General features: G+C 35.2%; 48 protein-coding genes and 5 non-coding genes across 73 annotated transcripts in view; 25 read left to right on the top strand and 28 right to left on the bottom strand.

The window, feature by feature from the left end:
- Positions 1-22,388: 22,388 nt before the first annotated feature.
- LOC125069718 lies at positions 22,389-25,403 on the bottom strand. Its single transcript, XM_047679276.1, has 2 exons — positions 25,050-25,403; positions 22,389-22,499 (listed from the first exon to the last, which is right to left on the bottom strand). The coding sequence occupies exons 1-2, from the start codon at positions 25,401-25,403 to the stop codon at positions 22,389-22,391; spliced, it is 465 nt and encodes a 154-aa protein (XP_047535232.1).
- A 4,017-nt stretch (positions 25,404-29,420) lies between these two features.
- On the bottom strand, positions 29,421-38,838 carry LOC125069709. Its single transcript, XM_047679263.1, has 2 exons — positions 38,485-38,838; positions 29,421-29,492 (listed from the first exon to the last, which is right to left on the bottom strand). Exons 1-2 carry the CDS (start codon positions 38,836-38,838, stop codon positions 29,421-29,423), a joined length of 426 nt encoding a protein of 141 aa, XP_047535219.1.
- Positions 38,839-98,459: 59,621 nt separating this feature from the next.
- On the bottom strand, positions 98,460-237,653 carry LOC125069701 (chymotrypsin BII-like). Its single transcript, XM_047679252.1, has 6 exons — positions 237,220-237,653; positions 236,872-237,040; positions 236,519-236,704; positions 236,078-236,217; positions 98,780-98,935; positions 98,460-98,523 (listed from the first exon to the last, which is right to left on the bottom strand). Exons 1-6 carry the CDS (start codon positions 237,651-237,653, stop codon positions 98,460-98,462), a joined length of 1,149 nt encoding a protein of 382 aa, XP_047535208.1.
- LOC125073408 (FMRFamide receptor-like) lies at positions 161,882-239,779 on the top strand. The gene is made up of 3 exons (XM_047684229.1): positions 161,882-162,215; positions 197,009-197,057; positions 237,920-239,779. Exon 3 carries the CDS (start codon positions 237,991-237,993, stop codon positions 239,242-239,244), a length of 1,254 nt encoding a protein of 417 aa, XP_047540185.1. The 5' UTR covers positions 161,882-162,215; positions 197,009-197,057; positions 237,920-237,990; the 3' UTR covers positions 239,245-239,779.
- A 5,843-nt stretch (positions 239,780-245,622) lies between these two features.
- Positions 245,623-275,762, top strand: LOC125068679 (uncharacterized protein C6orf132). The gene is made up of 6 exons (XM_047677956.1): positions 245,623-245,995; positions 246,605-246,670; positions 247,873-249,491; positions 271,746-271,922; positions 272,967-273,222; positions 275,460-275,762. The coding sequence occupies exons 2-6, from the start codon at positions 246,631-246,633 to the stop codon at positions 275,642-275,644; spliced, it is 2,277 nt and encodes a 758-aa protein (XP_047533912.1). The 5' UTR covers positions 245,623-245,995; positions 246,605-246,630; the 3' UTR covers positions 275,645-275,762.
- A 4,117-nt stretch (positions 275,763-279,879) lies between these two features.
- On the top strand, positions 279,880-282,714 carry LOC125071059 (delta-1-pyrroline-5-carboxylate dehydrogenase, mitochondrial). The gene has a single exon (XM_047681130.1). It carries the CDS (start codon positions 280,271-280,273, stop codon positions 281,972-281,974), a length of 1,704 nt encoding a protein of 567 aa, XP_047537086.1. The 5' UTR covers positions 279,880-280,270; the 3' UTR covers positions 281,975-282,714.
- A 1,533-nt stretch (positions 282,715-284,247) lies between these two features.
- LOC125071870 (protein OPI10 homolog) lies at positions 284,248-285,678 on the top strand. The gene is made up of 4 exons (XM_047682290.1): positions 284,248-284,422; positions 284,506-284,758; positions 285,001-285,110; positions 285,198-285,678. The coding sequence occupies exons 1-4, from the start codon at positions 284,384-284,386 to the stop codon at positions 285,399-285,401; spliced, it is 606 nt and encodes a 201-aa protein (XP_047538246.1). The 5' UTR covers positions 284,248-284,383; the 3' UTR covers positions 285,402-285,678.
- A 188-nt stretch (positions 285,679-285,866) lies between these two features.
- On the bottom strand, positions 285,867-290,655 carry LOC125074264 (cell division cycle 7-related protein kinase-like). Its single transcript, XM_047685554.1, has 9 exons — positions 290,348-290,655; positions 290,028-290,253; positions 289,853-289,946; positions 289,632-289,774; positions 288,731-288,848; positions 288,472-288,606; positions 288,054-288,369; positions 287,756-287,919; positions 285,867-287,530 (listed from the first exon to the last, which is right to left on the bottom strand). Exons 1-9 carry the CDS (start codon positions 290,499-290,501, stop codon positions 287,384-287,386), a joined length of 1,497 nt encoding a protein of 498 aa, XP_047541510.1. The 5' UTR covers positions 290,502-290,655; the 3' UTR covers positions 285,867-287,383.
- A 116-nt stretch (positions 290,656-290,771) lies between these two features.
- Positions 290,772-291,987, top strand: LOC125072438 (CDGSH iron-sulfur domain-containing protein 3, mitochondrial). The gene is made up of 3 exons (XM_047683071.1): positions 290,772-290,989; positions 291,098-291,330; positions 291,778-291,987. Exons 1-3 carry the CDS (start codon positions 290,939-290,941, stop codon positions 291,908-291,910), a joined length of 417 nt encoding a protein of 138 aa, XP_047539027.1. The 5' UTR covers positions 290,772-290,938; the 3' UTR covers positions 291,911-291,987.
- Positions 291,988-292,616: 629 nt separating this feature from the next.
- Positions 292,617-302,134, top strand: LOC125070210 (cytochrome b5-like). Its single transcript, XM_047679971.1, has 4 exons — positions 292,617-292,881; positions 297,027-297,115; positions 297,532-297,642; positions 301,133-302,134. Exons 1-4 carry the CDS (start codon positions 292,765-292,767, stop codon positions 301,206-301,208), a joined length of 393 nt encoding a protein of 130 aa, XP_047535927.1. The 5' UTR covers positions 292,617-292,764; the 3' UTR covers positions 301,209-302,134.
- A 477-nt stretch (positions 302,135-302,611) lies between these two features.
- On the bottom strand, positions 302,612-304,042 carry LOC125070202 (apoptosis regulatory protein Siva-like). Its single transcript, XM_047679960.1, has 4 exons — positions 303,763-304,042; positions 303,493-303,641; positions 302,950-303,101; positions 302,612-302,789 (listed from the first exon to the last, which is right to left on the bottom strand). The coding sequence occupies exons 1-4, from the start codon at positions 303,869-303,871 to the stop codon at positions 302,750-302,752; spliced, it is 450 nt and encodes a 149-aa protein (XP_047535916.1). The 5' UTR covers positions 303,872-304,042; the 3' UTR covers positions 302,612-302,749.
- A 350-nt stretch (positions 304,043-304,392) lies between these two features.
- LOC125073063 (protein transport protein Sec16A) lies at positions 304,393-321,052 on the top strand. Of its 9 annotated transcripts, none has more exons than XR_007120026.1 (26): positions 304,512-304,532; positions 304,612-304,760; positions 304,988-307,893; positions 308,018-308,232; positions 308,469-308,516; positions 309,551-309,691; positions 309,842-310,018; positions 310,122-310,215; positions 311,126-311,188; positions 311,507-311,606; positions 311,683-311,836; positions 311,909-312,042; positions 312,497-312,581; positions 312,759-312,839; positions 312,991-313,089; positions 313,187-313,543; positions 313,627-313,904; positions 313,972-314,259; positions 314,333-314,425; positions 314,699-314,998; positions 316,625-316,708; positions 317,045-317,245; positions 317,809-317,900; positions 318,142-318,233; positions 318,314-318,704; positions 319,172-321,052. XR_007120026.1 is itself a non-coding variant. In XM_047683811.1 (26 exons), the coding sequence occupies exons 2-26, from the start codon at positions 304,689-304,691 to the stop codon at positions 318,493-318,495; spliced, it is 6,255 nt and encodes a 2,084-aa protein (XP_047539767.1). In that variant the 5' UTR covers positions 304,512-304,532; positions 304,612-304,688; the 3' UTR covers positions 318,496-319,120. The 9 variants fall into 9 exon arrangements, 8 of the variants coding, with proteins under 8 accessions (XP_047539715.1, XP_047539767.1, XP_047539743.1 ...); XM_047683811.1 differs by lacking the exon at positions 319,172-321,052 and having other exon boundaries at positions 313,187-313,356; positions 313,438-313,543; positions 318,314-319,120; XM_047683759.1 differs by lacking the exon at positions 319,172-321,052 and having other exon boundaries at positions 304,393-304,527; positions 318,314-319,121.
- A 716-nt stretch (positions 321,053-321,768) lies between these two features.
- On the bottom strand, positions 321,769-323,435 carry LOC125070349 (serine protease 27-like). Its single transcript, XM_047680182.1, has 2 exons — positions 322,403-323,435; positions 321,769-322,241 (listed from the first exon to the last, which is right to left on the bottom strand). The coding sequence occupies exons 1-2, from the start codon at positions 323,293-323,295 to the stop codon at positions 321,899-321,901; spliced, it is 1,236 nt and encodes a 411-aa protein (XP_047536138.1). The 5' UTR covers positions 323,296-323,435; the 3' UTR covers positions 321,769-321,898.
- LOC125070356 (U11/U12 small nuclear ribonucleoprotein 35 kDa protein-like) lies at positions 323,380-324,710 on the bottom strand. The gene is made up of 3 exons (XM_047680194.1): positions 324,204-324,710; positions 323,854-323,984; positions 323,380-323,784 (listed from the first exon to the last, which is right to left on the bottom strand). The coding sequence occupies exons 1-3, from the start codon at positions 324,277-324,279 to the stop codon at positions 323,461-323,463; spliced, it is 531 nt and encodes a 176-aa protein (XP_047536150.1). The 5' UTR covers positions 324,280-324,710; the 3' UTR covers positions 323,380-323,460.
- A 1,100-nt stretch (positions 324,711-325,810) lies between these two features.
- LOC125073995 (ubiquitin carboxyl-terminal hydrolase MINDY-3 homolog) lies at positions 325,811-328,646 on the bottom strand. Its single transcript, XM_047685151.1, has 2 exons — positions 328,465-328,646; positions 325,811-328,324 (listed from the first exon to the last, which is right to left on the bottom strand). Exon 2 carries the CDS (start codon positions 328,302-328,304, stop codon positions 326,940-326,942), a length of 1,365 nt encoding a protein of 454 aa, XP_047541107.1. The 5' UTR covers positions 328,305-328,324; positions 328,465-328,646; the 3' UTR covers positions 325,811-326,939.
- A 469-nt stretch (positions 328,647-329,115) lies between these two features.
- On the top strand, positions 329,116-369,382 carry LOC125069694 (protein crumbs). The gene is made up of 43 exons (XM_047679239.1): positions 329,116-329,371; positions 344,116-344,280; positions 349,124-349,335; positions 349,597-349,786; positions 350,122-350,218; positions 350,363-350,514; positions 350,584-350,703; positions 350,778-350,903; positions 351,390-351,532; positions 351,619-351,826; positions 352,008-352,079; positions 352,149-352,277; positions 353,367-353,458; positions 353,589-353,825; positions 353,905-354,046; positions 357,628-357,735; positions 358,002-358,124; positions 358,446-358,594; positions 358,777-358,972; positions 359,069-359,246; positions 359,330-359,509; positions 359,594-359,816; positions 359,927-360,169; positions 360,336-360,548; positions 360,632-360,941; positions 361,012-361,180; positions 361,251-361,392; positions 361,493-361,585; positions 361,670-361,825; positions 361,911-362,104; positions 362,168-362,272; positions 362,385-362,519; positions 362,607-362,803; positions 362,889-363,055; positions 363,287-363,373; positions 363,461-363,576; positions 363,829-364,077; positions 364,164-364,357; positions 364,440-364,561; positions 364,637-364,778; positions 366,897-366,976; positions 367,113-367,173; positions 367,492-369,382. Exons 1-43 carry the CDS (start codon positions 329,320-329,322, stop codon positions 368,049-368,051), a joined length of 7,029 nt encoding a protein of 2,342 aa, XP_047535195.1. The 5' UTR covers positions 329,116-329,319; the 3' UTR covers positions 368,052-369,382.
- LOC125073180 (nitric oxide-associated protein 1) lies at positions 354,435-357,168 on the bottom strand. Its single transcript, XM_047683907.1, has 3 exons — positions 356,171-357,168; positions 355,761-355,878; positions 354,435-355,687 (listed from the first exon to the last, which is right to left on the bottom strand). The coding sequence occupies exons 1-3, from the start codon at positions 356,980-356,982 to the stop codon at positions 354,494-354,496; spliced, it is 2,124 nt and encodes a 707-aa protein (XP_047539863.1). The 5' UTR covers positions 356,983-357,168; the 3' UTR covers positions 354,435-354,493.
- Positions 369,383-371,172: 1,790 nt separating the features above from the next.
- LOC125075768 lies at positions 371,173-437,725 on the bottom strand. 4 transcript variants are annotated; one of them, XM_047687532.1, is made up of 15 exons: positions 437,485-437,725; positions 416,126-416,207; positions 415,135-415,576; positions 377,156-377,286; positions 376,405-376,585; positions 375,811-375,947; positions 375,376-375,474; positions 375,176-375,279; positions 374,988-375,085; positions 373,832-373,855; positions 372,805-373,494; positions 371,769-371,871; positions 371,574-371,682; positions 371,383-371,500; positions 371,173-371,318 (listed from the first exon to the last, which is right to left on the bottom strand). In XM_047687532.1, the coding sequence occupies exons 3-15, from the start codon at positions 415,278-415,280 to the stop codon at positions 371,315-371,317; spliced, it is 1,944 nt and encodes a 647-aa protein (XP_047543488.1). In that variant the 5' UTR covers positions 415,281-415,576; positions 416,126-416,207; positions 437,485-437,725; the 3' UTR covers positions 371,173-371,314. The 4 variants fall into 4 exon arrangements, with proteins under 4 accessions (XP_047543488.1, XP_047543461.1, XP_047543479.1 ...); XM_047687505.1 differs by having other exon boundaries at positions 371,201-371,500; XM_047687523.1 differs by lacking the exon at positions 373,832-373,855 and having other exon boundaries at positions 371,201-371,500.
- Positions 437,726-438,311: 586 nt separating this feature from the next.
- Positions 438,312-440,989, top strand: LOC125068778 (mitochondrial mRNA pseudouridine synthase Trub2). The gene is made up of 5 exons (XM_047678090.1): positions 438,312-438,514; positions 438,599-438,790; positions 439,566-439,782; positions 440,176-440,312; positions 440,636-440,989. Exons 1-5 carry the CDS (start codon positions 438,391-438,393, stop codon positions 440,884-440,886), a joined length of 921 nt encoding a protein of 306 aa, XP_047534046.1. The 5' UTR covers positions 438,312-438,390; the 3' UTR covers positions 440,887-440,989.
- On the bottom strand, positions 440,948-442,536 carry LOC125068796 (PAXIP1-associated glutamate-rich protein 1A). The gene has a single exon (XM_047678114.1). It carries the CDS (start codon positions 442,414-442,416, stop codon positions 441,961-441,963), a length of 456 nt encoding a protein of 151 aa, XP_047534070.1. The 5' UTR covers positions 442,417-442,536; the 3' UTR covers positions 440,948-441,960.
- Positions 442,537-442,972: 436 nt separating this feature from the next.
- On the top strand, positions 442,973-444,680 carry LOC125068771 (box C/D snoRNA protein 1). Its single transcript, XM_047678078.1, has 5 exons — positions 442,973-443,104; positions 443,175-443,451; positions 443,546-443,864; positions 444,008-444,160; positions 444,364-444,680. Exons 1-5 carry the CDS (start codon positions 443,052-443,054, stop codon positions 444,678-444,680), a joined length of 1,119 nt encoding a protein of 372 aa, XP_047534034.1. The 5' UTR covers positions 442,973-443,051.
- A 2-nt stretch (positions 444,681-444,682) lies between these two features.
- LOC125068760 (nudC domain-containing protein 1) lies at positions 444,683-452,240 on the bottom strand. The gene is made up of 3 exons (XM_047678067.1): positions 452,197-452,240; positions 445,364-446,668; positions 444,683-445,197 (listed from the first exon to the last, which is right to left on the bottom strand). Exons 2-3 carry the CDS (start codon positions 446,598-446,600, stop codon positions 444,707-444,709), a joined length of 1,728 nt encoding a protein of 575 aa, XP_047534023.1. The 5' UTR covers positions 446,601-446,668; positions 452,197-452,240; the 3' UTR covers positions 444,683-444,706.
- Positions 446,691-452,049, bottom strand: LOC125068787. Its single transcript, XM_047678103.1, has 2 exons — positions 451,408-452,049; positions 446,691-446,806 (listed from the first exon to the last, which is right to left on the bottom strand). Exons 1-2 carry the CDS (start codon positions 452,036-452,038, stop codon positions 446,709-446,711), a joined length of 729 nt encoding a protein of 242 aa, XP_047534059.1. The 5' UTR covers positions 452,039-452,049; the 3' UTR covers positions 446,691-446,708.
- A 256-nt stretch (positions 452,241-452,496) lies between the features above and the next one.
- LOC125074819 lies at positions 452,497-453,877 on the top strand. Its single transcript, XM_047686254.1, has 4 exons — positions 452,497-452,773; positions 452,859-452,987; positions 453,078-453,230; positions 453,451-453,877. Exons 1-4 carry the CDS (start codon positions 452,714-452,716, stop codon positions 453,532-453,534), a joined length of 426 nt encoding a protein of 141 aa, XP_047542210.1. The 5' UTR covers positions 452,497-452,713; the 3' UTR covers positions 453,535-453,877.
- Positions 453,878-454,708: 831 nt separating this feature from the next.
- On the bottom strand, positions 454,709-457,420 carry LOC125074810 (vesicle-trafficking protein SEC22b-B). The gene is made up of 5 exons (XM_047686241.1): positions 457,193-457,420; positions 456,928-457,037; positions 456,668-456,788; positions 455,408-455,606; positions 454,709-454,893 (listed from the first exon to the last, which is right to left on the bottom strand). Exons 1-5 carry the CDS (start codon positions 457,265-457,267, stop codon positions 454,745-454,747), a joined length of 654 nt encoding a protein of 217 aa, XP_047542197.1. The 5' UTR covers positions 457,268-457,420; the 3' UTR covers positions 454,709-454,744.
- A 1,284-nt stretch (positions 457,421-458,704) lies between these two features.
- On the bottom strand, positions 458,705-609,353 carry LOC125075835 (ecdysone-induced protein 74EF). 3 transcript variants are annotated; one of them, XM_047687642.1, is made up of 11 exons: positions 609,210-609,353; positions 579,866-579,948; positions 567,890-567,947; positions 551,652-551,740; positions 551,262-551,387; positions 551,020-551,170; positions 550,580-550,831; positions 550,016-550,373; positions 489,413-489,535; positions 480,744-480,947; positions 458,705-462,649 (listed from the first exon to the last, which is right to left on the bottom strand). In XM_047687642.1, exons 6-11 carry the CDS (start codon positions 551,092-551,094, stop codon positions 462,120-462,122), a joined length of 1,542 nt encoding a protein of 513 aa, XP_047543598.1. In that variant the 5' UTR covers positions 551,095-551,170; positions 551,262-551,387; positions 551,652-551,740; positions 567,890-567,947; positions 579,866-579,948; positions 609,210-609,353; the 3' UTR covers positions 458,705-462,119. The 3 variants fall into 3 exon arrangements, with proteins under 3 accessions (XP_047543598.1, XP_047543588.1, XP_047543607.1); XM_047687632.1 differs by having other exon boundaries at positions 551,020-551,387; XM_047687651.1 differs by lacking the exons at positions 550,016-550,373; positions 550,580-550,831; positions 551,020-551,170; ... (3 more) ...; positions 579,866-579,948; positions 609,210-609,353 and adding an exon at positions 507,497-508,002.
- Positions 554,009-582,015, top strand: LOC125075848 (U7 snRNA-associated Sm-like protein LSm11). Its single transcript, XM_047687663.1, has 4 exons — positions 554,009-554,340; positions 563,129-563,247; positions 580,772-580,919; positions 581,071-582,015. Exons 1-4 carry the CDS (start codon positions 554,046-554,048, stop codon positions 581,226-581,228), a joined length of 720 nt encoding a protein of 239 aa, XP_047543619.1. The 5' UTR covers positions 554,009-554,045; the 3' UTR covers positions 581,229-582,015.
- Positions 609,354-638,642: 29,289 nt separating the features above from the next.
- LOC125069688 (ADP-ribosylation factor-like protein 16) lies at positions 638,643-639,513 on the top strand. Its single transcript, XM_047679226.1, has 3 exons — positions 638,643-638,894; positions 639,099-639,197; positions 639,310-639,513. Exons 1-3 carry the CDS (start codon positions 638,643-638,645, stop codon positions 639,511-639,513), a joined length of 555 nt encoding a protein of 184 aa, XP_047535182.1.
- Positions 639,514-640,099: 586 nt separating this feature from the next.
- Positions 640,100-643,154, top strand: LOC125072790 (zinc finger protein 771-like). Its single transcript, XM_047683489.1, has 6 exons — positions 640,100-640,326; positions 640,519-641,059; positions 641,354-641,522; positions 641,977-642,071; positions 642,392-642,570; positions 642,707-643,154. The coding sequence occupies exons 1-6, from the start codon at positions 640,216-640,218 to the stop codon at positions 642,872-642,874; spliced, it is 1,263 nt and encodes a 420-aa protein (XP_047539445.1). The 5' UTR covers positions 640,100-640,215; the 3' UTR covers positions 642,875-643,154.
- Positions 643,155-644,106: 952 nt separating this feature from the next.
- LOC125071541 (dual specificity protein phosphatase MPK-4-like) lies at positions 644,107-654,957 on the bottom strand. The gene is made up of 8 exons (XM_047681855.1): positions 654,781-654,957; positions 654,538-654,651; positions 654,234-654,365; positions 653,447-653,546; positions 652,785-653,020; positions 651,936-652,300; positions 651,329-651,521; positions 644,107-644,876 (listed from the first exon to the last, which is right to left on the bottom strand). The coding sequence occupies exons 2-8, from the start codon at positions 654,644-654,646 to the stop codon at positions 644,773-644,775; spliced, it is 1,239 nt and encodes a 412-aa protein (XP_047537811.1). The 5' UTR covers positions 654,647-654,651; positions 654,781-654,957; the 3' UTR covers positions 644,107-644,772.
- Positions 645,583-645,786, bottom strand: LOC125076003. Its single transcript, XR_007120271.1, has one exon. It is a non-coding gene; the product is annotated as a small nucleolar RNA U3 (small nucleolar RNA).
- LOC125076063 lies at positions 647,216-647,419 on the bottom strand. The gene has a single exon (XR_007120284.1). It is a non-coding gene; the product is annotated as a small nucleolar RNA U3 (small nucleolar RNA).
- On the bottom strand, positions 648,798-649,001 carry LOC125076059. Its single transcript, XR_007120283.1, has one exon. It is a non-coding gene; the product is annotated as a small nucleolar RNA U3 (small nucleolar RNA).
- On the bottom strand, positions 650,430-650,633 carry LOC125076051. The gene has a single exon (XR_007120282.1). It is a non-coding gene; the product is annotated as a small nucleolar RNA U3 (small nucleolar RNA).
- Positions 654,958-665,956: 10,999 nt separating the features above from the next.
- On the bottom strand, positions 665,957-667,755 carry LOC125069640. Its single transcript, XM_047679183.1, has 2 exons — positions 667,057-667,755; positions 665,957-666,022 (listed from the first exon to the last, which is right to left on the bottom strand). Exons 1-2 carry the CDS (start codon positions 667,639-667,641, stop codon positions 665,957-665,959), a joined length of 651 nt encoding a protein of 216 aa, XP_047535139.1. The 5' UTR covers positions 667,642-667,755.
- Positions 667,756-670,162: 2,407 nt separating this feature from the next.
- On the top strand, positions 670,163-720,002 carry LOC125072089. Its single transcript, XM_047682604.1, has 15 exons — positions 670,163-670,882; positions 707,912-708,031; positions 713,498-713,631; positions 713,754-713,926; positions 714,558-714,733; positions 715,365-715,472; positions 715,863-716,023; positions 716,259-716,359; positions 716,503-716,634; positions 716,967-717,132; positions 717,508-717,587; positions 717,930-718,155; positions 718,300-718,474; positions 718,686-718,828; positions 719,175-720,002. The coding sequence occupies exons 1-15, from the start codon at positions 670,240-670,242 to the stop codon at positions 719,301-719,303; spliced, it is 2,667 nt and encodes an 888-aa protein (XP_047538560.1). The 5' UTR covers positions 670,163-670,239; the 3' UTR covers positions 719,304-720,002.
- A 903-nt stretch (positions 720,003-720,905) lies between these two features.
- Positions 720,906-730,259, bottom strand: LOC125073312. The gene is made up of 13 exons (XM_047684093.1): positions 729,864-730,259; positions 728,545-728,630; positions 727,074-727,176; positions 725,923-726,062; positions 724,815-725,607; positions 724,204-724,291; positions 723,813-723,938; positions 723,375-723,540; positions 722,912-723,087; positions 722,662-722,791; positions 722,146-722,302; positions 721,638-721,780; positions 720,906-721,131 (listed from the first exon to the last, which is right to left on the bottom strand). Exons 1-13 carry the CDS (start codon positions 730,159-730,161, stop codon positions 721,012-721,014), a joined length of 2,526 nt encoding a protein of 841 aa, XP_047540049.1. The 5' UTR covers positions 730,162-730,259; the 3' UTR covers positions 720,906-721,011.
- A 514-nt stretch (positions 730,260-730,773) lies between these two features.
- LOC125073790 lies at positions 730,774-736,839 on the bottom strand. 3 transcript variants are annotated; one of them, XM_047684837.1, is made up of 9 exons: positions 736,715-736,839; positions 735,972-736,343; positions 735,667-735,754; positions 734,030-734,216; positions 733,779-733,921; positions 733,470-733,602; positions 733,089-733,198; positions 732,615-732,675; positions 730,774-731,033 (listed from the first exon to the last, which is right to left on the bottom strand). In XM_047684837.1, the coding sequence occupies exons 2-8, from the start codon at positions 736,328-736,330 to the stop codon at positions 732,664-732,666; spliced, it is 1,032 nt and encodes a 343-aa protein (XP_047540793.1). In that variant the 5' UTR covers positions 736,331-736,343; positions 736,715-736,839; the 3' UTR covers positions 730,774-731,033; positions 732,615-732,663. The 3 variants fall into 3 exon arrangements, with proteins under 3 accessions (XP_047540793.1, XP_047540803.1, XP_047540785.1); XM_047684847.1 differs by having other exon boundaries at positions 732,642-732,675; XM_047684829.1 differs by lacking the exon at positions 732,615-732,675.
- Positions 736,840-737,796: 957 nt separating this feature from the next.
- On the top strand, positions 737,797-740,435 carry LOC125070218 (ABC transporter F family member 4-like). The gene is made up of 4 exons (XM_047679984.1): positions 737,797-739,259; positions 739,345-739,426; positions 739,730-739,919; positions 740,113-740,435. Exons 1-4 carry the CDS (start codon positions 737,956-737,958, stop codon positions 740,286-740,288), a joined length of 1,752 nt encoding a protein of 583 aa, XP_047535940.1. The 5' UTR covers positions 737,797-737,955; the 3' UTR covers positions 740,289-740,435.
- Positions 740,436-740,570: 135 nt separating this feature from the next.
- Trnav-aac lies at positions 740,571-740,643 on the bottom strand. Its single transcript has one exon. It is a non-coding gene; the product is annotated as a tRNA-Val (tRNA).
- Positions 740,644-741,421: 778 nt separating this feature from the next.
- On the bottom strand, positions 741,422-750,980 carry LOC125072394 (raf homolog serine/threonine-protein kinase Raf). 2 transcript variants are annotated; one of them, XM_047683021.1, is made up of 13 exons: positions 750,343-750,980; positions 749,661-749,852; positions 749,169-749,272; positions 747,968-748,009; positions 747,377-747,494; positions 746,946-747,044; positions 746,326-746,467; positions 745,546-745,658; positions 745,138-745,358; positions 744,768-744,859; positions 743,885-744,075; positions 743,284-743,600; positions 741,422-742,688 (listed from the first exon to the last, which is right to left on the bottom strand). In XM_047683021.1, the coding sequence occupies exons 1-13, from the start codon at positions 750,919-750,921 to the stop codon at positions 742,658-742,660; spliced, it is 2,241 nt and encodes a 746-aa protein (XP_047538977.1). In that variant the 5' UTR covers positions 750,922-750,980; the 3' UTR covers positions 741,422-742,657. The 2 variants fall into 2 exon arrangements, with proteins under 2 accessions (XP_047538977.1, XP_047538985.1); XM_047683029.1 differs by lacking the exon at positions 747,968-748,009.
- A 936-nt stretch (positions 750,981-751,916) lies between these two features.
- LOC125074822 lies at positions 751,917-754,018 on the top strand. 2 transcript variants are annotated; one of them, XM_047686279.1, is made up of 5 exons: positions 751,917-752,235; positions 752,468-752,626; positions 752,827-752,917; positions 753,312-753,398; positions 753,546-754,018. In XM_047686279.1, exons 1-5 carry the CDS (start codon positions 752,026-752,028, stop codon positions 753,782-753,784), a joined length of 786 nt encoding a protein of 261 aa, XP_047542235.1. In that variant the 5' UTR covers positions 751,917-752,025; the 3' UTR covers positions 753,785-754,018. The 2 variants fall into 2 exon arrangements, with proteins under 2 accessions (XP_047542235.1, XP_047542225.1); XM_047686269.1 differs by having other exon boundaries at positions 752,468-752,659.
- A 136-nt stretch (positions 754,019-754,154) lies between these two features.
- On the bottom strand, positions 754,155-756,124 carry LOC125074832 (U3 small nucleolar ribonucleoprotein protein IMP3). Its single transcript, XM_047686291.1, has 4 exons — positions 755,735-756,124; positions 755,188-755,399; positions 754,751-754,926; positions 754,155-754,225 (listed from the first exon to the last, which is right to left on the bottom strand). Exons 1-4 carry the CDS (start codon positions 755,869-755,871, stop codon positions 754,202-754,204), a joined length of 549 nt encoding a protein of 182 aa, XP_047542247.1. The 5' UTR covers positions 755,872-756,124; the 3' UTR covers positions 754,155-754,201.
- A 377-nt stretch (positions 756,125-756,501) lies between these two features.
- LOC125073353 lies at positions 756,502-758,641 on the top strand. Its single transcript, XM_047684156.1, has 2 exons — positions 756,502-757,160; positions 757,592-758,641. The coding sequence occupies exons 1-2, from the start codon at positions 756,621-756,623 to the stop codon at positions 757,739-757,741; spliced, it is 690 nt and encodes a 229-aa protein (XP_047540112.1). The 5' UTR covers positions 756,502-756,620; the 3' UTR covers positions 757,742-758,641.
- Positions 758,642-758,698: 57 nt separating this feature from the next.
- LOC125073348 (RNA-binding protein 45-like) lies at positions 758,699-760,750 on the bottom strand. Its single transcript, XM_047684142.1, has one exon. The coding sequence runs from the start codon at positions 760,456-760,458 to the stop codon at positions 758,950-758,952; it is 1,509 nt and encodes a 502-aa protein (XP_047540098.1). The 5' UTR covers positions 760,459-760,750; the 3' UTR covers positions 758,699-758,949.
- Positions 760,751-761,549: 799 nt separating this feature from the next.
- LOC125074484 (cap-specific mRNA (nucleoside-2'-O-)-methyltransferase 2) lies at positions 761,550-764,305 on the top strand. The gene is made up of 3 exons (XM_047685833.1): positions 761,550-762,298; positions 762,383-762,568; positions 762,762-764,305. The coding sequence occupies exons 1-3, from the start codon at positions 761,813-761,815 to the stop codon at positions 764,172-764,174; spliced, it is 2,085 nt and encodes a 694-aa protein (XP_047541789.1). The 5' UTR covers positions 761,550-761,812; the 3' UTR covers positions 764,175-764,305.
- Positions 764,306-764,750: 445 nt separating this feature from the next.
- LOC125073205 (nuclear pore complex protein Nup205) lies at positions 764,751-777,695 on the top strand. Its single transcript, XM_047683945.1, has 30 exons — positions 764,751-764,910; positions 765,080-765,240; positions 765,807-765,927; positions 766,734-766,911; positions 767,356-767,556; positions 767,656-767,737; positions 767,920-768,023; positions 768,232-768,514; positions 768,876-769,012; positions 769,261-769,629; positions 769,838-769,955; positions 770,463-770,577; positions 770,700-770,869; positions 771,003-771,206; positions 771,506-771,724; positions 772,060-772,195; positions 772,456-772,642; positions 772,783-772,939; positions 773,098-773,210; positions 773,370-773,514; positions 773,589-773,722; positions 773,955-774,103; positions 774,337-774,452; positions 774,576-775,385; positions 775,520-775,740; positions 775,835-775,972; positions 776,175-776,406; positions 776,491-776,692; positions 776,975-777,378; positions 777,530-777,695. Exons 1-30 carry the CDS (start codon positions 764,895-764,897, stop codon positions 777,608-777,610), a joined length of 5,703 nt encoding a protein of 1,900 aa, XP_047539901.1. The 5' UTR covers positions 764,751-764,894; the 3' UTR covers positions 777,611-777,695.
- A 6,869-nt stretch (positions 777,696-784,564) lies between these two features.
- Positions 784,565-805,813, top strand: LOC125069624 (homeobox protein Nkx-3.1-like). The gene is made up of 4 exons (XM_047679182.1): positions 784,565-784,640; positions 803,593-804,129; positions 804,851-805,058; positions 805,630-805,813. The coding sequence occupies exons 1-4, from the start codon at positions 784,565-784,567 to the stop codon at positions 805,775-805,777; spliced, it is 969 nt and encodes a 322-aa protein (XP_047535138.1). The 3' UTR covers positions 805,778-805,813.
- A 1,932-nt stretch (positions 805,814-807,745) lies between these two features.
- Positions 807,746-811,165, top strand: LOC125069613. The gene is made up of 2 exons (XM_047679178.1): positions 807,746-807,752; positions 810,534-811,165. Exons 1-2 carry the CDS (start codon positions 807,746-807,748, stop codon positions 811,163-811,165), a joined length of 639 nt encoding a protein of 212 aa, XP_047535134.1.
- Positions 811,166-875,082: 63,917 nt separating this feature from the next.
- Positions 875,083-880,431, bottom strand: LOC125069579. The gene is made up of 6 exons (XM_047679118.1): positions 880,221-880,431; positions 877,692-877,846; positions 876,882-876,972; positions 876,198-876,344; positions 875,391-875,510; positions 875,083-875,313 (listed from the first exon to the last, which is right to left on the bottom strand). Exons 1-6 carry the CDS (start codon positions 880,281-880,283, stop codon positions 875,083-875,085), a joined length of 807 nt encoding a protein of 268 aa, XP_047535074.1. The 5' UTR covers positions 880,284-880,431.
- Positions 880,432-892,050: 11,619 nt separating this feature from the next.
- On the top strand, positions 892,051-900,542 carry LOC125070992 (innexin shaking-B-like). The gene is made up of 4 exons (XM_047681037.1): positions 892,051-892,115; positions 897,040-897,196; positions 898,579-898,715; positions 900,351-900,542. The coding sequence occupies exons 1-4, from the start codon at positions 892,051-892,053 to the stop codon at positions 900,529-900,531; spliced, it is 540 nt and encodes a 179-aa protein (XP_047536993.1). The 3' UTR covers positions 900,532-900,542.
- A 20,587-nt stretch (positions 900,543-921,129) lies between these two features.
- Positions 921,130-985,545, top strand: LOC125070978 (innexin shaking-B-like). 2 transcript variants are annotated; one of them, XM_047681026.1, is made up of 5 exons: positions 921,130-921,310; positions 962,661-963,242; positions 980,685-980,904; positions 982,739-982,862; positions 983,229-985,545. In XM_047681026.1, exons 2-5 carry the CDS (start codon positions 962,871-962,873, stop codon positions 983,632-983,634), a joined length of 1,122 nt encoding a protein of 373 aa, XP_047536982.1. In that variant the 5' UTR covers positions 921,130-921,310; positions 962,661-962,870; the 3' UTR covers positions 983,635-985,545. The 2 variants fall into 2 exon arrangements, with proteins under 2 accessions (XP_047536982.1, XP_047536973.1); XM_047681017.1 differs by having other exon boundaries at positions 962,457-963,242.
- A 6,056-nt stretch (positions 985,546-991,601) lies between these two features.
- The window catches only part of LOC125072039, a 16,319-nt gene continuing 9,864 nt past the window's right edge, over positions 991,602-998,056 (top strand). For 2 of the 3 annotated variants that reach the window (XM_047682530.1, XM_047682522.1), the window contains exons 1-2: positions 991,602-991,724; positions 993,266-993,392. In XM_047682530.1, coding sequence (XP_047538486.1) covers positions 991,631-991,724; positions 993,266-993,392 — 221 coding nt within the window. In that variant the 5' untranslated portion in view covers positions 991,602-991,630. Of the gene's footprint in view, positions 991,725-993,265; positions 993,393-993,653; positions 993,823-998,056 lie in introns of all 3 variants that reach the window. The other variant, XR_007119949.1, reaches the window with a different exon arrangement.

Below are 998,056 nucleotides of genomic sequence, written 5' to 3'. Positions count from 1 at the left end.
TTTAACCTACCAACCTAACCTAACCTAACCTAACCTAACCTAACCTAACCTAACCTAACCTAACCTAACCTACCAACCTAACCTAACCTAACCTAACCTAACCTAACCTAACCTAACCTAACCTAACCTAACCTAACCTAACCTAACCTAACCTAACCTAACCTAACCTAACCTAACCTAACCTAACCTAACCTAACCTAACCTAACCTAACCTAACCTAACCTAACCTAACCTAACCTAACCTAACCTAACCTAACCTAACCTAACCTAACCTAACCTAACCTAACCTAACCTAACCTAACCTAACCTAACCCCTAACCTAACCTAACCTAACCTAACCTAACCTAACCTAACCTAACCTAACCTAACCTAACCACCTAACCTAACCTAACCTAACCTAACCTAACCTCAACCTAACCTAACCTAACCTACCTAACCTAACCTAACCTAACCTAACCTAACCTAACCTAACCTAACCTAACCTAACCTAACCTAACCCTAACCTAACCTAACCGAGTCTCCCCCCGTCCGCAGACGAAAGAACGCGTCGTCTAAGTCGCTCCGCGTTAAAATTACACGTATTTAATCTTTAAAAATTAAGAAAAGTGGTATAAAGTGCTTTAATTTTAAAGAAAGTGGTTTCAAAAGTTGTGGTTAAGTGCAGTGAAAATAGTTAGGAAAAAACTGTTCATCCAGGACTCCATCTTCACCCTTAAAAGGAAAAATTCCGGGAACAGTTAAAATTCTAACTGTTTTTAAATACGCTGCCAAAACTGAAGCGATAAGGTACCTTTTTATTATATCATCTGAAAGGCCTTGCAAATCCGCATCGTTTGATACCACATTCAGATTTTTTCCATTAAAACTCGAGGAGTTAAAGCCAGAAAAACAAGTTTAGGGCGTGGCCCGAAAATCTGACCCTGTACACTTAGAATTGTTTTAAGCATCTCATATTACAGAGAAAATTCTTGTCTACTCGTTGGTGCTTTCGGTTTTTGAATCGGTCTATTTTTGAAGAAGTTATTTACAAAAAACTGAAAAATTCGAATATCCGAAACCTTCAAATCGATTTTAAAAATCGAAACGATCGACGACCCCCCTTTTTCTTTATTACAAAAGTTGCTTATCAATCTTCTCAATAATTCCCCAAAATTTTGGATTTTTCTGCCCAGTGGTTTGGATTTAATTACAGTTTTAAACAGTTTTAAATAGTTGTTCACGTTGTTCTGTACCATTACCAGTAATTCTGTATCGCACCATAAATTCTGAGTATGCAGAAATTTTGTAGCAAATCTATCAGAGCCTAAACCCTTCAAAAAATTTTTTATTTTTTATTTTTTATTTTTAAATATAACATATAAAAAATATATTAATAAGAATCGTTATCTAATCTCTGACTCGAAGCGGGCTGTTTTTTGCCGCTATTGTGTTTCTATTGTATTCACCGGCGTCGTCCATTGTTCGCTCGCTCGCTTTGTGTTTTAAATTATTATACTTAAAATTATAAAAACATTTGTCTTTTATAAATCTATAAATTATATTGATTTATAAAAAAAAAAAAAAAAATAACTGTGTTGAGCGGCGTCGACTGTCAACTTTTGTTGTATTATTATTTATTTGTTTAATTATAACTACTGAAATAGTTATCGAGTGAAGACACGAAGAATATAAGATTGCGGACGAGGGGTTATTTTTAATCATATCGACTGAGAGCAGAAAAGGATTTTTGCTTAAAAAATCCTGGCTTGCCCTCTACGAGACACGACATTTTAATACGACATCTGGTGCCGGTTTACAGCACCAAGAAAATATAAGGACTATTAATTTAATTACTAACTTATATTGACTTGTACCATTTAAATTAAAAATTTGCTACTATTAATATTGTAATTGTCTAGTATAAACAAACAACTGATTTTTAAAAAAAAAAAAAAAAGTTTTTAAATCTTAACACGACACCTGGTGTCGTTCTACAGCACCAGGAATAATTAAGATTCAACATTTTAATCACTTTACTCACAGTGGTACAAATATATTACAAGAACCCTTATCTCCGATCTCGAACTCGAAGCGGGCTATTTTTTGCTCGCATTAGTGTCCCATTGTGTGAGCGGCATTCTTTCTATTGTCCTGTATGTAACTAAAGACGCTTATCGCATCGCTGTTGTCAAGTTAAAATAATTATCAAGTTAGCAACGAAATTGTTAAAATTATCTTTTCAAAAAATATATAGAACTGTATTGACATTTAATATATAAATATTGGAATAATTATTACAACAGCTAAATAAATAAATACATCTTGCCTGTTATCGAGTTATATAAAAAAAAAAAAAAAAATTTTTTACTTAAGTACATAAACCTAAGACAACTTATTTACAAAAGTTAAAATTGTCACTATTGACACCGTAGTTGTCAAAATTTGTAATTTAAGATCAATATTTTAAAATTTTAAATTTTAAAACGACACCTGGTGCCGCTATACAGCAACAGGGAAATAGACTTGATAAATTAATCAATTAATTACTCATAGTGGTACGGCTATAATAAAAATTTAAAATTTTAAATATTAACATTAGGATTACAATATTAAATTAATTTAATATTTAACACGACCTCTGGTGCCGCTATTCTGTACCACGGTATTGTACCCTGATATTAAGTGATAACACTTAACGGACTATTATAAAAACGTTGACGTTAAATTCTTAAATTTGTTTAATAATTAAAATTGTAACACGACACCTGGTGCCACTTTACAGCACCTAAAAAAAAAAAAAAAAAAAAAAAAAAAAAAAAAAAAAAAAAAAAAAAAAAAAAAAAAAAAAAAAAAAAAAAAAAAAAAAAAAATATATATATATATACAACAAGACCCGCAGTACCTGACCGTAGTTAATACTAAGACTAGGTTAAGACTAGGTTAAGACTAGGTTAAGACCGACCTTTTACACCGGTAAACTCACTAGTCCTAAAATCTTGACTGAATCTCTCTTGTCAATTAGCTTAATTATTTCATTAATATTAAAACTATTCAAATTATATTTATATTATTACATTTTTAATTTTACAATTTACAATCTCAAATATTATTTTATTATTTAACTACATTTTCAAATTTACTATACATTATTATCTACTCAACCATACTTTTAACATTTTAAAATTTAACACATTTCAATTATTTTATTTATTAACAACTTTTTAAATTTTAACTATAAAATATTATTGCTCATTTTATCTTTTTTAAAAATTGGACCTCGAATTTTAAATTTATAAACTTAAAACTGCTGTTCAAATAAACTATTTTAACTAACAAGACATTCAATTTTTACACGCGTTTACCTAGTCTTTTGACAGGTGAACTTAGTCTAAGTTTTAATTCTTGACTAAATATAAACGACGCAGCTCCCCCTAAAATGTTCCATACCCCCGTAAAAGGGACAAGTATGGAAAAGAGCCCCAGGATAGTCTCGACATCTTCCAACCACACTGAGACGATAGGATCGTCTAGCACAAGTGAGACCTCCCAAGTTAGAAAAAGTATCGGAGAATGGGAGACTAAAGGACCAGTCACCAAGAAAATGAATCAACCGCAGGATAATAAAGAAGGACCTAAACGAGCCTCATCCGAAGTCTTCATCATTTCGCCAGGGAAAGAAAAAGATCAGGTGAAACCCACTGACAGGGTGACCCAGGCCCGGATCTGGCTCCGGAAAGCGAAGACCCACCTTAGTGAGTCTCGCAATCTGAAGACAGATCTAAAGGCCGGGATCACAATGGCGCTGGACGAAATGTTTAAGCTTATAAAGGAAGAGGCAGGAGAAGCGAAGAAAGGACAACAAGCGAAAAGGGACGGCACATTCATAAAAGAAAAAAGCGAGAAAGGTACAATGACAGAAAGTCACGGAATAAACACAGGAAATGGAGAAGTGCTGGAAATATTAAAATGGCAAAACAAAAAAATGGAGGACACTTACCTGGAAATCGGGAAAGTCCGAGAGGCCATCACCACGTTACAAAATTCCGCGCCAACACAATCAAGGACCTACGCCGAGGCGGCAACAGCAACATCAAGTAAAAACCGTAGGGAACCGGCACTGCATTCCATACTAATCGCACCAAAAGATGATAAAGACACAGGAGATCAAGTCCTAGAGAGAGTGCGTAAAGCGGTCAACGCAAAAGACGGCTGGATCACCGTGGAAAAGGTGCGAAAAGTCAAGGACAGAAAGGTAATAGTGGGCTGCAAGACAACAGAAGAAAGAGACAAACTAAAGGAACGGCTGAGGTGTGTGGAGGAACATATACACGTGGAGGAGGTCAAAAACCAGGACCCCATGTTGATTCTAAAAGATGTTCTCGCCGTGCATAACGAAGAGGAAATTCTCACGGCACTGAGGAATCAAAACAAAGTAGTATTCCACAATCTCAACAAAGCGGACGATAGAGTAAATATTAAATATTACAAAAAAGCAAGAAACCCACACACTAGACACGTTGTGCTTAGGGTCTCTCCGGCTATCCACAACAAATTACTGCAAATTGGTACAGTGCATTTAGATATGCAAAAAATTAGAGTGTTAGACCAGTCCCCACTAGTGCAGTGCTCCATGTGCCTAGGCTACGGACATGGAAGGCGTTTTTGTAAACAAACTGAGCCGAAGTGCTGTCACTGTGGTGGATTACATTTAAAAGAAAAATGCCCAGAATGGATAGCCGGAGCAGCATCACGCTGCATAAACTGCACCAGTGCAAAACTGGAAGACGTTGAGCACAACGCTTTCAGTGACCAGTGCCCGATACGGAGAAGGTGGGAGGCACTAGCTAGGGCTAAGATAGCCTACTGCTAAGGTGGTCCCCAGCCGTTCCAGGGTAGGCAACCTCACCAGGAAATATGCAGTAGCCCAAGCTAACCTCCAGCGTAAGGAACTGGCAACCAACGAACTCATGATTGAGGCCAGTGAACATAAAATCGCATTTGCGTTGGTCCAGGAGCCATATGTGGGCGGCGTGAGAAGAATGAAGGAATACCGTGGTGCAAGAGTCTTCCAGAACGCAGTCATAGGAGATGGGACTGTGAAGGCAGCCGTAGTCGTCTTTGACGACGACCTGGATGTCATCCAGTGCCCGAAACTTACAAACAACAATATAGTTGTAGTAAGGATCCGAACCAGCGCCTGGGAAATCGTAGCGGTATCCTTCTACTTCGAACCGGATCAGCCCATATGGCCATACTTGGACCAAATAAAGAACATCAGAGAGGAGCTGGGCCCCACAAAACTACTGATTGGAGGAGACTGCAACGCAAAGAGCACCTGGTGGGGTAGCACCATAGAGGACCACAGGGGAGAAGAAATGTCCGGGACCCTGGAAGAGTCCGAATTACAGGTACTCAACGTTGGGAATACACCCACGTTCGACACTATACGAGGGAACAGAAGGTTCACCAGTATAGTGGATATAACTGCATGCTCATTAGACCTGCTGGAATTGATCGAAGATTGGAGGGTAGACCAAACCACCACCAGCTCCGACCACAGTACCATATTGTTTAACATCAAAATGCAAAAAAGTAAGGGTATAAACATCGTAAGAACTACGAGAATTTACAACACAAAAAAAGCCAATTGGCACCTCTTTGGAGATATTCTAGCGCAGGCAAAGTTAGAAAAAGAAATAAACCAAGAGAATATAAAAAGAATATGCAACAAAGAGGATCTAAAGCACGTAGTAAACAAGTATATACAGGCAATAACGACAGCCTGTAACAAAAGTATACCCTTACAGAAAAATAGAACAGTACTTACCATCCCGTGGTGGAGCGAAGAGTTATCCCAACTCAAGAAGACAGTGGTGAGATACAGACGCAGGATAAAGAACGCCGCGAAATCGAGAAGAGAGCATGTAGTCGAAGAGTACCTGAAAAAGAAAGAAGAATATGAGTGCCAAGCCAAGAAAGCCCAAATAAAAAGTTGGAAAAATTTCTGTGAGAAACAGGATAGGGAAGGAGTATGGGATGGAGTTTATAGAATCTTAAGAAAAACCACCAGGAGACAAGAAGACTTGACCCTAACCAAAGACGGAGCACACCTGAACCCCAAAGAGTCGGCTGACTTGCTAGCTGAGACGTTCTACCCCGAAGATCTCGCTAGCGTAGACAATGTCCACCATCGCCGCACCAGAGAGGCGGCAGAGCGAATAAACGACAGGCAGGATGCTGAGCATCACGACCCGCCGTTTATTATGCTGGAACTAAAGACCGCGATCGGAGGATTTAATCCAAAGAAGGCTCCAGGTGCGGATGGTTTCACCGCGGACATATGCGGTCGAGTTATACACCAGGACCCGGACGCCTTCCTTGCCCTGTACAATAAGTGCCTAGAAATAGGATACTTCCCGGACACCTGGAAGGAAGCCACAGTGGTGGCATTGAGAAAACCGGGCAAGGAAGATTACACGAACCCCAAATCATATAGACCAATAGGCCTGCTGCCAGTTTTGGGGAAGGTCCTGGAAAAGATGATAGTAGCAAGGATGAAATGGCAGCTAATACCGCGTTTCAGTACTCGCCAGTTCGGATTCATGCCCCAGAAGAGCACCGAGGACGCCCTCTATACCCTGATACACCACATAAAGGGGCAGATAAAGCTCAAAAAGCTTGTCGCCCTGGTGTCACTAGATATAGAGGGAGCCTTCGACAGCGCATGGTGGCCAGCAATCAGAATTCGACTGGCTGAGGAAAAAGTACCGGTAAATATCAGGAGGCTACTAGATAGTTATCTCGACAACAGAAAAGTCAGACTCAGATACGCTGGGGAAGAAACGATAAGAGCTACAAATAAAGGATGTGTGCAAGGGTCAATAGGTGGCCCTATCCTGTGGAACCTCCTGTTAGACCCACTATTGCAGGAAATGGCAAAAAAGAAGTACTTTTGTCAAGCCTTCGCAGACGATATAGTGATGGTATTCGCGGAAGATACGGCTCTCGAGATAGAAAGACAGGCCGGTGACGCCCTGAGTTTTGCTCACGAATGGGGTGTAGCAAATAAACTAAAATTTGCACCGCAAAAGACCTGCGCAATGACAATTACCAATAAAATAAAATATGACACCCCACGTTTGAGCATGGCCGGGGTGGACATCGGCATGACCGAAGAGATTAAAATCCTGGGGCTCATTATAGATAGAAAGCTTACTTTTAATACACACGTCGCAAGCATATGTGCCAAAGGTGCAGACTTTTATAAGAAATTATCGAAAGCCGCAAGGGTTAGCTGGGGGCTACACCCAGAGATAATTAAAACAATTTATACGGCTGCAATAGAGCCAGTCATAATTTATGCAGCAGCGGCGTGGGCGCCTGCGGCGGGGAAACTTGGAGTCCAAAAATATTTGAACGCGGTCCAGAGAGGTTTCGCCCAGAAGCTCTGTAGATCCTACCGCACAGTCTCTCTGAACGCGGCACTACTACTGGCCGGGATACTGCCTCTCGACCTGAGAGTAAAGGAAGCAGCCGCCCTTTATGAAGCACGGAGAGGGTCATCCCGCTCAGTACTAGGCGATCGAGAGACCGAACGAGCGGCTGGATTTGCGGACGCTCCTCATCCGGCGATGCAGATGGACCTGGAGATCCGAAGTCTTTCGGACCAGAACCAGGTAGACCTGAACAATGTGCAGCAGGTGCGAATATTCACCGACGGGAGCAAGATTGGCGGCCGGGTCGGGGCAGCATTATCCGTATGGAATAATGAGGTCGAGACCAAGGCAGTCAAACTTAGCCTACCCGCGTACTGCACAGTCTACCAGGCGGAACTCCTGGCCATCTGCAGAGCCACAGGCGAGATCCTCAAGAACGGGGGGAGTTCCTTTGGTCTGTACAGTGACTCCAGAGCAGCGCTGGAGACCGTAACGGGCCAATGGAACCTTCACCCGTTAGCGGTGGAGATCAGACGCAACTTACATCGGGCTTTGGTACAAAACAAGATGGTGTTCTTGTTTTGGATCAAAGCCCACGCGGGTCTCCCCGGGAACGAACGCGCCGACTGCCTGGCGAAGGAAGCAGCGCTCTCGAGCCGGAGAAAGCCGGACTACGACCAGGTTCCGGTTTCATTCGTCAAGAGGAACATTCGTGAGAAGACTCTCGATGAATGGAACCGGCGATACCAGTCGGGAGGGACGGCTTCCGTAACGAGAGCGTTCTTTCCGGACGCGGTTAAGGCATACAAAATAATTAGGAAAATCAAACTCCAGGGATACCTAACGCAGATGCTCACGGGACATGGTGGGTTCTCCGAATACTTGCACCGTTTCAAGTGTAAGGAGAACCCATCATGTCTATGCGATCCACAAGCGGTGGAATCCACGCTGCATTGCCTACTAGAGTGCCCTATCCACCAAACTGACAAATATAATCTAGAACAAAAAACGGGGGTGAAACTAGAAAGGAGTAGCCTACCGGAATTACTGGAGGATAAAGAGCACAGGAAAGATTTCATGGACTATTGCAATAAAATATGTAAAATTGTAAATATTAGGAATAGTTAGTTTTAATAAATTGCCGTTAATGTGAAATTGTAAAATATAAAATATGTTTGTGAAGTAGGTATAAGTTTTAATTGTATATAAAACATGTAAATAAAGGCCCTGAATATACATCAGGGGAAAACGGGAGGAACAAATAAGACTAGAATTGACTTTTGATGACAAACGGGGTTTTTAGCCGGTAAGAGTCCGGCACTGCCTGGGCCATCCATTCCCAGGCGTCCATGAGGGATTTTCCCCGTTTGTCCTAACGTAACTTTCAGCAAAAAAAAAATAGAGGGAGCAAAGTAAAAAAAAAAAAAAAAAAAAAAAAACCTAACCTAACCTAACCTAACCTAACCTAACCTAACCTAACCTAACCTAACCTAACCTAACCTAACCTAACCTAACCTAACCTAACCTAACCTAACCTAACCTAACCTAACCTAACCTAACCTAACCTAACCTAACCTAACCTAACCTAACCTAACCTAACCTAACCTAACCTAACCTAACCTAACCTAACCTAACCTAACCTAACCTAACCTAACCTAACCTAACCTAACCTAACCTAACCTAACCTAACCTAACCTAACCTAACCTAACCTAACCTAACCTAACCTAACCTAACCTAACCTAACCTAACCTAACCTAACCTAACCTAACCTAACCTAACCTAACCTAACCTAACCTAACCTAACCTAACCTAACCTAACCTAACCTAACCTAACCTAACCTAACCTAACCTAACCTTTTTTTTTTTTTTTTTTTTTTTTTTTTTTTTTCTCGCTGGAAAAACGCGTTACGCGCTTCCCCCACGTGATGGAAGGTGGGGGGGTGTGTGGGACTCCCCGGAGCCCTGGACGCCGAGTGCGCCCAGGTACGCCGGGTTTACCCACTAAAAAACCAGCGGTACCCTCTCCGTCTTTCGGCGGGCGCCACGGGATCGCTTGCGCATGCTACCGTGACGCCCTGACGGTCGGCCCGCCTATGCGGGCCTCCAACACCTAGAGGGGGTTCTCGGGGTACTGAGACCCCCCCTAGTCCCTGCGACGCCTATTGAGGCGGGGGGAGAAGGTGCGCGTAGCGCTTCTTCCTCCTCCCCGGTCGTCTTCGGCGGAGCGGGTCTGCAGCGGCATCCTCTTCCCGCTCCCGCTCCGCGGCTTCCTTCTGCGACATCACGCTTTCGCAGAAGGAGCGCATCTCCGACCAACACGTCTCACTACCGAGCATTTCGTTGACGATGCTCGGCAGCGAGAGGTCTCCGCCCATAGTCGCCGCAAGGGTGTGCCTCTGGGGCCCCCACGCAGCACACTCACTCAGGGTGTGGTGCGCCGTGTCGACTGGCGCACCACACTCGTGGCAGGAGGGTGACACCTCCCGCCGCGCTATCCCGTGCAGGTACTTACCGAAGCATCCGTGCCCGGTAAGTACCTGCGTCATCCTGAAGGTGAGTGTGCCCTTCTTCCTCTCGACCCAGCGACTCAAGTGGGGCCGGATCGCCTCCACTGTCGCCAGGCCCGCCGTGGGTGACCCCAGATCCTCCTGCCATCGGGCGATCAGGGCTCGCTGGGCTAGAGCCCTGATCCGCCCGACCTCCGCCGACCCTGGACGGTCGCCGCGGTTCCTCGCCTCGACCCGGAACCGGTACACTTCCGCGAGCACCTCCGCCTGGAGCTCCCAGGGCGGATCGCCCGCGAGAAGTGTCGCCGCAGCCCACGACACCGTACGGTACCCTCTGATGCCTCTCACCGCTATGACCCTCTGCGGCTTACGCAGCAGGGCCCGGTTGTCAGCGGTGAGGGCGTCGACCCAGATCGGGGCACCGTACAGCGCCATCGACCTCACTACACCGGAATATAGACGCCGGCATAGCGATCCCGGCCCCCCCACATTCGGAAGGAGGCGGCCGAGAGCGGCGGCGGCGTTGATGAGCCTCGGGCCGAGATGGACAAAATGCTGCCCGAAGCTCCATCGACCGTCCAGGATGAGGCCCAGATACTTCATCTGGGCCTGCACCTTGATCACCGTCCCCCGGACGGTGATACTCGCCCCTCGTGGGGGTCCTTGCCGTGGACCGTGGAACAGGAGGGCCTCCGTTTTGGATATGGAGACCCTCAAGCCCAGCATTCCCATACGGTCCACGGTGAGAGCCGTTCCGACCTCGGCGAGGCGTGCCGCCTCCCGAAAGTCCCGCCCAGTCGCCGTGACGAGAGTGTCGTCAGCGTAGCACAACACCCCCATCCCGGGAAGGACGGGAGCTCGCAGGAGCCAGTCGAAACCGACGTTCCACAGGATTGGGCCGAGAACCGACCCCTGTGGAACGCCGCAGCCTACCCGACGCCGGACCAGCCTCCCATCGACCCCCGCCCAGAGGACCTCCCTGTCCTGGAGGTACGCCTCCAGCAGCCTCCTGAGATAGGTCGGCACCCCATGGTATCGGAGTGCCTCCCGTATCGTCTCGAAAGGGAGACTGTTGAAGGCGTTCGCCACGTCGAGCGAAACCGCCAGGACGACTTGCCCCCGGGCCACCGCTTCCATCGTCCGAGTCTTCAGGGCGTCCAGGGCGTCGACCGTCGACCGGCCCGCCCTGAACCCGTACTGAGCCTCTGAGAGACCCGGACCGACCTCCTCGAGGTGCTGAACGAGACGGGCTGCGAGGACCTTCTCGAAGAGTTTGCCCGTCTCGTTCAGCAGCACTATTGGCCTGTATGCCGAAGGGGAATCCATCGGCCGACCTTCCTTCGGCAACAGGACCAACTTTCCTTCCTTCCAAGGCTTCGGAAACTGCCCGCTGCACAGGCACTCGTCGAACAGCTCCCGAAGCCTTGCACCCAGGAATTCCAGGGCGTCGCACAGAACACGCCCTGGAACCCCGTCCGGACCCGGCGCCGTGTTCTTGGCCCTCAAGCGGCCGAGGGCCATCTCCATCTCCCGCTCCGTGATCAGTGGTGGAGCCACTGCGTCTTCGATCACGGAGCGGGGGGCCATCTGCGGAGGGACATGCTCGCCTGGATGGGGAAAGAGTTCCCCGACCAGGCGCAGGAGGAGTTCCGGCGGCAGCGTCTCAGTGACGGGGGCGCCTTGAGTGCGGAACTTTCCGCGTACGCCGCGGTACGGGCGCCCCCACGGGTCTCGATTGAGACCCGCCAGAAGCTCCTCCCTGGCCTTCTCCTTGGCCTTGCTTATCGCCAGCTGCAGATCTTTTTTCAACTGGCGATAAGCGTCCAGCATCCGTCCCTCCAGGTCCGTGTCGAGGCCGTTGCGCCTTCGACAGCGGACGTAGGCCCTCCGCGCCCGGCAGCACGTCGCCCGAAGGTCGGCGATTTCGGGCGACCACCAATAGACGTGCCGGCGCGGAACCCTGCGCCGGGTCCGAGGCATGGCCGCATCGCAGACCTCCTTGAGCGAACTGCGCATGCGGCCCGCCAGCTCCTCTGCGCTGGCGCCCTCCGTCCTCCCCGCGGAACCCCACCGCTGCACGATGGCGGCCTCCTTGACCAGCTCTCGATCGACCTGGCCGAGAGACCACCTCGGCAGCGTAGTCGGCACCCTCTGGGGTTCCGCCGGCCTGCTAGAGGTGGAGATCTCGAATCGGATGTACCGGTGATCCGATAGAGTCTCCACCTCCTCCTCCACTCTCCAGTCGACCACTCTGCGTGCAACGACAGGGGTGGCGAACGAAACGTCCACCACGGAACCCCCCTGATGTCGCACGCAGGTGTGAACCTGCCCCCTGTTTAGAAGGGACAGGTCGGAGAGCAGGGCCCACACCTGGACGGCCCTCCCTCGCGGATTCGTGGCGGGGTTGCCCCAGGCACGCGACTTTGCGTTTAAGTCGCCGAGAACCAGTATCGGTTTCGGCGACTGCCTGGCCACCGCAGCTCTGACTAAGCCGAGGTAAGTCTCGAACTCAGCCAGGCTGCGATTAGGGGAGAAGTACGTACCGACGACGACGTACTCCCCCCACCCCACCACTACGTAGCCCGAGCCCCTCTCGATGAGTGAGAGGGGGGGGCCCGTTCCGCTCCTCGTGAGAACCGCCACGGTGTCGTCCGAGTCCCCCAGCCAGTGAGGTAGGGGAGGGACGAAGTAGGGCTCGCAGGCCACCGCCAGGTCTACCTGCCACTCCGCCATGGACTGCAGCAGAAGGTCCTGCGCTCCGGCGGAGTGGTTCACGTTCGATTGTAGGAAGCTCAGGTGTGCTGGCATACTTGATTCTTCTGAGCTTCCTCCGTAGCCTGGCGGCTTTCCTCGCGCGGGGCGGTCCTGGTTCCTTGGACCGCTTTACCCTTCGTGATGGGGGGGTTGCAATCCCTGGCCCCCATCAGGTGCCCCGAAGGCTTGCCGGCCTCTGCGCAGACCGCGCAGCGCATCTTGGCCGTGCATTCCGCTGACTTGTGGCCGTCCGAGCCACAGCGGTAGCACAGGCCTCCCCTCTCCGCCTTCGACGGGCAGAGCGCCCGTGTATGGCCAAGGCCCATACACTTGTAGCAGCGCATAGGGCGCTGCTCCACGACGGCCATCTTGGCCGAGCTCCACCCGACGAGGAGGCGACCGGCAGCGGCCAGCTTCTTCGCTGCCGTGAGGGGGCAGGTGACGCGGACCATCCCCATATAGCCGGGTCCGCGCTGCATCACTCCGCACTTCACCGCCCCGGAGGAGCAGTCACCGGCGTGCGCGATCGCCGCGGCCAGTTTCTCCAAGGTGACGGAGTCATCGAGCCCCGTCACCTTCAGGTCGGCCTTCTTGACCGGGCGCACTACGTCAGCGACCCCGTCGAGAACTGTGCGGAGCTTCGCCGCCAACCTATCGGCCTGCTCCGCTTGGGCTTTCGGCAGCTCGAGAGCCCTGGCTCCGGTCGCCGTGCGTCGCACCTTCAGCCCACCGCTGATTCCTAGGTCCTGGAGCTTGACACTTTGCTCCGCTCTCTCCAGGACCTGCGCGTAGGTGACGCCCTTTCCTACTGCTTCCGGCTGCAACGTGAGAACGATTGCAGCCGAGCGAGGGGTGGCCAGCTTCGATTTGGCTGGCTGGGGCGTTTTCGGCAACGTCTTAGCGTCGGAAGAGGTGGTCTTGCTCCCCTTCCTGCCCTTCTTCACCACCGTGGACCAGGACGTCTCCTGGTTCGGTGGTGTTTGGGACGTCGCCGGTGCCGGTGCGCTCGGTAGGCAGGCGGTGGGCTTGGTCTGAGCAGCCAGAGCAGCCGCCTTCCTAGGCTTGGCTGGGGCTCCCACACCCCCGTCCTGGCGGGCCGTCGAGATAGACGGCGGTGGACCCTGCGACATCTGCGTTTTATCTGCCGCGGAGGGAGGTCGCTGCATCCTCGCCGGGAGGAACCTAACCTAACCTAACCTAACCTAACCTAACCTAACCTAACCTAACCTAACCTAACCTAACCTAACCTAACCTAACCTAACCTAACCTAACCTAACCTAACCTAACCTAACCTAACCTAACCTAACCTAACCTAACCTAACCTAACCTAACCTAACCTAACCTAACCTAACCTAACCTAACCTAACCTAACCTAACCTAACCTAACCTAACCTAACCTAACCTAACCTAACCTAACCTAACCTAACCTAACCTAACCTAACCTAACCTAACCTAACCTAACCTAACCTAACCTAACCTAACCTAACCTAACCTAACCTAACCTAACCTAACCTAACCTAACCTAACCTAACCTAACCTAACCTAACCTAACCTAACCTAACCTAACCTAACCTAACCTAACCTAACCTAACCTAACCTAACCTAACCTAACCTAACCTAACCTAACCTAACCTAACCTAACCTAACCTAACCTAACCTAACCTAACCTAACCTAACCTAACCTAACCTAACCTAACCTAACCTAACCTAACCTAACCTAACCTAACCTAACCTAACCTAACCTAACCTAACCTAACCTAACCTAACCTAACCTAACCTAACCTAACCTAACCTAACCTAACCTAACCTAACCTAACCTAACCTAACCTAACCTAACCTAACCTAACCTAACCTAACCTATCCTAACCTAACCTAACCTAACCTAACCTAACCTAACCTAACCTAACCTAACCTAACCTAACCTAACCTAACCTAACCTAACCTAACCTAACCTAACCTAACCTAACCTAACCTAACCTAACCTAACCTAACCTAACCTAACCTAACCTAACCTAACCTAACCTAACCTAACCTAACCTAACCTAACCTAACCTAACCTAACCTAACCTAACCTAACCTAACCTACCTAACCTAACCTAACCTAACCTAACCTAACCTAACCTAACCTAACCTAACCTAACCTAACCTAACCTAACCTAACCTAACCTAACCTAACCTAACCTAACCTAACCTAACCTAACCTAACCTAACCTAACCTAACCTAACCTAACCTAACCTAACCTAACCTAACCTAACCTAACCTTTTTTTTTTTTTTTGTTTAACGAGGAGGAAATGCATTTACGCATGCCGCCCGGTCGGGGGACCGGGACGGGTATGTGGGACTCAACCGGGAACTAATGCCCCGTGCCAGGGCACGCTAGTGCTAATGCCCTGTCCTACCCACTAAAACCATCCTCGGGTTTCCACCATGCCGCCGAGTGGTGAGGCCACGGGATCGCCAAGGGCATGCAACCGCGACCCCACCAGCAGCAGCCGCCGTAAGGCGGCTGAATATTCATGGAAAGCGCGCCTAGTGCGCGCCTTCTCCCTCATCCTCCACGCGGGAATGTGGCGAACTCCCCCGAGTCCGCCACTGGAGGCTGGGCGTCAACGAAGCTGATGCCCTGCGGCGGATAAGATGGTAGGCTCCGCCGCTGACCGCCGGTGTAAAACACCTGGGAGGCTCGAGTAGCGAGCCCTCCCACTCCCTCCTAGCCAATGAGGCCACTCACATGGTCCGCCCTGACGCCGATCAGGGACGTACCAGGAGCAGCCCCGCGGCATCCCTCCCGCCAGTCTTAGCCGTGGCCGACGAGCAAGTTCAAGCCGGCCCCGTTGCCCAGGGTACACCACGAGGAGGTGACTGACATGTACCCCAACCTAACCTAACCTAACCTAACCTAACCTAACCTAACCTAACCTAACCTAACCTAACCTAACCTAACCTAACCTAACCTAACCTAACCTAACCTAACCTAACCTAACCTAACCTAACCTAACCTAACCTAACCTAACCTAACCTAACCTAACCTAACCTAACCTAACCTAACCTAACCTAACCTAACCTAACCTAACCTAACCTAACCTAACCTAACCTTTTTTTTTTTTTTTTTTTGTTTAACGAGGAGGAAATGCATTTACGCATGCCGCCCGGTCGGGGGACCGGGACGGGTATGTGGGACTCAACCGGGAACTAATGCCCCGTGCCAGGGCACGCTAGTGCTAATGCCCTGTCCTACCCACTAAAACCATCCTCGGGTTTCCACCATGCCGCCGAGTGGTGAGGCCACGGGATCGCCAAGGGCATGCAACCGCGACCCCACCAGCGGCAGCCGCCGTAAGGCGGCTGAATATTCATGGAAAGCGCGCCTAGTGCGCGCCTTCCCCCTCATCCTCCACGCGGGAATGTGGCGAACTCCCCCGAGTCCGCCACTGGAGGCTGGGCGTCAACGAAGCTGACGCCCTGCGGCGGATAAGATGGTAGGCTCCGCCGCTGACCGCCGGTGTAAAACACCTGGGAGGCTCGAGTAGCGAGCCCTCCCACTCCCTCCTAGCCAACGAGGCCACTCACATGGTCCGCCCTGACGCCGGTCAGATCAGGGACGTACCAGGAGCAGCCCCGCGGCATCCCTCCCGCCAGTCTTAGCCGTGGCCGACGAGCAAGCTCAAGCCGGCCCCGTTGCCCAGGGTACACCACGAGGAGGTGACTGACATGTACCCCAACCTAACCTAACCTAACCTAACCTAACCTAACCTAACCTAACCTAACCTAACCTAACCTAACCTAACCTAACCTAACCTAACCTAACCTAACCTAACCTAACCTAACCTAACCTAACCTAACCTAACCTAACCTAACCTAACCTAACCTAACCTAACCTAACCTAACCTAACCTAACCTAACCTAACCTAACCTAACCTAACCTAACCTAACCTAACCTAACCTAACCTAACCTAACCTAACCTAACCTAACCTAACCTAACCTAACCTAGCCTAACCTAACCTAACCTAACCTAACCTAACCTAACCTAACCTAACCTAACCTAACCTAACCTAACCTAACCTAACCTAACCTAACCTAACCTAACCTAACCTAACCTAACCTAACCTAACCTAACCTAACCTAACCTAACCTAACCTAACCTAACCTAACCTAACCTAACCTAACCTAACCTAACCTTTTTTTTTTTTTTTTTTTTTTTTTTTTTTTTTTTTTTTTTTTTTTAGTTTTACTAGGAGGAAATGCATTGACGCATTCCGCCCGGCCGAAAGGGGGTTGACCGGGACGGATATGTGGGACTCCCGGGGCAGAAGGCCCCGTCCTACCCACTAAAACCTCCTAGGATTTTCGCCTCGCCGCAAGGCGACAGGGCTACGGGAACGCGCGTGGCTCACCACCGCGGCCCTGCCAGCGGCCGTCGCTGTAAAGTGGCGACTCGTCACGAAATGTGCGCCAGGCTGTTACGGCGCACCTTCCGTCTCCACCTCCGTCAGAACCGCGACGGACAGCCCCCCGAGTCCGCCGCTGGAGGCTAGGCGGCAGCGGATGTAAAGTTCCGCCACCGTCCACAATGTGTCAAGTCCGGTTTTTAGGGCATCCGGCCTAGATGGTCGCGGCGCCGCCGACCAGGTCTTCGTCGGCGCAGCGGGAGGGAGTTGGTGTCGTCTTCCCGCTGTCGCTCTGCCGCCTCCTTTGCGGACATTACGGTTTCGCTGAAGACCCGTAAAGCCGCCCACGCCTCTGCACTCGCGACCATCTTTCGCACTAAGGCCGGAAGCGAGATGTCATATCCGATAGCCGTGAACAGGGCAGCGCGAGGCTCCGCCCAAGCTGGGCACTCTGCGCGCGTGTGTTCGGCCGTGTCCACGGCTCCGTTGCCACAATGGTGGCACGTCGTTGTGGGCTCTCTGCCGGCCACGTCACACAGATATTTTGCAAAACATCCGTGGCCGGTCAGAAGCTGTGTCAGGTGGTAAGTGAGTGGGCCGTGCTTTCGCTCGACCCACTCTTTCAATGATGGCCTAATGGCCGCTACGAGTTCCCGACTCACTCCCGGAACCCGTAGCCTCTCTTCCCATTTTGCGAAGAGCCTTCTGCCGGCCTCCTCTCTCCAGCTCCGAACTTCCCGAGGATGGGGTCGGTCTCCCTCCGCTCTCGCTGCCTTCAGCCGCCAGTAGACGCTCGAGTTGATCTCGGCCTCGAGGTCCCATGGCGGGCTTCCGGACAGCAGGCAGGCTGCAGTGAACGACACCGTACGGTACGCCCGAGCCGCCCTGAGCGCCATCGCTCGCTGCGGACGTCGCAGGGACGCGACGTTGCGTGTACTCAGAGCGTCCGCCCATATCGGCGCCCCGTACAGTGCCATCGATCGCACTACGCCGATGTACAGGCGTCTGCACGAGCCTCCCGGTCCTCCGACATTGGGGAGAATCCGCCCCAGCGCTCCGGCTGCAGCCACCAGTCTTGGGGCCAAGCGCCGGAAGTGCTCCTCGAACTTCCACCTGCCATCGAGGACGAGTCCCAGGTACTTCATCGTCGACCCGATGGTGATGGAAGTTCCGCCCACTGTGATGGTCATGCCCTGAGGTGGCGCGTTCCGAGGTCCATGAAAAGCAAGGGCCTCGGACTTGTGCAAGGCCACCTCGAGGCCCAGTGCACGGATGCGGTGAACCGCGTGTGCGACGCCGGCTGTGGCTCGATAAGCCGCCTCGCGATGGGAGCTGCCGCGGGCCGACACGAGGGTGTCGTCGGCGTAGCATGTGACGCTGACCCCCCGCAGAGTGGCCCCGCGCAGCACCCAGTCGTACCCGATGTTCCACAGAAGGGGCCCCAGTACCGAACCCTGTGGTACACCGCACGTCATCGGTCTTCTTCTCCAACCGTCGCTCGTCGGGTAGGAGACCGCTCTGCCCGCAAAGTAGTCACCGATCAGTCGCTGCAGGTAACACGGCACGTTGTGGTACCTCAGCGCTTCTCGGATGACTTCCCAGGGCAGGGAGTTGAAGGCGTTGGATATGTCCAACGAGACAGCCAACAAAACCCCACCCTGAGCCACCTCCTCTTCTGCCAGGTCCCTCACCCTGGCGATCGCGTCCAGCGTCGAGCGGCCGCGGCGGAAGCCATACTGTCGCTCGTTGAGGCCCGGCTCCATGCTGTCGACTAGGCGGACGGCGAGCACACGCTCGAAGAGCTTGCTCACCTCGTCGAGCAGCACGATAGGTCGGTAGGCCGACGGCTGATCGGGGGCTCGACCCTCCTTACGGATGAGTACGAGCCTTCCCGTTTTCCACCGGTCGGGGAACCTGCCTTGAGCCAGACACGCTGAGAATAGGCGCCGGATGTTCACACCTATTTCTTCTGAGGCGATCACCAGGGCGCGCCCCGGAATACCGTCTGGCCCCGGAGCTGTCCTCTTGGAACGGAGCCTAAGGACAGCAGCGGACAACTCCGCCTCGGTGACCGGGGGCGCCAGATCTCGTTCGTCTCGTTCGCTGCGCAGTGGGGCCATCGATGGAGGGACGAACTCCCGACGCTCCGGGAACAGCGCGCTCGCAACGCTCTCCAGAAGGTGTGGCTGGAGAGTGGTGGTGAGCGGGGGTGTCCAGGGTCGGAGTTTTTGTCTCACGACCCGGTACGGTCTCCCCCACGGATCCCTGTCGAGGGTCTCGAGCCACTCCGTCCACGCCGCTTCCTTCGCCTGTGCTATGGCCTTTTGGAGCGTAACACAGGCGTCTCTGTAGGCGGTGTAAAGGGCCGCCTCCAGATCATGGTCGCGGACTCTCCTCCGTCTGCATCGGGCGTACTGGCGGCGGGCCGCAACGCAGGCTCTCCGTAGCTGACGGAGTTCCGGCCGCCACCAGTATACGCGGCGACGTGGAGTCTGAGGCTTGACTCTCGGCATCGCCACATCGCAAATGCGGAACAGGGCGGCGCCGAGTCGGTCAGCCTCTCGGTCGACCTGGACGACCGGGTCGGAACCGGCGCACCAGGCCTCCACGATGGCCGCCTCTTTTGCCAACTGGCTGTCGAGACGGCCCAGACTCCACCGCGGACCTTCTGACCGCACAACAGCGGGCCGGACGACCGGTGCCGCGGAGACATCGTATCGGATGTATCGATGATCCGATAGAGTCTCCACGGCCGTCTCCACCCTCCAGTCTCGAACACGGCGGGCTAGGGCGATGGACGCGAACGTTACGTCCACGATCGACTCGCCCTGCTGCCGCACGCACGTGCTCTCCGACCCACTGTTGATCACCGCGAGGCCCAGTGACACAGCCCACTCCTCCAGCGCCTCGCCCCTGGCGTCCGTCGAAGGGGAACCCCAAGCCGTAGATTTGGCATTGAAGTCCCCCGCGACTAACACCGGGTTGGGCGATGCCTGCCCGACCAGAGCCCCGACCTCAACGAGTAGCTGTTCAAACTCCGCGAGACTCCGGTTGGGCGAGGCGTAAACGCCCACGATCGCCACACCCCCGACTGCAGCGACTACGAACCCTCTGCCCCTGGCTACCCCTTCGATAGCAGGGGAACCAGCGACGGCAGGGGCGACGATCGCCACCACTCCCTCGTGGTCGGACACCCAGTCGTCCCGTAAATGAACGACATAGGGCTCCGAGACCACCGCCACGTCGATTTGCCACTCTGCCATGCTTTGGACTAGCAGGTCCTGGGCCCTGGCAGAGTGGTTGATGTTCGCCTGGAGACAGCGCCGGGCCATTATTGGGCGGTCTCCATAGGCTCCTCCACAGTCCTCTGGGACGCGGTGACGGGCCCTTTCGCCACCGCTCCTCCCTTCTTTGAGGCGAGACGAGTTTTGCTGCCCTGGCACGCCTTGCTACCGACGGCATGTGCCGCAGGCTTACCGGCCGCTGAGCACACGATACAATTGGCTTCAGCGGCGGTACACTCTCTGGCCCTGTGATCGGGAAGGCCGCAGCGGAAGCACAGACGGCTGCGGTCGACACCCCTATCACATTTGGCCCCCATGTGGCCCCCCTCCAAGCACCTGAAGCAGCGCAGCGGCCTCGGCTCGAGCAGTCTCACTCGTGCCGAGACCCACCCCACCTTGACGCGGCCCACCTCCAGCACTCTTTTTGCCGCCGCCACCGGGCAGCTCATCCAGAGGGAGCCGGAGCCGCCGGAGCGCCGGGCAATAACACCCGGTTTTATTGCTCCAGCGGAACAACCCCCCTCTTCGGCGACCGCAGACACCACCTCCACCGCAGTCACCGAGTCGTCCAGGTCCAAGATTCTCAACTCGACACACTTAGTCGGTCTATGGACCTGGACCGCGTCCGAGCTGAGGACCTCGCGGAGCTTGACCGCCAGGGCATCCGCCGCCTTCTCCGCGTCGTTGGTACCCGGCGGGACCTCCAGCATCCGTGCCCCCGTTGCCGTCGTGCGGAAGCGCACAGAGGTGAGGCCTACCTCGCCGAGCTTAATTCGGCTTTTGGCCTCGGCGAGAACATCCTCATACCTCACCCCTTTCTCCTCGGCACCGGGCTTCAGGGTGATGGTGATCACCGCGGTGCGAGGAGAGCGAAGTTTCCTTCCGGGACGCCTTTCTTTCGACTTCTTTTCCGGCGCCTTAGGCTTCTTGGGCGGCTTATTCGGCTGTTGACGAACAACAGCCGCCCAAGATGCTCCGGAGCCGCCTGGCTTCGGCGCTGGTGGAGGAGCGGTCTTCTTGGCCGCAGCCGCTGCCGCCTCCTTGGCAGCCATGCTAGGGCGTTTCGTCTTCTTTTTGGCTTTTTGTCAGCCTTCTCTACTACTTTGGCAGTGGGCGGCTCGACTGGTGCCGACACCCTTGCTGTATTGCTGCTAGCTGCAGCTTCTGCCTCCTTGCGGTCTGCAGCTAGCGGAGGCCGCAACCGAGGCTCCGGAAGGAGGCGGCGCTCGATGCCCTCCATCCGGGCGTTCAGCATGTTGCCGAACTGCTCTCGGCTGGACCGCAGCGCCTCCTCCATGATGCGCTTGAGACCTTCCTCGTTGTTATCCTGCGGTTTTCGGCGCATCTCGGCCACCTCTCTGCGCAGTTCGGCCAACTGGCCCGAAAGCTGTGCGTTAGCAGCTTCCAGGCGGGCCACCTCCTCTGACATGGTCAGAGCTCTAAGTTCCGCTACCGCACCTTTGATGGTGTCAGCGGCAGTCTTCAGAGCCCTGACGAAAGTACCCTTCAGGTTGCCCGACTTGTCGGCAACCTGGAGCACCACGTCTAACGCCTGCTGGACTGTCGTGTCCAAAGCGGCGGACGTCTTCGGTGCGTCCTCGGCATGCTCATCTGTCTGTCGGTTCGCTCTGCGGGCCGCTCTCTCTTCCAGCGCCAACTTGGCCGTTTCGTTGTATACGGCCAACGCGTCCTCCGTTTGGAAGCGATCCGTCTTCGCCTTCGACTTCGCTTCGCGGAGCTCTTCCTGCGACTTCCTATGCCCACGTATCTTCCATGGGTGGGCGGACGGCCTCGCCCCCTCTTAGTGGCGGGTTTTAGCCACCTGCTCACTGAGGATTCCGAATTATCACCCAGCTGCACGCTCGCGTCGCTCTCAGAGCCAGAGCAGCTTTCCTCAGCGTGAGTCCGCTTCGCACCCTTCTGCCTCTTCTGTGTCATCTCCTTGGGTGTGTCATCTCCCGACTCCACCGTCATCATGCTGCAGACCGACGAGTCCGACTCGGAGAGTCGCACAGGCCGGGCAGCTAGTCCTTCATTCAAGCCAAGGTCGTTGGTTTCAGCGCGCGCCATCGGGCGCCCACCTCCACCGCCATATCAACAGTCATACGACTCGACACGCTGTCGGTATCCGACAGCGCGCCCATCCTCTCCAGTCGTACCACAGGTATTTTTTTGGTATAATCGGTGTCCGTTATGCTCGCGGTATGGTCGTCGTGACAAATCGATCGTGCGACTTTGTCCCCCTCATATTTCGATATGGGACTGCCCGATCCGTGAAGCGAATCGGGGAGGGATTGGCACCCTCCTGAGGAATAATTTTTTTTAGTAGCACTCATTTTAAAGATTTTTTTGCCGGGGCTGCCGGCAGGAAGAAGGAAGGATAGGAGGAGGAAGGAATAAGGATGTGGAAGGGTGGGAAAGGAAACGCAGTCGGGACCGAAATACCCTTCGGCCATGCATCCCATCGCGCTGCGAGGCCACTTGGGATTCGGGGTGATTTTTTATCGAGGTTTTCTTCCTCAAACCAACAAAAGAAATTTACAAATTTATATACACCTACCTAATTAAGAAATAATCAAAATAAACATGAAATATGTATAAAAACTACGACTATATATTTACAGATATACAACACCCTCATTTGCCACGAGGCCGCGCACACAGTCCACTCTGGTGATCAGAGAAGGACCGGGGGCGACCCGTGGCCTAACCGCCGCGTCAGTCTTAGCCGTGGCCGGCGAGTAAACTCGAGCCGGCCCCGTTGCCCAGGGTACGCCACGAGGAGGCGACTGACATGTACCCCAACCTAACCTAACCTAACCTAACCTAACCTAACCTAACCTAACCTAACCTAACCTAACCTAACCTAACCTAACCTAACCTAACCTTTTTTTTTTTTTTTTTTGTTTAACGAGGAGGAAATGCATTTACGCATGCCGCCCGGTCGGGGGACCGGGACGGGTATGTGGGACTCAACCGGGAACTAATGCCCCGTGCCAGGGCACGCTAGTGCTAATGCCCTGTCCTACCCACTAAAACCATCCTCGGGTTTCCACCATGCCGCCGAGTGGTGAGGCCACGGGATCGCCAAGGGCATGCAACCGCGACCCCACCAGCGGCAGCCGCCCTAAGGCGGCTGAATATTCATGGAAAGCGCGCCTAGTGCGCGCCTTCCCCCTCATCCTCCACGTAAGAATGTAGCGAACTCCCCCGAGTTCGCCACTGGAGGCTGGGCGTCAACGAAGCTGACGCCCTGCGGCGGATAAGATGGTAGGCTCCGCCGCTGACCGCCGGTGTAAAACACCTGGGAGGCTCGAGTAGCGAGCCCTCCCACTCCCTCCTAGCCAACGAGGCCACTCACATGGTCCGCCCTGACGCCGATCAGGGACGTACCAGGAGCAGCCCCGCGGCATCCCTCCCGCCAGTCTTAGCCGTGGCCGACGAGCAAGCTCAAGCCGGCCCCGTTGCCCAGGGTACACCACGAGGAGGTGACTGACATGTACCCCAACCTAACCTAACCTAACCTAACCTAACCTAACCTAACCTAACCTAACCTAACCTAACCTAACCTAACCTAACCTAACCTAACCTAACCTAACCTAACCTAACCTAACCTAACCTAACCTAACCTAACCTAACCTAACCTAACCTAACCTAACCTAACCTAACCTAACCTAACCTAACCTAACCTAACCTAACCTAACCTAACCTAACCTAACCTAACCTAACCTAACCTAACCTAACCTAACCTAACCTAACCTAACCTAACCTAACCTAACCTAACCTAACCTAACCTAACCTAACCTTTTTTTTTTTTTTTTTTTTTTTTCTCGCTGGAAAAACGCGTTACGCGCTTCCCCCACGTGATGGAAGGTGGGGGGGTGTGTGGGACTCCCCGGAGCCCTGGACGCCGAGTGCGCCCAGGTACGCCGGGTTTACCCACTAAAAAACCAGCGGTACCCTCTCCGTCTTTCGGCGGGCGCCACGGGATCGCTTGCGCATGCTACCGTGACGCCCTGACGGTCGGCCCGCCTATGCGGGCCTCCAACACCTAGAGGGGGTTCTCGGGGTACTGAGACCCCCCCTAGTCCCTGCGACGCCTATTGAGGCGGGGGGAGAAGGTGCGCGTAGCGCTTCTTCCTCCTCCCCGGTCGTCTTCGGCGGAGCGGGTCTGCAGCGGCATCCTCTTCCCGCTCCCGCTCCGCGGCTTCCTTCTGCGACATCACGCTTTCGCAGAAGGAGCGCATCTCCGACCAACACGTCTCACTACCGAGCATTTCGTTGACGATGCTCGGCAGCGAGAGGTCTCCGCCCATAGTCGCCGCAAGGGTGGGCCTCTGGGGCCCCCACGCAGCACACTCACTCAGGGTGTGGTGCGCCGTGTCGACTGGCGCACCACACTCGTGGCAGGAGGGTGACACCTCCCGCCGCGCTATCCCGTGCAGGTACTTACCGAAGCATCCGTGCCCGGTAAGTACCTGCGTCATCCTGAAGGTGAGTGTGCCCTTCTTCCTCTCGACCCAGCGACTCAAGTGGGGCCGGATCGCCTCCACTGTCGCCAGGCCCGCCGTGGGTGACCCCAGATCCTCCTGCCATCGGGCGATCAGGGCTCGCTGGGCTAGAGCCCTGATCCGCCCGACCTCCGCCGACCCTGGACGGTCGCCGCGGTTCCTCGCCTCGACCCGGAACCGGTACACTTCCGCGAGCACCTCCGCCTGGAGCTCCCAGGGCGGATCGCCCGCGAGAAGTGTCGCCGCAGCCCACGACACCGTACGGTACCCTCTGATGCCTCTCACCGCTATGACCCTCTGCGGCTTACGCAGCAGGGCCCGGTTGTCAGCGGTGAGGGCGTCGACCCAGATCGGGGCACCGTACAGCGCCATCGACCTCACTACACCGGAATATAGACGCCGGCATAGCGATCCCGGCCCCCCCACATTCGGAAGGAGGCGGCCGAGAGCGGCGGCGGCGTTGATGAGCCTCGGGCCGAGATGGACAAAATGCTGCCCGAAGCTCCATCGACCGTCCAGGATGAGGCCCAGATACTTCATCTGGGCCTGCACCTTGATCACCGTCCCCCGGACGGTGATACTCGCCCCTCGTGGGGGTCCTTGCCGTGGACCGTGGAACAGGAGGGCCCCCGTTTTGGATATGGAGACCCTCAAGCCCAGCATTCCCATACGGTCCACGGTGAGAGCCGTTCCGACCTCGGCGAGGCGTGCCGCCTCCCGAAAGTCCCGCCCAGTCGCCGTGACGAGAGTGTCGTCAGCGTAGCACAACACCCCCATCCCGGGAAGGACGGGAGCTCGCAGGAGCCAGTCGAAACCGACGTTCCACAGGATTGGGCCGAGAACCGACCCCTGTGGAACGCCGCAGCCTACCCGACGCCGGACCAGCCTCCCATCGACCCCCGCCCAGAGGACCTCCCTGTCCTGGAGGTACGCCTCCAGCAGCCTCCTGAGATAGGTCGGCACCCCATGGTATCGGAGTGCCTCCCGTATCGTCTCGAAAGGGAGACTGTTGAAGGCGTTCGCCACGTCGAGCGAAACCGCCAGGACGACTTGCCCCCGGGCCACCGCTTCCGTCGTCCGAGTCTTCAGGGCGTCCAGGGCGTCGACCGTCGACCGGCCCGCCCTGAACCCGTACTGAGCCTCTGAGAGACCCGGACCGACCTCCTCGAGGTGCTGAACGAGACGGGCTGCGAGGACCTTCTCGAAGAGTTTGCCCGTCTCGTTCAGCAGCACTATTGGCCTGTATGCCGAAGGGGAATCCATCGGCCGACCTTCCTTCGGCAACAGGACCAACTTTCCTTCCTTCCAAGGCTTCGGAAACTGCCCGCTGCACAGGCACTCGTCGAACAGCTCCCGAAGCCTTGCACCCAGGAATTCCAGGGCGTCGCACAGAACACGCCCTGGAACCCCGTCCGGACCCGGCGCCGTGTTCTTGGCCCTCAAGCGGCCGAGGGCCATCTCCATCTCCCGCTCCGTGATCAGTGGTGGAGCCACTGCGTCTTCGATCACGGAGCGGGGGGCCATCTGCGGAGGGACATGCTCGCCTGGATGGGGAAAGAGTTCCCCGACCAGGCGCAGGAGGAGTTCCGGCGGCAGCGTCTCAGTGACGGGGGCGCCTTGAGTGCGGAACTTTCCGCGTACGCCGCGGTACGGGCGCCCCCACGGGTCTCGATTGAGACCCGCCAGAAGCTCCTCCCTGGCCTTCTCCTTGGCCTTGCTTATCGCCAGCTGCAGATCTTTTTTCAACTGGCGATAAGCGTCCAGCATCCGTCCCTCCAGGTCCGTGTCGAGGCCGTTGCGCCTTCGACAGCGGACGTAGGCCCTCCGCGCCCGGCAGCACGTCGCCCGAAGGTCGGCGATTTCGGGCGACCACCAATAGACGTGCCGGCGCGGAACCCTGCGCCGGGTCCGAGGCATGGCCGCATCGCAGACCTCCTTGAGCGAACTGCGCATGCGGCCCGCCAGCTCCTCTGCGCTGGCGCCCTCCGTCCTCCCCGCGGAACCCCACCGCTGCACGATGGCGGCCTCCTTGACCAGCTCTCGATCGACCTGGCCGAGAGACCACCTCGGCAGCGTAGTCGGCACCCTCTGGGGTTCCGCCGGCCTGCTAGAGGTGGAGATCTCGAATCGGATGTACCGGTGATCCGATAGAGTCTCCACCTCCTCCTTCACTCTCCAGTCGACCACTCTGCGTGCAACGACAGGGGTGGCGAACGAAACGTCCACCACGGAACCCCCCTGATGTCGCACGCAGGTGTGAACCTGCCCCCTGTTTAGAAGGGACAGGTCGGAGAGCAGGGCCCACACCTGGACGGCCCTCCCTCGCGGATTCGTGGCGGGGTTGCCCCAGGCACGCGACTTTGCGTTTAAGTCGCCGAGAACCAGTATCGGTTTCGGCGACTGCCTGGCCACCGCAGCTCTGACTAAGCCGAGGTAAGTCTCGAACTCAGCCAGGCTGCGATTAGGGGAGAAGTACGTACCGACGACGACGTACTCCCCCCACCCCACCACTACGTAGCCCGAGCCCCTCTCGATGAGTGAGAGGGGGGGGCCCGTTCCGCTCCTCGTGAGAACCGCCACGGTGTCGTCCGAGTCCCCCAGCCAGTGAGGTAGGGGAGGGACGAAGTAGGGCTCGCAGGCCACCGCCAGGTCTACCTGCCACTCCGCCATGGACTGCAGCAGAAGGTCCTGCGCTCCGGCGGAGTGGTTCACGTTCGATTGTAGGAAGCTCAGGTGTGCTGGCATACTTGATTCTTCTGAGCTTCCTCCGTAGCCTGGCGGCTTTCCTCGCGCGGGGCGGTCCTGGTTCCTTGGACCGCTTTACCCTTCGTGATGGGGGGGTTGCAATCCCTGGCCCCCATCAGGTGCCCCGAAGGCTTGCCGGCCTCTGCGCAGACCGCGCAGCGCATCTTGGCCGTGCATTCCGCTGACTTGTGGCCGTCCGAGCCACAGCGGTAGCACAGGCCTCCCCTCTCCGCCTTCGACGGGCAGAGCGCCCGTGTATGGCCAAGGCCCATACACTTGTAGCAGCGCATAGGGCGCTGCTCCACGACGGCCACCTTGGCCGAGCTCCACCCGACGAGGAGGCGACCGGCAGCGGCCAGCTTCTTCGCTGCCGTGAGGGGGCAGGTGACGCGGACCATCCCCATATAGCCGGGTCCGCGCTGCATCACTCCGCACTTCACCGCCTCGGAGGAGCAGTCACCGGCGTGCGCGATCGCCGCGGCCAGTTTCTCCAAGGTGACGGAGTCGTCGAGCCCCGTCACCTTCAGGTCGGCCTTCTTGACCGGGCGCACTACGTCAGCGACCCCGTCGAGAACTGTGCGGAGCTTCGCCGCCAACCTATCGGCCTGCTCCGCTTGGGCTTTCGGCAGCTCGAGAGCCCTGGCTCCGGTCGCCGTGCGTCGCACCTTCAGCCCACCGCTGATTCCTAGGTCCTGGAGCTTGACACTTTGCTCCGCTCTCTCCAGGACCTGCGCGTAGGTGACGCCCTTTCCTACTGCTTCCGGCTGCAACGTGAGAACGATTGCAGCCGAGCGAGGGGTGGCCAGCTTCGATTTGGCTGGCTGGGGCGTTTTCGGCAGCGTCTTAGCGTCGGAAGAGGTGGTCTTGCTCCCCTTCCTGCCCTTCTTCACCACCGTGGACCAGGACGTCTCCTGGTTCGGTGGTGTTTGGGACGTCGCCGGTGCCGGTGCGCTCGGTAGGCAAGCGGTGGGCTTGGTCTGAGCAGCCAGAGCAGCCGCCTTCCTAGGCTTGGCTGGGGCTCCCACACCCCCGTCCTGGCGGGCCGTCGAGATAGACGGCGGTGGACCCTGCGACATCTGCGTTTTATCTGCCGCGGAGGGAGGTCGCTGCATCCTCGCCGGGAGGCGCTCCTCCAGGCCCGCCAATTGGTCCTTCATCGCCGCGCCGATCGACGTGACGATGAAGTCCTTGAGCTCCTCCATCGAAGGAGCGCCTCGCGGGGTGTTGGCCGCCTCGGTCGCCGCTGCCACCGTGGTACGCATCTCCGCGTACTCACGGCGGTGGGCCTTTAGCTCCGCCTTGAGGGAGTCAATCTCCCTGCGCATACGACTGTTATCCGCACGGAGGTTACGGGCTTCGTCGGCCTCCGTCCGGGACGCCAGAGCTTCGACGACGCCTTCCAGAGAGGCCGCTGCGTCCTTCAGCCTCTTGATGAAGCCTCCTTTGAGGTTGGAGGACTTCAGCGCGACCTCTCTAATCTCGCGTGCACTGCGGCCAGCCTCCGCGCGGAGCTCCTCGTTGCTCTGGAGGGCCGGATCCACCTTGGCTAACGAAGCAGCTTCTTCAAGCTCGGGAACGACCACAGGCGTTTTTTTGAACGCCCTGCTTCTGAGGGTCCGCTCGAAAGCGAGCTCTCTCTCCTCATCTTCTTTGGCTTTGAGCTCTATTCTTGCTCGACTGAGCCCACTTTTCTTAGGCTTGCCGCGGCGGTCGGCAGCAGGTCCCGCCGTGTCGGAGCCTGAGTCGGATTCGACGAACCGGACCGAGGCATCCGACGCTGTCTCCATATCCGTATCCATATTGCAAAAGCAGCTAAAAGGCAGCTTCCCTCAGGAAGTACGTGGCTGAGGGTGGCTCTAAGGCATCATTTATGATCCCCAGAGCCTAGGCTTACAGAATTAACAATAAAAAATTTTTTCTTAATTTTGACCCTCCCTGTTCTATATATATATTACAGGGCGGGTGGGAGGGCACAATTTTTCGGTTTTCGACCGATAACTCTCGAACGGATAGGCCGATCCGGGAGATTGAGATGTCAACGGATGCAGAGCAGAGGGCCCCACAATCGCGCCGAACACGGAAAAAAGATCGAAACAATAATAAGAAAGATATAAACGAAAAACTTAAAAATAGCTTAAAAACAGACAAAAACGGGAGATATAAGTAAGTTAAAAGTGGAATTATAATTTTAATAGTGAGAACTGAGTGAGGTATTTTTTTCAGATTTTTACGACAAGAAATGGAGAAAAAATTTTGAAAAATGTACTTCGAATATTTAGAGTTTCGGATCGCTTAAGAAGACTTTCAAGAGCGATCCGATTCTTGTAGCGAATAATCGATACAGATTCTGTTTGTAAAAATTAATAGCTCCGGAACGGAGACGCCGATCCGGGAGTGAGATGTCTCGATGGATGCAGGGCAGAGGGCCCTACAAATGCGCCAAAGAGCAAAACAAGATAAGATTACAAATGAACGAATTAAAAATAAAAAACAGAAAAATATAATGAAAAAAGGTGAAAAATTTTTCGGTTTTCGACCGATAACTCTCGAACGGATAGGCCGATCCGGGAGATTGAGATGTCAACGGATGCAGAGCAGAGGGCCCCACAATCGCGCCGAACACGGAAAAAAGATCGAAACAATAATAAAAAAGATATAAACGAAAAACTTAAAAATAGCTTAAAAACAGACAAAAACGGGAGATATAAGTAAGTTAAAAGTGGAATTATAATTTTAATAGTGAGAACTGAGTGAGGTATTTTTTTCAGATTTTTACGACAAGAAATGGAGAAAAAATTTTGAAAAATGTACTTCGAATATTTAGAGTTTCGGATCGCTTAAGAAGACTTTCAAGAGCGATCCGATTCTTGTAGCGAATAATCGATACAGATTCTGTTTGTAAAAATTAATAGCTCCGGAACGGAGACGCCGATCCGGGAGTGAGATGTCTCGATGGATGCAGGGCAGAGGGCCCTACAAATGCGCCAAAGAGCAAAACAAGATAAGATTACAAATGAACGAATTAAAAATAAAAAACAGAAAAATATAATGAAAAAAGGTGAAAAATTTTTCGGTTTTCGACCGATAACTCTCGAACGGATAGGCCGATCCGGGAGATTGAGATGTCAACGGATGCAGAGCAGAGGGCCCCACAATCGCGCCGAACACGGAAAAAAGATCGAAACAATAATAAGAAAGATATAAACGAAAAACTTAAAAATAGCTTAAAAACAGACAAAAACGGGAGATATAAGTAAGTTAAAAGTGGAATTATAATTTTAATAGTGAGAACTGAGCGAGGTATTTTTTTCAGATTTTTGCGACAAGAAATGGAGAAAAAATTTTGAAAAATGTACTTCGAATATTTAGAGTTTCGGATCGCTTAAGAAGACTTTCAAGAGCGATCCGATTCTTGTAGCGAATAATCGATACAGATTCTGTTTGTAAAAATTAATAGCTCCGGAACGGAGACGCCGATCCGGGAGTGAGATGTCTCGATGGATGCAGGGCAGAGGGCCCTACAAATGCGCCAAAGAGCAAAACAAGATAAGATTACAAATGAACGAATTAAAAATAAAAAACAGAAAAATATAATGAAAAAAGGTGAAAAATTTTTCGGTTTTCGACCGATAACTCTCGAACGGATAGGCCGATCCGGGAGATTGAGATGTCAACGGATGCAGAGCAGAGGGCCCCACAATCGCGCCGAACACGGAAAAAAGATCGAAACAATAATAAGAAAGATATAAACGAAAAACTTAAAAATAGCTTAAAAACAGACAAAAACGGGAGATATAAGTAAGTTAAAAGTGGAATTATAATTTTAATAGTGAGAACTGAGCGAGGTATTTTTTTCAGATTTTTACGACAAGAAATGGAGAAAAAATTTTGAAAAATGTACTTCGAATATTTAGAGTTTCGGATCGCTTAAGAAGACTTTCAAGAGCGATCCGATTCTTATAGCGAATAATCGATACAGATTCTGTTTGTAAAAATTAATAGCTCCGGAACGGAGACGCCGATCCGGGAGTGAGATGTCTCGATGGATGCAGGGCAGAGGGCCCTACAAATGCGCCAAAGAGCAAAACAAGATAAGATTACAAATGAACGAATTAAAAATAAAAAACAGAAAAATATAATGAAAAAAGGTGAAAAATTTTTCGGTTTTCGACCGATAACTCTCGAACGGATAGGCCGATCCGGGAGATTGAGATGTCAACGGATGCAGAGCAGAGGGCCCCACAATCGCGCCGAACACGGAAAAAAGATCGAAACAATAATGAAAAAGATATAAACGAAAAACTTAAAAATAGCTTAAAAACAGACAAAAACGGGAGATATAAGTAAGTTAAAAGTGGAATTATAATTTTAATAGTGAGAACTGAGTGAGGTATTTTTTTCAGATTTTTACGACAAGAAATGGAGAAAAAATTTTGAAAAATGTACTTCGAATATTTAGAGTTTCGGATCGCTTAAGAAGACTTTCAAGAGCGATCCGATTCTTGTAGCGAATAATCGATACAGATTCTGTTTGTAAAAATTAATAGCTCCGGAACGGAGACGCCGATCCGGGAGTGAGATGTCTCGATGGATGCAGGGCAGAGGGCCCTACAAATGCGCCAAAGAGCAAAACAAGATAAGATTACAAATGAACGAATTAAAAATAAAAAACAGAAAAATATAATGAAAAAAGGTGAAAAATTTTTCGGTTTTCGACCGATAACTCTCGAACGGATAGGCCGATCCGGGAGATTGAGATGTCAACGGATGCAGAGCAGAGGGCCCCACAATCGCGCCGAACACGGAAAAAAGATCGAAACAATAATAAGAAAGATATAAACGAAAAACTTAAAAATAGCTTAAAAACAGACAAAAACGGGAGATATAAGTAAGTTAAAAGTGGAATTATAATTTTAATAGTGAGAACTGAGTGAGGTATTTTTTTCAGATTTTTACGACAAGAAATGGAGAAAAAATTTTGAAAAATGTACTTCGAATATTTAGAGTTTCGGATCGCTTAAGAAGACTTTCAAGAGCGATCCGATTCTTGTAGCGAATAATCGATACAGATTCTGTTTGTAAAAATTAATAGCTCCGGAACGGAGACGCCGATCCGGGAGTGAGATGTCTCGATGGATGCAGGGCAGAGGGCCCTACAAATGCGCCAAAGAGCAAAACAAGATAAGATTACAAATGAACGAATTAAAAATAAAAAACAGAAAAATATAATGAAAAAAGGTGAAAAATTTTTCGGTTTTCGACCGATAACTCTCGAACGGATAGGCCGATCCGGGAGATTGAGATGTCAACGGATGCAGAGCAGAGGGCCCCACAATCGCGCCGAACACGGAAAAAAGATCGAAACAATAATAAGAAAGATATAAACGAAAAACTTAAAAATAGCTTAAAAACAGACAAAAACGGGAGATATAAGTAAGTTAAAAGTGGAATTATAATTTTAATAGTGAGAACTGAGTGAGGTATTTTTTTCAGATTTTTACGACAAGAAATGGAGAAAAAATTTTGAAAAATGTACTTCGAATATTTAGAGTTTCGGATCGCTTAAGAAGACTTTCAAGAGCGATCCGATTCTTGTAGCGAATAATCGATACAGATTCTGTTTGTAAAAATTAATAGCTCCGGAACGGAGACGCCGATCCGGGAGTGAGATGTCTCGATGGATGCAGGGCAGAGGGCCCTACAAATGCGCCAAAGAGCAAAACAAGATAAGATTACAAATGAACGAATTAAAAATAAAAAACAGAAAAATATAATGAAAAAAGGTGAAAAATTTTTCGGTTTTCGACCGATAACTCTCGAACGGATAGGCCGATCCGGGAGATTGAGATGTCAACGGATGCAGAGCAGAGGGCCCCACAATCGCGCCGAACACGGAAAAAAGATCGAAACAATAATAAGAAAGATATAAACGAAAAACTTAAAAATAGCTTAAAAACAGACAAAAACGGGAGATATAAGTAAGTTAAAAGTGGAATTATAATTTTAATAGTGAGAACTGAGTGAGGTATTTTTTTCAGATTTTTACGACAAGAAATGGAGAAAAAATTTTGAAAAATGTACTTCGAATATTTAGAGTTTCGGATCGCTTAAGAAGACTTTCAAGAGCGATCCGATTCTTGTAGCGAATAATCGATACAGATTCTGTTTGTAAAAATTAATAGCTCCGGAACGGAGACGCCGATCCGGGAGTGAGATGTCTCGATGGATGCAGGGCAGAGGGCCCTACAAATGCGCCAAAGAGCAAAACAAGATAAGATTACAAATGAACGAATTAAAAATAAAAAACAGAAAAATATAATGAAAAAAGGTGAAAAATTTTTCGGTTTTCGACCGATAACTCTCGAACGGATAGGCCGATCCGGGAGATTGAGATGTCAACGGATGCAGAGCAGAGGGCCCCACAATCGCGCCGAACACGGAAAAAAGATCGAAACAATAATAAGAAAGATATAAACGAAAAACTTAAAAATAGCTTAAAAACAGACAAAAACGGGAGATATAAGTAAGTTAAAAGTGGAATTATAATTTTAATAGTGAGAACTGAGTGAGGTATTTTTTTCAGATTTTTGCGACAAGAAATGGAGAAAAAATTTTGAAAAATGTACTTCGAATATTTAGAGTTTCGGATCGCTTAAGAAGACTTTCAAGAGCGATCCGATTCTTGTAGCGAATAATCGATACAGATTCTGTTTGTAAAAATTAATAGCTCCGGAACGGAGACGCCGATCCGGGAGTGAGATGTCTCGATGGATGCAGGGCAGAGGGCCCTACAAATGCGCCAAAGAGCAAAACAAGATAAGATTAAAAATGAACGAATTAAAAATAAAAAACAGAAAAATATAATGAAAAAAGGTGAAAAATTTTTCGGTTTTCGACCGATAACTCTCGAACGGATAGGCCGATCCGGGAGATTGAGATGTCAACGGATGCAGAGCAGAGGGCCCCACAATCGCGCCGAACACGGAAAAAAGATCGAAACAATAATAAGCAAGATATAAACGAAAAACTTAAAAATAGCTTAAAAACAGACAAAAACGGGAGATATAAGTAAGTTAAAAGTGGAATTATAATTTTAATAGTGAGAACTGAGTGAGGTATTTTTTTCAGATTTTTACGACAAGAAATGGAGAAAAAATTTTGAAAAATGTACTTCGAATATTTAGAGTTTCGGATCGCTTAAGAAGACTTTCAAGAGCGATCCGATTCTTATAGCGAATAATCGATACAGATTCTGTTTGTAAAAATTAATAGCTCCGGAACGGAGACGCCGATCCGGGAGTGAGATGTCTCGATGGATGCAGGGCAGAGGGCCCTACAAATGCGCCAAAGAGCAAAACAAGATAAGATTACAAATGAACGAATTAAAAATAAAAAACAGAAAAATATAATGAAAAAAGGTGAAAAATTTTTCGGTTTTCGACCGATAACTCTCGAACGGATAGGCCGATCCGGGAGATTGAGATGTCAACGGATGCAGAGCAGAGGGCCCCACAATCGCGCCGAACACGGAAAAAAGATCGAAACAATAATAAGAAAGATATAAACGAAAAACTTAAAAATAGCTTAAAAACAGACAAAAACGGGAGATATAAGTAAGTTAAAAGTGGAATTATAATTTTAATAGTGAGAACTGAGTGAGGTATTTTTTTCAGATTTTTACGACAAGAAATGGAGAAAAAATTTTGAAAAATGTACTTCGAATATTTAGAGTTTCGGATCGCTTAAGAAGACTTTCAAGAGCGATCCGATTCTTGTAGCGAATAATCGATACAGATTCTGTTTGTAAAAATTAATAGCTCCGGAACGGAGACGCCGATCCGGGAGTGAGATGTCTCGATGGATGCAGGGCAGAGGGCCCTACAAATGCGCCAAAGAGCAAAACAAGATAAGATTACAAATGAACGAATTAAAAATAAAAAACAGAAAAATATAATGAAAAAAGGTGAAAAATTTTTCGGTTTTCGACCGATAACTCTCGAACGGATAGGCCGATCCGGGAGATTGAGATGTCAACGGATGCAGAGCAGAGGGCCCCACAATCGCGCCGAACACGGAAAAAAGATCGAAACAATAATAAGAAAGATATAAACGAAAAACTTAAAAATAGCTTAAAAACAGACAAAAACGGGAGATATAAGTAAGTTAAAAGTGGAATTATAATTTTAATAGTGAGAACTGAGTGAGGTATTTTTTTCAGATTTTTACGACAAGAAATGGAGAAAAAATTTTGAAAAATGTACTTCCAACCTAACCTAACCTAACCTAACCTAACCTAACCTAACCTAACCTAACCTAACCTAACCTAACCTAACCTAACCTAACCTAACCTAACCTAACCTAACCTAACCTAACCTAACCTAACCTAACCTAACCTAACCTAACCTAACCTAACCTAACCTAACCTAACCTAACCTAACCTAACCTAACCTAACCTAACCTAACCTAACCTAACCTAACCTAACCTAACCTAACCTAACCTTTTTTTTTTTTTTTGTTTAACGAGGAGGAAATGCATTTACGCATGCCGCCCGGTCGGGGGACCAGGACGGGTATGTGGGACTCAACCGGGAACTAATGCCCCGTGCCAGGGCACGCTAGTGCTAATGCCCTGTCCTACCCACTAAAACCATCCTCGGGTTTCCACCATGCCGCCGAGTGGTGAGGCCACGGGATCGCCAAGGGCATGCAACCACGACCCCACCAGCGGCAGCCGCCGTAAGGCGGCTGAATATTCATGGAAAGCGCGCCTAGTGCGCGCCTTCCCCCTCATCCTCCACGCGGAAATGTGGCGAACTCCCCCGAGTCCGCCACTGGAGGCTGGACGTCAACGAAGCTGACGCCCTGCGGCGGATAAGATGGTAGGCTCCGCCGCTGACCGCCGGTGCAAAACACCTGGGAGGCTCGAGTAGCGAGCCCTCCCACTCCCTCCTAGCCAACGAGGCCACTCTCATGGTCCACCCTGACGCCGATCAGGGACGTACCAGGAGCAGCCCCGCGGCATCCCTCCCGCCAGTCTTAGCCGTGGCCGACGAGCAAGCTCAAGCCGGCCCCGTTGCCCAGGGTACACCACGAGGAGGTGACCGACATGTACCCCAACCTAACCTAACCTAACCTAACCTAACCTAACCTAACCTAACCTAACCTAACCTAACCTAACCTAACCTAACCTAACCTAACCTAACCTAACCTAACCTAACCTAACCTAACCTAACCTAACCTAACCTAACCTAACCTAACCTAACCTAACCTAACCTAACCTAACCTAACCTAACCTAACCTAACCTAACCTAACCTAACCTAACCTAACCTAACCTAACCTAACCTAACCTAACCTAACCTAACCTAACCTAACCTAACCTAACCTAACCTAACCTAACCTAACCTAACCTAACCTAACCTAACCTAACCTAACCTAACCTAACCTAACCTAACCTAACCTAACCTAACCTAACCTAACCTAACCTAACCTAACCTAACCTAACCTAACCTAACCTAACCTAACCTAACCTAACCTAACCTAACCTAACCTAACCTAACCTAACCTAACCTAACCTAACCTAACCTAACCTAACCTAACCTAACCTAACCTAACCTAACCTAACCTAACCTAACCTAACCTAACCTAACCTAACCTAACCTAACCTAACCTAACCTAACCTAACCTAACCTAACCTAACCTAACCTAACCTAACCTAACCTAACCTAACCTAACCTAACCTAACCTAACCTAACCTAACCTAACCTAACCTAACCTAACCTAACCTAACCTAACCTAACCTAACCTAACCTAACCTAACCTAACCTAACCTAACCTAACCTAACCTAACCTAACCTAACCTAACCTAACCTAACCTAACCTAACCTAACCTAACCTAACCTAACCTAACCTAACCTAACCTAACCTAACCTAACCTAACCTAACCTAACCTAACCTAACCTAACCTAACCTAACCTTTTTTTTTTTTTTTTTTTTTTTTTTTTTTTTTTCTCGCTGGAAAAACGCGTTACGCGCTTCCCCCACGTGATGGAAGGTGGGGGGGTGTGTGGGACTCCCCGGAGCCCTGGACGCCGAGTGCGCCCAGGTACGCCGGGTTTACCCACTAAAAAACCAGCGGTACCCTCTCCGTCTTTCGGCGGGCGCCACGGGATCGCTTGCGCATGCTACCGTGACGCCCTGACGGTCGGCCCGCCTATGCGGGCCTCCAACACCTAGAGGGGGTTCTCGGGGTACTGAGACCCCCCCTAGTCCCTGCGACGCCTATTGAGGCGGGGGGAGAAGGTGCGCGTAGCGCTTCTTCCTCCTCCCCGGTCGTCTTCGGCGGAGCGGGTCTGCAGCGGCATCCTCTTCCCGCTCCCGCTCCGCGGCTTCCTTCTGCGACATCACGCTTTCGCAGAAGGAGCGCATCTCCGACCAACACATCTCACTACCGAGCATTTCGTTGACGATGCTCGGCAGCGAGAGGTCTCCGCCCATAGTCGCCGCAAGGGTGTGCCTCTGGGGCCCCCACGCAGCACACTCACTCAGGGTGTGGTGCGCCGTGTCGACTGGCGCACCACACTCGTGGCAGGAGGGTGACACCTCCCGCCGCGCTATCCCGTGCAGGTACTTACCGAAGCATCCGTGCCCGGTAAGTACCTGCGTCATCCTGAAGGTGAGTGTGCCCTTCTTCCTCTCGACCCAGCGACTCAAGTGGGGCCGGATCGCCTCCACTGTCGCCAAGCCCACCGTGGGTGACCCCAGATCCTCCTGCCATCGGGCGATCAGGGCTCGCTGGGCTAGAGCCCTGATCCGCCCGACCTCCGCCGACCCTGGACGGTCGCCGCGGTTCCTCGCCTCGACCCGGAACCGGTACACTTCCGCGAGCACCTCCGCCTGGAGCTCCCAGGGCGGATCGCCCGCGAGAAGTGTCGCCGCAGCCCACGACACCGTACGGTACCCTCTGATGCCTCTCACCGCTATGACCCTCTGCGGCTTACGCAGCAGGGCCCGGTTGTCAGCGGTGAGGGCGTCGACCCAGATCGGGGCACCGTACAGCGCCATCGACCTCACTACACCGGAATATAGACGCCGGCATAGCGATCCCGGCCCCCCCACATTCGGAAGGAGGCGGCCGAGAGCGGCGGCGGCGTTGATGAGCCTCGGGCCGAGATGGACAAAATGCTGCCCGAAGCTCCATCGACCGTCCAGGATGAGGCCCAGATACTTCATCTGGGCCTGCACCTTGATCACCGTCCCCCGGACGGTGATACTCGCCCCTCGTGGGGGTCCTTGCCGTGGACCGTGGAACAGGAGGGCCTCCGTTTTGGATATGGAGACCCTCAAGCCCAGCATTCCCATACGGTCCACGGTGAGAGCCGTTCCGACCTCGGCGAGGCGTGCCGCCTCCCGAAAGTCCCGCCCAGTCGCCGTGACGAGGGTGTCGTCAGCGTAGCACAACACCCCCATCCCGGGAAGGACGGGAGCTCGCAGGAGCCAGTCGAAACCGACGTTCCACAGGATTGGGCCGAGAACCGACCCCTGTGGAACGCCGCAGCCTACCCGACGCCGGACCAGCCTCCCATCGACCCCCGCCCAGAGGACCTCCCTGTCCTGGAGGTACGCCTCCAGCAGCCTCCTGAGATAGGTCGGCACCCCATGGTATCGGAGTGCCTCCCGTATCGTCTCGAAAGGGAGACTGTTGAAGGCGTTCGCCACGTCGAGCGAAACCGCCAGGACGACTTGCCCCCGGGCCACCGCTTCCGTCGTCCGAGTCTTCAGGGCGTCCAGGGCGTCGACCGTCGACCGGCCCGCCCTGAACCCGTACTGAGCCTCTGAGAGACCCGGACCGACCTCCTCGAGGTGCTGAACGAGACGGGCTGCGAGGACCTTCTCGAAGAGTTTGCCCGTCTCGTTCAGCAGCACTATTGGCCTGTATGCCGAAGGGGAATCCATCGGCCGACCTTCCTTCGGCAACAGGACCAACTTTCCTTCCTTCCAAGGCTTCGGAAACTGCCCGCTGCACAGGCACTCGTCGAACAGCTCCCGAAGCCTTGCACCCAGGAATTCCAGGGCGTCGCACAGAACACGCCCTGGAACCCCGTCCGGACCCGGCGCCGTGTTCTTGGCCCTCAAGCGGCCGAGGGCCATCTCCATCTCCCGCTCCGTGGTCAGTGGTGGAGCCACTGCGTCTTCGATCACGGAGCGGGGGGCCATCTGCGGAGGGACATGCTCGCCTGGATGGGGAAAGAGTTCCCCGACCAGGCGCAGGAGGAGTTCCGGCGGCAGCGTCTCAGTGACGGGGGCGCCTTGAGTGCGGAACTTTCCGCGTACGCCGCGGTACGGGCGCCCCCACGGGTCTCGATTGAGACCCGCCAGAAGCTCCTCCCTGGCCTTCTCCTTGGCCTTGCTTATCGCCAGCTGCAGATCTTTTTTCAACTGGCGATAAGCGTCCAGCATCTGTAACCTAACCTAACCTAACCTAACCTAACCTAACCTAACCTAACCTAACCTAACCTAACCTAACCTAACCTAACCTAACCTAACCTAACCTAACCTAACCTAACCTAACCTACCTACCTACCTACCTACCTACCTACCTACCTACCTACCTACCTACCTACCTACCTACCTACCTACCTACCTACCTACCTACCTACCTACCTACCTACCTACCTACCTACCTACCTACCTACCTACCTACCTACCTACCTACCTACCTACCTACCTACCTACCTACCTACCTACCTACCTACCTACCTACCTACCTACCTACCTACCTACCTACCTACCTACCTACCTACCTACCTACCTACCTACCTACCTACCTACCTACCTACCTACCTACCTACCTACCTACCTACCTACCTACCTATCTACCTACCTACCTACCTACCTACCTACCTACCTACCTACCTACCTACCTACCTACCTACCTACCTACCTACCTACCTACCTACCTACCTACCTACCTACCTACCTACCTACCTACCTACCTACCTACCTACCTACCTACCTACCTACCTACCTACCTACCTACCTACCTACCTACCTACCTACCTACCTACCTACCTACCTACCTACCTACCTCCCTACCTACCTACCTACCTACCTACCTACCTACCTACCTACCTACCTACCTACCTACCTACCTACCTACCTACCTACCTACCTACCTACCTACCTACCTACCTACCTACCTACCTACCTACCTACCTACCTACCTACCTACCTACCTACCTACCTACCTACCTACCTACCTACCTACCTACCTACCTACCTACCTACCTACCTACCTACCTACCTACCTACCTACCTACCTACCTACCTACCTACCTACCTACCTACCTACCTACCTACCTACCTACCTACCTACCTACCTACCTACCTACCTACCTACCTACCTACCTACCTACCTACCTACCTACCTACCTACCTACCTACCTACCTCCCTCCCTCCCTCCCTACCTACCTACCTACCTACCTACCTACCTACCTACCTACCTACCTACCTACCTACCTACCTACCTACCTACCTACCTACCTACCTACCTACCTACCTACCTACCTACCTACCTACCTACCTACCTACCTACCTACCTACCTACCTACCTACCTACCTACCTACCTACCTACCTACCTACCTACCTACCTACCTAGATATTTTAATGTTTGTTTTAATTTCCTGTTTATAATGTTTAATTTGAAACTAAGTCGCTTACTTCGCGTTTAATTGCGATGTGTCTTTCTGTAAATTTAAACAAAAATACACAGATTCATTTTATACAGATTATACTGTTTTTTGGAAAATATTCCGTAGTAAATCAAACTTAACCAATTCAAACTTATGTTTAAATGATTATGTTATATTGATAATACCCAAATGATGTTTGCGTTTCAGAATATTATAATAATAAGCATATCTAATTATCATTAAATATATAGACTTCATATTTCTATTAAGAATATATATATATAGACCTTGCACGCCTGTCCCATGGAATGGTTCTTATACTTATATAATATATATATATATGTACTTAGTTGTTTTTTTTTTATTGTAAATGATTCATTGATCATGATTATTTTAGGTGTGGCACACAATGCACCAGTACCTTAAATACTCCTTCCATGGGACAGGCGTGCAAGGTCTAGTATAGGTATTTTCAATGTAATTAAATAACATGTTAGGATGCCATTTAAAATTAAATTTTTAATTTAGACTCTCCTTGCCTGTGTATCATATTTGTAAATATATTTAAAATAAATTAATATTTATTATTCATTTCTTCTTCACGTATACTTATTAAAATTTATCTAAGGCAATTCTCAAGAAAATATGTTAGTTTAAAATACGGCTAATTAAAGATAAATTTCACCGCAGAATTCAATTTCTTTGCTTTTTATTGTTAAAAAAAAAAGGCTACCATAACGGTTGTAGCTAGTCTTCAAGCACGATATTGCCTCACGCGCTTAATAGTTAATTTTCAAAATAAAGTTTCACTTGCTCTCACCAGAATAAATTAAGTGAGTTCAGACTCGACAAGAAATTAACGAAAACGTCAATTTACATGCGACATGCGTAAATCTGCCAAAAGTGTAACTTGCACTACCAAAATGTCGAAAACCGCGCGTTATTTCGACTTCAAAGTCGATAAAGTCAGTTATAAAAGCTCGTACTACCGATTTTAGTTCCTCTCCGTTTTCGCTTCGTTGGCGCTGATAGGATTTGTATGGAAGAAAACCGAAAGTAAAATAGTTTATAGTTAACTGACAAACTCGTACTAGGGGTGCTGTTCACAATTTAAAAATTATAAATTTGTAAGTACTTCGATCTTAAACGTGCGACCACACTAATACTAACCAAAAGCTCTCACCACTGCAAGCGTTACGAGCTCATACGAATGGTGTCGGTTCTCGGCGACTGTGGTCCGTATGTCTATGTAAGCGATAGCGTGGCGGCGTAGGTTGAAGACTTGTAACAGAATAGAATCACTAAACGAAGTTTACATTACATTACATTAGCAGCCCGTAAATGTCCCACTGCTGGGATAAAGGCCTCCTCTCCCTTTGAGGAGAAGGTTTGGAGCATATTCCACCACGCTGCTCCAATGCGGGTTGGCGGAATACACATGTGGCAGAATTTCGTTGAAATTAGACACATGCAGGTTTCCTCACGATGTTTTCCTTCACCGCCGAGCACGAGATGAATTATAAACACAAATTAAGCACATGAAATTTCAGTGGTGCCTGCCTGGGTTTGAACCCGAAATCATCGGTTAAGATGCACGCGTTCTAACCACTGGGCCATCTCGGCAGTTAAAAAAATAATAATAATAATCTATTTTAGTTTATCTATAAAACGCGAATGAGGCAATCTTCCGGCAAAAGGTGTGTAAGTAGATACTCTGAAGGATGTTGTAGGAGCACCAAACTTTAGTTTAGACAACAGATAATACGAGTCTAGTGACCCCATACATATTCCCTACTTGACTATTTGAATATAAAAGAGTTGTTTAGCTCGCGTCTACAGTTTTGAAGGAAGTTTGAAAGTCGATGTCTCCCTTCATAGCTTTGTAGTTTTTGAGCTAAATAGATGATGAATATTTTTTTTGAACACTTTCTAACCTATTGTTATAAATGTCAAAGTGAGGGTTCCAAACTATACTGCTATACTCCAAAACGCTACGAACTAACGCTGTAAAGAGCGATATTTTTATCTCAGCATTTTTGAAATGTTTGCAGGTACGCAATACAAATCCCAAGCTCCTGAAAGACCCGCTTTCTATGTCGTCAATATGTAAATTGAATCTCAATTTAGTATCCAATATGATACGTAGAGTATGTTATACTTCCGAAAGTGTATTTCCCTTGATTGAGTAAGTTCTTTTAGAAGATATTATTTTCCTACTGAACTCTATAACATAGCACTTGGCGGTATTGAGACTCGTGCAATTTTTATGACAACATAGTGCTAAGTCGTTAAGTTCATTTTGAAAACATATGGCATCCGCTTCAGTAAATACAAAACTGTATTCAATCGTTATTCAAAGTTTGTTTTTAGATAACAGTTAGTAGTTAGTTAAACAGCTTCAGTAGCATGAGCTGTGCATCATGATTGGAGTATTTTATAACTATTTTGACAGCTGCGCCTGGGCGATATAGGGCAGAGTATGTACCTACGTAACGCCATTTTTTATATTTTATGTTTTAAAGTAAAATAAATAAAATATTGACACTGGGGTGTACTGCATCAAATCGCGAGATGCGACTGCGAGATCGAAAATTCACAAATATTGTGACAACTGTATAAAATATCTAATATATCAAGTAACAAGTGCAAGTAGCACTAACGTGATTTTATAAAGATATTTAAGATTTTCGAAATAAAGACATAAAATATATAATGACATAAAAGTAGCAACGGGACAGGCAGCCCGCATCAGTCTCTTCGTGGTCGAAGCTGGTCGAAGGCTCCTCATTTTCTGTGAATATTTGTTGTTACTTTTAGCTGCGATATACTTTCGATAACAAATATAGTACCAGTGACACAAAATACGACACGGCATATGTTTTGTAAAACCGTCGTTTAAATTAGCATTCAGCCGGGCATTCACAAGCCCTACCACCGTGTTCTTATGTTATAACATTTTAATCTTAAGAAAGGAGACTGTATTCTGTACAATTAGCGCTGCGTAATTAGTACAGTAGACGCAGACGAAGTGAAAACGTTTAATAAGTTTGGACATCACCGGCAAGTAAAATAATTTAACTTGGATCGCGACGGTCTGCTAAGCTCTAACCAGAGTCAATATTTTAACACGATTCCAATGTCTATTTTCGGATATTGAGCTCCATCGCAGTCTGACCTGGCCGATGCAGAAATTATGTTAAACTGAGCTTTGCTGTTCGGATTAAGACGAGCTCGCTTCAAGTTTCTCTGCTGTAACAATTATAATAGCCTTTTGGGCAAACAGTGTAACAACATTACTGCGCGCTAGAAATAACATTTATATTTATTTTATATTTAATAAAGTTCTTGATCACACGAAACATCGGGTTTTGAACTTAATAAGAAATTTTTGACACTGCCTCTATTTTTATACTTTGGGGCAATGCTACAGGTTTAGAAACTGCGTTTAAGTCCGATATATTATAATTTATAGTTTTGTTGACTTTATTTTATACAGAATGGAAATTTTATATTTTCGTCTTAGCCATGTTCAGATTAAAATTTTTAAAAAGCCGCAGTGTATCCAAAAATTACAGTATCCGATTTAATGAAAAATTGAATATGAAATATGAACGCTATATAGATCTGGTCAACTGATCAACTATTAGTATCAACGGAATTGTCGCGATAACATCGTTCGTTCGTGAGTCCCGAGAATTTATTGTTGGGCATTACGTTTGATAATAGCTTTCATTTAAATGAAATATGTTACTGAATACAGTACTAGCTGAACCCGCGGCTTCGCCCGCGTGGAGTTCAGCTGGTGTGAATATCCATTGCCTTCGTGCTATTTCAAAGTTTACATAATTTAATAAATATATCTAATTATTATGATATCATTGAAATACAAATGTTAAATTTGTTCCAGATAATCATTAAATTACCAATTACAGGTTGAAATGTATATCCTTAAAAGTGAAGGAGACCTGACACCTTGAATGAACTCAAACTAAAGCTGAGAATTTGCATACACTGTAAGGTCATAATTATTGATTTAATAGAGCGTGCTTAAATACTAAGTTGCACCGCTGATCGCTGCGTGCTTCGCCGATGAAGATTTAATGGACTGGAATTAGTGACGTAGCTCAGGTCAGGTTGCGACTCGTACTAACGAAAGTGTAGCCAGCGCAAATACTTTTTTCCTCTATTGCCTGAAGCTCTAACTTAACTAACTTAACTCTAACCGAACTCTAAATCAAACAGTCTAATCAAAAACAGTACCTCGGTTCAAAGCAGGCGGCGTCCGCTCCGTGACGATTTCTCTCTTTTGAATCAGAAAAGCTAATATACTCGTAACTGAGAGTTTTTACATAAACGTTTTGAAACACTACATTTTTTTAAAGTTGTTTTGTCGCAAAAAATACCTTTCCTCGCGACACAGTAGGCCTTACAACGGGCTTAACATTTATTACCGACGCAAACAAATAGTAACAGTATTAGTAACGATCAGGTCCGTAGCGTTAAGTAGTCGAAGTCAAAAATCTTTATTTATTACATCTTGATTTAATGTACACTTACAATAAATATGTTTTCGTTATTTGAAACAGCCTGGAGGCGATCACCTCATCCCGAAGAGATATCCTTTAGCACTCAAACGCTCTTTAACGATTCCTTTAAATTTTACAATTGAATACTTGTGAACGTTTTCTGGGTTCCAGTTAAGAGACAATTAAGAGTTACTAACCCTGTGTAATCGTTTACTTGAAGTAAAAAGTTTATGTTAGTTGCTATAGTATTAAAATAGTATGTAAGTCCCAATTTCTGGAAAAATAATTTATGTTTTTGCGTAAATACATAACATTATCAAAAACAAATTGAGAAGCGACACACATTATTTTAGTTTCTAGATTTCTTTCTTTTCTTTTATGATCACATTTAAGCAAAAATGGTTTTAATCACGCCCGACTTACCTCCTACCCATTTAACACATAAAAGAGTGTTTTGTCATTAAAATTGACCACAACCGTTGCTCAATGCTCAAGTGTTGTATGGTACGGCAATTTTTTTTACTCACTGCAAGCTGCTACCGAAATCCGATTACAAAATACAATTACGTTACGAGTAGTGTGGTAACATAAGGACATCATCCGATAGTCATGCCCCGAATGCGGGAAAGCCTTACACATCTGTGCACCAGAAGAGTGCGTGGACACTGGACATACAAGGGATGATAGCCGTCAACCGAGCTGGCAGCAATGAGCGAGGAGTTGGCATTATACGACAACTTGTGACTCGGGTCGAGTCTTTTCCCTCGTGCTGAGTATCCAGCGCTTTACGCTTTCCCAATTTGTATGTATAAATAGAATTAATTCACATCTCAGTCGATAAAAAATACCTAAATATATTGAACCCATTGTTATAAAAAAATCTATAAATAATGTAGTCCCGACCGTTTCTCCGAGTTGAAACAAAAACGCGGTAACAGTTGCCATTTGATACACTAAGTGGAGGTATTTTATCGTGATAGCCTACATTTGCGAAGCGCGTGGGCTCATAGAGGCAAAAAGTTGCAGAGAATGGATAATGGCTTGCGACGTGGCGGCAATAAAATACTTTTCTGAAACGTTACCTCCTCGGCTGAAAGCCTCAGATATTGTTGCTCCTCCGAGACGATCGCTCACGTCCTCGTGTATTATATCGGAAAATCCTTAAACTTTATTACAAGGACCTATGTAGCTCCTACTCTGAATATTTGGCTTCGAAGCGGAATGTTTAGGTACAGTAAGCAATAGTACGAAAAAAAATATAGGTTTTTATTTTATTTTAATTGGTTCACCAACAACATAACGTTTGTATATCTATTACAGTTTTAAGCTTATAAACTACTAAATAGAAAATGATCAGTTAATTATAGGTTAACACCGCATGCAATAAGGTTTTGGATAAAAATCAACAATTAAGTACAATAATAAGTAACAATAAAAATATACTTACGCTAAGCCTTGTTATAAGAAAAATACAAATACGTATTTCAACTTTCTTTTATACGTTGTAATGAAAGTGTGATGCCAATTAATGCCTGTTAATGGCATACTTATTATAAACTTCATTTCCTTGTATTTTGGACAATCTCACATCACTTTAAAACATTACACGTACAGCACAGCACGCGGTGTGCAGCACGCATGTAACTGTCGCGACCTATCGTTCACCCTTACAAGAGAGTTACCTACGTTAGACAGGTACGTCCATCTTTGACCTCAACTATACAGACGTTATTTGTAAAAAAACTTAATGTTAGAAAATTTATTGTAATGTGTAATAAATATATTCAAAAGAACAAACGATACAAATCAGAGTACAATATTAGTAAATCGACAAAACTATCACGTAGACTTTAATTAAATTCCCTCTTTGCGAACCTCTTTGCGATGGAGAATGGCGTGGCGGGAAACATGACTCCCGAGTCCCGAGGGCTCCGACGAGGAAGACAATACACACGGCAACGAAGCCTTTTTCTTTCACAAAAGTGTCACCGATGTTCGTTTGTCGTAAAAGTAACTTAAATATTCCGTTTCAATTATTCCTTATTTCCTTTCAATAATGCGTCTTTTACTCTAAAACTACATTCAACTAACAGGCAGACATATTGTTACTGAAAATTTTGCGTTCTCATGTGCGCTCGTGTGCTTTCTTTCGTGTGTGTGGGACAACACGCATAACAAAAGGCAAATGATTACCAGTCAGTTTGTCTCTTTTAGAGAGTCAGAGACATTGTTGAAGGAACATATTTACTACTTATCAATTTATCTATTACTAGGGACCAACCCCGGCTTCGCACGGGTGCAATGTTGATGCTAAATATACTACAGAATATCTTACAACGTTCACAGTTTTCAGTCATTAGACAATACAAAACGCTATGTCCCTGTGCTTTAAATCTGTAAAGGGTTAAAATTTCGAAAATAAGCCATTATTTCTCATACAAAGTGAAAGATAAAAATGGTCATTGTGGGTTATCCCTAAGAGACGTCGTTCTCTTAGGGATTTAACATTGCGGACTTTTTTTAAGACCTTTTTAAGGTATACAATACTGGTATACAATACTGTACATTATTTTGATCTATCTCGTAGGGCTCAGCGTCTGCAATGTAAGCACAAAATGAGTTTATTTACGACATCACTTCAGAAACCTCTAAAATTATCTCGACGTTTCTCTACTATATTGAGCATGTATTATACATGTAAACCTTCCTCTTGAATCAAACTATCTATTAAAAAAAAATGCATCAAAATATGTTGTGTAATTTTAAAGATCTAAGCATACATAGGGACAGGCAGCGGTAAGCGGCTTTGTTTTATACGATGTAATGATGATGGTAATGAAGCTCTGCAGTTTTTGTTAACATTAACATAACATGCGACATATCAGCCCTTTGCGAACCAAATTTATCCGTTTCTTTTACTCAATTATTTTATTCTTATTCCATTTTACGTAGAAATACTACCAGCCTCGTCTCGGGACTCGTCACGTGTCGTTTGTATTTTTCCAATCAAGCTGTTACCGTGCTGTGATTTTTATCAATCAAATCATCCACTTGATATTTTATTGAGCAAACGTTAACACGCTGTTACGCTGTATCGCGAGTCGCGAGTCGCGAGAGACATCGATTTCAGTAAATCGTCGTTAACGATGCCGATTCATATTCAGCACATTTTTGTAACAAATCGCTGCGTGTCCATTTTTACTATTTTGCTGTTTCATGTGTTCGTAAATCACGAATATATGAATGTACTTTGTGTCTCGCTTGTTAAAATTTTCAAATGTTTCTTTATCGAAAACCTTTATTTATAAAGTTACCCAGGATAAATATTAGACATAATTTTGACATTTACAATAATTTAATTGACATCAAAACTAGTACTACTTAAACTATACTATTGACATAAAAAAAGCAAATTAAACTAGGTAAAAAGATAAAACCTACGCCCTCTTACTTAAACATTATACACCAAAATATAAAGGGGCTAGGTGTCGAAGAGGATAAAATATAATTATTATAAATATAAGTATTTCCGACTCCGCAAAGTCTATAAATCATTCTTGGGGCAAGGAATCCGTTTCTATAATAAAATTCCGCAGATATTTTTAACTTTGCCGTTTCATAAATTCAAATCATTTGTAAAAAATACATTGGTAAAGAAGACATATTATTCGATACAAGATTATATAGATGACTAGCTGACCCGGCAGACTTCGTACTGCCATAATCGATAAATAAAAAAGCTAAACTTTCGTATAAAATCAATTTTCAAACAAACAATAGGAATTCGTAATTAATAAAAAAAAATGCTTGATATAAATGAGGTTTTATTATTATTATTTTCAATTAATTGCATGTATAGTTATATATTACACAGGTAATTAATATATAATTTATTATTATATTTTATTTTTGGACTACTGTATTTGTCTTTTATGGATCACAAATGAAAAGATACGCCAAATTGCTTCGTTGCTACTTACATAGCGACCCATCTGGTACTGTGATACTTCATAATTTGCATCGGTTATAGCGAAGACGGCCATATCGCTACCTTTGCTAACATATTTACATATGTACTTTAGACTTCACAGAGTTACAATGTTCTGCATTAATGTGAGTTTCAAAAGCTTTGGACAATATTGGCGAGTATGGCACAATCCAACGATTGTCTACATCAACATTTTGTCCTTCTACCCGCACAACTACCCATCGACCATTGTCCGTAACTTATCGCCGACGATACAATGAGTATCCATCATTTCCCGTGATGGTTTCAGCAATCAGGTCTCTTGGGAATCACTTGGAACACTTGCCGTCGACCATACAGTTGAAAACTCTGCAAGGTATGGACCTTGCAGAGTTTAGATACAGATAGATACATGGGTATCATGTGTTTGGTAACTACTGCATGCAATTTTGGGTCAACTGTTTCATAGCAATTATAATTAATGTATTTTTCTGATCGAAGCTGTTTTGGTTCAAACGGATGTATGTCAATCTTTCAGTCTCGATTTTGATATGCATGTCAACTGCAAACTAATGGAAAAGCACCTCAGAATATGATAGTAATAAGATTTACTTCACCTTCACGGATCATCAGTATTTATGAATAGAAATTCATAGCAATAACTTTTTGTGGGCACCTGTTTGGCATCAGCGCCTGTTACTTGTGTAACCATTTTTATATTAAAATGGTATCCATCTTCCCCCTGCCAGACGATCAAAGGAGATTGTACCACATCATAAGTCCTGTGTGTTTCAGATACATGTTTCAAATCATTATTCCGACGATGAAGCACAATATCTTTAGATTGTAAATTTTCTCCTACAATGACATCTTCATTGACACTTCATCAATGGTGAGCGAATTAAACCTCCTTGTGTGTCATCGGCCTCATCGGCATCGGCTCATCGGCAGGTGTTTTGTCAGCTCGAACGACAATAATAATAAAATAAATTTGTAGAAATAGATGATCTACATCTGGTAGTGGTAATAGTCCCCCAAAAAAGTGGTAAACTTGTCCTTGTATCGGTAATTTTTGAAGATTTGTATATAATTATTTCTGATACATATTCCAATACAATTCCAAATTAAATATTATAAAAAACTATTATAGTATAATACCTGATGTCATCTGTAAACACCTGTTATATTTTTGAATGTTGGCCAAGAAGTGTTTAGAATCATTTCTCATCCCAGAAACTAAAGAGCGTAAGGGATCTGGTGGTGCGACCAATTGTGGCTATTTTACTTTGCCTCCTGCACAACATAATCCAGCAGATTCACCACTGTATTGTAACATCTTACAATATTTTAAAATTATTGTCATTTCCCCAATTTTTACCGATTTGTCGGCACAATAATCTATTGCTGGATCACAGCGGAATGCAGGATCGTTTCAGGATCACAGGAGCACTGAGTCTGCGAGATCTCTCAATTTCATTATGTTACTAACATTACATTTAATTTTATACGACTATTTTCTCGATCTGTCTCTTTCTGGTCATTAGTACGGTTAACACGTGAAGTAGCTCTTCACATATTTGATTGACTGCGACGACCTAAGTCAGCTCATGTTCTCCTCGGCATCGTAAACAAAGTAAGAAAAATTCTCGCGCACTTTGCGGTAAAGTGTCATTACCACAAAAGTTAAAAAAGAGCACATTGCTAAGGATCACCGAAGTAAAGAAAGTTCTCGCGCACGTAGTAGTAACCATCACTCACAAAGATAGAAGCAAAGATAATATATATAGAGGGATAGAAGGATGCAGAATGCACTATTTGTCATAAGAGGAATCGATCGACAATAAAGGTTCGATCTATTTTTTGGTTGGTTTGTTGGTTACCATGTTGCAAAATCGATACCGATATCGATACCGAGATACTCAATGTTTATTGAGCACTAATCATCGATGTTAATTGATGACATCGGTGTTATTTGTAAACTTTGCGTCGTTAAGGGAAGAAATTATTAAATTTGAGAAATAGATGTAACGATGTTTTAAATAAAGCAAAATCAATTTTAAAACATCTATGTTTTATTGTCTAACATCGTTGATAATCGAAAATCAATGATAATCGACCATCCCTATTTCTAAGGAAAAACAAAGTTGTTTTTATTAAATTCCTGGCATTCTTATCATACTTACTCACCTTCTAAACCTTCCCTGGACTTCCACAAATAATTCAAGACCAAAATTAGCCAAATCGGTCCAGCAGGTCTCGAGTTTTAGCGAGACTAACGAACAGCAATTCATTTTTATATATATAGATTAAAAAGCGTGGAGCTAATGCTTGCTGACTTCCAGGCAGGACATACATACATATTACATACATAATATATAATTGTATTATCTAACATGACTGTACTTTTAGATGTTGAAGAACCGGTGGTAGCTTTACATTTAATTCAACACAGGAACATGAAGATTGAAGTGTCTTATTACGAGCCTACTTGAATAAAGAATATTTTGATTCATTGGTGCAATATGTTTTTATAAATGATGCGCGCTGTGTTCGAACGCGTACGTAAGTTATACAAAGACAATGACCTGTCGCGGGCGGGTCCTCGTACTCCGTTTGTTTGCCGTTCCAATAGTACAGTATTTGTTCTCTGAGGGTAACAGAGAATATCTTGTATTGAGTTAGAGGTAATTGCTCTTTGCACTCCGCCGTACAGCGTCGCTTCGTGTAACACACATAGTCAAAATAGTAAAGCACGCTGTTTGAAATCATCGAAGGATATTAAATACGAAATGGAGTAGAGCCTCTGCCAGTTCATTGCTTTTCATTACTGAAATAGGATTAAATCGACGTCTAAATAAGCAGCTCATCCGGAAAATGCCTCCGCGCCGCCCTCCTGCACCATGTCGAACGAGTCGTTGAGCGTGACGTCGAGCGTGACAATGAAACTTATAAACCAATTTCGATAGCACATAATGTATACTACAGGATCCAGACTCTCTGTATGTAACTATCTGTATTCTAGACAGTTCTCGTGTCTTAAGATGTTCTGTTTTTAAAAATATTTTTAAATAATGACATTAGACATCTTATTTATATTCTCATTTATTAAGTTTTTTTTAAATAATTAAATAAATTAATGAAGTGACCAAATAAAAGGCGAAGATGTCATCAGATTTTTAGGATAATATATTCCAAAAAATATTCTATATAATAATTGTTTCAAATAATTGTAAATTTTCATAGATATAAGCTGGTTGTCGTCCACTGGCTGACGGAGGTCTCGTTTGCAGCGCTCCATCGAGTCAACAGCCCCTAGCTGACGTCGTTACTCTACTACTGCTCTCACGTCAGTCAAGACGCGGTCTACGCTTATTGGCTATCGATTAAGCAAGTAATACTTAGCATGATACTTTTTCAGACTATGTCGTATCCTCCCACTCGCAAGTCATTGAAAATAAATTTGGTTATTTCGTCTTAGCCCATCGTTTGGCCTTTCTCATCTCAGACACTCGAACAGATTCGACTTGATTAATCAATTATATTCGTAGCGGCTTTCATTACCAGAGGAATGAATTGCGTCAATAACGTAACCCCATTGACAAATGACCGAAACTCGCTCCCACTGGTCTCGGTTTCATTTTTAGGCCATTATACTCGTACCGTACAACTGTTATATCATATTAAGGTCAAATGCGGTTTTGTAACTCCAGTGCCTTTATTGAATTCTTTAAAAAAAGCCTAATTATTAAATGAAATCAGTTTAATTTCGCGAAATTTAAGCATTAAATGAATCGTTTATCTCAGGCCACGCCCATATATGTAGTGCCTGTTATAATATTACCTTGACTTGTTATTTAAAAATATTAATCGAAGCTTACAATGTAGCTGCTGTAACTTTGATTTCACGGTTTCAGTAGTATTTTTTCAAAAGATATCTTTTTACAGTTAAAGATTCATATGAAGTAACTTTGTTGACTATTCAGCCCTCTACAGAGACGTTTTAAAAATATTATACAGTAACGCCAAGATATACTCAGCTTAAGATTCCATTCTTTCGTAATAATTTAAAATTGTCAATTGTTAGATTCTTTTGTTTGTCTGTAATTTAGAAAACATTAATTTTCGTTAAATTATTTCTTACAATTTACTAGTCACCCGCCCCGGGCTTCGCACGGGTGCAATACTGATACTAAATATACTATAGAATGTTTTTATTCAAACCAAGGTCTTAATGGAAGAAATAGAATTGATAAATTATTAACTTTAAATTCAAACCGAACGTCTGGGTCTTCCAGACATTTAGACTTTATATTTTCCGGATAAAATTTACTCAGTTCTTTTTTGAACTCACACCTTAAAACTATACTTATGATTATGAACAAATTACCGTATTATTAGTATGTGCTGCAGTCAAAAATATTTTACTTACTATTCATTCGACTAAAAACAAAATATAATCGAGAATTATCAGCAAACAAAAGATACCTATTCTATTCAGTTCTTGTTTGAACCTTAATACCTTATCTTAAACTACGATTTTAGATACTTAAAATTACTTAATTATACTAAATCGCCTTAACTTTAAATTCAAACCAAGATCTTAATAGAAAAAATACAATTGATAAATTATGGTTTTAATCTAATCCTATCTGACCCACTATACTTACTATAAGTGCGTTTTAAAAATTAAACTTAATACCGACTAAGGTACGAATATAAAATTTAAATAAAAAAAAATTGTCGCGCTGAAAAGCACGTTTTGTTTTAAAAATCCACTTTAGTATTTAAATATTGTCATACATTTTCGGAATCGAACTTTTTATTTTTTTGTTTATCGTAGTACGCACGTTTTTCTTAAGTAATAATTGTTATTTTCCCGGCTTGAGAGCTCCGATAAACGCGTACGATGGCTGCTAATCATACAGGGCTAGAGCGCGAAGCGCTTTTTTTTCGACCTGTCTATTGCTGTTGGCCCTATAACATTGGCCTCTTCCGCGTAAGCGGGCGGGGCAAAGCGCGGCCTTCTACGCGATATTTATAGGCACGCGCCGCGCCACCGAAGCCAACTTTTTTGAAGATTAAGGTGTACAATACTACTTTCTAATGTAGTACATTATTTTGATCAATCTAGTAGGATTCAGCCAGCGTTTGCAATGTAAGCGAAACAATGTGTTTATTTACGACATCACATTAGAAACTTCTAAAATCAGTGTTTCTTTATTACAATATAGTATTCATTCATTCATTCATTCATTCATTCATTCATTCATTCCTTCATCCATCCACTCATACATCCATCCATTAATTAATTAATTAATTCATTCATTCATTCATTCATTCATTCATTCATTCAATCAATCAATCATTCATTTATTTATTTATTATATACATGTAATTTCACTTAAAGGTAGTTACAGCATGCCTAAAAAATAAAACTATACGAAAACATATAAAGCTAAAATTAAAACTCAAACTAGGACTACCAGTATTTAAGTAAATATATAAAACATAAGCTAATTAATAAAAATAGGGTAACTTAAAAAAGAAAAACAAACAAAAGCCAAAAAATCAATAATGTGAAACAACCACGAATCTCGTAAAGAAAAAAAAAAATGCAATATAAGTTACGACAAAATACAGCACAAGTTAAGTTACGATCGATAAACAATGCTGTTGTAAATCTTTGACTTAAATTCCGTTAAGCTGTCGCAAAACAAATCGATGGACCCATCCCTCTTACAAATTTCCCCATACTGCCTGCACATCCTAAGTATTAGGTCCTGTACCGTTTATGTTTGAGCAATGAGATGGGATGCCGTGGCAAACGAGATGGTACACGGAGAGATAGCTGGCTCAGCAATTCGGTGTTATCAATGGTTCCGTTTAACAGCTTAAATAGAAAAGTCATGTCAGCAAGTGTACGTCTATCAGATAATGAGCTAATAGAGAATCTATTCAACCTCGCATTGTAGGGTAGGTTTTTGTTGGATCCTACTGAGTAAAATTTAGTAAATCTTCTTTGTATACTTTCTAAGCGATCTGTATGTGTTTGGTAGCTTGGATTCCAAACTACTGTTCCATACTCTAGTTTACTACGGACCAGGCTTGCGTAAAGTAGTTTTTTTGTATTAGTTTGTATGTATGTTTTTTTTTTGTATTATTAGTATGTTTTATATAAAAAACCTTCCTCCCAAATCACTCTATCTATTAAGAAAAACCGTATCGAAATACATAGCGTAGTAGCGTAGCGTAAAATAGCGTAGCGTAGACTTTTTTAAAGATATAAGCATACATAGGCACAGACAAAATTTATAAATTAATATACTATCAATTTATAAATTTTGTAAAAAATCTTACAGTATGGTTAAATGCAACTACATGTCATTAGATTTTGTTAGAAATATGCTCTTTCAGTTTCACATACCGAGCCCCCCCCCCCCCCCCCCCCCCCGATTTACTCCGCGGCAGAGAGGTATGTTTGATCGATTACCACGTTAATTGTGGTCCAATTTGTAAACCCAATTAATTTCTTTATTTTTAACAACCAAGTAATTTTATAAGGATAATTTTCTCATTAACTTTAAAGTGAATTATTTTGCACCAATCACTACCCTTTTAATTAAATAATTATGTCATAAGTAATTAGTGGAAATCAACTAGCGGTATAGGTATATAGATTCCAGTCTAATAGTATTTAGAGTTAAACATGCTGTACTACTAATGAACCTTGTGATGCTCGTAGCACTACAGACACCTGCGGCACTTTTAACTAAAAAATATATTTCCTTAAAAACTAGCCTGAACATTTTAATTACCTGTAGCGACGTGGTTACGTCCTAAGTTGTGGGAATGGGAGACAGGACAAGTGCGCGACAAGGACGGTCGCGCCACGAAGAGACACAGAGTTAAGAAACTCCTCGTAAGTTTTAATGAAGGGTCACGTTGTGGTGGGCAAGCGGTCAGACGATTTAGAGCAACTACTTATCTCTACTCAACAGTAGATTTATACGTTGTTTATAAAAGTAGCTGAGCGAGATGCAGTATAAATTATTTATTCGTTTTGTATAATTATTGCAGTGAATGAATAACCAATTCCATTTATAAAAACTTTTTCGGAAGGTAAGTTTTTACAAAGTTTTAAATATTTTAAACGTTAAAGACAAACGTACAAACGTTTGTCTTTAACGTTTTTTTTTTGTAACATAGATCGCTTGACTGAAACGTTCCGTAAAATTAAATATTCAATCTAGATCAACAAGGCATAAACTAGTACATAATACCGAAACTAATATAAGCACGTCGCAGTTCACGTCACGCCAAGAACACTTCGCCGAGTCCCGAAATTAAAGCCGACTTTAAACTTTATCGACTAAGTAAGGACTCTGATGCCATCGCATGCTTTATGCATTACATGCTTAGAATTTCCTGCGATTTCATCACTACACAAGTATAGAATCAGCAATACAAACGACACAAGAGTTTTAGTCTGTTTTGTAGCGTGTCTGTCTTTAAGGAACATTAATTTTACAGATAAATCTGTATAGAAACCTCAAAATGTGCTAAGGGTTAAGTTCAGTGATATAGTCAAAATGTTCTATTTAACCAATTTTTTTTTAATTTAATTTAGTAAGAACTACTTTACCTAAATTACCACGTGGGGCCCAGAGTAAGCGATTTGGCATCATTAGGGAAACCAAAAATGTTCGTTTCCATATTATGTCTAAATTGAAATACAACTTGTAAAGGAACTAGAGTTTAAAAGGTTAAACACAATTATTTAGTATTTCGAAATTTGAAATGAAGGTGATTTTAAGTTAATTTAGCAACTTTGCGTAGAGTCGCTGGAATGGTGCACTGTATGGATCCAGATCTGATACAAATTTTTCTTTAGAACTTTATTCCAGTTAAAAATATTTTAAAAGTGAATTTTATAAAAGGTGTAACAGAATGTGCATCGGAGCGGATATATCGCGTCACGTGTCTGCTCTTTCCGCTAGCTCGGTCCAGTCTGGAGCCGATTTACTTCTAGTGACTGGTCGTATTGAATACCCGAGATACTACACGCTACAGGATGACAGCCCGTTTGAACCGACGACGATAACACCGACGTCTTGAATAGCTCTCGAGAAAATACAAACCACAACCTTTTTGACACTCTCTGAAACCTCTCGGTGAGCATCGTTTGCAGCGAAAACTTGCTTCTGCTCGGGGAGAGTTATTCGCTCTTCGGCTTACTTTAATATTATTTAATGATGTCAGAACATTATGAAAACCATACTTTTCCAATTCATGGTCATTTAATTAAAAATTGAAATCAATAATAATATTAGGTTAAATAAATAAATATATTCTGGGGTCCTCGTCACGGGACGATAAATTTATTAGGTTATTAGTCGAAATATTTTCAGGAGCGGCCCGCCGGAAGTTGAAGGTATACTCTAGTGCTTCGAAAAGCACATAAAGTTGATCCTACGCCTGAATTCTTTTCGGTATGTGAGTGAGAGAACAGAGCGTGCACCCTGTACATGGTGCAGCTCATATGTATGGACATGTTTGAACCAACTAGTAGTGCAAGTGGCGCTCCACATCTAGACACGCGGTAGCGTGTCAGCCAAGTTCTAGTAACAGAACTGGCGTGCAGCACCGTGTGTAATATTACACGAACCATTTGGAGGCACTTTTGAACTCCTCATAACTCAAAAACTATTTGACATAAATGTGTCAAATTTAGCTCATATATTGAGACTCGCAAGATACATATGTGTTCCAAATTTCATAAACGCATATCAAATGGTTATTTAGATATTGACGTCTAAAAATCGTCATTTTTATCACTGACTGACCTATAGATCAAAACTATAACCTACTTCCAGATGACCTAGAAAGTTGAAATTTGGCATGCAGGTAGATAATTAGGCCAATATAAAGGAAAAAATCTGAAAGTGGTAATTTTTTATCATTTTATTATAATTTTTCATTTTATTGGGTCTATAGGAACACTTATATACTTAGTTCCTGTAATAACTGTAATAAAAAAATGATGTAAGAACGAGCAATCAAAACTTATGACAGCCGGTCTTGATGTGGATTTTAAGGTCTTCACGTGAATATATAACAAGTTGAATACCACCCTTAAGTTTTTTAAATCCAAATATATCCGTTTTATTACTTATTAGTATAGCCGACTTTGGTATTTATTACGTTATTAACTAGCTTTTAGCGCACATCAATGGTGCAAAATCTATATATATACTTTAAAAAAAATAAAAAAATAGGCATTTCGGTACACGGCGCGCGACGTGACACCGAAGCAGCGGGATAGAAGCGTTGTGATTGAACCTTAACGCGGACGTGTCTGAGCGAGTGGCAACCGCGCTCATAAGAATTATTTCAATGCCTTCCGATGGAAGCTGCCTAGTCTATTCGACTGCATATTTTTTGTTTGAGTATACTAGTATACAACAATAAAATAGGTTTCGTGAGACTTTAGCAGAGTATGTATATCGTAACTGGAATGATTTAAGTTTGTACTCTAGCGCTACAAACGAGGATCCTTATTGCTTGGAAGAACAGTATCGAGCGAGCATGCTGATGTCAGCAAAGGATCAGTCCTTGAATGGGTCCAATGGAAAAATAGAGAAAGTACATTGGGGACGTCGAAAACAGCAATAGCGCACGTAAAATAACAATTCAATTTAAAAATAATTTAATTTGCGAACTAGAAGTCAAAACCAAGCTACAGATATTAAGTAATGTACACATATGTTCAAAGGAAACAAATCTCTATTCGCTTAGCATATTCTACTACTATACACAAATCACAAGGCCTTCGCCTTGACGGTGCTCTTTTCGACATAGGCTCCTCTATATTAAGTAAAGAGCAGGCTTACGTTGGCCTCTCTAGAGTTAAAAACTTAGATAGAGTACATCTTATCAATTTAGGTCCAAGTCAAATCAAGACACAAGAGAGCTCTATTGTAGAGTACAACCGTCTGCGCACATTATACCACCCCTACTGGGGCAAATTAAGTATAAACAGAAAACGCGTAAAAAATATCCGGACACTGAATGGGCAATTCACTCTAACATTTAAGAGGTACCTACAAGAAAAATAAGAACGTATCAAAAAAAGACAATTATACCCCGTAAACATAAGAAAATAGAATAGCGTAATAAAAACTATTTGGTATTAATTTTGTTATTAATAAGTACCTACTAATAATTTATATACAAAAAGTAGTGATATCCCATCAAAAACATAAATGTAAAAATGAGAGCCAAGTTAAATATTATGATATATACCTTGGTTGTTGTCTTCAACGACAAAAGAAGTGAGATCTAAATTTATGCCAAGTTAAATAGTCCTTTCTGAAATTTATTTATAACTACATAAAATATCATTTCTTCTTATAACTTGGGGTAATATATTGTTGCCTAAGGTCTGACTTGGCTAGTTCTCATATACAAATTATATTATAGCCATAGTAAATTCTAAGCCAGTTACAAATGAATTATAAACACAAATTAAGCATGCAAATATTCAATGGTACTTGCCTGGATATGAACTCGCAATATCTGGTTAAGATTCATGTTTTCTAGTGACTGGACCATCGCAGCTCTTAATGTACGTTAATACTAACTAAGCAATACTGAGCTGTCCTCCATTCTTCTTAGATGTTCTGAGTTATAATTTGTTATTCTAAACACAAACTACAATTTGTGTTTGTAAAAATATCAGAACTAGCCAAGTCAGACTTTAGGCAACAATATATTACCCCAAGTTATAAAAAGAAATGATATTTTATGTAGTTATAAATAAATAAAGGACTATTTAACTTGGCATAAATTTAGATCTCACTTCTTTTGTCGTTGAAGACAACAACCAAGGTATATATCATAATATTTAACTTGGCTCTCATTTTTACATTTATGTTTTTGATGGGATTATATTTCTAAAGACTCGCTCTATTTTTGTGAACTTTCCGAAGAAAACTATTACACTACAACATTCCGGCCTTAAAAAGATTTGACATATCTGTTAAACGCTCCCCGACGAACGCTACATGAACCTTAAAACATACGGATGAGAACCTTAGGTAAAAGTGAGAGGTTTATAAATAATAGTTGCATGTATAAGACAGCAATATGTAATATACGGTTCAACTGCTTGGAAGACGTCCAAAGTAATGTCCGTATTCAGATTCAGAGTTATGGCTGCACCTTCACGAGCTAAAAATTTTCGATAAGTTGTGAAGGTGCTTAAGCCCATTGAAGAAGGTTTTATAGAAAAATATATACATATATTCGGTTAGCTCTTATTTATGACCGACGAGTGACCGATCCCGAATTCGGACGAGTACAATTAGTAGGTATCAGCACTATAAGTCTCCCTCCTCAGTTATTTCATCTTCAGCCTTCAATCTTAAAGATATATAGTCTATATCATACATATTCGCAAATTGGCCATACTTTAAACAAATGTGAAAACATATCAAAATAATTATATATCAGTGTGATAAATTAACCCCAAACATACATAGATCTACAGACAAACAAAATTTGAATTTATTTTAAATATGAAAAGTTAAAAGTAATTTTAAAATAAAGAAAATAGGAAAGTGGTAGCTACAAGAAAAAAGGTCCCTTGATTCATTTACATTATATTTCAGAAGCGCCCGTCCCGACTACGACGACGTTCGGGTGAAATATCCTTATTTTATAAACATTCGGCAAACGATCTACAATATAACTATGTATATCTGAAGATATGCAACATATTGACCTAAGATATAGCCTCTGTCCGCCCGGAAACTAGAAATTAAAAATGAATATGAAGCTTGGATATAAATATAATTTGTAGCTGTTTAATGGAACCGCAACATAGAAACCAAACTCATTAGATAAGTAGTATGTGCAATGATAAAAATTTATCAATTACACTTTCTACTTTCAATATTGTTATATAGACATATCGGTGAGGAAGTTTTAGTTCATTTTTATAAGTAGGTATGTATTATTAGTTAGTAGTCTAGAGATTCAACATGATACGATGTTAAGCCTCGGGTTGGGCTCTTTGTTTTAAATAGTTTATTTAATACACAAATATTATGAATTAACCAGACTTCTACGTCTATAAATCAAATAATATGTTTAGTCATTGCGAAATTTATGAAGCCTCTCTTATAAGTTTTTCATCAAGATCTGACCACTGTGTCGGAAAACTTTGACTTTTGACTTTTTTACTCAAGCATGTTGGACCTCGTCTCAGACTATTGATTATTACACGTTATTACACGGTCTAAACAATTTAGTAATTATAAATGTATATATATATAAGAATTGTAATGTTTTCATTTTTATTCCATTTTTATTTAAATAAATATGATATATATCTCGTGTATCTAATATATATATATATATATATTTTAATTTTTTGCACTATGTCAGTCGAACGAATACTTTAGAAGATATCACCGATTCCAAATTAGGAAAGGCTAACCTTGTCAGGTCATTAAATTAACCTTGGCGCTTAAAATTACTGAATTTGACGATATACTTATAGCAACTAATAAATAAATAAATAAATGTTATAAATATAAATGTTATAATAATAAATGAATAAATAAATGTTATAAAATAAATATACATCAGCTCACTAATATTATAAATGCGCCAGTCTGTGTGGACGATGCTCGTTACTTCACTAACTTGGAGGATATCTGCCCGAGATGGATTATAGTCTGGAATAGCAGGTTACTTTATTGCGTAGTGGTAGTCGAGAGGAATCACAGAGGCTATTATTGTTATATATTTTATATCCCGCCAAAAATACACGGTTCCTATTGGAGAGCATAAACAGGAAATATATGTTTGTTGATAGTTGATTAACTATTAATATTAGGTGGTCGAATTGGAAAGAATGAGAGAGAGCAAGGCTTAGTAATCACAGGCACGAGGGATACGCGCCGCATTGACGATTATCGAGGAGAAATTTGAATTTTCTGAAGTGCCAATGTCCAAGGTCCCTTTATAATTTCAGTTTAGTGTAGAGCTATTATTAGAGCCAGTATCGTACTGCTTACTAATGTCACATTGACTAAATATATAAAAGAAAATTGAAGAACATAATTTTCTCACAACGACACATCCTCAACAGGCTCGGCACACGAGAGCCGGGCATCACAATGCAATGCAATCCCTGGAATCTTGATCCGTGGCGACTCCTTGGTCTCAATTATTGAATAGCTTGCGACCCCTTCACTAACTACTGTTCCGACGTACTTTGTGTCTGTTGCCAAATTAAGTCAATTCTACAAGGATGTCATCGCGAAGGAACTGCACAACTTTTGTGCGTTTCAAGATTAGTGAAATTTCACGAGAGTTGGGCCAACATCCCAGATGTTGGCCGGTCAGTGGGCGGTCAGTGGTCAACTCAACTCAACTTAACATCAGGATGGGATGGGATCCTATCCTGATGTTAAGTCCAAATAACGAGCATATTGCCCAATTGTGGCTGCGACGAGTCTGTTTACTGGCTAAAGCGCGAATTAATCCGAGTAATTTCGCTCGACACTCCGTTGTTTGTTATCAAATTAATCCCAATAATCAAGATAAGGTAACAATAGAGCTGTCGACGACATCGAGACACGTTATACACACAATCTCCTGCTTAGATACGAATTATACATAACGTCTAACTTATTTACTGAGTACCATACTTTAAAATAAGATCTCACAAAATAATACAAAAACAGTTGAAATTACGCCTTGAATCAAACAATTTTAGTTAGACGAAAAGAAAAGGATATATTGGAAATCTAATAAAGTTCGCCTTCTTCCTCTCGTGACCGCACGCTCGAGCTGGAACAGGGTCTACGATATGATTATTGCAGCAATATTTCAGAGGATTTTCCCCGTACGAGTTCGAATCTGCAAGGGCTGCTAACTGAATCGCGAACATATTTTAAAGTTATGTGGTGTCTCTTTCATGCGAGATCTGGAATCACATAGATTTGTTGCTCAAATTTATTTTTATATTCAATGATTCGTTTGAGTATCGTTTCGGATGAGAATATTTTTACTACTGAAAATATTTTAAGTGAGAGCCGGGATTGCCCGTCGTTAGTATTACATAAAATGTGAAGAGCGAAGTCATCGGTTCCGATGTTTAATTAAGCAAATAGACTAGAAAAATGTTTACTTTCATAATTCATACAATGATTGATTATAAAATACTGAATAGTAAGAATTAGTCAAGTGAGGAAACAAACCCCGCGACACGCGAGAACCGGCTGATCACGCTCTTTCCATTATCTGTTTTGGTAAACGATGGCAGCTTGCACATCGCGCGATATCATATATCTTGCAAACTCTCCTCAAAAATATAACACATCTTACGAACTTAATATAAAATAATCATCTTAACATTAAATATTTATTTTTTATTTATTTATTGAAAAAGTTTCACCATCAACTTATCTCTAAGCCCTTAAAATTAATAACTGCCGTGGGAAACATTCAAAGTGATACGCCTTTACAGGTGTAAACAGCATTAAATATTTATACGATCTTTAACTCAACTTGCAATGTTGGTTAATTCCTTATAAAAAATGCATGTACTATTAATTTCTTGCTGTCATCAATGAAATGTTTTCATTTAACGTGAAAACATTTTATGTTAACTTAATATTGTTCGTCAGTCTGCATAGATGTATTTTGTATAAATCTTTATTTAATTTATGGTATAGTCGTCAGCTAATGGTGCAGCAAGTTTACTTTATGTCGTTCTCTTCAGGCGATTCGCTGAGCATTACTTCTACAAATTCTAATAATATTTATTTCCAAAGAAATCTTATTTTAGCCAGATTATTGTTAGCACTAAAACGCTAAGTATCAACGAACTATAAGCCCACCAATCTTGTGGCTGTAAGTGACACGCGGTGTGAATGTAACAGTTACATGTGAATCGCATTAGTAGTTAAAACAAATATAACTGAACTCTTTATCTATCCGCGTCTGATACGAAAACTGGTTCGATCATTATTGATGACATATTTCAGTGAAGAGTGCCGACCTCCCGATCCGATTAATTAAACAACGAATTATTTGAATTCATTTCGGCCATCTTTTCAGTATTACTCAATATTATATTATTGGCAGGATATAAAGACTGCGACGCCAAAGACGAAGGGGTGACCGACAAAGAAGCGTAGACCGCTTCAGTTTTTCACGACACGATGGCAATAATCACGTCAGCTCCCGCGGCTGTCGTTTAACTGTCACACAGAGCGCCACTTCGGCTTCTTCGACCTAAAGCTAAAATATTATATTCTTAAGTTATGGAAACGAGAGATGTTTGTTCCTCCATATTTATTATGATTCGCTGATTAGTAATTCCAAAAAATCGTATTGTACAAATTACTAACTTATTCATGTTTTACCAATATGCTCTTTCCTTCTCAATTTGGGTAAAATACGCAGGTAAATAAACTGAAATACATCAGATGTTTGAAACGGTTTCTCGTTTTATTGTCTTTATATCGCGACGCTCTGAACACTATCAGCGATAACTATTGCGAGCTTGTACAAAGTTTGGCCATTTTCAAAACTATTTTTAAGTAAATATATGGTAATAAGTATCTTTCAACGTTGAGTTGTCTCATCCTCGCCGATGGTTAGCGGTCGTCGCGGGTCGCTGATGGCGCGTCAATCGATGTTTCTCATTGACATAATACCGCACCAATCACTAAACACTGGCAGCATTTCTCCGTCGAAAAGCAATTTCTCTCGACGAACCATTTTTTGTCACATCAGCCCTCCTGTCGCCAGGGAAGGCAATCAGAGGGAGGAAAATATTTTATAAATGTTCACTCATTTGTTTTATATAAGATTACAATGGCTAGAATCATTTTGCGTTAACACGCGATCACACAACACTGCTGCGCACGTAGCGCGTCTCAGTACACAGAAGGCGTGGGACGCGGCGATTCAAATAAATTGTTATTTCGCCGTGGATTTACTGACGCCCACATTTTAGCTCTAAATCTCTAACTCAATATTGTATCTAAATAGCTGTCGATTTATTTTCCTTATTTAATGAAACATACTTTTATGAGCTGTACCATGCCCACGCCCACGCTGTATAAGAAACCTAACCACAACAAATCTAAACACACTTGACTTTAGACTTGTTATACAGCGTGGGTGAGCAGTGAGTATTCAAACTTAATTAACTTTTCCACGGGGAAACTTGTCTATGTGTTTTAGATTTGATTCCATATTGCGTCAAATTAACGTAACAGGATTACTGCTCGTTATAGAATTTAAACTACAACATTTGTTCTGAATTTACGGAATTGGACGACAGCAGCAATATAAAGTGTTACAAAGCGCGAGAAACCGCTTGTTATCCATGAAAATAATATGTGATATTTATTTTTACAGCCGTTCACAAACGAAGGAAATAAACGGAAGCGGATATAACGACGACTACGACTACTACGACTGCCACATCGACTTGTTGTCATAGAAGTCGAGCCCCGATCTTGCTCTCGCTAAGTGCAGAAGTAACTCTTTACGAGTCTCGGTTGATTATCATTTACGAATACAAAAATGTATTACCGAATAATTTCAATTATATTCGCTATAATTATTTATACAAGAACGGCAACGTAAAACCACTCTGATAGTAATTGAGTATAATATGAGTGTTACTTGAGATGCTGCGATGATGTGGCTTCCCTTTTCAGATTTGAAAAACCAATCCATCACAGTCATGGTGAAACATGAAACTACATATTATCAGTATTGTTGACAAAATACTTAATACGTAGTTATAATTATAATGATAATTGATCTTGGAATGACCGTAGACAACTGCGACCAATACGACCGCGCCTTCAAAGATTCTTGCTCAGCTTGAGCGATCAGCTATTGTTTTGACACACACCAGTATAGTATTTGTAACGGAAACAGCATTGCTGCTACCCATACGGCACACAAACGCCACCTGACATCACTTCCACTTGCGAGTCTTTTCCTGTCGCTAAATAATATTTCATATCATGTAATCCAAGTGATGTATGTTATGAGCTACACGAACTCATTGGTATCATGAACCGAAATTAAGAACTAACAAACAACTGCAGTCTCATACGGTTTTATTCAATCACACGAAGTACTCTCGGCGGTACTTTCCTTAAGTGCCGTGTGTATGTAGATAGTCAGACGTGTCTTCTCAATATTTTCACAGAATCAAATATTTATAAAAAGAAATCACCTTCATCAAAAATATTGAATAAAGTTACTACACGATTTCTTTATTCCGATACACCGGTCTCCTGTTATCCGTCAAAGCGTAAATACAATAAAGTAAGATCAAATCAAAAGGAACGCAGATGTACTAGTGTAAGCTTATCGGTGCTTCGTCGGGGATCCGGTCGTACGAGATCGGTGGGATTTACGGAACACATCTCGAGCCTGCCGAATGTGCGGATTCGTCACAAGGGGCGGCGGGAATAAAACCAACAAACATGCAAACAATAAACCTGATACGAAGTGAGCATTGCGCCGCTACCGAGCATTGTGTCCTACGTAAAATACAAGATTACAAATTTTAAACGTAAGAAAATGGCAACACGTTTTTGTAATTCATTTAATATGTAAAAATGGACGCGCCGCCGGAAACGCGACGCCTCCCTAGATGACATCCCTCTCGTTAGCGAAACTATCATATTTAGTATGTTATTATCATTATGCTCGAACATATCATATTATAACATGAAATGAACATGAAATATTATCTATTGGGGGCGGTGTGAATTGAATTTAAGCGTCAACAGTGCAACGGTTTACAGGAAATATTGCCGTATTGCTTAATATCGCTTCGAAAATAAGCCATTATTTCTCGTAAAAAGTGAAGGATAAAAAATGGTCATTGTGGGTTATCCCTAAAAGATAGATATATACCATCGTGGACTTTTGAAGTCTTTTTTAAGGTGTACCGTACTGTAGTACATTATTTTGATTTATCTCGTAGGGTTCAGCCAGCGTTTGCAATGTAAGCGCAAAAACGTGTGTTTATTTACGATATCACATTAAACTTCTAAAATTATCAGTGTGTCTCTTCAATGTTGTGCATGTATTACATTTTTTTTATTTATTTATAATACAAAACTGCATACATATCATTACAGGACATGGTTGTCCTAATTCGACATTACAGCACAATATTTAAAATAAGTCTCTACATTATATATGATGTAGTATATGTATATATATGATATAGTCCAAGTGGCTATAGTTGTGAGTTTACTCAGGCTGCAATAAAACAAATCTAACCTGTCGGCTATGACGTTGAGGGTACGTAACCTTCCTCTTCAATTAATCTATCTATTAAATAATTTTAAAGATTTAAGCATACATAGGGACAGACAGCGGTAAGCGACTTTGTTTTATACTCTGTAAGGATATATAAATAATAAAGCAACATATTTCGCATTATACATTGGATTGAGTTAAAACTGTATGCAGTTGTTGTTGGCACGCACGTGGAACTCTCCGCCGTGCTTACCGTCACCGTCCAATACGAGCCGCATACGGTAATTAAATTTCCGCGAACCGAGCCACGATAGCGGTCGCCAGAGTCGCCATATTAAGTATAATTATAATCAGGGAGTACCCTGTAGCCGTATGTGCGTGTGTCTGCACAGGCCCGCTCAGAGCGGAGTAGTTGTTATAAATAGCGACAAGCGATGAAGGAAGTTGAATTGATCAAAATATCAGGTTCAGTGTTGTTGTGCAGTAAAAAACAATTGAAGCGAAATAGCAGTTTCCCGACGCGGCCCCGTCGACGCGAGCGCGTGTAGTTAACTGGATCAAACATGTAACTCTCGCAGCAACTTACTTCGAAACGTAATGCACTCCAGTAACTCAATAAACGCTCGACAAAATATCTGTTGTTTCCTTGTCCCGTATAATTTTAAACATGTCAAATGCTGTATATTTTTGCTCTTTTAAGTGAGCAGTTTTATCTCGTAGCATACAAATCGTATTGATTCAACATTAATTTATTGAGCAATTTCTCGGTAACGCTGCAGACATTGAAGTTGTTTTCATTACGATTTTATTTCAATAGTATAGTAATGGCTCAGTAGGGCATGCAGTGATGACATGAAAAAATATCAGAGTTCCGAAAAATATGAAAACATCTGTAGACAAATTGAGTCCAATTACTTTCTTGTCGCGCATCGTTACGCTCTGTATGAAATGTCAAAGAAACTAGCAGCGACTGTAATAATAGTTCCCAATTTACTTTTATTTGGAATATAATTTGTTTGGCAAATAAAGCCATACGGTAAATTTAAAAGCATACTTCGGTAAATATAATATTAGCGATACAAGTTATTCGTTAGTGCACCATGGAACTGTCTCATTCAGTCGCGATGGAAGACGATTTCAGAATCCGTAATTACTTAAAAGCTTCGCGGTCGGTCGTCGGTCGACTGCTCACTCAACAGAATTCACATATTGATATCGGCGATTCGACATTTTTAAACAGAAATATTAATATTTGTGCAATATTTTAATGGATTGTTTCAGGAGCTATGTACATCATATTATCCTGTCGGTGGATACTTTGCTGTTTGTTTTTCTTTTAATCAGTGTTCAGTAGCAGTGGCAATATTTTTATACGAAAATGTTTTAGAATACCAATATCGCGACTCGCGAGGCACACATGGCTGCGGATCTTGCGAACCCTCTCCGGTCGGTTCATCCTGCATCGGCTGGGAGTATGAGAATAGCATCTATAGGTACGCTCACACTTCTCCAGCGCAGTGTCACCTGCACAGTTGGGCAGACTTTGAAATTGGCGGAGAAGGTCATTCCAACATCAATAAAACATAAGTAGGAAATTGCAAGGAAGCCGATTTTTTTCAATGAGAAAAGAGTTTTGCCAATTATTTTGCTAACATTAACATATAATATGTTCATTGATAGACTATTATTTTGTTGGCTGAGAAGTTTGAGGAGAAACAGGACTGATAATTTTACTTTAATTTATGCACAATTTTTATTGAATAAGCAATCACCTTTTCCTCGTCAAAACATTTAAATAATTACAAATGTTGTATCAGCCGACCTCTCTAATTATTTATTTAATAGAAACTTTAGTCGGAAAAAATCAGCATGGTAAACATTTTCCCTTCGTAATTTATAGAAGTTGATAGCGCCCGCTTAAATAAACACAAGTTTAATTAATGAGTAGTATTTTTACTCGCCTCCATCATCAACTAAGCCTCCTGCCAGATACCAGTTATAACTCTTTTAGTAAAACAGACTGAGCTCCTCTACCGAATTCAATTCTAATTTAAAAACAAAGAAAATTTAAGAATTAAAATATGACATGTAGAGTGACAGTAAATTGTGCTTTTTTTGTATAAATAAAAAAATGCGAGCATTCATTTTCATTACAATCCATTTAATCGTGCTCTAAAATGAGTTTTGTACGAAGTCACTGCACATTTCGTAGCATCGAAGAAGGGAATTTCTTCATAAATTATATTACGAGCATCGATTTGTTCCCTCGAGCACGATAGGAGCCCTATTGATGTATTTATTTTCGAGTATATATTTTTGAAAGTACTGGAGCGGGCCGGCGCCCGGCCGGCTGTCGGGCTCGGCGCGGCACGTGGCCTCCGGTGGTTGACCGCAACTGTAATTTGCGGTCCAATTTATTTATCCAATTAATTTCTGTATTATTGAAGTCCGCTCGCATAATTCTGCTCGAGTAATTTTGTAATTAAGTCTCATTGTATTGAGGTGTGAAAAATTTATAAAATTTACTGAACAACGTATTCGTAAATCAGGGCCTCGAATATTCCGAACGCACATTCGTAATGTATGTCGACGTTAATCAAAGCAATCTACGGAACGGCGCGAGAATCAGACAGAACTTGTATAATGAGGCAATGAATGGCTTTACAGACTCCTAATGGAGCAATTTCGCAGTTCATTGTGAACGCCGCTGCCTCCGTCAGACGGCCGGTTCAGGTTAAATTACGATCATAACAGCTTTCAGTATAACTTACGAGACAATGTGTTTATTATTTAGGTAATAAGATTAAAAACGTATTCCGCATTACGTGTTTATATCGAATACGTGTCTATATATTATAATTAAAAAGGTCGATAAGTTACTTGGCACTTTCCAGTAGTTTATTCAAAATGAATATTGGTTGCAGTGCTGATAGTGTCTATAGGCCATATTACTTATAATTTTTGAAGTGATAACTTCTTATGGGAAGATAAACTGCTTCGCTACGGCGCCAGTCTGTCCGGCCTCCGCTTCTCTTACGCGTACGGCAGCAGTAGGCAGGCTCCTGCTCTCTCATTCTTACCGCACGCTAGCCGTTTTTTGGACAGACGTTTTTTTAAGTTATCAATTCTGTCGGACGTCCCAAGACGGACAGGTCTTTTTAGTATCAAACAAGCCATTATCAATAAAAATATTCTAAGTATTGAAATAAATACCATTAAAACAAAAATAATAATAAACCGTTATTTAAAGAACAGTTGTTTAAAAGTCATAACAAATAAAAATAATGAGCCAAAAGTCTAAGAGTGTTACCATTGTTTATTTTTATTATATAAATTTAATAAAATCAAACACGATTGTATAATCGCTAGTTCGATTTGTGTCATTAGGTGTAATTTTTTAAATACGTCAGAGCTATGCAAAAAGTTTTTAGTTAAAAGTCATTTCTAATATGTTTTATTATCTAAATAATAGATGTCACTGTACCGAAATTAAATCGCGCTAACGTTTGGTATTGTTGTAAATACTAATGTTTGACAATTGTTTGTGTATTCAGTTCAAAAATAATAATGTATACGTGAAGAATAAAGTATCAGTGTAAAAAGTGAAGTGTTTTAATGCTTCCCGAAGTAAGCTTACGTACGACTGTGGGGGTTGTACAACGACTTTATTTTGGTGGAGTTTTAATAGCGTTTCTGGGAAAATTTTGTGAACGAAAATGGAAATAAAAATAAGTTGTCTCCTTTTCAAGTCACATGAACTAACGAACCGAAACACTACTTAGTCTTACTACGTTATATTTCAGTTTGCTTGGAAAGGCATTTCGTTTCTTCCCCAACAGATGGCTCGATCGTATTTTTGCTCACACAACTAGCTGATATAGCAAGAGTTACTTTAAAATAAAAGCTACTGACATTAACAGATTTTTTCATGCTAGTTTTTATTTTAAAGTGACCCAAAATAAGCTTCTTTTTGTTTTCGATCTTTCGAAGACTAGACCAACCAAAAACAATTGCGTAGAATCAATTAGTTTAGCCCTTACTCGCCGTTGCTCGTAAATAATAAATCTCAGGCTTACATCACATTACAAAAGTCATTATCCCGAGTTAATACTCGGAAGGTGGCTTTGATATGGATTTAGCTCTTAGATTTCGATTATTTTTATAATAATCGTATTATCTTAGATAGACCACAAGGTGACTTTTGGCAGATTTAAACTTAATTGATCTAGTAGAGTGGTGATTTTTTATAGACCCTCATTTAATCTTTCAAATTATGAAATTTAGTAGATTCAACATCGTCACAGTCACGATCCTCGCCGAGCAGAGATTGCCCGGCGATTAAATCATACGAATCATACCAGAGAGTCATTCATCGTGATTGGCTTTGAAGGAATGAATTGTAACAATTAATAATACACGTGTCCTATAAAAATTTGCACATCTCAAAGTATCCATCTGTATCCGCCACAAAGCGACGCAGTAAACTCCAAACCTAATAGAAAATTTACGCAGGGTTATTTTATATTTTACTCTACAGGAATATACTTCAGAATCCACATTTCTAAAACATCATATAAATCAAGAGATCTAGAGGGTGTGTACTGGTTGGTGGTACTGTCCATGGATGGCACAAAGCCGCTTATCTGCTTTAATTAAACTCTAACAAACACCTTTTGCTATAAATAACTTAAGCCTTGCAGAGTCTGAAGTCTTAGTCCGAGCTGATATAAATAATATTGTCAGGGTTTCGTACATATAGAAAGCTTTGTAATCACTCGGCCGGGTGGCGGTGTTTTAGGCATCAGACAATGTTAGGCAACGAAAACTATAATCCGAGGCCGTTATAAAAAAAAATCTTGTCCTAGTTAACTTAGGTAATTCCACTATTATTTGTTATAATTTTATATAAAAATTATAGTTAGCACATACATATTTTCGTGGTAAAGGTTTTTACGAAAGCTTCTTTGTCGTAAATCGTTACAAGACGTTGCTGCGTGTAACAACTTGTTTATCGCGCTCGTACTCGTAATCGCCATGACAATAGGTACACATAATAGGTTAGTAAAACAGGCCGGCGAACGTCTGCGGGTGATATAACAGTAAGATAACTATAAAATAAAATGCACTTCGAGGAGGAGGAGACGGAAGAGCCAACGTTGATTAGACGGCCTTAAGGCCTTATGTGACATAAATGGATATATTTTATATAATATACGACGGAATTTATTTACATAAGAATTATTAACATTCAGTACTTAGATATATACAAATATTAATTTAAAACAGTTTCTGTATCAATCTTGACCGGGTGAAATGGTAGCAAGAATGCGAACAGCATATCCCCGTTGAATCGCAATTCGGATCCTCTGGACAAAAATTGAACCTTCTTGTCACAAATGGAGGCAATAAGGCGAGGTGTTATACTTTTATAAAGATTTTTGCATTACTACTCAAGCGTATCAACGCATGTTGTTTCCCACACTAGGGCCCGTCCTCGTTCCCAGGGAACCAATAACAGTCCACCAGATCACGACTAATTCCACGGGGCTCACTTAGAATGGGAACGTCAATAGCGGCAAGAGCCCTTTTTATTGTATCATTAAGATAATCGTGGCGAACTCCTTGGACAAGAGAGACCATGTAAACCGAAAGACTACCTCTCCTTTCCACATGGGCATCTGCGCTCGAAGTACAGCGGTGTTCATTCAAATACCCATATAAGGGGCATGACGGAAGGGTGGCTAAATTCGTCTTATAATATTTACAAATTATTCAGGCGTTATTATTAATGTAATATTAAACTATTCGCATTTAAGATTCACACTGCCTCGCGGTGCGCCGCGCCGCGGCCACTATTTAGCTTAACAGCTGACTATCAAATATTTGTAGTTAGGACATATTTCGTAATATATTTTTAATCACATTTGAAATACATAGTGAAACGAATATTTATTAAAACTATGCAATCCGTATCTGTTGATACGTTGTTTGTGAACACAATTGCTAGTTCACTTAAAGACAATAAGTTGGTTTGAATACCTATATTAGATATCACACGGAGTTATTTTTATGGGTCTATATATATTTTCATATACTCCTATATTAATGACTAGCGGCCCGCCCCGGCTTCGCACGGTCGTAATGCTGCTACTAAATATACTACAGAATGTCTTACAACGTCCACAGTTTTTCAGACATTAGACAATACAAACCGCTGTGTCCCTGCGTTTTAAATCTGTAATATCTTCGAAAATTTTCATTTAAATATCACCCTGTAAAGGGCCATACTGATCTAAATGACATGCACAATGTACTTAAAGTACTTAAATGGATAAGGATTAATGCCGTATTGCTTAAAATAGCTTCGAAAATAAGCCATTATTTCTCGTAAAAAGTAAAGAATAAAAAAGCGGCCAAGTGCGAGTCGGACTCGCCTTACTTCGCTGCTACGTAACCCTTCATGGTTACGTAGCAGCAAGTAACAAGGTATACGTTTATGAAATTAAATTTTTAGGGTTCCGTAGCCAAATGGCAAAAAAACGGAACCCTTATAGATTCGTCATGTCTGTCTGTCTGTGCGTCCATATGTCACAGCCACTTTTTTCCGAAACTATAAGAACTATACTGTTGAAAGTTGGTAAGTAGTTATATTCTGTGAACCGCATTAAGATTTTCACACAAAAATAGAAAAAATACAGTAAATTTTGGGCAATACTTAGAACTGAAAATCAAAAAATTTTATATACATACGGTCCGTCCGTAATCAGACAGACAAACATGACGAATCTATTCCATTTTTTGCCATTTGGCTACGGCACCCTAAAAATGCTTATTGTGGGTCATCCCTAAGAGATAGACATATACCATCACGGACTTTTTTGAAGACAAAAAATTTAACTAAATAATTATTTAATTTTTTTTTGTACAATACTGTAGTATTTTGATTTAACTCGTCGGGTTCAGCCAGCGTTTGCAATGTAAGCGCAAAATAATGTGTTTATTTACGACATCACTTTAGAAACTTCTAAAATTATCAGTGTTTTTCAACTATATTGTATATACATATAAACCTTCTACTTGAATCAGTCTATCTACTAAAAAAACCGCATCAAAATCCGTTGTGTAATTTTAATGAACAAAGCATACACAGCACAGCGGTAAGCGACTTTGTTTTATACTATGTTGTGATAATATTATATAAGGATATTCGCATAAGTACCGCTATATGTCTCACTACGACAGCAGTATTATTATTATTATTATTATTATATATATCCCTGTTTTGTTAGCACTCTGGCCAGGTAAACATATAAAAGGACGATGCCAAGCGATAATCGGTTGCCATTCTAGTGCCGACATCGCGTGTCTCTAACCTGTGCCCGTTCCAGACATTGGCTCACTCACCATTCAAACACACAACAATACTAAGTTATGCAGTGTGGATATCTGATCCGTGTGCGGATACCCAGATGGGCTTGCTTTTTTATTTTTATATTGTTCTGTCGTAATTATATTATGGTTTTTCGTATATTTTCTATAATGCATGAATAAATAAAGTATCGTCGTGTCTGTGTGTACAATATAAATCATATATGCGATCAGAAGGCACTTGTACGATGGTAATAAAAGCTGAAAGCCCTTCACCTCGCCAACGTTATCACAACGAACAAAGTCCAATACTGCAATAAAAGTTTGAAATTGTTACTCCATTATTGATATAGTCCCCTTTACGCTCACTGTCCACTGAGTACGCTTAGCTATAAACATTTTTACGAACTTAACATTCTTTTGATAATCTCATGTCAAGTCAGAGCGATTGCCACGAGCCTTTCACGTGCGTTACGCTTTCACTGATGTCATTATTTATAAATTTTAGTCATCACCTTAGGAAGTTTGTAACCAGGTCGGTATTCAACTGATCATTCTTCGGATAATGTACTCGTTCTTGACATCCCATTTTTTCGCTATAAAATGTACTTAATTATTTATTTTTAAATTGGAGCTGCGTGTTATGAGGCTATCTTTACTAGCGGATGGGGCAGCAACCTCAATGTATCCAGCGTTCAGAGCAACCGAGCGAGTGCGGAGCGCTTTGATACGGACAGTATTGTGTTACAGACGAAACTAATATTTTATAACTGCGCGCCATCGAAGCACCATGTGTCTGACACAGTACTATATTACAGTATTTAAAGTTATTTTTGTAAAATCATGCACAACGACGGGCTCACAGTTGCAGTTTTAGTTCGGTGTGACGGCTTTAACATTTTCTTATTAACTAAAAATCAGCAAATTTTCGCTGGGCTTGGACCTCGTCGTCTTTCTTGAAAGACATGTTTTAATTTTTTTCTTAGTTTTATATACATTTACATTCTACAAAAGATTTACAGCAATCCAGCGGGCTTTCATCGGATGAGAGGATGTCTTGGGGAGGCTGTGGTGCCTTAACAACGAGGGATCTGGTCCTTTGCGCTTTTGTCTAAGCACGTCTAACTGATTTCCCAGGTAATGGCTTTTTCTAGCCCTGAAATTCCAGTTTCCAACTTTTCCCATTTCTGGCCATTCATGTTTTCGATCGGGGTGGCCTCTGTAAAGAGCCTTCCCATCAACCTCATCTGCACTTCTCTGACCTCCTTAATTGTCCCTAAGGGGTCAGCAGTCTCGTGGCCGACCGCCTGGGTCTCCTCCATAGTCCCAGATATGTCGGCTCGACCCAGATGTAGCTTTGAACTACGAAGTTCCAGATAGTCTGTATCTCCATTTAGGGCCCGTTTCGATCCGCACTAGCTCTTGGGCGTGCCGAGAGCGTTCCTTTTCTAGGTTACATCAGTTGTGCAAGGCAATATAGCACTTCACATCGGCCCATCATTGAAAACTAAACAAGGCGCAAATTCGGCGTCAAGTGGTTCTCACCTCTGGGCGGGTACCAGCTTCTTCCATTTTACCATATTCAACGCAGAGCGGTTAGAAACATTGACCTTGATGGCCCATTCCGACCTGCTTGATCCTCTGCCTTTACGTAGAGATCTTTAATCACACTAACTATTGTACCACGGAATGTTCCGAGGAATTATTTGAATTAATCTCGGCTGCAAAATTTCATCTTCAGACATCGTGTCAAAATTTGAAGATTCATCCGCACCGAGGAGTCCGAAAATCACATGGCTTTTGAACCTTCAAGAAAAGAGCGTCTACATTTGTTAAACGCCAAGCACCGGCGAGGCACCCCGTGTTGCACTTTCGAATTTTCATATTCCATTAGGTGAGTCGCCTGCTCGTTTGCCACCTAAAATAAAAATAGTTTTAACAGCTCGAATGTTTTGTATAAATCTCGTAAATTTGTGTATTTTGAGATATGTCATTATACATTCAACTATGAATTGATGAATATGAGAGTCAACTATGTGGTAAAACTCCCTAAATTTGTACAAAGTAAATTGTATTAAACTAAATCAGCTCTGGTTTATATCGCGAAGTGAAATCTCGATAAGCCGAGCAAACTGTAAGCCCGCGCTTAAGGCTTCATCATTGATAAAGCTTTGAAGAAAACGCCCGCGTCGCGGAGAAATTAAATAAAGTTTATATTTCGATGTTTCTCAAAGTTTACCTTGAATATCGTTTCATTTTAAAACTCGAAATTTAATTTTAATCTCTAGACCTTTTGGAAGTATTATCTACTTTATATCAATTTCTGGGTTAACACTTATATTACAAACTTAACTGATCCTTTAATACCACCAAAAAAAAACATGTTTTGTCGACCATGATTGATAATAAAAATATTTAATTAATAAATAAATACAGTTGCGTCCTCAAACATTCCGATTACATAATGTTGTCTTAGATTTTCGCGATTATTACACATTGAAATAAAACTAGTTTTTAACGGATTTAATCGCGTATATTAATTATTTTAACATCCCGACGTTTCGAGCACTTTGCAGTGTTCGAAACGTCTGCCCGTGACCACGAACACTGCAAAGTGCTCGAAACGTCGGGATGTTAAAATAATTAATATACGCGATTAAATCCGTTAAAAACTAGTTTTATTTCAATTCCGATTACATGTTATGCAAGCGTTACATCGCGAAATATTTTTATAAATTACTATTATTATTGTTATATTTTAATACTTATACTTATACTATAAATATTTAAGTTATTTCGTTAATTCATTTTAAATCGTAGTATAATATATCATAGTCATTTCGGATCCCGCACTGTCAAAAAACGGGAAAATTTATTTAAACAATCCTCAAGTCTAGATAGCTTCTCGATAAATACAAGTCTCTGTCTTTTTAAAAACTGAAGTTATATTTATTTAAGTGAAAGTTTATTTGGTGGTAGGGCTTTGTGCAAGTCCGTCTGGGCAGGTACCACCTACTCAGATATTCTAACGCCAAACAGCAATATTCAGTATTGTTGTGGTCCGGTTTAAAGGGTGAGTGAGCCAGTGTAACTACAGGCACAAGGGTGGCCCATAAGCTCGTCCACCAATCGATATCTTAAAAAACAAAGAATCCATAATCCATCTTCGTCTGACTTCAAATACGCTCTCGAACTCTTTGAGTTTCGAACGAACGTAATGACATTTATATTGATACAAGAAGTCGTCACTGTCGCTTGTCGGTCGTCACCTCGCAGTAACGCACAGTGCGGGTGCGTGCCGACCACTCCGCCGACACGCGACGTGAAGCCCAAGTGTGGCGGGAACTTTGCGAAATTTTGATTTCATCTCCGGACATGTTGTTTTTAAGTTGTAATACTTTCAATACCCTTTATTAATTTTAACGAATCCAGTGTTTAGAAATGAAACCAAAATACATATAATAGTAGTATAATTACTCTGTGAGATTGGAGGAGACCGGAAGTCATTTGGATTGTGAAGGGTAAATTAGTATAGTAAGCTAGAAGATAGAGAACGAATACTGCTGTTTTTGCGTTCAGCTCAAATAATGAAACTGTGGCCTCATACTAAAATATTTATTTAATTATAACAACTTCAGTGCTAGTTCAGAATATCGACTGGCACGATACTATGTACAGCCATACTGGAGAGATCGTTACCTTCGAATGTGAGTGCCGGTATTGTGGTTGCATCATTATTTCAATAGTAAAATACAGGATAAGAAGGGCATATGTACTTGGTAGGGCGCTACTGCGCTATTCATGTCTTATATCATGAGCAGCGTCACATAAACAACATAATATGACGTCGCAGAGCGCTCGACAGTCAACACGCTCAGAGAGCTCAACGTATCGGTTTTAGATGTTACTGAGCGCAAGGCGCGCACTCTTGTTACAACTCGTTTTCATTTCTATTTCATTTTGGAACCAAACATCGTAATTGTCTTTGGTAATATGTTTAACATTCATTATTAGTTATCTTGAAAACACAGTTTCCCTTGTCTTTATTAAGCATTGAATGACGTTAACACATAATTGATTGCCAATCAAAAGCTAATTATCTTACTCATGTTTTGATTGCGTTTTGAAAGTAAAATTCAAATATGAACAAATGTATTGCAAATTAATCTCTGTGAATGTAATCCTTTTTTTTCTTTATCGTATAGGTAGGACGGGCAAATGGGTCTCCTGTTGTAAGGACTGACTAAATGCTAATGTATCTACCAAGGGGCGGCACGGGCGGTGGTGACCACTTACCGTCAGGTGGCCCATTTGCATGCTCGCGTACCTGATAATAGATGACCATAATCGAGAGTTCCAAGAAATATAGTTTCATAAGGAGAGGACGTAAATTTAAATTTATTAATTTTTACCAATGTACCGATGTATAGCTTTGCGAGACGCGGTAATTAAATTAAACTACGAGCGAAAATTGAATAGTTACAATATTCGTATAAGCAGTTGAGTCCAATGTTGGTCAGAACTAAACAATAGAACTCAGTCTCAAACCTAAATTGCTCCATGAAATATGTCTCGACGGAGACCAAGATATTAACGAACCCTTTTTCGTAACAACATAATTCTATAAAAGGAAGAAACAAACCGTTTTTAATCTTTGGAGCCTTTGCTGCTGTCACAAACAAAGATAAATGGTTTTGATTAAACGAGTACAGAGAAACGAATTACAGCTCGCGGTCCCTTATACTAATTTAGACTTTTAAAAATAATTTAAATTGATTGTATTTTGTTTCTTTACTTATCGTTATCAACAACTAGCGACCCGCCCGAATTCGCACGGGTGTAATGCTGATATCAAATATACTACAGAATGTGTCCCTGCGTTTTAAATCTGAAATATCTTCGTAAATATTGCCATGTTAAATTCACAATGTACTTAATATGTGTGATGTGAATAAGGATTGCTTAAAATCGTTTCGAAAATAAGCCAATTTCTCGTAAAAGAAAAAGATAAAAAATGGTTATTGTGGGTTATCCCTAAGAGAAGGATATTGCGGACTTTTTTGAAAACCTTTTTAAGGTGTGCGATAGTGTAGTAGATGATTTTGATCTATCTCGTAGGGATCAGCCAGCGTTCGCAATGTAAGCCCAAAATGTGTTTATTTACGACATTATTCAGAAACCTCTAAAATCATCAATGTTTCTCTACTATATGGTGCATGTATTATACATACATACATATAATCCTTCCTCTTCTATTTATCTATTAAAAAAAAATCCGGATCAAAATCCGTCGTGTAATTTTAATGATCTAAGCATACACAGGGACAGACAGCGGTAAGCGACTTTGTTTTATACTGTGTAATGATGATGATATTTGAAAGAAGATTTTTGTTTTAAATCGTTACGTAAAATCTCAAATTCGACCTCGGAATTTAGTCTCTTCTTTGATGGTGTAATCTCGGTACCTGTTATAGTGGAATCTCGGGACCTTTTATGTCCCGTTCAGACCGTTCTTACAAATCCGCCAAATTCTTTCACTCAGTTTTCACGAATTAATGTAATGGACAAACGAATGGTGACGATAGCTTTAAATCATTCGTAATATTCAACTGTAATATAAATATATACCATCTCCATTTTAAAATATAAATGATCACATATACGGCTGTGTGCTATATATATATGTCGCACCGTCAGATAATTAAATACTTTGATTGTAATCTCTTAGTTTTGAGATTTGATTCTGGATGGCCAGTGAGGTCAATCGCTCTTTGTCACGTTAGAAAAACATGGAATGTCAGTTGTCAAGAAGGATAAGACAGATGGAGTCGCGGCCTATGAAATATTGTAAAAATCAATATACGATAATCCAGCTATCGATTTGTTGTATTATTTCGTGAATAAGTGAGACGAAGATGGTGAGCCCGAACCAAACAATACTACCGGCTCACCGTTATATGTGTATGTTTACGTATATGATCCTCCATTAGGTTCAATTTAAAATCCGAAACAATGTAATCTATAAATCAGGAGTTCTCTTGAAATTGAAAAATAAACGTAGACATTAAATATTTGCTCTCTCTCCTGAATACTTAATTTAAATGAATTTAGTACAAGCTTTTATTTAAATTCAGCCGTTAGTATGTGTGTGGCTCAAATAATGCAACATCGTTTTAAGCCAATTAGGCCTAATTATTACACCCGGCTGACTGTCAGGGATTTCACTCGATAAAAACGTATTTATATATAGTGACTTAGTTGCTTATGTGAGTTAGTTATAACAGTAGTCGTAATCTAGTGTATGTATTACATTATTATCGAACCTTATTCCCAAAAAATAATGTAAGTGTTACTGGACTTAAAAATGGAAGCAGGCGTGCGTACCACCCACGCGAACTGAGATGTATCGCCGTGTGATACGCACTTGTCAGATTAAGCAAGAAATTATTAAATAATTAGATGATTACAAAAACTTACATTATTTATTGAATGATTTAATAAATTATGTAATAATAATAATTAGATTTTAATTACTTTTGAATAGTATTGATATCATTGATACTAAATAAGAGGGTACTTTGTATGGTATTTTTTTCAATATTATGAATCATGTGGTTTGTAGTTAGGCTTATATAAGTGATAGAAGCTCGGCACAGAACGACTTTATTCTTTACTCTTCCTGGAGCAGCAAGGTGCTAACATTCAAGGTACGATATAATTTTGTGATATAGTATAATTGTTATTGCTTGTTAAATTATTGATGAATATATGAATTGTGTTTTTTGCAATTATCAAGATACAAAGTTACTATTAAGGTAAATATTAATTAATACAATATTACGATTACTACAACTATTATAATGGTTAAATAAATATTTGTGTTTCATATATAATCTTTTATTGTCTTATAACCTTAAAATATAATAAAGTAATAAAGAAAGAGAAATTATCTTAAAATATCCTGACGTAATGTATTAAGTCTCTATAAAATATCGAACACACTCGTATTAACACGTGGACCTCGTGCTGTAGTCGATGATACAAAGAATACGAGTATATTGACAACAGAACCCCAAACGTTTTATTTATATTGTTCAGAAAGACGAAATACAAATTAGAGTAAATTTGTCAAAGAAGTGTTGCCAGCCGACATATATTAAGGGCCCGGCTCCACTGCGTACTCAAGACTAGAGATTTTTTTCACAAAATAAGGATTGTATGTTTTTATATAAACGATGAGTTTTTTATCGTTGGCGGCTCCGGGCAGGTGGCTCTATACTTGTGTAGTTCTGAAAAGTATTTAATCTTAGCAATATTACGTCCTACTTTCCACTCGACTCGCTCTCGATTCTTATATTGCTTATTTTCAATATAGTTTTATTGATAAGACTATATTGTACTAGTTGCGTAACGCGATTTCACACGCTAGAGTATTTATTACTTTTCTTTGTTTCAATTTAACCACAGAGAGTTATATATATATATATATATATATATATATATATATATATATATTATCTAGCTACTAATAAAAAACCAAATGTCCGTCTCGGGACGCCCTACAGAAGTGATAACTTAAACTAATCTGAGTTGAACTTAAATTGAAGAAAAATATATTTTATTGTTAATTACAATTCTTGAACATGTACCTTATTAGTAGCCTGCCTACCGCTGTCGTGGGCGCAAGAGAAAGGGAAGGCAGACAGACTGGCGCCGTTACGCGTTACGAAACGAAGCAAGTCAAAACATGTAAAAAACCTTAGTAAACTATGCGAGTATATATTGTTTGTCGTAAATTTTATTATCTGCGATGTGCCTTTAAACAAAAATACGAAAAACCCGTTCAATATAACGGTATAGGATTAAAAAGTAATAAAACTGGATTGCGTCGGTTACATTTGAATACAGATACCGAAACGTACACCATTACTCGTAATGGCGCACGTGGCAAAGATTGCGCTCGGACACGGTACGAGCCGGCCGTATTGCGGACCCGGACCTCCCGGACTCTCACTGACCGGTAATCGTTGTGCTCAACGACTGCGTCGAGGTCAACACAGCAAGTCGCGATTGTGTTTATAATTAATCGTGCTCGACAGTGGACTGGGATAATTTCGTAAGGAATCCTGCACGTTTCGGACGGAAATGTACTACATGTATATTGCATGTCTATCAACCTACATTGGAGCACAATAGCGGAATGAGTTCCTAGCATTAGCCTAAAACTAAAGACTGTTAGCATATTTATTTTAATGTAATTATATTAAACAAAATACTGATAAGGGGCGAAATCAACCTTGTACTTTTTAAAATGGTATTTAAGTCACTTGAAATGGTGTGATAACATTTCAGAACATTAAACGAATAGAAAATAATTTAATAAAAATCTGATTAATTCACAAAACATACTGGATAACAGACTATTAAGATCTAAAACGATTATATATCTACTTCAACTTATAAATTAAACTTGACAGCTGGTGACTGAGCTAATTATTTTTATTACGCGATCTTTGAATGAATTCAAGTGTCTCGTTGAATTTATAAGAGTTTAATAATACATTATTTAAATTTAACAGTTAGTAGCCAATTCGAAATATAACATATTAGTACATTTGGTATTGATTACAACTATATGTAACAAAGTTAAATTCATGTATGTAATGAAAGGACTCCACTAAATGGAGTCGACATAGCTCAGTGGCACGAAAAACGTGTTGAAACCCGGGCCAGCGTCGCTAAGGGCTCATTATGATATGATATTTTATAATATATAAAGAATATTTGAATGTTTCATGCTATTGTATAAGTAATTAGGAAATGTACTTCAAAAGCGATAGTACTGAACGCCATTCAACGAAATAGTGATTTGCAATCGACATTTATGTTACTGCCCGCATGTTCGTGTCTCTCGGCCCGCATTCAAATCATTTAAATAAGTTTGATTGTCTTTCTGTAGTATAAACATGATAAGACAAACACAATTTTAAAATATACCGTAAACCGATCTAAAGGTTACTTGTAAAGCATTAGTAAACTTGTAGAAAAGTATTACGGATGTCCCAACTATTTCGATGACTTTTTCAAATCTCAAAACTGCAACACCTGACTTTCCCGTTCTACGACGAAGGACCACGTCAGCGATCACTTGGTCGTCATGTAGGTGAACACAATTATTAAAACCACAAAATAAAACGTTCAAGTTTGTATAAGATGTCAAAAACATCAAATGTATGATTATACTCAAATGTAACTAAATGTACTTGAACATCCAAGTTTTTAAAAAGGTGAATGACAACTCAACAAAAATTTACAAAAACGCATTTTTCTTTTGGTATATAATGTATAGATACAATAGTTTTAATAAGCAATATATATTTCATAATATTATGTTTATTTAATTTCCTGCGTTGATCTCTTTTAAAATTTTTAAATAAATACAATTCTTAGCACACTTGAGTTGGCCTCCACGTTTCTTTCGTGCAGAGCAGATAACTTAAAAAATAATTTGATAGTTACCATCGTATCTCGTAATAATTACGATCTGCGCCTCACCAGCGCTAGATCGTCTACTTGCGAACTCATAAAGTTGGGTACCGAACCAAGCGAGAAAATTTATTTTATTTTTAGTTTTAGCGTTATTTGTTATTGTTAAAGAATCTTAAATAATTAAAAAATACCTTTTTACAATTATTTATTCACCTGAAAATCCAAAACATAATCTACATTGTTTGCTAAAACTAATTAAAACACCCTACTTAAATTTAGTTGAATTTGTTGGTAAGGGTTCGTGCAAGCCCGTCTGGATAGATGCTATGCACACAAGAGACAACATCTTAGTTCCTAAAATTGGTTGCGCATTGGCAATATAGATCAGGTGGCCCAATGTCTAGCCTGCGAAGAGCGTCCTACACAACGGACAAAGTGGTGTTTACCAAGGACGAGTTATCTAGGTGTTTAATAATTAAACAGGAGCACTATAGATTCCTTCAATAGTATACCCAATAGCTTTCCACAGCAGCCACTAAACCAGAGTGCGAGACGCGCGTTTAGCCGACAGCTGGCGTCGCGCGTCTCGCTGCCAACAAAGCCAACAAAATAGAGAAATATGGAGAGTTACAAGCAGAAATAGTCGTCAGTCGCCTCCGCGTCTCAGTGACGCATTTATTTCTGAACGTGCACCTGCTGTTTCAAGAAATCACAGCGAATATAAATGTTTTATTTATGTGTAACGCAGCGTGTTACGCTGCACTGCAAAAGTCATATTATCGACATACGACGTAAGGTCGTAACACGTACAAACCGAAGTAGAATTGTAATTGTAAATAACACACTGTTATTTTGTTTTCGAATAAAATTATGTTTATTAGGATATATTCAACGTTTTTTGTGGTGATATTCCATATCCCATTGATATTCATGCCTTACCATCCTTTAACGAATTCGCTAAAACGCTTTGAATGTTACGATTTGTTTGGGACTTAAATAAACTCCTTGAAAAAGTCTTGAAGTTTACGAATTCACAGCGTGTTCGTCGTCGGGCAGCAAATCTTTGATACATTTGAAGCGGTGAAATCCTCAGCGTTTATTTGGAAACCCTCGACGATACACAGAAGGTCGCTTACTCATGCTCGTAAATGGGTTCCTTTGGTCCGACTTCCCCGAGGAGAAAACTTTGCAACACGTAGCGACTCTTGCGAGACAAATTGCCTGATCGCAATTGAAACACTATTGGGATACCACTAGATAGTGTTTCTTGTATTGATAGGAAACACGCTGAAGCAAATAAATGCAATTTTTAGATCGAAAGAGTTTAATGGCATAGCAAATATTTTTTTATTAAACGGACGCTTATCAATGTTAAATAATTGAATCAAAATGTACCTATTACAATTTTCATGGCTTTTTTTGTGGAAATGTGTTATAGCACCCATTAAACTTTATTTAAGTTTAATAGGTGCTATAACCCATTACTTTAACCTTGAAAAGGTAGAAAAAGGTAAAAAATAAATAAAGGTAATCCCGCTGCTCGAAAAATAAATTTTATCTTTAAAAAAACCTTGGGAGCATAACTATAATATAATAAATATAGTTTCCTACTAAATGTAATCCATTCGTAACCATGTGTGAGATGAATAATGAACAACTATTCCGTACCTTGGATTTAGTGGAACCCGTCCAGACTTACAAAACGTGGCATCAATTTCAGACAAGTTGAAGGTTAGGACTCACGATTTCACTAGGGCATCTTGGACCTTGGCTATTTGTAAATATATCAATAATGATATGGTAGCACGTCACCAGCACGATGATATTTCGTGGCGACAGGCCGTGTCCATATTTCCACTCGTACTCGAGTACCGGTAGCGTGTAAATTATAAAATTACTTTGCGAATATATCGGCAATAAATCAGTGTCACCCGGTGGGACCGGAGCCGCGTGGGCCAGGTGTCGGCGACGTGTGCATTCGCTGACGTGTACGACTCTCCGTTACATTACAAATTCGTATGTACTGTATATCGCATCGGTTACCGAACAGACTTGTACTCCGTTATTGATTCTGATCTTATTAAATACGTCAAATAACACATTTGTTTAGTCTTACATTTGTCTATAAAATAAAAATACGATTTATGTACACGATATGTTAACGATAAGGTCACTAGCACAGGTAGATGGGTAAATCCACAAAATAATTCGTGAATGAAGATGATGATTAAAATGTGTTTTTGAATTATAAATGGCCTCATTTAGGAGGGCTCGAAGGGTCAAAGGTTAGAAGATTAGTGGTTACGGTACAATTTCATTAAGCGGCGCTGTGAAACAGCGTTTGAGCGTTTAATGTGATATCATTCTATATGAATAACTGAATATTTTATATTTGCCTGGTGTGAGCAGAAACCGCCATCAGAAAGACGCAATAATGTATTGTACATATTTAAATAATCCTCAAACTTTTCTATTACGTGACAACATTTTCGAGGAAATTACGAGCAGAAAAATAATTAATGATAGTGAATGATATGTAAACTTATGCACATATAAATAAGATTGGACGAAACACTATTCCACCATTCCCTCCTCCAGCAAATTATATGAACAGTAAGACATGTACGATCAGGGCATTCGAGTGGCGGAAGCAATAACCGTATTTTAATATAATCTGCTCGTATTATGTTTCCGTGAACAGTGAAGCGACGCTTTAATATCAGAGGAAGGTGACGCCCACGGGATCCATATCTGATGAATAACTACGAAGTTTAGAGTGCCGAGTTTTTCAGATATTTTTGGATACGTCAGCTTTGACAAATTTCAAATTAAAATTTCCTTAGAAGCAGGTGAGGGAACGCTGAAAGGGTTATCCAAACTGAGAAGTCGCGTGTAATTTTAGCATATGAACGATCATCATGCAATAATACGTGTATTAAAATGATGGCATATTGCATGAAACAAAGTGTAAAGAAGTGTAGAGCTCCAAACTTGACTTAAAATCCGATACTTGAATACAAGTTGGAATACTATACTGCTAACAATTTAATTGCGCCATATTTTTATAGTACATAGTTATTAATCTATTTTTTGACTTTAAGTTACATTAATTATAGAGTATGTTTACAGACACATCACACAACATCACACGACGACCCTCAGGAGCGAAGCCGTAACGTTTAACGCTGTTGCAACCATGCAGAGCGGAGAGCAAAATAAATCAACGTAATGATAATCAAAGCAATCTATGTGAACTTCGGATAGAAAATCGATGTATGCGACAGGTCAAGGAGATCGTAGCTAAGTGAGATTGGCTCAACGAGCTACTGGAGTATCTCTCGACCTGGACAAAGCTTAAGTGAGGGAAATGAAGCCAATTGTAATATTACAGGCAGCCGCAGAGAATGTGTTAATATTTATTAATTAATTATTTTAACGTTTAAATTATATCATACAAAATAAGCTAAATACTTTCCCTACCGCCTCCCCGAGGGAGACCCGCCACACGCAGGTGAAGCCGCGTGTGGAGAATAGTTATGTTAGTAACCAATGCTATCTTACCAAAGCTGTTCTTAGGACGGTTAGTTCGCGGGGTGGGGGGGGAGGGATCGAGCCTGTGTCGCTACGCTACGAGGCTTATATAGTGTTTACTGTTGCGATATTCAAAGTAAAATAAACACCATCAGATTGAATAATGTAACCGAAACATAAAAGAGAACCACTTGGAACACGACGCGACGGGCGCCGAGGACACAGCTGATGGTTATTAGTATTTTTATTGAGTCAATATTAAATTATAAAAGTGCTAATATTAGCCTCGACTGGAGTTCGTATTTATCAGTTACGGGTCGCAAAGGAGATCGTTTATTTCTTTAATATGTGCTTAGCTAAATGTAAAAAAATTAAACTTTACAATGTCAGTTATTCCGAGTGAATAAGCGTTATTAGTGATTAGCCGTTTTAAAGAGATTGTGATTCTAATATTTATCAGTTGCTTGTAGAATTTTCGTACATCCCAAAGTTGGACTATAAGTTTTGGGGGCAAATTTTGATACTAAATTTACTCAAGAAATCGTCAGCACCGTACAAGTTACGGTTACTATGAGTGACAAATAATTTAATATTTTATTCAAAGTTTTTATTTTTTATATATCAACCTTGTATATCCAATACAGTACAACTATTTTAGTAATTTATTATAATTCGTATGACATTTTTTGTCCATACAGTTTAAAATATAACCTGTACAAAATATCGACGGAATAAATAATGTAATAGCAATGCCTTATATCGATTGGCTTGACTACGGCAGTTGTGCTCGTACACGCACACTAGCTTAAAAATGACAGAAACTGAGAAGTGGCAATTGATTAAAGATCTCTAAGTCGATAACAAAGCCGCTACAGAGTCGACTGCACTAGACGAACTCGCAGACAGCTTAACCACATTATAAATTTACCCAAAAATGATAACGAGTTTCGCATCGCTATAGCTGCTCTGGCCTAATACGTACGAGAAAGTAACCCCAGTCAATTAGCGATATATATCATCAACAAGCCTATTGTAAATAATCAATATCAGTGTTAATCAGGTTGAGAAACTTGATGAACATGTGTGTCTAATCCGCTGAGTTTCTTTCGCCGGTTCTTCTCAGGTCAGGGTGTTTTCTTTTTCCGAACCGGTGGTAGTGTTTAACTTGACAATCAATAAGAAAGTGTAATACTTCTATATTGAATAAAGGAATTTGAGTTTGAGTTTGAGTTTTGAGTTAATTGGATCCAGCAGTTTGATCAACTCATCACATTATTTCACCTGAACGGCTTAACAGTTGGCGGTTAACGTTCTCCGGCGGATAAGTTAGCGAGTACTAACACGATATGTTCGATGGAAAATTTAATGAAATCGGATTCGAATTTCCGCAGTGACTCTCACCCTGCCGGGTCGTCACTTCTAATTAATCACCTCTAACTTGTTTAGCGAGAATGAGAAACCATCCGAACGTGTCTGTCTTTGTTAATAATTGCGCGTTCGTGCCATTTGTTTAAACAAAAGGAACTCGGGTGACCAAGTTCGGCTTTCAAGTATTATTCAGGTTCTGTATTATAACTAAGATACAAACAAAGAGAAACCACAAGAAGATATATCTGTGTATATAGCTTACCTTAAGCTAACTGATAACTTTTTGAATTACTTGACTTTACGATTGGATCCGAAGCTCGACGAGGCAACATTCAATACGTACGTTTGTCTGCAAATTTGTGTATATTTAAATACACAAATTTTCAGACAAATACAAGACTTGTCAGCGACCTGTGAAATATCTAACTTCTCGACAAATGCCTTTTCTCCCCTCGAGACGGAGGTTCAAGTTTCAAGTCAACCCACATGTGGCTGAATTTCGATATAAGCAGGTTCCCTAACGATATTTTTTTGTCACCGGGAGACACGAGATGAATAAGATCAACTGATATTGAGTACATGAAGGCGAAGTTGAGCTTGTTTCTGTTTGAACTCTTTATTTGCGACCGTTTAACTTTTACTATTAATACTTATGACTTAAAGGAGTGGAATTATAAAAGCATCGGCTCAATTATATCAACTCCAAGACGGACACTATTCAAATAAAATCTTCTAGTTTATCTCCTATCTCTATTTGTTTTTGTTTTTAATATTATTTTTACTAATTATTAAGTTTTTCACACACACACGTTTCAATTTAGGAACAAAAACTGCTTTATGCATAACACATCCACAGAATAAACAAGCGAAAATTACAACAATAGTAGGCTAGTACAGTGTGATCCACCATTCACAACAATACGTCAAATACAGAAAAGAATCTTTGTTCTAATGTGCTTTCCGTAAGAAAACCAAGATTTTTTTTCGAAGAACAAAATCTGCTATATATATAAATATGCTAATACTACTATCAACACCATATTGCGACTTTACCAAGTTTTACCAGCATTCTTGATCAAGATGGATTAAATCGCATGCTAATACCGCTGCCAACCCCTTAGTGAGGATGCGACTAATTTAATATTTATCAGTCTGGTTGAATCTTTTCATCTTCAGATAAGCTCATTCGAATCCTTCCATTTTTTAATAATGGAGTACCCGAAATATACATACTATAGTCATAAAAGCACGTCCGCTTCTCATTTGACCTTTTGCTCGCCTATCGCTGTAAAAACCTCCCTCAAGCATACAAAGAACGTTTCACTTTGATAGCAAAAAGGTGTCATCAAAATAACGATCTCTCTTTGGTGACTACAGTTTGTGTGTCGTCTCGGTGGGGTTGTGTCTGCTATGATACTTGCTTAAGATTTCTTTTCGTTGAAACTTTTATATAAATAGTAAATACGGAATAAATTGTAAAAACATATCCGAACATACATCTACTGGGCTCGTTATTATTGTTAGCGAAAAACAAGAATATTCAATTAATAATAGTTTCGTCTAGGACTTTATAAAATATTATGACCTCCAAAACCCCTTTTTACTTAAAGGGTTTGATATTAAATCCAGCAACAACAAAACAAAATACTCAAGTACTATTGAACCAAACCAATTATTATTTGTTATTAAAACGATTCATCGCCAATTAAAAGCGATAGCTTTACGGAATTAAATGGTTTGGAGTGTAATTTTATCCGACAATTTCATCCTTTTTATCTTGGGTCAAAATGAAAGTAATGTTCATTTATATAGAATCCCACGAACACTTTTGAATCATCATTTTACATAATTAATTCTATAAATATTAACAAACACATACTTTATTTTCGTAAAACATTACCCGATGGTCGATTAGTTTTCATTTGAAACGGAACTTGAATATAATTTTATCGATATAAAAATGTCCCAGGCTGGTGATACTCACTTTGATAATTTAAAGAACTTGAATAATTTTGAATTATGTTCCTCGTTTTAGCTTCTAATTTATATAAACTAAAACTATAATTATAATATTCATTGAAGTTGTTTGATAGCAGCGACATTGTATAAGAAACACATCTCTCAAGTAAGTACTGTGATTAGTTTCAGGTCTCCGACATTAGTACGCAGTAAACTGCAAAAAATCATAAAGCCCGTTCAAGTTAAATTTACTTGATAATCGTACTTTAAAAAATAATAACTGAGATGTGCATGAGCCGCCACAGACAAGCAGCCTTAGTACATCTTATAATACTCAGACGAAGAGCAGAGTTCTCTATTTTAATTAATCTGTATATAGTTTATAGGAGTTCTCAAAAACATTCATCACTAATTTAGCTGAGTACGTGACCGTGTAGTATGTGCAGACACGAGTGTAGGCATCTGTGTGTCTCGTGCCGCACGAGGCCGCACTCCGCGGAATATTAAATAGTCCTTAAAAATACGCTAAATAAGTTCGTTGCGAAACTTGAAAATGAAAGATTTAATTAAAATCCCGTCGATATCACTTCAAGGGATTTGCGGAAAACCCTATTCCTAGATCTTACGCCAATTTTCAGGATAATAATACGAGTAAGTGTTAGATCCAATACCACACGGCTGTTTTTAGAATTTACTGCACAAGGTATTTTCTAATAACAGCAAAGCGAACGAGCGGAGAGCTAACAAGTGATCAGTAAAGCCTGGAGTGCTTAATACTGTCGATTACAATAATTTAAGTGCTACTAAAGATTGTTCGACCTTGCTACAGCATTATAGACAGCATTCGTTGCGTCGCCGACTACATCCTAAATGAGATGCAATCTCATAGGGAGTACGTATAATATGCGGATAAAAACGGACTTTATTTCCTTGCTTTACTATAAAAATGTTAAGCACGTTACTGAAATATTATGTAATTTCATTTTATTATCTATTATACAAAATCGACGCCTTAAAAAATAAATATTATTGTTTGTCATTAAAGTCTCTTATACTCATACTGAAACTCAACAATTAATTCATAACCTAAGCGATGATTCATTTATATTGACGACTGAGAGGGAGAGTGTTCGACAAACGTTTAAATTAATTGCGTTTTGTTTTCTTTCAATTAATTACTACTGACTTCGGCTCTTACGCTCGTAACTTCCCAAGAAATCTAATTAAGTAGGCTAATTAAAATTCCGAACTTAGCAAATGAATAAAATATTTTTGAATGTTTAACTAAAAGGAAATAATTGAATAAAATAAATGTTGGTGGTCGATAGGAGTCTTAAGATTATTTTTTTATTACATTGACCCAACTAGTTTCCCCGACTCCTCTGTTCCATATCTTGAAATTAAACGATAATTGTCCCCCTAAGCTAATTCTAGGCAAAGACTCTCGCACCCAGAAGGATTGGAACTTATTCCACCACATTGGTCTATTGGGGTGTTGCATATCTTGGCCCCATTGGTCTAATAGCTAGATATAAGGCCGCGGACCCCTAGATCCTGGGTTCAATACCTAGGTCGGGCCGATAGTAAAATCTCAGTAATAGCTCAGAGTCTAGAAGTGAAAATGGAAGTGTGTACATTCCCTTGCCTCGAAAAGTATGTACAACTTTTTAGTCCTGTGCACTCTTTCCGGTCGTGTGAGATTTGTCACCTGTGTTTGCGCACACACTTGTGCACTGCAATGTATCCTGCGATCTTCTGCTGATATTCCTTGAAATTTCCCGCTGTGGCCGAAGTCATCCCGCGCCCGCAAGGAGCTCATCCGACATAGCAGGTAGATTTCCTCACTGTTGCAGGTGTCTAGACACGCGGTAGCGTGTCAGCCAAGTTCTAGTAACAGAACTGGCTAGCAGCACCGTGTGTAATATTACACGAACCATTTGGAGCTACTTTTGACCTCCTCATAACTCAAAAACTATTTGACATAAATGTGTCAAATTTGGCTCATATATTGAGACTCGCGAGATACATATGTGTTCCAAATTTCGTAAACGCATCTCAAATGGTTATTTAGATATTAACGTCTAAAAATCGTCATTTTTATCACTGACTGACCTATAGATCAAAACTATATCCTACTTCCAGGTGACCTAGAAAGTTCAAATTTGGCATGCAGATAGATAATTAGGCCAATATAAAGGAAAAAATCTGAAACTGGTAATTTTTTATCATTTTATTATAATTTTTCATTTATTGGGTCTCTTAGGAACACTTAATATATACTTAGTTCCTATAATCCTATAATAACTGTAATAAAAAAAATTATGTAAGAACCAGCAATCAAAACTTATGACAGCCCGTCTTAATGTGGATTTTAAGGTCTTCACGTGAATATATAACAAGTTGAATACCACCCTTAAGTTTTTTAAATCCAAATATTTCCGTTTTAGTACTTATGAGTATAGCCGACTTTCGTATTTATTACGTTATTAACTGGCATTTAGCGCACATCAATGGTGCAAAATCATTATACTTAAAAAAATAATAATAATAGGCATTTCGGTACACGGCGCGCGATGCGACGCCGGAGCAGCGGGAAAGGAGCGTTGCGATTAAACCTTAACGCGGACGTGTCTGAGCGAGTGGCAACCGCGCTCATAAGAATTATTTCAATGCCTTCCGATGGAAGCTGCCTAGTCTATTCGACTGCATATTTTTTGTTTGAGTATACTAGTATACAACAATAAAATAGGTTTCGTGTGACTGTAGTAGACTATGTATGTCGTAACTGGAATGATTTAAGTTTGTACTCTAGCGCTACAAACGGGGATCCTTATTGCTTGGAAGAACAGTATCGAGCAAGCATGCTGATGTCAGCAAAGGACTGGTGTATGGGTCCAATGGAAAAATAGAGAAGGTACATTGGGGACGTCGACAACAGCAATAGCGTCGGTAAAATAACAATTCAATTTAAACATAATTTAATTTGCAAACTAGAAGTCAAAACCATGTTACAGATATTAAGTAATGTACATATATGTTCAAAGGAAACAATTATCTATTTGCTTAGCATATTCTACTACTATACACAAATTACAAGGCCTTCGCATTGACGGTGCTCTTTTCGACATAGGCTCCTCTATATTAAGTAAAGAGCAGGCTTACGTTGGCCTCTCTAGAATTAAAAACTTAGATGGAGTACATCTTATCAATTTAGGTCCAAGTCAAATTAAAACACAAGAGAACTCTATTGTAGAGTACAACCGTCTGCGCACGTATTACCACCCCTACTTGGCCAAATTAAGTATAAACAGAAAACACGTAAAAAAAATCCGGACACTGAATGGGCAATTCACTCGAACATTTCAGAGGTACCTACAAGAAAAATAAGAACGTATAAAAAAAAAGACAATTTTACCCCGTAAACGTAGGAAAATAGAATAGCTGAACAAAAACCATTTGGTATTAATTTTGTTATTAATAAGTACCTACTAATAATTTATATACAAAAAGTAGTGATATCCCATCAAAAACATAAATGTAAAAATGAGAGCCAAGTTAAATATTATGATATATACCTTGGTTGTTGACTTCAACGACAAAAGAAGTGAGATCTAAATTTGTGCCAAGTTAAATAGTCCTTTCTGAAATTTATTTATAACTACATAAATATCATTTCTTCTTATAACTTGGGATAATATATTGTTGCCTAAGGTCTGACTTGGCTAGTTCATATATGCTTATAAACACAACTTGTAGTTTGTGTTTAGAATAACAAATTATAATTCAGAACATCTAATAGAATGGAGGACAGCTCAGTATTGCTTAGTTAGTATTAACGTACATTAAGAGCTGCGATGGTCCAGTCACTAGAAAACATGAATCTTAACCAGATATTGCGAGTTCATATCTAGACAAGTACCATTGAATATTTGCATGCTTAATTTGTGTTTATAATTCATTTGTAAAGGCTTAGAACTTACGAAGGCTATAATATAATTCGTATATGGGAACTAGCCAAGTCAGACCTTAGGCAACAATATATTATCCCAAGTTATAAGAAGAAATGATATTTATGTAGTTATAAATAAATTTCAGAAAGGACTATTTAACTTGGCACAAATTTAGATCTCACTTCTTTTGTCGTTGAAGTCAACAACCAAGGTATATATCATAATATTTAACTTGGCTCTCATTTTTACATTTATGTTTTTGATGGGATAGAATTTTTAAGTAATTTCATACATAAAACACATTTTCGCCAAACACACTGCTTTATTACTTAATAAAATCTTCGTAAAATGACATAAGAGTCTCCTTTCCTTTAAGTAAACAAGAGTCAGTCACAAATGTCTGTAGTAATATGTTACATTGTACTTGCCTATTGTTGTCGTTGCATTTTTTATTCTCAGATTACATATATAAAGAAATAAATAAATAAAAATGAATGACAATCTAAAATATGCTGAATACCACTGACTATTACCTGAGTGTGTCACAACAAAGCATATAATGGTTGAACTTTTAGTACGGATATTATCATAATTCGTTACCAGTATGTACATGACTCCATTAGCATAATAACAACACACTCGATGCAGACGGGGAGAGTCATTCCATGACAGTATTTGTCAAATAGTATCTGACAGTAATCTGTCGGCGTCCGCCCGGCTCGCTGCGGACTAGGATTTCGTTTTACGTCCACGTAATATGTTGCAGAGATATACATTTTCAGCGGTTCCCAGAATACAAACAAAACATTTCTAATATTAAATTTAAGCAAACAGTAACAGAACCACTTTTGTTACAGGTTGCTCAAATAATGGTAACGTGGATTGTTGTTATCTTTATGTATTTCCAATAAGCAAAGTTAAGTAAATATATTAATTAGCGGTCGCGGCGTCGTGTGATGTGTTTATTTGTATGCATAAATTGTAGCATTTTTTTATGTTATAGGGGGAAAACGAGCAGGAGGCTCACATGATGGAAAGTAACCACCGCCCATGGACATCTACAATACCTGGACGGCTTGCATGTGCATGGCCGGCCTTTAAGGAATGAGTACTCTCTTTTCTCGAAGGTTCGCCGGCGAAAGCTGGTTCTACAAAGTGCTTGTTCGAGGCAGAAAATGTCTTAATAATCGCACTGTTCAAAAAAATCATCAATATTTTTTAATGTTTTATGTGAAAATGATCTTTATGCAAACGTATTAACTTACGCTATCACATAACCAAATATATTCGTCAAATTGACGCGTAGATTTACATGAACTTGATAGCAAAATAAATGGTCACATAATTAAATCTTTTGAAATGAAATTTATTTGTTTTTAACTGACTTAAAAAGTGGAGTTATTTAGATTTGGTTTGAAGGATAAAAGACTAAGTAAATACTATACGGCTTTAAAAAAAACACCTGATATTTTAAAAACAGTTTATTCTTTCGGCTGCACTCTCAATAGCTCCACAAATCATCGAACGATTCATTGCTATCTGATGACGTCTCCTATAATAGGTCTTTAACTTCAATTAAATTAATCGAAACATTTCAGGACTAACATGACCTTTTATTTGGGTCTCCAAATACTCTCGATTGGGTTAAAATCTGGATGATAAGGAAGTACCGTAAAACAGAATGACCATGTTCCGCCATTATTTGATTATTTGAGTATTTAAGATGTTCTGCTTTGTAGCGTGTAATGATTTAATACAATTCTGGTTTCAGTAGATTTAATGCAAAGGGTACATATTTAACGGTATTTATGTTGTTTTAACTATTTTTCGTAATTTTCTTTACTCATTTCGTGATGATAAATGCCAGTTCTTTGAGAAGATATATAAGCTAAGACAGCGCCATATGCAAACCAAACCTTTGTATCTGTCTATGTCTTCTTCAGAAGAAAGTTCTATTATTTTACTTTTTTATTTATTTAAAACCCAGTTCATATAATATTCTCCGCAGTTTCTCGACTGTCATTGAAAATGTTTTATATTGTTATACAAATACAACAAATATTTTGTCACAGGCTACTCTTTTTCGGTGGGACGAAAGCCATACATACATCTTCCGTCTAATGTCATCATAATCAAAACTTAATCTTATTTGCTGGATGTTCTTATTTTTTTCTGAGTTTTTAATTGGGTTAATTGTCCTTTAAAACAGCGCTTATATGTGTATATAATTTTTAATGTTTTAAAAGTGATCTTCCCCAAAATCTATATTTTTGTCTCGTCTCATAAATTGATAAATGAAGGAAAATTATTTCACGACTTTGGCTATTATACGGCCTACCCAGTTTCAATGACTTATATTTAAAAATATACCAAAAAATAAATAATATTCCCTTTACCATTAAATTGTCACGCAGTGTACGGAATGATTCACTCACGTGCATTCCCGTTGCTGTCTCGGGTTGAACTGAAGCGAAAATCTATAGCGTCGAATAGCGCTGAATGGCGCGATAGGGAGCTATTTCTATTGGTTGTTAAAATCGGCAATAATCGGTTTTATTGAATTTGCCGATGCTACATCTAAATTGTGACTTACTATAGGTATTTTTTTCACTGGAACGCCTAGCCATAATAATAAACATAAGCGAGTCAGACATTGTAAAAATAAATAGACAAACTGATTTATTCTAAGTCGCTTGCAAAACTTCCGTTCTAGTAGTTCTTGCTAACCATCTGTTCTCAGCCTTTTTGCTGCGCAATCGACAAATTAACACAAAAGCAGCCTTTTGAGAGCAGTCCCTTGCTTCGTAATTTGCCGCTCGGTAGTTCGTGGTTTCACCCGAACTAATTGTTTAAGTCGCTTGCTATTATTGAAAAGGTCACGAAAAAGGGGGACTTCCATGTCCTTGACTTATTTAGAATTGTTGGTGACTTTCTAGGAAACTGTGGACTACTGTTATCACAGAGATCTATTATTATTTATTTATCATGTAATTACATATTATACGGTGTGATAGTAGGTGTCGTGCGGTGACGATTCACGCCGCTATGGTTCTTTATTTGTGCGTCCGCGCCGATGATAACGATCATCACTAGAGATTCGTCCGATCCGCACTGCCCATACGTAGCCCTGTGTCGCTTGATACCAGCCGCGCGCTTTGTCCTGTTCACGATTTAATTGTTAAACTGCTTTTCTATCATTCTATTCGTCTTCTGTCTTCCTACCATTTAATTTTATATAATGGGCAGTGCTGACCACTTACCATTAGTGTTGCCCAAATGCAAGAACAAGGCGAGACTAAGGTAGTATTGGTCTTGGTCTTGCGCCAATGCACCTTGTCTTGGTCTTGGTCTTGCAGCGAGAGTCTCGCAAGTCTCGTAATTACCTACCAGTCTATTGCTATTTATTAAACGTTACTTTAGATCTTAGAACAACTTAACAGAGTAGATATCTTTTGAGCTTGAGTTAACATAGCCATAGTAAAGACCAACCAAATTAATAAATGTCTAAATATTTAATGAGAAGTTAGATGAATTGACTGATCTGTGGTGACCTGACGAACCAAGCCATCTGTGCCGATGCTTTAACCAACTAAGCTATCTACCGCGTCCACGGAGTTAGTCTGGTATAATAATTTTATGGCGTTTTAATCTATACAGTTTATTTTTCGCTTTTATTATATTCATACTTTTATTTCTCTTCATACTATGTATTATCCATATATTTCTAATTTACTTATTCGGACTGCGTAAATTCAACCTTCAACGAAAATGCACTGATGATAATTTATATCTGTACTTTTCGTCTTCCTATTTTCTTCTTCAAAAGTCTATGTACTAGTACTTTTTTTTTCTTTTATTTCGTTTGTTTCCTGTTCCTTAAATTTCTTGGATTAAGCATTTCCGCTCCCTGAAACGACGCTCAACCCTAACAAGACGCAAGACGCAAGATGCAAGACGCAAGAGTCTCGCAGACTTAGTCTTGTTCTTGTACAAAACTTGCACGGTCAGTCTTGGTCTCAGTCTTGCCTAAATTATGTGGTCGTGGTCTTACAAAATGCAAAAACAATAATAAGACTGCAAGACCGAGACCGATTTTGGGCAACACTACTTACCAGTAAGTGGCCCATTTGCCAGTCCGCCTACATAAATGACATTAAAAGAAGTGTTCTTAAATTTCAAATTTTGACTTATCTTCGGAGTAATAGCAGAACTTGCTAACGGCAGACGCGACACAGAACGCTCTTGTCACTTGGTCGCTCGATCGTCAAGCGTACTCGAATCAGTAAATCGCACCGGACTATTTCGGAATGAACATAGCATTCACCAAGCTAGTTACCGTCAACGAGTCTGTCTGCGATAAATCAGCATCTGATTAAGGGAAATTAATATTTTAATTAAAATTAAGAATGTCTCTTAGTGCAAAGTAAATACTTTACTAATAATAATTGATATTGTAATGACTAGCCATTAAAATATATATGTCGGAGAACATCATTCTAAAGTCAACAAATTAACACTTTAACGAGAAACAACACTGAGCAGCGAGTTCAGGGTACCGATCTGACCTTTTATAGTCTTCTACACTTTTCAAGATCCAACTCGATCTGTCCCTATTTCTAATCAAACAAAATGTATCCGTCAATCCGTCCGTCTCAACCTCTGTCAACCAGATGGCGCCTCGACCCCGCTCGAGGCATATGCTTCGCTCTGATTGGTCGTTACAAGAAATACAATATTCATAACTTTTATAAAATAAATTTGGTTTATAACTTCTTAAAACAATGTAACAAATCAAATTTAATTAATTTAAGAATTTTAAAACATATTAAAATGTAAACAAATGATATTGTTTGTAATACATGCAAACATCAATCAACCCGACTCATATCTTCCTCCGACATATTGTATATTAAAACAATCTATTTTGATCTCTTCACTGAAAGATAAGACAGGTTTTCTATAATCGTATTACAGTCAACATTTTTAAGTTTAAAGACTTTGACAAAGTTCATCATAAAATCAACAGTTTCATCATGTTCATCCACCCCAATGAGCAAAGCTATTGTGCCCTTTCCCAACGTATATCAGGATTCCACCGAGTAAATACTATAACGAACTCTCGTAAGTGTATACTCAGCCTGCTCGAATTTGCATTAATGATAATTTCCAAAACCAATATTGTCGATATATCAAACGCCAGCCATAACCGATAACCGCCGTTGTAAATGTAGGCACTGGTGAACTGGAACTAACATTTTAAGTGCCGTTCAACAGACCGAAGTCAGGTCTTAAAGCTATTTAAGCTTGGTACTAGTTCGGCAACTACAATTATTTACTGGTTTACAAAATGTAGTTGGGTTGTATTTCACTATCAGGCTCAGAAAAATGTTTTGTAATGGATCTGTATCTTTTGTTTTATAACATATAGCCTACAAATATTGTCAAAAACGAATACAAGTATCGCTGAGGTTCTACTTCGACTAAGGTATGAGATATTCCTTTTCTTAAAATAGTTAAAGGTTTTTTACCATCCATAAATCATCAATTTTCTTGGGTTAAAGTTCCGCCATTTTTGTCTCCGCAAATGCAAAATACTCTGAAAGTGTTACAAATTAATTGGTAACTAAGAGACGTTTTATTTAAAAAAAAAAAACTTGTATATTTACAAGATACAAGATATATGAAATATTAAGAAGTACTTTACTTTAACCACGCTCGAGGTTGGTCTTGAGGGATATAATATATCAAAAACATAATCTTGTCATGTCAGTTGAGAAAGTAATGAGTTTGTTTGCTTGAACGCACTAATGCAAGAGATTCCTAGATCTTTTCAAATAATTGTTTTTGCGTTAGATCGTACATTGATCGGGGAAGGTTATATATTTTAGCCTACAATATCACGCTACGGCTCTAGATGGGAACGATAACCATAAATTCTAAAGAACTACAAATATGGAAACTGTACGAAACAGGATATAGAAACAGCGAAGCACAGTTACCCACTAAATATTACGAATGTGTAAGGCGATAACAAAGTTTCAATCAGAGTATCTTTGCTCCCGATGCAGTCGTAGCTTCGAATCCCCGGATGTCGGTTACCTATTTGCAGATCGAAATAACGTCACATCGTCAGGCAATCCGGTGTCGTCAAAGAGTGTAGCGACTTATATATAACGAGGCGAGGCAGTTTAAGTAGATCGGGAGCATTTTTCGAAGAGCACTATAGGTTTTTCATTATTCAGTAAGAGTGAGTTATAATATCTTCATGGAATACTGCGTCTGAGAAATGTCAAGTATAAACAAAATACAAAGTTTTAAAACAATCGTTTCCAAGAACTTCATAAATTGCTTTTCAGAATGTTTTGGCGTAAATGTTTTCTCAGTTTAGGACAATTTGCGGAACTACACGGGATTCTAATCGCATAACTTGGGATTACACGTTTCCATGTATCATTTTAATTGTTGTCATAACTTGTCTTGGTACTGACACGGTTTTGAGATTCAGCAGCTACGCTTAGAAACAGATGCAACCTGCAAATTTACCCTTTAATAAAATAGTGTTAGATCTCATAACAAGAGAGGAAAAATACTTTTAAAAAAATTAAGTTATCGTTTCTTATATAAAATATTTAAACAAAGTATTTTAAGTTTTAACTTTTCAATAATTGAGTGTTCAGTATGTGGTTATAACCACCGCTGCTGAGCAGCCAATCGGCCATCTGCTTATCGCACATTTTATTTTATAAATCGCCAAGCGATCCCTGCCACACAGAAATCCATTGAAGCGAGAAATTATGTGAAAATATGCCCGACAACGACCTGGAATATTTCAGCCTCATTGGATTTAGGAGCTTTATGGAACAGCCTTATATACCTTTAAGTGCGGTATTAGGTATCAATGGGGCATAGAGTTGAATATTTACAGAGTTCGACGGCCTCGTTGGTCTGGTGGTTCCTAACCAAATTCCTAGGTTGGGTCATTAAAAAGTTTTTGGCCTCCCGGCAGAAAGTCGGAAAAGAAAGTTTTTACCGTAACGGTCGCGCTGGACAGTCTTTCCATCAGATTAAGAGACATTGTTTTGCAGATACGATTAAGGATATGAAATTATTTCGGATTTTTTGTTTCGGATAGTTTCAGTTAAAAATTTCAGGATATATTATTTAGTATTTAGTATAATCACAGAAATAATTATTAGCTTTAAAAAACTAAAACAAAAAAACTTTACTTTTTAAAGTATAACACTATGATAAAATAACATTGTAATATTTTTTTATCGGATTCGGTAATAGTTATGGTTGGATTTTTATTTCGGATATCCGATAGTTTCGGTTACGGTTTCGGAGCTTTATATAATCCCTGATTTGTATCTGTGCGTCCATAGAGCGGAAATCATGAATTAATGTCTGTCATGCCCGATTTAGTATCATGGTCGCTTCTTTCAATATATCTATGACAGCTCTATATCGTGAAAAGGAATACGCAAAGTATCGTATCGATACTCGTGTACCCGACGGCTGCTCGAATAAAAATCAAAGATTTGAACATATGTTTCAATATTCGTTCGTATTTAAGTTAAATATTTTAAAAAACTTAAAAGATTGCTTAGTTGTTTATCAAATCCAATTATTTTTTATTTAAGTAAAATCTTACAAGGATTTTGATCGTCCATTTACAAGATTGTATAAAATTAAGAGCTTCGTGGAACTATTGGAACGTGGGAGAATATTAAGAAGGGATGGAAGGATGGACTGATTTGAAAGGACTTGGCAATATTTTTACATTAATATAAATAATAATGAACACAAAATCACACACAGCTCAATGTTTGTTCGATTCAACGCTTCGTCAAATTAAATCGTATGCTCAAATAACCGACGCAGGTCCCACAATGCTCAAACAATTCACAGACAGAAGGCTAAGACGGACGATGGACGACTACTCAATTAGATTTGGTAATTCGTAACCGAGGGGACATTGATTCGATTTCGCCGACGTCTGAGTTCTGAACGCAAACGACTGCCTTAATGCTGATTTCTGACTCGAAAATTCAGCTCAGAACTTAATACTGCGGTCTAAGCTGACAATATTAGAGCTACTTAAATAAAGAACCTAAAATATACTAAAACATTAAGCCTATTTGGAACATTACATTTATTTGAGTCGAAGCATTGGCAATCCCGCAACATACTCCATTAGCGCTAAGGGTGGACGTCGGAAGGCTGCTCTAAAGTTAAGCCGGATTAGATCCGTTTTTGTTGGCTCGTTACCGTCGCATTCCCACTGCGGTAAGAAAAAACCGTAAACAATCTTATTTCACTCCAAAAACCTAAAAACTCTTATTATCAATTGAATGAAACATATCAAATATTAAAATATTTCTTTATTGCCGAAACGAATATAATTACTTAGTAAGAAATAAATTTAATGATATGTCTCATGTGTCTAAAACTTTATTGTATGAGTTACCTACACTCCCTGGTGTGGGTTAGCCTGTACAAAGTCCGACCATGGGTAAAATAAACTCTGTCCATCCGAATATTTTTCGTTTCGTTACATTTCTAAACAGTTTTGTTTTTTTTTTTTTTTTTTAAATAATTATATTTACTTATTTCAAGTTAAAATTGGTGGCGTGTTTACCTGGCGACTATACTTCAACTAACATCTTAAAAATATTTTTATCCTCGGATAAATTTGGAAGGACAGTACTAATCCGTTATTCCTGTAAGGTAAAAGTAAAAACTAATTGTTCTTTTGTAATATAATTTTTTATTCCAAAAATAAAGTGCTATTATACATAAACTCTTAAATGCTATAATTAAGGTACACACCCATATGACAAAGTAAAGCGAAAACGTCCACGATATTATCATATAAAAAACGATGACCACTCCTCGGTGACCAAACTATTTAATGTCTTTATTACAGCTATTTCGCTTAATTGCACGCGTACGACCGCGGCTGAAACGAAATACAAGACCGCTATTACTGTCTCTTAACAATGAAAACAACGTTAGTCTTATTGCAAACATATTAAGTATCAACCGAAGGAGAAACTGCACCGAGTTGCACCAGGTATTCTTCGGAGCACTCGAGCTCGCGGTGAATTTAGTCTTCATAACACACACATACATACCACCCATAGTGGCCACCATATGAAATAATGTTTCCCATAGTAACCCGGATGACAATACGAGCGTTACTCCTAGCAACACGTATGACATACGTATATCTCATCTTCCGCCATGTTCTAAGAAATTAAACTTTTGTATAATAATACAAACAACAACTGAAATATTCAACTTATTCATATTTGGAAATAAACAATTAACACGTTTACTATAGTAGCAATGTACATATACAAAATAAAATAAATCAAACTCGATTCCATATCTTTTAAAGCCTCTCAATGGTCTAGGTGTCAATCCAGATCTAGGGACATTAACCTCCGGAATTGTTGGTGTTTCGTGAGTATCATTAAAGCGTTTCCACCAACCCTGTGCTGGAATATGCTCCAAACCTTCTCCTCACAGGGAGAGGAGGCCTTAGCCCAGCAGTGGGAAATTTACAGGCTGTTAATGTAAAATGTATGTAAAAATTAAAGCAAGGAGGAGTCACATGATCTCTGGCACTTGGGCTGAGTATACCTTGTAATGGTGGATTACAGACACAATTATCCATTTATTTTTTATTTGATCAAAGTATCTTCTAATCGCTGAACCTATTTCTTTTTCTATCTCCCTTGCGACCATTTCTTTCCGCCCGTAAAATTCAACGACTTTACAAATGAGAAAATTTAGAGTATATTGTGTACTCGCTTCCTCATGTGTATTGTCAACTGATAGTAATAAGTCTTATTTTATTGAAAGATTTAGGATAGCCCGTATCCACTCGAAAGACTACGAGGAGGTATTTATGGAAGTCGATACTCACTGTAGCGTGGATGTTATTGGATTTCTACGCAGATCGTAAATTTTTTAATTCAGTTTTTATTACTTCTAACAATAAAAAGTTGATTATTTTGTATTATTAATTCCTAACACTTAATTTTCCGCCGACTTATCTATTCAAACCAATAGCTTGTAAATGACCCTCAACCCTTCTCTCCTTCTATTTGTCTTTTAAAAATGAGTCGGATCCTCCCTGCATGCAACACGTTCCACTACCGTTTGGTGGACACGTGACTTAATTTCTTCCAAAATATACAAACTTCATTCACATAAACTTCCAACATATACATTTATACAAACTACAAATTAATCGCATGCAAAAAACCCTCGTGGCGAGGATTTCAACACGCGATTTTTAACAAGGAAATCATGATATCACCGAGCTCGATTTGAATAATCAAATTCAGTAGGAGTCGGCGAAAGTGGAACATTTTAATATTAAGCAAACAAACTTACTTTTAGATTCCTGTGATATGCAAATTCACCGACACTCTAACGACCTTGTGTAACTGGTATAGTCCAAAAACTTTGAAATTATAAAACAGACAAGATTATGTCGAAGGCAGAATCTTCTAAATCAAGACAATGACTCTAGTTTGCAAAGATTGCCGACGATTTGTCCACAAAATGGCCGCGTCCTGAATTTATTAAGCCCGAGCTCTACTTGGACCGTCTTCGAGAATAACTCGAGATCTCATCACGGTGATGTATTCAGATTGTTCACAAATAGTTTTGTTTACTGCGGAAATAACTTTTGAAAAGTTGTGAAAAGTTGACACTGCTCGCATTGAATTTATAACGATGTAGCTTTTTAGGTGTTATCAAATATTCTTATAAAATCTTTCTGAGATATCCAAAATAATTAATATTTAATTTCGTCTTTAAATTAAGACGATGCGTCTTAAATAAGATCGTTGCATTTAGGAATAAAAGAACTGCAGGTTAAGAAGGTTAATAATGTACGACGAAAGACGACAAGAACTGTTCTATAATATTCGCAATATATGGTGACCGGCCAGGGGTTGGCTATCCGCAACCTTGATGTACGTACATACGTACAAATGTATGATAATCGACTATTTGCGTTATTAGAACCGCACATTATCTGCCTTAAATGTCTTGCCTGAACTATCGTCACTTACTGCTTTTTAAGAATGATGCACAACGTGTAACCGGCACATTCCACAGATGCAGGTACCGAACAATGAGCTATCGCATAATATTACTACCTAGTTGGACTAAGTTATTCATTGTTTTATTTTACAATATTCAAAAGGCGTTTTAAATGGATGCATATATTTTTAAAAATCATTCCTTGTTGTCCCAACCATAACTCCTCTCGTAATTAATTTTGACCATACAACATAGATATGAACTTCAAAATTTTGAACTGATATTACAGTAAGAAATAAACAAAGATAATCTTCCTTCTTTTGTGTAAGCAATTTTAATCGCACTTGGCGCTGAGTAATAGCTTCGTGACATCCGTTGGGTCGGAAATAAATCTGAAGCATGTATATCTCAGCACGCACTTACCGAAACTCTCTTTTGTAACGCCTGTGATTTATTACGACAAATCAAATAATGTATAATAAATATAATTAATATTTGCATGTTTGCGTACCCTGCACTTCACTAAGGTGAAATTTGTTACGAATCTAATTTGTAAATACACTTGCACGACATACATACTCAAATATGTGCGAAAAATTATTTACCTCGAGGTAAATAATTATTAAAATCTTAAATAAATAAAAAATGATAATAATATTGTATATAATTATTATTTACAAGGAGGAAGACTAACCCAGGCATTATTAATAAAATAATGAATTAGTTAGTCTGTGGCAAAGAAAGTGCAGATAGCAAGACAACTGACAAAACGTGAGTATCGAACATGCGCCGACCTCATCGCCGAGAGGCCCGGCACGTGAGCGCTCTAAGTCGTGTACGTTAATGTACATCCCATCAAAAACATAAATGTAGAAATGAGAGCCAAGTTAAATATTATGATATATACCTTGGTTGTTGACTTCAACGACAAAAGAAGTGAGATCTAAATTTTTGCCAAGTTAAATAGCCCTTCTGAAATTTATTTATAACTACATAAAATAGCATTTCTTCTTATAACTTGGGATAATATATTGTTGCCAAAGGTCTGACTTGGCTAGTTCTCATATACGAATTATATTATAGCCTTCGTAAGTTCTAAGCCTTTACAAATGAATTATAAACACAAATTAAGCACGCAAATATTCAATGGTACTTGTCAAGATATGAACTCGCAATATCTGGTTAAGATTCATGTTTTCTAGTGACTGGACCATCGCAGCTCTTAATGTACGTATATACTAACTAAGCAATACTGAGCTGTCCTCCATTCTTCTTAGATGTTCTGAGTTATAATTTGTTAAATTAAATTCTAAACACAAACTACAAGTTGTGTTTATAAACATATAAGAACTAGCCAAGTCAGACCTTAGGCAACAATATATTATCCCAAGTTATAAGAAGAAATGCTATTTTATGTAGTTATAAATAAATTTCAGAAGGGCTATTTAACTTGGCAAAAATTTAGATCTCACTTCTTTTGTCGTTGAAGTCAACAACCAAGGTATATATCATAATATTTAACTTGGCTCTCATTTTTACATTTATGTTTTTGATGGGATATCACTACTTTTTGTATATAAATTATTAATAGGTACTTATTAATAACAAAAATAATACCAAATGGTTTTTGTTAAACTATTCTATGTACCTCTGAAATGTTCGAGTGAATTGCCCATTCAGTGTCCGGATTTTTTTTTACGCGTTTTCTGTTTATACTTAATTTGGCCAAGTAGGGGTGGTATAACGTGCGCAGACGGTTGTACTCTACAATAGTGCTCTCTTGTGTCTTGATTTGAATTGGACCTAAATTGATAAGATGTACTCCATCTAAGGTTTTAACTCTAGAGAGGCCAACGCAAGCCTGCTCTTTACTTAATATAGAGGAGCCTATGTCGAAAAAAGCACTGTCAAGGCGAAGGCCTTGTAATTTGTGTATAATAGTAGAATATGCTAAGCAAATAGAGAATTATTTCCTTTGAACATATATGTACATTACTTAATATCTGTAACTTGGTTTTGACTTCTAGTTCGCAAATTAAATTATGTTTAAATTGAATTGTTATTTTACGTGCGCTATTGCTGTTATCGACATCCCCAATGTACCTTCTCTATTTTTCCATTGGACCCATTCATCAGTTCTTTGCTGACATCAGCATGCTTGCTCGATACTGTTCTTCCAAGCAATAAGGATCCCCGTTGGTAGCGCTAGAGTACAAACTTAAATCATTCCAGTTACGATATACATACTCTACTACAATCTCACGAAACCTATTTTATTGTTGTATACTAGTATACTCAAACAAAAAATATGCAGTCGAATAGACTAGGCAGTTTCCATCGGAAGGTGTTGAAATAATTCTTATGAGCGCGGTTGCCACTCGCTCAGACACGTCCGCGTTATGGTTTAATAGCAACGCTCCTAACCCGCTGCTCCGGCGCCGCGTCGCGCGCCGTGTACCGAAATGCCTATTATTATTATTTTTTTAAGTATAATTATTTGGCACCATTGATGTGCGCTAAATGCTAGTTAATAACGTAATAAATACGAAAGTCGGCTTTACTCATAAGTACTAAAACGGAAATATTTGGATTTAAAAAACTTAAGGGTGGTATTCAACTTGTTATATATTCACGTGAAGACCTTAAAATCCACATGAAGACCGGCTGTCATAAGTTTTGATTGCTGGTTCTTACATCATTTTTTTATTATTACAGTTATTACAGGAACTAAGTATATAAGTGTTCCTATAGACCCAATAAAATGAAAAATTATAATAAAATGATAAAAAATTACCAGTTTCAGATTTTTTCCTTTATATTGGCCTAATTATCTACCTGCATGCCAAATTTGAAGTTTCTCGGTCACCTGAAAGTAGAATATAGTTTTGATCTATAGGTCAGTCAGTGATAAAAATGACGATTTTTAGACGTTAATATCTAAATAACCATTTGAGATGCGTTTATGAAATTTGGAACACATATGTATCTTGCGAGTCTCAATATATGAGCCAAATTTGACACATCTATGTCAAATAGTTTTTGAGTTATGAGGAGGTCAAAAGTGGCTCCAAATGGTTCGTGTAATATTACACACGGTGCTACTAGCCAGTTCTGTTACTAGAACTTGGCTGACACGCTACCGCGTGTCTAGATTTCAATTGATATTATTTTCTTCATCTTTGTACACATCTCGTATCGCCCCTGTTTCTTTTGTAAAAAGGTATTTCCATTAAGTCCCGCGTTCAGATTGCTCGAGCCTGATTGTATTATCTTTACATTAATTCTGTCCCCTCTTTGTGCTCACGATCGCACAATGTTATCAATTTTCTAGCGACCCACAAACGTTTGTATCTACAAATTGCTTTAAAAGTAAATAAAACTCATACATTTTATTCCATTACGTTCAATTATTTTCTTACAAAACATATCGATTTAAAGTAACAACGTATTATATCTGGGCTAATACTACTTAGGCGTTAGTATAAAATTAAGAGGAAAAATGACGTACAATTAATTCCCAATACGAGCAAATAATTTTGCATAAAAGTATGTCTCATTCCATGCTTTGTTACTCGAAGACTTGAGATGAAACTGGAAGATTCCGTAGAAATACTGAATTTTTAAACCCAACGACGAACAATATCTGAACTCAAAGTTATTTCCTGCAGTCGTCGTCGTTGAGATTCCTTGGCGGATTCAGATTTCATTTACATTTTTTTTTAAAGTTCTTTCGATACTTTTAAGAAAATTGTGTTCAGTTAATTATTTCTTCATCAAATTGGACTTCGCGCTTTGGCTGTTTTTCTACTTATTGACATAATATTAATATTATACAAACACTAAAACGTCTACGCTCGCCACGATCATTATGAGGGAGTGAGAGCTTGTTGTACCATTTTTGGGAAAACGTATTTTTTTTTCAAAATAAAACAATTCTTAATTATAATATACATGATTGACTTGCAAGACTAATTATACGACTGGTTAGCATTTAATAAAATCATGTGTTGCAATTTACCCCGGGCTCTGGGCTTGTTTTTACTGCCTGGAGCAATACAACATTTTCGTGGTGACTCAAGTTATTTATGTCTCTTAAATGTTCTTCAAAAATGTTAAAGACGTAGCAAACTTTGTTGAACATAAAAGAAACAAAGCCTTTGCAGTCTAGATAATAATAGTTTAATTTTTGCATTGTACAACAGCCTGTAAATTTCCCACTGCTGGACTAAGACCTCCTCTCCTTTTTGAGGAGAAGGTTTGGACATATCCCATCACGCTACTCCAATGCGGGTTGAAGGATACACATGTGGACACATGCAGGTTTCCTTACGATGTTTTCCTTCACCGCCGAGGATGAGATGAATTAATTATAAACACAAATCAAGCATATGAAAATTCAGTGGTGCTGGCCTGGATTTGAACCTGCAGTCATCAGTTAAGTCAGGTTCTTCCACTGGGCCATCTCGGCTCTTTAATAATAATAGTCTAATAATAGTTACAGATTATTAAATCATTCGTCCAGTAATATTTTTTGTCACTTCGTCTATTCGTCTAAGCAACCATCACCCACCCGCACAAAATATATTTGATTTCAAAAATAAGACTTCTGAGAAGCAAAGCGTAATATAAACAGTCGATATCTGAATTACAATTAAAGCTCATACACGAAATCATAAATCTCTCTCATTTGAAATACCATGAGCTTCGTCGTAAACCAAATGAAACTCATCACTCACTCACTCATCCTTTGTTTTGTGACTGACTACATTTCTAATCAAGTTCTTTCTCCGAAGATTTCCTTCCAGTATATCGCTAAACGCATTTTCTTTTGCGCTGATGCTAGTAAGTTTATTTCCGTGGCGGAGATTTTAGAAGAGGCCTTATGTTTAAAAATGTATAGTTTGGTTTGGAGACTTGAAGAACGTCTAAAAAACTTGTCCTTACCTACACCTTGCCCCACAAATTTCTTAAAACTTTTCTCAGAACATATTTTTATTTGTTGTCTTTATTTTTCGATGACCTACAATAAGATAATGTCATTTGTGCTGTAATAGGGATCCGTTAAGCATGTAACGACCCTTTGTAGATACACCAAAATACACAGACGAGCCGCTAGTTGATGAGTGTAATGACTTTAATCAGCTCGGCAGTGCGAGCCGAATGAGTTAATAAGCTCCTTTGTATTTCTGGCTTTCACAGCTTTAGGGCTATAATGAGAGCAGTTCTGTACTAATTCACATGAACATATGTTACACTTTTATTTGGCTTAGAGCGGTCCCTCGCCGGAGTATTCGCTTCCATAGTAACAGCTGATCTCTTTCAAGCGATACATAGTTAGGGAGAAAAATCATTACAATGACGATACACCTTGTCCGACATTGTAAAATAACTCATTTATTCAAATTTATTATTATAGTTTATATGATATTATATTCAAATTTATATTATATAGATTCGGTTTTGAGCATTCGCTTGCGAATCTTAAAGTCAATCTGTTACATTATAACCGAAAGCTCGTCGGTTAGTAAGTCGGTATTGTGACTAATGCTTATAATCGAATCTTACGTTGTTATACAAACGAATGTTCTCGTGAGGAACCGCCCTTGCACGCCCAGAAAATGATGGATAAGTTCTTAAATAAAAATAAAATTATAGTAAAACATATTTGTAAATTACCCATTGTATATATATTTTTAAATCTTAATGTAAAATAATATTAAAATATATTTGTCACCAGCCTCAAACTTGAGTAGAGATTACATTTTCTTTCAATGGATCATAAAGAGTAACATAACACACACAAGTTCATGCCTCATGACAGCATGTTTATATTAGCGATGGAATCTTCGGTCCGAATATTCGGTAAGACTGCCTGCCTGTGCTGTTTGAATAAATATTTGACCACAGCTCAAAGTACACAGGCCGCTTTATGAATATTCAGCGGCGGTCCAATTTGTTTTCGATCTTGCGGGCCGCGCTGGTCGCTATATATGACGTGCGTTGATCCCGACTTTATGAGATTAAAATGTCCATCTTCGTGTCAATATATTACATTTAAATATAAACGTAAATTGTACTAGCTCAATTATTTCTTTATTTATATTCGTCGCTTCATTCAAAGATATTATTTACCACGTAGTTTCCTTAGTATAATAGGATCTTAAACAAGCACGATTAAAGTCTTTAAAATCTCTACCTTTCAGCCACGACTGTCAATGTTAATGTCGAACACTTATGCGACAATCGTTCCGTATCCGCTCCACTCCACAGTCCATAGCTGCTTGCTGCGATTTTGTCAATGCGAATTTGGCAATGAACGGTAGTCTCCTCTTAGATATATTAAATTGATTTGTCTATCATGCCGAAAAGGTCAAGAGAAAAGGATAGAATTTAAGATGAATATACTGAGCCTTCAAAATAAACAACAAAGAATTATAAGTAGTGGTTTTCATTCGAAGTAGAAACCAATAACTGTAAGTAAAGTTAAATAATAATTATTATAATAATACAGTCCAGTGGTATTTTGGCTGGAGGTTGCCGATGTCGATAGTAACGCGAGGTTATATGAATAAAACCAAGTATCCTTCATGATTACGTCGATTTTTATAGTTTGTCTTCTCTCGCAGGCACAGATTAAATAATGAAAATTCCACTGGATTGTGAAGAAACCGAAGTATTACCGATCCAAGTCCATCGATCAACAGTATAATTTGACTTAAGTTGAGGAAAAAACCGAGACTGAACCTCAACCAATCGTAGAGTCGGTTGAGATCACGGCCGTAGATGAAATTAATACCGTTTTAGAGCCCAATGTTTTGGGAAATCACAAATGATTGTCCTGATTTGATTGAGAGTAAATATTTTCACACCTTTACTAAAGTAAAAGATACCAAGAGACAGTCGAGATAAGATTCTTAAAGAGAAGAACCTCACTCCTGAAAACTCTCCCAAATATTAGCACCCATTCCAGAATCATCAGTACATCACACAGTAGTACGGCCGTTAGTTAGATATGGAATTACAGGTATGTAAATATCACAAGATATAATAATAAGAAGAAGTTCGATCATCATTAAATGAGTCGCTTAATGCGAAGATGTTATAAACCCTGGTTGCAGTTGCACTTTTGTTGCAGTATCTATTTCTTTACAAAATTACAAAATCGGAGCGAGCAGCTATGGACTGTGAGGTGGGGAGGATACGGATAGATTGTCGCACTTGTGGTTGATATCGATATTAACACTGACAGCTGTGGCTGTAAGATAGACTTTTAACACTAACACTAAGCCAACATCGGTGAACCTGTAACGCACTTGCGGTACAACAGTAAAAAGCGTACCTCAGTGAATGTCTGGTTGCAACATTTTCATAACAATAAATTCGTTTATCTCGTAATCCACAAAATGTATTCCCATCATCGCAAACAAACACGAGTGTGTGTCAATATGAAAACATTACCAATTTACCGCGAAGTGGAAATTATTTTAATTATGCAGAACACGAGACCGAATTAATTCGTTATTGATGAGCAGACGCGAAGGATTATATTTAAAATTAATTTATATCCCGCCATGGCGATTTATACCATGTGCGACTGTACGGTCTATAATGCATGTCAAATGTTGCCAATACTTTTATCTGAATACCAATACCTCTTGAAATATTTATGTATATATTCATACAAGTAAAAGTCAAAACTGCCTTTGCGAAACAATAAAATATATATTTTAATCGGTAATTCACCTGTCGTACTTTATTTCCGAAAAAAGCCAATGAGTAAAAACATACTAATAATATTATTGCTTAAATAAGAATATTAACCGGTGAACATACATTTATAAGAAAATACAACATCAAGTATGTTTCGCTATTATGTAATACACTTTACGATATATTGTTATATTAATATGTAGGCAGGCGTCCAGATAACGTCCAGTTACCTCAAAGATAATCCGAAAAGATAAAGCATTCGGTTGCGAGTAGACCGATTATTAAGCTTAGTGTATCAAAAGATACTATTGTGTGAGTAGTTTTCCTATTGATTATCATCACACAGAGTTGCACGTTGCTCGCACACAGAGCTCACCCGCGGAGTGCCGACTGACTGCGCCGCTTTTAGACATAATTTGCGTTGACATTGACTTATGTGGGATATTGTTTTGACGTATCTGCAATATAAATCACAGTTAAATTGTTTTATTTGACAGACTTTTTAAACGAATAAAAATATTTAAAACATTAGATTATATTATATTATAAGCAGCCCCAAATTGTGCGTTAACTCCATCGATGGAGGGAAGGAACGGGTCAGGCCTTCTTTCTTAGTATATACATACATACAAGCCTGACTACGACTTTGGTGGCCCTAGATCTTTATTGGGGTAGACCGTGATTGTTAGTCAAAGCCCCTCGAGTCTGATAATTAAAGCTATTATTATAAACTTTACCTATCAAGTAAACCTTATCTCTGTATACTATCATAATCAATCCTAATTTTAAGTATTGCAGTCCAGTGCAATCCCCAAGAGATGCCAGAAAACTTTTATTTTGGCTTGAAGTAACCTCATGCAACTTTTGTGTAGCAAAATTTTAGTGCAATAAAGAGGTAATAAATAAATAAATATCTTATTATAATGTTAGTGACGACTCGTGCCAATTATATGACGATGTGTTGCTACTCCGCTAGGAACGAGATTAATTTAACACTAAAATGAATCAAATGAAAACTTATTTACGCTTGCCTGGATATCAAACTAGAATCTTCCATCAAAGCCCGCGCCTTGCGTCCACTGGGCCACCTCTTTAATTGTGGTCTGCAAAACGTTTTTTAAACAAGCGCCCATGAAGCTCTCTTACATTCATAATTATAATTACATTAGCATCAAAGAGGCTCGAGAGTCCGCGCGGCGCTCGTTAGCAGTGTGCTAATTAAATCATCACAAACTGTCCCTATCGGTGACGCGGTTCTAGAACTACTCAATTACGCTCTCGAACTTGTCTCGTGCTTGCCGCGGATTAATCTCTTTCTGTTCGTCATATTAATTGTGATACCCAACTCCGTCTTGGTAACGCTATAATAATGTCAAACAAATATGTTTGATTGATTGAACATTTTATAAATAAAATATTTTTAAGTACGAATTGCAAGAGAAGTAGGCCAAGCGACTCGACCAAAGAACCTGCTGTGCCACGGCTGGGCGTCAGATGGTACCAACGCATTTTTTGGGAGGCTATAAAGCTAATGTTGCTTATTACCAACGTGAGATTTCAGATTTTACTACTGTAAGGCCCTTTTTTGTTGAGAGAAAGCAAGATTTTAAATTTGAAATAGATTCGTAACAATTTCCATTTTAATTAAATTTTACATGTATTAGTACTTATAAAACTGTATTCTAGTATCTAATACCGTATAAGCTACATATATTTAATAAATTAACCATTTGCATGACTATTGATTTCATCAAAAGAAACATTTAATTTCCTTCATAATTTTGTTGCAAAGATCGGGAATTCATAAGAGATTAAACTCCGTAAACAAATAAATCCGGATAGATTAGGCCCAGACGAGCACGCAAGTTTACATGTGCTTAATTTGTGTTTTTAATTCTTTTGCTTGATGTAGGACGTTGTAAAGTCCCGTCTGGGTAGGTACCTTCCAGAAATACTGTCTAAAAGTGTGGTGAAAAAAGAGGAGAACTTTAGTCAGTAGTGGAATATTTACGAGCCACTACAACTGTTACAGAGTCATGACATTTCCAAATAATAACATAACATAACTAGAAAAGAATTACTTCCTACATAGATAATGTCTATTACGAAATTCATCAACTTATTGAGGCATTACGCACTTTCTTGCTGAGACATGGGCGCCGGAGAGTTGAGGAACCGACTACAAAAATGTCATAACTTAACAACAAAGTTTATACTCTCCAGCCGAAGTTTCAGCTATCCAGGCCACTGAGCAGTATTGAATATTTCAGAACCGTAGAAAGTGGATAACGATGCTGCGCCTCCGTTCAACTTAAGGCCTTCGCACCTTCTTCAAGCAATTCCGTCGCCCCGTCTGACTTTTAAGCGAGATTTAAAGTGATACATTAATTATGAAATGTTGTCGCAGGACAAACTTTCCAGCACTTTACACAAAGTCACTTTGACCAATTTTCAATTTTGCTTTTGATTGAATTTTCCATTGATATTGTATTATTACATTTGAGTTTTGCAACTTATTGAATTAAATAATAATATTTAAGTTTGAGGTAGACGTCAGGCAATATAATTTTGAATCCAAATTACTCTTAATCTAAAGTTTTGTATTTGTCCCATTGTTCGAACGGCAACCGACACGTGCGCGAAAAGGATTTTACTTTACGAGGAGTGTAAACGCTTTCTTCAAGCTGCTACTGATAAAATTAATTATATCCCAATATAAATGTTATCCCCACTTGGAGAATCCCAGGTCTTCTAGACCTGCGTTCTTATTTATAGGCAAACAAAAAATATATGTGTCGATATATATTTCAATGTCTGCAACTGAAAAGGATCTTTATTTTAATTATTGTTTTGTTAACGAAGCAAAAATAAAAACGACACGAATTTTTCACTAAATTCGTAACAAAATAATTTTGGGTAAGTAAGTAATACATAAGAAGTAGGTAAATGTAATTATAGCTCGATCTAATTTATAGACGATAAAAGAACTGAAGTAAGGAGTAAAATGAAACAAATGGATAAAAGAGGGCGTCGGGCGAGCCAGGTCTGCGGCGGGAAATGAAAAATTACAAAAGTCCAATGTTATAAATTTGGAAGTTATTATTAACGAGTTGAATCCGCGCTCATAAAACAAAGTTTGCGTCTTGCGCCGTGCGCCATTATATCTATCCAAACACAAACACAACCACAGGTAACGGTTTCTATAGTTTCGAATAAGAACGCAGACCAGCAGATATCCAACGGCAGTGTGAGTGCGTTTCCCTCGTAACTGTAATAGCATCAGCTCACTCACCCTCTGTACCGAAGTATTGCTGTTCGGTATGATATGAATATTCGGAATAACTTGTGAGCGGTGGTGTGTGTTGTGCTCCTCGTATGTACTGAAAATATTGATTGTCGCTTATTTTTATTTGTAATTTAGACTTTCTATGATTATAAAAGTGTGTATCTTTTATTTATCTGTATTTATTTTACTCGGTGCGCTAGAAGACATCTCTAGGTGCTATAAAGCTTGCATTTCGTACATAGTTCTCTTTTTGCATAATTTTGTATTTCTCTTATTTCTGATACGCATCATTGTGACGTAAAACTCCTTCCTGAGGAATCATTCATTTAATTTTACAAGAATAGAATTAATACTATTCAATTTCAAATCGAAATTTAAATGAATATAAATTCTCAAGTATGAACTATTAATTTTAATCATATTTTACTTTAACCTAGTTACATGAATAGTGATTCGATTCGATGAGTTTAAATCGCTTGATTAAAACTTAGCACAATCGATATACTTCACGAAGGTTTTTACCGGTGTGCGTGAAAATGGAATTTTTAATTAGCTCAGGCTTACAGTACAAAATATGAAAACTAAAACATGGTTTTATTGAATTGTTTATTGTCCGAAACCAATTCTGGCTGCTAAGTCTTCTAAAAGGCCATACGACTGGTTCATCGCGTGGAACCAGTTCACATTGTCTAAAGGTCGCATTAAGAATGCAGTAGTTTTAATAAAGGCTTTACATTTTACGGTCTACTGGTAGCTATCGCAAGGGGATCCCCTCAAACTTCATACCGACGAGTTTTCGAATAGCTGTTACAGTAATCGTCTTCTCACCTGCGGGGATTCCCCACGTGATAGGAAAATGAGTATCTGGCGCGCCACATTATTACGATTTCTTGAAAATCTTTATCGTTATGCCTCGAAGACCAAATGAGCACATGTTTTAGTATTGATATATATAAATATAATTACTTAGTTGTTACTAATTATAAATAATTATCTAAAACATATAATATACGTTAAGATACGTTTAGTATAAGATACGTTTCACTTGTGTATATTAGAATTGTCTACGAGACGTAACTCAAATTGTCCATATAAAAAAATATTTCGAAGTCGCAGGAACTTTGAGGGGTCGTTTCGAATAAAATTCGTATCTATTTTTTTATCCGATTTATATTATGATTTATATTACTTGTTATGTTTGCTTGTAACAATTTCAACATGTAAGCTGTAATACCGTTTGTTAGGCTACATATACGTATATATATATACGTATCGACTTATATGCGATTCAGATGACTATACAACCTGGATCTGGAGGTGTATGTCATCCATACAAAGTCCTCTTAAAAGCTTTTATGAAATATTTTGACGAACCTCTTTTAATTATCATACACATATTATTTGTTTTTTAACAATAATAAATTGTAAATAAGGCCCGTTGAACAGCTACGACATTCTATCGAGTGCGAGTCAGCTGTATAACGCGTGTATCCCAAAAAGTTTAAGCTTGCGCGAAATAGCTCCAAGTTCATCAATTCTCATAACGTAAAGGTCGAACGGGCGAGTGGTTTTACTATCAAATAAATACCAAGACGCAGACCGTTACAAGTCTATATTCTGTGTTTTAGAAAGACAATTTATATTCGCACAGCGCTGATAGATCCATTCTCTAAATTGTAAATAGAGTGATTGATGGGAAGCAATCAAACTGGTAAATATTTTATGTTTATTTGTTTGGCGCCTCCACTCCGAGCTTCGTCTGTTCGGAGATCATTGATTTATCTATGAAAATGCCGAATCCAAATCGAGAAAACTGGAAGAGAAAGAACAACATAAATATATTACAAAAAGTAAAACTTAGTTAAATCCGCTTAGTTAGGAAAAAGTAGAGAAACTGTTAACCGTCGATAAACCAAGATATCGCACACATCCACAAACACTGACACTCACATATATATATATAACATAACACATGTGTTGTTTCTGTGTTATATTTTAACATAATATAACACAGAGACACACGCATGTTTTGAAGAATTTAAATTAGTTATAATTAAGATATTTTCTGTAATAATTATACTTTTTATAATTTCCTTCTGTTTTAACTTTAGTAGAAAATAAAAAATAATTAAATAGTGATTGTTTGAGTATGAGGAACTGACTTCTGACGCACGGGTCATACTCGTTCGGAAGTCAGGCCTGTAATATTAAGATACGTATGAATAAGGTTAACAATAAAGGCGTAACATAACAACGTAATAACAACGCTTACTTTGGAAGTGGTAAATATTCACGACAACTTTTCCAGCACAAAGTTGTTCTATTCAGTATGCAGTTCATAAAGTCTGCATTATTCTAATATAAGGGAAACAAACTCGCCATCCTAATCAAAAGATGTTGGCAAAGTTCTCAACTTCTGTTCGAGAGCGGCTTCTTTCAGCGGACTTTCGTACTTCTTGGTCGCTCGTACAACTTATTCGATTTCATTACACTCTTAGCGACTCACTGTCGAAATAACGTTTACGGTAACTTTAATTAAATGTTTTCACAGAATTTCATTTAAGATTCCTTTCCTTCATTTCCTCGTCTTCGAAACGAAATTCAAAGTATCGTCCACCAACGAACGGCGACAACGAAACGAGTCCCAAAACTTTGTTTGACCTTTTGACGAATATATTTATGTGACCATTCTCTTGGAACGGAATGAAAATACGTCTTAGAATATTGTAAAATGGCACCGACAGTGTTACATGTCAAATATAATAATCATTCAAACAACCATTATTTTTTTACCGGAATGTAATTGTAACACATTTTTTCTAGTTATTTTTTGTCGGCATACCTCGTTTTGTACCATCGGAACGCGATTATAACTCGTTCCACCGTTCGCAATATTCATCACAATAATCTGAATCTGGTTTCCTCGTAACTGACTGCACTTCTAACATAATTGATATGTCTTTTATTTAAAATCTATGACGTGTTGGTTTGTATGTGAGAACCGGTTTTAGAGATAATTCAACTAATCGAGGAACCTTTTATACTTCTTTACGTTATTATTGTTGTTATAATAAGAGACTCCTGAGCTAAAAACCTAAACATTTTACAACCTGAAGACTTTTTTCTTAAGTAATGTTTTAATATTCTTATATCATTAATAATCTGAAGCAGTTCTTAGACGTTACACATGAGATAAAACAATGAACAAAAGTTTCGAAATTTAATGTTAAGTTATTTTTATTACATATATGTTTATTTAAATATCATAAACACACAAATTATTTATCATTAACCACTAGTTTAAGCAAATTAAAAAATAAGTAACCAAGGATTGAACTAACCTTGACAAATTGTAGTTTATTTTCAAATGATCGCGACAAAACGTCAAAAGTTTGAATTAGTGTACAGAACCCTGAGCCTGTCCGAACTCAACAAGTTCGTTACCGAATTTCGATGTTTTATATAACAACATAATACATAATATATACATAAATTAACTTGATAATTTATCCTATACATTCAATCAAATCATAAATACTGACGAGAACCGACACGCAACTCGGCTATGAGATTAATATATATTTATATGAATTAATTACCTCGTTATTTTGCAAATACCCGATCACCGATACATTTACTTGAGGCACACATAAAAAATATTTTTAAACGTTACAACGTTAACAATTTGAAACTCGTTATTTTTTGCCACAAAGACGTTAAATTGCCATTAAATAGGCATAAATCGAGAGGCCACTAAATTGTTAACAGACTCCTGAACTTACGAACATCGGGAAAACCGACAATTTTTCAACACTGATTCTGCAGTCGTCACTAATGTTCGTGATACCGATAGTCCTCGCTTACGTTCTTCATGTTTCATTCAACACAAGGGTATCCCATTCCGAGTCCCGGAGGAATAACGACAAACAAACCTTACATATACATTTCACTCTACTTACACAATTATACACTTTATTTCTACTTCCAAATTCACCGTAACAACTAACGTTATTTTTTTCCGAATCAATAAATGATTAATGCATGAACTTGAACTTGAATAATTAAGTAATAAATATTCGTATTTCGATTTTGTTTTATGATTAATATTTAAGAATATGGAATTAACTAAATTCTATTTATTAAGTCGTTAGTTTAATTTGATGTGTTTATAATTTAAATGTCATATTATATCCAATATCGCACGGCACGTCCATTTGACATTGCTGTTGTTTCTGACAATTTGAGTTTGTTCATACAAAATATTTCTAAAGTGCAATTTCCAGAACCTACGACTCACATTAAGTGCTGTGGTACGGTGCGGTGCAATGGTCTCACTAGATAGAGATTAGTACAAGAGTTGAACTGAAGACCTCGAAGATTTATAGTATCGCATTTTCTCTTATGTCTCACTAAATCTATCAAAGACACAAATACACACATATATGCACGCTTCTATTAAAAATCTGCAGTTATTTTTAACTTTACCACTAAATCGACTTATAAATAATTCGACACAAAACTATATAGATGGTAAATAAGCGTGGAGATAATACTTGTTAATTTTCAGGTCGGATACATTATATATATAACTATTAAGTGTTTAAAGAGTAATAACTGAGTTTTTTGCCGGTTCTTGTCGGTAGAATCTAAATACCGAGCAAGTGGTCTCCTTATTTAATATAATTCTATAAAAATACATTTATAAATCTAATGAATGTTATAAAAAAAAACAATACTAAATATGATTAAGAGCGAGGAAAGTCACGGGTTACTTCTAGTCACAGACGGACACGACGCAAATGAGAGAACTATAACAGACGAAGTTGGCGGCGAGCCACTTTGATTGTTAAGGCCGTGACACGCGTTGACACCGATCTGGACGACGGGTTAGATTAGCCGTCCACAGCGTTCGTGGTTTATTGTTTCACGAGGTTATAATAGTGGCTTTAAAAAACAAAATGATTATACTATCATCGAAATGGTTGGACGCCGTGGTTCTTGTTACAAACATGGTATTATAAACGCCTCCAACTGCGAGCGTTCTAAATAATAATATATCCGACAATTGTTGATATCAACTGAGTGAGACTCAATCAAGTGAGTGAACTGAGAGTTGTCGAAACAGGACGTCCGTCACTATAGGGCATAGAGCTGAGGAGTAGTTCAACTACTCGACAATACCTAATAACGTAATAATTGCTTCATTTCACTCCTCACGTCGTATGCGCCGGCCGTTCTATAGCAATTCCGTCGGACGGAAACATCGGGTGTCGCTTTGTTTCAGCTGCAGCTTACAAATCCACTGGACAGTGAACTTAACACTTATATATTTTAACCGCGTTGCCTCATTATAACGAACACTCTGGACTATTTTGACGACAATATCTTTCCTGTTCGTCCAATTGTTGTGACAAAATAAAATAAAATCACGGGTGATTTGAGTGATTAGCTAGTTTATTTTTACAGTGGAACCTTAATTAAGTTAAATGAATTATTCGTCGCATTTCCATCGAAGACGAGCCGAGACGACCAATGGTTGACAATTATCTCAACCGAAGGTTCAAATCCGGACAAGCACCGAGTTCTGGTGTGCTAATTTAGTTAAAAAATAATCCCTCTAAAGGATAAAGGAATGTTTGGCGGTGGAATAACAGTATTCGATAATTCGGTGTTAAATGAACGCATCGAGATTAGTCTGCAAACTCTACCATCGGGTAATTAGTACATCGGTAAAAATCATACAGACTTAACTAAATCGCTTTATTTTGTACAGCGAATTGAAACGGAGTTTAACGCAAGTCGAAATATCAGCAACATTTACTGCTCCGAGTTATCGAGGCGAGCGCAAGTGTTGACAATTAGACCCGATTGCTCTCAATGGAGATGAATGCGCGTCCGACCCGCCCGGCCGACCCGCCGCCCCGCCGCCCCGCCGCCCCCTAACCAATAATAAAGGAAAAAACCGAAGGAGGCAATTTTCAAGTAAAGTGAAAATAGATCTACTCGCTTCATGCGTTTTTGACCTTTAATCTGAAAGGACAATGGCCTTTAGAAGGTCGAACCTACAACTATTGGAAATTAAGACAAGTGCCTAAAATCTACGTTGATAGTAAATACTTTTATAGATGTAGATGTATTTTTATTGTCAACTTTGCCTTTGAAATGAAAGTAAAAAAGATTCAACTCGGAAATGTCATCTTATAAATAATGTTTTCCACTCATTTCACTGCAGGTTTGTGCATCATCCTTCCTGCCTCCATTGTTTATCTTACAGTCGCCGTCCAAAACTTTAAACAGATTTAAACCTAATGAACTAATCAGATTTAAGTATCGGCGGAATGTGAAACAGCCAAAATGAAGTAACACAAAGTAAACGCAGAGGTCGCAAGCGAACTGTAAACTAGCAGTGCGGCCGCGACACGACGCTCGCCGCCAATGAGGCAACTCTCGGGAAAATGGCGCTCTGCGGTTATATCGACTCCATTGAAATACTTTTACTGATAAATAACAACTCGGTTGCTTCAAAGTTAAACTCGCCAGTAATTGCTAGACTCCAGCATTCACTAACAATACTATTTGAACGTCTTACTTCTAACGAGTACTTAATGGCTGTACTTATTAGTATTATTCCGATTTTCGTTTCAGATAATGAAAATATTTTTGTAATATGATATTTAAAAATAATATTACCGACATTATTACGCTAAAAGATCGCGCCTCGCTCACTCTCACGTAGGGACTCCAACCCACATCATGCTAATTCACGTTACTGCACGCCTTGCGTCTTATTTATGCCGGTAATAAAACACATTATGTATTATAATTATACTATAGGACTGCAATTTTCTTTACAATTGTTTTTTGTATTACTATATAAACTATGTTCGGTACTGTATATTTTGAAGGCGCGCTATATCCCATCTAGACTAGACAACAACTAAACTGATCTAAACTTTGGGTCGAATTCAGTTTAATGCCGCTCTTCATTCCGCAATCAAACAGATCGTCCACGACTTTATTGTGTCTTTAGTAATATCAAATGATACCTCATCGTACCCAGACGGTTTCCTTACGTTCTTCAAATACCAGAAATTGACATGGATCAGTGCAGGTTACCTCTAACCGATCTGATCCATGTCAATTTCTGGTTTCATTTGTTAATCGTCATCATCCATTCAGAATGCTTTCCAGGACTAACCATCGTATGTCGGTTTATTTTTTTTACTGTTCTGCTCACAGTCCGGCAGCAGACGCGAAATGTTTTTGAGTTCCAACAAATCAAATTGCCACAGGCGCAATCAACTTCAAACACACATATTACTATTATAGGGACGATATTTTAAAATTCTTCTAACTGTCTGCGACGAAATATAGGTATATATATTATAATATCGCAGTTACTATCATTATATATAAGTTATTAGCAAAGTACTCAAGTTACACGCCGTTTACGTCGCACAAGTAGGCTGAGATCCACTTGACATACATATTTGGTCCATACAAATGTGTACCTGTTTGAGAGCTATAATTAATTTATCTCCGCGCCAGATGGTAAACACAATAAGTCGCATTTTGAGGTTCCATTCGTAACACAAAATCTAATATCACCGAAAAGTAATCCCACTTCATCTCTTCGAGGAATGACAAATTGTGAGTAACAGCGGCAAATGTCGCCACCGCGCTCGAGTGATAAGTTGCTGAATGTAGACGAAGCTTCGCGCCCGACGTGAATTTCGGTCACAATCGAAACGAATGAAATGTGAAATCAGTACACAAATAGAGTTAACAATTCTTTAACAACATTATTTTTCAAAGGTGTTTCATATTAAAAATAAGAAATTTGGTTTGCCATTTTCACGTTTCCTAATTGGTGCCATATCCAAGGTACTTTATGAAAATCTCAAAATTTCCAATAGAAGTCTCACTTCTGGTGCAAGCTGTACCGATTGACTTAGCTAACTCCGCTAATAGTATTGCTGTATTTTTATCGATTTGCACTCGTCTTGTTCATCTACAAAAAAAGTCGATCTGATGTTTTAGGAAATACTTGTGCATTCCTGACTGGTTGAGGCATTCGCGTGTTCGATTCGTGGCAGTGCTTTATAAAGTTTCCTAATTTCTAAATTAATAAAGAATTTACGCGAAATCACCAGATTCAATTAAATTGATTGCACCGTCCCCGCGAAACAGTTCTTCCGATTGTGTCCGAAAACATATCTCAGTCTCGGTAATCGGTTGATTTGTTCTAACCCGAATATTTACCAACATGTCCACGTCCACGCACACGCACATACAGCCTGGCGATAAGATGTAAATTTTAATTAACAATCATTAACGTATTACGTACGTTTGAAGCAAGATTTGAAACACCGTACAATATAGACCACCAGAACAGTTTTTTTTTTTATGAGATCGGTAGGCGGGCGAGCAGATAGGTCACTTGATGGTAAGTGGTCACTACTGCCCATAAACAATGGCGCTGTAAGAAATATTAACCATTCCTTACATCACCAATGCGCCACCAACCTCGGGAACTCAGATGTTATGTCCCTTGTGTCTGTAGTTACACTGGCTCACTCACTTTTCAAACCAGAACACAACAAAACTGCTGTTTGGCGGTAGATTGTCTGATGATTGGCTGGTACCTACCCAGACGGGCTTGCACAAAGCCCCACCACCAAGTAAAAGGTTTCTGTTCATATGTATGTATTTTTGAAATGAGATCCAAGTGACAACTGTGACACATTTTACAGTGTGAGTATTTCAGTATCCGGTCATAGCCCAGCATAACATTCGTTTGAAATACCAATAGATAACACATATTCTCCCCGGGCAACGTCAACGTGACTTGGATTCACGCATCGCAAATATTCAGCGCCAATTAGTCGGTGAATACATTTCACACTTTACAGGCTCGTTGTGTTCAGCCATTCTCCGTCAGCGCAAACACACGCACTGCCCGATGTAATAAACATGGCCACTTGCGAGAGGTGATTTTACAATTAAAGCCAGCAAAGAGTTGTATCGCTGGAAATGAAAAAAAATAGTAAATTATTCATTTAGATTACCTACATTTTTACTAAGATATCGCATTCGTGCATACTAATATTTAAAAAAAGTAAATTAATACATCGAAACATCCTTAAACACTTCCGTCGAGTGGGATCGGCTTCCGGACCAGGACGAACATTCCCTGCGAAGTATCTCCACCTGACTACGCGCAAGGGAAGGAAAGAAGGTGGATATCAATATAACTTTCATTGGACACACACCGCTTACAAAACTATAATAATTACAAGAAAAAAAAACGAATAGGTGCTATAAACAAACAAGATATGAATTTGTTACATTTTACGACACGAGACGCTACAGGAATGATTCATGCCGATCGCATTGTTAATTAATGAATGGATGGAAAACATTTTTGATGATTACTGAAGCTGAAATCATAAAATACCTTTAATGCCTGTTCACGGAATCATTTGCGCCGGTTATCATGATAATAATAATGGATGTTTTCTGCTCGAGCCGATCGAGCTGTAATTTCTGATATTGCGGTTATTGATTGATTTGTCGTTTCATGTCGACAGACACAACCGCCAACATCTGCCTCTCATTCATGTTAAAACAGGCCATGTATTATGTTTATTGAAATTGATATCTACGAGCGCCATGAGGGTCAATTCAAAGCTTTAATTTAGCTACATAACGTGTATAATTTTTAAGTCAATGCTTATATAGCTACTAGTAATAATATTAACAAAGTATCTCAATATCTTTTAGATTATACTTTAGTGTAAGCACGTATAATCCGAATTTAGGGTTATTTTTGAAAGTTCGAGTAGAGGTGACGTCACGCGCGACGCAGATTGATAGTATCAGCTCGCTTCAGCACACATTATTCGGCGCTCCGTCTCGCGACAGCCGCTCGAGTGATAGATTAACCGCGACCATTAGTTGTTTACATTGCATCACACAGCTCTACGTACTTATGTACACATTTAAACTTATCCAGTCGCCGATAGCGCAGTGGTTACAACACGTACACCTTAACCGGCGACTACTCGCTCAGACTAGCACAACTGAATTTAATTCGTATATAAATCATTTCTGCTGTAAAGGAATACGTCATGAGAAAACTTGTATACCATTTAAACCGGCGATATTTCTTTAACATGCACATTCCACGTATCCTATGCACTGAGTTTACTCGGCTCGATAGAGCTTAAAATACTGTTCTATTAATTATTTTGGAAAAAATATATTGAAATATAAATCGAATAAATATCTAGTTATAATCAGATGTCGTAAGAGGACGTACTTAAGTATCCGGTCTAAATCCTTCTTCCCACAGTGATTCTCTGAAACGTTTTTGACGATAACATGTAATATTCGTATAACCTAACTTCCTAACCGTACGACGTAACGTACGCAAACCTTCCACTCACCGACCGGGCGCTGCTGTTTAACTGTAATTATCCGAGACTTGTGTGTCCACGATGTCTCGTAAACAACCCTAGCGTCTAACCAAACTTACGATTTATAACGAACATTACCGATAACGGGCCCCGACCAAACCGAACGTAACACAACGCGTTTTCCGGCCGCGCCGTCAGTAATCGGGGTCAGCTCGATTAACCAATGAAAACACCGACGTTATAATGTTTCTGTTAAATGTTAAAAGTGCTGCAATTTACGCGATGTCAAATTTATCCGTAAGGCATTAAATTATATTAAATTTAACTCTTTATGGCAGTCTCGTTATACTATGAGGGTACACGTGGTCGCGTACACGCTGTGTGGGTACTGTAATATCACGTGCGCCGATTACCGTGACCGTAATTTGGTTTTTACTAGTTATATAATATGAATTCATATCATATGTTATTTACTATATTCAATTGTAAATTAGTACGAAATGATATAGTTCGCAAATCTCGAAAAGATATAGTAACTCTCTCTCTATCGAACGTGCTGGCCATCGTAGTAGTTTTAAGTGAGTAGAAATCCAACATAACCCGGTTTCCCGCCTCCTAGGGTACCTTTCTGAAGGTTTCCATTGCGTGAAAAAATAAAGCCTGCCGTCACATCCTACAGTTGGATTGTAACTGCGTAATGTTCTCATGGTTCTATGGCATTCATTTCTAAAAGGGTTATTTTACTTACCTAACATAGTACTAATGGATAGGTTAAAAAAAAACCACTTTAACATTACTTTGAGCAATAAAACTTAAATTTAGTACATAAGTAAGAAAATAACTAATACTTAATTTTCGGTAATGGACTTACTTAAATATTTACATTAGAGTGACGTACATTAGTAGCATTTTTGAGTGCACATCTGTTTTATATATTTATAATGAAATTGTAACTGATCAAAATCTGTACATGGAATATATTTTTATAATTTTTTTATTGGGGCTATTTATTAACGCAATAGATCCCATAATTATGATTTTTAGAATTTTTTTCTGTGCTTTTGTTACCGCTAATTTCGGAAATGGCTTACCCGTTTTTGATATGGTTTTCACTGATGTACCTTATGTAACCTTGGAGTGATATAATATAGCGTTTGTTTTATTAAAATCCGTTACAGTTGGTGGGGGTTATTTATTATTATGTGCATGTAAAAAATATCATCATATATGATGATATGTATGTTGCATCCGTCAAACCGGTCAAGCGACAGACACTCAACGGAACGAAAGCGCGGCTATGGTTGTAAGCTTGACTTCGGTGTAGTTCGCTACTAACTTCAGCGCGCTTCCGGCAGAGTCGTGAAGGCATCGCTTGGGTCGGGGCGGAACACTTCTTGCAACGCACTATCCGAGTGAGGTCACGGAACTGCCCTACCGTTCCTGAAGTACTTTGAGTGTTATAATTCTTATTTTGATTACTTTGTGTGTGAACCCAACCGTGCAATAAAGTGTAATTAAATATTGACTAAGTGCTCTTTGTAGTATCTTCACGATAACCCACTGTGCGCCCACACGATGAACAATAATAGTGACAATAGAGTTGTTGTCCCTCCGAAATATATTACTTACTTAAATGATTTAGATATATATTTTTTTTACTACAATTTATTTTGTATTTTATTTTTTATTACGTCAATACGAATTTACGTTTGGCAGTTATTGCCTTCGACAAGTTGAGTTCCTACGTTATTTTGTTCTTGGTGCACAACAATTTTACTAAATAGTCGTGTCAGGTTTTATTCATTATAAATATGCCTCGAAAAAATATAAACCTCTGCCGATACAGCAGAACACCTAAAATAATGAGACTTACTCGATCACAAGAATCTGACGAGCGTCAGGCCGAATTGCGTACCACAGAATCCTCGGCTCGGGTCCTCTCAGGCTCAAGGGAACAGTAAACAACGTGAGGCACTCTTTTCTACGGATCGTAACCCAATTTACCTAAGTTCGAGACTTTAACTAGTACAAAATCTCAGTTGAGTTCTCAGAGAGGTCAAACAGCGCATTCTCAAGAGACGTCCGAAAAATGTAGTGCGAATCTGAACGCCGATCGCGAAGCTCATGTTTGATCACGTAAGTCTGAAGCCTTTATTGACAGAGACTCTCGAGTTTGGAAAAAGCAGTCGCTTAAATTAGCTTAGAATAAAAAGCACTATTAAAAAATGACTGTGACCGACGCAACAATGTCAGAACTCTCAAGAAAATATGAACATCGATAACGATTGCAAACAGCTAGAGATAACTATAAAAAAAGCCGTCAGCGTGAGGAAAATTATTACTAAGCTAAGGAAGAAAGAGTTCTTAAGTGAAAAGCGGTATCCAGAGAAATTAATCACGATTAAATGGTATTGTCTAAAAAGAAGATCATTAGGCTCATCAGAAGACTCTGAAAACCTCATCAGAATTCTTCCATGGGCCATTAAGGAGATATGAAGCTTTTATGATTTTGATCCCTTATGACCGCACATAAATAATTCAAGAATCAACGACTGTGAACCCATTTTTATCGAAAATGGCGAAGAAGACACCCGAATAAGTCATCTATTCGGGAATTACGATGCCATGACAAACACAAAAACACAGATACACAAATAATATCAATCATATTTTACCATATATTCAAATAAAGGAGGTGTGCAGCTGTGTTTTTGTCTGTTACCTCAGAACACCATAATTTATGATTTTATTTAAATGGAATAAAATCAAAGTAGTACATTTTTGTTATAGGATATAGAACGGAAATCGATTTAAGCTTCTACCGTGCCAGCGATCTTGCGAAACGTAATGTACTGAGCAAAATAATGGTAATTAATTACTATTAAAAAGAAAACTTTTATAATAAATGTTTCGTTTGTTTTGATAACAACTAATAAATGAGTCTTACTGTATTCTGCACAATATTTAATTCAAATGAGTTATCATATTATTACACAGTACACACAAATACACACACTGATGACAGATTACCAAACTCGGCATAATCACGATTCTGTAGTACGGTAAGCTTTTATTCGACAAACATATTTGGGAACTTACTTCATTTGAATTGGTAACATACATAAAAAGCTTCCTCCCATTTTTGAAGCTGACATCAAAACTATACAAATGTGATTTCATTTGCATTCCTCGTCTATCCATAAAATCTACCTTATTTCCTTTATTCCCCATTTTCATTGTTTCGGAACTAAATCAACGAAACGAGCGGGCAGCGTGGCCGAGCTGTGTGAAGAGGTTAATAGCAATAGTGTGAAGTAATGAAACACCAATGGAGCGCACACAATTAAAAACAGTAATTGCCCACTCGCGGCTGTAAGCTCTTTGGCAAACTGCCAAACGAGAACATTGTTTCAAATAAAAAGTAACAACATTTTATTGAGCGATTTTATGTGAGAAATGCCGATATAATATTACGTTGACGACGTGTGTATTCTTTTACGATTACTATCGCAGAGCGAGGCGGCAAACACGCGCCGACGTTTATACGTTGACATGCTTACACAGCCCGTGGTCACGTGACTGATTTTATGATTGACCCTGTAAATGTTCCACTCCTTTTCTATTGAGAAAAATATTTCACGACCCTCCTTCAATGCAGGTTGGCGGATTTTCAACCGAAGCATGCGCTTTCTTAAGAAACCGTCAAAAACCACTTCTTACGAAAATCCGTTCGGTAGTTTTTGAGTGTATCACTAATTATTATCAGATAGACGTCCAGGAATGGACTTTGTTTCATAATATGTATTGGTAATATTTAATATAAAACATATTTTCACATGAAACGACTTACATGAACATCAATCATATTAATATGACGGTTACATCTCGGCCCGTCCGCTTGCACGAACACCGAGATATCATTCGAAACATCACAATAATAAACGCGAGCTAAATCCATTCATGTTTTAATATGTCACTCTGTCCTGCCGGCGCACACACGCGACGCTAACGTAACGTACTAACGTATATTGTACCATCGTCTATACGTCTATATACATATGAAAGAACTGTGATTATTTTGTACTTACTGTAACTTTTTATTTTTTTATATTATTTTATTTTAGCTAAGAAACAAAATCACCTAACCTCGACCCCTCGCAGATACGAATCAAATATTATATGTTACTGGGGAGGTTGCAGACTTTGGAACATATATTTTGAGTCAGTGTTCTTATTTTGTATTGTCGTGTATAATGCTGTTACATATACGTAAGAAAACACGACGTATCATCATGAATAAGAAATATTTCTTGAACAATAATTGACACAAGAATGTTACAGAATTCCCTGTATCAAATATTACTCAGAAATTAATATGAGCAAATAATAATACTTATAAACAGATTAATTTTGAGACGCAAAATTGTGAGGAAATCTGTTTCGAGTCGAGTGAAATTCTACCCATACCTACAAGAGTATATAAGTGGGATCCGACTGTCCTTGACTCGCGTCACTGGCTTTAACTCAGTCGTAAATTTATTCGCTTAGATTTCTTTTGATAAGTTATGATATTATATGAACGATAAATAAATGAGAGAACTTATATCAACACCGATACACATTATTTCATCTAACGATCTCATATGTTTGAACTTATGCCAGACAAATGTTTTCAAGCCTCGCAGCTTCGACACGCGGCTCCTTGACAACTCTATTTCATATATATTTTTATATAATTAAAGAAATATTGCAATAACAACGCGACCGATGAGACGTAAATTTCTTTAGTTGTCGTACGGATTTAATAAGCTGCTGTATATCTCATTTACTCTCACTTCGTTGGACGTAAAATACAAATAAATAAATGATTATCGAGTAAATTTCACAGAAAATAAAAGATACCTTTTTAACGACTGTTTCAAACGGCCTTGAACTACACAATTTTACGTTTCTTCTAAAGCGCGAGAGACTGCTCGGTGTCTTTCATATTTCCAATAAACAAACACATCCTTAGCAAATATCTATACATATATAATAAAGAAAACATTATAAATGTAGCATTTCATACATTATCGCCTTATTATTATTATATACAGATATTAATAGATCCCAAAAAAATAAAAATATTTCTTAAATAAAAAGGCCGCTATCTACGAGTATCTCGGAAAGATATGATCTCTAGGAGGGCAACTCCACACGCCGGTAAATCCATTTTGCGCCGTTAGTTATGGCGATTACCTCTAAGCACACGATTAGAGCAACTGCAATCACGAAATCCGCACACAACCATTCATTACGCGGTAGTAAGAAGTAGATTCTGAAACAATTCATTTTGTTATTAAGAATTCATATTTTGACAAAATGAATTAAAAGGTTTGCGTAAGTACCTATAAATATTTAATTAAACTGGAATTAAAAAAATAAACTTAATAGATTAAATTACTCCATTGAGTAGGTACTAGTTTAGTAACACAAGTAACTCGCGCGACAAGCTGTTATGATCATATAAATTGTGAACAGGGAGGTTATAAGTTGATAGTTAAAATGTTAAAGGAAAATTTTATTTTCTTCTTTTTAGAGCATTTGAATAAAACCTTTTCTTAAAAATGTTTTTTTTGGTTTTAATTTATTTTAATATTAATATTATTTATTTCTTGGCAACCGACTTTTTTTTTACTTTTTCAATATATACAAAGAGACTTACAAAAGAAAAATTCAGTTTTTTACTTATATACATAGCGGATATCTCGGAATCATTAGCCTTTGAAAGTCAAATAAATTGTATATATAATATAAAGTGAACGTCAAAACATCTAAAAAATATCATGTTAATGAATATCAATTAATAGTCATCATTTGCAGTCCTCTACCATATTTATGAAGAGGTATGTGACAGCACTGTCTCTTCGGTCAGCCTGATGCCTGCAAGCTTTAGCTTGCACACTTTCACGCCACCACCACCGTTGTTTAAAAGCTTAACTGCTTAATGGTATTGTAAAAAAATACTCCTAGTCACTACTTTCTTCTAATCAACCTAAAGTTCTATTCAACTAACATGTAAATAAACATTATTGTTATATAACTCTTATGTTTTTAAAATATGTATCAATCTGCGACGAAAAAATAATTCTAACTCGAGCAAGTATACACATATACAAATATTTACCAATATCACCAGTTTCACTCACTCTGCCAATATACATGAAGATATATCGCATAATGACAATGTGTTCAAATGAGAGGGACTCGTTTATTATAACCGTCGTCCGACGCTGAGGACAATCTGAGAAAATAATTTGTCTGTCTCCCAAACTAATAACTTGCTTGACTTTGTCTTCTACCTCCTAATACACCCGTAATTTAATGTAATAGAATTTATCGCCCATTCAACGAGCAGCTTTAAGTTAATAACGTTATTACTCGAGAATAATATACTTATTGTAACGCTGATATTTATGGATTGTAGTTTGGAAAAGACGTGTTGCAAAGTTACTAATTTTCGCAGAATAATACTTAACTTAGAAACATATAAATATTGTTACATTCTTTAATTAGCGAGTTTAATAAGGATAAAATTGAAATATGCAAAGAACGAAACTAGTTATACTCGTAAATTGGGCACGTATTTAATTGCTGATAAAAAAATGTAACGTACATGACGTCATGCCTTATCGATCATTTATATTATTAAAGCTCTGCCCATTTGATTAAGCTATAAAAAAAATAATACACGAACTAAGAGTGTCCAACCACTAAATTAAACCAATAAGTTTTATATTATATTATTCATTATTTTGGACGAAATACGTATAATTTCTTAATTGAAAACAAGACTTGATTAAGATCCAAATATTCGAAGACAGAAGTAAATATATATATATCATCCAGTACCAGTCGGGGTGATGTAAGGATTCTGACGATACACCAAGCATCAAAATCTGTTCAGCTATTAAAAAGTTATGACATTTCAATGGTTTCAGTTTCAATAGAACATGAGTAATTAATATTGGTACATTCAGATATGATATTGGCTCCACTTATTTTTTCAGCTTTTTAATGAGTCCGAAATTATTATTATTACAAATTATAGGCTGATATTGATTTAATTTTTTCATAACATGCTGTGAAAAATCTTCAATGTATATTCCAAAAAAAGTCTGGAATATTCTGGTGGTTGGTTAAATACTACATACTATTCATAAATAAATAAATTAACAACAAGGACTAACAGATTCACATGCTAAATAAATTGTTAGCTTTGTGAAAATAATCCGATGCATACATTTAAATGGACACGATGGATTCCGAGTTCAACTCGAAACACTAAGCTGTAATAGATTTAAAACGTCGCAATGAATTTAAACATCACAGAGTAGGAGTTTCAAAAGTTGATGTCGACTCGTTTCGTGCGGGCGAAGTTAAAATGACGGAGAATATTAAATAACACGGACTAATTAATTAGGTTAGGTTGTAAAGGAGCAGACCGTTAAATCACGTTCACTGCAAACAAGACCTCGAAATTGATTACTTGAATAGCCGATGAAACAAGAACTCGTGATATTATGATTTGATGATTAAGCAAACGAATGTTGCTTATAAATATATGGCCTCCATAAGTTATGCCATTATGGAGGGCCATTCTCGTAACTTGTGCTTACATATTGGTTCTTACGCTTGGATTTAATGTGCAAGGGCTTAGGAATATGGCCTATAAAATACATCCCCACGCTATTGCTAATGCCATAAATGTAAGCCCGTAATGCGATGGCCCGAAAAAACATCTCAACAGTTTCGCTTTACAAAACACAATTTTGTTGAGCAACTGACGTATTACTACTCTTATTTAAAGTTATATCTAAAAGCGATACCCTTGGGCGCTTACTATTGGGCATAACACCACATCAGTCTCCACGTTTTTCGCCCGTTGCCTATTATTAAGTGCTTAAGATAACACTGAGTACGTTTCATGTTAGGCAATGAGGCTCATTTATATATGGGACGTTGACAAGTTGATGGGCAGATGGTGACGAGACAAAAATTGATGGGTGGGTACTTTACGGGTGCCGTGTCACGCAAAGATTAAATTACTTTTGAAGAATCTGAAAATTCATCTCACATCAAATCCATTGCAGAATTACCACATTGGACGCTTATTACTTCTATTAGTAATTTAAATCAATTACTAAAATAAAAATTAATGAGACATTACAAAGACATTTTGTTTTATAAAATGTAGTTATTTTTTCTTCGCAATAAATAAAAACCATTCTTTTCGCCGACAATTATAAACACAGGTAAGTCAGAAACGTATAAAGTGGCCCAATCTCGAGAGATTGTTCAAATCTTTCTCATTTTCCGGAAATTTAATTATGCTCGTTGTCTTTCTAACGACTAAAGAATTTCCTCAATTAAACAGAACTCGATGAGAATACAAAAGCTGTCATATTATTTTCTCCCCTAATAATCTTGTTAATTTCGTTGGTGTGTCCTCTACTAACTCTTTAGATCTCTTTATTTGAAATTGATATAAGGGTAGAATTACGAGGAAGAGTCCATTTGGAAATTATTGCGAAATTCAAGCTACACGAGGTCCCAGTCAAAATCGGATACTATTAATGCGAATGTTTTTGTGTTATTCTGTTCGTTACGCCATGTCGCTCGAACAGTTGGATGAATTTCACTAATATATAACAAAGAAGTCAATTACGTCGTGAAATTTAGCAATAATACCTATTGTTCTTTTTTACTACTATAATGAATTAATTACTGAACTTTGGACCAATAATGCTCCGTTTATATTGAGGGGCAAATTTTTTCGGACTTCAGTTTCATTTACATACGAGAGAAAAACATTTTATATATTTTATACTTTTAATCCATTTATTTAATTTAATTTAAATAGTAATTTAAAATGTACCCTTCAAGTATTTTAAGTATGGAGGAACCATTAGCCTACAGTGCCTGTAATTAATCTTGAATTAATACGTAATCCTCCTTACTCTAAGACCTTCAATTATAAACATTTTAGATCTCCTAGGTTTAACTTATTTTGTTGTGAATAAATAGAACACGGTACGTATTATTTTAATTTTCTATCATATATAATTATATATATATTTAAAATAATATAAAGTCACGCTTGTGTACTCATTAGATTGAAAATACTGAAAAAATAAATATATAAATATTAAAATAAGCTAATTTTTACGTCTCGTGCACATACAATGACTATCGCTGATTCTATCACAGATTAATGTCACTGTGAATATACATAACATTGCTTTAAATATGTTGCAATGCAACTGAGTATTTCTGCTGTGTTAGAAATACCTACATCCAAGATTATAAATCGACTCTACAGCTCTATTTTGTAGAATACAAACTCGCCGTGAAAGTGAATATTCCAATTAAGTTAAATTATTTCCAGCTGATTTAACTAACTCCAATATTCCCCGATGTTAGCTGAGATTATTTCCAAGTAACTTTCATCAACAAATATAATCTGTCTTTCAAATAAACGATTATCGTTGAATAGAGGCTTATATTAACACTAGCACCCTTTGCAGCTTCCTCCACGGGGTCTGACTTTATTCAGGATACCACAGATATTAGGTATTTTCATGTAATAATGTTAGTATAAATTAATGATTATTACGTAAGGTATGTTATGTCTTTAAATTGAAACGTTCGGTATTGCCTTTCATTGAGAGACTTTTAATAGGGCTAAAGGATTTACTCTAATCATTTGTCCAAAACGTGTAATTAAATAGTAGATCTGAGCACAAGACGACCTAATTATTTATATATTTGTAAATAATTTCTATAAAAATAATGATATGAAGAAACCGATTAATTCTGAATACAACATTATTAGATTCTAACGGTTACTAAATTAGTCCTCTAAAGTTACATTTAAAAGAATTGCTATATAAAACTTCCTTTAAGGAAGTAGTTTTTCTTAAACCTTTGATAAATGATGTCATAAATAAGAAATAAAACATAAATCTTTACTCGGATTTTCAGCTTGACCTGAAGTGCTTAAGCTAGCCGATAATGATAATTTTTTTCCTGTTTCCTGTTTAAATACAAACTAAGTACCTAATATCTTAAGTAAGCCGCCTAAGGATCGTTGCTTCTATTATTAAATCTAAGCACATTTTTGAAAATCAGAGTAATATCTTATTATTATAAATGCAAAAGTAAATCTGTCTGTCTATTTGTTACGTATCATAATTAAGCCTGATTCGATAGAAAGTAAATCTGACGCAGAGGTAGCTTGGAAACTAGTAACTGATATTAGATATTCGTGAATTATTCTCTTTTGCTCTTATTTTCTTTTCACAGTGACACATTTGTCAAATATAAAACTTTTCGGAATTTACAAGAAAAATTTGATGCATGCTATAATCTGATAAGAAGAGACTTACTACTCTTAAATAAGGATGTTTAAAATATGATAATCTTTCAAAATGAAAATAGTAATCTTTGAATACATAAGTAAATTAATAATATTAAATTGTTTCCTTCTTCTATTAAATCGTTTAGTCCCGCGAATGCATTTTCTCCCGAGCGATGTCACATTTCACACTGAGGACACATGTAAAAGTTTCTAGAACAGTTCTATTTAAGATAATTTCCCTTTGATGCTTACCTTTTATAGAAGCTGGCTCGAAATATTTAAAGTTTATGGATATAGACGCTTTGATGTAAGCGCTAAAAGATTAATCGATCAAGAGAACTTTATAACGAAAATATAATAAACTTCTTTTACTTTACAAGGAACAAATCATCTTGGCTTAGGTCGCAGCGCGGCCCTGTGGTCTTTTTGATACGAAAACTTCGACGAAAACACCTTTGTTTCGTGATCTCGAGAGATAAAACTTCCGAGCATTTCGACAATGCCTTATTGAGATATAATGTGCTTTTATAATTCCCGAGCGTCTAACTTTATATTCACAACTCTTTATGAGTCATTCGTCTCACGCGAGCGCGCGGCCGCGCCTTTATGGAATATGAGATAAAGCGTTTCGATAATTTTCTAAATCAGTTTATGGCAAAAGTAGACACTGACCCAGATTTCACCCTGAACATATATATGACGGGCACCTTAACAATAGTGTAACGTTATCTCACCTAACAATAACGAAATGAACACTTGATTAAATGTGATAACAATAAAAATGTATGTGGAAGAAATAAGAACACAAGAAACAAGTTGTGTGCGCCGACTTTTATTTGATGTTTTAAATTATTATTTTTAATTTATTTTTATTAACAATAAAAGACTATTGAGTGCCGGTAATTATATTTTGTAAATGGCAACAAAATGTGTGCGGGTAAAGAGGATACGGTAATTTGATTCATTCGGTTTTGAGCGTTGAAGAGAAAAATAAAGAAAGTGATTGTGATCATTACGAAGTTTTACTTTGGACATATTTTGTTAAGTTTACACTCGGTGGAAATGTTTAAGAATCCAAATTAAATTAAGAGAACATCTTTATTCAAATAGACTCGTAGAAGCATTTTTGAATATTTATTTAATAGGAATAAATAAATTACAAGGATATCCCGGTTCGGTTCACGTGTAGACTATTTCTGGTATCGAACTCCGCCATTAATATTTTTCAGCAATCATAGACATGTGAGAATATTCTACGACACTCATACCAAAATGCTACATATGAGTGCCCTTGTGACGACGAGTATCTCTGAAATTCCATAAACTATTCAATGTGGTTACTCAATCATGCGTACGACGTGAACACGACCGCTAACAATGATTACATAATTGATAAATTCAAACATATCAAGCAAACGCAAATGAATCGTCCACGTGCATTTGCCATATGTCAGATAAACTAGAAGATCACCGACTCAGCGACCCCCACAGAAACTGTACTAGCGATACTAGCGCTATCAGCTGGTGTTCCTCTAGGTACCGCAGGAACTGACAGCTTATAATGAACTCCATTACCTTGGAGAACAATGAGGTGATGGCTATGAGCCTATAATTGAACGGGTCAAAGCGGTTGCCTTTTGTAGGGATCGGGTGCATCAAAGCAGTCTTCCAGGAATTTGGAACGACGCCTAATGCGTAGAATCGTCGAAAAATACGCGTTAAGACCAGCGCCAACTCGGGAGCACATGTCCGTAGCACGATAAAATAAAAAAATAAAAATTAATAAAATCTTAATCCTTCTAAGGAAATAGCATCAGAAAAATTATAGAAATGAAGAACGATAAAGCTAAAAGGTGAAATTATCTGTTTCATTATTCTTAAAATTTACATTCGCTGAACACTCGTGTCCAAATATTATTTCTTTTGTGAAATGAAAAAGAAATAATACGTCGAATACGTGTTTGAAATGCGAACGAATAAAGACAAATGAAAACCATTCGGTCTTTCGCATTGTAGATGCACTTGGGATTCATTCGAATATAAATTTATGAAATTTAGTGAGAATTTAATTGCGGTCGATAGAATTCCGAACATTGATGTATAGCGGTGTCCAGCACGCCACTTACAATCAGACCAATTGAAGGAGATTATTATATTTAGTCTAAATTATAAAATGTATTTTGAAAAGACGGATAGCGCCTGATAAGTAATATTTAAATAAGTATATGTTAAAACTAATCCTACTTTTCTTGCTTTTTTGTAAAAACGTGGTGCCCGCATGTGTTAAAGATGTACAGATTACCGATTCTCTTGCAGCGATTTAATAATCTCCATCGTAAATCTCATTAGCAAGAAGAGCGAGCAACAAAAGAGAAAGCTATATTACATTAGTAATGTTACAATATAAACTTACACGATATTCTTGAGGTTCAGATACTCGACATATAAATGATAGAAGACGAAACCAATATTCTCATAACATCTTGGTACTTTATTTTTTAGGAATAATTCCATATAAGACAAACTATCTTCTGTCTTCAGGTTCAAACAAAATGTAAATTTTATTACAAATATTCGCATCTGAAATCAGACCTCATATCAGACTCAATTTCTTTGTAATGCTCTTGGAGCTCGGGATTCAACTCTGTATTACTATTCCATACTTTCACCTTGCCCATCTCTCTCGCCAATCCACTTGAAATGCAGAAATATTTCATACAGTAGTTTATATTAGCTGAAATCTTATTATATTTAATATTAAAACTCTTGTAGCGCACTATGTTGAGGTTTGCCTGCCACCCCGCTTTTTCCGTATTCTTAATTAACTAAGTTGCAATCCGTGCTTTGACCTGCGGGAAAAATACTATGTACATTACGTATTCAATTATGTTTCCTCTATAAATATGTATACTAAGCATAGCAGTAACAAGATATATTTTACTATAAATAAAATAGTAAAAAATAAACAAATTGACATTGTTGAAATAAAGCTTTATAGAGTTACTTTGGATTAGGGAAAAGTTTATTTATTCTGTGTATCTGATACACGATTTTGTATAACATTTTGTATATGTGCGAGGTGTGAATTTCCCAATACGAAGAATGTGATCCTCAGTAATAACAGCACTATTGTTGATATATTATTTCTACTCGTTACATAATATGTTATGTTTCAATAGAAGTTATGCTGGTGTCGGTTTTCTTTTGCCCTACTTGTTAATCGTAAATGCACCGATCATCAAAATTCTAAAATACTTCCAGAATACAAATACACGTCTATAAAACAAATAAAAAGGGATATAACCGGGTTTAAAAAATATAGGCCTAGTGAAAAAAACAGTTATTCACGATTGCTAAGCTCCCGTCTCGAAACAAATCTGTATGGCTAATAAGTTGAAAGAATATGGAAGGAATGTGAACTAGTTTATTTAGGACACGGGTAATGTAGGCACCAGTCTAATGACCGTTTTAATATTCAACATATTTATTTTTATATTCAATATTATGACTTGGCAAATGATAAATATATCTAATATCATCTATCTAAAATGATGACATAATTATATATATATAATATTGTTTTTATAATATATCTTACAAACGTCTACGGGTGGTGGTTACCGAGTACCAATAGGTAGGCCATTTGCAAGTCCTATTAAATAACTATTAAATAAAAATAACCGGCCTAGTGCGAGTCGGACTCGCGCACGAAGGGCTCCGTACCATTAACTAGGTAAACAACAGTAGGTACACAAATTTTATATTGGGTATGGAACCGTATAAAGTGTATAACCTGACACACTAAATATAAGTAAAATTTCTGTAAAATATTTAATTGTTAAATAAAATTAAATATTTTGTGTATATTTCAAGCGTTTACCTGGTCCTGATTTTAATATCGGGCAAAAAACGGCAAAAAAACACTTTTATTTAATGAGAGCCTCCCTAAATATATTTTTTACTTTAAATTTATTGTTTATTAATAAAGTAAATAAACAAATAAGGATTTTGTGAATGTTTCATGTGCTTACCTGTTGCTATTTATTGATATCGAGCAAAAACCGGCAAAAAATGGCGTTTTGTATAATGGAAGCCCCCCTTAAATATTTATCTAATATGTTTTCGGTATTTGTTGTTATAGCGGCAACAGAAATACATAATTTGTAAAAATATCAACTGTCTATGTACCGCGGTTCTTGAGATACAGACTGGTAATACATAGGCGGACGGACAGACAGCGAAGTCTTAGTAAAAGGGTCTCGTTTTTACCCTTACGGTACGGAACCCTAAAAATACATATAATGACACGTGCGACGGTCCAGTCGTAATATTTATTACAGAAATAAATAAGCAATAATACGGTCACTATAAATGTTGGTGGATAAATAATTAGGAAACAATTTATGAGCAAAATAGTTGAATAGATGTTTATATAAAAAATATTAAAATAACTGACCGGGTTTTACAGTTCTTATTTCACAACCTTTTTCGGTGCGAGACTTGCAATTTTTTTAACATTATATGTTTTTGATGGAATAATTACTTTCATATAGTCATAGAATAAATAACTATTCTTAAAATAGTTATTATTATATTAGTGAAGATCGCGGGAAGCCGCTGGTTGCGGGCGGCACAAGACCGGTCGCTGTAGCGATCTTTGGGGGAGGCCTATGTTCAGCCGTGGACGTCCTTCGGCTGAGAGATGAGATAATGAATATTATTTGAATATTTGTCACTTCTATCGTAACATCATATTCAAATTTAGATCCCTTAACGTCATATTGTGACTGGTGTTAAGATGTGCTAATGTTGTCTTAGATTTTCCCGATTATTACACATTGAAATAAAACTAGTTTTTAACGGATGTTCGTGGTCACGGGCAGACTGCCCGTGACCACGAACACTGCAAAGTGCTCGAAACGTCGGGATGTTAAAATAATTAATATACGCGATTAAATCCGTTAAAAACTAGTTTTATTTCAAGATGTGCTAATACAATTGTTTATACCTTTATGTTTTGCGGTTGTTAGTAAACCAAATAAATGAATTAAATGAATACAGACATATTTCACTTTTTGCTTCCTTTATTCGAATAAATTATCCTCGTTCCTTAAGGTTGCGCCTTGTATCCCGCGTCGTTATAAATAACGAGGAGCTAATACACGAAGTACACGCATATTAATTTGCCTCGTTTCCAATGTCGGGTCGTTTCTTTATTTGTTTGAGATGCATAATTTATTTTTGTTTTCTCATCTTGTCTCTCACCCCTATTACTAAATCGAACTGATCTCCGGACGTTGGTTGCCAGTTCTGCTGTTGCAACCTATGAGTGATGATGAATACTCACGTACGCCCGTTTCAGTATTTTCCATTCTTTGACCCTCTTGAAATGATCGTTTTTTGAAGGTAGTTTTCAGTGATGATGTTGTTTACTTTTTATTTTAATTCTCCAGCCAACTTCCAACGTGGGTCGTTAGAACGTTTTCTATCTGATATATATTATTTACTCGGCGGTATTACCCCAGTAGCGCTCAAATTATTTATCTCATTGATTTTTGACACTAATTTGCTTAGAAATTCCTATATTGATGACAAATTTGTAAATGACATATTACAGTGCCTGTATTTTGTGGTCAGATTTCTTTATTTATTTTTCTAAATGCCATACGAAGCGCTTGACAGTTAAAGAAATGTTTTTCAAACGTTGGGAAAGCAATCCCGGGACTCTGCGTTCTTTGTCTTTTGCTTGATTGATGGTTTGTTGCGTACGATTAATGGTTTTAATTTATAATTTTAAATCTTTACTTTATTTCAACATAATTGCTATTACTGCGTTAAATTTATTTTAAAAACATTATAGTGAAAACCACGGCCATACAATCATTTTCTTTGTGACTATATATAGGAAAGTTAAGGAATATGGTTTTCAACTTATTACATAATATTAAATTAAATGTATTGGATAGTGTTGTTATATTCCTTACTAATGTTTCTGATATGTTACAGATGCAAAATATCTGTTCCTATTACGAAATACGCGGACGGGCAAATAGGCCACTCGATGCAATCCAGTGGTCACCACTGCCCATGCCCACTAATGTGCCTGTAGTGACACTGGCTCACTCACCCTTCTAACCGGAACACAAAAACACTATGCATTGCTGCTTGGCGGCTGAATATAAACTACTAAAAATATAACAAATAAACTAAACTACCCAGTCGCGCTCGCTCAGAGCCCTACCACCAAGTAAAATCGGCATGTTTACTTATTAGAATATAAAATAAAAAATAACGGCTAACGACAAAACAACTACTCATAAACCGTATGGGTACCTTATGAACAACAGTGATAACAACCAAATTCTGACTGATTTGGAATCAAACGCGACTGTCATGAGATTCATCGTAAAGCTTGCACATTTCTGTGAAGATAAAGCAAGAGAATCAATCAGTCAGGTCACGTGTGTGTAAGACAATGTGCAATTGACTCGGGACGTGAACCGTTCGTTCGCTAACAGCGGCTTTGTATGAGCCCCTGAAAATTATACTTATTGTAAAAAAGTAAATTTTATTGCTTGGATCAAATGTGGACATTCCTCTTTTTGTTATTGTCCACATTTGATCCAAGCAATAAATTTACTTATTTTATGTTGAATGACTGGGATTACTATTTCATAAGCTTTGTATTGGAATTAAATTAAATCGATGCTAAATATTATTCTGTTTGTAAATAAAACATTCAATCCATTCTAGATAAACTAAAGTTTGAATGTTTGGTTGTACGGGTCAAAATTATAAATTATAAGCTCATCCCATATAAAATGAGTTTAATGCCAAAAATTTAATTTAATGCAGAGAAAGATTACATCATGAAATAAGAAATAAGAAGCGTATTTACATAAGAATTATTTACATGAAGACCTCAATTATATACAAATAATGACTACGTCGAATGATGGCAAAAATGCTAGCAGGACTTACCCTTTAATCGCAATCCCGATCCTCTGAGCGAAAAATTAAATATGAAAAAACTTTGTAAAAATAGTAACGTTTCACGCGATTTTATTTGCTTTACTAACATGCCAGTTTCATACATTTTACATTGTTTATTTGATTCCTATTGATTGTTTCCTGCTCCGCTGTTTGAGTTAGTAGCGGGAAGTTATAGAACATACACAACCTTTTTTCAAATAAATATTAAAGCAAATACGTATAATATACGCAGGAATACACAAAATAGAAAAATAAACTAATTATTATTTTTGTAAAAATAATTTAACAAAAATATCGTCGCTTCAACTGAAATAACTCTTAAACTGTTCACAAATGTTGCTCTAATGAAACGTTTCTCTGTGGTACGTCATGGAATCTGTTCCGAATGTTAAGTGGGATTTTAACGTCTATCTCTATATCATATCATTTTACACGCATTTCGACACAGGCAGGCAACACAAAACGTCTTTGAGAATAACACCGTTTTCATAACATCCTACCCGACTATGTTAATAGTATATGACCCGGGTGCCCGACATGAATCCACAAATATGTACATACTTGCCGATAATTCAGGCCGTGTGTATAGGTACATACTATGACACTCTCGCACGATCACAATCTGACCTGTGACCTTAATACGAATTAAAATATTAGGTTTAATTGTTTTCTTGATGTGTTTTCATACAGTTTAAAATATATATATATGACAAGTCGAAATATACTTTATTCAAGTAGGCTTTTACAAACACTTTTGAATCATCATTTTAGAGTACCGTGTTAAAAGTATGCATCGGTTCGGAACGTAGATTTTACCAAGAAGAACCGGCAAGTAAATCAGTAATTACTCTATTCCAACGTATAAAATACAAAGTTATGTTAGTTACAAACAATTGTATATGTATATAATATATCCTGCCTGGTCAACAAGTTTTATTAGCTCCACCATTTTTTATCATATATATAATCTTGTGTTGAATAGTAGGACTTCTATTCATGTATTTTTTACAAATGATTTGAATTTATGAATCGGCATTAATTGAATACTAAAATGACGACTTGAGGGCGCTTTTATGAGACAACTTGAATAAAAAATATTTTGATTTCGATTTAGTTTTTCATCGGATAAAGTAAGATGTAAGCTAAAGCAACAATTTAATTGGTAATTGATGCAAAGTTCTATTAGAACAGCTGCGGATAGTATTCGATCAACTATATTCGCATTGTTTAGCGAGTATGCGGAGTTGAGTGCGTTCATTCTTTACCATATAGTATGTCGAACTGTAGAATATCCATTTAATTACAAAGATGCTTGCGAGCCAACTTCATTTTGCCAATATTGTAACGCCAATTAACTCGCATCGTTTAAAACATTTAAAGGTGTATTATGTGTGACAGAGTGGAATTTAAACAGCCTTCGAGCGACATAATCAAAAAATTTATACTTGAATGTATTATAGAACAAAGTGTCGTGTAGATGGGGCTTTGTAATGTTGTGATTATTTGTGTTACCAACAGCTCATCAGTTCAGAGAATGAGACAGTGTTATTACTGGTGAGAGGCATAATATTTAAGTTTCTGGGGTTAACAGATAATTGTATACACAGTCACAGACTCAAATATCGCACAAACTCGAAGCCACCAGCAATACACCAACGCCGCGCAACCCACAACTCACTATCATTTCTCTTCTTTTTCCTTTCACACTATTCGTTTCTCACGAAACAGCAACTAAATACAAGTGAACTATATTTCACAGAAACTATGTACATCCTGCGACCCGAGTCGCCCTCTTCTTTTGTTCTACATTATTCCAGACATTCCAGAACGGGCTCTCGCTTGGCAAAAGGCACTGAGACCCCCTCGCGTATACCAAAAGGAATATTTTCTCGAAAAAGTCAACTACTCATTTCTCGTAACAGAGGGCGAGGATTTGGAGATGGATGAGGAGGATTGAGGTATCATGTACCTCAAGAACAAGAGCAGAGTTCTTGGAAACGCTACCTAGCGCGAGAAGTATAAAAAAATACATGTATTATTTAAAAGAGTGAAAGACATTCCGACTTAAGTCATTGCGACTTATGCAATCCGATATTATTCCTGTCTCCCCTCAGTGATTACGCTACTCAGTATACCCGTATTATTTTTTCGCTGTGTCAGCGCTAACGTCTGCGATATTTTGTGACGCTTCCGACCATTGACACCCAAACTGACATCCACACTCTACCGACACCATTTGATTAAGTATGTTTATTCTATACTGCAGTGAACATGTATTTTAACAAAAGTTTAGTCACTATATTTACCTTCACCCCCGAGAGCGAAACGAAATATGAATTTCACTTGGTGGATCGATCTTGGTGCAAGCCCATCTAGTTAGATACCACCCGCTTATCACATATTTCACCACCAACCCGCCATAATTAGTGTTGTGTTTTCGATTGAAATATAATATCTGAGTTCTCAGGGTTGGTGGCATTCTGCTGGTTTAAAAAGTGATTTACTAATCCAGTGGAAATAGAAATCTCAGATGATCTACAAAAACACGTTTCTTAGAAATTGCTAAAGGAAAGGAAACAATTTCCTTATAAAATAGTTCTTAATCTATTCGGCTAAAGTTCTATTTTATAAGACTTCGACTTCAGAAAATATTATTCGATAGAAAATCTGAGAAATGTCTGAGTGTAGACGTGCTCCATTACTATCGCTCAGACCATTACCCTGGAGCATTTCTTATGCCGCTTGCTTCATTCGCCGTATAATTTCATAATAAATACCTTTTAACAATTCAAATTCAACAAAGTCACTCACTATTTATATCTAGTATATAAATAAAAATAAACAAGTATGTTTACGTAGTACCCCGTAAGGACTTTGTAAAAGAAAATGACCATGAAAGCTGATGAAGTGTGACACTTTTTACAATCATTTATTTAATGTATCTTTTATTGAACGGAGCTAAAACGATGCTCGCGCTGTTTAGTGATAAAAAATCAATTTAGTGTTTTTCTATTTTATTCACTTCAGTATAAACAGGAGGTTAATTGTTGTTCAACTGTCAAGAATATTTAAAAAGCTATACCAATATTATAAAGCCGATAGTCCCCAACACAAGGAAATAAAATTATTTTGACACATAAAAATGAAAAGAAAAACTTTGTGAGTATTATTGTCTTTTTTTTTGTAATAAAAAAACCTATTGTTTTACCTTTTAATACAATAAAATATCAATAAAATAAAAACATTTTTTTTTATTTTTCAGAATTTCCGATTGACATTATTTTATAGGTAATTGTAATTTTATACGACAATTTAATATATTTAAATAATAAACGTTATTATTTAAGTTAATTCAGTACAAATTGTCAAAAAGAAGTTTACCATTAGTAATGATTTTTTTTTTTCGTTTGCCGGACTGACTATTTAACTCAATATATTTGTCGGACAAGTCGATATTTACATTTGGAATTCTATTATCTATCATTGTTATTTTTTGTCCAACATGTATTTACGGGGAGACATAATGACGTCATTACGACATTTTACGACACTCCATACGCAGCATGATTTTTGTCGGTCAAGTGGACCATAACTTTTAAAATTATTTTATTTAAAAAAAATCAAAACATCAATTTGTATATAAAGAGAGTCATAGTGACGTCATATCGACAATTCCAGGAATCAAGCATTCAAAGACGCAGCAGCGCCGAAACTTTTCGCATCAGATAAAATTGTCGGACTCATCGCAAAAAATTCACTCACAAAGTTTTACATTTGTATGTATCAAAACAATTTTAGTACTAATCTCAGTATCTAGCAGTCTATTGCGAGTTACTATAAATTATATAACACACGGGGTCGCAGCGCTGACGTTTACGCGGAGCACCAGTCGACATAAATAACCGAAACGACGCTCGACGTTGATTATGCCGCTAACTGTACGCATTAATGCGGTAAAGCGACACTTGTATAATACATATAGTGTATTGTGATTCAAACGATAAATTCAAAAATATCTTCCTCATACAATATCCGGCTTTTGCCAAGATTTCTGTGATACTAATTAAAATCTCACGTCTCGTCGAATGAAAGAACTGACGGACTTGGAAAATCAAGAAATGATTTTTTTTTTGTAAGACGTTAAATATTAACGATTTAATTTCAGTCTCAGTGATCTATTGTGTAGTACAGAACCAATTTTATTACTTTCATAAAAAATAATTAATGTTCAGAAATCATTTTTTCCTCTGAAATTCTATTTCGTAACTACTTTACACGAGTTATTTATTTACGTTAATACAATACAGCGAAACGAAACTACATTTTTAGATTAAAATGGAAATTTCTATAATGTTAACATTGACACCAATACTTAAGTTTATAAAATAATTCATTCTCTAGGAGTCGTACCACTCTGTCATCAATTATCCTAACAGCACAGAACAGAACAGCAATAACATATAACTGTATTTGAGTTTAAAACGTACTGCAGGAAGAGACATACATTTAAATAAAGCAATATTGCACTTGCGCCTGATTCGGCGGATTTAACTGTGAAACGTGTGTCTGAATTATAAAACCTCTTCGGAAGATCCTATGAATATTTTATTAATCCCCGATATCGTAAACCCATTTCACCCAATTCAAATTACTTTTAAGCGCCCTCTCAACCTAATACTTGATTAACGAGCTCTAGAGCGATTTTATTTTAAAATGCCGAAAAGAATGCCATATCCTTTTTATTACAAATCAATTTTCCCACACTATTGCGCATGAATTAAGTTAAAACGCTATTTCTTAGAAGTAAACGAATAAAAGTTTTAATTAAATAAAAATATTATTATATATTGTATGATTATGAGAAAACATATAATAAAAATGGTCACAAGGCGCGTAACGTCAATATCATTGAATTGAACACGGTCTTAACAGAGACACACGACAAATATTTAGATAATATTTAGAAAACGATTACTTTCTAAATATTATCTAAAATTTATTTGGATGCTTATGTCGTTTAATAAAAAGTAACTTAAAAAGATGGAAATTCTATTATTCCACTCGTATCTTTTTATATATTTCGGATTATTTAGTGACCACATGGACTCACTTGATTAAATTGGACACCTATTTATGAAACTGTATTAAATATTGTGATACAAAACAGCCGATTTCATCAACAACCTGCATCATATCGATAGAGGCTTAGTCCACTTCGCGTATTATTCTTCAACAAATCGGTTCTATAGTCTCTGAGTTTTCTAAATCACCGCTTGGTCACTCACGTCCACCCGCTTCATTATTCCTCATCAAAATTAATAAAATGCTAATTCTAACGTTTTCTGCATATTAAAATTAAAATTACGATTTGCAATTTGGATCTGTACTTTGGCGCATATATTTAAGGATGATTCTAAAATGTACAAGTGAAGAAGAATTATATATGACGGCGCGTTGGTAATATTTTAATGGCGTTCGTGTTCTTTGAGATCAATTGTTAGTATCCGGTCTGTTAATAATTGTGACTTATGTGACGACAAAATGTTTATTTGTAATCGAATGTTATGCGCGGGTAGTCTCGAATAGGGTAGTGTATCCTCAAACTGGTCATTCAACTTGTGACCGCCGCACGAAGCAGACACTTTCTAACCTATTGGCTCACAATCCAATCTACCTAACTATATTATATTTTGTTTATTTGTACTAAGAAATTACACAACAGTGTACAGAACAATTACAACGTGTCTTATTTCTAATATTCCGCCATTATCACGCCCACCGCGGAAGATAACAGCCAAGAAAATTTTAAAGGCCCTTCTGATGATCCCACGTATATAAAAGGAAGACTACCAAAGACACGGACTTCACAATACCGATGAGTTGAGATTTTATAATATTAACATATACATAACATTTAAAAATATATTAATTGTGATGCATCCCTGTTTTCCATAATAAAAGTCGATCCAAGAATAGTCATGCGTTTATCCTGTTCGAGTGTATAGAAATAATACATAATGTTGTCTTAGATTTTCGCGATTATTACACATTGAAATAAAACTAGTTTTTAACGGATTTAATCGCGTATATTAATTATTTTAACATCCCGACGTTTCGAGCACTTTGCAGTGTTCGTGGTCACGGGTAGACTAAGGTGACATTTGTCTGTTTGAATTAAAAAGAAATATTATTTACAACTACCGCCAACGATTTCTTAATTGGTATCTTGAATAGCGTTCCGGTTGCACGCAGAAGGCACTAACTGTATCTTTAGGTCTTGCAGTCTGTTGGATTTGGGATTTTAAATTTTTAATAAGTGGATCCCAAGTGTTAGAAAGTCTCCAACCATCTTCTCTATTGAAGTTCGGATGTTTTTGAATTTCAATAGCCTCGCGTATCATTCTAGGAATGAATCTGTGTTCTCCAGCGAGGATCTGTGGTTTATCATTCGCCTATTTTTGACATCTCCTATAAGGTCAAGGAACATATAGGAGATGTCAAAAATAGGCGTTCTTCAAAGTCTGCAGTCTGTGAACATGCTCTGGATAAACCTAACCATTTTATTCGATTTGATAAACCACAGATCCTCGCTAGAGAACACAGATTCATTCCTAGAATGATACGCGAGGCTATTGAAATTCAAAAACATCCGAACTTCAATAGAGAAGATGGTTGGAGACTTTCTAACACTTGGGATCCACTTATTAAAAATTTAAAATCCCAAATCCAACAGACTGCAAGACCTAAAGATACAGTTAGTGCCTTCTGCGTGCAACCGGAACGCTATTCAAGATACCAATTAAGAAATCGTTGGCGGTAGTTGTAAATAATATTTCTTTTTAATTCAAACAGACAAATGTCACCTTAGTCTACCCGTGACCACGAACACTGCAAAGTGCTCGAAACGTCGGGATGTTAAAATAATTAATATACGCGATTAAATCCGTTAAAAACTAGTTTTATTTCAATAGAAATAATACAGTTATTGACGTCCGACCCGGCTTAAAGGCTATCTGAGTTAATCAAATTGAGGCAATTAAACCGACGGCTACCTGCTAGTTTTACGCATCGTAATGGAGTGTTGCAATTTTTATTTAAAATAATATATTTTCAACGTTGAACAATAAGGACTTTTAAAAGGTCGAAACGTGAAAATGAAATACCCTCAATAATTTCTTTGTGATGTCGTGAGTGTACGTTATATCATTCTATTGACGCTTCAAATAACGGAGCCTCATACACAGAGATTTGACAATTTAATACGATAGAAACCTTATCAAGTAAAACAAAATGTAAATGCTTTTTTATATGAAATAGATAGACATATTGAGATCTCTTTGAACTGTAATTTGAACGTCGTTTTCAAAAAGAACACATAATTATATTTTCGTAGAGCGCGCCGTGGAAGGGAGCAGAGAGATCGCTCGACATCAAGTTTTGATTGATCACATCCATGTATACCAGAATTTATATAGAAAATATCGTTATCCTTCGTACTCCTCCAACACTCCGTAACGACTACTTAGTTGTTTTTGTACTATTCAATCATTATGGCAATCAGCGCTATTATCTAAAAGGTTTGCTTCAGGGACATTTGCACTAAAAATCAATCTTAAAATATTCCTCCCATCGTTCCCAACGAAGTTTCCCTCTTAAAACGTTTTATTATAACAGTGTTTGGCAAAGTGAATAACTTAATGCTCCTTATCATTCCCTGATATGATGTTTTACATTTTAAAGAAATAATAATTTGCAGCGCTCATTCTAATTAGTCAGTTGGGTTGATGTTTATTTTATACGTTAAAATTATGGTTGTCTATTTTTAATGACCTGATGGTAAGTGGTTGCCACCGCCCGTAGGTACTGACGCTGAAAAAATATTAAACATGCTGTCTGTCAATCTGCCGCCAATCTCTTGCCTGCAGCTCAGCACACTACAACACTAAGTATTTTTATTTCGTCATAGAATATTTTATAGAGTGATACTTACACACATTTTAAAAATTTAAATATTTTTTTAAATCTGCGACGCGTTACATTTTATATATAATAAATAAATATATATTATAGTAGTATAATAAATATATATTCAGCACTACAACATTTAATGGTTAATTGTAGAACTTGTTACTTTATAATTTTGCACTAAGTGAGATTTAGACGTGCCGTTTTCGGAAGGTCCCCAACATCGGAAAAACTAAGACTGTTATGGAAACTGCCTCCGTTTATCTAATACTCCTCATATGTTCCACAATTATATACTTAACTGTCTTCTCAAGACTAAATAATCTACATTTTCTATAATACTTTGCAAACTATAGGATGTATAAAACTTCAGGATCTGTATAATACGATTTAAAGAAACAAAAAAATGTCTTAGCAATTTATTCAAAAGGCCGCGGCCGAGATGAACTAGTATTTTCTATCATTATTTAAAGACGACGAATGTGCGACATGTCACGCTTTTCACGTAGAATTGTATAAGAACCGAATAAAGAAAACACAAAGCATGTAAAGGTTGATATCGTCAAAGTATACCTGTATAAAAACAACTCGGTCACTCGACCTCGTCAGATCTTGGAGGACCAAGTGTTTTTGCCAATAATAATATTAGAGTTATTTATTATATATTAATTTTATGAAACATTTTCCTAAACATTAATTATGTACGAGAACCGGCTTGGACGTTGTAAAAATATTCTCCTCTACGAATTTAATGGTGTCGTAAATTTTATTGCATCAATGCTATAACTATAACATAACATAACACGTTTAACGACGCGAGTGACGTGACACGTCCACAAGTTTCTTGTAATACACCCCGATTTCATGCGTATACTAAATTGATTGAAAAACTAATTATGAAAAACATAATATGATTAATTTCGAATAAAACTTATATGTAATACATGTTAAATTTCATTGTTAAATAAGAGGATATCCTTTGTAAATTTAGTTATCCTATTAAAAAAAAACTTTTAATTAGATAATGTCTTACATACAGCAAAACAATTTAATGAGATGTTATATCCCTTGTGCCTGTAGTTACACCGGCTCACTCGCCGTTATAACCGGAAGACAATAATATTAAGTAGTGCTGTTTGACGGTAGAATATGTAATGAGTGGATGGTACCTAGCCAGACGCTTGCACAAAGGTCTACCGTCGCGTAAAATAACATATGAATCTAGATTATAGATAGAACTCCTCTTTACTAAAACATGTATATTATAGTAGAATATTTAGATTTATTGTAGTAATTTTATTTACTTGGAATTGATAGCCTCGGACCGTCCTGTCCGTGTGTTACAAATCGTACATATGCTATTTACTGTGTCGGCTCTGTGTATCAAATTTAAATCGATACCTTTGTTTCTTAGTCGTCATTCTGTTTTGTGTTAGAGATAAAGGCTAACTAGTATTTATTTTGGTGTGTTCTTTTAATAATTGCTGAAATAATGTTAACTAAGGAGAAGACTAACTAGTAGGATTAAAATGTGTGGATTTGAGTGGATCCCTGAATGGTCCGGATTGGACCTGCTAGAGGGCGCTGCGTTCGAAAGGTAATTAAAATTCTTATTTCGCCCGAACGAAGTCGGTACAGCTACCCGTCCTAAATTAATATATTTTAAATTACTTTTCTTAATACTAAACAGAGATTCTTCAAGGAAATATTAATTTAATATTTATGTAATGTCAGCAAGTAAACAGATAATTAAAATTAAAATAAAGGCGCTATTAAACCTTGCAGTCAACACATATATGCACGATACGAAAGACAAACTCGTATCCTTGAACAACTTTATAAGTGGCGCATTAAGCTGATCCGTTAATTGCGTTATCTCGAAGTGCGCGCCGAGATAAGCCCAACACGAACTTGGACGTTGCAAGTTTCATTGATAAAACTTAAGGGCACACTGTAGAAAGCGGCCAGTCTAGTGACAGGAAATATTCGTGCTCGCGACTTCGTTTTATTAATAGACAAGTAAAATACATATGTGTGCCTTTACAACAGTATCCCAGAAAACGTACAAACGAATAAAAGTATGAATTCATAGATCTTTGTTTAAACTTAAGACCGTATCCTGAGCACTGGGCCATCTTCACTCAGACATACTGGGCATATTTGATACAAACAATAATATAATTGTATGAACATCATAACGTGAAACATACTAATAATCCATATCACATTGTTTATCAAATAAAAATTCGTATCCAATATATTTATTTCCATTTCGATACTAATAATTTATTCCGTAGAGTACACGATGTCGCTAGTCACACACGCACGTCGACATATTGACTATTGGTAAAAAAGAGCACCTATTGAGTTTGTTGCCGGTTTTTCAATGATTCATTTGCGATACGAGAAATTATATATTTTATAAAATATATTAGAAAAAAATAAAATATATAAGGTTTTGAGAGTGGATGCAGATGGATATAGAGGTAGGGGACGACCCAAGAAACAATGGATGGATTGTGTGAAAGACGATACGGTTAGAAAGAATGTTACTTATGAGATGAAGTCCGACAGAGAAGTATGAAAGAAGAAGACATGCTGCCCACGTAAAATTGGGATATGGACGGGAGGAGGATGATATAAGAAAAAATATCTTGCATCTAACATGTGTTTAAATATTTTCAATACATGGTTAGGAGTTGATTCCGGAGCCTGTGTCAGTGTAAATAAGGAAGGGATGCGCCACGAAACTCGGAAACTTCAAAGTTAGTTTTAGATATAATAACAAGACGGAACACGTGTAGAATTCTTAATGAAAGAAGTATCAACATAATTAAGTTTTTGAAAGAAAAACTTATGAGGTATTTAAGTAGTTGGTCGTCACGAGTTCACTCCTCGGTTTAGTTAAGAGTTTCTTTATTAATGCGCGATTTCGTCGGTCACAGAACAATAAGGGCATCGCGGGGTCAGTCGGAGTCGGGCCGTGACGTCAACACATACATTATTAACTCGGAAACAAATTTAACGATTCATATTTAAAAAAAATAGTTTACGATAGCCGACGAATAAGACCACGTATTTTTCACTTCTTGGAAATTCAGCAGCGTTCGGATTCAACACAATTCTACATAAAAAGCTATTTACAATTTTATCGTTAGTATTGTCTTATTAAAGACAAACGAAACGACGAATCTTTTTGTTTATAAACAATGTCAATAAAGTTTTTACTTTAATGATTAATTATCAAGACGTAAAAAGTTTCTAAGTCCGCCTTTCGTTTTATGATTTGAGGGTCTGCCAGTGTCATTGGTTGGTACATTTTGCGATGTCCTCACGATTGAAAATTAATGATTTTATATATACGATGATATTATCTCGATAATATCATCGTATATATAAAATTCGAGAATAGTGAATTGACTACAAAGTATTTGCCAAATAACTGCAACTCCTCGTCTACAATACCTCCTCACTATTCCTTGAGATTAGAAATTCATATTCGACGCACGCACATCAAATATACGAAGAGTGCATCTGAGTTATTAATAATACTGTGACACAATACATATTGAAACATATCCCAGAACACTCTCGTTTCAAATCATCAAGCAAAATAAATACAATTCGTCGCTTACAAAACTCTGTCGCCGCATTTAATTATTAGCTGCTCAGTGGTTCTGAACCCATGACCTTCAGTTCAAAACCACGTGCTCTCTCCACAGCGCGGTCGCGGCGCTTTATTTTCTGAACTGTTGCCAAAACATGACGCTACATATAATCGAACTAAACGACGCGACGCATATAAGACGAATTCTGCGAAGTCAACTGTGACAAACAAATCAATAGAAAAGATTCTTTAATAGTTTTTCTTGACAGTTCGATTGAAATATGAAAACCTGCCAAAATTATACGAATGGGTATTTCATCATACCAATAACATTCGATGGTTTCACCGGAATATACATCTAAATACATCTATTCATATTTCCGAGCGCACGTTTTTTGTAAAAGTAGTGACGGCACAAAGTGGCAAAACTATATGCATATATGTGGCTTTGACTTCTGCCTAACAAAGTTTGGCAAACGGGAAAAGGCTTTAGGCAGTAACTTGGAGGTTATTCTGCCATGTTTCTTCAGTGTGAGTGGGCAGATACACGTGTATCCAAACGTGGGACGAAATTTTATCCGATACGAGCATTTTTCGTTACGATGCTTTCTTTTTGCAGTAAGCAAAGCACGAGATAACATGTAAACACATAAGCCCCGGTTAAGATGCGACCCCTTCTGCTGCACCACACTTCTGTGTCCTGTATATTTTAATAATTAATTATCAACACAGTTTTCGCCTCATGTAATACTGTTAAATATATGACCTCTCCTCTATCAAATAAACTTATACACTGTGTACACTGTATCCACAATTTTTCAGCTTCATATCAATATAGACTGACCACCCGGCTGCTGGTCATCGTCCCTTTGATTTCTCTTCGACTTTGGTGGAGCCTTAGATGACATTCTATTATCTCTGACCACAAGCCGTGCGTATTTAAATTTCATTAAATCTAACGGATTTAAGCCGATGTTAAATCTAAAACTATAAATCGGTAAGACCAGTTCTAAACCTTGACCCACGCCTTCAATTACAATTCGTGCTCAACATACAATTGAGTTAAATGTTGGGATTTTATATCAAAATAAACATTTGTACTAACTTTTACAACACGCTTACTATTGAGTTCAAAATTATAATCAAAATGTGTTGCGGGAACAAAATTTAAAACGACACATCGTTCTGAAATGTAGACAACATTTCATTTATTTTAAAGAACTCGGGGTTTTTAATCACAACGCGTTTTAGTTTTAACTATTTATTATGACAGCGAAAAACGCCAGAACTAACATAAAGACGCAAACCATAGACTAAACAAAAAATAAACTAAGCAAATACACAGATTTTCGATCGAAAGAAAATTTCCCATAAAGCTAAACTTACCTAGTTCTCGGCTCCGGTATTCTGAAACTATTCAACGACAGCGACGGGAATAGGACACTCGATTAACCTTTTAAAAACACTTACCGTCCGTCTGTTTTAATTATAATAATATCGAGATCTCTTCAGTTAATATGGTTTCAGTAAAAATATAAACAAAACGTTATTACTTGAAAATAAGGTATAGTAATTGTGTACATTAAATATACGTTATTTAACTATTGCAAGCTTTGCTTACAAGCACTATGAAATCGTCTCTTTTCAAGATTAAATTTTAATTTATCATGATTTATCATTACCGGTTTGGAATTGAACCAAGAGACTCGGTACACTATCTATTAATTTGTACCAATTAAACAACAAAAAATTCAATATAAGGAATATATTGTCTTGGCGGACAGTCAATTGATTATATCATATAGCTCGTGTATAACAAGTGCACAACAAATTGGTTTTTCATGACATTCTAAGGAGTTCAGGGCCAGTTTGAGCCTCCACGTAACCTACTCATCAATCGAGCAGGCATCACGTCGAATCTGATGTGGAGTTCTTAAAGAAAACCGGTGGTAATACATAAGTTCGGTGTACTTTTATGTTGATAAAATCGACTGTTGAGTCGAAAACGTCATTTTAAAACAAATTTCAACTTGAACGTGATGCAACAAATGAAAACGCAATCCAACAATTACTCTTTATTGTAAACGCGGCGTTAGTTTATGTTCCAACTAAATCGGTGATCCAGGTGCTATTAAGCTTCGAGAACAAACGCTATTAACACACACGTGCATTGTTTATGCCAGCTGCTGACAGACTCGCGGCCAGCTCCGCGGGAAATTATATGCTTCAGACAAATATTCCCTCCTCATCAGTTACCGTCTCGACCGCGGTGATTGATGACCGGTGATGAAATTGTGATGGAACGTTTGTTTGCAAAACGTTATTACACAATTAGTAAGCTCGTAGTGACAGCACTCCTGGGAACAAGCCGATTGCCTTCTGGCTAGCTCTTTCGTGTTTTGAAAAATGAAAACAAGTTCAAATAATATGACATTAACAAATATTTTAACAAAATAATCCGACTTCAAATAAAATACCAAATTTACCAATTCAAAAACAAATTAATATGCACTAAAAAGTAAAAAAACAATTGCGTATTCTTCTACAACTTAATAATCAACTTAATTGTTCTACACATCAATATGTAGGTACGATCTATGAGTTCACCATGCGAGAAGATAGGTAGGTACCTACCACCACTTTATAACCCACTTTAAATCTAACTCAACACAAACCTATGAATAAACAATGATCAAAATACATTTTAGAGTTCTCCGAAGTAAAATGATATGAAAAATATTAGAATACTTTAAAGTCGATTTACCATAATATAATGTAGTTACAATTATTGTAAGTTTTGGAGTCGGTGTCAGTCAATGAAACCGGACCGGTTCCGCCGCGGGGCCAACAGTTTAGGTGCTTTCCGAGGCATTTAGAAGTAAACAATGTTTATAAACATTTCCTTATCCTAAATTCCCTGTCCTTTAGTCCCGTTGAACTATATGTATAATCTTATAGAGCTAGTCGCTAGACCACGAGGCGGTAGAAATCGTTGATATTACTGTGGATGTGTCTATTGACTGTAATTGAATAACACTGTCATTTCTAAGAATCGTATTATTCAATATAAGCATAGAACAAATGTTGACGTTGAATTTAAAAGCCAATGGAATTAATCGGGACGTATCGCTCACCGGCGCGGAGCACTGATACTTAATGTCTCAAGTTCTGAGATTGATATGTCTATCTGAAACACATCATCATTTACAAAAACATATCACATAACTGAGCGCCGAGATGCCCCAGTCGATCGAACTCGCGGATTTAACTTGTACTAGTGAGGAAACCTGTATAAAACTGGATTAGCGTTTATGTGCTCCCAAACCATCATCTTCAGAGAAGATGTCTTTCCCATCTGTGGTGGAAAATTTACAGGTCGTTGCTAAATTGCCGAATGTTCCGGTGTCACGTTCGTTAATTATCTATAAACTATAATATATAACCACTCGTACAACGTCCTAAGTCAACAAGAGTGCGATTCAAATAATCACGAAACCGACGCGTCCGTATCGCCGCGTGATAACGATAAAAACGTAAATTAAACCGAAATAGTTGACATTAGCAGCACGTCGTCGCTGTGAACTTAAAATTGGAACTTTACAGAATTTCTGTGTTTAATTACCGGCGATAATGTAAACCTTCTTTAGCAGAAGATAACATAGTAAGCGACGTCACTACAAATGAAATATTTTGAATTATATTTAAACTAGAATCGTATAATTTATTGTTATCCAAAATAGCTCGAGCTGCCCGACTTTGTTCAGAGAATACTTCCCGTTCGGTTCAATTTAAATTTAAAGAAATAGTACAACCCTGATATTCAAGGCTAAAATATAAATTACCTTTTTATGAAAAGTTTTTTTTTTTTATTTATTGTAATTGGATCACATATAAACATCTCTTTATCAATTATAATAAACAAAATATGATAATGAACATAACTCACCTGTGTAACAAATGTCGGTGGTGTACCAAGGGAATTAAGTTCCGTCACAACCAAACACCGCGCACAGTACCCACACACTCGAGAGCGACGCGGCGATGCGTTTTATACTGTATTTGGTAAGAATACATTACTAAAACTAAATGACCATTTTTATAGTTTTCCTACGATACCAACTGTGACCTGGTACTGGGCTGATATATTTTCACGATATCCGAATTATATATTTTTATTTTGCCTTGAGTTTATTTATTTTCTAAATTTATTTATAGCTATTGCTCTATGTTACTAACATGAATAAGGTGTCGAAGCGAGAAAACAGTATTCGGGCAGTTTTGTGAGCACTGATAAACTTATGACAAATACGCAAAAACCCTCTTATCGGGGAATACTAAAACTCTACATCCTACCGTCGTTCTCTTTATCATGCTAACTAATGCACTAATTTAGGGAAATACCCTAAATAAATATTAAGAAAAAATATTTTAATATTCAGAGTAATCGACGACTCCATCGACCGTGCGCTTATTACACGCCGACTAATCTTAACTTGCTCCGATGTGTGACTTGTTGTACTGAGCTACTCGTTGTATTTTCATGCTTATGCATTAGATTAAATTAATTCCCATCTCAAAAATAATAACAATTCAAACGGCGGGACACCGTGACACCGTGACAAGGCGTAGCTGTCACCGTAGCGTCACAAGTTACGCGCGGCGTCGCACGCAGCAGTAGCCAGTAGCGCGCTGAGCGAGCGACCGTTCGCATCCGCGCGCAACGTAGCTTGCACTAGCACGCGACTACGCGGGAAAACTCCAGCGAACTAACTTTGTGTATAACTAATTGTTGAATGTGACAACAAAAAAAATACTTACGTTCTTGAATTTCAAGTTGTGAAAGTGCCAGAGGATGCCAGGAAATTTGAACATATAAAATATGTTCAATGATAATAATTTAAGTGTAATGATATAATTATTAATCTACCGTTACGTGTTGTGACTTTTAGTGAGTAGTTAATCGATCTCGTATTGTTATTGACTCATCTATTGTATAAACACGTAAGTAATAATAATATTATTTACATAAATTATTAAATTAAGTTAAACAATGTTATAGTTGGGTGCTTCGCTGTCATTAGGTATTAAATATATCTTAAACGTAAGCGTTTAAATACTACCAATGTATGAGCAAATCTTCAATAATCAACAGTCATCGTGGATATTTTATCGATAGAGTTGTCCAAATGTTAAAACAATCAACCTACGGCTTCATAAGATCGGCAGGATTTGTCGTATTGATGAGGTTTTCAATATTTCCAATTTTCTTTATAATATGTCTGCCGTGCCCTTTGCTTTTTACTACTTTTAAAGGACTTTAGAAATCATTTACAACTTATCATATCATCAAAAATTGCTAAATTTTATTTAAACTTAACAAAAATACGACCCAAAAATTAATTGCATACTTATATATAAAGCTTTAATATAATATTTACGATCTCTTATCAGTTAGTCGTGACAATCTAAAAATCAGAAAAAAGCTAAAATATATTTGAATTAACTCGGCGTCGCGCTGGATTTAACTGCGGTAATGCTGTTTGCAGAAGATATCCAGGTCTTCATATATTTTTTGACCATCAAAAGATCTCATTTTATCTACGACATTAACACCTGTATCCATGGTTTTTAATGAAGCCATACTTTCCAAACAGCGCTTTGTTTTAAGTGTACCGAATTAATCCAAATATATTTTAGCTTTTTTCTGAATTTTAGATTGTCATGACTAACTGATAAGAAATCGTAAATATTATATTAAAGCTTTATATATAAACATGTCACTAATTTTAAGACGTATGTTTTGTTTAAATTAAATAAAATGCTGAAATTTTTAATAATTGTTATATAAAAAGATCACAATGACCAACGCCGTTGTAGGATCCTATCATTCCGTCTCTCGTCTTTACATAATTTACACACACATGCATACACACTACTAAGAGCGAAAAAAATACAGGAGAAAGCGAAATAAAACATTTAACGCAAACACTTCTCGCATAACTTCAGTGGAGTGTTATCGCAAAGTTGGTGTAAATACACTTTCCCTCACATCACCGAATACTAACCGAGCCCACTCAAGAACGAGACCAGACACTCGAGGCTCCAACTTTGATAATTCTTTATCGCGTTTCGCCAACTTTTCTAGTTTAAAACCCCTTTGTTGATATTACCTTTGCAATATATCTTCGTAAAGGTCAAAATATTCTGAATAATTTCTGATAACCACAGTAATGATTGTGAGTTTATAAAAACCAGCGTATAACATTTGTGTTTTTTAAACTAACAAGGAATCTACTGAAACTAACAGAATATATTTAAATCGTCCTGGTATATCAAAACCGATTTGAACCACAATGTTTCAAACAAATTAAATATACCAAAATGGATTCGATAAATGATCTCTCAACTTTTGTTGATCCAGTGTAGACTAATCCGGTCAGCTGAAGTGAAATCCGCTACAATAGAACAATGTGTGAAAAATTGACTCATAATTCTAGAAGTTCCAAACTCATTTCTAAATACCGTAAATTAATATTCAACTAAAATTTTCCACAATCCTTTACACTAACAATGATGACACACTATAAGATATTTTTTAATATATACTTTTATTTTTCTTTAAAAACAAATGGCGAAGTATAATTAATCAATTCCGTGAAATTAAATACATTGTTTTATCTATAATAGAGATAAAAGTTCGCTGGCAACAATATCCGAAATATTCAAGACGAACCGGTCCTATTCGACAATTATGATCAAATGGAGGTAAAATTAATTTTATCCTCTCGCATATTTTAGCCATGTTAACACTTCGATCAGTCAATCAGCGAGTGTTTTCATCTAACGTGTTCGCGACTCGCCCTTGACTGCTGCCTGAGGTCAGGTGGTCATCGCTCTGACCAAAAACTGGTAATATGTTAAACCTCCGCATATACTTATTAAAATATATCAAAAGCCGTTACCTAAAACTCGTATGAAAACGTCACATGTACGTATAATAGAAGCATAACTAACCCTTGTATCTTTATTAACCAGGTAGCCTGCCTGAAATACGTAACGTAACGTAACGTATAATAGGATGTCTTCGTTCCAATTTCGCGGTAAGGGACTCGTACAAACAAATAATACAAAGTGATTAAACTTACAATCTGTTGCAACCGAGCTTAATGAAAAATGAATCGACGAAAAGAGAATTTAAAAAGTATAAAAACTGCCCCACTTAAGCAATTTGAACGCGAAATGCAATTGTCTGGGAATCTTGAGCGGGAGAGAATTTTAATAAAGTTTAAAATGTAAAGCTCTACGGAATGTTCCGCGCTTCAGAAACTCGTGTCAGGTGTTGGATTTTTGAATTACTAATCACACCAACTATAACAACAAGAGCAATAATGATCTGTCAAACAATTATTCGTAACGAATAATACAATGAAAAGGATTTCGTTTAATCGCGTTACGGAAGATTTTTACATAATTATTATTTGATGTTTGCAAGTTTCATTGAATATAGTGCTGCGTATATTTAGGGCTATTAACATTAGATGTCTCACAATACACAATATTTGTGACAAAAATGACAGTGTTAAAAGTACACAAGCGGCAAACAATCTAAACTGAAATGGACTCGCAGTTTGAATGACTGTATCATTAAGCGGTCGGGCATACGGGCCACCGAATGGTAAGTGGTCGACAGTGGTAGACATTGCCGCCGTAAAACAATTAAGCGTAACCATCTTCAATGCGCCACAAACGTCACTTGTGTGACGAATTATGAATATATAATAAATAAATGAATATTGGACAAAATCACATACATTACTCTGATCCCAATGTAAGTAGCTAAAGCACTTATGTTATGGAAAATCAGAAGTAACAACGATACCACATACACCCATAGACCCAAGACAACATAGAACATATGAACTTTTTCTACATCGACTCGGCCGGGAATCCATGAAAACCCATGAAAAACACTACTCGACCACGGAGGTCGTCAAATATATATAATATAGCCTTGTAAGTACGTAAAAAGTAAATGTCCCACTTACGGCCAAAGGTCCTCATAACACCGCTGAACTCCACACGACCTTATCTTATCTTGTAAATGTGTGCCTCATGTAAATTAAATTAACACTAAATTCACAAATATTACCATTTGTTATAATCTATACGTGACGTGTGAGTACCTAATCGGAGGGTGGCGTGATGGTAGCTACGGAAAGGCTGGCTGATGCGGGCAGAGATAGGCGGCGGCGCTCGAACTAATTCTAGGTAATAAAACTGACTACAATTAAACAGAAACAACAGTGAAATGTAGGACTCAATTGCCACCCGGATGACCGAAACTTAGTATCTTTCTTTTATAATCCATTATGCTTAATACCTACTATCTTCCCGTCTTGACTTTGCAGGACTAATATTAATATTACAAATTAATATTATCACTACCCAGTTGAGGGACGTATCCGCCCGCGCCGTACTAATGCCGTCAACCGCAAACCGCGCCTCCATGGCGTTTGTCGGAAACTGCCCAAGCCAATAATTTTCTTTTCGAATATATTGCATACATTAAGCTATATTTAAATATATATATACCTATGTATATAATGTCAGTATACTACACAGATTATGTCGGGCCGATAGACTATCTGAAAGTTCCATATCAAACAGGTTAGTAGTTTTGTGTGTTAGTAAACTAATTATGAGACTAGTTTAACACGGACCTTATTTGAATATTAATTATTGTACCTCGGGTGTATCTTTTGCTATCAGTACGTATGAGTGTAAAGCAAAACGCTACGAGTGCCTTTGATGGGATTTCGTTCACAAGCCAATTTCCATTTAAATATTCTACACGGAAGATATCGTTCAACATCTATTTATATAAGAATTATTTTAATCAAAGCGTAGCCGTCGACTAAGCGATAACTGGTTATGTACTGAATAATTATACATGTACCAGACGTGATTCATAATTATGTAGCGATAAAAACCCTTTTTCATTTTACAAAAGTCAGACGTGAAAATGTGTTATCTGTTGGTAAGCGTTACCATAAAACTGACTAGCAATTTAGGCTACGTGTGGCTTAGGGAACGTGTGTGTGTGTGTGGGGTAGATACCCCACACACACACACACGTTCACGGGCTTTGTATAATACCGTCTGGGTAGATACCCAGAACGTCGAGACCGAAAGCCGAGGTGAACGTAACAATTTACCAACTATTGACACAATCTACCTTTTTACTGAATGTATGACAAACAACATTTTTATCATCATAGTATGTGTATTTGAGATAATTAAAAACACCTTTCAGTTATAAAAAATAATAATGAATTTTAAACTTGATTTGTATTCAACAAGTTCATACAAACGATACAGACAATGTCAAGGACGCTGAGTTTGGTTTGAAAGTGACAAAAAATTCGCATGTCACTTAACTTGAGTGACGAGATTATTGTGTACGTTTTAATTTACATGACTATAATTAAGATAAAGATTAAATAATTATCCGAGACCGCGACTCTTGTTCAACGGGATTCATATGAGACGAAATCTTCCCATAAAAATGTTGTGATATTGAGGTGATATAGTAATATCATATTTATCATACAAAGACTTCACTAGTGGACTTCTAACTATGTGTTTGCCGTCTGTATGTCTGTCACGAATAGAATCGGGCTATTCGCGCAATCTATAACCTGGGAGCCAAGGAATCTTTGAGGTATAAATTTAAAGAAATTAAGATATTGACTGTTGCTTCTCAATATATATTCTGTAATGTTTTGTATGTACGGAAAAATATTAATGTTTTTATGAGAAAATGTGATTCTCATAACGTTGGTACAAGGAACAAACACAATCTTGTTACTCCTGTTACTCGACTGCATAGAGTCAGTAACTCTTTTGTGGGGCAATGTATACGCTTCTACAACAGGATCCCAGAAAGCGTTCAAAATGCTTCTGTTGCGAAATTTAAAAAAATTGTTAAGGAACGCTTGTGTGCGAAAGGTTACTATACAATTAGTGAGTTTATGTTTGATAGCACACCTTGGGAATGAAACGATCGCCTCCTGGCTGTTTCTACTCATATATAATTATGTATATAATTAATTTGACGTAAAAAAAAAAAAAAAGTCCCGCTGAGTTTCTTTCGCCGGTTCTTCTCAGGTCAGGGTGTTTTCTTTTCCGAACCGGTGGTAGTGTTTAACTTGACAATCAATAAGAAAGTGTAATACTTCTATATTGAATAAAGGAATTTGAGTTTGAGTTGAGTTTGAGTTGAATCATAATAATTAATACAAGTACTACCGCTATAATGTCAAACAGTTACATCAAAAAATTATAATAGCAAAGTCCAAGCCGAAGGGTGCCGAATCATTGGGCGATTTTTTTGGGTTTGGACTAAAATCATTGCTCGCATGTAACTGTGGCAGATCGCAAAGGTTCCACGGCTGAGCATGTTGCTCCCTGATTTTTGACCTTTTTCAGCGCGCTGTTCGTGTTGATATACATACCTACATGCGGTGAGATTTTATAGCAATCTTGGATGGATCTATTTATTATCAAAGGAACTTGAGATTAATTACATTTTTAGCATAATTAACAGCTTACAAGAACACGATATGAATATCGTGTTCTTGCCTGAAGGCTTGTCACGTCAATTGTCTAAATATAAAGCGGGTGAGTCTGCGGAGCGCGACTACTTATGTAACAATATTATATACTCGTACTAAAACGCTTTCCGAAACGCGACGCATATTTTAGTATAAACTTCATTAATATTACTTTAGTCATTTTCTCAGTCAAGCATTACAAATAATAGTTTCTTCAGTTATTAGTAAAGATAAGAACAAATTAGTAGTAGTTAGAATTAAAGTATTTTTACTGTGTTTCTTACGTCAACGTGTACCCTCTATTTGTATTCAGAACATATATTATACAAACGAAGCGTCCACAGACAGAAAATTGACAATATTTCCATCTCATGTGTGTCTGACGTCTGTTTCCACTACAATCGCACCTCATACGACTCCCAAGAATCTAGAATATGTGTACTGGAATCGAAAAAGCAACCTATTCTGTTATACAGAGCTGAAGAGTATGTTTGATCGCCCTAAACTCATACTGGAACAGTACAAAATTATAAAAGTTTCGCGAAAGATTATAAAAACCCCAAAATTTAAAAAGAAATTCCCGACTTCGGAAAGGTCGCAGGGTTCGCTTACTCAGCATTACATTGTAGCATATTTAAGGCTATTGAGATTATCATGTTAATTCCAAATATTTATTTTTAAATACAGTGCCTTATGTTTTCTAGAAGCACTATTTTATGAAATTTCGAGTAGCGATTTCAAGTAGCTCGCAGCCAGCAGATGACCAAAACCCTTTCAACGAGACCCCATTTGACAAATTACGATAAGTGCCTTAGAAGACATGAGAGAACAGACGAACATACATACATAGTATAAAACATACTGAAACCATACTCCATCTATCATCTTTGTACATGTATCGCAGACGTTTCGAAAATGTATGCACATCGCGAATTGATAAGTTATCGACAAGTATAAAAATGATAAAATGAATCACAATAGTAGTTTTTCTCAAAATTTGGCTTTCAAGCAGCCTCGCCTCTCAATAGCCCGTGCTGAGGCGGACGATAACACAACGTCATACAAGCGACATAATAGTCTAATATGCGTTGGCAGCGATACAATGGCGAGACATGCAGACAGATTTAAATAATTATCTAATATTAGCAGCGTGGTCACGCTTAAGCAATATAATGAACGCTCATTCTCAAACAATGCGTTTTAATTGGCAGTTACCATTCAGGTGGCTTTAAAAGTTACTAATTATTGACTCTGTAACGCCGGTGAGCGTCGGAATATTTACACAAATGCCACGTACTTTTAGCCTAATGTTCAGCCACACCCCGGAGGACAATCTGTGTTTTGTAAGTATTTATCTCAAATCTACAATAAATACAAAGCTGGACACGTTGCAAGTTTAAACCCTCCAATCTCAGGATCTACCATACCGTACCCACACTGGGCCTGATGAGCGGAACGGTAACTGTAAAAGCGTAATAAAATTCACCAAATATTTGTAATAAATATATATATTACTTAAATCTGTATGGAAACACATTTTTTGAATCGCGTCAACGTTTGGTTCGCTGCGTTTTGAAATTTAAATTATACAATTGGAATTTCGGAACACTATTGTGTTCACAGATATGTGTATGTACTGAGTAGTGGTAGCAAGCCTCGACCGGAAGCGTTGATTTCTATCGTGAGTGTACATACACAGTAACCATAAAAGTCAATCGATATAGCAATACTAAAGGTCACCAAGTGTTTGAATATCATACATGTACAATCAAATTATAGCGCGATAAAAACCGCGCGCCGCAGCCTGCTATTAAATAATTAAATATAATACAAAACAAAATTGATAAATCCAATCGCAACATCGATAAACGCCGCAATTTAATATAATTACTAAAAAAATCTACATATTTTGATTGTTTGAATTAATTTTGTGTTTAATATGTAGGTATATGAATACATTTTTCCACGAGTCAGTAATAAGTGAACAGAGATGGCTCAGTGGTTGGAACCAATATAAAATATGTGTTTATTTATCGTCCTCTGCGGTCAAAACATCAAAGGTAACCTGCCTGTTGTGAAATGTAAACTTTCCATTTGAATGACGTGAGGCAACCCGCATTGAATTGCCTTCGACAATCGAGATCGAGAGACCATCGAGACATTTGCACGCCGTTACTTTACTTTACTTTGAATTTTAAACCTTTATGCAAAACCTTATTGATGTACTCCTGTTTAAAGGCGCAATCGTTTTTTAAGTAAGTATTATCAGGAACAAGGAACATGTTCATGAACGTAAAGCTTCTAGTATGCCTCCGCGGTATTTGAAACTTATTTCACAAGCGTGGTATAATTGTACATGTACATGTCCTAGTCCTTAGAAATTGCGAATTTCCGACATAAATATATGTACATGAATTCAAGAACTCAACGACCAAGCAGCCGCTTTTCTAAATATGCATTTAGAGTTTATAATTGCTGTTCTGTAGTCTTTAACGAAGTTTCCCTTCACAGAGTGGTATGGGACGGAAAAATTGAAACTCAGACTTGATCAAATTATTTTCAGTTAAAGTGTTGTGTTCACTGTAACAGTTCGGTTCTCTAATCAATATCTGTGTAGCCGTGACTTGATTTGATAGAAGCTTTATTATATGTAACCGGGCTTAACATACAAACGGATAAATGCAGCTCTCTCCAGTAAAAATAACGTGGGAAAGGCGAAGCGTAGACTTCGCACATTTTAATGGATTTCATTTGCATGTATAAATATTTTAACCTCCCTAACGCTACAAACATTTTCAGTGTTTTTTTTTACTTAAAATGTAGACGATTATCTTCATTAAATAAATTGATTTAGCAGCCACTTAACAGTCCCTCTAAGTTCGACTAAAAATATTTTCAAGGAGAAAGGTCGGAGGGTTTCTTATTTACCGTAGTGGCGATATTTGATGCTCATGAGTCAAAATGTCATTCGACACACACAGGTGCCCACAATGTTGTTCGTCAGCGAAACGATATAATTTTAAACACAAATTAAAAGCTGTTTCGTTCGATAACATTCAATTTATTGTTAACTAGCTCCCCGACCCAGCTTCACGCAATAGAGTGCAGCGTCTTTATACAAATATTAGATTGAAGAGCGAACATGAAAAGAAAAAAATCTCCTTTTTTCGGGCTAGACAAGTGTAAATTCTATACTTTGTTTATCATATGCACGCGTTATACCTATAAACCTTCCTTTTGAATTACGTACAATAAAATTAGTTGCTAAAAAAATGATCTAAGCGTATAGACGGCTGGAAGTGAGTCATATTTTTAAGATGTTCAAAGGGCAATAATAAGTTATAAACGCAATAAAATATAAAACATAAATAATTTATTATTCGTTAATTAAATACCTAGCTTAAGATAACTCGCGCATGACTCGCGTGACGTTAAGCCTTATTAATGACTCTCCCAAAACATAATGTTCTTCGCCCAAACTGGTTAATGAATGCTAAATGATGTGCCCGGGCGGCGCGCGGCGTGTCTGCGGCTTCGGTGACCTTTGCGATGAGGAAACTCCCGTAAGATTTATATTAATCAAGTTAGCTTAAACTTTTTTAATTAAAATTTAAACACATTTCTGATTAAACAACATACATACTCGATTCCGCTCAGTTAATTATGGAATTTACATACCAATAGTGACCCATAAAATAAAAAAAAACGACGTGCGGCGATTCCCAAGTCTCTTTATCTTTACAAATCGTCCAGTTACACCGAGTACTTTTTACTTACATAAAGTGAACTTTGAACAAACTCTTCAGTTAAACACTTTTGTGCAAACTTTGTAAGTTCGCTGTATATGTCTACAGAAAGTATTTTTTTACATAAACATGACCTTACTTACTTCGATTAAATTCTTGATACTTCGTACTCGTCAAGTAATAAGATCGAGTGTAAAAAAAGTGTATTTATGAACTTCGATCTGTTTTCGATAAAACGTTTAAAGACCTTATAGAGACAATAAATAAAAAAAAAAACAATTATTATGTTAATGAAGCTATAGACCGTCGTAGATCACAAAACAATATTAATAATAGTATTAAGAATCGATACGAGGTACTAATTATGTCAACGCAGAGTTTGATTTATATCCTAGAGGATGTATTGAAACAATAATTAATATTAATAATTTACAAGTTCCTCATCATCATGTAGGCAAGTTTTTGCTACTTCAAATATGTAATTTATATCCATGTTATAAACTTTATGTAAATTAAGAAACTAATCAAGTATTTTTTGAGGCCGAAAATATTCACAGAATATAACTCATAAAAACTAAACAATTATAGAATAATTTACATATCATTTTAATGCAAACTAATTTTTTTTCGTTCGCTCCATTGGATTTACTTACATAAATAACATATCGTAATTTATTCAAAATAGTTCTATTAATTTAACAATAACGTCGAATAAATAACCTCAGAATATTTTAATTGATCTGGAAAAAAAGTGAGATCACACACAGGTCGGTAACATGACCAATATCACAGTTGAAATAAAAATCCCATATATTACAGAAGTCCAACTTGGAATAACAACTAGCTACCAACACGACTACTATCACGAGACTAAAGAAACTACGAAAGCAGGCGTCGTAAAACAACTGAAATGTCTTATCAACTAAACTCGTTCGCCCGAGTTTTCGAACAAATGCCAAACGGTTCACCTTTGAATCCCTGAGAAGGCCGTCTTACTTCACTCGAACGTCAAGGACTCGCCAAGACTGCGTTTTTGTTCTAGTATCTTAATACAATTCGGAATAAATCTCCTTGGGAGAGATGCTTGTAATGTAATAAAAGCTACACGAATTCCTTACATTCTCAGATCATATGAATACCACCCTAGATTCGTAGGTCGTAGTTTTTTTAGGACCCATGAATAGTCAGAATTCGTCATAAGCCATTTTGTTAAGTCATTAAATCATTTTTGTTAAATCCTTACGTTTATGTTTAGGAACTCACACTAGTTAGTAGCTTATTACTAGACAGACCAAGCAGTTTTAATTATAAACGATACAATAATAATAATACGTTAATACGTGGTCAAAAAAAGTATTTACCACAGCCCTGAGACATTAATAATTTATATCGCAAGTGACCTTAATCTCGCTCGTCAATGATAAAAATCGCAAAATCTAGTTCTTGAATAATGTAAAAAAAGTTATTTAAATACATTTGAATAATAATAACCTATTTCGTAAATCAGAATATGCCTTACATTCAAACCGCAACCGTGGTCGGCTTCGATGTAATGGCTTCGCGCTGAGAGCAAATTTTAAATGTCAACCTTTAATCACATAAAAAATACGAATAATAAAAATATCACATTATATCATGTATTACTTGTTCCAAATTCTGGTGGGGCAGGATCTTAATTCCGTATGACGTCAACTCAAACCTGTCCGAAGGTACCGTCGGCATTGCAATAAACACGCCTTATTTATGCGTTGCAGTTTTTAATAGTTTTTTTTAAATAAAATAAGTTAATAATTAGAGACAAATGTGGTTTGGTAAACCCGAAAAAGATCATGCGAGAAAAATATTATTGTTTTCATTAATCTCACTGTGCGTAACGCTTAAAGTATTATAATGTATATATGTTTCAAACATTTAACTTCTTAATTTACTTACCCTCGTTATGTTCCCCAGTACAAGGAACTAAAATTGTTTTGACACATACAAATGTAAAACTTTGTGAGTACCTTTTTTGCGATGAGTCCGACAAATGTTTCTGATGCGAAAAGTTTCGGTGCTGCTGCGTTTTCGAATGCTCGATTCCTGGAACTGTCTAGCATCATAGGTATTCTTAGAAATATTTTAATATAAATCAAAACAACTGATATAATGTACCCTATTATATTTCTGACACTACAGAATCCTAAGGGCATCGGGATCAAACCACAGCTACAATCATTAACACTAGACATTAATGTCTACGTCACACTTCAATACGGATATTAAAGACCGTGTAATTTGCATGTTTTTAATTAAGTATGAAGCGATAACGATACTAAATGCGAAATTCTATACCGGTTAGAACTATTTCCGCTCCGAAAAATCACTTAAAGTAAATTTGACTACATACATACGTGGGTTAGGTTAGTTTTCGGGCCGTCAGAGTAGCATGCATAAGAGACCCCATCGCTTCCACATGTGTGACTCACAAATAAACTTTAGTTCTAGTGGCATCCAGCATAGTTCTACAGTTCTTGATAAGTTTTAACCATAGTTCCGCCTCGAATTTTATTTGTAAGAGACTAACAGTTGAGACGCCAACTTCGCAAACGTGTCGCGTCCCTTAAAGTCGTATATAGGATACCGCTAGTTTTTAATGGGTGGGTGTTTGGCACTCTGCCAGGGAGGAGATGCGTAAATGTATTTTCCCGCTACAACAAAAAAGGTTCGGTTCGTTTTATTCCCGTAAGTGAGTCTGGGAAATGCGTATTACGTGACGGCGCGGTCTATGTCCTCAGACACTACATGCAGTAAGTTACGTAGTTATAGCAGTAAATCTAACCTATCTCAACCCACAAAAGTCATAAGTCAAAGGTACTTTTACAGTGATGTCATTTGTGTCCTATTGACACAAATAAAAACAATTAAAAAAACGTATTATCAAAACTTATGTTAGTTTGATCTTAAATGAGTTGTGGTCGTAACATGCTATAATATACATTACATAACATTAGCAGCCTGTAAATTTCCCACTGCTGGGTTAAGGCCTCCCCTCCCTTTGAGGAGAATGTTTGGAGCATATTCCACCACGCTGCTCCAATGCGGATTGGTGGAATACACATGTGGCAGATTTTTTTTAAAATTAGGCACATGGTTTCCTCACGATGTTTTCCTTCACCGCCGAGCACGAGATGAATTATAAACACAAATTAAGCACATGAAAATTCAGTGGTGCCTGCCTGGGTTTGAACCCGCAATCATCGGTTAAGATGCACGCGTTCTAACCACTGGGCCTTCTCTGATCTCAGATAAGATGTGTTACTGAAAATAGTATAAAACAAAGTCGCTAATTATGTGTGCTGCCCAGGGCATTTCATATTGTAGATTAAAACTGTCTTTGACACAATCCCATTCGGATGAGTACTTCGGAAGATATCATCGTTTCCAAACTTTGTGCAACGAACTGGCTATAGCGATCAAATTTTAACCTTGGCAGTCAAAAACCATACTTGTGTTTATTAACTAATAACTAATTCAATGCTATAAAATAACATAAAAATACCTATAAAATTCTTGCCAAGCGTACTCCTCAGAAATTGCACCCGTACGAAGCCGCGGCTTGCCAGTTCTATACAAATAAACAAACCATTAAGATTTTTCTAAATTCATTAACTTTTGCGAATACTTTAAATTAATTTGTTTTTCATAACAGAACAACAGCTGTGATTAAATCGGAATACGATAACAGCTAACGGGCGTTTTGACGAATATCAATAGGAAGAATGCAGAACGATTTTTTTTAAATTAAGTTCATTTTCATTTCTACAGCCGAGCTAAATAAAACACGCTACAATATTATAATATTCACTAGTATGTTCATCTGTTCCCGTATACCTTCTAAGATACTTATCATATATTGACAAATGAGGTGTCGTCCGTCGCGTCATGCCACGTGTCACAGGCTTATTGGACGGATATGAATTGTACAAGCCCCCAAACTACTCGATTATACAATTTCGGAATCATGTACATACATATATCTGCATTGATATAAATAAATTGGATGTAATTACTAAAATAATTTGACAGCTTCGTAATTATTGGACGTTCTTATTTTTATAATTTGCGACAAACAAACAATTATATAGTGTTTATTAGCACAAATTATGACAATGCAGATTCTAAATGCGATCTCTCCTAGTTTACCTACAATGTTCCAGACATTACGTACAATGGAAAATTCAGAAATATTGGGAGAATGCAATAAAAAGCATATAAAATATTTTTAGTATAATGGTAGTCATAAATAAGTGGCGGTATCCTTATACAAAATTAGAATTTCAAACAAGTAATCCCAACAATTCTTAGTTACCAACTTTTACTCATTGTAGTATTAACCGCACCGCAAAAATTCTACGGATGCGCCAATCAGGTAAGGTTTCGTTAGTAACCTTTTTTTTTTTCAAGCAGTCAAAACCTTCTGTCTATAAAACGCATTCGCGGACCCTCCCGAGCAGTGCTCCGCTCGTGGCTCGACGGAGCTCTCCTCAGGGAACGACAGTGATCTCGCCTCCCCGCATTCCACTCTCACACATACATATATGCAACACGGGGCTATCCCGGATGCCGTCCTCCTCAAGGCCGTCTGAAAATAGGAAACGTGAGGCCCCCATCTCACGAGTCGCGGTAACCTAACCTAACCTAAAATGCTCCGATCCTGAGATATTGGCAAAAATAAATATTGCCATTCTAAACTTAAATTTAAGTGGTTTATCATCATTTTCGAAACTAGTTGGTTTCTTAAAAAACATTTCAGGAGTAAGACCGATAAGACCATATTGAGTCAAATGTATGTATGCCTTCTAGCGTAATGATCAAAATAAACCACAACAAACATATCGTTGTAATCATGGTAACCTCTACCGTATTTCATCAATTTGTTTCCCAAACCGCGCGGCGGAATTCTAAACCAAACCTTTTTTTGCTGGTAGCGATAATTTGTATGTACCTTCATATTTTATAATGACCAATTTGTGTCTGTAATTAGTTATTTCGTTTTAGTATTTATTCTTATTTATTTTAACTTATTCCTAGGGATTTTTTTAAATCTAACCAATATCATGTAAAATGAATATCAACAAAAGTTTAAAAAATAACACTTTTTCCCAAAAAAAGATCATCTTTCGCTTTTAAATACTTAGAAACAACTGTTGGGATATTTGTTCAGATAACACGGCTTGATTAATAAATAAACACAGAGATTTCGTGACGCTTTGACCATTCGACACGTGATTTCGTTCGAACAAAAGGTTGTATTTGCTTTGATTTGTATTTGATTGTTATTTTTCGCACTTTATTGTATCAAGCCAAATTATATAAATTTAATCATGAATCGATTTTTTTTTCTATATACTTTTATAGAATATTAGTTTTAAGTTTGGGTGCAATAAAGGATAAATAAATAAATAAATAAACTTCATCATACTTTTTAAATAGCCTTGTTCGCGTGTTCGCGTATAGAAATATAAATCAGTTTAAAAATGAACAATGGACCGTTGGTAGATCGTTGGCTAGGTCGAAGCTGTTTGATAAATACATTTATTTCATCAAACATTTGATGCTTGATATTTTAAACGAACGTAACGAAAATATACAATGTGAAAGAACATTATTTTAAACGAATGACAGGATACAGTGGAGCCGCAGACATAATGCAAATGTTCGAAGCTTTTCCTCTCCGAGCTAATTTGTTAACCAAAACACATGCTATCGGGTGTGGGGCGGGGAATTTTGTAAATATTTTACTTAAAGGTTAAATCAAAAGTTTATTTATATATTTAAAATAACTCCATAATTTGGTCGTTAACCCTACAAAGCTTAAAGGAGATAAACGTTTGAACAATTAGTCAAAGACCTTTTTATGTAGATGCGAGAACCAAATAACGATTAATTTTGAAGAGTCAGCGATTGCGACGTGGTGGCTGACTGATTGCGTTTGAAGGCAGGAGTTAACTCCTAAATGCATTTGCGGTATTGCAAGTAATTTTGTCACGTGCTACTCACGAATATTTATTTTTTATTTAGTATAGTATAACAGCGACTTGGAATAAACCCCGTAGTGAGACATATGCTGACTTACCTCCTCTTTTTTTACTTTACAATGAATTAACAGATTATTCTTGTAAATAGTGGTCAAAATACACATCTAAAATACAGCCAATAAAGAAGACCTCACGGAGCAGGACGCGAACTGCGAAACAGAATAAATAAATTGAATATACGGTGAACTTTATCAAAACCAACAATTTCCGCATCACAAACGACTCGCCGTGTGTGATACTTACGTTCGTGTTTACTCTTCGAATATTGTCCAATTCCAGCAACGTGAAAGAAAAGCTTGTAACGTTCGAGTAGATACTTACTAACTACCTGCTTTTAGGAAAAAATAATTTATATTCATAATAGTTTTTGTCTGTTCATGCTTGTAATGTTGACAGATTTATGGTGATGGTTCGGAGAAGCTATTAGCTAATATATGTGGCGTTACCCCGATGCGCTACAAATATCTAAATAATTCTAAAATTACACTCGGAATGTGGGACACGTTTGTTAAAATTACATTTTAAAAAAATGCCATGTAATAAAATTTTAATTATGATTCCTAATGCTGAGAAACTTTTTTCAGATGATTTTAATTATTTAAAATAGGTCATACTACAGATATTTACAGGTGGCGATCCAAAAGGGAACGCATAATTAAATGCATAAGTGAACGCACAAACACTTCACGTTTTCTACGTCTTCTACGTTCACGTGTGTTTGCTGTTCCCTGACTCCCATAATAGGACGGGTAGGCAAATCCGACATAACCGAATAAGAGCGGCAGTGCGTGCTTTCTGAGACCCGTGAGTGTAAACATTGATCTCAAAACTCTCTTGACACTAATCTTCAGGCAACTACAGATATTTTCTGGACAGACTTACTCAAAAACTTTTAACAAGGCTGACTCGAGGCTTGAACCCAAATCCTCGGGATCTTTTGTCTTATGAGTTTGTCGTATGGCCAACCAACGAGGCAGATGCTCTGATTATTTACAGAGTACACACAGACAGTAGTCTAGTTCGAGTCATTCGTTTATATTTACAAATCGATCTCGTCTTCTGTCGAGAAGTAAATATTAAACCTTAAACCTTACTCTTGCCACCTGCTTTTCTCAAAATTCGAAGAATATTGTGCCCGTATTGGAACAGCATTGTTGTGTAAGTAGTTACTGGTACTCCGTGTCAATATACGGAAACTACTTCACGAATGTGACGGGAACTATTCAAATTTCGAATGCAACTATAGACAGTTAGATAACATTAAAATTACCTTGTTTCACAAGTAAATTATCCAATATAAGGTGACCTGCTATGTCAAGTTTGGCCATAACAATGGGGGGGTCAGAAGAACATGTAAAAGCTAAGCAGGCGGACAGATTAACTCCTACAAATGTCTGAAACCTTGACTTAATATTTTATTTGTATTAAAAACCTGCAAATGTAGTGTAGTTACGGGAACAATGAAGTTCTTTGTTGAAGTCGTTTAATAAAAATAAATCAATAAACGCGCATAGATGTAGTCACTCCTACATGCACTCAATTGATTGTCTATGAGGGTTCAAAAGACAATAACAACCACAAGGTTTTATTTAATATTTAGTTCGTATATTTACAACATGTATAAGTAGTATTGTATAACGAATTGTATAATTTAGTGCGAGGCGGTGGGCGGTGACCTTTACTGATACGATATCACTCGATCGCGGTTTAACCGATGTGTAATACCGCTTCCGACCTTATCGCGCGGATTCCGAAATTTAGCTCTGAATATAAAATATTTGATGGGTTCTCTTTAAAATAAGAAATATATTGAAAATTATATACAATAACACATTGTAGGAAATCGTGCAAAAAGTGCGGAGTCTGACATTTAAATTTTATGCATTGATTATAAAGTGCAGTGACGAGAGTTTAGCATGGACCCTAACAATGGTGCACACTTACAATAAGTCTGCACATATAGTCAATGTGCTTCGCCATTATCAAAACGCATTGATACAATATAATTTTAGGGAAGGTATCCATTTCCCTCACGCTGTCGTTTTTTTTTTATTTATTTCGTTGCAGATATTTCTTATTCTGTTATTCTGAATAAATAAAATACGTCGTCTATAAGTGGCCAGCTGACTGGACTCAGCTCAGCTCATACACATATAACACTCAGCAATGCACCCGTGTCACGCACACACCTTAAGGTGCACAAGTGCGGGAATATAGCTTCTCGACCCCGACCGCTTACTGGCTAATCTCCGTCAAAAATGGCGGCCGCGACAAAAGGCGGTAAGAGAAGCATCATTAAAACAATTGCTGAACGTAAAAAGCGTTAAAGCAAAAGCCATTTTATGACAATATTTGAAACGTTGAAAGCGGTCGACTAATTAATCAATTTAACTGAACAAAGGAACACTAGAACGTAATAAGTAAGGTTAAGTAGTTTTGTTTCCTTGTATTAAAAGTATTCCGAGCGTGATTCTAAACAAGTTATACTTGGTGGCAATGCTGGGTAGGTACCACCCACCCATCAGATATTCTACCGCCAAACAGCATTACGTTGTGTTACGGTTTGAAGGGTGAGTGAGCCAGTGTAACTACTGGCACAAGGAACGTAACATCTTAGTTCCAAAGGTTGGTGGCGCTTTGGTGATGTAAGGAATGATTAATATTTCTTACAGTCATTGTCTATGGGTGGTGGTGACCACTTACCATCAGGTGATATCATAATATATAAAGCTTTGACGAAAGCGGCTCCGGCGCGAGCTCTTCGGCACCACCATTGAGTTAATAAGCCAACTTACCGCCAAAGAACCATGAATTTTAATTTTCCAGTATGAAGTTCTAGTTCAGGCCGTTCCATGTATATTTCTTTATTAATAGCGTAATTTATTCATTCATCATAATCTTACAATATAGAAAATTCTGACCTAAAAACTGTACAAACTGCACTTGTGTTGTACAACGGGCGACAAATTATCCATCTCTTGCCGATTACTAAAAGCGATAAATTTAAATATATAGGTAGATGCTGTAGTCATAAACATACATACAAATATTTACAAACGACATGACATAGAAAAAAATAATAGTTGGCTGGCGTTACTTGGCGGCGTGACAACGTATTCGTCTTAATTAAGCACAATACAAAACAATTTTAATTTAAAGTTGATAATAACAGCACATAATCGGAACATTTTACAGAAATGCGATTATAGATTCTGTAAAATGCCAAACCCTAACTACTTGTGCGTTGACTTCTGAATCAATGTTCCGTATTAGTGTCTCGAAAGCCTTGACAATAAATCTATTAACATCGCTGTACTAAATGTCGCGGCGTCGTATTCATTAAATTAGATGCTATTCAATATATCGGGTGCCACTTATCACATTTGTACAACAAACGAAGTTTAGTTAAGATCGTTTTGACTATTTGACTAGAGAGAACTCCAAAACTATTAGCTACCTATTACTTAATTACTTCGTTGGCTCAGTAGGCAGCTTAAAGTTAAAGATTATGAGGTATCAGCTTTGATTCCCGAGTGTAGCCAATAAATAATATTGTGTTTTCATATTAAATCATTGTCAGAATGGAGTGAAGTGACCATTTATTATGAAGTAGGTATTTTAGGTGGCCACTGGGAAATTTGCCTACCTATTTTCTTTGAAAAAAATGTCACCACCAGAACAATTACAATGCCAGAAAAAAAAGTCACTTAAGGTATAATATATGATTAAAAGTATAATGTGCAGCACATACTATTCCGCACATAGTTCATAGCATTAATTTGAAGATCACCAGTGACGTCATTAAATGATATATTTTTCTCGTCGTGAAGCGACACAATTAATGTCAATTTAACATTCTCGATGACGATATTCGGTAATTAAGGAGCTGTTGTCGGCCGACCGATTATTGAATTGTATTGTTTGTCGGTGTCTTACCGACGTGTCTACGTAGAAAGCAGAATATTAATAAACTAACGGCACTCGAATCGTAAATAATTTTTATAAATATTTATAATTTTGATGCTATTTTCTTTAACAAATAATATGAAGTCACGTGTTTCCGGAGCGGCGCGTGTTTATGACTTTAATATGAGCTATAAATTTCGGAAGCAAAGATCTGATCGCTGCTTACGAAAATCTTTTTCTTCAATTCTTCACAAACACATCGCTCCTACGAAATTAATTTCATTTTATCTCTCGTTCTCTCCGATGCATTCCTAAATTCTATTTTAAGCTTGCATTTAAAGTTCTGCTCTGCGTAAAATGGTCACAGTTAATAAAGCGTCACGTGACGTGTGACGTGCCATCGATTTTGTGAATCTACTTTTGATGCGATGGACGTAATATTTCAAGGTCATAATTGCGTGCAACCTTTTCTATATGTAACGTTTAGGTAGCACGTTCCTCACACAAAAGGTTTTTGAAATGTAACGTTACAGAATTAAAAGTTTGTAACAGAATACTTCAACCGACTTGTCAATACCATGCATGACTATTGGACCTCATGACAGCCAGCCAGTGTGACTACAGGCACATGGCACATAACACAACCAAAGGTTGGAGGCGCATTGATGATATGATAAATGATTTATATTTCTAATTGTACAAATATATTTTTTGTTATTGTACAAAAACAATAATTGTAAAAAAATATATATGAAATAAAAACCGCTAAGTTTCATTCGCAGGTCCCTCTCAGGTCCGAGGTGTTAATTTCCGAACCGGTGGTAGATTTTTGACTATCAATATGTAAGTAGTTGTTGTTTTTATGTCGAATAAAGGTTTTTGATTTTGACTTTGAGTACCAATACATATGGCACTCACCATTAGGAGGCCTAGTTTACTCAAAAACACCAGCCAGTCAGAAATCATGAGAACCTTTTGCCTGCAATTACAATGCCTCACACACGCTTCAAGCCGGAATAAAACAATACTAAGTATTGCTTTTGGCGGTAGAATATGTGTTGAGGGAGTGGTATCTACGATCTCGCACAAAGCCTTACCATACGCTGGCACAACTGCTCATCTCTCTGTCTGATAAAATAAAAAAAGGGAAATAGAGCATCTATCAGTAACAAGCAAGTTCTCCACGTGAGACGTCGTCGCCGAAACCATTCACAGTCCAGTAAATTTCAATTAAAACAATTTACAGCTTCGTGCGGTAATGGGGTGTGGCGACAAAACATTACATCTTCTGAAAGTTTTTATAACTTTTATCGTAATCTTGTTAAGAGCAGCTGCGATTTGTCCGAGTTTAAACTTCTATAATGTCTGTCGTTACTTAGAATTAAATTCGGTACTGTAATAAATATTCACAGCTTATAGAGATTTCTATTGAAATTTTTTAGACTTAAATATTATAAACTTTAAACTCGTCCCCTTTCGACAAATTTGAAAGAAAAACCACTCCGATGCGGATCGGTGGAAGCTGTGCTGTGCTGCGTATGAATTCTGGCCTGGGCATTGCATCGTCACAGATCCGTTTAAAAACCTTTATTTAATTTAATAAAATAATTAGGACAAAAACAAAAGGCTTTTTTTAAATTTATTTTTAAGCTGACGATTTAGTTTGTTTGAACATGTAATCAAAATGATATATAAAAAATATTGGGCTTAAAAGAGCATTCATTCAACGGTGGCGTCCGCAGCACCTCGAAAGCGGATAAAACTTGTCGTTCACCTTTACATACTTTTTATATACTAAAACTAACTTCTAAATATATAATTTACATTGCAATCCTCTCTTCGTCTAATTAATCGTAATATTAGTCGTTACGAACTCTGTATTGAAGACATTACAGATGGCACCGCAGTGACTTCAGACCAATTAGACCGTACCAAGAATTTCAAGACAGTTCCTCGGGTGCCTAACTTAATTATCAGAGCACGTCGGTCGCAATACGAAACGGCTCGACCACACGGTCGTATGTACAATTAAGTGCACTTTATAGCTTAATGACTAATTATTACGGAATGTTTTGTCAATATCATATGCATATTTTCATTTAGTATTTTCACCAAAAAGTGGTCGGTAGCAGCACAAAGTTGGAATGAAATGATAATTTACGCAGTAGTGCTAGCGATATATTTAAATAGATAGATCCGATAGAAGACTGATGTTTATAGTACAATGTATACTTATCTAACTCATTTTAAAAGAAGCGGTACGTAAATCTTCTGTAATCACATAAACTGCTGTGAACATGATGAGAACTTGCCCATACAACGGCTGATTGGTTGACGTTTATGGTGACTGTTCCGCTCCTTGGAGTGTAGCGTCAAGTTATAGAGCCCATAACCTTCCTCAATAAACGGACTATCCCACTGATTTGTTAGACTGCTATTTCCCGAGATTAACGCGTATAAACAAGCAATCTGGCCAGCTTCCTAAAGTAAATAATTATATATAGTATACGTAAAGATAGATTATACCATGAAGTTGAGTCAGCGAACAACAGTAGTTTATTGTTATTTTCCCAATACTAAAATAACCTTACAGACGTCTTAGTGGTTAGCTGTGAGGAGAACGCGGTCGTTCGACTTGGCGAGCAATATATAAAACAAGTTGTAATCTTCAAAACTGATGTTCACTTTAATAAAAGTTTAACCGCACTTTCAGTTGTTCGCGTTTCATAAACCGGCGCGCTCGTAACATCAAGCATTCCAGCGCGGCTCTCGCAGATGTGTATTCTTATAAAACGATTATAATTAAACTCTTTACAAAACATTGCTTAGAGTAAGACATTCAAGACATTCCGTGCATTTACTACTCGCTGTTATAATGAGGAGTAAATAATTTAGATATAACAAAGAAAATGCCACAGTAAAGGTTAATCTGATTTTATGAGCAAAATTTGCAACTAAAATTTAAATTTTTCCGACTCTCTACCGAGATTTTCAGTAGATACGTGGGTCTTAATCCTTGGTAGCGAATTTAAATTAATTAAAGTATGACTAGATTGGCTTAGTTTGTAAAATTTTACCATTTATGTGACCAAAACCCCGCATTGAAAAGCTCGAAACTCTTCAAGATTTCTGCTTAAAGCGTGGGGTATAATCCAAGCTGTGGCACTTTTACGAGTTCTCTACTGGTTAAGTCTGAGTCAACTATTGAACAGTAGTCTAATTTACTGTGTTTTCATGTAAAGCAACAGTGTAAATATCGGTGTGGTCACAATCTTTAACTCAATGAAACGGAAACATGTATTCAATATCATCAGGCGACCAACTCGTATTTGCTGCATATCATGTCATGTAAGTAGCAGCATCGTCTGTTTTTTTTTTACCAGAAATATCGTTGAATAAATAAAACCGACGTCCGACATCGTCATTGAAATAACAAATCTATTTCTGATACTTTTTTTGTCATTTCTTGTAGATGACTCAACGTCCGTCACGTTGACGCACTAGCCGTCACGCCGACACGCATGTATTTTGGAATTTCTGAAAATTGTCCCGTATCATTCTGTCACGTCTGATATTATGCTTAAAATTTTTCACATACTTATTGAACAAGGACATATTTAAGGAAGACTTTTTTTTTTAATATCAGTGTAATAAAACAAATATACAATTACATTACAAATGCCATTAAACCTTTTTTAGGTTTGTCTTGGCATCTGAACTGAACACTAAACACAAATTTAATGGACGCGTTTGAGATTTTTTACAAATTTTAATGCTCTTAAAGCAAACTTATACCCTCTGTTATCCGATTGCATAGAGGCGGTAACTATTTTGGGAAACAATTTATTACAAAATGTTAAAGAATTATCAATTTTTAAATTTAAAAAAAAAACAGATGTGTTCTGGGACACCAGTTTGGAACGAAGTTCCTTCCGCTATGTTTTATGTATTATAACAACAATTTATAAATGCCGAGAAATAAATTGGTATAACAAATCTCATTTGAATTAACAGTAACAAAAATAACTTAAAATAATGTTTTTTTTAAACCTACATACGTACAATAGAAACAGAAAGAGAGAAAGACCAAGAGCGAGACGGGTCTTTACTGTGAGCCGCGTAAAATAACTTTGTTCAAAAATTGTAATTAAAGAGAGTTAGTAACTTTTTATATCGTGAAGCATTTGAAACTTAGGAATATAACGGTAACGCTCAGGTTAAAAGTAACAATGTAATTTTATTTTCAGCTTATGAGATATAACATAAAAATAAGAGAGAAACTGCTTATGCAGAAGAAAGTATCGAAATCAAAATCTTTATTCAATATAATAAACATTATGCATCAACCGCCGGTCCCGAAACAGAAACCTTAAAACTAGAACACCAACACGCAACACCATGTATACACGGTAAATGCCAAACATGGCATCCAAAACGTTACACGTTAGATTATTGATGGTTGCCAGACGAGAGCCTGATATTCCACAAATAATAATCTTTATTACTTTATAAATGTAAGAGGAAAACTAAGAATAAGATGGTAAATATAACATCACTAACACATCCGTACCCCACGTGACGTCTCCACTCGCTTACACACACACGCAAGCGGATATGCTGCGTATAGTATTGTGTAGCAATAAAATTGTATGATCGTAGCTATCCGATGAATAGTGAAATCTCATCCGAAGCGATGATTGGATTCGAGCTGCTCGTAAAATATCCAGATCAAATTAAAAAGGTAGTAAGCAAGTGATGTCGTGTTTTAATCAAAATTATATTAACTTGCTGGGCTAGTACAGTACATCGAATAAAATCTACAACTAAATCAAGTACAGCATAAGTAAACCCTTTAAATGTCCCAATACTGGTGGCTGACTAGTGTCACTACTCGAAGAGAAGACTATTGAAAAGATTATTGAAAAATACGCGTATGATAGATTTTCATCCGATACTTTCAAGTTTCCACGAAGTTTTCCCAAACCGCTGCGCAGAGGGTTTAACTCAAAACCTTCGTTTATGAGTCATGCAATTAATAAGTCTAGGTTTCATTACTGATACTAAGTTATATTTATTACTTTTTTCAAATAAACACGCAACAGATTCTAGTTAGTTATTATTTATACGCTTTTTTTATTTAGATATTATTTAATAATTAATATTCATTTACATATATTCTTAAATTATGTTATAAAAAAATAAAGCACTGAATATATTTAAAAATATATGATTCGTGTAACATAGTAATAACGAGTTTCTTGCCAATTATTTATGAAAAACATTTTACGTACTGAAACGGTGATAGTTTTAAATTTAATTCAAATAAAAAAAAAATTGATAAAGCTTTGTTGATTTCAGTTTTTTTTAGATTTTAATTCTCGATTTATATATCGATGAGTTATTCGAATAGATTCAAGAATATTTATCAAATTAAATTTAAACTACTTCGTTTGTGACTGTTTTGAATGATTATTCTCGATAGCTGTGGTTGCGAGCCACAGCTCTCTAGCTATTTTCCTGCATTTCGATGAAATCAATCGTATAACGCGCTCAGGCCGCTAATACGTAGTGAACCTACTCACAAAATCGATTTTCCACGTACACACTTCACAGAGACAATACCGTGCGGTCAGTGGAACTGGTCGCGGGTGTAACGCGGAATGTTCATCATTCCCAAACGATTTCATTGACAAATTACAAACAACCGCTGCCATGAACACAACGACACAAGTGCAATAATTCCCCCGAATCACAGGAACACATGTGACGGCGAAAATAAATGTCCACGCCATGTCTTGGCCGCGACACGCCGTGTACTTGGCAGCCGCTGACGTCCACGAATAGATGAACTGGCCATTGTAACACTTGCGATCGCGCATTCATCACTGTGACCGCTGAAACATCAGCCGCGAAATGCCATCTACACAATCGTTTAGAATATAATAACCAGTCACCGAGACGAGGATTTATAGGTGACCAAATGCTACAGTGCACCGTTGCGGCCGCACTAACTAACAATGACGAATACTAAATCTACGCGCGGCGGTAACGTATGATATTCTATATCGTATACAATGTACGCAGTTGAGTGAATTAGCGCGATTGTATACGAGCAAATGAGACTTAGATTAGATCTCACGGCTTGTATCGTGATGCTAATAGTGTTTCGTTGCCAACTATTATTTTAGCAGCACTCGAGATCGGAGCCGACAATTACTAGAAGGTTTTTTAACATCTGATCACCAACAAAACCTTGTTACGAATTCTGTTTTAAGCTAATTTAAAGCTAAAAATATAGCAAAACTTGAAGCCGTATAAATTAATGATCTTTCGATAGATATTATAAAAAAGTCGCTTTCCGTTTCCGTCTGTATCTCCGCTTTCTTCTTCTTAGCCACTCAACGGATTTTGATTCGATTTTCGCTAATAGAAAGAGCAATAAACGAATACACTGTTTTCTGTCTCGCGAGATTTTATCAAATAAATACAAGTACTTTCTTGTCAAGTGCATGCTCATTTTCTTTATTAATAAATTTCACCTGAATGAAGCCGGGCGGAACGCAAGTATATCGTATATATTAGTTGAGTTTAGAGGTTATGCACAAAGAAATGTTGATCAAAAAGGCCAATTCAGTCCGATCAGTATTAACGGCCCAGCGTCTCGACAATGCAAACAACAAAATCAGTACTCTTTTTTTTTTAACATTGAATTCGTACCATCGTTATTGATACAGATTTGATACAAATACGGGCACAATTTTGTTTTCACAAAATTCACAATAGGAATATTTTCTATTGGTAGGTGAAACAGCGGAAACTCCTAATAAACATGTAACATTTTTAACATTTTAACGGTTTTAAAAAAATATTTTCATTCTAAAATAGATATCTGTTTTATATAAGTATTTTTAGTTTTATCAACTAAAGTAGTTTATCTTTATATTTACAATAATCAGTAACGATGTAGTTGCTCTTTAATATAAGCTAAATGGTATTTCAGTTATTAATTATTATTCCCTTATTAATAAGCCATAGATCTCGAGGTCTTGGGTTCTAGCCCCGAGTCAAACCAAAACAGTACGATTTGCCGAACCCCCGGATCATGAAAGCCCCTCACTTTAGTGTTTACGCACAAACTTGTGCACTGTTTTATGTTCTGTTGTAACGCGTTCGGCTAGTCTTCCCAGAGTTTGGTCGCCCTGGTCGTTCAGACGGTCGACATCATCATCATCAATGCAAACTGCATAAAACATTATCATTATTAATGCACGTACCATTGTATCGCAATAAAATCAGCGGTACGAGATAATTATTATAAGCATTTTGGCATCGAGTTCGAGAACATAAAAGCGTTCTTATTTGCAGTAACACTTGATGTTCAAGACACTAATAAAAGGATTCTAATAGAGGGCAACGTCCGCTTAGAAATTTCATACAAAAAAAATAAAGTCGAAAGAAAGTCAGACAACTTTAAGCGGCTATAAATTTATTTATTTCTAAGACAGCGCAGAACCTTTAGTTATTTCATTATTGCTATATTATATGTTATTAAGATCGGGTAAGAGAAACGAACGATATATTAACATCGCTGGCTCGAGCGGACAACATTCTCTGATAATAATAATGTTGACAAAAACCCGTGTGTCCATATTTTTATTACTTAAATAGGGAATATTTGATTCTGTAGAATTTTCGGATGAGATTTTGAAACCTTGTTTTTTGTTTGGTGTCAAAGCTTTGCGCAAGCACGTCTAAGGTACCACTCACCATATTCTACTGCCAAGCAGCAATACTAAATTTTGTTGTGTTCTGTTTTGAAAAGTCGGTAATCCAATATAACTACAGGCACAGGGGACATAACATTCTAGTTAGGAACCTAAGTTAGTGGCGCATCGACGATGTCGGGAATTATTAATATTTGTAGTATTAAAAGGAGTGGAATTTTTACTTCAAATTTAAATAAGACTGACGGTATCACAAGTAAAAATATAATAAGAATTACTCAAATCAGATAATAAATGATGCAGATTAGTCAACTAACATAAAAAATATAACCGAATTGAGAACGTCCTTTTTTTAAAGTCGGTTAAAATTAATTTCAATTTACCACTACATTGTCTTTCGTAACAATATTTCTTAGTTTTGGGAAAATTATTAAAATAAACTGCAATAATAGGCTAAGTGTATACTTATATTGTATGTTGAATGTGAATATGTACACGTGCGCCATAACACAACTCGTATCCGCGGCCCGAAGACCGCGACCGTGGGGCGTTGGCGAGCGCCGCTTCTGTTTCGGAGCGTCGGCTAGTGGAGCAGATTTATGAGATTCGTTTGATAACAGATCCAAATAAATCTTAATACATTAAGTAGAAAAGATAATAACCATTATATTAATTTATTGAATGACAGAACGTTATCGCTAGTTGAGAATATAAAATAACGTTTTACAAATTGAATTTAGCTTATAGCAAAAATAAAATGATTTACGCAATAAATCAAAATTGCCTGCAAGTTTTACCTAGCAGAGACTTATATCGATTGTTTTCCTGTTATATTACCAGTTATTATTAAAATATACTCGCGTGGACCTTAACAAGTATATATTCAATGTCAAGCTGACCCACCGCAACATTTTAGAATGTAATTGAATTTGGTAGAAGGGCTTCGTGCATGCCCGTCTGCAGGTAACGCCCTATCGTCAGATATCAGATCAGTCTTAGTATTGTTGAGTACCTACCGGCACAGGGGTATAACATCTTAGTAACCAAGGTTGGTAGCGCATAATTGTGATAATGATAATAGGGAAAGGTTATTATTTCTTACTATAGGCGGTGCTGGTCACCAGCTACCATCAGTTGGTATGTTGCTAATTCAATTAAATTTAATTTACCAAGCCCCCCCCCCCCTTTTAGCTGAACCATCTAATACTAATTCAACAGTGTTTAATCATATATACAATAAAGTCTTGTGTTAAATAAAATGGATGGATGGATTAATGGATTTTAAACAAATTAAATAAATTTATTTATTGGCTTATTGGCTATTAAATTAACAATATACGTAGTTAAAATATTTCCTATAGAAACGATAATCTTGCCAAAAAACATTTAATGTCAGCGGAAGCTAGGCGTTTTAAGCTTATCCTAACTTCTCGTGTTCTATAGCTTACCTATTCTATGAAAATGTCTTGTTATTGTGAGCACACGTAATACTTTTGTAAATATATTATGATACAACCGCAAGCATTCCTATTTTATTAAAAACATCACGAAAGGGTCCGTCGAGCCCCAAGACTATAAATAGATCGGATAGCTATCTGTTGTAAAATGAAACCAGAGGCAATATCTGAAGCGGTCCGAAAGTTATTACATAATGCAATGGCCAAATATACTAGTCAAGCAATATCGATATCAGTTACTGATCAACCTTTCCTAACCACGTCCGGCGGAAATATTTCTTTCTGTCAGACGAAAAACTATAAACTTAAAATTATCTACGTATTTTAAAATTACATGTAATATTTTCCAAGATTAATCTTGAGTTCATTAGCATGAATAATTTGAATTAGACACTATTTCGGATTCAGAGCTCTAAAAGAGCGACATAAAACATTAGAACTAGTAATAAATTAAATACTGCGTTGATTTGACTATCACTCGAACCGGCATCTGTTTCCGCTGCTCTTAAGCACTGAATCCGTCACTCCCACTGATGTCGGACTGAGAACGTTTGCCATCCGTCACTAGCGAAGTTTCCTCCTTCGATACATTTTTTTAAATTATTTCTCCTCAGAGTTTGTGTCCGTGACATTTTTCGAGTGCTTGTTTTTTTGTTTCATTTTGCTCGACCTATATATCGCTCTATACTGTACTTTGAAATCAAATTATATACAAGACATATTTGTTTAGCATCAAAGAATTGATGTAGGATTTTTATAACTGAATTACCGAAACAAATTAATTTGTAAAAACATGCCTGTGTCGCAGCAAATTTGCTTGCACTCAACGTAATGTTGGGAGTGATGTCTTAACGCTGGCTTTCAGTAGCAGCAGCCTTTATTTTCAACATCTAAGATTTATTTTGATGAAGATACCGAACCGTTAGTTCAGCATTTGCATTTTATTTAGTAGATTTTATTTAAAATAAACATTTTTTATTTTTTATTGTTTGTATAATAAATCGTTTGTTAATTTTGCGGTAATCTAAAAACTCTTTGCTGAGCTCGCTTCTTTTGCCGCACATCAATTCATTTGTAGTTATGATTTTTCGTCGAATTCTGTATTCGTGTGATATTATGAGATCAGTTTGAGTGAGAAATGTAATATAGCTAAGATCAATAATGTGATATCTTGAAGTAATAAATTACTATAAGACGGCGCCTCAGTTCGGGCCCTCTTGCTATCAGTAGAAGAGTTTAAATAATACACCTCACCTCAGTTTTCTATCGATTCTCTTCGAAAGCGATCGGTGTACATCAGTCAAGACCGAGAGACGGAGTAATCTCGGCTACATCGTGTCCTTATCTCGCAGTGACGGATCACTCGGGGACTCGAGGCCGACGGTGCTATGTGATGACGAGTCGAGATTCATTCTGAAACAATGCTTGCTTGAAAACGAGTACGGATGTCTAAAAGTGTACGGTGACTCGAAACAGATGAAGATGAAACAAATAGCGTTGCTATCTTGAAAGAAATATGAAAGCTAGTAATCTCATTAATGTGAGAATTATTATATTTGTTGCAACTCCAGTCGCTCGCTACTTTGCAATAAGAAAACTAAGTCATCATTAAGAAATTTTATTGTTATTTGTTCGTTGCGATAACTTTTCTCAAAGTTATCTCAATCGATTATGATTACATTTTCATTTCCTATTTTCAGTAAAATCGTATCTGAAAAATGTTAATAGTTTTTGGCTTTATATCCCGTAGAAATGATCTTTAAGCATCTCTTAAATATTTTAAATTTGAAACGTTGAAGGGACATTTTTATATCTCAATCGTACAAGTATGAAATTAGAATTGAATAAGGATTTTAATAATTAATGCAGTGAGTGGGAAGGGCAGAACAGAGCAGATATAAATCTCACTGTGAAATATTGCATTCACGAGCGACCAATCATTCCCGGCAATTGTTTGATCGGATCCCGGCTGTCGATGAAACTTTTAAAATTCTTATTTAAGCTGCTCAATGTCAATTGTAATGTATATCTTGTCAGTACGCGCATATGGTTCACGAAACCAATATAATTGTCAGCTGACAAGTAACCCTTCAAGGGTTATTAATTCAGTTGATGTCAAACTGTAATATCACAATACACGCGTCTATCAAACACAATACTAATCATATAAATCAGATTTATTTTGAAGCGTTCAAAATAAATGTCATCAATTAGAAAGATATATATATATACCGTCAAGTAAGACATAAATATTAATAACACAGTGACGACTTATAACTCTTAATTATAAAAACCATGGAGTGTAGAGCTTGAGAATATATCAATCACCTAACGATGTGAAACTGTGCAGGCGCAATACTGAGCCCTATTATTATACAAATGCACCTTTACTAGGTACCTATAATCATGATACCTACCTATGTTATAAAGTAATGAGTACGTTTGTCAATAAAAATACTTCTCACTAGTATGTATGGTTCTGCTGTTCTAATATAAAACAATTTTATTGCTTATTATATCTCGTTTATTTGGAAAGCTTGCATTACAACAACAACCTACGAGGCGTAGCAGTGCCGTATAGCGAGTAACTAACGAGGATAAGCTAGTACTATAGAACAGCAAAGCGTGTAATACTATAATATCGTGTTATGTCTCTGCTTGTCTTGGATTAGTAATGAGCAAGGTGACAAAACAGACATAAATTAGGTTCACATCTCAGCTGACGTCTCACGGGAATATCGCGATGTGACGTATACTGTAACAACTTTAACAACACGAGCGAAACATATTAAAGCCGCTCGTAAACTAACGCATACATTTTATGATATTATAGAGCTTTACTGATCATACCAGACCACAACATGCAAATTGTTTTTAAATAATGTCCGCACAAATAAAACAAATGATGGCGTATCGTCAGCGCTTAGCGCAACGACATAATATGTAGTTATTTATGTTACTTATTTACTTATATGGCTGTAAGATTTTTATAGCTAAATTCTAAAACAAGGAAATTATCAATTTTACTCTTTTTTATTTGTATGCACATTCCTCAAAACTCCTCTGGAAATGGTTTTAATAAAGTAGACGTACCTCACTATAATATATACAGAACAGCATTATGTATACTCGCAACAATATTTATTATTTTTATAGATTCAGTGACAACCATAGCATTAGCACATTTAAGACAAACTTATTAAACAAAGTTTGCATCGCCGCAAAATTAATCAGATACGCTGCCACAGGCAATGTATTCGTTTCTATAATAAAATTACGCAGTGTATTTTAAAAAGTTAACGCAGGATATAATTATAATAATTAAATAACAGATACCTTTGCATCATCATGCAGTTGGACGATGTAAGTGTTTGTAAGAGCCTGAAATAATGCATGTTTTGATCTTGAAGATGAAGAGGCGGCTCCTCAATCTTCAACTTTATTAAATCGACTCGTTTAAATTTCCTTCTTTTTAGTACAACAAGGAAAATAAGTATCATTCTATATATTTTCGCGCTTAAAAAGCTCTCCATTTTTATATTTTCCGTGGATTAACGTGGCAAGCGCGGCAGCCTTAAGATTTCACTATACATTTTGTAAGTGCTCGCTACGGTAGGGAGCACTCGCCGAGGAGAACTGCATCGTAGCGTGCACGTTTAATTACACTCGTGTTCGTTAAACAGATATTAATTCGTTATTTTATAGAACAAAATACTCTTATCTTTTGCTACAGCCTTAAATCTATAATCTTAAGCTACAGCAGACTTAATAAGCTGCTTTATAAAGTTAATTATCTTTTTATACAAAGTTCTAGCAGCTTCGCCCCAGAGGTAATATCAACTTGCGAGCAGATTGTACGCAGCTGCACTGAAGACTAAATATAGAAAAGTTTTAACGTGATTTTGTATCAGATATATACTAGAAGATAAATATACAAAACACACTTTTTGGATAAACTGCATTATTCACTTAGCGTTAGGCCATTGTGCAAGTCAGTCTGGGGGGTACCACCCACTCATCGTATGTTCTATTAGCAGCAATATTTAGTATTGTTTTTATGAGCAGTGGTAACCACTTACCATCAGGTTTGCCCGACCGTTTTCCGATGTCAAGTGTTACAACTTGAAGTTATATAATATCAATAGTCGTTCAGCATACTGGCCGCAGAAAAGTTGACATCGCATCACGAGTCTGGTTTCCTGTAACGCGTCCAATTGATGCTGAATACATCGTCCCAGTTACAATCTACACTGTTAAAGACGAAGAGGTTGCTTGTTGCATTAGCCAGCCCAGACGTGACGCGCGTCCGCTCAGCTAGTACAACTATATACCGAACGGAATTCATATCTAATGGCTTTGTAAGTGGTTCTTCTTTATTTATTGACACTTAAAATAGAAGTCATTATTAGACCGTGGCCATTAGTGGGAATAAACAACCTGACTTAAAGGTGAGAGTAATTACGATTAAACTAGTTATATAAATATAAAATAAAAATATATTTATTCAAATATGATAAATTGTTGAGATTTATATAATTTTATTAAATAAAATAATCAAATGATCTACAAACAAATAAGTCACAGTCGTCAGATCGCCAGTATTAAATCTGATCGAAGCGCTGCCTGACGCGTGACTCGTCGCAGACTCCAATATCACGCCACCATGACCGCCACGTGACGCGTGACCACAAATATCAAATATCGAATTTCGTGTAAATATAAGTCCTAAGTCTAAGTCTAATTCGGGAATTACAATCACTATCAAATAGTATTGTAGTACGAAATAAACTTATTAAGGAGTCCACGTTAACGTATATTATATTTTAGAAATAAATTCAATTGTATTTCGATTAAATAGTGACATATAATACTTTTTTGAGTGTCTACTGAATTTCTTGCCGGTTTTTTCCAGTATAGATCTACATTTCTAGTCAAATGTGTACTCTGAGTTTCATCTATTAAAAGCAACAGAAACTTTATTTAGTCCAAAAATATACCGATACCGACAAATACAATAAAAATATCGTTCTACTAAATTATCGATTATGATTTAGCAAAGAATGGAATGGTCAGCACTTGGAAAGGAGACGGTATTTGCAGAATTCGCACTTGAAACTTTGTAACAGTACTCCGAAGTTTTTTAATTTTGTCAACTACAATCGCCCACGCACGATTAGTTCTCTTGGAAAACTCTTGTACGACATGTTTGTATCGTTGCGAGTATCGGGTATCTACTCGTCTATAACATCGATGGCTTAACTAAAATAATAACAACAGATTAATCTTGTATTCCTTTGTATTTTAAGAAAACTTCTCACTCAGTTTAAGATACTTCAGTTGTAATATTCATTATCGACTCACTCACTATTTCATCAATTCGTGACGCGTGTATTAATATTTTTTTAACATATAAATGATCATAAGCACTTTATTTATCACAATAAATAGAAGGGTGCCGCTGCTATGTAATTCGTATACGTTTTTATTAAGTCCTGCGAAAAAACCTTCATTCCATCTCACAGAAAGGAAATCCTTAGTTCGGTCAAAAGTCGATTATCAATAAGAAAATTCGATGAAATAAAATTATTCGCTCGAAATATCAAAAAAAAAGAATTATTATTTTCAATCATTCATTCATTTTAACCGGAAGAAGCCCACTGGTAGATAAAAGCCTCCCGGATCTCCACGACGGCCGGTCTTACGCTACTCGCATCCAGCTGTTACCCACGACCCTCCCCAGAGCGCCGGTCCGCCTTGTCCAACATAATTAAATAAATACCATCTCTACATCTTAAATTCAACATAAGAGACTGATTCTTGAATTACCATTCCCTTGCAGTATAGGGATATTAGATGATGACACACGAGATTAATATAACCCTTACGAGTATGTCTCTGCCCACTTACTCAGTATGGAATAGAAAAAGTTTCGCCGTTCACGTCCCACGTACGTTCACGTTAATAGAATTATTTCGTACGCGATGTCGACGACGGCTCTCCATTTTCCGGTTACTAGATTTGTCTGAGAACTGATATCGGAAACGGATATAAAGATAATTTAATAGCGTCGAGTTAAATGTTATGCTATAATAACTATGGCCCAACGGTTACAAGACGGGAGTCACAATCGATGACTCTGAGTTCAAGCTCCTGATGAAGTCATGTAATTTGTTGCGATTGATATTCCTTCCCTCGAAAGTGTGAGCAGGCCTTTGCCCAGCAGTGGGATAATAGCAGTTCTAAGCGTGTTAATGTAATGAAATGTTTTCAGGAACAGTCTTCGCTGATGGCTCAGCTGGATTGCTACGATACAACGTAAAGTGAGTATGAAATATTATTTATAATAATTCCTGTAACATAACTCCACCGTAACCATTAGTCTAATGGCTTGTTTATAAGCTGTAAACATGCTATATGTACGTGTAGTCTGGGAGCACATTACAAATAAGTTTGTTGAGTAGTTCTGCATAATAAGCCCTAGGTATGGGCCGGAGATAGGAATTTAACAGTGTTTTTCCTACTATGCCTCGGACAGCACGTAGCCGTTGTTTGGTCTTGAAATTTCTCCGGTGGTGTCGAGTCGCCGTCAAACCGTTATCATTATTTCTAATGATTGTAAATAAATAATGTAATGATATGGCCAAAAATATTTACTATATTCTACGGGAATTCTTTATATATTGATTTCAAAATAATTAAATGAAACCCAAGAACATTTCGATGCAATAAATACCGCAATAAGTTGAAAATAGTGGGGGCAAAAGTTTAAAAATATGCGTATTCTTTGTCCCGAATATTTCAAAAGTTAGCTTCAAACATACTTTATAATTGTTAAACATTGTTTGTGAACTTTCACAATTAGCTCTAATACGCATTCATGATTAAAGCAAGATTGTTTGTAGAACTTGAAATAGCGTTTGAAAGACAAATTCAATTTGCGCTATCTGGTCAGTCTGTAGTTACGCTCTGAGGCACACAATACTTACTGTACGTACATATTGTATTATATTCGCTAACTTTTAAAATGCTATATGCTAAACTCGTTTTAAAATGTCTAATTTTCAATTAAAAGCGAATGAGAGAAGCGTATATTAAAGATTAAAGTAAATGAATCGCAGGCTGGCCGGTGACGGTCGTGATCCAGCAATCACGTTCCCGAGTGACGCGGATTATTTTCAGATATCGAAATACGATTTCATTAAAATGAATAAACATTACAACTGACGCACTTCCTCTATACACGGAAGTGTCATTAAACCAAGCGCGAACCAGTAGTAGTTTAACTAACGAATAATAAATATAATACTATAATTTCTCATATATTATAATAGTGACAAAAAAACACTGAGTTATTCGTTAGTCTAGTTGTTTAACTTATAAGACCATAGATTATTATTTATATCTCACAGGGTAGACGGACCACAGACATTAGACCTCTAAGAAATATCGATCATTCCTCATATCACCAATGCGTTACAAACCTTGGAAACAAAGATGAATTGGCCCAGATGTCCAACCGAAAACAAGCAATCTAAGTATTGCTGTTTAGCGATAGAATATATGTATCAGTATATATCAGTGGGTGTTACCTACCCAGACGAGCCTGCATGAAGCCCTACCACTAAGTAAAGATTCCGAGAAAGATATAATCATTAAATTTAACTCTCGTAAGATAGGAACATGACGTCTCTGGCTGGGTAGCTGCTCTGTACGTCTGTTTTTAAATACCATAGAAACACAGGAGAGTAACATAAAGAAAAAGAACGATCAGCTGCGTTACGAGAATAGAGTTAAATGAACAGATAACATTGTTAACTAACTTAGGAAGGACGCTTTATAAAGTATCCAAAATACATTCTACGGAATAGTACTTTGAGCGTTTAAACTACTTCTTATTTCACGCCAAAGGAAAATTAAATCTACAATTTTACAATCATAGCGCGATCTTAGCCTTTATTGACAAAGGTTATACAATGTCATAGAATTAATTACTGAAAATTAGTAAATAAATAATATATACGTATATATAAGGGTGGACTGAAAATTTCAAAGGCCAGCATAGATTTTTGTTTTATTTTGATAGAATTACTTTTTGTTATTCAATATAGTTCCTTTCGAGGGCGATACAGCGATTGCAGCGGTCATACAATTTTCGATACCATTTTTTACTATGAGCTATTTAGCTTCAACATTGGCTTCAGTTTCGGCGATCACCTCTTCATCGGACCAAATTTTTAGAGCAAATTAAAATAGTACATACAGCGCGTTACGTCGAAGGTGCGCGTCATATTGTTTTGTAAGTAGCGATGCTTTTCAGCTACACTCGCTGTAAATTTAACCCCTTGACGTGACAAGCGCGAATTTCATTGTGTGTGCTGTATTTTAATTGCGTCGTTTCAACAGAGTCGGCGGTCGTGGTCACGAGCCATCAGCTCATTGCTCAGCCGAACTAAAGGAATTATTGCGATATAAGCCTAAACGCAATACGTAAAATATACATTTCTATAAATATCGCGAACCTTAAAGTGTACTACTTTATCGATGTATTTATATGCCGAACGATGTTCAAGTTTCCAAGATATAGGCTGATGAGTCTGACAGTTTATTGGCACTGGCCGTAACTTACACTATCAATATAATCACTTGATAAGGAGACCGAATAACGAAAGATATTCTATAAAAATTGCTTTCAAAATTTGGAGTGGGCGTACGTGGTCGGTATGTCGCAGTAATTGATGTCTCGATAGTGACACCCACGCGACACCACTGACATGCAGCTTTTGTTGGAGCCATCATTCAGTTATATGATGACATGAAACCTTAGAATTAGGTATCACATTAAAGAATTTATCAAAACATGCCGAGTAATAGTTACAGTTTTTCTAAGCAGTGCGTTTGAATGGTGCTTTCAGTAAGATTCATACCACTTAGTCAAAACCTAAACCAAAGAAACGATACATTTTTATCCCAAATAAAAGATAGCCTCATACTGAATTTTATCAAATACCATTACGCCATTTCATTCTGAAGAGGTGATTACATAAAGCGCTACAGGTCTGTCCCACAGGAAGCAGCATTTTTTTCAGAATAAATGTAGGTCAATCTCCGGTCTCAAACGCTTCATAAAAATTCACATGGATCCGTTATTACTACTACATAGAATAATATACTCATTCATGATAAGTTTAGTTTATTAGTAAGGATTATTCGTGTCATTTGGCCAGCCTTTGATTTGTCGTCTCGTAATTAACACCTCGGCGCCGGAGCGACGCCACAGGACCTAGGTCGGTCGTCCTAATTAAATATCAGATTCTCGATGGCATATTGGAACATATGACACCTAAACCCAACATTTGTGTTTATATTATCTCGTTATAAAATACATTTTAAGGATTCATGGTGAAGACTGAATATTCAAGAGAAAATAATTTCAGTAGCCGATGTTAACTTAATAAACATCCTATTTATGTATACTTATATGTATAACAATTATTGGTTAAATGCCATGTACCAAACTTTACGACAAAGTTGAATCCAAACATTCCATCTCAAGCATGTCCTGTCATAAATAATATGTAATACAAAAAATCAGAACAAAATAAATCGTAAATAACCATAATAATAATAATAATAGTACTTTTACGTTTAAAAAAACATTAGCAATTAAATAACAATGTTGTAAGTAATAAAATAGTTATAAAGGAATTAAGAAACCCCCGCAACCTGCGCTCTAAAATAAATCTCACCTAACTTATAAACACTTTACCATATTAAAACTGCACCTACGTCACATGTAAATATCTCTCAAAATAATGATGTATGTACTACTAAACTATTATATTGTCACAGGCAACAGAAAGCGTGTGCAAAATCTGAGCTGAGTTGTTTCGGTAAATAATCAGCTGCAAGATTTCTTTCACTGGATAGCAACATGCTCTTGAAAAATATGTTTTATTATAATATCGGAATGTAACATCAACCTTCATAAGTACAATTAGAATTAGTTTATTTTGCTTTAAACTCGTGATTAGACCTGTTTTATATTAGTAAGAAAACTCAGACGTTTCTCACCAGTAGATTCGGAGAAAAAAATCAATGGTAGACGGACATGTATGGAGACGGGCAAGAGAGAGAACCTATAAGGTTTTCAGGAACCGAACAAATTACCAGTATTGGGCATATAAGCAATTAATGTTCAGAAGTTGACAAGTTAATTTAAAACTGCACTAACCTTTTTAGAGCGCGGCTTCTTTGACCTAATTGCTAAATGCGGCATCAATTTGTGTTCCCAAACTTTTCAGTTTTCACTCCATTGCTTCTATAAATTGACTTTTAGAAGCGCCTAATTGATTCCTCCTCCAACGTTTGTTGCAAAATCTAAATAGGAAACTTTTAACATTTTCAAAGTTCTTTTTTTATAAATATGCCTCGTGAATGAAATCGTAGTTTTATATTTATTGTTACCATTAATCAACTTAAATGTCGAAAAGATAAACGAACGAACGAAACGAAGATATATTTTAATAAACAGTATATTTGGCTTGGAAGAGTTAGAATAATTACAGACGCAAGTGACTTTGCCCTGTAGAGAGATTGTTCAATTGCCAAATCCCGTGGAGAAGAGCCGCCGTAAGCCTTATCAGTAGGACATCACAACGGTCGCCCTGAGGTTTTCTTGATTTTAATACTGTGCGCTATGGTGACTTATAAGATAATTCATAATCATTAAATATATGATGGCGAGTGTCTTCATTTATAAGTCTGTTAGTTGTTTTATTATAGGCAAAACATTAGATTCGACGAATGAACATTCAAACGAAATGAAATGCAAACAGCGCCGGTTAATGTGATTGTACTTGATCTGCTCGGTATAACATCAGTACTCCACACGGCTCCGAAGTATTTACACAATTCTGTCCTTAACAATACATACTCAAATGATTGATATTATATAAAACATCAATCTCAATCACTTATTTTTCCTCAAATATAATCTTCCATTTTCATTAAATTTATCTTAATTTAATAAAATCGTAATAAACGCCGTTTCCTAGTCGGCGCCACGGGTCGACGTTTAACTTATTTGGACGTGTAATAAAATGGCGCCACATATTCCATTATGCTTCGAAAACAACCGCACATATTCTCATTACACGCTCTGGGAGTCGAACCCCGTCGCTAAAGTATTCACTCTCGAATATTCAAATTGCTTTAATCCTCATTACGTGATATACTCGTGATACATGACGCAATAACTTATTACCAAGTGCCTCCTTTAACGAGCTCGTCGCGCTTTCAGACAACTTGGGTATCCTCTAATTTCCCGGGATGATAACAAAATTATGACCAAAGGCCTAAGTCAGTACTATATCACCAAGTATGGCTAAAGTAATCGCCAAATAACTTAAGCAGTTATATTTAATGAAAGTTACTGTATAGTATACATTATATAATAATTAATAAATTTTAAATTTTTAGTTGTTCGATTTGAGAAAGGGAACACGCGTCTAAACATCTAAAATATAATATACACATGTATATTCTACGATACGATGATCGAGGTAGGTTTTAGCATACCAAGTATACCTACAGATGAAAACATTTTCGTTACTCAAATCCTCAGTCACACCGCGCTAAATTTTCATTAGTTCGGCTAATGAAAATTTTTAATAATAACAACAAAGGCTTTTTCTTAAGTAATCTAAAGGAGACGTCTCAAGTGAAAAAAGAATTCAAAATATTCAGTTTCAATCAGTGCCTTGACAATGATCTCGACGCGAAACGAATTCCATTTTATGAAGTGAGAAAAACAACATCAAGTATCTTCGCATAGCGGCACGCGCAGCGACGATAGAAATATCGTTCTTAAACAGAACACTGATTTACGACAACTACTATAGAACCGTTATATAAATTAGTAAAAATATTCTCGGAAAATATTCTTAACATTAAACTCAAAAGATTTGAATGTCTCTTATCGTACAAACATTATATATGTGCAAAAAAAAATTATTCTCGTCCCCGAGGCCGTCAGTCCCGTATTTGATTCTTGGTTTCTTTAATAAAAGGCTTTCGATTCTAGTTAAAATTCCACCATTTCAAATTTACTAATAAATAAATTAAAACCTCGTTTATAAAACACAGAGGCATGGTAATAGAGCTTCTAAACGTCTATTAGAGCACAAAGAGGAGTTGGAGTTTATATATATATATATATATATATATATATATATATATATTATTGATGAAAAAAGAGTAACTGCTGAGATCCTCGCCGGTTTTTAGAACCGGTCGGTAGAATCTGTATTCCGAACCGGTGGCAACTTTACGTTACGTATAACATTATTTTGAGTGGTCAGATAGTTCGTTTGGCCTCTTTTCCTCCTCAAAACATAATAACCTAACAACATAGTCATTGAATGAAATGTTAGTAACATTTTTGAAAGCGTTGCAGTGTATAGAAAATAATATAGTGCCACCTTTGAGCGCCGGGGCTCGTCGGAAACGACGTCGTTGAACAAACACTGTAAAGAATTTCACGAAGCTCAGCCGCGCCAGTGGCGGCGAGCCTCGGCCAATAAAACTACTACAACACTCACTATTTATTACTCCCCTATCGACTATTGAAACTGCTTCTCTTTAAAGAATAATTACAATATCGAATGACGTAAACAATTTCTTTGATGTGCTATAAATATATAAAATACAAAGCTTAACATACCTACCTCAACCATACACAATCCACATCCGATTTTAAATTGACAGGTTTCTGAAAGCCTTTGAGGTACCCTTCGAATACATTATTTCAACGTAACGCTTATAGTCCAACGAAAACATTGTTTAATTTTTATAATATACGTAACTGGACATGCAAATTTTCCGCTCAACGGTAAGTTTCAACATCACCATCAGACATTGGCACTGTCACAAATTTTAAGCATTCCTTACGTGGCTAATACGCCAGCAATTTGGGAACTAAGATCCTATAATAAGTGCCTATAGTTACGGTGGTTAAGTCCTTCAAACCGGAAGACAACATGCTCGTTTTAAAACCTTCCAACGCTGTATATTCGTTTCTGTAATCATAATATAATCAGAAGTAGTCGTATTTTTTAAAAGATTTAATATCTGTCGTTCACGTTTCAGACTAAAGCCTTTATTATTTAAACCTGAGATTTCCACACTTCATGCGATTTGCGAATAGCTTTTCTATGCTATACACTTCAAACGGTTCTTGATTACGATTGCCGTTTATAATTCGACACTCTTCCACTTAACTGCCTACTTCACCTCCCTCAGAATCGATATGGATACCAGTATGCACTTTTATTTTACTTTTACATTTTCTATAACAGCTTCGCCTTTCAGAACACTTTTCTTTACAAATCTTTATTGAATTCCACACATTATTCAAGATCTCGACAAATGATGTAATTCAATGACTTTCGTCTATTTATCCTCACTCCTCCTTCGATTGAAACAGTATTAAGATCAATCAATCAATTGACAGTTCCCTTGTCTCGGGACTTGGATCTCATTAATGGATTTTAAATTAACATTTCAGCAAATTAATTATTAAATATCAATTAATATTTTACGCTTTATATATTTAATGAAACGAATAGCCTAAATTAATTTTAAATTACTTGGTTATAACGACTTTATGAACAGCTTAGAAAGCCACACAGGGTTAGTCGTTTACCCAAATGCACTGATATTCGCGTACACGTTAAGTGTTGGCAATAATACAATCTACTGTACTACTCTACTAAATTGTATGCGTTTGAGAATATTAACCACAAGTTTTTTTTTAAGTTAATACATTAAGCTTAAATAACTTTGGACTCTCAAAAATATGACCTTAATGTTAATATCAGTAAACGAATGAAAGATTTATTATATTTTTAATAAAGGTAATAATAATAAATGTATTTATTAATTATATTCTAGAGAAACGTGTGATACGAGTTTGTCAATTTATTTATGTGCCAAATACATTTTATTCAAACATAATTAATTGCACGAGGCGGTGATCACGGGCGGTAATTTAATTACTAGTGCACTGATAATGGGTCCGTTGTTGAAATTTTAAATACTACTATATCAGAATATTATACATCATTAATATATCTGATGAGAACAATGAGCGCGCGGGCGTACAACTTATATGGACATTTTCACATTTGTACAGTGCATGTTAATCGAAGATCAAAAAACCTCCTTTAAACTAATTAAACAATCAAAAACGATTATTGAATTAAAATGAAATAATGGAGAATAAGTCTCCAGTCGTTAGTGATGATTACCTATTCTAGGACATACCATTTCCCTCGCCGTCCTCAGTCCAAGGCCGCTGCAAACTGAGTTTACAGGAAGCACTCAGCCCTTACAATTTCAATATCTCGCAGTTGCGGGAGTTCCGCAGCTCTATTCCAACACTGCGGGAACAAATGCAAGTTTTACTTCGTATTTGAGTTCCGTCGGTCGCTCGACGAATAATTTTCATTTTACGTTTTCTCTTTCATCGTTAAATTAATTTTCAGGATTACATTAACGAAGTGGCGAGATTATGATTCAATTCACTGGAATTCAAAGTCAACATTTCAAACGATCCTGTCATTCACTCATTTTCATTCACTGATAGTAAGCTCGGATAATGAGTCCATAATAATCAGTTTGTCTTTTGGTGAGACTCCGAATGAGTGTATTGTACACACATGTTTGTGGGTTTGCGTGGTGTATTGTGTCGTATACTTGGTTATTCTGTACATGAGAATAAAGATGGCGGTCGACGTCTCTTGTTCTCATTGCCGTGTGTACTGTGGAAGCTATCTATAGCCGTGATTTACACATATATTGATTAAAGGTATTTGGATATATTGAGTAAAGGTAAACTGCGCGTGGAACCTTAGCCGTTGGCCCTTCGAGGATAACCAGTAATTACACGGACTCAGTGAGCCCTCACACCGCAACACAATACAAGAATGTCATTCGATTGTAAACCATTTGCTGACCTACTCAGGAGCGATGGACTTACCGACGTGACCTAAAATAAAACGATCATCTATAAATGTTTGATAATTTGTCTCACTCGCTGGTTTTTAGTTAAAATCGGTATGCTACCTATTCTATTCATACGAAATATATCTTTATTCGAATTGTAATTGTTGTCAAACTTATTGTCGCATATATTTCTTTCAGAACGGGAACCTGTGAGTACAGGTAACCACTAAGGACAACAGTAACAGGAGAGCAGCTCGCTCGTGTGCCGTCCTGCGTCCTGAATAAATATTACAAAATAATAGTGATGCGAACTACTTTTATTTAGAAAGCCATTAAGTCGAAGCGCGTAGCTCGTGTTCGATATAATCTGTTGTTTAGAATCGCTCGCTATTGTGTTTGCACAGGATCTCAGGCGCTGTATTACTGAAGGGATCACTGGCTATTTTATAGAAAATACTTCGGAGATAACAACGTGTTTGGTTCAACGTTAAACGTGTTATATTCCATGTTAACCTAAAATATGTAACGGTATTCAGTGAAACTACACTCCGTAGTTCTTCTAGACTCTATGTGTTAACAAAAATACATTTATTGATTAATTTATATTTATGAATACTTTATTATTGATCGCATTCGAGACAGTTTTGACAAGATGGTGTCGGCACCATAGGCAGAGTTCGGTAAAGCGAACAAAAGTATTACTTCAACACTTTGGGTTATAAATAAGTTGCTCAACTTGGCTGTTGTTGTGACACTAAACTTATTATATGAAATGTGGAATGTGGAATGAAGAGTACATTGATTCTTGCTCAACTAAATAGATTCCATTTTACTTTCACCTCACTCAAACACGCAATTTATAAATGATGCCAGCTGACTTAGAGAACATCAATTATAACAACATACAAGTACCTCTATAGACAATACAAACGCAGCTAAAAATGAAAGAGCCAGGAAGCGATCAGCTTATTCCCAAGACTAAGCCTCGCGAAACTATACACAAAGTCGCCTCAAGTAACTGATCCTTTAATCGCTCGACTCACCAAGCGGTGTATTTGTTGAAGGTCTGTGTTCTCAAACAAGTTTATCCAGAACTCGAGAAGAACTGAAACTCGAACTAAAGTATTTTTATTTGATTCACGTAACACGCATCGAGGGAGCTCGCTCGGTTAAACTAACCGTGCGAGGTTTTATTCACTTTTTTCTAGAAAAAGATTTCCGATGAAAGAGATAAAGGGATTCTTCTTTTATGGCATTACTTCTGAGCGCGCGACTTTGCTCTCCCGACACAGAAAACGATTGATTTTATGAAACATCAATAAATACCGAAATATAACTTGATTGTGAAAACCTAACTAAATAACTTTTGTGTGTAGTCGCGATGCCCAGTGGTTGCAACAAGTGAATTTGAAACGAAGACTTCGGGTTCATATTTGAGGACCACCGAGCTCTTATATACTTCGTTCAGTGTTCAATGTTCGTCTTGTACTCGGCGTTGTTCAAACATCACAACATGATTTTTTTTGATACACACACACATAAACATTTACATTAAGCTGACAACATTAATAACTTTTTAACTAATTACAGTACGGTAGTATTCAGCTAACGGCTTTTATTTGATTTCAATCTATATTTATTAAATAATATGTCCTGACTGATATCATCGCCGAGCATAAACTATTAAAGTTAAGGCCATGAATTTGTTTTGAGTAGGATTGTTTAATTAAGTAGAAGGAATTATTCTACCCCTAAGGGTTGAAAAAAAAAGTCAGAAGCGTGAAACTTTATTTTTGGACTACTGATTAAAAGATAGAAATTCATCTATCTCCATATTTTTATTTGCTATTGTAAAAGATATATATATAACTGTGACAAACACGTATTATTATAGGATCACGCGTTTCGATGTAGGATTTCTATCGTGTTCACGATAATAGGAGCTCTCCTAAACACATCGCGCATTACTCACAAAAATCCGGGATTACAGAATACGCACAGCCGTCAAATTCCCTCTAATTGACTACTAAAAGTTACGATCGACTCCACCTCGCCCACGTTGTTAACATTAAAGGAGTTAAATAAAAAGCAATTTTAATAAATACTCAACTCAACTCAATGAGCAAATTATTATTAAACATCGAAGTTGTAACTTACATATTGATACTTAGAATAAATAATCGTGTTTGCCTTACTTTTGTGTTTATGCGAGCATTCGAAAGACTCGTTAATTCTTAATCTTGTGTAAACGTTACTCTTCACTTTTATATTGTTTTTACATATTCGGAATATCTTCAACATGGATCTTGTATAAATGTTTACATTTCGTCTAGCTTAACTTAAACAATATTTCAACAAGAAAAACAGACGCAATGTTACAAAATAATTTTAAAACTTTTAACAAGGATCAGTTTAATTATTCCATCAAGAATATTAAATTAAAATAAAAGCTACTACTGATTCGCAGAAAAGCGCGATTTGTTTTAGAATTCGAATCTGAGTTGTATTTAAATATCTGAGCAGGATAAATAAACATTTTGCTGTGATCCACAGGCCTAATTTAATTTACTATTTTGTCTCGTACTTAGCAGTGATTGAAAACATCGCGAGGTAATCTGCTTCTGTCAGGTCAGCTTCTGCACTACTGAGTATCTTTATTTTTCTATTGATAGAAATAGAAAACTGACAAAAAATCCATGTAATGATAAGTGGCTACCGTCGCCCGTATATCATGGGTGGTGGTGCAGGTATCTCTGCAATATAAGGGAAGTTTTGTTGAGAAATTTGTAAAGAACAGAATATGTGGATACGTGGATGCAAATTAGACGGTGATATAATCAATTTGTTTTAATTGTAACTAACGAGTACTTTTTGTATCGAGCTGTGCCCCGCAACCTGATACTTGTAATTGGATTAATAGATTCCTATTTCCTACTTACATATAACTTACTCAATAAACGGACTATCGAACGCAAACCATTTATAAAACAGCCACGTAGTTACTGAGTCTAGCGCGTTTAACCAAACATTTTCTCCAACTTTATAATATGACTAAGATACTAACTAAATAAGCGACGAACTGAACCTACAACGTTTTTGTAAATAGAAATAAGGTACGTAGTGTGTACGGCTGTCTTTTTTCATGTTCATATGAGGAAACAAAAAACACTTCGTCTAAAGTTCCAAGGCCTTCTAACCCGGAAAACAACAGAAATCGTATTAATGATATCGATGTATTATCGAGATTTATAGCACAACTAATTCGCACGTAACTCTCACTCTCTTATTCGCTTTATTTGTATTTAAAGTAAAAGCAGACGAGAAAAATATCTGACCTCGAGGTAAATGGTCATCATCGCCGATGCCATCCACAGGATCTAAAACTTCTCCTGTACCAAATATATAAATTCATGTATTATACACTCACTTTTTTATGACGAACACATCGATACAAACTACAAAGTATCGACAGTTTGGCATCCTCATCCCGTCATCCCGTCGAGATAGCTACATTGCTGTGTAAACCGTTAGAGAACCAATATAATTACAAAGGCAATCAACAAAACATATTTATCTTCCGAATAAAATAGCATTGCAATTAAAGTACTATTCAAACTTTAAATAATGGATTATTATTTATATAGACAGGTGAATTAGGGTGAATTTAGGAGAATTGCCCGAAAAAAAATGGAAGATGATCTTTTTTCGGACAAGATTGGAACAGTCCATTTAGGCCGAGCGAGGCAGTTCTAAACCAAATAGACAGTTATAATAATAATAAGAATATAGCTTTGTTTATTCCATACATGCATACATTGTAAATAATAGTAATAATAACAGATATTAACAAATAGATCTTTAGTTGTAAAATCAACTTTAAATGCATTATCAAGTGCATAGATTAGACATTTGATTTTAATAATATCTCATTCATTTGATTAAAAATTTATCATCTATTAAAAAAATAAAATTAAAATAATAATTAATTGATAAACATTAAAATTAATTACTAAACATTAAACTCAACGATTGATAACTAAAATAAATTATTAAATATTAAAATTAATGAATTAATTGTATAATATCCATGTATTTGTTAGTATTATTAATATCAACTATTAAATATTTAAAAAAATTCAGTTGTTGAATATAAATTAGTTGATTGTAATTTTTCAATGTATGGACCCCCTTCGGACATAAGCCTCCTCCAAAGAATGCCACACGTTTCTGTCTTTTGCTGTCTCGATTCAGTTTCTGCCTGCAACCGGCACTAATTCATCTTGCCACCTTGTGCATGGTCGCCCTCTGCTTCTTTTTCCTTTTGGTCCTTTCCATTTTGTTATTGTAAATGTCCATCTTTGGCCAGCCCATTTCCATTTTAGTGTTTTAGCAAAGAGTAAGGCATCAGTTACTTCAGTTTTGTTGCGAATGTCTACTGCTTTCACTCTGTCTCTTAAGGTGATTCCTAGACAGCCTCTCTCCGTTGCTCTTTGTGTGGCTTGAATTTTTGTCTTACATTTTGTGTCGAATGACCATGTTTGGCAACCGTAGACTAGACATGGTAGTGTCGCTGAATCTAAAACAATTTTCTTTAATTTAATTGGGAGCTGAGATTTTAGAATCTCTTTGTGAGCCCAAGAAAAAGACAGTTACATTGGCTAAATTTCGTAACGGTATCTTCAGATTGAGAAGGCTCGTAGCTGCGAGACGATATTTTATAGACCATAAACAGGGATATGAACCCCTATCGTTCATAAACGCGTTTGATTGTAATGGGATGGAATTGCGGCCCTTCAGAGTTTGTTCGGATTTAACAATAACGCGCCCTAAATTGCTATTATATTAATGAAAATGTTGCTAAACTGAATTTAATTTGTGTGAGACTAATGGATTTTATTTTTAATCGTATTCATTATGAAATTCCAGAGAAAATATAGAAGTTACACATTTTACATAAAAGAAAGTTTGTTTTGAGACTAACATTTCAAAAACGATGATCAAAGTCAGATTACTAATTTGCCTTTCTAATCTAGTCGGGTGGCGGTCGGTGGGAGCTGATGACGTAACGTGGTTTTTTACTATTAAGCCTAAATTAACACCAATTATACACCATTTTTGCTGTTAAGTCGAAATTAACACCAATTATACACCACCAAGATTAACCAAATTATAAGAAACATCATAAGATAACACAAAATGTATTAAATATTACTACACTAAGTCAAATTAAACACAACTGCAGTGCTAATAATAATCTGCTAGAACTAAGTAACTTCGTATCTCTCGTGAAATGTTAAATTTACTGCAATAAGTTATTTAATTAGTTCAAATACACTACACAATTTAAATGCTATAATTTTATGATGCTTAACGTTCGTGTTGTGCGGCAGTTTAAAGTTTGTTTACTCACTAGTACTTATCAATTACGAGATATATTTTATGTATAGACCTGTTTTCAGCCTACCTTTAATATAAGAATTAAATATTACTCTTACTTTAAAGGATTGTTTGACTCCAACTTTTTAATATTCGGAGTAATTATTAAAAAGTTCAAGTCAAAAATCTTTTTTAACTATCGTTTATGTACTGTCTGAGCACGCGTGCACAGGCTTCATTGAATGTGGTGTATACACTTTTGATGTGAAATATTTTTGACCGTTACACAAATATTGTTTACGTGTGAGTAATAATATCCGCCTGACCGAGGACTACGGCTCGGCTTCTGAAAAAATAAGGCGAAATAAATACGTCTTTCTTTTTGAAGTTTTGTTGAAAATACTTATACATAAATAATTCGGCTATTCCTTTCCTGATCGTCTCGGCAAACTTTTCAGTGGGATGTTCTTAAAATACTCGCGACAAATCAGATATATATGGGATGAACTTATTTTTCACTTTTTTCGACTTCATTAAGTACACGGAGGAAGTAAATTTACATTCCGTGCGGTAACTTTATAACTTTGAACTCTACATAACTCGTTTCTTGTGATTGGAATAATTATTTTGCACTAGCGACGTTTTCAATTTAGTAGTATGCTACTTTACAAGAACCAAACGCCTTGAAACAAATCATGTCCGATTTTTGAAAAGTATGTTTCGTTATGAGGACGTAGATCCTGATATCCCAGGTTAAAGACTTGACAATCGTATCGTTGTATAGCAATCTCGAAAAAACTTTATTCACGACCGAATATTCCGAATAAATTGTAAATACAGTTACTTTAAACTAAAAAGATATGCAGTACTGGTTAGTCTGTTATTTTGATAGTTCATACTTTAAGAATATTAAAAAACGCAATATATGTATGACTCCCGTAAGACAGTGAAATATTTTCTTGATATACATTAGTTTTTATAAAATAGGCCTTTGTACTAGGTTCTGTACCGTGTGGTGCTTTGGTAAGTACCTGCATGGAATAGCGCGGCGGGAGGTGTCACCCTCCTGCCACGAGTGTGGTGCGCCAGTCGACACGTCGCACCACACCCTGAGTGAGTGTGCTGCGTGGGGGCCCCAGAGGCACACCCTGGCGGCGACTATGGGCGGAGACCTCTCGCTGCCGAGCATCGTCAACGAAATGCTCAGTAGCGAGACGTGCTGGTCGGAGATGCGCTCCTTCTGCGAAAACGTGATGTCGCAGAAGGAAGCCGCGGAGCGGGAGCGGGAAGAGGATGCCGCTGCAGACCCGCTCCGCCGAAGACGACCAGGGATAGTCGTCGCAGGGACTAGGAGGGTCTCAGTACCCTGAGAACCCCTTCTAGGTGTTGGAGGCCGACCGTCAGGGCGTCACGGTAGCATGCGTTAGCGATCCCGTGGCGCTCGCCGAAAGACGGAGAGGGTACCGCTGGTTTTTTAGTGGGTAAACCCGGCGTACCTACACCCCCCCACTTACCATCACGTGGGGGAAGCGCGTAAAGCGTTTTTCCATCGAAGAAAAAAAAAAAAAAAAAAAAAATGTGTCAGTTTGGTACGGAAACTATCACAATACTAGCAAACACCCAAAAAGGCACAATTAATAAATAATTGTCATAAACAGGAAATTAACCACCAACTAGCGTCCATAGCAGCGAGCGGTAATGACCACTGTTCGATTCACTCAAAATGACTATCGAAGCTGTCTCTGACGTTCTTACGTATCTTTTCCCGCACATTTTTCTGGCTTTATGTCAGCTTAACTTATTACTCATTTCTCGATGTGACGGGTCACTAGATCCTTCACTGACCGATTGCCACTTGATACAAAAGAATATTACGTTATAATATATAATTTTCAATCTTTGATCAACTATGTTAATTTATTTCATATATATCAAAGTATATTGAAAGTCAAGTGTAAACGTCTGAAAGTAGCCCGTAACAGCGCTTAGGAGAAGGATTAGAACGGGTTCCGCCATCCTACTGCAAATTAATAAATAGACATGTAGCAGAATCAAAAAACAAATAATCTTCATTCAAGTAGGTTCGTAAAAGCACTTTTGAATCGTCAGGTAGAATTCAGTGAAACAGCTTCACACAAGCAAATTTCCTCGCGATGTTATTATTCACCAAGCACGCAAACACAAATTAGGCACAGGAAAACTCTTAGGTTTGGGTTAAACGTAATTAACGTATTCTATCTACTGGCCATCGCCGCTCACATAATTATAAAATAACATTTTTTTACATTTTAATTAATTTAATAATTAAAACATTTAAAATCTTTTTCCTTTTTTGTTTTTACATAGAATGGTTTTAAAATTAAATATCAAAATTCGATTCAATTCAAGATTGACGAAAAAATCGGACATGTTTTGAGTATAAATCTGACTTGAGTCTTCATTGTATGTTTTGAGATCGGATTATTCCGAGAAGAGCCGAATACTTATTAGTTAATCTACTACGATTATGTTATTAAATTCACGCCGAAACCAACGAATGCTAACTCCGACCCTTTTATAGTCTACATATATTTTTAATGATATCCCTTTATTATTAATGTGTTCATTAAAACATTTCAATTTTAATTCTAAATTAGGCAAAGCTATAAATAGCTTCGAAAATCTATTACTGAATGTGATTTCCGTAAACGCAAAGTAATATCGAATTCTAAATTAATTTTGATCTGAATTGAAACCGTGATCAAAGGGAAACTCAAGCCGTTCTTCTATTACGACAAACAAATACACGTTTAGTACTCGTCTTTAGATCAAAGTTGCAACTTCAAGAAGTTAATTTCACTCATCGATGCTAAATAACGCAACACTAATTGAATCAAACTATTGACTATTAACATTGCGAAAAATAATGACGCTCAGTCGTGTAAATAAACAGCAGCTCTATTCTGTAACAACATACTTCGTATGTCATTTGTCAATTTTCTAAAACTATCTATTACGCAATTTTTTCCTTTAAATGCTATAATTATTTATTATAGTCAGTGACGTAACTATCATTTACTTGAAAGGACTTTGTGCAAGTCTGGGTCGGTATTCATAAGATATTCTACCGCCAAACAGCAATGATTATTATTGCTGTGTTCCGGGTTTAAAAATGTGTGGGCCAGTGTAACTACAGGCAAAAGGAACATAATGTATTAGCTTCCAAGATATGTGGCGTATTTGGCGATATAAAGAATGGTAAATATTTCTTACAGAGCCGGTGTCCATGGCCATTTCCTATCAGGTAGCCCATTTGCCCGTCCTACCTATACTATAATATTTGACGATCATGTTCTATGGTGAGTTGCGAGTTTTTCTTAGATGAATAGAATAGTAATACTTTATGAAAATGATAGTTGGGCTTTTTGTATAAACATTTTTCTTATTTGTATTCTTGCATATCATCACTAATAAATAATTCAGCAGTTAGTACTTCAAAAACCTCCACCGTGGTGGAACACCAACTACCAGTAAAAACATTCCACGGAGAATTTACATCAGGTTGTAAAAATATTCCGTCTTTTTTCATGCAATTTATATACAACGCCGAACACGAATAAATGGGATGAGGACGGAAGTATAGCGATCGTGATGGTAAGGTTTTAAGCAAAGCATGTTATAACTTAAGTCGGAACACGGTATTAATATATTTTTTAATAATATAAACAAATAAAGGTAGACGGGCCAATCACAAATGAGTTACCTGGTCGTGGGTGACCTTCGAGCCGGATGAATACTTGCAAATTATTTTAATTACGTTTAATACTCGTCTTTAGATAAAAAAAAAATATAATTTTAAGTGTTGCTTTATTCACACACTCGCTTCGAACTAAATTACAGCAAATTGAATCGTTGTGTGTGTTTATTATGGTTGGGTGATGCCGTATCTGTAGACCTACCCAGATAGGCGCACAAAGTTTATCACCATAAATACCTTAACTAATCTATTATTATGTCACAACATATTCCATAGAGCATGTTATACCGATCACAGAACTTTGTTATACATACTATATGTTAAGCTGTCGTACAAGGTCTTACGAGTCATGCAGTCACTTATTACTGGATATTATAAACCATTTTTTCATAATATATAAAGTTTAAGGCGCAGTCAGTGCCTCGCGCCATGAAATATAAAAGGCCGGTCGAAAGGAAATTGAACGATTTTGATAAATGACGCGTAATGGGTGAAGACAAATTGTAGGCAATCAATTTTACTTCGATGAGCTCAACAGTGACGTCGGCGCGTTTCAAATCAATTTTGCACTCAGACGTATTATGACTCAGTGGATAATATCAGTAGTTTATTGTAAATACGAGTTTATCTTGAATATATGAATTGGATGAAACGAACACAACAGGCAATAACCCGCACACCCGACCATACGTTATCATACTAATCTGATGCATTACCCTTTTTTAGATTTACTCGAAAACTATATAATTATGTGGGTAATCACAAGGAACTGCCTGGAACCGTAGTTTTAGGACAAACCCATATGCAGTTACAGTTATACTTCAGCGCCTCGGTCAAGCCCCGGGTCGAGGTAGTGAATAGTGATTGAATTTTTTTTCATAATATTCACTGGTGGCCTCGATCTTCCCAATTTTGCATTATTTATGACTCGAAAGCCACGTAATGTTATTACTGCATCTGAACTGTCCAACTGTGTCCAATTTGCAATGCCTGGCCCTACGCAGATTGCTACTGTAAAGCGTGGCAGCTGACAATGAGACCCTTAAATACTTTTCCGAAGTTAAATTCCTCGAACTGACTCTAATGATGGTGTGTAGCGGTGCAGATCAGTCTCATCCTGCCACTCAAACTCAGTCACTTAAATATCGCTTAATGACTAATCAAAACATATTCGTGTAGGCGTCTCACTTCAGAATATCGTGGGTGTTAAGGAGAAAATTACGAAAATGTCTTACGCCTTAAAATGTTTTGAGGTTCTAGTCAAATACTCAATATTTAATATTGGTCTATCTAAGAACAATAGTAGAACGGCGCTTATTTTATTTGTACTTTTCTCTCTGTACTGATAGACGTCAATTGAAAATACATTTCGTTATTCTTTAAAATACGAAAAAAGTTAAACAATATCAAAGCAATTCAAAGGTGACGACTTTGGAGCTGCATTGAACCTAACGCAAAAATCAAATTCGGAACATCCTCCTCCTTTTGTGATCTCTATTAAAGAAAGGGATATTATAGACTAAAGGAGAGAGAGAGAAAAAAATGCTTTTATGTAAGCGAAGGCACCATCCGAAAAGATCATTAATTAACTAAAATTAAAGCCGAAAGAATTTCAGTTGGCGTCCCTTGACGAGAGACGTCTCATTAGTTAAGTAAAAATGAGTCAACCTATGTGTAAGAATAAAAATTTCAAATCTAACATCTAAGAAATAAGGTTCGTTTTTGCTTAACGTAGAGATATTTCTTAGAAGAGGAAGCAATCCATCATCTCGAATGCAGTACTCAGACTTTATTGTTAGCGACAGTAATAACACTGCGTTAGGTCCTTGAGATTGACCGAGATGAAGCATCGATCGGGTAATCTGAATACAAGTTAGTGATCGGACCCGATCATGTTACACAATTAGTGTTCCTGGGAGAACTATGGCCTGAATTTACTTCTAAGTCAATCGATCAACAGGAATATAAACCGGAACTACACATTAATGAACATTTGGTTGGTAAGTAATCTTTTTATTGAGTTGCTTTTATAACAGACAAAAGCAATAAAAGCCAAATTTGATATTAAACGACAAAAAAGCGTTGGATTAGTATTCGTTGAATTTGATGCAGGATGCGTTTTATTTTTAATATTGAGTTATGCGAAGTTCACAGTTGTATCCTTCCTGTTGTTGTGGTGGTATCCAAATTGTAGCCGGTGTCTATTTTATGTTTAATTGCTTTTGTGCAGTGACGATTCGTACCTATATAATACTGTTATTTAGATTTTTATATATTATTGCAAAGTTCGGAGCGTCATTCGGAGGGACTGTTACGTTGGAACAGCTAGATGCCATTACACGAACATAGCGTACAGTAATCTGTACGTTATAAGCTGTCACACTGACAATAAATTGACGCAACAGTTACTGTTATATATTAATTCGTTCGCCTATCGCCGCCGCTTGATCTCTGATAAAGTATACAGACGTACATAATATATATATGTATAAATACTTGTATTGTACTATGTATAAAATAAGACATAGCCAGCATAAATTCCCCTCATTAAATTATACTAGTTTCGTGATTCGTATTGGCCTCGCCTCATTTCATCTCGCTCTCGTGCCTGAACCCTCTCTGATCTTATCCGATTGACGTCTGATTGATTTTTAGGAAGCGCACCTGCGTTCACACACACACTTGTGCACTATACTCATTTTTATGAATAGTCACTGTGAATGAAACAGATCAGGAATATTTTTTTCTTACAACTCATAGCTTTAACCTTTATTTATTATATTTACATAAAACATATTGACGTTTTTCTCTCTTGAAAAACACCAACAAAGAGATTATCCAGCGCAGCAGCCGTTAGCCTATTTGCATCTTAACAGCCTTTCTCATCTGCAGGACGTGCAAGTGCCAAGTAATTCTGCAATTAGTGTAAAATCCACATTTAAATGCTAATTTCATCATCAGGCGCTCACTATAAAGAAATATAATGCACTGTAATAAATATCGCTCGTAAAGATCAAACGAGTCTCACTCATACCGAGAGGAAACATACCATCCATCTCAACCTTCACAAAAAAATAATGTATTTCTTCAAGAAATTATGTGTATCTAAATGTCCCACTACTGAGCAAATGCCTTCTCTAGAGGTTACACGTGACCGTGATCGTAAAAGCCTCATTACAGGATATAGCAAGCTGAGTTTCAATGTGATTCGTTTGTGTAAATAATAAATTATATTCTTCGTAGTCGACGCCGATGACAAACAACGACATTGATTACATTCTGATGCAACGTGCACCGACGTGTTTGGTCACGTGGATTATTTTACACAAAAGTTTATAAAGATGTAAAACAAAAAATATTAATATATAAATCTATGACCATGTAAAGATACTATCATGCAAATGTGTATTATTATCAGGAAATAATTGAATATTGCACCACAGTTTACTTAGTTTTTGAAGTCAGAATCAATTGCCACTTAAATTATTACGTAGAAAATAAAGAAATTGTAAAAAACATCATGTCACATTTCTTAGGCTCACGCGCTGCAATTGAACGAGTGCGGATTTTATTTACTTACTACTTATTCATCTAATTCATTACGATTAATTGTATGAGATTTAAGTCAATATATGACAAAATCTCAGCAAAATAATATCTTTCGACGAATTAGATCGGTATTTTGGAAAACGAAGCTTTAAACCGTTTCAATTAAAACGGTGGGTCCGGCAATTTAGAGAAATACCACCCATATCCGTCCGTGTAATTAAAATGCCTATAGTACACTTGATGAAATGTCGAGATAATCAATTGAAAAATAGAGAATGATTTGAAAATATTTGCAGTTATTTGAGTTGGAACACGGCTAAACCTTATACTTTAACTTTGGTAGACTTATACTCAGTTCCGTGTGATTACTAATAATTTACAAAATCCTCTATTGAGGGACTGAGAAGTACCGTGTTACCCTCATAAAGAAAATTGTTCACGCAAGTATGTGATAATCAATTCGAACGCTTCTCAGCCCCGCGATCAGATCATTCACTACGTAAAGAGGTCAGAAGAGGTTTACCCACAGTGACAAATTCCATTATACTCTGCATCTTTAATCTAGAATGTATTCACTCGATGTCGAATAGTAGTTTGGTTTTCATAAAAATATTTCAACAGATTCACCGTTTTTGTAAGAATTTTAGGGGCGTCGAGAATCTCCCAAAGTAAATTATAATTCGCAAGATCAAAGGCACGACTAAGGTTGAGATAACACGCGTAGACCGACATGCCTCTGTCGGCGTAGTGGTTTACGGTTGCCTTTCAAAATGAAACTCTAATAAAGATTAAAATATTCATTAAAACTTTAATGAGGTGAATAATTATGATAACCCTACGAAAGAAATGTATACAAATGATATCTGCGTAGGATATTAGCACGAATCCTAGCAGCATTGAACCGCAATTCCGATACTCTGAAATATTAAATCAAAAACCAGCTATTGAATCAAAGTCAAAGTTCGTTTCAATAAATACTATCTACAAAGTAAAGAAAATATGTCAATTATTCTTTAAATATAATTCAAGTCTAAAACATTTATTTTATCTTCACACCGACATGAGTTTGCTTGCAGTATGAAAATTGATAAAATATTACCAATGAAATCAGTGAAACGAATTTTCTGCTACAAGCAATGATATTTTTTATGGCATAAAACTCATGCCTTGTCATGAAAAAGTCATTAAATCTTCTCGTTTTCGACTTGTCGACTTTCTTTAATATTATATAAAAGAAATATCGAATCACTAACATTAGTATTTGTATAACGATACCAAATTTGATTGATTGAGAACACTCTGCTGCCATTTGCGTGATAGATATATCTGCAATGTAAGCGCAAAAATGTGTTTATTTACGACATCACTAAAATTGACAGTGTTTCTCTAATATATTGCGCATGTATTATATATTTAAACCTTCCTCATAAATCAATCTATCTATTGAAAAAAACGCATCAAAATCCGTTGTGTAATTTTAAAGATCTAAACATAGGGACAGACACCAGTAAGCGACTTTGTTTTATATTATGTAATGATACCTACGCGCCTACATGCCTGTCTACTCGTATGGAGCATGTGCTCCAAGTTTCACAGTTTACGAGTACAATTTACAATACATATTGTAAATTGTAATCTAACAAAATATTATGAACAAAATTACATTTATATTCTTATATAATTATGTTTAAAAACTAAAACCGACTACGGAAAAGCTCAAAACATTTTTACATATAAATTTAAAAACTGTTTCCGACCGACTGGCCGACTGAGACCGACTTTTGTTCTGCATACATTTTGGTATTCCTTTTATTTTGAACTTATATTATGAAGTGTATAGAGAAGGTTAAGATAAAAATAAATAAATTTATAAAATCTGTTTTTGATAACACTCTCAAATGACATTTGATACTAAACTTTACTTGGTGCTAGGGCTTTGTGCAAACCTGTCTGGATAGGTACCACTCACTCATCAGATATTCTACCGCCAAACAGCAATACTCAGTATTGTTGTGTTCCAGTTTGAAGGGTGAGTGAACTAGTATAACTACAGGCACAAGGGACGTAACTTCTTAGTTCCCAAGGTTGGTGGCGCATTGGTGATGTAAGGAATGGTTATTATTTCTTACAACGCCATTGTCAATGGGCTGTGGTGACCACTTACCATCAGGCGGACCATTCGCTCGTCCGCTTGCCGATATCATAAAAAAAATACAATTTTATTTATTTGTTGTTGCTTGGGGTAATGTGTCTTCGCGTCCGAAATGCTGTAAAACCTACAAATTAACAGTACCTACAAAACACAGTAATACCTACATTTCACTGCTGGGCTCCTCCAGTCCCTTCAAGGAAAAGGCTTGAAGCCTATTTTACGACGCTGCTCCAATGCGGGTTGGTAGAATACATGTAACAGAATTTAATTGAAATTAGACACAAGCAGGTTTATTCACGATATTGTTTTTTAATAGAAATTGAAATTCAGTATTGCTTGCCTGGGTTTGAACACACAATCATCGATTAAAATACATGCGTTCTAAAGACTGGCCCATCTCAGTTCTAGAAACCGTAGTTATAGTAAAAATATCCTTAGAAATAGGAAGTATCTCTCAAGTCTCATCGTGCGTCCTTATCACACAAATTAAGGTAATCTCTTAATACTCCGCAAAAAAAGTCTATATAATTAGTATTATTATTTTAATTTGTAGATCTAAACGGAACATCAATAGTTCAATCCTGAGTAGAGAGATCCATGAACCTCAATTGCGTCTCGCAAATTAATTATTGAATTATTACCCGGCAGAGATATTTCTGAAGGGTACTTTATTAAGTACAATGAAATGACTATTACTCGAATTTATTCATAAAACGTTGAAGGTCTTTCTTCTTATTCCATATTAGAAGGGATGACTCAACAAACGTCACTTATATTGAAGGTGACATAGAACTGTCGAATTAAAATTTGAACGAGTAGCATATGAACATTATCAAATTAAATAATTTATTGGAATTTCCTTTTTTTAAGATTACGGTTTACATAATTAATTAAACTGACAGCTGACACCGGCTTGGAATATAGCTAACCTTTTTCACCAATCATATACAATTAAATTCACACATTGTGTATAGGAACCAACGAATAGTCAGCTCAGAGCTCCTCTATCATCTTCATACGTGATGTACAACATGTGACATTTCCCACTATCTCCATATATTACACAGTCGTTCCGTCTAAGCTTTGCAATAAACACGATGCATCGTCAAGGGCGCCGGCGTACGTGACTCGTGGCTTATTACCGAGTGTTGCGCGCAATAATGCGAAGTGCACTGCCTCTGTAGCTGTGACTCTACGAATACGATGCGATATGGAGATGGATCTCTTTACATTGCCTTATACGAGAAATTGTTATACGAACAACACATCATATAACGTCAGCCACCTGGCTCCAGACGGAGGACGGCCGTGACATGGATACTTCTGAATAGTTTCGTTCCAATATTTAAATAACTTAATTCTATTCCCGCTGTCGAAAGGCCAAAGTGATATTTACCGTTTTATTTGAATATTATTCAGGAGCCATTTTTTTAGTGTTGTCTTTCTTTTCCCGCAACTATGAAAACAAGAGACCCACTTTATAACTGGACCTGTAAATAGATCTCATAGGGAAAATATTTCCCGGGAAATAGAATACTTTATATTATACAGTGCCGATATTTATGCAAACGTTGTTAGATGTACAAATAATAATCTTGCTTCATAAGTTGTGTACTCAATTGGGTTTGTACATAACCATATACCACAAGACAGCAAATATTTATTTAAATAATGTACTCTGGCCTTTATACAAATATTTGTACTTCAGGTTCATTCTCATAATATTTAGTGTAAAAATAACCAAATGTGTTTAATTTAAACAAATTTGTGTCGTTTTGTTTTTTAAAAATAAGGATAAGTAAATGATTATATACGTAGGTAAAGAAAATGCTTGAAGTTAGCATTTAGTGGTTTTGATTCATTGGATAAATAGTCAAAAGTTATGAAATTTAACAAAAACAGTCGAAAAAGAGTAATTACTGAGCGTCTTGTTGCTCCTTTCGTAGAATCCCCAATCCCTGTAGTAACTTTAAATTCAAATTAAACCTGTAAAATGCCAATTAATGAATGTTTGTGAATCAATTTGTGTCAATTTGAACACGGCTTATAATACACACTGATTGTGGTTTTTTTTCATTTGATCTCTCTTAGAACGAGATGTCTTCAATTAAGAGCTCACCACGCTCTATAAAACAGCCCCTCTTTTCTTGTAATTAGTTGTGGATAAAAAGTGTTTCTAAGATATTCAATGTTTTCAAAGTTATTAATGCTCGATGCTAAAATTGTCTACAAACTTACAAACATAAACATACAACAACAACAAATAAAGAACTTAAATGAAATCTTCGATACGTTCACAAAAAATCTTTTGCTGGAACAAATTTGTTTTAAAGAACTTTGATGTGAAGACGATCGTACGAAATCGAAATATTAATTATAATATTAATAAATTTATTTAGGTAACAAGTGTGACAGCTCCACGGCCGGACCCTTAGGAAATAATTGTAAATTTTGTCATTAGATTATATTTATTAAGCCTACAAATTAACTTCACTCGGTAAGGAGTTTAACAGTTTTTTTTTCGGTAGCTCTCGAATACTAATTAATTAACGGAAGGCTCCCCTGTTAGGAGGAGACTGTTACTTAAAGTGGCAGGCCTGATCGAATCTACAGAGGAGCTCTCGGACATTCCTTACAAATCTCTGTAAATATTTCCTCTCAAAAACTATGCTTCGAGAATTCCCAAGTGTGTTATGTCCATCTGTAACGTACACGTGCATCGCAGGACGTACATAGAACATTTGTGAAAATATTCTTACAAAGATAGCGTAATAACATAAAGCATATTTTTAAACTTAAATTTATACAAATATTCCAAGAAATAATGTATAACATACACCCATACGAATACATAAAAGTCCCAGATTCAAGTCCTGGGTTGGCCAGTAAAATATATCGATAGAAGTATTATTGCTGTCAAATCATTTTCAGTACCAGCTCGGGGTTAGGAAGTAAACATTAATACAGTGCTCTAGCAGTAAATATTGTTTCACTCGGGTAGCACGATGGCGCCTGATAAGCGTTCAACAACGGATTTTAACAGTAATGGGACAGCGAATTTATTTACTTTTGTGTACTTTGTGTGTGCGTGTGTGTAGGTGTGTTTGCACAAAAAATATATGGAAAAAATCAAAAACAAAATATACTTTATTAGAAGATTACAAACACTTTTGAATCGTCCGATTTTCCAGTTCGCAATGTAGATTGTACAAAGAAGAATCGGCAAAAACACTCAGTAGTTACTTTATTTATATCAACATTTAAAATGCAGCAAAGCGGAGAGCAAAATAAATCAGTTTAATAATAATCAAAGCAATCTACGCATCAAAATCCGTTGCGTAGTTTTAAAGATGCATATGATTTATGCATATATAGGAACAGACAGACAGTGGGAAGCGCCTTTGTTTTATGCTATGTAGTAATATAATCTTGTGTTGATTAATATGCTTTATTTATTCATATATTTTTTTCAAATAATTTGATTTTATGAATCGGCAAAGTGAAAAATGTATGCGGAATTTCAATAAGAAATGGGTACCTTGCCCCGAGAACGGTTTATTATTACTGTTGTAAATGTTGATAAAAGCATTCCGAAGTCTCTAACTCCAATATTATAAATAGACCAATAATATCATCTACGAAGATGGATAAAAGTCTTCGAGATTGTGCTCAGCGGGAAATTATTAATTTAATTATATTCACTGTGTAGTCTGCAAATGTAAAATTCACTACAATTTTGTACGAAAAAAATTTAAATATCTGATGATACAAGAATAATCGGAGTGTACGAGGTGCTCTCAGAGCTGAACAAAGCTCGAATCAAACAACATTAATCGCTGAACAAACCTTCCTTGTCCAATCATTAGGGTTGCAAAGTTCGGGTCCTGAACTCGGAGCAAATATTGGTACAGTGACCATCAAACAATGTTAATTGTATTCTCGTCGTGAAATTTGGAAAACATCATTAAGCAGCAGCGAAAAGTATGGAGTTAATCTTCGTTGACTTCCGTTTAGGACAAATTAGCTATGCTACAATATTTATAGCGTGTGACTGTGTGCCTACTTCATTTGAGAAAAAGAGTTGCTACTGAGTTTCTGGCTGGTTCTTCTCTGTGGACCACAGAGAATCATATTCTCAATCTTCTCACATATTATGTGATGATGATGTGATGTATGCTTATAATAAAAAACAAAGAAAACTTTTATGTATTATAATTTTGTAATATAATTATTATAATAATTTATAATATTGACTTATAATAAAACTATTAAAAAGGGCTTATGAGAGCCTTCTTGAATAAAACCTGTAATTTCCGAACGCTCTCCTCTTAAATACCTTCTCTATTGTAGAGTAGAAAATTTGGAGCCTAATCCACCTCGCTGCTATAATAGGGATTAGTTATATGGGGTAGAATCGGATTAAGATCTGATAAATTCTTGGAAATGTTATCCTTCGCCAAACAAGGGCGAAAAATGAATGAATTATTTATTAGCACAAAAAATAGGACACATGAAAACTCAGTAGTGCTTGTCTAGGTTTGAACCAGCAACAGTCAAATACAATTCAATTGTACAGCAACTAGGCCATCTTAATTCGTCATAATAAAAACCCATTTATCTATAAGCTGACCGTTTAACTTCGGTAGTATTCTATTATCCGTCGCTATTTAATATATTGTTAGAATATGTTTTCGGGATAACATGGAGGTAATTGCTACACTGTTATCTAATCTCACATCAAATGAAAATATAACCACAGATAACAAATATGAACATAATAGCAAAATAATACGAGGCTAAGCGCCGACATCCTGTTACTAAACCACGTTCATTGGCCGCGTGCATCGCGACCGATAAATACTGAATAGAATAGAATAAAACGATTAATTTCGGTATCTACATTCTACAACAGAGCCGCTCAACTGAACTGCCGCTTTCAGATAATACGCAGTCAATGTCGTTATTAAATACATTGTTAAAGCTTATTGACAAAGCATATTCAATGCAGACATTTCAATATCTGCTAGTTTATAAGCGTTCCAATCTAACTTCAAGCACAAAGTCAATAAATCAAAAATACTTCACATTTTTATATTCTTCTGCTGCATCCGATACAATTTGTATCGCAATGACCACTCAGATTAGGGCCAAATTACTTCATTCGACTGTGATCGAAGTACAAGCTGCACTTAGTATCCCAACAAAAATCTCGATCAAGCAGACACGACTAAACCTTTAGAGCTGCTTACCATTGTTTATATATATAATTGCACTACACACACGCCACATAAACAAATTACAAGAACACCTGAGTATAAAAGGTTATTTACATTTAATTACTTTTCAGTTTCACTATTTCTCATCCAATCGCATACAGAACTCAATCGCATACAGAACCCGCCGTCATTCTTTTATTGTTTTAAAGCTCAGTATCTAATGTTTGGCATGCGAGGCGATACCGTTTTAAAATAAAATAAAAGCACCCACACAACTGCTGCGCCGCCTATTGTGCTGTTCCAGAGGCAACTCACTGCAATAACAAAAACCATATTTTTGTTTAAAAGATAATTTAATGTTGTTTTTCCAGGCTCACATATATATTAATATTATTATTTTTGAAACTAAAATAGTTTTGTCCACGGAGTAATTATTTTTATGCCAATATTATATATTTATATAAATAACTATTCAAAGCCACGCCAGGCTATTACCACCTCTTGCCGTCAGACCAATATTTATTTTAGTTCGTAGCACTAACCGACCAATATTTTGATTAAGTTATTTGCAAACGAATTCAAATATTTGCCACCAAACTTACAATAGAAATAATTACATTTACACTCAAAGTTAATATCGAGTCAAATCAAATCTAAATATATTTTATTACAGCAAGTTTTACGAGCACTTTTTTTATTTAAATTAAATGAAAAAGTGACGCGGGTTCGTGATATAAACGATTTAATTGACTTTAGTAAGGTAGACAAACAAATGGGGAGTCCTACTAGTCCTACCGGTAGAGATAACACATTGAAAACTATTAACAGTTAATTTTTGTATAGCGTGCACGAAAATTAAATGTCTTTTATTTAAGCGGAACATTAAATTTCATTAAAACTATATCTAATCACGCAATATTTACTAACATTAGTCTAGTCTAATCGACAATGTACTCTTAAGACTAATAATCATGTATTTTTCAAATAACTACGTAGTAATCACGACCGCTTGGAATGTAGGTACGGTAGCCAGCCATATTCCCGTTTGCAGCAAGAGAATGTTTTACTTTGTGCAAAAAATGAGCAAATCAAATACTGAAACAAGTAAAAGCAATTATGTTTATTCTCTCTATAAAATAAACTGTTACAAATGGAGTTTGTTGCAGATTAAAACTACTTTCTTTCGATTCTTTGTTATCGAGAATGTAGTAGATGTTTGCGTTTTTCCATTAAGTCGATATAACTTGATTATTTTATAATTATATTTACAATCTGATAATCTATAATTTGAACTGATCGACTTTCGGTTTAAAACGAAGTAATTATTAAAATATAGTCTACTGCAAAGATTATTCTTGAATACAGGAGTAAGAACAAAAACGTGTTTTAGTTGTTGTCATATGTGAACTAAAATCGACTTGAGTCTACGCCGTAGCTTGCGTAGCTTGACTAAACGTAGGGCTTGCGTTTAAGTGAATTAATTGAAGTAGTGTGTGTTGTTGGCAACTCATCTGCTCGTGTATTAAAAATAAATCCTTTTTGGGGAAATTAATTAATTTACTTCTATGATAAAATGTCACAGATAAAAAATACTAAATTATATAGATAACATAAAGTTGAATGATTATGTATACACTTTAATCTCTATGTTCTTTAATTCGTGATAAATGAGTTAGATATTAATATTGAGTTTTAGGAACTCCTTTATGAACCTTAATTCCAAAATTGTTGTACCTATATAATTAATATAATTTTGTAAAATGACAATTCAAAAGAGATTCCCGAATAAAGTATATTTTGAAATATCAGACTATCAAGATACAGAAATAGATTATGAAATACGTGTTATATATATACAGCGCTATATGTCTATGGGCGGTGGTGACCACTTACCATCAGGTGGGACATTGCCTGTCCGCAAAATAATCCCTTCAGATTTTTCGCTATACAAATATTTTTATATTTAACAAATTCAGTCAAAACATTTCGCATGTTTGGTTTCATAATAATAACTCAATGCTATTCTAGAAACCCGCATTAGCTGCGAAGACTTTTACCATGCGAGAAATTAACACAACTTTGCTCCTGTTCTGTAAGTCCTTCTCAGTAGTGAGCCATGCGGGGAATTAACAAGATTTTCCTTTACTATCTGACTCACATAACTTCGTCGTTCAGGGCCTGCGGACACCCAGAGGTATTATCATTAGACGAGTTGCACAGCTGCGAGACTATTTGTACCGTCCGATCCTCAAACTCGACTCGACACGACTGTTTATTAGATTAGCTGACTAATTCATACTGTCTGCGAAGGTAAATTAATTTGAATGTTCAAAATAGCACAATTCTTCAATTAAAGCGAGCAATTAATTCCAGCAGTTAATATATTTTGCCATTAATTAAGTTACGCAATTTCGGCCATATTTGATTTGTGTAACCATTTATTGTTTCTTTTAGTCACATACATACATATGTTCTTAATCAAAATATTCTTTTAACATGGTTTCCAGCTAAAAATTTGCTAAAATTTACCAACTAGATCCAGCAAATAACTCTTTAATTACTTATTTATATAGAGCGTAACGAAAGATCCCAGTTTGTTTAGGGCAATCATTGGCAACTTGAGCGCTGATTGGCTCTAATACGTAACAACAACAAAAGACGAAGTTTAGCCGCTAGCTAATCGGTGCATCCGTCAAATTTAAAACGTTAGTGTGAGCCATTCAACGCTCATAAAGTGATCATTTGCGACCTAAGGAACGTCAGTTTATTGCAATAGTCATAAAAGTAGCTAGACAACTTTCATTAGATTCTAATTAAGAGGTCTTTTGTAATCGTTCTAGGATTTTTGCATTGATCCGATTTGCCGGATTATCCAGCATGCTCATTAAATTTATAAGAACATACTGTATGGAAATGGAAAAATACTAATTCCACGCTGCTGGATCATTTATATGTTATTGTAAAAAGCCTAAACGTTTACGTTTTTTCTAAACTTAGATTTTTTTATTTACGAATTTAAAAGTACACATTATGGAAACATTTTTTTCGGTGTGTCATTGACGTCAAACCTATCCTTACTCAACTTTTATTCATAGGAAGAAGCCTCTCTAAATAAATAAATAAATATTGGACAACATCACATACATTACTCTGGTCCCAATGTAAGTAGCTAAAGCACTTGTATTGTGGAAAATCAGAAGTAACAACGGCACCACATACAACCAGACCCAAGACAACATAGAAATCTAATAAACTTTTTCTACATCGACTCGGCCATGAAAGCCGGTATACACACTTCTCGACCACGGAGGTCGTCGAACGTCGAAGGTCTCTGAGTAGGCAACTGCTTAATTACGCTCTAAGCAACACCACCAATTTAGTACGCTGTCCTCGAATTATTTTAAGCTTTATTTTAACGAGTTCTACTTATTTACGAGTTATTATTTTAAGTACTGTTAATGTATATACGACTTGATTCCACCAAATTAAATAAAGAACCAATGTATCTACAATCCGGGATACAAATAGGTACAACACTAATTCTATTATACGACTAGCTGGAACTATGCCCAAATGTACGAAGTTATAAACTGATACCGTCCCAAACTTTAAACTTTAAAGATCAATCATCAATGGTGTGCTCAATATAAGTACATTGTGAAGAGGATACTTGGCGTTGAAAACATTAAATCCAAATAGGTATACTTTACAAAATAGAAGTACTTTTGAATATTAGTCCTGTTATAGTATCGAATAAATAATAAAGCTTCAACCCGTTCGGAATATAGATTCCACTGAAAAAAATCGACAAGAATCTAAATAGTTACTCTTTACTTAGGTATGGTAATCAAATAATAATAATAATTATGTTTTATTTGGAAAAGTAGTAGCATAATTCGGCGTTCACCAACATCTTAACAAATACTAACTCCAGAGTTTGATGTCATCTTCTGTCTTTTCATTTACATTAAGCAATACACCAAGTTACACATATTTAGCTACATATCAAGATTCGTCAATAATCGTTAAAATAAAAGTTATTAATTAAATACCTAAGCCTCTCCAACTCAGCTTACGTGATATAGAGTGTGTTCAATAATCTTGTTAGATCGTAGCTTACGCGACACTGTGAATGTTATGTTAGCCTAGTATGTATTTCTAGGAATCGGTCGAGTCATGTATAGAGAACTGATTTAAAATTTAGCTGTATGAACCAACCAATCCGTCTCGTACTAAAGGTTGAATTAAATAAAAAAATAGTAAGTTTAATATCAGTTTAATGTCAGAGGTGGCAAACGAGCAGGAGGCTCACCTGATGGAAAGTGACTACCACCGCCCATGGACATCTGCAACACCGGGGGGCTTGCAGGTGCGTTGCCGGCCTTATATTCACGTATTCTGAACCATCTCGAATTTATGTAAAAGCTTGTAAAAATCTTTAAATATAATTAAACATATTTACTCTCGACATACGTTTTATTAAAAAAAAGAACAAAAATCCCTACATACGAATTACGAATTCACGATTATATTTACCTCGATGTGACGAATAGCGATATAAGCCGTTTTTCAAACCATACCAAAGCATATTGACAAATTACAAACATTGCTCGTTTACTAAACATATTTACTAAGTTAAAAATATATTTTTTCATCAAACGATTGAAACATATTTTTTGTTACAGTTCTGAGCCAACTAAAAAATCTTTGCTACGACTCAAAATTGTAAATAGCTATTTATTTATGTCTAGGAGATCTAAAAAAACGTTTTAAGCGCGTTGGTCACGCGAAGTTGACGATTGAGGAGGACAATACTGGAAAAAATAAACAACATAATTTACGCGCCACGTACGTTATACATTGATGTCACTGTGCCGGAAAAACAATTCGATCTATTGTCAACATCTGTATACTCTATTCCAATGAGAATAGGAAAGAACCAAAACAAACCGTACTTTTCAATATCACAAGTGTTTTGTTGATGAGTCCGCTTTATGATTTACTACAAACAGTTCTTGATTATATCTTCATTTTTAATACAACAATATTTCACTTAACTACGTAAATCCACTTTAATTTTACTAAATAACGAAAACACTTTTGCCGACATTCAAATCGCCATTTTTCGATGAACAAACAATTAAAATGGAGACCTCACTAAGGATGTTCGCTAAACGAATGGAGAATGAATAAATATATACAGATAAAAAATATATTATTTTAGTTTTAATATACATTTTAGATTTTTAAATATATATTTATTTAATTTGTTATATTATGGAATATGAAATATTTGTAAAAAAAATGTAGAAAGTTACATAATGTTCGATAAAAATGTTATTATTTTATATAGTAAAGTTAAAAAAATTAAAAGAATTATAATATTCATTTTTAGTTTTATGCAAAGCAACACTTAATTTATAGTTTTGAAAATAAAACAAGAGTTTAATATTAGACTCTGATCTTTCATATCACGTGCACGGTGACTACGATGATTGAAGTTTAAGATAAGATGTTATTTTTAATTACATTTTGTTTTTTTTGAATATCTACCTTACCTGCAGTTTACATAAAATGTATTTAAAATATAACATAAAATTACGTTAACCCAATAAAATATATCGTTCGTTGGCATTCATTACCCATTCACTCAATAATTTTCTCCTCACTAGTGTAACTCAAATGTCGTGTCAACTCAAGGTCAAAGTTGTTTATTTACATTCTTTCCTATTCCCATTGGAATAGAGTCTACTAAGTCTTATTCCATCACGCTGTTATAATGCGGGTTGGATACACATATGTTTCCTCTAAGGTGTATTCTTCGTCGAGCACGATATTAATTTAAGCAGAAACTGAACCAGCAATATTCAGTTAAAATTCACATATCGTAAACACTGAGCCATCCCGACTTAAATTAAATTTTTAAATTAGTTGTAACATAAAGTTACTCTGGTCCTTTTCTGTTTACTCATTAATATCAGACAGGACTCGTTTGATACAGAACTTTTTCTGGTCAGGATTTTAGAGTAGTTTTTATAAGGATATATTTTGCATATTTTTCTCTGGAAAATGAGGGACTCAAATAAATGCGACGAGATTTATTTGACAAGAGTTTAAAATAGTCAATTACAAACAACTCCAGACATAATTTTTTGTTCAAAAGAAAACACGCTATTATTCATTAATACAATAAACATTAATTAAAATTCTTTAATTGTGCGACAGTTGACGACAGCGTTTTGTTTTTCATAATAACGTAAACGTTACAAATGAAAAGAATATTTTTGTAAAAGTTAATGACGTTAAAAAGCAATTACGTTTTGAAAAAATAACAGTCACGGAAGTGGATGTAGCTCTCAAGTGTTGCTCGTAAATTATTCCGAACAGCGGGAGACGTCGGACGAGTTCGTTTCCTTCGTCCTGATGAATCGTCCATTGTCTCGTTTTATTGTACCTTATCTATTATTTAGACCATATGTTTTATATTTTCATAAAAGTGTGTAGAGGTTAGTTTTACGTTTGAAACGGAAGGTAGGCCAGAATAGCGAGAGAATTGTTGTGTTGTTATAAACAATATTTATATAGATTAACCACCCTGCTCAAATTCAACAATAACTATAATCGTTCATTGTTTATACATCGTTATTTTTACAAAATTCCAATCATATTTAATGTTGGCAGACGGTACATGTAGAAATCATATCAAGAAATAACATTGAAATAAAATTTATAAACAACTTAAATAAATATAAGTTTATTCTTAATTATATGCGCGTTGGTCGCAGCGCATAGTTTAATTTAACACGATCAATGGTGTAGTAGCCTCATAACCCAGCAGGGCTATAAGCAGGCCTGCAGTTCTCGAGGTCATGAGTTCACGGCTCAGATTGAGTCTAAATAGTTCTATGGTCTTTACGGCTAGCTATGAGGATATACTTTCATTAGAACCCTGAAGTTTAGAAGTTGAAAATGTTTACATCCCCGTCCAGCATCTAAACTGTTTCTGGTCTTGTTGACTTTGCTGGCTGATCGGACTATTATAGGAATTTTAGACAAAAATCAGTTTATCCTGATTTATAATTTAACAAAAAGTCAAAGTCAAACTTAAAGACAAAAGTCTAATCTAAAAAATAAGGAATATCAAGTACAAATTACTTTGATATATGTAATTTGAATAAATACTTAATCAGCTTTTGCTTTGAGCGGCCCGCCTGCGCCGCGCGGCCAGCGTACGACACGCTCACTTGTTATCCTACCGCTAATCAGCAATGCCTTGTACTGCGGTGTAATTATAAGTAAAAGGGATATGATATCTTAGATCCAGTAACTATCAGTTAATCGCTATTTTACTTGTTAATGTAAAAATTTATATAGAACTTATAACTTTAAAATTACACGCAAATATCGCGCTGTGTAAAGTATAAATCAATCACCTTGCTTATTATATCGGGGGTATTCGGGTTATTATAGGAGGAACCTTTACAAAAGTCACCGTTGTCGTCACCTAAATCGAACCTCGCCTAATAGGATATTTAACTAATAATAAAGAGTAATGTTACAATTGACATCAAACCCCTTGTAAAACTTACGTTATTTGATTAAGTAAATTTATTTTAGATCAAAACAGTAACAAGTGTTATAAAAAAAATTCAAAAAGTTCAGGTCTCGCTTGCATATATAACCGTAACCGTATACAAAATGTATTTGGATTTAAAGCCGAGCTAGCGAAGTAACGACTGAAAACCTCACAGGACCTGCGAGCGGAGATACGAGCGCGCCGCAACTGTGTCGTCTAACATCTGTTATATGTCTGAAACTAGAACTAGAACGCCTAAAGCTGACACTGCAGTCCAGCAATGCCATTCTGTGAAAAAAAAAGTTTTTTTTTTACACGGCACCAGATGAATCATATTCATTAATAATTGTAATGATTTTCTTATATTTATAAACCCAATGCAATCAAGAGTCGGATTACGATAATCCACCTCTAGATGGACAAGGAAATCTTCCTCAAACACTATGTTAATATAACATAGTGTATATATACAATGATCTTTTTTTCTCTTATCTCGAGAGTTGAGACAAAATACAATGTCTCTGTAATAACAAAAGCTTTTGTTTTCTAAACAGTATGAAGTTATATTTAAAGAAATATAGAATGAGAAAGTAAACTTTGCCTTTCTGTTACGCTTTCACGCCTGAGCCACTGAACCGAATCTGATGAAATTTGGTAATTTTTGGTATCGAAAACTTACGACCACGCCTCTAAACCGGAGGCAAAGCCGCGGACGGAAACAAGTTAAACATAATGCTATAATTAATTTTTTTTATTACATGTATATAAGACAATGCTTACGAAGAGGATTATCAATCGGCAAATCGTTGAAAATCATATCGTAACGTCCATAGCAGACGATTACTCGACCAGCGACCAATAAGTGTTCAGTATTCATTGATATAAGTTAAACTGACTTCGTTACTAAAATTTATCAACTTGTCAATCCTGATGTGACTTAAACTAAGTTAACTTGTGTAGCATTTAAAACGTATCACAGATACAATGTCTCGGAAAATTTATGACTTAAACTCCTCGCTCAAACTTCGCTCCCCGTCAATTTAAATTAAGAAACGGTACTTCCGTCAGGCTACCCAAAAATCTCTCAAGATTTTAATTAAATGGCAAATAATAAGCGCGTGAAATTCATAAAATTAAAGGTACATTGTCATTATGCGTTGTTTTTTTTATTAAAATCCCCCGTGACGTTACTTACAGCGCGGCTTCAACGGGTCGTTTTGTTTGTAACAATAAGGAAGTGGCAGGCGAGCACGTTATTTAAAACACAAAGATGAGGATGCTTAGTATATATTTCGGCCTTGGCATACTTATTAGTATCTTTATTAAATTATACTTTATTCGAACTCCATAATATACCTAGTACATAAAGAATGCTCGTAAGTACTTACGGTATTAGCGTGCAAAAATAAATACTATCTATGAGAAGCCGTCTATTATTATTGTCGCTTGCAGTCAAATGGTGATGATGTCAGCTTATAGCATAAAAACACGTCTTCGATTTCACGAGAAGAGAACGAATGGTAATTCGAGCTCGAGCAATTTCGTTTATTCAACGAGGAAATGACGATAATGACGTCAGCGTCTCGATCGCTAATAATTCTTAAGATTTTTCCGTTCGCTGAAAGGCTTTTTATGTATATAAAATCTCTCTATTATTACAAACTCGAGTCAAAACGAGTACATTAAATAAAATTAGAGCTCACCTTTCCAGTAAATCAGTTAATTTTTTAACTAAGCTTTTAGTTACCAGTTAAAAGTTCCGCATTAGTCCTAACGTCGGCCACGTTTTGACGTGTTTGTTTGCAAACTTCTAGTCCGATGGGACAACCGAAGTGATACTGAAATACATGATGTCTTGGCTTGGTCAGGGATTTGATCGCTGATCCTCGAGCTCTGGTCGAGCCTTGTTACAAGATAGACAAACGAGACAGCCGTATGATTTAAGTACATATGTTCAAATTGAATACATTAGAGAATGAATCAATCAGAAACATACTATGCACATCAGACTCATTTGCTAGCTCACCTACCTATTTCATATACAATATCTTATATACAAAACTCGGATCATATGTTGTGTGGAACGGATCAGATGCTGTGCGGAACTTAACCTCGAGTCTGATAAATTTAAATGTTCTGTAACTTTTTTAACAGATTCACTATTTATTATTATAAGTTCTTATTTTAATTCATCGTTTTTGTTCATTTATCTTTGTATCACGCATGAATGCTGTGTGGCAGTATCATTTACTTCCAACCTATAATACAACTACGGCTACGAACAAAATAAACGTCACGAGAAATACAATAAAGTGGGGATATTACGAGAATCCGGAGAATACACGTTTCAGTCGCGTTATCAGCGCGCGTTTCGTCGCCACCGGACTTAGATAACGAGCGCCGAACCTCAGGAACTAACAATCTATAAAGTATTATGAAACTCGAATCATACATTACGTCAATTATTTCGAGAGGTGATAACATTCAATTTATGCTCTCAGACTAAGTTACTCCGTGCGTCTCAACTACGGACGACGCTTATACATTTATGTCAAGTATAATCTAATCCAATAAAATAAAATAATAATTATTACAATGTATAATATTTATATTCGGAATATATTTAAATTTGCATTTATCGTGAAGGAAACATAAGTAAAGTACTCAAAAAAAGCAATATCGTTAGACATGGACAGCTATTGGTGGTTGCGTGAGATATTTTCCGAAAGCGCAAGCTGGCCTCCGTGTCCGAGATCGTATCGTTGATGACGTCAATATACTGGTACAGAGACGTGAAAACGCTAGTCGCACCAGCTGGTGGTGTTTCGCTGTTCTGTGCACATTGCACTGGACCCATCGATGTGACCCCCACCTGAATAAAAACATCAATTTATAAAAAATATATTCCTTAAGAGAGAAAACTACTGGAAATTACCATCAAGCAATTATCATTTACGAAATATGAACGGATACGTATAATAAGTGCGCGTAGTTTCCATTTTTATTTTAATAGAATAATGATACAAAAAACAAAACGGAATAGTTGGGCGTCTTTCTATGTCCGTTTAATAATTAAAGCAGATCTAAAGAAAAATATCCTAATAGAGTAAATTTAATTAAAAGAAAATAAAAAATAAATAAACACATATTTTTTTAAAGATATTAAAGTATACCGGCACGCCTTTATACAACACGGGCCCGCCAGAGTCCCCGGAACAGACGCCACGCGGCATTCCAACTTTAGCGACGCCGCACACGCAGTAAATCCACTCGTTCCGCTCACATCCCACCAAGCGCAGCTCCACCGAGTACAACTCTTCGCCCAACACCGCCCTCTCCGTGCGACCGAAGCCGAGCACCTATATTTTTACAAACTTTTATTTAACTCCTGTTGACTTGTTTTCAGTCAGTCAGTCAGTACAGTCGATTGTGCTGAGATTTGTGAAACACCCTTCGTGCCGAAGATAATACGGATATAGTATCTAAATTCTAAAAATAATAACTATTTCCTACTGTTGTCTATTACCTTCACTTCCTTGTCATGCAAATCGAGCGCATTGTTTGATCGCAAGCTAGAGAGTATGCTGGGATTAGAAGTGAGTCTCATTTCATCTCGCGTACGCACCAAACCGACATCGTTTTGTAAGACGGTCACATCCAGGCCCCGACCTTCATCCTTCTGCACGACTACATATCTAATAAATTAAGACAATACTGATATTTATTCCTTTCTCTGAATAATAATTAACGAATTTGTTAATAAGAATGGTTGGTATAACAATGGTTAATTACAGTACTAATGAAACTTCAATATTACATATATTATATTCATCACAAATGAGTGTAATGAAAATTCAAATCGATTATAACTTACTTAGGGTGCTTGTAAAGAAAATGAACAGCTGTTACATTCCCGTCGTTAGAAGCCGGCCTGCGCGTATTGTACTTGACGTAAGCGAGACGCGGTGTCACACAGTGGGCTGCTGTGAGGACCCAGTGTGGAGTGACGATAGTTGCAGTGCAGCGAACTGACCAGTAACTATCCAAAAGAGCGCACACTGCATTGAAATTCTTTAAATCGGCTGCGGAACCCCCAAACACACGTCGCGCGGAAGCACCGCCACGGGTCGGCTCTGGGTCCATATCCCGAAAAAATATATGTCTCGTTCCATTGTGTACCGTCACCTGAAATTCGTTACCGTTTTTTACTTTGTCTGTATCAAAAGAAGGTGACTCATCTTCTGGCAGCAACATCATTGAAATTCCTAAAAATTTCAAAGCAATAATTACTGCTAGACCTAAAAACATTTTCATTTTTATATAATTGTTTGTATTCATCTATCAAAATGATTGCGTCAAAAATTACTTAATACGTCATGGATTATTGACACAAAGAAGATTTTATATTCTTTCATTTTGATTGTATAAACGATTAGAAACTTTTCTTATAACTTTATAAAAACTCATATAAGCTTTAGTTTTTTAACAAGTCAATATTTTAATTCCCAGTATTTTAGTGCTTCTAAGGAAGATACCTAGAACATAATCTAAGGATTCTCTACTTTTGCTTACAGATGGACGTGACAGTTTGTCAGGGCGGCGCGGTGCGCTAGAATGTTGCCGATCAGAGCCGTACGCTGGCGACATGAACCGGTCGGCGCCTCTCGAGTGCGACACGGATGTGGGCGTGCCCGACTCCGACAAGCTGTTCCGGTTCGTGGTGCATGGGGTGCTCCTCAACGCAATTGGTGCCGGCGGCCTCCTAGGCAATGCGCTCTCAGTGCTAGTACTGTCACGCCCGCAAATGCGATCCTCCATCAACTGCCTACTGGTTGGCCTCGCAGCCTGCGACACCGTGCTCATATTTACATCAATTCTTCTCTTCGGACTCACAGCTGTATACCCCTATACGGGAGCTCTAAGATACTATTATTACCACATATGTCCTCATCTAACGCCCTACGCTTATCCACTAGCAAATGTGGCCCAAACGATGTCGGTCTACCTCACACTGATAGTAACAGTCGAAAGATGGGTGGCCGTTTGTCATCCTTTTCGAGCGAAGGCTCTTTGCACTTCGTCCCGAGCGCGTTGGTACGTACTCGGTACTGCAACATTCGCTTTCGCGTACAATGCACCCAAGTTCTTCGAGGCAGAAGTAGTAGCGGAGGGCGACCCCGAAGCCGAAGAAATAATATACTGCGTGCGAGCAAATGTGGACTTCCGCACCGATAGATACGTGGCGGTGTACATACATTGGATGTACCTAGTGGTCATGTACATTGTACCCTTTTCCGCTCTAGCGGCCCTCAACGCTTGTATCGTCCGACAAGTGCATCGCGCGCAGGCGGAGCGAGCGCGACTATCCCGCGTGCAACGCCGTGAGCTGGGCCTGGCCACTATGTTGCTTGTAGTCGTTCTAGTTTTCTTTCTCTGCAATCTGTTACCTCTCGTAACCAACGCTTTTGAAGTATTTCTCGGAGATGCGTTTGACAATCTCGATCCACTCGTAAAAACGAGCAATCTCCTCGTGACGATAAACAGCAGCGTCAACTTTGTGATCTATGTCATATTCGGAGAAAAGTTCAAGCGTGTATTTCTCAAGATTTTTTGTGCGGGGCGAGTCCGGCCGCGAGGGCTGCGGGACTCGCCAGAGCACACGCGGGACGATTCGTTTGCGTCATGCGGGGAACGCATGTCGCTGCGGCTGGCGCGCAACGGCACTCTTCGGCGGTCGGAGATGCGCTCGACGCGTATGAGCCGGCCTCGACGTGCCGCCTCGCCCGCTCCCACAGTCTACTACCCGGCACCTACGCCCTCCACCGATATCTCTCTGGCTTCCACCGATGCACCGCCTTCCGCAGTACGATGGAACGGAAATTCGAGGCTGCACTTCTGACGCCGTGAATCATAGAGGTTCTTTGCTCACATTAAATGTATGCGCTTGAAAAGATAAACTACCTCCTTTAGTGTTAAAAAAGTGAAGTGACAACGAATGTTTCAAAATTAAAGTGAATCGTAGTTCATAAGAAACTTAAAAGACAATTATATAATGTATCATAGTTATTGCTATTGTGTTGAGGCGCTATGAACTAATTGTAATCAGGTTTTTAAATTAATTGACAAGCTAATAAACTTTAAAAATATTCATTTGAAAACATTAATTTATAAACTTAATGTTTCGAATATTAGACACGACAAAAAGAACATAGACACTTAAGAAATTGTAATATTTTACCGAAAACTGTGTATGTATGTATATAATAAAATGTAAATAAGGCATTCAATTATATTGATAAGATATGCTGAGATAATCGGCAACGGCCGTGCTCTGAGAGGGCGCCGGTCGCAATATTGTATAGTGTAAAGTATTTGTGTCATGTTCAACATGGTTCTCAGTTAATTAAAGATCATTTAATGTATCATATCGTTTACGGGTATTTGTTTTATTTTCCCAAACCTTAAGTAAATTATATGTTTATTGTCGATGAAATTAGTCTTGTAATTAAATTCCGTCTCGGCAGCAATTCTCAAAGGGGACTAACTAACTGTGCATGACACACGAGGCACACGGAGACGTGAGATTGTTAAACTTCCAAACAGCTACAGATTATGTCTCACCTCGATACCATTTTATTTACTCGACCCTATGTTTAAACCCAGGACTTAGGGATCTGCGGCTTTACAAGTTAGTCACAAAACGACAACGAGACAGACGAATTAAAGTACAGTCAGGGAGGGTGAGGGCGATACCCTCTCTCTGTGATACATTACATTAACTCACAATATTATAATAGCTTCTTGATGTTTGTTTCTAAATAATTTTAAACAGTAAATAAAGTTTACTGCAATAAAATGTGAAAACATTGCATTTAAGGAATCCTTAATGTTGAAATGATATTAGGTATACAATTATTGTGGCAATTTTAATTGGCAGCTATGAGTAAAATATTTGCAGTGGAACGATCTGGACACCGTTAAAAAAAGGGATTCTGGTCTCTTAACGGGAACCATTTTCAAAGTCATTCATTGTTCTTGTCTGCATTTAAAAACAATTACTCGACGGAGTGATTTAATACGGAGCGGTTATTTCTCAACGATCAAAAGTAAGAGGAAGTATTATGCGTAAACACTAAAAATTGCTCTCAACTCACCTTGACAAACGGATCAGAATCACGTCGTCAATAAAAATAGCATCTTATCTTTTTTGGCGGAATAAATTATAATTATTTAAATTAAATGACATTCACGGTTTATTTCGCAACTGACTTTTCCTGACCTAAGGCACGCCGCTCCTATTATTTGGCTAGGCTGTCGAATTGTCTCGGATCAGATCGGCGTTGAATAAGCTTAGAGTCAAGAACAGTCTAATGCCCAATTATTGATGATGCTGTTTCGTTCGCCTTATTATCTCTATTCATCGACCAACGTCGACCCCACCGTGTCTTTATCTTTAACACAAGTTCTAAAGGAATTATGCCAACATGACGTGTAATTAATCGATGATGCGAACATTGGACGTGTCCTTAACATAATATAATTAAATTAATAACTTGTCAGGTCTGACATTGACTGATATTTAGGGAACACTGCAACAGTTCGATTTTCAAAGAAAATTTAGCAAAGTTAATATTTTTTCATTATATAGAATTATAATTATGCACTGTACCGATTTATCTATCAGTGTAGGCAACCTGTAGGTATCCTGCTAAGGTGCCGCTAGCCGATGTATGGCCCCTGGGCAGGCAAAAAGTTGAAAATAATGTATTTAAATTCATTTTCAATTAAATTGTTTCCGAACTTATGGTAGATTTTCATTATTCCCAATAAGCCTTGCAACCAAATTAAATATTCAGTTCAACCTTAGTAATAATGAAATAAAACCCAAATCTTTAACTTATAGCATATATTTTATTGATACTGATGGTACGGTGGTATGGTATTTAGTCACACAGGTAAGATGTGGATGTCCGTGAAATATCAAGCGACAAAGCTTTTTTCGCCTAAGGGACCTGTGAAACTTTTCTCAGCAATCACAGGGCATAGGGGGTGTGGCACATTTATCGGTAACGCCCAATCAAACATGGTTAACGAAGTATATCTACTTACATACCTTATACAGTACAACAAGCAAAAACAATGTAATTTCATTATATATTACACCACCTTAAATGACAAATAAATTGAAACAAACTCCATGAGACCTTCGGCATGTTAGAAACAATAAGCGAGTAGATATCTCATAAACATATACGCCATGTACGTAACACAAGAGTTGTATTACTTCATCAAAGGAGTGAAATAATAAAGGAGAGAATCATCCAGCTTAGGCGTATGTATGTCGAGGCATTCATTACGAAAAACTCATTAAGCGGCTCTTGAGGGTGGAAAGTACTTGATACCTAATGTTTGTCCGGAACTCGAGCTTGCCTGTCGTCACCACCGTCCTCCTCATACTTTTATGACTTAGATATTTATGCATAACTTTCAATTGTTAACAAAAAGGAACGAAATATATTTATCACCTAATTAAAGACGTTTAAATCTTTCATTTTATTTTAAACAGAAAGGAACCTAGTTAATTACAGTAGAAACACAGGCGCTGAAGAGTAAGATAAGATACCCATACTAAAAACTGTGGCTTTATACTCATTGTTTGTAACAGGCGTCGACACAGTCATAATTTTATCGCTTCAATACACTGAGATGACCGAAATACTATTCAATGCGAGGCTAAGTTGTTTACTGGCAACGCCGCCGGAGAGAAGTCAGTTCAGATGCGGTGCCAGTACGACGCGGTTTCGCGTGTTCATCAAAAATATAACACGAAATTACTTCACATAATACAAAAAAAAATCATGTCTTCAGTTAAAAAATCTTCGTATTTTATAGCTAAATAAATTTTATAGACACAGATTATTCGATGCTTACGGGTACTGTACCTACACATTATTTATTGCATTTATTATGCAGTATATTTTTCTGAACTCTAATAAATATGTAGTACTCTATTGGCGTTGACTCTCACACACATTGCTGCAGTATCTAAACAATAATGAAACTCGTAAAATGTTTTTAAAAGCAATCAGTGCGGGTACTATTACATTCGCATTAATTCTGGAGGGAAGGGTTATCTTGAAAGTAATTGGCACCATTTTGCGGGCCCGGGGGTTTTATTAAGCCAGCAACTAAATGAAGAAATACCCTTTTGAGAGCAACCATTTCTCTTCATTGAGATTTCTAACCACGAAGACATTTAAGCCACGATGCGAAAATAGCTAGTTTGTTTTGGGATAATTTTAAGTAAGCGCCTGATGTTATTTTATAGTAATATTTAGTATAATCGTCGAATAGTATAACGTTTAGTAGGTAGGTAATAGGTAGGTTTTTAAAAAGTAGAGTTTCTTTAAAGTATTTTGTATATTATTTTTTCGAGATTTTTTGTATTCGGTTCAATTATAGGTCGGCTTCAGATGTAATTAATCACATTTCGAATGATCAGCTTGAGTTTTATTTGACTTGACGCTCGTCATAATAACTAACGACGTAAATTGAGATCACGTAAACATCGGAGGGTAATCTTATACGCTTATTTCCCAAAATTATATTCATACTGAGGCCTAATTTTGTTTCTTTACAATTTGAATAAAAATATTTTGTAAAGTCGATGTAAACTGTACTTAACGCAAATTACTCTCCTTGTCGTTCCTTAATACTTCAAGTTAAATATAATAGTACCTATTTGTCTCGAGAAAACCTTTTTGAATATTAGTAAATTACAAAACAGTTAAATAAATGTGTTACTTTGTTATTGCTTGAATTACTTGTTCTATTTTGAGCCAAACAGTTTTTTTTACTGCACGATGAAAATAATCATAAAAATGTTTAGTCTCTTCCAACCACTAGAGGATACAAGCCAAATTTGACATCGAATTGACGCGATAGCCTTGAGTTAAGAACTTCAATAATCTGTGATATTAATTACGATTTTTCGAAATAATGGCATTTCATGGACAAAGGTTATAGGAACTCTGCAAGTAAAATTAAAATGGAAATAAGTAGTTAAATGGAATAGTGTTGTCAGTGGCGTAGCTATCGTAGGGCCAGGTGGTGCAGTGCACCAGGGTCCCCGAGCTCAAGGGGGCCTCTAACCTAAGCTTTGAAAAGAGCGGGTCAGCCAACGCCTGTAGCAAGAAAACACTGCTCACAAGATTTTTTTTCTTTGTATAATATTGAAGGGCAATATAAGTTAAAGAGGGGATGGAAAGAGGGGGTGAGGGCCCGATTCGTTTCCTATATACCGCGGCCCTTGCTCATCTAGCTACGCCACTGAGTGTTGTATTATAAATAAAGACATATTAATCAAGAACTAGTAGCGCACAATATACCTGGAATACGTTAATCTAAGGTTTATGTTTATTCATTCCTTATTCCATTGGAATATACTATATATAGAACGCATCTCGATTAGGCAGAGTAAGGTAGGCTGATTTTAATTGCGAAATAAGTCGCTAGACATCCCATTATAAAGTAAAAACTTGTAAATAATCAATGTAGGATTAGATTATGTTTCATTTCACACAAAAAAACGTTCTTGTTATGCGTTAACGGAACTAACTATCTTAAAAACTTATTTGCTATAGAATACTGCGAAATTAAATTATAAAGTTAATAAAGCTCGAAATTTGTTCCATACAAATGTCCCTTATAAATGTCTTAGGTAAAAAAATTATGTGCAAATATTTATTAATAGATTTTACTTTTTGTATATATACTCGTAACTTTTTTTTATTCCAATGTTCCACAATTCTACTCGCTACAAAAAAGTTTTATTATACTGCCACACACCTCCTAAACAGTGGCGTAGCTATCGTAGGGCCAGGTGGTGCACCAGGGCCCCGGAGCTCAGGGGGGGCTCTAACCTAAGCTTTGAATAGAGATGACATATGGATTAAGCCTACTAATGATAAGTTCATCTCAATGTATCCAGTATCCTATTCTTATTGCTATCTATAATTTTGAAGCGCAATATACGTTAAAGAGGGGGTGAGGGCCCGTTTCTTTTTCTATGCACCGAGGCCCTTCTCCACCTAGCTACGCCACTGCTCCTAAATAGCTTTTACTCAATAGGAGAGGAGGGTGTAACCCAGCAGTGAGACATTTTAAACTGTTACTTTTTTTACTTATGTTTTATTTTCTAAATCTATTAATTATATAGTTTATAAATCCATAATAATGACCAACGATCCAGCTAAACTCACACAGCAATGGCACTAAACCGATTTACATTATAGCAATAAAAAGTCTTTAAATATTTAATCACAAAACATGTTTGTTTTTAAAATAATTAAGTACAAAACATTTTACAAGGGTTCCTTAATTGTAATACGAATTGAACATTGTACTAGAAATAATCACATGATTACTTGTAGGTATCATTAATTTATTATAGTATTTGACAACTGTCAATCTACTTTCTGTATAGTATAGAATATCGAAATAGTTTTGACTCTAATATATTTATCCTCTGAATTAAATCGACAGTATCGTCGGTAATCGATTAAATCTTAAATATAATCGATATCCTTTATACTACCAATAAAAACTTTTCTGTCAAATAGTTAGCTTTTCTTCTCTTATCATTGGAACTATAGAGTACAATGTTATTTATTTTGATCTACTTGACGTAATATCATTGGTCGAGAGCTTGGTTAATCTTCACTATGGATTTGCGAAAAAATGGCGTTTTGAACGTTGACAAAACTGTTATCGGAAATTTGGAAGTAAAATTAAAGTGGAAATAAGTGGTTAAGTGTTGTATTATAAATATAGATATAATAATCATAAATTCTTACTAGTGCATAACATAGCTGAGTTATTAGCAAATAGCATGAAATACGTAAATCGAAGGTTTGTTTATCTTTTTTTCTACTTCCATTGGAATAGGCAAAATATTTAATAATTATATATATAAATAAAAATATTTAATGACTCAAAGAAAAAATTATACAATGATACAAGGCGTTCCAGTACTTAACGGTTTATTGGTTCAACAAAAATGTAACTTTGCATTATCAATAACTACACACTTATTGTTTAATAATTATGTATATTTCAAAAACATTTCCTATCCATTTTGATCTATATACATATCGTGTAGCCTTAGCCTAACAGACTGACATTTGTCACTTCAGGATTGCTTTTATAATCTGTACCACGTCAAAGACAACATAGAATTAATGATACAAAAATATCTATAGTCAATACAATAGTGTCATATTTTATGCTTCGACTGGTGGTCGTGTATTTGTGCGTTGTTCGTTTGTGGTTCTATATTAATATATTTTGATAATTTAATAATTATGTATTAAGTCAATCACTAATATTTTATATTAATCCAACATATTGACCGTATTTTTTTATTGTGATTAAAAAGTTTATGCGTGTGATCGACCTTCCCATGTAGGAAATCTAAACCCGGGTTTATTTCTGAAAAAAGGCAGTGAGTGCATTTGTTCATTCAGTATTGAAGTTATTTAAAAATACTCATAGATTAAAGTTAATACAACGCTTAAATGGCTATACTTTAATTGGAACTGAATACGAATCAATCTTGTAGTTCGTTGAGGACACCAATGGATATTGAATAGGTAAGGATGAAGTTATGCGAAGCATGGCGGATTGGAATGCGCCGGTGAATGATGGCGGCTATTGTGGCTGTAGTGCGCGTTTTGCTGTGGGCTTATAGGCACGATCTGTTTGTTTGTAATTGTTGTCTGCGGAGGCAGCGTAACAGTTAGATGAGCTGGTATGCCGTGTCCGCGGGGTCAACGACGTTACTCCGTTACTTTGTTGTATCAAAATATACGACCCAACTTCTATTGTTGAAGTTGTTTTTATCAGTTATATGCATATGTACATAAGCCCCGAGTGATAAACAATTAGTACATACTCAGTTAGTATTATTTTACAATGAGGACTGTTTTTATTATGTATATTTTTATGTTTTGTTGATATAATTTGAAGTTTAGTTTTGATTTAGTTTTGATTCTAAGCATGTGACAGTGCGAGTATGTGTACCACTGGTTAGTTCAACTAATTTGAACTGTGTCATGTATTTCAATATTATGTTGTTAATTAACAAGTATCGGAAGAGTACATAAAATGTTACAATCTGATGGAGTCTTGATTGCTTACAGTTTTAGCGTTATTTTTGTTGATTAAGCTTAATGTTTTTTTATTTGCGATTCTCACATCAGTTGCTTTGCCGGGCCACCGCCTCAAGATGATGGTGGAAACCATCCTCGAGTCCTCTCAGGACTTTGGTAAGTCCTTACTGTTCTTGTTATTAAACATTTGTAAAATTACTATAAATCTAAATAATCTATATAATCTCTACAACTAATTAAAAGTATTTCTATCCCTTCCTGTATGTGCGTTTATAAAGGCTAGCAAAAGTAATGTATTATATATCATGACAAATTGATTGCTGTTTGTAATGTTAGAAGTATTTTACAATCTGTAATAGTTATCTCGTGTGGTGATCTTATTGGAAGACTTTATGGTGTGTAAGAGTATAAAACAATCAGTGAAAATCATCATCTTTATCATTAATAAGAAATATGGCAGTTTTTTTTATTTTGCATAATAAATCCTGTCTGCTTTCTTAGTACTTCCATGCCCAGCAAATATAATGGATTCCTTATAAACAATAATTTATCTAGGTGATTATTTTTAATTCATCTTAATACATGAACATGAACTTGAATTGATATCCAGAACTGCTTCAAAATATACTACATCATAAGCACAGTGATATATTGAGTATAAAGATGTCATTGTCATTGAAGTTATTTGAATCTCTTCTTGAATATATAATTATTATATGTGAATGACATAGGGAATATGAGAAAATTGTATATTTTTCATATAATTATGTAGTAAAGTAACTTATTTTCAAAATCTTACAAAAGGTACTGCTATGATTTTTTATTAATTATTAACTTGTCAAATTTTACTTACATCTAAAATGTTTTAGTGAGTTATAATATTATGGCCAAAGTACAGTTTTTGAAAGTTTTAAGTTAGTTAGGTGTCTACAGGCATTTGTACTAATCAATTAAACTTGACCCTGGTTTTTATTTGCAATACTTTTTAAGGTGGCACAAGTACTAAAATAATTATATTGAAATGACTTCCTACTGAAATAAATTGAAACCAGCACCAGTTGAGAAAAATATTTAAACATTGGTTTTGTAATAAACAGTTCTATAATAACAGTACAATAACAGATAGTGTGGTGGTCATTGAACTTATGAATAGCTTATTTTGTGTTTCTAGAACCTTTGATAATGACCATTCATATTTTATTGACAATTTGATAAAAATAATAAATACTATGACATACAAAGAGGCAAAAATATTATTTGTTTGTATTTTTTATTTATTCTTAATAGATAAATAGTAAAAATAAAATATCTGTTGTCCACCGTTAAGCTGGCTAGTAAAGTATCGTTGATTACAACAGGCATGTCGAACGGGGCTCTACCGCAATGGAAGCGCGAGCTTCTTCAGAGACGGGCGGCTCGGGCGCGTCCACCCATGGCTCCCTCGGCCCCCGTCCCTCCGCCACCGGCGCCTCCCGCCGACGAGGACGAGGAGTTGCGCTACGGGCCCGGCATCGTCAAAAGACTTAAATCCCGCTACTTGAGCCTCGCTCTTCGCGAAGCTCCACGTCGCCGTCCCTCGGTGCTCCGTCGCGCCGCCTCGCTCGAACACCTTCTGGACGAGCGGCCGCCGCCTGCGCCCCGGCCGCGGCCCGCCCGCCCCGTGTCTCTGGCGACGCCCTCGTACGCCGCGCTCTCTGCTCCGCCGCCGCGCCGCGACTCCGTGAAGCGTGCTCGCTCCGTCGACGCTCTCAGCCGGCTCGACTCTCGCGATGACACCATACCTCATATTCCGCTCCAGCCTCCGCCTCAACCGCCACCGCCGCCTCCTTCGCCTCCTCCGCCACTTCCGCGCTCGGCGCGTCCGCCTCGACGTCCCACTCCGCTACTGCGCGAAACGGAGCGTCCTCCTGCCGACGTAGTCCGGTCGACGCTCCGGAAATTCGAGTCCGCTCCGCCGCGGAGGACGGCGCCGGCCGCACGCGTGTCTGCCGTTCTTCGTGGCTTAGAAGCTTTACCGCGTAGTTCCACACCGGAACCTCGAGGCCGGTCCCCGAGTCCCGCAGCGGCCGACCTGTCTGCCATCGATGAACCGGAGGGGGTCGTCGTTTCGGTGCCATGTGAAACCAAGCCGGTATCTCAAGCTGCACTCGAAGGAATCGCTCGCGCCGGATCATCGGTACGTTATTCCTTCGAGGCGCCTAAACGTGGCTCGCACCTGCCGCCGGTGGCCGCGACGAACCCCGTCATGTTGGGCAGGGCGCGACTGTCCGCCTCGCCGCGTCGAGTCGGCGTCATCCGCCCGATGCCCGCGCCGACGCTCGACCGGTCGATCTCCTCGCCGACTCCCGCTTTAGACGACACTGACGAAAAAGACGACGTCCAACGAATCGCATCACCACTGCCATACGATGATGAAAATATCACAAAAAAAGATTCGCCGCCCTCTGCTCTGGTCGAGCCGATAATTCGTTCGACGCCCGACGAGAGCGCTCCGATATCTTCCCAAACAAATTCGAACTCGGTCGCTCCCGTTATCCGTGAACTGACTCCAGATGCCGAACCTAAACCACAACCACAACAGAAGCCGCCGCCACAGATAGATACGCCGAAGATTCCACCGGCGAAGACATTGGTAAACGGTCACGCTACGCCACCCAAACCGGTGGAGGTTAAAACCAAAGGAGCGCTGTCTCGGATCGGCGCCGCCGGCATCGAGCGCGCGTGGACCGGCGCCGACGAGAAGAAGAACAACGTCGTGGCGAAGGAGAAGAAGGACAACGGCGAAGTCAAGAGTGGTGTGGTGCCGTGGGCGCGCGGGGCCGCGGGCGCGGGCAGCCCGGCCAGCGGGCGCAAGCCGCGGGCCCCGGCGCCGGCCTCCACCTCCGTGGTGTTCAACTTCTCCAACCGCAAGGAAGTCCCGGACTACATCGAGAACGACGGCATCATCTTGCGCGCAAACCGACGGAACAGATTCAAGGTGAGTGCTCGTTTCCTTAACGCGTTTTAGTTCATTTGGCTTTATCAATATTTACAAAACATAGTTCATTTACCGCAACGAATTGTTAAATGCCATGAAATTGAATCAAAATGTCCGAACTCTTCTAACTCTCGCTATGTCGGTATTATATTTCATATAGGATTGCACTTTTTAACGTAACAAACATATATAATTATTACTTAAACATATATTTATTATATTTTTGAAGAAATGAAAGTTTGTATAAAATACCTATACAGATATTTAGCTGTTTAAATAGTAAAATCTCGCAAGCTAATGCTGTGCCGGCGTGTTTATGAGCTCAAAGATCGAAATGTAGAGACAATAAGCTACGGTCGAGTTGCACGAGCATCCATTTCACGGGCCACTCGCTGCTCGAACGACCGTTTGTTAGGCTTTCCAACACCGAATTTGGAGGCGACGACTCGTAAAATCAATCGATTGCGTAATGCGAAATATGCAAATATTATAATATTTTCTACGGAGAAAGTAGCGAGGCCACGTGCGGGTCGGGTGAAACCGTTTCGATGCGTACGGTCGCGTTATGGCAGCGACGGTCGAATCGATGCCACTCTCGGTTTCGATGAGACAGCGTGGAAAGTGACCACCGCGCTGAATGCTAACGAGCAAACCACATCGATATTCCAAAAAGCGTCGCCCAGATATGTATGAGTCGATTGCGCAACTATGTACATCCAATAATAAATACCCTTACAGTTCATGTTGATATACTTTGATTAACAAGGCAAATCATTCCGCACAAAATATATTATTTTCATGCGGCATAATTCTTACTTGTATTAATTTGCCGAATAGAAAAAACTTTCCAACAATAACTTTGCAGGTGGTAATAGCTTTACATTTAATTTGTAACATGAATGAACTTTTAAACGAGCCTTCGTTGGTTTTAAAACATTGTAATTACGATAAAATAAAAAAAAATAATGACGATGCTCGATAGCCGTAGAGCCTTTCTCACAGGCCGTCGAATTACACCAATGAACCGTGTAGATACGGTCGATCGGTTTATAATTACGAAGCGTTATAAAATCTGTCTTTGAACTTGACGATCCTGATGAACGGATTGTTGCCGGCCCTAATCGTAAACCGTTAATAACTTTCACGGACTCTGATTCGAAATTAAATTAACGTTTGAAACTGAAAACAAGAAAGACAAGAGCAATTGATGGTTCTGATCAACCAATTGTGTTATTTTAAATCGTTTTTAAATTATCTGTTTCTTTTTTTGTTGTTAGTTTTCTGTTTCTTTACTTTTTTTTGTCTTACATGAGTTAGCCTGTGAGAGTGATGTACATGGTAATATTTTTTAACACTTTGTATATCACGTTTGCTTCTATATTATAAATAATTCTGTACTATAACGCACAACACTAAATATCCTAAACTAAAAATATATAAAGACAAACATATACGTAACCTCTTAGCAAAATCATAAGCGAACTATTTACAGAAATCACCTGTATTATCCGTGATGAGCGCTTAGAAAATAATCAAAATAGTGGTTTGACAATGATGCCTCTTGATGAAATTGATTATATGTATAGATTTAATTTATAATATTTACTGTTACATAATCGAAAACACCGTAACCGGAAATTTCTAGTTCGAACCATCCAAGCAATCCAATAGTAAATAATGAAACAAAAGATAGACTGATATGAGGCAATTAAAAAGAGAAAGAACGCAGGTGCATACGACGGCCGAGATGAACTCGTCAGCGATGTTTTTTTGACGTTTATTTCCTAACTCGGACTCGTTCTACGGGTTCATCGGGAAGCGAGTTATCAGTATTATCGTTTTTTTGTAACACCAATTAAGAAAAAACTGTTTGATTACAATAACATATTTGTGTTTTGTACATGACGCTGTTTCTATTTATCCAGCATGAACTCTCATATCCAGCGGCTCCACGTTTCTATGTATACACACCACGAAATAAATACGTTTCACGTTAAAACATTTTCCATATTATGTACTTATTTAAATTGCAACGATTTGATATTTATTATTAATAGCTCAGATATTTTTGATCACCTGATCCAGTAATTGCCACTTTAATACGAACAATACCTACTACAATCATGAATCTATCAAACGACTATTTTATCTTTTTCTAAACACATTATGTAACAGTTCCGGAATCTGTACCGATATATTAGGTATATCTCATGCTACTAGCTACTCGTCCCGACTTTTCACATATTAAGTTTTAATTTAATCACAAGATTTTTGTTTAAATAATTATTGTAATAGCAAGCGATCGCTGCGCCCACACTGCGCTAGCCCGCACATCTTACCAAATACAGTACAAGAACAAATTTTAATTAAAAGAAAAAAAAATACTCGATTTTTTTTAATACGAATCAATCGTTTGTGACAAACAAACTGGACTAAATTACCTTTTATTTTTTCTTACCATAAAATGTAAATTGAAGCATCTTTACACAACTTCTCATATTCGGTCAAATGTGACGTTATTCGGTGAAGTCACTGTTCCCTCTATGTCATTTACAACATCTTATACTTGTTTTTCTTTTGAAAACGACGAAATTGATCGCTGGAGATATAAAATATTCACAGCGTATAGTCATAAAATAGCTTCAAGTCAGCGCAGTGACGAGCAGCGCAGCAGCTTGTTGGCTATAAGTGGTGATAAGCCGGCATTGTATTAGCAACTTATAATTACAAGTGACTCAGCGAGGGTTGGCACTCGATCGGCTAACCATAACTAATACGATTGCGGTATTTACCTCGAACTGGTTTCCTCGTCAGCTACGATTACGTTAAAAATATATTCCTGTCATGTTGTAAGTAATAAACTAATTAATTACAATGAAAATTAACGAATGACAAAATTCAGTTTAACTTAAGAAATTATCCGTCATTAAAGTATTTCGACAGTGGCGGTTCGCACGAATGAGATGACACCCCTTTAAGGTTAAGTATAGAGTAAGTTTGGTTATTTATTACTGAAAAAGTAAAGCAACCTCTCTCTTTGAGTATGTCTTTCTTAATCCTCTTTATAGTTTGTATCGACGAACACTATGAGATATAAACACCAACGAAGCACACGAAAAGTCAGTGGAGCTTGCCCGGATATGAAACCGCGATCATCTGTTAAGACCCTCTTCTTCTTCTTCTTCTTTTTCTATTCGCTGGCCCAATTCGACCCTTTTGTAAAGAACGTTAATATTTACTGATTGGCCTTAGTCCCACCTGATACCGATCGACTCAGTGATATTTTGTGAAGTATTGTTACAAGGGTTCCTCCTAATCGCGCTCCGTTATTTGCCAGATCATGAGCACACGAGACTAATTAGAATTAAATTTATTTGTATAAATAATTCAAAAGAATAAAAGTAATTAAATAAAAATAGGTACATTGAATAAATTCACTAAAATTGTAATAACTATGCCATTAGGCAGAGAATGCTTGAAATGACGTTTCACGCCAGTAAACCGTTAGCGCAGTACTAAGTGAGTTAACATGGATCGCCTGCTGGCCTGAAGTAACGGATTCTGTGCTAGGCTGGTCTAATCGTAGTTATATCTTTACGTCTTACGCTTTCAATTAAGGAGATTCTTAATTGCACTCAATGTCATTAAGGATTTCTATAGTATTTTTAAACATCCAAATATCAAATTTTATATTATTATATTATGACTTATTTTCATCGTAAAAGCAACTTTACGATACCGGGGAAAAATAATTTGTTAAAATCGATAGTTTCGTACCTAGACTCACGCAAGCAGGGTAAATAACCCTTCCCCTAAAAATACCGCCTACGCCATCGTAGGGTGGAATTATTGCGTTCAAGAGAACTACAACAAGTCTGTATGATTCGCATTAATAAATTCTGCTCTCGAGTCTCAAACAAAATGTCACTTGAGTGAACAAGTCCGGACACTTCCTCGATTCTCGCATTCAAATAAAGCAACAAACTGAACGCGCATCGAGACACGTGGCACCTCTGTGACGAATGTTAACATAAAAATGAAATAGCTAATTACGCCGGTCACATTTCACACGTGGAGCTAATAGAAACATTTCTCATTTTACTGGGTCAACTGTTAAATTAAGATCAGCTGAAACAGTTAGAGCTGACGGAGTAAAAAAATATTTTAGCATTCGCCGCACTGACGTGTTCATTGTTATAATCTTATTTATGATATTTAAACCGTAGCTCGCTTTAATATTTCATTCAAATCATTTCGTTTCGTTAATAAAATGTACGTTATTATTGTATTATCTGTAACCCTAAGTGACGTGTCTTATCGTTATGGTCGTCACAATACATTTTAATTTCTATTAAAATTACCTTACGCCTCACGTAGTATTAGTTTTAATAGCTCCAAATTCGAGTGCAAACACTAACGCTCCAGTTTCTGCCATCGATGCAAACAAACGTCACGTGCGATCGAACGTTTCGTGAATGAATATACATATGAATTCGTTCGTGGCGTCTCCTGCGACGCAGTCCTCGCACGCGCGGAAGTTCAAATGTTCAATAATAACCGATGATCACTTTCTAAGCGATGCAAAAGCGAATCTCAGATTGAACAATGTGCGCCAAAAAACGCGCTCCCAGCGGGTGAGAGCGGTGAGCGTAGTTTACATCATTATTACCGAGACGAATCTAACGCCATGCGGACGTCCTCGACCGGTTTTGCATGTCGTTTTTTGTACAAACTCTTGTCTCGAGCCACCTTCGATTAGTGAAATCGATTGAGAAAAATATATGCGAAGACTTCGCTTCCATAAATAACACGACTCGTTTGTATACGTCGCGGTCTCGTCACTTTCTTTGTATCATTAATACGTAATTATATAACTTTTTAATTCCATGTCGTATATTTCGCAATTCTCCTGTGGTTTACGTGGAATATAACAAATTAATCGTGTTCAACGATTGTTTTCGTTAGGCCACGTCACGAGTATTTATACTAAATCTCTGCTACTATAGAGTATTTTACCGAGGAAGCCCTATCGTGGCTCGTTATGAGCAGTTACGTCGACAGAGACAACTCTTTGTTGCTGTCCGCAAATACTAAGTTTCATTTCCAAAGCAAATTTACAAAAAACAAACTTGTTAACTACGTCCTATATGATGAGGTATATTTCATCATTGTTATAGTAAATAGTGCACAGAAATCGGCTTCACAGTTGGAAAATAATACATCTAAAATGCAACTGGTTCACTCCGAGATGGTTATCGATCAACGGGGACTGGTTTTATAAATAGATTGTCGAACAGAACAATGTCCACCCCGGGGAAGGTGCAGAAAGTTAACATTTCATTAGCGACTGTTTCCCAAGAGTGGGACAGTCAGAGGCGAGGCATGCGACAAGTCACCTTTCGTGGAATGTCCCGCACACTACGATCTAACTCGTGTTTGTTTGTTTGTTGCATTGCGGAGCGGACTCGGCCCCGCGCCGGACAATCGCTTTATCGAAAACGTATTACGTAAATTAATATGAAAGTTATTTATAATTTTAACATCTTGTACGTCAATGTTTTTTGTTATTATAAAACATCTCGGTTTTATTCGGTGATGTTTAAATGTCATTTGTTACACTGGGACTCGAATCGAATCGCTATAATTTTGAAATTAAAACTCGATTTCATCTGTCTTTGTTACGACGCTGTTAAAATAAATTTCTTCGACCTATTTTTTATAATTAGCCTTGAATTTGTCATGAAAGTGTTTTTAATAAACTCTAGGCTTTGATTGAAGCTGTATATATACATGAATACCAGAGTACTTTGTCAACAATATATTAAACGATAGTTTATCTCTTCGATAGCTTTTCATAACGATAACGGATAATCACCCAAATATTTATCAAACTGATTGCCCGCTATAAAATGTGTTCTATCGACTGCAAAGAAATGTTCAGGTACGAGAGTTTTGTAATTCAGAAGCTGATTCGTATCAAAGAGTGATAAAGACACTGCAATTTGTATTACTGAAACACTTTGCCCCACTTTATAAAATAATCGCACAAAGAATATTAAGCGATATCAAAAATCACTATAAAGACAGTAACAAAAACTAGCTCTATTAATATAATAAAAACATTTCCATTAGTCTCCCAACTTCCTCGTACAACCTAATTTGCGATCCACGCGTGATCAATCTGAGAGCCGACATTACTATTGACCTAGACGCCAGACCCACATACCTATTTTATCGATTTGCTGATAAGCCTTATGACATTCATATATGTACAGATAACTGTAAATGGACGCTTTGCGAAGAAATATTGTAAATATTACTCTCTCAGCGACGAGCGGTTTTATCGCGCCGCGCTTCAAACAAAACATTTGCGCTTGTACAAACTTTAACGTGTTATATTTTCATAACAAAAATGGATACACGATTAACAAAACCCAGTTATTGATCGTTTTATAAATGTTTACGAGCAAGTGGTGTAGGATATGATACAATGGCAGTACACGGTCGTGTCAGTGACGCGGTCGTCGCGTTCCGCTCTGATTTCTGCGCCCGCGCAGCTCGAATGTGGCGAGCGCTCGTTTGCTCCTGAACTCATTGTTTATCTCAATACATTTTGACTCGTCATGTTTTGCGAATGAATATCCTTAAGTTATTCATTATGGGACGTGGACGCAAAATACCTACAATTAAATACATTGTATCGAGCATCCGTTAATAAAGTCATATCAATAGTAATTACCAAATAAATAATCTAACAGCTTGAATAGATTGCTGTCACTTGCTTATCACAAAGAGACGTTTGTCGAAATCTTATCTTAGGCAAATACGTGATCTAAACATGTATACATAATAAATCGTATAAAACACATTACGCGCTATCGCGACTTGTGTTAAAGTACAGAACTAATCCTGACTCATGTTGGCGATGTCGAGGGGCTATCATTTAATTTCCTGTTTAATATTATGAAGCCTTTTAAAATGCATGTTATTGAAGTCATTTCCACGGAGCCGTGCATCAGCTACACTAACAAAGAAAACACTAAATTACTCATCGCTCGAGTCGCCTACTTAGGGGATGAAGCTTCATAATCCTATCACACAACATATCGTTAAAAACACACCTTTACAAACGGTGGCCGTTGAAAGTTAATATTATATGTCTGTTTCGACATGGAGTTTCTTTTCTACTTTCAATTTACATTAGCTACATTGAGTATTTTTAAATCTACACATTTGAAGCTTATTAATAAAACGACTGATCGACTGTTATATATTTTAAGTTATAACATTTACTCAGATGTTGTATATCGAGGAATGCATCACGTCGCGGTGTCCGCTATACGATGATGAAAATTGAAGTCTTCACGAAACATTTCACTAAAAATTGCCAAATTGCAATTGAAATAATGTAAATACACGTCTATGTGTACGGTTCATTACTTAGTAAACTAACGAACATATAGATGTTTAATGTTTACATCCACGCAGGTGAACATCTGTTTACGAACTTATTTGTTTGACTTTTTCTAATAAACTGTTCTGCACATTCTGTACCGATTTAATAGTGATTATTGTCATATTTTTTTGTCTCCACTAAACAGTAATTCATTTATTGTAATAATGTTGATATATTACGAGGAAAAAATAAATTTGAAGCATGTCAATAATTCAATGACAATTTGGTGCACGGCGATGAAGGAAAACTGCATGTATTCGATGAAGTTCTGCGACCAGCTCCAGCCAACGTGTTGACCGTGTATTGGAATAAACTACAAGTCGGTTGAAATTTCGCGGCAGTATATTTTTAATGTCATATCAGAAATACAAAGATCGTTTTTCAAATCGTTCGTCAGATCGTTAGATCAAATTGTCATTCAAAACGTGAAATAATTTAGTTTGATATTTATATGTTTATATTATTATTCGGAATGTTAAATGCGATCGATTGTCGCGGCAGCTGTTCACACCGTCAGCAATTGTCGTCGCTGTAAAAACTCGCACGCACGTATCCGATTACATGCACTATTAACTAATTAGCGATTGCTCAATTACTTGAATAATAAAAAACCATATTCACTAAAATCATAAAAAGTAAATGTCAAGCTAGTTTCAATGCAAGTAACCATCAGTATATTATGTTGCCTATCATTGATCTAGTTGTTCTTGTCGATAGGTTATGGGGCTGCATATCCCAAGGCCGCGGAACCAGAAAGTTAAGCACATTAAGTCTTTATCTTTCTCCAGTTTCTCAGACTATGGGAATATTAAGTGCAGCTTTGTTTGCGAACAAACTTGTGCAATAATAAAATAATACTGTTATACCCTCCACGTAGCTGGCGAGTCCTTAAGATTTTTCGGCATAGCTAAAAGTCATTTAGTAAGACAATATTTTATGTTACAATCGCAAATTCTTTACCAAGGAACTTTATCGTTTACAGTCTGAATTATATATTTGTTTATTACTAAAAATATCAAAAAAATAATACTTAATAATAATGTAGTCTGTACATTTACTTATTTTGATATTTCGACTTCCTGAACATTTTTGTTTTTTTTTATTTTTAAATCCAAAAATACCTTTTATAAATGAAAGTCATAATTATATCCGCATATCGTAAAATAATGCGAACTAAATGATTTCGAATGAATTACACCTTAATTGGAACTTGCTGTTGTTGAATATGAACTATCCCCTTTCAAACAGTTCGGTTAAATTGAGCATAGTTCTTCAACATTTTAAATTAACATGGTTATTTTTATTACTACAAGTATTTGAAAAGGGATATTTTCTCGTAAACAAGACATTAAATTAAGTAGATAATGTCGAAATATCGAGCTCCATCAAATAATAATAAAAAACTTCTTCTTTGAAAAAGTTATAAAATAATATTAGTAATGCCTACTTTCAAAGAACTACTAATATTTCTACCTATTATAGTCATAAATCCCCTCCTTGTTAAGGCCCAGGATCGAACCTTCGACTTAAACATCGCTAGACAACCTTATACACCTGAACTGTAATAGATATCAGATAATCTGTAGTTTAACGAAAGAAAGAACTCCGAAAATTTCGTCAACTTTCTAGTTTCGCAAAACTTAGACATTGGACGAGAACACGATTCTGACGCGTATGGAAACATGGAAAATGTAATGTAATATTTACATGAAGAGCTGTGCGAAATTTGACAGCTGAATTTTGGCTCAAACAGATCGCATACGGTCGTTATGTGTCGCTTTGTGTGTGAGACGTGCCTGCGTCCCGGACAGCCGGACGTTACTCACCCAGTGATAGCGTTACATTGTTTCAATCATAATAAAGTATTTATTTCCTTAACTTACAGTGATTTCAATACAATACAATACAATATATATATATTTAAATAAATAATACATTTTTATTTATTTAAATATATTTACAATGGGACATAACAAAGAAATGATTGCAGTAAAGTCTCCCTATATCGGTCATGCGGTTAAAAAATACCTTCGAGTTCCTTTAAAAACAACTTTCTTTCGATTTTCAAAAAAAATGTTTCGTTCTTGTAGTTAAATAGGAAAACTGTTGAAATATTATTTTATTATCAGCAATAATATTGTTAGATATTCCTCAGTTACATAGCCTTAAATATAGCTTAGATGATCTCACTGTTTGTTTACTGGCCATTAAATGTATATTTATATATTTTTTAACCATTCATTGTACAATAAACAAGCTGATAACTAACGTGCATTACGATGTTCATACTTTACATTGTCAACTGAGGTATTTCCTCAGTTAGGCACCCGATACAAAATATTGTTGTTTGTTGATAGACGGCATCTCACGACTGCGCAGTACCCCCCCAGGCGTATGAAATATTACCACTTGTTGTAATCATTGGACGTCAACACACGCTTCGTGTGATGACTTTCTTTATTACTTATCTTAATTAGATTTAATAAAGAACAAAAATATTTCCATTACGCCAGTGCCCTGTTTAATGTTCTTTTTAAGTTATTCGTAACATACATTTTTTTAAATTTTATGAAAACAATATTTCGATTTTTAGATAACAATTAAATTTTTGAAGACGATTGGTTTTAGAGCTCTATATCGTCCGTATAATATGGACTGCTTCTTGTCCGCTAATGTTAACACGCAAACATGACGTGGCTTCTTCCCCGGAAATATAGTGTGATAAACCTATCAGATCCTAGCAATGATATGATCCGACGTCTCGACCGTAAAATATACTTAGAGAATAGGTACGCAAGTCATCAAGAATTTTAGACGTTAATAAATATTTCAGGATAGTTTAGATCGAACCCAGTAGGCACCGCTGCGATCAGTAAATTTATAAAAAAAATATTTCACGCAGACAAAGACGGGCTTAGTATATCTATGTAACAAAAGCAGCTTAGAGTTTTGACACACATGCTAATAAGAAAAATTAAGGTGAATTTAAAAAAATAAAAGCTCAACAAAGATATACAGTACCTACGATAAGAAACGAATTCGAAAAACATTAATTTAAATACCACCTGCCCGTCCTAAAGTAGTCACTCGTTTCTGTGCGTTGATGGCCAGTCACGAAAAACCGATTATATAACCATTAATAATAATAATATCGTTATAGAGATTTTAAAGCTGAAAGTCAATTTCCTCAGATCTTATCATAAAACTCATAACCGCGAAATATTGTAACACGGTATGTGAAACCGTATGAAGGAATTCCTTACAAGATTACGTAATTGTATTATGAATGTATGCGCGTCCGCCGTGCGGTTAATGTTACCCAGCATCTCTTGAACTTATCTCGGAAGAAGCGATTTCGTCCGAGATAAGTTTGATACTACTACTTTCGAACTAGGTGGTGTCTATAGATCGAACTCGTTTACACGAGTTAAGTTTCTTCAGACAATTTTATCCAAGTATCGTTTAAGACATTAACGACTAACTGCTCCGCCCGATTTCACTCGCGTTAAACGTGACTACTTTATATAATCCATAACGTTTCTGGTTGAACTTAAATGGACAAACTGATAGATGGCAGTAGTGCGTGGGGTGGTAGATTAAATTAAATGATGTCTTCAGCTTTTTATATCAGTACTGATTGCAGATGTACAGATTGGTAAATAAACAACTCGAAGAATCTCATAGCAAGCCCTAATATAGTGAAATAGGTTTTAAACTGGTATCACAAAACGATGTCTCTACAATAGAGTAATTCGAAACAGCTGTTGCACTTACGGAAATCGCCAAGGATTTCAGTGGAAACGTGTCTTTATAGTACGTGTGCTAGCCGGGTATATTAGTTGGCAGTAATTGTATGCGTCAATTACATATTATATTTCAGTGGTTAGTGGCTTACCTGACGACGCCCGAGAAGGGACAATCTATCACAACCTTCGACAACCTTACGCACTGGATTATATAACATTGGGAATTGCGTAACTAACTCGCAGGGATTATTACATTCGAGTAGCTTAGGACTAACCCTTTGCTTATTGTAATAGAGGCGTAAAACTCTCCTAGGATTACTTATGTATAACGAGGTTATTGTCATAGCCGTGTGATTATAATATGTTTTGACGAAATGAGCATCGCCGTTAGATTGTGAAACGGTAACTAATTGGTCTACTTCGATTTGCTAATGTCAAAGTGTTCACCAATCAAAACACACGAAGTCTCCGGCCGCAGCCTGAAGTTGATAACTTAATTAGGAATATTTATATCGTAATGCGTTCCGTCAAATAAAATATGAACTAAAATTGTTGAAATGGTATTGTTTGAAATTGGAACACGGCTTCGTCAATAATACATATGAATAGCGAGAACACGTTCATCAAAACATAAAAATTAAAATGTTTTAAAACGAACAGAATTCTTTTTCATTATCTTGTTTTCATATTTTTGTTGATAAATAATTAAAAAAATCTTTTAACAGCGATAAAGTGTTTATTGATTATTTATTTAGTAGGTATGACTCAAAATATAATAAAAACCATATGAACGTAAATAGCAGTGGACATTGATTCTGCTTTCGGCCGTGACATTTTTGCAATTACCGTTTCTGAATGCTACGTAATCCAATAATCGTAACGCAATCGGAATGTGTTAATCCGTTAAAACTTGATTTATTTGTAAAGAGCTCAAGAGATATGTCTAAGCGCAAACTTTATTAAAATTTCTTTATTTTATTTCCGCGTTGAGAATACTCCTGCCATATATGGTAGCTGATAAAACCACTTAAGAACTAACCAGATGGCAATGTGTCCACCTCATCTTGTTCAAGATGAAAATTCTGTTAGATTCTCGAATGCATCTGTGGTCTAGTGGTTAAAGTTAAAAAAGTACTGGGTTCAGAACCCAGATCAGACAATCAAGAAGCTATTCCGTTTTACTTTCGTAAAATTGACATGAGCAGCCCGGAGCTTGGATTATGGTGTACTTTCCCGTGCTTTGAAAAGCTTGTAAACTGTCACTAGTCCTGCTCCTGAACTCATGTTGGGTTTATCCGTTGCATCTGATTGTGAGAGATATTGAATAGAGAGTGCGCCGGTGTTTGAGCAAAACATTTTTTAGCCTTTGGCGGTCAGGAAGATATTCATCATCATTTTGATAAATATTGGAAAATCATTAACGAAAATCTTATATTTTTTGTTACATACTCTTTCTATCAAATCTAGAAGATTGTCATCAAAAAACAAAGTGTCAGAGACAATTTGTACATTTCCTATCGTCCACCAACATTTGCAAAGCATCGCATTGAAATACAAAAAATTAGCGAAAAGTTTTTGTGCCGATGCTCGCTGATAAAACTGCCAGCGAAAATCAAGCATCGATTGTGTTTCGCCACAAAACAAATGAGAATGTATTGTTTAAAGTAGTCGTGGAGTACTTTTATATGTAATGACTTCGACTTGACCGCAATACTGGTTATTTTACAAGCTGAAATTATAGGTCTCGCAAACAAATTCGCATTTAAAAAGTTCTGATCTTTCGCACTATACTTAAATATAAAAACGTCTACACTGAAAACCTGACTGCTGACAATAAAACGAAATCGAGATACACATAAGAAAATAGGATATTATTGTATTCACTTATGGCCAAGGTAACATTTTTTGTTTTCTATGTTAACATTGAATACGTTTATTTTATAAATGCCATTTGAAATCTCGCTTCATTCCATATTTGATAATTGTTAACACAATACATACATTTATATTTTAATCTTTATTAAGATACATAATTATTTAATTCCAAAAGAATGACCTAAGTTTAAGCTATCCTGAGCTTAATAAGGGCAAACGTGATTCGGAGTCGAAATAAGTAATTTTCGTCGAAACAACATTTACAAAAACCAATTGATGTTTTTTATTTTATTCCAAATAGAATTTGCATGTTTGACTTCTTAAATAGTAAAAATTATTCACACAAAAAAAAAAACGTAAAAAATAAAAGGAAAACTGTACAAAAACTCGTAATGGGATCAAAAATGTAACAGAATCTCAGGGAACTTAACGAGATATAATACTTTTCATCTGAGTGTGTATGTGGTCAAGACCAAAGCAATGGTGAGAATGGCTTTTGAAGAGACTGAAATCTATCCAGTAGCTTCATGGACGCTCGCTTAGTTTAAATAGGAAGCTCCCGGGAAATATTACTGTCACAGATTTCAATTAATCATTTAGAGCGTGCGCACGAAATGTACCGAGTTGTATTCATGGTTTAATAGTTCGAGGCGGATCTGTCCGGTATTATGAGCGGGGAACGTTTTAAATAATCACAGTCAGGATATCCTATTGATAGACCAGTTTCAAGGCAAATATTAAGTGGACTGTTTATCGAAAAATATTCACAGTGAGATACGTAAAATGATTGCTGTCAAAATATCAGATGGTTCTAGAAGTTACGTATAGAGTTCACTGATTTCTACCACAACGGAGGGGTGATATTTGTGGTAATTTCGTGTTGTGTCCGTTTTCGGATCCCACGGGAACAGAGATTGTTACCTTAGATGACCCTAACGACGATCGTTAATTATAAAACGGTGTTTATTACTATCATTGAGAGCGGGGAGATATCGTTAAAATAATGTTACACATGCGGTACTCTCGACATAAAAATCAACACCGTGTGATTATATTGTAATGACCATAATTATGACTGACCTCTATATATAATTCAATGATCCTATATACTCATGAACTCGTACATTATACTAAAGCGTACCTGTTGTGACCTCAGCTCGTACTTTTCATATAATTGATAAAAAAATCTAATAAATAAGGAATAATATAAACTTGCTTCCAGTTTCTAACACGTTGATCAAAGTCAGATTCATTGATTTACATTAAAACGGTACGCGTATTACGTCATCGATTGTCACCGACCAATGATCATTGGGATTAAAGCCCAATTGGTTAATCTGACTTTAAACAGCGTTTCAGGGATTGAAGGTTGCCAATATCTCTACTTGTTTTTAATTAAATAGTAGGTAACAAAAGAATACATTACCTCTTTCAATTGTGTATAACAAAGGCGAGTTTCGCGTCGGTCCATATGTCGGCTTACTTGTTCTAAACTACATCCTTATGCTTTATATATAATCAATTCGTTTTCAATGTCATTATTGTAAATACATGTTTTTTTAAAGACGTAAAGAAACGGCTATTCGGGCTCTCATGTAGCTTGTGCTCATTTAAAAACGAGAGTTACGTTCAATTATTATTAATGTACTATTTAATCGTAGATTTGATAGAGGCAACCGATACTATCAAGTAATGTTGTAATAATTGTTTATATATAATTATTTATTGTAAAATACGTGTTGTAAAATCATAACTACAACACTGCGAAATCGGACCGGTAGTTAGTATTATAAAAAAAATTACGCATCAAAGTCTGAGTAGTCACTGTTATGAAAAGTGTAAATAAAGCCCCAAAGAACTTGTATTAAATTTAAAAAGAAATTGTTGTATTCGATTCTAATCCAGTCTCAATATCACAATAATCTGCTAGTGTCACCTATTGTGTAAAGGCAACTCAACGTGAATATGTCTTATTCTTAGGGAGTACTTATCTCGTTGATCATTTAATGGTTGATGAGATCTATTACATTTAAATCGTTTAATAAGGTTAACTTTTTTTTAACCAATATAAATTAAATTATTTTGACGAATATGTCTCTTTAATTTTATAGACTGAATAATGATATTTTAAAACTCTGAAATTGTAATGAAACAGGTCACTGTACGAACATTTTCCAGACGATCATAATCTGCGCGTGTATCAAATGAGCACGTTCAGTCTGAGTCGAGAGGACACTGAGGTATTGATACGTTGATTGATACGTATAGACAAATCGTCATTATGTTGACATTTTATAAAAGTAGCAGAATAAATTAAATCGCCCCGCATTTTCTGAATGTATGTGAATCTGTATTTTTTATAGACATCACTACCACACACTTGCAAATGGGTCCACCCGATGACCAGAAGCAATTAAATACTTTTTTTTTAATATGACCAATGACTAAGACAACCTGTTCAAGGTCTTCTGATGTACCGATTATCACCATTCCATTAGTTTTAATATACTTCATAATCGTAATCAGCAAAATACCGATGAGTTCGTCTAAATAATAAGGATTATCGATAAAGTCCTCTAATCCGAGATAAAGTCCATCGCTCAAGTAAACTAAACAGCGAAGCGTATTGACGTGTGATACCCATTTATTTTTATAGAGAAATTCAATACGAATTTAAATCAGCTACACACGCTACGATGACTGACGAAGGACCCATCTTCCTTGTTACGGTGAGTGTTTTGTTCCACAGAGTGGCCTAAACTCACTTAGTCCAAACATAATTTATTTTGATATGCTACTGATATCGTACTACTCGTATTGAGAAGCGATAGTTTTAGTGTCCTCCGATATCATTTCGTTGTTCAAATTTATAAATAATATAACCCGGACAAATTATACGCATATAATTCATCTAACAGCATCTTAGTCCGCATTAAGTTGATGTCCTGTGACCATTGGCTTGCTGAAACGGATGTCTCTATGAATTACAGTCAGACAGATTGCATTATTTATTAGTTAAATAAATCAACCTCACAACGCTAATAGAAATGTTATCGTACGGTCGTAACATGAGATTAATATACATAATTAATATTCATTTTATATCTTCGTTTCGTAAGAAAGCCTTCTTATCACACGAGATAATGTAAAAGTACTCCGGTATTTGAAATGATAAATTTGTAAAATAAAATCTACCCTCGTCAGCGATAATGAGCCCATGTTAGAATTAAATTATATTTATTCCGATTCAATGTTCAATTTCGCTAAGCTTTTATTTGTGACTGGTATCAATAGGATATTTGACAATACGAAAAATAAAGTGTCAATTATTGTAATCAGTATATATTATGAGTTTAAAAATGGTTATTTATTACCGAAAGTTGAAAATAATAATTAATTTATTCAAAAATCCATAAACAAAAATACACTTTTTTAAACTTTTGTTACGTACCACAAAACGCTCCTGATTGGTCAGGTTTATGATGACGTCACTTGCTTGTTAACCTCGTTTGCCTACTGTATGTGGATTATATGTGCCAAAAATTACAATACAGGCAAGTGATGTCACCGACCCTATTGTAGCGCCATATTGTCAAAGTAGCGTTTTCGCGCGCTATTTAAATATGGAATTTTTAATTTGAAATTTTTCAGCAAATATGTACTAGAATTTAAAAAAACACTACTTTTGCTGGGTTCCTTAACCTCTACTAAATAATATAAAATGAATTTTAAAAACCAGTCAAATAGCCTATTGTCACTTGTCGGTTAGTAACCCGTGAAACATGGCATAGAGGGCGACCGCACTGAGTAAGATACTGGGACCGTAATACCTAAACCTCAGACCAGACGTCGTTTCCGAATCTCTGCACCGATTCACATAAACAATCATAATAATAAACAACGCAGCTTATTAAAACTGCTATGTAGTGTCAGTTACTGCTATTTTTTACAGTATGGGAAGGGGTTCCATCCACTCATCAATTATTCCACCGCCGAACATTTCCATTCATCAAAAAATTTTATGTCCTACTCCAAAGATTGATTGGCTGGTATTTTTTTCGACTTACTTAAATGTTTATTGCCATCTTAGGCAAGCTGTAGTTGAGTAAAAAGTCGTCTAAACATCGAGCTGATCAGCTATTATGAACATGAGATTGTATTGATTGGAGGCTTGTTATAACAAGCGGCTTGAGTACTCGTTGGCTACCCCGAGTGTATCAGCGACACTTCGCGGGGACACGTTGTATTATATTACAGCAAATCTACTTTGTAGATACATTATCTTATTGTTATCAATACACAGCGCACGCGTTTCCCGTTGTTGTATATTTTATTAATATACATATTTCAATAGATTAGTTCCACGTCAAACACTTTTTTATTATATACATATTATTATTATTATTTTATACATAAAAAAGATGAGGAGAATGTTATAAAAAAAATTTGAATTCGACCACAGAAGATACGAGATTATAATATTACAAAAAGGCTACATTGACCGAGATGTTTCGGAGTGTAGAATTACCTTATGGCAAAAAGCTGTTTAGATCGCCAGTGATCTGTGAAGCAGAGACGCGGTGTGTCGGCGCATGCGCATTGCGACGAGTGAGCGAGTGCCGGGTGACCGATAGTCACGGTTGGATGCTCGCCGATCAGCATGTTATTGTTGCAATTTGTTACATACCGGGTGGCGGCTGCCACATCTCCAGTGGCATGTGGATGAGCTCATTAAAGTTTTATTGTCAGGATATAACTCGGTCCATACATTTGTTACCCTATTACGATTAAACCATCGAAGCGATCGTGTATATTGACAGATATATAAATGAGGGCTTCTGCGGAAAAAAACATATGACGCGGATGGTGTCGGAGAAAAGGCTGATTGTTTTTTGTCAAAGGAATCTAGCTGCCTGTTACTGTTCCACCGCTTGACGAGGCGACCTTCAGTCTTAAGGAAATTGTTTAAAGATTTATCCACCACTCTTCAATCCTATAAATAAAGTTTTGATCGCGGATATCATAATTTGTGCAAGTACAAGTTCTCTCAATGTATTCCAACAACTGTTGGCACAAGATGAATTATAAAAACAAATAAAGGTATCAACTAACTCATTGAGTTAGAAAGACTTAAAACTTGCGGTCTTTCTAAATCTATAGTTCAATTCTAATCCACTAATCCATTCGGCAAACTACTTGAGATACCCCGACTATCGTATTGAAGTGGCTCAAAATCTCCAAAACAACGAGTTTACCGTAACTTGATCTCGCTAAATACGTTCTAGATTGAACAGTTTTAAGTAACGGAATAATGTTTTTAACTATTTTTATCATTAACACATATCCTTTCCAAAGTCATTTTCATTGTCAGTCGTATATATGAAGATCTAGTCCATTCAACCCCGATGTCTTTACGACTGTGTATTCAGTTGATTATTTATTTTTATCATCAAAATATTTAATACATAATAAATATTGATACGGATGGAAAACAAAGATACTATACAAATCTTTCCGTCCATTCTTTGATAGTCATCAACTTTATAGTACAAACCACTTGTTTCGAATATATTCAGAATCAAGTTTTACATCGCGATAATACTCGTCTAAACTATGGTATCGTGGTTACCATGAAAATGTTCACAGAAGGTTTTTTCGAAATAGATAATGATAAGTGGTCCAGAGTAACGACAGTTACAAAGGACATAACATCTTAGCCCCCTATGGTTGATGGCGCAATGGCAATCTATGGAATGTTTAAGATTTCATGTTGAAGATGGTAATAACGCTACATTTTCCAACTAACATAAAAACAAATAATCCGACTTATATGAAGTATTTTTTACGGTAATTAAAATATGTATTAAACAAATAAATTAAAGAAATTAACTGTTTAGCTCATTGAAGCGTTATTTTTTATTTTCATTGCGTCCTTGAATTCGAAAAGGTTGTCATAACCTGTTTTAAAGTTCATGACGAATCGTAAGTGTTCGACGAATCGCACAACGCCATATGAAAGTTTAGGGTTACTGAAAAGAAGGTGGGAACGCCTGCACTAACATGAACATTGTGCTGTAATTTTTCAATAAAAAAATACAACCTTACTCGTTAACGTAAAGTTCGTTGTTTTTGTGTACTTATTAGAGCTAATAGGCCAGCGACATAATTAACGTGAATGTAGAACATCTTTATGTTCAACGAGTAGATTATATGTGCAATGAAAGTAAAACTACAAGTAAAATAATAGTCGATATCCTGCAACGACTAGGCTTTCCCTCGTCTAAGAAAAAAGGTCAGAGTGCTTACCACCACGCTGAATAATTTCCATCCTACATATGCAGTTATTTATAACACGAAGTTAACAAACACCAAGTAAAGCAAATATAAATGGGTCAGATTGTAACCATCGACTTTCGGTTGCGACATATGTCTTAATAAAATAAGTTACAAGTCAATACTTGATGCGTAGATACTGACAGACAATCGATACTTTAAAGTATGTTAAAAGTAATACTTTTGATGTATCTCAACGTCATACGTTGATATATGTAATTAAACTTATCAAAAGTATTTGTTTTACAAAATTACTATCGCTTGCTTTCAAGCCTTTTTGTTATATCAATAGTTGATAGCAGAATGTTATTGTTAACAAATACAGATTAGAAATATTTCATGTGTTATAAGAATTAGTGAACGATTTTATTAAGACGTGTACCGGAAACGGCCTACTAATGAAATACGAGTTTCGAGAAATTAACTTGAGTCATAGCGGATTCATAAACATTAGCACCTCAAGCGGTCAGCGCATCGGTTGTACCCACAATACGGAAACAAGAATTTATTCCATGACAATTTGATGTCCTGGTAATGCTTTTATTTTCTGGGCAACGATATATTATAAACAAAGATTTTCACATCGGTTATAGATGAGCCCAGGTGGCCCAGTACAACACTACGTAACCCAATATTGGGCGTTCACACTCGGGAAAGAACCACTAAGTTTACATGCTTATATGAGTGTTTATAGTTCATCTCCTGCTCAGTGGTGAGGCAAACTGTCATACCTACGTCTGTACACACGTACACGTATTTGAATAAACTCCAAAACTGAGCTGACAATGAGGATAGGGAGATTTACAGACATTATTGTATATACATATATGACGGGCAGCCGGCAGTATTGTTTGGTTCGGGGTCACCATCTTCGTCTCACTTATTTACGACATAACACAACAAATCGATAGCTGGATTATCGTATATTAATTTTTACAATATTTCGTTGGCCGCGACTCCATCTGTCTTATGCTTCTTGACAACTGACATTCCATGTTTTTCTAACGTGACAAAGAGCGATTGACCTCACTATCCATAATCAAATCTCAAAACAAAGTGATTAAAATCAAAGTATTTAATTATCTGACGCTGCGACATATATGTATATATAGAAACGATTGCAATAATATTAAGACAGCCTGAAAGATCATCTTTTGAAAGTAATGCGTATAGAAATCACATAAATATGTGTCATGTTACTCGATCCAAGATTATCTGAGGAAAGATTTAGACTAGAATCGAATGTATTGTCTAAACTCGTTGGCAATTAATCGCGTCGAAATCTCTATTGTTGTGTCGTTCTGCGCTAAAGGCAACCGACTGACGTAAAATCTACCGAGAGCTATACTGATATGCGTCAAACAGTGCAATTAAGCATTTTCAGAAAATTGACGCAAATTCTTTTTGCTATTTATCTCGATAACATTCACGTAAACGTGCGACAAACTGATAACTATTATTTTTTTTATCTTTTTACGGTCAGCGTATTTATGACCAAAGTGTACGATTTTATATTAAACAAGTAATTAACAATTAATGATCACTTCTCACGTATAATGTATGCACAGGAGCTGTGCTACTAGTTCCATATGCCCATATGGAACTAGTAGCACAGCTCAGATAAGTGATAATTAACAACATAACATGAATAAACAGGACTCCATCAAAGCGCAGTTGTCGATTCCCGTAACGAATGTTTATCAGTTTCAATAAACAGACATTACTATGACGTATTTGAGAATTACGTCGCTCGTCCACTGGACACAGCGTAGCTCTACTCTGCCTGTCTTTGTGACACCAATATTTTTTTTTACATTAGTAAGTCTTGCTAAAATGTCCATTTAATACTCGACGTTATAATGTTAGTTGGTATTAGAATACGACGGGTTTTTGTGGTTTTTTTTTGCAATAATATATTGTTCTCGTTCTCGGCCGCGCTGTACAGTCGATGGATGTAGGTTCTCGTGCACGCGCGTGTGTGCGTGTGACGTTTTTCCCTTGAACCTCAGGACCGGATTCCGCGCCGGTTACGAACCCGCTTCAGGAAACACGACGCAACGCGCCTTATGAAAAACAAAATATTTTCCACTCCATTGCATTCTATTGTTGGAGTGATGCGCCTCGTCGCCGCTGGCTGGCGACGCTGGCGACGCTGGCGACGCTGACTCGTCGCTCCCCTGGTCTGAATGTGCGCCGGTTTGAGTAATCATTTATACATTTTAAAGTAAAAGTGGATTGACGTAATGAAGTGACAGTGGCATATGTAATAGCATTACGGTATAAAATGTAAATATGTTCGGTTGGGTTCCGTATGTCGGTATGTCGGTATGCGCTAACCGAGACGCCGTAGGAGAGAAGAATGATGTTGATCGAGTACACCCACTACCTAGAACTGATACCGCTAGCTGCGTTTAAGGTATCGGTGCCGCGGTGTGTACTTAAATACCTCTTATGGTCTTTAACGCTGTTTTCAACTAATACTCACTAGCGTTAGCTGCAACATAACGTCGACTTATTGTACAAATATACATGCTAACTTTACACCTAGTATATCATGAGATGTCATATTGATTTCCTTAAGATAAAAGCGTGAATGTGAACCCTCCTCAATAAATAAAACCAACAATAATAATTCATTATTCAAGTGGGACGGTTCATTAATAAGATGAATTTTCGTTTAAACTTTACTAACCTAACTACATTTTATAGCTCCTAATATAATAAGACTAAGTAAAGGTCGGACTTTTATGAAGATGATATAAGAACGTCTTAAGCAAAAATAGAAATATACATTTTCTCAAATGAGGAATTATGAATTGAATGTGGTATCCTCGACGATTCCAGGCGGGTGAAGCGGGCATCGTGGTGCTGCGGCCCGAGGCGCTGGCCGCCGACTCGGAGTCCGAAGAGGAGGACGCGCGGCCGCCGTCGCCCTGCAGCGTGAGGTTCGTCAACGACAACGTGCTCATCAACGGACGGTCCTCCATGGCCGCGAAGATCTGCAGGGACAGAGCTGCTAAGGTAATCAAACCTGCTATTATATATTTGTAATTACATATAACAAATGTGTTACATATTATGCCTAATGAGTAATACTCTACTTACTAATAGATACGTAGAAATATTCTGTAGGATCTAGTTGCGTTTGATAACAAATCAAAGTATGTGTTAATATAGAAATTAAATAATCCTTTGAATGAAAAAAATATAACATACATGAAGTCTTCGTAATGCGCTGAAAAACTTGCAATTAAAATAATAGACCTGTTAACTGTTACTTTAAATGTTTAATTGCTTGTCATTCGTACTAGTAGTACTAGTTTTAATGTATGAAAGTGATAGAGCTACTCATTTAATTATAACTATTACATAAAGATTAAGTACTAAGATAGCGACACTTTACTCTTGACCCTTCGGAGCAGACGGTTCACCGAACACCGTGGGAACAGAGGTAGGCAGTGATGAAACCGCTGCTATAAAGATTGACGTCCAATGCAGTATCTTATCTGCATCGCATTAGATTCCAAAGAAAGTGAAAAAGGTATAATAACAATTAAAGTGCATTCAACGAAAGGAAATAAGAAAAATCACGAAAACGAAAACGCATACAAATATTCACTTCTTAAAAATACCATAGAACTCAGGGGACAGGGCCGAAGGTGATTTACCAGTATATAAGTTTCTGAACCCTTCCTTTAAGAACCTTTATTGTTGTAATAGTTATAGCTAGTAACGCTTCATCAGGTAGATGATGATATCGAGTGTACAGTGTACGGAGTGTAAGAGTCCACGTGTCGGCGCCGACCCGCGACCGACACACTCGCCGACCAGACCGACCCGACACAATGGACGCGTGAGAACAGGGCTCGTGATAGAATAGTGCTACTACAGCTCTAGTAAAGTACCATTCCCGTTGATAATATAGTCACAAACATGGGGAATCAAATAGTCTGCTGATGTATTATGCTGGTTTTTTTATTGAATAATGTAAAGAAAGCCGGATGTCGTCAATATACCTTTAAATTACAACTTGACTATTTTAAAAGAATGGTATTATCGTTTCAGTTGAAGCTACAATTTGACGATTCTTTGACGCGCACCTTCGAGTACCCGTCGGAGACGTCGCTGTGCGAGGACAGTCCTTCGCCCACCGCTCTCACCAACGCCAACAACAACACGCCAACCCCCACCGACATCAACGCCAACGCCAGCGCCAACGCCAACGCCAACGCCAACGCCAACGCCACCCACAACGGCGACGCCGTGCAGCAGATCGCGCAGCCCGCGCACCTCGCGCCGCTCAGCGCCAACACGCATATCGGTGAGTAGAGAGCGTCTCAAGCTTTTAAAGCAATAAATGAAAATACTTTAAATTCTTAATCGGAACTCAATTAGTACTTGCAATCTTTTTGTACTGACAATGGCTACAAGAGTCGCGCACACCGGCCGGTGTCGGGGCCTCGCAGATAATTCAAGGTCGATTCTGTTTTAATAAAATGTTCACCTACCAGTACCAAAAAACCAAACATGCAACATTTGACTAAAACAAGATGAGTCTACAAATACTATTTATATATTATAATAAAAGAATCTAAATACAGTAAAATGAATTCACAAAGTTACGAAATACAATCTTCTTCGACTTCTTCAACTCTGTTATATAATGTCTTAAAATAAGGCGTGCGCGTGCGGCTGCGTCCGCTTGACGGTTAATTGACGCTACGAGTACAATGTTTGGGATTCTCTATTGTTGTTTTGATTGATTTTTTCTTATTTCATCTTTGCGGCAAACTTGATGCTAAACCTAGGTCGAGTTCGAAATATTCAGCTCCTTAACCGAAAGAACTTCGCCTAAAATTTCCCCAGCTCCAAACTTGTCTGCATGCGGTAATCTATTTCGTGTTTTGCGAGCGTCTGTCGGATCCTACTTAATAATTATAAAGTAGTTTCCGACACGCTCGGTCACCTAAATGTTATATTAAATGTAACAGAGAAAAATCTGAAGCGATCGAGTGATCGACCCATTACTAAACTGTAATAATTCGAACAGATATAACGTACCCCATACTATATATACAATAAAACGATCTTACTGAAACGAATAATAAACATGTGTGATAACTCGAGGCTCGACTAATTGTTTCGACGTAATAATTAATAAACAAACGTAATGTATCGTTAATATTACGAACAGTCGCTATCGCGCAGACGCCGGCGGCCGGCGGTTGGCACACTCACCTCGACCGCACTTATCTCTTACGCGAGTCTTGTTATTATGTATTTCATATGACACTACAAACAGGGATAACCTTGCACAAGGACCCACTTGCGAACCAGCATAAACCAATAGTAGTAACACTTGTTTTGATTTGAAGATTTTATTTATTATTTAACGCTTTATTATTATAATCTAACCTAAATATTAAATAAGAGAATTATATAAAGAAGTTAAAAATCATTGAGATGGATAAATAAGAGATGTGCGTATAATTAAAAATATAATATATCCAGCTATATAGATCTATAATGTTATATGTCACACCGACTGACGTGAAGTCATAATTATAAATAAAGATATAAAATTAATTGACCTCGCTCACTACGGTATACTATAATTACTATGTAACAACATTGATGCGTTATATATATATATATGTACCTAGAAGAAGCGAAAATTTAAGTGTGTCAAGATTATAAAATGATTTTTAATGAAAAATAATAATATAAAAGCCAATTAAATTACTGATATTGTGTTAATAATAATCAGTTTAATTTAGCATCTAGAAAGGTAATCAATTTGCAAGCTTTTAGTTGCGTATAACCTATAATATGTTTATTTATTGTAAAGTTAAATATTGATTTATTAAATTTTACCAAAAATGTAATGCAGTAGATCATCATGGCGTATAATTTATATACGTACTTGATTTCATATTTGATACGCGGTAATTGAGTAAGATAAAACTGAGGGGTCATGATTAGCAAAATTGGGAAAAATTGCTAAATCATTGCTAGAGTATTTGATGTCACTACTGTAGCTTATTTAACTTGGTTGGGAGATAAGAGAACGCTCTGATAACAGAGACCGATTCCATCAATATTCTAGCTCTGTTGGCACTTCCTCACCCCCTTCACACCGCACCAGGAGGGCAAAGGGACGTGACTTCCCTTCTTAAAAATTTGTTTTTAACGAAAGCACTTTTGTACACTTATTGACTTGAGTCTAATTTTTGTAAATACATACAATTTTATTTTAAATTGAAATAACTCACATAAAAAATATAAATAAAACCAAAGCAATAGCCCGATAATATATATATATGCACGTGCTCTCTCGACTGATGGCAGTAATATACATTAAAATTGACTTCAATGACAAGTATATTTCTCGGTGCACGTCTAGGAGTGAAACAGAGGAAGCGTTTCATTTTTAAACGTTACATATAGATGTGTTACGTGCGATGAGAATAATTAAAATATTATAGTGTTAGACGTAATTTTTTCCACAAAAAAAATTGCCTTGTACAAAAATTTCAAAGTGTGCTCTTTCCCCCCCAGTGTCGGCGTCGCTGTCGCGCTACACGCCCTGCAAGACGAGCGCCGACGCCTTCCAGCTCGGCCTCGCGCGCCGCCCCGACGCGCACGGTAACCCGCCATCGCCAACGCTTGTTTCACTCTCGTCGAGCGCCTCCGCGCGCAAACGGGCCACCCGATGGCGAGTGGTCACCGCCGTCGTCACATAGACCTCGGCTCTCTAAGAGATCTCAACCATCCCCTACATCGCCACCGACCTCGGGAACCGAGACGTCGCGTCCCCCGCGCCCGGAGCGACAATACCTACGATCGCTGCCAGGCGGCGGAATATAATAAAAAAACAAACAATCGTGTAGACGCAGAGCGAGCCGCGGCCGAGGGGGAGAGCGGCGCGGGCGTGGAGGCGACGGCGGCGGCGGCGGGCGCGGCGGCGGAGGCGGAGGCGGAGGCGGGCGACGCGCGGCCGTGCGCCGCCGAGAGCGCGCGCTCGTGGAGCGAGGCGCGCACGCACGCCACCGACCTGCTGTTCTGAGGCGGCGGCGCGAGTTGCTTCTGCGGACGCGTGCTAACCCTGTGTGGCGATATTTCTTTGAATTTTATGTGAGGCGTACGAAAATATCAATATTTCGTTCCGGTGAATGCTTTATACGATGTTATACAAATTGTAATCGATCGGACGACCCGACGACGAAAAGTTCGCATATGTTTTTATGAACATTCCTTATTTATATTTATAGAAAAGAGACTCGTATTTTGGAGGACGGATATCGTATCGAATTAAAGGCGTGAGGTCCGCTGCAGTCTTCCACGCGATCGAAAACCCGCTCCGAAAGGACAATATTTTTGTAATCGTATTGAATAAAGAATTCTTTTAATCGTAGAATCGACTCGTATCCTTGCGGTGTAGTAGCGATGAAATTGACAATTATATTTATAATGCCAAAATGATGTTAGCCAATTATTACGGTGGACGTAAGTTAAGCTCTGCTCAAGAAATCAGTATAATGTAGGAACACCGAGTCATATCTAATTAATGTACTTAAAATACACGAGTTAATTAATAACGAAGCTTGACTGACTAGCTTGTAATTACAAATTACATTTCGACATCTTTTCAAGCATTTTATACACTAATCTAAGGTGAATATCTTGTAACTATATTTTATACTTATTGGATGTAATCGTATCGTATAAGAGGTCATTCCTTTGAATTCATTCCTAAATTTTTTACATGAGATTTTTGCCAGTTTTTACATGTTTACAATAATGATATAATGTAATACAAATATGCAGTGATACGTAAGATTCCGTGGCGCGTGTGGGACCGGACTCGGCGCGTTAAGCCTTGTATGTAATATTTGTAGTAACGAGGTACAAATGTAGTATCGTACTTTCGTCCGTGTCTATTCGCATTCATCGCCGGATTTCCTACATTTGTACGCACGGAGCCCGACGGCGCCCGAGGACGGCGAGGCTCTCGAGCATTTATCTTAGTTTAGGTAGCGTAGCCTAGTTATTAGAGTAGCTGACTCGTTCAGACACGCTTTAAGAGTGTCATATTATTCGTTCGTATGTTCCGCTGCGCCGTGCACGCAGCGCTATCGTGTCGAGTGTTAACGTTTGGCTGATCGAAACCATGGTGCAATTATTGTTACGAAGTTTTCTAACGATTCATATTTAGTTTATTCGGTGTTTAGCGCTGTGTGTACGGATGCATCGCAGGCCGCCCGGCCGACACTTGCCAATGCCTAGTTGTATTTTATGCGTATTATGACATTTACATTAGATCTATATAGAGGTGATTGTGGTGTAGCGCAACCTGCCTAGAGCCGCATCGGGCAGTCATGCGGAACCGGGGAAGCGACCCTAAAATACTCATGCGACTCTCGCTGACTCCCCCCGACTCCCCCCGACTCCCCGAGGAACCGACGGCCCGATGGCAACTGACAATGTTTTAAGCATTATTTTGTACTCTAGCAATGCGTAAATTGCGATGTCCGCGTCGTTCGGGTGCAAAGGCTACGGAGTATGGACTCTCGGCGTCGTGGAAATGTATTCTAGTGAAGCGACGGCGAGAGCGCGGAGCTTAGTCATTGCGCTGCGTGCTCATTAATTATTGATTATTATCTTTATGTACCGATGCTGAAACGGCAATAAAAATGTACACAAATTAAAATTGCGTTTTATCTTTCTCCTCTTTCCAGAAACCATTCCTGACTATCCATTCTATTTCAATAAAAAGGTAATCCTTTGTTTTTTGAACGCACATCGCGCAAAAACCACTGCATACATTTTTTTTTTATTTTATTTAAAAATCTGTACCACTATATTCAGCGAGATTCAGATTTTTGTTCAGTTAATTATTATATTACAAAATTAGCGACCCGCGCCGGCTTCGCACGGGTGCAATGCTGGTACTAAATATACTACGGAATGTCTTACAACGTTCACAGTTTTTCAGTCGGCGTAAGGAGTAGTGCTGTATTGCTTAGAATCGTTTCGAAAATATGCCATTATTTCTCGTAAAAAGTAAAGGATACAGTTTTTGTATACTATATTGTGCATGTATTACATACATAAAAACCTTCCTCTTGAATCAACCTATCAATAAATAATCTATTAAAACAAAACCGCATCAAAATCCGTTGTGTAATTAAAGATATAATTAAAAATCTAAGCATACATAGGGACAGACAGCGGTAAGCGACTTTGTTTTATACTATGTAATGATAATTCAACGTATGACGTAGCCATAGCAACGCGTTGCTGGGTCTGCAAGTAACTTAAAAATTGCAGTTGATAGTCAAATTCATTGTATACCCAAGGTCATCAAACGATTGGTCATCAGATCATCGGTGCAAGTACAACAGAAGTTGCCAGCTTGGCGCTCGGGCTCCGCACGGGTAGAATGCATAAAGTGTTTACATCGCCATACGTCAAAGTCAATTCCACTTATACTCTACTAATTCTTAAACCGTCGTCGCGCACTACTCCTTCCATTGGTGAACACCGTATAAAAATCCATTTGGTAGTTTTGCGTACAGACAGATAGACGAGGCGGGAAAAACGTCTCATTATTTATACCTGTGACTGCCTATTCTAGTCATATATAAAATCAAACAATATATACATTAATATCGCTCCAGAAATCATATCTACAGCTGCAACCCCAAGGTTTTTTTGTCAAAAGGAGTACTCTAAACATACATATTTAAATACTTCTATACATTTTATCAAATCAGTAGTTAATTTTATCCAACTTAAACAAGTATGTAGGTATTCATTTTTCTTATCTATTGAATGTTGATTAAGACTTTAATAGATTATTGTTGGAGAACTATACAATCTTTATTTAGGATACACTTTAAGCAAATTTTATCTAAATATGTCTTACAAGCTGCTGCCCACGGCTTTGCTCGTGTGCTTCCAGAGGTCTTAAATTAACACAATATTTTAATATTAAGTTAATTTAAGACTTCTTTGAATACCACATTGCTGTGTATTTCACCCCTTAGGATTGAATATCCAGAAACGCTCAAATACATATCTGCTCATTTATTTATTTATTTTAATCAGTATCCCAAAAATAAAGTTTCATGTTTCTAATATAAAAATGTCGGACTTCCATACAAACTTTACTTCCTTTGTGGTGTCTACTCAATAAAATGATTCAAGCAACCAAATTTCATGGCCCTAATATAAAAAAATAATAAAAAACTTTAATAATATGTCTTATACACTAAACTAAACTAACTAAACAATAATTTAATACATCATTAATTTTTTGCCTCTTAACAAATACATATTAAAATAAAAGTTTAAAATGTTGTTTTAAAAGCAAGCATTTTTATTTACACAAATTACGAGATATAACAATATCTAGGATAATGTATTGACAGCACAAAAAGCGTGTGACGAATTAAACTCAATTATTTCAGTAGATCTGGTTCGATAATACTGAATACTAAAATAAAAATTCGTACTTATAGTTTGTTGTTGTAGTTGTATGTATATATTTTGATTTTTTAATAAATAAATATATTTATATAAAAAGTATTAACTATTAATAAATAAGGTTTGTTACATAACTACCCCGTCCAATTTATCCTCATTTTTTGGCGCTTGCGCGTTAAATGTAGGTCACCTTTTGAACATGCGCGGTAGGATCGTTAGTAAATCGCTTCTAAAGGTACAGTTTCAAATAAAAGTTTTAGTTAAAAGACAAATAATATTTTAGTAATAGATTTATAATAAATAAAAAATAGTTCATTTTATTTCAAAGGTTCGTAATCTACTCAAGTTAAAATAACTCCTTTTGCGTATCAGAAATATATAAAAATCCAATAATATTACTAAATTGTGTGTCGTTTTAGGGAAAACGTATCTTAAGTGTCTATGGAGACTATCAGCTGAGTAAAGAAAATCCAAAGAGTTTATATTCTGTATATTTATACATTTGATTTGAATTGTTTTCGTAAAACGTTTGAGACGTTTCGGAAGTGGTTTCTCATTGTATATAGAAATTCTGAACGAAAATTGTCGTTTCGAAATACTTCATAGTTAAGTGTGACGTGCGATGTGAACAATTCAAACTGTCGCTGTAAAAATTGTGTGGTTCTCTAAAATGTGAATTGGTGAAGGTCATCGTTCAGACGTCCCTGCCAAAGCGAATTGCGTTTTTTTCCACGTCGTGGACACGGAGTGTCTAGTGCTTCAGTATTACCGAGAACGTCGCGAACGCTGCGTTTCTAGATTTACGTAACAAATTACTTAGTCAGATTATTTCATAAGGTTAAATCAATTTTCATCTAATCGCCGTTTAGAAATCCAGCATAATGATTTCAGCGATATGTTCGAGGACCGCTCTTAGAGCGCGATCCATGGAACGCTGCGTTTCCAGCGTTGTTGAACTTCCGAAGTTACAAGATTTCGAGGTACAAAATGAACCTGTACTGGGATACCGAGCCGGAAGTCGCGAACGAGCCGAATTAGTTACTGAATTGCAACGTACTGCCGATGTAACTGAGGAAGTGCCTATCGTAATTGGTGACGAGTATATAAAAGATGGCGAACCGCGGTATCAAGTCATGCCACACGATCATGGACGCAAGCTGGCCAAATATTATTACGCCAGTGACAAAATGATTCAAAAGGCAATTCAGGTATCCAGCGATGCGCAAAAGCGGTGGGATCGTACTCCGTTAGAGAAACGCCTGCGAATCTGGCAAGTTGCAGCTGACATGATGGCTGGAGAGCATCGTCAGCGTCTAAATGCCGCCACCATGCTGGGCCAGTCGAAATCTGTTGTTCAAGCTGAAATAGATTCAGCTGCTGAACTTATTGATTTCTTTCGTTTCAACATTTTCTTTTTAAAAGAAAATGCTAAATATCAGCCTATCTCTGAGAGCCCCTCAGTCACAAGAAATTCACTCAGGTTCAGGGGTCTCGATGGATTTGTAGCTGCAATCAGTCCTTTTAATTTCACCGCTATAGGAGGTAACCTAGCTTACACCCCTGCTCTCATGGGTAATGCAGTAATTTGGAAACCGTCAGACACTGCACTCCTATCTAACTGGCGCATCTTTAACATCATGCGAGAGGCTGGTCTACCAGCTGGAGTTGTTAACTTTGTCCCTGCTGATGGCCCTACATTTGGCCGTAACATTACCTCGTCACCTCAGCTTGCTGGTGTTAACTTTACAGGATCTGTACCCACTTTTAATTGGTTATGGAATGAGGTCGGTAAAAATTTGCATAACTATAAAAACTATCCCAGACTCATTGGAGAGTGCGGAGGCAAAAACTACCACTTTATTCATCCAACTGCAGATGTACAGTCAGTTGTAACTTCAACAATACGATCAGCATTTGAATATTGTGGTCAGAAGTGCTCGGCTTGTTCAAGAATGTATCTGCCCAGGTCTCTAGCTGACCCCATTAAGCAAGGACTTCTGGAAGAGCGTGCAAAATTAAAAATTGGCAACCCAACAGATTTCAAAATCTTTGCTGGTGCAGTTATTGATGACAAAGCTTTTGCAAGAATTACGGGGTACATTAAAAATGCTAAAAACAATCCTAAGAATACAATTCTAGGAGGTGGTGAATTTGATGATCGCAAGGGCTACTTTGTTCAACCAACTATCATTGAAACTGTGGATCCACTGGACAAACTTATGGTAGAGGAAATCTTCGGTCCTGTCTTAACTATCTATGTTTATGAAGATAAAGATCTCTCCAAGGCTCTGGCACTTGTTGGCTCTTCCACTAAATTTGCTTTAACTGGTGCAGTGTTTGCTTCAGACAAAAAGTTCTTACAAACTGCTCTGGAAGAGCTTAAGATGACCGCTGGAAACTTCTACATAAATGACAAGTCAACAGGTTCTGTGGTCGGACAGCAACCATTTGGTGGAGGTCGCATGTCTGGCACTAATGACAAAGCTGGCGGGCCCAACTATGTCATGCGCTGGACCACACCACAATCTATTAAGGAGACTTTTGTTCCCCTTCGTGACATCGACTATCCTTACATGAGAGATTAAAAAGAGAAGAGTTGGCAATTTGACCTCATAAATAAAAATCCTAAATCAAATTATCAGTACAATAATTATTAGTTAGTATTATGCTATTGTAGAGTGGAAGTTAACCTTCTGACGTAGGATTTATGTTTAATTACTAGAAAAATATCATCAACTAAATAATATTATCAGTTTAATATTAATATGTTATGATATTCTAGAAACAGTATTTCAAACAAATTGAATGTTGTATGTCATTCATATCATTACGAAAATGTATTAAATTCCTGTTATTGAAACAAGGTTGAGATTGTATAATTATAAGAATCAAATGTTTGAAATTTAGATAATAATTATAGTAATGTACCTCGTCTTTATTGTTTGTTTCCCTGATAGTTGCAGTTTTTGTTGTATATTTGCTTGAAATATAATTTTATTTATGTTATTAAAATTAGTAAAGCTGGAACCTCGCGTACACTCGGCCCACTACTGGCTCTTATCTATACTCTATACTATTTGCTCTTGCTTATCACTACAATGTGTCTCCCATTATATAAACTATTTATCTGATATCTGACGCACGCGTCTGCTTTCTTATATGATCTGCTGCATTTATGCTTTTTTTAGTAATCAATAAAGTGTATAACGTTTTAAATAATTTCTACAAATTAATGTTTACATTGTACATGTGTTTAATTTTTGTTACTCTTCAAAACTATTTATTATATTGCATAAAAATTATCATTAAAGGACCTAGAGTTGTTTGATTTAATGTATTTAATTTAAAACTAATATGTCGATGTTGTTATTTATTGTGTTAATTATAAGTCAATAAATTTATTAGTGCTCATTAAAATACTTTTTATTTATGAAAAAAAAAAACTTTTTTGGTTTAATTCTAATTAAAAAAGATCAATACTTATTTTTTAAATGGTAAATCGTTTTTATTTCGAAAATAATTTAAATTTAAAATAACATGAACTTTTATCAAATGATTGGCTTTAAGATTGAATGTTTACGCTCATATCACCTTATCTATATACAAGAATATGTCAATAAAATTTAACTCCTCTGTCACAGTCTAAATTATAGAGATTGGCATGAATAATGAAGGCTCTAAATTATTTGCGCGCTAGGAATGATATATAATGAGAGCATCAGAGCAAATCAGCAAAGTATTAAAAAAAGATAAGATTCAATGATTAATCCGAGCACCGTTATTCCCATTAGTGTGTGTAGAATAAATACTAGTCGATACTAATATTGTAGAGGTAGAATTTGTTTTTTTTAATGTAGAGGGAATGTAATCTCTGCAAATAATGATCTAAATTAATTATTTTTCCTTTGGTAGAAAGCTACATTATGCCTGAGGGTATAAAATATCTTTATGTCGTGTCATTTTCTTAATCAATAAATTGTATCCGTGCCAAACCGGGGCAAATCGCTAATAGTCAATAAAATGACAGCACTTTTGACGTATTATGCAAAAGACGCGTCATTTAACACAATAATTATGTTGAACATTATAGTGTTTAAAATTCTATACATGACGGTCTAAGGTACACAAGCAAATCTGGATTTTCATGAAAATGCTTAATTTGTGTTTATAATTCATCTTGTGCTGGGCCGTATAAAAAAATATCGAGGAGATACTGTACTGCACTATTACTCAACAAAATAATAAAAAAGAGTTCGTATGAGGTATAAAAAAATTTAAATAAAATTCAAATATTATAATAAACAATCATAGTAATCTTTTATTATTTTAGAGTAAACGACCAGACAAAGAGGGAATGTAGCCAGTATTTATTATTTATATTTTCAGTAGGTTATAGATATTTCAGTTTCTTTATTTTCTTAAGGATTCATTAATTTATACGTAATGTTTCGATGTTATACTCCAATTGATTAATTTTGCATCAATAATAATCGATGTAGGGACCGTGCAAAAATATAGAGAGAGCATTAAGAAATGCGAACTTTATTTACTTGAATAATTAATTAAAGCAATCACAATCGTACGTCATGATTAATGTAATTAAAGTTTAATTTTACTATTATTTGAAATACAAATAAAATTATATTTTATCCGTACAGTTGTACAGTCTCACATATAATCAACAAAGCTGTAACACATAATCAAATAAATACGAATGACTATATAAATAAATGATTAATTAAATGTATAAATATTTAAGCACTTAATGTTATCAATTCTTATGTTAATAAATATACTAAAAAAAATACAATAAAATTTATAGCCTGTGAAAATGACATTTAATTTGACATAACGCTTTTATTGATGCATTTTTCCTGCAAGTAGTATCGAAATGTGAAGTTCTTTCTAGAATGAAATGTTATTTTTCTTTTTAACAGAATTCACACCTTATATCTTTCACATAAGTAATAAGACGTATTAATTTTTACATCTAAATGGCTAACATATTCGGTTTGATTGTGTCGGGACGACTAGTAAGTAAAAATCACAATGTTTACAACTCAAATTATTTTATTTTGAATTTGATGCCTAAATCTCTCCCTCAATTTTTCGTTAGGTACAGACGGATTTCACGCCTGTGTCTGAAACGAGTCTTATCACGACTATCCTGGACGTAGACTCGATAAACCACGCGGTGGTATTTCTGACAGGGACGACGCCGCTGCCGGTCGGCACGGTCGCTGTGGTCTACTGGAGCTGGCCGGACCCTAACGCGCCTCCTAACTGGCAACCTTTAGGGCACATTTCCAACGCTAAACCCTCAGCTATATTTAAGATATCTAATTTGAAAAAACTACATGAACTCTCTAGTAAGAATAATATAACATATATATACAAATAACGATACAGCATAAAAGTAAAGATTTCTCAAGTTGACATTTCTCATTATTAATTTTTTTTTCTATTTCTAATTATTTCAATAATAAGTGATTTAACATTTACTGTCTTATAAGAATTGAGTTTTGTTTAGTTCAACTTAAACCCAAGTTTTTTTTATATATAAACACATGGGACTGAATGTATTGGTTCATTCAATATATTACTTTTTTAGGTGAAAACAAATTTATGAGTGCTTTTGGCCAACAACAAATCTGCAATAATGCCCAGATTGGAATTTCTATAGAACCAGAAACAAATGCTCAACTCCTTCCAAACTCAGAGGTACTGTCGAAATGAAAACCTTTTAATTTTTTATATTTTGAATATGATGTACGTAAATATAAGTAACCAAAACATTTTTTGTTTCAGGCACAACAGGCACATTCGTATGTCACGTTTGCACAAAAAATGTTGGAACATTTAGTTAATTTTGTAGCATCATTCTCTGTAACTCAGGATCAAATGACACCAACTCCTGGTGTCTCTTACATACCTCTCAATACCTTGCACACCTGGTACCAAAACTTTGAAAGGCGGTTGCAGCAGAACCCTAACTTCTGGAAAAGTAATTAGTGTTTTGTTCTGACATGGACTTCTCTATTGTCAAAATCATCACCCTGCAATACAATTATATTAGGGATTTGGTGAGGTTCGCAATAAGTGTAATTACATTGTAAGCAATGATCGTTTTTAACCTCCATTGTATTTAGCTGCTTCAATATTTTCATTTAATAAGCTTTAATGAGTGCTTGAATATAATATTATATGAAACAACACGTAGAGAAGCTAATGAGTTGAAATTATTATCCTGTGTTCAGTGAAAACTTCACTAATAAAATGTGTTAATGAATTGTTTGGTTTTACTATACAAATTATATGCATGATCAATGTCACGCAAAAAACAATATTTATTCAGTGTAATATTAATAATAAATCATACAAGACTGCTTTTAATTCATATTTTTGTATAATAAATTCTTAATTCAGTGCAAATGTTGTTTAAAATTTGAGGATTAATTAAGTAAAAACAGCTATGAGTTGTTGATATCAACATGTATTACACGAGTGAATAGTAACAAATGAGGTAATATATTTCTAGTGAACACAGTTCCAAGGCACTTTACTCTTGAAAGCTTCATTTTAATGACTATTGCTTAGAAATATTTCACAAAGTACATAAAATCATTCTTTGTATAATTAAACATAAACAATAGTCACTATATTGAATTCATTGAGCTCCCAGCCCCAGTGTAGACAGAGAGGAGCACCTGCTGGAGCCACTACAGAGAATAGGAGACCGAAATACGATCGCCAAAACGCCACTTCAATTGGCTTATAGTTATTAAAAAGTGTTTGCATTGTATTAACATGAAACTAAAGTAAAATACGATAGATTCACAATAAAATTAAATTTGTGCTCCATCACTCTACCTTCACAATGGGGTTAGACTTAAGTCTCAGCATACACTAAATACTAACCTGATCACATAGTGTAAAGTCTAGATATCATGACACTCTCGGATGAAGAACTAAAAAGACTCAGAATAACTTTTACCCAATGTGATCAGTACACAGTTTATTCGCAGCAACAAAGCAAGCTGACTTTGTACTAAAATTAAAATAAGCTCTGAGATCCTCTTTATAACTAATTAACAATGACTTCCAACGAAAAAGTCGCAGTTTGCAAAACCAGAAAAATAAATTATATTTAATCAAGAGATTTGTCTCAAAAAAAAACAATCAAAGATAACAGTTAAGAGCATGTTATTAAAAATTAAGACAGTAAGAAATGAACTTATATTTAAATCATAAAATTGTGCTCTGTTCTTACTGCAATATTGTTTTTTGAATATGACAATATTAAGATCGAATAATTGTTAAGAGTGAGAAAAACTAAATACTTTATTTTTAACTATTTCTATATTTCAAAAGTGCTCAAGATTAAAAGTTTCATATTAAAAAGTAGGAGTCCACAGTACAAGACCATATTTGTAACCACCCCCTACATACTTTTGCCCAGTAGTGGGACACGGTCTGTTAATTATTATCTAAGAAGTAGTCAAGTAATCACATTTTATTAATACCTCATTCCATAAAATCATATCTTGATTATAAATAGTTGGTAATGTTAAAAGATTTAGAGTAGCAAAAATAAGATTTTAGTAATGGAATGGGAGTAAATAGTTAATTTCTTATATTAAGTCCATTTAGGCAGTCTTCTCGGTAAGTTTGTAAAAATCGAGCACAATACCCGCTCGCACCGCTAACATCGAAGGATCGTAGTCACAAAAATACGATACTTAACACATTCAGACCTACGTCACACTCTCAAATGAGATAAAATGTTCGCAGACACGTCGGCCTCATCCAGGAGTTACACACGCCTCCGTCGAAAACGGTGGAAAATTTATAAAATCTATCTACCGGTCTATTCTAATACATAGCTATCAAAAATATTGTTCAGACACGTCTTTATTAAATTTGAACGCTAGTCTCACACACACCCAGTCCTCGGCGAACACTCTCACTGAGATTTAGCTAAAATTCGTACTAAACTAGCCCGACGGCGCCAGGAAGGGGTGCGCCAGCGCCGCCGCCGCCGACAGGCGCGAGCGCGGGTCGGGGTCCAGCAGCCGCGCCAGCAGCGCGAACGCCGCGTCCGGGAAGCCCGCCACCGTCGCCGCCGCGTCGAACGCGTCCGCCTGCGAAGGCGGAGGCCGTTGCTACTCGGGACCAGCCAGCGGTCGCATCGCGGCGGCGGGTCAAACGAAGCCATGCACGGGTCACTCTGTTGACCCGCCGCGACGACGATTCAAGACGATCACAAATAATTCAGGCCCCGAATTCGAATTTCGAAGGTTTTTCGACTACTGACGCTACTGATTTCCTTACATTGGTATTATTGGCAGAAAAAATATAAAACTCACTGGTTTAGACTCGTCCCTACAGAGACATTGCGGCGATGGCAGTCGGCAGTGTCGGCACGTGGGCCCCGGAGTCGGTACCGCCCCGCGCGCCGGGCCTCGCAGACGCTCCGCCAGCTTGCGCAGGCACAGGCCACGCCACTGCGCCGAAGTCACTACGCGACGACCTACATCAGAAACGAGTCGAGGTCAGTCGGCCTCACAAGATTTGACGCTCTCGTCCTAAAAGCTACCGTGTCGAAGGACTTCGGTCCGTTCGATCGCTCCTTAGTCTCGGCGAGATCTAGCAGTCGAGCCTCACCTAGTGCCTCGGCCGTTCGCTGCAGCGGCTCAGTACCCAGAAGGTCCGCGAGTTCTGCCAGCGCGGACACGTCGTCCCCGGCGCGGAAGAACGGATAGCGCGCCGTGAGGAGGCTGGCCAGCACCACGCCTGCCGCCCACGTGTCCACGGCCGTGCCCTGGCGCGGGCTCTTCAGCAGCACCTCGGGCGGCCGAAAGCCCTGCGTGCCGGCGCGCGGAGCCCGCGCAGCCACGCGCGTCGCGCACGCGCCGCACACGCCGCCCACGTTGGCGCACGCGCACGGGCAGCGCTCGCCCGCGTGCGCCGGCGGGGGGTGCTGAGGATGTAACGCCCGATCAGCAACGAGTAATGATTGTACAGCTTACTACACGACATGTTCTGATTGTATGTATAACATACCAACATTTGAGTGACATACCTTTGTTATATTCTGTCTCGGAATTTGCACCTTCGGTAAGACTGGTCGTTTAAGCACAGGGGCGGTGACATTGTTGCACTTCGCACGAATGGACAAATCTAAGGCCATCCTTTTAGCGTTTGGGATCGAGTCATCCTGGAACGAAATAATTCCACTTCATAGTTGACCGAAAATTAAGTATTATTAAAGCCTTGTTTTAATCGAGTCGAGTTAGTTCTGACATTACAGTAGGTTCAGACAATTGGATGTTACAAATTACCTCGTCCCGGGGTCGCTTGCAGGGCACTGTGGCGGAGTGCGCGGGCGGCGGTAGCGCGGCGGGGGGTTCCTCGCGCGTCCAGACGCGCTGCGCTAGACCAAAGTCTACCAATAAGTACCTGCCCATCACATGGCCAAATTTGGATAATTACTATAAATATGCAGTAAAATTAAGATTGTAATAATAAAAAATATTAGACATTATAAAAGACACAAAGATTGCTTAGTGAAACCACATAAAGCATTAAGGGTTCTTAAGCCACAAAGAAATTTTTGTCATGCAGGTTTTAATATCCCAGAGCAGGAAGACGGGAAAAAGGGGAAGTTAATAATGGATACTATTCAAGTCATTGCTCATTCTTAAGAAAAGGACTTGTCCTACACTCAAGGTGTAGGACCGACAAGATAACATGGAGTCACTGTTGACCTCAATTCTGTTTCAATTTTCCTAACATGTAACTAAGCTACATATTTTTATTTAGTGTATAAAAACATAATTTTAATATTGGAAATTCCATGTTATTGTTACTTAAATCAAATCAAAATATACTTTATTCAAGTAGGCTTTTACAAGCACTTTTGAATCGTCATTTAACAAACTATTTAAAGTAAAGCTACCACCGGTTCGGAATGTAGATTCTACCGAGAAGAACTGGCAAGAAACTCAGTAGTTACTCTTTTTCAACATCTAAAAATATAGTCATGTTAGTTAAATTCAATTATATGTATGTTATGTCTCCTGCCTGGAAGTCAACAAGCATTAACTCCATGCTTTTTTATCATCAATCTCATAAACAAGTCATTTGCAGATGATCTTTCAAATAGCTGCAGACATGATCAAGTCATCAGATAAAAAAGGTTTCAAAACAATTTAATAAAATTAATGAAAAATTGTTACTTACCTTTTATTTTCTCTATCATACAGAAAGTTACTGGGCTTAACATCTCTGTGAATCACACCAAATGAGTGCACATGACGCAAAGCCACCATTAATGCCCGCATGTATTGCCGCACCTCCTCAGCATCCATATCACCAACATATTCCTAATCATTTGGAATTAAATAACCATTAATGACACTGTCTATGAGTGGCCACAATTGTTTTAACAAAAAGATACTTACAGAAAACTTTTTATGAGGTATGTAAGGCATCACAAATACAATAGTGTCAAGATGCCGTAGACACAGTTCGACTCCTATTACATTATGTTTCCCACTGTAATAAAATAAATAAATTTACATACAAACAATTTCATAAGTCAAATTAAAAAAGATATATCTAGAAAATTTTTCTTACCCCATATCTTGAAGACATCTCAGCTCGTGCTCGATCCGTGCCGGATGCGCGGTGGGCACCAAATGCTTTATGGCGAACCATGGCTTTTGTACATCGGATAGTCCTGAGTGTTGTTTTAAAGAACCCAGATAGACAGAGCTGAAAGTTCCCTCGCCAATTTTACGATGTACGTCGAATATTGCGTCTAGCTTTGGCAGTTTATACAACAACTCATTTATTTGGAGCTCTAAAAATAATACAGACAAACGTTTACGAAATTAACCTTCAAATTTTAATGTCATGCAAAACAATAAAAATATTTAAAAGCAGTGAATACTTACTCTCTACGTCATTTTTGTAACTTAACGAAGATTCGTTTTTCTTTTTACTCGATTTATTGCTCTTATTTTTCCGAGTTTCTAAGTTGAGTAATGAATCCTTGTAGTCCTTGTGTATTTTTAGCACTTTAGCCTCTATACCTCTTATTCTCGACATAACTCATTAACTAAAATGTCAATATAACATATAAAAAAAAATGATGCAAAGCAAATAGCTTTATCCTTTACCACACAGTCATCTATAACTAATTTAACAAAATAAAATTAAGAACGAAAATTTAAAAGAAAACAATGTTGACGTCAGTCGTATAATTTCATTATTTCAGTGACGTTTAATAGACAAAGTAGATAAAAGTTTTGTCAGAAGAAAAGTGTCTATCCATAAACTATAAACAAATATAATTTTTGTAGTTATCTTCTGTGGTAATCAGCTGTGAATTCTAATGATTGTCAAATTGTAAATTCGTCATTTCGATTTATTTATAAAAAAATAGTTTTTAAGACTAAGTGAACAGGAAAAACTTTTGTAACGGAAAAACTAATTTTGAGTTTGGTAAATTATTTCAAAACACTTCTTTCATAACCAAGTTAAAAATGCTTACGAGAAAACTACAACTTAATATAGCGAACTACTGCTTAAAAACGGTTAGTTGTATCTTTCATTTATAAAAAAGGTTTTGTTTATTAATTGATTGATGAATAAAATCGATTTTAAGTTTTATAGCTATATTATTAACTTTACTATCCATTAAGTTTCAGTCAGGATATGTCACCAAACCACCTAAGCCAGAGATACCAACGAATGTTTTGAAACAAGTCTATTCAGCTAATGATCAACAAACCAATGGCATTGTTTATGATAGAAAACCATTCAAATTAGTATTGGAAGAAGGTAAGACTTACCACTGGTGCCTGTGTGGGCGCTCCAAGTCACAGCCGTTATGTGATGGCACACATAAAGATGTTTATCTCAAGATAACCCAAAGGTAAATATATTTTTATCATGACTTGTTTGTAATTATTAATAATGGGGTGTATTAAATATAATAATTAATAATTTACTCAAAAATAATTATGTAATCAGTTTTCAGCTATAAAATTAAAATTTTAAGATATTTCCAAAAAATTATAAAAACTAGTTTTCTTTGAAAGTAAAAGTTTGTGTTTAATACTTTTATGTAATATGTACCTTACCTAATACAGCTGATAATAATAGAATGGACTGCAGAATTGACTTTAGTAGTTGTTGATTTAACTTATTACTTAATTATGTTCACTACATGGGTATTTTGTTTTAGTATTAAGTTTTGTTATAGTATTACATTTTTATATAAACATACATACTTATAATTTTAGTAGATTTGTTTATTAAATGACTCTAGTAAATAGTATTCATTTGAAATGACTTTTGTAATTCTCGTTTATTTCTTTAGGCCGATTAAATTTCAAGTTGCAAAAACGAAAGAATATTGGCTGTGCAATTGCAAACAGACTAAAAATAGACCATTTTGTGATGGGACACATAAACAGAAGGAAATTCAAGAGGCAACATCTATCAGATTGTAGATAGTTCATTCAAATAAAATATAATTATATTTAGTTCTAATAGTCATGTAGATTTTCAATAAACCTATACATTTAAACTAATATTGTTTTTATTTGCACCTTAACCCTAAATCAATAACATTTAATTGTAAACTAGATGCTGCTCGCCATTATTTGTACTTGGCTGACACGCTACCGCGTGTCTAGATTACAAAATGATAGTTTCTGCTATTTATTTATTTGAAACACCATCGGCATATTCACAAAAACAATTCAATCAAAAGTACACGGACCAATGCAGTGTGATACACCACTACAGGTATTTACAGCACTAATGATTTACAATAAAAATTAATACACTCTTAAATTAATAATAATAATAAAAGAAACTAAACAAGCATAAACTTAGGCAAAAGATACGGCGTAATAAAAACGTAACAATTATAAACCTCTAAAAATAAAAATAAAGTTACAATAAAAACAATGGTAATGTTACCCACAAAGCTAAAGAGATTTTGATAGTGGATTAGATAAATTAAAATATTGTTTGTTTTAAAAAAAAAAATGCATACTTTTTATGTTAGCTGAAATATAATCCAACATATTTATTTACATAAGAATATTAACATTAAGTATATACAAGTAAAATAAAAAAGTTATCTGTGAGTTTGCAATGACGTAAGTGTTTTTTGACAGTTTGACATCATCTCGACTTGATCATGACATGGCATGACACTTCGGTTTCGAAATTAGGATTAGGTTCGTAAGATTACTCGTCACTCGTGTTTACAGAGTTGTACATTCAACACTTCTTTTGCAAGTGGTCAGTGGCTATAGACTGTGGTCTAGTCGTACTTGAAACTTATTTTAATACCATGTGCGAAGAAGTCAAATTATTTACTAGGGAGGAACTCAAAAGCCGCAACTCTCGTGAAGACGCGATACTTATCATCCACAATGGTGTATATGATGTTACAAAGTTTCTAGATGAGGTATGTACTTATTACTACACGCGTCACAATCGTTCAAATAATAAATGATTGCTCTACAAATATCAAAATCGAACAAAGAGTCGCGAAATATACTACATATATTTTATATATTTATATATCTTATATATATTTTATATATTTATATATCTTATATATATTTTATTATCACAAATTTTTAAAAGATTCATAATCAATGAAATATCGATAATTTGAATTTTATTTTCTTATATGAAATAACTATTGTATACAAGTTTTTGATTTGATATGTAACTTAAAATTAAAATACCTAGCATCTATCTACCTACCTACCTTTGATGGGAGAATTATTAAACAAAAAATTGTAATTATTTTATTAAATGAAATGTATATATTGCTGTGCATACATAAGTTAAAGGAGATTTGGAAATTTCAACTATGTGAATTTTTGCCAAAAAACAACCTTTAATAAAAAAATAAAATTATTACATTCAATATATTCATAAGTAAGAATGTTAGTCATGAAAAAGGGATAAGGCTAACATTAGTTATCTTATTTTGAATCTACCTTGTTTCTGATATATATAATAAAAAGTTAAAAGAATAAAATATTTGATAATGGTACATGACTGATGAAATGAGATGAAGTCTATTGTTTGTTTCAACTCGTGTATTAAAGATGCTACCCTAACTTTCTGAGCAAAAAGATAAACAGAATCTCTACGGACAATTCTGTCTTCTGTTGGTCATACTCTCATACTGAATTGCTCAGTAGTTTGCACATGATTGATGCACATCTATATGTTTCATCATAAGATCGACATATAGATGTCGGAACTAATGTCAGAAAAATGTAATAATTATACATTTCATATGGCATCTAAAATGTGCAAAATACAATGCAAAAATAATTTCCTAGACATAAATTGGATTGTTTTTCTGGAACTGTACAAAATACTGACGCAAATTAAAAAAATAATTTAAACAAACTAAATGATCAATTTATTTTTAATTTTATATAAAATAGTTTCATAGTTTATATGCAGGTTTGCTGCCATAAAATAAACATAGATCAACTAAATTTGTACCATAGGGATAATTTAAAAATTGAAGGTTAAATTACCTGAACTTGTGGCTTTCACATCCATGGCCTGTAGTATGTTGAGCTATTGGGGTTTTATTACACAGATAATATGCATACCGGCTTAGACTAATTTGATCGTAATTAAAAATACATTAAAGTTTAATTTTGTACCGATGTCACTATTAAGGAAGGAATTGCTTAAACAATTACAACAATATTTCAATACAATACAATTCTCGAACTGGGAATGTAACTTTGAATTCTTGCCTCTATTATTCTTCACGAAGTTAAATCTATACCATAACAATCCAATGCAATCTTCTTTGTCTTCTCTATAGCAGGTAACAATGGTGAATCATCTGATGTACAACTTAAAACCATCAAAAAATATACTCAAGAAAACCAAAGTGATAACCGTGAAAACAGCATAATAACTGAATTCACTTTTTTTTTCTTTAATACTAGTTATGTTACCGGCTTCAAATTCTAACCACATTACTTTTTAAAAGCAACTATACATTTCGGGCGGTATTTCGAAAAATCTTGAAAGTTGATGTAACTTATTTCATACATCAATTATTAGATTGAGACAGGCAATTAGGCCGCTTTTGGTTTGTTGAACTGTTTACAATTTGTGTGGGAAAAAGATATATATATATATTTTATTCAAGTAGCTATTAACCGTACAAAACACAATTTTGATTACAAATTCCTTACCAAAATTATGTTTATAATCATGACATCATAGAAAATTTATATTTTGCTTACCCAATAAAAAAACTCCTCAAAGATGACATTGGTCTATATGGTCATGTGGTTAGTTTTAAGTTAGACAATTAACTGATATTGATATCGCTCATCTAGTATATTTTGGTTATTTTTACAGTATTAACGCATATGACATATTACTTTGGGGTAATGCTGCAGATATTAAATCTGTTTTTATTTTACAAAAGAGAGCAATCCTGTCTATTTATAATCTTAGAGCTAGAGACTCTCTTCGGGATGTTTTTATCAAAGTAAGAATACCCACTGTTGCATCACAATATATTTACAACAATATTATGTATATTCAGAGTAGTATTGATCACTTTGATAAAATCAGCGATAATCATTGTATGTGCACAAGAAGCTTACTTCTTGTTGTTGGTGTTCTAAGCTTATCTAAGGATAAGATAACACCAAGTTCCCGACTCTGCAAAGTCAATAAATCTTTCTTGGGGCAAGGTCTCCGCTTCTATAATAAAATTCTGCAGACATTTTAACTTTGCCGTTTAATAGATTCAAGTCAATTGTAAAATATACATTGGTAAAGATGGCATATTATTCGATACAAGATTATATTGATGATAATAAAGCGTGGAGTTAATGCTGATTGACTTCCAGGCAGGAGACATAACATATATATATAATTGTATTTAACTAACATGACTGTATTTTTAGATGTTGAAAAGAGTAACTACTGAGTTTCTTGCCGGTTCTTCTCGGTAGAATCTACATTCCAAACCGTTGGTAGCTTTATTTTAAATAGTTTGTTAAATGACGATTCGAAAGTGTTTGTAAAAGCCTACTTGAATAAAGTATAATATTTTGATTTGATTTGATTTGTCGGTAAGAATAAGTATCTCGTATGGGTAAGCTAGAGGGTAACCTGAAACTAACATTTATGCGTTTAATAAACGGGATTTATAAATTAAATTAACAGATAATTTGAAAATAGTTGTCTCTTTAATTCATTTTAACTAAACCGTATTAGCCATACATGTCAAATAGCAGAACTATCTAAATTTCTTACATTTTGTAGGTCCTTTATACTCAAAGCTAAATAATTATCTCTACCTCTACTCTCCATAAGCGCCAGTCTTAGAGACTAATCAACCATGGGTACTTGTGAATGTATTGTATCTTGTTAGTTTAAGACCTTAAGTAACGAAGTTTATATTACAATGTGGTCGATGCCAACTAGAAACCAATATTTTACCATAAAATTAACTGCAGACAATGGTAATTTTATAAGTATAAAGATAAATATAACGTAGAAGTGAAGAATTTTGTTTCATGATTTCTGGTTTAATACATTTAGTGATTTTCCGAATAAGGCTGCGGCAATGAAGCGTGCCAGAAGTATTATTTAAATGTGGAATGAGGCTTTGCATTTATATCCCGGGCAGGAATGTTATTGGAAAATTCCAGCGCGCTCGATCCTCTCAAACGACCTCATTATTGTCATATTTTATTATCTGTTCCCCCTGCTCGGAATACCGAGTGTGTGAGTGTTGAATACGCAATTCATATCAAGCTTTATGCGATGCATTTTATGAAGTGCCGAGTAAAGTGGTGTCCGTTTATTGTCATTTCATTTGCTTTCACATGCTTATCGCGAATTGGAAATCAAAATCAATGGAACGGAAATAAGACGTATTCGCCGCTAACATTTATATATAACTAAAACTCTTGAAGTTTTTCAAAACAATAATGATTGTATGTTATGTTACTATATCACAATAAAACAAAAATTTACATTTGGAAGTCTATCAGGCGAAGGCGTATAATAGAATTTAAACCTCGCCCAATGGATATTATTTTTGTACCCGAATTTATTTGTATTTTAATATTAATTCTCAAGAGTGACTAGCCAACTGCGCAGTAAATAATATTAAGTCAACAAGTGTGTCGCAAACACTCTCTAAGCATTTACTCTCACAATTCGATGAAAAATCCGACTGAAAACTTCGTTGCCTCGGTGGCGCCGCAACGATTTTAACATTGCTAATGTCCGTCACCGACATGTGCCGCACTTGCCCCCTATAAATAAAAAAACACGATAGAAATTTTGTGGTATCGGTTGTCTTATTCTATGGGATAAAAATATTCAAGACTCGATGACTGTGGAAAAAAACATAAATATGTAGTACAGCAAATTTGATCCTCAAGTGGAAAGCTCAATGAAAATCAAACTTGCTATCCCAGTATTAAATAAAAACATATTCGCTTGAGCACAACTGTCTATTGTATATAGAATAAATAAAAATGCAACGATCACAGACTTGTTAACAATTTCTTTTAATTAAGGTTTTTTTACCAGCATCCCGGGGGAGAAGAGGTGCTCCTGGAGCTGGCGGGACAAGACGCAACGGAGCCCTTCGAAGACGTCAGCCATAGTTCCGACGCCAGGTAAAAGTTCCAATAAAGTTAAATGAATGTTGTTTATTCGTGACATATACTTTTATATATTATGTGTGCGTACGTATAAACAAAATGCGCTCGTTCGCTTCGTTTCGCTTTAAATAAATATTAAACCTTACCAAGCAATTATATATATTTGCACACTTTAAATTTTCACGAAGAATATTATATTCAGGTCTCCCTTCAGCGTGACCACGCCAACGCAACGTGCAACGTTCTCGAGACGTCAGCGTTGTGTAAATATTTTAACAGATTTGAAAATTTCGGTTATAATAAATAAATATCTATATTACCTACCCGACAGTGCTGTGGCTACACGTGGGAACCCCACATGAGTTCAACCTTCTCTCCTACAACTTTATACAATTACAAATCGATATATGTGTGATTTTATTGTCACCCAGATCTTTGATGAAGAAATACAAAATCGGTGAGTTGGTGGAAGCGGACCGCACGCAGTCGAAGGCGGCCTTCTCCCCGCAGTGGAACAACGACCAGCAGCAGGAGCAGGGCAAGTGCGTAGTCGCCTAGAACTCCACCAGACACTCGCCCCTCACACATCACTCCCACTCGCTCTGTACCATTAGACCGATAGTTCGACGCCAACTGCCTCATGATTATAGGACCAAATGTAGACTAGGCTGTAGTAGAGAGCTAATTCGTATACGCTGCACTCATTAAATGAGAGCTATTACCATTTTTTAAATGTAGATTATTTAGTTGATGCCATGTAAGGCGAATGCAAATTCTCATTTGTAAAATGCGAATCCGTTAGAAATATATTTTTCATCGACAAGTTGACACCACCCATGAGCATTTCTTTCGTCGTGTCGATATTCGTTACCGTTCATGTTTTGCGTTCATTTCACCATTTACTGGCTCCACAAAATTACATATGCAATTCATAAAATAATAGAATTCAAACAGATGATAATTCGTAGCAAACGAGTAAGTCATTCGCACAAATTTATATATAAACTCGTTTCGTCTGAGGTCAAGTTTAAGATAACATTGATACAATAACTATGTTCCCGTTGTATATCTTTAAATACATTATCAATAGTATTCATCACAATGTGTGTATCACGACTCACGTATGTGCTAACTTTGAACGGCGCGAGATGTAGATTCTGTACAAAATAACCGTCAAGCAACCTTGTACTTAGATATTTTAAACTCGCCACGGCATTCATCATTTTATTCATAAAATAGAGATAAAAAATTTAAATTTACGTAGTCAAACAATCATAATTACTTTTAAGTACAACTTATTTTTTAATATTTTATTATAATATGGTCAGGAAACAAGCACGTCACGGTTTTTTATGCAAAAATAATTTTACATAATATCGTCATTCAAGTTATTATGAATGGTTAGTCGACTGTATTTTATTATGCAATGATTTTAACTTATTTTGTATAAAATTTCGAATCTTATTCAAAATTCATACCAAAGAGACACTATTTCTTTTACATTTGTACAAATTTGTTTTAAGATGTGTAGAGACTATATATATTTATTAGTGCCGTAGGAACCTGGGATATAAATAAATATTACTTATTGTAATTTAGACAGAACTGTTTAATAAACCTTCTTGCGTCCGCGTCTCCTTTCTGTCAGTGACCGCATTGATACATTAGGGCACTGCTCATTTGTGGGCTGTGGGATGTCATTAAAATCTCGGGATATTGTTTATGTTATATCCCTTAGTGAATCATTGTTATCGACACCGGTGGCATTATCATTCCAATGAGTTCCACCATACCGGCACATGGATCTGCGTAATGCTAGCGACACGCTCCCTGTGTAACTCAGCTGATACCAAATATATTAAACGAAATGTGATATCGAGATCTGTTCCTTTCGCTTGCATTATAGCGCAGCGTGTGATGTAGCGGAGTGATACTTAGTTACCTTGTACTGTCTTCCTATATTTTTAAATTTTTATTTACACCAAATATTGTATTTTGTATTATATGTTTAGTCAAATGCAAGTTTAACGGGCGTGCTAATGGAAATGATCTCTATTTTAATAAATTGTAGAAATGTTGCTTTTACAACGATAATTGCTTCATAGTGTTCGTAGACTGTGTAGTAGTCGATATCGACGCTGTAGTTGAAAATAATAAACAATAATAAAGCTATATAATATTTGTACGTTATTATACCTATTTAGCCGGAGCGGTGTAGTCGTATCTACTTAACGTTCTGTTGTTGATTTGTATACATGCATGTAAACAACGGCGCTGATTGGAATACTAATTGTAATCTTTATGAAATAAAGCAAGTTATAAAAAAATATTTTATTTATTTAAATCACTTTATTTTTCTTTAAACGGACCCATGTGCTTATTATTGCCTTTTGCATTCCTATTGCCTTTGAAAACGTCGACCTGTATTTTATTATTATTTATTATTTTATAACACGATTGTAGTAAAAAAATAAAGTATTTTTAGTGCGTTCGTACATAAATACTACACAAAGCATCTGATATTCATAATATAGTATAAACGCCTCTAAAGATCTTACAAGAGGGGCGCCGTTGTATTCGTAGTCTATAGGCTATGATCGCCGGATGTAATATCAGAAATCTAAATTGAGCTATGTGTTCATTCAAAGGAGGTTCAAGGTACTCCACCGTGGAATTAATCTGTACGTTTTCCTTGTCCAAAAAGTGTCTTAAGTATTTGATATATTCAACTAAACTCATGCAAGAACTTTAACCTCTTCGTTAAACGAGTTACATTAGATTAGACAAGAAATTCAGTGGTTACACATTTACAAGTACAATGCTTCCGTTTCTATTCTAATAATGTTCAAAACGATCAAGACTATTTAATTTATTAAAATATAAATTGCTTTTTTTATTGGTTGAGTTGTCACGTCATGCAAAACTTTAATTTGTATTTAGTGTTACGCTACATTTAAATAATCATAATTTGCGATAAAATAAATTTATGTAATGTTGTCTTAGATTTTCACTTACTTAGATACACTTATTTAGATTAGCACTTTGCAGTGTTCGTGGTCACGTGCAAAGTGCTCGAAACGTCGGGATGTTAAAATAATTAATATACGCGATTAAATCCGTTAAAAACTAGTTTTATTTCAATAAATTTATGTGTTAGGTATATAATGTAGCAGAAAAATGAATGTAGATAAAAAGTGAAAATACCTTCAACGCGGAAATCAATACGATATATTCCTATTAAGTTCCAATACGTATTAAATTGTAGTGAGCTTCCACTGAATATCATGTAACACTTCTGCTATTCTAACCTTGTTACACCCCCTAAGTGGATTCACCCACGTAAGTTTAATGTATGTTATTTCTTGCCTTCCTCTTTTTTTTAATTAAGATACTAACTAACTAACTAACACAGAACCGGGAATAATATATTCATATTGCCTTAATTATACTTAAATGCCGATTTCCCATACGTAATATCTCTGTATTCATGCTGTAAATTTTCGACTGCGAATGCGGCTTAAGTGTCATATAGTAACCAGTAATTTAATCTATAATCAGTTAGCATTTTAACGCCTTCGTGTATGCCATTTTCATATTTGCAAAATTTTTTTTTTATTTATTTAAAATAAACAATTAAACTTTTTTCGCTTTCAAAATTTATAAAATAAAGGTGATATTAATGCCGTAATGTATTTTATTATCTCTGCAAATTGGCTTAGCGACGCAATAATTAATTATTTATCACATTATTATTTATTATGTGTATGTGTGAACAAAATGGTTACAATAAAAAAAAACATGCGCAGGTGAAATTGCGTGTATCCCTGTCATATTTATTTAAAACCTAGTACCTAACGTACACGCTGCAGTCATTTATTTTAAATTTTTTTTTAATTTAGTTTTTTTGCTTGTATCCAAACAAAAGCTTTTGCTTAGGCTCTATTCACGAGCGAGCAGCAACAAAATGAATTGTAATATAATGCGCATTTAACGGTATTATTTTATTATTATTTTTGTTTGCATTGGTGACAGTTCCTGGAGCTCGTGGATGGTGCCGCTGCTGCTCGGCGTGGCGGCGACGCTGCTGTACCGATACATGTTCTTGTAGTCTCGGTAATAAAGGCTATAATAATATGTGTTCAAACACTAATATACTACTATACAGTAAATGTATATATTCGAGTGCATAAGGGCATTCGAATCATAAGAGTTTTCTACAACGGATATAGATATATTGCCGACGGCCACGTTTGATTATGCCCATTACAGTGGTACAGCTTGAAAAATTCGTGCCTTAATTTTTTTTTTTTTGTAAACAATTTATGTTGGACTTTATTGAATCCGTGTTTCTTTTATCCAATAATTGCAGACAGCTATTGTTTCTTTTAAAAAATCGTTTATTGTATAAGACAAAAGTGGAGTCTCCATGCCAATTATTTTGAATTAAGAATATGGATTCGAGTCCATATTTCAAATTATTTATATTTAAAACAAGTATTGTAATATTAAAAATGACTTATTGAAAATGTATTGTAAATATCTTTATAGCATGATCAGAAATGAGCGCCTATTCTATTTTGCTTGATTGCAATACCGGTACTTTATTCAGCCGAATAGTTTCTAAAAAAATATTCTCAATGAGTATTAAATGTATACTTACATTGTACAAAACTGCATTTATTATATCTATATGAAGTCCTAATACTATTTGGTCCTGTTGTTTATGTGTGAGTATCAAGATAATAATTCACAATAATATTTACAATATACAGAATATATTTACGTACCTATTTGACATTGTCGAAAAATTTTTTATATCTCCTGACCTAAAAACCCCATAATTAATTGTGGATTAAATTATGCAATTTTTAATTATTACTTGTCTTATCTGTAGCTGGGACTTGGTTTATAAAATAGTTTAATAGTAAGTTTTTTTTTTGTGTGTTTATATTTTCGCATGAGGTGCTGAGTTTTATATGGCGTGTTAATGTCAATTATTATGTATGGTGTTTAGATAAAGGTTTTTTACTTGCACAGTGTTTTTATTTTTTATTTTAAAATGTATTATCAATATTAAAATACAATTAAACCTAAATGTGTGAGTTTTAAACACTAAAATCCTGAAGTCACTTCAACTATATGCATGTACAAAGATTTACAAACAATTTAAGGGATAGATTCTTAAAACATTATTATATTTCATAAAGCAGTCAATTAGTAAACAAAACATAATAGTTAATACATTATTTTGTAGATATTAAAACTTTGTTCCATGAAATTTTCATGCATAATTAAAAAAATATAAAAAGTTACAACAGATAAACTATAATTTATAGTAAAGTAGGTAATCAATTTTAATGAAACCAAATAAGTTACTTGTCTCTGTTTCAGTCTGCTTAGCTTACATTTTAAATGACTCGTAAGAGGTCTCTTAATGTCAATTTTTCAAACATTTAGTTTGATGACAATGAGGTTTTGTATGATTTTTATACGAAAATAAAAGATCATGTATAATTATATGACATGCAATTGTTTTATTTCTTTCCTTAAACAGTAATAAAGCTTCTTTCTTAAATGGCTCTTAGCCCCTAGGTTGTATCACATTAACATCAATTACAACTAAAAACACAAATATAGTACTTTATAACTTTAACTGTAACATGAAACACAAATTTCTGCACCCTCAGACCTGAAAATGAATAATATTTTATTAAAATATAAAATTCAATATATATATGTCATGATAATTACTTGTCAGCATTCAATTGTTGTATTATAATTATGTTTCAGTGTTTTATTAAAAAAAAAATTTTAGCCGACAAGTTTGTGGATGAAATTTTCAATCATACCCAATTAGTGAACACTTAGAACAGTAGGATTGTTGGCAGATGCTGCACTGGTGCTGGCACACAACACATAAGGATATTTCACAGTAAGCACAGTTGTCTGCCTCCAGCCTATTACATGCACAATACTGCACTCCAATACTTTTCTCTGTAATCTAGAAAATAAATAACAGCATGAGTTATTTAAAAGTTCATTATTTAAATTAAAGCTAAACTTTTTTTGATTTATATATCAAAAATGTAAGGAATCTTATATGGAAGAAACTTGCACAAGTAACTATTATAAAAAAAATAATCCAAAAAACATTGGACTTAATTAGTAGTTTTAGTATTGTTTAGGTTTAACATTAAATAATTTTAAGAAAGGACAGAATTACTTTCATTAAAATTATCTATATAACAGCAAGCACTCTCAACTCAATTCCATGAACTAACAAAAGTATATTAATAAAAATAGTTGCCAAAATGAGGCAAAAATATATTTACTAAATTTTCGACCGTATAGCAATTTCTGATGTTTCGCATAACGAGTCGTGCACAAGTTACCATGTTCCCAGAATGTAATAGGCTGCCATCTTTGCCGATAAAAAGTTGTTTCATTCCATCCTTTCTCTCAACATGTGCTGTGTCACAACTCTGTATAATATCATTTTGTATATTCTTCGCTCCACGGAACAGTAGTTGTAATGTTTTTTCTGTAATTAAAACAAATTCTCATTTATGACATGGTATGAGTTTGTTTTACAGCATAGTAAGGTATTTACACAAATAATATACATATATTAATTTATGTAAAATATACAAATAATGATTTACCGTATACTTTTTGTAATCTGTCCTCGTTGTTATTAAATTGCTTAAGACCTACGTGCATTTTACGTTGTTGAATAAAGTCTTCAGTGTACGGATTGGATCTTTTGGCCATAGTTTACTTACAAAACTGAATTTCAATGAAAATTATTGTTAGAATATTTAAATCTGTAGGTAAAACTAAATTTTTTTTTGTCACGCTGTATATTTTTAGAAACCAAAGTCTTTCATATAAGATTATTATAAATATATAAACATTAGACAACAACTTTATTAATGTGTCATGTCACACCTTGACAGTTAATTCATACTGACATTTAAATCGCATCTGAATAAAAAATAAAATAAAAGCAAGTAGTTAATATGCAAATGTAAACAAAAATTATTATTAATATTACGTTTACGTGCAAATAATACATTTAAGACATCTAATGCAAACAATAACTTTTATTTGTATAACTCAAAAATTAAGAGTACGTAAATTATGTAGACGAAGAAACGAAAATTGTTCAATTAGATTTATTATAATACAATTCCTTTATTTTGAACTTATACACGTTAGTTTAAGTTGATAATAATTTAAATAGTCATTTTATAGATTAACAATCGGTATCCGAACACTTGTTACAAAATTAGCATGGCGACACTGCCAACAGGGCACCTTCGATCGATGTGTTGCTGTCAACAATTTTTTACGAAACTATACATGAAATATTTAATATAACATTTAGTTTCCAGTGTTAAAATTATAATATATCCTCAAAAGGCCAGGTAGTGTAAGTAATATATATAATGCAGTTAAAAATACATGCTTCAGAGTGAAAGTGTTTTCAATTTAATTTCATTTTGTGATAGTGACAAAGCTGTTTGGCGCAATCTAACATATGTGAGGGGTTCTTCCACGAATGTTACGTAAGCGGCGGTAGTGCAGCATGTCGTGGATGAAGCGGCAAGGCAGCGCGCCACCGCCGAGCTCCGAGCACCAGGCCTACGCTGCATCTCAGGTGAGTAGCGCGCAGGTTATATCGACTCAGACGTAAACAATGACGTGGTTCAATAACTGGCTGATTATAGGAAAATGTCATGTGATTTATAAATAATAAAATTTTAATGCAATTTACTTTTTATATGCTTACTACGTAATTCGATTTAAAAATATTTAATAATTTTATAATTATTGTAGATTGGCTTGAAAAATACTCTTAGTTATACATAATGTTTTTATTTCTAGCCATATGGGAACCAACAGGATATGTATCCAAATTATCCCGGTGCACCACCAACAGCTCAGCAACAGCAAATGTGGCAAATGCCACAACAACAACCACAGTATAATCAACAATATGGCCAAGTTTATCAGCAGCAACCATTTGTTAACAACACTAACCAGTACTTCCAACAGCCACAGCAATATAATCAACACTATCCTAATCAAAACTTTGATAATGCACAGCCTTCGTACCAGCAAAATTATTACCAAAATCAAATGCCACAACCACATCAACAACAACAGCAACAACAACAACATCAACAACAAAATTTTGCACAAAATGAAGGTAATGCTGATGGATGGGAAGATAACTGGAATTGGGGGTGGGAAGATTCTTCTAAACAACATCAAAAGCCTATGACGCAGACTGCGTCTACTCAGCCAGCTTTACAGCCTCCAGTTTATAATAATGCTAATGTAATAGAAGAGAGCTTTGCATCAACGAATAGCTGGAATTGGTCTACAGAAGAGAAAAAAGATACTGATCTGCAACAAACAATATCTCAACCCAATCAAGACGATCAAGAGAAAACTGTACACATTGATAATTCTAACCACGAGAACAATGTGGCAAACGAACCAAACATTCAAAGAAGGGCCAGTAATATTTCTGCACACAGCACACACGATGAAATAAAAACATTAAACGACAAAGAACTTGTAAAAGAGGCATTACCGAATTTAGCTTTAGGAAAGCGCTTTAATTTAGAAAATTTAACACCTCAGTGGTCTATTGAGTCACAAATGTCCCAGGATTCTAGTGATGGACCACATACACAATCGGAGGGCACATACAGGAGCGAGAACCAGTCCAGGAATTCTAGTAAAAGTAGCCCAGGACCAAACACTGACACGGCAAATTTTAACTATTCTCAGTCTAGTTTTAATGAAAATGTAATAAACAGTGAATGGTCGAACCATTACACTGAGGAGTCTAAGCTAGTCGGTAATATTCAAAGTAATAGTAGAAGAGAGAGCTGTGATGAATTAGTTAATTCTATACAGGATATGAATATAGCTAATCATGAAAATGTATCTCTAGATGCTCAACATTCTAGCCATAATGTTGAAAATATATCAGATACTAAACAGATGAAAGCACCCGTTCCATCTATATCTCCAAATCCCATGGCATCCAATCAATATATTTCACAACCATCTATGCCCCCTCCACCTCCTGTCTCTACTCAATACTTATCACACAATATATCACCATCTATATCTACTAATAATTCTGAACAAATGGCTCCGTCTCTACCTGCAGCCAATATTACACCATCATCATTATCATCATCAATTGCGCAACCTCCTAGCCAGCCACCAACTATATCAACGATGCCTTTACCCCCTACAACGAACTTTCCAACTTCTTCGAGTCAGAATCCATTCAAAAATGCTGCACCATTTTCACATAAAAATATTTCTAAAGTGCCACCTGTGAATCCTCAGCCTCAGGCATATGCACCTCCAAACTCTAACCAAATCTTAACTTCACCAGCTGCTGTTAGTAAAGTTGTTCAGCAAGACAGGCTCTCTGCTAACTTTGGAGCTAATTTGGAAACCACGCCTGATAATTCAGAGAGACCTGATCAACCACAGGTATCAAGCTACAGATCAATGCCTTTACCTTCGCAGGTACCTGATAACTTGGAAATAGCCCCACAGAATGATAGAAATGAGTATTTACAAACTGCCCATTTATCTAGTGTGGACTATGGTGAAAATACAGATTTTAGTCGTAATATCCCCCCACCAGGGCTAAGAAGAATGGGCGTGGGACAACAAGAGGTGGAATACAATCAGAATTTAAATATTTCTGGTGATGAGCCTCCTCCGGGCTTAGCGCGAATGGTGCCTGGTCAGCAGACAGAAACTCATAATTCCTACAATCAAACAGCCGATGACTACATGGACCGACAAATTGACGGGCAACCGACTGATAGTGATCGACCTTACAGGCAAGCTGATGGCCAACAAATGCCCGATACCTACTCGCAAACAGTAACTACAAGAGGAGGCGATAGAAGACCTGTGGGCTTGGATAGGATGGTGCCCGGGGAGCCAAGTAATGATGAATATCCTCAATATCAAACTCAGAATTTTGCTTCTGCAAATGAACAAAGAGTTGTCACTGGAGTTGATCGTGACTATCCAATATCACCCGACGCGGGACCAACCGACATTCGCGAGCAAAACGTGGACGGTTCCGACTATACTGAACCTCCTGCGAGGAATCCATCGAGGAGTATAATCGGAGCAAGAGAAGCTAGTAATGCCACATCTCCTGATTTCAGCCTATCTGTTGATGATCAACAAAGAGAGATCACAATGGAAGGCGAAAATTTGCAAGATTTGAGCGTCGTTTCATCGGTAGATATGTCTTTTTCGAGGGAACCGACGTACGATGGCTCCAATGCCAATACGGTGGAACCGACAAAAGATCGTAACCATGATGCTACAGACGCAACTGATTACCCAACTAACGATTCGAGAAGACAATCTCTGAATCGCGCCACCTCAGGTGAGGATTCGGAGAGAGACCGAGCTTTCAAAGGATCCCCGAGAAAAGACAGGGACAAACAAAAGTCTTCAAGAGATCGAGACAGGGACAGGGATAAAGAAAGAGGTCGATACTCTCGAGGCGAAAGAAAATACGAGCGCGAATCTGAGAGGCGATCGGGCAGAGACGAGCGGCGTCCCGACAAAGACAGGCGGGACAGGGACAGGGACAGGGACAGGGACTGGGATCGGGAAAGACGCGACAAAGACGGCAGCCCTGAAGGTAGACGACACCGACGCAGCACTCGAAGCCACCGATACGAGACCGAAGACACCGACTACTACAGCGACCGAGAGAAAAATCGGAGGTGAGTTTTCGATCGTTTTACACAAATAACTCAACACGAAGCTACTCGACTGCTCAAAAACGTAATTCGACGACTGCAGTAATTAAAACTTTCTTGAAAGATTTAAAGAAAATTTTCCAAACAGGCAATACAGAGAGGGGTCGTACACGTCGTCCCGGCCGCCGCGCGGGGACGACAAGGAGCGGCGGCGCCACCACACGCTGGAGCGCGAGCGCCACGCCGACGAGCGCGCGCGCCGCGAGCGGCCCCGCGAACACTCCGACCGCCGCTACCGCGACATCGACCCGCGCAAGTACGCCTCGCTGCGCCGCGAGCGGGACGACGGCGACCGCAGAAAAGGCGAGTGTCGCCCCCTCCTCCGCCCCCTCTCCCCAGTAGTTGTATCCGTCTCGAACGGGACAGCGAACGAGGAATACTCGTGGCTCGACGTAAATACAACTCTCGTCTTTGTGAACTTCTTCAGTAATCCAGTAGTGCTTAATTAAATTTTTCTCAGTAGTTAAATGAGCAATGTCTGTTTAAATATTACGAAATTCTTGATCTATCGCATCACGTCATGTTATTTTATTTTGCAGTCGTAACGTTCAGTGGCGATGCTAAAACTGCTAGTAGTAGAAGCAAAGGTACCTGTGGTTGTATGTGATGCTGTGTTTGAGCGCACGCGCCGGCATTCTCACCCCCGCGTGGGCTGCCCGTACCGTCTGAGTCGCTACATGCTGAGCTTGTTTTTTTGTTGTCTATATTTCATGTACGACGAAGCTACCGGCACCTGCGCGTAATAGGACTAACGAATGGCCATTATAATGTGAATTTGTAACATAAATTGCAGTAAGAATTTGTAACCTAGTTAAGAAAAATTACATTGATTTTATCTATTCACGAACACTTTATTTCTAGTTATCGTACAAGATATCAAATAAAACTGTTGATATTAAATTATAGCTTAATAATTGATAGTATGGTTTTAAAAATTCTGCACACACTCGCAGATATTACTAAAACGTCGATATATAAACTAATTCAACGATGTACTGTTAAAGTGAAATACTTATCAAAGTTACAATTTTCACAATATGAAGAGCCATCATTATGCATGCCATGCGGTTTTTTAGGAATAGCATTACAAGGGATTTTTGTCAACATAATGTACACTCTACATCTTGCGAAACGAAATCACTTTACCAAACCGGACATAGAAAAAATAACTGCTTTGTCACAATCGAAGCGATAGAGCATGCGTAAACATTTCATTGAACATAAAAACACACTTCAAACTGGTATCTGGCTCGTATTAAAACGATCTCGATCGAGAGAGATAAACATTTATCTCCAAAAAGACTGAGATATCTACATGTTGTTTTTATTTAAGCTTCTTCGCATGTTTGCTCATTTTACCTAATATATGAATACTCTTTTTCTCGCTATACTTAATTTTTTATTTGGTCTGTAATAATAAATTTCGCTTTTAATCGAAACGGCATTCCGTATCCGAAGAGAACTCCGATATTATCGTTTAATCTTTATAACGCAGCCATGCAAAGCAACGCACTGGAACAATCGGAAGATACGAATAGACGACTCAATACATTCTAGAATTCGATGTTAGTGATAGCGATGATTTCGAAGCGGCACACTTACGTGGTATCGACTGAAACAGACGAGACGTACTCGTCGGGCTCCCGCGCCGGCTCGCGCGAGGCCACGGCCACGGACGAGGAGGCCGACGAGCCGCGCCGCCGCGCGCACCGCGACGAGTGGCGCCGACATCGGCACCATCACTACTATGATGCTGACCGAGGTACTGACCGCGTCCACTTGCGGCGTGTATCATTCACGGTATGAGTTCACCGCCCGTCCCTACGACGAACGGAGCGGCGTTACCGTTTCATTGATTGAACGGTAATCCTAAAATATGTATCGGAAAAGTAGTCGAAAGTATTCTGTCCAGCAGTGTCGGGCGGCGCGCCGGGCGCGGGCGGCGCGGGCGCGTGGGGCTCGGCGCTGGAGGCGCAGCGCCGCCACTACGAGTACTACGAGCGCCTGAGCCGCACCGACCCCGCCGCCTACATGCGCCTCTACAAGCAGCTGCTGACGCCCGGCCTCTACGGCAACCTCTACGCGGACGGTGAGTTGCGGGTTGCGGGATCTTATCCGATTATATCTGCTGCTGCCTCTGCTTTACAGTAGAGAAATGTATTCCCGAAAACATGAACATGTTTTTGTCATAGGCTACGGCCAGCTCGGCTACGAGGCGCGCACGGAGGAGCGCGGCAGCGTGCACTCGGGCCGGTCCAGTGCCAACGGACTCAAGCCCGCAGACACGTATGTGACCACTCCCCGCGCCGACGGACCATTGCGTTGCAGTGGCTGGTCGTATTGCATTCGAGTGCGAGTGTGCTCGAATACAAAAAATATATATTTTTAAAACATCGTGATATGACAACTTTTTCGTCAATCTTCGATTTACATGACAGTACTTTAGCCTGTTCAACACGAGGGTGAACGAATAGTTCGCGGACTGAAAAAGATTAGTCTGTAATTTTAGCATTGACGGTGGCTCGACTTCTTTTTCTGCCTAAGATGTTTATTTAAAATCATCAACACTCGGCAGGTTGCTTTTAAAATAATCCCCTACTTTTTGACGGCTGTATTCAATATGATTCCCTAAAGTCGCCACCAAGTCTTAATGGATTTTTTTGATAAAGCGGCACGACGTTCAATTATCAAATTGTAGGAACAATTTCCTTAGCACAATTAGTTCTGTTCCTGTCCATATACGGTGTCCAATTCTTCGTCCCGCCCTCGTGTATTGTATATATTAGGTATTAATAATAATATGCTTTCATTTTCACAACACATATTATAAAAAGAATAACCAATCACTGGCCACGTCATGGGAAATAATACTGTGGATTGCAGTTTCATATTTCGTATCCCGAAAATACTTTGAGTCCGTCACGTGTGATTTATGAATAGTAAATGTTTTGATTAGTTTCAAATTGTAATTAATTTGTTTACAAGTACTGACCGGATTCAAAATATATTCGCATACTGATTATTAATGCTCTCATTATATACCACATTACCGTAACAAAATATTTCGTACGTTTAAAAATAAAAGAAAATAATGAATAAAAATACGAGGCGTTACGGTAAGGCGGGGTAATATAATAACCGCTTGGCACTCATTGCGTTCAGTACGCGAGGTGCAATGCAGTGCTCATTGCTGTAGGTACTACGGCAGCTCGCGAGCCGCGCGCGACGCCCTCTCGCTGCGCACTGACCTCTCCGACAGGTAACACCCCTCCCCCCACACAGCATCGCATGCGTGCACGTCACCCGCTCACAATTATCATTCGACATATTATTTGTTTTACTAACTCTCATCATTCGGTCATCCCGGGAACTCATTTGCACGTATCTATTTCGCTCCCAGCGTACCCACGTGTCTTACATGTTTTGTGTTATAATGATCGTATACTAGTCGTCCATACATGTCACACGTCTCGCTGGAGCTTCATCGCGTCGCGTACAAACGTAGACCGTAGTAAGCGCCAGAGAGGCGTCGGCCGTCGCTTCGCCGAACGATTCTGACGTCTGTTCCGCGACGCAGGGAGCTGACGACGGACATGTCGCTGAACCTGCACCTCGACGAGTCCACCGTGCGCTCCGAGCGGATGACGCCCTTCAAGTACTCCACGGCGCACGTCAAGGTAGGTCGGAGGGCGGCGCGACCGGCGCGGACGGCGCGCAGAAGGCACCGGACACTGACCGGCGCTCGTGTCGCAGGGCGTGCTGGGCGCGCGCGCGCTGGTGCTGCTGAGCGCGGGCTGGCCCGTGGACGGGCGCGCGCCGCCGCTGCAGCTGCTGCCGCTGGCGCGCCTGCTGCAGCGCGACCCCGCCGCCGCCGCGCTCGCCGCCTACCCGGGCCCGCTGCTCAGAGGTGACGCCTCGCTCCCCCGCCCCGCCCCCCGCCGCCGCCCCGCGGCCGCCACTAACCGACTGACCTGTCCAGGCGTCACCCACAAGAAGAGCGTGGTGGAGTACTGCGAGTCGCGGGTGCGCAGCGCGCGGCAACGCGACGGCGGCGACGTCATCGGCTACGCGCTGCTGTGGGACCTGCTGGCGCTGATGCTGCGTCAGAACGGGGTGAGCGTTGACCCTAGCCGTGTCCCCATCGGAAATATTATACAGAAGCCCACCGAATTTTCTTAAACATTAGAGTTTTTCGGTAACTTGCGTTGCCGAATTGAAATATACGAATTTCCATATTTGAAATTTCAAAATAGATATCCTTTTGAGGGATAAACCTTTAAAAACGCTGTAGCAGCTGTTTTACGACTACCCTATTTCTAACGAACAAAATAACGAATTTCCAAACAAATTTTCATCCCCTATAAAGCTTACCCTAAATTTTGAAAAATTCGTTGTTAGTGGTCACCTACGTTCCATAAGACACTCCTCTGTACAAAATTTCATTCCAACGAAAGGCTGAGCGTTGCATGTCAGTCTGTCATTTTACATTTTAGTGACGAAAACCGACTTGTTCTTTATTAAACGATGGATATATTTCACTAAGGTGTAAATTTTGATAAAATTTCAGGTGGTCGTTGGTTCGGATGTTGCCGAGTTGCTAATGAAGAACACGAAAGAGTTCGAGTACAAGATACCGTCCGACAAGAGTACAGGTACGAATTCTACTGACCCTTACGTCTTTATATTTTATGGATATTATATGAAACGTCTAAGTGCCAAGTAATCACAGAATGAGTTGACAATGTTGACCATTGAAATACATTCCCACTGTGTAATACTTATATACTATTCGACTTACGTATATCCACACCATTTTGTTTCTTTTGCAGAGAAGGGTGGCTCGCTGTCTTCGGGTTGTGTCGAGGCAGAGGGGGAGGAGGATGGGGAGTGCGACTTGCCCTCGATGCTGGGTGAGTCCGAATCGCTCCCGCCGGCGTAGCTGTTTCCCACTAATAAAATATTATGCATTCAAATAATTGTTCTTCTTTCATTTTGCTGTGATATTATTTCAGCGCGCAGTTTTAATAACAATTCTGATAATTAACGTTCGTTCGATTACAGCAGAAGAGGATGCGAAGGTCAAACCCGTCGTCGATGAAAAAGAGGCGCTCGAGCGCTACCGAGAGTATCTCATTTATGGCAACCGGCAGGAGGCCCTCGGTGAGTCGGAGATCTCGAGAGTATATATTCATTCATCATAATATATAAAGTCACCGAGCACACCAGCAGCGTAACCTAACGAACGCGTGCCCGCCAGAGTACGCCATGGACTGCGGGCTGTGGGGCCACGCGCTGCAGCTGGCGGCGCACGGCGAGCGGCGCGCGCGGGCCGCCGTCAGCGCGCGCTTCGTGGCCTCGCTGGCGCACCGCGACCCGCTGCACTCGCTGTACGCCGCGCTGGCGCTGCGCGCGCCGCCGCTGCTGGCCGTGAGTGTCCACCTCGCCCCGCCGCTCGCCCCGCCGCTCGCCTCGTGCGATACGAACGTTCAACCCGCCATGTCCCCGCAGGGCGCGGCCGACCCGCGCTGGGGCGACTGGCGCCCGCACGCCGCCATGCTGCTCGCCAACGCCAGCGCGCGTCCCGACCACGACCGCCGCACCATGACGCAGCTCGGTGAGACCCGCGGCACTGTCCCCTATCGATTACTCAGATCACTCCCGATCGGAGCTTTTACGCGTCGAATGATGCCCGTCCAGGCGACACGCTCAGTGCGCGCGGGCTGCCGTACTCCGCGCAGTTCTGCTACCTGTCCGCGGGCGAGCCGCTCTCCCCGCACCCGCTGGCGCCCCTGCGGCCCACCGCCGACCCCGCCGCGCCCGTCTCCGCCCCGCGCCTCTCGCTGCTGCTGGCCGACCCGCGCGCGACCACGCTGGCGCGCTTCGCCACCAACGAGGCGATATTCGCCACCGAGATATACGAGTACGCGCTGTCGCTCGGCTCGGCGCAGCAGGACCACGTGCTGGACGAGCTGACGGTGAGCGCCGCCTCCCGCCGCCAGCCCCCCCCCCCCCCCGACACGCGCTAACGCCGCTGCCCCGCAGGTGTACAAGCTGGTGCTGGCGACGCGGCTGGCGGACGTGGGGCAGTGCGAGCGCGCGCTGCGCTACGCCGAGCGCGCCGCGCGCGCGCTGACGCGGTCGCCGCGCCGCGCGCCCGCGCTCACGCTGGCCGTGGCGCAGCTGGCCGACCGCCTCAAGTACTACGACCCCGCGCTGCAGGACGACGCGGCCGACGACGCGGGCTCGGCGCCCGAGGACGCCAGTGCTGACGCCTCGCCGCGCCACCAGCGCTGGCTGCACGAGCTGCATGCCGTGGCGGCGCAGCTGTCGGTGCGTGTTCCGCCGCGCCCTCCCCGCCCCCCGTGCTCCTGGCGCCCCGCTAACGCTCTGTCTCGTGTCGCAGGCGGAGGCGTCGCAGCAGCACACCCCGCAGCACCGCGCCGAGCCCTACGCGGAGCCCTACGCCGACGGAACGCAGTACGCTCAGTGGGACCAGGTTGGTGCCTCGTGTGTTCGTTACCAGAGTATGTTTATACATTTAGCGAAATTAGTTGTCAACTACGATTAGTATACTACACATATAGAGTGGAGAGGACGACGTCCGAAGGATATATTGTGGTGATGTACGAAATGAATCTGTAAAAAGTAATATTATTTTGTCGTTACCGTTGTAGATAAACAGTAAATTATAATTGTAATCATTATTTTTGACCCTTTTATATTAATAAAATAATTCGATACTACAAAAGTTTAATTTATTAATTTTCAGACCCTGCACCAGACGCAGCCGATTCAAAAGTATCCTGAACCCGTGGAAGATACCCCTGACTACGCCGCCCAGTACTACCAGCAGCAAGGCCAGCTGCAGCAACATCAGCAGTTTCAGTCGCAGCCGCAACCACAGCAGCTAGTCCCGGAATCCGCGCAGGAGCAGCATCACCAACAACCGCAGCAACAGCAGCAGCAGCAGCAGCAGCAGCACTACGAGCCGCAGTACGGCTACGAGGAACAGGCGAACTCGTACGCGGACCCGTACTGGCAGCCCGACGCGCACTACGGGTACAACGAGGTGAGTCGCCGACACTCTTCATATACGTTTAATTATGCACTTAAAAGAGTTACTGGGAACATCGATATAAATATAATTTGCTTCGATGAAGCTAATTTGTGATGTTCATTTATACAAAGTTTGAAGTCAGTTTCATTGCGTTTCGTTACGGTGGAATATTTATGGTTAAATTTCGTCGACTCGACCTTTGAAATAACAGAACGAGCGTTTTGTTCCAAGATTTTCGATTTCACATCCCGGTGACACGATATTTACCGAACGAAAACGGCTTTTTCCGTTCTCTCGCGTCGAAGAATTATACGCCAAAAATAGATCCGCGATTCCGCACAAACGTCGAACCGGTGCCAGCGTCGCGCTCATAACATGTGTGTGCAAGTGTGCTAACGCGTGTTGTGGGGGCAGCCCGCGCCGCCCCCGGCCGGCCTGCGTCGGCGCCGCGCGCCCGCCGGGCCCCCCGCTGGACTCCCCGCCGGGCCCCCCGCCGTGCCGCGCCGCGCGCCGCCGGGCCCCCCGCCCCGCTCGCGCTACGGCGCCGTGATCGGCAACACGGTGGAGTCGTGGGCCCGCAGCGAGGCGTCGCGGCGCGCGCTGCGGCCGCTCGTGTTCGGCGGCACGTTCCCCATCGACGAGCCGGAGGAGGAGGCGGAGGAGGAGGGCGGGCGGCGCCTGCGCCTGCGCGAGACGGTGGAGCGCAGCGTGCGGCGCTTCGAGTCGCTGCTGGCGCGGCGCGCGCCGGGCGCCACGTTCGCCATCGACGAGCCGCTGGGCCTGCGCGAGCCGCGCCCGCCGCGCCCGCCGCGCGACGCGCACGCGCGCTACTGCGTGTCCGCGCCGCGCACGTACGACGTCGACGCGCCGCTCTAGTGCATTCACATTGACACTCGTATTCGTTATTTATTATAAATATTTATTCGTTACGCGATGTTCTATTTGTTAAGTTGTCGCTTCACCTTGCTGTCCTGTGATATGACGGATCTGATATTTTTATTTTTATTTTTATTTGAAATAAAAAATATGACACTTGACTTCTCCTCGACGAGAGCTCGAAACGATTGCCTTGCATTCGAATTATCCGTTCGTTGTTCTGATACTTAATTTAACTAACGCACGAGCTGACATGTTCTATGATATTGTGTTACTGTCGTAGAGGCACCCGCTGACTTGTATATTCCTGTAGTGTTGGCAATAAATGGTTACTAAAAATTATAGTCGTTTTATTGACCCACGGCTTAAAGATTTTTCATAGAGCCGATAACGGGCCGGCACTCCGTGGGGCGTCGGAACCACACCCGGCTCGTCGTCGGACGATCGGACGGTTCGAGGTTATCATCTCGATGAAAAATCTTTCAAAAATCGATGGTCCTGCCATGTAACGCGAGGTCGAAAAAATTTCAGCCCTAACGACCACCTCGCCAGTTCCAAGCAAAGAAAAAAACAACAAATCGAATCATTCGTTCATACGTTTTTAACTTTGCCGAGACGAGTTGCCTTCGATATTTGCTTAACATTCCCCCTGATTTACTAAAATGTTCTGCTGTGTGATCGCCTTCCTCTCATTTTTAAAAACAAGTCAAACGATACTTTGAATTCGGTCCATTAACACCGTGTCGTATGTCGGCTACGCAGAGCGCGGAGAGCTCGCGGCCCACCATCACCATGCCGGGGGCCACGCGCGCGCCGCGGGAGGACGAGCGCGCCGAGTCCGCAGACGTGAGTACCCCTCCGCGTATGAGTACTGCACGCCCCGCAGGCGCCCCGCCCGCGGGTCGACGCGCTCGCTTAAGATATAATACTGCCGAGGCCCTTCCGACCTGAACCGGACGAAACGGAGCGAGTTCAGCATCAATAATCATCCCCCGTCGACGTTATAAACAACGTTACTAAACATTATACATTTCGTACGTGCCGTCGGTCGCACCTGTACATTAATAATATATGAGATATAATTATCTTGTAAAAAGATTTTTATGAAGCGTCATCATTCGTTCGTCGTATGTATTGCTTTATAGCTTTACGTTGTTCTACATACTGTCACTAAAATCGCAGCAAGTCGATCGGGACTCCGACAGTCCGCAGTCCAACGGCAAGGAGGGCAGGAGCGAGGGCGGCGCTAAGGGCGAGCGGCGCGGTGCGGGAGGGGGCGCCGGCGGCGGCGGAGGGGGCGGCGGCTGGCTTGGTGGCATCCTCACCAAGCTTTCGCTGCGGGCCCCCAACCAGATGATCCTGCCCGACGACACCAACCCCACCGTGAGTCAGCCCACACTCTCCTCGTTAAACATGCCCACTCTAATGTGATGTACCCCTCGAGACTCATACTATAGCACTCGTATTTTATTGAAATATATTTATAATATATAGTGAATCATATATTCGGTAAATTAGAAGGTAATTATTAAAAAAATATAATTTTATAGAATGTATTAATATCGATCTAACGTGTACTTATAACTATAATAGTATATGTAATTGAATTTAATATGTTTGTATAGCTCGATACGACCTTATAAACTAACACCTATGTACTTTATACTCGTATATGTACACTGTTTTATATGTACAAATTTATGTAATAGTTTATGCGGTACACGCTCGCTGTATTGTGATAGATTGTAAACGTAATAAAGATTGTCCCCGATTTTTGTCTTTTATTATTTCTAGCACTTCTCACTAAACTTTAACGAAAACGAGAGGTAAGTCCTCGACGTGTGTGCGATCGATTACAAATATCAAATATTTAACCATGGGATATGAGTCATCGGCGAGTCGTGTTTGGACGCGCATGGCTGAGTGTGTGTGTGCTTGTGCCGCAGATCGTGTGGGACGAGCAACACAAGCGCTGGCGGGACATGGACGCCGCCGACGCGGACGCGCCTGCCCCCCCGCCACCGCCCCCCACGGGACTGTGAGGAACATATTCTATTATTAATTATTCATAAATAAAGTTGTTATCTGACCTTATGGCTTAAGATGGGACCTCAACAACTATTTCATTCGGCAGCGATTGGTATGTAGTGTTAGAAAAAATAATAGAAGTCTGAAAATATTCATAATGTAGCTCGTTTAAATTTTTAGCATAGGGCGTGTTAAAAATAGAATAAAACCGTGAATGTCGCAATAACTACATAAATACATCGTACTTCCAGAAGCACGTCGACTCCGCTGCAGTCCCCGGCGGCGCTCGGGGCGCCCCCGGCCATGCCCGTATCCAACATCTTTAAAATGCAGAGAGGACGACGTGAGTGCACTCACAGCACATACAGTACTCCAACAACTAATAATCTCGCAATAACACACCGCACCCTTGCTCGGCCGCAGACATAAAGAAGTCGTACGTGGACGTGCTGAACCCGGGCGGCGCGCGCGTGGCCGCCGCCGCGCCGCCCGCGCCCCCCGCGCCCGCCGCGCCCGCCGGCCCGGCGCCCGCCGAGTACTTCGTGCCCGCGCCGCCCGCGCCGCAGGTCGCTACTCGCCCATACTCAGATTCACAATTAATGTAGATTCAGCCCCCAACTTTTATCCTGTTGATATATTTTACTAAAACGAGTTGTCCCGTCCCTCTGCAGCCATAGATTACTATTTCCTCTCCGGTAATCTTCCATGACCGTTCCTATGTAATGTTCAGCGAATGCTCGAGCCGGTGCAAGTAAATATTCCGTCCTCTCCCGAAGACTCCCCCCTTCCCACTCCGACGCCGCCGCCGACGGAGGTACGAGGGATCTTCCATTCGATTTTATTAAAATATTCGACATTGCGTCGACCTTCACATATTACTATATAACCTCATAAATATTAATTAAAAATATATAATTTGGAAAAATTTAATGAAAATACATGTAATTTCATGCACCCAGGAATCCGATAAAGTACCGAACGGTCACTAGCAGCAGGTACAAGTACATAAATGTCTCACTTATAACATATATTAAACGGTTCTGTGGCTCATCTGGCGAAGCGAATTCGCGCGAAAGCGAATGCAAACGAACAACACCTGATCAAAAAGGTCATTGACACTAAAAATTGTCATGTTCGTACAATGCCTTTGCAAGTAAGCGAAAACGCTACGCCACTGTATGGCGTATTACTTTATTACTCGTAGTCTACATTTTTTTTAATTCTATACATATATAATAAATATAATAATTTATTAATCACCGATTTTTTTCTTTTAAATAGGGCGGCATCTACGACCCGGCTCTGATCACGGCCAACAACGACGATTTCCGAAGTGGGATTTAAATTTGCTATAGAAATATCAATGGATTCAAATTTATAACTCGATAATATATTCCTTTTAAATAATATGAAAAGACAGGGTTGTTATAGTAATTAGTTTAAGGGTACACCGACACACCAACGCGATCGGACGATACGGAAGCGACATCGGAAACTAAATCATAAAGCGACGGCCGCACCGTAATCGTGCGATCGTGAAAGCTGCATTTCCCTTCGTCAGTTCGGTCGCGGAGATGTGTTCAAAACTTTAGAACGTGTTATTTTTATGTTAATATAACATATTACATTCCTCTATAGATTTACAAAATCTTTATTTTTACAACATAATCTTTATTAAAAATATTCTGTATGTAACAACCCTGAATTGCACTCTTGCAACTTGCAAACACAAGTTTTGGAATCGACCGCGACCGGCGAGGTAATGTTATTAGAATGTCTCGTGATTTATCGCGCTCCTCTGATAGTACTTAGTTTGCCACTTAATGATTTTATTCAAATTTTCTTGTCAAGCTGTTTTGTGTGTCCCATTTTCAAGTAAAGTTTTACAATTTGTTATTTTTGTTAAAGTTACGGTCATACTAGCCTTAGAAACGACGATTAACTAGTGTCATGACTAGATGAGGTATATAAAATATTTGTTAATCTGCTCCCACACAGACGATTAATTCTACAAGGCAATAAATTATTAGGAAAAGTATACTATTATAAAAAACAATGTAATGATTCTCAATGTGTGTGTTTTGTACATCAAAATAAGATAATTTATAATCGAGTGAGAATACATTTAAAAAAAAATTATCTGCGTAATAAAAGTTTTTATCGAAAAGGTTAACAAATAGTGTTGACGCTTGGCGTTCTTACGATTATCCGGATTGTTTCCTTTCGTAGATGTATTAGCGACCTTACACACCTGCGCTACTAAGCAAAGCGGAAGGGCAGTACCTATTTTGTCTATATTTGCTTCATTGTAGTCGTAACTCTACGGACCGCTCCGCTTCGTATCGCTGGTTTGTTCGAAGTAGGACAACTATACATTAGTTAATTAGTTCTCATTTCGACTCCGAGTTAGATATATTTTACTTTGTGTAAATTAATGCTATCTTTGTCAATGTTTTATTTGATTTAAATGTTTTCCCCTGTTCTGGACGTTCAGTTTTACTATTTAAAATCAAGAAGTAAGATTTAAACTAAAGTGTCGATAACAATCATAGTTAATTATAAAATCCCACGCTTTATCTGTTTTACAAAAAAAAAGTTATATCATATTTACTTTTGGCAAGAAAAACTGGTTATACCGGGAGTCGTCTAATGGTAACACTATTTTAGAATAGATTAAATGAATTTTTATTATTATATAAATTGAAAATGAAATTGGTATTATATTTATGTTAATTCTTTACATTTTATCTCTTAGGATCATAGTTTCCTTCAATTATTTTCTCTTAAATTATGGTGCAATAGAATCGGTCTTCATTTTTTCATCTCAATTATAGACAATAAACGTTAGAAATCTTCTAGAATATTCTTTCTTTAGACATTTTCATTTTAATGTTCTATGTAAAAATAAGATTTAAAGGTTATGTACAGATAATGTTGTTTTATATATCGAGAATGATAGAGGGCGAGGCAGGTTGTATAGAGGTAGGGGGTAGGGGGAGGTCGTAGCGACGGACTGGCGCTACTATGTTCGTGTATTTGTATAAAGGTGTAATGATGACGAATGTCTGTATATTTGACGCTCGCGGCAAGCAACGTGTATTCCGTAATGTATTATAATAATTCATCTTATTGAAATTATTTAAATAAATTGTTTACGTTAATGCTTATATTGACTTTTATTCTATCCACCTTCGTAATATATAAATCATCGCACGTGCCTACTGTCATGATTTTTTAAATATACTTATATAGTTTTAATAGAAATAACATTTATTAGTATGATTATTGATTCGGTTATCGACACCGTGTTGTGTCCCGTCACTTCCGTCTCGTGGCGAGGTGAGGCGAGCTGGTACTGCCTGGCACGGGGAGATGCGGTGCAGATTGAGCCGGGGAAGACGAAGTGCGGATATTTGCTGTTAAAGTGATAAGTAATATATGTATCGAGAGGTTTATTAATATAGTGGAATTTAACGTAATGTGAGTTGTTTTATTTCACTACATTCCACTTTCTCGTCCGTTCACGTTCATGCGTTGAGCAAATTAAGGGAAAAAGTTATTATTTGAATATATTAACATAAAATTTGCATTTTTTTTTAGTTGCAACATGACGAATATACAAACAAATTGTAATTTATTTTTTTAGAAATACGTAATTTTGTTTAAAAATATATATTGAAGTCTATCCTTAAGGAACGGTCACATGTCAAATATTGAAACTATCTTGGTCGTCTTCATTATCCGTGGCGGTCAGAAATTGCAAAACCGACACAGCAATAGTGCCAACCACGAACAGCCCCATCAGCAACGAGCACACGAGCAGACCTTTGGTCATAGCCATTATTAAAAACAAAGGTTAATAAAGAAAACGAAGTGACTTCAAAAATGACATGCGTCAATTTTATTCTTTTTTAACACATACAAACAATAGGCGCCGAACGAGACGTTCCGTCCACGAGAACATAGCAACGCACAGAGTCGGTATCGAGTCGGTACCGGTGCATAAAATCAATCAGAATGTATAACGGAGTCGAGCCAGCCCCGGAGGAGCGCCAAGTTGACGTAGAGCGCCGGCTCGCAGGCGGAGCCGCACTGCGGGTTGTCGCTCATGACGCCCAGCAGCACGCGGCGGCGCAGCAGCGGCGCGCCCGCGCAGTAGTGGCACGGCCGCGCGCGCGCCCGCAGCGCGCCGGCGCACAGCGGGCCCGCCCCGCACGCCGAGCGCCGCTCTCCCCGCGCGCCCCACAGGTGCCGCAGCGCCCACGCCTCACCGCGCGCGCACTGCTGCGCCGGCAGCCGGTACACCCGCACCGAGCGCACGCGTCGAGACCGAGGATCTATGTCTAAATTTCTGGAAAGAGTATATTCATGCTAATTAGTCACGTGTTAACAATGAACTCGTAGACTATCCGAATCTAGGGTGAAAATGGCAGGTTCAAATAAATGTTTATTTTCTTAATGTAATGAATTAATGCTTCATTTAAATATATCGAACAATATTACTATAATTACCTATATTTTCCATAACCCAGAATGGATAGGGTCTCACCGATTGTAACTGAAAAATAGTCCACCATAGTTGGTAGTATTACGATTTGATCAATCTCCTTTGCAATATTTTCTTCAGATTTTAAAGCAGCGAGATCATATGTTGCGTTCACACCTTGATATTGTGGATGTATCAGTATGTCAGACACTATATAAATATTTTCTTCATCTTTTTCATTGAAACCTCTTACTATAACAAAAGAGTCTAAGGAATCCACCTCCTCTATGGCTTCTATGCAACTTGCAGCAGTTAAAGTCCAACTTTGAGCAATAACTGTTAATATGCATCCAAATGTAATATCTCGTGGAGGCTTAATCTTTACAAGTGCTAAAAGGTAACCTTTCTTCACTTCATCTACATATTCTCCATCATATGACTTCTCTGTATTGTCTTCAGTGGAAAAGTCTGAGGGGGCCCATGATTGTTGCGATGGTTTCAGATCACTGCTACCAGATTTTGGAGTTTTATCAGGCTTATTGATTATCAAATCACTATCATAGTAATGTGTAACAGCAGTTGTTTTTATGGATGGCGTCCAAGTACATTCTATATCCTTTGGCAATGTTTGAGTTTGACTTGTGACATGTTGAGTTTGACTTGTGAGATGTTTCGTGGATGTGAATATATATGAATATGTTGGTTCTTCAGGTATGGTAACACTTATACCTATTTTACTCTCTTCCTTTACTTTACTCACCTCTTTATTTTTAAAACAAGCAACAAAGTGAAGAATGGTAAATGTGAAACTCAGGATAAACACTACAAGAAGTACAAGTTGTAGTGCTGACAAATAAGTCTCAGTTCTTGTGAATGATTTGCACCATCCTTTAAACTCCTTATAACAATCATTAGTCATTATTTAAAAATATTACATTATTAATTTTCTTCATTATATTGTAGCAATAAGACATGACCACATAGATTTCATTTTACAGTTTGTTAAGGGTGTACACATTTTATTTTTGGAAACATGTATATTTTAATTATATATTATTCTAAATTTCACCACTTCACATTTAAATCATTTTTGATTGATTAATATGGGTTTTCTAAATGGTCTGTCTCTGCAGCCAAACCTTAACTGGCCAGATTCTTTTCGTCCTCCAAAGCCCCCACCAAGCCTCCTCGGTCGCCAACCTTTTAGTCTTCTCTCGGCCTCTCTCTCAACTATAATCTCACTGCCATCTATATATTCTTTATGCATCTCGCGTAACACTCGATCCAAGGTTGATATACTTTCATACTCTACAAAAGCATATTGTTTAGATTTACCAGTAACTATGTCTCTAACCAAGCGACAATTAATTACTTTTCCGAATTTTGAGAACTCTGTTAAAACTGTGTCCTGAAAATAAAGCCTTTACTGTATTGTCCAATAATAGAACTCATTAAAAAATTGAGTCGCGTAACTTACTTGTGTTGTTCTTGGGTTAAGACGTGCAATAAAAATAGTATGATCAGGGTCTCCCTTGACTTGTTTATTAGGGACATACTCTGATTGTAAAGCTCTTAAAATAGCACGATCGTGTGGTTCAGTATCTGTACCTAAAATTGCGAAGCAAGATTTTATGCGAAAAAAAAAAAACATTTTAATATTTTACATTAAACTAAGGATTAGCAATAGTAGTTTTGAAATAATTTAAGAAAGGAATGCATATTACTCGAGTCAGACACATTTATTGTTTTAAAATTGCTTCTACATTTATAATAAAAGTTATATAAAGACTATAAATAGACAAAAAAAAATACAAATTGTATACAAACCATCTATAGATCCAATTTTTATGGGATCGTAAGTAGTTGTCACATATTTATGAAAGTCACATTCTTCACGAATCATTTGAATTTCTCTTAATGGTATTAATTAAAAAAAATAATAATAAACGTTTAAGTTTATACTGTTGATGTTTCAGGCTCAACCCGACGCCGGTGTTTCAGTCTATTTTCTGTTTGTCAATAACTCAATAATTTCTGTAGACTAACTCAGTGCAGAGCTGTCAAACGGTGCAGTGCCGATTACAGAGTGCTGTACACATAATACGTAACTTCTTTGATAAAATTCAAAGATTTAACTAAATTTCAAAATTAACTCATATAAAAGCTATCTTGTTATTATTTAATATTTAGCAAATAACGTTGGTATTATATGAATAATGGGCAGATATGAAAACATTTAAATCCACGTACCGATTTTCTTTTTTATTTATTCTATATCGATTAATGTGAGAAATCGTCATGGCAATTGTTAACGCTAACACTTATCATATTCTTTTTCAAAAACATTGTATATTTATCATAATAGGTTTTTTGAACTGAACACAGTCTGAACTTATAGCTTGCTGAAAATATTTCTAAAAATTCCTGACGGAATAAAAATATTTAAAAGCAATTTTAATTTCGAGACAAAGCTTAGAATATTTTCTTTATTTTAATAATATTTTTTCGGATTTGTATCCTTATAAAAAATTACCATAAAATTGTATAGAATGTTTAATTTTTCCTAATGCTTCAAAATTAAAATATTTACATACTATATTATTTATAATATAATATACTATAATATTTAAATCCTAAATTCGAGTCTTAAGTCATTTCAGGTTTTTGGTCAGGAAATTATTAGAAGAACCTCAGAGTTATGATAGTTTCAAGCTGAATGCTTTCCAGTTATAAATTCGCTGTACACTAATTTCTTTGAAAGGGGCCCTGGGTTAACACTACTTAGAGGCCCAATTAAGACATATCTGAACGTAGACTTGAATTAAATTAATGGAATGGGTTTGATTAATTGCAGGACTCGCAGAGCTGCAAACCATATGATATGCTTAATTTAATAAAGTTATGGATTCTTTCTCATTATTGTCTATTTTTGACTTTGACTTGACTTAGTTGGGGCCCCCTTGAATCCACGGGGCCTTGGGCCGAAGCCCAAAAAGTCATATGATAGATCCGGCCCTGATGCCTTTTTCCTTCAGATAAACTATAAACACCAAATATTGTGTCAAACAAGATATTTATGTCTTAACTTTACCAGTATGTTGAGATATATTTAACTATAAATAATAATAATATTAGGCATTTGCAACTCAATTCGTAACATCAGGATTAAAGTTGAGCTCATAATTATAATTTTGTTTTAAATGCGAATATACTTTTTTTTTAATATTAAACAGTAGAGATAATACCAATTTATTTATAAAAAAATATAATTTTTCATTAAAGAAATAGTATATAAATTAATTTTGATTGAAATTTGTCACCACAGGCAACTGTGCCTTATCTAAATATAAGCTGCAGATACTTAGTAAATATAAAATATTACTAATAAAGATGCAAATTCAATCATCATCATCAATAAAATAAAACGCAGGCTGTAATTAAAAAAGCATGTTCCACTATTATTTACGACTAACTGAAAATTATCTTTCCAATATAATCTTTGTTGTTATACATGTGCACAGCTATTTGACATGAATCTGATATAGAATATTTGTACTAAATAGTTATATACAGACATATTTACTAAGAATTCCAAATTATAATATTCTTAACTGAAATTCTGAATACCATTATTATGGTAAAATTATGAAAACTTTGGTCAAATGTTTTAATTTTATATTAATACATAAGTCTTAAAAAACATTTGCATCACTCAAGTTTGCAGTATTTAATATAATATAAAAACAAAATTAATAACAATATAAAAAAGTACCATACATATTTGGGTACATTTCAATACTTTATCAAATAATGTAATGCTGGCATATAATATATTAGTGGAGGAGTTATTAGAGACAATGTTTTGTGCAAAAACCAACTACGTGCATAATGTGTGCTTGCATACGCAAGATTAAACAATGAAAAGTACCAATGAAAATATTATATGAAATGAAATTTTAGAACATTACTCTATGTTATTACTTCATCATTAAAGTTAAGATGTGTAATACAAATCATAGAAATAAATATTTGTAACGAAACAAGTAATTGCAACATAGACCTTTAATGTGTATTGTAATTTTTAAGCAAAGAGGAAGTTTGTAATTTTTTGTTTAAAATTCTTTTTATTACTTAAAATTGTGAACTACAGTTTTAAATTTTCAAGGAAGAATATAGAAAATGTGATCCTGATCACAGCTCTTAAATAAAATACATTTTGAAACTTTTCAACTTAAAAGGCTTGCAACTTTAATTTGGGATGTTCTTCATTGCTTATGGATTGTCCTATTATTATAGTTGTGCATGTGCAACTAAACCTAATGGAACATCACAATGATAGCAATTATTTCCATGTTAAAAATTATCAAATTTATGAAAAATAGCTGACCATGATAATGTATGTTATCTGCAAAGGCCTTGAAATTATTCAATACAATTTCTATACATAAATTAATACATAAAGTAATGGAATTTTCTGCAACATATTTTAAGATACATTTTATGTTAACTCTCCTCACTCTGTCACAGTATAAGTTCTGAGCACACTATGTAGTGTAGTGTGTGCTAATTAAGAGAGGGCGATTGACCTTCATCCCAAACCACGTCAATACTTGGCCATTTGGTTTGCAAGCATGTCAACATGGGATCAGTAGTTGCAGCTCGCATTGGACACTCAAGCAGTGCTGCACGACCAGTGCGGTAAACCACTCTACCCCCTGGATTACTGCGAGAGAGTCCATTGTAGTGGTGTAGTGTGAAAGTATCAGGTGCACCACGCTCACAACCGGGAAAGAATTCGTCCATGAATGCACTCAATAAAATGATTCCTAAATTCTCAGAATCTAATTTCCGTCTCATCAATTCCACATATTCTGGTTCACTAACCAAATCAGCAGCACATAGGACATCTTGCAAAGCTGCAGATGGAATAAAATTGTTTCCTTCTGGATCAAATGATCTAAAAATGCGTTCAGCAGATTCCCCAACTGTTTCGGGGGCTGCTAGTCTTCTTTCGAAAGAGAATAATACAGTCAAATGTGTCTCTGAAGCCAAAACCCAGACAGGATGCTTAGGATTCTTGTAAAAGGAACCTACAGTGCAATACTGCATATGCTCCATAATAGTGAGGAAACCAATGTCATTCTGTCTCTCAATTCCACGTAATCTCAATCCGCCCACCACTTGGTCATGGTCCCAGACATGCGCCACTGCCCTACCCGTAAGCATTAGATTGATTAGTCCTTGAGAACCATATCCATATGTCGAATGTATGAGAGGATCAGACAGCTCTGAAAGTTCTGCTTCAACAGTACTGACTCCTTTGCTTAGTATGACACTATATAACAACAGAAGTACACCATATTTGTCCTTCAAAATGCGAATATTCCTTGTGTAAAATGCTTCCACTTCTGATAATGTCTGAAAGGAGTGCACCTCCATTCTTCTATGAAAGTAATCAATGGCATCACAAGACTGTTCCTCAGCACTAACATTGAGACCTGTGCTCGTCTCAGCCTCTGTGTCGTTCTTGCGATAAACGGCAACATTGTACTTAGAAGCTAGACACTGACTTAATATCGTACACACAGCCCTAACAAGCAAGGAATTACACTTCTCCGACGTCAAATCTTGAAGGCTATGCCCAGGTGTCTCAGACAGAAGAATCTTGAGAAGGAATCCTTGAACAGGTGCGATGGCAGCGCACGGCCCACCTTCTTGCTGAATAAGCGCACTTGGCTCATCGGAGCTAAACTGGAAACCTTGCGCCCAGCGCCGGAACACGTCCTCCTTTACGTGGTCTCCCCACAATAGTCGTCTAGTACTGGACAGCTCACGCTCCAATGTCGCCGTACCAGCGCTCATGTTATCTTTATTTTCTAACGCTATACTGGAGCTACTAGTTTCGTTCTCGTTCGAACCGTTCAGCATTTGTTCATAGTCTACGCCACCTAAAAATTACACACTATTGATTACTAAATATAGATAAAAGCCGCCATATCGGCTGACGGCAAACATTAAAGGAAATTAATTCAAGCCATTCTGCTAATACAAAAAGAATATAACCACGTAGTTATTAGTTAATACTCACTAGAAATGCGAAGGTCATAGTAACTCTCAACATTTGATAATTATTTATTTATTTTGAAAAGTATTTTCTCCATCTGAATCACCGTTAATGGCATTATAAATCATCCACAAATCTTTATTTAAAAACTTTTCATATAGAAAAAGAAAAGAAAAGCTTACGACATAAAGGCTGCCATTTTTTAAGAAAAATAGCAACATTTATTTTCATGTCATCGCGTTCCTTTTCACATAACTTTATATTTTATTGAAAACTCATTTTATATTTAAAGTTTTACTGACAATTGTATGAAAGACTATTATTTATTAACGTGCTTTTAAAATATGGGAAATAATCACGATTTTTATTTTAGTTTAGTTATAATAAATTAATATGTCGTTTTATAGACTGACCAAATGTATTTACGTAAAAAAACTAATAATACCTAAAATATAATTTTAATCTATATTTATTGAAAAAATAACAAATTACTATTATTACATGATTTTATTCAATCAATATTCAATAGAAAATAAAGTCTATTCAAATATAGCTACTAAAAGCCGTATTGTTATATTAATAATTATAAGGGAGTTTCTTTAAATCAAACATGGCAATAATAGCAGAGCACAAATAACACAGATTATAAAAATGTTTAACAAAATTGCCAGTTTAAATCAAGCAACCATGGACGTTGGACGGTGATGTCCATTTTTGATTTTATTTTCGTGACATATCTTTATTTTTTACATGCTTTTAGTTAATTTGATTACTATTTTTATTTTTAAATATAGTGAAACATGAGTTATTAGCTGTTTTCTTATTGATTTATTGTTAATGATTTAGTTTTGTTTGTGTTCTGTTGATTATTTCAACATAATGAAGGTGGATAGGAGCGCTTGGAGGCGTCGCGCTGCGCTAAATTTTACAGGTTGGTGTTTTTATTGTTATACCACTTATTTTTGAAAGTCAAAATTAATAGCCGTGAATTTATTTTAATATGAAAAAAAAAACCAAAACTTTATTCGTGACCGGAGCGATATGGACGCAACAATTAGACCAATCGTGAAAGGAATACATTCAAATGAGTCGAGAGAAATTTGTTTTAAACAGCATTTTAAATGTTATGGGATTAAAATAACTAATTTATGGTCTACTGGAAAGTAAATATGCATTAAATAGAATATCGAACATTGTACTATAGAAAAATATACAACAATAAATTTGAAACAATAAAATATAATAACTATTTAAATATTTTTATTGATAACAATACGACATTAAAAATGTAAATAAATTTTATTACAAATACCAATATCATAAGTAAAAAGTATTAAATATAATATACCTTAACTTATAATCTTTTTCTAAATTTAATTTGATTTACTAGAAGGATTACATATTATATGTTAAATAACTAATATATTTTGTAATTTTTACCTCCTATTTTTGTTTTAAATTATTATGAACTGGCCATGATGACTCATGTTATCACAAAACAAGTAATCGTATAAAACCTTATAGAAGTAGGTGATACCGAACTTCATTAAAATATAGCCTGTAAATATAATTAAATCATTACTATGTAATTAATTAAACTTTATGCTATGCAGTAATATTTTATAATTGAAAGCTTTCCTGTAGTATATAATGGTAGTCCTTGATACTAGTAATTGTACAAACATACTAGATTGGTGATAGTTATAATTGACACACTTCATCAAAAATGTTAAGCATTATCATGAAATTAATTAGTTTGCTAATAATTCAGCAATCAATGTCCCGTCAATAGTTTTACGTGGAGGACATTTGTTTTACCAAAATACTGATAACTAATCTTAATGTAGGCGGAAAGTAAGATTCATATCGGTAAGTAAATTCTTTATATCTATAATATTGTGACTTAAGTCTAAGTGTACCAGTTTTTAGTCTTTTTCAGTGTTTGTATGTGATAAGACCACACAAGCTCTAAAGACGGTGATAAATTTTTTTTGTAGAGCATAAAAATTGTAAAATAAAACAAATGTCAACACCATTTGTGTAATGATTTTATTTCATATAAATCCTCTTTAAATTACAATTTATATTAGACACATACAGGTCGGCTCATTTTTAATTAAATTATAAGTGTATTACCAGGAACAGTATTTAATAAAGAAACAGATATTTGAAAACCCTATTGTGTAAGCACTTAAGCTACAAACTCGTAAGATTATACTTAGATTAAGTAAAGAATTGGAGGTAAAGGTAGTGCATTTGCTTAATTTACCTCCTCCGTAAGCTATATCCAGTATAATATGCTACATTTATATAAATACTAAGTAAAGTAAAGGAAAGTTATTATATTATGGGTTAAAGGAAAGTTATTCTACTTTGATATTAAATAACATATAGAAAGGGGTTTCATTTAAATTGTATTAAAAATAATCATATTGAGCTGCCTGGGGACGAAACGTAAAGTATATCCGCGTTTCGCGAAGTGACACGATTGAGTTCGGAGGTCTGAGACGAAAGCGCGATGTCGCCGCATTGTCTACCTGTTGAACAGTTACTCGGCATTAACACCGCTTGTTGCTCGACTTTGGAAAGCATTTGTGTTCGTCCACTAAAATAATTTAATAGCTATTTAGTGATTGTTCAAATACACACAACTCCGTCCAGTTATATCTTATACTCGACACCATCGCTCTAAGCATACTATAATACCTAAATAAACATATTATAATAATTTTTCTTAGAATATATAATAGTCTTAGTAATTAATTATGATGAATCAAATACGCTAAAATGTAGACTTTATCGTTATTATTACTAAATCGTGAATCGTAAATCCGTCTTTTTCTTTTAAAATCTGTGTATTGAATTGTTCATAAGCATAATTACAAAAGCAATTTATGAAAATTAGAGTAAATTGAATCGCCCTAGAAATGCGTCATGAGTAATACGAGAGGGTGGATATTCATCGTAATATGCGTTGCACTCGACCAACAGGCAGTCGGAAACAAACAAATATGGTCATATTTGTTTTTATTTAATCGAATTTAAGGCTGACAATAGTCTGAAAGTAGACATGCAGGGGCAGGTGGACAGGTGGCGTGTAGGGGCCGGTGCGCGCTCGGTGACGTGTGACGCTCCGGCCTTCGTCGTACGTTTATATTTTACCTCTACCTAACATTTATAAGTTTTCCTAGTTTTATTTAGATGACCTTTGACCGTCACCACCTTAATCTCGTTCTGATTGTAAACGTAGCACTAGGTATTACATTTATTTTGAATATTTCCAGCTACGATGAACGTTCTCGATGTCGTCCGAAGCCGATATCCAAAATCGTTATCGGCTCGGTAATGACACACCTCGTTACAGGACAATGGCCGGTTGCTTCACAGCGGCCGATGTGCTATACGTATTCTACGAATAGGAACTAAACTGTATTTCTACCCAATTTCGCAGAAATTCTTAATTATTATCGTATATCAGGTAGGTACAAATTTTAGAAACTCCGAGAAAATATATTTAAAGAGGTAAACTTAAAAAAGAGAGTAAGAGGTATATTTAAAAAGGTAGGTAACCTTGTAACTTTTGATTGGTTTTACGGTGAAATTCGTTTCTAGTCGTCTTGTATCTAGAACATATATATATATATAGAACATATATATATATATATGATCGCAATTGAGTACTGAGTTTCACTCGTTTTTGTTGTCGGAAATCCCAGGACGCCGTCGAGTTATATATCTACGCAAGTCTGAGATGCAATACGTCAATGTGATCACTACAAACTCAATTTCAGATGTCACCATAACTAATTTTATTTACAATGTTGACTAAAAAAAAAACCATAAATCTGTCCAAACATAACCAAGAAAACTCCAAAATGAAGTAACTGAATATGTCGTTGACCGCATATTTGCATTAATTATTATTTAATTAGTTATTCGGCCGAAAATATGTTTATATTTGAATATATTTTAGACAAAATTAGGTTACAACTATTATAATATTGTATTAAATATAATGTTTAGTGTTTTAGTTGACAAAATTTCAAATCCAATAGTAGTTAATCATTGTTCCTCGTGTACTGCATTCGTTGGTGAAGTTCCCATTGACCCCATTGGGCATTTATTTTGTAGTGGACAAAGAAATACAATTATATTAGATTGATATATGTTAATAAATTTATGGTAAAATATAGTAAAATTTGTTGATTTCGTCAGGACCAATATCGGTGGCTAAGCCCAAGGAAGATTAGTCAATAACGCAGGACATGTTATTATGCACAAGTGTGTGCGCCTGTGTACTCTCTATTCCCTCGCACCTAATCCTATGAGACGGCAAATCTGATACGAAAAAAGTTAGAAGAAATAAGTACGTGGCAATGAGTGCCGAGTAACTAACATGTACAGTACATGTACAGCTCTATTCGGCATTATATATAAGATTGTATATAGTACTAGTAAAGCACGACTCGATCTCAGACTTATACCAACTTCCATGTCTATATATAAGATAGGCTGTTAACGTTAATGCATGATTATGTCATTCATACATACTATGTTATTTATCCCCACAACCATCATTAAGTGTGAATAATTGGATGTTAGAACGTCTCGTTATCGTAATGCGTTACGACGTATAAAGTCGTAAATAGCAATAAATGAAATTTTGTAAACAGTAACATGAAAACCATATTAACTAAGTGTTTTCTATACAAGGATTGATTTTTGTACTAAACTGGTTTAGTTGTTCCCGAAGTATATAGTCTAGTTTTAGACACATCAATAGCGCAATGGTTTACGGGTCGCCTATCGATGTAGAAAGTCGCAGGATCGATCCTGACCCCTTGGGCTATTGTCGTCCCCATTCCTAACACAGGTGATAAGCTTAACAGGAGTAAATAGGAATATTAGTAATTCTTTAATTAATTTATGGCGTTGCTACTATTATTTTTAAAGTCTATCAAAATACAATAAGTTTCGTTTATTTATAAATTTAAACTTTTTACTTGAAGTACCGAAATGACAATAATATTCCTTAAAGTGCACTCAAACTTCTCTTCAAAGTATAATAAATCTGACCTTTTATGCCATAATGTATAGAAAACTAGCTCATTTCACAAAGTGCTGCACATTCGTCATTGGTATATTTAATGTGAATTTTTGTTTTTTTTCTGCAGCATTTTTTGCACTAATACGAATAAGAGCTCGCTAGCGCAATGCGTAGGTCGTCACTTAAAACACTTCAAGAGTTTAGTTTTTTGGTAGGATTTGTTGTGTTTTATGTATCGGAAAGCGGTTCATTTTATCATTGGGAATTCATTCGTAAATAAAATTTTGGCTTGAGCAGAAGTGTTTGAAGTATAAAAGTCTTATCCTTTTAAATTAATTTTATATCTAATAAAAATAAACAATCCCAAAAATCTTTTATAAATTAACTAAAGAAGATTTTGCTATCAATTAATACGGTGGCCTTTTTTGTCCCTGGTATTAAGCAACTTTAAACTTTTTACGTAAAAATATAAATACTCTAAAAATGTTATAGATAATGTGATCCGAATTTCTTAGTATTCTTTAAGTTTGTAGAAATTGTCTATTCGAAGTAAAAAATATAGAAGTACGAATATGTGAGTTAAAGTGGTTTATAGTATGTACGTCATGTTATTTGCGTTTTCAGAAAGACCTTAAAAGATCGTAACAATAGAATTCTAATTTATAAGTTTATAGTATTTTATAAACTTTTTATTATGGAATCCTCCCTCAGTAAAAAGTTTATTGTATAAACCTCCTCTTGCTGTTGGATTTGGAAGGTTTATCTACATCAAAATAGGTTTTATGTAAATATTGAAAAGGTATAACTTTCTGGTTAGGCTTTAAGAATTAGGCTTGAATATTTGTTATCAATAAATAATCAATGAATTTAAAGTGAAACTTGCACTTCGGTGACAGATTGAGAAACTAGTATTTATAACTAAAGTGAAATAATTCGTGTCATCTATTACGAATTGATTTCATTGTTCGATTATACTTTGTCTTATAAATACGTCTAAGCATGTAGCGGTTGATTTATTATTGAAAACAGTAACAGAACTACAATATATCTTACGTAACTTTGACTCAGCAATTGTCTCGTGTAATATGATTTCATTGAGCCGTGAGAAAGCGTAGCTGTAAGTCAGTCACGGGCGAATATTAAAAAAAACGATGGGATTGAATGATATCATTATAAGAAAGACTTGGGTCGAAGAAAAAATGAAGGAAGCGGGGTTATATCTGTGTAAGCTATGGTATGGTCGAAGATACTTTGTTGTAGTTTCAGTTAGTTGAAAGTTCGATGAGCTTTGATCTCTCACGTGTGATTATTCTCTACATACATTTCATACAATAATTAGGGTAATTGGAATTAATATTTTTGACAAACCAATCTCTCGTACTTTCCTTTCTGACTGTGAAAGTTAGGTTGTGTATGTATTTGGTAATTATGAAACCTGGGTGTGCCATCCATTCAACACATAGCATCCATGCAAACCAATATTTAGTATTTTTGGGTTCCGGTTTGTATGGTTGGTGAGCCAGTGAATAAAGATGTCTTAAAAAAGTTATTACTGTTGTCATTAGTTAATTATTTCACTTGAATAACCATAATGTAGAACTTTAGTAAAAAAGTGTGTTGTCTTTGTTATTTGTATATTCATGACTAATGTATCCGATTATCACAGAAGTTTATTAGTTTAATATTATAATTGATATTTGGTCTCCATTATCAAAAGTACTTGATAAATCACTAAAAAGTTAGGATTAGATTAATGTAATTAACTAAATCATTTAAAAATGTCTACTACAATACTTGGAAATACAAATTTCAAGCCAACTCCAACTTTATTAGACAGTTATTTAAGCACTATAATTTTAATTTAAATAATTCAGCAACTTAAATAATATACTTACACGCGAGTTTGTATTGTTTTATACGGTTATCAGCGTATTATTAGATGAATATATATTTATTAATATTTTCTCCTTCGCAGTGCATCATCACCGAGATGGTATCGCAACAGATCTGTGGGTTAATTATCAAGTTTCTACCGCGTTGCGGTATATTCACACGGTATTAAATTTAAAATAATTCCTGCACACGATGACTGTACACATTTTGTACAGTTAGTATTCAAGTGCTCAGCGACTTGCAATGCTCGTAAATTGATCAATGAAATTCGTTCTGTATTCGATGTTATAAAAGTTGCCGTGTTAATATGTTACCTACTGTATAAAGCGTATTGTTTCAAAAAACTAGAAGCCAAATCAAACATCAATAATTAATAATAAACAAGACACGACGTATTGCTTAGTGGTTGACAAAATTCTACCACCGGTTGCAAAATAAATACGACGATCTGAGAAAAGTCGCGGAATTGTTTTTATACCAATTATAATAAGTATGTCTTACAATACGATTAATAAAATAATCTTTATTATTTGAAATGGCATGGGGCGATGGGGCTTGCAAGTTATGCCCGCATCGCTCAGCGGAGAGTAGCGTCGGTCACCCGGCTAAAGTCTAGATTGTAAATTGAAACTCGGTAACAGGTAATCGCAGTAGGTATACAACGACGATAGCGGCACCGTTTTTGACCGTTACACGAGTATTTATGATGAATTGTAACGCTCGTCTTCGCGTATTCACTAAACCCCTCAGAAAAATTAAAACCTCAAATTATTCAACTTGATTTCATAAATACTTTAATTTTAAACACGTTTCAATATATCTATAGGTATTATTGCTCGTTAACTAAATAAATTCGTGTATTATACTACTAGTAACGCATCCGCCGATGCAACGAGTCTCATTTTATAATTAGCTTCATTAATAAATTATGATAGGCATTAGACGTCCTATCACATTTTCTATTGAGTTTAAAATTCTATTAACTTGCAAATTATAATTATATTGAACTTGGTACCTGCCGGCGGACGCAACTGTTTTTATCGTCTCACACTCACACGGACTCACTTTTTTTAAATATTCGCTTGAAATTTTAATTTTACGAATAGTTTAAGAGAAATATAAATAAACGCATTAAAAACAACTGAGGCGCTTGTCTCGATAGTTATCGCTAGCAAACCAGTTTTTGAGTGATTTGACAGATGGTTTGTCAAAGGTTATGCTCTCTGCGATCAGGAGGAGATTAAAAAAAATTATATTAACAGAATCTGTGAAAACTATCGGAAAGTATTTAATTTCGTGTAATACAATTTTTATGTTTAAATTGTTTTATTTAAAAGATATTTTATTTAAAATTTATAAAAGAATTGATTCGTATCTGGATCTTATACTGCGAGGATTAATCTTTCGACAGCGTGCGAGATGCACCGCTTTCTGGTCATGAGCAGCCTTAATCTTATTCTTTAAAAAATATACTTTCGCTAAATCCTATGTTAACCTAATCATATAATAGACGCAGTCTCATCAAGCGATAGCTGTTCATTACTGAAACGTCAAACCTAATACCCCATGTCTTTTCTTCTATATATATATACATATATATATGTATATAACAGTTAATTTTTTATACTTTTTTCTGTAAGTATATGTATTCCAGTAGAAAATTATATACAAGTACGTAATCGTTTTCCTGGTGCAAGCGCGGTCTCCAAGACAGCTCTCGGCGAGCTCTTCTGACGCTTTCCGTCAAATTGTCTGATCCGTCGCGCTTGCCGCTTGCAGTTGGATAATTTATTTTCTAAAACCGTAAAGGCCGTTCTGTCGATTTATTGTTGCCATTCTACTCTGACCAGAAATTTACCGCTAACTGCACCGAAAATGACCAGAATGAATTTTACCATTTCATAGTAAATCGTATCTCGTGGCATTGAAGTAATATAAAGGTTAAGTTAGGTGAGGTATTGACTACTTTCTAATGAACGTTTCGTTCAAACATTCCAACGATTATAACTCCATAAAACGAATGACGTCAACCATTTTTGTGTTACTAATTTCTTGGAGGAATACCGTAGAAATAGTATGAATGAGCGGTGAACCCCTGAGTCAACCGTGGCTCGGATATTCTGGTAGTGCAGGTTTTGGGAGGCAAGGCAACCGCGTATGAGTCAACTCCGACGAGGGCGCCTGCGTGACGTCACCACGCCCGCTATGCGAAACCGCTTCGTGTGAACTGTGTACATAAACACTAGATACTTTATAAACATTTTAATGGAGGCTTATTTTATGGACTACGTAAATAACGGTGAAAAATCATGCTGTATCATTTATTTTAAGTATAAACTAAAAAGTGATACTACCGTGTTTTGTAATAATGTAAACTAAATCATTTTAAATTATTTAATTATATTTTAAAAATATAAATAAATATAAACAAAAAAAGGCATATGATAAATCTCTTCTTCGCAGCTTAATCTCGACCAATCCGTTCTTTATATATTATGTCATTTCATTTAAAGAGAGTGCTAAAGAAATTTATCGTAATTGTTCGCTTTAGGAAACAAGGCCTTTGTTAATTAACTATTTCCTGCTTTTATTGCTTTTAGGAATTCGTGTGATATAACAATGAAACACTTTCGTGAAACGGTGTTCGACAGGTATTTGTCACTCGAGCGAGAGACGAGTACAACCTTAACACTTGTCTTCTACATTAGCATGTCTTAAACTTTGCGAAATAAAAAATATGTTACTAATATGCATTTACGTAATAAGGTTTTTAAGCTATATTAGGAAATAGGCAAAAAAATTACGATATCAAAGCTTTCAAATTGATTTAATAAACGTATTTTTTCTATTAATGCAATTATGAATTTCATTAGATTTAGTTTTTTGTTGATAGACAAATTGTTGGCCATCTTAAATCCGTTGTTGGAAAGTATTATTTATTAAGGACTAGCTTATACCGACAAATCAAGTACTCAAGTCAAGTATCTCACAAGAACGCCTTGAAAATTCCGTCAATCTGATTCAGTTGTCGATATATTTTGAATTTAAATATGTACATTGAACAAAGATAATTAAGTAAAGGATCTGCGCTGGTAGCAAGCAAAGCGAACTCGACCAATCGATTTGTCCTTTTGTTACGATTAACTCATGTTTAATATTTTTGGACTTTGTTTAATTTGACAACGTCACTATGTAAAGCATTTAGAATTTGAAAGTCAAGTGCAGTCATTCTTAACTCAGTGTATAACGATGATGCAAAGCTGCAATACAAACTGTGTGCATATTTTATTGTATGGTCAACTAAGGTGCACAACGGACACAGAAATATATATTTACAGCCGTAAATAAAGCTTTGTATACGAATAACAATAAAGCAGCTTAGAAACCGCCGTCGGCTGGAGTTAATAATCTGAACCGTTCATCAGACAGCGGCGAGGCGAGCACCGCAATAGTCCAATAAGTCCCACTTGCGGTACTCCGAGGCCGGTAATCATCCATTGTTGTAAGAACAACAATGGCGACTCCCGCTCGTTCTTATCTCCACACGTGGAAGGTCATTTTGCAACGACGCCTCGTCTCATCTCGTCGAGAGAAAATTGTATCTCGTATGAGGTTGATTTCATGTAAATATTATCTTCGTGTTTACCACTTGGAGTTTAGGAAGTAACTGTAATATTATTGTGTTGGTAAGCGGTTTTTTTAAGTGGGATGACGTCAAGGTCAACGCACACGTTTGTTGAGACCTCGTGAAAAATGCTTAATGGAAACAAAAATGCGAAAATCTTTTTGCCGTCTCGGTCATTACAATCGTATTTACATTTAAATACACAAAAATAGACTTCTCCATTCGTAATTGAATGGTGATTGGAATTTTAAGCAAGAATTTGAATATTGTTAAATATTTAAGGCTCCTTCTTCTGCTAGACAAGCGAAGGATGTTTATATGTTTGCCCTACTCCTTGCGAGACCACACACTTCGGTGGCAGTGCCTTATGTTGAGTAACCAAGTTTTCTTCTACGACCTAAGGTTATAAATAATTGTTCGTGCTCGTTATTTGCAGATGACTTAAAAATTTACAAAACAGTAAAATCAGTTGATGACATTCAGTTAATACAGGATGACCTTAATAATATTTCGAACTGGTGTGAAGTCAATAGTATGGCTCTTAATGCTAACAAGTGCTTTCATATAAAATACACGAGGAAGATAAAACCGCTTGTCTCCAGTTATTTTATTGATAATGTGACCTTAAAGGAGTTAACTGAGATAAGAGACTTAGGAGTTACTATTGACAAAAAATTAAATTTCAAATCACACATAAACAATATTGTTGACAAAGCTGCAAAGTTCTTGGGATTCATTAAACGCAATACTAAGGGATTTTCTTCCAGGACTAAAATTCTTCTATATAACGCTTTCGTAAGAAGCCATCTTGAATTCGCCAGCGTCATTTGGAATCCTTTTTACAGCTCTAACTCTCAACGCGTCGAAGGAGTACAACGTGCATTTACTCGACATTTGGCCTTCCAAGCCAGCGGTTTCTCACACAGGCAGCCATACAATCAGCGACTAGCTGAATACAAATTAATGTCTCTTCGCAATAGGCGGGATATTCTCGATCAATGTTTTTTGCATAAAATTATACACAACAAGGTTAAGTGCTGCGACCATTTACATCGAATATCTCTTACTGTTCCTCGCAAACATCCCCGAAGTTACTTAACAAAAATATTCCATACTCCTATCACGAAAACTCATCTTGGAAAACTGGCTCCGATAGTGCGCATATGTGCTAAACATAATGAATTGACAAAAGTTATACATGGCATTGACATCTTTCATGATAGCTTCATTACTTTTAAAAAAAAGCTCATGGATTACTTCTTGTCAGCTAAATAGTGCGTTAAATTCCTTGTTTTTCGTTTTTCTTTTATAATATGTAGTTATTGTGTTTGTAAACGACGATAGCATAGGCCAATAATCTTTTTTAAAATTGTATAATATATTTTAGTTTCAACTTAATTTAAACTTTATTTTACATGTTGACACCATACACTGTGAATGTTATGTACACTTGTAATCGATGTACATATCAGAAGTTGATTTTCTTTTTTTGGATGTTGTGTAAACCATCAATTAATATGTATATTGTTAGTGTACTTATTAAATAAATAAATAGACCTACGCGCCCACTTCCGCAAACTTTTCCCATCATGATGAGTTGCAGGTGTTCATACCTCTTGGGCCTGAACACGTATCTAACGTATGCAGCTTTCTCATGTTCACAATATGCAATAGTGTCCGCTACAAGTACGTTTGAAGCTTGGAGTGTCCAGCTAATGGCGAACATTCGTCTGTTCATAATTTCTTTGCGTTTCGTGGGGTATGCGTTATATAATAATTTAAGGCTAGAAAGATTAAATTATAGTAACACAGCAATAACAAGGAACAGAATCGGAAACGTATCTTTACCGTTAGAAACTAGTATTGAATTAGCCCCAGTATAGAATTACACACATCTAAACACAAATATAAATATTTTTCTTTAAAAAAAACCTTTAAATGGTTTTAATGGTCTTCTCTTAACTAAATAGGTAATATGTTTCCTTAACTGCACATAGCTCGAGAGTTACACTGAATTGAGATACAAAATTTAAAAATGCAATTATAAGTGTATCGATGTGTTGTGTTGAGGAAAAGGAAGCGGGAAAGATGGCGGAACGTGACCTGCATGACTCTACGTGATTGTCCGCGGCCTGGCCTGCTGGAATTGTGACCTGTCAACGATATACAATATTTTGTATGATATTAAATATTATTATGTCACCGTTATTTATTTATAACATAAATATATATATTATAAAAAGGTATGGAATCAGTATTCATTATCATGTGCCGGAGAAGATATGAAAAATTGTAGTTAATGATCTAATTTATTTTATAGATCCGTAAAGGAAGGTTACAACTGGATTTCACGCAGGTTTTATTTACATTCCGGAACTTGGTAGCTTTACAGTTGACTAATTTTGAAAACTAATGATTCAGAATTTCTTATACATAATAGAGTATTGGATTATTGTAGTTATTGATATTTTCAGTCATATGCCGTTAAAAGTAATTGTTTTAATAACAGTAGACGTTTGTTGCTTTCTTTATATTACTTATAGTACCACGTAACAGGTTATAATATATATATATATATGAAAAAAAAAAAAAATATATATATATATACGTATTTGCAAAAAAATGTAACCAAAAAAAGGGTACCATTTCATTTTTGTACGACACACACTTAAGTTTGCAAAAACGGTTTTTTTTTGACATGGCAACCAATGCTCAACCCGACGCGAAAACTTGGAACACTTAAAACTCCTTAGATTTTTGTCTCGCAAAAGTCCTTTTCCGATCTGTACAGATAATGAACACAAACACTGGATATAAGTTGTGGTTTTATGATACATACTATTATGAGAAAGTAAATACATAACAAGCTATTCACAAATCTCCAGGGACAGAAGTACATACATATATATACATTTTAGTATATTATAAAAACAGCAACCAGTTTAATAGTAACGTGTGTCCCATGTACCTACTCGTATGTGGAACGCCGAGATTGGTAATGTTGACTAGGGCTGTCAACTTTTCAAACTTCGTCTAGGTTATTCAGTGTTGTGTTGTTTAAGTGAACATATTCAAGTGATCAATTTAAAAAGTAATGATCTTATAAACTTGGTTGTATTTTATTATCTTTTGTTTTAAGCGTCGATAAATTTTGAACCGATTTCTTATTCTTCTTATTTTGTTACGGTTATGCTTCACGTTTGGTCCCATTTTAAATTTTAAGAAAGAAATTGAAGTCAGTGTTTTTGTTGTTAAATTGTTGTTGTTATACAATTAATGTATATTCATGATTTTATTTAAAAATGCCTAGATAGGATCGTTTTTTCCAGGTTTGTTATCTTCAGCACCTAAGTGTTCGTTGACTTTTTCTGAGATCCTCTTGTAAAATGTGTTTATGTTCCATAAAAAATGCCCTCGTTCCTAACCAGTTTTAGCTTTTTTCTAGTAGTAATAGCGTCTACAAAATATATTACCTTTTAATTTTTTATATATTTATAAAATATATATGTTTTTTGGGTAACGTTCGATTAGAATAACATGACACGGTATTATGTTGTTAACCCTACACATAAGATCAATATTAAAGTTACGAAAGTGTTTCGTAACATAACATTGTATGCACAATTTTAAATCTTATGCGATTTGAGACTTTCCATTGGCTTGTTATTGTAAACTCGTTTGGATATGTCTAATATTTTCGATCGTGGTTTTGATTGCACACAAACGTACCCGCACGAATGCTAAATTAATATTTAGTTATATTAGTATGTGATTTATGTGAATTATATTAAGGTTTAATTTTATCTGTACATAATTTGCTGATTGTTTGCTCGGTCAGTGCAGACTGCGTATTTGCGTAATCACATTGCCGTTTTGTGGATTCCATTGTAATGATACAACTATTGACATCGTAGTTTCTAGTTTACTGGATTATTGGACGAGTAAACAGATGCTATTGATCGTATCGTATATTAGCAGAATAGATTGCGAGTTTATTTGACGATTATTCGTGTAGGGCATGACTTTGGATTCTTTAGCCGGTCTAGATGGTATTCTCTTATGGATATTGCCATTTACGGCTGTGGTTCAGAATTTCCTTACAAATGCCACAATGTGTTATGTAAATAATAACCAATTTATTGACAAAATATCTGTTCTATCGTGTAGGCAAATTTTACACAATAATGTATTTATGAACTATGATAATGACGTGCGATCGACTGAATGGAAAACAGTAGTTTCATATCACAACAATGCTATCTCCACATCACGAAACTGTATGGTTCCCATATCGTGTTGTCTGTCGAGTTTCGCCGACTTTCCCATTTCGCACTTTCCACATGCAGAAAAAATCTCATTAACCAACACTACTGGGTCGGAATCGATTCCGTGGCTAATCGATTCTAACTCGATTAGCCGGTACTGGCCAGCGCTCGCTCCGTCACACGTAAATACAACTCTATATTCTGTTTCGCCAGTATTTATAAACATGTAAACAAAATCAAAGCTATGGAAACAGCTAGAACATTAAATTTAATGTTCCAATTGACTGTTTGTTGGTGAGTGATCATCTGAGTGATACAAAGCACCTCTTGTTCTTGTCTCTGTTTTATATATGTTACGTTAGTAATTCTTCTGATAAAAAACAATTCGTGGTCGGAAATAAATTGGGTTAATTTAAGTTTATGCTGTTATGTCACTGTGTATAAATTAATAATATTGGCTGTAAAACCTGTACCGAGCTCTATTACTCTAGCTCGATAGAATCTAATAGCGCTCACGGTCAAAGAACTTTCGTAATGTAGGCTAGGGAACTGTCGCGGGTTACTGTTCATTTGTACCTCTACATAAACTCTTATTTCGCTTTATTACGCATTGTTTAAAACTTTAAACTAATTGTGTCTATGAGCACACTCTCAGATATATATTACAAATAAATCAAAAAGCTTAAACTTCCTGAAGTTAGAATAACTTTCGATGATAGGATAAATTTGTTACATAGTTGCACCAGTTTCAACTACCTTTTTATTTTATAGCACATATGTCGACAAACTTATAGGGCGACTGGTTGGTAATGATTAGATTTTTTAAAATAATGTTTTTGTTCCAGGTTGCCTCGCGCTCCTGTTGATTACAGCGTCAGGTATACTCGCGACGGGTCCACTCGGCCCGTCCGAGAGACCAGAGGCCTACTTCAACGGCTCCTCCTACATACGCCTCGCCACTCCCTTCTCACTGAAGCAGCTCGTCGGACTCAGCTTTCGGACTTGTGTCGGTAAGTCGGTCTGTATGGTACCACTAGGCAAACTCACTATAAGTTAAACGTAAACTTTAATATCATGGTAAGATGAAACGAAACGTAAAGGTAAATAAAATTGTTGTCTCCGATCTTAGATTGAAATGTGTGGTATACTTGACGTAGCGAAGACGCTCAAATAACTTACTGGTATTAAAAAATTACCTTGAGCTTAGCGATGAAGTAAATATCACGAGGAAAATGAGACGAAAATATATTAACAATGTTTAGCGTATTTTAACAATATTTAGCGGTTTTTTATATAGTTTTAACTAGTTACCAATGAACCATTGATTCATTTCTGTCTATCAATCCCGTCTGACTATTAATTTGAATGCGTTCCAAACTAAGTATTGGCTTTAAAGAAATTCGGGAGAATAATCTCAACCTCTCAACTTTACCCATAGACAATGGCACCGTACGTTAAATGTAGCAGTTCTACACCGTCAAGGATGTTATGTCGTTTCTATCTGTATAAACACTGGCTCAATTCGTCGTTGAAACTAAAATACAACTATCAAAATATTGCTATTTGGCGACAGAACGAGTAGAAAGTGGGCGATACCCACGCCGACGGGCCCGCACTAACAACAAGTCCAAAGGGAACTAACCATAAATAATAGTCATTTTCATTTATTCGTATTTTAACGAACTGTTTACTAAAATTTTACGTAAAAGCAAAACTATGAGTTGTATATATATTCGTATTTTTATCTGAATCGAAAGTTAGTTTAGCGACTGTCCGCTAGCGAATCAGGTAAGATATTAGACAGTGCCATAGTGCCAACATGTGTATGATATTATCATCTCATATGGTACAACTATGGCGTGGCTCTATTGTGTGTCGCAGCTCGTTACGAGTACGTTGTTTAAATTAATATGCGTGTACATAGATGACATTCTAGCTTGCATCGTTCGCCTTGACATGCCATTTAGAGCACGTCTCCTTATAAAGATGGTCCGTTGACCGCAATGCGTTTACATTTCTAGAAACATCGGGTTAAATAAATAAGATGTGGAATATATTAAAACTAAATTAATCTCTCTTAACTTAAAATTATATCTTAAATTCCCTTTAGCCTTTAGTTAAATCAAAAATTTTACTAAAATGTCTATTAATTGCTTCGCACGGGTGTATTGCCGATACTAAATATACTACAGAATATCTTTATTAACCGCTATGTCACTGCATTTTAAGTGGTATCTTTGAAAATTTTCTTTTAAATTACACGTGACAAAGGGCCGTATTGATCTATTTATATTGAACGCAAACGTATTTAAGGTACTTAATTGTATAAGGATTAATGCTGTATTACTATTATTTTGAATTGATTAAATATACATATATAACATATTTATTTGTTACGTATTAAACATTTGATATGACGTGATGTCGTCGAGATTGATTCAAAGAGTGTCTTATATTTGTCCTTCGATAGTTGTGAGAAGTATAAAAAACCCACGACATTTTAACGTGAATATCAATTTTACGTGAAAATTTGTTTACGAGTTTTTAAACATTGGCATGGCTTTTAAAGATCTTCGAATTTATCCTCTGTTGTTGCGTCAAGCGATTAAAAATTAGTTTGGGAAATAAATCATTACCTGGTTTTTGTACGTCTGACACGATTCGGGTTGTTTGTAAAAAAAAAAAAACAGTTCTAAGTGTCGAACATTAAATGCACATAATATTAAATACGTGAATTAAGGGACGGGATTGACGTGTTTTCGAATCGTTTTTGTCTTTAGGAGAGTAGAACCTCTAAATATCTAGCCCAATTATTAAACCTATATGTAATATAATACACAAAGGGTTTTCAATACAATTTCTTGACTGATACTCATAAAATCGCACAAACAAATCTTGCTCGATATTCACGTATGTAATAGATGTAATCGTATATTATAGGTACATATAACGTTAAAGGAAATGCTACTGCTTCCTTCCGCCATATTGATAGCGGTATTAAAAGTGCGGTCACTCCGTAAACTTACCTTAAAATCCTCGTTCTTTTATCTCAAGCTATCCCACTGCTGGAAAAAGGCCTCCTATTATAAGTAAAATACACGCAATAACTAGTTCATATATATTTTGACTGGTAATTACTAGGATCTCGGTTCGTATCAACTAATTTACTATTTATTAACAGCTGTTTGTTATGATGTATATTTTAAAAGTTATTTTATTTTAATTTCGTTTTATACTTAGTAAGTAACATTGTGCACCTTTTTTGTTCGGTAATTACGAATTTTTATGACGTAATCAATCATCGTAATAATAACTTTTTACTCGAATGCCCGCGGCGTCTCTCCTTGTGGACGCATCACGCAACTGTAAGCGACTACACTACTATAAAAAATTAACAATTATAAAATAATACATTCAATGAAAGTTCTATGTCATATGAAATGATATCTTCTAAAAATCTGAACGGACGTGGTAATTTATGATAACAATTTGTTTACGAATATTATTAAATAAATTTTGACGTTAAAATATTTGCAATGGATGGAGTTTGCATAAAATAACAATAATCTGGTCATCAACACGTGTTCAAATATGAAGCTAACCGTTTATCCGTTGTTAATATTCGTGTCGCGCGCGTGCTGACTGCTGGCCCGCGAGTTGCGGATCGTCGCACGCGCACGGCCGCCGTGCTCTGTCCTCACATGAGGGCCGCCGCCGGTGCCGCCACCGCCGCGCCGCCGCCCACTGTATCCGATGACGGTTACATCATTGATGCATTGAATTTATATAACCATCCTACGAATAGGTGATCGAAGCCTCGTGTGCGTAAAATGTTTCATGGAAAGATTAATAGTTATTATTAATTAAAATTCTTGCAATGACCGGAAGAAAACTTGCCTGGCCGTGGTGTCAATTGTAAATTTTACTTTTATAGCTTATCGCGTCGAATAGTAGTTAAAGAAGTCCTAAGTATGAAGTCCATGCGAAAGTTTGAAAACGGTCAATGCTCCCGAACCCCTTTTCACAACATGGAGTAGAATAATAGCTGTATTATATTATATTGTCAGAGATTACCGAATAAAGGAATACTAAGACTTATACAAACAGTACATACTTATGGCACATTCACCAATTGATAAATATTATTTTCGTTTATTGCATTCGTTCTGAAAAAATATATTTTCAGTTATTGAGTTCACTATGTTTTTGTTTTCCTCGGCGATTATTTAAACAAACATATACTAGTCGCCTACGTTTGTCGTTAAAAATCGAATTTCCGTAAAAAAGCAGTCGAGCAAGTCTGGCTGCGTTCATTATTCTTCTTTCAAGATTGAACGCAATTTTTTTCTCTTATTAATGATAAAACTTATATTCTGAATAACGTATGAATTTTTTGACTGTAAAGTAGTAATTCATTATCGTCTTCATGTTTTGTTTTATATTTTTTGTACGAATCATGTTTTTAGACACAATTAACAGGAAAAAATTGTATTACTCACCGAGGCTTATCCATATAAGAGATTCATCCCGTGGGGGTAAAATAAGTCTCCGGTAAAATAATAAATTAATGTATGAGACATAACTGTTAAAATAGTTCGAATATTAGTGAAAAGTATCATTTATCATCTCTTAGATTTAATACAATAAATGCACGCGTTAGTTCCGATAAATGATGCAACAACAAAATTGTAATCGAAGACAAAAACATGACGTAGAAAACAACAACCGAATTGAGAAGCTCCCTCCTTTGGAGTCGGCTAACAACAGTGCTATTAAAGACGGGAACGTGAGACGATAGCGTCTTGTTTTGACATGAATAATAATCTATCCATGTGTCACCGCTGGGCGCTCATGACCATAACGTGACGCACAGGTACATTTATTAAAAATAAGATAACTAATAGACGGCGCCACAACCTGTTTGGTTGAACGATTACTCTAATGAACTCGCAACTTTTTGAATGAACAATTTCAAAGCGTTTATTAGGAGAGTTGTTGAGTTGCATATTATTGAATTCACGCAGAGGAGCTTGTACTCTCACGAGTTCCGCACTGGGGATTATGTAAGACGGCCTGCTAGTTGACCCTTCTGGTCCACATGAGACCCGTTCGACGAACTATCTTTTTATCTATTGCTTATTTAATTTATGGCTGAAACATTCGTTGATACGAGACGTGATTGATCAAATATATTGGGATTATTCTGTGGACATTTTTTCCTTAATTCATCAAGTGGTATATCGTAGTAGTGTGGTCATTTTATGTGTAACATTGTTTAGTTTAGTCACACAAAAATAAATCTATAATTTTAAATTTCAATTTATAGTTTTTGTAAAATTTAATTTAATTTTGCGCACCTACTTACAACCTTACGGCATACGTGTACGACGAAGCTTGCTGGTAAAATGTAGTAGCGTTGAGCCGTTATTTAATTTATCTATTACTAGACGCACCAGCGGCTGCGCTCGCTTGGAATTCGGATTGTGACGAAGGCGCTTTAAGAACTTTTTTAGAACACTTTATCCCCAACATTACCTTTGAAAAGGCTGAAAAAGTAACCTAAGTCCGTCCTTAGGGCTCAAGCTTGTTTTTTACAAATTTCAACAAAATCGATTCAGTGGATTAATATTGAATGCGTAACAGACATACGGACAGATGGAGTTACTTTCGCATTTATTTATTAGTGCAGATTTTGTGTACAATAGAGTATAAATTAAGATGTTCTCGATTCTTTTAATTAGTTTCAAAATTAAAATTTGAAACTTATTAAACTTTTGAAGCTCTACGAATGTTCAGGCGATCTGTTGTATGTTTGAACAAGTAATTTTGATGTGATGTTCATATTCGTGGCAGGAGGCGAGTTGTTCTCTCAGAGGTACGAGGGCTACACGCTGCACGTGACGGCTCTGTACGAGCAGGTGGTTGTGTCGTGGGCTCGGCCGGGGCAGTCGCACCGAGAGGTGGGCCTCGTCAAGGAGACTCTCGACAACCGCTGGCACTGGGTCGCACTCAGATACAGGCCCAATCCGCCCTCGCTACTCCTTGAAGTCGATAAGGACACGCAGGTAGCACAACAGCGTAATATTTATATTTGATGCATGTATAATGTTTATGTTGTAATTTATATGAATCACAGAAACTGACGACTAACGAGTATTTAATTTGTTAACACATCTTGAGGTCGGGTTTCCAATTTCGAACTTTATATACCTATCTGCTCTCTATCGTCTCGTCGAGCATTACAAATAACATGATTATAGCTTGGATATCATTTAAAATTGTAACAGCACTCTTCATGTATTATAATGTATTATAATACGTGCCAGGTGATATCGAACGTGACGTGGAATCCCGAGCTGTTGACACCGGGTGCGCTGGAGGCGCGCGAGGCGGTGGTGCTGGTGGGCAACCTGTTCAGCGGCTGCGTGCACGAGGGCCCGCAGCTGGAGTTTCACGCGGCGCACGTACTGCAGAGCACCGTGCGCTTCGGAAACTGCCCGCTCACCACAGACGACTGTACGTCATATTTTCCTTATATGACTCGTTTATCGACACCGAGGAAGTAGGCGGTGGCTTTTAACCACAATCTAGCAGCATTTCTCAAGTACTTTAACGCGAAGTCGCCCGGTATCACATCATAGAAAGTGTCGTGGTCTTCTTCAGTTTTGGCTCTCACCTTAAGTATCACAATAAAGTAGAGGAGATACTATGACGTCTGTACGATTATTCCCCCAACGATTATAAATCCTTCATTAGACATAACAAATTTTCACAAACTAAGGAAACGATGTAAAAATATACTGTTTTTATTAACGATCCTATATAATAAGATTTTATTCTTTTTTTTTCAGGTATAGATAGAAAAGACGTTTTGAGAATACCACCGAAAGATCACTGCTACAACGAACCGTGTTTGAGGCACGGCACCTGCATATCGAGACACGATAAGTTAGTCTGTTCAAACATTAATGAGCTCGATTAAAAAAACAGAATACAGAGTCACCTCGGACGATCATAATTTCCAATTGCCGTTACCGCACACGTAACATCCTCATAACATCAGGATTAATGACATGCGAACGCGTTCGCCAGATACGAGTGCCACTGCACGGCGCGCTACACGGGCAACAACTGCGAGGTGGACGCGGGCGACCCGTGCGCGTCGGCGCCGTGCCGCAACAGCGCGCACTGCGTGGAGGACGCGCGCGGGGACTACGCCTGCCTGTGTCCGCCGCACTACCACGGTGCGCACGCCCGCCTGACCCGCCCCGCCCGCCCCGCCCGCCCGCGCTCATACCCTCGCTGTCCCACAGGCACCTACTGCGAGCTGGAGGAGTCGCTGGACCCGCAGTGCGTGGCGGGCCCGTGTCGCAACAACGGCAGCTGCAGCGTGCCGCCCGGAGCAGACGAATACGTGTGTGACTGTCCCTCTGGTGGGTACTGTGCTATGGCAGACTCCGTCGCGGCCGACGCAGCCGCGCTAAACTAACGGGCGGAATGTTCGCAGGTTACACGGGTCGTAACTGCGAGATCGATATCGACGAGTGCTCGTCCGCGGGCGCGGATGCGTGCCTCAACGGCGGCCGCTGCGTCGACGACGTCGACAACTACACTTGCGACTGCGCCGGCACCGGTAGCGTACTACTGTGCTGGAGAACCAGTCATCAGCTTATCACCCTATTTGCCGCCTCACTGGTCTAGTAGAAGTAGTAGTAATCCCCCGGGAATATAGTGCACCTTTGCTTGCACACTCGCTTGCACTACGCCATCACCCGTGCGGTTGGCTAGACTTTCAATTGGCCGGCAGTGAGAGGCGAACGACTACTGTTAGTCATCTTATATATTAATACCGTAAGGCGATTTCTGTCTCAGTGATTATGGCACGAGAGTCGCACAAAAAAGCGGTAATCGGTTATAGTTTCATTTTGAAGAGCTTCAGCCGTGGGCGTGCAGAAAATTAAACGGGATACTTGATTGCGCTTTACTAAATTGTTACAATTTAACAAAGACTCCAATTCTAACCGAACTAATGTATACTTTGCGACGCTTGCGTCAAACTCGCAGTTTACGAAGAAATGAAGTTTATTATATTAATTGTAATGTCGGTGGGCGGGCGCAGGCTACGGCGGCGCGCGCTGCGAGCTCAACGTGAACGAGTGCGAGGAGGAGCGCGGCGTGTGCGGCCACGGCGCCTGCTACGACACGTACGGGGGCTTCGTGTGCGCCTGCCTGCCCGGCTACACCGGCGAGCGCTGCCACCAGGTCTGCCCTAAAAAATTTCAGCCTTCCTCCCACTCTTAATATGCCCCTCGTTCTCTAAATTTCATTTGACGGCCCTCTTCCCGCAGATGTCGGCGTGCGCGTCGGGCCCGTGCGGCGTGGGCGGCGCGTGCGTGGAGGAGAACGGCGGCGCCGGCTTCCGCTGCGTGTGCGCGCGCGGCCTGGCGCCGCCGCTGTGCGAGCCCGCGCCCCCCGCGCCCCCCGCGCCCGCCGCGCCCGCCGCGCCCGCCGCCTGCGCCGAGCTGCAGTGCCCGCCGCGCTCGCACTGCCGCGCCGGTACTGGACCTTTGTTGACTTCCCTCTTGTGCGAAACGGAACACATCTCCGACTGAAAAGTTAACGAAGTGTGATGTAGTGGAGACTACATCACACTTCGTTAAAAATAGGCATCTTTATAGCTTTTTTCGAGCATTTGTATATTTGCTTTTCGAGAAAACTAAACCGAGCTCTCCCGCAGGAATGCCCGCCATGGTGGCCGGCGTGATGGTGTCCAAGCAGGTGCTGTGCGTGTGCGACCTGGGCTACTACGGTGAGTGAGTCGCCACGAGCGCCCGCCGGACGCCCGTGGCGACTCGCGAGTAACCGCCGCCCCCCGCAGGCGCGCCGGGCCCCGCCCCCAACTGCAGCGCGCTGGAGGCGGCGTGCGAGGCGGGCGTGTGCCTCAACGGCGCCACGTGCACGCGCGCCGCCGACCACTTCAACTGCAGCTGCGCGCCCGGATACAAGGGTACCGCGTCGCTCCGGCCGGCCCGGCGCTCGGTGCGCCATAGTTAGGACTTGCGAGATTTGCGTTAAGGTACCGAGTTCGCGCGTGTCCGCTGAATGTGCCTGCCGACTGCCGACTGCCGACTGCCGCTGTCCTAGGTGTTCCGCCGCGCTGGATGATGTGTTGTCTTAGTTTCGTGAGAGCTAACGTTGAGCCGCCCCGATTTGATCGTAGCCTTTTGCACCGGTACATACTCATCTAGACGGGAAGCGTTTTAATAAATACTCGCGTCTGCGATAGTAGCTCGCAGTGGCTTTTGTCATACTGTACGAGATTACCCGATTACCTTCAAATTATTTGACGTTTGAGATTAACTCACTCCCGTCGGCGCGCCCGTCCACGTTCAGTTTATTGGATGTGCATTAGTACGAGTAGAGACACCGAAAAGTAATACAAATTACTTTATATGTTTACGTTTGTTTTTAAGTTCTACGTGTAGTGTAACGTGGAGGGGTGCGCCACCGTGAGCGAGGAGATCTATTACGTATGTACTGTTCACGTCTGAATGTCTGGGCCGGGCTGTGCCGATACATATGTTATAAACATTATTATTAATTTCAATTGTAAAATTTACGTCGCTTGATATGAATAGCATTGGATCGGTTCGTTACCTCTCACCGTAATGTTATGATCTGTGTAGCTTCATACAGAGCTATACGCGAGTGTAGATTCAACGCAAACTAGACGGTAAAAATATTGCCTGTGCCTTGCCGCCGTTAGTCTGTAGTCTCCATTCGTGTATAGCCCTTGCAATAACGTTTTGTACTCATTCAGTTTTCTATTTCATTGCGGTACCTAACCATTTGAATGTTATTTTAATTTTTACATTAAATTCATCGTGCATGCGCTTCGAAGTTAAAATGTTATGTCACGTAACGCTGTGGTCGCTCGGGCGTATTCGTAGTGGCGTCAGAGCAATAGCTGAGAGAACGATCAGATCACAGAAGTCGGACTGTCTTCGGTCGTATAACCAGTCGTCTCGGTGTCGCGAGTCGCTCGGGACCGACCGACACCGAGAGGGCCGAGCGAGTGTACGCGTGGTGTGTGCAGGCGTGTACTGCGAGCTGGGCCCCGCCGGCAAGGCGCTGTCGGAGCGCTGCGCCGCCGCGCCCTGCGCGCACGCGCTCGCCTGCCGCGACCTCGTGAGTACCCCAGTTGCGATCCGATCAATTTACGAACTGATCTCCTCCTAGAATATAATGCTCAAGCCGCCTCCCTCCCGAACGTATACCCATACGTTCCCAGCACGTTCACCAGTCGCGCCACCCGCAGGCCACCGGCTTCCGCTGCGAGTGCGAGGCGGGCTGGAGCGGCGCGCGCTGCGACGTGGCGAGCGCGGGCGCGGGCGCGGGGGCGGAGGGCGCGGCGGCCGACGGCGCGGCGTGCGGGCGCGGCTGCGTCAACGGCGGCACGTGCCGCGCCGACGGCTGCGAGTGCCGGCCCGGCCACGGCGGCGCCAACTGCGAGCTGGCGCTCGACTGCCGCGCCTCGCCCTGCCCGCCCAGGCAGGTGAGTCGGACCCCCGGCGCGCCGCGATCCCGCACCCGGGAGCCCGGAGTCGATGCGACTAACGCTGCGTGTGCCGCAGGAGTGCGTGGAGCAGGGCGGCGCGTGGCGCTGCGCGGCGGGCGCGCCGGACTCTGCGTGCGCGTCGTCGCCGTGCCACAACGGCACGTGCCTCGCGCTCGACAACGGCCTGTTCCGCTGCCAGTGCCCGCCCGGACACAACGGTCGGTGCTCCCTCTCGCTTCCGCCCGCTTCCCGGTCGCCTGTCGACGTACCGAGCTATTTTAAATAGTAATGTAATAGCCTAAAACACCCGAAAGAGTACGGTTTAACCACTGTCTTGAAAAATCTCATTACGTCGACTTTGAATAAGAGGGATATGAGCAAACTATTGATGAAATATTAGTACAACGTCACAGTGCCTTGATAAATAACTACGAAACTCGTATTAAATATGACAGTCCATTGGGACTGAGCTAATTTAAAAATATATCAAGTAATACCAGTTATAAAACTAATTTAAGGATAGTTCAGTTTATATAGTAGATTTTTGGAATCAAAGAGCTTCCATAATATTGGTGAGATACAAGACAAAACAAAAGACAAAAAAAATTGATTCATGATAATTTATTGTAACTTGAGTTTCTACTTTTATTACGAACAATTTAATCCTAATTTAATTCTTCATCAGTAAAAATGTTTCCCAACATGTATGCTGGTGTATCTCGGACCCTCTTGCCTTTTAAATTAATGGAATATGGCAATAGTGAAGGATAGCGTTTGTGGATACCTCTGCCCTCGGGGGTCCACGCTGTAACTACACAAGGTGTGTCTATTTTAGCCGTCACTGATACCCAACCTATTGAAGAAAGGACTATGTCTCCGCAACATAATTTAGGGCCTTCGCCAATATATTGTATGTTATCTTGTTTCTTCTGTAATCCTGGCCAATTCTTTATTCTCTCTGAACCACCGGTTGGCACAGCAAATAGTTCAGTGCCAACAAAATTTTTGTAAATTTCATCCGCCTCATCAGTCTTTACCACAGTTATAGGAAGATTCTCAGAGCAGAAAATTGTAAAACGGCACGGATCTGTGCAGTCAAAGAGATCCACTCTTGCCAAGCCACCGATAAATAATGTTGAACCTTTATGCAAATAATAAGTCTGTGGTCTTATAAGTTGTTTTGGTATAGTTAATAGCAGTTCTTCAGTGCTAAGGAGCGAAAGTACTTGGTCTGGATGTATGACTCCCGGTGTATCATAAAACCATTTACTTTTCTTAAATAATTCGTGCCTTTCGTCCAGTATTTCTATGGGTTGCCGTTTCTCTGCAATGTTATCACTAAAAACTTGGTATTCATTGAATGTTCGTCCAATATGACCGATTAGAGCTGGAGCCTCAGATACATTTTTTCCTGATAATTGTTCTCTCCTAATTTCTTTTTCAGTCTTTAAAAGCCTCGCATCAGATTGTAGTCTGACGCTTCTTTCGCGAATTTTCCACCCTGAAGGCCTGTTGATTGGGAATTTTAAGAGATTCAATGTTGTTCCCGGCCATCTACTTACTGTCGCCCTCTTCACTATGTCGACAGCATGCACTTTGCAGTAGTCTGATTGCAAAAGGACATTAAAGAGAGAACTTTTGCCGACATTAGTACAGCCTACTAGAAATACATCACCCTTGTATAACCATAACTTGAACATGGCAGATATCAAGTCTTCTACACCATAACCAGTCTTAGCCGATATCAAAGCGATATATTTAATGTTAGCTTCTCTTAGTCTAGTCTTTTTAATTTCTGACATGAGTGATTCTTTGATTCGCTTCAGGTAACCAATGCTGTCACCAGGGAGGAGATCAACCTAGAATGGTTAATTATGTTAATAGTATAATATAATTTAAATACATGTTTTACACAATACTTCAATATTGTACCTTATTGGCTACTATAATAATGGGTCTATCGGGGCCAATGATGTCTACTATGCCTGACCAAAAGGAGCATGGGAAGTCTAACAAATCCACCATCAGTAGCACTAATGATTTTATGTGTCTGTAAAAGAATATTTTATCAATTAGTATACAATTGTAGAAAAAATTACAGCAATATATAGTATTCTGTAGTCCAAAAGAAAACACATCAGATTAGATTTTTTTAGTAATAATGAATAAGACAAAGTTTATAAAAGTATAATTATGTAAAATGGTTCACCAGCAATATCTCACTCTGTTTTTTTATTACTTTTAGCCACCAAAAGTATAATTTATTTTAGAAAATGTAGTTATATGTCTTTATAAAGATTACTTTACTATAGATAAGGATATAGTTAAGGTAAAAATTTAACCTTATAGATTGAAGAAGTTTTTCATACTCTTCGGGATGCACAGTAACATCTAATGCAATGTTATACTCTGCAAGAAAATGACACCTCTGACATTCCATTTTCTTCAATTCTTCATTTTTTCTTCCTTTAAAAAGCTCACTTGGTAAATAACCAGGTATAGCAGGGTCATTGCAGTGCAGGAGAGCTCCACACCCCCCGCAGTTGACATGGCTGATTGGTTCCATCGGATCTGCAGTACCATAATATTTGCTCCACTGGGTATCTAAATCATCATAATTTTCATCTTCCGATAACATTGCATCATCAAAATGTTCATAGTTTGTCATCCACTTATTTATATTCGATCTGTCAAACTCTTCTTCAGATTGTTTGGAAATTGTAATTTCATCTTCACATATTTTGACATCTGTCGTGCGAGAGAATGGCAATTGAAAAGTTTTTGGAGATTCCTCATTGTCTTCAACTGTTTCCACATCTAACAGCCTGTCTTTATCAACATAATACTGCAATGCGACGGGCAAGGGCGGTAATTTCTTTTCTTCATATCGTTTTGCTTCCGATTTTCGAGCGTGTGTTATTGTTTTTATGTGATATTTATAGTGGCCGAGATCTATTTTGTCATGTTCCAGATACGAATTAAACACTATTTTGTCTTTATATTGTTGAAAAAGTGTCTCGAATTGCTTCTTTTTATCTCGATTCGAGTTATCGTGACTGTTTTCATCACCACTTGAAGCCCGAAAATGGTTTAAACGAGAAAATGCGTTGCGTTTCCGATGTAACCTCAAAATGTTTCGCAATGAATATATCATTCTGAAGAATTTAAATTCAACATTTCTTAGAAGTATTTCTCATTAATATTACTTTGTAAATACTAAATAATAACTGTATATAGTTTCAATAACACATATTTACACATTTACTGCTTTTTACAATGAATGTTGTTGTGACAAGTGTGCGTCGTCTTTCACTTTGATTACGATGTCAGTGTGACGGCAACTGTCAGCTGTCAATTAGTCATAGTGATGTAACAGAGGAGGTATTTACTCATTAGCACTTTAAAGAAACAATAAAGTCGTATACAATCTTAGTATAATAACAATAATTTGCAGACATTTTATTATTTAACCTCGATTATGGAAAATGTATGAATAGGTAATAATACATTTTGTATTATATGACGCCTCAGCCAATGACTCTCGTGTAATGAAACTATTGTTTTACGTTCAGCGGCTAAGTTTAACCACTTGTGTAAACAGCGAATGTTACGTTATGTGACTGAATTAAATGTTTTTCTAATTAGTTTTTTCTTATATATGCAATTCAAATAATGAAATGGAAATTTTTAGTAATATCATCTTGTTATTGATTATTTTCGAAGGTGGTTTTATTTTGTATTCGTTTTATTTGAATGTTTTACATGGAATGATCTTAAGGAAAAAAAAAAATTTTTTTAGGACGATTCTGCGAGCTGGATATTGATGAATGTACGCTGATGCCGAAAATATGCAACAATGGAGTTTGTGTCAATCTCCCTGGCTCCTATCAGTGTTATTGCAAGCCGGGTGAGTTTGGTATAATTTATTAATTATTTAAATCCTGTCATATTGTTGCAATATGTTTTCATTGTTTTCTTGTAACAAGCTCAGTATATGACATACATGTTTAGTTTTATTAAGTTATATCAATTCAATAAACACACTATAAACTCGTCTGTGTAGTCAGTAATGGTACATCCGTTCGCGTGATCTGAGCCGACTTTATTTTTTATTCATCAAAATTAAACGGTACCATAAAATAGATTTAATAATAATCTATAATTTGACCTCAGGATATACGGGCGACAGTTGCGAGCAGGACATCGATGAATGTTTGTCGTCACCATGTAAGAACGGCGGCACATGTCAGAATTTAGAAAATAATTACGAGTGCACCTGCGTGGAGGGATACGAAGGTACGTATTTATCAGGTCTTTATAAGTAATATATAGGAATGCAAAGAACACATGACCGAGACAATTACTCTCACAATAACTGATATTATGAATGCGACATTAAATGACTTTGGCATTTGTCATTTATTGTCTAACAAAAAAATGTTTGATACGCTTTCACGTCTTAATTGATCAACCGTTCATCTTCCGACCGAACCACATTATGAATTCGACAAAAACTAGTATACTAGAAAATTATGATCGTAATTTTTTTTCACGTAAGAAGAGACGAGCTTACATTTGAATGTCAGTTATCGATTGTTGATATCGTATTTCCAACAGGCAAGGATTGCTCCATTAACATCAACGAGTGCGCGACCAACCCGTGCGCGTCCGGCTCCACGTGCGTGGACGGCATCGCCAGCTACAAGTGCGTGTGCCAGGACGGACTCACGGGCCCGCACTGCGAGATCGATATCGACGACTGCGAGGTACCGCGACGAACTTTATTTAAATATTGCGATTTCTACGTAGTAGTAGGCGACGTTATTATCAACAATGAAACAGTGTGTATAAAATTTAGTAGTTCTAATATTTACCACCGAAAAAACTACGCTCGGTCTATTTTAGCTCAAACCCAGAATTCATCTGACGTATTTTCGAATGTGTGCAGTCGAGTCCGTGCGAGCACGGCGGGCGCTGCGTGGACGGACTGAACGGCTACACGTGCGAGTGCAGCGGCACGGGCTACTCGGGCGACGACTGCGAGATCAACATCGACGAGTGCGCGCCGCGGCCCTGTCGCAACGGCGGCACCTGCCTCGACGACGTCAACGACTACCACTGCTCGTGCTACCCCGGCTTCACCGGTCAGTCGCTCGGCCGCGTCCAAACAATGCCCCAATGCCCCCCCCCCCCGTCCGCTACCGTGCGCTCCCCTAACGCCGTGTGCGCTCCGTGTGCAGGCAAGAACTGCGAGACCGACGTGGACGAGTGCGAGAGCTCGCCGTGCAAGCACTCCGGCGTGTGCCTGCAGCGCAGCGACCGCAGCCTGTACCGCACGCGCGACGCGCCGCCGCCCGCGCTGCCCGCGCCGCTGCCCGACGTCTTCTACCAGCCCTTCTCGCTCGACACCGCCAGCGGGTGAGCCAGCCGGCCGGCCGGCCTGCGTGTGTCGGTGTGTCTGTGTGTGGCGGCCGTCACGCGTGCTCCTTGTCCGTTCCCAGCTACGAGTGCGTGTGCGTGGCGGGCACGACGGGCCCGCGCTGCGAGATCAACATCGACGAGTGCGCGTCCTCGCCCTGCAAGCACGGCAAGTGCGTGGACGCCGTGGGCGGGTACAGCTGCGACTGCGCCGCCGGCTACGAGGGCCAGCACTGCGAGCTGGAGATCAACGAGTGTCTCCGGTACGCCCCGCCTCGCGCACCCTAGCGCCCTCGCGCCTGCCCCCGGCCGGCGTGAGGGCGAGCGCTGACGATGCGTGCGTGCAGGTACACGCCGTGCCAGCACGGGCGCTGCTACGACGGGCGAGCCTCGTACTACTGCTCGTGCGAGGCGGGCTGGGGCGGACAGAACTGCTCCGTGGTGCTGACGGGCTGCCGCGACGCCCCGTGCCGCCACCACGGCACGTGCCTGCCCTGGCTCGTGCGCGAGACTGAGCACCGGTTCAACTGCTCCTGCACTCCCGGACACTACGGCACCACCTGCGAGAAGGTCTTCCACTCGTTTCTTACCCTACGAACCGCATAAAACCTATCAAAAAGAGGCAATCGAACTCTTAACTCTACGAAGATTGTTGGTCAGTGTAGTCTTCGTCTTTCTAGATAACCACGATGTCTCTGGAGAAGAGCAGCTACGCGGAGGTGAACACGTCTCGCGAGGAGGGCTACGACATCTCATTCCGCTTCAAGACTACGCTTGGCAACGGCTTGCTCGCTATGGGCCGGGGTCTCACGTACTTCTTCTTGGAGCTGTCCAACGGTCATCTCAACCTGCACTCGTCGCTGCTCAACAAGTGGGAGGGAGTCTTCATCGGTTCCAATCTCAATGATAGTAACTGGCAGAAGGTATAAGTAGAAGTTGGTTGTTTAGTTAAGCTTAAGTTGAAAACAGGAAATGTACGATTACGAGATAGATAGATGGATAGGATGTTACTATAATAGAGTATTAGTATTAGGCTTAGGTCAAGGCTCATAATCCGTAGCCTAATGTTAATAAAACTCCCGTTTGTAGGTTTTCGTAACGATCAATTCGTCACACCTCGTGCTAGCGGCTAACGAGGAGCAAACTATCTACCCGATCAGCCAGAACGAGGCGTTCAACGCGTCCGTCACGTCGTTCCCCTCCACACGCCTCGGCACGGCGGGCTCCTCCTACGCCACGCTCACGCACGGCCCCAACTTCTTCGTGGGCTGCTTCCAGGACGTCGTCGTCAACGGACAGTGGGTCAGTGTAATGACAACGAAAGAATCATCATCGATACTTCCATCGCGCTTTGCAACATTTACGACGTGCACGACATCTCGCAGGTGCTGCCCGAGGACTCGAACTCGAGCCTGGCCGAGAGTCCGACGGAGCGGGCCCCGGGCGACGAGGCGGAGGGCGCGGAGGGCGCGGAGGGCGCGGACGAGGCGGACGGCTCGGGCGAGGCGGCGGGCGAGGCGGACGAGGCGGACAGGGCGGCGGCGCGCGCCGTGCTGCACCGCGTGCTGGCCTCGTGCCCGCGCACGCCGCAGTGCGCGCCCAACCCCTGCCTGTCGGGCGGCGCCTGCGAGGACCACTGGACGTCGTTCCGCTGCACCTGCCCGCGCCCGCACCTGGGCGACACCTGCCAGTACAGTGCGTATCGCGCCGGGCCCTCGCCCCCGCACTCGCCTCCCCTCGCCTCACCCTCGCCCTCCGCTTGCAGACTACACGGCGGCCACGTTCGGGCAGGAGGCGGCGCGGGCGCGCTCGGTGGTGACGGTGCAGGTGTCGGACGCCGCCCGCCGCGCCGTGCACGCCGCGCTCGACATCTCCATGTTCATCCGCACGCGCAAGCCCTCGGGCCAGATCTTCTACCTCGGCTCGCTGCCCAGGTACGCGGACCCTTCGCGGACGCTTCCGGGGCGACCGAATCGTGCGTTTCACCGCAGCCTCGTCCCGCAGGTACGGCCAGACGGAGGAGACGCTGGTGGGCGCGTCGCTGAAGGGGGGCGAGCTGCTCGTCCACCTGCGATTCAATCAGACGCCCGAGGACTACACCGTCGGGGGGACCAGACTCGATAATGGACATCTGCATCTCATCGAGGTGACCATGATCATGGAGTGATATTGTGTCAATGTGAACTCAAAACTTGGTCAAGTGTTTCCATGTAGAGCGGATCATAGAAACTATATATAATTTTCAGGTTGTCCGAAATTCGACTCTGGTACAAGTGAAACTGAACGGTACGGAATACTTCCGCAAGTCCATTTCCGCGGCTAAGCAGCTCGACGCGCAGGTGAGACTACAATGATGTAACGCTAAAACAATTATAATATTACATTGTAGATTTCGTTGTCAAACTTGAATTACTCAAATTTAGGTTTTATACCTGGGCGGCCCGCCTCCCCCGCCACAACCGCCGTCACCCCCGCCGGTCGCGGAGGGTGCTTCGCCCTCGCCGACCGCCGTACCGGCTCCCGCCTTGCCGGAGCCGGACGACGCCGACTACTTCAAGGGAGTCATACAAGACGTGCAGGTAGTAACCTAACACCAAACGCTAACCGTTCAGTATCGGTCGCCAGCGAATCGATCGGCCCTGAGCACACTTCGGTTCGTCGCAGGTCTCGAACGGCGTGAACGTGACGGTGGTGGAGTTCTTCCCGCTGCAGGCGGCCGGGCTGCGCGTGCCGGCGCCCTTCGGCGAGGTGTCGCTGGACCCGGCCGGCGTGCTGCGCGGCGTGGTGTCGGACGACGCCTGCGCCTCCCGGCCCTGCCTGCACAACGCCTCCTGCGCGCTCACCTGGAACGACTACACGTACGTGCCCCGCGGGCGGTGCGCCGCGCGAGAGCTCCCGTACTGACGCGTCCTCGTCCCCAGGTGCACGTGTCCTCGCGGCTACAAGGGCAAGCAGTGCGCCGAGGTCGAGTTCTGCCAGCTGCAGGGGTGCCCGCTCAACTCGCACTGCCGCAACCTCGACCGCGGGTAATTCGACCGACTCGACCGACTCGACCGACCCTCAGTCGCCGATACCAAATGCCATTCGTTCTTACACGTCGCCCAATATATCGAATGCCGTACTGATGCGCGCCAACAGATACGAGTGCGTGTCGAACGCGACCTTCGACGGAGTCAACACGACGCTGAGCTACCGCCTGCGCGAGCCGCGCGCCGCGCTGGCCGCCGAGCCGCTGCGACTGGAGCCGCCGAGCTCGCTCACCATCACCTACAGGTACCGGCGCGGCCCGACCGCGGCGGCGTCGCATCGCTCGCATCGCTCGCATCGCTCGCATCGCTCACACCGCATCTGTCCGCTCAGGAGTAAGGTGGGCGGCACGCTGTTCCGCGCGGAGGGCGCCGACTCCGGCGGCGTGTTCAGCGTGGGGCTGTACAAGGGGCAGGTGGGCGTGCAGTGGCGGCTGGGCGGGCTGCCGGCGCAGCGCCGCATGCGCGCGCGCCGCCCGCACCACGCCTGGGTCACGCTGCGCCTCGTGCTGGCCGACGGCCGCCTCACGGGTACCGCCGGCCTCTCGCTTGCGTTGCACGCTGTGCTCGGTCGATGTGCACGTCCTGACCACGAGCCTCGTCTTTCCCTCGATAGGATCGTTCGTGGACGCCGACGGTCACGAGGAAGTGGGTCTGTCGGACACCATCGACGTCGCCGCGTGGCAGCGGTTGGTCACCGAGGGCCTCATTACGCTGGGAGGCGTGCGCGCCGGTACCCCCCCGGCTACCGTGCGACCCACCGGCCCTTCCACCACCACCGTCGTTCGTATCTTATATAATGCTCTTTACCTCAATATCTGAATACTATATTGTAAGAATGTTTCGCAGAATGGAGGCCTCATAATTATTTTTTTATATATACTTTACTTCATGTTTTAAATCTTCATTGGTATTTTTGTACCTAAAGAAGCTCAATAAAGTCATGTTATTTTAAGTTAAATGTAATAAATAAGAAAATATACGACGTAATTTTATGTAATGTTACATAATCAGATGGAGAACTCCACGGATCCCAGCGTGTTTGAATATTCCGAAGGAGACGAGTTCATAGACGACAACTTGGCCGGAGAATATTTCAAGGTAGTGTATTATATTATGTATGTTAACAAACATCTGAGGCTGCCACGGTCGTATGTACGTATATACGCATGTCCCGCTCGTCCGCAGGGCTGCTTGGGCGCCGTGCACGTGGGCGCGCTGTTGCTGCCCTTCTTCACGGAGGAGCAGCTGTTCGTGGGCTCGGCCGCCGCCCTGCTGGCCGCGCAGCCGCACTACGCGCTGCTGTGAGTGCCCTGGGACTGCTACCGGCACACCCCACTGCCGACGAACGGCAGCAAACAAGTTTTTAAATTATCCTTTTAATTAACAGCCTAGCCAGTTTACTAAACTTCCTGAGGCACTCGCCAATACATATTCCGTTTTTAGAATAGGTTAACTTTCTTTGTACTCTATGGTTAGTTAGCTGGCTAATAATTAAGCTAGTTGCCTGAGACATATATGTAAAGAAAATGTATTTATTTTGCTTTGCTTTATAGTTCGGGTTCACCGTGGGGTGCGTCGAGCGGCGTGGGCTGCGTTTTGTGCGTCGAGGCGCAGTGCGTGCGCGGCGCGTGCGCGGACGTGCGCAACTCGTACGCGTGCGCGTGCCCGCCCGGGTACACCGGCGACTACTGCCAGATCGACATCGACGAGTGCGAAAACAATCAGTGCCAGAACGGCGCCACCTGCAGAGACGACGTCGCCAAGTACACCTGCGAATGCGCCGAGGGTTTCGACGGAGAATTGTGAGTGACGATCGTAATCGAACGTACCCTCGGTGCATCACGTTTGCGAGTATCGAGCCGGCAACGACCTCCGCGACTAATTGCAGCTGCGAGCACGACATCGACGAGTGCGAGTCGGGCCCGTGCGCCAACGGCGGCACGTGCGTGGACCTGGCGGGCGGCTACCGCTGCGAGTGCGGCGCCGAGTGGCGCGGGGCGCGCTGCCAGCAGCCGCGCACGCGCACCTGCGCGCACCGGCCCTGCGCGCCGCCGCCGCGCGCGCTGTGCCGCGACGTGCCCGGTGCGTGCCCCCCCGGCCCCCCGCCCCCCATCTGCCGGCCGCCAGCCGTCCTAACGTTTGCATTCTGTATCCCTTCTCGCAGACCCGGTGAACGGCAACAACTACACGTGCGAGTGTGCGGAGGGATTCCAGGGCGTCCACTGCGAGCTCGCCTTCTGCGAGGTGGAGCCCTGCCTGCACGGGCGCTGTGACGTCGACGCCGTCGTGAGTACTCGTCCGGTTATTGTATACGTACTCGCCTTCCCATCAGATCACTGACGGCAATAACAACAATTGCAGCCGCCGCAGTGCGCGTGCGAGGCGGGCTGGAGCGGGCGCGCGTGCGGCGCCGAGCGCGACGAGTGCGCGGGCGCGGCGGCGTGCCTGCACGGCGGCCGCTGCGTGCCGCGCCGCCGCCCGCCCGTGTGCGACTGCCCGCCCGGTACGTTTGCATTTACATTTTATCTCCTCTCCCTTTGAGGAGAAGGTTTGGAGGATATTCCGCCACGCTGCTCCGATGCGGGTCGGCGGAATGCACATGTGGCAGAAATTCGTTGAAATTAGACATATGCAGGTTTCCTCACGATGTTTTCCTTCACCGCCGAGCAACGTTGCTCATTTCAAATAGACAGATTTACAATGCTGTTTTTTTACAATAATTAGTGTCTTGTGATGGAAACCCAGCCTAAATCCAGGCGTTTTTTTCTAAAAAGTACTCTTTTAATGAATAATAAGACTTGTAAAGACTAGACTGGTAAATTGGTTACATTTCCCGGTATCTTATTATATATGCGTATACTATTGCCCAAAAACGTTCTCTGTACCGTATGCAAACAGAAAGTAAGGGTTACATGTTTATTCTTATTTCTTGTATTGATTGTATGTATATCAGCTTTTATGGAATACTTTTGTATAATCTTCTGTATAAACATTATATTATCATAAATATATTGTGAAGCAGCCGTTAATAACCTATTTCTTTAAATTTTTCGCGTAATGATCCTATATATATCCTATGATGATAATGATTTTCGTCCTAGAGCTAATATTGTAAATAGTTCGGATAGCTCTTTTCTGCAGAATAAATACTATTTCAATATCTGCTGCATTACCCCATAGCAACATTCCATGTGACATAAGACTGTGAAAATTACTAAAATAAACTAGTCGTGCAGTACTTATGTCCGTGAGTTTTCTTATTGTTCTTATTGAATAAATGACACTACTTAGTTTCTGTGCTAGGGCATACAAATGGGTGCCCCACTGAAGTTTGGAGTCGAGGGTTATCCCTAGAAATGCCGTCGACTCAACAAACTCAAGCCTTTCATTATTCAAAATGACGGCAGAAGAATTTGATTTGACATTTGGCAGAGAAAACAAAATACATTTAGTTTTTTTTTGGCATTTAGTACCAAATTATTTATGTCAAACCAACCAAGAACCCGCGACAGAGCACTGCTAACAACGTCATAGTTGTTTATTTTTCTGTCGAGTTTAAAAATAAGGGATGTATCATCAGCAAACAGTACAATGTCGCAAGTCTTATTTACAAAATAAGGTAAATCATTTATATATATTAAGAACAGGAGAGGTCCTAAAATCGAACCCTGTGGTACACCCATTTGCGCCAGAGCGCCATTTGATTTTGGACCGTTAACAACAACCTTCAAAACTCTTTCATTAAGGTAGGAGGAAATGAATTTCAATGCAGGGCCCTTGATTCGGTAAAGTAGCAGAATTCTACGCGGCTGAAGCCGCGCGTCCGGCTTGTTTCGTACATTACAGCATGTACGATATGAGTATTCGACTTCACGAAATAGTCCAGCCATGGAATGCCTCATCGGTCTGTTTTACGAGGAACATTCATATAATACCTAATTAGGCATTGTCTACAAATATACATATTTCACCATAATATTTGTAAATAAGAAAAAAAAATCACTTAGTCCCCCATGTAAATAAATTAGTAACGCAACAAAACACAAACATTGCAAACGAATTCAGCCACAGAGTATTCCAACTATTACTTTATAAGCTTTTAAAAAGTCATAATATCGTATGCCACACCTCGCATGTGATAATAGTATGACTTGAAATTTTGTTTTATAAATATAATGATAAATAAATATTCCAGAACTAAAATACAATATATGACATTATTTTGGGTCGGTAGTGGCTTTATGTAAAACGTAATAATATTTCTGCTCTACTATTCGAATCTTATCAGCCCACAAACGCGCCATCGACAACAATCTAATTCTGAAGATAATCACTGATAACGTTACACCGATTCTCAAACTTTTATATTTTGTTTGACTCATTAATAAAATAAATCGATAAAAATGTGCAGAATGTGTATATGTGCAAATTAAAACATAAAATTATATTCTGTATAACTGTATCATTCTTTATAAAATAATTTATATTTTATGAATTTCATTATTACAAGTAATAAAATGTACTACTGAATTGAAATGCAACTACCATCGTGACGTAACGCGTGACTAATTCTATCGAGAGTAGCTCATCAATTGAATTAATGTGACGCGCATTACCTTAGGCGACATTGATAACGCCGCGGTGAGGAAACTTAGCAAACAATTACACTTTGTGAATCACTGGCCTCGGGCTGAGGTTACTGTCAGTCGCGCACAAAAAATGATCTAAAGTAACGAGTCCGGCTTAAATGAAAAGAAAATGTGAAGTGCGACGATCGCGTCGAGGAGGGTTTGTGTAAATATGCGGTCGAACTCGCTCCTCGGGTGATGTGCTCAAGATGTCGCGTGTGTGGACCTATACGTGGATCGTGCTCCTTGTGGTGGCAGCGTGTGTGCTCGGTACTGGCCGTTTGTATTGGAATCTCGTGCTATATCCGATTTCAGCTCCATTACAGTTATATCTCTCGAGAACTCCGGAACTAGATCACATCGATTTTAACCTGTACTTCTTTACCTCGATTAAATTATTAATAGAGGTAAAGAAGTACATTTACCATTTGTAATATAATTTGCGTCAGAGTCACGTCATCATATCGTCGTATCATTTTAATCGTATTTTTCAAGAGATAAAAAGTAAAAACAATTTTCGCGGCGGCAATTATAAAAGTAAGTCGTCGAGTATTCGATGGAGCACTAACGGCACATGTCGGCCCACAGAGTGGCGCGGCGCGCGCTGCGAGGAGGACGTGGACGAGTGCGCCGAGCGCCGAGTGAGCTGCGGGCCCGGCCGCTGCCACAACCTGCCCGGCGGCTACACGTGCGAGTGCGCCGAGGGCTACTGCGGCGACGAGTGCGCGCTGCTCGACCTCTGCTACGCGGCCGGCGCGGCCGAGGCGAGCGAGGCGGACGAGGCGCGCGAGGCGGGCGTCGTCCGCGGGCCCTGTCTGCACGGCCGCTGCGAGCAGGCCTGCGCCGCGCAGGTGGACTACGTGTGCCACTGCGAGGACGGCTGGGCGGGCAAGAACTGCTCGCAGGCGGCCGTGGCGGGCGAGGCCAGCGCGAGCGGCGGGCAGGCCACGCGCGTGGCGCTGGGCGTGGGCGGCGCGCTGGCGGCGCTGCTGCTGGGCGGCGCGGCGCTGGCGGCGCTGGCGGCGCAGGCTCGGCGCAAGCGCGCCACGCGCGGCACGTACTCGCCCTCCGGACAGGAGTACTGCAACCCGCGCGCCGAGATGATCACGCACGCGCTCAAGCCGCCGCCGGAGGAGCGGCTCATCTAGCGCGTCTCCGCTGGGAGACGTCTGTGACCAATGACATTAGACGCAGTCGTGTCGTCGGCTCCGTGATCGATCCGATCCCCGCGATGACTTGTAGTCACAAAGAATTTTATATACGAGTGTAATCCTCGAAATATATTGCAAATTTGTAATTAAATTGTAAGCTCTCACTGAAACCATAATCGAAACGTGTTGTAAAAAGCCTTAGGTACGAAATGCTTAGTTACGATCGCGGTACTTTTGTCCGAATCGAGATCATAAAATAAATGATGAAATATATTATTGGCCGACGACACGCCGCGGTCGCGTGCGTCGCGAGGCCTCCGCCGAAGGTTGGCCGTGAGGTCTCCTGATGCTTTAATCGAATGTCGCCGCTCGGCACCGCGGGCGCCTTCTTACCTGGTAAATATTGTAAATAGTCTTATCGCGGCCCCAGGTGGCGACTGTGCACTCGACCGAGGCGTACTCGTGCTTCTATATGTATATTATTATATGTAATTACTTAGACTAAGTGAAACGAAAAGCGTGCAAGATTCTAAATTACTTATAGTGAAGGCGTCCTCGGCCGCCAACGAATCCCCGCGCCCGTGCTGCGACCCCCCTCCCCCATCCTCCTCCGACCCGACACCCCCACAACCCCCCCCCCTCCCGACGGGAGCGCCGGGCGCGCGGGGCGGCGAGGCGTCCGTGCCTTAAACACAAGTCTGTATATCGAGGATTTTATTATTGTATAACTTGAACACTAGGGCTCGAACTGGCTCGAGTAGGCCTAAGTACGCGTAGTGTAAGTGTACAGAGTAGTAGTCCAGTCCGAAGCGACAGCGACGTGATAAAATGTACTTAAATATTTAAATCTACCGACACCAGTATTATCTGGACTCCCTTGGTCTGAGGTACTTATTTATATTGTGATATTTTGTAACTGCGGTCTGCTCTTCGGGCGGGACTGAGGATCAATTTTATAAGATTTTCAGGTGACGAAGATTGTATTTTAACATGTACATAGTAAGGACACCCTTTGGTGGCGCTAGGCTAAGTAGTATTTATTTTTCATAACTATCCAAATAATACTATCTTTAATTTACTGTGTAGATAATATTTTTACATCTTTTGACTAGCTTTTTTTGTAATGTTAATTAGAAATGAACTTTGTTTTATATATTTATAAACTGAAAGCGGTTTTGAATTAGCAGCTATTAGAGTGCTCACTGCAATGTTACCGTCCACAGTTAAGCATAGTATGAGATATTTTGTTGACCGCACCGTTCTATTGGCGTGTACTCATTATTACTTCACTTCGTCACGTGACTGCAATAAAAATATTCTTTACAATATACCTGACTTTTATTCCTTCTTCTTCCTTGGGCGGTGATGGTCACTTTCCATCTGGTGAGCGTCTATCACATAAAAATATTCCAGTTTAGGGTATTCGACTTATCGCAAATTAATTTTTCTATAAAGTAACTTCCAATTCTTGTTACTAGGTAACACTTAATGCAACGTGTGCTGAAGTTACTCTTATTGTACGAGTCATCGCACACATTTGTAATTATAAGCCAATATTTTAATTTAATTTAGCTAGTACAGCATTGTGATACTAAACGACGTCAAAGGATTTTTGGTAAACGCAATAAATCAGTGTATATTCAGCACTCGACGAGTTCGGTTATTTTAGCACTTTCCGGACTTACCATCCCTAACTAGCTTTATTCAGCTTAGCTTATTGTAGGATTCAACCCCTACACTTCAACAACCAAAAGGTGGATATATTACATGCAAATAACCTTATGGGCAATGTATAACGACCGTATCTACCACGGCGCCCGTAATATGTTAAAATAATGGGGTTTTAGTATCCCTGTCTTAATGTGCTTGTATCGTACAGAAAATATATGTAATTAGTAGTAGTGACTGTCGGAAGACAACAGTATGATACGCAGATTCTACAAAAAACATTGTAACCCTAATCTTCTGTCTAATTATGAAAATTACAACTAAATTATGAATTCATGAATAAATAAAATAAATTAAAATCACTGAGGTTTTTTTAAATAGGGTAGGTGCATTTTGAACAATATATTTGTCAAATATTAGTAATGTGTATTTAGGATTTTTTCTACACATTCCATTAAAATAAACTAAACTTTTGTATAGTATTCTTTGTGTAAGTACATATGATACATATTTGGCTGACAATCCCTTTAAAAAGTCTCGTGAAAACGGCTAATCCGGCATAAGGGTTTTTTGTGATATTGGTAGTAGTTTTATAAAATAATACACAAAAATAGTTCTAAACACTTCCTTTATTCAAATACTGTACAGGCTGTATTACAAGACAATATGATACAATAACACTTTATGCGCATTTAGTTGCGACGGGCCGAGGCCGCCGGCGCCGGCCCGGCTGCGGTTAACGGCAAGCCACGCTTAAGCTTCACATAAAGGAATGACTTAGATAAACCTCTCCGCACGGTTGAATGCCGACACAGTAACGTCTCCTCCGCCCGTGTGGACAAGCCGTTTGGCACTTGATTGGATATTTACAACGATTATTTTATAAAACGAAAATTGGAGGGATTCGGAAGTATACAGTTTCAACATGGAGGGGCCGATCTCGATGATAACGATAATATATCAATAAAATTATTAGTAAACATTCAAAATTACAAAAAACGCAAAAATTACGATCTCGCCGTCAGACATACGTCGCCTAGCACCAGGTACGTGAGCACTTCATCGCGATTAAATAAATAAACAGACAAAACATGTGCGGTTTAATTTAAATATTAAATAGGGCACAAAAGAAACGAAACGCACACGTCAGACTAGCGTTCGGCAAAATGAAAGACGAGAACCTGGAGCGAGCGCTGCAGCTACTGAGCCACGTCGCACATGAGGGGGAGGGGGGGGGGGGGTTTGTCGCACTAGGAACATTCGGTCGTCATTTATTAGAAACAGTCCTACTTACAATATACAATAAAAAACAATATAAATCATACGAAACCGCTCCGATCGCACGAACACAACCCAGTGGAACGTCCGGGAAGACCGAAGACAACTCTCAGCGAGTCACTCGTGGAACAAATACATTATGGCATAATCTATTACACAATATCGAAAACAATAAATATGCATCGCGTCGTGCACCGAGTCCGTCGAATCTCGTTTAATACTGTCGCCCGCGAGCCCTAGCGCGAGCCCGCGGCGCTCCGCTGCCGGCGTCAGGGCTCCCGCGCGGGCTCGCCGCCCTCCGCGATGGCCGGCGGCTACCTGCGGACACACGGCACGTCAGCACTGCGCTGCGGGCCCGGCCGGGCGCTCGTGCGGCGCGCACCTGTTGTCGTGCGGGTGCAGCACCACGCGCTGGTAGTCCCGCCGCGCCAGCTGCTGCCGCCGGCGCGAGCCCAGCTCCGCCGTGCCGTCGCGCGTGATGTACAGCTGCAGCCCCGACGCTGTGGGCAGCCCGGCGTTAGCGGCGCGGTCGAGGGCACGAGTACTCACTGCGCTAGCTCGGTAGGGACTCACTCTCGGCGGCGTCGTCGACGGCGTGCTTGAGGTCGGTGGCCGCCAGCAGCTCGTCGATGAGCGAGTCCGGGTTCACGCGCGTGTTCTCCACGCGACACGACACCACGTGCTGCGGACGAAGGACACGACAGTTAGTCTCCGGGCGGTGGCGACGGCGGCGGCGGTGGTGGCGGTGGCGGCGGCGGCGGACGGTACCTGGTCGTCGGCGGGCGGCGCGCGCGCGGCCAGCGCGAGGCGGGCGCGCTCCAGCGAGCCGCTCTCGGACGCGGACGCCGTCAGCGAGCCCGACGACGGGTTCCTGCGGACACACCGGCGGTCACGTCTGGCGTTCGTGAGGATGGGATCGTTCAGCGGGTGAGACGGTCGCTACTGGAAGAGCTTCCGGTTGAGATTCCGTCGATGCGACTTCACCCAATAATGTAATATGTCTCGGTAAGTATACCATCGGTAGCCGTCGTTGGGCAGTCTTGATGTGAGTGTCAATATTTTCCTTTAAACTAAAGGTCGATATCGAAATTAGAATTTTTCCAATTCATGCAAGGAAGCATCGGAGTGGAACCTTCCGTAAGCCGCATGCATTTTAAAGCAAAGAAAAGTCATAGTATAATTCATGCCAACCAAACTTTTTTATATTCAAAATAATATACAACGAAGTTGAACGAAATAACTTCAAAAACTACGGACTCTATCGAACGCTACGAAAAATATCATTAAGTGACACAACACCAGCAAATGATCTGAAAAAGAAGCACACTACGACAGAGACGAGACAACACTACGGAACATTCACACGAGGCTCGGGCGGCGCCGTCCGAGCCCGCGGGTACGTGAGTGTGCGCACAGCGCGGTGCTGGCGCGGCGCGGCAGCGAGCCCTCCCGCAGCGGGCCCTCCCGCGGCGCCCCGCACGCGCCGCACGTGCCGTCCGCGCCCGCCGCCGCTCCCGCCTCGCGCCTGCGCCACACGCACTCTTAGTCCTTGACGCTCACAAACATTAAAACATGTACGTTCCCTTCCCGGCGGCCCTCGCGAGCGCCGCCTCCGCGATCCGAGTGTGCGGGCCCGCGAGACACGACATGCGCGAGCCCGCGAGGACAGAACGAGAGTTTCCGATCCGAGCGCAGAGACGGAAGCGGAAGAGGCGACAGAGGATCGTTAGCCCCACACCCGAGTGTCGTTAGTGGTAGCGAAGCGGGAAGCGTGGTGAGGTGGCGGCGGGCGACACGCACTGACCTGGCGCGCTCGGGGAAGCTGCGTCGGGCTCCGCCCCGGGGCGTGGAGGTGGCGTCGCCCAGCGCGCGGGAGGACAGGCTGCGCAAGCGGTGGCGCACGTCGATGTGCTCCAGCGAGCCGATGTCCGCCTCCGCCTCGGACGGGATGCAGTAGAACTCGTCCTCGACGCACCCCGACAGCCGGTTCGAGTGGGACACGAGCGAGTTCTTCCTGTGCGCGAGCGGCGTCAGGAAGGGAAAGTTCGTGAACAGCTCCTCGTTCTTCCTGCTCCTCTCGATCAAAGAGGGTATCGTGTTCAGCGACTTCTGTTTGAATATCTGGAAGTTCGCGAGCGGCTCCACCGCCGACGCGATTATCGAGGCCGCTTTCTTCTTGCGGTCGAAGTAGGTCGGCATCGCGAACGAGTGTTCGTCGCCGATGGTGCTGTCGGGGGTCTTGTACTCCTCGCTGGAGGGGGAGCGGAGGGCGTGGCGAGGGATAACGTCGGGGGGGCCCGTGAGGGTGGCGTTGGGCGTGAGATACGCGTCGGGGGTCGTGAGCGTGGTGTCGGGCGACAGGTAGAGGTCGGAGGTCTCGTTCAGGACGGTCCTCTCGAGGAGCAGCTTGGAGAGCGTACGGTTCGCGTGCTTGCAGCCCGCAGCGGGAACGTACAGCGTGGTGGTGGTGGTGGTGATTCGCTCTAAGCGCACGCTGCGAGACATGCGGGGAAAGGGGGCGAGGGTAAGGGGTGACGGGGAAAAAATAAAAAAAATATATAAATCAATATAGCAAAATGGAGGCTGCGGATGTTAGTGACGTGCTCGACACTCGTGTTAATGTGAAGCGGCGGGCGGGGAGCCGCGCGGGTCGCCAACACCGATCGTACGATACTATTTACAACCTGACGCACTTTACACTCGAGTTCCCATATCGAGTACAAATCGAAATGATAGTGAGACCTAGAGTTAATGTTCTTTGTTTTTTACAGATGTCATCACGAATTAACAGAATGGAAGATAAAAAACAAACTTAATACAAATTATCTTACTTTTCTCCTGCCTTCGAAGTTATTCTATTGATGAAAGAAAAAATACAATGAATATTAAATAAGTCCATCATGCCGCCCCGACGACGCGGACACCGTTCACGGGGAGCTCAGTAACTCCCCCTAAACGGCAGAACCGATTTTCGATTACTTTTTATCCCTAGTCAGATACTGACTTCATTTATACTCAAAATTTGTCCAACGTAAACTACGACTAGTAATTTTTTTTTCAATATCGACGATCCCAAAAGTAGTTTTATAAATATTTCATCAATGTAACTAACACCTCCTTTACAAACTTTTACAAACTATTTCGACATGATCAATAATTTGGACCTCAATACTACGCAGAAGAGCTTCCTGTTCTATAGCCGAGTAATGTGTTACCGATAGTTCGGTCAAGTTTCGACAAGTTCCCGAAGTGATGTGAGGTCAAATATCCTAACCATTTACGAACCGAACGTTGATCGCTACCACATGGAGTTGTACGACTTATTTAAACTCATAGTGTTTCATAAAATTTCAACTTGAGTAATACCACTTCCAGTAATTACTCTAATTCCACCGGTCCTGGTACCGATTAATCTCGAAAAATATTTATCAGAAACCTTAAGACGTTGCTATTTTTACTTAGATTATGAGGTGAGTTAGGATGGTCTTTTCGTAAGCTCGATATGTTTTTATTAAAAGGAAATATTACACACGGCGCGCGATCATATTGGCTGAATTTTAGATTTTTTATAGTCATCGACTTGTAGTATCTATTACAATAAAACCCGTCGATATTGATTAAGTCGGGTACGAGCAAAGTTATAATGATAATTTATATTTAGAGAGTTCGCGCTGTACCTATAATAATTATATTACGAACATTTACGGCTCATTTAGGAGCAAAATCGCATTTTTAAATGACGATACTCTTTCGTAACTTAGCCAGCACCTTGTATTGTCTGAGAAGTTCGAAAGAGGGGCCCAAAATGGTGCCACAGACTGTTATTTATAATGATATACAGTAACGTGTTAATAGGTTGGCAGACGTCTTACATTTTTAACAACCACAAACCATTGCCGATAACCAGGAAGAAAATTTTTCTCCCATTCGGTACCCAAACAATAATAAGTAATAAAAGCGGACAGTACGAGGCGACGCCAATATTACCTGTTATGGTGCGGCCGGGAGTCCCCGACGGAGTCGCCCTCGGAGCTCTGCCGCGAGTGCGCCGACGCCGCCGACACGGAGCTGCCGTAGCCGGACGCCTGCAACAGCCGCCCGTCAGCCTCCGCGCTCGCACCGCGGCCCCCGAGGCCCCCGAGGCCCACTCCGCCCTCGGCACGAGCGCGACTCACCTTGCTGCTCATGTCGCCGGACGTGTTGGAGGAGTTCCTGGAGTGAGTGTGCTGCTGCTGCAGGCACTGCGCGCAGCCCGCGCTCTGCGTCGACACGGCCAGGCCTGCGGGCGGGCGAGCGGCGGAATAGACTATGTTTAGAAAATTATAAGGGAATGCACCCTCGAGCGGGAGTCGGATACTTGATGCGCAGCGCTCACCGGAGTAGTCGGGCGGCGCGGGCGGCGCGGGGGGCGCGGGCGGCGCGGGCGGCTCGTCGTCGGGCGACGGCGGCTCGCACGGCGGCAGCGGCGCGCCCTCTGCACACGCACACGCACGCACCGTCAGCGACGCGTTAATACTCATTCGTTCTCTTGCTAAATCTCAGGTTAGGGTCAGTACGAGGTCGACTCGTCCCGGCCGAAGCTGGGAACTGTCTGCGGTCTATTTGCTACGCGTCAGAAAATACAGTCAAGTGCTGTCGCTCTTTACCGTCTGACGAATGTTTAGGTCGGTTCCAGTTTAGGGGGTGAGACGATGAGTGCCGAGGAAAGATTATTCGAAAGAATTAAATAGTTAGGCCCGGCGGGCGTTCCGGTCGTCGCGTCGGAATCCTCTAGCGCTCGAGGACTCTATAGACGACGGTGGGGACTGACCGAAGTTCTTCTTCTTGGTGAGCGAGCCGAAGCCCGAGCTGGCGGTGGAGGAGGCGCAGTCGTCGTCGGCCGCCGCCGCGCTCTCCGAGCCGCTGTCGCCGGCCGTCTTCTCCGTGGCCTCTTGCTTTCTCTCGGGGCTGTAACGAAACGACGAAATATAAATATCGTATACATTATGAAAATAGCAGAAAATAAAAAGCACCTTCCTTTTTCGCGGGACACTCGGTTGGAACGAAGTCGCTCTCGTAATGTATCATGTATTAAATGAAGCTCCGAGCAAAACGAAATTATTTGACATAGTTTGAGAGTAATTCAAAAATAAAATTGTTATTAAAAATCCAATGTGGTTCACTCTACTGTAAACCGCATCAAGGACCTTCGTTCCAAACATGTTCTATATTTATTCCTATCAAAAATTGTAAAAACAACATGGCGGTAGCTTCGACGAGAGAATAAATTAAATTTAGTTTTGGCTGCAAATTTTTATGACGGAGTAATGTCAAAATAAAAATCAAAATTATATATCCAGTCAGGCATTACCTATTTCTTTAATAATGTTAACGGAGACAACGAGGTCACATTGGAGGTACATACACTTTGAAGAGCGGGTCCCCGGAGATCATGTTCATCTTGATACGTATCCGCAGCACCGAGTTGTCCTGCCGGCGGCGCGGGTCGTAGCCCTCGAGCAGGCAGCGCCGCGTGGTCTCGCCGGCGCCCGCCAGCTCCGCCAGGTTCACATCGCAGAACCCTAGCTTCTGGTATGACCTGCCACCTGAAGATACCAAACGTAATCTAATCTTATATGTGAGAATTTTATTTGAAATAATCTTGAGACAAATTTAATCATACAATAGAAATCTGTTCGTTCTATACCTCTATTGTTAAAATGAGTTATTGTTGTATAAAATAATACGAAGCCACAACTGAGTAACGAAAACACTTCGCTTTTTTTATTGAGTGGATGAATATATTTTCCAACTCATAAAATGTTATTATCATCCATCCCTGTGTAGGTGGAGAGCATTTCGGTAAACACGATTAAAACATATTCCGAGAATATGTCTAACGATGCAAAAATACCCGAGAGGTTCACAAGTCGATACTCTCCTTGGAAAACTTGGCTAGTTCTACGATTCGCAACTTGGACTCTTCCCGCTGAATACTGTCGAAGATTTTAAAGTATATTATCGTCTCTCCAGTCGTTCTGCTAAGTCGTTGCCAACTTTCGTGGTGATGAAGGACGTGAATACATAAAGCTGACTTTAGTGTTTAACTTTCCACCAGAAAAATTGATTGTATAGCAAGTAGTAGAAAATTTTATTTAAAATATAGTTAGTGGTACCTTTGCACTCCTTCCGAACGGAAACGCGTAGAAGCGCCGGTTCGAGCACACCTGTGTTGGCGTTCGCGCACATCTTGCACACGAACGAGAAGTTCGCGTTCCACTGCACCGCGTGTTTGCGAACCTCCTCCCTGGAAATGAAAAATATATATTTACAACATTTATAATACATAATCTTGATTATCGCTGTTTATGTGTACAAGTTTATTATAATAGATTATATTATTATTTGTTTGTTTCATATTTGGTTATGTGTTGTTATTCGATACAATATTATATAGATGATAAGAAAAACGTGAAGTTAATGCTTGTTGACTTCCAGGCAGGATATATTACATACATACATATATAATTGTATTTAACTAACATGACTGTGTTTTTAGATGTTGAAAAAGAGTAACTACTGAGTTTCTTGCCGGTTCCTCTCGGTAGAATCTACATTGCGAACGGATGGTAGTTTCACTTAATATAGTTTGTTAAATGACGATTCAAAAGTTCTTGTAAAAGCCTACTTGAATAAAGTATGATTTGATTTGTATCCTGACCGCACGACATGACTTTACTCGAGAACTGTGCGATTGGATTAACCGTCGTGAGAAGTACATGTTACAAGATTATACTTACTATTCGGTCTTAAAATCAGTGGAAATTAAATATTTAACGAAAAGTGATTAATATTTTTTTATAGATTTCTCTCCATTCTCATAGCGGATGTAACGACCCTATCCATGCAAAGTAGTGCCATAAAAGCGTTATCACCACGTCTGAGTGCCTCCGATTTAATCTCGAGACGACCAGGTGATTTAGAGGTGTCGATGAACAAGACGATCTTCACAAGCATCTCGACGACGTTATCACTTCAATGATATGTGTTCATTCCGTTACATAAGTTATATAGTCGTGTCTACATGCTTAACTATTACCTTTTGATGTATTGATTTTATGAAACTTACATTCCTGAAGCTACGACGTCATTAGAGCAACATTCCAAGGTCTAGATTGAGTGAAAATTTTCTATATGCAACGCTTGAGATTTGAAACAGTTCTGTTGCAAAACAAGTTTAACTCCCGCACGCGCCTTATTGTTTTATTGATCGCTGAGATTAAAGCCTTACATTATTATTGCTCGACGCGGTACAGAGTTACTTAATTAGTTCCAATACGCAAGAAACAGTTTTATTGTATCGTTAAAGTGATCTATTACTCTCTATAGAATCTCTCTTGGCAGTAATAAAATTTGTTTCATATCATTATTTTTTTTTCTACAAACTTTCACGTAACCTTTGTATTAGTAGAAAGTAATTGTTGCCATTTTGGCGTAAAGCCTGAAGTTCACGAGCATTTGAAGCACAATAGGGCCAACCGAGAGCTGACCGAGGACTGGACACAGGGTCAAGTGTTGCTCGTTCTTGGCCCGGCGACGAAGTTTCAGTTAAATTCTTGAGGTTTCCAAGAGTTTATACAAAACTAGTTTGCCGATGCCGAAAATTTTCGCAGGAATTACCGACATTATTATTTAACATTTTGACGTTGATTTCGTCAATTTGCATTTTATTATTATTTATAACGTCGGCGTATTTTTAGCCGGTATATATACTTAACGGTATAATAGCAAAAACATCTTAAAATCAAGCCGAGTCAATTACTTTAAACTGTAAACATTACGTATAGGGTGTACGTAATGTTTACAGTTTGAAGTGATCAGTTGAATGAAGTCGACGCTCATCTTCGATATAATTGCTGAAGATATTTCGAAGATACTCCACGTCACGTCACGACGAATGATTCCCTACATTGTCAGTATCTATATTTAGCTGTAATCACGACCTGTTCCCAGAAGTTAGTCATCGGGCAGCTTGTCAAAGGCATCGGACATGCACTCCTCCGCCCACGACACACATTTTTATAGATTTTATCACTCAATGTCCGCTTTTTATTTATGTTAAACACATTATTAATGAACTTGTCATCGAGAAACCTCGATATAAGCAACGCGTACATACCACATGGAAAAGTGTGAATGACATGTATTTGAACTGTTAATAATAGTTACATTTGATCGAGCCCCCGCATTATTACTAATTTAATTATTAGAAAATAATTACGTTTGTAATGAATGACATAGGGAATATTTTATACATAAATATATTAATGTTTCATTAACTATTACTGGCGTTCGTTTCGCTAGTAATAATCAATTAAAATATTCTTATTCATTAAAAAGTATCTGTTCGATTCTCTTCTAAGACATCTTTCTATTTACTTGCTCGAATCGTAGACTTTTGCATTTACAATATCAGTAAGAAAATAAATAAGATATGTTTACTACGTTCACGAGCTCGGATTGAATATTTAGGTATCTCGTGACGTGTTCATCTAAAGTTACATTTATTTATTTACTACACGTATTTATTATCAGAAAACAACATCATGAGTAGACTTTAACCATGTCTAAAGTTCGTTTTATACCCGGATTATAACATATACTAAGGTATAGGTGAGTATAACATCTACTTGATTTATGATTTAACTAGCTACCCGTCCCGGCTTCACACAGGCTACTTTTAGATTGAAGAGCAAACATGAAAAAAAAGTGTTTTTCCGGCTAAGAGAGTTGTCATTTGGTTTGGTCGCCGTCCCTTCGGATTATTATTAGAGGGAATTGAGAGTTCAACTGTGTTTGGGAACTCACTCGTGAGCTGTAATGTGTCCTTCACAGTTAGCTACTCTCCGTTGAGAATGAACAGTCGATATGTCACAAAGAGTCATAATTTACTTAAGAGTGTGTCATCTCGCCGCCTCTACGTCCAGTCGAGGTCTGACCTGCATCACAAATTTCAACCGATTTTTTTTTGGTGGCTCAACCAAGCAGTCCAGCAGAGTCCAGCAGCCTTTTATCAGGCGGAAAGAACCAGCGTGCCAGGTAACCCGCTTCCTTGTTCGTTCTCAATACAAATCTAACATTTCTCCAAAATCATACACTACCCTAAGACGTTTTCGTACCCCTGACAATGTATTTGCCAAATTTCTCATTATCATCTAATTGTTTCAGTCATCACTTGTCTATTTATATACATATTATGTGTTAGCCGTCGCGGTCCACACGGGTAGCACAAGGGCCTACATTAATATTTAAATTGAAAGACATCCTTTTTTTTAAAGCCTTCTGGGGCGTACGCCGAACAACTCACCAACAAACAAACAACAAAGTTCTATCGCGATTGGGTGAATAGTTTAGGAGCAAAAGTTGACAAACTTACAAACACTGATATTCATTTATATAGATATCGGTAAGTATAAGGTTGGCAGCTGAACGACTGCAGATTTCGTATTGATTGTTTCCATTTCTTCTTATTTTAAAACCGCATTAACTTAGTTGCCAACTCCATATACAGATATATATTGTTTGTATGATTCGTAGATGACCTTTGTAAATGTTATTATTTTGACTACATGGGAATAACAATATTCAGACTCTGCCCTACGTAGACCACAAGTGACGTCTGTAGTCAAAAGCCTTCTTCATGTTAATGTTGCTTCCTAACTCAATCACCATTTTTATGATGTAGGTTGGCGGACGGACAAATAGCCCACTTGATGCTAACTGGTCAGCACTACCTATGGACATTAGTGCTGTAAGAAGTATTCATACCTTACATCGCCTATGCGCCACCAGCTTTGGGAGCTAAGATGGTTTGTCCCTTGTGTACAAAAAAAAATTTGTCTTCTTTATTCGAAATTTTAAAAAATCTTCAACGTCATATTCTTGCCACTGGACTAACCAGACTAACTAATAATAATTATTAACAACAACACAATTACCGAAACAGGTTCCATTTGAAGTCTTTAATCCATAATGTTTTGTATACGTTCTGTGTATATCCAACGAGTATTGGTGGCTGACGAGATGACTTAATTGTAATCATATGCAAGTCATTTGCTATTAGACACTTGCGCGAGATGGCACGATGACAGATTTATGTAAATTTGTAATATTCTCCAAATAAACGTATTTAAAGCGGCGTGGACTAAATAGCGCTATACAAATGTGTGAGTGAGTGTTTAATATTAGCAATTAATAGATAACGTATATTATGTTCACTCTTAAATGCTAAATTATAATTTTAGAAAATGTTAAGATTGATTCCAATTTATTTATAAAATATGGGTATTGCGTCAAAGTCATTTTTATAATTACATTCGCGTGTACAAAGTAGTGAGCTATCTTAAAACTTCTGTTAATTATAATTTAAAAACCAAGACTTTTTAAAAATGAATAATTACAAATAACAAGATCGATCAATGACCAAGTATAAAAACTGAAAGTGTAACTGTTACAAAATTGGACTCAAAGGCAACAACATCTGAAACACACGGCTAATGATGTTACAGTTGCACCTAACCTACAAACAGCGCTTGAAACATAACAATCGCTGCATTATGCAAGATGGTCACGCCGCGCGCCGGGGAGCTGGAGACGCGAGCGTTAACGTTAGTCATTACACTTGCAGAGAGTCGCCCCCATTCCGTGGTTTTACGAGCGACCGTGTACGTCACGAGCCCCGACACACACGTATAGCAACGTCGTACTTCATCGGAACTGGAGAGCAACCATTCCGAAACATTACATTGGATATTTTTTTACAATAACTCTAGATATTTAAAAGAATCGTGTTGATATTGAAAGCTCAACTCAATTAAACGTTTCAGCTGTGTTTTCGCGAATATATATCACATTAATAAATAAATATTCAGAATAGGTAGTCAACATTTAACCTACGTAACGTTAGCTACATACATATTTGTTAATTAATTAAATAAATATTTTATTTATTTCAAAAACTATTCATTTGCCAGGTAAAAGTTAAACGGTTATTGAAAAATATGTTACAAATATAGGAATTAACCTATCTCTAGAAAAATTAAAATAAGTATTTAAATCGTAACTTAAAAAAATGCTCCGCTTATAGAGCAATTATGATAAGAGTGTGCAGATCAAATAATTGTTTATTATATATATATTGTATTGTATCTCAAAACCAAATAAAGTCTAAGCTATTTCTCACATATAAAACTACTTATTTCCATTAAATCTTAAGAGGTTCTGTATTCGCTTCTGTTGCTTCACTATAATGTTCCGCGCGTTCCGTCTACCTCTTCTTTTATAATCCGAGCCGAAGATCTTGGACCAGAATTTCAAGATTTGGGTGGTATATACGCACACAGCATGTACCTTGTATATAAAGCGTATGTATAACCGCTATGGTACGATGTACCCAATCTAAAGCTCCGAATCATTCGTCTAAACAGGATTGGAGGTCATTGTCCAGTTGTGGGACATTCACTTGTTGTTTCATTAATAATATGAAAAGAATAAATTAGAACTATCCACTTAGGGCTTCTTTTAGGAATAACTTCTTAAGTAATAGTTTTACTATATATCTGTAGATAAATATGGCTACAGATATTTTTTAATAAATAATTAAATATTAGTTTTTGCTTCAACGGCACGTTAGCAACTATAGTGTCGCAAACGTTCGCAGAGTCATCGTAACGCGGTAGTAATATAAGCCTGGCAGCTCGTGTATAATCGGAGCAAGGTCGCGGGGCGGATGGACCAGCGGCGAGTGTCGAGTGTCGAGTGTCGGGATATGACGGACGACGTCACCTTAAATGCGACTTCATTATTGAAGCTCGATATATTTATATTAACAAAACGCAACACGTATGTACATAATAATTGGATTTTCTTTTACGTAATTTTAGCAAAAACTCGGCGAAATGATTCAGTAATAAGATATAACGCAGGTTTTTGACAGATTTTTTGTATGACAAATAGAAAATCACTATAATTATAGATGGTTGTTCGTACTTACACTTGATCACATGACGTTGACGATAATATTGTTGGCAGGCTACAAAATTACTCGATTTTGAGACTTGAAATGGTACAAATGGACTGTTACTAAATAAATTAGTTCCACTAAGCGTTAACAATTACTATAATCAATACAGAACCGTGGATAATGGAAAAGCTACAATCGCGCCACAGACATAAGTGTGCAAATAAAACAAATCCACCTTAAACTATACCTCGTTTCGTATTATGATTTGAACATCATCAGTGTGTATGTGATTTTTTGATACGATGATAATTTTTGTACCCCTGTTTGAAGCCAAGTAACGCTCTCTGCTCGAACCAACTGCTAAGTGATTATAAATTACATTTTGCGTGCTTTTGTTCGTATTGAAATATGGTACAATATACTATTACTAAGTATAAATAAATAAATAAATAAATATTGGACAACATCACATACATGACTCTGATCCTAATGTAAGTAGCACTTGTGTTATGGTAAATCAGAAGTAACGACGGTACCACATACACCCAGACCCAAGACAACATAGAAAACTAATGAACTTTTTCAGCATCGACTCGGCCGGGAATCAAACCCGGGACCTCGGAGTGGCGTGACCCACCCATGAAAACCGATGTACACATTGACACACGTAGGTTAAAATTAAACAAATCAGACTCGATTCTATTGTTTCGGTAGTCAATTGAACGTTGTCGTCGTCGTTGTCAGCGCTAGTGAAAGTATGCGTGGTTGTTTTAAGTATTCCGTTGTATTCAGTTGCTTTAGTACCCGTTGTAACAACACGCGTGAGAAAAAAATGAGAATGTTCTTGATAGTGTTAAAATAATTACAGATTTTAATGTGCAACAAAACGACACCTTGTTGTACAGCCGTCAGCGAAAACACGAGTTAATATTATACTTTCATAACTTTATGAAAAATCGACTCTATGGGGATGAAAACTTCAGATTTCACACAATTATTATAAAACATTGTAATAAGTGTAGTTATTGTCGATTTAATTATATTGTTTAAATTTCATCAAGTTTTTTTTATAATACATTAACAGCTTGTAAATTTCCCACTGCTGGGCTAAGGCCTCCTCTCCCTTTGAGGAAAAGGTATGGAGCATATTCCACCACACTGCTGCAATGTGGGTTGGTGGAATACACATGTGGCAAAATTTCGTTGAAATTAGACACATGCAGGTTTCCTCACGATGTTCTCCTTCACCGCCGAGCACGAGATGAATTATAAACACAAATTAAGCTCATGATAATTCAGTGGTGATTGCCTGGGTATGAACCCGCAATCATCGGTTAAGATGCACGCTGTCTAACCACTGGGCCATCTCGGCTCAATTTTAAATATGACCGCTATAATAAATGACCTCCTTATTCATTCTTCATTTGAATTCATTGTGAATTTCTAACGTATTCCTGAAGCTATTTCATCACCATACATATTTATAATCCTAAATGACGAAATGAACATTAAGCGATGCATATTTTATAATAAATCTTTAGACTTATACAAGTTATACTCGTCATTAATGGTAATAGCTCTATCTATAACTATTGATGAGTAACCGTTTATTTTTTGAACATTATTGCAGTAAAATATTTAAATTCGCAATATCGAAATACATTAGAATATACACGTAATAATCTTTAATATTAATTTCTACATTTAATTTGCTGTATTGTACGTAATGATTCGTAAAATTATTATAGCGCGATCTAGGATCCTTCAGCGTCATCGCACTACATGCATAACATCCACACCCAAAATAAGGCACATGTCGTAAGAACAGGAAATACACAAAATTATTTTATTAATGACGTCAGTGTTAACATCTTAAAAAAATGTGTGTTAATTTTATATTAGACCGTTATGTACTACAAAAAATTAAATGCCAAACGACTATATTAGTCCAGGTTAAGCTATTTTTTCGTGAGTAGATTCATTACGATGAGATGCCCAAAAACTTCCTGTGCGAAATCTCTCGAATGTCGTAGCTAACGGAGATAGCGAGGATAAAATGTGTCGATTTGATGATTCTCAAAAATGAATCACTCACTGGGTTTTATTGTTAAATCTCGAAATAATTATCTAAATAATTGGAAAAAATAATTGTTCTACCAAATATATGGTTTGATCATAGAGTCCCATCCTTGCAATATGTATCGATAACGAACTCATCAAAAATTATTACTAACCAGCTGATATTTTTTTACTTAGTATATTTATATAATTAAAATTTTAATATAATATTTTTTCTGAGTAGTACATATGGTATAATATGTGTATTGCTACATAAATCATCTTGTTTAAATGTGAACCACAGAGTCATATATTTTTAATTGCTAGGAAATAACATTGTCATTAAATATATATATTTCTTTATAAGTTTCCAAATTCATTTTAACCTAGCAGGCTAGCGTAATTGAATTTATTTCGTCTAGCTGCTCCGAGCGTTTTTACGAGCGACCAATATTACTACTCCGTAACGTAAACTCGTAACTCATATTTTTTTAAACTGCTTACTAGATGTTGAGATTAACCCGTTGAAATAAATAAACATAATAAAATAGTTTGTCAGGTTTACAATTGGAAAAAGATTTATTTTTCTTAAAAGACCAAATAATGAACATCGTTGAAAAATGTATTAACAATTTTTTTAGTTTTTTCTTTTAGTTGACAATCCCTATATTTTTATATGAACATTTTTTTTAGTTTTTTCTTTTAGTTGACAATCGCTATATATAGAATCAAAAATATCTGTTATTTACATTTAACCCTCGAGCTAGCAGCCATTATCGCTCCACCGACGTGACAAATCTTCCCGATGCCTTTGTATAGAAGACTATCCTCAACCTTGTTTACTTTAGAACACTTTGTAAAGATACATAAAGTCGTTCGTTCGTTCGAGCGCTCGTCCTAGCTAATGCTCCGAATGAGACGGGCACCGACACGGAAGACATGAATGCATTCTCCATCTTAATGATTTGCACGCTCGGGGTGGCTCGCACTTTCTCGGGTGTTGCGCAATCTTATCGCATGTTCTCCATTTTTATATTCACAAACTCTAATTAAACGATTTAGTCATTACTTCGATGATATCTCTTGTGTGTGGTATAAACGCATGTTACATTTCATACTTGTTCTGTTTGATGAAACTGATGGAAAATATAAGTCTTCAGGGGTTGGGAAACAACCTTTATCCGTCGCCCTGAGCGGCTCCGTCTCGTAAAAGACAATGTCCAAGCCACTTTAAAATTGCCTTTCAGAGAAAAGGTTTTACTGTCATTGAAATCAAATTTGTAGTTCTTAATCCTTAATTTTTAGTTTAAGTTTAAATCGATAAATAAGTCTGAGATAAAAAAATACAAAAATAAGCAAACATTAGATACCTCAACCTGTAATTGAAGAACTACACATACAGAGGTTGTATTGAAACCATACATTTTAGTTAATAAGGCAAATTCAAGGTCGAATGAAGTGATGCGGATTATGTTGTTATGAGCATTTTTGATAATTTTTCGTTTTAGTAAACTTAAATATATCATTAATCATCTTCATACAATAGAACTGATGACTTTATTAAATATATAGATGGGACCTCCAGATAGCTTATATAGAGACGTGTATGTAGGCTAACTGGTGCTCTGTGGTAACCATCGACTATTACATTTTACATTAGCAGCCTGTAAATTTCTCACTGCTGGTCTAAGGCCTCCTCTCTCTTTGAGGAGAATGTTTGCAGCTTATTCCACCACGCTGCTTCAATGCGGGTTGGTGGAATACACATGTGGCAGAATTTCGTTGAAATTAACACATGCAGGTTTCCTCACGATATTTTCCTTCACCGCCGTGCACGAGATGAATTATAAACAAAAATTAAGCACATGAAAATTCAGTAGTGCCTGTCTGGGTTTGGACCCCAAATCATCGGTAAAGATGCACGCGTTCTAAACACTGAGCAATCTCGGCTCTTAGTATTTAAAAAAATCACCTATTTATTAAAAAATCATGCGTTACATCGTCAGCGCGCAACAGATAATGGGATCACAGATCTTAAATCCCTGACGAGTTTGCGCAAAGTACTACCAAGAAGAGAAAAAATAAAAAGGTCACGATCCTATAATACGGTTAACATCTATCCCTAAGCTTATGTTAATTGGTATAGTATAGTTATATATACAACATCACAAGTCAGTATTTAGCAAATAAACCTTCATTTGTCGCTCATCGATCCTATTATCACAAACTGATTCGCCAGATCTAAGTATTAGACAAGTACATCGGCTATCTAGACAAAAGTAAAATATATGATAGCACTGCGTTTCAAACTGAGATTTCAAATATAGAAAGTCTGAAAATATTCCCTAAACCTAAGCCTGAGCAAAAGTCAGTCGCATGTCATAAATTTGTCGGTCATGCTAGTTAGATTAATTTGAAACCTCACCGAGGGGGTGCAGACGCAGACACGGCGATCGATTTGTGTGAATTTTATTATATTCTTTATTGCACTAAAATATGTTACAATCATGGTACAGTAACATATGTACAGGCAAAGGTGGACTTATCTCTAAAAGAGATTTCTTCCAGTCAACCTATGGAGGTGAGTGACAGGGTGATGTAGCGGGCAAAATAGTGCATACTGTAGTATAAAGAAATATGAAAATATAAATACTTACATAAATAAAAATATAATACATAAACATACATAAAAATACAATACACAAAATACATATACTACGTATATTATTTATATATACTATATAAATACATATACATACATATTTACAAATCGGTGTTAATTTAATATGCAAAATAAAAATTTTACAGTATTTTAGAAGGGCTCGGTGTAACCGTATACTTGACTCGACAGCGGTTAGTGATTGATACGTCGCTGAATTTCTATCCCCGATCGGCTCACACGCGGCTTGCACACGTTTACTTTACCGCAAGACACGTATGAAACGAGACGCTGTTTGTGTTTACATACACCTATATCGATACAGTGTACAAGCTATAACTAGCGTACTTTATAGTCAATTTTGTCAAACAAAAAGTTAACTTAAAGTATTTTATGGTTAAAAACAGGTAAGAGAGGTAATATACAGCCTTTAGCAGCGAAATATACCCATCGCTATTAACGACCGTTAGACTTAAACCAAAATCAAAATTATTTATTCAAGTGGGCTCCTAAAAGCCGTCAGCTCTTGAATTGTCACGTTACAGCGTTAAATTACCGAGAAGAACCGTCAATTAAATAACTAGTTCATCTTTTCCTCCATTTCGATTAGATAAAGCACAAATAAATTTATAGATATCCTACCTGTAAATAAACAAATACTAAGTCCACGCTTTTTTAAAATGAATACAATCTCTAATAAATAATCATTAATATGTCTTATTTATCAATGTTTTGTCAGGAGATTTAATTTTTTATAGCACAATTAAAAAATACCTGTGAATTGTATTGAGAAGGATAATTAAAATATAAATAAAGAGGTCCACGGTAGTTCAATAAAAATAACATCAAACGTGGAAAGAGATGTAGACGATAAAAATATCCAGATACGTACATATATACAAACTGAACTTCGACCGTTAACTGATGCGAAGGTCAGTTGAAATGTGACACGATGCAGTTGCAAATTTTGTCTCGTTACTGCTTACACAGGCTTCCTTAAAAATTCAGCTGAGCCGACCTTGGCGCTAGAGCGTTGGAGCGTCGCGGGGGCGGGTAGATTCTACAATGAGTCAGTGATGATGCCTCTATTCGACCTACACGGGTACTTGGTATTACGACACATTCAAAACTAATTAAATGCCTATGATTCGTAAGTTTAATAAATCTTCCTCCACGTTTCTCCAATCTCTGAACCAAAATTAATTCGAACTTTGTACAGATGGTTGCTAGTTATCATTTGATTACATCTACTCCTACTAATGTGCAGACATCTATAAAATTGTCAATAGTGATCTCGACATATGTAACTACTGATTTTCTTGATGGTTCTTCTCGGCAGAAACTACTTTCCGAACCGGTGGTACCTTTACTTTTATTGCAGTTCTGTAAAATGACTACAGTACTTATAAAAGCCTACTCGAATAACGTATATTTTGATTGATTGATTAACATTACGAAAACTTTTTTTCCAACCAAGAAATTTAGATAACTTCAGACTTTTTTTAAAGCAACCATTGTATGTAGTACGTAATACAATTTTGACCTTGTAGTTTATGACAATGGTTTAAGTGTCGTTGATATGAAAATGTTTTTAGTTATGATAAATTTTGTCGTGTCTACTTTATCAATAAATACGGCGATTAAAATAAGTTCATAATATTATAAAACAATCAATATTTGTAACATGTCATCGCCATAAAAATAAAAACTAATTTTTATAATATGTAATTTTTACAAAGTCATCAATATAAATTCCCCGTATTTTTTAAAACAATCGATCTCGCGTAATGGCTATTACAAGAGGGATGTCATCGATGACGTCGCCGCCTGGGAAAACATTTTATTTAATTAAATATATTGTTAACATAAAGTAACCATCCGTTTGTAATAATTCAATTACCGCAGCCCAACATATTATTACGATATATTCTATTTTACTGCAAATCTTGCTTCGCTACATTTACTCAAACTCAATCAGAAAAAAAAATACAGACGAATTGAGAACCTCCTTTTCGAAGTCGACTAAAAATCGGAATAGGCTAGGAACAAGATCGGGCGCCCAAACATAATAATACACAAATGTTATCAGTATTTGTATTGTAACGAAATCTAAATAAATATACAGATTTTATAATAATTCTATAAGGAGATGTAGGTCCCAATGTGAAGTTTTCTATAGTCGAGAAGGTTGGCGTCTGTTTTCTAAGCGTGTACGTGATTTCCAAGTCGCAGATGTCGTTTTTTCCTCGAATACGTTGATTCTGATTTGCAAAGTATATGTCAGTTATTAAAAAGAAAGAAAAAACGCCCTCGGATTATTTTATCGAAAGAAACTAATTGATATACTCGGTTAAATTAATAACTCATTAAATAGAACAGGATTAAAAAATAATATTCGAGGTATTTTTATAGGATGTATTGATGTGCGATGCTAACATTCGGTAAAGTGAACACGTACCACTTTCTTATCTGAAGTGGTTAATTACATACATTTATATATACGAAGCCTTGAACGTTTATTGAAATTATCTCGTGTCATGTTGTTCAAGAAGTTTCTGTTGTGTTTCATACAACAGTGTCGATTGTGTTGCTTTACTAATATAATCTGCGTTAACTTATCACGGTAACAAACCGCATTTACTCGAGGTACGCGTCTAGGAGCATTAAACATGACGCAAAACGACAAATGCAATTTACTAATATTTATCATTAGAGTGATTAGAAATTTTAAAACACGCAAGAGCCATTGCGTCAGGCGGCGTGTAACCGTAGCGGTCGAGTGTAGTGTCGACTGTCGATGTCGTTCCCTCGCCGAACGATCACTCTTTACTGGTGCAGCGCAATGGTTCCAACTGTCATAATAGCAATCGAAGTAAGGCCTAATGTGTGAAGCACCATTCGACTTTTCTCGAATAACCGTATTTGAGGGTAACCTGCTGTTGTGACCAATTCGAAACTAACATGTTACGCTGGTACACCTGAGTTTTTTTTAATTATTAAATGCCTAAAAAGCGCAAATAGAGATCTTTATATATATATATTTTTTTTTTTATTATATATATATTATGTAGATTGCATTTATTGTTCAGTCGTCTTTTAAATAGAGATATGATGTCATGGAAACGTTTAGCCGAATGACTGCAATTGTGTGTAGCACCGACCTAGAAAGTTATTTTAACTTTTTGATTTATTAGTATATTCCTAACATCCCTATACATCCCTAACATCCCTATTTTGATTTTGTAGTATTTACTAACATATACAGTTACTTAATGAACTAAAGATTTACATAAATCTCTCGGCATGCGTTGTAAACAATTGAACAGGACTCTTTAAATTCGTTTGTAAGCGACTATCGTATTGCGGCACCCCCTCTTGCAGATATTCGATCGTTTGCCTAACACACCTTCAAAGTTTTGGAAAAAAATTTAGACGAACAAAAATGTTCATATTATCTACTTACTTTTGTTAAAATATTATATGACGAGTAAGTCCAGATAATGTAAATAAACTTACGCCTTGATGAGTTTACGAGAATGTTATATTAACTCAGCGTGCAGTATTGATTTGTTTGCGCAACAATGGCTCATGTCGCCGGCGTGAGGTTCACTACTATTCGTTATTTCTAATAATAAAATGTCACAAGACAACGGAATGATTGGAATTTTTGTGTCAGTGAGACGGAAAATAATAAAAATAAAACATTTTATGGTTATCATAAAGTACGAGATTGAGTTCTTGAGAAACACATGACGTCGGCCATCCATCACGTTTTACAAGAACAATACGGAAACGTAAGAATATAACGTGAACGTCAATAACTTCTTGAAGAGCTTGAAAATAAAAATGTTCGACATAATTTTTAAATCGAATTAAAAAATCATAAACATTATTTTTCTTTTTTTTCCTTTTAAGTTGTGCCTAATTATTGTTTATTTTATTGTAAAACTTTAATAAGCTGTGTAGCGGTAACCCTCGATTTGCGTGACGTTATTGGTACAACTTCCGAATGTGTATGACGCTGTGCAGAACCGGTTTACCGTCCTAGCTGTGCCCGCTATCAGGGCTATCACAAGGACTTTTGTGCACATATATGATTTAATTTCCAACAATAGCTACGCATACCCAGGTACCCACTGCCCGAGATTTGCCGCTAATGTAATGATTCACTTCAACTGCAGGGCATAGCCAGCCATAACCTAAATTGTCCATGTTTCTTGGTTCTCTATTTGCACTGGTTAATTTATAAACGGTTCGAATTGAAACCATGAATACAAGTGATTGGTAAGATTAAACGTGCATGTCGTCAGCTTTACCACACCCCCTCTTTTATCATGGTATTGTTTTCCAAAAAGATTTGATGGGACGAGTTGTACTTTCATTTTGTTATGAGCACTTACCATAAATATCGCAGCGAACGTTTTGTGTCTGCACATAATTTGAAAACAACGCAAAAGTCAAGTTTAATCTAGATTAAATGCCTGACACATATTTAAGGTTTAGGTAAGCGACTTTGTTTTATAATATATTCATGTTTAATTGAATCTCTGAGTCTATACTCATTATCTATATAATAATATCAACACAACTCTAGAAGCGGAATATTAACAAACATACGTAAGCGAGAAATTCCTCACAGACATCGAATAGTGCAATTAGATATGTATTATCGAGAAGAGCCGGCGTGACGTCGTCCGGCCGTATTTCGTACACATCATGACATCAGCGGGCCGCGCGCCGCGTGAGCGCACGACCCGACCGATACAAGTCACTGCCAAGATTTTTCACGGTTTTTCCTATACATATATTGCACTGGACTATTCATTCGGTGCGATCGTATTTTAATTTGACTTTGCCAGTTACTCTTTACAGAAGTCTCGATCTTTATTTAGATATGTTTCGGGACAATTGATTCCCTGTACCTAAAGGGCAAAGGAAAATTTACAATTTGCGTGTAGGGAAGATAAACGCTAACGACTCTAAATATTGTATAAAATTTACGTCAAAGACAGCTTCGAATAATTACATTTTTAGAATTAATATTTAACATCAAAGTGTATAATTATGTCGTGTCCAATAGAATGACGCCGGCGCGAAGCAAGTGGCAGTCAATGACCTGTTGCAAATATAGATTCATAACAAATCCATACAACTTGAGCAGCGAATATGGTTTCATTTACTTCCTTCCTAACAAAACCCTATATGAAAATGTACACGTAATGTAATCTGTTTTATATAATAGATAGGCGATAGACGGTCAAATGGGCCACCTGGTGGTAACTGATCACCACCGTCCATTACATAGATACTGACGCTGTTGAGTGGATGGTACATACCCAGACTGAGTAGCAAAAATCCCTACCACCAAGTATCTCGAACATTAAAATATTTCCATTTTAATAAACAATGAAGCGGGTAACGTCATAACTTGTTTTAAATATAAAGATTAAATGACGAGTTTAAATAACAAAAACTCGACGAAACCATAACGTACCGCTAACTGGTATCGGATGCATATCGGTGTTCATTTAAGTCATTCAATATTTGCATTCCGATATCAAAAACCGTTTACCTTTAACGCTAGATAGAATTATATTATTATTTATGTCTTCCTTGTGACCGATATCGATACCTGCAACAAAAGACGGAAAGTTAAATAAGTCGATCAAATAATAAAAATGTTAACAGTACACATGTGAACATTATTTCATATAAATTTGCAAAATATTTTCTATTTCCTAAGGGTCGGTCGCACGCGATTATTAATGACGGTTAATACGCAAGGAGCTGAATTATACGATTATTTAATCAATGTATCAACGGATACAGAAAGGCTGATTGCAAGGTCGACGCCGACGGCGTTTCCGAGTAACGCTCTCGAGGTAAATACGCTAGTTTCCACTACCGAGAACTCGATGAAGAATCGTTTCAAATGTACTTGAGATAAAAATAATACAATTGCACAAAAGGTTTCGAGATATTATTCTATATATTATGATTATGGATTATATACGTTAACATCGTCGTAATCGCATTTTCATAAGGTTTTATTATAAAAGGTCGAATAACAAAAAAAAAGGGAAGGCGCGCAAATGAGTTTCGACCACGAGCGACAGGCCTGCTATAAACAAACTGGTCAATATTTGTAATTTAAGCTAAACGTTCGAGTAAATTTACATTGAAATTTAAACTTTAAACGATCCTAATCGTTATTTGTACTATTAATAATATGTGAAAATAGACACACAATATGGGACAACCTACATGTCGATATTTACGATTACGATTGAAATAATACGTGCATTAATCTGATATAGAGAGATACTGAACTCTAAGAGATCAAAATCATCACGATCGTATTAACTTATTAATTAAGATATTCACGACCCCGCAAAACCTTTTTAAAGATCTTAATATATATAGATAATAAATAATTTATTAACAATTATTGTAATATTCAGGCGATTTCTTTAAAATCTCGACAATTACCGCGGGGTCATATGAGTTGACATCGACAACGAGCTGGCGAATTCAGTGCGCCCACGCAGACGCCGCACCACTGCAAGTGATACGTCCTTCGTTAATTGGGCATATTAACACTTACGAGTATAAATAGCTTACTAAAATATTAAAAGTTATTTAAAACGTACGGAATATTAAGTATAATTATTGACGTAACATTTAATGAGTGCGGATCCTGTGCATACTGATATCACTAACTTGAATCCGTCCATCAGAGTGGCTTTTTTATATTAAACTTATTATTTATTACTTTTTACCATTAGCAATTTTTCCATACAACGATCGATCGACAAATCGTATCATGTTCACAAGCACGAGGCGAGCTATTGAGGCGTAGCGGAGCGTGGCGCGGAAGACGGAAGATAAAACTACTCGCCGGGGCGACATTGGACGGAGCACGTGACACGGTGCTACTGTTACAATGCTAAACGATAAATAATTATGTAATCCTAACAAAATATCAGTCTAAGGTGTCGCTTAATTCTGACCGCTACGTAAAACCATCGTATTGTATTTGATTTCCTCGATGAGAACAGAACATTCAATTAAGTTCATAAATACACACTTGCAACCGGCTCGGATTGCGAAGGACGAATCTTGAACACGCGTCGTCTATAAATAGCAAATGAGCAACAATGCGATTTCTCTGAACGCAGGATTGACCGATAACTGATTTTATGGCAAACGCGAACAATTCGTTTTGATATAACTCCTTGTCGAGCTCGTGACTTTGGTTAACAACTGATATTTATCTCCTGTTGTTAAATCTACAATTGTTGGATGATTTACGACACCGCGCTCGTATATTCGCGGTGATTAAGCTCGGACAGCTGTCAGCGTCGCGATTTGTTGAAATATGTCATTTTCGAATGCACCAATATTTAGCCTGATTTAGAAATACGCCGATAAATATTCTGTTTCATATCGCTGAAACCGTGACGATAAAATAAAAACACTCTATGCTAATACAGCCGATAAAACATATTCATTTACAAGTGGTCAGACTATTCGCAATAAATAATCTTGTTATCTCCGAGTGCGTTTGTAAAATAGAAAAAGTGACGTGTACGTACGTTGTTTTATTAAACGGTTCTAATCGTACTTGGAGTAATTTATTGATATAAATACTAAAGTAATTACGAAGTATTCGAAAATAAATCTCATGTGATTTAAGAAAAGTTGTATTCCCTTGAGAGTTTACGATATTAATACAGTATTTATTATTTATTGAATTAAAGACTATTTTCAGTATTCACCTAATTATAACTGCGGATTTGTTTGCGATTTTGCGACCAATCTTAGCTGGGCAATTCACGATTTAAACGAATTTTACTTTTTAAAAACAGCATAGAGCCATTCGCGACTTATTTCTAACCGGTCAGTTTATATAGCACGTGTTATATTTACAAATATCCAAAGACTGTACTTCTATATATTATTTGAAGGAAACATATCAATGCCCGGGTAATCAGCCAATCCATACATGAGACAGACGTCCTCACGATGTTCCTTTCACCTCGTGCGTGCCGAATCTGGTATAAATTTGAGTATTAATTCGTTTGAGCCTTGAGATTAGCTCGGGTATAAAAGTGTTGCGTCGCACGAAGCTCAAATAAAGACGTCAAAGCTCTCACTCAGCATTGGATCGCTTTGTTGTATCAAAGGCTCTTTAAACGCTGGAATGCTATAAAATATTACGACAGTCTCATCGAGCTGAAGGCACTGTGTAATGTAATTACGTCGCTTATTGATTATAAATTGCTCGCAGATTTTAGTTCAACTTATCTTTCTTTTATTATAAAGGTCGTGACGAAGTTTAAAGTCTAACTGAACTATGTTAAAAAAATAATAATGAATCGACATTGGTAAGAGTAACAAATAGCACAATTATTAAAAATTCTAGTATTTTTTTTTTTTCAAATTACAAATAAATCAGTCGAAAATTATAAGTAGATAAAATATGCTTTACTAACTTTGTGATTAAAACGCAATAGAATGAATTCCATTCAGCAATCAAGAATCCAAACTAAGTACGAATTATAATATTATTAAAGGTTAAAACGATCCCGCATTTCCGTTAAAACTCCGTCGTAATTAAAGAAAAATAATAGTCGTCGACATTATCTGGACTCGTTGGAAGTAATCATAAAGCTGTTAAATAAATTAAAAATCTCCAGAAAATACTTCAAGTCGGTCTCGGGAGCGCGAAACGTTTTTAATTAATTCTCTGAATACTTCCAATTAACGTTCACATTTTCTTTGTTTAGAAACAAGTATACAATACTGAAGGGAAATTGCTTAACCCCATTTCATGTTATTAAATATCAGCATTTAAACATCCGGTTATTTTCCAGCGAGTTATTTTTTAGGTCTGTGTTCGATTAAACTTTATTACCTATCATCGGGAAATCCCCGCGGGGAAAGATATACCGCAGTAACATGTATGACCACCATATACATATATAAAGCATTTTGTGTTAAAAATAAACATCGAAAGCCCCTAACACGAGGCGAGGTGGAACACGCTCCAAAATTGTCCATTAAAAAAAAAGATGTTGCCTTAGATTAGCAAGGCTGGACAGAGCCTGCCCTTACAAGCTTTTAATTTAATTATATTTTGAAACGTATGATTCTAGTCTAGAATCAGTGTTATTGCTAGAACGTACATAACCCAACGCTTATGTGGACTATTAATTGCTACTTGATATAAGTTAATAAGTGATACAATTTTAAATGACCTACGACACGGTCAAAATACAAATCTATAGTAAAATATATTCACAGTGATACACACAAGTGATTGTATACATACGGCTTCATGCAAGCTTAACTCACGTTTTGGCCACGTTTTGTTATAAATCCATTGAATCTGTTAAGCCGTATTTGTATAATCTTTATATAACCTTTGACAAAAATAACTATAAATATACTTTAGTATGCTTAGGTTGGTATGTCACCAGCACCAAAATTGTACCTATTGTTACGAAATATGCCTGTAAATAGTCAATTCCAACCGCAAGAGGAGATAAACCAAAAAAGCAACATCTGACATCAAAATGACGCTCTAATTTTGTGTGAGAGCTTAACATTATCTATCTATATATATATAATATAATCAATACACACACACATATAACTAAATTGGAGTGTCTGTTTGTTCTAGCTAATCTATGGAACGGCTAGACCGATTTTTACGGGAATTTCACTGGCAGATAGCTTATGTAACAAGGAGTAACTTAGGCTACTTATGAATTATTTATAAAATAATAATAAAGTCACGCTGCAATGTCCATATACTGTCCAGTACCGCTCACAGCCCTCGCGTTTGCCAGCACTCCGCCGTCACGTCGGGTGCCACCAACGACTTAATATCACAAAAGCTGACCAATACAGAATTAATAAGTTATAGTAAAATCTGCGAACTGACTATAAGTTTTTTGGTAAATTAAAACGCGCACGCAGTCGCGGACGCAGCTAGTGATATCATATAATATCTATGATATTTACCATGGGTTTGCGAAAAAATGGCGTTTTGAATGTCGACGACCCTATTATCCGAACTTTGGAAGTAAAATTAAAGCAGATATCAGTAGTGAAATGTAATTGTGTTGTATTATAACTAAAGACTTTTAGTAGTGCACAATATGGCTGAGCTTTAAGCAAATTTCAATCAAAAATTAAACATGCCTTCTCACCCGGAATAGGCTGTACATAATGATATAATTGAGTTGCACGATTTACACAAATACACACACACACACACATACATACTTACATACATTATATAAAAAACGCATTATATAAAAAAATATTGATATATTTGTACCGAATTATTATGCTAAATATTATTCAAACGCCTCGGCAGACATATTGATGATATTAAACATGCGTAAAATGATTCCTGTGTGCAATTTTCAAACTTATTAACAAATTATTCAAAAAGCTAATTATGATTCTATTAAACGAATATATTAGGACGAGAGCAGAAACTTATAGGCAATTAAATTCTGATGACCCGCCTTCCGATTTAGCCTCGACCGTACCGGCTTAACGGCACCCCTGCCGGTCGACGGCCAGACGACATCTTGATGAAATTAACCCACCCCTGCGCCCAACGGCCTTGCTTTACCCCTCTGATATATATGTATTTACGAGAACCAGTAATAACATTACATATAATCTGATATTTAAAGATTAATTCTTCGTTCATCAAACACTATAATGATAACTATACACTATAAATATGGTCTTAATTCGATTTTTAATTAATATCGTGTTCTATATTAAAAAATATTGTAGAGGAAATACGTATTTTAGATTTAAAAGTGAATTGTGAGCTAACACAAGCACATGTAACGACAATGAACGTAATAATTGTGAAGATCAATACATTATTTGTTAAAACACATAAAAATTTAAGAATACTTAAATTTGAGTAGATGTTAGTAAAATCACAGACAAAATTCTTGGCAGCGTTACACGTGAAACAGTCTATAAATAATCGCAGTGCAAATAATTGCCATGTAAGCAATTGTCGCAAGTAAAAACAGCCCGTGGTCATTCACATCGAGATGCATCAAATGTCACGACTTAGCTGACTCGTGCGTTGACCTCACTTTATAAGAACCTAATAACTAAATTATATTAAATTAAATCCGCGGCCGCGCAAGGCGGCTCGTCTGATTAAACGCTTGTAAATTCTCATAACTTTATCACGGCGTCTATTGTGAACTATTTTACAAACTCTCGTAGACAGTCTGGTAAGAGAACGAGAGCACTACACATGTATTACATACTTCGACTTAAATGATTAATTAAATACACATTTATCTCTAAAAAACCTACTAAGTAATTGGAATCCCTATTTGTTGCCAATGTTGCATCTTTAAAAAGTAAACTTAAGTATACGTTCATATATTTATAAATATAATAAATATTAGACAGCATCACATATCTGATATCAATGTAATTAGCTAAAGCACTTGTGTTATGGAAAATCAGAAGTAACGACGGTACCACAAACACCCAGATCCAGGACAACATAGAAGACTAATGAACTTTTTCTACATCGACTCGGCCGGGAATCGAACCCGGGACCTCGGAGTGGCGTACCCATGAAAACCAGTGTACACACTACTCGACCACGGAGGTCGTAAGGTTAAGGTTATTTTACACACAAAAACGACAGAAAAGGCGGATTAAACAAACATTAAGAACTAAGAATAAAGTCTGTAGGTTTTTATGCTAACTACATCGAGATATCAGAGATTAAATGTTAGTAAATAGGTTTTATTTAATTAAACGACGTTTTCCCTTCAGGACATGAGGGGGGCGGTTAATTGAAAAGGTTAGATAGTAATCACTCTATAAATTGCCGCCCTACACACAGTATTTATATAAACACGAAGACATACCTAAGTCACAGATAAGTAAAACCATTGGGAGTATGCTAATTACTTTTGCCTAATTAAAACAAAAACCTGCAGTAACACCGCTTTCAGTATGGATTATACATTCTGAAGAAATTAAAAAAAGGATTCGGTTAGCTTATCAGTAATCCTTAATCAAAGTTGTAAGTTAAGTTAACCGGTCAATACTTGCCAAGTTGCCGTACATTTACGGTTACTGCACCGTTCTCGAGGGTTGCACGAATCACATAGCTATGAGCCTTAAGATTATATATAGAAGACCTCGATCAATGGATTATCAAACGGAAAGAATTAATCAAATCGGACTGGTATTTCCTAAGATTACCGTTCAACCGCAATAAGTTTAAGCTTAATATTAAAAATAAACAGCTTTAAATAAATGTAGAGGAGAATAAATGTTCTCGCCAAGTAATGTTATAACATAAAATATGAACATATAAAATAACGGAGTTCTAGTTGAAGAAACAACTGAATTGATATCCTTCTTTATTTTCGGTCGGTTATAATTAATATCAACGCTATGGAAGCAATTAACTAACTGGGCGCGCAACATGTTTAAGACACTAGATTAATTATTTTATCGATACTTGGCGACACAAGGTTAGGCTCACACGTATTTACGGTAGTTTGGCTTTGATCAAATACTATTAAATTCCATGACCAAAGTTTAATCAAATGAAGCCACGAGCTGAATACAATTTACAAGCGTTGTTAATAGGAGATACAGTCAATTGTAAGTAATATTATAATTGAATATTGTAGTAATATTTGAATAAAGTTGAATGAACTGTAGGTGACTTCAGATTTATCTGTTAAGATAAAAAAAACTTAAAATGGTTACAAAAACCGAAATATTAATCGAACCCGTGTTTGAGCCGGCAATCTTCGTTACGGTTTTTTTCAGTCAAGTCGAACACAAACAAAACAGAATTGGTACAACAGAAGCCAGAATAAGGTGGATCTAGTTCGGAGTAATTAGTTTTAGTGATCAGAAAAAAGACGAATTCCACTGAATGAATTTAACAGATTTAAAATATTTTACCCAAACCTTATTCGCACTCCCAGACAGTTGAATTGTTTGTATATCACATGTGATGTTGTCGAGAGGTGTGCTTTGTCAAATTATTTTATGCCTTCGATTGAGCTTGGTATAAAAGCACTAATTTAAATTTGTATCTTAAACAAAGACTGTAAATTCGTGTGAAAGATACATACATTTTTAAATAATTCGTTTACTCTTTTTTGTTTTACATGAAACGATTACTTCTGCGAAATTCAATCGCAGGTCTAGCAAATTAAGAACCATTTAATAGATGCAACACTATTCGAAACGTTTAACCGTTTCAAAATAAATACCCAGAAAAGATCAGTAGATGTTGAAGTAGCTCAATTCCAACGAATTCCAAGATTCCATCGGAGTATTGCAATAGCGACGGACGTCGGTAAAGCTAAAGTGGGCCAGATAAACAGCAGATGCGTGGTTATCGTCAGGAAACTGTCGCTCCTCACTATACCCTATTCGTTCTAGGAATTTTTATATTAAATGTTATGTTTGGCACGTGGCTCGAATTTTCTACAGATGCGGACTGAAATACTGGTTCATGTTTCATATTACAAGGTTTTTGCAGGAATAGCTCTAGATACTGTCCCTAGAATATTTCAAGATCGATTTTCAGTTCCATTCTGGTTTAAATTTTAAGCTAACAGCTGGCTAAAAATCCTCATTGTAGAGCGAAACTTTTATTGACCACTACTCCTTTGACTGACTATTTTAATTTAATATTTTTCACTAAGACAATAATTCATTTCCGGTGATTTCCCTGAGTATTTTTATGGTGTACTGAAAATAGTTTTGGATAATGTATGCAATGTTTATGATTCAAGACACGGATTACAAAACAAAACAACGTATTAAAGATCTATTCGTCGTGAATACCATAGAATGTTATTATGTGACCTTCACAATTCCTGCTTCCTAGAGCCAATTTCTTGTACTTTATGTAATATAAAATTCTAAGTCTAGTTTTTCATAAATTTTTTCTTAAACGTATTTCTTTCACTGCTTTGTCTCGAGTTCAAATGAGCCCAGAGTTTCCCTGCTCGCGAAGCCCGTGAAGCTGTTGGTCTTGAGCTTGTACTCTTTGTGGCTGGATTTTTCGTCCCTTTGGATTATAAAAATGCACTTGTGTCTGCACGCTAAAATATTAATGTCCTGCGCAGTTGCAAATTAGTCGCTAGTACCCCTTGATAATGGCAAACGTGATCGAAATCGTTTTTGGATTCATGGCAGTTAAGTTTTTTTTTTATGATTTATCATTTAACCATTTGTCCATTTATGTTTCCCCAATAAATTATATTTAGATATAATTTTGCACGGAACACCGTGCGAGGTTATCATTTCTATCGATAGATTTACATACAATAAACACAGCGAGGATCTTTACATTACATTCATACGTCTAACACATCGTTCATGTTTATTTATGCACGATAAAATTTCAACCATTCCGAATTCCATATGACCTATTCCGACAATAGTTTCTACATGTAGTTCAAGTCACAAAACTGACCAACAGTATGGATGTTTATTGTATAAGGTTCCTATATAGCGGGCCGCTATTCATCGAACATCGTAAAGCGCCCCCCCTCCCTCTGTCCCTCCCGCGTCCATTTCCGCACTCCATTCAAGCGGGGAATGCGCCGAGTTCCGCCCGCAGGGAACAGCGCGTTTCCACGTTCTTAATTCATACATACTGTGTCAATGATTGTTAACAGTCAGTTAATCTATTATCCAGCGGTTATTAATAGTAAGTATTTAAAAATAACTACATTCATCGTTACATTTTTATTGTTGAAAACACAATAGTTCCTTCTAATCATACAATCAGTGATATTATATTATCGTCATTGCGATAGATTGATCGGTCGGATAAATGCTTACTTGTATTATTTGTAAACTATCCTCAAAGTGAGACAAGTAAGATGGCTGTACCTATTGACAATGTAGGTCAATACAAGAACAGACCGCGAACAAAACAAAACGCTGAAAAACAGAAAACTTCGCAAGATGAAAGATCGTCGTCTATCGCGCTTCGCATCACACCGCAAAAAATTCAACAAAGTATTTTCGAAGAATTTTATATTCGGACGACTTCCAATATTAGTTCAATTAATGTGTTTTGTATATGAAACAGTCAACGATATCCAATTCGATTCTATGCACATTTACTATGCTAGTGTCTGTCTATGTTCTATCGTACCTACTACGAACATCTGTTCCTACGTGATATAATCTCATATAAGCTAAAATTTTAACCTCAACCTACAATCGGTTTTATTATGACAATGTCAACACTGTAAACCGAAATTTTAAGTCAGCGCACGTAACCGCACGTGCCGCGGTAACCGGGCCTCGAGGGTTCGTTCACATAACAGACCTCCAAGCTATCGACAGGAAAATTGACCGACTGTTCATACAATTATTTATAACATACAAATCTGTTAATTGTCTACATAAATGTTATTTAATAATGAATATAATTTAATAAAATTGTCGTAATTATGAAATGTACAAAGGTAAGCAGCCGTGTCTTATTATTCCAAAGCACAACGCTCGCACCAGCTTTGAGCTCTATTATAATTATTATTGGGTCATAAATAATATCTAGGTGAGGTTGAGATTTGAGGCACATGACACTTTAAAATACTCAACATTCGTTAAAATAAATATAAGACATATCGGCCATACCTAATATCAGAACAACATCTAGATTATATTTGCCTATAAAAAGATCCAATCTATTTATTGCTAACATCAATAAGCTTCTATGACGTATACGTAATGGTGCAGCCACACTGCAGTTATAAATCATCATTTGATATGTATTAATTAACATTTTGTCACAAATTCGAGAGAAGGTTATCAAATGTTTAGATGTTATGTAACAGTAATTATATTAAATCAAATTAGATTCAAAGTCCAAACCGATAGTAGTAAAATATTACGCTTTCGTTAGTATGGGTGCGTTAAAAAACAACCCACGAATCGTAACAGAATCAAACGTATGATAGTATATGTTATAATGATATATAATATTCAATGATATAACAAAACAATAACTGCGGTGTGGCAGCACCATAATGTGTACACTGACTCGGAATCACACCGGAACAGAACAAAGGAAACCATTGTTTACTCGTGGAATACAGGCGCGGTATCATAAATGCCGAACAATCCATAAACTGGAATGCAAAATATCGGTGCGTTTGGATGTTTGTTACACAATAAGACTCGAACGGTGGAAATGACTCTAACCAAATTTGAAACAAAAGGCGATGGTCAATCAGGAAATACGTTTTAAAAATATACAGGAAAAAGCAAGCAAGACTTAGTACATAACTAAATAAGCGATTGCCTTTCTGATTCGGTCCTCACGTGTACCACAGGCACTTAATGATTTCCTTTAGCGTTAATTGTTATCGCTGTTGTTTATTATTGTGAGTAAAAGTTCATTTGCATATTCGTTGTAATAGTGATATAATTAAAGCGATTAAAATCATCATCACATAAATTATGGCTAATTAAAGCATTCAATCTAAGCAGGCGAGTTGACAACCAATATTTTATAATGTTATATTTTATTATATTATATGCTATTTTATTAGGAATACTGTAAGATATTAAATACTCCTAAATAGTTTTTTGTATGACTACTAGAAGTGCATCCACTTTTGGTCAAGACTCTGGAGGCTCAAGGTGGTCCATTTTCTTTTAGATAAGTATCTAACCATATAAAAACGCTACAACCAAATAAAATTATTGTTTCACGAGTCACATATAACAACAGTAGACAATTTCAAACGCAAATTCAAATTTTAATTTTTAATACACTCTTACGTTAGCGACAGAGAACGAAAAAAGTATATTATTTTAAAAACAAGCTTCGTATACCTGCCAAGTTAATTACACCAAGTCAATCCACATGACCGATGTCAAGCGATTGGTAGTTATTTATAAATACAACGATATTTCCGTCACAAATATTTTTATTGAACCAATCGGAGCGATGACATCAACATAAATATAAACAAACGCGAAACGTTAATTTTAAAAGGGAACAAGTCCAACGGATGTTTACAAAACGACGCCGGGGTTCGGATAAATCACACTTCTTTTGATCTAGCTGCTCTCTAATGCGAAGTTGTTTGACTTGGCTTAATTAATGTATCGTTCCTTTGATTCTTCAAATGTATTCGATTATATTTTTAAAACGTTAAGCTTTACCGTTTTAGATTTCACAATAATATCCATATCATATACGCCATATGTATACATAAATCGCTCTGGATATCGTAGAGGATACTGAGTAAAATTTCTGAAAATTTTTGAAAGCCCGTCTGTAGATATAGTACCCACTCATTAGTAATCCTACTGCCAAACAGCAAGGCTTAGTATTGTTGGGTAACTACAGGCACAAGGGACATAGCATCTTAGTTCCCAAGGTAGGTGGCTCGTTGGCGATATGTCTTCATGCTGTCCATTCATCGTCAGGTGGCCCAATATCTGTCTGCCTAATTTATCAAAATATAAAAGCCATGCGTTATTAAAGTCTTCGTAAACCCTAATTATTGTTTGAGAAATGAGCCGTCAAACTTCACATAACAGACAAACAAGTCGGCCTAACTTATCGTAATGAGAAAAGTTTCTGCGGATCTCTCGAACGAGCTAATAGAGTATGTTCATACACAAATATAAATAGATCTTTTCCTACTTCATTGTTTCGAAGCTGATTCACTTTATGGTATCATATGAGAAAGTTCATATCACATCTGTGACTACATTTATAATTGCATTTCAAAATTACCTATTTATTTAAGAACAATTATTTTCAGTAATTTCGTCAACAAATTACGACAACTCTATCTCGCGGAATTTGACTCATATCCACGAAATATTTCAATTAATCTCTTTGCCTAATCTACAACGGTAAATCTTGCATCATGATGCAGAGGATATATTCAATTAAAACTAACATGTCATAATTATTGAATAAGTTTCTTACGAGTTCTTCTCGGTAGAATTTTCATTTCGCACCGATTAATGGTAGCTCTACATTTAAATGTTAATCTTTTTACTGGACAATTGAAAAGTGTTCTTAAAAGAATACGCCAATAAAGTATAATTTGATTTGATTTAAACATTCAGAGAAATAAAATAAATTAAACTGTAGCCCATAAACCTTAATGATGAATCGGAAATTAAACGAGTTTTTACGAGCGCTTAATGACTGTGGTTATACGTTACATTAAATATTATGAAATTCAGCGGTTACGGCACACTGGGGTCACCGCACAATTAGCTGACAGCTAATCTTGTGGTATGGGTATTGTAAAAGTAAAGGCAGAGATGATGATCATTGTGCAGTCACCTGCGAAGTTGATACACACGCCGCAAGCGAACGTCACGATTCCAAATAAATTGGTCGTAATATACAATCATTTAGAATATGCAATGTTTCAAACGTATATATCATGTGTTAATAACGCGTATCTATCTTATGGGACTGCATTTCTTTCGTTTATTTTGTATCTATAAATATGTTAAAATATTATAAGTTCAGAACACGTCTTGCGTATTTAAACTGCGGTGACACCTCAAATGCGCAGGAGAAATTATAGTGAATCTGTGTGTCCACACGCAGGCGCACTCTAATTTCTTACCCTGGTGATCGTAAGGGACGGTAGATCTAAAGCAAACGGAAAACAATCAGGTGCAGGACCAACGGTAGAGAAGTATAACGACACTACACTGGCAATTTCCTATCACCCATCCTGATTCTGCACATATTAAGAAAAAGCCATAATTTAATTTCCCCAAAACAAAAACCTTCCTATAAGTAATTGCGAAGCTAATCGAGTTCGAATATTACTATGAACGGTCTCGATGGTCAACTAGCGGAAAAAAGTGTGCATAATAGGCTTACGTTTAGAATACAATAAAACATCTGCACCGGTCAACGTCCCGTGTTTAACCGGTGGCATTACCGCAGCACGTTGCGTTTGCTCTACGTGATCGTTGTACCACGGGACCAGCCGACCGGTTTTATAACCTTCGCAGACTGCGCTTCGTTTTGTTTCTGTTTATGTAAATGAACCAGCTAAATCGTTTACGTACTTATATACGATACCTTCTTAAGCTTTAGACTTTATACGAAGATTCGACACTCAAAAATATTAAGGGAGCGAAATATAATGAGCTATGAATTTGAATATAATAAGCGGACCCAACGTTATTATATACGTTAATATAACGTATTCAGATCGGTCATCTGCGCAGGACCCGTTACGACCAGACAGTGTACAGACGCACGCCAAAATAACTTTGCATGCTTTCCGAGCCACGACAATGTAAGCACTATCCACTTCCAACTTCCAATCCCGACCTGCTACTGGCAGGAACACCTAACAACTCTTTATACACCCATTTCGGTTGGAAGGGTGAGTGAAATAACAAGGACAAGGCAAACAGACCTATATTATTTATGTTCGCAAATATAATACTCAATAAATTAACTTCAACGATACTCAGGTGTGTCGTAACATAACGCTCGAATAATAATAATCCCTTAAAGTATGTTTTAGAGGGTTTATTCGGTCGGCTTATACACGTAGCTACATTACAAATACAGGTTTAAACCGCCCACCTGCATGCGGGTCATGTTTTAACAACGGCTTAGATTTCGTTTCATTCTTATATTTGCTTAAAGCACGTTGTCGTTTAACTGAAATATATCGAGCTAACAATAAAATTATCAAAAATATATGAAATAAAATGATGCGATAACTAAAACTTTGTAAGATTCATTAACAAAAGACCTATGTATTGTACTAAGATTGTACCAAGATCACTTGGGGGTAGAACTTTGTACAAGCCCTTCTGGGTAGGTACCCATTCAAAATGTATTATATCGCTAAACAGCAATAATAAGTATTATTGTGTTCCACATTAAAGTTTGAGTGAGTAACACAACGGCCATAACATCTTACTCCCCAAGATGTTATGTCATTGGCGATGTAAGGAATATATAGTAAAAAATTCTTCCAGCTCAAATGTCTATGGGCGGTGGTGGCCAAAAATATCATAATAAATATATATAGAGTCTACACAAAGAAGATGTATGCAACGAATAATTAATCCCATCTTACTCTAACAAGATAGTTTCGAAACTGATGGAAATTTTATACAGATTAACGGAATAATTACAGATAATTAATTTTATTCGTGTTTAGTCACACGGAAATTTTTAAATTGTATATATTACTTATGTGCATTGTGCATAGATATCAGATAGCCTTTATGAGCAGGCGTTGGTAATTTAGGGTTGGCAATACAAAGTTAATTAGATATATATGTATATATATCATATAATATTAAAATGTATATAAAGTCATTTAACTCAGGAAACTTAATTGTCACATCTTACATTACTTATAAGTATGTTCATAAGTATTTTTAAATGCAACGTGTAGTGATATACAATAAAAATAATACAAATTTGCAGAGCGCTACGAAAACTTCCCACCCTATTGCTCCGTATAAATCTGACGAGCCCTATGTAAACTTAGCTCGTAAGTGTACAAGTTGTAATTGTTGATTTTGCCTCAAGCGTTCCACGTTTAAAAACGAAACTTGTTGCTGAAAATTTTATTTATTTTAGTTTTACCTACAATTTCAAAGGGTTTTTTTTTATTATAGTACGTTAAGTATTAAAAATGCAAAAATGAATTATGTAATTATATAACAGTGGTTTCAGCTATATGCAACTTACCCATACTATCCAAGATATATATATGTAAATAGCCAAAACTGTATATACATATAGCCTTCCCAGAAAATTATTATAACTACGTAAAAATCAACCCACGCTCTTTTTATATTAGCGGTTATAGTAAACATGTTAAAAGCCTCACTTAAAAACGTGTTCAGTGAGAGTTTAGTTACATTTTGATTATCTATTTCTGTCATGATAGATTTGTCATTATTGTCGAAAGAAAAATATATAGCGTTTACTAACCAATCACCCCAAACAACATCTACAGGTAAACACTTTAAAGCTTTACGGAGAAGCGTACTTGTTTTTGCTAAAATAACTGAACGTTTTAAATATAGATCTTCTAAACAAACAGCGATAAACATAAACCCGAATTCCGCACTGTGCAAAGCTAAGTGTGGACAGGTGCTGCGCAGGCGCCGGCGTCGGGCAGCCGGCGTCGATAACGACAGCTTGTTTATATTGCCCGCAATCTGATTTTTTTGCAATTTGACAGCTACAAAAATAATCATAGAATCAATTTAATATAAATATCGCAAAATTTGAAGAATGCAAACATTCCGCACGTGCCTACGTGCCACGTGCAATAAGTTAATAGCGATAACAATGTTAATAAATACTTCTATTAATAATACAACATATAACTAGTTTTATGTGCGAATCCTAGATCGGTCATTACATTTAAAATGTGATCCTATTATCTATAACTCCACATATGTTATGAACACTAAATAACGGTCGCAATCGATTACACGTAACCCAAAAACGCACAACCAGACGACAGTCACGCGCACCCGTCCCGTCGCGCCAGTTCCCAGCTATCGGATTACGGACAATTGCGCATGCGCACATGTGGAGCATCGCGCGGAACCAGCTGGCTTCACGCATCACCGATAGGTCGAGCCAGCCACCCACTGTCGTGTGACAATCCTCTACCTCGAAGACTCCAGAAAGTATCCAGTTCCAAATGTCTAAAGCGGAATGTCGTATGACCGGTTGAGGTTCGTAAATTCAATTTAACGTTTGTCTAATCGAAAAACTAAGATTATTTATTCGGAATTAAATGGATATTGTGAAACGGAAATATAAATATATAACTTAAATTTGTACGTCACGCGGAACATTCTATAGACTGATAAGAATAGTCAAGTAAATTACTATAAAAAGGAAAGTTGCTCAAACTCAGCCATACGTTTTCGTGATAAGAAACACATAAAGCAAACGCGACAAAAACGATGGCTGCATTCACTTTCACGAGAAAACATCCGCTTCTTACTTAATCTCTTAATAGATAATAATTAATGCATTAATGGCTCGGCTTGCGTGATGATGCTTGAATTAATGAGCTTTGAGAATATGCAATTTGTCTTATCTCGAACGAAAATACTGAACTCCTGTTTGGAGATCATCTCCATAACCCGCTTGAGGCAAGTCTTCTAATTTCATGAGACATTATTCATTCTTATAGTAGCAGTTTTAATTTGTGCACTAAAAAAATTAAGAAAGGATATCATACCATCACACAAAAATAACAGATCGAAAGAGAAAACGTAGTGAGTTTACGGAGTAGAAATCAAAGATTGTGACATGGAGCGGCATTATTACGCCCCAGTAAACAGAGTCCGATTACAGGTTCTGAGTTTTTACTTCTACCGAGTAGAAAACAGTCGTGAAAGTGCTGTGATAGGAAGCATTATTACGAAAACGCATAGTATAGAAGATTATACTGAAGAAATTTTAATATTAGTACAACCATAAACAAGAACCAAACATTTCCAGTACATAATTCAATCTGCTCCGTAAGCTTTCGTGTCGTTACGAACGCATGAGGAATCACGTGCGAATCGCTACCAGTCCACGCATTTTTAATGCAGCTAAACTATTAAAACTGCAAGTGGCGAATAGATTTACGAACGACAGACACTTCAATAACTCCAGGAAGAAATATGAAAGTAATTGAATCGCGGATGAATTATTGACATGCAATTCGTTGGAAAACGGTTCAAGTCACATTTGAATTATTTAAAACAAAACTGGTCTTTGGTTAATGATTGGAGTCATCGTAAATGACAATATAATCAAATTATTGAATCGCGATCGCGACGGCGCTAAAACAACACGAGTCTTCGGGTGTAATACATTGCTAGTAATTTTTGAGAAAAACTGAAATTGAATAATTAACTTTTAAAAGGCTACGTATATTAAACTTCAAATAATATTACAACGGACTAAGTACATTAATAATATTATGTTTAAATAAGGATTAAAAGATCTCGGTTTCCTTTGTAACGTAGAGGTGAAGGTAATCTCTCAGACACATTGTAACCAGCTAGAACGTTAACCCAGTTAATTAGTTATTAGTCGCCAACACAGACTGCGAGCCATTGACCCTGTGACTAATCAGGCGCTCGCTGATAACACTGCGGATAATAAACGAAGATATCATATTGATATATTATCTTTATTTATATGAATACAATTTACATAAAAAAACTAATTCATCATCGATTATTTACTTACTAAAATATATGTACACACGTAACATGATAAATGTTTGTCGATAATAATAGGACATTAACTCTGGTACATAAAACTTAATCGCCTCCCTAAAACATGTTAAAAATGCATCGACTTATCTAATCGGGCCATTAGGTTATCACCGAGCCGTCATTAAAAAATAACAAGGCTTGAGGCATGAGATAGTTACACGGAAGCGATATGGGCACGTTAAAATAGACGAGGTCTGGCTACCAGCCATGGCTCGGGCCTTGGTACCTCTGATAGCGAGTTCATATCTTGCTTTGCCCAAATTCATTAATCAATTTAACTGTATTATAATAACTATTTTAGTATGAACTTAGCTGTCGATGCTGATATACTTTGCGGTGCACGATTTTGACGACAAATATAATTAAATGAAACCCGCACAAGTGATACCTATTGATCGCTATAATATTTGAATCATCAATTACGACATATTGACATACAACAAGAATATCATATAATTAATTTAATACTTTATTGCTAACAGGAATGTTTGTACATGAATGTTTCACTTTGAAACTCTGAATCAATATAATTTAATAATTGAATAAAACTACTGTAACAACAAACAATTATTTACTTGTTTCTAACAAATTAATGACATTGACAAAGTAAACAATAAATTATTTGACAAATCAATTTAATGTCATCAGATTTGTTAACTAACAAAGTTGATTACGATAATTGAAACCGGTGATAAGTGAGGCCGATTTAGAGTCACGAGTACGAGCCGTTAAATTCGTTCATGTTCGTTAATTATAGAGACGATTTTGAATTTGCGTCTCGGTGAAAGACAAACGAATCATTTCTTGGAAATCATTCAAACAATATGCCGAATGAAATATGCTAAAACTTTTAGATGTAAGTGAAAAGTATAGTTCCACCAGAAAGTGGAGCTGCATATGCATTTAATAAAATATAAAACCTATAAAAATGTAAATTGAATGGAAATCTCGAGAGCGTAGTAAGTTATAAACTGATTCCCTCTCGTTAAATGAAATGTGTCAGATATCGGTGAACTGGAGCAAAAGAAGCAAAAATTTAAATGCTACAATTCCTGACGCGCCGCAACCGCTCGCGCCTTTGTATCTACTTAGCGGTGTGTGAAATTGCAACTCGCTGTTAAAGTAATATTTAAACTCTGTCGATATTGTTATAATTAAACGGTTTCATATTTTATCATAAAGCACAATACATACCTAAATGCCAATTTTTAAGCAGACAATAGTTACCCACGCAATATCGTTAAATGTATTCAAATAATAATTAAGGCGATGCAGATTTCTCTGTCAGCGTTTGCAAGTCAATTGCAATAGAAGCCGGCCGCCGACTGCATCGGATCTAATCCTCAATTACGAGACGGTTCGGAGCCGCGCGCCGGACGCCTCCGCATTCCTATGCATCCCGAGGGGTCTCGCTAACTACCCACATCCCAATTCCATGCGCGGAGGGAGGTCATATTTCTAACCCTAACCTTTCTACATGCTAAGGTTATTTAAATACATTTTCCGAGAGCCGCCTTTTCAAAAACACCGAAGAATGTAAGGAACAAAGATCAGACAAAGCAATGTCGAAAATTGTTATTCTATTTTCGTTTCGTGATTTATGAACGATACGAGAGCAATCTCGCTTTTGTTTAGACAACAAACCGAACGCGTAATGAATCATACGCTAAATTACTTATCATGACATAGGTATATAGATATATATAAAAATACATTCGACCAAGATTTTAATCATCTTTTGTAAATACAAATTACTAACCATGAACATGTAGTTATGCAAGGAATAGAGAAGTTGAAAGTATTCTTGTCTAAATAATCTGTCGATGTAATCGATACTCAACAATGGACAGGATACTAGACTAGAAGTATATTTCATCTAGACTATCGGACTATTGGATAACGAGAATATTTCCGGTAATCGGAACTCGGTGTCGTATCGACAGTTCTGAAATTCTATCCGCTGATATATTATATCAGCGAGTTCCTCTTGGCAACTGATCAAACGAACGACATTCATTGAATTATTTTTAATTGGCTCAAATGAAACTGTTATGTTTTCTAACGAACCTATCTATCCATCTTAAACAAAGACTTGTTTAAGATCTTTGTTATCTTTGTGAAAAAATACTAGTAGTGATAATTAACACTTAAGAGAAATTCATCTCTGTAGCTCTTTCAAATAGGTACTTTTGCGGTGCTAACTCGAGTGAGTCATGTTTTATTGTACCTGTCTATGTTTACATAGATGAGTACAAAGCTTAGTGCTTTAAAATGTTCAAACATCGTTTAAAAAGCTCGCGCTGTCGTCGCTGGGTAACATATGGATATTAACCAAAAATCGCAAATTTAAATCTGTACTTTTCACCTCCATCGATGAAGAAAAGAAAAACTTCACTAGGAAAATTACATATTGCAGATGAAATTTTGCCAACATCAATATATATATATATAAAGGACATTTATAGGCGGTTACTAAAATAAATGTTTACCAAAAGTATATGTTATATGAGATGGCACATTTATATCGAATGACGCAGGTTTGGTATAATGCTACTGAAGCTAATTGATGGTTAATTCATCGTCACTGAGTGGATTCGGTGTAATCGCTTTACAATACTGCATGTGTGTACGACAGGCAACAAGGCGGCCGCTTTGATTGACGACCCTCTTGACTCAGCAATAAAATCTCTGCAGCTGGCGTTTTACTTGCAACAGAGTTTTATTTAATTCGAGCTATTTCAAATTAATTGAAAACCATTTGGTTTCCAATCGTTCATTTTCTTGTATCAAAAATAAAACACGTTAAAAAGCATGGACAAAAAAAGAGTAATTTATTTTGATAAGATGCGAAAATTTCGAAAAGCCACAAGATAAATGTAAGTGTAATTTTCCTTTAAGTGTCATTATAATTGACGGAATTATTTGTCATCGGCTGGTTGGAGAGTTTCCATCAACTTTCAATTTCCTCAGTGTAGGAAACAATTATAAAATGATCACGTCAATTAGGGGCGAGCGATAGCAACATTCCCCGGAGGGGAGGTGGTTGAGGAAGAGTTGCGCAAGAGGGCGTGGCGGGACCTGTCCCTCGGTCGTACTGTACCACGACATGGTTTATGGTTCATTTATGTCGATATTAGTTGCGTCATAGGCGGACATCATGCGCGATACACTATCTATGAGTTACATTACTTAGTTTTATATTATGAAATGAGTTTAATCCAAAACAATTTTCCGAAAAGTTGATATAAGTCTCTTTAGATAATTAATTACGATGGTAATATGGGCTAAATATAAGTGTAATTTTCTCGAGGAACATAAGAAAAGGTTTTATGTTAAATATTTATTCGAGTGCGCATCGCCCGAAGCTCATTGTATTTTCTCTTTGGAAGCTTATGTGATTTATGTAGAGTGGATTGCTACAGTGTAGGCGACACTAAGCTCCGATAATGTCCCGGTGCACGATTCTCATTACGATAACGGATTATTTAAAAAAAATCGCGCCAAACAAGAAACATGGAAGAAAAACAGTTAAAATGAAATAATAATTAGATTTGGTATTTTATAAATCGAATCAAAATATACCTACTTTATTCTAGGAGACTCTTGCGGGACTTTAACTGTGGTAGCTTTCAATTGAATATAATTTAAAGGTACCACGGATTAATGTAGATTCTACCGAGAAAAACCGTCAAGAAATTCACTAATTACACTTTTCCCACAGTTGCATAGATTATTATGCAAATAATTTCATTATTACTAATACCGCATAGAGATCCTAACTCCACACTTTCTTATCGTCTACATAATCCTTTATCGAGTACCTAATACTCCTTATTGACGAACACTTTTCTTATGTTAGCATGTGATCAAAATTTATTAATTGTCAAAGGTAAAGTATTTAAGAATTTTTATAAAGAAAGAATTGTCGAATGAAGGATGAATTGAATTTGCGGAGACGGGAACCAGGTTTTATAAAATTTTCTGTACTTCTCATGTTTATACTTATATATTAAAATAATCAATATTATTATGAATAATCTTAAAACAGGTTTAATGTTTTAACACGTAAATATTTTTTTATTTACCTGCTAGAATGATCCTGAAAGTTGCCGCCGTCGAGCAGCCGCACCTTCGCGAAGAGGACAGCGGACACGAAGGGCACCTCGGTGAGCTCCTCGAGGCAGCACTGCACCTCGAACTTGTATCGCTTCTTCTTCGTCATGAACGCCATGACTCCGCCAACATCGGGCCCGGACGCCGGCCTCACCGGGCGCAACCGGATTCAACCGGACTCGTAGTACACTAACTAGATAGAACCGGTACGCGGCGGTTAACACGAGCACTTGCACTTCACTTCACATGTGTGTTATTATCACAACGCACGTGTAAATGAACTTTAAAAAAAACTAAACTACTATCTACGTAGATAAATAAAGTGGTGGAGCAATTAATTTGGCATCAACGTTGACTTGTCTGCGGTGCCGATTAGAGCCGCGGATCAGTCGCATATCGGCTGATGTCGTTGGCCTGAAAACAAAATTAATGCTCGTATACATTAAGATAATTTTAATTGTTCCTGTTGTTAAACTAATTGAGGTGACGCGTTTTTATTACACAACCTTTCAACACTTTCTTGTTATTAAAACTTTAGAATATTAAACGTATTGATGGATACAATTTCAAGTACAAATAAATATTAATAAAATCACATTTCATACCATGATAATTCAGAAAGTAGAAGCGCTTGTGCTCGTACTATGGTTTAATAGATCAAAGTATCGTGAGTACAGCTTAGTAAACTTATTTATATACATAATATTAGCTGTTGCGTTTCCCGAGGAAGTAGTTTTATAAAGATAAAGATTAAAACGGCCAGTAATCGAGTGCGTTGAGATAGCTTATCATTATCAAGGACGCAGACTAATTTAATCATGTATTATCGCAGCCTGTTATCATTGATCTTAAACCGATTTACTCTGTTTATTTGAGAAACTTATATTCATTGTTATTTCACAAATATAACGTCGCTCACAACCCACTGGCACACGTTTTGAGTGAAAACAAACGACTACGTACTTTCAAAACCGCAGAAATGGAAGACTGCGAGGAATTATTTCGCCAGGTGTAATGCACAGCATCAAACCGATTCTTTCGTAATCTGAAACAAACATACATCAAGCTATCATATGTTAATTACAACTATTATTATCTACCATTAAAACTGATATTACAACAACGCTTATTTCAATAACACGAGTTAATAATCGTAGTCTTATAGGTAACTTCGTCTTGATTTGCATAATATAGAGAAACAAGGCTAGCTAGAGGATGTAATTAATGTTTGAGGCGTTGCATTTCGAGAGTACAATCTGCTGTAATGTACCCATTATATCATTGAGAGCGACCTTCGCGTGCTCCCGCTTGCACAAGCGCAGCAGCGGCTCATTACAGGTGGCCTAACGCGAGGATTGAGTTGTGATACGTTAATACTAATATCATACAATATGACAAGCTGCCGTCGAATAAACAAGAACACGGACGCAAGACCATCCTCCAGGAGTCTCTTAGTCGCTTCTCATTCTCTCGAGCGATCGAATGTCTTAATTTTAAATTACGCAAAATATAAGATACATTTTATAATGATTTGTAAGATTAAAGAGAAAAAAGCAAGAAAAGACTATAATTTAGCAACAACATTTAAGCTAGTTTAATACTTTAGAAAAAATTAATACAAGTATTTTATATTACGAGTGCAATATATTTACGAAACTTTATAGAGGAAAGCGAGAATTGCATCATAAAGGTGCGTACGTCAACGACTAGTTTTATTTTTCAAGAACTTTAAATGTTAAATAAATTACCTAGAATCGAATTCAGTTACGATAATGTTGAAGGACACAATCATTATTTTTTTGTTAAATGTCAAAAATGCTTTTTAAGTAATCATTGTCTTTAATTTTCCTCTCCATCAAAGCAGAACATTTGTTTTTTTGGACGCTCGCCACAACAAAATTTCAAGTACCGAGTATAAAACGTATAGACAAGAGTTTGCACCATACGGCTGGTGTTAAATTTGAACTTATGTGTTCCAACATTGGCTATTATTTACCAATGAACTTATGAAGAAATAATTATAACAATTTTTTTGCTAATATTGCGTTGGTGTTCTCCGTCTTCGTGGTTTTATTTTGAGTTAAAATTGTTTAAATGAAATTATAATGAGCCAAGGTGACCGTAATTACAGGTGTTTTTTATAAAATAGGTAGACGGATGCGACACCAAACGCTAATCGGTTACAACCGCTCTTAGACATTGGCACTGTATGAAATAATATAATATTTGTATATTATAAACCATTCTTTGCATCGCCATTGCGCCGCCAATATTGGGAACATAGATTGGGCCTGTAGTTACACTGGCTAACGAAACCTTCAAATTGTGACATAACAAAACTGCGAAGATATTAGGTTTAAAACCAGAAAAATGTTTCGTGTGCTTAATTTGTTTTAATAATTCATCTCATGCCCGACAATGAACAGAAACCTCGTAAGAAATCACACAGTCATCCTAAGATCTTTTCTGTACTTGCCTGTAATTTGGGCATATAAGTACTATCAGTTTAATATATCGACACAGGTTTTTTAATGACTGTAAATAAAAAGCTTCTTAAGATAAATATGTTTCGAATCGATCATGATTACTCACGGTTATAGAATAGAAGCTAAATAAGTATCACTGTCTTTAGTGGTTCGTCTATATATATATACCTATGTGCAAGTTTCGCATCGTTAAAATCAAAGACAAATAATGTTTGATGCCGTGCGTCCACTGTTTCATAAATTATCACCCATACATACATACATAATAAAATTGTAATTGTAGACTGAGTAGACTGTGTTTGTAGGTCAACTAATCATTGTAAAATCGGTGAACATCAATTATATTCCAGTAACCTAAATACATGTCTTTAGCATTTCTGCCAGTACAAAGACAAAATGGTGAAATTGATATAAACCGTAAGTCTTATATATAACCAGGGGTTCAAGTGAAGACATATACTAATAACTTTCATGTGTCTAATATTTTTTTACAAGCTTGATTTTTAAAATGAACTTTTACAAGCTCTTTTTCAAATAGACTTGCAATGTTTGAGCGTTAGTTTGTTTAGGTCGATCCTTGCAAACTGAATAGGAATACTTAATACGGAAATAAAGGATAGAGTATAGCTGAAAACTGAGTTCGGAGATGTAAATTTACACGTTGGTTCAGGTCAGATGACAATTACTGTCAGCAAGATTTGATCTTTAGGCGCAGATTAGACCTCTAATACAAGCAAACTTTTTAAACACCATTTCAAATGATTGAATGGTTCCAAATGTTACGGAAAAATTTTGTAAGTGATTTTTTTTTATTTAATCAAGAAAATAGAGAAAAGATTGGCTTTAGATGAAGGAACTACTTAACGGTGATCAGCATAGACACAAAAATAATATTAAAAAATATTTTTTACAATAACATATTACTCGTGCTCGATAGTAGAGGACATCACGGGAAAATCAGCTAAATTCGCTGAAACCAACCCAGAATTAAGTACAGTTTAACAGAAGCAATATTTGCCCAGCTTGGGAAATTCACGGGATTACTTTCCGTACATAAATCACAAAAACTCCGTGTCCGAAGTACACTGCTAACAAAATCGCAGTCACAGATCGTCTGATATAAACAAGTAAATATTTTATCCGATTCCTCGTGAATATTGGCGTAGCGCCAACCGCGAGGCTGTTTCGGTATCACCTTGGAAGTTAAGGATATTATCGAACAGAAATGCTATGAGATCGTCCTTACAAAATAATGTTTAACTTTTCCATTTAACTAAGTTTCAGGAACGTTTAAATTTCAACATCTTATTTACAATCTCACTATTTTCCTTTGATACATTGTCGCGTACGGTATAACGATCAGAATGTTTGTGAACAACATTGCTAATAGCTCTTTAGTACAATGAAATTTGTAAACAATCACAAAATTAAAAGACGAAAACGTACTCCGCTGAGTTTCTTTCGTCAGTTTTGTTCAGATCGAGAAATATCATTTCTACTTTTTAGACTCGTCTATAAATTTGTAATTATATTCTTCTATATTGAATAAAGGATTTTATATTAAACAGTAATTTGACAACCTTAACGTTTAGACAGTAAAAAGTTGGCTAGTAGCTACATCTAGCACCATCATTGGTTATAAATAAAATGAAGCGTATAATTGGTGCTGGTGGAATATTAACTAGCGTTATTTTCATTTATAGCAGGAAGGTCGACGGATAATAGACGACCTTATGGTGTGTAGTCATCGCCGCCGTCTGCACGGCGATATTGTAAGGGTACAGGCAAAGGCCAACGGTCACATTACTAACACTCTACCAATCACGGAATCTAGTTGAGCCGCACATCTGTAACTAAGGGATTATTTCACTTTAATGTATTTCTTTTAAAACTGATCTTTTAGCTCAAGAGTACCGAGTATAGTGGTTTATATCTATAATAACAATGTATAACTTAAACTCAACCAGCATTCGTTTATTTCGCTATTCTTGTTTTGATAGATGAGTGTCCCGGTGTAACAATAAGCGCAAGGGACATTAGCAGTGCATCGTGGGGGTATGGGCCCCTCTCACCACCGTATATCCATGGTCAATTTGCCAGTCAGTCTTGTACGTAAAAATTACGTATATTTTTTTTAACAGATAAATGAAGCATTTAAAACAATACTAGGTGAATGTAATTATTACCGTGAGTCACAGTTTGCTATCGTGGATGGTGGTGCCGCTAGGCGCCATAGTAACGATAAACGGACAAACAGACGAACATATGCAACGCAAACACATACTTGACACGCGCCTAACAATGCGAGTAGATAAAAACATTACGATTATATTAAATGGCATGAATGACAATATGAAATTTACGAATAACGTTAGTTTGTAAGTTTTAGGTTAAAAAACAGAATAAAACGGTGTATCGAACCATTTATTACACACACAAAATATAATATCTAGAGTCAGAACTACTTAAATCGAAAAAAAAAATAGTGCAAAGCAGCAAATTTAAATATCTTTAAAATAGAGCCTTTATTTTATATTATGAAATGGTCAAGTTCAGTGTTACAAGCCACCGCGTCGACTCTAAATAAAACAGTTGTAAGCGAAGAATGAACGTTTTTGAGCGCTGCTGGTACTGCTTGATATATTGAATATACCAATACACGCTATTTATTCGCAATTATTGAAAGTAGAATTTTTGATTGCTTTTTTTTATCGTTTTGTATCATTTTAATATTCCCTTTATGTATTCAGTGTTTATTCATACAAAATTGTGCGTGAACGCGGAAATACCAGTGACGCTTCGTTGCGAATATTGCGATTCTGTTGGGTAAATTGTCGTAACGTTGTGTGGCTCTTGTCTGTGTGAATCTTATTTACATTCACGTTCTAACTACACCCCTATTGAATATTATCTTTTGCGGTTTCCTCTCCATTGCCATCTTGGGTGGTCAAGTGTACAAGACCTAGACGGGGTCCATATACGGGGTTCTTGCTATAGCCCATTCCAACCACAGGAAGAATGAAGACAGTATTGGACATAGAATTGACGTATTATTGGTCAAGAACTTTAATAATCTATTATATTTATTATGGATTTCTGAAAATAAATTGCAAGTTTGCAATTGGCATTTTGAACGTCGACGATATCCGTAGTTAAGTAAAATAGTGTTGTATTATAAATCAAAATATCAAGATTAGTTTGCAGTGCACAATATAGCAGAGCTATTATTAGCAAATCGCAGTTAATGTATCAGCCGTCGAATCATTTGGCCAGCTACTAATAATGGTAAGGTGTTTTGAAAGTGTATTTTTGTGAAAATAAAGCGTTAGTTAAATCCAAACGTACAAACGAATAGTAGCATGGGAGAACGGGGATCATCTCTTATAATCACGGCTTATAATCGTCAATATCATTAAGTTCAACGCAACCAGTGCAAAAATTATATTTCCAAAATTAATAATTCACAATTGAATGAGCCTTGTTGATAATCTTTACGATCTTTACTTTTCTAGTGGCTCCAAACATAATTTTTTTCTGATGCGAACTTAATTGCTTAAACAGCTGATTGAGTTTTTATAATTATTATTCCAGCAGTTTTTCCACGGCACTTATACAAGTCTGCTGCACCTAGACCTACTTTTCCTCGACTTTTTATAGTATTTACTTCATTAACACGAAAAGTATAAACAAGTGTTACTTGAAAACCACTGTTACTAAACAGAAACTGTATATTATAGTTAGGTAGGTCCGATATAAATATTTCTACACAAAAAACATTATCCATACCATATTTACATATGTAAAGCAAAAAAGCTAATAAATCACTTTATAAGCGTAACAAGTAATCGCTTAAAATGGGCTAAGCGATATTTCAGCGCTAGCTGCCGTGACGCAATAGTCATCGCCAGCGGAGCATACGAGGCCGATCGATCTCGCTCTAGCGACACCGGCTGCGCGCACGCATGAACCGCTCATACATTAGACCCCAACTCTAATCCAGTTTTAATTGTTTAGCATATATAGTAAGAAATGTTTATACAAATATAAATACATTTAATGTAATATGAGATAAATAATATCAATAAAAAATATGTGTACGAATTATGTTTAACCTGAACGTTAAAAATTATGAACATATAAACGAGTCCTTTCGAAATATGACTACCTAGTGATAAAAGGGGCAGTGACACGAAGGGAGCAGCACGAAGGGAGGACGCCTGCCTTCCCACGTTATTATATAAGCTCCGGTGTGAACCATTTGAATACTGTCCCGTCCCTCGTTCCATACTGGCTTTATTGAGCAATGTGAAATGTATCAAATGGTGTAAACATATGATGCGACATTCAATTAAATTGTATTCTCGAAACAATCTTCCACATACAAATGCTCCTTGAATAAGATACTACAATTCCAAAATAGTTTCTAGTCAATTACGGCTGATGTCATTACTATTTTAAAACACTGTTCGTGGAACACAAAATAGTGTTCAATTGACTTCGGTCGCCGACGATATTTGCTTTGCAGAAAAACACGAGGAATTAATCGCATCTGATAAGGCTTTGAAGCGTAAATCATCTCGACTGAGGTTCGGTAAGGCACTTAAAAAATCCCCGAAGCGTAGTACGTACAGTGTAGGGTTGTCGTCTATCTCAAGTACAAGAAGAAATAAGATTAGAACTTATGATTTAGAAATTCTATTTGTATCCGTAGATATGAATATCTGTACTGACAGTATACATGCGAAAGTATCTGGTACGCTTTCACGGCTGAACCACTGAATCAATTTTAGTGACATTTGGTACGAATCAAGCTTAAACCCTAAGGACGCACACGGGCTACGTTTCCGTCATCAACTAAATTGTAGTGTTCAGGTAGTTTTAAATAAAACCTCTGATAAATAGTCGTCATACATACGATTCGCTCAATCTATCGGACTGAAATTGCCATGTAATAAAAATTTAGGTACACGCGCGAATATTTCGAATATCTCTACAATAATGTAATTATTAATGAACCTAATTATTTTTTTAAATTAGTGATTGCAAAAGTTTAATTTTATTCTCGTGGTCGTGTAAATCGTGTAATTAAACATTTATTTTCACCTGACAGCCCTAAGAGTGACCATCAAGCCACCGCCGGTTGATGACCGAAAATTATTATTGCTTAGACGACAAAAAAAATCTGATCACGAACATCGACTTGCACTCGTGCGAGAAACATTTTAATAAAGAAATCTGTTCTTTTGCTCGTTTATTCCTACGTTTTGGATTCTAAATATTTTTCTGTAGTTTCTTTGCGCAAAATCTTCACTCTTAAGTAAATGTCTATTGATTAAGTTAATGTCAGATTAATTAAGTTAACAACAAAATTATAAGTTAACTAAAAAAAAACGTGTCAAGTATCAAAATATTCTTCATTCAGGTTGTAAGCTCTTATAAAAACTATCATCGATTCGTAATATTGCTCTGACAGAGACGAATCGGTAGTTAATCTTTTTCACAGATAAAATACGCATACAAATATAATTTAAAGCTGTTAATAAATGAATAAACTAACTTCGCACCAACTAAAACAATTAAACAATCATACGACATATTTATCACAAAGTTACTATTCGCTTGCTTATAAAAGTTCGTGTGTTAATCGAAAAGAAACATGTGCCAAGTGTAGGGCCATCACTATGATGAGAAAAGATATAACTTTGAATGGTACTTCAAGTGCTTACAAGCGACATTATCAAGCAAGACACATGCTGCAGTCCCGTAATGATCAAAACACGTGTGATGACGTCATATGACGTCATCTGGACATCTCCATTACAAACTGCCTTTAACTGAATAATGAAAACGAATATTACTAGATTGTGATCGATTATAACGTAAATTGCGAAATTTCTACTTTAAAAAAAAAGATTCGTGAACATTTTCTTATACTATAAAACAATAAAAGAACTCTATGTCCCTTGACACTGTGCTCAGAGAAAGTGTGTGACCCGATACTGAGAATATATGTAATAAATAGATAAATTACTGTCTTAAAAAAGTATATCCTTCATTACTTTTACGACATATCGACCAATAACACAAATAATGTAACACGCTATTGAAGGTGACGACCTTAAGCCAAAGTCAAAATGAACTACATAAGTGTGTACGGGATTCATAAAAAATTGAAAATAAATATTATCAAGAATCACACGTAAAATAAAACTTAAAAACCATTTAAACGGGTTTTCGTTATATGACGTGTTTTTTAAGTTTAATGTTGAAACAGTTTAAACTGACACAACAGTAAAATGAAACCAATGCGCCGCGGCGTTAATTTACGCCGACTCGACGCAAACGCGGCGCGTGCTGAACGCAGCTTGCAATTCAAACTATGATATCATAATTAGTTTTCCACAGCAGTGAGGCAGTGAGGGAATTGCGAATAAAAGCGACAAATCCTCTTTTCGTCGGGTTCGCTTCTAGTATTCATTGCCAAGAGAAAGATAGTATTTTCAAATTTTTGAGGATTCTCTTTTCAAAATACTTCTATTTGAAAAGAATACAAATAGTTATATATTTTATCAAAATAATCAACTAAAATATACATTTTCCCGGTAAACGGTAAAAACGGTAAAAATCATTATTTTAATATCGTAACTTGAACTTGTTATACTATATTACTATAAAAAGTAACAGTAAAACCGTAACAAATGTCCCTATTTTGGTAATATTAAAAAAAAGTTATGACTTACATATTAAAATAAAGAAAACTTAATACCAATATTTTTTCAATTCTTTAGCAAATAGGAAAAGAAACCAATGATGTGAATTATGTTCAACTATTATCAGTTTCCACTGGGGTCAGAAGGGAAAGTCTCAAGAAGAAGTAAGGAAATGACGTGAACTCGTCGTGAACAAACGTACACCAAGCATCGCTTACTGCCACATGTACGCATTAGCGGGCCTTCATTGAGCCACCTGACATTGAAACTGTTACACAAAAATTACCAATTAGTTCCATTCCAAAGCTCTCTTGGTTGACATTTAACTATTTTCCAGATTAAGATTCGTATATGCACGTATAAATAAGTTTTAAGAAATGGGTTAGTTCACGTAAGAAACAAGACTATACGGCTATTCAGTTGACGTATTAATCGAAGATTATCAAATAATTGAAGAAGTCGGTAACAATTTGCAATTAATTAACTTTAATAGAACGAACAAAACCGCACATTGCATGCATACGTGTATTACGTTAGCAATTACTTATTGATTACCAAATAGTAATCAATCAAGCTGCTGTAGGCCTTTGTATTACAAACAGGAACTCACGAGCTCAAGAGGAAAATATCATGTTGTAATTGTATTTTAAAATTATTTACATTATATTTTATACTATTATTATATACATTACCGAAATATGTAATCGGATGTGGCTGTAGGCACCCGCTATTCATAAAACAAAATCGTTTGGAATGTATATTTGTAAAGGTTACAAATTGAATATTTATTTTGATTACTTATCATGGTACTTCGAAGAGAACGGATAAAATTAAATTGAAGTTATGATCGAAAACATGGATTATTACTGTTGTTTTTGTTGTTGTTGAATGTGACACTGAAACAAATTCGAATATAGGTTAACTGAAATAAAAAGATTACCGTTTAACAAGTCATTCAAACTAAAGACAAATATTTTTTCGTAAAAGATGAATCTAGACTCAAAGTTGAGGTTGTGTTTAGAAATAGATAGTACGGAACATAATACAATACGTACTTATAACATATATATACATAGCAGTTGTCGGAAAAGAGCATGTGGATTTAATGCTTTAGCTTCTATAAGCATTGTGAAAACATCGCGAGGATATATCAGGAGTCTTAATTGAGCGGCAGATTAAAATACGAATTATTCGCTTTGAAATGACAAGGAAGACATACAAAAACTTACAACTAATGATAGTCGAGACTATGCGTGTAAAATATATATTTTAAACGTGGTAATCGACGCTGAATGTACGCCTGAGAACAGGAGTTAAAAAGTATGCAACATGTATCACACGACCATCAACGCTAAGAGGAAACACATGTTACGTTTCGAGCACTCATTATGAATTACAATGCTATCAGGAATTATAGAGAAATGGTGAAACGTCGCCATGACAATAAATAAAGATGGGAAGATTATGTATCATGTGAAGATTTAATCGAACAATATCTTTAGATTTCTAGAAAAAGTATTTATGTAATAGTATTGTCAACTGTGCATCACTACGAGTCGAATATGACGTCGTCAGAACATACTATATCCAACTTCAAATAAGAAAAACGTGTAAAGTTTGTTTCTTATTTCTTTGTCAACTGTTATTTATAATGTTATTGTTAATCACAAACTTTACAAAAATATTTTAAAAAAATGCTCAACTATTTTTGCTGCATTAACTTAATCAAGGTACATACATTGACAATGTAACGGATTTAGAATCAAAACGTCAACTGTACCCTGTACAAGATAGCTTGATCTTTTTGAGAGATGTAAATTTTTCTGATCGGGGTAACTTTGCAATGATCAACATATTATTTTCTTAATTTAATGATTTTAAAAATTGTAAAAATATTAAAAAAAAATACAAATAATACAAAAGTTCTTAAAGATTCAAGCGTTATCAGAAAATTTTAAGACTTTTTCTATTATATATTATTGCTTCAAATTTACTCCGATAAATTTAAAATTTGTCACAACCTAAGAATTCGATCGACTTTTTGGAGCATTTCTAAGTTTTATTGTGGTGGCTGTCATTTTATTCCTTCGCATACTAGCGATCGCATTTAAAATAATAAAATTGTAATTCATAGCGTTCTCATGAAAAGCAAATCATAAATATTGGTAACGTTTCTTGATAGTGTAGGTTTGCGACAGTTTCGTACACAATAGCATTAAATGCGAATTAAATTAAAGTCACAGAGCCAGCTGTTCAAATGAAACAGTACGCACGTCTTATCATATTTCTTTATAAAATTGATAATAGATTGTATTATTTACTCAAGTCAAGGTTATCGATATTATTCGATACAAAGGCACTTGTAACTTATCAAGTTAATATCAAACGATATCAAAACGTCGTTCTAAAACACTTCAAACTTATTTACTTTCTGCATCCATATTGCACTGATCATATAAATAACTTTAAACAAAGGTATCGAGTATATATGTAGGTACACATACAGTAACAAATAATTGCAGAAAATAATAGTTATTGCACAGTTCTATTCGATTGAATCGTTAGATCAAATAAATACATCGTGCTGCATTCTTTTTAAAATGTTAAAAAAAGACGTCAACCTTCAGTTTTCATAACATTGAAGTTACTGTTTTGAAACAGTATGAAAATTTCAAATTCGTAGTAGTTATTCCAAAACCATATAACATACACAATAGCTAGCGAACCTATGAAAACTACTGAAAGGTTATTGTAATATATGTTATAATAAATATACGAGCCACTATATATTTTTAAATATCAGTATCTTCAAAAATATTTCCAGTATGCATAGACCCCATCTCAAATTTCCACTTTTTTTTTTAAAGATATTTTGACAACAGGAAAAGAAATAGTCGAATTTTTAGACGTAATTTCAAAAGAGTATCTAAGCCAAGACGAATTTTAAAATGATCTTTCATTTTCATTGATATTCTGTTGATGACGTTTTATTAAAATTTAAAAAAAAACGAATAATAATTAATCGTTTAATTATTCTAAAATTTTATTGATGTTTAAGCAAGTTATTTGAAACATGACAACTCAAAACAAATGTCAAATAACATTACCCGATATACTAACGCAATGTTGATCAAAATCGAACGTTTACTTGAGATGATAATAGGGTCGGAACTAAACCACCGAATCCTTCAAAACGAGTCAAGTCGTGCCCACGAGTCCCACAACATCATTCGTGTGAACATTGGGTATAGTATTATATTATGATACCTAGTCTGAACTCTGAACACTACAGAAACCTTGCATTTCCTGGGACATAAATTGTCTTTGGACACTTATACTATTAATCAAAATTTGTTATTTTTATAGTTCCGTGGAAACATCTAAAGCTTTATGTTTTGATTGTTTATTGTGTTTTTGTTTTGTACAAGTACGGTGGAAGTAGAACACTATTACTCGGCTGTCTATATGTCGATCTCTCACACGGCTATGACTGTAGGACCGCAATAGCTCACCACTTAAAATGTTCACCTCTTCTGATTAACATTTAAATTAAAAGAGGGTAAAGAACACGGAGTGAACGATACCGATAATCGATCGGACCAAAGATGGACAAATAATCAAAATATACATTTGTTATAGATAAAAATCGAATCGAATATTTTATCACTTTTTGTACATAGAAATGTAGATTTATTATGTTATTTTAAAATCAATGCTCAATCTAATTATTACGAGCGTGTTACAATTTTATCGAAATAATACATTCTGACGACCTTTAAGACTGTGTGTCGTGTGTTATTTTGGGTCGAGGATGACGAGCTCTGGGTTTGCAAAAAACATTTATCGAATGCGTAAATGCATTACTTATGTAAGTAATCTAATCATAGACAGAGGCGAAACTACGTAAGTAAATTTCATAAATGCGAGTAAAACTAAGATCTTATAATATAAAGTTACACAATAAATCATAAATCTTACTAGAAACCTAATATACCAGTTACCGAATGCCATTTTTTATTATTCATATCAAGAAGAGCTACTTTGGAGAATATTAGTAGTTTCGAAGAAGACTATACCGGGTAGGTATTAGATATATTTTTTGTATACATTTGAACACACTAAAGAATTCAATTCAATGTTACAGAAGTTACAAAGATATAAATAATGATCAAGACGATCGAGTCGCAGTCGGAGAGCACAAGTTCATTGACACACGCGATTTGACTGCAAACATAAAATCGTGCTGGCATGAGGAACTGATGTTCCCTTTCTCTTAATTCCTTAATCAACGACGCCGACGCCTTACAATGTGGCGACTTCGTTCGTTCATTATGGATTATTTAACTCGACGAGATTGCGTTACGTATTTGTTTAATTTATATTATAAATCATTAAATAATCAACAGCTAAAGTCATGGCGTTCTTATCGTCGTAAAAAAGAAACAATTATCGTCATTATTTAATTTAAGATTACATAGTTAATTCTAAATTAACCAAATAGCATATTTGAGTAGAACGTTAAATTGGTAATAATGATAGACAATTGTTTCGGAGGCTGCATACGTCACGAGATACTGTACGATTTATCTCCTCGTTCTTGTAATATTCCGCTGACCTCTGCCGTGTTTGAAACATCTCATTTAGTTGCATTCATTCCACACATCTCGTATCTTATCTTTTTTTATTATGACATAACAATTGACTGAACTAATCAAAACCATATAAAACAATAAAGGTAAGAGAAGTAACTGAAGCGCGGCGATGCAATAGCAGTTACAGTAATCGGGGTCAACCATTTAAGGTCAGCCGAAACCGCGTCCGAACTAGTTTCGCCCGTCGGCCGGCGTTGTATAACGGTTGCGTGCATTCTATCTCTATTTGCAACACGAACATCTTTACCTCACGTTTCCAGCGCCGTGACAGGTTAGTAACTACATTAAGGCGGTGGTAGAGGAGATTAAAAAATACTGTGGACGGTCATCTGTCGAACTCTTTTAAAAATATCAACAAATCAAGGAATTAAATTATTCGATTTAAAAAACAATAACAAACTGTAGGTTTCTTTACTACTAAATACTAATTTTAATTAGTATTTAGCTAAGCTGTAGTAGTTTCAAGTCGTAGGCACTCGTGGCAACATCGTTTCACCAAACGATACGCTATACAAATGATAAACACAAAGGCAAAACCGTTTTTTTTTTAAATTGTTCACTGAGGAATGTGTCTCGGACATCAGCATTGATCCGGCAGACGCAATCAGAGCAAGGACATTGGCATTGCCTGACACTGAAGCGACTAGGCGGATAAATTGACCGAACTGGTTCCAAGCGGTTTGGCGTCAAAGTAACACTTTGATGTCTACCAAATTTGCAGACACCTTTCAAAGAAGTCGATGATGTCATTAAATAGTATTAACCGGTATTAACAAATAAATAACAACCTAGCTCAATTCGTTAGTATTTGTTTATTATCAGGAAATAGGTAAGTTTCACTTAACAAAGTTGCTGGTACCTGGTAGCTAGTAACATACAGTTGTGTAGTGCGAATTGTGCAGTGTCTCTGCTGAAGCATTTGTTTCGATAGCAATGACTTTGACCGACGCGTCGCGGTGTCTGCTTGCCGCCGAACGTACACAATGGCAAGGCCTTGTAATTCTCCTACACGTTTATGAGGCGACTTCCGTCTTTTCATTTACCGCCGTTTACAAAAATAACACTTATAAGAAGTCATTCCACTTGACGTAAAATAAATACCTTATTTCAATGTTCATTATATACATGATTTAATATAAAAGTTAAAAACTAGACGATTTATAAAAATCAAACAGCTGTTAGTAGAAGAATATCATCCAAGTCAACGATAGAAAAGGTAGAAAGATATTCAGTTGCATATATTTTTTAAATATGACGTGTCACTTGTTATTCGCGTAATCAGAGAAAGTGAATTTTTGTAGAATCAAAATTTTCGTAGATTTGCTAATTTGTATTGCGAAGTTTGACGAGATCCAATGTCATGTCAGGGTAATTGCTTAGACGCTTAAGACTAACATTTCCCGATATATAAAACATACATTGATATTTTATACAGAATTCAAAGTTTGAAAAGTGCAAGATTCAGTTGATAAATATTGAACAAGTTTTGGAAAACAGCGAGCAAAATCGATTGTTCGGAGTGCGAGCCTCGCGTAAAAAGAATGAAAAACAAACACGTAGGCGATGTTTGTTCAACGTCACAATGAGTGTTTACGAACAACTTGCTCAAGTGTCCGATACAATATTGTTTACGAGAACTTTCGGTTTGGAAACGGGAGATATCCCTAAAACAACATATATATATACATATATTGTCGACAAAATAAAAAACATTTTTAATAAATAACTATCTTATTCAATACATACATACAAAACATTGATTAATTAGTATTTTGTCTTATACTTTTTCAACTTTGTGCAGTTTTTTTTTCCTTTATCAATATTCGTATTGATAAGTAGTAAAGCAGGATAGAAGATAATGTCTCGCTCGCAGGAGAAATAGCGCAACGACATGCATTAAGCAATCATGATAAAGCATATAACTATGTCAAGATCTTGCGGAGGACTGAGAAAGTAATTTGACAAGTAGTATTCAATTGCTGCCTTAATTCATTGCAAATATTTATTAATAGACATGCGGGATAATCACGCACTCAAACGGATTTTTTCTTCATTATGTTACGGTTTATTTCAAACTTTGACCGAAATAGACACTGCTCCTCACCAATAATCTCTTGACGTTTCTTTACATTCAATTTACAGAATATAATATGAACGTATCTTACTTTATCTGTATTGATGTAACTTTAGAAATTTGCACATCATAATCAAAGTAGATTTAATAACAAGAGATACATAATATTTACTTTACCGTGGCATCGTCGTGTCTGAATTAAATTAAGCAAATACAGAATTAAATGGCGTCTCATTATTTTAGTAATTAGAGGAAAAAAAACTCATTACGTGAAGGTGAATACGCATGACGCAACACACGGAGACCAAATTATGTGCTCCATTACGGAGCATTGTCCCATTGTCTACAACTAAGTGTAATCCGGCGCCGGTACATGCTTAAGTATATTACTTATATCTTTAAGAGCAGCAATAATAGCGTACGAGTACGACGCTTTAAAGTATTGTCGAGGAGAAAAGACCACGAGTTACGTAACTAAATAGTGTCTGTTTATTTTTTTATAATGTCCGGTAATTATCAAGTTTAATTGTCAATTATAAGAAGAAAATCTCAAATTCGTGAGCAGGATGTGTCTAGTTTTTTGCAAATTCTGCGAAATGTGTGACAAACCAACCTACTATAAAGATATACTACTAAATAAATGTCATAAAAATGTGAACTTTCTCAGTAATCTACTTGACGTCAGTTATAATTTTTTATTTAAAATTAAATAAATTAAATTTTAATCAATCAATCTAGTATTATATATTACAACTAGCTGTACCCGCGAATTCACGCGCGTTTGAATTTAATAAAAAGGTTATTGTTGTTACTCCTTATTACATCATCTATTTGCCAGTAAAGTCCAGTTTTATATATGTATTTATGTACATACGAAATTTTGACGCATTATAACTGGTTAGCACAGTGGTAAATAATAATATGTATCTGACTCGTTAGTCGTTACAAGCATGTAAGGCTGTTATGAGGGCCTTCGAAATAAATGGGATAATCTGTCAGAAAACTCGTAGGAGCCTGGAATTTGTAAATTAAGTGTCACATTGTCGTATCATTGAAAACACGTGAACCTGATCTCTCTTCAGCCATGTTCCAAAATTCCCTTTGAGAAGTGAACCTAATGGTCAAACGGCAGTTCTTTTTCGCGCTTGAGATATATTTACTATCTAAAGTCTACGCCATATGTGCGTGAGTGTTGATGTTTAATATTTTGTTTTGTCCGACACAAAAAATTCTATGGAGAAATGTTGAATAGTCCGAGTTCTGGTCAATATTATTGTCAAAATTTTTTGGTCAAATTTTTTGATCTTTAAAGTTGATATCGTTAATATATGTATTCATCCTTCATTAAATTTCCTAATATTCTCGAATATTAGGAAATGAGATCTGATTTACTAAATTCGAGAACAGTTACCCTATCAAATATCAAATTCACTAGTTTTGCAAACCTGGGCCAAGATAAATAGTTACCGAGAGCCATTGTACTTTATTGCGGAAGTCCATTTTCTCGTGAGTTTCATAGTGTGTTTGTTAGTTTCTGGGACATCTATCTTTAACTTGCTTCTTACCAATTATAATAATCAAAAGTTAACATTATATACATATATTTCTCGAACTTGCTTCTGATTTCATACGTTCAAGCTATTATTAAACTTTTCTTCTATAAACTATAAGATTTTATCTCATATAAAAAGATTTAAGCCAAATTTATTATAAATTTGGTATCAAGTATCCGCTTTAGAAAATTTATTGTAATACGTAATATGCCGTATGTCATGGCAACAAGATACTCAATTTTAAAGGACAATTTTAATTATGAAATGAGTTCATTTTTTTTTCTCATTTATATTTACATGGACCGTTTACAAAATTAATTATTTAGCGAATCGTTGAAGTTGTTCTAAAATATTCAGCAAAATTTGGGTCAGTAAAAAAAAAACAATTGTTTGATATTGATTAATATGTCAAGATCGTAGGACAGGGGCCTCGATGATGAAACCACAACCTTTGAATGTATCCTCAACGGACGAAGGACCTTGAAGAAACGATTATTAATCCGATTCAAAGTGCGTAATTTTTCGACGATGGCCAAAATATTCGTAGCAACGACGACATAGAGCCGTGATATACAAAATAGTATTTATTTTTGTATATAACGAAGTACACGGTCATTACTCAATAGCGATTGGTCGCGGTTTGAGCTGCTCGCGATTTTTGTGCCCTAGATTTAACAAGCCTATACCGGTTGCTTAAATTGTTTCTTTTATTCATTCGTTTAATTTAGAGCACACTTGACGTCTTTACACACAGTATCTCCTCTAAACATAAACTTAATCGTTGAAATTTGGTCATTATTGTGATTGAGACACACAGCGATAATATTTTTATCTTTATTTAAGAAAAACTATGGTGCAAAGAATACAATTTTAAATATACTTCATACTTGAGGTTACATAAACAATAAATTATGACAGAAGATTTTAAATTTGATCATAATCTCCGCTGGCTATCGGTATGGAGCATCACGAGTTATAGAACACCGTTACTTAATTATGAAACTTATGTTAAGCTACTTATGAGCCGTTGTTCCTTGCACATGGCTTGGCCCCAGTGCGTTTAATTTCCAAACATGGCGCCTCAAAGCAACGGTCATTTTCAAGGTTACTCTTCGCAAGTGTACAATTACAGAATATAAAAAGGAATTATAACATTGGATTGACGCAACAAAACGATATTTCCAATTCAGTTTGTATTGAAGACTCTGCAGTGGATAGACGGTACATCTGTTGTTATTTATGTTAAGCAGACCCGTCCTGTATCGCTTGACAATTTGTGGGAACGAAATGTTAATTCGTATCGGAAACTCTCTTATAAACATAATCTATATACATAATGAAACCATGAGAAAGTTTGTTGGCTAAAAAAACATCGTCACCATATTTTTAAAAACTAGCAGGATGAAAATGTGTGGTAGACTTTTATAGTACAATTTTTTATCGTGCTTTTAATAAAACTTTAATCTTGTAAGCGGATATCGTATAAAATAGGTTAGAATTTAGTTCCAGTACCGGAATTTTCAGAGGATACTCCACACCTCCACATAAAATAACCATCTACATATCAAACTACGGATACGATGGATTATTCAAAAACGAAAAAAAAAGTGACATAGCTCATCACTCTCGATGACACGATACAAACATACAGATACCGAAATTGATATACACGGCTCATTCGCCTGACTTAGGCGTTGACATAGATTTATGGGATTTTATTTCAGAAACGGATAGTAGAATAATTATTTCCAACCTTCGCTGAATACTATTGACAAACCCTTCAATAATGAGACCTCGTCATAGTTTTTTGTTCTATGTCCGACTTTACGATTTCGTTTAATTGAAACAGATAAAAGTTTTAGCACAAAATATCTTCCAACTATTTATCAGAATCATCCGTAGCAAAATAACAATAAAAGGTATATTATTATAAGAACTGCAAGTAAACCAAATATTTATACTTAGATGGCAAGAAAATATTTCGAAAAATATCAGAAATAAACGGGGAACAATAAAAGCCTGCAAATATTTGTACAGCTGGTACAAATATATTTGTCGCGAGGATGAATATTCACTAAATATTGCGAGTGGTTTCTAAAAATATTATTAAATAAGTATCAATCCTCTTAAAAAACACAAAAAGACTGCAAAATAAAAGGAAACAGACTGATTTTGATATTTCACGCTTGTAGAATTTTTAATTTTCTATTCAAAATATAGTTTAGATATTTTTAAGTTTGGATAGATTTTTTGCATCAAATTGTATCGTTGTTTAAAACGCGCTCATCTAGGCACCACTAAATTCCAACAATGATTTCAATTAAAATACGCGCTCGGATAAATAATTTCAGCGAATTAATAATTTTAATTATTTATTTAACAAGAGGAAATGAAGAAACCTTATTTTTGTACGGACTCGCCGTATCGCCGAGACATGAAATAACAAACTATTTGTTAAAAAATAAAAAGAATTTGTCTGCCGTCGTGCAAAATATATTTGAACAAAGTCGTATAAATATACTAGCTTAACTGTAAAAATTACGATAAATTCATTTTTGGTATTATAGATTAAAACGTAATACGAACTATTATGGTTTTGTAAATAACAAAGTTTTTGATTCAACTACAGAAGTTACTTACACACACACACACACACAACTGTACAATTTATATGTTTAAAAGTTATAACAAAATAAACTGCAGACAAAGGGTTAAGCACGAAGCGACGATGAAAACGCACCAGCTACGAGCCGCTGATAATAAAATTTTAACCTCAATTGTTTACCTAATTTCGCAATAGTATCTATGATGCTATATTTAACAAAAGTACAATGAAATTATCGCGACGTGTAAACATTTAATTAACATTTGTTCACTAGTGTGATAAGGGGCGGATAGCGTGACGTCAAGCTTGACTCAGCGCGGCTAGATCATTTGCCAAAACTACGCTTCGATAAAATTTTACTGCCAAAAACCGAACATAAAGCCTCCAACGTTATGCATGCATCTCATCGGTATTACTTTAATGCGCCTTTTACGAAAAGTGAACCCACTCTTGGCTCGCATTAACTTCAATGAAAATGTGAAATAGTTTTCTCACTTCTCATGCATTTTTGGTTTGAGATACTTGAATTAATTGATTACTTACAACTATCTTATTATGTGTTTACATTTGATGATTGTGAGTATGCTTACAAACAAATTTTAAGTTCCATGATAACAAGATACAATCTAAAAAGAGCTAATACCTAAGAATGTTCTAATGTTGAATGCAAAACTAAGTCATATATATACTTTGGTTAACTTGTTGCTATGAGACACCATATCATGAAAATTATATATTTAATTAACTTTACTGGATATAATTTTCCCACCTTATTCCTATAATTTATATTCTTATATTAAGATTCAATATCTATGTGGAAGCTACCTCTATGTAGTTTTGCAAAACAACCATTTCTTTCTTCAGGAGTGATAAGATAACACTCTTAAAAATGGAACTACTATCCCAATTAAAGTATCAAATGTATTTTCTTATAAATTTAAATTCTTTTAACAATAAAGTAACAGTCTCGTATTGTTATTTAGTAAACATTATTGACATTTGTATTCAGAGACTAAAGATACATTTACATCACATAGTAACAACTTAGGGCCATAGTAGGTGTTTGGCAACATTACTTGTACATAAAAAATACTCAATTAATGAGCACTGTAGTCCTGGTTCATGAAACAATTATATAGTACATAAGAATAAGAATCAATAAGTTCAATCCAAACCTTCATGCCTCATAATGAATGAAGTGTTAGATTTAATTCTATGTATTGATTCAAACATTAAATTGATTATTTCGAGTTTAATTTACAAGTTTGCAAACATGTTTTACTTTTAGCTATCAATGTAAAATCAAGATACATTAATATAACATCACTTTTATCATATTAATTCCCTCAACATTTATGATTATAAATCATTTTGTTATACATTGTATTTTTATAATGAAATTAAGTGGGAGAAAAATAAAAAAAATAAAAAAATTCACTCCTGGTAACTTTAATATGCTTATAGTCAACAAATAAAAAGTCAAAATATAAATATTATTATAAGAATTAAGATTCATAGCAGTTTTTTTTGGATATAATATAGTATAATATACAAAATGTTATGGGAATAATCATTTCATACAAAGTACAGTAATAGGGTTGACGGTAAAAAAATAACAAATACACTAAATAATTGAATAGGAAAAAAATATAAACCAATTTAGTGTTAATAATAATGTCATTTAAGGTGTCATCATAAATTGTTTGTAAAAAAAAAAATACAATATGTAAATTTAGATTTGAATTATGACATAAATAGAATCCAATTTGTTAATTTACATTACCGAAAATAAGGATACTGCTCAAGAGTATAATAGTCAAACATGTGTGTATAAAAACAGAAAATATTACAATACAAAAAAGTGCAAAAAATATTTTTTCAATGTTAATTGACAGGGAATGAGTAAGTATTATTATTTATAAACATAAATGACAAACAACATTTTTATCTTTTGTTTATGTACTGATTTTGTGCCAAATATTGGTGCATTACATGCTAGGATTTCTCGTTTCTTGGCCGAAACAAAAATCTACTCATAAAATGTGATAGAATCATGCAAATTGGCACAAGTTGCGTGATGAGATATAAAGCAATGCAAGTTGAGAACGGGTTGGCCGTCTTATGTATCGTCGAACATTCGATTTGTTCGCCAAACTGAACAAAATGTACCAGTCACAATATGGATTGTAACACAAATTGGACAATTGAAGCAAGATATATGTATACTAATATGCCAACTTACCAATAACAAAATTTCACACCGAATTACAATAGTAAACGATGATCTTGAAAACGTCTACACCAATTTCTATACCACAGTCAATACCACCAATAATAAAACACTGTAACTAACACTATTACTCCAAGTCAGCTTTATCGAAAACGTTCTTTTTAAACAACTTAAAAGAAACGACCGCGATACGCCACGGAACGGTCTTTCCAATCGGCCATTGCACGACACCACAGACTAATGTCAATTCAAGTCAAAGCTCGAGAAGTTGAGACAATGATTTTTTTTCCTTGATTAATGTTGCTATATTTTAACAATATTTCTACTAAATTAAATAATATTATAGTTGTATATATATAGACATTTTAAAACACAATAAAATATAAAAATATACAATAATTGAAATCACGATGAATTTTGCGATTCTGTACTAGAAATAATAAAATCTAACATCAAATAATTAGACTCTGTTTATTACTGTTACTGTTTCATTAGTTTGATTACTAACTATTACTGTTTCATTAGTTTGATTTAATTCAATGTACAGTCGGTGATCTTTGACTTACAGAGTCACCCGGCTTGAATCCTGGCTCAAACCCATGCAACATTTTTATACAGTCAAGTAATTTTTATATCTATTACAAATTTTACAGTTATTACAAGATAATGTTTTATTTAAGAAAAACATGTAGTTCATTATAGTCAAACATATTACTAATAAATAATCTATTTACTGAGATGATCTGGACTGCCTTAAGAAAAAGCTGACTTTTGGTTCCTTTGTCATTTTCAAGGGGAAAAATTGAAAGAAAGCATGTCTTGACATTTGACAACTGACAATAAACATCAAGCAAATATCAAAGAGTTTGTTTTTATTTGTATTGTAACACAGTATCATCTGTAAAAAATAAAATAAAAATGGTTAAAATTAAAGATGCTGCCCTTGCTTACAAAATCTTGAATGGATTAATTTGCGTTTATAAGCCTGCCTGCGTATCTGTACGTCAAGTGCAACATAAAATTTTAACTAACCTATGTAGAGGTGAACTATTCATGAAAATACTTAAGTTTTAATCTTTAATGAATTCTTCCCAGAAAATTTAAGTTTTATGCTTAACATTTGTAGATCTCAATGATTTGCCAGACAGGCCTCAGGAAAAAAGGGTCGAGATAGTAGGAGCCACCAATGCTCCTATGAAAGTTAAGTTACTTCCAAACTTCGCTGACGATCCCTTAGTCTGTGGACCCCGATACATACAAAAGGATTTTCGGTGCAGCTGGGCGACACACTTAGGTCTCTTCAGTAGTGGAATTTTGTGTGGGTATTTTGACATTTCAACATACTAAATAAATAAATAAATCGAATATCTCTTACTGTTCCTCGCAAACATCCCCGAAGTTACTTAACAAAAATATTCCATACTCCTATCACGAAAACTCATCTTGGAAAACTGGTTCCGATAGTGCGCATATGTGCTCAACATAATGAATTGACAAAAGTTATACATGGCATTGACATCTTTCATGATAGCTTCATTACTTTTAAAAAAAAGCTCATGGATTACTTCTTGTCAGTTAAATAGTGCGTTAAATTCCTTGTTTTTTGTTTTCTTTTTTTTTTGTTTTTCTTTTATAATATGTAGTTATTGTGTTTGTAAACGACGATAAAATAGGCCAATAATCTTTTTTTAAAATTGTATAATATATTTTAGTTTCAACTTAATTTAAACTTTATTTTACATGTTGACTCCATACACTGTGAATGTTATGTACACTTGTAATCGATGTACATATCAGAAGTTGATTTTCTTTTTTTGGATGTTGTGTAAACCATCAATTAATATGTATATTGTTAGTGTACTTATTAAATAAAATAAAAAAAATAAAAATACTAGTAGTTTATATAAATATTCAATAGGCTTTGTACATGTGATACTTTCATGCTTAATTATTTAAAATTACAAGTTTAAGAATACATCAAATATGTATTCTTAAGCAACAAGCTACAATTTTTAATTTGACAAAACTTTTAATAAATATTACTTATTAAATTACTTATTTGAATGTCTATTTATACATAATTCTGTTTCCAGTATTAGGTATCAATGATGGAACCAAGCTTACTTACCTTCTAAATACAGCAAGACTAACAAGAGCTTTTAAAGTTCACGGTCAGCTTGGAAAAGCAACAGATACTTACTTTTGGAATGGACGAACAATGGAGAGATCCACATATGGTCATGTCTCTCGGGAAAAGATTGATAGGATTGTTGCAAACATGCAAGCAGCTCACCAAAAGACTATGTATGAGTAAGTATAAAACATTCTGTTTATTTTATAATTGGTAAATAATAATAAATGTTAAAGTATTGTTTTCATGTTGGAATCTTATTAAATTTAATATAGGTAAGACAAAATCAAAAAAAAATTGTTCACAAGTATTAACGTATATTGTGCCTATTTGAACAGATAAGGTACATTTCACAGTAATTTAAGACAAACTCTTTGTATTGTTATTGTATTCAGTATAAAAATCAAGTTAACAAGTGTAGGAATAATGAAAGAACCCATTAAATTCTATGGTCAGTAGAGTTTCGGTAAATTTGCAATATCCTCATTCTGTTTATTATCATTGTGAAAAATTATAATTTTAATCAATTATAATTTTACATTATCATTGTGAAAAATTATAATTTTAATCAGGTTATCTGGACTTCACATAGACTCCCAGACTACATATGAGATGGCGTCACAAGGACTGATCAGACCAGCAAGCAACAAATTACCTGTTGTATATGGGATTAAATGTATCCATTTTGCTCCACCTAATTTTACATTAGGTCAGTAATTTTTTCTGATTCACATCATATTAATATATAAATTATTTTTATTGTAACTGCATATGCACTATGTGTCAAAAGCAAACTAAATGCATATTAGACTATTTGACTATTTATTATTCTGATGTACTCTAAAAGTACAGGTTATTTATTTTATATTACTCGTAAGATTTTTCTGTTATTAGTAACTATCTTTTGTTACAGTAGTAAATATACTTAATGACAGTGCACTTGTTTTATCTTATTCATAGTTGAGTTTTAATAATGTGAAATAAATAGCCAATTTTATTTTTTATTTTTCAATCAAGCTCTCTCATTTTCAGAAGTGCAATCTGTGAACGAATATGATAAATATCTTTGGACACTAATTCATGATTTAGGAGTGCAATTAAAGTCAACGGCTCATTGTACTGGAGTGCAGTGTATCAGACATGGCAAATTTGATATACCATTAGCACTTTTACGGAAGCATTGGACTTTAGAACATATTTTGAACAACATGGATGAATGTCGCCAACTACTTGAAGAAAATGAAAATTTATTAAAACCAAAATCAGCAGCATTAAGTGTTTAAAGTTGATGACATTATATAAATAAATATTAATTTAAGTAGGTAGAAGTAAATAATATTCAAATTTATATTGTATTCTGTTTTTTACTCTTTTATCATTTATTAATCTAGGAAGAACATCCATATAAATTCTATTCCAACCAAAAGAAGAGAAAAGCCAAACAAATAACATTGGACAGCAAATTGACATTGTATCATCAGCCGAGAGCTTTATTAATCTATGATATTCACTACAGATTTGCAACTAAATGGCATTTTGAATGTCATCAAAACTGTTAATGTAATTTTGGAAGTACAATTAAATTGGGTACAAGTAGTTTAGAGTAATAGTGTTGTATTAAAAATAAAGATATATTAATCATAAACTCTTAGTAGTGTAGAATATAGCTGAGTTAACAGCAAATTGCATGAAATATGTTTAAGATTTGGTTATCTTTATTCCTACTTTGGTTGGAATAGGCTCTACATAGAAAAATTATCAGCCAATTTCCTCATTACCCTCATTTCAGATTTAAGCTATAAATGCAGGCATACCATTGGACAATGAAGATAGCACAAACTAATTATACAATACCTCAATTAATATAATATATGTTTAATCTATACAATGAACAATGTTAGAACCAATGATTTAGAGTAGGCTACATACAACAAGCCGTCTGACCAAGCATACCCAAACTTTGTGATATGCACATACTTGATTCCCTTCTATTTTAGTTTATGTAATAATGCTTTTATAAACTGTGAAAATTCTTCTAGGGAACTTAATTAAGTCAATGGACTTATTAACTACCATCAATAAGTAATTCTGTGGCTCAAATGCCAAATTAATTTTAAAATCATTTATTATGATGTTCAAGTATGGCTCGTGAGACTTCATCAAAGATGAGATATGATGACATGCTCCATTTTAAAATTATCTAATTAACATGTGGTATCTAGCCTACTCAAAATCTGTGGTTTGAACATATTTATTGTGACAAAATTACTAGATATATTTTTACTTATAAAACACTATCAATAATAGTTACAAATTTACAGTCCAATACTACTAGTTACTTAAACACAACATATTTCTCAACTCGCACTACTAGATGGTGTGCTAGTAGGTGTGTTTGCCTGTTTCTCTTGTTGTTCTATCCTTTTGTGCCTTATCATATTGGATAGAATTCCGTCAAACGATGTAGTTTTCTTTTTAGCAGATCCTCGAAGTGTATCTTCCCCTTCTCTTCGAACTCTAAGGCGAAGAGAGCTCACTTCGTCCATGAAGTCGAAGTCTGATTTTTCCTCCCGTATTGGAGATGAAGGCTCTACGGGTTGGTTTTCTTTACTCACTGGTATCGGCGAAGGTGCTCGTCTTCCCGGACATTTCCATTCAAGATTCAATGGACCTGATTTCTCAATTGTTTTGTATAGCTCTTCTAATTCCGATGGATCTGGCATCCAATTCTTACCAATGTAGACCCCACTTTTTGAAAGTTCATCATCTGAACACGGCAGATCATAATCATCACCTTGAATCTCTGTTCCCATTTTTAATATAAACAATTAGTAATTAAAAGGATTACATATAATACATGAACGTAAAGAAGACAATATTTTGATTTTGAGTTTTGACTGCAATAATACAATTAGAAAATTTTGTTTGTTTTTCTTAGATAAGCCAAAGGTGTGGTTCCAAACAGCCTCGATGTAACTAGCAACAATTAACTAAATAGAGTTAATTTTTTTAATTAAACGCATGGTGTGCTATAAATAAATACGAATTGATATTTGAATAATGTCTTTTATTTATATTCCTGACACTACGTTCATTAAAATATTGACTAGCTTAAGAACAAAATATGATGTCACCATTTCTGTAACGTATAAAGTTATTATTATTATTTAAGGAATTATAATGAATTAAAAACACATAAATAACACTACGAACAATTTACAAAAATAAATTGTTTTTTTCCTCGATTTATATAACTATAGTGCACGTCCTAAGATTACGCAAAACCCTAATAAGTTCGAATCACAGTAACGTAGGAACTGGAAACAATACAATGGCAACATTATCAAACCATTTGGCATTGACAGATAGATTCACACTTCAAAATTATTGTTTGAACATGTGTTTTAAAGTTTGTAATAGTAGTTAATAAATTTAAAATATTAAAGAAATGTCTTCTGGTTCTGATAGTGAATCTGATAATGAGAGAACCACTATTTCTAGGCTAGTACATTATTAACAATACGTATTACATACATACATAAAGTTTATAAATTTAATATTTTATTTTCAGACTTGGTGACTGCGAAGTTTGTGGTTCAAATCAAGCCCTTTACACTTGCCCTAAATGCGAAGTTAAGACTTGCTGCCTTGATTGTGTTAGAATACATAAAAAAGAACTGAAATGTAACGGCATTAGAGATCGTACAAAATTCATACGAATTAAAGATTTTAATGATACCGACTTGTTAAGCGACTATAGGTTGTTAGAAGAATGTGCGCGCTTTGTTTACTCAGTCAAAAGGGATGAAAAAAAAAAGTACACAAGGATAGATAAAGAGTTACCACTTGTAAGTTAAATATTTGTAGCATTTTGTACTATTTAAGTAAGTATTGTAATATTATTGATGTACTAATTTGTATATTTTTTAATAAATATTGCAGCATTTGTACAAGCTGAAAATGGCAGCAAGAAAGAGGGGTACAGTTCTACAGTTTCTGGCTGCAAACTTTACCAGACATGCTATAAACACAACTAAATACCATTTCAAGAAAAATATAATAACTTGGAGGGTTGAATGGATTTTTCCAAATGTTGACACAAAACCATTAAAGTTTACTGATGATCAATGTCCTGAACAGAAGAAGTTGTCTCAGCTTTTAGATAAATATTTGAATCCAGATGCAATGCCATTTGACGGATCTAAAGATCTTGTTTATTATAAATCTGCTGGGTTTAGTGGAGTAAAAGTTCTATTAAAAGGTAAATGTAACATTAAATTTATAGAATGATAAGTAAAAATATCTGCCTATTTGATACTGATGATGAGATTATATTGTGCTTGCAGTAAGGTGCTAAGGAAGCATGCATGTTTCTAATTTATATCTATTATGTGTCTGTTACAGCTGAAAAAGTAAAAGGTTCAAACAAGAAGTTCTTTGAGTTGGACACAACGGAAACTTTGGCTGAAAACTTATCAGGAAAATGCATTATTGAATTTCCTATAATATTTGTTGTACTGAGGGATCATGCTTATAATTTTGAGATTATAACACCAGGTTAGTCTTTTTTTTTTAATGCATTCAGAATTTATCACTATGTTAATTAATTTTAAAATGTTAGTTTTAGATTTAAATCCATTATACATTTTTATGTACATCATGCAGAAGTTTATCTATTTGAAATATCTAAATACTTTTACAGATAGATATACTGACTATAATTAAATGTAAGTTAATTGTCAAATATTATCTTATTACAGGTGAAGAATTTGATCTCATACAGAATAAAAATACAAATGTTGAAGCAAAAAATAAAAAAGTAACTGATAAAATAGACATAACAAAAGTTAAGGGTAATGCAAATGATGTAAAAGGTAAAGAAGAAGAGGAGGATGGTAATTACAGGAAGAGGCCGCGAACTTTATTGACAGAACAGATTGCCATTGAAAAGGATAAGGAGATTGAAAGAGAAATCAGAGAAGAAAAGAAAAAGAGACCTAAAAATCTTCTTTTTACAACTGGTTACTCATCAGAGGAGAGCATAAGTTGTGGCAGTGAAGATGAAAATGAGAAATAAAATATTATTAACATAAATTACTTTATTTAAATACCAATTGCCACAAATTTGGTGTCGGTCAAAATGAATAAGTAATCATTAGTTGCATGGATACCCAAAACTTCACCATACTTATCGATATTAACAACATGTTGTTGCCCAACTTTAATATTTTTCATAACTCCTTCAGTTCTTTTCCTTAACTGACAATCCTGGTCACTAGAGCTCTTATAGATAAATATATGACGAGTGGCTTCACAAACCACACTGTAGGAAAAGCTTGGAGAACATGTAACAAACTTTCTGTTCTGTTTTGATGACTGTACATAACCAAATGCCATGAGAGTTCCATGATGCTTTACTGGCCAAGTATGGGAGTTGACTAATTCTGCATAAGGTTGCCATATGCAGGCATCAACATCGTGTCTAAGAGCTAATGCTGGAGCCTCGTGTGTTTCTAGCTTAGTGTTAAATAAATATTGATGCACACTCAGCGGGATCTTGTGTGTTATCTCATGGCTTGTTATATCCATGCGGACTGAAAAGAAAATATTTATATATTATATGTTTTTACTCTAATTTTTAATATGAATACATCATGCATATTATGATTGAATGACAATTTAAACAAACAGTTAAAATTTAATTCTGTATTAAAATTAGAAAATGTAATCATTTTGTTGTAGTGGGTATCCAAAACTTACCTAAAACAGTGTCCTCTTCAGATGCTGCATCACATTCTTCTAACTCCTGAGTATTGAGACCAGGCACACTCTGATCTGCTTTAACTTCAGTATCAGAACACAAATGAGCCAGTCTCTTATGCACCTCTTCTACCAAACTTGCATCAAGAATTTGTTCACCATTTTTATCTCCTCCTTCCAGCAACTCATTCCAAAGTTGACTTTCAGATTTTGTTATTAGAATATCTACTTGACCATTGTCTTCAACATTCCATGTTGTAAGTTCATTATCCACATTATGACACAGCTTCCCTTCTACAAAAACTTTACCAGCATAACTTATCTTCACTGATAAAGGGGTCACATTTACAAACAGCAACTTTTTATCAAAGCTATTTTGTAACTTCAATGTAATGGTAATATCATCAGAGGTCTGAAGCCATGTGTATATGATTTGTCGTGGTTCCTCTTTGTGTTGAATAATGTCTTTCTCTGAATCTAAAGTAAACTTAAATAAGTTATCTGAGGCCACATAAAGGGCTCTACAGCTAGTTTCGAGGGCTGCATAGTGGATAATACCTTTTCCTCTGACTTGCCTTAGAGTAGACTGTTTCCATGTTTTGTCATAATTTTCAAAAGTTATCCAACTTAACACAGATTCAAAGTGTTTTTCACTCTGCTCAACAGATTGTAAGAGACAGTGCAACAATTCAACATTGTCATTTTCCTCCATTCGTGTGTCTACTATTGTGAAATACTTATCTTCTCCTAGAGCTAAAATCGAGAATAAAGTTTGCCAGGTTTGTTTATCACTTGCGGGTCTATTCCGCGTTCCTGTTTCAATAATGTGTATGTACCCAGTACCATCACTGACCACAGCTAAATTGCTAGAGGGAAATGTGAGGCAAAGATTAAAATGACCTGACCTTCTTTCAACGTGAGCTGGCACATCATAAACAACGGCACTTTGGAATGTGTTGTTTATATTGTCAAAAGTCACATTACGTACTTGTTGTCGATTGTCGATATAATAATAGTTGTATTGATGATCCCAAAAATCTAAGATTAGATGGTTATGAAGAGCAAAGAGCTTTGCGTGTACGAATGAATACTGTACTTCGTCTGGATAAACTTTATCGACCGGAGAAGAAAGATCGAGACAGAAATGCGGAAGAGTTTGCAAGTTCAGTTTGTAACCTTCAAACTCGTGATCTAAGAGGCGCCTGTCTGGTCGCAAATCTACTAGTGAAAGAGGCATAACTTATTAATTGTACAATGCTATCCTTAATGAAAAATTACCTAAAATTATAAATTACACGTCGAAATGTTTTTATTATTATTATTATTATTATGTTTATGGCATCTGTCAATAGGTTGACAATTCTGCCAGTGTCAGGGTTGAAAAATACACGTGGTTGCTTAAAACAGCACTTTTTCGTTCTGCCAAATGACCAGTAGCACGATCTAAAACAAACAGGACATCACAATATAATATATTAACACCAACACCAACTAAGATATAAAATAATAAAACTACCTACATAAATATACTTATTCTATAAATAATATATACTTAAACTTATTCAAAGTTTAATGTTATATCTTTCAATATATTTAAATAAAATAGTTATAATAGAGATTTCTGAAGAAGACAAAATACAGGACATGTTGAAAGGGCGAGGGAAAGTAGGAGGAAGAACATCATACAGTGAAACAGGAAATCTGGTGCAATCAAAGAAAATATGTTCAACGGTACCCTCATCAAGGCCACATTCACACAAAGAGTGATCCCGAACCCTGATTTTCGATAGAAAATGAGGGCTGCAGTTATGCCCAAGACGCAACCGAATTATTGTCGAAGTAGAAAATTTAGAGCAGTTACGGAACTCAGAAAACCAGGGTTTTAATGGAATATTAGGTTGCAAACTGCCATAAAATTTACCTTTTACATGACGGGTAAAGTTCCATACATCATTCCAGCGCTTATTCAGATCAATTTTAGCGAGAGAACGTAAATCTTGGGCAAAACAGTTAGCATAAGTCTCCGTACCATTGCGAATAGACCACTTAGCACATATATCAGCCTGTTCATTGCCAGAAATCCCGGAGTGGCCAGGAATCCAAGCAAGGGCTACCTCAATTCCAGCAGAGTGACACTTAAAAAGAAGTTCCCGAGTTTTGAGGTTAATTGGGTGAACATCTCTAGAACGTAAGGGAAATTTTAAAATATCTTCTAAACAACTGCGACTATCAGTGAAAATTATAGTTTTATTAAGGTTGTGGGATTCTACCAGGGATACAGCTTCATAAATAGCTATTGTTTCTCCAGAAAAAATAGATGTCTTGGGAGAGCATTTAAAACTAAGGGTCAGCTTCATGTCAGGAACCCACACCGCTGAACCCACAGGGTCATCTGCAGATAGTTTAGAGGCGTCTGTAAATATAGTTCGCCACCCGGGAAACTGTTCATTTAAGAGGTTTTTAAACCGAACGTTGGCTCCAGGATCTTCTTTATTAATACCAAAATATGTAATTACATTGGGCCTAAAAACAAGTGCATCAAAAGGGACAGCAAACAAAGGATTACCAGGAAATTGAAAAAGAGGAGATGCTGCAATAAATTTTTCATAACTTTTGAAAAGGCAAGGAGCTTCTTTATGAGTCCAATAAGTTGAAGATGGAATAAAATTTGAAAGGTGACAAAGAGAAGTAAGTAATGGGTGGCAAGAATTTTGAACAGCTTTGTAGAGGAATCTATCACAAAGATATTGTCTACGAAGAAATAAGGGAGGATCGAGACATTCTACTTGGAGAGCTTTTATGGGGGAGGACTTCATGGCACCACAAATGATGCGGAGACACTTAGCTTGAATTTTGTCCCAATCGGCTAAAGCAGATTTATTACACGGTTCAAGCAAGAATGACCCGTAATCAAAATGACTCCGAACAATGGCGTTATAAAGGAGTTTCTGAGTGTAGGGATGAGAACCCCACCACACACCTGAAAGAGACCTCAAAACATTTACACCAAGCTCACATTTTTCCTTAATGTAATTAAGATGGACCGTGCCAGTCATACGAGAGTCAAAGTATACCCCCAAAAATTTTACGTTATTTTTTACTTGGATGGTCTCATTTTCCAGAATAATATCAACATCTGGTATCAATCTTTTTCTGGAAAACACCACTGCAGAGCTTTTGGGACCAGACAGAGATAAGCCATGATCCTCTAGCCAGATATAAAGATTTTGTATAGCAGAATTAAGGCGAACAGAGCAATCGTCGATAGATTCTGAGGCGTAATATAGGGCTATATCATCTGCGTATTGTAATATGTTACAATTGGATGAACAAGAAGAGTCAAGTTCAGAAGTATATAAACTATAGAGAATGGGACTTAAAACTGATCCCTGTGGTAACCCCTTCCATACTATTCTTGGGGGATGCATAGTACCTTGGACTCGAACAGAAATATAACGTTGCATGAAAAGGTTACATATAACATTAATCATCCTCGCGGGAAGACTCAGCTGGAGCATTTTCTGCCTGAGTAGCGGGAGGAGAACATTATCATAGGCTGAAGTGACGTCAAGAAAGACACCAACAAGATGGTGTCCCCTTGAGAGGGCCAGGCGAATTTCCGAAGAGAACACGCTCAGGCTGTCCATCGTGCCCATACCTTTTCTAAACCCAAACTGCGATTTTGGCAAGATATTCCTGCTTTCAAGAATCCATTCTAATCTATTTTTTATTAAGTGTTCCATAATTTTGGCCAGAACTGACGATAAGGCAATAGGACGATAGGAGGAGGGATCTTTAGGATCTTTATGAGGTTTAAGGATAGGAATGATGATTTGATGTTTCCATGACTCAGGAACAAACCCAGTTTCATAAATTTTGTTAAGAATAGAGAGTAAAATTAATTTTGAACAGTCAGAACATTTCTTTAGAAAGGAGTAAGGAATACCATCAATACCAGGAGAGGAGTCGTGGAGATTGTCTAAAACAGAGCAGAGCTCATCACGTGTAAAAGGATCATCCATTCGATCATAGGAAGGAGGAGAAGGGGAAGATGAAGGAAAACAATTTTCAGGAGGAACAAAAGGTGGAGCCAGTCTATCCAAAAAATCATAGAGCCAGACAGAAGGGTCGTTAGAAACAGGATTGCTATCACTGAAAGAACCTCGGAAGTTTTTAATTTTTTTCCAAACAAGTGAAAAAGGGGTTCGGGGAGAAAGACTCTCACAGAAACGAAACCAGCCGTTACGTTTCTTCAAGGATAATTCCCTTTTTGATTTGGCATTTGTACTTTGAAAATTTAAGTAGTTTTCTAAAGACGGAAATTCCATAAAGACCTCTTCCATCTCATCCCGTTTGCGGATGATTTCCGTGCATTCATAATCCCACCAAGGGGGGGAAGGTATGAAATCTTTAGGAGACTTTTTAATTGGGATGAATTGATTGGCCGAATTTAATAAAGCAGAAATAAAATCATTATAAGTTTGTAAAAAGTTTTCAACAGTTATTACAGGAAATTGATCTGTCTGGCTTGTAACGCATTGCTGAAATTCTGCCCACTTAGCCTTCGAGATACGAAACTTTAAGAGAGGAGGAAATGGCATAGGCGAGACAGGAACAGTATGGGATAAGGAGATAAGAATGGGGAGATGATCACTACCATATGAGCAGGATAATACCTTCCAGTTACACTGAGAGGCCAGATTGGGAGACGTTAAGGACAAGTCAACACAACTGGGATTCTGAGATGGAGGAGTTCTTCTAGTAGGCGAGCCATCATTTAATAAACAAAGGTTATTATTATCAAACAAATCAATGAGGTGAGCAGAAGGGTATTCACACTGAAGGGAACCCCACATAGTATGATGGCAGTTGAAGTCACCTACAACAACTAAAGGGATAGGAAGAGTTAAGAGGATAGAGCTTAATTCAGAAATAATGGAAGAATTAGGAGAAGGAATATAAATTGACACGAAGGTTGTATTTATAGCCCTGACGGCTACAATATTAAAAGAGGGAGAGTGGTGAGGGAGAGGAATCAATGAATAGATAAGGGATTGTTTAAGAAGAAGGGCACTTCCATCCCATCCACTAACATGATCATCGCGGAGACATGAATATCCAGGAATCCGAAAACGAGAACCCGGCTTTAACCATGTCTCCGAGATGGCCAAAATATGAGGATGGTAGGAGGTAATTAGAGAGATGATTTCATGTTTTTTATGTCTAATGCTCTTGCAATTCCATTGGAGGATTGTCGCCATTTTTATTAAAAGAATAAGGAGTGAACTGATTAAGTTTTTCAGTGACAGTGTACGGTAAACTGATATTATGCTTGGTAATGATATCGATTAAAGAAAGCAAAAGTTGGATGATATTGGATAAATCAAGATTTTGTTTAGAATTATCTGAAGTTATAAGAGCACAGCCATTAGGCTGGGAAGATTTTGGAGAACTAACTAGGGCAGAGTGAGCTTCTTTATCGAATCCCTTACTAAGGGGAGGGCGAGGTCGTTGGTTGAGAAGAACAGTTTTCCGTTGGGATGAAACAGGAGGGATTAGAGGGCTGGAGATTTCATAAATAGGAGTGAGAGGGCTCATCGTAGGGCGAGTGGGAGTGGACATAGAGTTGGGAGGAGAACGTGCGGAGTCAGCAAAAGAGCGACGGGTAGGGCGAAAACGGAGAGAGGCTTCATTGTATGGGATATTTTCCTCTGACATCACAATTTTTATCTGTTTCTGTCTCATATGTTCTGGGCAATTGGGGTCAGTAGCCAGATGTGGACCTGAGCAAGACAGACATGTAGCCTCACAATGGGGTACTTTACAGGAACGTCCATGATGAGGTTGAGCACACACAAAGCACCTTGGCTTGGACCTGCATTTATCTTGAGTGTGCCCAAAGCGACAGCAATTGTTGCATTGGATAGTGGGAAGGGAGTAGAGGGATACTGGAAGTGAAGTGTAACAACAAAAGATTCTCTCAGGTAAGGTTTGACCTAAAAATGTCACAACGACTGTTTGAGTAGGTAACCATTCAGTTTTACCGTCAGTAACAGATTTTCGGTTCAACCGTCTTGCTTTTATAGCCCGGCAACCAGGGGTGTAGCATTCGATACTACTCAGAAACTCCTCCATAGACCAGTCGATGGGAATTTGCTTCACAATACCCATTCGGGTAATGTGAAAAGCTGGGATAATTATTTTGTAATTATGCTCCTGGAACAATGGACTGTCAATGAAATTATTGGCAGAAGAAGCATTCTCAAATTCAACAACAACACGGTTGCGTCCTGCTGATTTAATTCCTCCCTTGAGAACACCAGAAACCTTGCTTCTGTAAATAATTTGAGCAAATTTAAGTAAATTAATCGTATAACCAGCTGATGGGTCGGGTTCCACTCGTGAGGCGTGGACAATAAAAGGGCCTTGATCGGAGTCGTTATACTTCAATTTAGTACCGCTAAATTCGGGGAGTGTGAATGTGTGTTGAATCGAAGCGCTAGGGGGAGAGGAAGCATCCCGTTTGTTTAGAATACTCTCTGCAGCGGTTTGAGAGCGTTTGGCAGCCTTTAGGACTTTTTTGGAGTCTTCTCTGATTATAGATTCACTAGACATCACACAATCATGACTTATGGAGTCACCTCCGCCCCCATCCGGGGGCTCCTCAGATTCCATCACCAACTACTAAATTATTAAAAAAAACACTTACCTCACAACAAGTAATAACGCAGGACAACACAAATATTAGTGGAACTAAGCAATATTAGTACAAAAAACCTAATTTAGAAATCGCGCACGTGTAGTAAACAATACCACAGACCTCTCTCCGAAATGTTTTTAAGCGATAAACGTCAGTACTTTAACGTTGACATTTGACAATTGACATTCAAGTTCCGACAGTATATTATGACTACTATATATTAGCAAATATTATTACAAAAATAATAGTAATTAGTATCATTACTATTTAATAGTAGATATTTCATCTATACTTTTTTATACATTCATAATTTTAGTTTTATTAAAAAACATGGTATTAATTTTTGGATGTAAATAGTATTACTTGACAAGTTAGTAGATATAGATAACTCCAACTTTTGAATGGTAATGAAAATTAGGCGGGAAGTGTCAAGACTCAAGTTTGAAGTTGTATTCTCATTTCTCATTATAAATTTTATTTTTAGTAAATAACTTATATTTATTTTTTACTGTCGTATCTGGAGCTTTCAGCTTAGTGTATTTGTTGTTCAGCTATGTTATTTGTATTATGTTAAGAATTACAGTTTAATTCTGCAAGGCAGGAATTTTTACTATTGTCCAGTGCTAACTGAAAGTTATGAATAATTTAGTATGTCTATATTAAAAATTAACGATTATTGTAGTATGCCTTTTACCGCAGAAATTTGTGAAGTAAGTTGTAAGTTGTTATGCAATATAGTTATTTATAATTGAGTAAACAACGAAAACAAAATAAATTATTGAATTTTACTTGCAGGATGATTTTTATACCTATTCAAACATCGCTAATTTATTATCTAAATGTGAAAAGGATAAAGAAAAAGTTATAAAGATTCGTACTATCGGTATCTTAGAAAGTATTAATGGCCGATTCTTCATAAAAGATGTCAGTTATAAAAGAATAAATGAGATATAAGACACTACAGATACTTACAGTAACTGATTTAAATGGAACTTTTTACTTTATTATTTATAGGTGGATTCTGCTAATAATGTCGTACCTAAGCTTTTTGTCTCCATGGCTTATATAAAGACATCATTGCATTCATGTATCATTCCATATACTGTTCAGCTTTTTGGTACATTGCAATGGATAAGCCAACCAGTTATACATGCCCAAATAGTACAGGTACATATTCAATAGCAATAACATTTATCAAAAAATAATTCATATAAAAGGATTCCCCACCTCTAAAACCTATATTGTCTATTGTAGATGGATGTTGTTGAACCTATATAGTAGATAACACAAAAAAATATGTGAATTTAATAAACACTATTAATAAGCTTATTAAGTTTAAAACATTTAAATGTGCAATACTAAATTCCAATTCTTTTTTTCTCTTTAGGCACTGAACACGACTTCAGCATTGCGCCTTAATGATGTAATGCAGAAAATATGTCATAAGCATTTAGCAAAATTTGCAAATTAACATTCAGGAATTGTTTGAATGTTTAACTATTTATATTTGTGTTACTAATATATCAGAAACTGTTTTTACCAATATCAAACTATGAACATCTATATTACTGAAAATAAAGGGCCATAGATAATAAAAAAAGTTATTGGAAAGAATACATATTTATTACATCTTAAATAAATACAATATTTATTAACAAGACATTTACAACATTCCATAACCGTCCACACCACTAAGTGTTATAAAAAATAGAATTGGCGATTACATATACAAATTAATTTAACATATCAAGCTGTATATGGGTATCATATTGCTTTATTATATTGAACATTTTTGGAAATTTTTGTACCTATATATCTAAATTAGTAATTTTTTATAAGCCAAGCTTATTGCCAAAAGTTAAATTGATGCCAAATCTTCCAGATTTTTCTCAATACTTTGATTTGATATAAATATTGAATTTTAATAGTGTACCATAATTATATTTTATTTTCTTTGAGTTTAGATTCCATTCTTATCTAAGTTTTGATATTGGAAATTCTGTTAAATCAAATCTGTTAATTCTACAAGTAAAAAATAATAGTAAAGCAATTTTTCTTCTTATTTATAATTTTTGAAGGTGGCAACCCAATATACATAATTTTAAAATGCATAAATAAAACTTTTCTTAGAAAAATGCTTTTACTGCACATTAGCTACACCTATAGGTTTTTATTTTACATCAAAAGTTGCCTAATTCATACAAATAAATAATCAAATTCTAAATTTAGAATTATTTTTGTATGGTTCAATCGATACAACTTCATTTCAATTTCATGTGAAGGAATGCATGTAGGTATTATTTATCAAAAGGATAATAGTCAGTCAACTAGATTTCTTGTAAGTCTAATGGATTATATCTTGTTATATTGTACCAAAATTGTAATGGAGGAGTTTACATATACAATTGTAGCTGTAGCAAAAAGTGAGGTGTATTTTGTTTAAAACAGCTTTCTGTATATTGCATGTTATTTAGAATATGTTACCTTAATTTGCTAAATATAAGACACTATTGATATTGAAGCCAATATATTTCCTTAAGGGACAACAATTTCTATTTATAAAGTTTTATAACTAAAAGCATTGACATAACCAAGTTAGCATAAAAAATGTATAAAAAGTTATGTTATAAATAAAACAATGTCCATAACAAATTTGGTATAATAAAACAACTAGGAAGAACCTAAAGCACCCAGAAGTAAAGGACAAACACAAGAAGTATGACTGCTCCAGCAGTAGCCTTCACTAGCATGGATTTTGTGTTGAGGTAAGTTGCATCCTTTTTATATTTCTGTGACATCATTGAGAGTTTTTGTGTCTTTGTGTCCAATTCTGTAATAAAATACATGTTTATATATTAAAGCTACTTTTCATTTATCACATAAGTAAAGAAATCTTATAAAAGACTTATTGTTAATTAAAATAATAATCAACAATTTTATATTAATACCAAATTAATGGATAAAAATGAGAGGGAATATATGTACAGTAGAACCTCTGTAAGTCGCATTTTAAGAGAGACACCAATAATAATAGAATTTTTGACTTTGAAAGATTTTCGCTAAGATGGAATTTGTAAAGAAATATTTGAATTGTTGACGTTAAGATTAATTCTATTTTTGAGTTAACAATGTGAAAAAATTAAAAAACATCTGATTACATAGCTAATCAACCTATTTTTACTCTGACATTATTTTGTAAGTGTTTTGTTTATTACCAATTTCACTATCTAGATTCGTATTTTTAAAACAATGGACGATATGTAATGAAATTATTGATAACCTTTATAATATTATTTAAACTATAATTATTACAATGTGAAAAATCTGTATTAGCAAAACATTACCTGAAAGTATAGCTCCTCGTTGCAGAACATCATCAATATTCTGCATCATGATCCGCTGCACGTCGCCCAGCTGGCCGCCGAGCTGCGCCGCGGCGCCCGCTCGCCGCGCCCGGGCCCCCCCTTCCGCGTACTGCTTCCGTGCGCGCTGCATCCACGTGTCGAACTCGATGAATGTGTAAGGTCTTGTTACAGTGTTCACCTGAAATGTTACATTCATATTATACAAAAATGACAATGCTGGATCGCCATCTATACAAAGTATAAATCAAAGTTGCTTCCCACCATGGTTAGATCTTTTAAACTAAGCAATAAATTTTAATGCAGTTTTCATCAATGAACAGAGTGATTTAAAAGAAAGGTTTGTATGTCTATTGCATGCATATTATTCTTCAATTTAAAGGTAATACTTATTGTATACAGGTGAAGCCAGGACCTCTAGCTAGTAAACTATAATTCTTGAACTTGGAATTGTCAGATACTGTCTGAGCACATGTTTAGCTGATTTCATTGGCAGTCACATTTACTACAGACTACATTTTATGTAGCCCATAACATGCACAATAACTGACCACAGAATGGCTGACCATTATTGACAAACTAAAAAGATTCTTTCCTATTTTATGTACACCATTTTAACTCAATCTCTGTTTGGCTTATTATCTTATAGCAATATCTTTCAAATTATAACTACAAGTTTTATCACTTTTTAGCACAGCACAGGTGAAGCTATGAATTGAAATGATTATTCAGATTCTTCCTTAACCATCTACGGAGATTATGTATGTATATGTGTAGTAACTATAATGTAACACATTAATATCATGTACATGTATATTGCCAGTTTATTGATATAGCTTTTAGTTATGAATTTTGTATATATGTAATTACTTATTTAAACATTGAATTGAAAAATATGAAGACATTGAGATCAATATTTAGTTTAGTTAATAAGCAAATGTAAGATTATTAAGACCATAAGCCGGTCTTGATAATCATTAAAACTATTATGCCTTGTTTCTGTACTACTTATTTTGTAATTCAATTTTTTATAATTGTGTCTAAAATATTAATAAGTTATTCATAGACTTATACTTAAAATAGAACCAATAAGTTAATAACTAATGCAACAATGAAATACAAATGAAATCACTTAATGTATTGTGCAATTGATCACAATGTAATGTAATAGAAATTGTTGTTTAACTTTTGTCTCCTTTGGCTTATACTTAATTTTATGCATATATTTGTTTGTCAACTTACTCTTTTTCCGTATTGTTGATAAAATTCTTGTGCAATTTCTTCTAAGTAACTGAAGGAGAGTCTTTTACTGTAGTTGCGTTCACACAGCACTAAATAGCAGATATCATTCTCAATCAAATAACTGCAATAATAAACAAATAATTATTTCAATAATGCTTACTTCATATCATAAAGCATAATAGATTAGTTACAAATGAATTAATCTAGTGCAAAAACGATATAAAGAAATGAAATAAAAATAAAAAGCATTTATAACTCACTGGAAGAGATAGGGCCCAGTTTCAATGGAGCAGCGTATTGGAGACTGCGGGCTTAGTTTTCTAAACAGCATTTTTGCTTGGTTTTGATACTCCAATATATTGCAGCCTGTCTGCAAACCATCAGCAAAATAAATTAAAATTGAAACAAATGGATAGATACTGAACTAGGTGATGATGTTTAATGGTAGTGCAGGGTCTAGATTATAATAAATAAATATTATGTTTGAAATTTAAAGCAACATATGTCTTCTAAGACCGAGTGTACCTGTTCATCCTCTTGCATAGTAGCGGCTAAGGGCAAACCGTCAACAACACGGGCGATCATGGTCATTAAAACCATTTTGTTAGTAAAAAAATGTCTCTCAATTCACAAATATTAAGACTTATTTTATTATTATACTTCACTTATTTTTTTCTTCTCATCATTTAAAAATGGGAAAACAAAGTGAAAATAAATTCTTTGACAATAGTTCATACACGTCAAAACGATTGACAGTTTGACGCGATAAAAACACGTCAGCTTGTCTATGCTGTAGAGAAAGATTCGTTCTAGTTATGGAGTTTTATTCAGAACATATATTAGTCAAATACCACTGACTGACTCATTACGAAATCTTCGAAATTATAGATCCAATTGACTTGAAATTTAATATATTTGCTCCTATGCTGACGTAGAATTTCACTTAGAAAGCTTTTTTGGTAATTACAACTTCATAGGCGCTACCCTTGAAAATAAAATTCCCAAGAATCCTTTCTATGATGTGGAATGTGGGAGGAGTAATTTTATATTAATTTTACACGTACGAAACTAGGTCGGAGAACTAGTATAATATAAATTACTCTTATATTATGGTTATACTTTTCTTTTGGTCTATGTTTCAAATGTACAGTTATCTGAATAAATAGTTGAAATTTAATTTATAGAAAATATGAGGCTCTCAATTTACCAGATTTTTTAAAATTATTGACGTGGCCATGTAGTCATATTTACATATAATTTATTTCGAATTAGAAAATAATCGGGCAATTAAAGATTGATTATAAAAAAATGAGAAAAAAGCGAATAATTCAAAAGCAATAAATATTATTATTTATGTAGTGCATTTTCATTTCAAAGTTTATTTCAGAGGAAAAGTAGAAAGGCATTGAACATTAGAAAATTTGTTTGGGATTATTAAAATTAGGGTTTGCCTTAAAGATTTGATGTAAACTGCCCCATATATCACCGTATATATATGTACGACCTGTTTAAATAAGATCATGGGCCACCGTTAACATGTCACGGACCAATTATATTATTTTTTTCGCTACAATGATTATGGACCTCTTTTAGGTCGTTGTCGACTCATGGGGACGATATAGACCACTAGGGTGTCATTGGCTTAGAAGCATATTTTTTATTAATTTACCATCTATATCTTGTTTTGAGTAATTTAAGTAAACTTTGAATTCAACTATGTATGAGTGATGACTTATATTTGTGTTTTATTTTGTTTTTTAGTTGTTGTTCCAAGTCATATAATTCTTGTTCCTTTTCTAAACCAGCTGGGCCGTTGTTTTCATGAAGTTTTTACTAAAAGAGTCTGAACTAAAAGAGTGTGAGCCTGAATCAAATTGATATTACTGACCAGGTGATTAATTATTTCATAATTATATTTGAGTAGTAGGTTTAGAGCTTGCTAAAGCTGGTATCTTAAGAGTTGTTTTGAATCTTGTGTTATATCACAAGTTTGTAGCATCGTCTTTATTTTGGAGCGGGGCAAGAAGAAACGAGACATTTGTATTTTATTGTGGATATTTTATTAACATTATCATCATGCATCAAATGTATATGCTAAATCATTTACACTTATAACTAGCTATACATAGAAAAATAACTTAACTAGGGGGCAGAAAATACAGTATTTTGTTAAATTAACGAACTTAAATTATAATTAAAAATAATCGGACTTTATCTGTATAAATCTAAAAGCAAGTGTAACATAAATCACTACCGCTCATGACTCTCAGAACTAAAACGTTTAAAAAAAATTATAAACTGCGACTTCTAGCGTCGAATAGCTGAAGCTTAATTTTGATGCGATGATAACTGCTTACGCGTAAAATAATGAAAGAATCCACACGCATTCACCAATTACGTATTCAATTATTGGACATTAACTAGTGAATAAGAATACATTGAAATAGTAGACAAAACGTGTTTCGTCAGCGTACACCCCTCTCCCTATTACCAAATTCACTAACCTTCTCATTGCTTTCGCGCAAAATATTTTCATATTTTACCTATCTACCGACGCCATTGACAATTCGTACATGGGTCGCGAGGGTGTGCGTTTGGATTATTTTTAATTTATTTACAATTTTTACGTGCAATACACAGTTGGCCATCGAGGCCTAAAGGACGCCTCGTACCAATATGGCGTCCGAAATTATTTAAAACGAATTTTATAATAAGACTAAGACTAGGCTCAATTAAAATATTTTTAACAATAATTTCCACAAGGTGCTGTTAAAATTTACATTGAAATTTTAAGTACATTAATTAGAAACTTTGATTTTTTAACAACATCAATTCGACTAAAATTATTTTAAATCTGTCGAGCGTCTTTTTAAATGTTCGCTCAAACATTTTGCCTACTAACCGGTAACTCTTATACATTTCACACTAGCCGAATTATAAATTCTGAGAGCTCTCCCCTGCCATCCCGTGGTCCACTCATTACTACTATTATTCATTTATAGTTATGTATATTACAATAAAATTTGTAACCTATAGAACGAAATTTCCTAAAAAAGGAAAAAGTATTTTACGGTCACGAAATCCGCGCCATCGACTCAGTTGTATAAGAACCAATTCATCAAACTCGTGAGACATTTGTAAGAGGCAATAATTTAACTAATTTTAAATATTTGAATAAATCTTCAATGAAGTTCTAATAAGGGGTCGGACGCGCGGATCCGGCAAACGTTATACTTTCACAAGACGAAATAAATAAGTTAAAACTTAAAGTAATATTTACAAAAGCGAGAAATAGATTTCGAAAGAAAGAACTTTGAGAATTTCTCCTACCTATATAAAAATACGATTAAAACTCCTCTATCATATGTTAAACTTTAAATCACATGGAACGGCCACTGGATTTGATCGTAGAAGTTTGGACACTGAGATCGTTCACTCACTCCGAGTTCGAAACACAACACTGGGCGTGTACTCGACATTGCATTTGATACATAAATCTCTAGTATATAAGCCGTGCTCCGGTCGGTCCGGTCGGTCCGGTCGGTCCGGTCGGTCCGTCGGTTATTTTCGCGTTGCGCTATTCCGCCGGTCCCACACTTAGCACCCATTTACTTGACATTTCGATTCTCTTAAGGCTTCACTAACCCTTTTCGATTAAAAGGCGAAACGGCGCGCAGTCCTTCGCGTCAACGGTACGATATATAATAGAGCCTTACTCGCTAATAAATTGATATAATGTAATTTGAATATAAAAATATTGCGTAACATTCGGGAATCAGAGTTTCACGCGGCGAGGACTGCGCGCCGCGCCGCCGCCGCTCTTGGACGCGCACCTCGTCGCGCGATTCCTCCCTAGTCGTCAGGAAATCATATTCAGTATACACCAGTTCATAATAACAGTGAACATATACAAATCTTGATTTGTCTTTGTATTTATGAATTACAAACTCAACGTGAACTAGGCTACGTTTAAACCTGATCCTTTAATCGACTATCTAGTTAAAAGTATCATGATTCATTAACATTGGACCACAAATCGTAATTAATTATTAATAATATTTATTCAGGTAACAAAAAATAGGAGTCCCGCGCTGCTGCGAAATATTATATCACAATAGATTTTTAACGATTTTATATCGAACTCATCTGATATGCTGATAAAATATATTTTTGTTATAAACATATATACGAATACTATACATTTTGATATGTCAAATGAATGGCAGCCCGGGACCCCTGCAACAGGCTTATAGTAAATTTAAATAAACGAAATAAACTAGAACGTGTTCACTTAAAACAGCTCACTTATAGTAAACATCTATTTTTAATTAACACAATTAACTCACAAGAATTACATCTTAAATATAAAGTTCTCTAACAGAAAGTTGGCAGTTGGTTTCAGTACTCTAGGTAGAATTGTTATTCCACGAACAAGAACCCTAATAATATCAATTGAAAATTCGGTTTCAATCGTAAACGAAAGGATACATTAAGAACAAGATAGAATTCAGAGATCGACGACCAATGTACACCTTTAGGGGACGCATTTTATATAAAATTCAGCTAAATTGTACTTTAAAAGGGACATTTATAATCAAATAGTAAATATAATTTTATCTAAAGAGAAAGATCGCGGTCTCTGGAGATTTCTTTAGTTTTTTTATTTTCATCCCCTGCGGGCGCACTGGCTCGGTCACAACAAAGGAACAATGTAGCTAGACAATTGGTAGATAAATATAATTAAATAAGTATAATATATATAAATATCATTGAGGTCGTCAGTTTCAACAAGGTGTAAATATGCGAATGGCCGTAAAAAGCACCAAAGAGGTTGTATTTCATCTGAGGGCGATACACGATATTTTCATAATTATAATATAAACATTTTCATTACGTAAATATTTCTTTAATATAAACTCTTATTTAGACTATAATATTACTTATTGCATATTGTAAAAACTGTTTTTCGAATAAATTGTATATTCATAATATGTAATATTATTTTTGCGTAGTTTTGAGGTAGGAAGTTCTGTTCGGGCGGCGCCGGCGCACCCGCGTTACAATATCAGTAGAAACGTTACAAACTTTAAAAATTCGTTTTAACATTATACAAAAGTCACTCCATACCATATAACATCTAGCAAAGTTTAGTGTTCCTTTCTGAAATTCCCTAAAAATAGGTATATATAAACATTTGAGCAATCAATTTCGTCTCTCCCATTCTGTATAAATATTTAATTCAATAATAAACATTATATTAGTTCAATTTGAGAATAATAATATTTATCTTAAGAACATTATTAGAAGCGATCGGAAAGAACGTAATGCATGATGACTTGAAAAATAGACGATATTTACTATTTAAGTAGTTAGTGAAAAACGTACGAAAGGGCGAAACGAATAACGACTCTACGAACAGTTACGTATGAGAGAAAGTCCGACACGCGCCGCTCTACGCCAGCGAGCAGTCGATCTCCACGATGTCCTTGGGCACGTCCACGAACTGGTACACGAGGCGCTGGCCGTCCACCTTGGCCAGGATGCCGCGCTGGTAGTAGTAGCGCAGCGCCCGCCCCATCGTCTCGTAGTTCATGTCCGGCTTGTTCTTGTGCAGGCCCCACAGCCGCGACACCGCCTTCGAGTCCACTAGCTTGAACACTCCCTTCTCGCGGTTCGTCCACTTGATGTAGCGCGGACAGTACTCCCGATCCTGCAGCAGCTTGAGAAGGAATTCCCACAGGTAGGTGGTGGAGCCCTCTCGGCTCTTGCGCTTGACGCCGGGTGTGGGCGGCGCGTCCGTGCGCGGCCTCTTCTTGGGTTTGAGTTTGTTATGGTGATGGTGCCGCTGGTAGTCGCCGAAATCGAATACCGGGTAGGGCAGGTCGTCGTGCGGGAGGGGCGGCGGCGCAGGCGCGGCAAAGTGGTGCCCGCCTCCGCCGCTGTACCCGTAGCCGTACGCGTCACGGTCACCCACCGTGCCAACTGTAAATAAAGGAGGAACGCTATTAGTTACAGGTTTTGCAGGCTTCGGAATAGAGTCGAAGAGAAAAGTAGAGTAAACAGAGACAAGAAGGTGAGTATAATGATTAACGGTAACTTGTAACTGCCATCGCTATCCGTAGTTATTACGTTGTATACAAAGACAAATGTCGTATGTTTTGTAAACGTTTAAATATAGTACAAATCAGTCTTTTATCAGTCATTTTATCTTTTAACAAAGTAATTTCAACAGTCAAACATGTTATTAATTCGACATATTACTTAGTATGTAAATGAAAGTATAAAACACGACCATACTTGTAAATCTTATAGGAAATTACTTAAAAATTGGTATTGCAATGATACAGTCTACTATAGTTAACAATCTACAAACCGGTCGGTTAGAGCGAATGCCGCAATTTTTAAGTGGGTTAGTCGATCGTAACGTAGTCATTTGTAACTTCCTGTATTTATAATGTTTTTTACACGAAATTCAGCTGAAACAGTTTCCTAATCCGTGGTAGGCTCCGAACTATCGATTTTAATAAACTGCTGTTTGTTATAACGGCAACGTTTTTATTTTTATTTTAATTTTGAAAAATAAAAGATAGTATTTTCATTCCACAACTGTATATATTAACAAACGTTCTATGTTTTATAATGACCTAATACATCTTTAGATGTTTGTGTGAGTAATTATTTGTTATTATAATTAACGAGAAATTGTTTATTTGCTCGATTCCACCGACATGGGTTTTCGCATAATTAATTTTACAGACTAATATATAAAGAAGAAGCGGTCTCAGCTCGTTATACATACATGACAGTGCTGTAGGGTTACATGTAGGTATAATTTTGTTTTTGTTGATTCAAAATAATTAATAGCTTATGTCATTTAATTAATAAAAAACCTTAGAAAATATATCAGACATTTTCACGAAATGTTAAACATAAACATGAAATGATTTATGATCATAACAGAAATTCCGGCAGACGGAATAATTCCTTTGAATCGTAATAAAATCATTCGAAATTTAAAAGTTACAACTTTTTAATTTCGCTGGGTTTTTGGATTATACTGTAATTTATAAATACTTTGAAGAATGAAGACATTTCTAATTGATCATTTATAAATAGTATATGTTCCAGTTTAGACTGAGTTCGGGGAATGCCCAGTCGAGTTTTGTGTTGTCATTTATAAGTTTCTGGCAATATTTAAATTACTCGTGAGCTAGGAATTTCCATGTTTTATTTTCACTGGTTTAATTAGTTTATTGTTAATTATCTGTATTAAACATTGCCATCTAACTTTTTTTCTAATGGGACTTGTATTAGTAGGGTCGGTATATTTTAAATAACTTATTAAAATATTCCTAAAACTAAACAAAAGTATATTTTTCATGAATTTTCCGCATGGTAAAATGTAGACTACAGCATATTTCTCAACCGATAAAACAATCTAACTGTTAAAAAAATCCAGCAAACCGTTTGATAAGAGTGTTGAATAGATAAGTGTTGGGTTGCGTCAAGTCGCCTTGACCCCGATGCGGCCACTCGCTTGTGTTTTCCTTTAGGTACATGTGAAGTGAGTTTTACTTGTAAGCGACAGTCGCGACATATTTTAAATCATTAAATATAAAGATTTAAAGCCTACAATATATACACAACACCAAAAGCTTCACTTACTGTTGTTCGTGTGATCTACGTCATATTATTAAAAATATTCAATCTTCGCATGTTGTGCTTAGTTTCGTGGAACTATAAAACTCGACCGCATTCAGTATCTCAATATAAAAACATCTGTAACAGAACGGATGGTGCGGAAAACCGTAAAACTAGGTTTTGTTTGAGTTTACTCTTATTACTGGATCTTTGAATTTTGCTAATTACCGCAGTTCAGTAACACAGAACAGACTATAAATAAACGGGAATATGACGAATGCCTACAAATAAGTGTTATCGGGCAGCGCCGTGGTAACGTTTGAAACAAGGAAATTGCCAATTGAAAAATTGTTAATTATATTCAGACATTTCTAAACGATAAGATAACAAAGTTTTAAAAATCACGACATTAATACTGTTATATAAATATTTATAGATTCTAGTTGTTTTTTAAGATACGGTTTCATTAGGGCCCGATCACCATTGTGCTGTGTTAGAAGCGTTTCAATAACTAAAAGATAATTAAACTTCTTAAAACTCTCACATTTATCATTACTCAATCGTAGGACTTTTATCGATATTTCTTTAGTAAATGGTTAAAAATTTCATAACATCCATGAATTTAGCCAAATTGTTGGTTTATAACATTAATTATGTAACATTTCAATTTAATATATTTGCCTGTTCACAATTCCTGCGACCTGTTACTGCAGAAGTTAAAATTTCAAAGTACAAATTGCTTTGAAATTTTAACTTGCATGCAATGCAAATGTCAAGTTTATTTGGTCTGCGCGCGGTAAACACGGCTGTGGCCGCGTCCGTCGTCCGCCATTTTCTTTCTAATATTATCTAACTCGCGTATTTTCGCGCGGCTTATCGGCAGGTCGTTTACCCCGTTGACACGTGTGTCTATTTGTCATGTTCGTTTTGCGTAAGGATAAGGCGCATTAAAAAGTACCCTATGTTATTGTGTATCATCTTTATACAGATAATTAAAAGTGTATTGAATGGTTACACAAAATGGCTGACGATTTGGCGCGAGAATAAGCATTCGTTAAGCTTGCGTATATATTTATTATCACATATTAACATTTTTAAATGTATGTATTTAAACTGGAATATATTAAAAAAGGCTAATGATGTTTTATTATTAAATAAGGAAATGATAATTTTAGGTATTAAACTCACTATAAACATGTTTTGATAAACCAGAAATAATAATAATTTGATAAGCGTTTCAACTACGCTGTCGTAAATTAGATTGAATAATAGAATGATACACATTCGAAATTGATACTGTAAATTAAATTATGTTCGGCTCTGTAAGAATGTATAGGATATATTATTAATTATATATATTAATGAAATGCCTATATTATTATGACTATTACTATTAATTAAAAAGAAAACCCCTAAATTAGTAAGTAGTAGAAACAGTTTAAAATATTCCGTTTATAAACATTAATTTGTTAACAAAAATATTCATATAAAGATGAACTATACGTATGAAACATGTGATTCACACAACAGTTACGCACACAAACGAGAAGGTACATTGTACATAGCTACTTACATTGATATGTATATGTAATTAAATTTAATGTCTCCCCGCACACATACAACGGCACGGACGGGTCTAGGTTTTAGGGCTTCCGGCCTCGTTTAAAAACAAAATGTTATTCCAACCTAAAAAGCAAGTACATGCCGCAATCTAAAAGATAAATGGAAATGATAACGGATGGGTGAGCGTATTGTTACTCATATATTTACGATTTAATGAACCGTTCCACGTACGCTGTATCCCTACCCTGGGAACACTAGTACAAAACAACAAAAAACAAATATATTATGCGCTGGCGGTTCTATTTTTAGCGGATGCGCTGAACGCATCCTACTGGTTTAACTGCTGCAATACCAAGGTTACGGCGTCGTGCGCGCCCGCCCGTACATCTAGTGTCATCTTCACTCCCTTGATGCGAAAAGAAAACTACTCACCGTGACGTCCAACCGAAACTAGACTCTATCATCGAGCATTACAGGCTATAATCAAGACCATCGGTCACTATGACGGTATTTTATTCCCGGATACAAGAATGCGAACGTTAGTGGAGGAGGGATACAACCGGTCTCGCATCCCGCACGCAAGAAATAGGTTACCCCACAAACCTCTTGTGATACAAACACTATTGTTTTATCATCTATAGACTCATATATTAGCTCTGAACGCGAACATTAAGCTCGTTTCTCACTGGGCCTTCGTTTAAAGCCCTAACTTATGAATCGTTAGTAGCCAAACGAAGATTCGATAAAGATATATTTATTTCCAATCGGAATTCACTTTTCTATTGGTGTGATGAAATTGAAAAAGCGAGTGTTTAGGATGTTTGGCAGTCTCCCAGCGTCGTCACTGCCTCGCAGATGATATATCTATGACGATGAATGCTGATAAAGTGATAAATATAATGAGATAAGATTGGGTACATTTCCTCCAAGCAACTGTTCGAGCGTGTTTTTGCGAACAACAAACATTATCTTGTTAATATTTTTTGCCGGAAGAGATAACGCGAATTGCACGGATTATGATACACGTAACATTTGTGTGTGTTGTACGATTTTCTTTGTTTTATTGTTTTAAACATACACTATTACGTTATTAATAGTTCCAGTATTTGATTTGATTGCAATTTCATCCGAAGAGTGTTGTTTTCTTTTCGGATAACCATGAGGTCATGGACTCATGGTCCATGACTCATCCTTTCGCAAGATTTTTAAAATATCCAAATGTAAACCAAAATGCATTAAACCCTGATTTTATCGCTTTAATAGTATGTTTGTAAAATTCAGCGATTCCTCTTGTCGGTTGGAACAAAAGATGGTCGCGACTTGAACGGACTTAAAAATCTGCCGTCACGTGGGAAGTCGTACATAGCTATCCTAGTTTGATTGTCATGCATAAACAATGCAATTTTTATTCAGTCACATCCTCCCATAGAGTCGTTTACAATGGCTACATCTACGTACGTTTTCCTGTGCCACCGGAAAGCGGTGTGCGTGTTTCTAAGAGTGCATATCTCGCGTGTGTGCGTGCGCGTGCAGACGGGCGTCGGATGAGGCAGGCAATGACCAGGAAATGACGCCGCCGGTTGACCTTCACACACACGCACACACACACACAAAGCCTGCGCCCGCGCATCCCTCTACTCCTGTCGCTCCCGCTGCTTAGCGCTTACAAGATTACGCGTCGCGCTTTGTGATTTTCCTTATAAGTCTTATTTTTGCATCTGAATACGAATTATATTTCGTTACGCTCATAATAACGTTTGAAAATATTTTGTTATTGATTATAAACGAATGAATGATACTTATTACTTAATTATTTTTTATTTTAGTCCCGATATATATTTTTGTTTCGTCATATTTATCAATTAAGATATTTGTGAACGATGCGTCATAGAAATTATAAATTACAGTCTTTTGATTGGAGATAAAATGTTCGAAAGATAAATGCCTGGAATCTATCTTAGTTATATTGTGTTGAGAATTAAAAGTAGCTAAATGAATAAAAGGGAAAATGCGAGTAGAGAAACATCAGAGTTCATAGTATGAAACTTTTTACTGTATATTTATACTCTGCACTCGTCGCCTTATCCGAGCGAGCAAGTTGAGGTGATAAATTGTTTTGATTTCGTTATCAAGGTGACTTTGTCCGGATAATTTATACAAATTCTGCGCGATAAAAAAATTATTAAACATAAACATCTATTCATACTTAAAGGACTTGTATATGGTAAATTTCCTTTCTTATTAAGTACGGAAAGTATATTTTGAAGTAAGCACATTTGTTTCTTTATAAGCGAAGATATAATGCTATTTAGTTTCAATTAATAAATATTTGCACGCAACCGAAATATAACGAACTCGGTAGTTGGTTTTATAATCTCCTTGCAAGAATCGATATCAATCAGATACGCTTCTATATATATAAGGAGAGTCCGCTAGTCCGTGATGCTGAACTATGGCGTGAGAACACTTTTACTATCCCGGATTAAAATAATCTTATCCGTTGACACAGATAATCTATCACTACGCTTACTTTATTAAAGAAAGCACGTTCCTTCGATACAGACGGACATTTAATAGTTGAATATTTTTTGTTTTAAATATAGTTCAAACGACGGTAATTCGAATGTCACCACTGGCGTAGTATAATGACTATTCATTAAAATATTTAAAACTCATTTATTACGAAGTTCATATTATAACCTGTGACTTTAACATCGATCTGCTAAACTAACACGTACCGTTGTGCTTTTTAAAGTGTTTTTAATTATATTCAATTAACATATTGTGTTAATAAGATTTTCACTATATTTTCACTTTAATAAACGTACTTATCTTGTTCCTAGAATTTTCATATACTGATGTATAGCCCGATAGATATGTTACCAAGATTATTAGGCTCGTATCGGTAGTTCATCTCGAATAACAATGATAATATAATTCTTAATCACTGTTAGCTTTGGTATTTGTATTGATGTAATAATATTGAATGAACTTATCAATATTTTCGCTCACCAAATAAAACTGCTAATATTTTTGCGTGTTCTCTTTCACTCAGATTGCATTTTATATGGCGCGACTGATATCCAAAAACAATTGAATGTCTTGTTGCATGGAGATTTTATTTTTGCAAATGTTTGTTCTAATAAGCTGAATCGGGAGTCGTGGAATTAAATATTACAAAATATATTTAGATTTTTAGTTTACTTTAGATCGTATTTTTTTCGGTTTTACTTACTAATTAAATAATTTATTTTATCTGCGTGTTTTTTTAATATGAGATAGTATAAACATTGAAGTTGGTGTATGTTGTTTATAAGTATGCAAGTATAATAAGTGAAACTGTATATTAATTATTTGACAATTGCGTTTATTTATATCATAATGTCTATGTCCCCGTTCGCGGCGAACTTGTGTTGCGTTAAGTAAGGTCAGCGCTGCGCGGGCACAAGCACCTTACGTAACCGATAGCAGAGGGCGACACTTGTATTGGGGTCACGTGGGCGTATTGTGACACGGTATTTCTGGATGGAATTTAGATTAAGAATCCCATGAATATTCTAAAACGAAAACACTCTCGTAACTCGATATTGTATGTAAAAAGTTTTCATAAGCCCGTTCGTTTCATTGCCAGTTCAAAGAAATAATGTTTGGACTTGCAAAGGGTTTATTCGAGTCGGAAGCTTAAAGGCGAGATGAACTTATTGAAGTTTTATGCAAATACAATATTGCGTGTTCCGTGAAATATTTGCATTCGAATGTCGGCGCGCCGGTCGGTAGTTGTCATTGGCACAAACCGAGCCGGGTCGCTTTACTTGCGTAATTTGTCATTGTTTGTAATACTGTGACGTCACTGTTATGGTGTCACTCGTAATCCGTAACCTTTGGAAGGAGGGCCATGCTTTCAATACTAATGAATACTTTTGAAATATAGCTTTTCGTATATTTACCAATTAGTATTTGTTTTGTGTTCGTATTTAAATATACTACATCATATTAATCACAGCTGGCTCTTATCACTGTTACTTGGTTATACAGAGGTGATATCGCATGGGTGGTAATTTATTTAAATTTCAAGCGATTTTTTAAATAAACAGGATTACATCGGTTCGAATTAGAGTTCAAATCGGAATGAGGAAATTATAGATTTTTATCAATAACGGATTTATAGTGTTGCCAGTTTATATTTTATAAATCACAGGCACACTATTGATAATTTGTTTATAGCTTTAGCGCGATTTTACTATAAGTAGACAATGTGTTTAATATGTGTTTAATATGCATGTATTTTATGTCATGTACTTGTCGTTTCAGTATAATTAAATAAAAAAAAAGAATATGAATTATTTTTATCGTGAACTTAGTATAAAATTAAAGGCATGCTTTTAATTATTTTATTGTTAATTGACCATTTCATTTTTATCGTGTTGGACCGCTCTTTGAATGTTGGCGTAGACTCCACAGTTCGATGGTCGCTCATTATCTGTGTAGGAAGTGAACACTTATCTAATTCACATTTTAGTCATTTGTGTATTACGCTAACATAACTTCGCTACATTTTTTTTTTAAATTTTATTGTATATTAGACTTTTTATCTGCAAGCCTTTACTTTCTAATAATGAATAGAACGACAAAAAAAAAACTATATGTGACATACTATATTCAGTTTTTATAAAATAGAGAGTTATTATGTACTTAATATGCAAAATAATTACGAATGTAACCATTTTCTTAATTAATTAAGAATTATTTTCAGAAGATATTCTTTAAACCGTTTCAGAATGAATGCATAACATTAATAATAAGTACAGATAAAATTTCCGTTTCTCATAAGTAGTGTTCAATGATAAATTAGCGTGACTGTGCATGAGATTATAGTATTTATAAGTGACATAACCTTTAGCGAATTTTAATAAACATTTCCTGAGTAAACAAATATTTTTTAGATTACATAATCTACTCATATTCAAAACATGAAAGCGAACGAACCAATAATTACGATGACTTTCATCGAGATCGCGTCCACAGAATAGGTTATCAATGACGGGCTATCTGCCTAAAAGTTTTTTTATACATCATAATGCAAATATCGTGCCGGATGCAGTTATCAGTCCGATGTACGCGTCTTGTTTGTGTGTGCCGGCTATTTATTTAGGCCGGGTAATACTATGGCGTGTATGTGTTAAGGAAGGTCAGGATCAGTGGGGCCACGTTCAAAAAGATAGAGCATGATATTTCTCTTTATTTTTGTATTGGCGATTATTTATGTATTTGTATAAACAAACATATTTATATTGTTATTATGTTATTAGAAAGAAACTTACTTAGTTTTAAAATAATTTACATAATTATATTTTTACTTGTTAAAATAAATTGATGACCTGTATTAGAATTGAGGAATAGTTTTTATTAGGGTATATTTTTTTTATCTGTGCTGAGTCGTGTTAGTTCGTGTGAGGAAGTATTGCAAGTGAAACTTGCAGAGCACATGAAGGGGTTTGGGATTGGTCAGTTCAATCGTACGATCTTCACTGCGATTAGTGAGTTTGACTCACACCGACATTATCACTTTCCCGCGCGAACTAATGACTTCGCCTCGAAAGTCGTCTTGTTTGTCGTTGCTTTATCGAAAACTACTTTTATTGTCAATTCGACCTCAACCTGTATATTGGGACGCGCCGAAGGTGATTCGTTGTAGAGTTCATGTACCTCGCTTACGTAAATACGTGTAACTAAAGAAAATGCCTTGTTATAACTTATAATATTGCTTCGGTGTTTTTACACAGTTAAATAAGCAAGGCCACGTTAGCACCCGTTAAATTAATCGATCTATTTGCTTTTCATTGTACTTCTATTTGAAGCAATAGACGATTTTTTATAATAATAACGAAATACAACTATGATTTGGTAAATGTACTATTATTTAAGCAATTGATACTCGATAATTTATTATTTTTAGCGTGTATACAAAATGCAGGAATATCGACAATGGAGCTAGCATCCTTACGCGACGGTAAAAGTGAGTGCAGAACGAGAGGGGGGCGGGTGGCTGATAGATGGCGCGGGTGCAGGGGGATGGCGGGAGTGTGGGCGGCGGGGCATTCGGCGAGGGGGGTGAGCTGCAACTGTTTGCGGCGCGTGGTCAATGACACGGCGACATTGCATCAACGCGCGAAGGTCACAGCGCCCCTCCCGCCACCCCTCGCGTCCTCTAACACGCCTCGCGAATTCCTGCACTTCCTTGCGGGACGCCATCTTGGATCAATCACTTGGTGGCTATGTATTGGTTATTGGCTTCAGAACTCTATTTTCTTCAGAAGCATTAGGTACTCACTAAAATGCTATTCATTTGGAAGCCGTAGCCTGTAAGTGCTTTTGATAAGTATTTAAACTAAATGTAGTCGGCAAAACTTTTTATTTTTACTAGAAAATGCTATAAAATAGTCAATTAACATTTAGTACCATTGCATACGTATTTATCTCAATATAAGCAATCTCAAGTTTATATAACTTAACAAACAAGACATAATTTATGTGTATGGAATAAAGTATAAAGGCGCTATATGACCGGAGACTCGCTCGTACGTTACACTTGTTTCAATACCGATGGGTCGATGGTAATTAAAGACGAGGCTCAGTTAATAAAGGTTGGGATATAATAATTTGAAACCTACAGCGTCTACGCAGGTTGCGTGTTGCTCGAGAAGTTTCGCCTTCCGCTCATCTCTAATATTGGTTTCCGGCTGCCGACTGTTATCCGCTGCGGCCTACATACATGAATAGCTCAAAACAAGAATTTATTGTTTACATACACGTACCGACGGTAATTAACATGGTTCTGTTAAAAATAATAATGCAAACCAAGAGGATTCGCAATTGTATAAGTGAGAACTTGTGTAATGAGAATGGCTTGTCAACGAAAAAATATCTCAGTGTATAATTCCGTAAAGTTAAAACTTTGCGGAAATCATTCTTTATAATTGTCGTTATTTAAAGTTTCAAGCAAATTTGCAAGTACCAAGTAAGTTTGATGGAAAGAGATAAAGCTTGTATATAAAGCTTTTGTATCATCTATATTATTTGGACTTAACAATATGAAACCAGTGTAATATGAAAAAGTTGCAAATAATAAACAAAAGGTGCTTCCACAGCCCCGACGCTGCCTAGCTCGTAGTCAGGTTGAGGGCCGGCCGCGGTCGGTCAAGGCCTACATTTTCATCGTTGCCCCACTCGACCCTGGCGGCAAACAGGCCGGAACGACTTGTCGCTAATTATTATTTATTTGAAACGATAAGTTTCGCATAAAGTCGGATAATTATCCCGCGTGTGTGACTTCATTGGAAAATTCGATTTTACGTCGGTAACATTTGAGATGTGAATTGGTATTCTAGAGCTTCGGGCGGGTGGTTTAGACGTTGTTGGGTATTTGTGAATAATTGTGGTTATTCACCGTTATTACGCTGTTACGTTAAAAGTAAATTATTGGAATGATGACAATTATAATACATGTTGCCGTATCTTGCTTAGTAACACATTGGACTAAAATAACTTTTACAGCATCTAGATCTTCTTATGAGGTGTGAAAAAATGAAAGCGAAATTTTCTAATCAGAAACAACAAGCTTTATTGGAATAGTCCTTCGGTAATGAACGCTAATTTTGAATACGTAGCTAATGGTGTAATTATCATCTTACACGGGTAGTTTATGAAACGAGCGTCTGGTTGTGTAGCTTGTAACGTTTCATTTTACGTCTTGGAATACTGTATTAAAAAAAAAAACATATCTGACATTTGTGGTATTAGTCTGTAATTATTATTTCATAGAATCAATAAGGCGAAGACTCATTAAGTTTTCAAATGACCATCATGTTAATAATATAATAAAATGTCTCTCTATAAAACTATACAATTGTTATCTTTCTGTTACTTAGCTGTTATGTTTAAACATAAATTAATTGCAATAATTTATTTGCAATTGCTACTTTTTGTTGAAAGTATTTAAATTTAAGTACTTTATATTAATTAATTTTATAGTGACAAAGATGTCCTAATTAGCTATTAGCTATAAGTAAGCATTTCAGTTTAGCTGTTAGATATTCAGGTTGCTACGATGGAACAAATTTAACTGGAGTAAATTTCGTCTCTGCTATGTAACGAGAGTTACTGTGTATAAAAAAAATCGGTCCAAAGTTTTATGACTAGTAAAAAACCTTATGTCTATTTTCTGATTAAGAAACATAGTGGATACTGAGAATATTATATAGAACATCCCTAACTAAACTTCCACAAAGATGATCTTAGTGCATCGAAGCGAAAGGAGGGAGGTGTGGTGGGGCGAGTGCGTCTATTTATGCAGCGCTATGCGGTCTAACACTGACCCCGTTAGTGCCACGCACGGCACAAGGATAGCCGCTTTGCCATCTCATTTTCATTTCAAGACGTCCTTTGGAAAATAACAGGTTCAGATTTTCATACGAAACTACTTCGGCAGATACGGAAACGTCCCGCCGATATTTGCGTATCATTAAATATTATCAAATGACTAGAAGACGCGACCAATTTTAAAATTGAAATGACTACTTGAACAATTTTAGGGTCAGGTGCTCATCATGAACTTTAAACAAAGCGGTTATAATATTGATAGAGTTTGTATTGTTAGAGTGATATAATCGACATTTGACATTTGGATTTCCTGTGTATCGGCTATAGACTTTATAATTCTATTTGGAGTATAAGGGGCTATGGTCTGCAAAGGGCGCCCTTGCCGCTCCGCCGGGAACGAGCGGATAATTTTAAAACGGGCAGGAAATCAGTGAAGCGCGTATGTAGGCCGCCTGGACTCTGCTGCCCCTCTGTTTTTATACCTATCGTAAAATAAGCACACGTATGAGGTTTCCGGGGAAGTGGGCTGAGATTCGACGTGAAATTGGGTCGTGATTATTTTTCGTCTGATTGAATTTTGTGTAGTACGTTAATAAGATAAATGAAGTTTTTTAACCAAATGAGTTCTCATTTCCTTGGAAACTAAAATATATGACAAGGAAATATTTTGTTTAAACTGACATTTGTGTACACAATGTAAGTCGAGGACAAGTCCCACAGCCGCTCATAACGTTACGTAAAATTTCCATTCCAAAATAAAAAGGTTATTTTTTGTTTTTAGCTAAGTTATTTAATAAATGTAAATGTGGTGTGTTTCGGAAGGAAGATGGTGGCGGAGAGAACATTGTGCAAGTGCGTAGGCGCAAGGAGGCGTGTGAAACAGAACACTTAGTGACGCACTACTACCAGCTCTTGTTGTTCGTATGATTCACGGGTAGGAGGAACCTCTATGCGGTTTCGTGATAAGTGACGTTTACAAGTGGCTGATCACGTACACACATGATCATTAATAGCTCCAATTCAATCTCTATTACGCTGCTCTGTTGTTATCGAGATTGCTGAGTTGGTCTTGGCTTGGCCACAGTTGGCTTACGATGGTAGCAGGAGGTAGAGCTACCAATTACAGCTCATGTTACTGTACTAAATTCCGGGATTCACTCGGTCCTTTCGCTTTCAGCGGCGCGTGCGCTGCGCAACGCTCAAGGTCGCGGGCCGTTCAACTCGGATGCGACGCGAGTGTTGCGACACCGAAATATGTAATTGTAGAGGAGCCGAGGCGTTTGGCAGCGGCCGCGGCGCAAGTGGGTCGCATTGCGCAAGCGCCGGCCGAACGACAGATGGCGCGAGCGTCTTCCTTGTACGGCCGACGATTGGACAAAGACTTTTAGTTTATATATATGTCTTGTGAAATGTCTTTAAAATACATATTGTTTTGTCTAAGATTTTTCCAAGATTTCTTTTGAAATTAAAATTAAATGTTGTAATATACGTTGTACGTTAGCTGGATACATCAGATTAAGATCCTAAGGTTTATTTCTAACGAGATTCTAATTAGCGGAAGACTATACATATATCGAATGAGAAATCCGAATTGAGGTCAAAATAATTGGTTATGTTTCCGTTCTCGAAACATCAACCCGTTATCTATTATGACCGTTTGATAAATAACATTGAATAAGTCTATAATCCACTAGACATATTTTGATTAAATCGATTAAAAAAATATATTATCTAAAAATTAATTTATACTTTCAACTCTCTTCAGTGCAGTTCTAATGGCTGATGAAAAAGTAATAAAAACTGACAACAGTTTGCTCATAGGATGGAATCGTTCTTCGAGTGTCACAAATAAACAGGAAAAGTTAGTTTGTTTTTCACGTAGAGTGATGTAAGTCCAATTTGGAAGTTCGCGAATGTCAATAATAACGTTCCGGTCCCCCGGCGGCGGCGCGGCAAAAATAGTCGCCAACTATTAATATGAGCGCTAGCTGCACTGCCCTTGAAACGGGACGATCACCTCGCGCACACTCCCGCGCACGGCGCACACACGCACACTCGGACACGTTAGAAACGCACACATGTAAGCCTTATCGCGATGCAGCTCTGCAAAATAGACGCAACGATCATTTTAATTTCCATTTCGTTTGTACAAATATATCACGAAAACACGCTTATAATGATAAGTTATTTTATATATTACTCACATGTTCGTTGTTTTAGTTAATGTGCAATCAGCTATCGTATGTCGTGTAAACGTACGACAGATTCAGGTCATTATGATAAATAGAAAAACAACCGTAGCGATATCAGGCGTGCACAGCGGCGAGAGGATATCACGCAATCAGGGCCCAATCAGATGCCGATTAACAACAACCATTTCTTATTCGTTTTGAATTCTATTTCGGGTACATTGTATACACTATATGATTATTTTGGTAACATTTATATATCACTTATGGAGGAGTGTTACCTGAGCTGGTGAAGTTGTTTTATTTTGCGTCGCAGCTACCGTGCGCGTATTCCATCCAAACATTCGCTCTGTCGCAACCGGCATCACAATTCTTTGGAACCTCTCGACGCTAAAGAGTGGTGTTTCACATCGCCGTACGTCATGTAATTGGCCAATCTAGCGCCGAGTCAAGGCTGCGATGATTAACCGATACGAACGATATCTGAATGTTTTACACCTATGTGCAGTTTCAACATAATTCATGTTAGAATTCAATGTGTCGATTTAGTGAAAACTTTCGAGGTTTCTTTACTTATATGGCCTCCAAAATGTGAAATCGTCCTGGCCACTTGTATACACATTTTATTTTCATCGTTGATTTCCGTGTCGCAGCACCTGTTTTGATAGTTTCGGAAACGTATGAAAACGTAGCTTTAGCGTTAGCGTGGCACATACTCAAATCAGGTTTCGACTGCCCAATCCGAGTAGGAAGGTCGTGTGTTTCGCCAGTGGCTGACAATGGCGGCGCCGGTACCGCGCTCTTTTGCAATGTGTTTGCAACATCGAAATTTCGTGTGTGGTTAGCGCAATACCGCACGCCTCGCAGCCACTTCGAACATGACATGATCCGAACAGCCTCTGAGCACAATTGGAACGTATGATGAGTATAGTTCGTTAAAACTTTCGACTAATTCTATTTTAAATCGTAATCCTATTTGAATTTTTTTCACTTGTAAGACGTGTCATTATGCTTGAAAGTAAGGTTTTCTTCAAAATCCATTTCAGATTTTATTTGGTATAAATAACGAAGTATTTTTGAAGCAATTTATTCTCCTCTGCAGGCTTTAAGAATGTTATAATCCAGGTACCATTTACGTGTAAATTTATAGTTGTTGTAAAATTAAGGGTATTCTTGATGAGAATAAAGCTTAAAATCTATATACATATATTTGTTAATTTGTTTCTGTATTTACATACTGATATGGTGTGCGGGAAAAGTGACCATCGTGACACATTAGTCCGGTCCGCTGTTATTGTTTTTGTGGCGAATCTTATCTTTTCCGTTCCCGCTAAAGCGTTTGGCTGTTGACTTTATTGTGTGTAAGTGAAAATAAAAGCGGTTATCCTGAATTATCGGCAAAATTTATCGGTGTCGGTGTAACGTAGCAACCGATTTAGTGTTGTGACATTGTGTTTAAGTATCGAAATTATTCAAGAGGAGTACATATCGTGGAAAATATTTTTCACTGTATCCACAATATTTTTAATAATATTTTTTATTCCCTTTAATGATGAACGACACTAATCATAAGTTTTACTGAGAAATGGTCAATACTTGATATAATAGTTCGAATAATTTAGATAGTTCATTGATAATGAAAATCAAAGTGCAAACACATAGACACGTAATTAATAGTTAATTTTTAAATGCAACCATAATCGAAAGTGGTCGTTTCGCATGCGCCGGCGCAATACGCTACGCGGTACGCATACGCGGACAGCGCGGTAGTTTTTGCATCTTTATATTAGGAGCACTGACCTTGTACAATGTCAAATAGCTGAGGACAGGCGTCCGATGCATCGCTATGCCAACGGGTTCCGCGCTAGGGATGCGCCTTCACCGTGCACCGTATCGAGTGATGTGATCTTTGATTTTTTAATTTTTTGTTTTAATTTTGTCGCCGTTTAATACGATATATTCTATCTTTACTTTCGACGTAGTTTTATTATTAAACTAAAAGAACATCAATTACAATTACATTAATTAATGATAATTTTAATATTAAAACATATAATTATCTTTATTTTATTAGCTAATCATCAATTTCTTAGCGTGTCTTATGATCTTGTCACGGCTATTGTTATATTTTCTAGGAAATCTGTGCTACATAAATGTGTGTGTTAGTAAACAGCGAAACGTGTTCATCACAAACAAATGTTCGATTAATGATGGAATTGTACTTCCCGTTTTTTATTGCTTTTGTTTAGTCGAGCGTTAGATGTTACTCAGAACTATTAATCTAATAAAATATAATCCATGTGACTGGCAAAATGATATCAAAGACTGCTAAACTAGAACTGTTTTAAACTTATTTACTAAAAATGGTGACAATACTGCTTTTAATTCTCTCGATACAAAACCAACTTGGTAGTCAATTTCAGTAAACCGCTTGGTGCCTGTGTCGACGTGTAAATTGCTCACAATAATCGTCCATATTCTCGAACGCATCCCACGAGCTAATTCCGTATCTGAATTGATAGCTTTGTTTATAAAAACTTTACTTATCACACGTGTTTTTCTGTTACAAATTGTAACAAATGCATCGTGAGTTATTGTCGGGCGGGTGAATAATTCGGTTGTTTAATGTTCTCGGGAGACGGAATGAGGGCCAACTGGCTGGCAGCCAGTGCGCTAAACACGCCCCCGGAAGTCCGTAGAGGATCTACAACTTTGTTGTTACTATTAATTTGCTTCTTAAAGATTATTAATTTGCGTTTAAGGGCAATTCGCATGCCTTGGAAGTAATTCGTAGAATGATACTCGTATAATTAATACATGTGGAATTATCGTATCCGGAGCGCTTAGTAGGTTACTTACAAGACTGATATCATAGTCATGAACGATGAATTCAAAAATGACGAAACTACTAACATTCAGAGCAGATCTTTTTTTATTAAATCTAAAAAATATAATTTAATTTGTCAATTAGAATAGCAAAACAAATCAAGTAATAAAAGACTAGCTTTAATAAAAATGTTTTAAAGATAACATGTTGCTAAGTTGATACATCTAAGTTTAGGGTTAAGACGGTCCGCGCTGTTTGATGTTTCCCAAATACCCTGCGCGCGCGCAGTAAGGTGACCTTCCGGGTGGGGCGTTCACCGTAGGTCACCTTCCCACCCAAACAATGCTTTTGTTTCTCCATCTTTAATTTTCGCAACGCTATTTTTCATTCATTTTTAAACGTATAATTGAAAAAGATATAATAAATCAAAGTAATTAATATGAAATAATTAATTTATTCGTTTCAATTATTGTCCAAAAAGTAACTTTAGCTCGATTTATTTAAATAAAACTTGTTTAAATTTATCGAATTATAATGATCGCTTTCTGAAGATAAAAAATTGTCTTTTAATATCATAATTTGGACGAGTAGCCAGATATTTAAAAAGAAGTAAAATCTTTGTCATAGATGATAATTAAGGAGCAAGTATGAGCGCAAAGAGCATGCATACTTGCACCTTATTTAGGAAATAAGAGCGAAGTTAATATTTTTGAAGCGTAAATTAAATCGAATACGTTTGCGTACTTAGTTATTGAAATTGCACGTCAAAAAACGTAAAAGAACGATATTATGTATATAATTGTACATAGAAGAATTACAACTTGTTAAAAAAGTTCGTTCAAGACTAAATTTTTAGTTTTAGTTTATCATTCAAAGTGCTAATAAAGGTTTATAACTTCATTAGTAATACGAGTAACGCTGATCTTGTGTTTGGAGTCCATTACAATGAATTGGTATTCACATCGAGTGTCCCAGAGTCGAGCAAAAACTGCAGACTACATAAATAGTCGTGTACACGGGCGAAACCGTCGAGAACAAGGAGCTACTCTCCACTGATTTGTATCAAGGAATAAGTATCAATTAAATACCGAGTCTGTTGCGGGTTATGCCCGTTAGAGTCCGAACGTGTCCAAATATATACTATTACGTAATACGTAAGAAATATAAGTCGTATTTTAATTAACTAGAAATCGGAGACTATGTTTAAGACTTGTCATAATAATTATACAAAATTCTTGCGATAGAATCATGAAGTATATAACCTAAGACAACGTAATTAACATATCTAAATTAAACTTTAGCCATGTACATCGGCTAAGTAAAGTTTTATTACAACGTTCGAATGCAAACTAACTTTAGGCAAAACTTCGTCATAATTATACGAAGCAGGTAAACAGAGTTAGGTACATCAGTTACAAGTTACCGCGTCTTAACTATCATGATATATGTCGAAACGCACTAAGTTTAAAAAACTTACCGGTTGGCCTTGGATGGGCAGCGACGTGGTGCTGCAAGGAGGTGGCGATCTGATGCTGCTGGTAGAAGGGCAGGAAAGGCGTGTGGAAGGGTGCTGGGGGCGGCGGTTGCAGCCGCGCTTTAAGCTCCTCCGCAGAGCCGGCGCCTGATGATGAAGATTCCACATCCGACACGCCACTGTCGGCTGGTGAGGGGGGCAGGGAACCTGGAGAACAATGTGAAAAATTAGTAAACAATTTAATAGTTTTATCATCGCTGAAGATTATTAAGCGACGAGGAAACGAAATTTCATTTCAATATTAAATAATGAAGTTAAAACTAAATTCATTCGGAAAGGATTGTTTCACTTTGTATGAATCGCTGGGTAACGTGTTGTTTTTGTTAATAAATTGTCTAAATCTCATAGAAACGATGAACTCAATGTTTCCGAGACGATTGTGTCAATCGGTACCTAATAATAAAATATGTCCACTCAAATACACCGAAGCCGTTCGAAGTGAAATTAAAATAGGCATGACAGAGTCGGCCATCTTGCGGTTCTAGAAATTATATTTAAATAATGTATTGTATTTTTATTTGTTTCTGGGAAATTTTACAACTCTTAATTGCATCATTTTTAATATCTGTTTGTGTTTATTCAGTTCAGTTGCGGTTTTTTATATATACGAGAATATATAAATTTCCATATTTAGATTCTAGATTTCACATCGTGCCAAATAACGTTTAGTTTTTTTAATTTAATGTAATGTAATATGAGAATTTTATTAAGTAGGTATGGTCGGCGAACCATGTCAGTGAACTGTTTAAATATGTAATTTGAATAAAACACAAATAACTCACAAAGACAGCATCTGTTGTTGCATCTAACGGTCATCTTGCATAATTCGCATGCAACCCTGCTATTAATCCCGGGTCTCTAAGACCCAACGGTCAGTTTGGACAATACACTCAACTACCGTTAGAGGCTATCGCAGAAATGCACTTGCACTTAACCTGTTTCTGCCGTGTGGGAACGCATGCGTATGGTCAGCGATCTATTATTATGCAAAAATGCTTTGGTATGTTTTTAATTTATGATTATGCTGATTTCTCTGTCTTAGGGTCGCAAAGGCCGAGGGGCGATTAGGGTTGCATTTTTTTGCATCACAAATACTAGTGCTCGTCATTTCGGTATGTTTCGTTTGCATAATTATTAAGTATAATATAGTATAATAGTGAATTAGTTATCGTACGTCGGTTGTGTTAATATTCATGTGTGATATTTCACGGGTTACACGTTATTAAGATTCTGAATCGGGATGTGCTGTTATTTTGATTTCGTATACATTTGACCGTTTTGCTCGACCCGAGGTGACAGTTGCTCGGTCCGTTTCGTTTCGATCATAATTTTCAGCTCTACCTTCACGAAACATTCTCATGTCCGAGCCCTCGTAATAAAAAGTTTGACGAATAACGGTATTTAAATAATGTAATCATACGACTATACGGCAAGAAAGAAAGTTTTTTATTCATACGTTTCCTCGTCCATTGAAACTATGACTGGTAACTCCAGTGACCATTTGACCGGTGCGATGTTTAAAGCGCTGTCCACACCCCTTTGTGGCCATTGTCAACCCTTCAACGCCGGACAATGGCTATGGGAACCTGGAAGCTATGGGCCTCGCCGGCCACTGTTGACCATTTAAATGTTGAATGGAATAGTGTTACTGTATAATCACTAGTAAATAGAGCTATTTTAATACTACTGATTATTTTTAGAACAAGTTTTGGGGAACCCGAACGGTTCGGTGTGTGTAATGTTGCAATGTTTGTATTTGTAAATTTATCAAATGAAATTGACACTAAAGAGGTTGTCGCTATTCCTTTTCAGAATAAAGATGCTAAAAAAAAATACATTTGTAGTATCAACGTTCCGAATGAACGGTATAACATTGTTTGAAACAAATATAACAGACAATATTGTAAAACTATGACCGTATGTTTTTAATTCCAATATTTTTATATAGGAATTCAGTCTTATAAGTGATAGGACTCTGTGAAGGCCTATCCATCGGCCATAATATAAACAGTACTATAGACTCATCCGTTATTTTACTATCGAAAAGCATTGATAGCAGGCAAAGCAGTGAGCCAGTGTAAACACACTAACAAGGGACGTCTTAGTTCCCATGGTCGCTATTGGTAGTGAATGGAATGGTTAAAACCAAGTTATAATTCTACTTTACTTTATATTTAAAATATTTGCTTTAATTATTAAATACCGAAAATAATGTATTTATTGTAAGCGTGTAAGTAAAAATCGGTAACATTGAATTTATAAGGTCATTACATATTTGATGAGTAATAAGCGGTGCAGCTGCACGTCTGTCTGTTCACCTCTAGATGTCAAGGCGTTTGAAGGGCGCGAAATATAATATAGCCTTTGTAACAATTTTGTACGTCATATAGGCACGATTTAGGAAAAAAATAGACACCTATCCCTTAAAATAATCTGTCTTTGGTATTCAAGTTATATGGGTCTGTTAAAACGACATATATCTCTTTGAAGTTGTAGCTTTAAATTTGGTAAAACATCAAAGTTTTATAAAGTAAAGAATTTTGGAATTTTGAACTGAATTGTATTGAAATCATTAAATGGTTTAGGGCTGGACATAAGGCAGCTTCAAATTAGGACATGAGAATTAATATGAACTGACTCTTACAATGTTATTAAATTTCTAAGACGACGTTGGTATTCACCGAACGCGGCGGTCGGTCACTCGAGCCCGACCCAACGGCCAGGAACACGGAATTGGGCTATTGTCACAACCCTTTCATCTCACGTATCAAAATAATAAATTAACTATAAATAATGATCGCTTCGACCCCTTCGGTCCGAGTCTACCGGTCGGTTCGGAATGCGGTCCCATTAGTAAAATATCACAATACGGAACAAAAGTACCCCATCCTTCTTTTAATCGGACCATCTTTATGGAGTGACCGCTGTCCATCGCCTTTGTGCCAAAAGCGGCGTTAGACCATAATCCATGCGAATGATGACTTAGATTTTTTTGCATATGAATAATCGTGCGGTGAATTGAGTATATAAGGTGTTATATACTCGGCGGGTACACGTGGAGATCGCGACGTTACTACACTCTCTCGATCGTCGACTCGTCACCCGTCCTAATGTTTTGTAATATTTATTTCGTATCGATTATTCGGTATTGTGCTATGATTTGTGATTCCCATTAGTTTTAATAAAAACATAGCACTGAAATTAATGATTTTATTGTTGTCACTAATGCACAATGAAAAAGATTATATATAGTTCTATTGATATTACTATTTTATTATCTATGAATTATATTTAAAAAATGGTATAAATAAAAACTTCACACTTAGAATAAGAATTATTGATATAAACAATTGAAATTTATGTAAAGAATATTATAGAAGAGAGTTTAACGTTTTTCCTCAGCCAATAAATAACGAGACAGACGTCAGTATGGCGGGGAAAGCCCGAATTGTCTATTGACTAATATTTATGTTAAGTCATTAATGGTATTAAGTATTGATTAATTACATTAGCCTACGTGACTTTATTTGTTATGTAATGTTATATGAACGGAATTAATACGTAATTGCTCATAAAAGGTATTTTATATAAAATACCACAAAACCGATTTCAGCTCGGTTATATTTTGCAACTAACAAGCTGAAAGCGATATTTTGTATCACGCTTCCCCAAATGATTTTTAAAATATTTTTCGATCACTTTTATTAAGATGAAAAATATTATTAGAAGCGACATCCATATTGTAAGATACAAATAATACTTCTAAACCATAAGTGAGAATTTCACTAGATCTCAAACAACAACCCTTTCCGCGTCGTCTTTTGTTATTCATTTCCTTTAAGATGTTAATGTGCTTAGGACCCTGAATATGACGTGCCGTTGGTCAGTTCCACAATTATATACGTGTTATATAATCTGAGAGGGATAAACCCGTGTGTATGGACTAGTGAACAAATTTGTTTAAGAGAGGTCGGACTACGAGAATCTATTCCATTGACTAATAATAATAATAATGAGAAAAAGCTTTAGACGGAATATTAATTTACTAAATTCTCTCAGTCAATTTAAAATTTGCAAATCGTCATCGATTTCATTCATAAACTAACAATGAGTTGCGTTTGCGCACCCACGCGTGACATTCTAATACCGAAGTGTCAGCGCTGGCTGCGCTGATTCAAAAGGGACAGATGATGCATGGTTAGAACGAGACGAGCGACAGATTAGTGGCTTTTGTATACAGAGATGTCGCGCAAGGTGTATAACCCATTTTTGCATGAAGATATTTGAAATGTACGCAATGTGTGCAACCATCTGCGTCCCGATTGTTTGGTTAGGTTCGTCCCGCGGTCGGCACTCGGGACCCGGTGCGGTATTGTACGGGTTAAGCTTTGTGGTGCCGACGATTTTGGTGTTAATGTAAACGTTTTTGCACAAAACGTAATTTTATCTCTTCAAATATATGTATATCGGATTACCATATGGTAACCAAACCAACTTAGTCGGATGGCAATGTAAATATGCGTTTGGTAACGGTGGATGATATTGTATTTGAATAAAACATATTTGTGATTTATTTTTTTACTAATTCATAAATAATCGTAAAAAATATTAATAATATTTTTGTTATAAGATTTATTCACATTATAAATAAAGTGTTTTCGTCATCGAAAATATAACTTCATTTATTTATTTCTATATAAATACAAATATAATTGTTTAAATTCCCAGTACGTATTTCAAATAATTTTGACGAGTATTATTATTCGCTGTAAATGTTCCACCGAAATAAACACATGAACGGTATGACGTAATGACGCACGAAGCAATATATCAGAGCTGTCAGAACCGGACAATATCGAATATGAACCCTTTTGAATACTCAGATTAATAATAAAACTATATTATTAGTTCACTTGTGCAAATTATCAATACACCCACATGTACATTTAACTATTGAATTCGGGTGAAATTGCACATTTTGCATGGCCTTTCTGACCATCTGCACCAGCTGAGTTTGAAGGGTTAATTTCAGTGAAAGTAACACTTTTATTGTTAACATTTCTCCTCTTATTTACTGTGTATGTTCATTTAACAATAGAGACGGCTAGGGCGATGCATTTTGACTTATTTTATACTCAAATCTTATAAACAACCTAAACAATAGAATATTTATCATTGATATAGTGGCTGTGTTATGTAGCTGCAGATTCAGATGTACCGGGTTCAAGCTAAAAGAAAAGCTTATTTATGTGATTCTTCCCCTAAGTCAAGGTGACTTAAGGGAGGAATCGTAATCACATTGAAGTAAGAATATTAAACGCGTTAATTTTTACGTTTTTATTGCAGCATTAATTAACATAAATATTTAAAACATAAAAAAATATATCTAGAAATTCAGTATATTTTTCTAAATTAGACTTTAAAACGGAAAAGCTTTTAATCAGTAAAGTCATATTTAAATCTTAATTGCAAACGTTATCTGATATTATAATTTTACATAATATTTTCGTTAATAAAAGAACTAATAAATAACGGTTACGCAATGTGTGTGTGGCGTGTCGCGTTGAATGGTATAGCTGTGTGCGTGCGGGGAGATCGGGGGGCACGGTCGTGACATTGGGAGCCATCAGCTGAGGGTATCGATTGCCCCGCACTTCCTCTTTGTTCTTTATGAATTTTTCATACCTCGACCCTCACCGCTTGTTTTGACGCGAACTTTCGCGTCAAACAATTACAGTCTAGTATATGTATATAACATTCACTTTATAAAAATAATTATAATTGTGTGGTTTTCACTGAAAATACAATAGCTTATTCGAATATAAAGTTATAATTGAGTACGTAAATAAATCATGCTTATTTTACTGAGAATTGATATATTTATTTATACAGAATTTATTTTATTATTTCGAACGGGTATTTCATTATAAGCAGACGGTTAGAAACAGACCAAATAAAATATCACGTCATAACGGGTTTCGGTCGTCTGAACGTGAGATATAGGCACGCCAAAAAATATAAGACACTTCATGCCTGCTATATATTATGTAGGTAGCTATATAATCCCTCTTCACAGCTCGGATACTGCGTCAAACCTGGGTTAGGGCACATACATACGGAAGACAGACTCTAAACAGGCCTATATGTATACGCAAAATTAATGAAAATTACACAAAAGTATTTTGATAGACATCAGTATTAAATTAATTTATATTGTATTTTTCAAATTTAAATGTAGAAATACAAATAATTGTTTCATAACGAATAATTGTTTGTTGGTAGGTCAGCTAGGCTGACTCGTTTAAACCAGCCGAAGGCTTATTTGATGGTAAGTGGTCACCTGTACCCGTGGGCAATATGCGGGGTATAAAGTACGTCATATGCGTTGCCCGTAATATCTACATCGTAATGTCCTTTCACACTATAATTATAGCCATCTTGTGAAGCTACACAAATGTCATTTGTTTTAAAATGTTAATTGTTGGGTTTGACTCTTTATTTAATATTTCAGATAGCGAAAATATATTGATATACATTCGTTGCAAAATATTAAGGAATATTTAAAAAGGTGAGCACGTCTGAGTTAGTTGATTTGTTGGTACAAGGTGATAGAAATTTTAAAGGTTGTAAAAGAGTTCAGTGTTTAAACAACGGAAACATCGTTTTGTCATAAAAAATGTATCGGCACACGTCACAAAATGTCGTTTAGTATTAAATATAGCATGATTGTCGGTCCACTTCGAATTCCGTGAACACAACCGGATGAAATATCCTTAATTCATACTAATCGTCTAAATTTTAAGAGATTTATTTAATTTTACTGATAACGGTTACTCAGAATTTCATTGAACGAATATAACGTTATGATAAAATAATACATTTCAAGAATTAGAAACAGAATAGATAAGCATTTTATGAGAACTACTTTATGACTTGTAGATGTTGTAGAAATAGTGGTGGAACACCTGAATTTGAACCGAACATTGCTGATTCCAAGAGCGGCCAAGCTTAATTTTTATTTATAATATATTTCGTGCTCGGCAGTCAATGAAAACATCGTAAAGTCTATTCGTAAAAATAATCACGTATATTGCCGGCTAACCTTTAAAATAGATCATTTCCAGTCTCTCTCGATTAAATTGTCCGTTTTCAGGCGACATTAAATAAATAATAATATTCTTCGTCGAGGCCGATCTAGGTTGAGGAAATTGCGTTGACAACGGTAAGCTATACCGACCGTCGCTCTGTACGTGTGTCGAGGACCTAAAACCATTTCCGTTGTTCTCTCTTGTACAACAGGGATCTTCGAGATGATTACTCTTGAACCGAGAAGGGATCAAAATACGGAAATGAGGACTTTATTCGATTTTTCTTATGAAAAATATGACCTTTATGGCGTATATATTCTTAGTAGAAATTAAAATTGTATTTTTGGAAAACATAATGAATCTCTTATGATTAGTTATTGTTTAATGAACGACATTAACTTGACATATTCGGGTTCGGCGCACGGTGTTAAAACTCCGTAACATATTGGATTAGGACTTTAAAAAAAACTCGCCTCCCTGATGCTGAACATCATGGGGATTATTCTTGTTGTTAGGGTTGAAATACTGGTGTTATGATTGGATGCGCTTAATATGCGATAAAGACACGCTCAGTCGGTGCATACGCCATTACAGGTTGCAATAGGCAGTAACATTAATCTGTCAAAAATTACACGTATATGAAAATTTAAATATAAAAGGGATAAAAACATTGTCATCATTATATTTAATATTTATATAAATATTAGGTATAGTTGGTGCTACATCACGTCGACGTCAGAGAAGCGTTAATCAAAGGCGGCGTTAGCGATACGCCTTGAGTAATACAAATTGCCCTCATTTATTTACATTCAGTTGTTGCCTATTCTCTTGTAAAAGAAACCTTTATGTCACGAAAATGGCCGGCAGCATACACTGTATAGGGACGAGGCTTGTTCCACAGCTCAGTACAGACCCTTAGGTACAAGGCTGACCTAAATAAAACCTACCTGGCCCTGGGCCGGCTAATCTTGTAACATATTTATTCTAATGTCAGGCGATATTTCATGAGAACATTTTTGGACAATGTTACATCTGCTTTTTTATATACCAAGTAATTTAGTTTTGTAACTAATGTACGTATAGAAATAAATAACGGTATTTTCGATTTTGTCAGTTTATAAAAAAAAACTTTGTACTTCAACATACATGAGGCATATTTTAATAAACTTTAAAAGTTGAAATGTCAACAAATTAAAAACTTTCGCAAATCCTTACAGCACAAAGCAGTTTCGAAGAACGTTTGTAACTGGTTACATATTATTTATTACGCTTTGTTCCACCCCGAGGAATACTTAAAGCTTTACTTGTTTTTTGTGGAACCGCTGTATTTACTACGTCACGGCGCAGCGCAACGGCGGCAGTTAAGATTTAAAGTCCTGAGGTGAGTGGTTTTTAAGTTACTTGTCTGAAATCTACTTTCAATTTTTCCAACACGAACAATTATTTTATAGGAAGCTGAATTTACCTATCTGTGTATGTTATTGAAAAAGGTGAACAAAAATTACTTATAAGTATGATATATACCTGTATTAGGCGCAGTATATAAATGGTGTCGGGGCGCCGGAGCGGGCGCAAGCAGGCCGTGCAAGAGAGCCCGGCCGAGAGACCCACGCGCACCCAGAGAGAGAGCTGTCGGCTCTCCGTCCACTGTAACAAAGAAACAAAATGATAAAACTAAGATTATGTATGTATTTATTAAAGCATCTGCCGAGTTTATGATACAGTAACGACGACTCTTTGTTTCAATTGTAAATTGTTATCACGTAATCATTAAAAATATGATGACGAAGTAAAATTGAATGATACTAACACTATATATTTGTTATTGATTAGACGAATACAGAATATGTATATGTGTAGATAAAAACCTAACCTAACCCTCTACTTTTAGACGAGTTCGATACAAAGAAGTGTTTATTGCTAGTACTATTATGGTATAAACATTTAAAAACGGCACATACAAAATATTACATACACAAAATTAAAATCTTCATAATTATCCTTGGCACGTCCATTTGTGATAAAATTTATTCACGTACTAGAATTTAGGAATACGTCCCTGGGGCACGAGGGGGGGATAACTCAGTCTGGAATTAGACGATGTAGTTGTTATATTTATCAGAACTCATGTTTTTGATTATTCAGAAATTACTTCGAACAAACTTACTAACTTTTTTTGTTACATTATTTGTCAAAAATAACTAAAAACGTAAATAACATTATCGTAAATAAATAGCCGCTGTGACGATGACTGCAGATACAGTATTAAAGTAAGTTTACAAATTTTTACTAAAACATTTGGTTCCTTAATAACGAAAAATAACGAAATAAATACTTTCATAAATAACGATCGTTTTCCATAAAGCCATAGTAAATAACAATAAAATCAACGGATTGCGATAAAGAAATTATGGGATCGATATTGTATAATGTATAATGATAGGAGCCAGACGCTTCCGTGCGCCGACCTTGAGACCTCCCTGGACCACCTGTTGTTCCCTCCCTAACCTCCGCAACAGTGCGCATGTTTGCCGCAGAGAGAGAGGAACACTCTCCCTTTCGTCTAGGTCGAAATGTCTAGACGGAGTGTGAACTCTTTACGGCACGGAACATGGCCGTCTGATGTGGGATACGAACACGAGACGAAATGCAAATTCGGCGAACGTCGCAAACGTGGCGCACGCGATGCATTCGACAAACGACACACATAAAGTCACTCGTAAATTTTAATTATAACCCTTTTAATCATACTTATTTTAAGGTCATTGAACTTTTCTTATCTGTAACCTTTTTTATTTCTGAAATGTTTATATTAAGCCGTGCAAGCAAGTACATTATTATATAGTACGTATTATTTCAGTAATTTCCAGCAGTCAGCTTTTATCTGGGAAACGGCTAGACGTCGGGTTAAGCGGGTTTTATATTTTAGACAAGTTTCGCTAATCAAAGTTTCTAAATGTTTGCCGACGTGGTTCGGGAAATGTTCCGAACATTTTTCGCTTATTTCTGTTACGTTTCGTTGACAGGTACTTTAAGTTCAATCGACGGCACCGCGCTATGACTAAAGCGGCCTTAAGCGCGATACTAATACATAACTTTCATTTGGAATTTGATATAAAATAAGATTTTCATAATACAACTACATATATTAAGACTCTAGTCTGATAAAGAAATACGCCTCCTGCATCACGCTGCTTAGTTATAATATAAGATATATTGAATAATTAATTATACAATAAAAATGTAAGTTCATCATTTACGGTAATTTATTTTGATGATGTAAGAAATTAAAAATACCAAAACGAAATTCGTTCTGTTACTCATCTCGTCTTTTTACTTAAAATTCTACAGCAGTTTGAGAGAATACAATTCAGTGTTGTACAAAGTGCAAGAACACGATTATAGCTAAGAGCAGCTGCAAGCTCGGATTCTGCATTATTCAAGACATAGGAAGATGGCTACGAGTCGATGACCTCTGAACAGAATAATTCCATTTTCCTGAGTGCACTAGAAATCGACTGCTTAAAGAGCATACTTTAGTGTACTTTCAATTTTCTCTGAGAACTAAAATTTGTTGCTAAAAAGTTTTTAAAGAAATACTGTAAAATGTGTTTATAAATTACAACTGTTTGAGTATAAAGCTGATATGTAATGACATTACACAAAACACAACTGTGTACAATTATTATTAGTTATAGAAATTTAAAATGTTATAAATCGCAATTCCGAAGTATCTATCAAACATTTTTAGTAGCGTAACATTGAATTGTAACATTATAGCTATGTTATAAGGCATCATATAGAGCGTAGGCTTCGTGTTAATCGATACGCGCTGAATTCAGGGCATCCGGCCCAGGCTAGACTTCCGCTTACGGCCAACCAGCAATGTCAGCGTTTTATGTGAAAGTTATTCAATCATTTTGAATACGAATTGTGTTTTTATTCAAATTCTTTACGTTTTTACTCATTTTATATAGATATGGAAAACGAAAATATTGTTGCGCTTAAATCGCTCGAAACAAGCCTTTTTACGAGAATAATACTGTTATCACAAAGAGAATAGATTCTGTCTTTTTAATATTCTGTTTTAGATAAATTAATTATATAAGTCACGTTAGAACTTGTTCGACTATGCAATTGATGAATATAAACTAATACGCCTGAATCATTTTATCATACAAGCTTGTACACATATCATCAGTTATCATAATTAATATATTTAGAGACTTTACTTCATATACATTCATTGAAGTTTCTTATGTGAACCCTCATAGCAAGTATTTTTACAACAAACAAGTGAAACTGAGTACAAAAGCTGTTCGACTTCGCCGCCCTAACAACGTAGGAGATAACGTTGGCACGTAAATTAATCTCACCGCAGGCTCCGTCAAAGGCGGGCGCATGGAGGTTACCTAGACATTCTGTAATCCTGAACCCCCCCTACTTTTACTTTCCTGTTCTGCTAAAATATTAACTAACTTGCATAAGTCATGCGGGCGAGTCCTCCCTGGCCCCCGGGGAGGAGGTGAATGCACTCGAGGGGACCAATAGCGGTGCAGGTATAATATTTCAGCTAGTAAAATAATAGTGGTTTATGCAGTTCAATGTTCGCGTTGCTACCATTTACGAGGAACGGTTTTATTACTTTGAAGGGTTTTTTTAGATGAGGGTGGATTCTGTTGGGTTGAATTAGCAGTGAAATTAACTGTAACATAGGTATGTTTTATCAAGTTAATTCAAACTACTCTGTATAAAATATTATTTTAAGCGATGTCACTACGAATTTAAAATAATAATGTACATATGTATAATTTATTTCACGTTTTGCTTATTTCACGGATAAAACAGATATTTTTGTTAAAATTTTGGTTTTCACAGATTATTAGAAATACATATATGCTTTGACCTTAAAAAAACTGTTTTTTTTTTTTCGAATATATTTAGAAAGAAAACTATTTAATCACTGAGACGATAAAACAGACACAGTTGCCATCCCAATTATATTTCGATTTTTCTTTTACATGATATTTTCTTAAACAATTAAGTACTTTATAAATCTAAGTTATTGTGTAAAGTATCTCTTTAAATCTCAGCCAGTTATTTTGAAATGGACACAAAGACATGCCAGCGACTTATTTTCACCGACAGAAGGAAATAATCAAGACGACGGGATTAATGTTTTGTAAATAACTTCTTCAACGTGGATTAGCAATTTTTACGACGTCGGTGCGCAAGCGCATCAACCCGAAAAAACAGTCTACTTACTAATAATATAGTGTGCTTAACAAAAATATAATGCTATGTAGATGATACTACAGCTATATTGCATAGTAGAAGCTACATATATCGCATACGGCTCAGCCGTTTACCTGTTTGTATGTTTCCAGTATACGTACCTACGATTCCGTAAACAGGATTTTTTATTTTCGCAATCTAATTTATTAAAATGATGATTTCATTTATTTTGTCTCTTTGTATCGATTAAGCAATTTAAAACATCGCGAACAAAATATATATAGTTTGAGAACGCAGTTTGGACCTGTTTTCAATGTGACCGCGGCCACGGTGGTCGAGGAAGTATTCGGCTGGTGGCTTTATGGCGTATGACGTCAGCTCACGGTAGCATTTTTGTTACCATACAATATTAACAACTGATCTCAATTACACTTTTACCATTTTATAGAAGATAATGTTTCTATTCTCGTTTATATATTTGGTTTGTTTTATTTTATACCAACAAACAACACACTAAAACTACAGTTACCATTATTTATGAAATCAATCTTGTATATTTTAGTATACGAACAACGGGTGACAGACAGTATAGGAATAGTTCTCATGCGTGGATGATTTCTGTTAAGAGAGATTCTTGTTCTAGCTGTATCAATAAATAATATTAAAAACCTCGAGATTGTCAATAGAGCAAATCGCACTTGTAATAACAAACAGTTAAAGGAAGTCGATATGTATAAATGTAACAATGGAATTAGAACTTTATATTGTTACTTATAAGATTCATTTGAGAACATTAATCTGATTCGGGAAATCTTACGAGATGGCTGACGTCAAAGTCTTACATCCGGGAAGCTTCTGCTATTTCAAATAGCGACGGCCACTTGCTGGACCTCCGTTTCTTATGATTTGTATGAATTGAAAGGTCTTAAAACTCTGGTTATAGAACGTCACAATTATATAGGTATCCATATCAAGTAGAACGAACAATGATTGAATATAATATCGTTCATTATCGGTTTTTTTCTTAAGGATATAGCATATATGTTATAGATTAAAGATGATCAAAATGTCTCTCATACAATATGAAGAAGTATTTAAACGTTTTTTTTTTTAATTTTTGGCAGTGCAATGTTTGCGTCAATTTGTAAATCCTCTGGTCACCTTCACGACTGTCTGGTGTTGTTTACATGTAAATAAAGCTGGTCATTTAGACGCTTTAAAAATAATACATCGTGAAGCATTCCGAATGTTTCCGCGCTCAAAATAAACGAGCACCTGCGTGGTTCGATGTATCAAAGAATATAATGCGAAAATATGATTAACTCAATCAAAATTATTACATTACTAAATAATGATTAAAAGATTATCTTTTTATTTATCCTCGAGACACTGTAAAAGCAATAAAAAAATCACAGAATGTATTAAAAATAACTTGACAAGATCGGGCAGGGAGAACGATCAAAGATGGCGTCGGAAAAGCGCGGGCACTTTCCCCGCGCGGGAAACGAAAGAAAGTCGTGCTGCGAAATGGAAACCGTTGCGATTACGTTGATAACATGTTTATCTTACATTAATAACTGCACGCCGCGCGAATGCCAGGCTAGATACTTGTTGCGTTTCCGTTCGAATTGAATATAATGTATGCAAGTAGGCAACTCATTCAACGTTTTATAATTATAATTGTATAAAGATATAACGTCGTGTCTTTATTTTATTTAAGTGTTAATTAAAAAAGGTCACTTAATGAGTCGTTAGCTTATCGAAAATCCGTTTGTGTATGCAAATAAGAGGCGCTGGTTACGCAACCCGTGACTCACTGGTGGAAAGGCCGCTGTCAAAACATTGTTTATCCGGTCACTTCGCGTGTACACACCAAATAAGTATCGGATAGGTTACAAAATTATTTGCCAATCAAATGAGCATTGCGTGGAATCTATGATTTGTGGCCCAATTTTTTTTAAATTAGAAATTACATTTCTTTAATATATTTTTAAATTATTTTTCCGGTTAAAAAGATGGAAAGTCCTATAGATAAAGTAACCGTAGTACAACCGCATTGAAATAGATCTGCTACCGGGCTATCATGCGCGTGCGCAGCCTAACTGGGTCAGCGGCGAAGGGCGATGCGTCTCCCACTCCCGCTAGTGTTGCTACGTCCGGGTGGATATTAAAACAATCATTTATTATTTATGAGATTAGTTGTTATGTAAACAAAGGAAATTGTACATATTTACTATATTTAGATATCAATTATTAAGCATTAAAGGATATCAGTTATTTTATTGTTTAGGATTTCAAATTTGTTTTCAAATATTCTACCAGAAATAAGAAATATAAATAAGACAGACATTACAAAAAAAGGGAAATTCAACATGGCGACGTCTCGAGGAGCCTGCGATATTTAACATGCCAGCGATTCGAAGTTTTGCAACCTATTGTCTATTAGTCATGTCCTAAAAGCTCGGTTTCGTTCGGTTGCATTATTTTTTTTCACCTTGGAATAGAACAGCGGGTCGGCAGCCTACGTGCAGCCTCGGTCAGGCGCTAATGCTACTCATGGTCGACCGAACATTTCGAGCTAAACCAACTATTTTCAAGCCATTGTAATCTTTATTACGGTCTCAGAAAGAGTTATTCAATCTTACGGCTTTTAAAAATGGTTTGTCGTATCATAAACATTAAATTTTTTGTCACTGGCTGATTAGACCAGGCAGTTTGTATTTGTCACGAGCAGAAAAAAACAAAAATATTTACTAAATAAAATAGGTCATGACAGTTATTTTGAGCGGCAACTTTTATTTAACTAATAATAATTATGTAATTTGTATATAGTATATTTTCATATCAAAGTAAATATTTGAATACTTTATTTTTAATAATCGTTTGCTTGTACTCCTCTGTAAATAACCAATTACTTTGATTACATATTCTATTAAAGTTGTTAGTTTAGCACATTTTATGTCGGTATACATTTTACGCATTAATAAATGTAACCGGTCAACGTGTCGAATTATGACGTAAAATACGGAGACTACTCGCGTAATTTTATTCATAACCAAATCTTACGTGTTTATCGCATATTGCATTACAGTTGATAAGCTACTAGCAGATAAGTTATCGCGATACGATACTCGTAGGAAACAAGAAATAGGGACAAGGATATAGCTGCTTCAGATATATTTGTTTGTTATTGTCGAATTCCGTACACGTGTAATAGTTGCAACACAGAATAAAAAAAAACTTTTTTGTCAATGTTTTCCCTAAGCAAATAACGAAGACCACTATTTATATGATTAATTGTAATAAAGGAGAAAACCGGAAAAAAACGCAAAAAGTGTCAACGAGAACGAAGTTGCGCGTCACTATGGTCGGCCATGTTTGGTGCAGCGCGCGAAAGTGAGATTTCGCGCGAACGGTGCATCGCGGCTCCCTTGACCTGGTTCCCCTCCCGCGACCGTAAACAGATAGATGTTAGCTCTAAACTAGCTACGCGTAACTATAGTTAAATAGATCCATGCGTGTCAGTAACACAATATGATTCTGTGTTTACGTTTCATACTTGATGTATGATTAATTATATTTAATTCAAGTTTTCAATGCAAAACGTATAAACCTAAATTATTTTTTTTAATTTAAATGATCCTCAAAAATCTGTATCTTTAAAGCATACTTGACGTCATTTGTAGAATGAAATATGACTCAATATGATTATACTGAAGCATTTTAAAGCCGTTTGTAGTTGCAGCTTATAACAAAAGTTGTTTACATATAAATTACTTTTGTTATCTGCAGGTTGTCCTGCTTTCGATTGAATGGCCAGTGGAAATATTTTTCAGGGATTTATTTACGAAATAGTTATCTTTATTGATGAAATTAGAACGTGTCGTAACATCAGACTTTGTGGCATTTAGTTTTTAACATTTCAAACAGTTTTTTTTCTGGATTTAAATGTCCGTTCGATTTTTTGATATTTCATAACGACTTTATCGTTTATAAGGTGTATTTCTGTAAGATTGTTCCAGTGTAAACCGCAATAAACCGGTAAGGAATGTAAGGCGGAAACGTTAGCCAATCTCACAACAAGTGGGCGCTGGATTCGGTCACGATATCCGATGAACGTAACGATACAAAAAATATATTCAAAAAGTCATAATTGAAATTGGCATCACAAATATCCTTATTTTATTGTTATAATTTGCAAGTAAACAGTTTATTGTCTGTATTTAAATTATAGGAACTATTCAAACGATAATATTGCTTAATAATTTTAAAAATTTGATATAATCCGTGATGAATAGTCGAGACGCTTCCCTTGACTACTTATATTGTATGACCTCATTGACATGTGGTGATGACGTGCAAAATTTATCTGTGGTTGGGATATATGAATGGGGTCCAAGGCGTTGCTTAAAGCTCGTATGTTTTCCTGTTTATGTGTACATGCGAAACGTCATTGCGTAATATCTAGACAATGACTTTAATTCTGTGTTACGATAAATACCGGTTTTTATTAACCAACACTACGCGTAACCGTGTGTGTGCTGTCCTTTAAGACGTTGGTAGATTTTAATTTAAAAATAATAATATATTATCAAATGTATTCTAAATGCTTTATTTTAAATTTGGAATGTTTTATTTCCTTTGGATTGAGTGAGTAGTTAAATGAAGCTGCATCAAGATACCGGATGTTGGTTAAGAGATGAAGGAAGCCGATATAACAATAATATGAGTATTGTTGTGTCAAAACAGGCAAAGGAAGCGCTGGTAACAATATTGTTTGCAGTATCTCTGTTTGTTTGTTTGTTCTGCGCGTGCGCAACTCTGCTGCGGTATTTCGTAGTATCCGGTAAAAGTACAGTACATTCGGCGAACGTGCTTTACAACAAGTTTTAGCAATTTTACTCCTTTTTAGTTAAACGAAATAATTTCGTTTCGTTTGAAAGATAAACGTTTGTGTTATGTAAGAACATATTCCTCAAACAAGTCAGGGTAAGACTTGCGACTATCGAGTTGAAATATTGTAATGTTATTAACAATTAAGATTTTCTAAAAATGGTTGATTTAAATTTTATCATCAAGTTCATTTTTTTTTTCAACTTAGCGTAATAGCATTAAGACCGGATATTACTCCAATATCTAATGATATTGATGCCGGAAATGGACTCGTTAACCGTATTATTTTAATCGTCAGCCATGAATATATGGAAAAATATTTAATTTATAGAACATTACCTATATCGTGTTTAGTTTTATATTAATCAAAGTAATAAATCTTTGGCATAAGATATAAACACGTGTGCTGTTCAGGGTTGAATTCAATTATTGCTTTATTTTATATGTATATGTAATGATATGTTACCTTAAAGCTACATACTTCGTATTTAGGACAGCTATTAATGTTAGATATGTGAAAGTATACATATTTTTTACTTAATAGCGCAAAAACGCCTGGTCGAATCGGGATAAAATTTTGAACCGTGTTAGTTTACATCCTGACGTATGTTGGCTACCTACAAACCCCCTCCCCCCGCACACTCGGGCGACGCTGCTGGCTGAAGTGTTATATTATAAATAGGCATATCTTAATTAATATTAAATGATTACAAAAGATCTGTAATAAGAAAGAGTATAAATGTTGCATGTGTACTCGTAAAGGTTTTCAGAATTCACCGTACTTACTTTTGAGCCGGCGTTTTTCAACATCGCTTACTTAATATCCGTATGTCGTAATACTGTTCTATGTTTAATATCATCCGTATGCATAACGAAATAAGGTTCATTATGGTTAAGCGGAACCTTGAGAACGCCTACCATACGTTACTAAATCCTTTCGAACTTTTGTTCCGCGGTTCGTCAACACCTACATTCATTAAACTGAATCGCGCAATTTAAGTTTTTACACACCGCTGTATAATATGAAGAGTTTTTATATCTAATCAACACATACACGATCTAATTTGTACATTCTCTAAATTTTAAATATGGAATAAAAATTTGAAACAGAATTAGTTTATACCTTTTATAATGTTCTGAAGCATGTAGGTACTAAATGATTCCCTTCGACAAAAGAGGTTACGCTTACAAAGAAATCTAGAAATAATATCATTGAATAAATAAAGGCGAAAATCGATTGAGTCGATGTCTTTTAGAAACGTCTGGAAAGCCCGAATTGACCTTTACGCCAGTGTTTTGTGTAGAATAAGCAATAAGTCTTCGAGTTACTTAGGGTACGGAAAAAAGTTAAAACACCGCGCCTAGAGGTAGACACGTTCTTTCAGTTAGTATAGTTTTAGGTAACGCTAAGTTCATAGAAGGTGGAGAACGAAGTTCTTGTAATGTATTTACAAATAATAAGATGTTAACCTGACAATAAAAGTGATTTAACAATTGTATTAGTTGTGTTAAGTAGCTATTTAGTTATGTTTTCAAAATATAAAGCTAATTTGTCAAAATAAGAAAAGCCTGAGCTACTAAGCAAACCACTTTACTAAACGATTTATTTATCATTAGTGGACTCTTCATTTGGAGTATATAATGTATATTTAACATTATATGTCGTATCTAATTTTGATATTCTCCGACCAGAAAGAAGTATAGTTTAAATAAATGCATAAGTGTTTATAAAATAGCTTGGCTTCGATTTTTTTTGTCAAATTTTAGAAGTATTTTTTAGATAACTAACATTTATTAGACTTTTTATCGGTATGTATTGTACACAATGAGTTGGTGAAGAGGAAAATGTGTGTGTTAGTGTGAGTGGCAGGAAACTCTGATGATATCACAGATAGCATTATTACCGTCTTAATGACGCATTTGTAGACTAGACGTTATATTATTGAATCCTCACCTTTTAATAATCTACTTAATACATGTTTATAATTTTTTATTTATTTTAGTACACAATATTACACAATATTGTGTCTTTAGTTTTAATAGAAAGTATGCGTGAAATTCTTTTAAAAATGGCAAATGTTACAATGTTTGTTTGTTTAAAAATCAGGCAAGAATACCCAAACAGCGAGAACATACAATTTGCAATACCATAAAAAATATATCTGGTATTGCAAAAAACATCTGCAAAGCATAGACAAAAGCTGAGGTACCGTTGCGAAATAAGGAACGACTATTAAATTGTAAATAGGTAATAAAAAACCGCGAAAATATGCCGCCGAATCTTTTTTTTTTTCTTTTTAACAGTTAGGTCTTTTTTGTGTCGAGGGTGTACACCCGCTACTATGCAGGTAGGTTTTTTATAACGCACGTTTTTGAAATTGGGTTAAGTATTTTTTTCTATGACAGATGAACTGAGCAAGGTGAGCGGTATATGGTTACGGAAACAGTTTTTGCTTACAAAAACGGTATGACCTTATTACCATTTTAGGGAATATCAGCGTTTCACATGTTTAGAGTGACGTAAAAAGTTTGAAGTGGTTTAAAATAATATTTGAGAAGTGCAACCATATTTTATCTCTTAGGTATTATCATGTGTATGATTTTTACGACATATACCGTTTAATATTGGCTAATTCATGATATGTTTATCGAAATGCGTTGCGATATGCTATTAATATATAGTTTTTAAAGTTACTCTAATATATTTACTTTTTTATAATTAGACGATAATTCAGTTTATTTTAATTTTGATAATTTATCGATGTAAGATTATTTTATATCTAAATAGGAATTTATTTCGCAAGATATTTATCGAGAATACAATAATACTGCCAACATTTTTTTCATGCCTTTTATTAAGAAGTGTGTTACCAAATAGTGCGGGGCCTCAATTCAACAGGTCGGCTACTAGTGTTGTGAAACCGTAGAGCCTTGTTCCACGGTTGAAGGTCGGCCAAACTGCGCGCGCGCAAGATTCGCACTCTAGAGCGTTGCACGTTCTTAATTATATGTTACTGTGTTATAAAGATTATGTAGGCGTTGCATGCAAATTAATTAAGATAATTTTTGCATATGCTTGTATGATTCTTAATAGCCTTACATAATCACTGGAAGGGAATTTGATTTAAGCTGCTTTTGCAATTTTATTACTAACTTTGAGAAACTGATTAAATATTTTAGATTTAATTTGAGCGTCTGTGTTTGTAAGGACAGATGTGTCATACTAACAAACAGTTGTCTATTGGGTAAGAATAATATATTTAATTTCGACTCGTTTTTCCCAAGCATTGTTCGGCGAGGAAGTTGTAAAACAGTTTATACATAGATTATCAATTGGCATTGTCGTAGGTTAGTTTATTTATTTAAAAAAAAAAAAAAACTAAAAACGGATGCGCCGACGTCATTTGAATACTGAAAATGCATACTAAAAAACCGTCTGAGTATGTTGTTGTGTCTCTCGTTCTTATTGTTGTTATTTATTCACGACAGAAAGAGACGAAAATATTCCAGGAAGCTTCTTAAAAAAGGACAACCCTTCCACAACCCTGCTAAGCATTCTATTATTTAGTTTTGTCAAAATGTTGTATATAACTTTGGGTGTAATAGATTCTAAACCTAAACGAAATTTCATAGAGTTTATTTTCGATCAATACAAATCATGATTTTATTGTTTTCAAATGTGGAAGGAATTAATATAATTCAGTTTTTTCATCTGTTTAAATTTCTTCGAACAGGTTCTGTTGTTTCGTTCATAGAAGTTTATATAATGGAAGTGTTATCAATACTTTTTTAATTAAATTATATTATAGATATAGAATTATTTGATCGTATGGATCAGGAAACGTTTCCAGAAATATATAACAGAGGGAATTAATATGAATCGCGTACATTAGTAAGCTATAATTATTGAAATCCAATGATTGTAAGTAGATTTAAAACTGATGTGGTTATCGCAAACCAAGTTATACAATTGTTTATGTTTATAATGTATGTGTACTTATAATTTCCACACATTAAACAAATAGCAAAATATAGTTTGAGAACATTTTTGTTGAAACTATGCACGTGGCACTTCTGCGAATGACAGTATTCCGAGCATCTGACCCTCAGTAGGTATCGGCGGACTATCAGCTAGTAATTGACGCTCAAAAATAATTTATGCAAATATTTCTGAGAACATCGACCTTTGTCGGTAGACTCCGGGTAACTTATTTATTGTCATGACCAACGCCCGAACTACGCGCGCGACTTTGGACATTGAGATTTTGACTGTCCTAAGAAGCCCTTTAACTTCAGGCGATTCTTTATACTAATTCCTAATATGTCGTCATCTCATTGACTTCAATTTTAGCTTACTATCGTCAACAAGTCATGATTACAGACACCGTTGATTTTTGAACTTAAATGTTTTAAATTATGCTGGGCTAATGCCTATTAACATCTTAAGAATGCATAACGCCGATGGTGGATACGCCTATTGGTAGATACAATATTTTTTTAATACTTATTGGTGCTTGCCTTGATTCGAACCCGTTGTCTGTAGTTAAGACTGACGTATCCTAACCACTACGCCTCCTGGGCTCTGTTTATAATTTGGGAACCTATTACAAGATGTCGTTGTAAATAAAGTCGGTATTTAATATTTCAATAAAACGTGAATTCCAATTTAAATATACGACACTGTCCGTAAGGTAATTTATAGTTCATGAGTCGCTTCCAAAACTGGTTTTTAAGTGTTTCCACCGGGACATGAGCTCGAAACGTGCTGTATATGGTTAATAGATAGTTTAATCAAAATACGTCGTTAAATTGCATTGTTTACGCGCTCCCATCCGTCTGTCCTTCACGTGTTAAATATTAAGATGCGTCAGGGATCCGTAAGGAAACGAATCGAATACAAAATGAAAAAATATCCTTTTCAATAATTATATCAACATTTTTTTAATGCAAAAAAGAAAACGATGGAGAAGTAGAGTGATGTTTCAGGAGAGATTCAAAGAGGAAAGTACATGAAAAGTGACCATTTTATTTTATGCGGAACCGATGTCATGTCGTTATCCTCCTGACACAATATTTTTTTAAGCCTTTCACTTCCGACCACAGGTATCGAAGGGATTTGATAGCCATTAGGTATTGGCAGCTGCGCGGGCGCAGATTTCCTGTATTCTTTGATACGCATGGGAAAGTTGATCATTTTTTTTTTGTTCGTGTACAGGTAGATATGACCCACTTCATTTAAAGATGTAAATTATAGTTATCTTGCTTCATTAAAGTAGTAACATTGAAATATCACTGTTTTAATTACGACACAAACGATTTCATATTCGGTTAAAAATTAACCTCGACCATAAACAATAGAAATTGAACGAAATCTCTAAAAAAATAAATTGAATATTAATTGAGAGTGTAAATGTAATTCGATATATGAAACAAATCGTGTTCAATCAACGTCGCTCGTCAACTGTCCATACTCGGAAGTGACCGGGGCATCGAACTTGCAATACCGCGAATCCGCGATGATGCAGCATTATACGTAGTTTCGCTGACATCGCCTCTATAATAATGATTAAACAATTTTGTTTTGTTTTCAATAACTATATTCAAACCAGAACTATATATAAACATATATTTGCATTTATTACCCTTTTACGTAACCGTCGAGGGCAACATACGGACTCACATACATCGTTATATATATCATGTTCTATTTTTCTGTTAGGAACATAGAATTTTGAAAAATTAAGTTTTGCATAAATTCTATAGCGCCCATCGCGTAATGAAATGTTATGAAATACAGTGTCCGCCATTTTGAATTTTATTGATGATAAGAAAAAACGAATTTAAAAATATTTTTAACAAATTCGGTACAAGTTACATAATTACAATTTATAAATATGACTCAGTAATAGATATTTTGCTCATACATAATTCATAGTTAATGGCGATATATGTATATAAAAGTATAGCATACGTGTATATGTCTTCGTTAAACATAGATTAAAATGCATGTCGTATATAATTGCATTTCCCAAGTCGATACCAAATGCGCAGTCAATAGTTTTCCTTCCTTATAGTATTAGTGTTTATTATAAAACGACCAATTGCGAATGAATCTTATCAATTGATAAATAAATTCATATATTTATATAAGTACTGGTTATAATAAATGTTTTTTTTTGTAAAATGATTGGCAGAATAATACAGTGCATTTTTATTTTATCGATAAAAAAAAATCTGAATTGATACTATTATATACCATTACTTTCCGATTCAGCAATTTATAATTAACATTTTAGTAAATATTTAGATAATGATAATTATAACTAAGTAATTATCAAAATTGTATACAATATTACAAATAAGTTTTTACATAATAATTAATTTCAATTCGCGGAATTATTGTACTGGCTGAAGCAGCAGTACCAACAGCCAAATTATAAGAAAAAAAAAAGTTTACATTAAGATGTTCTGATTTTTAGAAATTACTAGCAACCTTTAAAAGGTTTTGAATATTATCTGTCATTAAAAATTGTGTTAAATAATATTTATCTTTAATGTTAAAATTCATTCATACATAGTTTTATCGTTATATGATAGTTTTATTAACAAAAGTGAAAATTTTCTTTTCTAATTTTTACCATTATATAATTTCAAATTTAATATGTTTATGATATTTAATTTTTTTATGTTTTTGTATTTGCAAATAAAATCAAATAATTTTATTATCAGGTAAACTCACGTGTTGACACAGATAGTTTGACAGTTAACATTTATATATTTTCCGCATTATGTCAGTGACCTGTATGTATGTTAGGGCGACGCATATACCTACTTCTTAGGCGGAAACTTTCGAAACGCAAAATATACATTCAATGCATTCAACAATATGCCGAATTAGATTATTCAAATATTTTGTTATTTAAACAGAATTTGTTAATTGAACGTATTGCATTTTTGAAAGACAAATTGAATCGATTTTAGACGAACGAATATAACGTACGATTCGTTGAAATTATAAAACCCGAACATTAGTTAGTTGTATATAAAATTTATTTTATACATTTATTTGCTATTTAATGAATCATCAATAGAGTGCAGATACAATGGACATCCTGGATGTGAACAACGACATGATTTTAAAGTTAGTTGACTTGGTGGTAGGGCTTTGATTTTTGACCGCCAAACAGCAATACTTGGTATTACATTCCAGTTTGAAGGGTGAGTGAGCCAGTGTAACTACAGGCACAAGGGACTTAACATTAGCGATGAATGGGATGGTAAATATTTCTTGCAGTAACGTCAGTCTATGTGTCTGATATATTAATAGATATAAAAACGCCTACCCTTGATTCAACATATATTTTGTTAAATGGCAATAATTTACAATTGTAAAACCCGTGTGTGCATGAAGCTGGTGTAATGTAATAGAATTTTTCGACCATTGTCAACATGTCTTGATTGAGCTCGCAGCATCCGCGGTATTCTCTCGGACAATACTGCATTGTGTGCACACATACTCCGATATATGTGTAGATATTGTGCTCGAAATTGAATTGTATAATGTGTTATTTGGTTTACATGTTGCTCGTTGGGAGACGATATTTTAATCTTGGCTTTGGATGATACGCATGGATCTTTTATAGTTTCGGAAATAGACATTATATTTATCTCGGATATCTGATATTTTTGATTACGGCTACAGGAGAGTACTACTCGAAAATATCTCCAGTTTCTATTAAGCTAATATGATAATATTGTGAGGTATATAGGGATTAAATAAGTTCAGTAAGGATTTTATAAATATAAACAAAACTAATAACTTTTGTAATAAAAAGTAACGAGAAATACGTCGTCAGTTTAAATCGGTAGTAATATGAATCAAAGTAAAATGCTGTTGTGATTTTAATGGATTTTATAACTTATTAATAATTAATTATTATATATTCGAAGTAATACGAATTATTTAACGAAAAAAAAGTGTAATAAAAATAAGAACAGATATTAATAAATTTATATTGCTAAATTTTTTTTACTTTCCTTATACGTAACGTAAAAATTGTTTTGTGTCATACAAATCTTTTAAGGAAACATATAACATAAATAAAACTTAAAGTATTCTTTATAAATTATAAGTAACAGTTGAATACACTTATGATTACAAGTGTACCCGGCTCGTATCCTTATATACTTAGAATCAACTGAATATTGCGTTCAATTCCGTGTAATTTTCCTTCAATTCATAAACTTTTTTATGCGGTATTTTCCCAATTAATAAAAAATATACGATAATATGTATGTTTATATAGTAAAAACTTTTCTTAATATTTTATACATATGAAATAACTATTCCGTCATTCCAATGGTCCATCATTCGGTCATCAAGATTAAGTTGCAAGTTGTAAAATGGTTTTGACACAGTAACGATGATGACAACTGGTGTTGAGTTTACCGAATAATAATTGATTGGTCTTAATACCACGTATGCATCAATAGATGTACAAAAAAGCAGTCCGTCGCCTCGAAATTAGTTATTGATGTTTAATTGATTTGAAGACCCACGTTAATATATATTGTAATAATGTTATAGATGTAAATCGTTGTAAAATCTGTCTAGCGAAATATTTATAGGAGAGCATAAAAATTCAACATAAATTTTGATTCAATTTATGTTTAATTTTTAATTATGTTTTTGTAATTCTTTGACTTTATTTGCGTTGAATAATATTTAATACTGTCTGACTATTACTTATGCGTTTGTCATTTCAAGCAATAGTGCTGGGAATCGATGGTTATTAATATCACTGTATAATTTCCAAAGAAATAAATAAATAAAAATATATTCACATAATATATTGCTTATAGAATATAAAGTATGGTTTTAGGATAATCTAGGCGATATTTTCAGAGATGTAGCTGTACGTAGCAGGCGTAGCGTCGCTACGCGCGTAGACGCTTTTACAGGTTTTTATTATTTGTTTAATGCAAGTAATACTTAGTTGCATTACTCGTATTTGTAACAGCGACATCACATAAGCGTGTGCGTAAATAAAGATAAAAAACTCGTTCTAAAAAATATTATTACAGAGTGTTCAATGTAAATAATATTCCCGCAGTATCAAGTACGTATTTTGTATGATATATTATAATCGTCATTACATGCAGTAAGGTGCGTTAGTACCCACGTACGCTCGTAGTTTAGGCGAGATGACACGATTTTTTTCAAAGAATGCGGAAAATCAACCGACGCAATCGGGTCGCGTGCTATTTAGAATGTCTTGCTTTCGAGAAATAAATAAGTTATTGTAACATTCCATTGCGGATCTGTTCACCGTTAAGAACGGCTCACGTCAATCCAGACACACCTTTTTTCACTCGTAAATAAGCTGAGAGTTAAATAATTACAAACGCCGGCTGAAACACTCGTCGACAGATACGCCGGCGTTAGCTGCGTGACGCTTCGGACAAAAAGTTAGAACTTACTGTATCTTTTCATGAGAGACTTCTTGTAGGCTTTGCCGGAAATGGGATCCTCGCCAGGGCTGAGCCTGCCTGCGGAGTCATCCGATTCTGTGCCCGAGTCCCGGCCGGCGGCCAGGTAGTCTCGGGATTGTCTCAGGATAGCCTGTGCTCTGACATAGTCAGAGGGATCCGCGAATGAGTGACGGGCGAAGTCCCGTACAGTAATTTCTTTGCGCGTATGAACTGTCAAATCTAGAGGTGCATCAGCATCTTCCTCGGGTGAGGGTTCAGGGTAAGCCTTGCGGGCGGCAAGGGTGCGTGGTTCAGAATCCGCGCTCATTGCTCTACGATCCGCTACCGGTGATCGGCGCGTGTCAGGTCCAGCACTTGCCGGACGGCCCTCCACAGCCATCATGATTAATTATTCACACAGACACCATAATCACAAGCGTTTCCAGTTATGTCATATAGCGTAATGTGTTGTGTTGAAACCGCGCGCCGCGTCCGCCGGCGTTCGCGTCGAATTGCGGACTGATGTCCCAGTTTTGTCGACGAGTTCCACTGACTCGGTGAGCTCGCCTCGGCAACGTTCGGCGCCGCTCGGACACTTTCGTTTTCGTATCGTGGTTTATGTGTGCGTCTGTGCGCACACAGCTGCGTCCCGATCGTTGTTGATGTAAGTGTGTGCTGCGTTGGTGTGCGTCGAGCTTTTTCCACTTTCGTCGGCGAGCTTTCCTTAATTTCCCGAGTTGCCAGACAGGTTTTCACTGAGACCCGTCTGTTAAATATATATAATGCAAAACCCGTTGCTTTGATCTAACTACGCATATTTGAGACTTAGAAAATGTATGTTAGGAAAATACTAGTATATTCAGTGCTAGATATAAAATCTCACGTTTCATGATACACCGTAGTATCATCGAGAGAAATGTTTCTTGGGTGACCTACATCCAGTGTGAGTCATCTCAACGAATCTGCGAGTGGCACGGATTTTACCGGATACATTATTCGTATTATGCAATATGGTATTACGATAAATGATAAAACAATGATCGGAGGGACGCACGTTACGGCGGGCCTAACGCAAACCTAACAAAATTACGTAGCGTATAAGAACCTACAGACATTCACACGACCGACGCGATAAAAACCACACATAACATATATTAACAGAAATATAATATAATAAAATAATTATAAGAAACCGGAACGCGAGTATCTACAGCACGATTTGCGTAACGAACCACGTAAACAAATTGTGTTTTTTTTTTATCTAACGCCCGGGGCATTGACCGACTTTACAAATAAAATTGCGCGTGCGCCGACCACGTGACACACTGACTAAACCAGCGTAAAACGATCTGCTCTACCCTCGAGTTCTTTTACGTTGTTGGAACGATGCGATGTGATGTACTAGTTTTCAAAGGTCGTCGTTATATGGTGTGTTCAGTAACAGTATGTACGCAGTAAATAGAGGCAATGTCAAAGTTTTATGTGGCATATGAAGATAGAATGTGGCGTTTATTGTTAATACGAGAGGAGGCGGAGCGGTGGATGTTTTAATGTAAACAAGGAATCGACCCGATACACTTGACCTTCTGTACGATCCATGTTTAGCGTTGTCTGTTCTATGAAATATTGTTGCAATATAATATTTATATAATTTCTTGAGACTACTCATTAATAGACACAACATTGTACAGTAAATCGAAATATAAATAAGTTAAACGATAACGTGTAACGGTAACGATAGAAATTGTATTTGTAAACTATGGGAGGCATAGCATTAGAAACGAGGAGCCAATACTTGAAAGCAGTTTATTAGATTTAAAAATAATATCAATTCCTAATAAATATCAGCAGCCGTTACAATAAGTAATTTATTTATTGGTACAATACCTGGGTACTGACTTGTTCACGGTGACTTTATACCAAATTAAAATCCATATAACTTGAATTTAGTTGCGTTATGGAGAGACAGACAGTGAGACGATTTAATTACAAAAACATGACAATTTACATGTTAGATCAGTACAGCTTATATGTAGGAACAAACTCAAAACACAATCGTAAAATAAGTCAAGTGATAGTCAACACTATGAATTATAACATCGTAAGTCGATTATCAACATATTTCATGTGAGAAAAGAAGTGAGTACGATAGTGACTGTCGAATAAAATTATATTCGGGTCAATGGGCCACACGATGGTCAGTGATCGACACAACTTATATTCATAATAAGATTAAGGTATTTTTATTTCTACTGTTATAACTTGAGTCATTTTAATAAGTTTCAATTGAGATTTCGAATTAAGGGACTTTGTGTGGATATAGTCAATCGTTACTGCCTACGAGACTCAATATGGCTTAGTGGATAGTACACGTAATCTTAACCGATTTAAATAAAGGAAAACCTCGTTAGGAAACCTGCATATATAGAATGATATTCTGCTAGTATTCAACCTCATTGAGGCTATTTTACTTTATTTATGAAGATGGCAACTCTAATAAGATCTAGTTAAACATCAATGTCAAATGTATAGTTCGTTCTTATAAGAATCTAAGATGGACTCCATAATTATCTGTATCGGATACATCACGGGTCAAATGCTATCAAAACGGATCGGGCATTGAACCCGCTACCGCTTACGTAACAGAGCCCAGAATGATCTTAGGAGATATTCTGAATTACTCGAAAAAATTATATCCGTGTTAATTATCTCTTGATAAAATAAACATATTTTTATTAATAAGATATAATTATTTGAAACATGGACAAGAAAACATATCGTGGTGTGTAATTTTAACAATTTTAAACGAAATATATTCATTCGGATTATCGAAATAAGCTTTTTAAATGATTGGTTAGGTATAATGTAATATACCCAATAGCAAAGATTTTTTTTTATGTTTGGCTCGTTTGGTTTGGTTAAGATATGGCTCCCATTAGAATGTGCTACTAGGTTACATGAGAAGGTGGTGTAGCCAGTTTCGCTATCCTCTGTATCTCTCCTCACCTTGAAATCGATGCGACGCAAAAAGTACGAAATCAAAAAGTTTTCCTACATCGCAGCCCAATAAAATATTCTAAACATAATTTAAGTGGTTCAACTGTTTGCATGTCCAATATATGGGACGAGGGTTTCTCGGTTTATTTACGTAAATAGTATTGTGTGTTTCTAATTTAGAAATGAATCTGCCTTTCATTTACTTCAACAAGTTCAATTGATATCAAACATTATCGTGTTAATTATAAATGTAATTCTATAATTAATTTAAATAAAACTCACCACAGAACGGAACTTAGCTTTGGTAGAATAAGTTAAAACAAAATTAAAAAAAAAAATAAACATTAAGGATCGGAATCGATCTGACGCTTAGATCATCAATCTTTCGCTTCCTTCGCGCCAATTTATCCGCGAGCGAGAGAGAAAGATATAGGAATGTCAATAGGTGGGAATGAGACAAAATAAGACATAAAGCGATGTTGGGGATTCGTTCGTTCGGATAATCGCTGTGAATTGTAGGAGGAAGATACAAGAAATATTATACAAATATTTTTAAAAGATGTATATTAACTATTTATTGATATTAATAATACTTGTAAGGTTAAAGTCTACATTGTAAAAGAAATTACATTGTCTATGTTAACATTTTACAGTTCGTCTGTGCTGTTACGCTCGACCTATTGTTAAACAGTTATAGATAATAACTAGATTCTGGTAAAGGTCACTTTCAATTAGACAAATACTAAGAATTTAAAAATTATTGATAAGATTTTGGAGCAAGAATGTATTGAAGAATTCTTATTAGAAAAACATTTTTAGTAAATTCCTAGACACGAACGTATTACTATATAATAATAAATTTTCTTTAAAGAAAATAATCTTTATTGTTTGTTTTGATTGTGAATTTTTTTACTAACTTGTACAATGATTTCGGAGACGAAATAATTATCAATATAATTTAGTTTTTTTTTTATTATTTATTTACCAGACCAACGTCCTTATCGAAAAAAAACATTGAGAGTAGAACTGTAAATTTTTGTTCAATATTTTTTTTTACTGATAATTTCACAAACATTTTTAATAGTTTAACAATCAAACGTTTAGAATTATTAAATGAAAGATTAACAAATGAACAGTAAAAGTAACTATTTGTACAACATTGGCAAAATACTAACATCTTGATATATTACTGTAAAATGTAAATGAATAAAATAAAACGTGTATTTAAAACACGTTGGGCAATAAACGCAAGCTGTTGGAGATAAAAAATAAAAACTTAAATTCCATTTATGAATAATTAAAAGTTCTTCAGAGTTATCTTATGAAATAACTTCGCCTAGTAACAGGCATACCATAAACTGCTTTAATTGTGTATCATATTTTGCTGTTAAATACTACAGAAAAAGTTGCACGCATCTAAAAGAGAAATTTCAAAACGTAATTTTAAACTCGCGCAGCGTTTCCGAACTGATAGCACGGGCAAGTGCAGTCGATGTACGGATTCAAGGCTACGGCGCCTGCGCACGCGCACACACCGACACTCACACACACGCACTTATATGTAATTGGCAACGATTAGCACAGGAAGGCTGGTTTTGTATTTTTTTGTCATATAAATAGCATGCACCTATCCGGTCAAGTTGGCGCCGGCTAGATTAGGATAACTTGACTCCGTTTGTTAATTCATTTTTGCTACTTTTTCTGCGATTTGTCGCCATATTTATCTTAGTACTGTTTATACTTAAGATGATTGTATGACTTCTCGTAACATACTGTTCACACAGCACACACATACAAACTATAAAAATACCAATTAGGTTAATTTTTCATGTCGTTAACGAAAGAAAATAATTCAAACATTTGAAATTCGCAACTTCCAATCGAAATATTCCAATTCTAATGAATCCTAAAATATTATAGTTGTCTTAATATCACAAATTTTAGATAAAGCAAATGTTTCGATAGAAATTCATGGACGAATATTTAGATTTAGCTGCGCGCAGCGGAAGCTTAAATTTTCTTTGAAGAAAAATAGGCGTTTATCGGACTACTATATCGAGTTACTGACTATTTCTAATATTTTAATTTATTTCAATATTAAAATGATTCATGAAGAATAAGGCGGCACATTATATAAGTAAGTAAGTTTTCAGAATATTATAGTATTTGTTAAACTTATATAATACTTGATAGAGTTTAGTATAATTACAATAATTAAAATATTTTGTAATTATAGTAGTTACATAAAATAAAATTATATACTCATAGTACCTTTGTTGTACTGTAAACATCAATTACAGTACAAAGTGCACTGACATCGTCCATCTGTTTATTCGATATCTTAGTGTACTAATTTTATTAATAAATAGTAAGCTTGTAAAGTTTTGTTGATGATAACACATCACAAATTATATCATCGTGATGATTTAATATGTCAGTAAGAGTCCCGTTGAAGTTTATCTGGAATGTTCTAAACGTTACTACAGATACTACTATAATTAAAAGTATATGTTTCATGATTTTAGGTTAAAGTGAACTCAAGATTGTTTTTTTAAAAATAATCTCTGGCGATTTTATAAATATATATGAAGTTGTTGCTACGCGACCGATGAAAACTAATGAACGAAGTTGCCAAGCTGTCATAACTTCTAGAACGTAATTGATAACATTAAAAAATAATGCAAGTGTTCTTCAAACACAGAGTATAAGACAATTCTTAAAGCAAATACGATCGAGTGTTTACGCGCCAATAACTTGCCTTGGCGTGTGCAAACACCGGACGGCAGATAATACTTAATTCCTCGTTAGTAAATATATTACAAGCATGAATTGAACTACAAAAATGTTATGTCGAAATACTAAAATGCTTCATTTAGATCAATTTAATAAGACATTGGAAGATATATTCATAAATCATTTACGGATGTGTTATTAAGCAGACGTGTATTGATTTTTATTTTTTAATAATATAAAAACATACATACTGTGTATTAATTTCATTGATAACAATATTTACAATAGCGCCATAATAGATTAATATGTTTAATACAAGAATTAACTCATAAACGGAATGAATTAAACAACATTAAATAATTTAAATCACAAAACTGAACATTTATATTTCATTTCCATATTTAGCATGAAAAATACTGTTCTAGTACCACGATCTACTGATCTCATTACGCCGCCATGTTGGCATGTTCATGTCGATCTCGGCGCATGCGCACGTCGAGAAAAAACAGCGGTAATCGACGGAATTTTCACTCGCGAGAAATATATAGATAGTGAAAACTGTAAACAAACATGTTATGCGAGGTAGCGTCGGCAGCGACGAGAGAAAGTATCCGTCCCTTACGTTTCAAAAATTCTTATAATTATTTATACGTGACAAGGAATAGCTGAAAAATTAGTATTAATAATTTGTATTAAGTGTATGTCTTAAACGTTGTATTGGAACGCATTGTTATAAATATTTTTTAGTGTATAATGTTCTTTTGACATTTTTTATTTCAAATTATATATTAAATTATTATATAAGTAGTCATCAATATATTTTAACATAATATAGTTATCTAATTTTGCTGTCGCTTCCCGAGCGGGTAGAACGTACAGTTTTTGCGGTACTAGCGAAATTGAAAGTGGAAACCGTCGTAATTATTACATTGTTCAGCGAGAAAAACTGCCGTGCGACCGGCGAAATCCGTCCGTCGTTGCATTGAAACTTACGAGTCTATCGAAGAATCTGCGGACTAATAATAAGTACATGTTTGAATTGACTTATCGATATTGTTAAGCCGTACAATATTGTCAAATCGTTAATCATAGCTCTAAAGGTCGTAAGTACAATTAGGTGTACTTATAAACAGAAAATACTGAATATTTATTTACTTATGTTTTATTAATAAATTTTTTCGTCGCGCTGTTTCTATAGTACCTATACGACCTTTTGCGATAACGGTAAATAAACAATTTTAAACACTTTCTTCAAAAAAGTACCGAAAAATTACGTAACATAAAAAAAAATACTATGATATATATATGCTATTTGTGGTTATTATAGGTTGTAAGAAAAAACTCGATTCTCACTGCAGAAGACGAGCGTGAAATGACAGAACGTGACGTGTGACATAGATAAATAATTATCATAAAATGTATAGCATACAATCATATCAAAATTACGTACCACCGGAAGTCGGTTGTCAATATTTCACGACTACGATCCGAAGTGAATTTCGACAGAATTGTACCGCTGTATTAAATTGTACATAAATTGAGAAAAATAAGTTATGCTATACATAACATTATATAAATACATAAACGTTAAAAGTATGATTCTATTTAATTTAAATAATTTCCAAGCGATGTGAAGACATTACAGCCGCCTTAACATTGCGTGACCTAGTTCTGAAGTTTTATAATATACTAGCACTACCCCGTTGCGGTATATGTATGTATTTGAACATATTCATTCGTCTCGGTGTATATAAAAGAAATACAGTTAGAACAAACTTAAACGAAGCAGCCCTACGTTAAAATTTAAATTACGAGAAATATGATTTCGTTTCTATCTAACAAAAAGGTTTTTACCGAACTTCAAGTCTCTATGTATTATAAATTAGATCGTCTGTCTGTCAGTCAGTGAACAGCTATTTACGAGTGTGATAACTTGTCTCAACTTAAACAGACAACACGCTTAGGCCGCGTTCTGATACGCGTTTTTCTATATCACGTCGAGTGCAACTTGGCGAGTCATCGATGAATCAATATAACTGTTACGGTGTATATATTAGTCGTATGTCATTATGTAACTTACACAATGGCTCATACGAAAATGGTGACAGCGAATATGCCGCAGGTCAAAAAGACTACATATATAGATTTTGTACAAACAAACCGAGAAACATAACTGATCGCGTTTGACGGTCACGAGTGACGGCTCCATACATTTAAACACAAAATAAATCAAACAGGTCCCTCCACGTTGTCGGTATTTATTATATCTAATTTAACAATTTTCATTCCAACATGAGCGTTTTTAGAACTATAAGTATTGTTTATTAATCTAAAATCTTTCAATGTACACATTTTACTTTATGTAAAAAAAATCTTTATCAAATCATTTTCATACCTCAAAGCGAAATATGACATTCGAATTCAATTTATTCACATAATATTTTTATAAATATATAATTACAAAATAATATCTAAAAGGGACGTTATCTTACAAGACAAAGCAACAGAGATTTTAATAGTAATTGGGCACTGAAATTGTAGTCTAGACGTCGGCCTTGAAGTCTTGTAGCCCGCAGGGTTGGTTCGGGACTTGTGATATTATTTATTCATCAAACAGTGTTGGATAAGACCCATACCAGACCTGAATATATCTAGAAATTCTCGAGCCATGTACTCATTAACGTAACCATATAGTTTACTATGTACTTTATACAACGAATATAGGTATGAACCGTTACATAAATATAATAGAAGTGCTTGAAAGAATAGAAAACGCGACGGATAATTGTATAGTGCAGGAATATACGTATTTAAAAATAAAAAGATATCGAAGCCAGCAAGAATGTTTGACAATTACTTCTGCTATATAATTATACACGCGAAGAAATATCTTGTGATATGTCTTAATTAAAATAAAGACGAAAGGGAAACGGGGGGGTACTCGTGCGCAGCGACGATTCCGACTTACTCGCTACACGAGAGATGGAAATAGGAAGAGCTATCTGGAGATATTGTTACAGAATATACACTATCACTGCGATCGTATTAGCACAGATAACAAAAAATATATTTTTATTTTATTTTATATTTTCTTATCAAAGTTTAGCGCTATTTTTGAATTTGACATTGACATTAATATCTATTTTCCATAATAATCTTATTAGTTTTTAAAACAGTCATATTATGGTTTATTGTTTGTTATTGTATTTTTATTTGGTAATTTTAATTTATATATAAATATGCAATAGATATTACATTTGCATTCTCTAAACACAGCTAAGAACACTACTCGCTTTATGTTAATCTAGTTGAAATTCATTCTAGATCTACATAGAAAAAATATCATCGACTTGACGTAACGCCAAAGTGGGTCAAACAACATTATCTCAAGACATAGCGCGGGCTGCGTGTACTCTCAATGTCAAGTTTCCCTCGCCGGCTAGAATGCACTTTCTTCCTGCACACAGACATGGCAACACTGTATACGGCACACTTAGTCGCGGCTGCAACATGCACACGTGGGGAGCAAACGAAAGTTTGTGAATAGACACGAAAGTTGTACTATTATTTATCGTTTATTACCCGTTTTGTGATTAATTATGATTTATTTTTTATTTGTTTAGAATGTCACAAAAATAATATTAGATTTCACATGAAACGGCATCAAAATTTTCCATACTAAGCCTTACAAATGTTTGTTTCATAGTTATAGTACTTACGCCAATCGCGTGCGGTGTCTGATAACCAAAAGTATTGTATCTTACCTGAAAAATAAATACAAGATATGGTTAAAATAAAATTATTTTACAATAATTGTGCAGAAATAAGTTTTAATTTAACAATGAAATTGTGATGAAGACACGCTCAGGAGGTGTTGTAGTTTTTGCGACAAAACGTTGCATGTTAACAGCAAGGAGTGCGATTCCTGTCTTTGCGACTGGGGACTGTTGAGATATCAGATGTTCTGCTCAAACTGTTTCTGTCAAACCGACGTCAAACACCGGAGACAGCAAGACGAGGCGAATATTTTTTGTTCATAAATCGAGCCTCTTGAGGTTTTTTAATATTTTTTAAATTTGAATATGATATATTCCCACGACCTTGCTAACGTTAACTTTATCTAAGTAAAACTATTATATGTTTATTAGGTTTTACTTTTATCTAATCACGTTTATTGCAGTTACTGTAATTGATAATGATTTCAAGTTTTCAAAAATTAAGATGTACGCAAAATAAATGTGAATTTGATGTAAATATCGCTTCATTCAAACGATTTATTTTTAATCATTCTTCAAAGATTCAAACACGTAAACAATACTTCTTTTTCTAAGACGCTAAAATCTTTTTACTGTTTAGATGAAATGGCGGGTTATCATATCACAGGAACAGACGTTCAATATAATCTCTCATGACAGATTACGTTTGGCGTATCATCTATGAAAAACTAGTAATGATTTTCCAGTATAATTATATCTAATCAAATCAAACTCCACTTCGGTCGAATCTAAATATACTTTATTCACGTAGGTTCAACCTAAACGATTAAATAAAATTTAAAAGCCACCACCGGTTCTACCGATGAGAACCTAGTTCTCTGATTCGAAGTCGGTAACAGTCCTTTAGATTTATAAAGTATAAAGGAAACTTATGTAAATACATTAAATGAATATATTACATACATCATGTACTCGTTCCTATTTTATTACTTATCTACATATACATTCAAGTCGAAAGAATGTTTATGTATTTTTTGTCGCTATTATATATGCATATCTGTAATCAGCTATTAATAATTGTTGACAAGTTTGAAAATATTTCTCTGTCGCACAAATAGGTGCCGCGCATAACGCATCGGATAATAGATTCGAAAAAATATCAAAGCGGCGAGGAACGCCCGCTGAACGTTTGCTTGTCGGATATAAAAACTATTGAAGTAGGTTGTCATATTACTTATTTATCGATAAAGAATATAATTATTATAAAACAAATTTAATTAGTTGAACAAATTGGATTTCTTATTGTTACTCGTTGAATATTAAACAATTGTTCGCTCTGTTCCACTTTGACGATAAATAGAATTTATTTACATTCATGGCCCGAATTCTACTTATATTCCTGTCTAAGAAACAAATTCGTCAAATAAATAATTTATTGCTTTCGTAGAAAGTTTACGAAAATGTGCTCTATAAATTCGTTCGTTTGAAAAATCGCTTTTATTTATAAATTATATGGCTGAATATGTCGGCGAGTGAGCGAAGTACAAACGCCCGTGACGCCGATTTATCTGCAAAGCAGCGTTGCCATCGATGAGATTAAGGTAAATTACTACGGCCACGAGTTAGCAGAGTCGAAGAAGTGAATTTAGAGATAATTAGTTTTCGCTTCGCTGGATCGCGCACGTGTGTTCGATACTTAAGCGCTATAGGGTCTCTTGTATGTCACGTGATACTCGTTGAAGTTTTAAAATATTTTTTAGATATATTTTTTTTTTGACAAATATGGCTAAAATTAAGATTTAGATCTTTTTTTATAGTTAAATTGAATAAATTTAAAATGACAATCCGTAGCATTCCCCTGTCTATATCCGTCAAAGCCTAGTTTAATAAGAAGAATTAAAGGCTTAATATGATATTTCATTGCGTCCCATCGATATATATCCATATACCCTAAATAAAATTTCTCATGACGGTATTTTATTAAAACGAGTTTATGATTTCTTGACTTGCTAACTTTTCATTTCAATATTTAATAAAAGCGGATGTGACGTAAACGCCGTACGGACGTAATCTCCGTTTTTTGTACATATAGATATGACCTACATCGGTGCTTTATGAAAGCCCAACCCACACTAAGCCTAGGTAACAAAAAGTTTGTGAAAGCCGCCATGAGGATGGTTGGATGTAATGATTATTTATATATACATAAATTATGCTGCTATTATATGTCGCCGCTATATTATTACTATCCTATACATATAGTCCTATATATACAATGTTTCATTTCATATTTATTATATATAATTTTACATAATCGACAATATTAAGCAATCTAATTTATGAATTTCAGGCAGACTTAGATCTATACATAGAAACAGTGCCACACAGACACAGCACGTCTACTAACGCTCCTATAGACACAAGACACACACACATCGATAGCATCTACGGGCTGTACAGGGTGTAGAGGGAGCTACACAAAGACGAACAGAGGGAAAGTTAAACACAGAGAGGATTTTTGGAGGTTGATTTTGTGGGTGTAGACGGAGGGTGAACGGCCTCCCAAACGACCTTCAGACGGAGGGCGGTGGGCGGGCGTCTCGGAAGCCTTTCGTGTTCGGTTAGGAACATTTGTTATTAGGATGTCTGGGAGGCTTGAATACGAATTTGCGACTATTTATGATGTATTGCCGCGCGACTGAATCGAAGGGTTTACGGGTATTGCAATAAAAGGTATTTCCTAACACTTTCGGATAAAAGTATATTGAAGGTTCGAAGGCTTAGTTTTATTTCTTAATATTTCGTTTCAAAGGTTAGGAGAAGGGTTCGGCAGCCTGTGTAATAATCACAAGAGAATATGTTACGCTTGTTATAAAGTAATAATTGCTTTTATAACTTCACCTACTTATTATTCAGAAATCGCAATAATACTCGACTGTAATGTTTAGTTGGTGAGCGAGTTTGTGTAATAACAGGCCCAAGGGACATCGCAACTTACATCTCACGGTTGCCAGCGAATTGCCAGTATTTGGCATATCTTATATATATATATAAGGCCGTCTTTCAAAAACTTGGACTAGTTTCCTAAATACGCCTTAACTATAATGCTTTTATAGACAATAATTGCCTAAATTTTTATTAGATTTTAGTTAACAATTTCATTGAAGGATTGAAATTATAAGGAAAAAAGTAATAATCGGCCAAATAAAGCCTGTGCCTGATGGTTACACATTGTGTTATATTTAACTACAAATCTAACCCTTTATATATATGTACAGTAGATCTTCATTCAAAGATAAACTGTCCTTTATCTTTGAATGATGATAAATTAATAGTTAATAGACAGTCATTTTTATTATTAATAATATGTAACATTACCTTAGAGATAAGGATCAAACTTGCGATGTTATGAAAGTGTATCACCGAGCCATTGAAACTTTACAACAAAATATTTCCATGTAAATTGTACGTGATCAGCGTTCAACGAATGTATAAAGAGCATTATGTATGTCGGAAGTCAAATATCCACTAATACGAAGTAAACCCGCGGCGTGGATTAAGCCTCCTCACTCTCGTCTCCAAGAATCCGTGGAATAACAAGTGGGACATTATCTCTCCCTTGAACTGTCAACAAACTAAGTTTACCATCTTACTTTTAATATTAATTTTGACTTTACCTATATATATATAATTAGTATGTCGTATGGTCGCAGAGGAGGATATTGACTAGCTATTGCTAAGTTGTCCCCAACTCCATAGAAATTTGCACACAACATACTTCTGACATCTTGTAGTCGCCACTAGCCGTGGAATCTAAGATGTTACAATAATTATAACTACTATTCTCTCGAGTCTCTTTTCCTGCATTATTATACTTAGAAATTAATGAAATCACGCCCTTTTAAATATTTTATATAAATAAAAACTTGCTAAAGGGTATAATAATGTCTAAATGGGCCAAATGTTAACATCTAACTCCACAATTTCAACTATCAAAGATAAAATAACACTAAAGTAAAATCCATCGGAACACCCACAGCTTTTTTTGCCATTTATTAATTCAATAAAACAGTGGCCATTTGAGTTATTCTTTCTGTGATTTTCCTCCTGAAATTGTCCGAAATATAAATAAGAGGATCGCTCGTCCGTAACAGATTTCTTTACAAAGCGAAAACCAATTATATTATTTAGGGCACATATATATGGCGGGCCTTTTGTAGTTTATGTGTCGAGCACTAGGATCAGGCTGTGTAGTTGTCAAATTTATAGTAAAATATTTTATTATATACTATACCAGCGATCCGAACGGGCTTCACACAAGGGCAGTTTATTAATAAAATAAAAATGGTATCATATAAATATAATTTGTACCAAATGTACTCAGGAATAATATACCTTTAACTAGTAATATTTGTTTTTAGAACTAGCTCTAGCTAGTTCCGGCGTTTACCCCCTACAAACTAACAAACAAATGTTACCTCTTTATAATATTAGTATAGATTTATATTTGAATATAACATACATTATATCAAACATTTTGCATGTTCTTGATACAGTTGTTTAAAGTAATTAATAGAAGGAACCAAATGAAGCCTCAATGTTTTTTCGAAGCTTGTTACTGGGCTAAGAAATGTTTCAAGTTTATAAAGAAAACAAGTAACGCAGCTCACACGGGGCCACTGTAGCGTGCTCTGCGCTCCCCGATGTGTTATAACATACAAAATACCTGACATCGAACCTAAATATACTTTTGTAGAAAGCCCACAGGTCCTGAATAAATGATGGCCGTTATACATACACTTCTACATCATGTCTGATCCTAGGTCCGTAGCACACACGCCCACCTATGTACAGACGTGTGCACACGTACGCACATTTACATAAATTATTATTCCTGACTAATTCGTCCTGACCCACCAAGGACAAACCTAGCGATACTGGGAGACCTGCAAAGACCTAACCATCTTAAGCAACAATTATGAACCTTATTCCCTTCAATTAAACTCCAATTCCCAAAAATCATATTCTAACATAGTCCCTTTCGGTACGATATCTTTTAAGCTTTGAAAGCGAAATTTATACCTGGCTTTAAAGCCGAGCAAAACAGTACGTTATTACGCTGAAATAGGTTCGAAAATAGATTGAAGGAGAACCAATTGAGGGAAGAGAGGGATACCATTATATGTTAGAGGGAGGCGGAGATAACGTGGTCCGTGACCTATCCTACTCACGAATGTCGAGTCCCGGAACACCGCATTTTAACAAGTTGTCTAGACGTCTGCGGGTGTGTGCGTTCTGAGCGTGTGTAGGTGTTTAGACGGTGGGAGTGTGCGTGTCCGTGAATATAATGTTATTTCAACAGCGTATCGATGTGTTCGTGTCTGAATTATTAATTATACTCATGGCGTTGGGAATTTTCGCGCTTAACCCGACAAATCGAGGCGTTATGTCTTTAATCTTAACATGAGCATATTTTAATATGAAATTGGCTCCGAAATACTTGTCATCATTACATAAAATATAATGACATAGTAATACTTCGTTACGTATAGCGGAAGTTCATCGCTTTAATTAAAAATATACTTAAAAATAGCCATTGTATAGCGACAAATTTTATTTATACCTGTGATATCTGCCTACCGGTAATAGTTCGATATTGAACCCGTGAAATTTCGACACACGTGAGCTTTTAAAAGCCTATTTCATTAAAGCATGTTTTGAAGTCACCATCAATTTATTTTTAAATTTCCAAACCAAAATCACGGAAAAATTTTGTGTATTTCATATTTCAAATTCGGATTGGTTTCCAAAATTAATTGATTAACTTACAGAATAAATGTTTAACGTTAAAGCTTATACAAGAACACTTTTAGCAGTTGATTTGACTTGTAAAGCTTCGTCGAGTTCTGGTCTGGTCTAGTATCGATCGTAAATCAAAGTGACGAAGTATTCATTAACAGGCCTGAGACTGCTGTACGAATCGAGATTAAATATTATTCGAAAATTTATGAAATCACTATGAAGACAACAGCTTTGGTATATTATACTGCTTAAAGAAAACTACCACGAATGATGGTCCCATATAAATATATGGCATAATAGTAAACGAATAAAATATCAGGTCTAACTCTCAACGGCCTCAAGAGGAAACCCTTGGTTGAGAATCAAGAAACACGCACGATATAAACCAATGACGCGATAAGAGATGGCCCTATTGTCCAGGCGGGGATCGAATGTGTGATTATTACTTAGCCAGTTGCCACAACGCCTGCTAATAAATTTTCAATAATACGTTTGTTAAAATCCATTCCTCGATTCAGTACATAATACGCTTGATATAATATACTTTATTTTAGCCTATAGAGTTATATTCATAACGATTAGTCTTACAAAATATTCTAAATAAAAGCCTACTTGGTTACATTAATTTTATACACGTAGAATATATTTTTATATTTAAAACTCGATTTATTTCGTAATCACGTACAGTATAGATGCTCAAACAAATTAGGCCCCATGAAAATTTCAGTCATACATACATTTAGTAATATAATATCGTGATATGATTGATATGTAGGACTCTACGTGGCTGGAAAGAGACGGAAGATCTTGGGTTTTAAATTCCTATTATTAATTTGTATTCAATTATTTTGTTTATTGAATAAAAACGCGTACCCTTTAAAATAATAATAATAATAGTCTAGAATTGAATATACTTTATCCCCTAGCTGTTATATAAATAGTTTCGTCATTTCAGCCCCGGGGTTATGCACTAGGGTCACCGTCCTCTCGTCCGGACAGCAGACGAGGTGAACGAGGCCTTAATGTGACTTCCACGAGCGTTCATGGGGTGGGATGTTGACTTGGGTAGTATGCAACCTTGGTAGGGTGAAAGGTTTTATAATAATTTTGTTAGTAGTTAGATAATAGCAAAATTGTCGGTCTGTAAGCAATTTTATTTTTACTTTCAAATAAATCTTTTGTGAAAAACATCAATAATAAAAATTAAGGGATATTGTTCAACACTACATTATGTAACTACTGAGTTTATTGCAGTTCTTCTCGGTAGAATCTACATTCCGAACCCGTGGTAGCTTTACTTTAAGTAGTTTATTAAATGACGATTCAAAAGTGCTTGTAAAAGCCTACTTGAATAAAGTATATTTTGATTTTTGATTTTTATGGATGAACCCATTGAGTATTGGTTGATATCCGTATACATTTAATTGTGTAAGTACTATTAGACAACTTTAATAAAGTATGTTTTGAACTTCGAATTATATCATACTTTTTTTATTTAATTTTCCGAGGTTTTTATTTGTGTATGTTTATTATAAACTAGTGAACATTCACTTGACATCGTTTCAACGCATCACGTCAGTACCTCATTATCTCAAATGCAAGTTTATACCAAAGCAGCGATGAAAAGGAACCTTGAGCTTTTTTCACAGACAAATACAATTGTTAAATAAATTTATATTTCTCTGAGAATATGTATGAACTATTTTATTAAGCGTATTAAAAGTGTGGGGTGTTTTTAGAATAAATAAAGATGGCGGAACGGGTGCGAGTGGTACGCGGAGGGCGAGCCGTCCTTCCTAGCGCGGTCGACGACATCGAAAATTCTAGCCAGCTAGCCTTCATATATGAGCTTTAAATATGTGAACAACATGAAGTTTTTAAAATACAAGCACAAATTAAATATTAATATAATAAACCTAATTCAAAACATTTAAATAAATAAAATTGTCAATCTTCTCTAAAAAAAATTTTTTTTTTTTTTTGTATATATATAAATACAATAATATATATAATATTTAGTCATTCTGCATAACTTACGGATGTGGGTTCAGTTATAATGTAATTCAGTCTACGCGTCTACAAAGCTCTACGAATATTACAGTGAATTACAGTGCACCTATTAAATGTAGCCGTGTCCCGCTACAGCGTAGAGGACGCTACAGTGCTACGACCTGTAGGAAAGTCATAAGAGCGTCGACTCTGCACAGCCTATTATAAAAACGCCTATACATGTTTTATTTTGAAATAATATTGATTGATGTTTTTATTAAGTTGATAAAAAGTTATGTTGATGTCAATATACTTGAGACAAGAGAAACAATATTAATTTTGCTCTACTTAAAATATTATTAAAAAAACCTCTTCTATCCCTCTTCGGGTCCTTAAAGACTCTTGATGGTTAACATTAAACTTCTTACATCAGGAATTTGAAGTGGAAGTTATATAGGTTTACAAATATCTGTACAAACAAAATACCTACCAAAAATATAAAACGAATAACAATTCAAACTTATAATTATTAATTTCGTTTAATAATTCCCTCTCGATGTAATGTAAAATGTAGTTATTGCAAAATGTGGGTGTTCAGGTGTCGGGGTTCGAGGAAGGCAAGGGCGTCCTGGACGGGCGATGCCCGCGTCTCGCCGCAGTTCTACGATCTCTCAGCGGTCTATTGAGTTCTTATATTCGAGGTATCGTGTTGTTTTTCGTCCTTTTTGTTACGAGATTTTAAATTGGTAGCGTAAGGATTCTTTATTGCTTTTTATATAATTTTTCATTTGATGGATGATAAAAGACGCGAATCTTAATCACACCCCGGCAAACAAGGATGAAAATCTGTTATAAGTATCCTATCGAAGCAGTGTGGTTGAGTTGCAAGGAATGAAGTGAAGTGATAAACTCTATGGTTTCTACGTAATAGAGATAAAAAAAGTATGGTTTACAATTTTAAATATAATAAAAAAAGAAGCACATCTTGATAAGTTTATCTATGTAAGCACATATTCAGACTCTAAATTATAAAAAATATTTTTTAAATTTGACCCTGCCTTAACCCCTTAGCTCAGTAATTATATTAATTTTTAGTCCCGACATAATAACAACTCACGCAGTTACACAACGCAATGCTATTTGATATAAGTCCAAGTGACGATATATTCATAAACAAATTATTAATAAAAAACTAGATTTTGTACTAAAATAGAAATCCAATTCAACCAGGCCCCTGACAACGTGACAGTCAACTTGTATAAGTTCCCTTGAATGCACTGTGAAGCAGCAAGGGCGTGAAAGCGACCTCTAGACGCCATGTCGTTGACCAACACTTGTGTAACTGAAATACCTCATAAACACAGACGGATATATTTAATATTGGCATATAAAAAGCAAAGGGCGGAGAAGACTCATTGTATTTACAGAATTAAGTTTTGATTACACATTAGGATCAAAAGTTTTTCGTTACCAGAATATACCAGTTAAAGCCAGTATTTTTATGAATTCGCTAAAGACCTTTATATTTTTTAAATAGCAATGCCTCTTTTCTAGGAATTTCTAAACTTATTTGCACTACAAGTGAAATGCTCGCGTTGGAAGTGAGGACGACGATAAACAAAAGAGGTCAGCACCTCGATGGTCAGATGGTCTTATTCCGTTGTGCTTCAATTTATAATTGTATAAAACAGAAATGTGTTTTTAAAATAAAGTTCTTATTTATTATTTAGGAATAAAACAAATCCTCGAAATGTTTGATGGCATTTAACAATTCTACCACCGATATGTTATTTAACCCCATTTATAAAAAAAAAACAGCACGAAAAATGTTTACGAAATGATTTCTGGGATTATAGTTGTGTTTATGGTGTACTGTAATTTACGCGTGTTTTTCATGGGTAAAAAGCCTATAGGCGTATTGATTGTCAGGTCGCCCTCCAGACGGCGCGAGCGTCGGCCTCAGGACGCCCTTCGTACTTGACTAGTGCATTGGGTGTGTTCGAAGTATTTAAGTAGCCACATATATAATTCTATACACACAATTTATTGGTTAGATGCCAGTGATAAGCTGTACATTGTAAGAATAGGCTTTTAGATTAACGGTTAAATACAATCACTATTTTTATAGAGTAAACCAACTATTTCTGGCTCTATTTGTATATATATATATATTAAATTTGTACCCCTATGTGTGAAAATACGCGGATGGAGAAGTATGAAATTGGCACAATTAAAGTCTATATTATAATACAATATGCATTAGGAATACACTTAACTAACAAATAAAAAAATTAAACACAATACCGTGCGTATAACACACACACATATATATATATAATCTATAAATTAAATTCCACGTTTAAAAAACCTTGGGATAATGACGTTACAACATTTCGCAAACCATTTCGCGTACGACGCGAACGATCTGTTCACTAACCTTACGCAAATATCTGCGAAACTTAAATTATTATATCCTTCGTAGTAATGTGTATTAATTAAAAACTATAATCTATATTTATTTATCATCGCAGATATATAGATAAATAATCATTTGAAAAAATATGTGGAGGGCGATGTGTCACGTCTACGTGTGTAAGTATTGAGGGTTATTTTGCGTTAATTTGTTTCAAACTATACTAAATAGTAAAAATAATAAATAATATTGACTTTATAACTTTCTTTCATTTCTTATATTATGACATAAGGATTACAGTTGTGACATAAGGAGATTTTTGTTATATTACAACAATGATACTTAACTTGGTGGTAGAGCTCAGTGCAAACATGACTGGTACCACTCTCTGTCTACCGCCAAATACCAATAATTTGTGTTCGCTGCGTTCTAGATCGTAGGGTAAGTGAGTTAAGTTTCAACAGGGATATAGTATATCTTGTTTTTTTTGTGGCTTTTTTTTTACCAAAAAGGCACAGATTATTTCGCCAATGTCACGTCTTTGATACTATTCTTATAGTGACAATTTCTGTGACCATCAGTAACCCATCTATCTATCTCATCTATCAGTTTATAGTTATCAAAACTGTGCATGTTTCTTTCTCTAAAATGTATATTTTTTCCTTTATAATTAAGAAAGACTTTTATATATGTACTTATTTAGTGTTATAGCGCGCTCCATATTTGTTTTTGCTTAACATAGCCGAAGAATAAGTTATTACGTTTTGTCAAACAAAATACAACTTGACACTTTAATTAAATATCGCAGAGAAAACAACAATATCGCAAAATTTATGTTGATATGTTAAAAAAATTAAAAACGAAACAGCGGCAACGAGAGCGTAAGTTTTATTTTTTATTTTAATATTGAAAAGATAGTACTTCGATAGAATATCTACTGTTAGTACTACTATGTACATGGAGGAATGGAACTATACTCCATCAACGTGAGAAAAGATAATTAGCTAAAAATATCCTTTTGTTGTGTCAATAAAAATAATAATGACAATAAAATCATTTATTAATATTAAATAACACCAGTAACGACCTTGCCAACCGTTAAAACTATCGTCAATAAGATAACCAGATTGGATGGCCTCACTCGGCTGTCGAACCCGCGCAACTGGGTCAATGCAGCGTCCTATACTGACGTAAGCTTGATAGAAATGTGAGGATCGAGAACTAGTACAAACATACGGATATCTCTGTTTATTTATAACATTTGTGCTCCAACACTGGTTATCTATTTTGTTCTTTTTAATACGTTTTTGTTACATATTACAGATCCCTTTTGTTATTTAATAATGAAAAATATTTTTAACTGATGACGTTATTATTGCAGCAGATTAAAAATATATAACTTAAGACATTTTTCAGTGATGGTAACATTTTTATAATCTGTCAAAATATGAAATATAACGTATTTATGATACTATCAATTTAATATCAGTGTTGTGTAATCTGTGATTTTATTTATTAATCCCTTGTAATCGTAGTAGTTGAAAATTTCAACACTATTTTTATTCTTAGTAACGTATTTTATTTTGTGATAATCTGAATGTTGTTTATCGAAGTATTTATATCGGCTTATCCTTGTTTTCGTTCGTGGTCGCCCGCGTCGAGGAAAACATTGCTTTAATAATATCTACTAATGCACTAGCATGCGATGCGCCTTTCCTCGCTACGAGACAAGCTCTGCTGATAAATTTTACATGAAAACCATAGAGGATTGTGGGTTATTACACGCACACAAATGATATGAATATAATATTTAATACAGAAAGTGTGTGTTTGGATATTTCTTAATAGCACTCTAATGGTTGACAGAAATTTGGCATTGAAATCAAATATTCCAACGAATATTATAGATATAGAATATAATTTAATGTATTCAATTTTATGTTAAATACATCTCTTGAAACGGTTAGCTTAGTCATCTATATTTATTTTATAGCGAGAGTTTGTATGGTTTGATTGCGCTAATCTCAGGAACTATGAATTCGTTTACAGTAATTATTTTTGCTTTAGGATAGGTCGTTTCCTAAATAAGGCTATTTAACTAAACGCTACGGCCTTAATGAGCAGAGCAGTACACATAAACATGTATCAATAAGTATATAACACGTTCATATAATATAGATGTAACGCGTGTGTAACCGCATCACGCTAGTTTTATAAAAGAAACGTCATATATGCAAATAAAATTTTATTTTTCAACTACAAAGTTAACGATGACTATTTAAAGTAATAATGTAGTACAATATCGTGAAAAGCGACTTAAGTTTAAAACGAAACCGTATTTTGAATATACAAAAAGTTTATCCAACACGACATTTCAGGGGTGAAAGGACCCGAAGTGCATGTCGGCAATGCGTTAGCTATACTCGTACTCGTGAAACGAGTTTCCCGTGTAGGGTTGTCGAGCGGCCCTATGATCAAATATAATTAAATATAAATATTGTTAGGTTACCTTACGAGAAAACTTCTTCCGAATGACGTTTGTCTAAATATTGTCTATTTTTTATTTAAAAAAGAAATGATATTTAAAATTTAAGTATATATGTTAAATTTACTATTGCCTGGTACTTGAATACACAATTTAATAATTATTCATAAATAAGACTAGAAAACAAACATATGCGCTCTATTTGATTTAATTTTTTTTTTTTTTTTAATTATTATTTACGTTAATTTGACAACCCTGGCTCCATGTACCAGTCACTACAAGTAGCATCTCGGGTAATATTTTGAGAAACTCGTTTTAGCTTTCAATGCTAATAAGAAAATTGTTTACGTAATAATAACGAAAAGAAAACGATATTGTTATACGAACTGTATTTACCGCCATTTTAATTTTTTGACGTTTACGTAGCGGCCATTTTATTTAATTAAAAATATATATATTTGTTATTAGAACTATATTTATAATGGTTTATTGAATAGTTTAGAAATGATTGGTTTTAATATAACTTTTATAAACTGATTTAATAGATATAGAAAACATAGTTTTTGTTTTTTATAAAAGTTGAATTCTTTGTATTTGTTTGTGTAACAGCTACCGTATTTGAGCAACGACTCGAAATGTAAAGAACTTCCGTTCCACTTACAAAACACTCACTTGTCTCGTGTACATATTTTAGAAGATTTTATCTTATTTCATTAAAAAATAAATATTATTTCATATTAAAAGTACAACAGTCAAAATGTACCTACGCATCTAAATTAGCATTATTTTTCAAATTGAACGCAAAAATTGTATTGAAATTTCAAACACAATGCAGTTACAAGTCATTTTGGCATATTCTTCATATAGATAATTTATTCAAACACTTTTAGTATAGTTGCATATTACCAGAGCAGTAACTTTAAGTTACTGGAAACTGACTAACACTTTACTCGGAATTAAGAAAAAGAAAAAAAAAAAACATTTTATCCGTCTGTTTATAGCCATATTTATTACAAAACGTAGGCCAAGGTCTATTGCTTCAACGCGATAAATTCACGGAAAAAAATCGCATTGGCACAACCGTGTCGCAACTCTCCCACATCCTGTATATTTGCGTTAATCTATTAAAGCACGAGCTGAATTACAGGTGATATTTCATGTAATATTACAGTTACTATTATTATCCAGCTGTAGATGGCAAGGAAGGAAACCACAACGCAATCCGTCTAAGGACAGAGATCAGTGACCCTGCGAGGTCGCTTCATGTAAATGCAACTCTCAAGGCGCCTGGCCTACATTCCGAACCAATGCAAAAACACACAATAACAACTCTATATCTATTAGAATAAGGTTGAATATCCCTTAAAACGACCGCAGATAACATTTGGCTTATCAATTGCATAGCTGCAGTTTTGTTATATTCTATTTTCAGTGGCATAGAGTCGATTTTTGCGCGGAATCGTTTAAGTGCGCTCGCCTAGAGACGGCGACACGAAAGAGCTCCTTTTTAGTGTAATCGTTGTAAAAAATGATTTGCCATATTGGTACAGTTAAAGATGTTGTTTTATTACGTTTGTTTTTGTAACGTTATTATCTATGTTGTATTATAGCGGAGCGAGGTCCAGTTACAAGTGTGTACTTGGCTTAATGAACAGACGTTTTATAACGAATTTTGACTTAGGACTTTTCTTTTTATATTTTCCTATAATTAAATACCTTTAAAAGTAAATTTAGTTGAAGCACCGTTGAAATTGATTTTAAATTTAGTTTGTGAAGCTTCAGCGACAATCTAAAAACGAGACGAGTTTTATTAAAGTGTATAATTAAAATTAACGAATGAATGTATGTAGGTATGTATAATGTATTTAAGAATTTTATTAATTATTATTATGTACCCCCATCGAGTATGTATTGTATATTAATTAGCTTTGTTTAAACTCTATTAATGGCTTTATTATAATCAAATATTATTGCTGTTTTCTCGTATAACCTTATGAATAATTAAAAAATATCCTAATCAACTAAATATCGTTAGAGGTCGCTCTATGGGACAGAGCACCTTTCAAATTCGTACCATGTTTGTTACATAACACATGCGTATGCGTACAGCTTGCATCCTGTCCCACATACTGAGGTGAACCGGTTCAAATAAGCTCAACAGATCCTTACAGTTCAAATTAATTAAAAAATATGTATAATTACATGATTACGAATCAAAGTTTAGATTAATTGTTCGTTAGCGTCTCCATGAGACTGTCTTTATTTGTCGATTTTTTCGACGTAAAACATTACATTTATTATCAGTGACTAATTAATATTATTATTAATAAACAAAATCTCTGTAATTAATATTATTTGTGTTGTAAATATTTAAAGTATATAAACCTGATAAATGGCACATAATATACTTTTTTAACTATATTAGTGACAAATGATTAGACCGAGATATACAAAAATTTTTTTATAAATCAATAGTATGTTAGTAATACCAGAGGCAGCTACAAAAACATTCTCTAAAGAATTAAATTATAACGCGACGGTATTTTACAGTTAGTACATGGTTTCTTTAGTATTTATTTTAGGTACATATATACGTCGACTAGCATGGGAACTACGTTAAATATGATTATTTTGTTAACTTTGTGGCTCACCTTTTAAACCGGAACACGGCAATACAAAGTATTGATATTATTCGGTAGACCAACGAATGAGTGCCAAGCCTGTAGTCCCAGTCGGACGTCAAAACTCTCGGTAACTATGATTATAATCTTTTTCGTTCAATAGAAATAATAACTTCGAATAACATAAACTTGTCGTATTTCTGCAATCTCACGTTAACCTTTATAATAGTATGGAATAATTAATAAGGGAACTGTCAATTTACGAATTTTAGTGGTAATAAAATGTGATTTTTGGAAGATCCGCATTGATTTAAGTGCTCATATTTAATACATACATACGTTCAAATACATGATATAAAAAGATATGTTCTAGATTCATACAAAGATATAATAAAAGTACAACATACATTTTGATTTATCTATATTTAGTTCTAAGGTAAATATATCAAGAAGTGTTTAAGACAAGCGACCGGACATGTGGACCGTAAGTGTTGCGAAATCAGACCTTGGACATATCTACATGAGTGTGTTTACAGATACAATTAAGTCTTGATATTTATCAAATTCAACTGAATTTCTATAATTATTTCAAACACATAACACTGTTATACCGCTGGCTGCACTGGCAATATCAGAACAAAATTATAGTAGGTCTGTTTAAATGGATGCATAAGCTTCATCATTAAAAAAAAAGTTAAAAGAAGAACTCAAAATTTATTTAATACGGTTGTTTAGCTGTTCTAATTTCCAAAATACAATGACTCGCATAATATATTAGAACACGGGCAAGAGTATCAGTCATTTAAAAAATTCCAACAATCCGAATTAGTTTTAAATTTAGGTATTAAAATATTACACATATGGTTAAACGGTATTTAGGTCGGCTGTGGTGTGTGACACACTACTACTTGGAAAATATTAGACACGGTGCAGGAAAGGTATAACCTTGTCCGACTATATATGGATAAATCAAAGACTTGTCAATTGCGTTGTGTAAAATGTGAAAATTAAGAACAAACTAATTTTTCCTCTACAAGACGACTCGTTTATTTTCGTTTGTTCGTCTTTTGCTATTGGATAATATATAATGCTGTAATGTCTTAATTGGATGTTTATTTACTTATGTGCCCTTTCGCTGTTTATTATTGGAGTTTACGATAGCTAATTACGAGTAATATTTATTGACTGAATTTTAGATGTTATGAATTTATGTTGTTGACATTTATCCATTTCAATAAAAAGTGAATTAATATATACGCATGTACATATATCCAAGGGTAAAACAGTAAATATATACAGCACGAAGAGGATCTATTGCAAAATATATCCACTATTCGCTTAAGGCCATCGCGAATTACTATCTTTCTCTTCAAAACGTCACCAACATAATCACCCACATGAAGCCTACTTTCGCGTGAACAGACCGACATCACAATTTGTTATGTAAGGCTAGACTACTAACTAGTGTCGCGGTGCGCACGCGCAGATTTTCCGCGCGACCCTGACACACAAACTAACGCCAAGTCGCAAGTGCACTGCACTGTGGGCCGGATAAAGTGTTTATTACAAATAAATAGTTTATTATATAGTTGATTTGTTTATTATATCTGTTTAAATACATATCATGAAACAAAGGAGGTCGGGAGTGTGTTTTTCCGCGTGAGAGGAAAAGTACTGAAACGATTTCCAAGGGAGTTGGAGGTTTGAATTTAAAAGACACGGCCTGAACTATAATTACACAATGGTAATTATGCTTCGACGTCGTCGTGACGTATGTCTTTAAAATACACGAATGAGACTGTTGGACGCCCATTGCATATTATTGTTATATAAGATGTTACCCGACTTTTTTTATATCAATGTACCTTTTTTTTTATAAATTCGAATCGAATATCAATTTGACTCTTATTTTATTTTCCAGTGTTCGAGAGAGTATTTTCAACTTTTCCTCAAAACAACCTCATCAATGTTATGTAAGAATAAAACTTATATATCTATTTTTTATAACTCACTCAATATAGTACAATGACAGCTTACCTGTAAATAAGATAAAAATCATGAATTAATAATCCTTATAATTAAACAAGGATACAATAACAAAACAAAAAAAAAAAAACATTCTTTGGTCACAAATGAAATATTAAGAAAATAAATGAACACCGTCCAGAAATTTCAATAATTAGTTAGCGCGAAATTCATGTGTCAAATTGACAACTCGAGCCATGCACGGTCCTAAGGCGATGTCAGGCGTGACAGAGCGTAGCGGGGAAACAAAAAATATAGGGCAAAAAGGGTCCATTTCACAGTTATGCATCTAAATTCATTCATAAACTATAAATATAATATAATTAAAATAGCTATAGAGCGTGTTTAGTGTACATTATTATGTTTTCAAAATATTAAAGAATAAACAAATTTTTAAAACAATTAAATATTAATAAAGGCTGTTGATTTTTTGTTTTTAAGCCTGTTTGATATTTTATACGCGCACAATGATAGAATGGGCGTTAGGTTATACGGCAGGTCAAATAGAGCGAGGCAGGGACTAAACCTACAAAAAATATCACCCGAAAAAGTTGCCATATGAGACGCGTCTGTGACACAATATCGCGGAAATTCCGTACAAATAACAATACATAATTTCTGTATTTTATAGTAAATAATCTATTATATAAATAACGTAGGTTTGTGAATAAACTTATTGTAGATAATGTTATATATCTTAATTTATTCTTTAATACCTCTTTTTAATCTCCGTAGTATGTTAAAGCATATATTAAAAATATGTTAGATCTAATACAAGTAAGTCAGAACTCTTCTTGAATATAATATTTATATATTGTTTATTAATTAGTAAATTATTATTATAATTATTTGTAAAGAAAGGAGAAAAACTTTTCTTAAAAGCAACAACCATAACAAAATATTTTTAGATAGATTTGCCGCTGTAATGGGAATTAACTTACTTATTAAATTTTACGTAATAACAATATTTAATTCAATATGAATTTACATTTGGCAAAATAATAACACTTGGATTTTTCTGTGTTCCTGCGGATCTCTACTATCTATCGATTTAACACCGGCTCAAGTTTCTGTAACGACGTATCTTGTTTTAGTATTATTAATGATTGCCATTAATGGGCTGGCGCCCATGTCAAAATGTAGAAGAAATATATAGAAGTATATTAAAAAAAAACTTGAAATCCAAATAGAGGAACGAATACACAAGGCTGTACAATAACAAGCCTTTGCTTAGCCCGGACAGGATGAGTAAATGAATAAAAACAAAAGTTTAATATCATTATTGAATGTTAACGAATCATTGACTGTATCAATTGCGTTCATGATCGTCTGTTGCATGTTTGATTGTTACAAAACACTATAATTCCACCTTGCTGGTAATTTAATTCTTTAAATAAAGGAGGTTTTATTTTGTCAACAATGATAAACGATAGTAAAAAAGATCATTCTCTATGGACGAGGCACTGATCCTTGACATTGTAAGGCGATCTCGCTTGTGATTTATCGTCGGAAGCTGCGGAACTGTGTAATTAGGTACGAATGTTGCCAAAACACGTCGATATATCAAAATGTATGGGAAAAAAATCTCCTCTTATTTTTTTACATCTATTTTCGAAAACGACTGCTAAGGATTTATATATTATGCTTTTTTGCTCTTTGTGGTAAGTTTATTTACATACAAGAACTTACTTTACATATTGAAGTCCATAATCCCGCTCGGATTAATTAGAGGTAGCCAGAAAAAAAAAAAACTATCGTTTTAAACATAATTTAATTAACAACTTTGTGATATTTTTTTTTGGTCATATGGGTTTATGTCTGATGGACTTCTAAAACTGGCTACCAGTATTTACCTTTTTGCCAGACCGTGAAGTGGTCACCACTGCCCATTAGTAATCTAACATATAGGTAAACAATCCTCATATCACCTACGCGCCGCTAATTTTGGGAACCAAGATGTTATGTCCCTTGTGCCTGTAGATACAATGTTTCATTAATCCTTCAAACTGAACACAACAATACTGATTATTTTTGGTGGGCGGAGTATATGATGAGAGGGAGGTACCTACTTTCACGGGATTTCACAAAGCCCTAATCTCCAAATGTATATATGTAGTATTTATAATCTAATTAATTATGTTTGTAATTTAAACATTAATAATTTCGACGCAGATGTTAAGAACTATAAACTACATTCAAATGTAATCTCAGGGCTACTTAGCGTAGCGAAACGCAACATTTGCACGACAATAAATGAATTTAGTTCAATGACTGCATTAGGAACTTAGCATTCATATATCCGTTATGGCGCCGTCCATCTGAATATACATTCGGTAAGGCATGGACTGGATGGATAAACAATTATTTCAACACCATCATTTGATTGACCTCATTACTATTTTGAGGTCAGCGCAATATGTTTCTCTTCCAATAATCTCTTTCTCTATTCCTCAATCTGAGTATAGACCTAAAACTCTTTGTGTACATAATATTATGTTCATTCCTTTATATTTATTAATTCTTTGTGAAAAATAACCGAAACTACAACGTACTTCTACAATTCTAGAGAAAGAAATATAAATATCGGCAAAGGTTCTTCAATTTGGGTCTGTATTTTACAGGAAAAGTGCCTATTAGATGTTGTGGGTTAGGAAAAAGAGGTCACAGAGTTTATTATACTCAGTAATCATGTGATCATATAATCAAGCAAAATACTTATTATGTCATAATCAAGTAATTATAATTTTAAAACAGGTCGGCTTTAAAGTATAACGAATTGTAAACAATACTATTGTTTCGGTCCTCTCACAATCAGGGTCGCTTTCAGTTATATTATCCTGCTAGAAGAGCGTAACCGTATAAGATAAAAAAGACAACCTTATCTGAGCAAACAACACAGATCTCAATAATAGGTACCATATACGAAGGTGTTAATATAGGAAACGTACCATACGTACAAGGCAATACATATATGTTTGAATAAAGAACATTAATTTTTTTAGTTAGTTAATTGTAAAGCGTGTATCTGATGATAGTAATTACATCATAATTTTATTGGTAATTATCTAACTTATCATCATGAACCTTCAATCGAGTGACCACTAAGCCTTACACGACACCACCGGTTGGAGAGATAGGTGAAAATTGATGGATATTAAAATTGATGAGTTGACCCATTTGTGGATTGCAAAATGTATAGCAGATTGATTATACGCTACTATTGAAGCATCGTGAATGCATTTAATTCGTTTGGACATGTACTTGTACATGTGCTTGCTAATATAGGGTACTGTAGATACGTACGGCGGTAAGTGGTCGTGAGACACAAGGCTTCTATCACGGCTCATGACATGATATGTCATGGCTCTTATAAGTAATTTCTGCTACCATTATTCTTAGCTTTATAAACACTATTTATAAAATATATAATTAATTATAATCGAAACGAAATAATATAAGTTGATATATATTTTATTTTAATTAAATAATAACTTTTAAATTAAATTTTAGTATAGAATGAAAAATATTCACGGAAATAGAAAAAGGAATGTACACAATGTTGTACAGAAAATTTGTGACGCGGACGGTCTAACAATTTCAATTGTCACACGCGAGCCACATCTACGGATAGTATATTCAACGTCAGGTAGCCACTACATCTATATACATATAATAAAATTGGAGTGTCTGTCTTGTAATATTAAAATAACCCATTTTTACTAAATGCATATGTATGTATACACGGTACATATACCAAAATAACATTTTTTTAAATTTTTGTCTGTCTGTCTGTTTGTTCCGGCTAATCTCTGGCACGGCTGAACTGATTTCGACGGGACTTTCACTGGCAGATAGCGGATGTAATAAGGTGTAACTTAGGCTACTTTTATTTTAAAATTATACATAGAATCAAAATAAAGTCACGCTACAATATGCGCGGGCACGGCTAGTAATAAATAATATTATAAACTATTTACTGATTTCGTTATAACAAAAACTATATAATTGAACGCTTATTTAAAAAAGTAAACATTGAATATTAAGTCTTTTAAAAATAGAACATTTTTTTTTCTCCTTTTACTAACTACGTAATTGATTTCCCAAGTGTAACAATAATTATAAATGATTTGTCTTTTATAAAAGTTATCGATTCAAGTATCTAAGCAAATACTGAATATATGACCAAAATAAGTAGTTTCATAAGGCGACTAAGATACTATCAATATAATAAAATTTAACCTGTATTTCACGGATGTATGTGTTCGTATGTACGCAGGATATTAAATACATGTTCACATATATGGTAAGCTGTTCGTGTGTGTTTAGTGCGCTCTGTTGTCATTGACACGAATCAGGTTGTCGCACTGACTCAAGGAGCTTGGATAGATTTTGTACGGTTAACATAAATTATTTAACTAATACTACTATAAATATTTTATTAATATCACTCGGAAAATTAGTGAAAAGTAATTTATATGCAACCAATACTATAGTTTATATTATAGTTATTAAGTAACACAATAGCGCGTAACATAATTAACTTTTATAATGAAATAAAATTAAAAAGTTATTTTCAATTATTCATATAACAAGTCGGCAGACCTGCAAAGTAATCCTGATTATTAAATCATAGTCGTAGACTAATTGATCCTGCTAATTGATGTAGACTCAGTATTATTAGACTTTATCAAAGGGATGTTAAGTATAGGTTCGTACGTGTTATATTAATTGTGTCTGTAATTAAACTGAGTTGTATGTAACTCTTATGTTAAAACATTAGATAGAGGAGGTTTGTAAGGATTCGTTGATATAATATAAATTAAATTGTATATTGACTATGTTAATATACAATTTAGGATACAGAGTGACTACTGACTTTATGCTCGATAGAATCTACATTCTGAATTGATGGTAGCTAAGTAGTACTTAAAGTAACAGCCTGAAAATTTCCCACTGCTGGGCTAAGGCCTCCTCTCCTTTTGAGAAGAAGGTATGGTGGAAGGTGGAATACACATGTGGCAGAATTTCGTTGAAATTAACCATATGCAGGTTTTCTCACGATGCCGAGCACGAGATGAATTATAAACATAAATTAAGCACATGAAAACTCAGTGGTGCTTGCCTGGGTTTGAACCCGCAATCATCGGTTAAGATGCACGCGTTCTAACCACTGGGCCATCTCGACTTACGTACATCACGTAGTACTTATCAAAGCCTAAATATATAATATTTTCGTTAAGATTATATGTATACGAGGGCTTGAACATAAACAAGATAGCAAAAACCTTTGTCGTTTGTCAGTATTTTAAGTATGTAGTGCCTACTATGTACTACACGTGATTTTTTTATTTTAATTAATTTTGTTGCTAACGCTACTCGTTGGCATAATTAGGCTAATATGTACGTGTTTCCGTCGGCTGCGCCTTTACCACACGGCAGGTCAGGACAGTGATGTTATATATGTATATATATAAAACAAATTCGTGTTCCTGGCTTTTGCTGCCCTCTCATATGTTGAAACCAACTTATATTTAGTATAATAGAACATAAGGCAATTCATATACATGACAAAATATGTATTTATTTGAGAATTTGCATTGTTAATAATATTTAAAAGAAAAAATAAAAATATTTGCCATATTTAAATCATGAACCTGTTAAAATATTTTGTCAAATAAAATAATGCATTGTTTTGTCTGATTTTAGTCACGTAGAAACCAACAAACAAACAAGTACCGATGTGTATAATAGTACCATATTACATAGTAATAGTCTAAGTGTATGTCGACAATAATATAATTGGGACTAACGGAGCCTTTCTAAACACTAGAATGGATTGAGATTTTCTACAAAATAGCACCATTATAAAATACTATGTTATAACCCCAACTACACCTTATAAAATTTATTTTTTGTCATTATCCATTTGGAAATAAAAATCTCATACCATACTGAGAATTTGATGTTCATAATATATGATGTTATATTGTATGTATATTCGTTTATATAACGGTGCGAGATGTGGCGGCATTTGCGAAAATGCAATTTTTCAGGAGAAGCATCTAAAACTTTGACATTCTCCAAGCGTCGCCGTGATTCGCGCCAAAACCATAATGACACTCCCGCTATCTTACGGAAACTATGTGTACCTACTACGAAAGTAAGGTTATTTCACCAAGTGAAGAGTTACTTCAGGACTCTTATTACGCATTTAACTCATTTTTTTCAATTTTTGCAAAGTGACGGTCTCGCACCGGGGTTGCGATATCTACCTGGAAGCGATTGATGATTCTAAACCTTGTACAATTTGGTTCCAAACTAATTTAATTCATAATCTGTTTTTATAATAATGTCTAACTGAAAAAACTACTGTATTTTTAAAATTGGTACCAGACGATGCAGTGCGTGAAGGTTTTAATATATAATATTATAAAAGTGCGTCCTGCTTCGCTGTCCCACCCGCTTTAAATTAGACTATGGACGTGACTATTGAAGCGCGAATTTCATGTCTTCTCTTATATAAATTATCTTAGTTGAATAAAGCACATATCAAAGGTACAAATATATTACTATGCAATGTGGTACACAGATACATTTTACGTTATTGTAAATGAGCCTGATTTGAAATAGGGACGTAGTTATTAATGATAATTGAACGTGAATCATCCTCGACACCAAATATTCGAAGCTACTCCAACCATAAGTGATGTGATTTTTTTTTAAATTATGGTTTCCATATCTGCTAAAGGAACACGGGTTATTCTGCCAATGTCACTTAGGATGATAAATTTGTTGGTCGACTAATATTTGATTAATTTCTAAGACTCGTGTACATTTTCGTTTATCTACGTCAACGAAATATTTTCCAGAAAATTTCGCTCTCACGTAGCACTGACCTATTACATATTGCTATATCTTTCTAACGATGTAGGCATGGTTATGACGTCCTCGAGATTTCAGTTTGAATATAGACTAAAATTGTTTGTCATAGCGGAAAATTGTTTTTGGGGATTTTTAGACTGACGACTTATAATGTTCTTTGGTAAATTATTTTTATGTTGTCAGCTTATTTACTTTGATATAAGCTTTTATTGTTTATAACCTTTGTGCTTTCGTCTGTTATGTCTGTTATGTCTGTCTGTTTCAAATATTTATATACATTAAGTTAATTTAAGAACAACTATATTGTAATATATATTTAATGAAAATTTAAAGTGTATATAACAATTAAATATACATACTTATCGATTGGAATGTATGTATATAAGTAGGCCATTGCACTTCATGAACAAACAACAAATACTATACTGATAACGTACAGACAAACATCAGATAACAATTACACAAACCCGTACAGAAGTGCGAAATCATACATATATACCATACATTCAAATATAAACCTTATCGCTATCAAAATACGAATGAATATAATCTTTGGACGCGTTTAGAATACAAATATGTACAGTTCACTAATTCGTTCAACTTGAAATATATGCAACGAATTATAGGGCTTAGTTCTATAGATATAGCGATGAGAATTACTTGTACATTGGTACATGGTGGTCTGTTTATACATTTGCACGTGAGCGATCTCAGTCGGCACATGTCGTGCAATTTATTAAGTAACGAAGGACAATCCTAGTGAAGTGCGTATTTACTTACTAAATTGAGTAAGGTCAGGCATCTAGTGGCTAGTGAGTATTAATATACGTACCGACTTCAGAAGAGGTGTGTTATGAATTACGCGAGAGAAAGGTATAATCATATTTGAAGAAGGTATTCATTTTTATTAAGCGAGATGGCGTACGTAGATGTTCAGGAATTATATGTAACTTTAATTATATTTAATGAACGTAATTAATATAATTTAATTGGTGAAGAAGGATAGTGCCTTTTTCCGGTTCTCCTCGGTAGAATCTACAAAATAATCCTTTAATGTCGATTCAGAAGTGCTCCTAATGTGTTACTTGAATCTAGGGGACGATTGCTGTTTTTTTAATTTTCAACGTACGAACAATTCACCATATGATTTTAATATACCCGTACCATATGATTTGTAATCAGAACGCATCACACGGTAAGTTATTACAAGAACTATACATACAAGTGAAATAAACTTTTTACGCATATTCAATATATGAGGAAAATTCACTGATTAAACCACTGTTCGTTTCGTACATTGAAAATTATTAAATTTAAAAACAAATAAAATAAAATCGGCGACGAAGAAATCGAAGAAGCCAGTCAGCTATAAGCCTAAGTTTCGTCGTCTGTTCGCCTCCTTTTGTTTTGTAATAATTTGTTCAAAGGAACGTTATTGTACAGTGGTTTGGCTCAACTCTTAACGACGCTCAAGGCGATACGCCCACAGAGGAGATTACGATCTATTTTCAGTCCTGATCCTCTCACGAACCTTCCAAATTGTTGATATTTAAACTCCCGTCTGTCTGCGACTTTATTTTTCTAGGAATTTTACTTATTTCAAAACAATGTTGGGCAGGGTTTGAGGTGCTAGGAAAGAAAGCAATCACAAATCTGCAGGATATATAATACATTTTATTCATATATGAACATATACCGGCCGTTTGGTTTGATCGCGTTAAACGTTACTGATCCATCTGATATTTTGTTCATGTCTAAATTATCTTTCATTCATACGATTTGGGGCTAATTTTGAGAACAGAGATATTCCAGTGGCTACAAAAAACCTCAAACGACGATTTCGGGCTCGACCCCTAAATTTAAATGAGATTTGTGCTCAGCGTGTGAAGTAGAACATCCCAAGAAACCTGCATGCGTTGTGCACTTATTTTTATGAAAATATATATAATGTAGATGTTTGCATTAAACGCGTTTGAAACCAGTGCTTTAGTGCGTTACAGTTGCGTTTGTTGCGTTGCTCTTACATCCTAACAACACTCAAGGCGACAATACATGCCACTTGTACGTTTTGCAATGCAATATGCTCTATTTAAAATAAAATAAAAAATTTAAAAATCCATATAATTTTTTCTATCTTTTTCTATTCATCTTGCTTTATATCTGAGTCACTAGACCTTATAAAAGTCTATGAAAGGCTTATCAAACATACCTATATGGCTCTTACGATGTTGAAATAATCGTGATTATAGCATGCAAGTATACAGATTTAAAAATAAACACTGTAACGTTTTTATTATCTGTAATATAATAATAATAATACAGAGATAACAATAAAAATAATAATCTTTCAAATATAATTGTAAATTATCATATTAAAAAATATATATCAATACTAAAAATACAGGGAAATATATTACAAAATGTAGAGCAAACACTACACGTCACACGCACAAACACGCATACTCCATCTCGTGTGACATAACGACACGGTGGCCACAGTGCGCCCGCGCAGGAACCGGGTCACGGCTCACGCACACAAGTGCACGCATGTGACGGATTGCGGATGCATCGAAATTCTGAGTACGATACTATTTGAAGGAGGAAAAGAGAGGACGCTCACTCTTTCGTAATTTTACGGTATTTTCGGATGTAAAAATTTCAAATATGATGAATTATGTGATAATATATGAATTGAAGAATTGTTTATGTACGTTATAACGCAATTTGGGCGTTTGTTTTTAAGGTTTATTTGCCTTATATGCCTTGAGAAAAGTTTTTTAGTTGGTTTAAAAATCTGTGTATAAAAGAGGACTTTTATTTTATTATTATTTTTTGTTATTGGCATTATATTTGTTACATTCAGAACTCTTTAATTTTGACAAATTACACAGTTTAGGTTATCTGCCGGTACGTATTTCAGGATGAGGACCATACGTGCATCAAAAATCTTATCGCCGCGTTACGGGTTATTACGACTTATTACGACTGGGGGAAATTTATTATTGTCACATATATAACAAACAAGTTATAGATATAATTTCCATAAGAATGAGTCCTTAAATGTGCTATTTATTAATAATAAAAAAAATCTTGTCTCTGTTAAGTCGAGATTGAGTTTGTTATTAGTGACTGAATAGCGCTTGCGCTATACATCGCCTACAGAATTACAGAGAGAAAGAGTCTTATATTAGGGGTTATAATAATAATAAATAATAAATTAAACATAATTTATATAATTTTTAAAACGCATCCAGTAATTAAATAGTAAGCGGGCTTTACGTTATGAATCACCTCCACGGGCCAATGTAAGTTACAAGTCATTATGTATAAAAATATATTTTAATTCTTACTCACTTCAAGTTATCCAAGTAATGTGAATATTTAAAACGTACACTATTTAGTCTTTGGAATGACACTGACTTCACTCGAACGGTATGACGGACAGGGGACAGGTGTGCACAATTGTCTAAATTTATTTTAATTAAAAAAAAGAACGAATTTCGACCGCAGGTGATACTAGTCTACAATGCTTTGTTTTCTATGAGGGATAAGATAAAAAAATTATTATTATTATGAGTCGTCATTATTTAGAAAAAAAAAATTATAGGATGTCGTCCTTAGGTTATTATTTGCTAAATATTCTTCAATCCAATAACAATTTATTTGTATTGTCATATCAGGTTCGTACTTATATCATCATTAAAGAGAAATAACTTGTAAATGTCCCACTAGATGAGTTTTAAACCCAAACTAAGCACATGAAAAATCTGTACTTGCCCGGCTTGAACCCGTAACCTTGGGTCACATTAATCACTGGATCATCTTGTCTCGTATTCTCTTACATAAGCATAACAAAAACATGTGTTTAATTATTTTTCACACTTAATGAGTAATCGTTAACGAGACAAATATTTACACTTCATCTTAGCCTACTAGTAACTAGTGCCTACATTGCGGGGTCTGTGGTTTAGATTGCCGAGGTAGTGAAAGAATGAACACAAACAATTTGTTTATTATTTACGTAACATTATTTTTACTATGACTCATATAAGTAAAATAGAAATCCCCGGCACATATTTTAAGGTAAGAAAGAAGTGTTTTTGTCTAAGTTTCTTAGTACTTAAGTATTTCGTTTGAGTATCCTGCCGGTTCTACATCCCGTACCTCTCGTAGCTATATTCAATTTAATAACTAGGATAAACTTGAATTATTATTTATTTTTGTTAACAAATTATTAAGAAGAATAATTAAAACAGGTTACGCGTTGATGTGGAGGTAAGGCAGAGACGTGTCTGTTACGTGGATGGTAAAACAAATAAAAATTAGATTGATGTTAAAGTCTGAAGCGCAAGGCTCAAAGGACTCCGCAATATATATCAGTAGATTATACTGTAAAAACAAATTTTTAGTAGTAAAAACTTAATCCAAAACACGATATTTAAGCGTCAGAATTACTTTGTGCGAGCCCACCGGAGTAGGTACCATTCATTCAATCTGTATATTCTCCCGGCAAACACTAAGTTTTGTTTTTAAGGGTGAGTGAGTCAGTGCAGCTACAGGTAAAGTGTAATTCATGTATACATTATCGATGTCTATGTACAGTGCGATCACTCGTCATCAGGTGGCCCGTTTGCCAGTCTACCTACCAACAGAATATATCGACATTTACTATAACATATAGAGGATACACCCATCAATGGAAACTTTTCACGAATGAGTTACAAAGTGAGTTTTTGTAAATAGCACTGTTTGGTAATATCCTGCGAGTAGGTGCTAACTGGCTAATTATATTGAATACATTGTTAGGATTCGTACAATTATGTTTTGAAGCTGTCAACTGAGTTATTTGGTGTCGATATTATTTAGAAATTATTATTATTTGTGCCATTTTGACATGAAATAAATTAATGTACTTAGAAGTTGGTTTTTGTTTGTTTCTATATTTGTACAACAGTATCGAATAGTATTTATTTGTATAAATATAATGTCTGTGATTAATTTCTTTACCAGGAACAGCAAATCCGTGCTCGTTATGTTAGGTATATATTTATAATATGATTTGATAATAAAACTGTTACGTCTATAAATAAAAGTTGAACGCACATCCTGAGTGGAACGAGGAAAATGAGCGATTTGCTTACAAGTTGACGTTGTTATGTATGCGTTACCGAGTGCGTCAATTATATGAAATATATTTTTAATTCATTTCATTAATTACGTTTGTTTACTTGTTTTCTTTGGATGTTGTGTAAATATTATTAAAACTATAGGTATATGAGAGTTAGATTCATATGAAAAAATTTATATTAACATTGAATCCATGAGATTACCATTTTGTGGGATTAATACACTCGGATATATGCCTACCTAACTGCACTGGAGCGTGCGTGGTACAAGTTGATACTTTTTCTTAATAAATAATGATGTTGATTTAATACTTTTATATTTAACATTGCTTCGTTGGTCTAGTGGCTAGCTTAGAAGGCTTCAGATTCCGAGGTCCTAGGTTTAACACTGCTGCGGACCAATAAAAGTTATTCGTGTAGTATTTTCCGTCCCATCGGATTTTGAGAGCGAGGAGGTTGAGAATATTCTATGTCCAGCGCAGTTACAAATATTTTTAGCATTGTCAACTTAATCGCAATATAAAAAAACTTGGATGAATACCCCTTGTATTGCTCGGTACACGATTATGTAGACGAACAAAAATTGCGGATTCGGGATATAACTTAGTAGGAAGTTAGAAGTAATATTTTTAATAGAATCCTTTAAAATGATAATTCATAAATGCCCATGATTTTCGCCACTCTGGTAAATCGGTCAGGAGAATATTATATAAAGTTTATTCTTATACAGCGATAAGCGTGTACCAATTTTGGCACAATCGGGACAAAGACACGTATGGACATGAAATAGATTGGAATTAACTTAGGGCCAAAACATAATTGCGTCAGTAACAGAATGAGGTCGATATGACGGCGTCACCTTGACACAATGGCCCATATGCTGTATCTCAGATATTAGCGCGAATTGTTCAATACTAGGAAATTGAAACTATTGGGAAAACATACAACTGCACAGATTTTTCCTCGGTGCTGTTATCCTGAATGTTAGCACAGAGAAAACATCATCCAAAGATTTATCAATGTTTTAAAATCTATATGTAGATTTTATAGAATCTTTAGTAACTTAAATATCCCTTTTTACATCACATCATGTAATTATTAGTATTTCTAAGTTTATTGATAAAACTTTAAAAACCTTTCTGTAAATTTAAAGGTAATCTTTAATTTGTATTCTTATTCAGTAAAGATATGTATTATGTGGTACCAAAACCAAATTATTAACCAATAGTGTTACTCAGTCTAGGGTCGTGTCGGACTTGCCGTCCCATCAGATTGTAAGAGTTAAGGAAGAGAGTTTATTTGTGTTTGTCAACGTCCTTCTTGGTCGAAATCATTATAATATATTTAAAATTATCTTTATTTTTCCATTTCAATTCGTTTGAGCAGCAAAAGCATTGCTTAAGAAAAGTTTCGTATGATTTGAAGTTGTTTGTATGTGACGTGTAGGAATAAACTAAACTTAAGTTTGTTACTTGTAAATAAAAACACGATCGGTTACAAACGTACAATAATGATATCTCACAAAATGGAAGTCTCACATAAGTCTCAGTATTTACATGTTACAAAGCGGACGGAAAAGATTTTTAATTACTCATAAGTGTATCTAATATTTAAGAATAAGAGCCGAGATGGCCCAGTAGTTAGAGCGCGTGCATCTTAACCCATGATTTCAGGTTCAAACCCAGGCAAGCAGCACTGAATTTTCATGTGCTTAATTTGTGTTTATAATTCATCTCGTGCTCGGCGATGAAGGAAAACATCGAGCTCACTCATCGTGGGAAATGTACAGGCTGCTAATGTAATGTATGTGATTTATTTTATTGCTTCATAATTTTAAATATTAAAATAATATGAATCGTTAGTTTTATAAAAATATACAATATACTTTTGGTAAGTATGTATTCAGATTTCGTTGATAAATTTTGTTCAAGTTTAGTTTTTGTTAGGCGTAAAAAATCAACGTTAGTATCCGAGATCTTGATGCCTCTCACCCTCGGGGATTCAGTAAGTGGTAACATACTTAAGAGGCGGTGAATACAAACGAGAAGATAACTTAATATAAGTGCCACAGATAATACATACATTTTCTTTTAAAGTCAACATTTCATTAATTTACCTGACTAAACATGTTTTTTAATTTCGATTTCACAATATACTAATTTGAAATAACGAAAATAATAATTTCGACTTATTTATTGAAACGTGAATTCTACTTAATTTAAGTCCCTCGTTGCGTATTAAATATCGTTGTACAAACGTCCATTATTTTTTCTTTAGGGAAAAAATTAACAAAACTTTTTGACTGGGCTTATATATAATGTTGCTCTTATGTAAATATATTCTTTTTATTTATAGCATTATATATTTTTTTAAGATTGCTTAGTTGATAGCTCATCAAATCTACATAGTCTTTGTATTCATTCTGAGAAAATACGTAATTAATAGAAGACATTTAATATGCGACCTGTTTTTATAATTATTTTGTCAACTCTGTATTGTCATATTTTTGTGTTTAGGTATTTTGCTGGTGATCTTTTAAGACAGTTAATTGAATATTTTTTATATAATATAATAAAATTAAAAATAATAATTATTATTATTGCATTAAGTGGATATTATTATTAAAATAATATTCATAAAATATTTTAAAGAGTATAAACGATAATTGTTAGCAAGTATTCTCTAGTTACATTAATGTAAAGAGGTTTATTATCGAAATAAACCGATAGCTAAGAAGACAAGCAGTTAAAATACACCATTAGAGATTGGCAACACAGAGAAAGCTATATTAGCCTTGTAAGGCTTTCTCTTCCGGCCGCGGGGGGCGCCACTAGTGCTTATTGAGAAAAACTTGTAACGACAACTTTTCACATTGCCGTGTTCTGTTTATAGTTATTAAAATCTTTTTGATATATTTTATGTAAGCCGTTGAAAAGGTGATGTATATAAAATGTTTATTGGTTATTTACATATGAGTGAGATACATAAAAATTATAAAAGTAATTATCACTCCGAAAAATGCTGACTATAAGTCCTATTTCTTGGTTCTCCTAGGTAGAACTATAAAATCTACACTGCGAATAGGTGCCAAGATTACAAAAGTGCATATAGAAGAGCTTACTCGAAAAAAATAACATTTATTTTGCCTAGATTTAATATTCAATTCTTTTATTTAACTTGATTTTTTATGAACCCTCTTGAATAAAGTGATTTTTGATCTACTAATATTTTATATTATACAAAATATTATACTAATCAAAGAATGATTAAATATAATATTTTAAAATAATACATTATTCACATTTATTGTTATAGTTATCATAAATACTCACTTTAATAATGTTTCATAGCAAAGTCAATAAGGAACTTGCTTGTAATTTTAATAATTATGAAACTTTCTAATGGTCAATGGCTAAATGCTGACTTGGTAAAGCGGGTAATTGTAAAAGGAAAATCACACTTCCTCGAGCGGAAATTGAAAGTGGATTGAGAGAAAACTGCATCGTTAAACATAAAATTATTAATGTACTCATAGTACATCGAGCGACATCTATCGACATAAAAATTAACAATACATTTAAAGCAGCGCCATCTACAACAGTTTTGTGAACTATAAACTTGTAAAAGTTCAGCTAGTCCGCACTAGGTGTCACTATTACATTTAAACGTAAGGTGCGAATTGTGTAGTGCAAGTTGTATTTAATTATGTTGTGAATATTAAACATAAAAACAATCTTACCTTTTCCTCCACCAGCATCATGTACTTGAGGTTTCCCACTCGGCACTCGTTGCATTGGAGACGCGTTTCCATAGTTCATACTCGTTCCATTATAATCAGAACTCATCGGTTCTTGCTTTATACCACTAGATGTCGCTGCTAATTTCTCAGCGAGCAACGGATTTGCAGAAGCAATATTGTACCGTCCATTATTAATATTATTCGCCACTGCATGGTTAATAGCGCTAGTGCCCGATCTCAATAATTGTTGCAAGCGTTGTTGTCCATTATTAGGCAGAGATAGTTGATTATTTTGTTGATAGTATGAACCTTGCAGCTGGCTCCCCGAGGGTGGCGATATGTTGTTATTTTCTTCTTGCTGAAAAAGAAAGGAGCATTCCTCTGCAGCTAAGTCTTTTCAAATTCGATCAGAGTTTATTTTATGATTTATTTTATCATACTAATAATTATATAAATTAATTGATTTAATATTTGTCAAGGATACTTTAGCATGCAAATTATTTAACTATAAAATGTAATGTGTTTAAACAAAAGGTAATACATTATTTTAGTTAAAAATCACACCTTTATTTCAATGGGAGGCGCAGAAGATGCAGTGGAATTGGTCAAATCAGTAAAAAATGTATCGAAATTATCAAAAGCGGTTTCTCCCAGTTGCTTAAGAATGTCATCTGGGTCTGCAGCTTCGGAGCCGTCCGCCTCCAGGGTAAGACCGCCCACGAAGTTAGACAGCTCTGCTTGTGATAACTCGCCGAGAGATGTCGCCATTTGCAGTTGCAGCTGAGTCGCACTGTGTCCACTCGCGGCTACCGCGTCCTGAAAATAGTATAAGAAAAATCAATTAGTATAATTTAGTCATTTAAGAATTTAATTGGACAATTTAACAGTAGCATGATTTACAAAAAATGTTTTGTTAATTATTATTTTTTTAATATGTATATTTCAAGTTAGATCTGGTCATTTTAAAATATTAGTATCATAATTACTACATATATAAATATTACCTGCAGGCAATTGGAGAGATCGACCATCCTGCCCTCATTCTCGGCTGACCACCATTCGTCTTCAATAAATGGCATCGCCAACGCCGGCACCGACGGCGCATGCGTCCCCGCCACCTTGCGCGTCTCGATCACGCCAGATGGCGCTCTTACACTAACACAACACACGCGCTCGCGATCAACAACTTAAACTACACTCTAATAAATTCGTTTTTAAAGTTTGGCAGTGTTTGGACGGAACGTACATTATTCGATGTATATTATTATGTGACGCTTAGGTACTCAGAGGAACACATGACGGTATTCGCGTTGGCTCGTCAGTTCAGCCAGGTTACCTCACCCCCAATAAATCACTTCTCTTCAACAGCGACCTGCGAAAACGATAAGAGTAGGCTCTCACGCATTTCAAAGATAAATCCTACCCAGGCTTTCACTAACCACTTTTTTACTTTAACAACAGTCAGAATATTATGATCGTTGAAGACATTACTATCAAAATAAACTAAGTAAATTAAACAAAAACAAGAGGGTTTAGCTAAAGATATTGAGCGAAAAAAAATCATACATATTAATAAGCTTGCAAAATATTACGAAACATATATTTTAGAAGCAAAATGGTAGTGTAACGAGTTCACCTGGCGACGTCCCGATGTATGTCGAACCTGCGTCGATGCGGCATAGAGGCTGCGTGCCGCACCTACACCCACTGCGCACGCGCTTCTCCCTGCAAACAGTAAATGACGGTCATGATAATATTTAAACGTTTATATTCATAACTTTATCGTTATACATTCTAAAGGAATGTCTTTATTTGATTGAATAATTAGAAGAACATATTTTCGTTAGAAAGTGGTGTTTTTTTTCTATGTGAACGAATCATAAGTCAAATCTAGGCATATGTTTATAAATGTAATATTTTAATACAGAGGTGGGTTGAAGCATGGGTACGACCATCTTGAGACGTATCTTAAAACTCAAAATATGTCTTAAATTTTTATAGTATAAAAATAATTAAGAGATTATTTTCCTTTAATATTTTATCATAAGGTATGGTAATATCTCAATATATTGTCTTCATAGTATGACAAAACTATACGCTAACTGTATGCTATGGTCATCCGTTAAAAAAAATGTAAAGCTGAACTTTTTAAATGATAACAATAATGATTGTTTCTCAACACAATGAATGTCATTATTAGAATAAATAAATAATGTAGCTTTGACAATGTGCGGAAAGTAATCTAAACAAGATGTACAAACGAACAATAAAACAAAAAGTGTTCAGCCTCTCTCTATAATTGCTGAGTAGCGTACAAAGATTGACTTTTGTTTTCTATGAACTTCCTAGGTGCTTTCTTAACCATTGTTTTAATTAATTGTTGTAGGTATAATTATAGTATTACATTTCGTTTAGTAATATTTTATTGTTTAGGTTTTTTCCATTTCGTTGTCTTGTGAAATCTGAAGTTTTTTATCTTAGTTTTAAAATATTTCAAACACTAATAATATATTCAGTAATTTAACATTATAAAGTAAAATATATGCTTGATTTCTTTAAACTTGGAGCAAAGTTAAATTGCGTCTTTTTTTTGAAAGCTGATTGGCTTTACTCAGCACATTAAAGTTACATTAACTATGTATCAATTTAAAAAAAATGTATAATTACATTTTCATTACCCGACAATTATTCGTGATAGGCATTTCGCCTACATCGTAAAGATGAAACTACAAATAAATTCAGCACGAAAACGGATTATGCAATAGATCGATTTCACGTTAAGAGAATAATTTTATGTTTTATATGCATTTTTAATTTGTAAATTGTCAATATATCATCACGGTGAAAAGTGAAATGAAACGATGTGGCGTGACTAGAACGTTGACTCGGCGGCCATATTGCAGTTGTCATGGAAACTGCGCACATGCAATCTAGGCGTTACGCAATATTTTGTGAATATGAAATCAATTATTCATCTTGTTTTCAATTATAATTATACGACTGACTTACAAACAAACATGTTTTGTATATTATCAGTGTAATTAGGTAGAAATATCAATACACAAAATGATTATTGTAAAACGACGCACTAAGATGAGATTATACATAAAAAGAAATTACCTTAAAAAATAATAAATAAATAGATAAATCTTAATTAATCTTTAGTATTATTTCATATTTTTCCCTTGGTTCTATAATATTAGATAGACTCCAGTCGACCTTGGTTCGATTACTTCCTACTGCATGCTACTATGAAGACCTTGTTGTATACTATCGCAACATTGGCAATGAGTTCGACATATCAAGATAATATCTAATTTATTCAGAATATCAGCGAACAACATGATTTTATATCATATTTACATTTACTGACATTTTGTATTTAAATTTGATTAATAATTTCCAATTAGCGCCATCTATTATCAAATAGTTATCGTGATTTAAAGTATAATAATTTAAAATTATATTATATAGTAAAAATAAATTGAAACAAAGAATGTTATTCTGGTTTATAGCTATAATGCTTTCATAATAGCTGCAATTAAATACATTATTGGAGTTAGGAAGAGCCTTCAACATTCTATCACGAGATCGCTATGACTGCAATGCCAGTATAAAAACATGTTTCAAGTCTAACAACTTGTGAACATTTTGATTCATTCTTATTTGCTTGTTAGTTTGATCTTATGAATTATTCAGAACTGAATAATATTTAATTTAAATAACATTGGAAATATGATTATATTCATATTTTATTGTTACTAATTATTTAATCATTATATATTTTATACCGCATCAATTTTAAATACAAAGGCATATATTTACGAATATATTTAAGTTTACTTTTATTAAAATAAGAATAATTATGAAATATTTTTTTCGCATTTACATTTCGATAAAATTTAATATTTAGAGCGAATACGAAACGCAACTGTAGTTATGTCAGTAGTCACTTTGACAGTATGGACTAACTGTCAGTTTAAATGTTAAAATGTTTGTTTTTATTTATGAAAGCTTTGAATAACTAAAAATGTCTTCGGAATCGTCATCTGAATCTGAATTAAGCGCTTGTAGTTCAAAATTTGACCCATCTAAGGCTTTATACGCTCCTAAGCCTAAGCTACCCGTTGAAAATGCACCAATGTATGAAAATTTACAACAATTCGAAGCCGCTCTAAAGTATGAAAGTCTAAATACATCATCTATCATTTCCGTAGGACATCATGAATTATTTCAGAAGCGTGAAGAAGAGAAGGAAAGAAAGAAGAAAGAGCAAGAAAGATTATTAGAAGAAAAGAACAAAAAGCGGTTCGCTCAATATGAAGGTACGTTTTGAGGTTATATTGTGCGCATAAATGTGTATATTTATAGTGCTACTATGCTAATGTATGTCACATTGAGGGTATATTTCGTGTCAAAATTTATTGAATATAATATTTTAATGTATACTTATGGAAAATTTTCCATTATCAGACTTTAAACCTTCATTTAAATAATAAAAAAAAAAGAAATATTTTATTGCAAGATAAAAACTAAGCTTAATTAAAGTTTGTAAACTTTAAGTTTCTAATTTAGATAATTGTACAAAATATCATATGATGTATTGTTTGATAAGTATTGTTACATCACAATCCCCTTTTTAGGCGTAATAATTAATTTTATAGATGGCTGAAAGCTACTTCTTACTAAGACAGATGCTTATATCTGAAGATTGCGGGCTAAAATATTGTCAAACACCAATGCCACTCTTTATGCCTAATTCTTCTTATTCCTCTTAGGCTTAATACTAAAGGTTAACTCAATTCTTCATAAGGTATTAGTAACCTATTACAAGACCAATACCAGAAGCAGTATGGTGGAAATTCACCTTTCTCTTTAATAAGAGAGATCACTTTTGCCTAAATGATATTGTCATTTTTAATTCTTGCCGTAAATGATCACTGACACTGACTTTTATTCTTTAAGAATGGAAATGTTTGCCCCTTATTAATGATGAATGTTGCCATATGTTTAACAATATTTATGTGAGATGGAATACTAGATATTTTAAAGGCAATTCGGTCGATTTAATTACAACTTAACTATAAACAACACCCTTATATTAAGTTATTCGGCATGATTATTAAGTGTTAGGCATATAAAAGTTGCCTATGTCCTTCCTTGTAGATCAAGCTTGCTTTATAGCTGCATACTAAAGTTACATTGAATTTGGATCAGTAGTTTGGCTGTGAAACATCACCAGAGATATAGAAAAAGCTGTATATTATAATTTTTTATTTATTTTATCACACTAACAATATACATTTTAAGCTGTTTATATATATATCAGTAACAAGTATATAACACAGTTAGCTTATAAAGAATTTACTTAAACAACTTTTGATCACATAGTGATGTCCAACCGAGTGCGAACATTTGTCCATTATGTTAAGTCATGCAAATATTTTTTTTATTCAGTAACCGTTATAACTGTAGTTTTGTTAGACCCTCGAGTTCCTAGTATGTTACACTGCTAAGGTTACTTGTGCGGTCATGTGAAGGTATAAACATTTGCATACATTTTTTTTATGTAAGTTAACAGTGTAGAGGTTGTGCAGTGTGTAACGTCCGCTTTTAATTTTTATATATACAAATATGTAGAACTATTTTGTTAATTTTTTTTTATTTTAATTTTCATATATTAAGACAAATTGTATACTATTTTGTTTTGTCCCTTATGTATTATGTATATGTATAATCGGCTATGTGGCTAGATAAGACTTCAAAAATAAACAGCAAAGTTTGTTGAATTAATGGTTGATGGTAATTCGATTATCATTTAAGTTATTTCGGAACTAAGATTCTTACGATTTGTTAAAATTAAATGAATGATTAAATATATTTTTTAAAAAGGTATAAAGTACGATTAATTTCGAAATTCATATTGCGATGTCTGTATCGTCGTTAATATAATTAAACTTTGAACAGCCCACGTCTCACATACGTCATTAGTAATATACTCGTGAAATGTTCATTTCTACCTCAGCAAAACCGCGAGTGGTGTCAGTTAACAGTTAACAGACATCAACCCTTTCCCACGTGCGTACGTCACCACTCAACAGCCACTACCCCAGGTCACGCACGAGGTCATTCTAGGCCGTTCAACGCTCGGCTCTGTGTCACCGACGGTCGTTCCCCCCGGCCGGGATAAACGGCCCCGTAGGGTCACCATGCGTGAAATGTCCCGGTGGGATAAAAATGTTCTTCCCGCTCTATTGGTTTTTAAAATAAGAAGAAATATTTAATTGCTGATTTAATATGTGTAATATTACCGATTAAACCGCAAATGTCAATCCTGAGAAGAAATGCAATTCAATGCAATCATGTTTTTTTTAATGGAATCCAAGACTGATCTTTATTTATAACGATGGTAACCTTGCAAAGTTATACAATGTTTATAAAATAGACCTTTTTTTAGGTAGCTTATTAACTTGTTTAAGAAAAAATAAAATTAGTGCGACTGGAAAAAATGAAAATAGTTTTGGGAAAAATTCCTTCTGTGTCCCGTGTTCCAAAATATAATTTTAAATGATTTAACATCGATAAAATTCGCGTAAGATACAAATATATTCATCATTTAGTACCCTCTCGGTTTTTTAATTTGGTTAAAAATATCAATATGTCCAAGCTAATTCGATCGTCTGGTAAGTTCAGGCCACCCAGTCGCTTGTACGACTTCGATGCGTGCGATCGGTCGGCGGACCGTGTGAATGAAATAATTAGGGATGAATAGCCACTGTTTATCATAATTACTCTTAATATCCACGCCGAGGGTTGCACGTGAAGTATCATCCATTAAAACAATTATTGATTCAAACAATCTTGATTTTACAAGTATGTTTTCTTTATAAAGTTCATTCGACTCTGACCTTATACAGGTTGTCACAAAAGCGATAATGAAATTCAAATATATCTAAAACGATGACTTTTCTGTTAGGTCATATTATTATGGATTATCATGAGCTAGGTTTTTGGGACAGCCTGTACATACTTTTATGGTGGTAATCATCCAGTTAAATGTATATAAAATGAGACGAGATGATTCTTAAATTCAATGAATGATTCATGTAAAAGAATGATTATTTTTCTCGTGTCCTAAAAAGTTCATTGATCTTTATAATTATTTGGATATCCATTTTGTTACCGAATTCATGAACAGTTGTGTATAATATAGTACTATTTATATGTTTTCTATATAACATAGTCTATATTGCAATAGGTGCAAAAATATTATAGATACATATTAGTATTTATCATATATATATATATATATATATATATATATGATGCAGAAAGACATGCTTGAATTTAAAATAAAATAAGTATAATATGTAACAATATGTTTTAATGATTGAATAACAGGAATAAACACATTGGATTTATATTAATAATAATTTTGTATATAATATTGATAATAGTTTTAATCCAATTTCTTATTTTTTTATAATCTCGAATATCCATCGTTAAGAGGTGTTCGAAATTCAAAATCTTTGAAAAAACATGGCGTCTCAATCAGGCAAAGTTATCGTTAAGCATAAAACTAAATAAAGCCGGTCTATTATTGTCTGTGGTAAATGTGTAGTGTACATAAACTAGCTATTCTGATGAGCGATGATATGTTGATCTTAATTTATTTCAATTTATCTAGTAATTGAGACGTACCTATGATCGCTTGTAAACAAACTTTGTACGCGCAAACAATTATTGCAAGGTTAATGACCTTATAGAATCACTGAATTTAACAATTTTATAGCTTGGAAAACGATTTTCTTTAAAAAAAAAATGTACATTACATCATTACTGTGTGTAATAGAAGAGAATATATTTGAAGTATGTCGTACTACAATTTACTTAAGAAAATGTCCTACGTGCATTTGCATAATTTATAATTGAATTAGCTGGCTGTCCCGGGTTTGTACGCGTAGAAAGTTCTATATAAAACGTGTATATTGAGGGCCAAACAGAAAATTTGTTGATTATTTTTGTGTCGACATCTTCTCTGTTTTTCGCGCCAAAGTTTCATCGCAATCCGACCAATACTGAACCAATGCTGGACCGATGCTAATAATATTCTTATTTATTTATATAGATCAAGAAGCTTAACTTTCGAAAGGAGTCTTTTACTGTAATTCTTGCTTATTGTAATAAAAAAGAATACTTCAAAATACTATTTATATACATAAAGAGCTTATCTACTTTTAAATAAGCAGTTTTTACGGTGAAAACTGTTATTAATCCCAAAGTATAGTAAAACAATTGTATATATTATACGCCCAAGTAAGGCGAAGCGAGACCAGGCCGGCTCATTTGTATATCCCACTCACCAGTTTAGTGTTCCACCGCAAAGCATCGTTGCCTTAGATCACTGTTTCGGTTTAAATAGTGACTCAGGGTAATTAGAAACACAGGGAACGTAGCTAGTTGGCACGGCGTTGGCGATAGGTGGATGTGTCGTATGTTGATGTATATATTACGACTTATCATCGTACAGATATACACCAGGTACTGTACACTTTTGGGCATTTTTCTTTCTTCACGCTGTTCTGAGATATGTATCCAAGGTATTATACTTCGACGAACACGAGATAAATATTAATTATACACTCAAGCAAACGAAAACCGTGCTTGGTTAGATTGCAATTCGCGATCTTTAGTTTTGTTCTACCCACTAGAACATCTCGGTTATTTAAAAGTCCTTTAATTTTATATGATTAAGCGATACTCGTGTACGTGACGTCAGTTCAGGGCTGTCGGACAGACAACCTTGGACGTTTCAAGATTTTTTGGTTACAGTTTGAGTCACAACGAAAAGTCAGTGTCACTCAATATAAAAATAATAATAACGAAATAGAGTTTGGTAAAACCAGCAATTATAACGTTTTTTATTACATATCTGCATGTTTTGTGTAATTAATTTTGTAGGACATAGATCTGTTTAGGTTTAAGAAGGTATTTTAACTTATTGTCTCTCTCTTACCGTTATAAGCATTCAAAAGACAGAATAGGATAACAGAACCCATTGATGTCGTTGCATATCAACAATGGCATCAGTGATTTGCATACGGCCCGTGACCCATAGCTCGGCCTTGTCTTATTATAATTATATTGCACAAAACATTCCCTCTTTTTCATCCACTTGTTTTTGTTCCGTCCATTTTTATTACTTTTTTGTTTAGAATAAATTTATATAAGTTGACATTTAACGTTACACGTGTCGTTATCGGAAAATAAATAACGTTCTGTTTTCAAATTTTTATTGATAACATTAAAAATCAGTTACCAATTTAAAAAATTGTAAATTGGTTTTCACATAGAGTATAAAATTGTTTTGTCTTTGCCTATTTATGTATGTATAAATAAATCATAGCAAACTAAAATATGTACAATGTATTAAAAATGAAGTACATTTTTTTCCGCTTTCGTGTGCGTTTTTATTAGAAATTTACGTGTAATTGTAATGCGATGCGTTTATTTCGGATTTTATTTAGGGCTAGCATGCAATCGCATGATGGCGTACACAATTTTCCCGCTCGTTTGACGAAAATGGTGCGCGAAAGTTATTTGAGCAATAACGAAACGCACAGCTGGCCAGTTCCTTTGTAAGATGCTTATTTGCAATACGAACCTAATTCGAACGAGTTTGTAGATTTTATCATTGTTTAATTAGCGTATCCATACCGTTTTAAAATAAGGAAGTTAGCTGAAACGACTTACTGTTGCGTACGCGCGAGATAGCGTTATTCGATATTCTGTATCGATTTCGAGAAGATTACATCGGATATTGAAATCGAAACCACAATAGCGATTACGGTACAAATTATATGTACTCTACATTGAGTCATTATACGAAAGCTTTTACGGTCTGTATATACAGTGGCTACTGACACGACGAACATTTTCATTATAGATTTCTTTAATTGAGTGAATATGTTTTTTTTACACGTAATGTACGTCAGATAATTTTCAACGACGGCTTGTCAATGTTATCGACATATAATTGGTTTATTCAACAGTATCAATATATGCGCAGAACGAAGGTGTGGCATTTTTTTAAATATATATCGTTCGAACCTTGAGATATATCCTATTCAATAAAAATAATTATGAAAAGCTCACGTCCTTTTTTATAGTTTATAGATGCTAGTCTCTTTTATTGTAACTTTCTGTGGTCGTGTGTGTATATGGCGTTATCTGCAGTTTCTCTTGTAAGAGTTAGATTTATGTGATATTTTAATGCAAGTTAATGTTGTTAGTAAATAAACATTGGAAAAGTTTAAAATACAAACGTCTGTTAGGATGTTTGTCAATCATGCTTGTACGAATGGGTGTTAATTAGTTTGGCACGGAATTGATGTGAAACAGGACAGAGAACTTTTTTAATTGGTCATAAAAAACGTATTAAAATTTAATTTCCATCGAACAATGCGGGCGGGTTACAAGCAGATAGTCAGTGAGTCAGTCATCATAAAATTATAATTAAAGTTGGGATACACTGTGAAAATATTTCCTTCTAATATTCATAATAATATCGAAACGATCGTTAAGGGAGGGACGCGGGGTGTGCCTTCCATAAATATAAGAGAGATCTCGATAATGTATCATATCCAAGTGTCTATCATGTCATCGAAGATCTCCGTTGGCTACGTACGAAGACTTTCGCGTGAGCATGTTGCATAACCGCTTTTCACATGAGTGGGACGCATGCTATCTGCGTTGCACCCCGGTGCATCGGTCATTGACACCCCCGGATATTCACGGGAAAGAAAAAATAAATAAACATGGAAAGAAAATAGCATAGTTAAACTGTATAAATCGATACCTTGGAAAAATATTTTGATACAGATAAAAAATATTTAAATGTGGCCTGTCAAATACTAATTTATCTATGGTTTTAAAATTAGCTATTAAAATTCGAATTCGATTTGATTTCGACGTATCTCGATTCCTATTGTATTAGAAACAAATAAATTTTATAAAAGTATTATTATTATTCCAATCTAATACATAATCTTAAATTAAATTGGATGATAATATGCGTATTGATTTAGAGTGACTCAGTTGAGTTACAATAGTCGCGTGTTATCGCAGTGCTGAGTGAGCGTCTGCGCGTGCGCCGAGCCGTGCTCCATCTTATCGTAGTTATATATATCTGCGTGTATTACTTCATTACGTTACTTTAAATGACGGGCTATAAATTAGATACAGTAGGTTAAGAATATACTGGAGATAATTTTGCGTTTGATTAAATGATTTATTAAATATAAATTTAACAAAATAGTTCAAACACTATAATAATGGCAATACTAAAAAGCATTTGCATCGATAAAAATATAAAAGTTATGGCTAAAAAGTTTTTATGATTGATTGAATCAATCCATCAATTCAGCTCCACTTTAACGAATGAATAAGAAAAATATAAAGCAATGATAAATTGGTATAACAAATTTATCAATTAGACGAGTAAATCGGCACGTGTTACGTACGCGTAATGTGTACGAAACGGAACGCAAACGGAAGTGATGCAACGCGTTTCGGTGCGCATCTGTGTAAACATGGCGCGCTTTTCTGAATGGCATGATGGCGGCGTTTCCCGCGCTCGGCTCGCGGACGACGACCCCGCGCGCGGTCACCGCCCGGGGATAGTCGAGTGAAAGTAATTCGCGATCGGCGACCGCATGCGAGCTATGCCTCCCTGGTACCTCGACTCGAGAGTTGCATAGATTTATTACTATGTTACGTTATTATTTTGCATTGACAACACCGATATTTTGTAATAGTAATATTTAGTAAAATTTGGAAACGTTGACGTGAGATCTTTGACCGAATCAACGAACGCTCTCAGTCGTCATTATTATATTTTTAATATTTTGTAATATATACGTTTTATTTTCTTTAAATTGTAGTTTTGTTTTGAAAAAAATCCCTAATGTTGTTAAAGCCCTTTCTTTTAAATTAATGTAAATTAAGTGTGTTCGAAAAAATCTTCCCACGTGTTAATAACATTGGTTTAGTGATTCACAGTACACCGTATGCTTTATATAACATATAGTATATGTATTTGTGTAATGGTACTTATAAGAGGTTGACGTATTTTCAAAAGTCGTTGCTCCGTGTTTTTCGTTGTATTGAAAAACACACCTGTAGAAACACATAAAGAGTATTTCGCGTTGTTGCCAGCTATAAAATCGTTAGCGATTAATTATTTTTACTTTCTTTTAATTAATAGTAGCAACACGCGTTGTTGCGTCGCTTCATGGAATTGTTATAAATGCGGAAGAAATATCTTAATTTACTTTGACTAATATTTTTATTATGATTTGATTTTATGTGATTCAGATTTTATTGTTATTATAAATTATTGTAGATAAACTAAATTGAGACGTCACGTCACTCAAATGTCTATAATATAGGAAGATCGTCTAGTTTTACGAAGTTACTGTGTAGAATTTAAAGAAATAATCTTTTTTCGGAAATGTTTTCTAAAATTTTATGAAAGGTTTTACTTGATAAATTATTCTGAGTTTTGAGTATAATTGTCAGTGTAAGTTGCTTTGTTTTTATTACTTTATGAAAATTCAGGCAATGATTTTCTTTCATTGGTTCACTATTCGCAGTCAACTTTTCTTTTGAAAGTTACTCGATAGATGACTTCACAACTTTCGATCGTGTTGTGTGGCAAAGGTCAGCGCCATTTCCTTACAAGGAACTACCTAATCTATTATGAAAACATCCTCTGTGTAATATTTAATTTAAACTTTGATTATTTTATAAGAACGCTTTTGTTCGATATTATTAAAATGAATATGTATGCTTAACGACAATTCTTTTACGCTCACTCACTCCTTATTCTGCTCTGAAGGAACTACAATATATATAATAATGTAAATTTAATTGAATTCAGGACATAACACATAAGTAGCTTTTACAATTCGTGCCATGTATGTCACGGATAATAATATCTTAAATCGAACGCCAAAACACTCAATAGCTTTCATATAAGAGTGAATTTCTTTATCTACTCGTCGTGCGGTTAACATCGATTACTTTTATTCAATATTTAAATTTTATTTTAAGGTCTCGTACCAACAACGAGAAACAGAAGAAAAATCAAGAATGTCATGACGCGTATAGAAACGATGATGGGACCTCTCGGAGCCTTGAAAGAATGCGTGGACCAGCGATTGAGGATCAAGGTAAGACACAGCATCTGTTCTATGCTTCTATACAATAATTGATTTGGAGATTTATTGGAGAAACTGGTTTAGAGTGTATATGTATTGTCTCAGTCTCATGGCTCGATGGGATGGCAATCTCCAACGCTAGGAGAGTGATCAGGGTCGGGCGCTGGACCAAATGCTATACGAACTTTTTGGGGCAGTGAAATGTAATGTAAACTCCAGGAATTGTTGGAGAGAGACCCTAATAATTGTTACTAGTCCGACTCTTGTTGTGCCGTTGATAATTTTAAGGTTGAAATATTTCCAAAAGCTTCGTGATACCTTCCATTGTAGTCTTATAATAGGTTTTTAATTCATCTTCTCGGCGATTAAGACACTGTGAGGAAACATGTAAGTTTTGGATGAAAATTTATCACGTAAGTAACCAACCGCATTGGAGATAAACAAATCTGGTCAAAGAAAGGCCTGCCTTCGCCCAGCAGGGAGACATTAACAGACTGCTACACTACTTTTAAGTAGTAGCATAAACGAGAGGACTTATCGTAATTTCCTAGTTCCGAAACTATAATTTCTAAGCTTACATGTTCCCATCATCGTAACTACAAAGGGCGTTTGTGCATCATTAGTGCATCTGGCTCGCGTCCAACCCGGAACTCGCCCACTGGCAGAGGATGCTGCGCCGAAATAGATGTTCTATTAACTATGTATAGTCTATATAGCCGTAGACGATTCGTCATAACTATCAGAAGAAATCGACATTTCGAACATTGGTATACGTTGTGGAGTCAATTTTATAAAACAGTCTTTTAATTTACTTTAGAAAGACATACGGGCTAATTCAATATATATATATATATATCTTCTGATAAAGAAGTTATCTGAAGTTAGCCAGTGCAAGATTCAAAAGATCGTTTTGATATTTCGATTAGCTTCAAAAAATATATTTAACTAAGATTCTAAGTACCAGGCTATACTTTAAATATAAACAAATAATAAGGATAAAAAAAAGAGAGAATACACAGAAGGTATAGAAGGAAACCTTGTAAATATAATCCATAAGATCAACAAGATAATACAAATAACTGATTAAGTAGTTCCCAATGTGTGTATAGTCATGTTAACAGATATTTGTACGGTAAAGGCGCCAGAGAGTAGTAAATACGGTGTTATCTCGTCGTATATGTCATTTGAGAGCGGTCAACTTTATGGCACTGTTTGCCAAGTGTGTAAAACAGAAATGCCTAGTGACTCACTGAAAAAGGTCTAGGAAGAGCCTTGTCCGATGCCAGCGCCGTCTACGTCACCCAGTTCGCTTGCGCAGCGTCTATTAATGGCGCTGTACAAACATGCAATTTGTCTGTAATGTGTGCTACACAAAGAATGTTTCAATTATGTGTTAAATATTCTTAAGATCCTTTTTATTTACGTGTTGTTTTCGTTTTGATCGTTCGTATCGCTAATACGATATTTTTGTTCTTAATATTTATAATTATTTACTGTTTCTTAAAAATGAATTGTACGTTCGACATTGTTTTTTTCCTTAAATGATTATTTTTCTACTTTACGTTTAAGTATGTACGCCGACCTATCTTTACCTTGAATTTTAATTTTGAAGATTACCACAATGATTACAATTTATTAAAAAAAACACTTAATCGCAAACTATTTTGACAAGAACCATTCAAGATAGTAATCAGATTGTCTAAAAACAAAAACTTCAGATACACGATGTACCGCTTTCTATGTTCGGTATTTCGATTCCCAAACTCGTGTATAACTTCTGTTTTTCACGATATTACGTTGTTACTTTGGTTTATTTGTATCAGTTTTAGCGTCGACAACCACAATGCAATGTACGAAAGTCGATGAAAGTCCGCTGTTACCGATAAACAAAGAGAAAGGGAACACGATGAATGTATCTAATTCAGACAGCCTGTTTCCACAGATGCTTCATTTCTCTCCCCGGGAGAAATCGTAAATCCGACATTACGGTCATAAACTGAAAATATTGCACCAGGACATGCGTGTTCTCAGCCCTCGGTTGTACCCAGACGAAACCACCGCGCAGTTCATCTAACTGCCAAGTCAAATTTAAAAAGTAAAGAAGGAACAAAAGTTTTAATAATGCCGACCGATTCATCTATTACTCCGAACATAACCCAGTTTGGACAAAAGGGTTCTCACGAGGAGAATGATTTGGGGGTAATAATGTCGCGCCGGAACACGAATAAAAAACAGAAAAAATACTAGATGATTTCTTAACTTCTAGAACTTTCCGACACTTGCAAATAACTTATAATGGCGTTTATAAATTTTCACGCGCAGACAAAAGCGGTTGATGATTTCCACTACAGTCTGCGGGTCGTAAGTCCAGCTTAAAACGTCTACGGTATTACGATTTATGTTATCATGTGTCCAATATTTTCGGATTAGGGCGATTTATTCCGGATTCCGGCCCTTAGGCCGTGGTGAATGATTCTTTACAAAATTATTTCGATTTCTAATCTGACTTTAATAAAATCTATTAATGTTTCGGTAAAAAATGCTAAAATCAGGTATGCCGGTCGCTCATTTTTGATCCTGTTTCTGCTGCTGTTCTCCGTGTCATTTTCATTTAGGTTAATCAGAAAACGGGAATCGCAACTTATATGCAAAAATTTGATTTTATGGCGTACGTGCAAATGGGCTCCAAATGCTAAATAGTCACCACTATTCAAAGATATTTGCGCTGAAATAAATATTAACCATTCCTTACGCCAATGCGCCACCAACTTTGGGAACATGTCAAGTGCATATATTTGCTCACTCAGTCTACGAGTGAGCAAATATAGGCACTTGAATACTAAACACCGGAACACAAGAATACTAAGTATTGCTGTTCAATGGCAGAAAAAATGTCTGTTAAGTGGTAGTGCCTACCCAGACGTGCCTGCACAAAGCACTACCACAAAGTGAAAAAATACATAATTATATTGGAACATTAAATGAATCAAATTAAATGTGAATTCATTATACGCTTTGCAGTTATTTTTATCAATTTTAAAGGTCAATAAAATAACATAAGTGTTTAAATTGCTTTATGCTAAAGTATTTACAATAATCAAAAATAATGCGTACGCGCAGTCGTGTCTGTTAGTATATTAAAAATATTCAGCGGCGCTCCGGCTGCGAAGGCCGCCGCCATCGCCAGTCGCGGCCCGCGGGCGAGACGTTGTCATACTGCGTGTTACGCGCATGCGTGTTTCACGTGTGTACGGTCGGCAAAAAAAGACAAAAACATTCGCTCAAATTATCTCTTGATACCTGTACAATTTTATTACTTATAAGGACCTTTTTCAGGAATTTAAGCCCGTATATCAGAGGATGTAGAAAAAGATTCAATAATTATTTTTTGAAAAAAAGAAAACATATTCTTAGATTAATTTTTCTTTTCTAATTAAATATTGGACACACGAGGCGGTTGTTGTAAATTTACAATTTGTACATCTACCTACTCGTAATAAATTTCCACGAATAAATTATTGCGTTGCATAAAATCGATTTTTAGAGAATTTACCTTTTTAATAAATTTACATGCTGATGGTATCGAGTGGTGAGACCTTGCTGTGATGTCAGTTATCTCATTGCCATATATCTCTGTGTGCGTGTCTGTCGCTACGAGTGTCAGTTTCACTGTGTGGAGCATACAAGGGCCGGCTAGGACGAATCGTGCGCAGTATACTTCCTCATATATTTAATCCATTTATCAGTCATTAGTTGTTTTTGGTGTTCGCCTTGACGTATCGAATATTTCAATAGATAATTAAATACGGCCGATAGCAATGGAACTTGTCTAGTTTAATAGGAATCTGTTTCACGTCCACGAGATAAGATATTGTTATTATAAGATATACTATCTGCTGAATTGTTGTGTATTGGTATCTGTGTTTTGTTCGTGTGTTTATTTCTTTATTTCCGGATAATCTTAGTCTTAATACACGTACAAGGTCGTATATATGAGTAAACACATTATAGAAAGGATATTTTTTTTAAAATGCTGCGCAAAATTTTTACGGTTGGCGATTAAATAATATGACCTTAAGCTTTTTGCCTCGTGGTCATTTCTTTGCTAAAGTTTTTCTTGTTTTTCTTTGTGTTATATTATTATTAAGTACCTGAATTTTAGTATATTTAAATAATTTACCAAATAATTGTTTGTTGCTTAAGTCGATAGCGACGCAGGCAAATGTAACGCGTAGTTACTTTGTCTGGTTTTTTTTACCCACGATTTTACGAGAACGTCGAAGGTGTGAGGCGGCTCACCCCGAAATGTATAGCCACGCAAGGTCGGCAACATTCGAAGTGAGGCTACAGCCGACTCGCCACTGTGTTTTCGTCACGAAAACTTCGTCACCCTTATTCCATCAGTACATACAAACGTTTCCGACACTAATGAGAATGTGTTTGGACCAGTTTTTGGCGTTTTGCTTCTTTTTATCGCAGGTGTTTTGCACTTGCTCCAGTTTCAGCGTTTAAGTCTATCGCAACATTTTTTCACATCGTATTATAAATATTCAGATGTACATATGTGGATCGTTTTTTCGTTTCAATGGTATTTAATATAACTAGTGTATTATAAATATCAATAATATTTTTATAGAAAACAGTATTCACTTACCGTATACTGAAGCTGAGTAATCATACATTCGCCAAGGTCAGTATTTCCACACCATTACCTGTTAACAGAAATTATATTATTGGCACATACGGAGTGTAAACATATAATACTAATGAAGTAGTAATTATTCTTCTGGCTTCTGGAGATTTGATTCAAGGAAAACTACGCCATTGAACGGACTACCAGAATGTCTATAATGAATTCGATATTCCACTTCACACAATGAGCTATCAAACGAAATATCTAACCTCGACTTTATCGCTCCATCGTCGCCTTGTAAAGGTAATTCCATTTAAATGAAACTAAAACTTGAGAACAAAGCTTACAGTGAAAATTTTAAAAAGTTTTTTCATTGTCTCGACGACTTGAAGTTAAATACGAAGCGATATCGCACCTCAGCATCTGTAGTTATCGCGTCAATTATCTACAAGGCTTCTTGAAAAAGAAACTCGATAATTTTATGGTCTCAATAATCATTTAGCACTCAAGTACTCCGTCGAAGGTATGATGCATTCGGCCTCGCGGGTAAACAAACGCTAGATAGCGCTAGACAAAGACGACGCGAGGTCATGAGCGTAGCCTTGTGCGGGTGCGCGCGCGCACGCTTCCGCCTGTCGACGGTCGAGCGCCGCACGCGATTCAGTCTTCGCCCGCATGCCACTGACGATGGACGCATATGACACAATTATACCGTATTATAATTATTAAATGTCTCACAGACAGTTTGATTAATTTGTCCCTTATTATTAAAAATTATTATTTTCAATTAAAAAAGTAGGTAATGAGGTTGCAATATATGCATAAGCTCATTTATGTATCTATTGTTACGAAAATAACTAGAATCAAATAAGAGTACATTCTAAAGGGCGACAGATAAACGAGCTTGCACATTGCTCGGACATTTATTAAGCGCGCATGCGCATCGTCCTACGCATGCGCTGAAACTACTTTGAAGCAATTTCAATTGCAGTTTATGATGATGGCATGATGAGAGATAAGGATTGCAATCTGTTTGAAATATGGAATGATAAATCTATTCGTATATGGAAAATTATTCGAGATATATTATAATACGAAGAGCCGAAAGACAAATTTGAGAGATTCGTCTTCGATTCCAAACCTCACGTGTATTGATTGAGATAATTCGTAACCAATGAAACGTTTAATTCCTTTTGTCTACGGGAAACGACACTAGGGTTTTGATAAATATTTCTTACCAATGTACTGTAATACCTATATACATAGTCTTTGTTGTGCCAGAATACGTTGATTAATTTTAAATTGTAGGTGTTGATTAATTTTAAACCTAACGTTTATTTTTAATAAAATATTACAAAGAATTATGACAGATTTTATTATACTAGCAAAAGTAAAATTATTGTGTCAGGTCGAAGAAAAATTCAGGAGAACTTAAATATTTTTAGTAATAATTATTGGTTTACTATTAAAATACAAAAATAAAATGTTTGACAACATGATACCTTATCCGTAATATTTAATTAAATAAATATGATGTCAATCTTGTTCAAATAAAGTACAATGCTATTTATATCAAGAAATTTAGAGGGTTATTAGGGTTAATCAAAAACCGTATAGAGCAATACTTTGTTTTGTAGTCTTCCTGTTTGAAGAATGAGTCAGTTTATTTCTAAGAACAAGGGACATAACATCAGATCTTATATTTGGCGGGTTTTAACAAGTCAGGATTCCATCGAATTAGTAAGAGTAAGAATTTTACGAATAAGGGCAGTGGAGACTACACATATGGAAATTTCATTGCCAGTCTAAATTTCTGTAATTTCAAATAACTAGCTGATATTAATTTAAAACTTGCTTATATCGGTAAAGATTGTTGTGAAATGTTATGAAATAAAGAATTGTTGTAAAAAATTGGTCACTTTCTAGTATTTTTGCTTACCATTTGATCGATTAAGTTTTCAATGATATTGCGTTGTCGATGAGTTATAGTAGAATTTTCAATTGTTGCAAAAATCTTGTATAATATTCCGTAATATTGATATACTCTTTCTCATTTGTGGATATAAAAAGGGGGATAAAGTATTACATGTGTTTTTTCAATCAGATCAAAGTATCAAATTATTTTCCGAACCGGTAAAGATATTATTTGGACTAGTAATCAGTTCTACATAATGCTTTACATAATACCTTGAATATAGATTATATATAGGAATCTTTTGCTAATTATGACCATCGTCAAGTTTCTTTCGATCATAAAATGCAAGTAAAATTATTAAAACAAATGAGACGAATATAAACGAAGATATTTATTGAAGGAAATTGTTTCAGCATAAACGCTTTTCATGATATTGATCGATACCGCCTTTTGCTTGTCGAAGCTCGTTATTTTATAACTTCTTAGATAAATAAAATGGGTAAATATATTTTTTACATACAATGTCTATTGCTGTATATAAAAGGAGAACGTCTGTTGCTACGCTACGTAAGCAATATTTGTCAATAATACATAATCTAATTAAAGGAAATATATAACAAAATTTTCTCGAATTCGCTGTATTTTAGTAAATTAGCATATATTTAACAAAATGATGACCAATCAATACATGTTATTCAGTAAGTTAGTATATGCATTTGTTACGAGTAATGCCATATAGGTTTACTTGGTGGTAAGGCTTTGTGCAAGCCCGTCTGAATAGGTATCATCAGATCAGATATTCTACCGCCAAATAACAGTACTTAGTATTGTTATGTTCCGGTTTGAAGGGTGAGTGAGCCAGTGTAACTACGGGCAAAAGGGACCTAACATCTTAGCTCCCAAGGTTGGTGGCGCATTGGCGATGTAAGAAATGGTTAATATTTCTTACAGCGCCAATGTCTACGTACGGTGGTGACCACTTACCATCAGGTGGCCCATATGCTCGTCCGCCTACGTAAACCAAAAATATTATTTGAATACGAATATTATGATTTACAATTTCTAAATAATGCTGAATTAAAACCATGATCTGTTTTCATTTCCGGTCAAAGGAACAATAAAATATTTTAGTTTTTCCTCTTCGTTTATGACACAATAACTCAAGATGACCTCCAATATGGTCTTGTCCTTTCACATCAAAAATAATTATTATTTTTGTATCTTCTAAGAAATCTAAAGCTCATTGTTAACTTCGTAGTTTTTATTGTGACCGTCAAAATTGTGCCCAATGTCACCGTACGCTTACGGAAAAAATTCCAAAGGCGCTGCTAACTTCATAAAAGTAATAACACAGCATTGACCTTTACCCACTGACTTAGGACCGAGACCTTGATTTGAGTTTTGGACGTTCTTATCAAAGTTTTTTATTGATCAATAAAGGGCTTGGCCTTGTATGGTATCAGTTGAAGGCCGATGAACGATTCCGGCTTGTTTTTTCGTCTTTTGATCTTTATGCATCGCTGAAATTTCCGCTTGCGCCTTCCTTCCTCATTGGTTTTTGGTGCACAATGCAAGACTTTTTTTATAATAGAGAACACTATTGTTAATAGTGTAAAAGAAACTCTTTCAATAAATTAAACAATCGTGGTATAAATCCAAATCCAATGTTTCTACGTTCTAAAACTTACTCACCGAAAATTCTGAATCACGATTAAGTTCACCCCAAGTTGCCCCATTTAGTCTTCATATATTTTATCATATAGAGCTTGTAATAACGATCAAATAAGCGCACAATTGCTAATAGGAATCACGTAGCCTTCAATGTCGTCTGAAAACATATTCATAAATATAATTACTTGAATGCACCAAATTGATTGGATTTCGAGGGTCAACTGGTCGAGCAAAAAGTGCGGAAGTCACGGCCTATGAGTTGTTTGCTAAATGCAAGTTATAAGAGTCAATGACGAGTGTTAAATAATGGAAATCTATTCTAAATTATTCTATTGAGATATCAAATATCGCTTTGTGTAAACTTTAATTTATAATTTATAATTGTCTGAGTTATAGCTTTATAAATAAGTTAATTGTTGAATATTTCAAACCGATGCTAAAACGCGACAAAAACAAAACAGATGCAAGTGTCCGTGACATTGGCTTGCCGAAACCGAGAGTATCGGATCTGGAACACGACTTGCGCAAGAGTACCCGACGCACTTGTGACTTAAGCCGAAATAGCCGGCGTCACCCAGCGGTGTGACCTCGCGGATTCCTTTGTTTCATTTTTAACATTGACCTTTAGGGTTCTGAATCATGCGTACGTAATTTTTCATATTCAAATTTCTCGCTTTGAGAAACAATTAAATAAAAGCATCAACACTCCAATCTCAGCGGGTATTTACATTTTAACGTACTAATAATGTTCTTGCAACTATTTAAAATTGCAGTCAATTAGCGAACGAATAAGGTAAATAGGCAATTACGCATAATTATCGTCAAGTAACTAAAAGCGAATATCGAGCCTTCACCTTAGCTACTACGTTACGCTTCCGCGTACTTCACGTCACCGTTCACTTTCACTGCGACACGACGTGGGGGGACTGCCTGACTTAGATACGATGCCTGGCGAGACCGGACCAAGTTAGTCATTATGTACCTTATAAGCGTCGAGGTAAGATCTAGTTTTCAAGGTCTCGACTCTTAATTTTTTTGAGTCACCGTCCTTCTCTTTGTATATTTTCAAACTTCATGTGCGATAAGTAAGGTGTGTTTTCGCTTGTTACTCTGAAAAAGAAGGCCTTGAAGGTCGTACGCACTGTATTCATAGTTGTTTACTTTCTAAGGCGGTCAATGGTCAAAGCTTTTGGTACGTGAATATTTATAGATTTGGGCCCACTCAAGGTCGAGTTTTTGCTGGTCAATGAGGTGTTCTAACTCTTTCTATCTTTAACTTATACGGCGAAATAACACAAGTAAACCACTCCCTATAGGAATTGACATTTTAATGGACAGATGCAAATTGTTTGCGGGATAAATATCATCAACTTTTGACCTTAAACGCGTCACGAAGATATTATCGTTAAAGATTAATCGTAATTAAACATTCCTTATGTTGTTTTATTTAAAAAAAAAAATGGTAATTGTAGTCTCAAATGGCTCGTGCGCCTGCGCAGCGCGACTTGCATATTTTGTACACTTTCTCTTGGCACTTGTGCTCGTGGGAACGTGACCACGTGACGTGTGGATCAACTGATTACGGTAAAACTACCATTAAGAGTACTTTCTGACAACTCGTTTGCGTCTTAGTTGAAGACAGTTATGAGTTTACCGAACCAATGTCTTTCGTTTCAGTATTTGTAATCGGATCTATAATGTACTCTCTATGACGAAATGAGTAAATTTTTGTTTGTTAATAAAAGCAATCACAGATCTATCTATCGGGGCCAACCTTAATCATCCAGAGAGTCAAAACCGTGCCAGCCGTTTAGAAATTCACTGACATCTACAGATGTCGAGGACTTAACTTTACATTTGTCACGTGACTCCCTCTCCTCGAGGGAGGTCTTATTAATATCATCTTCTACAGAAGAATTACATAAATAAAAATACTGTTTTTCTATTGATTTCCGGTATATTATGAAACTGATTATAATATAATGTAGCAATCAAATCATTATTTTATTCGCGTTGTTATTTGGAACCTTCACGAAATTTTCCATATTGTATTTATAGTGATTCCTTTACCTTGTCAACCGTTCATGGATAGCCGGATAACCTTACTTCAATATTATGAAACTAACTCTTTTTCCTCACATTAATGTTGGCGAGATCTATCCTAACGATTACAAATGATAAGTAACAATTTAAAGCTATTGTCCAAAGTAATAAATACCCAATTTTTAATTAACTTAGAGTTCCTTTTCATTTGATAAAATTTTAAATTAAGGAAATAAACAAAGTTTTAATTGGAGGTCATATGTTGATTTAATTGGTAGTCTATTGTTTATGTTATGCTATTTTTTAAAATATACGTATAAATATTTCAGAAGTAAATTTCTGATCTGAAAAACTTTATGGATGTTAAAATATGTTTTAAATTTTGGATTATAGTAATACTTATTTAGTTGCTATCATTTAAACGACTTGGGCATGTCTTAGAAAGCGTTTATTGGTCAGTTAGAGCGAAAATAAATGTGTCTGTTTCTTTGGGTTCCGGCTAAGAATAAAGGCATAAGGGATGCATGAATATTTATAGGAAATAAAAAGTGATCCAATAAGAATGCGGGAAAAAACAATTGATTAATGAAATGCTTTAGTTTCATATGATTATCTAAATTAATAATTTGAAAGCGACTCGCTGAATACATCTCCAGTGGACGATCCTTCTTCAGATGTCGAAATAACACGAGCACTATCGTTAACTGTTCATTGTACATTTGTCACGTGACTCGCTCTCCTCGAGGAAGGTCTGATTAATTTCATCTTCTCCGAGAACACTCGTGTCTCTAGTCCTGTGTAAAAATAGACTACGGCGGAATAGTAGTCGACTTATATAAGGTTGTCGAATACATTGTATAGTATGTTTTTGCGACCGTGATATACAATTAGTTCTCACTTCGAGTAATGGCTGATAAATCTACAAAATTAAATTTAGCCGAAGATAATTCTATCGCGTGGAATGTTTTTTTTTTAAATTTGATTTATATAAGCTACCAGTAGATTTGTTACGTAATCTTATGTTAAATGGTTAAATTTCCCACTGAAGAGTGAACGTTTCTAACATCGTCAATGCTCTACCAGATAGGATCTGAGATGCTATATCCCTTTTGCCTGTCATTTATACTGGCTTACTAACCTTTCAAACAAGAACCACTAATATAAAATATTCATAATTATTTAGAATTGGCACCCAGGTGGCACACAATTCGTAACCCACCTAAAGTACCTAATCTAATTAAACAACTACACCAAAATTAAGATTTTAATAAGGAAAATAAATAAATTTAAACGCAAAATGTAATGGTAGCCCTAGCTGAATATTTGGTTATAAGAGCCAAGGCGAAGGGCGCTGGGCGCGATCCAGTTGCGGCCACTAAAAATATTACTCAACTATTATTATAACGTTACGCAATTCATAAAAGTCGTTTAAATTAACGAAATCGGTAAAAGTATCACGTTCTATTGAATGTATATACATATACGAGTATATTATGTAGTACCTAAAACACGACTGGAAAAACGTCACGCACAGAACCTACTGATTTACAATTTACGTGCTAGAGTGTAACACTAGTAATTTTCCTAGCACTCAATACGTTTCATTGGCTTGAGCTGGCATTTGAATTCAGGATCTCGAGGTCCGCAGCCTAGCCACTAAACCACGAGCATAGCATTCAGAATCGAGGTTAATTCAAAGCCATAAACAATTCCCGTACATTAATAGTGCAACGTTGTAAATGTTAGTTATACATTTTTAAATTTAATTTATCTCGAGTGTTGATATCAAACTCAATCAGCACTGACCTGACGATAGCGAGTGTCCTCTGTTTGTAGGCAACAAAAACAAATAACACTTCCTAGTGGCGACATCGGTTATTACTTGATCACGGTAAATATTCATTTAACAACCGATGAGATTTTTTCTGGACATTGATGTTTTTAAAGTCATGGCTACGATTTTAGAGCAAAGTATTTTTATTTATACTTTAATTAATTCACCAATGTATCCATTGATGCATTATATTTTGGTTAAATATTTAATTTTGTTTCTTTTTTAATTTAACTTTATTCATAATTGTGTAAGCTTTCCGTTAGTATACGGTTATGTATCTCATTAATTGTATAATGTTACCTGTATGATTTTATGTATGTTAGTCTTTGTTTAATTTTAATAATTGTGGAATTTATATCAATGGAAACTTAGCTGATGTGTATAATATTGTACACCATTTTGCCATAAGTGTCATCTCATTGTTTGTTTCCCTAAAATAAAATAAAATAAAAAATACCTATATCACCATCGGCCATAGACCTTAGCACTATAATAAAAATAATCATCCCTTACATCGTCAATGCGCCGCCAACCTTGAGAAGTATGATGTTATGTCCCATGTGCCTGTAGTTACACTGGCTCACTCACCGCTCAAACCGGAACACAACAATATTCAGTATCGCTGTTCAGCAATAGAATTTGTGATTAGTGGGTGGTACCAACCCAGACGCACTTATACCAAGCACTACGACCAGATGTGTGTTTATTAATTTCCCACTAATACAAGTAATACGTTTTAAATATATCTGTATAACAGTTTGTTTGCAAGCATTAGGACAGTGAGATTTCATATTATTATTATAATCACGCGAAATTAGTTCGCCAGAGGAGCCGAGCCTCATTAGTATCATTTGGTGTCGCTGCTTTCTCTGTAAGAATGTATAATAACAACCGCGTAATAGCTTACCTGCTCGGGTCTTACATTACAAGTATTATTAATCTAAATGAAATATCAGTAACGCGATCACAGTGCCGAAGTGGTCCAGTGGTACGCACACCTTAACCGATGGTTGCGGGTTCAACCCCACTGATTATTATGTGCTTAAATTGTGTTTGTAATACATTTCGTGTTTGGCGGTGATGCATCGTGAGGAATCTGCATGTGTCGGTAATCTCCAAATCGAGGAGGAAATTCTTCTACGGAGAGTTATAAGCGTAACTGTTTTATAACTCTCCGTAGAAGTCTCAAGAAATTTCAATTGCCGCTCAATTCAAAATCCGGTTCGGTAATATTAATAAAATTCCCTTGATACAGCAAGTGTATGTTTGCTTATATTATTGCAACTAATTTATTGCGTCACCTCTATCCCGAGGCCGGGACATTGGTGTGGGAACAGCTGTAGGAAGAGCATTGAGATGCAATTTTACAATCAACGCCGGGACAAGCGCAATTGCGGCGTGCAGGTGAAGGGACGTCCCGCCCACCGCGGTCTTCTTAAGGTCGAACGCGACATTTGTGTGATGTGTGGGCAGTTGGAGGGGAAATTGTTTAAATCTTGAGTAAAATGTTGCATTTGTGTGTGTTAATTTGTTGCAAGTCATTCCGTATCGATTTGTATTTAAAACTTCATTTAAGTATTCTCCGGAATTTGTATTCCAAAGCTTTTTGTTCCTCATCAAGACCTGGTAAACATATTTTTTGAATAAAATAAAAAAAATACGATTTATTATATTTATAAATGTTACAGTTTATTGAGACCTCAGGTAGATGTGATGTAATTTGCTAAGATTAATAACTTATATTTTCAATTAAAAAGTCTTAACTTATAAACGGTTTAATTGAACTAAAGTAGAAACGAACATATATGAACGTAAGTGTTAAAAAACTATACAAATGTTATTATTTTAAATATATACTTGCTTTATGTATTCAATTATTGTACTAAATTATCAAAATCCATTAACCAGCTATTAATTTAATTTTTAATTTTTACCCACATATTTGCAAACTGAGCCCAAAAATGAATATTGTTCGTCAATCAGCTCAGAACGCTAGTTCTACCGTTCGATGCGACGTGTCGTATTATGACGAGTGGAGTGCCCTCGCCTCCGACCTTGTTCAGAACAACTTTCAACCCGGAAAACGTTGATCCATTTTTATCACGACACCACACGGTGCGATTTTATACGGGTGCCCTTTTTTGGTCCTTGTTTTGATGTTTTTTTTTTTCATTTAATTAACGATTTGGGAAGGTCACCTGGTATCACCTTGAATGCTACACTCGTTATCTAATTATCGATGTTTATTGTAACACGGTCGGTACTGTAATTAAAACAGTAGTTTGTATTATGACGGCATTGTTATAGTTAGCTGAGTGTGAGGAATTACGAATGTCTTCTTTATCGGTATTCCTTTTAAGTTTTCTTGGCGAGGAGATTGATATGAAATGTTAACGCTTTATTCTGACAAATTAAAAAAAAAGTAGTACTAAGCGCTGCTACAAATCCATGTACAAGCTTTTAAGCTGTGCATTCCGCCCCCCCCCCATTAATGATAACTGAGGGTAGGCGCAGTTTTCTCTTTTATTCAGCTCTATTCTAATTATCCTAAGTTACCCTTCTTGCACATTACATCCCTCACATATCTATCCATTTCTTTTGTGGTCTTCCCGTTACCTTATAGTGGTTATACATATTAAATAGCCCTAAAGGACCTTCGTCGCTAGTTTACTGATCTTCCTCAACTATAACGGTGTTTGTATTTGCTTAAATTATCTCGCCCAGTGGAAAAATATCAGAGCTATATATATATATGAGTTGTTTTTGGTCGAACCTTGGGTGAGTACTTACGAATTGAGTCGGCGCTCGAGGTCACATCGTGATAAACATGCGGGTGTGTGTGTGTGTGTTTATGTATGTGTTGGATTGATTGAATTATAGGTCAGTTTGTATAAGCGGGTAATGTCCTTGGTCGACTAGCGCTGGTTTTTTTTTTCTTTAAATTTAGCTCTGTCTCGAAAATTTTAGCGATACGGGATTGTTTGTACTCTTGTATGTCTCGGCTGAATAAATTGTGCCGTTGATCTTGCGGATTAAATATATAACTAATGAATGATATACATTTAAGAATAAATCGATTTTAATCGAAAATATTTTCATTTTTCGAAAAAAAATCTAATCTAGAACAACCGTTACGAAACGGTGTAACTCGAAATTATTTGTTTATAGAATGTATTCCTCGTATCATCATTTAAATTAGGAATGTTTCTTTAACGGTGGAAGTTACCCAGGTGTTTGTTTGTAATCAAGCGGCTTTGGGCACTTAATGGCGCTTAATGAAATCCGCTTCGAAGGCTATATGTAAAACGTTACTTAAAACAAAATAAAGATAAAACAAACAGTTTAATTTCGTTCCGTATTGTGGTTATAAACTAGTTTGGAATTAGTCCGTCGGTCTGTTCGGTTCGGTTCGTTACAATAATATTTTAACATTATTGTATTTGCACAAGTTTAATTACTACTACGACTATGTGCTTTATTTCAATGTACATATATTGTCACAATGTCTCGTACCGTATTCTATGATGTATGACGTCTTCTTAACCGATTTCGCAGATAGCGCCCCTTTGCAAGAGACTAACTGCGTAGGAGCAGGGCCGGATTAACCATGTCGGGGCTCTAGGGCAACGCTCGTCTAGAGGCTTACCAACATATGAGTTTCTCTAACGTCCTAAAATATATCACGGCGCATTAATATACATAATAACGAATAACAATTAAATTGATCTGCCTAACTCTACCTCTAGTCGATGCGGGGCTCCTTGGCTCCTATCTACGCAATAGATAAAGTCCAGTTCTGCGCAAAATATATTATATTAAAGACGTGTACAATCTCTATTTCTTCACTCACATAATCCGATGTAACGGCTCGGTTATTTATCGGCAGAGCAATAAATATTCGTTAATCAACAATAACTACATTATTCAAAATCAAACACAAATGATGTAATAAACAATGTTATCTCCCATAGCCTTGAGGCATTTGAATGAACGATTTGTCGTACGTTTCATGATAATTCGTTAATTTTTTAATGTGTATATTAATATCCATGGCATTGTAACAATAAGTAGTGCTTAAATTATGTAATAATTAACATGACTTAATTAGCAACACGTATATTAAATTTCATTAAAAATTACAGTCGTATAGTTTTTTATTTTAAGTCGAAAATGAGTCATTTGATGGTAAGTCACACATAGATACTGTTGGAGTATAAACCACGTGGTCTAAGATATGCCGTATGCCTGGAATTATATATAATAATTACTGGCTCATGAATTCTGGAATACAAAAATACAAAGTCTTGCTGTTTGGCGTTCTTGCTTTAAATTTATATATTTTCATGTTTTCAATAAAACAGATAATTTTGTGATATATGGGATAGTCTTATGTGAATGAAAAATGCTTTGGAAAACTCGTCAAAATATACAAGTTTATTTGTTTAACTAATATAATAATATCGATAATATTAGTTTCATATCACGCATCAATATTTAAATAAATTATTTAAAATTAGATTAAGTCTATACTTACTTATAAATCTAATATACTTGTAAAAGATGGAAGGCAGTTTTTCATTTGAACACATTTGGCAGGTTCCACTGTCCGCGCGAATCCTGTAACAAAAAATATAATTTATTCTTCGTTAAGAATGTATTATGGTAAGGGGTACGAGGTAGAGTGGCACCTCGGTGCAGAGGGTAATGTCGGGATATTAAATATACCGTACAGTAATGTGCAGCCAACCGAACGACCGCGTTATTCCTGCGTCTACAATTGTAATAGCTATATTATTCTTTGTGAAAATATATGGAACTTCATCATAGTATCCCATTGCTGGGCCAAAAATCCACAATTATAAACACGAATTGAGCACATGAAAGTGGCGCTTGTCCGGGTTTATGTTGAGTTTAAACCAGTGTCATCGAGATTTGTCACGTCATGGAGAGCACTTGAAGATGCAACGATACGGAACAATAATAAATTAATTAATCAAGATTATGTTTATATTTTACATGTAAGCGTCTGTGACTTCGGCTATAAATATTGTTAATTCATATTCGCCCCGACTAGCTATAGTGTTTTTTTTTCGAATGTCAAATCAACGAGAAAGAGACATAATACATAAGTGTTTAACTGAGCACCCGCGATAAAACGTTTTTAAGTAAAGTTGAAAAGTAATGTCTAAATTACGTTTCTAAGTATTTGGATACCCGTTTGGATTAACTGATGACTATCTGGTGTTTGTTTTTTGTTTTGAGGGATCGAACACGGTACTTTAACATCGCTAGGCGGCCCACGCACCTTTGAGATTATAAGACAAAAAATTGTTCAAAATTCGACAGCATGCGTTTCTCATCTAGTTTGTTATTTATACCAGTATCTGACGTCACAAAAATGGTGGGTGATGGTCACTGTATTGTATCACTAATATTGCAGGTAATCACTCGTAATGCGAATGGTATACGCGGTGTGCTACACGCGACCCTCGTAGCATTTGACAAGCAGTGGAACTTGGCGATGAAGGATGTGCTGGAGGTGTGGAAGAGGAAGGCTCCCTCCAAGAGGAAAATACCAGCGTCTTTGGGTAAGAAGCGATACGTAATGAATTTATAAAAACTTAATGTTTTTAATAAAAAAATAATTTCATTTTATTTTAATTATAATCAGGACAGTGAAATAACTATTAGCTAATCACACATTAATTATAATTTCCCCGTTTCATCATAATTCATCAGGCACACCGGTACCGAAAGGCTCAGCTGCTGCGATATCACCAGTTCCAGTGATCACTGAGACACCTCTCGGTGGTGGCGTGTGGGAGTGTACGAGACATCTGCCCCAGATAATGGTCAGGGGTGAACACGTTGTTCTTGTTAATATCATTGAACGATAACTTGAAATAAATTGAGTTCATTGAGAGCCTAGAAATGGTTCACTGCTGGGTCGAGAGGCTGATCTAGGACGGGTTCTTGGTTGCAGAAATATATATTTATTGAAATCGGTGACTAAAGTCGTGACTGAAAATGTATATGGAAAATCCACTAATTGTAATTATGAGACAGTATTTTATGTAGTACATTATATGTTCTAATAATTATTACTACTAGTCGTGAATGTTTAAGTCTTTGCGTCTATTGTCGGTAGCTTATGCTCCGAGTCCTTTTTTATCTGTGCCATTTTAGGTCTGCTGTTTAAAATATATGTACTTGTATGGCGATTTTGATTGATTATTATCGTTAATAAAGATTATACTTAACTATTGATTAAAGGTAATATTATTAAATTCGTTTTTAATAGATTTTTACCAAGATTAATATTCATAACAATGAATTACGAAGTAAATCATTATTTTTATATATGTGTATTGGAAACTAGTTGCGTACAAAAAAATATATGTACATTCAAAAACAAACGTAAACGAAGTCACTACTAACATATTTTTTGAAATCTTCAAGGCACAAGTATACAAACAGTTATACTCTATTTTATCTGTATTTTTTGCATGTAATAAATTAGCGCCTGTAAACATGTTATGATTGAAATAAACATGAGAAATAATTAATTTATTTTTAATTTGATGTGAATGTATAATATTAAAAATATTAATTATTTCCGTATTACGAGTAAGTACAAGTTTTATTGTGAATTTATACCATATTTTGAAGTTGAATATTTATGAGAACCCTTAATAGTGTAAATTGATATGAACATAACTGAATATAAAAATGTTTTATATTTGAAATCTTTGTAAATATTCTTTATTGGTTCCATATTGTCGTTAAAGGAAAATATTCTTTTACGTAGAAAATAATTTAACATATTATTCAAAAATACATGAATTACTTAAAAAAAAAAAAAAACAAACTTGAAAATTGTGATAAAACAAATTAACAAATATCTTAATTTTTGGAATAAACTTTATAATTTTAACGATAATCGGATTATTCGTCTGTATAATGTAATCGTCCACTTATTATTACATTTAGACATTTACATTTAAAACTTTGTCTATGTATATCGTGTATATGAAGTAAAATTTTGTATTTATTTGTTTATGTATTTATTTTATAAAATAATAGTGTTTTGTCAAGAGCAACTAAGTTGTGCGAAATTTGAGCCATTGAGCCACGCATACTGAAAAGTGAAGATAAAGGTGTCTTTATTTAGATCTGCTATTTGACAGATGTAACTCATCATAAATATTGTTTAGTGATAATTAATTTAATAAACAAATATTTAGTAAATGTTATTGTTTTTATAAATAATGTAATCGTATTTTTTGTTTTATTTAATTTAATTTTTTTATTGATCTTTAAATTGTTAGAAATACGAATTTTCATTGACATAGTATGGCAACACTGGACCTCATTGAGTTTATGCACTCAACGAGGTCCAGTGTACTTACAAAATATATGCAGGTTCTTAAAAAGTTTTTTTCGGCTTCAGATAACTCACATAAATAACCATAATATATTTTCAGCCACCTGTAATATATATTTAGATTTACAGCATTCTTAAAAACGTACGAAATATTTCATAAATAGCGATGCTCAGAGACATATTGGTTTTTACCCCCAAAACGTAGGTGATTGGACCGCCGCCAGGGGGCGTCGTACTCGACGGCCGTCGTCTGCAAATCGTAGATATATAAATAGCATCATCTAATGCATCAAAAATCTATCCAAACGATGTAAATATTGTGAAACGATAAAAGTATCAAGCGTTCAAATTGAAGTATATATCGACAAGTTCCTCGTATAAATATTTAAAGGTTGGCGTGCATCTGCTTTATTTAAAGCATAGTTTACGCTCCTGCTTACATTGCTGTACTTTATATTCGTCGAAATATACACATAGGTGTTCAAAAAAAATTAAATTCGGTATCGCGATGTCGTGAAAACATGCGATAACGCGCAGTTGGATGGCAGCGGCTAAGGTCGACGCACGGTCGCCGGCGGTCATCAGCGGGAGCTGGGAGCGACGGCCGCGAGCGGGAACGCGCATGAAAATGGGAAAACAATTGTTTTGAACAATGCGTAGGCACACTTCCTTGTTGGATGAAGCGGAGGGACTCAATATACCCCTTTACGACGTCTCGGAAAAGAATTGTTGTTCTTATCGCGATACGAGTTCAATATTATTAAATAAATACTTCACGTCGTGACTCTTATGTCTGAATTCATCTATTACATTATTTTATAGCTTGAGTATTACTAATTATAAGCTGTTTACTTATTCAATAAATCCAGATTGGCGATCTCGATCCCATAAACACTTGAATACTTAAAAGTACGCAATTCCAGCAGAATTAGAACTTTTAATCGCTTAAATAAAAAGCTGTTACAATTTACGAGTAAAAAATTAAGCAGCTGCTTGTCCGCTTCAAATATACGAAACGAATTGAAGCATCAAAAGGAATTCATCGCTGAACAAAGGTTTCAATCATCTGTCTGGAACGAGGAAACGAAAATATGCAAACTTTCACCCGCAGTTCCGTAGAGATGTTAGTCAGAGGGTGGGTATAAATAGCGGTGTTACGCAACGCGGCCGATGCACTGCGGGCCCGGCGCCACTGGACCGCTAACCCCGGATTAGTTAAACATTACCGTGAGCGAAATGTGTGCGATCTCTAGCGGTTATTCTTGCTCTGTTTCGGGTACTTAACCTAGCTTCAAAGATGAATTAGTATAATAATCTTAACATTAAAATATGCTTAATCAAACACTTCGATCGAAAGGGAATTTTGGTCAGTACATTTTGAATTTGATTGAACAAATTTATATGTTTTATGTCCCCAATATATGCTACAATAAACGTTAATAATATAGTAATAATAATAGTAGTTTGACATAAAATTTATAACATAAAAACAATGCCCGCATTAAAAATGCTTTATTATCATAGTGGTGTGTTAAAAACACATATAATAATAATATAAACGCGTTGCTCGTATAAGGCTAACAAGTCGACAAGGAGACACTTCCGTAATGTACATAATAAATGTACAATAATGTTATTTAAATTATGTATATACTCGCCGACCAATGTCACCCACTATTCTTTTACGGCAATGAAACCTTGATCGGTTGAACTCCACATATAAGTTACATACAGCCTTTGGTGAAGGAGAAATTTTTCCAACAAATAAGTAGGTATACCTTCCAGTAAATCAGCAATTGTCATACGTATGCAAGCCGGCCCATCCTCTGCGCATATGCGATTGATATTCACCGACAAGTATAATCAAGAACATTTCTAATCTAAGCGTTGCTTAAGTTGTATTCGACTTCTGTGGAATAATAAAAACTTATGCAATACAGTATATATGTACCTCAGACCACAAAACGACATAAACATCTTACTATGCAAGAATATTGTCGCTTATTTAGGTATAATCTCGCATCAATGTGCGTGTCCGTCTAGTTAAACCATAGTTCACCCGCACGGTAACACCAGCTTCCACGCTTTACTCTTTTTGTATTCGTTCTTGCATCTAAGTTGGGATCGCTTGACCTATTTACTGCAAATAGCCGCGGCCGGGACTCGAACGCGCTACTGGCGGACACGTGCCCGTATAAGCTGGCTCATTCCTTTGATATTACTATTAACTATGCTGAAATAAAACTAAAACTTTTGCTAGACGTTTTTATACCATTTATTCTAATTAAAATAAGCGTTAATTTTTGTTTATATACGATTTTGTAGAAGTAGTTCTTCTATGAATCGTATACTAGTAATGTGACTATATAGCTTTTACGAATAATTTACTCAAGTAATACCGTCCTAATGACACGAATAATATATATCACCCGGACTAGAACCTAGGGCCCACCTGCGACCGTTTTCGCGAAGGCCGCGGCTGAGTCATTAATTATGAAACTCTGTGCTGCGCGTAGGCGAAGAATCCGTTTGAAGCGGCGCCTGATATGGAATCCTTATAGTCAGAATAACTTAATTTTCACGGCCTCTCTTAATTTGTCTTAATAACATTATCAAATCAAATATTCTTAGTATTAAGTATAATTAGACACAAATCGTCTTTACTTAATTGTGTTGTTGAGTAGATATTCTGAATAGAGATTGAATTATAATTGTAATGAATTAAACATAAGTCCATTTACTGCACAAAACAAAAGTAAGAGAGGCATTACGAGAAGTGATAGTTATGCAAGCTGCAATTACGAGCATTGCCCGCCAGAATTATATCAGTTGTAATTGCGCTACTGTTGACAATTACCTACCGCCATTTTCTTGTACGCGTTTGGCTTTTAAGCCGTATCTACACTGCTACCTTTATGAACAAATATGAGCCTATTATTGTATTTTGTAATTTTAATATCAAAATATGTAAATTTATGGATATGGATTTTTTTAGCTAACACATAACATTTTTTAATTTAAATAACTTTAGGTAGCAAGTGACAATTTTAGATACATATATATTTGTTTAAATTATCTTAACTATGACAGCCATTATAATAATAATAAGTTGACGATTTGCGTTTGTGATATTACATTAAAGATGTAGTTTAATTTATTCACTGCATTTTTTATTGCGTGCGAAAAAAACTGATAACTATTAAAACAAAAAGTTGTTGAGGACTATCCTTTGCACATTCATTATCAACATCGAACAAAAAAACAATACGAAAATGTCAAAGTGACTTCTGACAGTGACAGATTATTCCCGCCCACTTGGCCTTTAATGAGTACAAATAGAACACCTTGTGACATTATATTTGACATTTCAAGACGAATATGATTTAAGATGGAAAGTGTAACTTTGAACTTGATTTTATAATAAATTTGAAAATACCGATCGCTTAATAAAATATCAATTTGAACCACAATTTTTGAATATATAACTATATATTGTGAAAAGGATAGTAAAGTATAATATTTAAATTTAATTAAATACACAAAATAAATAACTAAAAGGCAAAATAAAGAAAAGTTTCAATTTTAAATTAATTATATAAAATAGTCTCTTAGTCTAATCTAGGAGTGCAATCTATGTGCATTGCGCTCAAGTTTCGGTGCGCGTGCGCATCGTGACGATGAACCCGGCTTTCACTCCCGCTTCCTACCTCTGATTGATATACCACACGACATCGTGATTATTTGTTTTTATATTTTTAACAAAAAAACATTTGTGTCCACTTTTTAAACTTGTAATCACGCAATTTTGAACATAATTACTTTACAATAGAGAGTGTTCCAGAACAACGAATTACATATTTAACGTAATCGTTGTTTATAATTAATAATGTATATAACTATGTTTCCAACTGGTTATTTATTGTATCAAGTAACATTAACATACTTAGTTTATTTATTAGTTTAGCTGCGCTGAGATCAATGGCAATAATTTACAGGAAGACAAGTTCACAAAATGATCTGATACCTATTATAGATAAAATAATGTAAGAAAAGTAGAGCTTTACTTAAATTATTTTGCGACAAACTGAAAGTATAATATTATCGTTTGATTTTACAACCATCACGAAAAGATATAAATGACAGAATACATTTCCCAAAAAAAATGTTTACAGAAATTTACAGAGCTTGAAATTGGAATGTCAGCGAATGTCAATAGTAGTGTATGTAGAGCCATAAATTTACTTAATGACTTGAATACTTGTAAACTATCATACCTATTTGATAATTACGTACAAACATTTTTAATTGATATCGATCTAGAACACCTATAGCCACCTCTACCTTATTTATTTACAGATCTACGGATATAAATTAAATATTATTTTATTAGTTTTTATTTTATATAAAATATCTAGGAGTACCTGGCACTGTACATTGGCTCACTGACCCTTCAACAGAAAACAACAATACTAAATATTTTATACTATATACTATATATATGAGTCGAGATGGCCCAGTGGTTAGAACGCGTGCATCTTAACTGATGATGGGTTCAAACCCAGGCAGGCACCACTGAAATTTTATGTGCTTAATTTGTGTTTATAATTCATCTCGTGCTCGGCGGTGAAGGAAAACATTGTGAGGAAACCTGCATGTGTCTAATTTCAACGAAATTCTGCCACATGTGTATTCCGCCAACCCGCATTGGAGCAGCGTGGTGGAATATGCTCCAAACCTTCTCCTTAGAGGAGGCCTTTATCCCAGCAGTGGGACATTTACGGGCTGCTGATGTTATATATATATTGTTTGGCAGTAGGATATGTGATGGGTGGGTCCCTATCAGGACGGTGCACAGAGCCCAACAAACCACCACTAACATTATTTCAGTATATTATATTTTGATATACATTTTATTATTTTATTTTGACAAGCAAAACTGCCATCTAACGGAAAGTCAACTTTAACCATCATTACTGACACTACAATAATTAAATACCGCTCCTTATAGTTTGCACAGCACCGCAAACCATAAGACCAAATAAATTATGTCGTTGGAACCTGTGGCTTACTCACAAACTGGTTCACACCAATATTCAGTCCAAGAAAGAATTTTAGCAGTTATAATTACTTTATATTTTATTGTACGATTAAAGAAAAAATAAATTACTTAAACGTGGATACAGCCTAAATAAAATAAGCAAACAATTTAGTCCACCTTATCGCTATAGAGCGATCTCTTTCAGGGTACCGACGTTGTAGGTATAGGATACGTTTATATTGCTCATAGGATATGACATCAAATAATATTCGATTTAGTCGCTTTCAAAATCTGTTGAAATACATAATCGTGTATATTATCTGTGACACTAACAATAATTAATATTATAACACGAATGATGCAATTCTTGTTAGATAATAGCAAGAGTGCAGTTAACACGTTTTCCAATTATTTTCTCATTTCAAATGACTGTCTTATGTAATTTTTCCACCGATTTCACAAATGTTATTTAATGTTCTACTCGCGTTATGATGTATTCGAAATTTTCTTAATAGTTGTATCTTTAATTTATATTAAATTTATGTTTGAGTTACTTATATAATTGTTTTACGTATTCATCAGCTTTCAACATATTTTATAATTCGACCAATAACTTAATTTTTTGTTGGAATCCTTTTAGGATTTGTTTCTATTCTTATTTACGTCTGTACAAATATATAATACGTACAATTGTATATATATTTAATATAAAAAAAATATCGTGTAAAATAGTAAAAGGGAATTAATATTGATTCTTCGTTGAAGTTATTTGCACGTGCTCCTAAATCACAAGATCGAATTGAATAGCGAGACGGCGTTTCTAGATTCAGCTTAAGTACTTAACTTCCTAACAGCGTCAATACATCGTCTTTAGAACAGACGATTTATATATGAGGTGCGTTATTCTGCGTCTGCCATACAAAAGTCCATACAACCCGAACGCAAACGCGTACGAAGCAACGAACGAGCGTTAGAGACTTGCATGCGCCAGCGCAGGGAAAGTACTTTCGCGCGCTCGCTGCCCCGGTCGTCGACCTTGAAGCGAGATGGCGTCGTACAAACGAGCGGGATGGCTACAGTTTTCTCAGGGAAGACGTGAAAAGCCCGGCGGGTGCAGGGCGCGAAAGTAAGCCCATCAGGAAATCGCCGCAGTAAAAGAAGCTAAATATTTTTTACGCGTTCGCCTTTACTGCTCGTAAAAGTTATTGTTAGCCATTCTGTGACCCGTTTCATGATTTTCTCGACGTTTTCCCGAAAACTGCATCCTGTTTTATATTCCCGGAACGACTGATGCTGGATGTATACTAGCTATTAATTCTGAAACTACTTTCTTACGATGTGAGGTATTGTGACGTTCTCTAATTAAATTCAACTCTAATTTATATCTGGTATTGATGTTGATATAAATTCGATATCAAATCTTGTAACTGTGAGGGTACTGTTAAATTTATATTTGTAGGATGATCATTTCTATCCAAAGGAAATGTAAATATTTTTGCATTAGAAAACAAAGTAGCATCATGCATTAATAGATAAATTATTAATAAATTTTAAATTACAACAAATAAAAAAAACATCATTTGCATTTAGCTAAAAATATATAATTCATGTTTACATTTAAATAAGATGACGAAATTAACACTTTCATTAAAACTAAATATAATTCAACTTAAATTACATACACGAAAACATATACATTATTTATTTAATTTATTTATATATACATTAATTATTTAATACTTAATAGGAATATCTTAAACGAGACAAGTATAGCGTAACTCTTACGCCTCGAGTCGTCAACTCGTCGAGAGGGAAAGTCGAACAATTAAAAGCACATTGGAACTAGTTCTGTGCCTTTTTGTATATCTCTCTTTTATTGTCTTTGTAATCGTTATTGAGACACTTAAATTTATATTATGACATTGCTCAATTTTTTTTTAAGTAAAGTTAAAGTATGTACATAAGAAGGGGCGGAGCTTATTCGTCCACGCTACTCCAATGCAGTTTTGCTGGCGATGTTTTCATAAACACAAATTGTTAAGACTGTTAACTAAGTGTTAAAGAAATAAGCAGTAGGTACTTATTTGAAAAATATAAGTCACATAATTTATTTTATACATACAGTTTTTTTTTATAACACTGTTTATATATATTTGGTAGCGTGGTGGTTATGTATTTCGATTTCCGGTTTATTGGTTATGCTCGTGAAAGATTTACTGATTCTTGTTAGTCTCAATAAAATTCGAAAACCGTTCCAAAAATTGTTCTTGTTTAAGTCTACTTTATCTTTGATATATTTTATTAATATAATTACATAATATTATTATTTTCTTGTACTATAACACTTTATGTATATTATATTTATGTTAATTTCAAAAAGTTAATTTCTTCGAATGGTAAGAAAAATCTATTAGTTCCGTTACATAAATTGTTGGTTTAGAAAATATGTAAATAACGCATATAATTTATAGCGCCCTTTGAAGTGTGTGAATAATAGCGTATTTAAATTAACTAATTTTTTTTTTTAATTATGGAGTACTTGTAGTTATCAAAAGTTGATACATAAACAAATATAATTAATAAAGTAAGAAAAACAATGAGGATTATGTAAATGTAGATTTGTCGATGAAAGAATAGATTATGTTTTATAATATAAGAACTTTCGTCAGCCATGAATAATGACGTCATATTACGTCATTAGATCATAGTATAGTCATAAAGAATCTTAGGAATAAACTTATCATAAAATCGTTTATTACAAATTATTTTAATTATTTATACTCTACATAGAAAAACATGTATATCCATTAATCCCTCTGAATAAGCCTTAAAAAAAAAACATAAGTGAAAAAATGATTTCTGTAACGTATATTAAACCATAAACGGAAAACGAAAACGGGAAGGTATTTATCACATAAACAATACATCGGCAATTGTTTCATCCCAATTTATTTTTGTGCTGGCTGTCTATATCATGGAATGTAGTATCCGTAGTATGTTTACATCACTATTGAAGTCACAGAAGTATCTCATTCTACGGTCAAAAAATTTTATTAAAATTCTTATAAGAATTTCTCGCGATCGTTCGTGGTCAGTATAAGTATTTTTCAGTTTAATATAATAAGCAAAAACATTGAAATTAAAGTTAGATAAAGGTATGAGATAAAGGAATAAAAGCCACAACTAATGCTTCGGAAGCGATGCTTTAAGATACGTACGTAAAACCTCGAATTGATGCCGATTTCATAAAAAAATGGCTACGAATAGTAAGAGAGATTACATATAGGCTGATCGCTCTTTAAAGTATAACTACTGCACCACCCTTTATACAAGTAGTCATAGCCCTTAATGTCCATCTGCTTTTTCAACGCTCAAATTTTCCCAATTTCAAGTGTCCTATAGCTACACAGCTTTTAGAAACCTTTTAAATTGCTTTCAATTATAAATAATACACAAACATATATTAACGGAGGAAACATTTAAATCAAAGGCCTCATATTATTATAGCCTTAGTTGTGTAAAAGCGATTCTAACATGCACCATCCGGGGGCTGACACGCGTAGGCACGCGTACAGGACCGCCTGCTATCGATCGCGTAGTAGCCACGCACGACGCTCGTACTACGAACAATTTCGGCAGTATGTCATTTGTAAAATTTATTCAATGTTTTGTAGCTATGTGCATCTTGTTATTGATTATTCAAAAATTACTATCCTTTAATCTAATTAGGTGTATTCGACGTACATAAATCGTCGCAGTCGAAAGTAATGTTTATAGTTTTATTATAATATAAATCGTACAATTAATTTTTGATTAGAAATAAACAATTACCAGGATAAGTTTAAATTTAAAGATTCTTATCAAATGACGACTCTACAGCATTCATGAATGATCGATGTGCAAAGAAAAGGGACATTTGAAACATACATTAGCGTCTTTTTCTCTTTTATACGCTCAAGACAAATGTAAGTAATAGCGCAGATCGCCTGTATAATATTTTTACTTTTATTAACGTCACTAATTCTGTTAATACTAATCTTGTTTTCACGATATAATATACGTACACAAGTATCTAGATAATTTATGTTAATACACATAAAGACTAACTTTAATATCAAATATCTACATTGTGTACCACGCTTTACTCCCCATTGATACACGTGGCTCCCGGGGGCGGCCCCACACTCCTCGAGTCGCTATGAATGGCCCAGCACGAGTAAAGAGGTTCTATAGACTAAATGTATCGTAATTTTAGTATTTTTGTATTGACATCGTGCATATTGATAAAGAAACAATGGATTTCGTTATGAGAGTACGTGACACGAAATTGACGGAATAACGTGAAAATAAATTTTGTCACGTACCAATGATACATATTCATTAATATTTTCCAATAAAAAAAAATATTCACACAAGTAATATTTCTTGTGTTTTTTATTGGTATTTTGAAGAACCGAGATGGGCCAGTGGTTAGAACGCGTGCATTTTAAGCGATGATTGCGGGCTCAAACCCAGGCAAGCACCATTGAATTTTCATGTGCTTAATTTGTGTTTATAATTCATCTCGTGCTCAAGGAAAACATCGTGAGGAAATCTGCATGTGTCTAATTTCAACGAAATTCTGCCACATGTGTATTCCACCAACCCGCATTGGAGCAGCATGGTGGAATATGCTTCAAACCTTCTCCTCAAAAGGAGAGGAGGCCTTAGTCCAGCAGTGGGAAATTTACAGGCTGGTAATGTATGTAATGTAATTTTTTTATTGTGTAGTAATATATTTTTGTATTATTGTTTTTGGTACGTCTCAGACACTATCATCAGTATATAACAGTCTTTCTATAACGAAAGCTGAAGAGCGCGGAATATTACAGCGAAGCAACAAGTCCGACTACAAAATCAAGAGCGACTGCAATTGACAACTTGTTAAAACGTCAAAGTTCATGTCGGTCATTTTCACTATGAATTAATGACGCATTAAGAAATTGTTAATTACTGCACACACTACCGGGATGTAATCGCAACTTCTATCTGGTAATATTCGGATGTCAATACGAATAAAATATATATTTTTTTAAATTAATAATAATTAATAATAATTTGTTAGATATAAGTAGGTACTATTCATATGTATGGTCTTTTTGTTCATCTGCCTGTGTATAGGAAGCAAAGTAACTAAAAAAATATCCAATTATGTTTATATGTTTAGCTGAATATTAATTAAAATCAAAAAGATATAGAATTCGTGAGTCATTTGTTTCTCCAGTTAAATATTTGTAATAAATAATGTTTTCACGTTTAATATTTATTCATAGTAGGTCAGAGGGCAAGTTCGCCACGTGTAGCGTTGCCTAGCGAACTCCCTCAACTTGAACTTAGCCCCCGTCTCACCCAACCACCTGCCACCCACTATAATATGAATTTTATTATTCATCAAAATATTCACTAGCAATTCTTAGAATCTTAATTTAGTTAAGCGATGCCTGAAATTCAACGATATTTAGAGAGGTATCATTTTATAATCCTATAAGTAAGTTTCGGATATTTTTTTAATTTTTATTCGAATAGATATTTAACGAAAGTATTTCGAATAATATCAATCAATCACGAGAGCGAGTATTTTCGTCGTCAAATATTTTATAACACATCATTAAACAAATTAAATATAATATTATTCACGAAACATTTTGTAACTTTACTTAATTAAGTACACAAAAGTATATTACAATATAAAAATGGTTGATATAAAAGAACTACTAATATGTGTATCATGTCAAAATTACATTCGTGCCTTGGACAAAATAATAAGCTGAAGAAATGCAAATTTGTACAACGCAGGTCTAAATAAATACACTTAAGACGAAGAATCTTATTCGTTTTTTTGTCAATTTAAATATCGATATGTACGAAGGCACTGCATTATTTTTTCCTAATTCAAACTTTGCAAAGGTACCCCGAATCTACGGCTGTCCGTAGACGTACTACGGCGTAGAATTTCGTAGCGCGTAGTACCTATATCTAAAAACGGCACTAAGTAATAATTCATGAAATATTGACGGTTTTTTTTGTATTTATTCCATTTAGTTTTAGTGATTACTAAATACTTAAATAAACAATTAATATAATTATATTTTATACGTAGTTATTATCTTCAATAAACTCCGAAAGTATAGAAAAATAATAAGCCGAATATGAATCTTATATAATAAAAACATTACTGCACACTGAAACACATTATTAGTATGACAAGATTTCACACAAATAAATATTTTCATATCATAAGGTGTATTAAGTTTTAAAAGGACAATGTATTATTTATCCTCCTTGCATGTAAATAAGTAAAACCTCGACCGTAATAAAAAAAAACCTAACATTAAAAATATATACTACTAACGTTTTTATAAATTATTATAACGATGGCAAATATTAGATAATTTTTCGTAAATTTTGTAAGGATATAGAATATCTATTTATAGTTTCAAAGGTCGCCCTAATAAAAAAATATAATGATATATATCTCATTTATAACGAGTAAGGCAAAATACAGATAAAACATTTTATTTTTATTGTACTTAGCAGTTTTATTAATGATGTAATCAATAGAGGTCGTCCATTTGTTTGTTATAATCAAAATGTCAATAAATTGTGACCTGGGGCTGACGTCATCACTTATTCTTATCCTTTCTGCAGACCTTCCGTTGTGCCTTGGAAGCCGCACGCCGCACGCCTGTGTAATTTATTATTGATCTAATTAATTACGATATAGGTTAATGTGTTAAACTTTATCGTTGCAAGTTAGTCCGCTCCTTTTATGTGTATAATTAAAAAAATACATTACATTGATAACGTCGACTAAGCAAAATATGAACCCACGCCTTCTTGTGAAAAGCGTTCAAGGTTCTCGAATGTTAGTCTGTATTTTCTCTTCGAAATAAAGAGACATCACCAAGAATGCGTAAGCCAAGTGATCACAGCGTTATGACAAATAACCTTGACCGAGATAGCCGAAGAGGTACGGGTTCGGATCCTGTTATGTCGCAGTTGATATGATTTTTTAATTACTTACGTAGAAACGAGAAATATATTATTACGTATTTGTGTATAACTACGTATTAACTCATAAAACGTTTGAAATTTTATTTATAACAAAAATATTTTAGTTGTCTTTAACGTGAAAAACTCATGAAAATAGTATGTTTAATTCTAAATTCAAATACCAATTCCATGTTATAACTGTCAAAATGCAGAAATGGCGCGGAGAGACTCGTTTATTTTTAAATGAACGAATGACCTCAGTGCTTGAATGTAGTGCCAATGTCACAATATCTGGGTCTATGTCAGGCCGCGTGGCCTTAACGGCTAGTGAGGTTGGCTCATTGTGGCCTTATATGGCTCTTTCGGCCGCCTATGGGATTTTCGGTAATAAAACCTCCTCAAATAGTATAGACTTAAAGTGCAGAATATATTTTCCATATTAAAAAAATAAACTGTTGCTATAAATATTGTTTATTTTACAAAAATGCAACTACTCCTATATATTAGTTATATTGTTAAGAAAAAAATACATATATTAGATCGTGAGCTAGATAACACTGCAAATAGCCTTTGATAATATTTATAATGGCTGTCACAAATCTCAGCCTACGAATTATATCGATGATATACATAATTTGTTTATCGGAGATAAAAAATATATACGTTTACGGCCTTCATTTAAATAATGACCTTCGTTTCTGGCACAGACTAGACATACTAAACAATTTTGACACAATTTCACACAAACACATTAAATATTTTTTAGGTCACATTACGTATTAAACCTATTATTGGTAAAAAAAATGCAAAAAATGACCTTAAATAAGCAAGTACATATAGAGATAATGAAAAAAAATATCCATATCATTATCGAAACAGGTTCATTAACGAAATGTTGGAGTTTAAATCGATATAGATAAAATTGTAATTGGTTCTAGTTTGGCGTTGAGTAGTAGCGTAATGGCGCCCGGCATTGAGAACGTAACCTTGTTAGCTCTTTCCTGCTCTCGCTCGGACGAGCGTCTATCTTCGTCTCGCTCTGATTGAATAGGTCTGTGTCACTACCGGATTCCGAACGCGTTGAGCTGTACACCTAAAGACGATTAAGAAAACGCTCTAAACACTACAAAATATATACGAACTGAATCTATATTTGAATATACATACATTTACACGTTACGCAATACTATATTCGACATTACTAAAATTGAGTGAATATTTGATGAGTAAAACACGATAAAAATAAAATTTTCATGCCGTCTATGAGCAACAGTGACCACTTACCATACAACCGATTGCCTGTCAGTTGTCAGATAGATTAAAAAGAAAACGAATTAAAAATATTCCGTTTAAAAAACCACAAAACACTCAATATTTTATAAATTTCAGAAATAAACCTGCAAATGATTTATATAGCACATAGTCTAAGATGAACAGCGGAACTAAGTTTGATTTTTCATTACAAAAAAAAAAAAAAATAAGCCTTATTCAATGTATTAAAAAAAAACTACAAGCTAATACCTATATTGAAATTTGTAAAAAAATAATTACTTTGTGATCTTATCGACTCTACCGTCTACTCGAATACATATATAAATACCTACTCAAACATCACTGCTTGACCTTCAATTAAACTACGGCACACAAATAATAGTACACAATGAAAATACATTATACCAAAATATATTTGGAACGAAGTTGTAACGATTTATACAACATTTGTTATTAAACAGTGAATAAACTACGATAATAATAAAATTACGTACGTATTAAGATTATTTAAAATACCGTATAACGAATGGGAATTCATTCTGTATTACTGTTTCCTAGAATATAAATTTAACTTTTACTGAAGGATCATTTCCTCGAATAAAAAGGATTGCGTGGGTGGATATGAGCTGCGAGTAAGCTCCTGTTCAAATAGATATTTGCTCGCCAATCGAAATTTCAGTTTAATCTTTGAAGTATTTTATATAAACTGAAAAAAATTATAACTTTAACTTTTGAAAATATTTTATATTGTATAAACGAGGATATTATTTTATAAATCCAGAAATAGAATGTTCTGAATTCATTTATTATGTTATATATATATATATGTATATAACAAAACATTTGTTGCGAATAATGATGTGCGTCAAAATAAACAGATTGTTCCATCGATAAATATCTATACAACCTTTTTATTACGAAAACGAAGAATATTTTATTATTACTTTCATCGATATTATTTCAATTACTAAAAATTCCTTCATACGGCTGACGAATGTAAAATAACAAAACCAGGGCATTGCGAAATGTGATTTTAGCTGAATTTATGCACATATAGACAATTTCAATACAATGCACACGTACTTTTTCACAACGACCCAGTTTCATATTTGTCATATGAGTCACGCAAGTAAATCGCTTTCTTGACATTAGCGATGATTTGTAATAACTTAAAAGAAAATCAATTTTAAACTATACATCGAAAAAAAAAAATGGATGGTTTCTATAAAAAATTTTGGCTTACGATTTAAAAAAAAATAAAAGTAAGAATTTGATTCGATAAATAGATTTTTTTTATTCTTCGTAATTTTCTTTCCAAATTTAAACTGCTGAATTTTCTGACTTATGTCGTGGTAGTAGTCGTTTTTGACTTCAGAATCATTTTTACTTTAAATTTAAATTACTATATAAATAGCCTTTTTTCTGTTCAATTGAATCATTGTCAATCGAATTAGCTTTTTAGCTCTAAATATATAAATAGTTTACCTAGTTATGTTGTTGTTTTTGACTATAAAATATCTAAGACGGTTTCAGTCACAAACATCGTTGCCTAATATTTACTTTACAAACGTCAGCTCGACATGTTTATAAAATAAAATTTAAACTGTAAATAAACAAACCTTGTTTCAAATTATTATTAAATAATAAAAGTATTTGGACCAAGTACGCACATTAACAACGTACGAAGCTACCTAAATTTAAATTAAATTTTCTTCGTAACATAATTGCCATATAGCAAAAACTATTTATTAATAACTTACAATACCCAGCAGACGTGATCCGGTTTCTTTAGTATATATATTATAATTAATTTAAAATATGTAATTCAGTCATTTACTTCTTTAAGGCAGCGTTTGCCTTCGCATTCGCTCGACCGTTTATTCGTCGACGTTGCAAATATGGTCCAATTTCAAAAGAATATTACATAGAAATAATTTTTAAAATAGGATGATTTGCTTCGAAAAATACCTCCTTAACTAACTTACAAATTTTTGTCCAATGGATTTCAAAATTATTTGTAGTTCGAAAATCAAATTTTATCTTAAAATTAATAAATTTTATTTTAATAAAAAGGCATATTATTTCTTATAGTTTTACATATCCAGACCATCGCCACGATCCCAAAGAACTACTAGTTGAATAAATCGTTTTTATTAATCATACTTCACTACCAAAAACAAGAATGAAGCTACAAGGCGCTGAAAGCAATTACTTGTTAAGCGAGGTTGCAGATATTATTATTAATAGCCATATTTATTAGTTTAATGTATATTTTATGAAATAACACTTATTCATTCTGAATATATATCATATAACAGTAAGTTTAATTATATCCTATGTGTTCTGTTATATGCATTTTAATGGTAAGTGGTACCTTCGCCTTAGATACTGTAACTGCTGCATTGTTACCTCCTTGTATGTAATAATAATAATATCATCAACGCGCCATCACTATGGGATTTCAAAAGTTATACCCCTTATGACTTATGCGTGTGTTTAACACACATTTACAATATTTTTTCATATTTGCCTTTATGACTTTTCAGCGCGAATATACCAAACAATACTATTAATTTCTTGATACAAGTAATCTACACGAACTTCACTATATAAAGAGTTTTAAAAATTGATTATTTCGTTTGCATCGTTTTATTTTTTGTTAAAAATTGTATGAGATTTTCTTAATACGTTCGGGTAATATATTATACAATAATTATGTTACTTTGCTGATATAATATAAAGTAAATAACATTCTGCTAACGTTAAAGGCAAAAAGGTCAGTGGGATAGGCAACAGGCAACATATTATGAGAAAATGAATGACACACACATACAAGTCAACAATTATATAAAACCTCTATGCATTCTTCGAAAAATTTAATTATAGAATATTCATTATGAATGACCGAATATTGATTTAATTTTAAATGAAAAAAAAAAAACAATTAGTGTTGTATTTTTAAAATCTTTTTCAAAAATAGATGAGAGAATCTTTTTTTAAACGAAACTAAATGAAATATATTATTTTATTAGTACTTAAAATATTAAATATGTAATATTTTTAACCGTGTAGGTTCTAGTTTTTAAGTATCAAACTAAAATGTACTTAATTTATTTATGTACACATTGGAACAATACCAAACACTGATTTAAAAAATTATAAATTTCGATAACCACGTATTAATTTAAGATGAAAAATACGTTCGGCCACAGAGTCGTTTTGGCGCAATACCCGAAGCAGTACCCTAAGTGTAGGTTAACACTATTATTAAACAGATAATTAACGAGACGGTAATAGTAACCTGTGTGTCTGTAGCCTTACGCAGCGAGACCTTCAGGCCGATACCTGCACGCGGCCCTCGGATCAATTTGTGAACTTAACCTACTGATCATGACACACATTCGGCGATTACGAGCGCATGTGTGCGCGCACGATCGTTTCGTCCACGAATTTCGACGCCCCTCGACGTTCATATGTGTTTTTGGATGTGGGTCATAGATTCAGGCAAATTTTTAGATATACACAAAGCGAAATCTGTTCGATTTCAAATTCTAGTACAGACCGGCTGCGTTCTTTTTCTATTTAATTTCTTCAGCGTGTAATTTAATGAATAGCCGAATCTATATTTATTTAACGTTATTCAATAACACTTATGAATCTAAAGTCGTAACAGCGCAGAAACATAATAATGGTAGATATATTTAAACGAGTTAATAAAAATAATAACGTTCAAATTGATTCGGCGAAGGCGGAAAGAGCGGACGCCAGATAGATGCAAGGCCAGTCGTCAAGGTCTACGGAAATTATAATTAAACGAATTCAAACTCTATTCACACGTTATAATGTTGTTAATCGATTATATTTGAACGTAGTACTGCAAGACAATAAGTTGGGTGTTTTAAATGCAGCATTTTTCAGTAATAGCTAGAGATCAAGGTTGCTTTACGTGTACTAGTAGGATAAGGTCACAACTCACAGGTGTACGTAACGCAATAAGAGGGCATTACACGAAGTTTTCCCGCTCTAAGCTAACCATCTAATATTATTTAATTGATTGGTCTGTGTACTCTTTATTATAAATAGATTCGTAACTAATAATTGACGTTTAAAATTCAATATGGCGGACACAGCGCAAATTACGTTATTAAAATAACATTAACCAAATTGCTAAATATTCTAGAAAAAATACAAATAAAATTTTCCAAGGACTTGAATAATTTAAAATAAAAAAAAACTTATATTTCGTTAATAAAAGTGTATGTTAAATTATTTTGAATAATCATTAATAAATATTACCACTACGCATACTGCTTAAGGAATAAATAAAAATATACTTTAGCGTTGCAAACTTCCCGATTAAATAGAGTTCGGAATATATAATTGACATAATTTGTTGCCGTCCTAAATTCACTTTAATACAGTTATATGAGACGTTAGTTTAAATAATTACACGCAAAATTTATAATAAGTACTTATATAAAAATAACGGAGCAAATACTATTACGCGGATTATTAAAAAGTCGGTCACGGTCTATGGATGTCCCAAACTATTTTTTCATTATGCCCGACAGATCTCATTATAAGAACAATACACACGAGAGGGACAAATATACATATATATAGCTTTCATTTAAGTAAAAATGATCAATGTATTCAATTTAACAGCTTAGTAAATGATATAAAACATATATGTTTTCTAAGTTCTAACAAAGGGTAAATATTATTTAAATGTGTAAATATTTTAAACTTATATATTTTTTAAGATTTAAATATACATATTATATAAAATTTACAAAACAATTCAAATGCGTACTAAATCTCATTATTAAATAGGTAACGTCTGTATCGAATGAGTTATATGCAAAGTTACATTAAGAAATTTTATAACATGTGGCTCTATGAAACAACTTTGGCGCCAATTTTAAATAAGACTAATGGTATTGGCGAGCCTCTAGTAGGAAGTCAATACAACATCAGAGGGGCGGCGCGGGTGCTATCAAAGTAGGCCAAGGTTAACTGATGTGACCAGCATATCGCGACCTCAGAGATAGTACTATCGGTCCCACCTTTGGGTACGATGCAAAGAAGTGCGAGGGAGGAAGGGGGTCGAGCTAAATTGGACTGTCGAATATTTTCGACTCGAGCACATCCGAATTCTGCCGATGGATGACGACTTTGATATCATTAGTATTTTCATATAGATACGAGATCGTGTGATTTATTGTCTGTTATTGCCACATCAGCTTTATAAAATTAAAAATAATGTTTAAGGAAAAAGGGAGTATGTAGCTTTATAATTTTTAAGATGTGAAATCTTGTGACTGCTTTTTAAAATTGTAATAATTTATTTTAACAAATACAAACCATAATAAAAAAAGAAAGTTTGTTTTAAGCATTGTTCCCGGCATTCGTTAACAAACAAATGGTTATTGTGAGTTTTATGAGTCCATAAAAAAGTCAACATCTTTATGTTAACTAATTTTGTCAGGCAACCCTTTGGGTGAGCCCGTTATTCGTTGTTTTCTTTACAATATTGAATAAACTTTTTGGTTTGTTATTAATTGTTTTGTTTGAAATCTATGTATCATTCTTTGAATTTAACGGGTTATTATTTTAAGAGAGTTAAAAAGACGCGCTATGTAAAAAAATTGAATTATGTAAGTACATAACATTATCTAAATCTGACGTATCTGTCTGTGACTGTGTCTCGAAAATGTATCTCACGAATGACCTTAATCTTGTAATATAATAAATTGTTATTACTGATTGAATTGAATTTTAACAAAAGTGATTTACATTAAATGTTAATTAGTATTTTGACACATAATATTTATCTACATAAAGAGTATACATAATCTTTGTAATTGAGTTGTCATTTAATTTCTGGTCAATTAAGTGTAAAATTATTGCTTATTATTATTTAATAATTATTTTAAAAGCAGAACAAAAATCTGTTAAACCCCGAACTCAAATAACATTAGTAATATTTATAAATATATATTTGTTGATTTAACTGAAAATTTCCATTTTTTTAAATTAATGGTTAAAATCGTTTTAAAAATTTAATACATTTAATGTATAAAAACATAATTTTTTTATGAATTATTATCGTTAATATTTATTATTTATTTAAAAAAAAAATTATACATAATAATGTTTTAGCAGAATTGCCTCACTCGCAATCGTGTATTATCTGTGGACTGTGAGTTTTTCGCGCGAGTGCGTAACAGCGTTACAGCGCATCATAGCATAATTTGTGTCAAGGATTCTATATTGGAGAAAAATTTGCGAACCTTGACGCCGTTAGATTAGAATTAGGACTGTCCGAATTATTTATTTTACTACGTGGGTTTTATTTATTTAGATTTACAAAAAGAACTATTTCACGTTTTTGCACGCGAGTTCATTTATCGGGACCTTGATTGACGATATACTTACTAGTTTGCGTGCCGATATATTTTTAATTTAAAATAATAGTTTAGTATCGATCTATTTCTTTGTGATTACGGTTAATTGATATAGTAAAAAATAATTGGTGTTTATGTTATACTTCGAAAAAAGATTGTAACGAAAATGAATTTATAATTAATTTACGTTTATTCAGAAAGTATTTTTAATTTGAAATCATTTTTCACAGAATTTCACAGATAAGAAATAATAAACAAATTTAAAATATACCTGTAAAACCTTTACAGTAAAAGCGAAATTAATAGATTAATTATTTTTTTAAATAACTTTTATAAGTCTTATGATATATATTCAATTACTTAATTATGAGTTGAATTATAATTCGAAAACGAGTTTTAAAAAGTTTTTATTCATTTAGAAACTGGAATATATAACAATAAATTAATAATGAATAATTCAAATATTTATTGAATCTGTCGAACGAAAACTTTCAAAAAATTAAAATCGTATAACTAATATTTTTCACTTATACGTTTAAGCATGTGTTAGTAACGACTCAGTCATTTACATAAACATAAGCACAGATTACGATAACATGACATAACTTTCTCTATCATCTTCACTAGCAAACTTATATCTTTCTAATACAAGCTACGTCACTTTTGTATAATTAATAAAATGTGTATAAAATATATAAATTTCAAGTATATATGAAGTAAGAGCCGAGATGGCCCAGTGGTTAGAACGCGTGCATCTTAACCGATGATTTCGGGTTCAAACCCAGGCAGGCACCACTGAATTTTCATGTGCTTAATTTGTGTTTATAATTCATCTCGTGCTCGGCGGTGAAGGAAAACATCGTGAGGAAACCTGCATGTGTCTAATTTCAACGAAATTCTGCCACATGTGTATTCCACCAACCCGCATTGGAGCAGCGTGGTGGAATATGCTCCAAACCTTCTCCTCAAAGGGAGAGGAGGCCTTTAGCCCAGCAGTGGGAAATTTACAGGCTGCTAATGTTATGTTATGTAATGTAAGTATATATAGTATTGATAACATCTACACGTGTTATATATATTAAAAATAGATAACAGACACTAATGGTTTATTCGTATTGTATTTGTGTTTTTTTTTTCTTACAAATAATTGTAAATCTGTATGACTTTTGACATGTATGTAAGATTTGTCGACGTCGGATAAGGAGTGATAAAATTCAGTTTTTTTATATTCAATAAATTCATTAGATCCATATATTGAATGTATTTAATTAGTTTCAAACGTGTTACGTGTCGCTTATGTCTTTGTTAGCACCAAAAACCTTTGATCTCTATCTCGAAATTTCACACAAATTCTCTACACTTTTAGAGAGCGATCATTAATCATTGTATTCAACATCCAATAAGTTATAACATAATTAAATTATATATTAAAAATTGAAATTTCTCTGTTATTACTACTCGTGTTGTTATTTTTTTTTTATTTAAAATATAAAAAAAATAACAACACGAATACGATTTTTTTTCCGTAAATACATAAATTAACAATTAATTTACAATTAAAAGTAAAACAACATCCAAAAGGCTATTTGTTATTTTAATAGTGTCGCTATCACATATTTAAATCGATGTTAAAGCAACTAGACAGTCTGCCACGTAATAACTGTGACGTTTCACTTTCACTGCGCATGCGCACGGAAGCGCCTCGGATTTATCGTGTTTAATTTCATCAATTGTACTCACAACACATGTTTTTTAAAGATAATGATCAATGTGTGAAATAGTAAAATTAACATATTTTACAAAAAAAAAGTTTCCTTATAACATCACAATTTACTATAATATTGTTTTTATCTACGGCTACACTTTAGCCACATTGTCAATTAATATAAGACTATTTGGGAGATAATTTCTCATATTAATGCGTATATTTTCTCCTTTAACTAAGATCTAAGCTGGAGTCTACAGAGTCTAAAGTTCCTACAAACAATACACCAGATAGGTCCAAAGGTTCAGAATAGAACCTGCGACTTTCACATTGCTTGTCACCTCGAATACTTACGAGTATGTATGTTTACCTATTTTGTGTTAACAGAAGTAATAAAAAGCTATTCAGTAAAGACTTACACACAGATCCAGTATCTGTGACATTCATATTTCTATTCCTACGGAATAACTTCTTGACGAAAAGAGTTTGTAAATATTGAAACAGCTAACTATTATTTTTTTTAGATTTTTTATTATACTAAACCTTAAAGGAAACAGATACTAATTTTTAAATGATGCAACTTATAATCAAAAGATTAACTATATGTTTTCAACATTTCGGTTCAGTTTGGCTGTGAAAGAGCAACAGACAGACAGATAGACTTTTACATTTATAATATCAGTATAGATATTGAGAGAATAGTAACAATCAGTTGCTCAGCAAACAAATATATAATATACGGGGGAGATCGAGAATTTTCCATTTTAAAGTCGGTTAAGCTGACGTACGACCACACTCATACGCACAATTAAATATATGATTGTAACAAGTGAAAGTATAATTTGATAAATCATCACTATACGAGTATAAATACATCGCTTATAACAAAGAAATCGATTACTAACTGATGACTCTACAAAACGAAACGCAAGCAATTCTCACTTTTATTGAGAGAACAATAAGATCTAGCTTGCAAGAATTAATTAATATTTTAATACGATCTTTACAATACTGATGTGTATAATATATTTCATTTGGAATTGTACAAAAATAAATATTAATTAGTGTCCAGATTTATTTTATTATAACACCATAGAATATTCAATGAATACCGATCTTTGCTAAACTATTGTAATGTATTGATATAGTCTTTTTGTCTATTATATATAGAATTAGGTATACATATAAGTTTTACATTATAATACATTGGAAGTAAATGTTGTCTTAACTGTATTATATAACGGTGTGTTTATCTATTGTAAATTATGGCTAACAAACAGACGAACAAGTTACGATTAACATAATTTGTACTAACAGCCTTGTTGGTTTTCTGACTAACTTTTAAAGCAGATACGAAGACCCTAGTTTAAATAATTAAATACCGAGTTCTTCTGACTTAAAATTCTTAGGAGCCCGGAGTCCTGCGCCTGTGTCTTTCCACTCGTATTAAGAGAGAGAAGAAATCAGGATATTATAATGTAATCAATACTTTCAAAGACAGACATGTTTTGTGACGTATATATGGCGTTGGTATAGCTTCTTTTGTTACATGTGTACGTCATATTCAATACCACACTACTTTTGAACTATGTATGAGACAAACGTCCAGTAAGTGGTCGCAGTGTAATGATGATATTTAATTCGATATGGTCGCAAAATATGAATTCTTGTAACTGAAGTCAACAGCAACTTTAAAAGAAGAAATAATTCGGTTTGAAAAGCTTTCTCCTTCCATTTTAAATCTATGTTCTCTGCATAATTCATACATCGAAACTTTGTCGAATTAACGTATCCTTACCGAATTATAACAAATTTTACTAAATGTCACTAAGACACGGTTGTATAATTAAATATAAATATTTCACAGTGAATTATTTTAGTACACTGAAGTATTACCTACGTTTATTTTAAAACGCAACACATTAACATATCGACGTCTCGTTCTATCGCGCATAATATCAAGATAGTCAGATAAGAACGGTATAACAGAGGTTGTTTGTTCGACTCGTGATAAGGGCAAGGCCATTCATTGTCTGATAAGTGCATTCGTTATCTTCCCTTAGGACTTGGCTTTTCCGTGATTTCTGCATTAGGAAATAAGGTTGGAATAAACATGTTACGTCAGCCTCACTGAGACGATCGAAGCAGATTTTTTTAACTATTAAACCGACCACAGATTCAAACCGCAGTTATAACTGATAGAATGCTCCTAGCTATTACTACCCGAACGCTAAATAAATCAAATGGATCTTATGGCCTTATCCACGCTTTACTGTCTTCGAGACAAACCCAAAAACCGTATTCAATATTGGAGCATAATGTTCTTCTTGATTGTCAAAATCTACCCGATCCGATTGAAAGAAACTGCAGTTTTCCCAACACAACCTTTAATTTTTTTATATATCTATTCTCTAATTAAAGATTTAATTCTAAGAAAATAATACATTGTAATAATATTAAATCACTTTTGTTTTTACGATGTTATTATCACATAAGTTTTTCTTTACATTTCTCAAGTTCAGCGAATAGTTAATTCCATAAAGCCACAACACGCTCGTATAATCATTAATAAATAAATTTACGATGTTTAAAAAATAAATATTATTCAAGAAGTCTGTCTTTATAAGGATAATATAATATTATTCGATAAACAGTCGATATATCCTACTTAACATTTAAGTGAACTTTTCCATACATAACTTCAGATTATCAATGTATTTCCGCTATAGAAAGATATGATGTTTCCAATTTCAAAATAATGACATCAATACAATAGTTCTTTTTCTTAAATTTTAACAGGATGGGAGACGAGTATATTGACCATGTTACATCCACTAATAAGCATCGGATATATATTTAAAAAAAAATTTTAAGCCATCCGCTGACAATCATGGGAACGATGATGTTATATCCCCGATATCTGTAATTACACTGGCTCACTACCATTCAAATCAAAATGTATTACTCTCTAGCTGTATAACTTATCAGTGTTTGGTACCTACATAGAAAAAAACCCTCTCAAAATTTGAAGGATTAACGTCGATCTAAACTCATAACTCACACTTACTTATTAATTGTTTCAAATTGAATTCTAAAACGACAAACGTTAAAATATCGTTCGGTGCTATTGCCAACCCTAATAAAACATGCGTTAGATACTGCTTATCTAGAGAGGCGGCACCTTTATTACTATGCAGTTACGAGTACTTGATTTCAAGCAGATGCATTTTTATTATAGTTTTGACGCCACAACAACCGTTTTAACTAACCTTAAAGTAAATACCAGTTTCAAACACTTATTTAAAAGCCTTAAATAAACTACACTGATTAGAATTTAATTTATTTTATAGTATTTTCTTCTCTATCTTCTCTGAAAACCGAGATGCTCAATTGTTAAAAGTAATAATCGAAATTGGCAGGCAAACAATTCGTTTATGTAAAAATCGTGAGGACACCTGCATGTCTGATGAAAATTTGTCACGTGTGGATCCGCCAATTCGCATCGCAGTAGCTGGGAAGAGCGGCCGTCCCACTGCTGAGTAGTGGGATTGTTTTACGGGCTGTTTCTTTTATGCTTCTCAGAGTATATTTTGACTATATATACTAGGCATACATTTTTAATCTATAAATATTTCGCATTCAATAAAAATACCACCGGTTTTTGGGGTTATTTATCTAACATAAGTTAATTTTAGAAACAAGAGCTCTAAAACAATCAACATTTGAAATTGATTTAGTTTATTAAACAACATATAGTTATATTAAAACTTAAACTCTAGAAGTTAAGTTTTTAAATATGAATACATATATAATTTCATAAACAAATTCATCAAAATAATTTCTAATAACACGTAAGCTTTAAATTAATATATTAATTAATGGAACAATGTAAACGTGAAAAAAGAAACAATGTCGATGTTCGGTCAATGTCGGCAAAATACTTTGAAGTTTATAGTTACATTTAAAAGAGGTTTTCGCAGACTTATCCTAATTTAAAAATCTCTTACAACATCTAGAATATGAAATTGAAATTAAATTATATACATACATATATTACAGCGTCAATATATTATTCTTGCTATTTACTATGTCGCCAAAGATTTGTTTGCAACCGTTAAAATAAAAACCGTGTTATCTACTAATCAATAACAAAATCGTCGCTGTTTGATTGTTTTTTTTTTTACTATTATATCTTTATAAAGCACAAGCCAAATAAAAATAAGTCCAATAATATATTTTATCTTCGATAATTTCGTTCTAAAACTTTCTAGTTAGTTGATAATTTAAAGTTTCTCAAAATAATGATTAAACTATTCGAAAATATACGTTTTATAAAATACATAATTTAATTTAATGTATTTTTAAATATAAAATAAACGCAAAACACGATTGCACTACGCTTTAGTCGACAACAAGGCCAAATGTGTTCATTTTATAAAAATATCCTCTATAATGCTTTATCGAACTTTAATACACACAATTATTGTTCAATCTTTGGTGTATTTAAAATGTTATCTCGTTTATGTATATTATTTTAAAAAACTGTATAATCATTTATTATTACTACTTCACTGCGAAATTAAAAACAATTCTTATTTTTAGAAAATTCCGCGAATATAGTTTATCCAAAACGACGTGAAACGATTTCAGTAATCTCTTTGTAACCTTGAGATTAAAATACATATAAATAATACGATATATAAAAATAAATTCAAATACATGTCATTGGCAAATATAAGAAGCAAAATAATATAATTGAACTTCAAGAATTTCGAAATAAAACGCTTGGAAATACGGACTCTACCGCTCTACTCGCGAGGAATTGCCTCAGTAAAATTCCCAAATATAAATATATTTTATATCAATTACAAATAAAGTGATACACAAAACTAAAGAGACAATTAAAAACAAAACCAGTTAATCACAGTTCTTTGTTGTTCAACAAATACGAGACGAAATAATCAAAACATGTCACAAAATATGCCAAATTTATTGATAAAAATCGATAAACAATTGTAAGATTATATCGAAAAAACTTACCACCATCCAAAATGCAATCCAAACGTTAAAAGATCCGTGTCCACAAACACAAAAATCTCCGTAAAATAATCATCCAGCACGTAACACTGTGTCACTGATCACACACACGTCTTCCCCGCTCGGCGGCTGTCAAGTCACTGAACTGCCGCCCGCCTCCGTACCGAGATGCGAGTAACTTATCATGGAACCCTGAATTTTAGGAATCAGGTCAACTGGGTATTGAGGCAGTGTCCTTTCGTCTAAGAAAACCTATTGGATTTTTTTTTTTTATACCCAATACTGATTATAAAATTTCGAACGTGTCAGTACTTGATTTCTATGGAGAGATTTTGTAATTAGCAGTCGGTGTGTCTATTGTTAATTGTTATGCATTATTTTAAATACGATTGTGTAATTAATTGTATTCCCTGAATTGTTATTTGAATTTATTAATGTTTATTTGTTTCGATAATTTAATTTAAAAATATTATCCCTTTATATTGAATCTTTAAGTTTATTAAATGGTTATTAGTGTGGGAGTCGCAAAATTCACCAATCGTCGGAATAACCAATTATGACGTTATTTACAGAGCTCAAAATAATTATTTATTTTTATCTATAATATATAATAATAAATCAGCTTATCGTATTAGTCTCTTAAAAATAACTTTCACAGCAAAAATGCTTTAAATAAATAAAAATCGAAGCCCTGCACACCTAAAATATAAATTATAATATTTTCACTTGTGTATGACTTCGTAAACAATAAACTAAATAACAAAAATCTCGGAGGTATTGAAAATTAAGTCTTAGGATTTAATATTCTAGTTTTAGCTCTACATCGTTGCTCATAATAATTGTTTTGATATGTAAATGTATTGTTAAAATTATTGCGTAATATTTTTCTGTACCTACAGTTTATATTTGGTACATTTATTTAACTGGCTATTTTCGAATCGAGATTTACATAGCGATAACAAATTATTTCTAATAACGTAATACTCATTTTTATTTTTATTTTAAATAGGATTTCAGACATACAAAAAACAAACTGTTTGAAAGTGGTCACCACTGCCCCACCACTGCATGCAATTTATTTCCACTGTGACAAATGTTAACCAATCCTTACCGTCAATACACTAACCTTGGAAATTAAGATATGAGGTCCTTTGTGCTATTAATTACATTGGCTCACTAGTATTTTTATGCAGAACCAAGTAATACAAGGTATTTCGATATCGCGGCAGAATAATTGGTAATACAGCCCTATACAGGTTAGCTTAAGGCCATAGTGGTAGCCTATGTAAAATACCCCTTATCATCAGGCAAATATTAATAATTTCACGTTTTTTTTAATGTTTCTTGTAAAAGCAGAACATATCTAAAACATTGCTGTTATAAATATACTTATTTAATTAAAAACAAACACTTTATTCTACTCTACATGCTCTACATATATTTTTATTTGATTTGGTGATTTTTCAATAGTTTTTAATTATATGAGATCGGCCCATTCGAGCAACTTTAAAAATGTTAGCAGTAAATAGAATTATAAATATAGAAAATATTATATTGTTTATTATAAGTTATGATTAATAAATTTAAAAAGTATAAAGTAGTTCTATTTAAACCATTTCAACTTTCCCATTGTTACATGAAAGAATTGTTCGTCTGTGTTGGTATCTGTTTAATCTTGAAGAGCATTCAATTAGACGAATAAAAGCTAATCTAGCATCAATTAAATAAAGATTACGAAGATCGCCGAAGTTTACCGACAATTTCCCACGTTCGACGATGTTTCCCGACATTTTCCGATGGAAGCCGACACAAACCGATGCTCTCCTACTCTCTCAAAAGCTTGGTAGAGAGGCGACCTACGTCTACAAGTGGCCACGATACTCGACGACGACGTTTGCCGACTATTGCCGAAGCTTACCGATAAGTGGCGGCCGCCAGCGAGGTCGTGGTGCGGGAAGCGCGTCACTCAAGGTGAGTTCTTTTCCCGCCAAACTACGTCAGTGACTTTGTATTGTGTTGCCATTTTTAATTAAATGCCAAAGATAATATATCACCTTCGATGCAATGTGGGCATAATTTGGATGTTTGAATACATTTCTTAACATTTGTAATGTAGCAAGTGTTTATACAGTGAGTCAAAATACATTTTTGAACCATTAAATGATCTTTGTTGAAGCGCCATCAATTCCATTTCAAGGCTTCTGACTGTCTGAAACATCACAATTATTATTAAAGAGTAACCGAATGCCCCATTGCGACACGGCGTACCTGTCTCTCTACTTATCACTGCGCGTATTATGAAAATGAATAGATCTGAATGAACACATATATTTTATTAATGATGAGAACTTGGAAAATTTGTGGGAAAAGTGTTGCTATATTTAGAAAATTTTTATTTGTTTGCTTGGGAAAATGGGTCACCTATTTCATTGCTGTGACTGCAAGTATGAACACTCCTTAAGTTGACAATGTCAATTATGGGATCTATGTTTCCTTTATCCATTATGACTATAATTACCCTGGCTATCTCACCTTTCAAACACGAACGTAATGTGTGTGTGCATTATGTGGTGATAGAATAAGTTATGAATAAGTGCTACATAACCCCAAACGAGTTTGCAGAAGGACCTACCACCAAGTGACGATGTTCGACGGTAGAATCATGAGTGGGATGATGAGTGGCTGATGTGATATCTTACCAAGTACGACCGAGTATAATAAACATGTATATAAACCGTATAGCAAATACCTACAATGAAATTGGTCCTACAAATGATGTTGACATCTTCCACGATACATTACCTAAGTTTAAGAAAAAAATATTTCTGTTATTTAGTCTTAGTCTAATTTAAATTTTATCTTATTTAGTTTTTTTTTATTTCAATTGTATGTTTTTTATATTTTCTAAAGTTTATTTTAGTGTGATTAGTTAGTTGTAATTTTCGTTAGAATTTGTGTTTAATTTATGTTTGTTTTCATTTTTGTCAAAATATTGTCTCACATTTTTTTTTTTTTTAATTTGATATTCTTATTGTAGCAAGTGTGGTACACGCCTATAATGGTGTACCACACAGAATGAGTCTGATGTTCTTTTATTAACTACTATTTTTTGTGTATATGCCGATGGTGTGTCTTTTAAATAAATAAATAAATGTAACTAAATAGAGAGGCGGTTTGATTTCACGAAATGCCTAATAAAGGCGCTGGGAGACCAACCCTTGGTTATTTTATCTGGTCTTTTCCACAGCTTCCGTTCTCATTACGTTTGTTATCTTATACATGACCTACTTAAATCTTCGACCTTTAAAAATCTTTAAGATATTGATCTGTGTTAAGAGTCATAAAATTATAATATACATGATTTATGTAATCGTATTCATAATTATATATTGAACGAGAACAGGGCTGATCTCACCGATACTGATTAATCCAGGATCTTTAAATAAGACGAACGGATTGTTGGCAATTAAGATTGTGACCTGATTACGAATAGGCAATCAGATATAGAATATCGACAATGATTGAAAAATACATCAATTTTATGATCTGATTTTTGATATCTACATAATAGCTATAACACCATGATCATAAAATCAAGGCGCTGCGTCCCTTTTTCTCTGAGATAATTGATGTTTGATAATCCCCTGATAATTTAAATAATAATGAGCATTGATAAGCCATGGAATATTTCATATTCACTTCAGAAACCGAACTCCCGGGAGTAGTCAGATTATTTGATTCAAGAAATAATAAGCAATGAGACTCTGACCATGCTTATGAAATTATTATAATAAATACTGAATTTGATATCATAATAAAAATAAGTGAATATACAGTTAGTAATTATAAAATTTTTGACGCTAAGAGCTAAGCTAAGAGCCGGCTGTAATATGTTTAGTGTTATATCCTTACGGAGTGTTATAGTATAGTATTGCGGTATTATAACCATAACTATAGCACTCCCGGTGAATAAAACTACCTCACTCCACGAAACTCTTTAAAGTCCTGAATATGCGTGAGAATTCATTATTATTAACGTGAAAGTAAAAATGATGACCTGAGATAATTCAATGAATACATCTGAACCAAAGTCAAATGGTTCAAATCCACCAACATGCACAATTGAGTTATGTCATAACGTGTCTGATTCATCTGCCAATGCCAAGTGGAAGAGAGAGCATTCTCTTTTACTATTGCCAGATGAATGCAGTGTGTGTTTGCGCAAAAAATTGTGCACTATATGTCCAGCGTAATGAGCTGGCGCAAATCTATGTGAATGGATGCGGTGTTGCATGGGTATTAGATCACAATGTACATGTACAGTACATGAGAGTTTATTACCAATATATAGTCTAATTCCTGGACTATTTCTCTAGTCACTGGCATGAAAAGGGTATGCAAAATTTAAGCTCTACTTTGAACGGACCTGGCTTTGAATACAGTTAAGGGGTTTGGGTTACACGTACAACTGAAAAATCTATGAAGCAACACGTGACAGTACTCGACACAGAAGAGGGCATAATTTTGGAGTATGACTAACAAATTATCCTTTTATAATTTACTCGAATTTACAACACCTAAATGATTAAAAAAAAAAATACCGTGTTTTCACTTTATAATATAAACCTATGTTCCAAAGTTAATCTTTCTATCCTTAGAAATGTGGGACTGTGTATTAAAAGTTAATTAGGACTAACGATTTATATTAATTATTTAGGATTTAATATATACCAATATTTTAGTAAAACGTACAACGAAAAACTTACTATTTAATAAAGTTATTAACATATAAAGGACAAAACTTTCTCTCTCTATTAAGTGCTAAGGGTCTTATAAAATATACACACATATATAAATCTAGATACATCGCATTTCATTACGTAGCGTCTTAGTACTGAGACAATGAGCGATTCTGCGGTGAAAGTTTTGAATCGCGAGGCTCTGAGGTTATATATCTTGCATAAATTAACTAAAGCTGAAAGCATTTTCCTACTATTTCACAGTAGAGCTAAAATTAAGAGTATGACCAAACATATATGTATACTCTTTTTCTACATTGCTTGTTTATTTTTATATGTATATATGTATGTATTTTGTTTCTTTCAATATATTTTTTAATATTAATATTATATAATTAAATATATGGTATGTGGCTTTACTTTAAAAATCAATTACCTTCTCAGTGTCATCTATGAGAGAGGCTCTATATTTTAATATTGTATAGGAATTTCGTCATAACAATAAAGCTAAGGAAAACATTGAAATTCCAGAATGTTAGATTAAACGGTATATAATTTATTAATAATCACCATGACAGATGTTTTGCCAAAAACACTTCGACAGCCCGCAGGGGGTCCAAGAACACCAAGATCGTGATAACTTTTAAATCGATAATATTGGAAGCATACAATAATAACACTTATTCCATTATGTTTCGCATCAAAATCCAATATAATGACCTATGCGTCGATAGATCGTAAAATTTACACAAAGACCATCAATTCGGCCGTGAGGCATAACAAAATTTGACCTATGTGTTCCTTAGCACGTCGCAATTTCAGAGGTCTGGCGGTGCGACAGTGTGAAGTTACGAAAGTTCTGCCAAGCCTTCACTAAGGTCACAGTAAGGTCACCATGAGGTCACTGAATAGCATTGCCGCAGAAACATTTCGTAAAGGGTGTTGAATTACTTCCGTACACTTGGGCCTTATTGAAAGTGCGATGCGAATTAATTTACTCCAACATATCGAGAAGGAAAAGTGTTTCCAAGAAAGTTCAAGAAACCTTCTACAATTAATAATTATTAAAATTTAATTTACAACGTAACATGAATTGACTAATCTATAATTCTAGTTAGCGGTATTATATTCATTTTAATATTACACGAAACAAAATACGTTATACTTATTTAATTTTAATAACAAATACTTATTGATAGCAAAGAATATTTTTTGTCAAGCCTCGCAGCCTCGTGTAAGGTCGACGAGCTGTGCTGAGTCAGGAGGCCATAATCCACGCGTTGCATCACGAGGCACATATATTATTCATATAATAAACTAGAGGAGGGGAAATACACTCATATTATTTACACCGTGATTCCAGTAGGTCTATAAATAGGCTCGATGATATCCCCGAATAACATTACAACGTCAAATTTATTTGATGAAAACAATTATTTATTATTTAAGAATTAATTAGATGAAAAACCACGTGGTACGGTGGCGGAAACCAATATTTCCCCGTTGAAACGCATTTCAGATGCTTCAGGCGAAAAGCCATCCTTTATCCAATAGGAAAGTCAGGGTGTTATGTCTGTTGGAAATATATTTAGTTTTAGAGACATAAATTTGTGTTATTTGTTCGTCAATTTACCTTAACTTTTTAATAATATTTGAACATTTGAAATGATATATCTCCGCGCACCAGTTTCAGTCCTTCAAGTCTTTTGCCTATATTATGACTAATTCAGAAGAAGAAAAAAAATACAACAAGAATAGCAACATCGATGGTGGTAACAACTCTGTTTAAAATATTTTATGATTATGAAACTACCAAAAGTTAATAGAAAAACCTTGTTAGCCGTAGGACCTCACAGTTATCTCAGCTTAAAACAGAGCTCTGTCTCCAGCCGGATACCTATCATTTTGTTATCATAATATTCACTTTCAGCCCCGGATTTATAGGGGTGCAAACCGAGGCCCCCGCCGCGGGTATTTTCAGTGGGCGTCAAAATCATAATACAATATGGTTGAAAATAAAAACAAGCTCAAGAAACGGCTAGCATTCAGCGATAAATATTATATAACGTAACGTTAGCCATAAGATTACTTTAGGGACGTTAGGGACGACATCTAGTGGCGGGAATTGTAATTTAAACTTATTATTTTCAGAATATGTATTCAAACTTACTTTTTACTCATCTTTAGAAGACCATATGAAAAAAAATATAAATAATATTTTGGGTGGAAAATAAAATTTTTTGAAGAAAAAAAAAGTCCTTGATGTTTATTATAATATCCTGATTGGTATCCTAAAGGCTTACGATCCTTTATTATTTACAATAATAATAAAAATGTCTATAAATACAGATCGGCAGCTGATCGCAGCGCTTTCGAAATGCTCCTTAAGAATATATGAACGTATACTAAGTTGAGTTTTAAACGCGTGTAAGACATGCCCGTCTCACTAAAAAACTAGTCTCTTAAACCCTACTAAAATATAAAGGTCCAGCGACAAGTGGTTAAATTGTCTATATTTAGTTTTATGACACACAATTATGTAAAACTTTTTAGATAACAGATAAGAAACAGTGCAACTGGGCGTTACTGTGTTCACGAAAAAAATCCAACTATAATTGTTGGATTTTTTAAGTCATTACAAACGCTGGTAAATCTATCACTATCAAGTTGGAGCCAATATCAAGTTTCTGTCCCGATTCGACAGAATCATAGACCCGGGGCTAGTCCACCTTTTAAAATCACTAATGTTATTCTGTTACTTTTTAAATACATTTAATGTAAATGAATAAAACAGAAACCAATTAGATGTTCACGGTATATATAATTACTACTCACATAACAGTTAGATACAATAGCGGACATGTAATTAAAATAATCTCTTAATTAAACAGATTGATTAATTAAAAACGAAGAAAATAAAAAATCTGCATAACCATGTATTGAATAATTCTGAAAAAACATTTTAAAAATTCAGTTTTCGACTGTAATGTATTATATCACACAAACTCGCATATATATGTAAATATTTAAATATTAAGTAACGTAACGGTTTCGTCCGCGCGTCCGTAAACTCACACCGAGACCGCATCTTGGTTAGCTCATTTCTCTTCACATAATTATATAATCAGTTACTTTAGAATAATTATTTCTATACAATTATATTATCGAGCCGAGATGGCCCAGTGGTTAGAACGCGTGCATCTTAACCTTTGATTTCGGGTTCAAATCCAGGCAAGCACCACTGAATTTTCATGTGTTTAATTTGCGTTTATAACTCATCTCGGGCTCGTCGGTGAAGGAAAACATCGTGAGGAAATCTGCATGTGTCTAATTTCAATAAAATTCTGCCACATGTTTATTCCACCAACCCGCATTATAGCAGCGTCCCAACTCCTCAAAGGGAGAGGAGGCCTTAGCCCAGAAGTGGGAAATTTACAGGCTGTTAATGTTGAAAAAAAAATCAATTATTTGAATACTCTATCGTCTTGCCGTAGTTTAATTTAAGAACTTTATAATTAATACTTTTTATTAAACTTCATACACTAGTTTAGAAGTAAGAAATTTTAGTGTAGAAGTACACTAGAACTTCTTAGTTCTATTAAAGAGGTGTGCACTAGGTTCTTCTTATCCAACTATCGGTTATTCGTAGCTATCCAAGTAGTAAGCTAAGTTGCTAAATTACGTCTCGTAGACAATTCTATTACCCGTCAGTAAAACGAATCGTTTCTGTAATATATCAGGTAAGCTTGCACAAAACTCTACCATCGACAAAAGAGAATTATAGAAACTTTCGTTCTTTTTCTATTTACGCGTTTACAACGATTTTTTTTTGTCTTTCATATAATCAAAAATCTTCTGACTGTGTAACAAAACAATCTTTTTAAATAATGATTTTATAAAATCTACTTAGTTTTCTTTTGTAGTTTGTTTTCAGGTATGAGTATCGCTGGATGTATTGGGGGCTTTGTCCAAGGCCAGCCAAATTACTTAGAGGAGAAAAAAAACCGTTATTGAAAATGCTTTTCTTATCTCCCAAAATTAGAATGATTTTTTTTTTTATAAAAAATTGGATGAGTGATACCTTATATTTATTTAAAAATTGTATATTCAGACTTCATTCAATTTATGTAATACTACTAATCGAACGCGGCTTCGCTCGCGTAAGGGTCGGTCGTCTATTTTTAGACAAAAACAAACGTAGCCTACGTCCCTCCTTTGAGAAATTTAATTAAATTCAGTTCATTGGTTCGGCGGTGAAAGAGCAACAGACAGACAGACTGACAAATAGATAGACACAGTTACTTTCGCATTTATAATATTAGTATAGATCCCGATAATGGGGCGGCATTTTTACAATGCCCAGGAGCGGCGCTTAGGTTTATTCCAATTTCCAGCAACGGATATGACGTATTTCAGTCCTAAAATTACGTTGGACTTTTGACATCATCAATAAGCAAATGTAGCGTACTTCTAAATATCTAAATATCTTGTGTTTAACTTTATCTCTAATCTCCATTATGAAAGGGTACACGAACGCAGTCGCGGGCACTAGTTGTCTTATAATTAAGGCTTTCGATATGGTTATCACTACACCTTAACGAATAACTTAATAATTAAAAATTTTAATCTTATCTAATTCATACCGGTTAGCCCTTAATAGGTTGTAGAGGTCACAACTAGTAACCTGTTCAGGTCTCTAGGTTATTTTAACAACCTTCATACTACCTTTATACTACAGTCAGGGAATGAAATAGTAAACAATTAGTGAATTTTGACAATGTAAATAAACTTGCTAGTTACTACTGAGTTTCTTGCCGGTGCTTTTCGGTAATATATCCATTTCTTACTTGGTGGTAGGGCATTGTGCAAGCTCGTCTGGATAGGTATCACCCACTTATCAGATGTTCTACCGCCAAACAGCAGTTGTTGTCTTCCGGTTTTGAAGGATGAGTGAGCCAGTGTAACTACAACAATGGACGTAACATCTTAGTTCCCATGGTTGGTGGCGCGTTGCCGATGTATGGAATGGTTAATATTTCTTAAAGTACCATTGTCTATGGTCGATGGTGACCACTTACCACCAGGTGGTCCATTAGCTCTTCCGCTATCCTATATCATAAAAAAAATCCGCACCGGTGGTAATTTTACTTTTAATATGTTTCTATAAAATGACGATTCAAAAGTGCTCGTAAAAACCTATTTGAATAAAGTTTATTCTAATTTTGATTATGACAAATATATCCTCATGAAATTAACAATTACTTACGTTTGTTACAGTGGCGTGTAATGGATTGGGGTCTTCTGGTTGGGACATTGGAATCCTTAGGACTTATAAAAGGTACTTTTACACCACCCGGCTTTTATTGATCGTCAGACGCACAATTCCCGAAACCACACTGTTTAGTAGGCATAATGCTTTTATTTTGACATGATTTATTTATTTATTATTAATAATAATAATTTATTTAATCTGAAATAGTTTATTTTATTACTATAAGTATTTAAAACAGGATATTTACCATGTTTTTTTATTTTTATATGGTGGAGCTCGATATTTCGACATCATCTACGAATGTCTTGTTCACGAGACTGACGTTTGCGGGTAGATGTTGACGGCATTAGAAGTGTCCATACGGGACTACCTCCTTTCTGGTACGTTTGCTGCGTAAACAATGGTCACCACTACTATTGTCACTTTCACCGCTACTATTTGTTTTATTTGTTTTATGTGCTCGAAACTCGATCCCGTGTTTTACATACGAAATTCACCGTATCGATTCGCGAATTCTTTATATTATTGTTCGAAGGTTTGCATAACTTTATCACTGGATTCCATACTTTCGACTGTTGAAACCCATCTTCCCTATTAAAATTACTATATTTAGTAATTTCAACGGCTTCTCGTACCAGTCGTGGTATGTAATGGCGTTCTGTCGCGAGTATCTGAGCATTATGAAACTCGATAAAATGGTTCGGCCCGGCTTCCAGAAATGTTCCGCGATGGCTGATTTCTTGGTATCATTGTTTTGCACCGCCTTGATATGTTCCTTGATACGACAATCGTACGCTTCGTCTGTCCAACATAGAATTTTCCATTATTACAATCGATTTTGTAAACTCCAGGTTTGTCCAGGGGTAAGCTATCTTTAGATGAACGCAACATTTGCCCTATCTTCTTGAAAGGAGTGAAGATAGTCTTCACCGCATATTTGCTCAGGAAGAGTCCTGGCTAGAGAGCCATCTTATCTGTCACTCCTTTAACATATGGCATTAATGCTGGCTGACTTTCAACCTTGTACCGTCGCAATAACTTATGATCCCGTATAGCTGTGTTTCCCACTTTATATCCATTAGGCTGTAGGACCTGTTTAACATTTGCTAGCTCAGATTGTATGTGGTCTTCATCACAAAGGTTATTCCATTATAATTGTGTGTGTAAAAATATGTATGTATAAAGTAGGAATTACAGAAGGTAGGAATTACATAATAATGAAGGACGAATATACACACAAAGATAATTCATGTTTTGTAATGTTTGTTTTGGGTCTGGAACCTTTCGGCGTCCGCTGAATAACTCACCAAAGTTTAATCACGATTATATTCATGATTTAGGAACGAATCGAAAAACGCAGGCCTTCCATTTCCACGGTCCGCTTAGGGGCTTAGCTCGAATGGCGTGTATCACATACAGGTGCAGGCTTAGATGAAGTATCAGAGGTGTTACAAACCTTCTTATATTAAGAAGATCATTGGTTTATATTTCTCATAAGATAATTTTCATATAAATCATTTAAAAAAAAAAACAATATTTAGAAGTGTTGTGTTCCGGTTCGAAAGGTGAGTGATCCAATGGATTAACAGACACAAGGGACGTAATATCTTAGTTGCCGAGGTTGTTGGCATATTGGCCATATAATGAATGGTTAAAATTTTCACGGCATCAAAATCTACGAGCAGCAGGAGCACCCATGTGGTCCGTTTACTCGTCCATCAACCCAAGCATGCAAGAAAAAATCAAGAAACAGTATTAATTATTTTATATCACAACCCATTCTTAAAAATTCAAAACAATTATATCATTAGAAATAACATTGAAAAGGCCTCCGATAGAACCAAAAGGACGCGGAATAAACTCGACATCGAAACTCTCAAGGATCATTACTTAAAAACTTTGACTACACATTGATATAATAATTTTATTAAACAAGGTTATTTAACAAATTTTATACTTGACGATAAATTCGATCGTGAAACGTAAAACGAATCGTATCGACGTGCAACATTGACCACAATGATTACGATCATTAAGGGATACGAGCAACAATTTAGTCGGTTCACAATTCCAATTTTAATTAACTACCAATGTATATTTAGTGATTTTTTTCAAATTTTTTTTTCGACAACATGTCAAGCTTCTTATACTTGCTTTTGAAGGGATATTTAAAAATTGTTTTCTCATAAAATATTATCTCAAAATCAAAATAGACTTGAATCTGGGAGGCTTTAGCACTCAATTTTTTTATTTTATCAGTTAAAAGTTTTTTTTTGGTGTTAGTATTTAATAGCTCCCGTAAGCAGCGCTAAAGAAACTAATATGGTTGTTAGGATTATCATGGCTTGACATGGAATACAGAGGAATGAATATTGTATTACAAGAAATATATTGAAAGAACAGTACGGCAAGAAGAAACCGAATTAAATATAAATGGAATGTGTGTAGAATGATTTTTTTTTATAATATCGGTAAGCGGACGAACAAATGGGTGACCTTATGGTAAGTGGTCACCACCGCCCATAGACAATGGGGTTGTAAGAAATATAAACCATTCCTTACACCACCAACCTTGAGAACTAAGATGCTACGTCCCTTGTGCCTGTAGTTACACTGGCTCACTCACGCTTCAAGCCGGAACACAGCAATACTGAGTATTGCTGTTTGGCGGTAGAATATCTGATGAGTGGGTGGTACCTACCCAGACGGGCTTGAACAAAGCCCTACCACCAATATGCAAGAAGAGAGTCACTTAGGAGTTGACGATGAATTATTAAGACTAAATAGAAAATTATTAACAAATAAATGTAATTTTATCTAAGAATAAGTGTTAGTGATGCACTCGAGCTAGAAACGATTCAAGGGCATCAATAGCCTATTTCAACCACAAGGAGATAGAAGACAACATTTGACATAATTACATTGACAGCACCTAGTCTAGCCTACTGACGGAACTAGACACAAATTAAAACAATTAAATTTAAAAAAAACCTTAGAGATTAACATTGTAATCATTTTTTATTTTAAATGAAGTTTTTGTTCATACGAAGGCGTGTGATATTTTGAGTATTATTTTTCCGAATGTACTTTGAATATTTCCAAGTTGGTTTAAACGGTAAACATTTGTAACACAATTATAGATATAATTAGCAACTTGATAAATTATTTACTAAGTAATTATAATTATTTTTTTATATTATATTAATCATATTATAATAATTAAAATAGAGAAACTTTACATACGAGTTTATATAAGCTCAATAATAAAGTATGTAAATGAGAATTGTTCGAAACGTTTTAAAATAGTAATAAGTTCAAGGTATAAAACAAAATGCCTATCTAGAATATTAGCAAAATATTCTCGTAACATCTTAAATGTGTTCCTTAAACATTAAACACTTACACGTGCAATTTCAAAAAACAAATTATTTCGAGGTGAGCGAGATACGAAAAATATTAAAGTTCATTTAATTTCAATGAAACTTCCGCTAATGACGCCATTTTTAATTTTATTGCAATTACACTGATACGATTACATCGATTTTAACATTTATTAAGTTTCTTTTTTCCTTTATACGAAAGCAAAACAAAGCAAAAGTTTCCATAACTAATAAATTAGCTCCTCTTTTTGGTAAGTTACAGTTTAGATGGTATTGCAATATGTATTTGCAAATAACATTTTAACACGCGATTGTAGATACATAAAATCACATTTTATGTATCTACATCATTATGGACAAATAAATTAAATAAATATTGGACACCATCACATACATTACTCTGATCCCAATGTAAGTAGTTAAAGCACTTGCGTAATAGAAAATCAGAAGTAACGGCGGTACCACATACACCCAGACACGAGACAACATAGAAAATTAATGAACTTTTTCTACATCGACTCCGAACCCGGGACCACTACTCGACCTTCAGAAATGCATCTTAGGCATTTTAGCAACCCGCTTTTTGGCTGCGTGGTGGAAGGAGCTACGAAACCAAGGAGACAAGAGCTACTCGTCTTCAATACGGAACCTATCAATTTAGTACTGATGTCTGGTGGTAGAATAATTGATGGCTGGTAGTCGCCTCGACGGGCTAGAAAATGTACGAGTTTATGTAAATAACAGAATGTAAACACGCTGATACTAATCTCTGGTAATTGAATATTGAAATATTGTAATTTGCAAACTTCAAAGTAGAAAATTCTCTCCGACTTGCTTCAATCTTATAATTGCTATTAGAAATTTGCGAGCCGCTCGCTGTAGTTACAGCGGTTACGTCACATCTCGCGAAGGGCGCCGTGAAAGTGCGCCGCACGTTGTATGCAAATTATACGAGAATATTGGTCGTTTTTGCTCCTTTAACGAATTATTAGACTTGAACATAGAGGCTTTTTCTTTTAAATTAACATCAATTTGCTTAAACTAACTTTTTATTTGCTTCGTTAATTACACAAGAAAGTTCTAATAAGAATTGCATTTGACTTTTTTATGATATAGAAAGGCGGTTTATCAAATGCCATCAGGCCACCTGATGATAAGTGGTCAAATCTGCCCATAGAAAATAGAAAGATAGAGAAAATAAGAAATATTAACTATTCCACTGTAGTTAAACTGGCTCACTCATCCTTCAAATCCGAACACAACAATACTGGGTACTGCTGTTTGGCGGTAGAATATTTGATGACTGGGTGGTACCCAGACGGGCCCTACCATCAAGTAAATTTTTAAATTTTTAATTTTGCTGTGATAATCTCCAAACATTAACAGTAGGAGGCGTGCCTTGTGATGAGATCTCGTTTTGTTCTCTTCTCGAAGTTTATTGGCACAGTTATTTACTTATCATAGTAATAATACAGAATCTGTACTGTGGGATATGATGGAATTGTTTGAATGTTATAAGATCGATCTTATAAAAAGTTGTGTTTAATAAGTACTCAGTATAAGCCCGGAATCTGAAATTAGGAAGTTAACACTCCTGTGCCTCGAAAAACGTGTGAATTGTAAAGCCCTGGCTCGACTCCAGATCCCTTTTCAGTTGTGTAGCTATGGGACTGAAGAAATAGAAAGTGCATCTGCATTAAGACATTACTATATATCATTCGCAGTTTCTATAAGACTGTCGTTGTCGAATTTAGGATAAGAGGACTTGAGATTCATTATCGTTTTTATGAATATGTATTTAACTTCAATTATTTAATCAACCGCGTTATTAAAAGCTTGAAACATAAATTGATAATTGTATCTCTCTAAATCTACTTATATCTTCAGTTGCACGGTTATTTTAAATGTCATGCTTTACAAATTACATCTCTCCTTCTTCACCCTTTTGTCTTAAAGCCCTAACTAGTCGTTATCATTCCTACCATTATTTAATGTTAAGTATAACTTTTTAAAACAACATGATTACAAGACGTTACGGGTACATCACTAACTTTAGACTTACCACGGAACCCAACTTTGTTAGACAATATGGAAGTATTTACCAACGATTCTATTGTACTGTTTCCTTGCATTGTCCGGAATCACCAACGAAAAGAATAACTACATGTAGTTACCAATTTATGAGATATCTCTTCTAGATTGAATCACAAGATATGAGTTGAGTAATCGTAAAAGAAATGTCATAATCGATGTACTTTATTTTCATTTATAAGAAATGGGCTACCGGGCGGACTGGTAAGTTGTGACAGCCCCCCACCTATACCTATATACCTTACAATGTTACCCTTCGCCGCTGAGCAATTATGAAACCTATAATGAGCACGTGAAAACTTATTGTTGCTTGTCTGCATTTCTTTTAATACATATGTAGATAAAGTTAATTTAAATATGCTTCTGAAAATCACAATAAGGAGTACTAGAAATATTCACCATAAGTTTAGCGAGGATCCACCGGCATCAGCATTATGTATCCACTCAGGCCTATACTGAATTTTACGTTCCTTAGCTTTCAATGTCTATATTTTTCAGACGTCTTAGCTATGCCTGACCACTTGGCTGCGGGTAAACCCGCTGATCGTTGTTCTGTTTTCTTACAAACAGTATTCTTCATAAAAAAAACACGCAAATAAAAATGAAAAGAAGAATCACAAGCATGATTTAAAACATTCGTTTTTCCCAGTATTTTTATATTTGCTCAAATAGCAATTTCCATAGAAAAAAAACCACATAGATTTAATTGGTCTCCCAGATGTGGTCGTAACTTTACAAACGCCTCGTGGTCGCTTTCGCTTCACTAAGTCGTGCAAGTGAGTTCGATACTCTAGCTCTAAAACGATCGATGAAAGTTACTTAGAAGATCAAAAATTTCTATTCCAAATACAATAGTCAAATAATGCTACTACAAAACTAATTTACAATACATTTTATTTCTAATATGTTATATTTAGTCCATATTAAAATCTCTATTAAAGTAAGTTATTAGGTACCGTTTTAAGCCAAGCAAATCAAAATATAATTTATTCAAGTAGGCTCTTAGAAGCACTTTTTATCGTTAACAAACTATATTAAGCTATCACCGATTTGGAATGTAGATTCTACCAAAAAGGACCGGCAAGAGACTCAATAGTTACTCTTTTTCAACATCTAAAAATACAGTCATGTTAGTTAAATACAATTACATATGTATGTAGTATATCCTACCTAGAAGTCAACAAGCATTAACTCCACGCTTATTTTGGTTTGATATTAAGAAATTTAAACTGTATTTTTTGTTATCACTTGTATTATTTAATACTGTAAATACGAATGTTTATGTGTTTTGATATATCATACACAATTGCACTCGAAACAAGCTACTAATAAAAGTTATATAATTTAAGCCATGGAATGGGGCCGGGGGCATTTGTTAAGTTACACTTATATTACAAAGAGGTAAAATTCGTTCGTAAGTCATAATCTGCGGAACGAAGAATCCAATCCATTTTTATTTCACTGGTAGGAAGATACTTTATTCAAGAGTGATATTTAAATCATACATGTTAATTTAGTTATCCTATTTTTTATCTAACAAGTCAGAAAAAAACTCTCTTCTACTCTTAAAACAGAATATATCGAGAATATATCACTAGATTACAAATTACATGCAACCAAATAATCGTTTGATGCAAATTGTCGGATAACTTGCTGTAATAATAAAATGTTGACTATTTTTATTAATATATTGCACCCGCGGCGGGCCACCAGGTATACATAAACTTTCTGCAAGCCACTCTGGGTAGGTTAGGAATAAACAGCAATCCTTAGTGTTGTTGTGTTCCGGCTTAAGGTTGTGTCATTAACGGGGAGATGGTTAATATTTTTTTCAGTATCATTCTTGATTGTCGATTTTGAGCACTTGAGCAGGTGACCCGTTTGACAATCTGCCTATTTACAATAAGTAAAAAAATATAAGTTGCGATGAGTGTAGCGAGTAACAGCTAATGGCAACCCTTTTTATACACCTGATGGTAAATGTTCACCACCGCCTTATGACATTAGCGCTGAAAAAAATGTTAACCATTCCTCACATCACTAATACGCCACCAACCTTGGGAGCTTACACTTTACTTCACTTTAGTTACACTTGCTCCCTCATCCTTCAAACCGAAACACAACAATGATAAGTATTGCTGTGTGGCGATAGAATATTGGTGGAGTTTATGATAAAATAAAGTTATTTTTTTTTAATTATATGCCTTAATGTTTTCCCCGACTGTCACTACATTTATTCATCAAAACAAATTTTGGTTAATTATATTAGCAACACCCAGATATATAATTTCAAAATATTTATGAAAGTAAATACTTTGAACTCATTATATATGTATATCAATTAATTATTGTACAAGAAACATCGAAATAAAATAGTATTTGTGAAGGTATTTTTATTTGATATCCGTTATATCTTTTCTAGTTAACTAAATTAAAATTACATACGTACTTCTATGATAGTTTTTAATCTTAACGGAAATTTTCGTGCTATTATTATATTACAGTTACACACACACTTACACACACATACACTTTACTTAAATTATGAAAGCGCTTACAAGAAGATAAAACCAAAAATGAAGACTATATGAATATTTAGAGCTTAGATTAAACTGGCAGCAGGTACTTACAGCTCTAACGTAGCTCACGTTAAACCCAAACAAAAAGACCTATTTCGAGAGTATATGGAAAAACAGAAACATTTTCGCAACTCACATAGTAATGATAATTACTTTATTATGAAATGTTTGTGTTGTTTATTTAAATTAGTCTCTCGATAACCTCATCCCGAGCACATACGTCATTGTTATAAATAGCCAATAAAACGAATGTTACAACAAAAATAGATACAATTAATCAAATCTCGATCTCTCAAACATTAACGACTTAAATCTCATTGTAAATAAACGCATACATCTAAGCCAATCTAACACTAATGTATTTTTTGCACGCACACACGCGCGCCGACATGCGCAAGCGCAGCTTACATAACAGCGGCGAGAGTGCATTCACTCTGGTGGGAGGAGAAATGCATCACTGCACAACACACACAATGAAATAATGGATTAAGCTTAATCGTTTAGATGCCGTTTCAATACTTTAAATATATATATAGTGAAAATATTACGTAACATCAAACATTGCATTAAAGAGTTTGTTTATTACACAATATTTCGTAGACAAACCTTGTTCACGTTACGAAGCCCACATCGTTAGATGATATGTATAAATTCTTGGCACATCCCTTGATAGCCCTTTTATTTTCCAGGAAAAATATTCCGCGGGGCAGGAGTAATCGGCGTATTTCATTGAAATTCAACCAATTTAACTCGTGAAGTCTACGATCCTAAAGAAAATTAAATATTTATATTGTAGCAGAACATAACATTGATGATTTTACAAAAGCAAGATATTTTGCGTAATTTATAGTAGATAAATTAATTTAGCTTCTATAATTTTATAAATTCGTAGTAAAGTATAAATAATATTGAGGATTCAAGATTCAAAGTTGCTTTACACGGGTTTCCACGTATAATATAAACTTTATTGATTGATTTTGCTAGGTCATATATTTTATATGAGCTAGCAAAATCACAGACAAATATGTTTCTCGAATAATCTAATTTTTTTTTTTTAAATTATATTATTTTACGGTTACCGTAACACAAATAACTTAATCTTATATACGTATAGACGGGATGCCTGTGTTGTCTCAATATTTATGAAAATAACGAAAACTTTAAACACATATAATTATTTTATCAATTACCTACTTGTGTACAAAAAATGTAGGTTATTTATCGGATAGAACACATGAAGATAAGCGAATAATTGATTTTCAGATCTGAGTAGACACTATTAAGTCTTCACGTCAAGGATGTCTTGAGAAAATCTCCATATGCCGTAGGAAATTTCTGACACATGGAAACATACTTCAATAGGGTTCCAGCCATGGTATATTGATAGGCTGTATTGTTATACATTTGAGAATTTCAGTAACCCGACAGATCAACATTGAAGTTTAATACTAAGTTAACAAATTAAATTACATAAGAATTAATAAACAGAAGACAAGTGACAATCTATTTTTAAAAGCCATTGCAAATAATTATGAAAGCACCAGCTTACCGGGTGGCAAGGTTTTCCATAATAAAGACACCGGCTTCTCACTCATACATTATTAATACACGTCTCATGGCTGCCCGCGACTGCGTCTGTGGGATACGAGAAATAAATGTAGTCCGATAAATATTACGATCACGTTTACTTTATTGTCTGTATTTCACATTTAACAGAATTCATTCGAAAGAGGATTTATTGAAAACTTCTCAAAATAATTCTTCTCATATTAATTTAAAAAACTAATTACATTAATTAAATTGAAGACCGTAAATTATCTATTTATAGGTAGTACGATACTTATTATTGTTAATTTTTTAGTCTGAAAATCATGAAAAATATGCTATTTACTTCTAGACGTCTATAAACGTCTATTAGAACATCGATGGAATGATCTTATTTTTCAAAAGTTTAAGAAATAGCCGGCTAGCTTTGAAACTACGTATGCGTTCAGAAAGTGCAGTGCGCTAATGTGTGCGGGTATAGCAACGAGCGCTGATACACACCAACACACGCTCACTTTCACTTGGCGAACTATTCCTAGGATTCATTCACATTGTGTACGTAAATAACGTATTAGATCTTTTCTTTATTAGAAATGAAATCACATTCTTAATACAGATTAAAAGTACATAACAAAATAAAATCAATGTAATAGTTTTCAAAATATTATCTTACGTCTAGTAATATATATAATATTTAATATAAGAATAGAACAGATATTAGGAATCGAATCCCCTTACTTAGATAAATTAAATAATGTTACAATAGGCATCTTTCAATTTTTGTGTGTTAACAGTTTTCATCGTAGACGAGTTTTAGTAATCTTAGGTGTAATAAGTTTAATTTCTGACAAAGCCAGTGTCCATTGGCAAATGTGACCAGTCACTATCACACTACACTAATACATCACACGAAAGCGCTACACGTAATCAACATTGAATTAAGTTATTCCATAGAAAATGAATGTTCCTAGACTAGTGGCTATTATGAACGCGACCTATCACATCTATTAGAAGCACAAGTTTGTGTGCTGCGGGATTGCACCGCGAGAGTGTGTGCGTCTAATGCATCGCTAGATTATATAACATAGAGCTGACTTCAGATTAAATTAAACATCTATATTTTTAATAAGTTTTAGGCAAAGATTTTACAGTTCAGAATTTTGTGCGATATTATTTTAACGTGACGGAATTTTAAGAGTAATAATAGGTAATATATTTATATACCTTTTTTATGGTTAAGAAGCGTAAAATAAGTAATCTTTAACAGAGATTTAGTTAAATACTCATACCTAATTGTAACAGATTTATTGAAAGTAAGAGTTAGAAATATAAAATATTATATGACGACACTTCACAAGAAGAACAATTCACATACTTTGCTAAATTGATTGGGGTGTCTATTATTGACTTATAGTACCAGTCATACTTATATAATATAATAATATATATATATTACTTACTTACTTACGTCATACGTACTTATAGTACCAAAGAGCATTTAAGTCCCTCATGGCAAATATTACATTCAACTTGATATATATTGTTCTATTTATCTTTTTAAAAAGCATGACATTACCTCAAATAAAATAAAATGTTGGGTCCTTTTTGTATTGATTTTGCTAAGACGTACTCATGTGTCAAGACTCACCCAAACGTCAGTCCTGAAATAATAGTTCTGCCAATAATAGTTCCTATATTTTATTAGATATTTGAACTTTAAACGTTTTCTCAAAATTCTTAAAACACCTGCTGTAGTTTAGGGTTTTAATTATCAAAATAATTAATAACATTAATAAGGCACAAACAAGAAAGCAGAGATGTCACGCCCTCGCAGTAGATATAAAGCGGACCTGGACCTCAACCCAAGACCACGATTGAATCCATTTGAGCCCTCATGTGTTTAATCAATGTTTTTAATTAGTATAGTAATGCTTAGCGATAACGAATGTATTATAAAAATGTGCGTCAGATGAATTTGTAACGATGAAAACTATATAATGTTAATACCTGTAACACTGCCAACATATAAATTGGCTGGTTAAACAGTTTTTATATTAAATACAATTTATACAGTAGCATACCTTATATACGAATGCATATACATCCCGACTAATATTATAAATTCGAAAAAAACTCTTTCTTTTACCTGTTAATCCTTATACTGCTGAACTAATTCAGATGAAATTTGGTATGGATATAGTTTGAGTCCGGGGGAAGGACATAGAACTTTTATCATGGTAATCCCATCCCTTAAAGGTGTGAAAATATGTGTTTGTTAAAGGGTTGTTTATTATTAATTCCGTGCGAGTAAAGCCTATCTAGCTAGCTAGCGACTAGCTTCGGTCAGTATATTATAAATTTACATGAATTTACAGAATGGCATTTCATGAAAACATATGTTTTTAATGAGTCGAGGGTGATTTTAATGCTAATAATATTATAACGCTAAAGTAAATAATAAGTAGCTCGAGAGTGCGGCACATTTATTTGATAAAAATGGAATTGACGAAATAATTTGTTTACCGTTCCTAATTTGAAATTGTTAATTACTGAAACAACAATTATTATCATATACATGAATACTTTAAACAATATTATCAAAGAACATTTTTAATAAACGATAATAATAGGCGTTATTTATGTTGCTTTTTTTAATGAAAGTAATGGTTTAAGTATGATTTTTATTACATTAGCACTTAAAAAAAGCAGAAATTAATGTGTCGTCAGCTCCATGTGGTGTCGGTGCGTGCGGTCCGCGGGGATGGGGGGTTGCGCGCAAAGACGTTCGTTGCTCCCGCGCAGGTCATCGACTCTTTCACCGGCGCGCGCGCACGCGACCGCTTTCGCGCGATAACACAGACTTTGTTCATTTAGAACGAAACAGACATACACAATTGTTCATGTTAAAAAGGGATGACGACATAAAAATGTCTAATTAATGTAACTATTGCGTGCACTGATAGCAATGGCTTTTTATCGTTAACACGTTGACCGTTCTGCCGAATCATATGAGACGAACGAATCTCTCTTTCGTTGAAACGTTCAAGAATAACTTTTCATATTACGCAACCGACATCAAAATTGATTTCACTTTATTTTTTCTATTTTCTAATCAGAATATCTTCAAACATTTTAATCACATAGAGCGTACAAGGTCTGTACAATTAATTGAATATACATATATATGTCGTAAACTTAAATAGCTATTACGAGAAACTGTGGGCGATTGTCAAATGAATATTTTTTGGGATAAAATGCTAAATTAAATACTTACTTTGTATCTCCATAAAATTATTGAAAAGAAAATACTACGAGTAACGCTGACGCAATTCATCATTCCCCCTATAAGACTAGACTTCCTGCGACTTTCCACCCGTTTCCAAAAGCCAAGACTTGCAGTTAACGAATTACCCCGATTTTCTTCTCCCAGTGTCGACGATGACCTACAAGACGAAAAAACAATTGTGGGCGAGATATAAACGGGGATGAAATTGTTTTGACACATGTCCCTTTGCCCCGCAACTCTACACAGAGGGTCTACCGAAAGCCGAAACATAAATATGTAACAGCAATTATTTAAGATTAACATTTATTATTTCTCTCAATAAAAGATTTCTCTATTAACTGATATTCTTAGTGTGATTTAAACTTCTATAACTCCCTAATTTAATATTAGTATTTAATTTGCATAAGCGACTTAAACAAGAACTGATATTTACCTATTTATATATTAATTTGCATATAGCTAACCTTATAAATTTTATATAATATTACAAACGTATAATATTTAAGGAATATTTTTTTCTGTCAGTAACAATGAATAAAACTTTAAACGAATCGTACACGTTAAAGTTGCTTTGAAATTATTTTTATAAGGATTCTATAATTTTATAATTATCTCGATTCAGATCTCGACACAATTTAATTTACGTTTTCATTACAAGAAAACGGCAGTTATTATTAAATAAAATATCAGAAATACACAGATTAAAAAAAAATCTATTACATGTAATCTGACATTGCTCAGTGGAAAGAAAACGTGGATCATAAATTAACATTGCACATTCAAATCCGGGCGCTTGCCACTGCGTTTTCATATACTTTATTTGTGCTTACGATTTATCTATTCAGTGGTAAGAAATTATTTTGAATATCTCCAACGCTACGTTGTCATATAACCACAAAAATTCTTTGAGATGGGGCATAGACACCATTCTTCTAAAAATCGATATTTAACCATAGACATATTTATGCCGTCAATATATAATTAAAAATGGAATAAATATTGAACAAATTTAAAAAAGAAATAGGTTCTTATATTGAATCCTTATTGCTCTTCGAATTATGTTTCGTTATTTGTCTAGTTATTTGAATTTTAATAATTTCTTAAGAACGAGAAAAAATATTGAATATCTGTTATAACAAACAAAAGAGATTGCCTAATATTTATTTACGCCATATCGGCTTTTTAAATAAATTTAGATGATACTCTGGAGAAAGCCATACTTTAATCTCTAAACTCTTATTGGTAAAGAGTTGTGTGATTTTAGAGACGCGACCGTAACCGTAAGTAAGAGCTAGTAATAAAAATTGTGCAATATATTTTATTGCCATTATTGCGTCGTGAGTAAATTGGAAACTTCAACTTAATCTCGTGAAACAAGTAAGCAGTAACATCGTTACAGTGTCACTGTCGCTTTCTGTCACGCGACGCAGCGCGGGCGCAGTGAAAGGAGCGGCCATATTGGTCACAGATAACAACGTTAGCTTGGGTTAGGTTAGTTTGGTATTTGAATACTTTCGCGTTATTCAAAACTGTAGTGATTATAGCGCTTATATTAAACATATATGCTAATTTATGATAACATTTTAGAGAACTTATCAGTATAAGATTTATGACGCCTACATATATAAAACACCGCAATATAAAGACATATCTTTTGAAATAGATAATTAGCTTTCAAGATCGTAAATTATAAATATTATTATAACACCTACATAATACACAGTAATATTATTGTTTAGCCAAGAATGTTGTTTGACAGATTTACTTTCAGTAACACATGTCGTTAGTTAGAAGTAACTAAACAATTAAATTAACATTGAGAACTTAAACAGATTAGCAGAATAAAACAAGTAGACTATAGCAATCATTTTACCCTCGAACGATTCAGTAAAGGCAGCCGATCTGACGGAAAAACCTACTACACGTGATAATTATTATTACAAAGATAATATACTTATTATATATTATTGTGCATAAGCTTGTGTGCAAACGCAAGCACTCTCTAACTCTCTAGTCCTCGATCTCATAATCCGATGAGGCGGCCATACGGCACGATCGATGAAAGATCAGACTAGCATATACGACTTAAAATGCATTTTGAAGTACAACAGTTAATTTATAGATCGAAAAACATAATGATGCACCGACACAGGATTTGAATCCAGGACCCCAGTGCAAATTTAATATGCTCACGAAATATTGACATATTAAAAATAAATATCATAGCATAATAAAGGATGCGAACATATTTGACAAGAGCGTGTATCAAACCCACGAGTCATTGTCAAATAAGAATACACCTGCGTGTGTTGCTACTGACGTTTTTCAGAAAATAATTTCGACATGAATCTTATGGAGGTCAAAACTGAAGGGAATAAAAAGAAACGAGGAGTAGCCCTCGTTAATGGAAAGTTTTAGGATTAATTACTTGTATTACGTAACAGTTACTGCATGTTCTACAACTACATCATTATAATTGTAATATCACATCATTACATCATAGTTTCGTGTATAAATTAAAACTACGATCAAGTTCGAATGAGCGTTGCTTGCGAGTCGACCTCAAATGTGACGGCCGTAAGATTGAATATGATACTGGAATAATATTATGAATTATATATTGTTTATTTCAGAAATATATAATTTTAATTACTTCTAAATGCGGTTCTCAACTGAGCGTTTTTTTGTGTATTTTACTTGAAACCCTTGTCAGTGGTGAATCACTTTTAATTATTGTTTTAAATCGCTCTTATATCTCAACGCTGGTCTCATAAACCTGCATACAATCCCTTAAGTTTGGTTAATCGGATAACTAGACGAAACGGCATTTGTTTCTCAAGTAATTTCTGTATCGTTTGAGCATTCTTTTTAGTAAGGTGTTTATATAATGTGGTCTAATGAAGTCGTTGTCAGCCAAAGGCAAGGCAAACAATCGAAATGAACACCGCCTCGAAAGCAATTCATTGGGAATTGTCAGTATATAAATAACCATAACGGGTATTATATTTAGTCTTTGTTAAATCTTTAACGGAATGTATAATATATGTTAATTTTTTAGTTTAAATATGTACAATTACATTTAAGATTTTTTTATTTTATTGTAGGTAAGTATTTGTTGACTTCATAAACAAAATGTATAATCAAAAACTTCTCTATAAGCAGTGAGAAACTTTAACATAACATAACATAAGCAGCCCGTAAATGTCCCACTGCTGGGATAAAGGCCTCCTCTCCCTTTGAGGAGAAGGTTTGGAGCATATTCCACCACGCTGCTCCAATGCGGGTTGGCGGAATACACATGTGGCTGAATTTCGTTGAAATTAGACACATGCAGGTTTCCTCACGATGTTTTCCTTCACCGCCGAGCACGAGATGAATTATAAACACAAATTAAGCAAATGAAATTTCAGTGGTGCCTGCCTGGGTTTGAACCCGAAATCATCGGTTAAGATGCACGCTTTCTAACCACTGGGCCATCTCGGCTTGAGCTTGGCTTAAAATTTGTAAAAAAAACTTTAATCCTCATTCAGTTCAGTTATTGTTCGGTCATTTAAAATAAATAAATTAATAAGCAGAACACGTATAGAAAAAGTTACAAAAAGTTTTATATTTTCCCAAAAGCCTCGAATATGTAACTAGCTTTAATTATTTATCTCAACGTATGAATCTTAATTGTTGATAATCAAACAATGGTAAGGTCATTGTTGCATTGTTTTTTTAAATATTTAAAAGTATCCAAACATTAACGTTTGGATTCCGGTCGTTTTAGTGGGAGGCCAAGCGATAACCCTCGCGATATTCATCAAGCAAAACCATCTCATGTCCTTAAATTATTCTTACCTTAATTTAAATTTAAAAATAAACATAATTTTTCCAAATATATCAATGCTTACGCGTTTTTTTATTATAATATCAATTTCAACGAATTGTTGGCCAAAATACGTATGTAAGTGTTTCTGTTATTTTTATTATTTGAACATACAAATATCAATATAAATTTAATCTGTATTCTTCTAACATTTTGAATTACCATACAGCTAACCAATCTACACGCACACTTAACAATAAACAACGAAGGTCAAAATACATCAAATAAATTTTAAGTAGGCTGAACAACATTCGACCAATGACTATATTAGAATTTAAATATAATAAAAAATATGTTTTTTTTTTTATTCAATTTAGAAATAATGTAACTGACACATCTTCGATATCATAAATGATATTTTAAATATTAATTTGTAAAAATGTCTCAATAATTTATATTTCACTCAAGTAACGGAATATTTTAAATAATATATGCACGTGTTACTTTATACACAAAAAACGCCAAACTACACAAATTAAAAATTAGTCCACCAGCAATGGCGATGAGTCGATTGCGCAAACACGCCATCGTAAAGAGTTTTGCTCGGCGTATTATTTATTGATTGTTGAAAAACAATGGAGCTGGCAGTGAGTCAGTGGGTCAAGGGTGTGTCCTAGTTACGCAGTCGAAATTCGCGGGCTACAGCTGTCAGTTGCTAACCTCAATGTGTAGGGAGGGGCGTGCGTCGATGCACGTAATTTTTTTTTATTTATTATGATTGTTATCATCTTAGTTAACATCGTGTTTTTTACTTTTTACATTTATCTCATTCATTTAATAAGTATATTAGTAACTAAGAAAATAAAAAAATATCTCAAGACAAATTAAAAAAATATATTATTAATCGACCTTTTTTATTCGAATTTAATAACCAATTTTAAATAAAAATATTCCATTTTAATGATACTTAAATGTGTTCACATTGAAATCTGAGCGAACAACCTTTAAAAAATTTGTTATCTTTCTTAAAAAAAAACCTTGGCGAAATTGGTATGAACAATATTGTTTCCTGACAGGACAGAATTATTTTGGTCATAAAGAAATACTTCCTACTTATTAAATTAAACCTTTATGGGTTAATATAAGCCATTTATATTGTTATCAGTGAGTACTTAGTATTTGTGAATAATGTTACTGAAGTGTATACCTAGTATAAGTATTGTTACAAATCTTTTATACCAGCTACTCAAAATAGGTTTGCAATCGTAAAGAAATGAATTAAAAGTATTGTCAAATTTTATCATTCTTTGAATTAAAGTACAAGTATTACCTCAAGAAATGTGCTCCTACCGTCATATAGTTCACCTAGTACGGAGGGTAATATATGTTGAACTTGGGCTACTTAGCATTCTTATTTATTATTTTTAATAACTGACATTTATATTTTTTCTACTGTATTACTTACATAATTATTCTTATATGTATTTCTTGTTTACATTAGAAAGCTAACTTGTTAATTGGTTAAAATAAATAAATTACAAATGAATTAATACCATTTAATTTAATTATATTATAATGAACTTTATTATAACGACAATCGTCTAATAGCGATAGCGAATAAGCGATAGATGGCACATCACTATTCACCTAAGATGGCGTTAGGTATGCCGTGTGACGTAAACCAAGTTTAAGGCTAATTGGATTTCGGACACTTGTCAGTTGTGTTGTGAGTGAATGTTACACCGGTACACCCACATGCCGCGGCGATGCTTGCAATGCGAGGTCGGCGTGACGGCTATCATGATATTATAAGCCATGGCTAAATATTGTAAGAGCATATGAAAATTACATATGCATCATATGTATGTAATGGGAGCAGTGTCGCGACTTAGTACATGTTGTCTTGGAAATTGTAGAATTTCCTTTACAACTTTTATAATTTCGAAAAGAAATTAAAAAATCCGTCAATTCTGTAACGATCATATCTCCATTTTAAATGGAGATAAGCCAACTGCGCAGGCGCATTCATCTTGACCTGCTTGTACTGATGTTGGTACCAATAATTAAATAAATTGATCACTATCATGTGAAGCACTTCACCACACGTGTTACTTAATTTAGACCATAGACGATGACCTTGACATTATACCAAACCAACTCCAAAGGGTTATACTAAAACGGCTCCAAACTGACTAATAGCTGCCTTTATTCCTGAAAATAAATTACATTTTTATATCTACTGCCGATATTTTTAAACGATATTATATATCAAAATTCGGTTAAGAAACGCTGTCTAAGAAAACGAAGGTTCAAAATAATTTAACGTTGAGTAATTTCACTATTCATTCTTACGCATTTATTTAGAAATCTGCTCCTATCATTTCTTGACATAATATTGTAGGTATCAAAAGTAATATTCTATTTACAATTCTTTACTTCGTTAACTTAAAATAGGTTTGATAACTTCATTACACTATGGAGTAAACTTGAGTTAACTAAAAAAATTACATTAAATAAGAAAGCTTCGGGGCTATAATTATAGCTTTTATTTGTTAAATTGTATGATTATTAAAACCCATCAAATTTGAACATAAATAAATTATCTTTAGTATAATATTAAAGTTTAAAAGTTCATAATTTATATAACCCCATCTAGCGGCAAGTAGATAAAAATGTACTACAAGTCTGCTACGCTGATTTATTGACCAAACATAAACGTTAAAACATATTCGCGACATGGACGATCCAGAAAATAAAATATCAGTTTTATGCTTGGGACCAAAAGGGTCGGGAAAAACTACATTATTAAAGAAACTTCAAGACGCCGACGGTATAGACTACACATATAGTCCTGTCCCAACAATTGGGACAAATATCTATGACGTCAGTTATATCAATAAAAATGGAAAAAAACAAGTGCTTTCAATTCGTGAAGTTGGTGGAGAAATGGCATCGTTATGGAGCAATTATTTTGATGGCATCGAAAAGGTGAGTGAAAAAGTTAAAACACTCAATATAATATAAACGTTAGAGATGTTGAATATTTTCAGTTCCAACGTAAAATAAAGATTTTTAGATAAAGTTTCCATAGTGGCTAACAATAATATTATATTAATTACATAGTTCTAGTTTGTTTTTTATAATTTCAGAAGATGGGTATAAGATATTTTCCGTGTGTTCATTTTATTTCAGGTAATATTTGTTGTGGATACGTCCAACTTATGTCAAATATCCGCAGCGGCTGTTATGCTATATACATTATTGGCTGAACCGAAGTTGAAGAATGCTAAGGTTTGAAATCACGCTGTTATATTCAAAATAAAATTTCAAACAAACAGTATGATAAATAATACAGATTTTAAATTTGTTAATTGTATATATCTAACGTTTATTTTTTTTCAAGTTCATTCTGGTGTTGAGTAAAATGGACGCAGCGTACAGACAAATGCGAAACGAGGCGTTACTCATGCTTCAATTCGCTCGACTCAGCACTGAACTACAAAATGCACCAATTTTGCTTGAGGCATCGCCTTTAACGAGCGAAGGATTAGACACCCTACGGTCACACCTCGCAGAAACAAAACGCGCAACAAAAGTAGCTAATTAAAATATTTTTATTAAATTGCGTTTTATTATCCTTGACCTAAAATAATATTATCTACATGCCAATTAACGAGAGATGAATAGATACATGAATTATTGTGAATTGTTTGATAAAGATCAAAACTTTTTTCAGTTTTAAAATAATATACTTAATTAACCTACATTAATTATTTTTTTAATTTAACTTTGAAGTTTTTAAATATTATTTTTTAATAAAACGGGGTAAAGGTTTTCGTTACATCGTATAATATATATATTGTTTAAATATATTGAAAATGTAGTATCGTATATTTACGGTGTAGATATCATATATGCATATGCGACTTAGATATGAGTGAACCCTTCTCTAGTTTCGCATTTCATTAATATGTGAATTATATTATTTGCCCTCATTGACTATAGTTTTTTGTTTTATTTTTAATTAATTCAAATCAATCAATTGACTTCGAGACTACTGTAAATGTTATTAGATATTCGAAATTATATAATCACCAATAATAGTAATTCCAATGTTTTGAGTATCTCCATTCAAGCATTAACAAAACGTCAAAGATTTTGTTAAATGTCATATGACATTGGAAGTTAGTAAGTCGTAAATATGTCAAAGTATACATTTGAATTTGTATCGATTATTTAATTTTATATTTTAAACGAATACTAAAGTATAAGTTATTTATTAGACATTTGAAATAATAAATAATCGATTATGGATATTTCGAGACTATGCCGTAGTTGTATGCGAGAAGTGGCGTCGTGGGAGAAAGATAATTTTAATAATAGTACTGTAGAAATGTTTTGTTTTAGCACAAATATTAAGGTATTCCTCACTATTTACCAATATGACAAATTCCAAATTATTTAAGAGCATATACATATATTCATTAATCAGATTTTAATATTTTTTTATGATGTTGAATATTTCCGTTTGATAGTAATAAATGTGTTTTATTAAAGATAAACATTAATTATATATATCACATATTTATTAACCCTTATTGCAATTTAATAGATTACAGACAATGAAAAGCTTCCGAGGCAGTTTTGTTACGACTGTGTTATAAAAATAGAGTCATGCTATACATTTATAAAGGAAGCTCAGAATGTCAACATTACCCTCAAAAACATTGCCTCTAGAAGTGAGACAAGCATTATTATTGAACCAGAAACATTTAAAAGTATTGAACCAGAGACAAATAAACTGAGATTAACATTACCCGAATACAAATTATCCATTGGTATAACAAGTTTCAATAACACTAACAATTTTAACAATGCTGCTTGTAATTTGAGCAGTATAAAAGATATATCAAGTGATAATGTTCACACAGTCACAAAAAATTGTAAACCACTAAATGAAATTGTTAATAAAGATGACAGCAACCAGAAAATAAGTAAAGAGATTGGAGACGAAAACTCTATAGAAGTGGAAGAGACGAAAAAGATTATTTGTCCAGCGTGCAGAAAGTCTTTTGTGTCTCAAAAATGGTTTACCAAGCATATGGAGAAGGAACACTCGGGGCACAAATATATATGTGATCGTTGTCCCAAATGTAAGTATGTAAAATTGTATTACAATTCTATTTCAAAACTACCTTATCATTTCTTATTGAGGCCAGTCTAGCCTATTATTTATTATATAGCTAAACAATACCACTTATTATTATTATGCTCCTTTTAATAAGGTAAGTGCTTGAGCAATGTAAGCTATGTTTAATATGTCTTATAGCACCAGCATCTATGGTACTGATTATGCATCTTAATTTTTTCAGATATTAAAATGAATCTACACTAATATCAAATTGTTTTAGGCAATGTGTACATATGGTTTTTTTTTACTATTTCAGCATTTACCAAGCCGTATCAACTAGCATATCATGCAACATCACACTCAGAAGAGAGAAAGTTTGTTTGTAATACATGTGGAAAGAGGTTTAAACATCATAAACAGTTGAAAATACACAATAGAGGACATTCAGACGTTAGACCCTTTGCTTGTGATAAATGTTCCATGAGGTATGTGAGAATAAAGTCAGTCACAATCTTCTCTTATTGAATTGGTAGTTGCTGCTGTCCCACTGTTAGTCTAAAGCTTCCTCACATTTGAGAAGTTTTGGTGCTCATTCCAATACACTCCTCCTACATTGTAAAGACATGCTGGTTTCCTTATTCATCAAACAAAAGATAAACTATAAACTCAAATTAAGCATATCAGAATTTAGTGCACTATCTTTAATATGTTGTTGCTAGTAGGTCATATAGGCTCTCTTTTCTTGGGCTTCGTGGTTTTGTACTTTGACTATTAATAAGCAAGTAATGTTAATAATATTTGACTTACATAATGTAGTACAGAATGGAAATAATTTTTTTTATTAATTTGAAGAGAATTGTATACTTGGCGATTATAAAGTACAAACAAATACTTTTGCTTGTGGTTTGTTACACTGACATGTTATTTATCAATCCTCAGGTTCAAAAATAAAAGCGTACTGAAATGTCACATGAAAGTTCACGAGGAGGTCAAGCAATACCTATGTTCGTATTGTGGTTGGGGATTTTCGCAAGGTAAGCTAGATACCGTTATATATTAATCATCTAAATTTTATTATATACTATTTGGTATATTGGGTTAATTTCCTATTATGGAGTTTATTATTATTTATACTATGTCCTGTACTTTAAAAAAAACTGTGTATTACATATTGTTGTATTGATATATCGACATTGAGGATGAGTTCGACGGAGTAAACACATAATACAGTAATAAATTCCTATAGTGAATTGTTGGCCGGTCATTCACGATGTAAGTAGTTATTTATAATTCAGTTCTCCTACGTATGTATCTTCCGATTATAAATGAATAATAATAACGTCGTGATTTCCAGCTCACAACTTGGAGGTGCACCTCCGCACGCACACGGGCGCCAAGCCGCACGCGTGCTCGCAGTGCAGCTTCCGCTCGGCCGCCGCGTCGTCGCTGCGGCGCCACCTGCGCCGCCACAGCGGGGCGCGCCCGCACGTGTGCGCGCACTGCCGGAAGGCCTTCCACGACGCCAGCGGGCTGGTACGTGCGGCCCTGGCCCGGAGGCAGGGGTGGATCGTCACATATTAGTTTAATGAAACATACTCAGTATCGCTTTTCTGAATTGTCCGATTATTTGATGTGTCACAATGGTCACCCAACACGTGGTCGTCCGCAGACGCGCCACACGCGCACGCACACGGGCGAGCTGCCGTACAAGTGCCCGGGCTGCGCGCGCACGTTCGCCGACAGCTGGAAGCGCAAGACGCACCTCATGCGCGCGCACCGCGTGGCGCTGCACGACATCCCGCGCATGCGCACCGACGGCACGTGCGCGGGCAGCTAGGCCGCCTCGCGATTGTGTACCAAGTCTTCAAACACCAACGAACCAAAACAAAGAATCATAACGAATATTTCTGCGATTTGAATATTTCAACGGAGCAAAAGTTTAATCTAAAATTTCATGACTTCAAACGTGTTTTTGCAAATATTTCATTTACAATGGCGTCGTAACTTATTTGGTGTAGGAATTGCTTCCTATAATTTATAATTAAAAGCTATTTCGCTATAAATAACTTCAACACATAGTACAAACTAATTCAATTGTTATTTAAATAAATAAATTCTTCATTGTAAGACTTGTTTGGAATATATTATTGATTGTCCCTAACATATTTCAATTGAAAAAAGTTATGTATAGGTTTATAAAATTTAAAAATTAGTTGTACAACAGGTATAGTCAAAATTATCTGGAATAAATGTAAAAATACAAGTTGTGTAAATAAAACGACATACTAAATAAATAATAATTATAATTTTAAAATTGTACACACGGTAACAGGATATATCGATGGAAAACATAATAGTCAACGTTACACAGGAAAGCACCAACAATCTACAACATCTATATATATATTTATTTTTTCCCAAAAACGAAATAACGAAGACAGTCTCATTGTACTAAATGTATATTTATTGGAAGATTAAAGTACAGATTCCTAAGAAATATGAAAACTTTAAACACCGTACGCTAGGATTCTCTTTAATAAATGTTATGCTACTACTCCATATGCGGTAACATTAAAACAAAGGTCTAACTGCGACATAATTTATCGCATCCGAACTTACGCCTTTAACCTGCGACAGCATACATTTTTCATTAACGTTTCGTAGTACGAACCTCAATCGTATATTTGCTACACATACTTTGTCATAAAACACAAAAATAAAAATATTTAAAAATAAGAATGAGTGAGATGCAAATTTAGAAGAGGGCGATGGTGAAGTTGTTCGTCTTGAAGTAATTTGAGATTATTTTGGGAATAGCATTGGATTCTTAACTTTAGTGGAGTCCTCATTTATCGTCCCTGACGGGAAGGATCAGAGCCGCAGTATACGCGGTTAGGAAAGTAAGACCACTGACTGATATTGATACCGCTCATCTAGTATATTTTCGTTATTGTCATACTATTATGTTATAATATGGCATATTACTTTAGGGCAACGTGCAGATATTTAATCTGTTTTTATTTTACAAAAGAGAGCAGTCCAGTCTATTTATAATCTTGGAGCTAGAGAATCTCTTCGGGATGTTAACAAAGTAGGAATACTCACCAGTAATACGCACCAGTGTGCGTCACAATATATTTACAACAATATTATTATGTAATATTCCCACTTTGATAGAATCAATGAGTCATTGTATGTACACGAGACGCAAGGATAAGCTTATAACGCCAATTTTTGTCTCCGCAAAGTCAATAGTCCTTTTTGTAGAAGTTCATTCGCCAAAAAGGCTTGACCTCAATATTTTTTAACAAAATAACGTCAACCAACTCACTGCTTAGTTAAATAATATAAATCTAACCATCTTGTAATATTGTTAACATATTAATTCCATAAAAGATGATAGAACATGGAGCAGTAGCGTTGCTCGAAACCAAATGGAATATGATACTAATGACGAAAACGGCACCGCTCACTAAGGTAACCAATCGTAGTGAATTAAGAGCTAGACCCTGGTTTTGACAATATTTTATATATATTAAAAGTACATAACTAAAATGAAATATGCAAGTAATACATACTTATATGATATATATAACAGACCCCAAAATAACTATATACTTTTTTACTATATATATTGTTAATAAGTTGGTAATATATTAGAATGAAAGCAAGCGGGGCATTGGGACATATGACTGTGACAAACCTTTATAAAGCAGTGTCACATACTTTGTACAGTTATACGGTTATTTGAACATTTTGTACGATATTCGACCACTCCACCTTCGAAGGCACTAAGTAAAAAGCCGGAGCCACTTTCTGACCGCAGGGACACTTGCAACCTGAAATATGAAAAGAAACATATAAGGGGAATTTTAAATTAAGGCATATTATACGATACGATGTTGTATATAGCCTATTGTAACCATAAGAGGAAATAAAGACAATAAGCAAAACTTGATATTTAATGGACGTTATATCATTGGTATTGAACTTATGCAATTCTAGTCTTAACTAGAAGAACTTGAAAAAGGTGAGGGCGTTTTCAATTTCGACGAAGCTGTTATCGGAAGTTTTGTTCATAAGTTAAGTGGAATAGTGTTGTACCTAAATAAAAATGAGAGAAACAATAACTGTTTATGCACAATTTAGAAGAACTACATGAAAATCATATGAAATACTTAAATTTAAGGTTTTAATTATTTACAAAAATAACGTACGCTAAGTTATTATTGTCTTCTGTTTCTAGCATGTCAGGCGAGCAGGCTGCTTGTGTTACTCTTGAGTTGAACACACAAAATCAAAAACATGGCGTTCATTTTGTGATTCTATAATTTTAATTTTGTCAGTTTCGTTTCCAGTTTAGCAATTCTTAATAATTATTTGGACCATGAGTTATTGTAGTCAACTATAAATACGGTGAAATAATCATAATAGTTAAAACGTTACAGATAAGTCTTTTCGAAAAGGGCATTTTGTCCTTAGATAATGTTATCTAATAACTGAATTGGGTCACTTACTTATTTAATATAATAGGTTTATAAATCAGCCGCTCAGACAGCGACAGCGCCCCACGCTCCTCTCCCGAGAGAGAGGAGTGAACGATCATCGAGGGCTGCCGGCCGAAGCCGTCGCCCGCCTCACGCTCAGGACGCCGCGCCACGTCTCATCTTCGCGACTGGTACGATCACACGTAGTGTGTTGATCTCGTGAAGAGCTTACTATAGAAATGATCCTATGAAGTAAGGTCTTAGCTCCACCGGCGCGGCGGGCCGGTGTCACTCGGCGCGCGAACGTCTGGCCAGCGCGATTCAGCTTTACGGTCGAACGATACAGTGCCATCTAGTGGCACATTTTTAAACTTATGATAAAAAAAAAACTAAAATTATAATCCGAATTACAAAGATTGACAGATTATCAAAATTGAAGTCAAAATAAAACTGCTGTAAAAAGTCTCCTGGGAGCTGTCACATGTGCTTTTACAACAAGAATCTACAGATATAAAAGTACATCATATATCTGACGACCACATAAAGGCAATTTTTCTTATCGATTTGTAGACCTTGATGTGTCCGTATAGCGCCTGTGTTGAAATGCTCAGGTAAGGAGGCAAACCACGAGGCACATATCATTATTCGCTTGCTCTTAACTCAATCATTTCGGGTTGGCGCAGTGTTTCTTATAAACTTTTACCTTCAGTGGAATTACTAAACAAAATGTCTATGTAATCCGTTCTTACGGCAATATTTTAAAGATATAAATTCATGACTGTATTAATAAAAAAAATACAAGGAAATTATACTAAAGATAAATTTATGGCCAGCTTTTGCCATCGTTGTAGCGCTGCGTTGTCATTTGGCAACGCTTGGAATTTGTTAGAAGAAAGGTCTCGCATGATCTACTCATGTCTGTTCAAAACAGACGTCGAGGGCTGTGTTTAAATTTACAATTTCATTTGGAGTTTATATCACGCACATCTGGTAGACTTGAATAAAAACAATGTGTAAGATCACGGGAAAAATTATCTGCCAGTTGTTGAATCTACGTTTGCAAATACCATTTTTGACAGGTATTCAAAAATGCTCCCAACAATAAACAATTTACTCATGTCCGCTGTTTTGCTACGTTTTGTTGCATGAAGCCTTGTAAAGCACAAACAACACGGTGACACGGCCATAATTTCCTGAACCAATGCGATTCAATTAGTCTGAACATGACGATTCACGTCATGAAGTGTGAACAACTCATATACCGAAATGCTGACCAGTTCGGTTAACCGCAGTAAGTATACACTCTTTATTAGCTGATATATTATGACTTTTATTAGAGCTATCTTTATAAAACGCAACGTAATAAGGTAAAATACATAGTCAATAGGTCTCACATAATGCCCATTGTACCTTACCGTGTAAATGATTAATAATATTTGGGGCTCGAATAATGACCCCAAGCTGTCTCGTGTTTTTATGACAGCTCTCATACTTATTTTCCGGTATCAACTTTTATGTTCTTTTTCAATTAAATTTTATGCAGTTATTTACGTAATGTTAGTCGTTTGTGAAAAAATATAAAAAGGTATTGTGACCGAAATGTCGATAACAATACTTTATCCTACAAGGTGAACATACTTCTATTTTGTTACGATAGTGATACATATATTATATAATAGGGTTATAAATCAGCCGCTCAGACAGCGACAGCGCCCCACGCTCCTCTCCCGAGAGAGAGGAGTGAACGATCATCGAGGGCTGCCGGCCGAAGCCGTCGCCCGCCTCACGCTCAGGACGCCGCGCCACGTCTCATCTTCGCGACTGGTACGATCACACGTAGTGTGTTGATCTCGTGAAGAGCTTACTATAGAAATGATCCTATGAAGTAAGGTCTTAGCTCCACCGGCGCGGCGGGCCGGTGTCACTCGGCGCGCGAACGTCTGGCCAGCGCGATTCAGCTGCGCGGTTAAACGATACAGTGCCATCTAGTGGCACATTTTTGAAACAATGAAGGAGGAAGGCACTCTATTCTTCGATAAAATGCTGCGCAATTTACTAATAATTATTTATTGTTAAATTTTATTTTTTATTGTTAAATTTTATTTTTTATTGTTAAATTTTATTTTTTATTGTTAAATTTTATTTTTTATTGTTAAATTTTATTTTTTATTGTTAAATTTTATGTTGATTTTCATTTATGAATGGAGGAAGCTCTAAACTAAACATCGCAAAAAAGCGGAAACTGGGTATTTTAAAATGTCTTAATCAGTATCGTCCCTGCTCAGAGAGCGTGAGTCATTGTGATCCTACCTCTTTTTTCATTCGACACATGCACAGGTCGGTTTGTCTGGTATATGTCCTCTACCTGCATTGGTAAGCTCAGTCAGTTCAGTCAGTAATAGTTTACTCAAACTGAATGAGTTTACGCTTTTTATCATTATTATAATAATGTATTGAGTAATATGACCCCATTTCTTAAATTCAAAATAACTGTGGAATCTTATTATAGAAACGAATACCCCATGAAGGATGTACAATCGCTGGACGCACCATCAGTCTCTTCGTTGTGGTGGATTTGATGCCAAAGTTGCATCATCATAACAGCCAACATTTACTCAATAAAAATTTAAAGAGGAACTTGATTTGAACCTTACCGAAACTGTTAATTCACGTCACGTCACATTGTCTATTGAGTTGGTGGAGATAGCGTAAGTCATTGTTTCCAATTCTCAGTCAAATTTTCATTGTTTGTCGTAACATCAGTCCCATGTGAACGAGTCTTTTCGAGAGCGGTTTACACAATATCGGAAGGAATTTGTCTGACTACATCGAAAGTGAAAAAAAACATGTTTTTAAATGTAAATATAAGTATTTAAATAAGTGAAATGTATATAAAATATGTAAATGATCCTTTAAGTATGTCTGAATTGATGTTATTTACAAAATTTTGTTTTATTTTTTTTTTTTAAATTTACATCACTAAAGTAAGTCAGATAAATAATATTAATATACGCACAGTCCTAATACTGCAAAGTAAGGAAAGTTTATTGAAATTATTATAGACAGTACGAAAATCCATATTTTTTAATTATAGTCTAGTGTTTTCTTTTGAAAATGCAAAGGCATTACAGCCACTTATTTACGATAAATGTAGTTAAGCAAAAAATCAGTTATTAATAGTGACTAATGAATAAAATCGACAAATAACTTCGTTTAAAATTTTAAGGAGTTAAGGTCTCTTATCATTATTAATTATAATAGGGTTATAAATCAGCCGCTCAGACAGCGACAGCGCCCCACGCTCCTCTCCCGAGAGAGAGGAGTGAACGATCATCGAGGGCTGCCGGCCGAAGCCGTCGCCCGCCTCACGCTCAGGACGCCGCGCCACGTCTCATCTTCGCGACTGGTACGATCACACGTAGTGTGTTGATCTCGTGAAGAGCTTACTATAGAAATGATCCTATGAAGTAAGGTCTTAGCTCCACCGGCGCGGCGGGCCGGTGTCACTCGGCGCGCGAACGTCTGGCCAGCGCGATTCAGCTTTACGGTCGAACGATACAGTGCCATCTAGTGGCACATTTTTAAACTTATGATAAAAAAAAACTAAAATTATAATCCGAATTACAAAGATTGACAGATTATCAAAATTGAAGTCAAAATAAAACTGCTGTAAAAAGTCTCCTGGGAGCTGTCACATGTGCTTTTACAACAAGAATCCACAGATATAAAAGTACATCATATATCTGACGACCACATAAAGGCAATTTTTCTTATCGATTTGTAGACCTTGATGTGTCTGTATAGCGCCTGTGTTGAAATGCTCAGGTAAGGAGGCAAACCACGAGGCACATATCATTATTCGCTTGCTCTTAACTCAATCATTTCGGGTTGGCGCAGTGTTTCTTATAAACTTTTACCTTCAGTGGAATTACTAAACAAAATGTCTATGTAATCCGTTCTTACGGCAATATTTTAAAGATATAAATTCATGACTGTATTAATAAAAAAAATACAAGGAAATTATACTAAAGATAAATTTATGGCCAGCTTTTGCCATCGTTGTAGCGCTGCGTTGTCATTTGGCAACGCTTGGAATTTGTTAGAAGAAAGTTCTCGCATGATCTACTCATGTCTGTTAAAAACAGACGTCGAGGGCTGTGTTTAAATTTACAATTTCATTTGGAGTTTATATCACGCACATCTGGTAGACTTGAATAATAACAATGTGGAAGATCACGGGAAAAATTATCTGCCAGTTGTTGAATCTACGTTTGCAAATACCATTTTTGACAGGTATTCAAAAATGCTCCCAACAATAAACAATTTACTCATGTACGCTGTTTTGCTACGTTTTGTTGCATGAAGCCTTGTAAAGCACAAACAACACGGTGACACGAAAATAATTTCCTGAACCAATGCGATTCAATTAGTCTGAACATGACGATTCACGTCATGAAGTGTGAACAACTCATATACCGAAATGCTGACCAGTTCGGTTAACCGCAGTAAGTATACACTCTTTATTAGCTGATATATTATGACTTTTATTAGAGCTATCTTTATAAAACGCAACGTAATAAGGTAAAATACATAGTCAATAGGTCTCACATAATGCCCATTGTACCTTACCGTGTATATGATTAATAATATTTGGGGCCCGAATAATGAGCCCAAGCTGTCTCGTGTTTTTATGACAGCTCTCATACTTATTTTCCGGTATCAACTTTCATGTTCTTTTTCAATTTAATTTGTAGCAGTTATTTACGTAATTTTAGTCGTTTGTGAAAAAATATAAAAAGGTATTGTGACCGAAATGTCGATAACAATACTTTATCCTACAAGGTGAACATACTTATATTTTGTTACGATAGTGATACAAATATTATATTATAGGGTTATAAATCAGCCGCTCAGACAGCGACAGCGCCCCACGCTCCTCTCCCGAGAGAGAGGAGTGAACGATCATCGAGGGCTGCCGGCCGAAGCCGTCGCCCGCCTCACGCTCAGGACGCCGCGCCACGTCTCATCTTCGCGACTGGTACGATCACACGTAGTGTGTTGATCTCGTGAAGAGCTTACTATAGAAATGATCCTATGAAGTAAGGTCTTAGCTCCACCGGCGCGGCGGGCCGGTGTCACTCGGCGCGCGAACGTCTGGCCAGCGCGATTCAGCCGCGCGGTTAAACGATACAGTGCCATCTAGTGGCATGTAAGAAATATTTCAGTTTCTTGGTTGTTAAAACCACGAGTAGGAAAAACGATTTATATTGTATTAAAATTATTATTTAATTATTACTTTGAAATAAAAAATATATGTATTTAAACCTCTTGTAATTTGAAAAGCTGATGATGATGAGGTCAGGGAAATAAAGATGCAACGCCATCTTGTGACGAATAATAAAAACTTTGTAAGTAATCTATAAAGCGAAACATATTGTGGGTTGGTCGTATTAAAACTATCATTTCAGGTAGTATGAATAAATAGATTAAAATTAAAGTATATATTTACGTATTTGTGAAAAAATAATATTGCAAGTGATGTGATTCGAAAATCTTAATACAATATATTATTTTAATTGGTATAATGTAATTGCTCATTTTTAACTTCAGGCGTCGCGTAGTTTATCAATTAAAAATTCAATGCACTGCCTATGGTAGTAATAGTTGTCTTTTCAGGTAATTCAATTCAATAATTTCAAAAGTATACGATTAATTGAAATGTACGTATACTTTTTTTTACGTATTCTATTAGTAGATATTTTAATAGAATAGATAGTAGACAAAAAGTAAGTATTAAAACGTACCCATGACCCAACTGAAGCTGCCGATTTTGTTGGCACATTTGGGGCAATGCAACTTTCCTTGGGGAGAGTTCTGCACATCCTTCATCCAAGTCATCGGCTCCACAAACCACATGAGGCGGCAGATCTCGGGACTGTCCGCCCGAGCCGCTATGTTTGCGTCGACCATGTTATTTTCATTGTAACCATCTAGGACCTATGATAAGACATCACATTGATTAAACTATTTTATATTTTATTGTAGTCATTCCGACAGTTCATTATTGTCCTGCTTCTGGAGAATGTATCCTCTTAAGGAAAAAATTTGAAGCTTCTACCACAATGCACTTTCTTTATTCTGGTCAATTTATAAATAAATTAAGTTCATATATATATATAGATATATAGTTACATACAAGTCCATTACTACTAATAAAAGCCATCAAATCTTATATTTGGCACATCATATGTTAGTGCAGTTTAAAATTGCACAGAAAAAATATTAACATACAAACAAAGCCACTACACCCAAACTTCCCTAAAGTTACTTCCATAACTTAAGAACTAGTAGACCTATGTTTGTTTATGCCAAATTCATACAAACCTTAAAAGTGTTAAGATAGAGAATTACCTGACTGGGTCCTTCATCGCTGTCCAGGAAGCTATTATCACTCTTACCCGGGCTGGTTTCATCACTGGAATCATCAACTTCAATCTCACTGTCCATTATCTGACAAGCGAGGCTTTTCAACTTCTCTATCAAGAGCTGACCATTTTCAACACAATTTAGAGCATTCTGCTTGCTCGGTTGCGGTCGAATATTTTTCTTGGCCAGTTCCACTTTAATATGCTTTGGTAAGTGAGGTATGATGTTGCTCTGGTTTGCGACTATCCTGCGGCACTTCTTGCAGCGGTACACTACTGGGTCTGGTCGTTCACGGATCAACCCAGGGTCAGGTTTGACAAGATCGGCAAACAGTTGGGGTAATATTTTTACTGGAAAATATAATATCGTAATTATGCAATAAAAATATTTTTAGTTTAAGAAAATTAGGGGTAAATAGTAATTACTAATACTAATAATTATTTAATAAATTTGAGCCATGGTTATTATTAATTATAAAAAAAAAATTATGTTTACAGAAAATTCACTCATTTTTATTGCTGTATTCAATTGACTGAAAGGTATTAATAAATAATTTCTAATAAATTGTGGTCATCAATTTAGTGAAATCCAATAAGAAATAAAACAAATAATTTCAACCCACAGGTTTTCGGTTTTGGATTTAAAATAAACACTAAATTTTATTATTTTATAAAAACGCTCAACAAAAATTGTTAACTCTACTATTAAATGCTAGTATTCGTCAAAAGCCAATTATTCTTCTAATAATTTATAATAAAATTTACAATATAAGTATACAATTGAGCATATTCAAAATAAGATATGGGTTTTAACACTATATCAATTGCTGATTACCTTGCTTTAACTTCTGTCCTGCCATTTTCAATCTAAATTGTTTGAATCTTGGATCATCCCTATTTATTCGATAGCCCATGTGCCCAAATAGTTTGAGTTGGGCTACAAAGCCAACATTTGGACCAATGAAACGTCTTTTGGCTTTTACAAGGACAAATGCATCTTCATAGCAAAGACCATATTTCTCCATCACATATGCTATGACTACAGCTGCGGAGCGTGAAACACCAAAGTAGCTGAAATAATTAAATAACTTTAATTAATAAAGGTTTATAAATTATAATTTAATTTATACTATGATGATTATTTTGTTTAACTTTAAAGATAATAAATAAACACCTTTCTAATAGTCTTCACCCTACAGAGTGGCACCCTTTAGAATTATTATTCAAAGAAAGAAAGTTACTTTCTTAGGTCCACACACTAAACAAATTGTGACAATTCAAATTTCACACATAATATTGTTTGGCAAAAAGAGTCAGCAGAGTATACCTAAGTCACAAGAGTACTAAATTTTCCTTTAGGAAAATTAATAAGCCTTGAGCAAATGCCAAGATCAAAATTTAATAAACAACCACACCTAATCTAAACCTTACCTAACCTTATATTAGTTTGTGGTCAATAAAGTTAAAATGAATATAGCAATAGTTAATAGATATTACCAATGAACAAGTACTGTTCCCCCATTTGAAATTGCTTCCTTGATGAAATCATTGCTCTCTGGTAGGTGACTGATTAGATCTTCCTTGGGTACATCGGCCACTGCAGAGGTACATCATAATATATTTATTAGATTGTTTGATACTTGAGATAGCTCAGTGGTTAGAATTAATGCATTTATCTTGTGCTCAGCGGTGAAGGAAAACATAGTGAGGAAAACTGTATGTGTCTAATTTCAATGAGATTCTGCCACGTGTGTCTCTAAAAAGCATTGGATGTTTTCATTGCAAAATGTCATTGCAAAATGATGTTCACCGTGATGGATCTTGATCTTCACAAGAGAGAGGAAGCCTTAGCGTATCAGTTAAACATTTACAGGATGTTACTTACTTTACTGTTTCTATTTCATTCATTTATTTAATTTATCTGTTGATCCTAATATTTCTAAGTGACCGAAACTTAAGATCACTTTGTTAATTATGAAAGATGATTTTTTTTTTAAATCATTCTTATTTTTACGAAATGTTAAATAACTACCTAGATTACCGGGTGGTAGGCTCTGGTCCCACTCAGAACAACCACTGCCATACAAGAATATAAAGTATTACTTTGTTCCACTTATGAATTAAGCATGGGTCAATTTACTGACACAGAGAGACAGTTTAGATGATTGGTGGAGTGTTGATGGTAAAACCACCCATTGTTATTTAACCCATTGTTAGTCGCATATAATATTTGTTTTTTTAGTTCAATACTTATTTCTGTTGATATTATTTGAAGAGTACATACATTTCATAAATTTAAAGGTGAGTTGGCTCCTGTCCAGTATAGACCTCGGTAGAGGCACCAAGTCTATTGTGAGGATGTGTGTGACTTTTAGATTTTCTAATGTTTTATGATCTCTTGCACATGCAAGATTACCTGCAAAATAATATAATTACAAATATCTCTCAAGGTGTAAAATTAAACCATTAAAGAGTAATCATAATTATAGCTGAATGTCATGTATCTGATTATATTGTTACGCATTTTATTTCTCTTATTAGATGTATATATTTATATTTGTATTTGAATTTGTATTTTTATTAATTACCTAAATAGAGACCATCATCAATCAGATCCACACTAATATCCAAGTTATCGTCCTCTAAATTATCGTTTTCCGAAGCATGGATTTGTACGTCCGCTATTTGTTTTGCCATTTAGTCTGGAAACATCAAAAAAATTTTTAAATTACCAAAATGATGTTCAAACGATAGCATGATATACAAAAAAGTCTTTAGAAAAGCTAGATTAGGCACATATTATACAAAAGCAGAGTGTAAACAATTTATACCTTTTGAAGAAAAATCAATAATCGTTAAAATGGACTTGAATAAGTCCTATTTTCAGCCGGGTTTCCAATAAGATTCTAATAAATCACTTATATATATCCTATTATAATACACATGTAAAGATAAAAGAAATATGACTAAATAAATTAATACTTGTTTTATTAAATCAAACAGAATGTGAAAACCAATACCCGCGCAAATTGAAAATTGTAATTTGACATTAGTTTGATATCTTTTGACAGAACGATGACATATACTACTAATTATGACATTGCCAGTTAAAAGATAATGCTTTTTATGTTTTTTTTGTTACCAATTTATATGAAATACTTTCAAAGGTAAATAAAAAATTATAGGCAAATAAAAATGGTTATTATTTTTGTTTTATATTTTACACGAATAGTTTATTTTATTCATGCAATTTCATATACTGTAAAACTATACATTCAGCTTTAAAATTAACGAGTCCTATACAAAATTATTTTCTTAAACAATTACCGTCGCCTAGCCTATGCCATTTCAAATCGTGAGATTCTGGGTAGTAGAGAGTTCCGAGGTGTAGAGATGGGCTACAGTCCCAGAAGAAGAATCCACAGTCACACATCCACAGATACAGATTACGACCCATAAACCCACAATAATGGTGGTACCGTCGTTACTTCTGATTTCCATAATACAAGTGCTTTAGCTACTTACATTGGGATCAGAGTAATGTATGTGATGTCGTCCAATAGTTATTTATTTATTTATTATTTTTAAAGATTTCTATGATAAAAAGCATCAAAATTTCGATAAATAAACATCTTATAATATAATAATTAAATAAAAAACTGGTGCAGTTGAGGTGGAGGGCACTTGGTGCTCCAAGCACCAAAAAAATAATGGAGTCGTTTTATGTAACTCATGACCAAAACTATATCAAACCGTTGGGAAAAAAGCTATGATCATGGGGGAACATACATACATGGGGGACGTATGGAATGGATAACATACATCACATCTCAAAACATCCTATTGTACTTTATCCTTACTTTCACTTGTTAAATATTAATAAATATTCATCTCAATACTGTTTATAGAAGACATTGAGGTAACCGGGTTGTGTCAAATTAAAACGTTTTAAGAGTTTTTTTCTTTTCGAGAGCTGAGTACTTTGCAATTCAATAAGCTTTTGTACATGTATTATAAACACATACTCATTGCTCCTTCCGACAACGTACGAGTGAAGTAAGATTTTTGATTGTTACAAAAAAATAAAGTTCCAGGGTTCCTTAAATACACACAAAAAATCATTAAAGCCTATTTAGCCGCTTAGGAGTATTTTAAGTCAAATTAAATGTGCAGATCATCTTATTTCTTAGTTTGCCATGATTTGTATGTCATAATAAACAGTTCACTAATGTAAAAAGTAAAAAAACCGGCCATGTTTGAGTCGGACTCGCGCACGAAGGGTTCCGTACCATTATCTATAAATACAGCAAAACAAAATCATGTCTATAACAGACATGCGACATGGGTACTTAAATTTTTATTTGTATTCTGTTTTTAGTATTTGTTGTTATAGCGGCAACAAAAATACACACATCATCTGTAAAAATTTTAGGTGTATAACTATTACGTTCATGAAATACAGCCTGGTGACAGACGGACGGACGGACGGACACCGGAGCCTTAGTAATACGTTCCATTTTACCCTTTCTATATAATATATAAAAACTTGGAAAATTTATATAGAAAAATAATTTATTGGAAATATAAAATAACAACCTATTAACTTTTACTTTTTGAGCCGAGATGGCCCAGTGGCTAGAACGCGTGCATCTTAACCGATGATTTCGGGTTCAAACCCAGGCAGGCACCACTGAAATTTCATGTGCATAATTTGTGTTTATAATTCATCTCGTGCTCGGCGGTGAAGGAAAACATCGTGAGGAAACCTGCATGTGTCTAATTTCAACGAAATTCTGCCACATGTGTATTCCGCCAACCCGCATTGGAGCAGCGTGGTGGAATATGCTCCAAACCTTCTCCTCAAAGGGAGAGGAGGCCTTTATCCCAGCAGTGGGACGTTCACGGGCTGCTAATGCTAATGCTAACTTTTACTTTTTAGTATTCTGTACTTTTTTAGTGATGTACAAATAAGTATAAATAAATATATAAAAATATTTATTAGCGTGAACAAGGAGGTCTAAAAAGGATGGATACCTCAAAATTATAGGATTCTTGTACAAAATATTTGATTACAAGACTTAATTTATATATTTACGCAACGTTGCGTGTTTCGCGACACAGATGCATAATATTATTATTCTTATTATATAACAATGACCACATATATTCTTCGGAATTTTGGAATATCAAGGTTCTAATAGTTTCACAATAATTATAATACTTTAAAAAAGTTTTGGACATGTTCTATATACTTATTCGAAGGCCACATATATGAATATATATATATAATTTGAATCACTTTTTGCTTTAAAACAAAAATCGTCAATGCGTATTACGTGTCACTTCTCAAGAGTCCAGTTTTTCTCTGATTACGCATCACAAAAATCAGCTGTTATTTTCAAAGACTACTTCATGTTAAGTAGATAATGCTTTAGACTTCTAGACTGTATTCGATGATTTTTTTTTTTATTTCTACAATGTATACGGTAATAGTTTATCGTTATTAAAATAACAGTTGTAAAAACTAATGAAAACCCTAAATGGCAAACAGATATAATTACTGTATTTTTATATCAATGGAAATTATGATTTTTAATCATTGATATTTTGATTTATCTGTTTTATGCTGACCCATTTGGATATAAACGAGTAGCCGTTATTTGTATTGCTCTTGTTCGCATTTAATATGAGTACGTCAGTTTAATAACAGGTTATGCCTGATATAACATCTCAAATCCAGTAATGGCAGCATATTCGTATAATAAGCGGCATATATTTCTTACAGTGCGATTGTATTGGTGAAGGTGGCCAATTACCATGAGCTAACTGATGCACGTGGAAGACATGACATAAAATGTCATAAGTAAAAATCTTAATATAGAGGTACTTTTAAAATATTCTAATTAAATGTGTTAGAAAACACTGTGTAATATTTTTGTAATGTTTTACACAACCGCCCAAGTAAGGTAAAGAGTATAATGTTTTCAGGGTTCATTTAAGTAACTAAGTGAGTTTATTTATTCAACCATAACTTTTGAATGACTGAACAGATTTGGATGCACGGGATATCGTTACAATTCTTACATCATCCCGAGTGGCACTGACTAAAAATAAGTGAATTAATTAATTTAGGGCAGTAATACGTTTATTTCTTATTTTTAAGGTTAAAAGTTGTCGTTAATGTATTACGTTTGTGGTTCAAAGTCAGCGTTTCATAAGAATGTATGATTTCGCGAATTCACTTTCTACTATATACGAATTGTATAATCACGGTGACACAGCAGTTTGTAAGTTACTTTCGTAAGTTATACCTAAGCGCCTGGAGACCTATTGGGGTTTACATTGTAATCTCATCTGAGATACCATTAAGTAATCATTTAAATACTTGGAATTTTAACTTATCCAATGTGACATTCAGCCTCGGATCTGGAGGAAGGGTCAAACAGAGGACCCGGTCGATATCAGCTGTAATAATAAAGTCAAAAATTAATGAATTTTTAACCGTTGATTTGTACGTAGGAAAAAAGTATTTGTTATATTATGTATGTTATTTGATTGGTAGAAAAAGTAGACAACTGCTAACTAATGTGTAAACGATAGTTTTACTTGGTGGTATGGCTTTGTGCAAACCCATCTGGGTAGCAAATTAACATATTCTGTTGCCACACTTGCAATCCTTAGTATTGTTGTGTTACAGTCACAAGGAACATATCGCCATAGATTCCAAGGTCCAACCAAGCAAATTGTCGATGTAAGACATAGTTAGAATTTTTTTGTGCAGCCATTGTCTATCTATGGGCACTACTCAAACATGCATCAAAAATTTCAACAAAATCGGTCCAGTCTTTTAGGATGGGTTCAGTGACCTATATACGTACGTACAGAAGAATAATATATATGTAAATATTAGCTGCCAGTCTCGACTTCGTTCGGGTGAAATAAGAATATTATTTACTCCTCAGCGCCACCTTTCGGGTCTAATCTAAGCCTAGCAGGAACCCACTCAAATACTCACAAAATTTACCTACTTTTACTTAATAGTTTGTGAATGAGCTGATGGTGTTTCGAAGATCAATAAATAAAAAAGCATAATATAAAATCGGGAAAGCCGTTTTGAAGTAGTTTAGGTTATACAGTCATAGAAAATTTAAATATATAAAGATATGTATGTTTATTAAAACACTATAAAAAATTGTACTTAATTTTCATCATCATCATTTCATTCATCTTGATGTTATAACTGAACTCAGCACTTATTTACTTGCCGTTCTGCGACAAAAATAAACAAAAGAATAACAAATAAAATTAAGAAAGTTGCCTACAACGGATGCGAATCTTCAAAACATTGTTATAATTAAGGCTAAATTTTATGCCCGTAATTAATGATTACATACGCAATATAATGGACTTTCCAGTGTTATTGTATCGTAATGTAATGAGGAAAATTTCACTGAATATTACGAGAGCGTCGTGAGATTTTTTTAAGTATTTTTTTTAAATCCATTAGTCGTATGTAGACCAGTAATGTAAGACAAAATACTTCGCAATTTATTTTCGATTAATGCGGTAACAGTCTGTAATCGTCCTACTATATACTCACAATAAACTGAAGAATCCTTTCCTCTTCTTGAGGATAAGTTTCTTAGATATTCCACCATGCTGCTCCAATTGTGGTGGCCACCCAATACTTATATGCTTCAAACTTCGGAGGGAGAGCAGGCCTTACCCCAGCAATAAGACATTTACTGGCAGTGACTTTATTTTTATAGAACAGACAGGCACTGAATTTTTTATAAATGTGCGCAAACTCGCGGTTTGGCTTGCCTCGAAATTTTATTGTTTATTTTCATTATTTGGGTTTCATAAGTGTCGAGCACCTACGGAGTCGGCGTTTCTGTTTGAGAATATTTCCTGTGCAGTTGGCTATTCTTCGTTGGAAACCTAGGTGATGACTGAGATTCAAGGACGTTATCTCAGTTTTTCTTTATTAATTATATATATATACAACGTCTGATAGTCTATAAAGTCCACACGTAACAGTCATGAGTACAGCGTGCGTGTATAAATCAAATTAAATTACTCTGAACAAATGCCGGCTTTATCTTTCACGATCTCGAGCAAGAATTGAGAACAAATTGCTAAATTGGTTTTTCGTGCAAATTTTATGTAATCTCTACAATGCAATAATATTACTAAAACTATAAGAAACTTCTCATATCACTCTTATAAACCTTGAGTCTTCGGAAAGCAGTCTCCAGCGAGAAGAAACGGCAAAAAACTCGCATAGTTCCTCTAGAAACTGGCATAGTTGCTTTTAATATTTTATATTTAAAATACGCAGTGGATTATCAAATGTGTCACGTGATGGTACCTAGTTACCACCACCCATAGACAGTGCCAACATTGAAAGTAATAATCGCCATACCCTTACATGTTCTACCAACCGGAACACAACGATACTAAGCGGTGCTGTCAAACGGTTGAATAAGTGACGATTGAGTGGTGCGTGGTGGTGGTACCCGATGGGCTTGCAAAAGACATATCACCAAGTAATAATAATTTTGTATCTTATAATTCTAATCTACATCAAAAATGATTTATTACGTTGCTAGTACATTAATAATTAATGAATATTGACAAATTACTAGATAATATATAAACCTTCTTTTAGCGACTTTAAATTTTAAATATCATTTGAGTATTGAACACACGTGCATTATTAATAATCATAAGCGTCACGTGTTTATGTGTTTCTTGTGTTTGATATTGTGTATATCTACATTTCAAGATATTTACAACAAGTAAGATAAGACCCCAGTTTCCGGTGTATTTAACACTAGCCCGATGCTCCGTTGCCATTTACGAATATTAAATTAAGTAAATTAATAAGGTCTATGCATATCTACGTATTCCATCTACACATTAAAAATATGAATTAATGTAATTGTCATATTCTTATATTAAGCACCTAATAATTTCCCTTCTGTGTTATATGTTATTAATTAGAATTATACATCTATTTGAATGGTAGCGAAAACTCAAATATAGAAAGTCCTTTTAAAATGTCATTTGATAATACACGCGGATATAAATTTTGTTTGATATCCAGATAGACAGATATCTGTGCGGTTGCACTCGAATGCACACGAGGCGTCACAAATGTGTCGATTGTGCAATGGGCACGCATGATGGCATCTTTCTCCAATGATAGACTGCACTTCCTTGATGTATGAATATCGGTTACTACCACGAGTTTACGATCTATTGTTGTCTCTCGTTTTATGAGATATAAACGTTGTTCTGACTGTGACTTCTGACCAAGTTGACCAAATATGGTATTAAAAATATTTTATCGTTTATGTATATATATGTCACCGTAAGATTACAGAAATCGTTAGATTACAATCTGACGAGACAGATTGTAATCTTTCGAAATATTGTGAACTGTGAAATATGATTGCATTTTAACGCATTACTTTTCTTCACAATATTTCGACAGTTTACAATCTGACGAGATAGATTGTAATCTAACGATGTTTGTAATCTTACGGTGACATATATAAAAGTGAAATACCACTCACGATATCTCAGTTACTATAACACCTACAAACTTGAAATTTGGTAGGTAGGTTATAGGGTGTAAACATCCGCTAAGAACTCTGAGTTTAACGACACTAAGGGGGTAAAACGGCGGTTGGAAGTTTGTGTTTTATAAATTTCGCGCAGGTAAAGCCGCAGTTTCAGCTAGTTTGCGTATAAATGTTTGCATATCTGAGGAGAACATGATAACTGATGATTATTTATGGTTAATTATCGTATAATTGTTAGGAATGTATCAAATTATTAAAAAATAGTAAAATTGTCTTTGTCCAAATCTCATTATCTTTGGTCAGACGCGGTACACTACCGTATGTAAGAGTAGGGTCTATGCGGTATAACTCTCTTATTATAATTACGTATATAGTGAATAAATAGTAAAGCAAACTCTTATAAACTTAATAGCGACAATAAAACAATCATATTAACATTTATTTCCCCCTTCTATTTCCTGGGTAACTGTACATAATTATATAATATATGACTCTTAAAATAAGAGGCAGTATACATTCAGTCTATTCCTTAACGGGTTGATAGTTACTTGGAACTTATAGTACTTAATTTATAAACAGAAAAACTATCATCATTGTTTTTTTCTATGTATATATGATGGTTGTTGTATGCGCGTGTAATTGTTTGTTTGAATGCCATATAAATAAAGATACTTTCAAATATATTTATTTAAATAAATATTATGTATAAATTTTGTTATTATTTTATCTAAATAAGGGACTTTTATTTATACAAATCATGTCAGTTCCATTGATATCTTACAATTGTTCTAACCATATTATAATAACTTATTTCTATAAATTTAATATAGCCTATTCCAATAGAAGTAAAAAAATAAATAAACAAACCTTAGATTTAGCTTAGCCTCAGCCCAGCTATATTGTACACTACAAAGAGTTTATGATTAATATATATATATATATAATACAAAACTATTGCATTTAACCACTTATTTCCACTTTAATTATACTTCCAAAATTCCCATAACAGTTTCGTCGACGTTAAAAATGCCGGACGAATATCATAGATTAATCAAGCTCTCGACCAATTGATATCTCGTCAATTTGCTGTCAAATGTTGTTTATTTGTTTTTCTTTCTATTATGGTTGGAAAAGAGTATATAATTTATTGACTCCACTAATCTCATAATGGAAGTCATTTTTTTTTTCATAGAAATAACTTCCTGTCAATCTTCATCCCTAAGGTTGTCAATATGGTGACAAAGGTGTCGTAGTCACAACGACTGACATTGAACTCATATGAGATATGTATATTAATTATATTATCAAACTTTTTATATAACACATCACAAACCATAACACACGGTAGGGGCTTCGTAACAATAGTTAAGATTGATACATTGAAATGATCGCTGCGTACGAAATAACACCTTGTACCTTATAACATACCTTGTCGTTAGCTCGTTACCATTGAGAATGAAGCAATTGAACTTCGCTACCACCTGAATAACTAAATATAGTAACTAATACATAGATAAATTGACACTGTTATCGATTACGAACTTTGTGTTTCAAAATATTATATATTATTGACCGAATTAAAGAGTATCTCTGTGGAACACCAATTGTTTGATCAGTTCCAGAAGACTTTATAGCAATAATGTAAATGCAATTTTACATCATATTAATGTCACGACGTTTGTTGTTATTAAAAATAATAACAAAAATATAACAATGAATTCATTCAAGATTTACTACGTATTCTCTTTAAGGGTAAACTCTTTAATTGATAAATCATTTTGGATGCTTGAAAAGAATCTGGGTATATTTTGGTTATCTACGTCATATCAGAGTTGACATGTTTTGTTTGCTTAATCTTATGAGCAAAAGTTCACGACATAATGCCGGTCACAGAGCATTCATGCATAATTAAGAGTAGAGAAAGTCTAGAGAGATTTTTAAAATATAGTGTACGGCGAATGCGACAACTGAAGGTAAATGGACACCACCGCCGGCCTTGGATATCGGCGCTTTAAGATATATTAATCGCACGTAACATTGGCGAAATAATCTGTGCCCTCTTGGCACAAATAAAAGCCAGAATAAAAAAAAAATAACGATATATTAACAATTTTATACATTGTCAAGCGCCACCAAAGGAGGTAAGATGTTAAATCACATGTCTACCAGTAAGCTTTGAGCAAAATTGCCTGGTAGCACTGATCTACAAAATTTTCACGGATAAGATGTTTATTTTGACCATCTTGTCCAGCACAACGTCAAATACAGATAAAATCTACTACCATATTTACAAGTCAATGCTTGTAGTCAGAGGTCACAAATAACACAATAACACATAAAAACTATGAACCTTACACGAAACAAAAACAAAACACACTACTCTACATACTTCAATTACAATGGAAACGAGGATAATAGTACAGAAGTCTCGTCACTACTAACAATCAATTGCTTGAAGACCGTCTGTCTCTCCAAGTAATTGTATATAATCTATGTACAGATATCCAGACTACGCAGTGGTAACTAAATAATATCAACTTTTGCTTTGAACGTATTAAAATGTTTTTTAGTGTAATTTACTTTTACATTAAAGCAAGAATAATTTTCTTACTTACGATTAGGTATCCGAATTGTTATATTGTCATTTGTTAATTCTATTGACATGAAAAAAAAAACACAATCGTATAGCCCTCTACTTTTTAAAACATAGTTTCTCTGCTTCATTTGTTGTAAAAAGGAATAAAAAATCTGTGTAACTCATATTCGATTTTCTTACAGGACATATCAATTGAATTGTATAATATTGACAACGTATTTCTTATAAAAAAGAATACCCAACCACTGGGCTTTTTGCCCGTTCTTATCAATATAATCTTCATTTCGAACTGATGGTAGCTCTACATAGAATTGCATCCGTTAAAATATAGCTTATTTGCTTATAATAGTCTACTTGAATTCAGATAGTGTTTAATAGTAAATAAATCTGAAGCAACTCGTGGTATAAATCTAGTTAAAAATGTTAGATATAAAGAAAGTGTGTGAAATCGAGACAACGCGGTTACATAACGACGGGAGATATAATTAAATGAACAGCCCTGCTTGTGCTTATATAACGCTTTGTGTAATGTACCTTTCCTTTTACACGGTATTGGGAATTCGATATTAAGGGAAATGCAATTTATTGATGTCTAACGTGATGTAAAGCGCAGGAATACCGCAATTACAAGTGGAGTGGTAAATTGTGGTCTACTTGGTGGTAAGGCTTTGTGCAATACCCGTCTGAGTATGTACTACTCATCACTTACATTAGCATTAGCAGCCCGTAAATGTCCCACTGCTGGGATAAAGGCCTCCTCTCCCTTTGAGGAGAAGGTTTGGAGCATATTCCATCACGCTGCTCCAATGCGGGTTGGCGGAATACACATGTGGCAGAATTTCGTTGAAATTAGACACATGCAGGTTTCCTCACGATGTTTTCCTTCACCGCCGAGCACGAGATGAATTATAAACACTTATTAAGCACATGAAATTTCAGTGGTGCCTGCCTGGGTTTGAACCCGAAATCATCGGTTAAGATGCACGCGTTCTAACCACTGGGCCATCTCGGCTCTTATCTACTCATCACTTAATCTACGGCTAATCCGCTTCTTAGTAGGTATTGTACAGTTGTGTTATAGTTTGAAGGGTGTATGAGCCCGTGTAACTACAGGCACAAGGGTTACAATTTCTTAGTTCACGTGGTTTGTGGTAATTATTTATTACAGATTGATAATTATTTCTTACAGGGCTAATGTCTATGGGCGATGGTTAATTTGAATAAAAAAAAGAACATAACTGGATTTGAATGGATGTGGATACATCCATTCAAATCAAGGTACACAAATATATGTTATATACGTGGATAACTTATACCTAATATTATTTAAATTTAATTATTTTAGCACTTTATTACTGAATGTAATACTTTTAAGAAGGAAAAAGTTATAAAACAATGAAAAGTTTCAGCATTGTAATAAGAAAATAAATGATATCCTCAGTTGCATATTTTAATCATATAATATATAACATTCATATATATATACATAATACGAATGACGAGAATGATTGAAAACGCTACTTGAAAAAACTTACAATAAATGTCATGTAACTTTACAATACATTGTTCAGTCGATAGACGTACTAAGTAAACGTAAGAACTGTCATTGTTTTTGTTTTGTTTTTTTTTTTTTTAGTAAAATACTAGCAATGCCCCAAATTAATTAAGGAATAACTAATATTCCTATTTACCCCTCCTTTTAAGTTTATCACTTGTGTTAGGAGTGGGGACGATAATAGCCCAAGGGGTCAGGATCTATCCAGCGATTTTACATCGCAAGGCGACCCGTAAACCATTGCGCTATTGACGCTTAGTCTTGGACTAGTTGACTATAACTTTTTTTATATCCTTAATCTTCTTGGAATAATAGTTATATTGTCTTTCCAACTGTGTAAGTATAAGAGAAGCTTACCTGCAACTTTCACATCGTTAGACGGGTCACGTACCCCGACGGGATATTTTAAGACAAATTACAATTTATCTATAGAAAAATTGTGACGAGGTTTTGACCTTTTTTTTTTTTTTTTTTTTTTTTTTTTTTTTTTTTTTTTTTTTTTTTTTCGCTGGAAAAACGCGTTACGCGTTTCCCCCACGTGGAAGTGGGGGGGTATGTGGGACTCGCCGGTGCCCAAGATGTTAGCGGCACACCGGAATACCCACTAAAAAACCAGCGGTACCCTCTCCGTCTCATCGGTAGGCGCCACGGGATCGCTTTCGCATACTACCGTGACGCCCTGACGGTCGGCCCACCTATGCGGGCCTCCAATTCCTAGGGGGGATTCCCGGGGTACTGAGAACCCTCCTAGCTCCTGTGGCGCCTATTGAGGCGGGGGGAGAAGGTGCGCGTAGCGTTGTTTCCTCCTCCCCGGTCTTCTTCGGCGGATCGGGTCTGCAGCAGCGTCCACCTCCCGCTCCCGTTCCGCTGCCTCCTTCTGCGACATAACGTTTTCGCAGAAGGAGCGCATTTCTGACCAGCACGCCTCGCTACCGAGCATTGCGTTGATGACGCTCGGCAGCGAGAGGTCTCCGCCCAAAGACGCCACCAGGGAATGCCTCTGGGGCCCCCACGCAGCACACTCAGTCAGGGTGTGGTACGCCGTGTCCACTGACGCGCCACACTGATGGCAGGAGGGTGACACCTCCCGCCGCGCTATCCCGTGCAGGTACTTACCGAAGCATCCGTGCCCGGAAAGTACCTGCGTCATCCTGAACGTGAGCGTGCCACGCTTTCTCTTGACCCAGCGACTCAAGTGGGGACGAACCGCCTCCACTGTCGCCAGGCCTGCCGTGGGTGACCCCAGATCCTCCTCCCATCGGGCGATCAGGGCTTGCTGGGCTATGGCCCTGATCCGCCCGACCTCCGCCAACCCTGGACGGTCGCCGCCGTTCCTCGCCTCCGCCCGGAACCGGTACACCTCTGCGAGCACCTCTGCTTGGAGTTCCCAAGGTGGATCACCCGCGAGAAGTGTCGCCGCAGTCCATGACACCGTACGGTACCCTCTTATACCTCTCACTGCTATGACCCTCTGCGGTTTCCGCAAGAGGGCCCGATTGCCAGCGGTGAGGGCGTCTATCCAAATCGGGGCACCGTACAGCGCCATTGACCTCACTACACCGGCATATAGTCGCCGACATAGCGATCCCGGCCCTCCCACATTTGGTAGGAGGCGTCCCAGGGCGGCAGCGGCGTTGATGAGCTTCGGCCCGAGTTGAGCGAAATGCTGCCTGAAGCTCCATCGTCCGTCCAGGATCAGGCCCAGGTACTTCATCTGGGCCTGCACCTTGATCACCGTCCCCTGGACGGTGATACTTGCCCCTCGAGGGGGTCCCCTTCGTGGACCGTGGAAAAGGAGAGCCTCCGTTTTCGAAATGGAGACCCTCAGGCCCAGCGCTTCCATCCGGTCCACGGTGAGAGCAGTTCCGACTTCAGCCAAGCGGGCTGCGTCCCCAAAATCTCGCCCTGTCGCCGTGATGAGGGTGTCGTCCGCGTAACAGAGCACCCCCATCCCGGGAAGGACGGGAGCTCTCAAGAGCCAATCGAAACTAACGTTCCACAGGATTGGGCCGAGAACCGACCCCTGTGGAACGCCGCAGCCTACCCGATGCCGGACTAGCTCCCCATTGACCCCCACCCAGAGGACCTCCCGGTCCTGGAGGTACGCTTCCAACAGTCTCCTCAGATAGGTCGGCACCCCGTGGTATAGAAGTGCCTCCCTGATCGTACGAGGTTTTGACCTGACTTATTTCAGCCAAGACAAAACTCAAAGGAGGTTAGTCAACTCCTAATTCGTTCACTTTCATAATCCGATGAAATAATAAATCCGACACGACCGAAATCAAATCAATTTTATTTGAGTAAACTTCACAATGAAGCGTTTTTGAATCGTCAATATTTAAATATAACCACCGCTTAGGAAAGCAGCCTCCAGCGAGAAGAAACGGCAAGAAACTCGCAGTTGCTCTAAAGAGTTCAAGCGTAGGATCAACGTCCTTTACCGAGGTATATTTACCAACTACAACACACACTTACCTACTTCAAGAGTCGCTACTGAAAATTCTTTGAAGGAAAAATCCAATAACATTCTATCGTTCCAACTACTAGAACAACGAGACCAGCTCTAAAAAAATACTGTACAAAACAAACATGGGATGCAGTTCCATACACATAATGTGTTAATATGTGATAGTTTACCACGTTACGCCTACAATAACATCTGTTTGTGAGAACTGCTCACTGTTTTTTAGAGAAACCTGCGTGTGAGATTGTACCATTGAATATAATTTAAGCGTGAGAATAAGCAACAATATATCAGTTCATACGCGATTACATCAAGAAGACATTATGTTAATATTTGGAAAGGTTGGACACAGTTGAATTTTTGAAGAGGGCGTGGCTGAATGTGTCGGCATATCCAAAAAAAACGGGATTGAGAAAAACGTTCAATGGTGAGTTTTTGGCTTATTTTTAATAGAATAGGGGCAAACGAGCGGTTTAACCCAATGACACGTGACTACCACCGTCCGCAATGCCGGTTCCACTAAGTGGTTTCGTGAAAATGAACGATGACGAACACTAAACTAACTAACAATTCATACTTATTTATTTATACACAATTTCACTCAAGATATATTTGCATATATACAATGAATAAATTAAATGTACAGAGTTGTTTAGTTATAATGGCAGTAGTAGTTAAGTAGGCGGTATAATTACGATTGTTAAAAAAGTCTGTTTCTCCCAACCGGCATTGATGCTATTTATATTAAAAAACGATCAGGGGCTAGTTCTCCTAATTTATAAGGGTACGTTCCCGATTCTGTTCCCGACCCAACTCCGAAATCCTCACAAGAATAAACCCCAGCATAATCTTTGTATTTACATCAGTTACGATATGATCTCGATTATATTTCGAACCGCAACAGCGCGCAACAGGATTGTTGTGTTAGTAGAATAGGTAAAAAATTTTTTTTTGTATTAGATGAACGGCCAAATGGGCCACCTCATGGTAAGTGGTCACCGCCTATATAAATAATAATCATTTCTTACGTTACACGAATGCGTCACCAACCTTTTTAGCTAAGATGTAATGTCCCTTGTGCCTGTAGTTATACTGGTTCACTACCTTTCAAACCGGAACATAACAATATTAAGTATTGGTGTTTGACGGTAGAATATCTAATGAGCGGGTGGTATCTACCCAGACGGGCTTGCACAAAGCCTTGCCACCAAATAACGGTGGTTGAACGGCAATGATTACGTTTCAATTTCGATTTAGTAAAATTGGCGGCCAGTATTGTACCAGCCGATAGAATCGCTAATAATGTAATGGATTATCATCCTTCTGCCTTATACCAATTATTGCCGGTCGTCTTATTGGTTAAGCTGCATGAAAAACCTTACGACACCGACGACGGGCTAAAGGCTCTATTCTACTCAGCCGGAACAACATAGTAATGTCGGTATGAAAAAAGTAACAAAACGCCGACGACAAAGTATTATATATTATATGATTGTCTGTTATCTGTGCTTTTAAAACTTTTTAACGTCATTAAAATACTCTATCACTCCTAAATCTGCTTTGAAATAGTAAATTATTGTTTTTTAAACTAATTGTCATTTACAGGGAAGGTAACATATTATTCGAAGTTATTATTTTATAATTCTTATGTCAGGTTCTTCACAGAATGATCTACATATCAGACATGTTTTTTTTCAAAAATGCTCGTAAAACATGAATAAAGTGTATTTTGAATTTTGAAAATATTAATAACTCGAGCCGCTGTTTGGTAATAATAATGAGAGAGATTAATTACGATTTTTTCAACGTACGTCAAATTGCTAGTTGCCTAAAGTGGAGCGCACGCATCGGCCGCCCTACAAGGATGCAGATCACCTGCGCCCGCGCCGACTTCGCATCGACAGTGAAAGTGCCACCACACGCCGCGCGCCGTAACAACGTTATGTCATAAGCTGCCCAACAACGCTCAGTCGCTCTCCGACTATGCGGTCGCGCGCGCACCTTTGACACGAAAACGACACAATAAATCGTGCACTCGAAATTCAAGACAAGCATGTGCAGTGAATTAAAAAATATAAAATAATAATGTCTCGCTTAGTGTTAATTATTTTAGTTATAAGTGCGACTTACACAATAGGTGCTAATCCCGGCGAGAAAGAAAGCGCCCGCGAGGAAAAACTGCGAAGTGCCTTGATCGATGCTTTTCAAAATATTAAAAAAGCTTCATCCAAAGGTGGGCTCGACGATGACCTGTCTTCGGACCTGCTCGGGTCCATGATACCGTTGCCTAATACCAGTAAGAATGAAAAATTCACAACGGAGGATTCCTTCGATTTGTTTGCGGACGACGATGGTCTAACATTCGCTGAGGCTTTCGGTAACGTCGAGACCGAAAGACGGATGTCGACCACTGAGAAGTCTCACAATGTTCAACACATAGTGAAAACTACGAAGCCAGTAGATAAAACGACATCGAAACCGACCAACGATGTATTAGGCAAACTGACCGACTCAATACGAAATACAGTAAACGAACCGAGAATACAAATAGGGGTGATTTCTAACGAGACGCATCTGATGGGTCTGGAAAGTATGCTGCGGGTGATGGACGCACAGATCCTAGTGGAACAGTGGGGGAGCCTGCAGAAGGTTATTAAAGGACATTGCAAAGAGGACATGCAGGAATACATCGAGGGGTTGCAGGAAAATATGCTCTGGGCATTAAAAAGTAAGTTATAATCAATAAATATTTCGCTTTATGCAAGAGCTTAAATATTAATGAACTTTCATAAGTTCATTTTCTATACATAACTATTAACAGCTGAAGAAAATATTAAAATTATATTTCAAGTAGAATAATAACCACTTACTGAAGGAAGTGAACAAATATAAAAAAGCGCGCGAACGATAGAATTCTTTTGGATTATATAAACAAACACCAGACTTTTACGTAATAATAATAAAAAAATGAATGATATCTCCATTCAAAATGTCGTTCGCCTGTTTACAACAAAAAATATTTATATAAGCAGGATGAACTAATGAGACTTTTTGCTTTTAATATTTAAAAAAAAACATGGGAAACGAAAGTCGAGGTAATTTTAAATGTAAAACAGCAATCTGAATTGATTTAAATAACGAAATAATTTCACAAAAACAGACTTATATTGCTCAATGAGAAATAATTATATCGCGTTTGAATTAATATTAGAAAATGAAATTTATTATCAATAAATAATAAGTGTTATAATTATGTCTAGATAGTGCACTAGATACTTAGTATCGTGTTCTTTGGCATAAAGTACTAGGGAAGCAGTATCATCCAGGATTTTTAAAAATAATAAAAAGGCTATCGATATGCTTTCAATATACCATTGACCATTCGAAGTTTATTGAACCGGTTCTTTAGTCGGAGATTTTTTTATAAGCAGGTGGTGGAATTTTGATAGTTAAGTACACTCAACCATCCCCGACCATCCGACCCATTCCGAGTATATCTTAATTTTAATCGTACAGTATTTTGCTTTCATTTTAGGATTTTGACTTTGAAGTGTTGTCGGTTTTAATTGTATTTTTTCTTCAAACTATGTTATTGATATAGCAAACGTTTAGAGTTTTGGAAACATTTGATGTATCCCATTTAATTATCTAATATATTATTACTTAACAAAATAGTAAACAATTACATTTTTAAAGTTATATAATTGTACTAATTTACTAAAACAGTTGCGTCTCGCGAGTGCATCTGAGTCAATAATTAAAAAGTAAAAGTGATGAATTTCGTATGATTCCTTAAATCTTATAAATCGAACACTCTACATCTTCATCATCTTCAGTTCAGTTTATTGATTTAATTTCGATAAAGTAACAAACATATTAGACCTGCTTTCGTGTTTGTAACATTATTTTAATTAAAAAAATTACGATATATCGACCGTGACCCTCAAATATTTCGCTAAGGATCAAATTTATGCTAAACGATTACTAACAATAAAATCCAGGGAAAATGTGTGAATAAAAATATTATCTTAAGCATTTAACTTTTTTTATGAACAAGAAATTCAATGAAAAAATCAAATATGATGTGCGTAACTGAATAAGTAATCTGTGATTTAATCATATGTCAGGTATAGAATCATTATCTGTGGTCCACATGTGCAATTTCATAAGTGAATTGGGTAACCGCTCTCCCTTTCACGGCGCCGAGGTAAACTTTCGTCAGGCGGACATTTATCAATTAAATGTCTCTACTTGCAGATATTTTTATAGTAATTATAAAATCCTTTATTTTATATTTTCTATTTTTTTTTTTTATATATTTAGTTATCTGGGTACAATGTCATAAGACAATCTTTTGAACGGCGTTTATTTTTTATAAAATATCTGTGTAATATTTTTTTATCTGTTTTATTATATTGAAAATATTCAAATATTAAGTACTGTTAAAGAAAATTTACATAGAATACATTTGCTAACGCTGTGACACGTTGGTAGTGATTTGGATTTCTACAAACTTTTTTTTTAAATTTAAGTAGAGGTGCGTTTGAAAGTTACATAGGTACGAACTTTAAAAGTAATTAAACAAAATTTATGAAGTGGATTTTAAACGACATCTAATTCGCATATAAATAATAAATTTCGCAAATATTTATAATTGTAATGACGTTACATTTCGATACTATTAATTTAAACTGATTCTAAGCTTCGGGAATAATCTGGTACCGTTGAAGCGGTCTGATGACGAAGAATGTAGAGTGATAGACCCTTTAGTAGCTAATAGAAAGACCCTTGAATTTTGTCATATTAGATAAATCCTCTGAAAATGCGTTTTTTATAAGCAGTTTTTAACTATAATTAATTTATATATTAAAATATTAATATAATTAGATTGAAATAATAATGAAAAATGTCCTGAATATTTTTATTTCATTAAAGTCGGTAATTTTTTTGTATCTGTATATTACAGTTATTAAATGTTTTAGTTGTCCGTATGCGTTTCGCATTGCAAAAAAGAGCTCATAACAAAAGTTTTATGTAACGAGTTCTCTATTCGAGAGTTTTAACGACTTAAACAAGTTAGGCAACCCGCTTTTTTTTAAATACGTAAAACATACTATTTTAAATTGATATTTAATTTTGAAAAAAAAACGCATTGGAAAATAAATTTCATTTCCTAATATAAATATATAAATAATGAGTTAACTTTCGCACACATATTCAAAATATTTCAGGTCGGGTTTAGTAATTTACGGTACAAGTGTACTACGTGTGCTAAGAAAATCTAAATTTTAGTATTTGATCATTAGTTCCGAAAATTACTATTGTATGTAGAGACATACAAATAAACAAATATCACCTCGTTACAATATTCGTATAGATTACGTCCAAAGATTATATGTTATTGTTATTATTTTCCAACCTCGAAAGATGATCTTGAGAAATATGATCGGAATCAGAGAAAACCACTAAACAGTATTGTAGGGAATAGCTTGGATCTGTTTTATGTAAATCTGAGACGGTCCAATCGCTTTGAAAATGTCTTGAGGAAACACGCCGGAAGCAAATTTTCTTAATGTGTATCCTCTTATCTGAATTGGAGCGTCGTGGTGGATTTAGCTTTAAACGTTATCGTCAATAAAGTAGAAGGCAGTTAAAACTGATTTTATTATATTTACAAGCCTGATTTTATTTTACTACTAATAATAATAACTTTTACTATTAATAAATAATTTACACCAGTACACAGAATATTTATTTATTATTTTATAAATATTATAGTTCTGAAGTTAAAAATCCAATTCACAAAAATCTGCTATTTTTTTATCCATGCGCGACTCTCTTTTATTTTTTTAATAATTCTTTTGCGCGGGAAAACATCATGTATTATATTTTAAAGCCATACGAATGACGTTCAAAAATCGATTACACTTTTATGAAATCGGATACAGTAACAAAATATGAGTTTATTAAATATATCATTATAATGTAAATGTAACTACATAAATAAGTATTTCTAACACTATTAATAATAACCTATGCATATTAAATAACTAAAAATTTGTAGTTGTTTTTTAGTTTGTATTGGCTACTCAAAGTTGTTTTTTTTTAAATGTATGTAACGATATATCCTATGCTGCCAAATTAAATGTGAAAATATCATCGGTTCAATTCTGAAAAAAAACAAACAAGGATGTGAATTGTTATAATTTTTTAATTAATCAAACACTTAATATTTAAAACGAACGCTATTTTTTTTATCATTTATAATTATTATAATCTTGAGTTTAGAAATTGCCCTTATTTATCAATGTTATTCTTAACATAAGCTTTAAAGGAAATCCTCGGCGATTCATACGTTTTTGGAACAAATACATTTTTTAGACCAACAATTCAAAGAATACAGCAATATACCTTTATCTACATACCTTTACCTTTTTACTAAATAATTAACCCAATAATAATATAATAACAATAATTAGGTATAAATGTTGCCAGGACACATGCAAAAAATATAAAAAAATGTACATTTTCTTATACAGATAATCGATAAATGAGGTGAGATCCATTGCATAACTACAAATAGAAATTTGTAATGTAGGTCGCTCAGACGCTTGCGTGTATAACTTAAAAACACACTTATCAATACACTTAAAACATGATTCACATAAGGAAACTACTTGCATACATATATTATATACTCTAAAGAATAAAAATACATTACAATTTCGTAAAGCTTTTGCTTTATTTTCAATAAAATTATTTAAAAAAAAAAATAATCAAGTATGTGCTTGTATATTAAATCAAATAAAATACACAAATAGTTTACTTGACTGTATTGTCACCGGCGCCAAAACTGTATAAAAATTCCTGTCCAATCGCTTTGGTGGAGCATATTTAAAATTTATTGTTAAGGTAAACGTAACCTACAAATATTAGCATGTATAATACTACCAAATATAACAAGAATTGACTTTGTATATAGCCCGAGAGATGCTAAAATCGCCTAATGTGATACGCTATTTTGTAAGTGTTAATTATATTAAAAAAAAAAACATGAAATTCACGCTTGTCATGTTAAATCTAAATTTAAAGCGAGTGCAACTACTAAGCGTATCTACTTATATAATATTATATATTAAAAAAATCTCCGAAACGCGCGGCATATGCTGGTGCAACTTTTGTGTATATTTATTCTTATTCTTATTTCTATTAAACTATGCAAAAAACTTCTAATCTAAGAATATAAATTATTGAAGTGAGTATCACGTATCATTTTCTGATAATCAATCATCATTTCACGATCAAGTTTCGCGGTGAGTTTCGAGGTTGTTCTTACAGAATAGCTCTACCTGCGTAACCTTTATAAAAAATAAATGTTTCTACTGAATATATTTTGACGTATACTTTTTAAATATACTACATAGTTATGGCGCAAAGTTCCAACCATGTGTTGCTTCGTTGGTTATAAGCATAAAATGTAGCCTGCATCTCTCCATGGGGTTCAAGCATCCTTCATCAAATTCGGTTCAGACAGAGTTCGATCGAATTTATATTATTGATATAGAATATTAGACGATATATATTTTTAATATTAAATAATATTATCTTTATATAATTTGCTATACATAAAGACGTAAACTTGTTCAATTATGAATAATATGTACGTATATATATAGTACATTCCATCAGGAGCGTTTACTTAGCTAACAACTAATAAGTCGTGATTGTCGAAGATATTTGTATTGCTCATAGTATACGCCAAATATTTGCGGAAGCAAAGATCGGTACGCCGTTATAATAATTGATAAATGTGATATAACGATTTGTTACCTTATAGTTAAATAATTTTACGTGCTATAATATATGTACGTCATATGTAAGACTAAAAGAAAAGTAGGTAGAGTAAGTAGGTACTGTAATGGATCATTTTTGTATCTCTGACTCGTTGGTCACTCGAGAGTATAATTAACTAACTGCGCAGGACATACTGCACAAATAAATGTATGTATGTATTGCAAACAATGTGCATCATCAGATCATTTATATGACTGCCATGGTTGGACGTTTGTCTATTGGCTACATACAAACGACAATAGCGCAATGGTTTACGGGCCGCCTAGCGATGTAAAAAGTTGCTGGATCGATCCAGTCCCCTTGGGCTATTGTTGTACCCACTCCTGACACGAGTGATAAGCTTAGAAGGAAGGGTAAATAGGAATATTAGTAATTCCTTAATTAATTTGGAGCATTGCTAGTATTCTTTAAAAACTTCGGTGTTAGATCCCGAAGTTCTGGATTCCTCTCCCACGTCGGGCTGATGAAGTTTATCTGTCAAAATGTACAAAGCACGTAAATCCCTTGGTACTTATTTCGGACTTGTCAGATTTGCCTTCCCATATAATTAAAGGGGAGTTAAGGATATAATTAACGAGGGAAGACAATGCGCCTGTATTTGTGCACACATTTGTGCAATTTAATATGACCTGCGTTATTGGCTGATTTCCCATGAGATTTGGCGCCGTAACCGAAATCGATCGATAGATCCACACACCTCAGACTCAGATCACTGGGCTGGAAACAGATGGACAGAGTTAATCGTGTATTTATAATATTAGTATTTATATTGAGTGTCCAATATTAAGACAACGCTTAAGCTGAATAGTTATAAAATATCAATTTGTAGGTACAATAACTTGCAGCTTGGAATTTAAGAGTTGTACAATTTTTAGGCGATTATTCTTTGTAGAATCTACTTCCCTACGCTATAATAGCATTACAGGTTATATATTTATTGTTACCAAAAGTACTACAGAACCTATTTGACTTCAATTTTGGTACAATTTGTTAACAGCTTTGTTTTCATTAAAACATCAAGTATAGGCTTTCTGTTGATAATATTCAATGAATCAGTTTCAAGTACCTACGGTAATACGTAATCCGAGATAATCAACAAAACTAGAGCGAGCGTGCAAGTGCTATTAAGTAATTCAATTTTATTTCTTAATAATATTGTATTATAAACGAGACGCAATCATATTTGAAGGAATGTTAAGTAAAATGCGAGCGATCAGTGAACGCGTCTCCGTCCTGGTAAAATATTAGTATCGAGAGATTTTTTGACTATGTCAAATTAACAAATGCGTACGACTGTTTCTTAAATATTTAAACTATTTTTGTTCCCTCAACAGCTATTAATAATATTGAATCGAAAGAATAAAAGCAGAAACAATATTTACACAAAGACAAAGACTCCACAAACAAAGTTTTTGCAGATTTTTCAAGTGAATGGGAATAAGTGTGATTTCAAACAGAGTTCTACGAGAAAGGAATATGGGTTTTCACTCTATCTTGTAATTTATGCCAAATTAAATATCTTGGTTAATCTGCGGGCTATACCTAGTTCACAATACGTAATAATTTTGTGTTCTATTAAATAAACCAGTCCCACCATGTCAGCATCCCGGTAGCATGCGAAAGCGATCCTGTGGCGCCCGCTGAAAAGACGGAGAGGGTAAGCTGGTTTTATAGTGGGTATTCTGGTGTACTTTGCGCAGTCCTGGGCACCGACGAGTCCTACATTTTACTGGGGAAAACGCGTAATGCGTTTTTTTTTCCAGCGAGGAATAAAAAATCCATCCGTGTCTTTTTTCACCACCGCCCATAGACAAAGGCGCTGTTAGAAATAGTAACCATTTCATACATCACCTATGTGCCACCAACCTTGGGAACTAAGATGTTATGTCCCTTGTGCCTGTGATTACACTGGCACACTCACCCTTCTAACCGGAACACAACAATACAGAGTACTGTTATTTGGCGGTAGAATATCTGATGAGTGGGTGGTACCTACCCAGACGGGCTTGCACAAAGCCCTACCACCAAGTGAGACACAATCTACGTTACATTTGTAGATTTTTTTATAGTTTGTGCAAAAACCATTTCCCAAGCCACACAATGGAGTTAGTACTTTGTACTGATTTGTTGGTATTAAAAGTCTCAGATATTGTATTATCAACGTACAACAAATGGCACGTGACTCTCAGATAGCTTTACAAATAATTTAAAAAAGTTTTTGCAACGTTTTAGTATTAGCTAGTTCGAGATAAAATTATTCTGTTTGGGACAGTTTACACTACGTCCAACTTTTATTTCAATGTTACCTCATGCCGATTAACCCAGAAACTAGCCGTCTGCGTGACACACAACAGTGACCTAGGTCAACATTTCTAACGAGTATTATCTTTGAGTAATCATCGTTTTCTAAAGCTTTACATAACGAGTGAGTAATACGAAGGTGCATTATCTAATTCCGTTTAATGTGGTGTCATACTAATTCCCGTAAAACTGACGTTAGAGTTGCTCAAGTGTCATTTATCTATACTAGTAAAACTCTTACATTGTCTTACTTGTAATACAGCACTCATCATATACCACCAAAAAGCAATAAATTTTTTTATATGTATCGTTGAGACTACGTCTAGGTGAGTACCACCTATTCATTACATACATTACCGGCAAACAGAAATATTAAGTTTTGTTGTATTCCGGTTTGAAGGTTGCGAGAGACAGTGTGACTACAGCCTATTCCAATGGAAGTAGGAAAAAAGATAAACAAACCTTAGATTCACGTATTTCATGCGATTTGATAATAACTCAGCTATATTGTACACTACTAAGAGTTTATGATTAATTTATCTTTATTTCTAAAACAAGTCTATTGTTCACCACTTATTTCCACTTTAATTTTACTTCCAAATTTCTGATAAAACGTTCAAAAGGCCATTTTTTCGCAAATTCAAAGAGATTTCATAGATTATTATTCAAGCTCTCGACCAATGATATCGCATCAATTTGCTGTCAAATGGTGTTTATTTGGCTTTTTATATGGTTGGAATAGAGTATACAGGCCCAAGGGTCTTAATATCTTAGTTCACAAGATTGGCAGAGCATTGGTGATATGAGGTATATAATAAATAGATAGATAGAGCCGAGATGGCCCAGAGGTTAGAACGCGTGCATCTTAACCGATGATTTCGGGTTCAAACCCAGGCAGGCACCACTGAAATTTCATGTACTTAATTTGTGTTTATAATTCATCTCGTGCTCGGCGGTAAAGGAAAACATCGTGAGGAAACCTGCATGTGTCTAATTTCAACGAAATTCAGCCACATGTGTATGTATTCCGCCAACCCGCAGCAGGAGAATATGGAGCAGCGTGGTGGAATATGCTCCAAACCTTCTCCTCAAAGGGAGAGGAGGCCTTTATCCCAGCAGTGGGACAATTACGGGCTGCTTATGTTATGTTTTATGTAATAAATAGATAAATAAATAAATAAATAATAAATATTGAACAACATCACATACATTACTGTGATCCCAATGTAAGTAGCTCAAGCACTTGTGTTACGGAAAATCGGAAGTAACGACGGTACCACATACACTCAGACCCAAGACAACATAGAAAACTAATTAACTTTTTCGGCCGACATCATACATCGACTCAGTCGGGAATCGAACCCGATGTACTCACAACTCGACCACGGAGGTCGTCATAACAATTAATATTTCTTGCAGTAACAATGTCTATGTCCAGAGGTGACCACTTAAAATCATTTGACTCTATTACGAGTCCACCCCTCTTTATTTTAAAATAATACATACATCTTTACATATATTTATTAAAACAGCGATGTCATCCTAACTCGAACCTTGCGTTTGTAATTTTAAAATTAATATCGACACATTTTGCTCACGGACAATGCATTCATTTTCCTTTGTATCAAGGAGAGTATTTATGAACAATTAATTTGCTTGACAGAAAATAATACCAAGACCCATGACCTCCTAAAAACAAACACTGGTCAGAAAAAAAAATGCTTTCATTGAACATATTGACATATACATAAAAAGAAAAACAAATAATTATAATTTAGACTACATGTATTTTTTTCAAACTAATAACATAAAATTTGCATTTGAATCAGTTGGATTGTAGTAGATTTAATTCAATTACAATATACGATCCACACATTAAGAAACAAATGTTTAAATAAAATTTATGAATGATTAGGTAAGATATCTACCGAATTAAAAAATATCTGCTACATCATAAGAATCTATACATTTAAAATATTAAAACGTCTTATTGCCTCCAGTGGTGACAGATATCAACGCAGTGAAACGAAATACGTACATACGTTGGATCACACGTCTTTGGCTCCTTATATAAATTTTAATTCAATAATAAAGTTTCATTTAAGTAAAATAACAGTATATGTCTAAATTAGCCCTCAAATCGTTACGCGTTAAAAAAATAGAAATGGCAGTTCTAAATTATAAAATTCACACATCGAACATGCACAATACATGCTCATTACATAACAAGCCTGTAAATTTCCCGCTGCTGGGCTAAGGCCTCCTCTCCCTTTGAGGAGAAGGTTTGGAGCATATTCTACCGTGCTGCTCTAATGCGGGTTGATGGAATACACATGTGGCAGAATTTCGTTGAAATTAGACAGATGCAGTTTTCCTCACGGTGTTTTCCTTCACCGCCGAGCAGAAGATGAATTATAAACACAAATTAAGCACATGAAAATTCAGTGGTGCTCGTCTGAGTTTGAACGCGACAGCATCGGTTAAGATGCACGTGTTCTAATTACTGGGCCATCTCGACTCGCTGCTCATTAATTATCTTTAAATATGCATTTTGCAAATTGAATGAATGATTATATTATTCAATATAGAGTAGGTATATTAAGATTTCATTCAAAATATTTGTAATATATAATATTAAGACGTTGGTTTCGAAATATTTAGTGATAATAAATAAAATAAAGTGGTCTTAGGTAAATATTCATAAAAACGTTCGGAAATCAATTATTTCGCAATGTTTTGCGAGAGTCAGAAACATATATGCATAATATGTTTATGCATATATGTATTGATCACACGTATGTAAATAAATACTACGACAGATGGTCGAGGCGATTTCAAGCTTTTTTTTAAATTTCCTTTGTGGAGGCAGACGAGCAAATGGTCACAATAAGTAGTGACATTCACCCATAAACACTGACACTTCATTCAAAGTAAATCGTCTTGTAGGATTAAATTAAATATTAAAACACTGTTTATATCAACCTGTAAAAGGTATTCGAGGAACTCAAGTAAATAACTTATTGAAAAAAGCATTTTTAATATTGTTTTGTTTTATGTTTGTTTTTAATATTACATTAAGAAATGCTAATATAATTCACGTGGTATACACAAACCAAAGTAAAAACTATAAATGTGTAAAATGGGGGCAGATGGTCTTATCATCGTGGCCACTCGTTGGGCACTTACTACCTTTTTATATAGATAGCAATCGGACGTACGATAAGTATCTGTATAAAATAGTGTGGCATGCGTTACCGAAGCGCTACCCACTGCGAAAACTATGAGGAAATACTCATTCCCTGCAAAACCAAACAAAAATGCATACAACGTAGTTGATAAGCGATAACATATCTATAGTTGGTGTAAAACCTACGCCCTACCACAAAAAGTTGAAACATCTCTCGCCCTTAACCATGAATTTTTTGCCTTCGTAATGTCGTCGCCTCCTTTTTTTTCTATGACTTTAGAGTGTATAAAAACAAAGTTTCACAAAAAAACTCAATTATGACTTGTTCATGGTTAAGAACATCTTGATGTTGTCTTCGCGTGTTTTAACCATCTTCGGTTGATAATATTTAAGTCATAGTGTGCAGTCAACCTTACCATATAGGAACTCAATGCCGAAATATTTGTCAACAGTGTTACGTACAAACCGAAACATGTTACGTCATTCCGGTAATTATCTCTTATGCAATTGTTTTCGCGCGCTAACTACGTATCTCTGTCAAAATACTCAACATTTAGGTGTATCGCGGATATGTTATCTGTGTTAATTAAATTAATATTTTCAACACTATTTTGAAATATTTCAACGAGTATAATTTTTTTTATTAAATATTGTTTTTAAAAAACAATATAACGTAAATTTCTTAATATATTCTTGTATAAATTATAGATTAATACTATGTTTTAGCTCCATTTTGAGAGAGCTACCTAAATCAACATATATTAAAAAATAAAAAATAAATTTACGTATAATATAGCATTTAAAAGAGACTATTCAAAATCGGGAAGATATATTTTTTTTTAGGTAATCGTAATAAAAGTTGAGTAATAAAAACATGTAAGTATAATTACCTTTAATTGCCTTTTTTTTAAAGATTTTTTACCGACATGGTATTAATAGACAGTTTTTTTGAAAATTAAAACTATTACGTTGTGTTTCTACGAAGTAGCAAAGTAATGAGGTGAAGAACACGTGAAAATTAACAATTATCTTTTTCACCGAAGTCCAGAATAATTGGTAGTTTAATCATTGCACCATCACTGAACTTGCATTCTTGGGCGCGGTATTAACACACCAGAGCCGGTGCGAGCGAGCGATTGCCCAACTAAACGTCCCGCGAATGCTAACTCTTACTAATCGAACCACGGAAATGAAAATGACACAATTATTGTGAAAATTATTAATGATTAATTTATTTTTTAGATGAGAATCGATAATATAGCGTTTCTATAGAAATAAATTTACTATCGTAACTATATATATCATGTAAACATGTATTGTGGTCTCTTTTGAGATATGATCGATGCCCGTGAAATTATTTATACATATACTTTGTTGTAACTCTGCCATCAGTTGGCGCTGCAGCAAACAATTGCTTTACAGTTCAACCGAACACCATGACAAATACTTTTGAGTACGGAGAATATTTTAGCGCAAGTTTTACAATAATAAAGATGAATTTCGACTGGCAACTAGATATTAGTAGCCAGTACGTAACTCGTTAAATATCAAAGGAGGTATCCGTCCCAACAATTAACGGCCGTCTAGGTTTCGAGAAAACTTTCATGTAAGGAATTTAAATTTGTACGAGAATTCAACATCTAAATATCAACACTGCATTTTAAGGAAGCCGTACATACTAGCGCACTCAAAATATGTGTCATTTAATATGTAATTTATACTGTCGTATATCTTAAAAAAGCTACAGTGTTATTTATGAGACCCTGGTAAAAAACATCTTAAATATTATAAAAACATAATTTATGATGATAATAATTTAAAAAACTTATGTAAATTAATGAGTAATTATCCTCATTTTTATCGCAATTAATCATACAAGATTAATAACTAATATAAAATAGAAGTTACAAATGTAAGCGTATCTTATAACAATACTACATTATTAACTAATATTATATTATATTGTTGCTTGGCGAGTTATTTTTTAGTTTTAAAAGCCTTCCTTAAAACGCATCACCAGACTCTTATTGTTCATTTTCAGCCTCCATTATCAAACATTATAACCGATTGACGAAAAAGATTCGTATTTTTGATCTTTTTATCACATGTTCCACATATTCGCATATGGTCTTCGACACCTCCCAAATGGTTTAACCGATTAGGTTAATTCTAACTGTATTTTATTAAGGTGGTACCCACACACTCGGTTTAAGGTCGTGTTGTAGTAGATATAACAGTTTTTTTTTAAATATAATATCTAAACTCACCCACATATATAACTACGGCAAATAATTTTACGTTCACTTTGTCTATATTATTAAGTCGTACTTAAACAAGGAATCCAAGCTTCAATATCGATAATCAAGAATTCGATTAACGTTACATCACTAATGTGTTGCCTAGTTAAGGGCGTGGAGTAGGCCTAGGTTATATGGTGTTGACACTGTGCCGGCTGCTCTGCGGCATGCGAGTTATGTCAGGAAGTTACGAAGAACTTGGGGAAATTCACTTTTCATTCTAGTAATGATCGTGTCGTGAACTTTTTAAATTTAAACAAGTTTATCGAAGATTACGATTACTATAAATAAGCTTAAGTACTAACATATCAATAATTATTTATCATAATTGTGAAGCATTCGAATTATAGTTATAACTCTCGAGGAAGGGTGGGGGGGGGTATATTTACTTACGTAGTAAATGTTTTTTGTGCCAATGCTTTATCTTCTTCCTTCTTACTGATATACTATACTCATTACTGAAAGAAAAATGTCATCATGTGACTCCTTATATAACGTTAAAAGAACGTTCACGTTTCACCTTTAAATTTACACAAATGATCATAGACTCTGATCTGGGAATTTGTACACTGTTCCAAGCGGTCATAGTTTGTACTGTCAAAGACATTGTTTTATAAATAATGAAATTGTTTTCTCACTAGCTTTCAATAATGTATTTAATCATCACTTTTTTTTTTTAAGTAAACTCCTGTAAATATATCCAATATACTATCACTATTGGTCATCACCTTCTCTTATTCACAAAACAATTATGCGAACTTAAACATAATTACACTGTCCGCCAGTGCATAAACCTTAACTTATGACCGCAAATTCAATAAACACGTGGGAACAATGTCTTTAAACCTAAACTTCATTAGCCAGGTAATTAGCAACGCTAGCTCTAAGCTAGAATTAGGAACGTTACTACCTTACAATTACAATGTTAAATCTTACTGGGATTAGCCGTTTGTATATGCCTGTCGCAATTGCGGGAGGAGTAAGATAAACATGACCCTGAATTGATATGACATCTAAAATTATCTGTGGTATTTAATATGGATGCTGAAATTGGTGTTTTGAATGTCGCCGAAATTTTTATCGGAACGTTACCTATACGCTATAATTAGAATACTAGATTAATACTAGTAAGTCAACTTGGACAGTAGACAGAGTTACGAAAGGGTGGTATGAAGGAGAATGGGGATTTCGCCCCCCCCCCCCCTCAGGACGCGTCGCCTCCCATAAACACTGGTATTTTCACTAAGGGATATAGTAAAGTTATGATTTCACCATTTGCAATACCTACTAGTCTGTCTGTGTTTCGCACCGTGACAAAGGAAAGCCACTCACTTTTATAATAATCATTATTATAATTTTTAAAACGCTTGAGACATACTTATGGTTAAGGTCTGCGGTCTAAGGTAGGTAAATTGTGTAACAAAATATATCAAATATGTAGAGGTATATTTTAAATTATTATCCCTCTATACCAAATCAATAAAACTAAAGGTCAACTAATGCATTAAAAACGGAAGCATACAAAATATATCAAAGTGACAGGTATTACACGGCTAGTGATTGTAATACAACTATGTATGTAATGTATGCTATGTATACTATGTATGTATTCATACGTACGATATGAGCGATCGATGTTGGCCGGTCTGAAGCTGGACTCACCGATCATGTTTGTACAGTCGCTTAAAAAACAATAAACAGTTTGCAATAAATTTTATTGTTTTACAAAAATACACTTTTTCTTTTATTTCTTAATTTAATTTAATCTACGGAAATTTAGTTAAAAAACCATTTACTTAAATTACTTACACGCTAAATACTAGTTGTCACTTGACAAGGTAAGATTGTAATCTCTTATATCAAATCTTCAATTCTACGTTCAAATTCTCCTGCTGATGTGCTTGATATATTTTCGCCTTCTTCATAATAGTCGCTCTCACTTTCAGACTCGCTCTCAGTTTCTGAATTATTTTCTATAACTTCCCTAATATTGAGGCGTTCAGTCATTTCATCAATTACGTGATCACTTTTTCGATACTCTATCTCTACTGCTTTAACCTTTTCACACAAAATTGCCCATTCCTGTTGCCATATCACATCTAACTTTTCCCTTACCAGTTCCATGATACATTCTGCATTCCTTTCCACATTTTTTGATGCAACATAACTCCTTACAGCAGCCCATGCAATTTCGATTGGATTTAAATCGGGATGGTAAGGGGGTAACCTCAAAACATTGTGGTTGAATTGCGCGAATATCTTGTCAAGAATATATTCTTTCGGTGTATCTTGGTTTTGTTGTATTAAATCATATAATTGAGGCTTAAGCGTTGTTGCATCGTAAGGAACTCCCTTTTCGTTTAACCACGTTTCCATTTCAGTTTTCCGTGAATTCGACGTGGGCACAGGCTTTAACAATTTATTATGGTACGGCGCCTTGTCCATAACAACTACGGAGTTAGGGCATAAGTTTGGTATCAACTGTGTACGTATCCAAATTTTATAATTTGTAAAAGTCATGTCATCATAATGATCGCCAGTTTTTGCTCCTGTTTGGAACATATGCAGGGCATTTGGGACAAATCCCGCTTCAGATCCAGCGTGCACTATTACTACTCGTTGCCCTTTATCTAATGGCCGTTTTAAGTCCTGAATAGATCCATCTGACCTTGATTTTGATTTAGTATGCATCAAATGCATATACAATTCGTCCATATAAACTATAGGGCGATTCTCTTCTCTGTATTTTTCAATTTTTTCTAAGTAATCGATCCTCTTCAGGCGAGTGTTATTTTTTTCTATAAGGGTTTTTTTATTTGACTCGCTTTGTCGCCATTTAAAACCTAAATTTTTCACGATCTTTCTTAAGCTGGTAGCACTACCTTCAAAATTTAAAGTAGTTTGTAGCTTTTCTAAAAGCTTTTTGATGCTGACTATTTGCTTCTGAGTTACATGAAAGTGGTGTATACAGCGCTTGATGACACCTTGATCGAAATTGTCAAGGCCAGTAATACATTTAGCTCTTACTCTGTTTTTTCCAGGCGTTCGGAATACAGTGATCTCAGCGGTTTTGCCTTCTGCTAAAATCCGGCGCACAGTTCTCTCTGATGTCCCAGTTGCTCTTGAAACTCTCGAATGAACTGCTTTGACGTCCTTAACTCCTTCTTCTTTTTCCTTTTCCATGAATTGAGCAACATTATAAATTATCTTTCTCGCCTGACGTCGAAGACCAGAATTATGTTTAAGCATGTCTAAAGGTCCGCTCAATAAAGCAATTAAGCCTTAAAAATAACTTAAAAGTAGAAAATAATAATAAAAATCATCAATAACAACTTTATTAACTGACTGTACGGATGATGAAGAGAACGAACGAACAAACACGAACGAGTACTGACGAGTGACTGAGAAAGCGCGCATCCAGTCGTGGTGGGGCGCCACTAGAGACGTGCCACCCCACGCTCGTTAGGGAAACAAACCAATTTGTCCACATTAATCAAAAATATAATTCTAATTTATATAATTATATTTTCATAACACAACACACACATAAGTGTGTGTTATGAAAATAACTAAATAAACTTCAATAATACAATTAATTCATGTAAACATATTTTGAAAATATAGTAAATATTCAATATTGTTTAGGACAACAATATCTCAGTCGCCCTAACAATTAACATGTATCGATAAAATATTTAAAGCAATCACATCGATAAAATATTACAATTAACATTCGAAATATCAATTAAAATATCTATCGATATGAACGACGTATACGTTAAACGCGCCATATGCTCAATAAGCATCACTAGCCTGAGTTGCCGCTCGCAATCCCCGCTTTTGTTCCTCAAAACAGTAACTGCGCATTGCGCTCTGCGCATCGAGTCAATCATTGTCTTTAAACCGGCCAAATTAAATCGCACCTATCGGAGTACCTTTCCGACTAAAGTTTTAAGTTTAATATTTAATATCGATCATCTCTTTTTAAAAATTCAAGCATAAGTGTGATTTTTATTTCTAAGTAAAACGAATTTAAATATAAGATAAGTACACATAACTGCTTATGTGTACTTAGCTTATAAGCGTTGGAATATTTTCGCACAATAAACATTTGCTCAACAGCGACCGGTCCGCTGTTCCGCTTTGCGCAAAGAGTTGACCCAAAACAAAATTCTCAAGAGATTGCGCTCGATAATATTTCACATATATACTTTATACCATAACAATAATCAGTATTATAATCTGATGCAGTCATAAATTCAAAATATTCATTATAAAATTAGATTGATACTCTACTTTTGAATCGCCATATTACACTGAATTAAATGTCAAACTACCACCGATCCAGACGAACTCTTGTACCAGTTGTTAACCGGATATAATTAATAAAAAAATATTTTTTAATAAAAAAAGTCTTAATTTCGGTTACCTATAAATCAATAACATCATAGCAACTGTAAATTTTCTCACTGCTAGGAATATTTAATCTCCAGTTTCTTGTTTTTTGTCCGCTACGCCCTTAGAGTAAAAATATTTTTACTCTATCATCTATGGTTGGGCCACGCAACTCTATAAACAATACATCGCCATAAATTGCATAATATTCACTTAACATATCACGACAAAAGCTAGTTTATATAACATATATATAGCACGTAATACAACAATTAAGGAACTGTCATTATTTACGACAGTGTTATTCTGCGAGCACTCACTTCACGTGTAAGATATACACGTGAAATGTTGAAAACCAACTTTGTTACCGTAAACGTTACTCCTTCGTACGAGTATAATTTATTAATAAAGAAAATTATTTGATATAAATATAATTTATATATAGCTATATAAATTATATTATTGTTTTTTTTTTAAATAAGATATCACTATTTGGCAAAGGTAATAATATTTACATAATCAATAATATCAGAGAAGACTAATTTAAATTATATTATTTTTAATCTTCTCCATAAAAAAGCTGAAGTTGTTTTTTAATTGTAACAGACTTGTATATTTTGAAATCTAGATACTAACATATATAGATAACCGTATAAAGCAATAATTTACACAACCATTCGTAAGCACCGCTTTACGTAAAGAATACCCCAAAATTATATTAAGTAATCTCATGAATAACCAGCTGACCACTCAATTAAACAGTAAGCTAATGGCGTCCATTTTGAGAGAACTGTTATATTTTACAAGATATTTTGTTAACCATATTTATTTTAGCACGTTTAGGTCAAATAGCAAATGTTCCGGAGGCCATATTTTGATGATGATGGTTCCAAAACGATCTAGTAAAATTAATATCGTATTTTGCTCCAATTTAGCGCTCAATAAAAGGTTTGTTTAAAATTGGGATTTTATGCTAAAATCTCTTCATAAACATACAATTTCCTGAGGTAATTATCGTCTTTATAGGCCCGCAAAAAAGGAATATTTTTGTGGAATAAATTTAAAGATAATAATGAAAAAACGTCTTGATATACATGGCATCGTGCTAGTCAATACTTACCTAATAATTATTTAAATGATAAATATTATAAATGAACAAAGATATTTATATATTTTAAATATTTAAATTCAAAACAACCGATGCTTGAGTTTCTAAGTGCGACCATAAAGATAACAAATGAAAAAAGACAGTTTGCCACAGACGATGTTGTTTAGGTACAAAGTAAAAGCGTGAAAATGTATTAGTTGATTGTCACGCATTCTAAACGCATAATTAAATTATAATTGTACATTATTATTATATTATATGTATCGTACGAATATTATAAAGAGTTTTTTATCTTTATTTAATAAATAATATACATAACAATCATGTATTTATTCAATTGCTACGAACGCGTAAACTAGGCCGAGCCTTTGTCTCAGACGCTTGTCGCTTCCGACAACATTATACAATTTTAAAAGTAACATAAAATGTCGTATATCTTAATGTGTATAATTAAATAAAGATTAAATCTAGTTTCACGCAAGAAATTAACATTTGATTTTAGTAATTTCGGATAGAAAATATACCTAGAATACTGTATATTTGTTAGAAAGACGTATTTTATTATATAAATTTTAGTCGACATTAGATCAGTCGTTGTCGAAGTTTAACCACATAGGCAACTAAGACGTGGAAGACGTGGGTCACTGTCCACGTCCTCCTGGTCAAAGGGACCTCGCGTACAGTTTTAAAGAAACATCAACTTAGAGTTTTGGATGCCCTAACCTCAGTTTTAAACACTTGAATATTTTTTTTATATAAAGTACATACTTGTATAGTACGAAAAATGACACCGTTTTTTTCTAGTTTCAATTTTAATTTTAATTAATCTCTAGTTAGGGCTGAGATGGCCCAGTGGTTAAAACGCGTAATCGATGATTTCGTGTTAAAACCCAGGCAAGCATCATTGAATTTGCATGTGCTTAGTTGGTGTTTATAATTCACCTCGTGCTCGGAGGTGGAGGAAACCTGCATGTATCTAACTTCAACGAAATTCTGCCACATGTGTATTCCAGCAACCCGCATTGGAGCAGCGTGGTGGAATATTCTCTAAACTTTCTCCTCAAAGGGAGAGGAGGCCTTAGCCCAGCAGTGGGAAATTTACAGGCTATTAATGTCATGTTATGTGTTCAGTTACATGTTAGCGTTTTTATTTACTATTTTCAATTTTAAATAATCTTTACCTTGGTTTAACCCTACAATTAAATGAAAAAAGTGGTAGTTATGCCCCTAGCGCCCCCAGGGGGCTAAGCAAAATTTAACTTGCCCACATTAATATTTGGTCTTGCCCTGCCACTAAGCGACCGCAGCAACAGCTTTACATAAAATAAATCGACTACGATGAAATAACTTTTACAGTTAATTCAAGCTCTAAGTTGGATTAAATCCGATTATGTTTTAATAATCCATCTAAGATGAATGGCTCAGATCATGTAGGTTTGTATGTTGTATGGCACACGTCATAACTGACCCGCACATATGATCACTAAAAAATTCGTAACAAGATTAATTTATAATGTCTTTTAAATCGAAGGTGTGTTATAACCTAGATAATAAACGATATACGCATTCAATTTTGAAATATGATTTATTCATAATGGTAAAAAAACGTAATAAATAACAGGTATGTTTTTATGAGTGTTCGAAATGTTACTCGGGTGTTGATTTTTTTGTTACCATTCAATGATCCGTCGCTTAAGATCTGGGTCACTGTACCGTACGTTGGATCTTCTGTTTTTGACCATTCACCTTTCGAAAATACCCGTTTTGAGGAGCAGTTACTGTAGAAAGGATCGTACTGATTTATTACTTGACTGGTTTTTTGCAATGACTTGGTCACAAAGTTACCATTGTCTAAAAGCAGCGGTTTTGAACATTACTCAAAAAAAAGTAAAGTCACATCCCATATAAATGACCCACTGCGGGACAAAGACTTCCTCTTCTTTAATTACTTCTTGGTTTAGATTATAGTCCATTTTAACCGAATTCAAAACAGGAAATAGTTTTTCAATTCGGTTGTATTGTTTTTAAAGTTTGTTACCTCAAAATTCCGTAATTTATGAACCGATTTGAAAAATGTTTCCACTAACCTCCATTTAAATTTTAAGAAAAAATATCATCTTTAATCGTGACACAATACGGTATGATTTTTTTGATGAGCTCATATTATTTATGCACTTTTTTAAATTTAGTACAAAAGAACCATAATCCGCCATTTTGATAAAATACTTTATTATGATGCGTCGACTAAGAATACAATCCCATCAAAAACATAAATGTAAAAATGAGAGCCAAGTTAAATATTAAGATATATACCTTGGTTGTTGTCTTCAACGACAAAAGAAGTGAGATCTAAATTTGTGCCAAGTTAAATAGTCCTTTCTGAAATTTATTTATAACTACATAAAATATCATTTCTTCTTATAACTTGGGGTAATATATTGTTGCCTAAGGTCTGACTTGGCTAGTTCTTATATGTTTATAAACACAAATTGTAGTTTGTGTTTAGAATAACAAATTATAACTCAGAACATCTAAGAAGAATGGAGGACAGCTCAGTATTGCTTAGTTAGTATTAACGTACATTAAGAGCTGTCATGATCCAGTCACTAGAAAACATGAATCTTAACCAGATATTGCGAGTTCATATCCAGACAAGTACCATTGAATATTTGCGTGCTTAATTTGTGTTTATAATTCATTTGTAACAGGCTTAGAACTTACGAAGGCTATAATATAATTTGTATATGAGAACTAGCCAAGTCAGACCTTAGGCAACAATATATTACCCCTAGTTATAAGAAGAAATGATATTTTATGTAGTTATAAATAAATTTCAGAAAGGACTATTTAACTTGGCACAAATTTAGATCTCACTTCTTTTGTCGTTGAAGACAACAACCAAGGTATATATCTTAATATTTAACTTGGCTCTCATTTTTACATTTATGTTTTTGATGGGATATCACTACTTTTTGTATATAAATTATTAGTAGGTACTTATTAATAACAAATTTAATACCAAATGGTTTTTGTTAAGCTATTCTATTTTCTTATGTTTACGGGGTATAATTGTCTTTTTTTTGATACGTTCTTATTTTTCTTGTAGGTACCTCTGAATGTTCGAGTGAATTGCCCATTCAGTGTGCGGATCTTTTTTACGCGTTTTCTGTTTATACTTAATTTGCCCAAGTAGGGGTGGTATAATGTGCGCAGACGGTTGTACTCTACAATAGAGCTCTCTTGTGTCTTGATTTGACTTGGACCTAAATTGATAAGATGTACTCCATCTACCTTGTGATTTGTGTATAGTAGTAGAATATGCTAAGCAAATAGAGAATTGTTTCCTTTGAACATATATGTACATTACCTAATATCTGTAACTTGGTTTGGCTTCTAGTTCGCAAATTAAATTATGTTTAAATTGAATTGTTATTTTACGTGCGCTATTGCTGTTGTTGACGTCCTCAATGTACTTTCTCTATTTTTCCATTGGACCCATTCACCAGTCCTTTGCTGACATCAGCATGCTCGCTCGATACTGTTCTTCCAAGCAATAATTATCCCCGTTTATAGCGCTAGAGTACAAACTTAAATCATTCCTGTTACGATATACATACTCTACTACAGTCTCACGAAACCTATTTTATTGTTGTATACTAGTAAACTCTAACAAAAAATATGTAGTCGAATAGACTAGGCAGCTTCCATCGGAAGGCATTGAAATAATTCTTATGAGCGCGGTTGCCACTCGCTCAGACACGTCCGCGTTAAGGTTTAATCGCAACGCTTCTATCCCGCTGCTTCGGCGTCACGTCGCGCGCCGTGTACCGAAATGCCTATTATTATTTTTTTAAAGTATATATATATATATAGATTTTGCACCATTGATGTGCGCTAAATGCTAGTTAATAACGTAATAAATACCAAAGTCGGCTATACTAATAAGTAATAAAACGGAAATATTTGGATTTAAAAAACTTAAGGGTGGTATTCAACTTGTTATATATTCACGTGAAGACCTTAAAATCTACATTAAGACCGGCTGTTATAAGTTTTGATTGCTGGTTCTTACATCATTTTTTTTATTACAGTTATTACAGGAACTAAGTATATAAGTGTTCCTATAGACCCAATAAAATGAAAAATTATAATAAAATGATAAAAAATTACCAGTTTCAGATTTTTTCCTTTATATTGGCCTAATTATCTATCTGCATGCCAAATTTCAACTTTCTAGGTCACCTGGAAGTAGGTTATAGTTTTGATCTATAGGTCAGTCAGTGATAAAAATGACGATTTTTAGACGTTAATATCTAAATAACAATTTGAGATGCGTTTATGAAATTTGGAACACATATGTATCTCGCGAGTCTCAATATATGAGCCAAATTTGACACATTTATGTCAAATAGTTTTTGAGTTATGAGGAGGTCAAAAGTGGCTCCAAATGGTTCGTGTAATATTACACACGGTGCTGCACGCCAGTTCTGTTACTCATTTATGTCAAATAGTTTTTGAGTTATGAGGAGGTCAAAAGTGGCTCCAAATGGTTCGTGTAATATTACATACGGTGCTGCACGCCAGTTCTGTTACTTAATAATTCTGATCGACGCAATTTTAAGAGACAAAACTACCTAGTTTGTGTAATGCCGCTCTTATCAAACGTAATTTTATGTAATGTAAGAAATCACGTAACGTACTTTTAAGGTTAAGGATAAGTTACGCTCACAGAGGTGGCTCAATGAGCATATCACGGGGATCTTAACTCATTATAGTTGATAGATTGACAAAGCGTCCCTGAAACCAACCACGTTTTCCACTTGTATTTATAATATATCTCGTCGTCGACGTTAGAGGAAACGCAAGTTGGATTTGATTGAAGATCTAACCGAACTAAACCAGCTTAGTAAATAAGATTAAGGCCCTTAATACTACTTAATAATTTTGAGAAATAATTTTACTAAGCACATTACTCGCACTAAGAGCGCCAGCGAGTGCGACGGGGTCTCACACCCGCGGGTGGTGTGTTTCTTCAAATCTGTTGAGCGCCGCCGCGTCGTAGAGTCCCAGGACCGAGTCAGGCCTCCGAGCGGCCTCATCGTGCACCTGTGCGAGCTATAAAAGTTTATAAAAGTTACTGCTCCTCACTATATGATATGACTTTATACACAATGCATGTAGATATTTTTAGAATATTCGTTAGGATATATAAATATAATTTAATTGTATAGTTATGATTATTGCATGTGAATGATGATTGATGATAAATATAACTACTGCGAAGTTTCTCCACTAGAAGCTAAACTAATACAGGTAGTTAATAATTTTACAACCGTACTAACTTTTAATTTAGCATATCTATCTTGTAAAAAGGCAATGATTAAGTGGTTGTAAGAGCGTACTTGAATGAACTATGTATATTTATTATGTTAATTTTTATATTCCAAAAACGCCAATATCGTTCAGTTCCAGCTTAAAGGCTGAGGCATAAAGGACATAATATCTTAGTTGCCAAGGTTGGTGGCACATTAGCGATGTAAGGATTTTTTAAAATATCTTACGGCGCCAATGTCATTGGACAGTGGTGACCACTTACCATCAGGTGATCCATTTACTTATCCGTATTAGAAATAAAGCATTTCCCTCTGAATGTTTTTATTAACTTTTTAGATTCTGAAAAAATATCGGAATGGAAGTCATATGGTACATTTTGCTGTATTTAATAATAAATAATATCATCGACGAAAAAGGTCCTAATACAAACTTGCACAAAATGATAAAAAATTAATTACTTTAAAATTTTCATTTTATTTTTATCCGACATTTTTTTAAATTTGTTTTTCATTGTTTAGTATGTCAGACAAAAATCTTAATGTATATAAAAAAAAAAAAAATTAAATTTGCATCAAATTGGCGCCCCAATATTTTGATTACAACATTGTATATCAAAGGGGTTTTTTCAATAAACGAAATTAACTTTCAAATATTTTGCAACGTCAATATTCCTCGTAAAATCGTAAGAGACGATTAATATTCGCAAGAATCGAACCGGCGCCTTACGCAACACTGCTTGTCTCTGTCGAACTTGGCTGGTATGTATATGTCCGTCTCGCTCTGCCTTTGACCGACTTGTAACTTTCATATTAAAATTACGACATGGTTTTTAAATCATCTTTGCTTCCGGTTTTTTCATTACGCTAATTTTTTATTATATATATTTATGTGAGTTTTTTTTTTATATTTAAATAGTAAATGCAATTTAAATATTTAAAATTTTAAAAACTATTTAATTATTTATTTGTCACCTGTAAACCTGTAATGCATTTTTTAAACTAGGGTACTTTACGTCACAATGGACTTCAAAATTCGTACAAAATTACCAGAGTTCAAATTTCCAACAATTCCTTCTAAGCGGTTGCTTACGGTATCCAGCACGGACAGATAAGAAAAGAATTAGACGTTAAAGAAGAAGTAAAAATATTATAATTGACAAATAAATGCAAATTAAACAACAAAAAAAGTAAAAACATATAAAAAAATAAATAGGGCAAGAAAAACAAATACAATTAAAACATTAAATATTGTTAAGTCAAGTAGCGATAAAAAAAAACACAAGAAATCTATATACAACAAAAAAAAATATTTATATCAAAGTTATTTTATTTATTAATAGCACCGATATCATAAACGCAGGTAATACCCAGCAGGCTCAATTAGTACAGCATCGCTAATTACATAATGTAAGGGATATGTGAACACATATTTACGTCACACGTCACGATCTCATCGAACTAATATCGTAAAAAAATCAATAAAACCTTTTTGATAACTCGTGACTTGGATAAGTTGCAATTGTGAAGGACATGAAAACATTCCAATGTCCTTTAGAGCCTGTCTTGGTATCATTTACATCGGTAATTTACACTGGGTCACTAACCCTTTCTACCGGAACAAAAATTGCAACAGAATTGGTAGACGGGTTTACACAAGGTCTTTCAAGTGAATATAAAAATTATTTCTTCTTTTAGTTCCTCTAGTTTACCTTGAATTGTATCTGGAAATTTTTATATTACAAATAATCAACATTGAGATTGAAATTAAGGCTTTTATATTTTTTATTAATTAGACCAAAAACAAATTTCAATGAATTGTAAAGTAACTATAGTTTCGTTTTTATTTACAAACAAACAAGTCTTACTATTTTTTTTAATTGTATCAATAGCCATATCTAATAGAAAAAAAACAAATAATGTCGATTTCATTATAAACAGCATAGTTTTAAATAATAACGAGCATAAAGAATAACCTGTTACTGCCAAAATTCCATATGAGAATTTTTCAAAATATTATTATTTCGGATACTGTTGTATATATACTGCACTACACTACACTACGCCGTAAATAAACCGACTTCCCGAATTCCAAAGGAGCTTTGAATCTATAGGAATGCCTAAAAATCTGTATTAACGGTTACGGTTTTAACTACCTAAAATTACTGAATGTGCTTTTGTTTTACATTTGAAGCGATAAATACTAAGCATTTTGTTGTAATAGTGTTCAAGACCAAATTATTTTAATTAACATTGTAAATATTTAAAAAAGGTACTTTGTGAATGTGTACGACTTTTTCTATTTGTTAAAACGAATATTTTTTTTCTTATCATAGATAAATAGTAATATAACGTATAGGTAACAGAGGCAACTGATTTTATTTATGTATTAAAAACTAAATCGGCTGTTTGGTCATAAACCATTGCCTGCCCGAATTGGATAAATGAAACCACGGAAAGTTTTTTTTTTAATTCTATTATACAATTAAATAAGTTTGAAATACAAGACTGCATATCCAAAACAGCGTAACGTAACTGAATAACGCGTGAGTAAAGTCGTAAATAAAAACAATTTTCCGATATAATTGTAATAATCAAAAGGAATGAGACTTTATTTTGTAACGTTTACTCGTTAAGAACGAGTTGGAGCGTGACGCCCTCTGCGTCATTATGCTCTGCTGGCCATAGACAATGCCTATTTCAGAATTAGTTACGTTAAGATTCTTATATATGAATTCAAGTCACGTCTAGAGAGATATCATTTGTAATTTTTAAACGCCAGTTTCCACATTTCTATCTCTTATAATATAAATACATGTAATACTTCTTTTTTAGCGAGTTTTACACAGATTATTCTGAAATTATATACAATTTAAATACTTGCACAGATTATGTAAAATTATTTAAAAGAAAACACTACAAATTAGCCGATAGTATAGTCGATACGAATTCTGATGTCGTTATTACGAAACAATTAAAAGTCTCAACGAATGTTTTTAGTTTCATAAAATCGTTTCATATTTTGATAAAAACGAATGTGATTGTTTTCCATACCTATGTCATTGAACTGTAAAGTATAAAAATCTGAAACCTGTAGAAAGCGATCAGGCCATAATAGAAGCGAATTAGTGCTAATAGATACCCGCAGTGACCGAGGGAATATCACCTCTATTAAATAACAGCACCACTGGAGGAAGTAATGGCTGAAGACTTCTTGCTTTCTAATAATAAATGGATTTTTTTTCAAAGTTCACCATAATCATTATTGAAAATTTTAGGAAAATATACATGAATTTGCAAATTTGATCTATAGTTTTTTCTACTTTTATTTTCAAATTTTTGTTGTTGATAACACCAATGCTCGTTGTAACTATAAATAAAAACAAATATACCCAACAAGAAAACCGATTGACAAACAAGAATAAATACTGAAAAAGTTTAATGGTGTTTTGTCGCCTTATCTTCTGACTTCGCTTTTTTATGTACAGGGCAGCCTCTGCAGCCTCTTCACTATCATCCATGTAGCACTATGTATGTATATATGTGAAGAATCCAAGGTTTTTGGAAAACATTTTCATTCCAGAAGATACTTATCAAAAATGCGCGTTGCGATTATTGCCATATTTGATAGAATCGTTACACTTTCATAAGCAGTTTATGTAAAATATTCTTCGTATTTCAGTCGAAAACTCTGATATGTTGACACTAAAATTAAATAATTGTCATAATCTTTTAGAATAGGTCTGCAAAAAATATACGGATTCGATATTTCTTATAATTTATGCGTTAACGGCCAAAGAATCATTTTAAAATATAAAATTACCTATAAATATTGTTCGTTGGAAATTCGTTAAGCAATTATGTGTCTTCTTCGTACTAATGTCAAGTCAGATGACAAAAAGAGAGAAATCCATGTGTAACTTAACAACATCACAAGTCATGTATTCTTATAAATTTATTCTTATTTTTTAATTATATTTTTTTAAAAATCTTTAAAAAAAATATTAAGTTAAAATCTTCAATTTATTTCCGTGTCAATAAAATTCGAAGGGCGATGAAGAATGCGTAGCTTTAAATTTTTACTGGTCTCAAACCGGTCACTGCTCCTGGCATTGACCTACATAGCTGTCCCTTCTATTGTTTGTTCTGATCTCATTCCAGGGAACTAAGGAACAATGATCGTAACGCCAGTACAGTTTTAAATTTATCATTTTTTTCTCTTCTTGAGATTTTCATTTTCCTCTAATTAAATATGTAGAGACGGACATACTATTAATACCAGGAGCAAATATAAGCTAGCTAAACCTGAACCTGTTAACCACACAGGGTTCATCTTCAAATTGGTTTATAAATGAGTTATGAGGTAACAAACAAAAAATGAAACAAGTGGATTAATAACCTCTTTCTTTTTTTTAAAGTCGTTTAAACATTATCGAAAATGTGAACGTATTCAAATATATTTTTGTTATTTAAACGATATAATAATATAAATACCTTTTTAGAATATAAAAAATAATTAATAACAATAATTAATTCATATTTTTTTTTCAATAATTGATGAAAACAAAAATCCCACGGAATGTCTTTCGCCGGTTCTTCTCAGGCCTGAGGTATTGGTGTCCAAGCTGGTAATATATTTTTGATATTAAAGATGTACTCGTAACTTGAATGCTAGAAGCATTAAATAAAGATTTTGACAATTGTTTTTCGCATTAGAAACACAAATTAAATATAGCTTAAAATACAAAACGTATTAAGAGGATTCAGAGAACGCAACTCTAATCGTTCATCCTGTTTCCATAACACAACAATTCTTCCGTCCGCATCATAATCGGATCTCCACATAACGCGTCAGTGAAAGTTCATGTTTGCGCAACTGGCGGCCCAAGTAACCAGCGGTAGGTCAAGTTCAGTTACATAACGTACTTTTACTGGAGGCAGCCTGCCACTGCTCATTGTACCAGAACCAGTCTGGCTTGCTACCAACCGTTCACTATTGATTGTAAAGCCTATTATATATTTATTTATTTTACGGGAGATGTTCCCATGTGGCCAACTCTTGTAATGATAAGTGGTTACCTTCACCAATAGACACTGTCACTACGAAACATGACATCTAAGATGTTAGCTGTTGTGCCTGAAATTACACTGTGAATGTATTGTTAGTCGGTAGAAAAAATGTTGAATAAATGGTACAAGCCCAGACACTGCACAGAGCTCTACACCAAGTATAGTTTTCTTTAGTCTTGAACTCAGTCCTAGACAGAAGTGATTTGTTTTGGGTCTATAAAGTTATCTACAACATTATATTATATACGTTATATTCTAATTCAACGAAATATTATAATTCTTTTGAGAGACAAGTTTCTCGTGTCTCGTACCATACACTAAAATATTACATTTATATATCAACATACTTTATATGTCAACAATCAATGTCCATAGCGAACACGGACACTTGACGCTCAGTATATCTTATATCTATTGTAATAAGTGCGATAATCCATCGCTAGTATGTATCACGTAGACTCCATATAACGTGTAGAGAAATTGATGCGTACTGCGATTATTGTTGCGAATTTGAACTTTGACAAACGATAAGAATACTTTCAATATACTTAAGAATTTGAAATGAAGTGAAAATCTTATTACAAAATATTCAAGAAATAGTTTAATTTTAATAAATACTTTTAAGATTTATGTAAATAATTATCACCATTTGATACTTATTCTGAAATTGAAGAGCTTGCGATTTTTTTATCAAATACATGTTTGTTTACCTAAAATTTGACACAGAAAAACATATTTGTAAAGCAGAACTTAATTACCGATTATTTTTAACATATTACATAATATACAAGGTGTTCTGTTTCAATTTTAATTTGAGTGGCCCACAATAACTCGCGCGTGCCTTCATTCACCTTGAATTGATTAAAAAATTATGATTTCAAAAACATTCACGTAATAGAATATCAAACATACAACTGATTTGTGAATGTCACAATAGTAATGAATGTGCATGTGCCCAACACATTCACAGAACGCACGTATACAGTCCCAATAAAAACATCCGCCAAAATAAAAATGCGTTTTTACTTTACATTTATAAAGATCATTATACAAAGAGATGACCTTTTCAATTTCAACATATAACATTTACGCAATAGTTTTGTAGCTTTCCTTATTCTAGATTAGCGAATTTCAATTTGTAGAACATTGTACGTTTCATAATTATTTAAAAAGCCGTTAGTGACGGGTATAATATCATTAAATCGACATTTACAAGAAACATCGATACGAAACGCGCAATTTAACATCGCTACAATCAAACAGTATTTACATAAACAATACAAATGATTAAATATGTAACTAACTTATTACCAAAGACAATAACTGACTATTAATAGGAAAAAAATAACATATATTTTGTATCATAACTTGCAGTATTAAAAATTGGTAATACGTTATTTCTTTGTATTACAACACTAAAAAGCACGAATCAGTAATAATTTTCTAATTACAACAATAAGTTTTTATGGTAATATAGAATGAAGGCATTGACATAACCGGGTTAGTCGAAACAGTTGAGAAAGAAGCTAGGACGTCAAGTTGCCCAACTGGCACACGTTGAATAGCAATACATCAGATCATTAGGATGCAATACACTCACAAACCCACTTATTTTCAGATTAGTAACTGTTCAGTGCGTGCGAGTTTACTTGTTTAATCCAGCTTAGACAATTTATCTTTACGGATAATACAGCGTAAACATTATTTTAAACCGAATAACTTGAATGGAATATTAATTTAATAAGCACAATTATTACATATATTAAAATATTTATGTCTTAAAATTATATCATATAACTAAAAATCGATGAAATGATCTTTCAGAAAAAACTTGTACTTGTATTGTGTAATAAATAGCCAATTAAATTATTAAGTGTAAAAGTAAATTCGCGGCTTGAAAAAAGGCCTAAATAACTTAAGGTCAATAAGCCAACACTAATTTAAATGTCTAAATGGCGTAGGTTGGACAAGTGCAAAGTGTAGCATATATAACTAGGTTTAATTTATACGATACGGGTTTACCCTTAAGCACTCGGAGATTATGTAGCTTTTTACTTGAAAAAAAAAATGTTTATTTAGTCCGAGAGACTGCTCCCTTAACTACATACAAAAAAAATGACCCCTTTCCAATATTATTACATCTTTAAATAATTATATTATTATAAAGAGTAGTATTAATAAAGAGCTTCATCTGCGTGGCAAACTAGAGTGAAAGTTGAAAAATCACTATTTAAAATGTCTTGTAAAATATTTCCAGCCATTCCTTCTTCCTCAGATAATTTATTAAACTCAGATTATTTATAAATACCAGTTTATCGAAATAAATGCTCTAACAATATTATGCAATTAAAGCTTAAAAAAGTTTTTGTAAGAGTCTACGCGACAGTATATTTAGATTTGAATCGGTTTAATCATCATTTAAAACATCTTACGTCGAACATTATCGTCATTATGACATTGCAATTTTAATTTATATTTCCTTACTACTACTTAAATAGAAAAAACTATTATAATAAAGCAGATCTGTAAACATAGTCATTCTGGTTTTTAAGATTTAAATATTTTAACAGATAATAAATAGTTTTTTTAACACAAAACTGATTAGAATTGCTAGGTTTTAGACAAATTAGTATTATTTTCTAAACACTTTCATAGATTTGAGTTACTCAGATGTAGTTCACGAATTTATATAATTCAAAGTAATATTGAATTATGAGTAGTAATGATATGATTGTGCATATAATCTTGCTTTTTTTAACACATTTCAATAAGCAATGTCATCGTCCACAACCACGGCATGTTCTGCTATAATAAACTTTTTTAAATAAATATTATTTTATGAGGGTTTATATCTTTTGCTAATCCTGATCATGGAGCATGTTATTTTAGTGCCTATGGTTTGTGGTGCCTTAATGATGTAAGAATTTTGTATAATATTTCTTAAATAGCTAATTTTTGGGCGATCGTAACCACTTATTTAAATTCAAATGTTTAAAAAATACAACGTTTTACAACATATGCCTAATATTTGACCGGTAAAGAATTTTAACGAGTCACCTTGACTGTGGTACAAGACGTATATTTGTCTATGATTTTAAAACACGACACACCTAATATTTAAACTATATTAATTTTTTAATTTCATCTGTCAATACATTTTAAGGTTATGTCAGTAATTATTGAGAAATGTATGATCTTGTATTGAACATCGAGGTCTCCAAATAAATAATAAATATTTGAATGATTTTATTATTCTTCCTAAAGGTCTTGCGCAAAAGAAGTTTGTATATTTGCGATAAATGTAATTTTAACAAAATAAACTGTTTAACAATATGGTGTAAGTTGTCGTTGGATTTCGATTATTATTTTTACTTCAATATGTAGCATAACTGAACTTAGGTACATTATTATGTAACAGAGATTTAAGACATGGATTGCTTATGTTCAAGATGTCCTTAAAAAGTGTCTTAATCACCAATTAAGTTAGTTATAATTATAGCATTAATGTAAATAATAAGAATCTGATACCTCGGTACGATTCAAAATTTAATCAGAACAAATAATACAATAGAATATGTATCAGTAGTTATATAGAGTTTATATGTTAAATAACTTGCTTAACTCAGAAATAAAACGATGTTCCTTAAGTTTCCTTATATGATTTTATAATAATTATAGTTAATGTTTTATACGATGACCAATAAAATTATGTATCTATCAAATTAATTTTCCCGCCATGACAAGTATCTGTCAAAGTATTGCCAGATTAAAAATACAATACTATAAATATTATTATTCAATGTGACAGATATTCGTCTGCAATACATAGATAATAATAATTCCTATAATATTACATATTACATTCTAATGGAATCTTATATATGTGAATACTCACCTCATGGTAAACAGTTTTTGGATCTGGGTTTACAAAGAAGTCTTTACTGCAAAGAATAAAGTTAAATACAAATAAACATATTGAAATTAGTGTACAAGGGCGACATTATTGTTTCAAAAAATCTTTTATATTTAAACTTTTCATTAGGGTACGAAAAATATATATCGACATAGTACAAGTGCTACATCTATATGCAGTACCTAAAATTATATATCATAAAATACATAACACTATGACAATATTAAGCTATATATGTAAAAAGCATACAAAAATAGATGTAATGTAAATTATAAATGTAGAAGGAAAATAATGTTTAAGTATATGAATTTTCTCGATTCTACCGAAGCCATTTCTATTCTCTCATTCTCTGATTAAACTTTATTACGTTATCAACCGTATGACCAAGTCGTAAGACTGGTTTTGGAAACCTTCAAATTGCTAGTATAATATAAAACCTTAATATTTAGTCGAAGGTCGGCACTCCTTATTCAATAACAGGAAGATAACACAACTTCCATAAATAATTAGCGAGGAGACATCATTAATGTGTTCCGATAGGATATTAAAACGCTATGAATGAATGTGTATCTCGGCAAGGGCTCGTAAGAATTGTAAACTGATTAATAACAATAGGTGCCGGGATTTAAACAAGTGAATCTTAACAAACGATTGCGAAATCAAACCCGAGCACCTAGTCTCTTCCAACTAGTCCTTTTGCTTCCGAATTTATGGTTATCATAATCAATGTCTTGCTCGGCAATGATGGAAAATACTGAGAAAACCGGTGGCTGTCGCATAAAATTTTGCCACACGTGTATTTAATACCCATAAATAAAAAATTAAACTAGACATACCAACGATTTAAAATAAAAGACATTTTTATTTTAGTTAATCGATTTGCACACGAAATTATATTTTTATTTCCTAAAAAGAAGTAAAGAAAATAAAATTCTATTTAGAAGAAACAATAACGAATTAAACTATTCATTAGATTTTCACACATAGGTATATAATTTATACTTAATATAATAAGTACATTCATACGCGAAGATTACACAGAACGATTCATATTATGTATGATGTAGGTTAGAATATTAAAATTTCAATTAAATTCAAATTTAATTCTTCTATCTACGTGTTAATTCAACCTTACATATGTAAACGGAAATAATATTTTCTAACAGATCTAATAGTAATAAATAAAAAAATAATTATGCTTATGACTACGATAATACAACGCTGAAAATAAATAACACATACATACGTACAAGCAGTACACACCTGTCGTGTTAATAGTCTAGATTTAAAGCGAGTAAAACTGCAAAGAACTTATAACCTACTTATAAAATATATTATTTTACTTAAACCTTCGAAACTCGCTGCACTTTCTGGTATACTTCTTTAGTTTTGGTTTAGTACAAGTAGTTTGGTTCAAGTCAAACAATGCAAAAAAAACTTTTTGCCAAAGATTAAATTAAATTTATTTTTTTCGATTTTTAAATAAAACGTATATCTTTGCCTGTCTTATCTTGCTTAAAAAAAAACAATGACTTCGTTCGCCACCTCGCCAATGATTGTCAAGTCTTGGACCAACAGACTTGGATTGATGACTTTTTTTTTGAGGAAATTAAGGAAAATAACGTTTATGCGTTGGCGACATGAAATGTTTTTATTCCGTAACGCAGTCAAGATTTTGTGGAGTCAGAAATCTCTTGAACATGACCCTCTTACGGCTCTCAGTCCTCAAACCTCGCAACCTTCCCTTGAATCAGCAACTTGGATCGAACTGCTTTCCAAATATAACCTTATTCATTCGTTATTTTTAATTTAACAATTAAACTAATTAGTTGCTGTATTTTAAATTTTACTAGAAAATTATATCCAATTAATTTAAAAAAATTAAATACTAATACTCGCGATTATTTCGACGTCTCTGTTTCTAATGATATCGATAAATCATCTGAAATACGGATCTGAACTATTTTTAATAAGTTTTTCCAAATCAAGCATAAAAACGATAACATGTTAGTCAAGATGGCGATGAATAAAATTGGATTCATTTGGGAACGACGTAAATCAATTTAAACGCTGTGATGAGTAATTCAATAGGAGTTAATATCTGAACTTGCAACTTTAGCAACCCTTTGTTATATACAATATTCAGCATATTCAATAACTGCGTATCAATAAATTATGGCAAGGTATATTAATATCACCAACGTATGTAGACAAAAGCTTCCGATTTTCAATTCGCGGAGCCACAGATTAAACATAAAATGCATAAAAAAACGATTTATTTTTGATAACTGACAACCCAAATTGTAATCGACAAGATGAATTATTATTTTCAAAAGGTTGCAATTTATAAATAATCATTTTAAAGACGAGAGCGTTATTAAAATTTACAAATCATCGTGATAATCTTTTCTCTACAACATTGACAGCTGCTTGACAAGACGAATTTGAGTCTTTAATAAATACACCTAAAGTCTGTTTTGCAAACGATGGAGGTGATTTACAGAAAAATAGCTTACAATTGATGACAGTCATTACGCGTGGAAGTAATTTTCAAGCCATCAGAAAGCTGAGATACTTCCTTCTGTATGGCGGAAGGAAGGTCTTCCTGTAGGTTATTGACCTTTGAGTTCAAGGGTGTAGAATGTCGTATCCCAAATTATATGAATGAATAAAATACAGTAATCGATCAAATTGATCGTTCACTGACCTTTGTACAAGTTTTTAAGGACACTTCCAAAAGTATTTACTGTAGTCAGTTTATTTAAATAAGTCAAAAACAGTTAAGTTGAAACTTTAATTCAGTTTCTTAATTTCCGAACTATAATAAAGTGAAATGAAAATATATTCAAGTTAAACTTTAAAAATAATATGTATCTAAATGCTAAATTGCCCAGTGGTTAATGATTGCTGGTTCAAACCCAGGCAAGCACCACTGAATTATCATATGCTTTTGAAACGCATTGGAACGGTGGAATAAACTCCTAACCTTCTACTCAAACGGAGAGAAGGCCTCAGACCAGCAGTGGGCAATTTACAAGCTTTTACCACTAACACTACTAAATTACTAATTATAAATTCGTAATCGGTACTCTAAAAATGACACAAGAGAAAAATCTTTTTAGAACTGTATTTGAATAAAATGTAAGCATTTACTTAAAATGAGTATCACATATCTGTATAAGGATTTTGATAGGTTTTATTTTATTTCTTCGAATTACCTTCGGCATTTTCACAAAAAGCAATTTAATCGAAAAATTCAAGGACTGAATCAGTGTGATAGAAAGGTACTATTATTACAACATTATTAAATTAAAAGAAAGAATACAGTCCAATCAAATATTAAAATCAAAAACTAAAATACCTACACAAATAATAAAATAACAAATAAACGTTTTGACAGAACTACAGATAATAGTACTTAATATATCTACAAAACTTAACCGTTAGCATACATACGGACATAATTTACTCATATAAATACTTTTTTAATATTTTCCATAACTTTTTATTCAAACAAGTATTTGTGACATAGAATATCATAGTTGGGCATTTGATGGATATAACTCCACGGTTGCGACGGAAATGTGCAATAGGAAGTCATATTCGACTACAACATGAAATTTGTACATTACTAGCTACCCATCCAGGCTTTACACGGGTACATTAAATATTTATTTAAAACTTTTAGATTGAATAACAAACGTAAAAATAAATAATGTTTCGGTTAGGTAAGTTGAAATTCTCGGCTTTTCCCAACTGTAATATGCATCTTATACAGTATTATACATATAAACCTTTCTTAGTAGTTTAAAAGATCTATAGACGGTGCGAGCAACTTTATTTTATGCAATGTAGACATTACACATTATTGTTATAATCGTACATAGTGATAATCGTATCGTTTTTTATTCCTAAGACACCAAATCCAATCTTATATTTCTCATATATGTAATAACATGAAGCATAATTTGACTATCTAGTAATATTATTTTGTACGGTCGTTTGAAACCGCTTATATAATAAGCTAACTGTGTAGAATAATATTTATATATACTAGATTATTTGTGCTTAAGTGTAGGTTAGATTCCGTCACTCTCGCAGTAGAGATAAGGCACAGCAATTATGGTTTCACGCGCTTTTTGATCAGCGAGAATGTAACCCTCCTAACTTCCTTAATCCGAATTAGTACAATATACGTGAAGAGATTTTAACCTAAAATCTGAGTTTACAACGTAAAATTTTAATAAGGTTTTCATTTGTTTTCGTTTATTTACTATATTTAAATTATTTTTTCTGTTTCAGTGGAAGACGCGAGCGGACGCTACACGTCTATGTTCTACTGGGGTAATAACTACTGGACCGGCTCCGCGGAACTGTGCAGCATCCTCAACGATCAGCACACCCCTTCCAAAAATCACAACCGTGAGTATATATTAGCAATTACTTGAAAATAAAGTGAATACATTGGACCCCCGGTAATCCGGAAAACGTTTTGCAGGGCAGTGTCGGACTATCTAAATTGTCGGATTATAGAGTACCTCTGCTGCCTAAAAGTACGGATTTTTTTACAAAAGAGTACATTGTAATCCGACAAATTACAAACCCAATGATAAGATTCTATATGTTATAGTCTAAAGTATAAAGAAGTGATAGCTGTCACGTGTAGTCAAACACACAGGTTGTAACCTGCTCAATCATGCATTATCTACATAAGCGAAGATTGTCAAAAGAATAATCAATAATAATGGACATGTCAGATAACAGGGGTGCCGGATTAGCCAGGGGCCGGATTACCGGGAGTCCACTGTAATTGAGTTAGAATTTCGTATACAAAATAGCATTTTCACCTTAGCAACTTAAAAGATAAACTTATGAGTTGAATGATTTCATCGCAGTTTATTTTTGATATTTCTTAAAGATAAGAAATTAAAAGTTTTAAAAAGTTAAATACTTTTTTGTACAACCGAATTCAATTGAAAATTCGTAAAAAAATCTTTACGTCGCGTATATATTACGTAAACCGCTACAATAAATTTTGATTCATTAAATATGTGGAATTTCAGGAAATGAATGTTAATATTGTTTCAAGGGTTAATTTATTCAATTAAATATGTTTTGTTCATTCTTAAGTAAGGTCAGAGAATTATTGTCTGAAAGTACATTTTTCATTTGCAAAATGTTATCAATATCTGAAAATTTGTCTAATATTATATAAAAAATATATAAAACTTACATTTTAAAGTACCCTGCGCATAGAAAACATTATTATTATTTTTTTTAAATTATTATAAAAAAAAAATAGAAAAACAAAAGCTTAAACCAACTATGAAACTTATTATTATGATATGTTTTTGTGATACTGCTACGAGCAGAGCCGAGATGGCCCAGTGGTTAGAACGCGTGCATCTTCACCGATGATTTCGGGTTGAAACCCAAGCAGGCACCACTGAATTTTCATGTGCTTAATTTGTGTTTATAATTCATCTCGTGCTCGGCGGTGAAGGAAAACATCGTGAGGAAACCTGTATGTGTCTAATTTCAACGAAATTCTGCCACATGTGCATTCCGCCAACCCGCATTGGAGCAGCGTGGTGGAATATGAATCCAAACCTTCTCCTCAAAGGGAGAGGAGGCCTTTAGCCCAGCAGTGGGAAAATTTACAGGCTGCTAAGGCTTTGAATACCAAATTATAGCGCGTTTGATTAGAAAGAACTGGTTTAAAGATTTAACCTAAACGTTCTAACAGAATCACTATTTATTATATTTGACAAAAATACAAAAGCCATTTAGTAATAAAAATAGATATTGTCCAGTATTTAATAGGTTGAATTCGTTTATTATTATCTATATTCACGACAAATCCGTGATTAGGTCATTGAACTCTATACTGTACACGTATAATTTCAACTCTTTTTTTCAATATACTTTGTTGAGTACCGATTTTGATAAACAATATAAATGACGGTATTACGTTAAATGTAAAGTAAATGTGACCACATTAGAAATTATTGTCTAGAAATTAAAAAATATTCGTCGAATATAGAACCTCTTTTTTATTTAAGTATAACTTTAAAAAAATAATATTTTTAATCCTAAGTAGTCAATATTGAGCAATTACAATTACGTTAATAGCCATCTTATTAATCCCTCACACCGGTATACTTGAATAACGCGTAGTTAAACATAAAACATTGGCGTTTATTGTTAATTTTTAAACAATGAATGTCACGTACATTTTATACAACTTAATTATACTAATTTATGTCAATTAGTATTAGACATTTATTTTTTGTATGTATCTATGCATTAATGCCATTATTTAAACATTATTGTTCGCCCGTCACTTCTCAAGGATTGATGCACGCCATCAATATCACGTTTATTTTCTTAACAAATCATGTCATGGATATTGCACTACGAATAAAACGAGATGAAATGGAATTAGGATATAGATGCATTTTTAATGGCCAGTGTCTGCTATTAAAAAAAAAACGTTGCCATCACGAATGCCAGTAGCAGGCCAGTAGATTTCTAACATCGCAATTGATGATTATTGATATATTTAATAATTTAAGAAAAGCGATAAACAGAAAAAAAGCAAAAGCATTTTTCCTTACGTGATGATTCCATCCAGTTCTCTGTGTGTTAGCCGTGAAAGAACTTCGTTTCAAAAACTTTCGTTAATAAAATAAACTACTTATATTTTTCTTATTAATAAAATAGTTTACAATTACTGAAATAGCTTTCGTGCCACAAGGGGGTAGAGTTGCGGCGAACAGGGAGCATGTCGACTTTGTAGAGTGTAGTGCCGTTTGCCGTCACGGCACTGGAGTCTAAGGCCCTCTACTAGATGTAATAAATAATATTGTTAATAAACTTGATTATTTGACCTTGAATAATGATAATTTCGATAAAACTCTTGTTGAACATATGTTGCAGTTATAATTTATATTTAATCAGAAGGCTAAGGACAGTCTATTTTAATAATCTCAAAGTATAATTCGGTGCTAGTTACAAATTCCAATGTCACGTATATTTTCAATGTTATTTTAATAGGAAACAGTTATACATAACAATTCTGATTTTGACATTCATAGTGTAATCCAAGCCTTATCATCAAAAGAAGAGGTTAAATTGATGATAAGGCTTCGATTACACTACGCTACTCCAATGCTGGTTACATGCAAGTTACATATATGACAGAATTTAATCCGACACGTGTATATTCGTTCACCACCATACACGAGATTAATTTACAAACTGAGCACATTGTTAAGTAAGGTTAGTGAATTATTGATTTTTGATCAGATTTTGACTTTTATCTTGTCAAAATCCATCAAGAAATTTAGACTTATTGAGAAAATAAATTAAACCCTCATGCGAAAATACTCAATTGAACAGAATAGGAATCTCGATATAGTTTATTCAAGTAGGCAAAATCAATCAATTATTCAATCAGAATTTTATTTATAAAAGATTTACGTTAAGGTCTTAATTATAAACAAATAAAAAATAAAAAAGCTACTGTACAAACAACGGCCGCGTGGAATGTGGCAAGAATGCTAGCAGCATTTCCCCTTTGAATCGCAATTCCGATCCTTTGAGCAAAACATGAAGGTGCTTTATTTTTAATAATTGTTTTTTTAATATTACTTCAATTGCAAATGGGCAAAATACATTATTTGGAATGAGAGATGAATACTCGTATCGTGGTTCGCTCAGCTTTTTCGCGACGGCTTCGACCATTAACATATTTTCCTGGTATAAGACGGAATACATATCTAATAAAATGAAATTGTAAATTAATTGTATATAACAACATTATAAGGCATATACGTCCATGTACATACGTACGGAAAGAGTGACTTGATAAGTACCTACCTTTTAAATATAAATGCCGGGGTCGCCCGACTGTCAATGCCTTACTTAAGTGTTGTCAACGACCTGCAAATATTCTGACATTGACTTATTATCTCTATTGAAAAGTAAAGTAGCACCCTGTAAATGTATGAATAAAAGCTTTGAAAAATCCTCCTTTCTTGAGACTGTTTCAAATTCAAACATCAAATCATCATCGTTCAAACGTACTGCTCCGCTAAAAAACCCAAAGGAACCAAACGGCATTATTATATAAGAAATATTTTTAGTTTTATGGAGGAATGTTGGTTTATAACTCGTATGTTCACTTCTTTATTTATTTTATTAATAATTCGGCATATTTTTCGTATAATTTTATTCTTACAGACGACTTATATCGGTTTATGTTAATTGAATTCGAAGTGACATCACATTTTACAATATTTATACAACACGCAACTTAACTGGAATTCAAAACTATACCAGCTTTAACAAGACAACTTCGCTGGGAGTTGAATATAAAAAGGGGGAAAAATTAAAAATCGATTATCATAAAACCGTCGATTGATTATCTCTCAAACTCATCAGTAGATATCACTTGATCGACGCACTAAGAAAATAAGAATTCATTAAACACTAAATATACTATAGTATATTTAATGTTTAATGAATTTGTTTAGTGATGTCGTCACCACCGTTACGCCCATTGTTTTTAAAAAGAACACTCCTATACAACATGACTAATAAAATAATTAACAACCAATAAATTAAATTAGCCTTGATTGGTACGACTTATACATAAACAAATAATTCAACTCTGCCCATCAATAAAAATGCCACTTTAAAAAACAATGATTAATATTATTTTATAAGGTAATACTATATAAAATATTCTTTTATAAGGTAATACCTTATAAAAGAATATTTTGGTACTCGTAGATGATAAAAAAGCATGGGAATTGTTATTCATTGATTTTCATTCAAGACAAATAACACTTGTATCTTTACTAGGTAGGGCTTTCTAATATCCACTGATATTCTACAGCCAATCAGCAATATATGGTATACTTGTGTTCCGGTTTGAAGGGTGAGTGAGCCAATGTAACTACAAGCACAGGGGACATAACATCTTAGCTCCCAAGATTAATGGCGCATGGGCTTTGTTAGGAATGTTAAATATTTCTTACAACGCCTATTTAAAAGGCGATTAAGTCCCCTTACCATCAGGTGGCTTATAGGCTTGGTGTGACGTCCACAAACAGTAAATAAATAATTATTTTATAAATTGTTAGTGGTTTATTCATTCGAAAAATTCGGTGCAAGCTTTACATTAAATTTAATACTATAACATGATTCAAAAGTGCTTGCAAGAATAACAAAATAAATCATCTCAACGATACAAATAATTTGAACACGCTTTTATTTGTTTGACCTACTGTATGTATCGATCTAACGGAATCTTTTAACTTAATTTTCACCGCATACATGACTGATGAACTTTAAAATTGGCACAATGACCGATGACAATTATTTTATAGGTCGTCTATGTACTTAGTGTGTCCAAGTGTCAATAAATGTTATTATTTCGCGTGTTTCTTAAGTTTATTTGAAATGTAATTAGTTCTAACGTAATCGCGAGTGTGAATACTGTTGTTAACTTTAAAATAAAATAATTTCAGCCTGTAATAATATGTAACTTCTGCATCATTCCTTAGAAGGGGGGGGGGTGTAATAAGTAATTTTTCCACCACGCCGATTCACGCGAAATCATCCAAAACACATAGGTTTCCTCACGATGTTTTCCTTCACATCCAAACCAGGAAACGTTTACAAAGATAAACAGCTAAATAATTTATATTAATAGAACCACTACTAGCTACATACTTCGTACAAATGAAGTGTTGGTAGATTACTTACTTAATATACTTTAAGTTACATTATGTACTTAGTAAAATCCTTAAATTATTTCCAAAGAATACCGTCTTATAATTTCACTATGGTCCAGCCGTTAATATTGGAATACCATTTCAGACAGCGCAGATTCACAGATCTTCAGCGAGTGGCGTCAGGACGTATCCGTGACTGGATTTGGACCGCCCTTCGAAACTGCTTTCTACAACGTCCGCATGTCTGTTTCTACCAACTTGACTGATATTGTCAAAACTGTGAGTTAACCTTGTTAAATACTTCATGACATATATACTAGTCATAATTTAAAAAACTTTGTACTTTGCAAAAATGACACTGGATAATGGGAGCATCACCTTTATGTTATTTTTTTTAACAGCGACGTACCCTACATCTTGGTCTATGTCTACCACGAGCATGCTCTCGCGAACAAGTTGGAGATTTAGTGAATGCTGTGCATGCTCCGCTACTAAATCACAAGGTGGTCACGGTACGCTCACCACAGCACGGCGGCTACTCCTACATTGAGGACCCTACCTTCCAAATACTTTTGTAAGTATAATTATCGTTACATTTAAGTCACAAACAATTAAATAAACACAATATCTAATGTGAATCAACTCTTAAAGATAAAAGATCACTACACCAGACATAATAGCAGTTTCAAAACAAAAAAGCGAAAGGTCTGATTTATAATGACCAGCGGATAATGCAGCTGGGGCCAAGGCTCCTTGAACACTCCACATCACGTTACGTCATTAGAAATTATCTGGGTCAAACAATAAAACGGCTTGTAGTGAACGGTATAGCTACTAGCGTAGGACTTAGTTGTGGCCGCTTATTGTATTTAATTGTACCTTATTTAGGCGTTTACTTATGAAGGTGTAATAATACGCTCCTACGCAAATTATTTTCCAGAGTCGATCAATAAAAAAATACATAAATGCACTACTGTTTTTCCTATACAGAAAATATAAATATTTCTTGAACAACTTTGTTTATTTTTAGATTAAACTATATTGAATAATTCTCAATTTGAATGAACACGTTTTTGTTTGTTTTTTTTTTTTTATTTCACAATAAACACGTCGATAACAATATAACAAATCTAATATGGAAGTAAATTTTTTAATCATTTTTTTTATTTTAAACATCTAATAACTATAAAGTATATATTTCGCAGGGGTGTATCATGCTTAGTGGGTCTACTTCTCATAGCCGGGACTGCTTACGACATGAAAATCGCTCGGGAAGTGCGTGCGCGCCGATGTCGTGCTGTGAACATGGTATCCGCTGAAAATGGTGCCTCTGGCTTAAGGCTGGGCTTAAACGGACTCGACTCTATCACTGTTGCAAAAGGTATAATACATCCGTTAATTTAATTAATTAATCAATTTAAAAAATGTCTTCGATTGCAAAAATACTTGAAAGGGCTTTTTGCAAGCTTATCTGGGTTGATACTGAATAGTTATTCAATCGCCAAATGCCACTGCTGGGCTAAGGCTCCTCTCCCTTTGAGGAGAAAGTTTGGAGCATATTCCACCACGCTGCTCTAATGCGAGTTGGTGGAATACACGTGTGGCCGAATTTCGTTGAAATTAGACACATGTAGGTTTCTCACGATGTTTTCCTTCACCACAGCACGAGATGAATTATAAACACAAATTAAGCACATGAAAATGCAGTGGTGCCTGCCTGGGTTTGAACCCTAAATCATCGGTTAAGATGCACGCGTTCTAACCACTGGGCCATCTCGGCTCTTCGCTTGTTGTTCTCTTGCTTGTTGGCAACAATTAATGTTTGTATTCACGTTTGAAAAACCACTGAACCCGAGTCCCTGAGGAAAGACATAACGTCTTAGTTTCTATATAGCACTGACGGTATATCAAAACTAACAATGTTTCCCCTACTTAGAAAAATCTCCAAGAAAATCAGTAATTACTCTTCGTTATACATTATACATAAAAATAAACTTACTCTGATTCTCTAGGAAAATCAATGTACAACGTCAATAACAACATTGCAATAAATAGCAACAATTCCGAGGAGAGACTGACCGCCGAGACATCGTCCACAACTGAAGAAGAACTGAAACTAAGTGAGTGACGATCATTATTTGAGGAGACTTTACTATTTGATTGATTAATTAATTTAGCAGGTTCTTCTTTTCGACAATTTTGCCAACACATTATATATAGCTATGAACGAACGAATGAATTATTTGTGGTACGCATCAGGTTTAAGTATTTACAATCCATTCGTATCTGCGATTATTAAATTGAAAACGAATTAAAACAGTTAATGTAAATCGAAGTTTTTCTCACGCTACAAATATTCTACTAGTGAACTTGGTTACAAAAGGTTTTTAAGGAGTATCATTACATTTGACTTTAGTTTTCGTATCTGTTAATTGATTAATTAACATTTTCCAGGAAATTCATTTTCAAATAATAAATATATTTTATAACACTATGTCTCTGCTATACAGGCGTCTGGTCGGAACTTCTGCTGTCGTTCTCGATGAAGGCAAATATCTTACAAATCCTCGACCAGTCAGTCGGATCAGACACAGTGCCTGTAGTTCACGGTTTGCGCTCCTTGTCTATGGTCTGGATTATCTTTGGACACACGTGTATTGTTGTTTTTAAGGTAAGCACTCTACTGATCATATAGGAAAGGGGTTGATTCCTTAGGCACAATAATATAACACTGTCAACTCAATGCTCGCGCGAATGTCATTAGAAAAAAAGAAAACATGTTAAAGTCTGAGCTCTATACCTGAGACTAATCTCCAGCTATACAAGCGATCCTCTATATCAAATGCCAAAAACTTTATATATATATCAATTTTAGCGTTAGGTATATTTTTAAAAATTATTTTCAGTACGCTGATAACACAGCTCTGAGAGCTATTTTGGAAAAGAGCTTCTGGTTTCAACTGATCATTAGCGCTGTATACAGCGTGGATACATTCTTCTGCCTTGGGTAAAAGACATTTATTATATTTATTAATATCTGAACTAGTACCTACTTCATTTAACTTTAGCGGAGGTTATAAATTAAATAAATTGTATAATATAAATTGATCGATTTAACCTTATCTGACTTATCCCTGTCTGTCTCAACAGTGGTATACTGGTATCGTTCCTGTACTTCCGAACGAACGCGAAGGGCAAGCTGGACCGCCTCACGAAGGGCCGCCGTAAGCTGACCGCCGGCGTGCTGCAGTTTTTCGGACTCATCGGATATAGATTCGCCAGGTCTGATCACTTCTAGTTTTTTATTATTCATATATTATATTTATATGCTATAGAATATTGGAATTATTCATGTATCTCAAATTTGGCGTAAGTCCATATTGGACTCCAAAATGACACTAACAGTAGAATCATGACCGATAATTAACTATTTATTTACTATAATAAAAATGTTAAACAATTAAAAAAGTTAAAAAAAAAATCTTACAGAAGTCAAGGTATTCCTTTTCCCAGAAATGACATATTATATGTTTATATGTATGTATGTCACACTTGTACTTGGTACCAAATTCGCAAACTATAATTAAGGCTATATGAATTGTTGCTTGTCTTAGATTAACCGCGCCGTATCTCTTCATGCTGGGCGTGGTGGAGGTGACGATGAAGTGGTTCGCGAACAACGCCGTGTTCGAGCCGCCGGCGAACGATCACGAAACCTGCCCACAGTACTGGTGGAGGAACTTGCTTTACATCAACACTCTTTTCCCAGTCGAGCAAATGGTAAGATAAACATTTAAGAACATCACACTTTAAGACCCAAGGTGAAAACCTGGACAACAGTCGATGACATTCATTTGAAATAATAGAACATCACATTTTTTAACACTATTTCGTGCTTGGCATTGTCAGCAAATACCGCGGAGATACCTGCACGTGTCTGGTGATTTACTGCTGGATGTATATAGCCACAGATCCGCATTAAATAATCTTTTTAATTTATAGAGAATAATGGCATAAACAAAGAAATATTTTTATATATAATAAATTTATTTAAGTTAATTGTAAAATAAAAACGAGTTTTGTTGACATTAGATACAGTTATCTTCAGAGAAGTAGAAGAAACAACCGAAATCTAAAAGGTTTGCATATTTCCAGTGCATGCTGTGGAGTTGGTACCTGTCAGACGACACACAGTTCTATGCTGTGAGCGCTATCCTGCTAATCCTCGCTACAAGGTACACAATCTAAAAACCATTGATCAACTATAAACACTTTACTTTCATCTTATTCTCTTTGTTTTTGCTCCATGCGGTATATTCGCCCTATATTTAGTAACTATTATGTGTTTGCACATGTTAACCATACACAGTCCCTAAAGCCAATTCCAAAATTACGAAAAATATAAAGTTCCTCATCCAGAGAAACAAGAATTTGTCTTTGTACGTTTCTCCTTCAATGTAGTTTTATGCAGACCCTGAATCCACACCTGCAAAACCGAAACTTGAAGTGTTTTATAACATATTTTGGTATTCATCTAAACCTTATTATAACGTTATATGTATTTCTATAAATTCCAGTCAGTTCAAGCTGTCAGTGATATTGACGGGCCTGTTCTTCCTGTCGTCCCTCGTCACCACGGGCTTCGTCTCGTACAGCAGCCAGCACATACCGAACAGCGAAGACCCCTTCACGCAGTTTGACAAGATATACGACAAGCCATGGACTAGACTCGGACCCTACCTGGTGGGGATGGCCACAGGATGGATATTGTTTAAAACTAATTTGAAGATCAATATGGGCAGGGTGAGGTTCTATTTATAATATTTATATTTTGGAAGGAACTTTTAAACCTACTGCCGTTTGTGTGTTTTATTAATCTCGTGCTAAAAATAATTTACATGGATTATAATATTATCAGCAGTTATTCATGATTGCCCCTTTTCTCAGATATGGGCGTCAGTCGGCTGGACGGTGTGCACTTCGACGCTGCTGTTTTTGATCTTCGGCCTATATCGCACGGAGTTGGATGTGACCTCGGCGGCCATCTACAGCGCACTCTCACATTCGCTGTGGGCTGCCTGCGTCGGCTGGGTCATCATCGCTTGCTCCACCGGACACGGAGGTGAGATACTAGTTATAGGCAACCTTCATATAAAGTTCGTTGATTTATTTAATTCCTCACCTGTTAACTTGTCTAAATAAAATCGGAGCTTAATTTAATATTATATAAGGTGAATTAATTATCTATATGTTGTTTCGGTTAAGTTACTAAAAAACCTACAATTCACCCGAAAATAACCCTCACGCCATAATATACGAGTGCGCGTGCGCAGGCTGGGTGCGGCCGCTGCTGTCGGCGCCGGTGCTGTACCCGTTCTCGCGCGTGACGTACTGCGCCTACCTCGTGCACCCCGTCGTGCTGCGCTACGTCGCCATGCACCTCACGCACCCCATACACTTGGGGGAGCTGCTTGTGGTGAGTCGATGACTGGATCATTCTTTAATGATGTTCATAACGCCCATAGATATTGACAGTTGCTTTCGTTTTTCGTGTTATTTATATAAGCTTTCTAGAACTAAATATGTTGAACTTTTGAGTAGCATATGACCCATATTATTATGTGCTATTAATAAAAGACATATTACCATTATCCTTTACAAAGAAACTTATTTATAAATATATGCGACCTTATTACAATTATTACTATTACATTGAGATACATCTTCCCTTTCTATTTAAATTTAGATATGCATATCAGAAAACAGTTCCGAATAAAATAATAATAAGCGATAAATATAATAATAAAATTATATTTTTTCAGTTTGTACTCTTCCTGGGTCTGACTGTGATATCATACTTCCTGGCGTTTGTCATCTCTGTGGCGTTCGAAGCTCCAATCGTCACTATGCTCAAGATATTATCGCCGCAGAAGAAGCCCCACCGAGTGTGATCACAATTTAAATAATACTTTTTAAATTAATAAATTACTTTTACAACGTAAAAGTATTACAGTTACAAGGTTGCGTGTAATGTAAGGAATTGTTATTTAAATATGGAGTTTAAAAGCTTTAAATCTTTTAGAGCTAAATTTTATTATAAAAAAATAAACATCACTTAAAACATGATAATTAATATGACAACATAATTATGTCAAATGGAATTAATCTCTTATTTTTACTTAAAATGTTTTTATAAATTGAAATCCTTATTCAGTTCATGATTTAATCCAAATATGAAATGAAATATTCTTGTCTTATAGTTTAATATGTAGCTGATTAATAAGCTAATTACTTTATAGTAAAATAATACATTATTTTGTAATCCCAGTTAGACTGCGTAAATATCGATTGAAACGTAATTTAATCCGTTGTTTTTTTTTTCTCATAGTTGGTAGCTCCAACTCCAAACTTACAGCCTATTTTATTTACCATATATTATAGTTTTTTATTTAACTATTACGGTTATATGGAATCTCAACACTATTTATTTTCATTTAATAAAACATCTGTGTATGGCCATTTTCATAGAACTGGTAATGGTATATACATTTTATAATTAACTTTAAAATTTAAGGTTATTTTGACGTTTTGACATTTGTTTTTTTTTACAATGTACAAATTATTTTAAAATTAATTTGAACAAGTGCAACTATGTATTTAAACAATACCTTGAGTAGATTGTTTATTCGAATAACAAGTCTGGAAATCAAGCGTGTAATATCAGTGCTAATATTCTGGCTTTCATACTATTGGATTCATGTTGTTATCTAAATGTTTAGTTCAAAAATTATGGCCAGCATTTTAGCATTATAACATTATTATTAAATTAAATGATTTGTAAAATTATATATATCTTTTAAGTTATGAAATAATTTGGACCAAAATTATTTTATTTTTTTATATTTTTTGGTATATTTAGACAAACTTATATTATTGTAGATTATAATTAATATAAAAACTTTAAATAGGTTCTCCAAAAATGTACATAAGCAATTGTAAGCTTCGTATTATGTAAATAAGCTGTAAATATTTAGTTGTAAGTTTTTATCAAACGACTTTTTATAAAATGTAAATTAAAAAACCGTATTTTATTTAATACACTATATATTAAGTGTTGCCACGTCTCTTACCACAATTTCAGTCCTTAGCAGATAGTAAAAATATAACATACGTATATATTTTGATATTTAACTTCTCTGCATAGTATCAAATAAAATCGCTTTTCGCCGTCTGTAAGCTTTTTCTTTTTTCTTTTATAATTTTAATACGGACAATAAATAGTATGATTCAAGAGAAAGGTTTAATCTGTATAAGACATGCAAATTAATAAAAAAACAAAAGAGAAAAAATAAAAACAAATATATGTTATGTTTGTTCTTAAACCTTTAAGTTAGCATAAATACCCTTATTGTCAGGCATTGCTTTTTCTTACAAAAAAAGAGTCATATTTGTGGGTTTTATAAACTTTATTCCATCACAGTCATAAAATATTGCCGTAAATTATCATCAAATATTAAAAAAAAAAAACACATTCTATGGTACAGATGGTATAATTACAAGCAAGTTTTATTTACATTAATTTTTAAATACATTTTAAATAATAAATAACATAAGTTAACAACAAAACATAACACAACAAATTAACAAATCCTATTTAAATTATCGGTATGTGTAATCTGATATTCTTCTAAGGAGACAACAGCCCGGCATTTCTATCAGCAGGGAGAGACAGAGGGCGCCAACGAGCGTCACTAAAGTAGAACCCGCGAAGTAACAAATCTGAGAAATAAAAAAAACAATTGCTAGTTTATTATTTCAAACTTAGAATCAGAATAAGGATAAGAAGGAAACGACGCGACGTGGCCGAGCGGTAATAACGCATGAAACTTACCCGTTATTTGCGGATTCAAACCCAGTGGTGTATCTATCATAAGGTAAAGTGGGGCAATGCACCAGGACCCCAAACTGAGGTGGGCCCTGGTAAATCGTAAAATTGCGTTTTTTTTTTTATTCATTTTTATTTTCTTTTGCAATTTTTTTTATGTCAATGTATTTTTAACTTAATAGCAATAAATCAATTTAAGGGGACATAATTTGGGGTGGGGCCCGATCTATTCAGCTCTGGATACCTCCATACCGATACTCTATCCACCCAGCTAGCCCACTGAAAGTACCACTGAATTTTCAACTTCAATTTTCGTTTTAAAATTGAATGTATATGAATAGAGTTATTATGTATGTGTGCGTGTGTGCTTGTGTGCGTGCGTGCGTGTGTCGACACTCACGAGGCAAGCGAGCCGCGAGCAGAGCGCGGCGTCGGCGGCGAGCAGCGCGGCGCGCGCGGCGGCGCCGTGCAGCAGCAGCGCGGGCCAGCACAGCCGACTGGCGCCCGACACGGCCGCGCTGCCCAGCACGCGCCGCCACCACTCTGCAACCCCGCGCCACTCGCGTCAGAGCTCGGACTTGATTCAGTCGTGTTTCAATCCTACTGACGCCCTAATATTTACTGTGCTCCAGTTTTTGTCTATGGTTTGTCTCGTCCTCGGCAAAAATAGCAATTAGGAGGAAACGTAGTCAGAATATATATATATATAAATTGTAAAGCGCGTTTTCATTTGTTTTTAAAAAACAAATAAAAATTATCAAATTTCGAAAAAAAAAAATACATTTTTGTATCCCTTCATAAATATTTATTTTACAATATTAATACCTTAAATTCTTCGAAACCCGTACCAATGTGAATATATATATTGCATAAAATAAAAAAACAAGATATGTTCATACAACGTTTACCAGAATATTTCGTAGCGCAAACTAGCGCAGGCCATAACAACGCGACGGGCCACGTCAGGTGAACCCAGGCCGTTATCCAGCTCGTATCTACGAGGGGTAAGGTCAGCGAGGCCGTTATTGTGACCACTGTCGCTATCCAGAAACAGTATGACGTTATCTGAAAAAAAGAACTTTTATTTCTATTTATTATATCAATGTAATATTGAAAACTACCGACCAGTCGCGACAGCCCCCCCCCCCCCCCCATGCCGCTCAAGTAAATTCGCATTTACATCGGCTACTATTAAAAAATGAAGAACTCTGTGTATTTTCTAAGCTGAATCTGTATTCAGTGGTTTAGATTGTTCGTCGTCTTTCAGCCTGTCAGTCAGTCAATTCGTCATTTCGGATCCGTATAACGTCATATTTTATCATTTCGGTAGATTTTCGAAAAAAAGACGTCCATACAATTGATGATGTTTGCCTGAAAATGATAACATTAGGACCGGCGCGCCCGGCCCGTGTCGCGGCACTTACGCTGGACACGCAGCACTGGCCGTCGGCGGCGTGCAGCAGCCAGCCCGCCAGCACGCCCGCGCAGTACGGCACCACGCGCGACCACGGACGGTTGATGATCACGGAGTACAGCACGAATGCGTTGGGGACGCTGAAAAATTCGACCGAAGACTGTACTGTGTTTACCGTAACTTACTTCGGAAGCTCTAGCTGATTTTCTATATATACGAGAAGATATTTTTAAGGATTTTAATATGTATTTAATACCTACCGTTGTCCATAATCCGAGTACGCAGTGACGATATCGTACGCTGTAGCGCCCAGCAGCAACGTGACCGCCAGTACAGCGCTGGTTCTACGCTTCTTATTAGCCAGTAACAGGCAGAGCAAGGCTCCGAACATATGCATCTGAGTCTCTGCTGACAGGTACCAGGATACTTGCATGCACTGAAACGTTGCAAAAATGTTTGGAATATGGCTAATGAAGTCATGGTAGAGTCGTCATTTAAAACGGTTTCGTTTTAGAAGTTGCAAGTTTGTATTGTGACGATAAAACTTATAGAACTCACGGCTTATTACACGTAACTCAAAATCGATCGATCACTGACGTACAATAGATATTTTTATAAATAATTGCTTTATTTATAGCGTACGTGATTTTGGCATGAAAGAGTTAAAATCACCATTAAACTGTGTAATATATCAATATATGAAAAAAGAAAATATGTTCAAACCTGTTCCTCTTTGGGGTAGAGAGTTGTGATGTAGAGGAGGTTCCGCCACCAGTAGCTGTCGCAATTGTCGTAGTCGCGTTCGGGCAACGACAGCACCGCGGTGTCGCGGGACACTCGCGAGAGGATCGACGTCAGGAATATCGCGTACATGTAAGACGGCAGTAACCTGGACAAATCACACGACATCGTATACTATATTACCGTTGAATATATGCAAAAGAATATATCTGTAAAATTATACGTTGTTTTTAAATTAAGAAACGTTCCCCTTTTTAAATATAACCGTGCAAGTATCATAAAACATAGTCAATAATCATACATGTCTCAGAAAATATCGCGAATTTATTGACCAGTGTATATTTATGGACTAAAACAATTAAATCACAAAAGGTAATTTATTTGTTCAAGAAAAATCGAAAAAATATAATGATTACTAACCTTATAGCTCTATTGGTAATAAAACATAGCAGCTGCAGACTCTGTCCACAGATGCCCCCTAATTTGACTAACTCTTCGGAGTAACGACTCTTCAAGTAGAAGAAGTGCTGCGCGCTGAATAGACCACTGTAAAGTAAGTAAGTAAGTTTAATTAATTCGACAGCTGAATACGATAAAACGAATTGTATTCAAAATATTTAAAAGAAAAGAGAAATTTAAACGAAAGACAGACAAACAAATGAATATTAAATAATCAATAACGAAACGTCATTCTGTTTTTGTTATTTTAGAAGTTAATAGGAAAGAGAATAGCAAATTGATAAAGAAAACGATTGAGACAAAAATACGTTTAAGAAGGTGAAGCTAAAATTTTATTTTAATTTATTATTACCTGACAAAAAACAACGTATCAAATGCAAGAGTCCCGGTCGATATTATGTAATAAACATTATTATAGTCATTGACATCGCCGCCATTTTCTAAAAACGAATAAGGCATATTTAAATGTAAGATTTTAAATAATAAATATTTAAAATCTTACATTTAAATCTTCTTATTGTTATTTATAAATAATATAAGCAAAATTCATATTGAATTGTAAACAGCCTCTACTTAGTAGAGTGCCAAATCTTGTGGCAAGGAGTTTTTATTTCGTAAGTGACAAAAACATTTTTAGCTGGCCATTTAAAGTTTTGCAGGACTCCCGTGCCGCAATGTTGCCGAGCTCCTTTTCTCTAACCGGGATCGCCGGACCATCGGATTGTGGGAGTGGAATAGGGAATGCATTTGCGCGCTCACTTGAGCACAAAATCGCTAAGTAAGTCTCGCCGTTTTTTTAGATTTATTTGTTATTTATTTGTAACGGATTGTACTTAGACATATCAATGAAATAGTGTGTTTCAATAGATTCAATATTAGGTCTTTCCAATTTCCTTAAAAAAATAAACAATATAAAGATATTCAAATATTTAAAATAATCATATATAACAAAATCTAGCTCACCCGCAAGACTGTTAACAGTGACCGAAACATGCACGAAGATGATCCACAGGACGGCAATTATCTTCAGCGCGTGCACCATCGCTAAATCTTTATTCGCCATCGTCGTGTTGAAGATCCTCATCCAACTATGTTTCAAAGAGAAACTCAGCAGCAAGTTCTTCCAAACACCGTTCTTTCTCTTAAACTCAGTAGTGAGACTCGCACAGGAATTGTATTTAACCCTCGGACAGGGAGGAACATTCTCCATTTGCATAGGATTCACGCATTGCTTCTTGTACTTACCACATCTCTTGCAACTCGCTTTTCCTTCCGCTGCCATTACGTCGAGCGTAATCGAAGGAGGTATCGCCTTTTCCCTCATCGCCCTCTTCAACTCATTCAAATTCTTCATCGATAGAGTTTCCGTTTCCATTTTAGTATCTTTTACGCTTGTAGGTTTAAGAATATTAGTCTTCTTTCCATTTAATTTTCTATCATCGTTGTTGTATTGTTGCAAATCGAAGCTTGTCGGTGTATAGGGCTTCAACTTCACAAGATCTAAGTCTACGACTGTGGCTATAATTGACAGCATAAGAAGACTTAACGTAACCAGTATCAACGTAACAGCTCCGATGTCCGTTTTGATATCATATGAACTCTCAACGTGTCTCAGGGAAGTTATTTTAATGGCCCTTGAAACTGTTTTATTGCTCTTCAAGTTGTCATTGAGCATGATGGAGAAATTAATTATAGAAACTACATCTTCTGCTACACATGTCCGTGGAAGGCACAGCCCGAGCGTAATTTCATAGGACTGTAAAATGCGAGGATAACATTGTTTTGAATAAATTCCATTTACTATAACCATGAATATTCTAAATACTCGTTATGAATTTGGCGTAACAGTCCCTAAGGAAGCTTTCTTTTTAATTACTCGCCAACCGCAGCATTTCTATTATATACAAATAAAGAACATGAAAGCTTATTTGTGTATGCTCTGATTTTAACTATTCGATGAAAAACCCTGTGCTCTTTTCACGACTCCACTCTTTAACTAAATATATAAATTGAAACATAAGTTGTACTATTTGCCAGAATATTTACTAAAGGTCGGTAAAGAGAAACTTACTCTGGGCATAGTGAACTTGGTGACGTTCAGCATGATCTGGAGTGCGGTGTAGGAGACCGATATGGGCGCTTCGTTGTCCGCCTCAACAACACGGCGCATCAGCTCGTCACGCTGCAATAGCGTATGCCACTCTTCGATATCTACGAAAAGTTATGCAACTAATTTTTTAAATTATTTTAGGATAGGATAGACAAAAGGTCGCCCATTTATAAGCAACTGCCATTGGTACTGTAAGGAGTTTAAGCCACATACTACAACAATGTGCAGCAAACAGGATCTAAGATGTATGTCCATGTAATGCTCCGTGCTCACTCACTATTCAAACGAAAAGCGAAATCACATGTGTAAAAATCTTTTTCTGTACCGTGAACGACGTATCGATCGGTTGAGAAGTTAAGACGTGAAAGTTTAAATTTAATATTAACAATTAGGGTGAATATTTCCTTGTTTGTCCCCTTATGACTTTCCTCTACCATTCGACCGAATGAGCCAGTCTGTAAAATTATTTTTGTCACATAGGTACTTGAAAAACTTAGGCGTCAAAGTCAACTTACAAAATAGCGCACGAATCGGATTAAATAATTTTTAATATTATAACTGCAGAATCACTGCAGCGACGTCCAAACTTTCTCTCGTATTTTTAAATAATATAAACTATAATGAAACATAACAATATATTTGTTACTTCCATTTATCATAAAACTATAGAATGATTGATACTTTTCTCCTAAAGCAGTTTGTTATATAATCGTATCTCAGTAGATCAATAACAGCTGATTATGCGAATATAAAATTATGACATAAAATTTTAATTTACATAATATTATATAACCGCTAAATGAAGATTACAATTTTGAAGTACAAATATGTTCACGCTTGTTAGGTCAATAGTCTAAATTTATTGAGCGTGAAACTGCGTATCACAGTAACAATAATTTTGTATGTTTCTGGTATAAACAGTATGTATTTTGTTTTTGGGTTTTTTTTCAATTAAACTTTTTTTTTAATTAAACAAAAAACTCCTCGTTTGATTTATACCATGACGCAATTGTGGTATCGACATTATATATTTATTATATGTAGATTTCAACTATTGAGTACAGTTACAACGAATGATTAAAGAATCAGAACAAGATAAATTAAGTACTTACTCCCTCCAAACTCCTTTTCCCTCCTCAACAGGGCGTTGAGATAATCGCCGCTGTAAAACTCGCCCCATGTCCGATTTGTTTCCAAAGATTTATGTTTTTCGTCCTACGATGGGAAATCATCAAATTAAACTAAGTAAATAAAATATATAACTATTATCTCATTTCACACTAGTTTTTAGTATCCCGTATAGTTCTGTCTAAATTAAATATTAGAAATGTTTTCTCTTATCAGTTGAAGAAATAAAATCCATCCAAATAAAGTCTTATTTTACTTTAAAATCGAATCATAGAAACGATTGGCCTATGCCAAGCACCATTGAGTGATAAGCCTCCAAACTTTCGAATTTATAACATAACAATGATCCATAATCAGTACGAATAGTTAATTAGGCGTAATTATGCCGACTACCAAAATTCGTCACTTGTTTTCATTCGAAGTGATACTTGGGCAATAACAAACGCAGAAAAAAAACACAGTACCAAAGTAAAAAAAACAACGCTTTTTGGAAAAAATAAACGAACTACAGACTATTCTTGCCTTACAAAAATATTTTTAGCTTTTTGATATAAGTTTATTTTATTAAGAAATAAAACGGTTTTCGACATTCGGCCGAATAGTACGTGGTATATAATATTATACCGAATAAGAATAAAATACAAAATAGTATTTTACATTTGTGAAATCTCTAAAATTTTTTAATTTTATTATAAAAACCAAATTAACATTTTACATGCCCGAAATCGTACTCTCAATTTTAAAATAGTTACGTTTAAATAACACTAGCTCTTCCCCGCACCTACATTCACGTCAAATCTTATTTCTCCACTAGTTTCCACAGCTCCGTCTACATGTAAGGCATTTGTTTTTTTTTTATGGTATAGGGGGCAAACGAGCAGGAGGCTCACCTGATGGAAAGTGACTACCACCGCCCATGGACATCTGCAACACCAGGGGGGTTACAGGTGCGTTGCCGGCCTTTAATTTTTTTTTTTAATTTGTGTGCATATGCCCTTTTCTATTCTGACAACATGTACCTATACATAATGTCATGATGATCGAATTTATAAGAAATGAAAGGATAACAAATAAACAAACTCAATTTCACATTTACGGATGCAGTTTGGATAAAACTGATAATTTATTTTCATTAATCATTATTCACGTTCCAGACTAACTCTATTATAAATTTCATTCAGAACAGTGGCATGGCCATCATAAATCGTGATGTAACAGACAGACACAGTAACTTTTGCATTTATAATATTAGAATAGATAAAATAAATATGAGTTAATCAGATAGAAAAGATGTTGTTCTAAATTAAATACTCTCAATAAAGTGTTGAACAAGTTATGCAAATTTATGATATTGCAAAAAACAGCGTCATGACATAACAGTTTTAATACATTCAAGTGAAAATATTTAAAACTGTATCAGTTTCGATTATTTCTCTCTAATTTAAATCAACTTACCAACAAGAGACATTGTTCTTTTGAGCCGAGCCAAAATCGCCTTCCTTCGAAGAGACCAGACTGGTATCGTCCAGACGCATCCGCAGCTAAACAAACATATTAAAAGTTTATCTTGTCTAAAGAAAATGCAAGAAAAGAATACATTAGTTCCCGATTCCAAATAAATAAACACATAAATAGTTAAACCAAGCTATTGAAGTGGGCAGTTTACGTCGTACCTACTCTTTACGGAAGGAGAACAAGTCCCCGAAATGAAACCACGACTCGGAATAGTAACACAGGCCTGGAACGAGAGGCCTGACGACCGCAAAAACACAGGGAAACTATTTCAAGGGTGGAAAATTCAGAGGGGACAAACATTTTAATAATAAGTCTGAATCCTACCAGTTGTCTTATATGAAAGATTAAATAATTATATATAACTTATATTTAGTTTACTTAGTTTATATTTAGCATATATAGAAATGGGCCAGTGTGGCTGAAATTAACAAATACCAAAATTTTTAATGTGCTTAATTTGTGTTTATAATATATATATTTAACTGATTCTTCTGTCGAATGATGAATCAAATCCATTGGCATTAGCAGCCCGGACTATCTGTCCCTAAGGCCCAAGCTGCTCACAGTAGAGCCTTATGGGGTAAGCTTTAACTTAAAAAAAAAAAGGTTTTATCGAATAGTAAGATATATACGGACGCACGGCACTAAACAAAATCTTATTACTCGTCTATGATCACCGATCTAAACAATCAAACATAACATTATAAGCCGACAGATGATATATTTATCGAGTATAAAAAATAATGTAAAATTATTTCATAATGTGCGCAAAAACGCATATATATTAATTGATTCATCTCTTATTCATTACATTAAAAAAATACAATCGATGTCACGAGATATTCAATCAGTAATAATTCGAGCGCAATTAACATTAATATCAGGTAAGATTTTTTTCTAACATAAGCAACGCGTTGTATGAGGTACTAATTTGCCAAGCAAATTCCGTATTTATAGTGTAGTAATTAAGCACATAAGAATAAGTGTCGAGTCGTTGACATTATATGACAATTACTGCATTAATTACGAATGAAAACTCTTGCTTTCGATCACTGATGCGTGTGATTAACATCACGATATATGTACAATGTATATATGCTGTAACATTTCCTAATATTTTTGTAAGGAATTAATTTTTACCTGAAACATTTTTAAGTTTCTTTTTCATAACGAATTGTTTGATAATATAATAAATGTTTTATATTGTATTCTCAGTTACAGTAAAAAAAAAACGATATTAAACTATTGTTTAAACTTACCTCTGTATGCCCAGGATCGACCCTCAGCCAAGTCTTTTAAAAACACACTAACATCGTCCCAACAAGAAGGTTCTATATTCAAATGCACGCCGTTTTTTATTTTTGGCCATACATACGCCAAGAATGATGGATCAAAAATTATAAATAAATTCTCCATTACTTCTCCGCGAGAACGAAAACTTTTTGATATCTTCAACGGCTCCTTTTTAAAACCACCGACATATTGTCGTGAGTGTACTTTAGCACTATTAGCAAAATCAAAAAAAGTCAAAAGCACTACGATCACTTTCAACTTCATTTTGTCATAATCTTTAAAATTATTTTATTACGCTGATTTGTTTACAAATGTGCCGAGCGTGCGCGCACGTTGCGTTCAGAAACAATAGTAACTCCTGTCCTCATGCGGCACGCATAGACTAATAGCTTCAAAGTCAATGTAAGGAGAGCGTAATTTCTAATGCTAACAACCGTTTTATAATGCATTTGTAAACATCATTATTACGAAACCAACATTAGACTTGTCGGAAGATCGGACTCGCAAAATGATGGACGGTGTGTTCCGTACCAGTTTATTTAAATAAAGATCTGCGTTTATTTGCTTATGAGTAATTCTTTTTTAATAATTTTGATAACGACATACCTTTTATCGTTTTTAAAAATTAAGAGTAGTTAAAGTAAAGTACAAGACTACTTATTTATCTCTAAAGACTGTAATAAATGAGAATATTTATTTTAATCTTAGAATATTAAACTGAAATTAAGCTTTTTAAGCGACAAATTACTTTTTATAGTAGCTACAAAGTAGTTGTAAAGGTTTGCATCACATTCCACCAAGCTGCTCCAGTTCAAGTTGGTGCATCATCGTTTATAAAATAAAACTTACTGTAAAGGAGAAAAATAAAACATTGGCGAAATGTTAGTAATTATTTATTATCTGTCAAAAGACAATAGTTTACAATTATTTTTATTTCATGTACTTAGTAAATACAATTAGCTAGATTTATCTGATACTGCGATCTGTCACTGCCTGACTGTCTGTAGGACGCGCACACTCACACACACACGACATAAAACGACGCACAATACTTGTTATTATTATACTTTACAAAGAGGTTACATTTGTCGGAGTCGCTTGTTCGGCCGCTGGCCATCGTTCATGAACCCGCCTTGCTGTAAAAGGAAAAAAGAATTTATATAATTAAATATGCGATCCTGAAGTTTTTTGTAATATTCCTATAGAATAATAATAACACGTAAGTTAGATTGTGGCTTAAAATATCACGATCCTATTATATTCATTACGTCTCCATGTAAAGACCTTCATTATAAGCAAATTATATGTATACTCCCCAACATATACCACAAAGGTATGAAATCATTTTTTTTTATTTGCAATAAAAAATAGGACAATCCATTTATAACGGAAACATCCATAAATATACATAATTAGATAAAAATTATCAAAATAATTTCGGTCTTATTCTACTAGCACATTTGAAAGAGTTATCATTACGATAACCTGTACAAATAACATTATAACCTTTCAAATTATTGTTAAGCTGTTATAAATATTCACGGCTATATATAATTCAATTGGCTTAACACGAACTTGCCGATATATCAAGCTGACCTTACTTGTGAGTCATAAAGTCATTGAAAAATTAAAATATTCGTATGTATTTTTGTATAGACAACACTAAACACACATTTTATAAAAACAATAAAAATCCTATTGCCTATGTAATAGACAAATAAGTAAAAGTAGAAAAAAACAATCTCAGTGCCACTAATTATGAATCACTATAAGTTAAAACCTATTGAACTATTCACCATGAAATCTTTAAATTGCTTTAATTAGTTAAACTTATCGGTCGATTAACTTTTCCTTCATGAATAGGCTTAGGAGTAATTAAAGTAAGTGTTTGAGTACAACTTTCCAAACATGTTTTGAGGTTAAACAAAAGATATACCGTAATCTGCCAATTATATTTTATAATTGCCAAACAGACAGAGAAATCTGTTGTCATTACTGCATTATTAAGTGTGCCTATGCACACTTGTATTACACTTTAAAATTATCAATTGACACAATACATTACATGTATTTATGATTTTATTAAAGCTTTTATAATTTGTCAGTAGACTTGATGAAACTATGATAGCTGTTAAACCCTGATTATATGTAAAATGCTTCAAGTTATTTAAAGATTTGTTATTTATTTATAAGATCTATACCTGTTTTGATGGCTAATGAATAAACAATAAAGTACTGGGCTACAGTTAATAAATAAAGTTGCCAATGTATTTCTATTTGATTCTTTACTATTTATATTTGAATAAAGCCCGACCCATGCAAATTAACATGGCGTCGGCTTTATAATAATCTCGGTCGCACATCGCTGTCTATATTATTTTCTTTTCTGTGTATAGTATAGACTTTGAGTGATAGTATAGGTTGGACATCTATGAATTTAGGAAATTTTGATATCATATTTAACTTAACTTTACCATAGTCAAAACAAGCACATTTGGATCTGAAATCAGTTTTGTGGAATTCGAAGAGCAATTTAATTTCTGTTGCATCGCTTTTTAATGTAATATCCAGTCAAAGTCAATCAGTTCAGAAATAAAAGGTCTCAGATATGTTAAGACCGGCATATTGAACTCTGGATTTACTTGGCCTGAAGGGGATTGCTTCATTCTCAAGGTGTGTTATCATGTAAAATTGCATACATTGCATAGCTTAGGTACCTTGTATGAATGTTTTTCTCAAGTTACCTGTTTGTTCTGGATTTATGTTCTACAGGTAGTTCTGAAAAGAATGCACAGAATGTTATATGCATATTTCTTTTCAAATTATTTTTTATTTTCTATGCATTCGTTTCTTTTAAAATATACGTAAAATCATTTTTATATAGAAAAGCAAATATGATAGAAGAGGTGAATGAAATGAAAATAAAATCAAATAACTAGATCGAAATGTCGTTCGAGAATAATTTTAAACTTGTAAATATATGTATAAATAGTTAGAACTGCAAATACCCCAAGCTATCAAGGTCACTCGCTTTCACGATCTTGTTACTAGAGAAGTTTACCCAATGATAATATTATAATAATGAATAATGTTTTGTTGCTAAAATACGAAAATAATATCAGACGCGACACCGCTCGCATCGCTCAGGATGCCAGCGGAGTCGCGGCAGCGGGTAGGGCGTGGGCAGGTACCGGTCGGCCCATGAAGGGCTGGTGCGCGGGCGGCAGGTACGTGTTGACGGGCGCGAAGCCGCCGCGCGGGAACGCTCCGCCGCGAGCCGCGAAGCCGCGCCCGCGTCCTCCTGTTCGACGACACGCACACGTTATATATTTCATTGTACTCATTTTAAGAAACAAATGGACAAAACCAAGTCGATACAAGCTGCTGGAATGATCTTAGGTACTTACTGTATACATTACTACATAATAAATTTAAAATACTAAATCTTTAATAGAAAAGGAATAAAACAATATTATAAACGAGTTAAACTAATAAAGTTCAGTAATCCTGTACAAAACATCGTTATTACTGGTAAAGAATGGACATATAGGATATCATGGTGCAACACGAACCTCGGAAGTTCCCCCTGGCGTTGAACGCGGCCCCGCGTGGGCGGAAGTTGGCGCGCGTGGCGGCGCCCGCTCCCCCGCCCGCGTTGTTGCCGGCGTTGGTGTTGCGGTTCTGCTGCGCGTGTTGCCGCTTGTTCTGGTAAACCGTGCACCCCATCAGTATGACGTCGATAATTATTAACATTAATGTATGAGAAATGACATTATTTTATTCCAGTCACACTTACTCTATTTACTTATTAAGGAAACACGGTAATGGGGCATAAATGCATACTATATAAGACATTCATATATACATAATCGGCGTAGTACCTTATTGGTGTTGGCGGAATGCGCTTTCTGCTCGTCCTCATCCCGATACTTGGAGACGGTGACGAGGAAGCCGTTGATACGTAGCTCTCGGTCTAGCTTCAGAGCCTTCTCGACTGCCTCTTTCTCATGGAAAGTTACTCTCACTGTACATAAAAGTAAGTAAGTAAGGTAACAGTTCAAAACAATAACCTGTTTTAAACAAAGATAAATAAATACTTTAAATAATAATAATAATTTAAACATGTACTTACAAATCTTATACTTAGTCTTGCTGAACTCGTGTACGTGGGCGATGTCCCCGCACTGCGCGAACAGCAGGCGCACGTAGTCCGTGCTGGCCTCGTAGGGCACGCCCACCAGCACCGCGGTCTCGGCGCGAGACTCCGCCGCCACGGAGATCGCGCTGCCGTCCAGCATCGTGCCGTTCTCCGACAGCGCCTAGGGGGCGGCCGGTTAGTGCGCTCGGTGAAGGGGAAGGGGTGATATGGGTGTGATGTTTTTAAGTTGACGGGCTTCCATACTTGTTGTATCTTTCATAATATGCATGTTTGTATGTTGTTTCGTATCTCGATACAATATAGGAAATAAATATACCTAATTTATTATCTTTTTTATTTTGTCATTTTCTGTATACTCTGTCAAAGTACTTCGAAAATGATATTTCTCGAGCGAAGGAGAAAATGTATTTATTGTTCACAAAGAAATTGTAAATTGTGAATTGAATCAAAACCCAATGAGAGGAAACAAGATTTCAACCTATTAAGTGTTTGTATGTAATGTATGTTGACCGTGAGTTACCTCGTTATTAACTTTTCAAAAATTAGCCTCTTTCTACTTATTATTCTAATCTAAGAATAATCTTATCACCAGATTACTAACAACATCTCGCGAGTCAACGACGAGAGTTTACCGACGCTACCGCGCGTTTCAGTCCCAGGTCGCATCCTATTCTGATCGCGCGCGATTTATACATTAAATAACACTATCTCTTATTTATTAAAATATATATATATATATCTTAATAATTTAACTCAAAATTAAATTTAAAACAAAAATAATAAATATTTGTATTGTACATTAATTAAAAAGACTGTGTATGTCCAATGAGGGTTGCATGATCATATTTCATCAAACCCTCTATAATAAAATAAGATAAAAAAAAAATAAAAATCATGTGCAATTTGATTTGGAATACACTCAGATTTATAAAATAAACAAACTTGAATATAGGCCTATTTAATAATGTGGCTTCTTAAGTTAATAGATCTACAAATCATTGAATTAGTGTTAAGTTTATGTGTAAAATTCTTAAAATTGTGTATAGTATATGTTAACTATGGAAGTGAACTTGAAAGACATACCGACAAGGAGGCAATGTTCTGCTGGTTGTATAGTAGTAATTGATTTAAATGAACCATGAAACTTGTGAAATGAACACACAACAAAACTTGTAACTAACAACATTAAAGAAAAAGATATATATACATATACACATATTTTTTTTAATAATTAAAAATTGTTAATGTTGCTAGTTAAAAATATTGAAAGTAAAAACAAACTGTGCAAAATGAATAAAGAACAAAATACACATATTGACTGATTTCCCACTTGTAAGACATTTTGATAACAATCTTTTGTTTTTTATATTATTGTGTTTTAAAAGCAAGTTTTTATAAAAAAAATGCTTGATAGAAGAAGATCAGCCATTAGAGAAACATTCAAATAGTCATTCATACTTTACATTAGGATTTCTAGGAATTTGGAAAAAATAATTCTAGCCTTAAATTAAAGCATTGCCTTCTAGGTTTTAACGTTCGAAGGCAATAATATTAAGGTCATCTAAATAATAAAAATTTTAAAATAATAATGTTAATAATCATTTGTTTACCTTTTCCAGAGAATCTTTGTTTTTGAATTCGACTATAGCCGATAATGTCGGAGTCGTGGTCAGTTCAGTAACAATGATTGGACCACGTCTAAAAAGAAAGAAAAATTTCCCTCATTAATACTCCATAATAATATTCCGATATGTTCATGGCATGTTTTCAGCCAGAGAACAATATAATTTTTTTTTAATAAAAATTAAAATGCAAGAGTAAAGCAAAATTGACCAAAAATTGAGGAACTGATATTTGAATGTTATCAGAACGACATGTTAATTTTATTAGGATCATAAACTTTTAAGATTCTCACTTGACGCTGACGACGTCACCATGCTTGGAGAACAGCTCCTTGAGTTTTTCTTGATAATCAAAGAGGTAGCTCGACGGGAGATTCTCCACTAGCAGTTTACCCGACTCGACTTTGTCTTCTTTTTGTTCTTCTGGTTTTGCCTCATCGCCTTGATTCTGTTCTCCTTCTGTTTGTTCTTCGGTGGCTTCCTCGGCCCCCGTAGTTTCCGCTTGTTCAGACTCTGGCTGTGCATCTCCGTTGTTCTCATCGGTCTCTACGGGCTCTGCGACTTCGGCCTCAGGTACTTCCTGAGTGGGCTGATTCGCTTTGGCTTTGGCGCCCTGGTTTTTAGCACCACGACCTTTCTTTTGAGCCACCATTTTTGCTTTTTGGCTAAAAATTACGAAAACTAATCTTAATTTTTCTATCAATGGACAGCCATTTCCCGCCATGTAGAAACATAACTTGTGACATATACAACAAAAAACGTTTGCCGCCCATCTAGCATCAAGGACAAAGTCGTAACCCGCGAAAAAAGAGCAAATATGCCATTTAGACTAAATTTGCTTAACATTATAGTTGTTAACAGGTAATTGTAGTACATAAACTTATAACGGTGAAATTATCGATATCAATCAAGCGCGCCATGAAGCATGGCGTTCAATGGAAAATTCACGAAACCTTACACCCATATTAAGTCACTGTTATGGGATGAAAGAAGTTAATCCTAAAACTTTGGGTAATACTTATAACATATAACTTACCTTTTTATATTATATTAATCTTATTATCAAATAAATATCAATTACACAGTAAAACGACGCCACTTTACAACTTAAAATAACACGCACCCGGCATCACGCAAGCGCAGCCATTAATTAATGATGTTGCCAGTTAAGAGTAAAGCGCTTGCCGCTTGTGTATTATGCTTAAATGTAGCCAGCTTATACTAAATAAATACCGTATGACAAAGGTAAATATTAAATATTATTTTAAACTCAAATTACGGAAGACATATTATAAATTCCCAATTAGTTTATTCTAATTTGAAAATTAAAAAAAAAAGATGTTATTTTGACTCGATTAAATAAGTTAAATCTTTGAACATTTGACTATTAATCCAAAGTAAAAACCAAAGCTTTTAAAATTAATAAAATGTACATAAAATTAACACAACAACTTTAACTACTATAAAAATTTAACTACTCATTGTTGAACATTATAGGGTTGTGATTTATTGTCTGTCTGTAGATAAAGTTACCCTGTTTGTTTGTTATTCTTTTTGTTGATTATAGTAACTCTGGTATAATTTGTGCTAATTTTACAACAGAAGTTTACGTGTACTCCAGAAAAAATGAATAAATGAATAGAAATTAATTAAAATTTACTTAACGCGTCTACACTGTACAGTAGAATCTTAAAAGAAAAGCTTCTACACTGATTATGTATGTACTTAATAATTTGAATTATATTTTTTTATTTTATATAATTATCTTGTAAATTGCGTGCAAAAAAAAGCTACCTTCACGTGCCTAATAACATGTTTATGTTATGTTTATTAAACAATTTTTTTTTTAATAATCAGATCAATATAGTTTTTTTTTAATAGCTATATTAGTTAACAGAAAATTAAGAATTTTTTATGTTACAGTGTACTCATATAGTTTAATCTTGATTTCACCCTAATTCACGATACTGAAAATCTTTTATTTTTAATATTTAGTTATTTTCAAACTAAAATATATAACGAGAATTTATAATGCAAAACTAGCGTGGCTTTTTCTTTTTCAATTGACAATCTGACAATGTCATTTTTGACAATTTGATTTTACACTTAAAAGTTAACCTCAAAAGTTTAAGTCAAAACCAAGTCGAGTGGACATACACTAGTTTCATAGTTCACACGTTTTTAAAGTTGGTTATTAAAAAATATTCTTCTGAATATTATATATAATTATTTATATAAATACTAATGTAACTTGATAAGGTGTTTGTTAACAATAACATGAAATCAAAGTCATTTGAATTACCGAAACAAGCGCCAGAGAAAGCAATAGCAGATAAAACATATGACTTTATACACTATTATAAGCCTGCTTCGGAGACTAATGTTAAATTAGTTGATAAGCTCAAGTCGGAAGATGTCGGAAGCAATGAAACTACATCTAAGAATAAATCTCACCTCTTCAAACGAGAGCCCTCACCAAATAAAAAAAAGAAAAAGTTGAAAGATGAGAATATAAATACTTCAAAAATTAATATAGACGGAAATAACTTACCGCATAGTTCTAGAAGAGAAGACGACCCCAAGGTTACATCCACCCCTAATGTCAGAGGTAAAAAAGATAATAGCGAAAATGTTAAGTCTATTATGAAGAACTCATCACCCATGGATAAATCTTTTGATATAGCAAAAGTTAATGCCTCTAAAATCAAACCCAAAAAGAGAAACAAGTCAGTAAGCTTTATGTTGGATGATACTGAAACTGTTGCTATTAAGAGATCGAAATCAGAGCTATCAGTAATGGACAGCAAACTAACACAGAACATCAAAACGAACTTTGGATCAGCCAAAACTAAAAAACCAAAGAAAAAAACTAAGGATGGAAAAGAAAACAAAGGTAATGCAAATAATTTCAAAATAGAAATTGATGCATCACAAGAAAGCACTAAGTCAGACGCGGTAGAGACATGTGACATGAAGGATATCTCAAGTAATGAAAAAGAAAGTGAAGATAAAATAGAGATAAAGAAGAACAAAAGACAGAAAAAACCAAAACAAATTGATAATTCTGCAAATCCAGTAACAGTAAATGGAACCCAAGCAGATGAAGCTACAGAAAAAAAAAAGAAAAAGAAGAAACATCAAACAAAACAAATAAAAGATAAAATAGTCTCAGAAGGTGAGCCAGCAACAAAATCTTCTAAGAAAGATATAAAGCCAGACGTAATAGCACAAGACTTAGAAAATTTAAGTATTGGTGATAATGCACATACATTGACAAATCTTCTTGATGAAATGACAGTCATAGATAAGAAAAAGAAAAAGCACAAAAAGCCAAAAAAGAATAAGCAACATAACTCTTCTGACGATGTAACTACTGAAATAGGTGAAACAAAAGCCGTGGAAGAGAAGGAAAAAGTAAAATGGATGAAACGCAAATGGAATAAAGACAGGAAAGGTGGAGTCAATGATGACAAACTTGTAACATCAATTGTTGTTGAAAACCTGCCCTTAAAAATAATGTGCAACTATAAAAAGCTCCTTACTGAACACTTTACTACATTCGGTCCAATAAAAGTAGTTGGGTATGTAACATAGTAATATATGTTAAATAAAGTAAATTTCCTTACATATATTTCTTAAAATATTATTGACATCTTGAAATTTCAGTATTGCTGAAGTATACTCTATTGAACATCCTGAAGCATTCACAACTACTATAAACTTTGAAAGTGAAGATGCAGCCAATAAGGTGAGTTTACCATTGTTGTAATTATAAATACATGCTCTGGACATTTAGTCATTTTTATAAATATTAGTGAATATCATAAATATAATTTAATCATAATATTTAACACCTACTATATATGTCAAGTATTTGAATTACATCATCAAAAGATAACATTGTTACAAATATCCTTGCAGTAGTCAAAGCCATCAAATACTTTACAAATTGACTTGACTTTACAAAAGAATTATTAACATGAATGCCTTAACTATATACTTGATAAATACTTGACTGTTTTATACCATAACATTTTATTTTTTATATCAGGCCTTAGATGAAGACAATACACTGTTTGAAGGCAACCGCATTCGTGTAAAGCGACCCCTTCCGCCCTCACAGACGACATTAGTTGTCAGGTCGTATGCAGATTTATCAGAACCAGCGCTCAGCTCAGTCTTCACCAGCGCGGGTCGGATAAGAAACGTTCGTAGATTGGTCAAAGGGAAAAAGTCTATGTGTAAGTTCTATTGCTTTATTCTTCTAACATGCAAAATATCAATGTCGATTTGTGCATAGAAACAAATATGTATCGAAAAGTAAATGAAATATTTTACGAGAGTGAAACCGCTTATGATAATATAGTGAGAGTTATAATTTAAAATAGTATAGTCAACATATTATACTTAACAAAATATTACTCTAATTTACAGCTACAGCTTTTATCGAATTTGATGGTCCAGAAGCAGTGGAACGAGCTATCAAGATGGCGGAAGATGTCAAAATTGGCGGCAAAAAAATATTTGCTGCAAAATTCGAATTACGCAATAAAAACAAAAAGTTGAAGAAAAATGAAAATGATGGAGGCAGTGATGATTCAAGTGATTAACATATCAGGCCGAGATTTACTTCCTGATAGTATTTTAAAAACTTGATCATTTACTTATATACCCATTTTAAAACTACTTTATAATGTAATTTTATACAGCTAAGTAACTATTTTTAGTATAACATGTTAAAATTACTTAAAGTAGATGCGAATACAATATTTTTCTTAACAGTTACAGTTGTTTCATTCAATATTTATGTTTTTTTTACAAAGCACCTGTTGATTGTTCAAGTTAACATTTTACTAAGGAAAAATAAAGATTGTTTGAAAAAAAAATATACATGTTTCCGCCCGGGATCGAACCGGGGGCCTTCTGCGTGTTAGGCAGATGTGATAACCGCTACACCACGGAAACGATGATGAAGATCTCCAATATATTTATAAAGTGCTTCAATTTAATAAAAATTATAACATATAACTTTTCTAACTATCGAGCCATGTGTATAAAAAAAAGGTTTTTGTTTTTTTTTTACATGTATGATGAACAGATTCATTCTTAACCACTTTAATTTTTCTATTTGGTGATGTCAATAGTTCTTCAACGTAACTATTTCATTATATCAGCTATATAGCTGATCAGAGAGTATTGTTATTGGTACAAGAGAAAATAATATTAAAAAAAATAACTGACCCATTTTTCTAACTACTTATCAATCATGCTCTTCATACAGAGATAATATGGTCCATTGCGTCGGTAGATCTAAGGCCGACGGTCATTATATAATAAATACATAGCTTTGAGGGTTTGTACCACAAATATTACACCTAAGTGGATAGAATACATGGATCTTAGGAAGCACTCTTCTATAAACTCGGTTAACCGACGCTGGTTCATAAGCAGTCCAGCACCGTGCGTTTTCAACTACTTAATTTGTAACCCATCTTGTCTTTTGCCGTGTGGGAAAAGGTCGTAAGAAAAGCTGCATGTTTTGGATGATATTCAGCTGACTGAACTGTTTATATACTATTCAATGCCGGTTATTGAAGCAACATGGTGCTAAGCTCTAAAAAGTTTGGAACAGAATAGGCGACCTTTGACTAGTAAAGTAAATCAATTAACATTACGATTAAGGTGTGATTGGTGTGTTAAGTGAATAAAACATATTTAAATTGAAACAATAATTTATTGTGTTCTTACAATAATTATGCTTTAAATTTATGTATACACAAGGTTCTTAAACCGACATAAAGCTAAGATAATTACAATAATTTATTTACATTTGATACGATTACGAATAAATTACATTCAGTGTTGATAGTCGCATTTCGCTAATATTTTACAAATAATACTTTGATTCAGATATTATGCGTACATTTCCTATTGCTATACAATAAAATTAATCTCAACATTCCAATATCCCTCATACAACCACAACCGGCGTTGTCTTGTGTGACAATATTCAGTCCCAGTGCCATTTGCTTTTACTGTATAACCCCGACTAACCCGACTAAGCGGATTAACAGTGCGTATCTTCGATATCTTCGACTACTTAATATTAAAAAAAAGAGTCATGTCTTAGAAGAGAAGTGAAAAACAAGAAAAAAACACTTATTTATAAAAACAAGACTTCAAGACTATCAACGGAATATCCACATGATGTAACATTCACCAACTTCATGTGACCGACTAAATCGGGGTTGTACCGTAAAACAAAACAACTGCGTATTACCAACAATATTAAAATTATCAATTACATGAGACATTATGAAAAAATATATAAAATTTAAGATATTTAGTTCACAATTATAATTAGCTGAACATACTTATCGATAAATGAATGACATTTCGACTATTGTAACTTGGGAAGGCACTAATCGTCTCGTAGTTTAAATCGAAATTACCTTGATATATTAATTAATAACTCTTAGTCTATAGACAAAAACGATTTGTTCAGCGGCCTCGAACCCACTTCTTACAGTAAGCAGTCGTTTAAGCGTCCATGTTAGTCATACGTTAATAATTGCTCGTTTAATATTTACAATTTTACAATCTACACGTGTGGATCAGTACAGTCGTGATCACGTAAAGTTCGTAGGACCTACGTTATAAGGCTTCGATCTAAAGATACGGAACCTGCGACTAGCCACTCGAATACATTCGATCCTCGCTAGATCCACCGATCCCATCTCATCCGATAGACTGAGCCATATCCATAGCCGAAGTCGAAGTTTCAAGTGATTAGTGACGTTTCAAAAATATCGTTATATATTCAATTTTGTTTTATATGATACATATAAACAAGCAACGGATGAGATCTCGGTGTGTATAAATATTGTATAAATAAATAATATAAATGAATGCGTTGAGATCGTGTGCGCGGGCGGCGCGGGGCGCGGGGCGCGGGGCGCGGGACGCGGGCGGCGCGGCTCTAGGCGTGGCGCTGGTTAGGCACTGAGATGCTGTGGGCAAAAAAAAAATTGACATTACAAAAAACTAATTACATTATATTCATATATTCGATTTATTTCATCTTAAATGGAAATGAAAAATAACGAAATAATAATTATTAGTAGCTCTATAACCAAACGTGTACTTTGATATCTAACAGGTACATTTTTTTTTGAAAACCTAAAGGAGATTATGACTTCGAATTTTTAATAGAATGATATTAATTGATGCGTCCAAAGAGTAAATATATTAATATACCATACATGCATTTTTATGCATTACATTTGATGTTGTTATTATTACTCTAAAACGGGTCATAGTTGAAGTAAAATTACGTATCTTTTCATAAAAATAATAATTTATATTTTTGGATACATGTATGGGATGATAGGGAAAATATATAATATTTAGCAATAGGTGACGAGGTGTTAACTAAGAAAGAAAGAAAGAAATAAGGTAAGTAAATATTCTCATACTCCATAATAGTAATTATTGAATTTAAAATAATCATAAATCAATGATCAATGGTCAGTCACAAGTCTGATTACACTAGAAATGTACTGAGATCCCAAATAGATTGAATTCAATAGAAAATGGGAAAATTACCCGTAAAAGGCAGGGAAGCTCGTATCCGTGTTGAACTGAAAGTTGACGGGCGTCTTCGGCGAGGCGCAGCTGTAGCTCAGGTAGTCGTCCGACGCGTGCAGCTGCCGGTTGAGGCTGGGCTCCGACGCGCTGCGGGTGATCTTGGGCATGGCGCGCAGCATGGACTCCAGCGACGCGAGGATCTGCCGGAACAGCGGCCGCTGCTCGCGGTCGAACTTGATGCAGTCCTCGAACAGGCGCTTCAGGGCCTGCGGGGCGTCCTGCCGCAGGCGCCGCGCGTCGGGCCGCAGCAGCCCGCGGCCCACCGTCCACAGGATCTGCGCACCGGGCACATACACGTTGGCGCCTTGCCGTTCTAACCAATCCCTACATCGCCAATGCGCCACCCCCTTCGGAACTAGATGTTACGTGCTTTGTGCCTCTAGCTACACTGGCTCACTCATGCTTCAAAGGGGAACACGACAATACTAGGATGAGTGTCCGAAGCCCCGCCACCTAGTAAATGGCTGTATGTAAGGCGTACCAATATGTTAAGCTGTAACTCAGGGGCTGTTACTTTATATAAATGTTTAGGTGCGAGCTAAGTAGTTGAAGCGGTGACCTGGTCCTTGTTGTTGAGGTGCGAGTAGGGCAGCTCGCCGGCCATGAGCTCGAACAGCACGATGCCGTAGGCGTACACGTCGGAGCGGAACGTGTAGGGCACGGGCTCGTCCATGCGGATGACCTCGGGCGCCATCCACAGGATGGAGCCGGTGGGCTGCTGCCACTGCACGCCGCCCAGCGTCGACGAGTCTGCGGGCGGGGCGGGACTTTCACTTCTCTTCTAATCGCTCATCGCCGACGGTCCTTCGAGTTCGACGGCATCACCGTTTCGGGGACCTCGTACCGGGAAAGGAGAACTCACCTCTCTCGGGAGAGTTCAGGGAGACGAACGGTGTAAGCGTGTCCTGCGAAAACGCACCTCGGCGGCGGCGCTATGCGGCGCGCGCGGTGCTCGCCCGCGGGGAGCCCCACGCTTACACACGGGGACACTTATCATTTTGCACTTAACGCTTTACGGAACTATTTATCTGTTCTACTGAGTCACCCCCGGTTACGAAGTCAACTCTACGACCGATTCAGTATCTTGTGAATTTCTTCTGAATACTCTTTATTATACACCGATGAGATGCTGAATACGATTGATAAAATCGTGTATAACAGACCTACACGTCACACATAAGACGTCATCCCGTTAGACGTCTTGGTTAGACACATGAATCTTAACATTTTTTTAAAAGAAATTGGTGAAGGAAAATATCAGGAAATGCAGTTTCCGCATGTGCCGGATTAAACTTCGCCCCTCGTGTCTCCATAAATCCGCACTGTTGCACCGTAGTGTAGTGAAAGAAGTTCGAAATCTTCTCTTTGACAGACGAATTTGGAAGTGTCTACTTCTTAAATTTTACTTACAATAAAATATTTACAAAATATGTGTTCCTTACCTGACCACCGTACTTTCGCTGTGGCTAGACCGAAGTCTCCGATTTTAACTGACCAGTCATCTCTTAAAAATATATTGTTTGATTTCAGGTCCCTGGAAAAATATTGAAACCATATTTAAAATAATATTCAGTACTTTGTGGATAAGAGAATCAAGTTCGACTTTTGAAGCAACATTTGAAATCTACCGATATGCTGATATTTAAATGCTGGTGATAGATATCTTGTGTTAATATTTAAACTGTCGCGATATGTATTAAATGTATTATTACGACACGGATTAAAACCGCTAATGTGATTAAGTCTCGTCTCTTGACGACTGACGTAATTCTGAGCAAAACAATAAACGAGGCTCGCGCGTCCGGGCCGCACCTGTGTATGATGTTCTTGGCGTGCAGGTAGTCCATGCCCTGCGCGGTCTGGCGCGCCACGTCGATGAGGTGCAGCATGGGCAGCGGCGTCTCCAGCACGTGCAGGTGCTGGTACAGCGACGAGCCCTCGCACCACTGCGTCACGATGGCCAGCGACGGCTTCGACACGCAGCCCATGAACAGCAGGATGTTGCAGTGCCGCGTCTTGCGGAGCACCGCCACCTGCGCGGATATCGTTACCGTTACCGACACATTTTGCGTTATTTGCCGACATGTTTCAAGAACACCTCACCGTCGAGCTACGAAAGCGTCTAAGCCACGTCGCGGACTATATATCATATAAAATGCTGTTAATTAGTCGGCGAAGTGGTTATATGTTAATGTGATGAAGTGGAGTCCGGTAACTCGCCTCGTTCTTGAAAGCTTGCAGCTGCGCCGGCGTGGGCGTCTTCACGTTGAGCGTCTTGACGGCGACCGGCCCGTGCCAGTGCGCCTTGTACACCGTTCCGAAGCTGCCCGACCCTGGGGACATATTTTCTTAAAATCTTCGCATTTCATTAAATTATTAATGTATGCTATTTTAGTATACTGCACTAAATTTTGAAAGTATCGATTAATTTTTTTATGGTAATTTAAGTGTTGAAAGCCAATGCAAATATTTTCTATGAAAGCTCAGCAGTCTCGATCGTTACAATTTGGTTCTAGCCTTGGTACTGCATCGGTCAAAATAATTGGAAATATATTCTAATATTGATAAGCAAAAGGTGAGATCGTATTGTAATTGCTCGATTTTCATAATGCTTCAAAAAACTGAGTTTCTTGCTTATTTTCTCAGAGCTAACTTTAAATTTAAACTTCAATTAATCTTGGAGAAAGTGAAAATTCAAAAGCGTCAGCACTTACAGATCTACTCACGCCGTTCACGTTTAATCATTATCAGTGTGCAATCAGCACGAGTGAGAGACGCTCGTGTGCGCGAGACAAGTGTAACAATACCAACAACATTTGTTAACCTTATTTTCTTTGATTTTTATATGTCTAGAGAGACTGTCAAAGCTGAGAGAACATCGAAGAAAAAATACTGGCCAAGAGCAACCGGCCACCGAGCACACGCGCAGTGCGCACTAGGAAAGTGTCGCGAGTGTGACGCCCGTTGCGCGGCGAGCGGCGAGCGGCGAGCGGCACGTACCGATGCGCGCGCCGATGAGGATCTCGTCGGCGTGTATGACCCAGTCGTCGTAGCTCTCGCGCGGCGACAGCGCGTGCTTCCACGACTCGTCGGCCGAGCGCGCGCGCGCCCGCCGCGGCCGCAGCGTGCCCGTCGGCGACGCCTGCGCACACACACACTCTCACTGCGCCATGCGCCCTCGCGTCACTACTTTGGATTAGTGGGATCTATGGATATGGCTATGGATTATAAATATAGAACGGGCTGAGGCCGGTCGTCCGTTGAGAGGATGAATAAAATTAATTTATCGTTCGATCACAGTAATGATATAATTGTACCCTCGCCTTGAGTTCTTTTTTAATTCATTTATATGTATCATCCTGTAATCGAATGATCATTTTAATTCGATAAGCGGGCGACTGGACACTTCGTATAAAATTATTCTCTATGTATTAAGCTAGCGCCTGTTTCGCAGAGGTACATTTTATATGGTACAGTTGTACACTGTACCGTTGCCGTCACAAATAATGTAGCTTTCTACGAGTATTTTTTTTAGAATGCTCATTAGTTTCTGAGATTACTGCATACAAATAAACAAACAAATTTTACCTCTCAGTAATATAAGTGTAGATAATCCTAACCTGAGTGCTCTGACTTTGTGGTTGATCGCCCTTGTCTTTGTCGTCTTTGTTATTTCGACTCGACGTTAGGTAGTTGGTTGACTGCGGCGAGTTACTACACTGGAAACAATATTATTGAATATTTATTAAACTAGAAACGGACTATTGATATTTCAGTTGAAAATGACCCTCTTTATAAGACATCACCTTGACCCTAAAAAAAGTTTAAATCACTTTTAACACCATCAATACAGCTTCAACCATGGGCTCTAAGATATTATGTCTCTTGTGTATAATTACATTGAGTCACTCACTCTTCAATCTCTTACGTGATTATGTTTAGCAGAGTTTATCAATATTAAAGTCATTATACAATATTGGTATTCACATGTTTTAAAAATGTTTATTTAATGATTTAATTTTAATATTCAAAGTATCCTTTTAAATGTTACCTGATTCTGTTTTCTCTGGTGCTCGGCGAGGGTCATGGGCCGCTGTACCATATTGATGCAAACATTAGGAGCTGAATTCGATCGGTCCTGCTGATTGAGTGACCGAGGATGTTGTTGCCTAAAATAAAGTAACACATTAGTACATTTTAAACATTTACATATTGTTAATGATGTAAAATATTATTGAACCACATAGCAAATGTACAAACAACACTTGACAACACACAAACGTATGTTAGAATGAAATTATATCTAAATACATAGAAATAATAGCACATAGATATACATAGTTTACAGAAAATGAAATGTGTAACATTTAAATTATTCACTCAACAGATTGGTCAAAAGACAGTAGCAGTTTTGTTGTTGTAAAATTAGATAGTTTTTACATTAAAAAAAAAAATCACACATTTTTATTCGAAACATTGAAAAACAAAATAAACTGTAGCACATGTGACAGAAGTGAAACCTTTTTGCATCTCAGATGTTGCGTATAAAATCGTTGCTGTTAAATTTTATTGTTATCGCTGTCAAATAAGTTCCACTTCAAAAAAACAAAAAGGTTTAAATGTCGATGGAGTCAATATTCACCAGTTAACATCAAACTCCATCTTCTTAGCCGGGGAGGCAGACCTGAACATGTACAATATATTGTATTTAATTATATTTCAAACATATATATAAAACTAATTTTGTTTATTTATTCTTAAATTTGTTTTAAAAAACTATTTTGGATATACAAGATAGAAATTTACATTAAGTTTAGACAAAAAAATTCATTGTAATATTCAATGTCAATAAATGTATATATGCTTATTAGCCTGTATTGTAACAGTTCCCAGTAAGACATTACAGAAATGAGTGAGAAGAATTGACCACTACCATGCGTAAACTGTAATGACACAACTAACTAGATCAAAGGTGGATGCTCTAAATCAAATTGACAACAACCGCTGTCAGTAAAAATTGCCCTAATATTAACATTATAATTTATTTTTAATCAACAATTAGTTGTACTTTTCTCGATGGAAAATATTATCTAGCGAGGCTCCTCTCAGTTCTTATTGTTTGAATCAACATCACAAACTAACTTTACAGTTAATATAAATCAGTTAAATAATGATTCACAAGTTCCTGTAAAATCCTACTTGCTGAACATCAGCTATGCATCCAAATACATAAAATACAAACATATCAAATAGTGGTAAGTTTAATTAAATTAACTTTTAAGTAAAAAGCAATGCTTGTCTTTGTTCAAAAACTTTTAAGTGTTCATCAGATCAAGTGTACATTGTACAGTTACAGTTGGCAGCTGGAAGATTCATTGCATAGGGCCAACCTTACCACACCTAATAAAAAATCTTTGACATTGAATTGACGCAATATCATTGGAAAATGTAAAAATCTTGAATAATGTATTATATTAATTTATCATTATTATAGCAAAAAAGTAGCATTTTTAATGTTGTCAAAGTATTTGTTTAAAACTTATACTCACTAATGCCTAGAAAGCATTAGTTAGTATTTTTTAAAGCTGGCAAAATAACTTTGTGGTTTCACATGAATGAGAACTTATTTTCTTTCTTTAAATACTATTGATGAATCAAAATTCGATATTTAATGCACATCTGATTTAATAATCTTATAATTTTATTCAAATTTATTAACTTATTTTGTGTGAGCTAAACATATGTATATAATTTAACACAGTGATGTTTAAAATCTTACGATATTTGTATTTGTCTCATATTTGACTTTAAGCAGCAATATCTTAGATAATTGTGATACTAACTTATTTTGGTGATAGCTAAAATGTGAAGGTAGGTAGAGGATGCCCGCTTGAGTCTCAGGATTTTTGGCGAGCAATGCTGCATAATATGTGTCAGTCATCCGGACCTGGAGAATTTTAGAACATTAGTTAAGAATAATTTTATATTAAAACTATATTGTTTTATTCCCCATATAAACAAAAATTTAGACATTTTAATTATTGTATAGTATTTCATAAGTTAACTTCAGTGTAACATAAAATTTATTGCAAATTAAAATTAAAACTTTATTTATTCAAATTTGCATTACAATAGTGACGAATTGTACTCAGGTGAAACATAAGATCTACTAGAATATTCCTTCATTAGTCTTTATACATGCTTGATTAGAATTCTTCTCCTACTAAACCAATTGATTAATTTTGTTCATTTTCTTACTAATAAACACATTTAAATTGTCATTGTGTTGTTGTAATAGCCTGTGTTTTTATAAATAAGTTGAAACAGGTACTAACCTGATGGCAAATACTTGGCACTTTGTCTGCACATCTCTGATGAAATTTGAAATTGCACTGAGAGCAATAGAAACCATTGAAGAGCAGCCTCCGACAGCATTCACAGAATGCCAATGTGAAAAATGTCTTACGGGTGAACTGATGTGACATGTGAGACATTATCGGGAGTTTGTCTAGAATTCTAACTGTCACCTGGAATTTTAAATTAGGCTTAGTATAAATTATGAATTAAACTGTACTTATTTGCATTGCATTGTTGTTATTTATTAATTTAGAATATTATTCCCTATAGCACTCAGGATTATTTTAGCTTTCTACCATTATTTTTTTTTTTTGTTTAATTAATTCCCCTACATACAAAGAAACAAATTATACATCTTTATACTATTAGTACAGATATACGAAATAAATCAAGTATGAGTGTAAACTTTTTATTTTTATTTAGAACGTTACTGAATTAAACTAGACATTCCTGCAAGGAACAATGATTTGTCTTTGATTTCAACAAACATATAAAAAGGACAATATCTACACTCAATCACCCAATACAACAGAAATATATTATATGAAATTTAACAAAACTTATGACTTAAAAAGTATATTTTAAGCAATCTAGAGTTATATGAGCACTTTATTACCTTTATTAGTTCAATATTACTATACTGAAAATGAAATCACTGACCTCTTCAGCATCGATCATCGTAATGTCGATATCCCATGGTATACCTTCATTATTGCCTGTCCTAACCACTTCGCAAATTTCACAAGTTAAATTACGGAGTTTAAGCGCCTTCATCAGCGCCTCTCGCAGCGTCACTCCTTCTTTCACCTGCACGCTTGTACGTTGCTGGTTCGGCAGGTGAGCCCTAAGGAACACCTTAGGCTGCCGCGTGAGTGTGTCGTACTTCTTCGAGTCATCTTGCCAAGAATATTCTTCGCTTCGGTCCGGCGAATCACTTTGTAACAGTTCACGCAATGTCTGTTCCCTAAGTTCTAAATTATGCAACTTCGCAGTCAACTCCTGGTATTCCGAAAGATACAGTGAAGGCGGATGCTGTAAACCAGCGAACCTTGCATTTAAAGCGTCAATGTTTTCACGGGTCACATTTATAATACTTTGAATGTTTCTTATTTCATATGTCGGATCCGCTACGTCGTCACTATCTGTAGATGTCGACATATTATCACTGTTGAGAGATAATGCAGGTATATTTCCATTAATTTTTCTTGAACAATTTTCTTTCTCTCTAGTAACTGCCATTTCTTTTCTTTTTATTTTTTCTTAATTTTCTCCGCGCACACTCGCGCAGGATAGATAGATGTTGTTTGTTGCCATTCTTTGATAAAAAAAAATCGTATTAAAAGATTGACCTGTGCTAATGATAAAAATGCCAAAAAAATTAAATAGTCATAATTTTTTTTTTATTTGCATAATTTGCAAACCTGTTGTAAATAAAAAGTCTAAATCGTCTATTTAAATTGTGACTTATTATATTACATTCAATAATTGGTTTAAAAATCGGGTTAAATATAATGGGAAAAATCAAATCATTCTGACAATAAGGTGTATTAGATCGGATAAAAAAAAGTATCTAAATTTATATTTATATATTCAAAAGTATCTAAATTTGCACGCTAAAACTTAACTGTTGTTTCTTTATTTAACCTTTATACGTAATTTTGTTTGTAGTTCCATTAAAATAAAACTTGTGGTTTTGTTTAACTATTGTGATTACAGTTATTAAAAAAAAGATCTATAAAAACGTAATAGTAAGTTAATATGTATTAACCAAACGTATCAATTATTATTCGTGAATTATAGTCAAATAAAATTAATATCATTTTTTTTAATACTCTTGACAATAGTTGACTAAAGAAAGTTGGTGTACTAATTCCACTTTAGCAAATGTGAACATTGCAATGTTGTTTTGTATATCGTTAAACTAATATCAATTTATTTATATCGATTTAATCGTAAATGAATGATGAATATAATAATGCTTAATGTTTAATTCATTAACATTTTAAGTAAAGCGAAAACATCGTTACCTTTACATAAAAGATAATCGATAATCATTAAGTCTTTTAATTCGCTAACTAGTAAAACTATTGATATAATTAAATAGTCAATCGAAACTCATTGTCAATATTATAGTGACAGATATTATGTGAACTGAGTGAAACATAAATGTATATGACACTAAAATGTCTATATATATATATAATATATATACATAACTATTTATTTGTTTTGACAACACTGCTTGGTCCTAAAACTCAAACTTGTTATTATTACTAAATTGGACATAAATTGTTGGAACTTTAGGCCGAAATTACATCAAATATGTAAAAAATAGTGGGCAAAATGACTGACAACATCAATTGTTCTCGTCATATCTCCTATGAGCAATTCAAAATATTAATTGATTTCATGGGACAACACGTAGGGCTTGCAACAGGAAGCGCTCGCACGCTAGAAGCAAGACATAAGTCTAAAAGTTTGTGGAATGAACTAACAAAAATGTTAAACAACACTAGATCGGGTACCAGGAAGACATCAGATGGTTGGAGTAAGGTTTGTCTTAAAATTTAAATATTAAGGGACATATTTTCTAGAAAGTTCACTACCTATAATCACCGATACTTATAAATGTTTCATTTTAGGAAAATTATTCTATTTAAGGATCAATTTAATAAGTAAGCACTTATATTATACAGTTTTTTATTTGTTTAGGTATCCATAATTTCATATTACAGTGTATAATAATTTACAAAATATTTTTTTAATTGAAGTTTGCTGATTGTAGTATTGGAGTGACTTCAAAAATAAACTCAAAAATAAAGTAAGGCTGATCAAGAAGAGAAAGAGACCTGGTGCATCAAAAAATATCATAAATCCTTTGACAAGACTAGAGAAGAGAGCTCTAATTATCTTAGGTCCTCATTTTGGCGGAAATATGTCTAAGGTTTCTGTTGATCCCTTTAATAATTTAATTTCTGTGAGTCAAGCTCTGTGTAACTTATAGAAATTGCAACTTCATCATAGTATCTTTAATCTATTTTTATGTCAAGTACGTAGTGATAGAAATAATCACATGCTTTACTACTTTGCTAGTGTTTTATGCTTTTTTGCATTCTTAAATTGTCTTTTTCTGAAAATTTTCAGTGTCCACCAGAAGTTAAATTAGAGGCTTACCAAGAGAATGGACATGACGATTTATCTTTCATGCACAGTGATTCTAGTGATCGATGCTCAGGTAAGGCATGAAAACTAAAAAAGTTTTGCATTTTAACTATTGCATTGAAATTATTCTTTAACATATCTAACAAATTAAGATAAACATCAGCCAGAAATATTGAAATAAAATAGATAAAGAAATAGATAAACTAAATAACATTGTAAATAAATATATAAGTACTTTTTTTTACTAAAATAGGTTTAATTTTTTTAAAAGCAAACTATAAAGAGGACTCTTGTGGTCTATGCAATAACTTCAATGACGGGTCACATTGTAGGCTTCCTTGTCTTGAGGTCCTTACAGTGGATATGCATTGTAAATAGTGAATACATGTAACAATCTTCATTATTAATACATTTTTGATTAAATAGTTGCTGCGGCTTCGTCATTTATTGTTATTTAACTTTTACAGTTGAAAGAGACAGCAGTATGAGTGAAAATTCAAATGAGGAATTTGATGATGAATCTGAAGAGGAGCCAAATGAACCAACTATACAAAGTAAAAAAAACTTACTTTAATTTTAAAAAAATGTGTACATTTTCTTTAGAAAAAATTAACATTTAGAACAAATTTCTCAAACATATATTTGTTTAATTTTGAAATTAATTATAATTTTTGTATTCAATTTGATGACTCCTTTTGCAGGTATATATCCAAAATGGCTTATTGAGGTTGAGAAAAAACGTGCAGAAGCTGATCTCAGTCGATCAAAGGCAGAAGAAAAAAGAGCAATCATATCAGAAAAAAATGCTGATGCAGCTCTTGTTCAAGCTGAAGCTTTAAAGAATTTAGCAGAAGCTGCAACTGTACAAGCTAATGCACTTGTGAGAATAGCTACTTTGCTAGAAAATCGTGGTGAAAGGGAAAACATACTGCCCATATGATGTGATGATGTCTTGGATTGGACTTATAGCTTTGAATAGTTATAATGCATGTACAGCATTATAGTGGACTTCTAAATAGTTTTAAACATGTAAATAGGAAACAAAGACATTCTAAACACTAAAAACTGCTTATAAAATTGTTTATTTGGAATATTAATGCACAGCCCAAACTATTGAGTCTAGAAAGCTGAAATGAAATGTTGGCCTAAAAGGTTTATTTGATAATATAAACATCCACAGAATGTACTGGTTGTAATATTTCAACTTTAAGGGGGAGAAATGGAATTGGTAACATTGTAAAACATTTACCAGTATGAACTCATGACTGGCAGTTAGCTTGTAGATTAAGTTTGTATATTATAAAAACATATTTTATGTTTCAAAGTATTTATTATTTACAAACTCAATTCTTAAATCTTATAGCATTTCAAAGTCGTCTCTCTGTAACAAAAAATAATCAAACATTAGAGTATAGTATTATAAATTATGGTGAACATAATATGTGGTATTTATTGTTAAGATAAAAATTAAGGTAATTTGGTGTATGGCTATCTGAACCTAGATGGCCTATTTGTATGATCTCAATCAAATAACATAGGATTAAATAAACTTATCACTGAGTTTCTTATACAAAACATTCACCCTCACATTACAAACTTATCTCCATCTCCTTAGAATAGAGATCTTTGTCTATTTACTTGATATATATAGCTAACAACAGGTGACAATCAATTTATATATATATATATTTAAAATAATGGAATTGTGAATTTTTTATCATAAGTGTGGATGTAAAATAAATGTAGATATAACTTAAGTAAAATAAAGTTGTATTGTAAATAAAGATATATTTATCAAGATTTTTTCATAGTTAAGAAAAACTATTAGCAAATTACATTAATATGTTAATTAATTATTGCTGCTAATAGATTAAAATATACTATTAAAAATTATGTATAAACTTACCATTTCATTGTATTCTAACACATGTTTTCTGATAGCCGAACCATCTACCCATGTAACAAAATCTTCTAAAGACCTTGTGACTAAAAATGCTGGATCTTTAACAACTTCTGGACCAACTCTCACATGTCCTTGTTCTATAAACTTTGTAGCTTCTTTTATGGACTCTGACATTTTATCTAAAAATATCATAAATATTGTATATTTGTACCTAATCACAATTATATTATTTGGTTTGAAGGGTGAGTGAGGCAGCGTGTCATGTTGGTGGTACATTGGTGATATGAGGAGGTTGGTGTATTTGCAGAGGGCCCATCTGCAAATACACCAACCTTCCACATAAAAAACAAAAAAAAACTTTAAGATCAAAATTAGTTTTCTTTTTTAATTATGTTATAATTTTTAATGCCATTCATAAATAATATTTTCAAAGTACTTACTTCTAACCATAACAACTGGTAGTCGCCTTCTACAGAAGGCACTTGCTGACACAGTGCTGGCAAGGGCTAGATCCCATCGCGTGGGTATAATTCCCATCTGGTATAGCTTCTCTAGCAGTTGGGCACTTGACTCTGTTCTGAATTCTGTATTAGCATCTAAATCTTTTATCTTATTTGCTAGTTCTCTTATATCCCTTGATAATTTGTTGTATCTGTATGGAAAAAATAGTAAAACCATATTGACATTTGAAGATTAAAAATTCAGCATGTTATAGGGATGGTTTTAGGTAAGCATTATCATAAAGTATAATTGTACAATTTATAGTCGCAGCAACCGGTGGTTGCCAGTATTCATTTAAGGAATGATTGATCTTTAAGCTAAAATATTGTGTAAATAAATTTATTGCAAAAAATATTATTCCTGGATATAAATTAAGCCAATAGTTCTTATTGCTTATTATAAATTTAAAACATATATTTATGACTACTGACACTAAACTGTTCCAAGCCATTCTACACAATAACAAGTAACAACCAATATACTCACTTTGTGTAATCCTCGCGTTTCTGTATAAAGTATTTTTTCATAACCTTAACTTCATTTAAATTATTGTCAACTTTCCATGAAATAAAATCTACTTTTTTAAGCAATTTCTGTTCATGAAATTTAAGTTTTCGTACCATGTTGGTGAAAGAACTTTCACAACATAAAAATGAACAAATTTATCGATGAACACGTGAGTTTGTTTAGTTTTATACAATTAATTGGTTCAAATAATATTTTGAATATCCAAAATCTATACTTCTATTGTATATTTTTTGTTTTTCTTTAAATTGTTATCTGTATCTCACAGTATCAATATAAAATGGAAAAAATAAACTACGTAGAAATAGAAAACCTCGAAGCAAAGCATTAACCTGTTCACTATTGTTTTTGTTTCTGACAGTGGCATTGACAGTTGACACACGGCTACAATCTTTAATAGATTTTACATAGTTGATGTTTTTTTTTTTTAATTTATTTAGTGGCTCGCTGTTTTATTACTTAATATGCTTCTATTTTAATCCATTTGATTTTATTGTGTAATCACTAATTATTACACAATAAAATCAAATGTGTTTCTAAAACATATACAATTAGATTAAATTATTTAAAATTAAAAACAAAGTATTGTTTGTTTAAATATTTGTTTTTTTTTTTAAATATTATTATAGTTATTTTTAAAACATTTTTAATCCATAATAGCTTTTAACTTCCCATGGAATAAATCAATAGAGAGCGACAGTCATAGAGTAATTATATGCATACTTAAAAATCAATTTTCTGTCAAATGTCCAAATGGTAGTTGAAAGAAAATTACAGTATAAAGTATATATTGTTGGTGGGGTGAAATCGTTTTTGTAGGAAACTAAAATAATTCTTGACATCAAACATGAGCTGCACAAATAACACGGAAGCGTTTTCTCAATACCTTCAGTCCATGGTTAAACTGGAGGAACTACAAAAAATGACTGAAGATTTAGACAAAGAATTAGAAGATTCACAAAGAGTGATGTCGGAAATAAAAACGATTTTCAACACTATTCCCAACGTTCAAAATAATATACCACAGCAGAATAACAGCTTAAGACACGAAGATTTGTCGCAATTCATCGTCGCAAGTGTTCCGAAATTAATAATGCCCGATATGCCCGACAGTACTGTAGATATAGATCTCGACAATGTTATTGCATCCATGAAAGGTTACGCCGAAGATTTAAGGAAAAACTTTGTCCTCCCTAATCCACAACAAGAACACCCAAATAAAGTATTTGAAAATCTGGACTTAGATCAATATGCTTCTAGTCTGGATGAACTATCAAAACAGTTAACGAACATGAAATTAAATAAAAATGGAGAAGGTATTAAGAGGAACAAGGAATTAGAAGCTAAGCTGGATCAGTTATGTGAGGATGTCAATATGTTCACAAAGGTATTTTTTTTCATTAATTAGTAAATGGGGTATTAACCATTTTGTTGTAAATATTTGTTTATTTTCTTCTTAGTTTTCTTTGAAGGTTTTATTTATAACATTGCATTATTATGTGGGAACAAAAACATCAAAGCCACACTAATTGAACTGGAAAGATGTTAGCTGATTTTGAATAGTAAATTATTATAAAGGAATATTAGTAATATTCCTTATTCCCTTTTCAATTTAAATTTTAAGCCTGTCCTTTGAGTGGGGACAACAATAGCCCAAGGGGTCTGGATCGAACCTATAACTATTTCATTGTTGTCATTTGGTAATTGTGCTATTGACAGTAAATTTAAATATATAAGAAAAGACTAACACATTACAATTAAATACTCTTTCTATATAATCCTGTATGGTAATTCAATCAGAATTTTCTTTATTCACAGATGGTTCAATCAAAGGCAAAGCTAAGTGAGAGCAATAAAAGCTGGACTACAACACACCACAGCAACATGGCACTGCAATATGACAACATGATAAATAAACTGCTGCTCTGCATCAACGAAGTAACATATTTAATGAAGAATAAAAATTAACTGTAATCTCATTGTAATCATGAATACAATATTTATAAATCTCAATGTTGTTTATACAAAATGAAAACAATTTAATATAATATCTACAAGTTATAATTTACATTTAATAGTTTTATACTCATAGACTTTTAAAATTACTAACTCTGTACTATTAATGTTTATGTTTTGCATAACAAATGATATAGAATGTACTTCAAAACTGCTAAATTTTTGCATAATTAGTTTTAAATGTAATTATTTTTTAAATAAAAACAATAAATGTAAAATTATTTGGTAAAATTATTGAATTTATAGATTTAGCCTATGTAATTTACTGTCTTATTAGTGTATTTGCTAATAAGGCAATCTTAAGGTACTGGGTTCAAAACCCAGACCAGGAAAATAATCAGTTTTATAAAGTTATTCTTGTTAAGTAATTTTGTAGTAGCAGCCCAATCTGTAAACTTACATTGTTTACCCTCCTTTCCTAAAATTGTTTCAGACAGTTAGGATCATCAAAGTTAGTTATTAGAGTAGTACTATAAAAAGACATGCATTACCAAAATTGGGATATCATTAATGTTATTTAATTTAACCTTTATTTATAATTGTAATGGTACATGTAATTGTAGCTAGTGAGTAGGTTAAATGTTTAATCTTAGGTTATCTCTGTGTAATTAATATAAGTATGTATATATTGAATACCTTTTACCTTTCCAAACATATATTTGCTTATTTTAATGGCTATTAAAAATAATATTTAATATTATACTGATCTCATTGTATTAATATAATTAAAATGTTACATTTTTTAAAACTTCTCAAGTTGATAAGCGAGACATTTTTTCCAGTGTTATTTGTAATAACTATATTGATGTTTATTATGGATTATAAGCTAAGACCTGAATGTTAAATAAGATTAAGTTGCAAATTTATAGATTATATAGATTTATTAAATGGGTATAAAAAAATACTTGCAAGGATTTTATTTATAAATTTAATATCTTCATTCCAATTCACATTATTTGAAGAAATATGGAAGAAATTAAAATAAGAGAAAAGAAAGAAATATCAAGGATAAAAGGGAAGAACTAGTATTAATATTATTAGAAAAATATATTAAAATATTTATTTAAATTCATAATATGTACTTCTTTTAAAAATCTCCTGTCAATAAAGTCCAGCCATTTAAATTGTTGTCAAGTAACAAGTGACACACACATATAACACTAGTCTTTGTCATCAAGTCTCATTCTCTTTTTGTCCATATCATAGTCTGTATTTTCACTTTGATCATTCTTATTTACCTCATGTCCATCACTAAAAGGCTTTTCATCTGCCTCCAAAACTTTTAATTTGATACCAGCTACTATTGCCCCATGTAAAGTACACATAGCTTCTTGTGCGCTACTCATAGATGCATATTTTGCAAAACCAAATGTTTTGTTAGGTATAGTAGACACATTAATGAGATCTCCAAAGCGGCAGAACACATCTTGTAACACTGACATTGGAGGAGGTTGAGGTTTACAAATAATGAACAACCTTTGAGCAACTCTGCTATTACTATCAGCTATAGGCTTAGGAGGTGGTAAATTGACACTGCAATAATTAAGATCTTGTGATTCCCTTGCATTGGATTGACCTGTGGTTGCTGCACTAATTAATGAGGATGCTTTGGCTATAGCCTCGGCTAATTGCTTTAGGTCAGGGGATCCAGAATCAACTGCATGTTTGAAATTATTAACAATATTTCTCAAATCACTAGTAGCTCTGAGCAAAGGATTTTTATCTGGTTTTACAGACAATATCTCCCCAGATGGAAATTCAAAATTATCTAATCGTTGAACAGCATAAGCAGCATTTCTAGGTTCTTTATATGTTATTGTAGCTTTTGAAATTCGATTAAATTCTTCCCATGAATACTGAAATTGAACCATACCTGGGATAATGTTAAATAATTGTTCAATATATTTCTGTGGTAATTTCGGATTACAAGTTGCAATTACAATGTTAAAATCTTCTGATTCAGAATTGGAATTTTCATATTTTAATTCAATTTCAGAACAGTTTTGTGAATTATGCCGGTCATTGTAATTATTAAATGTTTTTTTAGATGTATGTGAATTCATATTGGCATTATCAAAATCTAGACTATTCCTACTGCGTTTCAAATCATCTCGTGGGGTAGCAAAAACTGGTTTATATTTGCTGTCACACTCCTCAAAAGCTTTCGCAGCATCATAGAATCGTTTATATTGAACATAAGCAAAACCTTTGCATACTTCTGTTACTTTATCTCGTTGCAAGAATACAGACTCCACATGACCGAAATTTGAAAAATGATGTCTTATTTCAGTTTCGTTAACATCTCTATGTACTTTAATAAATAGTCTTTTGTACCTTTCCTCATTTTCGCTCTGCGTTGTACTTTCGTTTTTGTTAACTGCAACCATGACTTTAGTAGGTTTACTGTCATTGTTTAATATTTTCATGTGCAATTCTTGTATAGCAGCAGCTGCTGATGAGGTCTTAGTATACTTTATATACGCAACACCCTTAGACTCACCAGTGTTACGATCTTTAGGCATGTATAAATCTTCAATAACACCAAATCTATCGAATCTTGCTCGCAAGTCTTCCTCACGTAATTGTTTATTGCATACAACGAAAATTCTAGAGTAAGGGGGTTTTTCTTCTCTTCGGTCGGGGCCACGCATTTGACTATTTAAATTCATGATTGTTTTAAGGGTAGAAATAAGTTTGGTCTCGTCACTTTTCCAGTCAAACAATACGGTCAATCGTCACGCTCTAATCAATGGTATTTCCTCATGTTTTAAAGTCAACATAAATAATAAATATATTTGTCTTTCGTATTTCTCTAAATAATTTGATATCATATCTTCACACAAGAATATGAATAGACAAAACAATTAATTTACAGTTACGTCCCTTCACAATTCACGAAAAGTATTTATATTTACCTACCAAGTACCAACAGTTGTGCATGTACCAATTGGCTATTACCAGTGTTACTATACCACAGACAGATCACAGATGTGATTACTGATTACATTCTCTTTGCCACAGATAGAGAATGGTACGTTTATTACACCGTATCGAAACAGACAGATATTAAGAAGCAACTAGCGATTCGCCTCGGCTTCACATGGGTGCAATGCTTATATTAAATATACTACAGCCTTACAGCGTTCATAACTTTTTTGTCATTAGACAATACAAACCGTTATGTCCCCGCGTTTTCAAGCTGTAACATTTTTTAAAATATTCATTTAAATTTCATGCTGTAAAGGGCCATATTGATCTATATTAAGTAGCACAATGTATATAAAGTACTTCATTGGATAAGGATTAATGCTGTATTGCTTAAAATAGTTTCAAAAATAAGTCATTATTTCTCGTAAAAAGTAAACGATAAAAAATTGTTCTTGTAGGTTAAGAGCCAGACATATAGCATCGCGGACCGCTTTTATTAAGACCTTTTTGAGTTGTTTTAATACTGTAGTACATTATTTTGATCTATCTCGTAGGGTTCAGTCAACAATGTAAGCAAAAAAAAGTGTTTTTTACGACATAACTTTAGAAACCTCTAAAATTGTCAGTGTTTGTTTATTATATTGTGCATGTGTTATACATATAAACCTTCGTCTTGAATCAAAAACCTCATCAAAATCCGTTGTGTAATTTTAAATATTAAAGCATACATACACAGGGACAGTAAGCGAATTTGTTTTATACTATGTAATGATGAGTTATAAATGTGATGGGATCATGGTAACACAAACATTTGCAGTTGTCAAACGCCAGTTCCACACAACTAAGACAACATACATCAATAATATAATAATCAATTTATGTTCATTGTCATTCTTAGTTCTTTTGTAAACATTGTGTTATGCGCTTTATACAAGTATTGTGTTAATAGGCCATAAATTTAAGAATGCCTAGACTGCCTTTGGAAATATTTTGTGCATTATTGCGTATCTTAATTTAAATTTAAAAATATCTTATTAATTCACCGATCCAGTTATTTTCATTTGAGAAACGCGTTCGTCGTAGTTGCTTGATAAGATGTTTCAAAAACCGGAAAATGTATTTTCTCGCCACAAATTTTTTCGTCCTGATGACTTCGATGATGAATTGAATGATTTGTTTAATAAAAAATATCAGTTCCGTTTTAACAGCGAATGGAAATTACCCGATCGGGAATTTTGGTTTTCGGCACCACCTTGGAAGGTTAAAGCACTAGAATCGCAGAAATCTCGATTGAACTTTCATAAAAGTCAATTGAATGACTTTAGTATTGAAGAATGGAGTAGCCACACACGTCGTCGGAATCCGGCGGGTGAGGTTGGGTGGAAGATTAGATGTCTTGTTAATCCTGAGTTCTTAACACAGGCTTGGACGAAATTCTACGAATGCGCTTGCACATACAATGTTGTACCTAAGGAAGCAAGTGTGTCTAAAAGAATGATATCTCTTCATCTGTGTGAAGCCCCCGGGGCATTTATAACATCTTTGAATCATTATTTAAAACTAAATCATCAAGACATACAGGTATACTAAAAAATACTAACTATATAATTAAAGTAATATAATATATAATAAACCAAATAAAGCTTATAATCTTTTTTGTTTTAGTGGAAGTGGGTTGCTAATACTTTGAATCCATATTATGAAGGCAATTCTCCTTCAAATATGATCAGTGATGACCGCTTTATGTTCCACACCCTGGATAACTGGCATTTTGGCAAAGACAGCACTGGAAATTTGATGGATTGGGAAAATTCTCAAGCTGTCATTGAAAAGGCTAAAAGCTTGGGAAAGGTAAATTAATTATTTTTTGTGCTTAAATTACCAGATATATATACAAAAATACAGAAATATTTTGAAAGGCCCATTTCTCCTCTCAGGATAAACAAGATTGAAAACAGCCCAATGATTCAGTTACTTAATTATAATATATTAACATTCAATTAAATTTAGTCTATTATTTTAATCTATAGTACTTCTTTTTCAGGTGTTGCTGGTTACGGCAGATGGTTCAATTGACTGTTTGCAGAAACCCGATGCTCAAGAGGAAGCTACTTCACCATTGCATTACTGTGAAATTGTTACTGCTTTGCAGTCTTTAAGTTCAGGAGGAACACTAATCTTTAAACTTTTCACAATATTTGAATATTCAACTGTTTGTCTGCTTTATCTAATTAATCACCTATTTAAAGAGGTCAATATATATAAACCAGTTACATCTCGGCAAGGAAACTCAGAAGTTTATGCTGTATGCCTTCAATACAAGGACAACTTAAACCTCAATGACTATATACCCATTCTCAAATCAACCTTTGGAACAGACCTGTACTCCAAATTAGCTATGTTTCCCCTGGAAATGATTCCTGAGACCTTTTTAAAGCAAATAGAGGAATGTTCGTATTACTTCTGTTCAATACAATGCCAAGTAATAAACAGCAACCTTCAAGCATACTTAATGCAGAAAAATATTGCTCTACACAGGGATATAAAAAAGATAAGAGCAATTGTTGCATCAGAATTTATATGGAAATACAATCTAAAGCCAATTCTGTATGAGCATGAGATCCTTAAAGGAATACTCCATGAAGAAAATAAAATAAACACAAATCCAAGGTACGATCGAGGCTCATACACAGAAAGACAGCTTTATTCAAAGATGTCACTTAAAGAAAAGTTAAAGAACTTGAATGGTTTTTTACAAGCGGAACTGCTATCAAATCCACTTATTTTAATAAACGAGTCAATCCGATGGATGTTTAAAGAAGAAAATGTAAAAGTTGATATTAAATATACATATGGTCTACCATTACAGAAAATTAATAGTTCCAAATTCATATTTGTGCCAATTTTTAAATTGTATCAGCAAATTTTGGCAGAGGAAGAATTTAAAGAGATCATAATTTATAAACAGTCTAAAGGGCATATGGGCAGCACTGATGATTCAAAGAGTCAAATATCAAAAATCCTATTGTTGCCGGAGTACCAGTATAAGGACAGTTTTAATGTGTATGAGAAAAATTGTTTCAAGACATTGCTCAGTATTTTAAAGGAAATGAAGATTGGGGAGTCACTTTTATTGAAAAATTTTAATATATTAACTCATTTTAATGTCAGTACACTCTTCATTCTTTCTAAGGGGTGTTTCGAGAAGACTGGTTTTGCATCTTGCGGGAGCATAGTTTTAAACAACTTGCAGGATAAATCTTTTTTAAATCACCTAGATGTTATTAATATTGAATGTGATAAAGTTCGAAGTGATAATACTAAAGATGTTCTGAATTCTCTTCCAGTACAAGTAACAAATGTTGGAGAATTTTTCAATAATATTGTCTTTTATAATAATACTTTCTACAGAAATAAATGTATAGAATACTTGTACACAATTGAACAATCACTCTAAATTAAAATACTTTAATATTTCAATTTTAAATATATTTATCGTGTCCGTAGAGAATATTTTTTTAAATAATTTATTCTTGTGAGCTAAAGAATGTATTCTCGTTGTTCTCTATCACAGTATAATAAAGATTTTCTGAATGTTACTAAATTTTATTTTAACCTATATTCATAAAGTATTGTAATAAGATTATTATTTTATTATTATATATATATGTTATTCATATAAAATTAGTATTTGATAATTTGTGCATGAAGCTTAAGTTAAGATTTCCTTATGACTTCAACTACGCTTGCTCTTGTTGATTAAGTTGTTGTTAGGCCTCAAGTTCTCATTTTTCAAAAGATTACTACAACACAAACTTAGTTTATTGTTATATAAAATAAACAGTAATTTTACCGACATCAGTTTTATTTATTATATTATCTGTAAAGTTTTCACCGTTATGATTTTTTTATGTATGATTTGTAACAATAAAATAAACTTTAATAATTTCTGTGTCCAGAGCTACGTTTAATTTATATTAAATAAAAAGAAAAATAAAAGTCACTGTCAAATGTCAGTACTGTCACGCGTGACGCGATCGGCAAATTCAAAATAGAGGTTCATAAATAGTTGTTTTAGATGTTATAAATGTTGTATTTATGATTTGTATTAACATTGTGATGACAAGTAAATGATTATAATTAGTTTGTATAAATCGAGTTTATAAAGTTATACATCATGGATATTAACGAAGGTAAATAATTTACAAACATAACCTATACATTTGGCGGTTAGTTTATTTCCAAATCGGTTTCTATTTGAAACGGAATACAATTATTAAATGAATTTTGCAAATACTATGGTTGAAGATTGTATTGTAAAAACTTGATTATATCAAGAAAGAATGTTTTGTAATTATCTAGGAACAACAACAGAAGATCTTTGGACTCCGTACAAAGAGTTGGCGGCTGTCGTTGAAAGCTACCTTACAAATGAGGGTAGTGGAGCTCCATACGCTGTTCACACTTTTGAATCCGTTTTAAGAAGACATAAACAAACATTTTTATCACTTTTAAAAAATCCAGTAAGTATCTTACCTATGTAATTGTTCTAATAAAAGTTAATTTTGCTAATTTTTGAACCATTCAAGATAGATAAGATTATCTAGTTGTAAATTTGAAAGATGAAAATTTCTAACCAGTTATAAAGTTGAAAAAATAAAAATCTTTCAGTTATTTTAAGGTTAAGGATGGTGGACATTAATAAAATAAATCCTCAGTTATTTGGTTTAGTAGTATAATTAACAGTTTCCTTGCTTGAAACTGGCCAAGTGCGCAGCTTCCAGACCATACTCAAGAGATCCACAATGTGTTGGGTGCTGGTGGCAGGCACAGGCATCCACAATTGAAACACTACACACTTAATAAAGATAGACATCAATCTCTGATGTACACTGTGACAAAAAACAAACACCCTTAACACATCTCTGTGGCTAGCTTGCTTAATGCTTAAAATAAATTAAATGCAACCAATTTGTCAGTATTTAAAATCACCAAATGTCATAAGTATACTGAAAAAAACCGTTGAACTTATAGTAGAAATATTATTCATTAAATATATCAAATATTTATGCTATATTTGATGTCATAGGCAAAGAATCCTGCCAGCCGAGAGGAGATCAAAAGAGGTATCACTGAAGGAGTTAACCTGCCCAGTGTTGGGAGAACACTTCTCTCCAAAGAATTAGTGGATGAAGCTATAATAATATCAGGTAATTAGAATACTATACAATATTCATATGGTCAAAAATAAACTTGCAATAAGCTTCAATCAATGTGTTTCAAAACCAATGCATGATTTATTATTGTGAGGAAACCTGCATATGTCAGATAAAATTTGCCTCTCATGTATCCTATATAGGTGAGCTATATCGGTAGAATGACTTCCGAAAACCATCTCGACATAAGAAACATCTTACATATATAAAAAATGTCATGTTATTATAATGCATATGAATATGTACATGGTAAAAAAATGTGTTAATTATAGATTTCCATGTTGATATATAGCTGATTATGTAAATAAAAGGCCTAAAAAACTACAAAACTACTAAGGTCTTCTCTGTTCTTCTTAGTAGTTTTCACCTTCCGACATGGTTGTAGCTTCATTCAACAGTGCTTGTAATTGCACACTTGAAGAAAGTATATTTTAGATTATATATAATGGACATTCTCTGTGTTCTGTTTGTTAATTACAACAAAAGTAACAGTCTGTTAATGTGCCACTACTGAGCATAGGTTTCTTCCATTTTGAGGAGATGGTTGGTAGCTTACTCCACCACATAGATCCAATGTGAGTCGGTGGATACACATCACAGATTCATATCTCCCACATGCAGGTTCCCTCACAATTTTTTCCTTTCCCTACGTTCTTTGAGATCCATTATTAATACCAATTATGTATATTAATTCAGTGGTGCTTGCACAAAGTTTTAACTTAGAATCATTGACTAAAAAGATTCAGTACTCCAGTTTAGTCTATCTCGATTATAATTGTGCCAATGTTTTCTTTTTACAGATATGTATAATGCCAATGAATATGCCTGCTTGGAACTATTGCACACGGCACAACGTCAAAGTTCTCGTCGGCCAGGATTGGCGCGCGGGCTCCTTGCCGTTCTCCTATACTATGACGGCAAGCGGGCTCTCGTGCAGGCCTTGCGAGAACTGGTCATGGCAAGGGATGGAGTATCATGGTAAGTTTATATTACTGTCTGTAGCTTTATAGACACACAAGTACTTTTCTTAGTCTAAAGAAGTGTCATTTATTTTCCTTAAAGTCCATTTCTTTAGTGAAATTATCCTAGAAATGAATGTGTACTTTCTGCATACATATGAAATTATTTATTATTTAGAATTAAGAATTAACAAATATTGAATACTATATATCGTCCGCAATTTCGCTCGCTATAAAAAAAGTACCTTTCATCCTTCCTCTGGTTGAAGCCGCTGTATACCAAATTTTATCAAATTTGCTTTTGTTTTTGACAATGAAAGATTAACAGTCTGTCTGGTGTAAGACAGACAGAGTTACTTTCGAATTTATAATAATACAATAGATAGATTATTAATATTTTTTATTTAACTAACATAAGTATTAATGTTATTTTTAGTTCCAATATATTTGATGTTTGCTTTAGGTCGATAAGCGCCCGCGAGGAGGTGGTGTCGTACGTGTCGCGGTACGTGGGGCAGCTGGTGGCGGACGGGCTCCTGGGCGGGGCGCTGGACGCGCTGCGACGCTGCGACCTGGACACGGAGCTGGAGCTGCTGCGGCGGAACCGCGCGCTGCCGCCCGGGCGACACCTCGCGCGGCTGCTGGCAGCTGTACAGAATACCAGGTACACAACTCCTTAACCAGTTTGAATTTTGTAGAATATCATATTTTAGAAAAGCTATAGAATTGTCTAAATTAATAAATAATTATATTTTTTTACCAGAAAATTATTGGCTGGAGTCATATTTGCAGCTTCTGCTCAGCTTGGATTGGAGAGAGATATACTTCTAAGGCTACTTTCAGAAGTTTGTGTTGTTTATGCTTAATTTATTTTAATTATATTATACCAAATATAATAATGAATTAAAAATACCTACTTATATCTTGAAGTTTCAATGTTATTGAAAATTAAAAGTAATATATACTTATGTGGTATAGCGTTCTCTTAATCAAGAAATGTTATTTATTAATTTTGCAATGTTTCCAGCAAATGTCGTCGCCGTCGAAAGGACCAACCGGCGCGTTGGATGAGATCTCACTGGCTTTACAAATGGCATTGCTTTATGCGTTGGATCTCTCAGTTTTACATCGGTTTGTATTTTACCGTAACTAAAGACTAGTTTATTTTATATAGGTAGGTAGATATAGGTAGGTTGACTAGCAAATAGGACACCTTATACTAAGCCAGTAAGTTTTAAGTCATCCACGCCCATAGACATTGGCACTTTGAAAATAATTCTAATTTTATTCGACCAGACATTTTTTAATTTAATTAATAAATTATAAAATTCGTTTGCAGAAGAGAAGATGGTGAAGAATTGGCAAAGAAACTTCCTCTAATTCAGGATCCAGACCTCATATCAGTATTACTAGATCAACTCTCACCTCCTTCAGAACCTAATCAGACTCAAGAGGGGGAGGACAAAAACAGCAATGGCTTAAAAGCATTATGTCAGTTATCCTTGGGCTTGGCTCTTGCTGCGCTGAAGAGAGCCCCGGTATCGTTACTGAGGCGAGCCGAGCCCAAGACTGAGCTGTTGGACCAGGACGAGATGCTGGTGGATGCGGCGATAGACGGCGGGGTGATGTGACCTTTCTTTGTCTTTCAGCTATTTTATTAAAACAAATTCATAATAGTAATAACTTTTTTTCGCCCCTGGCTTCACCAAAGTTTGATCCGGATATGTTGATACCCTTTGTCACCGTTACAATGTGTATGAAACATTTCATGATGATAGGTCGTGTAGTTAAGCATAACATGCCAACTTACAAATTATTTAACTCTATTTAAGCAATTATAATATTAGTTAGTTAAGACATAATATTTTTTTCTTTTGCTTTTAATGCATGCTGTTACAAACACAAATCTTTTGTCAGCGGTAGAGAGACTATTATTTATGGTCGAATTGAGTTATAATAATAACATTGTTATGTGTTATGCAGGTGTTCGAGTACTTAGACGAGGCCATACTGTCCTCGGACCTGGTCTCCTCGGAGGAGTACTATCAACGACGCATCCACTCGCTCATCACGGACTTTATCGTGCTCATGCATTCCAAACTTATGGAGATGAGAGTCAAGTGAGTTGATATAAGTATGAAGCCATCCACACGTAAAAACACCGTAGTATCATCGGTTACATCAAGACACTGTCAGCCAACCCAGCTTTTCAGGTGTCTACTGCCGGGCGATAAACTTTTCGTCCAACGTTATCAAACGTTGGTCCACGTTCGTTTACATAATAGCTAAAGGGGGGCCATCCGATTTTTATTTGCATCGGGGCCCGAAAAGGCTAGTCAGGCCAAGTAAACAATGAGTCGCGCCTCAGGGCGGAGGAGGCGGCGCGCGCGGCGCAGCTGTACGCGGCCGAGGGGCTCCGCGCGCCCGCGCAGCGCGCCCGCCTCGACGCGCTGCTGCGCTGCGTGGAGCGCCTGTACCGCCGCGACCCGCTGCAGCTGCGCCGCGACTACTGGGCCGCCTGCGACGGCGCGGCGCCCTCCTGCCGGGCGGGCGGCCGCGCGGCCACGCTGTACAAGTTCGTGCGCCTGTCGGGCGAGGTGGTGGTGGCGGCGCTGCTGCCGGGCTACCTGCGCGCGCTGGCGGCGCTGGCCGTGCCGCGCCACACGTGGGCGCTGCTGGCGCGCCGCGACGCGCTGTCGGCGCACCACCTGCTCACAGCGCTCTCCTTGTACTACAGGTGACGCTCCCTTTTGCGACCGTTTTTCCCTTTTAATTCTGTTTTTCATTACCTCATGTTAAAAATTACATCTATGCCTTCTATAAGCAAATTTGTTTTTTATTTTTTTTATCGAAGGAGGTGCTCCTGTCTTAACCAACTATCATATTATGTATGTAACTTCGTCGGCATCATATTGCGTTTAAATTTTAATATTCCGTCCCTCTAGGAACCTCCGCGCCGACCCGTCCCCGTTCGCCGAGCACCTGCACTCGTCGTCGCTGGGCGCGTCGGCCGTGGTCCCCCCCACGGCGCGCCCGGGCCGCCTGCTCGTGAGGCAGGAGGAGGTGAGCCGATACTGAGAGGCTCGCAATGCTCTCTTATCTTGCCATCTAGCTATTGTATCCACTTGAAGTGACATTTGTATTAAATTATTAAACCAAACTTGAATACGGCTATATATTAATATTTTGGTTCATTTATCGGTTTAATACAGAATCTTATCACTCTTACTAGGATAGAGCACTTTAATCCTAACCGAATGTTTGGCGTTCAAACCTGGCCAAGCACAGCTAAGTTTTCGTGAGCTTTATGTTTACAATAATTTCGGTGCCCAGCGGGGAAGAAAAACTTTGTCTTCGCAATGTGTCGTATGAAATATTGAATCGTGTATTCCGATAAAACCGCACGAGAGCAACATGTTATTTCACGTGCTGAGCTCCAAGCCGTCTCCATTTCCCTCCACTCCCTTTTCATAATTTTCACAAAGTCTGTTCCCACAAAGCTAATATCTAGTATGGCCTGTAAGTTTTTCCTATTACACGTTACCTTTATTTTGTATAATTTCTTCGAAGGTGGAAGCGATGATAGCCGCCTTGAAGCTGATCGCGGCTGTGGCGAAACAAGACGAAGCGGCCTGTATCAGTATATGTGAAAATTTGCAGTGGGACGCCATTAATTGCATGTTTGGTAATTAAATATATGTTTTATATTCTCTTAAGTAAACAGACAAACGTGCGGTCCGCAATTTTTCCGCATGTTTCTCAACGGTCGGAATTTACGGGTTCTTAATTTTCCTCCTCCCTCTGCAGGTCTCATTTGCTGTCACGTACCGCTCCCGTTAAAAGCGGAACTATGTCTCACACTGGCCGCCCTGGGGGGCACGGCGGCCACCGCGGGTCGCGTGTGGGCCGCCCTGGAGGCGGCGCAACTGGTTTCCATCTCGAAAGACAAACGGGCTTTAAACGTCGAATTACAAGAGGTGAGTGATCGAGTTTGAACAGGCGCTGTTCTAAGGCCAAGATTTGATTTTAAGTATTAACTATTGTGTGCCATCATATCACGTCGCCCGTCGGCGTCGGCGCGACACGCTCGCTCACCCCGAGAGCCCGCAGGTGGAGTGCCGCATGGAGGAGTACCCGCTGTCGCGCGCGTTCCTGGTGCTGCTGGAGGCGCTGTGCGGCGCGGCGCCGCCCCCGCGCGCGCTGGGCGCCGGCTCGCGCGCGCCCGGCCTGGCGCCCTACGTGCAGCACGCGCTGGAGCGCCTGGCGCTGCCCGCGCCGCACCGCCCCTACTCGCGCCCGCCCGAGAGGTGGCAGGTGCGACTCCGCTTACCTATTACTTTGCCCATTGCGGTGACGAAACGGGCGACTGCCTATAGTAGCCTACTGGCGAGCCGTTACCTGGCATACTGTTTCTCACGGCATCAGTGCGCTGCCATCCAGTAGATTTAAGATTTTATTTACTTGTAATCTACCGGCTCACTTAATGGTTTGTTCGAATGCCATTTTAGTCGGTCCACCATACTCACCCTCTTTGGATAATATTTTTGTGGATTATCATTTACTGTAGTAAAAATGTCAAGTGGAAACCGACTCAATATTTGTGATATTTTCAGATGCTATCTCTCTGCTTCCAACTCTTCGCGCGCTGGCTCGATCAGTACGAACCGGCAGCGTCCGACTTCCCTCCCCCGAATACAGAACCGGACATGAACCCCCCCCCGGGCTTCCCGTTGCTGCTACAGTTGCACACTAAGTCGGAGTTCCTGCGTTTGGTTCTCACGACACTGGATGAGGCTCATGAGCTGATGGATAAACAATCTGCACCCGAACAGGTGATCTTTACGTCGCTAAAGTATGCTTTTTTTGTCGACGTAAGATTTTTTTTCGAATGCTACTACTACTAATTAAGCCCAGTTCGGAGTTCAGACTACACTAGTATTTTAGTCAAGTAGTGATTATTAGCATCTTATCATGTCTAAACGCAATGTTTTTAATTTAATTCGAGTCCAATCCATTTCATTCTATTTTTTATCGTTCGACCTGCTGCTCCTACTATGCGTTTTAGATTAATTTTATTATTATTGTTTATCTATGTAATATTGTATCTCATAGTCTACACATTTTCACGCGTCTATACCGTTAATTTTAACAATTGTTGTGTTTTTAGGAATACGTGCACAAAACCCTGGTGAGCTCACTGCAGATCCTGGAGCGGGCGCTGGCGCTGGAGCGCCCCCTCAACGTCGCGGCGGCCGAGGCGGGGCGGGCGGTACTCGTCGTCGGACTGTCTAAACTCATTTTGGGTACGAATATTACGTAAGCGTACGCAATGGTTCACGGGTCGCCTAGCGATGTAACAAGCCACAAGTTAGATCTGACCCCCTGGGCTATCGTCGTACCCGGTATTATAAATGAACCCAATAGTAGTTTTATTTATTTTTTCCTGAATCGCTAAGATCCTCTATCTCATTGCCTGTGTTAAAAAAGAGCTGCTCAGTTTGAAAAGAATAAAGTGAAATGAATCTCGTCGATCGACTCAAAACTAAGTACCGCTCGTGCGCAGCGCCCGAGGGCCCCGACGGCTGCGACCGGCTGGTGACGTGCTGCCGCGTGCTGGAGCACGTGTCTGCGCTGCCCGAGGCGGCGGCGCGCGCCGTGGCGCTGCTGGCCCGCGCGCTGCAGTCGCCCGTCTGCGCGCGCCACCTGCTGGCCTCCGTGCTGCACCGCCACGACCTGGCCGCCGACGTCAGGTTGCTCGCTGATTTTGAATGCTGCGCTTACAATATTCATTTACATGAGAAAAGTGGTGGAGTACAGTACCGACATAGATTGCTAAATTTAGCTGCAAACTAAACGAGCTCCGTGCATTAACGAGCGCACCGGTTCGCAGGCACGGGTTCGTGGAGTGCCTGGAGACGGAGGACTGGGGGACGGGCGCGGCGGCGCACGGCACCAAGGAGGGCGTGCTGCTGCTGCTGCTGCAGCTGCTGCCCGCCGCGCCGCCCTCGCTGGCGCACTTCCTGCTGGGGTACACTCTGAACGACGACGTGAGTTACCCCGTTCAAAGACAGCAAATTCTTTTGACTTGGCAATTTCAGATTTTTTATCGATAGATGAGAGTTTCTCACTGCACTCTGTAGTTATTTTGATTATAAATTTTGATGTCCAAAGGAAAATGTATAACATAAGCCCGTCCCTTTTGTAGATATCTCGCAGCGTTCTGCAAGAAGCGGGAAGTGCGGGCGCGCCGCGGACTTGCTTCCACTCGATTCTAGACATTCTAGAAGAGTACATCGCCCCCAGCGGGGACACTCAAAAGTGAGAAATTAAATTAATCATTATATTCATACTTTCACGTACACCGGAAATGAATATTCGACAGTCCAGTGCTATTCTGTACGAACAGTATTTTAATACCACTTGGATCTGTCACACTAGCCCCGATCGATATCTGATCCCCTTTCTCGTCTCGTGCAGGGAGGCGACGACCCTGGTCGAGAGTTGCTACCGCCTGCTGTACTGGATCTGCGCCCGGCCCGCGACCTCCCCGCCGGCGCTGCGGCTGCTCCGGGCGAGGGACTACTTCCTCGCCCGCCACGCCAAGGCCGTCGTCAATCTCGAAGTACGCTACTCGAACGTCAATCGATCAATAATAAGAACGCAAGGCGCTCATTTCACCGTCGTGGTCCTCCGCAGAGCGCCAGCCCGGCGACGGTGTCGGCGCGCTCGTGGCTGCTGCGCGCGTGCGCGTGCGAGGCGGGCGCGGCGGGCGCGGGCCGCCAGCACGCCGCGCTGGCCGCGCTGCTGGCCGCGCTGGCGCACGCGCCGCACGCGCACGACGCGCACGACCAGGTACGGCTGCCCGACTGGATCGATTCGAAGGAGCTTTTGGTTCACTCCCTTGACCTCATTTTCCAAAAGTACCCTTCTGGTGTTACAGCATTTCTTCCTTTCTACTGACGATATCTTGATCTAGTACGAGTGTGTAAATACAGACTACAGAGTGGTAGCGGATGAGTAGATTCAGGCAAATTATAAATAATGAGATTCGTTTACCGTCGTACGTGCGTGTCAGGAGTGGGAGTGGTGCGTGATACGTCGCTCGCTGGAGTCGCTGCCGGTGCGCGTGAGTGCGGCGCCCGAGCCGAACTGGGAGCTGTTCCACGCGCACCAACTGCGCCGAGCCATCGCCGAATGCGACCTGCCCACGGGTAACGTTACTCTGACACTCGACCCATATTTCACGGAAGCGCCGGTTAATTGTTGACTATCGTCTGATAGCTGAAATGTTACTCGAAATAGTACCCTTAGTTTTTAATATTTTTATTGATCAGTTAAAGTCGGGACTATACCACTATATACCACAGAGACATACAGGTTAGACTTACACTAAAACAGTCACCGAGGGTGTAATAAATGAAATGATAAGAGCCCCCGCCGGCAGGGCTGGGCGGGAAGCGCATCAGCGTGTCGCGCGTGCACGCGCTGCTGTCCCGCGAGCTGGCCGCGCTGCGCGCCTCCGCGCCGCAGCGGAGCCTCGTCGCCGCCGAGATACAGAAGGTAGCCGCCCGATGCCCACATCAGCGTAGTAGGAATTGCGCCGCGCCCACGGGCCGGAGCCTCAATAAATATCTGATAGAATTAAGTATGAATATTTGACATATACCGCGTGTTCTCCAACAGGTGCTCGATTACGTCACGGAAGTGAACAAGCAGCGTAACCTGGCCGCCACGCTCACACATTACTACGACTCGTGGCGACAACTCACGGAAATCTTATTCTGTGTTGCACCGCAGGACCTGCTCAGCCTTGAATCGAAAAAAAATCTTCTCTTAAATATACTCCAGGACCTCCTCAATAAAATACCACCGGCGGAAGTCCTCCCGCAGATCGGTAACTTGGCTTCTGGGACAGTATTGCTGCTGCTGGTAAACTTACGACACTGCTACATATTGCAGAAGAGGGAGTCCTCGCTCAAAACAGCAGATTTCGAAACAAGTTTTTTCGGACCTTCGAATCAAATCATGCAAACGAAGTCTCTTACTTTAAAGTTCATTTTGCACAAAATTCTTAGCTGGATCTTAGTGTCTGGAGTTTCCACGCAGAAAATGAGAGTAAACTTGTACGGGGCACTGCTCAATTTCTTGAATATAGTAAATTTGAAGCCCAGCTCGGCTGATCCAGAGGAGGATGTCAACGCGACGTATGTCACCCGTCTTGATAGTTCGAAAGCGAGGCCAAGCAGAGAAGAATCGACTTTAAAGTCCATGGCGATAGAGGTGATAAACAGTTTCGGAGAAAACCTGTGCTCTATCGTATGCAGCGATTGCATCGGCGGTGGCCACGACGTCTGTCGCATGGTCGCCTTGTCCTGCCTAGACACAATGATAGAAATCAATCCGGGGACCGATTGGATGAACACGCTGACCAATCAGGGGTACCTGAGGAGTCTCATCGACAGTCTGCTTCAAGACGACGAGGGGTTGAAGGAAGTGAGTTTTTTTAATTTTAGTTCTTTCAATGGTTAAAAACGTTTCGTTCAATGAAAGACGAGACATTGAAATGTAAATGTCAATCGTAAACGGATACTTTACGCCGGTATATTAACATCCGTCCACTCGGCCAGGCCCTGGAGCCGAGCCCCAAGTCGCTGCGCGTGCTGTACGTGTTCGAGTCGAAGATGGCGCTGCTGATCAAGATCGCGGGCACGCGCGTGGGCGCCGAGACGCTTCTGGCGCAGGGCGCGCTGGCGTGCCTCGCCAACCTGCGCGCGCTGGACGCGCACCCCGACATACACGCGGGCTACGGCGCGCGCGATGCCGACTTCGTGCCCTCCGTCGCCAGCCGGTCAGCCCTCCGCCGCGCCCTGGCTCGGAGTACGCTCAGAGTACGCGCACCTATTGAACACGATCGGTAACATTTGCCTAAACGCGTATCGCAGGTTCCGTCAGATCCTGGTCCCGAGTCTGACGCTGTGCGACGCGCTGCTGAGCACGCTGGGCGCGCAGAACCACAGCTGCGTGCTGCACGCCACGCACCTGCTGCTCAGCCACCTCGAGTGTGTCGACATGGTGCTCCGGTGAGTTTATGACGCAGCAACTGTCTATACGGCGAGGCTTTTGTACAATGAGTGGCTTATTTCAGTAAGAGTCATTATTTTTACTAAATAGTCACTCGTTTGTCAAACGACTGATGTCCGAAAGGGAGAACGACGTGTAATTAATAAGTAAACACTAAATAACATTTATTAGAAATATATAATTAATGATATACACTTACAGGGCTGCACACCCGAACTCGCCGCAAGGGTTACTAATAGAATTAGAAGCACTAACGTCCGTAATAGCGCGCACCTCAAATCGGGAAGTGTTCGGAGCCGTGTCCGCGGATACAGCGCTGCAGAGTAGTGCTGCGGGCGTCCAGAGAGTTCAGTACCTGATGTTGGCGCTACTGCCACGCTTCCAACAGCCACCCCCGGAGTCGCCCGAACAAGATTCGATACTCTACTACAAGGTGATCTACTTCGATCGTCATTATTTTCAATCCAATTATCAATCGCAGATTCGGCTTGCTGTAACATGTGCGAATCACTACCAGATCGTGTGGAACCTGCTGATGTTCGCGCGGAACACGCTGGAGGAGGTGAGCGTGGGGGGCGCCACGGCCGAGGGGGGGCGTCGCGCCGGCGCCGCCGCGCTCGCGCTGCTGCACGCGCTGCTGCTGCGGCGCCGCGCGCACGACAAGCTGCTGGCCACCGTGCAGCACCAGCTGCACAACGTGCCCGCCATGACGCTCCTAGGTCACTACCCTTTCTTCTACTGCACGAGTGTGCTGATATACTATCTATTTCCCCATTCTAGTCGCAGTAAAGAAAAACAATCGGCAACTAGAGCTTGAACCTAGTACATGAGTTGATTAACGATTAGAATGCCACAAATAACGCGCGAAGCGCTGCTGTATTTCCATAATTTTGACGTAAATAAAAACGAGGAAGTGCACAACGATTGACCCGTAAAATGTAGATAATCTACTGAAGTATTCCGTCTACAATGACGATATATATGTTTTGTGATGGAAGCAGACATGAAGAAGCTGCTGGGCGCGGAGGCCACGCCCGCGTCGCCGGTGGAGGCGCGCGCGGCGGTGGTGGCGCGCCTGCGCGAGCGCGCGGCCGCGCGGCGCCGCGAGCTGCAGCTGTGCGAGCACGCCGCGCACGCCGCGCTGCAGCTGCTGTGGGCGCACGCGCGCCTGCTGCTGCGCGCCTCGCTCGCGCGCGCCGACTCGCCCCGCGACTGTGAGTCCGCCGCTCGTCGGACGCCTGCGACGTTTCATCCGCTTGCTATTGATGATTGCGCCTCCTCCTCAGCGATGACCAAGGCGGCGGCGCTCCGCGGGGCGGTCGGCGAGGAGGCGGTGTCGCTGCGCAAGGAGCTGCTGGCGGTGTTCAACGAGCGCTTCGTCGAGGAGTTGCTCGAGACCGCTAAGGTACACGACGAGCGTGAATTCGTGTGTTTGTTATTCTTCAATTATGATTATGACCATCATGGCTTCGCTGATGTAATGAATGCATTCAGTGTTTTTTTTCGAATCAAATAAAACAGAAATATTATTTTAAACATAACACATCCGCTTCCAGAACCAGCCGCCAATTCAGCGCGGCTTCCTCGAAATACTCCTCAAGGATATAAAGACCATGATACAGTTTTCGCCTTACTAACGCACTGCCGACGTTTTTGTTATATTGTAATTGTTAAATAAGTCATTTTGTAATAAGTTTATTAAAGGAATTAATAATTTTTGTACGGTGTGTTTTTTTTTAAATATTTTATATGAAAAATTTGACATTGAGTTTGTGTGACTCAAGTCTCTGGTTTTATTTTTCCCGATTTGGATAAGTTCCTCTTAAGCTCTGGAATGCACACACACACATAGATACTTGACTCGACTTAATATCGTTTGATAAGCTATTAAATAATGTAGATATATATACAGGGTGACTGGTGAATTACTATCGATACTTGAGGACGTGATATTTGACGATCATATATGACAAAATAAAAATTAATATAACATAAATATTAATAAACTAAACTAAGTAAAGTTAACCAAAAGTTATGTAATTAATTACGCATCGTGTGAACACCCTAGCTGCGTTATCGACACAAAACAGTTATGTAGGTAGGTACATATCGCGCGGTAGTTTACCTACATCCAAACGCCGCGCGCCGCCGCGTGTTAACAGGGTAGCAGGCTACCTTAGATAAACAAAAACGATCCAATTCCCTTCATACTTTAATCCTGGCTTAGGACAGGCAAAAATACCAAGATATTTCATTCGTTTAAGCAACCAATTTATTGACTAGGTATATGGTGTGAACTTGACACAAAAAATAATATGAACTGTTTACCTATCTTGGTATTTCCGGCGTATTTAAAAATGGAATCATATATGCGAATACGCGCATACGCACGAACCATGTCCAAGTATTCTGCATTTGTGTATTGATAAGCCATACTTAATTACTAATAAGTAATAAAGGGTCACACGCACACACGACAGATTAGGTATACACGTAAGATCGATCGCTAGGCGCGCGCGGGAAGACGGACGTACAGACCTTACGGCGGCGCTCGCCCGACTAATTAGCCACGGGGCGGGGGTTGGGGGTAGTGACACACGCGTGCGGCGGCGTGGTGTTGTATCAGCACGCCGCCGCACGCGCCGCCGGCAAGGCTGGGAACGTGTCCACACTTTATTTATTTATACGGAAATTTGGTCAAAAATTAAGTACCTATTTTTTTTACATAATTCGAATGAGAATCATGTACCGAGTATTCCTATCCTTATATATCCTTAAATATTGATAGTAATTAACCAGTCATCCTGTATATATATAAATAAAATGAAATGATAAAAAACGTAGTTTATCATTGCTTGTATATAGCTTGACTGCCTCGTTGGTTTAATGGCTATATTCCGAGCAGTGGCGTAGCTAGCTCTTTAACTAATATTGCGCTTCAAAATTATAGATAGGAATAAAAATATGATAAAGAATACATTGAGACGAACATTAGTAGGCTAAATCCATATGTCATATCTATTCAAAGCTTAGGTTAGAGGGTCCCCTGAGCTCCGGGGCCCTGGTGCACTGCACCACCTGGCCCTACGATAGCTACGCCACTGATTCCGAGGTTATCACCCTATTCAAATAAATGGCATATTTGGCTTCAACAATTTCAATGAATTTTAAAACCTCTCCATTTGTGATCAGCCTAGGGTAATTGCCTACACTGCCTAATGGATAATCTGGCCCTGCGTAAATAAAGCAATTAAAATGTGTCAGTATATATACAAATATTTAAAATATCCAATAAAATAATTAAATAAGATATTTGCAATTTGTTCGTCCAAAGAAAACACTTGAATTTCTACTAATAATAACTTATACAGTATAATAAAAATAAACATTCAGCCAACCGAAAGATTACATTGCAAATTAAATTAAATATTTTTTTTTTTTTACAAATAATAAAGACTGAGTATTATCGTAATATTTTGTAAGAGCATGACGGGTGCGCGTCATATACGATTGCCCGTGTTTACACTATATACCTACCTATATAGGAAATGCAGTTATTCTGTAAATCTTACATCATCATCACCATTATTGGGATGTACAGATTAAGCCATTCGTTATTAGAATAAATTATAAGAAAGATAATAACTTCTTTTTTTTTGTTCTTAATTTGCGAGCATTTATTTGATTCGTTAGAAATCTTGCACCTAAGGTAGTCTGTGAGATCCCAAGCTGTAAGGTGCTGTAAGCCATAAAATATTAGATCGATTACCGAGTATATAATAAGACTGCTGTATACACGTTGGCGTTCTACTATCTATTTCTGACTATCGTTCATTCGCCCTTTTGACAGGGCGAATTTTAATAATAACCAATTTTAATAATAACCAGAGCTTATATTATTCTAAATGAGTAACGCTGTCTGTGGTGATCTTATTGCAAAGCAAATATACACGCGACGTAATAAAAGCCTATTATCCATCGGTGCCTCGGCGTCTGATACTTGTAGGGAGTCTTCTCGCTTCGATTTTTATCTTTTACATCATTTTATTTCTAAGTTATAGATATTATTTCACTTTATTTTCTTTACAAGCATGTAGACATTATTTTTTAGAACGAAGTGCTTTTAAGCGGCTTAAATCAAAATGAACTGGCAGTTATCATCATTGAAGGAATGGTCCCCTCCAGGCGACCATTCCTTCTCTTTTTCTTTATCTCTGTCTCTGTTCTCTTTTATCTAATATATACAATTTTGATAAACTTATATTTTGTTATGGGTTTAATTCACAGATATTCAATAACAATATTGTTTCATTGTGTCTGTTATTTAATACTTAATATATAACGAAAGCAACTTCGTTCCCACCAGGTCTCTCATGACACCTCTTGTTTTGTTTTTTAGACAAAACGAAGTACGACTATAAATGGGCGTAAAAATAGGAGACACATTGGCAGGGCAGGATTTTATCCGTTGAAAAAACTTGGGGAAAAATTGTTATACCAATTATTTTTTGAATCAGATATTGCATAGGTAATATAATCAGGATATTATAATAGTTTGAATATTATAACTTTTTCAAATTAAAGGGGTTATTTGTAAATGTATTGTTTAAATAACTATTTGGATCATATTTGTCGGAGAGGAAATGGTTGAATGTGTTATTAACCCATTCAATCATATTTTATTTAGAAATGCATATAAACTCATATTGAGCCCTAGTATCCCTCTCCTAAGTACTTCCCTGTACTGCGGTGTTCGAGGAGCTGTCTAAAGGCGGGGGTTGCGACTTTTAATATAATCTTCCTTAGCGTAAGCATCGTTGGCGCGGAGTTCACAGTCGAGGCTTTATTACAAAGACGAAATCGTGTATTAGTTTAATAGATTACCTTAATCTATACTAATACAATGAAATAAAAGTAACTCTCAACAACATCTGACGACGAACCCGATGTACACCGCGGCCAAAAAAGAGTAGGTAATAAATACAGAGTAATGTAGCCATGTAAGGGTGCAGAGGTAAGGCAAAGCCAAACTGGCATCAAAAAAGCTCGGTGTGCTCAGCAAGGCAAGACAGTATTTTACGTCGGCCCATCGTCTAAGACTACACAAGGCGCAAATTCGGCCTCACATGGAGTACTTCTCTCACCTCTGAGCAGATGCTTCCCAGTATCAGCTCCTTCCATTTGACCGTATCCAATGTAGAGCGGCTCGAATTATCGACGATCAAGCCCTTTCCGATCTGCTCAATCCCTGGGCTTTGCGTAGAGGTGTTGGTTCGCTCTGCATCTTCTACAGAATTTTTCACGAGGAATGTTCTGAGGAATTGTTCGGATTAATCCCGGCTGCTGAATTTTACCTTCAGATATCTCGTCAAAATTCCAAATATCACCCGCACCACCTAGATGTCCGAAAATCCACAACAGCGCGATTTTTAAGACATTTTCTGCCTCGCACAACCACTCTGTGGAACCAGCTTTCGCCGGCGGTTTTTCCGAACGGATACGACTTGGGACGACCTTCAAGAAAAGAGCGTACTACTTCCTAAATGGTTGGCAACGCACCTGCAAGCCCCGCGGTAAAGCAGATGTCCATGGGCAGTGGTAGTCACTTTCCATCAGGTGAGTCTCCTGCTCGTTTGCCACCTACAACATAAAAAAAACTAAATGCGCCCAAGACTAAATTGTTATTTAATTAGTATTTATTTTTAAATTATATTACAGTATAATGTAAACTTTCACGTCGCATCTATATATAGTATAGGTATATAATAGATCCAGATCTATGGTATGGTATGGATCTATAGTATGGTAAAGTATGTATGTAAGTAAGCGTAAGTATGTGCGCGTGTCTATTTCCTCATTCTCATAATCCGATTGGACGGTACTTCCAATTTGAGCCGAAAGAGTTCAGGCGCTGGACCAATGCTTGCATGGCCAATACATGCTTTTGCAAGGCACGAAAATGTAAAAACTTATAATTTCCTGAGCCCAAATTCAGGGGCAATAACTTTTTTGGGGACCCTTCAGGGGTGTAATTCTAGGACTAGCCTAGTAACCCACATCTGTGATCAAGCTTCTACGCCAGCAAGGTTATAATTTACCGTTGTGACATAACTCTAATAATTTGAACTTTGAATTAGTGTCCTGTTCTGTAAAAAAAAAAACTTAATCCGGGCGGAATTTCAGGTATGTTATATAAATTTAATTGAAAATGAAAAGTTATGTATATTTAATATACATCACTTTGTATTTGAAATGTTTTAGAAGAGTAACTACTGAGTATTTTTGCCAGTTCTTTTCGGTAGAATCTACATTCCGAGCCGGTAGTAGATTTACTTTTATTATAGTTCTGTAAAATGACGATTCAAAAGTGCTTGTAAAAGCCTACTTGCATAAAATTTATTTTGATTTGATTTAGTATTCTGTAGTGGAACGGAAAATAATAGCGGCTAATAAGCGGCTAAGCGTTGCTTTAAGTTTTGATCAAAATAAAAATTAAGATATAATGATATTTTGTTGTAAATTTATTTATATAAATATACGCCAACCCTAATATTTACATAAAAGGTTCAAAATTAATATATTATTTAAGGTTTAATAATAATTAGTGGCAATTAAACTAAACTACAATTATCTTTATTAAGCTTTCTTTTTAAATAAATCAATGATTACTGAAAGTTATATATAAAAGATAATCTTTCGCCGACTGTTTTGTAGACATTTTGGACGCCCACAAATTGCTCAAAAAAAAAGATCAGGATATGGTATAAATTTGGCAACTGTTACTTCTAAAACAAAAATGATATAACTATAAAAGTATGCAACATATTAGCATATGCCCATGTACTACCTAAAACTGAAAACTGAAATAATATTGTAGTCTAATGTCAACTCGATTGGAAAACATTGATAATATCAATATCTAGGCAAAACTATTGTGCAATAAAGTTTTTGTATTCTTTTCTATAAATATCACATGTAGTGGTATTCAAAATGTATCAACTCGCTCAAACTTAAATAGTAGCTAAAACTTCATATAATTGAATTATATCTTGTTCTTCTAAAAGAACACAACTTTTAGGGTGTGTCGTATGGCTACCAACAAAACTGTAAGAAATGTGAACTATCCTATATCTATATCTATGTGCACTATGGACTAAGATTTTGATGTCCCTTGGTTGTTGCAATGTTTCTCACTATTCAAACCGGAACATAACAATATTGAGTATTGTTTTTTTGAGGTCGAATATGTGATGAGTGCTTGTCATTTCAGTAGGTGGGTAAAACCCTACCTACAAAGTTATCAAACATACCTACAAGTATCTACATGTTTTTCCGACAAATAAAAGTTTATTTGACTAAATAACTACAGCGAAGTATGATAAACCAATAAATTAAAAACATTATAATTCCAAAACAGACCTCAGGCCTAAAAAGGGAGGCCTTTTTAAAATGGGTTGGAGTTTATTCTACCTGGCTGCTTCAATGAGGGTTTGTTGGTAACCATGTGGCAAATTTTTATCCGAAACATGCAGGTTTCCTTACGATGAGTACGAGATGACTTATAAACATAAATTAAGCACACGAAAATTCAGAACGACTTGTTCTGGTTTTCTGCTGTTATGATTCACGTGCTTTATTTATTGAGTCACTTGGGCTTTGTTTACGTGGAGGTAAATTTTATTTACGGCTAGAATGCAGGTAGGTAGATGTATACACGTACGTCGCCGCTTAATAATCTAAAATCTTAAGAGCCCACTTGAATCCATCATAATTTTCGTCAGTAAAAAATTAAATAAAATAATAGACGCGTCAAATCGATACCATCCCTCAATCGTACAAAGATTCCGTAGTTCCGTTACGAGTAAGTCCGGAGCTATCCCATTGCGAACGAGTCCGCCACTCGACACGCAACTATCAATTTAATTGGGGATCCGCAGGCAGCCTCTTTACCTCGCTTAACTTTTCGATTTACATTCAAAACGGTCTTTTAAAAACCAACTCAATAACTACGGGATAAACCCTCGATTCAATGCGTACTTTACAAATCATTTGCCTGGAAAACTTTGTAGCTCGGCCGCCATTGGTGGCGCCGGCGGAGGCGGAGACTGTAACCCCGCCCGGTGGGAGCTGCGCATGCTAAACGCGTTTTAAACCCCGTTTAAGCGGTGTTTTGGGTGAAAACCACAAGAAAATGTATGTAACGTCGGTTAGGGGCAGGGCGTTGTTAAATGAAAAGATTTTCCCGCTTGAGCGATTTGAACATGGCTGACAGTCATCTCGGATGCGCGGGAAAGTGCAGCTGTCATTATTTGCGCGTTTTTCGAATGACATACTGTGAATCGATCGATTACTCGATTAGATTTTGCATTTTTTAATTTCGTTTATTAAGTCGAATTAAGGAATAAAATATGAATTAATTATTTGTTATATTAAGGGCAAATATTTCAGTGTTATTATTAATAAATAGGATATTAACATTTTAAAGTTTTTTTTAAGTGCGATTTTTTTATGATAAGTTTTTTTTTAACTTATTAGCCCTTCTGGTTTCGTAAGCGCTATGTGACACAAAGAAGGAGTAAATGGAATCGAGGATGCAGGACAGCCACAAGTCTTTCCTAATTAAGGATCTCCTGGGCGACGTGTTGAGGCCCGGCGTCGGCGTCACAGGTACTTATTTATATTCTCATTTTTCGTTTTAGTTATAATTATTTTTGTTTGACGGTAAAAAATATAGATAACGGAAACACGTGTTAGATATGTTTGTATTGATATTGTGAATTTTTTAAAAGGATTTTCGAAGTTTAACTTCTTTGTGCGCGTTGATAGCACATTTCAAATTCGGTGTCGAGAGGGTTTTCTATATGTATAGGTTATGTATGTAACAATGTTTAACTTATCTCAAGCGATTTTCACTTAGCGAAATGCCCTTTTTATTTAAATTGATGAAAAATATTTTTAGCCAAATTATGCGTCAACATGACATTTAAAGTAAAAATATCATTCTTTAAAGGTGGGCTAAGGCCTCATCTTGATGATAAATAAAAACACAAATTATGCATACTCAGGGGTGCTTGCACGGTTTGAACCCGTAGTTTCTTGTTCAGATTCATGTGTTTTCGCCATTGTGCCATGTCAGTCACTTTAATGGATAATAATTCGTGGAACAAATTTAAAATATACATGGACGCCCCATGTATATTTTAAATCCCGATACAAAAAATATTATATCATTATTTATATTTGGTCCAGTTGATAGATATAAGCCGAGTGTGTCAATAATTTTCAGTAACAGTCTAGAGTCTAGAAGTCAGAAGTGCGTACACTCTCGTTCCTCGGAAAGTAGAGCCGTTGGTCCTGTGCTCTTTCGGTCGTGCCTGATTGCCGTCCCACCGGATTATGACATTGCACCTGTTTACGCACATACTTGTGCACTACAATATCATGTTCTGCGTAGTTGGCTACTCCTTTAACACGCGGTCTAAGTCTAGTATGAGTCTACATATAATATATTTTTTCAATGATCTCATGAAGTCTACGAAATTCCTTTCGAATGAGTTCATAGAGCGAAGTGAGTTAAAAATGAAGGCACAAATGATACGAACTTATCAAGATAGAGAGGTCTTTATGATGCCTTATTAAATATTGAGATATAAACTAATATTATAAATTATATTATTCAAAGTCTTATAATGAAAGATGCAATCTGTTCAATATACAAAGTCTGGAGAATAGACGAAAAATATTGTCAATGAAATTTTTATTTAATCTATTTAATAATAATATTGACTGTCCGAAACTTTTATCAAAATTCTATTTAAACGTCCCTCACAATAATTCCCGTCATATGAGCCATTTCTTTTATACCAGATTATAACGCAACTAGGTAGGAATTCCATCATATCGAGATTATCATTGTTATACATCACCATCAGTATTAAAGTAAAAGATTTAGACATACATCACGATAGTCGACCTCAATTCAATCGAAAAATAAGGAATTTCATTTGTGCTCAATTCTAATCATATGGTTTATCTCATTAATTATTATTTATTATATAATAATTTAAAAAATGTATTGTATTTCTTATTTTCAATTTTTATGCTTATGTTTAATTCATATTTTCAATTGAACATTGTGTAATATGATAATGCATGGTGAGACTACCTGTAAGTAGTAGAACTTTTGCCTTGATAATTTTGAAATGTAATTTTTTATTTTGGATGTGATATTGTATCTACTGTTGGTTGTCCTAATGAAAATAAAATAAAATAAAATTATCTTACCGACGCCCCACGTATTTTTTACACGTTTATTCAAATACCTTAACGCGATCCGTGATGTTATGTAGAACTTAAGAAACACGGAGAGAAAATCTCGCTCGTGAAATGTAACGTGTCTAAGAATGTCTTCGGCGATGCGCTAGTTTGATACATAAATCCTTTATATTTCACAATCGTTTTCAGCCGTGATTTTTTAGCTTGTTCCAACGGAACATCTCGTACAAATTTTAGGAATATTTTACTCATAAAAAAACATTAAAATGTAATGTTATTCAGGTTTGAAAATTAAACCTACAGTATATGTCGCTAATATTATCACATTTTACTTTGAATATAAACTGATTTATCACATACTCGTATATTTTCGTTCAGAATCAAAAACGTTATACATATTTCAAAGCACTCTTAGGCGACAACTTCAAACATCATAGGATGAAATTTCGATATAAACCCGAAAATAAATATAAATGAATAAATAAATATTGGACAACATCACATACATTACTCTGATCCCAATGTAAGTAGCTAAAGCACTTGTGTTATGGAAATCAGAAGTAACGACGGTACCAAAAACACCCAGACCCAAGACAACATAGAAAACTAATGAACTTTTTCTACATCGACTCGGCCGGGAATCGAACCCGGGACCTCGGAGTGGCGTACTCATGAAAACCTCCAGAGGCTAAAGTAGAACTTATATATAGTAAGTGTCGTCGGGATTACAAGGCAGTAGAATTATCAGGTCATTTTAAATGTTCAATGAACTATTCTACTCCATGACGAAGGGATTTATAGATTTCTATAATGTATCAGTTAATACGTATTTAAAAAAAATATGGCCGCCACGCGATTGTTGACATAAAACATCTCAATTTAAATTAATCTATTATTAAAATAATTTGTAATTAAAGAAAACTAATAAATAACTAGGCAGTAATTAATAATTTAAGTCATAGAGATTTCTTAAAAATAAGTTAATTTTCTTATTATTATAATAATTCTAATTATTATAATAATAACACGCCGAGAACACTAGGGAGTAGAGAGTAAGGTGATAATGACGATGGAAGACGGAGAGCGACATGCCATTCGTCGTCACGGCATACGAGTCGGTTTTACTCGAGGTCAGTTTCGGAATTAGACGTCTCTACGCTATAGGGTAACAAAAGACTGGAGTCCTAATTATTTCCCCCTGATAGTGAAAATTGATAGAATAATCAAATCATGTATTTATTTTTTTTAATTTAAAAATTAAGTTGTTTACATTGTATTTAAGTTGATCGTCTCATTGACATTCCAATGAATTTAAAAAGATGCCTCTATTGTGGGACGCCCCTAATTCCGGTTATTGCGTCAATAAATGTTTCATGTCAAAAAATATTATCATTCGGTTGCCATAATACAGGAAATATTGTTTGTATTTTACACAGTATTGTAAAAGTTGAGTGTATGTTAAAAAATATATATATTATTCTTATTTATATTATATATTATTATATATTATATATATTAATTAATATATTAATTAATTATTCATCACAAAATAAAAGTATAGTCGTAAAATAAAAAAAATATTAATTGTTTTCCTTTATACATATATATACTTACTTATTATTATTATCATATAAAAATACATTTTTTATGGTTTGTCAAAAACTATGAAACTATACACATCAGGTCGATTGGATAAAGTAGATAATCCGACAGTATTTCCAGTAGGATTTAGTGGAAGTCTTCCGGTGCTGCCCGCTGTACCAGCTCAAAATAAGGCTCACATAAAACAGATATATAAAAAACAAACAAATAAAACTGCCTATCATCATTATAAGCATTAAAACTTTATTTACTGCTGAAGCTGGATTTCAGCGAAATTTTGTCGAAAAAAAGTTGAAAACTTTTTTTATAGCTCTCTTTCGTTATTTATATCATTTCGTGTCATTCTTAATTTTATAACGCAATCAATTGTTAAAACAATCGATTGGAAATAAAATGTTCAATTTATTTAAAAAAAAAACAATAAGAGGCTTCATGCCTCACGGGCTCTTGACCTGTAAATCCTGTCCTGATTTTCAATGAATATAACAATTTAGGCTGTGCGTTGATTGTGAGTCTATCAGAACATTGCATTTATTTTTATTACACATGGTTTTGTATAAAAATTGATGAAATTCAAAGTTATACCATGCACGAAAATTAGCAGGATAGCTCGAACTCGACTCGAATGATCTGGATGCTTGCATGGGTTATTTCAAATCAAGTTCCGGGTGCTCAAAACGAATGCTGAAACGGACGTTGACTCATATACATCATATTTAATACTTTGTATTACAAAATGGCAAACCAATTGATAAAATAGGGCACACATTAAAATACGCAACATTGTGACATCAGTATAGCATCATACATACATTGTACTCCAAATGTATCGCTGTATCGTGAGCGAATTATTCGCTGCTATTTTCCTAACAATAGGAAAGCGGTGACATAATTCAATCTTGTATGGGTATTTTTTTTAAACTGGGACAAAATGCGAAGCAAGAGTTCAGATGACGCTGCGGTTGTTCGTCAATTTTAACCGGAGATTGCGATTTCAAATCGTAATGAATCGTGGGGAAGCTTAATGAGTGGGATGATATTCTATATGTATGTATATCTGCTAACCAGCATTGAAGCAGCGTGGTGATCAGGTGACTTTTGCCCAACAGTGCAACATTTACTGCATCTTTCAAAGGTTTTTTAGTATAGAGAAAACTTAAAAGCTTTCATCACCTGTGGCTTTCACCATATCTTTTTTTTATCATCCTTTAGTAACCATTTTTAAATCATTATATTACATTTTTAAATTTAATATAAAGTAGCGCCGTTTCAAAAAGTTTACTGAGATGAACTGGCAAGAAACTCATGAGTTTCTGATTTTCCATTAAGTTATGTACTTATGATATATATGATAGTGTATAAAATAAGATCATGACTGTATATGATAATTAAATACAGTTAAATTATTTATTCTGGATAAAAACCAGCATATTTAAACTCCATATTTTTTGGTCATTTATAATATACTACATGTTATAAAGTTTATTTAGAAGGTTTTTTAAGATATTATTTTTATTTATTGAAATGCCAAGTTAAAATATCTGTGGAATAGATATATTGATATTTATTTGTTATCAATATTGTCATACTCAATTCTGTGGTCAGGTAAAGGAAATCCTGAATCAGATGCATAGTTTTCCCTATTTTTTAGACCCCGGAGATATCTTCTGGGGCGAAGGTAATCTTGCCCTTCCACACTCATCGCTAGTGTGCGCGAAGCTGTGAACTGTCGTTCTCCTTAAGGACGTCTGAAAAGAATCCCATAGTTATCCAGAGTTGGCCTACCTTTTCGCACGAAAAGACGTTTTCGTCTCCTAGTAGACCATGACGGGCTTACAGAGGGAGGCTTCTACCGTCCACAACGATTTCCTGCGTCATATACAAGATTGTTCAGATCAGATATCTCTACTGACCTCACAGATCTGGATCTGTCTTTCCACGTTACATGTCGGGCCTCCAGCGTATACTGGGTGGTGTCCCGATTCGCGCCGTAAAGATGATACATCGAGCATTACTCCTTTGTCGTTGGACCTGTAACAAAGTAGCTGATCAGATCTCTTATAAAAATACCAATGCTAGATAATTTTGCAATGATGCTCACGACGTAAAACATATTATTTTGCTTTAGGCCTTCAAACAATGGATGTAAGTACGTCCAGTGTTTCTAGGCCTAAAGCAGTACCATTACAGTGCTTTCTTTGACGGGGGACCACGAAATGAAAACATAAATTAAGCACTTGAAACATTTAATGGCATTACTCGACCAAACTTTTATATGTGAACTTCAGTAAGGATACTCTAATTTTTACTTGAAGGCTGCTTGTTCTGTTTATATATAAAGCCGAGATATATATATGTAATTTTAACTGTAGATCGTATTAGGCAGAGAGAGCAAAAATATCCGGGCGACTTGCATTGAAGTGAGTCTCGCTGAAGACCATCTAAAGCCATGGGCACCTAACCGTATTTGATATTTTGAAGGGATGTGTCGGTATATCAGTGTTTGTACCGAGGTGCTTGCTTAAAGACGGAGCTGAAACGAAGAAATATGTGTATATATTACTGAGTATCAATGTGTCTAATGGTTTATAATTTATTTCGTATGGTGGTGAAAGAGAAAAGGTAAGGATGTCGATGTGTGTCAGATGATTGGCTGCCATCTACACCAAAAGAAATAGCTCGAAACTTTAAAGCAGTGGTTGGATATTACCGGGCTCTACTTTACTAAAAATAAGATTTAATTTCTCTGAAAGAAACTAAAATGAAAACTAAAGAATACATTAATCCGACGAATTTAAATTTCTCATAACGAGAGCCCTAAACCGAAGTGATGCTCGTTACAAGATTGTCATACAGAAACAGCTAGTTGGCGTTCTTACTATTGTAAATTATATGAAAAATTCATTGAGCTAATTAAAACTACGAGTCGAAATTAGGTTTTAATGTATTCACCCACATGGCAAGGACTAAGGGTTTTCATACTTGCAAATTACCTGCTTATTAGCGGCGCGGGCGGCGCTCACTTGAGCACGTATGGGTAACGTTACGACGCAGGACCCTTTTTAATTCTATAACAACGAGCATTATCAGCGCCTGAGACCTTTCATTTCTAATTAATGTTTGCTGAGCTTTTAAGGCGATTGTCGTTAGTGTTTGACGAGGCTGAGCTGGTGCACACTTTGCTGTGTTTTCTTGTTAGGGTTCCGTGTTTTCAGATAAAAATAAACCTATGAGTGCTTCGGTATTTTAGCATTAGCAGCCGTAAATGTCCCACTGAGGAGAAGGTTTGGAGCATATTCCACTACGCTGCTCCAATGCGGGTTGGCGGAATACACATGTGGCAGAATTTCGTTGAAGTTAGACACATGCAGGTTTCCTCACGATGTTTTCCTTCACTGCCGAGCACGAGATGAATTATAAACACAAATTAAGCACATGAAAATTCAGTGGTGCCTGCCTGGGTTTGAACCCGAAATCATCGGTTAAGATGCACGCGTTCTAACCACTGGGCCATCTCGGCTTCGGTATTAGTTCGTCAATAATCAAGGACGTTGATTTTTCACTAACTTCGACTTGCCTATACAAAGTGGTCGTGGAATTCGTTTTTCACATTTATAATAGTTTTATTTAATTATATTATTATTAATTCTACCATTATTCAAAAGGTGAGAATGATGATGGAATTTCCGTGCCTCGGTGTCTATTGAAAATGACCAATGATAGAAATCAGTTAGGAGGATAAATCTGTGTATCCTAATATCCACGAACGTATATGAATACGATACATATTAAGTAAAATAGTAATTGCCTCATTAATTCCAACATTTTCATATACAGGAGACGATTTTAGGCTCATTCCAATACGCCGCTCCTATGTAGATTGGTAAGCATTGAATACACCGAGTACGTAAGGCTTTGTGCGAGCCCGTCTGAGTAGGTATCTACTACCATACAATTCATCACATATTTTACCGCCAAGTACTACATAGTATTGTTATATTGCGGTTTGAAGTGTCAGTGTCACATTAAATTTTAGTTCCCAAAGTTCGTGGAGCTTAGGTGATGTAAGGTATGAATATTTCTTGCAGCTCTAATGTCTATAGGAAGTGGGACCGCTTAATATTAGATGGCCCATTTATCCGTCCGCCAACCTACATTATAAAAATAAAGAAAGAGTTAGTAATATTAACATGAAGAAGGCTTTTGATACATACGTCACTTGGGGTCTACGTAGGTACATATATCCGGTAAAGATCCACATGTTCTGAGTTCTGAATTTTTTTAACTAATACTATAATACCTATTGTGTTGTTACATTTAAATAAATCATTTAAAATTATCAAATTTGTACAAATTTGTAATAATAATATATTCTTTTTTTAATAATAAATCAGAAAAAAAATGTTATTAGTTTAGTATAGAGTATTATAGAATAAACTCGAGCAAGCAAAGTCACAAGTGACTGCTATACTAGGTGTGTGTGAGTAATGTTACAGGTGTATGCACACGAAGGTTCTTAGACAAGTGTTCGGACCCTTATTTCTTTTAAGAGCAGTAACTTCTCCAATAACAAGTTCGTGACCATTCGCAGTTCACGGTTTACGACCTAAGTATTTCAAATATAATGATTTTCTCTTTAAAAATACACATATAAATTATGAAATATTTTTCATATCATATGGACATAATATCCGCCGAAATAATATAGATATTACTATATATTATAAAACAAAGTCCCGCAGTGGCAGTGGCAGCTTTAGCTTGAAAGGTATCGGGACCGATTTGTTATCTGATTACGATGACGTAATAAGCTATGTACAAGTGTACAACATATCAATTTATGATATTGCTCTTGTCTTTAAAAGATTTGTCTTGACAAAACATAAACAAAAAAAAATACTCTTTATAATATTATGAAAATGAGTACTTTCATGGTATAGGTACTTTTAAAATGTGGCGATGACGTCAACGCCTTAAATGATATTATTATATATATTTTCATTTCATTAATTTAAACCATCTTATAAAAGTATCGGAGATTTTTTTACATAATTAAAATACGGCTACATAACTTACTGGCAAAAGCGGTCAAACGTTGCCGTTCCGAATCATTTATTTAAAAATTATTAACCAAAAGTAATGCCGGCTGAAGTTAACACAGGGGGTGATGTATGGAACCATTAATATTTCTTACAGCGCCGGTATCCGTGGTCGGTGCAGACCACTTACCACCAGGTGGTATATTTGCAAACTTTTCTATAAAAAAAAAAAATTTTTTGGAGTACCGATACTATCATTAAGTACGTGGAATGAGGATGACTACAATATAGACATCTACGGCGTAGCTAATGTGCATGCGCGTAGGTATATATGTATATATTAGTTAATGTATTGAAAGTACACACGCACATACACATTCAACGGTTACTTAATTGTTATTAAATATTTTTTTTAAAAGATAATAAATTAACAGGTTATCTTATTTTCTAATCCTGTAACTATAAGTTGGCACAGTTAATATTCATGTCATATCTCAATATACATTATGTAATTCAATATAATTTTTGCATTAATATTCATTCTTCAGAATATTATCATTAAATTAATTAATTATAATTCATTAGTTTTCTATGTTGTCTTGGGTCTGGGTGTATGTGGTACCGTTGTTACTTCTGATTTTCCATAACATAAGTGCTTTAGCTACTTAAATTGGGATCAGAGTAATGTATGTGATGTTGTCCAATATTTATTATTTATTTATTACTTTACAAATTCAATTGACAAAAGTAATTTAGTTCTAAAAACATTTGCATTTTTAACTTCATCACAAACCAATCAGCTTTTGTCATTTGACAATACAAGCCGCTATGTCCCTGCATTTTAAATCTGTAATATCTTCAAAAATATTCATTTATATTAAATGCTGTAAAAGAACATATTGCAAAATGTATTTAAGGTACTTAATTGGATTTTGATTAAAAGGATAAATGCTGTATTGCATAAAATCGCTTCGCAAAAAGGCATTATTTGTCGTTAAAAGGCAAGGATAAAAATGGTTATTGTGGGTTATCCCTTAGAGACATATATCATCATCGGGCTTTTTTATAGACCTTTTGAAGGTGCACAATACAATACTGTAGCACATTATTTTGATGTCTCGTAGTTTTCAGCCAGCGTTTGCTATGTAAGTGAAAAAAAGTGTGTTTATTTACGACATCACATTAAGAACTTGTAAAATGATCAGTGTTCCTCTCCTTGAATCACTCTATCTAATAAAAAAAAACCGTATCAAAATCTGTTGGCTAGTTTTAAAGACAACAGGAAGAGACCTTTTTATAATAGCTGTGCCCGCGACTTCGTGCGCATATGAATTAAAAAACAAAGGCCTGTAAATTGTCCACTGCTGGGCTAAGGAGGAGGAGGCTTTCTCTTTGAGGAGAAGGTTTGGACCATATTCCACCACGCTGCTCCAATGCGGGTTGGTGGTTGTTCAGTTCGCAGATATTATTATAACTTATTAATTCAGTATTTCGATGATAGAAATACTCTATCCTAATTTAAAAGAAATTCTTCTATTTTGTGAATCGATATTTTCTTTTTGTAGTCATCATTTTCGGTTTTTTGTATTAGCTTTATTGAAAAATTACCTTATATACAATGTCTGGTGTACGAACATACTGGCTAAAACAACAACATGACTGGCATTCCTCGCACGTGAACATGCAACGCATAGTTGCCCGTGGTTAAAGCAACCCTCCGTTAAAACTATACTAGCTTTGATTAACGTTTGCCATTGTGACTTTTTGATTGTTATAGTAAAACTAACAAGTTTTGTCATATCAAGTTATCGGTGGGAGGCACCCGACGTGAAGGCGGAGTGTTGGCATGCGCGATGCCTGCGCGCGGTACTGGACAATATTCGGTCATTGCAGCGTGACTTTATTATAATTTTATAAATAATTCTAAAATAAAAGTAGCCTAGTTACTCCTTATTACATCTGTCTATACTATCTGTCTGTGAAAGTCCCGTTAAAATCGGTCTAGCCATTCCAGAGATTAACCGGAACAAACAGACTGACAGACCAAAATTGTAAAAAATGCTATTTTGGTATATGTACCGTGTATACATACATATGCATTTAGTAAAAAGCGGTTATTTTAATATTACAAACAGACACTCTGATTTTATTATATGTATAGAAGACTATAATAATAACAATAATGTGTGACTCATAGTATACAATATATCTTACAGACTATGTTAGTTATATTTACGATATATCTTACAGACTATGTTAGTTATTTTATAGACGACCTCCATGGTCGAGTAGTGTGTACACCGGTTTTCATGGGTACGCCACTCCGAGGTCCTGGGTTCGATTCCCGGCCGAGTCGATGTAGAAAAAGTTCATTATCTTTCTACGTTGTCTTGGGTCTGGGTGTTTGTGGTACCGTCGTTACTTCTGATTTCCATAACACAAGTGCTTTAGCTACTTACATTGGGATCAGAGTAATGTATGTGATGTTGTCCAATATTTATTATTATTTTTTTTTATTTACAATTGTACATTTAACATTTTTTTTTATCTTATACTTTGTAGTGGTACAGAGTAAATATAACCTCTCATCGTGTTTAATTTCAAAGTAAGATTTTTAATTATTGTTTTTTTCGAAGCGAGTTTCGAAAAAATCGTTGTGACAATTTGATAAGAGTAACTCTATATTAAACATGCGGTTGATCATGCTTGTAAATGCGACGTAAGCCGACGCACAACGTTTATTCTGAAGTAATATAAATTACCATTTAATATAGATAATATACTAGAAGTCTGTAAGAGTTTAAAGTCTAGTAACACGTATATATCCCAATTCTGGGCTAAGCCCTCTTCTCCTCTTTAGAGGATTACAGAATTTCATTAGGTAAATGCAACCTGCATTTACCTAATGAAATTCCTTACGTTATTTTCCTTCGAATTATAAACACAGTGTTGTGTTGTGTGAGGCTTGTAATTATAAAGAACATTCTCAAACCTTACTTTTCTATTATATATTATTTAAATGTGAAATCTTTTATTATATTACATTTTTACATTAACAGCCTGTAAATTTCCCACTGCTGGGCTAAGGCCTCCTCTCCCTTTTGAGGAGAAGGTTTGGAGCATATTCCACCACGCTGCTCCAATGCGGGTTGGTAAAATACACATATGGCAGAATTTCGTTCAAATTAGACACATGCAGATTTCCTCACGATGTTTTTTTCCCTGATGATAAATTCAAATTAAGCACATGAAAATTCAGTGGTGCTTGCCTGGGTTTGAACCCGAAATCATCGGTTAAGATGCACGCGTTCTAACCATTGGGCCATAACGGCTTATTTAAATACTAAGGCATTTAAAACTAATCAGTGACCGTTGCGTGTCTCTGAGTGTGGTAATTTAACGTTTATATATTAACAAATCAAATACCAAATCTTCCAATGATGATGTTAGCTTTATTAATATTATTTGTTTTATAATATTGTTTCGTAAATTTTTCTCATTACTGAATAAATTAAGTCTGCCTCGAAATCTAGGTCATAAGGCAAGATAACTCGATGTCCTTGCATTAAATCAGGCCTTAGGCTGATCAAACATGTTTTTCCGTAAAGCTATTGTGTACAGTGCGTTAAGATTTCCATCTCATCGTATATGAGTGTGAGGGAACCGAAAATAAAAGTGTTATATATATTGTAAGTCAAGCTAATTATTGATTAACTTAAATTTCGAATTCTGTTATACTAATACAGCAATTACGACATTAGTCAAATGCAAAGGAACCGAGAAGGCTGATTTTTTGATGGTGTAGGACGGCCTTAGGAAGGCTTAATTTGAAGTGGTCGACCTCGGCCTATTTTTTGTTTATAATGACTGAACTATACGGCGTTGTCATCGATAGTTAGGAGAAATTTAGCATCAATTACATAAACGAATTTACTCGTAGTATTTACAAAATATAGTTTTATGATCTCCGGTGATATTAGTCGATTTTATATTAATTTCGAGACTTACGAGACTTTCGAGATCGTACCTCGGTTCAAATGTATTTAATTTTATTAAATAAGCAAAAAAACAAAGCTATAGCGCGATTAAAAATATATATATACACGAAAATTTAAAAGGTAGATTTAACTGTGTTATTATTACTATACTTATTTATTTTATTGATAACATTTTTGGTGATGGCAAAATATCTGTTTTTTATGTCCCTTGTGTCTGTATTTACACTGGCTCACTCACCTTTCAAACCGCAACACAAAATACTGAGTACTACTGTTTGGCGGTAGAATATCTGATGAGTGGGTGGTATCTACCTAGGCGGGGTTACACGAAGCCATACCACCAAGTATTTATAAGTACCTGATGTACTGACCCTAGTAAGGGAAGTTACATGTATTGACCGTTAACATGTTTACCTCGTCTCATATCAAGGATTCAAAGATGAGGGCTAGTGCCACTGCGGAAAATGTTAGTGCAAATAAACGCAAATAATTTTCTCTAATTCCAAATTGAAACACTTGAATCCAACCCGTCTACTTACCGCCGCGAGTGACAGGAGGGCTGGTCGTTCGACATTATGATACAACGAAAAAATGGTTCTACTCTTTATAAAGTATGTGTATACTTATTTTAATTCTCAATATTTGTTATAAAAAGTCTAATTTTTTATTAGAACTATCTAGATGTTGATTTCATTCCTCGTCTCGTATATTTTTTTCAGAGAGTACTATGCGCTGTTAGTCTCGGTTTATGTTATTGCTATCATTTTGATTAAGTAATGAATTACTAAGAATATGTTTACAATTCAATTTACAAATGTATAAAATGTCCATATCTCCCATATTTCTCCATAGGTTAATTTTTATTGATTTGTAATGTAACTCAGACTTGCTCGTTATATTGTAAACAGTACGAGTTGTAAAATTTTTTCTGAACTGTCACGGAAACTTATACTAGCTGATACTAATAAAATGTAATAAAAATAAATGGAATCAAGTAACAATCATTTGTTTTCTTTTAAAAATAATAATGATATAATCGTGTCTATATCCGATTACAAAAGATCAGAAAAGACAAATAATCAACTTTTCACATCGACTTTGCGCGTTATCAATGATATCGAGTAAATCGAGAGCTTGAATAATAATCTATGATAACCGTGTACCGTTTTGAAAAAATGTTGCAATTAAACATCGACGGAATTCCCATTGAAACTTTGAAAGTAAAATTAAAGTAAGTATATGTATTTAAATGGAGTATAGTTCCATTTTATATTATATTAATAAAGTTCTTTTTTTTGTGCCGAATATAGGAAAGTTATTAGTAAATCAACAATCAGTAATGGAATAAGTATATACCGTCTTTGATTTAAATAGTCTGCATATTATTCTCCAATTTGTAATTACTATACGATGCATATGCTCTCGAGATCAGCGTGTCGCCACTCAGTAACGCACGCGCCACACACGCGCCGATTACGCGCACACGCGTCTATCAATTGACGTTTCTGTCGATGGATTGTCTATTATAAAACTTACTCCATTGACTTTGACCATAGACTTTTGTTATTTTCTTTCGTCTGATTAGATGCACTTAGTGATTTTTATACTATTGTTAGTAACGTATTCTTAACTGCGAATATGTTATACGTTGTATAACATATTCGCAGTTAAGAGCAGACTTTTATGTACAGCTAGCGATCAATATTATTATAACTTAACTTAGAATTATGGGTATTTATAAAGATTTATTTTTTATTTTAAAGTCTTCTTGTTTAGCTAATATGTCATTAATCGGTCTTTTATTATTCTTTGGTCGGTTAAGTTAATCATTGAGTTGTTATTTTAAATGTGCAGAGGCGTACATACATACGTTTGTTCTCCTTTTCGCTTTGAGAAATAGCTAAGGCGAAAATAATCTCATTGTGTTGGAATTTTAATGTCGTTTTTCAACGTATGCTACAACCTAAGGCTTGGAAATTTAATAGGCTTTATTAATTTTTGTAAAGTATATCCTTATTTAAAAACCAGATAAACTTATAATCTTGATCTTGAACTCATAATCTTGAGTTTATTAGTCTATACGGACGGCGGTCGGAGCACGTTGAATTCTTTTTTCTTTATTTACAAGAGACTGTAATTTCGAGGTGACCTTGTAGATACACGTGGATCTAATTTGACAAAAGCGAGTCGGATACCTATGACTTTTCATTTGCTTATTTTTTTCTTTATAAGTCGTCTGTGTCGAAAAACCCTGGGTGAACAATGACATGGTTAATAAGATAGTTAATTAGGAGGAGACATTTGACCACCATTTACAATAAAGGACTCTTATGGCTAATTATGAGATCTGAATGATCTCTAGTGTAAATACACTGTCTTTTAAATGTTCCAAATCATTGTATATATTGTATTGATGTCTGGCGGAGTATTTTATAATTGTATGTGTATTATTTGTAAGTATTAGTTTATATAATATTATTTTTATTAATATAAGTCTATTTCTCTATCGTACTTGATGTGGGGCTTCGTGCAAACAAATCTGGGAAGGTAACACTCATATACTCTACCGCCAAACAGCAGTACTCGGTATTATTGTGTTTCGGTTTGAAGGGTGAGTGAAATTGTGTACTACATGCACAAGGGACATAATATCTTATTTCCAAAGTTCCTTGGTGGCGCATTGGCACTTTAAGGGATAGTTAAAATCTCTAACATTGCCAATGCCTACGGACGATGGTAACCACTTCCCATCGAGTATCTCATTTGCCAGTCCGCCTATCTATTTGAAATAAACTAAAACTACCTACCATATTCTATTTCAAAGTCTCTTATATTTTGTCTTGTCTACACATTTAGTTCCGTAACTGTGGCACGCTTGTACAATATCACAAATGTAATTTATTTAATTCCATAAAAATAAAATATAAAAGTACCAAGACTATATAGGTAAGTTATAGGAGCTGGCTTTAGCAAGAGTATCAAGATTCTCGCACAGTACAAAACAATGGGTGTCGATATATCGCCGCGGGGGCCTCGCTAATTTGTCGCACTGTTTAGAAGCATCCCTTACGAGCTGGGGTCTTGAGTACGATCGGTTGTCGTAACAAGCAACATCATTGTTTAACTCAACTCACCGTTTGATTGTTTTCCTTTGTCAATGAATAGGGTTTTACAAATATATTATTAAGGTAAAAATACTTAGGATTATATTACTTAGAAAGACTTGAACAGCATTAAAATATCAATTTATTACTTTCTCATATATTAAAATACTTCTGAACTGGTTAGAAAACATTTAATTAATTAGTTCGTTCTGGTTTAGTCAAGTATTTAAAATCTCTGCTTAGACCATACTTGGTGGAAACGCTTCGTGCAAGTCCGTCTAGGTAGATACTACCCATTCAAAATCAAAATCAATTTATTCAAGCAAAACATCACAATTTTTGCTTTTTTGTCATTTATTATACCGTATTCATCATATATCTTGGTGGTAGGACTTTGCGCAAGCCCGTCTGGGTAGGTACCACCCACTCATCAGATATTCTACTGCCAAATAGCAGTACTCTGTATTGTTGTGTTCCGGTTAGAAGGGTGAGTGAGCCAGTGTAATCACAGGCACAAGGGACATAACATCTTGGTTCCCAGGGTTGGTGGTAAGCAATGGTTAATATTTCTTACAGCGCCTTTGTCTATGGGCAGTGGTGACCACTTACCATCAGGTAGCCCATAAGCACGTCCGCCAACCAATGCAATAAAAAAAAAAATATTCTACCGTAGGACAGCGATAATTAGTATTGGACTTTCCGGTTTTAAGGCTGAGTAAGCCAGTGCAACTAAAAGCACAAGTAATACAACGTCCTAGTTCCCAAGGTTGGTGATGCATTGGCGATGTAATAAATGGTTTTAATTTCTTAAGGCGCCAATATCTACGGGCAGAGGTGATCATTTTCCATAAGGTGCCCCATTCGCTCGTCCGATTATATATATCATAACAAAAAAAAAAGAAAAGAAAGACTAACACCATCATATCTAAATTGCCAGCATCTTATTACAAGACTATTATTAGTGCACACAGTAATACTAATTCTGAAAGAACTCACATCGTACCTCACTTCTAATGTGTCAAAAATTAACTTTGAGTGATAAGCAATTTTAATGTGAGTATCTCTTATTATGTCGTCAATCATACGTAGGTAATACAGGGTGTATAATCAAACGAGTCGATCTAACACGATAAAATACTAAATCTAAAGCGATTTATATCGTCTGAATAGGCATTCAATCAAAACTTAATTCAACAATAATTTGCTATTTAAATTCGACCAATTTGATCCGGTCATTAGGAACTGTGAAATTACACGAGTAAAGGTGCATCCACATAGGAAATATCCAAATAATATAGTTTTAGTTAATGCTTACGACATATCAACTTGCGTTTCTTCTTACTTTTTTTATAATAATAGCAATATTAATCTACAAACGGATGTAGCGTGTGATTTGTATTAATAATAACGACTTTTTCATATTAAAAGTTACTTTGTAATTTAAATTCTCAGAAGCATCCCATTTCTTTTAGACAACACTCGTTCAAGAAAATGTGTCATTCCGTAATTAACAAGAACCAGGATTGCCAAGTACCTAGAACATGGCCCAGTGGTTAGAAGGCGTGCATCTTAACCGATGATTTCGGGCTCAAACCCAGGCAAGCATCACTGCGTTTACATTGCTTTTAATGAATGTCGGAAAACATTGTTACAAATTCGATCAAATTCTGGCACAAAGGTCCACCAAAACGGCTTCAGAACGTGCAAGCTCCAAGACTTCTACTCGAGATGCGAGAAAGCCTAAGCCTACATTTACAGGTGATAACCATAAAGCCAAACTTAAAACAGCTACTGCTTGTTTAATATTATTATTGTAATGGCCGACTAGGTTCAATTTCAGGAGTACAGGTTCTGCAGCAGCACATTTTACTTGGTATTTTCATAAATGCATACTTTGGCTTAGGATATTATTTCAGTGTTAGTTTACAAGTAATATGTCTACACTTATTTTGTAGTTTTTTAGTTTTTTTCGAATATATATTTTTAAAGATTAATATTACAGTCTATGACTGTTTAAAAAACAAAAATCGTATAATTGCGAAATGTGACCGAGAATAATGTCCCGGGAACCCCCCGCTGCGATTCGAATTGCAAATGCATCGCTCATTCCGCCGCCCTTTCTCATTTTAAACGAAAAATAGCAACAGATTTGACCTTTGCTTTAAATAAACATTTATTTTTAGACAGCTTTGAGAGGGTAGGTACCGTACTTTTTAAGAACTTTCAGCGCTTTAATGAATATTGAGATAAAGAGTTTTGTAATTGATAGATGTTTATCATACTTTGACAGACGACAGTTGAGATGGACATTACTAGAGTAGGTTATCCGTTGTATAGAATAGGTGTATGTTAAAACAATGTCGCGAGTTCAAGTCCAAGCGAACGAAATCCTCTTATTCTGCCTTATTTTCATCACTTGATATTAGACTACGAAAATTGTAACTGTATCTACTGTAATGTACTGAAGCAACAAGTGGCCATATGCACCAAATCTTCCTTATAATATGAATGCGATAAGTTTTAAGCTTCCCAGGTACGAGAATGTTGGTGTTACGTCGAAACTCGTATTTGAAAATAACGCGGATTTTCGATTTTTCGATAGTCACAGAAATATCTATATCAAAGGAAAATTTAGTGGCGGGAAACCACACGAATATTTATTTTTTTAAAGTAATGACATAGCTTTTTTATTATAATTAATTTGAATTTGGAGTTTTGGGGTGACCACTTGTCATAAGAGGGCTTTCGCCTTTCTATATAAAATAAAAAAATGTAAACAAAATGATTGCAGGTATAAAATGAGATAAACCTAAATCCCTAAAAGTAGAATTCCAGCAGATATAAAGTTACCGAACACTGAACAGATATTAATTAAAGAAGTTTTGTCTGTTTCCGCTTCTGTAGTTTTTCCAACAACCGCTATAAAAGCAAAATGATAAAGGTCCATAACGATGTTTTGGTTGGAGGAATTCATGCGAAAACGTTAAGATGTTCTCGACGTCCCCCGACGGAGGATCGTTCGCTAAAACATATTTATGCAGAAATTATAACGAGAGAAACACTCAAATTCCGACCTCTTCACCTCCTGCAAAATAACGAGTAATCGGCAACCGCTACGCCATTACGCGAGCCGTACGAATGTTTAGCCGTGGAACCATGAAAAGCGACCCGCTGTGAATGGTGAATGCCCACTCTCCACCATTTTCATGCAAATTAAAAGACACAAACGCAGGCATAGACAAGATTCCCGCGCGCGCTAAAACACACCATTCAAAAACGTATTCAATTGCTCGAGAGCGAAACGGAACGCCCCGAGGCATTAATTAGAGCAGAAACTCGTGTCTATGGCCGTTCCTTTTTTAAAACTGACGTCTTTATGTGGCCCCGCTTTTGTGCACCATCCGTTTGTGCGCGAGAAAGTGTCAAGTCTTAGTTTCGAGCGATGCTTACCGTTTGTTGTCTTTGGTTTGCAGTATCGGTGCGGTTATCTTTTTTATAATTATAGAAATATTCTATTTCTGTATATTTGAGTTTTGAGTTGCTTTCATTGACTTTCTGGAAATATATAAAATAATTAAGATTTATTTTGTGTTTTGTTCAGGTACCGCTCAAGAGGTTGAAGACATTACTAACAATAGGTATGATTCAGCGATAACGCACAATCCTGACGAATCGGATATCGATGACGACATATCCGTAGGTGACAATCGTTCTGAAACATCTACACCAAAAAAGATTCACGTATCATATGGAAATGACTCTGAAGCTTATGAAAGAAAGGCAGACTGCCAGAAAAGAACCGAATCCGAAAATGATCGTTCAACTCCAATAGAATATAATTCTAACCGAATACCAAATTCCGAGTATTCATCTCCGTTTAAAGATGATGAGCATGAATACGAAAGACCAGAAGATTCTGTGAAGCTCTACGAAGGGTCTCTTTTCCAACTTTATAGACCAGACAGAGAAAGCGCAAAAGAGGGAGAAAATGGTTTTGAAATGGCGGGCTCTATCTCGGACAGTATTTATGGGAGATCTATGGATCTTACTAAGAACTCATTCCAGTCACAACTTCTGGCTGGGTTCGCGGCGTCCGTAATGGCGGGCAGTTCTCAGCGTGACGCGCAAGATTCAGCTGGTAATTTATGTAAATTATTGTATTTTTTAAATATTATACTTTTTTATTATTATTAACGTACCACATTACAAAGAGCGCCTTTCGTGATGTATTTATTCACACTGCTCATGCATTTTTAATATGGGTCGAAATTCGAAATAATATAATGTATCTAAATTAATTGGAAAGATAGGAAAAGTTATTAATAACAATAAAAACCCAAATGCCAAAAAAGCGTCATTGTTTTTAATTTGGATATTACGTGTGTTGTCATTGACAGTATGAACTTTAAATTAAATATGCGTATACTAGGCGTATAAAAATATGTCAAAGGCTTGGTAGTGTGTTTGTTTTTTTTCATTAATGTATTTCTGATGCACATTATATAGAAATATTAGCTTTCTGCATTCTTTCTCCATATAATCTTTACGCTTCACTTATCTTATACATTTCTTACAACTCCATCCGCGTAATTTTCCTAAAGAACGTTTTCTGTTCACGAACGAAATAAGCTCATTAAGTTGCAAAGTATAACAGTAAATAAGCCAGACCATAAAAAAAAAATTAAGTATTGAGAAAACAATCGATATTGTTCAAATTTACAATTAAAGTTTTATTTACGACTATAAATTACGTATACGAAATAAGCACAGGCAATTATTGTTTACAATATGCATGCAAATTAAGTCAATTTCGTAGAGTAGGTAAAACTCCACCAATAAGTACGATCACTTTTCTCTAGATCGTCAATCCTCAGGGCGTAGCGGCAGTACTCCCAACTCAGGACGGAAACCTCGGCGCCGACGCACCGCATTCACACACGCGCAACTCGCGTACTTGGAACGCAAGTTTCGATGTCAGAAGTACCTGAGCGTCGCTGACCGCGGGGACGTGGCTGATGCTCTCAACTTGAGCGAGACGCAAGTCAAGACATGGTATCAGAATAGGAGGTAAGTGTTAAGAGATGTAGAGTATGTACAATAAAGCGACGGGCTTAAGAGTGGGCCCTTAACTCTGTAGAATCAAATCAAAATAAAATATACATATATGAAATTATTTACTACATACTAAAATAAATATAAAAATATAATAAAGCAAGAATTAAATGAGGAACAATGCAAAGTTACTTTTTTACACAAATTAATAGGACATCTCTTAAAATATATTGTTTAATTTTACTAATAAATTGTTATGACTACATTATATATAAAATAGAAAATGTTTTTTTTAAATAGTCTAACATTACTAAAATTTAAAAACCGATAATGTAGACTTATGATTTGGTTTGTTAGTAACTTAAGATGTCAGGATTAACCTTCAAAATTCAAATTTATCACCGCTTGGTGGCTCTTTCTTTAAATCTCTTAAACGTGAGAGTTATGTTAGGCATGTTGAATTTCTTGTCATTTGCAATGAAAATTGACTGCTTGGGAGAGATTGTTTGACAAAGAGATTATAATGGGACCATTGCATATAACGCTCCGTCTATCTGAATTATCTATATAATAACTTTTTTTATAGAACCAAATGGAAACGTCAAAATCAACTCCGACTCGAACAGCTCCGAGCGCAAGCGGCGACGGGAGAACGGGAGCTGTCAGCACACGCGTTGCCTCTCGCTTGCGCACTCCTTCCTCCTTATCCCGCATACATGCACTGCCATTTGTAAAGCGAGACAAAATGGCTTGCTTTCAAATTATATATGCACGCAATCATGTAAATAATATAATTAGGATCACATAAGTGTAGATCAAGTTAACTATGACGTAGCACATGTACAGGCAAAGTAACTTGACGTGACTTAAGTTAATAGTTTTACTTCTTTAAAATGTACACCATGCCACTATGAAATTGTTATTAACCGCTTGTAAAGCAGAGTTCACACTGAAGACAAGGTGGCAACTTTTGCGTTGTATAATTGTAAACACATGTCAAGTAGGCGGTGAACATCAAAGCAATACGTGATTAATGTTTAATACAGTTGTAAGTACATAAATTGCCAAATATGTTAGTGGAATCGTATCACATCGAATTGTAAATATTAAGAAAAAGAAAGGTCTTTGAATTTTGTTTAAATAGTTTTATGGTTTCGTTATTACTGTTTTAAATATGTTATATATACAATAATATATTTATATGTTTGCATCATAATTTATTATACTTTCTTGTTTAATTTTTTTTAATATAAAATTAAGTAAGCATTCCGATGGTTAATGGTAACCTCTGTCCAAGGATAAAGGCTAATGCCAGAGTCAGATATACCGTAAAAAATAAAACCGCTCCAAATTGTATGTAGTTACGTATTATTATTATATTACGAGTATAACAATATAATTTTGATGTGGTTGAAAATGGATATAGGTCTTATGTCATAAGTTTATTACAATAACATAAAAAAAATATAGGTATTTTGTTTTTATCACAGCTTATCTTTGTGCGTATAACAAATCGGGCAAGCAATACCTAAAAAAAATAATATATAATTGATGTTTGCCATTTGCGCCGGGATATTTCAACTAAAAAAGAAACACATAATTTATCAAATACACACACGTAAAACATCAATGGCGAATATTTTACTAATTTAAATAATAAATATATTTTTTTTTTCAAAAATATTACGTGCATGCCACTATTAGAGGAACTAATTTAGTTAACCTTCTATACCGGTATGATATTTTCAAATTATAGATGAACAATCTATGGTCATCTACTGTAGTATAGAATTTAATAAATGAAAAAAAAAAACGACGCAAACATATGTAGATTTAGATATATAAATTAGTTGCTATATTTATTGGGATTTGACCGATGCAAGCGTCGCCTGAACTATTATCTCACAATTAATAGATTTTACTTTGATTTGATGATTTAGTAACCAATTCGTTATTTTCTGTCTCATTTTTATTTCACGTTTTTAAAATTCTACGAAATTAAAGTACCTCTGTTTTTCCACGCATAGCCTGCAAATATAATAAAGTGCCAATTTTAAATCGTCAGTTAACCTCAATAATTACTTTGACGTGATGTTAATTTTATTTAAACGTCAAATGTAATTTTAGATCCTAAGTTAATTATTTAATTAAAAAAAAGACACTAAAGTTTAAGTTTTTTGTGTGTGTCATAATAATAATTTAAAAAAAAAACTACTTAAATTAAATGAATGCAATTGTCATATCCCGATAGAACTTTCCTTCATAATAGTATAAAGTGCAATAATTAAGATAGTTTTACATGGATGTTGATTTGCCGTGTACATTCCTGTAGTCAAATTGTATCTATAATAAGCAATTTATATGTAATATTGTTTTATTGATATTAGTAAAGTTGTCAAAGAAAGTAAAACAGTTTTATTTATTATATACTTGAATATCATGTTTTTAATTTACGAGTTTTAATGGTAACTTTAAATTTTAGTACTAACTCTAATGATATTTTTATTTTTATAGTAAAGTAACATTTAATTTATCTATTCCATTAGTTTTGTACTCTAATAAATAAAATCGATTACGCGATTAATTAATGTAATATATTTTGTAAATATTTATTAAATATATTTTTAAAATGTTCGTAATTTATCGGTTGTTATGAACGTAAGAATCAACTATTATGTATGAAATAACATTGAAACGCGAAAATGGAACGTCAGTAGCTATTAGTGTAGCAAAACGACTACACAAAATTACGAAGCGTTTCAATCATCCCTCAATCCTTTGAATTGAAACTGAACATTTCCATTCGTAACAAATTATGCAAATATTTTGGCGCCATTTCGAATCACCGCTGCCAACCGCTGTCAATTTGCATCTCTTAGTGAGTTGTTAACATCTGTGACGAGGTGGCAGCGCTCGCAGCGCTTTATTTCACAGCAATTTATCTTTCTTTATTAGACGACGTGCTTTTTAAGCGATGATTTTGCTGAGTTCGCGGTATGTCAAAGTTGCGCGGGGTCTCGATGTCAAATTATCTGTCAATTTATTCAAACGAGATGCTAATTTCAGGGCGTTCGAAAATTGTGATTATTTATCCGTCTTTATTTCAGTTTTGAGCAAACGAGGGTTTATTAAAGGGGTCGCTGAGAGGTAATTGGGCTGTTTTGATCGTGTGGGGGCACCTAATTGAAGTATTTTCTAGTGTTCGAGGGGTGGTTCGAGATGAATGGATTAGTTAGTTCGCTGATAACGATCTGTGATGCGGTGATAGGCGGCTTTCTTCTGTTAAGTCGTGTTATTAAGTAATTGTGGCGCTGATTTAATTTGTTTCTCTTGTTGTTGAATAGTTGATAATAAAGTATTTAAGATCCTTATAAAATGGATAATTATATTTATTTTAATTATTGAAGAGAAATTATTTTTTGAAGCCATTATGTGTATAAAACCAATCAATTATTATTCAAACAATGACCGATCTGGCTTTTATTGAGTCAATTATTTAATTATCCGTAGTACTAAGTTATTATACAATATACTATCTCGGGATTTCATGATTAATTTAAAAAATGTTCTTTATGAAATTATGCGATTAAAAAAGTTGAAGTTAAAAAACCTTTATGTATAGAAAATGTGATATTTACAGAGCCAAGGCAACTATCACTAAGAAAAATGACTAATATATATCAGAGATCTCTATTTATTGCTGGGTGTCGCTCGCGGCTTCGCTGGCGTTTTAGGGGTTAGTCATCAGGTCTTAATCCTAAAAAGTATACTATGTCCTTCTTTGAAGTTACTTCATACCAATTTTATCAAATTAGGTTCAGTGGTTTGGCAATGAAAGAGCAACAGACAGACAGAGTTACCTATACATTTAAAATCATATAGATTACCACATCAGTAGATATTATTATTTCGAAAGTTTCCGGGCTATTTGTATTAAGCAACATTCTGGCCGATATTGAGTTAAAGACATATTCGGAAACCCAATATTTTTTTTTACATTGCCTGAGTTCGGTTTCGTGGCGATATAAGCAGTATTTTGTCACTTGAAACATCAGTAACTTTTAGATGTAGTTTGAGACTGATAAGATTGACGCGACACATAATATTATAAAATTTTAGAAAAGATGAATGTCATCAATTAGGTATATTATCAATTATTTAATATTAATTCGAATGAGCGCTAAATAAATTTTGATCTTAAATTAATTTTCTTTTGATTAGCTGGTTTAACTCTTTTTCTTAAATTTATTCATTCATTGCATTTCAATAAACATTAGTCGCATCAGACATCTGAAAAGTGTAACTGGTAATCTAAAACATTTTTCCTAAACATGAATTAGGAAAGTTATGTTCTTTAAGACAGTAAACATTTTATACGAATCGTTTGCTCGTCGTTGACTAAGACAAAGTGATTTTGAACAGCGCCTTTGATTTTGCGTTGGTGTAAGTACCGGGGCTAAAAATTAATCAAAATTTATACTTGTTAAGTCATCATTATATTAAAACATAAGCAATGCTGATACTAAATATATTACAGAATGTCTCACAAAGTTCACAACTTTTCAGTCATTAGACAATACAAACAGCTATGTCCTTCCGTTTTAATGTGTTTATTTACGACACAGAAACCTCTAAAATTGTTAGTGTTTCTCTTCTATATTGTGCATGTATGTTAAATATAAACCTTCATCTTGAATCAATCTATCTATTAAAAAAGCCGCATCAAAATCCGTTGTGTAATTATAAAGATCTAAACATACACAGGGACAGACAACGGTAAGTGACTTTGTTTTATACTATGTAATGACTTATTTGATTTATTTGCATTTCTCGACGAAATCAGACGATCTAACAGAAGCCGTATATGAAGACGTCGCATATGAAGACCATTAACACCATCTCCAAGGTCCACTAAAATATTGCTATATATTTATGTATATTGACTTAACATACACACAGTGAACTGTAAACATCTATATTGATGTATTATTAATTTAAAGTCCCCGCCGCCCCTGTCTATGTGATCACATTAATCTTGAAAATTATTATGGGAGTTTTCATTATTTGGTAAAAAAATAATGTGAGAGAAATTAATATATTTTAAGCAAATTTATAGAAATAATTAACTTGAACAAAAGACCCAATTCTCGAGTCGGGTCAGTAAGAAGACGTGTCCTGCGCAATGGGCTTGTCTTCATTGAGAACACCCCCAAGGTGGACTCAGTCGTCAATGCTATTTGTTTATGATGTTATTTCAATTTTATTTTTAAATAAATAAAGTTTATTAGTTTTTCTTAGCTTATCATTGTACATCGTAAGCAAACTTACATTTGAACTGAATTTTCTTATCGAGTTAAATTGTAGTTCACGGATTTTTTCGACCGTAAATAAACAATTTTCAATTAAGTTTGAAGTTTTTATGTTGTTCTGGTTGCTAGTTATTTAAAATGTTTTTCTATGAACAATATATCTTTTGCTTATTTTTTACAGTTATAACAGCTGATAATGTAAAAGAAAAACATGAAGAAGAATACAAGCCGACCATTGATAGAAGATTCTTAGATGACTTGGACGATAAAGACTGGCACATATCACACTTAAAAGATATTGATTTCGATATTGATGGCAATTGCAACGAAGAAACATTTGAAAATAAAGCAAAAAAGTACAGGAAAACTTTAAAAAGTGACGCTGCGTTAGTTGAATTTGTTTCAGGAGATGCCCTAAAGGTTAAGAAAGAAGATTTGACCACAGGTAAATGTAAAAGGAACATAACTAATATTTTCAAAACAATGGTAGCTACTACGCCAATATCAAAGCTAAATTCAACAAAAATTCAACATGTAAAAGACAGCAATGATACGACTTCAGAAGGTGAAGTGAAAACAGCCACAGTGAGTACGAAAGAATTTGAATTTGAAGACAAAAGCGTTCCAAATAACACGAATAAAAGAAGAAGCGAATATCAGTTTAGTTCTGTTGAATATTACGATGGTGAAGTTCAAGATTTTGATAAATCTATTTGTCCGGATGCGGTTGAAGTTATAATATTGGAATTGGATCAGCTTAGAAATTATGATGTGGAATGTGAGGCAATATTAGAATGGAGAAGCTTAGAATAATTATTATATTATATTTAATATTATGAATTCAAGACTAAAAGTTTAATTTTTTTCTCAAGGTAAAAAGAGAATGTAAGTTATTAATTAGTTATCTAAGAGCAACTTCAAAATTCATCGCGGAATATGATTATGAAATGTCAATGTAATATATATTGTGACATAAAATATAATAAAGGAAAATGTGATTTCACCGTTGGTTAACATTGGTTATCTACATTTCACGAGTGAGATACGAAGTGAGTTTTTACAGAATAGGAAAATAGGGCGAAAATATATGTGAATATATATATTCTAACTATAAATATTCGTACTATTAAAATTTCGACTATAAATTAAATGATAGAATTTTATATTTTACACTTAATAATAAGGAATAATATTAATATATAATACATGATGATATAATTAGTTTGTGCGTCGCACTAAACTTTTGAACACATAATATTTTACAGTACAATAAAAATCCATATATTGTATTACATACAATAAATGGTTAAGTTTAATGTAATATCATAAAAAGTGGCGCCCAACATGGGGCATTCAATTCAATATGTAATATTTATATAATCAAAAATATAAAGTATTATGTAGTAAATATTACATGAATTATTACAGTTTAATTGCTTACGTATATCAAAGCCATCTAGCGGTTTGTTAATATACCGGTGGAACTTTGCATAGATGGCGTACGTGAGAATATATGAATTTTTCATGGCACGTTGACATCATTACATAAAATTGAAGATGTCGCTTCTCACACAACTTATATGTATTTATATTCAATGCATATATTAGAAGTGTAAAACATATGTAATTAAAATTTGGTTGATACGATATTAATAAATAAAATAAAAAAATCTACAGTATTGCTCATTTTTGTTGGTCTGGGCTAAATAATTGTTCTTACAGTATTTATTTAAAAATAAATTATGTATTTATTAACTCGTTAAGATTTTCGAATAATTAAGTGAAGTAAACTTATAATATTGTCAACGTTTTTATATTGACAATATTATAAGCTCAAATTGCAACCACGCAACAAGTTCAAATCATCATATGTATTATATGCTGATTTAAAAATTATGAAGACAATATTTAATTAACAGGTCTTATAAACGAAAACATAATATTAAAAATTATATTGACTTGCGTTGTCGTTTTTAATCAATTAATAAATCAATCAAAATATACTTTATTCAAGTAGGCTTTTACAAGCACTTTTGAATGGTCATTTAACAAACTATTTTAAGTAAAGTAATGTCGATCGGTTTAATTTTGAAACCAGTCCATGTATATATATGTATTTTTATTATCAACGGGTTGTATCAAGAAATTTCTCATGCTGATATGGTCTCCTAGTATTATTTCTGCACGATTACTTGTTTTAGAAAACTGTTCATACGATGGATTTCTCTATGTGGTTTATTTATTTCATTCAGGCATGTTGTTCTAACAGTCATAAAATCAAATAAATTATAATTAATTTCGAATATTTGCAAATTGTGTAGACCAAAATAATAACTTTTCTTCAACAATATATTTCATGTGCATTTCTTAGAACGACAGACAAAGCTGCATTTAACACGTTAACACTTTTACCGTTAGAACGTTTTTATGCTACTAAAGTTATTGTTGTCATTGTTAATTACAAAATCAAAATAGTTTTTATTTAAATAAATAAAAGCATTTTTAATCGACATTTTACAATGTTGACTTAAATGTAAAGTTACCACCGGTTCGGAAAGGAGGTTCTACTGAGGAGAATCGACAAGAAACTTATTCTTAATCAGTTTTATCCCAAAAGCGATTTAAAAAATGTTTCACATTAAAATCTGTTGCATATGTTCTTTTAGTGTGAAATTTCATAAAATATAGTAAGTATATATATTATTATGCTCAAGTATATGATTAATATTATATGTCGATTTCGATAAGATTGTTTTAAAACTCTTTATGCATTTATGATCTCCTTGTAAAAACTATAGTCAAGCATGTGTTCGAGCCTTACTTGTGTTAACCTCACGTCTATGCCGTTCTAATAACAAGATTAAAAAGATGTGACGTAACCACCTAGTGGCATTGGAAGTTACTAGCATTAATCGTATGTAAGCTGAAAAATCCTGTTTCCTTCGCCGGTTCTTCTCAGGTCAAAGTGTTCCTGTGTGTGTAGTATTTAATTTGTCCATCAATAAGTAAGTGTAATGCTTCTATGTTGAATAAAGGAATAATTTAAAAAAAATCATAATGATTACACAAATACTAATTAGAGGAAAAAGTATTTTTTTTTAAAACAATCTTTTATTAAATGTTCTAAAAAGTAGAAAACTATTTCTACATATTCTTTTCATTTATTACAAAAATAATATGAGAGTGTAAATTGCAGCGATGCGCTTTCGGGTCTGAAAAGCAACAGGTTTATCGAAAATCGCCTTCGCTGCTATAGTTTCCTGGTACTATCTCCGTAGAGTCACGTGTTTTCATTTAAACACCTGTGACGCTAGTTTTCCCTACAAGTGTTATATTTATTTATTTACTTTATAAGTATTTAAAACGGGATATTTACCATGTTTTTTATTTTTATTTGGTGGAGCTCGACATTTCTACATTAACTACGAATGTCTTATTCTCGTGAACAAAATATGACTCGTGTATAAAAAAAACCATGTTATTTTAAAATCTTATGTGTTATTTATCTTTAAATAACAAAATAATGGATGTGATGTAAGTAAAAGTAAAGCAAAAAGTAAAATATCTGTTGATGACTAAATAAGATGCCCATACAAAAGATTAGTGCTACTTACTTACACGGGTTTACATGTAATTTTCAGTTAAGATTCATATTTTCTTGGCTTTCTTAACTCCAAGTATTTGTTTAATTAATATCAACTCGTGGTAGTATCAATTTATTTCCTGGACAGATATTGTCTCCTGGTACTATATCTGCAACGTCACGTGTTTTAGCAATACATACGGGAAGAGACTTGTGACGCTACTTACATGTTTTGTAAGTAGCATCACAAGTCATTCATGGTACAAAGATGGTTTACAAAAAATAATTTAGTTCTAAATGCTATAAAGGCAAAATGCGCACTATTTGCCTTACCTAATGTAAGAAACCAAAATTTAAAGTTAAATTTAAACAATCTAAATCTAAATGTAGCCGACACTTACAGTATTTCTAGGATCGTAATCGTCTTTCTGAATTGCAAATAAAGCCACTTAAAAACACTTACAGTAAACTTACAGATTTACAGTATTTAAAGGTCGGTAGGCACATGTGTAAAAGATGAGCTTATCAAACTTCAAAACTCCGTTATGGTTATTTTCTGAAAAGATATATGCTATTCAAGCACTGAAATAATATTTAATCAAGAATAAGGAAACTCAACTATTAGAATAACTTACCTTATATATATTGAGTACATATAAGTGTACATTTGGTATCCAATGATAGAAAAATGCAAAAATAATTAAAACCAACGACCTTGAAATTTTGAAAGGTTTAGAAAGTGTGGCCAGTGTTAAAAATACCCTAAATTAAATAGGTATTATATCTATGTATGAAATAAATGATTAATTAAATTTTAATTTTAAGGCAAAAAAATCCCTTATAATGAATTCAGTACAAATACTAGTCTTTGTGCGGAAGGACAGATTTTAAATTCATCTGAAATTATGCAAAACGACAGCCAAGCTAATATAGTATAAACCAATAAGTTAAAAAAAAATATACCAATTAGTATAGATAGTATATGTAGATATAGATTGCTTTTTTAACCTGATTACTTTACTGTCTACATACAGTAGACAGTAAAGTCCAATTAATTGGATTAACCGCGGATTAACCGCGGATTAAAAGCGGTATGTTTTTATATATTAATTAATAATAGCGCCATCTAAGCACAATATTTCGTAACTAAACAACTTTCCGTGACATAGTAACAAACGCACCTGACAATAGATGGCAGCACATGGATTAATTTGTAACAAAAAGGGTATTCTAATGCTCTCAGTATTATGAGAGAAGCATTTATTTACCATTTTGTATATTCAATGACAATCTTACTGAAAATATAAACTTCAGTCGTACGTCGGAGATGAAATATTTAGACTTACACATATAAAAAATATATCTTAAATTTATGGTTTTGAGGTATTTAGTTTGTGATTCCCTTATGATTGCACAAATTTAATTGGTTCAAAAATAAATCACACTGGTTTAATTTAAGGAGTATCGTGTTATTTAATTTCTGTTTTTTTGATCACATAATGTAAAATAAAATTTTGAATCATCTTTATTTATATTAAAATAAACAAAAAAAAGATATAAACGAATCACGTATACCAATAGTGGCGCCCAGTGTGGGACTTGCAAATTTATAAACGTTTAAACACAAACTAAAGATGTATAGGCCTAATAACGGCAAACATTAATAATTGTTGTAATAAAATTAACAATTTACTTGGTAGTAGGGCTTTGTGCAAGACCGTCTGGGTAGGTACCACCCACTCATCAGATATTTTGCCGCCAAATAACAGTATCCTGTATTGTTGTGTTCCGGTAAGATGGGTGAGTGAGCCAGTTTAATCACAGGCACAAGGGACATAACATGTTAGTTCCCAAGGCTGGTGGCGCATAGGTGATGTAAGGAATGGTTGATATTTCTTACAGCGCCTTTGTCTATGGGCGGTAGTGACCACTTACCATCAGGTGACCCATATGCTCGTCTGACAACCAATGGCAGAAAAAAAACAGTTGGCGATATAAACATAGAAGCCATAATTTTGTTATATTTTTAGTTCGATGTAAACAAATAAAACTTTATAAAACAAATTTATTTTCTTCTTCTTTCTTATTAGTTTTAAGGTTCGTTTACCTGCCATCTTAATATCTTTACATATATTTATATCAATATAGTTGTTTTTAATTTGACAGTCTATTAAATTAAATTAAAATTAAAAATGTTTAATTTAATTTTTAGTTCCCTTCGAACATTAAAAATATAAAATATAACGAAAGTGCATGAGGAGAGTGAGTGTGATAAGTTAACTAGATCAGAATATTGTAACAGTATTTAAAACGAGATATTTACCATGTTTTATATTTTTATTTGTTGGATCGATAGCTCGATATTTCGACATTATCTACGAATGTCTTGTTCACGAGGTAAATATCCCATTTTAAATACTGTTAGTAATAAAAATAACCATGTTAATTTAAAATCTTATACAGAATATTGTACTTTAAACTTACTTTAAAAAAATGGAATCGTTCTTAATGTAACAATTCTGTATGGATTTGACATAGAAATAGTGATGTATTTGGTAGTAGGGTAAGTATTGGATACCTCCAATACAGGAACCAGATATTCTACTGCTAAAGAATTATACTTAGTATGTTGTGTTATGTTGAACGGTGACTGAGCCCGTGCCTGTAACTATAGAAGCAAGAGACAACATTTTTTGGCTCCTAGGGTTGGTTGAACATTGGCGATGCACAGCGCCAATTTGTAAAAACAACTTTCGGGTCAAAAACATCAGTATCAATGTTATCTAGAATCTCCTTTACAGCTGTAGTTTCCTGGTACAATTTGCTTCAATTCACGTGTTTTCAGTACACGTGATAGTGTGGATGCAGTTTCGTATGAAGTTAATATGGTTTGTATTTTTAATTACAGATTCTGTTTTTGTCCGCGGCTACGTCCACTTTTTAATAATAATTATTAAAACAATTATATTTTATGTTAATCACTAATTTAGAACTTATAGTTTTAGCGTTATGAAAACTATTTTAGATACACATACATAAATACTATCTTTGAAATGTATGAAGTAAAAGTAAAGTAAAATATAAAATAATTTTAAATCTTGAGAGGGCTTGCAGCTAATTCCATCACTCTAAGGCAGATTGTTAGATATATGTAAGAAACTTACATTCATAACAGATACGCGTTTTCCTACTTTTAACCTTTATCAACGAGCATGAAATAAATAATGAAGTGATTGCCCGGGTTTAAACTCGCAGTCTACGATCGATATTTAGAAGTTTTAATCATTAGACCATCTCGGTTTTATGTATGTAAATTAATAAATATAACTGGTGGTTGGTTGTATAGAGACATTTCTGCGCTGATATTGTCTCCTGGTACTATCTCTGTAGAGGCACGTGTTTCAGTGAAATATGAATATGTAAAGTAAGGTTATAGTGTGTGTATTTCCAACAATATAGGTACACAATGATGGCGAATATTTAACTAAATTAAATATACATAGAATTTTATTAATTCTAAAATTATTTAGCCTTGAAAATAAAATTTTGATTTTGCTTATGAAATATCTTAAAGACTACCTGGCGCCCAACGTGGGACTAAAAAACGTGGTTGTTTAAATACATATGGGGAATTAATTTAATAACGGCAATTAACAATTATGTTAAGAATGTAATGAAACAAGTATGTTACTTTTAAATCAGAGAGTATAAATTACAGATAAAATATATAAGTAATACACATATCGTCATAAATAGCTTTAGCTAAGTTTCAGTTTTAGCTTCTTGTCTTCCTTGGTGATATTCTCAAGAGAATTAAATAAGAATAAAGTAAAGGTTAAAAGCGTTTCTTTGTGCTATGTTAACAAATTTGGTAAGTATCAATGTAATCTGGCAGTGAACTAGCTAAGTTAGTAAACAAAGTTAATGAATAAAATTAAATTCTAAACTTACTCGAAAAAAAAATAAAAGCAGCCAAATGTGAGTCGGACTCGCCCAGGGTTCCGTAGCAGTAAGTAACAAAATTGTAAATTGCGGTTTACGACTTATATAAAAAAAAACTACTTACTATTTGGCTACGGAACCCTAAAAAGACTTATCAACCCAACTTCATTGTGTATTATTATGTTTTATTATATTTTGCTTCACCTAATGTAATTTCCCTCTAGTGAAGGTAAACCTTAGGTAGAGGACTTGAAATTGAGGAACAAACTTACACGGAAGTAAGCCAACTTTGCGTGAAATAAACTCATTTTAATATGCGTTATCAATATTCAGTAACGCATCATCAATATTCAGTAACGCAAAAACTATACGACACCTTACTTATCGTCTATGAATTATTTCCTGTTGTTTGACTTTTTGGCGTGTTTAGTTATCTCTCTCACTCGTCTTAAGCTACTACGAGAGTAAAATATATGTGAGGGAGATAGCGTCAACTTAGATCGACAGACCTAATATATTATATTTTTTCAAAACTTAATAAATAAAATCGTATTTCGTTTTTAATCACTAACAATAGAAATCTATATAAGCATAGTAGTCTAGCTAACTCTACGAAAGATTATTTTTATAATAGTATTTTGTATTGATTTATATATTGTTTAATGTTATAAACTGTTTACTCGTAATCGTCTTAATAATTAATGAAATGTCAGAAAATGGACTATAATACGAATGATATATTTCCCACACCATATATAACGATATTTCAGTACTGTTTAAATGAGAATAAAGATAAAACAACAAAAAATACATTTTTCAGACCAACGAAAACGACGAGCAAGATAGATATAGACTCTGACCTTACTTTTATGATATCCTTTGCTCTTTCGTGCTTTCAAGCTTGTTATCCTTTTCACTCTAGACATGTTATTGCAGTGTATTTCATTACTACAATTTTCCCTACGTGCATCTTGTAATCTATGCAGTCCTAGTAACTGCATGGAAGGATGCAACGTGACCAATGGTTGCGATCAATTAAATACAGATATAATTTTGTAGACTATGTTCTCGAGCAGAAGATTTTGAATTAATTCCACCACGCGGCTTTAATTAGTTGTGGTTGCACAAAATGTGGGAGTTTTTATTCGACACATGCAGATTTCCATACGTTGTGTGTGTACGAAATTAATTATAAAAAAAAAATTTAAATACATTAACTCACTCAGTGGTTCTTGACCTGTCTGTTTGGTTCGGTTAATGTAAGCGTTTTATAATTAAGGGTTATCTCGGTTCTTTACCTTAGCAATTACTTTCATAGCATTCTTAACTTAAAATATTTGAAAATATTATTTTGTGTCATTTTGGTTAATGTTTGCAATGTGTATATATGTCGACACATATTCTATTTGCAAATAACTGTAACTTTATCCTGAAAAAATAATATCTACTTAAAAGTTTATTATTTGTATAACAATATGATAAGGTTTTTATGTATGGTGCTTTGTGGAGTTGCGAATAGCGAATTTAATTAGTGAAGTCTCAAAAGTAAGCAAGGGTGTAAAAATAATTAAATCTAGAGTCGTATCGCGTTGTATTGCTTATACTAAGTTTTTAAATACAACTAAAACAAGTGAAAATGGCACCCAACGTGGGACTTAGTTTTAAACTACTTACATGTTTTCTATTTAAATCTGATGATTTTTAAACCTGTACTTTATACCGAACAACAAAGATCATATATTACTTTCATTTGAATTTGGTAAAAAAACGACATCTGGTGATTTTCTCATTACCATGAAAATATCGAGAGATGGCGCTTCAAGCTCATTCGAATACAATACGATAGTGTTAATTGCAGAAACATTTTTTGTAAACAAATACAGATGTCGCTTATTTTAAGTACATTTTTTTAACTGATTATAGAATATTAATATATGTATTATTATAATCAATGATTAATAAGAATGCGACCATGATTGATTATGTTTTTATTTGTTGTAGAGCGAGAGTTTTTAAGGTAGAGCGCTCAAAGATTTACCTGATGGTGATGGCGATCGTTCGCTTTTGGAGCAACAAGTTGCTTAGAAAATGTTACTGTAATGCATTATGATCTTCCAGTACATTCGAGAAATGTGCACCTGTTTTGATCATATGTAGATGAGAAGTGGGTTAATTAAAAAAAAGATATGATAGAGAAGAACTGCCATTACATATAAGGTAACTAAGCGCACTAAGCAATGCTTTTAAATTAATAATAAAAAAATCAGGCATTTTTAGTGCGCTTACTATAATTTAAATGTATTCATTATTGGGTAGAAAGGATTTTTTTAAAAAGCTTGTATTTAAAACAAAAAAAATATATTTTACGATTTTTTGTGAGCGCTAATAAGAAAGCCTGAAATTGTTTTGGCTGTGAACAAGATATTGATATCAGAAGTAAATTATACTTAAAATTTGTCACTACTGTGAATGTTGATGTTTGAGTATATCGCAATTTTATTATACTTAATATTTAATAATTACTTATTAATAATTATTATTGACGAACATACTTCATTAATAATTTAATAAGTGTTTTAAGCTCTCTATGATTTGTACGACGCAAAAGTGGCGCCCAGCGGGGGACTCCTAAGAATTAAATCAATCAAGATAATATTTTTAAGTAATTATTCGGATTCATTTATTCAGTTTTAAATTATGACACCTTTTCAATCAAACAATAACTAAAAGGGAATATTTAGTCCAGACTAGATTGACTTTAATATTATAATCATATCATTCATATACATTATATATATAATGTAAAGTAATTATAAAACTGTACCTCTTTTATATATATATATATATATATATATAAAAGAGGTACAGTTTTATAATTACTTTACATGATATGTAATGTTAAATTGCAGTTGTAAAAAATACAGATGTATTCAGTGAACTATAAATATAATCCGTATTAAGGTACTACCTTAGTGTAGTTTATAAAATCCTAGTAGTTGTATTACGGGATACAACGTGACAGAGTGGTGTTGATTGTCGGTTAAATTTGAAAGTGGTGTCAATAATATTTTTGAGGATAATTGTTAATTTATGTATTTATTGAAAAATTTATGTATTTGTTGAAAATTTTAAGTATGCGTTAATTTTTAAATTGGACATGCATTTCAATAAATAATCATTTTAAAAATATTTGGTTCAATAGTTAAGTTTAAATTTAACATTCACCCAAAATAACGAGCATTTAAAAAAAATAAATAATTTGAAACGAAATATAAATAACATCAGACATAGTGTTAGTGTTTATAACATTTTTTATTATATATATTATAAATAACAACATGAATTGATAACATGGCGACATTTAAATTTTTTTTAATGCTCGTTACTCCACCTCCTTCGCACTATTATACTATTATCGTACGTAGCATTGACACGCTCGTAATGGCTGCTGCACGCTACGTAAATCTATCAAACACGTTTGTTTTATTTATTTTAATTTGTTTTTTTTTTTTGCTATTTTTTAATATTCAAATGTTATAGAATACTTATATTTTGTAAGAGTTCATAGAAACGTCCGCACTTATACCATTATGCTGATATATGGTATGTATTATGTATTTATTATAATATATTAATTATATTGATATATCAAAATTTGAATACTATCGTAATGTTTTTTTTTTTTATTTGAACAAAATTCTGTTATATTTAATATTTATAAAATTGATATTTTACACTATTTATAATCATAAAGACCAAAAGTGGCGCCCAACGTCGAACACTATTATCTTATTTCCTATTTATTTATGATATCCTAGCACATTTAACAGAGGCGCACGTGTTTTATTAGCTCGACTATAGAAAAACGGTATCAGTGAACTCAGTGCCGTTTTATGCACTCCTAGTAGTTGTATAACGAATTGCAACGTGACAGAGCGGTGCCGTCAGTTCGTTAATTACATTCGTTCAATTTGAAGGATTCATTTATATTACAAATTTAATCAGTTATAATGATTAATAATAGATTTATTATTTAAATTAACAATTTATTTTATGTAGATATATGTAAAAATATTTCAACTATTTTGTTATAAATAAACATTGGCTAAAAATATTTGTATTGTTTTTTAAATCAAAATATTTTTAGCCAGTGGTTTTTGCAAGGACAACCTCCGAAGTATCTCATTGAATGTCCTTGTGAGCGTGTAGATATATTTGATGGGTAGCTGCATCAACTCCGTTGTGGCTTCCGCTTTGGTACTCGGAAGACGGTCTCCTACAGCTCGGACAGGGAGATAAAATCATCTTCACAGCAGCGGAATCGAAGTGCAATACTGGTAACACGGTAGATATTCATTCTCAATAATTGAATTGGTCAATTTATTTTCTTAATTTGATATATTAATTTTATTTGACTCGTAGATTCATGTTTTCATGTATTTAATTTGTGGTAATAATTCATATCACGCTTAATAGCGGAGTACATTATAGTGGAATAGAATAAAATTCTGTCACTTGTCCATTTGCTTTGGAGCAGCAGCTTGGTGATTCTTCAAATGAGAAGAGAAGGCCCATGCCCAGTAGTAAAATATTTACAAACTTTCTTTTATATTATTATTATTTAAATTTGTTTTCTTTTCCCGCCATTCCACTACGGGATTTCAAGGCAACACGTGACTCTGTAATGATAGTACCAGGAGATCATACCAGAACAGGACATTTTCACACACAATATCAACAACCTGTTGATATATGGCAATCAATGATAAGAAAATAAGCTGTTACTATATTCAACTTTACATTATTTTAATTCATTATTAAGGTTACATTATTAGTAACAACGGTCATCGATATATTGCATTTTTGGATCGAACTAATTTGAACTTAAAATATATATATTATACTTAGTTACTTATTGATGGATGAAACAAAAGACAGCTTGAATTCGAAATTGTAAAATGTACTTACATATTAATATTATGATCCGAAAGGTATACATATATTCTTGAGAATTATTTTACCCTGTGAGATCGGACTGATTATGCAGTTATGTTCAAGTAATTATTGCTATTTGTTAGTTTATTTAAAACAATTAAAAATCGTCAGTCCCACATCGGGCGCCATTTGGTTGCTATAGTCACAATAAGAATAATAAGTATGTTTAAAAAAATGTATCAACGTATCTAAATTATATCCAATTATGCTTGAAGTATTGCTTCAAAACGTCATGAAATGGTATCATATAATGTAATGGTACAAAAATATTTTTTTTAAATATTGACTACAATACGCGATTACATCGAAGATGCCTTCTTCATCCTTCATTCGATAAGATATTAATGAATCTTATATAAAGTATTTCTATTTCCTCTTCGACTTAAGAGTAAAGTTTGAGTTAGTAGTGATAACAACAATAGAAGAAGGGGTCAGGAATGCATCCGTGACTTTAACATCAATTGATGTTTCAGTAAATTAATAATGTGCACTCAACAGAAGTAGAGGTGTTTTTATCATCAACATAGATAATATCATGACTTCAAACATAACTGACTGCACTTTATGTAGTCCTGGTAGTTGGATTAAAGAATGCAACGTGACTGAGCGGATAGCGCCAGGATTGTGAAACGGTCGCTTTGTTTGAAAACAAAACAAATTATTAAACTAAAATTAACGTTTTGACACTATTTTCATATCACTTCATTCGTTGGAATGAATAAATTATATAATTTACACGATTTATCTCTTTATCTAATGATTTTTAGATTTTATTTGTTATTTTTTCATAACGCGTAAAAGTTATACACAACTAAAGTACATTCCTAGTTAAGTTTTAATTATATAGAGACAATTTCTATAAAAATAGCGTCACTGTTGAAGAAAAAAAAAATAAACTCACAATACAATCAAAAACTAACATAGTAACGTAACCTACGTAGACTTAAAAAAAGAAACTTAAAGAATATTTGAAGACATGATATAAATGATAAAAAAACGCTCAAAAAGCGCTATAAATTTGTTTATCAATTATTAGTTAGGAAGAGGAGCCTTTATGAGGTATACCATGTGACATATAGGTACATATCACAAGATTTGGTAATGTTAGCACTAGCAATAAAGTTGCTTTTTGTTTGTACTTGTCTTCTTTGTGCATACGTGAATAACGTACCAAAGCTATGCAATCCTAGTAAGTACCGACGTACTACCACGTGACACGTGAATATCTCGATAGATGTTAACGTTTTGAAAATAGTATATCTAAAAAAAAGACAATGCAAGTTAACTTTCTCAAAATATTTTTTTCATACTTTCCTGATTCTGAATCCAACATTATTTTGGAAGTTCATTGCAAAATTTAGACAAACATAAACAGAGATACTTCAATGTATAACACCGAAGTGTTCGCTCCGTATTTTATAGTTGCTATACTTTAGCAACAATAAAATACTTTTATTACATTGAATGTACCGGAAATAAAAGAAAAGCGATGACAAGACGTTGGTTAACGATTAATATGTCGTCGATAGTTAATCATATTGCCCCTGTAGCATAGACAGCACGTCTGTGAAGAAATTATAATATAGTATAATACATTAAAATACATTGAAAAGCAAAAAAACCGGCAATGTTTCACAGTGATTTAAAGGTTTGCATCTGCCAAAATATTATACAAGTAAATAAGTTTTAATATATAATATTAGAATATATAAGGGAGATAATTTCGTGCTAGTAAAATAAAGGAAATCATACGATATCTTTGTACCCACCGTATTTATTATTTTTTTCTAAGATGATAATTATTTAGAAATATTGTATATTATGAATACAGTATGTGAAGTTGATATTATCTTCTTGTAGATAGTAGTTATAATGATAGAATTATAATAATATATTTCCTTATTAATTTGCCTAGTTTTAAATTAGATATATGTGCACAAGTTATGCAATGCAGAATCTTTTGCCTTTTGCACCAGTTAATATTAGTATTTATATCCTCTTGCTTTTTCATCTCCTAGTACAATCGACAGAAGCGCACGTGTTTTCGTTGACGATAGAGATAAACGTAATATCCTACATACTCACGAAACTGGTAGTGGAATTCGTAAAATTTTAAATATTTCTTCAAGATTTGTAATGTAAGAATATTAAAGCTATAGTAGATATTTAAAAAAAACGATATACATTATTTGTAACGATTTTTAACCGAAATAGTTATACTGAACACTTTATTCAAGAAAGCTCATAGAAGAAATTTTCAATCGTCATGATAATTTTTTATTAGACACATGTAGATTTGTAATAACATAGACATCCGGCATTTTACATGATTAAATAATGAAAAGATATATATTTAATATTATGAGATATCATATTTCATATTTTTTCATTAGTACTTTATAGTATCCTTTAGATGGCGCCCAAAGTGGGACTCATAAAAATAATTTAAGTGTCCACGTTTAAATTGAACTACTATTATCGTTCATTATTTAACTAATAATTGAGAGAACTATGTAAGTATATTCTTGATGCTTAAAAATTACAGTGACTTTTTCTAACGTTCAATCTTCGCATGTTTACATTGTATCCAGTGATTTATGCACTCCTAGTCATTGCATGGGGAGATGTAACGTGACTGAAAGTTATGAATAAATAAGAGATAACCGTTAGATAATAATAATCTATCTCGCAAGATTGTGAATTATTAAAATATTGTGAACCGTAACATACTGCTTCTAATTTAACGCATTACTTTTCGGTAGATTATAATTTACCGAAGCTGATTAAAGTTAAATTATCTAACAAAACCGAAATATTCATAAACTATCGAAATTTTGAGTTAAATCACCGTTCACAATATTTCAACAGTTGACAATTTCGCGAGAGAGATTACAATCTAACGGCATTTACAATTCTACGGTGATACATTATTTATTTGATTCGCAAATTGCCTGCCGGTGGAAATTTTTTGTAACGTTGCATTTCAGACTCAAATACTAGGATAACATAGAGAGCAGTGAGTTATAAATTGCGTTTAGTTCACACATACGAGTTAACACGTGAGCTTTTTACGAATGTGTAGGAGATCATAAAGCAATAAGACGTCTTTTTCGAGGCATATTTATCTATCAATCTACTGAGGTAAATTAATTTTGTAATGCATTTATGGTGTGAATTATGAATATAAAAGGATGAGATATTCAGTGAAATACCAAGAACAAGTCATTCCGCAGATTTTATAGTTTATATTTTTTGGTTTTACGATCAGCTTCATGTATACGTACGAGTATATATTATAAAAGACAAAAGTATTCGCATATACTTTCTATGTAAATATAGTTTGATTTACTTATCTATCATATGATTCAAATATAGCATTACCTTTTTGAATTCAACTGATTAAAATTTTAGTTCCCACTATTAAATAAAAGCATAGTTCCAATACGTCTTCGCTCATGTTATTATATCAAAAGACATTTAAGAAAAGTAAAATAACAGCATGTTGGGCGCCATATTTAGATTGTACTTTTTAATTATCATCAAATAATACGTCAAATACAAAAAAGTCTACCTTTAATTTAAATACAAGTATTACAATTAATTATTTGAATATAACATTTAATTATGAACGTTAGTTATTAATTTTATTTCAACTTGCTTGAATATACGATTTTATAAATTTAATTATCTAATCATCATTAAAGTATACAAAAAATATTGTTACGATTTAAAAAAGTAAATGAAATTTTGCATTGAAAATTTAGCAACAAGAACTGAACACAGTGAGAGCATGAGAAAACACGTGACCCAGTAAGATTCTCACCAGGGACATAGAATATGGTAGGAGCTTTATCAATATAGAACTACCTGTTGCTGTTTCACACATCAATAATCATGTGAAAACACATTCCCACTCCAAATACGATTTCGGACGTTAAGATTCACGAGAGCAAGTGAGACAAAACAATGCACTCTGTGTAGCAACGAGCATCGCAATTGGATCTGTATTAAATACGTGTCTTAAGGATGTATCTGTTTCTTGTGTACAGTAATTATAAGAAACATGTCCATTTTAGCACATGTGACAATACTGAAACTTTTTTGAATAAGTGTTTGCTTACCTTGTAATTAATTTTGAAAGTTACTTATGTCGAGTCCTAAAAAGTTTCAATTCAAAAATACCTCTTGAAGAAATACCACTAATTCAACTTGTTGTTTACGTAATTCTTATAACTTTTTATTAATTATTGTATAATATTTTTACGCGGTAAACAATATAAATACAGTTTCTAAAGTGCTTAGATTACAAATATTTGTATACCGACGTTTCACTGCCAGGAACTGGTTGAACTGTGCCAACGTTCAAGTCTATATGAATATTAATTAGTAAACATTTTAAAATAATTTTCTTTAAAATTAAACCAATTCCGGCAACACCGTTCTGTCACGTTGCATTCTTTAACCCAAGTACTAGGATAGCATGAGTTGAAACTAACTTAAATTTTATATTAAGGTTCAATATAGTCAAGCTGAGCACGTGCTGTCCTATTGAATGCACCAGGACATCAAGTCCAAGAAGAGACCAATACTAAAATAACCAGTTGCTAGATCGCTAGATTAATAATAATTATTTAGGTTAGATTTTTGCTACTACTTTACTAGTGGCTTTACAATACAATTAGAGTTCTGTGAAATGATGCCTAAAGTAAGATATTTCGACGAGATATAAAGGTAAAATAATCAAATTGTATATAAGGCTGCTATGATTTATCAACTACCATTACTTTGAGTAACCAATCTGATACATGGCCGTTGGTAACTTATCACTGCTAAACAGATTTGAATGTTTTGATTACATACATTTTATAACGGAAAACTGTACGGTCCCGTGGTATTTTTATTTTACAGTGTAAGGATCACCATTAACGTATATCAACGTGATTGTTTTGCATAGTGTAGTTTTTCGAAAGAGAGGTTGTTTGTGTTACACTTTCGCGATTTAATTACTAAAACCATTCATCATAATATTTTGTTTACACGTTGTCAGGGATAACAAAAAAGACTGGATTGCGGAGCTCTGTGATAAGCACGAGAAAACACGTGAGTTCGTGAGATTGGCACCGGGGATCCAGACCAAGTTAGGAGATACACTGATACAATCTATCTGTTGATTTCACACGTATTAATCACTATGTGAAACATATTTGGACTCCAAATATTACATATTTTACATACCTACAGTATCTGAGATCAAGCGAGACTATTATGGATTCTGTAGCACCTTTTATCCAAATTCGAGCGATAGTATTAGTGAAATGGAAGAGATAGATTTTGTTTTAAGTACATTAATTTAAACAAAAGAAACACTTTCATTTTAGCACACCCTTGTACCTTTGCCTTTCATAACTTGGAGATATTTTGATTATTTCTTTATATGTGTCCTAAGTTGATTGGCTTAAATTTGCTAAAATACAAAAAAAAAAACAATTTTTACTTACCTAATATATATGTCAAAAAGTTTTATTAGGATTTATTTATTTTTTATCGTACATGCTGGCAACGTGAGTTTGACGTAGAGAAAACGTGACAACGAAAAAGTGTCATAGTCGATGGAATATCGAAAGGAGAGAGAGAATATCGATATTACGAACGTGAACGAATAGACTTAAATTTCGGATATCATCTGATAATGAGTTGATGCTACTACCCCTTCGATATTCTCAATCAAAAATAACGCAATCGTTAGTAGATGGTTTTAAGCGATTAGTGCCTTAAATTCCGATGATCCGTTTCCCTCATTTTTGAAAAGAGCGAGCATTTAATAGTTTTGTACACATACATAGATTTGAAAAATGTTTTAATCAGATATCTCGGTAAAATACTATAAATTTTAGATACGATACAAGGAAAGTAGACCAGGGCAAGGAATAATGTGATTCAAATTCTTCGCCTGTTGATTTTTGGTATTCTCTGACAACAACGAAAGATTTGACAATACTCACTTACTAACAATGTGATTAGTACGAGTATATATAAATAAAGTATTATAAAAAAAAACTATTTAACATTAAAAAGAAAACAAAAGTATTTAAGAATTAATTAATTTATCATAATAATGAATTATGAAAATATTTAATAATTAATTATTCGTTACTTCTTTTATCTTTAAGCGATACGAAAAACTTTAATTTTAACTTAAAAATGGCAACTTGAAACTTATACAAACTTATTGCTTGGGTTTCAAAAAAAATTTCAGTGAGAGCACGAGAAAACACGTGACCTCGTGAGATTGATACCAGGGATCCAGAGTAAGGCAGAAGATAATAAACTACCTGTTGCTGTTGCACACATGTTTAATCATGTGAAACACACTCGTACTCCAAATACGATTTATTCGTATGTTTCATGAGAAAAAGCGAGACAACATGTGGATTTTGAGTTGAGTTTCTGTTTTCTATATTTGACCAATGCTGTAAGTGAAGTAAAAGAGATACCTTTATTTACATTTAGTCACCTCTTTTAAAAAAAATAGTATTAGTAGTAAAACCGTGTTTGGATATACGTCTTATGATTAATGGGTAAAATGATTATTAAAAATGAAGGTTCAGCGCACTTGACGAAATTAAAAATATCAGAAATATGTGTTTTAATGTATCTAAAAGAAACGTTAAGTTAAAACATTTATTTCACTGCACTTAAAATTACCTACATCGCGTTTAAAAAAGTTTTGCTCAATAATATATTGTTATTCAATTAAGCTTCATCGAAATTCAATGGTGAGGATTTGACACCGCAAAAATCGGTTAAAATGCATATGTATAACTGTTTTATTATCGTTATTCGTTATCCTTATAATTGGGCCATCTTGGCACCTCGGAACTAAGTAAATCAGACAAGATTCATATTTTTTTATTATAAATTTATTACTATTTATATTACTATCCCATATTGTGCATTATCTTTAAAGTTTGACATAAATTAAGTAACCGTTAGATGTCGTTACTTTATTGAATAATTATAATATTTAACATTCGTTTAACAAATTAAGCTACATACAATTTAAATTCCTAATATATGTATTTTGCAAGCCCACGTCGGGCGCCACTTTCACTTTACTCTTAAAATGATTAAAAAAAAAAAATCTTTATAAAATTTTCATTAACAAAATAATGCCTTGTTGACTTGATCGATGTTTTATAATTTATATAATTCAATACACCGCACCGCACAGATTCTTTAAATAGTGACCAGTGCTGGTGGCACTATTTTTTTTATAAAACATGAGTGAGTGCATTTTTTGAATGAAATAGGACATCAAAACTTAACAAAAAATTAATGGATAATAAAAATATATAATATATACAAGTGGACTAGGCTCGAAGGCTGAGGTCACGAGAGAATAAGTGAACCTATGAGATCGGTACCAAGGATCTATGACCGGGAAGAAGATTTTCTCATACAACCTTCGTGTTTATGTTGTGCGCATTAGGAATCAGGCAAAACTGATATACTTCGAACGCTAAGGTTCGCGAGATCAAGGAAGACAGAATTATACACTCTTTAGTCTCTGCCATAAAATTTGAACAAATGTTTAAGTGAAATTATATTTCGTACGAGAAACTCGACGTGAAGTGACGTGTACGTTGCTACAAAATACAGACGTACAAAGTGTCAGGGAATACAAGGATATATGCAACTGACCCATACAAACTGAGCCTGTAATGGACATACAAAAAATAACTGGTATATTATTAAGGTATTTGTTCTTTGTTGTTTCTTTGTCCTGTATATTTTTTTCACGCAAAAAGTTCAAGATTCACCGAAAGTGAATATGATTCTGTCATTGACGTGTATCATAGTGGGGAATTAATTATTTTATGGCAATAAAAACTAAATAAAAATTGAAAATATTTCAATCTTATTAGTCGAAATACGTTACAATGCACCCAAGAACAGACAGATATTAAGAGTCCTGCTATTTATTTTATACAACGTCTGCCTATTCTATCGATTTATACAAATTAATAATTATTAATTAAATAATTTAAAAAATAATAATACAAAAATTATAATAACACGAAAGCTTGGTATTTTAGCTAAGTAAGCGACTTCGCAAATTCGTTCTTGCAGGAATATAAGACATTTATAACTTATGTATTTGTTACCTAAGACTTGGAAGATTACTTTTTTCATTTACGTCAAATTTATTTTTTGTTAAAATTATATATTTTTACATTTCTCTTTGCATTATTATAACTAATAAAATTATATTAAATTCATTTAAAAGAACGTATAATAAGTATTATCAAGATTTATTTTTTATTCATTTGTTTTATTCCACAGGGCCTGGGAGGAGTCACAGGATGCCTTAGGGATATTTTGTGATTTATCTAAGGCCTTTGATTATGTGCAACACGAAACTTTGGTCAGGAAGCTACGTCATTATGGAATTAGGGACACTGCACTCAGTCTTCTGATTTCGTATCTGAGCAATCGCATTCAGAGGGTTTATGTAAATGGAAAGAGATCTCGAAGAGAGGTACGTTTAAACGGGGAAGCATTAGATGTTTTAGAATCAACAGAGTTCCTTGGTATGACAATAGACTCTAAGCTCCAATGGGGCCCCCATATAAATAAATTGGCGAATAGACTTAGCTCTGCAGCCTATGCGGTAAAAAAAATTAGACTTTTGACTGATGTGGATACGGCACGCCTTGTGTACTTCAGTTATTTCCATAGTATAATGTCGTATGGCATCCTACTCTGGGGTAATGCAGCTGACATTAATACTATTTTTGTACTGCAGAAGAGGGCTATTCGTGCAATTTATAACCTGGTCCTAAAAGATTCGTTAAGAGGTAAATTTAAAGAAATTAAAATAATGACTGTCGCTTCTCAATTTGTTTTTGATAATGTTATGTATGTACGCAAAAACATAAATGATTTTCCCAGAAATTGTGACGTACATTCTATTAACACTAGGAACAAGAATAAACTTGTTACTCCAAGTACCCGATTACACAGGGTTAGCAACTCTTTTTTGGGCCAATGTATACGTTTTTACAACAGGATCCCGTTAGAGTCGTTAAAAAGCGTTTGTGTGCTAAAGGATATTACAACACTAATGACTTTTTAGTTGACTGCACACCTTGGGAATGAAATGATCGCCTCCAGGCTGTTTCAAACAACTAAAATATACTTATCATTGTACCTACATGGAAAATGGTTAAAAAAAATATATCCCTCTGAGTTTCTTTCGCCGGTTCTTCTCAGGTCCGAGGTGCTAAATTCCGAACCGGTGGTAGATTTTTGACAATCAATAAGCAAGTGCAAACACTTCTATATTGAATAAAGATTTTTGACTTTGACTTTGACTTTGACTATTTATTACCAACATATTTTTTTGAACTAGAATAAAAAAGGTAATATATAAATACTAAAATGTATAACTCTTTAATAATCTGTTTTTTTATCATCATTAAAATCTGATTTTTTTACATTTTGACATTTTGAGAGTTAAATTATAAAAAATGTAACATTTACAACTGAAGCTGAATACAGTGCGGGTATGAGAAAACACGTGACCTCGTGATATTGGTACTAGGGATCTAGAAAAGCCAGAAGATTCTTACTAATAACACTACCTGTTGCTGCATCTCACTTTAACTATCATGTGAAACAAATACGCACCACAAAAACTATTCATATTGAATGTTAAAGTTCGCGAGAGTAAACGAGACGACATAAAACACTCTGTAACTCTGTCATCGAAATTTCACCATTGATATAAGTGAAATGAAAACTTTTTAAAAACGAAGCTCATTGCTCTTCTCCGGGAATGAAATTGTAGAAAGCTATTAAAGCACGTGGGATATTCGCAACAGAACTAACAATTGATTTGAAAGAACAGATGGCATTCTATTGGCGTTGGGGTTATGTCGGATGGCGTTAGTGGTAGTTAAAAGCAGAGGTACAGTAAATTATATTTTGATACAGTTTTCCCATACTAACAAAAGCATAAAGAACGAACGAACCTTCAAGAAAAGATCGTACTCCTTCCTGAAAGGCCGGCAACGCACCTGCAAGCCCCCCGGTGATGCAGATGTCCATGGGCGGTGGTAGTCACTTTCCATCAGATGAGCCACCTGTTCGTTTGCCACCTCTAACATAAAAATATATATTTACGAATTTGCGGTATACTTATTTATAAATTGGTGGTAGGGTTTTATCCAAGTCCGACTAATAATAATAATAACGTCTTATTATCTTATCTTAGTTCCTTAGGTTGATGGTATATTGGCGATGTCATGAATGGTTAATGGTTAATATTTCTAAGGTGTGGAATCATGTATTAGTGCTTAAAGTCTAATTGTATTACGCTTATAAATGCGATAACAATTAAATTTTTTTAGTAATTATTTAAAAGAACTAAAAATAAAATTATATTCTGCAAAAACGTTGCATTTGCAATTTTTTCTCAACTTACACAATTCTAAATTACCTATCTAATAACAGGATCACATGCTCAGATTATCACATGGTTTGATTTATTATATAACAAAACACAACCTCTCCTTGGCTTCAACCAGCTTTTGCATACTCACTCAATGGAACCAGCTTACGCCGGCGGTTTTCCGAATCTTGTGAACTTTCTAGAGCCATTCCTTAAAGGCCATCAACGTACCTGCAAAGCACGTCTCTTGTTCGTTTGTTACATATTCATAATTAACACGACGTGTAACAGTTTTGGTTAAAATTGATTTAGTTTTGTTAGCTTCGATTTTTCTTAGCGGGTAATGAGTAATAGTTAAAATAGATACGAGACTATACTTACAATGTACGTTTTATCTAATTAGGTACATATTACATATATTATTTTTACCTAGATTTTACCTAGCCTTTCTTACATATATTAAAGCGCTTGTACATGAAAGTGTGCCTTAATTAAACCTAAAAAAAGTTATTGTATTGAGCTGTATAAACCGGATATTACCGAATAAAATGCAATAAATAATTGGTTCCAACTTGATAGTTTAATTATAGAAGAGAAGTGAGAAGGAAATGGGTAAGACAAACACGTGACTCTGTGGAAACAGTACTAGGAGAGTATCATACATTGAGAGGTGTCATGGGAATACGAACCACCTGTTGATGTGTGTCAGACCTCCAACTAAAAATGCAATATTGCAGTATATACTCTGTATCATTATCTTATGGTAGATTTTGCCATAACATAAGAGAAAGCGGAAGAGAAATACACTTTTAAGGCATGAATTTTTCACAAAGGTATATTTAATATCTAAAACTTGTATTGACAATTAATAATATTTACGTAAATAGATATTCAATTAGACATTTAAATCATCTACATTTGTTTAAATATTTTAACTAATTTACACATGTAACCATGTAACATTTTACGTCCTTCTTTTTTCAGCCTGTATTCAGATTCTTACATTTTCTATTAGCTCTGCTCATGATTAATGACATAAAGTGAAATCCTGAATTTTGGATTTTGAGTTTCATAATATAATATTAATTGTATAGACATAAGTAAAATATTAATTCATACATAAAGAAAATCCATATAAACTCATCTACTTGGAGTTGCTGTACTAGATCCATTGATATTAAAACCACTTTGCGTGTTTAATTTTGTTAGTACGAATGATCGCTTGCATAAAAAACATGGATTGTGCTACTATTGCCGTAATGAGTCAAACGAGACTAAATTCCATGCACTCTGGTAATATTGCCGAAATCCTATGGAATTTGATATAAAATAAGTATAAATAACTTGGTTTAAAAATAAACTGATTGTGGGTTGCAAAATCAAAATATTCTTTTGCACTTTTGAAGGATCATGTCACCAATTACGTCATATTAAATTTGAATATTAAGCTACCAACAGCTTGGTAAGTAAATTTTACCGAAGGGAACCGCAAGAAAATCAGTAGATACTCTTTTTTCAAATGAATTTAAATGGATTTTCATTATATAATATTCGACTTATGTCTACGCGATAAATGTTTAAAAACAGTGAGTTTGCCAACAGAGCTTAGTTTTTTTGCAGTTTAAGTGCTTTGGCTATGCGGAGAGAATTTGAAACACGTGACCCTGAGGGATTCGTACCAGGAAACTATGATATGATAGTAAGTCCTTCTGACCCATTCTAGAATAGGATGGGTAACATTACAATAGACCACCTGTTAAAGTTTCAGCCCCCGTATAATATAAAGCACGTTATGCCAAAATGTACCCTATAATTAGATCGTTTGGGCGTATTTTGCTTTATATTATACCTTCAATTATTTCGTGACACCTTTGCGCCATTTTACCGTCACTTATCGTGAGGTTATTGTTGGATTTTAATTAAGTAAATTTATAAAATATTTTTTTTGACCATTTGGTAAATAACAATATTTTTTGTAATATATAAAAAATACACTAAATACTTTTATACTAGGATACTGGGGATGTAAGAAATATTTATCATTTCCTGCAGCCGTATTTTTTACACTTGCTCACTCAACTTTCAAACCGGAACAGAACAAACAATACTAGACAATGACATAACAAAGGAGGAAAACCACGTGACCCTACGGATATGTTACCAGGAGATTAGATAAAAACAAGAGCCACCCACACTTAATATTCGAAATCAACAAGTTCCCTCCGCCGCACCTGTGGTGGTGACACGGTAAAACAAGTGACGCAGAGAAAACGGTATCAGGGAACTAGAATTGACAAGAGATGATTGCAACAGACGAGTTTCAGACCTCCAAATTAAAAAGCGACATTTTAAGAGGAGTACAATTTGTATAAGTTATTAATTAGAACCAGTAAATTATGGCTAAATCTAAAAAGATTATAATCATTTATATGTGACTTTTAATGAACAATTCTTTTTTTAAATATGTATTTTAAGTATTTGTTTTAATTAATTAATCGAAGAATCTCTTTCTTTATATTGATTTAGAGAAATAATACTGTTACAATTAAATTAAAAACATCTGTTTTAATAGTACACCTGTATCCTATAGTAAAAATTGCAATTTGAAATATTTTATTTACAAATAGTACTAATTTACCTTTACTATCTATTGTATTCGCTTAAATTCATTTAAATTTTATCGACAAAAGCTTAATTTTGATAAATATTTTTTTGGTTATATTTAAATTTTCATGTATGGAATAATTTATCACGTTTTATAATGATAAGATTTATATATAAGTTATACCGTAAAGATTTTGACCGTATTCTGTATCATCGACATGATATTTGTAAATGTAATGTACATTTATAAAATGTAGTTACAAAATAGGAAAAAATAATCCTTGGATTTTAAATAGCGCCATCTGTAGTGTAGCAAACGTTATTCTTGCTATAGTGTGGGTTCTATATGTACGTAACAGTTAGGAGAACCGTAGATAGATCGCGTTATAACGCGTTGATAGTAAATTCAAGTTACACTTGTAGACAATATTTTTAAAATAGTGCGTCAAAATTTAGCTGCCTTTTAAAGCTCTGTTCTTCTTACCGCAAATAATTAAATAATTAAAATTGTATCATTTTTAACCCGAGAGATATATATATTTAAAGAAAATTTTGATAGTTGAATTCCAGTATTTATTATCCAATTAACTCATTCATTAGCAATCCTGTGTGGATTTGGACATCTAGCCGCTTTTGAAACACAGCGCTAGTTGGATAGATGAAAACACGTGCTTTCTTCTCGAATGTACCAGGAGATCAAAAAGCGATAGGGGATAGTGTTAACAACCTGTTGCTAGGGAGTGATTTTATTCGTTACCACTTGGCGGGTTGTGTGCAGTTCGTATTCATAAAATTATACAGCATAGATAAGTAACTAATTTCTTTAGCACCCTATTCTAGTCCACTAGCTTACAAGCCAATATTATGTTTGTCTTTAAGGGTCTTTTTATGCTGAAACTCCATTTTATCGGGACCGTATTTAGAAATCTGCTGGCTCCGGATAACAAAAGAGTTGAGTCCCTTAATTATTTTCCACATATCTTTCACTCAGGAATTTCAATCATTCAAGGCAAATATTTCTTTTAAAAAGTCTGAATTGTTCCTCAATTTTACTATACCTACACTCTACTAAAATTATTTACTCGTCAAAATTATGTTATATTTTTATATATCTCAATTGTGGAGCTCTTGACTGTAGTTCCCTCCTAGATTCGGCCCTGGATTTCATAAAGAGGGGTGTTTTTTTAATAAGACATCAGTCATTACGATAACACTCTGACAAAAATATGGTTATAAAATTGTATATTATTAACAAATTATTAGACATTTTTAACTTTGCCGTTTCATAAATTCAAAACATTTGTAAAAAATACGTTGGTAAAAAAGGCATATTATTCGATACAAGATTATATAGATGATAAAGAAGCGTGGAGTTAATGCTTAATGCTTGTTGACTTCTAGGCAGTATTATATTACATACATACATATATAATTGTATTTAACTAACATGAGTGGAATTTTAGATGTTGAAGTGTAACTACTGAGTTTCTTGCCGGTTCTTCTCGGTAGAATCTACATTCCGAATCAATGGTAGCTTCAATTAATATAGTTTGTTAAAAGACGATTCAAAAGTGCTTGTAAAAGCCTACTTGAATAAAGTATATTTTGATTTTGTAGATTTAAGGCGATTGCTTATTGGACATTTCTATCATAGGTGGCTTAAAGTCGGTGGTTGAGCTTTGTTCAAGTTTGTTAGAGTCGGCACCACACCCTCATCATATAGTCAAACTGATCGATAGTGTTCCGGTGTGGCGGGTTAGAGAGATTGTGTAACTACACAAGGGACTTTACACCTTCGGGAATCTGGTTTGCAAAGACATTTGTGCACTATAAAATACCGCTTCAGTGGGTAGAATGTATGAATTAGCCGGTAATTATAAGTTCAATATCAGCTGAGTTGATTTTTCATTCCCTTAATTTGCTTTATATCGTGATGAAATATATTCTTTCCTACACCATCAAAAATCCCCCACCATTATTGTATCGAATATGCTCAAAACCTTTTACTTCAATAGGAAGTCTTTGCCCAGTAAGACGTTTACAGGCTGTTAGTTTTTTCCAGCTTGTCATTGAAATTGGCTCCCGTGGCCGTTGACGAATTGTTCAGAATAATATTATTACTGCACCCCAATACAACATAGTAACTATCATTGTGTGACGTGTGAATTTGTGGGCGTTAGATGGTTTTCAAAACTAGCTCTTACCGCTCTTTGATGTCCTGGTACTTTTAGCATAAGTGCACGTGTTTTTATTCCGTCAGTAAGGGGAGGAGAAAAAAGTAGTATTATAACATTTTTTACCCAATTTTTAATGACAAGTTTCTATATGTTTAATTGTGAATAATATAACTTACATTTGTTCGACAAAATGTTTATATCAAAAATGTATATTATATATTCATAATAAAAAAAAAACAGAACTTTTGAAGAGTGAGTCATCGTAATTTACCTTTTTGAAATAAATATTTGATAGGCATTCAAGAGCAGTTAAAGTTAAACTTTTAACTTCTCATTTCTGACATCGCACAGTCATTAAATTATTTCGGCGTGAGTTTTTAACATTTAATTCAATAGAGAATGATTCATGATGATTTTGATTTATTTATATAAAACATAGACCCAACGCCGCGTCTGTCTGTGTGAACGCTGTATTTACCAATTCATGACTTAAGTTTATATGAAGATGATTGCGATCGTTGTTGTCTAAGTATTTCTACTACACTTAAAATATTTAAAATAAGTACTTAAAATATTAAGATAATTTTTAAAATGTTTTATTTCGTGTGTTAATAACAAAAAATACATTTAACTTTATTGCGATTTTACATTGTTATTTGAAAATACGAATTAATTTTCAATTATAACAGAAATCGATACTAAACGTTGTGTTTACTTTCAATTTATATATTTATCGCCCGGGTAGAATAAGGGATATAAAACATTTATATACTAACTACTATATAATACATATAGCGTTATTGGTGTGCACAGCGCATGCCAACGCTAGTTGATCTTCATAAAAATAAGAAACGATATCTCAAACATATATAAATGCTTCAAAATTGTTATTGGTGATATAATAATATCTATCTGAGTACTGTATAGTAGTATATTAGTAGTTCCACATAATTAATTTGGAGTAAAAAGACCAACTACTGAGTTTCTTGCAGGGCGCTTCTACATTATTGAAATAATAGAAAAGGCTTTTAGGTTATGTAAAATCTACAACCTAAATCGGTGATAACTATAAACTTAACAATTTTATATTTTATTTTAATAATACTTGTTTGAGTTTACTTGAATATAAAGTAAGTTTGTGTGTTATTTAGTGAAATTTCAATGCATATTTATTTATCTTTGAGCTTCATAGAAAATACAATTTTGATACAGCGGCAATGGTTTGGTTTCAGATATCCTGCACTATTCTAGTTCCCTGGTATCATCCCTGAAACGTCACGTGTTTCGACGTGCTAGCATTTTGACGGGATAACGTAGTACAACAAACATCATTTTATACGTTTTTTTCGTATATGTTTATTTCAATCAAATTATGTTTCTTTGTCATGAATACAATATTCAGTTGAATTTAATTTAAAAAAAAAGACGCCATATTGCTTAAAAAAAGTTATTTAACAGCCCTGATAACAAAATAGTTAACACTAATAGTAGACTCGCAAAGTGAAATCATTATAGGTAAATAAGGAATACAGTTAATGATATTAGATTCTTACATAAATGAGGGTATATAAATAAAAAATATATAAGTCAAAATGTAATTGCAAGCCGGTTTCACCTTCTTTGGACTGTACTATTTTGTTAGGGCGGGGGCGCCCTGATGCAAGTGTTACTCTTTGTCCCTTTATGTAACCCAGACGTGTACGCAATTTCATGATTAGTCGTTAAGACATAAAAGCGTAAAAAAACTAACTTTCTTATACATAATAATAGTAAATTTATGTTTCACCAGAGATTGACAAATGTTTCAATGACAAGGCAAGACATTAGTGTACAAACCTTTACGCGTAACTTGTATTCCTTGCTGGCAGGCAAGCAGATTCACACTTGTAAGCACTCGTAAGCGCGGCGCTTTGACGGCAACAGCAACATAATCTGATTTTCACTGTATGTACTGGTAGCGGGCAACGAGGAAATGATCGATATACTGGTCCGTTTTTGATAAACGAGTAACTAAGCGTCTTGGGATTTAAAATCTTTAGCGAATATCGAAGAAACGCCGACAGTGACACCGATCATCACTGATGACTGACAAGATGGCGCGACTACATATAAATAAAGTAACCAATATTCACCGACGCTTATTTTTCAGCTGTTTCTTATTTACGTAATGTTGTTATTTCATTTGACGTAAACATAATCACTTGTTACTCATTTGTCTATAATACAAGCATATATAAAAAGTACTCGGTTTTGGAAAATTGTTTCTTAAATTCCTAGTAGGTACTAAAATATTTCGAGTGATTATAACGCCATCTAGTGACTTGGATATTTTGTTATGTGTAAATACAAACCACAAACTCAAAATACCATATACATTCACCAAAGGTACATTATATTACGTACTGCGCTATATTTCCGTAGTCGGGTTACAGTTTTTAAACATATTTTTTTATTAAAGTTTTTTTAAATCATTTCTCTTCAATAGTTCTTAAAAAGGTTTAGTAAGAAGTAAGTTATTTAGTAATTTTTTTACTTGGTATACCCAACTATAGTTAAATCATAAAACAGGGCAATAAAGTTAAAAGTTACTATGTAAACTATTTTAACAAAATTACGTTCTCAAATATAGTGATCTTGATTTTTGTAGCAGAAACTATTGACGAATTAAAAATTGGAAAAAAAATTGTTTTCTTTTTTTTTTTGTTTTTTGAAAAATTTAATCTAATAGTGTATCATTCTGTTTTTTTTTGATACGATTAATTTTGATATCAGCTTGATATATCAATGTTTTGATTTTATTGCCGTTAATTTAAGTCGCAATTTGGTAGTTTTGATTTACATTACATTAACAACCTGTCAATTTTCCACTGCTGAGCTAAGGCCTGCTCTCTCTTTGAGAAGAAAGTTTGGAGCATATTCCACCACGCTACTCCAATGCGGGTTGGTGGAATACACATGTGGCAGAATTTCGTTGAAATTAGACACATGCAGGTTTCCTCACAATGTTTTCCTTCACCGCCGAACTCGAGATGAATTATAAACACAAATTAAGCACATGAAAATTCAGTGGTGCTTGCCTGGGTTTGAACCCGAAATCATCGGTTAAGATGCACGCGTTCTAACCACTGGGCCAATCTTAAGTAATATATAAAAATATAAAAACATCTACTTATTCTTTGTTAATTTCGATTTTGCGTATATCTCACCATTATACGTACTTACATCGTTTTAATTTTATGCATCACGGTAATGAAGCATGTGTAGTTCAATCCGTACCTCTTCAATAGCCTGTATGTATGTTATATAACATGGACAGCTATTCGGTTGAAATAAGGTTTATTTCACAATGAATGTACCATATATCTGAAAATATTTACCCCCCATATCCCGTAATGTATGTGTCCCTGGTATTGCATTGATGAACACACGTGACTGAAATTCTCCGCTTATACCGTTTCTCTTCCTCATTTTTTAAGTAGGAATGTTATCTTTCTATAAAAACTATTATTAACAATAATAAACTATTACTTGTAAACAGATAGCGCTCATTATATTTTTTAATTTTTAACCCTATTTTTTTAATACCTTTTACCAACAATGTCTCAAAGACATAATAAATATCTCAAAAGAAAATAAAAAAGTGATGGATTTAAATGAATAAACTAACTCAGTTTATTGGTAATATACGTTTTTTCGATATGTATCGAGGAAAGTAAAAAAGCGAATGTAATTCTTAATTTTATACTTTATAATCGGTAGTTAAAAAAATTATATGATGTTAATATAGAGGCGTCGAAATAGCAGCTAATATCTTGATAATAATAAACAATGTCAACAAAAAAACTAAAAAATCAACCGTATTTTAATTCAAGATGGCAGAGAAATAGGATAACTAGGTAGAAAATTTTAATTTAAGTTTTTCTATGCCCCTATATAATATTCAATAATCAGCATTCTCAGTTCAAAAATATTTTGAAATGCTCATTGGACTACTGCTAGTGAAAATGACTATAGTCGAGAGGAGTCAAGACTGGGTCTATCATACAATTACATCGCTCCGCGGCCGTTATTGAAGTTTTACTGATTGTGCGCTTCGCATGCTTAATATTTTTGTAAATTTCATCAATATATATGTACTACGAACCCGATATGGCGTTCCGAATAATTACTATGTTCGACAGAACTGACACCTGACATTAGCGTGTGACCGGCGGTATCAATTCAAAAATCCGACTCGAACTATGACACTGGATTTAAATAAATAAAGTAATGCAGTCAGTAGTATGTAAAAAATGCATGTTGACTTCCAGGCAGGAGACATAACATACATATAATTGTATTTAACTAATATGACTGTATTTTTAGACTTTGAAAAAGAGTAACTACTGAGTTTCCTGCCGGTTCTTCTCGATAGAATCTACATTCCGAACCGGTGGTAGCTTTACTTTAAATAGTTTGTTAAATGACGATTCAAAAGTGCTTGTTGCTTCAAAAGCCTACTTGAATAAAGTATATTTTGATTTTGATTTATTTGTTATTCAAGTGATTACTATCTTTCGAATATGTAGGGACGACGTATCGTTACACTACGTTGTACGAGAAACGTAAGGGCCCTGAAGTGCCTGGCCCTTACGATATATTTGTCGCGAGAAAACTATTTTCTATAAGCGATCTATAAGCGCTGTATTTTTGAATAGTTTGATTAGATGACTTAATGAGACAGCGCTACAGCGAACTTTAGTTCTACGAGTAGCTCTTACTCTTTGGACAGATTGTTTAAATGGCGTTCTTGTCTATTGTAGAGTATGTATATGTCTATGGTGAATTTCATGTTCTTGAAATATGATAAAGCTTCAGTGACAAATTTGAACAAGGCCAAGATTTTTCCATATTATTGTAAAGTTATCATCACAGTTTAATATCCATTGTGCAAATCGAAAGAATACGTTCCATTCAATATAGAAACATTTGAAGAATATTCTGGAATATCCGCTCGCTTTGCAGCATTTCAATTCTAATATTATTCTTTAAATTTCATTCGAACTGATTTCCTTTTATATGAATTCCATGAGAAAGTTATTAGAAGATATTCAAATGGTTTCTCTGAACAATATTGATGTAAAATTAGACTTTTTAGTCGCAGGAGTTCTTCGAAAGTTAACCAGGGCCAGCCCTGGGGTTAACGAGTTATGGATTCGTATCCTACAAAAACCTCTGTGATGGCCGTCCTCGGGACCCTTCCATGATATGCTCTGCTTGTAGCTGTAATGGACGAGACTGAGCTCGCCCCCCTCTCCTTCCTCGTTACACTATAAAATAAGCCTTAAATAAAATAATATTTGACTATAGCTTTCTTGTTGGTAAAATCAAAACCTTTTTAAACTTAGACGATACCGGTATCTTTAAGAATATCGCGGCAATGTTTACACAAAACACTGATTAAAGTTTTTTTTTTTCGGATGCTTATTGGTCGATTCCTGCTGATAACAATATAGACGACCAATGAGTTTTCAATATATAATCATATTAGTAAAATTATTATCGAAACAGCGAATAGATGAATGGAATCGACATCGTGATATTTTTTTTTATTTAATTTTGGAGCTGCAGTCCTGTAAGATGTCACTACGTATCTCACTTGTGAAATGTTGACAACCGACTTACAGCGATACGTCATTTTGATACGTGTTATTATTTTTTTATTATCATAGTCAATATCACATTCGTGACATCGCACGCTCGTATTCTGCAGTAAGTTCGAGTTTCTTCTGTCGGAGTACCTCCACTAAAAGCTTTCAGTAAACTATTAGTAAAATAAACTATAACCTCTAAGTATTTATATCTCTAGACAGACTGTTGAAGCGTGAGACTCAGAACGCATCAAGAAAAATAGAGGCCAATATGCGGTTGGCCACGTATACGCTCACAGTTACACGCTTACTAGTAAAGTAGTGTGACGTTTGGCGAATGTCAAGCATAGCTGTCACGCACACTATGATAATAAAGTTGGCTTGTTTGTAAAGAGCTAATCTTCAGAAGTGCGTTGTTCTATTTAGATATATAAATAATCTGAGGTAATAATACTCGTAAGCCGTAATAAAAGTAATCAACGACACCATAAATCATGAAGTTGGCACATTATTTTATCCTCATTGTTGCAGATGACTGACGCGGACGGCGCTGCATCACACCAAACTCAAACTATTGAACTGAATCATTGAATAGCTCAGTACCTATTTTAAAAATGAATCATTTTTTTATCTTACATATGTTTTTTGAAGTTACCGATAATAAATGTCATTATTTTATTAAAAACAATTAATTTCATAAGTTTTGGACTTATAGTTATTGTGGCGTATTTTAAGTCATTTGAAAAAAAAAGTTACACATCCAAATATTTTGAAACTAAGTAAGATTATCTAAATTTTATAAAGTTTTATTTCAGCTAAATATTCCTGGTTTCATTTCCCCCTTATCAGGAAACCTTCCTTCCTCATTGAATATGCTTTCCTAGTAGAAGCATTGATATGTGCAACGTGACTGAACGCCTATATACGTACATATTGGTTAGGATAAGTAAGTAACCTTTTCAAATACAAATATCGTCAAAATAAATAGCAATTAAGATAATTAGTAAATCACACCGAAAACTTAATTATATTTATTATCAACTTCCAAAAGAAGGAGGTGTTGTGTATATATGTATGTACTATGTTTTTATAATATTTTTCGATATCAATTTTTTTATGTCTGATTTTATATGTACTTTTTTTTATTATGTATTCAATCCTAAGGTCAATATAGATTAAGTTATTTGTACTGCTATTAAAATTTTGACATGGAAGAGCAGTGCCACTCACGCGAATTCACGCACACCTTTAATAAGCACGAGCGTCACTCAGTACTATCGCCGATAATTTCACGTACAGTAGCGCGGCTTTGTATGTGCAGAGATCTATGAATAACTTTAAGTTGGCCTATCGAAATTGAGTTGTCAAAAAGATATATTATATATAATTCCTTTCGTGTCACTCATCATCGTAATATTTAAGAAACTCTCTATATTGTCTAGACGCCTGGTATAATTCTTGAGCAAATCACGTGTTACTTCCTAGTTCAAACTACATTGCTAAGCAAAACTCTCTTGTTAGTCTGTTTTCCTGGTGTGATCCCCACAATGTCATGTGTTATTTTCCCCGTGACAAAAAGTCCAACATTGGACTATTGAAAACTCCTATTAATCCCTGATCTCCTGTTTTCAACCCTCATCGGTCACGTGTATTTCCCGTGTTAATTAATCCAAGTCTGTAGATAACTTCTGCACCGTTCTATTTTCCTGGTATGCGCCTCAGTCACTTGTTACATTCCCCTCTGCCAGAAAGTTCTCAATTAAACTTACTATTTACTATCTGGTCTCCTGTTCTCGCCTCCAATTGGTCACACATGTGTGTTACCATGGTGATTCTGAATATAACGTATAGAAAAAGAACTTGTGCTCCGATCTGTTTTCCTGGTTTAATCTACGCGTAGTTAGTCATGTGTTCCCCTTGCCCATAATATTCTTTCTAATAGCATGTGCTATTAATACCTAGTTTCCTGGTCTAAACTCCAATCGTTCACGTGTATTTATTTTAACCATGCTTACAAAAAATCTTCTACAAAAGTATGATATTTCTATGGTATTTTGGTTTCCTGTTTTTGTTGCAAAATCAAACATTTTATATTCAAACATATATTATGTATATTGCAAGTTAACTTGATTAAAATATTTATCGATTAGATATTATTTTTATTTCCAAAAAAGAAAAAACATACTTGATTTCGTTATATATATTTCCATAATCCCAGTTTTTAATCGTCTAAAGCTAGTTAAATGTTTAATATCAGTATCCGATTCCATAAATTAATATCGATAAAGTAACAAATAGACAGACAGAGACAAAAATTAAACAGAGAAGATATCATTAGCTATAAAGCGCTAATTATCCAAATTAAAAAGAAGCTCTACTTCGTAACTGATATATTATTAATAATTAGAGATAGATTTTAAGATATTATCAATAATCTTCCATTTCTAACTTCAACTGAAGATAACTATTACTTTCTCATCAATTTTCCAATTTGCCTTTTTACATCTCGATTCATATATATGAAGACAATTGTCTATTCTAGTATGAATGCATATTCACAATATTTATTTATATTCATTTAAAAAAAAAAAAAAGATGTCATTACTTTATTGAATCGACATGAATAAGATAAATAAATATTGGACAACATTACATACATTACTCTGATCCCAATGTAAGTAGCTAAAGCACTTGTTTTATGGAAAATTAGAAGTAACGACGGTACCACAAACACTCAGATCCAAGACAACATAGAAAATAAAATCTACATCGACTCGGCCGGGAATCGAACCCGGGACCTCGGAGTGGCATACCCATGAAAACTAGTGTACACAGTACTTGACCACGGAGGTCGTAATTTATTAAATTTTAAATATTGTAATACTTTTATACAACTGTAAGATTTTGATAGATATGTTCGTTATAATTGCTATGAATTTCGAAAATTAATTAAGTTGTTCTATTATAAAACTGTATTATTAGTAACTAAGGTAGATTTTCACTAGATTAATTAATGTTTCGATTATTAGATGTTAATTTGACTAAATCTGCAATAACCAATCAAAAACGTTGGCCAATCACAGCGACTACTTTGTCATAGTTGAGCCCGGGTGGATAACGGAATTCAACGAGGACACAACTTTAAAGTATGAAAATATATTACCGTTAACTAAAGTTATTAAAGTATTTAATTCGACTGACCTAAGATATCTATATGTATGATAATTAGGAAGACCATATAAAATCAGCGTTTGACATTGAAACCTACCCATAAAAGTTGTTAAGTTTATTTCATTCCACGATGACGCCCCCACTCTTTTTCCCAACAGTACAAGTGTGCAATGTAGCTTACAATGCACACTTGCTTGAGTGTGATTGTTATTACTACATACAGAGGAGCTATGTGTACATATAATGCAAGATGGTAAGAAATGTCACAGGTAAAAGCCGACTTACCGGTAAAAGAATACGCATTTACTAAGAATTTCAGTAAATATGAAAAAAATATGAATTTAAAGATTAAAAAATGTTTTTATAATATAGTTTATATAATTAAATATTTATTGTGTTCAATTTATTTTTTAAAATAAGCTAATATTATAATTTTATATAATGTAAAAGAAAGTTATTTGTTAATTAATTGTTGATAGTTAACTTAAAGTTATCACTCTCGAAATTAATTAATAAAGTTTTTCTTTATTGGTTAAGTTAAGCAATGAGTGTAAAACAATACAGTAATGTAAGATAATGTTATTCCCAGCTCCAGCGTATCCAGAAGAGACCCTTAACTTTCCCGCCAATGTTTTCTTTTTTTTTTATAATGTTGCCCGCTTAAAAAATCGTAGGAACAACAATAATTTATAGTTTAAAAATGTTTAATTATATGTTAACCAATCATTATAGGATATATATAGGATAGGATTTTTGCCCAACTAAAATGCGGTTTCGAAATTGAAATATTTTGAAGATGGTCTCTAAGTACGAATTTTATAAACTTGGAAGAAGACAAGCATTAGCCGCCATCTTGAAGAGGGCATTTATGAAAATATCTCATAAACGTTGAACGACAAAAATATAAGAACCTCTTCTATGAGACATTATATAGTATTTTTATATTTTATTGTTGAGTTACTCACTTTTCTCATTTTTCTAGGTCTGTTATCGTTATATATAGCTTTACTGTTGCTATGATTTGCTTGTTATGTATTCATTATATTAGAGAAGGCGTTGGTGTCCCAATCTTTCCGGAAGAAGAAATTTAACCATACAGTTTTACACCTTTACACCTCTTTATGAAGTCGGAATAATGTACCGCCGTTTTTAATGTATATGGTACTACATAAAGTGCAAAATATATTCTAAGTTTATAACAAAAAGGTGCATATTGCAATATTACAATTTTATTGAACATCCGGTGTATCAACAGGTGGTTTTGATTGGGAGACCTCCAGTCCGTTCATATATTCCTGGTACAATTCCCACACCGTCACGTGTTTTGAATCCCCGTGCTTACCACCCCTTATAGTTTTATGAATATTATGAACACAGTCGACACGGGTGTGAGTAGCACACAGCTTGAGGTTGTAGAAAAAATAAAGATTAAGCCTTCATATCTTCTACTTGGATTTTCATAGCAGTAAGTATATTTCAACTGCAGGAGGAGAATTGACGCGATATTATTTTTAGATTTTGAAGAATACCCAGAATACCAATTAATCTCTATGACATTCAGTTTAGTTTTGCGATATAATGGCATTTTAAATGTCGGCGAAGTTGTTATCGGAACTTTAATAGTAAAATTAAAGTGGGTATCAAGAAATAAGGTTTGGCTTTTAACTGTTCCTTCTTTAATCGGAATAGACTTCGCGCAAAGAAACGCAAGTTATCATTATTCAACAACATTTATGATATGTTCCGACATACAACACATACTTGCGTACCGAACCGTACCATAGGTACAATTTACTTATTGGAATATTTTCAAACAATAAGGCTTATTATTATTGTGTTCCGGTTTTGAGGGGTGATTGAGCCAGGTTAACTATAGGCACATACATCTCAGTTTCCAAATTTGGTGGCGCATAAGCCTAGCAACAAGTTGTTGAACAAACCGCTAAAGCTTTTTGATCTCCTGGTACATTGGACAAAGTCGCACGTGTTTCACGTCTTCCCACAGGCGCTGGTTTTTTTCTATTTGGCTAAAAAAGTTTTAACAATTCAAAGAATGTATTTGAAAAGAGCAAAACTACACAAAATATATTATTTTATTTATTATTTAAGCTACAAAAAGTAACTTTAATTTATATATATAAAAAAAAACTTAACAAATATTTAAAAATAATTTTAAGCGAATAATTATTAATATTTATTTAGGGGTGTTGACGATTGCAAGTCAAGACTTGTGCTAATCTCGATTTTGTCGCTTAAAGTTTAGGTTTATTTAAACTGTTTAGTTTCTTCCAACCGTATATTAAATTAACAATCAAAATATTACGTTAAAAACTGTTTCGTAACATGTTCTTCTTACTAAAGCTGCATTGTAAAAAATCGCTTTTATAAATTAATATATTTAATTATTATTTTGATAAATAATAAAGATGATGAGAAGAATGAGTTCTATGAACTTGTCTATTTCATAAGCATCATAATCAATTTAATGACGCCAGTAATCAATAGCTACCACAAGCGAACAATATGTTCAATTTGCTGCACATATTCAAAATTTGGTTTACACCATTTCAAAGTGCCCCTCACATTTTATTATAGCCTGGTACTTGTACCACAAGATCCACGTGTTTTCGAGAACGGTTCTCACGCGAAGACGAGACAGGAGACAAAAAGAGAGAGAGAGAGATGGATGTATGAATAGTTTTATTTATTGTAAAGACTCAAATCTATATGAGGTGAAGATCTCTATATCAGGTAAAGAATGTCAGATGAACTTTTTCTCAGTATGACTTAATAAATATTTTTTTTTATTTAATACCGCTTTTACTAACGCCAGCTGGATCACAAGTCCCCGATTTTTACGATTTTTTTAGTTTTTATTCACCAACTGGAATCTCAGAATCATTGGCAGTTTGAAAAGATTTTATTCTTTATCGATAAAATTAATTAAACTTGCATTTATCATTATTTTGAAGTATGTATTATTTTTTTAAGCACATATCATGTATATCGTGTCTGTATAAATTACTTTAATATTAAAAATGTCGTACATTCCCACGCTGCTCAAGGTTGTTTTTCAAAACTATTCAAATTCTCAAAAAAATTCAAATTAATAATTCAGTGGTGTTCGTCTGGACTTCAAACCGCGTCGACGTGTTCTGTACACTAGGCCGACTCGGTTCCTTTTAATATTTTTTTAGTATATATTATAAAAATAGGGGAATGATAATATCAATCAAAAACAGAGGGAAGGATTTGGTATTCGGACTAGACATACTTGTCCTGATTCAACACCTGCCTTTTTGTGAATATTACATTTCTATCGCTTTTTTTTTTAATATTTTAAAAAGTGTAGCTGTTATCTGTAACATCTATATCGATAAAGAAGAAGACGTTTTTAAAAATGATATCTGAGGATGCTACTCGTTTCGAATGAGGAAAAAGGTTTTATATAAAATAAGCAGACAACATTTGACAAACCAAAAAGTCTCTTCTCCTATTAAAGAGAAGGCTAGAAGCTTATTCCACACTGCTTATTGCGGATTGTGGTTGCATTTATGGTAGAATTTCATCCGATATTTGAAAATTTTCTCACGATATTTCCCTTCACCGCTGAGTACGAGCTGATATATTCAACTATTAAGGATATAAAAATCAAGGGTGCCTGCTCCGGTGTTGAACGCGCAGTCTACGGTTATCTGATGTGTTTTAACTACTGAGCATTCTGGCCTTCACATACTAGATACCTAAAAATTAGTTTCGGAATTATTTTAGAAAAAAAGGAGTTTGCCAAATTCAAAATGCAGAAATTAAAAAAAAATTACTGACCCCTAAAAATACTTAACGCCATTTCCAGACCGGTGGTGGCTATAAATCAAAAGCAGGACGGTGCAGTGTATGCCGTCTCACTCAACAGCACGGCTATAGATATTGTTCCTCTCTTTCATATAGGCTTAATACCGGGAATGCAGTAAAAATCGTTTTTATAGAATGTCCTAAGAACCAACGAATATTCAAAATCAAAAGTCATCTTTATATCGAACGTGTTACGGTTGTTAAATAATGTTTAATTTATGGGAGTTAGGGGTGAATATTACCGAAAATGGGTTTGAAATTGTGACATTGTAAGCAGTCCAAAGTGTGTTGTGATTTCTGAGTGCGAAAGCACTATTTTGTTTGTAACATGATCGCTGCAGTGTCTGAATGAATGTTGTGCAAAGGATTTAAAGCCTTAAACGATCAGTTCAAGGTCGATACTAGTATATCAACACCAGTATATGTTAACTCTTCACAAGTTCTTTTATCCTGGTAGGAAATGCCCTTTAACGCGTGACGTCACCCTTATCTATGACGTCATGGATCCAATCTGGCTGTTCAAAGTTAGTATCGGTGTATATGATACGAATGGATAAAAAAATCCTCATTATTTACATATATATGATTATTAATGATTACATATTAAAAATATATATGTATAATAATATTTGTTTTACTGATATACTCATCATAAGATTATGATATGAGTCCGACTGGCTTGAGCATAGTTACTCCTGATGGAAGACGCTCACTAAGAAAATATTTGTATATAAAAAAATCAATTTTAAGGGGAAACTGGAGTTGGAAGTATTAGGGGGTAAATTTTTATGCATTTTAACCGTACGAAGTCGGGACGGACAGCTAGTTGATAATAAAATTGTTGCATGGTGTGATTAGTAAGACCTGTGGGTTAAGAAAATTCTTCTTATAAATGTCATGTCAATGATGACAAAAATAAAGATATATTTTTTATGTCAGAAATAGGCAAATGGTGACCACTTACCATGAGGTGGCCGTTGGTACTGTAAGAAATATTAGTCATTCCTCATATAAAAAAGCTACTCTCCTTGGAAACTAAGATGTTAAATGATGTGTCTTGTGCCTGTTTACTAAACAGTAAACGACGATTATAGGGTATGTGTATTATATTCATTGTACCTATTATTTTTTATACTTTTTACTATCACGCAATTATAGAATATGTGTTAGATGCTGCAAACTCTAAATAGTTGCCATTACAAAATAACACAATTTTTATCAACAAATTAAACAATTTAAAGAATCCAAGCATTAAAATGAATGTTGGACGTAAAACAAAAATCTTCGAGTCGTAAGAAAATTATAAGACAGGCAATAAAAAACTGCGGGGCATAACAGTGGTTCCGGCCATTCGAAGAGGCCGTCGGCAATCCTGGCGTGACTCTCTGCCAAGAGACAATGCCTTCAAATACTTAATGGGGTATGTATTTCTCTATAATAACGCCATTCCGTTTAACTGCGACTATTTTTGCAATACAAGGATATGTAAGAACTAGCAATAAGAATTTATTGGTTAGCTGGTGAGTGCAACGATAAGGATAAATAGTTGCTCGTTCGGACTCATCGCGAAATTAACAAAATAATATAATGCGACTAAGTTATGTGAGCTATTATGCGACGCAAATAAATAAATTAGAAATCTAAGTCAGTTAGTGTAGCTTGTGAGCTTAAGTGTGCTTGTGCCCAATATTGGAAACTGTAAGATATATTTATTAAATATTTGATATATTATGGCTTTGGTAATCATGTCTGGTTGAAAGTAATGTATGGCTCTAGTTCAGAATGTCCTTGCGTAAAAAATATCTATTCGAGAATAGAAAATCCTGCATCATCAGGAAGGACATGTCTCGACATTTTTTCCGAGAGATGATTGGGTTTTTGGGTGTCAAAAATGACTCGCCGGTCTGTAGTTGAAATTTGAAGAAGGACTAAGGCATTGAAGCCATTGATCTCATAACCGTTTTACTGGCAACATAATTATTATAAGTATACCGTACAACACGTCTATTAGTGTTTGTGTAAACACTAAGGCTATTTTTTACGTAGAAACTAAGTATACCATTTTTAATACATTTTAATAATTTGCTATATCAAAGGAAGATCCACATTTTATTCTAGAAAATGTAGTAGCTTAAGACGTGTCGGTATCAAGGAGTCGGATACGGTGACCGTCCATTGAATGCGAAGCGAAACTGCGCTTCAATGTATTTAACTTAGGTTTAGGTATGGCGTGAATTGTATCTGAGACAATCATGTATAAATGTTTTAGATAAAAAAATTATATGGAACAAATTTTTATATAACTATGATATTTTTTTTAAAAGTACACATTATTTAAGAGCCGAAAAGAGTCTATAGTACATACGTGTCTCTCAAACTTGTGTTAGTCTTTATCAATGTTAGTTTTATCTCGTATCAGACGAAAAGGTCTTAAGACATTTGAATAATTCTCTAATTAGTTTAAGTAAGTTGTAACAATAAATATCGATCAATTAAATCGAAAAATGTTACTCAAATTGGCTATTTTGATTTTATAAATGTCATAAAACTCACCTATTGTTTATTCAATTCTCTATCTTATTACATTGGCAATAGGTTTCATAATCTTTCATTACGCATATTTTTGCAAGGCAAGTTTATTTATAATCGATCCTTTGGGAGCTCCAACCTTATGAGCTAACGTGTTATATTCCTCGTGAGCTAAACCGGCTCACTCATTACTCAAACCGGTACACAACTAATTAATGCACATACATGAATAACATTAATTAAGTATTGTTGTTTGTCGATGTCGGTATCTGACCAGTGAGTGTTACCTATCCAGGCCGGCTTGTATAAAGGTTTACCACCAAGAAAGTTTCGAGAAATTCTCAGAAGCATCCTGGTACTAGGAAGGTAGTAGTTTATATTCTTCCCTGCACCTTGCAAACTTTTGATACTTTAATTCATTTCTATGTAATCTGATTATCATCCCAGAATTGTGCACTAAAAATAACCGTTGAAAATATATAGTACAAGCTGCTCGTCCCAACTTCGTGCTGGTGAAACTAGAAACGATATACATTATATATTTAAACCATCCAACAATCAAAATAAAAAATAAATATCAATCGACTGGACAATTTAGGAGGAAATTGACATACAACCGTACAGTACATTTGTATATGTGATATCATTATAGTGTAAACTGTTGTATGTTTAAATCTCGTCAGTTTATGATTAAATTTAATATAGCGCATAGCATTCGATGGATAGCTGGCCTCGCCGATAGCATTCTCAGAGAGTTGTCGTCGATGTCAGCAAAGCGCCTTAAATACCTTTGTCTTTGAGTAAACTGTGCGCTGCGCTTTTTGTTTCTTTCTACCCTTTCAACTGTTTCGATTATCGCTCACGTTCGCTTAGCTTTAGTCCATGAAAAGAATTTAATATTCTCTCAATTGTGAATAAAAGTCACTAATATGTATGATTATTTCGTGATTAATATTGATTTTATTAATAAGACTGTTTTAAAGTTTGGCAGATTGGTTTATATACATTTAATGGTGAAAGATTGTCTATGTATAGACCACGCACATGTGTAGTGACATGGATTTTTAATAATGTTGTCTTAGATTTTCGCGATTATTACACATTGAAATAAAACTAGTTTTTAACGGATTTAATCGCGTATATTAATTATTTTAACATCCCTGTTCGTGGTCACGGGCAGACTGTCTGCGAACACTGCAAAGTGCTCAAAACGTCGGGATGTTAAAATAATTAATATACGCGATTAAATCCGTTAAAAACTAGTTTTATTTCAATGGATTTTTAAATCAAAAGAAAAGGGGAACATTGCATATGAAATACTATTTTTTGTAAAGGTGTTAATTGTGAACTTAGTTAGATATTAAAGTATTTGTTGGACTAATGTTAAGACTTTACGCCTTGTGATAGGTACTATTCCCACTTATCACTTATTTTACCGTCAAATGGAAATAGATATTTTTTATTACTGTTTGGCGGTAGATCACTAGGTCCACATGTCCAAGGACATTATATATTAGTACCCAAGATTGGTAGCGTTTTGAGGATGTAGGGAATGGTTAATATGTCTTATAATAGCAATTTTTATGGTCAGTAGTGACCACCTATTTTAATATAAAATTAAGTAATACAAAACATTGTATCCAGATCACACTTGGACCACTTCATTAAATATATACGAAAACTTTAGCCGTAGAACTTAATTCAGATCTTGGAATCCATTTAATATTTGGAGTATGCCAAGATAGTAACTTTTTATTCGAAGGCGTAGCGCGGTAGGCTCGCTGTGGCAGTACTGTAATGGATTTATACTCTGTGATAGCGTGACTGAAATAAACGTACAGGCACAAGCGATAAAATATAAGGAAAGTACTATAAAAACATTTTACATGAAAAAATATATTTTATTTTTCGAAAGGCAGTGGTTCGATGTTCCCTTTGCTCATAAATGACGGTGACCACTTACCATCATTTGATCTGTTTGCTCATCTGCCTTGAAATGGAAATAAAAAAAAAACAAATTTGTGCCAGCTTTCAAGGTAATCGGACAAACGATGTCCAAGATTAATTTCAAATACATACATCTTTATATATATAAAAAAAAAATACTGTAAAGTTACTGACATCGCTAAATGACCTGTAATTACACAGGGTTACCTCGTAACCAGAAAACAGTATTGCTATCATTTTTTGAGTCTACTTTTATTTAACCTTTATGAGCCTACTCGTATAAAGAATATTTAGATTTTTTTATTTTGTTTCGTGGTAGTATAAATAATGGTCTTCATTGATACAAAACAAGTAATCTACAATATAATAGCAATATTTATAACAATAAATAGATTTCATTATTGTTAAATTGACATATTTTTGTGATATGTGTTTACAAGTAAATTAATTTGTAATAATACCTTTACAAGTGTGTCAAAATAGAACTTTCAGTCCCGATAGCCAAACGCCCGGAATAATATTTAAAGATAAATGCCATAAATATATCTGTCAAATAAAGCCAATTTAATACAGATTAAAAATAATGATCTATTTTATAATTAAATTTTAAGTTCTCCGCCTCTATAGTTGAGAAGTACATTGACATATTAGGTAAAATAATAGTTAAAGGGATCGGAAGTAAACATTTTTTAACTTATTTTAAGCAAAGGTGATTGATATCTGATGTAACATTTGTATTTATAATAAGTTATAATATATAGTGATTGAAGAAATAGAAGTATTCTTGATCTCTAAAATACGTACTTTAAAATATGCGGTCATAGGTAATATGAAAATGATAAGACTAAATAGAGGTGTTGTCTAGTACCAGTCATAAATTATCTAAGGTTAAGGTAAGGTAAGGTTTCTGACTGGTACTACGAGTTACCACTACGAATTGATTTCAAATTAACATAAATCTGTACCAAATGAAAATATTTGTATTTATTTAGATAATCATTGTGGTGGGTTTTAATGAGTTTTGAAGAGAACGTTCAGCTTTTATCCTGTGCAAAAAAAAACCTTTTCATATATTCCATCTTCAAATGATACTAGGACATCATGAGCATAGAGTTGCATATGTTTCTTATCGAAAAACTTAAAAAAATATATTCAATAATATAATCGTTCCAATAATCCCTGCGGCTGTACCGCCGTGAGGGTTTGCGTATCATTATGTATATTACCATCGTAAAACGATAGACATCCGCTGTTCCTGTAATGTAAAAAACATACTGAAATTCCTCTGCTATAAACTTATCGCTCGTCTTTCATATTTATACGTTTGTCTAAACAAATAAAAAAAAAATTAACATACACTTAAATCTTAAAGTTTTTTTTATTACGAATGATAATTCAATAAATATAAATTCAGTTTTTATTACATTACAGAGTAATCAATCTCTTGATACATTCGTTATTTCCCGCTCGTTATGATTTATTTGATTACAGTTTTTAATGTATCTGTAACATGTGTTTGATTGCAAAATGAGTTATTATATATTTTTTTTAAATAATTCTATATCGTTATTAAGAGTAATCAGTTGTTTCTTTGAATATTTTTAGTGTAGTATATGATGAGTTTTTATATAAAATAACGCATGTTAGTTTTTTATTTGTGTCGTCGAATTATATGCAATGCAAAATTTGTCCTTTGCTTACAGCCATAGAATACTTCTAACAACAAAATAATAATAAAGCTCAATAGTTCTATAAATATTCCTGACGCTATTATATTTCACTATCATAGATCGAAAGATTTTATTAGCACTATATTAGAGATTGTATCATAAAAATAACTCGCTAAAAACAATAAAACGTGAAAATTAAAAAGCCGATACGATTGGTTATAAATAGCGCGACCTACTGTCCACTGTCCACTGATATGATTCGATTCAAGAAAAACTGAACACAAGAATTCGCGGCGACAAACGCCCAGTTCACCCTACAACATTTCGCGCGCTAGTCGACTACGCGCTGCCGGAACGTGACACGATTAAAAACCTTTTAACAATTAAAAACATAACTGTATTGACCTTATAAAAAACCCAGCTCTATGGTCGTACTTTAGTGATTTGTGCCAAGAACAATGCTATCGTGTGAATGGTTTCTATTGAATGGAGCGTTTTGGCGGCAAAGTTGGGTGTCATCGAATTTGACAGATGAGCTTCGCGCGCTTTCTCTTCAGGTGCGTTCAAGTAACATAGATACCGAAGGGTGATTAATGATTGAGTATTTGCCTCATTGTAATATAATCATTGTAATAAATACGATACCACATGTATATTTTTGTACAATTTAAATTCAATAAACTAATGTGCGTCAATAGTCGTGGCAAAGAAATTGTGTCATTTTACAAAATAAACTTCGACCCAGATTCTTGTCTACCAGTTTAAACTGAAGAGTTTATCATAAAAGATCAAAGCGTTAAAACGCGGCTTCGTTCACCTTATTATCCGTAACAGAATGCAGGAGTCGTGGTTTTGGCGCGAAAAGGGATTTTCTTTTTTTTAATGTAGAACTTTTGCGTTAGTTATGATTGGTTAAGTGCAGCGTCCACACGTGATTTTCGTTGGCATAATATAAGTGTATTTGTGCATTCGCTATGTCATCTGATTTTAATATACTTTAAATGCGTCTATTATAATAGACGATTGTGAATAACAAGTAATATAAAGCTGTTATAATGAGGCCTTGGTCGTGATGGATTATTTTTTTTTAATTTCATGTTTGAATTTCGAGCGAATATATGATGATTACGTTTTATGAAATCGGGAAAATGCGGAGGAGGTATTTAAAAAAAATATGTCTCGAAGGCTAGTGAATGAGTGCGTTACTATTAGGACCGAAAATTTGGTGAGTATTTTAAATTTAACATGGAAAAAATGTATGCTATTGTTAAAGGAGTTACCCAAATGGTTTAATTTGTTTATGTAATGTATGTAATTATATTATTGTTTCAAATTTTTGTTTACCATCGGAAAATGTTCTAATATGAAATGAATGTTATCGTGGAAAACTATAATTTTTCTTCATATTATTCGTATCGAAATATATTCGTGACAGAATACCGATCTGTTTTTAAGTGTCTATAATATTTTAAAGAAGGGTTTTTTTTATCTTAGAACAATTCACTGTATAGTAATTTTAATTAGATATAGAAAACATAAATTACCAAAAAACAATTTCAACAAAATCATTAGTTACTATATTTTCTAAATAATTTAATACATAGTTATGTAAGTCTCTTAATATTTTAGATTTAATTACTAAAACCAATAATTCAATTATTTTCATTAACAAAGCGATACGATTTCATTATATACAAAATACTTTGTATTTTTATGTGTTTTTGTAATCATAGGATACATATTGTTGCTATATAAATGAGCTAGGTATATAATATGGGCATGAGGCCGTTAAATCTTTATCGATTTATTAGCTAAGAATTTTCCAACTAATCTGTTCTAGCCTTGTCTTCTATTCCAACCTTGACAATATCTAAAAGCGGTGTTGTAATTTAATAAAACTCAACTACCTAGCTGTTATATTATACTTTAGATATACTAAACTAGTTGTAGGCCTCGGCGTCGCTCGCGTTTTGGTGGTTGGTCGTAAGGTGTTAGACAAAATAAGGAAATCCTTCCTTGGAGTTGCTTGCAAACTTGCTTCTTGCAAATATCATCAAATTCGGTTCAGTGGCTTGTTCATAAAAGACCAACAGACAGACAGAGTTATTTTCGCATTTAAAGTATAGATTAAGTCGTTTTCGTATCTCGGCAACGAGGTAAGTAACGAGGCAAGTATAACTTTTAACAACACGCTATATAAATTTCGTGTATCGTTTTTGTTTCTTTTGAATAGTGTCTAGAATGGCGAAAAATTAATTAAATTACTTTAAACTTTAAAAGTTCTATGTAAAAACACGTATGAAAATTGCATCTACGTCTTATTCCATTGAAATAGAGTTGATATTTCAACGGTATTTTCGTACATAGATCCTTATGTATTTGTACGTACAGCGGTTTTTATAACGTTATGCCGCCCAGGATTAACGACGCGACTCCCTCGTGTGTCGTTCAGGGGTTTGTTAGCCCTATCAGTCGGATTTCAGTTCGTTCGTCTATTTTGTTTTAATTAAATCATGACGTATGTAACAGATGAATAGTATAGCCTGAAAATGTTTCAGAGCTAGTTCAAGGCCTCGTACCGCTTAGGAGAATGTTTCAGAGAATAGTTCACCAGGTTTCTTTAGCGCGAATTGGATGATAAATGAATATACGTTTGGCATTTTCGAGACATTAATCCATTGACGTTTTTCTTCGTTCGAAATGTATTATAAACACAATTAAGTACATGAAAATTCAGTGTTTCTTGTCCGGCCTTGAACTCTTCGATTATTAATCCACGTGTTCCAACCATTAGAGTATTTCGGCTATTAGCTCAGCTCTACCAGACAAATATAGGTTAGTTGACGAAAACGTATAAAATTGTACCTAAATATATTTCCAATCTTAGTAAATTCAATTTGCGATTCAACAGGGAAATGCTGCTAGCATTCTTGCCACCATTCCACGCGGTCAAGATTTATACAGTAACTATTTTTAATTCATATTTGTATATATTTAAGGAATTAATGTTAATAATTCTTATGCAAATAAAAGTGTCTTAGTAATACAATAAATGCGAAAGGTTAATGTTTTTTTTTTGAATGAGAGCTGAGCTGAGCGGGCAAGTGGTCACAATCATTGTCCCTGATTAATTCATACCGCTATCAATACACCGCTCCACAGGGGAACTAAAATATTATTATGATAACACAGATTCGGCTCACTCCTCATTTTTCCATTAAACAGGGGTTTTTTATCTCATATGTAAGCAGACTGGCTAATGGGCCATCTGATGGTATAGTGGCCACGCACATTGAAATCCACGATATATCATCACCTGTGCCTGTAGTCACTGGTTTACTCAAACATCACAAAAAAGCACATGAATACTGAGTAATGCTGTTTGGCCATAGAGTATGTGATGAGAGATACCTACGCAGACAGGCTTGGACAAAGCCCTGCCATCAAGTGGAGTAGAACAAAATTATTATAGTTAGTACATAATATAATGTATGTGCAATGACATACATTGCAAATAAACGGAAAATTATCACCGAATGGAAATTCAGAGTTGTTATAGACATTTTGTTCAAAGATAAAAATATTATCAAAGATAAATTGCCCATCGATGCGACTTTAGGTTGCTCCTAATATCTAATTAGCGTCTTCATCAAGTCGCCCTTTATGTAGCCATTACCATCGTAACGCAGTAAGGCAGGGTCGTGTAGATAAGAAACTGGTGTTACAGACTTTCATATCCACACATTTGCTTCAGGGAATACGCCGTCCGCGTATTCCCACAATAAAGATTAATCTCTCGTTTTCTCGCGTAGTTTTGTTTTAATATATAGAAACTTATTATTTACTTAAATTATAAGGTTCACTTAAAAACGTCTGAAAATATGATTGTAAATATAAAAAGTCTGTAAGTGTTCCACTGCTGTAAGTCGTAATTTAATTTGAGGTTAGAAGGCTAGAGGCTTAGCCCACCATGCTGTTCCGAGGTGGGTTGGTGGATACGTGACAGATATTCATCCAAAATGTGCAAATTTCGTTTGAATTTGATCATCTCGGTTTTTTATTAGAAAATCATAATTGTATAAACTAGCTTAAGGTATTAAACTTTACAGTACGACTTCGTTAGTTAGGTTAGTAGCGGGATGTCACTTTTCCTAATTAATGGACTAACAAACGAACGATTTCAAATCTGACTGGTAGAACCAAAAGTAAATGCATTAAGACAAATAAATAAATAAATTGAAGCTCTATAATTTGTAAATGAAAATTGGCGAAAAATCTTACATACTATGTAATATATTTTTTTTAAATATTTACAAAAATCATTTCTCATATACTCATCAAATGTACACATAATAGTGATAACTACTTCGTCGGTATAGCGGCTGGCTTGTGAAGTCGCTCATTCCGTGGTCCTAAGTTTAAAGCTTGAGTCGAGTCAATAAACACACCTGCTTGTTGTTCTGCATGTGAATTTGTTGGTAATATCGGTTATGACGTCCATCGGGTTATATACGTCCATTTGTGTTTACGTACATAACTCCGCACTAAAATATCTCATTTGGACAAGTCTCTCTCTCTTGAGACTGTCATTGTCGAAATCCGTCATCGAAATTTATTTTTATTTTTACACTACTAAACCAACTACTAAGCACTACTTAACTTGGTTGTCAAACTTTTGAGCAAGCCTATCTGGGTATTTACATCCACTCAAACTCTACCGCCAAATAGTAATACTTAATTAATTCCAGAATTCCAGTTTAAAGGCTGAGTGAGTCAGTATAATTGCAATCAATTTTGGATTAGGAAGGTATGTGCTGTAAGAAATGATTCATATTTGTTACAGCACCAATGTCTGGGGATGATGATGACCATTTCTCACCAGGTGGATCATTTTCTAATACACCTAACAATTTTATGTATAAAAAAAAACATCATCACAGTACTAATACTTAATTATTCTTGTGTCTGTTATAAGTAACGTTGTGTATTACCCAGACTCACCTGGACTGATTACTAGTTAAAAGAATTCAATGCATAAATATGTTGGCGAGTTGGCTTTAGCCCAGCAGTAGGGTCTTTACAGGCTGCTATCACTCCATATTATAAAACAAGGTTCCAGCGCCATCTGTCTGACGTTCTGAACGCGTTAAACTCAAAAACTACCTGACGGATTTTGTTCACGAATTATTATACGTGGAATAATTAATGAGGAAGGTTTAAATATATCATTCGAAAAAGAATTTTGAAGATGTCGAACAAAATCATAACGACTACCGACCAATAGTGTCATTTATGTATTATTATATAAACGGTTAATGTGGACCCTCATTCAATTCATGCAAAGCCGGGTCGGGTAGCTAATGTTATACAAAATTAAATTAGCCTCCCGTTCGAGATCTTCCATCTCTTTCCCTCTAATTAAGAATGAAGTTGAAAAAATACAAGTGTTTAAAATAATAGCCCATTATTATCGTAAGCCATATTTAACAAGCGCGTTACGTTTTATTTGAGTTATGATCCGGTGATTATGTTTATTTACGTGCTTTTGTAAATATAATCGGAAATGTTCGTAACATTTATAATGTTTTTCGTTAATACCAAAACGTGTTTTTTTTATATACACAGACGTTAGAGATGACAAGAAACCTGGTCACGAAATACTTGACTATTATTTTTTCCACTAAATTATACTATTAAATTTGTATCTGCAAGGCTCAGTCTTAGGTAAGCGTCTCTCTTGGGTCACCAGAAGTTTGGAGAAAGGTCTTTTATGACTGTCTTAATATGTGATGACCACGGACCTAATGCTTCAATACCTAACCCCGCAAATTGATACTCATAGGCTCACAGTGTGCTTTAGTATTTGAGTAGCTTCAGCAGCTGCACAGACTTTACGGGACGTTCTGTGGATATGAGATACTATCGGCATGCTTACGCAAGGGAATCCCACATATATATTTGAATATCTATTCGTAAAAAAAATGTATTATTTTTTTTTTAAAGTTAAATGTACTAAAATCATCTCGTGAGCTTGGAAAGCCGAAAAAACAATATAAATGTATACATATTCGAGTGAATCGAGCTCGAAAATAGCGGGAAATTGTAGGCAGGGTCAAACGCTTGTTTAATTAAAAACAATACTGGCAAAGATATGAAATTTTAATGCTTTCATAGTCTAATTGAATTACGGAAGACTGACATTATTTATAGAACTTTTAATTGTATAACATTATTTACCCGCGGCTTCGCTCGCGATTTAGCTTAGATCGTTAGGTATTAAAAATGAAAAAGTAGTCTATGCTATTAGGCTTGAACTTCTACCTTGGAATTCGATTCACAAATTTTATTAAATTCTGTTCAGTTGTTTAGCAGTGAAGGAGCAGCCAGACAGACTTACTTTAGCATTTATAATATTAGTACAGATTCTATCAAGTGAATGACCTCCAAGTATTATCTTTAAGAGCAAGCGAGAGTGAGAAGACCAGTGCTTAGCAGTGAGACATTTACGAGGTCTTTTTTAAACATTGTTGCTGTCAGAAATATTAACCATTTCTTACATTGCCGGCACACCATCAACCTTTAGGAACTAAGATGTTATGTCGCTGATGCCTCTTATACCGGCTTACTCAACCTTAAATCCCGAACACAATAATACTAAGTATTGTTGTTTGCAAGTAAAATATCCGATGAAAGCCAACACCTAGAAAACTTATTAATTTTATACAATTTAACGTCCACGCTCTACACTGATATCGTTTTTGTAACATAGTTTATAATACTCATTAAAACTCCTAAATAAATTATCTCCTAAGTTTCTTTAAGCTAAGACATGCACGGGCGTGAACCTAACATCTAATTATGTGACGACACGACTCTACGTCATGACTTATTTTGATTACATTTATGTTATTTTATTTCAATAATTATTTGTTACGTAAGAACTTTTTGGTTGACAAGCTTTAAGCATGTTTGAATATTAAAAAAAAAACTAAATTCAGTTTTGAACTTCAATTTGGACGCTGAATATGTATTTGGGGCATATTAATTAGATAATACAGTTAAAGATCAGTGTTGTTAGATGTAAAAACGATAATTATTTATATTTCTATACAATCGAAGTTAAGAACACGTCGAAAAAAAATTGGCAATTAAGGACAACAGTAAAGTTGTATGACGTTTGGCGAGCGTAGCTGTCAAGCAACCAAGATAATAAATTTGACTCGTTTGTTTTAGTTCTTTTGTAGTGCAACGCTCTATGTAAATAATCTTAGGTATATTCAAAGCATGGTACCAATCACCAATTTTGTGACAACGACGATTTAAAAAAATAATAATAATTAGATTCTCGTTTGATATTTTTTACTGTATTGATAATGAAATAATTCTAATAATATTGCCATATTTATTAAAGAATAAAAATATTTTTATGCATGAGTAAACGGCAGGGAAAAAATCATCAACGATGTTTACCAGAGTTTTGTATGGTAACCAAGGTTTTTTTTATTTTTAAATACCTATTAGATTGTATTACGTACTTTAATATATACCTTGTGAATTGTTTAAAAAATATCTCTTGCTCCACCGAGTACCGTGTACCATCACAGTGCTCCATCACTACGGAAGAAATGTGTTCTTCCCAAATGATCTACCATACGTGTTTCAGACAAAAATGGTACGTACGTCCACCCGAACGAGAAGGTTTGGTGGAATAACCACCAAATGTTCTCGTCAAATGGCAGGAGACCTAAGTCCAGCTGTGGGGCATTTACAAGCTGTTACTTTTTTATTCAAACTTAAGCAGTAATTTAGATATTATATATATATTATACATCAACTATCAAGCAGTATCACTCTAATTGTTTTATAAAACTTATACAGGATGCTCTAAAAGCAAAGACCAGGTTTTCGTATTCATTACCTAGAATTGTTCGTCATCTGTACCTTATGATGCAATTTACAAAAGTCATTTCAAAATACTTAAATTAACCGCTAAAGTTGTTCGAGCGTCCAGATTGAGATCATCTCGGCTTATATGAAGCGAAATCGTAATTAAATATCACATTTATAGCCTCGTATACTTTTATGATAAGAAATAAACTTTGTCCCGACGAATCGAGAGATTTCAATTAAAATTAGGAATGTTTCAATTTTTTTTTGGAACTTCAAAGCAAAAAATATTTTTTTGTTTTACGAAATACAACAGATGCATACTGCTCATAAATAATATATGTCTCTTATTAGTTTATGATGTATGACTTAATAGAGAAACACGTATTTTACTTCTAGAGTTTTCCTTTAAGTGGCAGTGATAAATTATACAGTATATTAATATTTCCTTATTTCTGAACGCACCCAATACGTCAAACTGACAATCCGGTAGCGAGGCAAAATTAACACAACATGGCCGACACAAATCTTATACATTAGTAACTGAATACACTTTAATTATTGCCATTATCGTGTAAATTACAATATCTAGAAATACCATGTATCAATTTCATGATTTAAAATAAGGTATTTAACATAAATTACATGTATAAGATGTAACTGGTTTGATACTTTAAAAACAAATTTTTAGATATTGTGTTGAATGTAACATAACGAACAACGATAACAAAAAGATTTCTATAGTTTTCTATATGAAAGATATCTTTTCTATGGCATATATATGTGCTTAGATTATTTATTTAACTAGATAGACGGTCAAAGCTGAGAACGTGTTGAAAATATTTCATGCACACTAAGATCATAAAGTTTGTTTGTTTTTTTTATTGTGCGTCACTCTATTTAGATATATAAATAATCAAAGGATATATGTTTAATCTGTGGCTAATGACAGAAAATCCATTTGACATTTTATAGAGAATCGAGGAGTAATTATTAGAATTTTAAAATAAATACTTAAGTATTAGTAATGAAAAGTAATAAGATCTATAAAAAAATTATAATACAGGTTATAAAAGATAAAAAGAGGCACATTATAGGCATAATATGTTATTTTAATCGCACACCCAGTGCGATTAAAATAACAAATGAGCCGAGATGGCCCAGTGGTTAGAACATGTACTTCTTAACCGATGATTGCGGGTTCAAACCCAGGCAAGCACCACTGATTTTTTTATGTAATTGATGTTTATAATTCATCTCGCACTCGGCGGTGAAAGAAAATATCGTGAGAAACCTGCATTTGCGTAATTTCTAAGAAATTCTGCCACATGTGATTCCACCAACCTGTATTGGAGAAGCGTGGTGGAATATGCTCCTAACTTTCTCCTCAAAAGGGGAGGAGGCCTTAGCCCAACAGTAGGAAATTTACAGGCCGTACATGTTGTTATAAAAAATGTTTATAATTGTTATATTATTGTGACGAAAAGTTGCAACAAATCAAAAGTGTACAAGAAATATAGTTATTCGAGAACTAAAATATAGAATACAATAATTTTAAAAATATATTATTCTTTTGTCATTGATTAAAAATACAGGTTTATATAAAACTACATCGTACATTGTGTGCAATCACAAAGAGCGGTTGACCAAACTGAACACTATATTGTGAGGGAGCATTGTGCGGACCGAACAACTCGACAGATAAATGTGATGCTCTTCTGTTGAATGTGTCGCTTGTATATCAGAATTTATTTCTAGCTCTATTAACTAAACTACTAAGCTCCACAAAGTACTCCCTTAGCACGTTTATAAACATCTACTGTCTCGGAAATGGTTAAATGTTTTCAGTGTCGGGCAAAGTCCTCTAGTCTTATGGAAAAGGATTGAAAGTTATTCCAACATACTGGTCTATTGGATGGTAGTTACAGACATGGTAGAATTTCATTCGATGTGCAGATTTCCTTACGATGTGATGAAAAGCGTAGCGTATACTCCGCCCCGTCTTAAGCAAAACAGGCGACTGCTGCACGCTGTTTACTGTCATTTTTCGATGCACCACCAGTGCTACAGTAGGTCTTGTAAATTGTAAATTCTACTTTTTTCCTTGGCGGTAGGCCTCTGTATGCTGGGTCAGTACTACCCACCCATATATCTATATTTTTTTAGCAAACAGCGATAATTAATATTGTTGTGTTCCGGTTTGAAGGATGAGTGAGTCAGTGTAAGTGCAAGCATAAAACACATCTCATCTTCCAAGGTTGGTGGTTCAATAACTAATGGCAGTGGTGACTACTTACCATTAGGATAATTTGCCAGTCCACTTACGACAAAAACAATAATATGCAATTAAAATATATGTACTTGTATATTTTTAATAAAACTATATCTAAAATAGTTGCCTTTTTATACTTGATGTATATAATGACTTTATCATTTAAATAACGCCACGCCTTATCAATTTTTTTTATTTTCATAAATAAGAAGCTTAAGAATGAAACCGCAGTTTATCTAACACGTCCAACAAAGTCGCGTATTTTTTTAAATGCATGTTTTGGTTAACGCCTGGCTCAGGATAATGTGTTGTATTTACATAAAGAACGTAAGTAAGGATATATTAATCTTGTTAGCTTTATTTGTTAAAAAAATCCGTCGCATTAATGTCGTCTTTAACGAGATCGTCGGTCGAGAATCTAGACTGGTCCTTATTTAAACTCTCACTAACTCCCAGTGTAGCCAGGTGTAGCATAAAAAATAGACCCGTTGCTAAGTGATAATTGTTTGTAATTATATTATAATATTGTATTTCGTATTGGGATTAGTACTTTTTTAAAAACACCAGAACTAGCCCTGCGAAATTAAGAGTGCGAGAATCAAAATAATGCACCCTAATTAGCACGACTAAGAAACTATTTGTGGTCTGCCTGCATCTTATAAGAAACTATATGTGTCTGCTTTTGTAAATATATGTATTTAATAATAAAATAAATATTATATATAAATTTAAGTTTTGCTCAAATAACGTAATAAATAAAATAAATAAAATAATAAATAACAATTTTTATATTTTTTCTTATATATTTTAACATATAAAAACGGCAGACATGCTGCGATTACGTTTTGAAAGGCAATTTTTAAACTATTCGACTCATTCACGCGTTGCGGTTAGGAAAGTTAGGTAATTGACTAATGTTGATACTTCTCGTTTAATATACTTTGGTTACCTCATAGTATTATGTCTGTACAGCATTTTGCATCAGGGTAAGGCTATATATATTGAAAAAATCTACAAAAATGAGCTGTCCGGTCTGTTGATAATCTTGGTGCTCGGACTCTCTTCGGGATGTTTTTAATAAAGTGGGTACATTTACAGTTGCCTCACAATATTTTTACAGCACTATTATGTATATTCATAATAAGATATTTTTGAAAGAAACGGTGACAATCATTGTATAGACACGAGGAGGAAAGGTAAACTAATACCACTTAGTTTCCGACTTCGCAAAGTGAATACATCCTTCCTGGGGTACGGTATTCGTTTCTACAGTAACATTTCACTGCTTTTTTAAACTCGGTCTATTAAATAATTTAAAAATCTTGTCAAAAAATAAAGCGTGGACTTAGTATTTATTGATTTCGTTGTATCCAACATAAAAAAATAATTGTACTTTACTGACATACTCTGTAATTAAAATTATGAAAAAGAGTACCTACTGAGTTTCTTGTCGGTTCTCCACAGTAGAATATACTGTCAGAAACGGTGGTAGCTTCACATTAAATCACGCAATCCTGACTGTAACATACGTAATGATCATTACTGTACCGAATCTATTGGTTTCAAATAAACGTATTATTTCAAAAAGTAAATAAATCAACAGGGCTTACTGCTCGCTAACAATGACGTAGAGAATTTATTTGGACCGTGTTATCGTTCGATCCGTCGGACTCAGCGGTATAAATCTTCGGATCTTATTTATTGGGAAAAATCGCCGCTCACGCACTTCGGAGCTTACATAAATGCATTGGGGAATTAATATATACCCTTAATACTAGGGAATGGCGTGTCGAGTAATAAACGGGGTTATTGATCTGTGTTAAGCTTTGTTGGGTGGAAGGAAGATTTACAGGGAGCGGACATTGCAAATCCTTTTCAATAAGAAGTTCATCTTGCTTGATTTTTGCACAAAATGTTTAAGCGCTTACGCTTAATGGCATTAATGTAGGCTGTTTTTAGGTCAGAAGCCAGTTGCTGTGACCACTGTGCAAAAGTATCATTGTGTACACGATATAAAGAGTTTTCCTTCAAATTCATATTCATAGGATAAATTGAATTAAATCATTACATATCCATATTTATTTATGCCTACAGCACACTGTGGTTTTATTTTTAATTTCATTTGATATTGTAATTTGTTTTATAAATTGATTGATTGATAAGTCTTTAGTATTTTTACATTTATTTATTTTTAAGTTTCTACGTTTGAAAATCTCACTAGATCTTACCATCTAAATCAAATCCGGCTCGAAGGACCAATTTTTTTTAATATGTCTATTTTTTTATAAATTTAAATGACGGAAATACTTCAGTATTTAAAAGGAGAATAATTAAAGAAGAAGATTTATCTATTTTGTTTACTTATTATGTCGCCAATCGGTTAGTTAATTTCATTTGGGAAGGTTGAACTTGTATGACATCCGCTAAAATATATTAATTTTCTTTATAAGAATCATGTCAAAAAGCCGGACGGATTTTATTAGATTTAGGTATATACATATTGTATTGTATTTAGCTTCATTGAAAAGTATAATACCTCGCCTTGGCTCCACTGATGACAGGAGGGCTGGTTCGTTTTTTGTCCAGAGGATCGGAATTACCTTTCAACGGAATGCTGATATCATTATGGCCACCATTCCACGCGGTCAAGATTTCTACAGTAACTATTTTAATTCATATTTGTATATATTTAGAGACTTAATTTTATTAATTCTTATGGAAATAAAGATATTATTCAATATAAATACACCAAAATGTTTATAGTGAGACAATCAATAAAATTAAATATAATTTTAATAAAATTACAAATTCGAAGTGAGTCTGTCTATTTGTTACGCTCTATTAACTATTTACTAATCATTAAATTATACACACACAGAAAATAAACTAAAACCTGTCCCCTCTACCTTTCAAGCGTGAGCACAGTCGCGGGTGGAAATTAGTCCGTAAATAATGTGTCAAAATTTCAACTATAGAATGTCGGATTGTTTTGAAATAAATTAATATACGATAGATTGTTTAGACAACGTCATTTTCGATAGTCGTACGTATACGTCGCGGGATTAGGTACGGGTCAATACGTAAATGGATTGGCATTCAAATCCGAGCACGTCGATATACTTAACAAGTTTAATATTTACGTCAAGCTGGAGTCGGTTTAAACTCTACACAGACAATGAAGGTGCGATATTTAATCATGTATGTGTGTATTACCATTTGAGTCTAAAATAAGCGGTTCAAAATTTATATACGGTTTTTTTTTTGGTTTTTAATTTAATATAGATAGGTGTACCGGTCGAATCGGCGATCATCATCGGCTTTAGACATGGCACTGTCTGTCTGTCTTCACGTTGTCAATTCGACACCAAACTCGAGTACTACATAATTTGATTTGTCCAATGATTTTAATCGAAAAACTTATAGGCAAGTAAAGGTAATTTCACAAAATAACTTTTATTCAAATACAACGAAATAGTTTTGTAAGCGTCCGTCATACTAACGATTTTGTAGCATTGTTGGCTTCTCGACTTTAAACTAGTTTAGCCTAGATACTAGTAATATAATCGATCGTGACATTGGACTGATTTATGAGTCGAGTTCCTTTAGTTACGGTAGACCTGTAATGAATAGACGGAAATCGGTTTAATAGTTCTGCTGAAGTAAACTATTTCGAAACGATTACAATAAATTGTCTCGTATCAAAAAACATAATCATAATTATGTATATTATTTTAAACAAATAAGTTGATTATCCCTAGTAGGGGCTATCGATATTATTGGATTTTCTTTAAATTTTAATTTAGTTCTAAATGATAATTTAAATTAATTCCGACAAAGTGCTATAACCTTTTTGTTTCACATGTTTCGTGCTGAGACCGAAACTATTAAGAAACGTTGTCACAGTAACAGACTAAGGATATGTATTCAAAGACTTATATATACGCATATGATAAATATATATCATAATTTCTTTTTTGTAAATATAAGCTCGCTGTAGCTGTAAAGACGTTAAACCGGAGATTGAAAACAGACCTATGTAAAATGAAGATCGATTGAAAGCGAACCCTGAATTTATGACCAGTTCCTTCATCATCCAGACCCTTGATCTGGTCTTAAAGTACACCATCGACTTTAGGATCCGCAGAATAATCGACGATTTACCTTTTTTATACGGTTTCGTTTATTTTAGCGCAAATTCTAGGGTCAGGGTCAAACATTAGATAATGTACATGATAGTGCATTGAATAGCGGAATGGCGGGGACATTTTGACGCTTCGCCATTTTGAAAAGGCCTATCTTTTTAATGAACTGTGTGACGTGTGAACAATTAAACCTTGTAATGGCGATCATTTCGGCGAATAAAAAATAAGCGTATAATAAAAATAAAAATGTCTAAGAGTTAGGACTGAACCTGCGATTTTCACATCGCTAGACGACTCTTAAATCGTTTAATTTTATCACGATTAATAATAATAATTATAATATATAATTGTATTGAATCATATAATAAAACTAGTACAGTTCTTTGATATCATATTTTAGTTTCTTGATAAAAGTACGTCACTATTTAAATTAAAAACTGTAATGACATAAAATATTAACGGTTAATTACCGAATATAAATTGCAATTACGTTAATTATGGTTTTAAATCGTTTTAACGTTGACAAGTCAATAAAATATTTTTCTCTTTGTTTCTTCTTTGAATCTTTTTAATAACTTTTTTTTTAACAACACATGTATAAATAGAAATAAATACATCACTAGACTATATTTGAAAAGATATCGTTAGTGGCAAAGAAATATTTTGTCTTCAATGTATGTGAAGCCTAAATGAGGTTATTCGACGAAAATGTTTAGCAAAGTGTCAAGTGTTCCAGCCAATGAACCGCGACTAAATGAGCTCCGTGGAAAAATCGATGGCACTGAAAAAAAGTCGTCCTGCTGTCGGGAACTGTCCTGACATCACCTGGGGAACGAATGAAAAGGAACACAAAATATTGCATAGTTTTTTTTTAAATACTTGGATCGTCAGACGTGAAGACAATGGTGAAATTTCTATTGTCGCCCAAATAAGTGTAAAAATTTTCAAAGGTAAAAGTAATAACCCAAAAAGTAAGTTTTGAAGTGTATTTAGCATCTTTTTTTATAATATCGAGCAAACGGGCGACAATAGGGGCTCAAATAAATATTAATCATACGGTACATAGGCAATAAACCTTGTGAGCTATGATGTTATGTGTGTCTCTCGTGCCTGTCACACACAACAATATTAGGTATTGCTGTTTGGCGGTAGAATATCTGATGAGTGACCGGTACGTGCCCAGACGTGCTTGTACGTAGCCCTACCATCTAAAGTTAATTCTCTCTTCTGAATGTGTTTCAAATATGAAAGTCTGACTAAGCCCATTTCGTACGAATGTATGTCGTGATAAAATCAAAATATATAATACTAGCGACCCGCTCCGGCTTCGCACGGGTAAATTATTAATAAAGAAAATAATATAAATATGATTTATACCCCGTAGCACTCCGGAAATAATATAGCTTTCTATCAAATTTTATCCCTTTATAATATTAGTAAAGATTCAAGTCAGTTCTGAAAAAGCACTTAAGAGTCGTGAATTTACAAAATGATATAACATCCAAAGTTATAATTTATCCGGCATCATATTTAAACTATGAAAACATTTTAGATTAAATAACAAAACAAGCTCATATATAAAAATCAGTGAAGTTAAAAATGATATTTTTTTATAGGGCAACAAAAAATATTTTTTATAAAAATAACCTAGACATAAGATTCGTAATAAATCATACAGAACGTATTGCGCGCGCGCTCCGATTGTAATTGTACTTGGAATGGGGCTACTAAAATAACGGAATACGCAGTGTTACTAAATAATAATAATAATAATAATAGAAGTTAGGTTGAGGTAAATTTGAATACTTTTCCTACTTCCTGAGTCCTGGCCTCGTGACCACGTTAGATGCTATCGGTACATAAAATCCTTTTAATTTAATTTCCGGTCACATTGTCTTTATAAAATAGTTTTTCGTGTTAGTAAGATTATAATTATGTTTGTGAATTATTCTAAGCTTGAAAATATTGTCTCTATTATACTAGCTATTACCCGCCCGCTTTGCTAGGCGTTTTAAAATTTATTTATAATAATAATAATAATTATTATAAATGGAAGCCATTTTTTTTTATTTTGAATATATTTATTGAACATGTGAGATAATAAAAAAAACAATGAATAGTGAAAATAATAATATTTATAACTGGAACACCAAATTAAAACTGACTACGGTCAACCGTAACTCGTTCAAAAAATTTAGTGTACAGACAGACTACAGGTTTATATAGCAGTATAGATATAGATAGATATAAGATATCGTTTGCGTAATCATATGTTCTTACTGTATACCATTTTTTATAGAGATCGGTTTAACCGTTCTTGAGTTATAGCGGGACATACATACAGACAGACAGACAGACACAAAAATTAAAAAAATAGCAAAACTGATGTCACTAAATCATAAAACGGATATTTATGACGAAATTCAACCAAAAAGTTGAGTGTATAAACAGACTCTACAGATTTATATAGTAGTATAGATACAATAAGAAATATGGTAGTGTTGCACCTTTAATTCGTCTTATTCTAATAAAAAAAAATATATAATATAGAGCAATTTTGAAAGTTTTTTCCAGGATACTGCTCAATTGTTGTTGGTCCAGCAGAGCATTATTTTGACTGTAAATACTATACTATAATGGACATGACTTGCTCGTTGCGTGGCCTAATCAATGTAAAATTCAAGCGTATAGCAATTTGTAGTTTATTACCTATAAATCTGGTCGGTCTAATAAAAACTTATGCGTGTACGCTCGTGGTGAAATATATGGTTATAGTTTTGAGTATCATATAAATAAGCAAATAGCATCAAACTATTACATTAACTTCTGAATGACAATGAATAAAGGTTATTATCATATAACACTCCTATAATTTATTTAACAATAATGCGTAAAAAAAAAATTAAATATCGAAGACCAGAAATTAAAACATACTATTCCCATGTATTTACTAAAACGATTTTGAACTAAAAAAAACAAAAAAAATATATCAAACGGTAGATTTGGTAAATCACCTTAAATTTACTTATTCGAACCGTAGCTGACAGGTCAATACATGGTAATTGCAGAACTAACGTACAAAGTGAGCTTCAAAGGCTCTTTCGAGTTTCTGAAGAGCCGGTCTGGGCGCAAGCCAAACATGGGGTTATCGAATTTGCATTTTACATGTACCTTAGCTTTTATTGCAATATATTATCAAGTAATGCTTTGAAAATTCTTAATTCAGCCACATCGTGTGCATTTTCGGGATTATTAAATAATTTCGGAATGAAAACAAGGATTATTTAAACTGAGCCTCACGTGTCTTCTAATTGTATATGTTTATTCTAAATAATATTTCGTGTTGTTATAAAACACATGAGGCATATTATGTTAATAGAGAATTTGGGCAGAATTGCGCTGGAGTTTTTCAAATTGCGTTCTCCCATAATATTATTTTTATTATTTATAAACTGCAAATGTCCCACCTCTAGACACAGGACATTTCCTGTCGCGAGAAAGAATTCGAACCTATTCCATGACGTTGCGCCGTTGATGGAATAAGCTATTTAAAATCACGAAAGTAATGAAAAATCTGTGGCGAGGTTGAAAAAGTAAAAGAAAAGAATGACCTAAACTTTAGAAATAATAAACAAAAATAAGTAGAGCTATTCTATAAGAACCAAACTCGACTCGTAAAAGAACATGATCGCGAAACGTCAAAAGTTGATAGACGATATGAAAAAAATATGAAGTCAATTTGTAAAATTTGTGAGTGTGTTTGACCACTATGGCATTTAAAGGATACGCGCATCAAAATATCGTATCACAGTAATTTCCCGAGTGAATTCTCACAGAATAGGACTGCAGGTCAGGTTCAATCAAAGACAAATATTATCAAGGTTGTTTATTATTAACAATTCCGAGCCAAGTGGAGGGACATGTATCTTTAAACGCAGGACTCGAATGGGCCAAATGTACGTCCAATAGTTCAGCAACCGGTAATAGTCTCGATGCTAGTGCCTTCAGCATGTCGATAACTTGAGGCCCCACCATCTGAGGCTTTGTTGCCAGAACCTCCAAGGATTTAACTCGAATTGCAAAGTTTATTGTGTTCCGAAGATGATACTGTAATATAATTATAAGGTCTTTCATAAACTTTGATAGTTTGAGTAAAAAAGTATTTTAAAGTAAAACTTAAATACTTGAATAAGTAAAGCGACTCCAAGATGCACCGGCTTTATTTCCAAGTTTTTGAGTTTCTTGATCAATATTTTAGGCGTCAAATCATCTACGCCACCCAACTCGGCCATTATTCTAGGCGTCTGTGAAAATATTAAACATAAAATATTGTTAAGATTTTACCAAATAAAACATGAATTGAATTTTTTTTATTATGAATATTTTGTTTATTTTATTAATACGTCACAGAATAATACCTAAATTTCAAAAACCTCGTAGTTGTGATACGGTCAATAAAACTATAAAATTTTCTATTTTTTTTTTTTTTTCGAACAGTATATGAATATATTTCGCATAATTTGTAGCTGAAACTAGTTTAATGTAATTTAAAATGCATATGATGAAGATTGTGACCCAATTGAGTCAGCGAATATAATAAATTCGCTGATAAAGTATCGTTCATTCAAGAGATGTGATGTCAAACGTGGGATTGTACTTGGCTTGAAGTACGGGTCGCCGACCATTGACCTTGATTGCAGGTCTATATTTTTTAACAAAAGTAGAAAGGCTAACGAAGAAATGCTCAACCGATGGCATGTAATATTGTCCTATAGATATTGCACTCATAACTGACACCTTCACCAGTGTCCAATCCAAGCCTCAGAGAGCAAATAAAGTTATCTGGGACGGCCGTCCCAGTGGTAGTAAGCACATAATTGCAAAAAGAATGAGGAACTTTAATCATTAGCTCCAACCTATTATATATATATAACCTAAAGATACATTTAAGGAATGGTACTTGTTCTATCCGAGAAATATTCAGATCTTACGGTCAACATAACATCGTACAGACGCGCACATGCGTGAAAAACTTGCGCATCAGCCATCTGGTCGTGCATGTCTTTGCTCTCGACGGACATGTAGTAACGATGTGCGGTGTCTATTCGAGTCGCGGCGCTATTGTTGCGCGGCAGGTCCTGGAGTCATTATTAAGTAGCCCATGATTTTGATGGAAAGTCTATTGGCTTATCCTAGAAATTTTCACAAGCAGCCGTATGAAGTTGGCTGTTAATGTGCTTGATTAATCTTATTGGCGTTTTATCGTGCTATAAAAGTAAGAATATTGTTTTCATACACGCTTGTTTTTTTTATGATATCGGTAGGCGGATGAACAAATGGGCCACTTGATGGTAAGTGGTCGCCACCGTCCATAGACGGGCTTGCACAAAGCCCTACCACCAAGTAAAAATTTGTAATAATGTGTAATATTATCTCTCGTTGAGTTAAACTCAATTAAGAATTGCTTTAGACAAAGCCAGAAATACAATAATGTAAGTACCTATCTTTCTTATAAGGTATTTTACAGAACTTCATATTTAAATATGTCGAAACTAAATTGTGCCAACACGACATATGCTGTGATGCTAACTATGATGAAAGTGTTGAAACGGATTTTGAAAACTTTAACGTAAACTGCACGTAATTGGAGTTCAGCAGTCAAAACAATAGTTGACCTTAGCGATGTCAATGAGTTTCATGATGAGGGCGGAGTAGACGCGCCGGCTGATGGCGTCGGTTCGCCTCGAGCGGTAATTATCAACTTCCCTGCAAACGATAACGCGATATCATTATTATGCAGAATAATAACGTCTAAAGAATTCTCTGGAAGTTTGTAAGTGATTCTAATTGAGTAAATAAAGTTGTTAATTACGCTTTGGGAGTTAGAATTTAATATTTTCATAGCAATTTGTTAATCTGACTTATTACATTATATGTGTTATCAATAAGATAAGAGAAGATAATGGATCTTGTTTTCACTTTAATAATTATTTACAACTAACAGAAGGTTTGCCTTTAGTAAAACTGTACTAAAATTTATGCTATTATACATTTTGAAGCAACTATTTTCTCTTTGGTAGAGATATTGTTTACTTGGTGATAATCTTATAATCTACCGCCAAGCAACAATATCTAGTATTATTGGGTTCTGGCTTATAGAGTGAGCCAGTGTAAAGGCACATAACATCAATAGTTTCCAAGGCTGGTGGTGCAGGTGGTGTGGTAGAAGGAATTATTAAAGTTTGCACATTGCGCATGCTTAAGGGCTGTAGTTACCGCTTACCATTATCATTCCCATTCCCATTCCCATTACCATCATGTACCATAAGCCCGGCCGCCTACCTATTTCATTAAAACGCCATCAGTGTAGAGTTTAATGTAGAAGTAAGGTCTAGAAATGACGATATTGTATTCGTAGAGAGCTTATACAAATCTCGGGACGGAGATGGTCGTTTTATTCATCGAATAAAACTCGGTTTTCTTACCTTTTCACAATATATTTGATGATCAGTGACATGGTGCGATTGAGATACACCTGGTTCTCCTTCTTCAGGTCGAAGACCAGTTCCTCGTCGAAATTAGTATCTTGTAATGCTTCTACGATTGCTTTAGCTAAACGACGATTTTCTTGGAAAACATTCTAAATAACATGAATGTCATAGATATTTAATACTATCATTAAGATTTGATTCACTGTAACTGATTATCATATTTATTATATTACAAATTGGAAAATATTTATTTGTCATTATTTCCAGTAAACAAGTACTACATTTCGATTTTAGATGTATTTTAATAAAAAAAATTAATTCACTTGGTGTCCAGGCTCTGTGCAAGTCTGTTTAAGGACAACCCACTCATCAAATATTCTATCGGCGAACACCAATACTTAGTATTATTGTTTTTTGATTTGAAGGATGAGATGAGAACCTTTACCATAAACAAACTATTTTGTAAATGGATCACCATTTAAATATTTACTACAAAAAATATCTTTTTTTTATTGAAATAGAAAGTTAGACTGGACATTGACCATCTGTTGGTCAACAGTGTAATCACAGGCACAAGGGACATAACATTTTAGTTCCCAAGGTTGGTGGCGCATAGGTGATGTAAGGAATGGTTAATATTTCTTACAGCGCCTTTGTCTATAGGCGGTGGTGACCACTTACCATCAGGTGGCCCATATGCTCGTCCGCCAAACAATGCCATAAAAAAAAACATGGCCCAGAGACATTGACAATGTAAGCAATGTTAATTATAACATACACAGTTAATACGGGTATATAGAACCAATGGAACTAAGATCCTACGTCTCATGTGCCTGTACTTACACTGGCTAAGTTATCCTATGAATCGAAACAAAGCCATACAAATTTTTACCGTTTATCGGCAAAATATTTGGTGTGAATAGGTCCTACTAATACCCAGACTACTAAAACATATAAATAAATAAACTAAATAACAAATAATTAAATTTTAATACTAATCCACTAATCGCGGCATCGCACAGGAAGAATAAGAGTATACATAGAACGCTTATCTTGAAGATAACTTCAAAGAATGTACAAGAGTCATGGTCTTCACTGGTGCAAATCACAATAAAATTAAATATATAAAAAGCAAAAAGAGACATCGTATAAATAACGATTTGTATGGTGATGTCAATAGGCAGGTCTCGAAGTGTCAATGGGAATGGAGCGGTCTGGGGGTGAGAGGCTGACGGGCCACTTGGGGCCACGTTCGCGAGAAACCGTAAATCGATACGTCAACGGATGTTACGTGTTAAAATCATTGTTTGTGTGCTGTGAAGGCCTTCTTATTAAACCATACGATGGTAATGGAATATGAGTTTTTTTTTATACTATTAATAAGATATGATTCGAAACAAAAGTATCTATTTCTCAAGTAGACTCATACAAGCACTTTCGAGAAGCAATTTACCAAGACTAAATTAATATAAAATCAACTACCGTTTTGAAATTAGTTAACATGTTAAAACTTTGAATTTTGTGTACATTTTTAAATGATATATCAGTGAATGGTATGGTTATACGAAGTTTATTTTTTAGCATTTTGATGTAAAATATTTATGTACGTAAATAATAAATATTTTATCAAAATCAAGAAATAATATCTCCACGGTTTTGACAAATAATTCAATTTAAATTGCCTACAATAATATATTATATAAACAATTAAGTTATAATATATATGAAGGAATCTTAACCGATGATTTCAGGTTCAAACCAAGGCTAACACCACTGAATTTTCATGTGCTTAATTTGTGTTTAGGTATAATTAATCTCGTGCTCGGCGGTGAAGGAAAACATCGTGAGGAAACCTTCATGTGTCTAATTTCAACGAAATTCTGCCACATGTGTATTCCACCAACCCGCATTGGAGCAGCGTGGTGGAATATTCTCCAAAACCTTCTCCTTAAAGGGAGAGGAGGCCTTAGCCCAGCAGTGGCAAATTTACAGGCTGTTAATATGAATATGAATATATGAAGGTTAAAAATATAGAACAAAGCGAAAAGCGCATAATATCGCTTGCTATATTCACTTTGGTCGGCATCAGTTTGGTAAACTGGAATCGAACTCCAAATATATAAAGAAGGCGTTCTAAGCACGCCACCAAAGTAGCTTATCTATTTCGCAGTAAGTGGTCACGAATAATATCCATGCCAGCGTTTGGCAAAGTACTGGCACTTAGTCGGTACGTACTGTGAATTTTTATATATTCGTTTGCTTTGAAATTTTAGAAAACCATTTTAAAATCCTTTTTTAATTATTACAAGCTAACACAAAAATAACTCCCAATTTTTTTTTAAATATCTATTACTTACATAATTAATTATCATTTATTTATTTAACACTTTATACGTAATGGAAATAAAATAGATAATATCACACGAAGAAATAACAAAAAGTGAGCTTGTACTTTTACGAGATCTATCAACAAACACACTATTTAAAATACGTAGGTATATAAAAATATATGAAATCAATTACCTCTTGACAATTGGCGGGAATGAAATAAAAAATGGCAAACAAAATGGCGGTCTTCAGCGACATTTTCAACTGCGTTCTATGATAACAGCTATATCATTTCATTTCCACTAACATATCTAGTCTCAGAGTGAATTTTTAACGAATATGGCCGATTTAAAATTCCGTCCAGGGAATTCTTCCCCGCAAATGGAGCCAGGAATATTTTAAAAATGTATTTTAACTATGACGTCTCTCTCGAAAGTTTTTTAAACTGTTGGCCAGACGTTGAACTACGAATATACGGCGGAAGAAACCGGAGGCTGGTTTGTTTGTGTTCATGAAATTAAGTTTGTCAATTTATCTTCGTTGTATTTTTATTGTTTATAAAAAATATGACATTCATTTTTAATTTTACGATGATGTTAAATATTTTTGGTCTGTTAATATTGTAAATGTTTTTATTGACATTAAGAAAAAAAAAATCTCATAGTGTTAATAAATATAAAATAAAAAACATATTTATTTAATTTTTTAATAATAATAGTATAAAAGCTTTATTTATAATGGAACAACTGTTCGAAATTTAAAAAGTATTTTTTTTATTGAAGTAAAACCACGGTTGAGCACAAGTAGAATATTAAAGCGGCGTAAAATGATATTTCAGGTTTACGCGGCGAGCAATAAAATGAAATTGTTTTTATGTTTCCATTTTGTAACGTTGCCTTGCTGTTATGTTTTTGATGTAACTGTTTATATTTCCGTTACAAAGACCGTACGGATTTCTGCATTTTATTTATTGCAAAAAGGTTGCATGTTTTTTGAATAGGAGTTTATAATAAAAAAGATATATTTTATTTATGTTAATATTTTTATCTAATAAAATAGACCTTATTTATGATAACATAAAATTTTAAGTAATTATCCTGTTATTTTGGACCAATATAAAAATAATTTTGTGGTCAATCTTATTGTAATTACAATTTGTCATTTATGAACACAAACATTAATAAAATATTTAAATGAGCACAAAAAAGGTAAGGCAAAATTAAAATTACATTCAATTAAAGTTCACAGAACATACGATGTATGAATTATTTTTTTTTATTTTAAATTGAAATCTTTGTTATTATAAAATAGAAAAAGAAAAGGATTAATAATCTAGTAAATATTACTACCATTAGGGTACATCTACAGAAAAGCGGTGGTACGCTGATAGCCCGTAAAAACTTACTCCTAGACAAAGGCCTCCTTTTTTTATGAAACTTATTCCATCGTTGTGCGAGTTGGTGGATGAGTAATGTGTCAGAGTTTCAATCCACACGTGCAGGTTTCATCACTATCAACTAATGAGTTATTAATTATACACACAAAATAAGCATATAATAAATACATAGTGTGTGTCTGAATTTCAACTCGCGATCTTCAATAACAATCCACATATTCTTTCAAATATATATATATATTTTAGAATTATGTATTTATTTAGATAAGAATTATTAACATTAAGGCCACAATTATATAAAATAAAAAAAAATAGTTCACGATTGCGTGGAATGGTGGTCATAATGCTGTCAGCATTTCTGCGTGAAATTCTGATTCTCTTGGCGAAATGAATCAGCGATCGAAGCCCTCTTGTCACCGGTGGAGGCAATAAGGCGAGTTTTTATATTTTTAATTAAGGTTTTTGCACTACTACTCGAAGGTACAAATTTTTCAACTGCAAATAGGACAAAGAAATAACTTGGAAGAAGAGACAAATAATAAACTTATAATATTTTTACTTAAATGTATTTTAAAGTTTTTTTTTCTTTAATTAAATAATATAATATCGACTTTCACATCAAGGCCGCTATCAACACGGAACGACAACCCGCTGAACATATCCACGAATCTCCGAACTCGATTCAATTTCCGCCTCCTTTCCGCCAAGTGAATTCTTTCAACAAATTCACATTTATAAAATATAATATTGTTCCACAAAATATCATGTTTTACTTCACGGATTGGTCGACGAGTTATACAAGAAAGAAATTATAAGGATGTCGTATTTTGTTATGTTTAAGTAACCGCTCCGGTTAGATTGTAAATATATATTAGTAAAAATATTTTATCTTGAAACAGTTTTTGTATTCAGTGAAAAACATAACTTCTAATAATTATACCGCGTACATCTTAACCGATGACTAGGTTTAAACCCCGGCACACAGCACTGAAATCATGTGCTTAAATTATGTTTATAATTTATCTCGTGCTCAGCGGTGTAGGAAAACATCGTGAGGAAACCAGTGTGTGTCTAATTTCAATGAAATTTTGCCACCAACCCGCATTTTTTATTACCTTTTTCTCAAAGGAGAAGAGGCCCAGCAGTCGGACGTTAATGCAGTATAAATATTTTTTTTATTACATATGAGACTCAAGTATACATAATACCTACAGATAATAAAAATAGTAATATGGACTATGTGTAAGTTGTCACACAAAAAAGTACCGTAAGTAAGTATGTGAATTCAATTTTGATAAAGTCGATATTAGTATTTTTATTTACTGAAGAATTAAAAATATTTATTAAATTATAAAATATATGTATTAACTTCCAAAATATTTAGCTGAATTAATGTTAATGATTTGTGTTATTATAATAAAAATCTTGAAGCATTCGAGTTGTAGGAAAATTTAATCTAAAATTGAACTGTGTTCAATTTATTTAAATTATTAATATCATTAATCAAAACAATAAAATAAATGTATTCCCATTTTATAAAATTAAATATTATTATGATAAAATTTATGGAGGAAAACGCAAATAATTTTGTGTAAATGTGTCACAATGTTTAATAACTTTTATAATAAAAATATCATCACGTCGCAACATATTATAATATGTTTTATTCTTTTGAAGGTTTATATATATATATTTAAACCTGTTACATCACTATTTACGTCTCATTATATATATACTGTATATGTGTAATGTTGAATACATATCTTTGTCATATTCGTTTAAAAAAAGTTTTTTTTTAAATATGTGTCGCTTTCTCTTGTATGTTCAGATCAACAGACTGACTTACCTTCGCATTTATAATATTAGTATAGATTGCAAGATTGTAACTCGATAGTCGATATTCGATATTATTCGATAAATGAAGTATTACTGTTGGATATTTATGTATGATTAGCTTACACTTAACACCACTATAACCTGTACGAAATAGTTTAATCTTTTTGAGAGATGTAAATTTTTCTGATCGACATAACTTTGCAATGACGAACATATTATTTTCTTAATATTATTTTATAAATAGTAAGAATGCTGGTAGGGACGCGAATTGTACAGGCAGTAACTGCTACAAATATCGATTACAAAAACCTTATTAAAGATCATTGTTAAGTTATTTTTGCGAACGGTCATTTTTGTTGGGGTCTCTTTAGCTAGTGGTTGGGGTCTCTTTAGCTGGTATAATTATTTTTATAAAAATAAGTAAAAAAAAAATTGAATTCTAATTTCAATTACGCATTCCATCGTTCCATCGACTGTTATATATGTTATATTTTCTGTTTCTCATCACTAGCCCGTCTGTCAAAATATAATTGTTATATTTAAAATAATAAAAGTTCCGCTGAGTTTTATCATCTCGTGAGTTGTTATTGCCTCCTACTATGACATATCGTTTTCGCAGATCATCACCTATCGCTTCCGAGCATGGCATTTATCACGCTCAGTAGCGACAAAACTCCCTCGATAGTAGTCACCGGGGAAGAGCGCTGGGGACCCAAATGGAACACTCCATCAGAGTGTGGCGCGCCGTGTCCTCTACACACGATGAAATAAAACCACACGACAGCTGATGTTAGTCCATTGATGCGATCAAAAATATAGACACTGTATTAATAATAGTAATGTTTTTTCCTTTCAAATTTCTTTTCAATTTCCCAGCAATAAAATACGTTCTTACGAGCTTATCGCGTTCATAAAATACTCCGACACGATATTTGAGAGGTTTACGGCCATAGTTATCTCGTATTTTTGTTTATTTTTTATGATCAGAGGGAAACTTTTGACACTTATACGTTTTTACAACATTACTGGTCATGTTTATGTCCTATTTACTAAGAATACTACATTTAATAGTTATTTTATTGGTCTTTTTTCCGCTGTTTTGAGCGGGTTTTCCTTATACCGCCTACTGAATATTTTAATCTATTATTAACGAATAAATTCTTGGTGGTAGATTATTTACAAGTCCGTTTATTCTGCCGCTAAACAGCCATACTAAATATTGTTGTGTCCCGTTTCCGGGTGCGTCAGTAATTATAGTCACAAGCCATATAACTTCGTAGTTCCCAAAGATGATGATGGTCAATATTTCTTTCAGCGTCAATGTCTGTGGGCGGTGATGACCAGTACCATCAGGTGGCTCATTTCCCAGACTACTACTACTACTATTCACTAACTATTATTGTTTATTAACGCCACATACAATCAGGTATCTGTCACTATCATAGGTTTACAAAATGGTAAATGATGATAAAACTAGTACGAACTATTTTGAGTGTCACCAAAATGATATATTATTAGTAATAAGTGTAAATAAAAAGCTTCACTTAGTAAGTTTGCTTTTGGAAGCAATACCGAATGTAGCTGAGGATAGCGTAATTCAATGAAAGCTCATGTTCATAGCGAAGTTTCTGCAACTCTTTAAGCTACTAGGCAATTCGGAATATTTGATTAGTGTATTTCTCGTGCTGTGTCAATAAAATACAGTTTTTGTGTTTTCACCAAAAGCAAACCCAAACCTTGTTACAATTATTTCAAAGTTACGAATCTCAATGACACTTAGGAACAGATGAAAATCAAATTTCTGAATTTATATACGTGTAGACTTAATTAGTTTGTTTTTTAATATTGCTTATCGTGAAGTCTTTACAGATTAAGCCTAATTTTTATATTTGTTTTTTGCTTAGCTGACTACTAGTTGACATTGTATTTCAAATATTCGAAAAGAGTAACACATGGTTACTCGTCGGGTGTTCTCAGTAAAATCTACATTACGAACCGGTGGTAGCTTTACTTTTGATACAGTTCTGTAAAATGGCCATTCAAAAGAGCTCGTTAAAGCCTACTGGAATAAATAAATTTTAATTTTGATTTTGTTGTTATTAATTAATTGAACATTGAACATATAGAAGTGTTTACTTTCGTAGGTATTTCCGTAGGTTCGCTTTTCATATTCACTTCTACCGGCTCTAACAAGCGCTGATATCATAGACTAGTTTCGCCACGTTATGTACTTTAGAGTAACTGAATTCTTATCTCAACTAGTAATTCATTCCCTCTCTTTTTTCAACAGAGTGATCGCTTCTTCACGTCTGTCTTTATAAGTGACATATTAAATACGAGTGAATTTTATTTGAAACCTGTAAAAATAATTGCAGTACAAAATAAAACCAAAAATTGATAGGCAAAGACAAAAATGTTCAGTAGTGGTATTCTATAAGAAGAAACTGTAAACTCACCGCAGAACACGAGGGTGAAATGTTAGAATGTTATAAGTGACATTGATTATAGAAAATATAAAATTTATCGCATATGTGTACCAAAATGGCTAATTACCGTAAGTCGGTTATATACGAAGTGAATGTCTACAGATACTTTCTTTTTTTACGTGGTAACTATTGACGAGAATGTGTGCCACTAATATTGAAAACACTTTAACATAATGGTAATCGTCTTATAGACGGTGTTACAAATACTATTTACAAATCCTTCCTTTGAAGTATCATATGTCATATTTGTATACTTTCATGGCGCCAAGGACGAGTCAACTCGTGTTCGCCTAATTAACTAAATTAATTGTAGCATATAAGGGGTGGTGTTTATAAAATTTTGTATTTTCGATGCTTTAGCTAAATTTAAAGTTATGTTTACATATACAGAATGCACTGGACGCACTATTGTTTGTTTTCCTCTAAAATCAATCATCTTTATTTCAACTATATAACTATATATCTTAGTATATAGTATGTGTATGTACACATACGATATACTAAGATATTTTTATAAATAAATGAATGCATTATATTTGAATGTTATTTATTATTAGTACATGAAATGATTTAAGTAAATTCGCAAAATAAAAATTAAACAATAAATCTCTCAAAAATCTCTAAAGAACTAGTAGGGATGAAACTTATTGGAGATTTATACAAGCGTCTATTATTATTGTTCACTTATATGACAACTAAAATAAAAGATTTTACAATGTTTCAGTGTTTACAACGTTTCAGAAGTGTAAAAAATATTAATGTACATTCATAGATGTCCCAACATGCCTCCGATAACAAAGGTACTACAGTCACTCTAATAACTCTACCAGCTTTCTTGCTGGTGGCCACAATATGAAGATATTCTGATGGGCTGTTCTGAACGCACATCCCTATATAAAGGACTTATACATAGGGATGTGCGTGCAAGTGGGAGTGCGGAGATGCAAAGGATGCCACGCTCGAGTAAAATCTCAAACCCCCTTCTTACTTCACGACTATTATGATATAGATTGTTTTGATTCACCCACCCACTACTTATTTAAAAAACCACAATTTTATCATGGAATAAATGTTGAGGATTGAAGCCAAAATTAATAGTATACCAATACAAACTAATTAATTTAAGTATCGACGTATGTCGTGATCAAATTAAATAAAATAAAAACCTAGGTGGATATGTCAGTGCAATCCCAAAACATTTTTTATTTCAATACACCATGTACAAGTGACATTAGATTTGTAACACGCGTCACGTCACTAGGACGGGATTATCAATCAATAGCTGGCTTCAATATTTGTTCGTCCGTTGTCTTTTGTGGTGGTGGTGCCAGTAAAATGATGTCATTAGGCATTTTTAGTGTAAGCTTCGTTTGTGCATGTGTGTGTTCCAATGTTTACCGATGTGGACTGAAAGCCGTTCATCACGATGTTTGTTTGGACATTGATCATATTTTTTCTCATCCTTCTACTGTCGGGACATATCAACGGATTTGCATGGAGACATAGTTGCGGGTAATGATATGTTTAAGATTAGCTTCAAGTATCGAATTATGTAATATCATGAAATAATCTATGAAATAATCAGTTCCGATTTATTTTGGTTACTTCGCAGCTTAAATCTTGAATTATTTAAGCACTATTTTATAAACTACTAAAGTATAAAGTTTTATTTTTTAATGTGCGACTAAATTATTTCTATAGTCTCTAACAGCCTTACTCAGAGATATCAATTAACTTTAATGACCATAATCACATAACGGTTTATGAAAAATAACAACATCATTCAAGTTCTTAAACTCTAGACAGATCTTGAGACGTTAAGACTAAAATCTTCTTAATTACCCTAAATGGCTTATAGTTTTAAAAATATTTAATTGGCATTACTTTTACTTGGCATCTCTGAGTGCGATTGTTACTCTATCAAATATCCAAGTGATATAGGTTGTAGAGATATGAGAGAACCTCAATCATCATCTTCATCATCCTTCTTTAGGTTATTGTTGGGTCTCACTATCTACACGCTATCTACCTCGGTATTCTAATTACGGAGAGGAAACCTTCAAAAGATACTCTTAGAATATTTTTAATCGAAAAGGCAATAGGATCGTTGTGACGTAATGATTCGCAGTTCTTCCGTGTGATGTTGGCATTTAGTAGAATGTTGCTTAGTCGAAGGGATTCCTCAGCACCATATCGTCCCTGCATACAGCAGTGCTCTTGCTCTGTATCTATAGCTCTCAATCATAGAAGTACTTCTCTCTTCTTCTCTCATCAGCTTCGGTCTTGCACCATCAGGCTTGGATTTGACCACGACTTTGACAGGAACCTTGAACATTTTGCTGCTGTCCGAGGCTTCTTTTAATGTCCCTTATATCTGCTTACTCCGTCAACATTCTAATCTACTTGGTATCCTTTCACAAAATGTCCATCTTAGCTCCATTATAGAAAATAAACTGTAAATCCGAAGTCTCGCTTGGTTCTTTGAACATAGATAGACTAGTGGGAAAATTGTGGATCCTTTATGAGACAATTTGTATTTTATTTCATCGAATGCTCCATTTCGATTTTTTGCAATACTGAATTCGTATTTGTTCAAAGCTAAGACATGAAATAAAATCATTGAAGTAGGGTAATGAAACATTTGACCTAAACTCAATCGGTGAAAGAAACTGATCAGGATTTCTTAGTTATGTCACCCGTATATTCTTAGTTATCACAATCTGAAGGATACTCTCTAATTGATTACCTAGTAAGTGGCTATCTCATCTAAATTCAAATATTTTTATTCAACATAGAACTTTTTTACAACAGATCAAATTATTAAATTAATATCTCAGATTAAGAACGGTAGATAAAACTCTTCATATAATATTGTCCATTTGTTGGCAGCCACTAAATCTAAAATATAATCTCCCTTGTATCTGTCAGTACACTAAATAAATCACTATTTACATGGGAACAAATCAATTCAAGTGTAGCTGTTTGGTCTTTTAACAAACCTACCATTGGTAAGCATTTCTTATTTTGTAATAGGAAGCATGCTTTATTATATTTATTTAGATATAATATATGTACCCACTGTGTTAAGTGTGTTAAATGTTGTTGAAGTCGTAATTCAAATACTAAGCTCTCTTTGGGTATATGTTCTTCTCAAGGAATAGTCATATGTACAGTTCATATACTAGTTGTACATATACCTCGTTGAGCTAATGGCTATATATATGGAAATACATTCTAAGGTCCTGGGTTAAAACTCCAGATGAGGCCAATAAAAAAATATTGAGTTGTTCAACCGAAAGTTTTAATTAACAGTCCGAAGTCTTGAATTTGGAAGCGCGTTAACTCCCGTGCCTCAGGCAGCACGTAAAGCTATCGATTCTACGTCTGAACTCTCTCCACTCCTGTTGAATTTGCTGTCCCATACATGAAAGTGAGGGAATAGAGTATGTACTTGTGTTTGTGCACAAACTTGCGCACTATAATATGCTCTGCGTAGTTGGCTGGCTATCTTAAGATAGGTGCCATGGCAGAAATCAAGGCGATGTCATCACATATATACATATATACTAGTGAGGAAATACAAATGCATTCCCCTTATTCGATGGTACGAGAAGCCTGAAACGTCTAGAAAGAGTTTAGGCGCAGAACCATTGACCTCACATGCTTTCCCGGGCACACCAGTGTGAAAATTGTCGTTTCCAAAACAGGATGCAACTGATCCTGAGTATTTCTTTATAGAATAACTAAAAAAGAAAATATTTTTAAGAATCCGACAAAAAATAGTAAGTGACATTAACAATGAGGCCCAGGCGCCAGACATCTCTACCATGGACGTATTTATGATACTCGATCCGTTGTATTTTAGCCATTAGGTGATTAACCTAATTAAAAAATATATATTTTTTTATACACTTGCTCGTTTGCCAGACTCTAAAACAGTTTCTTGTTTCAACTGACACTCGCTGAATAGATTACATGTTTTTTTTAATTCTGTTGTAGTTTTAAATAATATGCAACATTTTATTCAAGTGTATATATATATATATATAATAATATATATATAATATAGAAATATATATATAATATTTCTGAATATATATATATATATTCAGAAATATTTATCTCCGATAATTTCATTAACAATGAATATTAGCACCTTATTTTCTAATATTTGGTATGCCTAGGGGCCCCTCATTGACTAGGAGTGTAAGGCAGGCCTACACTGCCTAATAGATAATCTGGCCTGTTTGACGACCAGTGGTCAGACTAGTTGGTTGATGATCAGGCGGAATTTTTGAGACTGTAAATTGTGGATGCGGAGGGCAGAAGACAGTAGAGGTTGACGTTACTAAGACGAGGACTCAATACCCAGCTATGGGTGGATATTGATAATGATATTGGCAATTTTCTTTCAATTTTTAATTACTTAGAAACTTAAAAGTTTCGTGTATTTGATTCGAGTTAATTATTTATGTATATTTTTATAATAAATACACCAATTATTTGTCTCTCGTAATTGGTGACTTCGTCACATTCTTTTTCGGGACGAGACATGGCGAGACTTACAATAGTATTATATCTAACCGTTCATTTAGTAGTAAGATTGTATCACAGTGTACGTTTCATTATGAGCTTTAGTTAATGGGATTCTATCGTTTAGTAATAATCAATTACGAATTGACTTGTAACTGTTGTTCAACGAGTTACAAAATTATCTGCGCATCCTTCAAAATTTTTAATAAATATTATAAAATTAAAAAAAATGTTTGTTTGGAGTTATAAGTTAATGAATAAAAAAAAAATTGCAACCGAATTGATAATCACCTTCTTTATTTAAGTCGTTAAAATATGCTGATACCGATCGATTAATTTATAAGAATATTTAAAATTATGTCAAATAAGCTTGCTCCGTTTATCATCTACTAAGGATCGAACGTACTGATATGACTGAACGAAGCAATAGCGATTGTAAAGCTACTACTTCGATAAGCTAAATTTCGGCAGCAACGATAACCGGATTGATGATTATAAGTGTCCGAGTATACAACACTAATGTCTTTTTAGTTGACTGCACACCTTGGGAATGAAATGATCGGCTCCAGGCTGTTTTAAATAACTAAAATATAATAATCATTGTACATGCAAAATGGTTAAAAAAATATATATATCCCGCTGAGTTTCTTTCGCCGGTTCTTCTCAGGTCCGAGGAGCTAAATTCCAAACCGGTGGTAGATTTTTGACAATCAATAAGCAAGATCAATAAGCAACTTCTATATTGAATAAAGTATTTTGACTTTGACTTTGACTATAGCTACAACAGTGAATAATAAGACGGCATTATGCCACGAATGAAAATTTACCAAATTAACGACTTAACGTGGTACAGCACGAGAGAGTAAAGCTGATAACTCGACCAGCAAGAATACGAGGAGCGGGAATTTAGAAACTGACTACTAAGTCGATGAGTTTCAAGTTGAGGTTTAGCGGCTGATCCTGATTTGCAGTCAATCGCTTCTTCGCTTGGCCGCGTTAGTGTGTCACAACCCTTAATATTCACCGCGTTGCTAAGCTAATTGTAGAAATGTCATTTCTATAGCTTCAATGAATAATACGCACAGTGAATCCGAACTTGTATGTATGTGTTTGTGCGCTTTAACAAGTCTCAAAGGAAGTATACTGACGTATTGTTTAATGCAATTTAAACCTTGACTTTAAGCGCTAAAGGTTCAAATAAGTTTTAACGTGACCATAGTAATAAGATGAATCTTTATCTTTAAGTATGAATTATATTATGAACAAAGAATGACTGGGTTTCTGGTTAAATAAATATTGAATGGATTATTTATGTACAGCTAATGTCATCTAGCACAAATTATAAGAGCACCTTTGACAACTAATAAAGCGATAAAAATGTAACGATACAAATTTAATTAATAAATCTCTTCCAGTAAATACGCGCGTCGCCGCTAGTTCACACGTAATTGGTTTATATCTCACCACGTGCAGTCAGTAGGACAAGTTCGAAAGAATTACCCTTATTTTGTTATACAAGATCCTATAAATATAATTGTTGTCAACCACAACTGTTTTGCTTAAATGACTACGAATATTCAAAAACTAAATTGTACTAAAAAGTATATTTAAAAAACAAACAAACCTATATTCTATTTTTGAAAATAAAACTCAAATTTTATCACGAAAAAATTAACGTTCGATCGCTGTTCCAGTCGTCTTAGGTGCTCGCTAGATGGCGCTGTATGGGAATCGTAGGTAGGCGCTAAGCTGTCAGTTTCACGCCGACCACCCGATGGGAAAGACGTCTGGGGGACGTCCCGAGGCAGGAGTCCGCGCGCACAGAGTTAATAACCGCAGGTGAATTGGATGATTTGTAAAAGGGCATGCCGCATATTAAAATACTTTGCAAAAAACGCAGCTTACAGATACATCGCACGCATGATAACGCTTTTCAGCTACTATAACGCTGTTCTCTTTTATTATGCACTGGGATATTAATTTAAGCTATATAAGTAAATACTTACTTATCCTGAGCAGGATTATTAATTTGGATGTACAAGGTACGTACGTACGCACGTACAAGAATCGCTCAAAGTTATGTATAATTACAGTAAGAAAGTAGCGCTTGATCGGGAAATTAAGCATTATTGAAGAACTAATAAATACATAAAGAATATCTATTGAAAATTCCGTTACCAAATACTTGGTCATAGATAGATTGATTTGGCTTTAATCAAAAAGCTCATTAGTCGTCTATCGCGTCATCGGATCCCATCGAACAATGAGCATTCTGATTAAAACCACATAAGTAAATATTATTAATCACTTCATAGTATAAAACAATGTCGCTCCCCGCTGTCTGTCTATCCCTATGTATATATGTTTAGATCTTTTAAACTACGCAACGGATTTTGATGCGGTTTTTTTTTAATAGATAGAGTGAATCAAAAATATCGTTTATATGTATAATACATGCATAATATAGTAGAGAAATACTGTGATGTAAAAAAACACCTTTTTTTGCGCTTACATTGCAAAAGCTGGCTGAACCCTACGAGATAGCTCATAATAATGTAATACAGTATTTTACACTTTAAAAAAGTCTACAAAATTTGCTGTGGTATATGCCTATCTCTTATGGATAGGCTACAATATCAATTATAATTATAATATTACTTTTTACGAGAAATAATAGCTTATATACGGAGCGATTTTAATCTAGTGAGAGTAGAGTCTAATGCTGTGAACGTTGTACAACTTTTATGTCATAAAGAAATTCTGTAGTATATTTAGTATCTGCATTGCACCCGTGCGAAGACGGTGCGGGTCGCTAGTTTTATGATAAAAGTATGTACTTATTATAAATTGATACCTATATATTTTAAATATATCACCATTTTTATTTTCGATGCACTATATTTATTTTTATTACGTCTTAATTTTATTCCTTAACTTAATTATTTTCAGTTTATCCGGATACGAAGTTATATTTTTTAAGGGTATTCCTTACTTTACTTTACATATTATAGAAAACTTAATCGAAATGTACAAATTTGTATAAGGGCAGATAAATATTCTAATTGAATTTGGAAATCAATTCCGTTAATTATACAGGATACTTTAATATTCGTTTGATAATTAAAAAAAAACAATCAAAACACGGCGAGTGAGAGGTTACAGAATACAAATAATTTGAAACTTACCGGTGAAAATGAATGTGAATTGTCTGTACGAAATTATTAATTAGAACACACACTGAACGCGCCCGTAAACGTCAAACATGGCCGCCTGTTGAACTTCATGTTATTCAATTTTATGGATTTAATAAATCGATTATACGAATTTTGCGGATATAAATGTTGTCGACTAAAAAAATCATTATTTTTTAAGGATCTTTAATTGTGAATAGGTTTCGATCTATTGTAGACCTGCACAAAATTATTTGTATAAATATATAATTTTTAAAGAATACACGAATCAAAATAGCTTATCGCAGTAAGCCGGTATACAATATATTTCGAGTAGTATACGAAGCGAGTTTTTACAAAATAAAATCTCAGTAATAAACACCTAATCCTGGGATCGATTCAATTTAAATTTATTATTAGTGAAGTATATATATAATAGATATTATAATAATGACAATTCCCTTCAAAATAATCTTATTTTTTCAATTTTTATACAAGCTCTGACAACTGGAGCAGAGAGTTTTTAAAAACCTTTGTCAACTTTTTAGCTGTCTGAGATAGAGAATCCTCTGTATTGTGATCTAGGGAAGCTGTCAACTGTTACTATTAAAAGTTTCGACAAAATCCATTTGGTAGTTTCCGCATGAAATGTTCGACTAAAGAAAATCGTCGTTTCTCCGTTGTACTAGACACAATCTCGCGTATTTTATTCAAAAGATGAAATATATATGTCATAAAATCTTTATTCACCACCTGTTGGCATAACATGACGTAGATGATGCAGTTTCGACATGAGGAACATTTTAACTGTGCTATTATTAGCACATTATTCATTAGTAAATTATTTCTAGATCAAGGTTTAGTATAATTTAATGATTGTTTACGTAAAACTAAATCTGTTCGAGATGAATTCGATTATTTATAGTTATCCAACATAAAATTATCCCATAATTTTATCTTGGGCTATTTACAAAAATAAACATCTGTATATAATTAAAGTGGTTACTAGGCTTATTTACTATCGGACGCTAAGTTATAATGATTGCAAAACTATGATTCAGAAGTCTATGCGTTTCGAATTATTCTCTTTAGATTATTACGTATCAATTTCACAAATATTAGCTTAGAGATGAATAAAGTCATGTCATTTTTTGCCTTTGATTTTGAACTTTATTCCAAGATGTTCTAATTGCTGAATAGACACATGTAGGTTTTCTGACGATGTTTTCCTAAACCGCCGAGAATGACATTATAAACAAAACATAAACACGGGAAAATATAGTAGCGCGTGGAACAGAACTCGTAATCTTTGGTTAAGATTAACGTGGTCTAGTCACTGGGCCATCTCCGCTGATGGTAATGAATAACCTGATATAATTCAGCAGAACGTCGACCCAGATCCTGATTTACGTTATCACATAAAAACAATGATTTTTTTTTAACTGTAAAAGCAGATGTGCGGCCGTCAATCTTTCATTCTTCGACATGTGGGCAGCCTTTGACACGATAGACCTTTTAATAAACACAGGATTTTATTTATGTTCAAACGTCAATGTGACACGTGATGATTTCAATTTTGATGTCAGTTATTTTTTTTTAAATTACCTTTGTATCTTCGAATTTCAAGCTGCTTAAAATATTACATGGAGTGCCTCAAGGTAATGTTTTGGTGCTGCGACCTCATTTTATACCATCAATGATTACAACAAAGGCTTACGAAATTATTATCATTTCGCAATACTTTTTTATTTGGCACAGCTAAAAAAGATAAGTTTCTCAAATCGTCGGAATAAATTAATTGAATCGGACATTTCAAGAAATTTATTTAATTGGGCGATTTATGTAAACTAGGATTATGTGTAAGGGCACTCAAAAGTTCATTTATCAACGTTGAATGGTCTTGGAGACTTTCCAACTGAAATTTTTGCTCGTTTATCGTATAAATGAGAAGCAAAGCTCAGTCTTTGGTTTCAGGACTGACACATTTGTCATCTTAAACTAAGTAAATAATAGTCTATTAATAATTTAAATTGAATACTACAGGACACAAATCGCAGCATTATAAAAAAGTCTAGCTACACAACTATGACATAGATATATAATCATTTTATATTAATATATTTTGTAGGAATGCAAAGATGTAGAAAAATAGCAAGATATAAGTTACAAATACTTAACCTTAAGACACAAAATTTTGCACAAAAAGAAAACTTCAAGTCCAGTTTTCTTAAACACTTTATTTAAATGTTATATATTTTCTAAAAACCTAAAGTATATGTTGGCAAAAATGAAATAATCGCCGTTAAATCGAGACACATATAAGTTTCAAGAAAACCTGATCCATCTGAATTTATATAAGATTAGTTTTCACTCGCGTCCTCTCTGAATTTTAGTACATCGTAGGTATTAAAAACTCTATGGTCTTTCTTGGAGTTCAAGCTTGCTTCATAACAAATTTCATCAAAATAGATTCAATGATTCAACTGTAAAATTGTTACAAACAGCCAGATAGAGTTACTTTCGTATAGATCATATTAGTACAGATTTATTTCGAAATAAAGAAACATAGGGAGATACGTGCTATGTCACAAAACGTCCTAAACTATGCAAAGTATATTCAAAGCGCTATCAATTAGCCACGTTTATTGTTAAGATAAATAAACTATTAATTGTAGTAGAATGTTAACCACCAATGAGATAGTACGGCTTCCAAGAATATTATATATTTTTTTTAAATATACTTTATCTTAGAACGAAAAACATTTTGTTACTCCCATTAAGAACAGACAAATGTATGAATTGCGAAATTTGTCGAACAGGTGCCTGAAAATCAAAAAATATTTTTGTAACAAATTAATTAATTAATCTCGTTTAATTTTAAAGACACGAATTCTCCTGTACGTTTGAAATCAGTGAAAAAGAACGTTTCAATGTCATTCATTAATAAGATTCATCGATTCATTTCGTCGATCATCGGGCGACGTGTTTTTCGTTTTCATTAGAATTAGGTTTAGTTAATGGCAAGCTGTAAACGCAGGCGTCCGAACTATACGCGTTCATTTATTTCGGTCTGTTCTGTCTCGTTATCCGTTTGGTACTTACGACCAATAAAAAATAGTTCTACTCTTTGTCGGTAAGTTTTGGATATTTGCATCATTTGTCAAGCATAATTATTCCTTCTCTTTGAAATACACACACACACACACACTCACACACACACACACACACTTGTGTTTTATTTACTTTTTCCTTTTACGTTTTGCCGTCTTTGCATTGTTTTCGATTACTCACGCTTGCAATTTTATCTTTTTTATATTATTCAAGCGTCTGCTGTTTTTTAGGTTATATCCTGCATGTCTTATTTTAATTATACATTATATCTTTTTCTTTACAGGAAATATTTAGACGGATAATAACATTACGATTCGAAAAAGTGTTAAATGTGATTTGAAATAAAAAGCTGAATCTACTCTCTACCCCAGTTAATTCATTCAGACAGAGTTAGCAGTATACAAATAATTAAATTAACACCCTATGTTGTTTTATTTGTATTTCTTAGACGTTTCAAATAAATATGTAATCTCTTTCGTCAGGGAGTCCGGCGTGTCGTGGGGTCGGCGCGGGCGCGGGGTAGGGGGAGGGGGCGCGCGCGCGGGCAGCTCGGGCGCGTGGCGGCGGCGCGAGCGGCTCGCGCAGTCTCGCAGGCCCATGGAGATCCTCACCAGCCTCTATGCGCTGCTGTCTGGCGGGGTGAGTTGGTTTTATTTATGGATAGGAAGACTGGCGAATGGCTGACGTTCGTAGTCACATTTAACTATTAAGATTGCATGAGGTCAATGGCCTTTTACCAGACAAAGAGTCTGTAATTGTGTAATATCTTTGAAGAAAAATCTGAGTATGAACTCAGATTTCATACCAGATACGTTCATTGGGATTGATTACATTTTGTTAATATACCCTGTTCTCCCATAAAGTCAAACTCTTTCCATTGTAATTCATAATAGACAAGCAAAATATAAAACTAGAACATCACATTTTTAATCTTCAAATATTTATGACAGTTGTTTTTGTAATTAATTAGAGAATTAGTCAAGCGAGTAATAATGATATATTTTTTTAATTAAATTGTTTAAATTTAATAACAAATGTATGCAAAGCCTACCCTTCCACTAAGACCAAACCGCAACAAATTTTAATTATTTTAAATTAAATTGGACTACCTGCACTACTAAGAGTTTTCCCAAACATTCCCATTCCCACAACAACGAAACAGCTAAAAATAATAAATTTAATGATTCCTTTTTTAAATATGTTAATTTTAATTCCATAACTAGTTGGCCGAAGCGGTTTTGTTTTTTTTAATTTTAACACAAAACTGTATTGTGATGTAAATATTATTCCCAAGCTGAACACGTCAACAAATATGAAAGAGCAGGCGACTATAAACACAACGAGTTATATTGAAACTCGACATGCGTTTATAATTAAAGGAATAAATATATGAAGACTGCAGGAAATAGGTCATTTTATACGAAAATGTCTGTTAATTCGTTTTGAGGTTCGTCTGACAGGTCTTTGTAAAAATTCGTAATACAATTTTAACTGGAGTAATGCATGAGTAATGCGATGTTGGAAAGTTTTTATTTTTTTTTTAACAAGAAAATATAGACTTATTTTTATAACAGATGTTGGTCACGGTAACATAGGAATATTTAAAATCGTGCAACATTCCCATCAAAATTCAAGTATATTTCTAAAATTTTTGTTAGAAGATAAGGGATTCGTTTTTTTAATTAAATAAGTAGCAAAGCAATATGCATTTATTTATCCATTTCGAAGATCTAGGTTCGATCTTAAGCTTAACTTTTGTTTGGAAGTTTGGGATAGACCGACTAACTTTATTTTTTTACATACCTTATTTTTTTTTAGAGAAACTAGATTAATAAAACCAATAGATTTTTAGTAGAACGTTCAGCACATTAACTAAAACTCTTAAATTTCAAAGAAAAATGTCCACAAAAGATTAGCTGTAAGACAAATTTCTTCGTAAAGGCCACTTTAATTAAAAAAAAAATGTTTATTTGACATATTGGGCGGTGGGTAACGTTTGTAACAATTATATTTGTTCACAGCAAGGTATTAACCCGAAGATCGACTCTGTAGCGTTCCGCTTGCATTGCGGAGCAACTACCGCTGCGCTATTGGCAGCGAGCGCGGCTCTGACCACGCGCCATCTTGTGGGCAACCCGATAGACTGCATACACACGAGGTAACACAACAGCAACATACGTGACATATAACGACACAACTAGCGCTCACACTACACTTTGAACACGGTAGAAGTTCTTGGGAAATGTTAAAGATATTGAGCATATTATTTTGTAAACATACATACAATTTTGAGAACTATATTATGTTGCGTAGAGAATAAGACTTCAAGAATAACATAATGTCATGGTTTTTGTTTATACTCGAGCACTTAAGAGCTATGTTCTATATTGTGAGAAGCTTAAATTGTTAGAGACTCTGGGATTTAACATTGATTATCAGATTTAAAAAATGATAACACACTTTTATTTTATTTATTCTATTAACACATTTTCCTTCCACTTGTTACGTACATAATATAGCTTATGAATTCAATAAAGCATAGATTTTACTAATAATGTTTAACATTCTGGGTATTTGTAATTACTTACTAGAAGGCTGAAGCGTTAAGGGCTAAACGAATGGCATATTACTAAGAAATTAAGAAAACCAATCGAGTATGTATGTTAAGTATATCATAGAGGAACAATGTAGGTTCATCATAATTTTCGAGACAACATCTAATGGAAAAACAAATGCATAGATAATCACTTCCAAAACTTAAACAACTAACTTATTCAAATGCAAAGTTAACTCCAGTATGGATAGTAAACTAACTATAAAATATCTAATGTAAGTTAAAGTTAGTCTATGCTCGTATTAAGTTAAATTTCAATTTTAACGACAAATATATCTCATCATTGTTAATGAGCGAAGTTTAATTAGACGCCATCTTGTGAACACTGCTATAGACTGCATGTCTTAAATTAAGACAACCTCGTACTAAAATAGTGCACTAAGATCGAGATAGATGGCGCTGAAAGATGATTACAGTTATATATTTTTTTATGTAACGTAAGAAAAAGATATAGCGAAATTATTTACAATATTAATTTCTGACTTAAATTATTTCTATACCTAATAAATAGCAAACACCTCATTTATATTAAAAGGATTATTTTTTTTGCAGATATTCTGTAATATGTACATTTAATAAGTCAAAGACCAGTAAATTTTTAAAAAATAATTTTGGTTCATTTTTTAGCCACCAGTTATTAGTTAGAAAGAATAAACTCGAAACTCACACTAATGGCGCTTTATGTCGATGTACAAAGGGTAATGTTCCTTATTAACTAATGTTTCTTATGCGTGGTTAACTATATGGGTAACCATAGAACTACACGTAGCTATAGGTAGTTCGGTGTTAAGCTTAACAAGCGCCCAGCCGCGAGCAGAGTTTTAGCAAACTATCTCCAAAAAAGTGATTAGACCCTTTGACCGATGATGGTCAAACCTTGAACGATTGGAGGAGGCGCCCAACGTATTGCGCCTGGGTTTTTTGCATCCCCTGCACCCTGATCAAGACGGGCCTGAGTAAAGATTATACGATGACAATGATGCTTAATTTTTATGTTAACGTTTTAAAAACAAGCTTTAATTTAATTTATATACTAAAAGGAATAACATTATAAATATTCAATTTTATATCAGTTCTTATATAATGATCAACTAAATCACATATACATACACAAGACATAATCACACATAGGTAAGTTTTGCTTATGACGACTAACGCGTTAAACATTTCTTTGTTTAGAGATATACCAGAGGACGTCCTTAACACTTACTGCTGGATCCATTCCACGTTCACCGTGGCGGGGGAAGCGGGTGCTTACCCCGGGGTGCGAGGCGCTGGCACTTCGCCGCGGAGGTACGGGAAGTACTACCAGTGGGTCGCCTTCATGCTGTTCCTACAGGTCAGTATTATTAATGACTAAGCTTATACTTCGCCCAAATATATATATATATATATCATGGCGAAGTCTAATTGAACGGTGATAGTTGTACATTAAAGGTTTATGTAGAAACTTAAGACATGAGTTTGTAGACTGTGGTAAATGCTTCGTGATACTTATTTTGACAGTCTATGGAATGTTAAAAAAAGAATTAAAATAATAGCTTTAGTTGTCTTTGTACGATCAAATAAACTGGAGATTCAAGTAAGAACCTCAAGTTGACCTATGTTCCCCAACCAATGGAATGTATTTACAATGTAACATTTGAGAAGAAATAAGTTCTACTATTTTGAAATACAGCACTAGCAGGCTCAAAGAAGTCAATTATAACCAACCAACTACTTAGCATCGGTATAAACGTTGAGAAGAAAAACAATAAAAATTGCTTAAAACAAATTATATCGTTTTGATATTTTTTAATGATAAACCTGTAGTAGTTAACTGAAATTGTAGCGTGTGTGTGGGTCTGGAAATAATACGTAACCAGTGTGTTCTCACTGAACACACTGGTTACGTATTATTTCCATTTGTCTTATTTATATGACAGGAGGCCACATCCCAGAAGCAAAATAGAACATAATTAAAATATATTAAAAAAAATGACAAGCCACGACGTGATCAAAGTCGCAGAAAAGACACGTTTTAACAAAAAATATCATTTACAATAATGTGATTTTCATTATGATCAATTGTTCATATATTTGATTGATATAAAACCAATCACTTAAACCCTTCACTATTCTAAGATTAACCTTTGACTGCTATTTTGATGTCTATATAAATGACACTAAGACTTATATTTGCGTACGCGTACCTACTGGTCATATAAAAGTATCGCAGTCATCATATCTTTTTAGAATACATTAATCTTAATTTTTATTACATTTTGCGTGAATTAATATAGCTAGTGTAAAAGATAAAGGAAAAAAAATACATAAGAAATACGATTAATATAAATAATGTATTAATATTAGATTATCTGTTAGTAAATTTTTCAATTGTGCCTTAAAATAATGGTGAATTACAAGTACAATAATAAACCTATTTATACCTTTTAATATTTATATATATACATATATATACAGCATAGCGTATAGGCGTTTACGGCATGTCTATGTATGTTATATTATATGTATGTAATAAATTACATTATTGTAATAATACTCTTGTTAATACGTTTTTATCATTATTACCATTATATAAGAGAGGAAATATAAAATATTAGCTATTAAAATTAAATTAAAAAAAAAAACGTGTTAGAATAATTTGATCATATAGAAATAAAGAAGATAAGTCTTAAGACATGTGACAAGGAGAAGTAAATGGTTTGACAATGAAAACAATTGTCAATCATAAGCGATATTCCAACCTTGTGCTGTGTTTAAACGATAGACTTGAGATCTTTATATCCTGTATTTGCAATGAATTGTAATAATCATTGTAATAATCTAGGAAATTTATATTAAAATTATCGAAGTTATTCGCTACGCCGTTTATTTTGCTCGTAGACGACCAGTCTACGATACATGCTACGACGTAGCATTGCTACAATTATTTTAAATATTACAAGCTACCACGAACGATACTTAAACTTGTACAAATCTTACTAAAGATGAAATTTTAATAAAAAAGTAATATATTTGTCATAAGTACTAGTTTAATCATCGAGCTTTAGTTATGAGTATATTGTTATAGAAACACATAACATCATAGACCTTGTTTAATTTGTTTTCTTCAATTTTGAGTGATTTTCTTGTTATATTTATACTTATTATATTATATTTATATTTCTTAAGGTGTCATTGTTGATAGGTGAACGCGACCTCTTACCATCAGAGCAAATTGTTCATCTGACATCCTTAAATAAATTACAAGAGATATTTAGGCAAATACATTTTGAAGTAAAAAAAAAAATTACTCATATTATATTACTAGCATTTTAAAGATATATGAAAAAAAAACCGGTTTGTTTTATTTGAAAATAATCCTAAAACCCACATCAAAGTAGCTTGGTGGAATATGTTCCAAGCCGTTTGTGAAGAAGACTTTTGCCCAGCATTCCACATTTACTGACTCTTTAAGTATCCGTCATTCTAATTATAACTCTATGTAATACGTTTTATTTTTAAAAACAAGAATGCTATCAGCAAAAAGGTCAATTGACGATAAGTGAGCCTCTTTATCTCAGCGAGCTGTGATACCTCTGATGCGCTGCCAACTTAATATCTCTTATACCTGAGCACTGTTCCGCTCAAATACATCTCAGAAATCATATTTTAAGCGTTTTTCACAATTATTTGAATTTTATTTTACGAAAAATTTAATAAAGTTTTAGTCTTAGTGATTTGAACGAAATAGATGCTGATACTTTAAATCTAGTTATAAATTATTTTTCCACACAACTTTCTGTGTTTGTGTCATTTTCCTTTTTTTTTTTTGTTTCGTTGCGCTCCATTTGTTACGAATGATCATAAAATTACTTAATGTTAATATTATGTAATAGAATTATTAATCAATTTATGAAAACTACAATTCCGTATAAAATTATCTTTAACTTATCGAAGAACAACAAAAACTTAACATATATATAAAGTACTGTTACAAGCCGTAACTACAGCTCTACCGAACCATGACTCTATGTGTTTGTTGTAAAAATCTATAAATCTTAATAGATGCATATAAAATGTACGTAATGATGTCAATTAGTAAATTTATTTTAAATATTCTTATATAAAATGCATGTTGTTTTATTTTAAACCAAAAACTGCGCGTAAAAGTTAGTAGAAGTAACAAAAGCGGAAGATAAAAAATGTTATAATATAATGAATGATTGCTCTCATTTGTAGAATTTGTATTATATGCTAAATGCTACTATACTATACTATATTTTTAAGTTTTAGTTAACATTTTTAACTGTACAGCCGTTAATAAGTTTTAGGACATGTCTTCACGTTATCAAACTTTAAATATTTCTAATGTTACATAATTATATATGACTATATAACGTGTACATATATATGAGTATTTTACGTCTCGGCGACCGATCGACCTGATTTGCACGTATTATAATGTGAGGCAAATAGGCCACGACCCCATCGTAGGCTCTAGATGCTCCACCTGTCTTCAGAAACCTGACTGCTAATCAGTTTCAATCTATTTCTGGTCTATAATGATATCACATTTTTCGATGATACGTGTTCGATTATAAAGGTGTGAAATTTTTTGAAGTTGAAAGCCTGAGACATTAATATTAAAATGGTACGAGTCTCGTCCGTCTTTTATGAACGGTGACATTTAACAAGAAGGCGGATATAAAACTTTTTTTTTTTATAAAGTATGTAAAGGTAAAAAAAAATAGAGTTTTCGGTTGAAATTCAAAGTCTTGGATTTGTGAAGGGAATTTTTTTCGTATGATTTTTTGACGTTTCACTATTTTATGTTCAACTTGATAAGACTTTGTGTTAGACTATCTGGGTAGGTATCACCAATTAATTGAACAGCAATACTCTGTATTGTTGCGTTTCGGCTTGTGAAAGCCATTGCAACTAACATTCATAAAGCACATAGGTCGGAAACTCATTGGCGATGTAAAGGTAGGTAATATATCTTACACTGACTATTTCTAAGGGCGGCATTGACCACTTAGCACTAGATGGCGATTGCGACTCTACCTATTTTAAATAAAATAAAATAGATTTTGATTCTATCAGGAGGTTAAAAGAAATATTCTTAGACGTACATTGCGAATTCGTGATTTACAGTAGTTTTGAAACTGATGCAAGATAATTAATTAATTAAATCAAGGTTTGAATTATTATTGTAATGAAAAAATAAACACAATAATCTGGAATAAAACAGTAAAGTGTAACTGTTATAAATATTTAGCAAACAGCCGAGATAATTATCCCAAACCACATCTGTTTCTCGTTCAAGGAACTCCTGATATATTTGGAAGACACGCGCTGTTATAAAGAAGTGAATCTGTACGTTGAGTAAAGATAACGAAGAAATTAAGACGTGAGTTTGTTTCTAATAATAATGAGTTAGTGCCCGCGTCTTTGCTCTCGTAAATACACGTTCTAGCAGGCAGGTGTAATGCTATTTTTGTCCTAAGAAATCAACGAGGCGTCCCTTGTCCATATTAAGGACAAAACAATGTCAACATTTTTGCTTTTTTGAAGTCAATTGAAAGTCTAAAATTTTAAGTTATAAGTGTAACCGAATTTCTTGCCGGTTCATTTGGTAGACTGTACTTTCCGAACCAGTGGTAGCTTTATATTTAATTCAACACTGTAACATTTACGTTTTTGATGGGATTAATATATTTTCATGATGACTAACTTACCTTTTTTATTTGACAAAATGTTATTGATAGTTTCATGAGATTTCTATTAATTAAAAAATAAATATCTTTAATATTTATTTTAATATTCGAAAAATAACAATAGGCTTATGAATTATACTATCTCCAGATAGCGGCATATAACGGCCATCAATATTTTCTGAAAAAACTAAAGTATGAAACTAAATTAAAATATTTTTTATTTAAGTAGGATCATAAAAGCACTCTTGGATAGTCATGTTACAGTGTTGCATTAGCAGCCCGTAAATGTCCCACTGCTGGGATAAAGGCCTCCTCTCCTTTTGAGGAGAAGGTTTGGAGCATATTTCACCACGCTGCTCCAATGCGGGTTGGTGGATATACATGTGACAGAATTTCGTTGAAATTATACATATGCACGCTTCCTCACGATGTTTTTCTTCACCGCCGAGCACGAGATGAATTATAAACACAAATTAAGCACATGAAAATTCAGTGGTGCTTGCCTGGGCTTGAACCCGCAATCATCTGTTAAGATGCACGCGTTCTAACCACTGGGCCATCTCGGCTCTAAAAATTGTTAATGATTGTATATGAATAGTATCAGCATCATCTATTGATGATAGAACATTTATTATATTATTTTTTCATAAATTGACACTAATTGAAAATAATCAAGTGAGCAAGCGGTGCTTCGAAGTGAGCAAGCGGTGCTTCGCTGTAAGCTCCCAGAAATAATTCCTAAATATGTATTAAAAGTGAAATTAGTGGTTTTATTTATAGAGAATAAAAACTATAAAATACGTTCAGTTCTAGTTTTTAATTTTAACAGTGTTATAAAGTGTAATTATCATTGAAATTAGAAAAAAGCAAACAATTGAAACAAAAAACGGTTACTAATTTTGTGCATTTTTAGTGTTTTTGCTATTAACGCGTAAGCGACGCATTTTGCATGGCGTTTACGTCCTTTCTTTCGCAGTGATAGCGACAAGAAGCAATTCTCAGTATTTTTTTGACCCGTGCTGCGTATTCGCCGCATTTTTATTTCGGAACATTTTAACGCGTTATGCTTTATTGCGTGCTGTAAGCGCTTAAAGTACTTCAACTGATATTCAAATAATAGCGTCTATTTTTTATTCTAACGTTTTTAAACGAACACAATGTCAACAAAAAATTGCAAAAACTGTTTAAATGTTATTAAGGCTAAGGAATACCTAGAATGTTCTAAATGCCACCAGTCCTACGATTATTTATGTGCAAACGTAACTGATAAGCGAATAAAATCCATGAATTCAACGCAAAAGATGAATTGGAAATGTTCCGATTGTATGAATAAACATCCCAAAGGCAATGCACCCGTAACCCCACTCTCATATAATGTTTCTAAAAAAGACAACGATGATACGAAAGACCCAATCTCGTTGAACGATTCTAATGTTACATTGCGAAATAAAATGTCCGTAAGCCAAAGTCCAGCATTAATTAATAATGCTAACAACGATACGCAAATTTCAATTAACACCGTGAGAGATATAATTAAACAAGAAATTAAAAATGCCCTTAAAGAAGTAGTTACGGAACAGTTTGCTAAGATGAACGATGTTTTGTCAAGCTTTCAACAATCCCTTAACTTCTTTAATGATCAGTACGAGTTAATGAAGGTATCTCTAGAGGAAAAATCTTCAAAAATCGAAAAACTTGAAAAAAATAATAACATTCTGCAAACCTCTCTCACAGACTTAACAATACGTATGAATCTCCTAGAACAACATTCAAGGTCTTGTAATATTGAACTACAAAATGTTCCCGAAAGTAAATGGGAAAACCTAATAAGCACAGTATTGCAACTAAGTAAAATAGTAAACTATGACGTAAAAGATGCTGACATTATTCATTGCACCAGAATTGCTAAAAAAGATACTGAGAGCAATCGACCGCGGTCGATTGTTGTAAAATTTTCTAGTTCTCGTCTTCGTGATGGATACCTTGCAGCGGCTATAAAATTCAATAGAGTAAACGCTAAGAATAAACTTAATACCAGTCACATCGGAATGGCAGCAGACAAAAAACAACCTATATATCTAATGGAACACCTTTCTGCTCATAACAAGGCTATACATGCAGCTGCTAGAATCAGGGCTAAAGAAATCGGCTATAGATTTGTTTGGGTACGCAACGGAAGAGTGTTCATGAGAAAAAGCGAAACAACCCGTAGTTTTTTTATCAATAGTAAAGAAATGTTAAATTCTGTTTTCTAATTTAGTATTTAATTTTATATTTTCTAGCATGTTATTATGGTTCATTAGTTTTTAAATTCGATAATCTTGATTTTTATTACCAAAATGTACGCGGACTAAAAACTAAAACTAAGAATTTTTATATAAATCTATCGTCTCATAACTATGATGTAATTGTGCTTACGGAGACTTGGCTTAACAGTAGCGTTTATGATTCGGAACTCTTCGACGATAGATATATAGTGTATAGGAGGGACCGTGAAACCAGTTCCTATAATATTCGCAAAGATGGTGGAGGAGTCCTAATTGCAGTTTCAAAACACCTTAAATCGGTAAGGCGTTCCGAATATGAAAGCACATTTGAGGATCTTTGGGTAAGCATTGAATTTAAAACTTCACGTGAAACAATTGATTATTTAAACATATGCGCTATCTATCTACCCCCACCATTAAAAAATGAAACTCTTATGACTTTTACTATACAGTCTCAAAAGGCAATTGACTTAAATAAGCACACAATAATATTAGGAGACTTTAATTTAAGTAATATAAAATGGTCGGAGACAGATGCCAATTCAAATCTCTCCGAAACTTGTGCAACTTTACTTGAATTCACTTCCATTAATGATTTTACACAGTACAATAACATTTTAAACGACAAAGGTAAAGTTCTTGATTTGTTACTCAGCAATACTCATTTTAGTAAAACAATTCGTTGCACCAGACCCTTAATAAACGAAGATCCATTACATCCGGCTTTGGAATTTTGTGTTCCTCTTAATGCAGTTAGTCACTTACAAGTTAAGTCTATTAGTAGACCCAATTTTTTTAAAGCAGATTACGACAGGATATTGGAGCATATTTTCTCAATTGATTGGAAGCATGAACTTCAGAAGTGCTTATCAGTTAATCAAATGTTAGATTACTTTTACAAGACTTTAAAAGAAATAATCAAAAATTGCGTACCTATGAAAAGACCACGTAGCTCAAAATACCCCACGTGGTATTCTCCACATCTGATTCGTCTCTTTAAAGAAAAATATAAACTCCATCGTAAAATCAAAAAATTTAACAATCATCTTGACTGCTTATACTTTGACAGACTTCGCGACAAGTGTCATAAATTATCAGTTGAATGTTATAATGAATATATAGCAATGCTTGAAAGATCTATTCATTCTAACCCCAGAGTTTTTTGGTCGTTTATTAAAGCTAAGAGAAAGGGTATTAGTTCTTATCCAGCCAAAATGCAACTCGACAGTAAAGTTGCTTCTGATGGTAAAGAAATATGTAACTTATTTGCTGAAAATTTTGTACAAGTATTTTCAAAGTCCGATAAAAATAATAATAATACATCTAACAGCGGTAATACCTCATCAAATTTCCTTTGTCATCTTTCATTTAGTACACTAGAAGTCTATAAATCACTTAAAACACTCGATGAACGCAAGGGGTCAGGTTGTGATAATCTTCCACCGGTATTTATAAAAAGATGTGCTAAAGCGCTAGCCTTACCTGTTACTTTAATTTTTAATCGTTCATTAAAAGATGGAGTATTTCCAGACCTATGGAAAGTAGCTTTGATACTCCCAATATTTAAATCTGGTGAAAAGCACCTTGTTAGTAATTACAGACCAATCTCGTTACTTTCAACTTTAGGCAAAGTTTTTGAAAAAATGATCACTGAAAAATTGTCATGGTATCTGAAACATCAAATTACCCCCCACCAACACGGTTTTATAAAGTCAAGATCAACCACCACTAACTTATTGTGTTTTACTTCCGCTTTATCCGAGAATGTTGATAACCGAATACCTGTTGATGTAATATACACAGATTTTAGTAAAGCCTTCGATAAAGTTGATCATTTGCTTTTAATACACAAACTTTCACAATTTGGTGTAGGTGGAGCGCTTCTTAATTGGTTTACATCATATTTGCAGAATAGAAGTTTCAAGGTCGTCATCAATGGTCATTGTTCGGATAGCTTTGAAGTGGTATCGGGCGTTCCGCAGGGATCACATCTCGGACCTATTCTTTTTAACGTATTTATTAACGACATCACTACATGTTTTTTCCACACAAGCTACTACCTATTTGCCGACGATTTAAAATTAATGAAGCCAATATTAACAAACGATGATGTAAATAAATTGCAAGAAGATATTAACAGATTGGAGATTTGGTGTAGGGATAACAATATGGTTCTTAATATAAAAAAATGTCACTGTATACAATTTACCCGTAATAAAAAAGCTGAGCCGAATAAATATTACATCAACAAACAACAAATCTCACTATCGCATTGTGTACGAGACCTTGGAGTTACTTTAGACTCAAAGTTGAGATACGACACACATATATTTAATATTGTATCTAAGGGATTTAAAATTCTTGGTTTTATACTCCGTAATATGAAGGACTTCAAGAACATTTCTACCAAAATTAAAATATTCATGACCCTAGTTCTTCCCATACTGGAATACAATAGCATTATATGGAATCCTCAATATAATGTCCACATCAATAGATTAGAAAAAGTACAAAAACGCTTTCTTTACCATCTCTCTTTCAACGATTTACAGGCTAAAAACATCACGAGTTACAACGACAGACTTAAATATTATCACATGACCTCCTTTATAACTCGTAGAAATATTATAGATCTTATAGTTCTATACAAAATTATACACGGGGTGATAGATTGTAGTGATCTTCTACATATTTTTTTTTTTTTTTTTTTATTGCCCGGGAGGGCAAATGACTCTGCTCCACCTGATGGTAAGTGGTAGTAGAGTCCAAACGCGACGACGGCTAGTGCAGTTGGGAAAGGTGATCTGCTCTAGCCGCCCCCGCCTTGCCGGCCCGCAAGATGCCTCTTCACGCCTCGCTTGAAGGAACCCAGGTCATAAGAGGAGGGGAATACGTGCGCTGGTAAAGAATTCCATGTTTTGGAAGTGCGACAAAGAAAAGAGTTGCCAAATTTCTTGGTACGCGATGGAATTGATGTCACAGTTAGGCGGTGACATCGAGAACCAGCACGCGTGGACTTGTGAAGGAAAGGGGAAGCAGGAATAAGGGAGAATAGTTCCTCTGAGCACTCGCCGTGACACATTCGATAGAAAGCGCTGAGTGCCGCTATCTCTCGACGCAATTGTAAAGGCTCGAGGGTGTTGGTGACCTTTACATCGCCAATAATGCGAACCGCACGTCGCTGCAACCGATCCAAAGCCTCCAGTAGGTACTTAGCGGAGCCATCCCAGAGGTGCGAGCAATATTCAACGCAGGACCGTACCTGTGTTTTATACAGCAGGAGCAGTTGAGCAGGCGTGAAAAAACGCCGCACCTTGTTCAGGACTCCGAGTTTACGTGAGGCTGTTTTAATAACAGCCTCGATGTGATCCTTTGGATTGAGGTCGCACCGAACGTCGATTCCCAGTATGGCGACTTTGCTATGTATCTCCAGCGTGGTGCCACAGAGGGAAGGAGGAGGGGAAAATGGTGACTTTTTCGCTGTGAGAGCGCACACCTGTGTTTTCTTGGCGTTAAACTCAACAAGATTGTCAGAGCCCCATTTGGCGATGAGTCCTAACGTCCTATCGAGCTCAACAACAAGATCCCTCCGTCTCTCCTCAGTTTCCGCCCGTCCAGCCGCTGCGCGTCCGTGGTATCCCCCGTGCACTGTACTGTCATCTGCATAGCAATGTATGTTCCCGAGAGAGAGCATATCATTGATATGCAGAAGAAAGAGCGTGGGGGATATCACAGACCCCTGGGGGACTCCAGCATTCACTACATGGGATTTTGAAGCGCAACCATCAACTAGAACGCGAAGGCTGCGCTTGTTATAACATAAGCTTCAAATCAATGTTCCTTCTCGCTTGCCTCGTATAAAAGCATATAACCTTTTATATATTCCGAGATTTCAATCAAACCTAGGACATAACGCTGCTGTTCCAAGGCTCTGTAGACAATATAACGCACTTACTAGATGTAATATCGAACTCGATATTCATCGTTACAGCTTGTCCAAATTCAGAGTGTGTCTCAATAAAGTTTTAACGTAATATTATTAATACAATCTAAAAAAATAATTTTTTTTTAGTTTATAAGCTTTTTCCTAATTTTAAGATTTTAATTTTACTTTTTGTAGTTTTTACTTCTATTTACTACTTTCTCACTTTTAATTTCTTTATGTTTAAAAATATTGTTTTTGTTGTGCATGCTGTGGTCTCCTGTAATTGAAGGAGCACATAAGTTGTGTAACCCTTACACTGTTTTATTTTGAATGTGTAATTAGTGTGTATCCTTTGTTGGGGACTCATAAATAAATAAATAAATAAATAAATAAGTACATGATTGTCATAATATGCAGTGCTGTAATTGAAGTAAACCAAAATAATAATTCCTGTTCAACGATATAATCAACTTCTGTACCAAATTTCAATTCAGTCATTTGCGATTGAGATTGATTGTTGATATGATTGATCGATTGATCAACAAACATCCAAACGCACTGAGTTTCGCATATTCGTAAGATATATCCGTAGTAGCAGTAAATGGTTTTTTTATAACATTGGTAGGCAATTGGATGGACGGGCAAATTGGCTATGGTACGTGATCACCACATTATTGGCCCAGAGACATTAGCACTGTAAGAGATATTAAACATTGCCAATGCATCACCAACCTTGGAAACCAAGATGCTATGTCCCCTGTGCCTATAGTTATACTGATTCACTCACCCTTCAAACCGGAACATAATATCAAGTACTGCTGTTTGGTAGAATGTCTGATGAAGCTGAATTATTTCTTTCTAAAAAGATAATTTTAATGACTTCCTAATAAATATATATATTCATATACGAAGGTGCACAAAATCACATTGAATTATCGACGTACATACATTACTATAATCTATTAAAAATATAGTCTCACGCGCACTAAGAGCGTCACTCACTCATACTAATGCACACCGATTATAATTTAACATAAAACGCGCCTTCGCCAGTGACTACAGATAAATGTAAGCGAAAATATTTATAGCCATTATATGCCTCTTAGATCTGAAGATGGTATTATTCATAAGTTATTTTTTGGATTATTAAAATAAATATTAAAGACATTTTTTTTTATTAATAGAAATCTCATGAAACTATCAATAAAATTTTGTCAAATAAAAAAAGGTTATGTTGGTCATCAAGAAAATATATTAATATTATTATTATTACACTTTATTGTACAGCACTAAGTTTCTCATATGCAATACAGCAAATTGCTAAGGACGAATAAATGTTATATTGTACGAGACAGTCTTGTTGCTAATTAGACATATTTTCCAGACAATTAATAAATATCGTACCTTAATTATCAGCGAATACAAAATTGCTTCACAAAATGAATGATTATAATTCAACATGGAGCCTTCGCCAGTGACTACATTTAAATGTAGGCGAAGGCGCTCATTACAAATACCATTTTTTCTAAAAGTGTAGAAGAATCGCGTTGGTACGTTGTATTCAAACACGATCGTCGGTGAAATACAAAAGACTGTCAAGAACGTGACAAGCTTGACAGTATATGATAATTAAATTGTCAGATGTTGCTACAACTTGTCTCTTCTTGTTACCGAGACGGAAACTTCATTTGTAATAATTTAAACAAAACAATATTTTCACTAAATCATTTTTATTATTTTTGTTTTGTTACCAATAGTATATAAAACTTTGAAATCAATACTTTTAAAAAAGAGTTTATATATATTTTGATATATTGTGTTTAAAATGTTTTTTCAATGGCTTTAGTTAAACACAAGTTCGTACGCTAAACTCCGATGATCATTTACACGAAGGGGACTGATTTGAAATAACAATGAGAAAACAACAAAGCATTATATTTTGAAATAAACCCAAATAATATATAGTCTTGCTATCTTACAACCTATCGCAAAATAAACATAATTATTATTTAATAGAATATTATATTGCGATGATATAAATGTTTTAATATAGATGATAAAAAGCCTGGAGTTGTTATTTGTTGACAGGATATATATTTGATTGAATTTTGTTAACGTTATACTTAGTAAAAGAATAACTATTGAGTTTATACTGGTTCTTCTTAAAAATGAACCGACTTGAACAAATTTTCAAGCTAATTTTAATTATTTTAACTAAATTATTATTTGTTATATACAAGCTTGTATTTTTTTAAGATCTATGTCATATCGTTGGAAGAAAAAAGATAAGTTTAATTAAAACAGAAAAAAGATTTTGCAGCTGTGACATAAAAAAAGTTGAAACAAGTCTGGCAATAAAAAATCGTTAAAAGTTAAAAACCTTCTTTACGACATCACACGCGGCGCAGACCACAGATTATACGACACCTGTATCCCATATTCAGCCTGAGCTGTCAATATGACACATGTGTCATAATTATTCTTAGATGTTTCTGGAAACCGTATGTTCATGTATCATTACGTGCATCCTTGACGGCTCCTGACTCAGACGTAGAAATTACCTCACTAATGCATTTAGGATTTGAAGAATTAACCGCCGGTTTCGATAAATTGTTCAGTACATTGCAAATTATGAATATTGTTTTATGCATGATATTGTTATGTTAGATATAATAATTATACATAATTAACACGATTAGTTTTCTTTTAGAAGTTTTATATACAAAATCAATTTTATTTTTGTTGTAACATAGTTGTTTTTAAGATTTTTGTTTATATGTTTTTTTTGTTGGATCTAAGGCACAGCTCCAAAATTTAAAAGCCTACAAATGTAAAATGAAAAAAATAAAAAACATATTACGTTTTCAAATAAACCCGTGGTTTGGAAACCTAAACCTGTTAAAGCAAAAAAAAATACACACAATACATGCAAGAAAAGTGCCAGACGAAAAGATAGACATGACTAAAGGATTACTTATTGAAAGAATCGCATTCATTTTAAGTGTAACTAATATCACAACGGACTGACAAATTTGACAGCGACGCTGCCGGCGGGAACGTATTTAGTTTCTGTAACGCCAATCGCACAATAAATGAAACAGTGTATTTTTATCACATCACACGGATACAGTTAATTTTTTAATCTTCATAACATGTTGACAAAGGACTGACAGATTTAAAAAAAATAAAAATCTTCGTCCGTCATTTTCATTTTGAACCAATGATGCTTATTGGTCTCGAATTCGCCGCGAGCGGTGCTGTTATGGAGTGAGGTATCTAAAAATGTCACATGTCACTGAAAATTTGGAGTTTGTGAGTTTTTCATTGCAAATATTCACCCTTTGAGCCAGTCCCACATCTGGCTACAATATATACTATAGAATATAAATGAATGCTACGAATATTGTAATAGATTTTTATACTCATTTTCGAGACACGCAGATGTGATATATATTTCTGTGACGTAAGCAATCTATAGCGTAACTTATACGATTACATATTAATATATATTGGTAACGCAACAATTGTTGATTTCATAATAACTGTATTTTGAAATCAGAACATCTTTATTACAAGACGCGTGCTAATTCTATGCCGACTGTCAATGAAATGAATCAAGAAAAGACCCGGCCCTAGAGTGTCAAAATTCAGAGGGCTTTAAAATTTAGTAACATTTTTATTTACTAGTTGATATCATAAAAAAAATAATCCAAAAAAAAACAATTAAATGGATTTTTTGTGACCACGTTCACTCTCTGTTGTTTCTTGAGCTTAAGTCGTACAATAAATGTTATATCATGAGTACATCAATTGACGTTTTAAGTGAAATGTTGCCAGTAAGCAAAAAAATCGACCAAAATAAATCAAGTTGTCGCGCAAATTTTCTCCCACATGAAAAGCCAAATTCCATTTGAATGATCATCATATTTATTGCTACAAAAAAATAAATCGATTAAGCGCATAAACTTTTCATAGTCTATAAAATTTCACTGAATTTCACACCGAAATACTACCGATATCTAGAATAAAGTATGTGGATTTTATAGAATTCTATCGTCCACATTTTATCTAGGAATAGCGCATCGGTCCATCCCTAGAGGGGAAGTGCACTTAATAAAATGCCTAAGGTATTTTTAACTTCTCCAGACCGAACTAACCAATTCGAGTTGTATTTTCATGTCATTCATCCCACATTGAGTCATTTATAAACCGCTGCTGTGCAAAAGGTCGTATGTGAAAATTAAGATTGAATTTTAAACTGTAACAGTTCGTTGTTAATGTTGTTAGATTATTCTTACTTCCTCGTTGGTATAGTGGCTTAGGTAACATGCTGCAGATCACGGAGTCCTAAGTTCAAACCCTGACTTTAGTGAATAAAAAGATAGGGTTTTTTGTCGGTAAATTCTTAGTAGCAGCACGGAGTCCTCCGTTTGAACTCTTTCCAGTCTTGACGGTTTTCGCTAGGAAAGCGTCTGGACCGATAATTTTCTTATATCTAACAAAATAAACAACATATACATACAATAAATAAAATGTATAGTGGAACGGGGACCTCGTTTAGTGGTTTTTACTCTGTGTTTCTTTGGCTAACCTAACCCAAAGACTCCTCAATAGACAGCGGATTTTTCATATGTTAATAATGATGAATGTTATATTATATGTGGCGTACATAAACGACCGATATCATTCCGTTAACTTTGTTAAACTCAAACTCAAATTCCTTTATTCAATATAGAAGCATTACACTTGATTATAAATTACAATACAATACAATTGAATATGAATAGAAATGGTAATATCGATGTATGTAAGTCGAGGTTGTAAAATTGTCCGTTAAACTAAAAAAAAAACTACAGACGAATTGATAACCTCCTCCTTTTTGAAGTCGGTTAAAAATAACAATAATTGTCATCTGCGGTGTATTTCGATTTTTTTTCTTTTTAGATCTCGTAACTTATAACACGTACTTATGTATATTAAATTTTACTAAGTTTTTAATTTGAGTTATTTTTATTTATTTATAATAAACATCCCCTTGATTGAATGATAACGCTGAAGTCATCATATATTCACGTGAAAGCGATTTTTAAGCTATTCAACTGTTTGTATGTTAGGTATTTTGTTTGCAGTACTATTGAAACTACGTTTAAAAATATCGCTTGACAGCATTCAATATTGGAAGATCAAAGTGCTTTATTTATTTAAAAGTTTCAAAGTTTAAAATTGAATTATTTTTCTGTGGCTTCAACTTAATTTCCGTACACTTTGGAAAGATATTTCGAAATTATATTTATATAAGTTAAATGTAAATATATAATATTATAAAACAAAGTCTCTCACCGCAAATGTTTGTCTGTCTGTTTGAATGCGATAAATTCGAAAACTTCCGAATAGATTTTCATACGGTTTTTACAGTTTAGGTGTATCTACGGCTTTGACAAAGATTGTTAAATGCGTCCTACCATGTAGACCCTTATTCTACGCGTCCTCAGTCGAGGCTGATAGCTAGTAAAATATAATTATGTCCACATTGTCCATATGGACCATGTGGCTAAACTAGCTAAATACGCCGAACGGTATTTCCAAATGATTAGGGATAATTCAGGAGTAGGAAAAACGACTAAGGCATGGATTTGTTACCAACCAACATCTTCCTTAACTTAACAGAAAAATCTCTGTAACTTTATTCAACCCGGGAATCGAATCCACGGTATTTGGGTCAGCCGTGTAAGCTAAGGCAAACCAGAATATGAGTATCATTTGGTGGTAAGGCTAGCTTGTTGGGGAAGGTACCACCCATTCATTTTATATTCTTGTTGTCTCCCAATGTTGGTGTTGCATTAGCGCAGTTAGGAATGATTATAATTTCTTACAGTACTAATGACTATAGGCGGTGGTGACCACTCACCATCAGATGGCCGGTTTTATAAAAAGGGCTGTTCCTTTACTTAGATTAAAAAAAGTTATTTAATAAAACAAATGTGAATTGTTAAAATCAATTATTTAAATATATATTTTTTACGACTGGCAATACTTTTTACTTAACGTTCTTTGGCTCATAACTTCGCGATCGCTGGCATTGGACAACTTTGGTCCGATTAAACTATTAAGATTTATCGTTTCGGTCCCGGAAGATTGTTTTAAATTGCGTGTGATTTGTTTAACTGCTACTCTACTCCATATTATTTATGTTTATGAAATTTAATTATAAGTTGAATAAATATATACATTATTAAGAACTTTGTGGTAATTATTACGTATTCCACAGTCAAATAACAACACTTAGTACTGTTAGGAGAAGAGCCACTGTGCAAGCAAAAGAAAATTATATTCTTAGTTCCTGAGGTTGATGGCACATTGCTGGTTTAGTATTCTTAATGTACCATGTTTATAAGTGGCCGTGACCAAACACCGGTAGGTTCATATGCTTGTCTGGATATTTTTCATTTTATTCTCTCTCTCTCTCTCTCTCCTGTGCATTTATTATTTCCATCTGATGGTGGGATCTGCCTTCCCAGTCTTTTGCTTCCACTTCGCTCTACTTGACGTATAGTTTTCAGCAACATTGCAGGAACTAAGATCTTTTCTGACCACATCTGTCAATCTGGTCGCCCTATGGGTCTTGACCCTGTAACGTTAAGTTTGGTCACTAAATTTCCTATGTACTCTGGAGATCTTCTTCTGATGTGCTCAAAACAGCGCAGGCTGCTTTCTTGGAGCTTGTCGGCGATGTCACGTATTCTCAGGCTACCGCGAACGTACTCGTTGGGATTTTATTCACGCATAAGGATAATTAAAATTTAGTACAGCACTTCATATTGTCACTGTAATTAAACTATTGCGTGCAGTGATCATTAAAAAAGAAAGTTTTTATGTAGTGTGGACTCTATAGCGAGTGTCAGTATCTATAATAAAATTTGTAATGGCGAATGTTTATTTGCTTTGAATTTAACAATTTCAGGGCCGAATGTATAAGGATGGAACAAGAATGGAATTATTATTAGTCTAACTCAGTAGTATTTCATAGTTTTCTTATGTCATGGCGGCTTATGGTCACTACCCCCATAGACAATAACATTATTAACCTTTCCTTACATCGCCAATGTGGCACCAACCTTGAGGATGTTAAGTCCCTTATACCTGTAGTTACATTGGCTCACTCACCCTTCAAACTGGAACACAACAATACCGAGTTTGTTTGGCGGTGGAAAATCTGATTAGTTAGATTAAATGCACACATACACACGGGTTAGATAAAAGTTCTTAACGAGAAGTATGCTCATCTTATTCTTGCTTAAACTCGATTATCATTAAAAAAAACATACTTACATAAACATATGTACTAAGGACCTGTAAATGCCACACTGTCGGGCTAAGCCCTCCTCTCCCTTTGAGGAGAAGGTTTGCAGCTTATTAGACACGTGTAGGTTTCTTACGATATTTACCTCCTTTATTGAGCACGAGATGAATTATAAACACAAAGTAAGCACATGAAAATTAAGTGGTGCTTGCAATTCGCAATCACCGGTTAAGATACACTCGTTCTAATCACTGGGGCATCTCAGTACCGTGGTTGGTGCCTTCGCATAACGGTTACAACAACTGAATCTTAACCGAAAATGATCTGCTCAATTTGCGTTTATAATTTACTGCATAAATATTTGATATAAATAAAATATAATAATTATTTATATATATTTATAATGTCAATATACATTATAACATGTATCTTAAAATATATGGTTTCATGAAATGTTTCAATATGGAAAAAAAAATCAAAATAAAATGATTCATTTGACTATACAAATTTTGCTCATAACACAGCACAGCAGAGTACACAAAATTAATTCGATATTTAGAATCTTATATATTAATGGCGTAAGCCGATTTTTGTCCCAGTGACTATGGGACGATGGCTGCATATAAAAATCAGTTATGGTCTCATTTTGAAGAGCTCCAGCCATAGACGCGCAGAAAATTAAAGGGATTCTTGATTGCAATTTACTAAATTGTTACAATTTAACAAAGAATGAATTTTAAGGAGCGGAAAAAAACTGGTTGGTTAGTGACAAGTGATACGTCTATATAAGAAAGAAAAAAAAAAGAAAAATGTAAACAAAATTCATTGTTAACGACAAACTCCAATTCTAACTGAACTAATGACATTATTGATATACTATTTGACATTAAAAGGTTCGTTCACATAAGGTTTCGACATTTTGGCGCCAAATGTAGATAAGTGACTTGCAGTTTACAATTAAATAAAATCAAAATAAAACCTATCATAGGTGTTCCAAATTCCTAAAACATCTTTTGAATAAACGTGAAGATTCGCGTGCGACCCACTTGATCATAATTTTTGTATAAATGTGTCATATTCAAATATTACATACTAGTGTCACGACCCGACTTCGCACGGGTGCAGTTTGTTGATAAAGAGAATTATGTTATATAAATAAATTTCATACTATATAGAACTCAGGAATAATCTATCTTTCTAACAGTGAAAGCATTTTTAGAGTTCGCTCCTTAGTTCCTGAGATAAATATACAAACAAATAAAGTATATAATATTACTATAGATATCCTCAATAAAGGATATTAATAGGGTAGGGTAGCCAAAGATAATCTTAACTTGGTTGGATGGCTTTATTTATTATACATAAAATTTATATTTTCCTAAATCATCCCCAACATGTTCTAAAATGCTGTTTGTAAAATATTAATTTTATTATATCAATCTCTCTTCAAAGGGCAAGGAGACCTAAGCCCAGCTGTGGGATAGATACAGACTGTTACTTTGTGATATCAATAGCTCTTTATTTTGAGTAAGAAATTATTAAATCAAGTTAACTCATATAAGATTTATGCATGTACACTTATATTATTTACTTGGTGGAAATTAATACCGAGTGGTAGAAACTACACTCCGAGCAGTTGGCAGCTTTATATATTTAGATAAGATAAAAAAAAAATTGTAACAACAAACAGCACTCATTGTTTCTAAAAAAATCTACTTGTCACCAAATGTCAAATGAAACGAAAAAAAAAGTGGATATATGAAAGTCTTTTAGTTTTTTTAATATAATTTACTTAAATAGGGTTTTTTTACTACTCACGGTGTTTTCAGGTTTTACGTTTGATTGACGGGAAAAGTTTTTAAACGATTTTGGTATTTTTTTTATTTCGATCAAACTAAATTAATTTTTAAAAAGTACAGAATTAATCGCCATTAAATTATCTTTACAATTATTTATAAGTGACAGAATATTAAGGACCTTATGCAATAGTAGTTCCGTATTTTGGGGGGAAATAAAAAAAAACATATCTACTATACCTATGCACGCTGTGGTATATTATGTATTGTACAATAAATAATAACTTTTATATAAGTAAGTATAAAATATTTTAATCGAAATTATTAACATCTATATTTATCGTGTTTTAAATTAGAAACTATTTTGATAGTATTGTGGTTCCGCGTGTCGCATTTGTTTCCCAGTCAAATGTCAAAAACTAAATATTGCTGACAAATTCGTGGCATAAATGACAGCCGGTGACAGTTTTTAGAATTCTGTCAGTCTGTCGCGAAGCAGTTGCACGGTTAATCGACGGCACACTTGGTAAATACCCATCTATAAAATTCCATCTCATAAATTCAAAATGGATTCAATATTTATCGACATTTTGATAGCTCACAATTTCATAGCTGTTATTTCTGTAAATAAAATTAAATCGCACGAGTGGGATGTCAAAATGGTTCACACGATCATAATAATCGTAACATCTCTATTATTCTTGGAGCCCATCCAATATCGTAACTTACAAACCGACCTCTTTATCAACTCGCAACGAATGATAGCCGGTAATTTTAATATATTCGGAATATGGTATATAAACAACACGGCATGTTTCTCCAGTCGACCCAATAACTTCAAATATTATGATGTTAATGTAGGCAGTGGTCGAGCGTTGCACGCGCGTGCCGCACTCAACTTAAGTTTATAAATAGATTGCACATCGGCTCTGTATGTAGTTAACGTAAGGAGCTTTTTCAGTGTGGCCGGCGGCCAGTCGACGAGAACGTTTCGCCGCGCCGCTCGCGCCCTCCGCGCGACTCCCGCCAACAGACTTGTCAGATCGCGAAACAATTATTTTTTAAAATCGACTTTTTTTTTAAAACGCGAACGTATCGAAGGAAACGTTGCCGGAGTCCGCGGAGTCCCCACGTGACACCTTTCGGCCAGTGAGTGCAGATGTCGATTCCTGAACGTGTTAAACGTTTCGGCTAATCACCGCGTAACCGTGTTTCAAAAATAAAACGTTGCCGATTCGAAACCGGAGCACCTCGAAGGTTAATGACAAAATAAAAAGCGTGCATTAAATTATGTGTCTGAACGACCGTCACTGGACTGTCGTCGTTTTATTGTAACGTGTATCTATTGTCACAAGCAGAACTTGTCATGTAGCGTTAAGGTTTGTTGTGAAGTTTTTGTTTAATTATTGTGATAAATTGCACATCCATTCTTATTATTGTGTTCCAGTGGGTGAGCGTTATTATGTCAAACATTGTCTAAGATTACAATTATTTGTAAAAGTAGTTCATTTAATCGAGATAACATAGCCACGTTAACTCGACTCTATAATACACACTCAACGAATGAAAACAGATTTTAAATTCCTATTCATCAAACATAATTACTTGGAAGAGTTCTTTCGGAAACTTTTAACATCAGAATTTTCGGCAAGGCAGGTCAGTAATTTACATGGTGTTGCGAAACATGCCCCGATAATGCTCATAGCTCATCGCACGAGGCATTTGGACAATGTTGACCCATATAAACCGAGTAAAACCGTCGGCAGCAAATTACAATGTACCACAACATTAAACACCCACTAATCATGTTTTTTCTGACTATACCGGATGTGATTTTTGTCTTTAATTTGTCTTAATAATGCAAAGAAATTGTTGTTGCAGATTGTTTCTTAAATGATTTAAGAAAAAAGTGTTATGATATTTTTTTTGCATGCTCGCTAATGAATCATTACATACTGCCTAATATATTATTATAATAACAGAGGCAGGCGCGATTGCTTCTATTTAGAATTAAAAATATAATTTTATTACAACGACATTTGGGTCACAATTTACTCAACACTATGTAATTTTACTATTTAAATATCAAACGTCTTGAGCTCACATTAAATCTTTATGTAACATTTTATATTAGAAAAGTCAGCGAAATTATTTTATTTATGGAAATCTCATCCGCTTAAATGATTCATAGAAATATTTATATGAATTAACCACTAATGCATTACCATGTTAAAGATATAAAATTAAAACGTCATTAAAACCTCTTTGATGTTATCGGTTTCAATGATGTGCGTTTGGCAGTATCGGGTGTTACAAATGGGTGTTCCTTATCTGTAGTCCACTGTTTTCGCGCGCTTTTCGCGGTTGTAATGGCGCGTCGATTGATGTCTCTTTGACGGGTACGCTGATAGATTCGAAACAACCGAAAAACGATTCAATAAGTTTTTATCTTTGACTCATTCATAATATTGTTGTAAGAATAGTAATGGTTATTATATTATAATACGAAAAGGGTCGAAGTCTTAGTTAAAGAAAATTTTTGATGAGGTTTTTACGTCACACTGTATTAAAGTCACTTTAACGGTTTTTTCATTTTGTAATTCATTTGAAATTTCGCGTCATTTTTTAAGCACAAAATGTTTCACAAATTTTATTCAATGAAATAAATATTACTTAACAATGAATAGCTTGAAAATTTACGTACAAAACTTTTGCACATTTTAATTATAACGAAAACTATTTTGTTATTTTTTATCGACGAATAATACTATCGTAATAACACATTGATCTGACCATCTAAGTTTCTACTGTCATTAATAAAGCCACACATTTCCCGAGCGACCAGTTCAGACATTTTTCCTTATAAACTCCACATATATATTGCCGATTCGATTCCTGTACTATTTTCCTCTTCACAGAATGAAACTTCAAACGTCAGAGAAATCAGCGAACACTTTTTCAGCCTCAGCCACATTCTTATTTTAAAACGGCATTCCAAAAAAGGTACTGCAGCCGCTAAATTATGTACGCTCTGTGACGGTACCAGTTACTTGGCTGAATTCAATCGGAATTAAATTATTGGCAATAATTCAAATGCAGGAGTGCTAAGTAATCTCCGAGTGGCCGCCCGAAGCGGGCCGTAGCTTCCACTTAATTGATCCGATGTTTTAAAATAAATCGTCCAAATTATATATATCCCGCTGTGCAAAGTTTGTTTTCTTAAGGCAGATTATGGCGATATATGATTCGTAAATATCATCAATATAGCAAACAGAATTATGTTATAAGGGTTACGAGTTGAACGGATTTTATTACCGTATCTTTTTGTCCGCAATGGTGCTTCGGGCGATGTTTATTATCCAGTTTTTTGGCCATTTGAAACAAAAATAGAGAACGAAGTCGCGGAATTGCTTTGACCGTTCCGAACTGTAAAAAGAGGTTACACGTTCGATCTATATGAGTTCTATATGACTTTTTTCAGATGTTGCTAGTTTCTTTTTTAAATAATTAATCTATGTTTTTATCGGAACTATTGCAATAAATGTGATTTCGGGGTAAGATCAGAAATATTTCTTTCAAGCTTATTATTTTGAAATAGATCTTGGTATCTTTAAAAAAGATGCATAGTGTATATTTATATAAATTAACATTAAAAACGATTACGACTTTACTGTAATTGTATTGAAGTAAAATAAGATTCAAAAGACATCATCAATCCTTAAGAAAGTAATTTTATTATATTTTAATCAATGCTGTTGACAAAATTCGTTCATCATACATACATACATATACATATTTGGTCGAAAAAAACAAACATCACATTATATAATAGTATAAATTTCCGGAACATAATACAATAATCTAATTTAAGACATCCCCGTCATAAAACAACCCGCTGCGATGCCCACATTCCTACGTCGTAGGGTTACAAAAATACGTATAACATTACAGATGCTATTGGAAAGACATAAATTAAGATGTGGGACCGTAAACGTCCGGATTTTATACGCCAGGTGACGCACGCGCAGGTAGCTATCTTTTCAGATATTTTAATCTCGCGAGCTTACGTTACACGTCATCGTCTCGTGTTGAAAGGTCAAAAGTTTATCTCTTTCCGTTTAAATTAAATTAATTTCGATCTTGTAGTCGTAATAACTAAATGAATAACTACCTGTTTCGACTTCGTGGTGGTAAAATTTATACATTTACTACCCTTCCTTTTTCACCCCCATTCAGTTGAAATTTAAAAAAATCTACCATTGCAATATATAAAAATACAATTTAAATTATGTACAGTAAATAAAAACTTTTTAAGCAGAAGCCTTTGTTCTGTAGCCATTTAAAAAAAAACAATATTATTTTAGTATGCTAGATGGTACTGTCAGCAGCAAAAACGGGTGTACAAAATTCCAAGTTAACTGTTCGGGTCGAACTGTTTTAAAATTCAGTTGCAAGATTTGACCGACACGTACGAACTAAAGTGACGCTCGAAATAAAACGTCCTTTAAACCAGAAAATTACACATTAAAATCAACCTTTTAGCGATAACTATTTGTCACTTTGTTTTAACATCGTACTGCTTTTTATATTCGTTACGGTTATATACATATAACCGTAACGAATGCTTGGAATGGAATAAAATATGTGGAATTACCTCATTCGAAATTTAAATTTAAAAAGACTTGACAAGTTAAAATAAGTGACACTAGAAATCCTTTTAGGCTTTACATAGACCAAGTTAGTGCATCTAAAATACCGCAACGAAGATGCATATTTTATATTGGACAGGGTTGCCAACATTTCCTCTAAGAAAATTTATTGCGTCCAATAATTCAGCAACATTTAAAAAACGAATATTTGACTGAAATTTAAAATATTAGTCCATTTTTATCGTTCTTTTTTTAAATTAGTAATACATAAAAATAAAATTATTACCGTTATGAATCATAACGATTCTGAATTGTGGCATGCTGATACTGAATTTATCTGAATTTCATTCTTCACTGAAAACTAAATATAGACAGGACTGCCAATATTTACTTTGAGAAAACATACGTGGTTGAAAGTTTGATATTAAAAGAATGCTTCCTTCGCTTTATATGTAAATTAAAAAAAAAAATGAAATGATATTAACCTGTTTTATATGTTGAAATAACCATACAGCTAGGTTATTTGATGTTGTTTTTTTATTCCTTCAATGAATATTTTCAGTTAATAATAAATTATTATCAACAAAGTAAGTAAAAGTAAATACTTAAAACATTGGTAAACACAGCTCTTGAAGCTTCTTATGTATAGACAACATACCAAACATCGTATCAATTTTTATAATAAAATCATTACATCAGTAATGATAACTTTTTTCATCTTTAAAAAATAGGAAAAATAAACTACAAAACCTTACCTTATCAATATAAATACAAACATAATTATTTTCTATCGTTTATATTTTTGGTTTTTAACACATTTAAATAAACGTAAAAGAAAAAAAAAAGCAAAGAATTAGCGAGAAAAATTATCAGCACGGACGTGCGCTTGACTCATTGATCACATAAAAAAAACATATTATAATAACAATTTTAATAACTACGCGAAGTAATAATCTATTAAAAATATAAATTCGAATTTTAAAATTTGACATGCGTTTTTTATAATGTTCATCAAGTCTCTATTGTCTTATTATTTTGCTTATATTATTTTATATATGAAAACAAAGCCAGTTAATAATAATAATACCAGTTATATTACAAGAAAGTAAATTTGTTAATTTGTTTATTTGATACGATTTTATATCTTAAATACTTTACCGTAATATTCAATTTTGCAAAACACTTGCTCCTCTCGATTATTTTTTATTATATTATAAATAATAAAATTTATAACAATTTTTTCAAATAAATTCCAATGGCGTATTTTAATCGTTCAAATATTTAAAATATCAAGCTCATTCGGGCAAAATATCAGTAGTTACTTTTTCATCAATAATATTGATATAATCTTGAATAGAGTAACAGTGCCTTATTTATTAATATGTTTTTAACAAGATATTAATTTTAGTTACTGGTAACATATAATGCAAATATTATTATTATGAAATATTTTAGACTACGATTTTTGATAGAATCGAGATTCTGTCAAAAACTATTTATTAAAATCTTGTAAATCTTTTGGTTATCTTAATAAATTTAAATTAATACTTGTACGCGTTGCTTAACCATTCTGGTTGATGGAACTAATCCTTGTCGACGTCAAGGCAGGTTATATTATGTACACATATAATTGTATTTGGCTAGCATAATTAGGAAATACTGAGATTTTTTTGCCGGTTCTTCTCGGTAGAATCTTCATTCCGAACCGGTGGTAGCTTCACTTAATATAGTTTGTAAAATGACGATTCAAAAGTGCTTGTAAAAGCCTTGACCTGAAATAAGTATATTTTTTAATTTTCGATTTTGATACCAATGAAAATAATAAAGAAAAACATTAGTAAATGAATTCGGGGCGAGTTACTAGTGTTTCTCTATATTCCGGTCAGTATTTTTTTAATACATTAAGCAACTCTACCACTACAAGTTTAAATTAATTGCAAATTAAATATATTTTCCCGAAATACTTTCACGAATCCACAACGAACATTCGGTATAAATATTTAAATGGTAACATAAATATTTAGTTAACGCGGTACACTGTTAAAATACTGCAATTATCTTGTGTTTGAAACATCAGAAATATATAAACGGATGTTATTATATATATAAAAAAAACTAGATATCTGTTTGTAGCGATGAAAACTATATGTAGACCGCGTCGGTGTTGCATCTAACATTAAAGCATTCTACAGCAAATATTTAGGCATTACGATTAGGCTTGTTTATCGTTTATAAATGCCTTGTTGATCTAGTCAGATTATATCGTTGCAGATTCCGAGGTACTGAATTTAATCCCGGGTCGAATCATGGAGATAATATTCGATTTTCTGTCTGGAAATTGATTAATTTGAGTTTAGAATATTGTGCTCTTTGAAGGAAAACGTCTTTAGGAAGCTGTGTCGTATGTACTTCTGCCTCGTATATAATCAATCTGGATTTCTCGATTTTTGGAATTGACGACCTCCGTGGTCGAGTAGTGTGTACACCGGTTTTCATGGGTATACGAATCCGAAGTCCCGGGTTCGATTCCCGGTCGAGTCGATGTAGAAAAAGTTCATTAGTTTTCTATGTTGTCTTGGGTCTGGGTGTTTGTGGTACCGTCGTTACTTCTGATGATCCATAACACAAGTGCTTTAGCTACTTACATTGGGATCAGAGTAATGTATGTGATGTTGGCCAATACGGATGTAATAAAAAAAAAAATTGCTAACAGTCAGACAGTACAGCTAACTCAACGTTATATTATTGTGTTTCGATTAAAACTTTTCATTACGCTAACTATTTTTCCACACGAAACAAATGCGAAAGTAAACCTGTCTGTCCGTAGTACTTTCATAGCCAAACTACTGAACCGAATTCCATGAAATTTGGTTTGAAGAAAGTTTGAGCTCCAAGGAAGGACATAGGTTACTTTTTTATGCCAAAAGCCGCGGGCGACAACAAGTATTTTATAAAATATAAATCGTAACGGCGCGCGTTCGCAAAGTTTCGTCTCAGTTGATTTGTGTGCTAAGTACAAACAATATTTAAAAAAGTAAACCCGACGGGGGTTTAGGAAGCGAAACTAAATCGGTGACATGGGGAACTAAACTTCTCGTTCACAATATCGATGAGAAGTATTGAAGAATCATTATCATGAATATTCGAATCGTTGAACCGCGGTTGATGGGTCAAATATTTTATGTAAATTCAGCCCTTATGGTCGTCTCCGGGTCATTTGCATATGGCCAATGAAGCAGAAATTTTTTAGCTTACCGATAAGCGTAAAATTAAGTGGTGATTTTCTTTTTCGTGGCCTTACAGCGCTTCTCTACTGGCGATCGATAGTGGAATTGAAACTTGGCCATATATAACGAAAAAATTTTTTATAAGGATTGTGACGTTGATCGGTCCGCTTTACCAGGAACAGACATAAAATTGTAACCTCTGTTCCGACTGCATAGTCAGTTATTGCTTATTATTACGAGGTTGATATTAGGGTTTCCTGAAAACGTTCATCGATCGAAAATTAAAAAAAAAATACTCAAAATATGATCGCTTGTTAGTAGGTTATAGGTTATATGTTATAAAAACGACTGAACTGATTTTGGTGAAACTTTTTTCTTAATATTATGACTAAGTGTTAGGAGTCGTTGTATTGAGGTATATAAAAGCATGTTTTTTTCATCCAATTTTCATCAAATTCGGTTCAGTCGTTAGGGAAAACGTTACAGACAGACACGACTTTCATACTTTAGTATAGATAACGATAAGATCACTTATGAAAGGTTACCGATGTTTGATGAAATGAGAAATCAGTAATGAAGGAAAAGTTTCACAGGCATGAGCTGTATTATAAATCTTTAACAAACAACTAGAACAAAACGAATATATGTAATACTAGCTGACTTCGTGCGCATTTGAATTTAATAAAAACCTTGACTATATTATTATTTTACATATAATTCTAAAATAAAAGTAGCCTAAGTTACTTCTTATTACATCAGCTATCTGCCAGTGAAAGTCCCGTCAAAATCGATCCAGCCGTTCCAGAGATTAGCCGGAACAAACAGACAGACAGACCGACAAAAAATGTAAAAAATCTTATTTAGGTATATGTACCGTGTATACATACATATGCATTTAGTAAAACGCGGTTATTTTAATATTACAAACAGACACTCCAATTTTATTATATGTATAGATTGGGAAGAAAACGTTCAACTCTCTATCGTTTCAACTTAAATTAATCGATAATTACGTTACTCGTTTGTTATAGCTTAATTTATCGATGTGTACGTTTTTAATTGATTTTCTTCAGCTGATTTTTCCCACAAATTACTTCTTTCCAAGCCGGTGAATGATTTTTGAAAGGCAATAAGCAAGTGTAATGCTTCGATATTATTCAATTTAAAAAAGAACCACTTCCTATGTATACACAGCAAAAGAATTATTAGTAATTCGATTTGTCAATGAATAAATTTAAATATCATGTAAAAATTAGATTAAAAAAAAGTCGTTTTTATTACTTGGTTTCTTTGAATTTTATCTAGAACAAATAATTATTTTATTTTATACAATTAACATACAGACCTACATACATTAACTTTCTTAATTTTTTCTTGTTAACTATTATCGAGCTTTAGTGTCATAAAAATAACATTTTAATAGTCGAATAAAATACTCAAAACATGGAAATTCGAAATACGTGTCCTTTTTAGAATAAAGATTTTGGTCGATATCGAACACTTCGCGAACACGTTTCTTATTAAAACCGTCAAACATTATCCTTCACGTCTAAACCGTCGGTTAAACTGAATAATATATAATAAATCCCGCAAAGCGCGTATTTAGTAAAGGCCACGATTTTAACGATTCCCATATACCTTTCATTATCCATAGATGTCACTCCCATAAAATCACAAGCGAGTTTTACGGTTATCCAAGCCTTCCTTATGGCACTCCGAATGATCAGTTTTATTATTTCGTAAATACATATCGTGTTAAATGTATATTAATATCTATCGTCGTTTAAATGATATGTTAAATCAACATATGGTTAGTTATTATACAATATATAAAATTAATGTGTGTGTTCGCAATTCTTTACTTAACTGAACATCTTTGCCTAAAAAAGATATATTTTTCTTAAATTAAATTTAAAGTCATATTCTTATATATATCTAGTCTTATTTTTTATAATTAAAATCACACCAATTCTTAGCGTATAAATATATAAACCATCAAAAAATATTATTATCTTAATCGGTTGATAATTTTTTTTTTTCTGTGTCTGTAGGCGCACGACCAAATTGGCCACCTGATGGTAAGTGGTCACCACCCATAGACAATGGTGTTGTAAGAAATATTAACCATTCCTTACATCACCAATGCACCACCAACCTCGGGATCTAAGATGTTTCGTCCTTTGTACCTGTTATGCTACCAAGAAAGATAAAAACAAAAAATAAATAAGAATTGATAACCTCCTTCTGTTTAAAGTCGGCTAATAGCAGTCGAAATACAAGCAAGATGTTGAATTATCTCCGACACAGATAAAAAAATTGTATATAACATTTTAAAGGCTGTACAAAGCGACTCCCGTGGCGCGTTTTGATCCATCCGAAGCGCTCTCAGAGTTAATTGCAGAGTCAATTGCTTTGTGATTCGCCTCCTTTTATAGTTGAGTTACTTCTGACTAAATTTATCGATTAAATCTGACGAAACATTCTGGTAGCTGATATCAGTAACGGCTTAAGTCACCGCCACCTACTCACATAATAGTATAATGGCACCTATAGTACTTATGTCACTTTCAAACTGGAACAGCGATAAAAGGACAGCAGTTTGGCGGTAAAATAACTAATGACTGCGTGGTACATATTCGGACTAGCTTGCACAAAAGCCTACCAATTATAAATCTAAGCGTTCCTCGTGCATTGGCAGTACAAGGTATCGCTAATGCCAATGAAAATGACAAAGAGTACGGCCGTTTACAATAAAATGCCCGAAATGCTTATTTACTTTCCGTTTGAAATATTTCGACTAATCTATACCAATATTAAAAATGTAAAAGTAGCTGTGTCTGTCTATCTGTTGGTCTTTCACGGCCAAACAACTAAACCGAATTTGATGAAATTTTCCATGAAGTTAGCTTAAATTCCAACGAAGGATATAGGCTACTTTTTATGCTTGCTTTTTACATCTGACGAACAAACCGAGCGAGCGAAACCGCGTGCGATAACTACTGATAAAATATACAAAAGTTCGGTCCAAAGTGAATCAGTTATTTAAAATTCTTCAAAGTAACTTACAATTTTCATAGCATACAGCGCCGCCTAGCGTACAAACAGAGGTCATGCAATAAAACTATAATTAGAGAACACAGTACAAGTTTAAGGAAATAAACTTAAACATCCAATTAGAACGAATATACTAAAAATAAGCTTCCAAGTCCTAATTGGATTCACGCATAGAGTTTTGTCTGCGAGTCACGTTCCTAGAACGGTGGGCGCATGTAGGCTCTGATTACGTTGCATTTTGTCTCTTATGTCTTACACAATAAGGGTTGTATCTAATAAGGTACTGTAGCACCTCAAGGGTCCTTGTTTTATCGGGTGAGCAGCGGTATCACAGTTTGAGTGCCACTGGATTTCCCTGAATGTCAAGATGTATACACTTGCAGTTTTAGAACCGTTTTGTGGGACGTTGGACGCCTAACGATTTTGCTTCTAAAGGAAACTTTGACATTTGCTTATGACGTCACTAATATAGAAAATATAAATGACGTAATAGTACATGATAATATAATATTAATTGATAATAGTGTATTAGAATACGTCTGTGGTATGAAAAAAATTACCAAACATGGCTTTTTATGTTGAACAACGCCAACTCAGACAATTAACATTTTTACATTAACCTGTAGCCATAAGCCTGTAAATTTCCCACTGCTGGGCTAAGGCCTCCTCTCCCTTTGAGGAGAAGGTTTGGAGCATATTCCACCATTCTGCTTCAATGCGGGTTGGTGGAATACACATGTGGCAGAATTTCATTCATCGGTTAAGATGCACGCGTTCTAAACACTGGACCATCTAGGCTCTTAACTCAGATAATAATTACTACCGTTAGTTTTAGTATTTAAAGGTTCCTTATCGGTTTATATTTCATATTTGATATTTATATTACTAATTCGTATGTATGCGTCAAGTCTTGTAATTGATATATTAATTATTAGAACAGTTCAACTCAACTTAGAGAGCGGAGTATATATAATCGCGAAATATATTATAATCGCGAAAGTATCTCCGTGTGTGTGTCTGTTGTGCTTTCAAGCCAAACCACTGAAACGAATTTGATACAAAATTGGTATAAAACAAGCTTGAATCCCAATAAAGGATATAGGCTAACTTTATAATACCTAAAGCCTTGAAACGCCCTCCATAACAAGCGGGCGAATACTTGAAGGGTATTTATTATATTTATAAATAATGTCATTTTCGTGGTAAAATTTGTGTGTTTCTAAGTAACAAACGAATATATTTTACCTCTTGATAATGTTAGAATAGATTTTTTTAATGTAAAAAGTAAAATATTATACAGATAAAAAATCACACATCCGGAATAAATAATATATCAGTAGTCTCATTGCTTTGTTCAGAATTTAAAACATAAAGACAATTTAAAAAAATAATTTTAATAATACTTCGACCCGAAATATGTTTTCGTGATAAAAAAGATCTCAAATTCATGTAAACCGCAGAATTGAAAAATCAAATAACTTTAATCTAGACCGCCCACCAATTCGAACCCGGGACCCCAAGATCTTCAACCATAAAAGCAATCCACTGCATAAACGATGCATTAAAACTTACACGAATAAAACAAATAGGTCATCGACCTCCAATTGAGCTTCAATATCGACTGTTCGGTAATAATAAGCCCGTGTACGACGACCAATCAAAAGTAATATTATCCTGAAATTCAAAACAACAAAAGAGCACCTGAACTGGGTCATCATAAATGTACCGCCAGTACTTCGTGTCCTATCGCTAAAAAGCCGTCAATCGTCTTTTGTTCGGTAAAGGGAATTCGACGGAAATAAGATGCGCCTAGCTGGTAATAGGGAGCGAAAAAAAAATAGACTCTCGAACGTCGAAGTCTTTTACCGGTCTGATAGAACATCCTACATGTCATTTTTAAATTTAGGGCGCCTGTACTGGAACGTTTTTTTTTATAATTTAGTTATTTATATATTCATTATTGAAATGGCTCGATTTTTGGATGATAAATTTATATATAAATTTTAAAACACATTATTGAGATAGGAATTGAGTCTTTGTGGCTTAGTTAAGATATACAGAGTCCACAAGCACATTAATATAGTTAGGCTTGACATTTAAATCAAAAAGATCACCGTTTTAAACAAGTTTGAATAAGTAAAACCTAAAGTCAGCTACAATAATGACATGAGATCAGCTGTCTCTCTCTAACGTTCATCGTCATTAGCAAAGCTAGCCAGCTAACAATTTACTTTAATCCATCGTACTTAGCGTATGAATGTTATTCAACAAAACGCAGGACTTAAAATTTTGTTAAAAATGCTCGGTAAAATGCAGAAAAAGGACAAAAAAAAAATCCTCTATAATGCTACAATGCAGCATTCATTCATAGTTGAACAAAGAGAAATTTAACTTCCGTTGAATATTTTTTTTACAACTGTGCTTTAGGCTTTTACGAACTCCTCGTGTCGCTGACCGCGACTGCGGACTATATAGCTATTGTAAGAATATTGTAATTTTTGTTCAAAGATGGCGTTTGCTGCAAGCGTTCTTGTTTGTGCATTGTTTCCCATATGAAGATCAGATATAAGCCTACTTAGATTTTACTTGTTACTCGGCCCTTGCGGTTTCATTCGCGCTACTTTTGTATAATGACAAAAAAAAAACTTTTTCTGATAAAATTATGTATCTCAGACGATGGTATGGTATGTATCTTTTCTGGAGAAATGATAAATGCTGAAAGAAGTTTCTATATATATATTTATAATTTGTATGATTATAATCTGTTATAACCATTGTGTAGAGTCAATTTATTTTGAAATAAAGACTACACGATAATTGTTAACAATTGTAATTTGTAACCGTTATGTAGATTACGTTGGACAGACAGACGGACGAAAACAAAAACAATGTCTCTATTAATTTTGGAAACTTTCAAACGACGATATTATTAAAAATGACAGTTATCAGATGTCAAAGATAGATACTTCCATTGTTGTTATTTTACATTGTACACTATTACTTGGTAAATAATTTACTTAAAAACGGAACTAGATCTAAGACCATAAGCAAGTGTTATGTTTGCTTGCTCATATCAACAATTTTCACTTATTATAATTATTTATTAAGTAAATCGATCTAGAGGCGACCGCTGGATTCCAAATATGTGTTATAATGTACGAAGTTGTCAGTTTTATAATTAATAAATTGATAATTTTAAGTACACAAACGTTCAAAACATATATATATATATATATTTAATGACCTTTGTTGCGTAAAAATTTTTCACAAAAGAATGATTAACCCCGTGTAGTCCAGTAACAGAGGTAACAAGTTACTTTTGTTAAATTTATTTCTTAGTGAAGATTAAGAGCCGAGATCATAAATTTCCCGAATAGCCCTCTTCTGCAGGACAAAAATCGTATTTATATCGACTGCACAAAGTACTGTAAGACATTATACCGTGGACTACAGCACACCAGGCAAACATTATCCACATCAATACCAAAAAGTATATAATTTGTCGATGTGGGTAGTTAAAAATAAAAAAGCAATTCTGTACACACGACGTTAGACATATTAATTCAGTTCATGTACTCCTTGTTAATTACCATACATATGAAAACATATTCAATAATATTGCTCTAAATATAAACAAAGCATTTGATAAAGCCCACGCGAAAAGGCAATGATTACTTTTTTTATTGTAAACACGATGTTTTTAATATAACGAATACCAACAGTACACCGGATACCAGAAACTTTCATCCACCCACTTGTAAACTTAAACCAACATACGTCTTTATCGTTTATACATTTACAACGACAAATAACACTCCCCGGAAGAATATGTTATATAATGCGCAATATTTTAGCACTGACTGATAAAACAAACTTCACTAACTAATCGTTAGGCAGCCTACATACGGGGCATTTTATATCCATTTTATTAAATTTCGAACGTTTTTTTTTTGGGTTGTTTATATATTGTATCGAATGTTGTTAGATGTTTCTGTTTTCATGTTATTCGTTTTAGTCAGCTTTGATACCTCGCACGGTGGCGACATTCTTATGTATCAGTGTATATCAGACCAAATAGATCTCCAAACTAGTAGAACTATTTTTGACATATGAATACACATAATAATATATATTACATTTGTATGATATGTTATAAATATGTATGTGAATTATAGTTTGTTCTACAATCACACCTTGACTTTATAGAACTGACATACATGAGTTTTTTTAAAGAAAAAATTGTCACAAAATCCACGCATGAATAACTATTACCAAGAGTTCCACTTGAATCTTTAAATAATTTATCTGAACATATTTCTTTAAAGAATAGATCGCCTGATCAAGCATTAAAAAAATATGAACAGTTTTTCTATTGCTCCGTCTGTGGCCAGCCTTACACAATCGTAAAGAATAAACCTTGAATTTTCCGAAAGCCTTGATAGTAACAGAAACCTGTTACGATCATTACAATTATTTACAATCGTAAATCGTATAACAAATGGTAAGTTTATTTTTTTATCCAGTAACATTGATCGAGTTTGCAGCGAGTAGTGTATATTCGCTTTCTGTCGATGAAAACATATCTCCAGACGAGCTATTTAAAGTCTAGGAAGAACGATTATTTGGAGCTAATATTATTATTGTATTTATAGCCCATTGGGTCTTGCTTGGCGTATCAGCTCGAGACGGTTAAGCCGACACGGTTCTTATTTGTCAAATTGTTATGTCAATCAAATGTATTATTAATTACGTACGTCATATGCAATAATGTCAAATATAATTCAATTATTATTATTATTAATATCGGTTACCGGTGCCACTTTCAAACTTCCTCTTATGTACTCGTTCCTTACTCTATCCATTCGCGTAACACCATACATTCCTCTCAACATTCTCATCTCCGCATGCAGTTGTCTTTCATTCATTAATCCAAGAATCATGTCATAGAATTTTATCAATACTTTGTTTCTTCTTTTCCTGTTTTAGTTTTATTAGTCGTTTTCTTAGGAATTTTTTTTCGACTAATTGTCTGTGTAATATCACTATCGGCAATACAATACCGCCTCTGCGCACTATTCCATTCTGATGTGATGTGTTCTTTAAGCGATGCAATAACGTACATATAAATAAATGTTCTAAATATAATTGCTATTATTAGATAACTAAACTTAGCTTTGACATTTATTATACGACTCGTTACTCTAATGATATATATTTAGAATTATAATAGCAATATGTTTTGTAAAATAGCTAGCACTTAATAATGTCTTTTTATGATAAACGTTGGCGCCAATACGCCAACCAATGTTTTGTGGTCAATGCACCCATAGATATTAACGTTGAAGAAATTTTAACCATTTCTTACATTGCCAATGAGTCCCCAATTGGGAACGGAGATGTTACGTTCCTACATATCAGAACACAACAATACCAATTATTAATGTTTGGCGGAAGTATATCTGATGAGTGGGAGGTACCCAGACGGGTCAGAAGAAAGCCCTATCATCAAGTGCTACCGTCTATATCTATGTATCTTACTGATTGAAAAATGTATCTAATAGAAACCTACATGATTCGGATAAAATACTGCCACTGGTGTTATACACTGCAAATCTTCTATTTGAATGGAGAGGATCCGATTTTTCTATACAACGTTTACAGATCGTTGCATTTTTATATACAAAATCATTTATGAAGTGACGTTTCTCCGTAATGTTTTATTTGTAAACGCGAACACGATAGTTTGCGTTTTAATTTCGCACATGAATTTCGGATCTCAATCGATCACCGTTAATTACCTCATTAATTATTTATTTTACGTAAAACGCAGGCATTTTTCTATCGTCCAGAATAGTTTTTCAAATAAATAACAGTAAATATAGTTACCACAGTGTAAATATATAAGTAACATTGATTCACGTTTTGTCGGACTGAAGTCGGTCCGATTTATCGTCTCGTCGAATGCTGCTGTACGATGAAATGTATGTATTTAACTAATCACGTTTGGATTCGGATGCTGTAAAACTCTAGTCACTAGAAAACCTTTGAACGTTTTTTTCATTCATCATTCTGTTGTAAAAACGTATACATTGTTCCATTAAACAGTTACTAAGTCTGAGGTTAAATTTTTATAATCTCCTTCACCGTCACAAATAGAAAAGTCATTATTTTTTCTAACACTAACAGCCTGTGAGTGTCCCCCTATTGGGTGGTAATGCTTCCTCTATCTATCCAGTAGAAGGTTGGGAGCCTCCACCATCAATGCCGGTTAGAAACACATATGAATTTTCATTGAAATTAGACACATTTCCTCACGATGTTTTCACAAATGAAGCATATGAAAATTCAGCTTTTCCTGCCTGGGTTTAAACTCGTAATTATCGGTTAATCACTGGGCCATCTCGGATTTGTCCAACACAAACTGAAAAAGAAGACAATATTTTAATTTATTTTAAACAAATTGACTAATATAAAGAGCCTGTCAAAAATAGTCGTCAACGACGTCAGAACTGAGCAGACCAATGAAAAAACGATCGGTCCGACTAAATGTAAACTGACTATAAGTCCGATACGTCAGAGAAAGAAATACAAGACGAGCGAACTTGGCATACGGTTGCGTTAATTTTATTTCTGTTTGAAATGATCTTTGTAATTTTAAAAACATTTAGCGAATTATCGTATCGACGGGATGATTTACGCGGAACAAGTCTGGTCTTTAGGCCGGTTTTGTTTACGTTTTACGTTTATTATAATGTAAATTATGTCGGTAGTTATACTGTGATAAGTAAATATTACAAAGGTTGTCTTTAAAAAATGTTTTTCTTAAACAAACTGATTTATAAACACATACAATTGCCAATCTAATACTATTCATAAAGAAAAAAGATGTTTATTAAGACCTAATAAAATTTAAGTAAGATTGTGCTTAGGAAGTCTTAAATCCTTTTTAGAATTTGAAATAACTAAAATAAATTTGTATTATTTATTATAACGACTGATACAGGCTAGAACAAGTCGAACAGGAAAAATTCTAACCTAAGATTGCGGTTAAAAACTTTAGAACGTTATTTGGTTGTAAGTCCTCACAAAACCCTAACACCGAATAAAATAAATATCAATAATATTTTTGATCGCGAACATTCTCTTACGCGATATTATGAAACGTGTACAGCGGGCTATCGTTTCATAGATTCACTTATCGACGACTACTATTTGATTGTTATTTATAACCCACTCGGATTCCGGGCAATAGAGCTTTATAACGTAAACTGTATGGCTGTTCATATATTTTGTACTAAACGAGTTATTAAGCGGGAATCGTGTATATAAAATACACTGAACTGTACTTAATTTACTTAATTTAACTGCGATTTGAAGGATAGTAAATGGTGATGAAAATTAATTCCAGTATCGAATTTCTTATACGCTAACATTGCTAAGATCTAATACCGAGGTTCTATTGATAATATTTTGATTATTGTCAAATAAAACTAATAACATATATTTTTTGGCTTCATTCTCGTTTCTATCTTAGGACTTTCATATTTAATACTACTGCTATTTAAAGTATTTCTAGTGAGATCTATTGGTTTCGTCATAACTTATATTATACGACAAAATAATCAAGTCACTTATCTTGCTTAGTTACACAATAATTAGAAATTCTTCGAATTTAGCTTAGATCGCATTGTGCAACTAACTACATATACATACATACTACAGTTATGTATATTTTTTCTTATGTGGTTCTTCGCCAGTACACGAAGGGAGGTCGAGACCGTTACGTACATTATTAACTAATTCCTATTAATCATCTCTAACGATACCCACACTTGGAGAACCTTATTCTACTCCACAGAACCCATTCAAAAACACCATACTACTTGCCGTAGCTGATATAAATGGAATTATAAAAACATTAAATAACATCGGGGTCTATTCATAGATCCATCTCGGCTCTGAAATTAAGATGAATATCGAATAGATCTTAAGTTTATCTTCTGAAAGTTATTTTACAAGTTGATCGTTTAAATTTTTCCAACATCCAACGGTATATGTATTTTATCGGGAACTCGTACTCTTTTTAAGTCATTTCTTATAATACTTATGATGGAATCTGAAATCAAATATAAATAACGTACATTTTAATTAATTTTAATCGATTTATCTTTTATATGTAGTTCAATTGGTGGTTCAAGTGACAGCCCAGTCAGCGGCAGAGGCGCTGATTTACAAATGACAATCTGACCTTGTGAATATACCGTTGCATTGAAGTAGCGTGATGGAATAAGCTCTAAATCTGCCAAAATAGAGAAGATTAGCCCAACAGTGGGACATTAACAGGTTATTTTATGTCGTTCATAAAAATCGTTTATTACAATAACACTTGTCTCGTCAGTCTTAAATTTGGTGAAACAGAGAAGTGCCAACTACTTATTTAAAAATGTTGGGATTTGGATATATATACTGTTCAAATTCATATGTTTATAAATATATTATTTATATATTATAAGTGAAACACAAATATTCAGAGCGTAAAAATATGACATAGAAATATATTAATATCATATATGTATATTAGAAATACTTAAAAGTAATTTTAAACAAATGACACATGCTACGGATGAGACCAATCGTCATATCAAAATTAAAAATCAATGTCACTCTTTTTAGGTTTTTTTTTCATTGTAATAACGACAAGGTATCGTCCAGCGCAGCATCATTTTCTCTATCTTTGCAATCGAAGTATATTATATTTTTGTTAGCAATGAATGGCGGTCGAATTTCGACCAATGAGCGACCTAGTATTTATAAATATACAGTAAGGTGCAGCAGGTGAAAATATTTTTTTAGCACAGACTAAAAATCAACGTTAGTTTTTCAAACACAAATGCAAAAGCAGCGTCTCGCTTTTTTCAATTTATCGGCTCCATTTGTATGTGTTTCGGATTAAAATTTTATGGATGATTTTCGATATATTACTTCGGACTTATGGATTATTTTTAACCAAACAAAGCTGTGGCGAACGGCTAACGTTTCGTAAAATGCATTGTGCCGAAAACAGCTTTCGTTAGCGCTTTTTTGAACAGTTTCGCGGCAACTTTGTTTCATAAAAGTTTCGATATCAAAAAGTGCGGAGCGAATTTCAGATTTCATACACATTTACACAGTAGCTTTTTAAATGTTATCTGTTAATATTAAGAAACAAGTTTTATGTAAATTAGTCTTATAAAGGGGACACAAAATTAAAAAAAAAACAAAAAAACTAGAAAACATAAACGTCGTATATGTTTCTTTTTTCAATAATATTTGTTGAAGCTTTTAAATAACATTACACTTTAGTTTTTTACCTGAATACGTTGACCAAGGACATTGGCTACAGAAATACTGATACTTAATTTTAAAGATCACCTTATATACCAGAGGTATCAATCAATAACAAAACATAATTGCAGCATAAGATTAAATCACAAAATAATTACTATCCCTATTTGGATGAGTTTAATTCAAAAATAAAAAAAGAGGTTTCGTGAAATAATCGGTTGGAACGAAGTTGCTTTCTCTGTATAACGTGTTTTGAATAACACCTCGTTTGAGATTAATTACATGACAAGAAATAGAATTGTTATTAAAAATGCCGTTTTATAAAACCGTATATAAAAGAAAGAAAGAGAGAGAAAGAGGAAAAGATCGAAGGGGAATAACACTTTTTCTTTGTGTGATTTCTACCAGTTCAACTACTGTAAGACGCGTAAAGGAACTTCGTTCCAAAAAAAAGTATTTGATTGAATAGTTTCATCAGAAATATAAAAGTCAGTAGCTACCACATAATAACAGATAAATCTACCCAAACCTTCGTCAGTTACTTCGAAATACGAACAATAATTCAGTCTCACAAATTTCCTTTACCAGCGTTTATACACGGACTGAACGAAACGAGCTAAAAGTCTGGCGATCGGCAAAAAACCGACAGGGGATTAACCTAGTTACGTGCTATTTACAACTCTTGCGCATGTTCCCGGGCGTACATTATAAGGTATCACAATTGGATCAATGACTTCCTTATCTCGTTGAATAAATCGACTTTTATTCAATCCACTCGATACATTATTCGATACACACTCGTAAAACAGCATCTGTAATGCCTGTGTCAAAAAAATATTTATTTTCTGTATTCATATTAAGTTTATATATAGATACAGAGCGTTATATCTGAATAGAATTATTTCAGATATAGTACGTCATATATATTATAAGACTTTGTTTTTATTATGAATGATACAGGGAAATAAATATAGTAAAAATACTAAATTCAATTAAATAATAGAACGCAACACCAAAGCATAGAAGTGTCAAAATTTGACAGATAAAAAATAATTTTATGTCATTCATTTTTATACAATTATTTCTGGGGAATGAAACAATCGCCGGTTATTTTGTTTATTGTATTGTAAACGATTGAATTGTAAACAATTAAAAAAATTGACGGAAAACATCAGTCATTTGTCTTGTATTTAGCACCAGCTCCTTTCAGGTTAAGTTATTATCATATTCTGGGACGTGATAGATTTTATTGACCATCAAGAAGTAAACAAGTGAACCTGTTTATTTTAAGAAATATTTAAAAATAGCATAAATACTATATGCATTAATCACAATCACACTGATTTTTTGTTATAAAGTATTTTCCTTGTCGTCCATTTTGTACAAATATCGTTTTTTTTTATTTTTAGTCTGTCTTTCTTGTCGGGTATATATTTTATATCCTTTTTGCTCATATCCTGTAATGCCTTGTACAGATACTAAAACGCGTGCCAATAAAGAAAAGATTTATAAATAGCGGGAAGTACATTAGTACGGACAGCAAAACATTTTTCTGTTTTATTTAATTTTTGATTAACATCACTAATTAAATTATCTCGAAAAAAATAACAAGATTAATTTTGGTTTGTGTATTAATTGTGTATTGACGTTAATTTTTTTAGATAGGTCTCAATTCACTTAAATTAAATAATTTTAATAGAGTGGTATGGTGTATGTAGAATAAATGTGTCAAATTCATTAATATTAGCCGACTCTCTGTAACCGTACAATATATTGCAACAGAAATGCGAATATTGTAAAAAAACAACATGGGATGGCAAAATGGCATGGCAAAAATATGGGATGAGGTTTTGTGTCCTATAAGTTTATGAATTTATATAAATAAAAACTATTATAGTTCCCATTCACATGTAATCATCATTTCAGCTGAAAGACGTCCACTGCTGGACAAAGGCCTTCCCAAAAAAAATCTCCGCAAAAGCCGGTCTTACGCTACTCGCATCTAGTGGCTTCGTCAACACATATAAAACGCAAATAATAAATATTCCCAAAAGTCTATATTTAAAAATATCATTGAACCTTTAAGTGTCACCTTCTATCAAATAATAAAATTCACTTCTATAACATTATTAGGCTATTGTTCAACTTTCTCAGACCACAATGAGCCGAATCGTACAATATTAATTTCCTTTCAAAGACCGTACTTTCAATTAATTTGTGTTAATTTTATATTCATTTCGGTTTGCCTGTTATAAGCGCAAATGTTATGTTATATGATTTTTTATATAATTGGCATTTAGCGGAATAGATTAATTCATGGGAAGTGGTTACAATCCCATGGATATCTGTAATAAGATTTCTCAAAACGCCATAAAAAATGATGCTTTGTCCAATGTGCCTGTAATTCAACTGGCTCACCATTCAATCGGAATACAGTATACTGATGTTTGGTGTGTATACTTATTGATTGAGTTGTAGCCAGAAAGACGTGTCTGCACAAAGTCATATCGACGCTCTGAGTATTCAATGGGCAAAAACACGTACAATGCTTGAAATTATCATTGTGTTTCATCATGAACCATAATTATGGTTACTCTAAAGATTATTCAATAGAATATTATTGAACCAAACGTTTATAAAATTTTACACACGAAAACGCGCTTCTCGGCGTAACATTATGAGTATGCATTAGTGTGAGTGACGCTAGTCCTTACAATATAGCTTAGTGTGCGAGCGTGAACTCCTTCCGGTCGATTTACTGGCCCATCAGATTATAAGATAAGGGAATAGAGAGTGCATCTATGGTGTACACTATAAAATGCCTTCTTGGCTAGGCTCCCTTGAGTATGGCCGCTAGGATCAAAATCAGGTGAGATCATCATCAGTGTCCATGATACGATTACCATAAGAGTTAAGACGGCAAAAAACACAAGTTAGATATATAATTTATTTAAAAAAAACTGAAACGCGGCTCGTTGTGAATGAAGACTTTCATTTCATATATGAGAATATTTAAAAAATCGAGAAATGGTACCAGGAGAACAGTAACCATGTAGAGATAGTCTTCTAATATCATCCATATGTAGTAAGTAAAAACAATTGAAAAAGATTACGTAGAAAAAAAAAACAAAAGTTACAATGTAGAGACAGTCATTAGTAACAGCAATTCATCTCAAGAAAACATCTTGGCACACGATCGTCCATTGACTCAAATGTGATCTTACGCCATCTACTATGATACTTTTAACCTCATTAATAACGAGTAAATACAGATTTTTACAGATTGAATTGTCCTCTGTACCAGATTGTTCTTAGGAATAATTAAATTTACTCTGTGGCAGAGCTTTGTGCAGGCCCGTCTTGGAAGATACCACTCACATATTAGATATTTTTCTGCCAAATAGCAATTCTAAGTATAATTGAATTCCGGTTTGAAGGATGAGTGAGTTAGTGTAACTACAGGCACTAGGGTGATAACATCCTAGTTCTTAAGGTTGGGACGTTGGCGATGTGATTAAGGTTTTACTTTAACGGCGCCACTGACTATGGGCAGGTGATCACCACTTATAATCGAGTGACTTTGGATAAATTGTTAATAAAATTCGAGCCCATAAAAAAAATATTATATACTTAGGTGTGATAATTTTTCTACAAATTTAAATGGAAATGACCGGAAAGTAGAGACTCCAAAACAAATTAAAAAATTTCTAAATCGGTATGTATATTCAGCCTACTTCATGCCTTGAAGGTTGGTAACGCATCTGCAAACCTCCTGGTGCTGTAGATGTCTATGGGCGGTAGTGGTCACTTTCCATCAGATGATCCTCCTACTCGTATGACACCTATACCATAAATTCATAGATAAGGGAGTTCTGTGGTGACAAATACAATATTATTTCTACAGATCCGATTAAATTCTAACTTTAAAAATTGTAATACTATATGAAGCCTGTAAATGTGTATGCTGTATATTTTTTTTTATGTGTCATGTCAAAGTAGTCGAAAGAGAAATGTCACTTCGGGCGCTTCCCAAACTTAAACAGTCAGCAGAGCATAGACTCACTTTGTATCTCACTGAAACGTTGAAAACCGATATATGGTATAAGACGCGAGTATCCTTAAAATGTTATAATAATTACAGTCAATTCTGCGTGTATTCTTAAAAAAAATATTTATCATAGTTAATGAATCATATACCTTCTGACATTTCACGATCGTGTTCTGCGGTGACTTTCGAAGTTTTTCTTACATAAGGCTGACAGGCTGTTAATTTATTTACTTTTGCACTTACATATCATATATTTATACAGAGAAAGCAACATGTAACCAACATAAAATTAAAGAATTTTTAACGACGAATAATTAATAATTACAAAAATCAAAATTGTATATATATTTTTTTCATTCCGTCTGTATAAGACTCAAGAATAACTGAAAAGTTTTAATAAAAATTTTCAATAAGATAGTGTTAATACTCTAAAATAGCAAATGCTTGTGAAATAGTTTTTATTTAAGTCTTAAAATTAGATATGATTTTAAAGGATAGTTAAAACATTTTAATGGTCATTTCCAAAACAATATGAACGGAGCGAACGTAAGTTGAGTAAACTAAAAAACTTCTTTCAGTTTTGTTTATATATATATATAAATTTAATTTAAATGGTCTATATGTATGTTCGTCTATTTCCTCGAAGGCATCAGCGCGGATCACCGGCCGATGCGCCGGCGCATCTTGGCACGCGATCTGACGAGAGCCACTGCCAAATCTATCATAACCTGTCAGATCGCTTTTGTTATCTTAGCAGCAATGATAAGCGTCCTTCTATTGGTGTTTCCATACGATGCCGTAACTGCTTTTGATCTTATACGCGAGTTTTGGGTCAAGTTGGGATATGTTACCGAACGTAAACAATAATATATCGATTTGTATTTGTTTACTAACGTTTAACCGCGCTTTTATAAGGATTAGCAATTAATTTATATTTCTCCATATCTGGCGTCGTTGCATTAGCATTAGCAGCCTGTAAATTTTCCCACTGCTGGGCTAAAGGCCTCCTCTCCCTTTGAGGAGAAGGTTTGGAGCATATTCCACCACGCTGCTCCAATGCGAGTTGGCGGAATACACATGTGGCAGAAATTCGTTGAAATTAGACACATGCAGGTTTACTCATGATGTTTTCCTTTACCGCCGAGCACGTGATGAATTATAAACACAAATTAAGCACATGAAAATTCAGTGGTGCCTGCCTGGGTTTGAACCCGAAATCATCGGTTAAGATGCATGCGTTCTAACCACTGGGCCATCTCGGCTCATATTTAATAGGTAGGAAAACTGACATATGGATCACCTGACTGTGAGTAGTCTTCAGATACCAAGTCAAAGCGTCACCAATCGTGCGAAATAATATGTGATACCTATTGTGCAATTCAAACCGAAACAAAACATACAACATATTCTTGCGTTTACTATCGGTATTTAAAACGGGATATTTACCATGTTTTTTATTTTTATTTGTTGGAGCTCGATATTTCGACATTATCTACGAATGTCTTGTTCACGAGACTCTCGTGAACATGGTAAATATCCCCTTTTTAAATACTGTTAGTAATAAAAATAACCATGTTAATTTAAAATTCTTGCGTTTGTTTGACGACACTCGTCAACCCTTGATACCCACCCAGACGGGCTTGCACAAATCCTATCACCAAAATATTTAAATCGCAAGGGACGCACTTCTGACGTTTCGAAGCTATGTCCGTATTCATTAGTGCTATATTACAGTTCCGTTGAGTTTGTTTTAGATTTATTAAAAACCATTTTGAATGTAACACATAGTATCTATGTACAACGAAGCATCGAATCGAAGTTGGCGTAACCAGATAAAGCAGTTTGGTAGCTTGGTGAATGAAAAGAAACATTTTTTGAAATGCGTTCAGTATTTCCAGAATTTATCGACTTAAAGCAAACAAATTCGTATCCTATCTTATAGGAATCATGCATTTCTCCGGGATAAAAGGAAGCCCATGTCATTGTTTATTCCCTCAACTAACACTTCAGCACTATGCTAAAAACCCATGTCGATCCCTAGTTCTATGATAACCAAAACCTCATTTATACCACAGACACCGTGCATTTCTTCCGAATAAAAAGTATGTTCTATTCCAGACTATTAATCTCTATACTAAATTCATCCAGATCCGTCCAGCCGTTCTGACGCGATTAACAAACATCCATCAAAACTCTCATTTATAATATTAGTAAGATTATATTCTATTTATATTACAGTTTAATCTTTATCTTCTTTTCGATGAAAATAAGCGAAGCGTGATCCAATTACTCGTTTAATCCGAATGTACTTCACTCGCTAAACCGAATAACAATGAGATCGCCGATAATCCACCAGACCCTGAGCTCCAAGAGTCAGGTGCACTGTCAAAGACGCGTTATTGAAAGTAAGCTGCAGTTTTATGGCTTCCACGGAGACACGGGAAATAAGACGAGCTTACTGAGGATCATATTATACAACAGGCACTATAGCATATAACATATGTATTATGTATAAAATTAATATTTTATATTTGTCATCTAAGAATATCGATTTTAAAATCAATTGGTAAATAAATGCTCCTTCCTATGGACATCTTCGTGATCAAAGTAGAGATAGTAATATAAAAAAAAATAATACATTAAGATCTTCTTAAATTTGTAATTTCTAATCTTTCAAAAGTGGTACCAGTGTAACTTGCAATCGGTGTTCTTGGTGACAACAGAGATTGAACCACTGAACTTCATTCGATAATCTCCTCCAAATGCTAATAATTTTTATTGTTTTTGGGATTCAAAGGTGGACTAGTGTAATATTTCCATAAACCTAACATCTTAGGAATAGTTAACAGTACTTATGTCTATATTAAAGATATGAAGATCCTATCAAATTATAATTTGGGTAGAGGATCGGAATTGTGATTCAACGGGGAAATGCTGCAAGCATCCGTGCCACCATTCCGCTGTTATGATTTACATTATTAAAAAAATTAAGTTTTAGTTGTACATCGAGGCCCTAATGAAAATAATTCATCTGACAATATTTTTTATTCGTAAAAAAATGTGAAATAACAGAGCAATCATGATTAGTGTTAATATATATTATAGTGGAAATATGATTTATATATATTTAGTCTGGATCCTGGCTTCATATTGTTACTATGTAATGTACTTGTCTGTACATGTCTGTACTTGTACAGACGGATATACATTTAATACTTCTTAGGTGTAATTATACGCAAGTGAAACGTCAAGATTCTCTTACACGTGTAATACTATTAGTCTCCTGCCTAGACTACCTAGACAAGTACTCGCTTAAGCGGATACATGATCTGTCATTTGATACTTATCTTCACTTCCGGAGTTAGGACGATATAGTTTCTTGCACTTTTCTAGAATTATACAAAGGTTAGTATACACTGGTTACATAAATTACCTACCGAACAATCTTGACTTATTCTAGTTAGCCAGTGTTATCACAGGTAAAAAGATATAAAATCTTGTATTCGTGGTTAGTGGTAAATTCAGAGTGTAAGGAGCGTAACAGTGTCAAGCGGTGATGGTGACCACTTACCATAATTTAATTCATATATTAAATTTAAATTTAATTATTTTATGAAATTAAAACTTTATAATGAAGACTGAATCAAAAATAGAAAAAGAAAAGAAATGGAAATAGAAACAGAGATTGTCTTTGCCCACAATATGGCAACCTAGATTAAAATCCTTTGCAAATTAAATAACCTAACTTTTCCTTAAGCTCTAATATAATAATTATTGGCGTTTCAATAGCGGAGCAGTGAATTGAGGATAAGGCCAATCACCATTTTAAAATTAGTTTGTTTGACTGAAATTAGTCAATGTACTAACACGTATCTACGGCTTTTCCTTTTAGATGATATGATTATACCTTCTTTTATAATATTACAGCTTCTCTCTTCTTAAACAATATAACATCTTAGTTCCCAAGGTTGGTAGCATTGACGATGTGCGTCTTACACCAATATCTATAGGCGATAGTGATTAAACTTACCGTCAAGTGGACGATAGGCCAGTTCACCTACACAAATTTAAAAAAAAAATACTAATGTTCGATGTTCACGTATTGATAATCTGGTCATCGATCGTAATGTCACAATCTAAAAATGATCAATAGGTATAAAATAATACATCATGTCTTGACGAGAGATGAAACTTTATTTGTAATAATTCATTTGAATATAAACTATGGTGATGATAAAATTATTCCTGGCGGTAAGAACTGTGTTCCGTGCGTCCCAATTCAAAGGAAATATGGTGAAAAAAATTAATGTCATCTATTCCAAAAGATTCGAGAAATTAAAAAAATAATAATACATAATTTCATTACTATTGTAGGAAAACTATTTTCAATACTTTTTTAACTTAAATTTTAAACGTTATTTCTATATTTATGACTTATATTTATCTTTGTGATCACTTAGAAAAAACCCGCCATTTTATTTTTCTACCATCTTTGTTTTTTTTTTTAAAAGCCCGCCCAAGGGATAAGTAGTACTTATCCTTTTTCCACAGATAATAAAATCTTAAGTTGGGTCATTATTCCATTATAAAAATTGTCATTCACATGCAGTAGACATAAATAATTATTGCTTGGAAATACAATGTAAATTGTAATATTACAAATTATTATAATTAGCTCACACTATGTTAGTAATTGCCTATATACTAATATCTACATAAGAAAAGGTTAATTATCTATTACGAGTCTATTTACAATCATTAAAGTAATCGAATCGGTAATACTCACTTGACATTATCTGTGAGTTCGAATTGAATCGCTAAACATTACGATCATAGTCCATCAGGAGGGTTTTTAAGAAAATTTACGAACGACGTTTAATCCTATAATATATTAAAGTATATAAATATCAGTACAGCAGCAAAAATTCAGCTTGTAATAAAACCCTTCTGAATTTACCGACGCGGTATATATTTCTGAACAATAATTACGATGAATATTTTTTGAATATAAAAATGTATCGAACTATTTTAAAAATAAAAAAAATATATCCTTAAGATCATAAACGTACCTTTGAATCATTATGTTACAGTATTAAATTAAATGTATAGTTACCACTGATTGTTAGGGTAGATTCAGCCATATCAAGATCCCCAAGTTAAAAGTTGTGACGTACAACTAAACCCAGTATAATTACTAGAAAACGCTCGAAATTGTTCGTAATTACTGAGCGTTTAAAATAAATAAAACGATATGCGAAATAGGTTAACAAAATAGAGCATAATACATTCAAATAATATGAATGCATCGTGCACAAGAATCGAAATAGTTAAGAGTACCCGTCTCTGAGACTTAGTACACTAAGCCTCTTGTTCTCGACGCTGGCATCTGACAGTGTGATCTGCGACTCCAGAGTCGTGTGAAGTCGGTGTTTATAATAAAACGGTGTACATCTGTACAGAAAAATATTTAGATACGAGACGACGAAATTGCGTCAGAGATGATCAACAAACAGCGTTCTTAAAAGAGATTTTATTTCATGTTTTTATTACATATTATGACATTAATTTTATAGATCATAGAACTTTATACAGTTAACTTAATACTGTTTATTTTATTTTATTTTTGTTTAGAATTAACACACAGACAACATAAGATTGAGCTATATCCCATTGCTCAGATTATTTCAATAATAATATTGCACGTTAGAGGTGTGGCGTGAATAGAATAAAAAAAAACGGTAGATCTATTCTGTAAGAACGAACTTGAACGAATGAACGAAAAATTGAATTTATTATAAATATAATGGTTAAACAGGCATTAAAATAGCGTATTATCTTGTAAGTCGGTGTTCAAGAATATAGAATGAGATACGAAGTGAGTACAGAATAGCCATCGTAGTTACTCTATCAGAAATCTGATTCAAAATATAAGGCAGCCATTTAAGACCCTTTTCGAATTTTGCGTCTCACCTATGTCGTCGTTTTTCTTTTCCATCGTGTAAATGCAAAATATATAAACACTCAAAAATATCAGTTCATATCCAATCGCAATATGCTTATAAATTTGACGAATGGATAAATAAAAAAAACTACTTCGCTACTACATCCACGTTCATTGATCGTATCGTAATATTATATCACTGTCTTTAAACCATTTCGATTTATATAGGCTAGCTAAAGTTAAAAGTATTTTTTCAAATCGGATTCGTAGACCCCGAGACTACCGATAAAGGAATTGAACAAACGAACATACTTTTCAATTTTGTAATATTATATATATTTTTGATTATACATTAGTTATTGATAGACGTCGTAACAAACTCAAATAATATTTTTACTCTTAAAAAATCGTTTTTTTTTTTGTTTTTTTTTTTAATTATTAATTTATTTTTCCAATGATGGCTGACCTATGACCGATGCACCCGATCCATCTTCTTCACGCAAACGTTCTATAGACAACATTGTCATTATTTTAAGTGTCAGATAAAACAATTGATGCATCTTCGACGTATAAATATAAAATATGTATATTTATATGAAAATCAGACAATAATATACGCACATTAAAAGATTCTATGAATACATTTTGCAAGAATTTGCGTTCAAGAAATAAAACCATGAAATAAGATACTTCGCAGAATGTGCACTATTTGCGTTTTTTGTTCTATTGGAACAGATCCTAAAGATAAATATAAGGATAGTAGTCATCGAGGAAGTCGAACTATTTAGGATATTCGTGTAGTGTATGAATCATTAGATTATTTTAACACAGCACGTTTGTATGAAAAGTTTCGAAACCGTATATATTTTAATAACCAGGTTATTGCAATATATTAAATGAATTAAAAATACTGTTATATAATTAATTAAATTAACACATTTTATGTTATAGAATGTTAATATATTCAATTTGAAAAATATATAACGTATCTGTGTTTTTTTAGTAACTTTAAAGTTTACTCGGTGGTAGGGCTCATCAGATGTTCTACAGGTAAACACTGTTGTGTGTGTAACTTTGTAGTGTTGTGGTAGTAGTATTCGTATTGCTGAGAAACAAGGGATGCAACATCTTAGCACTCAAGTTTGGCAGCGCATTGGCGATGTAAGGAATGTTTAGAATTTCTTACAGCGCTGATGTCTTTGACCTACCATTAGGTGGCCTATTAACCCGTAACAAACTGAACTAAAAACATAACAGTAAATCAAAACTACAAAATCAAAGTTAATTTAAATGTGAAAATCAAAATTAAAATATATATATCAAGTGCTAAACACTTTTAAATCGGTATATTTATACAGAATTGTATCAACGTAAGGTTACCGAAGCATTTTATTACTCGTGCGATGTATCTTAAAGTTTTTATGTATTTAGTAATGTATGTTCTACTCTAATACCAACCATAACACCTAAAGTACATTGAATTCGCAATCGAGGCAGTTTTAAATTTGACAATCAATATATGTTAATTTAGAATAAATAATTTCGTTTTGATTAGATTTGGTCGTCTTGCGAAACTAAACATTTACAAAACTTATGAACATCGAGAAAATTCCTTTGCCAAAACTCTTAAAATTGAAAACCTTAATATTCTTACATGAAGAATTATCAGTCGAAAATTTAATATATTATTATAAACTTTAAATATTTAAATTACACTGGACATCTAATCTTTGACAAAATCAAGTAAATCAATTAAGCTCAGTACAAAATCATATTGCAAACAGCAATCTTTTCCAGTCAACCTTTTGTTAGAAGTGATCATATAAAAAACGGCTAGGATGTATACGGATACCATCACAATAAAAAAAAAAAAACAAAAGTTAAAGAACCACATAACCTTGTCTTCTAAGAGAAGCTAACCATAAATAACAAAGATTTCCACTGGTAAAGAAACAAAAATATCATATACGCTTTAACGACGCTACCTCAAAGGAATATAATAATCGAAGAGATAATTTCCGAAAACGATTTTCAAACCGTTCAAAGAACAAAAGAACTACTAAAATTCAAACGTAATAACGTATTCTAATCGAATTATCAAAAAAAAAAATATATAAAGGAGATTTATTCGAATTTCGAATAAGTCATAAAAGTACGGGATCAAACAACCAATTAAACTAAAGTTTTCAAAGCAAATTGTAGTTTGTTTGAACGAAATCGTAATGTTGCACGTCTCTCGTCGCTCGAAGCAGATCGCTGCAGTGTAGTGTTTACGAATTACCGGCTATGATATTACTCGCAATCCCGTTTATACATATATCTCGCGTTATATTACAATGGGAATAAAGTAGCCGAAAGGTAAGACGAAAGCGACAAGCAAAACATCGGCACCTATAGTATGAACTAAACACGGTTACCTGTTGGCAAGTGTTCGCTACCATCATTGGGACCGTAAGAAATATTAACCAGTCTTTGCATCGCCAATACGCCAATCGTTGGAACCAAGACGTTATGTCCCCTGTGAGCCAGTGTAACTCACGCTTCAAACAGGATCAGGATAGCATCTATGACCGTATAAACTGGCCACGAGACCAGTCCAGCGTTACAATATAAATATAGATTCGTATTTGACATCTCATATAACAAACCGGACAGCATGATAGTGCTTATGGAAGCAAAATAAGCGATTTTGTCGTTGAATATGCAATTTATTCATACAATAAAGTACATAAAATCTTAGGAATTCGCACAAATAAACCGGGAATAATTTTAAAACTAAAGATTTATACTGTCGTATAGATTTTCGGTTGTCTGCACACCGTATTATTATTGCGACTCCACACTAAAACGCACTGTTTCAACTTAACATTTTAAACGAATTTACAATTTTGGAAATGTTTTATTATTAATTTATTTTTTAAATTAAGAATAATCTGTATTTATGTTATAAATGCGAAAGTATTTCTGTCTGTTTGTTTGTTTGTTTGTTACGCTGTTACATATAAACTACTGAACCGAATTTATTGAAATTTTGTATCAAGCAAGCTTGAGCCCCAATGAAAGACATGGGCTACTTCTTATACCACAAACCTTCTTCATTAACACGCGGCCAAAGCCCCGGGAGAAAACTATATTTTTATAGATAAAAATATATGAACATAATTTAACGAAATAAAAAGAATGAAATTTCATTTAAAACTTTAACAATTTAAAACTGTATTTTTTAAACATCAACATCAGCAACGTAACGCACTAGCATTTGACCGTATATTAGAAGAACATTAGTGTTCACTATTTTAAAAATGTATATTTTAGACGCATTTGACGAGCTGCGATGGCTTTTTTTTTAAATAATGTTTTAATAATTCAACTCACGCTTGGCGGTGTAGAAAATCATGGTGATGAAAATGAGGTACATATGTGGTCAACGACTCGCATTGGAGTAGCATGGTGCATTCAGCTCCCAATTTCCTTTCAATATAATAAGAACTGTTCAGCTGTGATTTTTGAACTTTCATGTATACGTAACTCCAATATTTTTCCGTTGACACACTCGGAATGCAACGCAGAATACTTGGTGGCTTTGCTGAAACCCATCTTGGTAGATACCACCCACTCATCAGATATTATATCGCAACACAGCAATAATCAGTATTGTTGTGTTCGGGCTTAAGAAATGAATGAGCCACAGGCACATGATACAACATCTTGGCTCCCAATGTTGGTGGAGATTGGCGGTTAAACGAATGCTTAATAATTCTTAAAGCGCCAATCTCTACAGGCGATCGGTACCACCTAATGTTTTCTCATATATTAGAATATAAATGAAAAACATATCCAAACAGCTTTTTAAATAATATCACCATTAATTTATAATCTATAATCGTTTGGCAACTGTTTTGCGTCGACCTTCGCTGAGTAATTGAAATATTGAGTTAATATTTTGTAATGTTCCATCAAGTACCTTTAATGCTAACATTATCTGTGCTCAAAAATAGCAAGGGCTATTCTACCGACATAATACATATATTACACATATACTATGTAAAATTTATATGTTATGTTATGTAGAATATATAATTAAGAAATTGTTTAAAAGCAAATTTTAATTGCAATGATTGCTTGTTAATTTGTTTCGGTCGAATCTTTAAAGCTGATTTAGAAGCCTTTCTTAAACCACGGATTTGTAATTTTACGTCTTGGTTCAGCTCCGATGTCAATACATTTTTATGGTACCTGATCCTACACAAAGAAATGGCTCCAGACAAAGGAACTTCTCTACAGCCAAGAGCATATAGAAACTTTTTTTTAAATGTTTTAGTTCAACTATTAATTTATTTTAACGTTTATCATATGTTTATTGACTTTGCAAATTTAAATCAGAGTTCAAAAGTTTTATTACAAATATATATTATAATTTCATGAACTCTTTATAAAATAACCATTTAAATAAAAGTCTAATAGTCCGTGTAATTTACAAAGCTACGCGTTCTCTATCCCTGTAACAAAGAGGAAAGAATAATTACTCTATAAACTAAACGCATACAATATACACTCTCATTGCACATGATATTTCTTTGAACATACTATCTTAATATAAACTATTATAAATTTATTATATGTTTATATAATTCATTAGTAATATAATTATGTGACACATGCCACAGTGAGGGCCACACTTTTTTTATACTGGCAAAAGCCAGTCAACCTTCTTATTTTATGTAAAAATATATTGAATTAACATACCTTTCGTAGCTGACTTCTGGTTCGTACAAGAAATCTAAAAACACTAAAAGTTATTTAGAAAAAAAAGGAAACAATATATGTATTGTGAAAGTTATCAAATTGTAATATAATATCCTTTGGAATCACGATGGTGATACTTTAAAATACAATTAACCCGAAATTCTGGGCCAAGGTTGACGAAAACAATGGTAGGAGCGTTTCTTTTAATAAATATCAACTATTAAATAATTTTTCTGTTGTCACCCGTCCGCCAAGTTGGCAAGCTGAACACTCTTTAATTAGATCGTATTATTCATTCACTAAATTCGTCACTTTTCGCCAAGTGGGTGTAATTAGGACGGTTAATTTCGTTTACGATACATTTGGTACAATTAGTGAAAGAAACATAATCAAAATGACAGTTCAACGTTTAAGTGAGCCGGATCGCACGACTTGGCTGACGTTTCTGGCAGTGACATGAGGCAGTGTTGAATCTCTAACAGCGTTGCAGAACTATCGATAGTTGACCTCGAAAACTATTCAGGATATCGATAGTATCGTTTTTATCAATAGTATCGCTGCTATCAATAGTATTGCTAACAGAGACTTAGCGATACTATCGACAGTATCGATAGTTTTGGACTATCGATAGTTTAGGTTAATAAATAAATAATAAATAAATAAATATTGGACAACATCACATACATTACTCTGATCCCAATGTAAGTAGCTTAAGCACTTGTGTTATGGAAATCAGAAGTAACGACGGTACCACAAACACCCAGACCCAAGACAACATAGAAAACTAATGAACTTTTTCTACATCGACTCGGCCGGGAATCGAACCCGGGACCTCGGAGTGGCGTACCCATGAAAACCGGTGTACACACTACTCGACCACGGAGGTCGTCAAATGTATGTAGGTTAGGTTAAAAGTAATATAATCGATAGTATTGCTCATGGGGAGCTATCGATAGTATTGACACGTGACAATACTATCGATAGTATATCGATACTCTATCGATAGTGGACTATCGATATGCAACACTAATCTGAAACGAATGTCAAGTTTGCCAAACGATATCATATTGTAATTTATAGTTTTTTCCACGTCTAAGCTTTAAAACTATTGTTATATATTATTTGACGCTTATTGATGACCTCAGTTAAGGCTTTGTGTGCATCTGGGTAGGTTATTGTAGTACCATGCGTCATATAATCTACCGCCAAACAGTAACACTTTGTATTGTTGCTTTCGGGTTTGAAAAGCAAATGAACCAGTGCAACTACAGGCATGTGAGATAACTTAGTTCCCAAGATAGATGGCGTATTTTCAATGTGAATTGTTAACATTTCTCACAACGCCAATGTAGGGTCAGTAGAGACAACTTAACATCAGGTGGCCCCATGTGGGCCTAGTCTGCTAATTAAAAATAAAAATAAAAAACCATTTCAAAGATTTAAATGAGTTAAAACAATATTTTAAAAAACCATCGTTTCCTTTTTAAACTCTATTTGTTGAAAACTAAGGTTTAAAATAAAACAAAAATAAGATTACGAACGATACATTGTACAATGAGTATTCCAGATCATGAGGTGATTACCCTCAAAAGATAAAATGCACTCTAATTAAGACCTAATTGTAGTATATTAAAGTTCAAATTCCTTTTTACCCAAGAGAAAGATTATTATGTATTATGGTTTAACATAACTTGTGCAATTTCCTTTGGTGAAATAATTAGCTGGTGATTTTCTCATTCCGTGCTACTTTTAATAGCTTTTATAAATAAACATTGTGTTTAATTTATAGCGTTGTTAATAACTTGTGACTAAATTATACATATTTCTGTTTAATTAACAAATTTTGCATATAAAATAAAAATACAGATTATACAGAAATAACTATATAATATGTTAAGATTCCACATTGACAACTATTAAAAAACATTTCTTTATTTATTTCCCGCTCAAAAGTGACATTAAACTTTTTAAATAAAAAAATAATGTCTAAGACTAGGCAACATGCAGTATAAACATTTTTTAATTAAAAAAGGATAAAGTAAGTACTTTGATATATATTCGCGGTTATCATAAATTGCCAACAAAAATTCCCATTACAAGATGCTTTTATAAAATACATTATTTTTAGATTTGACACCCGTTACGCATATTGGTCCCAGCGAAGACTTACCGCCTACTATGAACGGACTCATATTATATCGTAACGATCTTTTTTCAATATACGAATTACGCCTTAATCGTGTTATTAACTTTAGGAGTTAACTATCTATATGATTTTCAAATACTCCATTGTTTTCTGAAGCCTATAAGTATAAACACTGTCAAATTTTATGGCCGGTGAGCTACTGAGAAACCAAATTACTATAATACCTAATATTATATGACTGTCTGCTCTACTTAGCTCGGCTATATATGAGATTCTGTCATATATGATTTTTGCGAAGCTTAAACCGTTTACACAGCGCACGCAACGGAAGCTCTCTGCAGGAATAATATTTTTTTGCAATATTTTTCATTGTTAGTGCGTCCTTATTGGTCGTGGCGTATCATAGTCTATAGTTTTTCTAGTTCTCTGACCATTAGTTCCTCAGCTTAGCGCGTTCAACCAAACAAACAAACTCTTCAGATTTACAATATTATAATAGATAAGACAATCTTATCGCATATACTTTAAAATAAATATGTACTAAAACCACAACGTAAATCATTGCATAAAAACATATATAAAACTTTTATTGTATGTACAATATTTATAATATTTGAGAAATGTATGTATATGACAGCGATTCTATATTTTTTCAATATGGCAATTTTAATCATCAAAAATCAAGCACATTTGAATCGTCATTTAACTAACCATATAATGTGAAGCTACCACCGGTTCGGAATGTAGATTCAACCGAGAAGAACCGACAAGAAACTCAGTAGTTACTCTTCTCGACATTTAAAAATACAGTCATGTTAGTTAAATACAATTATATATGTATATAATATATCCTACCTGGAAGTCAATCTAAAAAAAAAAAAAGAAGTATTATCTCCACGATTTTTATCATATCTTGTATCGAATAATATGTCTTCTTTACCAATGTTTTTTTTTACAAATGATTTGAATTTCATCGGCAAAGTTAAAAATGTCTGCTATTATGACAAAATTCCGCTACGAGCTAGTGTAAACCGGTTCCACGCGAACTATAAACTATATAGTTTAAGTGCCAATAAATTTCTAAACCTTTTTTTATAATCATGATGTATAATGACATAAATTACTGATCCAACCTTTAAAATTCTTCTTATTAGGTATTAAATTATTGTTTTTTTTATTACAAAAATAATACATTAAATTAACTTTAATAAAAAAAGGTGCATATAGATATATAATCTTCGGCGTAATTCAAAATAGTTTCTAATTTCGTGATAATAAATATGTTACAATAAAATAATAATAATTTATTTAAATAATAATTACGATTATGATAAATTTAATTCCTTGTTTTTTTTAACATTGCTATTATACTCACTAATATATATTATAAACAATCTCAACGTAAATTTATAATAAAACATTGTAAAATAAGGTAAGGTGTATCTTGACACTTAATATTATGGAACACTGTGCGCGCGCATCATAAAAAAAAAACACTCATCAATTTTTAATAACACGCCAAAAGAAGTATCACTTCAAAGATAAACTTAAAAAATAAGTTTTTACATACGCATCCTTCGTTGAAATAATTTCCCTCGATTAAATTAATGATGTTAAAAATAATAAAAAAATACTAAATGTCATATAAATACAAACCAACGTAAAATATGTCGAACGCTTCTAACAATTATCGTCATACATAAAACATCAAAGAAACGCGACGGCAGCGCGGCGCATGCGCAAGTGACTCAAGTATTATCCCCGTAAATAGTTCTAAGAACAGAAACTCACGTAAATTTTTTGATAAATTACTACTGTCATAATAGTGTAAATCAGAAAACTGTTCGTTCAGAAAATATTGAATTTCAAAGAAAAATCTTCGTTCAATCGACCGAGCGGATACTTGGCAATTGAACCAGAACACGTGGGAGTTGCTGTGAGCCGTGATTGCCAGTGAATCAGACGTGAGTCTTAACCGATGATTCTGAGTTTATACTCTAGGCTCTGAACTCCACCAACCCGCATTGCAGCAGCGTGGTGGAGTAAGGTCTAAATCTTCCCCTCGAAAGGGGAATTCTTTGCCCAGCTGTGGGATATTACCAGGCTTACTTACTAGTTTTACGTGGTTGAATATAGTAAAATCATCGTACAAATTATAGCCTATTTAAACAGTTTTTACAATGTTTAATTAAACAAAAAAAATAACCAACTGAAATAATGTTGGATTTAATTATTTATACCCATATTAGAAACTCAAACGGTCAGGCAATCAGAGAAGTGCAAGCAGGTGCACGAAAATAAAAAAATAAACTAGAAAATACTAATTAAATAATTAATAATAATTACACCAAAGGCACAGATAACATGTCCGTCAATGGTAGAGATTCAAGATTTCAAGACATGTCAAGACATGATGTTTGATGACAACCATTTTGTCACCCTCCAAACCGACGCACAGTAATGCATATTGCACATTGACATTTATCCAAACATTTTTACAAAAGAACACATCCAAACGATGAACTGGATCGAGATGAACCAGTAGGATATCATAAGTGAATCTAGCCAAAGACAAAACGTTGAAATCTAACCAAAATATTTACATATCTAAGTGTAGGATAAAATTCTGGTACATTTCCATTGTACATGCGGTAGTAGAATAATAAGGTCCAAAACCTCTTCTTAACAAGGGAAAAATATGTGCAGCTGTGTGCCTTTTTAAATTTTCTAGAAGGTTCTTGATTAAGTTGTGTATAATTGTACAAATAAAAAATATTCCAACATAATTTTATTCATATATCGGCATAATCGCGACACGCCCAAATAGACACGTTAACTAAATATGTTCAATACAAAAAAGTTGGAGAAAATTTAAAAACTTTTTCACTACCGTAACTTACTTACGTACTTATCGTAAGCTATATAACTATATCACTAAAACACTTTTTTTATATCAGATTTTGCCCAAGACCACCTAAACAGATCGCAGATTAAAGAAATAAAAAAAAAAGATTCTCACGTCAAAGTCGACTTTCATTCAATCAGTGAAAGGATTAATCTCTTTAAAAATATTTTATTACAAGTACATAATTTATTAAAATGTTAAAAAAGCGTTTCATATGTCTCCTCTCAGAATGAGGATCCTGAATTAGAATCATGTCATCGAAGTCACGCCGCTCTATTTCACCTTCGGATCTTTAAACGGTGTACAAGAGTCAACTGAAACATTTACACTCGACCACCCGCGCTTATAAATTCTTATAATGACCAAGTGACATATTGATAGTACTTCATCTTGTTTCGTTTTATTTACGAAAACGCACTCTGATGTTAATCGTCTGTTTCGTTATAAAAGTGTTTTAATGAGACACCATCAAAGATTTTTTTTAATATATATTTATGTGATTTTGTGTCATGATTTTTTTTATTTGACTTTAATTTTTGTTTAAATATATTTCTTGCGATGATAAAGTAAAAATATCACATCTAATTCAACGGGCGCTTTTGAACATTTTTAAGGGGTTATTAAATGTCAGTCATCGGTTCATAATGTAGATTCTACCGAGAAGGATCGGGACGAATCTCAATTAGTTTTGTTTTGAATTAAATAAAATAGATATTCATAAAATACAATTACTAACTTCACGATTTTTATCATCTAGCTTATAATGAGTAATATTTATAAATATTTTTGTACACAAAAATTGAATTTATTATTTGAGATACGAATTTTACGTATAAAACTCTTGAACTTGAGATCTTCATCAAATAAGGTATTATACACAGATTCTGCTGCTTCGTTGTTCTAGTGGCTAGATATCAGGCCGCAAATCCCGGGATCCTGAGTATAAACCCTAGGTCAGGCCAAAAAAAGTAATAGGGATTTCTATTGAAAAATTCTAAGTAAAAGGCCGGAGTCTGGAATTGTGCCTCCAAACTAAAACTCTCTCCGGACGTGTCAGATTTGCCATCACATTGTATTATGACAATGAGAGAATATAGAATGCATCAATATTTTGACACACTCTTGTGCCCTATAATATGTCCTGGGTAGTTCACTAGTATCCCTTAAAATTGGTCGCCGTATCCAAAATCAGTCAGGACGACATCATTAAACAGATTCAAACCACAACCAGAGTTGAATTATATCTACATAATTTAATATGTAATGAAGCAACAACAGATCAACAGAAAGTATTTTAATGAATACAAAATCATAGTACTCACATTCAATAAAGTAACTTCCCCGGCAACGGAATTGCATTTCTCGTTAAACATAATTCATACCCATATAAAGTCGGTAGGGCTCCGGTCTATTCAGAAATATAAGCCCTCTCGGAAATATCATGTTGGTGAGCCTCGTTGAAAATATTTTTAACTAGAATTTTTAAAAGACAGTACGTATAAGGCTATAAGGTTGGTTTTACTATAAACTAGTCGAATTAAAACGCGTTAATATTTTTACTTAATTTTGAATTATATTTAAATAACAGGTTTGTCTATACAATGAAACATAATAGATTTATGGAGATATTATTCCTTATTTAATAAATTTACTTGGTGATAAGGCTTTGTGCAAGCCCGTCTGGGTAAGTAACACCAACTCATTAGATATTCTACCGCCAAACAGCAATACTTCGTAATGCCGTGGCACAAGGGACATAACATCTTTGCCCCTAAGGTTGGTGGTACAAGAATATTAACCATTACTTATATCTAGAGTAATAGTTAATATTCTTGCAGCGCAAATGTCTATGGGCATTTTTGTTAACAATTTAAAAATTGTCCAACAACTACAATATTTATTTATATTTGAACCATAATTTCCCTTTTTGTGGGTACATATATAAATCATCACAAAAAAATGGTAAATTGTCTAAAGAAATTCATGTTCGATTAAGCTCAGTAATATTTATAATATTCTCATTAACAATAAAAAGGTTTAATTAAAAAGGGTTTATATTATTTAAATGAGGAAAAAAACAGAGTCGCAAAAAGTTACAACTTCATAATTTTTAGTACATTCCCGCCTTTAGACCTTCAGTTTTACATTGCACTCTTTATCTGACTGTTCTGTTTGTAACATCGTCTGCTCCGGAGAATCGGTGACGTTTTATGATACCATTCGTGTATCAATCTACTATCAAAAATATATTCTAGGTCGTCCAAATTTACAAACAATAATTCGGGTCCGGTTAACTTAAAACTCTGATGACAATACACCGAACGCCGAGATAGCTGCTCGTAACATGGACACGAGCGGCAAATGATCGCGTCGATAAACAATAAATTATGAAACGTAGAAAATATGACACAATGGTATCATTTCTAAAGTTCATAAAAATACCAAAAAAAGTACACCAGCACAAACGGAGTCTATGATAAAATGACCAACGCTCGTACCACTGCCATTATAAAAAGTGCCTTACCAACAACGAACTGTAAGTGAATTAAAAAAAAAGTTAATTATAAAAATTCTGGTGCTTCGAAACAATAAATAGAGTAACGGATCAAAATAATGTTAGTGACGGAGAGGGGACAAAAAGTATGTGAGATCCGTCTCAAGCGTTTAAGATGTTAGACGTTTTTCGCGGTTTAAAAAATCTTATAAAGGTGAACTATGTACACATTGACTCGCCAGTGTTCAGGTTACACTACTCCATCACCGTCATCTTGCTGATAGCGTTCAGCTTGATCGTGACTACGAGGCAATACGTGGGGAATCCTATAGACTGTATCCACACCAAAGATATTCCGGAGGACGTGTTGAACACGTATTGCTGGATCCATTCCACGTACACCTTGAAGAGTTTCTTCCACAAGAAGGTCGGCGTGGAGGTGCCGTACCCCGGCATCGGGAACAGCCGAGAGAAAGGGAAGGAAGATATGAGTGACAGGAAGATATACAAGTATTACCAATGGGTCTGCTTCTGCCTATTTTTCCAGGTAAGTTTTAGCCTCGTAACTTTTCTAAAGCATTCGATAAGTTATTTCTTAAACATATATAAGATGATTCTCTTTTATTATCTGTTATTTTATTTATAACCTATGTAATCAAATCAGTTTTATATAACAAGTTACTTCAAATTATTTAACTTGTATAAATAATCAATAAATAAGAACAGTTATGAAAACAATTTCCGAAGCAAAAAGTTTTTATAGTTGATAATAGAAAGATATTAAAAGAATATTTATTGAAGAACCGAGATGGCCCAGTGGTTAGAACGCATGCATCTTAACCGATGATTTCGGGTTCAAACCCAGGCAGGCACCACTGAATTATCATGTGCTTAATTTGTGTTTATAATTCATCTCGTGCTCGGCGGTGAAGGAAAACATCGTGAGGAAACCTGCATGTGTCTAATTTCAACGAAATTCTGCCACATGTGTATTCCGGCAACCCGCATTGAAGCAGCGTGGTGGAATAAGCTCCAAACCTTCTCCTCAAAGAGAGAAGAGGCCTTTAGCCCAGCAGTGGGAAAATTTACAGGCTGCTAATGTAATGCTAATGTATTGAAGAACTGCCGTTCATTTATATAATCTCCAGCATAATATATATAATATTGCTTTGTGCGTGCAATATTAGACACGTAAAATATACGTCATAGCTTTTGTAAAGGCAGTTCTAACTAAGCACGTCCGTTTTTAGTCTTACATATCCTGTACTATTTTTAATCTGGATTACACATCCTCAAGAGACTGAACAGTCATCAGGCAGATTTCCGAATGAATCCACCGTAATGCCGCTCGTAATACCCGACGTACTGGAAGCTATTCAGTCATTTTCCTGAAAAATAATTACATATGTACATAACCAGAGAATAAATTTGAAATTTTATTGAAATATATGACTCATATTTAAGTATGGTCTGTTTGAAATGATACGAAACACAGGATGTGTTTTCAAGACTAATGACTAATCAAAATATTAGTACCTTTTGAAGACGGTTAATATCTCAGTAGTTGGATTGCACTTGGACTTTGGACTAATAAGGGTATAATATCATATTATTTCCTTCACTGGTGAGTCGGGGAAGTGCTGCTATTATTGCCTCCATGCCACGCGATCATAATTTATAAAGTACGTAATAATTTTTATATTGCATCTCATTCTAATATTCCGATTTAATTCACTATAGTTATCGAAGAATTCTCACTATGATTCGGAAGTTATGTTCGAATATCTACCTATTATACAGTTATTGTTGATACGATGCGTCTAAATCTGTCTTGGTGTCTTTAATCAAACTGGCTCACTCACCTTTCAAACCGATTCACTTTGACACACCTTGGTAAAATAATTAGCCTGCATAAGGCCATAATATCGGTTAAAGGAAGCTATTGGACTATCAGACAGTTTTTTAAATATATATTTTTTCTTTTTCAAAAAATTTTGATAGACACATGGATGTTGCAACGACACAAACAAAAGTTCAATAGTTTATACCTCGACCCGATTAAATTTTTATGAAAGATTTAACGATCCGTAAACTTGCTATTCTGGGCCGTTAATGAAAATGGATCGGAATTCGGGGTAATCAAAATATTTCCCTCGGCTACACCTCCGGTACAACTTTTACCAATATGTCAACAATCTGTTGCAGCGTGCTGCTCCAAAGTCTGTATTTCTAAATAATAACATTTAATATATATTTTATATATAATTTCGGAAAGCAGCTTCCAGCGAGAAGAAATGGCAAGAAACTCGCATAGTTGCTCTTTTCAAATAAACAGATTTACAATAATTAATATCCTGCAATGGAACCCGAGCTTAAATCCAGGCGTTTTTTTCTAAAAAGTATAATTTTAATGAATAATAAGATTTATTTATTTGTTTAGTCTTGATAAACTTTTTAAATTTGTAAATGGTAAATTGATTTTATTTCCCGGTATGTTATTATATATGCGTATACCATTGCCCAAAAACATATTCTGTACCGTATGCAAACGGAAAGTAGGGGTTACAAATTTATTCTTATTTCTTGTATTAATAGCATGTATATCAGCTTTTATGGAATATTATTGTATATTCTTCTTTATAAACATTATATAATCCCATCATATCCGAAGAAATTTCACTTAAAAACACTGCACAAATATTATAGATTGGAATGTAAGCAAGAAATCTACTCAAGAACGCGTTGCAAGCATCGACTCCCGCGGTGATCACGAACATAAAACTTAAGATGGCAAAAAAACTACTTGTACAATACTTAAATCACGCAATTAGATATTATGAAACGATGTAAAATTTCTTGGAAAAATAATGGCATCGAACTTGAGGTGTTATTGTTTTAAAGCTGTTTAAATTATACCCATAATTCCAAAAATATAAAGAACCAAAAATTAAAAAGTAAAGTGATCAACTTATTAGCCTTATGTTGTTCATTGTCTTTTATATGTATAGCACACCAAAAACTGTGATGGACACATTCGTTATTGGCGCTTATATTCTGTTATTCCAAATTTTAGTATTTTCATAAAAGTAACGACAATTAAATGCCTGGATGGAAACCGAGGCTTGCGCGTTGCTTAATTTAACGTTTCTCCGCAGCCAAAGAAGTAAATTAATTAGAAAAATATAATAAAAATTAAGATTGAGTATGAAATTAGATGTATGTTTGTACAGACGTTATAATATGTTTTTGTATCAACTCGCAATTTTAAAGTTGAAAACACAACAAAAAGTCTTAAATCTTGGAAGTTACAATTATTAATAGTTACTAATATTATAAATGCAAAAAAGTCGGTATATCTGTCTGTCTATTTTTTGCTCTTTCACGGGCAAACCACTGAACCAAATTCGATGAAATATGGTATGAAGCCAGCTTGAACTCCTACGCATTACATAGACTTTATCATTAAACACCAAATTAATAAGCTATTCTGTAATAAAAAATACCTTTTACTTAATATGCAGAAGTAAAATGTATTTAGCCTTAAGAAAAATATTCATTTCAAGTATTAAAATCTTTTCATAGAACCTTAAAGGACAGTTAGTTTAGCCGCCATATCAATTTGATAGGCTTCGCACACAAAACCTCAGTCTCTAAATCTGGGTCATCCTGATTAGAGTCCGTTAAGACTTCGTAAATTAATCTTCATTATCAATGTCCTAATTAAATTGCACCGAACTGTGTGTAAGAAGTCGCAAACAAAAAATACCACAGAGAACAATTAAAATAGTAATTGAAGATTCGATTGTGATGAAACCTGGCCCATGACATAATCAATGAGTATAACAGAAAGATACACCTAGGTCCCAACCAACAGATTTGTGAGGATTTGTTGAAAACTACGTGGAAAAAAAGTAAAGCGAATACGTCTTTATTTATTTTATGTTTATATATATATCAACATATTGTTAACATTTCCCCTACGCCTCCCCTCCTCCCCCTGATTATGTTTGTTTTTAAAATTTTAAACCATATAAAAAGATTATTATTAAAAAAAACAAACACAACTCCTCGAAGGTAAGAAATGGAATGGAATTAAAATCAAATCCTCCACAGCATCATCTGTATAAAATTTGCGTAAAATAAATGACACGACCAATACTTAGCGTTCGACCGGCCGACGCCTTCGCATCTTAACAAACAAAAATGCGACCTAATTTTCTGTTTATTCTCTCCATAATGGCTTACAGCTCTTATTTTTAACATCCGAAGCTGTTTCCTGCAATGCTAAAAAGTACACAGACTTATTTACAAACGAGTATTATGTACGTATGCGGTAAGCGTTTTGCTTCCGTTTCCACATTATGATTTTTCAACATTCATTGCTTGAATATTATGCTAAGGAATTGTAACGCGAATATTATCTTATTTTTAAAGCGCTTTCAGTATTTTAAGCTGGATGTGAGCAATAATACACGCGCTTCTTTGAGTTTTTTGCTCTTATTATTAACCTAATTCATAAGTCGTTTTGTTTCCAGTTAAATAACTACTACTGTGGGTTTGTTTTCATGAGGCATGTGAATAAAATTCAATTCAGCTGATATGGCTTAGTAGATTGCGTAAATCGTAGCCGAAGATTGAGGGATCACATCTTCTGATTATCAAATATTTAATTTGAAAAAACTACAAAAAAAATCTTATTACCATAGCCCAGCAGTGAAACATTAAGAGTCACTTTTATCGAGAAAAAAAAAACTATTTGTTTCAATCAGTTTTTTTTTGCTTTCTTTATGATTGTTTAAATATTTTTATAACAGAATATATATTTTGTTCAAGTCTCTTATATTAGACATTATTAATAAGCAAGATTAATCTAAAGCTACTACCGGCTACATCGCTTCTACAGTACAATCAATATTGCAATACGACCAGCAAGGAACTCATCATCGATAATCCTATCCCAGAAAACTTCTCACAAATATCAACGATAAATGTTGAACTGAAGTAGGTGTAGTATAATTTGTCATATAAACTACGAACAAAAGTCTTAAATGGTCTATACTGCATAGATATTGTGGTTCTATAAGACATATTAACTTCTCCTTACAACGTCAATGTACAACCAACATAAAGAACCAAGATGTTATGTCCCTTGTTACACTGTTACACTGGCTCGGTCACCTTTCAAACCTGATCACGACAAAACTAAGTATTGCTTTTTGGCGGAAGAATAACTGATGACTGAACTTTGTCGTCAAGTTTCTATATTAAAAAGTAGCTTTTATCCTTCCTTGGGGTTTAATCTTGCTTCATACCAAATGTCATCAAATTCAGACAGACAGACGGACGGACAGAGTTACTTTGGCATTTATTATATTAGTATATTTAATATAGAAAAGAACAATTCTGACGTACGAAACAAGAAGCCATAGACTCTGCTTAAATATGACGCTAATGTTATCCCACATAACATATAACGGACCATCGGTAGCAATTACACTAGGAAATATAATACATTATAATTACAGGCCTTTGTTTAATGATCAAATTCAAAATATTCTTTATTCTAGTTCTCACTTCTTACTTGAATAAGTTGGCTCAAGAGCCGAGATGGCTCAGTGTTTAGACCGCGTGCATCTTAACCGATGATTTCGGCTTCAAACCCAGGAAGACACCACTGAATTTTCACGTGCTTAATTTGTGTTTATTATTCATCTCGTGCTCGGCGTTGAAGGAAAACATCGTGAGGAAACCATTACATTACCATATTCCACCAAACCACACTGGAGCAGCGTGATGGAATACGCTCCAAACCTTCTCCTCAAAGGGAGAAGAGATCTTAGCCCAGCAATGGGAAATTTACAGGCTGTTAATGTATGTATGTAATGTAAGTTGGCTCAAAAAAGCACTTAAGAATCTTCATGTTAAAGTGTTGAATTGAATATAAACCTAACAAAGGATCGGAGAGTAGATTCTATTGAGAAGAACCGGCAAGAAATTCAGTAGTTACTCTTTGCCATTTTAAACACAGTGTATGTCAATAAATAAAAGTAACGGTTGATAGTAATTTGCATGCCACACACATTGTGGGTGCACTTCCTGACTGGCTGTAACGTAGTCTGGGTTTGAGATTCAACGCTTATCTCATTACCCAGGTATATCTTCTTTTTCTTCGGCCGGCATACCGCATATTCAAGCCAGATGTTCCGAACCCACTTAAGGGTTCAAAGTCGCAAAATCCTAAGGCCTTCGGTGAGACCTAAATGTTCACTAACATAGATGTCGTCTCTTCCGGATATGATGGGTGCATTTTAATTATTCTCACCAGCTGCTACCAGCCACCAGCAGTCATTGACTTGAAAGTTAAGGACATCTGACGCCCAGAGTAATCTTTAATAGCAATTAGTCCTTGCCAGTTAGTTGTCAAATCCAACGATGCAGAAGACCATTTTTGTTAAAGTTTACAACCCAATACCAACAGATGGCGCTATTCTGACGAAATCTTTCATATAATCATAACACATACTGAGTTGTCTTCATTGCACCCATTTATATCGCATCATCGTAAGAAGTTGTTCTAATGTTTTGCACGCAGGTGTCCACTCCACACCTTGTTTGTTAAAGGACAATTTGTGTTTTAAAATGTTTATTTATTAAAGAATCATAATATTCAATACCATTAAAACTGCATTAAGAGTTTAGAATACAATGCAGGAGAAACAGTTACTCGAGTGCTGCACTAAGAAGTTAGTTTCAAATGTACTAATAAGCGTAAAATTTTCACAAGAAAACGTCCTCGTCTCGTAATACTAAAGCACGTTAAAATAATGGAAGCTCAAGTCGACGAGCTAATATTATGTCCAGACAGTAATGAGCGATCACGTTTTAGTACTTCGCCGCTGTTATTGTAAAACGTCTTATGTACAAGTTATATAATATATATTAGACGTGAGGAGAAAATTAATTTTATCGAAATCGAAATATTCTTTATTCAAGTAGGCATAATTTTTTTTTAATTTATACATATTTATTATTGACGTAGACCTCGATGACTCAGGGTGTAAACAGCTCAAGAACAGTAAGATAATTTGGAAGCTAAACTTAATGTAATGTGCAGAGTTACACCGGTTCTTATCAAGTGAGGTTACGAGATATGTACTCCCAAAACAGTAGCAGGTTTCCGATAACCAAACGAGTGTTATGTTGAATACAATTTTGACTGTGTCTTTGTAATGAAATGGCTAAACAACTCAAAATTCCAATGTTTATTGCCCAAACGTCTTTGTTCATAAGATTTTGCTATAAAAAATCCCATAAAATGTATATTAAAAAAATAAATACGCACATAATATTTATATCATCTGACCCAATTCACTTCCAAATATACTAAAATAAATCGTCTTGACTAGCGTAAGCACTTTCCGATCTAAACGAGGCTTCATAGCTCTCACCGGCGCAGGCGCATTGCTCTAGTTCTGTAAGCATTAGATTTGATAACTTTAGTTTATTGCGGAGTCATGTTTTATCTTTATGAGCGTTAGCAGATGAAGTTTGCTCTCAGATAGGCAAAGCCCGGCTTAATGTAAGTCTAAATTTGTACGGGTTACGTGGAAACTATGAATCCATTATTATCAGAAGAAAAAATATATTATAAAAATAATATAATATAGCAACGAAATAAAAAGTATGAGCGCAACTCACTTACGAATCTCTGTAGTGTTTTCCGGGATTTGAATCCACAATCCGTGTTAGATTGTGTTTTTGGTGTTATACTTCTTTCGGCGCGGTATGAAAAAATAATGAAGGTCAATTTTTATAATGCAGCAAAGAGTTTTCGCTAAATAGACAACTTCACAACTTATCTTATTTAACAATGTTAACTTGCCATAATAATAATTATGATCTTTTTAAATTAATAAGTACATTTTGATTATTTAATTGTAATTGTTTATTTGCATGTAATTAAATACTACTTGTTATTATTCAGAAGAAGTTTAGCTTCTCATAGTTACACGCACCTTATTTCTTCTTCCTTAAAACTTTTCGTACGTAGTACCTAGTAGTAGATATGATAAAGTTTTAAACGTAGGTACCCCTACGTTTAAACGTACTAAGAGTACGCTGTCTTACTACGTACTGGCAAATAGCCATGTCTCAGAATTCCTTCCAAAACATGCAGTTTCTTAAACATATTTCACTTCACCCCAAAGCACGAATTGAATTTGTAAATGAAAATAGTGCCTCAGAGAGAGAAGTTCGAAAATCAGAGGCCTGGAAACATTATATACCCAATATCATTCAGGAAGGCGTTCTAAATTTAAAAATAAAATTTGTTTTTTCATAGAACACTTTTCTTTTTCTCTTAACCGAAGATCGCGTCCACAAATCCTAATCGGATTTGGCCGGATTTACCCGTATTATGGCAACATGTGTCCAAATATTTTTCAAACAGAAGACCTTTACCGAGCACTGTTAAATACGATCTATTAACTTATTTATTATACATAATGATTAGTACAGTGAAATAATATTTTTTTTTATTTTATTAAAAGCCGTCCACTTAACGAGCAACTATCAATAACAAATAACTAACACGTTGTTTTCATAGTTCACATTTACGACCTCAAACCGCTGTAAAGCGATGAAATATTGGCACCTAAGTCACTCGGGTATGCTAATGAAGCGTTAAATTCGCTATTTGTTAAAATCGTTGGAAACCAATTTTCGTACTAAAAATATGTTTTCAATGTTAAGTTTAAGTTCGATATTATTAATAAAACTAACGTTACATGTCGACAATGATCATAAGAATAAACAACTTGAATATTTTGGTATTCGACGAATATGGAAAGGGAAAATGAAACGTTTTTTTTATGAGATGAGGTGTGCCATCGTAAGTTGAAATTTGGTGCTGAAACTGTGCAAATAACACACTACCAGTGCATCTAAAGATATATAGATCACATCCTGATCGGTGAGTAAGAAAATCGTGTGGAAATCTACATACATTATGTTTTGACAATGTCATGAAAGGAATCGACTTGGATTGAAAAAATTACCCGTACGTCTGAAAAAAATGTATTATAAATTCACATCGCCCTCGGTGGGCACTCGAAAAAAACATCGTATGGGAAATCTACATTATTTTTTGACAATGACATGACGTATGTCGTCATTGTCAAAGATCATATTTCTTTGAGTATTTTTTTCGCAATGCATCGCCGCACCGCACACCGGCACACCACTGCGTACAACCGTTGCTTCTGATCTCCTTTCAGTCTTGTCATATTAACGTTCATCAAAAGTGATAATATATGTATAAGAAAAATAAATGAAAAAAAGAAATGAATAACAGTAACAGTAAAGTAAACCCTCTCCCTCTGAGGAGAAGGTTTGGAGTTTATTCCACCACGCTGCTCCAATGCGGGTTGGTGGATAGACACGTGGTAGAATTTTGTTGAAACACACATGCAGGTTTCCTAACGATGTTTTCCTTCACCGCCGAGCATGGGACGAATTATAAACACAAATTAAGCACATGAAAATTCAGTGGTGCTTGCCTGGGTTTTAACCCGCAATTATCGGTTAAGATGCACGCGTTCCAACAACTGGGCGTACTCGGCCCTAAAAAATAAAAAAATAAAAGTGACATAAATAAAATGTTAACACGTTCGATTTTTAAACAACTTAAAAAAAGAAGGGGGTTTTTAAATTCGATTGTATTTTGTTACTTGTGAACTTCGTCATTTATAAAAAAAATTATCAATTCTTGTTTTGTGTAGGAAGCTACTTTCCAATTTGGTCCATTTAAAATTGAAGAAAATTTACCACCCCCGAGAGTTGAAGGTGGAGATTGACAACATATTTTTTTATGGGCACGAATTTCATTCATTCATAATTTATTTTCTTAGTACTTTTAGAAGTCGGTTCTTTTTTTGATAAAATTTTATGTTTTGTAATACTTTACACTTCGCGTGGTTTCACCTGCGTTAAGCGTTTAGCTGCTTCTCCTGCTTGAACCATAGCGTGATGTTATGTGGTTTTCATACTTTCTAAATAAATGGGCTATCTCATGCATTTTTGTTTTTATCAAATCGCACATGGTTTAGTCCTATGATTATCGCAAACATACCAACAAATTCTTCTAATTTATATCGACTTTATTTATAATTGATGAATAATGTGTAGACAATATAACTTTATGTGAAACGAATAAACAAAAACACGAGCTATTATAAATTTCTTAAAAATAATAATCCTAAAAATACTTAGAACACAGCAGACACTCAAACATGTAACCTACACTTGTGTGGAGCACCCTCGCGCCGACGTGATGAAGTTGCCGCAGAGACGTGCGTCGCTTTAAGCGTTTTACAACGAAGTCCTGACAAGTTCCCTTTTCAGTCCTTTATTAGTCCTTTGCTCCTAAAAATGACCTAAATTATAATTATCTGCAGCCGCTAATTTTTAATAATAATACATGTCTGATAATTTATAGTTTCTTCAGAGAATGTATATTTTAGCCTTTATATTTATATTCAGTAGCCATGTTTAAAATAATAAAAAACATTCTAAATTTAAATATGTTTGCCAAATATATTTTTTTATGGCATTTGTTGGCGGACGAGCATATGGGCCACCTGATGGTAAGTGGTCACCATCGCCCATAGACAAAGGCGCTGTAAGAAATATTAACCATTCCTTACATCACCTATGCACCACCAACCTTGGGAACTAAGATGTTATGTCCCTTGGGCCTGTGATTACACTGGCTCACTCACCCTTCTAACCGGAACACAACAATGCAGTGTACTGTTATTTGGCGGCAGAATATCTATAATAATATTGCGTGTTCATTTGTGTCAAATTATGAATAAAATATATATTTTTTTTAATTTTATGTTTAGTTTCAGTCTCATTTTAAAAAGGCGAAGATAAATAAGAGAACATTTGAATTTTTGTTGTATTTTTTTAAATGTTAACCACAGAAACTAATTTCCTTAAGGTATGTAACAATTTAGTATAAATTTAAATGTAAAGTTATATTACATGCCTTAAATTTAATGTAACTATTCCCATGGGTACAATTTGCACAAAATTTAGCCGGTGCCAAGCAAAGGTTTAACTCGAAATCATAATGTCGCGGCCATAACTCTCCAACTTGGAATCGTTGGCACGCGTATTTCCGCATACATTATGTCTTTTTTATCGATACATATTTAAATAATGCTAAATTAATTAAAACTGAATCAAATAATAATAAAGAGCGCTGTTGAACAAAAACTTTTTTTAATTACATCGTCTTAAAATATTTTTTCACAAAATAAGTGGCTCAATCAATTTGTTTTTTTTTTTTTTATTTGAGAACGAAAACATGAAAATGTAATAATTTCCTTTTTATAGTTATGCATTTTTAATCATAAACACGTTTTATCAATATGTAAATACAGATTAAAAAGCTAACATCAAATTCGTAGCTGTCATTTGTCATTACTTTTTGAAAGTGGTTGAGAATTAAGATGAGATCTTTTGATCAATAATAAATTGTTAGTAAAGACTTTTACGAGCTGAGATGTCTGAGTGGTCAGAAAGGGTGCGTCTTAACCGATGACTGAGGGTACAAGCCCAGGTGAGCACTACTGAATTTCCATGTGCTTAATTTGCGTTAATAATTCATTCATCAGGAAAACCTGCATGTATAATTTCAATGAAATTCTGCCATATCCAACCAACCCATATAAGAGCAACGATTTAGCTTCATTCAAACTTTCTCGTCAGCCCAGCCCTGCAATATTTACATGCTGACTTTTAGTTTTATAAGAACAAGCTTTGTTATACAAAATATGGTATGTATGCTGTGGTCCGTTGAGAAGGTCCTTCGTTTGAAGCCAAATATAGGCGTAGAATCAGTTAATGCCTGTCGTAACTGGACGTAGGCCTCCCTCAAGTTCAGATCATAGCAGTGAAACAATATTGGGGCGCCAATTCCACTAACAAACTGTTACTTTCGCAATCGAATCGAAACGTTATCGTTTCGATTCATCTGTTTTCATATTCTAACATCCAGTTTCGATCGAAGTTAGGTCGGATTATAATGGGGATCGTATTATAACCGACATAAAGTAGTAGCATTGGTCCTCAGTTACGATTGAGCTGACGTTTATTTTATCGAGGAAGAGTCGAAATTGGATCCGAATAGAATCGAGAACAACAATTAGCCGGCGGAGCACAACAGAAGCGTTTCACTCAAACGTTAAATTTAAAACGTTGCAAACATTTTTTTCTCTCAGCTCATATCACGCCCAAGTCGGTAATAAAATATGGAAAATCGATTTTTAACTGCACCAAGTCTGAAATTAACTGAACCGAAACTGAAAAGTCGGGACTCAGAACTAAAACGTCACAATCATAACTCTAGAAGTCGGAAGCGCTGGCCAGCGAGCTCCTACATACGATAGTCAGTCGAAACGACGCGTGATGATGAATGTGTCCGTTTGAATATCCACTAAAAATATACTAAAATAGACATTGCTTAAATGACAACAAAAGTTTTAGTATTTTATTTTAAATCTATTGTTATCATTCAAGTGCAACGAACTGTGATTTTATTTCATAAAGTGATCAATCATATATTCATTGCTTTTTTAAAATTAATTCATTGTGCACCAGGAGAAATGTATTTTTATAAATATTTAGTAAAATTCAGTGTTAAGTATTCAATGATTGAGTACCTAAAGTTACTGACGCAAAAGTAAGTGGTTCATTGGAGGTTTTTTCAGTCGAGAAATCCTCAGTAAAAGCCGGAATCTGACAACAATCTATACCTCAAAAACATGTCAAAATCTTGGTCCCACTCCTGAACTCTTACCGGTGACAGATTTGCCATTCTATCGGATTTTTAAATTTAGCAATAGAATTATACTATTGTGTACGCACTTGTGTTCGCCAGATAGCTGATCTCCGTGTAGAATGTCCGTTTTGATCGAGTATATTTTAAGTGACTCAATGACTTATTGATGAGTATTTTTTCTATACCTCTGTATATTTTAAGTTAGAAAAGTTACTTAATTTTACATACGTTGTATGGCACGGTAAGGGTGTAACTCTCCCAGCTGGGTGGTGGTTGAAGACATATATGGCAGACTTTTATTTAATATGGGTTTCCCAACGATACGTTTTTACTTGATGGTACAATTTTGTGCAAGCTTGTGTGGGTACCACACACTCACCACGCATCCTATAACCAAACATCACTTTTACTATTGTTGCGTTTCGGTTAAAAGACTAGAAGAAAGTTAAAGACATAAAATCATAGTCCCTAAGGTCGGTGGCACATTGGCGTTGTAAAGTATAGCAAATATTTCTTTTAGCGCTTTTGTCTATGGGTGGATACCACTTTTAAAGCGACAATAATTTGATTTAAAAAAGAGTACTTTTAAATCCAAGGAGCTAAAGAAAACAGTTCATTTAATAGATTAATAAAATGTAACAAATTATTTTACTTAGCATCTGCTGCTATATTAATTTATTATTTAATATCCCACCATTTATTCACAATCCGTCAAATGTTGCCAGGTTCCGCAATAAATCAACACACTAATAACAGCGACTGCGACAATAACTCACTACAATAATAGACGAGCTGTAGGCTACATTATATCGTGACCGTGAAATGTCACGTAAGTCCATAAAAACTTTGATAGTGTTGCCATATGACATTAATTGTTTAATAAAAAGTAAAACGTAGTTTATATTTCCATCGTTACAAATCTATAACTTTAACTGAATTTTTATTTCAAATCCGGAAAATGAATGGAATTATCGTATGATTTTGTTTTTGTAAATAATTTAGTTCGACAGGCAGACTGACAAAGGACCCGTCTGATGGTAAGTGATAGCCACCGCCTGAAGATATTTGCGCTCCAAGATATAAACTTTACCAAAGTTCTTCAAACCCGAAGTAAAACTTTACCAAAGTATTACTGTTTGGCGGTAGAATACATGATGAGTAGCTGCAAACCCGTTTAAGCCTGGGTAGCTACCCAGACGGATTAGCCCAAGGAACCGAACGAACCACCAAGCAAATATGGTGTTATGGAAGAAATTCTATCACATAAGTAACCACTAACATTCATTTAAAAACCTCCAAGAGGAGTGGGACAGTGAGACATTCAAAGTTACTTCTTATTGTATTTATTTACCCTGTGACATAAAGTATTTTAGTGTGACAAAATGTATATAAAATATTTATAGTAAAATGGCATTAGACGAAATCAACAATGTATCAAAAATATAACACTTTGTATACAGTATTGAACGCAATATTGAAACGCATTCGATATAAAAAACAATCCTGCATCAGTCAAATTTTCAGCAATCGGGATCCATCGTAATTTAGAGTTTAAATTTAAGTAAGCGAACAAACAAACAGACAAGAAAAACTAATTTATACGATTAGAATAAATGTTTGGTTAGTTCTTTTTTGATTGTTTGATTTTTCATATTCGATTGTGTAAATAATAAATTTGACAAAAAAAAGATCCGCCGAGTTTCTTTCGCCGATTCTTCTCAGGTCAGGGTATTTTCTTTTCCGAACCGATGGTAGTGTTACGTTTGACTATCGATAAGCAAATGTAATGCTTCTATATTGAATAAATTAATTTGAGTTTAAGTTTGAGTTTAACTAACTTTGACATTCGAACCAATTAGTTCATTACGCTTTCACGTCTTAACTTCAAAACCGATACTCATGAACAGCATATAGCAGGATACATGGTCAGAACTAAAAAAAGCACATAAAATACCTATAAACCTGCTTTTCCCCCACATGTCGGAGAAGCCGCGACCGGAACCTATTTATACCCCACTTTTTAGAGTATCATATACCAATAAATATCGATTTGTGTTTTCAATTGGAATACAATCGAATTTTAAATCTAGGGAAATCCCACTCAAAGAATGACGTAACGATCCCAAAAATATTACACAAACTGTCACTGTGTCAAAGCTCGACGAATCGAAGCGTTTAAATCCAACATTAGCCAGAAATCCGCTACACTGTTCTTCTTGACCTAGTTTACAGAAACGAACCATTCCGACCAATACTCGTATTGTTCGAGGTATCAAACGCATCGACTGACGACAGCACTTTCTTCTCTTATCTTTCCATTTCGTTGCGTACTTGCTCGAGCATCTTTACATTACCTGTTGCTCGTACAAGACGATGGCAATCCACATCGTGAGCAACTAGTGGAGATGGACCCGTTAGATATAACTTTAGTTTGTAATCCGAGGGTCTCGGGTTTCGCTCTTATCCTGCGTTAGGAATATAGGAGATCTGTGTAATGAAAAGGTAGCCTGTCTTATGAGCAATCTTAAGTCAAATATGGAACTTAAGCGTTTTTATTTTATTTCTTTTTTCAATCGACTATTATTGTTTCCTATAAAAATACTATTGAGAGTAATTATCTTTTATATAATACTTATTTGTATAATAATAGGCAGGCAGATGATGGGACATCTGCTGTCATGCGGTCACCATCGCCACTAAACATTGGCACCATAAAAACATTACCCATTTTTTACAACACCAATGCGTCTTCAACCTTGGGAACTAAGATATTTTCTCCATTGTGCCCGTAGTTACACTGGCTCACTCACCATTCAAAGAATATATAATTAGTAGTTACATACCCAGACGGGATTGCACAAAAGGCTTCCACAAAGTGCAAATTACGTTAAATATTGAAACATTTTATAAATATGTATATACTTTTAAAATATAAACATGAAATTTAAATAATAAAAATAGATGACAAAAAAGGATACCGTCAATGAGTTTAATGAAAAAATATTTAACAAAACTGTAGTAATCAAATCATCTTTTGTAATTAGAATTAAACCCAGTGACATCAGAAGCAAAATGTCGTAACTACTTCTTTAAAAAAAATCTCTATCAATATCAGTCGCAAGCCCTCTCAATATTTCCAGTTCTTATTTTAAATATATTTTGTAGTACGTAAGAGAAAACGTGACTCAATCCTCTGAGTAGTGAGTCCCACCAATCCGCAGTGAAGCATAATAACTTAAACATAGAATCAAGCATACATTCCAAGAAAACAACAGAAAAGGAAGCAATTCGCTAGTCACTGACTATTTCAGCAGCAGTAGACGAACATTCGTAATGATTCTTAACAAATTATTAAAGAAACTAACGCCATCTATCGACGCAGAACGAACAATTAGAACATCTTTCGCTACGGTGATTTTTGAAACGGCAGCTAATGTAAATGCAGCCACTAAACATTCGCGTTGAAAGTGTAATGCTACAAATCCATAAAATTTTGCTTTACGATGCCGTCTAGGCAAATATATTTATTGATCGCCGTACACTATTGCATTTACGACTTTATTTTAAAAGCACCAATGTTTAATTTTAATTAAATCAATCGGTAAATATTTTTTATTTCATGATGGGTTATGAACTGGGAATTTATAAACGACTCCAAAATAATGTTGTTATTTTATGCTTGTAAATTATTTAGCTTTATATTACAAATATTATATTAAAGAATACTAAGTATATTATGACTGTCTAGTATTATGTGTTTTTTCTGCCAAATGGTGTCTGGTTTTCACAGTGACCATTCTCGAGTGAGACTGGCAACTAAAATATGCAAAATGGTGTGCGTCACCTCAAGTACACTCTTTTTTCTCCGATTTGGTAATCCATTGATCGGATGAAGCTTATGTATAAACTACGTGCATTCCACGATATGAGAATTCACACTTCCAAGTTCCAGACTCCGAGCTGTTATTGAGTTTTTTTTAATGATAAGGCTCTGGGTTTGTGCCCGCGATCTCGGAATCTTCGGCCTTATAAACTACGAGATCAGCGAAGAATTAAATACAAAATCACCCTTGCTTTATTGTACATCTAAGAAAAAAATACGATGATATACAGACAAATGTTGCAAATTTGTTATAGTATGATGGTCTTATCTCTTAAATAGCGATTTCTTCCAGGCAACCTTCGCAATAAGACATGAAAGTAAATAAAGCGTTGAGATGTGTAAATATCTAGATAAATTTATTAAAATAAATATAACAATTATAATAATACTAGCGTCCCGCCCCGGCTTCGCACGGGTGCAATGCTGACTCTAAATATACTACAGAATGTCTTACAATGTTCACAGTTTTTCAGTCGTTAGAAAATACAAAACGCTATGTCCCTGCGTTTTAAATCTATAATATTTATTTAAATTACAAACTGTAAAGGACCATATTGATCTATATTAAATGCACATTGTATTTAAGGTACTTAATTCGATAAAGATTAATGCTGTATTGCTTATAATCGCTTCGAAAATAAGCCATTATTTCTCGTAAAAAGTAAAGGATAAAAAATTGTTATTGTGGATTATCCCTAAGAGATAGACATATACCACCCCGGGCTTATTTGTAGACCTTTTTAAGGTGTACAATACTGTAGAACATTATTTTGATCTATCTCGTAGGGTTCAGCCAACGTTTGCAATGTAAACGCAAAAAATGTGTTTATTTACGACATAACTTTAGAAACCTCTAAAATTATCAGTGTTTCTCTACTATATTGTGCATGTATTATAGATATAAACCTTTCTCTTAAATCAAACTATCTATTAACAAAAAAAAACCGCATCTAAATCCGTTGTGTAATATTAAAGATCTAAGCATACATAGGGACAGACAGCGGTAAGCGACTTTGTTTTATACTATGTAATGAGGGTAATGATATATATTTGCGTTCTTTTTTTTATACAAATCGGTGTTGAATTGATTAGCTGCAGCTAATCAGTAACTACTGTTGTAGAACCAGTGGTACCGATATATAACTTTAAGTTGTAAAATTTCAATTCAAAAGTGCTTGAACAAAGGATATCTTGATCGATTCAACTGTACGAATGCCGTATAAATCGCAAATATATCAATGTGAATCATTTGTCTCCAGGCGATGCTGTTTTACGCTCCGCGCTGGCTGTGGAAATCCTGGGAGGGGGGAAAGATCCGGGCGCTGATGATGGATCTTGACGTGGGAGTCTGCACCGAGATAGAAAAGAAGACGAAGAAGAAACTCATACTGGACTATTTGTGGGAGAATCTCCGCTACCACAACTGGTGGGCTTACCGCTACTACTTGTGCGAAGGGCTCGCTCTTATAAACGTTATAGGTGAGATTCTATATTACAAATAACACCCTGTATAGGCTTAGTTAATTCATTTTTCGTCTTGGAAATTGATAAGTCAAAGTCAAAAATCTTTATTCAATATGGAAATTATTACACTTGCTTATTGACAGTCAAAAATCTACCACCGGTTCGGAAATTAACACCTCGGACCGGAGAAGAACCGGCGAAAGAAACTCAGCGGGATATATTTTTTTTTTAAATTTCACATTCACATGTATAGATTTCATGGTTTCATGTACAATAATAACAAAAATATTTTCGTAATTTGAAACAGCCTGGAGGCGATCAACTCATTTCCAAGGTGTGCAATCAACTAAAAAGTCATTAGTGTTATAATATCCTTTAGCACACAAACGCTCTTTAACGATTCTTTAAAATTTAATAATTGAATATTTTTGAACGTTTAATAATGGGAACTGATGCTTCCTGTCACACCTCCTCGCGGTCATGATTTGTACAGCAACTAATGTCTTAAGCTTTTGTTGTCTTGTGTAAAAAATAGAACTACGGAGAAAGTAACAATATGGCATTATTGGTTACTACAACAAAATTCAATAATCATATTATTTTAAAAGAATATACACAATATTAAGAAAAGTAATCTCGTCGTGGGTACGATGTCACATCATTTTTTGGTCAGCGCTTATTTATCTATTATGTCTGTTTTTATCTTCACAAAAATCTCCTCCATTAAAAAGAACTTGATGTCCGTTCCGACTTCAGTTCCGAAGTCTAATCTCGAACAGAAAACCCGCAATTTTTTTTTAATAAAAGATAAACCTGAAGTATAACTCTCAAAGGCCTGGTGTTGTTATTTAATTCAATATATGATTTACAATGGCTGCACTAGTTGGTGATTCAGGGCGACGCTCGCGACAGATGGCTTACTGATATTTCATTTTGTGAAAACGTTAGGCCATGAAATGATAGGTTATGAGATAATTATTAATTTTAAGCTTACTGAAGATCGTTCAAATAAGAGACGGATATTTTAAATACATATTTTAACGTATAATTATATCTGTTTAGAAAACATGCAAACATGCAATGCAAAAACAAAATACTAAACTGAATTAAAATACATAAAAGAACATAGTTGAGGCAAAACGTCTGTGGAGTTTTGTTAGTTTAAAAATTATATATAATTATACATATTGCAATACTTTCTTTTTTCGTTTTTTTTTAAACTAAGACAGAAGTCCAGCCTACACAGCCAACTTACCAAGAATGCGCAGTAAATAAGATATACTGTATTTTTAATAATTTTATTTTTTTATGGTATATATTTTATGAATTACATAAAATCAAAAAAATCTATGTAGTAAATACTTCTACATTCCAGCATCTAAAATCATTTATTTAGAATACTAACAGTTAAAAATATTTATGTAATTATAGGAGCTCTTAATATTATACATCTACGGGTCTATTCGATAACTTTTAATTTCTAAGATAGTTTCGTTATAAATCGCTGTTTTCCTAGCCACAGCCGTGTAGGGACAGCATGGGCAGCAAATTTGGCCGCGCTGAAGGGAGCTGTTTTTGTTATTGAATACACTAGCGGAAGTAATACTATACGTTGAAAATAATAACTTTTACCTTCAATAATATGAAGATTCATTCATATGAATACATTGAATACTGTTTTTGCGTTGCATATTAGGAATATACCTATATCTATATGTATTTTCATACTACTTAAGTTGTATTTCCTCCGACGTTTTCTCTCAAATTATATAAAGTTGATTCGCATATTGCGAAATAAAACACTTAAACTCTTTTACTTTTGATTAAGTATTATTTTAAATTGTTCCAGGGCAAATGTTTCTAATGAACCGCTTCTTCGACGGCGAGTTCATGACCTTCGGTCTGGATGTGATCGCCTACATGGAGTCCGACCAAGAGGACCGGATAGATCCTATGATCTATATATTTCCAAGGTAAATAAGAGCTCCATAGTAGCTGATTATTGATAATTAATTAATTAATTAATTATATGTATATAAGATTGTAAATTAACATGGTTATTTTTATTACTAACAGTATTAAAACGGGATATTTACCATGTTATTTTTATTTTTATTTGTTGGAGCTCGATATTTCGACATTATCTACGAATGTCTTGTTCACGAGACACTATGAGATGGTAGACATATATATAAATCAATAAAAAATCAAACCTATATATAATATGTCTACTATCAAATTATTATTTAATACAATTATTTAAATTATTAAAGTATATCATAGTAAGGTTTGTTGAAATATATTATCTAAACTGACAGTTATAATTTTCCTATTTTCAGGATGGTCAAATGCACATTATTCAACAAGTTTGGGTCCTCCGGCGAGGTTGAGCGACACGATGCGCTGTGCATCTTACCGCTGAATGTCGTCAACGAGAAGATTTATATATTCCTCTGGTTTTGGTTCGTCATACTCGGCACCCTCACCTTCATCACTCTCGTCTATCGAATCGTCATTATCTTCTCTCCGCGCATGCGCGTCTACATGATGAGAATGCGCTTCAGGCTGGTGCGGAGAGACAACGTCGACACCATCGTTCGGAGGAGTAAAATGGGTGATTGGTACTTGCTCTACATTCTCGGAGAGAACCTTGACTCCGTGATATTCAGAGATATAATGCACGAGTTCGCTAATAAGCTGAATCACAACTACCAGCACCACATTCACGGCGTTCCGGACGCGTGACCTCCGATCCCAGGGTGGGTTTTCCACACGTGACTGACGTCGTTGCAGCGCGACATGGACCCGCCCGTCTAAAGTGCGCTGGAACTCATCAAGTGTCTACACACTACAAAGAGAACAATCTCTTTGTTCGTATGTAAGCAAAATTAAAACGGGCTAAGTCAGCTGCCTTGCGGCACCCCTCGCCCAGGCCGGACTGTTATTACGCGGAGTGTACGATAATATATCAAAGACTTGTTTAAAAGATACTCGTAATCGTACAGTGCAATTCTAAATATGCAATAAAATAATAAATTGTACTTAATATTTAAGAATGTGATCTCAGGATGAATCCTATCGAAAGCCTTATCGAAGTCGACAGTGACGGCTATCCCGTTAGAATAACTAGTGTTCAACTTTTAGAAGTATTTTTACTTGTAGTTTCGCTGCTCGTAGTAACTGTTTGTCAAGACCGCTTCGTTTTTTTCTACTTTAGCTAATATTCGAGAATAAGCACACAGATGGCACATCGTTTATCTTTTACACGATTTCTCACTTGCAAGGATTTGACAGACCAAGAAGGAATTAAAGCAATAATAATGAAACTAATAAGTATTATAGCGTTAGTTATCGTAATTGGAAAATGCATTATATATAACGCATTACATAGATACATATATATGTTCTCTCTTTCAGAGCTCTTGAGTCGGGCGTCCACTTTGGTCATTTACAACTGACGTACTTACCTTTTGCGCGCCAAAAGACATTTTACGTTCAATTTTAATACAGTTAAAGGAAATGATTCTTATATTTATAGAATATAAGCAGCATCCATAAAATTAACACAATATACTGCTAAATAAGTTCCTTTTGTCGAAACGAAACTATAAAAATAGACAATCACTCATACGTGTTCAAAGTAGTAAGTACGTTTACGAAAGTGACTGACATTATGGAAATTGTAAAATAATTGAAAAAAATAATCGAACGTAAGTTCGTGAATCCTGAATTGCATTTGGATTATTTTGAAATGTATATTAATGATTCCAAAAATGGTTTAGAGTTTAGTACCGAGTTAGACGATGGTATAGTTGTGACTAATGCGTTAATCGTGTTAGAAAATGTAAAGTTGTTAAAAAGCTGTTGTGTTTATTAGTAGAGAATATTGTTAATATGACGGTTGTTTGTCTATAACGATTTAAAGGATAATGTGGCACCATCTTTACGATTGTTTTGTATTAATCGCAATGTTAGACGTTGACTAGAATCCTATAATTATAATACCCAAAATGTTCGCTTTTAAATTCTTCTAAGATAATTATATTTTGGGTATCTTAATTACGACCCTAGTACTGTTTAACATCACAACAAATTGTTTATAGCTCTAAGCGTTCACTTTATAAATATTTATATCTAGTAAGATAAAAGGTTTTATAATTTATTATTGGTTTAAAGTGGACATATAGCTATGTTACTGGCCCAGCAAACGACGATCAGTAATCATAACAAAAATATTAATTGATGCCGTTTTAGAAAATGTATAAATTTCGATTTGTTACATTACTGTAATTTGAGTTTTTGAGAAAACATTTCGTGTTTATGTTTGTAAGTGCTTTCTAGAAAGTTCTCATTCAATTCTAAGATAAATTGAATCTAGTTTGCGGGGCTTAGTAACACAAACATGCATATTTATCTAGTCATTAATATAATGGAATAAATGTAAACAATCGGGGTCGACCGCGTAATAAACAAAGACCATTGCGTTTCGTCACGAAGCGGGTGCACCTCAGGTTGTTTTCATTCGTTGCTCTTTAAACCAAAGTGTATGCAGATTTACGATAAATGAGAGTCGGATCAGTATTGTAATACGTAGAAAAAATATGCCAAATATTGTGCCAAAGTTATAATAGAGGCGACATTGTAAAGAGAAGACGGTTACCATGAAAAATAACAAATAAATAATGGAAAAAATATCTACCGTTTTAATTTTCCATAATTTTTAAAAGAGATTTGAGGACATGGATGGAGTGTGTGAGGAGGGATGTGAGAGAGATGTAAACGACCAAATGACAAGACGATAGTAGAATAGAATGAAATGAAAAGACATGCTGCGCCGACCCCAACTAGTTTGGGACAAGAGCAGAGGGATAAGAAGAAAAAGTTTAAAAGGGATTCGTATATTTATTTAAAATAAAACTTACGATACAAATGTATTTAATAATTGTTCCGTCAATAAAAATCGCTCTATGAAAATATGAGATGCAAACTTAGCAAATTTTTTTTAGTACATATGTAGGCTTATATATTTACCACCTGATGATAAGCGGTCCCCACCGCTCATAGATATTTCTGAAGTAAAAAACTAACCATTAATTTTATCGCCATTGCGGCATCGACCTTGGTAACTGAAATATTATGTCCCTTGTGCCTGTAGTTACACTGAATTGATCGCCCGTCCACCAACCCATATCATAAAAAAAACAACTTATCCTCCAGGAGGCACATTCGTTAGCCTCAACTCCAAAAATAAATTAGATCACGTGTGTTTTAAATTAATGCGACGGTTATTTCTTCCTTATTAAAGACATCCGGTGCAGACGATTCACTAACCTCTTCGAAGCTCATAAAAACATCTTCGAAGTAATTACAATAGCAGCACTACGATTACTGAGAGATAAATAAAATGAATTCTCTACGAAAGATGCGACATCAGAATTTGTCCCTGACTTTGGTCAGGTTGGATGGCTAGCAAAAGCTGTTGAAAAGAATATAATAATATTGCTCATTAAAATCAAAATATATAGTTCAAATGCTCTTACAATCACTTGAATTGTTATTTTACAAGATTTTTTAACACATTATAATACTTTACAAAAGAGCTAAGTTTTACTCATCTCAATTATAATTAAGAAAATAACTTAAATAGGTACACGCCACACTAGTAAGTCACCAACAACGTTAGTTAAGAAAATATAGGAATTCTTTCATTTATTCTTAGATTTCATTTGTAAAATAAAATAAAAAACGAAGGTTACAATTTCATTAAGGATAAAAGTGAGAGCCGAGCAACTATTTTCAGGCAGGCAAATATTAATATAGTTAGAGTAAGATTTCCGGCAACGCCTAACGCTAACCAGTATCAACATAAGAATATAGCTGACGATAGTTACATCTCAGGATCAGGATATCCTGAAATGTTTCAAATGAAGAAAGCCATACCTTATATAGGCAATTCCATAAGATATAGCTGGTGATATAGCTATGCATAAGTAGCTTGTAGACTCAAATTTCGAACTACCTCATTCTTTAATGGCAAAATATTTGATTTTGTTACAGAGTTGTACGCCTGATAAAGCATCTGTCATTTAGGATGGCCGTTCAATCGAACTACGAAAGTAACAGCAAGTGTAAATTTGCTTGAACCTACCCGTGTAATTAGGTACCGTAGTGTGTGGCTTTTGAAACCAAAAGGAAAGGATTTACAATACAAAATTAAAATTTCAAAGAACATAGTGATTATTGCAAATAGACTTCTTAAACTTAAAGTTTGCTTGAGAGTTGTATCACTTAACTGTTTTTTTGCACTAAAATCTTTTAAGAAAACGAATTTTGCGAATCATTTCTTCGCCTATCTTCGTTTGTTTTTTTTTAATAAAGAAGAAATTGACAGAACAGGACAAGAAACAGGACTAGTTCTATGGTTATAAATACGATTTAAGAACACAGCAATTACGGAAAAGATTAAATTTAACGATAAAGTTCGCTTCGAACGTTCCGTATATCGCTCATCGAGGCTATGAGGAAAGGATCCCATTTTATTTCTACATGCTATAATGACACGGCTTGGTAATTTTTACTTTTTATTATATAAAATAGTTAAGCGGATGAGTGGACCACCAGACGGTAATGGTCACTACCGACAACAGACATTGGCGTTTTAAGAAATATACACCTTTAGTTACATCACCAATGCGCAGCACCAATCATGCATTTGTTGCATGGCAACTTTCGGAACTATGATGTTTTATCCCTTGTGCTAATTACACTGACTTACACAACCTTCAAGCCGGAATATTAAGTACTGCTGTTTGACGGTGGAATATCTGATGAGTGGGTGGTACATACGAAGTTCAGCTAAGTAAAGTCTGATAGTTAACATTGACTCTTAGTTTCTGTTCATTATGAATATTAATTATGCATACAGTTATGAGCTGAGACAAGAGATGAGCCGAGATAGTCTAGTGGATATAAAATGTAAATTTTGTAATGGATTGGGGGATCAAACCCGATTTTTTACATATATACATTATAAATATTTATAATACATAATTGTTATTATACATACATGTATACGTACATGATGAGCCGAGATGGCCCAGTGGTTAGTACACGTGCATCTTAACCGATGATTTCGAGTTCAAACCCAGGCAAGCACCACTGAACTTTCATGTATTTAATTTGTGTTTATAATTCATCTCGTGCTCGGCAGTGAAGGAAAACATCGTGAGGAAACCTACATGAGTCTAATTTCAACGAAATTCTGCCACATGTGTATTCCACCAATCCGCATTGGAGCAGCGTGGTGGAATATGCTCCATACCTACTCCTCGAAGGGAGAGGAGGCCTTAGCCCAGCAGTGGGAAATTTACAGGCTGTTAATGTGAAAAAGAAACATAATTGTTTTAATCTAATGAAGCAAAGTTCTTAACACACGTTTTCAATTAATATTTTAAAACATAATCGTAAATGAATAGAGACTACAATATCTAAGTAATTGTTAGAAAGTTCAGAAAAATATCAGAGGGGCAACCGAACCGCAGTAGTTACATATTTGTCTCAACAAAAGCAAAATATTTAAAAATATACCACCAAATGTACTATAATTTTATACATCAATGCTTTCTTGTGACTTGACGATACTAAAGCAACATAGACGTGGCCAACACTAAAGAGTTACCCTGAATTTAGCAGACCGCGTCAGCCCAGTATGATATAATTTGCAACATCATATATTTTGCCGGTATTGCAGAGATTTGTGCTGATTGACGAGAACACCAGCTTAATTATAGTTAGAACGGACTATCATAATGGCATGAAAATTGACGTATGTGCAGTTGACCAAGGCCAAGAAATTCAGTAGTTTCAACTGGATCCATCGATTCCCCATTGATAAGTACATCGGGTTTTACTTATTGCACGTTTGGTGTGCTAAATTTTACAATTTTAGCTGTTTTATTATTTAGCCTTAGATTAGTATAATTTTACTGTGAAACATAGATCAAATGTTACTTATATTTATAATGGATAATGTTAACGACCAAGGTCAAAATTGGTTGTTACAGCTGATCCGACCACCTGCTTTTTGTTTGCACGTAATTTAGAAGCGGTGATATCTACTAAAGTATTTATTCAAATGATATATTATAAAAGAAAATATTAATCATAATTCAATACCCAAGTAAGTTCATATATTTATCTGAATAAAGATTAACAATGTATTAAAATCCCGACGACGGTGACTGTGTAGCACAACGTTCCATAGTATTGAGTTGAGAACCGAGCCCTGTGTAACGCCGTAGCCTACCCGACACTGGACCAGCTTCCCATCGCCCCCTGGCTATAGGACCTCTCGCTCCTGGAGGAAAACTGTCCCAGAGACCTAGGCGGCGTGGTCGGCACCCTCTGGGTCTTGGTGACCTGTGATCTCGAAACGAACGTATACTGTAGTCCGTCAGAAACTCCACCTCCTCCTCCACCCTCCCGTTCAACACCCTGAATGTCTACTATGGAACTTCCCCGATGGAGTACGCAGGCGTCAACCTGCCCCCTGTTGAGTATGTGTGTGTGTGTTGAGCAATGGAATCGAAACGTAGCCTTTCTAGAATAAGTCAATAAATATTCCAATTTTTTTTAAATAGTATCCATATAAATGGAAACTAAGTCTTTATACATAAAAAAATAAACTAAGTCTTTATACATAAAAAACAAAATCTTGAAATCCGATTATAGAATAAAGGCCACATGGGACATCCCATGTGGCCTTTATTCTTTATTGGAAATGTTTGTGGCAAACCTAAAAAGGAAATGATACCAATCAAAATGAACACAGGTAGTAGCTTCTGAATTAAAAGTTGCAAATTTATTTGAAATATATTTTGATAACATTACCTAATAAAATAACATGTCATTTAAAATCATCTACATTAGATGTAGCTAGATTATTAAATAATAATGTTTCTAAATGCGTTATTGATTTTAAAGATTATTTGAAAGTCTCTGTAATAGATATTTATAACCATCAATATTTTAAAAAAAACTAACGACATATGGGGCATTTCGGTAAAAATTATTAATAACATCATATACGATATTGCTCCGTATATAGCAGTAATTTTTAACAAGAGTTTGGACACGGGTTCATTTTCTAACTTGTTAAAATGTAGTAAAGTTGTACCGGTATATAAAACTAGAAACAGATGCAATCCCAGTAATTACACGCTTCTTTGAGTAAAATATTCGAAAACAATATTTTATATCAACTTCCCGTCCATTTCGGTTCAAATACTATTTTTCATAGTGAGCAATTCCGTTTTACAAGAGGTCGCTAAACAACTGATGTGCGAATAGCACTTCTCAAACATACATAATTATTTACAATGCTTGAGAAAAATCACATAATGCTATTGGAGTATTCTGTGATTTGTCTAAAGCATTTGATTGTGTAGAACACGATACACTTCTTTATAAGCTCAAATACTACGATATTAAAAATAAAGCTCTTGATCTCATTGCTTCATACTTAATTCAAAGAGTCCAGCAAGTTTTCATTAATGGCATAAAATCTTCCGTATATACGGTAAAAATGGGTGTTCCTTAAGGATCAATTTTGGGTCCCTTCCTTTTTCTAGTGTAATACCACGGTGTTTTTAGGAATAGCATTGTTTTCCAGACTTCAGTGGAGTCCTCATTTATCGTCCCCGACAGGAAGACTCAGCTCCGCGGCATACGCGGTTAGAAAAGTTAGACAACTAACTAATATTATAAGTATATTTTGATTTTGAACATTCAAACATAGCTGCTATTTATGACTATAAGGGTATATACTTGTATATATACAAGTTTTAAATTGAAGAAAAGATGTTTTTTTATTTCTTTTTTCCGGCTACGAAATCTGAAAGTTTCGGCTTTTCTTTAATATAAATTTCTATCTTAGTTGATGACTCTTTTATTGATGAAAACCGCATTAAAATCCGTTGCGTAGTTGGTAAGTTCTAAGCTTACAGCCAGTAGATAAATTTTACTGTGAAATATAGATACATTTTACTTAAATTTGGATAATTTTAACACCCAAGGTCAAAATTTATTGTTACAGCCTGTTGCCATCCGACCACCTGTTTCGCAGCGAACATTTTATTTTGTTTGCACGGAATTTGGAAACGGTGATACCTACTAAAGTATTTATTCAAATGATATATCAGTATATAAAAGATAATATTAATACTTATTGAATATCCATAATAATCATATTTAAGTGAATAAGGATTAATAATGAATTGGAAAAAAATGGCTTCACTAATGCCCTGTAGCTTTTTACTAATCTGTAATTTAAAAAAATGGTTAATAAGAGTGTACCTTAGTAGAAAAGACTTTCCTCTATGCCTTTGTTAGATCTACAATTTTCTAGAAGATTGTTTGGATCTACATATTTCCTAAGGTTTAGTCAGCGTGAGCCATATAAGCGTACCAAAAGAGTTTTGTTGGTTAAAAAACTGTCCTGTCTCTTGTCTATTCTGGTCTACATTAAAACTATAATTCTTATTTCTCGTTTCTAAACTAATTATTTATACAAAAAAGTAAATTTTGCTAGGCACAAATATCATATTCTTTATTAATAAACTACATCCGTGCGAAGCCGGGGCGGACCGCTAGTTTATAAAATTTGTATGTTGACTTGTTCACAGCAATAAAAGGCCACGACGGTCAAACTTTGTGTCAATTCATTGGTGACATTTGTTCCAACATGTTCAAGTTGCTGGTTGTGTTGTCTGCGTGTCTGTGCGTCGGTTATGCTGCTCTCAGCATCGGACCTTTGGAGACGAAACCTGATGAATTCAGTAAGAATTGTTACCTTTCTTGATCCACTGCTGACAAAACTTATATACTTAACTAGTGTGTAACAATATTTTTAAAATATTCTATGAATTTGTAGTTTTTGTAAAATAATATATTTAAATCATTTAAATAAAATATATTATTAAAACAAAATATAAAGTTATTTTTAATATTTAATACGGTATGATAAAAAAGATGAAATGTTAGATGAAATGTTCTTAAATGTAGCGTTGAATTTTCTTCTGAACGAGTTACTGCATTAAATATTATAAAGGTATTAAAATTAAAAGTCTTAACATTGAAAGAACTAATCAATCATGATATGATATCACTCCGTAGATAACCATAATTTTTGACAAACAGGTTAATTTCCTTTTTGACACACATTACAGTACATTTATTAAAATGTTCCAACAGCAATCCTTGTAATTATAGACTTATTTCTTTACTTCCATCGCTGAGCAAAATATTTGAACAATTCAATTTAGTTCAATTTAGTATAAGTACTCGTTTTCACAGTGAACAATTCGGCTTAACCAGGGGGCGCTTAAGAACTGATGCTCTAATGGCACTCCTTAGACGTATAAGCCATACTTTGAAATAGATCAATTGATAAATCACAGAATGCTATTGGCGTGTTCTGTGATTTATCCAAAGCATTTGATTGTGTAGAGCACGAAACTGTTTTGTCCAAAGTAAAACATGTCGGTGTTAATGGTGAAGCTCTTGATCTCATTGATTCATACTTCATTATTTCAACAGGTGACTGTTAATGGAATAAAGTATTCTGAATCTATTAAAAGAATGGGTGTTCCACAAGGATTAATTGTGGAACACCCATTCTATTTTATATTCACCCATTCCTTTTTATTTTATATGTGATATTGTATTGTCTGCTGATGTTGTCTCATTTCTTTTTAGCGTTGTCAGACAAAAAAAGATAATTATAATGATGTTAAAATGCTTTATCACTGAAAAAAAGTTGGTTTACAAAAAAATAATTGTTCTAAATGTGAAAAAAAATAATATTTATACTGTTTGCTTTAATGTAAGAAAGCAAAATTTAGAACAAACTAAACAATAGTAATCTAAATTTAACCTTACCTTAAATAACCTTAAATACTTTAGTCATATATCGTACCTGAATGAGAGGCTCAGCTCCGCACCATACGCAGCTAGAAAAGTAAGACAACTATCTGATGTTGATACTGCTCGACTAATATACTCTGGTTAATTTCATAGTAATTATGTCTTAAGGTATTTGGCTATGGGGTAACGCTACAGCTATTGAAACTGTTTTCATCCAACAAAAAAGAAGCACGCTGGGGGTGAGGGGGAAGGAAACAGGTGTTAGGCACGTTTTTCCAGGCTAAAAAAGCAATATATGTGCTATTTCAGGCTAAGTCTACCTCTGTGCCAAATTCAATCCGATTACAAATCATATCCGAATCAGATCCGTTTAGCCCTTCTAGCGTAATTGATATAATATCCATCTTTCCAGATATGTATGTGTATGTAAATAAGTTGTTTTTTTTTATAACAGAAGATCAAGAAGGATGTTACATAGATGATCTGAAAGCGGTCATCCCATTCGGTCAGGCAAGGCCATCCAAGACTCCGGGTAATTGTATGGAGTACAGATGTAGCACGACGCAGATCACATATGTGACGTGAGTTACTTTTTATTATTTTTTAGATTAACACAAAATGTTTATATTTGTAATCATCACGAGAAAAAATGCTTGTGTCAGATGAAAATATTTCCATTCCACATTGGAACAGCGTTGTGCAATAACTTTCAAATTTCTTTCAAATCAAATACAGGTCCCCTTAGCCAAGTGGTGGGGTTTTTATCAGGCTGTTACTTTTTTAGCTTTGATCGTACACAGAGCATGTTAATTTTTTTTTCTATGTAATAATTTATTTTACAGATGTGGTGCGGTAGCTGTGGAGCCACCCTGTGAGAAAGTAGCGGACGTAGAGAAGTTCTATCCAGACTGCTGTCCACGGGCTGTTTGTCCTTGTGCTTAAGCCCCGTTAGATCTCCATTTACGTGTCTATCTGTACAGTTACACAGCTAACATGAACTGAACTAAATGCAATGCATTGCTATAACAATTTAGGTAAATGACATTACCTAAATATTATAATTAAAAGATTTTATTCCTAATGATATTTGTTTTATTATTAATTCCAAGATTTCAATTTCTGACTACAACCTTTGTAGCATATATTTTTTACAAGCTTTTATTTGACTTGCAATGTAAGTATGTACGAGTGAACTCTTGCAACTTAGCCTTATATTAGGTCTCTACATATGAAATTAGCGTTCTGTCGTACTGACCAATTTGATCTGAAATATCTCTTCTTTGGTTAAGAATTCCAAATTTAAATTTATAAATTAATTTAGCTGAGTTTTGAAAACAGTCATTCATTTATTTTTTATAATTATTATTAATAATAAAATGTACGGCTCTGGTGTCGCAAAAGAAAGCACGGTACGATTTTGGTTTCAATGTTTTCGTTCTGGAAATTTCGACCTTCAGAACTAACCCAGAAATCCAGAACTTCAGAATTAAAAGTTATTGTGGTAGCGGATCCATCAAACTGCTGAATCCTGGAGACCCAGCCAAATCCTGCCCAAAACGAAAATTGACTCAGAAAAAGTTACTTGTGAGTGTATGGTGGACTAGCGCCGGTGTCATTCACTACAGATTTCAAAAATCTGGTCAAACGATTACAGCAAATACCTTTTGTCAGCGACTGCAAACCATGAAGTAAGAACTAGCTGATAAACAACCCAGATTCACAGTCAATCGCTCTATGCCACTGCTGCTTCACGACAGATAAGACCACACACTGCACAACAAACATCCACTAAGTTAAGATACAATTGGATTGACTGCGACATCTACCGTACTCCCCGGACCTTGCTCCAACAGATTACCATTTTTTCCCGAATTTGGACAACTTCCTACAAGGAAAAAAAATTCAACTCCGATGCGGCAGTCCAGACCGGCTTCAAAGAGTTTATTGATTCTCGCCACCATGGTTTTTTTAGTAAAGGGATCAATGAACTACCTATGAGATGGAAATAGTGCATAGATAACAACGGTGTATACTTACAAATACGGGGTTTTCGTCTGTAATCTTATTTAGTTTTAGCAGCTCATGTACCAGGAGCATACAGTAGGTCATACCAGGATATAACAGTTACTTTAAATTCATATAAAGTTGTCTGTCTGTTGTGTTGTTGGTATTTTCAAAAATCCTTACGATGTGAAACTACTTTATACTTTTCATTCATCATTGTACATCACAAAGAGAAATTAAATAAATAAAACATGAATACAGCCTAAATAAATGAAGCATACAATTACGTTAACTAGTAACTTTGCTCATACATATATAGATTTCAAAAATAAGAAAAACATATTGATTCGGTTAAAGAAGCTCTATTTTTTTTAATTCAATAAATTAAATTTCTAGTATAATAACAAATAACAAAAACTACCCAAGTTTGGTACGATTTGTTACAAAAGACGGCTGAAATACGTCGGAATACGTGTAAATGGCGGCATTGGAGTGATAGGATACTTTTCAAGTAAAAAGAAATACTTACATTTTCTTAAAATAGTTAATTGACACTAGGCCTGTTGAAGAGCCTGTAAATCTCTATGTGATTTTTTTTCCAACAAACAAGTTTATGTTTAATATGAATTATTCTTAGGATGGTCGCAAGTTTAAACAACGATATTCTTCCAGATTCATTTATTAACACTATTTTAACATTTATTTTACCCACTAATCCGTGTTTCACAATACATGCCGTATTCCCCAAATCTCCCTATATTTCACATTATTTAAAAATAATTAACATTATAACCAAAACACTGCCGCCGCGTTCGATTTCGTTACCTTCTTTTTCGATTTCGTTACCGTCTTACCGACCAGTATCAGACATTCGGCCAGTATTCATCAGAAAAATTAAAATATTACAACATATTCTAAAAATAGTCGATCGACATATTATTAATTAAATTATTCTAATAAATTATAGTTATACAATGTGTAAAAAAATAACTCTTAACATTATTAACATGAAGTCCTTAAATATATACATATATTAATTAAAAATAAATACTGTATAAATCATGACCGCGTAGAATAGTGGCAAGCATTTCCCCGTTGTATCGCAATTCCTTTGGTCAAAAAAGAATCAGCCCACCTATCACCAGTGGAGGCAATAAGGCGAGGTGTTACACTTTTAATGTAGCTTTTTGCACTACTACTCCAAGGGCAATGTGTTTTGACAGCAAATGGGACAAAAAAGTAATTTGACATAAGACACGAATATTTGGATCTTTTTTGTATCAGCTTTTTCCGCAGCGGCACTGGATCTTAACATTGTTTCTCGGATATAAGGCCGTGCCAGCGTGTCCAAGTATGTAGCGTCCCACACAAGGGAAGGTTCTCGTTCTCAGGGAACCAATGTCAGTCCAACAGGCCTCTTACCATCATCACGACTACTTCCACGAGGCACAGTAAGAGCAGGAACGTCTATAAGTTATTGTTGTCTTGTTCGGTAATGTGTCAGTTAATTTACTACAATTCTATTCATCAGTACTTTCTTGTGTCTTGACGTTACTAAAGCAACATAGGCGTTGCCAACGCCGAAAAGCTAACCTGCATTTTGTGTACCGTCTAAATCCAGCATGATAGAATTTGCAACTACATATATTTTACCGGTAATTGCAGAGATCTGAATAACAAGAAAACCATCTTAATTTGAATTAGAACAGGCTATGATAATTGCATGCGTTTACAAAACTGCCGAGCAATTCTCTCGTGAGGAGTCAATCCTAAATACAATAGATATATAACAATGGCCCTAAGAACGAGATATCACAATTAAATGCACATACTAAGTTTCACGCCTGTGCTCTTAACTATTGAGGAGTTATTAGTAGTAGTAGTAGTAGTAGTAGTAGTTAGTAGTAGGATTATCATTATTATAAATTATTTAGAAATTTTGATTCGAAGCATAGAACAGCTAAACTATTTATTGTTAATTCATATTAGGACTACTACACTAATATAACGTATCAACCTAGCGCATTGGCACCGACAAAATATTCTCTCCGTAAAATGTGGACGCTCCGTGCATATCCCGCGACGCTGCTGATCGGTTATGAAATGGCCTAATGCTGAATGACAATGCCAGTCTCACACTTGTCAATATAAATAATATTGTTTGTCTAATACGTTCCTAGCACTTCAGAACGATGTATTCAAGTGAGGGGTCACTACAACGATATTCTTCTAGATATGTTCAAGTTAATCGTGTTGTGTTTTTTGCTGCTATTGCTAACTGTCAACAGTCTGAGCTGATGAAATTCAATAAGATTCAATCCGTACTTTTTTCTAGTACGACCTTGTTTCGTACTTATTATCAGCATATCTAATGGTTACGGATATCATGTAACGTTTTCTAATTACGTACATTATTTTGTTGTAATACTAATGTTTTAATGTACTAAGTATAATACAAACTTTTTATACATTTATTACTGGACACTTAAGTAACAATTTTAAAAGGTTAAACAAAACGAAGTGCGTCACCATTAAGAACGTAAACAACATTTGTAGAATAAACTTACCTTATAAGTACATTTTATAAAACCAATATAATTATTATTAGATTTTTAAGACAATATACAAATACTTATGCTAAATACTACCTGAAATTCATTGAATTCGTAAACCAACAATAAGTTAGTGAGAGCCGTGGGGTACCCCAGACGTGACCCATATAAACATCTTAAATAAAGTAACAATTGCTCAGTGACGTACATTGATACCTTGATCTTATTTTCATTTTCTGAGATAACTGAAGTTTAGTTTTTATTTACAATCTCACTTCTTGGTGGTACCATCCACTCATCGGATATTCTGCTAACAAACAGCAATACTTTGTATTTTTGTTTTCCGGTTTGAAGTTTGAATGAAGCAGTGTAACTATAGGCACTAGGGCATAACCACAAGGACGTAACCACTTAGTTGCCAAGGTTGGTGCCGCATTGGCTAGCGCTAATGTCTATGGAGGGTGGTGATCTACTGATGCTTATTTATTTTTTTTATCGTTGTAGTGGAATAGGCGTTTGTCTTCCATCTCACCTGATGGAAAGTGTAGATGAAGACGAAGGTGGTACACGCCCATCCAAAAGAAACCTGTTCACTCTACTCGTAAAGGTTCCAGAGTTCAACTCATCAGGAAAAATAGACCCAGGCAGGTCGTTCCAAATTTTGGCGACTCTCACCAAAAACGAGCTGT

Source organism: Vanessa atalanta, chromosome 2 (assembly GCF_905147765.1).
Source record: "Vanessa atalanta chromosome 2, ilVanAtal1.2, whole genome shotgun sequence".
NCBI classification, from domain to species: Eukaryota; Metazoa; Arthropoda; class Insecta; order Lepidoptera; family Nymphalidae; genus Vanessa; species Vanessa atalanta.
Note: the sequence above shows the minus strand (reverse complement) of the source record. Positions and strands in the feature narration are given on the sequence as shown.

Bases quoted from the DNA above. Each gene is read 5' to 3' on its own strand.
- LOC125069718 (XM_047679276.1), bottom strand. From the start codon at position 25,403: ATGAAGTATCTGGGCCTCATCCTGGACGGTCGATGGAGCTTCGGGCAG. The intron at 22,500-25,049 runs GTGTACCGGTTC...GTACGACTGGAG, and splicing joins AGGCGGAGGTGCTCGCGGAA to AGGATGGGCGCGCTGTCGGA.
- LOC125069709 (XM_047679263.1), bottom strand. From the start codon at position 38,838: ATGAAGTATCTGGGCCTCATCCTGGACGGTCGATGGAGCTTCGGGCAG. The intron at 29,493-38,484 runs GTGTACCGGTTC...CTGTAAGCCTAG, and splicing joins AGGCGGAGGTGCTCGCGGAA to GCTCTGGGGATCATAAATGA.
- LOC125069701 (XM_047679252.1), bottom strand. From the start codon at position 237,653: ATGTTTTTAGGTCTAGCAGTAATTATTGCTTTGAAATTTTTAGGAATT. The intron at 98,936-236,077 runs GCGCTTTCGGAA...AATCGTGAACAG, and splicing joins TCGGACACGGAGGCCAGCTT to GACAAAGCGCGCGGCTGGTA. The intron at 98,524-98,779 runs GTATAATATGTA...TCGATTGCGCAG, and splicing joins ACGACACCTACTATCACACC to CAAAAAGGCTGAGAACAGAT.
- LOC125073408 (XM_047684229.1), top strand. From the start codon at position 237,991: ATGAACCGGTCGGCGCCTCTCGAGTGCGACACGGATGTGGGCGTGCCC.
- LOC125068679 (XM_047677956.1), top strand. From the start codon at position 246,631: ATGATGGTGGAAACCATCCTCGAGTCCTCTCAGGACTTTG. The intron at 246,671-247,872 runs GTAAGTCCTTAC...TGATTACAACAG, and splicing joins CGAGTCCTCTCAGGACTTTG to GCATGTCGAACGGGGCTCTA. The intron at 249,492-271,745 runs GTGAGTGCTCGT...CGACGATTCCAG, and splicing joins ACCGACGGAACAGATTCAAG to GCGGGTGAAGCGGGCATCGT.
- LOC125071059 (XM_047681130.1), top strand. From the start codon at position 280,271: ATGATTTCAGCGATATGTTCGAGGACCGCTCTTAGAGCGCGATCCATG.
- LOC125071870 (XM_047682290.1), top strand. From the start codon at position 284,384: ATGGCTAACATATTCGGTTTGATTGTGTCGGGACGACTA. The intron at 284,423-284,505 runs GTAAGTAAAAAT...ATTTTTCGTTAG, and splicing joins TGATTGTGTCGGGACGACTA to GTACAGACGGATTTCACGCC. The intron at 285,111-285,197 runs GTACTGTCGAAA...TTTTTGTTTCAG, and splicing joins AACTCCTTCCAAACTCAGAG to GCACAACAGGCACATTCGTA.
- LOC125074264 (XM_047685554.1), bottom strand. From the start codon at position 290,501: ATGTCGAGAATAAGAGGTATAGAGGCTAAAGTGCTAAAAATACACAAG. The intron at 290,254-290,347 runs GTAAGTATTCAC...TATTATTTTTAG, and splicing joins TTACAAAAATGACGTAGAGA to AGCTCCAAATAAATGAGTTG. The intron at 289,775-289,852 runs GTAAGTATCTTT...CCAAATGATTAG, and splicing joins TACCTCATAAAAAGTTTTCT to GAATATGTTGGTGATATGGA.
- LOC125072438 (XM_047683071.1), top strand. From the start codon at position 290,939: ATGCTTACGAGAAAACTACAACTTAATATAGCGAACTACTGCTTAAAA. The intron at 290,990-291,097 runs GTTAGTTGTATC...CTATCCATTAAG, and splicing joins CGAACTACTGCTTAAAAACG to TTTCAGTCAGGATATGTCAC. The intron at 291,331-291,777 runs GTAAATATATTT...TTATTTCTTTAG, and splicing joins TATCTCAAGATAACCCAAAG to GCCGATTAAATTTCAAGTTG.
- LOC125070210 (XM_047679971.1), top strand. From the start codon at position 292,765: ATGTGCGAAGAAGTCAAATTATTTACTAGGGAGGAACTCAAAAGCCGC. The intron at 292,882-297,026 runs GTATGTACTTAT...TTTTTTTACCAG, and splicing joins TTACAAAGTTTCTAGATGAG to CATCCCGGGGGAGAAGAGGT. The intron at 297,116-297,531 runs GTAAAAGTTCCA...ATTGTCACCCAG, and splicing joins AGCCATAGTTCCGACGCCAG to ATCTTTGATGAAGAAATACA.
- LOC125070202 (XM_047679960.1), bottom strand. From the start codon at position 303,871: ATGGCCAAAAGATCCAATCCGTACACTGAAGACTTTATTCAACAACGT. The intron at 303,102-303,492 runs GTAACTTGTGCA...TTTATTTTCTAG, and splicing joins TATTACATTCTGGGAACATG to ATTACAGAGAAAAGTATTGG. The intron at 302,790-302,949 runs GTATGATTGAAA...ATTCATTTTCAG, and splicing joins TCTAAGTGTTCACTAATTGG to GTCTGAGGGTGCAGAAATTT.
- LOC125073063 (XM_047683759.1), top strand. From the start codon at position 304,689: ATGTCGTGGATGAAGCGGCAAGGCAGCGCGCCACCGCCGAGCTCCGAG. The intron at 311,607-311,682 runs GTAGGTCGGAGG...CTCGTGTCGCAG, and splicing joins ACTCCACGGCGCACGTCAAG to GGCGTGCTGGGCGCGCGCGC. The intron at 314,999-316,624 runs GTGAGTCGCCGA...TCGGCTACGCAG, and splicing joins CGCACTACGGGTACAACGAG to AGCGCGGAGAGCTCGCGGCC.
- LOC125070349 (XM_047680182.1), bottom strand. From the start codon at position 323,295: ATGACTAATGATTGTTATAAGGAGTTTAAAGGATGGTGCAAATCATTC. The intron at 322,242-322,402 runs GTAATTATAGTA...TACTCTTTCCAG, and splicing joins CTGGGTTATGGAAAATATAG to AAATTTAGACATAGATCCTC.
- LOC125070356 (XM_047680194.1), bottom strand. From the start codon at position 324,279: ATGATTCGTGAAGAATGTGACTTTCATAAATATGTGACAACTACTTAC. The intron at 323,985-324,203 runs GTTTGTATACAA...TCGCAATTTTAG, and splicing joins AAAAATTGGATCTATAGATG to GTACAGATACTGAACCACAC. The intron at 323,785-323,853 runs GTAAGTTACGCG...CTTTATTTTCAG, and splicing joins TTAACCCAAGAACAACACAA to GACACAGTTTTAACAGAGTT.
- LOC125073995 (XM_047685151.1), bottom strand. From the start codon at position 328,304: ATGCTGAACGGTTCGAACGAGAACGAAACTAGTAGCTCCAGTATAGCG.
- LOC125069694 (XM_047679239.1), top strand. From the start codon at position 329,320: ATGAAGGTGGATAGGAGCGCTTGGAGGCGTCGCGCTGCGCTAAATTTT. The intron at 344,281-349,123 runs GTAAGTCGGTCT...TATTCGTGGCAG, and splicing joins CAGCTTTCGGACTTGTGTCG to GAGGCGAGTTGTTCTCTCAG. The intron at 349,336-349,596 runs GTAGCACAACAG...AATACGTGCCAG, and splicing joins AAGTCGATAAGGACACGCAG to GTGATATCGAACGTGACGTG.
- LOC125073180 (XM_047683907.1), bottom strand. From the start codon at position 356,982: ATGATATATTCATTGCGAAACATTTTGAGGTTACATCGGAAACGCAAC. The intron at 355,879-356,170 runs GTTAAATTTTTA...ATTCTTTTACAG, and splicing joins AAACTTCTTCAATCTATAAG to ACACATAAAATCATTAGTGC. The intron at 355,688-355,760 runs GTACAATATTGA...TAACCATTCTAG, and splicing joins TTATTATAGTAGCCAATAAG to GTTGATCTCCTCCCTGGTGA.
- LOC125075768 (XM_047687505.1), bottom strand. From the start codon at position 415,280: ATGGCGTTCATGACGAAGAAGAAGCGATACAAGTTCGAGGTGCAGTGC. The intron at 375,475-375,810 runs GTCAGTCCCCAC...GTGCGTGTGCAG, and splicing joins CACCAAGAAGAAGAACTTCG to AGGGCGCGCCGCTGCCGCCG. The intron at 373,856-374,987 runs GTAATATTGGCG...TTTCATCAATAG, and splicing joins TCCCGGCCGCACCATAACAG to AATAACTTCGAAGGCAGGAG.
- LOC125068778 (XM_047678090.1), top strand. From the start codon at position 438,391: ATGGTTAAAATTAAAGATGCTGCCCTTGCTTACAAAATCTTGAATGGA. The intron at 438,515-438,598 runs GTGAACTATTCA...TAACATTTGTAG, and splicing joins TTTAACTAACCTATGTAGAG to ATCTCAATGATTTGCCAGAC. The intron at 440,313-440,635 runs GTCAGTAATTTT...TCTCATTTTCAG, and splicing joins TCCACCTAATTTTACATTAG to AAGTGCAATCTGTGAACGAA.
- LOC125068796 (XM_047678114.1), bottom strand. From the start codon at position 442,416: ATGGGAACAGAGATTCAAGGTGATGATTATGATCTGCCGTGTTCAGAT.
- LOC125068771 (XM_047678078.1), top strand. From the start codon at position 443,052: ATGTCTTCTGGTTCTGATAGTGAATCTGATAATGAGAGAACCACTATT. The intron at 443,452-443,545 runs GTAAGTTAAATA...TAAATATTGCAG, and splicing joins TAGATAAAGAGTTACCACTT to CATTTGTACAAGCTGAAAAT. The intron at 443,865-444,007 runs GTAAATGTAACA...TGTCTGTTACAG, and splicing joins AGTAAAAGTTCTATTAAAAG to CTGAAAAAGTAAAAGGTTCA.
- LOC125068760 (XM_047678067.1), bottom strand. From the start codon at position 446,600: ATGCCTCTTTCACTAGTAGATTTGCGACCAGACAGGCGCCTCTTAGAT. The intron at 445,198-445,363 runs GTAAGTTTTGGA...TTTTCTTTTCAG, and splicing joins TGAAGAGGACACTGTTTTAG to TCCGCATGGATATAACAAGC.
- LOC125068787 (XM_047678103.1), bottom strand. From the start codon at position 452,038: ATGGAATCTGAGGAGCCCCCGGATGGGGGCGGAGGTGACTCCATAAGT. The intron at 446,807-451,407 runs GTAAAACTGAAT...TGTTTGTTTTAG, and splicing joins CCGAAAATCTGTTACTGACG to ATCGTGCTACTGGTCATTTG.
- LOC125074819 (XM_047686254.1), top strand. From the start codon at position 452,714: ATGTCTATATTAAAAATTAACGATTATTGTAGTATGCCTTTTACCGCA. The intron at 452,774-452,858 runs GTAAGTTGTAAG...TTTTACTTGCAG, and splicing joins TTACCGCAGAAATTTGTGAA to GATGATTTTTATACCTATTC. The intron at 452,988-453,077 runs GTCAGTTATAAA...TATTATTTATAG, and splicing joins GCCGATTCTTCATAAAAGAT to GTGGATTCTGCTAATAATGT.
- LOC125074810 (XM_047686241.1), bottom strand. From the start codon at position 457,267: ATGGTTTTAATGACCATGATCGCCCGTGTTGTTGACGGTTTGCCCTTA. The intron at 456,789-456,927 runs GTGAGTTATAAA...TTATTATTGCAG, and splicing joins ACTGGGCCCTATCTCTTCCA to TTATTTGATTGAGAATGATA. The intron at 454,894-455,407 runs GTAATGTTTTGC...ATTTTATTACAG, and splicing joins ACGAGGAGCTATACTTTCAG to AATTGGACACAAAGACACAA.
- LOC125075835 (XM_047687632.1), bottom strand. From the start codon at position 551,094: ATGCCATTTATTGAAGACGAATGGTGGTCAGCCGAGAATGAGGGCAGG. The intron at 550,832-551,019 runs GTAATATTTATA...TACTATTTTCAG, and splicing joins ATCTCTCCAATTGCCTGCAG to GACGCGGTAGCCGCGAGTGG. The intron at 462,650-480,743 runs GTAAGTTTTTTA...CTTTATTTACAG, and splicing joins TGCCCATCCAAGGCCAACCG to TTGGCACGGTGGGTGACCGT.
- LOC125075848 (XM_047687663.1), top strand. From the start codon at position 554,046: ATGTCTTCGGAATCGTCATCTGAATCTGAATTAAGCGCTTGTAGTTCA. The intron at 554,341-563,128 runs GTACGTTTTGAG...TTTTATTTTAAG, and splicing joins GCGGTTCGCTCAATATGAAG to GTCTCGTACCAACAACGAGA. The intron at 563,248-580,771 runs GTAAGACACAGC...CTAATATTGCAG, and splicing joins ACCAGCGATTGAGGATCAAG to GTAATCACTCGTAATGCGAA.
- LOC125069688 (XM_047679226.1), top strand. From the start codon at position 638,643: ATGGACGATCCAGAAAATAAAATATCAGTTTTATGCTTGGGACCAAAA. The intron at 638,895-639,098 runs GTGAGTGAAAAA...ATTTTATTTCAG, and splicing joins ATTTTGATGGCATCGAAAAG to GTAATATTTGTTGTGGATAC. The intron at 639,198-639,309 runs GTTTGAAATCAC...TTTTTTTTCAAG, and splicing joins CGAAGTTGAAGAATGCTAAG to TTCATTCTGGTGTTGAGTAA.
- LOC125072790 (XM_047683489.1), top strand. From the start codon at position 640,216: ATGGATATTTCGAGACTATGCCGTAGTTGTATGCGAGAAGTGGCGTCG. The intron at 642,072-642,391 runs GTAAGCTAGATA...CGTGATTTCCAG, and splicing joins TGGTTGGGGATTTTCGCAAG to CTCACAACTTGGAGGTGCAC. The intron at 642,571-642,706 runs GTACGTGCGGCC...GGTCGTCCGCAG, and splicing joins TCCACGACGCCAGCGGGCTG to ACGCGCCACACGCGCACGCA.
- LOC125071541 (XM_047681855.1), bottom strand. From the start codon at position 654,646: ATGGCAAAACAAATAGCGGACGTACAAATCCATGCTTCGGAAAACGAT. The intron at 654,366-654,537 runs GTAATTAATAAA...ATTATTTTGCAG, and splicing joins TGATGATGGTCTCTATTTAG to GTAATCTTGCATGTGCAAGA. The intron at 653,021-653,446 runs GTAATATCTATT...TAATTATTTCAG, and splicing joins GGAACAGTACTTGTTCATTG to CTACTTTGGTGTTTCACGCT.
- LOC125069640 (XM_047679183.1), bottom strand. From the start codon at position 667,641: ATGGGGGTGCTCTGTTACGCGGACGACACCCTCATCACGGCGACAGGG. The intron at 666,023-667,056 runs GCAGAGGTGTAC...ATACTTACACAG, and splicing joins AACTCCAAGCAGAGGTGCTC to TTGGAAAGACAATATAACTA.
- LOC125072089 (XM_047682604.1), top strand. From the start codon at position 670,240: ATGTCTCGCTTAGTGTTAATTATTTTAGTTATAAGTGCGACTTACACA. The intron at 717,588-717,929 runs GTACACAATCTA...TATAAATTCCAG, and splicing joins CTGCTAATCCTCGCTACAAG to TCAGTTCAAGCTGTCAGTGA. The intron at 718,829-719,174 runs GTGAGTCGATGA...ATATTTTTTCAG, and splicing joins ACTTGGGGGAGCTGCTTGTG to TTTGTACTCTTCCTGGGTCT.
- LOC125073312 (XM_047684093.1), bottom strand. From the start codon at position 730,161: ATGAAGTTGAAAGTGATCGTAGTGCTTTTGACTTTTTTTGATTTTGCT. The intron at 724,292-724,814 runs GTGAGCTAGATT...ATTCGTTTTTAG, and splicing joins CACTGTTAACAGTCTTGCGG to AAAATGGCGGCGATGTCAAT. The intron at 723,541-723,812 runs GTTAGTAATCAT...TGATTTGTCCAG, and splicing joins ATTACCAATAGAGCTATAAG to GTTACTGCCGTCTTACATGT.
- LOC125073790 (XM_047684829.1), bottom strand. From the start codon at position 736,330: ATGGTGGCTCAAAAGAAAGGTCGTGGTGCTAAAAACCAGGGCGCCAAA. The intron at 733,922-734,029 runs GTAAGTACATGT...TTTTATGTACAG, and splicing joins CAAGACTAAGTATAAGATTT to TGAGAGTAACTTTCCATGAG. The intron at 733,603-733,778 runs GTACTACGCCGA...ACGGTTTACCAG, and splicing joins ATTCCGCCAACACCAATAAG to AACAAGCGGCAACACGCGCA.
- LOC125070218 (XM_047679984.1), top strand. From the start codon at position 737,956: ATGAAATCAAAGTCATTTGAATTACCGAAACAAGCGCCAGAGAAAGCA. The intron at 739,260-739,344 runs GTATGTAACATA...TTGAAATTTCAG, and splicing joins GGTCCAATAAAAGTAGTTGG to TATTGCTGAAGTATACTCTA. The intron at 739,920-740,112 runs GTAAGTTCTATT...TCTAATTTACAG, and splicing joins CAAAGGGAAAAAGTCTATGT to CTACAGCTTTTATCGAATTT.
- LOC125072394 (XM_047683021.1), bottom strand. From the start codon at position 750,921: ATGGCAGTTACTAGAGAGAAAGAAAATTGTTCAAGAAAAATTAATGGA. The intron at 745,659-746,325 runs GTACGTGCCGCT...ATATGTCCCCAG, and splicing joins CCTCATCGGCGCGCGCATCG to GGTCGGGCAGCTTCGGAACG. The intron at 744,076-744,767 runs GTAAGGAACACA...CCCCGCCCGCAG, and splicing joins AGCGAAAGTACGGTGGTCAG to ACTCGTCGACGCTGGGCGGC.
- LOC125074822 (XM_047686269.1), top strand. From the start codon at position 752,026: ATGACTGACAACATCAATTGTTCTCGTCATATCTCCTATGAGCAATTC. The intron at 752,660-752,826 runs GTGAGTCAAGCT...GAAAATTTTCAG, and splicing joins CCTTTAATAATTTAATTTCT to TGTCCACCAGAAGTTAAATT. The intron at 752,918-753,311 runs GTAAGGCATGAA...TAACTTTTACAG, and splicing joins TTCTAGTGATCGATGCTCAG to TTGAAAGAGACAGCAGTATG.
- LOC125074832 (XM_047686291.1), bottom strand. From the start codon at position 755,871: ATGGTACGAAAACTTAAATTTCATGAACAGAAATTGCTTAAAAAAGTA. The intron at 754,927-755,187 runs GTAAGTACTTTG...TGATATTTTTAG, and splicing joins ACCAGTTGTTATGGTTAGAA to ATAAAATGTCAGAGTCCATA. The intron at 754,226-754,750 runs GTAAGTTTATAC...TTTTTGTTACAG, and splicing joins TGTTAGAATACAATGAAATG to AGAGACGACTTTGAAATGCT.
- LOC125073353 (XM_047684156.1), top strand. From the start codon at position 756,621: ATGAGCTGCACAAATAACACGGAAGCGTTTTCTCAATACCTTCAGTCC. The intron at 757,161-757,591 runs GTATTTTTTTTC...CTTTATTCACAG, and splicing joins ATGTCAATATGTTCACAAAG to ATGGTTCAATCAAAGGCAAA.
- LOC125073348 (XM_047684142.1), bottom strand. From the start codon at position 760,458: ATGAATTTAAATAGTCAAATGCGTGGCCCCGACCGAAGAGAAGAAAAA.
- LOC125074484 (XM_047685833.1), top strand. From the start codon at position 761,813: ATGTTTCAAAAACCGGAAAATGTATTTTCTCGCCACAAATTTTTTCGT. The intron at 762,299-762,382 runs GTATACTAAAAA...TTTTTGTTTTAG, and splicing joins TAAATCATCAAGACATACAG to TGGAAGTGGGTTGCTAATAC. The intron at 762,569-762,761 runs GTAAATTAATTA...CTTCTTTTTCAG, and splicing joins AGGCTAAAAGCTTGGGAAAG to GTGTTGCTGGTTACGGCAGA.
- LOC125073205 (XM_047683945.1), top strand. The intron at 771,207-771,505 runs GTGCGACTCCGC...TGATATTTTCAG, and splicing joins GCCCGCCCGAGAGGTGGCAG to ATGCTATCTCTCTGCTTCCA. The intron at 772,940-773,097 runs GTGAGTTACCCC...TCCCTTTTGTAG, and splicing joins GGTACACTCTGAACGACGAC to ATATCTCGCAGCGTTCTGCA.
- LOC125069624 (XM_047679182.1), top strand. From the start codon at position 784,565: ATGCAGGACAGCCACAAGTCTTTCCTAATTAAGGATCTCCTGGGCGAC. The intron at 784,641-803,592 runs GTACTTATTTAT...TGTTTTGTTCAG, and splicing joins GCCCGGCGTCGGCGTCACAG to GTACCGCTCAAGAGGTTGAA. The intron at 805,059-805,629 runs GTAAGTGTTAAG...CTTTTTTTATAG, and splicing joins ACATGGTATCAGAATAGGAG to AACCAAATGGAAACGTCAAA.
- LOC125069579 (XM_047679118.1), bottom strand. From the start codon at position 880,283: ATGTCGCTGAAGACCGCCATTTTGTTTGCCATTTTTTATTTCATTCCC. The intron at 876,345-876,881 runs GTCAACTATTGT...TAATGACTCCAG, and splicing joins AACTCATTGACATCGCTAAG to GACCTGCCGCGCAACAATAG. The intron at 875,511-876,197 runs GTAAGATCTGAA...ATATTTTCACAG, and splicing joins TGTACGATGTTATGTTGACC to ACGCCTAGAATAATGGCCGA.
- LOC125070992 (XM_047681037.1), top strand. From the start codon at position 892,051: ATGGGAAAGACGTCTGGGGGACGTCCCGAGGCAGGAGTCCGCGCGCAC. The intron at 897,197-898,578 runs GTGAGTTGGTTT...ATTTGTTCACAG, and splicing joins ATGCGCTGCTGTCTGGCGGG to CAAGGTATTAACCCGAAGAT. The intron at 898,716-900,350 runs GTAACACAACAG...TTCTTTGTTTAG, and splicing joins ATAGACTGCATACACACGAG to AGATATACCAGAGGACGTCC.
- LOC125070978 (XM_047681026.1), top strand. From the start codon at position 962,871: ATGTTAGACGTTTTTCGCGGTTTAAAAAATCTTATAAAGGTGAACTAT. The intron at 963,243-980,684 runs GTAAGTTTTAGC...ATTTGTCTCCAG, and splicing joins GCTTCTGCCTATTTTTCCAG to GCGATGCTGTTTTACGCTCC. The intron at 980,905-982,738 runs GTGAGATTCTAT...AAATTGTTCCAG, and splicing joins CGCTCTTATAAACGTTATAG to GGCAAATGTTTCTAATGAAC.